This window comes from Syngnathus leptorhynchus, chromosome 20 (assembly GCF_054491065.1).
Source record: "Syngnathus leptorhynchus isolate UIUO chromosome 20, UIUO_Slep, whole genome shotgun sequence".
NCBI classification, from domain to species: Eukaryota; Metazoa; Chordata; class Actinopteri; order Syngnathiformes; family Syngnathidae; genus Syngnathus; species Syngnathus leptorhynchus.
Genome location: NC_141214.1, coordinates 2,339,097 through 3,356,306, shown reverse-complemented (window position 1 = coordinate 3,356,306; position 1,017,210 = coordinate 2,339,097). Strand labels below are relative to the sequence as shown.

The window sequence follows — 1,017,210 nt, the reverse complement described above, 5'->3', positions numbered from 1 at the left end:
CACAATCGAGTCGGACCTCTGATGTCTAAGCTCCGATGTCTTCTAAACCTGTTCCCTAACTTGTCACAGCGCTGAGGCAAAATCAATGAAATATTAGTTTGAGCTTCAACAGAGGAGAGCTGCTTGAGCATTTGGGATCCCGCAGGGATTCATGCCTGGCCCCTTGCAGTTGTTATGTCTTCAAAACACCCAAACAGATGATGCTTTGTTTTTCCTGACATGTCTGGACTGGCTTTCCACTTGCTGGTTCTTGTAGTCTTTCTACAGAGGTCTCATTGATTTCCAATGATTATTTTTTTTTTGGGCCCATCATTCTGAATATGATCATATTTCCTTTCGAGACCAGACTTGAAATGAATCTCTTAGCATACAGAGACACTTTCTCATTTAGAAAGCATTTGTTTTGTTTGTGGAATGTCTTGGGAATAAATTGTCACCATGAAATGGTTCTCTTCCCGTTTTTCATTTGCTTACTTTATATTCATGACCCAGAAGTGTTTTTCAATCAAATATTTTCTGTAATTTTGACTTTATAATTCCATTAGCTCACGTTAGTGATAAAAACAATGTTGTCTTCTGACTTGGTTACAAAAACAGGACGTTGTCTTAGAAACAAGACAAACCACTGTACTAGATGTGATTAATTGAGAATAATTAATGCCTATTTGGTTAGCCTTGGTCTTATTTGGCTGACAAAAAAAAAAAGAAAAGCAGATCAGAATGTAAAATCCTTGTCGGAAAGTCTGCTTCAGTAACCCAAAGCAAATGAGATTATTTCGAAGCTGCCGATCATTAGTGCTCAGCCATCCCGGCCATTGATGACTCATTTGGTCCCACATTAAGTCAATTACATCAATGCAGCAGATGGAAAATATGAATTCAAACTCCAACATAGTTTTTATTTTCAATATCGCAACATTTTGAACTTCCCATCAATTTTCAAGTGCTTATGAAAAATATTTACTGCATGTTTCTGGTCTCTTCTAACAGGATTACCAAATCCAAAATATTTCACGACGCAAAGCCAATAAAGTAGTATCCTGACATCCTCACAGGTAAGATGAACTTTCATCATCTTACCGTCTCTTCGGGGCGGATTGAAGAGTGCAAAGTGTTTAGTTTCCATGCATGACAGAATATACTCCAATGTGGTGTGGGAAAGCGAGGAACAAAATACAAGAACCTCACCCACAGTTGAATGTAACCTGAGAAGCATCCACTTAAAGCACAACAGGTATCAGGTATCAATTGTTTAAAAAAAGTCCTTAGGGACATGTAGACCACATGACTTGAGGAGCAACATGGCGTCTCCATCTTTAGTTGTGTGACTGCCATGTTTTGCTGCAGACATGACACATGTGCGCTTAATCACATGACAAATAGCGGCCAGAATTTCACAGATGATTTAATGTGCGTTCATTCATCAGGGTTGGCACACAACCGGGATGTGCTTGGAAGCAAGAGGAGGGTAAACAAGAAGAGCAAAAGTTTGATTTCTCAACTGTGCTTAATCTGCCATGAAATAACACTGCCTGTTGAGTCCTATCACCTTCAATGCTTTGGTGCGGATTAACTGGTAGAGCAGTTGGTGACCACCCACAGGGTTGTGTCATCACCATGCCATGAGAGGATCACCCCAACTCACACACACACACACTGAAAAAAGAAGACAAATAAACATGTTGATTTAACTTTAAATACTAATATTGGCGAATCATTAAAATCCTTCCTGTCATTTCATTTCCTTTTTAGAGATTGAGTTGCAGTGTGTGCTTTTCCAGAAGAAAAGTTCATTTCATTCTCAAATCAGTAAAATCAGCACATCTTTGGATTTTAATGACACTTCCAGCTTCTCCAACAACCTGTGGTGTGATAAGAAGTTACACGATCGGGTCTAATTTGGTTCAGATTACCAGATGTATAGCGATACATCTCATCATCTCCACCAGGACAGGAAACAGCGAGTCCAGGAGACCTAGCGTCTCCGTCTGACCTCAGCGACCGTCTGTAGCTCCACCTGAAAAAGCAAAAGCTGACCTGAAGTAATGTTGAGGAATTTTTCAATAATAATAATAATAATAATAATAATAACAATAATACATTCTTGCAGAGTTTTTTAGTGAGTTCTCCAAATGCATTTCGACTGACTTCTGCTCTGCCGTTTGAGAAAGTGTGTATACATATTTGTGTTTGTGCGTGCACTTAATTTTCAAGGCAATCTGTAGGACAACCTTCATCTCAAGCTCCGGTTTACTTTAACAAAGACTTGCTAACGATTTGAACTTTCCTCTAAGAGTAAACGCTACTGTCATTGCTCCCGGGAGAAGCTCAACACTCCAATTATTTTTTTTTGACATTTCCCCTTGCCGAATTGGATATTATTATTCTGCTTTCATTTTGCTGGTCACAGAGCAAATAATTCCATATTTGGTTTCACAGATGGCAGGATTATAACATGCAAATGAGCTCACTAGAGGAAGATATGAAGAAAAATATTGAGGGTCCTTTTTTTTTTTCCCCTCTCTCTCTCTGCTGGTAATTATTTTGGTGAGACAGATGGAACGAGCGGGGAATAGTTCCAAAGTAAACTAATGAATATTAATTACGATAAAAGAGGCGAGTTTAAACAGGATTCTTTGAGGTTTTAAAAAAAAAAAAATTCCACTACTAATCTTGTTAATGTTTGCTATTATACATCATGCATAAATGATGACATACAGTGAATATAAAAAGTCTACACACCCCTGTTTGTATATCCGATTTAACAGGGGTGTGTAGACTTTTAATACTTGTCCATATCATGTCCACTATTAAAATCATGGTGTATTTTTAATAATGAAATAAAAAAAAAGATTTTGTCGCCATTATCTCCAACTGGGCTGCCGTGGTGATTGAAACAGGAAGTGACACGCTAATGACTGCAAAATGCAATCTAGCCAGAGCTCGCCGCAGGATAGCGGAGTATGATGATGGACGTGCATGCGGCTGTCTTGGCGACGCCGCACGTCACCTGCTCATCGCACACGTAAATGGACGGACACTTAACGAGGCCTGTTTCCAATCAACCAGACGGATGGACGTGCCTCATCTGTCCTCCCTGCCAGCCCAGCAAGAATGCTACATGCCCCCGGAATCCAATTTCCCTTCACAGCCTGTAATACCTCGTTGGAGGTTTTACTGCATGTTTATCCGATGGATTTTCCTCCTGCCAGGACCACAAGGGACTGGAATGGTGTCCACTTGAATTTTTCCATGGTGGTGGAAGTGCTGCGGCTTGGGAAGTAGGAGTGTCATGGAGCTAATGTGCTGCCTGGCCGTTGAACCGTGAGGGTGGATCCTTGTGTGGATGGGTGGATGACATTTATGATGGGAAGCCTGTAATTATGTGGGCATCTGCCAGATAGCTACAGCACCGGTGTTATGTTCACCGTGAGGAACGTAATGCTCAGGTTTCATTTACGTCCGAGGTGTTTATTCATTAGTATCCACTTGGAGTATTTTTCCAGACTTCCTTTCAGACTCAAATTTTGTCTGACATGCTTGCAAAAAAACTGAAGGTATTTTTTTTTTTTTTTTTTTTTGCTTGTGTCTGGTAAAAGACATTTTTGGAGAGCAGCAGGTAATACAGCTGGGAGAGGCAACCAACCTTGGCAGGCCTCATTTGAAGCTCCACTGCTGAACTGTGACCTATCAAGTCGTTGGGCCTTGAACTAAAAAAAAAAAAGGGCAAAAAGAGCATCTGTTGTCCTTCTAAACGCTCATAAACTATTCAGACAGTATTTAGAAAGGAACTGATTGACAGGGAATGTGCAATTGGACATTTTTGGCCGTGTTGGGAAGCAGATTGCAAATGTTTGGTAAACATCGGGATTAAACGGGCTCATCTGATTCAAAGCAAACATACACACTGTAATCTTCTTATTCACCGAAACAAGGTTTGGAAACAACTTTTACTTGAAATCACGGTGACATTTAAATTCTAGTTAAATATTTAGTCTTCTGTTATACATTTACAAGAATGCAGAACAATTTCCTGGTGTCCCAAACACCTTTTAATAATTAATAGCAATTCCTGCTTCATCCTTGCTTGAGCAAGATTTCATCTCACCTGAAATGAAAGTGTGCACATTTTACTCAAACTCTCCAGGCGTGAAAGTGAAGCTGATCAAAGCTCTATAAAGGCTTTTGGCTCCTTTGCAGGAATATTTCACTGCTCAAAGTAAATCTCCACATTATGTTGAAAGGATGCCCATTTATATAGATTTTTCTTTTTTCTTTTTTTTTTTTAAAACAGATTCCTTTCACCACAAATCAAGATACATGTCAGTATACACTCATCAACCACATTATTATCCACCTTCTGATCTAATAATAAATAAATAAAAAACTCACACTCACTTTTGATTGACACTGAAAATTGAGGCAAATTATTTGGGCCACCTCCAGAATGACATCACTGCTCTTTATTAGTTTAGTCTTGACTGGCAATGTGATTATGAAAATGGCTTCAAACTTCCAGTTGCATGATAAATACAAATAATGACACATTTCTACACTCACCCACTGTAATGTGTCATTTAAACAAAAAAAACAGTTTCTAAGAAAGCCTCCCTCCTCAATGACGATTGCATCATGTCCGTGACTCCATCTGTCACAGCCTGATTTATTAGAACTATTCTCCAGTACATGGAAATCCCAGTTTTCAATGGAGCCATTGTGATAGGTGACTAACTTGCCAGTAACTAACACACCTGAAATGATCAATATCGAGCGTGCAAACAACAGCGATGAACCCGTGTGATAATTTCAGCTGATCCCAGACAACGATAAGCTTACCAGAATCCTTCGTTTATGCTTATGGAAAGTTTGCTTGTTGATTTTTAAGCTTTATCAGCATCACCCTCATACAGACGGAATCTGTTTCTTTCCTTTTCTGCTCCAGACAAGTTGGAGCGGATCTGGGAGGGATGTTGGCCTCAAGGGGAGGGTCAAGTTCTAATAATTGAAGTTTCAGATTGTTGGTCTGTTTTATGGCAAGAATTTAGTGGCTACATGCAGAATCCAACGGAACTTGTAGTATCGGTTTCCTTTTTTTCCCCCAATATTGTTGCTCTGCACAGTGAGATTTAAATTCATGTGAAGGTCAATCAAAAGTTAATGACAAAGTTTTTGCTGTGAACAAATCTTTGCCCCGAGGTGACGTTTTGCTTAATAAGAGGCCAATACGCCCACGAGGCAACGTCATGAAGCAACATGTCCTCTTTGTAGTGATTCACCACAAAATATTTCTAACCAGAAGTAAATAGGATTTGTCTTTCACTAGAATTACATTGCCTAAAGCAATATGGACCTCATTCTGGTTTTCCCACAGTTTAAAAACGACGTCAGTAATCAGTCAACATGATTCTTGATGTAACCCTTCAAAGAGACAAGACCCCTATAATCAGATAAAACCTCGGTCATTGACAACGCAGTACATTACGTCTTTTTATTTTATTTTATTTTTTTTCCCCAAAAGTCACGCAAGTGTCAAGTTAGGAGATCTTGCTTTCATTTGATTGTTAGCAACATTGTGGGGAAAAAAAAAATCTATGGAACTTCCCATGTATGTTACCAGAGAATAACGACTGTGGTTCAATTGATTGCCAAACCTGTGATGTGGATTTATTTTTCATGTGGTAGCAGTGAGAGATCAAGCTCTCTCTTGTTCTCCTGATGTTACGTGTTCCACTTCAAATGCATTTGTGGTTTACGATTGTGACCACCTGCACCCATCCAGTTGAGGCACAATAACACTCAAAGTTCCATGTTATCCTTGCATAGGGGATTCCCGGCCTAGCATTAATATTGCATTTATATTATACACATGTTTTTTTTATCATTGTTTGAAGGCTAGCAAGCTTCAGAATCTGTTGTACACTGTATTTCCTCTTTGTCTTCATCCGGCATGTTAGACCAAACATAGATAAAAAGACAAAAACAGAGGAGCCGCTGGTTTATGATTGCATGTCTCAGTCTGGGGGGTGAACTGCTTGCACCTTGAGTCACCACACAGCCGGTTGGCTCTGGTTAAAGTGCTCTTGACTGTGACAAGGATGTCAGCCAGATCAGGGGGCTTCATGACTGGTGACTCACCTTGGTCAAGGCCATCAACCCTAGGGGTGGTGGGGGCGACAAAAGAAAGACAAAACACATGCTGGGAGGCTGATTTGCAGAGAGGGGGGAAAAAAAACATGAGATGAATAGAGAAGCGTCTCACTTTACAAGTTCTCTGACATCAATGTAAAATCACAATAGGCTCAATATAAAAACCAGCGCGTGAAGAGTTCAAAAGGTGCATGTCAATGGAGTCCAGTATACAGTGATGTATCAGGTTGCCCCCAAAATCCCCATCTGAAGAAAAAAAAAAGTGCAATATCTCACCTTTCAAATGCAGACTGACAATAGACTGACCTCAAATGATAATAATATACAAAACTTGTAGGATATTGAAAATCCTTGCCTCCTTTTGTAAAGAAAGAAAATGGTGACAATGTGCAAACTGTTCTGATAGTTGCAGTAGTTAACCAGGCCGATTGCAACGTGGGGTGAGAACGTCACCTGCTGGCCAATGTTTTACTCACCTTACCTTATAAAAACTGGTTGAGTTTTGGCATATTGCTGATTGAATTTGCTTTAAAAAAGAAGGGGATATCTGACATCTATTCGACCACCATTACTGATTGGATGTCTGACCATTTTCTATTTTAACCTTTATTTTATCATTCCGCCAGCATGGTGTGTTTATATAAATGAAATATTTGCAATCTTCAAAGGAGAATGCATGCACACTAGTCTATAGCTATAAACAAGGCAAAACGTGTTGTAGGGTTTAATCCTATTAAGACAAGCTTTCCACTTCAGGACCATGGATAGCTCCCCATCGTAATTGACAACGCCCCGGAAGTAACCCGCTGCTCAGCAAGTGCCTTTTTGTTTTCTTTACCCCAGTCCTCATTCAAAACCCAAACTAAACTCTTGGAATCATTATTAATGATTAATATTATTTTTTAAAAGCAAAAAGAAATAGTCGAGGTGCCCGTTTCTGATTGGCTGATTTCTACATCAGGAGAGCTTGCGCCGGCCGTAGCACATTGTTTTGAAGAGAAGCACGCTCGAATAATAAAAAAAAAAAAAATTGATAGAATAACAGTGTAACTCGCGCTCGTTGGCCATCAACGTCATCGCCCTGTTTCCCATTCATAAAGCTACTTTAATACGAAATATGACAACGTAACATGCGTCTTTTCAAAAAAAAAAAAAAAAAGTGCGCCTGTCCCTTTAAGAGTTATGTAGCCGGGCTAGTCAATGTAGGACGAGCGACCGTGCGTGCGCGCTCCTGCCCGAGGTCCGGCTGCCGTCTTCATCATGGCCTCCACACCTCCGACTCCGCCGCAACAGAGGATGAAGCGATCAGCATACAACCCTTCCCTTCCCGACGCGGAGACGGACGCCAAGCCGAAACAGCGGCACCGGTAGAGGCGAGCCGCGCCGGGGAGAGCCGCGCCTCACAGCCAATGCCACCCCAGTCTCCCCCATGCCTTCGCTCAAAGCCAAGCACGGCTATTCAATAAAGGAGAGTGAGAACCCGGGCGGTGGCAGAAACATGTCAACAAACAGGGATTATTCCGTTAATCTATCGGTGCAGCAAGTGCTGAGTCTTTGGGTGCAAGGGACGACGTTGCAGCACTTTGCAGGTATGTATGCCAACCGACCGGACGAAAGGTGCCGTGCGTCCGCTATTCAGCACTGGACGCTCGAGTGTCATTCAAATTGGAATAAAGCGATGTAACGTGATATTTCACATGCTGAAAATGAATGACGGCTCTGGCAGACATGGCCAATTTTGTATTTTTATGACGTGGGTGCACCCTTATGATGTGTATCCCCCCCTCCCTTTGTCTAGCTTGCCATTAGCGAGGATTAAAAAAAAAATCGATATCTTTCATATTGTCATCTTCAAGGGTCTTTTATTGTGCTTGAATGCAAATGTTGTCAATGTTGTTTTATTTTCCCCGTACAAACCGGTTTCACCCAAATGAAACATTTATATTTTCATCTAACATCCATAAAAATATTTAAAACCAGACCCATCCATCCCAGCTGACTTTTTGGGTGCACCCCTTGAGTTGGGTCCACCTGCCAGTTTCATCCCACACCTTTTTTATTAGTGCTGGATTATAGTATGTATGCAGGGAATTATTATTATAATTTTTTTGTGTGTGAGCAGAAAATTCAAGGACAGTACATGTCATCATTTCCGATTGCCACCTTTTTTGAGTTGCTTGCTTTGCATCCTGTGTGTTGAGCAACGTGTCGAGCATGAGCGAAAAAAGAGGTAGTCGATGATGCTGAGTCAGCAGGAAGCCTTGAGCGCATGTAAAGCTGCGTGGAAAGCGCTGATGAGGAGGGTGTATATAGAATACTGCCCCCCCCCCCCCTCCCTCAAATCTGAATCCCCCTCATCCCCCAATACCAACCAGGTGATAAATGACCTACTGAGACATGAAATGGGGTCATGGTGAGAATGTATGTGTGGTAAACTGCACAATAGAAATAGACCTCACTAAGTTGCTAATATTTTGAAATGTAATTACTAATCCTCCCTGTGTTTTTTTTTGTGTGTGTACTTCCATGTCAGAAATGTGGTACTGGGTGTTCCTGTGGTGTCTTTTCTCCTCACTCTTCGTCCACGGGGTGATGGGGATGCTCATGTTCGTCATGCTGCAGCGCCACAAGCGGGGCCGTCTCATCGCCGTGGTGCTGGTCAGCGTGGGTTTCCTGGCCTCCCTTTCCGGAGGCGTCATCACCAGTAAGTTGTTGTTTCATGCATTATTTTTTTTTTTTTAAATGTGCTCAGCAGAATCCGTTCAGCCTGGGGATGACAGTTTGCTTACGTCAGCCACAGGTGGCGCTGACAAGGGCAAAGGCCTCATTAACCTTTTCGAGTGGGACCGCTAAAATGTTCACCCAATCGCTCTCTGTCACTGTTTCCAGCTCGGATCTTAAAATAGACAATATATTATTCATGGCAAGCAATAAAGAAGCGCTGACTGTCTGCACTGGATTTTTGTTGCCCCTCAGGCGCAGCGATAGCGGGCGTGTACCGCGTGGCAGGGAAGGACATGGCCCCGCTGGAGGCTTTGCTTCTAGGTGTGGGCCAAACCAGCCTCTCTGTCGTCATATCCTTCTCACGCATCCTGGCCACACTCTGAAATGAAGGTAATAAGTTGAAGGACACAGACTTAATGAATGGCAGCCAATCAGAGACTTGACCTCTTGACCTTTGGGGACTGGGTCCAAAAGTCTCAGTTGAGTTCCTGCCACATTTACAAGCGGGAACTCGGTTTCAGCACAAGCAGCGCCGGGCAGCGCTGCCATCCTCAGCTTCTGGACTGAAAGCCATGTTGGGGGGTAACTTTGTGCCGTCTGCTCTATATGAATGGGAATTTTTTTGAAAGCATCAAAATGGGTTCTTATTTCTAGAGTCCGCTTGAGAACAAAAGTCCAGCACTGACGACGCAACAAATGTTGAAAGCTATACAGTATTAATCGTCACTCGGAGATTCTCGTTATGATTCCTTTTCCGTACGCAACTTCAATGCTGCTTTATCCGTTTGCAGGAAAGAGAAGTGTGAGTTCAACAAATATGAAAACAAGTATCAGTGCCAAATATTGCTTGCGAGTGAATGTTTGGGAGCGTTGCTATTTGCTACACTTGTCTGCTCTCTATTATTATTATTATTATTTTTTTTTTTATACCCGTGTCCCTTAAGTTCTGAAGGTTTGATTTGACAAATCTGAACAAGCTAGCGCCGCACATTTGACTGTAGACCAGAAAGGGTCATTGTGATCTCACAACAAAGAAACATGAAAAAGAAAATCCCAAATTGAAGTTAGGCTGCTTCTTGAACACAAAAGTGGATTCAAGGTAAGATAAATGGACGCTAGCTTCTTCAAATGGACTCTTTAACTTTTGCATTTTGCACTGATTTTTACTCTTGCCTTGTTTTATGATGTAACTCTGGCGTGACACATTACACTGAAATGAGTGATAGCATTATTTTATTTTTATTATTTTGAAATGCTGTCAAGATGTGCTTGAATGATATTGTTTGTGGTCAAGTAGGCCATAAACAAGTTTGTGTCCCGGGATTAAAAAAAAGGCCCCAAATGTAAACAGCACATGACACCAAACCCCAAAATAGGAAGTAGAAGGGTATTTAACGCCAAAGTATTTATATGCTAGCTTTATTTCTTCCATCTCATTTTAGTGATGTAACTTTTTTTTATTTTATTGAATTGCTGCTTCAAGACTGGTCAGAAAATATCATGACTGCTTTGAGTCAGTTTTTTGTGTGCCTTTTTCAAGGTAAAATATCTATTCAGAGGGGTTATGTAACTGACACGCTCAACTACAGTACCATTTATGTCCACAAAAGGGCGTCATTGCACTGAATTAAAAACGCTGCAAATGACAATTTTCTTTGGAATAGTTTTTTGTTTGCTTGCCAACTATAAAACATTCGAAAGCCAACCCAAACTCTCAATTTAATATAACAATAGTTTTTTCAATACAAATTATTTCCCTCTTTTTGAGGGACCAATGCAAGTTTTTTTCCCACCATTTTTTATTTATTTGCAAATTTCCAGATTTTTAACGGTACTTTTGCAGCGTGTGTGATGGCTACCGACAATATTTAAGTGCTGTACTTTAATACAAAGAGGCTTTTAAATGGTCCCCTAAAGCAGTATTTTCCAGCCTTTGGAGCCAAGACAAATATTTGGCAGTAGATGAACATAGAAATATTATTTGCAGGAAAAACAAACAAATGAACAAAACGGCCCCTCACTCTTGTTACCCAGATGCCACATGACGTTTGGGATTGCTAACGTGTGAATGCACAATCTTAACAAGAGATAATGTTGTCAGAAAAACCACAGTGGCACTTGTTAATAATGTATCATATGTTAATTAATTCAAAAAAAAAAAGTTTTGTACCAGCCAAGCAGCTGATATTTATAACAATGGCTTATGTACAAATTGTTCCTTATAAATATCAGTTGAAATAAAAAAAAAATCTTTTGAGAATACAAAAGCATGTGGAATGGTGTTTTTTTTTTTTACACTTTTAATATGTGATTATTAGTACAGTGGTGCCCTCGAACCAGGCCTCGACCCCTTGGCACCCAATTTAGCTCTACGTGCCCACCCGCCACAAAGCAGGCCATTTTTAGACAAAACCAAATGTGCTTTGTCTTTGTCAGGCTAAAGGAAATTGGCTGTTTCTATTCAGTGGCATGAGTAAAAAAAAAATTAAAAAAAAGTACAATATGCGATCAACATTGTAATGACAGGCGGACGGGGCCACCCCATCCCCTCCCTAAACATTTTGATTACACCCCAGACTCCAAACACAATTCTCAAGCATGCACACAATTGTTTTGTAACTTTTGACATTTTGTTGCTATTCCAGCAGTGGGGTGAACTTTCTCAGACAGGATGTGATTTTTTTTGTGAAACTTTCCCAAGCAGGCATTTAGTTGCACCCAGACATGCCAAGCTTCCTCAAAGCGACGTGATGACTTTATAGCACGGCTGATGATTTGATAGAACAAAGGTCTCGAGTTTTTTTTTTTTTTTTCGTGTTATTTTACTCTTTAACCTGCCTTCCATTCAAACTAGTCTGGCGCTGATCTAATAATAAATGAGAAAAGTACATAAGTCATGAATAAGGATGCTCCTTTGCATATTCAAATTGAAAAGTAAAGAATCTAGACTTGATGCTGTCACCCTCGCCACTCGCTCCTATTGTCTTATTATTTCCGCCGCAGGAAATACTCAAGAGTTGAGCATGAGTGCAGACAAGGGGACTGCATGCCTGCTTTGTAAAAAAAAAACACCCCTTGGACAATGACTGGAAGCAAGCCAAGTCTTTTGAGCCAGCAGATCACTTTACATTATTGACCTTGCCTTTGTGTTTTGGACTTTGACTCAACATGTACAGTATATAAAGAGCAGACAACAGACAAACACTTCACCAGGCCCGGGCTCCATCGGAGACCCGGCCCGCTGTCAGATCAGCGCCGGCTGTCTGGGTCTGACTCTGATCTCTGTGTCTGAGTTTACTTTGGGAGAAAACCTCCATCCCGACCTCCCGGGCTGGAATGTCTTACACGTTTTCCCGCAGTGACAACAACACAATGAAATCTGAGTTAAGCCGGAGAGAGGCCATCAAATGAAGGCCAAACACAACTTCAATTGCTCCAAATTTAGATCAGACAATTTTAGGCTATTGAGATCTGATTGAGAGCTACAGCCGATATAAAAAGTCTACACCCCCCTAATTTAGATAAGTCAATTTTAGTCGATTGAGAATTTTCAATCGGATTGATAGCTACAGTGGATATAAAAAGTCTACACACCCTTAATCAAATGTCCTGGTGTATATCTGCTTATCAAAAATCTGGATCCTTCTTGAAAGTACAAGCTTTGTGCTGTCGTCCATTGTGTTACCTCAACACTCCCCGGCTTGTATAATTCTTTTGGTGTTCTCCACAAAGGCCACAAGAGAGCAGCATCTTCTCTCTTTGAATGAGGCTCCTGGTTGTCTACCTCAAGCGAGGAGCTCCACGGCAATTTAGCCTCCAGCAAGTATAGGATAGAAATACCATCACTCACTTTGACAGTCAATATCCACAGAAAGCAGGTGATGATCAATTCTAAATCGAGACATTAGTCACATATTCACCTGAGGTCCATAATCTGGAGATGGAAGTGGTAACTTGCTGATTTTCAAATCGATGTCAAGAGACACATTTGCATATTTCAAGCATTTATTTTCTGAGCTATTTTATTAGTTTTTTGACATTATTGTACAGTAGCGTATCGTGACAAACTAACAATGGCCTCTTTCCAGAAAAAGGAAAAAAGTGATACCTCTGGAATGTTAATGACAAATCCAAAATAAAAAAAAACACCCAGGCCTCCAGAAACCAGGAAACAAGGACCAGCTGATCCCTCTCCACAGAATGAGCTAGTTACTGGTGCCATGGGAAACTCAGCAATGACATTCATCTGTCTTTCACAGGTAATTATTTGTTCCTATTTGGACTTATTAATATTGATGACTCATGGATTTGTGCATTAAATGTTTATCTTTCTGATTGGCTTTTAGCTAGCAACAAAAAAAAAAAAAAAGCATTATCCAGGAAATGAAGCTCAGCTAAAACCTGCTTTTTTTTTTTTTTTGAGTCTCTAACTTTGATAAAAACGCTGGAGAAATCTTTGTTTCTGAAATGAATTGCTTTTTCCTTTGTTCCCCTCCCGGTGAAACGACACATCCATTTCCCTTTCAACAAATGAAAGTAGCACGATTCTGCGATAAGAATCATCGATCTTGGTCACAGAGGGTGGCGCAGACACATTTGAACATTGGAGTGATAAGAGCGGCCTCGTGTCAGAGCTCAGATAGCATCGTGTCGTATGCAGTGTGGATTGAGGACTACTTTTTTAAAAGTCACAGGTCCAAAGGATTTCCTCCTTTGTGCACTCTGCCGCACCCTTATGTAATATGTTTGTGTCAGTTGTAACTGTGAGGCGTCTGGGGCTTTCTTGATCCAGATGAGTTGTGATATATTTAAAAAAAAAAAAAAAAAAAAAAAAAGCTTCTCGTACATCAATAATAAATCCAGAGTGAACGCGTCAAAACCCGGCAGACTACACCGGAACAATTACATAATGCTTCGGCTAAATGCTACGGCCTTTTTTTAAAACGGCCGAGACAGTGACGGCTCTCCTGCAGAGCTGGCGCCCCCGATCTTGGCGTCCTTACCCTACCCGGGCCCTGACATTTTGATGGAGTGCACCGGGGTCTGTGGTGCTAACAAGCCACCGCTGAGACGTCGCCGCTCATTTGAGCACCGGCAGCCGTCCCGCGGCTTTCAGTGAACCGGGTGATGGATACGGGCACTTTCATCTCAGCCATTACTTTCAGCTTGCTGGCTGGTAATGGTGACCTTTCCCCAAATGTTGTCTAACACTTAGCTAAGTTGTAGCGAGTAAGAATGTGACAATGATGGCTGGCCGAGTCCACAGGTTGCTAAGAGCAAACAAGTGTAGTGTTATGTCATAAAAGTTCATACCGTTTTGGAAGTTTTTAAGATCACAGCACAAATTCAACTTTGCACACCAGGTGGAAAGTCGTGCTGCTTTTTTTTTTTCCCTTCCCATAGATATGATGTGTGTGGGTGGCAAGATAGTGGGGTAAAAATAAAGCGCAAACAGAATGAGTCACCCTTCCCTCAATCCCAGTCTGGTTATAAATAAATCCACGTCGAAACGCGCACATGCATACGCTTCCACACGCGTGGCTGACATTACATAAGCCTGCGTGGGAGGTGTGACGCCATGCATGTATAATTCATGGATGTGGGACTGAACTCAGGGGGGGAGGTCTTGTACCTCAGCGAGCCCCCAAACTCATCACGTATTGTTCTCGGTGGGATTTCCATCGCAATTTCGGAGAGTTCGTCTTGAGTGTTAAATCTGTTAGGTGGAGTGAGGTGACGGGTCGTTCAGAAATTACAAGATGGCAATTTTTTTTTTGGAGTGAAATTTCAATTGATTTCAAATTTGCATGAATGGATCCATGTAGGCGGTAGAGTGCTAAAAATCAGCTGAGATGTATTTTTGATGATCTACAATGTGTTCAAGAGAGTTGATATAGTAAATGACCCAATGTATTCAGAATCAATATTCAATCAAGAACTCTAAAATTCTAATCAGAACAATTCTATGGATTTTTTTGGGGGGAGCAGGTGCATTATTAGGTACAATATGTTTCCGTTTTGTCCACAAGGGGCGCTAAAGTATTTATAATTAATTCATTTGTTATTGATTTAAAGCAAAACAGCTCTATAGTGTCATAAAATCAAATGAAATAAAATGTTGCACAGCCCACTGAGACTATGCATCGGGTCCTGGAGACTTGCTTCTTCTGCAAGCTGGCCTCAGGTCTGTCTTGTCTCAGCCGCTGGCTGTGCACTGCCATGATATTCCCCAGAGCCTGAGCACACGGGGACAAGAGAATGTTATTAAGTGCTGCATGTAACTCATAAATCAGCTGATGGATGAAGCACCAGGGGAGCTGCTTCCGACTCCTCCTCTCCTCCCCGACTAATACGGTATTTTTCCAATAACCCCAGTGGTTTCTTTTTCTCTCTCTCTCTCTTTTCCCTCCTCCTTTTTTCTTTTTCCAGTTGAAGGTCTTAAAGTAGAAACAATGCAGCTGACGGGTTTTTTCCTTGTGTTCCCCCCCCCCTTCCCTGGAAATGTTTTCCAGGCATTTAAAGTATAAACAAGCAGAAAGACTTTTATGAAGACTTTACATTAAACGACTTAATGGTCTGTGGTTTAACTCAACGGACGCCTCATTAGGTACACCCCCACTCCAGAATATAACAGTAAGTGTGACTGGCTCTATATAATTATGCTATATTTGGAATCAGGCCTCTTCCTATTGATTGCAGCTAAAAATGCACATCGGATAATCGGATGAAACGTCAATGCAATCGATCACGATATATATAAAATCAATTTCCTTTTTGCGCCTTGCACTCATCTGAAAATGTCGTGCCAACAGGCTCTTGTCATATAAGCATTTTCCCTTATTAGCGAAACCAGGCCTTCCTAAGAGCAGGAATTTTCCTCCCTGTGGTCGCGTCACTGGAAATGTTGACACTAAGGCTGCTCCAAAAAAAAAAAAGACTCTTCTGCTTCAGGAGCCAGAATTCCAGTCTCCTCTTCCTCATCCTTCCTTCCCTCCTGTGATGACAATGATGATATATCATCAGTCATTCACCAAACGGCAAACATGTAAACTGTCGGCCATTTTTTTTATTTTTTAAATAGAATCATTTTTTTGTTTTGTTTTTGACCGTGACTCATCTGCCTCACAGTTCTCGGTTTGAAATTGTCTGGAGGTGTGAATCTGAGTGTGAATGGTTTGTTTAAAATTGCCCGGCTCCAGCTGGCCCGTGAACCTAATGAGGCCAAGCGCCATAGAAATGGAATGGGCTGATGTGGGTCAACTGGGGACATTCAAATAAAAGGACTACATTTTTTCCTAAAAGCAAAGTTTAAATGTCTGGAATCAAGCAATTGGGCTAAAACGGGATTACCTCAGCTCCAATTTTCCGAGTAATGCCGCATTTAAGGTTGGCATTGGAGGAAAAGTGATTTTCTTTGTGTTGGGCACTTGATTCTTCCATTTGGTGTAGTCAATAAACTTCTTCCATTTTTGCTCTACTTATTCAAGCGCCAATTGAGTTGCTTTTAAACCGGAGACTGTAATCTCATTTAAACCGACAAAAATGCATGAATTGGTAATAGCTTTTCTTTTAACTGCAATAATGGCAGCAATGTCATCACCCTTGACTTTTAAATCTTTTCCATCATTCTAGCATTTTTTTTATTCGATGTGAACACTTAGTAAGTTTTGACTTTCTTTTCTTTAAACCTCCCCAGTCATGTAATTGTGTGTGTTTGAGGGGGTCGACTTGGGGGGGAGGAGTCTCGAGTATTACCAAGGCAACAGTCTCAGTTATGTAACATCATATGATGTTGTGAAAACAAGGCATCATGCAACGTGTTCCCCACAGCATGGATGGAACAAAAAAAAAAAAAGGCTGTAATGCTTCATTGAGTTCAATTTGAATCTGCAATCAGTTTCAGTCTTGTCACAAATCCATAAGTGCCAAAGCCAGAAATATATATTTTAATCAACCCCCCCCCCCCACGCACATTATATATTGCACTCTTCTGTCCCCGTGCCGTGCTTTTTTTTTTTTTTTTCAGTACTGTAAATGATAAAACCATCTCCGCTATTGTGTGGGGGCGCGCAGATAGCATGAGGACGGGGAGGCAAAAACAAAACCCACATTTGTCCTCTGCGACAACTGCTGTCATTTTATTATCTTTGATTACATTTGAGGTCGACTCAAGTAGCGTCGTCATTGGCACGGCTCATTACAAAATCAGCATCCAGTACTTGTTCCAACACTTGCAAAATAAAAATAAAAAGTTTCTCCATTCAAATGAGCTATTTCAAGTCATGGTTGCTGAAGCAGGTGAGTCATAAAGTGCAAAGTGAGCCAAGAGTCCCACTCTGCAGTCTGCAGGAAGCCTGTAATGCGACAGTGGGTGGTTGTCACACAATCACTTATTAATGGTAATGCTTTACTGCGGTACTGTTGCGTTTGTATTTCTCACAATTTAAGACTACAAGAAATATCATGAAACAAAAAAAAAAATCAAATATCTGTTCCAATAAACAATAAATGATGAAGCTGAGGGACTAACGTGTAAAATCGATTTTTGATATTTACACCTATTTCGCAAGAGCCCATACTGTTGAGCAAAAAATAGTCTGACCTTTCGAGTTCTGTGATGAGCCAACTCGTGGTGGGGGGTATAAAGAAGGAGTATGGGCAGAGGATGAAAATAAAAACATTACGTCATGACGCCAAAAGGGGGGGGGGGGGGGGGAGGCACAGTGGTCCTGTGTTTGATCCTGGACTGGACTTTCTATTTGGGGATTTTGGGTGGATGAGGTAGACTTTCTTATTCCTGTCCTTGGTCTACTCCGTTAATTAGGAGTCTAAAATATCCATAGATGTTATTTATGTATCCTCGGACATGCAGTTCCCAAATCAGGAAAGGCTCCAGCTCACCCTTGACCCCAACAATATAGATAATAATGTTTATTAACAATTTGTGTCATATCTATCTTGTTTTATCTTATACAAATCCTCATGTTGACTTTAAAATGCAATCAATACCCAAATGTTGACTTGAAAATCCACATGAAAGGCCCAAGTTGGTTGTCATGCCTTTGCATATAGAAAGCAACAACTTGGACGGATTGCAGCTCATTTATTTTTGTTCCGTCAATAAAGCGCTATGACTGAACACTAGTGCTTGTTTGCAATCGACTGCATGCAATTTTCTCCAGGTAACGCTGACAAAAAGGCCCGCTGTTGTGTCCCTGCTGCGGGTTAGTGCATGGGAAAGCCCGGGCGGTGGTGGCGGAGGGGCACAACGTGACCTGACAACAAGGAACCTCCGGGAAAACCGTCAATCCTAAACTATGCACCGAGGAGAGAGAGGATGAGGCTCCGTCAAGGGGGTGTACGTATAACGACATGTCACTGTGGCTCCACGCGTGGACAATATACGCGTACTTTTATGGCTCATATATAACATTTATTCTGACTGTCTTGTACTTAAAACAGATAAGAACCATGAGCGAGTATTAGGTTCAGCGAGTGAGTTGAAGTCACGGGCGCTGCGGCCATCGCGAACCTCCCGCTGGCTGTGGAGGACACCCCGTGACTGGGAGGCGGAGAAGGGACCCCCGATGACGTCAGTGGGCCTGTCTGTTTCCTGCAATAGAAAGTGAGGGAGAAGGTGAAGGCAGAAATCCGGAGCTGAAGCACATTTTTCGTCGTTTTAAAGGTGCGTTACAATTGCCATTATTTTAACAACTCCCGTGAGTATCAATAAAGCAACTCGGATCGCGCTTGTTTATTTTCCCTGCGTGTGTCCCCCCCCCCCACCGCGAGAGACGCTGCACGGGTGGGTTTCTTACTCTCTCGTGTTACAGGTTGCTTTACTCTTTCAAAGCTGATTTCTATTGTGCTCTCGTCATGCGTGTGTCTGACATTAAAGTTCACTTGCAAGCTAAACTATTCATGATGTCCCGGACGGCACGACGAGTGCAATTGACTGGCGCGTGGTTGACCACGACAGTAACTTATTGTGCTTTATTTTTATTTATTTTTTTGCACTATGGTGTGAAAGATTTTTGTTATTTCCGCCCCTCAGTCGCTTGCTTGTGCAGGGTTGCCTATGCTGATATTGTGCATGCGTGTACGTGAGGTTTTGTTGTCTGAAGGGAAGTGTTCCATTTAGCTATTGCAGCGACAGCGAGGGGTTTTCCCTGGCTCCTCCTTCTCTTGCAGGGCGTTCACGTGTTGCAATGAAATGCGCGTTTTCCTCATGCATCGCGTTGGCTCGCCTCATCCCATTGCTGTATTTAGCAAAAAAAAAAAAAAAATCTCAAACAGTTTGACACAACTCCCCTCAAAACGTGCATCTCCAAATTGATACGCAACGCTCATTCATCGCAGTGCGCACAATTACACATGTCCTTATTTTACACAATGGCTCTGATGGATCCACGGGCGTGCGTGTTTAATTCCAGTCAGGTGCAAAAGCAGAAGCGTTCGGACATTTCAAACGTGATGGTGTTTTTCTCGGGTTAGCATCAGGGTGTTTCCTCAAACATCACGCACGCACGCACACGCACGAAGGGAGAGGGAGAAGGAGAGAGAAGAGGATAGTCTTGCAGATAGACAGGACATACTGACAGGCGTGCACGTCTCTCCCCGTCGTCGAACCTGCTGTGGAGAATTCCAAGTGTGCACCCAGGTGAGACGCTCGTCGTGTGGCAGGCAATGCATGGCGGTGGCACTTGGAAATAAACGTGGTTGTATGCGGGCAGATGATGCCAGCCAACAGTGCTGTTCTCGCTCATCCGATGATGTCATTGCTCTGGCGCCACATGTGTATGGAGAAAAAGCATCCACTTGTAGTAAGTGTTATGCAATAACGGCGCAGGGCAAACAAAGGATGGTTCTTAAAGCAATGATGCTCACTGCAACGTGCAAGGTGTTGATATGTCTCGCTTGGACTTGAGAAAGATGATGTAAGGGGAAAGAAAAGCAGCAATATGGCATTTATTGATCATATGTTACCTGCATTTTTAGCCTGGATTCATATTTTATTGCTATATACGGAACTTCCATCCCTAAATCTAAAGCTTACTATTATTATATAATATATTTCCCCAGTGGTTTTTAAGTTGCATGGCTTATCTATCCTATGAACTTAAAACATGGCCACACATGTGATGCTTGTCCTCCGAGTCACCCTGAGCATTCGTTGCAAGAGCACATAGAGCTTTTATTGTTTGCATCTTTCATCAGCGGAGGACAGCAACCCGCATGTCAATCAGGCTTTTTTTTTTTTTTTTTTTTTACTGAAAACTCCAAAGGGCAGGTTGCATCCGATGCAGATCCGAGGTGGTGTACTCACGCCTCCATGTGATCACAGAGGACCTCTGAGAAGCCAGGACACCTGTTTGAGGAAGAACCTCAATCAAGTGCTCTGTCCTAGACTAGCAAGTGACAGAATACAAGGCCAGCATAGTGCGGCTTTTTTGCTCAACTCATTTGAACCCGTGTGTGTGTTTTTTTGTTGCAGATGTATGCAGACGAGCACGCCGCATGTCGCAAGTCCTCCGACAGTAGCGCCAAGTTTTCCCAAGATGCATTTGTGAACTGAGGAGGAAAGATGCCGCGTACCAAGCAGAATAACCCCAAGAATCTAAAAGGTGGGAATGTCCCGAATGAGTCAGTTACTCTGTAAATTGTTCAAAAACAAATAGATGTAGATATTATTGTTCTCGAAGATGTATCAGATGATCAGACGAATCGGGTAATTCGGCGCTGGCCGATGGAGCATCTTGCCAGCCATTGGGTGAAAGAACTCGTGTGTTAGGTTGTGAACTGACAGATTCATGTGTCAACAGACGTTTGCCGTTCACAGATCTGGGAATTGGTAGCGTTGCATGCTGGGGTGTGAAAAAATGCCACGCTTGATCTGGACGGCAAATTTCCACGATGCCTCTGAGCACCTTTTGTTGATTTGAATCAGACACAATTATTTTTGCGGAGTGAAGCCGAGAAATTCTTTTTTTCCCCTCCTTCCCGCTGCTTTTTATTTAAAAAATCAGTCCATTAGAAGCCTTACCTTCATTCAGATGAAAACACAAATGGAAAGGCGTGCTGTCACATGCGTAAATGTGGAAAATGTCTTTTCTTGGAACCTCTCAGAACGCTTCTCACACTCCCCACCATCGCCATCACATGATTCTCGTCTCCAAGTTTGATGAACAAAGTGACCTTATTTTGACCAATACAACAACTGGCCTAAGAAGATCGCCATACAAAAAAGCACTCCTCTAAATGTTGTGAAATCACTTTTTTGAAGGAGGAGGCTAACTGGCGTAAAATAACAGTTTTTAAAAATTTATTATCATTAATATTTACAATTTTTATTATTATTTATTATTATTATTATCTATAATAGTTGATTTTTTTACATTTATTGATTGAATCTATTTTGTAATTATTTTTGCAAGGTAATGGCTAATTAGAACAATATTTTTTTTTGTCCCTGGTATTTATTGGTAAATCGTGGCCTCCCCGACTTTGAGCATACTGATGGTTGCATTACTACTGAGTGAGCACGCCAGTTCCTAGTTATAGGACAAGTCCTGCTGTGTCTGGCGGCTGGTAAGTGGTTTCAAAGACCACGGGGGACGCGATGGGCCAGACCACATAAATTTAAGTTGCACTTATATGAAACGTAATAGTCTTATGAAATCACTTTCCTATTGGAATCTATCTGCCGCAGGTCTGCATGACTGAGAAAGTTACGCAACAGTTGCTCTTTTCGTTTCCTTAGATAATAACCTTTGGCTGGTGTGTTTCAATTAATCAACAGGAAGTGAAATAATGACGCGATAGATGCGGCTGGGGAATTTCGGTGTCTGCCGTGGGAATGTTTGAATCGCTTTGCAGAATTTGGAAACCAGGATTGATTGGTAGAATTTGTGACCTGTGCACAATTGGCAGATTGGATGGAACGTTGTCAGTTGTTTTTTGATGAATCCTCTGGTTACTTTAGCTGAGCATTCTTGGCTCTATTTCGGACCGAATCATAATAAACGATCACATATTGTAAACACGGGCAAAGAGGGGGTGTCCGCTGAGTTTGACCGTGCATTCTTAGGTTCCTTTTTGTTTTCTTTCCTAAGGAAGGAAAATCCTAGTCACGGGCGACAAAGGAGTCTTTTACAATCAGTGGTGAGTTTAGCTGAACAATGCAAAGATGAACTGCAGGGAGTGATTCATATTTTTATTTGTTTGGATTTGTTTACATGGTAAACAATAGCAAGATTTTAGCGCTTCATGTGTTTTTTTTGTGTGGGTGCAATGAGTAATTTGAATGAAAACAAGCCAATACTATGAACTTTTTATACGATTTCCCACCAAATTTGCATTTGAGCATTTACAACAACTTTACAAGCCAAGAAGCAGATGTGGTAAAAACGTCCCTTTTTGCAGCAGCTCATTATTATTATCCGTGTATTTTTCCTTTATGACATACTTTGCGGGTAACAATGCAGAAATTTCGGAACTCCCGCACCCCCCCTCCCTCCCTTCTTGTGTTTACTTTTGTCAAACAGCTGGTCTCTAAGCAGCTCAAGCCAAACACCCAGTGGTTTCCCCCCCCCCCCCCCCCCCCCCGCCTTCAGACAGAATATCTTTCTTTCTTATTCTCTCTGTGGACATTAGCAGCAACACTTAGCTCATAGCTGGCAGGCAAACATTAAGTGGGTGAAATAAGTGTTTCCCAAAAATGAACACAACAAACACGCAAACCCTTTAACGAAATACCACTTAAAGTGACAAATTTGTACTGCTATTTTTTTTGTGTGTAATTTTCATGCAGATGGTGAAAACTCTGGAGAGTCACTTTTAGGGATGTGATTCTAAAAAAAAATAGCAGACACCTAGTTTGGTCACATTCTAACTTGAGCCTGTGACCCGAATGTGGTTCAGGTCAGCCTGGGTGGTCTGTCTTTTTCCAGACCTGCTGAAGTCTTGAATGCTTCTTTCATTCTGGAAAGTCAAAGTTAGAACATCTCTGTCATAAATGGTGGGCGAGGGAGGGGCAGGTGGATTTTGTTTATGATGGAGTAAGTTGACTTCAAATATCAGCTCTGTGGTGTTTGTCATACGCCTGTGCAATGTTTTTTTCTTTTTTTTTTTGCGTCCCTGAAAATCTACGCAGACTTTTTTTTGTTTTGTTTACGGAACGAACTGTGCATGCTCCGCTTTTTGTATGAAAAGTTTCTTCTGGTCTGGACTCAGCTTTAGCCTGCTGTGAAAGTGGAACGTGGAAATTATTCACCCCTGTAAAGCCCAAAGCAGACGCTGAGATTGCTTAAAAGTATACATGTCGATAAATAAATTGTGTTTTACTTCACTAATCTTATTCAAACCATAAATTCTTCGCAACAACAGTACAGGCCATAAGGTTCCGGCCGAGTAATTTTCCACAACTTTTGCTGTTAATGGTTAACTTTTTGCTGACCGTGGCGAAATAATCGGTTCAATCCACTCCAGTGGAAAGTCTGAGGTTGAACGCAACCCGTTTAAGGATTTCGAAATATTGTTATGATTGGAAATCATTACAAAATGTTTATCAAAGGGTGCAGGCAATTTTGAAAATGCCATTGTGAATTGTCATGCAAGTAAAAAAATAAGTCGATGACAAAAATGTTTTAATTTATATATTATACTCAACTATATTTATTTATTATTTGATTGTGTGTCAAAGGTCAACGGAAGAGAGACAAAGTCTGCGACAAATCAGGTCAATCAATGAAGTAAACAAACATTTGGCTTATGCAAACGCACTTAGCCAGGGAAGGGAAGGAGTTAACAGGCTGTCCTTGTTGAATGGATTTTTGACATGTTGTGTCATGCTCAGGCAGCCAAACCAGTGTTTCCGTACGGGCCCTTCAAATTACAGTGTGCGAATGCAGGACCATTCACACAAAGGGAAGTTCTCTCCCAGAGGCAGGAATAAACCTGAGTTTTGGCAACAGTAACTACAACAGACAGGCAGAAACTTGTTTGGGGAAGTCGGCTCCGAGCCGGACGTAGAAGCTCACAAAAGCTTTCACTTTGAGACGGGAGTTTCTGGAATTTACATGGCCAGATAGTACATGAAACTGAAAAAATGGAAGGCTGCTGCTCATATTGTGAAATGTGGCTTCATTTTTCCTCATTCTTATTCATGGAAGTGAACTCAATTATTATTTAACAGAACAGAAAACTTTCGCAAACACCTTTTTTTTTTCCAATCAATTGTGATTTTCAAATGGGAGTTGCCCGCTATTCACAATTAAGGTGACTGCGCCTCCCTAACCCAAGGCGAGATCCGGTTTTGAGGAAACTAATTCGTCACGTAACTACTTGGCACATATTTTGAACAGCTGAGCAAATTTTCATTCTTTTTAGTTTGAGTCACAATTTGTGATCAACAAGTTATACACAATTGAAACTATACTAACAAATATATGTACATTAAAAAATCATTCCTGATGTGTTCCCAGTGTGTGATAAATTGCGCCGCATTGCCAAGTGTGAAAACTGAATCTTTTTTTTTCAGCATTATTCAAGAAGAGCGAGTTTGTTCTCTCAGGCATGAATGCAGTGAGGTGACCTGTCAGGTCAGTGTGTGTGTTGTGTTTGTGTGTGTTGTGTGTGTCCTTGGCTTCCTCGCGAGTGAGTAACAAAGCATTGCGGCCCAGTCAGTCAAATTATTCGGCTTAAACTTTTCAAAGTGAAGCATTAGTGAAGGGCTCAAGGCGAGCCGAATCAAATTGGAGCTAACGAACGGTGACCTTCTCATTCTTATTAGTCCCGTATGCACACGCACGACCCTCCTCCCTCCCCAGGTGAGCTGCTCCCGCCCGGGGAGCCACTTCCTGGAAACTGGAGCCGCCGCATTGATGTTGGCAACTCGCAAAGGTGAGCGCCGGCGTAGGAGTTGGAAATGATGAGGGGAAAATGGAGTTGGGAGCCAAACAGGATTTGTCCGCGCTGACGTCAGCAAAGAGGCTGAGTGTAGCGGAAGAAAATCTCCCCGCGGTGCCTTGCCGGGACTGGATGTCACATTATTTGGAAACGTGTGCGTGACACATTTAAGGGGTCATACTTCAGAGAAATACCTACACAAAAACTTTCTCTGTTAGATTGATGCTGCTGAATCCAAGGTTGGAGAAAGGAGGGAGTAGGGGGGGGGGGATCTTTTTTTTCTGATTGAGGGGAAAAAGTGAGGTGAGCTGGCTAGAGGTAAACAAAAACAAAAAAAAAGTTTCCAAAATAAATAGAGCAGTAAAGCTAGCGCCGGAAACCCTTAAAAGGGTGATTGTGTGGGTGCTTGTGTGTGTGTGGGTGCTTGTGTGTGTGTGTGTGTGTGTGTGTGTGTGTGTGTGTGTCGAGCTGGCATTGCTTAATGGCTTGCACAAGCAAAGCCCAATGAAGGGGGTTGCTAGGGAAACAGAGCAGCATGAGTCTCGGGCTGCAGGTGCTGTTCCTTGTGTCCTACTGCTGGAACCTCCTACGAGTAGAAGAGGGGGGGGGGGGGCGGTTTAAAAGATGCGTTATGAGGAAAAGTGCAATGAGATGAAATGATTTCTCGGGACGTGTAGGAATTATGTGGCACAAATATGTGGTGAATATTTCAGCGCCATCGCACTGCCGGAAATTTCACACTGGCTCGGTCGGCGATGTGCTGCGGCAAGAGACCAAAGCCGACTCGCGCTGTCAGGCAATTTTCGGAGACAACAACAATACTGTCAATTGAAGACGCTGTGGCTGGCACAGAGTGGCACAATTGAGGTCTGGGCTGTTCTGTAACAATTGCTGGATGTTAGTTTAGATGAGACAGACCTTGAGTCAAAAGACATTGGTGTTGTGTTACTAAATGTTGGAGGGGGGGGGGGGGGTACAGTTGCCGAGTGATGCCTTTAAGGTCAGGTTGTAGGACTGGATTTATCAACACTGACACTTGCTTTGTCTTTGACGATGACGTCGTCTTTGCAAGCAGTAGCCAATCAAAGCCGCTTCAGAGTCAACTTTCAAGCCGTATTGTGTGAAGGCACTCGTTTGGAGACATTTAAAGAAGGTTAGGAGCACAACAAGTCATTTGAAATGATTACAGAAAATTGCAGCTGGGAAAGTGTGTTTGTTTTTGTTGACATGAAAAAAATGTTGGGATAATAGCTGTTTATGCTGCTACCACTAACATCTTGTTTGCTATTTACGACGGCTGCAATTATGTTATCGTAGAAATTTGCTTCCATGTGGAATAACTCCTCTACATTTTGATTGACTACTTTTTGCTCTTACATGTATCAGAAAGCTGCATCTTAAAAAAAAAAAAATGTTGAAGCCCCCGCATGTTCATTCACAAAATCTTTCCTGCGATCGTTTCCTCTCTCTTTGTGTAGGCTCGCTGCCATCAGAAGGAAATCTGTTGTTTTGTCTGTGCGATTGGCGTGTTATTGACTGAGCGAGGAGGCGGAGGTGTGGGATGTGCCGTCAAGGGTCACTCATAGAAAATGATTGGAGGGGTGCTCAGATCTAGTTGGACCACTGGAAGCCCCCCCCCCCTAGAACTCATAGCAAAGCGGGGTCAGTGAGGTTGGGTCAATATTTTAACGTAGGGTCAAGAGGTGCAGTCGTCACCTCTGCCATTCACGAGCGGCGACCAGTCAGGTGGGCCAACATCGTGAATTGTTTGATGAAGTCTTTACGATGGGAAACTTGCGCCCTTTGCGGGATCGCACCAAGTAATGGTAATCTTTCGCCATCACCAATTGAACTTATCTCAAGTCATATTTTCGGCACGTTGACGTGGCGGAGCTTCTGTGTCAAGAGAAATGCCTCCCACCGCTGTCAACAGCCAAGAAAAGCAACCAAAAAAAAAAAAAAAGCACATGCGAGGGAGAGAAAGGTGGGTGGGTGGATGGCAGGGATGCAACGTCAAAGGCGTAACGGAGTAGGCGAATGATGTCAGATGCAAAGACTGTTTTTAACTGGCAACTGATAACACCTATTATCTCGGAAAGCCGGACTTGGCATTACGTTTTTTGTTTTCCCAATTATTTTGTTCTAATCGTTTTGACAACGGTACACGAAACAGAAAAACGAGATGAATGTCAACAGGTTAAAATGAAAGAAGAAAGGGGGCAGGTGGGGGTGGGGGCTTGGGCGAAGGGGTTGCCCGCCTGCTGGCAAGGCTAAGTCCCATTGCATAACATTGGTCATCTCTTCCTTTAGCTGCTGTTTCCATGGAGAGAGAGAGATGGTACAAATGAGAGGAGAAAGCTCTTGGGGAATTAATCTCTTCTGACTCCTCGTTTTAGAAAAACCAAACAAAACAAAACACCCCTGCACACCTAAAAGTTGTTTGTAAATTATATGAAGAGCTGCTCCCATTGGCCATGTTATTGAACCAAAACAACTACTTGCACTTGATGAAGAGAACTTCCCAGACATACTGCAGCAATTAAACTTTTAATAAAGACACAAAATATGCCAGCTCAGATTTAGGTTGACAACTCTCAGTATGATCGCCATGACGGGATTCTTGGAAAACACATCAGTGCTTGTAAACAAACTAGTTATGTTGTAGATGACACTTGAAACCCGTCCCACAGTTTCATGTACAGTAGCTATAAAAAGTCTACACACCCATATTCACATGCCAAGTTTTGGTAATGTTGATGAGAAGAAAACTGGTTTGATGACAACATTGGAGGAGCTGCAGGAACTTCTAGCATGTAATGGAAATTTTTCACACGTGACAACAATCGGCTATCTTCCTCTCGTGTCTTGCATGAGGATTGTGAATCTGAAATTGTCGGAAAAGCTAAATTTATTTGTCAAGTTCTTTTTTTTATGCATTTGCACAGCAGTGTGCAGCCGTTTTATATCCACTGCATATTTAATGTTTCAAAACCTTCCCGTTATATAAATCACTGTCCTGTGTTGATGTGGAGGCGGTCCATTACACCCTCCCACTCTCTGTCTGACTCTTTGGATAATTTGTCTTTCAATTTCTTCCTCTAATTCTTTCTTGGATTAGTCCTAAATGTGCTCATTGCGGCGGACCCCCAACATTCGCTTGCCTGACACAAGAGGGATCAATGGATGGGTATTTATAGCTTTTGCCAGGGCATGGGAGGTTGTGGGCAACAAGTAGGTTAGTGGCTAATCTGATGTTGACAGTGGCTGAGAGCGACTTATTCATATAGAGAAATTGGATTTTATTTTTAGAGCCTCCGTAGTGCGAGGCAGCATCGCTTAGCTTGGGGAAGTCTGCATATAGGCAGGCAGGGCTTTCCCTCATTTTTGGGAAGTGATTTAAAAAAAAAAAAAAAAAAAGGAGGGGGGTGAGGAGGAACACAAAGGCGGACAAGCAGGCAGGCAGGGAGGAGAACCAAGTGTGGTTGCTATACTGACAGTCGGCAGAGGTGAGGAGTGCTCAGACACACACACAGCTGCGTATTTGTGTCTTTGCCTTTTGTGGCAGACGCCATCCAGACGCTCAGCTCTTGTGGCATTTTAGCTCCCGCTCTTCTCGAGTTTCTTTTTTTTTTCTTGTAATTTATCCATACCGGCTGGAAGACGGAGCGGGCCCGGTCGGGAATGTCAGAAATTATCGGTCCAGGAAGTTGTCAGGAATGTCAGGTGCTTGCCCGGTGAGCCCGTTTTAAGTCTGGGAAGGGAAGCCGGCCGGCTGGCAGTCGGTCGCGGTCGAAGAAAGGACGAGACTTCTTTGCTTCGCTTTACAGGTATGGTGGGGAACTTTTGCATGTGTCTTATCATCCTTTTTTTTTGTTGACCTTTTCTATCTGTGTGACCACAGTTTTTCAAACTTTATCTGCAGCATCACAGTTATTTAGTTGCTCGTCATTTTGCAGAAATGTTGTCATTGATGTCAATTGTTTTTTTTCTTGTTTTCTTTTGCAGTATGTTAGTGACTTTATTGTGCTAGTTGTAGTTGGTCTGTAGTTTTCTATTTTGTAATTGCTGTAATTCACTATAAATGAGCGTTGTTGGCATCACTTATTCATTTCACTTCATTTTGAATATTTTGAGTCAAAACAGGGAATATAAAAGTATACCCTAAAATGTCAAAGTTTTGGAAGCGTCTTCAAAATTACAACATAGGCCAGACAGGAAATGACCCCCCTCCTTGCTCGTCCTTCCTCTCGCCTCATCTCACCCCCTCGGTGCAGTCATAATGTCAGTGACGGACGGCTATGGCCGCTCGCTAACCCACTTCAGTCTCGACGGCGTGTTCCCCGTTCCAGGCCCGGCCCAGGCCCGGCCCGGCCGGCAGCTGCAGCTGATGCACGGCGTGAGCGTGAGGACGGGATAAGCCTGTGCGCTGCAGCGGCTGGACCTGAGCTGTCAGCGTTACGCAACAGCTCGGTCCAGAGATAGAGCAGATCTGAACTTATTAATATCAATGTATGATTTGATGGTTGACAGCATCCAATTGTATTTTGTTTGCATTTTTGAGACATTTATTGTTAATCAATATTGCAACTTGTATTAATTAGCGATTGATGCTGGTTGCTAAATTGCCATGTAAACAAAAGATGTTATTGGATTTCCCCAAATTGTGAACTAATTAGCCAAAGGTCAAAGATGCATATCAGAATATCTGATGTGAGGGAGCTCGAGGAGAAGAATGCAACAAGGTGGCAAATGAAGTTTTATGAACATGAGCGAAGGAGTGGGAGGGAAATGAAGACAGCGAGGGAACGCCGTGTGTCTCTCTCTCTGCGCCGTTATGTAACGTTACCTCGTGCCCACTGGCAATGGTTTGCTGCGGCGAGTGGCGCGGAGGTGGGCGCTAACTTTATCACTGAGGTACCCAAGATGGAGCATAGCAAAGGTCAAACTTGGCTTTTTTTTTTTTTTGACCTCGACTTGGGCCGGCCAATGTGAAATTTAGGTGAGATTTCAAACGCATGGATGAAATGAGCTAGCAAATTAGATGGTGCTTGTGTGATGGCGTCCCCCGGGACTTAAACCAGCGGGAGCCTTCGAGCGGCTCCAGAAAAACCTGGCGGGAGTCTGTTGAACCGCCTGCGGGTCTCTGCAGACAGGATGACAGCAACATTGTCATGACACATAGGATGGGGGTGAAGGCGAGCCCACTAACCATATATGGCAAAAAAAAAACAAAAAAAAAAACAACACCATCGGCTCCCCTCTTTAGTCTTTTGCAAAACTTCAAACGGACAATACCGTTTTGAAACGAAGATCTGTCGATCCATATGTTCCCGAAAATATTTTCTCTCTACTTGATTGTAACCGGGGTAAAAAAAATAGTGATGTAATCGTGATGTCATCGGAGTCGTTGAGCTATAATCGGTAACATTAACCTATGTTCTAAATCGAGGGAGTTAATGCATAACAGAAGGATGAAGTATGCCGTTCCGTGGAGGATTTTCCCTTTATGGCAGTTTTTGCTTCTCTCGTTGAAGCCATACGAATTAAGTCATACTAATTTAAATAATACACATCATGGTCGAATCTAACTCAAATGTTATTTCAGTGGAGTAAAGAAGGAAAAAAAAATGGCTTCAATTAAATCGTAGCATTCCAACATATTTCCTTGTGCCACACTCGTAGTCACGGTAACAACTTTGATTAACATCTTCGCTCTTTCCCCCCCCCCGAGGGCGGTTAGCAGGTGGCGGCTGATGGACCAAAGTTTGATGGTTGAGAGAGTCTCATTTTGTAATCTAAACATTGGAGAGGAGGAGGAGGAGGTGGTGAAGCCAAGATGCAGGAGATGAACCTGAGCAGGATCTGACGTCTGTGTTGTAACTTGATCAATGACCTCACAACATTTAGATCCTTATTTCCTGCGTAGCCTCATTACCTTGTCTTATTCTCACCGCCTCTGAGCCTCATAAGCCCCCGATCTAATTAAGAGTTCTCTCGGCATAGCTGAAATAGTCCCTTTCTTCCATTGCGAAGATGGCACCGCGATTAGATTTTGAGCTCAGAGTGTGTCTGTCAAAATTGTTTTGAGTCGAATCGTACGCCGTTACGTCAAGACCTCGGAATTGCACGTCTGTCAATGACAAATTACCGTCATCAACTGCTGGATTGGGGTTGCGCTTTGAGATTTCAGTTTGGAGGAAATTCAAACTCGGATCCAATTGATAAATGAGATCCATTAGTTGTTTTGTTTTTTTCTTTCAAAGTATGCAAAAAAAAATGTTCTTGTAGGATTGTTTTCTAGCTGTATGGCTTGACATGGACAGAATAATGCAGAAAATGTTTTTTATGCTAAGGTCTGAGTCACCGTTTGTTTGTACTTTCTATTTGCCAACAAAAACTTTTATGTTCTTGGCTTTGACCAACATAATTACAGAGCAAAATTTTGCTCCATACATTTTTTTTTCCCCCCTTAACATTGATTTCCTAGCAATGATGCAGCAAAAACACCCATGTTGTTTTGACGCTGGCCTGACAAAAGTTTTTGTGAACTTCTTCTACGGGCCCGCTTGTGAAAGCCGCACATTTCACATAATGACTAATCCGAAAATAAAGCGAAGGGTTCTTCCTCTTTTTTTAGAATTCGCTCAGCATAGTTGTGAGAGTTCAACCGGAGAGGTCAGTGACTGACTCGGCCTCAAACTAATGGCCCAACCAAGTGATCAGATCGGTGAATAGATCCAAATTTGTGGTTGTAGAAGGTCAATTTAAAGCATATACAATATGCCCCTCCCACATTTCAAATATCAACCTTATACTTTAAAGCTAACTGCAAGCCATCCAAAAGTGACCTAATGGGTTTTTTTTTTTTTTCCGTTGGTATTTTCAGTCATCCCTGAGTCAACTTTTTCCAACCCGATTTGCATTTCCATGACCAGTTTAAACAGGCAAAGCCGTGCCAAGTTGTTTTCAGGACAGGCTGTGTCTGAAGCCGGGCCAAAGCACACTCCAACAAGTTTGCGTGACGTCTCGCCTCCTTTTGGGCTGCCCTCTCTCCTTTTTCACGATATTTTGCAAGAGAGAATTTGTATTTTTTTCAAACTCTTGCACAGTACTTCTAACCCTGTAGTCAAACATCTGTATTTAAGAATAAAATATAATAATTCTAGGAATTTAAAATTGATTAAAAAAGTATGTAACTCTTAGAACTACCAAGTCATTACGAAAAGGGAAGAGGAAAAAAAAAAAAAAAAAGGCATCCTCGGGTAAACACGCCGGCCTCCTCTCTCACCCAGTGAGTAAGCTGTTGGGCAACTCGCTCTTGGCAGGGAACATTAAGCCCCGCCTACCCCCTTCAGGACAAACAAGACAGGAGGGGGAGACCAAGCGAAGGATCCCCTGGAGGGTGCCAAAGCCGGTTTAAGTGACGTCACCTGGCCTGCTATGTTCAGGCTGAGCCCGCCTCCCTCCCACACTCCCTAATTCCGATCCCTCCCTCCCTTTCACCTCACCTCTACGCTCCACCTCCTCTCTTCCTGGGCCTTACAGGAATTCCCCTCCTCGTCACATTATGATGAGGAAACCGCTGGCAACACCCCAAAACCACTGCAGAGCTCCAGCTGATTGGGCGGAAACATAGCAGTGAGTGTTTTGACAGAGAAGCATGCATGTACTGACTTTTTCTTGGTCAGGGACAAAAGGAGGCACTGATTGTTTATTTCCATGAAACTTGAGCCAAGCGGGCGGTAAGAAATGAACATTTTGTTCTATTTGTCAAGCACACACGCTTTTGTTTTTTAATATTTAGAACTTGTGTTGGGCGTGATGGGAATTTTTAGTTTGTACTATTGATTATAGACAGATTTAATGTTGTGTGCTTTAAACAACAGTAAGTGGCCCGGTTCATTTGTAAAGTGGAGTTTACCTCAAATACTTTGCTTTGACAAAAACAAATACAAAATTTAAAGTCACAGTGAGTTAAGGAAATGGCACTCACTATGCTTAGATCATTTTTTTCGAAGCTGTTGCAAAGGAGGAAGTGGATATATGCTCACATATATTTTTCTGTCTCTTACCTGAATTATCAGTATCGTCAAAAGGATGCAAAGAAATTATATTCCGCTGCGGTACTGCACCATTAAGTTCTACGCGCATCTATCTACCCACCCGGTCGTTTTCTCCTTCCATCAATTTTTCTCCAGGGCGCCCACGCAGACTCATTAATCAGTGGCCTCCAGTTTGATGCTCCTGCGACCTCTAGTATCCTGCGGGGGCAGCAGCACTGTACATACAATGGATATAAAAAGTCTACACACCCCTGTCCGAAAGCCTGAAAGAGACCAATATTATTTAAATTGAAACTCTGCAGTGAAGGAAAGCTCAAATTGAGGACTTTGCCATAATTATTTCCTGGTAAAATATTTTTTTTCTTACTCCTAAGAATTGAGATTTGAGTGGTTCTGTCAGAGGTCAGTACACAATTGTTGGAGACAGACACGCACAATCTTTCAGCCCTCCTTTTTTTTTTTGTCCAGTAGATTAGACAGAGTGAGTCATTCCAGCTTCTTACAAAAAATTCCAAGATACTCTGGCTGATGATGGATTTTAGCGTAATGGGACACTCCCGTCCTGGCGGGGATTTCTTTAGCACATTGTCTGACCACGGTCATGGTGTGTGAAGACGACTTCACTTTCAGATTGATTTATTACCCTTCCGAGCGTGGGGCGTCTCACTCTCTCTCTCTTTTTTTTTTTTTTTTCCCTTGTCTGCAAAGATAAAGAATTTGTCTGTAGCTGACGTAAAGTGTTATGGCCACTTATTGCATGGGTCAGCAGCTGAGAGCTGCAAAAACTTCTTCACAAGCTACAGGAAGAAAGCCCAGATACAATCTGCAGACTTCCTTTCAAGTTGGCAAAGAATTTTGCAGCGCTCACTTATCTGCTAGCTGGTGGAATTTGTATTGTCCGAAGATGTGAAGGATGTTCTTAGAATGAATACAATTAACTTTTATAACCTTTTACGAATGACAGATGACATTTTGCCAGTGTACCCAGGGGCGGTGCTATGGGGTGGCCAAGGGTTACCAGGCCAGAAAAATTTTTACAATTTTATGCTAAATTGCATCAGACTTATTGTGGAAATCTTGACAAAACTTTTTAAGAACCTAAAGCCAGTCTGAGGTGCATGTTGTCAAATGCCCTTGACTGTGTCCGTGCGAGTATCTGCAGCATGTGTGTGTATTTTGCACAAAGCCCGGGCGTGTACAGAATGCTAGTGAAGGTGCTCGAGTTACATAATCCTTCCGCGCTTTGACGAGGAAGAAGGGGGCAGCTGCCGGCTAGCATCTCGTCATCTTCTTCCCGCTTGTTTTCTCTTCCTCTCTATTGAATTTGGATGCCGCACTGTGTATCCTATCTCCAGATCTCCATCCGTCCTGATGTCCTCTAGGTTGCATCATATCTTGCACACACACATCAGTCCAAATGCTTTTCACCTTTGACTTGTCCTTTACTTTTTTTTTTTTTGGCGCATGGACCATCTGCTCCGACTCTCTGTTTTGAGTGTACAGGCTGGTGTGGTGTTGTGCATACTAATGATATCAGATGCTGTTATATCAAAACAACTACAGCGTGTATTTTTTTTTTGATGCTAGCAGGGAGTGCGGCAGCTCGGTGAAGAAAAGCCGGCAGAGCAGCCTGAAACGAGTAAACATTGTGCATATGGAGATTTCACGCCGCCGCTATGTAGCTGATGGCGGCCATCGGGGAGGCCTGTCGGATTGTTGGCGGAAAGAGACAGTTGTGCGGTGGACGTCTTGATTCTTCAGATTGACATCCCGTCCTGCTGTGCATGTAGCAGATCACACCAGGTGAACATTCGAATTCAAGCCTGCGTCTGTTTGAGGACCTCACTTTGGCCTTTGGGGTGCTACTAATCCCATTTCCCCCCCACATCATGTAAGGGGGGGGAGGGGGGCGCATGGGGGAATTCAAGATGTGCAGTTGTCATGACAGCAACCAAAAAGAAGCCAGACTCTCTCGCTCACAATCTTTTGCATCGGCCAGGCAACCACCCCAACTAAATCATTGGCGATTGTTGTCAAAACTCTGGATGCCTTCCACAACCTGTTCTGGTTTTCATCACAGGCGACCTGTTGATCTTCTCGACTTTTTCTTGTTTCTTGGCGGCTTTGCAGATGGCGAGACGAACGTCTCTAAGCCCCCTTTGGTGAAATATTTGACCATCATGAAGATCACTCCAGCAAACCCAAGCCCAGATAATGAGGGAAATTTGAACCGTATAATCATTCCCTGCTGTCTTAATAACTTGGCTTGCGTGGATGGAATATTTTGTCCTTATTAAGGGAGCGCAGCCTTGTCGCTTTCTACTCATTGTTTCCTCCGTTCTGACTTCACGGGTGTCATTCAGCGTGAGGGCTCTTGTTTGCGGTTCCTTATGTAAGGGGAGCAATTTGATTTCTACCCAAGTACTAATTCCGTGTATGTTGGGCAGTAATCACCTCTGCCACGGGTTGCCAGTGTGGTCTAACATAAGACCTCCAGTAATAAGGCAAGCTGTTCAAACAAGGAATCATCTCAAGGGGTGGAATCCCAGGGCCATCTCCAATGCCAGAAGAGCGAGAACCCCAAATATCTGCAGAACATACTCATGGCTTTGATAGACATTAACAAATGCGGTGGCCTCTGTTGCTGTGTTTCTGCTGGCAGGGCGTCTTTGTTTTGCTTCACAGCAGCTCTGGATGGGAACACATTATGTAATGTGTGGCGTGTGCCTGGGATAGAAAGAGAAGGGTGCGACTTGTAACACACATAATGACATAATCCACTGACCTCTTGCACCAGCCGCTCATGTCCTCCTCCTCTCCTCTCTGTGTATATTCCCGTCATGGAATTACACTCATTTTGGCAACGTCGGAAGAACATCCTTTTTTGCCCTCCAATAACGTGTGCGGTCAAAAACCAAATTGCTGCAATTGGTCCTCGAGGACTTGTCTCGAAGCGTGATGTCATATAAAGCCGAAAAGCCATGATGGATTTTGTTTTCCGTTCAGGAGAGGAAAGCTCGTATTCGTCCGTTGTTGTATGAATGAATAGCGTTGGTAAAATGGAGGATTGAAATTCAGATGGTGGGTGAATTGGAGCCAATCACAGGGCTCGGATGTTTGATGCAGAAGAATCATTGAATTATCGATAGATGTTTGATGATATTCCTTAAATTAAGCTTGTTTGATTACTTTTCAAAACGGGTGTGTGTTACGCAAGCGCGCTGCCTCGACGATGACAGTAGTTTCCATTATGGAACGGTGCGCTCGCTCGCTCGCTCGGCTATGGAAGAATATCTGTTTTTCATTTAACAGACATCAGCCTGCATCGGCCGTGTGGGAGGAATTCCGAGTAACATTACTTTGATTCTGCCATCCATTCACAGTTGCGTACAGTATGTGGGCACATGCATGCGGCCGCTCTCCTCATGCTGAAAATGTACCAATTCTTACATTTCAGATAAAATCCAAGAGGCCCAGAAAGAGCTGAAAGAACCCACAAGCTCAAGAAAAGGTAAGAGATAATTCCTTTCATATATATATTTTTTGCAGTGGTATATTTCCCCCCTCCAAATGTGCCTTTTGATATAAATGGAGGCGTTGACCTGAGCAACTACAGAGTCATGCTTCTAATGGAAAAAGAAAAACAACTCCAACTCACTAGCGGGTCATTAGAGCGTTGATTAAATTATCGTTTTTAATGAGATTGAGAACAGCTTGTGTGGAGGAGCCAAATGGACATGTCATCATATATTCTTGTCCCTATGTGCCCGCTAAATGATGACTACACTTTTTATTACATACACGTACGTTTTTATTTTTTTTAACTATTGACCACCTGATTGAAAACCTGATATAGCTTTCTCGATGCATCGTTAATTTTTGGCTCCGCATTTATTTTGGCTGAGTATTTTCAATAAAGCCATTTTTTTAATGCTTTCAATGCCTTTGTGTGGATAATGGATTAGCAGGAACAGGGCGTTCCTCAGTCTAATTATGCCAAATACCCTGGAGGAGCCGTGACCTTGGGAAATACCTTTGGCAGGCGGGAAACTGTGACATGTCACGGCTAGGTTTATATAACATATCATGAGCCACCTTTTCTAAGCCAACAAAAGATGATGCTGATGTGGAATTAATTGGGGTGTAACGCCTTCGGAACAGGAATGATGTTGACATAAGTGAAGGTTTCAAAGTTTTTTGGTTTTTTTTCCCCCCACAGGTTTAGCTGAAACCAGTGGACAAATTGAAGATAACATCAAAGGCTTGAAGAGAAAAAAGCTTGTTGCAGAGAACAAGCAAAAGAAAATCCCCAAGTCTCCCGTCAAGAAACCACTGCAGTTAAAAACTCCCCAAAGTGTGGAAGGAGAACCCCCTAAGGAAACGACACCTTGCTCCCCGGCTCCCGACAGTCCTTCTCATAATCCTCCAAAATCATTGAATAGGAAAAGGGAGTCACAGGATGCTCAGCCGAGCGAACCATCCCCTAATGAAGGGGAATCTGTCACTGACCATGAAAGGCTGAAGCAAGAGGACCCCAAGTCAACACCAACGTCACACAGCCCAACCCACGACGATGAAGAGGCTTCTCTAAAAGTGGCGCGACCCGAGGAGAGCAACTTTGAGAAAGATCCGTACCACACCAGCGCTCCGCTTGATGTGCTCCTGAAGGCGATGGAGCCTGACATGCTGACACTTGCAGAGAGGAAAGGGACCTTCCAAGTCACTGCAAAAGCAACTTCTACTCTTCAATCTCAAGCCTCGGCCGAATTATCAAACATGCCGGCTGTTAATATCGGTCTCCATCCGCAATCGTCTCCTATGCAGACATATTATATTGACAAACAGGGTAATTTTATTGGCATTGCAGCACCGGTACAGGAAAGCGTCCAGGCGACACAGGGTGACCCTTTGCAGCCGTTATCGTTTGCAAATCAACATTTTATTCCCGTCGTATCTAATCCAGAAAAGCCCAGGCTTCACATGAGTTTTAATACCGGATTGTCGACGATAACTCACGCGCCGGCTCCCTCGGGCTCAAACGCTTTGCCGAAAAGCCAACCCCCAATCGTGCATACCTGCCAGTCACTCTCCGCAAGTGTCCCCAGCACCATTCAGGTTCCGGTTACACCTGGAAACAACCACGTTCAGATTACAACTGTCATGAACTTTGGGTCCGAGCAGGTTTCCAAGGACCAAAAACCTAAGAAGCCGGGAAAATACGTTTGTGAATACTGCAACCGGGCGTGTGCAAAACCCAGCGTGCTGCTCAAACATATCAGGTCTCACACAGGAGAAAGACCATACCCCTGTGTCACTTGTGGCTTTTCCTTCAAAACCAAGAGCAACTTGTATAAGCACAAGAAATCGCATGCTCACGCCATAAAACTTGGTCTCATTGCACGCTCTGAATCTGGAGGTGCATTGCTATCGCAAGATTCTGACAAAGTCCTGGGAACACACTCGGAGGTGGAGGAGAGCGGGGACAGCGACGACGACGGAAGTACCGTCGATCTGGATCCGGACTCGTCGCAAAGCAGCGCGGCGGCCTTGTCGGAAAACAGCCTCCAGAGTTCTGGTGCAAACCACGGAGAAATGGACTCAACTGCCGACTCGGCCAAAACAGCTCAAAGAGGTTACGAACCCAAAGTGACAGCTGTGCTCCCAAAGGTTGTCGTGTACCCCGTAAACGTTTCGCCTCTGAGAGCAGATAGTCCACGAGTTACCGGCGCAGCACCCGAACAAGCGGCTTCGCAACGGCAACGGGACTTCTCGAACGTTAATCTGAGATCGAATATCACGGTCCTGTCATCTCTAAAAGAAGTCGTGAGTACGAGTCCCTCGCTGGACACTGTGAGCGAAGACGAAGACCAACGGTGCAAGTCTCCACTTTTGAGCGGACACGCTGAACTCCAAAGGCAACAAGCAACCGACTTTTCTCAACAGCAACAAGCCAAGTGTCTACTCAGCCCCCGTAGTTTGGGAAGTACCGATTCCGGCTACTTCTCTCGCTCGGAAAGCGCTGACCAGGCTATGAGTCCACCGAGTCCGTTTGTCAAGATCACGCCACCGAGCGAAATCGAGGTACTTAAAAAGGATAGTCCTCATGTCCCCCCGGTTGTTGCGACAGTTATGCAGGTAGCAGTGGAGCAGAAGTCACAAGCAAAAGAGGGACAGATGCGACCCCCGTTAGAAACCAAAACCCTTTCTCTTGAAGAAAGAATCTCAAAGCTGATATCTGATAATGAGGCAGTGGTAGACAACAAGCAACTGGACAGTGTTAAACCAAGGCGGACATCTCTGTCCAGGAGAGGTAGCATCGACTCTCCCAAATCCTACATCTTTAAAGATTCCTTTCAGTTTGACCTGAAACCAATTGGAAGAAGGTCAAGTTCCAGTTCAGACATCCCCAAGTCGCCGTTCACTCCCACCGACAAATCCAAGCCAGTTTTTCTTCTCTCCGTACCTTCTCAATACTCCCCAATGGATTGTTTGCCGATAACGAGGAGTAACTCGATGCCGACGACGCCGGGTCACTCCGCTCTACCGCTCAATATCGCCCACCTGCCCCACAATTTACGAATTTGTCATTCATTTGAGGAGAAAAGTTCAATTAATGACGATGTCTTTTCGTCCGCACCGTCAACTCCCAATCCGGCGATACATTCTCGGACTTTGGTCCGACAAGCTGCAGTGGAGGATTTTTCCACCAGCGACGGGCACAGACTTCCCAGCGTTCGCTCCATGGATGACGGATATCACGGTGGGAATAACAGCACGGAAATGATGCAAAGAAGTCGATCTTTTGAGCACAGTCAGGAAAGACAACGAAAACTTCAGCAAAATAAAGGCACCATGTACGAGTGTGAAACGTGTCGAAACCGTTACAGAAAGCTGGAGAATTTTGAAACGCACAAGAAATTTTACTGCTCCGAACTTCACGGGCCAAAAAACAAGCCTCCCGTTGTGAAAGAAACAGAACAAGATGTCTTTCATAGCAACATGCAAACAAATTTGGTTTCTAGGTCAACAATCGGCCCCGGATTAGTCGAACAACAGACGTCGTTCAGAAAACGAAGGAAAATGAAAAGTGTCGGAGATGAAGATGATCAGTCGCCAACCGACACAAATCCACCTTGCTCCGTTAGTTTCGATTCAGGTCGGTTACTGGCGACCTTTGGAAATCCCACATTCCCCCAGCACGCCGTCATGCTTGACATCCAACCCAAAAACAACCAACCGAAGCTATCTCAAATCCAACTCGTAGCACGGGGTACGGGTGCTTCCGATTCGAGACTCTCACCCATTCGAGAGACTCAGAGCAGCACCACGGCTAAAACAGAAATGCAGAGGCAAGGCAGCGGCACTTCAGTCATCAGGCACACCAACTCTCTGAGCAGACCGAGTTCATTTGAGACCGACTCTACAGATCGGAGTTCTCCGTTGGACAGTAGAGAAAAAGACGTTCTGAAATCCAAAGCAGATGTCACGGCAACTGACCTTGAAAAGTTACCGAGCAAAAGCATCGAAGCTGATTCGAGGAATCAAAGGACCGAGAGCACTGCGGCAGTACCGGGAGAAAACTCGACTCCAGCTCAACAGTGTCGTCTGGTACGTCAAAATAACATCCAGGTTCCGGAAATTTTGGTCACAGAAGAGCCCGATAGAGAACATGAAACGCAGCCTTCGGAGCAGACGGAAAAGCCGACGGATCAATTCAGCTGGCCGCAAAGAAGCGAGAGTTTGTCCAAGCTACCGGCGGAGAAACTTCCACCGAAAAAGAAAAGAATCCGTCTCGCTCAAATGGATCACTCGTCAGGCGAATCGAGTTTTGAGTCCAGCCTCTCGCGAAGCCTGAGCCGAGACAGTACTCTCTCGCACTGTTCCAGCATATCAACCTCTTTTGACAGAGAAGAACCGTCAAGATCAGAGAGTCCCTCGGGAGCCGAGTGCGTCGGCAGAAGCGCCGAACCGCAAGGTCAGCACAGAGTCTTCAGCACACTCGGTGTACCGGGAGTGATGCGGCGTGCGGCGTCCGAGCAGATCACTTGTACTCAACCCTCAGTGGAAATTTCATGTGACTACCGTAGCAAGTCCTTTGACTGTGGCAATTCCTCTCCCAGAAGAGGTCAGTCACCAGTCGGTCACCCCAAAAGTGGACCGATCAACCAAGGTGCCCAGGTCCCACTTATTGAAAGGAGGCGGGGGCCATTAGTTCGCCAAATGTCATTAAAGATCTGCCCGGATAATCAACAGTCTGTTCGGAAAGCTGTCATCAATCTTGACAAAGCTCCAATTGCAAATATCAACTCTGCAAACCAAAACAGATCCCAAATTCAACTTGCCAACCGATTTACTGCGGCCCAGCCTTTCGTCATCCATTCTGGAGAATTACCCCTGCAAGGAAATGAACAAATGGTCCAAAGTATACATCTGGGCTGCCCGACACAGCAGACCCAAGTCCATGGCCTTCCTCATCCTTGGCACCAAACATCCAGAGTTCAAGTATGCCAAAAGCTACAGCAACCCCTGAGCCAGATTTTAATCGGAAGTAAGAATGCCCTAAACAAGGAAGACAGTCAAAGCCTTGTGCCTAAATACCAAATGCAGTATCCCACTCAAAGGCCAAGTCAAACATTTTCCTTCTCCAACGCACAAGAATCTTTACCACTTTTAGCAATGCCTCTCCCCAATCCCATTTTAAGCGTTTCAAAATCTTCAGACGTCTATCCGAATCCGGGCGGTCTTTATTTGGACATTGAGAAAAAGTCTGTCAAACAGCAAAGAGATTCGAGCGCTCAAAGCCAAGCCGGCGCTATCCCGTTGCCGCAGATCCTGATAACCCACGAGCAGATGCACACCGCTCGCTCCGTCTCCAGCAAAAGCAACCTTCCGGTGGTAGATGCTGAAACTCACGCGTCACCCATGGTAAAGAAGGATCGCGCTCCGATTGGTAGTCTTCAAAGTAAAACGTTGGAAAGGCCGTCATCTCTGGGTTCTTTACATTGCACACAGAAACTGGCATCAGTGACTCTATGCCCGCAACAGGAGCCCATCGCTTCCAGTAAAAGAATGCTATCACCTGCTAACAGTTTGGATATCTACATGGAAAAACATCAAAAACGTGCCAAGGATGAAAACGGCGCCGTCTGCCTCACGGACGGCAGATCGGTCAATTATCTGAATTCCACTCTATCCGAAGTGAGCAGACAACGGAAACTGACCCTGGTCCGGCAGGTTTGTACAACCGAACCGGCGGATAGTCCCATCGAGACCGAGGCCCCTCCTTTGCCTCCCGTTAAAACCGACACAGAGAAGGACCTAGACGACGTGAAGCCGATGTCACCCGACAGTACCGGTCTGGAAAAAAACACGGTTATTCCCGAAGAGGCTCACCCTGTCCTGGTTCCCAGTCTGCCTGGTCGCCAGGTTGCCTCGATGCCAACCAGTCACTCTCAGAAGCCTCAAATAAAATTGGAAGAACTTCGGTGGAATCCCATCAAATCGCCCATAAGACCAGCGAGTTTCCACGGCGGCCAAGTGAAACTGGCCACATCTGTTTCCGTGGTTAACACCAAAGACAGCCACCGTTTGTCTTTCCCCAGTCTGAAGACAACCACCACTTTCACATGGTGCTTCTTGATGAAGAGGAAACAACTTCACACTTTACAGACCGACCTGAAAACTTCAGCATATGCCGCTTGGGCAGTCAATCCAAACAATCCCAACCCACTCAGGTTGCCCACCAAGGTGGTCATGTCACTCCTGGACTCCAAACAGAGCTCCAAGAAAATCCACTACACCTCGGCGATAAAAACATCTGGAAAATCTGATATCTTGTCTTACTCCGGCAAGCTGAAAGATGTCATGCCACGGGTAACAACATGTTTTTTTTTTTATTAGTTGGAATGCAATTATAAAAAGAAAAATCAAAACAACATTCCTTTACAGGTACCGGTGACTCAGAAGAGCAGATCAGTTGAAACCAGAAGTAAAACTGAAACGCATTCCAGCAACGAGTCAGACAAAGAACCGACATCAAAAACCGAACCGAGACGGATCAAAATCTTTGATGGCGGGTAGGAATTTTGTCGTACTTTTCCCTGCTTAATTGTTCCTTGGTACTTTGATCTCATCTCTGCCCTCGTCTTTGGCAAACCCCCCACAGATACAAATCCAACGAAGAGTACGTGTACGTCCGTGGGCGAGGGCGCGGGAAATACATCTGTGAGGAATGCGGCATCCGTTGTAAGAAGCCCAGCATGTTGCGCAAACACATCCGCACCCACTCTGATGTTCGGCCGTATCACTGCACCCACTGCAACTTCTCCTTCAAGACCAAAGGTGAGAACGTTCGGAGGCAACATCGAAACATTCCTCCGACACTAAAAACCAGGCTCAGCATCCCTTTAATGAAGATGGTGTGATTCACCCAGTCGTTATCAAACTCGCCTCCTTCCCACGCCGACGGTGTCGAACAGTACTTTTTTTTGTCAGAACAACCCACGTTCGTTTTAACTCAGCCTTGCCCATGCGGGAGACTCTTATCTCATCGCGTGTCTTATATAAGCGTGTCCTATGATATCACCTTTTTTTCTTCCTTTGCAGGAAATCTCACCAAGCATATGAAGTCCAAGGCGCATAGTAAGAAATGCATGGAGATGGGCGTGCCCGTCGGACTCAGTGAAGATCAAGATGCGGAGGATTCAGGTATAACCCGAATGAGCTGTGACCAAAAAAACAAAAAATCCATACTGGTGCTCTGGCTGTGGTCTAATAAAACATTCTAAAGGCAGCTTCATCCTCTGTTAACTCCAAGTGCATGTAGGCGGCAAGCACAACATTTACAAAGAGGAAATTGCTGCGTCTAATTTTAGACAAAAATAACAACAAGGAGACAAGCTGCCTGAAAGCATTCTATGGTCCCAGTCTCTAAGAGCATATTTGTTTTTCCACCTCTGCAAGTGCCGGAGGTGTTTGACGGTCTGAGTGGGGGGGGGGGGGGACTCCACTGACTTGCATTTTACCAAAATAAACTTACCATCTTCTAAACATACTTTTTGGATCCATCCGCAGGCGACCGCAGTCAAGTGAGCAGCGTCGACCGGCAAGATTCAGACGGCGACGACTCCGACGGCCCAGACGAGGAAGAGAATGAAGACGAAGAAGAGGAGGACAGCCAAGCCGAATCCGGCCTGTCTACCAACCCTTCCGTGTCCACCAGCCCGCAACATATCCCGTCCAAAGAGAGCGAAGTCCCTCCCAGTGCCCTCCTGGCTCAGATGTCAATCAGCTCCCTTGCTCCAGAATCCCTCACCTCGGATTCTGTCCTCATCATGAACCCTTTGCCGCTGAGTAAGCAGTACTCAATCTCGGGCTACTGCCCGAGCTCGACGCCGCTTTGTAGCTTTCTGCCGCCTGTCGTCACCAGCGCCGAGTCCAATTGCTCCGACACGGAGTCGGTGCATATGATGAGCCCGGTGTCACCGTGCAGGCAGATGTCCATCGACTACCCTGACGTTGATGTTCCCCTAACCCCCCCAGTGACAATGACGGGATTTAGACCATGCCAGGTAAGGCCAATTGTGGACCGTTGTATTATTAGTTGGCTCAAGTCCAAACACAAGTTTTTGTCAGTGTTTTCATTCCAGCCCACATTTGCTTTCAGCCACCCGGAAGTGGCACCAATTGTTTGCAAACATTATGAAAAGGTTTCTCTCCGTTTGCTTTGAATCCAATATACTGAAAAGCTCAATTCCACCGAGTAGTTCCATTTTTTTTTTTCCCATTATGTGGTTTGGAGTTGTTAACCCTAATCACACCAGTTTCTACCACAAGGTGCGTAGGCGGGATGCCAATAGATACCTCAGCTATGTAAACAGTGTGACACAAACCCAAACAGCTTTGAGTCATTTCTTTCCGTCATGGTCCCGCCATTTTCCACGCTACCATTTAACAAAACTTTTGTAAACACAATTTCCCAATAAAGAGGTCGAGTGTGCTTGCTTCAAGTTTGTCACTCCCAGTTGAAGTTTATTTCCCGTCGATTCATTTGATCTTTTTTTTTTCCCCCCGCCTTCAATAGGAACTGTCTTCTGCTACTCATCCTTTGGTAAAAACCGAGAGTGGCATGCCAGTGGACCGAAGCACGCAGACGTCAACTTCACAAAGTCCCACGCACGCTCCCCTACAAGCCCCCAGACTGGAGACGCCGACCCACCTATTCAGTCACCTGCCTCTGCATTCCCAGCAACCTTTTCGCTCCCCTTACAGTATGGTTCCAGTCGGAGGGATCCAACTGGTGCCTGCCGGACTGGCGGCTTATTCCGCCTTTGTGCCAATTCAGGCCGGTCCCGTTCAGCTCACCATCCCGGCCGTGAGCGTCATCCACAGAAACACCAGTCCTTCGACGGCCCCTAACTCTTCCCCCCGGCCGGACGGCTTGCAGCCCCAGCCGCTTGTGATCCAGGAACCGATGGGCAACATGGTACCCTGCTTCCCCATACGACAAGTGACTGACTTGCAGTGTCAGTCGGTTGGTTTGGAGACACTCAGCCTAATGGGCCTAACCAACACGGGGCTAGCGTCCAGCCAAATGCTTCCCCAGCAAGGGGTCGCCTTGCAGGTTTTGGCTGCAAGTCCCACCTCCCAAAGCAGCACCAGCACCCAGACGCACATACCGGGCCTCCAGATCGTTAACATCGCCCTGCCGGCCATCATTCCCACCCTAAGCCCGCTGCCATCCCGTAGTCCTCTACCTTGGTCGTCCGACAGGCAAGGGAGCCCCGACGTGCTCGGAACACAATCATCTCAAACGGGAAGCCCCTCCTCGGCTCCCCAACCGGGTTCTTTCTCAGTCCGCTCCTCTCCAGAACTGAATTCGGGCAACGCTGCAGAGCTCACGCAGACTTTAGAGAAGGTAGAAAGGGAGAAATCTTCACAGCAGCATGCAGCCCCGCAAAGTCCAGCGCACAGACTTGTGGGCGTGGCAACACCCAAGCACGGCGGCGATGATGATGATGTACCTAAGAAAGCGGCACCGGTGTCCAGCAGGCAGAAAATCATTGATGATGAGGTTTCCAGTGATGATGAAGACAGACTGGTTATCGCCACCTGAAAACCAGCCCAAGCTCACCTTTGTGGATTTTCTATGTAATTGTAGTCACTTTAAGACTGAAAAACACTTCTTCAGGGGTTTGTTTCTGTGCAAATCACCTTTCAAAGCACAGACGCTGACATTCACATTGTACGTGCAATCTTATGGCAATTCGAATGATGACCAATTTTTTTCATTTTGTCAGCTCCGGAAAAATGTCTTTGTACATGTTGTATAGACGATTGTGCCTTTTATGGAGTTTCTTGTTTAGGAACGTGTACATAATTCCATATAAATTCACTAGTTGCTTGTGTTTATGTAAATATATATACCAAGTTAGAAGTTGCATAACAATGGAGGATATCACTTTTTTTTTTTTTTTTAAAGATCATTTCGCATTCGTAAATTTATTGAATTATAATTGTCGTACTGGTATATGTACATTTCTATGGCTTACGGGGCAATGTTTATGTGTACAAATGTTGTGTTCAACTATTTATTCAAATTCATCTAGTGCCCATTCTGACTTTTTGGTCCATTGTGCATTATGGTTGCTTTACTTTGCTGTATTGATATTCTGAACTGTATAAGTAAAGATTTGTTTACAAACACTCAAACATATTATTTTATAATTTTTTATTATTGCACTCAATGACTTGAAACTGTAATATTCCATGTTTGCAGTATTACGTTGCAAGCCAGCAGCCACCATTTCAAGTACGTCCCCAGAAATATAAATATTGTTATTCCTATCCTGCAGAATAATCTAATATAGCCACGCGGATTTGTCCCTTGAGTCCAATTCTAACGAGCGACTGAAATGTTGGTTATTCTCTTGAGTGGGACGATTCTTCTTTTTGAAGAATGAGGCCATGGATAACCCACAATAATTGCAGGAATAAAATTATTCTACACAAATAACTTTACAAATACTGACAAGTAAAACACATTGTTATATTATTGCTGTTCATGCATTATTGCCTCATCCTCTCATGCCCATTAAAACACAATTTAGACTCTCTTATGTATTAATCCCATGAATGACACTTTGTCTACAGTGACTGGAGTCGTGCTTGAAGGCTCTTTGAGGACCTGCAGAAACCATGGCAATCTGGATTGAATGAGGAAAACCTCGTCCTTGCGTTAAGCATCTTTGCAGCCTATTCATTCACAAGGTGACTCATACATGGACTCTCACACAACAGCAGTGAAACAGGCGAACAGAGACATCTTGAGGTCAGTATATGGAAGTTTTCAAGCCTTTTATTACATGTTTGGCCCAGAAGCACTGACCTACATTTACAATTTTAAATCTCAAATTTCTTGCAAGTCATTAAAATAATTTATTCCACGCAGTCCTAGCACGACTGTGTTAGGTTTCATTAGATTGATCAAATTTGATCATCTATGAGTTTCACTGTTCCAATACTTTTCTATGACAGAGCAGCTTTTTGTACCAGTGCCATAAACTGTTCCACTACCCAGTGGAAACGAAATGCTGAAGTCTGATTAGGGGCCCCTCAAATCTTCACCCTGTCAAGATACTTGACAGAGAAGCACACAAGCAAGGTCAGTTTTCCACTCTACACTTAAGTATTTTCTCCATGTGTGGGTTGAGAAAATACATTACGCCTTCCTTCTATTTCTGTCTTTTTGTTTGCACAATTGCTGATGAGGTCATTTGTAAGATTTGCAGCCACTCTGATAAGTAAATAGCTCGTCATAGTTATTCCAAATCTATTTATACGTCTCACGCAGGACAGTCACAGCTTTGGAAAATTCACCGTGAGGGAAAAATACACACAAACAAGGATGTCATGTGTGTCAGCATTTTTGAAAAAAGAAACAGTAGTGACATTTAGAATGCACCATGTTGTGCCCATGAGAGTGTAAAATAATTGAGTATTTTTGTTCAACTTTGTTAAACTCCAAAGAATAATGGGAATAATAATTGTTTTATTTTTGTACTGTGTGTGTGTGCATTTTACAATAGCTATAACAAAGCCTTTTCACATATATAAACGTGTCTTCAAACAATATATATTTAAATAAAATATGTACATTATTTCATAGCCGTGAATCTAAATTATATTATTTGTCCAATTCCAAAACGCCAATGAAAATTCCTGTTAGGGGTAAAAATGACACTTTTCACACTTTTGTATTGCTTTGCTGCCATCTAGCGGATCAGCGTAAAAATCCCCTGAAGGTGTCTCGTAGGAATGTGAAGTCGCAGTCATTTCTCTCCCCGCCTTCTTTATCAGCTTGCTCACAGACAACATTTGTCTGGGTGGAAGCCAGAGGACACAACTGTATGCAGAAAGAAGAAGAAGGGGGGGGGGGGGGGGGGGGGGCAAATACTTGTATAAAGCTGAGAGTGAACATGTGGGGCCACATTCACGCGCAACTGCAGAAACTTCTGTGCTCACCTCACAGGACGCTTTTTGACACTTTGCTGCAAAGGACGGGCACTCGTTTGTATTTTTCTGCCTTTTTTTCTCCTGGATTATTTCGATTTTCTATCAACCGGAGTGATGGATATTTACATTTTATTTTCCGTCTTGTCTTTGATGCACTCCTGGATTTTAAGCATAGGTAAGGAAAACACTTTCGATCCATTTCTTTTCATTTTGCTCAATTTGTAATGCATTTATATTCATGAAAACACGTGTTTCATTGTATTGCTTTTTTTTTTTATTTCAGCAATCTGCGCGCCTGTTGAAACGTCAACCACCGTCTCACAAGTGCGCCATGTGCGCGAAAAGCGCTGCTCATGCGCGACTTTCTTGGACAAGGAATGCGTCTATTTCTGCCATTTGGACATCATATGGGTCAACACTCCTGAGTAAGTTGATTGCAAAATGTTTCATATTAACTAGAATTACTTGTATAGTCACAGTGCACAAATCTGGGGGAAAATCAGTGAATTTATAATATTTATTTGCACAAATTACAAAATGGTTAAGTCATCTTGAAACTGCTGCTTCAAAAATAACTCAATTTTGTAAAAAAAAAAAATAAAATGGACCAACCAATTCAACCTAACTTGTTTTATACAAACAACTCAATTATTTGTTGGGTTCACTTTTTGTTGACTTCTAAATTTAAAAGATGACATTTGAATTAGAAGTAAAATGTCTTCAACAAAGACTCCAATTACGTTGATTTAATCTACGGGTAGACTACACCAATAGCAAAATTCATTTTTTTTCCCCCTGATCTACATATAATAATATTCTATATAATGACACAATAAGCCCATCATTTTGAATTGAATTCATGACATTATCTTGGTCTAAAATCTCCATTGTCCTTTTCTAGGCGCATAGTTTCATATGGCTTGGGCAATGCCCCCAGGAAAAGGCGTTCGGTCCAGGTTGCCACGGCAACCGCGAGTGGTCACTCCCGCTGTCGGTGCCTGCATCAAGGAGACCTCACCTGCGCAGACTTCTGCCAAAGGTGGGTCATTTACATCCGACATCCATATACAGCATCATTAAACCCTGTGTCACATTATTGTAAACGGGCGGAAAAAAAAATCCCTTTTAAGCATGTACAGGCGTGTTTGAGTGAGTGTTCAAGTGAATGGTTGCTTAAATGCTCTTAAATAAGGGGGATATAATTGCAAGTCATCATGTTGTCTTTATGTTGCTTACAGGGAGGAGACATCAGTAAAGAATGAAATCCTCTCTGATGAGGGCCCCGAGCTGGAGGCTGACACAAGCAAGACTAAAAGGTGAGGATATATATTCAAAAATATATAATAAAAGCCAATAAGGCATAGATACATGAACAGTTGGTTATAATTGAATAATTTTCGGAAGAATTAAGCGGCACACCCACACATACACACGCAAAATTGTTATTTATGATTACGTGACAACATATAAGAAATGAGGACAATTATGTTTTTAAGTCTTGGGCAATTCCTGTCTCGTTTGCCCCATCTCGCTTCCAACTGTCTGCTCATAATTGGACAGTAATGATTCCTCTATTTATCAGTGCATTTTTTGGTGGCATTTTAGGCATTGCGTGACTAATAGATGACCCCGTTCCATTTCCGATAACTTGAAACATGACTGTCTATAATGCCTAATTGCTTTCCCCGTCTTTGTGTGCAGAATGAACAATCAAAAAAGGGCGACAGCGCCTGGGCTCAGCGCCGCCGTCGAAAGGCTTCTTAAAAAGTGGACGCAAAGCCGCAGGCTGAAGATGACCCGTTACCTTCAAGCCAGAAGTGGAAGGATTTCTTTACCTTCACTATAACTCAGGGACCTTCCTAAACCCAACGACCACCTCGGCGATGGCGACGTGAGCACCTCCATCTTGATTGCATCCCAAGCGGAGAGAAAACTGAGACAAGGAGCTGAGATTTCAAGAGATAAGCTGAAGACAAGATTTTTTTTTTTTCTCTACACTCACCTCTGTGCACTCCAAATAGAACTATAAGTAACATTTCAAGCCATTTTTTTTTTTTTTTTTACGTCAGACACCCACTGCCATCTGTGGATTATTTTAATTCTCAAAAAGTTGGATACCAACATGTAGTCAGGAATAAGCCATTCTGGTTGAACCTCTTCTTGTCTACATCAAGATCCTATGTAGCTCACTGAAATGCTAATTTAATCGTTGTCCTCCAAAAAAGTATTTCCTTCCTCAATAGGTCTTATATATTGTCATATTTATTCCTATATTTGTACGTGTTTGGTCAGCCATATTGGTTATGCACTATGTCATTTCTGTGAAATGTTTTGACGTCAAGATGCCAGATTGTGGCGAAAAATATTTTAATAAATGTCTACATGTTTATTTAAAATGGGAGTCAACTCTTGTTTGTTTTATCAACGCAAAAGAGTGCAATACATTGATTGTGATATCAAAATATATTCAAGAGAAATTCCAGCTCGTGTGCGATGATGGAAATTTTAGGTCTAAAGTTGTTGTTGACCATCAAAGCATTTTAAGATGTCATGTTGCCACTTGCCTTATTAAATTTGCTATAAATATCCATTGAACTGCCATTGAATCAAAACAAGACCTACCCAAACATGCTGCGACATGCAGGGGATGTTAATGAACTTCTGTCCCGGTCGAAAAATAATCGCCAACATGGGCGACATTTTTGATGTCCAATTTAACTTGGTTGTTCAGTGACGCCGTCTGTACGGCAGGGGCGGATCTATTTTTGTAGGATACAGGGCTGTGGACCCCCCCCCAAAAAAAAAAAAAAAATCCTAAAATTATATTAAACAGAAAACTATGTGAGGCAGTTTTTCAAAATGATAAATTTATTTATAATTGCCTTGTATATTGGTTACATTGAAGTTTTTTTTCTTGTATGCAGCCCTGAGAAGAAAAAGTTTGCACCCCCCCTTGTTGAACATCATCAGTGACTTAATCCTGCCTCGATGATCATCTTTCTCATCTTTCTTGCTTTTGCATCAACCACCTGCCATGAGTCAAACCATGAGTCACTCTTCAAGAATTCCTGTCTGGCTTTGAGAACTTTAAGGGTCCGGTGAGAACCTTCAGCCTTTGTGCTTTAATTGCTTTTTAAATAATCTTGCGTCTAATTTCCCGAAAATACATAACTCAACATATTAACACTGCCACTGGCAAAACCAAGAATAAGCGTCTTTGTTGAGTATGATGTGTTTTATTTGAAGATTTATATTCTTCTGACATGTTATTAGGTCATGATTGTCGAGATTTCTGAGTTGAATATTGAGTTGAACAATTCACAATGCCGTCGCTGCAAATCATTTTTTGTGCCGAGAGCAAACAATACTCTTTGATCGGGCCATGAATCGGGAATCAATGCCTTGGTTCAAGTTCCTCCATGTCGGGAATGACTGTCTTGTTTTTTTAAAAACTGTCATCATCTACAGTGGCTTAAAAAAACAACAACAACCTTTGACAATCAAAAAGTCAAAAGTTCAGTTATGTTTTTAAATGTAGACAACCCTTTTTTTTGCATTGGATGAAAAGGTGTATTCTGTACGTTAGCGTCTTTGCCGCATCGGTCCTCTCGATTGGCTCCGATTTACGTGCAGTGTGGTGAATGTCATACAAGTTGTTCTTGGGTTGGCTTCAAACGGCGGCGCAACTAAATTCCCTCCCATCACTCATCGCTAAATTGTTTGAACTGGCAGCAGGCGGCAACCCAGTGCAAATTGGTGGAAAACATTTAACTCTGCAGGCTGTGTGGCAGATGTATTCTAATTAGACTTACTGTGCCTGCGGCTGCTAGCAATAAATACCTGTTACTGTTTCTGCGCATCGATGCCAATAACAGAGCAAATGCCAAGGTTTCCAGATCAACCTGGTTCATGATTGCAAAACAGTTGAAGACATGCAGAGTCATCCAGGATGGAATGTTATATAAGAGAAAAAAAATAATATTTACCCAGTAAAGTACAATACAATTGATACAATATTTATTTTAAAGCTTAAAAACAAAGGCATAATGTGAAGATCAATCCATATGATGCAGGAGTTAAATAATAAAAGCTGCTTCTAGGTTATCAGATTGACATTCTCATCATTCTATTTAAAACCCAATGACATGACCTTTACTGCATGAATCAGCTTTGGCCTAATAAAGCTTTCAGTTCTGCTCCTTGCATAATCTACTTGCAGTCCAAAGAGGTGAACGTGCACGAGCCCAGCCTGGGCCGGCCTGGCGACACAACACAATGGCAGTCCGCGTCTGAACTATTCACTTCAATGCAAACAACTCCCTTGGGACGTTAGCTTTTGACACAAGTCATTAGTCTATTGAATAGCGTGCGAGCTAGCATAATAGTCCCATTACACTGCGAGGAATCTTCACCGCTCTACAGGAATTCTGCAGCTCGCCAGCCAACAATAGAAAGGGAACGTCGGGGCGGGACCGATGGGCCTCGACTTCTGACGAGCTCGGCCAGCGCTAACTCGACACACCTAATTTTCCGTTCTCAAGCACGCTCGCTAACAATATTGAGATTTGGGCTTAAATGGATGGGTGTTATCACGTGGCGTCTCTCATCACCCCGCCTGCCTGTAATCCAAGTGTCTCCCTACCTGTCAGGCATGACAGAAATATCCCCTTGCATATTTGAACTGAGACTATGCTGACAGACGTGAATTTGAGACGCTTGGCTTTATTTAAAGTGACTGAGAAAGGAGCGAAGAGGCGGCTCTCACCTGTTGCTCATATAAACGGCGGTGACGAGGGAATGTTGGGAATGTTTGGAATTGTACACTTCGTTTTATGAAAAGGGTCAGCGTTGCGATCTTTAATCCATATTTAGTCCAGAGATGCCAGAAATGATAAATAAACATTCTCCATAGAGCTTACATGTATACATGAGAAGTACATTACATAACGTGTTTATACATTTGGACAAGACTCGTTGACTCCAAAAAAAATTCTGCTTCTTGATGCAAACATTTGTGAGAGCCTTATGCCAGGAATGAGGGTGTGCACACTTATGCAACCTTTTTCTTTCCCACACTACAAGAAGATTTTTTTCAATTCATTTGAGTTGTGCATATGTAGGTCAGATGAGTGAAAGAAAATATAATGTCTATCTACTTTTTATATTGCTCAATCCCCAAAAATACGTTACAAAGCGTCTTGGTATTCCAACTATTACCTTTTGTCGTCGTTGTTACATTGTTTGGTATTATCTCATTACAAAATGGACACTCGGGCTTCAGCACCTAATAAATCCAACGTATTGTCATACTATCAGACTAAATATTAAGACAAGCGTCCACATTTTCTTTGTGTTACGCCTGGAAAACCTTTCCGATGTTTTTTTGCTCTACTTTCTTTTGTCCACTCTGTTTGTTTACATTGCCAGGCGGGCAACGATGAGATGCTCTTTTTGTTGTCATATACACGGCACCCAAATATTGAAAGCCGTGGAAAATTTGATTTCATCTGTGATTCATCCCAGCGTCGTGTCAGTTATTGTTTGAAGGGATCATCTTTGCGAAGCACCTGGGCAAGCGGCGTTCTTGCTGGTGAGCCACATCCTGTGTAAAAAACAATATCCAGATATCAATGATGTAAATACATAACATCTGGTGTCAACGCATCCTCGCATGTTTGTATGTGTGGTGTTGTTGTTTTGATAGGAAAGCTGCCAAATGATAAAGCTGTTTTGGACTCATTGTGTCAGAGCTTTTCATACGCAATCATGGTCGCCTGTGGCTGGGGCCCTCATTGTGTACGCAAACGCCACCACCATTGTTCACGTTGGGGCCTGGAACGTAACATTCTTTACTGTTGTCAACATAGGGGGGGTGGATAAAAAAAAAAAAAAAATCGAGTGTAATCATCCTTTAGTCATTTATAATGAGTCGCTGCTGCATCTGACCCAATTACATCACAACGGTGATATTTAGACTTGCACGATATCATTAAAACTGCAATCGTTATTTAAGCATAGACATCCACAGCTGTTTAAAAAAAAAAAAAAGGCTCAATACTAGAGAGCACCTCAGGTCCACTGGTTCGAGGGAACAAATAGTTAATCCAGGCGTTGACACCCTACACTACGCCACTGCATGCAGGGACAAGTTATGGTTCCTTTCCGAATCAAAGACTATAAACACAAAAGTCTTTTCTTACACTTATAATCATTACGAACATGAAACCATCCAACTTGATGAATGAAATCGTAAATGACACATCAAAACAGACGTAGTTGGACCACTTCCACTTGAATGGCTGATAAGACTACAAAAACAGTCATTGTCATTTGCTGTGCTGATGGAACATTATCTCTATTTTTTTTTTTTGAGGGGGGGGGTCGCTTTGCAACACATTCCAGGCATATTTCCATTCAGACCCATTTCCTATTGACGGCGTCTGTCGCCACAAAGCTGCCCCCCCCCCTCGCCCCACGCGATGCTGATTAGTGTGTGGAAAATGTGAACAATGACGACTGTAGTCTGTGATCCCGTCGCGTCATTCGAGATTCACCTTTATGTGTGGAGAGAAACTTCCAAATTCACCTTTCCCCTTTTTATTTTATCAGGTCTCACCGGGACGACGAGGCACTCTAAATTGGCCCCGCCTGCTTATTCCAACCCCCAAAAAAGTGTTTTTACCTCAATTGTTTACATGAGTGTCCTCAAGGGTGAAAGTTATCCTACTAGAAACCTTGCGGGGTGGCGTGTCACAACAAGCACATGAATGACGACCCGCACGCACACACCTCGACGCACACACATTATGTTATCGTCTCCGATTCCATCTTATCGGATCAGTCAGCTATTGTACTGTGCCGGAGACACGATGTGTGTTGCAGCTCTGCTACTCGGCTAATGTCGCTTCGCCCTCTCGCTCGCTACTGGGCCGTTATCTGTGGCAACACACGAGATTGGGAGCACCTGCAGCATACTTGGGGAGATTTTTTATTTTTTTTTCCCTAAACAAAAATCCAACTCTGTCAAAAGTTAGTGATTCATCTGACAGATTGTCACACACGTCTACCACAAACAAGGGTCACCTTCAATTTTTCCCGTAAGCGTTCAAAGGATTTCTTACGGTCGGTAGGTTATGTAACATTGGTTTCATGCAAATCATTTCGAGACGTCCTTTTTACGGCCTATACTGTTATTTTCTCTTTATTTATATTTGCTTTGCAATAACGGCATTTATTTGCCACTGTTTGTTTGTTTGTTTGTTTGTTTGTTTGTTTGTTTGTTTGTTTGTTTGTTTGTTTGTTTTTAATGATTATATGTGCTTGGACTGGGAGGAAAATATTTTACAAGTGCTTTTGACATATTTTTTGATACAACTATATACATTTATTTCTACGTGTAAATTTCTGTATATAACCCGCCATTTATTTTTTTATAGTACTTAAAAGACTGACTGATATGATTCAATGTAAATGTTAGAAAGTAGCTCGTGACGTTTGCAAACTGAGCTGTGATTGGCCATTAGGCCATTTTGCTTTTTTAAAATTCCTTGATAAATATATTCATTTCTGCTTTATTGTATGTCAATTTTAGACTAAACCTAACCTGAGAGTGAGAAAAAAAACAACAACGCCGGGATAATTCACATGAAGTCAGCAGATTCAAGATGGCAAGTGTCAGTTTTTTGTGGGGCCTTATCTTCCACATATGACGTACGCGTCAATCCTCTACGCACGCTGAGCTCACCATGTGACAGCTGCATCACGCAGAAGCTTCTACTGTACCACCTGCACAGCCGCAGATGTTACAGTAGCGCTTAACAGGTGTGACCCCCCCCCCCCTAACTCTGACACAAAGCTTCCTGCTGATATTGAAATTCATAGAAGCTATCATCATTATCGTATAATGTTGTCGTCTCAAAAGAAAAATAACATAAGCATCGCGCTTGTTTGGGTTGCAGTGGTTATATTAAATATTGAATGTGCACCGGCTGGTAGCAACATCATTTTCTTTGGCGGAGATATGAATTGAGACTGTTGTTACTTGTCAACTTATAAACACTAAGCAACATGTTCCATAATAGTAAAAATGTTTCCTTGCTTCTAGCATACACAAATTATTCACATAATCTGTGAGTTATCGTTTTCATAATAAATTATGGACTGTTGATAAATAGCGCTGTCTGAAAAGAGAATATTACAAAGAAGTTGAAGAGACCAACTGAGCCAACTTAGTGGTCAGCGGATTTCGTTTTTTCATTTCATTTTTTTGGTGTGAGCAGTTTATTGGGTTCCTTGTCGTTCATTGTTGAACCCGTCAGCTAAACGTACTCATCATAACTTTTACATTGAGCAAGAAAATGCATGTTATTGTTGTTGGTAACAAGTTACTTATGTTGTTTCCTGCAGAGTCGTGGCCATTATTGTATGCATTTAAAAAAAAAAAATGTTTTTGCCTCACCCAACATCCATAACCCATAATTTGCATAAATGGAAGCTAGCTTGTTTGACTACTCCGCCTACACTCACATCAGTCTCCAAGTTTATTTTTACATTCATTCAGCATGGAAAAAGGTGGCTAAAAAAATAGGGTTGGGGGTTAGGAGAGGGGAGAGGGGGGGGGGGGGGGGTGAGCAGAGGCCCGTGACCCATTTATCAAAGCATTGCTCAGTATTTACTTAGCCGAGTGCATCCTGCTCATCGCTCCTGATTGCTGGTGTTATGTCCTTACATTTTGCCGCGTAACCTTTTTTATCTGATTAGCAAAACAGCAACATCATTGCTGACATCCCAGCAAATCAATGTAAATATCCCCCCGTTGTGCTCATTTGCCACAAAGGCACAGATAGAAGATTGGCTACGTGTGTGTGTGTGTTAAAGGACACATGACTTTCCGCGCATTCCTAGTCTGGTTGACCCTTGGATCTTCCTGAGGAACTGCGCTGTAAGGACGACATCAACATGACTGAATGTCAGCCTTTATAAGCGGAGGGGATAAAAACACGGCGTGATTTATCTTGGCAGCTTGTTTGTTATTTCTAACAAGACATTAGGTGAAAATGTTCCTCTTTTGCGGAAATTGACTTCCAGAACTAAAGAGTTGCTGGAATGCAGTCGTCTTACCTAATGAGACTGAGGTGATGGAGAAAAAAAAAAAAAAAAACATGCAAGAAGAAGGAGGTTGCCTCATTTTAAGTTCCCTGCTCGCACGTGCTGGAAGACTCGAAATCCAAAATTTCCATCTGGACATTTGCTATCTTGAATTTTCTGCCATCCTTATCCGCATTCTTCATCTGAGCCTGATGTCTGTGCCAGCCGCCTGGTGTCTCCCATCTTTTTTTTTTTTTTTTATACACATGGCCCACATCTTCAAGTGTATGATATTTTTAAAGTCTATTGGTGTCACTTCCAGTTGGCAGAAAATGCATGACGCTCTTAATCCTTGACCCGTCCATCACGCATCCCCCGGGCCACGCGTTCCGAGATCAAAGTTGGACACAAAGGTCACAGGGTTCAACCCCCTGGTGGGTTGTTTAAATCCATCAAAGACGCTTCCGAAAGAACCCACAACTACTATGAAATACTTCCTCGTGTCACTTCGATTTTCTTGCGTGCAACGTGTCTCCTCGTGGACAATGAGATCATCCATTCGGGTCAAATATGAGGAAACGGCTCATTGTCACGCTAATCCCAAATCCGTGAGCCCGCACACATACGCACGTCTCAACTGCTCCATTAAGCGCCGTGCCTCAAGCGTCGACAGACAACTTCTTACTGGGGATAATCCTGAAGCTCAGTGGAGGTATTAGTATCAATTTGAAATCTGAAAATCCTCACCGAAACCTCAACACGTGAGCTAAAAAAAAATCCACATAAATAAAATTCATTTTGCTTTATTAAGGTCATGACAAATGCATTCGTCATCATGAATCTCAGCTCAAATATCAACACCAAACAACCAACAAGAGGCTCGAGAAAAATCATGTTGCAACAGGTGTCGTACACAGGCGAGATCCGTATCGCTTTTGAAAGTAGGCCAAAAGTCTACTTTGTGGAAGTCGCTATGAGGAAAACAAGAAGAGGAATGACAAATAATATCTTTTCCGTTACAAACGTGAGGACAGAAATGAAGGCGGAAACAGGATAGAACTGGACCCGTGCAGCTTGTGGGGTCTGTCCATTGCAGGAGGCACCTGGCATCATTCATTCAGCACCAAATTCTCCTCCTCATACTTCTCATAGACCTCCCAGAATTCCCAGACAAAGATGGCTGACTCATAATAAGAAAGAAAATGTGCGGCCATTTTTCTTGATAGTCCAGCTTCATCTCACAGGTGGCATGTTGACCGTGTGGTTCATCCGGATAAATTAATAAATTATCCTAACTGTGGTTTGATGTTTCACAGGCGAGCTGGGAGGGCTTCGGTGGAAACACAGAAGAAAAAAAAAAAGACATAACTTCGATTTGCGTGCTATAGTCTCCTTTGGGAAGATTACACGTGCGGTCATATGTGAAGAATTGTAAAACAGTAAATTCCTCTAATTCATCCTTGTGCTCAGAAGAAACTAAGTTCACACGCTAAGCACCTGACCAAATTAGGTGATTGCGAAACAGTTTCCGCTTCTCCAAATATGAAAGTATGTGTGTGAGGTCTCGATAAAAAAATTAATTAAAAAAAAGCGGATTAGAATAAACACTGTGTGGAGCTAATTTAAATAATAGCTTGCTTTTCTCCACCCATGACTTGGAGGCGAGGCAAAATTCCAGGTAACTTTTCAAAATCCGTGATTGTGTAGTCTTTAATGGTTTAAAAGGAAGTCACGTGAGGAGCAGGATGACTGAGCTGGCACGTTCAACGTGCTCGTGTGACATTTTTGAGTCACCAGATCATTGCTTGTTTAGGATCAGCACTCCCGTGTGTGTGTGTGTGTGTGTGTGTGTGTGTGTGTGTGTGTGTGTGTGTGTGTGTGTGTGTGTGTGTGTGTGTGTGTGTGTGTGTGTGTGTGTGTGTGTGTGTGTGTGTGTGTGTGTGTGTGTGTGTGTGTGTGTGTGTGTACGTCGCCGCTCGGTGTCAGGGCAAGACCAGAGAGACACCACCTGGAAGTACTTCTCCACAGGTTAAAGGTCAATGCCTTTGGACCTGACTGACAACGTCTGTAGGCCCAACAAAGTGTAATCAGAGAAAAGTTTGGGTTCAAAGGAACAAAAAGAAAACATAACAGCCATGTCTTTATTCAATTTATTTTTTTATTTACTATCTATTTATTTATTATACATATATATTTCTTTGTATTTTTTTAGAGTTTGGTTGTTTCTTGTCCTTATTCTCGATGTTTGGATTCAAATTTATTGTATTTTATTTAATTTAAATGTATTTATTAGATTTTTATTTTTTTTAAGAGTTTGGTTGTTTTTTGACTTCATGAATTCTATTGAAGAAAAAAAAAATCCCCTTTTTAACGAGACCTATTTCCAGGAATTCTTTCCAATTTCCCAAATCTGACTTGATTCCCAAAAACGCCTGATAAACTCACCAATGTCAATGCGTCAATTCTCGAAAGAGGTCACCGCGTTTTTTTTCAACCTTCTAAGCAAAATCAAGAAGACCCAAGGATCAACGTGTCTTTAAAAACGTAAGTCCAGATTGAAGCAAGGTCAGTCAAGCAGCATGGCATCTATTTAGTCTATTCATCCACGGCTCCTCATAACATCCAACGGGGGGCTCTCGGGCTTCACGTCTCCCTCCGCTTATCAAGGCATGCCAGACATTCTCTCCACGCGTGTTTGTGTGCGATTGAATTTGGCGCACGTTGCCGTGCGTGGAAATGTTTATGCGTGCGTGCTCGGACCTGAGCGCAGACGTGAGCGTAAACATGTGAATTCACCTCCTTAAAATTCCAAACACTTGTCGTGGCCACAAAAAGCAAAACAACGGGATGGTTTCCTGTTTTGTTCTCGGAGGGCTCTTTTGAAAGAGGAGACTGACTCCCCCCCCCCCCCCCCCCCCCTCTTTCCAGCATCCACCTCCTTCCTTCATTCTTCAGCTTACCAGGTAATCATTAAGTACTTTTCCATGTTAGATTTGAGCAGCTTTTTGGGTCTTATCTTGTTTTCAATGAGCAACTTTTGGCAACACGCTTCCTGTTGTTCACTTTCCAAAGGACAAGTGGTGCTGAAACGCCGATGGAAAAAAAAAAATGGATCAAAATTATTTTTAGGATGGAATCTTATTATTCACTCACGTGATTGTTTTTCTTCTAAGATGATAAAAACAACATTCTACTCAGTTTGTCGCGATTCCCAACCACTCCCATTGATACAAACGAAAACGTGACAGTGTTTGCTGTGTTCCGTGAAAACTTTTTTTTCTAGGAAGGTCCCCCAGTCAATAAACCAAGGAGACGGCATTATTGCAACAGCTGATTGTTCCCCCGAGTCAAAACAACACACGCTCACGCCGCTGTGGAATGGCACTGTAATAACAAACAATTCTTATTTTTTGCCACCACTGCTTAGACAATTGGAATTGCCAGGCAAAGGAGTGAGGCGGCAGTCGGCAAGCGAGGGACGGCAATAACAGGAACCGTACTGTGGCCCCTGCAGCACAGTAGATAAGAACATGTCTCAATGTGGAACCAAAAGTTGCCTCATAAAAGTACCGGTCATGAATAAACCTAATAATATCCGACTAATGTCAACTCATGGAGCCTCGAAGATCAACAGTCTGGTCCAGGATGTTCATATTTCATCTCTTTTTTTTTTTTTTTTAAGGTCAGGTCACATACCGCACATGCCAGAGTTGCGGAAGTGAGATTTCTAGAAATCATGATGAACAGCAAAATGAGTTTTGTCAGGTTGTTACGCTTCTTTTGTTCCACTCACGCACGTTATGACACTCATGGGATGGAGATAATTGACAGCCATTTTGTCCTTTTCAGTCTTCACACTGCTTTGATGTCATGGAAAATATATGACAACAACTTCTGGAATGCCGGCGCATGGTAAATCCTTTGCCGTGAACGCCCTCGCACGCACACATGAACGAAAAGGACATTCGAATGTAAAGGAAAATGTGCTGAAATTGTTTTGCAGACAATTATCGGCATGTTTGGTTGGTCCTTCTGCATGGAAAATATGAGTGACAAAAAAAAAGAAAATAATTATTGTTGTCAAACATCCATTGTAAAGAAGCAAATAGTGTGCAGGCATGGCGTGTGGTCGCAAAAGGCGAAATGATTTTTTCTCAAGTATCGCCTTGCACTCTTAATTGATTGAAATACTGATAACAGCTCTTGCGCAATAGGCCGAATACTGATTAAAGCGCTGAGAAAAACAAATAAAAACATATATATACAACAAGAGCCATCTTGCAAACGCTAAAAGCAGAATCCAGTTGTCAATCATCATTTTTCTGTGATTTATTTACTGCAATTTAAAAAAAAAAAAAAAAGTAGAGTTGTGTAACTAGATTACACTGTGTGTGGCCAGCTATGAAATCGAGTTTTCAATCCCTGCGACTGAATGTTACTTTAATCGTTTAAATTTATATTGCAATATACACGTGACAATGACAACCCCCCACGGCACAAACAGTTTTTTTTTGTTTTTTTAAATCCTTAAGACCCATAAAATCACTCTGCCGTGTCATTTGAGGGAATTCAATCTCTGTGAACTTTGATGCCCTGAGGACTTTGCTTTATGAGCCAAAGCAACATTCCCACCACACCTCAAGAAAAGTTCCCCAGAAATCACAACAACAAACCTGTTTCGTGGAACTGACTCCAACCAGTAGAATTGTGTCTGAAACGAAAAGAGATTATTACGATATTTGGTTGATGATTGTGATGATGTGCTCGGGCATTTGATGGGTTGCTATGGATCCGACCAAACATTGCAGTTTAGTCACCAAGAAAATAGGAGACATTGATTTCCTGTTCCTCTTGTTCTCACTTCCTCCAAATGCTTCCTTGGATTATGCAGATCGGATTGCTAAATGTGTTTTGGGTGAAAATAATTTCAAACTAAGGTAAGGGTTTCAAAGGAAGGTTTTATACTAGACTTAGGGTTTCAAAATAGGGTTTAAAACTAGGGTTAGGGTTTCAAAGTAGGGTTTCATACTCTGAGTTAGGGTTTCAAAGTAGGGTTTAAAGCTAGGGTTAGGGTTTCAAAGGAGGGTTTATATTGGAGTTAGGGTTTCAAAGTAGTGTTTAAAGCTAGGTTTAGGGTTTCAAAGGAGGGTTTATATTGGAGTTAGGGTTTCAAAGTAGGGTTTAAATCTAGGGTAAGGGTTCCAAAGTAGGGTTTCATACTGAAATTAGGGTTTCAAAATAGGGTTTAAAGCTAGGCTTAGGGTTCCAAAGTAGGGTTTATACTAGAATTAGGGTTTCAAAGTAGTGTTTAAAACTAGGGTTAGGGTTTCGAATGGGGGTTTTATACTAGATTTATGGTTTCAAAGTAGGGTTTAAAACTAGGGTTAGGGTTTCAAAGTAGGGTTTCAAACTAGGGTTAGGGTTTCAAACTAGGGTTTAAAGCTAGGGTTAGGGTTTCAAAGGAGGGTTTTATACTGGATTTAGGGTTTCAAAGTAGGGTTTAAAACTAGGGTTAGGGTATCAAAGGAGGGTTTTATACTAGAGTTAGGGTTTCAAACTAGGGTTTAAAGCTAGGCTTAAGGTTTCAAAGTAGGGTTTAAAACTAGGGTTAGGGTTACAAAGTAGGGTTTCAAACTAGAGTTAGGGTTAAAACTAGGCTTTAAAGCTAGGGTTAGGGTTTCAAAGGAAGGTTTCAAACTAGAGTTAGGGTTTCAAACTAGGGTTTAAAGCTAGGGTTAGGGTTTCAAGGTAGGGTTTCAAACTAGAGTTAGGGTTCCAAACTAGGGTTTAAAGCTAGGGTTAGGGTTTCAAAGGAGGGTTTTATACTAGACTTAGGGTTTCAAAGTAGGGTTTAAAGCTAGGCTTAGGGTTTCAAAGTAGGGTTTATACTAGATTTAGGGTTTCAAAGTAGGGTTTAAAACTAGGGTTAGGGTTTCAAAGTAGGGTTTCAAACTAGAGTTAGGGTTTCAAACTAGGGTTTAAAGCTAGGCTTAGGGTTCCAAAGTAGGGTTTATACTAGAATTAGGGTTTCAAAGTAGGGTTTAAAACTAGGGTTAGGGTTTCAAATGAGGGTTTTATACTAGACTTAGGGTTTCAAAGTAGGGTTTAAAGCTAGGCTTAGGGTTCCAAAGTAGGGTTTATACTAGAATTAGGGTTTCAAAGTAGTGTTTAAAACTAGGGTTAGGGTTTCAAAGGAGGGTTTTATACTAGACTTAGGGTTTCAAAGTAGGGTTTAAAGCTAGGCTTAGGGTTTCAAAGTAGGGTTTATACTAGAATTAGGGTTTCAAAGTAGTGTTTAAAACTAGGGTTAGGGTTTCAAAGGAGGGTTTTATACTAGATTTATGGTTTCAAAGTAGGGTTTAAAACTAGGGTTAGGGTTTCAAGGTAGGGTTTCAAACTAGAGTTAGGGTTTCAAACTAGGGTTTAAAGCTAGGGTTAGGGTTTCAAAGGAGGGTTTTATACTAGACTTAGGGTTTCAAAGTAGGGTTTAAAACTAGGGTTTATACTAGACTTAGGGTTTCAAAGTAGGGTTTAAAACTAGGGTTAGGTTTTCAAAGGACGGTTTTATACTAGAGTTAGGGTTTCAAACTAGGGTTTAAATTTAGGCTTAGGGTTTCAAAGTAGGGTTTATACTAGAATTGGGGTTTCAAAGTAGTGTTTAAAACTAGGTTTAGGGTTTCAAAGGAGGGTTTTATACTAGATTTAGGGTTTCAAAGTAGGGTTTAAAACTAGGGTTAGGGTTACAAAGTAGGGTTTCAAACTAGAGTTAGGGTTTCAAACTAGGGTTTAAAGCTAGGGTTAGGGTTTCAAAGGAGGGTTTCAAACTAGAGTTAGGGTTTCAAACTAGGGTTTAAAGCTAGGGTTAGGGTTTCAAAGTAGGGTTTCAAACTAGAGTTAGGGTTTCAAACTAGGGTTTAAAGCTAGGGTTAGGGTTTCAAAGTAGGGTTTATACTAGACTTAGGGTTTCAAAGTAGGGTTTAAAACTAGGGTTAGGTTTTCAAAGGAGGGTTTTATACTAGATTTAGGGTTTCAAAGTAGGGTTTAAAACTAGGGTTAGGGTTTCAAAGTAGGGTTTCAAACTAGAGTTAGGGTTTCAAACTAGGGTTTAAAGCTAGGCTTAGGGTTCCAAAGTAGGGTTTATACTAGAATTAGGGTTTCAAAGTAGGGTTTAAAACTAGGGTTAGGGTTTCAAATGAGGGTTTTATACTAGACTTAGGGTTTCAAAGTAGGGTTTAAAGCTAGGCTTAGGGTTCCAAAGTAGGGTTTATACTAGAATTAGGGTTTCAAAGTAGTGTTTAAAACTAGGGTTAGGGTTTCAAAGGAGGGTTTTATACTAGACTTAGGGTTTCAAAGTAGGGTTTAAAGCTAGGCTTAGGGTTTCAAAGTAGGGTTTATACTAGAATTAGGGTTTCAAAGTAGTGTTTAAAACTAGGGTTAGGGTTTCAAAGGAGGGTTTTATACTAGATTTATGGTTTCAAAGTAGGGTTTAAAACTAGGGTTAGGGTTTCAAAGTAGGGTTTCAAACTAGAGTTAGGGTTTCAAACTAGGGTTTAAAGCTAGGGTTAGGGTTTTAAAGGAGGGTTTTATACTGGAGTTAGGGTTTCAAAGTAGGGTTTAAAGCTATAGCTAGGGTTTTAAAGTAGGGTTTCATACTGGAGTTTGGGTTTCAAACTAGGGTTTAAAGCTAGGGTTGGGGTTTCAAAGTAGGGTTTCATACTAGAGTTAGTGTTTCAAAGTAGGGTTTAAAGTTAGAGTTAGGGTTTCAAAGTAGGGTTTAAAGCTAGAGTTAGGGTTTCAAAGTAGGGTTTAAAGCTAGGGTTGGGGTTTCAAAGTAGGGTTCATACTAGAGATAGGGTTTCAAAGTAGGGTTTAAAGCTACGGTTAGGGTTTCAAAGTAGGTTTCATACTACAGTTAGGGTTTCAAAGTAGGGTTTAAAGCTCTAGTTAGGGTTTCAAAGTCGGGTTCATACTAGATTTAGGGTTTCAAAGTAGGGTTTAAAACTAGGGTTAGGGTTTTAAAGTAGGGTTTCATACTAGAGTTAGTTAAAGTTAAAAGTCAAATCCCAAAGATTGTCACACACACAACTGGGTGTGGCAAAATTAGTCCTCTGCAATGGGCCTCATTTCCATAGTCTTTGGTATGACCCGGCCATGGTTTTGAACCCACAACCTTCCAGTCTCAGGACGGACACTCTACCACTAGGCCACTCAGCTAGGGTTTTCAGGTAGGGTTTGAAGCTAGGTTTAGCGTTTCAAAGTAGGGTTGATGTGATGTGGCGGGCCGTATCTGGCCCCCGGTCCTTGAGTTTCACACCTGAGCTTTAGAAGTATTCTAAAAGTAATCTGACAGTAGTTGAAGCTTTTTTAATGGGTGTGCATTAAACTTGCTAATAGCGTGCAAGTGTACTTGAATTGTTTGAGCTGACTTGACTTTTTCAAGTTGTTTTGTCAGTGTCAATCTGAAACTAATAGTGCTATTATGTGTTTTTGTCAACAAACCAGGCAACCAAGGCAACATGTGCAGGTGGTGACTTCCAGCTAGAACCAGTTCTAGCCACTCTTGACATTTTCCTCCTCTTTGTCGCCACACCAATGACGTTTGTCAAATTATATCTTTTGGATACATTTTTTTTTAAAAAGTCAATCGTTGGATGGACTGTTGTCATTTGTTTGGGGTTGGTCGCATGGGGGTTACTCGGATAATAATCAGCATCCGCTGTGCCATCTGATATACAAAGACTGTGAAATCCATCGGGAATGACCAAATAGGGGGGATTGGTCATATAGAAAGATAAATACCCTCATCTTCAGTGTATTTTTCCATTGAATAACTGATTGGGTGTGACTCACCTGCAAGGAATGCTTGTGTTCGGTCAAAGATGCAATGATGACTCAAGTGCAATGTTGGGTAAACTATTCATTCCCAAATAAGGATTTGAATGTACCTGCTAACCTAAAAGGAGCTAACCACAGCAGGGGGTGAGAGCAGTATCACCTTTCTCATGCATGATGTCTTCATTTTTTTTTTTTTTTGTCCATCTTGGTTGAAGAATTTCCTCTTCTACATCCTCCTGACGTTGGTTTGAGAGGCACAATGCTTTTTCCTTGATTGGCTTGTTAGTCAATCGTAGTTACAAGAAATGATGCAGATAGAAAACAGAACAGATCTGGTTTGCAACCATTAAAACTATAAAACTATTCTATGCTTTACCTTTTGACAGCTAAATTGCCAATAATCGTCTTGTTGCATGACGTTGCAGTTCCCACAACAACCACAAGACGGCGACATAACAACTACAATGCGTTCTTTAAGTCCATTTCTGCTTCTGTTCTGGAGCAAATATGGCTCTACTCTTGCCTTAATAACCCAGGTTAATTGTTCTGTGTGTGTTTTTAAGCTCAAAGTAACAGAGAAAGCATAGAAAGACACATTTAATAACAAATTCATTTATTTATATCTTTCAATGACACATTTATTGAATCATTTAATGCTGCGTTTATTTGATTTCTTTAAAAAAAAAACAATACAGCTGCTTCATGGACTATTGCTTCCAAGCTCTTTATCTGTCCTCATCTCTCCAGTCTTCACACTTTCCTGCAAACGCTTGATGCATCCGGTGGCCTGACATTCTTTACTCAGGCTGCCTTTTAATTGTCTGCTTGCATCCCCCCCTGCAGCCCCTGCCGGTGTCTTGGATGTTTGCTCTGTGACAGGCCTTCTCCCTGACGCGTGGATGGAGCTGGGGGTCAGGGAGCAGCGGGGTCAGGGGTTAACACCACCGGCGGCACTTTAACAACAAATAAATCGCTCAGGTCTCTCTTCGGCCCTATAAATCTCATCACACCCTGGAAACAACTAATGTGCTTTCTCACTTCATCCATTTATTTGAAGCTAAGGTTGTATATATGTCATCTTTAAGGGTATAAATCACATCTCCAAATTGCCGCCAGGGGCTCGGCGTCTATTCAGTGTGCAGACAGTAAAATGCAAGCAATCTGGTAAAACACATTGAGCTAATGGGGGTGAGGATCAGTCGGCTGATCCCCTTGCCGGATCAAATGTTTGCTATGTGTTAACAGCAATCTTCTGCCTGTGGGATCAGGATGTGTGTTTGTGTGACTAATGGTGTCGAGAACACCCCTGATGATATGTTCTTCAATGGAGGGGTTAACAGGTTTGACCCTGACCCCTAAAGTAAAAGACAGAAAGACAGGTCATTAGGTACACATAGACAATATAATGTGATTAAATAATTCTCTATGAAATTCTGCTTTTACGAGAAGAATGATAATATGGAACAGTCCATCAGTGTTTCTAATAATTTTCATCCTCCAGCTAGCAAAATACAACCACAACAATAAACATGCCTTAACTTTCATATCTATAAGTACTTTGGTTTAGGTCCAATGAAATAGTTGTTTTCAAGCATACATGTCAAAAATAAAAAAAATGTTTCTGATGCAAACAACGCATAAACGCTTGATTGCATGCAATGAGCGCCCTCTACTTGTAAGGACTGGAACTGGACCTCACAACTAGGCAATTATTTTATATTCCGCCAGGGGGCAGTATTGCTATAGGAACCAGACTGAGGAGAGTTTAGTTCATGTAAATGTGCAGTACATTATTTACATACATTATACAGTACATTATTTTGGCCTGGGTAGCTAGTTTAAAATTTGATTGGTAGTATTTTGCCAAGCACAGAAGGTTCTTCTATGTCCTTACTATTACATTACATTAATAAAAATCACCAATGTCTGCAGACTCAGGTTAATTAGTGGAGTCCAGCATTTGAAGCAAACATGGTGAAGCAGCTATCTTTCATTTCTATAGGCGTACTACATGTCACTTTGTGAACCTGTCTGACTTCCCCAACCTCAATTTATTCTCCTCACCTTTTTCCAACACCTCCTTCTTGCGAAGCCCCGAGGTCTCCATCCCATCTATTCGTTCTGATCTTCTGGCTTTGATACATCCTTGTGATGCTGAATCAATTTTGGGGTATCTTTTTTTTTTTTTTTGTGTGTGCTCTCTCTTTGTTCCAGGAAGCGAGGATGACATCATGTTCATGTTCTGACTCTGTAAATAAACCTAGCGGCCCCGACTGAAAAAAATGAGATGAAAGAAAATAAACAGAACATTTTGTTTGGGAACTGAAAGATTCATATTAAGAGGTCACTTAAGAGAAACACTTTCTGAGTCATCAAAATTGTGCAGAGGTAAATTGGTAGGTAGATAAGAGCAAAGAGAAATGGACGTCATGCTTGTCTGACACGATAACATACAAGACAACAAAACCACTAAAACTGATGTGACGCTGATGGATTCCACTCTCCGCATTAGCGTTTTAATGGTTGTAATGTAGGGCAAGGAAGTGGGTCAAACTCGGTCACATTAAAAAAAAAAAATGAAATGGAAAAAAAGCCAAATCAATCAAAAGAATCCCATTATATTAGTTTTCATTTTGCCATTGGATGAATGTTATCTGCATATTCATCTACTTTGGATTCCATCTGTAGTTCTCAAACGTGTCATTGGGAATTAGATGACAAACAGTATCACGAGACGACGCTGTTGGCTTGTGTGTATCCTTCATCAGTGGATAACAACACTTCTTTTCATGGCAGTCAGTGTATCCGGGTCAGCTGGGCAGGAGATGCAGAATCCTGCAGCTGTGTGTGTGTGTGTGTGTGTGTGTGTGTGTGTGTGTGTGTGTGTGTGTGTGTGTGTGTGTGTGTGTGTGTGTGTGTGTGTGTGTGTGTGTGTGTGTGTGTGTGTGTGTGTGTGTGTGTATGTGTGAACAGCTAGTCAAAATAGTACAAAGTATCTGCAGTGTGTTTTTTTTTTTTTTGTACCAAAGGCTTATTTACTGCTGTTGATTTGTTCTTTTTAACCACACTGGCTTAAAAGTGCATTGCAATTTATAAAGTACTTTTTTTTTTAACATCAATCATGTTTTTAGATGATTCAGTGATTCTGTTGTTTTGAATAATAAATGTTTGATTCATTTTTCTGTCTGTTTTCCAGCAGAGCTGTCATCTTAATACCCAAATGGTTGTCTGTAAAATGTGTTTGTTTGCCCACATATTCTTATCTCCACTGCTCCATCATGACTTGATTGCTGTGTTGTTGTTTTTTTTCCTTTCGACCAATTGTGCCCCTTTGGGAAAAACAAACCGCTTCCCATCTCATGCAGTTCTCATACAGCTCCGTTAAGGACAAGAGGATTGAACTAATTACTCAAATATTTGATCCTACCTTCACCATCTAATCTGTTTTAAAAAAAAAAATACCACAAGTTTGAAGACGAATATTTTGGATCGCAGAGACTAAAACTGTGAAAGTTAAAGCTGTTGTTTGTTTGTTGATACTTTTATTTTCCTCGTGAGGCATCTGATCCTCTTTCACCTGACAACCCATGATCAAGAGTACAATGCACATTTATCAGAAAATAGTTACATCATACAACCTGACCCACAAAAGGATTATGTCCCAAATATAGTGGAAGGTTAATGCATGTTTGTATATCTTAATTTTACACATTGCATCTGGACGGCAGCCATTGGGAAACACCGAGTTTATTGCACTGCAAGCTGACCTCAGTGCAACACAGTGCCGTCAGCATGAAGCAAAAGTCGGGGAGGGGGCGGGGCTACAAGTCCCTGCAAGAAGCGGACTGATATGCCCGAGAGCTCGCTCACAAGTGCGTCTGCTTGGAGCGGATCTGGAACCCGAATGAGCGCTCCATTTGGTAGACTCGGGGATGACGCCAATATTCTTCACTGAAAGCTGCAGACACTGTGGAGATCCGCATCTTCAAATATGGAGAAGATATTTGAGTGCAATGTTTATTCTAGAGTAGCGCGCATGAGGAGGATGACAACCGCATCTCGTCCGCATGGACAACCCGCTGTTGCATCTGTGAAGAGCGGCTCAAAGCTTCCACGAGAGTGACTTTCGTGTCTTCTGTGCGCTGGGAGGAGGAAAAAGAAGAAGAAGAAAAAAAAAACCACTCTTCATTGCCAGTTTGTGGACTGCGACACAACTGGCTTTAATATTCTGCTATATTCTCAGGTGAGCATTTTTGAGTGAATTGGAAATGTACATTTATTTTTATTTTTTTATTTGTGCCAAGTAAACTTCTCAAATCTATGTTTGATGGCGCTATAAAGCCATAAATGATGTCACATTGGCTTCTTCAGACAGCAAGCAGAGTAGTTGAGACTGAATCAACAACACAGTCCAATTCATTCTGGATGGTTTTAAACAACAAAATCCTTTTTTTTTCTTCTTTCTTCCAAATTCTTAACAAGTTGATAGTGCAACAATTGTTATGCCAGTTGTTAGTGATCAACACAATACAAAGCTGGAGATTTTTGTCCGTAGCTCTTTGAGTGCGGAAATCCATTGTTTTCAGTTTTCTACAAAATGACAACTTTGCTTTGAGTGCATCATGTCTGAAAAAGAATCAAAGCGTTTCTCTTTTCATCAGTTGCAGATCATTTCGTCATCATCATGGGCACCGTACTTTCTCTATCACCCGTCTCGCGCAAGTCAGGCTACTACGAAAACCGTCCCGGTTCCTTAAGCCACTACCCGAGCCTGAGCAGCCGATCTCTCAACAACCAGAAAGAGCGCGGCTTGAAGAGAGGCCAGTCCATCTTCCTCCCGGTGCTCACGTGGAAACGACTGGTGGCTTCCACCAAGAAGAAAGGGAATGCCAAAAAAGGCTCCAATGCGCCACTTGGCCCGGTTGACCCTCTGAACAACAACAACCTAAACATCTACCAAAAGGATCCCGTGCTTCACCTCAACTACGAGAATGTGAGGAAGTCTCTGTCGTGCGCTAACTTGAGCAGCTACGAGTTGCCGACGGGACTCGGGCTGGGTTACGGCCTGGGACTGGGCCACGGGTACGGCTGCATGAAACCGCAGCAGCTTTCTTCTGTGAAAAAAATCCCGCAGGGGACCTTGAGCACGTCCCCTAAACGCGTCATCGTCCAAGCGTCCACCAGCGAGCTGCTTCGCTGCTTAGGGGAGTTCCTGTGCTGTCGCTGCTACCGCCTCAAGCATCTGTTGCCGTCCGACCCTGTTCTGTGGCTGCGGGCCGTAGATCGCTCGCTTCTGCTCCAGGGCTGGCAGGACCAGGCCTTCGTCACACCGGCTAACGTGGTCTTCGTCTATATGCTGTGTCGAGACGTGGTGGACGGGGATTTGGTAGCGTCGGAGCACGAGCTGCAGGCCATCCTGCTCACCTGCCTCTACCTATCCTACTCCTACATGGGTAACGAAATATCCTACCCCCTCAAGCCCTTTCTGGTGGAAGCGGGTAAGGAAGCCTTCTGGGACCGATGCCTCGCTATCATCAACGCCACGAGCTCCAAGATGCTGCGAATTAACGCGGACCCTCATTTTTTTACCCAAGTGTTTGCCGAACTCAAAAGCGAAGGGGGGGGTGTTCCGCAAGATTACAGTCGGGTTCTGGATCGGTGAGAGGAGCGGCGGAAAATGCAGACAGATGCAAGCTTTTGACTCGTTCCGTTGCCATATGTATTTATTTGATGATCGGTTGCCAAATCTTGGATGGAAATTTGAGATTGAAATTGGCGCTGAACAATTACAAAAAAAAAAAAAAACTGAAATGTTGACAAGCATTTCAATTGAATTCTCTCTTGCCACGTCATCCTGCCCTTTTTTTTTTTTTTAATCAACAGCAACCATGAGAACTTCCAAAAAAATCGAAGCACCATTTGTGATGTTTCCCTCAAGAATCTGCTTGAGTTGACTTGAATTGCCGAGCCTTTTGCTCCACCTGTCCCAACAAAAGTCTTGCCTAGCATGTGCGAGGCCTCCAGTTGTCTCAGCTGCCTCTCGGGATCCTTCAGCGTCCTCACACCGGATAAATCAACATGCACGGCTCAGACCGGAGTACGCCGTTGTCGCCGAGCACCGTGGCGGATTTCCAGCGGTCGAACCTAAACATCCAAGCCGATTGGATTGACATTTTCATCAGAGACTGAATCATAAAACGGGGCACAGACAGTTTAATCTGACTAAATTGGATATTCCGAGACAATGCCGAGCCGAGTGAATGCACTCGGATGGATGGGAACAGCTGCACGTCGGTACCGCGCCAGTCCTGCTGTGTGCTTTTATGGGTCACCTGGCCTGAGGGGACAGTTGCCTATTTTTACTCAAATCAAATTTACCAGGGAGCTTTTCAGGCTTCTCAGAGTAGTAGTAGTAGTAGTAGTTTCATATCCCGCTTTAGCGCCGACGCATGTGAGCGGAAAGCGTGACCGACTTGTGCATCAGCTGTTTAGCCCGTCCTGCGTTCCCTTGCTTCTTGTTGACAGGCCGCCGCAGCCTGGCTGCTAATTAGATTAGCAGATTACGATTGCCCCCCCGTCTCTCAAGACCTCTGCCCCTTCTCGTCCACTCAATAACCCCCGCAGAGTCCGACTGCTAAATCCAGGCCGTGCATTTCAATTCCCAGTCATGTGCTCTTTATTCAGAATAAAAGCGTGACACACGTGCACTGGTCAGAGTTCAATCTGGCTCGGCGTCTAATGAGTGCGCCGCACATTCTCATCTGTCATGCACAGGCTTTTTAAAACAGAGAGTTCGTTAGTCTCAATGTGAGTTATGCACGACTTAGAGCATTTTTATCATTTTGATGCTTTTCAGTGTGATTTGTGCAACTCTACTTTGATCACAAAGATGTTCATTTATCAAATTAACATAACGCAATGCTCATATTTCCCCGAGAAGCATCTTCATTCAGATCCTCGGGAAGAAAAAACACAAAAAAAAATAGGCTAATTGCATCTTCTACTAAAATAAGTGCAGAGCGGTGACCCAGTATTTTTGCACAATACTAAAGTAGTACAGTATTCCAAAGTCATATAAAATTTGACCTTAACACATATAAACATCCCCTTAGTGGGTAATCCAACGTTAATCCTCCCGCCCAATCAGATGGAGAGGGAGCGAGGGATGACGAGATGGAGAGAGAGAGCGGGGGGGGGGGGGGGGTCGGAATGCACTGAGATTTTGATGTCACACTCGCCGTGCAGTTTTTGACCTCCCGGCTCAGCCTTCAAATCCTCCTTTAACAAAGTGAAGGCCACATAGGCCCAAAGCTGCCTATTCCCAGCCCCGTTTGAGTCAAACCCGCCCGAGGGGGAGCTCGCATGAGTCACACCAGTCAAGCAGATAAGAGTGACGGCGTGATTCATAACCAGAAAGAGAGGCGCCTTTTCTTGGCCTTCAAATGGCAGCCATTTTGGTCTTATTGTTACTTCTTGCACCCCCTCGCTCGCTTGCACAGCTTTGACAAGGACACTTGTGTCTCATCTGCCCCCCCCCCGCGCTCAGCTGTTCATTAGATTTGACACCCCGACCCCGCCAGCTATCGTCAGGACAAGGAAGGGCAGAATTGTTGTCATGAGGTCTGTCATATTTGTTTTTACTTCATGAGACTGTGGGATAAATTTAAAGGTTACATCCCCAATTTGAAATCAGAGCATCCAAATGAGCCACACGGCAACTGTCTCCTCTTTATCGTACCTCTGTTCAATCCGTACCCGAGCGAGATCCGGTAGCTGCTCCTCCGATCCTTCCAAGCCAATTAGCTGGAGTTGGAATTCACTTCATCCAATCAAAAGCCTCCTCAGAGATGGACTTGAAGGACAGCATGCACATCATGTTTGTGGTCTCTCTTTGGGCATCGCAAGGACTTGATGGTTGCTTGGACCTGAAATGTACATTTGTGGAGATGTGTGTGTTATTTATCCTAAAAACGCAAATTCAGAGATAAAAAAAAAATTGCCGCACACACAGTTCAACCCAAAGTAGGTCAGACTGTGGCCAAATGTAGTGTTCAAGTGGTTGTTTACATAATCTCAAGGCTGGCAATTACACTAGTTAGTGATATAAGACTGTAAATTGTGTTTGAGGTATTCATCAAGTATTTGCCTTTGTCATTGTTTTTTTTTTTTATCTTGAATAACTTTGGACTTGAATTTTTTTTTTGTGGGGCAGAAAATGAAATGTAATTCGAAAGTTCACCAAATAAAACAACTCAACTAGGGTATGAATAATAATGGTCACAAAAATGGTCCCAATTGGTTTTCTAAATGGGGAAATATTATTTAAAGTGTAGGAATCGTAACCATTTCCACTTTTAGCTGAACGTGATGAAAATGTCAAGTAGTGTTGAGTTCGCACAACTCTGTGAGTTGTGTTAAATTATTGGATTGCTGCTGCATGATCGCCTTAACACGGTGACTGGTGTAAATAAAACATTATGTAAAAAAAAATAAAAAAGAAAATAAAAATAATAGAATAAACTGATAGTGATGTTCTGTCGTAGAACGCATGCTGGCCGGTAGTTTAGAAATGTACTGTATGCTTTTTTTTTTTTTTACCTGTTCATGTTTTGCTTTTTATACATACTGAATTCTCATCGTAATATTTGTTGGCCATTTTAAAATCCTTTTTTTAACAAAGTACATGTCGTCAACATCCGTTATGACTACTCATGCTTAGAAACACTGGAAACAAAAATATTTCATAGGTTACAGCTATTAAAATAGAAACATTTGATTTCTTCAGGCACTTTTTTTTTTTTAATCAAATTGATCAAGTTAGCGACTATTAATGGCTTTTACCATCAATGCAGCAGATGGTGACACAAAGATGGTCATTGTACTTGTGGTGTTTGTCTCAGGCAGCTCCGGGGCAGCCTGCGTATACACAGATTGTTTCACACTTACAGCAACGTTGAGCAGATGTTAAAACTAAAACAAATATATAAATATAATATAACTGCTGAATTTCAATCTCCCCCTTCTCGCTTGGTCGCTCTGGGTTTCCATGGTTACCATCTCCGGTAACCTAAAACAAAGAAGCACATTAACTTGAATGAACTTTCATAAAAGTCACTAAAAGTGTGTGGCTAATAAAAAGAAAACTTGAAGACATTTTTTTTGTTCCATTTTTCATGATGACAATGTTTACGATGTGGATTATTTAATAAAGTCTGGAGCTGAAGTACAACTGCAGTGTCAATAATTTTTTTTTTGGTTTGTTTCAACACAAGTGAACTAAAACGGCCTCTGTCTACAATCAAGTTAATTTGTTTGCTAATGAATTCATACGAGACAAACCTCGGGCGCTTCTGTTCCGCGGTTGCTTCGGGGAGGCCTCGGTTGCTCTTCACTGACTTTTACGAGCCTGCTGGGATCACGCATTTTGCAAACACACTCTGTCAATGCTTCCTAGAAAAGGATTAGGGTTTGCAAGACCTGGTAGCCAGATGTACCGTTCAATGTCGTCCGTGCCTGTTTATGTCTCGCTGTTTGAATCCAACAACAGCCATCTTTTATGGCTCCCCGATCTAACGTAACAAACTTCCAATTGTTTTGTGTTGAAGGAACCAGTTGCATCAATTCAACTTCAAACAACTACTCATTGGTCACACATGACCAGCACAATTAATCCATCGTCGGCAGAATTAATTTGAGTTTGAGGAAGTGGTCATGAGAAAACTTAAGGTCAAAATAAAAAATAAAGAATAAATAATAGTAAATAAAAAATAATAAATAACAGATCAAAATAAATAAATGAAAAATTAAAACAGGACATTTTTAATACAATAGTTTTATATGTTTGGTTTTTAAATACCCGTTTTTATTTTTTTGATTAACAAAAAACATTTTCAATTTTACTTTTAGATATATCCCTATTTTTAATTTACTATAATAAACTTAAAGCGGAGCTTCTTAGGTGTTGCACCAGCTGGGTGTAAAAAACGCAGCTCCTAATTCCCTAAATGGGCATTTAAATATCCAAGTTAGAACTCTTTGTCAAATTTGTCCAGATTAGTAAGCATCCAGTCTGGTGGCATGTTGCTTTAGATGGAGCCAAGCGAATAGCAATCTGCTCCTCATGTTACTGTAATCTCCAACATGTGACCTCCCCTCCAGTCTGATAATGGAGAGCTGCATAAAAAAAAAAAACCCTGCTGGGCTCTCCAGAGCATTGCTGGGTCTGCCCTGAGAGGATTTAGGGGCAAAAACACAGCTCCGGGACACATATTATGCTAAATCCTCTCCAACTCATTACGAAATTCTAACTGCGCGGCTGGTAATCCCTAAAGAGAGGCAAAGCAGGTGCCAGCCTCTCCGTAATGGAATTGCATGGCGCTTAAAGTGATTGCATCAACAATCAGCCAGGCCTGATCAATTCGATTAGAGCTCGACGACTCGTATTTGTATAACGTGAGGAGATAAAGAAGCGTGCATTCATCATTTTCTATCCAACCTGTCGAAAAACAGAATGGACTCAAAAGTCCTGTTCCTCGCATACGAAAACAAGCTAAGAAGAAACGACAATTTAACTTCCCCTCGAGTCATTCGCACATTCGCGAAAGACATTGCGTCGACAGTCACACTGATGTGAGACCATCTCGCAAGGTGTGAATTGATGTTAGAGTGTCTGGGAAAGGATGTCAAGAGACTGATAAGTGAGTAAGAGTCCAATTAAACTCCTTTCAAGGTGTTGGACTGTCATTAAAGTCACAGAAAAAAAAAAAAGTAATGAATGTCAAATATGATCTGAGAGTGTGGCCTCCATTTGCAAAATAACAAATTTTACCTTTAGTCTTGCGTGATATGTTTTTTTTTACATCTTGAGCGTATTATCTCCAAATGATACCAACGTCTGCAATCATTCGGATCTAATCCTGAGGACACCAAAGGGACAAGACAGGAAATAACTCGTGCGTCATTTAGTCCATTTTTTTTTTTACAGTCGGTGAGCTCCATTGCATGTTTTCAACGGACGCTTTGGATTACAGATAAATCCGACTGTTTGTGCTCTCGTCTAAACATCGGGATATTGTATCTGAGTGGATTGCATACAGGAAACCCCAAAACATTACGTCAGTGTATTTTAGAAAACAGATTTATTTAAAAGTCATTTACAGAACACACCAGGGATTTTTGTTTTTATCACTGGGAATTCTTACACACGTAAACTATTTGAATAATTGATTCTGTTAACTTTACATTTATTTCTATGACCAAGAAAGCATTTTTTGAAATGCTCAAACCTATAAAACTTGTGTTGTCATTCCGATTGTCTGACAGGATGAAATAACTCTCTCACTTGACCGGAACCAGTAGAATAAAACCATCTTTGCTCTTCTTGAAATCAGCATGAGTTTGGCCCGCCTTGGTTTCCACGGTAACAGTCTTGGGTTTGCCTCGCATGTTTACCCGGATGCCGGACGGACACACCTTCACAGCTAACGGTGTTTTTCTTACACTGCAAGACAAAAAGATATCATGGCTGTCAATATTTTCCGTTACCTTCTCAAGTCAAGTCACTGGACTCATCTAAGGCTAATATTTGATATTCTACTTATCCTTGTTTGACAACAGCACTGTCAGCTAATGATGATCCAGGAAGTCGCTGCTTCCTGTTGGCCTTCAGGGACCCCCCCCCCCACCGTCCCCACCCACCCCTGTGGCAGACACAAGCTGGCACAACACAAAACTCAATAGCATCCCTATCCTAATGAATCCTCTACTGTATCCCTCGACATCCCAACGACGCTCTCCCTTTTCCATCAATGGTTGCATTTAATTCAAATTGCAAAAGTCACTGAAGCAGATGCCGACCAGCTATTATTTGAATTTGGTGACTGATAATAAGCCAGATTGGCAATGGAGTCAGTTTCTCCCGAGATAAGCTTAGACAGAAGCTTCACAAGGTGAATTATAATTAAAAATGAAATCATATGTAGCTTACATTTTGGCCATCACATTGACAGCAGGAGGAACATCACTATGTGCCCACACTGGACAGTTTATTAGGTACACCCCTCCACAATGAAATTCCAACAGTACAAACAAGATGCAGATTTTCTGATTCTCCAAAATGATTGCAGAGTGAACTAATTAGTGTAGATACCGCCTCCGCTATTAGATCCCACGTGTTTATAAATGAAAACCTCCTCCCCATCCTGGTGAGTGGTCATGTCATGCGTAATTGCTCCTTGGGAAGTGCGTCAACAACATGGACAAATTCAGGCAGTTGCTTTGTGTGAACGCCACAGTTGGTCGCTTTGACGTACACATTGACACATTTAACTGGAGGTGTTGGGAACGGTGTTGGAAATAAAAGACAAAACGAAGCGAATGTGATCAGCTCGCATGCAAAACACCCCAAATTGGCAGCTCATCAAATGGTATTCATTCATAAATAATGGGCCATAATATGACTGTTGTGTTTGACAGGAAGTGAATCAGAGTTAATGAGCATTCACCCAAACCTTTTTTGGAAAAATTCAAGTCGAAATTAAAATGAAGTCAAAATTAATATCAAAATAAATGCACAAATAAATATCAAAATAATAAATGAATAAAACTAGCTTAAAAAAAAACGCAGTGACTCAAACAATGAATCGCTTGTACTGGACTGAATCTTGAGTTGAGTCCACATCCAGACAACAGTTGAATAATTTATCACCTCCTAGACAGCGGCGGAGACAGATTTGGGGTGCAAAGACGGCACCTCAGACCTCCCGCTGCCACCAGCTCCACCTCTTCATCTTATCTTCCTCTCTCACCCTCTTGCAAGCCTGCCGGCCTCCATCTTTCTCTCCTGTCACTTCCTCTGAGAAGCCGAGTGCAGCTAATACCATGTGAATATGTGCCTCTGGTGCCTTCATGATGGAGGAATCACTGGCTGTTTTATTAGCGCCTGGCCCGCCAATGTGTGGCCAAGCGTAGCCAGCGAGCAGGTTGCCAAACTGTTATTCATGTCGTTTGTCCTTTTATGGACCAATCAGATCAACCCGGAGCTTTATGTAAAGTCGGGATAATGCGCCATTGCCGATAAAAACCAAAGTGATCCAAAAAAAAAAAAAAAAAAAAATCTTCATCTGCCCACACAAATTGTAAATTAGCTGTATTGTGTGGATTTTTTTTTTTTTGGTCAAGCGCTTTGTGTTATGACATTTACTCCCAATGAATGATGACATCACACAAACAGATCTAGACCATTTTGACAGAATGCTACAAACTGTAGGTCAGACACTCCATCAATCTTTTTTTTTTGTGCTTCAATGTTGCCCTCTTCCCTGTTTCCTCCCCAAACTTTATGTCTCAATTCAATGTCATCTTCTTCAGGTGTAATTGGGTCTCAGGAGGGAATCGACGCGTCACGAAACTGACAGCGCGAAACAAAATGTATGGCGGGTCAAGCCCTGAAGCGTCACAAGAAAACAAACTCAACAGAAAAAAAAAAAAAAAAAAAAAAACTCTTTTCTGCCTTTCTTTCATTGTCACTTTTTCCTCTGAGTAGTTAGAAAGCCACTCGGCAACAAAAGCCTCAAATCGTTAATATATCACTTTGCCCTCGAAACTATCACCGAGGCATTTACGTCAGAACGGATCACGTGGGCCGAGACCGTTTCCAGCTACCTGACAACCCCGCAGAGCAAGTATCGGCGTCATTCATCAATTCGAAGCAAGAAACAGTTTGCACCCCACCACTTGAATCTGCTCAGGGAGACATTCTGGGAAAAAAAATATGAGTCATACGTGGAGCAAACTGTGACCAATGCCATGTATTTGCATAGGCCCTGAATCATTAACAGTAGGCTAAGTATCATCCAGTGTGACGTGGTTGATCAATTCTGAAGACTAGAGATTAAATCGAAGACGACATCGGAGTCATCTTGAGAAAATTGAATAGGAGGCCGCATGATTGGGTCACGTGCTGTGGTTGATCTGTTGATTACAGATGATTCAAGATTTTCAATTTTTTCTCTGTGGGCTGAAATTTTAAGCAGATACGGATGACAGCACAAGGTTTCTCTTGATTCACTTTATGAGCTCATGTGCTCACTGTCCGAGTGGGAGCGGAGCCAGTTGGGTCTTCAGTCCGCACGTCATCGTTGTGCCAATTTGTTTGTCTGAGGTTGATTTAAAGTTTGTGCATGACTGCCGATCAAATGCACAAAGAGGTACTTTGAAAGGGAAATAGCTTCGAGGTCCGTAGCCAAGATGTTTTATTTCTGGGCGTCAGAGTAAGGAAATTTTATTCAATAAATGACTTGTGTGGTCTATTTAAACAATAATGTTCATAAAATTATATGATTTGCTTCACATGACCCACAAGTAAGAAATAGGTCAGCGTCTACTCACTATTTACTTCCACCTGAGTTAAAAGCTGTTGCCATGGTTACTCACCATATGATCAAAACCGCATTACTACTGATCCTAATCCATTCAATCAAAAGTTGGAACTAGCAGAAGTGGGATTTTTTTTTTTTGCGACAACCTCTCGAGGTGGGCCGGACAGACAAACACATTGAGGACAACCAACTGAGGGAGGAAAAAGCAGAGAGGGGAGGGGTGGAGCACAGAAACAGAGGTGGCTATTTCAAGACTAGGATAGCCTAAAAAGTTCATTTGAAATGAGCATCTTCGCCCACGTCCGCTTTAAGTGACTGCACATGAGCTGCCAAAGAGGTCAGACATCAACAAGTCTGTCGGTGACCAAGCGAGCAGCATGTGGGCAACCACATAACAAGATCGCTCGCTCACATATGCTCAGAGGTAGGATTAGGTTTCTCACAAAAGGGAGGGCTGACCCAGAAGATGGTAATGACTTAAAAGACATCATCCATATTCATAAATGACAATTTAGAACATGAGAGACGTAGCTCGGGGAGGAGGGGGGGGGGAGCTACGAGAGACTCGACTCCAGACGAGCTGCGAATGGGCATGCTGGAAAAGTTGATGGAATGAGCAAAATCCCCAAATCACCTTTTTAAAACAGCGAACCCGAGCTTGTCTGCTCGACTGGGACAGATCATAGTCTAAATCCTGCCCTGAGCCTTCTCATACTCTCCCAGCTGTCCCAGCAGATGGTCCACAAGTTCAAGCCACGACACTCCCCCAATACCACAATACACACACCACTTCTTTGCAAGTATACACACACACACACAAACGCACGTTATACATACCAGCACACGAGACGTCCATTAGTCATGCTCTCAAAGGGAAAAGGATATTTAGAGATCCAATTGGTAGTACCCTAATGGAGTTTTTTTTAAATATATTTAATTTATGTATATTATTATTACATTTTTATTTTCCACGGCGGTATTGCATTTATTTTTTATTTTTTTTTAACATGCTCTGCGTTAAAATTTTAGCAATTAATGTCACGATGCAGCATTTTGATTTGTAACTGTCACTTCCAATTCCCTCTGAGTGTCATCTTCCGAGAAAAAAAAATGCCGAGCCAGCACTTCGGGATAAATGATCGCGGAACTCGAATCCTACTTCCCACAAACGCTAGTGAATGATTTTTTTGAAGGTATCTCGTTCTTGGGGAATGCGATCACAATGCACTCGATGGTTAAATTTAGTATGGACTGTTCCTTGAGACAAGCGTGCTGCCATTCTGGGCCACGGTGATAAGAGAAACGAGGTGATAGGAAGAGAAAGCCAGAGACAGATAGACAGAGGTGATGGGATGCATACTGTGGGACACACGATGTGAGGAGAATTCGCAGAGGGAACACCACGTACTTCCGAGCCACGTTTGAAGCTTAACATGATGCCTTCAGTGACCCAATTTTATGCAACCCCGCATCTCAGCTGCCACATAAACATACATACATCTCCTCATATGAGACAAACATTATGGAATCTTCCTTTGTCCACCCCGGACTTTGTTTGCTAAGTTTTCTTTTGCCGAGCAGCCTGATCAAGGGTCACGACCTTCTTCATTCACCACAGATGGTGCCCACAAAGGCAAGTGAGGCAGAGGGGGGGGTGAAATTGACTCCCAGTTGCACGGCAAAGAGCAATGCAGCTGCCGCAATGATCCCAAGTGAACCGAAAAAAAAAATAGGATCATCTCAAACCGGGCCTCACAAATGCCCCCCAAGACATCAAAAGTCAAATAACCCGGTCACGAGGGAGTCAGCTCGTTTATGTAGCGATGATAACGACATGCGAGCGCCGGAGGCCAAGCAATGAAATGTACAACAATCTGCATGGTGGGGAAAAAAACAACAACAAATTGCATCTTCCAGATGAACGTGCTCGCCTTGTAATCTCATCTATAAACAACATTCACCTTTGGAGCGACGAATCCGATAAATGTCATTCCGCCGCAGTAATTCACAACAGGTGTGCACGCACGACAGTGATGAATACCAACAAGATGATTTGCATATTGGTTACGTGACATTAATTAAGGCCTTTGATTTGAACAGGAAACGAGGACAGAGTTGAATTTCAAAATAAAACTAACTGACCGTGTAAAGTGGTGCACCAAGGTTCCCACCAGTTCGCCGACCCGGTCCTGGTTGGGAGAGAGTTCCCCGGTTTGGAAACACAGGAGAACGTCATCCTGGGAAGATATGTGCAGCGCCACCATCTGGTCTACTCCACTTGTCACGCTCAATCCCTTTAGCTGTGAATATAAATTCCAGTGAAGGTTTCACCAAGCTATTTTTCCAATAATGGGGTCAACTGTGAAAAGATTGATGTTTCTGCCTCGTCAAACTTTTGAATAATTGATTTCTTTTTAACGACCCGGTACTGCTTTCTTGCAGCTTTTACCGGCATTTGAATTGCTCACAAGTAAGATTGTTGTGCATGGATTGAAATAGTGTCGATCTTTTTTAATATTATGCTATATGAGAAAACATTTCCTGCTCTGAAGGCAGTTTCAGTCTCCAGAAGTCTCTAAAAGTTACTAGGTTTGTTTTCATGGCTTAAAAAGAAAAAGGAAAAAAAAAATCATAATAATAGTTGCTAAGTATAGCAACAGTCGCCAAGTTTGGACCACTTCAGGGCCTAGCTCAACCCTGGTCGTCAAGGTAACAAAAACAGGACTCAACATTTGCATGAGACAGAACCGACTTCTTTATCACTCGTGTAAGAACATCAGAAGCATTTATTTATTATGAAGACAAGATATCTCAAGATGCCATTATCAACGATATGTATAAATCAAGGATTTTAATACTTACAGTATCCAAGGGAATTTTCTTTAGGACCTTGAATTGTTTTTTTGGCTCCAATTTATAAAAATACTTGTCCGTCACGAGTAAGCCGCGGTCGGTGCTTTTGTTGAACCTATTCACCTAAAAGGGCACAAGAAAAAAAAAAAAAAAAAAAAAAAAGGTCATAAGGTTTGCAAATGGGCTCCTTTGACAGAAATGCAAAAGCACAAAATGAATGGAATTTTAAAGCAGCATTTCGATGTATGTGTCCGCACTCTCCATTGTCCTTGATAAGGAAAAATGCAGCCTATCATCATCCATTGGGAGATGATAAAAGCAAATTCAGCAAAATAATAAGCAGGGCTTCAGCTGACTGAGGATTCTTCCTTCTACTTTTACTTTACTTTTTTGGAATGCACAATTTGCAAATCTGTTTGTTCAAGCAACCAAATGCGATTCATTCACCTTCCTACAGAAGCCCGAAAAGAGAACTTGACTGTACTCGTCTTTGTTCCTCAGCTCCCGGGAGAAGCGAGCGAAGGCGGAACTGGATTGAGGGCAGTCTCGCACCTGCAGGAATCAAAGACGGCTATTATTGTGAAAATGCATCTCATTAGCTATAAGAGGAGCAGTGTATATGACATGCAGTCCAAAAAAACAAAGTGCATTGTCTGACTGGCTTCCATAATAGCAAACATCAGCAGCTGCCCGTGATGATGCTTATGCGGCTGGGTTGGTAATTCTGGCGAGAGTCTTTAGACAGTAATGGGGGATTTTATTGCCTCTCTCACTGCAGCCAATTATATTATTTTTTTATTTATTTTTTTAGAGGAGACAATTGTCGTGCTTCCAGGGACACAAAATTACACAACGTACAACATACACAGTACAAACAATGACGATTCATATTCTATTAATGGTTTATTAATGATAAATCTAATAATAATTGTATGAATTATCAATTTGTATTTCAGTTGCAATCAGTTGCTTCTGACCCAGAACTTTTGCCCTACTTATTTAGCACTGCATTGATTGGTCTTTGTAGAATTAAGCCCAATCACGTGAAGTCGGCGCCCTGAACGAGACTTTGGAGTCACGAGCCATCTCAGACACATGGGAGGAGTGACTCAGGACTGTGCTGAAGTCATGCTCAGCCAGCAAACAAGCTCAGATTAGTTACTAAAAGAACAGAGAGTGGGATTCATTGGAGGGTGGTGGTGGGGGGGGGGGGGGGGGGGGCTCACAAGTGCCCCAGTCACATTGTTTACTTGCTAGAGTTGTCACGTGTAAATTCACAACAGATTATTGCTCAGTGTAAAAACACATTTCGATTCCATTGAGCAAGAAAAGCGCACGTGGAATAAGAAAATGTCATGAAATTGATTTTCATCCTCTTTCAAGTCACAAGGATGTAAACAGGATTCAGTAAAAGGCCATGGGGTTTCAAGAAAACTCATCGAAGAGCACTGATTGATAGGCCCCCTTTAGTGGCATGCCAAAGTTGTTTTTAATATGCAATACATTTTAAATAAATCATTTAAGTCTGTTTTTTTTTTATTATCCTATATCCACGCACAGTATTTATGTTCAAAATGTGCATAATATTACCATGGCTTTCAATAATATGAAAGGTTATACAATGTGTCATTTTTTTTATGAACACTCAGGCCTACTACGCTACTGTATTTCAATCCTGGTCATTACAGCGTTACATGTAGAGTTGAAATTTTGCTTACGGTTTTAATATTGCAATCATGAATTGTGTGCCACCACTGGTTATAGAACTCTGTCCATATTTTCCTTACATTGGCTAGGTAGTCTCCTTCCCAGGCTCTACTGCAGCCCCAGTCTTTTCTCTCCCCGCCCAGAGTAGTCAGAGCGGCGACTTTGGCTCGAATCTCAAGCATGTCTGACGGCGGGATTTTCTTCACCATCTGTCTCGCCCACCATCTAAAATCCAAATAGGTTTTGTTGATGATTGGCCAATTTTGTAAGTAAAGTAGAAAGACCTTTCCTGACCTGCGATGCAACATGACTGTGATGATGTGAAACTGTGTCAGAGCGGCAGGTGGAGTCGGCCACTCAATGCTTTTTCCATAGTCGGCCATGTTTCTGACATTGGCGAACCGCTGCTCGACTTCTCGGAAGTGGGCCTTGACCTTGTAGCGCTTAAAGCAACCCACGATGGCATAAATGGCCCTCATCCGCCGGCACCTCATACGAGCGAGAGCTCCCCGCCATACCTATGTGAATTTGAAAACGGAGAGAGACAGTTTGAGGCATGTGTGTTCCAATTCAGGAAAGCGACTTCTCTGTAGACTCATCCAACTAGGTCATCAGCAGAAGAAAGGAAATGGTAATTCTATCATAAGTAATTGACTTTTATGTAACGACATCTCATTAATTATCCACATGACTGCTATAGAGGAGGCAGATTCATCCAAAGTGTGAAGCATTCGGCCAGCAATGGCAACATGGCTGACCTTTTGTAAGAAAAGCACCAGGATGGGGATGAGGGCGGCTCGCTCCTGTTCCAAAGTGAAGAGAGATCGAGGCGTCCGTACAAAAAGTTTGGTGTGACCGTACGCCACGTCGTCCTGGAAACCGTGCTGCTTGACGATGGCCTCCACCGCATCCCGGTCGGAATCCATCAGGTGGTTAGGCCAAGTGTATTCGCATGTCATTTTATACCTTGGGTAAAATGGATTTTTTATTTTTTTTGCTCAGATTAGAGTTCATCATCCATTCAGAATGTTTCTTACCTCTGCAAGAAACGAGCGTAGGGCTGCCTGTAGGCGAAACCCGCCCTTCGCACCATGACGTTCTCCAGGAGACCCAGATAGGCCACCTGATGTTGGCAGCGAGCATCATCAAACAACAACGGGGACTTCAACTCGTTTGGTTTTATGCATCTCACGTAGTACGGCTCCTGCGTCAACACAAAGGTGGGTCAACTTTTTATTTTGGTGTCATTTGAAAGCCTGGCTAAGGAGGTGCAGAAAACCTCGAAGACATTTTTCCATACTCGCAGCGGGATATGATAAGGTCAAGCGATATGTTAGCCTTTAAACGCAGAAAAGGACAAAATTGACGTGGCTGTAATGTACGCCGTGCATGATGATGAGCAGCCGTCATACGTCAGCAGCCTCAGAATAGCTCAGTGACTCATTTCTAGGAGGTTGCATCAGGTGACAAGACACATTGACTCCAGCAAGAAAGACAATTTTGAGTCTTCAGTGAACCTGACATACTTTTTCATTGTGTTTAGAGAAGTGGGAAGAGGAAATCGTATTACCTTGCAGGCTAGTTTATCCACTAAAGCCACAATGGAATTTTTGAAGAGGGTAGCTGCCGTAAGAGGGCGCTTGGTGACCTCCGTAATGCCGAGTTGACCATCAGGCCACATCTCCTTCATCACCGGGTTGGAGCTTCAAAAGCAAGGGGAGCAAAATGTGTTACTAAATGAGCCAGATGGGTCAAAAGGAGACTTGGCGTGTTTGGCACCTGTGGTACATGAGGCGCTTGAAATCTTGGAAAAGTAGATCTCTGTTTTTTTCCAAAAAGCCCTCCACGGAATATCTGTAAAAGGAGGGAGAGTTATAAAAAAAAAAAAAAAAGAAATGTATGGGTAAAATTAATTCAGATGGATGAAGAGCACTTAGAAAAGAATCGAGATGATAAAATTAAAGGAAATGAGACACAACTTACACATCATTACCTAGTGAGTGATTTCACTACTTGGTTCCAGCAAACTCAAAGGATTAAAAGAAACGCTGCTTACAAAACAGGAACGCAACGCTCGGGGTGGCAAAAAAAAAAAAAAAAAGTGAACCGTCTACAATTTAATCCGTCTGCTCCTTGCAAAATGTTTGGGTGGCTTTCTGAGCATCAGAGGTCATGATGTCACTCCACAGCAGGAGTTACATAAGATGTTCATCAAGCCAGCTGGAGTGTATGCAGAATAAAAATATATATATTTATTACTCATTAACAACTCTGCAGTGAGAAAGAAAGCGCTGTAATGCAAATTTACTAGTTCTGTTTTTGTGCAAAATGGTAACAAAACATTCGATTGTGACGACACTCAAATGATCAAGTCACTTGTGTCGCATATTTGCCGATACAGCGCAAGCCTCAACTCCCCGAAAACTTTTCTTGCAGTAACTTTGGAAAGGTTAGTGGAGGTGGGAGCACACATTTCCGGTAGGAGAGAAGAAGAAGAAGAAGAAGCACATGAGAACAAGTCGAGGTAATTCACTTGAAAGGACAGGTAGATTGTAGAGGACATGCAGGGATAAGGTCAGATGCTCTCTGGAGATGAGATGACGGCTTAAACTAAGGAAAGTGAAGGTCGAGGTCAGCACAGAGGAAGGAGGAGCCCCAGCTGACATAAGTGTGAGATTTTAACTGCATGAGATTGGACAGATTGTATCTCAAATCATCTTTCCTCATTGAAATAAATGGGAAAGACATTAATGCGTTCCGGTCTTCCCAGCTTTTGTTATGGAATTTGTGCTGCTCCTTCTAGTGTTCCCGTCTTAGCCACCTGGGGGCAGTATAAGTCAGCCAGAAATATTCTCTCTGTTTGTTGAAGGAGCAAAGGATTCATCAGGTAAACATGAGGGGAAAAGAAAAAAAGGATGGGTGAAGTAGGTCAAAGCTTGCAGGAAGCTGGGGTGGATGGGTATTTTGTTCTCAAAGGGGTGGAAGGTATATTTAGACAAAGTAAAGCTTGACTCAGATGAGATGAGATGGAAAGTGGGCTGCACCAGCACTCACAAGTTGACATATCATGGGGAGTGACCTGGACATGGTCAAATCGTGGCCGACAGAGACGAAGATTCATCAAACGCACTCACGGTCCATATTTATGATCAAGTGTTTCAGTTCTTTGTACAATTTTTCATCTCAAGTCAAAGCATCTCCTTTGTGATGTGTTCACTCGCTATATTAATGTCCCTTCCCCTCTCAAGATTGAGGCCAGTACACGTCACCCGCTGTGATTCTTCTGAAACCAAATCCACAGTCGCACTGATGGCCAAAGGCCCCATCTGGCCTGGCTGACATTGACTGTACATCAGTGAACGCATTAAACAAGTGGAGCAGTTAAAGACATGCAGCCAGAGCTGTAGTAAAATGTAAAATAATCATAAAGAAGAATTTAGATCCTGCACCATATCAATGCTTCATTTAATATGTAGCTGGAACAAAGTCTGATCGAATTGAATGGATGCGACATCGGCGCTTTTAGTGTTCCATCTTTCATAAAACTACTGAAATGTTTCTGCTGCAAACGTCCTGGACTGACCTCTTAATAGGATCATGTGGATTATACTCCTGAACCCGGCCTCCATTTTCCAGCCCGGCCCAAAACACAAAGGTTAAATACTCCAAATGGGCAACTCACGTGACGTCTCCTGCATAGTGACGGATTCGAAAGTGCTTTTGGAAGTCCATGGTTTTGTCAGTAGGAGTGAGCTGCAAATGGAAAGGGGAAATATAATTTTTCCCACACATGTCAATGTCAATTTTTTATTATTTGATGGTTTTAGAGTAAAGAAACTCTGTCCTCTTGTGGCAGAAACTTAAAAGTGCATTAAAATTGAGTTGGTTTATAAATTTGAGTCATCTAAAACTGAATCTGAAACAAAGGTGTATAATTTTGAAGCTCACCTTTCGGGATGTGTAGTGGGGGTGTTGCGCTAGTTTGACGTCCATGCTGTCCAAGCAAACGGTGTCTGTGACTTTACCAACAGTGAGACAAGCTTCATCCAAAATAGAGATGATCCCTTTGTGCTGCTGCTCCACGAGATCGACAATGATCTGGTTGTTGAAGTAGTCAATCTGTGTATGAAAAAAAAAAAAAAATATCTCATGATTGTTTTATTATATATGTTGATTTTCTGTCCCTTACATGTTGCCATTGGATACCCTCTCGATTATATTCGGCTTGTTCCTGTTGGAGGATCAGCTCGATGAAAAGTTGCTGCAGCTTTTCGTTACAGTAGTTGATGCAAAACTGCTCAAAACTGGCCCAAAACAAAACAAAAAAAAAAAACACCCGAGCAACATTAACATCAATTCATCATCATCTTATATTGAAAGAGCGGAAATACTCCAACCTGTTGTTGTCAAATATCTCAAATCCGTAAATATCCAGCACACCAATGACGGTATTTTTCCCATGAAGCGCCGGGTTGTAATCTTTGACCTCGATGATGTCATTGATGCGTCCGACAATCCACCCAAAAAGTCTCTCATAGAGAGCCTATCATGAGAAAGCGGCAGGTTCATCGAACTGGATCGCAAATTAATCAATCAATCAATCAATCAATCAATCAATCAATCTAAGGTACCTTGCTAAAAGCATCCCGCCCAAAACAGGCCTCTTCTTCCGTGTGACCTTTCTCAATGACCTCGCCACCGCCGGTGGCAACGGTACGGAACAGCAAGCTCTTCACGACACTGTCGGCGTCTGTGCCCGTCAATTCTGCGATGTGGTTCACAGCTTCAAGGTCCAAAACTTCAACATTCTCACCATCACTCCCAAACTGGATATTACCCTAAAACAAGTTTAAAAAATATATATATATATATTCCACTAAATTCATATTAAGGGCAATATTGTTTTTGAAGAACTTACAAGATGGAGGATGGAAGCTAGAATTTGATAAATTGAATTGATTTCCTTTTTGGAAAAGCCAATCACTTCCAGGGCATGAACGACAGCTTTGTGGCTTGACTGATCGCTGTTCGACGTCTACGGAAAAAAGAAATAACAAATAACAACAGAGTTGACAGTTTGATTTCATTCATTCATTACGACGTTAAAACAAAAACAAAAATGAAGCATGAATGAAATCAACTCACAGGGGCCGCGGCTCCCTCCTTGGTGTACACATAAACACTCGGATCATTTTGCAGGTGAAACGAGGCGATGGTTTCATTCGATCCTCCTCGTAAAAACTGCGGCGGGGAGGGGAGGGGGGGTGATCAGATTTGCTTCTGCTTGTCAATTTAGCATGAATGGTTTGTACAGATGAAAATGTACCTGATAAAATGCATGGAAGTTCCTCTCCCCTTGTTGCTGGTGAACCACTCTGGACTTCAGGTCGTCCAAAATAAAGGGAAAAAAACCAAAATGAATTGAAGGAAAACATCATTAGCGAGCAGAACTAGCGGCCGCACTTACCTTCTCCAGTAAGTAGTTGTTGATGTGCCCCCCCATGGGGTCACCATTGAAATTAAAGTTGATGTCCATGTACTTGCCGAAACGGCTGGAGTTGTCGTTGCGATTGGTCTTGGCGTTCCCGAAAGCTTCCAGAACACAGTTGGACTTGAGTAGAACGCTCTTCACGCTTGATTGATGTGCATAAGAACAATTTAATTAGAATAAATATAACAAATCAATACTTTGAAACAATTTGATCCCTGCTTAACCTTTCAACTTCGGCTCTCTGACTTGGGTTTGAGATGGCCGCAATGTACTGCATGATGTATTTACTGGCTTCTGTTTTCCCGGCACCGCTTTCACCTAAAAGGAGCGCGAGCATTTCATAATCTTAAAATATTGTTGACAAAAAATAATCAGTTAAATGCTAACCTGATATGACAATGCAAGTGTCTTTGGCTCGTCTTTTCATGGCCTTATAGGCGGCATCGGACACCGCGTAGAGATGAGGCGGGTTCTCGTATAGCTCACGGCCACGGTATGCGGCGATTGCGTCTTTCCCGTAGATGTCCATCTCTTTGTATGGGTTCACGGAAACAACCACGTCACCGATGTAGGTGTAGATCCGACCCTTCTCGAACCTGTCCACATCAAACATGACATTCAAATTACATCCCATGTATATAAATAATTATAATAATAAAATATAAAAATAAATAAATGAATTAAAATAAAATAATAATGACAACAGAGCTGCACCTAGTTTCAGGTTCAGAGAAATTTGGCCTCACTTTTCAACCTATAGTGTCGTGCTGTGCTGCGAGGAAATGGCACAACAGTGAGTAGTCACTTAAAGCAGGAAATGAAACTTATGTCACATTGTTGAATCTACTGGCGGGTTAAGTTGAGTTGATAGTGGTGACAAAGTCTAAAATTGCTCAACTAAACTTCATGTTTTTACTCTTAATGTTCCACAGCCTTGTTAACACATTCACATTGAAGGATGTTGATGTTAGGATATGTCCTACTTGAGATGCAAAATTTACATTTAAAAAAGAAAAATGGTGCTAAATAAACATTAGAACCAAAAGTCATTTTGTGAGAGCTGCACTCGAGAAATGGTCACTAAACAAGTGACTAAATGTAAAGTGGTCCTTCAGCCATTAATGGCACAATGAAAGGTTTTACATCACTCGCTTCCTCTTCCTCAGTCTAACAGTACTCACCTCAATTTGAGATTGTCCATAAACTGGTCCATGGTCACCTCATCCAGAAGCACAAAGTCTGACTTGCCAAACTCGAGGCCTTCCATCTCTGCCATCCTTTTGCTTGGATTCAGCAAATAAGATCAGAACTCAAGACAGACGTATAGGGAACAGAAAGTGAAGGGGGGGGTGAAGAAAAAAGAGAAGTATGGCAGACTTCTGAGCACAGTGACAGAGGCGTGGTTGCGTTTTACTCATGTCGAGAAGTCTGCAAGCGGCAGCACGTCATCCTGTCAGTCAGCCTGAAGCCTCAAACGAAATGATAGTTGAAAACCAAAAACCCAGACCACTCGTGAATTTCAAAGAAACCTTTTTTTATTCAGCTTCACACAAATATACGCACTGTAAGTCCTATTAAAATGAAATATTTATAAATTGGCTAACATTTGAAGACAGGCAAATTAAATAACTTGCATCCAAGACAACTTGACTTCCAGGCTATGAAACATTTTGATGAGCTGAGTCTTTCAAAGCAGTCTCTGAAAAGGAAAGTGGGAGGGAAAAAAAACTGTGTGAATATAATTATATAGATTTTACAAATGTACAACATTTCAATTCTTGAAAACAAGATAGAATGGAATGCTGTTCTGCACTTGCCACTAGAGGGCACTACATCACATAAATCCTACTCATTGACATTAGTAATCACAGAAATAATCAAACAGTAGAAGGTTATAATTTATGGGGGGGGTCATAAATAATCTGTAGGAGGTTTACCTATAACCCTGCTATACATTTTCATAGCAGAGCCTCAAACAGCCTCCCATATTTTTCTAGCAGACTCTTGCACGAAGAACAGAACAAGTTGCATGCTCAGTCTGTATGGAAGGTCTGCAGCCATAAATGAAAAGAATCAAATTAAAAAAAAAAAAAAAAAATCTTACCATTCCATGTTCTGCTGGATATCTATAAGTGTCAAACAACACAATAATAATTAGAGAACTTAAAAAGTTGCAGCCATGTTTCGAGCCTACATGGTAGTAGTACACGCCAGTGCAAAAATAACGAAAACAAACCATACTCTGACAATAATACAACAACAACTTCCATGCCTTAACTTACTTCATACTTTTGAAAGCAGTAGAACTCGACAAATTGCATAACTTAAGAGCGATGACGACGGATTCGGACGATGCACGGTGAATAAACGTGCTGCAGGAAAAAAAAAAAAAAAAAAAGACGGAAGTGACGCGGATGTGTGCTCAATTTTACCAGCAGGGGGCAGTAAAAAAAACACGAGCAAAGTATGCTCACTGTTTTGCCAGCAGGGGGCAGTAGAACAACGTAAATTGCTTTTATATAGACTAAAAGCTATGGAAATATAATATAGTACATATTATAATATCATGCTAAGATGATTGATGTTTTAGTCTGCCGTGCCTGAGTGACAAAAGCTTGAAACATAAACAATTTTTCAAAAATCTAGATCATATTTTGGAGGCCAATTCTTATGTAGGAGGGCTTTCATAATGCAATGGCCAGCTGTTGCTGGTGGGAGTTGGCAACAGCGTATCATCCTCCTCACGATACTCGTGGTCCGTGACTCACATTGTATTGGTGCACCACAATAAAAGGCCATAGAGAAGCGGATCGCTTCGAGATCAATAACAGCGTTGTTTTCCGTCGGTGACCGCTTGTTCCGCTGACATTCTTTGTATTTAGAATACATCCGAGACTGACAACCCAGCACTGTTTGCACAAAAACAAATAACCAAACAACTATTTGACCTCGAGGTCATCTGTTTGCAATGAATTGTGTTGATACAACTTCCAGTCAACTGGGTAGAAACACAAGGCAGAAATGTTTTGTTTGATTTCTAACAGCATGTTATAAGTTAATGATGTAAATAAAATCAAATAAAATTAAAAAAAACAGCAGCACGTGTAGTCGCTGATACAGAGGGCACAGGGTGCATTCACTCTTTTAATCACCTGGATGAATCTTAATGCTAAGACGTTTTTCAGAACATAATCCCCCCCACCAAGTTTAATGAGTCATCGGCGGATGTTCTCGGCCCGATCATATCGTGCAGTCAAATCTCATCCTGACTTGCCCTTTACAAACCATATGGCACTATGCAAGGAATATTATTGCTATTTTCAAAACGTTATCCTCAATAAGTGTGTCAAGTGGCTGACTTCACATTTCCGGAATCATTATTCTGAAATAACCTTTATCTAAGGTCAAGGCATGGTCAGCAGCATGACTCGGCAGAATGTTCCGCTTTGACTTTCCCAATCTCGAGTTCTGGAATTTTTTTTCTTACCGGTAGTTTCTTTTTGGGTACAATTAGTTCAGGAAATGTTTTGTTCGAGTAAACAAAAATGCTGCTATAAAGCAATAAAAGTTCTTTTATGATGAGCTATCAGACTTGTATTGTGGCCTATTCAAACATCTTTGGGAAAAGTTCACCCCTTTGACCAAGAAGCTTTTATGGTCACGTTTTATGGCTTTTTCCACTTTGGCATTTAGAAGCGAAAAAAAAAAAAACCACAGAGAATCATTGTTGTGAAGGTTGTTTTTTTCCATCTTAGGTGAAAGCTAAATTGATTACAAAATGTGACTAAATTATTAAATCATCCCATATTGATAAATGAATCCGACATTTCCATTTTTTCTATATTTTAAATGTCCCTATAAAGACACTGAGTAACCTTTATAGTTTCATTGACTGTAACTGGATTAGATAGGCGGTAATTATGAAGTAGATATGAGGAGGCAGACAAAGGCAGAGATCCCAGCATGCACACTTTAACTGTTGATCACGTAACATGGAGGAAGTCAGAACATGCTGATCTGTAATGTCGGAACTTGGGTCACTGTCGAACCCACTCCATCTCCTGCTATGAACAAAGCTACTTATAGTAATAGATTCCAGATATGAACCGTTTCAAGTATTACGCAACATAATCTAAAATTGATGAATAAATTCGATTCAATACATTACAAGGGACGAATCTAAGCAGCTGGTCAGAAATTGTGACTGAGAGAGAAGGCCAAAGCTGTACTAAGATGCTTTTAAGTCTATTATCTGAAGCCTAAATCGAACGGAATTAGTTTCTAAGTCGAACTGAGCTGAATAGTCCTGACAATGCTTCCCAGTTTCATGTTTTTTTTTTTTTTTTTAAATACAATACGGTTCTGCAGTTGCTCCTTGTTTACGCCTGGAGGCTCAAAGCAAACATTGACTAAATTGTTTTCATACACTCATCTGGAAATTCAAGTTTGTTCAACTGCTTAAACCGTTTTAAATTGTGTCATATCCATCTGTCATTTTTCACGCCATTGCGATGTCCTACAATGCGTGAACTTTAAAACATATTATCTCACTTAATGGTTAAAAAAAAAAAAAAGAAAACATTGGCGTGGAAATTATCTTTTTCTTTATAATGCTTGACGTAAGAGGCCTTAGCACATTGGAACTATGGAATGCACATTATAAACAAGCACGTTCAGTTAAAAGGTTTCTCACCGCTAATTTTATTTAATTTTTTTCCCTGCTGCTCCATATTCATCATTTCCAAGTCTTTAATGACATTTAAGATGTGAAACCTTGGAAATTACTTTGAGCAGAATGTGGATGGAATAAAACAGGCATGACCTGACAATACATTTGTTTTCCTTCCATTCATCCTCTCCCTCATTCATTCATGACGTCGGATTAAGCGGCTCGTGTTAAATCCCTCCTGCGTTGGTATCGTCGCTCCCGTGCAAGACTTTATCGGCTTTTTAAACTCCACGGTGAAAGGGATTGATTTTTTTTTCCCCCCTAAATGAGGGTTTTGTTTGAAGAATCACTGCACTGACACTAAACTAATCCCTATTACTCACACAAAAAAATTCCTAATCCAGATTTTGAAAATTGATCTCGACATAATGGTTTTGGGACAAAAAGTCGGCCGTACTTTAATATTCCGTTCCTTGACACCAGAATGTCTCCAGTTTGAGTTATTATCCTTTGAGTTGTGTCTTTTTTTTTTTTTTTTTTAATTAAAGTTACCAAAGATGGAGAGACAAGAGGGTCAGGTCGGGCGGGGTCATCTCATTATATAACCGCAGGATGTTAACATAAGTCGTCTCATGTGGCCTCCTCGGGAATGCATGCGACTAAAGTCTTCCCATGAGTGCAAAATCCAAGCGTGCACATGGACATGGCGGACAAGTCATAAGAACGTGAGGTTCCACATCAGCGATCACTCGCTTGATCTCATGATTCGGCTCAAACCATCCAAATCAACCAACGTCATTATGCATACGTATATAAAAGCATCACATCAAAATGAGCTCCAACTGTAATTTTTTTATGAGAGCTAAATATATTAAGAAGTCAAAAAGAGCTGAATCGGGTCACGTGACCCGAGCAAACAGCATGCATAGGTAATTATTCTGCGGTCGGGAAAAAATAAATTAAAAAAATTGCCGCACGCACTGCAGTGACCCATTTCCACCTGTGTCTATGCAACAGAGAGAAGAAAAGGCGCTCTCCACGGGCAAGACACAGTGGAAAATTCCTGCTCGGCTGGCCAAACAAACAGCGTGGGGTGCTCACAAAACGCCTGGACAAACTTGTCATTGTTTAGAGTAAGAAGTGCCCTTATTCTCAGGAATTCCTGAGCTACAAGGAAGTTGAAGGTCTTGTAAAAACGCTCATCAATAGGCACAATAGTCATCAAAGCTGACATTTTTTTGGTCCTTTTTCTGACTTACTGAATAGACATTAGACCGAAACAGGACATTTTGTGACAATTAGAACTTCCGATTTGATTTTAGAGTTAACTTTGAAAAAAAATTAAAAAAGAGATTTACTTGACTGTAGATATTATCCATAGTGCTTTGACGCCCAGAAGCCGTCGTATTTTAAATAACCCTCTATTGAACTTGTGATGGAAACTCCATGACTTGCCAAATGTGATCCAGTCCTGGCATGAGAACATGCGTTTATTTGATTTTGATTTTTTTTATCAATAAATGACCTTGGGCAGTGAAACGGGGCACTTAGCTAAAACGTACTAATGGAAATCATGCCAGAGCACTTGACCTCTTATATCGCATACAAATCATTCAATTGACGTAAAAAGCGGTGACAGAGATCATTTTTCCTGAATTATTAACAAAATAAAATATTTTCATCTCAAAAGCAGATGAATTATATAGTGTATCTCATTATTTGTATGATATAAACCATTTACTCTGCTCATAAGTTCCTTATAAGGTAAAAGAACTTGCGCATTGTTGTAAACTGTTTATATTAAATTGAGCAAGTAACAATTGTAACTTATTAACACGGGGCACAATTTGATCTAACGCAATCTGACCTTTAAAAAAGGAAAGTGGTTTTAAAAAAGTCTACACGGCCTCTGTTGACTGTTCATGACCTCCAATAATAACCTGCACTTTCTACTTGGCTTTGTTTCCGACCCCATTTTCCTGCGGCGTACATGTTCAGAAAAGCATGATCTGAATGTGAGCCAAGAGTCTGGAACACAAAAGAAGATTCTCCCTTGTGGTGGTGAGGAGTGAGAATCCTTCACTGAGTGCAGCACCCTCAGGCAAGCTGACAACGTACGCAGCCATGCATCAACACAAGTCAAAGAAACTGGAGGCCGTTTGTTTCTCACAAGCTCTTAGGATTCTCCGGGGAGATGTTTTAGTTGATCTAAGAAATCAAGCGATCATATGACGTCGAAAAATGTACATTACAGTTATCTTTTGCAGTTTAAAAAAAAAAAAAGTCATTATTTAATTCATCGGTTGTGATCACTCCCACAACGGCGCACACCTCCACCAATTTCGGTATTTCGCAAACGCACGCAGGTAGAAAGTGGCGATTTTGTAACACAAGCGGACTTTTCTTCACGAAAATTATTTGCACAGTCATGCGGTTCAAAACAGGCCAAGCTCTTGCAGCGACTGCACCTGCAGCTTAGAGCCCGATCCCCCCCCCCCCCTTTACTTTCTCATTTCTGGCTATTACATAATCTTCTTCAAACCAGCAAAGCTGACAAAATTCATAAGCTTCAAAATGTCTCACTTCTAGAAAAAGCTTTGTGAATATACACAGTCTCATTTAAATGCTGTTGAAGAACATCCAAACTAGCATAGCATTGGCTAACCCCTCAGCTAATACTATAATCCAAAATTCTGTGAAAAGGTCTTTTGGGCGGATTTATTAGCCTTCTGTATGAGCTGTGTGTCGAGGATGCATGACTGCATTTGTTCCTAATTCCTACAGTGTACTCATGTGCACATTATTCCAAGAACTACACACACACGCAATTGCGTCCATGAGGTAAGATTAGTTGTGTAACTTTTCAGGCACTAACCCGCCCGATGACACACGCGGATGAGATATTTAAACTCACTCACACACAGAGGATGATCTTAAGTGTACATTTTGATCCCTTCGCCTTCTACAATAAGCTTTTATTAAGATTAAGCAGATGGCGATGTTATATATATATGAGGGGTGTTTCCACGTCAGACTAACGATTAACGACTTTTTGATCTGACGCAATGTGAGTCATTACCTTTTTTCTTAACAACACAAATAGGCCTGGGGAGGATTTCTGTGAATTACGTGGTGGCTATTTTAGTACAATACATTTCCCATCCTGCTCTGTCATCAACTTACAATAGTCCACTAGAATTGTGCGTACTCGTTACGGTCACAAAGGAAGTGACGACTGAGCTAAAATTTCGTTCGTTCGTCTCCTCCCTCACTATATTACCTCATCAGCTTCTGTGTGATTGGTCCAAGATAAACATCATGACATTAGTTTGTTTTTATGTCAAGGCTGTGACTCATTGACATCACCAGCATCCTGCTTTTTGGTCCTAGTCATTCAAAAAAAATGACTTTCTTGATCTAAAAGTCAGCTGTCAAAACGTCACGGTGACAAAAAATGTCTGACTTTGACGGAGGCCCACCTGACGGATCTAAATCCAGCATGAGCGGCGGCTAATCAGGTTAAAGATAGCTAACAGGCAAGCTGGGGATGTTCACTCGGTGACCTACTGTACAGACAGCGTGAACTCAATCCCTCATCTCCACTCACCTGCCAACAAAGACAAAGGCTTTGTCTTCCCTCAACATTCAGTGGCCTTGAGGAACACAAAAGGGGGCTAGACAGGAAACAGAGAGGAGACACGTGAATACATACAGTAGTTAACGTTGGAGCATTTTCACTGTGTATAATGTATTTTGTTTCAGGCCCAGGAAGAAAGGAAGGAAGTCATTCGGTTTTCATGATCTGATTAGCGTTGTTGACAGTTGAAAATATTTCATTTGTTGTGGTAGCGATGGAAAAATACAGTCCAAGGGTTCTTGTCTGTACATGCTGCCCACTATAAACCGGAAAGTCTCCTACCCAACAGGATAGAGATAAATAAGGATTAATGACTAAAACCAAAAATTAGAACAGAATTTTATATCCACATGCCGAGAAATGACTGATGTGGGTTTTTTTTTTATAGTTTGCTTGTTTGTCACACATAATTGGAGAAGAAGCACACTAATCGTGTCAACAACCGCTATTCCGACATGTCCTTACTTGCATCCTGCAGCAATCATCTTGTCACACTCGATCATTTGCTCTAAAGACACCTCGGAGGGATTGAAGATATTGGATGCTGATGAGCGGAGAGCATTAAAAGTGCAACTGTGGCCAATTAAAAAGCTCAAAGTCTATTCCCTGCTTTTTCTCATGTGGCTTTGACTTGTCATGGAGCCTAGTTAGTTTCCCTGCGGGACTCCCCCACACTCGTGGGAGCGGTAACCAGACACCTGCTTTTTTTTTGTTTTCTTCCAGGGTGGAGGATTTTGGTTGAGCAAGGTGCGTCACAGATCTTTGGTGTCAGTGACACGACTGTCTAAGGAAGGGTGAAGTTGTTTGCCTTTAAATGGACGACTTTCCAATCCACTGCGGCTATTGAAAGGAAGAGAGAGATACAGAAGGGAGGTGTACGTGGATGCGGGCTGCGGTCGCATATCTGGATCTGGATGCTGTGCTGCACACAAATTTTCCTGCTACTGATATTTTACTGGAAAAAAAGAGATGAAGACTGGCAAGAAATCCATCATAGGTAAGGCAGCACCTTTGATTTGCTGTCTGGGTAATTGGATTGGATGCTTCCATGCAACAAAGGCACGTGATCGTGCAGCTCGAGATGTGCGACTTGTTTATTTTTTATTTTTTGCCAAGTCACTGAGTCAGTCCTTGTCCAGTTTATTTTTGCCTCGTCATCTTATCTTACACGCAAGGACTTAAAAATGTGATATGGATGATGCTAGCACTATTTTAGTGATGATGTCATCATTTGTCAACAACCATTTATGCGATGGATGGGGGAGTTTGCCTCGCAACAAGTGGCCGCACAAACAAATGTGGTTGGAAGCCATTTTTGTTGTTTGCACACAGATTGCAGTGTTTACATCCAAAATGTTGTTGTATTGTTAATGAGAGGTCATTTATTTAGGTTTTTTTGGGAGGGGGGCCTGTGTTTTTTGTTGGTTTAGCCACATTTGCTATCAGACTTTGATGCCACTTACGTCTGATCGAATCAACTAAACAAGATAAAGCGTTTTCCACATTGTCTCCATGGAAATGGACACAGTATCTCCTGCTCTGGAATTCAAAAGGGGAAACAAACAAAGTGTGATTCCAGTCACGGCCCCAGGAGATAATTGTGACTGGACTGAGCTGGATTTCACTTGTGTTTCCCGAATATGCGAGACTAATAGAAAAGCAAACAGAAGCGAGCTGGTGCTGATAGTGGTGGGGAGATTTTAGCAGGCGAACATCGCTGTCGTGACTGCGTGGGCGTGAAACGAAGGCGCGTGATGGTTCCTGCACCGTGCAAACAGACCGCTTGGTATTAACTGACCAAGCGAGTCATTAGCCAAGCGTCCTTCTGCTCGAGTTTGCATGCGTGACTCATTCCTCTACCTTCTGCCGCCTCATAAACACAACACTGTGGGAATTAATACGCCAACACAAGCATTGGTAGTCTCATCGGGAAGTGATAGTGAAGCCTGAGCATCACGCTTCAGTCACAAGACGGAACAGGAAGAGTTTTGTGAAAGTGGCATGTGACTATTAACGACACGAGTACAGAGGAGACATAAAAAGATGCACGCTCCATTACAATGGAGAGATGGAAAACGTTATTTTGGCTGGAGACTAAAAACAGTGCCTTTCCAGATATAAATTTGAAAAAAAAAAAAGTTCAACCCCAAATATTTTTACTGTAAATTGGCTTCAATATATGTTTTTGTTGACCTAGTACAGAATGTTACTGTATTTGCAAACAGTCAAAACAAATAACAGCTAGCAAACAAGGCTTGGCTCAAACACCGAGTTGATTTGTTTGTTTGTTTGTTTTTCAGCTCTGTTGCCTAACACGAATTCATCCCACTTATTGTGGGAGAGAGAGTTCCCATTCCTTTTCTTTGTTCAATTTACTGGCAAGGTGTATTGTGTTGCAGCTGCCATGACGCTGCATTGGCACGGCTAACACTGGCTGACACCCTGCTGCCGACGTTACAAGTCAGTGAGCGGCAACCAATGGTTTTCTTTCATCATCTTCGTCATCAATGGATGACATTCCATGTAAATAATTAAAAGGAATGAGGCGAGAAAGCCTGGAAGAGAATCAATGTCACGATATCCCATCTGACGTAATTCTTTGTGTAAACAGAGCCGAGTGTTTGCGCTAGTAGATTGTCTTTCGGCACTGCTGCAGCTGTAAGTGTGTTTAGTTTTTTTTTTTGGTGTGTTTTTTTAAGGTCAGAAAGTGCACTTCACTTCCGCTTTCCATGACACAAGTAGTATTGGCCTCATGCCGTTTATGAATGCGTGGCTGTCACATGCAAAAGGGAAAAAAGAAAACCACAAGAGATTCTCCACTGGCAGAAGAATGCTCACACCTCAAAAAAAACAAAATGACTCACTGGCAAGTTTGTTAAGCAGATATGTCATATCCCTCCTCAAGCTCAGATGGCGATTTGCATAACGGCACACTTATGTAACTTACAAGGTTAGTGGACCACATCCACAACAGATGGACCCATCGTTGCCGGCCGGGGGGGCTTAGAAAAGCAATGGCGTCATGTCTCATTTCTCAGAATTTAAATCAATCTGCTTGCCTGGCAAAGTCACCTTGACCTCATGGTTAAGGAAAAAGGAGATGCATACAGCATCAATAAAAATATTAACCGCACGTTGCTTTGTTGCAATTTGGGTTGGACGCTGCAGTGTTTTAAGAATTTCTAGTGGAAAAGTCAGTGTACATATTCAGATTTTTATTTTTTTTTGCTGCTTTTTTTGGCAGTCTCCAATTGGGAGAAATGAGGAAGAAGAAATCCTCACACTCCCACATCTTCTTCCTCCTCTGCAGTGAGATCGTCATTAGCCATCATGTAAAGATGCAGTGGAATCCCGTGACGTCACGCCCCCACCGGTTGTCACGGCGACGGCCGTGACGTGAGTGGGCGTCACCAGCTGTACCACGTGTTTTATATAAATAGAGTGGCCGTCCCGAGTCGGCATTTGCCAAGTTAGAGTGAAGCGCGTTCGCTTTAGTTCTGCGTGTGTCATTGGAACAAAGCAAGTTGGGGCCATTTGATTTTGAGATTACCACAAAGGAAATATTGTTTTTGCTCTTTTTTTAACTGCGTCTCAATATGGCTGTGACTGAAGCGGGATGCGACCTCACGTACTGCAAAATGAGGGGGATTGTTGCTGTTCTCACCGGTGAGCGACCAAAATAGATATTTTTATTGAACCTATTTTTATTTAATTGTGAGTTTTCTTTCAGTTGCTTCAATACTTTGGCATAGTTCTCCTCTTACCTGGTTGGAGGATGACGTGTTCTTTATTGCGCTTTGGTATTTTAAGCGCAATTACGTGTCGCACCCATCAAACTTAATAGATTTGAAATACCGTACAATTTCAGTTTCTCGAGTGAATTAAGAGTTTTTGGGGATGGAAAATTCTTTGTTGGCTGCCACCGATGACTGAATGAGTGACCCAAGAGGTTGCGTAACGAATAAACCCGCAGCAGTATTAAGAGTTCCAATGGCGCAAATCTGTCCTATAAAGGGATTTTTGGAACTCGCACACAACGGATTATTGCACTTATTCCTTCTCCATTTTCACAGGAATAAAACCTCTTTTGTTCTTTACATTCTTAAGTATGTCCTTTGTCTATTGTCCACACGCTCACCTTGCCAGAGCATTGCAAAATTGAAGACTACCTTTACAAAGATGAATCATAATCACAATATTGGGAACATTTTCAAGACATCTTATGATGAGTTGAGTTGTTTTAACGTCATGCTTCCTTTGTTTCCACTTTCCAGCTTTCATTAAGGAGAGAAAAATGGGATTGAATGACTTCATCCAGAAGTTGGTGTCCACCCCTCATATCTGCCAACAGTGAGTAAACAAAATGATTTGCATACAAATGAAAATTAGGCCCAAGGAGCATTTTGTAGTTATTTCTTACCCCATTTAGATCACTGGCCAATTTAATCTGCCACCCTGAGCTGTGTAGAACATTCTGTGAAAGGCTTAATCTGGCTCCAAGAAGCCAGGGTAAGAATAGGCCTTTTATGGTGAGCCTGTCACAATCCGCCCCATTGCTTAATCACCTGTACACGGTGTCCACAAACCTATAATCAAATTAAATCATAATGTCATTTAAATTAGCGGGTCAGCCATTAGATTGGGGTCTGGTATTGTGTAAAATATCTAAAGCTCTGTATCTGTGTCATTTGAAATCTCTAAAAAGCGCTGCGTCCTTGTAGAGCTGCCTCGTCATGGGTCAGACGCTTTAAGCTTTTGCTCAGACGCTTTAACGCCGAGACACTTGACCCGTTTAACTGTTCATTCACACGACAGCAAGTGCACCTTAATGTCAAAATGGCTGTTGAAATGTTGAAAAGCAGAAGATAAAATGATCCCTCTTTTTTTTTTTTTTTGCCCCAGTGTTGAGGTCAACAATTTCCTGAAGATTGAGGAGAATCAGAATGAAGAGGTTGAACGTGAGCTTGCTGAAAGAAGGGTAAGCAGAAATACATACAAATCTCATACTTTTTTTTTTGTAAACACTATTAATGTATATTCATTCCTTTCTTTAAGGGGTTCCAGATTTCGCAAAGTTCACTCGCTGAGGACACTCAGTAAGTCTTGATTTTTACAATTAAGATTGCGAAATTAAAAATTCTCTGCAAAATCCTAATCGGGTGTTTGTAACTCGCTTCCACAGGATCAAACCCTGCGATTTCGACTACCTCAAGATTATCGGCAGAGGCAGCTTTGGAAAGGTCATTTTTATTTGTGATGTCTTTTTCTTGGATTATTTTCCCTTGATGCTAACATGTATTTATTCTGATCCAGGTTCTGCTAGCACGACACAAGGAGTCCACCAAATATTATGCTATCAAAGTGCTGCAGAAAAAAATTATTCTCAAGAAGAAAGAGGTACAGTTTTCTACATTTTCAAAGGTCTTGTGTATCGATATATATTTTGTTGTAGTAATGCATTTTTTATTTTTTTTTTACTGTTTCTAGCAAAAGCATATCATGGCTGAACGTAGCGTTCTCATGAAGAACATCAAGCATCCCTTCCTCGTGGGGCTGCATTACTCCTTCCAGACTACCGACAAGCTTTACTTTGTACTTGACTACGTTAATGGCGGAGAGGTACGCCTCACCTGATCTCAACATAAAGCACAGATGTTTTTTTTGTTTTTTTTTTAAGTTAACATTTTTTGTCCTTTCAGCTCTTCTACCATCTTCAGAGAGAAAGAGTCTTTTTGGAACCCCGCGCCAGATTTTACACTGCAGAAATTGCAAGTGCACTGGGCTACCTCCACTCACTGCATATTGTGTACAGGTAATGATTAAAAAACAGCCAACAGCGCTCTCTTGTGGACAACTGTAAGAAAGCATTTTTTTACTGAATATTTTTTTTCCCTCTTTCTCATTTTTTCCTCACAGGGACCTCAAGCCCGAGAACATCCTGATAGACTCCCAAGGCCACATTGTCCTAACGGACTTTGGTCTCTGCAAGGAAGGACTCGAACCCAACGGCACAACAACAACCTTCTGCGGGACGCCGGAGGTACAATCCAAGTCCATATATTATGCTCCATCAACCAATGTGACAAATGAAATAACTCTTGTATTTAATCTTCATAGTATTTGGCTCCGGAGGTTCTCCAGAAGCAGGCCTATGACCGCACAGTTGACTGGTGGTGTTTGGGATCTGTACTCTATGAAATGCTTTATGGACTTGTAAGTTGAAAGTGGGACATGATAGCTCCTTTCGCATGCATGTGTTGGATTAAACTAAACGTGTCGTTCTAACTTTTTTTTGCAGCCTCCCTTCTACAGCCGCAACACAGCTGAGATGTACAACAACATCTTGCACAAGGCTCCTATACTCAAACCCAATGTGTCCAACTCGGGAAGAGAGCTGCTCGAGGGGCTCCTGCAGAAGGATCGTACCAAGAGGCTGGGGGTTAAGGATGATTTTGTAAGTATGCAAAACTGGATTTATTACAATTGCTGTAAAGACACATGGAATAAAAATGTATATATATTTATTTCTCTCTAGCTTGAACTGAAGTACCATTCCTTCTTCTCACCTATCAACTGGGACGACCTGATGGCCAAGAAGATCACGCCGCCCTTTATTCCCTCTGTGGTAGGTTCAACTTAACATTGCAGTCGGAATCGATATAAATTATTGTTACGAATTCTGCTTATTATGATTCATATCACCTGGGGAAAAAAAAAAGGAGCATAGAGTGCAATATTGGAGCACAACCGCTAGAGGCGCTGTTTTTGTTTTGGTTAAAAACAACTTCTAAACATGACATTTCCTACTTGATTTTGCAGAGTGGCCCCACAGACCTGCGCCACTTTGACCCCGAGTTCACCCACCTACCCGTGTCCTCCTCCCTGTGCAATGACACCTTCAGCGTGACCGGCAGTATCAAAGAAGCAGCGGGGGCATTCCCGGGATTTTCCTACGGGCCTCCAGCAGACCATTCCTTTTTGTGAACGCCAGTATCGTTTTGAAACGACAAGCTCTGGATTGAGTTTTGTTTCTGACAGCGGGACCTTGCGTGTCTACAAGGGACGTACCAAGGGTCAAACTCGTTTCACATGACCCATGTACTGAGATGGACTTGTGTAACTTACATAATCACTGGCCCAACGCTTCTGCCTCTAGCATCGAAAGCAAACTAAGTGTGCCAAGTACTGTTCCGCTACAGGACCACACAGCTCCTGATGTGACGATGAGAAGTGCCTGATATTTAAAAAGCAATCGGGGGCGGCTCCTGCAAGAGTCAACGACTATTCCACTCGACTTTTGACAGGGGCACACCAGCCGTCCGAGGTGCTGCCTTCATTCCACGATTGCATAAACTTTATGTTGGAACTGAAATCATCAAAGTCCATTATGCAATTTGATTTCATGTTAATGCACATGTAGAAACATGGGTCAAGAAAAATATCATATCTTTGGACCAAATATAACAAGAATGAAATCTCCTATTCTATAGATGTACATTTTCAAATTCTATTTATATTTCCATAAACACACACACACTTTGTAAAATGTGTAAGTTAACATTTCCCAGTGTGTACTGTGTATCTAGATATTTATCCATAGATTCAATGAAAATGATATTGATTGAACGACAATATATACATATATATCTGTTATGCCATATATTATTTGATTGATTGATTTGGAATAAGGGATTCCACCAGCAATAACCGGTCTCAACAATAGATATATCAATCATCGATGGCATAAACGCTCCAAACTATATTAAAGATGTCTTTGTATATATACTGTGTGCATCATGTAGAGAGAAACTGTGAATGTTTCGTGCCTGTCCAAGGCGGCCTGACCCATGTATACTGTGTGTACAGAACATATCTCTTTTCCATTACCTGTTGTTCCCTGCAGTAGAGATCTTGATTTATTTAAGTGCTTCATTAACTTGACTAGGAACAATAGGATGGAGCAGACTTTGGCATTAGCCACAAGCCTTCTCCTTAATAGGGTTCTTAAAGTGCAATAAAGTCCCATTGGCTTTGATAGAGGATTTATCGACGGATTTTACAACAGAATGGGAATAGTGATGTATGAAGTTGGGTTATGTTGTTGAAAATGGATGATTTATTGCCCGTGCATATTAGATGCATGTAAGAGGTGTATTTGAAAGCCTGCTGAAAAAAATACTGCACAGTTCCACATCATTTCTTCCATATTTGGAAGATGTCATTTTGTATTTCAGTGTGTATTTATTTTTCCTGCTATTATTACCGTACGATGAAAGTCATTTACATGATCTACTTAAATGTTGAAATTTAATGTCAAATTCCAAATAAAATCTCTTACCTGAACACCAATGTTGTCATACTGGAATGGCGGCTGATACACTTTATCCATCAATTTTCTTTTGCCTACAAGCACAGACATAAACATACTTAGTGGTACCATTTTCCAAAGTTTTTTCTTTTTTATATAGAACAAATGCAATATTTATTTCATTGAACCTATTAATGACAACATAAATCGTCATTACATCCCAGTGAATGTAGTAATAAACAATCCAATGATCTGCAACTGGATTGCAATTAACCTGTGATCAAAACAAGAGTAAATGAAAAGAAAAGACGTTCAATATGTGCTTAGGTTTTATAAAGGTTGGGAAACAATGCAGGAGTGAGTAAACATTTCCTCACCTGTCGACAAGGCACCTGGGACGCAAACATGAATAGGACATTGTGCGCATGCGCAACTTGCGCAGCAACGCCAGCTTCCTGCAAAATAGTGCTCCGTTTCAAAGACAAAGCTTTACACTTTGGATTCAATTGGAGATTCATAAATGTTAGCGTTGTGACTTCTCACCTTAAATGGTAAGACTAGTTTACTGATTGCAGTGCCACTATAATGCGTTGTTTTATCCCCCAATCAGCTTGACGATTTTTGCTGCGGCAGCAGCACTGGGATGCTTTGCACGCTGCCATTTCGGTATCCGCTCCTATGGCGGCCGAACCCGACTAATGTCTGGAGCAAAAAACTTTTATGCCCGTGCAAAACTCATCATCTCATTGCCAGTCTGACGATCATATCGCTCATTAACTAATATGCGCAATTAATGTAAAATGTAAATAAGAATGCATTCGGTTTTGCTATTTGTTCAACTTTACTAAGCGCGTGAGTGAATCGCTAACATCGTACTTAGCGTAACGTGCTTTAAATATGAGCCATCCGAGCTGATCAGAACGTTCGATCATTGGTAAACAAACTGATCGTGGCCACATGTTGTTAATTACCTCCCCTTAAATCGACGCTAAAAGCGGTAGCGTTTCAGGAATTAGTCTGGTTCCGTTTCACCTTCAGAGACTTCTCTCATCTCGGCTGGGTTATTTGCTGGTTCCTGCTAATGATGATTAAATGCTCCTCGATTTGCAAAATGCAAAGCGATGATGGAGAAATGGCTGATGCAGATGTGGTCCGAATACAGCAACAGCGTAACTAAATTGGGTCATTACCCGATAAAAGCATTGTTTTTCCAGTATTGCTTATGCAGAGGTTCAAAAAACGTGTGGAATAACACTAACACGGCATAAATGTGTCATCAGATAATAAAACCTTTGTTGTTCTTGTTTTGTTTCATGATGACTAATGTATGTATACGGTGTTACATTCTTTTTAGCTGGCAACAACACTTCTTTATGTCATATCACATAAAAATCTTCCCCCATGACAAATTACTGCAAATATTTATCTAGAAAAATGCCTTTAATTATTGAATACATGATAAAAAAGAGAACTATCGAGCCTTTGTACCACGTGACAACGTATCACTGTTGCACAAACTCATTTATTGCGTGCATAAAGAGCATTTTCACATTAATTAGTAATTTACTGGAAATAAAGTTGTTCCTGTCATTTTTTTAACCCAATAATTAAGTGCAGGTCAGCATAAGATTCGTTTAGTGCGGCCAGAAAAGTCTACAGCCGTGGTCTTAGCATCTGCAGAGTGTGTCAATAAATTCGGTGGCCGCCTGTTCTTTTCCAGGTGTTATGAGTTCGCGTGTATAAATCTTGTATAAGCTGACAGATGCTTCCCATTGGACAGTGGCACACTTTTGATTTGCCTCACGCGTTGGTGTGGTGTTGAATTTGCCATCTGACCTATTTTCATCTTCTGTGTCCACATTATGTCAGATACATGTTCCACGGTTAAGCGAGCCGAGCCATGAAACAAGGTTAGATCTTATCCCCCGGGGGCATCATTTGCACCGGCAGCGTCCACCTGAGCGAGAATGTTTTGGTTTTACGCCAGTTAGTCACATGTAAGGCGGCACGCTTCCCTAATCCCACGCTAAGCACGAGCGTGGCGGACAGTCACACCTGCCTCACCTGTAGGTCCCGTGCAGGATAGGTGACCCAGACGCCCTACTTCCTGGGCTCCCCGTCGGGGGTGGTGGTGCATCCATGTGTGTTTACGTATCAAGGGGAGGGGAGAGTTTTGTATTGGGCAAAAACTACATAAGGCGTCACTTCAGTCCACATTTTCAATGGTCTCTTCGACCCTTTGTTGAAGCAGGGTCCGCACAGAACCCCCAAGTCCAGAGACTAGGCTGTGACGGCGCGCTGTCTTGTCGGGTCGCTCTGCCGCTAAAATGGATGACTCGCAAGAGCTGCCGGTAAGTGTGCCCGCATTAATGACTAATGATTTCAAATTGGGCCGTCCTGCACTGTCTGACTCTTTCCCATCATTTCGCCACAAACTGTTCTTTGGGATCCACGTTTGTTAGCTTCTTGTTGCTGAAAGCATCTTGTGAGCTTTTTCGTGCTAGAATGAGATATAATGCTTGCTTTTGGGCTACAGGCAAAGAAAGCCAAACTTGAAGTAGACAATGGATTGGAGAAAGAGCAAAGTAATAGTCATTTGGGAGAAGATGGAAGCCCTGGCGCTGTGCTAGCTCCGTCGGAGCAGGGAAGTTCTTACTCTGCCCTGTCCATCGCCCAACTCGGTACACGTAAGTAAAAAAAAAATAGAGAGAAAGATGTAAATGGCCAGAAGAATAACTGCCGAGTCAGGATTTCTATGTTTCTGATTGCAGGAGATCGGGCGACCGAAGGAGAGATCGGAGCGACACCCCAGTTGAACTCGTATGCACACTCTGGTATGAACGATATCTGATGGGAGTAGAATGCAAGTCAAACTGATGCTTGTGTTGCGTTTACAGCCACAGACGCAACAGCCGGGTCCGAATACACCCAGCAGGTCTACGAAGGAAGCAAGTGAGTACGCAGCATTAAACAAAAGAAAAGTTCTTGTCAGGTATTACAATGATTGGATTTTTGTTTTTTTTTAGCTCTGTGGTGACATCATACCCCACCCCGGTGGCCTTCCCTCCGCTGACTCAGTCTGCCGTGTATTCAGCTTTTCCGCAGACAGGCCAAACGTATGGCCTCCCGCCCTTCGGTTAGCCCATTTTGTCTTTCCTCTCTACCGGTCTGCTCACTAAAAACACGCCATCATCTCGCTTTAGTAGCCGCACTCTGCTTCTGCCCTGTGGAATCGATTTGCTTTTGGGTTTTTCCCCTCCCCGCCGCTCCAAAAAACACCAAAGCCACAGCTTGACGGGAGGAATTTTTTTTTTTGTCTTCTAAAAAACTCCTCGCCGTCTCCAATAACCCTCTTGCTGCTTCTTTCCTTCTTTGCTTTTCCTATCTGTTCGTCTTTAGGTGCTATGTGGCCAGGCATAAAAACAGAGACAGGTCTGCCAGAGGCGCCCTCTGGTGGCCAGCCTGGGTTTCTCAGCTTCAGCACCACATATACCTCAAGCCAGCCAAGCCAGCTGCACTACTCATACCCCAGCCAAGGCAAGCTGCAGCATCACTTGCTCAGGACAATGCTGTCACACTCTTGAGGAGAGCATTCTCCTGTGATCAGATGGCCATGTGACTTCCTCTTTCCCGTCGCCTCGATTTGACACACATGTACGTTCCTCTCAAGGCTCAAGTTTCACAACATCCAGTGTGTACTCCAACATCCCATCAGCTACAGCTGCAACCACAGCAGCCACCACGGTAGCTCTCCAAGTAGGTCATGGATTTTTTGGGGGATTTTTTTTTTTTTTTAATGTCAGCATTCTAGATCCATTTTTCTGTTGGGACTTCCTCAGGAATTTAGCGGTTACAACTCTCTGGGACAGAGCCAGTTTTCGCAGTATTACAGCCTGCCTTCCAGTTACGTGCCCGCGGGCCTGCCCAATAGTGACGACCACGGAGCCGCCGTGGGAGGGGCCGTGTACTCGGCCGTGAAGTCCAAAGAAGCAGCCTCGGCCGCATTACCTCCCAGAGGTAACTTTTGCTACCTCACCTCTCATCTCGACTTGGACTTTACACCAATGTCTTTCTGTAAGATGCGTCTCCGCCGGAGAATCTCCCAGCGGGGGCGGCCCTGCCCACCAGCGTGTCACATCCTGCTGGAGCCAGAGACCAAGATGAGGTTGGACGGAGGAACTCCATGGGAAAAGCTAAAGGGAAGGCCAAAAAGTGTGACAGCTCCCCACCTACAGAAAATGACCTGGAGGTAATCATGCTACTCAAATTTACTGTTTTAAGATGACAGCAATGTCAATAATTGCCTGTTGTTGTTTTTTTTTTAGCGTATCTTTCTGTGGGATTTGGATGAGACTATTATTATATTCCACTCACTGCTCACAGGTTCTTTTGCGCAAAAGTTTGGCAAGGTATGGCAATGTAAACAATTAATAAAAATAGCCAAGATGTCTTCTGTATTTTGAGGTTGTTTTTTTTCCCCCCCTACATTAGGACCCAGCGAGCATGCTGAATTTGGGCTTGCAGATGGAGGAGTTTATTTTTGAGTTGGCCGACAACCATCTGTTCTTCAACGACTTAGAGGTCAACGTCACAATTTCAAATAACCGAACTATGCAACTAACCCGATATGAATTTTAGAAGACAATTTATAACCATGAGGTCTACGTTCTGCTTTCAGGACTGTGACCAAGTCCATGTTGAGGATGTCGCCTCGGACGACAACGGGCAAGACTTAAGGTGCTTTTCGTCGAACCATGCCAAAATATGTTGGATTATTTGGACGGATTTTTGACTTGTCTCCTATTTCTTAGTAATTACAATTTCCTGGCGGACGGATTTAACGGTCCCAGCGGCGGAGGGGCGGGAGGAGCCGCTACAGGCGTCCAGGGAGGTGTGGAGTGGATGCGCAAACTGGCCTTTCGCTACCGCCGCCTAAAAGAGATTTACAACAGCTACAAGGGAAATGTAGGAGGTGAGCTGGCGCAAGATGCCTCCCCCCCCCCCCCTATTTACTCTGGAAATTCCAGTTTTAATTCCATACATCCTATTTTTTTTTAAAAAGCTTACATTTTATTGCAATTCTGTTGGTGGTCAGCAGAGGGCGCACAAGTCCGTATGTTTTTACTGTTGCAAATAACACGTCAAGTTAGACTTTGTACATCAAACATGTTTCAGTTCAGATCAACAGAAAGTGTTTGTTTTTCACTGTTTGCTTACGCCAAAACTTAGGTTTAGAAAACGACACAGAGAAGATGATTAAAACAAGAACATGACTTGAAATAATGCTGCTCTCCTGCAGGCCTGCTAAGTCCAGTGAAAAGAGAACTGCTTTTACGGCTTCAGTCTGATATTGAAAACGTGACCGATTCCTGGCTCAGCACAGCGCTCAAGTCTCTACTGCTCATTCAGGCCAGGTCTGCTTTAATTGATCTCCCTCCCAAAAAAAAAAAAATGTCATGTTAGTTGTAAATAATAGTTTGTTCCACCAACAGGGGAAAGTGTGTTAATGTCTTGGTCACCACAACTCAGCTGGTACCAGCGCTGGCTAAAGTGCTGCTCTACGGCCTGGGAGATGTTTTCCCAATTGAGAACATCTACAGTGCCACAAAAATAGGTACTGGAAAATACAGGTCCCCATTGTCAATGAGCGTAGTACTGTCGATCAGTTTTGACTTTTGCTTGCAGGTAAAGAAAGTTGCTTCGAGAGGATCGTCTCTCGCTTCGGGAAGAAAGTGACTTATGTTGTCATAGGCGACGGGCGCGATGAAGAGTTTGCAGCAAAACAGGTACATGCAATTTTTTTTTTCCAGTGATAAGTGGAAATCAGTAAAAGTCTTCATCTTTTTGTCGCCCTATATAGCACAACATGCCTTTTTGGCGGATCTCCGCTCACGGCGACCTGGTGTCCCTGCACCAAGCGCTGGAACTGGACTTCTTGTAAAACGGCGCCAGTTATTGTTTGTGGACGGACACAGATCAAGAATCCTCTGCGCCTCCCAACGCTGCGCATTTACAGACAGCTGTGGGCTCGCTGACAGATGGTCAATACGGACTGAGGTGGACTGTTAGGAACGGACTCGGCGTCCATTCGGCTGCTTTTAATGTCCTCGTGGCCAGCACTCCCTATTCTTTGGCAGCTAATCTCGCCACAGTTAAAAAAAAAATTGTATTCATTCGGACGTCTCCCTCCTTGATTTCAAATTACTAAATGGCCTTCGCTTCATGTGTGTTGTGTTTGCATTCAAAATGTTTCATCCAACATTTATTTCTGGGCTCATTTGCACTCGTTTTGTTTGCACTGGGTTTGACAACACACATCAAGTACGGTGAACCCCTGCTAGATAAAAAAATGGAATTACAAAATGGATTCCAATTGCTTTAAATTGCCACAAAAAGCACTATTTGCCTTATTGAAACTCCTCAACTCACTACACCTTAGTTACTTGACACAAAGATGGCGGAAAAGCACTATCTCTTTTTTTTTTTTTTAACCCCTAAAACTACTTTAACATAATCCGGGAATACCGAAGCGCGACTATAGAGGGGTTCACTGTTATTGATCATCTGTTTGCTTATTAGTTTTTGTCTCCTACTGCAACATTTGAAATGTAAGAAGGAAGCCTCACACAATTCTATACAATCAATTCAAGTTTCGAGCCTGTGGAAATGGTGCATCTTGGGTGTTCAGATGAGCTGAAATTTCATTTAATTTTTGAGAGGAGGAGAAAAAATCTATTTTCCCACATTAACAATATTGATAAAATATTCTGCACAGCACAAGCTCAAGTGTCCTTCAAGAGTGTTCACGTATTAAATTCAAGGATTGGTTGACATTTGTTGTTTAAATAAGTAGATAAGAATGTGACCCTTGTAAATAATTATCTAAGTCACATTTTGGGACTCCACTCGAATAATTACTGATTTGATCCCCCCCCCCCACACACACACACACACAATTATCGTCAGGAGTGCTTCATTCATGCAATTAAATGTCAAACCAAATATTTACCAAAAAATGAAAATATTAAAGCATCTTGAGAAATGTTGCTTTATGTTTGAAAATATGCTTTATATTGGAGAATACAATGCATCGTCATTCAATCGGTACAAAGCAGATCAAATGTGGATGTGCAATACATTTTTCCATTGCGCGTTAATTTGACATTAAAAGGGGGGGGGGGGGGGTCGACTTTGTGTCCGTACGATATGACTGAAGAATTCTGAGCCTGAAGGTTTCGTCTTTACTCACTCGCAGCTTTTGGATCGTTAAGAATGTGGATTTGTGTTCATTTTGAGTGTTTTCTTTATTTTGTTTTGCATATTTATATTGTGCCTTTAACCATCTGTATGCATAATCTCAAAGGGAATGTGTACGTTTTTGTTTAGTCCTCGTAACAATGTATTGTTATCCTAAATGTTAAGTTGCTCTTTTTTTTTTTTTTTTTGAACATTTTTGGAAAATATGTCCGTTTGTTTTAAATGTACCTGAGAGGAAAAAAAAATCTCGACTCCTGTGTGTGCTCTGTATTACTGTTAAATAGATTTATTTGCATATATTAGTTGTTGTGACATCATCTTGGCTTGGAGACAATCATAAAGTAATACATAGTATTACCGGCTCGAAATTGAACAAAGCATTTGTATTGTTTTTGTTCACTTTATGTACAATTGACAAAATGGCTCTACTATTTCTGATACATGAAACAATTCTGTAATACTTTTGCATGTCTGTTTTAAAGTAAACAATGTTGAAGGTTCAATGTTATTCAAAGCTTTTTTTTTTCTTTTTTTTTTATCATCTCATTCAAGGGGGTCTTTTAGACCACCGTAGCTATCCAGGACCTCAACAGATATCTGTAAAGATTTTCTGTTTATCTGATAAAGTCAATACCCCGACTATTGTCTTGGAATATTTTCACGGCTTGTATTCGGTCGCGATACAAAAAATAAATACATTTCAATTACATTAGTCATGCAACTAAATTAAATATATAAATATAGTCATTTTAATAAACTAGTGGATGTTTTAGGCAAGAATAAAATTAATATTGTTCATATGGCGACACAATTTGTGATTACGATTCTCATAACCAAGGTAGTGAAGTTCTGTAAACATTTGGTTCTCAAGTCAAGTCAAGTCTCTCGTGATTGTCTACAAACAGTTGAGTACAGGTCCTTCAAAAAACAAAAACAAAAGTGCTGACTATGCAGATCCTCCTAGTTGGAATTGGAGAACTAGTCTCTTGTGATGTTCATGCATATGTCAAGTGCCTGTGTCATGAGTAGAAATTCCCCGCCAGTTTCCTCATTCTTTTATTGAGGAGTCTGACATGGGCTCGTGACACGGCGCTGTCCACTTCATCTTCACCAATGTGAGGGAGCTCGCTTTCCGCCGCTTTGCTGGCTGAGAACATGATTGCCTTCTCCGGAGGGCTCGTGACATCTCCTTTCAGTGTCTTTTTTCGGAGGTTTGGATGAAAGCACCTGTAATAGAGTACTTTGAATATTAATCCAAAGATGTAAAGTGCGACCACACTGGTGGCAATGATGCAAGCATACAAGAGGGACATTTCAAAAGGGGGTTGTGTGTATATTCTCCAGCACCACAAGCCGCACATGAGGCAAATATCCAGCAGGATGAAGCTGTGATACAACGTCGTCTTGAATCTTGTCTTCTCGTCCACCACGTTGAACCAGTTGAAATACAAAATGAGGCCCACGGTGATCTGGTAGAGCCACTCCCCACATGGGCTGTCCATGAACTTTGGCTTGGAGCGCCACACGCAGAAGAGGAGGATCATCCAGGAGCATATGAAGTGGGTGAAGATGAAGCAGGGCAGGACGGACGCAAAGAAGGCAATAGCGGCCAGCCGGGAGAAGATGAGAAGTAGGTTCCAGATAAAGTAGATGAGAAACGAGGCAATGCGTTGCACTTCTTTTTCGGGCAGGAAGGAACGGAGGGCGCGGTGGTACATAGAGACGCTGCAGGCGATGGCTGAAGCCGAGGCCGAGGCCTTCAACACTGAGGACGACATTAGACGTGCTACAATTTGGCGGTTCGCAAGTCACGAGTTTGTCACAATATTCCAAAATCTAGACAGACAATATACGTAACAGTCCTCAAATGGGAATTATACTAAAGAAATGAACAATATACTGTCTTTTACTGCCCCTTAGTGGTCAAGATATTATTCACCCCATTCCTTTCTAATTCTATTTAATGCTTTTCTTGCTTCATTCAAATACAAATGACAAAAATGCCATGAAACAATTCAAACATTTCAAGAGAAACTTGAATTGTTTCATGCCATTTTCATTGATATTAATGGTTAAAGTGTATTTTTGTGCTCAGGACATTTGTGTCAAGAAACTATGCACGAGTGAGAAGAGGAGTTTCATTTGCTCACCTGTCAAAGGATCCACATGTCCCCGCCGCAGCATGATGGTAAGACTGAGGACCACTTGAGGTGCACTCTCTGAAAAAGCCTCAAAGAGTCGCAGCATGCTGAGGTCGTGAGTCAGGTACACCGCAGAGTCCGAGTCTTGGTTCTTTGTAATACACCTGCACGGTGTGAGCTTCATAAGGTCAGCATGTCTGGAAAAAATTTTTTGCAGTGTTACATAACTCCGAGATGCTGCAACACACCTTCCAGAAAATGTAGTGGCGGTAAACACAATCTCTGTAAATCTCACTTTGCACTTTCTTTCAAGTCGAACATAGATTGCAAATCAAGCGGCTCAAGTCACAAACAAATTCCGTCAAAATACAAACTTACGAACCTTAAGTAGACTCCAAACTGCAAAAAGTGCATGGCTTTCAATTGCCTCAGACTGAGACGCCTCTCAATCGTTGACATCCTCTCAAAGTCATCATAAGTATACCAAAGCCAGCTGTAAGCTTGGACAAGCACCGAGGAACCCAGAAGAACGAATATCAACACCCCGAGATAGACATATTCCTCTTCCTGGTACAGAAACACCACGGACAATATGTCCAGAACAATGTCCACCAAATGTAATGCCAGGCTCACGTAGTTGAGGACATAAAGAAACTTTGAGAACTTGAGGACACTCATGGTTCCACTTAGACTGCTACATGTCGACTCCTGATCCGAAGTCACGTCACTTAACAGAATAAGTCAGTTGGACACGCCCCCTAGATAAAAACCCCGCCCTCAAGGAGTATTAAAGGAATATGATAAGAAAAAAAGCTGTCATTCTTTAGCTTTCATTCATAAAATTCACTATAATGGTGCTAAAGTGTTAACTTATTGGTCCAGCTATTGTTTGCTAGTATTAATTGATTGATCAATGGCTTACCAAGAGCTCTTCCAGTAAACATGACTCAGAAGAAGCTTGACACGCAATCGTTGCAGACAGGAAAGAAAACGTGTAGCTGGAAAACACGGATATGAATACACGCAATGATACTCATTTTAAAAAAAAATAATCATCATTGACAGCTTGCAAGATGAATACTTTTTTTTTTTTTGCAAAATTCCTTGAAAATTTTAATCCACATCTTAACTCTCACTATTGTCTGAGTTATCTTATACTTACATGGTATAGCAATTCTCCTCCCTAGTGACAGTGTATTATCAGTCATGAACAAGTGGGGGGGAAAAAATCCATTAGAAAAATGATTTTATAAAATGTCCTTCCTGTAATTGACTTCAGTACATATATGACATGATACAGATGTTGTGACTGTAAACAGTTTGACTTCAAAGTATGTATGGGTTCTGTTAGGCCACAGGAATGAATTATTGATACAACTCTGCCATACTGCCAACTTCATATGGCTATAATAACAAAGATATGATTGGACATTTCATTACAACTGACACAACTGTGTCCAACTGTCTTCCACAAAAACAACAGTAATCACTTTTAATTGACACTGTATGAGAGGTATTCATGAAAAATATTTCATTTGCACTTTCCAGTCAGGTAAACAAGTCAATTCCTAATTATTATTTTTGATCTTCCAGGCTTTTTACTGACTGGAGTAAAAGAGCGCCGCATTGTGTGCCATTCTTTTGTTGAGCAGCTGGGAGGACTGTGCGCCCTCCTGGATGGGAAACTCTCTGAAGGACACTTGGGCATCAGTCAAGTCGTCGGGCAGTCCGGGTTCCCTAAGTGGGGGCCTCCACAATTTAGGGTGGAAGCAGCAGTAGTAGATGCATTTAAAAAGCAGTCCTAGCAGGTAGGTAAGAGGTAGAGTGATGAGAAGGGCCATCGCGTAGGACTGGGAGGTCACGGGGTCTCGATAGTACCACCAAGTGGTAAGCAGGATTCCGCCGTCGGTGGTGATGAAGGTATGGTAGATGATACTTCGGCTTTGAGTCCGACCCTCGGCTACGTTAAACCAGCTGAAGTACCAAATGAGCCCCACCGTGGCCCGGTAGAGCCATTCCCCACCGAGGCTGTCCATAAAGTCGGTCCTCTGTCGCCAAGCCCATATGACAAAGCTAGACCAAACGATGAGGAAGTGGGCGGTAATGTAGGCTGGCAGGACAGAAGCGAAGAGGGCGAGAGCAGCGACACGAGGGGAAATGAGCAGCAGGTTCCACAGGAAGTAGACCAAGGAGGAGCCCCAGCCCTGCTTGGCTTTGTCTGGCAGGAAGGAGCGCAGGCAGCGGTGGTAGTCCACCACCATCCAGGCTATGGACGTGGTTGACGCCACAATGCTGACGACTGCAAACACACCATCAGTCACAACACATTTGTGATGAAGGGGTAACATCAATTCTCCTGTGAAAGGGAAGAACTCACACTGGACGGTCCTGGCTTTGTTGGTGCGCAGCACCACATAGATCATGAGCGTGAGCTGCGGAGCGCTCTCGCAGAACGTCTCGATGAGCCGCAGCATGCTGAGGTCGTGGGTCAGGTAGACGGCGTACTCGGAGCCTTCCTCTTTACGCCACCATACCCGGAAGCCTTGCCTGATAGCCGAGATGTGCCTGACAAAATATTGGTTCATTCACGCACAATCAATTGCCCAGCAGATCGCAATTACCTCAGCAAAGTAAAATAGGTATGGAATGTGACAGGATGCCGCACAGACATATTATTTGGCGCCGCCACACCTGAACTTGACATTTATGGTCACGGCACTTGTCAAATGTAATCATATGCTTGCATGCTGTGACGCATAGCTAGACAGTTTTTTGTGTGGAGGTAAGAAAGCATCCAGAAATGTTGGAATCACAACAATGCAATGTTGCGTGCAACCTGTTGTAAACCAAATGCACGACTGCTTGAAATGAATGAGACCATGTTGAACTAAATGATCCGATTAAAACAATCGAGATTTTCTTTACCTGCATAGGAAACCCAACTGCAGCACATGCAACAGACAGGTGAGCTTGACTCTGTCCACAAACAGAACCGCTTCGGCTCCGATTTCACTTCGGAAGCCGGGCAGTTGGCGGTCATATTTCAACCAGAACCAGCTAAACATTTGGACCAAGGAGGACGACACGATCATCAGGGCGACCAGTGCCCCGAACCACAAAAAGTCACCATGGCAGTAAAACTCGATGGCCACCCACAAGTCGGAGCCCCAGTCCACCAAAAAGGTACACACGCCGATGACAGAAAAAACAAAATCAATCCAGGAATATTTTGAAAAAGTCCCGCGCTCCATAATAATTTAGTCCGAGTTAGTCCGGCTAGTTGCGCTGTTAGCTAACATTCGGCTGGCGACGCGTACCGTTATTTGTCTCCAAATGAGACCTCACTTTACTTTCAATGGACCACCACATTTCATCAAGTCTTACAAGTGGACATCAAACAGTTATCATTCCATCACCGTGTCAAACACAACATTATTATCACGCAAAAAGTTCTACAACTTCTACTCAAGAGATTATTTTGAAAAAAAATCCCCTCGGTGTTAAAGGTAGCCCCGCCCAAAGCGTTATGTTGGCTCGTGAGTGAACAGTTCGTTCAAAGAAACGACTCTTTACAGTGAACGAGAGTGATTTGTTCTTTGTTCAGTTCATATGACTTCAACCAGTAGATGTCAGTCATGCGCATTGAAGCTGGTGCCACCACGCCGTAAAACAAAGCGAAGAAGAAAGTTGTGCAACTTGCCAAAGAGGCGCTTTTGTAATAGTTTAACATGGACCCAAGTTTAAAAAAAATATATCCAAGTGTTCGAACAGTACTGCGCCTTCCCACAGGACGGCGATAGTACAACGCAGTATTTTTGACAACCACTGAAAAGCACCGAAGAAGAAAATAGACCACGCCTCGTCGTCGCGGCGCCATTGTGCAGAACTGCTGATAAATCTGCTTCACTCTTCCCGCATTCTTGTTTCCTTTCGGCTTTTCTCGTTCTAACTGTCGAATTGTGAGCTTCACAATTCGGCAGAATGTCAAGGGTGTATATCGGACGGCTGAGCTATCGGGCCAGGGAAAAGGACGTCGAGAGGTTCTTTAAGAGCTATGGGAAGATACTGGAAGTCGATTTGAAAAACGGGTAACGTTTCGGCCTTTTCCCTCGATGACTGTTGGAATGCTAATGTTGAGCTAACCTCGCGCTATGGGCCTGTGCAGGCCCTACTGATCGGATTGTCTTTGTTATACTTTATTCAAATAACCACCGCTTTGCATTTAATTATGCACCCTTTTTATTACACACTAGATTCCCTCTGCCAGTAGTTTAATCGTGGTTAGCGTGCTACGGCAGCAAGCTAATGCTAAACGTGGCAATGTCACAATGTGAGCGTGCACGTACGTGCATTTGTAACCGTGTCATACCTTTTTAGTCTGTTCTTTTGCACTCTTCTAGTCATCCAGGATGTATGTGATTGCATAATTTTGTGTCTCATGGTCGCCGATCGTTCTCTCCAGGTATGGATTCGTTGAATTTGATGACCCGCGCGACGCCGACGATGCAGTGTACGACCTGAACGGGAAGGAGCTGTGCGGGGAACGTGTGATTGTGGAGCACACCAAAGGACCTCGTCGTGATGGAGGCTACAGTGGTGGTGGAGGAGGAGGAGGAGGAGGAGGAGGAGGTGGGGGAGGAAGGAGTAAGTTCACCAACGAAACAATGTCTTTTCACAATTTCAATTTATGTATTTTTTTTTTTTCATTTACTCGTGATTTACTGCTAAACCGTTCCTCTTGGTGGCTTGTGTGCTTGGAAATGTTTGCAAATAATGGTTTGGATTGGGATGTAAACATTTTAAGTTTCAGCAGATACTGCAAACACACATCGTCCCCATCGTGCTCTGCTTTGTTTTCATGATTCTTACTTTGCAACGGCCCTCTTTGAATGAAATTGAAAGCCGTTTGGACATGAATTGCAGACTGTTTAATTTGAGTGCACGCAAGCCACCAATGAGTAGTCCAATGAATCAATTTACAAAACATATTTGCAAAAGGAAAAAGCTTCATTTCGATAATTTTGAATTCAATATGTTGTGAATGTTGTTTTATATAATTTTTTGAACATTCTATTAAAGTTGATTGTCAATTTTAAAGGTAAAGCTTTAACAAAGAACCTCAATGTTTCAATTGAAAGAGTCCTTTGCTGACTGCCCGCCCTATTGCTGGCCATGGTGTCCCCCCTTTCCAAGAGTGTGGTTTGACCATTCTGGGCCCCTGGGCAGACCAAAAAAGGGAGCCATTGTGAATGAAGACCGCTATTGCCATTAGGCCCAGCCCAGGCCGGGTGGTGAGGATGCCATGGGGGTTAGGAACAGATGTGGGTTCAGCCTAAAAAAAGAACATTTACTCTTAACACTCAGTTGTTTTTTAGGCTAGCTTAGAACCTTTTGTTTACCGGAACTGTCCTTTTTCAGTTCTTTTGTAATTTTAAATGATTTAGAATACATCCTATTCTGTAGCTTACATTTAATGACTTGCTTTCTTTTAAGTATAGACAGAATTAGCTAAACTTGACAATTGTTCTACATGTACATAGATTTTATTTCCTTTGATCTATTTTATGAACTTAAAATTTCCCAGTCTTTTTGATTTCTGTCAGAGTGGCTATAAGTATTTTGTAGAATAGTATGGAGTTCAAAATAATAAGCGCATCGCTATTGCTATGCGGTCCTCATTTTGTTGCTCTATCCTTGTTACCTTGCAAGGTGGTTACGGAGGACGTTGGGGGAGAGACCGCTATGGTCCACCTATTAGGACGGACTATCGACTCATTGTTGAGAATCTGTCCAGCCGATGCAGCTGGCAGGACTTAAAGGTACGTTTGATCATTTTAAAGTCGCGCTGTACACTTATATTGTCACCGCAATTAAAAATGTCCATTTTTTATTTATTTTTTTTATCCCGAAGGATTACATGAGGCAAGCAGGGGAGGTGACTTACGCCGATACGCACAAGGGTCGAAAGAATGAAGGGGTGATCGAGTTCAGGCTCTACGCTGACATGAAGCGGGCTCTGGAGAAGTTGGACGGCACCGAGGTCAACGGCAGAAAGATCCGTCTCATCGAAGACCGCCCCGGAGCTAAGCGCCGCCGTTCCTATTCACGCAGCAGAAGCCGTTCCAGGTACGAACCATTTGGTATTTTAGTGTTGGTTTCAAAAAAAATACAGTGACTTTCAGAAAATGAAATAGCAATTTGAATTCTTTCTCAAAACGATTCACTGTACTAACCTGTTGCTAATTCAGGTCCCGCTCCAGGAGCCGCAGGTCCCGCAAGAGTCGAAGCCGCAGTGAAAGCAGCAGCCGGAGCCGCTCCCGCTCCAGGTGAGACGTCAAACTTGTGCTTAAAGGAGGAATAAGATTTCAATGACTACAGACACACATTGTAGATTTCTTATTTAGTGTCTAATGACCTTTTTTTTTTTTTTCCCCCTGCAGGCCTGCTTCCCGCTCCCGCAGTCACTCCACCAGCAAGAAGACTAAAGGAAAGAGCAAGAAGGAAGACGAGCGCAGCAACGGGGACCGAAAGGACAAAGAGCAGAGTAGGAGCCGCAGCCCCAGAAGCAAGAAGGGCAAGAAAGAGGCAAAGAAGAGCAATGACGACGAGTCCAGATCCCGATCTAGGTCTCGCTCCCGTTCGGTCTCCAGGAAGTCCGCATCAAAGGGTCGTGACCCTCCCAAGAGCGAAGACGAGGCAGGGGAACAAGAGCGGCGTTCTCGCTCCTGCTCCCCCGCTGATTCGAAACCCAGAGCCAGGTCCAAATCCAAGTCTAAATCCAAGTCCCGCTCGCCCAGCCCCGTCAAAGAGCGCTCCCGCTCCGCTTCCCGTTCGGTCTCTCGTTCCAAATCCCGCTCCAAATCCCGTTCCCAGTCCCGCTCTCGTTCCCGCTCGTAGTGGGTTGTTTTTTTTTTTTGCACTGTCTGTCACCCCCTCCTCGCGTGTCCCCTCCCACTTTTGCATTGCGCTCAACATGGGTTCCTTCCCGTTTTTGATAGGTAGATACTTGCTCTTGATGTCTTCTGCACATCTCCCATTTTATTTGCGTTAACATTTTTCTCCTTTCCCGTAGACCCAAAAGTGGAGGCTTTTTAAATTCCAGTCTGTGAGACTAAATTTTTTTTTAAGTTAATTTGGTGGTATATGTTTTTGTCCTAAATGTCGATGCTCAATATGTACTGCTGTGTTTGATTGGAATACACATTTCACCTTTTGTGAAAGCTCTTCAACATTATTTCAAATAAAAAAAAAAGGCCTCTTGACTGTGTTTTCATTCATGATTTCTTTCTTTTACTGTTTGTACTAGAAAATGTTGTTTGGTACCTTTTTAAAAGTGAGCGCAAGCATGATGTCAACAAAACAGTCCATCAGTCGTCGTCCTCCTCAGAAGACGACCGCGTTGCTCCACTGCTATCGTCCCGATATTTTCGAGCCAATAAACGTAATTCCTCTAGTGCCTCGCTGTAGTCGGCCATTTCGAGACCCTGTGAAAGAAAGCTGGGGGCCACGCGGCGGATGTCGAAAGCGCTGATGCTGCGATGCAACTCCGAGAGCCACGGGTCCAGCGCGGGCCCCGACTGGAGGGATGTGATGACCGGTACAGAGGAGACTTGAGCTATAAAGAGCAGATCATTTAGCATGCTACATACATTTCGGAGCAGAGGATGATGAAACTTAAAAAACTCACAACTAGTTGGAAGCAGGTCCTGCTGTAGACCTTGTTCGGTCAGGGCCTGACTGAATATCTGAGGGAAAGGTGGGGTCAATTTGCTCGGCCCGGATACCAGCTGCAGAGCTCTGAAAGGAAGAATGTTTTTTTTTTTTCCATCAAATGTCAGCGTAAAGTTGATGTATGAATCGGTTGTGAGCCTTACAAAGGAGCTGTAGGATAGAAAGATGTGATGTAAGATGCTAGGACATCTTCCCCGCTGTGGAGGCTGTGAAGAGGAGATGGCGGTTTCATCCCTGGAGCTACAGAACTGATCCAAAAAGACCAAATAATATTACACAGATTGTTTCCACATTCATCTAAAGGCAACCAACTATACCTGGTGAGTCTTTGGCCTTCCAAGCCTTTGAGTGTCACCCACTGGCCATAGCATCGACCGTCGCCTGCTTCGGCGCACGTTGACAACGGTTTCCACGGCAACGATTCGCAAGCGCTCAGGGCATCGGGTAGAGAGCTGCCGTGCATTATTGGAAACGGGACGGCACCGTAAGCTGCCACCACCTACGATTAAAAATCATCATACAGTATGTAAAGTTGGAAGTCGTTAAAGCAAAGGCGACATTAATAATAATAAAATGACCTTTCTCCCCGACGTGGAGAGCGAGTCTGCCAGCTGCCACATGGGGATGGGGTTGCTCCTCAGTCTGTACGGCACAGTGAGCGCATCCAAAGCGAGAGAGAGGACAGAGCTGGAGTGGTACCAAAGTGACGGCTGAAACACAAACATTGCAAATATCACAACAACGTTACTCAGGAAATGTTGTTTTTTTTAACTTATGAATACATACATCATAGTTTAGGTAAGGGAAGCTTATAGGAGACGACGGGCGTAGACCCAGTCCTCCTCGCAAGGTCAGCGGACAGAAGAAGGAACTGTGACTGGCCATGTGGACCATCCCCAACGCACAGTTCAACAAATGGTAGAGATCCTTCATTGGAGTCTGCTTGAACACAAACAACCTGTCAGCATTGGCACTACTAAACACTTTAAACAACGTTGAGTTAAACTTACTGAATTTGGGTGACTGATGGGAGTTGTCCCAAAGGTTAGGATGCCTCGAGCACCGTACGCGTCCTGCAGCATTTCTGTGACCTTTGAGCCAAGACCTGCAAAACCATCCGTCATGTCACAGAGCACCTGGAAACCCTAAAGTGGAGATGTAGTCAGAGGAGTGACAAACAATACAGCGACTACTTGTGATGTGATGATGCTTACCTGGAAGTAGTCACACTCCTCAACAAAAAAATGCAATTTGTCATCCAGATCTTCCAGCACTGCTCCCTGCAGCAGTGCTTCCCCCTGGCCGAAAGCTTCCAGACGGTCAGCCTCTCTGACCATACAAAAAAAAAAAAAAAAGGGGAGGGGTGCATGTCTCTTTTAAAATGTAGCAAAACGTCCACATAGTTAGCAAAACACACACAAAATCTCTAACTCACCCATCATGGTTGTACTGATGGATAACAGAGATGGTCCGAGGGTGCAAGTGGATGCGTAGGAAGTCAGACCAGACCTTGACGCTACCCTCCAAGCTGTATTTCTTCTGGACTCGAGCAAGCTGACTATTGACAGTATCCACACTTAGAGAACCTGCTTGGCGAGTGAAAGGGATCAGGGAAAATGCACAATGGGTAAGCTTTGATTCGATTTGACTTACATGAAGATCGGGAGCCGGATGAAAAACCTGGAACTGTCAGTATGTCCCCACACTGAGTATGAAAGGGCATAGATTGGGATTATAACCTCAAGCAATGTTTAATTATCTAAAATGTATTTATTGCTTTCATTACAAATACTCACATCCAACTTGTCCAGGTCTTCAAGAAAAGTGTTTTTTGCAGGGGGGCTCTCTTTATGAACCATTAGACTTCCATCCCTATTATACAGATAATACTTGTGAAAAATAAGTCGGTGCATGAAAAAAACAAACCCGACCATACTGTAACTCTTTATTTACCAGGAAAGAGCAGACGTTTCTTTGCCAGTATCATACAGACTTCCCTCCTGCCGTAGAGTCTGTAGACTTCCTTGTGTGACAAATACATTCATTATTTGACCAATATGATTTCTTATAAATTCACAGCAAACGGTTTACCTTTGAGGTCCATGGAAATGAGGCGCGGAGTGTAGGTAATGCTGCCACCAAGGGTTTGGCCTTCACGAAACATGACATCACTCTGGAAGTCTCCAGGTGACATCTCTGGGTCATATGACAATGATGCATCCTACAAACACATCACCTATATTATTTTTATAATTCTAAGAACGCTAAGACAATCAAATACAGTCCAAAGCTTGGCAATGAACATAATTTCCTCTCCACAGTTTTGCTTTTTCTTAGAGAAATGTTTAATCAATAAAATTGCCTTCACTAACTTCAAGCTTTGTTTGGTAGCCTCTTGTCAACACATGCAAAGCTAACATTGGAGCTAGCTGAGTTAGCTGGTTCTGTTTCTTACCTGTAAATTCCACCAATGAGTCCCCACAAAGTTAGAATAATGTCCCAGCTGAAGCGTGATGACCTCCCTACATATGTTACTCATTGTTAAAGATTGTGACGACTACTTTATGAGAAAACGTTTCAGTTTATAAACGAGCAACATGGTTGGAAATGACAACATAAAAAGGCGACAACCTATTCAGCCCTAACGATTTCTGATTGGCTGAGCAAGAATTCAAAGCAATATCATTGGATACTGAAATAGGGTAGTTTGGTTTCGCGGTGCCGTAGGATCACATGTGGAGGTCCTTAATAATGATAATATATTTGCAATATTGAAAACACAACTTTCCCAACCAAATATTGTTCTCAGAACCAATAAGAAAGTAAAATAATTATTATTATTCGTAGAAATTAATTGTCACAGAATGACGATTTAATTACATTTTTTTTAAATATAACTTTATTACTAAGTAAACAATGTACAGTACTGTACAGTAAATGAATATTTCGGTTAATTGAGACGTGAAAGGGTAAATTGTGTAAAATTGCAGACCGAACATCAATTTAATATTTTCTTTTCAGGGATTATTGTTCTTCTGTTACTCTTACTATAAAAAAAAAGCTTTAATCCACCATATGGTATTGAATAAAATTAAAACTCTTTTTATTTCAGTGAGTTTCTTTATTTGTAAACCCCATAATCATCATTTTACATCTGCAGAGTGGTAGATGATTTTTAGATTATTGGTTTACATATATATTGTCATTGAACATGGAGACCAAAGGCTGGAACCAGCTCCTAAGCTCCTCCACCTTCTCCTGCATGGTGTTGTACAGGTCCTGCGAGGTCTTCTCATAGCGTTTCGTGATGTCTTCCGCCGTGGTCTGAATCGTGTCCTTCATGCTTTCCACCTGGGACCTCAGAAGGTCATTCACGTTGGTGATCTTCGCCTGGGTGCTGTCTCGCACTTGAGCAACATAAGGATCTATACGGCTCCTTAAGTCATCGATGTTGTCTGTGGTGCGTGCGTGGAGCTTCTCCAAATAGGTGTAAACCTGCCTGAGAGAAGAACAGCTTACTTTAGATACAGTTGGTTTACTTTTATGGTATCTTGGTCTCATTTTTTATATCAGAAAAAAATGACATTTGAACTGGGGTGTGTAGAATTTTTATATCTACTGTACATATCAAGACTGTGGTAGTACTATGATGCAAAAATAATATTGATGCTAACCTTTGGATCTCCACGGCATCCTTGTTGAGGCGCTTCTTCAATTTGCGAGTGTAAGTGGCGACCCTGACTCTGACCTCCTCGGAATTCTGCTCCACTATGCTCTGCAGTTCCTGCTGGTACTGTTCCACCTGCTCTCTGGCGTCGCTCACACGCACACGGAGAAGCTCGAGCAAGCCTTGCAGGTCGTTCCCCAGACGTTCAGCCGTTTCCCGAGTGTACGGAACCAGCTTGTCCTCCAGGTTGGTTCTATATGTGCCCAGCTCGGCCATGCTGTCTTGGATTAGGGTTCTGGAGGGAGTCATACATAGTTAGGGCTGAGCCATTTTGTAAAATGCATTAACAAACTCACTCCAGTTCTCTGCTGATCTGGGAGCTCCTGATGTCCTTCACTATCTCGTCAGCCTTTGTATTCAGCTCTGTGATATAGTTTTGAAAGAATTCCTCCCAGGTCATCGCCGAGTCATCCTGGAAGAGACTCTTCCCCTGGCAGCCTGGTCAAAACCCAATGAAAGGATTTAAGTCTGAATGTTCTTATGTTTAATTGAAGTGATATGACTTGACAGAAGAAACTCACCTGAGATGACTGCGAGGGTGGCAATTATCGCAAAGATCCTCATGTTGAGACTGGAGCAGACAGCTGAAATGAGATTGAATAATTTTCTTAAAATCAGATTTATAAATAAAATTATGATGTAGCAAGAAAAGCTTACCAAGCACTTGCAGGTGACCAACGAGGTGGAGTGAGCTCGCCGCTGTGTATTTATACAGATCGGCCTGCGGTGATGTGATCCAGTAAACGTCACATGGGCGTTCGAAGTTCCCATCGTGAAGTGCGTTGTCAACTTTTATTGCTGTGTGTGTTATTTTGGCGCCACGTTGCACTCTGACGTACACTTGGAGTCACGGGTCAAAATTGGAAAGATCTGATCTGAGATCTTTGTTGTCAGGATCCATACAATGAAAGTATGATGTAAATGACGTGGTAATGTTTATGCAAAATTATTTTGAAATGGAAGCCAATTTATGAGCTCACAATATATTATTAAAGTGCTCTTCTAAAAACAATAAAAACAAATAGTTAAATTAATAGCAGAATTATTGATAGCAGAATTATTAATAGCGCTCTAGATTTATATGAATTAATCATTTTCAACTTTTCTATTTATTTGATAGTGTGATTTTTATTTAACCAGATTTCCATTATTCCCAGGGTTGCTTTTTTGTTTTTGATCTAATGTGATTTGACAGCAATTTTTATTGCTTTATTATACCACTCACATTTTGTATTTTTAAGTCAGCCTACCTATCTAATTTCAAGATAAACTGCAGTCACAAATACAAACGTGAGTTGAGTGGGGGAAAAAAAATTACACCTAAATCCCACGTGTATATTTTACAATGGTATGATTTTTGGTAAAGCTTTAAAAATGTTTAAAAAATTTTTTATAGTTGCTACTTCTTGGTTTCATCCCAGTTTGATTCATATCTTATCTTTCATCAAACACAATAAGCACAACAGAAATACATCTCAATTTTTTTTTTATTGTTTCTTGCAGTGGGCAACTGTCAAATATGAACAGAAAACAGACTTGAAATCAAAATGAGGTAGAATATTGCAATGTTGAGTCCAGCTCTTGACAACTTTTTACTGTGTCATCTTGGTGAAGGACTCCCAGAGAGCAGCCAGCTGCTCCTTCAGGTTCTGGGTGTCAATGTCCAGCTTGGCCCTCAGCTGGTCCCCATAGGGAAGCAGCTTCTCTTGAATTTCCTTAGTCTTCTCTGTGAGCTGGCTGTGAAACCTCTGAGCCAGGGGCATGATGCTCTTCTGGAACTCCTCCAGGTTATTCTCCATCTTCTGCCTAAGTTCCTCAGTGTAAGGAACCATCTGGGTACGCAGCTTGTTGACGTTCCTATCCAAGTGGCTCTTCAGCTCCTGGCTTTTCTTCACCAGGACGGCCTTGAGAGATTCCGAATCCATGGTTTCAACGTAAGATGATACTTCTTTCTTCAGCTCCTCCACCTGCTCCTGGAGGTGCATCACCACCTCGTCGGCATATGGCTTGAGGTGGGCTCTCATGGACGACAGATCCTTTTCTAGGCGGATCTTCAGCTGCTCAGCCTGGTCGAAGAAGCGCGACGTGAAGTCCTGAGTTACGTGAGTGCGGAGAACATCTGTGAATCTGTCGATGGCGGCGGTGCTCCCAGAAATAAGATTGCTGCAGAGACAAGCATCACGTATCATATATCATCATGTTGAATTTCAGCTTTAGGTATTGTCATGAATAAAATAAAAGTATTATTTTAAAAATGATAGTTCAAGAGCAGACTGGGATTATTTTACATTCCGCAGAAGAAAAATTAAGGCCATTGCTCTTGAGCGCTCCTTAGTGGCCACGAGTTTAATTCACTTACGCTTTGAGCCGAACTATTTCGGCATTTCTTACTTGATTTCTTTTCCAAGATCTGACCGTCTGATCAGTGCCAGTGAGTCGTCAGCCGTGGATGTTGCCTTGGCAACATAGTCCCAAAAGGCATCTTTGATCATGTCCATCTGCGGCTTGGGCTGATTCTGCTGCATGACTTTAGCATCGCAACCTGGAGATAGAAAGGTTCATCGATTTTCTGCACCATTTATTTTGTTCAGGATTGCACAGTTCAGTTGTATTTCATTTTGAAATTCAAAATATTTGAATGAAATCATCTGAATTAATTTTTGGGTGGGATCGTGCCAAATTAGAACATCTTACCGGCAAAAACAGCCAAAAGGAAAACCAGGAGGAGCTTCATGATTGAAACTGCAAATGAGAAAACAGACAGATTTCAGATAGTTTCAAAAATGAAATAATCCAAAACATTTGAACTGGTGTTGGCTTTCTTACCTCTGTGGATGAGCTGCAGAGTTGGGAAAGCTGCTGAATACTACGAGTCCTGCTTGCAGCATGCATGAATGAGTTTATATGGAGGTAGCAGAGGAGTAAAGTCCAGCTGAGAATGCGAGGTTGTCACTTGCGTTGCACAATTCAAGAGCCTTGATACGATCACTCTGGTCTGAAGACCCTCTCGTGTTCAATCATTTATAAAATGATTGATGAATTTACAAAATTGTTTTGGTTTTTCCTGTATATCATAAATATAATGAATTGTTGCATTTGTCCTGGCTAAATTAAAAGCTAAAACATTCAAAGGATTTTTTTTTTTTTTAATGGAAAAAAACAATTGATTTGGTATGATTTATTTTAGCATGATAAAGGTCACTCCGTCACATGTCAATTGTGATGAGTTGTGACATCATTACCAACACATCAATGGATAAGATAGCAGGTCAGCTACTATTTCACTGTTGCTACAACTGGATTCATAAGTTCTGCATCAATGCTGCTATGAAATGGGTGATGTCACAGAGTATGGTGAAAATATAATTCATTGTTTAAGTAAACTATTTGTGCAGCTTTGCACAGTATGTCAAGGGATAAAAACATTTACATACCACAATGAAACTCTCTGGGAGGCTGTGGCTTTTTTGTCCAATAACTTCTCATGGCTAAGTAAAGAAAACAAGACAGACCATTATTTTTGCTTTGTTTTTGTTCATAAAATCTATTTGACCAGGTCTCGACAGGTATAATAGAGTTAACACACAGTGTATGCAACATAAAAAAAAGGCAAGCTAAGCGAGGAAGACAAAGTGACATCTGTCAAAAAAAAAAAAAGATTATCCTTCACTTTACAGTAAAAAAAAAAAAAAAAAAAAGCAACAGTTCATGTGTTTCAGATATGTAAAAATGTCCATCAAGTTGATATGAGCTTTAACAGGAACTAAATAACATGAAAACAACTGAAAGGTCTGTTATCAATATTTAAGTGCTAAATAGTTTTTCCTTTATGCGTACAAAAGTGAGCGAGTCCATCCAGCTAAGATCACTAAACGTGCAAGCGCTCATCTTAACCGATCGTGACACCGAAACCGCACTGGAACTTGTTCTTGTTATGGTTGAGGAAGGAGGAGATAACCAAGGAGAGAGGCAGGGGCAGTAACTTCTTTTCTAGAGTTGCACCAACCACCCAATTACTGTCTACTGAACCTGAGAGAAGGAAATCATATGGTCGTTTCATCATCTTCATTCTTTCCATATTTAATAGTGTGGGGCCAAGAAAAAATGTAGCGTACCTTTAAACTGTAAATTGGCTTTGGGCAAATCTAGCTGGTAGCCAAAGGACACGCTCGTATCTTGCATGCGAGTACTTGCGTCAAACTCCACACCCAACTGCAACTACGCAATATATGATGGTTAGTGCGCTGTGAAACAAAGAGCATGAACGGAACACAAAGAGAGGTGGACTAACCTGCTCATTAGCTCTGTGGTAGTAGGTGGCGTGAGCGCCCGCTGATCCCAGAGTCGCCGTGGCGATGTAGTTGTTGCCTGAGTTAAAAAGGTTCACCATTCACTTGAGTGAACAAAAACTTATTGGAGTGAGACATAACTTGAAGCAAGCACACTTGGCTTCTTTTTTTTTTTGATTTTCTGGACACTAAAAGTGCTTCACCTGTGTACCTGCCAACCAAAGCCATCACAGCACCCTCCTCTGATGGCCTTCGATGGTACACCAGCTCCCCTCCCAGAGCCAGCGCAGGCGTGAGGGCCTGAAGGTAGTGCGTTACGACGATACCTGACAGGTGGACCAATACATAAAATGAGTGAATGTGGAGGACACAAATGATAAAAGTAGGTGACCTTACCAGAGCCTTGAAGGACATCGGGATTTCCGAGTGTGATTGTTGCTGTAAAATCTTTCCCTCTGTACTCGGCATCGCTTTGCCAGTTGACAAATTTATGTTGCTGTGTCTAAAAAAAAAAATATTTAAAGATTTATTATATACATTTTCATGCCATTCATGGTTCTATATGAAATGTACCTGGAAGGCCATTTTGGATCGTACGCTGTTGCTGATCTGGTGGATGACTTGAGCATTAAGGCTGCCAAGGTTGTCCATGTCACCCACTATGACTGGAAAAGACTGAACACAGCAGTTTCTCAGTTTTGTTCAAAATGTCCAAATTTTAAAAATAAATCTATGCTTTTGCACATAACATAAAATTGCTATTTCATTTTAACTGTAACGCTTAACACAATTATCGTGGTATCCCTTGAAATGCTGTGTAACAATAAATACAAATAAATAATTCAAATATTACTGTGGCCATACCTCTGCTGGACCTGTTTGCTTTAGTCCAACATATGTGGCACCAAATCTGTAGCTGGAATCCCCCAAAGTGCTCAGCAACACAGTGTGGCTCACCTGAATTTATACATATATATATTCTATTAAATGTGATTCTGGTTCCTATTTAATTTGAAAACTGCCAGTCAAAGTGAATTACATATTCACTGTCGCATCAATTCAGTATATGGATGCAAGCATAAAAAGTAAGTCAACAAACCTGGAAGTGGTTACTAAGGCCCTTATTGACAACTAGTCTGATGCCTTCCATCTGCATCGGGAAAACATCTAAGGAGGGAGTGAACCGTGATATAGTAGGGGTTCACTGTATTCTATATTATTCGACGATCATCTCGTTTACCTTTGCATTTGCGATGACACTCATCAAATGTACCCGGATTAGGCAGAGGATTGGTCTCTTCCTGCGGCTGCGCTGAAGTCAGCCCGGTCATGGGTGGCACTGAAGTTACTGAAGGCATCCCAAAGCCGGGTGGCACTGTCAAGCCAGGACCAGCCACACCAGCTGGGGACGGTGGCGGTGGGTTAGGGGAGCCAGCGGCCAATACACTCCCCATTCTGCAAGGTCAGGAGGAGAAAGGTTAAGTGGCATGTCAGGTCATGTTGAAGTCATTTTGTGAAAAATGTTATTATCTTAGTTAATTGTACCTTAGGGTATCCTAATAGTTCTTCCTGTCACTATGATATATATTGATTGATGTTATTTGTAGTGTAATATTGATCGTTTTCGTTAATATGTCAGATTGTATGACAAGTTGTTTTGATGAAAGTTTTTTGCGTCAAACAACTGTCAATTCAACAATTCACAACTGTTCAACATTTGTCACAAACAGTTAGCCCTTATTAACATGTTCATTGAATGGGCAGCTAAGCTAGCTCAGTTACATCAACCCTCATGCACGCTATCAATGGTTTGCAATTCATTGGCAGTTTTGGAGGTTTAAGTAAAACTTTTAAAAGGTTTTTGGGGGCGGGTAACAACTGCTTTAAAACAGATAACGTTTGAAAAATTGGCAGAATGAATGAAGAAAAAGTACTCACGTTGTTGCGTCAGAGGACGGAGCATGCGGAAGTAGAACTCCAATTTGATTGGAGGATAAGTCAAGGTCCTCAAAAGGGATTGGTGGATATACGGACATTGTCGCAGATCTATGATGTCACTACGACTTCAAAACATCATTGGCTAGTCCAACAGGGGTATAATTTATTGACATTTTCCACACATTTATATTTTATATTCCCTCCACTCATCAGGAAATAAAAATTCAAAGTAAACAATGGACTGTAAATTTCAGTTTATTGAATTTCACACTTCCTGCAAATAGTTCCAAATTACAATAGTGGAGGACAGTGAGAAACACTATTTGCTGAATTACCCAGTGTTTCTCAATAGATTTGGTCATTTGAGCAAATAAAAAATAAAAAAAACAGGACAAAGCATTAGGATGCTGGGTGAACCTTAGAGAAATTACAATAGTAATGCAATCTCAAATACATTGATGACAAGAAAATTGAAAGAACAATGATGAGGAACATTTTTTTCAAAACACATTCAAATTGTTGTCTTTATAAAAAGAAAAAAAAGAGGGGGCAAACTAGTATTCTTTTTAAACTGTTCAACTCGAAGTTGTTGAGTATCAAGAAGTTTGTCTATGGTCCAAAAAAACAGAATAACCCTGAATTTAGCACTGACGACAACTAATGGGATTTTAGAAAATTTCATACAATCACTAGCATATTTTATCTGCAGGGAAATTCAGAATTATGTTACCACTCCTCCATATTGTGTTGTTCAAATCAAAGCCAATTATCCACTTTGTAGGAACTTCAGTAGTACTTCTAATTTTTTTACTGACTTTATCTGAAACTGCCTGAAGCTTTGGAAGGTTGTGTTAGTGCTTCAGTCAAGGAAGGTAAATGAGGAACTTTGTCTTTTCCCTCATGGAATTGAAGTTTTTTAATTTAGCAACATTTACCAATTGGAACATGAGGCAGTACTCCCAAATTGAATTTCAGTGCCTGTTTTGTTATTCTTCACTAAACAGGCTGTGAAGGTCTGCACACTGGACCCAAAGAGTCAAGTGTGCACACACACATACACACAAAAGAAGTCAGAAAGTATCAGACAACAAAATGAAATATAACAAGTCACCATTCATACTGGCATTCTATTTGATATCAATTGTGACCCAGCACAACCTGCATTTATGTCATTCGGCCTTTTTTTGATGAACAATTTTAAAGCGAATTTCAACCTCATTTAATTATGTTTCAAAAAAAACAATCAGCCAGCTTTGAGACAGAATGACTTGTGGAAAGAAAGCATTCAATGAATACATAAAGCAAAGCTGATTATTGGGTCACAATGGATATCATGGAATGAAAATGGCATAACAAATGACATTTGCCGTTAAGAGTTGGAAAGTCGGGGAGATCACACGCCTGGCAAATGTAAACAAACATTCTCGTTCAAATTTAAGACTATCACCAACAAAAAAATCTCCGCATATGGAAAAAGAAAACAAATGACATTTACATGCAGCATCAAACCTTCAACAAGACCCATTTAATTTCTTTTTAAGAGCCGAAGTTGTAACGAAGCAAGTGCTGATGCGATGTTTAGTCAAGTTGGGTTGAGGCTGCATGCAAATGATGCCATCCCACAGTAGATCACCCACTCACTCACTCACTCACTCACTCACTCACTCACTCACTCACTCACTCACTCACTCACTCACTCACTCACTCACTCACTCACTCACTCACTCACTCACTCACTCACTCACTCACTCACTCACTCACTCACTCACTCACTCGATCACTCACTCGATCACTCAAATTTTTTGGTTTTGCTTCAGTGTAAATCCTGAAAATCTGTTTTAACAAAAACTGAAGAAATTAAAAAAAAAAAAAAAAAAAAAAAAAAAATTGCCTTCCCATTAACCCAAGTACTGTGTTTTTTTAAATTTTTTTGTAAACAATTTATAATTTAGGGATGGAAGAAAAAAAATCTGTCAATCTTGGTTCGGGGAGGGCCAAATAAAGTCGCAGCTGCCTCTTTAAAGATGCTACAATTTTGCTTTCAAATCTAGAGCCCCGCCCACCCCACAATAAAGATAAATCTCTACTCCTTTCCATAACGGGATTTGCTGCAAAAAAATATAGAAATATTGCTGCTGCTGCATGAAGCAAAGTGGAAAAAAATGTAATTGATGGAGCAGGGGGGGGGGGGGAGAGAAGCAGCTTTAACTGCTACAGCAGCAACACAAAAAGGTATCCAATAATATGCTCACGCGTTTGGCGTTCATCCACTAGGCAGCAGAGTTTGCATATACATTCACCAATTTCAATTTGTCTTCGGATCGGCGGAAACACAAATAAACCGATTCCATCTTCGGTGTCCATATTGCAAACAAAAAGAAAATTTGAAGTCATGATTTACACCAATAGCCATAATTATCCTATGGATTGTAACTGCATCATTGATGAGCTTAATAACAATTTGAAAACATTCTGCTTTGAACCAGTCTCTTATGTTTTGTTATACATTTGAAGGAATTTCAAACATGGCGTTTTGTTTTGTTTTGTGACCGTGTAAGATTATCCAGACGACCGCAATGAGTACAAACTGACAGCATAAGGCCGCTATGAAAGTAAAACTGTTGCGGGCAGACATCCATGAATGGTTCCGCGTGTGTTATCGGTTGAAAAATGGGATAAACAGTCACGCAATTGTGAGGAAAGCTGCCGTTTTTATTGCAACGTTCACGTTCAACAAACAAAATAAAAAGGTTGCTATTAAGGGAATTTGGACGCACCTTGCATACAAGTACCGTTCTCTCTCTCTTTTTTTTTTTTTTTTTAGCTTGCGTTGTTGAAGTCGACGCGTTATCAATTCGCACGACAGGCTATGAAAGGAAACGTGCGTGTGGCAGGAAGTAAGGCACTTAAGTGGCAACAGTTGACGCAAAATGATGGCTGGTGTTTTTGATGCTAAAGAGACCGACCGTTCAGCTGTCAATTGCCAATGATGACGGGTTCAAAACAGAAGTGAGCCAATTTTCAATGACGATCGTTTTTAAGACCAAAAAAAAAAAAATGGAGTCATAAGCTCAAATGCAGAACACAAGGACCAGAATGGGGTTTGATGTAAATAAAGATATTTTCTGTAAAAAAACAAATGAGATGTTGAAGAGGTGCCCGGGCGTGTCCTGCATGGAAGACAAAACTTGATTCAACAAAAGATGCTTCAAAGTCAGCTACCTGTGTGTCCCACAAGTTCTCACCAGCTTTAGGTGCTGCCGTCCTGCTGAAGTCCTGATCTTTCTTGGACTTCCTCCACCTCACAGTCGTCGCTGGACGAGTGGAACTCCGCCACGTAGAGACTCTTATCGATGCTGCCGGGAATGGGTTTGATGTCGGTCACCAGTTGGTCTTCGATGGTCTTGAGGTTGAAGCGGTCTTCCGATGTGATCAAGTTGATGGCTAAACCGAAATGACCGAACCTCCCTGTGAACACACACGCGCGGCACGGTCAAGGCACAAACGTCCAAGGAGGGTTGAACTTCGCTGGGTAGCGATCACCATACCTGATCTTCCAATACGATGGAGGTACGTTTCCGCATTTCTCGGAAAGTCGAAGTTGATGACCACATTAACGGCCTGAATGTCGATACCCCGAGTGAAGAGATCTATTGGAGGGGCGGAAACGGATGTTCATTAGAAATTCACTGATTGGTACAGAAGAATTAAGGAAGGAACATTCAAACTTACCGGTGCAGACTAAGTTCCTGCATAGTCCATTTCTGAAGTCATGGAACACACGATTTCTGTATTCCTGACAACACAATAATAAACACCTAAATGAATATTTTTTTAAAAGTTCAAAAAGGATAAAAAAAACAACAACAACATTGTACCCACCTGCATCATCTTAGCGTGGATGTAGAAGCACGAGTAGCCCAGCTGCGTGATCTTCTTAGCTAAGAGCTCCACCCTTTGCGTGGAGTTGCAGAAGATGATCGACTGGTTGATCTGGAGCTGCGGGAGACACAATCCAAAGACTTTGTGAGGATACAGGCTACAAAAATAATTCTCCATACATTTGGACTGTTACTCACCCTTGAGAAGAGTGTGTTGAGGCAGTGCACCTTCTGTCTTTCTGTGACGTAGGCGTAATACTGAGTGATGCCCTTCAGAGTCAGCTCCTCCATCAGGTTGATCTCATAAGGTTTCTGCAGGTGCTTAGCCTATAGCAAGCATATGGAAAGGTTGGATTTACAACACTGATAGCAGCAGACTAAAAAATCCGAACTAATAAGCCTCTAAGTGAGCAACAAACAAGAGCGGGCACAAATAAATGAACAGCTTGGTTCGCGGCGCGAAACAATTAGTGCCAACTGGCGCCGAGCCATCAGGAAGGCCGGATGAAGACGACTCACCATGAATTTTTGCACACTGATGGGGAAGGTTGCAGAGTAGAGCAGGATCTGCCTGTTCTTGGCCAGGAAGCTAATGATATCCTCGATGATCACCACAAAATCCTGAGACAGCAGTTTGTCGGCCTGAGAAGAGGGAGGCGATGGATTTTGAATAGCGTACTGAAATTTGAAGGCAGCGAGAAGTAGATGACATTGTGTTCTTTAACAACGTGCACTTACCTCATCCATCACCATCATCTGGACTCGATCCACTTTGGCCACTCCTTTCTTGATCAAATCCAGAATCCGACCAGGTGTGGCAATGACCACATGCACTAATACGGAAAAAGGGAAAAGACATAGAGCATTCCAAACAGGCAAACGAGTCGGAGACAAGAAGAAGATTGCTCACCAGTCTCATCCAGACGCATGATATCATCTCGTAGGTTGGTTCCCCCGGTGGTGGCCATGACTTTGACTCCTCCCAAGTGTTTGCTGATCTGGATGCAAATCTGGCTCACCTGCAGGGCCAACTCTCGAGTTGGCACAACTACCATTGCTAGGTGGTGGAAAAAAAATAATAATGAAGTCAACGATTTTGCAAAACTAAACACAAGGTTGGGATTATTTTAATCTCACCTTGTATGTAGCTCTTTTTAAGATCTATCCTCTCCAGCAATGGGATGAGATAGGCTCCACTTTTTCCGGTTCCATTCTTGGCCCGAGCCAAAATATCTCTTCCAGACAGGGCAATGGGAATACTCTCCTCCTGCAAGAAATTGTTACGTCGCACCGATAATTCATCGTTTAGGAAGTACGATATAATTTAAGACGATTGCTTATTGAACCATACCTGCACAGGAGACGGCTTCTCCCAGCCCATCTCAAAAATGCCCATCAGAAGCTCTCTTTTGAGACAGTAATCCTCAAATTCATTCCCCTTCGTAGCTGTCACATCCTTGAGAAGGAAAACCAGAATGTTGGGGATAAGCCGTTTTAAATTTCAAAATGGAAGCTATTTCACTCACCGAGGTTTTGACCCTGTTGTCTTTAGGAGGAAGCTTGAGGCTCTTTTTCCAGTCGTCTCCGAATTTGATGCCCCCTCCTTCTTGGGAGGCAGCACCTGCTTTCTGTGAGCCACCCATCACTTTTCCTTGAGTTGACGATCCTGGCTGGACTGAATTGGGCTGTCCTCGGAGCTGCCCATTCTGCTTGTTCAGTCCCATGCCAAGTGGGCCAACATTTTCTGTTCTGGCTGTAGCCATGATCCTTTTTTTCTATTTTTCTTTGCTCTAGTTTTATTTCAGTCCTTCCTTCAAGGTTGTATTTATGCCTTGTAGGTTTTTCTTACTAAAATTAATCTTCAAAATGTAAAAAAGATTAATAAAGCATTAACAAACAATAGATTCTTTTAAATCCACAGCTTAATAAGCAATCAATCAATGATATTTACATATACACACACGTACGTGCAGTTTGGTCTCCTTGAACAAGAGTGACCAACGTACAGGAAAAAAACCAAAAACTTTTTTTTTTTATACACAAGAAACTCTTCAAAATGAAGAGATGTTTGCATGAATACACTTGCTCACAATATAGAAAAATTATATGCGAACAAGTATTAAATGTGGCTCAAGTCCTGAAATAGAACAACTAAGGCAATCTCTGTAATGGGGGGAATAATTTCGTCAATGTAATCTTTGTTCAGTATATTTGATTTTTACACTGAATAGTGCTTCCTGTCTTCAGTTCACCGAATGTACTTGGTGTCCCTTTTTAAGGGGGGCGGGGGGACGGATGTCCAACTCTGTACAAGTTTTTCCCCCCAAAATCATATATACTAAAATTATTTCCACCAGATAGGTATCACATGAACAAGGGGGAGATTTAGTCCAAAGCCAAAAAGCTTTCAACTCCTGGACACCACACGTCTGGAGGTCAAAGTGTCACCAGTGGGAGTGTGACCGTGTTCAAGGGGCTTTCCAATCAAAGCCAGCCAACAACTCAAATGCGTCACCTGAAAGATGTCGAAACAGAAGAATTTGGAATATGCAAAGCACACTAATTGTCACAGAAAAAAAGTTTCCAACTCAACTGAGGCAAAAAATAATTAAGTAGCGTTAAATTTATTTTTGTTTTAATTAAACAAATTGTCGTTGCATGCTCCGTCGACGCAAATAAACTAATCGCATGATGAGTTAACTCGGTTATCAAGCTAACCAGTGCCGATGTTAGCTTGAAACAAATTTGGGCTTTTGAAAGAAGACTTTATGGAATGCGGGTCGAATTATTTGTTACCATTTGTACGATGTCGTTTTGAAGTGGATGTTGCGTTGCTAACTGCTTCAGCAAAAGCAATCAAATGTCCCGCAAGTCATCTAAATTCGCACACAGTGCTAAAGTTAGCTCTGTGCTAAGCAGCTTGTAACAACTGCCGTTTTTTTTAAGAAAACGGCTCGCAAACAGTACAACACTCACCTCAGTTCGCTGTTATTTTAAAGCAAACACTGCATTTCCCGTTGCTCCCAAACATCTATTTGATCATCACTTTTGATCACTGAAATGTACTTCAAAAAAATCGCGTCTATTGTTTTTCCCTTTAAATCAACATGGTCGCCTTCTTCTTCGTCTTCTCTTCCTCGTCGTCTTGCTCCTGCTTCTATTTATCCTACGGGAAAGTGGGACGCTACTGACATCTACTGTCAAAGAAGGGTACTGCAACAAGGAAGCATATTAGGGGAAAACAACGGTACAAAACACAAAAATGAACGTTCAATGTGTAACACGATTGGCTTCCACTGTTCTGTCAGAATAGTTACAGAAACGTTTGGGGCAACAATTTAGCATTTTTTATTTAATAAGGCTTTAAATATTACACTGTAATAAATAAAGAAGAATTTACAGTACAGCAAGTATCTTCACTGCTGAGCAATACATTTTTCTTGCCACAATATTGTTCATATATTACATAATGAATCTGTAAACTCTTTCGTGTAGATAAACCATTAACCAAGCTAGTATCCTATTACAGTACTGTACATACACTACATAGGTTAAAAAGGCACTTCGTGTTATCCACAAATATCGGAGAAACACAACATGTCATTGTTGATCATAAAACCAACGAGGGAGAGGGGGGGGGGGGGGAAACCAGCGTTTAATAGAATTTAACAGTGACGGAGAATAAACCTTTGGGCATGAATTTAAATTTCACCGTCCCAAAGGATTGCAATTGATTCTTTTCATTTCTCTCTGATGGAAAGACTCCTACAAAAAGAATCCCATTGATTAATCAGAGTGTGATTAATCTCTTGTGGCTTCATCAGAACAGTCTTTTGTGTTTCCTTGCAGAAAAAGCTCCCTTATTTTCTCCAAACAGATTTCTGCGGCGGCTTCTGTCTCCTTGGAGAGTTGCGACAGGCTGAGGAAGCCGTGCGGAAGGTCCTCCACCACCGTCAAGCTAACAGGCTGGCCCATGTTCCGCAGCTTCTTGGCGAACATCACTGAGTCATCCAGTAAAGCATCCAGAGCGGCGGCCTGTGCGGAAACATGCACAGGAAACAAAATGAAGTCAACTTCCTCAGTTAAACAAGGGGAAACAAAAATAGTTGTGTCTCTCACCACTAAGTGAACAGGCGGCAGGCCTCGTAGAAGCCTGTCAGGCGCGAGCAGCGGTGACACAAACGGGTTTCTGATGATTGGGCAGGAGGTGGGCTGTACAAGTGCGAGGCTTTCGGAGCGCAGGGGCTCAAAGGCCTCTGGGTAATCCAGTTGACAGTGGGAGTTTGGAGTCGAGGTATGACTGTGTGTCGATTTTCCCTGTCCTGATTCTCTTGAGTGGGCTCCGCTTATGGGCCACACGGGCTGGAGGAAGGACTGGATCCAGCTGGAGGCTCCCTGTGTGAGATCACTGAGCAGTTCCGTGGTGTGCTTACCCAAGGCTCTCAGACTGTTGCATCCCACGACAGGCTGTGCAATCTGTGAGTCCACACCTAAGCCGTAGAGAAGAGAAATGATTAATTGTGAAGTAAAACTTGATCTCATGACCCTCATGCTACCACGGTACATTGAAGTTGTACAAGTAATGTTGTCCACATGTCGACATTTCCCAGTTTGCACACAAATACGTCGTCTATTTTGCGTTCAGGCATCATCATTAACTCCCCCTCGGGTTAAATGATGCGCGAACGTCCCAACGTTGAGGCAGATCTACCTGCATAGGCGTTGAGGCACTTTGTAAGCGCGCCGAAAGGTAACAGCGGGTCAATGAGCGTGAGTAAGCGGGAGGGCGAGGCGTCCGTGGTGAGCAAGGTGGCAGGGTAGGCCGCCATGATGCCGTCGGGGACCCGGATGCCGCAGGTCATGGCCTTCATGGACACGGTGATGCAGAGGTTGCCGCCAGCGCTGTCGCCCGCCAGACAGACGAGCTCCGCCGTGGAACCTGCGACACAAACGCGGGGAAGCTAAATCAAGCTACATTTATTCCATGATGTCCAACACTCACCGAGCAGACGGCAGTTTTTCAAGGCCCAGCAGTAAGCGTAGAAGCATTCCTCAAGAGCTCTAGGAAAGGGAGCTTCAGGTGACAGAGAGTAGTCAACAGAAAGAACAGGAACATTCAACTTCTTGGACCAGCTTCGCAGATAGTTCTGATACAAAAGAAAACATGTAGAGGTTTTGGAGGCGGTAACGCATTATAGCGTGGAAAAAAAAAAAAAAAAGTCATTGGACCTCGTGGGATTTGGATGTCTGGGCTACAAAGCCTCCTCCGTGGAAATGAATGAGCAACCACGGGGAAAGGGGCTGCTTCTGCACCCACGGGAGATTGGAAGCAGAGACAGAGGGCGGATCGCCGCGAGAAAAAGACAACAGCTCCTCACTGTCCTGCAAAATAATAATAATTAAAAAAAAAAAAAAAAACATTTATCGGAAAATATTACACAACGCTGATGGCGTTTTTCACCTGTCCTTGTCGAATCTCATGGGAGATCAGGCGCATGTGGACTGGGCCGGGACCCCAGTGGGCCAGTGGAGGCGACACAGTGGCAAACAGATTTGGGTCCGATGACAGGGGGAGGAGTAACGGGACGGGAGGTATCGTTAGCGTCAGGTTTAATTGGACCGGGTAGGAGGCGATTCGACACAAGCCCTGAGAAGAAAAGAAATACATTTAAACATTCATTTGGACTTCAGACGGGAAGAAGAACAATATTAGGAACGATTAAGGATTAAAACATTTGACCCTGCCTACTGTTAAAATCTCAGACTCTGTGATATTCCAGAAGGATTTCCAAAACTGCATGTCCAGGTTCTGAGTAATGCGTTCAAATTCTGCACCGCGTAATTCTGGATCGATGACGTACTTTCCCGATGTGAGGAGAGACAGCGCTGCTAAACCTGACGACAAAAAATTTCAATGAGCTAAAAAAACACAGCGGACGGAACCGTATCGTGAGACTCACCGAGCCCGGGCTGCTGTTTCCCATACGTCTCACCGTATGAGATCATGCTTATGACGATAGTCTGGAGGAACGGACGAAGACTCGGTGTGAACTGTCCAAAAAAAAAAAAAAAAAAATCTCTTAGTTTGAACATGTTCACAGAATCAATCCAGTTGTTGCAGACAGACCTGAAAGCCCAGACAGCGTCCATAAAAACAAGCTTTGTGCATGGAGCTGTATTCCTGCACATATCTGTGACTCAGGTCCAGGTCCTGAAGGGAGTAGAGCTGACCAAAATCGTTGTCGTTGATCAGCCGCTTAGCTAGGTAGAGCAGCGCTCGCAGCTGGCAGAGCGCGCTGCAGTAAGCCTCCATCTCCGAGGCGTTGTGTTCCGCTCGGAAGAAGGCGCTCGAGTGATTTGATGCGATGTAGCGAGCTTTGTGCAGGACGTGCATAAGACATGAACGAATCACCTGAAAGTCACGGATTAAAAAAAAATATATATTGGATATTCTTACAATAAAATATTCTGGCCACATATACAGAAAAAATGTCCATACCTTGATCAGGCTGCGGTATCCATTTCCAGGCGTTTGCGCGTCAAAGTCATAATGGTGATAGACGGCAGTGAAGCTGTCGACCAAAGGCTCAATAGCTCGAGTGTGTTCCTGAATCTTTTTCATGCACTTTACCAAGCGCTGAGTCACAGGGCCACAGGCAAGCTCAGCAGAAGGGTTCGAAAAAGCCGCAATATTTTCTTCACAGGCGACCTCCAAGGCTGAAAAGGCAACCTTGAAATCCATGTCGGAGGCTGGGGATCAAAGAGAAGCAAATAAAACTCTAACCTGGTTTAAATGCCTTTTTCTAGCTTGAAGTTACGTCATGTGATGGCTGTGTGTATCTTAAAAAAGAAGGACTGTTAACCTTTGGGTAAAAATACACAAGACTTTAACGATTTGTTTGACTGCAACAAGTCGCTTCTTGGCTTTGACGGACTTGTTATCTCGCCGAGCTGAAGGAAGGCACTTTGGAACCCGGCTGTGATTTGCTGACCCTGCGATCACACTTTGTTTTGGATCTGTGTCGTGAGTATTAGTCTGAAAAATAATGTGCAGATCCATTTTATTTTTTGAAAAAGTGACAACAATTTTTAATGAGAGATGCAACTTTTTACTTTACTTTTTTTTTGCCAACTGAATATTTAGTATAATATAAATTAAGGGTTAGTGTTATTACAGACGTTCAAGGACACCGAGCCATCTGTGATTAAAATTTGCTGTTAACAAGTGTATTTTTCTAGACTAATCAATTTATTGATTAATGGAAAGCAGAAACAAACAAAACATGATAACAAGTTTCCTGTGAACCTTGTGACTAAAATGCTCCAAACACAACTACTGTCACCCAATTTAAACGATTAGTTCTGTCAAAAGAGAATTTTTTTTATACCTGTCGGATCTTTGTAACAGAACGACCTTTGACCTCACTCATCCACACTGTCATAGATTAATATCGCTTTCTACTGTCACCTATTCACGTGTCAACCCCAACAAGCATTACAAGTAACATTTTTGTCGATGATTTTATCTCCAAACCATCAAAATTCAACCGACAACAATGTTTTCCCCAACTGATGCGCAACCATGTTGGATGTCGGAGCGAAAAACTTTGACGGCCCCCCCACGATCAACAAGTTGCAGCCGTGACTTTTTTTTTTTTCAAGAAAACCCCTCGATCGCGTCTGTCAAGATGTCGCATTTAAAAAAAAAAATCTACACGCAGAAAAATGATATAATGTTTAGTAAGACTTACCGACAGCGACAGGCATCCCTGCTTCTTCCTCAATGGGGCGTCGGTGAGCGACAGAGCGGGCGCCCAGGGAATGCTGGGTAACGTCATGTGAGCCGCCGCACAGCTCGCATAACAAACCGCAAAGCTCACAGTTGCCTAGCAATTACTTATTATTCGCCATCAAAATAATAAATAATAATAAAAAAAAAAGTTTGGCTGATGGATGATAGACAGCAACAATAATAATAAATCATAATAATAAAGGCCAGGCATTGAGGGGGGTGACGATATAGGTCAAAACTGGTATGCATTTCTATACCAGCTCACTCAAATGACATTTCATACAAAAGCAGCACTGTATACTGAATTCTGCCATTAAAAACATGATTATGCTCACTTTTAAAATACAACCGTATGAGAAGTTTTCATTTAACACTGTGCAAAACTACTATATCACACCACACAGAGGATGATTTATAAAATAAGTATTCAAAAGGGACATTTTTGAATTTCCGAACATTATATTTGATGGCGTGCATTTTAAAGGTCACCTTAGTGAGCTTATGTTGCTTCAACATGACAATTACTGAAAGTGTCAACTTATAAACACAAGCCTCCATTTCAACTGGGCTCCATGCAGGTAGCAGCCCGTCCGACAAATGCTATTCTAGAATTAGACACTGTGAACCAAATATGGTAGACCTTTCCTCATCCTTCCTTCCTGAGCCACAAAGGTGTGTCAGAAATTCCTTTTCATTTGTTCCATCAACTTACCCGCATATACTATCCCCTTGAACTCATCATGTTTAAAGATTAACAATAATTACCGTTGACTTGATTGGCCTTGATGGGACAAATGTTTGACGTAAATGTAATAATGGTACTGTCTTGTTGGAGCAGTAAATCAATTACAGATACAGGAAGTCATTCTTCAGGAAGTTGTGATATTCCAGCTATATTCAAGGCACAATATATCTGATAGAGGCTTCTGTTTTCTCAACCCTATGACTCAACTTTTTCCCTGTAAACTCGGACTCACGGTAGTCGTCATTTAGCACAATATATATCAATATATACAATATACGTCAATGAACTCCATTTTCTTACTTTTATGAACCCGAGTTGCTCTGTCCGACATTTTACTAACCTCCAAGGTTAAAACAACCCACCTGATGACCTCTGACCCCAGACAGACATTTTTCTTTTAAGTCAGGTTAACAACGGATGTGCTGAGTTTACTCATAAACTGTCAACAGAAGTGGCGTGCTAATAAGCTTCCCTTGAAGCCCTTGCCAGCTACTTTGATGAAAGAGTGTGTGAGTGTGTGTGTGCTGCTCTCTGCGTGGCTGGATGTTTTTGACGTCACTTTAATTCTAGCAAATCTGAATAGTCATCATAGGGCAAATCTTTGACCTATATGTTTTTGCATGAGGCAGTAAAAGCAGGAATGTGATGCTAAGTAAATAGCAGTAAAATTTATATGACAGTATTTCACCAATACTTATCACTTACCAAATTGTTGGACGTACACATCACAAGGAAACAAATTTGCCTTATTGACTTGAGGTTTTTTTATTTTTATTGAACATTGTGCAAGATTGGATTTCTGGAAAGACCTGTCTATTTCCTCAATGTTTTACTATAGGGAAGTTGTTAAACACTTCTCCATTCAAAATGGATAAAAAAAAATATTGCATATAAAATAAAATAAAAACAAATGAAAAAAGTTACATTTACATTTTTCTCACAAATTAGATTTTTTTTTCCAATGTTCGGAACGATCCTTTTTAATTTTTACAAATCAAGCTACAGTTGTGTTAAAAACAAAAGACAAATTTAATGTATTTAAACAAAGAAGGGGATTCGGACATTTATAGGCAACTTCAAAGTCCAGTTTAAAATAGCAAGGTGAAGTTATATAGTAACTTTACAACTATAACATAAAGGGAAAAAGGTATATATGGCACAAAAGGAGTGATGGGGGCACCCAATCTTCTATTGAATAAAGTGGTTGAACCCGCTGAGCCAGCAAGAAAGTGGGAGGAGACAGACAGGTATGAAGATGGGCTGAACCTTACCTGATGTAAAAAAAAAAAAGGTGTACTGACTGCTGAAGACAGTTACCTTCCTCAGATGATGACAGCAAAGCGAAAGACAGCTAGAAGAACAATAGAGAGAAAACTTTAAGGTCGAAATAAAACCAGCAATGGCAACTGTGCGACATGCAACACTTTTCCTTTGCATCTTATTGATGCTTTCCCACGGACTGAGCTTGCCCAGAGTGGCCCGCTCTGCACATAATGAGACAGAAAGAAGCAGTGATCAAGTAACAACCTTAAGATCAGAAACGGACCGTGAGACGGGGGATAGTCATGGCGAAGGCGACGATCATGGCGAGGACGGTGGTCATGGCGAAGGCGGCGGTGGTCCCATCACTACTCTGCCCATTGTGTCTTGGAAGTGGAGTCATGTCTCGGTCCCATATTTAGTGGCTCTGTGGATTCTGGTCTCTTGGATCTGCAAACTCAGTAAGTCCATTTCAATGTTGATTGCATGAAAAAAATAATGTGTGATGAACTGAAGATGCTTGTACTTTCCTCGTCTTATTTTGGCTCGTTATCGTCAACACTTATTTGATGAATCGACCTCTAATTGATTACCAAATGAACAGATTATTATATTTGATAATCGGTTAATCGTAACACATTTACCCATTTTCTGACACACCAAACCTACAACTGAATCGTAAATAATTTATTGTACCATTCTCTGCTCGGTCAATTTGTTTTTTAATCAAGTGATGCAAAAAAAAAAAAAAATAATCGATTTGACAAAACATGCAACCGATTCATCGAGTATTAAAATAATCATTACACTGCAGTCGAAATCTTGATTGATTAAAATTTCGGGGTCATATTAGGGAGAAAGAACACTTGATGGGATTAATGATAATAAATCTGGAGAGGCCTTGCTTGGAATGTTATGAGATGACTTGCATGTCATTATTTTTGCCTAAACACCAAAAACATGGCCAACCCTGTGGACACTGTAAATGATTGCAAGTATGCGTGTGTCCATGTTTGTGTACGCTTCATGATACATAAATAAGGGGGATGTGCACTTCCTTATTGAATATGATGAAGGATTTGTGCAGGTCATTGAAAGCAATGTGTATTTTGTGTATGGAAAAAGATCAATGTCACAAGTTGCAAATACGTTGTTGTGATGTTTTGAGAAGGAGCTACCTCTTGTCATTGGATTTAGAACAAGGTGCAACTAATGTACTGCAAATCCAAACACCAAAATATGCGCACACCCTCACTGTTGACTTTAACATGGGCTGAAATCCGGACAATGAAACCAATTTTCCCAGATTTTGTTTCCTGCTCAGGGAATCACAATGCTTTCTTTCTTTGGAATTATGTTTTGCTTTTTTTTGTGTTCTCCATGACTCAAACTGTCATATACGACAGCAATGACATATATGACCTACTTCTCGTGCTCGGTGTGTCATTAATGACAACTTTAAAGTTCAATTCCCAGCACAATTCACCTTTACTAACGGTAACACGGTAACCCGTACAAGTAGCTGTTATTACTCAGTCAAATCATCTTTATCAATGTGCATCCACGCTCCATTTATTACTCACTCGAGAGCTGAAGCCAATTTAAGCAAGTCAGCAGTTAAAAATCAATATGATGTCATAACCAGAGTTGCACACCTGTGTGAGAGCTCATGTGTCAAACTATCAAAACTTTTTCTAACAAGGCTTTTTGTGCCTTGTCCTGCTCAAACAGGACGGAACACTTCAAATAAAACCTCCAGTCATACTTGCTCGAATCAGCACTTTTCATAGCATATGTAAAAAAAAAACATTTTCAGAACTTTCCATCTTTCTTTAACTACCGATTGCGTAACAGTGTCAATTATTACTCAGCCTAAAGCTGCAAGATGAACCAGTTGAAATGTAGCCAAACACATCCAGAGCTTTACTTATCGCTTAATCCTCACAGGACACCTTTTCTGGACATCCGTTACCCGAAGTCAACGTTCAACCTTGGTCATGAAGGAGATACTGAATATATAAAAAGGCCGAGTTATGTTTTCTGCTCATTCCGTCGTTTGACCACCGGACAACTCATAGGCAAAGATAATTAATCAAGAGTAAGAAGGAAGAATTTGTTATTTTCTCGCCCAAATGGAACCACGTGGACACGCACACATTTGGCTTCTCGGGTTAGTACTGTTGATTTGTTTTATTCCCGGGGTCACGGTGGAGAACGGGGACCATCAACATTCCAAACCCGATGCAAGTGGTCATGAACACGCCTCCAACATCACCGGGATACCCATCGTGTCTTTTAAGTGGCATCATGTGGAGAGCCCTTATCTGATTGCGTTATGGATCATTGTTGCTTTTTTGTCAAAACTGGGTATGTAAAAATAATATTTGTTTATAGACATCCTCTCTACATGTGAGGCAACATATTTCATGTTATTTTAGTTCCTAGGGGTCTTAGCAATAACATATGGGAGTAATTCAAATCTCTAGTTAGCAGAGAGTTTGCTGTTCTTAAATGAAGTAATTTTTTAAAAATAAAAGTCATCTAATGAATGCAACCCACACAACATAAATCATCCGCACTGATATAAATCAACATTGTGAAATAAGTGGCTTTTTTTTTTTTTTACTGGTTCACTGAGCTTGATTATTAAGCCATAAAGTCAAGCAACCTTAACCAAATGTCTGTTTAGTTATGCAAAGTCATTTCCAGCCATTTATATTCACAACCATGGTTAATGATATGCCAAGGACAAAAAGTGCAAGAGTCGATCATTTGCAAATTTTGCAAGTTTAGGTTTTATGATTTAGTTGGAGCTAAATTGGAGCTAAAATCCCCCAAAATTGATTTGCAATGAGATTTTAAATAAACTCCCTTTGTATTCTCATTCATCACTTATATAAGCGAATGCTTTAAATTCCTTTCCTGAAGTTTATTTATTTATCTCACTGCCATCTAATTTCTGTGACATTTCTTCATATTTCAACAGTAATCGAGGCCAACCATCATGTGACAAACATAATCCCAGAGAGCGCCCTCCTCATTTGCTTCGGTTTTATCCTCGGCGGCATGATCTGGGGTGCGGATAAGGTCCAGACCTTCAAGTTGACCCCGACCGTTTTTTTCTTCTACCTCCTTCCCCAAATCATCCTGGATGCGGGCTACTTTATGCCAAACAAACTGTTCTTCACAAACTTGGGAACCATCCTGGTCTACGCTATTATTGGGACTTGTTGGAACGCTGCTAGTCTGGGCCTCTCGCTGTGGGGTTGTCACAAGGGAGGAGCTATGGGTAAGAATCATTGGCCAAGTATGTTTAAAAACACAACACATAGTTAGAAAGTTTCCAAATAATATATACAGTATTGCATACACATACATAATGTACATAATACTGTATACCCAGCTCAAAGTTCTAGCTTTAGTCTAATGAATAACTCAAAAGTGAGAGCACGCAATGATTAAAGTCCAACTGAAAAACATTGTGAAAAATATTGTTTTGTAACTGCAAAGTCTGTCTTCTGACCTTCTGCAGGTGATCTGGACATCGGCCTGCTGCAGTACCTTCTTTTTGGCAGTCTGATAGCCGCTGTGGACCCGGTAGCCGTCCTAGCTGTGTTTGAACAGGTCCATGTTAATGAGGTCCTCTTCATCCTGGTGTTCGGAGAGTCACTCCTCAACGATGGCGTGACAGTGGTTTGTAGACTCCATTCAAATATGACTGTTAGAAAATGAAACAATATGAGCGTGTAGCGCAAAATTACTCTTGGTGTGCCACAAGGCTCTATATTCAGACCCTTGTTCTTGCATGGTTAGATAATTAGCACTAAGTAACCACGCTATTTCCCCAACAAACCCAAAATACTAATTTCCTCTCTACTTTAGGTGCTCTTCAATGTATTTGATGCATTTGTCTCTCTGGGAGGATCCAAAATTAATGCTGTGGAGATAATTAAAGGAATAAGTAAGGAAGTCTTTAAACGTGACTTGTGTGAATCATATGAAATATTTCAAATGAATGTTCTCCTTTTGTCTCCAGTTTCCTTCTTTGTGGTGGCATTCGGCGGCTCCCTACTTGGTATGGTGTTTGGTTTGCTGCTCTCTCTTCTAACCAGATGCACTAAAAACATTCAGATCATTGAGGCAGGTTTCATTTTCGTGGTGGGGTACCTCTCCTACCTCACTGCTGAGATGCTTTCCCTTTCCGCCATCCTTTCGTAAGTGCTCTTGAGCTATCAAACATTTGTTTGCCCTCCCTGACTCCTTCTAGGTTTTAAATTTTTTTAATTATGCTTTCCCACTTTAGAATTGTCTTCTGTGGCGTCAGCTGCCAAAAGTATATCAACGCAAACATGGATGAGAGATCCGTCACTACAGTCAGATATGCCATGAAGGTGCTCGCCAATGGATCAGAAACCATCATTTTTGTTTTCCTGGGAATATCTGCCGTTGATAAGGAATTATGGGTGTGGAACACGGGCTTTGTCCTCCTCACGCTCCTCTTCATCTTTGTGTATCGTATCATTGGTAAGATTTGAGTTCTTTTATTGATGTGGAATTTCGAAATGTGATGGCTCAAAATTGCCCAACAGGTGTTTTTTTCCTAACCTGGATCATGAACAAATTCCGGCTGGTTCCATTGGAGTTCATTGATCAAATTATTATGAGCTACGGTGGCCTGCGAGGGGCAGTTGCTTATGGCCTGGCAGTGATGCTGGATGAAAACAAGATTAAGGAGAAAAATTTAATGGTCTCCACGACTTTGATTGTAGTTTACTTCACTGTCATCCTTCAGGTAATGATTTCACGTGTCCAAAAAGATTCTTGGAAAAGTTTTTGATTGCGGTCTTTTTTTTTCTTCTTTGGGTTATAGGGAGTAACTATGAAACCTCTCGTCACTTGGCTGAAAGTCAAGAGAGCTGCAGTGTGTGAGCTCACACTTATTGAAAAAGTGCAAGACAAGGTAAATTTGAGATCAGTTTTCAGCACCTCTGCCGAAATAAACCTCAAAGACTTAAACACTTTTTTTTTCCAGGTATTCGATCACATGCTGGTCGCCATCGAAGATATATCGGGACAAATTGGACACAACTACATGAGAGACAAGTATGTCAACATTTTGATTAGGATTGAAATTTTGAACTGAACATTTTTTTGCTTTCTGTGAAGGTGGAATCATTTTGAGGAGAAATATATGTCGAGAATTTTCATGAAGCCATCCGTGAGGAAGAATCGTGACCATGTCTTCAAAGTTTTCCATAAACTGAACCTTAAGGATGCTATGAGCTATGTGGATGAGGTGGGTGACCTAAACAGCTTCTATTTGTTGTTGTTGTCTATCCCCAACGTCAAAAATAAATATTCTGTCGGTTCAGGGTGAACGCAGGGGCTCTCTGGAGTTCATCCGAAACGAATCGGCATTCGTTGACTTCAAGAAAAAGTATGGTGACAAATTCTCAAAGATGATGCCAGACATCATGGCTGACATGGCAGATGATCGTGGTACAATGTCCCCCATGGGGTGAGCAGAACAAAAACACCAATTTCAGTTCTCCTACACTCGAATATAAAATAACTGCTCTGGTGTCACTTTCGTAGACAAGAACCCGTGCCATCAGTGAGTTTGGAAATGCACCAGCAGTCCATAAAAGGTGTGAGGGAAGCAGAAGACATTAACAGCCATCATTTGCTACAGCAACACTTGTACAAAGGCAGAAAACAGGTATCAAGTTCAAAACATCAAACTTTGATCATGAAGAATGAACGGACTAACTTCTATTCTCAACATGCTAGCACCGACACAGGTATAGCCGGAGTCATTTTGACGTCAACAAAGATGAAAACGAAGTGCAGGAGATCTTCCAGAGGACCATGAGAAGTCGTTTGGAGTCGTTCAAGTCAGCAAAGATGGGCGTTGCTCCGCCAAAGACCATAACCAAGCATCAAAAGAAAGACCAGCAACAAAAGGTCAAGCTGGGAGTGCAGCCCAGATCAATGCGTTGTGAAATTACTGTTTGTAAATAACTATTTTTCCTATACTGCAGATGTCATTCAGAAAAACAACAGATAAAAGTAAAAGCTATCATTCTGGTGATGAAGATTTTGAGTTCTCAGAAGGAGACAGTGCTTCAGGCTATGAAGCATCAGGAGACTCACTCCCCATGAGGGTCAACTACAGAGTGGGAGGTAAAACCAATCCATTAAATGAAGCACTTATTTATTCCAGATTTGTAATCTATTTATCATTCTTCAGCTGGAATTGAGAATCCAGCCTTTATGCCAGATCTGGACTCCATGGGGCCCATGCAGATTCCACCGTGGTTAGCGGAGACCGAGCTCCATAGCAGCATGGTGGCCCCCTCCCAAAGGGCCCAAGTGAGGCTGCCGTGGACACCCAGCAACCTCCGACGCCTCGCCCCGCTACGCATCAGTACTCGTTCCAGCGATTCCTTCATGCAAGCTGACGTACCTGTCACGCAAGAGAGGGACGAAGATGAGTTTCCGCCACCATTGACGCCACCACCTCCACCACCTTCTGACAGGCACGGGGGTCACATGTAGCGTCCCCCATCTTCATCTCCTTTAACTTGGCTGCCAAAGACACAGAACATTACCTCAGACTTTGCACTGTCTCCTCTCTAAATATTGTCAAGGGAATGTTTTTTTGTTTCTCTCTGAGACTGGTTAACTCCTTTAGAACCTTTGTACTGGTGACACTTTGACCCATGTAGATTCTTCATCACTATTTGCTTAACACGTGTGGGAGATGTATGTTAGCATCAGGTGCAAAATACATACAGGGCTTTTTTTTTTTTTTAAGGGGATGCAATATGTACAGCTTTTTATTTATTAATATAACCCATTCAATGAAGATGTGAAAGCTACAGAGTAGCATGAAAGATATTTTTATCTCAATAATCTTTTAACCCAAACAACCGTGTGTATTTTCTTTTTCATCCATACGCAAAATAATCTCAAATATTGGGATGATAGTCACCAGCTGTTATAGACTTTCTCTTAAGAATACTTTGACCAAGTAAAATATTAGACTGTTTCATGTAGATTTTTGAAATTAAAATGGAAAAAGAATGTGGAGTTTATTTATTTATCATTCTTCTGACACATATTCCTCCAGTCTTCTCGACACACTAACGAAGGTTAAGTTAAATTAAGTTATTATTATTCCTAATTTGTAAACACAGCAGTCAACAAGTTACACGTTTCCACCAGAGGGCACTCATTCATTACCAGTCAATTAAAATTAACAAATCCGACATAATTTAAAAAAAAAAAATTAAAAATCGAAAAATAACCCTGACTCTTGAATTTTTAATCCTGTTTACCTTATTTAATATCTAAATTTATGACAGACGTAAATTTCAATGAATCCGGACGGCTATCTGGACGTGACGTCACGCCGATTACGTCAGCACCCGCATATTAAAGTGCCTTTTGCGTCTAAAGGACAACGTGAATCTACTCTCCGACATTTACTGCATATCTTGACCACGGGAAACAATCACAATTAATGGAGTAAAGATGAAAATGAGAGGTGTAAGTTAAAGTAATAAGAGAGAAATTGGCAAAAGCCAAAGAAAGTTTGAACTTATTGACTTGTCTCTGGAGTTCAAGGCAAAAGGAGCTGCCTTTAACTTTTCTTGCCCTATTGAACGAATCAAATGCATCCATGTGGATTAGCATACATTTGGCTCCTCTGCTCAGTCTTGCTGATTTTGGTGGTCCTTGGTTCCCCGATCGCTGAGGATGAGACAGCAAAGCATCAAACAAGTGGAAATGGCACCAGAAGAGCCATTGTGTCCTTTAGGTGGGATCATGTGAAGGGTCCTTATATAGTTGCAGTAGGGGTACTGGTGGCCTTTTTGGCAAAATTAGGTAAGTAAAAATTCCAGAATATTGCCTTTTTTTTTCTTCTTTTTACTTTTGCTCTATAAGAAACACTATTATTAGTTTGTTCTATGATATTCTTTATTTCCCAACCAATCCTATTATCTTCAGTTTGTCTCAAATTCCATGTTTCTCCACAGTGATCGAGGCGAATCATCATGTGACCTATATAATCCCAGAGAGCGCTCTTCTCATTATCTTCGGTTTCATCCTGGGTTTCATCATCTGGTGGGCAGACATAGTGCACCTCTTCGAGCTGACCCCCAGCGTATTTTTCTTATACCTGCTTCCTCAAATCGTCCTGGATGCCGGCTATTTTTTGCCAAACAAGCTGTTCTTCCGAAATATTGGAACCATTCTGGTCTATGCCATTATTGGGACCTTGTGGAATACTGTCAGCTTGGGGTTGACCCTATGGGCCTGTCAGAAGAATGGAGCCATGGGTAAGAAGATGCGATAGGTCAAAGCCTCCGACTATTAAATGAACTCAAATAACAATATGATTTTTGTTTTCAAGGTAATTTGGACATGGCCTTGCTTCATTATCTTTTATTCAGCTCTGTAATTGCCGCTGTGGACCCAGTGGCTGTGTTATCTGTGTTTGAGGAGGTCCACGTCAATGAGGTCCTTTTCATTCTGGTGTTGGGCGAGTCACTCGTCAATGATGGTGTGACAGTGGTGAATATGCAGAGCCGTTTACTAACTCTTCATTGACAGTAAATAAGGAAATTGGCCGTTGTAATTATACCCATTGAATGAAGGTTGTATAAATTGCTGTGTTTTGTTTTTTTTAGATGCTCTTCAATATGATCGAGGCATATATTTCCCACAACAAGGCCGACATTGATGTTTGGGATATACTCAGCGGAATAGGTAAGGAGTGAGACTGTCTTAAGGAGCAAAACAATGTTTGAGATTTCACTTCCTGTTTTGTCCAGTGTCCTTTTTTTTAGTGGCAGTTGGCGGTTCCCTCCTCGGTGTAGTTTTTGGTTTGCTGCTCTCGCTTCTGACCAGATACACAAGAAGCATCCAGATCATTGAGCCGGGCTTTATCTTTGTGGTGGGGTACCTCTCCTACCTCACTGCTGAGATGTTGTCCCTTTCCGCCATCTTGTCGTGAGTCTTTAAATCTGATGACAGCGGAGGGTTTAATGTACTCGCCAAACGTTTTGAAATGTTCTTAGGGTTTTCAGCTGTGGCGTGGTCTGCAAAAAGTACATCAACGCAAATATGGATGAAAGGTCCGTCACTACGGTCAGATATGCCATGAAGGTGCTCGCCAATGGATCAGAAACCATCATTTTTGTTTTCCTGGGAATCATAGCCATTGATAAGGAATTATGGGTGTGGAACACGGGCTTTGTCCTCCTCACACTCTTCTTCATCTTTGCGAATCGCTTCATCGGTGAGATTTGATCAGGTTTTAGAGTTTAATGGATACCGTGTTTGACAAGTTTGTGTGCGACAGGTGTTTTTTTCCTAACCTGGATCATGAACAAATTCCGGCTGGTTCCTTTGGAGTTCATTGATCAGATTATTATGAGCTACGGTGGCCTGCGAGGGGCGGTCGCCTACGGCCTGGCAATGATGCTGGATAAAAACATGATTAAGGAGAAAGATTTATTGGTCTCCACGACTCTCATTGTGGTTTATATCACGGTTATCCTTCAGGTAGGTTTTTGTTTTTCTTAAGAGGGTTTTAGATTGGTTGATGTGGCTCAGTATTTAATTTGCAGGGATTGACGCTGAAACCACTTGTCGCTTGGCTGAAAGTAAAGAGGGCTTCGAATGCCGAGCACACGCTCATTGAAACGGTGCAGAATAAGGTGAGGGTTGAAATTTAAAAATTGCATTTACGCTATTAAAACACAATCCTGTTGTTCAATTAGGTCTTCGAACACATGCTTGTTGCAATTGAAGATATAGCCGGGCAATTTGGTCACAACTACATGATGGACAAGTATGTGATATCTTTTTTTTTTTTTTTTTAATTGGGGTTTTAATGTTGCTCTAAGTGTTATTTGCTGCGCAGGTGGAATCATTTTGAAAACAAGTGGGTGTCGCCCATTTTGATGAAGCCGTCGGCGAGGAAGAATCAAGATTACGTTTTCAAAGTTTATCATCGGCTCAATCTCAAGGATGCTATAAGTTATGTGGCCGAGGTTGGTAACGCGCACGGTAAAATATCTTCTTAAGCGTTCTATGAGTCTCTATTATCGGATGCAGGGGGAACGCAATGGTTCTTTGGGACTGATCCGGAATCAATCTGGAGTTATTGAACTCGAGAGAAGATTTGGGCAAAAATCCTCTCAAGTGATGGCTGACATCATGGCGGACAATCACGGCGCAGTGTCGTCTTTGGGGTAAGTCAAACATTTCGACGGGTCGAGATATTGAGTGGCCATTTTTGACCGTTTTACCCGAGTAGACGAGAGCCTTGGCCTTCGGTGAGCTTGGAAATGCACGATCAGTCTTTCAAGGGTGCGAAGCAAACGGAAGACATCAGTCACCACCTCCTGCAGCAACACTTGTACAAAGGCAGGAAACAGGTAGCGTAGTCCTAAAAGCAAAATAAAACACAATGTAATGATTTCATTTCTCCCAATTTTTTATGGGCATTCCAGCATCGGCATAGATATAGTAGAAGCTATATCGAGGTCAACAAAGACAAAAAAGAAGCGCAGGAGATCTTCCAGAGGACCATGAGAAATCGTTTGGAGTCTTTTAAGTCGACAAAGGCGGTGACCGTTCCAAAGACGGGAGCAAAGTACCCCAAAAAACTTCACGACCATAAGGTCAAGCTTTCATGATACGTTTGAAATCTTGCAATTCAGCTGGGTTTTTTAATTTTCTGAAATATTTCTGCACCTCTTCTTCTCGCAGATGTCATCTGGAAAACTTTACCGTTATGAAAACGAAGGTATGCAACGAATTGGATGTGAGCGTTTTATTTTGACATTCATAACATTTCTTTTCTAGAGCCTGATATAGTAGAGGAGGGCAGCACCTCCAGCTTTGAGGCATCAGAGGACTCACTCACCATGAAAGTCCTCCGTGAAGCAGAAGGTTAAAAATCCATCCATCGGCTTCTCCCAGAAGAATCCAAACACTGATTGAAAATTTGAGAAAATCATTTACTCCATTTTTTTTTGTTTTCTTTTGGCAGAAAATGAGAACCCAACCTTCCTGATGCAAATGGACCCGGCAGAATCAACACTGGCTCCGCCATGGTTGTCAGAGACGGAGGCTGACGGCAACGTAGCGGCCCCCTCGGAGAGGGCCCGGGAGAGATTGCCATGTACGCCCAGTAGTAGGCGAAGCCTGTCGCAATCCACGGACTCCATCATGCAGGCTGAGGCGGCAGCACGGGAAGACAGTAGCGACGAAGAGCTTCAGCCACCAGTAACTCCGCCGCCGCCGCCGCCACCAGCATCCTCACCACCTTCCAACTGAGAGTGATCAGCAGGGCTTGACATGAACTTCTACTCGCCAACGACTGTGGCTTTCACTTAGCATTTTTCGCTAACCGATATTTAGTTGTTGGGAGTTATGCGCAACTAAAAACAAAGCGCTTGAGTTTGAGGAGCGCAAAACGTAATCATTGGTTTTGAAACCACATTTCAGACTGGATCTGAATGTGTTGGCCGACACTACTTGAGAGGTTGACTCAGAGAAGAGATCACAATAAATGCACTTGGACCAAAATGCGTGGCTTTGCCTTTTTTTTTTACTCCATTTTTTCTCCTCTTCATTACAATTATATCTCCTTGAAAAATTATTTCAAGTGTTTTTCTTAGCAACATTTGGACAAATTATAATATGTATTCTATATACAGTAAATAAAGACATATTTCCTCACAAATAGTCCATTTCAGATGTTTCGAGATGTTTCGTAATATAGTCTAATATGATTTGTTCATTTCCAGGATCCTTAAGGTAGAAATGAGAGCCATCAAGCATCCTGACGAGGAAATCTCCTGTCGTGATGTCTTTCCATGCTGTTGACAGACGATGGAATTAGATGCATACAAAATTAGCTTTTTCGCGACTTCATGTATGTTATTGATTTTCAATACCCATGTGAGTTGTAATCACTGTTGTATTAATTCTGTATCAGAGCACTGACCTTGTAAATCGTGAGGAATATCATCTTTGCCGTCAAAACATGAGACTGGGCAGGAGAGGAATGGACTTAATGGCGTGTTACACCTGTAACAAATCGAGCAAAACTCTTATTATATGCAAATATAAATGTATTTTTCTTATTTGAATGAAACCAAGTTGTGAGCCCACTTGTAGTTTTCGACAACATGTAGGTCAGCTTTCAGCGCAGGAAGGAACAGTTGCAGGACTTCTGGGTTGGCCAGGAGCTCAGGTGGAGTTCCCCCGATCGAACCCAGCCACTTGAGAAAGTCCTTGTCTGACAAGTCACTTCTCTTTGTGGTTTGGCTCCGAGTCTCAGACTATGACAAGACCAAATGATCTGACATCAAGTTCTAAATATCAGACAGTCAAGAACAATACCACAAAATCATTGCAGAATTTCTTATGAATTATATGCAATCAGTAATTTGTTTATTTTACTCAATTTAATCCCGCAATCCGAAAATCAATTTAAATCCTGCTATTTCCAACAGTACAAACAATTAGCACGAGTAATTCAGAAAAATATGCTGTAAAACATAATGTGATCTTACATAAGGTGCGGGTGCACCGGAAAGGAAAATATGAACTGGCTCAATATTGTGCAGTTTCTTCAGAGCATCTGCAACAGCGTAGCTTGTATAAGCACCAAAACTAAGAAAAATCAGAAGGGTAAACAACATGGTATGAGTAGATTTCAAAATAGACAGCAGGAAAAAAACATGTCTGTTTTGTTTTCATACCTGTGGCCAAATAAAGCAAATGGCTTTTCTTTGAACATTGGCAATAACAAATGAAGAACCTCATCCACAATTTGCTGCATGTTCTCAAAGAAAGGCTCTTTGGCCCGACTTTCACGTCCTGGAAGTCTGACAGAAAGCACTGGAAGTAAAAGAATAACAAATATTCACATACACTGACCACCACAATTATTATAGGAAAGTGACAATGCTGATATTACTTTGTTTTACCTTCTATGGAGCAGTTAAGAACGTTCCCCCAGCGTGCATAATGTATGGAGCCTCCACCTGCCCAGGGGAAGCAGATCAACCTGGCAACCGCCTCTGGCCTTTTCTTGAAACAAGTGATCAACTTTTCCATCCTGAATTTGTAAAAGTATGCAGAGTTTAAAGTGACTCGTATCTGTGTTGCCTCAACATGCAGGAAAGACACAACCGACAATAAAACAATACAAAAGTAAAAGTAGAGGTTGTTGTCCTGCAAAGCTTCAGCTACTACATTTCCGGGATTGATTCTTCTACGATTGTGTTTTCAAACTGTCGGTTTTGACACGTAGCGACACCTATGGCGTGGAGTGAAACTGTCAATGCGGGATAGTCGTGCATTCGTCAAGTCACTTAAAAGCCAATACTACATGGATCAAAGTTCATCGATAGTGTGAAAAGGGGAGGCGATATTATTCTAAATTTGGAGAAAGAATAAAAAGTTAGGGGGAAGTGACGTTTTTTCCTACAGTTGGTATTTCCTGATGGGGTTCCCTAGGTGGAAGCGCAAGCCTGACTTTTAGGTCAAGTTAAGTCTATTCACTAGATAGAAACAACGGAAGCAGTATCTTCTTATTTGGTAATTTGGACTGAATATCCTTTAACTGCGACACTAATGTAAAATTATATCAAGAAAAAAAGATGAACACAAAGTTGATTCCTCCCCCTCTAAGCGTGTGATCCAGAAATGGAAAAAAAACTCTCAGTCTCAGGGTAAGTTTTATTATTTTGACAAGCTATTTCGGAAATGTAATTAGCTGCTACTTGCTAACTTGATGGCGAGGTTAACGAGGGCGCTGCATATACATTTCACACAGTGGGCTCACTGTCGCTGCTGTCAAGGCATATTTCGGGCAAGGGAAACCCTGATATAATTTAATATACATATTTAAAATTGCCCGTCGCGCAACGTAAAAGAAGAACGTGATCAAAAAATAGGTAAATATTTGTATGAGTCGCGTCTGTTGTGTTGTCACTCCGTCGTTAATGACGATGGCTAAAGCTAACTAATGTTATTACTGTAGTTTGGTGAGTGTTAGCGGCTAACACCAGATCCAGCTAACTCCGCTCGCAAACTTAAGAATATTGTCATTCTTTCCTTCCAGCTTGAGCTGGAAAAAAAAATCAAAAGAGATAATCGGGGAGATCTACACCAATCTTGAATTAATTTAGGAAAGGCAGTGGAGAGAACTACCAGCCAAGTGATTCTTCTCCTCAGCGGCCCGGTTCCACATCAGCTGGAGCAACCGGGAGGCAGCGTTTGGACCTTCCGTGGAAGACGTTCTGTGAGCAGGGAGGGTTGGATGGTATCTGGGTGCCGGGTCATCCGGGGAGAGAACTCATGAATGGAAAGCGGAACAACAGGTGGGTAGTCTTGTGTGACAGTTGGTCGTAGTTCTTGTCAAGTTTGACACATATGTCGAGTCGATTGCAGGTGCTTTCCTGCATGTCAAATATTTAGGCTTGCTACAGGCCAAGAAATGCACTTTGGTGTGTGTCATGACTAAAAATCCTTGGAACTGTGCAAACATGTGCTCCATAAATTGCTGGTTATTTTTGCCAAACATAAATAAGCAGTTCAAAAATGGATACATGGATCATTAAAGTCCTTGCATACTGTTCATATTGTTATGATGCCGTGTGGGGCTAAATAAAGTTTTCTGAATGTGTATCAGTTTAAGCAAGCAGTTGTGTGTTAAGTGATATATTACTCAAATAGCCATGCCAATAGTTGACTCAGCATTCACACAACAGTTGCCTACCGGCATTTATTTCATCAGTCCGTGAAAGAGCAAGCCTAAACCAGTTTTTCGACGCTGTCAAAGTCAGGTGTTGTCAACCCGTCAGGTGGGCCTGAGAGCTTAACTCACTTTGACAGCAGTGTTTGTGTTTATGTGTGAGTGTTTCTTTTCAGCTACTGCCATAGCAACCCAAACTATTGATTAATGGTCACTGTTTTGCTTCCTGCCTTAATTACACACCGACTGAGCATGTCAGGTCATTAGTCAACTTGTGTTGTTGTTGCCAAGGGGGACAATTTGTGAGTCCCAGCTTTGTTATTGATGTTGTTTGCAGTTCTGGACTGAAACTGACCTATTTTAGCTTTGCTTTGGTTTTCTATAGCATTTGGAGACAGAAAGTTATGCTAAATTAGCTAATGACTGACTCGAAAATAGTTTTGTAGTCGCATGGATGATGACATTGAAAATCCCAATTGTGTTGCAGGAGCCGCTAGCGCCCAAGCCCTTTTTTCATTGCCGCAGCGACCCGGCTATGGCACCATCGGGAAGCCCATCAAGCTTCTCGCAAACTGTTTCCAAGTTGATATCCCCAAGATCGATGTCTACCTCTATGAGGTCGACATCAAACCTGACAAATGTCCTCGCCGGGTCAACAGGTAACAAAAGAACCCTTATCTCGATGATGGAACAAATATCCATTCATCATTGTGGTTTCCACAGGGAGGTGGTGGACTCCATGGTTAAGCATTTCAAGGTGACCATCTTTGGTGACCATCTTCCAGTTTACGATGGGAAGAGAAGCCTTTACACCGCTAACCCACTTCCTGTTGCCACTGGTGGGGTAAGAGTAATCATTCATATTCATCTTGTGGTTTTGAGCAAAGGCGTTGTCCTTCGACTTACTATTTCCTCTTTGAAGGTTCTGCATTAATTGTTGAAACCATGACTCTATTTTGAACTGACCTCTCTCTCAGGTTGATTTGGACGTCACCCTCCCAGGCGAAGGTGGCAAGGACCGCCCGTTTAAGGTCACCGTCAAGTTCGTGTCATTGGTCAGCTGGCATCTGCTGCACGAGGTTCTCATGGGACGCGCCGTAGCTGAACCGCTGGACCTGGAGAAACCCGTCAGCACCAACCCGGTTCATGCCGTTGATGTCGTTCTTCGTCACCTGCCCTCCATGAAGTGAGATCTTGTCTGTAGTGATAGCAAAAATAGATTTTCAATTGATGCATCACAATTTTTTTTTTTTTTTTATGGCGATCAGGTACACTCCTGTCGGACGATCCTTCTTCTCCTCACCGGAGGGTTACGACCACCCGCTCGGTGGAGGAAGAGAGGTTTGGTTCGGCTTTCATCAGTCCGTACGGCCGGCCATGTGGAAGATGATGCTAAATATTGATGGTGAGAAAGCAGAACATGATGAGAACATTCAGCGTCTGGGCAACATTTCTTCAAATAAACGCTTCTATCTGGGTTCACAGTCCATTAAATCTAACGGCGTCCTTGTCCTTTATTTCAGTGTCAGCCACAGCTTTTTATAAAGCTCAGCCAGTCATCCCGTTCATGTGCGAGGTCCTGGACATTCACAACATTGATGAGCAGCCTCGCCCACTCACCGATTCCCACAGGGTCAAATTCACCAAAGAAATCAAAGGTGCTTAGTCTATTATTTTTTTTGTTTCTATTTTTATTTTTTTTGCTAACACAATTGTTTCACTTGTCTTTCCAGGTCTGAAAGTAGAAGTGACACATTGCGGAACAATGCGTCGAAAGTATCGAGTTTGCAATGTAACACGTCGTCCCGCGAGCCTCCAAACGTACGATCTGGATTTATAAACGTACTCCAAATTGTAGCAAAATCAAACCTGATAACAAATGTAACCTTTTGAAATCCACAGTTTTCCTTTGCAACTGGAGAACGGCCAAACAGTGGAACGCACAGTGGCACAATACTTCCGGGAGAAATACAATCTGCATCTCAAGTATCCCCACCTGCCTTGTCTGCAGGTGGGACAAGAACAGAAACACACCTACCTGCCCCTTGAGGTACGTCACACATTGCCTCAAACAATTCAAATGGCCACCAATGATTAAGAACTTTTTTTTTTCTTTCAGGTGTGCAATGTAGTTGCAGGTCAGCGCTGCATTAAAAAGCTGACAGATAACCAAACATCTACCATGATAAAAGCAACAGCCCGATCTGCCCCGGACAGACAAGAGGAGATTAGCCGACTGGTAACACGCCCCCCCCCCCCACACACAGTCAAATCCTATTTGTGTTATGTCGACTTCAACATCTTTTCTCTCCTCTTAGGTGCGCAGCGCGAATTACGACGCTGACCCATTTGTCCAAGAATTCCAATTCCACATCCGCGATGAGATGGCTCAAGTGACCGGCCGCGTCCTGCCGGCCCCCATGCTGCAATATGGCGGCAGGGTGAGCTCCGAACCCTATATGGTACTTACCACACATCATTTGCATGTTTTCTTTCAGTTCACTTTGTAAACTAACAATCAGGAACTACTCACCCCGAAAAAAAAAAAAAAAAAATCTTTTTGCGAATGCTATTTTTCCATCATTGAATTTTCCCCCCCGCTGCCATGTCTTCATCCCTTTTCTACCGGTGAGCTGCTTGCTGCCCGATTCTCGGTCTACCGGAAGCATCTGTGCGCTTACTCGCTCCAGCAGATCAACCCTACACTATTATTGCAGAACCGCACAGTGGCCACACCCAGCGGCGGGGTCTGGGACATGAGGGGGAAGCAGTTCCACACCGGAGTCGAGATCAAAATGTGGGCCATCGCTTGTTTCGCCACTCAGAGGCAATGTCGTGAGGAGGTTCTAAAGTAAGTTGGCTTGCATGCTCTTTGGCCGCTGACTTCATCTGTGTATAGTGACAATTTTTTTTTTTTTTTTTTTTGTCTTTAGGAGCTTTACTGATCAGCTGCGGAAAATCTCAAAAGATGCCGGCATGCCAATTCAGGGTCAGCCCTGTTTCTGTAAATATGCCCAAGGCGCTGACAGTGTGGAGCCCATGTTCAGACACTTGAAGAACACCTATCTGGGACTGCAGCTAATTATCGTAATCCTTCCTGGAAAAACACCCGTCTACGGTATAAAGATGATAAGCAGGAATGGAAATTAAAGACGAGTTATGGCTCAACATTTGATTTGTCATCCACAGCTGAGGTGAAGCGGGTTGGAGACACCCTCCTCGGCATGGCTACTCAGTGTGTCCAGGTGAAGAACGTGGTCAAGACATCACCCCAGACATTGTCCAACCTCTGCCTCAAGATCAACGTCAAACTCGGAGGCATCAACAACATCCTGGTTCCTCACCAACGGTAAAGTCGACATTCCGTTGTATTTCAAACCAGCGACTGACCAAATTGTTTCATCTCCTCCACCCACCCAGACCCTCCGTCTTCCAGCAACCAATCATATTCCTCGGAGCCGATGTCACTCATCCTCCTGCGGGAGATGGGAAGAAGCCATCAATCGCAGCGGTGTGTCAATAAGTTCGACAATTTTCACGCTCCATTTTCTGCATACAAACAAAGCACACGGAACCTTTTTTTTTTTCCTACGCAGGTTGTCGGCAGCATGGACGCTCACCCCAGTAGGTACTGCGCTACCGTGCGAGTCCAGAGACCCAGACAAGAAGTCATTCAAGACTTGGCCTCCATGGTGCGAGAGCTCCTGATCCAGTTCTACAAATCGACCCGCTACAAGCCGACAAGAATCATCTTTTACAGGGACGGCGTGTCCGAGGGCCAGTTCAGACAGGTAAACGACGACGACGACGTGCTGTATCAATTCGAAGTAACACATTCAAAGCACACATGACTTTTACGTAGGTGCTATATTATGAGCTGCTAGCGATCCGAGAGGCCTGCATCAGTCTGGAGAAGGAATACCAGCCAGGAATCACCTACATCGTCGTGCAAAAACGACATCACACACGCCTCTTCTGCGCCGACCGTAACGAGCGGGTGAGTTTCCTCTGGTAACGGTCGTTTAGAATTGGAAAAAGCGACGAGGTTGAAATTCGATGACCCGCCAGGTCGGAAGAAGCGGAAACATTCCCGCCGGCACGACAGTGGACACCGACATCACCCACCCTCACGAGTTTGACTTTTACCTCTGCAGTCACGCCGGAATCCAGGTAAGCTCAAAAAGTCAAAGCGGACCGAAGCAAAGTCGTGTTTCTTACCTTTTCCTACGTTACGGTCAGGGCACGAGCAGGCCGTCCCACTACCACGTCCTGTGGGACGACAACTGTTTCACCGCCGACGAGTTCCAGCTCCTCACCTACCAGCTGTGCCACACTTACGTCCGCTGCACGCGCTCCGTCTCCATCCCGGCTCCCGCCTACTACGCCCACCTGGTGGCCTTCCGCGCACGCTACCATCTGGTGGACAAAGAACACGACAGGTCAAAGATTTCTTTTCCCCCCCCAAGAAAGGTTAACTTCTGATCCAAATCATATATTGACTCCATTTTTTTTTGGGGAACTCCAGCGCGGAGGGCAGCCACATCTCAGGGCAAAGTAACGGCAGGGATCCTCTGGCGCTGGCCAAGGCCGTTCAGATCCACCACGACACGCTGAGGACCATGTACTTCGCCTGAAGAGGAGAGCAGCCTGAAAGTGAAAGCCAGCCGAGAGTTCGCGTGCCACCTCCGTCTCCTTCCTCCGCTGTGTTTCAGAGATGAGATTTTTTTATTTTTTTTAATGCTCAGATTTCACAGGAGCCCGGTATGCGTTTGTACGTCGAAGACGATCGAGAAACCCAAAGCGTCCGATGATGTTCATTTAAAAGCCCTTTTTTTTGGATGAGTTTGTCACGTTGACGCTTTTGACATGATATTTTTGGCGCGTTTTAAACGGCAAGCTGCCTTAATGTGGACACAGGTTAGCCAGTTAAGTTGATGACAGTTAGTGAAAGATGATTTACAGCCATCCCGCGATGCCTTACTGTGAAGTGCAGAAGCTTAGACTGTTGTTTATCTTGTAGGTCAGCTGGTGTGTGATGAAAAAGAAGTTTGAGGGGGATTTCAACGCGTAGCTGAATGGCCCTAATTTTTGGTTTTATTTTTTGTGAGCCGTGTGTTTTTTTTAAAGGAATGAAACAAATCCAGATTTACAGAATTAAGGCAAAGATGTCTGTCGGGCTTACCTCAGGGTGTCCTTCAGTGCAATAAGGTTCGGTGATAAAGCGATTTTTTTTTTTTTTTTTGTCTTCAGGAAGTTTGTTTGGGATCATGTAGCAGGATGCAAAAGATAATGGCGTGTGAAGGGATGCTACTGAAGTGCCTGATGGGATTGGAGAGTGCAATGTTTGCGTGGAAATAAGGTTTGTGAGAAGCATGTCGGTTTGCAATGTTCTTTTAACCTCACGGCAGAACCACCGCAGTCACCGAAACTCGACTTCAGCTGCTGCTAGTTAAAGAATAATGTCGTATTTTCTTGAAAGAAAGAAAAGAAAAAAAAAAAAGCATATTATAGACTATATATTAATACAGTGGGACTTGAAACTTCTATATTCACTGCACTTAAGGGTCATTTGCCTGCATTGGAATGCATCTTTAGTCATGTAAATATTCCCCATTACACATTTAATGCAGTGCCCTGATGAGAAGTGACCACTCGTTGAGTTTACTTGAAGAACAGTAAAAAAAAAAAAAAAGCCTTTAAATCAAAAGCTCGGGCTTAACTGGACATCTGCAGTTTTCCCTTCTCTCACGAGTCCAAAGATTGAGGCGTATTTATATTTTAAGGTATTTGCCTGATAAGTAATCATATTGGAGGGCAGGTATTATTTGTAATTCTTTTTGATAAGTGTCATCGGTCTCTAAATCGGTTCACGCAAAGCACCGAGACCCCCTCAAAGTGTGATCGCTAGTGAAACATATTCTAGTCGAAGGTTCGTCCTCTGTGCCTTTTATGTGATGGTGCTGAAGAGATAAAAAAAAAAAAAAAAAAATCAAAGAACTATTCTCTCCATTTAACAATAATACTGTAAGGTGATTTTGTACTTTGTGTGCCTCTGTCATATGCCAAGAACAAACAAACAAAAAAAATGATGCAGGATTGATCTGTTTTGGAGCTGACAGGACCAAATGATTGGGGGGGGGGGGGGGGGGAGTGTTGAGGAGATGGGCAATGTTAATCACAACCTTCATACATAGCTGCAGCCCTTGTGAGAAAAGTAGTTCAACACAAACCTCATTGTGTTTTTGTTCGACTTTATACTGTATTTCCCTCATCAGTTTACTGCCTGGTTGATGTGCACATTTGTGGGAAAGCAATAATAAAGCAGCCGTCAAGTATCTGTGAATCCACTTCATTTGCTTTTGATCCATTTTTAAAATATGATTTTGGAGATGTTTACAGTCACGAGTTTGTCTCCAAGCAAAAAATGAATACCATACCTGTCGTACCTGATTGATAATGTTCCCTTTTTTTTTTTTTGCTGAGCTTTACGCTAGTCGAGACTGTTTTGTCTTAACACTTGCCTGGTTCTAATTTAAGCCTTTTAGTTATTCTATTTAATTTTTGTAATAAATACCTTGTTAAAAACAAAAAATATGTATTGTTTTGGTGGTGATCATTTGCTGAATGCAATTAAAATGTGCTCTTACAAATGGCCGTGTCTTTGTTTTTCTTCAAACCTGATTATAAGAAGCCATTACTGCATTCTACTTGCATACTATTAATACAAGGACAGTCAATTATGTATATTACTATCACTACCATCTGGTGTGGTGCTAATAAAGGATGAAATATGAGATTATGTCATAGTCGATCGCATTCAATTCAAAGATATTTGGATGTACTGAAATTACTGGAATGGAATTTTACATAATTAAACATGCATATTATCAGACCTATATCTCTATAGTTAGGTCAATTTTAAAAGCCTGACAATACAAGATGTCTTTTAATATTTCAAAAGTCATTTTGACCAGTCGTGATGACTGCTTTGGCTTAAAACAAGAGACAATTTCCAGAATAAGCCTAAGCAGTCATCACAATGGGTCAGTTATATTTTAAAAATGTGTATTTTTTTTTAGTCTTACAACAAAAATAGACATAAATTCAAAAACAAAAAAACGGCTTGTCTATTTGGGATTCTCAGAAGTCATTTCACTACCTGACCAGAAGAGGGCGACAAATGTATTGCTTTCTATTGATAGTGAGGTTTTGAGACACTTCCATTTTTGGTCGTTTGAAATTGAAGCAACAATTTCAAGCAGTCATCACGCCGGGTCAATTAGATTTTAAATATATATTTCTTTTAAAACTACAATCAAATAAGCAAATCGTTTTTCTATTTTTAATCAGTTTCCAAACAAACCAAATATCCAATGACTGAACAGTAAACGTTGCAGTATTTGCACCTTGTTTCAAATCATATTTAATTGCATTTGTGCCTTACATAACCTGCATAAAGATGGCAAACACCAGATTTGTTGTTGGCTGTGCTCTTTTTTTTTTTTTTTTCCAAAGCAATAAAACTTAATATTGCACCACGGAGGAAATCCTATTGTAACAAAACTGCCCCATATGATATATGACTGAGCAAATTACATAATAAGCAAATCCCTCACTCACAAACACGAATGTAATTTCCTTTATAATTAGTTTTATAAAGATAACATGTAGCCATTGTCCTCTGAAGTGGGAGAAGGTGCTCACCCACACCTTAGAATGTGCAGCTTGGTTACGACATTCTTTAAGCAGTGTTTTAGCATGCTCCGAACGGCAGCCGACGAGAAGTAAAAGATAAACGGATCCAGGCATGCGTTGAGGGTGCTTGAGAGCAACGCTACGTTCCTCCATTCCTGGCTCTCTTGACGAGCATAGCCCACCACGTGGGAGACGTTATAAGGCCCAAAGCAAACGGCAAACACCACCAGAGTGCCGAGGGCAAGTCCGATGGCCCGCAACCTCCGCCGCCTGCTGATGTTAGGGAGACGCGACAGGATGAGGATGAAATTGACATAGCAGAAGCAGCAGATGAGAAAAGGGATGCAGAAGAGGACGAAGAAGAGCTCCAGACGGACCGGCAGCAGGATTTTCAGCTCGGATTCAGTGAATTCCATGTAGCAGGTGGACGGAGGCTTGGCAGTTGCGTTTCCCCACTGGGCGTAAGGCATAATGTAGACGATGCTGAGGTTCAAGGAGGTCACCACCCAGAAGAGCACACAGGCCACCACGGCGTTGCGGGGCCTGCGGCACAGGGCGTACCTGAGGGGGTAGGCCACGCCCAAATAGCGCTCCACACCCACGGCGGTGAGCAGCAAGGTGCTATTGTAGATGGTGCCGTAGAAGATGAAGCCGGTAAAAGGACAAAGCGGGAAGGGCAACATCCAAGCCATATTGTCCGAGGCCTCCTTCATTTTAAAAGGCAGGAAAGCCAAGAAAATGAGGTCGGAAATGGTCAGGTTGAGGAGGAGGACGTCGATGGGCGCCGCCCGGGTACGTACTTTGTGGCAGAAAGTGACAAACGCCAAGATGTTAGCCGGCACCCCCATGAGGAAGGTGAAGATGTAAACAGGGAGCAGAAGGTGGGACATGCCGCTCTCGGACACATACTAGAGAAAACCAACATTCATATATTAACAATAATCGAACGACCGCCAGGAAATCGAAAAATCAAACGATGCCTACCTGACCGCTGTCAGACATGATGCCTCAGTCTCTCCATCACTGTGCGACTTTTGTTCCTGTCAACCAGCTACTGTCCCGCTCTGACAAATCATAAAAAGTATATATCCCCTATCTCACCTCCACTGGCGGAAATTGAATAAGCTTTTGGACACAATATTTGTCGCTCAGACTGTCCAAACATCATCACCCCGCAACCGTTTGTGAGCTCACTGTTCTATGGAAATTTGCCGTCATCACTCCGGGTCAAAGGTCTGGGAAGAGTGATGTATCATTCAAATATGATGCTTTTATTTTGCCGCAATCAAGGGGCCTGACATGAGTCAATAAAGTGCTTGTACCTTGAAAATGTCAAATATATCTCAAGCCTTTCGGGTCTTCTAATGAGGAACTAGTTGCCATGGTAACCTCATTCCCGACCGGGTTTTGGCAGGTCCGCCCCGGCTCGGCTCCCCTCGGTAATCGTAGCCGGCGATCGAACGTTAGCCAGGGTGTTTGGAGAGGTGCAACGGTTTCGAAAGCCTTCGCTCCATCTGCTTTGTCCTCCGCAAATCCTTCCCACCATCCCCCTGGAGGCGGTCGACGACAACATCAGCATCACCACGGGCTCCAGGAAAACGTTACAAGAGCTGGTCAACATGGCGTACGTTCTCCACTTGACGTTTTCCCCCGTCGAGAAGCCCACCACGTGCGAGGCGTTGTAGGGAGCGTAGCACACTACGAAAACAGCCAACGTGGACAGCGCCACCGCCAGGACTCGCCTTTTCCCCACGGGTCTTAAATTGGAGCGCCACACCAGGGTGACGCAACGCAGCGTGCAGAAGGATGACACGGCTAAAGGCAGGAGGAACAGAACCACGGCCATCTCCAGACGAAGCGGCAGGAGCACGGCGAGCTGGGAGGCGTTGAAATGATCGTAGCAAGCCAAAGCGTCGTCCTTGACCGAGACGAAATTGGCGCCGCCTTCCGCTACCAGGCCGACGCCGAGGTGAAGCAGCACCAAAACCCACAGGGCCGCGCTGATGAAACACGAGAGACGTGCCCGGCGGTAGCGCTTGTAGACGAGAGGGAAGGCGATGCTGAGGTAGCGTCCCACGGTCACGGCCGTGATGAACAAACAGCTTCCGTAGAGCGACGCAAAAAGGAAGAAACTATAAACCGGGCACACGGGAGCCGGGAAACGCCAGTCCTGAAGCAAAGTTTCCAAAGCCTTGACGGGCAACCAGGCTACCAAAACCAGGTTGGCCAGGCAGAGGTTGAGGGCGTAGACCACGTTGGGCGTGGCGCCACGTTTGCGGGCTTTGCGGACGTACACGAAAAGAACCAGCAAGTTGGCGGGAAGGCCCAGGATAAACGTGAAGGAGTAGACAAAAAGGGCCACGCAATCCTTGACCGCCACGTGCATGGTGAAGATCCTGGAGGAGTGAGGTGTCCTCAACTGAGGTAGCGAGGCATGTTGTCCTACACTCCATCATGGGCGTGAGATACCAATCAGAAGATGCACGCACTCATGCAGAAGTATCAGACATTTAGCGGGTCATAATTGCCCTCTCACTGAAAGGGAAAAACAACCAGGCCTTTAAGTGAAATGATTCAGAATAATCCAGGGTCGCATACGGTTCTAAGGCCGAGGCGGCTTAAATGATCTGGAGGAGGGGCCGTAAAAAAGGAGCAGCGGCGGGGAAGTTTGGTCCACCGAGGTAGTGATGGCGAGGATGGGGCGGACTCGTTTGGAGCACGAGGGGGGATCGCCTCACGGTTTTATGGTCGAGCAAATGGTTCGTGGAAAGAGAAAGAAAAAAAAAAAGGAGTGATAGAGGCGTGGGTTGAAATAAATGGAGCAGAAATGAGTTGTTGTGGAAAGACACAAATTGAAAGCTGAAAAAGTTCAACCAAATCAGGAGGTCCATGCTTTTGTCATTTCTGCTTTTTAAAGACAAGAATACACAGAGTGGTCTTCATTGACAAGGTTTCTTTCTCTTCCTGCATATATAGTCACATCTTCATGCCGTAAACAGCGTCAGATGGTCAAACATTACGACTAAACCAAACAAAGCCATAAAAAGAAACCACCTTAACACAAACGTGAGCCTTGTATGCACAAGTCACCTCAAATAAATTGCTCCTATATGATATAAAAATGAAAGATTTAGTAGAATTCAAGCAAAAAAAATAAAATAAAATCAGGCTTCAAGATGCCTGTCGCTCCTCCCGCTGGAGCTAGTTAGTAAAAGTAGCGGTACCGGAGTGTCGTCGCCGTGTAATATCGGGATGAGGCGCTTTCGGATGTTGATGCAACGTTCCTCCAGACACAAAGAAGCACGTTTCCTGGCGTGATCTTGCATCATTTTGTTATGATGGAGCTTCATTCTCTGTAAGGAGTGTCTGAAAAGAGAAGAAAATGAGGTGATTCCAAAAAAAGCGTCAAGTGTGAAGAGATTTCAAACTTACTGAGCTTCAGCTAGCTTTTCCTTCAGAATAGCAATGGTAACTTGTAGCTTATTGACTTCATCAACAAGGCAACGTTGAGCCTGGAGATAGAAAGGAAAGGTCAGACAAGAATAGTACGTGGCTTGAGATGTTCTTCACGTCAACCTCGTCTCTGCAGAGGTCCATGCCGGGTCGGTAGGTTCGGTTCTCCAGTCTGGTGTGAGCCAGCTTCAGCGGGGCTATTTTGGCCTTCAGGTCGGCATCCAATTTGAAGATGACGCTCTCCATGTCGGCGATCTCGTTTTCAGTCTTCAAGAAGATAGCTTTTTAGAACTAGTTTCACCATGTTGCGCGTACGGTGTAAACGCACGTTTTTCAGTTGCCACTCAAGCTCGCGACAAGCTTGTTGCTCTTGATGGTTGCGTTTACGCAGCTCAAACTCCGTGGCTCTCTGCTGGAGCTTCAAGTCGTTTTGCAGCTAGAGGAATTGAAAATGTTAGAAGGTCAAACCCAAATGTTGTATTAGAGGAGAGTTTTGGTACTTTGACTCTGGTGAGACTCATGTTCTCCCTCAGCTGCTCGGACATCTCCATGGCTTCATGGGCTCGGGCCAAGTTCAAGCGGGTGAATTGAATCCACTCGTGTGGCGTGCACGAACTGCGATAAGGAATTAATTGATTTTTTTTTTACATGCATAAAAAAAAAAAAAGACAAGATTGATGTTTACCCGGCAGGTATTCGAGTTGGATCTGGCTTGAGGGAAATCTGGGATGAGGTGATTGTAAGTTCCAGACAGGTATTATCGATCTCCAGAGTTTCCACCTTGTTCTGGAGGTCACCAGTGAGCAGCTGTCGAATTTTCTGCAAAATACTACAAAATCACAATTAGTGGCGCCATAGTGATTGAAACTCCAAATCGATTGCTCTTTATCTTACCAGAGCTGTTCAAACGCTTGATCAATGAGCTGCTGTAGAGCTTGCTGCGCTTTTTCCACGACATGCACTTCTTTTTTTAACTCCTTTTCCACGGGGTCGTTGACCAACTCAAATCCTTCCCGTCCCTCCCTTAAAGTCAGGCTCTCCGTGCTGACCTCGAGGGGAACAGCCGTGGCGGCCAAAGTCTCCTCGGTGCGGGTTTTCGACTTCCGTGACATACATATAATCATCGTATATTCGAAAGAGTTCTATTTGTTCATTTTAGACGACATTACCAGTGTCAGTGCTTGAATCTCATCATCTACTTTCTTGGCGCAGATTATGAGCTGATCCTTGCACCTTGTAACCTCGCATACCCGGTCCCTCAACATGCGGGAGGTATCGCTTTCGTCCCAGTTTGTCTGTGGAGTAATAATCATTGGAAATAACAGCCCAAAATGTTTTTTAAGGTAATGAAAGGAGGGGCCCACCATGCAGGTAGTGACATTGCAGAGTGACTTGCTCTCTTGACGGATGACATTGGAAGCGTAACGCTCAATCTCTGCAGTGGCAGATAGTTGCTGGTTGTTGTTGGACCATTCTGGGACAACGTAGTGCACCATGGGCTTCTCGGGATGTTTGGTCTTTGGACTGAGATATTGATAACCAAAGAGTTAGTCAGCTGGGATGTGTCAGAGCCCCCCCCCCCTCCAAAAAAATAAAAAAAATAAACAATAATCATAATGTTGGTGACGCCAAATGTTTTTAAGATGGTAATTTGCTCTATCAATAGAATCTAAATTAAATATTCCCCACTGTCGTGTGAAACGAATCTGCGGATCTTGGTCGCAAGCTAGTATTACATTATTCAGTTTCATTATTCACGTTACAAGTTTCAAATCCACTTTAATACATGAGTTAAAAATATTTACCTGTGTGTATTTGAAATGTAAATTAAAGTAGAAATTTTTACTTTACAAAGCGACTCGATGTTCGATATTATTTGGACGAAAATGCGCGAATTTGATAACACAATAAATTGTTAAATTAATAAACGTAGTTCATCCGTAAAATGGAATTAAAACTGAATAACCCCTTTTGTAACACAAATTGCAATAAATCAGACTGCAAAGCTGTAGATTTTGTTGTCACATAGCATAACCCGAAACTTGCAATTTTTCAAAATATAATTTGTGCATTTCAGTTATATTTATCTCTAACGTCTTTGTCATTTCTAAACGTTTAAAAAAAAATTTTTTTTTTCTTAAAAAGACTCACATTCGCTCCATTATGTTCACCTCGTTGGCGCGTGCGGGTTGTTGCTGCAGGGTTTCCATAGCAACGGTCCCTTCGTCTCCAGGTGACGACACAAACTTGACTGAAAACGTCACGCACACTTCCTGCAAACAGCACCCAACTTAACTAAATTTAGATTTAATATAATGTCAAACACAATGTTAAAAAATGCAAAACATTGTCGAATAAAAATTCTATGCTGTTGAGACAAAATGTCCATGACAATCCCAAATACCATTTCATTCATGCTCATTGTTTATTGCCTTCAATTAGCCGCATAGGTCCCAAACATTTCTGCCTAATTGATTAGTGGGGGAGCAACACAAACAAAAATGCCCGAGGCCAAAAAGAGGCAGGTCTCTAGATGAGCCCTCACATTCATTAACCTTAGTGACACAAAGGAAACTAAACTAAACCTACCTTATGTGATGCACAATAAAATGGATCTGTTCATAGCACCCGGAAATAAAACAAAAAAAAAAAAGGATTCAAAAAATAAAATCTATCGGTAAAATCTGGAAACCAGATGCCAGTGCACTTACCCCAATTACCTGAGCTAGATGTCTTGTGCTAAAATAAAAAAACCAACACCATCAAAACTATTTTACTGATCAACTGCCTTAAAAGAATAATTAAGTTTGCTGTCTGTGGACAAAGTTTATAAATTAAAAGAACAAGTAAGTGGTACTTCCTATTCATTTGGTAGCTCAATAAACAAACAGATCATACACCAAAAAGGGGTGAGGAGTTAGGAGATGTGGCAGGATTATAAATTACAGTAAAATAAAGCTTTGTGCAAGTGTGGTGGAACGCCGAGGTCGTTCTCCTTGAAGCAGAGGTGGTGGGGTCACTGGGCTATTCAGCAAATGTCAGCCAATGGCCAGCAGCATATGGAGGGAGACATTGTCTATCAGTGGTCCTTCCACTGGCCCATTTTGTGTTCAATGGGATCGAGATAGAAGTAATCACCCACGGTTATTCCTTTCCTGTATAGTTCAGGTGAGTGGGGGGAAAAAAACGCATGTTTACGACTCGACGGGGGGTGTCCAGTTCGTTTATCACTGGGCTGTCGAGTCTCCGTTGAGTTCTACGCCGTGCTGCTGTAGCTGGGCTCGAAGCAGCGCGTTGTCGCTCTTGAGTTCCTCCAGCTAGAAAGTGACAAGGCAGAGAGGACCGTTCGGAATACGGAGCCGAGAGTAGATGCGATTTTTGGACGTTTTTCTGAACCTGTTGTCGAAGCAGTTCGTTGTCCAGCTCGATTCGCTCCACTTCTTTGCAGCTCTCCTGCAATCGTTGGTTATTCTGACGCAGCTCTCTGATGTAATCGCAAGCTTTGGACAAGATGCCTCCTTTACTCTTTGGGGATAATAAGGCAAAAATGAGTCAGATGGAAATGTTAATCATATGCAATAAGTTTTTGCATAAGACTTACAGCTCCAGTTCTATTGTCTATGTTACAGTCAGGGATGATTTTTGAAAGTGTGACGATCCAGTTGTTAATCTTGTCTCTTCTTCTTCTCTCCACTGAAAGAAGGGGAGGGAATTGTTCATGAAGTTATTACGATGTACGAAAAAAAATTATTTCCCTACCCTCATTGTGTTGCGCTCTTCTTCTTTCATCCCTTGGTGCTCGTGGGCCGTCCACCTTCCTGTAAGGACACACATTTTTCTTGTGGCTCCGGTTTTATCCCAAGCAAAATTAACTCCAGCTAATTCTAAAAGTACATTTATACCTAAGTTAATTTTAGGAGAGATTTTCTTCCCCCCCCCCATCAGTCAGGCAAAATGATTACATTCTGGTAGCCTTTGAGACCACCGGCCACACTTCTTTTCAAGACCAAACTTTTTTGTGTGGAAAATATATTATTTACATTCATGCCAAGAAAATAAAGGACCCGCAAAGCAGGAGTTGAAATCAAACTGCAGGGGTGAACCGAAAATGACGTTTACGCTAAGCACCTCATGGACAAACACATCACACCTCACAGTATTGTGTTGATTTGTAAACAACGGGGGGTGACACTGAGGGGGGGGGGGGGGGGGGGGTCGCAGCATTGCTTCGAATGTGAAAGTTCTCCTCACCAGTTTGTGCTGCCATGCTGCAACATCTCGCTTTCACCAACGTCTCTGGGGATGGCAGGTAAGTAGGACACAGTGTGGTTTTCAGATTTTTGATCATTTGGTAATCAATGCTATTGTTCCGCTGTTGCTGTTTTGTAAATTGATTTTTCACAAACCACTTTTGGATTTTATTTTTATTTTTTTGGAACAAAATAAAACTTTGTGGGGAGTTTGATTGAAATCATTTTGAAATGTAAGATTCAGAACGGCTTTGTGTAGAAGAGGGAGTTGGATTTTCTTTTTTTTTCATGTAAAGTGGCATCGTGTACTCACCCTGGGTAAGTGTGTGCGCGCGGTGCGATGGTCCGCTGAGTTGCCGACTGCAGCACATCAGGTGGGGTCATCATTACGTAGAACTGACCTGGACACAAACAATAAAAGGTTCATTTTATGATTATTATTACACTATATATTTGGGTCTGTTTGAAGACCATCGAATTGAAAGCATGTAAACAAACCTGCCCCCTGTGTAATTGTGGGTTCAGAGGTGGTTTGCACCGACACGGCTGTGGCTGTCCCGTCGCTGACAGCGGCGGCGGGAAAGTAGGCGAAACGTGTCTCTCCTCCCACCGTCTCCCCGACAGGACTGCCCCCGTTACTGAAAGGGTTCTGGATTACAGCCTGGATGGTAAACAATGAAGGAATGAATCCATCAAAAAAAATTCATTCAATCACTGAGCCCTGTTGAAATCACAACTGAGTGAACATCTTGTGTTTTTCTTTCTTCTTTAAATCAAATGAAAATGTTGCCGATGTAAATTCACAGTCATATTTCCTTTTACTGTTGTTCACGCACCTGAGGCGCTCCTGCAAAAGCTGCGGCGGAGACGACGCTAACAGCAGCAGTGGCGTCGGAGGACGTATCAATGTTGTCGTCTGTCACCTGGACAACACGATAGGTCACCTTGAGAGAGAGCAGAAACACACAAACAGCGTTGGAATCATACTAGAAAGAAAAACAACACCCAATTGAATCATATAGTCTTTACCTGCCCGCCACTATTGTCTGTGCGAAACTGGTACTGGACATTGTGGTCAGCGAACGCAGCCTGTTGGACAGCAGAAATGGTCCCAGCTGACTGATCCTCTACTTCACCTGTAAATAAAGCAAACCAAAATTGGGCACATATGAGTCACTTAAGTATTGCATGTCCATATATGTCACATCATAGAAAATATTAGAAATATAAATATTCTAGAAGCAGCTTGAAATAAATAGCATACCTTCCTGTAACTGCTCAATGTCGTCGGATTCCTGTTTGTCGTGACTGCAAAAAAAAAAGTGAAAGAGAAAAAGTTGTTTTCTCCAAAGAATAACGTAAAACTCGAAACTAGCTTCAATAGCTACAAATAAAAGTTGATCAAAGCTTGTTGCGGGTGAGCGGCGCCACCGTGTGGTCACATAAGCAAACTACATGTTAAGATAAAAAATAAAGTACAGCGCTGCACTGCACTATGGTGCAATAAAATTAAGTAAAATAAAACAAATGTAACTTAAAATATCAAACCTGAAGACATGATAAAGGCTAAATAAACCCAAACGTTGAGTTCACTGGCTGAAGTTCGAACTGGTACGTCTTCTTGAAATGACCTTAATACCTCCAAAACTATGCTAGTTCTGACCTATTTAAGTACTTATAATCTCCCAAAACGTGCACCCGGTAAAGTTAAACGCAGTGCTGGCAAGAAAGAAAAAAAAAACATAAAACCATGCTTAAGTTGTTGCCTCGTTTTGGCGTCTTGCAGTAGCCGCAATGTTGCTAAATTCAAAAATAGGACAAAAAAAATGAATTCACTGATCGCTTGGGTGTATAAATGAAACATCACCGAAGAATAAAATAGTCGTAAAACAACTCTGATACAAAACAAGTCAAAGTAAGAGTGTCAAACAGCTTAAAGATATCAAGAAAAGCCTTTGCAAAGAGTCTAAACTATGGCGGCCTTGCTCGGACGGAGCCTCGCGGGCCGAACCTTACCTCGCCGAGCTGTCCACACTCTGCTCCAGCATATCCATGAAGGCTCGGTCAGCGTGGGAACGAGCGATGGCAACAACACGGATCCGCCGAGATGGAGGTTTGTGATCACGGGGACAAACACACGGGTCATGTGAGGCAGACAGGCCAGGACACGTGAGGCGGCGAGCGGCCACGGGAGCTAAAATGGAGGCTTCCGCTTCGTCTCCACGGTTGCTTGTGTATGCGTGCGGCCAAAACCTCGCTTGTTATCGAGCCGACACGACACCGATACGCCTGATATTGGACGGGACCTTTATCACAACTTTTCGGCTGTTCAAGTTTTTTGAAAAGGCGTTGTTTGTGTAGGTTTTTTAATGCGATTCCTGTTTTTGCGACACTGAGCCGCCGCAAAGTAGCTTTATGTGCTTAATAAAACAAGGAGTGGACTTTTTGGGGGGGTAATATTTATCTTTAATATAATGTGTGTATGCCTACGAGATTATTACTTGTATTTTATTTTGTCCCCTGGGTAACACATGGGGATTAATTTTACCATCAAAATTGTCTAATACCTCTCTCTTTTGCCAAATATTTGACATTACTACAAGTGGAAGGCTGCGATCCACCACGGGTTTTCCCTCAGACCATACGTCATAAACCCAGATGACGTCACTGTTTCACTTGAAAGCATTTAAAAAATTCAAAGGCAAAGCAGAAAACAAAAGTCTTTTACTAAGGACAATAATTTGGCGCGGTAACAAACAAAATATTTAAAGGTATTTAAACCCTGCAGTTTCTTCTGTTTGCATAAATCTAACAATTCAGGAATTAGTAGACCAGTGAATAACTTGCAGTGATTGCCTCAAAAGGTCGTGCACAAACTAGGTGCATCCCTCATTGCAGCTCTGCTTAACTTCGAGAAAAATAGTGGTTAAATTGCCCACTCGGTGACAGTAAAAATGCTTTTTGAAAGATTGCTCTGAAATGATTGAACAAAACATGTAATTGATGTAATTGAATGTTTGAAAGGAACGTCTACTGATTTGTGCCTTAAACCCCAACTACCATTTTTGGGCCAGATGCAGAAATTGGATATTTAAAAAAAAAATCCTAAGGAACTCCAATCACAAGGAATAGCTTACAGAGGGTGACTCATTTGTTCAGACCGCAAACCAGAAAGAGATGGCGAGGAACAACCACCCCGAGAGACTGCCAAACCTTTTAGGCCAACCTCTTTCCTCTCCACCCCTCCCACCTCATTCTTTCCTATGGGCACTTGGATATATTCATTCAGTATACACATAGCAACAGACTGAACGGACCTGCATCCGTTGCAAAGTTTCACTTCTTTGAACTATTGCAAAAGGGTGAGTTTTTTTTTTTTTTTTATGTGTGTATTTACAAAGGAACCTTTGTTTGACTTTGAAGAAACCTCTATGAAGTTTCTTTGATAAGTGCATGTGGCATTTGGTGTAATGCATGTACACTTGGTCTTTACTGGATCAGCAGAAGCAAGCTCGAGAGATGGCGACCCCAAAAAACACTCCTCGAGGTGCAAACAACGCCCTCTCCCCCAACCGCATCACACGTCTCCAGGAGAAGAAAGATCTCAGCAACCTCAACGACCGTCTGGCCGTTTACATCGACAAGGTCCGTTCCCTGGAGGTGGAGAACGCCGGCTTGCGTTTGCGCATCACTGAGTCCGAAACGGAGGTGTCCCGGGAGTTGACGGGCCTGAAGGCGGCTTACGAGACGGAGCTGGCGGATGCCCGTAAGACTCTGGACTCGGTGGCCAAAGAGCGTGCACGTCTGCAGCTGGAGGTGGGCAAGCTGAGGGAGGAATTCAAGGAGCTGAAAGCAAGGTGAGGCCCGGCCATTATATCAAAAAATATGCCAATAACAAAATGGAAACTGGATATTATATACATTTTGCTGACATAATTGCTTAGCTGCTGGGGCCACACCCCAAGGAAAATCCTCCTCGTGACTAATTGCCGCTCAACATTGGACTTCCATCCCATAGTCGCACATCAATGGCCTGATGACTAAGTTCTTCCCCGTCCCCCCCCCCTTCCTCCTCCCCCTCCACATCCTTCAGAGTAATGACACACTCACGATACGTGGCAGCGGTTCTTGTCCTCTTCCATAAATATTGTCTTGATGGCTCCAGTGTGTTTGGCACAGACAGGCCGTTGCCACGGTAGCATCGCAACCAAACACCAAAAGCTGTGGTTTGTGGAGAAGACTGGAAACATTGTAGCTCCAAAGTCATGTGGAAACATAAAAGTAGATCCCCGTCCGCCCCCTCCGAGAAAATTCTTCCTTAAAATAGCACGTTTGACTGCGTCGAGGGTTTCCATGAGGTCTCGCCCCATTAATTGTCCATTCATTTTCCATATTCCCAGTTGATGTGGATATCTGTCATCTCAGGAACACGAAAAAAGAATCCGATCTGGCAGGAGCGCTGCAGAGGCTCAAAGACTTGGAGGCCTTGCTTAACTCCAAGGACGCGTCTTTGACTACGGCGTTAGGAGAAAAGCGAAGCCTCGAGGCAGAAAACCGAGATCTGAAGACGCAGGTTGCCAAGGTGAATCAAATCACATTTAAATGACTGCGTTGTGACGATCGTGTTGAAGTTGTTACCGTGTTGCGCCTTTAGCTCGACACCAGCTTGGGAGATGCCCGAAAGCAGCTGCAGGATGAGATGCTCAGGAGGGTGGATGGAGAGAATCGCATTCAAACCCTCAAAGAGGAGCTGGAGTTTCAAAAGAACCTGCATTCCGAGGTCAGACGCGGTTATATCATCACTATCGCTTGTTTCGTGAAAATAAAGCTGAGTCATTCTCAACGTCTCACGCAGGAGTTGCGCGAGGTCAAACGCCGGCACGAGTCTCGCATGGTGGAGTTGGACAACGGCCGCCAGGAAGATTTTGAAAGCAAACTGGCCGACGCCTTGGTGGAGATGCGAAGCCAGCATGAGCTTCAAATTAAACTCTACAAGGAGGAGATAGAGAAGACCTACAACTCCAAGGTAAACATTGCGATTGCTAGGAAATACTCTTCTTTACCTTCTACTATGCCTGTCGGGTTCAGCTGGAAGGCGCTCGCCAGTCAGCCGACCGAAGCAGCCATCTGGTGGGCGCGGCGCACGAGGAACTCCAGCAGACCCGGATCCGACTGGAGTCGGTTTCATCTCAATTAAGCCAGCTTCAAAAACAGGTAGCCATTTATCACTTGGACCTTAGAATCTGTCTCAGCTGCAAAAGGTTAAAAGAAACGTCTTTGTTGACACTAGCTCGCAGCCCGTGATGCAAAAGTGAAAGATCTGGAGGAGGCTCTGTCTAGAGAGAGGGACACCATGCGTCGCCTCCTCGGGGAGAAAGACCGAGAAATGGCCGACATCAGGCAACGGATGCAGCAGCAGCTGGATGAGTATCAGGAGCTAATGGATGTCAAGCTAGCGCTGGATATGGAGATAAGTGCCTACAGGAAGTTGCTTGAAGGCGAGGAGGAGAGGTTTGTGTGTGCAGCTTACAAACATGACGCAATTTTATGACTGTGATGGCAACCAATGTCTGTCTTCACGTTTGTCCGCAGACTGCGCCTTTCCCCGAGTCCACCGCCGACAAGGATGGCAGGAAGTCGCTCCTCGAACACGTCGGTTCATTCCCGATCTTTCAACTGCAGCGCTCACAACTCCAGCGGGAAGAGGAAGCGTCCCACCGACACGGACAGCGAAGCTTCGAGCTTCGCCGGAAGCGCTGTGGCTCGTACCCGTATCACCCAGCAGGCCTCTGCTAGCGGGCGGGTCACCGTGGATGAGGTGGACCAGGATGGCAAATATGTCCGACTCAGCAATAAAGCAGATGAGGTCAGTGATCTCACATCATCCTAAATTTGCACATTTTTCTAACCTGTTGTGATCAATTTCAGGATCAGAATTTAGGCAACTGGCAGGTGAAGCGCCAGGTTGGATCTTCTGCTCCCATCGCATTCAAGTTTCCCGCAAAGTTCATCTTGAAGGGCGGACAGAGGGTCACGGTAATCAATCTTATCTGGAAGATCTCAGATACGAGGTGGTCATTGTTTCAATGAGCTTTACATGCTGATCAGATCTGGGCGGCTGGCGCTGGGGGAAACCACAATCCTCCCTCTGATCTAGTCTGGAAGACACAGGCCAACTGGGGCACCGGAGACCAGTTCCAGACTACCTTGATCAACGCTAACGGAGAGGTGACACATCTTACAAACGACAAACAGCAATTTTTCTCTTTTGACCTCCCTTTTTCTTCCAGGAAATGGCGATGAGGAAAGTCAGTCGCACAAATTTGGAAGATGATGATGACGATATGGTAACATTCTAAAAATATTATATAACAATACAATGAAATGGGAATTTTTAAAACGCAATTATGACCATAGTTGCGTTTTTTTTTTTTTTTGTGTTGGTCAATAATTTGAAAAACGTCAGAGTTTGTTGTCTCCGTAGCAGGTAGCTCACAGCACCTGCGGGGACAGCGAGTACAATCTTCGTAGTCGTACAGTTATGTGCGGCTCCTGCGGCTTCTCCCCGGACAAGCCCAACAACTGCAGCTCCGTGTCTCCGGCTTCCCGCTCCTTCCGTACTGGTGGCATCTCAGAGGGTTTGCTGCCTCATTCCTATGTGTTCAGTAATAGCACACCTCGCAAGGTGAGACCACTAAAAAGGAAATAGACAAAAGTGATGCAAACATAATGTTCCTGTTTTTATTTTATTTTTTCAGAGTGGAATCCGAACTGAGACCTGTCCAATAATGTGAGGCCCTGGATCTTTTGGTCTTCATGATAATCAATTTATATATTTAGGATCTTTTATACATATATAATTTTTTACGACCTGCTTATGGTTAGCCACCAGGCAATAAAATATGAACTATAGTTTCATATTGAATTTGAATTTCAACAAATTACAATGATACACAGACTTTTTATATAAGGTAGTTTAGTGACTTTTCTCACAGCTTTTTTGAATAAAATCTGCTACAACCTGTTGTAAAATTTTTTTTGATTGAAATAAAGCTGTTCTTCTTGAAAGTGTATTGAATTCATCTTTCTTTTTGTGTTATACAAAAATTGCATTGATTTATATTGATTTCTCTCAGCTCTTAACAACGGGACTCTAGACTTTTATATTGAAATTTGAACCACTGTAACCTTTTACTTTTATTTTGAAACGTAAGTACTGTTTTTGTTCCGGGTCCCCATACCCGGAAGTAAGTCATATCCACGGAAGCCTGACAGATATTTGGGTGTTGTCTTTTTGTAAGTTGTGTTATTACATGGCATTTAACCAAAATCTTGCATTCTTAACGGAAATTTGGCGTGCATTTGGTGAGTGTTACTATTTTTTTTAAAATAACCTCTGGTTGTCGTCAAGGATTCAACACATGCTAACAAACAATTAGCCATAACTACAAATTGCATGAAGAAGCTGGATCACATTTGCTGTTTACCATTGCAGGACCATCTGAATGCTGAGTGTGCGGACTCTTTTTGGCATCGGCTTTCTGGTGACCTCACGGGCCGCAGCAGTTTTTGCTCAAACGGGAAAATGCCCACTTTCACCTTCAGCTAACAACCACCAGAACTGTTACAATAGCAGACAAGCTTCCATCATGGCCCAGAGCATTAAGTACCTTGGGTGTGTATTATCAATGAAATTGAAACTAACGTCCTCCAGTTTTGTTCTTACTTTTACTTTTTCTGCAGACAAGAGGAAGCCCAGCACATTGATGAGGAGCTCTTCAGTGAGTACGGCTTCAGTGTGGACCAGCTGATGGAGCTCGCAGGGCTCAGTTGTGCTACTGCCATCACAAGGGTGAACCACCATGTCCTTTTCCTTCCAGAATGCTCATAATGTGAATCTAACCATCTCACGATTTCCATCGAAGGCATATCCACTGAGTTCCTTGGTCAAGCCCAAACCCACAGTGCTGGTTATATGCGGACCCGGTAACAACGGAGGAGACGGCCTGGTCTGTGCCAGACATCTTAAACTATTTGTAAGTGTCGCCATGTTTGATTTTTGAAAAAGCCATCTTTACAACCAGTACAGAAGTTTCCTTCGTGACTTTTTCATCTTCTCTCAGGGTTACGAACCCTCCATCCTGTATCCAAAGAGGCCCAACAAACCACTGTTTCAGGGTCTGACCACCCAGTGCCAGAAAATGGAGATCCCATTTCTTACAGAGATGCCCGAGGTTTGTTGTAACAGTCGAACTTTACCGTGTTCAAATGTGAACTTTTTTAATTGTTTTGTTAGGCCCCTGTGATTGACGAGGCTTTCAACCTGGCGATCGATGCCATCTTCGGCTTCAGTTTTAAGGGGGCGGTGCGAGAGCCTTTCGGTTCCATCATCGATGTCCTGAAGAAGACCACTGTGCCAATTGCTAGCATCGACATCCCTTCAGGTTCCTTACGTAGCATTTTGCTCATCACTGCTTCCAAGTGTGTTTACGTAACTCTTGGATTGATTCTTTCCTTTCCAGGTTGGGATGTGGAGCAGGGGAGCGTCGACGGATTACAGCCCGACACGCTCATCTCACTGACCGCTCCTAAAAACTCTGCCACCCTTTTCAAGGGACGCCATCACTTCCTTGGAGGCCGCTTTGTGCCGCCAGCCTTGGAGAAGAAATACCAGCTCAACCTGCCCCGCTACCCCGAAACTGACTGTGTGTTAAAATTATAAGATTTACAAAGACATTTCTTTTGGTTCCTGAAATGGTTCATGTGATTCGAACATGCTTTAACCGTTTTAGAATGCAATAAAGAAAATACTTCATTCAAAGATTCAATATTCTAATTAGCCACAGAAAACGATTAAATCATGACTTGGCTCCACATTCTGTTTTTTTATAAATAACACACGTTAATTTTTTATTTTTATTTTATTTCAGTCATTAGGAGGAGGTGAATTAGTAAAAAGCTTTCTTCAACCTCAACAGTCTTACAGGCAGTGTTACGCATGTCATATAAATATACAGAATGTCAACATAATATTTTTACGGCGACTACAGCTTATGCTAATGAATGCATAATGAACTAGAGATGAGGATGCAGTCTGTTCCCCTACTCCAAGTTGGTTTCATGCAGTTAGCGGGGCGGCGTTCAGGAGCGATGACATCATCCAAAAAAGGCGAGCCTGGGGGTAAATATAGAATTGATTATTGGATTCCATGACCAAAAATATGACGGTGACTTGTAATAACTTTGAACCAACCTTTGCTATTCTCCAACCTGCACATCTGCGCAGTTATCTTTACTTTCCGAGGCTATCGCTAAATATTCAGCATTCCTGGAACAAAATAAGTTATTAAGATCACATTGCTAACAATTTAAAACAACCTGTTCATATGTTACGAAATATACATACGCGGCTTCTCTTAACGCTTCTTCCCCGGCCGCTGATATTTTCCTGTAGCAGTATATCATCTCGATGAGGAGCCACACTTGCAGGCCAATGATGGTCACGTACATCATGACTTCAGACACGATGGAAGCTGTACCTCTGGTGGCTGTGCACAAGAAAAGTGACATCACAAATGCCAAACTTGACAAAACTCTTTGGAAGCAAAAAAAAGTTGAATTGCATCTTACCTTTCGCCACCACATTAAGGTGGACCACTTTGCTGATAATGGTGGTGTTCTCATAGTTGTCGTAGGTGAGGATGCGATTGAAGAAGCAACGGTATGTCCCCGTGTCGTTGAAGGTGACGTTGAGAATATATATGGACGCGTCTTGGATGTCAGTGCTCTTCTTGCTTCCGTTCCAATCCAGACGGTCCATGAAGATTTCATTCTCGATCACGGGGCCCATCTCATTGTAGGTGTAGATCTAAGAACACAGATCATAAATCCACTTTAGGACAAGCTGTGTGTGTTTGATTGACCTAATTTTTTTTGCTGATTTTAAATATGATTGATCTCATCACCTGCATAAAGTCGACCTCTCCTCTGGGCTTGAAGTACCATTCAACAGTGGCGGTAGCTTTGACTTCACTCCTCATCTTACAGGAGATGCAGCCTAGCTTGAAGCCTTTGCCCGCCACCGCCTCTGTGTCCGAGTCTACCTCCGCACACGCCCCATCGCACTGGCGCACTGTTTGCAGCGCAACGATACACATCCATGACATAATTCTTTAAAGCCCCACAACAGAAAAAAAAAAGGGAAACTCACCAAGCAATGTGCAGGAGAGGAGAAGGAGCAGAATGTGATTTGCAGTCATGTCACTGGACTGGAGATTTGTTTTGCAATGAGGTGGCCCCAAAAGTTAGAAAAGTACTTTTTCACACTTAGTTTACTTTTGTTTTTCGTTTGGGAGTTTTTAATCAATAGCGATAATGCTTAGTCGTCGGAATGCTGCAGATTTTAAAATGTGTAGGTCAACAAAGCGCAGCCTAGGATCATAAATAAATCAAGAAGTAGCTACGGATGCTTTGTAATGTGCAAAACAAGACGCTAAAATGTGCTTCTAATACTCCAATAGAAATATATTTCTTCTTTGGCTCAAATCAACAATTTCTTGTGGATTATATTATTCATGACCAGAAATGATTGCTGCTGGCGGACGATTTTGACTGTGTTTTAATCCAAAAATTTCATTGATGGATTGCTTCTGTTTTTAAGAATAAAATAATTTAAAAGAAAAAACAAAGCAATTTATGTGAGCGCTCACAGAACGTGTTCCCTTTCGAATTCGATGATCTTTTCCCTGAGGTTTTTAAAATGGGATGCACAGAGAGATCGTTTCACCTGCTTGGGAATACATGCAATTATCTCCAATGGTTTCAAATAACACAAGTTATACATCAATCGGGTTTCGCAACGTGCGTAATATGAGTGAATCTACATTAAACGTACATACAAGCACGTATGATATTAATGTGCAAGCCAATTAATAACCACTTCACAAGAACCAGCGGTAAATGACCCCCCCCCCCCCCCCAAATAAGAATTTGCAAATATTTAATCTAAATTTGATCGCCTACTGTGGTCAATTTAGAGGCCTCCTTCGCTAGAAAATATGGTCCTCTCCCGCACAATGGCAGCAGCTCGTGGAAAACCAGGAATTTCAGCTAATCACTCCTTATGTATATAAAAAAAAAAAAAAAAATCTTTGGTCGCGCTCGCATCGCAGACCAACCTGCAAAGGCGCAACCAAATCCAGGAAAAATAATTAAGGATTGCTTCCTGTGCTCCGTGTAAGTGTGTTTTTGCTGCGCCACAGCAGCGCGTCTGCCTCTCAATTGACAGGATGCCACTGATGCAGTGCGGTAAAACGGCCTATGCACTTAAAAGATGTCGCAGTGTAATCCACCACTCCTTTATTTGCTTGAACAGCTTAAAAACGTGTTATTATTTGTTTATCTTTCGTGCAATTCAATCAGCACCGAAGAAATAAAGATAAATAATAGTCATAGATAAATAAAAAGAAAGATGTACTGTCTCTTTAAGAAATTTGCATTTGGGCGGGGTGGGCCAATGGCTGCCGTCTGTCAATCACGGTTACCCAAATAAAATAAAATAAAACAGAACGAAACGGCACTTTAATCAAATTAAAATAACAATTACTGGTGTTTTATAGCATTGTTGATACTGTTGTTGCAATTGTCTGCAGCCTCCATTTCCTAAAAATAAATAAACAAATGCATATCCAAATAAGACCAATTAGTTCCATTTTACAAAAACAAAAGATTTGAAGATGCTTATGTTTCAGTTGTTAGCATAGCTCACAGTTTCAGGGTTGTAACTTGGTCACATATTCCAAAAACATGCAATTTAGGTTCGTTATTTTTTTTTGGGGCATACATTTATGTAGTTTCTCCCAAAGTGTGTTCATGGCATTTAATTATTGCATGGAAAAGGGAAAACACTGCGTAATGTGAGTGTCACTAATCTTTATTAATCTCTGGTCTTTAAAGGTTTGATTCATGCTAACTGTTAGCAGTTTACATAAAGTGCACACCCTTCTAATAAGATAAAATTGGATCTGTTGAAACTTTGGTTCATCGTGTGATTATTCGCCGTAATAATTTGTTAAATAAGGAGTGGATGGAATTTTTCTGGACAGTGATTCACAAAATATGAAAAAAACCAAAAACCTCTGTGTAGGTTTCACAAAGAGCACTTGAAGTCACTTTCTCCAGTTTAAGACTGACTTGAATGAGTTTTGCAGACTGGAGGAGCACATCAAGAAGAAAGTATGAAGGGTGTAGCCTCTGGCATGGTTCCGCTGTCAAGGGTCCTTTTCATTGGAACCGAGATGATAGTGGTGTGAATGTTCCACAATGAAGGCGTGTCCACTGAGCTGCTTGGTGAAGGCCAAACCCACAGTGCTGGTGATATGTTCAACGGAGGTGACAATGGAGATGACCATCTGGTCTGTGCCAGGCATTTTAAACTATCGAAAGTGTCCTGTGCTTGCATTCTTTGTGGGAGCCATCTTTCCAACTCCAAAGGATGCATCCCCTAATAAAGTCTTTATGGTCCCTCAGAGTTAGTTACAAGCCCTCCATTTTGTACCCAAAGAGTTTTTTTGGGGTCTGACCACCCAGAGAATGGAGACCCCCTTTCCTACTGAGATGCCTGAGTTAGTCACAGCTTTATCTATTCAAGTCAAGATTTTGTTTTTGTTTTTTTTAAACCTCAGAGTGCCACAGGCTCCCGCAGTTTTGCAAATTAAATAATGGCTCGTTAATGCATAATAAGTATCTCGTACATGTGCAGTTTGTGTATGTTGCTAACTATTTTTACAGTGTTGGATTCTTAATCGAGGTCAATATCAAAGAAAGAAAAAAGGATCAAACAGAGGACTTAAGATGACGATAGTTTCTCCTCCGCAAGTTGTTATCATGCAGTTAATAGGATGTATAGGAGGGAAGTTTGTAGTCCAAAATGGAAGCCTGAAAATGGAAACAGAATAGAATCCATGACACAGTTTTGACTAAATCCAAATCGAATGGTACAATACAATGTATAAAGTATAAAACAAATGTGATACCTTGGCTATTCTCCAACTTGTGCCCCTGCACAGTTGTCTTTACTTTCCGAGGCTATCGCTAAATATTCAGCATTCCTGGAACAAAATAAGTTATTAAGATCACATTCCTAACAATTTAAAACAACCTGTTCATATGTGATGAAATATACATACGCGGCTTCTCTTAACGCTTCTTCCCCGGCCGCTGATATTTTCCTGTAGCAGTATATCATCTCGATGAGGAGCCACACTTGCAGGCCGATGATGGTCACGTACATCATGACTTCAGACACGATGGAGGCTGTACCTCTGGTGGCTGCGCACAAAAACGAAACATCAACATCATTTGTGAATATTTCTTTTCATCACGACTTGGATCCCAAATGCACATTTGAGTGCCATACCCTTTTCCACCACTGTGAGGTAAACCACTTTGCTGACCACGGTGGTGTACTCGTAGTTCTCGTAGTTGAGGATACGGTTGAAGAAGCAGCGGTATGTCCCCGTGTCATTGAGTGTGACATTGAGAATATATATGGACGCGTCTTGGATGTCATTGCTCCTCTTGCTCCCGTTCCAATCAAGACGATCCAGGAAGTGTTCGTTTTCAATCGTGGGGCCCATCTCAGTGTAGGTGTAGATCTGAGGATGCAATCTCCAGTGAGTGCCCAGTATTTTTCCAGCATGTTATCAAACAGCAAATAGAGGAAAGCACACAAGGTCAACCTTACTTGTGTGTCAAAGATATTGACATGGAACAAACACTGCAGCCCTCTCTAAATAAATACATCTCAACAATGGCAGGTGTTCCCTCACCTGCACAAAGTCCACCTCTCCTTTGGCCTTGAAGTACCATTCAACAGTGGCCGTGGCTTTCACTTCACTCCTCCTCTTGCACGAGAGGCAGCCCAGTTTGAAGCCTCGGCCCACCACTGCCTGTGTGTCCGACTCCGGCTCCGCACATGCCCCATCGCATCGGTACACTATTTACATAATATGACAATAGACTCCAATTATAACCACATTGAGGTTGTGTAAGGGTTTACGACAACAAAAATGAAGCCAGGGAGAAACTCACCATATGATGTGCAGGAGAGGAAAAGGAGAAGTATGTGAATAGAAGCCATGTTAGAGATTGTAGCTTTTTTATTGGAACAAAGGGTCCCAAAAGGTTTTTTTTAATCTATTTACGGATTGATGATTATCGATTTAATTTACGAATACTGCATATTTTAAAGAAAGGTAAGTCAATAAAGTGCATCCGAGCAACTCTACAGTACATGCATTGTAATGTGCAAAATGTTTTCCCCTACGCGCCTCTTTAAAAGAAGATACATGAAATATATATATTTTGGCTCAAGTCAACCGTTTCCTGCTGATTAAAGTGTTAAATGCGAAAAATTATTGCTGTAGACAATATTAGCTGTGCTTTTATTTACAATAAAAGTAGCACGTGTAACATTCTAATTCATGTGATGACTCACAGTGCCCTCCGGTATTTCACCTTGAGATTCTATAACCTTTTCCCTGAGGTTGTTAAAATACGATTTGACATCGTTACACCAGTTTGGAAATGAATGCGATTATCTCTGATTATCAAATAACAAGACATTAAAATATTTGTTTGAGTGACATGCCACCAACTGACAATACATTGCGTAGTCTACATCAATGTGAATTCTACGACTTTACAGATATATCATCTGGTTTGCACGAACCTCCATCATCTAAAAGATATTCATCTAAATCCGATCGCCTACTAATTTAAAAGTCTCCTCCGGAGAAAAATAGGACGTCCTCTCCCAATGATGCAAATGGTAGAATTTCAGCTATCTAATGTGCCCTTGCACCGAAGAAATAATTCCCGATCGCGCTGACATTGCAGATCAACTAAATCCATCATCCATTAGAGGAAAGAAAAAGCCCCAACAGATGTGTCCTTGTTGCAATCACAGTGCCTTATGCTGCGCCACAGTTGATGCTGCAGATGTACTGCGGTAAAACGACCGACGCACGTCAATGACAGCAGCTTTTTTTTTATTCCCCTCCCCATTCTTTTCATCAGCCTCGCTTCATTAAAAACACCTATCATCTCATTTTTTTGTGTGAGCATAATTAATTCCATAACATAAAAAAGAAATATAGCACTAGTAGTATAAAACATGCATATTAAAGTGTCCTGTCTCTTTAAATCCCTTCCGGCTGTATTCGGTGACCCGATAGCGCCATCTTGTGTCAGTCTTTAAATATCATATTATGTTGGTCTTCTATTATCGCTAAAACATTTGGGGTAAATATGTCATGGTGATTTTTAGGTTGGTTACCATGGAAGAAAAGGGACTAAAGAACTTTCCACGTTTCCGAATGACATTGGCGCGTTCAGACGGTTAGCTATAGCATCAGTGCTCCAGCGTCGGAAACAACAGAGGAGCTGCTGTTAACGCTTGCTTCTTTATATTATATTTTACGTGAACATTACACACACAAAAATACACTTTACACTGGATTCCCCTTATTGCTAAGTCTTTTAGACATGCCGGAAGACAATACGTATTCCAAATAAAAAGCACGGCGCAAAGATTGCGTACAGGTGAGTGAAATGCTAGCTAACTAGTTTGATAGCAACTCGCTGGGGTTTATGCTAATTAAGTAATTTTTTAAACTGAGTAACACGCCATGGCACAGACTGTTAGACAACTAATGTTTTGGTGCTTATAGAATAACGAACAGTGTCGACCGCAGTACAGTAGAGACAGTGCTTTTTATAAAACAGTTAGCTCAGCGTGCTTGTGGCAGTGCGCACACATTATTGTGGATGTTCATATAAACTGACCCAAAAAGATGTGTTACCATTATGCGTCTCACCTACATGTGATTTTTTTTTTCCACATCCGACTCTATTTCGAAGATTCGGGACGTAAAAGTGGCCCGTGTATAAGATTGTTAGGGAGTCCCCGTTTTACGACGGTACAGACATACGACGTTTTGAAGGTTACGCATTGAATGAATCGTATTGCGCAGAAGGATAACAATATGTATTATGTGGCACAGTAAGGGACAATGTTGGATTTAGGATCTCCTACATATATGTAAATGTAATGTGATTAGAAACATTGATTATCAGTGAGTATCTCGAATCTCATGAACATATCTGACTTTATGTTTTCATCAATAGTGTGGGACTATGGATCCGAGCTCCAGTGCTTCTACTGTTCCAGCAGCTTTGACTGTGCAAGTGTGTTTCCCTTCTGTCCGTGCTGCTGTTCTGGACAATCTGAATCACCAACGAGAAGAGGGCCGGCTGTGTGACCTCTCCATCCACGTGCAAGGCAAAGTGTTTAGGGCCCACCGCTGTGTGCTCGCTGCATCCTCACCTTACTTCCATGACCAGGTGATCCTGACTACATTTGTGTGTGATACAGTTTCCCTTTATTTCATTTTGTAATGCATTTTCTTTGTGTTTAGGTGTTACTGAAGAACGTGACAACAGTTTCCCTTCCGTCAGTCATGGACCCAGTAGCGTTTGAGAGCGTGCTAAGTTCAGCGTACACAGGCCAGCTGAGCATTGTTCAGGATGACATTGTCAACTACGTCACCGTAGCCAGCTTCCTCCAGATGTGGCACATCGTCGACAAATGCACCGAGATCCTAAAAAGACCTCGGCCGTCGGCAGAAATAACCGCAGCGGACGCGGTTCATACCGGCGGCGCATCGAGACAGCAGTCACCGAGCAGCACTGACTGTTTGTATCTCGAGAGAGAGGTGAGGAGGAAAGAGGCTAAACCTGACGCCTTGCCTCCTTTAGCTACTTGGAGACGCCCGCAGCAATTTTCAAGATGGGGGAGCTCACGGCCAGCGCAGCACTTGGCCGACTCCCAGCTGGATGCCTTCCCATACGCAGAGAACGTTTACATCTGCTGCGAAGAGACTTGCGATGGCAAAAGTGGCCATTTTGCCCACGGTAGTCCCAGTGCAGAAATACTGAAGCAGAAACTCCGGTGTCAGCCTCGAGGAGCTTTGCAGAGTGTTGACAGACAGAATGAAAAGAATACTAGCGGTGAGGACGGTGAAACACCGCAGAGGAAGAAGAATGAGAAACGTGAGCTTGAGGCTGATGAAGGAATTGGAGAAGAGGCAGTGGAGAAGAAGGAGGGATTTGCACAAATGGGTCAGTCCGATAAGACAAATAACACATTTTTCTTTTTTTTTGAAAACATTGGTGTTCAAAAAGCTAGCTAGCAAAGCTATAATGTATTAAAATCTATTAGTGTGATAGAAATTTGCATTTTCATTGAAAGACTTTCTAACATTCGTTCTTCACTTTTCCAGGAGACTTGCAGCCCACGTTAGTCGAGAATGACGAGTCAAGACGAGCCACGGTCAAGGTGAGTTTGGCGGGCGTGCGAGATAAAGCGCAGATGTTATCCAGTGTCCCGCCGTGCCCGAAAGCCGAAAGCCCTTTGGGAGAACCCTGCGCCGTTTTAGCCCGAGTACAGTGGCAAACGGGTCCCTGGTCTCATCAAGAGTCCAGACCACAGGAGGGGGAGATGGTCGGTAAAGCCGAGGAGGGTTTTCAATGTCAAACAGAGGGTAAATTTAACTCGGACACTTATGATGAAATCGAAGACGGGACGGGTCAGGTTTCCCAGAGGCCTCTGGTGCCTGCGTCGCCCGACTTCACCATGGCTGCCTCGGATGGAGGCTGGCCCCCCGCCGGCATCGCGCCGAGCGGTTCTTTGTTAACCCTCTCCTCCGGTCGTCATTTGCCCCCCATTTCCGCCAATCTGCCGCCACCCACGTCGCCCCCGACGCCGTCGTCGTCGTCATCCTCGGTAACCATGGCGAGCGCTCCCTACTCGGGTAAAGTCCACTTTTGCCACTGCGGCAAAGCTTTTACGCTGAAGAGCATGCGCGACCGTCACGTGAAAATGCAGCACCTCAACCTGCGTCCGTTCGGCTGCCCCGTCTGCAACAAGACCTTCAAGATGAAACATCATCTCACCAAGCACCTGAAGACCCACGGAGGACTGCGGCCGTACGAGTGCGGCGTGTGCGGGAAGAAGGTCATCTGGAGAGACAGCTTCCTGAGGCACCAGGCCAGATGCGAGAGGATCGCTTCGTCCGATAACAACGCGGGCTCGGCTCGGGCCGACATGGACAACGGCTACGGTTACGCATATGACGCCGGTGATGCTTTCCTGTCCATGGGAGGACAAGTGAAAGTGGAGGAGGCGGATTTCCACGGGGAAATGGAGGATGGGATGAGTGGGTTGCTGGGAAGCGTGTCCGGCATTGTGGACGAACTAAGAACTCAACATTTGGACACTAGTGGTCATGTTTACAAAGAGGAGGCGGGAGAGAGCTTTGGGGAAACAAAGTAGTTTTAAATTGGATCTACAATTAAAAACTTTGTTTCATACGATAATGTAAATGATCATTGCCAACCGTTATTTATGAAAACATTCTTTTACAGTGGCATAAAATGTTCACTCTCTGGGCACTTCGTTAGGTACACCTTCACAGTATAGTTCCAATACCGTGGTATGAAATACCAAGGTGAAAGAGCGCCTGGTCGTACTTTATTTAGCCAAAAGACAATCTTTTCATTTACCCTTTGTGTTTTTCTATGGGCTCTCATTATATTGTGCCTAATGTTGTGACCTGTTGAGTGTGTAAAAGATTGCTCATTACCTATTACAGTATCCTCTTTTTCTTAATTGTAGAATTACACTTTACCGTGCCTTTGCATTAGAACTATTTAGTGTCATGTTTTTGTGTGATATTCTGTAGACGGAGTCGTTCGGAGCTCCTAATTCTTTGCAGAGATTAAAAAAATTCCTCTGAGTGTTGTTATGTCCTCTATTGTTGCTCAATAATTGTGTTCAAATATGGATTGTTTGAAAGGTCACAACACCGCCACGCCTATGCTATTCGTTAGCCTGTCTATGGGGTTTTCTGTGATATGTTAGCATTAAGCTAGCAGACTTTAAGGCATCATTATGTGGTTTGGTTGTGAAGTGACTTCATTGCCGGCGTACAGTTTTCATATCCGATTTAAACAATGTATAAATGCAAGAGTGTCAAAACAACAGACAGTTGTAAGACTGAACAACATTTAATATAATGCAATTTAGTATATATGAGCAAAGGCAAAACTAAAGTTGTGTTTATATTTTAGTTTATAAATGAGTGTTAATTTCTAACCGTGACCCGTTAGCACATAGAACATCTCAAAATGATAATATTCACAAGAAAGACTAAACAAATGACTTTCTGATCACTAAACTCCGACGTGTTGTTTTCTTCCACCTAAAACCTTTGAGTCACTTGCAAAACGGACTATCGTATCGACAAACCTTTCTTTTTTGACGCAAACCACACAAACGTTACGTCCTCCAATGTAATAAATAGTATGCATACCACCAAATAATTTGGGATTAGTCAGTGCAATTTAAAAGGGCACGTTCACTCCATCAATTAATCTGTACACGATTAATCATTGAAGTGTAACAGTTACAATTCTAAAGGTTGAAAAATATTTTGTAGAAAGCTGTGAGGCACACAAAGCATCACTTGTAAAAAAAAAAAAAAGCCAGACAACACAAGACAGAAATAGAAAAACATTTACCAAAATTAGCACCATCGGACAGGGATATTTTTACAATGAGATACAAACTCAAAGCTTGAACGGACTTTTTAAACACTTGGCCAGCTAAATAAGGACTTGGATGAGACCATCTCCATCTGTGGAGAGTGGACACAGAAATCCAATGTTAGTGTGTTAATTTTTTTTGAGTTGTGAATCTGCCGCGTCTCCATGTGTTGATCCCCCATCATCCTGTCCCATCTGCTTAGACTTTTTGCTTTGGGCCTTAGGGGAGAGCTCAGAAGATGGTGCTCCAGCGTTTGGGGGGTGGACGGGACTTGGTTTCACCCTGGGGGACAAGAAGGTGTAAATCTTGACTTTGAATCACCAAATTATTGCTTGCGAAGAACATTTTTCATTTTAAAGACCCTGTAAAGTGAATTTAGAGATTTTCTGTGGTGTGTCAATTTCAGAAGACTTCTTTCCACTTTACAGGGGCTTTGAATTTACAGTCAAACATGCTATGAAATTTAGATGTCAAAATTGTTCACGTTTAGTAGGATTCATCCAAATAGAGCAAAAGAAGTGGGTGACGACGCATTAGATTGATGAATGTATTTAAAAAAAAATAATAATAATGAGGCAATTATGATGACATGACTCGCCAGCAAATCATATTTATCAATTTGCTACTCACTGATTTTGGATGAGAGCGTCACTGGTGTAAACACAGATTGAATGAATAGCTTTTATGAGGTTCTTCACTTTTCGGGATATTATTATTGAATGCAGAAGGGCTTTAAAAAGGCTATTGTCAGTGGGGTCGGGTTTTTCTCACCAGGTTGAAGAGTCGGGACAGTGTGCTTTGCTCCCTGCGTCGTCTGACGGGCGACTTTGTGCTCTCTGCACGTGGTGACGAAACCTAAAAAAACGTGTAAACTCAGCTCTCCTAATTCCTAACAAAAATTATTTTTTGGAACATCTATACCAAGTTTCTTCTTTTATTCTTTTGGTACATAGAGTTGGCCTTTCATTTGTGGGATGATGAAACTGAACTAAAGAGCATCAGCCTGATTAATCATAATAATAATAATAATAATAATAATAAAAAGAAGTAATTGACTGTTCCCATAAAGGTAATAACATGCTCACAGTGAGACAACAGCAACCTACAAGGAGAAAGAAAATGACCGAAGCCAAGGCAAGGGAGTCAGTCAGTGTCACATCACAAGTACAAGATGACATTTGACAAACAGGATGCAGATGGAGAGATGAGTCCTCTGAAGTGAAAGAGAGGTGTGAAATTATTTTGAACAAAAAAGAAGAAGAAGAAAAAACACAAGATGTAGGACAGCCCGACCCTAAAAAGAAAATGTTTACCGGTTGTGGTTCATAAAGAGCTGTGCTGTTTCAAATTCACCCACAAGTAGAGTGTCACTCTGGGTTGAAAGCAAACAAGGGGAAATTCAAATTGCAATTGGAGCATAATCATAAATAAGACAGAACTGTGTTAGTTTTAATGGCGAGTCGATACAATATACTGTGTTGGAAATTGCATCTCCACAGTTTATTTATTTAAAAAGAAAATCTGATTATGGGGTCAAAATCTTTCCTTAAAGTCTGCTAGCTTAATGCTAAGATTCAATGCAAAGCACTAAAGACGGTTGTGTTGCAGTATTGTATTTTTTTAAAAGCAATGGATATTTGAACACTATGTACAAAATTGTATTGTCATTTAGTTTTTTGTTTTTTTAATGACCTTGATTTATATTTTGTTGTTGTAATTCACAGTGTTTCATTATTAGTTTTAATTATTTTATAATATTGGACCCATTTGTCTGTATCACACTGCCCTCTAGTGGCAAAAGCTTAAACACAAGGAAAAGAAAAAAAAAGTCAAAAAATGTTTAATTTCTTTATATCCTATTCAATTAATTCGTTACATTAGATTACATTTTATAAAGCACAATTTTATAGTTTAATACTTTTAGACCAAGGCACTAAAAGTCTTTCTTATTTCTAAGAAGTGAAGCAAGTAAAAAAATAAATGCAGTTGTAGCGAGAAAAGGAGTTAAGTGACCAAAACTGTTTGGATGTTAGCAACATTGTGCAAACAAAGCATGCATGATAAAACAAAAACAAAAACCAACACTCACTCACAAGCATGCGTACATAAAGTAAAGTTAATTTCCAAAAATACTATGTTGACATACCAAGCCAAAGAATTCCCTCCACTGCAAAAAGAAAACATTATGAGGAGATGGCAATGTGTGACAATCCTTTCTCTGATGAGGCTCCCATTCACTAGGATTAGTTTCAAAACAAAAGCGTGAGTGATTTTCTTTTGCTGCCCGATCCTCTTTTTTTGGTTCTCTGAAAAGGCGAAGCGAACAAAAACACTAAAAATCCGATGATCAATCAAACACAACAAATATTACGCTTACCTTCGATTTAGGACGAGGTGAGGAAACCTGAGAAGAGACCAGAAAGTAAGTAAAAGACCAACGCTTCAAAAATAAAAATGAGGGGATTAAAGTAGGGATTTTACATTTGTTGTCCAACTCAGAATAGATTGGCATGATTATTTCATTTCTTAAATACATGGTGTTCCTCAGGGATGCCTTGTTTGCCCACTAGCATTATCATTTTGAATATTTCTATTATTTTAGCCCTTCAATAAGAAATAAACATACAATGCTGCGGAAGAACTGGACCACAGCATTTTCATTGGTCTTGCGGCGGGCAGAGGACTGCTGGGGTGATGCGGCCAGGTGACCCCGGAATGACCCCTAAGGGGGACAAGAATGGTTATGCATAAATAAAGAGCAAGAATCTTTATGCATTGCAAACATGACAATATCAGCAGACTATAAAATACATATTTGCTTAATTTATTGAGACGTCAAGCAAGAGCTGCTTAGATAATGTGGTCCCCTTTGACAAGCCCTTTAAATGCATTACTGCCCACCTTGCTTCTTTTCTTTTTGTCCCCTCCAAAGATCTTGCTCAAAGAATCCATGAGTCCCGGGTTCTTCTTCTTCCTGCCAAGCCCTGAGGTGCTCGCCGTAGCCATGAAAGTAGCGCTGAGCCCGGGTGGGATTCTTCTTCTTCAAAAGTCTCGATAGCCCTCGAAGGTCCAAAGACTATGGGCGTGCTGCTTGTTTGTTTGATGCTCTTGAAGGTGTTGCCCGAACGGTCCAATTGCACCATGGGACATTAGACATTGGGGTGGGTGAGGTCCATCCCTGGCATGCTTCCAAGCATTCTTTGGAGCAACAGTTGGCTGTGTCAGTCGCTGCCGCCCTCCGTATGGGTCGGGCCATTGTTCCTCCAGCATCTGCCTTAGGCCGTCTTCGGGGTCAACAAGGAACATCTAATCGGCCTCATTTGTCTTATTGGTGAAAAGGATTGGGTTTGCATGACGAGATCTTGCAACCCATTTATCCATTTTTTTTTTATAGTGCTAGTCCTCATTGGGGGTCACAGGTGAGCTGGGGCCTATCCCGGCTGAATTGGATAAAGTGGTGTACCCTGGACTGGCCGCCAGCCAATCACAGGAGATGTAAACAAATTAGTAGCCCACGGGCGTGTTGCATTTAAAACATCGGATGGAAATAATAGTATGATCATGAAAAACGTGCATTTTATTTTGTTTCTCGCGATGCTCTTGGCTAGCAAGTGTTCAGGCTGGCAGACAAAGCCATCGTTGTTGCCGGGGTCAGTCGACCCGGGGTTACACCCAAGCAACGTTGGAATATTAATATTTTTGAACAGATGGCTTTTTGTGTTTGTGAGGCCTCCTTTTTGCTATTTTGGAAAACAACTCTTTGAGTTAGGACACACAAATGTGGCGGCAGATAAATATTACAGTTGAGCAGGCTGTTATTTTACATCTAATTTTAGACATACAAAAGTTTGTGTTTGTTCAAAAATAATGGCATATTAAATGGTATTCATAATATTTTAGGAAATAAACATCAGATGCTCCCCCTCCCCTCTATAGAGACTCACTTCAAAAAGATTGCTGCTGAGTTTCTAGTGCAAACATTGCAAGTGGGGTTAGCCATGTTTGTTCACTCATGTCACACAGTACACAGTCCTCCTTGTTTGGGTCCCACTGACCTGATAGAGGCAGGGTGCAGGAATGCCCAGAGTGGGTTGTACCACATACTGCTCGTGTCCTCCAGCGCTCAACAGAGACTCGGATTTGTTCCCGGGACAGGAAGGTGGAGGAGGAGGAGGAGCGACGAGAGGGGGGGGACAATGGTGTCCATGCAAGACATCTGTGGGACATACTCACGGCAGATAGCTTTGAATCCCGGCAAGAATGTCAATCTCCACCGAGACACCCACCCAGGGCAGGGCAGCTGAATATCTGACGCTAGGGAGGGAGAAAAGAATTCCTTCTTGTTCCTACAGGATGCAAACACATGGGACATTCTGGCGTCTTTTAGAATTATTAGCGGAATCGTAACTTTATGCAGGTGTGGCGTTGTTAGTGCAGCAACACATGTAGACAGACAATAAAAACATTTGATCTTATTGCCACATTGCACTTGAGGCCTTTTGTCAGGCCTCTCTGCTGAACATCTAAGGGATCATTGACCTTTGGAGCAGCGATCCAATACATCGGTGGCAAAGTCTCCTAGCAGACTTTCATAAAGATGAAAAGAAAGTAGCCATTGTGATGCAAGAAGGCATTGTTTCATTCAAGGGAGGAAGCAGAGATGGTGACATCAGCTACGTGCTCTCATCTCAAGCTTCACAGGCTAGATGGCTTCTGAAGAGGTCATTCAGGGTGGTGACTGCAATGCAGAAAATCTTCAGCTTGACTGTCAAACAGGCCCATTCATCCATGGTGCAATTCTATATGATCATTTATTTCATTAAATATTAGAAGTGCAAATTTTCATACTTTGGAGTCAGCCCTAACCCTTTTAAGGATAACAACCTAATTGCTCATATTCTTATACTGTAGAAATATTTGATCAATCCCACACCACACAGTACAATAAACATTGCTTAATAAAATGTATTCAATTAATGAGAAATGAATGGGTGGTGTCAAAATGTATATGAAATGTACATAATGTAAGATATTTATGTTTTTAACCTTGCTTGTTGGTCCATTTTGGATGTTTGCAATTTGACAGCCACTTACCGCCATCTACTGACATCATAAGAAACTTGCATCACCGTCGATCCAATGTAAATTAATAAGGACAAATAGATCAAAATAATTGTCTAGTTTTAAAAGCCGAGACTCAGCATAAGTCATAACTGACTTAATCTAAGAATGGAAGACAGGTTGGAGACAAAATGAAATAAAATGACTTTATTGTTCAGCCATGTCACAACTTCGTCTCCAATAGAAACACAGCAGGAATCTCAACTGGTTTGTCAACCTGGCTAGCGTTTAGTAGCGCCAACTACTTTTCTCTCTCACACCCAATGATAGCATACAAAATAGTAACCTACCAGTGAATGCATATAAAACACTTTTCTCTAGATTTATCCCCCAACAAATCCCACAATTTGTGATCTCATTAGAACATGTGACACTGACAGTTTATGCTTAAAGAAGCACATATTAAGAATGTATCATCCTCCATTTTTGATTATAAAAAAAAAAAACTACACAATGTTACATTTTAATTCGAGTACAACTGATTATTAGTGTTCTAACACATTCGACCATAACCAAAGAAAAATTGTATAATATCACTATAACTTAACACTACATGTAATATACGTTTGTTAAAAAAAAAAAAGAAAAAATACAAATGATTAGCATTGAAGACAAAATTAAGATGGCTAGTGTGAAGGCAAGCTGGGTCAGTACCATGACAAAGAATGAGTAATACAAAAAAGAAAAAAATAGAATACAAAAAGTAGAACTGAAAAATGATAATACAGGCAAGGCTAAAACATGTGTTAGCAACTTTAAGATCCAACTCATGTGCATTCAACTAAACAGGTAACCTGCCTGAGACCACCTTATGATGTCACATCCCTTCTGGATAGAAGGCCCCCCCCCCCTTAATTTTTTTTTCTCAACTTGCTAAAACATTCCCATGGCATCCATCTTCTTTGTTTTCTGGTGTCAGGCACTTTCCACTAATCCTTGTTCCTTCCTCTACCTTCAAAACTTTACATAGCCAATCAAAACGCTGCTTTGAGACAATACAGGTTACAGGCCAATCACAATGCAGGCTCTATCAGAACACAACTGAAAAAGAGCACAGGACAACATTTCAACAGTGCTGCCATCGTTTAAGTTGTTTTCAAAGCTAGAATTGCCTAGAAAGGGGTTAGGGTTGCGGATTGGGGTGGAAGCGCTCGCTCTCACCAATCCTACAGGTCGGTGTCAAACCAGGCCAGCTGGTTGCTGTCCATCAGGTCCTGGCTGTGACCGAGGTCTGGGAGAGGATCGGTGTGGTGGCCCAGATCGGGCAGAGCGTCGGCGTGGTAGTCGGCCCCCTCCATCATGGGGTCCAACAGGGTGTCTTGGCCGTAGCCTGCAGGGTAGGCCCGATACGCTCCATCTGCGTTTGAAAGAAAAAAAAAAGGGGGGGGGGGGGTGATCAATGTTGTGGCCTTCAGTAATTCCTTGCCGGTTTATTTGCGTTGACCTCACAACAAAATACAAAAAGTATTGTGAAATAGCACTCACCATCTTGTCTGTAGGCCAGAGGGTCTCCCTGAGCCCCCATATCCAATCCAAGATCTCCAGTCTGTGAGATCATAAAAAAAATAATAATAATAATTAGACCAGCACACTTGAGTAGAAACTTCCTTCAACAAGTAATAACTGTTTATTAAAATAACATGCTGACAGATAATAAACCAGCTCATAAGCACCTCATTCCAGGCCAGGGGCTCCGTTCTGAACAAGGAGCTGGTCAGCTCCACTGAGAGACGTTTCTTGTAGTCTTGGGGCTTGTCTTCGGACATGCGGAACAGTACAGCTGCGGCGTAGGTAGCTACAGAGGAGGAACAATTATTTGACAGTCGCTAGAAAGTTGTTGGGACTCACGGGGAGCAAATCCACTTACCGACGCCCTCGTTGCGAGAGTGCAGCAGCTCGGTGAGCGGCGCGGTGGCTCCCTCGGCTTCGATGGCCTCTGCGGCCTCCTTGTCCTGAGCCAGCTCGCATAGCACGCCGGCGGCCACGCGCTGGATATTCTCCACTGGAGAATACAGCAACTGGACAGAAGCGCAACACGGTCAACTTAAGTCTGGCTTAACCTTTTCATTTTGATGTTGAATTCCAAACCTGGACAAAGAGTGGAATGGTGTTAAGTCCTCTGATGACAATTCTATTGTGGACGTCCCGTGCCAGGATGTGCAGGGCTCCTGTGCAGCCTTCCACTATTTCTTCCATACGCACACCTTCCTGTTGATTAAAAATCACATGGCGGGGAGAAAAAGCGTTGAAGACATTGAAGCAAATGAATCAATTTGCATATATAGTGGCAAAAAAACGTAGTATAGCTATGTGCTTGCTTTCCAAGCAACAAATATTTGACTGACTTCGCCTTGCCGCACCTGTGGGGACTCGACGCTGTCTTTTACTTTCTATACTTTAAGGTCCCATTGCCCAACACTGGTATGCGCTCCACAAAAAAAAAAAAAAAATGCTTTTAGCGGGCCTGGTTCCATACCACAAACTGCTGCTGGTTGCCTCCCATGCTGGTGCGCCTTTGGGTGTCCTGGTGAGCTCTGACAAGCAATTGGACCAGACGTGGAATGGCTCCCTGCTCGCGAAGAGCGCTGTGGTTGGCCGGGCAAAGGGCCAGGTTGCGGATCAGGCCGACTGTAGCCTGGGGTGGGGAAACAAACAAACGTTAGGATTGAAAGTGAAGGAGAACTTTAAAGATAGCTGTTTGCGAAAAAGGAAATGACCTTGATGAGCGGCCAGTGAGATGGTGGGTGCAGGAGTTTGACGACCACGGGAAGGCCGTAATGAAGGCGTACGGCGTTCTGGGCCATCTCTGCATCCTGGTGGCGGGAGGTGAGGTGGCGCAGGGCACAGACGGCTGGCTCTGTGATGTCCTCTCTGTCTCCCGCCCTGAGTACTGTCCTCACAAGGGCCTCAATACCTCCAACCTGAGACATGATGTCAAAATTTAGTAGCATAGGTCAGTGATTCCCAACCATATTTTTTTTTTTATTCTTGCATTAAATATGAGAATTAAGTCTTGTACCTGGCAGACCATAAGTTTGTTACTGTAATTGTTGCAGGTCAGGTTGGAAAGGATGCCAGCAGCACATGTCACCACGTTGATGTCATCACTTCCCAAAAGCTGGACCAAGGTTCCCAGGAGGCCCTCCATTCCCTCCTACGAAAGGTTGAGTCACATTTTTGTCATTCTCATTGCCTGTCATGGACGCATGAGAAAAAAAAATAGTCTTTAGGGAAGACCAAGTGTGGTATACCTGCTTTGTGGCGGCATCCGAAAGGTTCCTCAGAGTCCAGAGGCAGTTCTGGACCAAACGCTGGCTGGGGTCAGTCAGATGGAGTCCCAAGGCCTGCATACCTCCTGCACATAGTAAAGCAGAGTAATGTGTAGTAGCAAACCACAACTACAAAAAAAGCTACCTGATAAATTTGCATTTTTACACCTGGAAGATAAACTTACCAGCTTCAACTATGGCAGGTTTATTGCTGGAGCAAACAGAGAGAACCTTCAGCACTCTGCTTGTGGTCCAGAGCAGTTTCTCATAGGTGAAGGTCCTCATAATGTTCACCAGGGCTTGGGGACCACCACTGGCCAGAATAATCAACTACAACGAGGACACATTTACATGTAAGTAATCAGAAACCACTTTGTACATGCAGAGAGGAAAAATAAGTTAGATCTAAGACCTTGCTTTCCTGGTTGCCATAAGCAAGAATCTGCAGGCAGTCAGTTGTGATGGCCAGAAACTTGACGTTGGTGTTGGACAAGAGAGCCACCATCTTTTGCAATCCTCCGGCCAGGCGGACCGCCATCTTAGCTCCTTCCTGGTGCAGCAGGAGGTTGTGCAGTGTGGTGATGGCGTAGAACAACACACTGTCCACCGGCGACCTGAAAAGATGATTCAAACTATTAGATATCGATTCATTGAAGCCCTGTTTATCCGATGATCAGTTACTAACCCCAGCATTTTGACCAGGGCGGGGATCCCTCCGGACTTGAAGATGGCAAGGAGCCCCTCCCGGTGGTGGGAAAGGTTGTGCAAGGTTCCGGCAGAGCAGCGAGCAGTTTCCACATCGCCGGTGTTCTGCATGGCTCGAACAACCGCCGACACCATCTGCGGCGAACGCATCAGCGCGTGGCGAGATGCTTCCTTCTTGGACAACTGATGCACCATGACGGCTGCCTTGTTCACCACAACCTGGAAGGAAGGCAACGGTCAGTGAGATCGTCTTGTTTTTTTCTTCTTGTTGTTGTTGTTGCACAGCGAATGCGCTTCCACTTACCTGGTCTTCGTCGTTAAGCAGTTTGGTAAGCTCGGGGATGGCCCGAGTGGCCAGCTCGGCATCATCCTGGTAGTTGATGAGGTTGACCACGGCGTGCTTCAGCATCTGAGAAGGCTCGGCCAGGCGCTGCACGGCAGTGGGCTGAGCGGCATCCAGCTGTGTCGGCGGAATCTGGATGCCTTCCTCCAAGGTTTCGGGGAACATGGCCGCACGCACCCGCTGGGCACGGGTCATGGCGTAGCCTTCGATGTCTGCGGTAAGAAAACATCGTTACAACAAAGTCGTGGCTGCAAGCTAGCAAGATGGAAATTGGTGCTAAAGGTTGCGTACCTGTAGTCTCAGGGGTGAAGGGCGGGTTGAACTCCCAGTCGTACAAAGTGGGATCATCCTCCTCAACATCAGGATTTCCTTTGCCACTCAAAGACGGTGCTGTGGTGGTGACTCCGGACTGAATGCCTGAGTCCAGGTAAGACTGCTGCTGCCACTGGCTCACTGCAGCCTTACTGTCTCCCATCGCCATGTCCAACTCCATCAAATCAGCTAAAAAAAAAAAAAAAGTTGCTTTTCAGGTCTTTATGATCATTAACAGTAAACAAGTAGAAGAAAATGAGCATGTTACAAAACATTCAGACAAGCAATTTGTTTTGCATTTTAATTCCTGACTTCAAACCAAGGTAGATAGAGCACATACCAAACGATGACACCCTTAGCAATCGAACATTTTTGTGGTTTCATCAAGATCCCTTGAGGGGAACCATAACTACGACGCCGCACACGGTAAAAACAACCCTCGCTCGAAAGATAAGACAAAGGCTACAGTGTCGCGTTAGGATAACGTGTCACAAAGGAAAAAAAATTATAATCTACCTGCATACAAAGTGGTTTGTTGTTGAGAAAAAAAATATATACGTCATGTTGTAGGTTCAGAACTAGTTAGTTAGGGTTTAGGTGAAATGTGTTGGATGTTAAACTATCACTAACGACAAGTTGTTACTCCCAAAAGTCAGTCAAACGTGTCATGTTTAAGTGGTTGGTATCGGCAAGTAAAAAGCGTGGTATCGGTTCACCCCTAAAAAAAAAAAAGAGTCTTTTCTAAACTTACACTGGGTAGCCATTGTTCTCGACTGCCCTCGGCCTGCACAGCAGCTAGGTCTGCGAAGAAGAAGAAACAACAATCAAACAGAAGAAATGCAAAACAAAAAAGATTGCTTTAACACGGTTAAGTTACACCCGATTGCAGCGTTTCTGGATCGGAAAGCCACCGCATGCCCTTTGCACCGATTTACCTGCGTCAAGTCTCTTCCCCGACTTCAAACGCTTGTTTTGCTCGCTGTCGTAACTGAGAGTGGGGGGAAATGCAGAGTCTCCACCTCTAACCGAGAAAAGCAAAGCGGTGGGTATTTCCAGGCCCGAACTAGCACAATTCACTATTGAGCGGTAGAGCACTTCAAAAGCATTTTTTCTCCCCCTCCCCCGTACCACGGCCAAGTTCCGACCTAGCAGCCTGCCTAGGTTTCCGATGGGGAAACTACCCCCCCTCCGCCCCGCTTTTGCTTCCACGACTCCTCGTGACAACCACACACGCAATAGAGTACCTAAAACAAACACCGGCCATTTAAACGTGAGATCATTTTTTTTGATTGCGTTACGATGATCATCGTTAGCTCACCTCGACTGTGCTAACCGCTAGTAGGATTACTAGCAAAGGTAAACAAACACAATTGGAAGCTTCTGTGTCGAAGATGAGAAGCGATCTCTTGCAGTGAAACTACTAAGGGTTGTCACAATTGTAAATCAAGTCCACTCATGCGATCGTGATTTTTTTTTAACAGTTATTTTATCTTAGCAAGCCAGGACGTCTAAAAAGTAGATCCGGGCGCCACCATACTAAACCTGCCGTGCTGCCAGCCAAAAATCTGAATACCTCACCGGAGCCCCCCCACCACCCTCACTAGCCAAAGATGATTTTCTGCAAAAATCGCTCAAGTGACACGGTGTAAATACGGATCTACAAACGATACAAAGCAAGATATCTTTACCAGAATCCAGTGGCACCTCCGTCGTTCTTGTTCTGCGAAGAAAATCTCCCTTCGCTTGGGTGAAAAATTGAAGAGCTGCTAAGTGAATCAAGCGAGCAAGTCCGAACCACACCCGCTTCTTCCTCCGCCGAAGATATCGCTTCCGCTTGCACGATCGAGCAACAAGATGGCGAGAGGAAAATTCATGTACAGTACAGTATTCTGCCGCAATCGGAAAAATAGTGCGCTTTTAAAGTGGTCTGACAATTACGCAATTAGGTGATACTTATCGCTCTAAAAAAAAAAAAAACATTTCAAAGGCGTAGTCTGACAAAAGATGCGGTTGCTGGGGCTGTTGAAAAGGGCGGGGTATCCTCATTACTCAACAGTAAATAAATTTTTGACTTTAATGGTAGTGAAACTTTACCTTGGGTGTGGATTTGCACTGTACATTCGTTTTAAAAAAAAAAATCCACAAGGCCCAATTTTGTTAAAACTGGAATAGCACACACCTTTCCGACATCTTCACAGCATCAATACTCTTTGTATTGTTTAATTGCAGTATGTAATTGTTTTGAGAAAGAAAAATCAACATTAAAAGACATCCAATGAATGAGTCCGAATAAATACCTTTATTTGACTGCCTTACAGATCTGATTATACAAACGCAGATACAGAGCTTTGAAATAACAGGACCAATCAGCAAGACGATGGCTGTACATTCTTGATGTGACCCGACCACAGTTTTGACACCCTCTGGCCACACACCACCCTGACTACAAAGTCACCGGTACGTCATTCTGCCCAAGTAAAGCTCACCTGCCTTTTGTAATTCCTATCTAAGTGTCATGAAGGAAGTTTGGTCAAATGTCAAAAGTGTATGTCATTCTAGACTGAAGTCTAATATATATATATATTTTTTTAACTTTGTGGTGTAGTGTATTTCAGTGAGTGTTGAGCATAGTCATGTTTGTTCTTTTTTTTTTTTTGGTTTGCAAATAGAACTTCAACATACAAATAGGTTAAACTTATGTCCTTCATTTTCCATTTCACTCTCTCATATACATACACACATTCACACGCACACAGGTATGTTTATCCCTTCTTTAAAAAAAACAAATGCAAAAAAACAACAACCAAAAACTATAGCTTCAGGCAATATTTTTTTTTGATCTCACTCCCTTCCTTTGCCTAAGTCACTGGCCAAACAATCCTATTATCTAAGTGCAGTTTCTTCAAAAAGTCTTTCAGCAGTTTCTACCATTTAAAAAAAAAAAAAAAAAAAACACTAAGTGAACCATCACAATTAATGGATGGAATAACACCTTCACTATCAGTCTTGCAATGAATAATTTCAAATATCATTCCAGCCATCACCCCCATGTTGGTCCCCCTTACACATTCTTGCATTAACAGTGACCCCCCCCCACCCCACCCCTCCTCATTGTAACAGCCAGGTAGGATAAGAAGGGTGGGGGTAGGTTTTGGAATAAAGTACGGAGAAATGGGACAAGTCTTCATGTGAAGGGTGACAGATGATAGGTAGAAAAACTAGGTGTCCACCATTTTTTTTCCAGGTGTCAGAGCAGAGGGAAGGAGGGTGGTTGAGGTGGAGGAGAGAAGTAGAACAGGGTGGATTGAAGCGCCATGGTCTTCATGTGTCTTGGCCGTCGCTGGCGGCGGTCTCGTTGGCATTGGGCAAGTCCAAGTCCGTCTCTCGGTTGGATATGCGGTCTAGCTCCGCCTGTACATCGCTCAGGCCCAATTTTGAGCCTGCAGCGGTGAAAAACAAGTCATTAGATTTGCTATGGTGGGGGCGGGGGGGGGTCACGTCTTCATTCTTGGAGCATGCATCACTTTATCAGCCAGTGCAATAATTAATCAAACAATTCCAAGTCATTGCGCTGGAGGGATGCACATTTACACATGAAAATAAGAACATTGTGACCCTCGTTGAATTGGGCAGCAAATTATTACTCCAGGTAAATGTTTTTTTTTTTTTTTTTTTAAATCACCATTTGAACAAGGTATAATTAAAGATATTTTAATATTCGGGTATGCCAGCCATATTTGGAATCATCTGTAATGTGTGTGGCACAGGTAAATGCAAACAAATGCAAGGCAACATGCCTTAAAACAATAACATACTTTTTGGGTTTCTTTTTTTAATAAGTGCTTCGTTCTAGATTTATGCAAATACCGGATTCAAAATTGCTCGCAAAATGGGTGCAGCTGTGGTTGGTTCCTTCATGCTTGGATTGTGTTAAAAGGCTCAGCAAGGAGACGGAAAAATAAGAGCAATAATCGAGCAACGATAATCCAAGATTGTCTTGCTCACACACACCTTATCGGGGCCAACATCCTCTGACTGGGGCACACACACACACACGTGAGTGACGTTAAGAGTGAGATCGAAGAGGAAAAACGAGGAATGTGGTTAAAAAAATTTAAAAAAAAAACTTTTCACGATTTTACCGTGTGATCGATACAAGAACTGAAGTGTGATGTTAGGGATTGGAAGAGAGGAGTGAGAAATCAAGTCAAAAATAGGCAGGGATGAGTAATGACAGGATCGTGGGAAGACTGAATGCTCACATAAGCCAAAGGTCACAAAAAAAACCTTCTCACCTGATTTGCGTACTGTCCCTGGCGTGTTGTTGCCACCTCCTGCCGTTCCGGCTCCTCCTGTCCCTGCTTTCTTTGTCAGTAGACTGTTGAAGAAGTTAGCCAAGACACCCTCACTGGTTTGACCTGGAGGAAAAAAACAAAATGCATTAAAAAAAAAAAAAAGAATCATTTTAACTGCTTCATGATGGCAGATTTGTCTACCTGACTGTGGCATGGCGTTGGCGACATTGGCGGCTGCAGAACGGTTGCTTGTCCGCGGTGAACCGCTGGGTGCTCTGCTTGTGGTGTCCTTTGAATGGAATCAGGTTTTTTTTTGTGGGTCGGATCAAGTAAGGTGGAAAAAAATAAAAGTACTCTTACCACTGGTCGACCAACAGTAACAGCTGGCTGTTTGGCGAGCAGTGACTACAGAAAAAAAAAAAAAAAAGAGTACAAATAATCATCTTAATATTTGTGTGTTTACTTTCACAACATTTGGCACATTTGCTTACTTGCAATTTTACCAGAAACACTTGGTCATCTTCAGCCTGAATCTCCTTTTCATGGACAATCTGATGGGAGATAACCCCCCGCCCCAAAAAAAACACTTTACTACACAAACTTTTTTTCTGATTTGATATTACTTAGCTAATGCCGCTACCTTTCTGACTGGCGGTTTGACGATCACATCCTCGAAACCGTCATCTGTCTTTATTGTCTGGAAGTTCTCGTGAAGTATTGCAATCTTCTTTTCATTATCCCAACCTGAGGGACTGACGAAGGGTTAAAAGGGTTATTTCTTGACCGTTAAATTAAACCCATTGCACATAAATCGAGAGATGCAGCGTAACCTCAGGTACACGCGCACTTACATGAAGACCGCATCTCTTTCCACCACTTGCGCAGGGCAGTGGAATGGAAAGCCGTAAAGTCTATGGACCAGATATTTATATAGCACATCGAGGTTCTTCATCTCCTTCACTGATGTGTAAATAAGAGACGCTCCGTCTGTTACCTCGGTCAAGGTTGTTGTTGTTTGGCCAAACTAAATTACATTCAAATTGAAAACCAAGGATACACTGTAGACAGAACTGTCGGATGTGGGACTGGATAAAGTCCAGGTGTTCGTCTCTGTAGTCGTGCTCCTTCTCCAAAGTGCTGATGGCATCACACTACGAGGGACAGACAGATGTCAGATAGAGGGCAATGCGGAACGAATCGGCACCGATCCGACTATTCATTGCATGATCTCATTATTACATAACCAAACAGTTCACACCATGTCTAATTATTTGTAGACTTAGTGAGTAAACATACCTTCGTGCAAACCACCACCATTGGTATGCCCAGGTTGTGCGTGAGTGTGTTGTCTCCTAATGGCAGCAGCACACTTTCCTCATCTTCGGCTCTTCTCTGCGAGGTCCCGTCCTCCCCGCTACCCGGCTCTGTGTATTCCTGAAACTGTTTTACAACTACACACAGACGACGTATCGTTATCGTCAGCATTTCATTGCTTAAAGCGGCAATATTTCTCACGTCTGTGCTCGAGCTCCCGCAACGTTTCCGGAGGGATTCGTAGTTTGTCGACGTGTTCCCTCGCGACCGCCGCCCACTTCTGCAGGGAATCCAGCGCGTTCCACGGCCGCGACATGTCAACCGTTATGACCAGTAACGTGTTGCTGATGGCATCTACCGGTACGGCGACTCCCTGTAGACCTTTGTGGTACAAGTCTCCGTCTAACACCCATGCGTTACACCTCGTGTGGTCTAAACACAAAACATCAACGTTAGAAGGGAAAATTAACAACAAAACATTTTGAGATAAATGAAAGAAGAAGAAATCGTGTGAGATACCGTCAATGTCGTCATCATGGACATTGATGTAGAGATATTCTAGACCTCGACCTTTCATGTACTCTTCAACTCCTTGTAACTTGGCAACCAGGGTGGTTTTCCCCGAGCCAACTTCCCCTAAACACACAAGTTACATACTTACTGTTATATATTTTGTGTTTTCAAATCATACCTTTACAGGGTGAGTTTAAAAAAAAAAACAAAAAAAATTGTTCTTAGAATTTCTAGTATCACTGAAGTATTTTTTTAAACAGACACTATTGAGGATTTCTTATTGCTTTATCTGATGTTTTCAGATGGCCGGTCACTTGGTGGGTTATTGTTGCAGACGCCGCTGGTGCTTATGAAGCGAGAGAAAAGATTTACCTTCATTCCAGGTACTAAAGAAAATGCACCTAACCTATACATTTTTAAGAGCCAATTTTATCGCTGTTGTGCTGCGTCAACTGCACCGTGACCACTCATGCAGACAGAGGGACTCTATACAGCGCTGATGTTTTGATTGAGACTCAACTTGACCACCATGTCTGCCACATCACTAAACTCGCGCGCCATCCAAGGCAGCCGCTTAACCCTGCATGAGCGTATCGCATCAAAAGTAGGGCGTTTATGTTCATTTTTTCAGGTTGGCATCCTCTGCTCAGCATCACTACTCTTATAGCCACTAGCATGCTAACAATGACTTGCAGTGTATAGTCCACACTCAGGTAATGCACCTGTGTGCAAACGTATCGTCACCTCTGACACATCTGATATTTACTCTCAATTCATTTGTAAGCATTTGAGTTATTAGGTTGCACAAATACAGTACCCACCCATAACCAGGACATTTTTTCCGGATGGTAGCTTTGATCTTGAATGTGTTGACACTTCGCTCAAGATAGTCGACCTGCAGACATAAGACGACGATTATCCCACAACTATTCATGATTCATTGAATAACAGGTTGAGTAAGCTCGATCCACTGTCACCAGTCTGGTGCTGATGCTAGCCAGCCTAGTTAGCAGGCGGCTAGCTGTCAAACCAATCTCCTCGCCGGAAGAATTGAGCTTTAGCCTCTCGAGGCATCTCCGCCATCGATGAGTTGCATTTCAAAGAAATTGCACACGCACCATAAATTCTGCCCGTCATCCTCCTCCGGGTTCTCCAGCGTGGTCTTGGATCCAGTTAAGGTGGAGGATAATAATGCACTCCTCCCTGTAGTCGCCATCTTCGCAGGGGTTGTCAACGGAGCAGAGTGCCCGGATGTACCGTTAGCTTAGCTTTAGCCTGGTGCACTGACTGCGCGGTGGGGGCCGGGGCGTGGTCGTAGCGCACAAAGATAGGGTGCGCACTCGCTCCAAAATATGGGTTGACCTCACCATCAGCGTGACAAAATTGTCGTGCAAATGTTTGCTCGTGCTTTTTTGGTGATCTTTTATATTGGCTATTGTCCATGTGACCTCATGATAAAGCTTAAAACCCAAATGGTTTGATGCTGCAAATCATAAGCCGCTTGCTTTTATGTTCATCCCATTTGGCCAAACTTGCAATGCATGCATTAAAATTGATGGAGTGACCACAAAGTCTCATAGAAATACAGATCATTTCAAAGCACATGTTCACCAGATGTATTTTTCACTATCAGACGCACTGACCTACATTGGCTCCCTAAATTCCAACACGTGTTTCATTAAATTATAATACTTTAGTCACTATCCTCCGCTGACTCCATTTAGTAGCAATTTTTGGTAGTACTTCTGTCACCAGTGGTGTACTACTCTGCTCCATAAAACAAAATCTGTATTGTATTTGTAAAGGATGCTTATTTTTTGGAAAGTGTCTGATAGCAAATGCTGAAAATACAGGGGGGGGGGGGGGGATAGCTTATAAATATATAGCATACAATGGCCTACTTTATGATCAATCTAAATATCAGCCACATTTGAGAGTGCTATATTTGACCAGTTTTAATTCCTTCCCAGAAAACTCATCTTGCTACTGGAGGCTCCTTTTCTATGGACCACCAACCGGTCTCAGGTGCGCGGTCATTGCTTATTATAAAACCGCTGAAGCGCATCCAAGCCAATCAAATTGGAGAATCAGAGAAGTAACACTATCACCCATGTGGCCACTAGATGACGCTGATGCACCGCACTGCCAGTCGAGCGAGGTCCCTGGATGCTGCGCGCTCCCCGCGGCCCCCCGGTGGACTCAGCGGATTACAAACTCCGGTTAAGTGGCGCACCGCCCCCCTCCTTCTCCCATTTTTCATCCAGAGTGAACTCAGGGAAAGGAGCGCGCCCTGGCCGCGCTTGCCCGCTGGGAATTTGAATGCGGTTCTAATTCTTGGTTGTCAGCGGCATCCATCCTCAGCTCTGCAGGCTTGTGGGTGACTGAAATCCTGATAGACAAAAGCGTGTGAGAGGAGGAGGGAAATGGGTCCGGAGACGGCGAGGTAGGTGCCCCTGATTGTCACATCAGCAGCGTGGAAGTTCTTCGGCTTGCTCCGATCTTCTCTCCAAGTCTCAGTGGGGTGAGTTTTGTGCACGGAAGCTGCCTCTTCTGCATCGTGCATGAAAAGTGGGTTGCATGCTTTGCAAAAAAATTTTTTTGCAACGTATGTACATTTTAGCATCATGTGGTGGAGTTAGATTTAAAAAAAAATCTTCTATGCTTAGCGGGCCTTTGCTTATAAATATCAAAAGCCGCAAATTCAAATCTCACAACATAAAATTTAAAAAAAGCTGTTGCTTCAATTTGAAGAAAAGAAGAGAAGCTCTGTAATCTTTTTTCACACCACTGCTTGTTTCTTCTCTTTCTTTCATCCTCTGTCACCCCCTTGCCCTCCCCAATGTAATCCTCTCTCTTCCTCCCTCCCTCACTCCTCATCTCTAACTACTGTGTCCTGATACCCATCCTATAAATCAATTTTGGGTGTCTTGTCAGTCAGCTGAAGACAATTTTGTCTTCTCAGTCATGACTATGAACCCACCTCGAGTTGCGTGAAGCCCACGAAAAGGCAATAGCATTGCACCTCGTCTGGTAATCAATAAGAGAAATAGCAGTGGACTTGATGCTTCCTGTGACTGAATCATTTATGTCACATCTGTCAGAGCGGCACGTGCGTTGCCAAAGGTGAATGGTCGTACACAGGCAAGGTAGAGCACTCGATTGATTGGCAGAGTGCGGCGAGAATGAGCGTTGAAGAAACATCCATCCTGATTTTTGGTTGAAGTACAGAGATGAGTGTTAAGCCCCCCTAGTGCCACTGCCAACCTGCAATATCATTTTATGTGGCCAAATAAAGTAAGTCAGTTTTTTGTTTGTTGCTACATTGGTTTGTTTTTTGACAGAAAATCCGTCACCTACCGAAAATGAGATTTTTCTCTTCACTTGAACAGTTTTGTCATTGTGTTGTCATCTGTCTGACTCACAGTTTTGTTCTACGGTTATCATTACATCATTGCTTTTATTTTCCGTGGCATCAGTTGTCACACATCTGTCATATGCTTGCATCCATGTCCGCATGTCAGTGAGCCCATTCGGTTCCACTTTGCTAAAAATACTCAGCACCGACCAACACACACAAACCCAAGAAACATGAATTATTGAGGACGGGGGGGCGGAGTGAGATCCAGGTCAGAGTCAGACCCAGTTCCAGGAGCTTAAGTCCCTAAGGGTGATGTTACCAGACCACCACATTTATATTCACTTTCCACCATCTACATTAGCACATCGACTGACGTGTGGTGAGACAAACTGTCTGGAGGCCGCAAAATGGATCTGTGCACTTTTATCCATTTGTCTTCCGCAGCAATAAATTCAATATTGGCTTTAAACAGATGTCAAATTGATCTGTCTTGACAAATCTTAGTTAGCATATTAACATTTATTAGAGTAATTAAAAGACATTAATGGATGATACTCTAGGGTATTTTAAGACGGACTTTTTTGTTTTTTAAATATTGCCAAATTAACTGGAAAGATGGATTTGATTGAAATCTGTCCATCCATCCATCTAAAACTGCACAATTACATCTGTTATTCTCTCTTTCTCTCTCCTTTTAGCGCGTGTTTGTGCATTCACGATGAGTAATATCTACGAGTCTGCAGAGGCCACGCTGGGCTTCATCAGCTCTCCGTGCCTAACCAAAGTGGAGCTGAGAGTGGCCTGTCGGGGAATCTCAGACCGAGACGCCCTCTCCAAACCCGACCCTTGCGTGGTTCTGAAGATGCAGTCTCATGGCCAGTGGTTTGAGGTAAAGTACATGAAATGCACCCAAGATTGACCCAGATGTTTTTGACTTTGACTTCTAATATTAGGGTTGATGTAGCAAAAGAAAAAAGTAGGCTATCAGGGCAAAATGGATTCTCATCAACAACAACCCAAAAAAAATCATACTGCTCAGCACACTTCCTTCTTTTCAAATACAGTTTGCACGTCGTCCCTTTACATAATCTGGCGAGAACGAGACGCTACACACACTGAAGCACTACTTGCATGACCTTCACATTGTGCTAATGTGTGTGTGTGACAGTAAACATGCACACAAGTTAACAAAAGCCCAGTAGGCTGATTTATCCTTCTGTTCCTTTCTTCCTTGGGGAGAGAAGAACATTTGAACAATTATATTCTCCGTGTAGTCAAACAGCTAGTTGATAAGTCTGCACAATGTAGCGCTATCTAATTGTATTTGTAACGACCGCGGCGCTGAGGAGTCGGCTGATTTGCAATCAATGCGCACCGGCAGTGTGCTGGATATTTAATGACATCCTGTATTTTGTACAGTTCTGAGGAACCACAAAATAACACATTAAAAATCCACCACAATAAAAATGGAACACTTGCTATATGGGAATTGGATCTAATTGCACCTTTAAGGATAGAACGGCCGGTTGTGTACAGTCGAAGTCGATTTATTTGAGCTATGCGTTACAGTCGCGCGGACGTAAATAAAATTCCGATTGAACTAATCCTTGATTTGGGTCATTTTGTTTTGTATCTGCACTGCACCAAAAGGCTAAAGGAGACACTAAAGGAGAATGAATCCAGGCTTACTTAGCTTCATCAATTTTCAAAGCGACACAACACTTTGTCACGTCAATCAGCATTTATGAATGTCAATTTTCATCTTCCTCATAAAGACAAGCGCGATTTAGAAAATGGATGGATGGATATCATGAATAACTGCGAGATGAGAAAAATAACAAGAATCTGATTTGTACAAATGATTTTGTGTGTGTCGGAAAGGTGGACCGAACAGAGGTGATCCGCAGTAGTAGCAGCCCGGTCTTCTCCAAGATCTTTCTGGTGGATTACTACTTTGAGGAGGTCCAAAGGCTGCGTTTTGAACTTCACGACATCAGTTCGGGCAACAACGGCCTCCGTGATGCTGACTTTCTCGGGGCCATGGAGTGCACCTTGGGACAGGTCAAATGTCAAACCCGAGTGTCTATTCAATTTCAGCATAACAGATTTTCGAATCTGACTGCCGTAATTATATGAATATGAACAAAGGGATTTAAATCATGATCTAATACAATGCAGCAATGCACTAAAACAAGAGACTCAATTTGCAATTCGGTCCACCGAGCTTTTAATCGTGCATCGCACAATTGTGTCCTATTATTGCGGCAATAGGGAGGCAAAGAACCGCACCGCAGTGCATGGAATCCCAATGGGATGTTTTTTTGCCTGAAGTCAGCTACTGTCACTAACATTATGGGATAGATGTCCTTGAGCCCCAGCTTGCCGTAGCGGGCCGCTTAAAACCAATTTTGTTCAGGAATGTGCACAGAATTTGTTCATTTACATCCTATATCATAAAAGAAAAGGGGATTTCGTGCTTTGCTCAAGGACACATTAGTTGCCAAGTGAAGTGGAACCTCTCTAGTGACCATATCGGGTTTTTTTTCACACTATCAATTTATATGTGGTGGTTCCTTGTTAATAGCGGCGCAATCAATATTTAAATGTGTACTTTTATTACGGAGTTTCCCTCATTATACAAGGGCAATTAGAGGAGAAAATGGGCATCGCGCTCATTAAAAAAAAAAGACAGATGACCTAAACTAATCCTCAGGATATGCTAGCTAAGCATTTTAAATTCTGGTTTGCCACAAAGACGACAAAACTATAAAATGTGCTTTTTTGTAGAGAACAAAGCTGGGGGGATAAACAATAGTGAACTAGGATTACTAACATAAAAAAAAGAGGATTTTTCTTTTTCCAAGTGTTCGCCAGAGGTTTACTGAAATTGAATAACATAAAGCCAACAGCAGTTTCAATACAAGTCTTGTAAAGAGCTTTTTTTTTTTTTTTGCCATTGGAGTCACATACTGCTTGATGGTAGTGCAGCGTCAAAAACACCAGAGGCACAAATCCGCTTGGAAAAGCCACGGGAACATTGTGTCACAAGGTGGCTTACATTTATTTTGCACCGCTTTCAGATTAGTCATTGAAGCAACAACAATATGCTTTTAGTAATCTGTCAGCCGTTAGCAAAAAAAAAAAAAAAAAAAAAAGAAGCCTGCTTTTATTTCCTATAAATTTGAAAAAATAGCAAATTTCCTTCTAATATTTTCTCTATCGCTTTCAGATCGTCTCACAAAGGAAGCTCACCAAATCGCTCCTCAAACAAGGAAACACTGCCGGAAAATCTTCCATAATGGTATGACACACTTCCTCACATCCCATCAGAATAACAATTATTGTGATCACTTCCATCCCGATTTTCTCTCACTTTAACCCCAAAGGTGACGGCGGAGGAGCTGTCTGGTAACGACGACTACGTGGAACTCTCCTTCAGTGCTCGTAAACTCGACGATAAGGTTGGTACGACCTGGTGGGGAGTTCCTTGTTGGCATACAATACATGCAAATCCAACGTTGAATGTAAAAGAGGCCCGCTGAGATATTGGACACCTTGAGTAACCCCTACTATCTCAGGCGCGGAGATAACTATATTAATTTCCAAGCCTCTTGTGCATGCGCACAGGCACAGTCATGAATGACTAATCCAAACACTTTGTGCCTTCGGGGAACTGTAACCAAGGGAGAGATGGACAATTTAAAGTGAAACACTGAGCGAGAAATAATGATTGCTTTTTAGAGTATGAATGATGATTTATTTCCCACTTTGAAGGACTTCTTCAGCAAGTCAGATCCATTCCTGGAGATTTTTAGGATAAATGATGACGGGAGTGAGTCTCTTGTACACCGGACAGAGGTAATCCACATGCTCACAAAAAGAAAGGGTTAATGACCAAATCTCTGGGGAGTATTAAAAGTCTTGTTTGTGTGTGTGTGTGTTTTTCTTGTTGACTGATTTATTCAGACGGTCATGAACAACTTGAGCCCCGTTTGGAAATCCTTCAAAGTTTCCTTCAACACGCTCTGCAGCGGAGACCAGGAAAGAGAGTTAAAGGTGAGTCTGTGATTGTTATTATTTATAACCGGTCTTTAAAATGGTCAACTTTTTTTTTTTTTTTATTTATTCTGTTTTCATAATTTTTATTGGTAGGACCATTTCCTTCTAGGCACAGGATGCAAATGAGTCCCGACTGTGTATTCCTAACTTTTTAACACCATCCTTATAAAATCATAAAACAAAAAAAAACCTGCATTTTATATTTTATAACTTTAATTTTCTCTCATACCATTTGTTGTTGAGAAACTCTTATCTCAATCTCTTTTTAAAAAAATATCCGTCATTGTTTTTTTGGGGGGGGAAATTGCTTTACAGGAAGAAGTCACCAACCAAGCCAAAAGTTGACATCAGGTCATGTTCTCAATTTCATGTCTCTGTGTTATTTTAAGAACAAGAGCGGCGTGAAAAGAGCTCAAACTGCTAAACTTTCACCTTTTGCTTGCCAGAATAGATTTGTGTAAACGAGTGGACACATCGACTTCCAACGCAATCCTTGGCCCATGAATAAACATGAGCTTGCTCATTAAATATTCAGAGCGTCTTAACTCTGCATGGATCCTGACAGCGGGAAGAAAGGGCTAACGCACACACATCGACGCCATCGGCAATGGTTTCCCGGGCTACCTGTATGAAGTATTGGCTCTATAGTGAGAAATGGCAGGGCCCAGATTTCTATCTTGCCGCCATCGCCTTGGGTTCACCAATGCATAAATCTGTCGCTTTTATCTTTGAGCGTGTTTTTCTGCAGCTCTACTTACCTCCCATTGTTAAGCTCAGTGAATGAAATTATTTTTTTATTTTTTTTTTCCTCCTAACCTTGTGTCTGTCGCTGAAGTGGAAACGACACGTACACAAATTAGCGTCAAGGGGGCCGAGTCAAGAACGCAACCACCAAACATGACACTTTAGGTTCGGGCACTTAAATCGGGAAATAAGAGGATTACCAGCGGTTGATGTTTTCAATCAAGCTTAGTAATTAGTTGTGATTGCTAGTTGTTAGCGTAACCTCATCGTCAAAAGGTCACGGGCGCTCTTCAAAGCTATCTTTGTGTTTTTGCCTTTCGCTACATCCTATCGATTTTTACAACAAAACAAACGTTGCCTTGAGCCGCTTTAAAATTAAAGAATGGCGTGTTTTTTTTGGTGTGTGTGTTAAGCGCACCGTTGGCCTGCTGACTCTTGCTTTTTCTTACCGATTGCAGCCATTTATCTTGTTCACTGGTTCCTTTGGGAGCTCACACACAAACATACCACAACACACACACACCCACACACACAAAACCCGGTGTCTCTTAGGCCACATCCTTCTCAGCATCCTCAGATTAATATTTCACCGCTCCATCGCCCCCCCACCAACACCTCGTTATCAATCATTCAACATGGCATTTTCCCGCGCCCGTTCATGTGTGTGTGTGTTTACTCAGGTGATGCTGCTCTCTAACTGGGGGGCGCTCTGTCTGTTACAGTGCACCGTTTGGGACTGGGACTCGAATGGAAAGCATGATTTTATTGGGGAGTTCCAAACCACATTTAAGGAGATGAAGGCAGAGCAGGAGGGCAAGCAGGTGAGAAAAAAATGATGCTAGTTTTGACACACTGGTAAATATTTGGTTTGCTGTGAGAAGCAACTTTATGAAGAAAAAAAAAAAAAAAGATATCAACATCTAATATGCTGCTCCACTTCACTTTGCTTTGACAGCAATTTGTTCCCCTCACAGTGTGAAGGACACGCACACACAAAAAAATAATAATTTCAGATCAATTCAGGGACACACAAGATGTTCAAGGATTTTCATCTTTGAGTCTCATATTTAAAAATTGCACTTTGTTGATTTCGGAGTGACATTTTAGATATGAAATAAAAGATTGATATTCACGAACAAAAAAATCACTTTGGATACTGTTATGTCATTCCATTTTCTGAATGCCAGCCTTTTATGCTGAAAAGTTTTATAATCATCTCTATCATTCAGTGGGAATGCATCAATCCTAAATATCAGATGAAAAAGAAGAATTACAGAAACTCCGGAGTCATCTTTCTTAACCACTGTAAGGTAAACTGCCTTTTATTAACATCGTCTATCAATTGATTTACTCCATCGTTGCTCACTTTCGTCAGACGCGGTTATTTTATTTAACAACCTCAATAATAACCAAACAGCCGGACTATTTTTTTTTTTCACAGGTGTAAATTATAACTAGTCCAGCAAACGAATGACCATTGCTATGCTCGCTGACACCTTTCCTCCGAGTGCAACAACTTTCTCCAGTTGATTGCTCCTAAAACATATTTCCCTTGACAGATCATCAAAATGTATTCGTTCTTGGATTATATCATGGGAGGCTGTCAAATCCAGTTCACTGTGAGTTCCGTCAAATCGAATCTTCACCAAACGGGAAGCGCTCGTGCTGCCGCCGTGCTTTATGTACGCTCGTGCACGTGTGTGTGTGTGTGTGTCCCAGGTGGCGATAGACTTCACAGCATCCAATGGGGATCCACGAAACAGCTGCTCCCTCCATTACATCCACCCCTACCAACCCAATGAGTATCTCAAAGCTTTAGTGGCCGTGGGGGAGATCTGCCAAGACTATGACAGGTACAGCCAGCACTCCAACCATTCACCTCATTTGGAGACACACATGCCACAAAATTATGAATTCCAACTCCTTTCATCTTATTTTCTCTTTCTTGTCTCTTCAATGAATCATGGGGTCTCTCCAGCGATAAAATGTTCCCAGCTTTTGGTTTTGGAGCTTTAATACCGCCCGACTTCAAGGTAGGTGGCCTGCGTGTGTGTATTACAAGTTTTTCCCTCGCAAATGAAACGGTAACAGTAAGGCCCTGTTTTCTCTGCCCGCGTGAAGGTGTCACACGATTTCGCCGTGAACTTTGATGAAGACAATCCCGAATGTGCCGGTGAGATGTTCAGTCACAATACTTGGCTTTTCTAGCCACATTCACGGGATGGATATAGTTCTCCCGGTGTCACTTCCTCCAAAAAGTCGGGCCAATTTTTCTCCTCTTGTATCGCACATGCTCGCACGCACACGCATCCAACTGGGAGATTTGTCAGTATTTCAAGACACGGAGAAAAATAACACTCATCTGTATGTGTGAAGAAGTCTTCTGTGCTCTTCTCTGCACGTTGCTGCTTTCTCACTGTGAGCTTGGATGTGCTATCATTGCTTTGTGAGGATTATAACACCAAAAAAAAAAAATACTCCTGTCATCTTGCACACGAGAAGAACGTGAATGATTAGTAAATGAACAAGACAGCATAATTTTTATTTGTATGCGTGTCGCAGGGATTCAAGGTGTGGTTGAGGCCTACCAGAATTGTCTTCCCAAGATTCAGCTATACGGGCCCACCAATATCGCACCGATCATCCAGAAAGTAGCCTCGTCCGCCTCTGAGGAGATGCACACCAAAGAGGCCATGGTGAGAAAAAAAGAGAAAAAAAATAGGCTACTTTTTTTTTATATGCTCCATAGTCATTGTGTTTACCTGCATCTCTGCTTTGCTCCCTCCTTTTTGATCAAACATGCCTCTCCACATCCCTTCCCTTTCTCAAATGCCTCCCCTCCCGTATAGGAATATTTCATCCTCCTCATTCTGACAGACGGCGTCATCACCGACATGGCCGACACGCGGGAAGCCATCGTCCACGCTTCCCACCTCCCCATGTCGGTCATCATCGTCGGGGTGGGCAACGCCGACTTCACCGACATGCAGATTTTGGACGGCGACGACGGCATCCTGCGTTCTCCCAAGGGCGAGCCCGTCCTCCGAGACATCGTCCAGTTTGTCCCCTTCAAGGATTTCAAGCATGTGGGTGTCTCCCTTACTCTCCTCCGCAAGTATAGCACGATGATCAAATGTGGTGAGCGGGGCGTGATAATAAGCACATCAGTGATCCGTCTGTGTCTATTTGTGTACGCGTTGGCATTGATTTAGCCAAGCTTTGACAGGTCCTGTTTGACTAGATTTGTCACGCTAAGTTTACTCTGTGGCAGGTTGAGAAATCAACCAATTACGTTCAAAGCAAACAGTGGGGCGGACGGCGACTCAATAAACACGGAAAGTTGAACGTTATTGACAACGGGATGTGCGGGTGGTGGGAATAAACAGTCGGTGCGGAGGTGGAGGCATGGTCGGTTGGAGCGTGGGTGTTTTGGCAGAGGAGGAGAGGGTCAACAAGAGAGTGGAGCTAATGACAAAAGGGAGCAAGGGAGTGTGTGACAGAGGTGGAGAGGTGATTTTCTGCTCTGTCGTTTCTTTTCAGAGGAGATTAAGAGGAGCGAGCAAGTGTGTGACAGGCCGAGTTGGATGTATCAGGTAGCGAGGAGCGGAGGGATGGGGGGGGGGGAATTAGAGGGGGCGGACTTTGATGGTGCAGTGTCTCGGGGAATTATGTTGAGATAGAGAGAGCCAAGAAACTGGGATGCGTGTGGTGGATGTGCTGAAAACTTAAGCCTGCTGTAAATGTTTGGCTTTTGGCATTTACAGCCGTGTTTTGGGAGATACAAAACTTTCCCCGAGAGCGTTACATTAAATTTACATCGACTTCAAAATGGCAGCCAGCTTCAGCTCAAATCCAATCTTCGATCCAATCCGCTGGGTCAATATAATTAACCCATCCTTGGATAAAAGTAATCCTCAAGTCCACAACTATCCAGCAGTAGGGAAGGGAAAACAGCTCAGCATTTTGAAGTGTATGTCTTTATTATACTGCCCCCTGGTGGCTAAAGCTTGCACATCAGAAGGAGCAGCCCAATGTCCATCGAAATGAACAAAAGGTTCAAAAAGGTACCAAGCTCATTTAAGGAGTACAAAGTGTTCAAATGTAGGAGATGAAATTAAAAACAGATTTCCTAAAAATCTTAAATTCACTTTCCTTATTATAAAATAGGCTCTTTTCATATGTCAATAAAGCCCCTTAGGACCACGTGTTGAAGTTTCTGGGTTCCCCGAACAAGCTTGTCTGATCACGTCAGTCTCACTATGCTCGGCCTATGACAGCATCAGGCTCAACAGTGAATTCCAGCCTGCAAGAGTCACGCATGGCCAGTGATGCGAAAGTCTTCTTAACGTGTTCCGTTTCCTCCTCTCTCTCTCCCTCTCTCTCTCTATCTGTCTGGATTGGCAGGCGTCCCCAGCTGCCCTGGCGAAAAGTGTTCTGGCAGAAGTCCCGAACCAAGTGGTGGATTACTATAACGCTAAAGGCATCAAACCCAAATGTATGTCGGACTATGAGTCAACGAGGACCTTCAGTCCCTGACAATAAACTTGCTATATCATATGTTTACACAAAAAATGCAATTATGCATTCATGTAAATACATAGACATTTGTCTAGCTCAGAGAAATAGCTTGTTTGAACGCCATCAATGACTATTGCATGTTTGGCCATGATGGTATGAACTTGGGAATTAATACTAGCTTACAGTTCTTTATAGGAAACGAGTTTACTGAACCAGCATGCAGACCTCAGCCAACTTAAAGAAATGACACGATACCTTATTTGGATAACTAGCAAGTGTGATGAATGTATTCTGAAAACTAGCATTGCACTTTGTATTGACGATTCACATCCATATTAGTTTCCTTGTTTGTGTTTTGCATTAATGCATGATTAATTCTGCTCGCTAATCCTTCATAGAGGCTTGCTGGTTATGAAATAAAGTATTTCTGTCATTTCATGGGCTGTTTTTTTTTCTACATGATTCTTTTTGGGGCATAAATAATGAACTAATTGTAATAATTTCTTATTAACCTTCCTAAATTGTAAAGAGTTTTGCAGGGATAGCTAGATGTGTGTTGTAGACACTAATCTGTGAAGTGTTTTCCCTGTAAATTGCATGTTGATTATAATAAAGGCACTTTGCTTTTCTCATTTGCGGCAGTTTTCAGTGCGTGTGCATGAAAGTGTTTCGAGTGTCAAATCGATCCACTCGGAAAATGAACACACAAAGAGATGTCGCAGATGTCTCATAGTGGAGAATTTAATGAACTCAGCTGAGGAGAGTTTATCAATGCAATGGGAATTGCAAGTATTATTCTATATTTCATATCGTCTTATTAAACAACACAAACATTGAGGGGAGTGAAAAACAGGTTTTGCAATTTGTTTGGTTTAGATTGTTTCAGCCCCTTTGGCACCATGTCTCTGAACACTTTGAATACACTGAATGTAATGACTATTTGCGTAATATGCAAACCTCCTGTGAGCCATTGACGACAGAACTCATACCTCTTTGTCGGTCACAGGCGGCCCCAAATTGCCAGTGGCACATAGGTGCACAGACTTTGTTTGGATACACAAACAGCAACGGTCCATGGACATTTGGGCTTGTTGCAACTCTCTTTCTCTATCCCTCTCTCACTGAAAATGGATGGAATCACTGTCTTTATTCTTGGAAACAGAGCAGGAAAAGGGTCTCACCTGCAATTGGGTCAGTCAATACTCGCCGTAAACTCAACACGTTTTTCTTAAATGACAACCTCAAAACCCAAGACACCCAATACATGACCTTGAGACGTTATTGTACAAAGTCATAGGAGTTTTAAGATTGATACTTTATGTGGGTTAAGACAAGAATGACCCGTAATGTAAACAAGGTCACTTGACAGCTAAAGCTGTTTCACAAAACAACACGACTTCTATGTAGTAATAATAATAATAATAATAATAATAATAATAATAATAATAATAATCATAACCTGAGCAATGTAAGACACACTCAATATGAAATAAAATATATATAATAAAAGGCGAAAGAATGGTTTTATTAAATTTTATTTCATTTTTATAGCTATTTTTTTCGAGAGCGTAGTTTCCTTGGGTGGAACCTTTGTCAGGGAAGCGTTGCACAGGGGTATTTTGTACTCTAGTACCGGAAATAGACGGGGTGACATTTAGAACAAGACAACATTGGCGACATGTGAAAGCATGCTTATTGAACTAACTAGTTAAATTGTGAGCGTTTCTGTTTATATTTTTTATACATATTTATATTACAAGACGACATGGCGGTGTGGGGTGGCCGAATTCTTCAGCGGGGTACTCGTCTGATAGCTTTCCGAGCAGCAGCTGAAAGGTGGCTAAAGCTAACTGCTTTACTTTCTATTTATTGAGTGGTCATGTTTTGAAACATATGAAACTAACTATTTCTCCTGGTCCAGCTCCATTCAATCGGTAACTTGTGTCAGGACTTTGAGGTCGGCAACATGGTGTGACGAGCACCTCACAGAAGAGAACCAACAATACTTAAGGAGGGAAGCAGCCAAGGAATTCAGACAACAGACTGCAGACAAGCTCAACCCACTTAAAGATGAGCCTTGGCAGCGACATGAATGGACAGAAGGTGGGTGTCTTGACTTAAAAAAAAAAAACCCATCTAGTTTCCTTTTTTTGTATCTGGTTTTTTAGGGAGTCGAAGAGTTGGGCTGGTAGCTGTGAAATTGGGGATGGCTCCCCTGTGGACAAAAACTGGAGAAAGGCATGTCGTCACGATGCTGCAGGTATTTTGAGTTTGCTATTATTCAACAATTTTGCCACCAACATTTCTTGGCAACCTGTTGTGTTGTAAATTTCTTTTCCTTCTTCAGGTTCAGGATTGCCATGTGATACAGCACATACCTAAAGAAGAATATGACGGAAACACCGCTGCTCTGATTGTAGGAGGCAAAAATGTATCGCCATTCCAAGTAAGAAATTTGTGTTATACTAAAAATGCACGGGAATAGAACAAGATTTTTTTTTATGACACTGCCACTGCAGTCAGGGAATCACAGTCATCCCCTCAAAGTGCGTCTGGATGAAGATGTGTGTGTTTATTTGTTTGCGTGCGTGCCTTTCTACCCAGTGTGTCATCTCGACTGTCTAAAAGTAATTGAAGCGCAATAGATTTTACAGCTCCTTTGTCCCACCAACGTTGACAGCCGCCATTCATCTGGTTGCCGACTTTGACGATCCTAATAAACTTGAAGGTGACTCAGAGCCACTTATTAGAGCAACGGCAAGCAGTGACAGCAATTTATTGACCTCCCCCCCCCCCCCCCCCCCCCCCCCCCCGAGGAAACGTCATGGTGTTCATAGTCGCTTCTTCACGGATGCCTTGTTGTTTGACGTCTCGTCGTCGACTGGGTTTTGAATTCTTCTCGCACTGAAGTCGGAAGGCCGAGTTTGTCGGAGTGAAACGTAGTTGGCAGGCTGATTCTCAGGCAACAGAAGGGGGAGAGAGCGTTTCGGAGGGACGGGAGGGAGCTGAGGAGAACGTGAGCAAATGTCAGACACGTTGCCAAGTGTGTCCGCGTGTGTGTGTACGTGCGCGCAACTTGGCTCCCGCACGGTCCTAACAGGCCCGCTGTCAGATTTCAAATGCCAGCATCTGACTGCCGCTCACTGCTGGTTCTTCTTCATTGCTTTATTCCACCCACCTCTCTTTGGCTGTCTTAATATTCCCTTTTTTGTGCCCCTTTCTATCCACCTGACTGACAGAGATCTGAAAAGCGAGTGGAGATGTTCATGAATGCGGGAGTGCCTCCAAAGCAGAAAATCACCACCTTTAAAGTCTCAGACAACGCGATCATTAAACCTGGTATGCGCATCCAATTTCTTACTGCCGTTTTAATTGCACTACTTCTTTCCAGTAATGCCTCTGTGTGTGTGTGTATGTGTGGCCAGGCACTCCTCTGTACGCTGCACATTTCCGTCCAGGCCAATATGTAGACATCACAGCCAAATCGTAAGTTCTGAACTTTCCTCCTTGGCTTCTTCTTGCACCCCACGCATCTTATTCTGCATTCATGGCTGCTGGGAAGTCACACGTTTGTGTATCACACTTGGCTCACAAGTAGGGTTGAACGATTAATCCAATTCAAATCGACTTTGCAGTGTTGTAGAATACAAATTTCCCTTCTGAACTGTCAAATTAAACAAAACAAAAAGAACTACACTTTGTTTACAAGGTAAAACAATGGCATCGTTTGGCCGTTCAGTCCGCGAGGCTTCTCTGTTGCAGTGCTGTATCCATGGCAACACAAGTCAAAAGGAAATATAACAGTATTTGCACTCTTGTATTCTTTATCCTCTGCAAAGAACAACAATTCTCGGCCATGCTCATAAGAGTTTCAAAGAACAGTATATCGCGCTGTCTCGCTTATACTGCCCTCAGGTGGCCAAAGTAGGTACAGCAGGAAGATCAGCGCAATTGTTTTGTTTTATACAGTACAACATTATGGAGGCTACTTTTCCCTCAATAAAATGCGCATTACAACAATGTTTGTTTTTCTTGGTGTGACGGCTGGAATGGATTCACGGCATTTCCATTCATGAAACATTATTGAGAGGCACTCCAAAATATACATTTTTTTTTTTTTTTAAACGTCCGATTTCACGGTTGTATGTAATGCAGCAGTGTGTGTGTGTGTGTGTGTGTGTGTGTGTGTGTGTGTGTGTGTGTGTGTGTGTGTGTGTGTGTGTGTGTGTGTGTGTGTGTGTGTGTGTGTGTGTGTGTGTGTGTGTGTGTGTGTGTGTGTGTGTGTGTGTGTGTGTGTGTGTGCCTGTGTGTGCCTGTGTGTGTGCCTGTGTGTAGTATTGGTAAAGGCTTTCAGGGAGTGATGAAGCGTTGGGGATTCAAAGGTCAGCCAGCAAGCCACGGACAAACAAAAACACATCGCAGACCTGGAGCTTCCGGACCCGGAGGAGTAAGACACGCACACACACGCGACCACACACCTAAATACCACCCTTAAAATAAACAGTTGGGCTTTTATAATCCATTAATATGAGTGGCATGCTCTCAGGATCCAGCCAAAGTTTTTAAGGGGAAAAAGATGCCAGGAAAAATGGGCAACATTTACATCACAGCTTCTGGACTGAAGGTGAACACATACACACTGGCACGCACTAAATAAATAAAAATAAGGGCTGCTTCGACCTTGAGCGCCCGTGATAGCAATTTCAGTGCAATAATTTTCTCATTTGTCCGCCCCCCCCCCCCCCCCCCACCCCCCGTGACACCCCCTTCCAGATATGGAGAGTCAATACCAAGCACAATGTGCTGTATGTTAACGGCTCCGTCCCTGGCCACAGGAACTGCTTACTGAAGGTAAAAAAAATAATCACGTCTTTAAAGTGAACTTTGAAAACAGTGGTCGACCGCCGCATGGCTACCGCGGGGGGGGGGGGACAGAGATGGGTGACCTTGCACCTGTTAAAAGTGCATGTCACCTGTGAGGCACTGTGATGCATCCTCATTGACACTATGCTATATCAGCATTGTACGAGCGTGTGTGGGGGGGTGGCAGGGGGAGGTGGGGGGGGTGCGCACTTTAATGATCTTAGTGATATCCACACCATCCATCTCCATACTCGGCGGGCTGGGCTCATCACGCTTGTGCGTGCACAGCCTATTATTTGTTTTGCGGACAAGCAATAATGAATACAAATGCGCTTAGCTTTTCACCTCGCTCCGTCTTCTAAAGCGCGCGTACGCCCTCACCTCCACCTAGACACACTTCAGATTACATTATCCCATGTGAAGTTTAATAACATTTGATATTCCGTTGGGCACTCATGTCTCTGGTATGTTGTTTTAAAATTAGAATTGCATCCAAGGACATTTTTTCCTTGTGCTTTTCTATTTTTTTGAACTTACATTTATCACAGCAGGGATCAAATTTACACCCACTGGCAATTTGGGGAAAATCTGAGATAACACAAATGCATTTATAACTCAAACACACTTACAGGAAAGCATACTAAGTCTCGGAAGTGTCGCATTTCGAAAACGTAACATCCCTTCATTATTTTATGATTTTGATGATGATCACGATTCGGATGTTTTCGTTACGTTCCAGGTGAGGGATTCCAATCTGCCGACCAGGTTGTCCACTTTGCGCAGCCCTCCTTTCCCTACCTTCTTCATGGAGGAGGAAGGCGACCTTCCTGAAGACCTCTACGACGAGGACATGTTCATTCACACCGAGGAATCATTATCGCTCACCTGACTACACGCGCGCACCCCTTAATGAAATTGCGAGCTTCCAATAAAGTGTAACTCGGTTAAACTTAAACCTCTTGGAGTTTTCCTGTGAAACCATGGCAACTCGAAGTGATGTCACGAGAGGATCCCCTTCGCAGCGAGAGAGAAGAAAAGAAGAGAGGAGCTTAATAGCGGCAAAGGTGCAAGCATTGACAAATGGGGCCAGGGGATTATTTCCTCTCTTTTACAGAGAGCAGAGTGAAGCAAATGCAGACAGGAAGAAAACCATATGACTGCGTATAAGCCATGGAAGTCAGCACAAAAGAAGTTATAAACAGAAAGGCCAAAGGTGAGCCACGGGGAGGGGCGGAGGCTGACAAAGGTTTGACATTTGTGCTTAAGAGGATAAACGAGGACATTTATGTTGCAGCAGGAGGCGACCGGTGCTTAAGTGTGTTTGTGTTCAGTCGTATTAAAATGAGAAACCGTCCTGCTGTGACCCTGGTACTTCCTCCCTTGCGCTGTGGGGACCCATCAAATGAGAACCATGGCTTCTAAATTATGCTCAAACACTTGCACTCTATTCATGGCAATATTATTCATCACAAAAGTAATCCTCATAATTTGTTTGTGACTATAATTGTATCAAACGGTATGTAAAGAACAAAGTAGCTCCATTCTATTGGGCTTTATTCGAAAATAATTTAAAGAATGCAACAATTTTTGTCTATTTTCTTTTGCGTCAACATACTAAACATTGTAGAGACGGTTACTCACCAATGAGCCACACTTTTTACAGAGGATAAAGAATACATGACTGATTATCTGTCTAGATGAGTTGCTTCACTGGTCATATGCAAATATATGTTGCTCATAGGATTATGACTCCAATGCATTATTATTATTGTAGCATGTTGCTAATCATGCATTGTTTGTCTGCCTTGTCATTCAAGGCTGAAACTAATTTGTGCAATTCTTGTTTGATTTGTGTTTAGTTTGCGGTGAACTTCAACCCGAAGAGGGAGGAAACAGTTTGAAGCCAATCTTTAGTCTGTCATGGATCGCTTGTATTGTACAGGTACAGCATATAATCACGCTCCTGTTGGGAGGGGCGGGGGGGGGGGAGCACTGTCAGTGCTTGTTTTTGTCCGTTCATCCAGAACAACACTTGAGGCCAGGTGTCAGTGAGAGATAATCGAACTCATAGTTCATTCCGGAAATGTTTTGACAAGAGATGAGGTTGCAAGTTCTTTCACTCCAAGCTCATCGTTATTTCCGCGCCATGGAATCGAAAATGCACTCGTCCAAACCGAGCCAAAATTGTCGTGCGTAAATTCATCGGAAATGTCTGAAGATCCAGGGCGCAGTCTGAAGTCTGCCAATCCAAACTCATTGATTGTCATGAATTAAGATGCTCTTAGTTGTAGTGTGCACAAATTAAATTCTTGATTTATTTGGTTGTTTGTCCAACTGCGAAAAGAATAAAACGGCTGAAACCAAATCACACTTAAATAAAACTTTCCTATGGCTCGCCCTCCCAATCCATCCCTGTCCATCAATGTCTTGTAATTTACTAAGTACTTTTTCCTCCGAATGCAAACATTTCAGAGGCAAATGACTTGGACTTCAGACCGAGGGGCTTTTGACATGATGGATCTAGCCCCCGTCTTCCGCTGTCTCAACAAGCGAGCCCTTTGATTTCCATTAGTAATGAGATTCCACAAAGACAACACGGGCGCACGTTTAATGTCTAAGCAAGCAAAGATTGCTCGGCACCCACACGAGATTCAGTATGTGTGTGTGTAATATGAATTATTGAGTGTGTCATTTGAGGGACAGCTGCCTTCTCGAGCACATTTACTCTCTCAATCAGACGTGCGGTCGCGAAGGCGCTCGCGGTTGAGTAGCGGGAGAATATTCAAATGAAGGAATTGTTCATGCAATTTCACACTGACTCGTAAACAATCAGCTAGCACTTTGGCGGCTAGCTTACGCAACACAGGTTCTGATAATTTCAGAAACTGGCCCCCCGGGGCCTCGCGTGTGACACCTGTGTTGGAATATCACCGCATGCCTTTAAGCTTTACTCCCGGTGGTCTCGCTGTGCACGGCCCCTCCCGTGCGTGCACATCCGTGTCCCTCGGGTGTGTCGGCCCCCTCTCTGAGTGACGTTCCATCCCCTTCCGCCTTTGTAAATTTGGGCTCCTTCTCCCCCCCCTGCAGCACAGCTGGGTGAGACCCAGCGGGTGTTCCTACATCTCCACGTATGTGTGTGACCTTATGGAAAGCACCCACTTTCTGTCTTATCCCACTTGCTCTCCCTCACAATTAGAGGTAGGACTTATGAGTTATCTCCATGGCAACACAGCAAGAAGCTCTTACTTACTCCTCACTTCTTCACCTCATCTCCTTTTTTTTGCACTTTGAAGGCTAATTGAGGAGATTCTTCAAGCAAGGTCACGCATGCGTCCTTACTCACTTGACTTCCAGTAAAGGTGTCGCATTTCTCAGCTTTGGATGCGCCTCAGAGTTATCAGGGTCTCAAATAACATCCATTAAGCTAACTATATAACCTTTGGATAATTTGTAGGGGGGGAGGATGTTTAAATGAGCCGTGTTGTGATTAGAAGGGAAATGTCAGTGGTTTTTCAACCGGAAATCTTCACCGCAAGAATGTAACCGCGGGGTATTGAAGTCAATCAATACTGAAACCAAGCAAGAAGGCTGAAGGAGAGAGAGGAACAATGGAGACATCAGATGGAAAGGATGTTCTCTGGGTCACATTGTGTTTCCTCTGCGTGACCTTTGCCACTCAATGAAGCAGCTTCACTGGGACAAAAGAATTAGTATACGTCACTGTCAATTATTTCTTCACCTGTCCAAATACTTTTGCAGAGCAATTTCCATTTTGCGGTATTTTTTAAAATTGAAGCATTACAAAATAGGTTCTGAGTCACTATTGCATCAATAATACCTTAAGTGGATATCAAAAGTCTCCACACCGCTGTTCAATGCCAGCTTTTGACAAAAAAAAAAAATCTACCATTGATGTAATAAGGTCTTAATAATTGACTATTCGCTCAGACATTTAATGACCAAGTAATTTGGAGATAATTGTGCTCTGTGTTGCTGAAAACATCAATAATATTCAAACCCATCTCAAGAATAGAAAACCAAATTTTAGAGGGGCCGCAGTGATGAAATGTGACAGTCTGTCGATGGGTGGCCATTTGGGTGAAGTGACCCTTTAAGCTGGTGTGTCTGAACAACAGAACACACTTCCTTTTGTGCTCTCACACCATGACATTTCCCCAGCTCAATAGAAAGGCCACACAAAAGGAACATCACAAAGAATAGAAGAAATTGACTTTTTTTTTTTCTCCCCTCACGTGATATTTTATAATGTTACTGCGCTTGACGGAATAGGAAGAAAAATAAAGTATACAAGAAGATTATAGCTGTGTGTTGTTGCCTTGGGACAACAAAATTGGCATCTCAACGCCAGTCAAAGAATGAATTGAAATGCTGTCAAGACTTTTTCTAGGTCTCGCGGTGCAAGACTGCAACCTAGTGGTTCTTAACCATACACTGGTTTTCAGGCAAAGGGGGACCAGAGAGGTTGTCCAGGGTAACGTGTCAAAGGAGGCGATGGGAAAAAAAAAAACAATCCAGTGACTCGATTCTTCTAGTGGAGCGTAAGTACTTTTACTATCTGAGGGAAATCAATTGTGCATGTGGGAGAAACCATAAAATGATTATTTATAGAGTATAACAAGGGTTCATATTTTTGTGCCATGTAAGGCCCTTGAAGCGATACAGAGTCCACCAACCTATTTATAAAGACAAGAGATTGACAGGAAGGACAATATCACCTTCACCCGATCCATTTAGGAATGCAGGGTGCTCTTCTCCAACAAGTAAATCAAAGGAGAGAAGTGGGCCCAATGAGGCCTGCGGCTATGCCAAGATGGCCCAACTGGCAAATATGTCAGATGATTTATTCAAAGTGAACAAAGAAACTGACGTGTCTGTGACCGAAGATGGCGGATTCACGTCCTGAACACGAAAGAGGAATTAATCACAAGCCTGACATTATGAATAATTTATTAAATGCTGAGGAACAGCAAGGCTGTGTAGGATTTTGAGCAGTTCTGTTATGTCTTTGTATTGAACCTGATATTGTTTTATAACCTGGACGAAAAATGAACAAAAATGGAGAAATCAATTCTTTTAAACCCAAAATACTTGACCGTCCAAGTATCATCATAATAATGAACATTAAAATACTGGAGCAATGGTTGTATTCCTAAAATTGGAATGTCTCAACAAAAGGACGTCAGATTTTTCTTAAATCCATAATATTAAAAGAAAGAACTAATTATAAGACAAAATTGTCATGTATTTGGTATGGATAGCCTCTTTAATTCAATTTAATTGATTGTTTAAGCTCCTATCGTGTAGATATAATGTACCGTGAGTATGAATGCATTTATTTAGTTTAGACATGCAGATAAAATGAAAATATAAGAATGTGTCTGCTTTCGGAAAAAGAAGTCATTTTGTTGCAATACATAATGTATCCACAAGGTGGCAGCAGAGTCCGTTAAACTAGTGAGGAGTTGTCTTAAACGCAGTATTTGAAACAAACAAAAAATCACCTGTTTTTAATATTATCTATTTATTGGGAAATCAAAAACATGTCAAATGTACCAAAACGTGAAATACTACTAATAAAAAAAGATGTACTGATATAACTAAAACTACTTTCATAAAAATGTACTGACATTGGCACCAGATTAGGAAAACTTGTTCACACTTGACGGGTCATCTTGTGCTTATTTTGTTAAGTTTTGACCTGAGTTTTATCCAAGATGATGAAAATGACATGTACTGAATCCTTTTCAATTTAATCGTGAAGTTAAGGTGGATGGTGCATAGTTGACCCAGTTCCACTTATTTCTGTATTGTTATATTCTATGAACCTAATGAAGGTTAGAGTCCTAATGGATAATGACTGTTTACATTAGTCATGACACGTTTGAGCATTTATTCGATATCCTTAATATCCATCTTAAGTCGTCAATAGCAAATGGTGAACCTTGACAAATACCTCAGCAATATTTGGCATCTAGCCATCAATAGCAAGCTTGCAATATTTCCACGGAGTAAAAAAGAAAATCGAATAATACAAATTAAAAAATGACTGTGAATCAATTTTTCCTCAAACAGTCTTTAAGACATTTTTATCCCACTTTTTATGACGACTAAAGTTTTATTGATTCATTTGTCATTCGAGCTGGATCAAATAAATGCTCAAACGGATTTATATTTGTGCATTTGAGTGGATGAGTAAGAGATGTCATGAGAGTGGTGGTAAAGATCGAGTGCTGACCGGGCTGCACTTGGCCCTGGACGGCGAAGAGGATGGCTGAGTTAGATGAGGCGACGAAGGAGATGGACGAATGTGTCCATCCTCTCTTTCCACATCGGGGTAATAAGAACTGGAAGGCCGACTTCTGTGCGAGTGACGGGTAGATTGGTGGTGCGCGGAGGCCGAGTAGCCCCCTGACACCGAGTGACGACTGGGCGACCCGGGTGAGGGGTGCAGGAAGGGTGAGGAGTGACGCCCGGAGAGGGGCTCGCCGTGACTGTGACGATGATCCTCGGAGCGTTTGGGGGATTTGGATGCACTCTTTGGCGTTTTGGGGGATTTGTTTGCGTGATGGGAGGCGGAGCCATGAGAGTTGGTCGCCGTCGGGTCGCCGTTGTTTGCCATCTTGTAGAGGAAGACGTCGTACTGAAGGGGGGAGCTCTTCTCGGTGCGTAGCTTGGCATCTTTGGGGAGGAGCACCTCCAGACCAATAGTCACTCCATCCTGGTATAGAAATACGGCAAGTAGAGAAGGATGCAGGGAAATTCATTGGGAGGGATGCCAAGCAAGGCCAATCTTTATTACTTTATTTATACCCACTGGGTTTTAATCCAACAAGGGCTAAAAAGGACCCATACTGATGAATTATTTTTTATTCATAAGACCAAACTGATATTTAGACTGTTTTTTTTTTTAAATATGTTTAACTGCTTAGCATATGTTGAGCATTTTTATTTAGTTTTAGTGTGTTTCATAAATGCAAGCATTATGAATGCATTTTTTTTCTTTAGTGGAAAATGTCGGCACATCCAGATGCTATTAAACGTTTTTTGGGCCATCCTCTATTGTATTCAGTTTCTAAAGCAGATTCTACTTGTTCACCTTTTGTATTGGATCCCATTGGAATGTGCATGTGTCCCTAATGTATTGACCGGGTCTATCTTTCAAGGCCCCCTATAGGACCCAAATAAGCACGGCGCTGTCCACGGTGCTGAATAGGCACTTTGTATGTCTGGGTGCGTGTGTCAGCAGCCTCGAGTAGCACAAAAGCGGGGTCAGTGGAGCGTTCGGTTATTATTAGCAAGGGAGCAGCTGGGCGGCCGTTAGCTTTGTGAGCAGACATGCGGACAAAAAGAGAATCATTGCAAGGGAAAGTAGAGCAAAACACAGGGACAAGTTGGATAAAATGAAAAAAGATTTATTTCCCACAACTGTTAACTATAATCCTCCATATATAGCCAAAAAAGTACAAAAGAACTTCAAGTACATAAAAGTATTAGAAATCACATTGAAAACCAAGACACAGCGTGTTTAATATATATCGAGAGATTCCAATATCAAGCAAATACTTTGACGTCATGTAACCTAGACACTTATTAGCGATGTCGAACATGAAGAGTTGCAAGCACAGATCCACTTAATTTCCACATCTTTTTTTTTTTTCCGCAATTATTTTCAGACACTTCACTTTGATTAACACCGATGCATGCGAGCGAAGGGGATGGGGGGGGAGCACAGTTAGGCGAGGCGAGACGTAGGTGAGGAAGGACAGAATGGGAAACGATGGGCGAGTTCATTGGTCGAAGACCAAGGCAAGGGGCGTCAAAAGCGAGGAAAGGTCAGTCATTAGTTCAAAGTGGAAGAAATGAGACGGGCCACTATGTGATCAGCGTTGACATTGGAGCTTTGTAAACATGTATCCTTCAATATGTGCTTAGTTTGACATACGTAAGGGGGCGGGGCTTCATGAAACTGGAGAGGATACACCGTGTGCTCTTCGCAAGATGTAAACAACTCACTTCTGTATGTGCTCTTAGGTGCTCCGGATTGATACACCCCTTCCGATATTATTTTATAAGTTGTTGTGGAGCACGTTTACCTCGGTGTTGTCGTCGGTGTTGTCGGGGCTGCGGCCGTGGTCGTGGACCACCGAGTTTGGCCGGTTGTTCTCGTGTTTGGGGGAATGAGAGTTGAGGATGTTCATGGCGCCCTCTTCTTTAGCCGGAGGGGACTTGGTCGGGTCCTCCTGCTTCTGGGGGTCATCCTGTTGGGAAGTTCACTTAGTTTTTAGCACAAGTCGAAATGAAAAAGGGAAGTCGTCGGCCTTGTGCTGCATTTTGCTGTGTATAAAATATACAGTAGAGATAAAAAGTCTACACACCCCTGTGCAAATGTTACATTGATCAAATGTCAATAGGCTTCTTTTTATTTATTTTTTTTACATGGGTGTGTAGACTTTATAAATGAATATTTGTTTGTATTTGATGAATTTAAATGTTAATAATGCATGTAAATTAGGTACATCTGCACAAACTAATGAGATCCAGTCAAAGAAATCTGCCTTTAATTTATAGTGTAAATATACATTTGAATTTTCCGGCTTTATATTCCAGAGGGAAATTAAATATTTCTATTTATTTTGTTTGATTAAACTCCTTATTTCATTTGAATAAATTGACCATTATTATTATTTTTGTGACTTGTGTGATCAGCGCAATATTTTTGTGATGTTAAAAAAAAAAAAAAGACAGTTTCAAAAATGTTGTCTACTTAATCACATCGGAACATGAAAAGAATCAAATCTGACCTGTGGCATTTCAACTAGTGCAGTGCAGTCCAATTGCCTGCGGGGACTTTTTAGCCTCTCAACCTGACATTTCGAGCAACCGAGAACTTATCATTAACTGCTCTGAAATGTCAGCGAGGCACAATTTGTCCACATCAGTTAGCCCAAGCAATTACACGAAATATATTTAGAATTCACCATACATGCCTCAACGCTCTGATTCTTTTTTAAATGCAACCTACAAGGATATTTTCTAACTTGTGCTCTTTCGACGACAGCGAGTGGAAATTAGAGTGTGCGTGCATCTGGCCGTGTCAGCTCGTTCAGATCGTTCATTGATTGCCGTGTCACAGACAGCTGAAGGTCACAATCGCAGCGGGAACCAAGTGGGTCACCATCGATCGGTCGAGCGAGGCCACGGCCGTCCGAACGCTACTTTTTCTAAATATACTCTCCCGTCACGTGAAATGTTCAAATCCCACCTGAGTAAATTGGAATCATGGCTTTTAAGTTAATATATCATTTTATGACTTGATGGGATACATGCGGTGACCTATGTCCATATATTTCTACTTTCCAGGTGAGGAGAACATTCCAATGCAGAATGCAGCTTGGGAGGAGCGATACATGCACAAGCCATAGCGGGGAGTTTTCTTGAGCTTGGAACCTGCAAAGGTAAAGCGGGCGAGGGGACCTTGCAGTGTATTTGTGCTGAACAATTGATTGCAGAGAGACTAAGCAGCATGTGATTCATCATTCCACCAGTCAGGAGCATATTTAAGTAGCTAGTTCCTGCAGCGACAACAAGATCGATGCAAGATATTGTTGTGGGCTGGAAGGTTTGCACTGGGAGTCAAAATGTGGCATTTAAAAGCTGGATAGGTCAAAGCGAAGCTGGGTGGGGGTGGGGGACGGGGGAGCGAGAGGTTTCAACCAAGGCCGATATTCCGCTCTCCTTACCTGGTAGTGGTTATAAGAGTTTCTGGGTTTAAATTCCCAAGTAAAGCTGGTTGATGATGGCCTCTGAAGGAATCAGTCAGTGTAAAAAGCCATCAAGATACATCCAACCCAAATATATACATTTATACATACCTAACCGAGCCAGCAGGTAAACTAGGTCAATTACCTGCCGGTTAATTCAAAGCACCTATAGGATTGTTTCTACTTTCCGGACCTCTGACGAATCGGTATTTTGCTAGGCTTTGGTAAGGATATCAGCAAGCGTGCATAGACGTGAAAGGACGCACCAAGCAAGCACATAGGAGACGACAGAATGGCTTCATAGAGAGAGAGACAAGTAGAAGAGGAGAGTAAACACCAGGAAAGGTGGCGCATACCTGACAGATAATGTTGTCATAGTACGCCAGGTTGTGAGTGTGAGCTTGGGGCACGGGCGGAGGAGAGTCGCACAGTTTCCTTACGTTTGGCTGCGAGCCGTCGGCTGCCGTGGAAACCGAGATGCCGTCCGTCTGTGGTTCCGTGCTCTGTGGACGGTACTTACTGAAGGGGAAAAAAGAAATAAAAAAAATATATATATTCGTTTGTTTATGAGTGTCCACATGTAGCAAACGCACACCTGCGTTTGCGAAGCCGCCTGTTCTCGTTCTTGAGACGATGCAACCTCTTGGCGAAGAACACCACAATCATGAAGAGGAGGAGGAGAGCCACCGAGGCCACGCCCACCACCACGCTCATCACCTGGAACTCTGTGATGGCCCAGTCGCAACGTGCGCCTTTGTTCCAGATGTAGTCTTGCACGTTGCACCTGGATGCGCGGACAAAACCCCCAAAAATATTTTTAGCACCAGAGAGCCAGACGCTGTCCGCCAAAGCCACGGCCTAACCCTTAATGAGCTCAAAGGATCAGTCTATGTCAACAGATTCCTTGTGCAGTTGCAAACACGCTCCTCGGGACAATTTAAAAAAAAAAAAAAACACTCAAAATATTAACCACGACTCAAAATATACCAAATAAATATAACCCCGATGAGTGTGATTACTCAGCGAACACAAAATGAGTCATCGTCGGCATCCCGCAAGACAGCACAGATGGTTTTGTTCGCACCATATTGTCGCCTCGGCTGTGCCACCGTGTGCGAACATTCCGCCCGATAGTGAAGATGATGATGATGATGTTTTTTTACCTGCAGAAAGCTCCCACTCCAGCCACCACAGTGCACACGCCTTCATTGAAGCAGAAATTGGGTTCCACGTCGCACTGAGACAGGCACATGCCGGGTCCCGAACGTACGAAGCCCAGCCGGCAGCCGTCGTTCCCCATGGCGCCACCCAAGCTCAAGTCCTTGTTCTCGTCGAGATCCGCTTTGGGCTGGCCAGGTGAGTCGGGTTTCGCACCGACAGGGCGGACGTTAGCCAAGAGGGGGTTCTCATCCTCCACGTCGGCCGGGGGCGAAGGGGAAGCCTCGGGTTCTTGGGTGGGGGCCGACGCCGAGAGATCGTCATCGGGGGACAGGTAGTCGTAAAAGTCCGAGAGCGTCCAAGCCGTGGGGTTGCTTCCTTTTTGCTTTTGGGGTTTGGGTAGTTTGGCCCCGCGATGATCAATATCAAAGGGAATCATCTCCGGCGCCGGACTGTGGAACTCTACGGTGATGATGTCATCAGACAAGGGGTTCCCCGGCTGATCCGGTCCCGCTCCTCCAGCCGTGATCTCCTCCCCGACTGGATCGGGATCGAGACGGACGTGTTTATGGGAGCGGTGATGTTTGGAAAAAGCGGGGATCCCCGCTTCTATCAGGTGGTCTCTCTCCGCCGAATCGTCGCTTAGCACCATTCTGGTATTGGAGGCTTCGCGGTTGATGGCTGATTGGTTGCGGTGATGATGGCGCCGGGCCATCGCGTGCCTCCCTGTCGGTTACATGACACATTTTTCTCACATGGCTTGCAAAAGTGACAATTTGCCTCAAGGCTGCCCCAGGTAAAGTGTCTGTCGGGGAATCTGTACGCAAATTATTCAGTCTATTCGGAAATGAGGAAGCTGACCAAGGGCGAGTAATTCCGTGTCGTTTAAAGGTTCAGAGGTCAGACACGAGTTCAAGACTGCAGCGTAATCAAAGTGTGACGACGCAGGATTAGACAAACTGAATGAGTGACTAATATGCTCTGGTGACCAAGATTGGGTAAGGATTACGTAGATTAAGATTTAGAACTGAAGGTTGGAGGCAACACACGCACAAAGAACATCGGAAGCCAGCAAATAAACGGCCCAATTTAAAATATACATTGAGTGCTGAGAAATTTATTTGAAGGAAATATTCTGTGTTTTGTGGATTTATTCCATTTTTATTTTCTCATGTTTTTTTCTCATGTTTTTTTTCTATGTCTGTCTGTTCATGTGTGCAGGTGAATCATCAACCAATCACTTCACTCAGCCAGGTGACCTGCCCAGGTGACCTGCCCAGGTGGAGTCTGTTAGTTTGACAGGTGCTTGTATATAAGCATGCTGCTTTTGCTCTGTTCTTCTTATTTGACAATTTGTTTTTTTTGTTTTTTTAGTTTTGCGTTTTATCTTACTGTTCATTTGTAGCTTTGAGTGTTGCATTTGGATTTTAGTTTACTATTTGCCAGTGTCATTGGGTTTTTTGGTTTTTTTTGTGGTCACATTCCCAAATCATGGGGTGTTGAGTTTTATCCCAGCATTTGTTTGTAACTTTGAATTTTATTTTTGGACTTTGATTTTGTATTTATTTATTTTTTTAAATCCATGTACCTATTTAATGTTTTTTTTTTTTAAATAATTTTAAGATTAGTGTGCTGAGGATGTTGAGTTTTATCCCAGTATTTGTTTGTAACTTAGAATTTGACTTTTGGACTTTGATTTTGTATTTTTTTTTTTTAGTTTTTATTTTTATTTCAAGATTAAATTCCCATGTATCCTTTCCACCTGAGCTGTATCATATTGTATCAAATCCCACCAAGTGGACAATCCCAATTTAAAATGAACCATCACTGAACATTCCCACACCGTTGAACTATTCTCCTCCATTCCTGTTGACAGAAAATGCGTTGACGTTAAAACCTTCCGAACGTGCCCGAAGGCACGAAACCTTAGCGGTGGCCGAGGAAGCACGAGTGTGTGTCTCTCTCTCTCTCTCTCGCGCACGCGCACACACAGTGCAGTTGCCATGGTGAGATGCAAAAAGGAGGAGAGAAGCAAAGAGTGCAATAGAGGAAACAGAGAATCCTCTGTTTGCTCCTACTGCTGCTCTTGTTTTTTAATCAATTGGCCCGACTCAATCAAAGTGATGCCTGCCAACTTCAGCCCTGGAGGGAAAAAAAAAAAAAAGTATAATGAAAGTCTCGGAGAGACATGTTCCACCAGAATCGATTCCGATTGACTCCCAACTGTTTCTTTTGACGCTGGGATTTGCCAATCTGGTCTCGAACGTCGCCTCCCGTTAGCAGCTTGCAGTTTTAGCCATTTAGAAGAACTAAACGGTGCTTTTCTTTGAAACTGCCACTCTGTCTTCCACCTTCTATTGTCACCATGGTAACGGCTTTGACTAGCGGTACAGCACACCGGGTCAAGACATAATAAATCAAACAAACATGGTGCATCAGCAATTAGCTGTTATGCTGCATGCAAATGAAATATTGTTGTATTTTTCCTGACACTTCACATGCTTTGAGGCAGATGGACCTCACAGTACGACTTCACGCACACAAGATGCTAATGTGGATTGTTGCCACCATCAAAGATGACTTGCTTTTGCATGCCAGCATGATGCCGGCTATATTTTTTGCCACTTTTAAAATCACGAATCATGATCCTAATGTGACCTAAATGGAAATGCTTTCCTCTAGGTCTAAAATGAGTAACTCTAGTTACACTCACATTAAGATCATTTTCAAATTTTCCGCTGCCAGATTTCATTATTTTCTCAGTAGTATTAACATATGACACCACAGACATATGTGCTTTTTTTTTTTCTCCTCATAATGCTGCAGGGTTAACATTGACGGGGCGCAGTCAGAAAAAATGGGTGGGGGTAGGGATGCTACGGTGGGTGCTCGTGCTCGTGAACCCCTGCGACCCCGTATGTGCGCACGAGCCGCCTGTTGCTGGGCAGCGGCTGCAAGCTAATACACCCCACACACACACACACACACACACACACACACACACACACACACACCTCCTCCCCCCCCCCCCCCCCTTAACACCTTCATCCCCACTACTACAACCAAATGCATGGTTGGCTCGCATCCCCTCAAAGTCTCAAGAGATGCAAATGAGACTGGTCGCTTGCCTCCATGAAGACTTGCTGGAATGCAAATTGCACCAGTAATTGGCCTTGGCTGGTGCATGTGGATCTTTTGTCCGAGTCCCAACAATTCATATCCAGGTGGATGACATCATTTTCAAGATGAAGAGTCTGATCAGCTCACATCATATTGAATCAATTCATTGGACATCAAATTGCACGTACAGCCTAACAACTACTAAACACCTCACAATTGTCAATTGTCCAAAATGATTTTTTTTTTCCATCCATTGCGGCCATACTTGCCCTTTCAGCCCCCCCCCACCTATGCAAGCCACGCTGCAGGTGCATTGCAATTCACGCAAGAGTGCTTCCATGCCACCCAGACACAAAGTCCCTGGGTGTGACACGGTTTCATGCATGCATACGGTGGTCCTTACCGTGAGCGGACAGGGGGATTAGAACCATTGAGATGGTGAGAAGGACTTGCCAGGTCCACAAGCGGCTGTCACCATAATTGCACGCCATACCCGCCGCCGTAGACGACACGCTGGTTTCTTCCTTTTCACGTTCCGCCGCTTAACTCTACTCTGATCCTTGTCTTCGGATAGTGGACCGCAATACACTGTCGTCATTCAACAGCTTTGGTTCGGGTCCATTGCGTGCCAAGTGGCTGGTCCACTATTCCACTGACGCGTCAGCAACGCTCCTTTACTGGCTGTAGTAGTAAATGCGCGCCGCCGGTGGATAGATGGAGCCTCTGCAGAATCGGTGGGTCCAGAGACGAGAGCCGGCACGGCAGCCTTCCACCTCCGTGCGTGTCAAAGTGGCTGCGCGTGCACGACGAATTGCTCCGTCAGGCTCACTTAAGTCAACGCGGTCTGCAAGATGCACAAGGCTGCGCGTACGTGTTAATCCTCTTAGTGTTTTATTGTGCGAAAGCAGGCACCAGACAATAGCATCTGTTCTTCAATCATCGAAGTAAAGGACTCTGAATTTGGAGCCGGAAAAGGCACAGTTCAACTACTCCCAGTAGATGGTGCTGTAATTTTTAAAAATTATTTTCACACTGGTACCTTGAGAGGCGAATTTCTGTAAAAGGTCGATGCTCTTACTGTATTTTAAATCATCTTTCGCCACTAAAATAATTAGAAATGCCACTATTATAATTGCATTGTTGCAGTTGACAAAGTAAAGTCAGCTTAACGATTCACAATTTTAATATTACGGCACTTAAATAAATGATTAAACTTCTATAAACTGAACTTAAATAATGATTAAATATTTATGTATTGCAAATTAAAGTTAATAGAAATTAAATCGAGCCATAAACGAATGTTGAAAAACAAACCGTTCGAAATTATTGAAGTTAAAAAATGACTTTTTTCACCTCTACCGCTAGATGGCGCCCGCGTAATAGGAATGACGATTTTTGCTTTAAATCGAAGGTGTCAAAACCAAAACGAAGGGGTACCTATTCAAATGGGTTGCCTTAGTCTAGTAGGGCTGCTGTTAGAGTTGGTAACTTGCTTTGGGAGGGGGGAACATGTTCAAATTTGTTTCACTTAATAATAATAATAATAATAATAATAATAATAATAATAATAATAGAAGCAGGCTTCTCATGGAAGCTATGGATGTAAATCAAATGTTTCTCCTCTCTTCCAAATGAACAAATTGCAATCCATTTCCCTAATTGGGAGGCAATTGATTCCAATCCCTCAGAGTGGAGTGTCCCACTTTTCCCCATCCATTGTGATCAAACACACAAAGCAAAACTTCAAATGCTGACTCTCAACAATGGAGTGAGTGGGTAACTGCTCCATGATGAGAACCTGGCAAAAAAGGGAGAGATGACATGCAGATATGGGCAAGCAAAGCTGCAGAGTGAAAGAGAAAAAAAATACTCAGTGATGCTCTGCCAAACAGAGCAGAACGAAATTGCTTCTGCGACACACACATGCACACACAAGATTTGCACTCGAAAAAAAAAAAAAAAAAAGTGTGTTCATACACATAAATAAGCACATCTTATGTGATCTCTGCATTTTTCTATACATTAGACACAAAGACAAGATGATAACTTATAAAAACAACTTTAATGAGTCAAGATAAATCTGAAGATTCCTCAACTCACGGACACAAATATTTCACAGACTTTTTTAATGCTTTGAACTCGACTGAATGAGCCACTCGCCAAACACGCACACATGCATGCACACAGCATCCAGTCTACAAATGGAACTAGCGAGAAGGTTTTGATCATCAACATTGTTTTTTTTTTTTTTGTTTGTTTTTTAAATCAAGCGCACTTTATTTGTGTTGAGTTTGAAGCGCCGGTTCGTTCAGCTGTGACTCGACGCCGGAAGGCCGGGCTGAGCTGCGGTCATGCCATCGGTCTGCGAGGACGGATCTGTAACAACAACAACAACAAAATCGCTTAGAGCGTGGTGGAGGTGACGACGACCTTTTGAACCAGCGAGTAACGAATGCTCACACATGCCATTAGGTGCTCCGGGGTGTCGAGGGGTCATCGCCTGCATTTGTCCTCCACTGGGAGTGATCCGATTGGCCACGGGCTGACCTGAGGGAACCGAAATAGAGTCTGTGTTCGAAACGAACTAGACTGAAAAATCCCAAATCATTCAAACCGTGGCCTCCTGACCCGAATGCTGCAAAGTGAATCCCGACTGGCCCTGCTGCTCCCTCTGCTGGTGAAGCTTGATCTCCGCCTGTTTGAGCTGCTCGGTATGGAAGGTCTGCCTCTCTGTAAGAAGCTGTTGCCGCTGCTGCTCCAACTGCAAAACAAGGCAACAAACATCCGATGAGCACAAATCCCAAAATACATACGAGATGGAAAAATGTCTAAATTGGCTCACAGCCTCTTTCTCCCGGTCCATGATGGTCTCCAGTTCTTCAAAGTGCCTCAGTTTGATCTCCAGCTTCTTCATTTGGGTCTCCACCAACAAAGCCACCAGAGATTTGATCTTTCTCTCCTCGACCGCTGCCAAGTGCTGTCAAGTGCAAAATTGGACACAGTTTTGTCGACGCCAATGTTTACTTTGAAAAATCCGAGGGTGGGCCTTCTTCACCTTGGCCTTTGTGGCAGCGGAGGCCAAAGCGGCCGCTGCTGCCGTGGTAACAGTGCTCTCTACTAGATCCAGCTCCATCACTGCTCCCCCCTCATCCCCTTCTCCCTCCTGACGCTGCATGCCGTCATCTTCATTACCTGTAAAATCGTGACAATGACATATACGACGTATGTATCTTGTATGGAACCTGGTTAAATCCCAGCTATTATACCGATATGAATTCCATCGCTTTCCTCTGCATTCTCTCTTTTGACTCCTTCCATTTTGGGCACTACGGATTCCACCAGGAGCCCATCGGCATTGACAGCAACCTGTGATAGGACGAACCAACATCAGTCAACATCAGGAAGAAGAATTCCAAAAAAAAAAGGAAATCATTTGTGTGCTGGTCATCTACTTGATGGGAAACGGTGCTCAGCTGCACTTGTGAAGCATCCATTGAGTCTGCAAGGTGAAAAGAACAGTTGTAACGTAGACATCAATTGTTTCAACACACGTATGGGACTCGAGTCTCACCGGTTAATTTCATTCCATTCAAAGACTCTTCTTGGACTTGTGAGAATTCCTCTGTACACAAATGAAATTTTTAGTTTCTAGTTAAAACCACACAAATGAGGTTGGGCTCACGCCCTCACCCAGTGCAGCTTTAGCAGCGGCCGAGGCGACCCGCGGATCCACCACCGAGGCCAGGAAGGCCACGGTGCTCATCACGGGGTTCTCCGATTGGCTGAAGGGCACGGGCTGGTACGCCAGCGGTCCAAGGGAAGCGGACGAATCTTCCAGATACGGATCCTCGATGGGGAGACGGAGGAAGTGGAGGATGCAGTCGTCCTGCGTTCTGGAGCCCACGTGCTCCGATACTTTATTCCAGTCGTCCCGATAGACCTCCAAGGCCTGGCAAAGCCCGAACAAACAAATTCAACCACAATGATGAATCCTACAAATTGACTCGTCTTACCTCCAACAACAAAAGAGTCTCTTGCTCCGTCCATTCTCGTCCAGCACAAGCGCCTTTTGTCTAAGACAAATGCGGGAAAAAAAAAAGTCAGCTAGAGAAAAGACATCCTAATAAAATACAATGCAAAAACACAAAACAAAGGTTTATGATTGTTTTTCCGCTGAGACCTTTGGGTGCTTCTTGGTGTAAACGTCCATGCGTAATCCGAAATTCTGGCAATCGGAAGGCTTCTCTCTGCTCTTTTCCGGGAAGCACAACATGTGCTGCGATGCTGTCACCTGCAGTCATGAGTTTTGACAATTAATTCTGAGGAGGGTGATGTCCGCTCTGCTGTGAATTTTGCCTATACCTGCAGTGGTTTGTGTTGTAAGGGGGCCAGGCCGGTAGGTGTGTCTGCCAGTACGTTAAAATGAGGAGTGGGCGGGGGTCCCATGGGGAGAGGTCTACTCTCTGCATCCACCTGGTAGTTAATCAGACCCCATTGCTCGAGGAACGCGTGGAGCCTGAACACAACAATGGCCACGCAATGACTTTTGGAAGATGGCGCACGCATAACTGTACGCAAAGCGTTTACCTCAAGATAGAACAAACGTCGCCGGTGAGATTGCGCCGGCAGGACGTCGAGCTGAGGTATTCCTGGGGGTTGAGCCGGTACGTGTCGATCATGAAATTACGGTAAGCCAAGAAGCTGCAACGTATACAGATAACACTCTTAATATTTAAAAAAAAAAAAAAGAAATTTGACAGTTTGTTCGGGTTGCATCGTCACTCACACTTCGGGTGATTTTGACTTGTTCTTTCCGTTGAAGAATTCAGGCAGGGCGCGTTTCTCTATTGCGTGGATGCTGAGAAAAAAGCGATTCGGCGTCAAGTACAGTAAAATGGAAACGATGGAAGTGTGATTTGGCGCATTTGGTCACCTGTTGTTATTAAACCAAGACGTGTAACTTGGTATTATGATGTGATGGGTTTGTTCAGTGACGTTGTCTTCTCCCTCTAATAGGCGGGGAATTTCCACTCTTCCCTCCTCGTCGTCCTGGATTAGAATCCACATTTTGTTTGCGCTTACACAGAAAAACAATGTGTAGAATATGTATTTGAATCTACAATCATAATTACCCTTCCTGTAAAATCATCTTCCTGGTCATCTAAGAGAGGAAGAAAAAAAACAAAGGATGGTGCAAATGCAAAAATGTCATAAGAGTAAAACAATCACATCCGCCGTAAATATCAAAACAATTTCTTACCCAGGTCAGCCATGAGGCCTCCTTTGACAGGCGTGTTCTCACTGTCCTTTTTAAAGTTGACTGCAAAAGGACACAATAACGATATCATCGCATTGCATGCAAAATTGATGACTGCACACATCTTACGCAATGTATTTTACCAATTTTGGGTAAAACGATCTCCTCCATGTTTGGAACAAGAGTGGGGTCCTCCATATCTTTGGTCAAGTCCTCCTCTGGCTCTTCCTCCTGCTGTCCACGTCGCCTCCTTCATGTCAATAGTCGCAAGTTAATCATGGAACTGGAGCACAACAACACCATACATGATTAAATTCGAATTTTGGGAACGCACCCCTTCTTTCCTTTCTTCCTAGCGTCAGTGGAGAGCGGAGATGGAGAGCGTCTTCTCTTTTTGAAGGGAGTGGACTTCATGTCCTGCGGCTGAGAATTGAAAAGACACGTTTCGATATCGTCCGTCGAGTCGTTTTATTTCACGGGCGCGCGACCAAAAACATACCTGGTCTTCTCGAAGGCGTATACGCGGTCGGAGAACAAGAGGCATGTTCCTTTCGTTCACACAATAGTCTTCCTCGTTCATCCACTCGTTGAAAACATCAGTGTCCAGAACATAACCGGCGTGGACCTATTGGGCCGTTTTATAGAAGTGGAACGACATCATAACTGCACACACCCACTAATAAATTTAGGGGGGGAAAAAAAAAAAAAACGCTCACCCTCCACGGTTTCTCTGGATGAGGAGGCTCCTCAACATCTCCGATGACATCACTCGAGGGCAACCAGCTGTCATAACTAGAAAGATGAGGGGGGGGGGGGGGGGGGGGGATAACAATGAATGTTTTTGTTTGAGAATCGGACGCATGCTCTAATTAATACCTGTCGGGGTGCATGCCCCAATGCACCAGGATGTGGCTTTGTTTTCGCATGACAGGCCGCATCCACTCATCTGGAATGCAAATATTCCAATGAAATAAAATTCAATCTGGCATTTATTGAATACGTTTGACCCACCTTCCTCTGTGGCAGAGGGCAATGGATATATGTGGTGACTGGCCAGGTTTCTGTCTACACTAAGTGTGCCCTGCAAGGATAAAAAATCAAAACCAGCATAAATGAGATCATGACAGATGACAACCTTTTAGCGCCAAATCACTTTACCTGGTGCTTTGTAACAACACCACTAATTCTGCTAGCCAGCTCTTGATCCAGTGAAGGGTCCAAATAAACCACCGGATGTGACAAACAGTTCTGCTGTTGACACACACACACCCCAAAAAAATAAATAAATCACATTTGAGTTTTTTTAGGATATTATGCTTAAGTCTGTCATTACCTGAAATAATGTTCTTTCGATCATATCAAACATTTCAATATTTCTTTCATTCCTTGATGGATTCTGCAAGTCAAACCTTCGCCTGTGAAATAAGAGAATGAAGGTCTGTGAATTTATTTTCATATAAAAAAAGAAAGTTTGTGGGTATGATTGCGACCCACCAGCCTTGCTCGGATTTGAACTTGTAAGCGGAACCGAGGATGTGACAGAGTCCGCCTCCTGGCCGAAAGTCCATGAAACACTGTGTCTAGAAATACATTTAATGATCAGGTGGGTGTTTTGCATCAATGCAGCAAAGGAAAGTTTAGAGCCTTACGGGTAGTTTGTTGCGGGGCGGATTTGAAACTCGTCTGCCAAATGCATCCTCTTGAAACTGGAGGAGCTGCAACGTCACAGCAGCCAGTGCCTGACATGATGGAGCATCCACTAACAAAGACTACGCAAAACACATTTGATGAATTAGGGGAGGGCATACTGTTTGACAATCGCAGTGCTGCATTTTCTACAATATCCTTCACCCCAGCTATTAAAATCATTCCTTATTGGAGTGATGCGAAATTTGATTTCAGTGCAGATCTGCATGTTATTCAGATTACGAAATTGTCGATGCATACTTTAACCCCAGTGGGCTGTTTTGTTTACAATTAGCAGGAAGGAAGGCGGTGACTAGCCTGTTAGCTTCGAGCTAGCTACCTTTTTGTAGTACTTCCCGAGCCACTGGCGCACTAGCTCCAGCTGAGCCAAAGTGTCAGGACTCTCCCAGAACCAAGCTGACGGACTGCTGTCTTTTTTCCGATGTGCTGTGAATCCGGAGCTCGTCTGACTTGTTCCTGGAAATTCAATGTTTGTTGCACCGGACATTGCGAAAATAACCACTGATTAATATGAAACGACAGAACAAAACTGGCTAGCGAGCATGCTAACGTCAGAGGATCTCGCGTTGTTCCGCGAGATGATAGATCGAGACATTCTGCTGTTTGCCCGTTAGAGGGCGATAATGAACATCACCAATCAAAACATGGAAAAAGAAAATAGAAGAAAAGGGAGAGGCTTCAAAACAAACAAGGAAATACAACGCAGGGTGGAAAACAAATCAAGCTTTAAAGTCGACTAAATGAGCATCTCTGTAATTAACATTCTTTTCAAGGAAGACCTGAGTTTTGTGCAGATTCACCTCACGGAGGCAAAGGTATGGAATATTACTCGGGCGGAAAAAGGTTTTAAAAAATCTGCGTGTAGAGATACAAAGGAGAAAATTTGTAATTACTTTGCACAGTTGGAAATACAAGGCTTCTACAAAGTCTATTTGCAATTTAAATCGATTACTGTTGTGATGTGCTTTGTGCAAACGAATGCAAAAATGAGACCAAAATGTGCACACTTGATACTGTACTGATTAAAATAGACTTGTCCACAGCAAAATGACAGTCCATCAAAAGTTTTTATAAGGATTGTTTTGATGTGATCACCTCTAAAAATCTTATACTAATATAATACTTTCAATCCTTGTCTTTACAGAACCTGAGATCCCATGGGCGTTCATGGTCTTACTACCTTTGTGGAAGGAAACCGACATTTCCTTTTTGATGTGAAATTCAGGGGCAGCCGCCTGGTCATCGACGGCAGCAGTTTGTATTTCAATCTCTACTTGAAACACGGTTTGGACCGCCAGCATGGAGGAGATTATGATGCCTTTGCATCCTTAGTCCTTGAGTTCGTCTCTGCCCTGCGGGCCTGTAATATTGAGCCATATGTGGTTCTGGATGGAGGTAATTCAATTCTCTAAAATCAGACTATAATCTCTTTAACTATTCCTGTTATTATGTACTTACCGTTTCTTCCAACTCTTTTCAGGGATTGACCCCAGCAACAAGAAATATCACACTCTGCAGCAACGTCTGCTGTCCAAAATAAAAGAAGCGGAGAATCTCTCTTATGGCCGCAATGGCTCGGTCCTCCCGATCCTAACAAAGCAGGTCTTCGTTGAGGTCCTAAATCAGAATAAGGTCCCCTTGGTCCAAAGTCTTGCGGAGGCGGACTGGGACATTGCCTGTTTGGCTCACCAATGGAAGTGTCCAGTTCTGAGCAATGACAGTGATTTTTTTATTTTTGACCTGCCAGGTAAAAGAATTTTACCCAAACAGGTAGTAAAGAATTACAGAGGGTCAAATACGACTTCATTGCAGTGAATATATATATTCTGTGTATTTTTGTCTCATTATAGGTGGATACATGCCATGGCAGTTTTTCAACTGGACCAACCTTAATGGTAAAGCATCTCACCGCTACATCCCAGCTCGGTGCTATACCACCCAAGGTCTCTGCCGCTTTTATGGGGGAATGAATCCGGAGTTACTGCCTCTCTTTGCTGTCCTGGCTGGTAATGATTACGCCACTCCGAGAGAGGCCGAAAGACTCCTCGATTTGATAGATAGAACAGCTGGCAGCCGGCGGAACCAAAAATCCTCCTCTTCTCGTGTTGACGTTCTGCTTCGGTGGCTATCTTCTTTCCCAAGTCCGGCGCAGGCCTTGGCGGAAGTGAGGAGACTTATGGGGGCTAACAGCGGTGGTGAGCTCTGTACACAACTGAAGGCGCTTATGAAGGAGTACCATGTGACCCCTCAAAGCCCCTTTAATTGTTGGTTCACTGATTTCAAGGTTCCAGAAGGGCACAATCAAACATTACCCAAGGGCTTGTCAGCGGCTGCAACAGGAGCACTTTTGCCTGCCTTAGTGATCGATGCTTTGGTCATGCGCAGGGTGCTCCTCAACCCACAGGTGGAGAACAGCAGGCAACCCAGCAGCCACCGTTGCGCCACACCTATTCGCCAAGCTATTTATGGGATATTACTGCTGGAAGTCAAGCAAATGGAGCCTGTCAGCTTCCAGCAATTGAAAGTACAGGAGGACAGTTTTATCCAGAGAGGTGGCGTTGCAACCGCCCGGCAAGTCTCCGGCTCCCCTGTATGTGTGGAGGAGATTGATCGGCTTAACCTCAACCTGAAGAAAATCCAAGTGGAAGCACAGCGGCTTAAATCACATTTTCATGTCAATGCCATCTGTGAGGTAACTATGAAAGATTAATACTTGAATTGAGTAATCGGGCTGATGGCCTTTTTTTTTTTTCAGGTCTCTGGAAAGATGCGTCGTGATGCCATTTATGAAGTCTTGCGGGTGAATCCGTCTGCTTTGGCTCAGGTTCCCGCCTCCATGCATCTGCCCATTGCGGCCACAAGCTTCTGGCTGCAGGAGGCTGCACCAAAGCCTTCACAGCTTCACCTCCAGGCTTTGATTTTGGGGATGGTTTACGGAGAGCTGGTTTTGATGGAAAAGAATCCAATTTCAAACTATAAAATTCCCGGTTAGTTGTGACTAATATCATTTGACTTTTATGACTCAAAGCTCAAAGAAATAGCTCTGCCTGAATATCTGTTTTGTGGTCCACAATTGCAGTCCCAAAAGATAATTCGTCCGAGCGCCGCTTGATTCGTCAGCTGGATCAAATTCGTTCGTCTTCGAGACAAAGCATGGATATCGCGGCGGCTCACGTTTTCAGCCAATGGCAGGCCTGCCTCTGGAGTGCGCAGTGTCTAAATCAGCTATTGTTGCTACCATTCAATGAAGTCCACTTCTCACAGTAAGAGGAACTATGAGTCATACACAAAACATATCAAACTGTCAAGTTTTTTTTAAATTATTTATTACTCTGTGTTTCTTTAAGCTTATTCAGTGGTAGCCTGGTGCACAGTGTTCTCAACCTTCTAAAAAAGGGTCAAACAGTAGATCAGATGCTGCCCAAGTTTTCGTACGACGTTTACTCCATCCTGCTACACGCCGTGAAGAACTGCAGCTTTAAACTTCAGCTCGCTTCAGTGAGAGGTGGCAGGGGGCGAGGTGGCGACCGGGGAAGAAGAGGAAGAGGAGGAGTGGGAGAAAGGAGAGGAAGAGGACGAGGGAGGAGAGGGGTGGAGGGGATAAGCAACCGCTTTGCAGTTTTAGGAATGAATGAGTAAGACAATATTAGGAAATTAGATGTGACCAAATGAACGGCGACACATTCCATGGAATTTCAAAAATGCTAAGAAGCAATTTTATAATAATTGTGTATTCATTAGTCATCACCGTTATTTTCAGCTTGTGCCTTTTGATCGAAAAAAAAAATGCTATACTGTAATCACTTCAAACTGCAGTATTATTAAGATCTTAATATGATGTATGTTATATGAAATTGAGCATGTATTTTAATTCATATAGTCAATGCCTATGCATTTTTTTAAAGTTGTCATTTTAATTTGCAATGTGTACAAAAAGATGTGTTTTTTTTACAAATTTTTAAACAACAGACAAGCAATTAAAAGATTATTAAAACTAATAAAATGTCATTTTCTGTCAAGTCTGTTATCGTGAATTAGCAAAAAACAAAATAGTTATATAGTGATGTCAAAAACATACTTTTTGGCCAGTTTTACGCATTTCTACTTTAATCCAGGGTATGCTGGTATGTGTACACACCTGACTACACTAATAAAAAAAAAAGATAAGGAACATTTTGCAGGAGTCGTGTGACGCTGACGTCACGTGGAATGTGGACTCTATTGTCTGAAATCATTGACACGAAAACAAAACTTTGGGAGACACACGAATTACAGAAAATGCTCCGTTGCCTCTGCGCTTGCTGTTTCCCAAAAGAAAACTCCGACAACGAGGTATGTGATACAACTGCATATGAACTAACTGCTACAATGTATTATGTGCCAATTAGGCTTTCGGAAATTCAATGACAACTATGAAGTTACATGATTGCATTATCAGAGGCAGCCTCTTCTGCGGCCCTGTCCGACTGAATCAAACGGAGCTGAATCTGCTCGACTAACACGACCACTAAACGTGGGTATGTCATCCTTAACTCAGAATAGATGTTATGATGACCACATCCTGTGTGGTGAATGTGTGCTTTTGCGATTCTCTGCAAGATGCACAACACACAGGCAGACTGGTCATGAGACGGGTATGCGTGCCAGAACCGGATTTGAGGTTTTCCGATGTGGCCGAGACCTTCAATGAGCTGCAGGAACGTTATGAGTCCATGGTTCAACACATCAGAAACCTACAGAAGAATTGTGGCCGCACACACAATGACCATCTAACTATATCCGAATGCGTGGGCAAGATCAGAGAAGAAAACCGTGAGTAGCTTTAGGAGCGTTCAAATTATGGTTTCAATGAGGGCTTTTTTGTGGTTCAACTTCTTATTCTTGGTCTCCAAGGAGACAAATTCAAGGTCTCACTAAAGATGAAGGGCTATGACTTCTCTCTATCTGTGGATCCTGTGGATTCAGACAGAGCCTTGATTCCTCCCACTCTGCGATTAGCTCAAGAAGATCTGCAGTGTGCTTCTGAGAACAGCAAGGCTGCCATATCTAAAGGTCCCATCCTTCAAGAGCTGATTGGCTGGCTACTCCGGAGCAAGGATAAAATTGCTGAACAGGTGAAGAAGGTCGCAGAGACTTACCAGGAGCAAGGAAGACTTAATGAGAACCTGGAAAAGAACATGAAGGAGGTGAGTAGGGCAAAGGAGTTGTCATTGAAATACCAACAGCACGCTGAAGAGGTCCTTACCGAAGCAGCTCAGATAGCTGGTGCTCCTTTGTGAATGAGCAGCACAATGTGCATTGAAAAAAAAAAAGTATCTTTGTTTTGTGTTACCAGGGTGGTCAATAAACAAATTGTATGCAAGACTATTATTACACTTTGCACATGTTTTTGTACTTCCGCTTATGACCACCAGACGGCGGTAGATACCCGTTTTATACATATTTATTATGCAGAGACTACCGAGGTCAAGAGAAAATGTGTTATGGTTATTTTTAACATCCCCGTGGTTAAATATAATCAAGCTTTAACACCATCAGCCTGAAATGAAGGGAACATCACAGGATGTCGATCTCTTCTGAGCACAAAATCAAAAGATTACAATGTTTAATCTCCCATTACTGGGAAAGCATGCCCACAAATCACCGTTTTTTTTTTGTATTGTTCCTAAATTCATGATCAAATTACCATGCATCATTGAACAGCTTTAAGAGTAATCAAATAGATTGTTTCTCATCCTTGGAATGTCATTTGGTGTATGAAAATTGTAACATCAAACTTTACAAATTGAAGCAGAATACTTGTAATTAATTTGAAACACATATGACAGGTCACTCATGCGTCTGGAGAGGGATCGCGAATGACAGCTACAACCTACACTGATCGTGGAAATTACCAACACGAGAATTCGATTGGCTAAAAGAAATTTCGTAGGCGGGGCAATGTGCCTTCCTATTTGTCTCTCATTGGCCTGCTCGTTCTTTCACTTCTGTTGCGTCTGAGAGCTCCCACTTAAAGATGGTTTGACTGAGGAAAGTAACCACGATGAAGGAGCGGGTCTACTGCATGACGGAAGGAAATCAAGCAGTAGTGAAGTGATGCTTATTTGGTTTTGGGACGCAGCAGGACGACACTTGCACGATCTTCAACTGATAGCATGCCAGTAAGTGAGTAACAACCGGACCCGCTTGAGTTGTTGTTGCGCCTTAGCCGAGCTAGCAAACTAGCCAAACCTGTAGGGACGGACAATCGTCATGACAGTTCCAAGTCATTCAGCAAGATTAAGAGTATGTGGCGGGCTGAGATTAATCTTTGCTACCTGACTGGTGCACTTCAACGCCGAGCAAACCGATCCTTGCAGTCATCGGGAAACATTTGCATTTTTTTCAGGGGGGGGGGGTTAGTAGTCAGTTTGTGTGTCATCTGCAAGTTGGAGTAATACGAGATGCACATTTGCAATTACTGTACAGCGATGGTTCCACTATATCAGACTGGTGGTGTCATTTTCCACGGAGAAAGACTTTGCACCGGACTCTTGTTTTAGGCTGTCTGCGTGGGTGTGTTCTCTGGCAGCCTGGGTAAAGCCTTGTTAGATCTGTCCATGCATCATGTGAATCATGTGATGTAGCTTTTCAGATCTAATGTAAAAATGTCCCTATTTAATTTTTTTAAAATATGCATCTCTTCAAAACAAGCCTCTTGGCGTTTTTACACAAGTACTGAAATTGTCTAGACACTAAATCAATGAATACTACATTTATATGTGCATCATGAATCCAGCTGTCAAATTGCATGGCTCTACATTTCCAAGTCTGTCGAGATTTATTTCATGGGAGGTTGTTACCGGTGAGTCAAGGTGACTCGGGCAAAAATATTTGTGGTTTGGAGCTTTATACTTTGATTAAAATTTTTAGAGCATGTGTATAGTCACTGCTTTTGCAACACAGGCATCATGCTTTTAGCAATGTTGAGTTCCTTTTTTTTTTTTTTACTCGCACAAACAAATGCTTGAGGCGTCAGAAAACCATTTGGCAGCACTGCTTTTATAAACAGTTGTTAGTAAAATTGTTTTGAACTATTGACACTCTCCCAAAAAACAATTATTCAAAAAACATCCGAAGAAATCAAATCAAATTAATTGCTAAAAATCAACCCTACTCTCATTTGCATAACATAGTTTACAAAATACTCCACAAACCGAAGTATCAGTCAAAACTGATTCCTATGTCTTTGCACAAATGCATACAACTATAGGCAGCCTTATTATAAGCGCGGGCATTTATTTCTCACCAGTCACGACTGCTAATATTGTTTGACAGCCAGTTATGCAATATGCAGTGTTTGAAATCATTGTGGATGGTGCTCTTCATCTTCTAGAAAGGTGATGATAAAAAGCAAGATTCCGTCATTTCACGAGCTATTTTTGACCGGAGCAGACTATTGTCAAGCTAACCACGTACGCTTTGATTATTGAAGGAATAGTGAGTGGCTGGAAAAAAGAGAGCGAGAGGGATCGCGTTGGGTGATGATGCATCACAGGCCTAGAAGCGTAGGCTGCTACAAGAGGTTTCCTGTCTGTTAGCGCTCCTCATCCATCCATCCATCTCCCATAGCAGCAAAAAAAAACAAAAAACATACACACCAACTGTCTATTGGCGAGTGGGTGGATAGCTTGGTTGTGCGAGTGCTCCCACTCCTTACAAGCTACACCTAACCCGCTCAAAATCAACTCAGGGAAGAATAGTTCACTTAAGGCGAAAGTGGCATTAGTAAAGTCACATTGTTTTACTTCCTGTTTCTTGTAAGCGCAGCTGGTTAGGGGGAAAAAAATGACTCAATCCAATTTATTTTTTTTCTTTTTAGATTGTGAATGGACTTTCGACCGAAGTGATCTTGGTATATTCGCACTAATCATGTTCCATCTTGCAACTTGGCCTGTACTACAGGAAAAAGCAGCTGGGGCAGCTCTGCTACTCTCAATACCACCCACTTCATTGTTTCCCTTCTTTTTTTCTTAAGTTCCTCATTTCATGCTTTCTAGCACACTCTTGGTCACCATTTCAACATGCATAGGAAGTAAACAGAAGGTCAATCTCGGCTACTACCATCACACCCTTTTTGGTTCAATCGATGAGAAGTAGGGCTGACCAGATTTTGAAAAAGAATCCATCTGAGGAGCCAGTGGCCATATGTTCGTGTATTGTACGTGTGTGATGTTAAGGACAGAGGCGTGGGTTGCTTGTGAATTTGCTCACAGGAACAGGTTTGTTCAAACCAGACACTGAATAAACACACACACACACACACACACACACACACACACTCACACACTCACTGATTACTTGACACATTCTTCCTCACTTCCTGGCAAGCTGTTAACTTGAAGCATTCTTTAAAAAAAAAAAAAACAAATCCTTAATAATTCCTATTCAGTGTTCATATTCCTGTCTCATGCCTTTCCATGAGTCTTGTTGGAGATCCTAATGAAATTCTCTTATTGACCCATCTGTCTCACTTGAATTGCCTTATGGATCCCCTGGGCGTGCTCCAAATTCCTTTCATGCATCCTTTCGGCATACGTCCAATTATCTCCCACTCTTATTGCCATTGCGATTGATCTGCGCTCTTTCTCTCGCTCTCTATTCATTCCTTTCGGCAACACATTAAGATCCTCATCTAACTGTTCTCCGACTTGTTTAAGTGTTTTTTATTAGTGTGCTTCCTTCAATCGGTGTGCTCGTATTTGTGTCGTGATCCTTGTCTCTAAGCGCAAGTAAGCGAGAAGGTGACAGGAGGGACAAATATCTTGCCAATGACATAATTGCTCAGTGTTGTGTAATCTGTGGGCCGTTGAATGACTATTTCTTGCTGGGAGTTGTCAGTAGTACATCAACGGAACAAGCAATTTCCTTTCTCTGGAGTTGTTGGCTGGGTTTTGCGTCCTCAATCATTCACTGTCTTTTTGCTGTGCTTTACGAGCGCTGTATAATGACAACACGACGACTGACGCCGGCTAACAATTAGCATCTTAGCATCCAGATGAACACAAACGGTGCAGCAGAACATGTTGACAAAACTGTGTGTATATTGACAAGCCGCAAAGTTTCAGTTCTTCTCAGCACATCAAGTTTTAATTTTCTCAATCACCATTGTGGGTTTTTTTTTTTTTTTTTTAAATGGAAAAGTACCACTAAATTTCCCTGCACTTTCTTTCTCTCCATTAACTCAAAAGCTATACTTTGCACCAGAGTAATGGTTGGAAAATAAACTCTTCTCGGGAGGGAGTGTTTTGTTAAAAAGACTGAGTCACACTTTAATCACAGTCTTATTTTGTTTGCCTGCTATTAAAGCTGGTATTCCCAAGATATCCGCACTCTCATTACATGTGATAGAACACCCATTTCACTAAAGGCAGGCTGTTTTGTCTCATAATCCGGCTCCTTTCTCTGAGTCCCTGGCTCCCCCTCCCCGCAATTGTCATTCTCATCAGTGGCGCAGTCCAAAAATGGACACCCAGCGGCCTTTTAGGGGCCACGCACCGAAATAATACCAAATAAAGCTATTAGCGTTATGAAAGGAAAATACAGCGGGGTAGCTGGGGACAGAGGCGGCGCATGAGCCAAAAGCTACGTGTACTTTACAACAAGATATTTGTGATTGAAGCTGCTCCCCATTGGCTTGAAATGTTATTACATTTTCATATGTATATTTCACAAGGGAGGTGATAAGATTTTCTGGGCTAAATTCAAGTCTGCAATAATTGGATTTCTATTTATTCAGAGATGAGTGAGCGCAAATTGATGATTAAATTATGTTTGACTTTGTTTTTGTGTAGGTAGGGGTGACGCCTCGTCAGATGCAGGAACATGTTGGCTATGGATCAAGGAGTGGTGGAGGAATGGCTGTCAGAATATAAGGTATTAAAAAAAATCCTTTTGACCCTCCTACACATTTTAGTAGCATACTCACTAAAAGATACAAACATGCCGACACACTTGACTTTTTGTGTATTTCAGACCTTGCCTGACAGCGCCGTGTCAGCCTATGCTGCATCACTTAAAGACAAAGGTGCCCTTGTCCCGGCACTCTACAAAGTCATTCGGGAGAATTACAGTGAAGTATGGCCATAAGCTTTTCCAAATATATCTTCAAGACATCAATTCTCAGGGTTACATTGAAGTGTCGCTTTGATTTTGTGTCATCCTCAGCTGCTGGAGCCAGTGTGTCACCAGTTATTTGAGTTTTATCGGAGCGGCGAGCCGCAGCTGCAGCGTTTCACTCTTCAGTTCCTTCCAGAGCTCCTGTGGAGCCTTCTGTCCGTCAGCGCGGCCAGAGACCCGCACACCTCGGGCTGCATCGAGGCCCTGCTGCTGGGCATTTACAACTTGGTAGGGGGAAGACGATGTGTCAACGTTGCCTGTTAGTAGAATGGAAATATGAAATTGTAATGTTGCCTTTTCTAAGAAAGCAGTCTGGGCGGCTCTGATATTGCGTCGGCATCTCTTCCTGTCTGCATAACAGAATAGGTCATGTCACTCCGCACGGATTCCAACGCTCCTTTATAATTGAGCTGACATTAACAAGCACTCAGGGGGGGACGCCAACCCCGAGGTGTGCTGCTGTGGGTGCACAGATGGAAGAGAAACGCTGGCCACACATTAGGCAGTTGTTGGGGGTTTTTTTTTCAGTCCAAGCTCTTATCAGAATAATGCATACATAGACAACACTGCCTCTGCCTTTCCTAACCCACAGATGTTCATTGGCTTTTCTTCCCTCAGGAAATTGTAGATAAAGATGGGCAGAGTAAAGTATTATCATTCACTGTTCCTTCGCTCTCCAAACCCTCGGTGTATCACGAGGTAAGACACAAATATAAAAAAAAAAAGTGCTTTTGGAGAAACATTAAAAAGAAAAATGCCATATTGTTTTTTTTTTTGTTTTTTTTTCCCCAGCCATCCGCCATCGGCTCCATGGCGCTGACTGAAGGGGCACTCGCCAATCATGGCTTGAGCAGGGTGGTGTATAGTGGGCCGCTCCTCCAGAGAGAAAATTTTACTGCACAAAACAGGTGATGATACCTGCATTATTATGATGATTATGATTATTATTGATTGATTTTTGTTTTTGCAGATTTGAGGTGCTGACCTTCTTGTTGCTGTGCTACAACGCTGCTCTGAGCTACATGAGCTCCACTTCCCTCCAGTCCCTCTGTCAGATCAGCTCCAGGTCCAAACAGCATTTTTGAATATTTTCATCACTTACCGTGTTTTCCATTCCATTCAAATGTTCCATTTGATTCAACTTCTCCCATTTTGTTCGGGCCTATTCTCCAGAGTGTGTATATGCGGTTACCCGCGGCAACAGATACGGCGCTATAAAGGTATTAGCACACGGATGACGGTTACATCAGAGTTCTTGGTTCAGCTCCTCACAGGGATACACTACGCATTGTGAGTGGACACACAGATGATTTATTTTACGCTCTGTTTATGTTGCCGCACATTCCCTTGTCTGTTTAATATTTTTTTTTTTATTTACTCGGATGTGTCACCATATTGCCTTTACCTGTCACAAGTTGTGCGTGGAAATTTATTTCTTATACAAAAGTCAGATGATTCATATTCAATTGTGTTTAGGTGTAACGGAGAAGCGGAACTCGGATCCAAAGCTTTGGATGACGTCCTGTATCGGGCCCAGCTCGAGTTGTTCCCGGAAGCGCTCTTGGTGAGTCCGGCCATAAATCGTAATCGTTGTAGGCCGGGGTAAGCGAGCGCACGTGAAGCGGACGCACATGCTGGCCGGGATATTGGCATCATACGCGGCACACTGTGCTGTATTGTGTCGCTCCGCGTGTCAGACTGCAAACTGTGCGTAATCCCGCTAGATTATTTACATGCTTTGCACTCTGCTGTGTTTAGCTGTAATCCTCGTAGGAGGAAGCAGATTGAACATAAGCCTGCAGTATTACTACACCAGTCAAGGTGCATTCCTCCACAATTGTGAAAAGACATGAGTTATGGATTTGAGCTAAAAAAAAAAAAAAAAAAAAAAAAAAAAAGAGTTTTTAAATTGAATGACACCTAATGAAGTGGCCAGCAAGTGCACGTTTCCTTCCCTCCATTTGAACAAAAGACACATTGTCTCGGGATTGTGACCTGCTGCATGTTCCTTTTAAGGATTTCTACAGAATCTAAAGACGTGTAAATACTCTTAACGCGGTGGCCTCTAAGAATTTACACTTTCGCTTAGAAGAAATAGGATTAGGGTGTCGATTATTTGTATTAGAGTCACATGGTTGGCTTGTTGGGGGGTGGACTGATCAATGTTGTCTATAATGCTTTTGTGATGATTCTAAATGGCAAAGGGACTATTGTGCATATTCGGTCAGGTGGGCAACGCCATCAAGTCGACGCAGCAGGGCGCGGCTCTGAAAAGCAACGCCAAGGAGGGCGCACGTAGCATCCAGGTGGAGATCACACCCACCGCTTCTAGGATATCTCGGAATGCTGTCACGTCGCTCTCTATCAGGGGGCACCGCTGGAAACGACACGGTGAGATGTCAAATGAGTGTGGGCAACCAGGTTGAAACCTCTGGATGTGATATTCATACATCCAAATGTTCATGTCATATACTTTAATCATATGTTGTGTCCTATTTTTTTTTTCCATTTGGATCGTTCTGTTATTGTTTGAATTACTTTTTGTGTCACGGTCATGTGTGCCTTTTTCATGTGTGTGTGCATGACATGGATGCGTGTTGTTGTGCAAACCTTCCTGTGCCCGACCAACAGAGTCCCAGGAGGTGAGTGTAGACAGTGAGGCCACGCCGGGGGGCGTGGCCATCCCCGATATCAGTGTGACGGGCGTGAGCAGCGAGCGAATGCCCAACGGAGAATCCCTGCGAGCGCGCCCCGACGGCCGCACCTACCCGGACGGCGAAACTTTGGGAGGTGCCTCCGATGTCAGCCCGGAACCCCGAAGTCATGAGTCCAGCACGCGGGGGCAGGAGGTCAGGAGGCAGAAGTCTGTGAGGCGAATGCTGGAAAATGAGAGTTCTGGGTCGGCCTCCATAGGGAGGAGCCAGCACTAAGTTCTTCCTTCCCCTTGCCCCAATCCTGGGGTAACCTAGGTAACTGTCAGTGGGGGCGTCGTGCTCTGAAAAAAACCCTTGATGATTCTTCCCCGCTTTTTAACCAGCCCCTTTTTCACCTTTTTAACTCACTCTGTCCCCCGTGGCTCAGACTTCCTCACAATCCGCCGTTATTGTTCCTTCAACTCATGACAAAGCAAGCAAAGTCCTCCTCACAAGATTTATATTATTCACTATGACGTCAAATGGAAATTTTGTGCCTCCTCGACAGCACTCCTGGGTTGCACTCGGACACTTTATTTATTTATTTATTAGACAGAAGCTGGACAAAGATATGCAGGTGTTAATTTAACGCAAACCTTTTCATGACTAATGAATCTGAGCATTGGATAGAGTAACCTGCATTTCTGTTTCCCAGCTTTTCATTGTTGTTCTGTTCCACTGCAGATTATTATTAGTGTGTGAGGAGTGGCTTAGGATGCAGAAGGACTTGTGTGTTTTTTTTTTTGAGTGACTAATTGAATGTCTTGCCTTCTTCACTTTCCCTTTGTGATGTTTCCTAGGCTTACACCCTCAACACTGTCCTTACCTGCGCCTTTTGGGACTTAACATTTCACTCCCTCACCGTTAAACCACATTATTTGGCGAAGATAACATTTTTTTGGTGGTGGGAATCTCAAATAAATGTCTTGACAGCAGGTTGTGAGAAATCAATCATCTCTCAGGCTTTGGTGATAGCGCCACCTGCTGGAAGACAGTAATACGTTTGCCCTGCAGCCCAAGTTCAGTTTTAACCAAATCAGGCCAGTCAGTGTAATGAATGGCATATTAGTGTGGAAGATTTGAACTGAATGTAATGGGCTGAATGGCAAATGGCTTTTGCAGATTGACTTTTAACTCCACTCGTCTCCCTCTGTACGACTCCCACAGACGCAGTGGATCTGGGTTCCCCGGATGAGCTGATGGATATTTCGGAGGCGGACGAAGGTGGGATGGCGCCTGACGCAAACCCACCCACCATCATTATCAGCAACAGCGTGACCACCTTAAATCTGGGGGCAAAGGCCATCAAGAAGTACCGTCTGGGCGGGCGCAGCAGCAAGGACAAAGAACCCAGCCCGCTCCCAATCGGTCGAGCGGCTAGCGAGAGCGTGGAGACGTCCGTCAAACGTCTCACGCTCACTTCGAGCCAGTCTGTGCCCAAAGCAGGAGCTCTCACCAGCCTGACGCGCACGGCCAGCGCCGTGTTCTCCCGCTCTTTTGAGCAGGTAGCCGCCGGTACCGCCCCACCACCTGGCAACCACACTGCCCCAGAATCTGGCAATTATTCATGCAGCCTGCAGGAGGAAGGGACGGCCTATTTAAACCACACGCAGCGTTCGCCGAGTATCAGCGTGCACCTTGGCTCGGACCTTTGAAATGGTTTTATGATGAACCTTTGGATCTGATCCTGTGATTCTGCACCAGTAACCTGGAGCTGTAAGCCATGCCAACCACTAGGGACCACGAACATTTTTTTTTTCCTCCCATGCTCCACTGTGGTGTTGTTCTTTCTGTGCTGGGAAGGTGAAGTCACTTTGCAGATTTCTTTGACTCTTTCATTGTAAACCACTGCCATGTCAGGAACAAAATTACAATTTACATTTAAAGCTCATTACTAACCACTGTGTGTCAAAGTATTTGGAAATGGAGTGGCATGTGTTGCCTTTGCATGTCTTTTCCATACATTCACCTTTACCTTGACCCCCCCCCCCCCTTCCATGGAAGGAGATGTTGTGTGTGGGTGAGTGATTTTTCTTTTTTTTTTTGGTGTGTGTGCATAAAAGCTGTTGATTGAATGAAAGTGTAAATCTCCGGATTCAAAAAGAAAAAAAAATCTCTTGTTTTTTGTAAAGATTGATCCTTCCTCATAGCAATACAAACCATACCTTCAGTGTTTAGACGAATATATTTCAACCTAAACGTTGTGGTCTGTCTGACTTTGGTCCAGTAACAGATATTTTTTATGGAAAAACAAATCCGCATTCTTCCCTAACAAGTATGGAAACCGCAAGTGTTCCATTCTTAACATTTACAGTCAGTATTGTTCTGATGAGCAAAAACATCAACAAAATTAGTACAACTATGTTTTTGACTCTGGTGAGAGGGCTATGAAGTATCAGGTTTTGCACTTGAGAGGCTAATTATATATTTATAAAGGAGTAACTCTCACATGTACCAATCCCAAAAGAAGGCGTGTTAAATATGTCTAAAAAAACAAAACAAAACCCTGTGGATTATTTTAATACCTCATCTAGCCACCATGTCAGGTATTTGTTGTATTTCTGCAGTCTGTTTTCTTTTTTTTTTCCCCCCCAAGTCAACCCACCTGCATCACATCATCATGCTAACACTAAGGTCACCTCCATCCTCAGTGTAAACTGTCGTCTGTGTGCTATTAACGGTTTGGCGTACATCATTTGAATGGACAATCGATGTCTTTCAGTATGTCAGTTTACAAATTGTGACAGGTTCTGCTTTTGCTGTACATCATATTGTTGTTCTTAAGATGTTTTTACTGGCCTTTTTATATGTCCGAGGATGTGCAGCTCAATACTTCTGGAAATAAAGTGTTTCTTTTGACTCAAATTTCTCTTTGCTGACTGGAAACTACTATAACTATTAATGAGAAAGAAAGAAAAAGTAATGAACTCAACATGTAACGTCTTGATAGTTTATTTCTTTGTTTAGATACAATGGAAAATGGAAAATGTACTGTACAGTAAAAACGTCATAAACACGCAGTTACCTCTTCCATCCACAAGACGGCGACACAAAGCTAGACTTCCTGTTCATTTGTGTCATGGCTCATTTCCGCTTCCGTGTCCTTGGTTGCACTCCGTGGTCTTCACGCTGCAAAATCATCCAGCAAAAATGGCCAAATTAAGTAAAGAGACCAAACAGCGGCTGCAGCAATTGTTCCAGTGTGGACAGTTCGTCATCCGATGGGGGTTTATTCCTACAGTGCTGTATTTGGGTCAGTATAAAAGGCGTGAAATAAGTTAGTTGCTTTAAAACACGTTGGTTGCAGCCAGTTAGCATTAGCATGTTAACCCTTGACCTGATTTGGACTGTTGTGTTTTGTAGTCGATGTCAAACGTGTGTTTTGGTTTACTGACTGGGAAGTTGAAACGTTCTCGTTGTGACTTCTCTCATCCGGTCGAAAAGTTTCCAATTGTCACATCGGAAACCTATGTCATCACTTCGTTACTTCCAATTTCACTGAGCAATTCCCCTCATTTAGACAGTTTAGAAGTGTAATTGCTTGAAGGGTTGCACAATTGTGGTGTGTTCTCACTGCTAATAAATGAATCACTGAATGGGAGGGTGGGAAACAAATTTACTGCTCGAAACATTTCTTTATTTTAGAACCTGACTGATATTGTCACAAGGCCAAAATAAGAGTTTTTCAAATACCCACCGCCATGCTTATTTGTTCTAATAATTTGTTTTGTTTTTGTTGAACAGGCTTCAAACGAGGAGCAGATCCAGGAATGCCGGAGCCTTCAGTCTTGGGGTATGACTTGAAACACATTTAAAACATTTGCCCCCAAAAAGAACTCATCTCTTGCCAAATGAATATTTGATGACATGCATTATAGTTTGACAAAAACATGGTTGCCGCCATACCGCTGTTTTTTTCTGAGTGTGACAAGCGTTTACTGTTAAATTGGTATCAAAGGCCAAATGCCCGGTGTTGCAATGCGTGCGTGTGGAAATATACCACTGAATTGTTGGCATCATTCGAATGAACTGCTGACAAGTGGCAACACTGATTTGTGTCATCCACTGCTTTCTGTGTCAGCATCTTCTCTCATGTGTCTGTGTATTAAAACTGACGTTGCAATGTAAAAGGCTGCAATTTTCAAACCGCAAAGGCTGCAATTTAAAAAAAAAAAAAAAAAGCTCAATTTTGGTCAGGCGGTTGGCTTACTCTTCATACGTACATATGCTTGCTTATTTATTTATTGACAAGTGTTTCAGTCTTTATTGTAGCATAAGCATAATCTGTTTATGTATAAACCATTTATGTGTAATAAATTCGATATTGTTTCTTGTAATACAGTTAATGTATCACTTGTGTTTGGTAAATAATATGAACTAAGTCGAAAACAACAATGACATATGTATCATTGCCTGTTTTTGCTTCGTTTCAGTTTACTTTGGGGTTGAAGAACGATGATGTGCACCTCCATCAACAACCTCCACTTGAAGACCACGACGACCACCATGCATTGAACATTTAGTTGTCCACATTCTGCTCTGAAAGTCAATGTCAGTATATTAAGTGTCAATATGGTCTGAGATATTTATTTGTTATTGTTACGACATTGTCTTGAAGTCTGTTCCATGTTTTTGTCAATAAATGTCTGACAGTAGAGCCCATAAGTGTCCTTACTGTATTTCACTTTTGCAATCAGTAAAATTCTCAAAAGACTGTGTTATTATAAATCAAGCAGTTCAATTCATTGGTATGCAAATATATTTTATTCATGTTTTAAAAATACAGTCACTTTAAAATAAATAATAAATAATAAATATAATAACCATGCCTTCAAGTAGAAAAACAAACGTGTAATAAATATCCTCTTTAAATAATTTATAATACTGTTTACAATAAATAAGCTCTTAGACTCACAATGGCTTTTTTGAGTGAGCAATAAATATGTTCTCCACAAAAAAAAAAGAAACTTCTCAGCGCGTCATTGAAAAACATAAATACATCATCAATCCGTCAGTGGGTTACGACACGTCAGTGCAGATACAAGAACTTCCCTAATTCACTTCATGTTTTGCCCAACATTTCTAACAGGCTTCAGTGGCGGACGTGACTAGCGAAATAGATTATACATGGTGCCCTTGGCAAGTTTTTCCCTTCGCCGTTCTTTGCGGCTCAGCGCCCTCTTGCCGTCAACAATGAAGATGTAGAGTTTCCGCAGGATATTGTGCGCCGTCATCTTTCTGTGGAAAGCATCGGGGTGGTACAGTGACCTCAATAGGCTCTCTTCCTGATTGCTACTCAGGGCTGTGACCTCTTCTGGCTTTTTCATCTGCAGGACAAGAGAACCCAATGTCAAAATAGGTATTATAGTGACAGCAAAATACAATTCCCTAAATTGTCACTCTGACCAACCTTTTGTTTGATATTCCAGAGCACGAGTCCAGTGCAGCGTTCGGCCTCAGACAAAATTTTACTCCCGGGATATTCCTTCTCCACGTGCTTGAGAAGAATCATGTACGTGGACAGACCTTGGGCCAGCCTGTGCAGGCAAGCCTCCTGGAGACGAGACAAAATAGATATATTTAGGTCAGTTAAAAAACAAATATCGATTCAATCTATGCATAAAAGTCAAGCCGATGCGAGCAAACAATTATGGAAAGTGTCAGTGTCTGTATTTTTTCCCAGCTCTGGTGGTTTTCCGTTTCTGGTTCTTACCTTGCTGAAGTTGGAGCTGGGGCAGTTTGCTGGAAACTGAGGTGCTTTGTAGTGCTCCAGTAAATGAAACTTGACATTGTTTTGGAATTCATCATCAAACTGAAATTGAAATTCGGCACAAGTCAGATAAATTTCACAACCAGAAGAAGACAACGAAGGTGCTTTCTGAATTTCCACTTACAGCTTTCTGGTGTTCTTTAGCGGTACCCAGAACCAAGTCCCAAACATGAGCAGAGGTCAGCAGGTCAGAGGGCTCCGTTTCCTCCCCACTTGAGGTGTCGTTTGATGGCAGGACGGTGGTCGCTTCGGTCAACGGAGCTCCATTGGCTGGCAGTAGTAGAAAAGCCAGCAAGCCCACAGCGAGGATTTGCGTGTCTAATGTGGAAGCACAAGAAAATCATGAATGAATGGCAAAAGAGGAAGACATTTCAGGAAACATTCACCACTGACTTACACATGTTGGGCATGTTGCGTCGAGATTACTCTTGCCTTGACCGCCTGCTCTCGTGGAACATGTCTTGACGCAGGCATTATATACTCTAGTGACCGCAGGGATTTCCTAATACCTTCCGGTTTCAATTATGCACTGGTGTGACTGATATCACACGCTTTTGTTGTGGTCCCTCGCACTTTATTTCTCATTAGTTGTACATAACATCAACGAATCAGAGATTACATTTGAGTTCATACTTCTAAAAGTATTTTTTTTCAAGTACAGTTCTGTTGTATGTCATTTTTACATTTCATCTACTTTAAAAAAATATATTGAAATCAATTGTATTTACCTTCTAATGCAGTCAATGTTTATTTTTCATGACTAAATATTGAAATGAAAAAATATGAGACAGTTGCTTCAACAACCTTTATTGTAATAAGTTGCCGTGATGATGCAATCTTCCTTCCACTCAGTCACTCATTTAAGAAGAAGAATCGCCACATTTTCTCGACTGATGACTCACATTGGAAGCTACTGTACTTTAAGGACCAGACTAAGGACCAATATTTTTGGAGACTGATTAATGTGAAGGCTGACCAGTTTGATATGCACTTCTGAAGTGCAGTTATATACAAAGCAAAAGAATTACTGGATTATCATTCACTTCGTACACTTTACTGTTCTCTTGTCTTGCCCTATTTGCATTACTGTGTTGAGGTTTGGGGGAATACTTATAAAACTTCACTACAGCCACTTATCATTCTGCAGAAAAGAGCAATAAGGACTATTCATAAAGTCAACTACTTAGAACACACAAATCCACTTTTCATACAATCCAAACTATTAAAATTCACCGACATAGTATCTTATCAAACAGCAATCATTATGTATAGGGCGAAAGCAAAACAACTACCAGAAAATATCCAAAACTTATTTTGGAATCGGGACGGAGGCTATAAGTTAAGGGGGCATCACAATTTCAAAATCTTAAACATAAGAACAACCTTAAAACGTTTTTGTATCACTATAACCGGGGTCAAACTATGGAACAATCTAAGTGAGGAACTCAAGCAAAGTCCAAATATCCACCAGTTTAAAAGAATGTACAAAAATATGTTGTTTAGCGAGTACAAAGGCTAAAAGTGCCAAAGGGCTACATGCAAGTAAAAATGAAACAGAAAATAAGTGTGAAAGTGTGTCTACTTGCGTTCTGTGGTAGAATTACAGTATATGTTGAATCACTGGTTTAATGGATAAAGTGAAAAAGGGGTAGGAATCTAAAAAGCTATGCTTCCTCCTACTCCTTTTCGAGCATTCTTTATTGGTCTATTTATTTATGTATTATTATTATTATTTATTTTATTTAAAATAATTATTCTTTCTGTTTGTTGGTTTATTTTTTGTTTGTTGTATGGACTTATATATGGCACTTCAAGTGCTATCTGTTTTGCTTAATTTTCTTTTTGTTTTGGATGTTCGAAATAAAGATATGAATCAGAATCAGAATCAGAAGTACTTTTTGGGGGTGCTAAAATGTTTGAGAATGTTCACACATGAATATGTATGAAATATCACGTCATACTCATTTTGCTAACTTTGCTCATGCGTTATTTGTATCACTACATGTAGCCTCGCACATCAGGCCAGACTTCCCTTTCCTTGTCGTCATTACTTTCAGATTCCTCCCCTGCTTCCAGTGAAATCTAGTGTCACTGTCACATTATTGTTTCATCATGCTTTGCTGGGCTGATTTGACGAAATAGAATCTCAATCCGACTGTTCCTCATTCTCGCCTTTCATCATCAATGAAAAATACCCAAAGGGAAGTTTGGATAGTTTAGATTTACATAGAATCTTCTCATTGAGCTCATTGGAAACTTGTGTTATAGGTCAATCCTGTATATATATATATATATATGTGTCAGTCCTCATAGAGGATAAAGAATATTTGCCTAGGAGTATTGTTATCTATCTACATGTGTTTCTCCACCAATTTATTCTTTTGGAGCTGAAGTCCATCAAACGTGTCATTGAATGAAAGAATGAGCTGAGTTTCTCAGTAATTTTATTTCACCCTCATTGTAAATTCACTTCTATGATTTCTCTTATCACAAGCAAAAAAAAAACAACAATCTAAAATCTGTAGCAGATGATGGGCTTTATAATTATGCTCTTCAGTCCGAGATGGATGCTTTGTCATCCAACTGTTTGACGAGAACGCATTAAAAGACGTCGCCATGTGTTTATGTCGTCCTCTTGTGGCCGCCTGTCCACTCACCACAGCAGCAGCCTCCAACTTGACTGATAACGCTAGATGGCAGTGTTGGATCCTAATACTAAAGAGAGCAACCTTGTAAAACTCTACACTACTTTTCCTCATGAGTTAAGAGGGTCACAGGTCATCTACTTTGTATCTGAGTGTGCAAGAGGCACATCAGTCAGGTAGTTTGCAGCCTGTAGTGAGTCATCTTGGAAAATTTCATATAAGTATGGGGTTTGTGTTGATATATTTTTTGCCGGCCTGCTGATTTCAGCTCATTCTGTCCTTTTTCTCTTCTGTGGATGTTGATATCCATAAGAGGAATCTTATCTTGGCTCAGTTAAGCTCAGGCGGGCACTCTTCAATATTTAATCAACAGTGCATTTGTTCTCTGAGTCGTGTGTGTGTGATAAAGTAAGACGTCTGACCATGTGTGTGTGTGCAGATGCTGAGTTTGTATGCTGAACACAGGCTTGGAGGGGGGAGGAGAAAAAAAAAATAACGGGACTGCATACATACTGTATTGGTGTGTGCGTAGTGACGGTTTGGGGATGAAAGGCTTTAGCAACTCCTGGGGTAATTGCTTCACTCTCGCTCCCTGCTTGTCCCTCATGTTCCTTGTGTTCCCCATCCCCTTCCTTCCTCTTCCCGCGATAATCCATCCATCCATCCTCCCTTTTCCTCCTAGCAGGTATTATGCTAGGATCAGCTTTATTTGTTGTGTGTGCATCTGGTGCTCTGTATGCACAAGTACCGGTGGCGGGGTCTCAGAAGAATCCCACGGGCCCACCAAACAGCAGCAGTTTATTTCGTCACTCTCTGCAGTCCCGGGCTGGAGGGAGAGCGGGGCATGTTTTTCTTCTCGGCAATTTAGTAAAGACAACATAAGAAGCCCTGTGAAAATGTTTGCGTTTTGTTCAAAGAAATGAATGAGCCTTTGCTCTCGTATTATGTCGCATCTTTAGATCTCATCCTCATACATAATATATATAACTATGTATGTATTACAGTATATGTATATTTCCATGGTTAGATAAAGCCTTAAAAAGCTTTTTTGATATTGCAATACTGTACAGTGGATCTGTTGGCATCTCTGGTGTTGGCATCTGTCTCTCTGCAACGGGCTAATTATCCCAGATTAGAGAAACGTTGGGTTGACATCTGAGTTATACAAGTGCACCAGTGGTGAACTCTGCACAGCATGTCACGTCATCCGCATTTTCAAGTTCTCTTCCTTACCCTCTTCACTTGTACTTTTTTCACTTCAGTCTGTGGCGAAGGCCCAAAGCAAGAGTCAAATTCATTGAGAGAAAGTATGCCTATGTGTGTAAAGGGTCTGGCTAGCATGCTTCAATCTGTCCGTCTAACCAGTTCCGGCCCTGCAGCAGCTTGCAAATGCACTCTCTACTCCTTCAACAAAATGCCCAGGAAAGCAATTTTTCATTGTGAGAAAACAAAATGCACAATATGTCATCTTTTAAAAGACAGGAAGCCGCCGCCTATGAACTAGACCAAACAGTTGTCTCACGTTTCAGCTCACCTGCCGTCTGCTTCAGGTTAAACTGGAATGTATAGCAGCCCCCCCCCCCCCAACCATGCACGCACACACACACAGATAACACTACCTTTGTTTATATTTGGAAAGGGGGCTAAAGTACTCACACTTTACCTAAGTTGAAGCATTTTGTTAACATTTTATTATTTATCATCATAATAATGGACATATATTCTTTATCTTCAGTGAAGAATGACTGCCGTGTTGAAAGAGGAGCTGCTTGTCCTTTGCAGTACTATAATCCTAAACATAAAAGAGCACAGTAAACATGAATGTAAAACATAAAAGATCAAAGTGCAATTACAAACTGAAGAGTATTTTCCATAGACAAGCATCCACCAAGACTGGAAACTAACCAAAATATGCAGAATGCAATCCATGTGCAAAGCCTCCCACTAAAAAAAAAGAATATTATGAATGCAGAGGCAAAATTGCAATGACATCCAAATGAATAGTGACGCCCCCCCACCACCACCACCACCCCAAATCACAATCACGCGCACGCCTAGTCACGCTGCTCGCTAACCTGAGGTGCGCCGTGCTGCAGAACAAGTGAAGTGTCTCGTTAAACGTGCGCGCGACACTTCAACCGTTGCAGCTGCACGGCACGCCGCAGCTCGGCTTGAGGCAAAAGGTAGGAAGGAGAAGACCGGGAGGGGAGTCAAATGGCGAACTGGCACCGGCGACTGGGCGCCTGTTGAGGAGCTACACCAGGACACACACACACACACACACACACACGCTCGCTCGCGTCCGGGCGGCCGTCATGGACGACTCGGAGCCCGCAGAGGACGGCCTGCTCGCGGGTTTGCGGTGGAACCGGAGCGCGCGGGACCAAGCTCAGCTCAAGCACAAAATCCGGGACCTGCCGGGACTACTAAAACACGGGCTGCACCTGCGGAAGAAAAGCGTGAGTATCTCGGATCGTGGAGCTCCTTCCGCCTTTGATGCTTGCACGTTCCAACTCATATTATGGCAGGATGAGGCTGCTTTAGTAGCCACGTCACGACTTGTCCCAAGCGTGACCGTCGCAGGGGAAATGTGCATGTATGCGCTTTGGTCCATAATGAGTGGAATTGCTGTTAAGACACCCCACCGGCCATACCTTCGCACCCTGGTAGTCAAGGCAACCACCTTCAGGTTACGCGCTCGTACAAAATGATCATGTGTGTAGCACATATATGTAGATTCAATTAAACTGTCAATGAATTCATCTTCGAGCATGTGTGAAGAAAAACACCAAATCCATTCATCATTCGCTGCCCACGCATGACAGTTCAAATGACGTGATAAAATCATCACTGAGGCTCATAAATCTTGCTGCAGGCGCATCTTCAGTGGATTATTTTTTTTAATCGTGGTCGCTATGTTGACCTAAGGTGATGTACTGGATATAAACGTCCCCCCCCCCCTTTTTTTTTTTAATTTACATTTTTTCTTCCAGTTTTTCCTCACCCTTTTAAAGTCAAGCGATTAAAATCATTGATCATCTTTCAGCATCCCCTCAGGGAGAACTGTGATCTCCATCTTGACCTCTTCTAATGATCATTTATTGGACCCTTGTGGACTTAAGCTTCAGATAGAAAATAATGAAGGTAACACTTAACCTAGTTGCCGGCTAATCTGCCGTTATCGTGCTCTGACCAACTTGACTGATCAGCACACTTGATTTCCCAGGTCAAGTGTCACATTTCATTTCTCATCAAAGTCAGGCCAAACTGCACAACGACCCATTATTAATACATTAAATGTATGAAAAATATGTCGGCATGTGGATGCGAGCATACGATCCCTAAACCCAAAAGACAAGCGCCGGCTTGGTTAACGACATTTCTCCCTATTCATCATCACTTTGATGTCTCCATTTTGATTTTCGTACGTGTGATCGATCTGTCAAGGAGTCAACAGCAGTGTGAACGTCCGCGCGTGTGTGCGTCCTTTGTTTGCAATCTAATCTGAGAGCCATCCATTCCCTCGTAGATAATGACCTCACGCTCTGCTGCCGCGCTCTTTTCTTTGGCTGGCCCAGACACACTTTGAAGTCATCGCACAGATAAGCGTGTCAGCATGTGCTCGCACTTTATAGCCCTCATCTCTCTTCTCCGCCGACAACAAATGTGCGGCCCCCGTGATGGAGGCGTATGTTTTTTGGAGGGGGGGAAGAACGAATCAAGCGCCAACACATAGGCCTGAGTGTGTACTACCGTCAAAAAATGAGTCACCCATGTGAGAAGGGATGACTGAGGGGGAAAAAAAAGCAGACTTTGGGAATGCTTGGCGCTCACTAGTCATGAGACAAAGAGATGGAGGGATAAAATAGAGCGAGGAGGATATGAGAGTCTCTCAGTCTGCTCCCATCACTGCAGAAAATCAAATCGGCCCAACGATGGCTGTGATCGCCAAAGTGGATGTGAAGTCACCGCCGTGATGTTTTGACTTCCTCGTCTCTTCTCGTGTTAACGAGTACATCGGTCCCTCTTCTCTCTGTCTCCATCATGTTCTCTTTTTAATGAACACAATTAAAACCATCCCTCCTCAGCTCACTTCACTCCCTCTTTGTCTGTCACGCTCACATCCGTGTCATGTATATTCATTGACTTTTTTTTTTTTCTTTCTATTTTTCAGTTCTGTGTGATCAAATTTGATTTTTTTTTCCCCATTTATTGTCAGTTCTGCAGCCTTGATGCCATTGTATGACTTTTCAATCAGTTTTATGACCGGATTTTCATTTCAGTGTGTCAATAAACTCAGTTGCCATCATAATAATCCCTAAAGATTAAGATCCTATTTCCTGGTATCGTGGGTGTGCCTAGAGCTTTTCAACATGGTGTGATGGTGACACATATTAAGAATAGTGATCACAATGCCCTCCTTGTATTGGTCAGAGAGTAAAAGAGTGTCATATTTCCTTGATTTTAGGTCAGATAGTCATTTTACGCACACACACAAACAAAAAGGCGCCGTCTTGAGTTGTGAACCACAAAAGAGGCGGTTGTTGAGGTTATTTAATTGTAAGCACCATGACTAATGTCTTTGAGATTGAAAAACTGGTCTTTCTCAAATTGGAGTTGTGTTTATTCAGTTTGCACGTGCGTAACATCTCATAGCAACGTGTGTGTGTGTTTGTTTCGTTTTTGAACAGCAATCACCTGACACAATCCCCGGACCAAGTGCTGGGCCCACGGTAAATAAGGTGAGGGCTTGCACACACAGCGATGATGTCAGGAGACAACATTAGGTTTGTTTGGCCTCAATACAGATGAGCTCAGTGCTCATTTTCACCTTGGGCCTCATTCGAGGCCATTTTCACAAATTGCAGCAACACAATGACCTGTCCTTTCAAAGATTTATTGATTGAGCATTGCTAATCAATAAACAATGGTTTGTTTGGATAGCAATGGCAACACTGCAGCCGAGCGTCGTGTGACATCCGCCTGTTTGACTTTGACTCAATCCAGACATCACTTGGCTGCGTCAAGCAGTATCAGGGATTCTCTTTTTACAGTGACAAGAAAGCTTTTAAGCCCTGCTGCGCAAAGCTAAAATAAACATCCTGTTTTCTCTAAGGGTTCAATTTGAGCAGTAACAGATGAGATTTTTCACCAAATTTCAAATTGTTTGTTGTCCTGCTCTTTTGTTGTTGTCTGGCATTTACTGATGTTTTCTTCAAAACTCGTTAACCTTTTATTACATATGAAATCTTTTCGATTTTGTGTTTTTGCATGTGTCTCAGTCATGCTCCCAGAGTTTTCCCTGTGCTGGACGTGCTGTGAGAAATGGTTTCCTTTCCCATGGACCATATCCAGCAAAAGACAAGATACACTTGGCCAGAATCATACGGTACACTTTTCTTTTTTTTTTTTTTTAAGATGTTGCTTGAGGATATTGCCCCAAGCAGTCAAACTGTGTTTGCAGTAAGATAAAGCCAGTATGCAAAAAAATAATGTGAAGAATTTTTCAGCATGCACATATTTTCTTTTTTGTGTGTATGTGCACAAATTGAACGTTGGTGTATCTGACAGGCGCAGTTATGTGGGCGTGGAGCTGGTGCAGTGGCTGTGTGAGCAATGTGTGTACGTGCGTTGTCGGACCACCGCTGTGCGCGTCTGGCAGGTGCTGCTGGAGCTGGGCGTCCTCTTGTCCGGTAAACCCCAAATGATATCATCTTTACATAACAGGAATATTGTTTCAATCATCGAAATGACTCCGTGTCGTCTTGCCAGTGGACCAACGAGTCGTCTTCTCGGACTCCAACACTTACTACCAGTTCAGTTTTGAGGAGTGCGACTCGAGCTCCTGTGAGTTTCGTGCCAATGAAGGGGATTGGCCGGAGGCTGTTAGGCTCCTCCTACAACTTGCGCCCTACGTTCAGTTTCGCTCTGGAGACGGACCCAGCAGCCCGTAAGTCTTAACAAAAACCGTGTTACGTAAATGAAAGTTTTTCCCTGTGTAAAAAAAAAAAAAAAAGCGCAAGTTGGTGGATATCCCGCCCGACACACGGCAACATCCCTCACGCGCTCTCCAATATCTTTTTCTAATTCCAGCACGAATCCAAATCCCTTTTCAGAGTTGTAAATCCTCGGTGTGACACCCCTCCACATCTAGCGGGTGTCAGCTAAAGTTCTTTGCTTTGCCTTTCCGGTGTGTGGGATTCCTGCTGAGGCTGCCACTGAACTCAATCTGTCACGCCGATAAATGAGCAAATGTAGTGTGTGTGGCGTTTAAAAACACGACTCCACGTCAGCTTTTTTTTTTTTTCCATCTTCTGAGCGTGTACAGTTAAACTTGACTATTTGCTGCAAGTGGCAAAATCATTTCCGCTACTTATGATTAAGTGAAGCTCCTCAACTCACTTCAGTCATTCATTATTACCAAGTTGCCCAGCAGATGGCGCCAAAATCAGCCAATAGGATAATTCACAACTCTGTTTATGTTCTCTTTTCCTCTGGCCTTGTATGTTGCTTAAACAAAGAAACACATACTCCTTTTATCCTAACTATTGGCCCAAATAATGTGCGCAGATCCTCGGTACAGATGCGATTATGTACTGGACGTCCTCATTGGGTCTGGCGCTTTTGACTGCCGTTTCTCTTTGATTGCTGCATTTTTGCTCTGCTGGCATCTGCCGTCTCTCCACCCAGCTCACCCCCTACTGCTCCATGTCCTCCGTCTGTCTCTCTTAAAGTGGTTCAATGAAAATTTGCTACTGGATCTTCTTTTTTTTTTTTTTTTAAAGGAGACGTGCTGTTGTGACGGTGTTAATTATAACCCATTGGATTATTTACGGCAACACTCAGTAAAATAAATTATTTCTCAAAATATGTTTAATCTTGTTCCCGTTGCAGTCATCACGCATCCGATCACTGCGGATGAATTATACAAATACCCCGAGGCGGTGTTGTCCACACTTTTTCCTTCGAGGACTGCGTACGAGTAAATCTAATGATGCCACGGCGACTTTGGCCGTTCGTGGCTGAATACACCTTGCGGCATCTTTTATGACAAACATGGAGGCGTTACAAGAGGCAGTGAGTGATGATGCCCTTGAGAGCAAAACAAAAAAAAAAACAATTAAAACCCCAAAAGAGCTTTGCTGTGGTGAGTTATGAGCACATACGTGTGCTTTGATAGGAAAGCTTATCCAGCAATTTGCTTCCGTTCCGCACACACGCACAGCCTGATCCTTCTTCCTCCATAACAATTGCTCGTTCCACTGGGATCCGTTGATATCAAAATGATATGCAAATTTGTTCTGTGGGTGCGCTCACATCTGCGAGAGTATGTTCCGTTAGGAAGACTGTTGGAAATGTTGCTTTTCAAGATCATGTCTCAACACTTGAGTCTTCATTTCATAACACAGAACAACCCCCCCCCCCCCTCCCCTGCTTCTTTCATTTGTTTTACATAATTTGTAAAGATTGTAGTTCTTCACGATATGGATTTTTGGTGGTCAATATTTGGATCAGAATACTATACAGTTAAACAAGTGAAGCCATTTTTGTGTCTCTCCAAGGTCAGAGGAGGACTCTGAGGGAAACCGGGATGTCTGCAGTGAGATCCTCCAGATGAGAGCACTCGAAAGGCTCACTTCTACAGTAAGTCAATAAATGTGTGTGTGTGTGTGTGTATTGGTAAATGAGTCCAGTGCACTATTATACACTGCAATTTTCTCTCTCTCGCCATTTCCATTAGGTCCAAAACGAGTTGGCTGCTGCTCTTGCCCGAAAGACGCGTAAAGCTTGTGAGTAAATTCACTCCGACTGTATTTTCCTACAACATTGCATTGCATCAAAAAAAAAAATTACATGTTGTGTCCCGTATCTGATTGTTTGCAGTATCAGAGCAGGACTCTGACATGCCGGAGACGAGCCAGCAGGACGTCCACTCACCAAGCGCGGACTCCAGCCCGGTAAATCAGCCCATCTTATTTTCTAGCCGCTCTTCATTAGAGTCAATGCAAGAGTACAAAAGCGGATGCTTGTAACTTAATTCCCTTGTGGTATGTTTTCACAAATGCATCAACACATAAGGAGAAACAGTGTGACACCACAATGCAAACAAACACTGACTGGGCTTTGTGTGTGTGTGCGTGCGTGTGCACGCATGGGTGTGTTATCAGGCCTTCCTCCAGATGAACTGTGGTAGGGGGTGTTTTCCTAGTAAACAGAATGTGTGGGAGTGATGCCACCATGTTAAGCCTCCACTATAAGCACATGGGAAGCGGTTACTTAACTCTTAAGGAAATTAAATATCACATCCGCTCTTTCCCTAGAAAAATAAATACAGTATTATGTCTGATACTTGTAATGATAATACACACACACACATTTATAATCATTTATGGTTTAGTTTCCTCTGCATACTTTTTCCACCCAAAGTTCTTTTTAAAAAAAAAACAATTGATAATTGATCATTTTGCACTTTACTTTTAATTTAGTAAAGCTAGCACAGTTAAAATCACGATTAGACGAGAGAAGCCAACACACACTCTTCCTACACACACACACATGCACGCACACTCCCGCCCACTTAGTCTGATAATCACTCGCACTCACTCTCGCTGCGCCAGATCTGCTGACATGGAGACAAAAGGAGAAATGCAACAGATAGAGGGAATTACCCATGATAATGTAGAATGAACACCATTTGGAATAATGAGGCTTTAGAGACGTAGATAAAGAGTTCCTGGATTACTTTTTTTCATTTCCCCTTAAATGGGCTTAGTGAAAGTTATCGCATACTTCTGGATCAGACCCAACTTTGCAGTTTTGCACTGAACGTCCATTCCGCAAGCAAACTGTGACTTTTTCCATCATGTCTTGGGACTGTGGCTTGAGATACATGTTCATGCCTCCCGTATTGCAGCTGGGCGGCGTGTGTGCTCTGCGAGGTGGTGGTGGTGGCGGCGGCGGCAACGGCGGCAACGGCGGCTCCGTGTGCGGCCGTGAGGAGCTGACCAGCCGACTGGGCTTGGAGGCCGTTCAGCGTCTGGCCAAGGATGGCTGCCGGCTGCTGCAGAACCACAACTACCGGTTACCTGACAGGAACCAGGCGGTGAGTCCAATCACATCAATAGAGTACACAGATTCCTAACCAGCACTTGACCGGTTCACGTCAATGTTAGTGTGACTTAATGCAACAGTCCGTACAGTATTAGCTTACACGTGTCGTGTATATTTATGCACCACTGGTGTCGTGTTAGCTTCACTGTGCGCTCACATAACGAGGAAGGGGGGTTAATGAAGCCGTGCGCCGACTAATTCCGATTACCCGAGGGCAAGACGTGAAGCGAAAGGAAGTCTGCTCACACCCTGTATAAAGACGTGCGCTTCTGACATCTGCCACATGTCACATCAGCCGGGCCTCATGATTATATCATCTAAGTGCCATAAAATAGGAGCCTGTCGGAAAGGGTTTAGCAAATACTGGAGGTGTATGCCTGACCGGCTTTGGCACTCAGTGCTATTGTGCCCTTGAGCAAGGTGCTCTGGCAAGCTGCCTCCAGAATAGGACAAATGCAGAAGTTGTGCTGGAAGACTATATTTTGAAATATTCATGAAATAAGAGGGCTGAAAGAGAATCTCAGCAATGATGAGCGACTTGTGCAGCACTCAAAGCAACCTTGGCTGCTTTGCTTTCACCAGGTTGTCATGGTGACTGGATTTTACTTTCTTTTTCCATAACAGCCGAGCCCCGATGAACCAGTACGGTCTGTTGCCATAGTAATATGATTCACGTGTCTGTGTTGTGGATTGCGGCACATCACTGCCTTCTATTCGCCGAACATCAACTTAGTGCAGTCGAGTCCGACGGCGCCTCTCGTAACCGAGGCATGTGTGGGAACTGCCTACCCATACCCGTATTGGGTTTTCATTTTCCTATCCATCATTTCCAGGAATTTAGCCCCTGAGCTATCACAACACAGATATGACTCCGCACGCACACACATATTGGCATGACCACAACATGTTTCCTTTTGGACTTTCCACGAGGCCCGCCTTTCCTCTGCACAGTACGTCACATATATTGAGTGTGCGTGACCCCGTGCGCGACATAGCAGGTGCACGCCGTCTCGTCTCGCAAATTCAAATCTCTGGGGCGTTGCGGGGGACGGACCTGGATTGAACCCACTGAAGAGAGGAAAGAAAAAATGAGTTTTGGGCACTCATAAAAGGAGACAGTGAGGAAGGGTGGGGAGAGTAGAGTGAAGGACGTGCAGATGGGAGAATTGAAGGAAGGGATCGCGAGGAATGGAAGGAAAAGGCTGAGCGACACACCTGGTAGCCGAGAACAAATGACGGGCCAGCTTTCCTGTTACGAAAGAACAACCATTTTGAATTTCTACCAGATCATTAAAAGTGATGATGGCATGTTTGAGTATTCATGAAATATCCGATGATAATTTAAGTGCTCTTTTCTTCTCTACTGTTTTTTTTTTTGCTGCTTTCCATTCCCTTTCCTTTAATCCGTATTACATAACATGCCATAACCCCTCACACACAGCCTTTCAACTTCCTACCGTGTATTTTTTGTGTTTTTTTTTTTTACTTTCTCTGCCTTCCATGCACTCTTGGGCTAAATCTGTGTTCTTATCTGGCGCCCCTCTAATCATTTGGGTGTGTTTTCTTGTGATATTCATACACACAGCACAGCATGACCACTTTAAGCTCTGCTCACTTGCTTTTGATCTTGTGTTTTTGTGTGCATGTTCACTTCTCCATTCTTGGGATGGCGTCTGTTGTTCTTGGATGTCGAAACGTCTAATCGGCTATAGCAACAATTTGCTTGTTTATTTACAATGTAGCAGTGCATTCCCACCACTCTTGTTCATGTATTTATAATCATACCGCTTACATAATCCTACGGAATTTCTTTCCCCCCAGTGATTGTGATTGTAAAAAGCAACCAAAATCAAGAGCTCAACTTTTGTAAATGTAAGTAACTATGAAATTGGACACTTTGGAGCAGATTGGTTGTGATTGTCTGTCAGGTCCCTCGGGGCTGCTGATGTGCAGAGCAGCTGGAGAAGAGACAATGCTTCTTGATCTCTTCTTCTGCTCCTGACGTCTTTTGATCCGCTCGCTCCACCTGTTTGTTATGCCTCTTTTGTCCACATACTGTTGTACTGGCTTTTATCGTCGCTGAAGGTGTCATCTGGTGCCAGCCGCCTTGCGGTTTTATGTTTCAAACAAGTGTCATCCAACATTTGCCCTGAGGGAATCCAAAAGATAAATTGGAGAAGTAAAATCTGAGCAAGACTATACAAGCATTTTATGGTTGTTGGTTTTTTTGGGGGGGTGTTTTTAGGAGGTGGTCGGACGAGTTTGTCTGAAGGAGCGAGGACGGGACGTGTTGGTGCTGCAAAGGGTGACATCGTCACTGACGTCGCCATCGGAACGGCCCTCGCCCACGTCGTCGGGAGGCGGGTCCAGAGAAGACGACAAAAGGTGCGTCCCACCTACCACCTCCCTCCGACAAGCCAGGGAGTGTTGCCAACAGCTTAATAAGTGGGTGTGTGTGTTTAGCAACAGTTCCCACCCAATTGTCTAGTGTTGCTCTCAGAGGAACCCTTGTAGATGACAAAGGCACATGGCCAGCAGGAATTTCCCCCACCGCAGAGCTCCAAATTTAAATGCCCAGTCATGAGGATGACCTCCAATCAAGCAACTCTTGCCAAGGCAGAGGAAGACTTTGACAAAGAAGACAGCGACGACGACGAGGAAGCTACCAAAGATGACAACAACGTTCCCCGCGCATTCGATGTCCCCCATTTCCGTTATATTGATGAAGATGAGAATGACTTGAACAAGCGATGGAGCAACGGGAGCGGCTCGTGTTCCAGCGAGAAGGATTCTTATCGGTCTTCGTCTTACAGATATGTGGTGGTGTCCGGAACGCCGCTGAAAATCTTGGAGCATCTGCTAAGTGACCTGCGATTAGATGACCAAAGAGGGACCGAGAGCACCGAGAGCGGTGAGTTGGAAAATGCTTTCTACTTTCCAAACAAGTCTTTTTAAGAACAATAAATCGCAAGCTTTGCTCGCAATCTTGAATGACAAGCAACAAGTTGGAACAACCCAGCCACCCGCCCTGTGTGCATGTTTGTGTGCGGCTGTATTATTTAACACTCACACCACATTCTGGTGCTCATTCGCAGTCATTCAGCCATGTCAGCGCCTGTTGACAGAAATATTCAAGAGGTTCTAATGGCGATTGTGAAACGACTCCCTCGGGGGATTGCAGACATTGCCGCCGCAAAACAGTTTAAAAAAAAAAAAAAAAAAACAGGGCCCGATGAGGGACAAGCGTTCATCAAGCCAAACAAGTTAGTAAAAAAAAAAAAAAAAAAAAAAAAAAGATTGTAGACACAAGATAGTTTAGTAAGGCAGTTAGCAAATACAGCTGGGAAGAATAAACAAACATTATCAGATTATTGACTTGTGTGTCCGCTACCAATGCAGGCGCATTTCTTTATGCTATAATAAGCATAAAGATATGCTAACCCTAAAATAAAGATGCAAACTTAATCATTTAATACATCAAGTACATACTAGTGGCTCACGTTCAAGTCTCCTGTTAGGTCCATTTTGCTGGGTGACATTTCATCAGCTGTGGAGGCAGTGGGACTTATTTTTCAAGTTGCATCTTATGTTTTTGTTGAGGTAAAGCGGCTTCACGCCGCTTCCGCCACTGCCGTCGAACAAATATATTTGAATTTAACTACTGTACGTTATCCTCGGAAGCCACCTTCATCCCGGTTACAGATTCTTACTCCGACCGCCCTTTGGGAACGTTTTCTTGGTCATTTTTCTTTTCCAGTAAGTGTGGAGTAAGTCGAGTTGTATTTGTGCAATTTGTTTGGTTTCCAACTTTTCTCTGTGCGCCTCTCTTTGTTGGAACTGCCGAAAATCCGCAATATCATCTTGTATTTCTTTATATAATCTCTTTTTGGCCTCGGCCTTACTCTGCTCACACTCTGACAGCTCCTGCTCGTATAATTCTCCCAGGCACCTGATCATGTCTTGTTCTTCCTTCTTCAGACGATTGTCTTCATCTTTAAGCCTTTGCCTCTCTTTGATTTGTTCATCGAGGCCTTCTTTCATGCGCTTGTTGTTGAGCAATATTTGGCGAGCCTCTTCCGCTTCAGGATCCCACAGATCTTCCATCTTGGTCTTTGAGTCCGTTCCTTTGTTGACTTTGGCTGCAGCCGCCGCATCGTTCTGCTTAACTTTGGCCATCACTATTGTTGGGTCCATGTTGGTGGGTGTCTCTGGAAGGATGTACGTTTTCTTGAATGGGTTGACCTGGAACGTCGTATGCGGTTTGACCGCCTTCTCTGCTTTCAGGAACATCTCCGTAAGAAATTTGTCCCGATGGACAAAGTTCACGTTTTTCTTATCTTCTTTCGACATTTTGCGAAGCCGAATGTTTTACGTGTACTACCCGCGCCGGTTGTAAATGTGCTGTCGGTGTTTTCTTTTTCTGCACTCAGGTTGTCGGTCGGGGCCAGCGGTGCGGCGTGATGGTCGTTTTGATCTGTGATGCATTTTAGCAATGCAAGGCACTGTTACAAAGATTGCGGTGATGCCATCTTCAATGACATCATTGATCATCACCACCATCACTGAGAAGCGCATTGCAAATCTGTTGATTGCAACACCATTTAGAGTGTTATCATAAGCTAGAGGTGCAATGATACTAAGGTTGATCTTTCAGTGAGTATTATTCATTGTGATAATAGAAAAAGAAATCATAAAAAAAAATGGTGCAAGCCGAAAGTCACAACCATTCATTGTGATACCAGAGCAGATATCAAACTTTCGTTGTGTATGTTTCTGGTACACACTGCTCTATTGATAATCTTTTTCATATTTTTTCTGCATCATTTACTCGATTAGCTATTAGGTGTCTTGCCCAATGGCATCATGGCAGTAATTGGGGTTGTGGACTGGAGTTAGTCAGATTTCAATTTGCCCGCAGCGAGATTCGAACCGTGACCCTTCAATGATCGCATATGTCTGAGAAACATATTCTTTTTTTTTTTTTTTTTTGCAACTTCTGTTGCTTAGCAACAACCCTGCGCTGCTGTTGCAATGCTTTATGATATGCACAATACCGGGAATAACTGCTGGATTACAACATGGGCTCTTAAAGAAATGGAAGGTCACTGAAGACCTTTTGGAGGAATTCAGCGTCCCATTGTATGCAACCTCTGCAGTACAGTATTTTGAACAGGCTGGAACACGCTTTTACGGAGGGAGCAACCCATCCACATGTATGCGCATAATAGCACACGCTCAAACAACAAAGTACACTCTCGGATTAGTGTGATTAGTTCAGCACGCAGGCACTCTTTCCTCTGCCTCTCATGGGAAAATAAAGTCCCCCAAGGTCGGAGCTGGATGAATTATTCTTCTGCGTGCTGTTTGTGTGTGTGTGTGTGTTTGACTTTGTGTGCCAGCAGGGTATATGTTGGGGATGAAAATTGATATTTATCATCCCAGAGAGCGTACAAAGGGCAAACATAGCAAGAGAATAGTCACAACTGAGAGATCATTTTAGTTAGATAGCTACAGGGTGTTTTTTTCTTTCTTCTTTTTTAGCATGGAGGGACTAAGAGTCCAAGTCGGGGGAAATGGCTTACATTGGACATAAAGGCAGTATCATCCTTTTTTCCCCGACTTATGCAGAAAAGACCCAGAATAGAAATCCCAAATAATTGACATACAGTCCGATCCATAAATATTGAGAACTCGCTGGATGGCAGATAGACAACGAACATGAACGCACTTGGGACACGTTGTGAAAGCGGCATGGGAGTTTGAATATAAAGACATGACTTATTGATAGAAAGGCTTCTGCTCTGTCGTTTATAAATGATTTCTTCGCTCTGCCTGACAATATTTGGGTCGAACATTTTCCAAGGCGAATATTCTGACGCAAACAGTCTCCCCTAGCGCACCGCTGCCAGGAATGACTCACTCCATACTGTATTCGTTCTTAAGGGACCACAATTTGTCTCAGCCCCAATATATTGCAATTTAGTCATCTTTTACTCCTCCAGGTCCATATATGTGCTCTCAAAACCAAAGCTCCGAAACAGACCAGATAGCCAAAGTAATTAGCTCTTAAAATGTGATGAGCCGTGATAATCTCCTCGCTCTGACATATTTCCCTTGGCTGCGTGCTCTTAGAATTTGTTTGTACACGTTTGTGAATTGAATCGGAGTATGTACCTGTAACCATAAATTAGAAAAGCCTGTGTGGGACAAGTTCCTTTTGGGTGATTTGGTAGTGTAGAACAAATTGATCGACAGAAGGTGTCAATCAAAACTGAGGTTATTAATGTGATGCATTTCATGGTATTTTTCTGCCATTCAAAGAGCATTGTGACTAATGCGGTGTTTGTCCTGCTTCAGAAATGCTGTTGGATGACTTCCTGTTAACCTACCTGGTCTTCATGTCCACCTCTGACCTCTGTCAGGCTCTTCTGGGACAATATCCTTCACGGCAAATGCACAGAAAATGTGCCACATCCGGCCGGGCACAAAGTCTGGTCACACATTGGATGTTGTCACCTTGACTCTTGTGTTCACCTATAGCAGTGCACGCAGCAGGGGCCAGGAGGAGGGCAAGGATACCCTCTTCAGGAAGCGCAAGGTTCTGCAGTTGGTATCACACTGGAGCCGACTCTACAAGGACTTCCTCAAGGAGGAGGAGCACGTTCGGGGTTTCATGAAGGTACACACTGAATATTAGACAATCTGACAGACGCCATGACGCCATGAACACCATCGTCCCGTCTGTGAATTACGCCACCTTCATTTAGACTTGCCAAATAACACTATTTGTCCCCATGTAACCTGGCAGCTTCATCGCTGTGTTGCTATGGAAACCAAAGTGCGAGGGTTGGCATGGGTATAATCGCGTATAGTGTGCAACCAAGGCGATAGTTGCCTAGTAACAGAGAAATGAAACTCTAGGATGGGAGTCAATGACAGGCGGGGCTATTTTGTAACACCTTAAATTGGTTAATATTATTCATGAATACCAATTGAGCATATTTGGACATCCGAGCGACCATGTTATTTATGTTGTAACTCTTTATAAATCAGTCAGAATGAACACTCTTGCTCTGTTAGACTCTTTACAGGTGTGTCCTAGAAGATCTGTACGAATTCCCGACGCTTGAGAAAGACCTCAAAGAGTTCCAGAAACTTCTGCGTCGAAGACAGTAAGTGCAATTGCTTGTATTAGTTGTGTGATGCATCCCCTCCTCACTGCTTGCATATTTGATTCCAGCACAGTGGATGACTGTCCACCAAACCAAAAGGTAAGAGGAGTCAAAAAAAAAAATTCTCAGCCGTCACTACTTTGAGTCACAGAAGTTGACTTGTTGTTTTTGCTTTCAGACCAAACAAATGCACCAGCAGTTGAGTTTGAAGGAAAACTGTTTGCAACTTCGCAGTTCACAATGTGAGATAAGAGAAGGTAAAAGTCACTGGCTGCTGTGGACTGCTCTGCTTCTTCTTCTTTTTTTTGGGGGGGGGGGGGGACATTAATAATGTCTCTGACGTCTCTGTCGTGTTCTGTGCATCTTCCAGTCATTTGCTGCGTTTACGTAAGCACCGATTCCTACCTGAGCGTCCACACGCATCCCTCGCTGGAGGCCCACGAGCTGCTAAGAATCGTGAGACTGAAGATGGACAGGTCAGAAGAGGACATGGTGCTTGCTGTGGTCTCCCAAACTGGAGGTAAGTGCCGAAAATCTCTACACCACACATTTCTTCTCTCCTGCGTGCGATTTGTTGAAATTGTCTCTGATTGTGTTTGTAGAGCGCAGGATGTTACAGCCCAGCGACTGTGTGTATTCAGAGTCTCTGACCCCGCAGGGCAAGCTTGTTGTCTGTCGCAGAGATTTGGCTGAGATCTTGGTATGGCAAAAAAAATCCATCACGTTTTACTTTCATACAGATACACTCAACACAATTGTCCTCTCCTGTTTGCAGCCTTCTTTAACGGACAGCGCCGAGCTCAGTAGGAGGCCTGTACGCCTTTTGGGGATCAACACGTGGGACGTGGCCGCGGCTCTCACACACCTGGACTGGACCCTCTTCAAGTCCATCCACGAGGTATAAAACTGGTTTGTTGGACACCTTCTATCAACACCTGCAACAATTGACATTCACTCAAGTAACAGGCAGATATGTGAAAAATCGACTTCCCGCCTCGACGTTTTGCTGACTAAGCTGATGTCTGGTCACGCAGCAAGAGCTGGTCTACTACACCCTGAGGCGCGTTCCCGGCGGGAGCCACACCGCCGCGCTCTCCGTCTTGCTGCAGCGCTGCAACGAGGTCCAGCAGTGGGTCATGTCTGAAGTCCTCATGTGCACGTCGCTCAACAAGAGAGTGCAGCTGCTCAAAAAGTTCATTAAGATCGCAGCTCAGTAAGGACACACAATCTTCATAAGCCAGAATCGTTTTGGAACTGTGTTGAAATGTTTTGTGTGTTATGCTAGTTGCAAAGCGCAAAGGAATTTGAATTCCGCTTTTGCCATCATCATGGGCCTCAATACGGCGGCCGTGAGTCGACTCAACCAAACCTGGGAGGTGAGTGTGGATTTGCACTCTTGCTTTGTATTTTCAATCTCATTTGTTGTCGTTTTGGTTTTTGAAGAAATGTCCCGGGAAATTCAAGAAGCTTTTCGCAGAGTTGGAGCTGATCACAGTGAGGACAAAACGCTCTTGTTATTCAGTCTGGATCCGATTGTCATCTCACTTTTATTTGTGCTTCTCCTCTTCCAGGATCCATCTCTTAACCACAAAGCCTACAGAGAAGCTTTTAAGAGAATGAAACCTCCAAAGATCCCTTTTATGCCCCTCCTCTTGAAAGGTAATCTCTTGTTCATCACATTTATTAAATAATTGTAATAAATAACTCGTTTTTAATCCGCTCCTCTAGATATCACTTTTATCCACGAGGGCAATAAGACCTTCCATGACAACCTGGTGAACTTTGAGAAGTTGGTGAGCTGCGTCTGCATTTTGTATACACATGACTGCTGTAAATTGAAGTTTAAAAAGTTAGCTCATTTTTATGGTCGGCTTATAAAGCCATGGGGTGACACTGACGTCTTCCGACAGCATATGATTGCAGACACCGTTCGTATGATTCGACACTGCCAAAGCGACCAAACAGGTGAGGAGAAAATGTTTTGTTCATTAATCTGTTCCAGTCCTCCACTAAAGATAACATTTATGTTTTTGATAGTTTAAATTTTGTGGCAAAGCCCCTTTAATGGATGTGTTCATCTGTGTGGCAGGCAATGAGGTGATCGGCGTGGACAGCGCAGAGTTGAGGGCGAGCGTTCACTACCTGCACATCATTGACAATCAGCAAACGCTCTTTGAGCTGTCCCACAAACTAGAACCGCGGGCTTAGTGCGCACGTCCCCCTTCACGGCACTGTTGCGATAAGGCAAGCACTGATATGTGTGTGACGTTCAAGGACGCTGTACAGCAAATGTCACACACTCACACATGCACAGTAACAAACCACCAGTAGAGGTGCCAAGTTGACCCACAAGAGAAGGATGTAATTATGCTGTACAGTATCTATTGGACTAAATATGACCTTTATTTGTTTTGTTTTTTGTGATGAGCGTTTGGGTATTTATGAGCCTGTCAACCAGGTGGAATGTTCTTTTTGTTTGCGCTGTTGCATCAGTAGGTCAACGGTGACTCGATGGCCTCGTCATTTCAGTTACAAAAAAAAAAAAGCCTATTGAAGAGTTTCATGTGTTTGCAACCATAATTTGCTACAACATGTCACCTTCATATTTTAGGATATCTACAAGGTCACACGTTTGTTCAGGATCTTGTCACGGCTGCTAGGTGTTTTGCGCAGATGTTCATTTTTGTCGTTTCTCGTGCAAGAGACAAGTCAGTGTTGAAGCATTCATCAAACATACCTCCACATTTTGACCTTTGGCCACTGAAACGTGTTCAACTGTTAACGCAGGGAGTGCCACTTTAATAGTGTACAGGAAGACGTTTAAACGCACTGACTGATTTAAGCCACAAGTTCTCCTGAACGCGTGACAACTATTGTTTGTGCAATTACGGGCTTTACTTGTTTCCATGCATGTGTCATGCACTTTTCTCACCGAACTAGGTTCTATGTATGAATAGATAGACTTGACAAAATCATTACCTGCATTTCTACCACATATGGACCTATACATAATTTCTATAAAATGTCACGCGGAGTCCCCTGTGGCACAAAAACACTACAAAATCAATTTTTCCTCATAATTAGATCATTGTATTCCTTTTGAAGCAAGTATGACTCATCTCGCAATTCAAGGAGTTTGATTGAAAGGCCTCTCACCTCGCCTGATATTGCTATGGAAACAACCTTATCAAATAACTTTTCTTTGTTTTCGTCGAGGTGCAGATTGCTCCGTCAAATAGGTTTACTCGGTTCGGATTGACCCACATAGGATCACTTTTGACACTCTTGCAATTTCCAAGGGACCTGTTTTTGTTGTTGATCAGCGCAACATTTTAGAAAGTAGATGCCTGATAAGCAATACGTTCAATAATTGTATCAAACGTTTTACTGCCTCTGCTAATAATGCTTGCTCCAACTCCACTGTCAAACTGGTTTAAAAAGATGTTTATCGCACATCCAATGTGTTTTTCTTCTTGTGTTGCCAAACTAGGTTACCAAAATATTTAAAATTGGTGCATTTCTACAGCAATGCTTGAATAAATACTTTGACTGTTGATCAAAATTGAACAAATTAATCCTGATGGAGACTGAATTTCTGAAACTGCTATTACAGTTGGTATAAAGTCTACACACGCCTATTCAAATGTTAAGCGCTCTTTATTTTTGACAATTGAGATAATGCATTTGCGTAAGTGTGCACACCCTCTTATGGCCAGGGATATGGCTCACTTGAGTGAGTTTGAATGTGAAATTTTCGTTATGTTTTTAAATTATAAAACTGCATTTAAAGAGGGGTGTGTAGACTTTATATGTTGTGCATTGAACCTCACTAGATTGTATTAATGTACCTGAAATGTGTCTGATTGAAAACATAAAGCATGTATCATCACCAATATGTAAAGATAATGTTTTGTATGCGTTTTGGATATTTGTATTTTCATAGCAATTCAAATGGATGTCAAACCAATTTTAAAGCCAAAAACAATTAGAAGACACTTTCCAAAGTTGAAAAATAACCTGGATCAAGTTGTTAGATCTTCTCAAGGATACGCTCAAAGGACTATGTTGCAAATATTATTTCTGTTCACATTCAACTGTAGATAAAACCATCCAGCATTATTTGGGAAACATTGACTTGAGAAGATACCTTTAGAGTGTCAACTTTGCTGTTGTGTTTCGCTGACTGTAAACCTAGAAAGAGCTTGCGAAGGTAGTTGATGTAATTGTTTACAAATGCACACTCCACTTGATGTGTTGAAATGCAGTTACATTGTGATATTAGTTATTCCCTAATACCCTGTTTATTTATGGATTGCTAGTGTGGACAACTGTTATGCTCAAAAGTTCAATTCTGAAGTTCCATATTAGCCCTCCAATTTTGGCATACTAGTAGGAGATTACGAGTTAAAAAATATTGTGTAACAGTTGACAATTGCACACTAGAGTTGTCAAGTGTCCGTTCATTAGATTCTGTGAGTAATAGTCACCTAGTTTTGTCTCACTCGTAACACGTTCTACTTTTATGTCAAATTTGTTCGACTAGTGATCCCGATTACTATGGACCTAGCATTATTCTGAGAGGCGCTGAAACATTTTATTGTCGCCACCCGATGACGCCAGAGGAGCTACACTAGAGATGATGGTCCTCTCCTGGAGGCATTCAGTTCTGTGAAGGGAGAAGGAAGGTCTCCTCAGTGTGACAATTTGTTTCCCTTAAAGCACCATTGTTAGAAACCTGTTTGCATGATACAAAAGAATAAACACAATCCAAGGGAGGGCATGTTGAAGGCTTTGTATTTATGTAATATGTGTAAATTTATGCCTATGTACTTTTTATTTATTTGTTTCAAATGGTCAGGCAAAAAAGAAAAGTGAACCACAAAGCAATACATTCATGTACACCTGATGTTCTGAAGCCACATGTCTTTTCTATAGAGGTGTTTTACTATGTGGACATTTTAACTGAAATTAATAAATTATAGGTTTTATGTGAAATCAGGTCTCTTGTGAATCTTTGCAATTAAGTCAATAAAATACAATAGTACATGTGTAAAAGGGAGCCATAAATGTTAGGGGGTGGCTGAGGAGGTCTTTGACCAAGATGCCATTCAAGCAAGGACCGCCACTGACTGTGCTCATGACGTTAGTGAACAATATTTTGTGGCGTGGAATAAATACATGTTCCATTACAATACTATTTTAAAAAGAACTTCAGTAATGGAAAGCTAAAATAAATTGCAAAAAAATTTATAGCTCTAAATTTGTTGGGTTATAATAACTATAATCAACAAATCTACGAAACTCGACGCATCCGGTATAGGTCACGCCCATACAACTTTCGCGCGGTACATCAGACTGTACCATTCGATGGAAAAAGAGGGGTGTTACAAACCGACAACATCTTTTAATGCAGTAAATTGTTCCAACGAATTCAATTAATAGCTGCAATTAGAAACATAAAACTATAATTAATGATTGCAAGTGTATCGCTAAAGATATAGAATTATATATCCATAAAATGTAACGTTGCAACTCGCCAGAACGCACCTGGATTTACAGCTAACCCATTTATCCGTCTCCATGTTTAAATCCATTTCGACTCCCTGCTGTTGTAATTTCCTTAAGACAAAATTGTATTTTTAATTGATTTTTAACTTAAACAACGACAAAATGGCACTCGAGTCAAAGGTAATTGAAATTACTAATTTCTTTAAAACACGTTTGCTGGGGTTGCTCACTGTTTAACGTCAAAAACGAGTTGCTTTGTGAGTCGAATGAAGTGTAACTTTCCCATTCTTCGGTGAAACAAAATGGTGAGCTACAATTGTGTCTCTGTTGTTAATTGTTGAGCTGACTATAGTAAAGAACAGCGCTTTGAGGGCAGTAATATATATTTTTACATCGTTTCTTCACCTGACTAGTCCCCTCATGGTGCCTGTTGCTGACAGTAAAACCCAGTTCTGTTTACTGTGCTCAACCCAAATGAGTACTCTCTCAAAATTTGTGACAAAAACCTAAAAACCTAAAAAAAAAAAAAAAAAGTCATTTTCAGTGGTATTTGTGTGTTACTGTATTACTCCCACAAATTAGATTGGTCATTGTGAAAGAACAAGGCTCTGAATTTTAAAAAAAATATTCATGTTGTAAAACTTCACAGTACTCAAAAAATATTTTTTTTTAGCAAAGCTACCGTTGAATGTTAAGAGAAAAATTGCTGAGAATTGAGAAGCTTCCTTTGGTGTTCACTTTAATTTGTCGTTGTACATTTTATGTCTTTCACAAGGCGCTGCATTTCAAGTCCAAGTTTATTACCGCCGAGCTGGCTTGTCTCTTCAACCAGTCGGACAGCGAGGATGACTTTGAAGGCTTCAGTGAGGACGATGATGAAGTGGACAGGAGACGTTTTAATAGGCAATTCAAGACCAAGGTTTGACTCATAACATCCAAGACTTGATCTTAGTTCAGATATGGGGGGCGTCGCACAAAGCCGAAAAAACTGGAAAAATATAGTTAAGCATTGATGCTGGCTGAATTTAGTTTTGCTGAGGTTGGCAGAGATCATCAAAAATCATGTCATTTTGGAGACAGATTTCCAGATTTTCCTAATTTGTTTTGGTCAAATCTGAATTGTATAATGTCAGTAGTTTCCATTTTAACATTTGATTTCTTGGCAGATGGTGGAGGCAGAGGATGAAAGCGATCTGGACACAGGCTTCTATTCTGATGGGGAGGAGACACCAGCACCTAAGAGAAGTAGAAGTCTCCTAGTAGCACTCAGGTATACTGAATAGCAGTGTTGACCATGACATGCATTGAAAAGCTCAGTGTTAAATAACTGAAGACTTGTCTTGTAATTTATCAGCGAGCATGCACAAAACATTCACATTTATGTTGTATGTTCAGACTGTACTGTGGGACCTCTCAATTGCATATTATCAATGTTGTTTTCTCAGATTTCCAGTCAAACAGTCTCCCACCCCCAAAAAGGAGCCACAAGCAAAAAGTCTCAGAAAGCCGGTTAAAGAAACCGTGGCACAGAAGGTGCGGCAGAGGATGACGAAGCAGGAGGATAAACAAAGAGAAGTGAAGACAGAGAAGGCGAAGGGAGAAGATGAGGCTGTGTGCCAAAGCCTAAGCAAGCGGGACAAAAACATCCAGGAAAACAAAGCCATGGTGGGTAAACGGTTTCAATACAATGACAAACAGTATGGCGCTGTGATGTTCAGCATCATAATATAAATGTTGATAGACCTGCATTTTTCTTCTTGGCTCTTGTTTTGCAGCTGGCCAAGCTTTTTGCTGATCTCACCACTATGGCGGACCTGACTTTGCCTGACACCCCTCAAGTGAGCACTGCCTTTCAACTAAGCCCTCCAGTTCTTATTGTGATACTTAAACAAACCACACCTCTGCTTGTTTTTTTTTTTTTTACATCAATGCAGAAGAAGAAGTGTTCCCCGGTGAAAACAACGCCGCGCAAACGCAAAATAGAACAGAACACAGGGTCTGAAAGGAGAAACCCGTCTCGGAAAGCCCGCCCTCCTGAGAACTTTGCTGTGGACCAAGTGTGTGAGCCGTTGCCCCACAGCGGCCCCAAGGCTGTAGACATCAGGAGACTGATAGAGGTACAAATTGAAAGCACTACGTATAAACAGGCAATTAAACATTGCACGAAAATGTAAAGTCCCTCATTGTTTGACTTGGGCCCCTGACTGGCAGGTGGATGAGGAAAGTGCTGGTAACATGCCAAAGAAGAAGAGGAGGAGCCACCGACGCAGTCAGTTCGAGTTCAAATTGGTTGATGACATCTCCAAAGATGACTTGGACAACATAGCGTATCGCAGCAAAGATAAGATCTGGGACAAGGACAATGTGGGTCACCAGCACACTTTGATGGTTTTTGTGCAGGCGCTGCTCTTCAGGGATGTCTGCTCAACTAGTGTTCTTTTGTCATATGTGTGTTGTTCCCCTCAGGGAAGCTCGTGCCATCAGTGCAGACAGAAAACCCTCGACACAAAGACAGTGTGTCGCAGTGGGTTCTGTTCTGCAGGCAAAGGCCAGTTTTGTGGGCCATGTCTGAAGAACCGCTATGGTGAGGATGTGCGCACCGTATTGCTTGACCCGGTCAGTATGAACACACTATGTATTTCAAAAAGTATTTAGCTCAGTTAGAGTTGGGATTTAAAAAAAAAATGAAATAAAAAAATTGACAGTTTTTATCCATTTCAGGCATAGTAACAGAATAAAGGATACATTGCAACTTCCCATCATATTATCCAAGTGGACGCAGTAAATGAAGTCATAACAAAGAGGTTGTCTTTTCTGCAGAAATGGTCATGTCCCATATGCAGAGGAATGTGTAACTGCAGCCTGTGTCGAAAGAAAGAAGGGCGCTGTGCTACTGGCATTTTGGTCGGGCTGGCCCGCTACAACGGCCACGACAACGTCCACGAGTATCTGGAGAAGTACGTACACAGCATCATCTTGTAAATGAGATTTTGCAATTTGCAAGGAGCTTGCTGACAATTTTTGTTGTATTATATACCCAATATCAATCAATTTTTTGCCTTGTTTTGTCTCAATGGCAGAATTCAGAAGGAGCTACTGTAAAGTCCTTGAAGACTCTCCTCAAGCAGATGATACACTTCAAAGTACTGTAGAATTTAAATAAAGGTTTGTTCTTTTAGACAAATGCTATTAGCTAACGGGATTTAGGCTGTTGCCCTTGTAGAAAACAAACACTGCAACACTATTAGTAGTTTTTTGTGTGTGTAGCTTTTCAACTTTGCATTTTACATTTGTTTTCCTTTGGAGTGGGTTTTTTGTTCACCATAACAATCAAGAACTAGCAACAAAAAAAAAAAAATGCAATTGACTTTTTTACCATTATACAGTGGTGCCTCAATTTAGAAGTTTAATTCATTCCGTGACTGCTTGTAACTCAAAACACTCAAATCATCTTTTTCCACGAAACACCCACCAAAAAAAAAGAAAAAAAACTGCACTCTACAAAAACATAGAGTAAAAACAATCATTAGTGTAGTAAATTCAAGATAGTGTTCATCAAAATGGTTTAATTAATTGTGCGGGTCCTTCGATGTAGTGTGCGTGTTTTGTCCACCAATGGATAGAAGAATACAGTACTGACATGCAGTTGCACGATAAATAGCCTGTCAAGACAGCTCAATTAGCTCCTATTACTAGTTGATTTTCATAGCGGATGAGAAATATATGCTTGTACCACCAGTCAAAGATTAAAATCATCTGAGCTAAGACTTATATCTCAAAAAAATATTAAGTCAAGTCACTTGTATGTCAAGGTATCACTACAGCAGGTTTTTTTTGTCATTTCAATGTAAAATAGTTCTAATAAAGACAGACTTTGACTCTGGTATTTTTCTGTTTTATGTACTTGTGATGCAGTTTGCAGATTGAGTATGTTGGCAGTCAGAAAGGTAAGGCTGTTTAAAATCACTTTATTGTTACGTGTTATGCAAGCAATTAATATTTTCTATTTGACGTTAGGTCTTTTCCTCCTTCGTTTTACTGACATAACACATTTGTACAAACCAGTTTTAGAAATCTCCACAAACCGCAGCCTTTGAGGCAAACCTGGCAAAAAACGCAATATCAAATGTCATGGCGAAGAACACAGTTTAGAAAAAGATTTATAAATGAGATGTCGCTAGAAAATACGAAAGAAAAAAAATTGGTTGTCACACAAAATATTACCAAAAACATCTACATTTGTTTGGTATCAACTTTTTTTTGTTTAAAACACATTTTTTTGCTTTCTTTTTTCTCCCAAAAAGAAGAAAAACACAAGGCGCAAGGAGGAAGAACACAAGTCATACTACTACAGCAAAAAAAAAAAAAAAAAACTGAAACATGCTGTGGCGTACACAACTTTCAAATCAACACCCTGACACACAAATACAAGTCCAGCAAGAAGGCAAATATTAAAAATCAAGGATAATAAATTAGCTTTACACAGTGGGCTGCTGTGTGTTAACTGGGTGGGGCTGGCTTTCAAAGCAAATTCTATAAAATATTTTTTTAATTATTTTTCTTGTAAATAAGACTGTACGCACTGGACTAACACTGAGCAACACCACCAGAAACACCACATAAACAGCCTGAACAACCAACCCCCCCTGCCCCACTTAACTCACTGCACTTTGCACTCCATCTCACCGCCGCCCATCCACCAACCCACTTGGCATGCTCTGACCTTCCCTCATCTTGTGTTAAGGCAGCAGTAGGTCACAGAGCAGGGTGATGGTGGCAATCAGAAGAGCACAGAAACCCCAAAGTATCGTTGCTGTCTCTTTCAGCTGCTAGAAATCAAAACACAATATTGATGAAATGTCAGGAATTACCAAACTACTACTCGAATGTGTGTGTGTGTGTGTGCTCTCATTTGTTTCCACCAAACTCCTGACAATGTAAACATGTTCCACGAGATTGTCGTTAAAGTATTGCTTTCATCTCACATCGTTGTAGAAAGCTAGATTGTTTTCTTTTATAGAAACCTTTTCTAATGGCCATTGCCGCAATAGGAATGCATTATATATAAATCTTTTCATATGTGCTTTTTTTTTTTTTTTTTTTGTTCCTCGTTGAAGGAATTCTCCTTTTCTTTTGTAACAGTTCACAAAGGAAACCACCCCTGAATCAGATGGGAGGACAAAACTCAAATTAGGTAGATCCTCTTCATGACAAGCACACAAACTGATCATAGGGCAGAGGTTGACTTGCACACACACGCACACTTTCCCAAGACTGCCTCGGCTCTGCAACAGTCCTGTACCTTGATTGACCCTCAGCCCTGTCTGACAGGTAAGAAACGGGTACACAATTTTGTGCATAGAGAGATGTTAGCATGATTTAGAAAATTTTTTGACTGTATTTGAATGATGCTTTTTTTTTTTTTATCACGAAGCGTCTGTAAAAAGAAAACCAGCCGCGCCAACAGTCTCTGTGACAAACAACCTATTCAAACTCCTCCTCCTCCTCCTCCAGGTTATTGGAGGTGGTGGGCGTTTCGGGCTCGGAATCACGGGAGAGGGTAGCCACAGTGACGATTTGAGGGGAAGCCTGGAGGCCCTCGGGGGCGTCGTCCTCCATGCTGGCGGTGGTGATGATGGCCACGGCGGCTCCGCCCTTTTTATTCTGGTGAGTCTTGATGTGCTTTGAGAGGTGGTCACTGCGCATGAAGCGCTTGGAGCATTCGGGACACTCAAAGCGCTTCTCTCCTATTGCAGGACAAAAACAAAACTATCTAAGAAGTCATTTTTTGAAACGGTCAAATAACTTAAATGTGGCAGGCAGGACATTACACTCGCTCTAGTATCAAATGTATGTGTGCGCGTGTGGTGACCCAGGCACCTGTGTGCGTTCTCCGGTGTCTCTGCAGCTCGTCGCTCCTGGTAAACCGCTTGCCGCAGAAGATCCAGTTGCAGACAAACGGCCTCTCGCCCGTGTGCCAGCGCAGGTGGGCCCTCAGGTGAGAAGTCTTGCCGTACACTTTCCCGCAGCCTTCCATGTGGCAGATGTGCTGCTTTTTCTTTGTGGGGTCACCACTGTTTCTGCGCCAGAGGGCAGGAGTCTTTTACTGCAGCAATTTGAAGTTAAACTTGTATACTAGGTGAAGTTGTCATTTGTGATTCGGCTCTGCATCCTACTCCACCTTTCTAACATCCTTCCTACCTTGCCTCTCCATCTCTGCAGTTTGGGCAGGAGCAGGCAACTCGCCGGAGCCTCTTGCTGGGCGGTCCCTCCTGGTCTGAGGAGCTCTGCACCGATCCTAACTGATCCGGACTCATTGACGAACTGGATGCCACGTTCCCCACGGTGACCGTCACAGGGGACGACTGAACTTTGACACCATCTTGCGCTTGTGGTTGACCTTACGGTGAGAAATGACACACAAAAGCATTCAAAGGTTGCTAGTTTAGTTCTGCCTTGGGGTTAGAAAATCAGGTTCTAAACTGGCCTCCGATCCTGGATAAATTCTATCAGCGGTGCCTTACTTACCCTGTAGTCCGGTAATAGTGAGTGGCACGCCCTGCACCTGAACCCCGGTGCCCCCGATCCCAGCGATGCTGACCGTCTGTACCCCAGATCCCGGATTGATCTGAGCTGTACTTAGTGTGAGTGGAGTTCCGCCGAGGGAGACCAAGCCTCCGCTCCCCACTGTTGTTCCGCCAGCCATCGGGGCAAGCGTAAGCTGCTGTGGCATTGCCGCTCCCAGGCTTCCCTGGAGGGAGACACCCCCTGGGAGCTGGAGCGTCTGCCAGGCAATCTGCCCAGAAGGGGACAATGTCGGTGTGCGAATAAGGACCTGGGCTGGATTCTGGAAGGCCTGAATGGGTTGCAGTGTTTGACCAGGGGCTAGCTGGAGAGTCTGAATGTGCTGCTGCTGACCTTGGTTTTGACTTGCCTGGGGCTGCAGCTGAATCTGCTGCACTAACTGATGTCCTACTTGCCCCACGATCACCTGCTGAATGGTTCCCGGTGCGTCCGTCTGGCCTTGGATCCCATTGGCCTGATTCTGACTTTGAGAGTCTGCCTCGGTGCTTTGTGCTTGATTTTCCGTCGCTGCAGCTTCAATACCAGTAGAGACCAATTGCGGTCCTTCTGACATGCCGTCCCCTTCGGCAACTGGTGTCGGTGCTGCCCCAGAGACCGCTGCCGTTGTCATCAACTGGTTGCCACTGGCAACAGAAAAAGTGCCATCTGTTGATTGGATAAGCTGCACGGCCCCACCTCCTCCGATATTATTGATGACAGGCAAAGCCAAGGTCATGCCACCAAGGTTGATGGGTAACGTGGTCATGACAGGAGTCTGAGATCCCTGAAGGGTCTGCAACTGCAGGGGGAAAGACTGAGCTGGACGGATTTGCAGGGGGACCGTCTGATTGGCTGTACTTGACAGGATAGCCTGCTGGTTGGCTGTCTGAAGAATGGCCTGAGCCTGGCCTGGACTTGGACTCTGGATGAGCTGAAGCTGCTCGGGCAAAGCCCCGATGGAAGCCTGCTGAGCTGGGTTGATGTGGATCTGCTGTCCATCTGCAGTCTGCAGGTGAGGGATGACCTGGTACTGGACCCCACCTCCAGCATTGGGCAGATTCTGAACCTGGATTATCTGGAACTGCTGCTGCTGATTGGCAGCCACACTGTTGGTCCCAGCTACAGCTTTCACCTTCACAATGGCAAAGGATCAGTTAGGAGAAGAAAAATAACAACTGTGGCATCATCAATTCAGTGAACCCCCATCTATTCAGAATCAAGTCTTTGACAACCCCCTTGTTTTGCTAACGGAGAAGAGGTTCCAAATCGATGATTTAGGGCTATACAAATAAACTTGACTTGACTTGACTTGACTAATGGGTGAATTTGGGAATGCAAAATAGAGAACATACAGGTGTTTGCCGTAGTAACACAAACTCATCCCTGACCTTGCGTCCTGGTGAGCTGTCATTAGGAATGGTAGTGGCCACTGTTACAGCTACCGGCTGGTTGGTGTTCTCCTTGGCCATGGTAGCTGGTGCTGCAATGATCTGCCACCCGTTCCCTGTGAACTGAGCCGGGACCAGTTCCAGCTGCTGGGGAACCAGGGCCTGGCCCCCAGATGTGTCCACCACAATCTGACCCTGGAGCTGACCAGCTTGTAGTTGAATCTGACCAGCCTGGAGCTGGATCTGCTGGGGCCCCGTCTGGATCTGGGACCCCTCTGCTCCCCCCTGCCCTCCGATCTTACTGCAGGTGGCTGCCAGCAGAGCCAATGGAGAGGGCTGAGAGGAATCCTATGAACGACAAAGCGGGAATGTAAGAAGAAGGGACAACTCGGAACACTTGTGCATACGCAAACATGCACCAGCTCCAAGTCAAGGGAAGCCAACCGGGAGGGATGGGCCTGCATTCTGCATGCAAATGCACTGTGACACAACAAGAAGAGAGAAAAGGCGAGCTATGGGTGGGGAAAAGATGGTGATGAGGAGAGAAACATGAAGCTGACAGAAAGAGAGCTGTCTGTAGAAGTGGGCGGTATTACAGGAAGTGAGTGGGTGGGCGTGTGAGAACCACATTTTCTCCTTTTCTCAGAACTCTGCAACAAAATGACGCCTTCTCTCGCTGTCCTCACAGGAAGTAGGTCGCAGGCAGAACATAAGCAGGTTGGTTTTGCAATTATACAGTGACACTGCGGAAATGCAGCCGTGCATTTGAAAACGACTCCCAGAAAAATCATCTCCAAAATATGGACGGACCGAAAATAGAAGTCTCGCATCAAAGCCGCAAGAATACACAAGCAGAATTCAAGCATTTCTGGAGTTGATTCAAAGTGACACTTCCATAGTAGAATGGCTGAAGTGTGACAGGCGCGTAAAGCTCCTCATGAGGCTTTTTGGGGCTGGCTCTCAGCTGCGCTGCACACAGGCAGGAAGTGGGTTTCATGAGTGGAACGCCCCCAGAGGTGTCTGGCAAACTGGCGGGCTGGGAGCTTGAGAGCGAGTGCGTGCATTTTCATTGCCCGAGGGCAAAGCAAAAGTAGTCAAGTTCTGATTTTAAGTACCTGAGATCCAGAATTTTTCCCCTTTTTTGATGCTTTCCCTCCTTCAGTTCCCGCTGATTCCTTCTTGGAGTCTGGAGGGGAGACAATTCCAAAGTTAGAATGGCAATATCATCAGGTGTGCCTCTATAAATACATGTGCAGCAGCAGCAGCATATCGCCAATATAGCGCAACAACGGTGCTATTGATCATTCCCAGTAATCTCATGAGCAACATCACAGGCTTCCTATCTGTTAGACTCGGGAGGGAGAAACGGGGGAGGAGACGGGAAGAAGGAGGAGGATACCTACCACTCATAACGCATGAATATACCAAGAGGGAGAGGGTGTAGTTCACGGTAGAAGGCCGGCCGGCCCAAAACGGAGGCGGAGGACGGCCTATATCTTGGGCTCCGGGCCGTGGCGGATCTGCCCGTTTTTACGAAACCACCCACCGTCCAGGAAGGGCGGTGCCAAGCGGAGACACAGCAGGAACGGCCCCCACCCCTTCCCGGTGAACAGAAATAACGGAGAAAGCTCTGGCCGTCCCCTGCAAGGCAGCTGCACCCCTCACACACGTCGCACGTCCCTTGAGCCCGGATAGAGCGTCCGTCAACGCGCAATTTAGCGCTTGTCAGGAGAGTCTCCACAACGGCGTTTGCAGAGTGTCAGCGAAGAGGCCCACCCACTTCCATTTAAGCATCAGGACAACACCCCTGTTGTGCCGTGCCCGCTTGCTGCCGCTGCTCCCGGCGTGTCGTCGCCGTCTGCAAGCCCACCGAAATTGCAGCCACTCTTTGTATTTTCTCGTATTCCGCTTTTATTCGTTCACACTTTCATTTTTGGGGATATAAAGGGGGAGATACGCTCAGATAGCTGTGGCTTTTGTGGGCGGACGCGCTCCTCCCACTTATTCAGATTGGTCGACGGGGTTTGGCGTGCGAGGGTTCAGATGGGAGTTGTATTTTGCTCAAGCCTCACCTCCTCCAATGCCATTGGGCGGTCTGGACTACATTTCCCATGACTGCCCGGGGCCTCCTTCGCCTTGCTGGAGCGAGCAGTGCTAGTCATGGTGATGTGAGAGCGTAGAGGGCGGTGACTGTTATGTTAGTGGGTTTAAATGAGGAAGAGAGGCGTGTGTGAGGTTTAAAAATTAAAATGACTTCTATTCCAAATTTAACTGAAACTTTTTTGACTTCACAGAGAGGAGCAAGCCCTATCATGGTCCCTGAGCTCAAACACTGTGGATGTGTTTGCAGAATGCATCTCAACAATTGAGTTATTTCCACAGCATTGAAAGTCCTCATCGAATAAGGTTTTTATTTTTTACTGTCATACTATTGTGTACACATAACTGACTCCCACAAGCACACGCTTAATACATGCAGCGGAGCAGCCATCCAAATGCCCCCGCCCCCAGGCCACCTTGCAAGGCGTTGCTAAGCAACGAGGGTTGGCCTGGAAAAAAGGGGAGTCGCCTTTATGTAAAAATATTTGGTACTCTTTGTGCATTTCTAAGATAGTTTTTACTGTCTGTATTGACAAAAAAAATCGGTGTTCCATTCATAAAAAAACGTGAATTATAAATGTGTGGTTTTCTTTGGAAATTTAGTGAAAGCAGGCAGAGGTCGAATGTGCTGTTCACACTTTCGACCACTAGAGAGCGTCGTACACAAGCTACAGTCCAGCACGAGATCTGAAATTTTACTTTTTGATGTATTTGATCCTTGTTTTCATTAGAAATATTCTAAGTTTACTAAAATAGTTAGTTCCTTGAGCAGAATGACATAGTACACTTGATAAAGAGAGTAAATCTTATGTATTATCTATTTGATTAATTTCCCACATTTTATTTTTTTGCACCTCTGTCAATTCCACAACACCACCAACTATAAATGATATGATATAAGTGTGTGCGTGAGTTGTTGCATGTTTGCGTGCCATGTTGTCTTTTGTGCAATTATGTTCTCTTTTATGCAGAAGCGTGTGTGGGCGGCGTCCATTTGTCAATGGAAGCAGTGGCGTCAGGGTGTCTCCTCTTAAAGGTAATAAGACAAAGAGATTTATGAGTGACATGAGTTTTGGCAGGTGCCTCTTATGTTAGTGTGTGTGTGTGTGTGTGTGTGTGTGTGTGTGTGTGTGTGTGCATGCATGCGTATGTGCGTGTTACTCACCACTCACTGAATTGGACTTGCTTGTTTGAAAGTTGGGATGTAGAACAACAAAATATCAACACCAACATAACACGTGTTCACATGTAAGATTTAATTTAAGTCGAACTGAAAAGATTTTTACAGCAGATTTGTTGCTTTCGCCTCAATAGTGCTTCTTTCACATGCAGTATACTGCGTTGCTCACACACACTGAACTGATCTTTTTTGTTTCTGCGGAGCTCAACATGAATCATTTGCACTAGTGAAGCTTCGTGGGCTGAGAATTTGCAGAATGCGTCCACTGGCGTCCAAAGACGAATAAAGCTATTTACGATGTTCCTTCAGGTGACTTAAGCATACTCGCGTCAGCAGATAATGTACACCAAGTACACCTTAGCCAGTACTTCACATATTTGTGCAAACCCCACCAAATGATGGCACAATTCGTGCAGCAGTGATGCATGAGAGTACCTTGACTCCCCGAGGGGTAGATGAAGACAAGAAAGGAGATGCCTGCAGGTAGCATCCTTGAACTGAGATTGAACCAGTAGACATGCATTGATAAGTTGAGAGGTCAAACTAAGTTCACCTGTTGGGCATTTTTGCCTCCTAATTAGTCTGTGTTTTTGGGTGAGGATGAGAGGGTTTTTTTTGTGCAAGGTTTTTTTTTAAGATGGGAGGGGGAATCTTTGATGATGTAATCATCATCATTATTATTATTCTCAGGTATGTATTTGATTTTGTTCCATTTCTAGCCATCTGAATTGAAAAAACAAAGGACAATGGAGACTTTGCCCAAGAGTTGAGAAAGACCTTTCCAGTGGCGCTAAGTGGAGGTTGCAGCATGCCATAAAGTTCCAAGGGAAGTGTGTGAAATTGAGCATCAGTGCGCGTACTTGAGCGTAGGGCCTGACCCAACTTGCCGGCCTGATGGAGCTTGACGCCATCCCCTCGTTTGAGGGCCGTCTGTGTCTGTCCTGAATGAAGGCCCGGAGGCGCGAGTGGGCTTGAGGTGGCAAAAGAAACGTTTCATGTTTGACGGGAAGCAGCTATAAAACTGTGCTCGTGAAACTACCTGAAGCTGCGGTCCGAGTGTGTTTTTTGCTTTTAAATGTTCGAGGCTCGCCTCTTCCGGCCCTGATTGATGACCTCTATTTTAGATCCATGTGATCGTCACATGTGTATTGCTTTTTTTTTTAAATTCAGGAATAAATTAACAATTTGTTGCATAGCAATTTGCATGACAAAGCAAGTAGTTCATTTCTGGTCAGTTAACCGGAGCTCATCTGTAGCCCCCACAAACCCTCTGCTTCTTTAAACCTTAAATGTAATGGCAGGCATTGTGGCGAGGTGAAGCGCAATGTGTGGGTGGAGCAGTAGTTAACCAAGAATATGGGATGAATACTGTGGGTGTGTAAACGTGCAGGCTATTAATCTGCATTAACATTATGCTAAACTGGTTGTTTGATGGGATCTTTTTTTTTTTTAATGTAGTTATGCTGTAATTTAATCATTTTATTTATTTAACGGCTAGCTAGTGCACACTTGTACCCTTGCAAAAATAAATGCTGAGGTAGCAGTGATCAAATGCGTGAAATTCATCCATCAAGACAACAAGTGAGAAATGACGTCGGGAAGTATATGATTATGCTCCTGGGCCTGTATGCATCCATCACACAGACACACTTGACCACATGTTAACCTAGAGAGGACATTGACTCTGAAAAATGAAGAAGAACAAATTAATCTCATGGTGGCTGGCGACTGCAGTAGTGAGGGATGAAGAGCGTCATTGGTGAGGAGAACAGAGATCACGGTCAAAGCAGGATTTAATCAAGAAGGCAGAGTGAGATGGCAAGTTTGTGTGTATGAGCTTGAACGATTCTTCCCTCGTGCTTGAACATCGTCATCATCACTATCCTTCCAATGATTACCCCCCAAAAAAATGACCACAAAGGTCAACCTCCCCCTTCAATTATTTTGTCACTTTGAATCACGGCCTCCTAAAAAGGGCCACACACTTAACATTTTCTCAAGAGAAGTGTAGTCATTCATTACAGTCGCGATAAGAAAGGCGATAATGTTCTTTGTTCTCAAACTTATATGCCTTTGCCTTCGCCGATGCAGCTCGTCGCAACACGCATTCATAAATATTCCTGCTGTGTGTTTGGAACAAATGCATTAACTTGTTTCATTCCCATTCGACTTGCTCACAAATATATCCTTAATAACCCCCTTTTCATGCACGTGAGTTACGTACTGCGCTTAGTATGTAAATGCACTGTATACGTGAATGTTAAGCGGACGCTTGAACAGTGTAATTATGAAGCAGGAATCTCCTCATTGTGCTGCGTCGACAGATGAGATGACATTCCCCGACCCTTGCGCAAGTCTCTTAAAAATGCAATTCCTTTATAATAAAACTGTGTTCTCAGTTATGAGTGTGTTTTGGAAAACTCAGCCCAACCGGTTACAACTGTAAAATATGTCATTTGGATACCAAGATGACAGGAACATTCTTGAGACCAATTAACTAGGGGTTGACTAACTTATTAGTGTGAAGGCGAAGGCCTTCATTATTGTTGCTATGCTATTTGTTTGCCTAGCTTGTCAGATGGCTTCTGTTGTGTTAATGTTGAAGTTAATTGCAGATGCGTCAGAAAAGGAACTTTGCAAATGTTTTTATAGTGGGAAAAACTGAAACGATGTCCATCAGCTCAATGTTGACAGACATGTCCACGTTTTGATAACAAGACAAAGAGGAGCAGCTCAAGGCGCATCCATTAAAATACTTCATCCAACTCAATTTGTTTGGAAAGTATCTATTTTGATGGCCTGGGAAAACGAATTCAAATTAGTCAGAGGTTACCTTGTTTTGAGTAGAAGCGTGTTTGACATTGTCAGTGGTTTCAATAAACTTTCCTCCTCAGTGGGAAACACTTTGTAATGCTCAATAGCTGCATTTACAGGACTGAAGTTGAACAATAGGGTTTGGCATTAGCATCAAGCTATGATTTTATATACTTAACAGCATGTATGTACAAATAACTGGGTTGTCTTTCACTGGGTTGTTTTTCTGCTCTTTTTGTTTTATAGCAACACAAATGACGTAAAAGTGGACTATGAAATATAGTACAGGTATGTATTTACACTTGTTTTTTTTACCTTTGTTTGTTTTATAATGTGACATGATTTTAAGTAGTAGTCTGGGCAATGTTTAATGACCATTCACTTTAGGATTGAAATGATTTGCAAATGTTGACACCCAGCCTGAACATGCACCACAGGCTGCACCAACGGTGGAAGCGTTTTGCTTTGTATTGTGTTCTACTAATTGATTGCATAACCCCCCGGTTGTAGTGAAATATATATATATTTTTTTGTCGTGTTTAGTCGCTCGTCTTTTGACTAGGTCATTCTCCTCCTAATTGTCCCAGCAGGGGCAGCTGAGCAGAATGGCCCCCCTCCAATTGTAAGAGGATCCCTCCGACGGCAACAAAAGAGGAGGTAAGCAAAACTCCAAGGAGAAATAAAATACTCCACCCATCCATCTTCCGCCAAGATGTGCCAGATCTTTATGTCACTCTTTTCTTCTCCGCATTTTCTGTCTGAGTGGCCACAAAGTGCGCGGAGAGCACACGACAATCTTTTTTTGTTAACGCCTGATGGCGCGTGATAATATGGCCATTATCATGGCTAAAGGAACAGGTTGGGGCTCAGACAGGGTTTCATTAGGAGGCCTTTCATGCTGGCGCGCACACACACTTTCAGTGTGGGAAAAGAATGCGAGTAAAGGCAGGACAGCTGTTTGGGTGGCTCACGAGGATGAGGATCAGGTTCGAGTGAAGTTGGTCTACTGTAAAGTCCAGCTGTGAATTAAACAGTGCCCAAAGGGGCAATTGCAAGGGCCACTAATTTGGTCATGTCCTCTGGGAGTGAATAAATAAACCCATGAAGCACCAGCTACTATAATAGATAAAAATAATTTACTTTGTGGTTAAAAAAATAATTATATATATTTATACAATTTCATGCTTGCTGGCTGGCGTTAAAGTTATGACTGATAGATTCACATGATTGATCAGAAAAGGAAAAAGCACAGGAAGAGGTGTTTTGGGGGAGGAATCCCACATTTGTTATGTTGAATGACGTGAAATTGCAGAGGCAGTGCAGTTGGTGTCCTCCCATCCCCCCTGGGGTTGACTGATCGGCCTTGGGGACAGGATGGGATGGACCGGTCTGGCCTCTCCCTCTGCCAGCTCTTGACATTTTTACAAGCATTTGTCCTTAACTTGTCTGTTTGACACGTTAAGCCGGGCTGCTTAACATGTTTGGTAACTGCATGTGCATCGTTGATCTCGAGTGAACCGAAATTACCAATGAACACACAATAGTAAAGCAACAGTGCAACTTAAAAATGACTGGGGAGTCCATTTGTGTTCCTTATCATCCATACAGTGAACCTGTGTAACAACCATTTCTTTGGTTTTCAGTGCTTATTTAATAAAGAGCAGTGATTACATTAATTCATCACCTACGGACAATTTAGCGTCTTCAATCAAGGTGTGACTTGGTGTCACTTTTTTTCTTAAATTATCTTAATTACTTGTTGGTTCATTTAACCCAATTGCATTGAAAGACAAATTAAAGTTAAAAAAACAACAACACATTTTGGTATTTTGATTTAAAATATCTGTGTTTGAGTGTAGTAATAAAATACTCAGCCTAGTTTCACTAATCAATAGACTTATACTCTCAAATCGCTACCGAGGATTTGTCATCTTGGACAGAAGTCCCACTGCTTGCAGCGCACACTTTTTTTGCACGGAAATTTACGACGTCCCACAGAGGCTAAAAGCAAAAGACAACCTGCAATGGCCTCTGATTGGTCCACAGTCTTCCAAGACAAGAGTACAAAAGAGCAGACGAACACGCAGTGTGACACACACACAGACGTCAACATGACAGCTCAAACCATGGCTGCAACACTACTAGGGGTAAGTTAACATTTGGTTTTATAACATTAAAAGTGTTCAATACATTGATATTGTAAATGTAGATAAAGTATGTTTCCGCTAAAATTACATATGTATGTCTTGATTTATAGCAGACCTCTGTTATTATTTATTCATTTAAGATCTCTCCATTGTAGTAAATAGGGACGAAGAAACCATGGACTTTTTAATTCTTAGAAAGGTTTTCTGGGCATTATCTAGATTAATTAAAGTTGATTTGTTGTCATAACTGTTTCTGTATTATGTAGTTTATAGTTGAAAACAAGATATGCTTCACCATAAATACATACATTTCCACATGCAGTTGTAAAAAGTCTGTGTGTTTCCTCAGGAGGAACCCCGGCAGCGTAGCACCCCACTGGCCATGTTGGCGGCCACTTGTAGTAGAATTGGAGAGTCAAGTCCCTCCTGTACCTCCCATGACCTCTCCGACATGGCCATGGGATTCTCCAAGGGCTTCCACCCGTGGACAAGAAGCGTCCCGGCCACTTGTATCACTTCCAGGAGTAACGAAGGGGGGTTCCCCGAGACCTCGAGCGCATTCTCAGTCACCAACACCAATGAGTTTCCAGTCTACCAGAATCCAGGACAGTCCGACGCAAGTTTTCCTGAACAGCGGTCCATGTTTGTCACCAAGTTACCTGCGTCCGTGGAAGGCATTGCTGGGATATACCCGCGGCTCCACGCGCATCCATACGAGTCGTGGTTCAAGCCCGTGGCGGAGGTCGGGAGTGGGCCTTCCTCTTGGTGGGACGTCGGCACTTCATGGGTGGATACATCCAACTCAGCCGGGATGGCATCCTCCCTGGGCGACCATGGCTCCCCTGAGCACAACCCAAGCGCAATTCAGCAACTCATCCCCGGCACGCAGCACCTGTTCGACGGCTTCAGGCCACCCTACTCGGAGTCTGGCTCCTCCGTGCACCCTCTCCCGGCTAGTTCCCGCTCCTCCACGCGTCGTTACGCGGGCAGAGCTACCTGCGACTGCCCCAACTGCAGAGAGGCGGAGAGCCTAGGTCACGGCGCAGTGAGCCCGCGTCGCAGGGCTGCGCACAACTGCCACATCCCAGGATGCGGGAAAGTTTACGGCAAGACCTCCCATCTGAAAGCTCACCTCCGCTGGCACACCGGGGAAAGGCCCTTCGTGTGCAACTGGCTCTTCTGCGGGAAACGCTTCACTCGCTCTGACGAGCTCCAGAGGCACCTGCGCACACACACCGGAGAGAAACGCTTCGAGTGCGCCGTGTGCCACAAGAGGTTCATGCGTTCTGACCACCTGAGCAAACATGCCCGAACGCACGGCCCCGAGGGGTCAGAGAATGGAGAGGAGGAAGCCGGGCTTGGGAAAGGCAATAGTGATACGGACAACAGCGTCAGCCCGAGGCGGTCCCCGGAGATGCACGCGACTGGCCAAAGGAACAAGGTGAAATAAACAGCATTTTTTACAACAGAAAGGAAAAGGAAAAAAATTGAAATGGCACTTTATGATGAATGTCAGACTAAACACGTTTACCTCATGTTGTTTGTAACTTTCTTTAAAAAAAAAAAAAATAAACATCATCTTGTTTGTAGTCTGCTTCTGCTTCATTATTCATCTCATTTCCTCTTTAAAGTGCAAATTACCTTTGTATGTCTGGGGTTATTGTTCTCTTAGTAGTTTGTGAGCGTGTGGTTTAAAAAAGATACATGTATCAGTAATTGAACTAATGCCTCACTGGTGTCAGCAAAACAGGTCAAACGCACTTTACTCGTTAGGCAGCTCATTTGGAACAATTTACTGTTATGTATTTACTGCACGCCAACAATATCCTAAAGGTCAACTGAAATTCAATGAAACATCCTTTGTATACTTTCTTGAAAGAATGTCATTTTAACATGATTTTAGTTGATCTGATACTTTTGGAGTAAGTGTTTATATTTTCACTTAATTAGTCAAAATGCTTTTTGAATACAAATGATGTATATTTACCAATAGTATAGTACCAACGACATATGTACCTTCCTCCATTTATCTCCATTTCATTCTTGAGTTTTGTGTACATCGCCATCTTGTGTTCGGAACATCATTATGCATTTTTTGCCACAATTCTACACAAACTAAAATTTAAAAAATCTTGCACCCTTTTATTGTGATAGAAAGACATGCTAAACAAGTCACAGTGCACACCAAAACTACACAGAAGTGCTGCTGTTACATTGATGAGATGATTCACTTATTGCTGATTTTTTTTTTTGTACAGAAACCAACATTGCAACTCAAGTAGACTCATTGTAGAATAATACAATTTACATGTCAATTAATAAGAAAATACATTACAATAAATAGTAGTGTTCATCTCTTAGCTGAAAAAAAAAACAGATCAAGCAGCTATTGCTGTAAACATTATCACCTCAAATTAAAATCACAAAAGGTGAAAGGACTGGGAAGTCATCTAGTGCACGAGAACAGGAGTGGAAGAACACTCTTTCACTTTGGATCGCAGTACCTTTCGAGCTTATTCCTTTGTACCAAGGAATCAAGTCATCAGTCTAGTTCAATTGGTTGTGGCAGATGGCCAACTTACAGCAAGCACAGTTCTCATTTGAGGTCACATGTTCATGCTTATGATTATGTAGTTCCAGGTAAAATGTTAATGTTTGATTCTTATTCCAGTGGATTTGTTACCGAACCCTTAATGCTCATTTTAGCACAGAAATATTATTTCAAACCCACTGAAAAGCTCTCATGCCCTGTAATGAAAGGACACCTCAGTAGTATAATGCAAAACAAGTGCAAGTCAGATTGACAACTTAAAATCACATGAAACACCTTTGAAAAAAAAAATGCAATGTAGATAATCAGTTAAAACAAATGATGAAACCGCTAAAAATGCAATGTGAATCACTGGAGAACAAAATACTAATATTAAATAGAAAAAAAATGATAGTCACAAGTGCACGTCATAAATTAACCCCAAAGTCATATAAAGCACAAGGACTGTGTGAATAAAAAGTCGTACCCCAGGTTTGCCACAAGAGGGCAGTCTATGCCTGAGCCATAATATTTGAAGCGCAAAATTATGACTAGACTTTTAAGAACCTTTACACCACACTGGCCACACGCAAACACACATAAATTAGAGTGGTAATGACTGCATGATCACCTTTGTAGAGGACCCAGTGCTACTATACAGGCAGTTTCGAGGACTTGTGCTCTTTTCAGGCCCATAGCCACAATAGTCATGTCAGTCCCAAAGTCTTAAAGTAAAATAATAATTTAGTTGAGGCTTTCAATTGCTTACTAACATCAGAGTTGTAGCATTTGCAGCAGAAGTAGAACAGAGTCCAACTCTCCTCAATGCCCCCTCCTGTCACTGCCAGGGTTCCCCAAGGGGCATCTTGACGTGTACGGTCATCTCCACCGAATGGTCAGAAGGTCGGTCTCTTCTATAAGTTACCGTCTTCTCGTTGCTTGTTGGAATGTAGGATAGTTCCTGAAAGGTGATTGGGAATACACGCTTATGTACATGAACTTTTAGAACTTATCTTGGCAGTGGTGTCCACTGCTTATGGACCATGTCTTCCTTGATCGGTACACGTGTACTTCAATCAAAGCGTGTCCCGAGATGTAATTTATGAATCACGGTTGGTTCTATTGTGAACTGCTGTAACTCAAAGGAGTCCAAAACAGCTTTGACACCCTCCCCCCTGCATTTTCTCCGCCGTTCCGTAAATCACTCGAGATTGCAAATCCCAACACTATGTTTACTAAAGCTGGGAGACGAGCAGAAATGTAAAACACAGATGTAAGTCTGTTTCCTCGCTCAAACTTCTAGTTGTCGCAGACCAATTCTGACAGTAAAATGAAAGTCAGACAGAAAAAAAAAAAGTCAGGTTCTATTTGCTCACTGGTTAGCTTACCTTGCCAGTGCAGTTATATTCTCCATCCTTAGTGGCTTCCCCTGGGAACCAGCCTCTTTTTTGCAGAACCAGCCTGGACACTGCCACCACCACCAGCCCGCATAAAACTGTTAGCGCACACACACTTAGGAAGGTCCCAACCAGCCGGCCACTGCTGGCACACTCTGTGGACATGCACACACACAAGTGTCATGAATAGTTTGGCTTGCAACTTATTGCATGATATTGACGTTGTTTACTTTTGTCCCCAAAAAGTTTTCAACAACTCTCTGAATAGTCGGCCATTAGCTGTGTGTCTCTGCTGGGACCATGTGTGGATGACAGCCTCTGGCTCAAAACAAAGAGCCCAAAGACATTTAGTAACAGCGTTGCCATGGAGACCTGGCTCCCGCCACAGCCGGGAGGAGCAGGCGTCAGTGGCGTCCCGTCGGGTTGAGGGAATAAGGGGAGATGGAGGGAAAATGCACAATGAGTAGTTCTGTTCCAAAACTCCGGTGGGGATGAACTGTAACACTTGGAAGTGCAACGTGTGTGAAAGTGTAAACCTGAGCGTGCGTAGTTCTAATTGTGTATGCATCTGCAAATGTGTGCGTGGTTTTTTTTTTTTTTGTCAGGGAGAGCTGAGAAGCGAAGGGAAATGTCAAATACAGCTGCAAGACTGACAGCAGGCTTGCTGACTGAAATGCACCAGGGTGCAGTTGACCTGCAATCGTAGCAGCGCAGGAATGAAGTCAGCTGTTTGTGCCCGTTTACCTGCTCTTGTGCTAATGTGAAGCTGCTTCCGTCCAGACTCTGAGTTTGTTTCAAACCAATAGCGACAGTTGTCACTACTGATGTGCATACATCGAATCCACTTGCCCCCTGCTGGACAGAGAAATCACTTGCCGTGAAGACCAAAAACGTCAAATGGCTTGCCATAGCAACGCCAAAGATTCGAACACTACCTGACATCATATCACTGATGTAAACGACGTCTGAGTCGCACGTGCGGTTGCAGTGTCCCGCCTCGTTGTGTTTGAGGCCACGAGCTATGTGACAGTCCACACACTTCCTGAAAACAATATACCACATGTCAGCTCCACGAACATAGTTACCCATCATCCTTTGCAAACTAAAAGGAGTACCAGTGTGATTGGCAGGAGCTTTGACAAGCAGGGCATCTCTCGCAGAGGTCTCCGGTGTATTTGTGCTTGTCACACATACACTGGCCACACACACATGTGCCTCGCCCACTACACAATGAGCCATCAGGAGATTGGCAGCTTGCTGTAGAGACGGGACAACTGCAGCTATCACCTGTCCACTTATCGTCACACTCACATTCACCCAACACACATACACCCTGTCCTGACAGAAACAGAGAGAAAGAAGACCATTTTTACAACTCTTTTGTGTTGTTGTACAGTTCTATGTAAGTCTCACTATTTAATATTTCTAGAATCGATTAATCAAGTACACATTTAGGAGGTGTTGACAAATGTCTTGATTAAACATAATGATAAATAGTCTGTTTTTATAAATGACTTACTAGTTGTCGATTAATTTGATACTTACCCCCACACAGCAGTCCGTTTTTATAGGAACAGGAAAAGTCATCACTCTCGCAGTATTTCCCATAGATTGTGCCAAGTCTGCTGCGCTCACACACACACTTCCCACATTCACACACTCCACGACCGCTACAATCCACATTAGAGCCTTCCGCTCGGCAATTCCAGTTTGATTCATTGACAAGTGCCAGTTGCGGTCTCTGCTCTTGACCAGTGCCGTATGCACATGGCGAGTCGCCGCTCTCGTGGCAGCGTCCTTTTGACCCACACTTGCACTGACATTTTGAGTGGATCCTAACGGTAGTGGATTCATTGTAGCCCACGGGCCCAACTATCACTTCAATGTCTTCGTCTGCACCATGGTCAGGGCAAGAGTGCAGGCCAATAGTGATGTTGAAGTAGACCTAAAAAAAACAAAAACAAACACATGAGCAAGACTGTCATTTTTTATTCTTGGTGACCTGGATGAATTAAATTCACAATTGATTCAAATCAATTGAATCCCCCCCCCCCCCCCCCCCCCCCCCTTAGGAGGCTTATGGGGGGAAGGCGGTTGTGCCAAAAATAGCATCTTTGTTGCCCCTCTTGATAAGAACGTTTAGGAGCTGAAGGCTATTGAAGCGTCAGCTTCTTTTGAGGCTGTATGCGTGTGAGTTTAAAAGGTTTGAGTCTTGATAAAGCGCACATTCAGTTCCACTCAAAAACTTGCCAATGACGCACTTGCAAAGGAAACATTTTGTCTTTAAAAAGCGTACACCGTTATTAATTAGTATGGAAAGGAATGCACATATTTCTTTTTTTTTTATTTTTTTTTTTTTATTGCTATGCTGATAACGAGTGGGTACTTTCCATAATTCATTTTCTCCGTCCTCAGATTAAAGGACTTAACTACTGAGGCATGATTCAGAGGGAGGAAAGGAGACTCATGAGGAGATTAGGGAGTGAAAAGAAAACAAAAGGACAAAAGGTTGGTTTGCATAACTTAATGCCATGACATTTTCTCACTGGCCTGTGCAATAATGTATCACAATTCTGCAGTTTGTCAGATAAGTCATAGAATTGCTTTACCGTTTGATTAGGTTGCACCCCCAAGCAGCTCCGCTCTTTAGCAGTTGTCCCTTCAGGACAGATGGGGGACACGGAAGTCCAGTACCTGCTGAATGCCTTGTCATCCAATGACACTGACAACGTCACTTCTGTTAGCAAGCTCTATGGAGGAAAAAAAAAAAAAGAATTTGACAATTCTCTTGAATTTTTAAAACCTCGCATACTGCCATAGGAATGCAGTTGCGAGGGAGACGAAACGGTGATGATGGTCAATTTGAGACCAAGAACGATAATTGTGACCATTGAAATGTGAAACTTGTCCTCAAAATGCTCTCTTTTTTTTTTGGGTTTTGCAAGAGGTTTATGGGAAATAGTAGGTGGGGCCAAAAATAGAATCTTTTTTTTTTTTTTTTTATATGGTCGGGACACCTAGTTTTTGGGAAGCAATTGGGGGGGGCGGGCATTACAAAAGCAGCTTCTGTTCAAGTTCAGCTGCCTGTGTGTGTGCGCAAGTGTGCACTCAGATCTGTGGATTCAGACGATTCCTGAACCAAACAATGGAGTGCTGTGCTGGAAGCGAGCGAGATTATAGGCCAGACTGAAGCCAAATGACCAAACCACCAGTCACACACACACACTAGTCTGTTTAAATATTCACGTTGCTATAGTCTCGTTTGCAACCAGATCCCTGGTCCTTCTTTTATCATCCAATGTTTAAATGTAGAGAAGAGAGGTACCTTATATGAGTCCACTACTAGATCAATGAGGTTTGGGGACTGGAAGAAGCCAATCTTCCCCAGGTAGGAGCCAGGTAGCAAGCGCACTAACTCCTACAGGTAAAAAAAATGCATCAAATTATATCCAAGACAACATTTTCATTCATTTCAAAGTACAAGTCAACTCCATGAGTAAAAGAGTACAGACTGTTTTTAGTCGCAGCTTGAGACGTCTTATGCGAGTTGTTTTTATGATGCAAGGGGCACATGAACAGTCTTTACTGTTACCTTAATGACGGCACCTTATAGCCTTTCCCTCCCCGTTACTGCTAAGCAATTTGGACTCATTCACCCAGTGACTAATTATGAATCCGTCTAACATATAGGCTACAGTGTAGACCTAATAGTTAAGTATACTTGAATTTCATAGGGGCTCCAAGTTTTTTTTTTTTTTTTTAGTGTGTGGCCTGATTATTACCTCGTACCACTGGTACTGCTGTTTCTCCACAGCAAAGATGGAGTAAATGTGGTTTTCCAGTAGTTTGTCAGACAACTGGCCCAGACTTGGATGGTCCTTTGGTAGAATGTCAAGAGTACAATTCACTATGTTTTACGGTTAATTTTAATGTGCGTTTCCCCCATGTGGGCTTGTCCTCGTCCGCTCACCATGCTGGTGCTCTCAGTGTAAATGTTGTTTTCCAGGTGGCACAGCCCGTCGTGCGGAATGACAATTCCCGCCAGTCGGCTGTCCAGGGCGAGGTGAGAAGGCTGGTCAGTCATCAGGAGCAAGAGACGTTTGGCTTCTGGACGCCAACCCACAGCTCTCTGAAAAGGAGACACAGCTAAGTACGTGGAAATAACATCCGCATACTTTCCCTCCGGCAGAAAGGCCGTGTTTCTCATCGCTGTTATGTTATTTTTGTTTGCAGGATTACACTCAAACTACTTCAACAATTTCCGCATAACTTGCTGGAGTTGTCGGGAAAGAAAGAATTTGAAGCGGAGTCAGCCGAAGGTGAGGATTCAAGATTTATTTGTATTTATTTTTTATTGCCACTTATGTTAACATTGCATCCCCTTGGCTTGTTAAGAGCAGTCATTTTGACATTTGCTTAAATTTAAATAAGGCTTTAGACTCATGAGTGGAGAACCAGGTCCATTTAACATCATTTCAAATTCTGAGGTCAATTCCATGACATGTATATAATGTGGCACACTACAGTAAATGCTTTGAATGTTTCTGTTAATGTCTAATATTTCCAATTGTAGACAGTAAAAATATTTCCCACTTGTACAATATATTTTTAAGGAGGTGTATGTATATGCCCATTCATTTCTCTTGAGCTCACTTGTCAGCAACACTACATAAAGAGTGATGTGGAAAATGTAAGTACATAACATAACATAACACAACATAACATCATACATGTGTCACGATACTCTAATGTCAAACATCAGACTCTGAGCTCTTTTGGCTCTCAAGAAAGAAAAAAAAAATGCTCCCACTAGTCACAACCCCCCGTGTTTATGTCTGTGTCATAGACTGACTGTGGGAGAAAAGGGGGTCTGTGTGTGTATTTAAGGAAAGTCAGCGAGCTAATAAGATAGGCATGACATAATGGAGAGTCTATTTGTGGAGCCATGAGTGGCGTGGTGTTTCCCTGCAGTCTGGTTACTCAGCCCCCCCCTGCATGGCATGACTCAAAGCCCCCCTGCAGTCTTAGTATGAGCTACTGCCACTGCCAGAGTGTGAGTGTGTGTGTGTGTGTGTGTGTGTGTGTGTGTGTGTGTGTGTGTGTGTGTGTGTGTGTGTGTGTGTGTGCGTGTGCAAGTGTGTGGTGAGTTGTGTGTCAGTCATAGCCAACTCGGGGTATCATTACTTGGGATTCCAGTGACGCTAACCAACGCTGAGTCAGAATGCCACTATTCTACTGCAATAAAGGGCTCCCTTTCGCTTTTCAACTGACTGGCAAATTTGAGTCGTCCTCTATTTTTATGACTATTAAAAAATGTTAGGGACCGACATATGTAATTACTATAAGTAAACAAATATGACATAACTAATGAGGACTTGCGTACCTGACACACAGCAGCCTGCAGCATTGCGTCCAGGCCTCCCTCAGGTGTATCCATGTTACCTGAGATGCGTTGGCGTTTGATGATGCGCGTAAACTCGCTCATATTTCCAGTCATGCTTAAAACGTGGTGGAAGCCGTGGGCAGGACGGCAGCGGATCTCGTAGTCGCTGGTGGGAGAGCCCGAAACAGAAACAGTTATTGATTTGTTGCAGCCGCAGTCAAAAGCCTCTTGTTTCAGTCTCCCACTCAGAGCCGCTCAACATTGAAACAATAGTGCATCCAAAAAATGCAAAGTCACACTGAGTCATATGGCAAATTCGCAGACTTTATAGCTTGTTAGTTGTCCTCCTGCTTTGGACTAAAAATATATTTGCAATGAAGTTAGTGGATTGTGGCTGGAGGTTAGCAGGTCTGCCTCACAATTCGAAGGTTGCGGGTTTCAATCTCAAAGTCTCTAGATGTGCTCTGTGATTGGCAGGATAGGTGGATGGAAGGGCACAATCCTCAAACCTTTCTTCAGCATCTTATCTAAAGGAGCTCTTAGTGCCTTATCATGCCACTTGATCCTTCTGTTCTCAGATCTACTTGTGCTTCCCAGAATCTTCAAAAGGAAACTGATAGGCAGGCTTCAGCTATCAGGCTGCTCTCATCTATACATATTTATATCTATTTATACCTCATAGCAGACGTAGAAGCGTCTTTTTTGATAAAAGGGGAGGCTGGCTCTGCCTTGTGACCTGAATCATCTTTTAGTTATGCTGCCCTGCCATAGACCTCAACTGCTGGGGGACTTTCCCATTGACGTACTAATACCCTCCTCACCATCCCTAACATTAATTTCTCATGAACATAACTTATTTCTTTTGTCTTTTATTGATAGCTATATACAGGTAATAATGTTAATTGGAACATGAATAATGCTATATTAGTCTATTTATTTACCAGCAGACACTATATATTAGGTCTTGGTTCTGTTTCGAGTACCCTTCCGTTTTTGTACAAATGAGCACAGAACCAAAGCTAACCTTTTGGACTTTTTCCCCCCTTTCGTCCGTAAATTACTGCTATAAAAACAACATTTAACACGCTTTGCACACGCTCTGCCGTGAAATCCCAAACAGATAACTTCTGGACACCTGTTGGAATATTATTTTAATATGTTACTGCAATCAGTAAATGATTCTTCAAACCTGCAGGGGTTGTTGATCTTGGTAGGATGCACGTTAATGTAAGGCGACACCGGCTTGTCCACAAAGGAGCCGAAACCGAGCCAAAGGTCTGAGGAGTACTCCGTCATACGCAGAGAGAGAGCTACACCCACCGTCTTGAGCTGTGTAGTGGGGAGAGGAAAATGTGACGGCAGAATTACATACATGATGTGCGCAGAAAGTTTATTTACATCCTTACAAACTTGATTGTATGTTTACACTTTCTTCATGCGCCCGCCTTCCTGCTCTGTTTCTTTTGGCTCGTTAAAGATTTCTTTTAATCAATTCTCTCTTTACTTTAAGGCCCGTTTCAGTCAAAAGTTCAACATGAATGAAAAAGCCAATTAATTGATTGAATCAAGGCGATTCAAATATTCTTAATCCTGTCCCAATTAGAAGTGCTGTGTGGAGGCAAAAATTAATCTTTGCAGTCATCCCCCCTGAAGGTCTTTCTCAAGCATTTCTCATCCGTAAAGCCGCAGTTTGTCGAAACACTTACATGATCGAGATTTTCTTGCATGGATGCCGATACATCCACCAGGTAGTAAAGATCCACTGGATACCGCGGCAGCTGCTTGACGGCAACAACAAAGCTAGCCTCTGAACCTAGCGCACACGTTAAAACACGGGATTGGATTATTACAGTTAAAATTGACATGAGGTTGATCATGTTTAATCGTATTTCATTTCCTCGACTGCCTACCTGGTGTGAGTGTGAGGCTGATGTCTTGCGGGGACACTTGTGTGCCGCTGACGGTGGTGTTGACTTCCACTTTGACGTCTGATTTCTCTGTGAACTCGGGTCCGCAACCTTTTCTGAGCAGGTTCACCTGTAAATCGCAGCGTTGGCCAGAACCCGCCCCCTCCAGAAAATCCTAAAAGTAAAATAGTAATAGTGAAATACAATATCCAGAATGAGAATGAGGGGAACAGTTTGTTTGCTATCAGCTCTATGAAGAATGTCCATGTCCAAAATGATTCCCTTTGTATTTTCTATGTTTAAGGTTGTTTTGTTCTTTTATAGGAGTTGGCATGAAAAGATGTGCTCGGAATATAATTTGAGCACTATAACAGTCATCTGACCGAACAAAGCAGCAGTGTCATGCCTGGTGGCTTTGGAATGGATTAGTGGCCTTTGCTCTTGTGGTAAGTGAAGGACCCACACAAACATAGCCAAAGAAAAGCAGGAACGTGAGCATTTTGGACGATACAATCTGTGAGACATCTTTTTCCTTCTTTGTCACATTTTTAGAAAATTGTCAATGAAAAAAAGTTGTATCTGGCACTACAAAAATTGACTTGGTAACTACCTTAGCAGCGGATCTTAATGAACTGACTAATGAACTGATTGTAAATTCACCGACCAGCAGGACTTTGCATACATGAATAACAATAGCTCAGTTGAATGTTAAGCTGACATTGTAGACGCTAATTTATTTATTTATACGGGCTGAGTGAACTTTAGCACAATGTCAAGGTGACTTTCTGGAGTTATCTGTCCTTCCAATTACATTCACCTTCTGCACGTAAGAGTAAAAAAAGGATGGACTCCAAAATGTACTTTAGCACAAAGATAAAAAGTAAAATAAAAATGATATTTTATCGCACTCATTTGTTAAGTTACTTCCCACCACTGGTGAATAGTGTTTGAATGCTTTCACACCCCATTGAAAAGGTCAAGGTTCACCCAGAGGAAGCCACCTGAAGCTTGTAACACCCGTGTGGACTGTGTAGTCTAGCCAGCCGCCGTGTGCAAGTTGCTTGATATGTTAGTTCCCAAACAAGCTGCTGTGTTTGGATCTTTTTTTCACTTCCTCAAGGCTGCCCAGTAATCCTGGGTAGATGTTTTATGAGACAGAACTCCCAGGCAGAGAAGCACACGATTGCAGCGATGACTAGACTAAACATATGGGTCAAATGTGGCTTTGCCTCTGCTGCTGCTATGTGTGAAAGAATAGAAATGGAATGGAAACATTCACATCGCCACACGCACGAGGGTAGCTTTAAACATCATTCTCACATCTGCGGATGGTATTAAAAGCAAAACAAGTGCATCGTCGGAGGAATGCCAGAGACGCGCTTCGAGATACACATTCCATACCTCCTTGAAGCACCAAAAACACTGTGGTCCACGTTTGAGACACTCTTGGCAAGACGTAATGACGGCAGACGAACACACGTTGTCGCCTACAGAGGAGGATAGTGACAAAAAAAGAATTTGCATGTGAAATTGTTGAACGTGTCGACGCGTATCGCGGCAATGGAGCCTGGCTGGATAATTAGAGGTTTGATGATCGAAGCGCCACTTCGAGTATTATTTCACGAGCCACATCAGTACGCGTCTGGCTGTAGAAAAGAAGTTAAGTGTGGGAACGGGTGCTTGACCAATAGGAATTACGTGAGTCAATTAACTCACGTTTGGAAAGGAGCCAATGCTGAATCGAGCAAGCACTATTCATGCAGTTGTAATATTTCTCGGGTGACTAAAGGGGGCATTAGTGATTCATTGAGTTGATGGATCTGCTGAGATCACATTTTTAAAGTGGCTCTGAGTTCATGGAGGGAGATGTAGGCCAGAGAATAGCTGCAGGTTGTTCTGAACATTAAAATGGAATTATAACCCAATTAGCTCTACATTGAACTGGCAGCAGTAAAGGATTTTTTTTAACAAGCTTTTTACATGAAAATTAACATACATAGATGGATGATGTTATTTCTTTCCACGGGACAATCAAAATATGGCAAACATTTAATCATCCATTCATAATCTGAACTGCATTTAAAAAAAAAGTAAATTAGGAATTATTTTGTAAAAAATAATGTCATACAATATATGGCATAAAAAGAAAAGTTGCTTCCATGGGCTTTAAATTCAAAGACACCCCCAGCAGAAAGTGTGACTGTGGGTTGGAGTGATGCTGCGCAGGGACACCATGGAACAGAATGTAGGTTAATTGCAAAGATATGATTATCCTTGTACTCTAATGAGGCACCACTCACCCGGATGGGAGGTTCCAGCGCAGAGAGCCACTATGAGCAGGAGACACAGAGGGACGCTGCCATATATGAATGGCCAGGAAGTCATATTATCCACGCCGGGTGGGTGACCAGACCGAGCGGGGAGGCTAGGTGCACTCACTGGTGGGAGTCTGGAGACCGGGGACCGTGCGTCCGCCGCCTCGCCAACAAAAGCCGGGAATGGCGCACCGAGCCGCGGAGCATTGTTCCTCAGCCAAAAACCCTCTAATCCCGGGGAGGTATTCACATCCTCCGGTTCCAATCAGTTTAGAAACGCGCTCCGCTCCCCCGCGCACCACCGCCAGGAGGGCAGGTAGAGAAACGGCTTTTGTGCGGCAACGCAACGGTAACCCCCCGCGCCCACCCCCTCTCCATCCACGCACTCCGTCACGATCGAGCCGGGACCCAAAATTGGTGGCTGCCAACGTGCACCAGCATGCTGACTGAACATGCTGCACAGGGAGCGCGTTATAATCGCCGAACTGACTCAGGTGGGCGGTGCCATGGCAACCAGAGAGAGCGACGGAGCGAGAGAGAGTTGCAAATCAGCACCATGACGTCACGCGCACAATAACTTTGACTGCGCCACTAGTAAACACACACATTTGACCGAGGCAGAGCGATTGAGAAAACTGGCGAAATTGCTTGAATAAGGATTTTTAGCCTTCTTCTTTACCACGGTAGTTTGATTGTGTCAAAAAATGTTACATCATTAAAATTGCCTGGCTGTAATTTACACTGATGACTACATTGAAAGTGTTTAATTTTATATTCTCTATATTTTGTTTGTTGAGTCCTTCATCTTGACGTTAGCTACAACTACCCAGGTTGTTCCCCCTGAAGCCCAAACTTTAGTGACTGTTCTCACTTTCACTTGCACAGTCCTCCAAAAAAAAAAAAAGATCCACAGTGTGCTTGCTTCAAGCTGTTTGTCAATCCTAGTTATTTATTACTGTAAACATAACACACAAAACAAAAGAGAACTATTTATACATATGTATATTTAAACACCAAAACGTTCATGCAAACTGTCTAATTTCATCTGAAGAAATTCTACGAGCGAAATACTAACGTGTGTGAAATTCCGGAAGCAACTACTACTTAAACACAATGAGGAGAAAAACATAGTTTATAAAACACATGTTAGGTCAGAATATATTATAATGGATTGTCCATGTTTAACACAACAGAGACAGGAGACAGGAACAGTGTGGTGCACTCCAGTTGAACTATGGCCTCAAATTGAACACTTGTGTTTATATTGCTTCTTCTGGGAGCCATTTAACTGAAGCGAGGGCTCCTGTGTGTGTGGATGTTGGGGCTCCAGGACGGAATGGTGGGGGTCAATCAAAGCTGCGCTTGCGTGAAAGGATTGACACGCTGGTGCTAAAGTAGTAGAAAGAAAGCTTTTCTTGGGTCTATTGTGAGCGGATTCCAATGACATTCAGTAACCTTCACTCGTTGCTCTCCTGAACAGGAGCCAAAAAATGTCTTAAACAAGCAGGAGAACAGCAGCTGCGCGCCCCACAAAAGACACAATCCCGAGTCCGCCATCTTTGGTATGATCGGATGCGAGTCTTCAGTGAAACTTGCCAGTTAAAAGAGTCATGTTGTGATTGGCTTGCTGCCCAAACTATGCTTGAATGTGTGCCAACAGTCCCGATCAATACGCAGCAATATAGCACCAACACTCACGCAGGTTTCTTATCTGATCTGTTTGACCCAATCTATTGTTCACAAGCCTAGATATGGAGCCACTCTGTCCCCATTCCTTCATTAGCATAATTTGTCAAACAGGAATTTGAGGGTGGGAGCGGTGCCATTCTTGCGACCCTCGCAGTCACCCTCAATTATGGTAATGATGCAAACGCACACCGCGCTGCGTTTATTTGACGGCCGAGTGAAAGTGGGAATGTTTTAGTTTGAAAAAGCAGGTGATAATGCTGCAATGTGCATGACAGGTCAGTAGTTGGGGATGTCACTTTGGGAAGAAACCCGTGCATCTACTCTTTGGCCTTGTTTATATTCCAAACGTTTTTGGGGGGATTGCCTTTTGCTGGCGTATAATTTCATGTCTGTAAGTTGGACATAATGTGTTATGTAGGCTGAGTCCTTTTCAACAACTTCCACTTTGAGACCAGAGGTGGAAAATATACTTATGCTTCATACTTTCAGCACACTAAGTGTTGCTTCCCAGCTTTTAAAACGTCATTGTCATATAAATAACCGATTTCCGCTTCAAATGAACAATGTATAAACTTTCGCTAAAATCCAGATTCCTAGCCCCACTCATAAACGTCTTCTTTTTTTTTTTTTTTCTGTCTTCCAGGGCGAAGGTGGTCAAGATATGAATCTGTTCTTCGCACTGCAATCTTGATAATGGACTCTTGTGTAAACACACCCCTGGCCTTGTCAATACTGGTCAACGTCAGGATGCTGGAGGTAGATCCTTGTCATAATGATGACACTAAACAACTCTTCTCCCAATCATTCCTGCCTCCACCTTTCTTTCCCCTGTGGTCCTCTCCCCCCATTTGTTTGTGTTAGCAGTCGGCTAAGCTTTCCCTCACGCTGTTCTGGTCTCATCATTCTCCAGTCGCACACACTCACTATGCTCATCCACATTTGTAGCACCCCTCCCCTCGCTAGCACCTGCCCACCTTCTCTTTCCATCTCCCCCCCCCCCCCCTTCAAAGTTGACTCCCCTCACTGAGTTTCTCTCTGAATTATCTCCCACGCTCTTTTCAGCGGCGAACTAGATACGCCGATGGGAGGACAAAGTAGGGGTTAGAGGTTAGATGGGAGCAAAGCAGGGATTCCCATCCATGCATAAACCCACAGCAGCCAGCCTGAGGGAGCATGGAGAGAGAGTTTATCAAATACAAAGAGCTCATTTTTGTTAAATATTGATATACATTATATATTGGAAAATACATACACAGTGTCATTCTTTTGTTTTTCTCTGTTTTAGGGGAAAGCTTTCTTATGGCACTAAGTAACCACATTGAAGTGACTTGAGGAGCTTTGCTTAGACAAAGTTAGTGCTTTGGCATCATCCTACTGCCACATTGGTTGCCGATCATCAATACTAAAGTGAGATGAGAAGTTTTATGGAGTTAAATATAAGTCCATGCGTGCATTTAAATGTCTGCACGAGAGATTTTTTTTTAAGGTGACATTAGGAATTACGTTGCTGTGCATACAAAGGCACATTGTGTGAATAGCCTACAGCCACTTCACTATTTTGAATGTCACAGTGGGAACTTGAAAGTAAATGTCATGCTACCTATTTTTTTCGTGAAGTGCAGTGTATCATGATAGGATGAACTCTGGAAAGCTGTGTAGACAAAGGATTGTAAAAAATGTGTCAATGCACAATTGCAAGGAATTCCAGAAAGGAATTTAGTGATGCCCATGACCACTAATCTGGCAGCTCATAGCTCTGCATTCTAAACACAAATAAGTGCCTAAAGGCTTTGTTTCCACACTGACATCCTTTACTTGCCATTGGAATTTAGTCACCTCCAAAATTGGTGGAAGTGTGAAGCTGGTCTCTTTTGTTTTCTTTATGTCTACTGAAGTCAAGTCAAGTTTATTTGTATAGCCCTAAATCACAAGCAGTCTCAAAGGGCTTCACATAGACAATCAATTGACAATTATTCTCAAAGCTGAAAACATTTGTGTTTGCCATCAAAACTTGAACTTGCATGTTTTGGGTCACTTCTTCCTCCATACGTTAACCTTTCCATCATGATGGTTTTTGTCCAGAAACCTTATCCCATAGGTTTCTCCCTATAGTTTGGCATTTTCATTCTTGCAAATGAGTTCCTCTTCTGTGTTTCCGCTGATGTCACTAACAGGTGTTTTACGGTCTTTCTCTAAAGCTCTCAAAATGTTTCATTCGTCAACGGCGGTTCTTTTCCACGGTCGGCCCGTCTGTTACTTTTAACACCTGTGGTTTCTTTCTTTTTGATGACTTTCCAAACGGTTGTCCTGGTTATTGTCAATGTTCGTGCCATGACCGTATTAAATCGTAATATTAGGGGTAAAAAACAAAAAAACAAAAAAAATCTCCATTGGGTTACTTATCAAAATAGTTCAGCTTTAAATACTGCCGACAAAACACAACTGTCAGTCACATTCTTTTGACCACATGAAAAAGGTGCGAATCGAAAGTTATGAATCTGATCCAGATGCAAATTGAAAAGCTGAAAAAATATTGCTCTCTTGCTTCATTGACTCCCCGTGATGTCAAATCCAAACATTTGAAGCCTCCAGCAAAAATGAAGGCATTGGTCTCACCGTCCCAATACATTTGGAGAGAGCGATACCATTATGTCGAATGTATGCACAATAAATCCACAGCTGCTGGGTGAAAAGTGGAAAAAAAAAAAGCATTGACTTTATTGCTATTTCCTAACTGATAAAATATGCCATAAATACCTCAGGATGTTATTGCGCTTTGGTTCTGCATTAATAGCCATAAAATGTGTCCGCTTGTTCCTCTAAAATTTTGATTTGTCACACCCTTGTTCCTCTTTACCTACATTGAAACGCCAGTAAAATGAATACCGCATCCAATAGTTGCAAGGCCCGAGAGTTATTATCCACTTAAATACACCCCCCGCCTTAACACGAGTGCTGTTTGTACAAGTGCTTTTCCACATTAAAACCACACCACCCCAAACTTGCGGATGTCAAGTGTCAAGGTTAATACATGAATATAATGATTTCATTTGTTCATTCCGTGCTCGGCTGGAATGTCGATAAGGTGATGTGAAATGTACTTGACTGGACGAGGAAAGCATAATTGAATACTTTGTTTGCGGCTTAGTGGTTGAGAATGATCATTTAAGCGTCCAAAAACATCCGTCCTGTGTGCATAACCGAGGAAAAACCCCGTAATTGCTGTCATGTCACTGCTGACATTTTGTTTTCACCGTCTGTGGTGTTGTGGCCAAATGCAAAAACGTAGGAGGAATCTTCCACATGCAACCGCCGAGCATGACTTTCTTTCATCCCCTCCACTACCACAGTGACCAGTGGGTTTTTTTTTTGTTTTAACAAACTTTTACCCCTGAGGTTAATGTCAGAGAAAGAGAGACAAAAACTTTTTATTATTTTCAAACGAGTATAAAAATCCAGTATTAAGCTATGTGTCGGAATATTATGCTCAATAAAAAAAATACCTCACAATAAATACAATGCTAGCAAATTTGAGACTGTTCTGAACAAATTGAAAGGACACAATCCCTGAAGGCCTCTCTCGTTCAATGCCCTCCCTCTTCATGCCAACTTTCACCCACCAGGGAGTCTCGGAGAGTCCCTGAATTTCTCAGCCACATCCTGGGTGACAGCTGCTGTGAGGTGTAATTCTGTCAAGGTTAAACAGAGCTGTGCGGCTCCGTGCCAACCTCAATATGAGAAAAGAAAGGTCATCAGTTTGTGGTCCTGGGGCCCAAATGTCTGTAATCAGGGGGGGGAAATACATTTTGGACTACAGCACGGAGGAGTAACCATGCCATGGTTTGGTGGTTTGGATTTTTCTTGTGTACACGTACACACACACATAGTGTACACACTGTGATTTTGTGTGTGGGTGTGTGTGTGACATGACCTGGCAATTATGTTGCAATCTCCTCTGATTTCCAAGTCCTTTTATCCTGTAGAAAGTCTTCCTGATAACTGATGACTAATATGGGACCAATGTAGCCATTGTTTTCTTCTTCCAGTCCAGTATAACCTCTAGTATAAGTGGACCTGTACAAATATGAAGTGGAAAAGGAAAAAACAACCCCCCCCCCTCGCATGTGTTGTACTTCAAAGCAACATAACTAAATTGCACTTGTACATAAAAAGTGTAGCATTCTGCAAAGTTCAATCATTTAATTCAGTGAATCATTTGCATACCACTAGAGGGAGCCGACAAACTTCCTTAGGCTTATTTTTATGTTTAATTCGGCACAGTGGAATGTAATAGTGGTTTACAATAATATTAAACATACTTTTTAGGATTTTTATTTTGCTGGATGGAGAGCATTTTTTTTTAACTTGGTTTTAAAAGTTTGACAAATGTTAAATGGAAAACACAAAATAAACACATTCGGTCATCATTCATTTGGGAATGCTGTAAGTTTCTCTTTCGCCTTCCTGCTCATCTCCTCCTGATGAGTCAAAGAAATAATGCAAAAAAAAAACAACAAAAAAAACAACTCTTTGGTCAGGTTGCACAGAAGTCCCATAATAAGCTCATTACTTTTTTTAAAATCTGACGAGACTGGTGTGTAAAGGTTGTGGTGCACAATACCTGCTAGTAATTTAAGTGTTTTTGGCTTCACTGGATCCTCTGTATGTTTTACAGTAGACTGGAACCCAAATCAGTCACTTAAACTGCGGGGAACAAAGAAGGTAGTGAGCTATGACGTCACCTTTACGACTTTACATATGTGTATGTGCGTGTGAGCATTTATTTGTCCAAGTACGCTTGATGGTGTGTGGCTCTCCCACTCCCTGTGCGTCATTCAGCACTATGTCATCATTCTGCAAAAGTGCATCTCTGTAGTAGACTTGAAAAGATCCATGTGCTTCCCTTTTGTCCTTATAAACACACAAACACTCACACAGCTGCAAAAGTGGACTTTGGCCCGCTCTGTCGTTGTATGGGAAGTCCCGGGCGGTTTTCTTCCTAGTTATTCTGGTTAAGTGTGTCATTCTGTAAGCTTCTCGCGTGGAAAGGGCCAAGTCACATGAGAAAGAGAATGATAAGGTTCCAGTGAATGGTTCACACGTTGGAAACAAGCAAATCCTGTCAAGTGAGCAGTGAGTGTGTGGCTCCTATAACAAGGTTAAGATTGCAAGGAAAATGGGGAAGTTCTTCACATATTCTGGATATTCCTTCATCAAGAAAGATGTACTTTAATTGGAGTTCTGTCAACTGATCTCTCTATGCATACATTCCAGATTAAACTTCTTTCTTCCTTCTTTCATTCATTATACTTTTCACATCCTTACCTCATTTGCTGCCGTCAGTCTGCATGACTCACCTTGGGAGAGGGCGTCCTCTAGTGGTCATGTTTGTTAAGACGTATACCTAAAATTCTCGGTTATACCACAATGACATCATACTGACAGATGAATAAAAAAAAACGTATACATTTCCAGAAAAGATGGAAGGAGGCGATTTGTCATCCTTATGTTTTATCTGCATGGCGGCCTCCAATAGGGCTGAATCATGCTTACGTTGTTATTTCATCCTCAAGGGGAGGCCAAACAAGAGGAAGAAGGCCTGGTGGTTTAATGTTCGAGGTCTTCACACAGGATGGAGGCACAGGTCCAATTTCACTGAGATGAGAGGAAATTTAGAGGCCACTGACTCTGCACTGGGACTCTCCAACTGTATGTAAGTGTGTATGTGTGTGTGGGTGGGGTGGAGGGGTCATAGTGGTTCCTGCTGTGATGTGTTTAATACTTTATAAGAACTCTGTTTACTCTGCAGAGCAGCTAGCCAACACAGCAGATGTGACTCTAATACTGAGCGAAACAACTCGGGAAATACAGGAAATAGATTCCAAATATGTGGATATTGACCGTGACAAGCCAAAACATGGCAAACATATGAAGATTATACTTTTTTTAAATGCAATTCAGCTATTTGAGATTCAAGAAAATGCAACAAAATTCTCTTTTCATTTTAAATCTGTACTTTATATTTGTGGGTCACAAGGTCACCAAAACTGCTCTCTGTATATATATATTTTTTAAAAGCGTATATCACCTTTCATCATAGGATACAATCCATACTTTGCCTTTAATGACACTCCTATTATACTGTAGGCAGCATCTTCAACTTTTAACACATACAGCTAACAAGCACCTTTACTTTGACAAACGACCTCAGGATGGGTGTCCGTACGTTAATTTAAGGCATCACATTGATTTCTATTGTAATGAGCCCTCATCTATGTTCACTGCATTGTGTCTGTATGGTCAAACTGTAAGTGAGCATGTCCAATGAGAGGTCAAAATTAGCCCGCCCCCCCTGCACATGATGTCGAACAATATTCAAAATACATTTGTAAAGGTTGAAATTCAACTGTGGGCTTCATTACAGCGACACGACATTACCCGATTATCATGGGGCTTAATGGGGTTGTTTAGTAAACAGTCACTCAGCCGTCTGACTTGATAATGTCACACCTCTACGGATACAATGGCGACAAAGTCAATGTCTGAGTGGCCTGCGGCCTCTTTACGTCATTTGCCTCCTCTGCTCTTGTGGGAAGGATGACAGATTCTCGCTGTCCTCTTCCAGCTATTACAGACCAGTCTCCTAATGATTGTAAGCCCACACTGGCAGCAGATGGCAACTGGGATGCTTATAATGGGCCTCAGGGGATAATAGGGTCCCTGGCACCTCCTGCTAACTCCTCTCTTTATCCACTTAACTGGAAGGAACTCTATATATCTTCAATAGCGGCACTCGGTTACTTGCTGCCTTTGGCTTACCCGGTTCAGTCAGGAGCTTCTAAAGCCTTATGCACTTTATGAAACTTCTGACAAAGTACTCTTTATTCAAACAAAGCAACTGACTCAGTGACTGACTTCATTACCAAGAGTTTTTGAATGAGCCCCAGATGCACATTAATTAAAAGAAAAAGCACGAGTAGTTTTGTGGGTTCGAATTGAATTTGCAAACGGTTCCTTTCCTCACTGAATGCAAAAACACATGCCATGAGTCAGTATACAGTAAAACACGCCACTCCGTGTTTCTGTGCAAGCTGCTTTTACCCTCAAGCTAGTCAATATCGTTGTTGATTGATCAGTTAAAAAGCCAGTAGCGGCACGATAAAAAGATAGCGCAAACTCCAATGTCTCCATGCATCGATTGTACACGGAAGGAACGAAGCCGTGGCTAAGTGTGATTACTCGGGAAAGCCTGCAATCGTTGGGGGCTTTTCCCTTCAGCATCCATGATTGTCATTTTGTTACTCACAGTACTGTTTGGATTCTTGAAGAAGTGAATCTGTCAATCAGCTCGTATATGTTGATGTAGGGCTGTGCACACTTTTGTTGCCAGCTATGCAGATAATATTGGCTGTGAGTTGATGTCAGGTGAACACTGACAACTTTATATTGCAGTAACAACTGAAGAAATCTAAAAAAATATAACTCACATATGTTTTTTAAAGTATCAAAATGTGTTTACGTTTTGTTTTTTTCAATTACATTACTAAAAGAAATATACTTTTATTCATGAAAACGTATTGAGATGCACCTTTATGAACATAAATAATAATCATGGATTCATTCACGGGGTGCGCACTCGCGTGCACGCGCCCAATCGTAGTTGTGCGCGTGCCGCGGAGCTTGAAGTAACGTGGACGTCACATCGTTATCGTCACATCAGGCGTTGCTCAGCTTCATGCCTTTGCATCTTTCCCCCACACTTATTAGTTTTAAACAACTCGAACTAACTTATTTTCGACCCAGCCGACAATATACCGATGTCGAGCCGTACGCCGCGCTCCCGCCCGCGAGAACCGAGGAGCGGACTTCTTCTGTCGTAGGCGGAGAAATGCCCCGGGCGGGATGTGCTCCAGCCGCAAAATCCTGTGGAGCCTTCTCCTCCTGTCGGTAGTGGAGGTGGGCCTGGGCGTGGCGAGCATCGTGCTCGGAGCCGTGGGCATCAGCTGGGTTCGGGGGCAGCACAAGCCGCAGCAAGGCGACGCTTCCCCGGTGTGGAGCGGACTCTGTGTACGTGGCTTTCTTACTTTTAGGAAGTGGGAGGTGGAATCAAGGAGGGGAAAAGAAATCGGATTGTTTTCCAGTTAAGAATAAATACTATAGATAGTGGATTAATAGCAAACTGCTAAGAGTTGCATGTGTATTTTTGTTGCTGTTTTTGGCCGGTTTTGCTATTTTTTATTCATATATATCTGCATATAGTATGTAAAATAATAATGTGTATGGATCGTTAGTAAACATGCCTTAAACCTAAACTCAGGTGTCAAAAAAACATTCTTCGACCTTAGGTAGACTGTAAATTGATTCGAGCAGAAATTAGATCGACTTCTAGTCAGTGTGTGTTTGCATGGGGGAGTTAAAAGACATCAATTCCTCCAAATTGCTTGAGCTAATTGACTTTCTCACTATCTACTTTTTCACTACTAAGCATTGATTCTGGTGATCGGATCATCTCTGATAGGTTTTAGAAAATGAAAATCATTTAAGGCATTGCAATTAAATGCTAATGTATGCAAAAGGTGAATTTTTATTTTTACTTTTTTTTTTTTTAAATTCACGATTCAGCATTTTTCATGCTTGTCATCACCCTCACGATGTTATTTTGGCAAGGGTGTGCAGGAGGGAGAGTATCTGGCAGCTCATGCCAAGAAGCCCCCTGCTGTTAATTGTCTAATGTAAAAATGACTCAGCGCAGGTTACTTTGCTCGTAGTATCTGGTCTGATTTCTTACATCCCTCATGCCAAGTTGCATTCGTCAAAATAACTTTAAATGACAGGCCAAGACGAGAGAGGAACCTCAAAAGTCATTTTGTTTGGTGATGCTGGTTGACTGCAAGTTACCATTTTATTAAAAAAAAATCCCTGTTGGAAGAAATGTCATGAAAAGCCGACTAGAAAATCTGAAAATGAATTCGGGTTGATCAGAGGCACTTTAAACTTTGTCACGTGTGTGATGACTCCATCATGAAAACAAATGGTCAAGATGAGCACTTTTTATGAAGTCCCCACAGTGCCAAATCAGATTTAACACTTGTATGTTATTTCTCTTTTACAGTTTCTGCTCTGCGGGATGTGTGGTGTGTTGTGCGCTCGAAAGAGGACTGGCCTTATTGTAAGTACAGTAATCTTTGCATCATGTCTTATGCCTAATTTATGCCAATTTCTCTTTGGATGGAGTTTATTTTTGCTGCAACAAACAGGAAGAGGACTCCAGCAGTTTGACACATGGGGAGTCTTAATTATTATTTCATGCTTTTTAACCCATTTGTGGCTCTTCACTTACGACACCCTTCGACAAGGTTTTCATTGACAGAACTACTTTTAATATCAAGACACCTTCCTTTTTCAATTTGTTATTATATATTTGCGAGCGTAAATGTGATCTGTGTGTGTGTGTGTGTGTGTGTGTGTGTGTGTGCACTCTGAGAGACGTCTGAGGAAAGCAGAGGCGGCAAGCAGTCACCTCTCTTCTCTTTCAAGTCCTCGTCTTTCCTCGTCTTCCACTCTGGATGTCTGCTGGTGTGGCTAATGATGGATCAATGTCAGCGCTTTGGAAAAGAGACCTTTGCTTCACCCTGTACCCACCCACCTCCACTTATTGCCTCTTTCTCTATCTTTTCCTGCCACGCATTTCTTCATCTCTCCTCTTATTTTCAATAATCTGTCTCTCCACGACTCTTTTCCGTGCCCCTCCCTCCCTCGCTCCATCCATGCCTCCGGGCCAATGATTGCATTAGCTCGGTGTGGTTCAGGAGTCCCGTCAGCCGCCGCCTCGCACACCTCGGAGGGTAATGGCTGAAATTGGAGATGTCCTTTTCAATGTGGTTGAAGGCAGTGAAGGCACCTTGGCTCACTCCAAAGAGACAGAATGCAATACAGTCAACTTCACCTGATTATTTCACTTGCAGAATGAAGGACCTGCATTCATTTCATTCTGATGAATGGTTGAAAAAAACGATTGCCATCGTGGGATGCGTTGTTCTGATTCTATTCCTCATCTCTTCTGTCTTGCGTTCTCAGATGATTTTGTTCTCAGCGTGCTGCATCTGCGGTCTGATCGCCGGCATCCTCAACTTCCAGTTTGTCCGTGCGCTCAGTAAACGACCAGACTCCATGCAATCGATCCACCTTGCTGCCATGACTCTGGCCTGTCTGGGTAAACCGGACACACAACGTGACAACCAAGCACACGTGTGACGATACCTTACTTGTCCGTAGGGATCTCCTCCTGCACATTATCCACGTGGCTCACTTGTCGTCTGGCGAGCTCTGAGCAACAGAGGATGTTCTTAGAGAGGGAGCACTCCCTGCACCATTCACACGAGATGACAGAGAAGGTAAGCAAAAAAATGGCTTCTTGTTGGTTAGCTTGCCTGTTGAGAAACATGCGTGTTCAACAGGATGCCCTGGACAACTCCAGTAACGGTATCCCTCAGATCTCCTACAACGGACACTCTGGCGCATCACCATGACGACAAGTTGAATCACTTGCGGTCAACAGTTAAGAATGGCTGTACGGCAGACTGAAATGTTTAAACTTTTGGAATGCTGAAAGCAAATACAGTAAGGCACAATATATTGCTTGTACACTGACATAACATGAGGTTCATGAATTGAACAGTATAGTAAAACTACATTCTTCTATTTGGCCAATTCATCTCAATGAATCGGAATATTGTGGAAATCCTAATTTCAGAAAACCGATTCAAAAGGTAAAACTCATTAGAGCATTTGTATTCACTACACAGAGTGAAATGTTAAACTATTCAATTTTTTAATGAACATCACGTGTTTCATGATAAGCTAAATTTTTGATATACGTAAGTTGAAACTGGCCGTCTGAAAAGAAAAGAATCGATAATATAAGATTTCCAGCTTTTTAATTGAGATACTGTAACATATTAATGTTGTTTTAGATTGTTTTTTTATTACTGTATTCTAATTTATTCATGCACTGGTAACAGAAACACCTCACAATGACCTGCTGATTTTATTATGAAATGAATGCCTGTCTGGCAGCGTAAACACGGAAATATTATCCTAAATGCAAGATATTTATATCTATATTTGATAGCTACGGTATTGCATAAGCTAGTCCAGGTGTAACCAATGAAAACAGTATGTCAGGAATATAAACAATCGGTCAGACATATTTTTGTAAGTGCTTCTTACACTAATAAATAAAAGTCTTACGACAATGTTTGGAATGGAGAAAAATGCACTTGTGTTTGCGAAAGAGAGAGAGACCTCAGGTCACCTGAATGATCTTATTGTGGCAATGCAGGTGAGAAAAGGATACAGAATCAATGACCAGCTGATGATGAGGAGCCAGTCTGCGCTCCCCTTGAATCAACCTTATGTAACATTGGTGTACCTCTCACTGAACATCGAAGCTAATTAGCCCTTGCACAAGTAACTCATTATTTGTGGTTTAGACCTATAATAATGTGACAGAGTAGATCGCCACTATTTGTAGAAACCAACTGCATAAATTAACAGATACAGTACACTTTATTAAAACAATTTCTAGGATTCTAGGAATGAAATTCAGAAAAGCACTGAGAGTTTTTGTGTCCTCCTTTTCTTGTAGTGGTTTGGATTCCAGTTTTTCGTCCAGGCGCAGTGGGTTGAGGCTCCCACTATGGGAATTTTGTGGTTCCTCAATTGGAATTACTGGAAAGCAGCCTCATCACTTCCAGTGTACTGGTGAAGACACCCACCTTACTTCAAGTGACAACAGCCCTTAAAATTAAACAGGTTTTAATTCGATCGTATTGCTTTCAGATTAAAGAATAAATCATGCTCGTTTAGTGAATGTGTTGCACCATCAGAAAAGAAAACGTCCTTTTGTTACTTCTAGACTATACTGTAATTAATAAGTGACATAGCTAATGGATAATTAAATGGCTCTCTTTCACAGCGTTTCTGTTAACCTTTATTTCCTCACCAGCAGAGGGCAAACTACCCAGAAATTGAACCTTGCCGGAAGCTGAAGTTGGTCCTTGTTGACTTTCCGGTCTTCCCAAGCAACATGGCGAACTTGGACCATGTTGAACACGACGCTAAACACGTGAAAATGTCTGCCAAAGTTCCCGAGACTTGCGTTCAGGACCCGGCAGTTAAAGCTAATTTACCGGCGCGTGTAGATTTGGCCGATATTCCTTGCGCCATTCCGTCTTTTGCAGTCGCTTCTGAACTTGTATCGGCACCTTACTCGTGTCTGGTGATGAACACACACCGAAGACACGTCGTGCTTCCACCCGTGTACCTGAACAAGAAGAGGACCGCATTACGGGAGGAATTAAAGGCCGAGTTGCTCAAGTTCTCACCAAGGTGACATCTTAAACACTAATGTGTTGGTTAATTGTAATTGTTGACGTGGCGTGGGAAAAAAAAACGAATTTTATGAGCTGATTTTATTAGAAACATGTCCACATTGATTATAAATGTATGTTTTGACCATCTGGATTGTCATGTTCTCTCCTGCAGCCTTCAAGGTGTTCCTCTAGCTTTTGACAATATACAGATTATGCACCACCATGGAGACATTTATGATGACAGTGGCTACATCCACATGGACATACAAGCCAACTTTATTATATTTCAACCTCAAGCAGGGCAGCGATTGCTGGTTAGTATTGTATTACTGTCATACTCTGATTTATGACTTATGTTATGCTTGTTTGGTCGAATTTTATGAAGTTGTTTTTAGAGAAAGTTAGTTGACAACTGTGATATAATATCATAATATATCCATTTCTACCCCAAGGGCAAGGTGAATAAACTAGGTGTCAGCCATGTGGGCTGCCTGGTCCACGGCTGCTTTAATGCCAGCATTCCCAAGCCCAGCCTGGTTTCCGTGGATACCTGGAGGGACGCAGGGCCCAAAATTGGAGCAGAGCTGGAGTTTGGGGTGAATGCGCTTGATGCTGACACTGCCGGTGTGCTGCTTATAAGAGGAAGGCTGAACAGAACCAAGTATGTATACCAGAGTTGTCACCATCAAATCTTTTTAGAAACGATGATGCTATCGAGTAATTGGGTTTTTGGGGCAAACGTATCATTTTTGTGGACAATGTATTAGTGTCAACTTTTTTCCCCAGCACTAATGGTTGCACTTGATACTGTACTGTTTTTGTTGTTCTTGCTTGTTTGTTTGGGGATGTTCTAAATGAAAGGGGGATTAATTGTGGGAATACAACATATAGTTTTGATATAGAGACCACAAAAAAGAACATTTGAAAATAAGTTTACCCCTCCCTAAGTATGCCACAGCTGCTGAACTGGCAAAAGTGAAATAACCCCCAAAGTGTCCAACAAAACCATATCATTTCCACTATAATCAATCTGCTATCTTAATGATAAAGAAAATCCAGAATCTTGGTTTTTGTTTCAAACCGTACAAATATGTCTCGGGGAAATTAATGTCACGCCGTTTGTGTACATCAGGGTTCAGGAATTGTTGGCTATTGCCGAGAACTCCCATTTGGGTATCACCGTTGACCAGGAAGAGCTAGAAAGCACAGAACCAGCCACAGAACCAGCCACAGAACCCAGCGAGGAGACTATTGTCGAAGACTCCACCAAGAAAAAGAAGAAAAAGAAAAAAGATCAAATTGCAGAAGTGAAAGAAGGAGTGGCCTCGCCATCATGCCAAGACGATGTTAACGCTGAGCTCGATTTGAATGGAACAGAAATCGACGCAAGTGGGGAGAAAAGGAAGAAGAAGAAAAAGAAAAAAGATAAAATCAAAGAAGAAGAGAAAGAAGGCGAACTCATGTCGACATCCTGCCAAGGCGATGGTGACACTACTCTGGAGCTGAATGGAACAGAGAGCGACGCATATGGTGAGGAAAAGAAAAAGAAGAAAAAAGAGAAGAGGATAAAGGAAGAAGAGGAGCAGATGCAACTCTCTTCCACGGAGATCCATGCCAGCGACTCCAGTGGTTATCTCAGTGACAAGCCCAACAAGAAGAGAAAACATGAAAAGGAGAGCCAAGACGTAGCAAGTTTGAGCCAAGATGCTGAAGAGCCAAAGGTCAAGAAAAAGAAGAGGAAAAGTGAAGTCGCTTAAAGAAATAGATTTGATCTGATTAGAAAAGTTATCCTGCAATTCCAGAAAGGGTGAACAGTTTCCCCACATCTGCAGTTGCCATTCCTGGCCGAATGGGGGCGCAAAAATACTGCTTCACAAAAGCAGCAAAAGTGGACCTGACCAAGATAAGGATAGAATAGGTTTGAATCTCCTCTGTGCCTTGCAACTCTCCACAAACTGCAACCATGTGAAAATCTGATAACCGCTACAAGGAAATAACATTAAATATTCAGGACAACAACTGTGCAGTCAATCCTTCATCGTCATGTAGTTCTTTTGAAACCAAAGTAAACGCTGAATAAATCTATATTGTGAACTTTTTTTTTTTCTGATTGTGATAACTAACAGCATCAAATACTTTTGCAGTCACCGTTTATGCCGAGCGTCGAGTGTCAGGCGATGAAGCGTCGAGAGACAACTTAAAGGCCTGCGTGTGTTTTCTTTACCTCCCACCTCCTCACACACACGCACACAAATCCTGCCTTTCAACAGGGAATCTCAATTAGTGGTGAGGTGCAAAGACCCGCGGAGCTTATCGGGAGCCGACTAAAGAAGAGAGATAAGTGAATGCAATTAAATGGTCACGCCGTCATCCGTCCCTTCTGATCATCATGTCTGTATCAGTATTGTGATTTACACTCTGCTGCAATTTTTGACAAAAACAATACCTGCACCTCACATACGTATTTTGGTTGGTATTCTGCATAAAGATTTACGATATATAACAGAAAGACATATATGGTGACTATTTGCATATAATTTTGTCTAGCCCAGGTGTTTCTGCGATGACTGTAATCTAAATGATTTGTCCCTTGGTGACCCCGGCTCTGCGTTTTACCTGATCTCCACTCTGGCCCGTGTGCACCTGCACCTAAGCGCCCCTCCATCGCCTCCCATTCATCTTGTCATCCCCGCTATCTCACCCCAATGCAGTCTCCCTTTTTCCCTCCCCTTTGCTTCCCCCACCAAGCCTTCCCTCTCCTCCTACTTGTTCCCCAGATTTATTGGAGGCGGAGTGCAGTTCACACGCATTCCTCTCCAGACTCCCCTCCTGCCACTGGACCCTCATATCTAGGCATGCTCGTTTATCTTCATGATCCTCTGATGGCCAGAAGAAGATGAGGGAGGGAGGGAAGGAGGGAGGAGTGTTGTTTTTGTTCTTGAGCAGGCCAGACAATTTTTCCCCTCACACCTCTGTCTGTGTTTCATAGTGTGTGTGTCTAAATTGGCTGTGTCTCTCTCTCCTGGGTCAAAGTTTCCATGCCTGCTAGGCTCCTGCAGGAGAACATTCTCTGCTTGAGAACAGACTCGGGCGGAAACGAGTGCCACGCACTCGCTGGCTCACTCAGCCACGCATACGCACCTCATCCCCGACCCGCAATCTGCAAATCTCCATCCTTTGGCCCGGATAATTAGTTCTGCGGTCGGCCCCTCGCCTCGGTCCCACAGGCCCAAATGGCAGCAGGTCATAAAGCTTAAGTGTTCCACCAGTCAGAGCTGTGCAACTGCGGCCATTAATCGTACAACGCGACCCAGGCAAGGGGTTGAATTGTATCAAAGCGTCTCGTACTGACATCCATGAAATCCCTTTATGGGCATTTCAAAGGCAGAGCTGGGAAATTTTTGGCACCTCTGCTTTGCATCACTCTAATTTTAATGTTCAGCTCAGTCCCTCAGGTCGGCGAATATCCGTGCACACTCCGCTTCCACTTTTTCCCAAGGGTTCAATGTCCACGCACACACTATTAACCCCGAAAGTAAACGAGCAGGATTCCGATTGTTTGTTTGGTTCCTTGGCTCCCGCCAGACACCGATCTGCTCACAGTAACCACAGCGACCAGGATGTCTCTGAGATGCTGATGTGTGCATATCTCTACAAATGTCTTTCTAAATCAAACATATGTCAATGAACTACTGATTCCGAAGTCCCTGAGCAGATTAGATTGACATTGCAACACAAAGGCTGAAATGTGATTAGCCCCCCCAAAAAATCTAATACCCACATATGCTGGATACGGTCCAGACAAGAGACACTATGAAATGGAGAATCGCACAGCATCAACGTCAAGGGTGAGTACCTCTCTATTTTTATTTTTTATTTTTTTTTTTATTTTTTTATTATTATTTTTTTTTTGCAGGTCTTAATATGCAGTTTCTAACCTTTTGCACTTGTCTGACAGCAAAGAATGGTGTAATGGTGTCAACTACATCATCAAAGAGTGAGTAGTTAGATATTTTGCCTGCCCATACTGCGTACATCAAATGTACTTTTATTTGCACGTTCGGAATGTTAAAACGTTCCAAAAACAACGGCATGTACAGTCAGTAAACATATTTCACCTTGGGAACAGAAACGTCATTTCAATGACAAAATACGCCCTAGAGAAAAGTGCTAACGAATATCTCTGATATAAAAACTCTCCTCTTTGGGAGGAGCGTGTATGTGTGCATGTGCTGGTCACCCTTTGGAACTGGACCCGTTCTTAAGGAAACAAAAGTTTCATTTCACAAGACAAATAATACTCAAGACTGGAATCCCAAAAAGGCATTTGAATTGAGAAAATATAAAATAGAGCCGAGAAATGTCTGATAGAGTAGGCCAAATATAACAAGCGAGAAAAAAAAAATATCTGGCTCATCTTAATTCAACAAAACAAGGCGAAAAGCTGTTTACAACTTCATAATGACTTAGAAAATATTGCAAAGACACAAATATTGTTGTCATCCATAAATTCATTAAGTTGCCACGTGCTGTAGATTATGCAAGAAAAGTGAAATACTCCCTCATCCCCCAAGGGATTGCAGTGCACTCAACGGCATGGCTAAGAACTAATAAGCATCCGGACCGAGCAGCTACCCTGCTTAGAAATCATCTCACCACCAGTGGGCTTATTTCACTCAGACTGCTATGTAGTAGAATGAAATTAATAAAAGCTCGACATAATCGGGAGCTAATCGCTGTTGTCTAGACAGTTGTTTCTTGAACCAAACCGATTTCATATTTGCTGCAGAAGGCCAAAAGTAACTTGACTCATTTTTTTCTTCCCCAGATTTGTTGGTCACAGTAAGCCTAGTTTGACAAGGAAATGCATCGATAGTGATCCACAAACAATTACTAATCAGCATGTACCGTGAGTACTTTTTCTTTTTGATGGTTTTGTCATGTTGGCAGACACGTATCGATTTTAAACTAAAGTTTAGAAAAGTCAAACATGGCACTTTTTAGAAAGCTTGTCTCAGTAATGGCCAGGCCTCTATTGTGTAAATAAACAGTTGAGACAGCGGGGAAGGTGTTGACATGTTTTTGGATGGTGGGTGGGACAGCAAAGGGATTTTTTAAGTGTTTGGGTGGAGAGTTTAGGCATTGGATTAAGGCAGCGAGCGAAGAAGGGAAGGGAAGGAGGGGTCATTCGGAACGAAGGAGCTGCGGCTTGGCAATTGGGAGGCGTTGAAGGAAGTGAGATGGAAGGTTGCAGGGTGTTGTAGTGGAGATATATGGTAGACCCGCTGGCTTTCATCCAGCATGGTCCATGAACCACACACACTTGCATGAGCCCCACCTTTAACTGGCCACCCAGCTGTGTAAACATCCCCCGATAGGTGATTGGCTGACTGCTTGAGCCAGTCAGAAGCGAGGATGCTGTGAAAGGTGAGACAAGTCAACCAATGAGTCACTTTGTGGGTGCGGAGGCAGGCAAGAATGAAGAAGGGAAAGAAAGACTGATTGCGTTCATGATGACACACTAATAAAGCGCATCATTGGTCAAGAGTTAAACTCATTTCCATGACTCACTTCCTTGATTGTTTAGTCTCCTCCCTGTTTTCATGTCCTAATTAATTCTACAAGAATGGCCTTCATAAAGTTCACGGCATGATGACGCGCCATGCTTAGATGTTAGCCTCATCTCAAGGCTCAAAATGTTTTGTTGTCTTTTATATACAACAACACAATTTGCATCGATCCTCTGTAAAGTACAAGAATAGTACTGCGCCTTAAATGAGTGCAAGAAATATTGCAGTGGGTCATGTGACCTTTGTAATTCATAAAAATGTTGTACAACTTCTGGAGTGAAGTTTTACTTCCCAATACAGGCCTGTAATACTCTTCCTCCCAAATCTGTCACTCACATTTTACTGTGAGACATGATGTACAGTATGTGACTAACATCGAATATAAGAGGGATTTAGTGTGAAGTGCTCCCTTAGCTGCAACGAGGCATGTGCAGAATGTTGTATTTACGAGCAAAGGTAGGCTTCGAAATGTGTCGTTTTCCGCTTGCGCTCCAGATGTCATCGCAAGCTTTCAAGTCCCACTTGTTGTTTGGATGTGTCAGACAGATGTTTACTTCCACAAACATCCAGTCCCGCCAAAAAAGTCATCGTTAATTTCACACTGCGTAACCGATAATAACAGAGAGCGACTCATTACGAGTCCGCCTGTGTGAAGATTAGTCTAGTTTGTTTCCACTCAGACAAAACTGGGATGAACCCCTGTAGGTGTGTTTGCGTGCCTCTTTTGGGGGCTTTACTCCTTATTTAAGACCAATATTTACCCAGCAGCCCCAGGGTGAGATTACCTCATATTCTACCGCCCAGCTGCTCTTTCTCAGCGTTTCCACGACGACCGGCGGAATGTCCCATCATGTTTATCTGGCCGAGCGAAAAACAGCAAAGCGGTGGAGGGAGATGATGACAATTCAGTTGTGTGAGTGTGTACAAGATAAACACTCACATTAGTTCGTATAGTATCATCTTTGGACGGGTTCCTTTAACCTGCGCATTTATAACATGGATAAAATCTCCAAATAGCCGTTTAGTTTTGACAAGTTATAAATATATAATACAAATTAAACTAACTCTTATCTTAATAATTTATTATGTGTTCCTCGAGGGACGGGGGGGACTAAACAGTGCACAGTTTGTTGTATTCCAGTGTATTATACCAATTCTATTTTTCCCAAAATGATAACATCGCGAGCCTTAATCTAATTTGTTTTGGATTGGAATTTACGCTGTTTACTTTACGTGAATACAATCATCTCATGGAGCCTGATCATATCTGATTGTGTTTCAGTCAGAGCTCGATCGCATTGCGCTTTTCGTCTTTTTGCCTCATTTCGGCATCTGAAATATATTTAATAGCCTCCTCGTGCTTATGACCAAGCATTCTCTTGAGGGACTACAAATACGCATTGGAGGCCCTTTCAGCACCCCCTGCAATGTGGACACTCCTCTGCCATGGGAACTGACAGTTATTTGCTCTAATTTGCAACAGAAAGCTTTTTGCTGTGTGAGGACTTTTAGGGAATGTTCTATTTGGTCTTCTCCTGGGGCTCTTTAAGTGATAAAAAGTTTGGTTATTTAGCCAGCGAGGAAGAAGGGGAAGTGCAAATACGACTGCATGACCCTCTTGTCAAGAGGTTGCTATTCTCCAGAAGCTCATGAATGGCCTCCAGGATGACATCGCATCACTTGGAGAGCTTCTTCAAGCTGTTTGGGCATGGGCACGTTGGGTGCCGCATGCAGGCCACTTGTTGAAAGAGCAGGATAAGGCCTTTTGGACTCCAGCCAAATAGGATCTCACCCTGTCGTGCTCCATCCGGATTCAGACAAAAGCGGGCTTCACTCGTCAGAGATGCTCTCCACTTTGTGAGAACAGACCTATAAAAGGATTTTATTTGTGAAGCTTTTGGACTTGGAGATGGAGCTGCAGACTCGACTCCTGGACTCCACCTTGATCCACTTTGATGTCAACCTGATGGATTTTTCGCCCAAGCAGCAGGCGGATGACAGCCAATCCAGCGACATATCCTGGAGCCCAGAGCACACGGACGATCATCTGATGATCGGCCCGGTTGGCCGAGAAGGAGGAGCCGGGTCCGGCAGGTCCAAGCGGAGGAGGATCATTACGGTGGTCCAGCGCCAGGCGGCCAACGTGCGGGAGAGGAAGCGCATGTTTAGTCTGAACGAGGCATTCGATGCGCTCAGGAAGAAAGTTCCCACGTTTGCCTATGAGAAGAGACTCTCCCGCATCGAGACGCTGAGGCTAGCCATAGTCTACATCTCCTTCATGAAGGATCTTTTGGAGAACACTTGATGCCGACTTCAACTGGCAAATGATTGCGACATTTTAGAACATAGAAGTCAACAGCCTTGGATTGTTTGTAAAGTTCTTAGTCACAAGAATTGATCAGATAGACTGAATTATTCAAACATGTTTGCCTTTTTAGTTTTAATGGGTTTTTTGTTTCAAGTGCAGTTGAACTGGTCACGCTCCGGTCACAATATTAGGTACACCTGCATATTGATGCAATCGGAAAATAGAGATTATATCGCTAATTATATTGATAATTTTGATTGACACTCTATGCAACGATGTCTCATAGTGGATTTCTTAAATAGCAACTTCACAATTTAATGCACCTCAAGCTAATTTAGCAGTATCATTTTTGTTTCCTAAAACTAATAATAATTTAATGATGTGATTGTACTGAAAGGTCCCAGTCAGGTTAGCATAAGGTAAGCAAAAGCGATTTTATTCCGTAGCATTCAATTCTGCATGTGTACCTAATGAAGCGATGACATTTTGTATTATATTCGATTTTTTTAATGGCTACTAACAAGCACATCTACCTCGCACTTTAGAGCAGAGTTCACTTACGTAGTGTGTGCCGGCACCAGGTAGCCATGCAGAGCTGTTCTAAAAATAGTTCAGCAGTGAGAGGACATTGTGATTTTCTGGGATTGTTGTACAAGAACGTCAGGTTGGCAAGTCCGCAGGTGAGGTTGTTTTCAGCACCTTGGAGAGCGCTGGACGTTGCTTTCTCACCTGTGTGAGAAAAACAAGATTAGAAACTGAATCTTTCACTGACAGTATCTCTGAGCCTTCTTATCTGCTTCAAGTGCAAATTGGTATTTGCATCACAAATCGTGGTTGGATATTATCTTTGACGCTGAGGTGCAAATTGGCTGATGCAGAGCCCCCTGTGGGCGACCCACTCGGTGGATAAGGCCTCCGTATTATTTTGCATCAAAGTCCACCACTTCCAGACTTTTACAGCTCTTGTTTCTTTATTGGATTCTAGCCTTCCCCCCCCTAAAAAAAATTGTAAGCGAGTTTGGGCCTCTTCATCACCTCCGCTGTTTGCTTTACGCCGCAGTCGTACACCTCCTTAGCGACCCCGCTGCGAGCACGGATCCGCCCCGAGAGCTCCTCGGGATGGGGCGTCTTTTAAACCTGAGCCGCGGTGTCGACGTCCCCGCGGGGGTCAGACCCATTTAAGCGCATACCTCAACGCGGGGCCGCTGACGGGAAAATAAACACGTCGGTCTGGTTACGATCCAGCTAAGGCCCCCCGCCGTTTGCAACCTCCTGTGTTTCACTGGGTTTATTTTTTGCCATCACCACTGTTCACATCTAAGTGTCTAGACTGGCAGACTTGTTACTGTGTACAGATTTTGAAATGCACTTTTGTATAAAATAGCAAAATTGCTTTTACATGCAGTATTTACGTTCCATCCCTGTTTTTCTGGCCTAGTTAGAGTGCAGTCATAGGCATATGGAAGATGCATTGTGCTCTATTGGAGGATAGATTCATTGTTCTTTGAAGGACACCCCTCCCTACACTGCCCCCTTATTTCTGACAGTTCCAGTACACACTGCACCTTTAGGAGTTGGCTTGTACTCTTGACACTTGTGGGACTTGCATAGTTTGGCAGCATACTATAACCATGTCAAGGGAATCATCAGTTATAATGGAGTCATCAGACTGTTGTATATTTTTCCATAGATCTTCAGGGCCTGGAACCTGGAATAGAGTGTGTTGTGTTCTCACTGTAGGGTAATGGCAATAATACAATTGTTTGAGTGAATCTAAAAAAAACATGACTATGTTTTAAAAAAATAATATGATATTAATAAATGCGTGTCAACAACAAATGAACATTCTTCACATAAGTAGGTCAGGGTAGTGCTAAAATGAGCGTCACAATATTGCTATGCTGACATATTTAGTGCAGAGATGCCCAATATAAGAAAACGCCCACCAAAATATCTTGCGCACAGTTATAAAAACAATCCCAGCCCCTTTCCATTTTTTTTTCCTTTTTGCCTTCAAGGTCTTATAGTCTTCCTCTGATATTAACACAAGTTATTCCTGCAGTGGTATTATGTTACACCCCTTCCCACCCAATCACAGCGCTCCCCAAAATCCTCCATCTCGCTCCCCACTATAAAAAGTGGGAAACACCTCTCCCTCTTTGCGGTGCACCATATTTGCTTTATAATCAGCACGGGCCATCATTTTTGGGTCACATGAGGAGTTTGTGGACTGGACTCAAGCGGGACAACTGGTTGTAGGGGCATCTTGAAAGGTTTTGGACAATGCGAGAAGACAACTCCTCCCCGATGGACAGTGCAGGGAACAGTGAGGAGGAGACCGAGCGGCAGCTGCCGCGGAGGGGCGCCAGGAAGCGGCGGGCTGCGACGCGCAGGAGCGCAGACGAACTGGACGAAGGCTTGGACGTGGAGATTCCCAAGAAGAGACGTAGAAAGAGTTGTGACCGTGGAGGCGGTAGTAACGGAGGTGGCGGTGGCAGCGTGGCAAGCGAAAGCAGCGAGGCCAGCAGCAGTCCCGCTCGCTCCATCGACGACCTGCAGAACCAGCGCGTCATGGCCAACATCCGAGAGCGCCAACGCACGCAGTCTCTCAACGAGGCTTTCACGTCGCTCCGGAAAATCATCCCCACGCTCCCGTCGGACAAGCTTAGCAAAATACAGACGCTCAAACTGGCCGCGCGGTACATCGATTTCCTGTGTCAAGTTCTGCAAAGCGACGAGTTGGACGCGCGGGGATCCAGCTGCAGCTACGTGGCGCACGAACGTCTCAGCTATGCCTTCTCCGTGTGGAGAATGGGGGACGCCTGCTCCGTGTCGACCACAACCCACTAGCGGGGCTACACTGGAACAGCATGGTAAACTCCATTTACTTTTTACGCACTACCCGACCAAATGGAGACTGTGTTGGAAATATCATATTGTGCATTTGGGATTAGATCCCATTGGAGCTCACGAATGCTAAAACGAGGGTGGTAAAAGTAAGGCCAGGGGGCCACGTATGACCCGCCCTGCTCTTTAATATGGCCCAGCAAATATTTTAAGACTTGAGCTATTTCCTCCTACAGTCGTCATTGAAAATGTAATTTTCATTTTGATTTATTACAGTAATTATATTTCATTGAGAAAAAATATCTCATACTTCTGATGGTTGATGATGAATTTAATTTTAGCAACATGAGGTATAGTCATACGTTCCTTATTTTTAATTACACTTAAGCACTGTTTGATCAGTTGTACGATTAAAATGTGATAATTTTTTCCCATCGAAATGTCTTAGTTTAATGCTTTATCAGGTTCATCTGATGTACATGTTTGAATTAAGTAAATTCACATTCATGAAACTTTTGTCCAATTTGAGTTTTCTTCTTATTAATGACAGCAGTATTTCTTTGACAGATCACGTGGCTCAGTCCAACTCTCCTGAAGACGGAACCATGGAAAAGTGCAGCTGAGGCCCAGCTGTGAGCTTCATTCCTCCTCCGAGAGCGGGATGTGTGATATTTCCCGTTGCAGGGACTGTTATGTTTGCAAGGGAGCACTTATAGGACAAGACGGATATGAAGAGAGACCACTGCGACTATATGAATGTTGTAACAACAAAATCAACTGAGGAAATGTTTTGAAACTAGAGAGAAACAACACAATTCCTTATACATTCCTCGTGACAATGTTTCACAGCAAATGGAGTATTTATTTTTCTACTGGTGAGAAATCCGTTTGCCCCAATTAAATAAGAGTTATTTATTTTGGGGGTATCACAGAATGCTGTATGGATCTGTAGTCTGCACATTCTGAACGTTGTAAATATTTGCTAATAAACAAATGAAAGTAACATCCTGGCAAGTATTCATTCAGTTGTTCCCCAGCAATAATAAACTTTTGATGTACGAAATAATCAAGTGTGTTCAACACTCCCGAGACTTACCTGAAAGTATAGCAACAAAGTCATTTCCGTTGGCTTTAGCTTTTTCCAGTTAATCAAGAGAGTTTATTTACTTTTGTTGTAGCAGAATCCGCAGCTAACTAAGTCACGGTGGAGGGGGTGAAAGAAAACATCTCATACCTCTGGATTACTCTGCAGTTCTTTCTTGCACTCTGGGATTTGGGAACGCCGTAATTGGCTGGCGGGCTTTTTGAACAGAGCGATAGTGGTGCATTGGGAAGCGTGCATGATATTCCCAGATGTCCTTTGAGGCGCAGGTCAGCATGGGAGACTCCTGCAGGTGCTTTTGCAGTTAGCCTCAAGAGCTTTAAAGGGGCGGATATGGGTCAGGCTACAAAATGCGCTGCCATTACAATTCAAGAAGCTCACCAGCTATGCATGAGCCACAACAAACCTAGATTCCTCATGAAATCCTGAACTAATTGTTTCTATATTTTTTTCCTGAGTATGCTATTTTAGTCTTTTACACTACTGATTTCCTACTACACATCATACTAGCATGGGTCAGCAACATTTCCTCATTTATTCATGCAAAAGCCTATTTTGAAAAATAACCAAATGGACATTTACAAGGCAAATTTGAGGCACCTTCTGTGATTGGGTATTCAAATTTTGGGGTTTTAGGTGAAGTCATTCTGTATAGTCAAGGTACAAAAATGCTGACAGTGAGAATTACCAGACACATACAGTTCTGACTAAAGCAATGCAATCAATACACACAAAGTAAAAATGCAACTTTTCATAGAATACTTGAGGGATGTTAATGGGAGCAGTGGTGTGTTGTTGTTTTTTTTTCCTTCATTGTAGCTTGCGTGCAGAAGGTAAAGCCATCAGCGCTGACCTAAGGCCCTTTGCCAGCCTCTGGAGGGAATCAATTCCCACCCGTAGCTCACCGTGGCAGTGTTATCTTAAACTTGAGGCTGTTCCTCTGACATGCAGGAATGTCACCTCTGAGGCTTGCAAACGGGTCCAACTCCACACATATAGGTTAGCCACGCACACACGCACAAAGAAAGAACCAAGTTTTTTGCGCTGTAGCCCACTTTGACATCAGAAGGGAAAGGGATGACTGGTTGTTATCAGTGTGAAGACATCTGGGTATCTGGATTTAACAGTGCGCTGATTTACAGGCTCTTTGATGACTTGAAACACACACTGTCTCCCAACCAGCCATTAATCACCATTTCAATTGGCCTGCTTTGGATTTGCCGTCTTTAAACTGATGTGAAAGTCAAAGGTGCACTCGGCGTTTGTTTTGAACATGACAAGCTGTGAATCTTTGTAAAAATGAACTTCTTGCCAAGCTTTTTGTTGGCTAGGCTTGCCTGTCTTTACCTCCCATTAGCTTTACGTCTCCTGCGCTTCCACCGCTTCTTTTTAAGTTTTCCCTTAACCCAGTAACAAGCCCTGGTTTACATGAATGCTTAACACCACAAAAAGACAGCCGAGGGGGGGTAGGACTCATAAACACATGCATGCAGGACTGGACTCCATTAGAGCTAATTATCTGTTTCATCTCAGCTCCGAGCAGTGTGTGCCCACGTTTACCATCTCAAATCAGCACATTTACCTCGGGGCTCTGGGTTACCCTGTTTTGCTAATGTGGGGTTATGGCAATCATTTGTACAGGAAAGAAAGTTATTTTAAGACATGGTGGATTTGTTTCAAGGTAGAATTTGAATAACAGTTTCCTGGAAAAAATGCATAATGCAGCTGATGTTTAAGGGATAAGCACAGATGATTTGCATCAGGATGAATGTTGCTACTGAACTTGGTCGCAGATGGAACAAGACTTTGTTGAATTTAATTTTTACATATTTGCAAAATGGTTATATTTATAACCCCCCTGATGTTGTTGTATACACTTCCACTCCAGATATAATTTCAGATGTTGAACCACCGTCCTTCAGGCAACATCACAATTAAAGGTGAGTATAATTAATTGTCATGTTTTTAAGTTTTAGTTGATAAACTACCTTTCACACTTGACAGCTGACCTGTTTCATGCATGAAGCACCTCTACTTCACTTGATGCTACAATACCATCCAACCTGCAAAGAGCATAAAATTAAGACCAGTGGAAAAACAGCGACAATGTTCCAGAAAACAGAATCCACAAGGTAATGGGCCATTAGTCCTAATTAAAAGACAGGATTGCTTCAGGGGCTTTATAAAACAGACAGGGGGGGACAGGGGACGGCAGAAGTTAACGCACATTCCCAATTAGGCCACAACTCACACACACACACATTTCCTGAGGCCGGTGCCAACTGCACCCATCAATCCTGACCTACGGCCTTTTAACTAACCCCGTCGCCCACACCGACGGCCATCTACTTCCACAAAGTCTCTATTCAGTTTACTGGGCGGAGGTGACTGAAAATGTTCCCGATCAGGCGTAACAATGAGACAACAACCAAGTGAGAAAAAGAAGACGATAGGGAACGAACGGTACACGAAACCTCTGGGTTGCCCTCCTCGCGGCTGTTTATCTTGCAGATTGAGTTAAACACAAGCCTCTTCCAACTCTCTGCATACCAGACAATATCACAGTGGCTCAGCTTTAGGAATATAAACATACAAGCTCTATCAAAGACCTCTTTAAAACACATAGGCTCTTTCTCCTAACTTAATTTACTGCGCCTTACGCAACGCTCCTTTATTGGATTTAAGCTGTTTGAATGTCTTATTCTGCCTGAAAATGGGGGGCTTTAGGGGTCCTATTGATGTCTGGGTTAGGACTCTATTTCCATGTTTATCTTACACTCGAGGGCTCATTGAAATCTATCAGACGCTCTACACATTGATTTTTTGGAAGGGGACATAAAGAGAGCACTTTGTTTGCTTAGTCTCATCCATTGACTGATTTTTTTTTTTTCCCCTTGTGCTAATGTGAAAAAAAAATGTTGTTTCCACTGACTGTTTGCATCACCCGGTGTTATGTAAAATTTTGTGGCTTTTCTTCCTGTTGAATGCAATAACAGTTTATTGGCGTTGCGAGGGACACGTTGTGAGGGAGGGGGCGACTTGGCAGCTCGAGTAGCACAGTGTTGGTCCAAGGGGAGCTACAGTAAGCTAGGAGAGAACTGGAGCCTTCCCTCTGGTCTTCACTGTCGGGTGGTCTTACTCTTTCTTGAACCACCCTCTTCCTTAATCCTTTAATATGTTGCCATCTTTTCTGCCATTCTTTCTCCCGGCCTCAAATCCCCTCTTCGCCATCCTCCCTCCACCCTTTTTTTACCCTCCTAATATCTCCAATATCCCCCCCCCCCCCTAATTTCCTGTGTGCCTCGGTATTTACTTAAAAGTGTGGTGTTGCGGTGAGTGATTGGGCCTTGAAAAACAAAGAAAACCACAGCAGACAGTCATAGATGCCACAAGTCTAGAAAACAAAGTCTTGCTGATTCAGTGATTAACACCGGCCAACATTTTTGCCGAGTATATTTACTGATTAATAACCAATCATCCGCTTCGAGAGCTATTCTGTGACTTTTACAAGCCTAGCATGTGCCATTTACTGAGTCATTTTTCGATTTGATTTTCTTTTTTCTGGGGGATGTGACTTTCAAAGAGCAGTCTGGTAAGTTAGCGCCAAAGTCCACACACAAAGTGCAGACGTGGGACAGCAGGAAAAGTGTAAAGCAACACCACCTGAAAGAAGCAAAAGGTCCCCTGAGAGCAAAAGCTCATATAAATGCAAGGAGGGACACATAAACACTGAGATGGCGGCGATGGCGTGTGCGTGTCATACAGCTTTACGGTGAAGACTTTGTTTTCATAGCAATCTGCTTATCAATATGCAACACACCGTATATAAGAGCAGCACCTGCATCCAAATTGATCCCAATAGTGTCTGTATTGGTAGAAATGTCGATTTCATCTAGTGCTTTTACGCATCGGTTCTGCTTTACTTCATCTTCTTTACTACTTAGTAAAAAATCCGAGGGCCCCCTCGTCAGGAGTTGGCACAGGATGTGGACCCTCCCCCGAGCGCGCATTGGTACAATGAAACCTGAGCCCCAGGAAGTGGTCCTGCGCATCATCACGTCAAGGCAGACAAATAACTCAATGCTCTCTTTCTGCCTCTTTCCTTTATTTTCTCTTTCTTCCCCATCACTCAGCTCTTGTCATCTTCATCGTCTTTTATTGTTTTCCTTTCAGCTGTCACGAGGAGTCGCCGAACTGTAAGAAGAAGAAGAAAAAAAAAATCTACCTGTGTTATCTCAATACGAGCTAACATTTAAACTCAAAACGAGCTGTGGCTGGCTGGGGTTTAGTAGGCCCCCAAATTCCAGGAAATATTTTCTTGCGCCGTTCCCTGAAGATTTGTGGTAGTCCTGCCCACACTATCCCTATAATGTTTGAGGTGGAATTTCCAAAAAGCATAAAAAAACGGGTTTATTTGCACAGTTTGAAGAAGTGAAACATTGATCTTCCTTATCTCTGCATGGTTGTATTATTTTACCTTGCAAATGCAACTGTGAAAATGCTGAGGGAGCTAGCAAAATTGGGCTGCTTTTAAGGGAAGTAGAATGAACCAAAAACAAAACCACCTACTTAAGTTTTGGTTCTTCACAGGTATGAAGTTGGAATGTCAGCACAATGGCTTCCTGTGTGGTGTCTGCATATTCTTCTCATTCTCAAAAGCATTCACGGTAGGTTCATTGAAGACTCTAAGTTGTCCATAGGTTTGAATATGAATGATTATTTTTGTGTGTGTGATGCGCTAGGTGGCAAACGGTAGTGTTAAGCAGCATTTGGAAGAATAGCATTCACACACCCCTTGGCTAACTGCTGCTTGGGGCAATTGGGGGTGCACAAACACATATGCTGAAGTAAACATCTTGCTGCTAAAATACTAAAAGTGCCCTGGGGAAGTTGGCCCACTGGCCTACCAAAGTGACCCTTGTTACCACGGTGATTAGATATTGCTATGCCTCATCTGCAAACATTTAGGCAGTGTCACCCCTAATCTGCATTGTGGCACCCTGCCAGTGGGCAACACACATGCACAAACAAGGATGTGACTGATGACATTTTGACAAATGTTACACATTCAGGTTTCCAGTTTGGGAATAAAAACAATAACTTCATGATGATCCATAGGCCAAAGGTAACGCATAGTGTGCATGTATTTTCCTCCAAACTTTTAAGTGTATCTGCGTGACTTTAAATTATCATAGGTTGTCACATTCCACCTCCTCACCCCTTGACCTCTGACACACCGGCCTTCGTCCTTTAGGCCAAACCATCATGACCGCCACTCATTGCCTTACTGCAGTTTGGCTGTATGTTCACTCTGAAAGCGAGTCAATGACTCCTTAGAGGGACATTAATAATTTACTCCAGGCTCTGCGGCACATGGAACATGAATATGTTCTCATGTATATGTGCACATAGAACAACCCAGAAACGTCCAATTATATATCCCTGTAAAGTTACCTGATATACTGCTGGATCAAGAGACCTTCTGCTTCCTTGAAAACAGAGAAGCGGTAGCCATCGCTCACAGCAGTCCAAAAGGGACTGACTATTTATATGACACTTGTGTAAAAGGCAGTTTATAATATATGACAGTGTGTCAGGCAGTTGGGAAAGTCAAACCACCATGGCGCTTTGTCATCACTGTCAGCCAGAACACTCATGCTGTATACAGTCACACTTTTACCAGAATACAGAATGAGAAAAACCTGCCATGTGCATAAGTGTTGCATAATAACCCCTCCGGTAGGTTTTTAAAGATTGAAGACCTGTGTGTGACATCCACATAATTTGTGAGACATTCCAGTACTAGCGTCCTTTGTTTCCCTGACCGGTCAACCTCACCTTCTCGGGAGCCCCGAATGGATAAACAGCGCCTTCTATTGTTCAACTGCATGACACTTTTTGCATCTTCAGAGTACACCAAAGTATTCCTGAATTGTTTTATTCTATTTTACTTTACTAAATTACTAATATGGTATTATATCTTTAGACGAGGCCCATGTGGGAAGAGGTTGCTGACATCGCATTGTCTAAACCAAATGAATCATTTAGCGACCCGGATGCAAACAACTGGTAACTTATACGTGTTCAGCTGAAAGAGATGCGATGTCAGACACAGTTAGACAAATGAACATGAGAAGGCCAGGATAGATGTTCCACATTCTTTATTTAATGAAATGTTACTTTTATATACCCAATAGATGTTATTTGTTTATGCACTTGGTTGTTGTTACTGTTGCTTAGGCCTAGAACAGTGGTTATCAAACTTTTTACACCAAGTTCCAACAGGGAAAAAAAACTTAAAGAAATTAAAATACAGTAGCATAGTAGGGGATCAAAAAAGTGACAAAGGTTTAAAAAGAATATTTCATACTGTATGCCACAGTAATGTTAAGCTGTTTGAAGATTAACTTCACATGAAGTAAAATAATTTAAAAAAAACTTAAATCACTATACAATCAAAATGTATTGCAAATGAATGTTAAACCTTAAATGCTTAACATGTTTTAATAGAAGTAAACGTATTGAACTTAATGTGCAAGTGGTCAGAGATTTCATGGACCACTAGAGGGAGCCCTCATACTACTAGTGATACTCGTATCACTGATAATCATTGGCCTTGATGATTTTATTCAGTATCTTATGTAGTGCTTTATAAAATTGTGCAAGACAAAGCCAGTTTTATTTTGGAGTGTATTTTTTTTTGTACTGTAATGTTATGCATAGGTTCAATCGTGATTGTACGTTTGTCAGTCACGGGCGTCTGACCACGTCATCACGCTCCTACCAATCAGGTGGCGACGTCCGCAAACGGGGCACTCGAGACGTAAACCTCGCAAACATGGCGACGCTCGAAAGCGAATACGGAGATTGGAAATACGTTCGTTTTTAACCGTGAGGAAAACTGTCCCAGTCGCGTGTTACGACGTGGCGGGGTTTACCGGGGCCACCGGACGCCTTTTGAACAATGTTCACAGAGGTAAGTTACAGCTGACGTGCGTGTTACTCAGAGTTTAGTAGCTTCAGTCTATGCTTGTCAGGTTGTGGAAGCTAGGCGGCTAGGCGTTAGCGCAGCAGGTAAACAGACAGACACACACACGCACACGGATTGACATGGGAGAGGACGGACAGTCTCGGTGTTTCTACTAGGCTCGTCTGCTATAAGTAGCACTCGACCCGGGATTACAAAGATAACGCAACGCTAATGCCATGAACTTGGGATATTCGTACTGGCTGAAATTAGCTCGGCGTAATTATTGAAGATAGTGAGTGTTTGTATTATGATAAACGGCCACGAACGGGAAAATTCGACATCACACAGAACACAGGTGAGCTGGGTGTTGGCTTGTTTTTTGGCCAGGTGAGTTGTGTATCAACTCCTGTGAGCGACTGTTAAACCATTTGAAATGTTGTCGCTTCTTTTCTTTAACTTTTGCTTGGCCTCAAAGAACTCTTTGCCTGTTGCAATGTGGTCTTTAGAATCTCGACTTTCAAGTCACAAGTAGCAGCTTTTGAGTTGATGCTATGTGACGATTTTGGCCGTGTCTTTAATGTTTTAGTGTGTTACTGGATTTCATCATGAGTGTCCCGAACGCATGTGCATTCTCTGCCATTCGATACGAGCGCACTGATTCATTCCCACCCAGTGGGACCGGCTGTATGCATGCTTGTAAACACATTTCATATTGATTAGCTATCATCGCAACCCACAAGCGTGTCATCCGAGAGGTAGTTTAAGGTCCCGTTTCAAACATGCGATAAGATTTGGTCACATCAAATTTTTCTTGAACTTGCTCCTATTCATACAATTTCTAGACTAACAACTTATCCTTACTGAAGTTTTAACATCCAACTAGAAATGTGCGAGTTTTTATTCAATCTGAGACAAAAAGGTTTCGTTCACCACTCTGTAATAAAGCCTTCCTGAAATTGTCAAGCGCTCTGTGATATATGACACACACAAGGAATGAGACAATTGAAAATGGCAGCGTGCTCGCTCGTTTGTATCTCCATCCAGCTCAGGCCAAGAATGTGACCCAGACTACATTCAGATGTGGTCTTGAGTCATCATTCCTCAACACGGCTCAAGTCCACGTCCATCTCCTTGTAACTTAAGCTCTATGTTTGAATGTTATCATCAACCAATGTGTTTTGTTTCATATTTGCCTTGAAATGCTTTTCAAGCTCACGAGATTCTCCTCCTGGCCTACATGTCAAGTCTTTGCATAATGGATTTGTGGATGGATTAGGCATGATCAGTCGTCCCTGTGACTCTCTCCAGCATTAACTTGGGATCTCCCACCGGCCAGTTTTAATGGTGTAAGCTAACATGCTGCCTAATGATCACGCTGATCAGGGCTGCAGCCACCCATGAGAGTGTCTCAAGTGTGTCAGGAATGAACTGAGTAATGCTTTGCTTTGTGGCAGTGGACCATTAGCATTGAGATCACACGCACAGAAATGTTGTAGCGGCCGCCCCTCTGGCCTCTCGTATTCTTAGTGACTCATTTCTGTCTGGCAGAATCTATTATTCAAGTTATATTAAATGTAAAAACTCGCATGTCTCAATCTTGTTTGGTTAATCTTTTTGGTGAAATTAGATAAGATAATTTGAATTTCCTCGGCTGATTTTGCGTTATTTAAACTAAATGGGGTTGCGCTAATTTCCCTCTGAGCCCCGCATTTTCTACATCAGCTGGCTTGCGTTTGGTCGCGCTAGTGATGTGTTCTCGACCAGGCTTGGGTGTTAATCATTGGAGCAGATGGTTCATGTTTTAAACCCAGCATAAGCTGTCAAAACTCGCACTGCTGGTTATCATCTCGCCTCCGAGCAAGCCAAGCATCGGCGCCGTCATCGCATCACAGACAGCCTTGCTGATAAGACTCCACGCTGCTGACGTCAAGCGTGGTTCATGTTACACATCTCGAATAAGTCTTTTTCTTGCAATGATTGTGCTTTTTCCCCCCCTCGTGACAATTTCAAAAGCCACCCTCAAAAAACAGCAGGCCGAAGTTATTTGTACACGGCATATTTCCTCGTAATGGTTTATTGTGAGCCCAGAGCATTTGTGTACTATGAGTATCACGTTTCAGTCAAGTGGTACCGAACCACACAACATGCATAGTAAATGCTTTCGACACTCCAGCTTTCTGTTTACGTGATGTCACATGCTACATTGTAGTGGTTCTAAAATGGAGCTGTGACAGATTCTGTTGATGTTGAAAGCTTATGGTTGTTTGGAAAATGGAAACGGTCATGGAAATATCTCACTTTTTTGCTGTTTAATGTGTCATTTGCGGTTAACCAGATTGACCACAAATCTTTCTTTGTATTCTTCCCAGTTCCACATACCTTGACTTGTTAGGTGTGATTGAGGTCTTGTCGAGCCTGTTTGTGCACTCGCTGCACCCTGGACATTCAGAAAGACTCACTTTAAAAAGACTCACTGGGTGAAATTTGGGCAAGGCCATATGGCCTTAAATTCAAATCTCAATATTTGTGGGCTAGGCTAGCAGACTGGACTCGATGGGATGTGAGCGCTTTGTTTCCTGCACTGACAATAACAGGAACAATATAGGAAGTGGCTTATGACTATGCACAAATGCAAGTTCGTACGTCTTTGTCTAAAACCATTTTAACCTCATGTTTGGTCATGAGCTCCCAAAATGTTTGTTTCCTTATTAATGTGATGCACAATAGTCCCCCCCCCCCCCCCCATTATGCTAAATAATGCACTGTTTGTTATCATGTTGTCTAAAAATTAATCTATGCTAAATACTATCTGTTGTCATGTTGTCTAAAAACTCAAGTTAAAGTTTAGCTTATCAGTCATTGACATTGTTGATGATGACTCTTTTTGGTTCCTTTTTAGGCCAGTCTGTCCTTTTGGGGATGGGGGGGTCTCGGAGTCGTGCTGTTCCTCATCACCTTCGGACCCTTTGCCATATTCTACCTGGCCTTTTATATCCTCTGCTTCATTGGCGGGTGAGTAGACACGCATTCTTTCACGTGTACCGTATGTTCAATTTTAACTGGGCTTTTCTTTCCGCAGTGGCTTTGCGGTCACTCTGCTGTATGGGAAGATCAACTCCGAGAAATACTTGGAGAGGTGCGAGCACTCCTACCTGCCGCCCCCACCCATTGGTATTCCAAAGGTAAACGTTTTCCCTGTTAGTGTTGCATGTCTTCAAGTTTCTCCTCTCATGATTTTGTCTTTTTGGTTAGACGTTGGATGAGATGAAGCTGGAGATGAAGCCCATCAAGATCGACAGGCGACTGACTGGCTCGAGTTTCATAGATGAGCCTCTGCAACAGGTTTGTGACAATAAAGCGCAATAAAGTGGTCACAACTATGCGACGTGCTACTCGGTTTTGTTGAGCAGCAGTTTTATTTTTTGGGGGAGCACTTTGTGACAGGTCAGCTTGTCCGCGTCAGCAACTTTAAACTCCCACGTGAGCCATTCTAACCTCAGGATGGTTTGCTCATGTGGAGTCTATTGTGTTGTGTTCTTTTTTTTTTTTTTATCTCTATTGGCTGATGTAAGTCGCACTTTATATGCAAACATTTTGCAAGTCAAACGTGGGAAAAGCAATGGGAAAAGCATGTGGATGATGGAGGTTAGAAATCATGTAGGAGCGTTGTGCTCCTCAAGCAGCGTGGCCAGCAGCATTAAGTGGTGACACAGCACTGTGACGGTCAGATGACACTGACTGAGATGCTTCCTTACAATTCCTAGGAATTCCTTTAAGGATATTGAGTGAGGGGGTTTAAAAAAAGAGTGAGAGAGAAATAAATAAAGGAACAATTGTTATCTTGTGCTGGTTCACTTGGGCACACAAACAAGGTCAAGTTTGACATGTGCTCGATACTACCTTTTTCCAGAAATATTTTATTCAAGCATCAATTGCCCCCGCCCCTGCAGGTGATCCAGTTTGCTTTGAGAGATTATATCCAGTACTGGTACTACACTCTGAGTGAGGATGAGTCTTTCTTATTGGAGATCAGACAGACGCTGCAGAACGCCCTCGTCCAATTCTCCACACGGTACAACTCACACACTCAGCAGCCACTTCATTAGGGACACCTGCAAAACAGACACATTTGGGAATGTATCAATTTAACCCTTGTATTGGATCTCATTAGGTACTTGGCTATTGTTATGTTGTTGTTTTTTGTGTGTGTCTTACATCAAGGTCCAAAGAAGTGGACTGGCAGCCTTACTTCACCACTCGCCTGGTGGACGACTTTGCCACCCATTTGCGTGTCTTTCGTAAAGCTCAGGATCGCCTCCCGGACAGAGAGGATAAACTAAGTAAGCATGTAATTATTACACGTGACCGACTGGCAAATTAAAATTTGTTTGATAGTAGTTCATGACAAGGACAGAGTGCAATATGTTTGACTGAAGAGTGTTGTCTGGACAGGGGACATAACAGAGGAGCTGATAGACTCGTTTTTCGAGGCCGAAGTGGAGATGGAAAGGAAGATTTGTCGAGATGTGGTGTGCACTTCTCTTAAGGACGAAGAAGGTAAACAAACTCGCGTCTTGGTATTATCGATTTGTGAAATAACCTTTTTTTTTTTTCTCCCCGACGCCATTTATGACAGGATTCCTTCGAGATTTGTGCGAGTTGCTTCTGTATCTGTTACTACCTCCTGGAGACTTCCACAACAAGAACATGAGATATTTTCTAAGAGTGAGTGTGCATTAGAAGAAGCCAGGTCTCCAAAGCAACTGCACTGTTCTAAATTCACCCTGCTGCATACGCGTTTGTTTTAGGAGGTGTTGGCGCGTGGAGTCCTGCTTCCTCTCGTCAACCAGCTGAGTGACCCCGACTACATCAACCAGTTTGTCATCTGGATGGTACCAGTGTGACCTTTTTACGATGACTGCAGCGATTATATTTAATGAAATGCTGTGACACTGAATTTGTGTTCATGTGTGTGTGTTGAGATTCGAGACTCCAGCTGTAACTATGAAGCCTTCATGAACATCCTGAAACTGACAGATAAGCCTGCTGAGCTGGAGGCCGTAAAGGACAAGGTGATGGAGGAGCTGCAATACCTTCGCTCGTTGGACACAGCAGGAGATGGTGCGCCGTGTCATTCCTTGGCAGCTAATATAAGTCCAAAATAAATCCTGAAGTCATGTTGCGTGGTTCGTTTGTGCTTTTAGACATCAATGTGATCAAGAACCAAATCAACAGTCTTCTGTTTGTAAAGAAGGTGTGCGAGACCAGGATCCAGCGACTACAGTCTGGCAAGGTACGAATAAAGTCTTTGGTTTATTAACCCTGAATAGGTCCTTTCAAAAAAATCGTCCCTCACTTATTTACAAAAATCAATGTTAGTAATTTTTGCCCCTTCTTCCCACATGTAGGAGGTGGACGCTTTGAAGCTTGCGGCCAATTTCGGCAAGCTGTGCGTCATCCCACTGGATCACATCCTGGTCCACAACATAGCCCTGCAGTTCTTCATGGGTAAATGCAGCAATACTGTCCCGATTCTTCAACGTTTGTGCGCTAAGGACATTTTTATGGCAGATTTTATGCAGGCGGCCGGCGCCCAGGCCGAGCTCTTCTTCTGGCTCACCGTGGAAGGCTACAGGGTGACGGCGCAGCAGCAGCTGGAGGCCATGCAGCGCTGGCAGAAAGATGGCAAGAGGCAACCCAACACTACCAAGGGGCTCCTCAGGGCAGCTGCACTGGGAGTTTTTGAGCAGTACCTTTCTGACAAGGTCCAAAAATCCTCCGCCAAAAATAATAATGCCATAAACAAATTGACTTTACAAGCTTGCTGTTCTTATTCTCCCTGCAGGCATCTCCCAGGGTTCAAGTAGACGAGGACTCGATAACACGCCTGGGGGAAAAGCTACAGAAAGACGATCCCACGCCAGAAATATTTGATGATATCCAGCGAAAGGTATTAAATAGTTTCTTGTCTTGTGGTGACGCTAAAAACCCAAACCGATGGTGCTTTTCCTCAGGTGTATGACATGATGCTAAGGGATGAGCGCTACTACCCGTCCTTCAAGCAGAGCCCACTCTACGTTCGCATGCTGGCGGAACTGGACATGCTCAAAGAGCCCAGCTACCGCGGCTCCGATGACGGCGACGGGGAATCTTTCAATGGCTCCCCGACAGGAAGCATTAACCTGGTGAGGGAGTCCTCTCGAGCGTGATAGATGTCCACATACAGTTGTCAATGTAACGTTTTGTTGTCTTTACAGTCTTTAGATGACTTGACCAACTCCTGCCATGATGAATCTATGCAGCTCCATGCTTTCATCTCTGATACGGGTACACACAGACACACCAGATTCTGATCTTTAAGGCTGGCTTCACATCATCCCACCGTGGTTCCAGTGACACAATTTGGTTTTGGTGGTGTAAAAATGATTTGACCCGCAGTGTAAATTCAGCCTCATTTTTGTATTAATGTGCTGATAGCCCCTTTTTGTTTTATCACCCGTCTATTTTGCGCCAAGCTCCGTTTTTTTTTTCTTTGCTCCTCCCATCACTTTCATTGTTTTCTGTTCTTTCCTTTGCTGTATTCGTCCTGCCAATTTGTCCCCGTCATCTCCCTCCACGGCGCATGCATCGCACCCGCATGTTTTGTGTCCTTTACCCAACCACCCACCGCTGCTCCATTCCCTTTCCTTCTTGTGGGTGTATTGTCGGGTGGGGTAGCTGACGCTGGTATTCCCGGCTTTTGGGCTGCCGCAGGTGTGTGCAATGAGCATGGGAAGACGTACGCGCTTTACGCCATCACTGTATTCAGACGTAACCCGGACGGCAGCGAAGACTGCTGGAAGACGTACCGGCGGTACTCTGATTTTCACGACTTTCATATGAGGATCACTGAGCAGGTCTATTTTTTTTTGCTTGTCTTTTTATTTATTTTCTTGGCTCACATTTCTTCTGAGCTCATGTTGCGTTGTTGTACTTTTAGTTTGAGAACTTGACGTCTATCCTCAAGCTCCCAGGGAAGAAAACATTCAACAACATGGACAGAGACTTCCTGGAGAAACGGAAAAAAGACCTCAATGCTTACCTACAAGTATTATTAGTCTTGACATATTACTGTCATTAAGTTATGCCCATCATTAAAAAAAAAAAAAACATCCATTGTGTGATTTAGTTGCTGCTGAACCCTGAGATGGTGAAAGCGTGCCCAACTCTTCTCCCGTACGTCTACGACTTCCTAGAGAACAAAGCCTACAACAAAGGCAAAGGAGACTTTGCACGCAAGGTAACAAGCATCCATAGTCTTGTATCAAATACAATGCACACGGCAGACAACAACTCACAAATGATCCCCTGTCTGTCGTTTTCACACATCAGATAGACACGTTCGTCAACCCCCTGCGGAGCTCCATGAGGAACGTGTCCAACGCGGTCAAGTCCCTCCCGGACAGTCTGGCCGAGGGCATGAACAAAGTGTCAGACAACATGGGCCGCATGTCCGAAAGACTGGGCCAGGACATCAAGCAGTCCATATTCAAGGTGCTTCGCGTCACCACCGTACTTCTGCTCCTATCGAGACGATTGTGACAATTTTGTCCTCTTCCAGGTGCCTCCTCTTCTTCCCAAGTCAGACATTGACCCCGAACACTGTCGAGTCTCCGCACAACTGGACGACAATGCAAGTGACCCTGCTCAAGTTTTGGTTTTGGGGGCAAATCTTTCACGTCCTGTGTTTGCTCAAACAGGTGGACGACAACATCCCGCTGCGCGTCATGCTGCTGCTGATGGACGAGGTGTTCGACCTGAAGGAGAAGAACCAGTGGCTGCGAAGGAACATCAAGAACCTGCTGCAGCAGCTCATACGGGCTACTTATGGCGACACCATCAACAGGTCTGTCAATTCAATGTGACCATAGAAAAGTTACTGAAAGGTAATTTGACCTTTAAACTTTAATAAATCTTCCGAACTTTATTGTTGCTTTGCCTCTAGGAAAATTGTGGACCACGTGGACTACTTAACGTCTCCAGAGCAGGTGGCAGAATACGTCAAGAAGTTCAGGTAACATTTTTTAGACACACAAAGGCGCGTTTTTTTTTTTTTTTTTTTTTTACGTTCCAAAATACCAACCTCTTACAGAGACTCCTACTGGCCTAACGGTATTCTGGCCGAGACCCCGCCCCGTCGGGACAAGAGCATCCGGATGAGGACGCGTGTTGCTGCCAAGACTAGTCTGCTGGGCATCATGCCAGGTGATAACACACACACACAAAACACATGAAGCTGTTTATAAAATGATACCAGTTCAGGAACTGACAAAATGTGTAAAAGAAAATGGAGACACATCATTCTGTTGTAACTGCGCCCACATAGACGAGCTGAAGCACATCATTGGCGCGGAAACCACGCGCAAGGGCATCCTGCGCGTCTTCGACATGTTCCAGTACCAGCCCATGAACCGGCGGCTGGTCTATGTGTTCCTGGAGGGCTTCTTGGAAACCATGTTCCCTCAGTATAGGTTCCCCGAACTCTTCGTCAAGCTGCACTCCCGCTCGCCACGCATCCATCGATACGGCCACAAACTCAAAGGTTCTTCCCTCAAAAGGTGACACGAGTGGACCCAGCCAGATGGACACGGACAAAAGTAGACGCACACGCGCACACGGCACAGACTTAAGAGCTAAATATGACACTGGGGGTAGGGGCGCAATGTGTGAAGCCCTCATGTCTTTTCATTGAAAACACTCCAAGTAATAATAAGATGGATTTCATTACACATTCGCATCCCACCTGACAGCGTTCTAGTCCCCCTTCAATTTTGGATGTTTTTCATTGAGTTTTGCTGAACTGGGCCAGTCAGTGCTGTCCCCTGGTGGCCCGCCAGTACTGTACTGTTTTTTCAAGTGCAGGACGCTAGCATCAACCTTCACCTTTGCCTTACCTTCCTTTTCGCTTCGACTCCCCTCTAAATGCTGTAGGACATTTTTAACTGCAAAAACTGCACTCGTTTGTGTTCATAGCAACCAAATATGTCAATAGCACTGACTAACAACGCGCTGTTTTTTTTTTTTTAATGTGACTGAACAAAGATAGGGTGAATGGATTTATTTTTAAATTCTTATTTTCACCCCTCAAGCCCCCCCCCCCCCCTCATTGTCCATCCTGACCCCAGATGACCAAAGCTCGCGTCGTTGTGCTCTGTGAAGACATTCGAAGCGGAATGATGCAATGATGACCTCACGGTGTGTTTGTGTGTGCACGTTAAGGCTCAGCAGTCCATGCAATCAAGCACACTAAATACACGTTTGTGGAAAGCCGTTTATTGGACAGCATGGATATCCACCTTAAGGTATGTACATTCCTTTAAACGTGTATATGCATTCGATGGAGACATGCAGTTGTCACCTAGTGCTGTTTTTCCTCACTCGACTAGTGCAACTAAATCGTCCCTACTAAGCAAAATTAGTACTTCAACTCTAAGGTGAATATCAAGAATATTGAATGTCTTAGATGGCTTTCCATACACGTGGATGAATGTATTCTCCGTGCTAGTGTGTGTTTTGTGCAAATGTGTGCGTGCGGTCCAACTGTGGAAGTGAGTCGGCCTTAAGACAATGCATCCGCAGTTGAAACTGACAAGAAGCTCTTCCACGTGACTGAATCCTCCTCTCGATGTGGACAAATATCCCCAATCACTTTTTAGACGGCAGACAAGCAGGTCTTAAATTTTGTGCAATATTACTTTTCTTGGACGCATGTGCATTTTGAATTATTGTACATATAGTAAAACAGATTCATGTTCTTTAAAAAACAAAAAAAACATGAACTATTTCTCTCTTCTTCGCCCTACAACTTTAACATTCCATTGTATGTTTCTTTTACAGACTTGTTTTATAAGTCACTTTTTTTTTTTCTTTTTTTTTAACCAAAGGGTGTGGGCATGTTTTGCCCCTGAGGATTTACCTTTTATTAGCGAACAAGCTTGTTTTGCTAATTAGGATGGGACAGGCGCCAACCCCCTTCCCGTTTTCTTCCAATAGCCCAAGACAAGTGGAATTGCTGCTCATGAGCACTTAGAGTAGCAAGTGTGTGTGTGTCAAGGGTCTCCCATTGGCTTGAATTGTCAGGTGAGATGTCACCTGTACCATTGCACACCTCTCCTAGAAAGTTTATTTGGCTCAAATCCAGGATGCAGTTTGTCAATAGTGTGCCTAAATGTACTGTCAATTCTATTTTCATATTTTTTCTTTAATCTATAAAACAATCAGAATGTCATGACCACGTTAAGCGACTGAAAGACTTTTTTTTTTTGCATCACGTTTACCGACAAACCCTTGAGAGCAACTGCTCACATCAGTATAACACTAATAAAAGGTAACTCTGACTAACTGACAGCACTGCGTATGATGAATTTTATTAGTTCATGAAATGATCTGTCCTGTGACCGAAGAATCAGTAGCACAGGCCAATGTAGTGCAATGAGACCGTCCAAGCTTTCTCTCTTCTCACGTCTGCTTTTGGGCTTTTCCTACAGGGTCAACGATGGCAACCACTCCCCACGCGGCCAAACCTGGTCGTTATAAGAATAACTGTCACTTCAAAATCCTTTTTTTTACTGACATTTACATTGCTACTCACTTGCAGCGAAAGTAATCTGGGCGACCGTTCCCATAGAGGTCGGCCCGCCGAGGCGCATCACTTTGCGGGCGGCGTTAAAAACATAGGCCCCGGACAGGATGAGACCACTGCCGCAGATGAGTCGACAGCTCCAGCAGCTCTTGAAAGTCTGCATGGACTTAGACATTGGGGCATTTTCTCCTGGTAGCGCCTCGGGTGTCGTCATCTTTGCTGAGGTACGTATGCTAAAGCTAACGGCTAAGGTGATTGGGAACTTAGTACAATGCAAGTGTCGGCTTCTTAAAGGTTGCGGGGGACAAATGACATGCAGCGAGAATACGTACGGAGTTTATATCTATACTTATCACGTTTTCCCAGCTATACTAGTCTTACGTTTTCCCAACTATGCTCGCAATGTTTGTACCCGTGTCGAGTAACCCGGAAGTACTTTCCGAAGGCTCGGTTGTATTACGTCACGTTCTTTTTTTCCCCCCGCTTCATGTGCTCTGTGTTTTTGGACGATAGATTGATAAAATAATACAAATATATACATGAATATAGTCGATGTATTACCATGCTAGTCATGTTGCGGGGCAAAAATTACACTTACACGTAAATGCGACTGAATAGATGGTTGGCGGATGTTTCGAATTGCTCTGTCGCGCTCTGGTGGTGAAGGTCAGAAATACACGCGTGAACCATTATAACTAGAAGACTAGTATTGTGTAAATAGTGTATATTTATAGACTACACATTTTTATAAATGTGTATATTATGTGTATATATATATATATATATATATGTGTACATTTTAAATTTTATATGCCAAATACAACCCATCTATCCATCAATTCCTCCGCCATAATCCAATGTTTGTTCCTTAGGGTCACTTGTTCAAGATGACAAGGTTTGGTATCGACGTTGATGCTGATACAGTATTGATATGTTGTGATGTCGATTCCGTATCAATATTACTTGATACTGGCTATATCACCTTCAGACATTGGAATTCCTTATCAATTTTTATGTCGATACTAAAGATTACAGCCCGTTAGCGCTGGTATCGATCTACAAAATGATAGGGATTCGATATCACAGACGAACGATACCAGGCGATATCAATTTTGGGAATATCGAATGGTATTATTCAGCTGTGATATTGAACCTCTATCATTTTGTAGATCGATACCAGCGCTAACGGGCGTTTGATACGGATTCGATATCCGACGCCATATCGGTATTGTGTCGACCAGTATCGTTCGTCAGTAGTATCGAATCCCTATCATTTTGTAGATCGATACCAGCTCTAAACGGGCGTTTGATACGGATTCGATATCCAACGCCAAAATTGGTATTGTATTGACCAGTATTGTTCGTCAGTAATATTGAATCCCTATCATTTCGTAGATCGATACCAGCTCTAAACGGGGTTGTTGATAGACATAAAAATCGACACAGAATTTATAAAGTAATTTATTTGTAACAGTTCCATATGATTTAACACAAACATTAAATAAAGGCTGTCAATCTATCATTTGATATGGAATCAATCTCAATGTTTTGAAGTGATATCACTGTTGATACCAACGTTAAACTTGATATTGATGGTTGGTTATGTGTTGCAGGTTCCAAAGCCAGTCGGACAAACTATCAACCTTAAAGTGGAGTTCTCCTGGTCAACAAATCATCTAATAAAAAAAAAGAAATAATTGAATTAAACATTTTTCGTTGTGTCCATGGGTGTATTTGTTTTATCACAAATAAAGTCTACCGAAGTTGAAAAACTCTTCTTGTATTCCATGTGTAGATCGTGGTAGTCCATGCTCTTGGGTGATGAAGTTGGAGCATCAAGTTCTATGGTGATACGGAGATATGCTTGAAGTACACAATAAGATTTTGAGAATTTTGTGGCAGAATGGTCGAGTGGTAAAACACTTTGCCTGGTAGACGGGAGAGCAGGGTTCGACTCCCATTCTAGGCAACATTTAAACACTTTATGGCGTGAGAATCGAACTCGAGCTCCTGTACATCAGGCAAAAGTTTAAACCGTTCGACCACCTGTAACTTAACAATACTTGGGTTTCTTTATCTATAGGTTTGGCTTTGCGCCATTACTAACATACTAGTTAATAAATACAACAAACGAACACACACTATCATTCCAGATAACGGTCGAGTGGTTTACGCCACTTTTTTCTCCACTTAAACTTAGCCACTCACCTCTTATTTATGCATTTTTTTTCTCCAATGACGTCATCACCGGAACACTATAAAAGGCTGGCAAACGAAGCAGTCAGTTTTGCACGCCGCCTCTGACGGCAGTCGTCCTCCACCTGCAGCTCTGCACGCATTTCCACCAGCTCATCTAAAACTTGGATCGTGTGAGTATTGTCTTTCTTCGACACAAGGTAAGTCCAAATGACTCTTTCCTGCTTACTTTGAAGAACTGCTTTTGCTCACTTTTAACGTGGAGCTGCTCTCTTTGGCTTGCTTACAGCGTGCTAAGGTGCAAGCTAAAGTTTGCACGTGCGTTGGCAATGGACGCACCAAAAAGCATTGATTTGCCATCTGGACGCCGGCCGGCGCTCTTAGCTCAAGGTAAGTAGACAAAACAATTCACATTCAAACACAATGAAACAAATGCCTAATAATGCATATGCCTTTTAATTGTCTGCAGGTGAGAGTCTTCAAATTGAGCCTGTGCGTTTCAAAGTGGATAAAAGTTAATGCTTATCTCCTTTCTGTCCACACGCCTATATCTGCAACACGAGGACCAGATTAGTACAAAATGGCAAAATTTCTGTTTTCGATGAAATATATCTATTAAAGTTACTAAATCAAGTCATGTTCTTTTTCTTGGTCTGCAGGCTCCAAAATGGCTGACAAGATGTCATTAGCGTGGTCTCCTCTTACTCAACATGCCTACCAAATGTAGCATAGCAACGTCAAAAGTGGGCGTGGTTATGCAAATTAGGAGCTGCGCTGTGATTGGTCAGACTGCATTTATGCAGAGTTCAGAGGCGGGCAAAGTGGCACTTAGGTTTTCAAAGACAGTTTGAAGTCTTGAGGTGAGTTTTGCCCTTCAGTCACTGCCATGGACACCAGTCTTTGACTGTTCCACTCCATCTCACATGACTCAAAGTGACAGCAATGCAATTGCAGTCACTTTGAGTCATGTGGGATGGAGAGTAACAATCAAATACTTGTGTCCATGGAAGTGACTAAAGGCAACTCTCACCTCAAGACTTCAAACAGCTTTTGTAAACCTAAGTCCCACTGTTGTAACCACCAAGCATGAAAGACATCAAATAAGTGAAGCATATTTGCTCATAAAACACAAAGACGTGCATTCCAGTTTAACTATTTATTGGACAAAAATCCAATTTGAAAACATTTGAGCAGTCAATGTTTGCGTGGAACTAATTTAATTCCACACAAATATTGACGATAGGCTATGCAGCTCAAGTGCTTGACAAGGTCAGTTGTGATGTCACTTACTTCTAATGAGCTTCTCAAGCACAATACTGTGTTGCGTACTCACATCATGGGTCCAATTGCAGGCTGCTGTCCCTTGTGTATGTCAACCAAGGCTGCTAGTTGCACCTATGGGCCAGAAACCTCCCTGATCCTATAAAGCAAGCACAAAAATATTAAAATAAAACGAGTAACACACTTTTACACAAAAAGTTTGTTTTTGTATTTTTTTTTCAAGATTCAAGCTGTATTATGAGAATAAGGTGGCATCGTTTTTTAAGGTGTGCATTTCCAAATGTACCAACACAAAATGCATGCGCCTGGCTTTGCCTTCACAACTGACATGCAATGAGCAACTAAATAACAGCTCGGCTAAAAAAAACCTTCAAAGTCTTCAGACTGAAAAGAGTTGATGTGCCGAAATACTGAGCAGTTAAACTGGTCAAACTACTGCAACAGGCAACAAAGTGTATATCATTCCTTTACCTCCACTTGTGAAAATACCACTTCACTCTCATAACGTTACATTATTAATTTTCAACTATTTTCTTGACTGCTATAATAATGTGCCGTCTTATGACTACACTCTTACTTTTAACAGTTTAAAGTTGAAAATTACAAACTATCAACAGACCGAAATCCTAATACTGAGGTAAACTATAGAGACAAGAGTGCCCTTTGCTGGGGCCATCTTGTACTGCACCCATCCCAATTTCTATGCGGAGGACGTCTTTTAAGCACAACACTTCTGTCAAATAGTTCAGTTAGCTTCGTCCCGACTGACTGAGGGGGTCAACGTTTGAAATTTTTGTTGCTTTAAAGTGTTAAAGAATAACCCATGGCGTCATGAGACTGCGCATTATTATGACTGCCACTGAAATAGTTCAAGAATATAACAGTAAAAAAAAAGAAGGAAAAAAAGGCAACTACAATACCTGTGTGCAGTCAAACGTTAAGGTTAAACGTTCATTTTCTTGGCAAATGCTAGCCACCTTTGTTGATATTGTTTACGATAGCTCGCAAGCTTCCACTGACGTAACGAGTAACAACAAACAAAGTGAAGAAGCTCGTGTAGTAATTATGCTCCTAAATTGTGTACATACGTGCATTTACAGATAAACGGCAACTGGTATTACTTACTCAAAACATAGTTAGCAGTCACCCGAAGACCTCCTCAATGAAGCGGATGTGTACGGTACCCCAGAAAGCTCATTATTGAAACATTTGCCCAAACAGTTGTAAATACCACACAACACATATCACACTGGTGCAAGTATATAATCGTGCAAATTCATAACGAACAAACGAATGCCATGGAAAAATATATATATTTTAAAAAAGAACAATAACTACCGGGTAGTACATGCACAACTTCAAACATTAACCTTCAGTTTCCGTATGGACTTCTGGCCGCTCGGCTGCGCTATTGCCAGTGTGAAATACATTCGCAAAGAGTGAATATGTTTCTCGACGTGGCTCTTTTGGTTGCTTTGGCCTTCACGTGGGGCTTCAATCAAACCGAGGCTGTTACTTCGGGCTCTACATACGTCGCTGCTGTTTACGAACACCGCGTGATTTTCAACCCGGACCCCCATATCCCACTATCTCGGCTGGATGCCCTCCATCACATGCGCAAAAATTTAGCCGTATACGAGGAGCAAGCCGCTCTGGCTGCCCGGCAGGTACTGCATTTTATATTTGTGGAAGCCCCCTTTGAAACGTTAAGTAAATATAATTGAATATATGGATCAAATATATTTGACTTGACTTGAATATGAATCATGTTTTACAGTTGTACAGTGTGCATCAAAGTTCGTTAAAGGGCAATTCAAAATTAACTCTATGCATATTTTGTGAGACGGCAAAATTAATCACTGATATTTGTGTCAAAAACATTTTTAAAAACATGACACGTCTACACTGCTGATGGTCACTTTTTTCTGCTGATAGTTTAAAGTTAAATTTTAACCAAAATATCCTCTTTACCATCCATCATTTCATGTTAACTACTCCCTAGCCAGCAATAGTGTATTGTACAATATTCAACCTGGTGCATAATGTTCAATGTGCAGTAATGAGCTTATCCTCACCTTGTGTATCAGGGCGCCCAGATCATTGTCTTTCCAGAGGATGGTCTTCAAGGTTTCAACTTTAGTCGTTCATCAATTTCCGGCTACCTTGAGACCATTCCTGACCCCCAAGAGGAGACGTGGAACCCGTGCACGGAACCAGGAAGGTTTAATAATACAGAGGTGCACAAGGGTGTTATTTTTCATGCGATTAAACGTCTTAGTGGCATTTACTTGAACGTGTGTTTTGCACTTACCAGGTTCAGCAGCAGTTGAGCTGCATGGCTCGCCGCCACAACCTTTACGTGGTGGCCAACATGGCTGACTTGCAACCGTGCCCCCGCCAGACAGATCCTGCGTCTTCTTGTCCCACAAATGGACGCTGGCAATTCAACACCAATGTGGTTTTCAGGTGGAAAAACGTCAGCAATACTATCCACGGTGTAGAGACTCCAAAATGTTCTCACACAGGTCTGATGGACTGCTGGTGGCACGTTACCATAAGCAAAATCTTTATTTTGAGGAAGCTTTTGACACACCGCCACGGCCTGAGATCATCAGTTTTGAGACCCCCTTTGCTGGGAGGTTTGGCCTCATCACCTGCTTTGACATTCTCTTCTATGAGCCCAAAGTCCCCCTGCTGGAAAGGGTGAGATGACACTTATTAGTTTAAATGATTGGTTGAAGTCCCACACATGCTCTGCATGTCAAAATCAGGTGGCATAGACCAGAGGTTAAAAAAGAACCTACCTTTACAAAGATTAGATAGCATTGAACACCATTTGTTCATTTTAATCCTTCAATGTCATCTTCCAGGGTGTGCGTCAGCTGATCTTCCCCACAGCCTGGATGAACCAGCTGCCTCTCTTGGACACCATCCAGTTTCAGCAGGCTTTCAGCCTGGGTGCTCAGGTCACACTGCTCGCTGCCAACATTCGCAGTGACCGCCTCATCATGACAGGAAGTGGCATCTACACTCCTTTTGCAGCCACCTCTCACCACGCGCAGAGCGGAGACCCTGAGGAGGGCCGCCTGCTGGTGGCCAGAATCCCCGTATTGGGTGCCCACTCAGAATACGGCCAAGTCAAGGAGACAGCCGTAGATTCAGGCTACTGTCACCGTGACGACTGTCTCTCTATGCCGCATTCATCCACCTTCACCTCCACCATGATGCATGATCCATTTAAATTTGCCCTCCTTAACGGCACAAAAGGCAACTTGAAGGTGTGTGACGGAGCTTTTTGTTGCCGCCTGCAGTTCCAGCGTTCTCCACAAAGTGACAGTGATGAACTCTACGCACTAGGAGTTTTTGCTGGAACGCACACTGTCAACGGGCGTTATGCTGTACAGGTACATTGCAAAAACTGGGCTAACAAAAAAAAAAGAGAAATATATTGCTTGTTTACTCCAAGTGATCTGCCGATAGAACATAGCACAATACCAACTCGTGTATTTCTACTACCTACGTCACAAGACTTTTGAGTAAGAGAAAAAATTGAATCATACCACATACATGAACATGGCTGACACTTATTTTGACCCACCAAACTGTGTTTACAGGTGTGTGCGGTGGTCCGTTGTGCTGGGTCTGAAGCCAGCTCCTGCGGACAGGAAGTGGAAGAGGCGGAGACAAAATTAGACTTTGTTCTGGTGGGAGAATTTGGGACCAAATATGTGTACCCATCAGTGCTGGTGAGCCGTTACATCCTGGAGCAGCCAGAACGTGTCGAGAGAAGCACAGATGGAAAAGTGACCATGAAACATTTGAACACGGACGGAGGGCTGGTCACTGCGTGCTTGTACGGACGCGTCTATCAACTGGATAATAAATGACCCTCTGCCAGTCTGTCAGAAGGAGACAAAAAATTAACTGTGCAGTCTTCTGAGAAGTCAGATGAGAGTTCTTTGGAAAAAAATTATGAATAGTTAATAAAAACAAATATCTTTATTTTGACTTCTTCTTTACAAACATTGCACCAAATAGTTTTCATCCCCTTCAGGAAAGGTGCTTATTCCTGAAAAGCCGATATTTAATAATTACTCACTCATGCACATACTCACTCAAACATCAAGTTGTTGGGCTGCTGATTCCATAACAATCCTTCATAAAAACAAGTTGAATGCACTCCCTTTTCTAAGCATTCATTCTGGTTCCTCTCAATTCAAATTGATACAAGCTTCAATAGGAACCTCTCTAGTGGTTCGCTAAGATCTGTGTGTCAAGGTTGTCTGAAGATCTGAAAATATAACATGCCCAAAAGCAAGGCTTGTCATTCACTCACCTGGTCCCATTTAGAATATGCAAGTTTGTGTTCATTAGTCCTCTGATATTCTCTTCACTAAAACGTTTGGAAAGTATTGAAGGTTCCTATAATTGCGATCAGAGAGGCAATATTAATCATCAGGTAAATCCCTGGTGAAAGACCAGGTAGCAAATGCCTGCCACTGGTTTCTCAAAGAAATGTAGTGTACTGTTTCTGTGAGCGAATAAAGTAAGCATTGCATTATTTAAAGGTCTATCAAAAAGATGGTTTCATTTAATTTAGTTTCTATTTGCATTTACCCCCTTCTTTTGTGTTTTCTATGTGTCAGTGATCTGTTAAGGCTCCTGAGTGACACACTGGCCTTCAATGCTACGGGGAGTGGCCGCAGTCCTCAGTAGGTCTCTGAATCCGAGTCGTTCAGTTCTTCATCGGTCGTGACGCTGGAGAGGGGGCGCTCGGGTCTGCAGTATGTCGCGCGGTCTGGCCTCAGAGAAGGAAGGGTGTCAAAGGCCACGCCCTTCGCGACGTGATTGGACACGGGGTGATGGTTGATGACCGTGTGAGGGAGGGAAAACACGGGCAGAGTTGCTATGGTGACCATGGGCGAGGCGGGCATCATGGAGTTCAGGATGAGCGCCAGGCAGTCAGCCACGTCGCGGGTGGGGGCGCAGGCCAGAGCAGGTGTGTAACCTAAAGACGGGCGAGGGCGTGAACACGGAGGAACTGTTTGTTTCAAACGTGGATGCTCACCATTCTCATCCACAGCTTGCACACTTGCTCCTTTGCCCAGAAGTTCCTGGACAACAACCGTTAAACCATTTTTGGCTGCAACGTGAAGTGGCCTGCGAGGAAGGGTAAGAGAAGATAAAAAAAAAAAAAAAATTGTGGAAAGGTGAGAAAGAACGTCTGCTGTGAGTGAACACAGAGACATACGTGCGCAGGGAGGCGTTGGTGCAGTTAATGAGATTCTTATCTCTGATCCTCTCCAGGATCAGCAAGGCACACGTCTCATGACCCTGACAGAGACAAAATGGTGCACCGTTAGCAAAGTGCCACACTGGGTACTTAGGACATTTGATGTTTGATGGAATTTAGGACAAGCCGGTGGGCAGAGAAAAAAAATTTTTTCACTATGATTATTGTAGACTACTATAATGCGTTACCTTGCTACAAGCCAAGTGTAAGGCTGTGTTTCTGTCGATGTCCTGCAGAGAAAAGTCTGCCTTGCTGCTGCTCACCAACACCTCTGCAACGCAAGGTAGTAGGAAGAGTTACATTACGCACCTCGCAAAGTCAAAAAGGTGAACATCGTGCCTGTACTGACCAACGGCGTTGGTTTGCCCGTTGAGAGCTGCCATCATCAGCGGCGTCCTACGTGTGCGCGTGTCCGCAATGTTGGCCTGAGCTCGGTGACTGAGCAGCAGGGAAATGCATTCGACGCGATCTGCGAAAGCGGCGGCGTGAAGCGGGGACCTGAATCAGCGCAAACATGGTGAGTGGTGTCATAACCAGAATAGCAATTAAGTACATTTCATATGCTAAATTTGTCATCACTTTGTGCCTCTCACCTGCCCTTGGAGTCGGTGGAGTCGATGATGTTTGCCCCGAGGGAATCGATTAACATCTCAGCAACTCCTTCGTTGTCGTTCATACTGAAGCACACAACACCTACTGTCACTGGCGCCTGTGACTGCATCAGGCATTCGTGTACACAAATGGAACTATTTGCTTACACTGCGCAGTGCAACGGGCTGAACGTGTTGCCTTTTATCTTCCTGAAGGCTTCCTGCTCTAACAACAACTCTACACATGCATCACATCCTGAAGTGGTAAAAAAAAAAAAAAAACATGGTAAAACTTCAAATGTGATTTCTTTTAAGCTTTCAGCTTCTAGATGAGCTTAAGTACCGCTGTAGCAGGCCCAGTGTAGCGGTGTGTAGCCTTTGTTGTCAGCTTGCTGCAAGAGAGCATTGGCGGTGCCAGGCACCTGCAGCATAGCACCAAGGACGCCCACACGACCACAGGCGGACGCCAAGTGAAGAGGGGAGAGGCCGCGAATGTCCTTCACACATGCGCTGGCCCCTCGCTGGAGGAGAGCCTCCACACACTCCTCCTGGCCTGTCACCGCCTGTGTCGACGTTCAAATGTTAAACGAGCACTTTGGCGATACATCCTAATAGAATAGCGGCAGCAGCGCAATATGTTATAATGATTCCACACCAATTTACATGATTGATCTCACCCCTCGGTGGAGGGCCGTCCTGCCCCAGCAGTCTTGGACCTGGACATTGGCTCCTTGACTGAGCAGCGAATACACACACTCAGTGTGTCCATTCAGCACAGCCAACATCAGCGGGGTCCTTCATATTAACACACACAGATACATACAAAGCATGTCTATTGATTTGGACTCCAGTCAAAGTGTCGGCATTAATCTTTTTCAAAAGAAAGCCAGCATGACGAAATAATCTTTCCGTAACTCACTGCTTGTTGACATCTAGGGCGTCCAAATTGATGTGCTGGTCATTGTTGCTCATGAGGAGTCGCAGGCACCCCGAGTGGCCATTTGTAACTGTGACACGCAGAATAATGATTGGATCAAAATAGAACAAAATTGAATCAATGAATATAACCACACGGAAGAAACTATTAGCATTTATTTTTACCTGCCGCATGTAGAGCCGTCATTTTGTGGGCATAATCAAAGGCCATAGGTGAGGCGCCACGATGCAATAGCAGCGAGACACACTCCTGGTGGCCTCTGGAGCAGGCCAGGCTGAGAGGGGTGCGGCCTTGAGGGTTACGTACGTCCACATCTGGCATGGAGGACAAGAGGACTTCTAAGGCTCCGCAGTGTCCGTGATAAGCCTGGTTCAATAAAGAGAAAAATCATCTGATATTTTCTAGCATCAGCCAATTAATCTATAGAGCCGGAATCATGGATCACAAACGACAAAAAAAGAACTCCTTGCTCTCACCGCTAAATGGAGCGGACTGATTTGCCCGTGGCACTCAGAGTCACTTGGGAAGTCTGTTCCTGATGACTCCATTAGCTGAAAAAAAAAATGGTAGAATGGAATATAACTGAAGTCAGATCCAGGATTACATTCCAGATGTTATACCACGGGAGGAAGACTGATTAAATATACTTTTCCAGTCATTTAAAACCACAACTAAATAGCTAAATCTTTATTAGATTTTGTTCAACCGTACTTCCCTTTGTTGTGGCATCGATTTTTAGTTAACAAGTGGAGCAATTCCTCATCTGTCCAACAGAGGGTAATATTTCACAGAGGCCCATGCGCATGACCCTCAAGAACTTGATTAAGTATTCTTACCACGTCAAGAGGCGTTTCACTTGCCATCTAAAGAAAGCACACACAATCCCTCAGATTAACAAGGCAGTTCATATTCATTTCAATTAATAATTTGAAGTTTTGATGCTTCTTCGACACAATGACTGAGATACACACCAGCTCCAGTGAGAGTGTGCGGCCATAGGCTGATGCATAGTGGACAGCACTGTACCCCTGTTGGTCCCTTACACCTGGCTCAGCATTGTTCCTCAAGAGGTACTCCACACATCTATGACAATCCAAAACATAAGAATGTGTACTGAGCAGCAATGAAGACGTGTGAGGTTTTAATTCGATAGCGTACTTTGCATCAGTGTCGGCTGCAGCGGCGTAGTGCAGGGGGCCGCAGCCTCTCTGGTCAAGCTCGTTGACGCTTGCCCCGGAGCCCACCAGGGCAAACACACAGTGGTAATTACAGTTGGCTGATGCATAATGAAGTGGAGTCCTGTGATAGATAGTGAGGGGTTGGCGTCATTTATATCCTGAGCAAGTTAAGATTTTTTTTTCTGCCCTTTCTGCATTCATTTAGCTTTGGTTTTATTTCTACCACGGTCATGTCTAGGCAGGAATGCGGTTATTTGCTTACCGTCCATAGTTGTCTTTTTTGTTAAAGTCTGCTCCAACGTTTAGCAGCAGATTCAGGCACTCCAAGTTCCTGAACAGTCAAAAAAGATGCTTTCTGTGAAATTATTATTTGATTTGTTATCCTACGCACTGCAAAAAAGATGGATAATATAAGGACTTACCCTCCAGCTGCAGCAGCATGTAGACAGGTCCTTCCGTAATCATCGGGAGTGTCAATGTCAAATCCTGAGACAAATAAGCTGTCAACTACGGTGATGCCATGGTCCTAGAAAGGTGTCAACATGATTGTACCTGAGGACAGCAGCTTCCTGCAGCAATCGGGGAAGCCGGTGAGAGCTGCCAGGTGTAGCGGGAACATCCCGTGAATACCTCTCCTGGCAAAGACAAGATACGGATGGTAGACAGACAGACATGGTACCTTGGGTTTTAGGACATGTTCAAACGGTCTATCCTTGTTTGTATTTTGGTCACAGTAGCTCAACTGTAGTAAAATGACTGACTTGGCAAGGCAGGCTCTGTGCTTGACGAGCGCTGTGATGATGAGCTCGTGGCCATAGCGTGCGGCGATGTGAAGGGCGGTGTTTCTGTCCCTGTCCACGCAATCAATCTCGGCTCCTGCAAAAACATAACACATCAGACACACTGCTCCTGTTACAACAACCAACCAATCATTTGGCTTACCATTTTGTATGAGGGCCTGAGAGCAGGAGAACCTGCCATGGGTAGCTGCCATATGGAGGGGTGTCTTTCCATCCTTACTCTGCACGGATGGACAACAGCATTGTGGACATAAATATGAAAGCTCAGTACAGTATCAGCATTGCAGTACATTAGCTAAGTTGGCTCAGGTTAAGCTCCTGTAATGTGATGGCAAAACTGAGCTATCTGTGAATATATATGTCACGCCTGCAAGGAGCTCACCCGCATGTTGATGTGGGCCCCATGGGCCAACAGTAGCTCTTGGCACAGGGCCCCTTGGCGTGAGGAGGAGGCAAAATGGAGGGCAGAGAATCCCCTCTCATTGACCTAGAGCAAAGGAACAAATCCCCAAATTCAAAACACATACTTAGCAGGTTTAATTTTGAACACAAATGCCCGCACGCACACACAAACCTGGTTGACACCAGCCCCCGCCTTGATGAGCTCACTAACTACCACATCCTGGCCGTTATAACACGCCAGGTGGAGTGGAGTGTTGCCGTAGGCATTCACGACGTTCACCTAAGAAAAACACATTGTGCAGACTTTAATATCTTTTCGGCATCATTGCTTGGTGGGAACCACTGAAAGTGCTGACCTGGACCCCCAAGCCCAGCAGGTAGTGTACAGTACTACTCATCCCGCTGGAAGCAGCTGCATGCAGCGGGGTGTAGGCCTTCTTGTCCTTACAGTCCACCTCAGCTCCACTGCTCACCAGTAACTTGACAACCTCAAGGTGACCTGCAACACACCAAGAGATTATTGTTTTTGTTCAGACAAATATGTAGGGTTTAATTTAAAGCACTGCTGCGCTAGCATAGGTTAATGATAAACTAAACAGGATGTATTATGTTATCGCCAAGAGACCCTGGAGTCATCTTACCCATGTAGGCAGCCCAGTGAATGGCCCTCCTATCCTTCTTGTCGAATGCATTGATGTTAGCGCCTCGGGACAGCAGCAACTTCACCATCTGGAACCCAAAAGTAAACAAATAACCACTACTGCGTACATATGAAAGCCCTCCAGAGTGAAGGAGAAGCCAACCTCCATGTGTCCACTAAAGGCAGCGTGGTGCAGAGCAGTGCGTCCTGCCCGGTCCGACACGTTGACATTGCTCAGCAGCGGGACTAACGCTTCAGCGCAGCGCACGGCCTTGTTGCTCGCCGCTACGTGAAGCGGCGTCTGCCAGTTCTTGTCCCTGGCGTTGACATCGGCGCTGTGCTTCAGCAGCACGGCCACGGCATCCTGCACAGACAGTGATCACGAGGAACATTGAGAGGATGTTTTTTCAAACTCTGTCAAAGACAGAAATGCGGGGATGTTGATCAAGCAGAGAAAGAGGAGACGTGAGTGTGTTTAGAAAATGATTACCTCGCTGCATGAAGCCACCGCACGATGAAGTGGGGTCAACCATTTATTATCTTTGGCATTAACTCTGGCTCCTTGGAAGACAATAGCAGATGAAAGCACCTTCATTAAATCTGAATTATTTAAATGTTAAAAAAAACAGGGCAGAGGAGTGGGTGGGGTCTATTGAGCCAATGGTGTCCGGGGGATTTAAAACTCCCTTGATCCACGTTAACGTGGCCTTGGAGATTAAAATAGCCCTAAAAGTTACCGCACCTGTTACTTGCTCTGACCGATATTGAGGAACAGGGCAGCACACACGTAGGCACGAGTGTGCTCTCATGTTCCGCCAATGCTGACGCCACTTCCCCACGTGCGCAGCTGACTGACAGAAAGCCGAGAAGGTACAGACGGACCTTTCTCAGATGATTTCAAAATCACTAGTAGTGTCACCCGTTGCTGTGACACCATGTCACAAGGCAAATGAGTAGACAGCACTGGAGCATGTGATCATAAAAGATGAAAAACAGGACATTCCGCAGAATGATTTGCTAAATAGTCATTTGAGTGGCCTAATCGCATTTCATGGATCATCTCAGCGTTGCAGCTGAAGCTCAACATGTTTGAAGTTTTGCCTGAAGAACTTGCTGAGAAATACTTGCAATGAGGCATTTGCGGTGGTTTACCTGAGAGGATGAGCAGTTCAATGATCTCCGTGTCACCCAGGTAGGCTGCAGCATGTAGTGGTGTCCGCTTTTCAGTATCCTGTCACGCAATACACACACAGGTGCATTATGCACATTATATAGAGAAAATGATGACTATTTTTTTTGCTATTTTGGTCGTAGGAGAGCTAATATATGGTCCTCTATTAGATCGTGTTAGATTCTGTAGGTATGCCTAATGCTTCTCTGCCAGTATCTAAAATGAACTCCAGCTACACAAAAGGCACTGTCAACACTCAATTCACTTAGTCGTGGCTCCCCTCCATCAGTCCACCTCGCCGCAGCACCCCCCTCTCGAGCAGCAGAGGGCAATCATCAAAGTGGGTATATAAACAAGTGTCATGTGACGGCAATAGGTGTGTGTGGTGGTGGTGGTGGTGGTGGGGGTGGGCTTGCTGACTCCAGGAAGAGCCTTTGTGATGACCCAAGCAATATTGACCATCACAGAGAAAAGCAAGGTTAGAGCAGAATCAGGTGGATAATATATCCTTAAAGGCAGATCTCGGGGAAGAAATATGATATTTGTTCCCACCAAATAGATAGCGGAGAAAACGCAGTGCTTGACTTACCTGAATATTGACATCCTCTTTCTTGAATATGAGGGCTCGAACTTCCTCTGGATCTACATTGAAGATGGCTCTGAGCAAGGATGGCTACAACATGAACAACATACAGTAGTTATTTTCTGACTGTTATTACCGTCATTATTATTTTCAGTGAGCGTTATACAACAGCCATCTGTGTACGAATAGTACCACAAAAGAAATTCCAGGTGGGAGGTCACAAATGTTTACACATGCCAGATTTGTTTATGGCAAAGAAGCATCTGCTGGAGTGCTGTCGGAAGCACACCTCATGAAAACTTGACAACTTGTAAAATGTTCTCAAATGCTGAACACAAGCAATTATTTGTTGATTAAAAAGTACATACTACTTCAAAGTCCATTCTGGCTGCATAGCAATGTTTCAACACTGGGTTTAGGAACTACAATGGACGTGGCTTTAGTGATGATCTCTACAAACCAGCATTCATTATACTGCTGCTAAAATTAGCATGAGCGGAAGTGCACTATATTTTTATGCAATACAGTCAGTCAGTCTACTTACATAACTAATGTCACATTTCTACTCAGGTCTAACACACAAGTAGACTTGACATCTCAACGAACATTTCTATTCACAAATTGAGTCCGCAATAGAGCCACAAAGAAACAGTCATCTCACCTTGTCCTCCAGGGCATCAGCCCTTCTAGGGGCATGATGTGATTTGCGGTCTAGGGTCGATTTGGGCTGAGGAGGCGGGGGTGAAAACGAGGGCTCGTCCTCCTCCACCTCCTCCAGCACCACGATACAGACACGACTAGCCCGCTCCGACCGCATCGGGAAGCAGCCAACACAAATAAAGCAGTCCCCCTCTCACAAAAAACACACTGTTCCCGCTAACATATGTGCCCAGGGGTCACCAACAATTCCCAAAGACATTGCCTCTTCCTTAGAAACAACCAGTGCACATCTTGAGGTGAAATCCAAGCACTCCTAAAGCTCTGCAGCACGCCTCCTCTCCTCCTCGCTATCTGCCGCTGTAAACAGAAGCGATAGAGACAGCAGGGAATTCCTCTGCGTAATGGCAGCATGCGGCAGAATGACGGCGCTGCCTAGCGGCCGACACAAAGGTACTGGTCCTCGCGGGAACGCTCACAAAAGAGCGCCGGTCGGTGCATGCGTGGGGATGCAATGCGCTTTTCAGACAGACTGCTGAAGCCAGCTCTTTCCGGAGATGGGGCCAAGGGGGAGAGAGAGGCACTGAGCGGGGAATGGAGAGGGGGGGTCAGCTACCTAAAGCTCTCCTGAAGATGAATGGAGAAAAAGAGGCAGAGGGCAATTGCAAGGAAGCCAGCTGCCTTATTAGACAATGTAAACATAAGGAAAGATCCAAATTCATATTGGCAGATTTTACTGTCTACAAGTTCCAGGTACCACGTTTGAGTATTGCTAAGTAGCATAAATCAGCAAAACAGCGCTAATGAATCCCAGATCAACGCATCTGTGTGTCCTGGTATTCCCTTTGGGTGTATTATCAGTGGCATTGCTTCAAAAGTCTCCTCATTATGAAAGAGGAACAAGCAGGCTCTGTGAGAGACTGCGAGGGAAGCTAACAAGACCAGTCTGTGCGTGTTGTTGTCTGCGTGCGTCATTCTGCCTCATATTCAACACACATCCTGAAAGAAGCAAGCCTGCCAAACCGCACAAGCCCATTAAGCGAGGAGCGCAGATGAGACAAACAGAGTAGGCCCAAATTATGAGTGGGATGGAATCACCCTCTGGCACTAATACGTGAAGTAGCAAAACATAGAGAGCTGGTGTCAGTAACATGAGCCCAAAACGGGAGTTCTGTGAAAACGTGTGGCTAATAGTGTACAATGACCTCTGCTCTGACCCTGTGCCAACATGCACTGTGGGTAATGTAATCCTAGCTGGGACTCCGGCAAGTTGCGCAATGATGAAGGCACACCAGGTATGTGTTGGAATCAAATACTTTTAGAATCGATTCCTGTACTGAGTTATCGGATAAAATGTACTTATTGTTTATTAATCAATTACTTAAGTACTGGTGTCAACTTCAAACATTCCCAAACTTTGAACATTCTCTGTCTTTTGCATGTTCTCCTAAAATTTCAGAAACTCTGCTCCATCTCATGAGACTACACTCTCAAAAGGGACAAAAGTACATGTCGCCCTCTAGTGGACAAACATAAACCCGTCGTGACAGTGACATTCACCCCTGAGTCAGTTCCGGTTCTTCCAATGTCTATTTCCAGCTTTGTCCGGTTTTCTGTCAGTAAATACCACAGAGAACAATGCAGAATGAAGATGGGGAAATTAGTCATGCAATCTTCCGCCACTTTAATACATACCAGCTGTCTGGAGGAAGCATCTCACATGAACAAGTTTTTCATCTGATCTATGATGCTACTCGCAACTAAAGTGAAGTTGTGCTAAAATCTGTTACTAGGTATTAATAATCATTTCGCAAGTACAATATAAAGGTATACCTAAAACACCCACTCCTAGCTACCCCATCAAGACAGACACACAGCTGAAACCTCTTGTGGGGACAAAGATCAGATACATATTTATATAGGAACTATGTTTTTGCTTCTAGTTGTAAAACTGTAAAAACGGATGCCCCGGTGGTTTTCATTGACAAAGAAACCACCCATACAAAAGAAAAGATTCAGCATACTGAATAACTGTAGTGTTTTAAATAAATTTTAATTTTCACTAATTTTGAAGTGCCACAATCCAACAGTCAGCCTAGCGTAAAAATGTCCCTTTGTTAGTAAATATCAGTTCACTCATTTGTTTACCGTTAGCCGCTAGCTTTTCAAGCTAGCGCTCGTATACTGAACTGACGAACATCTATTTGTTTTTACGCCTACGTTTTTTATGTAATAAAACATGCATAAGCGAGCTGATTCGCGTGAATTATCGTATTATTCACAGCAGCAGGGAGCCTGTGCGAAGGCGTTCACTGCATAATAAAAACCAAGCTAGAAGGTCTGAACTTCGAAGAAAAGTACAACTAGACGTGTGGTTAATTTCAAAACAGTAATAACGTGACAGTACCTGATCTTGTATCTTCATCACAGCCATAACCCAAGTGTTATGGAAAAGGAATATTGTATATCGACCCGGTAATTGTTCGATACTAACCTAACCGGGGAAAACACTGAATGAATTCGGAGCCCCCCTACCCCACACAAACGCCCCCCAACTTCCTTCCGGCCACGGACTGACCACTACTCCACGGCATAGGACGAAAACTGTACTACATTTTCTGAGTTTGTAGTTGACTTTTTTATTATTATTATTATTGAATAAGCGGAACTAGTTACAGCCAACTTCGCCACCACTTTATGCTTGTTATTTTGAGCAAGTCAGGGCCAATTACCGAATCCACGACCAGCTGCTGTTAAACACTCATATTTCATATTTTTAATTAAATGCTTCATTAATGGTCTCTAAACAAAATTTTAAAAGTAAAATACAGTACTGTACGTTTATCATTTTCCAATTTGTTAAGTTCTACATACAATAAAACCAAATGTGAATAATAAAAGAATATTCTGACCTTTTTGAAGCTTTTTTTGCGACACCATTACGTTAATCTGAGATTTTCCGGAAGTGACGTAGCATTTCCGTTCATTCCTACAAAATAAAGGTGGGGTAGTTACCGGGTTTACGACCGGGGAAATATTGTATGGATACTACACAGAATTGTTGCATCGTGCTCCAAAAAAATATATGACAAACATTTTTAGATCAGTAAAAAATATATATGTATATCATACATGAGTATTGTCATAAACCGTGGGCTTTATTGTATCACAATTGATGTACAGTAGAGTGCAATGACCACACAATAAAATCTAAACAAGGTGTCAATGGCCATTTTCAGCATTTCCCTGGGTCCATGGACTCATGACGTTTCTTCTGCTACATGATAAGGGGTGGATGTTGCATGTGTATCCATATTCACAGCAGTGCTGACCATCTGCGCAACACTGGCCCTGAAAATCACCAATGACAGCAGGCTGTTAGAAGGTCTAACTGTTAGAATAAAATCATTCCAGGACCTATTTCCAACAGATACAATCATCATTAGGTTTATGAATTGTCTTTCAGCTACAGCTGGTTGCGATGTTTGCTGTGTCCACTAGTTGCTGCACTGGAGGGGAACTGGGAATCAGCGCTCAAGCAGTTATTCTTGACCAACACCAGATATTTATTTTCTGGCTATTTGTGAACAAAATGAAAGTTAACCAGATCCATACCAGTCGGTAGGGACAGCAATTCCAGGATTCTGCCGACAGTCCTTTGCAGCAAGATGTGCCTTGTGGGCAGAATAACTTTGAACTGCAGCGAATGGCTCCAAACTCACCCCTACCACTGGTATCCACTACAGCTGGTACACGTGTCTGCAATAAGATGGGGGGGGGGGGGGAGTACTTTTTCTTTCCACCAGTACCATTCACCCTTTAAGAACTTATCGATAGAGTATTGAGACCTCTAGTACCAATTTATGTAAAAAAAATTCACTTAACACAATGACAAAAAAATGTGAAACTTTTGCTGCAAGAGGACTTTTGCAATATTAGATGTTTATGCTTTAAGTATCAGTGGCTGGTATTGGCAGCCGATAACTTAGAATTCACCTTTTCATTGTGACTTGTGTACAACATAGGTTGAAGTGGAGTGACGGGAGGTTCCGCAGCAGCTTTTTTAAGCAGAAATGAAGAGTCCATCCACGACTCAGTGACTTTCTCACACTGCTGGAAGGCTAAGTCACAGCGAAATCCTCGAGGACAACAATGGGACATGTCTGGGCAGCACACAGCCTGGAGAATTCCAGGAAATACAGAATCAAAAAACGGTAGTACACTTCAAATTACTGTGTGAACTCACATTGGGGTATCCACAGCAGCTATACCCCTGCTCAGTCTGGCAGCAAGTAGTGTGATCGGAACAGACGGTTTTGTCAGGGCATGTGATGTTACAGGACACAAAGGACCCGAATGCCAGCCACACACTGAGCCTCAACATCTGGAGTAAACGACAACTACAAAAGGCAATCTAAAATCACTGCAAAGCCAATCGAAAGCTTTGGTCAACATTTCAGTGACAAACAGAAATGCGTCAACTTACTTACAAAGATTCCAGAGAACTTCCTGAATCAAAGTCAGCACTCTTCTCTTTGTCAAATTAAATTTCACTTCTCTTTCATTGCAAGTAGCTTTCACATTACACCCACCCACTACATCATGTGACTTAAGAGATTGCAGACTGCCTACTCCCACAAATGCAGTTCACAACTCTTCAAATGGACTTTGGCTTTGAGGCTTTACCATACCTAGGTTGTCTGTTTAGCAGTTTATTAATAATGGAAATAAAACATGCAGTGGAACAGTAAAGCAAAAGATGGATGGAGGTAGTTGCACTACGAAAGACAAAGCTTCAAAATGTCATCCGCAAGTAACTGCAATGACTTTATTCATGGAATCCCGGTTCATACATGTGCACCGTTGTGCAGCACTGAACGGAGACGCGTTTTATCATACATGTCCAACTTCAATATGAGGCTGGGGTGACATCAAGCGTTCAGCTCGACATGCAAAGGGGGCAGATAAGTCCTAAATAGTTCAGTCACACCGAAAACCTGGGCGGTGGCAACTCCGCGAGCACCCCCAAAATGAAGACGCACCAGATTCTACAAGGCTTCGCAAGCTCAGCACAGCACTGCAATTGTCCAAATCTGAGCTGGATGAATCTGGTGGCCCGGGGGGGGAAAAAAAGTAACAATACCAGGTGTAGTGAACAGCTAGTCCAGCTCGGAGTCTGACTGAGATGCCGCCTTCCTTTTCTTTTTCCTGTTGTGCTTCTTGTGCTTCTTTTTCCGCTTTTTCTTTGATTTGTCCTGTGTCAAAAAGACATATCTTTTTTGTTTTCTGACAACTAAAACAGACCAACCGATTTTTGATAACTTTTGATAATATATTCTTACGGTGATTTTCTCTTTTTCTTCACTGCTTCTCTTTTTCTTCTTGGTGTCAGCCTGAGAGGAAGAGGAAAGAAAATAGAATGAAAACCATGGAAACAAAGGAAGTCTTGCAATATACCCGCTGAAAATAAAAACCTATGTTTCTCAAGAATGGACTTTCTGACTGCAATTGAATGGCTCGACTAACAGCCTACAAATGTAATGCGTGTTCCACTATTACGACTATACCTGGAATTATGAATTTTTTTTTATATAAAGCGTATTATACATGGTGTATTTAACAATAATCATAGGCATATATTATATATATCCCCTAAAAAAAAAATTCCATTGAAGCTCATTGTAATGGTCTTGAGTTTCATCACAGCTCGTGTCCTAAGTATGCATGAAAGTTATTCTACTGCCCCCTAGTGGCCAAGGCGCAACATTGAATTACCACAAATGACCAGATGTACAAACATTTCCACTTTTAGTGCTTACCATTTCATCTCCATCTGACTCAGCGGATGACTTTGGCTCACTTTTAATTTTCCTTCGACGGCTTTTGTCATCCTAGACGACAACATTTAGCACATTCATATTATTGATGAATGTGGGGGAAAAAAGCACTTAACATTAGAACAAGCTCTCAATCACCTTATTGTTATCACCTTCTTCCTTGATTCTTTTCTTTTTCTTCTTGGGACAAAAAGAGCATTCAGGGTGAATGTTACAGTCGCTCATTCTCATATAAGCAAGGCATAGTTGTGTTATTGGAAGGAAGAAAGAAAAACCTTTCTTTCAGCATCCGAGTCTGCATCTGAGTCGTCCGATGCTCTCCTGGCAGACGACTTCTTTCTTTTCCGCTTTTTCTTCACAATCTTCTTATCAAGCTGTAAACGATCACATACGGAGAAGTTCAGATGAGGTCAAGAGTCACAGTGCACTTCTGATATGTGATCATTCTTTTTGAGGCATCGGTCTGATGTGTATGATATTTCCTACTGGAACCGTTCAGCAGTTTCAAAGCCTATGGTTGTTGTGCCTTACCTCATCTTCTGATTCTGAGGAGGAGCTGCTGGAGGAATCAGAACTCGATGAGGAGGAAGAAGAAGATGAAGAATGCTTGAGCAGAACACAATAAAAGCAGGGTTCGTTAGATTTGAGGGAACTTGACTTATACGTGACTAAATATCACAAGAAGAGTAGTGAAAACTAGAGGTCTCCCCTCACCCTACTGGATTTCTTCTTCTCCCTTTTCTGGACACAAATTAGAAGACAAACATGAGCGATCAAGGATTCTAAGTGAGGTCTTATTTATTATGGCATCTATAGTGCACCTCCTTCTTATCTTTCTTCTCCTCCTTTTCTCGCTCGCCAGCCTTTTTGTCTTTGTCCTTCTCGCTTGCACCTAACAGCTTTTCTCGGTTCTTTGCCAGCTCTTTCTTCCATCTCTGTAACCAAGAAAGAATTTTCGTGAGACTGATACCGTACATCTAAAATTCAAGATGCTGAATTTCACCATTTCTTGCTTTAAATATTTTTTGTTTGTTTTCACACCTCGTTCATTTTGTCCTCAAAGTCAGCCAAGGCTCGGGAACCTTTCTTCTTCTTCTCCAGCTGCTCCTTTATCTCTTCCCTGATGAAGACAGCAAATGATTCAATTAAGTATCAATTATACCATACCATCATTGAGTAGCTAACTTTTCTGTCCTATACTGGAGGTTCCCCATGTGGAACAACTAAGGAATATTTTCTTTGACCCACCATGTCGGTCGAGGTCTGCCTAAATAATCCTGTATGGTCGGTCCCGAGTTTTGCACCGGCCCCCTGGATCGAGCAGCAGCGATTGGATTTACGTAGGCCTGGAATGTCAAACACACCCACCACACATTGAACAAATCTCGTGGCTGTAAAAAGAACCAATGCTCAAAGATAAAATTGTAGTCATATTAAAGTAGTAATGTGGTAAATTACTGTAAACATTTGGATGAAAAACTCATCTTGCCCATAAATAGAAAACCAAATAAAAAACGTTCGTAACCTCAAACCACGTAAATCGAAGACCCCCTTCATGCTTCATGACAGGCGCATTGTTAAAAACAAAATATCAACAAAAAGTACAACAACAAAAATCAACATTCCCAAGCCTTATGATTGTTTTAAGAGCCACACCTAATCAGTATCGACATTGGTGGTATCGGCTGTATGATGATATGGAACATTTAAATTGTGCTAGCTTTAAGGGCTCATCAGCGCAACATACGATACAAAATGGTGAGCAAATTTCAAATCTTATGCAGCTCGATCAAGCACATGAAACGTACATATTTGTCATTCTTGGCGTGGAATTAATACCACCTTAAAAAAAAAAAAGAGTCTCGCTCAAATGGGATGCCGTTTAATTGATCATAGTCAAGGCCTATTAGCAAGCCTTGGTATGGGCTCTGTTGTCCCGTGCTGGGCTGAATTGGTCGCAAGCAAATTGGTCTGACTGCCACGAAAACAAAACAGAATAACTCACCACTCGATTGTCTCTCTTGCCCATTTTGGCTTAGTTATAAATGAGAAATATTAAAAATAGCACAGACGTTTGTTTTCTTCTTGATATGTGGCAGGCAGCCACCTTAAACGTCTTTTCTTCCTCGGCGCTTCATTTCCTTCTCCAGTTACAAATAAGTCGATACAAGTTCCTCCTTGAGGCGTTGCTGCCACCATTCGGTCATTTTTAGAATGCATGTAGATAGATTAACTTGGTTAGGAAAGTTTGCTTGTGTTGTTCGTTTTAACCTTATTTTGGGATCTGCTCTCTTGTAGAGGTGGCAAAAACACTCACGTTGAGTACGGACACTGTATGTATTAAATACATGCATTAGCCAACTACTGAATTGGGGAATATCATGCTTTTCTAATCTGTTGCAGTTGTCATGAGTGCTCACCTTCCTCCAAACAACTCATAGTAGTCTTGCACACATTCCGTGTTGAGCAAGAACCAAATGCAACCAACCCCCTTCTTTGAAGGTGTCAAACATTTGCCTGTAGCTTTTCACAGCTTTTGCTTCCTTCAACGCTGCTTTGTCATCTTCTGACATTGTTTTTGTAAAAAAAAAAAAAAAAAAAAAAAAAAAAACTATAAACAAATGGACACCCAGACCTCATTCATCATACCCCATTTATTTGCAGGGTTACATGAAAATGTGACATGTATACTTACAATCAACACAATTTTCATCAAAAGCGTTCTTTTAATTCAGCTGGTGTAAACAATAATAAGACACCAATTCTTGAATTCATTCAACAACATCATGGTCGATCCCAATGTGACGCAGGAACGTGTTATTTGAGTAACAAGACGGATGAAGCTTTTTGTTTTAAAACAGCAAAACCACTAAAAGCATAAAAGCGGAATTCAGTTTTACTCATGTTTGAAATGTGACGTTACTGGCTAAGAAAATAAAACACACACACACAGTGATTGTATCAAGTTTAAAAGACTAAAGCAGTCATTACCAAAACTTCTATAAATCTAAAATATTTTGAACTTTCATTGCATTGCATGTCACAACATCAGATACGAGTCATTTCCCAACAGAATGTTTGCACACTGCTTCGTCAAGATGACAATGCTTTGTGGATTATGTTCACCAATTGGCAATAAGAAGTTGTTTTTGTGTCAAAACAATCCTTATACAGGCAGTTATATTCATACAGTCATGACTACAGTAACATAACATGATAAATAGGACTGACAGTAGAATATGATCAATGGCATGATCATTAGAGAGCTTGAAGAGAACCTGAAAGAGTTGTAATGTGGTCAGTTAGTCGCCGGAGGATGTGCAAACTGTGCGAAAGGTTTGGACACCCATACCAAAAACCTGAGAAAGAATGAGTGTTTGCGTCTGTGTCAAAGTGTGTGTATGTGTGTGTGTACGTGTGTCTGTGTGTGCTAGCAGCACGACCAGTTCAGAGAAGGTACACCAGTGTTAAAGTATGTTACTGTTCTGTGAGAACAACTTGCTTTTTTCCTTGCTGGCAAAAAGTAAAAAATAGAACATCGTGGTACATACATATAAAAAAAAAACGGGAAGGAGTCGGGGTTAAGATATTTGTGCATTATTAAAAAAAAAAAAAAATCACGCACACACATTTGCAGCCACTTTCAAGCTGAAAGAAATTCAACAAGCACCCACAGAACCCGCCAACCGACAAAATACTCTTGCCATTCAACATTCCACTGACCCTCACTTTGTTTCCTGATCCGCTTTTGTGACATTTCTATGGGCTGACAATGCAAATATCAAACATTTTCTAGAATTACCGCCGCACTATAAACAGTACATCGTAGTCATCTAGCCATCTATACATTCCTTACATCGTCAATTTATCCTCACACAGGTTCAGTAATCCTCTATAGAGTGGGTGTAAGAATACTTTATGCCCTGGCATCTTAAAACTCAAGTATGCAACTTGATAAAACATGCATATAAGACTTAGCAATAAAATTACAATTAAATACAGAATATTGGTAGCGTAATTCTATGCCAAATGAACTGATGAATCGTGCTGGTGGGACTAAAGCCACCTATTGCAAGCGTGTACGATTACTGTCACTTTGATATTCGAAAAAAAAAAAAAAAGGTACGAGACCTTGACGACTAACAACCACCATGTCAGAAACATCAAGGGAGTGGCAAAAACTTTTCATTTTCATCATTGCCGCAGCACCGGTATCAGCCCATGATGGTGATGAATGCCTTTAAGTGTGCTTGACCCAAAAAGTTGCAAAGACCATTAGAATCCTGCTACTGGTCTGCAGTTGCTCGGGGCATCCGTTGGATGGCAGTATAACGTTTGGAAAGCCTGCAACCATGGCGGCACTAAGTGGCAGTTAGTCATGACTCATTTGTTTGGTGTCTGCAAGAGCATCAGTGCACACTCGACGTGTTCGTGAATGCGGCCCCGCTTGTGCTTCACAAGTCCATAAAGTGGAATAAAAATCCATTTTAGGCATCGAGACGACTCTTAAAAGGAAGGGGGCCTCAACTCTGGTCACACAGTGGCCGCTGCATGGAATCTGCAGTCCGTTCACTGATCAGTCCCAGTCATAGATCAACATTTTAGAACCTAAAAGCAGCAATTTCAATCCATCAGTTCACAGAAGGAGGATAGCTTTTGTGCATATCCAGGGCGGGGTGTCCTCATTCCTAGCATTGCCTCCTTCTGAGTACTTAGTTGAAGTATACTGTACCCACCACATGATCGTTCATGCTTTGTTCTGATATGCCAAAATCGATCGCAATGTTTTATCGGCGAACAGCAGCTATAACAGACCAAATTTTGAGTCATGGAAGTGTTGTTCAGTTAGATATTCCAAAAGACACTATGGCCTTCTCATATTGTCAGTGAATATATTGTCATTCAAGCAGAATGCAGGCCATTTGTGAAAGAGATGAATATTTGTCTTGCATCATTTTGTGTTTTATACTTCAATTGACAGCTCATGTCACGGTAGTTTAAAGCAGTTGGATTGAACAATCAAGCAGATGGGTGAATACTTCTTACGGACACGGCGAGGGACAACGAGGACTCTCAGGCAGTCCTCTCTTCAATAGTGGGCTTGTTGCTGGGGAGAGGCTGTGCCGCATACACACTTCTACTGAGGCTGTCCACACTTTGGAAATAAGGGTGGCTAAGTGCAGCAAATGCAGAGATCCTCCTGGAGGGATTGAAGGCGAGGAATTGCTAGACAGATGGGAAGAAAAAAAAAAAGGATGACAAAATGAACACTAAGCATCGTGGACCATAAAAAATGAATTGAATTTAGGTCAAAGTTAAACGTTGATTTCATATCCGAGTCAAGGTACCATTGCACAATACTACTTTGTGCATACCAATAAGAGGGCCCGCCCTTGCTCGTCTATGTCAGGAACTAAGTCTTCTATTGGCTTAGCAGGCTGTGGGATGAAGGCACTCTGTGGTAGGGCCACTTCTTGGGGCCAGTCCTCTGCTGAAGGTACCCCGACAACACTGTGGGGAGGACAGCAAGTGTTCTCTTCATTCACTCTAAATGATGAGAGTTGTCAAAGAGCCATCCTGACATGCAAATACTCACTCAAAAATCTTTCCCAGCTGATCAACATCTGAGTTACCGAGAAATAGAGGTCTGCAAAAGAAAAGAAAAACATTTGAGTGTCAATCACTCCTGCTCAGGGGAGGAGCAAGACCTGATATAATTATCTGGCCGGGCACCTGGTCCAAGCATATTTCACTAGCTCCGACAGTGATCTGCACGGGATTTTCACAATCAATAGTGCAACTGTTTTTCTGACCTATTCTTGACCTAGTTTTCATGGTAAATATACACTATATTACGTATATACATATATATGTATATATAAACTGAACATTTTATTTTCCCTGAGGCAAAATGGAAAGGGGGACTTCTTAAGGGAAGAAGTCTCACACTCGCATCTCCATCTTGTGCATTCAGCACTGTGAAGTTGTATTGGTAAGTGAAAAAGGGAGGAGAGCGGCAGTAAGACTGCTGGTGGTTACTGTGGCTTTGGCGCGTCTTTGAAGGCCCGTGGGCGTCCATGCCTGCTTTGGCACACACATAAATTCCAGTAGTCAGCATCAGGCCAACTTTGCCGTCAGTAACGCCGGACGGAAAAAGCCGAAGAATCCTGTGTGCGCATTCACTCGCTCTCGCTTTCTTGGTGAACGCGAGTCATAAAATAGGAGGGAGCGGCGTGTGAAAGAAACGTGTGATTATCCGAACAGAGAAAGAAGCATGGGAACCAGACCTTCCTGCTGGAGGAAAGAAGGAGGTGTTGATGTCAAAGGCTTAATTTGAACAATACCCTTTGTGCCCAACAAATGTGGTACTTGTGAAAATATGTAAGCAGGTTCTATTTTTAGTATGGAACACAAGATAGAATGCACATCTTAACTGTTTTCTTTTATCTGAGCCTCAAAACTGTTGGAAAGTGAAGCTGTTCCATGACATATCTTGTCCCGTTCCTGTTCAGCTTTTGCAAAAGGGAGAAACAATGCTTCGAGAAAGGTAAGCCGTTAGACAGTGTAGACTGCGGCTTGGCACCCGCGACAGTCATCATAATCAAAGCGTTAATTAAATCAATACAGAATTTATTACAGCTATTCAAATTGAATTAATGAGACTTTGTATGGCTTCTTTAAACACCTTTGGGGAATACAAAAGAAAAAAGCCTTCTCGCGGGCCTCTGAACTGTTCTTAATCCATTTAAGATCCAGTTTTTGAAGATTCACCTACAGCAAAGCCATCATGCCGAAACAAGTCAGACTGATAATTCAGCGAGTCCATTTTTAAACCTGCTGTGGTTTGCTGGTTTGTTCGTGAGGGCCACAGGTATGCACACACACACACACACACACACACACACACACACACACACACACACACACACACACACACACACACACACACACACACACACACACACACACACACACACACACACACACACACACACACACACACACACACACACACACACACACACACACACACACACACACACACACACACACACACACACACACACACACACACACACACACACACACACACACACACACACAGGCAAGTGGTCTGTATTTGCGAACGTCGTACTGCCATTCCCATTGGGATTGTTTCCTTTTGCAAGATTTGCATGAGCGTATACCGTACAGTATTTCTGGCCCCCCCACCCATTATACACACACACACACACACACACACACACACACACACACACACACACACACACACACACACACACACACACACACACACCGAGTGATATGCTGGGTTGGGAGAGTCAGCTGAGTCATACTTCCTTCGGTGCCAATAGTTCTCTGTCCCACATTCCACTGCAGCAACCTCTGGAATGCTTGTGTGTGTGTGTGTGTGTGTGTGTGTGTGTGTGTGTGTGTGTGTGTGTGTGTGTGTGTGTGTGTGCATGTGTGTGTGTGTGCGGTTGCACGTGAGTGTCAAGTTAAGTGGGAAATAGCGAGAAAAAGAACATTTGTCTGATGTGGTGATGCATTTTTTTGTCAATTTAAAAATAGTAAAACAAACACGTGCGCAAGAGGTGTTGGTGGAGATTTATCAATCGAAAAGCCTCCGGCGTGACAGACTGTGAGAAAGTCAACATGGATGTGAGGCTTCTGCCGGACCATTAACACAACACGGTCGACCTTTTAAGATTAGAGGAATGTCAACACGCAGGCGCCTTTCTTTTTCTCGTTCACTTCCATCCATGACTCACCCCTGACGCTATCCGAGCCATGCAAATGTAGACTTGTATGATATTTGCTCAAATTCCTTTCACAACAATGTAGGCATTAAACATCGGTATGTTTGACGATGAAAGGGAAACTTTTGCCCAAGGGTGATGGCTGTATTCTGGCTCTTCAAAGTTAGATTTGCATTCAAGACACTGAGCATGTGTTTCAGGCTCAGTGTGTTCAAAAGACAATAAAAAAATAAAAAAAACTAGATTTTGAAATTTAGGATCTGATTACGACAAACCGATCATCTAACACCAATTCTGAAATAATCAGTGGGGCTCTTTCTTCGTTCTATCTGGATTTTTACTCGCTCAAATCTTTGATTTGGGGCGGGAAGATTGCAAACAATAGATTTCTCTTCCATTGTTGTGCGCCACTCTTACAGCGTCTCCCAGGTGCCCTTTAATCTCCAACAGGTGGCCTTTTAAAAAGCCATTCATCATCTTGCGTGTCCATTACGGTGTTCTCTGCCTAGCGCTTAGTCCTCAGGCGCAGTTGGACAGTCGAGAGCGCTATAAAAAGTGACATGTTCTAACTGTGTTTGATTCTGACTTCAGATGGAAGACAAAAAAGACAAAGAGGAGCGACTCGGCGTCTTCCTTCCCATGCTGACGGAACAGCACTGCTTGGTGACTTCAATGCTGCTTCATTCAGATTTCTTTTTCCTATGCATACTTGTTCACGGTCCTTTCCACCGCATCTTATGCACACATTGCGGCTCAGTGCGTGTGTGGCGGCTGTTTGAGGGCGGTTGGGGAAGGAAGTACGAATTGCCAGCAAGACGACTTCTTTTGGGCACACTACTTCTCTTATCTAAACTAAAGCAGACTGCTACAGTTAGCAAACATTTTATCATCCTTTACATTTAAAACAGTGATAAAATGAATGTGGGGATCCTGACTGGGAAGAAGAAGGAAAACCTTTGAATATGTTTTAGGGAAAATGAAGTTATTAGCTTGGGGTGGCTTTAGCTGCAAAGTCAGTTAGACCGCAAACCGTCAAGCACCTACTGTATATCACCGAGCAGCGTCTTGACACGTGTGCTGCAACCACAGCGAGTTGCCAGTCATTCCTGGAATAGTTTGATAAGCCAACTGTAATGACACTACTCTCACGGCGCACAAAATGCGTCAGAAAAATGTCATTTGCAACGATATTGGCCTATAAAACCATTTAGAACTTCACTATTCAACATGACTACACCGAGGAGGGTGACGGTGCAGAGTGAACTTCTAGCCCACATCCAAGTGTTAACATATTGAGGCTCACCTTCTTCTGAACATCTCAGCAAAGATGCAACCCACGCTCCACAGGTCCACTGGGGTAGCGTAGCTCGACTGCAGCAGGACCTCTGGGGCTCGGTACCACAGTGTCACCACCTACGTCATTCAGAGTGAACACTTGTCAGAATAAAATAGGCGGACTTTTTTTTAAATTTATTGTCACATATACATTAGGCATTCTGCATTGCATTCAAAAGACAATATTCCACAACAGCCACTTCAAACATGATTTTCAGGTTCCTTTGTGCTCCTCTAATGGAAGTGATGAGCGCGTACAAACGTAGCATGCCACAAAAGCAGCGACACAAGGGGAAGCCCTCCGGCAACAACTCAGTGACCCCTTGTTTTAACGGAATGATTCCAGGTGCTTTATCATCAACCTGTTGCTCTTGTTCCACCTCCCCAGGCACCACAGCACACTGATCAAACTCAAAATGAGAGTAGCGGTGAGCAAAGTGAGTCACCCACATGTATAATGCTTGTATTCAGCTTGAGCGAGTACAAGGTTACAAGACCGTGAGGTCTTATGTTTTACTTGTATGATCATTCATTAAGTTATCTAATACTGAGCTTTAAAAACGTGTTAAATATTGGATGAGGTTTTTCAACTCCGCTGGTGAGCTTTCAATTTGATCAATCTCATGGATCCTTCTGATTAGGCCAATCACACATATCAGTCACATTTCTACTTTTAAACTCGGACTATTATTAGAGTCAAGGATTGCATTTTGTAGATGTGAGATACTCTCATCTCCTGTTTCCTGCTTAAGTGGAAATGAGGGCGGAAGCTGGGCAAGTAACCTCTGAAAGCCTGACTTTGGGAAGTTTTTTTTCACATTTTTATATGATACAGGCTAACTGCTTCCTTAAAAAAAAAATACATACGACAACATTATTAACTAGGCTGTTGTCCAAATAGTCCACTTAGTCTTATTATCGTTGCCACTCGCAGGGCTAAAATGTTTGACGGCAGTCGCTGTATTGAGTATGCAGCCCTGCAGACTTAAAAGTAGTGAGCACATGCGTGCACGTCCGCACGCGGAGCCTTCTAAGAAGAACCACAGACCTGAAGCTTGCAGTATATCCGCTGCAGTGCAATTCAGTCATTCGAAAACCTAAAATCCTAGCCGCAAGCGCAGATAGCGCCGACATTTATAATCACTCGTGGCCGTGTGCACATGTACAAAAACACACCGGAAAAAAGATGGGGTGATTGAAGTTTCTGGACGCTATTTTTGAAGTAGTCAACCTATAGCCGGGTGGTCACTCATTTAGCTTCCGAGCTGCACGATGAACACAATCTCATAACATCATTCTTCAATAATGAGTCCTTTTCCTACGACATTTCTGGGCTTTTCTCTCTCTATTTATTGTCCGAGTCACTTTGTAATTTGCTCTTCTGCTTCGTGTGGTTCATCAGTGACTGTGAATAAATATACAGGTAGTGAGTCAATGAGAAGACAGGAAAAAGGAAGTTAGTTTTGTTTCTATGCTCTGCTCTTTTATGTCGTGAGCATTTACCCTTCTCCCACACGGTAACACAAACACCAGAGGGGGGTCAGACCAAGCCGAGGGAGAAAAACCTAAAGAGTTAGTCAGTATGTGTGTGGTGTATGAGGCTGACTCCAGATTAAAGGACAACATTCTGAGAATTCCTTTCGGCTGAGAGCATCCTCCCCCTCACCGCGGCTAACGCTGTCCTCCACTCTCACTGCTGAGCTCTCTGCCCCGGAGGACCTCGAGACCTCCCGGGTCAGACCTCCGTGCGACTCGCGGAGCCTGGACCTGCGCCACCAGCGTTCAGAAGACAATAGCGTGCGTGCATGCCAGTACGTGGGTGTTTGTTAGTGGATTGCATGTGACTGGCCGAGTACCTGCCTTTGCCTGGATGAAAACGTTTCGGTGCCAAAAGTGTTTGTGTGTGGCTCCCAATGAATGCTAGTTATCTCAAACATGTGTCTGATGTTTTAAAGGCTAATTGCAGTTTATTATCAGTCATCCCTGAGGGTAGTTTAACATTAAACATACTCAAGATAGTTGATAGCAAAGATCAGTTGAGCGTGTGTGGCACTGACACGGCCATTGATTTATGGATCTAACGCCTTGAAAATAGAGCGAGCAGGTGGTTAAAAGCTTGACAATATTCAGTCATTTAGTGCAGAAAAAGTGCAGCCAATGTTTGCCGTTCAGACGTTTCTCAGCTTGTACACATTATCAGTCTTAGGTCAGAATGTGATTACATTCCAGAGAGCAATTCAGCACAAATTAAAGTCTCCCAAAGTGAATCTCAGAGGAAAGGGGATAAAAGGTTCAGGGTGTGTAGGCACACCACATATGGGAAGAGCAGAGGATATAGAAAATAATTACGAGGAAAAACGGCCCGAGAGTCCCGTTCGGCCTGTTCTGTCGCGACAACATTTTACGACAGGCTCACTACTTTCCCGCTGCAATTTATAGTCACAACAATGGCACCGCACCTGGCATGACAATATTTTAAGACTCGCTCACTACTTTCCTTCTGAAATTTATAGTCACAACAATGGCACCGCACCTGGCCAAGAAAGGACATAAAAGGGAGATTAAAGGAGATATTGATATATGGCTGCAGGGAAAAGTGCAAGAGCAGCAGACAAACTGTATACAGTAAAAGTGAGTGTTGCCAAAGTATGCACAGCATACAGGAATGCTGCATGAGGCCCTCAGCAAGTGAAACAAAGACAGCACAGTCAGTGGCTCTCTCTCCCCTGTGCTACCACATCCGCACATCATTAGCTGGAAAATTCCACATATATGCCGTCATTTTTTCTCCCCCCCCCCCCTTCTTCCTGCTACGGACACAGCTTCCATATCCCGTTGCACTTTTGTGTGTGCACATGCACGACTCCCGCTGTTTAGAATCCCCACCACCTGGAGCGACGCCAAAGACTGGTGACAATTAATACAGTTTGGCTCGGGATAGAGCCGCCATGCTAGTGAGATGTTGTATTCGAAGAACCACAGGGCACAGAAGGGCGAATATAAATACTAACACTGGAAGCAAAGCCATTGCCCGCATTTGAACACATCTGTCTGTGAAAATAGCGAACTAAATGTGCAAGCTCAAGTTGTGGGACAGCTCCTTCGCTCTTGGCCGCAGTCAAACCATACAGGCTTTTCCTTTTTTTTCCCATGTGGAGCTGTTTGAGGAACTATCTAAACAGTCCCAGAGTGTGCTACACGTGCTCTCCTGCGTTGAACCCCCCCCCCCCCTCCTCCCACCGCCTTCCTGGTCTCCATTGTTTCCGTTTACAAATAGCAGAAATGCATTTGAACTAAACCGATCGATCCGTAAAAGAAATTCAATGTCTGTATTTTTGTAATTGCAGAGGGATGCCTTAATTCAGAAAATACCTTCAATGAGGGAATAAAATGAGTCTGCTTTCACAAGGACCTACAGAGGTGTCTGCAGTCTATCCTCAGGGATACTAAAAGAACTTTGATATTCTGTTCATACGCTACAAAGAAAAACAAACAATAGCATGTGGTTAAATTCTGTTGTTAGATTTAAGCTCATTTTCGTCAATCAAGGAAAAGCTACATTGTGATGGAGATGAAACAAATCTCAACGGGACATGTTGGATTTAAAAACAAAGGCCCACCTCTTTCCTCTGAGGCATGTCAGATTAACCCATCAGATTTGCCCATCTGCCTGTCACTCATGGCGGGTCAATGAAGCCGTAGCCAGACCGGGTCATTAAAATGCCATTAACAAAGCAACTGCCCCCCAGGGACTACCAGAGGAGGCCTAATGGAGGCCTCTGTACCACCCTGTTGGGTGGTCTCCCTTGCTCTCTCTCTGAGGGAGGGCCAAAATATTCAAAACTTGGTGATGTCAGTCACATGCAACCGTGCAGGTCGACTTTCAGGTCAACATTTTTGTTACGAGCGGAGCAGAGCGGCACCGATGACCCCCCTCGGAGGTCTTAGCATAGCTTTTCTGTTTTAGTATAGATTTACAACTACCGCTCGCAGATCACGAGAATCCAGACTGAGAAGCCATCTTTGTCAAATCCCTTCAGTGCCTCGCCGATTCAACCAATATTTGAACACGTTTGAAAAAGTTTGATGAGCGTCTTATCACTTTTCTCGTGATAAAGAGCACAGAGTAAGTATCAGTTGGTAAGACTGAGACTAGAAGAGGAGCTGGGGGGGGGGGACCTCTGAACAGCTTTATGCAAATGATCACAATGTCATTTTAAAAGTGCAAAATGAATCACTGAGAGAGAAGTGCTTTGTTTCCTTGAGCAACAGCAGTTCTCTACAGCCCCTCTGTCTGCCAATAACGGTGCCATTCGGTGACTAAATAACTAACTGCTGCTCTGTGTTGGGCAAGGGGGAAGGAAGATCCTCTTAACTGCTGCGGCACTTTGTGGACATGCAATGCACTCGTCTTTTAACCAAAAGAAGCTCACGGTGGCTAAATGTATATTCAAGGAACGAAATGAGTGTGTGCGTGGGTGTGCAAAGTAGTTCAAAACTGAAATGCCTTTGTGCGTGCAAATGACTCACAGGTCGCAATATGTGTCACAGATACCTCAAGGTGAATTTCCTTATTAGAATGCAACCTCATAAATCATCCCCTTGCCAGTCATACGAGTGTTTCGGCAGAACAAAACACCCAGTGTACAGAACATTGTGGAAACCATTATGTAAATTTGAAAGTCATTTCTGATTCTGACATTTCAGATGCTGTATGTTGCGGTACGCACCAAAGGTTGCTTAAAAAATGACGCACAAAAAAATGACTGAGCAACATTTGCTGCCTGTGCAAATCTTTAACGTCTCATCTCTCCCTAATTCAATGATTTCCAAAGAGTCCTTCAGTCTCCATTTTATCTGGTCATCAGAGCCCACAAGCTCAGCAGTGGCACATCAAAGTGCCGACAGCGGGAAAGGGAGGGGCGCCTGTGTCTCCTCATCTGTTCCATCCCTGTCCACTATTGCCACTGTGGAATTCCCGAGAAGGGCCACAGGGGCCCTCGGCTCTCACTTTACACTGAGAAACTCGATCATGTGACCCGTTGCAGCCGAACTGCTCGCTCATTTTCTATGTTGTATTGCTCAATTAAAAAAAAAAAAAAAAAGGGGGGAGAAGACAAGCAAAGATTTGTTTGACTAGGAAGGCCAAATAGTTTCATCCGGTGCTATCTCGCAAGGTGAGTAACTGGAAGGTGGGACTTTATTAGTCATGACTCACCACAGAAGTGAGCGCCATCTGGAAGCTGTAGATGCGGGCGAGACCAAAGTCGGCTAGTTTAATCTGTCCTCCGCTGGTGACCAGGATATTCTGCGGTTTTAGGTCACGGTGAACCACGCGGTGCGAATGCAGGAAATCCAGCCCCTGGAGGAGCTGATACATCATATCCTGGAAGAAAACAAGAAGTCAATAAATATTAGATAGGATCAAAAAGTGACCACGCAGCAACAATAGCTGCAGCATCACATTGGATCAAACTGTCATGAGCATCCCTGACATAGGCAGACACAGTTTTGGTCGTAGAAGAGTTAACGGAGGAGGCCTGCGTCTTTTCTTGTCGACTGTGGCAGATGTTTGATAACTGACACACACACAAATGATAGAGGGAGGCCCCGCTCTATACAAGCACGGAGGGAGCTCTGTTTCATAGCAGCTGCTCGGCCGGAGTTAATTGGCGTTCCCTCTCATTTTATGACCACAGGCTGACCTCAGAAATGGCCATAGGCGCTGCATCAATAACGCTTGAGCTAAAGTAAACTAGCGCGGGGAGAACGCAACTATGTCGAACCAGCTTGGACTTGTTCCGTTTGCTCCCAAAACAGGTCTTGCACCTGTAAACGAGTAACGAACGACTGATAAAGAAAGGGCTGGTTTTGGCTCTCCAATAAAGCTCATAGCGAAAGGGGCAGAGCTTGGCTTTTGGGCCGATTATGGTATTCCAATAAAAGACCAGCTGACATATCCAAATTCAGAAGCGGAAGGGCTGGATGTATACTGTGTGCGTATGAAAGCCACAAAAGAAAAACACTTTTCGGGGGGAGCTTGGTGTGCCTTATCCCAGCCTTGACATACATATGCACCCCCTCTCTCCTGTAAATACCCACCAGCCTCCCACCCTCCCCGAAAAGTCCCCAGCCAAGACCTCACAAGTGACATGGAGCTGAGCCCACAGCTCTATTCACTAGCTGACCAGCTGGTGAGTGAGTCAAAGAGGCCTGCACACTCAAGCAGAAAACATTAGCAAGCGGCGCGGGGCTGGCTGCTGCGCGGCGCAGGGGATGAGACACCCCACCGCGTACTGTGGGCACGAGGAGCCGGGAGCGTGCGTGTTTGTGTACTCGCAAACGTCGCGTCCCTTGGCCCCCGTGCTCGCGTAAACACAGTACACGACATTCTAATTTGTGTGCACCGCAGCTTGTCGGGGGTCGAAGTTTGTGCGTGTATGTGAAAATGTTAAGTGTGTGTGTGTGTGTGTGTGTGTGTGTGTGTGTGTGTGTGTGTGTGTGTGTGTGTGTGTGTGTGTGTGTGTGTGTGTGTGTGGCAGGGGGGTGTTGGAGGGGGGTCCTGACCAAGGGCAGGCAGGATGCATAAACAGACCTTCCTTTCTACATCTCCATCCAGCCATGACCTAGTGAGGAGGGCAGCAGACAGACAGGGTCATAGAACAGAGGGAGGCAGTTGGTTATTTTATGTGTGTATGTGTGTGTGTGTGTGTGTGTGTGTGTGTGTGTGTGTGTGTGTATGTGTGAGTGCTGACACAATAGCAGCCCCCCAGTCAGTTCCTCTCTGCTTTAAATAACCATTTTGCCGTACTTCCTTTCAGCAGGATTTGCTAGTAAACACTAATTACCTCAGAAGTGTGACTCTTGGACAAACACAAACAATGATGGCCTCCCTGGCCTCAGCACCTTCCTCTCTGATGTATCAATTTCCACTACAACTGAGTCATGTCAAACAATACAGCGATCGTGGTTGACAGCCAGGCCAGTAAAAATATACTCCGTTGCAAAATGAAATTTAAACTTTTACATAGTTGAACCTTAAACTTAAATCAGTGGGCACCAGAAAAGTCCTCAGGTCAACTTGGCTTGGAAGAGACACAAAAAGGCAACAGGTTTGACCCCTTTGCCCCTCCTCCCAAAAGCAGGAGTACCAGGAAAAAAAAGTGGTAAGCCCTCTGCAAGATGCAGCCACAACATGGCTTTCTGGGTATGCTTCCTTTTCTAATGCAAATGCACCAAAGGCAGCCATATTGTTTATTGTAGCGAGGCACAATATGGGACATCTGCCGGTTAGCGTTAGTGTAATTCCCTCCCCATGCTTCATTAACCTCCCCCTTTATAGGCTCAGAGAATAGAGCTGTGGTAGCCTGGATGACGGCAGCCGAGAAGGGCGGGTGACACCCAAGCGCTGGCCCGGCCGAGGCGCACCGAGCCTGGGCTAGCTCGGCCGCTTGATGTCCTTCCAGCTCATTTAATTCCTGGAGGAGGGCCTCTTTCATCAATGAGCATGTGGTGGGTCTTGAGGCCGAGTGGGTGGGGCGGGGGCAGAGGTGGACAGGCTGGCAAGGAGTGGGGTAACTGGTTTCATGCTGGTGTAGGCTCCACTATATCTGAGATTTGCTCATATCCAGGAGATTACCATCAATGTAAAATGACAAAAGTGGACCAAATGTAACTCAGAGCTCATTCTGGGGCAATTTGGGGGACAAGGAACTGTCCAGTGTCCTAGAAATAACAAGGGATGGAGCCAGTGTCATATTGTCAATGCATCATTGTCCTTTTGTCTTCCAATGGCTCCAGCTGCATGGATGTTAAGAGAAAGCAAAGCGGGGGTGAAGACGAGCCCCGAAGCAACTCAACCTCCATGGATCTGATGATGGAATGAACAGCATAGCTGTACAATTTGCTCTATGAAAATTGATTTCAGAAAAATATTCTATTTAAAAAATGCCAATGGAGAAACCAATGAAAAAAACTGAAACACACTATGCACTGTGTGATAGAATAATCCAAGCAAGAAATTGCAGGGTTCGACACTGTCGTTTGCTAAACCCCCAATAAAGGCCTGAGGTTAGATCCACCTATTTCGTCTATGCTTACAAAGTTTATCACCAATATTGCAGCTCGAAAGAACATTCGCACGTAAACTTTGCCCCGGGGTGGAAAAAAAACTACAGATACTCTCGCTTCCACAAGGTCTCCATTTCAAAACTGACACTTAAACTCAGAGGCCTAAAAATTGAGCAATAACTCCCCGGTATTGTGTATGTTAAATCACGGGACCTAGGGGTGAAATACGATTAAGAGTTCTAAAAAAAAAAAAGAGGTTTGAGGGAAAGATTAAAATAAAAAGAGCCAGTCACAGAGGAAGGGTTAATGGCGCGTCCAGTTCCGACCTTTGGGCAAATTGTAAGTGAACACTCAGAGGATTTTATCGAGCGCGCTAGAGTAACCAATGAAGGGACTTCCTTGGGCTCATAATGGCCACACACAATTTAACAGTTACATAAATGTAAAACGTTTGATCAAAAACACCCAGTCAGTATCTTCTCATAAATTAGTAGTCGCAAGTCATTACCTTGATAGTTTCTGGCGGCACGCCGGGGTCAGGGGCTTTCTCTAAGTAGGTAGTCAGGTCTTGATCCACATGCTCAAAGACCAGGGTGAGTTTGGTTTCGCGGTTCGTCCGAGACACTGTACACACATCAAAAAGCCTGGAAGAGGAGGAAAAGGAGAGATCAATACAACTGATAGCGCGCAGCAAACAAAAAGGACTTAGAGCTAGCAAAGTTCAATCCATTACATTTGACATCACATGACGTCAACAGATCTTGTGAGACAACGCCACAAATGGGTTTGGCTGTTTTCCTTTTGTTGTTGTTGTTGTTTTCGGGAGGTCGCCACAATGATGGCGATGACAAAAAGTGGGAACCAGAAGTGGAACTTACTGCAACATAGGAAAGAGCCTGACAGCTCAAAACACCACAGAATTGCTTTGCTAACGCCTTCCTGTTCCGTCGCCAACTATGTGCCTGTTGGGCATAGTGTGGTAACAATACTTCATTTCAGTGTCACGTTAAAATATTTGAGGGAGAACGCTTTTAAACATTATAGGCTACCAAATCCGAAACATCAGTATTTATGGTTGTGCCAGACTTGGTGAAAAGCTGAAGCCAAGAATCCAGATTATGTCAGCAACCTGCCAGAGCAGGCTTTGGTGAAAAGCTAAAACAAAAACTATGCAGTGTGTCCTCATCAAAGAGCTGGGGAACACAAGCAGCATTCCTCGGCCAGTGCTATGACAACTCCTGATGCTGTTTGGCATGTTAAAGGGATCTGCCGCAAGGGCTTCCTTCATCTTCTGTGGCCGTAGCGCTGGAGGCAAAGCCGACCGTAATGGAAACCTAGCGGCCATGAACTGTGTTGACACTCATTGGTTATTGCCAAGGCATGACCTCATAAAGCATCTCCGGTATCGTCTTTTGAAATCAATGTCAAATATTAGCTCAGCTCAAGTGAATGATTAAATATTACTTTGCAGACATGACAATCGGTCTTTATCCATTTATGTAAAAACTACAACTTGAAATCCCTTCATGTCAAATGGAGTTAAGGAAAATGTAAGTATGAGGGCTTTATTGTCATATTTAATCAATTACACTAATCTTTATAGGTTATTTAAATGACTTGCATGTGAAAGAAGACGACATTTCTTTTTTTTCTCCCGCATGTCCACGTTGACGCTCTTGCAAGAGCAGGATTGGAAACGTGCTGTGAATGAGAGATGCTTCGTTCAAGCTATTTGTCCTGTGTGATGTCAAAGAATAAATGATGCCCTCCTCTCGAAGCGTTGAGGTTAAATGCCCCTCACAGCTCGATTGGCGGCCTACAATGGGGGCTCTCAGCAGACACTGAACATATGGAATGAATAATGGAGCTCATTACCAACATCCAGGGGTTGCCGGGAGTCTCACAAGAGGTCCACAATGCACCCTTCCTGCTTTGAGCTGCCTGCTTGTATCGTTTGGCTCAACCGGTGGATCCGTGCACCGATTCAAAAACCTTTCAACGATTGCAGAAGAGAATCTAACGTGTCGCTTCCCCACTGGCAGATTTAGCCACTAAACTGAAATGACCCGGGTTTTAAAATTAGCCATGTTTATGGTCAGGTTAAAAATAATCCCTATCTTGATTGTGTTAGGACAGAGTCATCATTTCTCATTATTCATTATTGTTAGAAGCAAGACTGTGAAAGGCATGGTTCTGTCACGTCCGTTGAGGAATTCCCCGACTCGTAATACTGGCATGTATAACCCACTGGTTATTGTTTGAAACAAATGTGAAACAAAATGGAGTAAGTACAGAGTTGACAATGGAATTCATCAAAACCTACCAGAGGCGAGGCATGGGTCAAATATAAATGGAAATTTGAAACACATAGTGAAACCAAAAGAAATTCATATCCTGGTCAACTTTGAGTTAGCGTTTTGCTTTGTTTCTATATGCTACTTTAGAGTTTGCGTTCCAGTCCCAGCTGCTTAAAAATATGTTGAGGGAATCACAACACAAATGTCATTGAGCATTGTTTGTATTTGCATTGTTAGTATGAGCTGAGCGATAAATTGGAAATATGCAACAATTATGTTTGTCAGTTAACGGTTGACTATGTGCCAAACTGCTGCTTGCTATGAAGTGACGTGACTTCACGGCCCCATGAATTGCTTGCATCTCATATTTTGCTGTATCGTGATGAGGGAGTTGAGAATGACTGAATGATTCTGAACACAGGCATGGAGAGCTGCACATATTAGAACAGATTATTTCTTAACGTGAGTGGTTAGACCATGCACACCTTTTCTCTCAGCCACACTTACCTGACAACATTTGGATGATCAAAAGCTTCAAGCTGCCTCAGTACCGCCACCTCCCGGATGGCCGAGAGAGGCATCCCCTCTTCCTCCGTCTGGACACGAACTCGTTTTAGGGCAACAAATCGTCCCCCGTTCTTCAGATCTCTGGCTTTGTATACTTTTCCATAGGCGCCTTCTCCGATCTCGGCCACGGGCTCATACTGCGTACCAATCGTTTCTTTGTCCATTTTTGCTTATTTTTCCCCCCTCCTCGTCTCTTGTTGAAAATCGTGCGGGGATTCCCAGCGAGGCTGACGAGCCAAAGTTTCTCACCAAGACATATTCACAGGAAATCTTTTGCACGTGCAATGCCTAGATGACAGAGAGACACGGATGGAGGTAGACCCCATCTTTGTCAAAAGTGGTCAAAATGTGCCCCAGGTAGCAATTACAGAACTGTCATCACGTTTTATTCCGACAATCGCTAAAGCAGCCTCGTTGCCTCCCAACTTGCACTCCTCCTCCTCCTCCTGTTACGCTTAACATGTCCTCCTCCTCTTAAAACAAAGTTAAAACACAAGAAAAAACATTACTTAACCCGTCAGCGTTTTTATGCTCGCTCTATGATAAACACAACTTCTGGTGCGTTCAAAGACTCGCCGCAAATGCAAATGTTGCAAGATATGGACTGTCTTGGATTGAAGGAAATTGAAAATAATTGATCAAAAACGAGCGAAAATAAAGTTCAGTCCTTACACGCTAAGTGGTTCCGAGTTCGGTATTTAGCTGCTTCTCATATGTCCATTTTTAGCTAACTTTATGATGAGCTGAGACTTTGTCACCGAGGTCACGCAAACGTTGCGAGCACGTGGCTGTCTCCTGGCTGCATTGTCTAAACTTCAATTGCTTCTAGTCCCTTTAAAACACTACAAAACTCTCATTTAACACATACATCTTCGCGTCATTACCTCAAGAATAGCATTTGCGACGTTTTAATAACATTTTCTTTCTCGATAACTGCAACGGCTATTTTTAACACATTTTAATAGATTAAAATTCAAATAAATTCAATCGTGTGTTTAGAATGCAGATTTTTGCTTGCTAAATATAGCTAAACACCAGTGCAACATCTACACACACTTTTGGTATCACATGCAACACAACTTTTAGTGTTTACCTCGTGTTATGTTGTCAACAGTATGTCGCAACGTTGGCATGTCCGATAAAGTGAGGAGGCACCCGGGTCTCCGATCCAAAAAAAAAAAAAAGGGGTGCTCAAACGCATCCTTGTCCACTGTCCTCCATGCGGGGGGCCACACAGGTAGTTGTTGGACGGTGCATGCTCTAACCCCCCATCCCTCAAACTGCACCAGCCCAGGCAGGGACACTCGAACGGGGGAGGAGGAGGAGGGTGCAGGGGGTGGAGGCGGAGGTTGTTCGAAAGCTATACACAGACACACGTACACACACTGCTCGCAACTGAGTGTGTGTGTGTGTGTGTGTGTGTGTGTGTGTGTGTGTGTGTGTGTGTGTGTGTGTGTGTGTGTGTGTGTGTGTGTGTGTGTGTGTGTGTGTGTGTGTGTGTGTGTGTGTGTGTGTGTGTGGGGTGGGGGGGTGCGCAGGACAAAGGCAAACGCGTGATACAAGCCCTGCAAAGCCACGCTCCTCTTTAGATTTCTCCCTTTCTCTCCCTCTCTCGCCCCCTTTTTTTTTTTTTTTTTTTTTTTTACCCCTTGCATATATCCCCCAAACAAGCCCATGCACCAGCAGCCCCGCTCGGCCGTGTGAGCTCCGTCTCCGCCTGGCTTTCCCACGCCGGCTGAATGTGGCCTGACCCCCTTCAGAGAGGTTTGACACGGAGCGGGGACATTTCCGCATTCCTCCCCGACTACAAAGGCACACCACCTCCTCTTTGCTCTCCCCTCGGCCTCCTCAGTGCTTTACCATTCATAGTACTCCACGCCGGCGGGTTTTGTCTCCCGTGTCAAACTCGGGAGCGCCGCAGGGGTCGGGGAGGGGCGAGTGGAGGTTTATTGGATGGACGGCCACACTATCTATCTCCCCTTGCAGCCATTGAGGAGCTCCCGCTGCTACAATGCTTCAGCCAGGGTGCAATGTGCCGTGCTCAACCTGCATGGTCCCAAAAGGGTCAGGTTCAAGGCCCGGGGGCTTGAGCTCTGACAGGGGGACTCCTCTGCTCCGGTGGTCATTTGGACTAGTATACAGTACGTTATGCAACAGTAGAAAAGTCGTGTCAAAACACACACACACTCTGGTCCAAGCAGAAGTAGAGCGTACGCAAAAGTGAAAAAAACTCTGCAAACATTTTTTTAAAACCAAGGGCGAGCCAGTGTAAACTCAGACTTTTATGTCTGTGTTTCTCAAACTTTGTACACCAAGTACCACCTTAAAAAATATTATCTATACAACTCTATAATGACCAACATCATAATAAAGCAATGTCGTGGGCCTAAGTGTTCATCAAGATTCAGGCAAGTTGCTTGATTGATTTCTTATGAGGAGTTATTATTGGAAAAGACAGAAGCAAGCAATATGGCAATTACTGTATATGTGGAAATTTACTGTTTTTGTCACCATTGTTTGTGTGAAATCCTTTTTGAGAGGCATCCCCCGGCTTGAATATATTAGCATGATCGCCTCTTTTCTTGGGCTGCAAAACAAACCAATTATATTCGCTGTGTGTGGCAAAGAGACCTTAAAACATTTATGCAAACACATTCTAAAAATGAGTGTTGGATATCATTTCCCACATCATCTACGATGTCAGTGTTTGACAAAGTAATTTATTTCGTATCAACTTTCCACAGTCTGTGTTTATCTAGTGAAAAGGAATCACTTTTTGGAGAAGAGGGAGGGACAAGACAGTCATTTGGGAGCACACTCTCTGTTTTATCTTCATCCTTCATTTTTGAACATGTCAAACCTTTGGAATTGGCCAATATATTGTGGATGGTGTGTCTGTCTTGTTTTTAGTGGACAGAACAAACCAAACCACAAACTCAATGCTACTCCAAAATGTGCTCCAAGTGTACATAAATCCACATAACAAGACTTGACAGAGGTTGCAATCTGAAAGAAGGGAAAAGTCATTCTAGTGAAGGCGAAAGTGTGTCTGGTCAGTTAGAATCTGTCAAAAATTGAAAACGCTCCCATGAACACTTATGAATCACGATGCAAGTTGCTGCAAGGCCTCGTCTGGCAAATAAGCTCCGTGCTGTGAGAATCTGCCACTGGCGTCCCTCGCGTAGAGGAATGCTGCTTGACAGAGCCACGCCTTTAGATTTGATATAAATTGTAATTTGAAAAATGTGCTGCGTGCACATTTTCACAGTCAGCATCGTATTAGGTATCATTTGATGCATGCTCCATTGCCATGATGTCCAAAAAAAACAATTATTTATAGATCTAAAAACATTCCGATAAAAATATCCCCTACTTCATCATCCTAAAGGAGACGCATTTACGATAAGTCAAGTTTGTTGATACAAATAAGATGGAGGGGGCGGCCATTTTGCCTTGTTCCACTCGCTGTCAGCTGAAAATGACATCACAGTGCCTCATGGCTAAGCTTTTGCAAACAACGCATGAACCAAGCAAAAGCAGTCCCTCTCACTTTTGCACTTAGCAAAGGTCATAAAAAGTCATCGTACTTGCATTAAAATGTGCCACAGCTGTCACTTGAACGAATTTCCTAGAGCAAGTGGAGCAAGCCAGCTAAATCACTGCGCAAACACGCTATATTTGCGTCTCTATGTGTTTGATTGTATCCCTGCATGTTTTTTTTTTTGGGAGTGCGCGTGTGGCAGCTGCTCATCAGCTCAGCCAAGAGAGAATTACAAGCCTCCCATGGGGGACCAGTGAAGCCAACAAGGGGCAGGTGACTCGCAGTCGCTCCCAGATCTCCTTACACACACGGGCACACGCATACGCACGCGCGCACATGCATATAGACAACAGATGAGCTCGATTGTGGGCCCGTCTACCGCGCGATCGGGGAGCGGGGGTGTCGCTGCCACAGGTAGAGCGAAAAGCCTCGAGGCCTCCAAGCACACAGAGGTCACGTCTGAAGGTCGTGTGATATTTGATTCCAACAATTGTTCCAACAATCAATACAAGTCACTCAGTAAAGCATTTGAGGCCTTCAGTCGGCTGGTTTTATTCCGACAGGACAAGATGCCAGCCGAGCATCCTGGCTTTTTATGTCCCTCTCACTTGATTCCCCCTCTTCTGCTTTCTTGTCAAGCCAGGCTCTTGTCCCGAGTGTGTGGCGCGCCGCGCACGTAAAGCCCCGTCTCTCTTCTTCCCTTGTCCTTGTCCCCGACACAGGCCCCCAGACACAAGCCTCTTTCTGTTGGGCCATCGCTATGACAACCAAGCCACTAGCTTGAGGAGGCGACATAAAAACCTGCTCTTTTGCGAGGGACACAGGAACACCTGCCGCCTCCAGAGATGGGGAGGGCCAAAGCTGGACACACAAGTGCATGTAGACACAAATCCATGTGGTCACTAAGGCCACACACATATAAAGAACTGTACATGGCCACAAAGTTCGACACGGAAGAATTAAACAAGACAGGCGATGTACCGCAAGACTGCTTCCTTCTACTAAACCGGCTGCCCTCTTTGAATGAGATAATCAAAGGGCGTGGAATATGTCATTATCCAATATTGTTCTGGTTGGTCAGGTTTCAAGTTCAATCTTAAATCATTGTGGCGAAGTAGTTGAAAGAAATCTCAAATTTACTCTCGTCCGTAACTGAATGAGTACAAATTATTTGGAGCGTTTGAGGGGGGGGGGGGGCAGTGTTTTACTTTTTAGCAGGCTGCATTACCATGGTAACCCATGTCGCAACCCCAAATCCTTCAAGTCTAACCACTTGGTAACCGTGTTAGAAATGTCTCGCAACACTCACTGGCCACTCATTGTTGTCATAACAAAAATATACAAACTCAGTTTGGTCTTACTTGCTTATTGATGGCTTATTTTTAAATGTGATTTTCCCATTTAGAGCAAAGCCACTATAATTACGCTTCGGTCTGAATGTATATTGGAATTGCGGAGAAAGTCCAGATGTCCACTGAAGTACTGTGTGGCCATACGTATGCATGTGTGCCTCAAGTTGCGGTCTTTAATTATTTAAACAAAACCAGGGTCCTGTCTAAGTCAACAATGTGAACTGTTTGACCCCAGGAATAAATGATAATTACATCCTCTCCAGTGGAACACAAAGACCAGATGTTAAATGTGCGTTTGGGCTACTGTTAAGCGTGAAAAAAAGAATTAATTGCGCGGCGCTCGTGTCATCCGGAGTCGAAATCCCCATGAACTTAATCAACAAGTGTCAGTTTAATAAGCTGAGGCTGATGGCTGGCGCCCTCCTGTTCCAGGCGGAATATTCTGGAGGGACTGGCAAAAGAACCTTCAGGGCTTCGCTGCTGTTCATTAAGAGTATTAATGATTAACTGAGAGTGCTATTGTCCCCCCGGGTCCAGCTGTCCTTCCTCTGCCTGATCCACTTGGATGCCTCTGGGCCACTGAACTCTATTCATGTGTTTAAGTGACAGCTGCTCCTTCCTCACTGTGTGCTTGTTCAGTCACCTGCAGATGCTGGTAAACAATGAAGCAACGAGTAGATGATAGAAAAGATTGCTAGTTTAGTAGGTGATGAACGTGATTATGTTAAGAAAAAAAAAAAGACGTGTGCAGGTGCTGAATGATGGAAACAAACTGGACCAAATATTTGAATGAGGATTTGAGTTCTCTGAGCAACGGGTCAACATTGTTTGTTTTCTATATTTCACACCTCTCGTCTGTGCATTCAAAACAAGGAATGCCTCTGTCTTTTATTGCAGTCAGATATGCTTATCCGCTCATCTCCTCTTTTCTTACGGGAACTATGATATCTCTTATCTGAACAATGTGCTGGTGGGAACCACTGAGATCCATGTGGGCAGACCTCCAGATGTGATGTCAGGCTTTGGAAGAACACTGGACATGTTGCACGCTTTTCCTCCACGAGCCCCCAAAGTCGAGTGACGAGAACCTTTGCAGTTCTCCACGAGTGGAAAAATGGCCGATGCGATTCCCGGATGCGTGTTTTTGGTGCGTGTCTAGCATTTAGGTTGCTTTACTCGAAGGTGGTCACGTGAGATTAGGGCCCCCTTTTACAAACTCTTACTGGTGGCAAGTACAGCGTTGTTTTCCCTTATCCCGTGTTTTACGATAGTGTGAAGCATAAAGGACAAGCACAGACCTGAGCCAAGGGAGTAGTGATTTTCACCCTCTGATGGCAGGCAGTGTGTCTTAGCAGCCAGTTTATTGCAGGGGCCGAACATAGAGGTGGCTGTGTCCATTCAACTCTTTATGCATGCACGTGCAAGCAGCCACACAAACACATGCCCTCAGACACCAGTGGAGTTTGTGGCATTTGCACCGAGGTAAACATTTTTCGGAGATGTGTGTGTTGGATGAAAGGCATTTTGCCTTTCTCACTCCGCGGGGGAAATTAAAGAGTCCACGCTGCGAGGGAATAAATGTTCACTTTCATTTCGATGCCCGCGGTGAATGTTAACGAAGACATTGGACACCCTTCGTGTCTGGAGTTGACAAATTTCATAGTTAAAGGCTTTGCTGTTTCCTCATTTGCTCCACATTTCGCAAAGATTGAGTATTACACCTGCTGTAAGTGAGCGCATTTGTTTTTGCTCTTTCTTCACAGAACCTCACGGCCAAAGCGAGTGAACGTCAACAACACTCATGCGTTTGATCGGTGCCAACCGCCGTTACGACTCACGTGTGACTTTGAATGAATACACAGTCATTCATATGATTTAAGCATAGCCTTAGCTTTGCATTGACAAGAAGAGGATCTGGCTTACAGGCAGCAGGAATTGACATTGGCTCGCTTCCTGTCATTGACTGCGGGTCACATGGTGAGTGCGTGGGCGCTTGATAATGGAATGCGTTAAAAGGGTTAGGCTCTTTCCACCAGACGCGGTGTCACATGCACACAAACACACTACAGCTGTGTGTGTGTGTGTGTGTGTGTGTGTGTGTTATATTCTCCAAAGAAGTGAAACTCAGTCACGTCTGCTTTTGTTTCCCATTCACGTCATATTGACATACGTATGTACTTCTAAAATTTGAGATGATTATGAATGAAGTTCTCTTCCTGTTTCGGTTCATGAAAACAAAGGAGCCGCTTCGTCTGAGAGAGATACAAAGGTTCAACGGTGCGGCGGTCAACAAAGAGTCATTCCGGTGCAAACTCGAGTGCAGAGCATGTATGTGCACACACCCACGCAGTGCACAACATGTGCATCCAGCGTTCCCAGTTTCCTTCTGTTCGAAATCTTAGCGTGTGAATGGAACTTTGCCATCCAATCAAATCACTCACATACCATGCAAACATCTCCACCCCTTCTCTTTGCGGCCTCGCTACTTCTGTTCAATCTCTCCCTCCATTTTAAGTAACATTTGGGAATGCAAAGCCAAAAAGCTTGTCATCAGAAATGTGACGTCCTCAAAGGTCCGCTTTGGCTTTTCACTGAAGACTTTCTGATAACGTGCATGCGGAGGTGTTTGCAAATGTGCTCGGTAGAATCAAAGTCCATTTGTTAAAACGACCCAGCGACTTTTATCTTCCATATACCACCCAGAGACAAAAATAATGTGAGCCTGTATCGCAGTGGGCCAATGACACCCCGTGCGGCCCCACTGTAATGACTGCACCACACATGCACACACACATACACACACAGACACACACACGTGCCAATGGTGTGGCCTTGATGTGGGCTGCTGTGCTGTGTCTGCTTTGAGTGTCTGCAGATGGAGGCCAAGGCTTCCAGTGAGCAGGAACGATGGCGATGGAGAAAAAGGATCCACAAAAAGTTTTTAGCTCCTAGGGACTGAACCACTAAAGATTTCTATAGTGATGAAAATCAATTCATTGATGATGTGACGAATGGAAAAAGGGACATTTTTAAGATGGCCCCCATTCGAGGCGTTGTCGCGTGTGCGTGACTCAGCTTTGGCGCCCCGGTTCTTGGAGAGTCGTCACGCCGGGTCACATTGTGTTACATCTGATAAACAATTGTGTGGTTGTTTCACTCAGGCTTAATTAGGACAATCCAGAGTTTCACGTGAATTTAGGATTTCTTCCAATGCGTCTATGGTGACCATACACTCAGATTAATGTGCTTTTTGGGTTGTTACTCTCTCTAAGTCAAAAGGTCACAGCCATATGTTCCATTTGTGTTCCTCAATATCCTTCCTTCTTGTTGAATGACACGATATCGCATTGTCTGTACTTCTTGAATTTGGCTGACGCCAATAACAAATAACCTCAAACTAGTGCAAATATTTTTTTACAACCACATGATGCACCCTAAAAAGCAATTAGGAAATATGCCTTTTGGCAGTTATATGTAGTCTCAAGGCATCACAAGATCAGGAATGAATGAGATGATAACTGATATTTATCTTCCAAGCTATTATTGTATTAAAACTGGATGTTGAAACGATTCAGAATCGAAAACACTGAAGCTACACGTTGGAAGTCCCTGAAAACATGACTTCCGTTTGTAGCAGGTAGGTTGGGAAGTGTCGCCGTACAAGAATACAATACAGTGTAAATGATAAACAAATAAGCTTAGTTGACAAAATGTTGCATTAACTAACACTGAAATACTGCCATGATGACTTGGTGGCTGATTTGGTTCGATCGGGATGATGCAAGGACTCCATCTATTGGTTAAGTTGCAACTCGCATTAAAAAAAAAAGCCAAACAATTAAGCCCATAATAACTACAGTATGAACAGTTTGGGTTTCTGCTTGAACTTTTTTACACTAATAACATGAGATGTTTATGATGGCCTGGAAACCTGGAACCGTTCTTTCAAATACTAAACCCCCTAAAATTACGCAGTACTCTAAATACACTGCTCAAGTGTGTGAGTGTTTGTGTGAGTGCATTATATAAACCTCCACTCCCGATTGTTCATTTTCTCTCCACGGTGCCATCGCCAAATGCGGCGTTCATTTGCACTGCCAACAATGGCTTCGTTCTTGAGATAAGTGCCAAGTTTCAGCACATATTCAATGACAGTGCTGCCCATCACAATTTAGCGTGTAGCCCTGTGCCTTCCTGTCTTTTGATATTTTTCACCCCCTGGGGGGTTGAAAACTATCTCAAAATATTTTCAAGCCACATATCTCTTTCAGCTTGACGACTTAACTTAAAGATCAGTTAGAGATCAGCAGTATCATTTTTGCCATTTACAAATTGATCTTACAGCACGAGCGAAACCAAATTGCTGTCTAACTGCTTTTTTTGCCCCCCCCCCTCCTCAAACCTTCAAGATTCTACTTCCATCCTGATGACGAAACTATTCATTTAGACATTGACGTCTCAGTTTCTCAGATGAAATGAAACCCTCGGCCTCGAGGCAAGTGTGTGTATGCAGCCCATTCTGTCCCGTCAACTTCTTCTTCCCCTACCTGATGTCACGTGGGAGGGGCCTTGCCACCGAAGCTAGCTCCTCTCATTTCCCTGGCAAATGTAGTCACCACAACCAGTCACACTTCTCTCCTCCCTGCTCTACCACCACTCTACCGCCTCCTTCCTTCATCCCTCATTCCTCACAAGTCCCAAGAGGATAAGATGCCATGGAGGCCACGGGGGGTACGGTCCTTTGTGTCTGCTCGCTGCTGGTCCTCCTAACAGGTGAGCGCTGTTGTTGGGATGATGTGATTGATGTAGAATGTGGACAGGTAGAAAGTTTTGTTGATTTTTTGGGGGAGAAAATGCTAAGTGCGCCATTTGTTTTCAACAATTTCACACATCCGAAATGCAGTCTCGGTACCCAGCATCCTTCTCATTTATTATTATGACCACAAAAATTCATCTTTATGAACTAAGTGGTATGATCTTCTACTCTGATGCGTAAACAACACTGTTTGAAGTAACTTGTTTGAAGAGAATGTTGTGTGGCCTGTATCTAGTGTATTTACACACGCTTTCCATAATCCACTTCACCTTTTAAATGCCGCCAGCTCTAAAATGATAACAAAACAAGTCAGTGGAAAGAAGAAGTGAGCAACACCACTCTTCTGTGACTCATTTTAAACCCAACACATCAAAAATATTAACTGTCCCCAAAGTTGGGGAAAACAATCCTTAAGTGTCTTATCTCTGAGCAAGATGGTACACTTGCATTTCGACACGCACCGGCTGACTTTATTTAGTGTGCAAACAACTTACATGGTTGCAAAGGTGATAAGAGGCAGGTGTGTGTATGTATGGGCCTTCACTTACAATTGTTTGAAAGTGCACGTTTGCCCCTCATTACCTTGAAAATGTGTGTCCATGTGTGTGTGTGGTATTATATCCACCATCACCACATCAGCTTATGACCACAACAATGACCACTTTGTTTGGGGACAACAGCTAAGCAGCGGGCTCGGCACACTTGTCCTCATTTTGTCTTTTCAGTGTATCCCAGCTGGTGTAAACGGAGGCACACGCCTGCTTGTGACAACGCACGCGCACGCAACACACAGAAACTCGCCTGCAGGCCTGCTTGAGAGAGTTGACATGTTGCGAGGGTGTCGGTGGGTGGGTGCTGCAACTATTATGTCCAACGTAACGGCCAGTAGAGTAGTTAAGCCGTTGTGATAAGCAGTATAGAAACGGGGAGTAAATTAGGAGGAAGTAGCATTTTGTCAGTGCGTGTGTGCACGTGTGAGTGAAACTTGTTACTTTTGACACCATATTTGTTTTATGAGTATGTGGGGCTGGTAAACATATTTATTGAGTTTACTTTTGAGTGAAATAAGAAATGGGGAAAAAAAAGACAGTTTGAAAATCCCAAATGAGCAAAGTATGAACTTCTCTTTGCAAGTTAGTGCCTCACACTACCACCACCCCCTCACATGCTGTTTGCACTCAGTCTGGCATCCAAACAGAAACGAAAAAAATGGAAAGACTTCGTTCCACTTTTGCAACTTACAAGACGAAAACTGTGCCGAGAAACAATCAGTAGTTGTGAAGAGTCTCCTGCCAGCTCAGATGAAATATTAACGGTGTTTATGTAACACAATCAAGGAGAGAAAAAAACTGAAGCCCCAGTATGAACTCTAAAAATGCACGGTTAGAAGCATCAGTTGTTGACGTGGTAAGTTGTTAAGCACCTGCAGACAAGCTTCCCTGGCAACTACTCTCGACAGCAGACAGTGAGGTGCTTCGGATTAACAGTTATTCAGTGACTTTAGACAGCCGCTGTGTTTGTTTTGTGTGACGTTAGCTTGAAAGACAGGTCCTGTCCTCGTCAAACAACAATGGCAGCATTGAGCTGTGTCAATATTAACTCATTACAGTTTGAGGATCTGGACAACTTGGAGAAAAGGATGCAGATAGGCCCCATTAATGCTTCAACATGAGTAATTGACACTCAAAGTTGTTTTGATGAAGCCTGTTGGAGCAAAATAAAGACATCGCAAGATGAACCTTGATAAATTAATTGTGTCCTCTTTTTCCACTTCACCGTTCACAGACGTCAGCGCAAAGTTCATCCATATCCCTTCATCAACCCGTCACGGCATCGAAGGGAAGTCCTTATGCCTGCCCGTTGAGGTGAACTTCCAATTGAACGAGGTGGATATCCAGGGAACGTGGTCCCACACCTCGACGAGCGGCACCGGGACCATTGTGGTGGCATTTACCAAAGTCTCCAACATCCTCAATATGATTTACCACAACCACATCTCGTTCAAAGAGCCCAATATGACTTTGCTGATACGGAAATTAAACCAGCGTGATGAGGGAATTTATCACCTCAACCTCAACATCGTATTTCTTAACAAGTCGGGGCAGATTTTCAAAGAGGAGAGGACAGTGCATGTCACCGTAGATGGTGAGTGGAGCGACACATCATTTCATGTCACATTGTTTGGTAGCAATCTCGAAAGGTAGACTTTTCTATTTGCTTTTTCTTAGTTCCTGTATCCACTCCGATCATTGAGAAGAGCCCATCTTATGCGCTGGTTGAGGACAAGGCCAACGTGACGTGGACGTGTTCGGTGGAGAGAGGAACAAGGGTTGTGTTTCAGTGGTACAGAGACAATCAGCTCCTGGGTGTCAGTGACAGATATCACTTTTCCAAAGACAAATCCACACTGCTCATCAGTCCCATTAAAAAAGAGGACAAGGGAAGTTACCGATGTGTGGCGAGCAACCCCGTCAGCCAGGAGGGATGCGAAAAGGCCGTGGAGCTCACCGTTTACTGTGAGTGGACGTTTGCCTTCATCGTCAAGCTCCTAAAAAGAAATACATTTTGTGCAATGATTTGGTAGTTTGTGTCAGAATCTATCTAGTCATGTTTTGGTTTGCCCTGAACAATTTCTGTCCTCTGCAGATGGCCCGTACAACTTAGAGGTGAACTCCGAGCAAGGCCTCCGCACCGGGGGGGTGTTCACCATCAACCCTGGAGAACTGGTCTTCTTTGATTGCCAGGCTGATTCCAACCCCCCCAACAGTTACGTGTGGATCTCCAAGGGGCCCAACACGACCATGCAGGTCATCACCGAGGGCCCGCGATTGGAGGTTCTCTCCAACAGACTGGCCCAGGCTGAAGAGTACCTATGCCGCGCCTTCAACAATGTGACGCAAAAGCAAGACGAGACCCAGTTTACCTTGGTGGTCGCCAGCCTGGGAACAGGTGGGTGGAAAATGGCAGGAAGGAAAAATGTTTCGGGAAATTCGCATTAGATAAACATACGCACAATAGATTAAGTGTAGTACTACCGATTCTGTGCTCAGCAGGGAAGTGGAAACCTGATTATGACTACCATGAAACATGAACAGAGCATTTTTATCTCTGTTGCTAGGTTTCACTGCCTGTAGTCTGTATTAAAGTTCCCGTGTGTGGGAAAGTCAACACAACATAACAGCTGTTGTATTTGTTGACAAGGTTTTATAGCATGGCGGGATTCTGTGTGCCGAATGCGGAACGTTGATATGTTGTCACGGTGATGTAGAGAAAAGGCGAGGCGATGGCTCCCGCTGATTACCGGGTTAGGGTTTAACTCGTCGACTCAAGCTGCTGTGTCTTGATTTTCTTTTGTTTTTCATCATCAAATCAAAATGGCTGACCATATAAAACCCTTACAGATTGAAGCCCACATGCATGATGAACGTTACTACAATGATTGTGTTTGCTTGTTTGTTTGTTTATAGGAAATGATAAACACACCCAGGATCACAATGCCATATCCCCGCTGGCTGTTATTACTGTGTGTTCTTTGTTCATCATCGGCGGCATGCTGCTCGTCTTTTTTAAGAAAGCTTGTCACCCAAAGACAGGTTAGTTGGCAATTTCTGGTAACTGTTGCATTAGTATTTCTACATTTCTTATGCATTTGTTTTCCCTTTTTCTCTCTCCATCTTATCTGTAGTGCTCATGAGAATTTATAACAGGTAAGAACAAAATCGAACTATTATATTGAATATTACAGCTAAAAGTGAAAATACTTTAATTACAATAACTGTTATAGCAGACTCATCTCTGATCAGGAACGACCACATCGATCAGGTAACAAAACTCTTTTGGAGATGTGTATTAGTCTTTTCTGTTGATCACTCATCACATACTTTCATATGTAGACAAAGACAATACTTCTTAATTTTCACTCACTCATAACTTGAGCTCATTCCTATAATTCAGTTCTTATTTCAATAATATAGATTGTACAGTACATTATGAGTATCATCAAAGAACAATAATAATGAAATACTATGTTTATTAACAGGCCATGAGGATGCAACTGAAGACTTTGGTATCTATGAATTTGTCTCCATACATGGGACGATAGAATCTGCTAGGGTATGTTTTTGTCTTGTTTACGCACACACACACACAAAAGCTGTTAAATTGATGTATTTCTCCAAACTGTCCTGCAGGTATCATGCAGATCCCTGGCTCGCCTGGAGTCAGTCCAGGATATGCACACCACAATCTATGATGTGATCAGGCATGTTCCCGAAACCCCTGGCCAGAGTTTGCTCGAGTGACTTTTAAGTCATCAACTTAAAACATTCGATTTGTGTTTCTTTTGAGGCTCTTGTCAAAGCCCAAGGCACTGCTGACTCATTGTTTGCACTCGAGCTGATAGAGACCTGTGCCAGCACTCAATCATATATTGTGCACTTTTGTGGTCCAGATGCTAAGGCAGATAATTTATTTGATTAATTTGACTGTATTTACTCAATTTGAAATGAACATACACAGGGTGATATGAACGTATGCATACTTAGAAAGTTCAAATTTATTCACCAAAAAATGTTCATTTCATGTTGTTCCTGAAGGACAGTGAATTTTGAGACCGGTATTTTTTGTAACATGTTGAAAGAGTGAGATAAAAAACTGTAAATACTGTACATAGATTATACTGAGATTCTTTTAAAACACCTGTATGATTCTATGTTTTCTTCAGATCTATTTATTCCCATTTGAAACCCTTCAGCTTGGTTCTATAAATGTAGCATTTGTTTGCATGGATAAATATGAATGCTGAATGATTGTGTATTTTTTTTTTAATTGATGTAAAGTTTGCAATTACATCTTTGTTTTTATATTTGCATAAATATGTCTGTATGACTTTTTTCTCCTAACATGATGGATGCCAAGAGTTTGTTGTGTCACTTGTGAAAGATTTGAAATCCCTGCAGACTACTCTGCTTGGTTATAGACATGATGAATTGGTATGCAGTGTATCTGCTTTGATGGTGAGACACAGGCGGGAGCAGACAGTTGCTTCAGCATGCTGAGCGGCACTCCACCTGCCTCTGTTGGCACATTGTCATGAGAAGATGAAAAATAAAGTGCCTGTTGTTGGTGTATACAGTATATGAGACAACCAGACAAAAATACACTGAGGTCAGAGGTGCACATTGGCTTCACCACATTTGGTGGACAAGCCCACAGCGGACATACTTAAAATCTGGCGGCGTTATTATCAACTCGTTTCATTGTGGTCTGTCATGTTTGGAAGACATTTAGTTCTGTAGAGGTGCCTCTCCATATTTGGGGCGATGAGTATTCTACCTGTCATGAAATCTTAACATTAATGAGAATTTATGAATAACAATGAACACTTAATTAAATCAAGCTCTAATTAGCTTGTGACCTTGTGCATGAGCTCTTCAGTAGTGTCCCTGGGTTGGGTCATACCATCTGTTCCATAACAGAGTATGCTTGAAGAGAGGCTCTTCAGTTTGGCTGAATGCCTAACACCTAAGGAGAGCTTGCTCACCTTCATTTGACAGGGAAATAGCCTGGGGCTACATTAACCCGAAACTGTAGCTCATTGTCCCTGCTGCTTTTAACCAATATAATGCCCTAGGGCAATGTTGGTAATTGGTACAGTTATGCTATTGTAGTTCAATGGTAGTTGCTATTCAATCAAAATAGTTGACATTATTCACTGCATTACTAGTAACCTTTCACACCCATGAAGAAATAGGTTTTTCCGACATGCATTTTGGAAAGCCAGCGCTTATTTTTTCCCCAGCAGAGGTCAGTAGAGTCCTTTGCATGATTTGTTTGGCACTAACAGAAACTTATGTGATCAATTTTGTAGAGTAATAATTTGTTTACTAATGACTAAACAAAAAAGGGTGTTGTGAAGGCAGCAGAAGCTTTTGCTCCACGCAGACTGGTATTTTTTGTAACATAGAAGTCATAGAGCTTTTCTAGTAAAAGAAAACCCAACAACAACAACAAAGACTACATAATGTAATTAGTTTGAATTTCCTTTGCGGTACCAATCAGTTAAATTATTTTTTTAAATATATTGTGGTTGCCAAAATTGTAAAAAGGACTATAATACCGGAAAACAGGTAAGATGTTAAGCAAAACATGAAAAACTACGTTTCCCATGATACATTGGCTGTGTCAGGCAAACGGCGCGCATGTTCGCAGGTCACGTGACTGCCGAACATGGCTCTCGCCGTATTGATGTAGGCGTATCGCTGAAATGACAACATAGCTGGAACAATAAATACCCATTTATATTATCATTGGCCACATTTCAGCGCTACAATGCAAAAGATAAAGTCTCTCATGGCCCGGCAGGTATGTGAAGTAACTCTCCGTAAAATGAGCTGGGGGGCGTTTATCGCAGACATAGCTTGAGAACTTGCTAGCACAACGGCTAAGGTGCTAATTTGACAGGTGTCAATATAGTTACTAATTAAAGTGGATAGCCCGGTGTATACTCTTGAATTGTCTTGACATTAAAACTTACCTGTTATATGTGGGGAAAGCTCACCATATGAAAGGTACTGTACGTTTGTATATATCGGACATAACAATGCAATAATATCTTGTGAATTACTATTATGAATGTTGGTTTGAAGCAAAGACATTTAAAATAAAAAAAAAAAGGCCGTTGTCGTGGTTCACAATCTTTTCATCTCGGACAAGTTGAAGTGGCCCTAATATTTGGACAAAATTCACATTTTAGCTTCCTTATCTATGAATACATGACAGTGGAAAAAACAAGTTTTGGTATTCCCACCTCTTGTATTATTATTACTTGTATTATTGTTGTTATTATTATGATTTTTATTACTATGGTTATTATTATTATGTCAGCCTGGAATTTCTTTGATGTACAGTACGGAGCTGATAAATAAGATTGCCTTAAACTATTATCTCAAATCAATTCCTAAAATGAAAGTGAATTGCCCAACTGTATTTTAATTTAATATTGTTTATTTCTGACAGGGTCTAAAAAGCCCTCCGGACAGCTTGGCAGACCTCAGTCCTGTGGAGAACTTTAGGATACCAAGCAAGGTATATATACCCAGTCTTCTTGAGATCCATACTATGGTTGTCATACAGTGGGAGCTTATTTTTCTCATTTTACTTGAAAGAGTTTTAAGGCAACATCTAGCTCGCTGATGGTTGATTCATCACCCTCATCAAATATGACTAACAAGTTGAAGATGGTAATGACAGGGTTGTAGTCCAGGTCGGAAAAAGTTTGGGAAGAGCTTAAACTCAGGCCAAACTCAATTATGGGAATGGTTATGGATATAAATAGTCTACGCATCCCGGTTTGAATTCTAGATTTTTCTATAGAAAACAATAGACCAAGATAAATAATTGACAAACTTTTTTTCATACTTAATCTGACCTATAACCAAATTTAGCAATCTCATTTGCTATTACTTGATTGTAATTTTCTTGCATCTGGAAATGGTTGCTTGAGTTGACACTACAAGCTACATTTACCCTTTTCCATCAGTAGGGGCCCTCCTTGCTTTATTAAAGCAGGGCAGGTCTGTTTAGGTGCCACATGCGCAGTCATAAATTAAATGTGAGGATATACTATAATGATGGTTTTCACTTCATATCATTCGGAAAAGACACGAGCCTTTTTAATAATGGGTTGTGTTAAATAACATTGTGGTAAAAGTTGGCTTTTGTAAATAATCTGCATTTATGTCTCTACAGACGCTCCCATCTTGGAAATAATAAGGTCCCTCAGCTTCCTAACTTAACCTTCATCTCTGTCTCACGGGAGTTTTCATGAAGCTCCCATTGTTCCGGAACTCTTTTATTTTCACAATCCTCCCGGTTGTCAAGGTCCTTATCCTGATTGTCAACGTTCAGAGAGCACTCGAAGCTTTGATATTCCCTTTGATTCTATGAAAGCAACTGTTCAGTGTCCTGCAATTTGAATGAAAATAGATTTGTAATTTCCGCCCCCAAAAAAGGAAGACAATTCCTTGTATATTATTGGATTTGCATGGAGGTTGAAGCTTTTACGTTCAAAGTGGAATTTGATCAAAGCTTGGTCGCACGTGTGGCCTCAAAATAGCCTTTTACTGAGTCATTCAGGTTGAGATGGCTGGAAGTTTTGCGCATTACGGCAAGTCCAAGGGTGGCGGACGACCATGGAGGGAGGGGGCAGAAGACACATCCTTTTTGTTTTGTTCATTCGTCTGTCTTCTCCTGCCGCTACAACTTCCAGCAGCAATGAGTCATCCAACTCCCACAGCCTCTCACTTTCTCTCTCTTTTGAGTTGATTTCCCACCCACCTTTCTTGGGGCGGACCGTGATGTCCTGTGCCTTCACCCCTCGTTTCCAATCTCAACGCACTAGCCCACACATTTCCCTTGGGGCTCCTGCGCTCTTTTTCACCTGAGTCCAATTGCACGCAAGAGCTTCATTCAAACAATTCTCATCATGTGGCAAGGTTCTCTTGATCAGTATCATCTTAGGAGGTCTACATCACATGAGATAGGGCTGAACGATTAATCGAATTTGAATCATCATTACAAAAAAGGAATTTGGAAAAAATAGAAAATGCATTCATTGTAACAGCCTTTGGATCAGATTTATCCTTTAGTTCCACATCCAACTTTGTCAAATCTTTTTTTAGTTGTAAATAATTTAAATGCGCTGATGCCTCAATGTATTGATTCTACACATAAAAGAAGTCCGAGTCAGCGTTACCTTTGGCGACGTGACATGTTTTATTTATGTGCGCACTCAAATACAGTACGTATGTATGTTCTGTATGTAAAGCTTCAAGAATTCCGAGGTGGCTGTTTTTGTTTGTGCTTCACTACTTTATTCATCTCATCAGCTTCACCTTTAGCTAGCTGACATTTTTTGCCTTTTAGTGACAGTTTTATGATAGATTGCCATGGGCACAGATATCCAGAGGCTTTCGTGGATGAATCCAAATTATTTGGAAAATAACTTGACCTCTTCTTCAGTGCCAAATCACATTTTGTGCCTGTTTTTGTATGGAGTGCTTTCCAGCCTCACTCACCATTTTAAAAAGTTTTTGTGGTCATTTACAAATACGTGAAAAATTGGAAGGCAGGTATCTGCCAAGGCTGATTCATTTGAAACATAATTTAAACAATTATGATGTTCCCGGTGATACGATTCTCCTTCAGTCCTGTAGGTAGCATCAATCTCTTTTTTTGAATCGCCACATATCACAACCTTCAAAGATCCCAAAAGTGCATATGAAGTGATTTCAGACTTTACGGTGAGCAATAATTAATCAACCTTTCCTTGTTTCAAAATGAAAACTCCAACATTTCATCACACTTTGTTATTGACCTGCTGCAATATAGCAGCTAATTAACGTTGTCAGTGGACAGGGGTTGAAATCTGAAAGATTTTGCTGCAATAAGCCTTGGCAGATGCACAGCATGTTAATCAATAAGGTTCTCACAGCTCTGAAGGGAGGGAATCTCCTTTGGTATTTTTTTTTCCCCAGTCATTCATTTCCTCCTTTTGTTCCTCCTATGCCCTACCGATATCCCCCAAGCGATGAGTCCAATGAAATAACATGTAATCTTCTCGCAAACCGCATTCCTGTTCCCTCTCCTTTTCTTCTCCTCTCTACTCCATCTAATTTTCATTCAACTCCTTTCTTGTGTTGTCCTCAAGCCCCGCCTGCGTGTTGAAACTCCTCTGGTTCTCTTGTTCCTATAATGCTATTTAAACCGCTTTATTTTTGAAGTTTTGTTCAATTTTTTTTTTCCTGAATGACAATCGTAAACTAGTGCTGGAACTTTTAAAAACAACAATTTAATGTCTCCGATGTGTTTCAGGAAGAGTTGCGGGAGCTCAGGGAGCAACCCATCGACCCTCAGGCCGAGCAAGAGATCATCGACAGTATCGAGGAGATCTACTTCTCTAACGACTCTTTTGACATGGTGCACCATGAACTGGAGGTTTGTGTATAAAAAAAAGTCTCAGTTTTGAAGCGCTTCACTAACTGAATGAATGACAACTCACTCCCCTGTAAAATTGATGCCTGACTCACAGTTTCCACTTCCCCTCGATAGGACTGTAATTTCATCAGGGCCTGCGATAGCAATAGAGTATTTGCGATGCTTCTGAAAGTGTGACGGTTTCCCGCGCTTCCTGGTTTCTCATCTGAGCCGCTGCCACTTACTCTTCTCATTCCATTGACAACCAGACTGATGGATTATATCCAGTGAACATAAGGAGGGTGTGAAATCTCATTAGATTTATCTTGGTCTCACCACACCACCTGAAATGAGACTCTCAATCAAGGGGAAAGTAATTACCTATCATCCCTTGGGGCATGGAATTGTAATATCTTCTTTACCCAGCTGAGTTTGTTTGTTGTTTACTAAAGACTGCCTTCTTGTCCCATCCTGCATTTGATCTTAAAATGTCTATGGATTGAGGTAATTATTTACGTTTCACCGACTCCAAGATCAGTGAGACAATCTTGAACTCTGAATGCTTCGTGGGCAATATTTTAAATGATGATACTTAGCTGGAATATTTCCTCTGCTCCTGAGTGCCGCAACGTCTTGTTCCCCCCCCCCAGCTAGAAAATGTTCTAATGAGGTTCTGTTTTGAAGCAGCAGGATACATAACTCTGCAATACGTCAGTCACTGGCTGCATTACAAATCAACTTTGCTGTTGTTGTTGTCTACCTGTGTTTGTTCAGAAACTCCCGACCGAGTTAAACCTGCTGGAGTTGGAAGAGTACCGAGACAGACTGAAGAGACAACAGGCAGCTGTAAGTCAGACACGCACGCTGTACTGAAATTCTTCCTTTGTTACCGAGCATCTCTTTCCAACAGAGCTACTCTTCTCTCGTGGGGATGACACGTTAGTCGCCGAGCTGCCGATAAGCGGTGTGTTTTAGATCCTGTAGCTTTCCCCTAATGTGTCACCAGGCACCTCGGGGGAATAGCCATGGCAACTGTTCCAGTGACCAGTCGTGCCAAAACACTGCAGCCGTGTTGTTCAGGAGCACCTTCAACAGTTTGCCAGTTCAATGTCTTGGGGCATTTGCAAAAAAAAAATAAATATATATATATCAGGGCCACAAAGCGTTAAAAAATGGATTGATGGAGAAAAAAAAGCAGTTGCCTATTTCAGTCTGCGGGGCTCAGGAGTTTCGTAAACAATAGCATGGCTGCGCCTCATGTCCAAAAATATTTTGCCTTTATTCATGTAACAGAGCATCGAGAAGAAAATAAGAAAATTGCTCATGGGATTCACCCACCCCCCTAATAAAAAAAGCAAGCCTCTTCTTGGACGCTTGAGTATTGTAATGAATTGCTGAAATTGGATGCTCTTGTCAGGTGACATGCAGTGAGCTTCTGGAAACACCTCAATAAACAGATTGAAAGTAAACGTGCAGGTCGTGTGCAAACCTAAAGTGAAAGAAATCCCTTGTGAGAAATCTTTTCTTTTGTTTTCATCCGACCATGAACATATGGCCTTCGACTGCATCGAGTTTTTTTTTCACCAGGATTTTATTAGCGAGCGAGAAAAATCATTGAATGATTACTTCAGAGCAGCCAGATAAGGAATAGAGTTATTGTGCGGTGACGTCATAACGCTTCATCTCATCACTTCTGATATCCTTCTGCCAAGAATGAAAAGACCATCTTTGTGTGTGTGTACGTGTACATTTACAATGTACGCAACCCGCCTCAGTGGTGGCGCACACATTACTTCCGAGACGTGTAGTCACGTGTGAAATGAAGCTTAACCCTATGCAGAAGCAATGGCGGTGCTTCCATGCGCTGGGTCTCCTGTGACTGGCTTCTCTTTTGTCACAACTGAGATGCTATTATTTCAGGTTCATAATGAGATGACAGACAGATGTGTAACCCGTACGTATTACCTGAATCCTCTGCTTTGGTCAAATAGGCATTTTGTGTCATTTGGGGAGAGCACATCTGCCTTGTCTGTCTGCCACCGCGTCTGAGCTTAATTGGCATCTCTGACTCACTCTCGGCAGAGGTTCATCTCCTAGCTAATTGCCTTTGCGCACTGCACTGTGAGACCTCAGACGCTGTGGAAACTGGCGTAATCCAAAGATGCACTTTGACTTTGACTCCACAGAAGCTAAGACCAGAGGAGAGCCCGTGTTAATAACAAGGTGGAAAAACCGATGTTGTTCTCATGTCGCTGGAAACCTTGCGAGGCTCTGCTTTAACCCCATCTGGTTGACGAAACTGTCCTTGGGAAAGGTCTTTGGATTTAGTGTTTGCGCGCGCATACGTATGTGCGTGTGGTGCTGTGAGGGGCAGTGAAGTGTCTTAACACCCAATGTACAATTTAGGGGAGCATATAACTCATTATGTGAAACTACTGTGAGCCACTGAGTCAGTAAATTACACCACTGGTCCAAAATGGACGGATACAGCTTATGCACTCGCTGACCACAATTGGGCTTCACTTTCATCAAGAAATGAGACACAATATAGAAGCTGTACACTCATAGTTCACTCTGTATTTTATATGTATATTAGAATTTAAGTAAGTACTCTAACTTGGTATAACATATCATGGTTTAATGATTTGGAAATATGGCTGAGGGGGAGATGTCCCTTCGATACTCTCTGCATAGTGTTTATTTTTTTTTAGTTTTGCGGCACTTCTTTATTTTTGAGATGATACTGTGACACCTGGCAAAAGTTTCTGTTTTAACACAGCGGTTCTCATCTCTGCTCTCTCTCTGCTCTCTCTCTGCTCTCTCTCTCTCTCTCTCTCTCTCTCTCTCTCTCTCTCTCTCTCTCTCTCTCTCTCTCTCTCTCTCTCTCTCTCTCTCTCTCTCTCTCTCTCTCTCTCTCTCTCTCTCTCTCTCTCTCTCTCTCTCTCTCTCTCTCTCTCTCTCTCTCTCTCTCTCTCTCTCTCTCTCTCTCTCTCTCTCTCTCTCTCTCTCTCTCTCTCTCTCTCTCTCTCTCTCTCTCTCTCTCTCTCTCTCTCTCTCTCTCTCTCTCTCTCTCTCTCTCTCTCTCTCTCTCTCTCTCTCTCTCTCTCTCTCTCTCTCTCTCTCTCTCTCTCTCTCACTCTGCAGGTTTCGAAAAAGGTTGCTGATCTCATTCTAGAGAAACAGCCATCTTATGTCAAGGTAAAAAGAAATCTTACGTTGAACAGCTGCTTTTTATTCTTACTCAGTAAACTTAAAGTCAGCAAAAATGATTCTTTATCAATCTGAATAGTAGGTGTTATTAACTTATGAATTGGCTATTAAAATCGTCACCGTTATTTCGTCTTAGGGTCCCAGTTAATGTCCTCTTGGTTGACCTTGTGAATGAAGAGGCGTTCGGATCTTGATTTTATGCAAATTATCATCCTGAATTCAATTAAAACTTAATCCCAGGAAATCCCTTCTTTGCTCCTTTCGATGATGTTGCAATGACCTGAAATGCGTATAAGAGATTTCACGTTAGTGTGAGCGGTAGGTAGATAGATGTAGTAAAATAAGTCTTTTGCTCTTATCATCTGCTCCCGTCTTGTAATATTCTTGTAATATATCTTGTAATATAAAATGTCTTATGATATTTTTTCTGTATCGACCTGGGAGTAATTATGGAACCCAGCACTCACATTCAAAATGAGATTATTCAATTTAATATGATTGACCAGTTTTAGTGTGTTTCAATAGGCTCCATTTATGGTGCTCTCAAAGTATATTGGTAGTTTTGTCTTCTATTTTCCTTTAAATAGATCCAATTAATTGGTTTCGTCATTAATCTCTGATGTTTTCGGTCCTGAAAAAGTGTAGCAGAATGCGTCAATGCAATCCGATGACTGCTGTTGTTAAGCCATCTGAAGGTCAGTCTGTGAATAGTAAACTGGTCATTATTTCTGTGACCCTCCGGGTGACTCTGCCGCGTCCAAATGACAGCGGAACTTATTAGCCGGGGCATTCGCCTCCACCCATCTCAGCTCACGTATAAAAGTTGGTTTGCAAAATGCCCTCTGGAGTTCAGAGGGCACATTCCACATCGCCTGCATTCATGTCATAATGAGTCAGAAGAGAGATTTCATTTTGTATTATTTAGGATGATGATGAGTTCCCTGCATCTGGGGCAAAAAGGCAGTTCCCAGCTCCATTTGATCTTTGCTTGTATGGTAATATTTCTGCCTCCACCAGTTTGATTCTACTTATCTTCTCAACATGATCATTTCCACGATGTAAACAGAAATGTAAATTGCTGAGAAACAGGCAACACCCCCCCGTGGCCACAATGCTTCCTCTCGCCAGTGCTTGCGTGCCGTGTATCGCCCTTCAGTGGGAACATAATTTGTCCAGACGTATCAACCCCTGGCTCGGAGCTTAAAATGATGCTCTGCTAAGCATCTAATGTGATTCATAGCAAAGGATGGAGTAGCCTTCTGCTGGAGCTTGCGTCTGATCACTGTTGACACCCGCTAGCTACACGTGGCCTCCTCTTGCACTCTGAAAGGATGGAAGGTTACATGAAGGCCAGAGCAATTGCCATTGATCTGCTTCCAGTTTCTCGATCATCAAATGAATCCGCCAATCAAAATGAGACATTGGCAAACAGCTGATATCGATTGATATTGCTTGACTGTCGTTTAGTTGTTTTTTTTAATCACTTAATACTGTCAACAAAAAAATTGGGAATAAATAGTAATTGGGGCATAAATGTTTAATACTTTAATGCAAATACAAATTGACACAGTGATTTGATTGAATCATTGGTTTTCAGTTAGCATGTAGAATAGGAAGAGTGTTTTGGAATTTGTGTCAGAATTTCTGGATACCATCTTACCCTTGGTCAAATTCAGAGTCATTGGACGAGCTCTTTTGGTGCACTGTAACTGCTTCCTCCAAGTGGGATTGGAATTGGCTTCCCATATGTAATGAATTTCCATGGAGGAACCTTAACCAGGTCACTAAACACAATCAAAAACCAATGGACTCAGGCAGAGACTCAATTATTTTTACACTGGAAACACATTCATTAGACTTAGCCGCGCGTCTTTCATTGCACCTCTCTAGTTGAGGCGAAAAAGGTTTATTCAACCTTGATGGTCAGACCTGCCAATTACAATTGAGGTCTCAAGGCTGTCTCACTGCAGAGATTATAAACCGACAGCAAATAGATCTGTCATGAAATAGATGCCTAATGTCGGCTAACCGTGTTTACTTGCGGATTCCTACGAAATGCCAACTCCAGGGACCAATTCCATGTCATTCATCGGCGGTTCATTGCATATCCTTGACAATGAAGCAGACTTTAGGTTTGACCCAAACAGCAGCATCATTAGAATGTATAGGCATACTCAGAGCCTTGCATAGTCAATGTATTGGAGGGTCAGAATGAAGACCTCTAATGAATATATAAATAACAAGGCAGAGAGAGGTGAAAAATCTCGTGAGACTAAACATATTTTTTTTTGCTTGACCTTAACTTGCCATTTCTGCTTGTTTGTTGACATTGCAGGAGCTGACCGGCTCACCTTTCCTCAGTTTACGTTTTGAGGATGTACGTTATGCAGTTTATGTTTGCTGGTACAGAGCTAGCCTTTAACTTGGCAATTATTTCTTTAACTTTTCCACAAAACCAAATAGAGGAGGCTTTTAAACTATGATTTACCCTTGGCAGCTGTACACTGTAAGCTTAAAAATAAAGTGCTCATTGGGCCTTGCTGTAATGTATGCATTCTCTGAGGAAAATGCTTCTTTATTTCTGTGTTTTTGCGCTCCTGAGCTACGGTTTACTTATTCTGACGGCGTCAAATCTCTAATTTCATCACACACTCGCAGCAGGAGCCATCAAACGCTAATGTGTGCTTACATTGCAGTTGATGTGCATGCGGTTCAGAGTTGAAGCAGCGATTTGTTTGATAAATGGCTGCATCGGAGAAATCAATCTTTGCCTCAGGCTCCTCTTTAACACTTAAGAGAAATTTAACTGTGAAGTGCTTCGCTTTATGTTCTCAGGAGCTGGAGAGAGTGACGGCGTTGCAGACCAACCTGCAGCTGGCTGCTGTCATTTGTACAAATGCAAGAAGGTAATGATGGGCTTTATATGCTTGGCAGCATTCCATCTATATACTCTTAAATGCATCTCATAAACTCCTGCTTGCTTCTTTATCATTTCCAATAGATTCATGAAGCTTAAGATAAAATAAAAGAATTATTTATTGACCCCATGTGTCAAAGCAGCACATTGTTAAATAAATGAATAGGAAGTAAAAAACAGTTATAAGCAATTCCTGTTTTGCTCCAGGAAGGAATGAAGAACAGCCCTTTGAGACAGATAATATCGTCTTGTAAGGCAAAAAAGAAAATCACGCTAATTACACAGTATGTTGAGTGCAAAAGAAAATGGTTCCCATTTTTTTTTAATCACACAATCAGCCTTGCAATCAAGAGATCTTTATCGTTGAGATGTGATGTTGTTCAGGTCCAAAATTCTGTCTGATATGCAGACCTAGCCAACCTATTTGTCATTTTTGCTCCCATTAGGCAACTGAGTGTGTCAAAGGAGGGATTCACAGAAGCGAGCTTGGGCTTATTAGCTAATCAGAGAAGGCGGCAGCTCCTAACAGGCCTGCTGAAGTCTCTTCGGACCATCAAGACACTGGTAAAGTACATTCATGACTATAATAATGCCCTTAACCTCATCAAAATCTTGTGAATCTGCCCTAAAACTGGAGCATCCTTTTAGTACTCTCTTTAGTCTTTCCAATCTGCAATAGCTTTTTTTAGGGTAGAAAAAAATATATAATAATTTTGCTCTCTGAACATGCATGCCTTGAAATTTTTGGTCAAATTGAAATAAATCAGTTATACCGCACCGTGGGAGTGTTAAAACGAATTTATCATTCATGAAACCCATATTGTTTATAGCTGGGTATGTTATGGACTTGTTGCTTTGTTTAAAAAAAAAAAACAACACTGTCATAACACTATCAAACAGTATATAATTATTACAGTGCTCAAGTGTTGTTCTTGCCTTCACAGCAAAGAACGGACGTACGACTCAGCGAAATGCTCGAGGTATCGTAAAGCCTCCTGCGCACATTGACACACACGCTGACGGCTGACTTGAAAGGTCAAATATCATTATAGATTCTGCATCCAAAGCTGAACTCATACAAGTGCTTGACGCGCCTTACAAATGCTTGTCTTTTATGAATATCCGCCAGAGCAAACAAAATCAATATGACTGACACTGAATTTAATGCCCTTTTATTGATAGTAGCTACCAAGCATTTGACTGAGCATAGTTTATGAGTGTCATAATAAACATTGTCACGTCATCGTGATGAAATAAAATATGTACTTAACCACAGTTATCAGCTTAATTTGAAGAGTTTTCAAAGTCTGTTTGTAATGATTGAATTTGCCTTATTCCTCCAGGAGGAAGACTATCCTGGTGCTATCCAGCTCTGTCTGGAATGTCAGAAGGCTGCCAGCACATTCAAACACTATAGCTGCATCAGGTATGTTTAAAAAAAAAAAAAGAAAAAAAAAAGTCCAGTTTCTGCCTTAGAATTCAACGCACTAATTGCAAATACGACACAAGAAGCATTTGACTCTCACTAACAACAATCAGCACTTAAGCAAAGTAGCTCAGAAAACACTTTGCGGCTCAACACTCCGGCGGTAACAATTGGGCTTAAGTGACAGGATGACTGATGATCAGTAAGCCCACATTATACACTGGAAATTGCAATGCTGAACACTCCTTCTTACTCCTCCCCCCTGCATCTGCTCTTAATTTGCTTGGATATCACTTCCGTCTTCACCGTGACATTAATTTGTCATTATTGGAATTGAATGCATGTAGGGAAGCTTGTTGATGTATGACAAAAAGGTGGCTGCATACAAAACAGTCCTGTACATTATTGGCCAACAATTCTTCCTCCGAGTGTTTACTCGACTTTAAATTTTGCTACAGTAATAGTACTCTGGTCGCTTTCAACACGAGTACATTGCAAGTGCAGGTTTTATGCAGGTTTTACTCAAGCTCTTCGGCCCTGATCGGATCGCCCACTCTCAGCGGCTTGTTGCCGACCGAATGCACTTTGATTTAACCTTGTAGCGACAGTTTTCCATGCGCCACCGAATGCCCTATTCAGAAGGTTTGTTTCACGGCCGCCACTCCTCGTTCTTGTCCCTTTCTTTTTAAAAGTCAATATTGTGATTTGACGAAGACTGTTCCACGGCCCCCTGGTCTGTCTCGATGCATTTTCATCAAATGGCTCACATCAGTGGCTATAGGGCAGGCAGCCTGAGAGCTCCCTGAAGTCAACAGAGTACAGACGAGGCGATAGCAAAAGTTTAGCTTCCTGCCTTAATGCAGGTTTGGGAGCTTGCAAAAATGGAAGTGCACCCCCAAAAGAATAGTCTGTTTATCCAGTCAGCAGTCTACTGTGGAGGGACTTTCCCCAAGGCCCAGTGGGCACCTATCGTCACTTCTAATTGAAAAACACTCTCAGATTCCCTGCTAACTACATTTCAATCCTCGAGTTTCCCACAGGGAACAGGTTGTTAATTAGTTTTGGTCCTCATTTGTTATTTATGTATTCTGTCTGATCATGGAAGGCTGCCTGTGTGCAAGTAAGCATCTGATTCCACACTCCAATGGACAAATATAGCACAAATACTGGTCAACACGTTTTGCCGTATGTGGATTTTTTAAGCGGAAAAAGGTATGAGCAAATTGAATTTTAAGTTCTGCTGAAGATGGTTTCAGACATCTGCAGAAAAAAACTGGAAAGACAAGCAGCCAATGCAATGAGCTAAATGAAACTCTACTGGACCTAATATGGATCTCTGAGGAACACCTTTGGATAAGGAAAGGGAAGAGAAGACCTTCAACCCTCGCTGACTGCAAGCGACTAATGCAATAACTTACGTCTTTGACCTTACTCACGCTAGCCCATGCCAGTGTGGCGGTATATTAAAATGATGTAAAGACAAGCAGGGTATGTATCCAGTTGGCGTCTGCTCCACTTTCAGTTGGACCGCCTGAACGAAAAGCTGTTAAGCATTCTCCCGGGTGTTGAGCACCAACACTCGGATGTACTTCTTCAATAGTCACAGGGCGGCTGTATAGATCAGCACGGCTGTCTGTACTTGAGCCAAACTTTCTGCATTGTTGTGTGTTGTGTAACAAGTCGTTAACCTTGACCGCAGTGTCTGGATTTTGGCAGCATAGCCAATGTCGCATTGGTGTTGGACTGACTGCTGATTATTTGAGGTTCATGACCGTCCTTGTCGTGTCAACAGTCTTCTGCAATAATAGCTGACAACTCTCACCAAGTTTGCAACCATCAAACTATTTTTGCCCTGTCAAGGTTAGTTATGAACCAAGTTTTGTGTCATTCATGGATTTGATGAACTACCGACATGTGGGGACTTTCAGATTCTTGACTCTCTTCTCCCCTATTCTCCTGCACCAAGCAAGGAGGCTTAATTAGCAATTTTATTAAGGACACTCTCTTCCTTTGGGCAAATTGCTGTCTCATAAGACCCAGCACAAGAACGAGCTGACCTGAAAAAGACCCCAAACAAAGCAGGGACAGAAGCAGGGAGACGACGGAACAAAGGATGACTACGAACGGCTGCTGAGCAGGGGTAGCCCAGGGGAATTGCACGGGTGTCCTGGGATGGGCAAAATAAGATGTGAATTCTGTTGTTGCTTCTTTGCATTCCAGTTTGAAGAATTTTCTTGGCATGAGATAACATCTGAGGATGCTTCAAGGTTGTGTGGGCGTCTAATGTTTGTCATAAGCAAGCATTATGAGTGCTATTGATTCTTGAAGTTGGACCTGCAGCATAACTTTGCCCTGTTTTACCATACTTGATGAGATCACTGAAGTTATTTGTTTCAGCTATTTGTTTCCCTATTCAATGTTCACTTATGATATTGAATGTTTGTTGTTGTTGTTGTTGTTGTGGTACCAGTTCCATAACTTGGGGAATACTTTCTAGCCTACTGAAAATATAAATATATTAAGTAATGGCTGAAAAGTGATTGTTTTTTATTTTGTTTCTTGCAAAGGAACTTAAACACAATATTCAACTTTTTCTCTCCACAGTGAATTGAATTCTAAACTGCAAGACACTCTGGAGCAAATAGAGGTACTCTCTCTCTTTTTCCTATGCACTCTGACTCTCTGCCTTATCTGTAATTGAGTTATTGAGAAGTACCATATGTGAAAATGCATTTAACGTCATATAGTATTTGGCTCTATGCTTTAATTTGAAACACATTTTCACATACACATTTGACTGTTTAATTCTGCCTAAGTCCAAATATTGACAGGACGAAAAGTCATTATTATAACAGAGAAAGGACGTAAATCATATCAGTTTCATCTAGCGCTTGCTTGCGATATTATGACCTGATAAAAGGTATGCAAAGCAATTTTCTCTTGCACCGGCGCCTCTGCGCTTGAATAGATTAATTACTTTGGTTTGTCCGTACACAAAAAAAACGGCATGCACGCGTGCACACAAATATTGAAAAGCCATTGGTGGAAGTGCTCGCTTGTTTACCTGTCAGCTTTGCTGATAAAAGAAAATCCTCTAAAGAAAATCCTTTTATTAATCACTTTGTACAAAGAGCAATCCCCCACGTCAAGTCAGTGACGGTTCTGCTTACCATGTTTGCAACACGCATGCTGACGGGGAATCTGTGTATTGTATACATATGTACACACGTGGATTAAAGATGTCGTTTGGTGTTTATAGTCTTACATTGAACGAAAACAGTTACATCAATTTACATCTGTCAGCACCCTGTTTTTAAAGGTTAATTGACTATGGCAAGGTCGTAATACATCCTACTTCCTACCTCCTTGTCAAAATATTCACTTTCACTTTATCCTCTGCCTTGCGTATGAGCCATGCATCTGCACATCTATATCTAAATCCCACATCTTAATGTTGATAATCCCTCCCCCCATCTCTTTCCCTACCTTTTGTCATCCATCTGTTTCTGCCTCCAGGAGCAGCTTGACGTTGCCCTGTCAAAGACTTGCAAACACTTTGATGTTGCACACTATACCAAGGTCCAGCTGGCCTACACACTGCTGGGGAAGACACAGGTGAGTTATTGGGCCCCTCTTCAAGGTTATGGGAACGGTCTAACGCCAAGAAATGGCTGTTCCATCTCGCCTTAAGCATTGTTTTTTACTTCATCATTTGAATGAGGGTGAAAGACATGCGTGTAATTTCGGTGCTAAATGACCATCGCAAGGTTGTGCTAATTCATCCTACAGGTAGAGATTATAATTTGACAGTATATCTTTGCCAATGTTCCCATCTTCCAAATAAATATTAGCTCGCATGTACAATTTAATTCTCGCGGCTTCCGCAGGTCTCGATTGAGTGGGTTCAATTAATTGTATCAATATTTGATGATATCACTGTTGAAAATCTGATTGCCTGTCTGCCAAAATCAAATATAGAACATTTAGACAGGTTTCATTGGTGAGACATATTTTTGGTGGAGTTTCTGCAAATATATTGAGAAAGGAAACAAAATCAAACCGTCAATTGCTAATTTTAGAGGATTCATCTTATAATGCAGCCAGTAACAAACCGAAGCAAGCTGGTTCAATTGAACCGCTGTAGCTGTTTGCTCAGCACGCAGCAGCACGTGGGTGGGAAACAGCCTCAAGCCTACTCCAGTGTAATGAAAAACATGAATGTTTCAAAATGGGTAATGAAGCTGAAATTCCACACCAAAAATAGCAACCTAACCTTTTTTAGGGGATCTAAATGTGCAAGTGGAGGACTATTTTCATATGTGTTCTGTTGGAGGCTTATTAAGTATTTACAACGGCGAGGAGAGAAACTGCGGAGCCCATGTTCATCTCAATGAAGAAACATAGAGCAACAGTGTAGCTTACTGATGACTGTTGAATAGATCTTGGACAACGATGCGTCACTCTGTCATTGAGAAAAAGTTTTTAGGCGTCGATTGAAATGCCAACGCTTGCTAAATGAGTAGTCACCACCGAGCTGCAAAACATTTCTGACTTTAACCAACGACATTTTCACCTTGTTATTCATCTCCAAGGAGACCACATGTTATATGTGGCCACTTTCTCGAAATTAGTTGATCATTTAATTATTTATGACCTAGCAATTATAAAGACGGGCAGATGAAAAGGACATCTTGCTATAATCCTTCTCATAACTGTGCATTTGGCTTTCTCCAGACTGCTATGGACCAGCTCCACATGCACTTCACCCAAGCCATCCACAATACTGTGTTTCAAGTGGTGCTGGGATACGTCGAGCTCTGTGCTGGCAATGCTGATACCAAGTTCCAGAAAATGCAGTATAAGGATCTGTGTACGGTAAGTGACTGATTCCACAAGCACTTTGTGTGTGTGCACAGAAAATGATAATGATAACCATAATAATAATTCTTCATAATAATAATAACGCTCATTATTTTCCCATCATGATTTTATATCCGAATTATAATAGTATACTCTGTCCTTTTGAACTAAGCTCCACTTTGACTTTCACTTTCAAACTGTAGCTTGGTCAATTTATCATGAACCCACAAGGGCAAATTGCTGAGTGTCCCCCAGAGATTATGTTGTAAAAGGTTATTGGGAAAGGTTCCCTTTGCCTGTTTGGAGTGGACAATTTGTTTTGGCCCCATTTTGCGCCGTATTCAAGTTTTGATAGTTTTCTTCTTAACACTCTTACTTGTTTGTTGAATTCTTGTTTGTTCGGATTGAGCAGCTGTCATGCGTCAGAGTTCTACAGGCAGGATTTTTAGTTCAGGATTTTTGAAGATTTCACCTTTTGCTCACTTGTTTTAGCACCTCTCAAATCAAAGTGGGCAGTTTTAGACGTGTCTCCAAAATGGAAACTTTCATCTCTTTTGCTCGGATCGAGAACTAATTGTGGAGGAGCAAAGGCATTGCTTCTCTGTTCCCATGATAAGCAAAGGTTGACGGATGTGAAAGCTCACATTAGACCCTCTAAACTCACTTTTTAAATTGTGTGACTTAAAATTCAAGAGCGACGAGAACTCTCTGAGAGGTCAGTTAGGATTTCGGTAAGGCCATATTAATTTTACATCAGCAACTCATCATTATTGGCCAGACTTGGTATCAATCCCCTCTTCTGTTGGACCTCTCTCGATGGAATTCCAGTCATCGAAGGTGAAGTCGCTGGAAATTTTGGACTTCTTACTCTTCAGTGTCTTACCTCAAGTCATTTATTTATATTTATTTAGGGTTGTATTTGAATAATTTTTTCACCCTTTTTTTATCCTTGAAGTGACGCCAAGGCTTCTGCGTTTATGCAGGCTGAGTTGCTTGTTCATATAATACTGAGCTGCTACGTCAGCATTTCTTTTTATTAACTTGATGTCTTTGTTTTGAGGGCTCTCACAATGATGAACCTTCTATTAACATGGTCAGTACATGGAGAGTTTTAGATGCACGTTAAGACTGATCCAGATTGAAACATGGAATTCAAATAGGCGTTCCCATGGGAAATCCCTGTCTCCTTGGCAATTCTCTAATCTGCTTTAGGCTTCATCAAAGCACTTTGAAGATGAATTGAAGCTTCATCTTATTAAATAATACTAAGAGGTGACTCCAGTCAGACTGGTTCATTTGCTTTAACATAAACACAGCAGGACTCTGTAATGATTCAGCAATGCACTATATCTTGTTAAAAGTTGAGTTGAGCTTGAAATCGTTTAGAAGATAGTGGAGCCAAATGTTCTGCTTCTCTCTGAATGAATCGTGTGTTGTGAGCTGGCAATGGTAGTTGTGTCAACTAGAAGGATAAATTGAAGGCCACCCACTCTGAGGTTGATATTTCTAAATCTGCAATAGCACAGTGTTGCTAGATATGATGTGTGTCATCAACGCTTTCTGAAAATGAAACTGTAGAATTATTGTGGCAGTTCTGCCGAGAAACGATGATTCTAGGGACAGTTTTTTTTAAAAATAGCAGCATTGTTGTTCCACCCACCCGCTGACTGACATTATACAAAGCGGTGATTGGGAATAAATGTAATAAATAAATAAGAAACGAGAGGTTGTATTCCTCATCAAATCCACAGCTCCACTTAGACTCTCACCTTTTCCTGTGTTGCTTGGCAACATGCCGCTGACATGCTTGAATTGTGGAAAATATGAAGCGTCAAATGTATGGCACACCCGCTTCTCTAATCAGCCTCCCACATTACGTACGGAATGTTCCAATTTTCTGTCGATCAAGGTTGTAGTCTGTCCCAGCTCTTATTGAAAGATTCCATCATGTTCCAGCACAAAAAATAGAGATAAATCAAAGGAAGATTTTTTTTACATCAGTCCATTGTTGTATGAACCTGCAATCCTCACATTCTTTCCATGCTGAACTAATTACTGCTTTTATCTTGATTGACACTCAAATTAGCATTGATGCCTAATTGTGAGTTCTGAAAATGTTGGTCTTAAGATGACAACAGGAGTGAGAGTTTTCCTCATTCCGTTTGCATTCATTTATTTCTAATTAAAATGCAACTCTTGATTTTGTGTCCCCCCAAATGGAATTAATGGATCTAAGTTCATTTGCCTCTAATTACACAATTTTTCTAACGGGTTCATGCATGAATTTGCTCTCTCATCAGTACGTTTCAGAAATGAGGTGTTTCTTGACAGTTTGTCTGAATAATGAACATAAGCATTAATTGCATATTATTTGAAACACAGCAGCTTATGTTGGATTTTTTGGGGGAGGGGGTCCTCATTACCTGTGTGTTTGCAGCATATCACCCCTGACAGCTACATTCCGTGTCTGACGGATCTGTGCAAGGCGTTGTGGGAGGTGATGTTGAGTTACCACCGCACGATGCAGTGGCACGAGGAGCATGACAAGCAAGTGACCACACCTACTCCAGGTACTGCACTATGTTCTACATTTGAAACCCACGCGTCCCCTTGACTCTGATTCAGTTGTAAAAGCGGATATCTGCTCGCAGTAGCCTGAGATGAATAAGTAAGTCACAGAATCAGTTTGAATTAAAAGGCTTGGTGAAAATGGGGTCAGGTTTCCACACGCGCCGAAGCACTAATCTTTTCTGGCTGTTTGATATCAGCATAATGCACAGCTTGGTCAGGTCTACGACTTGACTCGGAGAATCCCCGAGCCTCGGTCCATTTCAAGCGTATTTCTCGTTTGTGTGCTTTTACATTGCGATGCAGCTGCGGTCGTTTCTACGTTCCCCCTTTGCTTTGGAGGTCATTGAACAATGAAAGCCTTCTAAAGTTCTACTCTTACATAAAATTACTCAAATAATTATTCAAACAAATAAGATGCCCCATTTCATCTCAACATAATGCGTCAAATTAACTAGTTCTTTTTTTGTTTGTTTGTTTGTTAAATCAGATGTCTTCATTCCATTGCCCACATGCCATGAGACGAATGGGGCTATCTTGTATTTCGGTGTGATTGGAAACATACTAAGTCCTTTGGATATTTTAATAAATGGCATCTTCCCCTTTGAAGGAAAGGACATGCCCCCCGTTTCCCGCCAAGAGTGCCATCAATCATTTTAATAGTTGATTGGCTTTCACCTCTGTGTAAAGGTGTCCCTGGCCATAGCGTAGGCTTGCTTTACACTCTCTCCTAATATGTGCGCGGTCTCTCGCTGTAATGATTTACTGTGCATGTGCCGTCTCCTTTGTTTGACAGTATTTTGAGGTGACTTTGACCTCCAGCTCACACTAGAGGCCGCGCCTGTGTCATAACAGTCAAGCCTACTATAGATCTCGTCTCCTCTCGTGTCCATCCTCTTTAGTCTATCTCTGCCACTTAATATATTGAGTTGTTCACTGTAACATTTCCCTAATTAATCTTGTACCTCGATTAAAGGAGAGACGCCGGCTGGGGTCATTTTTCTACCTGACAAGATTCATGTCTTGTAGTATCTCATACCTGGACATATTTCATTCACACTAAAGGCCATCAGGCACCAGAGGTCAAGGGTGTGTTATATGACATAAAAATGGCCAGTTTGCTTTGATTGGTTTTGAAGCCTGTGACGGAATGACAGCTTGTGTTGAGCAGCTCTCAATTAAACTTTAAATTGCCCTTGAGAAAAATCGAAACGACTCTCAGTTGGCTACATCTGGTCACATGGATTTTTACATCTTCAACCAATTGGTTCATGCAGTTGCCATCTACATAGTAGGGGTTCGACTGCATGTTGCGTACCGTGTTGCGTATGAATCATCTTTTTTAAATAGTGATTGACTTTCTTTCACATTTACATACACACTGCGCCGCCGCCATTACTACTGATAAATGACCGTGCAGATAACATGACGAGATGGCGACGTCTGTAATTTGCAATTTATCCATGCACATATTGAGTGACGGCCAATCTAAAACTCTACAAAAACACATCACTCCTTGTCTCATTTGTTTCTATAATGATCGCAATCATGGGTCAAGAAAAAGAGTAGGGGAAATCGATGTTCATGTTTTGTTTTTTTTACTTGTGTTATATGCATACAATGGAAGGAAAATAACGATCGCTAGCGATAAGTTATTATCATTAGCTCAGTGGTGTTAAACTCAATTCCAGAACCAAATCTCTAGGTCACACAAGACAAACATTGTTAAACATAAATGTGAATTGTGCCTTTTGTAGCCGATTGTTGGATGATGCATCAATTACACATGCGAAATCAAAAAATAGCTAAAACAGCTTATTGGGATAAATTCCTGTAAATAACTAAGGCCAAGAACAATGTGGTGCAAATGATCATTTATGTCAGGAAGTCATTCCAACAGACTTGATTCCTCTTGAGATTACCTACCTCCCTTTACTTAACTTGGTGTGGTAATTTGGTTGGAAATCGATAGTAAGGCGGAGCATAGCTTTCCTTTTGTTAATCGTATTCCTTAAAGAGATTAACTCTGGTCCGGTGGGGATCAAACTGCAAGATGTGTTCACACCATATATATATATATATATATATATATATATATATATATATATATATATATATATATATATATATATGTGGGATATATAATATATATATAATGTGGGATATATATATATATATATATATATATATATATATATATATATATATATATATATATATATATGACTTTATATATATATATATATATATATATGACTTTATATATATATATATATATATATATATAGAGAGACTAGAAAATGCTACTTGTTATTGGTCAGGGAAGCTTTTTGATTCTTCTCCATATCCTTGATGTACCTATGGAGCATTTCCAATAAAAAATATTGAATTCTTTTGCACCATATGACAACAAGGATTTTTTTTAATTTTTTTTTTTATTATTACACACTGTCTATCAACACATTTCACAATGACCTGCTTTCTCGCGACACAATTTATATATTTTGGGGGGTATTGATGTGAAAAGAACAACCTCAAAGGCTCTGTTGGTTTCCTGTGGGCTTTGAAAAATCCATACTCACTGATCCCTTACTCAAGCCAAGGTTTCAGTGTAGTTCTTTTGTCTGCAAGTTTCTTTGCTTGTTGAAAATGACCTTGACAGATCCTCTCATCAATCACTCTTGCTTCTTGCTCTCTTCATTGTGAGTGTACTCAGCCAACATGAGGTGGTGGGCTTTCCTAAGAAGTTGCATTGCGCCACCTGACAACAAACAAGGCAGACATCTTAGGTGACTAATATCGCGTGTTGAACACTCAAGAAGGACCCGCCCCATGCTCCCCTTCATTGCTGATTGATGGCTAGTGATAGCGCAACTTTAAATTTGGAATGCTTCGGAGTGCTTCTGACTTCATACTTGAATGAACAAGAGGAAATTGTAAAAAAATCAAATCAAAGATTTTGTATCTTTTAACTTTGATAAAGATGCTCTTTAGGTTCTATTATTCTATTTTTTAAATGCACAGACGATGCAGTGGCAACACAATCTGATGAGTTGGGGATAGACCGCAGCTATGTGAAAAAGAAGCTGGAGCACGGACTGACACGGATCTGGCAGGTTGGCTGCCTGTTCTCTTTAGAAATTTTATTTCTCTTCCTACAAATAACCCATTTTCTCTTTTCTTCAGGATGTCCAGTTAAAGGTGAAGGCCTATATCCTGGGGACTGACATGTCTCATTTCAAATATGATGACTTCATCGTGGTTTTGGATGTCATCAGCAGGTATTGTTTATTGCCAGTACAGGGAGCTCTGGCTTCCTAAGGCCTTGTGTTTCATCATTACTGGATCCCACCAAAGGAATCTGGCACACTTTGGATTCATTCATATTCTGACGACGACACCCACCACATCACTTAAATACACATAATCAAAAACAGAATCATTCCAGCCGGGATATTTCTAGATTATAATTCTGCCCTCAAATGTTTTTTCATAATGTCAGAAAAACTGAAACTTTACACACCTTGGCGATGCCCAAATTCAAGCAGCAATCCAACCATACAATCCTTGTAATTATTTGTTACTTATCCTTAATTAGCTTTAACTGTTACAAAAAAAAAGGAACATCTGCTCAGTGTTTCAGAAATCGGTCTAGCGCGTTATGAGATAAATGTGCATGGAAGGAATCAGCATACTTGGGAATACACTTTGTACTAAATGCAGCTTTGTTTGATTCCTATCATTTGTCTGCTGTATGACATTGAATGTGTAATGCGTGGCACTCTGTACAGGACAAGAATAATCTGGCTAGCAATGTCTCCCCCGAAAAGTAACTTTAGATATGTTAGTGTATTTACAGTTTCCTCAGTCTTATGAGTGACAGTTTGCGAATACCACACATATCAGCTGACAAGCTCAGTTGTCAATCAGCACACAATTGCACACAATGCTGCGGTGCACTTGCTCCCTCCGCGATCGCACTTCATCAAACATTTGTTGTTTTACACTGAGCGTGGCAGAGATAACACCACAATCTGGTTCAAGATGGAATGGCTTGATGGAAGCCCATGAGAAAAACTGTCAGGGAAAGCATTCAAACCAAAACAAAGCCTAAATTGGACCTGCTGCAAATTGGACTCTTGATGTTAGCTCAATCAAATGACTGACCATGAAATCCAGTTCAAAGTTAATTTTCCTCCCCTCCCATCTCCCATGTGATTAGCCCGAATTTCATTATTGTCTCCTAGGCTGATGCAGGTGGGGGAGGAGTTCTGTAGCAGTAAGTCGGAGGTCTTGCAAGAGTCCATTAAACGCCAGAGCGTCAACTACTTCAGAAACTATCACAGGTGAGGCAATTGTCGGGGTTTGCCAATATTTAACTGTTGGCTGTGACATGATTTCACAAACAGCGATTCGGGTGATCCCCATGATGCTTTTTGCCGTCGTTAACAATTGATATTTGCATGAACCCGACTCTCGGGGAACATAAGTTTGACGTTTTCAGCTTTTGACACCCTTTTCACTTCTTCAAAGCACACTGTAAATTGTCTCTGAGGAACAATTAATTCAATAACTTTTGAAATTCATGGCCCAGTCAGGGTCATCTATTTTGACTGTGAAAGTTATTAAAACTTTTTGAAAAGCTGTGACTCATTCCCATTTTTCGACTTTCTTTTACAATTTCTTAGGGCACGGCTGGAGGAGCTGCGTATGTTTCTTGAGAATGAAACATGGGAACTTTGCCCTGTCAAGTCAAACTTCAATATCTCACAGCTCCATGTGAGTTTAACTCTTGTCGTACATTTACATTTCAGATGCCAAATTCTGTTAGCTTTATGTAAGGAGATGAAATTGGTTTCCCAGTTAATACTGCTGCCTGGTTCTTTTTATAAAATACTTCTCAGTTTGGATTTTTCACACTGCTTCAATACTTTCTTTTCTGTATCACATCTTTCACAACCCAGGAGTTTAAGTTTATGGACCAGTGTCGCTCCCCTCCACTTTCCCCGAGCAGGCAGGGTGCATCCTCTGCCTTCCAAATCCAAGAGGAACTGTCTCTGTTCCAAAAATACCTGCAAGATGGGAACCCCTTTGAGATGCATATTGAGCAGAAGGAGGAAGAGACGGAGGATGTTCTGGCATCTAATGGGGTGAGTTCCAAACGACCTCATATTATGGTTGAGGGACACAATATCAGCTCAGATCATTTTAATCCCTCAGTGGTCACGAAAATAACAATATGATAGAATAATTAGGTCAAATGATATTCATTATTTACATACGTTCATCATCAATTATGTACAGTATATACAGTACTGACATTTGTCTTATGTTGACAATCGACAGCGTCTAGCCTCTGATTGAGTCAGGTCAACATCAACATCATTGAGATGAATATGACTAATTAATGAGGCTACCTGTTGAGATACACCACTGTGTTCATACAGAAGCAAGATGATTAATTGGCACACAATCAATTTCGCAGCCGCAAATCTGCCGATTGAAAGTTCTAATGACATGCATCTTTTAGGCATTTTTTATTCAGTGTAAACAAAAAGCGCTGTCTATGCTTTGGTGGCCGAGAATCTCTGCGAAAGACAAAATTGTGGTCACAATCAGGACTGAGTGATGGCGACCAGGACACTTTATTGTGATATTGACCCATACGTGATGGAGGGACAGAGAATTTGTCCTTCGGAGTACAACACATTCAAAGTGACAGCTACCCTAAAGAGCCAGGCAGCCACACAGGCGGAATGATTGGTTCCTTGTACACTCTGTCAGCCGGAGAAGAGTCGGCCTCCCGTGTTTGCAGCCATATATCACGCTAATAGAGGCACACAGGTCCAGTGTGCGTAATTTTCTACCGTCTCCTTAAAACAAAAAAGCATTCAGTTGTTCTGTCGAAATCTATTTGTGAAAGATACTCCATTTCTCTTTGGATTACATTGGTTATTTTTATAGGGCTCCCTTTTAAAACCATATTGCTTTTTCTAATGTGTCAGGCATTCAAAGCTTAAGTGAGTAAGTCAAAGGGTCATGGAAGCTCATTTTGATTCTACTTTGATCTATTTCACAGCCGTGAAAAAAAAAAACCGGAAGATTTTCTTTGAGTTACAATCCGGTTATTTACATCAGTTATTCCATCAGAGGTCCTTCTCTACAATTGGTTCTCCTTGTGTATTTTTCATTTTGGCCTCGCTCTCTCATTTTCTCAAGCACTGATCTTTTTTTGGTCTCACATTCTTTTTTGCATTTCTAAAGTACGAGTCTGACGAGCTTGAGAAGAGCGCTTATCAGGATTACGACAGCGACAGTGATGTCCCTGAGGAGCTGAAGCAGGACTACGTTGACGAGCAGACAGGAGACGTTCCTCTCAAGAGGTCAGTCACACTAGTTCATGCTGGGTACCGACACAAAGAGCACCCAGCGGAGCACGAGCGGACTTTCAGAATAAGTCCGTGTGTCGATCATTTCTACTGCCAGGTATCTGACATTTACTGACAAAATGATCAAGCTTACCTGAATCCATACAGAGTTTAAACGGTATAAAAATGAATAGATTTTAAACCATGATTTTAAACATGGTTTATGCATAATTTTAACTCACCTCCTTTTCACCCTGCTCTGTAGGCAAAAATCAAGTCATGAAAATTTCTCTTTCTTCCCACATAATGATTACGGACCAATTAGTTGCTAATACAGCTGGCAAGATTAATTGACTAGTTTTAACGATAATCAAATTTTAAGGCAGACAGTATCATAGGAAGAAACTGAAAGATTTCTTCTGCAGTATTATCAATCTAAGCAAGTAACAATGTATGTATATACTTTTTAGCTTTGATGGCATACTTGAAAAATGAGGTCTCGTATTGGACCTCTTAATAAATATATATCATGTTAGGGTCAGTGAGTTGAGATACATTTATGCAGCGAACAAAACGTACAACACTATTACTTATTCAGAAGCTTGTCAGTTCAGAAGCATTGTTATGGTACGTTCCATTGAAAATGTCCTGTCATGAAATGCAAACGCTCATATTAATTGCACCATTATGTATGCGCCCAGAGTTGAATATCATATTTTTCGAGGTCCGACACACTGGCTGTTTTACCCAAGCGCTCGTTATCATTTAACCCCACGCAATGGGAATTGTGAGTATTGGCCTAAAGGCACCAAACTGCTAATATCTCATTATTTTAAGCAGGAATAGCCAGCGGCTCATTACGAACTGAGTCTTGTGGTCACGTCCAGTAATTAAATCTCGCATGTAATGATTGCTGGGTAATGTAGCTCAATGATGGGTGTCAGGGGTCTCGTTCCTCATGCTCACCAGTTCAGAGACCTCGCTCTTAGTTGCCTCTGTGCCTCCAGCATTGTGTCATGGGTTCTGATGGATCAATTAGAACCATTCGTACCACCCACTGAGACTGTTGTCCTACTCTTTTGCAAAGGAACATAAATGTTTTCATCACGTCACGTCTCCTTTGTGTAACAGTGTGTCTCGCGAGACTATACGAAGCAAGAAGAGGTCCGATTACAACCTGAATAAGACCAATGCCCCAATTCTTACCAACACAACTCTCAATGTTATCCGGCTTGTCGGTGAGTACCTTTTCTACACGCTATGCTCGGATAGACCTCGTTTGAGCTTCTCTGGCCCCCAATATTCTCACTAATTAAGTCTTTTGCACATCGGCACGGTTGGCTCTCTGCTGCTGCTTGTGTGACTGAGAAGCGGCAGTAATGGTTAGCCTTGGCCCCGAACTTTGACCTTGCACTTCTAAAGATGTACTTAGATGTCATTGTGACATTACTAAGTACAATATGCAAATGTAATGTGACCCTCATGGTTCAACCGGGGTATAATTTATTGTAATTTCACACTTGTAATCTTTTTTAATTTTTAAAAAAAAATTACTTATTCATTTATGAGAAACTGACTTGCCCGGAAAATGTCCAATGTTTGATACTTGGATGCAATATTTGGACAAAAGCATTGGGACACTCTAGGAACTGGGATCCAGCAATAATGTCCTCATTTTCATTTTCTGACTTTTGACAGTATTTTAAAATATGTGGTGGTAGGATACTGTATTTTTTCCACCATGGGGATATTTCTTTGTTTCCTAATGCTTTTGTGTCTTGTCTTGTCAGGGAAATACATGCAGATGATGAGTATTCTGAAGCCAATTGCCTTTGATGTCATCCACTGTGTGTCGCAGCTCTTTGACTACTACCTCTATGCTGTTTACACCTTCTTTGGAAGAAATGACATGGTAGGGTAATTTTAGCGACTTCTTTTTCTTTCTTTTTTTTTTTTCTCCACCCACAACTCAGCGGTATGCCATGCGCACAGTGAGAGAGGTTGCATGAACTGAAAATTCTGTACCAGTGACGGAGATTTGGACAGAGTAACCTGAAAGCTCTCCCTCATTTTGACAGATTAGTTTGCCATAACACTATCAGTAATTCCGCCGGGAGCCAAATGCTTGCAGAAGAGCGAGAATTCCCCGGTCATTCTTGTAGATTTATGATCTCACGGGTGAAGCATTCCCTTGCTCCAAAACTCTCACATCCTCTTAAATGGAGCTAGTGACTCCAGTTTGCATTTTGTCTCAAAGCACAGGTTCTGACTTGAACGCATTTACTCGAGTTTAATTATACCTTGGGACAGAATAATTAGTGCCTTATATTATCTGTGGTCTTTATACTATTCAGCTGCTTCGGTAATTTGTACAGTGACATTTCTACTGCAAATTATCCACCACATTTCATCAAAGAAACTTGAGAGCAACTAATATGCAGTTTGTATGAAATGAGAAATGAGTCTCATGTACATGTACAATATGTTGTTGTTTTTCTACACAAATGTCTCTTTAGTATATGTGCTCCATTACTGACAGTTGATGAGTTGGGAGTCCAATGTGTAGTCCTTCACCCAAAGTCACGAGGGGGTAGGCTCCAGCTGCCTGTGACCCTAAAAAGAATAATGGATGGGTGTAGGTTCTATTTTCATCGGATTATCTCTTTGTCGATTCCATCTTGAATGATAGGTTGCAGCGCCCCCCCCCCCCCCCCCCCCCCCTCCTCCTCAACTCAGCCCGGCCATGTCTTCTAATAGCGTGCTTCACAATGAAACAAAACACTTTTGTGTGCCATCACCCTTGAGGGAAAATGTAATGGAAGGAAGAGAAAAATGACTTGTGTCCTGTTGAGTTGAAAGAGATAAAAGAGGATAATGCTCCACAGGGGCTGCTCTAATACACATTTTTAACGCTTGTGTGCGTGTCTTGTGGACGTATAAGAAGCTAACATCTTCAGAATTCTACGTCCATTTCCACCACATTGCTCCTGTCCTTTTTTGTCATTTCATTAATGGTCACACTTGGAGAAGCACCTACAGTAAAATGCTAATCACGCCATGAATCTTTAAAATCCCTTATGCTGCGCACATATGCCACTGTTTTGACCCAGGATTGACTCTTTTTGCTCTGCCATAACCAAGATGGATCTGTTTGACTTCTCCGGTTGAAGAGTCACGGCAGACATTAATATTCAGAAGAGTAAATACCCCATTATGTGTTTATAGTGGCTCGGTGAAACTGCTGAACTAAGTCTGTCACACATATGCTAAAGATGCATCATTTTTCCAGAGCAGACTTCATAAATAATCCGGCGTTCATCTCTTTGGATTTTATGGAAAGACAGTTTTGGACTCCATATTTCAGACTTGGATGCGTCAGTAAAGCATCTCCTTTGGAGAGAGATAAATTGGAGACGAAAAAGAGGAGATGAATGTGCATGGTTATATACTGCGTAAATACAAAATGACGATTATTAAGCGAATACGAAGACGTTGCTGTCATGGTAAAGATAAATAAACAAGCACAAGACATGGTAAATGAGCTCATAAAAATGGGAGACATTTTTATGGTGATTTGCCTTAAGTGAGACAAACACTCAAACGTTTTTACAGAATATTTTCAGACGAAACGGGGCCGACAAAGTATGACGGACTTCAAAAGCTTTTTGAAACGATCCAAACTAAACTTGACAAGTGCCAAAATGCCTTGTTATTTTCTCTGTCAAGCGTTTCACATTTTGTACCCATTATGTAACTTCACTTAGTCCGCTAACTGTCTTTGTTTTTTTCTGTAATTGTCATTTTGAAGGCGCATAGAAATTCAAATTCCTTCATTCACTTATTCAGCTCTGACTTCACCCTCAATGTTTTAATTTTACTCTTGTCTCCCCCCCCCCCCCCCCCCTCCCGTTTCTGTGGTCCATATGTCATCTATAGCCTGTCCCAAGCCCATCTTTGCCAACACACGGTGGCAGAGAGTCGGGTACGGCCCGAATGGTGGGCCCTGCTTGTTTGGTAAGAGTAGAATGAGGCCCGCCTTGCGAATCCACACCCTCGTCAGTCCTTGTGTGGTAATTTGAAGGTGTGCGTGATCTGCTTCCTCAAGTGCATCTGAAAGTAACTCTGGAGGCTTTTTTATTTGGTCGTGCTCCCAGCCTCTCCACCCACTTCTTTTTACCTCTGCAGTAGGTTGTGCGAACGTTTTACTTTGATGTGTGCTCCTTCTAGTTCCCCTTCTCCCTGTTGAACTAAAGTCAGCTTGGAACCCAAAGTAAAGATCCTCTTGTTTTAGACGAGTTGAAATGAGCGCGGATGCGTATGCGTGTGGCATGCCTTCACACTTTCCTGAAGTGTGTGCTCGCATAGAGTTAGGTGTTGCTGACGCTAACGCTGCACGATTGTGTGCGTGTGTATTTCTCAGTATGAATCATCGGGTCTGGGCCTGATCAGCAGCAGACTGCGAACCACGCTGAACCGGATCCAGGAGAGCCTCATTGACATGGTAGGACTGCAGCGCCGCGTCTCCTGGCTCTCATGCTTCCTCTGTTTCTTTTACAATTGCTCATTACCTCATTTTCTGACACAAACATGCTCTCTCCTCTACGGCCTCTCCATTTCTCTCCTTTTAATGCCTTTTTTCCTCTATTCTCTCGCACCATCCTGGCCGTATGCGTGGCCTTATTGGCGAGAGAGCCCGCAGCCTATGTTGCCACCAAATACATTACGGGTCGTCATTATGTGGCCAATGGTCAGTCACACACGCATACTTCCCTTTCTCTAAGTGGCCAGAGCTGGCCAAATTCATACGTGTTGTTCCATTAGGGCCTTCGATGATGACAATTAGTCTGATGCTGTCCATGCTCTCATGATACCGGAGCCTTTTTCCCCCTGCAGCCTGGCTAATCTGATACATGATGACCCCGATGCCATCTTTTTTCACTTTTCAGTTGTCTCCATAGTGCAGGTTTTAATCTGGGCAGCATCACAAAAGTTTTGTACCCCCCCCCACACACACACAGAAAAATAGCAACTTTGGATGACATTTATTGTTCTCAAGATCTTTGAAAATATTCATCACTGGAGTCATTTCTTTTTTGTAATTCATAAAAAATAAATTATTATCATTATTATTACGTTTAAACAAATTTTCACTATCAACTGAATTGTAGAATCTGGAGTATCCTTCAGATGCAAGAACCCTAAAAAAAACAACACATTTGACAGTGTGGCATTATGGCATTTTGCTGTGATAGCAATGTTGGCTTCTTCGCTGAAGCGTTCACAGCTCCAGGGATGCCCCGAGGAGGGGGCTGTAAAAAAAAAAAAAAGAACTTAAAATGGCTGAATAAATAAAATGGAGCAAAAACCACTGAAAGTGAAAAGTATGTGTTTGCGGTTGAATACTTTCTTTTCTCATGAGACATTTGTATTGTTTATATTAAGACTATATTCACAACATTGAAAGAAACGGTAAATAAGCCAGGTCAACATAATAAAATTACAATTTACATTATTGAAAGATTTTTGCATCGTCTTTTGAATAAAGTTGGTGAAGAATTGGACATTTAAAGACGTGCTCCAAGCCAGTAAAACTGTGGTTGAGGTGTGCAGTCTTGCACTTGCATGCAAATGCACACACCATGTACTCCAGAGACCGGACAGGTTGGACCTCATTTGTAAACAGATTATAAAGTTAATTATACACCGTATTTCATTCGAGCCGTCAAATCCTTGCGGTTGTGCTCCCCCGATTTGACGTCGCAGTCTCGTGATTCTAAAGCGTTGTGCTGGTAATGACTCTGAGTCCCACATGAGCTGTGGCGAGGTACCATCTCATTTTGTTTCAGGTATGGAGAGGCCTTATTTTAAATTGGACGATCTGCAGGGAAAAAAAAAAGTAAAAACAGTTCTCTTAAGTTTGTGCTATACACCTGATAGCTTCTAGATTTGAAGGGATAGTAAAAAAAATGTAGATTTAAATTGTTTAAAAATGTTCCTCGGTAGAAGTCGCCCTCTTTGGATTTTTCACTTGCTATTTGGAAGGGATCAGCTGCACGGTGTAAACTGATGGCGGCATAATAATGTTTCTGAGGGAAGATTTGATGACACGGCCATATCTAGTTCACGACCGATGCCCATCTGTGTCCACACTGTCGCCGTTTGAAAGTTCAGCCGTGACAGCTGTTGAGAGCCCCTCGCTGTAGGCAACATTTAGAGAAGCCACACACTTAGATTTTCAATGAACAACAGCGCTAATACCCTCTTCTTTTTTTCCTTCATTCAATCAGTGTGACCATTGTTCTTGCTCATATTTCTTATTGTCACGTCTTCCCTTTTCTTGCCTTTATTTCCATCCCTTTGTTATGTGATACTAACAGGCTTTTACAACTCCATTCCCAGGTAATATTGCGTTATTCTGTGGGATTCAATTCATTTCACGGAAGAAGTAAACAAAACAAACTTAGAGGCGACTGAAATGCAAATCATTGTAAAAGCATCTCCGCAAGGTGAGCCATTTGGCTTATCTGAATTTGGGGAGAGGCATTTATTTGGCTTGGCAATTCATTGAGTCGCACACCCAAATGCAACCAAGTTGTGACAATATTTATTGACAAACTGCTCTTAAATCTAGTAAGTTTGTAGTCCTGTGGACTTTTACTTTTGTAAATAAGGTTTGGTACAGTTGACATAGTGGCGAGTAGCTTCTCATATAAGGCAATGCCTGCTTGTCACATACAGTAGATATACACTCACACACACACACACACACACACGGATGTATTGTCACACGTCCTCTGCACCCAGTAATTGGATGGTCGCCTTTCAGAGTGCATCATCCTCGAGATCAGTGTCGCTTCTAGTAAATGGCCCAACAAGCCAGAAGGGGCTGTTTTTTGACAGCGGTTATGGATCATAATTAAGCTCTACGGTACAACTGCATTTGTCAAAATATCCAAGTATTGACATTTTTAAAGCGTTTTGAGTGGAGTCCGCAAAGCGTCCTCAGTGAAAGGTTCAATTGCAGGTCGTGTTACTTGCCTGTGATAAGGAGATGGTTTATTCCTTGGAGCCACTTCAAAGTTCCCTGAATTTACGCTGGTGACTCATGACGACGGCTCCTGCGAGAACAACACATTGTCATGCATAAATGCACACTGTCCTTTCAAAAATGTTCGACTCTCACTCCCTACACCTGTTTTATTCACCCGGGACTACTGAGAGGATCAATGTCAGGGTTAGCCATCCATATGTTTTTTACAGTATTGGCTTCGAAGCCATGATTGGATTTCGTTAATATTTATCGGGATTATTCCTATGCAATTTGCATCATATCTCACGTCACAGCTGTGTGAATTTGTGAGTGCGCGCAGACATTCAAGGTTATTATCTTTATCGTGATCGCTTTATTTGAATGATTAGGGGTCTTTTCTTTTAGCGTTAGAATAAGAGAAGACTTCGATTTAAGAATGAGACAGTTCTAAATTAATTGTTATGCTTATCAGTCATGATCTCCCGCTACCTCTTGTCCTGATTAGATAATAACAATAATTGCATGGATGTCTTTGACACTGAATACTCAATTCATTTCTGAACAGTTGTATTTCTTATTTTTAGACAGAGATTTGTTTGTTTTCGACATATTGTGCTTAACATAAATCAGCACAATATTTTCTGTGGTGTATTATAGTATTATACCGACTGTACAAATTCATTTTTGCAATGCCGCAATAATGAGTAAACACCAATTAACATTTAGTAAAACTAAGTTTGTGTTTAAATTCACTAAGGTTCACCCACAGGTGATTCTAAGCCTCATCAAAATTCAGGATTATTTGTTATTTGTTTGTTTGAGAAATGACTAAAACACTTACTTTTCAGAGGGGGTGTATTTATTTATGTTGAGTCACACAAAGTAAGTGGGATAGATCTGGATAAATTGGGAATATTCATGTTTTAGGAAAAAAACGTAACAGAAAGCAGAGAAATGAAGTACGGCAATTTTGGCAGCTGTTTCGTATAAATCAAGTCGAGTTTGGCTTCTTCTCTTTAAGTTATACTCCATAAAATACCTTCACTTCAATCTGTGTTTCGGAATGACTGAATCATGTACTTTAGCATTTTTTTAGGTAATATATATGCTGCAACTGAGGAAAAAAACATTTACATTTGCCAACAACCACCAAGACTGTTCTTGAATCATAAATTACACAGGATTACGTGAAAAAAAAATGTATCATGAATCTTTCAGTTATGGGAACATTTTATTGAACGTAAGATTTTATGTGCAGACGTAAAGTGCAACACATGATTTGCATTTGTCTATAAAATTGTTTAACCCTTGAAAAGGGCGCACATTAAAATTCATAATTTCAACCTGAGACCATGTATTAATTCATTCTACCATTGTGGTCATCCAAAGCATTAGAGCAACAAGGCCCTAGAGTGTGCTTTGTGAGACCACGATATGGAACACAACTGATAGCGGCATCGCTCAAAGTCTTTTTTTATTAGTTGCGTGATTGCCATCGATTTGCCGGAGGCTCTGTCAGAGAAGCAACGTGGAAAGGTTCTCCAACGGCCGTAATGTTTCACGTAGATGTGCTACATTGAGACAAAAAAAAAAATCCTCGGCCTTAATAAGGCTGACATCCTCCATCCCTCTTCTGCCATTGTTTTCTGTGTGGTCTTCCTCCCCTGTGAGTTTTCTGTCTTCCCTCTTTCGCTTCTGGCCTTTTTTCCCCCCCAATGATCAAAAATCTCTCATTCACTCTCGTAGATGTTCATAATTGGAAAACAGATGTTTTTTGCCACTGACAAAATGTTCATTCGGGTTTTAGGAATGAATAGATCCCTGTAGTTGGCGGCGCGGTATCCCGAGTTTGGATTTGAGATCAGTAATTTCAACGGTTTACGGTTCTGTAAAGACATCGGGGTCAGACTATCACCCCACTGAGTTCACAGCCAGTCTGGGTAATTTCAATGCATGTCATTAGGAAGCAATTGGGTTTCCGGTGAAATATTTCCCTTTTTCTATCCATACACTGTAATGCTATTCATGACTTTTTTGCAGAATGTATCCAAAGCGAGATTCTGTTTGGTCAGCTTTTCTTTTTTTTAATGCTTTGACTTCATGTTTGCTCGTGAGTGTATGTCTTCGGTTTGCAAAGTTAACATTGTTATCACGAGTCAAGTAAAAGGATAATGTTTCACAGCGCAGGTTTGCTGAATAACTCAAAGATAAAGCATACAAAGCCCAGTGAATGTTTGCTTTTGGCAGCATGCCGATTCCTGCATCTATCCCTGTTTCTTGCAGGAGGCAGGCGGTGAAAATACCGCTCTGCACGCTTCCACAGAGGACAAGAAGGAGAAGGTACCGAGCCCCCACCTTAGCCAAATGGTGGTCCTCACCAACAGCGGCACGCTTTACGGACTGGCACAGAGAGTGGTCGCCACAGAGTCCCTGTAAGTATCCTCTGGAAATATTCAAGCAATATTATTGATTGATTGATTGATTGATTGATTGATTTGAGAAATCATCTGTTGGTAGTGGCGACAGCCTATTATCCTAAAAGCTGACTATTTCTTGTCTTTTTTTTCTCAGTGTGTTTTTGGCTGAGCAGTTTGAGTCGCTTCAATCCCATTTGGACACGATGATGCCCGCTGCCAAGAAGCCTTTTTTGCAGCAGTTCTATTCCCAGGTAGAACACACAAACACCTGCACATTTTTGTCTAATTACTAGAAATGTTATTTGTCACTGTCAGCAATAGATGAGGTGATCCAAATCTCTCATGCAACAACAGTGGGACCTACCAAACCTTCAGTCGTGATCAAATGTGACATATTTGAGATTTAAATGTCTAAGCAGCTTATTGTTACATGAGGTGATATTTTTTCCAATGTCTTTTGCTCTTTAGAGTTTACCTTTTTGTAATCTTGCGCATCTTGAAAATTATTGGTCCATTTTCACATACCTTAATCACTAGGTAGATGGAAGATGTTCTTTGTGCAACATTCTTAAGCGACTCACTTCTTTTTCAACCTTTTACTTCACAAGAAAGCAATTTGAGCAACAGCAAAGTCACTAGTCATTTAGTGCCATTCTCTCTGCATTCTGCAAAAGAAATCATCTTTCACTCAAAAATCAGCTTGCTGCTCTTTTCCTGGCACTTCCTTTTGCAGGACCTTGACATTTGATATGTTTAAATTTTGATCGAATACCATCGTATGGCAATATTGTTGCGTGCATGCAGATCATTTGCATGCATGAAGAAATGGCTTCATATTGTTCGTGTTTCCTGTTTTATTTGGCAGCTCAGTGCCATCAGACATGTTCAATCATCAAATAGCATCTAGAGGACTAGCATTCGCCGTGTAGTAATTTCAATGCTGCTAAAAGTGAGGTTGTGTTTGACAATTTTGTGTTCCTTCTTTCAGACCGTGTCTACTGCCAGTGAACTGCGAAAGCCCATTTACTGGATCGTGGCAGCCAAAGCCATTGACTACGAACAAATGTTGCTCCTGATGTCTGGCGTTAAATGGGACATTAAAGAGATCATGTCTCAGCATAACATATACGTGGATGTGCTCTTAAAGGTAATGTGAAACTTGCATGTGGTGTTGTGATTGTTGTTTTGACTAACATTTTTTTAATCCAATTTACCAGTTTTCCTGGTTTACCAACAAATCTTCCAATTTTGCTGTGAACCATTTGGAAGATGTGCAACATCTCAAGTTTGAGATATTTTTGCTGCCTGACACGAAGCGAAAGTAACCCACTAAATATGCTCTTCTGTACTAGCCCATCATGCATTTTGCATTGAAAGCGGTTGGGGGAGTTAAACTGAGAGTTCAGAAAAGGTTAGCGACGTGAACAGCACCCACATCCCTGTGGTAAATCACACCTCCACCTAAACGTCCACAGATTATGTATTTATGAATGGAGTCATACATAATAAAACATTCTACTTCGAGGGGAAACTATTTTTGCAGTAAAAGAACTTCAACTCACCTCTTGAATTCCTGCATGCCTCACAGATCTCAACGCTAACTCGTTTAGTTCACGAACTAAATTGCAATCCCCCGAGTCACTGGCCGGGATTAAATCCTTACGGTGTCGAAATGGTCCACTTGATATTACAACTAGCATGTACTTGGTAGCTCTCCCCATCGGGTTCTAATAAGCCCCTCGAACAACTTGTCAGATACACATAATGCATGCATTGTGCCGTATGCATTGATTGAAACGCGCGTGCCACCACTTTTTTTTGGGTTACACTGCACACAGAGAGATATTTTATTCATGAATTCAGGTTTATCACCAGCATTCAACAATGACATTGATTTGCATATAAAGTGGCATGGAGATGCTGTCGCCTCCAAATGACTTCATTGACAAAATGCTGAAATAAGAACCTATGGTGAGGCTATTTAAGAGTGGATAACAGCTCATTCTAAGACCCCAAGTTAAATACAGTTGTGCGTGCCAGCTATCAAGTTCCCGATTTTCTATTGTTTGTGTTTTGCTGTAGTGATCAGTCTTGGGTTCGAGCCCAGCTCTCGCCCTTCTTTGTAGACTTGGCTTGTGTGGGGACTTTAAAAAAAAATGAATACACTGTAAGTGTAAATGGGAACCTAATTGTCATCACTGTGATTGACTTGTGACCAGTAATTTGAATTCAAGAGTCCAGCTACACCCATTCAACTTTGGTGGATTGACCCGAATGACCGTGAATCTGAATAGACATTCTTTCATCTTGTATTATATGGTCTTCAAAAGAAGAAAATTGTGCCTGCCAGATATATGTATGAATACGGTATACATAAATGGATGAGGGCGTGCACATGATGAACGCACAGCAGGGCTGCTTTCACGCAAGTGTAAAAGCCACCATCCATACCGCGTACTGCACACCCCGGTGTGCACCCAACTACTTTTCCATGAAGCTGGTTTCCTTGGTAAAGTAAGGTTGAAGGGTACATTTTCCAGCTGCATTACATGATTATTTATATGTGTGTAAAATAATACCAATATGTTGCGAGACGATTGCGGCAAAGCGCTGCATTTGACAAAACAAAACTCCTCAACTCACTCCAACTCCAACAAGAAGACATAAGCACTATGTTTGTCTGTTCCAGTATGACAAAAAGGCAATTGACACTATTTTTTTTCTCTTCTTTTTCTTATACAAAAGGAGTTTGAGATGTTCAACATGCGGCTGGACGACGTTTCCAAGCACGTGCGCATACCACTTCCTGTTTCCAATGTCTTGTGGGAGCACTGCATCCGCTTGGCCAACAGGACTCTGGTAGAGGGGTAAGATAATTTGGACCCATGTGTAGCAGACCTTTTCGATCTTCCAAAACATCTCTTTTTTGATTCAATTTTCTTCACATCTATGACCTTGCATTTGCTCTTTCACCATTTGTTGGATTGGGTATGCGTAATGAAGTGTCCAGTGAGTGTTCCACATATATGAAAAGACAGCATTTACATATTTTGACGTCCACATAACATCAATCTAAGTATCTTCTGCGCGCATACAATCTACGTCCAGCCCGCACACGAGAATCACTTTGCAAGGTTTCTTTGGGATTGCCCTTTCACAAAACAATTCTACATTCATCCCGTCTGCCTCGCTTTGCTCTGCTGCCGTCTCCTCCAGACTCATTCGGGAATTGCATGACAGCGGCCACTTGCGCTAACTGTAAAATGCTCTTGACACATCCCTTTGCAGTGCATTTCATCACTTTTTTTTCGCTTGTAAGCACCAGATATGGCTTTTGATAGGTGACAGGAAGGGTATGAGTGTGTGTGGTTTCTTTTTTTTTTTAACACTAGCTGCGTCCTTGTATTTGAGTGGACGTGTGGAGTGGTTTGTTATATCTGAGGTGTGATCGCGCTCATGGTTTCTGAGTCTAAACCAGATACGAGGCTGCAGTCAACCTGATTTTGAACGCCTTCTATTGTATGGTGTCAGGTGCTTTCAAAAGCTAAGGTAAAAATAAAATAAAATCAGCATTATAGGATACACACAAGGAAAGGGGAACTTTATGCACTTTTCCTCACATTGTGTAAATGAAATTTAAATTTCAATGTCTTTGCCTGCAACTCCCGTTTTTCTCCGACGCTCACGTTTGTGGCTCCCTAAGATCCTCACAATGAAAAAAGCTGCAATTTTTTTCCCCTGTAACTGTTTCAAACAGGTAAGCAACCATTTTGCTCAATTTCCCCTGCAGCTGATCAAAGCTTTTTCTTGAGAGGCATTAAAGGGCATATGCTGATCAAAGATAACGCTCCGTGAGACTTGCGGCAAGTCATCCTGAGGTCTCTTTTTTTTTTTTTTACTTGAGAAGATAAGGTAAGATGCCAGGCCATGGTTCATCATGAAATCATAACAACCTCATCCAATCACTTCCTGACAGCAAATTGTTTATCTAAACAGCAAAAGGTTAAACTTAACCACATACAAACTACTTCTAATAAAAGATCGTTTCATGATAACATGTAATTTAATGTAAACATTAATAGCTCGGTTAGGCTGTCAAATTAGGATGTGCTAGATAAAATAAGAAGAGGCGGACACTTCATGTTAAATTTAAATTTACATTTACATTAAAAGAACCAAGTGGAACTGTTCTGCAGTCAGGCACAGCCAGTCCAAATTGGGCTAATGTCAGTTTTCTGATGAGATTCAGCAGCGAGTTCCGAGCACCATTTGGCTCGTGGCGACTCCGTGGCACAAGGGGGTCTGTGATTTGCCGCTTGAAAATGAAAGCCGCGCCGTGCCATCTGGCAAGGGCAGCGCCGCGAAATGCGGCTGGCAACTCGGAGCGGGGCCTTCCCACGTTTAGTGGGGCACGAGTCAAATAATGAGACCACCAGACACAACAACATGTGAATTTCCTATTTCTTGCCCCTTTTGTAGTTATGCTAATGTGAAGAAATGCAGCAACGAGGGTCGAGCCCTGATGCAGCTGGACTTCCAACAGTTCTTGATGAAGTTGGAGAAACTGACAGACCTCAGGCCCATTCCTGATAAGGAGTTTGTCGAGACCTACATCAAGGCGTACTACCTGACGGAAAATGATATGGAGCAGTTTATCAAGAACCACAGGGTAAGGGCAACTCTAGTCATGCTTGTATGCCAACAACTGTGTCCCACTTTCTTCATGATACCCTGAGGGCAACCACCATTGCTCTAATAAAATGGAATCAGAAATATATTTTCATTTTTTATTTATTAGTTTGTTTTTTTTGGCTTGGTTGTCAAACTCAATCTTTTGCCTAAAAATGCATGCTTTTTGTTTTTCTTTTCTCTTTTTTTTTTTTCAGGAGTACTCCATGAAGCAGCTAGCAAACCTGGTGAATGTTTGTCTGGGCTCCCACATAAACAAGAAAGCCCGCCAGAAACTTCTGGCTGCCATTGATGACATTGACAGACCCAAGAGATAGATTGCATCCAAATGTACCAGGCAGCGTGATGAGATGTAAAAAAACATTTTAACATGTGAATCCTCTGACATTAACCAAGTGCTTTGTATGATGGATGTAGTAAAAGTTGCTGTATATTTCATGTCTGTACCGCAACGCTCCTTAACCTCATTGTTTTGTTTTAGTCAGAACTTCCCTGCAGTTTTTGTCTTTTTTCCAGTTAACCATAAGGAAAGCTGGAATTCATCGTGTAATAAATTAGGTGAGAACTGTGTATCCATTCCAAAATCACATGCTGGTTCACATTTATTTTTTTTAGATGATGATTTATTTGTTGTTCAAGCACTCCAGTGAATGATAACTAGAAATTTGCACTTGAATGACTCCTGCTTGCCTTCTTGTTTGTTTTGTTCAAGAGTCTTTAATATAATTATGATTAACAGTGAGATTATATATATATATATACACACACCTAAAATTGACTGCATTCCTTATGTGGAAATGATGTAATTTTACCTTCCAGGCACCATGTTAGGAATTTGCAAAGGAATACTGCAAATGGAAGAAAAAAGAGTCAATGTATGTATGTATTCCTAATCGTGCATCATCTTCAGAGTAGAAAAGTGCAAAATGTATGTTTTCATCAAAGTCTGTATTCATTTCCAGCTCTTTGTCTTCTTTTGGTGTTTTATCTAACAAGCAGGTTTACCATCATGGTGTAATTCCTCAATTAAAACAAATGCAAATAGTACTTAACAATAACCAGTTTGTCAGAGCCGGAACTATGGTTGAACCAGAATAATTCTACCTTAATAAACAGATTAGTAATACACACATGCTGCGCTGAATTGTTTGCTTATATTTGTTGAATAATGAGAGTTCATGAATGGTTAACCTTTGGTGTGTATGGCAGCAATACAGTGTATACCTTTTTGTAATGCCGTGCTCCATTCTAATCATGCGCCTCCTCAAACAGGAGCTGGATGCTGTCAGCCAAATTAATGGAGCTTCCTGTGTGGTTACCGCCCCTCAGGCTTGCTGTTTGTTTGTCGCCTGCTGCTCACGTTCAAGTCAAAAATACACAGTGAGAGAGATGTGTTTTTCTTCTGGAATTAAGTCATTAGCAAACTTTGAGGCACTACTTGAGCGGCGGCTTCGTTTTGAACACGTGCATCACACGAGTAACTTCACTTTCTTTCTTCCACTAGTTGCTCTCCTCCCACACTATTTTCCAGTTGTTTGCACTGTCAAAGCTCTTATCAGGCTGAAAATGGGAAGAGGCACGCAGAGAATTTGCACAGGTCATCACATCCATTATGACGAAGAAGGCCATGCATGATTCATGGTGCGTATCTCGAGAGGTGCGGCGAGTTGTCGCCTGTGACCCTCATACTTTCAATCGATACTCAAGTAAATATATATATATCGCGCTACTTGCTGCACTTCACCCATTCTCTGTCTCAGCTCGGAGTTCAGGACAGGAGAATAGAAAGGGTGACTTTTGTAGCGTCTTCGCTACAATAACTGGAAATAATGCATGAAGCCCACTATATGACTTTTTATCTGGGAGTTGATTTATTTACACAGCTCTGGTTAATTAAATAAACACTGTGATTTAGCTGTTAATAAATAAGTTAATGCCAGTAATTTGCTATCTTGTTGAGTGACATTAGAGATGAAGACGCCTAATTGGATGTGCTGCTTCAACTGTGAAAACAACGCCGTGAGATCGTTGTTCCAGCGAGCAGCCGCCGCTAATTTGCTGCCTGACTAGCTGAGCTCGGGCGGAACAAACGTTGCGTGCGCTCGATGACATGAGCAGAGCGGCGAAAACGCTTGAACGCAAGCGGCGCACTCGACGCTGACAACACGGGTAAACGCTTGAGGTTCCACTGGATAAAAATTCTCCGTTTGAACTCGAGGCAGGGAAGAGAAACCTCAGAGTGACCGAGAAGTTGTTTGCATTGTGAGCGGATGGCGATGTAATGAAAACAATACATCATCATCTACACAACACTAAGGTCATGTACCAAATCTCATCATGTGTTGAAAATGTGCTTCACAGGCAGCATTACCATATAGAGCAATATTTCATGCTCCAATTTGTGCAGAGCTCTCTCATGTTGCTCTTATTGTGCGCATGTTTTACGCGCCATGATGACAAAGGCCGGGCAGCTCGATGCGTCATTACCAATAAAAGCGAAAGTTGTGGCCCGCTGAAAGAATCCTGAAAGTAGGTGTCAGCATCAATTGAAGGTTTAACACAACCTGAGCGCACTTGGCGCCATGACAACTTGTCTTTAATTGACAATTACCATCAGAATCTTGGCTTCTCTCCATTAGAGACCAAAGAAGTGTGGGCATATGGCCATTACAAATGCATTTTATCTGTGAAGGAGAAACAACACTGAGCGTCCTACCAAGCAAGCAACAGAATCATTCTCTAAATTGAAAAGACAGAAAGTAAAGATGGTTTTACACGCCTAAGGTTTTAATGAGATATTGTAAAAGAGTCAAATGTATTTGATTTCTTTCAAATAGCACCATAAAATATTGGGCCCATATACCTTTTTGTACTGATTTTGCAACTCCTACCTAAGTTTTCCCAATTTATGAAATGTTTTTATTCTTGGCTGGTGACAGCCTTTGGTACAGCTCAATGGAAAAGTTCAACTAGAAACAACAGCTCACTGGTAAAAACAACAACTGCTCCAGGCTTATTAGTTTTGCTCTGCTTCCTTATTTGACAGTATGCACACTGTAGAAATTCAGCTTAAATAATGAGAATTTCATGGAAAAAAACCCATCTGACTATGACAAAGCTGTGCTGTTATAGCATTAAGGAGTAATAAAAAAAAATTCCATTCACAATTTCATCTCAAATACACTTTTTGGCCCAATGTGGCTCGTTTCCATACTCAATCAAACTTTTTATAGCATGTTCATTCTTTTTTTTTTTTAAACTGGTCTCAATCATGTATAGTTGCGTATTTTTCTTGTTATTCATAGGCCTGCCTCTCCTCAGTCTCGACTTGTTCTGCGCTTGGCACGATGAGGGCTTTCCACCCGTTAAGTTTACAAACAGCACAAAAGAAGGTAAGTAAGTAAGTAAGCATTATTCATCATATTTCATGTACATTAAAAAAAACAACACACCCATGGTTTTGTATTTTTTAATTGGAGTTGTGAGTTAAAGGGCAATCAAAGCGCAAACAGTAGTTGCTACACGGAAAAACTCCACCAACAAGCAAATGCTCCGGGGCTCAGATAATTAGCATTTTGCATTACAAATCTCATTAGCATGTGACAAGGGAACACAAGCTGAAAGAAAAATGTGATTGAGAAGGTTATCTCCTTGATGAAGTACAAATGAAGCCTCGACAGGAGAATGTAAGAATCATTACATTAATGGTTTTTTTTTTTTTCTGTTTTGTGGATTTTCCTTTTTTATATATATCTCTAGAATTTACTTTCATTAGTTCCAATTATTTGTTCTGCCACAGTGCTCCCTCCTCTTTAGACAGTTGGAAAAATGTCCTTTATAACAGAAGCCCCTTTTTCTTCATTTCTGTCACATCCACTTTGGGACTATAAGAATGCCCCGGGTGTGTCATTCCTATGCTTCATTGCGGAGTAAGATGAATATGGCAGATCCACAATCAGCTTCGGGCCGTCATAATCTCCATAATATCAAGCTTGAGATAATGATCATACAGAGCGAATTGTCTCCCAATAATACATCCAAGGGGCTTGAACACACAATGCTCATTTATTATGGTTATTTATGAGCATTGCCATACAATCCTGAAGGAGGAGTTATTTCATAAAGCAATCTCTGCCCCGATCTGCAAACTTGTGAGATCAAATTCAAACAAAAGCTCCAATGAAAATATCAATTGTGTGCTTTGTGGATTTGGGTTCTTGACAATAAGGAACGAATTCAGGTAGCATTCACGAGCGAACTGATGATTCATCCATGGAAACAGTGAGTGCACTTGTTTGAGACCAACACAGTACACTATTTGAATGCACTCAGGCACTATTGTTAAGTTCACACTCAGTCAGCCTATCGCTTGTGACCAGATGGCTGCTTTGCTGCAGATTAAACTGTGGAAAGATTTTGATGGTTTGATTTTTTTTTTTTCCTCTCCTCTTTCTTTCTTTGAAGCCCAGCAGGGAGCCCATCTCGCACATTATTGCAAGCTGTCCTAGGTTTTTGCATAATTACACCACAATCAAATTGTTTTGTTAAAAAAATAACAAAAAAAACCTTTTGTTATGTAAGGTATCTTATTTGGGTCTTTTATGTATTATAATGTCCTTAAACTTGGTTATGAAGCTAGCTATTATGTATCTATTTGAAACCCATTAAACTCTCTTCCCTCATTTCAATTCTTGGCCATCCACTGTCTAATTAGAGCTGCGGTATATTGGAAAAGGTCATTTAGCTTGTTGGAGCAAATTATGTACACAGAAGCTGATTTTTCTTTGCAAATATGAACTTGCTTCTTTTCCTTTTGCTGTGATGCCAGTTTATTAGAGCTTTCTCATACTGTGTCGACTCCAACCAATTCCTCCAAATATTTCCATTTATCAGACACAATGGATGAGGCAAACATACTGTTCACCTGCTTGATATTTTTTCCTTTCGTTTTTGTCGTTCTTGTTTTACCCACTCAAGCTGACTTTTATTGCCTATTTTCTGCCAGTTGCTGCCACACAGAAGCCATCAGGAGACTCCATCAAATGCCAGGCAAAGCCCAGCGCTGACATTTCACAAGTCCACCTTGCAACGTTGTTATTCCAAGCTGGGACTTTCTGCAGAATGTGATTTCACACTCATCCATCTTGAGCAGAAAAACATAATGACGGGGTATGTGCAATTATGGAAATTTACTCTGTGTTGTGTTCTCGTTGTAGAAGAAGTCCCCCATCTACTAAGCCCTCATAAGCAAAACACTTAGCATACAATTCAACTTGAGTACTATTATATAATGTAAGATTCATTCCGGGATTCATTTTGTTACGGTGTGAGTTAAAAGAGAGTATTTTATCCGTGGAATGAAAATGTAGCTCCACAGGCAACAAACTTTCATTATCATCCTCATCATCATCCTCATCATCACCTCATCAAGCTCATAGGACCAGTGAATGAATTGAAAGGAGGACAGTTTGTCTTCTTCTTTTGGCGGCGTCATTAGGATGCAGCAGAGCCTGAAATTGCATATTTTACACTGGCGTCTCTAGCAAGGCAGAAATTATTGCCGTAAAAGGAGTGAATGTGGCGCCCTCGGTATGACGATAACAACTATGATTTGAGGTGTCAGTCAATTCTAACCTACTTTCAGCTATCAGTTGCACGTGTGTTAATATAAAAGAAGCCTTTAGAATAAAAAAGATTGGATAAATATGAGTTCCGAAGTACAGTGGTGCCTTGACCCGAGTGATCCGATTTGAGGTTGGTTTTTTTTTTCTTTACGCAAGGACAACTTCTGTTGAAAGGCCATTGTCAAATTACATAGAACACACAAAAAATATGTATCAACACAACCTAGTCTTAAGGTCTGCTAGCTTAATGCTAACTCATGTTGGGAAATGCCATTGATGGGTTAGTAGTAGCAGCATCTATATGGCAGTAACAGATGGATTTTGAAACATAAACGGCGCGGCAACACTTGTTGACAGATGATGTCATGAGAATATATTTATCCTCTGTAAAAAAAAGTACTAATCGTAATACGGCTCACTGACTCAAAGTAGTTATGAGACTCTTCTCAAACTGCCTGCATGACTGCATTATACTGCCCCCCGGTGCCCCAGTCACATCAGAAAAAGCCACAATTTATGATGCAAATTTCCCTCGTTACATTCTATATAAATATGATGATATATTTATAGATTACAATTTATCGTGTCATTGTACTTCGTAAAAAGCATATACAATTTTGTCTTTTTTTGGAGGAGGCGGGAATGCGTAAATGGTATTTACATTTGTTTCATTTTGGGAAAATATGATTTGCGATACAAGTATGTAATAAACTCCTATCTAAAGGCACCACTGTACTACAATGTAAAATAGCCCTTCTAATGTCATTTACACTCACTACAAATACGAAGTCTCTCATCTTTCCTGTCGTTCTATGAGACTGAAAGCCAGCATGTAAAAAAATATCATATATCGTTCTTGTGCCAAATATCCCTATAATGGGGTGGGAAAACATCACACAGTCAAGCGTTTAAAAAATACATTATTCTTTACCATCACATTTGCAACAATGTCAGTCAAAGCCGAGAGAGACAAGGAGACAAAACAAACCACAGGAATTCACCAAACTGGTGTCACAGTGCAGAAATCATAAAATGTATGCATTTTGGCCTCACGAAAAAACGTGGCAACTTCCACATATGCAGATAATGTACAGAGAAGCTCTCGCCACGGACGGACCCTTATTTTGAAAAGGAGTGAAATATTTACTCAAATAAATACTTGTTAATAAAATAAATACTCATCACAAGATGGTCATTTGCTAAGATTGATTGTCACTATCTTTTTTCTAACCTGCAACAAAAGACATTAGAATGACTTTTGTAAATACAGCAAATGTGGTTTATGATAAAGCTTTTGAATCATTTTTTTCTACTTCTGGTTAAAAAAAACAAGAGCTACCTCTCCTTAATTCCTAAAGGAAGTTGGCCACCTCTTGTAGACTAGAATCATTTGGGTTTGATGTTAAAGGATGAGTATGAGGCAAACAAGTTCATAAAATGTTGGCCCACAATTTCTGGAGCTCATCTGTGTACTTTTTGGCAAATCCCAGCCTGGCCTTCCGATGAAGCTTTGTGTCAGAACCAGATTTAAATACCTGGAAATAAAAGCTGAACTCTTGAACTCTTGCCTCATATTTATCTTTTGAAGTCAAAATCAAACCTGCTCAGTGTTCTCCAAAAATAAAGAAATTGGCCTCACTGTCCCACTTCCTTTGGGGTAGAGTATATTTCTATAAATATTTTTTGTATGCTTTTGCACATTTCAACTTCCGCTTACTTCTCAGGCCTATGATGTTAAGCATCAGCAAAAATGGCAAAGTAGTTTTTGTGTGTGGCATCACAAAACAACCAAGGAGTGCTAAACTCAGGAATGAGAAATAATAAAATCGGAATAGAAAACAAAATATTCATTTTAAAAAATCATGTATCTATTTACACAATTCCAGAGCTTGATGATAACTGGTAACATTTCGTGGCATGTGACCAGACTGGTGATGCTGGTGTATTGTTACTGTTTGTGTTGTGTGCGCATTGGATGTAAAATCTACACATCCCTGTTCAAATCTCAAGATAAATAAACTGTTTTCACTTTTTCTTCTGTCAAAATCAATCGTTTTGTTTTGAATCTTTTAGAAAGAGGAGATTAAAATAGACAACTGAGATGTTTGCATAAGTATGCTCACCCTCCTCTAACTGGGGACGTGGCTGTGTTGCACTCGTGTTAAATGGATGCCACCATTTCAAGTGATTCTGATTCATCACAAAAAATTATTCAGATGTTCCACTAGGCCTTCCCTGACATTTTCTCCTTCTTTCTAGGTGATTCCTAACAGTTGTGTACTAACACTAATTCCTATTTGGAACTGCTCAAAATTCCCTCCACCTTGACTAAGTCCTCAATTCTAGATGAAGAACAGCCGCCACCAGCTTGCTTCACTGAAGGTATGTTGTCCATTTGGTGATGAAAAGCGCTGTGAAGTTTTGAATAGATTTATCATGGTCTTATTTTCTGAGCTCACAAAAATCTGGCATTTCAACAAGGGTCTTTAGTACCCCTTTTGTCTTTGACCAGCATCCCGTACCCTTTGGTGTCGTAGGGAAAAATCAAACGGATTTTGTTGCATCACGTCTTCTCGAACAGATTACATTGTCATCACAGTTATTTCCGTCTCCTCGCCACCAGTGTGACTCGTCATAAGTCTCACAAGCATCGGCATTGTCACAAAGCAGCTGCGATAAAGTGATAGAAGTGACTCCTTCCCAGTCGCCCTTTGAACCCCTCATCCACATTTTGGCCCGAGGGCTAAACAAACTCGCCTCCGAGATTCAGTCGCAACCATGTGGCACTTGTTGCCGTGCTGTTTGCTGTACTCAGGGAATTTCGCCCACTTTCAGCGCCACCAGTTCAGAGTCGTCCGTGTGGCGCCCGTTCAAGTGTTCGCTGTTGCCGTCTTGATGGTACATAAAGGGAGGAACCTCTGTAATGGAGGTTGCCGTGTAGGACGTGGAGCGCATGGAACAGTGGTCCTTTCGTCTTTGACCCCATTCGGTCTTGTACTGCATCCACTGTCTCTTCAGAGCGGCCTGCACCTGCACACAAGCACACATTGGATTTTGAACAAGACAAAACATAACTGTGAAGTTTATGAAATAATTGATTAAAATAATCATTGGTGAGAAATCACCCATCCCCCAATTAGCGAAAGCGTTCATTATCTTGTACTGCATATAAGACCCGACTAATGCTGTCATTTCTGACACACTCATGCAAAAATGGTTTCATTATAAAAATGCCAAAACTAATTGTCATCATGAGCCAAGAGAGCAACGAGGACGTCCACGTCCATGCGCTTGGCATCACAAAGACAGTGTGAACGCTGTTTGTTTCAATGACCTCGCATTACAAAGGCGCCATTGTGGACGTAATGCTGGTTGTGCAGTTTGGCCTTGAAATAAAATAACTAAATGAGAAGGCCGAATGGAACACGGCCCCCGTCAATCCTGATTAAGGGATCACAATTAGTCAGTTAAAAGAAACAAACAATTTTGATTCTCTGGCGACAGTGTAAGATGAACCCTCCCTTAGGGTCGCCCTTCTAGACACATCTCTCAAACATTGTTCGTGTGAATTGATTGGAGCTTTTGACAACATGTTTTGTAATGAGCATGGATGAGAACCTGACCTCATTTTAAACAAGAGCACAACCACTCTGTGTTTAATTGCACAAGCTGAGTGCTCAAATCTCTTCCCCGCAACGTTCTCTACATGGAACATATACTACCTTGTGTTTTTTTTTCCCCCTTACAACTTGTCCATTTCACTTTCAAACACTATATTGTGAGGCTTAGCACATTTAGTTTTCACACTGAAACCTTGGTCTTGACATCAGCGATTGCATAAGACCATAAAGGTCTGAACTAAAGCTAAGTTTAACAATTTATGAACAAAATAACAGCTTGGCTACTGAAATTCACCTGGCAAATAAAAAAATATGCGTATCCCTCATTTGTCAACAACTTTGCAAAACATTGTTTCTTGTCGTTATTTTTTTTATCATCGCTTGAGAAACACTTGTTTATATCTGAGCTCCATTTAATAAATAATTACCAGCGTTGCACATTGAGGCGAATATCTAAAAAGATCTCAACTTTCTAAATGTGTCAAGCAAGTAACCACAAACATCCTGACTGAAAGTTATCACCTCTATAAACTAGTTTATAAGCCCATTTGTGGTTAGAACCGATGTTTTTAAGATTACTGGAATTCCCCCGCATTTATACCGACGTGGTGGAGCTGAAAAAAAGAGGCAGTTCATTTGTCCTGTTGCTTAATTTGCTCATTACAAAATTGAATACTGGTCTATTTATCGTCTCCCTCCACGAGATTATCGAGAAAAGAATTCTAAAAAAAACAGACATTACTAATATAATATTTTGTTGCACAATAGTGGTACTAATAGAGGTCTCGCTTTACGATATGAATATAAATGAATGTCACTTACTTCTCCATTAAAGAAGCAGAATATGATTGCCACCAGTAAACCCTGCAAAACAATTACAATTGTGACATTATTTACATCACAACTCACAAAAATATGCAGGTGCTTTTTAATTCAATTCACATCTTGACATTTTCAAAGTCAGTTTTTGCCACCACCACCTCAACTGTGCTTCATTAACAGGAATACCCCAAAGCAATTTTATTTACTGCGCTTCCCATAAAAGGTCTCATGCGATACAAATATAGTTCACTTTTGTAATAGTAAAGATTTTTTATCATGGGAAAGCGCTTTCCAAATATCTATAAACCGTAAATACATTCACACTCAATTTTCAGACACCCCAAAAGTACATTATCAGCAAGATCAAAATTTGAACACGCTCGGTCGTGAGGAAAATCCATATCCCGTTGAAGTAAATGTAAAGCGCGTGACGAGTTAATTGACTCCCTCGCTTTTTGTTCCACGACATTGAGTCCAAAACTGCTTCTTTCGAGATTAATTCACACAACCGCTTAGCGATTGCTCTGCTAATTAATCCTCATTTAGAGGCAGGAACTTTATGACTGTCTACATACCTGATAGTGCATGAGTATGTGCATGATGTACTCAAAGACCTCCCCCGCCAGCCTGTTCTCCGGCCTCCAGGGAACGATGACAAATTGTATTCCCAGAAGGGGCACTAGGATCAGCGTGGCTCTCACAGCCTTCATGTACATATTGGACTCGGCTCGGTGTGTGTCTCTCAGCTTGGTGACCAGCACTCTGATGATATTGAGCAAGAAGAAGAGATTCACCTGCAGAAGAAGGGAACACCCGCAAAGGATTTATGGAGACTCACAAAATGCAAATGAATCGTCTCATCATAAGCCAGCGTGAATTTGTTTGACAGTGTACTGTGACACTGGGCTATAAATAGAACAGAGTAGACTTACAAGAAGAGCTGCCACTATAGGACCATGCACTGCATAAAGCAGATGAGTTTCCACACTCATCCAACAGCTACAAAAAAAAAACCACATTAGTCAAGTGTGGTCTGATGTGCAAAGCAAAAAAATGCTCACTCACAAATGAGCTTTTGTCTGTATGTTGACAGGTTTGGCGGCATACTCACTTGTCATCAAAAAATGTCGTCCTTGCTACAGCATGGATGGAGGCAGGCACGAGAGGAAAACCTTGGAGATGGAAAAGAAAATGGCAACCACTTGAGGGCTCAAGGAAAATGCTTCCAGTTGTCATCAAGGCTACAGTGAGCGAGCGGTATGTACTTAGCATGCGTCAACTCTATATGGGGTCGAGGAATTTGGTTAGGCATTTTATAGAAATAATGAAGCAACCCTGCCCAGCACACACTTCAGGTCGAGAACAGGCCCATTGTTTAGATAAGCAGCATTTTAAAATCAAAATAAGAAGTCGCAGACTCACCCCAGCCGAGGAGGTAGTACCAATGCAAATGCTGCTCCTCTGCAAACACAGCCACCACGATGAGTGTGTGCAGGTAGATTCCTTCACACAGCATCCAGAAATAGTTGCATCCCAGCATGTACATGTGGAAGAAGTGCAACACCTTGCAGCCTACCTGCAAAGATGGCCCACACGTATCATGCATTTTGCTCAATCGCAATGATCTCGCGTTCCTACAGGGGTGTGTAGACTTTTCCTATCTATACTCTTTTTCAAGTGAAAGACAATTAGACACCCAGCTTCAACCTTTGACACAATTGTCCTCCATTTCTGTAGACTCCAAAGAGAATACAGATATTCCTTGCCGAACCTTTTTTGAATTGCAGATGAGCACGATTTGTCTGCCGCCACACACAAAGTTCTGCTTTGCAAATCAAGCTGCCGCGGATCATGTCGTTCTATTCTCCTCGTGTCCTGACCGCTTGAAAATTGTGAAGAATCCCTCGCAGCCAAATGTGTGCTGCTACAAATCACTAGATCAAAGTCACGAGCCAAGAAAACAGGCGTAACTAATTGCAATTTTTCTTTTGCAAATGCAAATAGGCTTGTTTTTGAGATTGAGATTGAGCAAAATGACTTTGTGAGCTGACTCACATCTTTTACTCGTTCCAAATAGGATCAGTTCCTAAAAGGTTTATTTATGTCCTGTCCTGGTAGCGAGGCATTCCTACAAGACAGATTTATTTTCAAGTACTGAGGCCACTTTGGAGATTTGAATAACTCATAAAGTATCCACGGATTTTCCGAACAACAACAATCGTAGTCCAATGACAGATAAACTGTCCCATTTTGCAGGCGAGAAATAATTGCCCCAAATTCCAAATATAGACTACTAATAATTTACAGAGGATGTAAAAGGTCTACACACAAAATGGATGGATGGTTTTATAGCTTCATTTTTTTTTAAGCATGAATAATGAATACGTTACACCTAATTTCCCACGGTGGAACTAATCTTCCTTATCGACGGTGGCATTTGTTTATTGAACAGTACTGTGGAATTGTGCCAGCTCAAACATTTCAGCATGACTAGATTTAATATACGGGGAAACTTACAGGGTTTCTGGCCACAACTTGAGGATTGTTGACCACAGCCACCAAGTAGATGATGGTCAGAGCAGAGTTCAGCACATAGGAGCAGAAAAGGTTCTTGTGCAACGTGATCCTTTGGCAGCTCAGACTCCTGCGCGATGATATGATTAGGATTAATATGTCAGCGTGGTGATATCGAAAGACTGCATGATGCAGTTGCAGCAAATATTTACACTGATAGAATCTTATCTGAACCTAGAGGAGTGTGTCAACAGTGAGCGATGTCATTTTAGCTAAACTGTCAAAGAAAATGCTCTCTGCGGACTTACATTTGAGGGATCTTTATTAGGAGTATAATCATTTCTATCCAAAAATATTAAAATTAATTAACTTGAGCCTACGTAGTGTATTCCGCGTCTCTTACAAGCCTCAATGTATTTTGTTTGTGTTGAAGTAGCTACTGCATATACCTTATATATATATATATATTTTTTTTTTAGAAGACTTTTGGAAACATGTGAAGAAAAGGCTAGGTCTAATATCTATGTAAGAAACCCGAGCTTAATGATCAGCATGTTATTTAGTGAACGGAATGCAGCGTCAACATTCCCACGTAAGCCTCACATCTGGATCCTCTAACATAACATCAAGCCTCCCAATACTTAAAAGGATTCCGCTCTAAAGAAAGCTGAAGTTAGAAGAAAGCAGAAACAAGCCTAAATCCAACTTGTCAGGTTGATTCATTCTCCCTGAGCAGGTCTGATGATTAGTGATCCTGCATCTGCTAAAATATGAATGATAGTCTTGAACGTTTTGCAGTACCCTGAGCGTGTCGCGCACAATCCAGATACTCCGTAAGTGCTGCTGTTAAAATGACAACAAATGCCATTGATAAGTTCAATAATAGCAAAGCCGATGGAGAGCCATTTCAATGAAATAGTCAACAACAAAAAGAACTCCAGGTGCCATTCAATTAAGTAGCGAAATAAAATAAAGCCCAGCCAGCATGGCGACATGTGATTTGGGTCAGTTAAGTTAACAATCCCTAAACCTTGTAATCCCCTGAAAAACATCAACATAATGTGCTTGAATACAAAAGACCCTGGCCATTAAAACAAGTCAAATCCTTGCGAGGAAAATGACAAGCGAGCATTTGAGGTCAACGCTCCCGTTAGCATCTCAGCATTAGGACAAACTGTGTCAAGAATGTCACAGTACCTGAAATAGAAGAAGATGGCCAAAGAGATGAGCAGGGAGGCTATAGACAAGGCATGACCGACAATAGCCATGTAAAACAGGATGTACGCCGACTAGAAACAAACACACAAATATCATTTAATGTGACAGTACGGAAAGAGATTAATGTTCCCAAACCCGCAAAACACTCTATTTTTACTCGTCATTTTCAAACAAGTCAATTGTGTAAATGAAAAGGAAGGCCACAAAATAAAATGACATGGTCCCTTTTTATTTTGCTGCCAAACACGTCATGTGACATTAAAATTATTGTAAAAGTACAAGTACTAATTGAAGTTACTCAAATATCATTCTAAAACAATTAGCCTTGCTAATTGTTCACAAAATGAGCGTTACCTGCAACTTTGCTTTTGTGTTTTCATTGCAGAGTGTGTAGTTTGACCAAGTTCTGTTGGTGGCAGGGTGGCGAAACCATTGCCCATCCTCCTCACAGTACTTGGTGGCCTTTTCTGTACATATATCAATAAATAGAGATTTTTTTTTTTGCCCATACAAAATGACCATTACAATTAATGATACTGGCTAACTGCTTACCAGTAGGGTCAAAGTCCACAAAATAATTGGGGCAGTTTTGAGAGGCGTAGGTTCCTGCTGGCGTGTCCCCCCAACACAACCAGCCATCCCAGTTGCGACTGCAGTAGACTTCTGACGCGCCGAAGTAATGGGGAAAAAAAATCAACAAAAACAAACCAAAACTTCATAGGCTACCGATGTGAAGAGCAGAGAGGTCATTACTTGATTTGTTATAAGGAGGATCACTCTTCATTTTCTCAAAGCATTTGTATTGGCTGTCGAGGATTTTAGTTCTCCCATGGTCCTGCTCCTCTGTGTCCACCGCTGTGACCTTGTTGGCAAAGTCTTGCTCCGTGTCCCCTGAGAGCTGTGCGCTTGCCCCCTGCATGGTCGGTCGGGATTGGAGAGTAGGAATAGCTTTGGTTATGCTTGTTAGCGCATTCTTCATTTTCAGGGCGTTCAGTCAATCGTAACTGGACTGCTCTATTTCTCCTGAGACAAAGAACACCCCTTACCCAGAAAAATGGAATGCCTGAGAAACTCAAAACAAATAAGCCAATACCTCCAGCCTTTCCTGAATGTCGACGGCACAGAGTGTGAAATTGGTCCATGTGATCTTGGTGTCCGGGTGGCGATACCATTGCCCGTCCTCTCCACAGTACTTGGTCGCCTTTTCTAAAAGGAGCACAGTAATGCATTAAACATGCAACACTGCGTGCTGAAACCCGAAATGAAGAATTGCCCTCAGTTCTGATCATTCAAAATTCAACCAACACCAACTGCACGCCTCTAAAGTTGTCACAGGCTTATGTTTCAGCATCGGCAAATCTTACAAAATCTCAGTTTAGACCATCAAAGGATTAACACTGTGTGTTTTACTTCTCCTCCTTCTACCAATATGGACACAAGCTCAACTCTGAACACTTTCAAACTGTCAAAGTTTGGTCTCTGTAACCTTGTCTCTAAGATTTCTAACTTGTAATGAGTTCATATCTTATCTTGTCCTCCCTGGTCAGTTCTAAAGTGAACTTCAACACCTTCATATCCGCCACCTGCAGCTCTGCCTGCCATCTCTTTACCGCTACCCTTCCCTTCATCCTAGCAGGGAATCACCTATCTCACACGTGTCAAACTCAAGGCCCGGGGGCCCAGACACGGCCCGCCACATCATTTTATGTGGCCCGCGAAGACAAATTCTGCATCAAATTCATGTGTCATTACTAGAATTGCAAATTGTCTTCACTTTTTGAAAATGAGTTATTTGTCAGTTTGTTTTGTAGCTTTTACTCTAGATAATATGAGGTGCTCAGACATTTATTTGGGTTGACAGTCATAATGGCCCTCCGAAAGAACCAATGACTACAATGCGGCCCACGAAAAAAAAGAGTTTGACACCCCTGACCTAGTATCTGCTCATTCTAACCTGCTTGGATTTGTTTCTTCAGGGACCTCAAAAACCTGCCTGGTTTTTAAAGACACATTTTAAAGACTAGATATTGGATAATACGTTTTTTTTTTTTCTTGTTGCTGACCTGTGGGTTCTGCATACGACAAGTAATCTGGACAATTTTGGGCGGCGTAGGTTCCTGCAGCAGTATCGTCCCAGCACAACCAACCATCCCAGTTCCGACTGCAGTAAAGTCCTGGAGCACAAAAAACCCCCCACCACAAAACCGTGCACTTTGTGTTACATACATTATAATGGACAACACATTCAATCTTGGCCTTTCAATAGTCTGTTACCTGATTCATTAAAGGCGGGGTCTTGGCTCATTTTCAAGAGACATTTGTATTCACTCTCAAGCAGTTTCTGCTTCTGTTGGATTAAAAAAAGATGTAGCCTTTTTAAAAAAATATGATTGATTGCTCTGGAGCTCTTTTTGTTCGTTTCCAAAGCTTGGATAATCAATACTTCCCGAGGAAAGTGCAGATAAAAGCAAGTGCACTTAGACTTAACATTGTAGTCTCTGACAGGAAACATGACGTCAAAGTCAAGCAATGGACAAAAAAAAAAAAAGCAATACCAAAAATACATTTCCTCTTATAACTTTAGTGGCTGGAGGCAATATATTTTCTCAAACCCGTCTTTGATTGTTTGAATGAAGGTACAGTAGCAAATGAGCAAGACATCACCCTTGTCGTCTTTTCAAATTTGCTGTTGCAGAGGGTGTAGTTGGTCCAGAATGTGTCGCTCTCAGGATGGCGCAACCACTCTCCATCCTCTCCACAGTATTTACTTGCTTTTCCTTAACAGGAAAAATGTTCCTAACTTTAAGTACAAGGTATTTCACATGTGCATAACATAGAGGTATAATCAATCACCTGAGGGTTCAAAGTTGAGGAAATAATCAGGACAGTTCTGCGTGGCGTAGGTTTGCACCGGGGTGTCATCCCAACAAAGCCAACCATCCCAAATGTGACGGCAGAACAACCCTGTAACGTTAGAAGACTGAAGTCAGAACTCCACGATAGCGTTTGCGTCGTTGTTTGACAAACGCTACCAATACACAACCTGTTTTATTATGAGGTGAATCTTGTTTCATATTCTTGAGGCATTTCTCTTTGTTCTCACGTATTTTCTTCTCTATAGTCCTGCTATGTACTATCGTCGGTTCATCATTGACGTCCTTGACTCTATTGTAAAGGTCCTACAGGGACAAAAAAAATAAGTCTTAGCAAAGAAAATATTTTCACAGCTGACAGCGGCTGCTTCTTTAAGTGCTTTGAACCATAACTCGTGTGGAAACACCTCTGTTGTGTCCTTGGAGGCTTCTGGGCAGGTAGAACCTTTTTGGACCCATTTACCCCATTGGTCACAATATTTAGTCACGTTTGCTGAAAATTGATCCAGACCAAAATGGGTGGTTAATGAGGTCATCAAGGATTTTGGAACAAAAAAGTTCACTCGAGCCAGAAATCTTACCGGCAGGAGTGTGATTGGGACATCTCTGTGTTATCCATGTACCTGCTGGTGTCTCTTCCCAGCACAAAAAGTCATCCCACACTTTTTCACAGAAGTGCCTCTCACCGCTTGTGTTTTGCAGACTGTCTTTGTTGGACGTATTGAGACATCTGTATTGACTTTGTCTCGTCTCTTTCCATCTGTCTTTGCTCATTCTCGTCTTGAGTGATGATTCTGAAAAGGACTCAGTGCCAGTTGACACCACGCACTGAAGGGACCATACGAAGGTGTTAGTGCAAGCAGAGCGCAAACATGTCCTTGTCCTCATATCGCTATGTAAATGAGAGCAGTGATGATGTCATCCAAATGTGTCCGTTTCACCCCTCTGTCGGTTCTTGTGTCATCTAGAAATTCTAATGTGTTGTTTCAAAGCTGAATGAAAGATTTTGCCCCGCTTTGAAACTTTCATCATTCACCATTTATGATATTCATCCAAATACGATTGCCAAAGAAACCACTTTCCATCAAAGGGTTCTTATCTTGGCCTGTATTGTTTGCATTTGGAGGTAGCAATAGATGAAAAAGCCTGTAGGGTGAAATATAGATTTTGATAATGGCGCTCACTGAAGGAAAAAAGCTATTTTATGACGTATCTTACAAAGTTCTATATGGGGGGGGGAAAAAGCTTCTTAAAGAACTAATCTCAAACTCTTCTTTTCTCTCACATCATTCTGAAACTTTCAAACTTTGCTAGTCAGTCTCCACATCCCTTATGACAATTGGAGCGTACAGCTACAATTCATTAGAAGACCGCACGTGGCGCTCGATTCTCGCAAGCGTTGATCAGTTGTGACTGTGCGCCGACGTCCCATGTAGCAGTTTAGCAGCCGTACATATGATGTCACTCCAATCATTGAAGTAAATGACGTCATACATACGACCACCAGGCCACCACCAAAATCAGCTGAGAGGCAAAAGCACCAATAAAATAAAAACAATCATACTTAAAATATCATATTAAGTTCATTAACAAATATCATGAATTGTCTCTTATATATTAACCAGCAACTCCTTCCGCTGTCATTTATTCCTATCTTGCACTCCAAATATTTTATCCATTTTTAATAAGAAATAAATTCAGAAGCATGCCCATCTTAAAACATGATTGCTGCAAACTTTAAAGACTGCAAAAGCTAGAACCGTTTCGGAAGGCTGCCCTTTACTTAAACCTTGCTATTTTAGAAGCAACCTCTTTCAAGTGTGAATTAAATTTTTCTTCTCCTCCGGGGAAGGGGGGGCATGTTACATAATCCCACTACCTCCTTTTGTTCAAATATTTTCATGTAACGCTTTAAGATTGGCTGCAGGCTTTAAAAAAAAAAAAGTACTTCAGTCAGACGGCAATACAAGTAGTCATTTCATTGAGATATATATATATATATATATAATGATTTTTCAATTTATAATTCCATTTTTAATTTAGAATTTATAATGTGTTTCATCTACTGTATAATTCTAACATATTAGGTTTGAGTGAATATCAATTGAGGAAAGTCACTAGACCACAACGGATTACATCTAATAAATATTAAATTTGACGCTAAGACATTGTCTGCATGTCAGATTCACTTACCACTAAGACGCAGCAAAGGATCCAAGGGCAGCTAACAGCTAATTTCATATCTTCGCCTCCGATGTCTGTAACAGAACAAGAAGGACAATAGCAGTGTTCATCAACCTGCTTCTGAACCGTGAAAGTGACCCAGTGAGCAAACATAATATTGTTTCACATCAGGATTACGGCCTCTCGGGAGAATAGTGGGGAATCATTAATCTGAAATGCAAAGCAGCGGAGTCAGAGGGCTCCAGTGTGCGCCAGACGGAGACAAAGCGTAGCTATCATTAGGAGGGAGAAACAAAGACATCGTTAAATGGAGAGTAAAAGTAGGTAGCGCTAACAGAGACTGACAAGTTGTTAGCGGGTAGTTATAAATGATCTGATGCTTGGCTTCAGCAGGTCACGCTGTTGGAATTCACATTCTGGGAGTTATTTTCTCCGTGTCGCAAAGGTCCACCTTAGGAAAGCCATCAGTCGACAGTTAAGGCGATCCGGGAGGTTATCAAGACCTGGACAGTTCTTGTAAGTCAGCGTGAAAAGGCCACGGCTGAGGATATCGGATTCTCTCGCAGAAGAGCACTTGGGAAAAAGACTTCCACTAAGGTCCATGCCCAAACGAGATTCTTAAACATATTGTCAGAGAAGCCGCTCATCAGATGTATTTTGTATGGGATGACATGACAATGATTAAGAGTTGGATGTGAATAGAAAGACGAATCACAAGGCATATTGAAAATAAAACTCGAGATTGAGGCCAGGGAGTGCTTTGATGTAATCAGACATGAGGTGGAAGAAGGTTGTGGCGCCTGCTTGCCGCCCGTCATTGGTTACTCCATGAGGGTTGTATTAGAATTTCCGGTAAAATAGCAGATTCGGGTCGTTTGATAGCATTGATCTTTTTTAGGATTAGCACTTAGGATTTAAGAATGCGGGAACATTTCAGCAATGACTCATTCTGGGTCCATTCATAATTGATTAGCCTACTACAGTTTAACCAAGATGGTCCTCGGCGATGGACTGTCTCACCACATTACTCTTCGCGATTTTGACCCCAGACCACCTCAAGGTTACTTTAGTTAAGCAAAACACATCATTCGCAAATTAAAATAAAATTGAAAATGTTTCTCAAAGCAATTTTGTGTTTATAAAACTACCTATGAGTAGCTACAATTACAGTGAAAATGTCCCTGAATGCATTCAATTTAAATGTTGTTTTTTTTTCTGCAAAGCTGCATCAATACATGTTGATATCTTTTTCCATTCCGTCGCTTTCCATTTTGCTGACCAAAGCAGATAGAGTCACTCGTGCGTTTCATTTCTTTATTTCCCTGACACACACGGTGACGTCGATGGGGGAGCATTGCTCGTCCGCGGCTTTGCTATGTCACAATCACTGTTCATTTTCTCCGGATAAAGTCACGTGACATCGCTTTTCCAGGCTATGATGAAGGAATGCTATTGAAGGGGCTTAGATTAGTTTGATGAGTAAATGAATGTTGACAAGATGGTGGATGTCATGTTGTATGACAAGCTCTATTGACCGAAGAGCGCCTCGGGATGACAAGATCAATTTGTAAATGTTGTATTCGACTCAATTGCTTTTTGTTTACATATGTATGTATTTGCAGACATAAGCTCAGTTGACGTTTTTTTTTTTTTCAACAGACATTTATTACGCTCTCTTGTCAATTTGAGATCAAGTCGTTCCGATTTGCTATTTTAACCAGAAGCAATGTTAGGTGGACATACTCCCTTTGGTCTTTCTTGCCTTTGAACGTGGCGTACTACAAAATTGGGCAGCGTGCATCTTGGAGCCTTTTTGAGCCATGCCTAGCCAGAAGTGGTCTGACGAACGCACAAAGTGACCTTTTTGCCAGTTTATGTTGCTATGCCTACGAGATGGCAAAAGCTAAAAATAGATCAATAAATTACATGTATTTTTATATCTTATCTAAACATTCCATTTCTTCCCTCAGTTTGTCTCGCAAACTTGCCTACCGTTAGGTCATTGTTTATCGGGATCTGTGTTTGTAGACTTTTTTGCATTGTTTTGAGTGTTTGGGTTTGTTTCCGTATGTCTCTTGCTCTGTCGACTTCTTTGGCATTCAGACTTTTTCTTGTTTAGTATCCATCCTGCTTCTCACAAATTCTTTTTAGCAAGCTTGTCAAGGTTGACCAGTGAAGCATCATCACCATGCAGGGAGGACAACTCATTAATGAATAAACTCTCCCATTTTCTTTATGTACCTGGACAAGTCATCAGGAGCCAGAAATGTTGTTTTTCTTGTTTCCCAGGAGATCACTTGCTCCCATGCCAATTTAAATGAAAAAGCTTCTGCTCTTGCTTTAGTTGTTATCTTGCTTTAGGGCACTCAAAAGGAAAACATTTACTTCCAGCATTTGAGCATCCTCAAAGCCTGTCGTTTATTCTCTGGTGAGCATGGAAAAAGGTTGGAAGCGATGAAGCGGAAAAGTATTGTACGCTTTTGTGTTCCAGATGCTCAAAATAAAGCTCCTGTGGTAAAAGGATTCACTTTGGTGACTAAGTAAATACTTGATTCATATTTCTGATGAGAAAACAAAAAAAGAGAAGGGCAGACTGAACTGCTGGGCTTTTTAAAAGGGATTAAAGGCATAGACAACATTCTTGTGCTTATCAACTGGGACCTCATTCAGATCCATTAGCAAAATGTCCAGGCTGCTGTTGTGCCTTTTTCTGAATTCATTTGTCAGTCTGGCTGTCATCAAGCGCTTTCAGATCATATCAAGCATGCAGTGCATCAAACGGGTGCCGTCCTCTCCACATTTTAAGTACATCCCAAGCCACACTCCTAGTACAGCAGATAAATAAGATGAACAACTTTAGGTGTGCTCATTAATCATGAGTGAAACATGCCAAAGTCAACATGCTTTTTTCCATTTGTGTAACAACCTGAAATTGCGAGCGACGTGTCTTGCGCACAGCGCTATGTGTGGTTTATTATATAACAACTAAAAGCTTGGCTCATGCCGCTGCTTCTCAGACAGCACAAATCGATCACATTGTGAACCTTTCAGTGTCACGTTTAAGAGTGATGATGTGAGTCTCGCACGGCAAGGAAAGAAGCGGTTAGGGGGAGATCACTCTTTTTTTGCTACAAAGCATTGACTACAGTGTCACGGAGCAGTCTGCCGAGAGATATTGTAAATAATCATCTGTCAAAGCTTCATGAGAAATTTATTGGCCAGGTGGAAGTTTGAAATGGAGTGTGACTGAGTGCTTTGGCTGAGTCACAATAACAAGAAAAGAGGGTACTGTACCACACTCAAACCGCCAAAAGTAAGTCCGTCTTATGCTGGTTTCGTCATTTATTGTCAGTCCTTGCATATACTTCCGTTTTGCAAATCACATTTGGACACATTTCACGCGACATGGTTCATAAGCTTTATTCACCCTTGATTGAACCAGCAGGTTAGCTTCAGGACAAGCCGCTGCCACTCATCTGTTTTGTTCGCCAATCTCTGTCATTATAATCCTTTCAGTGCTATTTCCTCACCGTGATACCAGTAAACAAAGATAGAATGCAGCAGCCTCAAATCTAAGCCACGCTATGTACTCCCTTCATGTACCACAGGGAGACTAAAAAACATGTGTGGAGTATTTGATGTGGCAAAATCCAATTTCCCTCCATTTTTAGGACGTGTAGACTTAAAAAAACATATCCCCCACTCTGGGGATTTAAGAAAAAAAAAATACAAAAATGCATTCCCTGTCCATAAGCTCTCGTCCAAGCATCAGGTAGCATCATATCCGCTTGGCCATGTTAGCCACTCAGAAGTCGGAAGAAAGTTATTCCTGGAAAAGCCACAATACTAAAATGAAATAGACTCATGAAAATGATTATATTATTATGAGTCATTCCAGCTTGAAAATAATAAAGGCAATAAAAAAATATGAAATCCCAATAACTTACAACTACTATATTGAAGAGACGGGTTCCGCAGGTGTAACATGGCACAAGACTGAGATAAAAGCAAACCCCTTCTGGCGCAAGGAAGACATTCAGACACAAAATGAATCCCGCAGAGGGAGATCAGAGACCCTAAAAGCAGACATCCAGCCAAATCCTTCCACTCAATCTTCATCTTAAACAAGGCAATTGAAAACCAGCGGTGAGAAGAAGGCTTATCCGCATGAAGCATGATTGGCGCTGAGCCTAAAACCAATAGTTCCGTCGCTGCACACTGGAATGAAGCAATATATAAAGCAAGGTGTGAGGCTATAGTAGCTCAGTCTCAAAGATTTTACAATAAGCTTGCTGTGTGTCTAACACCCCCCCACCATGGTAACGCCTTCCCCTATCTCCCGAGCTTCTCCAAGGTGTTCCACACTCGAGACATTGCTGTAGTGTCTGATAAGACCAGTTGCACGCTTACATCCATAATTACACACAGAAACAGTTGTGTATTTAGAAAGACAACTCCTTACTGTCACTACCTAAAACACTTCTGCTAACTATAGAAAATACTCCTTTTAAATCGTATACAGTATACAACAGGAATGGCTTGTATTTGCCAAGCTCAAAAAGTCACGGTTGTGTTTTGTACACCTTGATTGTCGAACCCCATGTTTGAGTTGATTTCCATACAAATTGTTGTTGTGACATTCATTCTTTTAACATGTCAGTAGGAAAATGACAGCAAAGAACTGCAAAATCGAAACGGTTGTCAAAGAGTTTGAGGCGGGAGTGATCTTGGCAAGGCAATTTTGCACAACCGGTTACAACATAATTAATTTTTAACTATTTGCGTAGGATTACTAGTGAATTTCAATTTGCTACATTTGAGTACTTTCCAAGGTAGTCTAATTGTGCGAGGTAATTTTGTCATATTTAGTATTAGCTTACATACTGATTAGTTGGGACACATCTTGTAATTGTACTTTCTGGTTTTCAAACAATTCTCCTTTATGCATTGACACGGATTTCATTCATCCTCGGCATATCAATTTATCTGCTGCTTCGGCTTGCAGCTCAAAATCTTTGTGTCTATATGATGTATACGTGCAGTGCACAATTCCAGTGCTCTTTTCTATAAATACTGACTCATTGTTGCCATGTGATTACATGCAATGGAAATTTAAATCTGCCCTGGTTCTGTTTATTTATATTAAACACAAAAAAACAGACTATGTGGGGGCGTATGCTGTGTATTTTCCTCCTGTATTTCCTCGGTTGCATGATTTTGGCAAGCGAAAAAATCAAAACACATTTCCCGAGTTGCCAGTATTCATATCCTCTCTATAATCATATTTCACTGATTTCATGTATTTTTTAAACCTATTACAGATGTGGTTCAAGAAGGGCATGAATAATGAGCCGACGGATTTAGCCGGCGCTGCAGTCATTTCCAAAGTGTAAGGTTGAAATTTTTATAATCTCTATTTCCTAATATCAGCATATTGATAAAAACATTTTCTCCGTATTAGTGGTGGAAACAGAGGAATCAGTCTCTTGGACTTTCCCTTGTCCTGCATTTACAATAAAAAGCACAATATGTTGTCTTTAGCAAAGCATTGATAAACGATTTGAGTTCCGAGCAGTGACTATGACAAATGTACCCTTTGCGAGTCCTTAGATTTCCACCGTACCCTTTCCAGATTACGTTCACAAACTGACGGCTCCACAAATGTTGCCGAGACATCTTTTATCAAAGTAAGGGTTTAACATTTGAGGACACACGATGATTAACTTTTAGTATAGACTCACTGGAAATACAAAGCATGATACATTTTTTCATTTCCGTCCAGTAAGTATGGTCCGTACCTAAATGTGGACTGCTAACCTTTGCAGACTGGCGCCAGGGAGGAAATAGCGTGTCACGTGATCTCAACTTGTCATGCCCCACAATTGGTCAAGTGGTTGACAAGAACTGATTTCAAGTCAGTGTTTCATTTCTTTTGTGACGAATGAAGTCGTGCAAGGGGAATTCAACACTTAACAGATCTGGCTCTGTGCGCCTTTCCCTTTATTATCGTGATGACACTATTGGATTAATCGAATCATTTCAACCTCTTGATGAGTTCCGTCTGCTTATCATCAGCCGCCATGCACGCCACGTGCACTTTAATTGACACACGCAGCCCCGGCTTTTCCCCTTTGCTTCGTATCCGACAGCTTTACCATTGAATGTGTCGTGTCCATGACAACCACTTAGAATTCAGGAGAAGTTAAGACAGCAGAATATGCTGAAAATGATCCCATTATTGACTAATAAGTGAGAAGATGTGCTCGGGCACATAAGTAATGTTCTGTACTGCTCCTATCACAGTTTTGTATTAGCACCATTGAAATGAGGTGAAAGACAGACTCATTCGCAACCTACTGCTTCGTGACTATATTCATTCATTTTAAAAGTGTCTTTGTTACACTGGGTGGTCGAAACGCCATTACTGCACTGTGAGGGAATTTGGCTCTTTCCTTCCTTAAATCCAAAGATGGGCATTATACATTTCAATCAACAGATTTGAACTGCTCATTTCATTATTTATTTTTTCAGTCATTAGCATCATTAGTACAGAAATAAAATAATCCACAAGAGTACACTACATTTTGTGATTTGGTAATTAGGAACTAATTGTGAAGGGACTCTGGAGATTATCACTAATAAAATTCAATATTCATTTTTAATATTATAGTCAATTGCCTTTCCCTTGAAATTCTGGTACAGAAACAGTTTTAATTGCCTCGCTTCGTAATCAAGCGCATTTTTGTGTTCAATGACTTGGTTTTCAACAGTTTTCTTAATTGAACTATCTGAGGATGCATAGCAGATGTAGAAATAACAACTTATTTTCCTTATTGCGTCAACAGTTTCATGTTTACAGATCTGGAAAGCCCTCATCAAAGGCTTTGCATTTCAGCTCCCATTTGGACGCGCACATCGTTTGGCCCCGATTGCATTGATAGGCAGTTGGAACGGAGACACAGCAGCGCTATGGGAAGGCTGCGAACAAAGTATTTTCTTGCTGGACTTCAGCCGAAAGTCATTAACTGCACTTCCCCTCAGACCACAGTGTACACTCTACCGGGTCTTCGGAAGGGCGGGATGTCTTTTGGGTCTGACGGTTACAAGCTGCAAACAAAAGCAGGGTGATGGGCGTCCTGATCAAAAGAATTGCCTGTAACCAAGATCCCATCATTGTCACAAAAATGAAACAAGCCAAATTATTTCCACATGGACTAATATAGTTGAAAGTGACAGAGAGAGCGAAAACCCTAACAACCACAATCGTATTTCAATTAGCATTGAAGAGATAAGGGACAAATAGAAAAGCACATCCATGGGGATAAACATGAACAAAAGATAAGGCTGAGTGATTGAGAGAAGCTTTGCAGTGAACATTGCAGAAGCGCTACAGACTCATCTCTTGGCACAGAAAACCTCTCAAGTATCTTTTGGAGTTCCTTGAGTCAGTCATGAAGACTAAACATCTTCCACTGCTGCAGTTTTAAGACCATGAGTCACAGACAGCACACGTTCAACATGGAAATAACCCAAAAACGACCAGTGATAAAGAGAAGGGTTAGTTTCGACAAGGTTGTAGCTCTTGGATTTTTTTAAGGCTCAAACTATCCCCAATTGTGCCTCTAAAGTTCCAGAAAAAAATGCCAACCGCAGAAGCAGCATCCAAGAAAGTGACTTCTCCGAAAGGCAGCACAGCACTTTCCTCTGATACAAGCAATCAGTCCTACAATGCTTAATTGACGCTACATTACTGTTGACGCTACTAGTAATAGCCAGTAGGCAAGAACGAGCTTAAACGATGGAAAAGAGAAGGATGAAAAGGAGCAAAGAAAATCAATAAGCGGTGTGGCTGTGTAACCACATCAAAATGATCAATGTGTCCTAACGCCCTCACAGTGTTGGCCTTGGGCGAGGAAAGTGAGCAACATTCATTGGTTCCTTCCATTCAAGCCAACGGGCATCTGGAGTTTAGATGAGCCCAAAATGTCACATAGGCGCTTTCTGCAGTATTTCTTTGAGTCACAAGATCATATCTGTTTGTCCTCCAAATGTAGTGGTTTAAAGAAAACATTTGGCAGAGTTGTTAACTTTCCCAGCAAAAGTCATGTTTACAGAGCCGCGACGCTCCAATCAATTTTCGCATTTTCCTGTTGACGCCGGAAAATCACCGGTACCGACTGTTAAACCGTTTGTCATGTGACCTTTCGTGTTTTCATCCACATGAGACAAACCGTTGCGTACTACAAGATGACACTTTTTGAAATAGTGACATTTGGGGGAGATGAATATAGACAGATGCAACGCTGGTGTGTCTGACATATGCACTTTATCAATTGAAATGTCAATGCTGATTCGAGCAATTATAAACTGGAGGCATAGACTGAGAAATTATCCTTCAATGGGGGGCTGCATATTTGAACATGACATTCACAAGAAGTGGGTCGTTGAGTTTTGAGTGAAGTTTCATGGCAAACTTTTAGGGCAAAATTGACATCATTGCCTCTTTTTTTTTTCTCCACCCATGTCAGTCCATTTATATGCCTTTCTGTAATTCTTCCAGTTTCTCCGGACTACTTCTGATGACACCCCTTCTGAAAACATCCTGGCTGGTGTCTCTATGACAAGGTACTGTTGATTAACTAAGACATGAACAGCATTTCTGGATTGTTCACACGATGTTGAGAAGACACGTTCATTCCACAAATGTAATATAAATCCAAGTAGTGGGGAGTATTGAACATATAAATGCCAAGACAAAGTTCTACTTGCCTTCCATTTGGGGGTGCTTGGTACAGTGTTCCCGAGATAGACTAACAAGAAATGTATTTCTAAGAAGAGAAGGCAGGGTTTGTAGCTTCCAGGTGGTTCCCTCAGATTTGTGACGAGATAGGTGAAAAAGAGATTTCAAAAGACTCGCAGAGAATGCTGAGCTACATAAAAGCAGCTGCAAAAGAAAATTGGCTGTCTCTGCAGCTATGTTTTGAAATAATTTCACTGCATCAATAAGAAAGAAAAAAAACACACACACGCATTGTCAGCTCTGCTCTAGCACCACCTATTGATAATGCGGTAACAGTTCACTGCACAAACGTGAGGTTGTGGTTTAGGGGTACGAGGGCGGGATCCATAAGTTGTAGTTCACTGGTAGAGCCCATAGTTGAGTAACACAGCAGGTCTGCAAATGTACTTACCCCTTCTATGCATTACTGGGTCAACTTGTGCATCAGCAAATAAACAAAGAGCGCCAATTAGTGGCTTTCATTAAGACACACAATCTAGCATGCAGCTTCATGTTATATTATAGAACAACACAGCGTTAAACAATCAGTGAATTGTTTACTGCGCTGCTGCTCATGTCATCAGAATAGCTGATTAGCACGGGGAGGGGGCAGGGGGAGGTCAAAGGTGAGGGCTTTTCTGCTGCGACACCTTTGGACACGCTGGATTCTTGATGAGCTCTGATTTGTAACACGTCGTAGCCACAAAGTCACTTAAGCCGTGCGTCAATCGAGCCAATTAAGATGCCAGTTAAGAGTGACGTTCAGCGGCCTCCATGAATAAAACATGCAATATTAGCGTGATGACTGGGTGAAATAAGAACAGGTAGCAGCTAGTCTGGGGTCTCTTTTTCTGACCTCTTCAAGAACAGACAGATGAATGACAAAGTGATCCGCGAGGCACTAAAAACGGCCAGACGTAGGTCTGCGGGGTGTTGCGCATATCTCAGTCTGGCTGTCACCGCAGATCCCCTCATTGATGCCTCTCTCCATCTGAGCTATTACTCGCATCCCCCTCCGTCATCTTCCTCCGACAGCCTGCCTCACTTCTATCGTTTTCCCTATCACACAGCGGTGTTGAGAATGTGCCTCAAAGCTGCTCTTCACTCTTGTATGTTAAGACAGCAGCTAGTTAACACAGTTGAGTCACCTCGCCTCACGGGAGGCCCGTATTTAATGATGTTTATGGGGACAGACGCATCTGCGACTGAATGCCTTTGCCTTCTCTATTTGTAAATATGTCCTTAGTCCAAAAGTAAATACGTGCAAGCTGTTTGATTTGGCACAAGACTGATCTTTTAGTGCATTCATCATTCATTTTATAGCTCAAGCGACTAATTATTTTGAGTTCATTTCCAGCCTTCTTTGAAAGCACGATGCACAAAATGTATGATCTTATTTGCATATTGCAAACCACCTCTGAAAATAGCTCCTTATGTTGACGAGAAACAAATGGACACAAGTCGGATTTCCTTGATTGTAATAATGATTCCTGCAGGACTCCCTGTATGACTTTTACTCCTCCGCCCTTATGAATAAAGATGATCAGTCACATACTCTCTATTTTTACTTTGCCAGAGAATCAAACAAAAAGAAAAAAAGTATCCTTCTATGTCACAACAAAATCAAAATAAGCAAGCGGGGGACGTTATTGCGCACAAAATGCGCCTTCAAATGGTGGAACATTTTATTTCAGCCATGTAAATAAGGACTTACCTTACTCCAGTAGATATAAATAGCAACCTCAAGAATGCTTCAATAGGGTGTAAAAAACGTCTCCTCGCTGTAAATTGCAAAATCAATCAAAACTTTTTCCTCCAGCATGGAAAAAAAAAAAGCCCCAATAAGAAAGCAAGCGTGCAGTTGTTTTGCAGGTGTCTGGCTCTCTTTCAATGGGCAGGTCTGCACGCACGGAGCAGGGCGCCAATGTGTGGCCGCGAGGAACTCTGACAGCCTGCCGACTGGCTGCTCGCTTCTCGTACGCCGACGATCAGCAGCCTGCGCTCTGAACGGGAGCTCCTCCTAGTCTCAGCTCCCAGTGCGCGCAGATGAGTGTCTGGGTGTATGCGCGTCGTGGACACCCCCCCTAGCGTTTAGTTGAAATAAACCTGCGGGGAGAGAGGGGTGATGACTTTTGCGCATCGCCGCTGGCAGAGCTGGGGGGGGGCTGAAACCCCTTTGTAATGTGCTTGGATCCAGATGCCAGGCCAGATAATTGACATTTGGGTATTAGCTGATTTTGATTTAAGGTTCCTATGGTTGTTGGTATGTAGGTTAGTTGTATCGTCATACATGATTGTCCTACTGGGTCTCCATCTGGAACCTTGTAATAAGAAGTCAACAAAAGCAATGAGTGAATATTTGAAATCTTTGTCATTTTGTTCACCAACTTTCCACTTCATTACTTTACAAGCAGGTGTTTGTCCGTCATCACAAATGTAACTTTAATCTGTCTTTCTCGCACGCACGCACGCGCATACACAAAGGCATGCACTCGTGAACATGTGGCCAGGCTGATGAGATGAGAAAATGTTGGTCATCTTGTCATCTTACTAGTTAAACTTGTCTGTGCGCTACTGAGTATGACTTTTGTTTTGTTTTTTTCTGCTTCTGAAACAAAACGTGCAATGAAGCCATTCTCATCTCACAGCGCCATTATCTCATTAGCTACGCCTGCTGGCATGCCCCCACTTAGATTAGTCACACTTGCTGCCAATAGCAGTCCAAACCCCCTCATTACTGCTCATTGTTGGATTGATGGCCGGTGGATCAATGCGGAGAACTGCGCTGTTTTGTTACACACACAGTCTTTGATTTTGGAGAATAATGATGCACACAAAAGGGATGAGTGAGGAGCAGCTCTGTTAGTTTCACTCTCTGGCTTTTTTGTCCTGGAGAGACTGCAATCCAACAAGTGCAATAAATGTCTGCCAAGTGCTCGATATGATGCTAGATCTTAAAAATGACTCTTCAAAATGAACATTGAAATTGACATGCGTTGTAATAGTCTCTTTAACTTTCCCAGCCTGTGTTCCGCTTGCCTTGGTAATAATGTCAAACTTTAAGGCATATTTTCAGTTTGCGATATGTGCGTGTTCCAGCTCAATCATGTCGTTGCTCTCGTATTCTTTGAGAATCTGTCACAGTAACAATCACATTATATTTTTTTTTGCAGGATTTTGCGGACTTTCTCTAAGCTGTTTACCAAAAGGAAATCCTGTCTGGGCTTGGAGACACAGGATGGGAGATCCATACAGAAAAGGTACTGATTTGGTCAGTCACGCTGGCGCTTTTGGGCTTGTACACACAAGACATTGACATTACAACGGGACTTGAATGAAATGTTGACAATCATTTGGGTGTGTGACAAAGTTATAGAAACGTTGCACTCGATTGAATGGTACTCTTGGCACCACAGCACAACATTTGTCCAGGCCACCGATATCATAAAGCATGTATTTTTATCCACATTTTTTAAAAACGCAACCGTTGTCCTTTGCACCAGTGAGTCTTGTCGATCTGACGTGAAGAGTTGCAGGCATCCGCCATTGTTGATTTTCATAGCAGTCCGCAATATAGAATACTGACACTTGAGTGAAAGCAATGGATTTGTTTACAACCTTGCGTTGTCTGCTATAGTCTCGCAAGTAAACACCAGAAGGATCTTTGCAGTCAAGTCCACAGAATGGAAGGAATCAAATAGAATGCAAGAGTTGAACCTTGCTCTTGCAATCCTAAAGGCAAAGCAGGGTGTAATCAGTTTAGAGTTTAAGGGGTAGCTTGCGCCCAATGGCAAGTTCCATAAAGGTTGCATAAAGGGGCTCGTGCATTAACAAATTAAATTGGAAGCACAGCCAAAGCTCTTATTAATCATTTTATTTAAATGTGTCTGTAAATTGAATGAGGACAACAATATTTTGGCAGCAGATCAGCAGTGAAAAGAACTCCACAAATATTGTGGTTTTATAAGCCGGTGTATCAATCATTATGCTGTGATAGGGTGTTTACCCAGACGATGATGATGGATGCTAAGAAAATGTTGATGCTAAGTTTATAATCATGGCTGCTTGGGGGCAAAATGATGTTTACAAAAAAAATCCACCAAATGCTGTCAGCAATTTATTTTATATAAAATAGCAACAAAAAAAAGCCCTGCTAAAAAAAACATGTGAAAAAAAAAAAGATTTACTTACATTCCTCGTAAATACATTCATGTGCATTGTAATTCTAATGAACGTAATTATTCATGGAAATCCTGTTGCAGTACTGTATTGTAAATGTCATTTAATTAATTTAATGTGTTACAAGTGCCACCAGGGGTCAGCAAGGACTCTCTGTACCTTTTAAGTACACAATATGCTGAAGTGACCATATAACCTCATAAAATCGCATTCCGAGTCGTTGTCAACATGATGCATATAGTAAGTATTCTCGGTTTAAAGAAGAAAAATGCTCCGCGCTGCAAGTGACTATTAATTACCTCTTAACAAGGGCAAGACTGTGCTTAAGTGGGACCAATTCATCACTACACCCTGAATGCACACTGGCTCTTATGTGATGAAAGACAGATAGACCGGTGCTTTGCATTTGTTATCATTAAAATATACCAAAATGATATTGCAACCTTATAAGAAAAGGCTGCATCTTAACAGATAACATGAATGCACAGTTATTGTAATATTTATTGTCAGGGACAGAAAGGAAATGTTTGCCTCACGTGGGAGGTGCCAAGCGAGCGTGATGGGGTCCTCCCTGACTCATGATTTAATAGCGTAGCAAGTTAGCATTGTTTTTTTGATGTCACTGATCAGTTATGATCAGATGTTACTATTTATAATCTGTAGAATAAGGGAGGAAAGTTTCCTTTCCTAGCTTCAGATATTATGATGGATGAATCTGAGCTCCGGGGAATAGCCCTCTTCTATTAATATGAGATCTCTCATGCGACACATCAGAGAAAGATTAGCCGTCAAATGCGTTACACTCTTATAGAAATCAACCATGAATGACGTGAACTAACATTTCATCTTTGCCAGATGCTTCACAGTGTGTCCTATTTATGTTATCTATCACTACATTATCAGACCTTGTGGTGTCTATTTATTGGGCCTGCAGCTGCTTTCCCTCCAGATATGCGGCAAGGTTTTAATGAAGCTGCCAGTAGTCATGATTTCTTCCTTCCTCATTATACTGGGATGACTAAGTTCCTTACAAAGTGCGAGCGGGAAGTAGTGAAAGTCACCAGAAAGCCTTTCTCTCGAACAATCTTAGTGGTTGACTTAAGGCGAAAATTGTACATTTTTTCAGGGTTAAATTGTTGCATCACATGTTTTGTTGAATGCTTATTAGTATGTCATCTGTGTTGGTAAAAAAACAAAAATAAAACCAAGCCACAATACAAACAAATACAAAAAAATACTTTATAAAATATAGATATTTATACAAAATTGTACTTCAAATAGTTACAGTTATATCAAACATACATTACATTATGAATCTTACAGTCTTACAAATACAACAGAACATGTTGCAGTCAAAATCAAAATACAGAAATACTTATTGAGACGTGTGATTGGCTACGTCTATGCTTGCAAAATAGTGATGCGATTTCGTCTCAGGCGTCGCATTTTTCCTTTGCTTCTCTTTTTCCCTCCTGAAACAAAGTTTATTCAAACATTAGTATTATACCGATGAGGCGGATTTCCTCCTATGAGCCAGGAATTCACAGTAACTGAGCAACAGTAATTGGATTTTGCTGGGAAATTTCTACCAAATCCTGCTCACACCTTTAACACACACGTCCATGCAGCTTTGCCTGGAGACGAAATTGTTGCTGCTCCCGCCGCAGCCTGAGTACATGAACTCCTCACACATCTTGGTGGCCTTGTTGTAGTAGTAGCGCGGTATGGAGGCGGAACATTTGCCTTTGTCAAGGGGATCCAGACACAGCACAGGGACCGCTGCAAAACAATAATTCACAATTATTGAGGGGGGAAGGGGGGGGATCTCAATTTTCTCACTGGAGGCCTTCGAAATCACTGACTTTTTCGTGGGCTGCAGTACTCGTTGCAGGAGATCAAATCCGGGAAGCGGTTGTCATTGCCCTGGCAGCCGCCGTAGTAAAAAAGCTCGCACTGCATGCTGGTCATGTTAAAAAAATAGTTGGTGAAAAGGGCTCGGCAGGGCCCCTCCTCCATTGGAAACCTGCAAATCTGAGGGATCTCTGGTGGGAAGAGAAATAGCAACAGGTTGGATCAATCTTAAAATTGTTGTCCCTCATTAGAAACATCTGCACGGTTGCACACTAGAGACCAAAAAAAAAGCTTTTAACTTAACTTTCACTTCAAGCAACTTGATAATGTAAACAAATGATCATAACATGTTCAAAATATTCGAATTTTTTTTGACTGTATTTAATTCATGCATTTCCTAAAGGGAAATCAAATCTGTGCAAGTGTCCCTAATCAAGTGGCTGCTGAGTGTGAAATCAAACAGCAAGGGTGAGTTTGCAGAACATATTTGAACTTACTTGGTATTCTGAAGCACGTTTTGTGACACTCGTGATAAGTTTTGAAGTTGTTGGCATTGCCTTGGCACCCTCCATAGTAGAAAAGCTCGCACTTTTGAGTGATGGTGTTGTAGTAATAACGTCCCATTTCGGCTCTGCAGGGACCCTCATCAACTTGGAGGAGGCACACACCTGAAACAAACACACACGCTCACTCCAGTTAAAATATTCACACTTACGGAAAGTGCACAAAATTGCACGTTCGTATCCTACCTCGCGGACTCAACGCCAACACTTTGTAAAAAGAGGACAAAAAAGCAAATAAGGCCAGTAAGCAAAAGTCCATTGTGCTGAGAGTGTGCTTCGCTGCTGTGAGTCTCCAAGCCAACGCCTGTTTTATAGTGTTGTGTTTCCCACAAGGGGGGTTTGCGGAGCAGGGGGGGAAGTGCTCATGGGCGGAGATGCAGTGACTCAGGGTGATCGCACGAGTCGCTGGTTTCGTGCCAGGAGAAATTCATAGATGACATCACGTGAGTTTTGCAATCATTACGAAGAGGGACTAATTGCATGTTCAAGCGATTCAGCATGAAAGAAATTGAGAGAAAGTTGATTTCTGCTCAAGGCAGGGGATTCCCTACCATGAATAACATAAAATTATAATATAATAATAATAATAATCATGGAAAAGCTACACATAACTTGTATACGGTAAATAAAAAAGAAAACCAGAATTTTCAGAGTGATAAAAAAATTAATGAATTGGAAAGCATAAATCATGTCATGTTTATTGTCTAGTCTGCTGTTTAATGCTAACGATCAACACTATTCTGATGCTTAGTGGTCATCAGGACAAACTGACTTCTCGATTTTGCCCTCAGGCACCATGTTGGAGACCCTTTCGCGACCCTGTCAGTGACCTTACGTCTTCCATTTCAATGTTGTAGTTTTCCTTTTCTTATCTGAAATGATAAATATGCCAGTTATTCCTCTTCATTCATTTGCTGTTGGAAAACTAGCATGCAGCTTTGCCGCAGACAAGAATGCACCTTGAGGAGAGAAGGTTAAATACTGATAAACCCTTTTATCAAAGTGACCTGATCGAAGGACACACCCATGACTCATTTTCGAGCAGTCCAAAAATAACGTTACGGTTCCCAAGAATGGAAAAAGAGTTTGTAACCTTTACATACCATTAAAAAGAGTTTCAAAATAAACCGGAATGAAGAAATGAACCCTCCTGTGAAAAACATCCTTAAAATCCAGGCATGTTCCCACAGAGGTCTTGTTTCAATCAGATTAGGAGATTAGGATCATTTATGCAGATTACTTTATAAACCAGATTTAGCAGAGGAGAAGGATTCTTCGGCAGGACCGTCGCGGGGAACGACTGCTGCCTGCAAGCAAACGTGAGTAATATTTTTCTAAGATTATTCCTGGATGCTTTATCTTGTCACGTAGAAACCTTTCCATATGTTTTTTCCTTATAGACAATGCCGGTCATAAATGTAGATGACCTGACAGACAAGGACAAGGCTCTCATGGAAGTTAACCAACTTAAAATTGAAGTGAAACTGCAGAGGTGGTTGGTATGTTTTTTTTCTTCAACTTTTTATTGTATTAAATGAATAATTCTTGCTCGGTGCAATGTGCCCAGTCTTTTAGTATTCAAGGCCAAAACAGCAATTGAAAGCGACTGATAGGATGAGCGATTCTAGTAGAATGATTTGCTGGCTCATATGAAATGATATGTGCTACGTTACGTGTTCCCCTTTAGACATCGAAATGCTGCGAGGAGATCAAGGACTACATTCAGGCCGGAGTGGATGAGGACACTCTAGTCAAAGGCATTTCAGAGGAGAAGAACCCATTTAAGGAGAAAGGTGGCTGTGTCCTTTGTTAGACTGAACATGAAGTGTTCTTCATATCTCCGATTAGCAGCCAAGGACATTTTTCTTGCCCTTCCAAAACGGATCTGCAGACTGAGAAGACTAGAAGGGCATAACGAACACCAGAATTGACTTCTTTCTAAATCACATTCCCCAGCTTCTAGCCAGACTATCTTTTCAATTTCACAAAAATTCATTAGTTTCTGCAAAGGTTGTATTTCATGCTTCACTCTCATATGTAAACTGAATCAATGTGATCCCCACAAACACTGACCTCAATAAATGTGCTTGTTTATAACTCAACCTGTTTCCACCAATCATTTCTGAATGTTAAAGCTTAGCAGTACCTGGGCTAAAAAAAAAATCAAATATTTATAACGATATTTAGTAGTAGTAGTACGAGTAGTAGCTACTCCTACTACTCCTGCTACTAGTACTACTACTACTACTAATTATTATTATTATTATTATTATTGTTGTTGTTGTTTTTGTTGTTGTTGTTCATCAACAATCTTATTTTTCATTTGACAGTTTAGGTTCCGATGTACTGCTTCTGCGCGTGCGCAACTTAATGAAAAACAACAATGGCGCTGTGCTGTGGCTCCGTGCTTTTAAACGAGCTCGTTCGCATCCGTCCTTTCTACAAATGTGCTTCGTTTGGCGTCCGCTCGTTTGCTGACCATGTTTCGTCCCAAAAGGTTGCAAGCAGCACCCCGGAGACCTCGTTCGACCATCTACTCTACACACCCGAGCACATAGCGTTAAAAGAATCCCTCAGAAAGGTACGACTGGAGACTCATGATATGAAGCAAATTTTGAGAGTTATGAAAACAAAAGTTTATATTTTATTTAATACCTCCGTGTCACAGGATGTAATGTCCAACGTTGCTGCAAACAAGCTCGAGCGCATTAAAAGTGGGTAAGAGGTCAATGTGAAGTCACTTTATGAAATACCGTACAGACCTCAATTGGTACACCTGTACACAGCAAACATTCTTCAAATTTAACATTCAGCTGTAGCAAAATTGTTGAATATATGCTATATATAATATATATATTATGTAATATATAATAATGTACTGTAGCGCGTTTGTTGAACACAATTAGTTTATGCTGTGGCCAGTCAGTGTATGAACAGTAGAACTGGAAATCAACTCTGGCCTTTTTTTTTTTAAACAGTCACCAACCGACTGGTTGCAGCAACGCTAAATATTACATAACTTTGCTTAACAGGCATCAGTTCATGTGTCTTCCATCACGTAGCGTCTGGTTTAAAGAAATATGACTGCATCCAAATACATGTTTTTTTTTCTTCCAAAGGTCTCTCGTGGCTTCAGATCCACTAGGAAACGAAATCATTACTCTTTGCCTGTTTGCCCGTTGTTTTGATTTTATACTTGATAGTAGTTATAAATTTAGCAGTCAGGTTATGTGCTTCGTTGCCCTCTGCTTTCCAATGTCGGTTTATAGTCTCAGTCCCCAGACGCTAAGCTAAATCAATGCAGTCTACAGTACATCATCTTAAATGTGCAGTGAGGCAACACTCTGTTTTTTGCTTGTGTTTTTTTTCTCAAATAGACTGTTATGTTTTGATTTGTGAAGCTGCCCATCAGATATCGTAGCTAGATACGCACATTTCACAACTTTTTGGTTTTGTAAGATTGGGAACGTGTGGAAAGTAACGGTGCAAGTCTGCTATAAGACGTCATATTACGTGCATGAGGGCTCCGGTTTGTTTTGTTAGTTCACACATCCCCCCCCCCCCCCCCCCCCCCATTACTGCCATTCATACAATTAGTCATTTGGGGCTATGATACAGCAAAGAGTCAAAGTCACAAGGATATAATCATTAGGGTAACAAAGAAGTTGGAATATTTAGATGAAATACTGATTTCTTAAAACCTATTGTTTACCTTGACATGATTCTGACCAGTCATCATGCTTATTCTGTTTTTATGCTCATAATAATAATTATGGGACACCTTTTGGCATGTATGTTTTGTTTTCTACAATGTTATTCAGTTCTGTTCCGGTTACATATTTTATAAATTGAAAAAAAAAAAAAAACCCCAGTGCCTCAGTATTTAGTCGTCGATTTTTAAAAGCAGACAGACGTGTAGATAAGAAAGGTAAAAATAACAACAGCAGCCAAATTTAGGGCAGACAGCGGAGACGTTGCGGTAAACGGAGGGAAGCGTACTGTGTGACTAAACCTTCAAAGGATGCCGGGAGGTTGAAAATAAACTAGCACAGGCAATATGGGAAGGATGAAAATGTGAAAGGGAAATACAGGACAATATGTTGTTAGGGCGGGAAAAGGAACTACAGGCCGTGTGGTTTATTAAAAGAATCCTCTGTAGCATCATGTAAAAGATGGCATTGTATATAAATTGAGTCATAGGAAATCCCTCGGTGAGAATTCAAGGTCGGACTTGCACCGTGCCAACGTTTCCCCCGCTTGTACTGTTGGCACTTGGGTGTTTACAGAATGAGCAACAAAAACAAACCATCAATGTAAAACGGGAAATCCTCCTTTTGAGTGTGTGAATGTCTGCTTCAATAAAGACAGAGCTTTTCAATGATGAAGATTTAGCCAAAGCTATGTGCATGGCCCTGCAGAATTGTTTGGCCATGTTTTTCTCGGTTTGTGCTTCTTACTTTTGCTGTAATGTTGTTATGATACATTAGCTTCTTATCCTGGTTAGCCAATGTAGTCAGACTTTGAATTTAATGCTTCATTTTATTATTTTGATGAATAATATAGCCACAATTGGAACCATTTTAGAATGGCCTCGTTTTGTATTGGCTGAATTTGTTAAGTTATCATAACAAAGGTCACTGCTGTGTTTTATGTCTGGCTTGCTGCAGGACCTGATAATGTAATGTTCTTGACCCTGGCTTAGCACACCAGTCTGCTGATGTGAAAGCGTCGTGGTATGTAACACAATTAGTCCACAATAACCTTTGTGAAACCATGCAGCATCCCTCGCCAATGTGCCGCCTGTTTCCCGTTCCAGAGCACGGTCGTCCCTCCCTTTCCCTCCTCAGGATTTGAACTTTGAACACGGATGGTTTGACCTTGGAATAATGGCAACTACCGCTTGTGTTTTTTGGGTTTGTTCTCACGAGTGCTAAAGCAGGTTTGCCGAGGCCCGGGCTTTTCAAGGTTATGCTTTCACTTGCTAGTGCAGACTTGTCTGAATGGCTTAATGAAAGGGCAATAAAAGAGGAGGGAGTAGAGTCCATAATCCTTCATAATGCGGACGCCTCATTTAGCTCGTCTTATTGGTTGAGGCTTACTTAATGATTCCCATCATCACTAAATATCGATTCTATGTAAGTAGGGAGCGTAATTTCTTTTGAAAGGCACAAAAAAGTGAGGCTGCCGAGTCATTTTTCAAATATGATAAAGACTGCCTATACTTTGGGTTACGAGTAGTCACAGAAATAGTGCTGTTGAAACGTCACAATAGGTTGCTCATTCCCAAGCACTTCTCCAGCTGCGAACCACTTCCCGATTCCTCAAATGAATCACGTTGCCAAAGTCTAGCCACTCGAACTTTAATTTTACAAACCAATTGTCGACCTGCTCTTCACTCTTTTCGCATTTTGGTTCATGACTCACCCAATCCGCCGCTCTGATAAAGACGAGATGAATCACGACTGCGCTTGCGGCTGAAGAGCGATTGCTCTCCAGGTTGAAGAATATAATGCAAAATTCAGTAGAACAATTACTCAAGTCCATTGTTTCCTCCTCTGCGAGTCAATTGTTTGACACAATTGTTATACAAGCGAACATGATGCTGTTAGAGTTGACCTTTTGCATGTTGACCTGTGGATGAGAAAATGCACTACGTCCACCCAACTCCGAAAATATGCTGTCCTGCTTTGTTTCAGCACTTTGTTCAAACATTTTGGGGCCGCCCATATCTATTCCGTCAAAGATATTCATTTATATTTATTTAATATCTGTCTGAATGCCTTGCCATCATCATCTCTCCGGTTCTTTTTTCAGCACGTATTTTACTCTTCAACGCTCCGGATTGGGATTTGAGCCAAATAGCACATCTGCTTTTGCTATATTGTATGTCAGCAACATCTACCCAATGTGTGTGTGCCATGTATTCTGTCACTGTATTCACCGTGTAATGCATTTTTGCAGGCTGCTCTCTATTCATTGATATGAAACGCATTTTGTGGCTGTCTGCTCGGAATAGATTACATGGACTTTAGGTGGTATACCAATGCGTGATATGATACTTGTGATGCCGTACATTTAATTTTTCCTCTTGGAATGGAGATTCTTTCGGGTTGGACGAAAGATAGCACACGCGCTTGAATATTCACGCAGGTCCACCTTTTCCCCACAGATCATCGACCAGGAGATCAACCCTTATGTGGATCAGTGGGAAGCGGAGGGAAAGTTCCCAGCCCATAAAATCTTCAAGATTTTAGGAAACGCTGGCTTCCTTGGAGTCAACAAGCCAGTTGGTGAGATGTGCATTTGTTTGAGCTCGAGAGCTCCGCCCTTGTCTCAGTGACACGTTGTTACCTTGTTTAGACACGCTCATCAGCAAAATAGCAGTCAAACTACTTTTCAAATGCAACCCGGAGCATGTGTTTTGTTTGGTCGGGATAGAATGTGTCAATCGCAAGCGCGTGTCTCTGCAGTAGCGCTGAGACATTTTCTGACACAGTTGAAATGATTCAAAGCATGTAGTAATTAATGAGAGTGATTACTCATTGGGGCTGCAATCCCAGTGACGTGCGTTTTCTGGATCACTTCTCATTTTCATGATTAATGTGCACCGTATTGAAGAATTGAAAAGAGGCAAGAGTGAATAACACATCAAAACATATGTTGAAAAATGGTGACGCAACTCGCTGTAGTAGAGCAGCGCACTGGTCCTCGTATTTGAATTGTTTCATTTCGTCTCTCTGTGACGATCAAGCATTCTGATGAGCGTGGCTTTGAAGCGTCGTACCGACTTCCTGCAGCAGCTGTCGGTTAAAATGGAAACCAGATGGGCACCCAGATGTGTCACTGATGGAGTCTGGAGTTGCGAACGACTTTTCTTTTTCCAAATGCAGAGAGTCAGGCTTCCACGCAACGGTTGTTCTGCAACAAAAATGTGGGTTCATTTCTCAACTTTTTTCACTCAGCCAACAATGGAAACCAGTGGCCCGTTATTTTGTGCCAATTCTGTTGTGAAAATGTAAAAGTCTACCAACGTCTACGTGAAGCGGGTATAAGGGCTTTGCTATCTTATTAAAAATCGGATTTATGGGTTTTTTCCCTTTTGCCTTTAAGCTCAACAGCAGTTTTTTGCATCGCTTCTACGGCGAATTTCAATGTTTTCTTTAATCCCATAAATGAGTTGCTTTCCTTCATAGCATAAACAGGAAACAATCTACACACTTTAAGTCTTTAGGTTTCATCAGTTGTGCCCAGCTCAGCTCAGGGAAGAGAGCTCAGCTCGCCAGGGAATTAAAATGTGCTGAGTGCACACACCTCGAGCATTAGTTGAGAGGATTACAGAACGATGACCTGAGGGACGACTGTGCAACGACTCCATTCAATTATCAGGTAGTAGTAAAGAATCCTTGCGGTGATGCGCTCGCCACACAATAAAAACATGGAGATATTTGAAGCATTTGCCATGGAAGCACGGGTAGACACGAATTAAATTAATCTACCTCTTTGGGTGTCTTAGAAAATGACATCTAAAGTCAATGCAATTTGTGGAAGCCTAACTGTCACTTTAACAAACAACCACTGACGTGTTGACATGACCTACATTTCACATGGTCCAATTTAAACTACATAGAAAAGTCGGGCTTGAGCAGACATGCCCCGTTGCTTCCCCAAAAAGGCGACGTCTTAGTTTGGCATTGACAAATCTGAGATTGCCCTGTTTGCACTCAGTTTTACATAACAGTTTTTAGTCTCTTAGGGCCTCGAGGATTCCAAATTAGGAACGAAATGGATTAAATACAGTCAAGCTCTAAACTATGCTTGTCAGAATCTCCTTCGCTTTGGCCGTCTAAAAGAGGCCCGTGTACCTTTTTTTTTTTTTTGCAGCCATGGTTTGCGTGTGCACGGAAAGTCCGCGTTACCTGTCAAAACACGGGAACAGGAAGTTTTCCTTAGACAGCCGCGCCGGGGGAAAGGACAGTGATGACCCTTGGCACCCTGCCTGGCTTCCTCTGCCCTGACAGGGAAGAACCCGTCTTTCACACCATGGCAACGCCGAGCTGCTTGACAGATAGGAACTGGCAGCCCAAATTCTTTCCCATCCGTTTTGCCCGTATGATCCCTGCTTTAGTAATACTCTGACGAATTCATGTCATCGTTTGGTTTTCCCCACTCACATTACTAACGCATGATGTCGTCACATATAGTACGGGATCTGATTGCGATAGTGACGCATGCGATCGATCGGTATTATCTATCACCGCCGAAGAACAGCCGATGAGGGTCAACGCCGAAGAACATCCGCCGCCCGCCAGAGAGAAGCATCGAGGCTATAGGATGGACAATTGAGATTTGAAGCATACTTGTTTGTTTTTCTTTTGCTTGTGTATTTTTCTCGACGGCCCGCTGTTCAGTTTTAAGCGGGATAAACTTCAGCGCTTCCTTCTGTCCACATGATCCACCGCAGGGTTTCCAGCTGCACCTGTTTCCTCTTAGTTTTGGCTACCCCCACACTTTGAGTTTGCTCGGCCTACTCTCGCTCACTTGTACGCATGTCCCCAATTTCCCGATTGTCCTACTAAGGCGCGTCTATCGCTGACAGTGCTGTTCATTATTCCATAACTAGTCAGGCGGGTGGCACAGATGCAAGGGTTGCACAATGCGGTGGTAAAATTGCCCCTAATTGCTCATTGTCGGGCAGTGCTAATAATCGCCATGCACTGGACATCTCAACTTGGAGTAGTTTATTGCCAGCTTGTATTTACCAGGCCAACATTAAATGATGATGAGCAATTAATCGACCAACCAATTTAATTGGCTGACATGAGCACTTTTAAACTCAGCAAAATGTCTCTCGCTTCTTTAAACAACATTCGACACATTTGTGTCAATACAGGTTGTTAGTTTTGTAAGGAAACAAGCTCTCGAAAACAATGATGAAAGGAGCGGATGTAACAAAGTGGTGTTTTATTTCACACTCTTCAAGTCCATTATATACTGACGGTTTTTGAGTAACAAATAGACATTTGTTTTCATTTCATCTCACGTTGACGACTATAATCTGTTAGTCTTGTGCATCCACCTGACCGTGATTTTTTTTTATCTAGGTCATAAGTTGCAACTCTAAAGGAATGCAAGAAAGCTAATCTTAAGAAGTGTTGTTGTTTTTTTCTCAGAGTATGGAGGCTTAGGACTGGACTACAGCTACAGCGTAGCGGTGTCCGAGGAGCTGGGTCACATCCGTTGCGGAGGCATCCCCATGGCCATCGGCGTTCAGACAGACATGACTACGCCTGCGCTGGCCAGGTAATAACCCTGAAAACCTGCACGACTTAAATCCTGTGTTCTCACCGTCCGCCTACTTTTGCGTCATATCTGTGTGGAGATGCAGATTTAGCCTTGGTGCTAATCTGCCTCCAACGCTGGTTGGTCTCTTTTACTGCGAGGGAAAAAAATATTCAGTATGTGATCCAGTTATGAATCACACAAGAATCTTTCTTAGTGACATTTTTCCCCTCATGTTGCCTTTTGCTGTTATTTTCTTGTGATAAAGTGACTTCATCTGACAGGCGACAAATTCTCATGAGTTTAATTAGGGGAACAATTCTTGCCCCAAACGAGGATAAAATAACAAGACAGTATTGAAGAAAAAATTGCCTCAAGCCTGACAGACAGGATATGTCTATTTTTTTTTCCAAAAAGTCAATTTTGTTTCCTTCATAAACCAAACTAGTAACTTGTCAATTGTGTGCTTGTGCAGGTTTGGCTCAGCTGAGCTGAAGAAAGAGTTTCTGCTTCCCAGCATTCTGGGGGATAAAGTTGCCTGCCTCGGCGTTAGCGAAGTCGGGGCAGGTTCTGATGTGTCGAGTAAGTTCCTGTCTTTGCATCTTGGATTGGCAGAGAAAATGTTCATCACCTCCCGACGTCTTGTGTTTTTATCACATTCCACCTGCCGTTGATGCAGACATTAAGACGAAGGCGGTGAGAAAGGGGGACGAATACGTGATCAACGGCGGCAAGATGTGGACCACCACTGGCACCCAGGCGGACTGGATGTGTCTCCTCGCCAACACCAGTGACGGCCCCCCACACAGGAACAAATCCCTCATTTGCTTGCCCATGAATCTGCCCGGTAGGATCAGCGTATAACGCCGCCGCTATCAAAACAAGTTGTCGGAGGGGGCCGGTTATCATCTTTGCTCGCCTTTTCCCCCTTTTAGGAGTGCAAATCGCCCGCAAGATTGACAAGCTGGGCATGTGGTCGTCGGACACAGCCCAAGTGTTTTTCGAAGATGTCCGAGTTCCCTGCAAGAACGTCATTGGCCAGGAAGGCATGGGCTTCACCTATCAGATGCTCCAATTCCAAGAAGAAAGGCTCTGGGCTGTGGCCAATAGTGAGAGAACTTTCCTTCTCATTTCATGGCATCCATTTCCCACGAATGTTACGATCAGCGCTATGTTTTATGACGATTTCCTTTGTACTGCCAAGCAAATCAACAAGGAGGTTGAGTTCACGTAAGGTTAATCCATCAATCTCGGTTAAGGAGGTTTGTTTGTGTTTAATTTTGACAAGCGACCGATAATGTTTTCTGAAGAACTTGGCAAAAAAGTGAACCGCTCCGAGATGGAATTTTTTAATTTAGCTGTGTTTAGTGGAGTGTGGCCCAGGGAGTGGTTTGGAACTGCGCTGTGTCATACTGTGAGGTGTTGGTGACATTTTGAGTTGCTGCAACTGAGCATCTTTCTCTTTTGTGAATGCAGAATTTGGGAACGTTGTGCATTTTTAATCATAAAAGGAAACCAGTCCAAAGCGGTCATGCTCACAGTAAATGTTCTCATTTTCCCCTACCTCTAGTCCTGACGGCGATGGACGTCGTCATCCAGGAGACCATTCATTACACTCGACAGAGGACCATCTTCAATCAGCCGGTCCTCCACCATCAGGCGGTCCATTTCAAGCTGGCCGAGCTGCAGACGGAGGTGGAGCTGCTGCGTGCCCTCCTTTACCAGGCCACAGGTAAGCTCCAATTATCTTCCAGTTCTCAAATAATGAAGACCATGCCTGAATATCTCACTTGGTGTTGCGTTCAGCATTGTATATCAAAGGCAATGACGTCACCAAGATGGCATCCATGGCTAAATTAAAAGGAGGGCGCCTGGCCAGGGAAGTGGGTGACAGCTGTCTCCAGTACTGGGGAGGAATGGGCTACACCGCTAATGTGCTGGTTAGCAGATTTTACAGGTATGTATCTTTGAGAGCAAATGTCTATGTTGTATGTGATCCTCAAATTGTGTTATGAGGACCGCAGACTTAAATACAAATAGAATACATTCAACAGATTAAGTATCATTAAACAGAATGAAGCTTCTAGCTGTGCGTGTAGCCTGTTTAAACTTGTTTCCAGTCATTTGCAGCACAGTGTGTACTAACCACGCTGGCCATTGTTTTCAGCCAAGTTTATACTTGTTATCTCAAAAAAAGTTATCTAAAAAAAAAACCAGCCACTAAATCATGTTGCTGGGCAACTGTTATTATAACTGGCTACTAAGAGATATGTCTTGAGGCCGCTTGTGTTAAGTAAAAAAAAAAAAACCTGAAGTGGTCCTTACATGAAATTGTACTGACATCTAGTGACATCTGGTTGTAGTTTGCAAAGACAAACAAGTCCTTGCTAACTCCATTTTGTCAACAGAGATTGCAGGTTAATGTCCATTGGTGCAGGGGCTGATGAGGTCATGCTCGGAATCATCTGCAAATACATGGACATTCTACCCAGGATGTGATGACAGAGGACGCTCTTCAATGATTTTCTCCATCAATTTCCTTGATAATGGGAACTTCTAAAACTAATTTTGACGTGAAAAAAAGTTAATCACCGAAGTGCTGTTTAGCCGACTCTAAAGAGTATGTTCATTTTGACTGCTTGAGGTAAGGCATATGTTCAATTAGCATTTTGTAACTATTGATTCACCTCTACACAATGTTTTTTTGCACACGTGACAATGCCAGCTTTAATTGAAGGAAACGCCTGATAAATGTTGAATGGTTAAAAAGATCATAAGAATAATTATTTACATTGAGATCACATTTCATATTTTTGCTGCTTTTCCCCCACAAATGTAGTCTGTAATATAGCCATTCATTTCTGTGTAACACATACCGCAGTTGCTCTCAGTGTTATGCATAATGAACAAATGATAAGAACATACACGGATCCATTCCTCATTTCTGAACTATGGCACCGATTACTCAACTCGTAATCAAGTTATCGTCTATATTTTGAGAGGTGTGTTCAAAGTCCAACAGGTTCCAGCTGTCACCTCAACTTGATGAACCAGTAGAGTACAAAGAAGACAAAAAAGCAGAAGAGCAGCATGTAGCACAGCAGTTTGGTCTGACTGCCTCTGGACAGCTGTTTGACTCGGCCGATGGTGGCGCCGAGCAGGCCGCCTGTGGAGTCAAAGTCTGTATCCTAATTGGGGAAATGGGGACAAATGGAATTCTTCATTGAAACAATTCACTCAGCTTGGTTGTTTCATTGTTTAAACACGTACTAACATTTTGTCTCCTTTGGGTGCTGACTGTGAAGAATTATTTACGTACATATTTTTCCCATTAAGCATGCAGACTTCAACGCGTTTCATGTCAGCAGTGCTGAACCATGACTGTAAACTCACCATCTCATCCAGCATTTTATTCTGATACTTCACTTCCGTTCCGATATCGATTGACAGCTGAAAACAAACGTGCAGTCAATTAGCATCATATCCTATTTGTTGGTGAGTTTGCAGTCAATTAGCATCATGTCCTATTTGTTGGTGAGTTTGAACTTTCTTACACTTTTCAAAGCGCTGACTTTAGCTCTCAGTCCCTCCTGTAAGTGTTCATTTTCCTCTTCGTACACGCTGTATCCACTTGCGACATAGTTTCCAGAAGGTCCATCACCTAGAGCAAATCGAACCACGAGTGCGTCTTTATTCAGTTGCCATTCACTGGCAAATACATTTGGAAACCGACTAAATGTGATTAATGTGGGCCACTAGAAAGCTATTTTCACCTGCTAACTCGTCGATACAAAAAAAAATCAGCATGCAAACTTCATTTTCTTACCCAAGCCGCCGCGCCTCATTGCGAAACAATGGTTAACAGTGTCTAGGAGTCTTTGAGTGAGTGATGTGTATACAAAGAGTGATGAAAACCACAACACACATGTACTTTGTAGCGTGTTGTAAATCTATCTGTACACGTATTTTCTAGAGTGTTGTCAGTCGATCAGTCGCTTCCTTCGCTCGTCACCAGAGGCCACGTCATCGTCATCGAACAGAGCACGACGAGGACCAAAAAGAGCGAACGCTACATTGCATTGCAGGTGGGTGATAACCGCGAGTATTCTGTCGTAGAGGATATATCATGTGATTTCCTCCACAATCAATGTGCAGACAGGAATGTAAAAGCACCAAAACTAGAATACTGCATCATCATTCGCCTCAGGTGTCGCCATTTTTGCAGAGGTACGAATGCTAAAGCTAACGGCAAAGGTGATTGGGAACTTAATACAATGCAAGTGTCGGCTTCTTAAAGGTTGCGGGGGACAAATGACATGCAACTGAATAGGTAGTCAGTGGATGTTTCGAATTGCTCTGTCGCTCTCTAGTGGTGAATTCAGAAATACACGCGTGAATCATTATAACTAGAAAACTAGTTTTGTATTGTGTAAATTGTCTATATTTAAAGACTACATATATAAAAAATGTATATTTATAGATTTACATGTGTACATTTTATATGCCAAATACAACCCATCTATCTGTCTATCCATCAATCGTTCCTCCATAATCCAATGTTGTTTGTCCCTTAGGGTCACTTGTTCAAGATGACAAGGTTTGGTATCGACATTGATGCTGACACAGTAATGATATGTTGTGATGTCAATTCTGTATCAATATTACTTGATACTGGCTATATATGTTGGTATTGACACCAAATTGGTGGATGTTTCTAATTGCTCTGTCGCCCTCTAGTGGTGAAATTCAGAATACATGCGTAAACCATTATAACTAGAAAACTAGTTTTGTATTGTGTAAATTATGTGTTTATTTATGGACTACATAAATAAAAAATGTGTGTATTATTTACATGTGTATATTTTACATTGTATATGCCAAATACAACTCATCAATCCTTCCTCCATAATCCAATGTTTGTTCTTTAGGGTCACTTGTTCAAGATGACAAGGTTTGGTATCCACATTGATGCTGATACAGTATTGATATGTTGTGATGTCGATTCCGTGTCAATATTACTTGATACTGGCTATATCACTTTGAGACATTGAAATTCCTTATCAATTTTGATGTCAGTACTAAAGATTACAGCCCTTTTTATGTTGGTATAGACACCAAATTGATACGGAATCGACACTGACAATTTTCTAGGTTCTGTATCAGTTTGGATGTTGATAGCAAAATGATAATTTCATATCAACATGGCGTTTTAAGATGGTATTGTTAACTAAAGTGATACGGATCGATATTATTTTGACAACGATACAATCTGTTTTATGTTGGCTTTGTATATCGAATCCGTATCAAACGCCCGTTTAGAGCTGGTATCGATCTACAAAACGATAGAGATTCGATATTACTGACTAACGATACTGGTCGATACAATACCGATTTTGGCTTTGGATGTCGAATCCGTATCAAACGCCCGTTTAGAGCTGGTATCGATCTACAAAATGATAGAGATTCGATATTACTGACGAACAATAACAGGCGACATCAATTTAGGAAATATCGAATGGTATCGTTCATTTGTGGTATCGAATCTCTATCGTTTTGTAGATCGATACCAGCTCTAAACGGGCGTTTGATACGGATTCGATATCCAAAGCCAAAATCGGTATTGTATCGACCAGTATCGTTAGTCAGTAATATCGAATCTCTATCGTTTTGTAGATCGATACCAGCTCTAAACGGGCGTTTGATACGGATTCGATATACAAAGCCAAAATCGGTATTGTATCGACCAGTATCGTTTGTCAGTGATATCGAATCTGTATCATTTTGTAGATCAATACCAGCTCTAAGCGGGGTTGTTGATAGACAAAAATTGACACAGAATTTATAAAGTAATTTATTCGTAACAGTTCCATATGATTTAACACAAACATTAATAAGGGCTGTCAATCTATCATTTGATATGGAATCAATCTCAATGTTTTGAAGTAATATCACTGTTGATACCAACATTAAACTTGCTATTGATGGTTGGTTATGTGTTGCAGGTTCCAAAGCCAGTCGGACAAACTATCAGCCTTCAAGTGGAGTTCTCCTGGTCAACAAATCATCTAATAAAAAAAGAAATAATTGAATTAAACATTTTTGGTTGTGTCCATGGGTGTATTTGTTTTATCACAAATAAAGTCTACAGAAGTTGAAAAACTCTCCTTGTATTCCATGTGTAGATCGTGGTAGTCCATGCTCTTGGGGGGTGGTGAAGTTGGAGCATCAAGTTCTATGGTGATACGGAGATATGCTTGAAGTACACAATAAAATTTTGAAAATTTCGTGGCAGAATGGTCGAGTGGTGAAACACTTTGCCTGGTAGACGGGAGACCAGGGCTAAGTGTTTCTAAGTGTAGCCAAGTCAAACCAGCTCACTAAAGTTTCAAAGTCGAATACTTACTTTTTGACCGTGTCTTTCAGGCCAGCAAGCTGTGGGTGGTTGGAGAAAAGTCCAGCGCTGTCATCACTGGTGAAACACGCGCACATTCATCCATGCACAAATGTTTGACAAGTTTATTCCAGCAGGTGAAACAATCACGGTCCGAGTGGCAACAGGCGCGCTCAAGTCATTTAGCATGTGCTTCCTGCTTTTGTCCACCAGGTGATGCCAAAGGACCTGCAGCAGGGAGTTTCCCCGGTGAAGATAAAGCTTAGCTCCAAGGTTTGAACTTACTGCAAATACAAATTGGATGAATCCAAGTACCTAACAGTTTGTTGTCCTAGGTGCAGGCCATCAGATGGAGTTGTGATCAACTTCCTGACTAAAATGCAGCCAGGTTTTGCATGCTACCAAAACCTGCTGCATGTTTTATTAAAAAAGGGCTCTCCCCCCCCCCCCTGATGCAGGTCTGTTCCAGTAAGAATCCTGTCTGGGACTTGATCACCATGACCCTCCACCTGCTGGGCAAAGAGACATTCTCCAAAAAGGTCCTCCAAGCTGCCGCTATTTTCAGTATAGAGACATGAAAATACTTAGAAAATTGACGCTTGATTGTTCCCCTCAATTGTGTGCAGGTGTCCGTCTTGTTGAGTCTCTGGCCTGCTGTTGGTCGTCTGAGGTTCGCATACTAACTGCTTCAGCGCAACTCTACAGTTAAAAATGGAGTTCCTTTTCATTTCAGAGTGCAGGTCCAAAGATGGAAGACTGCCACAGTTTGACTTTAGCCACGAGTGCTTCTACTCCATTGGCAGGTAAACTAGCTCCCGAAAGCATTTTCTCAACTGATTGCAGTCACTTTGAGTCATGTGAGATGGAGAGTAACAATCAAATACTTGTGTCCATGGAAGTGACTAAAGGCAACTCTCACCTCAAGACTTCAAACAGCTTTTGTAAACCTAAGTCCCACTGTTGTAACCACCAAGCATGAAAGACATCAAATAAGTGAAGCATATTTGCTCATAAAACACAAAGACTTGCATTCCACTTGAACAATTTATTGGACAGAAATCCAATTTGAAAACATTTGAGCAGTCAATGTTTGCGTGGAACTAATTTAGTTGCACACAAATATTAACGATAGGCTGTGCAGCTAAAGTCCTTGACAAGCTCAGTTGTGATGTCACTTGTAATGACAAAATTGCCACCAGGGAAAGGTGAGCACATGCAAACAGCTGAATTCTCTGACTGGGACAAAAACTAAGTGCCAGGTATTGCACATCATCATCATCACACTTCTGGACATGGTTTTCAATGACAGTGAGGCAAACCAAGTTACGTAAATATTATTAAAATGTATATTCATGACTAACTTGGTTTGCATCAGTGTCATTGAAAACACTTCCAGAAGTGTGTGATTATGACGTTGTGCAGTACCTGGCATTTAGTTTTTGTCCCAGTGAGACATATCAGCTGGTTGGATGTGCTCACCTTCCCCCTGGTGGCACTTGTGTGCCATTAGAAGTGACAGGAGAGGTGGGTGAACTCACGGCCACCTTGTGCTGCAATGAGACATGGTACATCAGCTCCTCAAACGGAACACTGCATACTCACATCACATGTCCAATAGCAGGTCCCACGAAGCGGTTGGCTGGCTGCACCGTTGGGCCCCAAACCTCTCCTATGCTGTCAAGCAGGAAAAAAAAAAAAAGTCAGTGTGCCCTCTATTGGGCACAGGTTGTACTGCACCCATTGCAGTAAGCGCCTCTGTGGCTCTAAAACCGTTTACCCAGAAAAGACGTCAAAATCAACCACCTCTGTCAAACAGTTCAGTTAGCTCCGCCTCGACTAACTGAAGGGTGAAAGTTTGTAATCTCGATGTTTTCGAGTGTTAAAAAAGCTTGACTCATGGTCAAATGACAAAAAATAAACTTGATATTATATTACATTTTTATTATAATTTATCTTTCACAACCATTTAGCACCGATTAAAACTACATTTAGAATATTTAGTCTCCTTCGACCATGCTGGTTGGTGGTCCTAATATTTTGACCCTCCCTCGTCACCAGGAGCGGTAATGCTACATAGAAGGGAAAAAGAAGGCCTACATAGAGAGCAAGTAGTACCTTTGGAGAACATTTGACGGTAACACGTCCAGGTAGACGACCACGTTAGCTTTTGCGTGGAAAACATACAAAACAACGTTGAAGTCAAAGGTTTTCGTTGATTCACAAATGATTGACAGCTGAGTGCCACCTGTGGGCGCGCTGGTTAACAACAAGCCACCTTTGTTATTGTTTTAGAATAGCTAGCGAGCTTCAAGTGACGTAACGACTAATAACAAAATCGAAAAGCTCGTAATTATGCCCCTAAATTGTGTACATACACGTATTGACAGATAAACGGTAACTAGAAAGCTTGAAAATGTTTACATTACCTGCTCAGGTCACCCAAAGACCTGGCTCAGTGAACCGGAAGTAGTACGGTACCCGAGAAAGCTCATTTCAAATGGACGCGTTTGACACCACCGTCGTGTATGTAAGAGTCGGGAAAATACGTCCAGCGCATTTGTTCAACATTTCAACCAGAAGAGGATGCTGCTGTCTCACTCATGAAGCAAAAGGGACAACGGCGGACGGGCCAATGCTTTGTCTGAACACAAAAACCAAGAGAAGAACAAAAAAAAGCAAGAGTTGATTTGTTAGCTTTACACAAACAAAACCCTAAAGAAAGGTTTCTTGAGCAAATAACCAATAGTTAGGGTACCATAAATTGGGAATTGATTTTTGATACTCTTTAATGCTGCATCCACGTTGATATTTACATTTTGGTTTTAACAGTTTACATAGAGAGCCCCCCCATTTTCTCTTTCTTCTGCAGATGAGGATGTCCCTCAAAAGTATTTATGAGAGCCTTTCTAGAACTTGACTGCAGTTTGAAATATTTTTGTTCCATTTCAATAAGAGTGGCCAAGAAAGGGACTTCTTGAACCTTGTTTCCGTCATGCCAGCACAGTTGGGGTGTCATGTAAACTGGTCATTTCGTAAGACAAAAAACAAATTCAACCAAATAAAGCGTTGACTCCTGATGTTAATGTCCACTTAACATGCAAAAGTTTGCTTAAGAGACAATCCTGCAATTTGTGTGTGTGTGTGCATCCGAAATGTCTGTATAAATGAGTGCGTCAGCCAAAGGTAATATAAAGACAGTTGCGAGGCATAAAGAGAAGGCCAAAGAAACTAGTGAAAAAAGCAGAGCGAGGGAATGAGGACGAGTCCAGAAGGAGCGAAAGAGAGAGAGAGCAAGACAACGTGGCAACAACTTGTGCCTCATAGGAGAGAAGAGGACTGTGGGTTCACATGAGCATGAGTGCCCTGTGTCTAAAATATTATGAAATGCTCTTCCATACTGTTTGGACTCAAGCATCAGATGTACTGTAATCATCAGCATCAAGCAAGATTAGTATCAATGTCGAATATCGGACAAAGTTGTTCTCCAGACTATTGGCAAAAATCATCAGTTTAATGAGAGCAAACATGCACAAGCCTCTAACAGACTTTATCAGAAAAATCACATTGTCCCATTTAGATGGAACTTCCTGTTTAGTTAAAAATAAAAATGAGATCTGCAGTGGTCTGGTGACCGGGCCAGGGCGTACACCGCCTCTCACCTTATGTCAACTGGCATGGACTCCAGCTCAAAGATAACACGTTGCAGAAAATGGATGTTGAACGTGCAGCTGATTTCCAATATTGCCTGTAGGGATAAAACACCCAATTAAATTTGGACAAAATGGGAAAAAGGAAATTCTTTGCAAATGGCTATTTTATGAACGAGCATATACAAAATAAATGTGGTTCCATCATTCAAAGCTTTGCTGTCTTCTTGCGTGCATGTCCATTTTTTAGTAGTCGTAAAATGGGGCGAATTTGTGACGACTGGATGTTACAATGGCCTCCCTCGTCTCCTTGGTGTCATGTCTGAAAGAACTTTCGAAAGAAACATCGGCTTGCTGCAGAGCAGATGGCAGGTAATTGAGGGCTTCACCTCTCTTTGGCAATTGCAGACTTTATTGCAGCCGAAATGGGGGGAATTCGCTCAACGGGCAATCGCAGGACACGTGCCTGTAAAGACAAGCTAGTTGGAGAGCCACTGTCGGAAATTACAGGTGTCAAGATGATGACTTTCACCCTTGTACACTGTGCACCTGCATGCTTGTATTTGTTTGGGATTTGAAAATGAGTCTATGCCAACTGTAAGATGCTAATTGCATCCAGCCAATCAGGAAATTAGCAAGGGGGGATTTGACCAAAGTGAAGGAAGGGTGGGAACACAGTGATGTAGACAAATAGAGCAGGAGGAGTTTAAAAGGGCCATTTTTTCCCTTTCTCCTTTTCTCTTAGCAGTGAAAGTTAGGGGGGGAGATGACCCCACCTCCTTTACTCTTCACCTTCAGGGCGTTACCTCAACACACCCAGGATGGCACGGAGCTCATCTCTCTCCCCCTTCCGACCACCAGGGGTGCAGGACCTCGACTCAAAACAAGCCTTTGGCTACGGAGATTCCACATGAGCTTCATTCCTTTCCTCATTTGAGTCTTCCCTCTGTTGGCGACAAGTTTCAGCGGCTTGGGGGGGAGGGGAGACTTTAAGATGTCTGTGGTGAATGAATCATGGAGGCCTGCACAGGGGGGAGATCCTAAAAAAAAAATCACATCTGGCGAAAGAGGGGGAGAAGATAGGTAAGGGTGCAGCAAAGCAATGATATTGTCACCTTATCAGAGACCTCGATTCGAAATAAATCATTTCATGAAGCTGATGCAAAAAAGCAAAGGGGAGAACATTTCAGAGCCTTGCAGGGTGCAGCTAAGCAATGATATTGTCACCTTATCAAAGACCTCGATTCGAAATAAATCATTTCATGAAGCTGATGCAAAAAAGCAAAGGGGAGAACATTTCAGAGCCTTGCAGAAGCAAATGGAGAAGGCAGTAAATTAAGCAGAAGATGCCCCTCCCTAAACAATGTTGGAGCTTCACATAGTAGGCGGGCAGAAGCGAATAAACGCCAGCGCTACACTCGCTTTGGCTGCTGTCGGCCTTGCGTTGAAGTTTTTCTCCTTGCTTTTCGAAAGCGGTTCGAGCCACTAGAAAAGAAGGACCCAGCCACGTCATCTGCTGCTCTTTGAGGAGCAAAATGGTCCATATTCTAGCATAGCTTTATCTGACTCGGCCTTAGATCTAATCAAAAAAGGAAAAAGAATGTGGACCTTATTGTCGGAGCATCATCATCAGGTCATCAGAAATGAGTTCAAAGGGAAGGTGTTAGGAAAACCGGTTGCACATTTTGGACTGTGCTAAGTTATATATTTTGGTCTCTTGCATAACAGTATTCTTAAAGCACAAATATCTGCTGATACTATTCCTTCAAACATATCTGACATGAAGCAAAAAATATGTAAAAATTGAAATGATTTGGTGACATTGCATGACATCACTTGACAGCACGAGTTAGCATCTGTGGCAGAGGAACTAGGTTGAGGACTTTCATTTCAACAAAAGTAGTGCTTGGTCACCATTTGTGGCAGCTTTGCTGCCCGTGAATGATGCAGAACTGAATGGAGGAGTTTGGAAAGACAAAACTCTATGTACGTGTATACGTTTGAAGTAAAAAGCCTCGACCGATTGTGCACAGTGTGACACGGGTTACAAAAATATGGCAACATGGTGTCGTTCCACACAGACACACGCTCACCTGAGGGTGCGAGGGTGCATCCACCAAGGTGTGAAACATTCTGCCAAGGTGAGGCATTCTGCCAAGGTGAGGCATCAATGCTTGATGCTGAGGGCCAAAAAGTAACATTTAGAGAGAGCATTTTCACATTTTCACTTCCAAGTTGGCAAATCACAGTTTGTCAAAGAGGGTTGCGCAACCTTTATGGGCCGAGGCTCATTTGAACTTCTGGAAAATCTCAAGGCACCCCATAATACAGATTAATAAGAGGTTCAGGGAAAGCAGACATGTTCTCCTCGGTCCCCTCCTCCACATCCAAAGCTCACGGTGGACACGTGGAAGAATTTTCTGGTCATCATGAAGTTCAGCTTGGAAAAAAGAAAGGGAGAGCAAGGAAGAGAAGAGAAGAGGTGGGAAAGAACTGAAAATGCCATTGCTAAGACTCCTCCCCTGCATCATGAGTGGCTGCTGGAGATCATCTGGTCAACAAAGCAAAGGAGGTGGGAAAAGTGGAGACTGTAAAAAAATGGAGATGTGGCAGGATATAATAATAGCATCTAGGAAATAAAAAGAGAAAGGAAGGGAAGAATTCAAGTGAGACTTCAATGAAAGGCTTCTAAATGATCACTGCTTTGAAGAAGTTCAACCGTATTAGCACGAGGGCTCATCTCGGAGACTGCGACATGTCCATACCTGCTCCACTGTTTAAAAAAGGAATGACTAAAAGTCAATGAGTAAGACCCCCAATGCCTTTTACACGCCTCCATTCAACTTACAATCAAAGCAGAACTTCTTCATTCTTTACTTTGCACAATACGCACTGACAAACTAAAAAAAAAAAATGGCATCGTGAGACTTCATTATTTTAAAATCCTAATAAATAAGAAACTGAATGGATGGACCCTTGCAGAAAACAAAATGGCTGCCTCGCTCCTCTACCAGCAGCAGTGGCCTCCACTACTTTTTTTTTTTTTTTTTTCCATCTCCATCAATGAATTTGACAAGGAGGGAGAACTGCAAGGAGACTCAGAGCACGCTAGCGGCGATGACATCGAAAGGGGCATCTTGGAAAAATCGAGAAGCAAGATAGGCCTCGAATGCAAGAAGAAGTAGAAGAAGGAGGACGGCAGAGAGCAGATTCTAACCAGATGCAAAACGTTCACAGTGGATGTCAGCCAACAGGCATGTGCTCATGCTTTAACTATGTAATGGGCCGCCTGCTCTACCCTTAAAGCGCCCTCCTCCTCCATGAACTCCCCCCTCCCCTCTATTTACTTAAACCAGCTTCTCTGTATATCTCGTCTACAGGTTTTGTTTTCTTACACTTCCTCAAATTGTGCTTATCCCATCTCCATCTTTCGGACCTCATCATCGCCTTCCACTTTGCTCACGCTCCAAAATCACCCGCAGACGTTCGCCAAACTAGATAGCTTATGATGAGCGTCTGGTGTATCTTTTCACTCTATTCTTGTTGATACATTTGAATATGCCAGTCAGCAGCCCATAGGCTGCCTTTGAGGAGATGACTTGCAATGATGGTGATTTTCCATCGAGCGCTCGTCAAGCGCAAGCTAGACAGGGAGAGAAAATCCAAAAGAGAAGGAGGAGCTATCCTGAAGAGAAAGAAGGGGGGAGAAAAAAAAACATCTGCAATTCTCAAATGGAATTTCTTCCATCATTGTCCAACTCTCTGCAATGTGTGCTAGGGGCCTCGACGACGCAGGGAAAAAAAACACAAAAAAAAGCTTTTGAATGAGGATACTTGACCCTAAATTGAAACATTTCAAAAGGCATGGGCATTGTTAAAATGCGGGCACACTTAGGTTGAGATCATTCAAATCTTGTTTGGGCCTTCCGATATAGTCCCGGTTGCTCGCAAGACACCCAAAAGCCAGGAAGTGTAAAGTATTTCCAGCTGAGATGCAAGTTCCCATGGTGGAGTGAGTTAGTTATTTAATGGCACCCACCCACACTAATTTACACTAGATCCTTTTTTTATGGCATCCCTGCGGTCTTTGGAAATTAATTAGCAAACAGCGTCTATTGGAAGCATAGTAGGGCATTTTTAACTCGGGCCTCGTAAGCTCTCCCACGTCATTCTCAGCACAAAATCAAGTTTGATATTTATGAATATAGCCCAGATTAGTGTTTGTAGTCTTATAAGGAGGAGCCACCAAGTAGCAATTATCCTAACAACTGCTTATCGGTGAAACACTTCCTTCTCAGCCCCACACACACACTACCAACTCGGAGGGTTCGCCCTGGATAGCAGTTGTACTGAGTTCTAAAAGCAAGGATCCAGACAGGCCGGGGAGAAAAGAACATCCATGAATAGCATATATTAGTTCATCATTCTTAATGTGTGTATCTAGAAGCCAAATTGAATTGAATGAGATTTAGGTCGCTATTCTTTTTTTTTTTTAATTAGATGCTGAGTTGGCAAAACTGTAAGCGAAGCAGTTTGAGTCGTGACATTTGAACAGAAAGGGACAATTGGACTTAAACTAAGCCAGTTAGCAATGGTGCCATCTATCAATTATAAATGACACCTTTCTGATGAGGCGACAGGCCGGGAGCCAAAAGATGAATGAAATAAACCGTTTGCTTTTTCCATCTCCAACAGGAGACGTCTACCTTCCATTGCTCTTCCTTCCACAGTACAAATGAAAGTCTCCTCCCACGGGCTAAGCGGGTGGAAAAAATGACACAGCGGCAGACTCAAATACTTGAGTAAAAGTGCTCACAGACACTCCGATCCAATGAAGGGGGGGGGGGGGAAATACTTTCAGTTGAATTTTCAGGTCGATGAGGAAGACAACGTAAAGACGTAATCTGGAGTTCAAAGTGGAAGTTGTTTGGTTCCAAACAACATGTGGAGATGTTCATTATATCATGAGTTAGCTTCATTTAATCTGATTAGGTAATATTAAAACTCTTTGAGAACTTTAGACGGTAAAACGAAATGAAATATGATTTCTTGGATGCATGAAAAAAAGTCTCAGTTTGGCCTACCAGAGTCCACCTTTTTTTTTTTCTTCTCTCCATCTGCAAAATCATTCAAGTGGTGAGGAGCTCTGGAGGAGTCGTTTGACTTCCTTGTTGTCACGCTCACTGTTGCCGCTCGCTCAAAATGGAGTCTCCCCTGGCAAAGAGAAATTATCAGGATTCAATTCTTAGTTTATTATAGTAAAATAGTACAATGGTTTTCTTTTCTTTCTTTTTTGGGAGGATAGGTGCATTTTTGGCCATAGTTGAACTCGCAACACGTCACAATATTTATTCCTCAGATGAATGGGGGGGGGGGGGGGTGTTCAAAGTACACGTTTGGTATGTGAAACTGAAGAGAAGGTGAAGAGTTTCCATCTTGGGCAAAGGCAAGCAAAGACTTTCCTCCCTTGTGAAAGCTGAGCTGGTCCACATTGATCACAGCAAATTCAAAGAGGTGGGGCTAACTGAGGGCTGGGAGGGGCCAGCTAATGTAATGCCTCTCATTTCTGTTTATGTTCATCTTTCAAGCTTTTCCCTTCCTGAACTTCAGGTCTAATTTCATTGGTGCTTCTGATATATCTGCTCCCTAAACCTTATTTTCACATTCTACAAATGAGCATAGATGGAGCACAATTCTTTTATCATCCGGGTCTCACAGTGCATTTTCCCCAGATGTGAAATGATATATGGCCATGTTCAACTTCTCCACCTCGAAGCAGCAAGAGAGAGGGAGAGAGAGAGAGAAAGCAAGAAACTCCAGACAGCTGAACTCACTTAGATGTGTTCCTCATGTGCGCGGGCAGTAATATGCGGAAAAGATTTCATCGCTCCCCTAACTTAGTTTAACCCTTCAGAAGCCCACGCCCTCGAATATATATGTATATATGAGAGAATCACTGATTGAATTCATGAGTTTGTAAGCATTTCCTCTTTGTGGCCACCAGTGAACTCTGAAAAGCAAGACGAAATGCCTTAACAGAAATTCTCTGGCTCTTTTTTTTTTTTTTTTCCCCTGCTGTCAAGACCACAGCGCAGCACTATCTAGCAATTACTTTGCCTGCCTTGGACTCCAGCAACATTGTATGGGGATATTTCTGTCGCGCTTATTATGCCTTTGCTGACCAGACTGTGAGTCATGTGGACACACAGGCAAGTCTAACCATGGGTTACTTCCAGCCAAGGGAGGTTCCTGCTTTCAATTCAAGATCCTGCCTTTGACTCTTCACTTTATTTCACATCATCTTCATGATACATTAAAAAAAAAAAAAAAGATAAATTGATTGACAGAGGTTTCACAAAATTAAAAAAATATCTTTATAAAAAGAAGAAGTCTGTAAACAAGGGCACAACTTTCGTATTGTTACTCTAAAATCGCTCTGCCAACATACATTGGAACTATACATTCACTCTCGCACCCTCGACAAAAATGACCCAGCAACACTTTAGTAATACCTCCTTCCCTTCATCCAACCATCCCTCCCTCTAGCCTGTAGATGTGGTGGTGACCCAATGCAGACGTAGAGGAAGAGAGAGAGGGGGAGAGAGAGAGAGAAAAAAAAAAAAGCAACGGTACTGTGCAAGGACAATCGGAAAGGGGAGAGGAACTGCATCAAAAAATGCATTTTGGTTCGCGCCACACAAATGTTGACTGGAGTGTTGGCGTCAAAGCACATAAATGAAAGGACAGGTCCCTTTTTACGAAAAAAAAACTTTTAGGACTGCTTGCACTAATTCCTAGCTGGGTCCGTCTGTACTATGAGACCTTTTTTTTTTTAATCAATAAAGATTGACAACAAACTAGCAAAAAAAAACAAAAACAAAAAAACATTTTTTGGTCCATCACAGGCCCTAATTCTCTTCCATATTTTAGTCACGTATGAAATGCATCCCCTACACAGTAGAAGTGAATCGCGCAGTTTCACTGCAGAGAGAGGGAGAGGGAAGAAAAATCGACCGAGAATACAAGACTGTAATTTGAAAACCTCACTTGAATGTCTGCTGCGCATGTGTGTGTGTCCGTGCGTGCGTGTCTGTGCGTGTGTGCGTGCGTGCAGCACCCTCTTTAATTAGCGCCTCCCGAGTCAGAGAGGGCAGTGTCTGAGACTTTATTCTGCACCCCTCGCTCGCCATTTTGCATCTCTCCTCTGTACTCCCCCCCTCCTCTCTGTGAGTCAATTCAGGACATTATACTATCCATTCACCAATACAGATAGTAGGGAGAAGTCATTTTTGGCGAAATATTTTAGAATGTACCTTAGCGAAAAGATACTGATGGTGTCTGCTTGACAGTTTGCAAACTCGGGTTCACTTGTGTGTGTGTGTGTGTGTGTGTGTGTGTGTGTGTGTGTGTGTGTGTGTGTGTGTGTGTGTGTGTGTGTGTGGATGTGACAATTAAATGAATCTTAATATGAAACAGAGACTTACATGCATGACACCCAAGGGTTCTTCTGCAACGATGGACTTTAAGCAAACAAGCTTTTTCACTCGGTGTTGTCTAGAAAATAGAATTTAAATTAAAAAAAGCATCCAGATGTTAATTAGAGGCAACAATTATGGAAGCCATTTTGTCACACAATTCTGCAACACTTCTCAAACATAAGTTAGGGCAGTGTGTTTGTTTTCAACCTATTCGGCCCTTTCGATTGGATAAAATTGTACAGGAAATTACAAACTTAGTGGAGATGGTCATTAGGATTAGTTTGTGGAAAAATGAAAATAATTGAAACATAATTGAACATAGAAGGCTTCTGCCGGACAGGGACAATATGTTTGACTTGTGCATGAGAGCATTTCATGAGTGTAGATGTGAGAGGGCATCCACAATCCTAGCATTGGTGTGAGCGTGAGGAGTTCTAGTCTGATGATGTGGAGCTTCGCTGACATCTTTTCTCTCCAGCGTCTGGTTCAGTTTTTTTTTTTTTTTCTTCCTCTTTTTTTCTTTCCCCTTCCCGAGCTGCTTCAAGCAAACATGAGAATGTAACTCGGCACTGAGTGGGAGCTTGGCCATCTTTAAAACACATTTCATCTCGCTCGCCCCTCCTCCTGCATCTGACTGAGGGAAGTGAATTTTGAGGTGAATTTGGGAGTGTTCACTGGTTGGATGTGGGGTGGGGGGCACTTTTGACTCATGATACAATTTATTGATCAGAATCAAGTAGTTATCAATGTATTTACTCATTTGGTGCTTTCTGTCCGCATGTATAGAACCTGTTCTGCATATGATGACAGACAGTATGGCTGTTCTGAGTGGATGACATGTCTGGTCATGCTGGAGAGAGAGAGAGAGAGAGAGAGAGAGAGAGAGAGAGAGAGAGAGAGACTATAATGCTTTTATTTGACGTGCATTCCACCAAACTAATGGGCTTTTGCTTGTGCATAAAACACATGCGCCACATATGCGGAAAGGAAGACCAAAAGAATCCAAATCAACTTGACAAGTTAGTGTCCGATTCAAGAGCGTTTAGTCCTTCCTGAAATAGGGCTTCGCTTTCTCGATCCAAACGCCATCGCACAGTTTACGCAGAAACGCAAAACGTGCGCAAAGTCGACCGTGCGCTCTGGCCGCGCAAAGGAGAGGGAGAAACGTGAGCCTCCCTCCGCCTTTTAAACCTCCACGCTGTCCACGTCCTCAAAAAGAATGGATCTAATTAAATCGATGCACTCGTCATCACGGGCTGGACTTTTTTTTCTTTCTTTTTTTTTTTTTTTCGCTAAACGGGCTCTGGTGGCGGTGGAGAGGAGGCTGGGAGATGCAGGACCACATGACTAGGCAAGGGAGAGAGGGATGGGAGTCAGATTGGGTTTCTCGTCTCTCATTGGCCGGTGGGCTGACTTTTGACACGCAGACCCGGGACCCTCCTGCCGTATAAATAGGCCTGATAGGACTTTATTATTCTAGCATCACGGCTGCAGGCTTCTGCTCAGTTTGGAGTTACTCGCGTCACCTCAATTGTATGCCTGCTTGAAGGTGGTTTAAAAAAGAGGGGCACAGCAGCACAAGGAGTCTGCATGTCTGTTTAGACATGCTCAGCTTTGTGGATACCCGGATTCTGTTGCTGCTTGCAGTAACTTCATACCTAGCAACATGTCAATGTAAGTTTTACCATATCTGCTCTTTTCTCTCCTGGATATTTCCACCCTACGCTGCTTGAGGATCTTTTGGGGCTTTGGGTTTGGACCTTACGTCAACGTCAAGACAGACAGCTCAGATCGCTGCTGCTTTTAAAAACTCAACGGAATGAGTTCAAACAGAGGAATCTTTGGGGCACGTTTTTTTTTTCTTTTTCCAAGGATTCAATAATTATCATAGGAGTAGTTTCACTCCTGAGAAAAGTCTTTTGAACGAGACGTCGAAAGTAGTCGTATAAGATTTTCGTTCGATTAGATCTATTTCATGTTCTTTTTCTAAAGTTGAGGGGGAGAAAAGATTTGGGGCGTTGTACTTAAGTGTTCCATGCAGGCACCCAGGGATGAAGCTTAATTGTAGGAAAAATGCAAGGGCGCCTCCCGGTGGCTAGTATGGTGAACTACACATTGATCCCAATTTGGTGAAGACTAACTTGAGAGCAGTTAATGAAACGTAGGAATTCCACTGAGCAGTATCACATCATACATATTTTTTTAGAATTAATTTATCACGTCATATCTTTATCCTACATTTGCCTAGTTAAAACTACAAAGTTTCAATCTCAATGTATTTTCTGAACAATGTGCATGATTTGTGCTTTGTAAATTTTCAACATTTCAATACCTGAAAAGGTTGAGATGAACTTTTGTCTTATCACTCGGTGTGAGCGTCTGCGTCACCTTGTGGCCAAGTTTGGACACGCCACTCTGGAGTTCACGGGGAGTTCTAGCTGGTCCTCGTTCGCAGATGCTTCTGTTGTCCCTTTTTGTGCCAATGCGCAATGTAGCACTGTGAGATGACAAAAGTAGTCATTCGATAAGCAAAGCGAACATTTAGACCACTTTGAAAAGTCAATTCAGCCTGGCTGAGCTACACATTTGATGAACAAACCAAAGAAAAAAAAAAAAAAAGCATATCATGCGACAATCAATTGAAGTTACAACCGCTGTCGTTTTTAACTCGAAACTCGTCCCAAAGGCATATCGGTCCGGGCCTGTTTGCCATTACTGACTTGATCCCACCCAGCCTGGAATGCTTTGATTGACATTGTTGTTGAAAAGACATTTCAAGCGAGCCGTGACCCATGTCCGCTTCAACGACAAGCGACAACACGTAGCATACAAAGCGACATTGTCATGGGATATGATGCGATGACGGTTTTCTTTTGCAGGTGTTTTATTTTTTTGCTTCTATTCTAACGGTGTATTCTCTTTTCTCTCCCAACCCTCCTCCTCTCCCTCTGCCTCCGCTTGATCTGTCATCTGTCCAACCCAGCAGTCTTGGTTAGTACACGCATGCATGCAAACACGTACACGACATGATGTTAGCATAGTGTTACCTTGTCTTTTGCGGGCCTTCCAAAAAACACACGCACGACGTAAAGGTCCTGTGCAATTTGAGCAATCTCGGATTTTTTTTCAATCGTGCCCCACTGACGAAGCCAATCGCCCGGCCCGTCCTCGGGTCGGCGAGGGTCCGAATGTCTGAAGACGGTGTGGAGGAAAGCTTAAAGCGGCAGGCACCCTCAGGGGTCTGCGTGGCACAAAGGGTCCTTTCTTTCTAAGGGGCTGAAGCGAGGGGCCTTCCTCTGCCTCCTCATCACTACTTTGGCCATTGTACGGATCACGTCTGATCTGAGACTGACATGACAGCTCTGTCACAACAATGAGCATTTTCCATTCCAATCGACAGATTTCTTCATTTCGATTTGGCCGTCTCAAAGCACTTTTATACGGACAACGTGATCTCAGTGCTGAGTTTGCTCAGTCCGCTGTTGCTCAGTTGCACTGGTGCTTTACCCAAATGAGACTTGGAGGCCTCGGCCTCAACCTCACGCTTTTGCAAGCAAGCAAAGCAGAGAGGATGAGGCTTTCTAAATTGTCATCAACTTAGTGAAAGATGAAACTTACATGTATGTTTCTTCTTTTCCATCTAGGGTGTGAAGGTGAGCACATGATGTTTGTCTTTTGTGTGCTTTAACAGCTCACAGCATGGCAAATCAGAGCATTAGTTTCAGCATAGCGCTACGCAAAGGGCAACCTTAGTCATGTCCCGTCACTGAGAATGTGTCCTAATGTGCTTGTCCTGCGTCTGTGAGGTCAAGTTTGTTTACATTTGCTCTGCTTCAAGTGCTTTATTCAGAGAAGAAAAAGTTGGCCGCTTAGAAGCAGTTCACTCACCAGACATCTGGTCTGTGTTTTACGCTGACGAGCTTTTTTTTCCTGCTGCAGGGCCCCCGAGGAGACAAAGGACCTCGAGGTGACAGGGTAAGCTGAAACGGAAAATGGATTGTTTTTTAAACATTGTTTCATGGAAACTTGTTGTGGCTTTATTTGGGTTGATGGGTTTTTTTTTTTGTTTAATGAGGAACATAGACATTTGTTGACATGGTTTGACCTCTTAACCTTGTTAGGCCACATCCCATTTTGCATGACCTCATGTCAACATAGTCGATATTTTACTGTTTTGTAACAATTTACTTAGTTCAGCAAAGAACCATGGAATTTTGAGCAGTATTTTAGAAGATTTTTTTTTTCATGTAGCTTTAATGGAAAGAGTAAGAATAAGACCACAAGAAAGCTTGACATCTCATTCCAAGGCCGCACGTGTGTTTTGTAGGGTCCCCAGGGACCTGATGGAAAAGATGGACTCCCCGGACTCCCTGGCCCCATTGGCCCCGCTGGCCCTCCTGGACTTGGTGGAGTAAGTTCCTTTGAACTATTTGTAATAAGTCAAACAACCCACAAAGCCTTCAGTGACACTGTATTGATGTACTTTGGCCTGCACCTAAATAGTGTATTGATGTGACCCATTAGTGAATCTGATGACATCACTTACTCTTAAATTAGCATGAATTTGGTTTGCAAGCGACTGGATATCCATTTTTCTCAAGCAGTTCTCCAAATCATTCTTGTGCATTATTTGTGGGTGACTCTGTTTTTTGTCTTTTGCAGAACTTTGCTGCTCAGTATTCTAAGCCTCCCGATCCAGTCTCACCCCCGGTGAGAGCCCGTGCCACTTTTCAGCAACACGCCATTGGGCAAAACCTGCATGAATTTTGTTGAAGTACCAATACATGACATCATTTCTCCCCCCTTTTAGGGCCCACCAGGCAACAGAGGCCCTCCCGGACTCCCTGGAGCCTCTGTACGTTTAAATTTGGACTCAAATCATAATTTGGTGTCCCTCCCACTGGCCTGATTCTAACTGATGGCCGCACTTCTTATGTGTCTTAACAGGGACCTCAGGGAAACACCGGACACCAAGGCGAGCCCGGCGAGCCCGGACAGACTGTAAGTTCATCCCTCTCTCAAAATTTGAGGACTGCTCTTATCATGAACACTCTCATTTTATGTCTCAGGGTGCCGTTGGTCCCCGTGGCCCCACCGGACCTCCTGGCAAAGCTGGAGAAGACGTAAGTAAACAATGGTCTCAACACGATGGGAAGTTCTTTTTTTTTTCTGCTGTTCTCTCGGGATTTCAATTGAGCCACTTTTCCAATTGCAGGGTAACAATGGCAGATCTGGCAAGCCCGGAGACAGAGGTCTCCCCGGCCCTCAGGTAAGCAACTACCTGCCCTGACTACAATAGTTGCAACACCAATTGCTTTCTCCATAACATTGTGTTTGTTTTGAACTAAAGGGTGCTCGTGGATTCCCCGGAACCTCTGGACTTCCCGGAATGAAGGGACACAGAGTAAGTATCAGCTGAAGAAGTCAATTGGATTTTAAAGAGTTGTTCTTTTAGGTGGAAAAAAAAGATTTTCTAAAGGAACAATATTTGCTCTATGTCTGAACCTACATGATAATTCTCTCTCTATTTTTTTTTTTAAACCATCAATAAATTCTGACTTCACAAACCTCAACATTTGAAATGACCATCGACCTGAGGACATTTAACACAACGCCATTCAATAGACTCACCTCTTTCGATTGCGGCTTATCTTCGTGGCACCGGTTTATTCGACATACACATTTTCCTTTCTTTGCTTCAGGGTTTCAATGGCTTGGATGGACGCAAGGGAGAGCCTGGTGCCGCTGGAGTCAAGGTAAGAAAGTGGTCAACGCTCATTGATGAGTATGAAAGTAGTGATCATGAAATACCTTGCTCACATTCATCCGTCTTCTCCTGTTCAACGTAGGGTGAGGCTGGCGCACACGGAGCTGCTGGCAGACCCGGACTTGTTGTAAGTGTTGCTTGCTAAAACCGGATCCTGACGTGACCTTTTGAATACTTCTACTCAATTAGCGGGTCAGTATTCTGTGAATGAACACACATCTGCGCTTTCCTCCATCCAGGGACCCCGCGGTCTGGCTGGTGAGAGGGGTCGTGCCGGCCCTGCTGGACCCGTTGGTGCTCGTGGTGCTGATGGCAACACTGGACCCGCTGGTGCCGCTGTAAGTCGCGTCTCGGGCTACACCTGTGCAAATAGGTGAACATATTTCGGGCGACTTATTCTGACTGTGCCTACTGCCGCTCTCCACAGGGACCAGTTGGTGCTACTGGCGCCCCAGGTTTCCCTGGTGGCTCTGGACCCAAGGTGAGCCTCATGTCACTTTTTTTTTTTCTCCTTCTTGGAATCTATTTGATCGGCACAATCACCTCATTGCCGACTTGAAGCCGTTCCAAAGCACAGATAGGTTGGGCCAAGTGCATTGATTGGATGTTTTTGGCCATTTACAGGGAGAGGTAGGACCTGTTGGTGCTACTGGTCCCTCTGGACCTCAGGGAGCTAGAGGAGAGCCTGGTCCCAATGGTGCTGTTGGCCCCGTTGGTCCCGTCGTAAGTACACTGCGAATACTTTGCGATTAGCGTATGATTGAAATCTTCACTTGTGTTGCGATTGAGTGTGTTTGGTTATTTCTGTTCTTTCTTAGGGTAACCCTGGTGTTAATGGCCTGAACGGAGCCAAGGGCGCCACTGTAAGTCTTAAAATCATCTTCAATATTTTTATCATACATTTATTTACACATGGCATAATCGCCCAAAAAGATGCACTGAGGTACTCACATGTCACTAATGGCTGTTACTTATAGGGTGCCGCTGGTGCTGCTGGAGCTCCTGGATTCCCCGGAGCCAGAGGAGGACCGGGACCTCAGGGACCCCAGGGTGCTAGTGGTCCCAGAGGCCTGGCTGTAAGTTAACATTCACACAAAAACATGACCTCCCTCATCTGCAAACGCCGCACAGGTTCATGCGTAGGAATGATGTTTGACGTCTGGTTCACCTGTTTTAGGGAGATCCTGGTGTCCAGGGTGTGAAGGGAGATGTTGGTGCCAAGGGTGAGCCTGTAAGTTTGAAAGGCATCTGACGCTTTCTTTTTCTCAAATGTTGATGTCTGGCTCATTGTGTTGTTCTCCACATTTGCTGCCTTCTGCAGGGTAGCGCTGGACCTCAGGGAGCTCCCGGAACTCAGGGTGAGGAGGGCAAACGTGGAGCTGCTGGTGAGGTCGGTGCCACCGGCCCCGCTGGTAGCCGTGGATCCAGAGTGAGTGCATTGTGGCCATCGAATCGTCATATCGGAGAGCCATCTTGTTTTGAAGATCACCTGACAGTCCTTGTGTGTGTGTCTCCTTTAGGGCTCTCCCGGAGGCCGTGGACTGGCCGGTGCTGATGGAAGACCTGGCCCAGTTGTAAGTAAAAGCCTGACGTGTGGATTTCAGACGGCTCTTTTTTTTCCCCCTCATTTTTCACCTCGTCTTCTATGTCACGTAGGGTATGCCTGGTCTTCGCGGAGCCAGTGGCATTGCTGGAGCTCGTGGACCCGCTGGAGATGCTGGCCGTGTTGGTGAGCCTGGTGCTGCTGGTCTCAGGGTGCGTATTGTTGATCTCATTCCTCCATCAGCACCATGAAGACCTAGCAACATTGTCACTAGTATTATGTCAGGAACTAAACTCGCTTGTAAAATACATTGAACCAGAACAATACATTTTCAACAGGGTCTCCCCGGAAGCCCCGGAAGCTCTGGACCCCCAGGAAAGGAGGGACCTTCCGTAAGTAATCGTCCCGAAAAATATAGAAGGTGCAGGAAAAACAAAAGTATGGGTTATGCAAATCGTTACGGTTACCTCCTATAGGGTCCTGCTGGACAAGATGGACGCAGCGGTCCTCCCGGCCCAACTGGACCTAGAGGCCAGCCTGGAAACATTGGCTTTCCTGGACCCAAGGGACCCACTGTAAGTACAAACAAGATGATCAACAATAGGACTAATAGGATGGGATAAACACATCCATATACCTACATCTTAAATGTGCAAGATTCTCTTAACGTGTTGAATTGAATGTCTTCTAGGGTGAGGCTGGCAAACACGGAGAGAAGGGAAATTCGGGCGCCACTGGACTGAGAGTAAGTCACGTGACTTAAAACAATTGAAATGATGCTAAAATGAACGACTGCGCACATATTTAGTATTCTGCTCTTTGTGTAGGGTCCTCCTGGCCCTGATGGTAACAATGGCGCCACTGGCCCCCTGGGAGTTTCTGTAAGTGTCTGCGAGACATTGAACAATCTAAAGCCACGATTTATTTCTTTTGATTTTGGTTACAGTAACTTTGCTTTTCTCTTTTCCTGCTATAGGGCGGTTCTGGTGAGAGGGGAGAGCCTGGACCTGCTGGAGCTTCTGGTTTCCAGGTTTGAGTCCATTTATTTGCGACCAATCATTTAGGATTGTGATTCCCAACCTTTATTGAGCGCATATTTTGACAATACGTTCACTTGGAAATGGGATCCGAGGTTCATTTCAGCATTTTTAGTCACGCTCAATTGATTGGCCTGTCAGTGCGTGTGACTGGCATGGAAAGAGGAAGATAGGTACCTTCATTTTAGTGACTCGTTTTCAAATCTAACAAGCGAAACCCGGTTGGGACTCATGAGTTAGCGATATCTTATGTCCTGCTCTGGATGCAACGTAAGGTGCCGTGCAGTTTGACGAGTTGATAAATGCTGCAGTCAGATGGTTATGAATCATTCCGTCCGTCTACATGCAGTGTATTGTCATACTTACTGGTTTGGATACTTTCTCAGGGTCTGCCTGGACCCGCTGGTGCTGCTGGAGAGGCTGGCAAGCCCGGAGATAGAGTAAGTACAACATACCTGTCAGAAACACACATTGACTATCATGCATACGAAGCTTATCAAACACGCGTGTGCCTAACAGGGTATCCCAGGAGACCAGGGAGCCGCTGGAGCCGCTGGTGCCAAGGTTTGAGCTTACCTTTCCAGATTACACTCGGCTGATCATAACCATTGTCGGAAGCCTCATTACGAGCGGACTTTGAATCGACGGCCTCTGTGTACGACGACAGGGCGAGCGTGGTAACCCCGGTGCTGCTGGAGCTACTGGAGCTCAGGGACCTATGGGACCCCGTGGATCTTCTGGAGCTGCTGGTGCTGATGGTGCCAAGGTAAGATGTGGATTAGTGCTTACGGCAAGGATGGAAGCGACCCTCGTTGAGTGCTCCAAAAAGACGTAACCCGAAAATACAAGGCAAGATCCGTGTCACGAACCGTCGCTTTTCCGATCCACTTACAGGGAGAGCCTGGCGCGGTTGGAATTGTTGGTGCTCCTGGCCACCAGGGAAATAACGGCATGGTCGGAGAACGTGGACCTTCTGGTCCCGCTGGAGTCAAGGGAGAGAAGGTCAGCACCACAAGTTATTCATAGGATTTGCAGGAGTGAGTCTGACCTTTTTCTGGCACAGGGAGAGGCTGGACACAAAGGACCCGATGGCAATTCCGGAAGAGATGGCGCTCGTGTAAGTACAGCTCGGATCCTCCATGCCTTCACGCTCAAGTGGTAGACTTTGCTCTTGACTTTGCTTCTTTTGTTGACGTCTAGGGTATGCCTGGAGCTGCTGGACCCCCTGGACCCACAGGAGCTAATGGTGACAAGGCAAGTATAAGACAAAGGTGGCTGGAGACTAAATGAGATATCAATTTACATTCCTGTCATCGCAAGAGACCAAAACAACATCCTTATTTCTATGTTACGACTTGCTCTTCATAATAACATATCAGCTGTCTTTTATAGGGCGAGTCTGGATCTTTCGGACCCGCTGGACCTCCCGGAGTCCGTGGTGCCTCTGTAAGTTTTGATCGATCCCCATCCCAAATGTAGAAAATAAGTTGGATGAAATATGCATGATCTTGCTGAGCCCCGGCTGTGTTTCTATTCAACACAGGGTGAGCGCGGAGAGGTTGGACCCGCTGGAGCCCCTGGATTCACTGGAGCCCCTGTAAGCTAACATCCTCGCACGCCTAGAATGTTACTCCAGAACGAAATGCTTGGGCCGTGCAGTACGTATTTAGACGCAATAGTCAAGTCCTGTTACTGCTGCACCCTAACAGGGCGCTAGTGGACAGGCCGGAGTAAGAGGAGAGCGTGGACCTGCTGGAGGAAAGGGAGATAGTGGCCTCGCTGGCGCCGCTGGCCCTGCTGGACTATCTGGACCTGCTGTGAGTAGACTATTTCTTCTGGACCGACGCACGTACGTGGTGGCTACAGCACACACAAAATGGACTCGTTTGTTCGACCTTCACATGCCGGCGCATTCAAAACGACTGCTATGATTCGTAATCGTACCGTGAAATTCATTCTGGACATTGACCTGTCTTTCAGGGTCCTTCTGGCCCTGCTGGACCTACTGGTGCTCGTGGAGACAATGGAGCTCAGGTGAGTATTAGGGAGTAAAAAGAAAACAAACAAACCCCCCCAAAAATGATTCCTCAGCACACTCACAAATATGTAAGTAGATATGACTCACATAGCATTTGGACTCACAAAGTGTGTCACATAATGATTGAATTGACAACATAATACAAAGTTCAAACATGTTGCTGTTCATACACAAAGAAAAGTAAACGTCGTTTTAGTCCCACTGGAAAAAGCCTGCCTAAACAACTGCTGCTTTTTAAAAATGCCCACTGAAGAGGCAGCTGACCTTTATTGAACCAGGGTAGGTAGCAATTTTACATTATTTAAAAAATAAATAAATAAATAAACCACACGGCACAGACAAAAACCTCCCAAAAGTAGAATTATTGGATTCATGGTTATCTGGTCTCAGTTTACTTACAATCTCAGTCAGTTTAACTGGAGCCCAAAAAATCGAAAGCGAAAACCATAGCAATTTCTGTCTTTGAAAGCCAATCAATATGGCTTAGTAATTGTTGTTTCTTTTGTCCTTTAGTGGAAGGACGTTACATTTTGCTTTTCACTACGCAGTGTTGCAAATTGCTTGCATGAATTGATCAACAAAACTCTATTGGTTATGAATAACTTACGTGAAATTGGATATTTCCTTCCCACAGACTTCTCATGACCTCTCACTGCACCTGAGTTGAGAAAAAAAACAATCATATATTTGTGGATTTGTCCACAGTGTTAAACCATGACAATGTTATTTTTAATTTCATTTTACAGCCACTAAAACTCCAGTTGCAAATATTTCATCTCGAATGAGTCAGTGCAGTGAAATTTGCCATTTTATTGGATTTTTGGTTCTGTGTCAGTCTGATTGACCTACTTTTGCATGATAGGGTCTGACTGGTTTCCCTGGAGCTTCTGGCAGAATTGGCCCCGGTGGTCCTGCTGTAAGTACATGTTATGTTCGTTGAGTTGTTCGAGAGCCTCAAAATATACACACACACACACATTTCATTGACCGTATGCTCTTCCTCTCAGGGTATTGTCGGACCCCCTGGTGCCGCTGGTCCCGCTGGTAAAGATGGTCCCCGTGGTCTGCGTGGAGATGTTGGTCCCGTCGGTCCCGCTGGACAGCAGGGATTAGCTGGACCTCCGGGCCCCGCTGGACACAAGGGACCCAGTGGAGACTCTGGACCTGTTGTAAGTCCAAGTGGTGTAGCCATATGCACATTTCACAGATTGCGAATCATCATTCATTCATTCATTCATTCATTCATTCATTCATTCATTTTGTGATGCTGTACTTGGGCTTAGGGTGCTCCTGGAGCTGCTGGAGTCTCTGGACCTCTTGGTGTTCGAGGATTGACTGGTATTCCTGGCGCTAGAGGCCTTGTGGGTGTTCCTGGTCCTCTAGGTCTTGCTGTGAGTATTGACGTTTTCTGATGATCTATCTTTCTTTGGAGTGACACACTGAACATCAGCAGCAACACATGACTCATTTCATTTGACACATTTCTCCATTATTAATCACTGATGATGTTGTCACCTCCAAGGGAGAGCCTGGTAGAACTGGACCTGCTGGTCCCGCTGGTGCCCGTGGCATCCCTGGCAACATCGGTATGCCTGGTATGACCGGACCTCAGGGAGAAGCTGGACGTGAGGTACTATGATCCAGTATCATCATCATCATTGTATGCTGAAATGATAAAAACAGACACTAGTCATGAAGTGATGAGAAAGCACAAGGTCTTGGGTTTGAAACTTTACCTTGCGTTACAGGGTAATACCGGTAACGATGGTCCTCCTGGCCGTCCTGGTGCTCCTGGAAACAAGGTACTACAAGGACAATGTACAGTCATAAAAAAAAAAAAGATTCCTACTTGGTATTCTGATCCTCACCTACCTGCTCCTACTCCTGCCGTGCTTAGGGAGACCGTGGTGACCCTGGTCCCGCTGGTGTTTTGGGACTTGCTGGTACTCCCGGACCCGCTGGCCCCAGCGGATCTGTTGGAAGACCTGGAAACCGTGGAGACTCTGTATGTTTCTACAGATAGGCTCGCATATTACAAACAGCACCTACCTCTTTTTGTGCCAGCCATTTATTCACTCGATGTCAATACTACAGGGTTTCACTGGACCTTCTGGACCTGCCGGACTCGCTGGAGCCAGAGGTGCCGCTGTAAGTAGAGCTACCGTCAAGACGTAACACTACCATGAGGATTCTTAAACTGAAAACGAAATAGCTGTCATGATCATACGGTAATCATGTCTAACGCCATGTATTCTAGGGACCCGCTGGACCCCGTGGTGAGAAGGGAGTTGGTGGAGACAAAGGAGACCTTGGAATGAAGGGTCTTCGTGGACATCCTGGTCTCCAGGGACCATCAGGACCTTCAGTAAGTGAAACGTGCCGCCAGCCACCATCGTCCTGATAGAAAAATGATGATTTATGAGAGCACAAATACATTTGCATTTATTGAAGGACAATGTCATTTAAATGCATTTCCCTTCAGGGTACCCCTGGTGACAACGGACCTGCTGGAGCTAATGGACCCGCTGGACCTAGAGTGAGTGAAATGTTCATCCTTGCCTCTCACATTTATAACTACTGATTTAGAGGTCACGTAGGACGTTGTCCATCTGTGATCTCATCAACACGTTCCCTCCCTCTTCAGGGTCCCGCCGGACCCCACGGACCTCCCGGTAAGGATGGTAGAGCTGGTGCCCACGGTACTATTGGTGATTGCGGTGCCCGCGGAGCCCCCGGACACATTGGCCCTGTCGTGAGTGCTCTTCAGAGTGAACTTTTTGAAAACACACGTGAGCTCTGTTACATATTAAAGCTCTCTCTTATCTCTACTAGGGTCCCCCCGGACCACCCGGTTTGCCCGGACCTGCCGGTGCCTCCGGTGGTAGCTATGATGTGTCTGGATACGATGAGTACAGAGCTGACCAGCCCGCCATGAGAGCTAAGGATTACGAGGTTGACGCCACCGTCAAGTCCCTCAACACTCAGATCGAGAACCTGCTCACCCCTGAGGGATCCAGGAAGAACCCTGCCCGCACATGCCGTGACATCAAGCTCGGCCACCCCGAATGGACCAGCGGTAAGTGGGGTGGGAATCATCGCCGAACTGAAATCACGCAGCAGAGCCAATGGAGAACGCTTCTCCCTGTAGGATTCTACTGGATCGACCCCAACCAGGGTTGCATCAATGACGCCATCAGGGTCTTCTGCGACTTCGCCACCCGCGAGACTTGCATCCATGCCCACCCCGAGAGCATTGCCAAGAAGAACTGGTTCAGAAGCACAGAGAACAAGAAGCACGTCTGGTTCGGAGAGACCATCAACGGCGGAACTGAGGTGAGCGGTTCGGAAGGGACGAAGCGCAAGGTGACGAACGCCAGACCTTTGGCGAACTTGTGAACAAACGCCCTGTGCGTCTTTTTGCAGTTCACCTACAACGACGAGACCATCAGCTCCCAGAGCATGGCCACCCAGCTGGCCTTCATGCGCCTGCTGTCCAACCAGGCTAGCCAGAACGTCACCTACCACTGCAAGAACAGCGTTGCCTACATGGATGCTGAGAGCGGCAGCCTGAGTAAGGCTGTGGTGCTCGGCGGCTCCAACGATGTGGAGCTGAGGGCTGAGGGCAACAGCCGTTTCACCTTCTCTGTGGTGGAGGACGGTTGCACTGTGAGTAGCTCTTTCCTTTCCGACGCATTCCCTTAGCGAGACTACGCTGACCTTGTCCGAGCCGTGCGTGCGTGCGTGCGTCTCGGTTAGCCCCGTTCTGACATTGCTTCTCTTTCCTCCGTCTCCCCTCCGCAGAGACACACTGGTGAGTGGAGCAAGACAGTGATTGAGTACAGAACAAATAAACCATCTCGCCTGCCCATCCTCGACATTGCACCTATGGACATTGGTGGAGCCGATCAGGAGTTTGGTTTGGACATTGGCCCAGTCTGTTTCAAATAAATAGACTCATGATAAATTAACACCCCCAAAAGAGAGAAAGAACGAAAAAAACAAACAAAATCTCTGCCCTTCTTTCTGTGTTGTTTTTTTTTTTTTTTTTTAAATGCTGATTTCTCACTGCGCAACCACTTGCTTAAGATGGGCAACTATCGGAAAGGACTGAACGGACTGAACGGAGCGATTGTGCAATGCAAATTAATACAGCAACCCTAAAGGAACGCGGGAAAACACCTTGTTGTGGGACATCATGTCATCCTTTTGTAAAAAATAAAAGAAGTGTAATAAAAACGCTGAAAGTAAGCATCACTTTGTGGTCTTTGTATATCTTCCAAAGAGGAGGTTTAAAACCACAATTTCCATGAAAATAAGGTTTAAACTACCTCATGCGTGTACTTCAAATCGGCAAAATGGCGAGTCCACAACAGAGATGTTTGGGCTTCTAATGCTTCAAGCGTAGTCTCGTGTCAGAAGGTGCTCGATCAATGGTGCTAATATGCAGCTGTGGACAATGCAGCCACTTTTTTTTTTTCTGTATTCTTTTGTATTGAGTCTTGCATTTGTCCTCTGATACGCTCCCACTTTAAGCAGGTGGAATAGCCCTAAACCTGATGTCTAGTATTTGTTTCATGTTTTTTTGTTTGTCTTGAAATTTTTAGTTTGTTTTGGGGTTTTGTTCAAGCTTTCTACCTTTCAAATCACACATCCAGAGTTCATACTGACATGCCATTCTCACCCAATTCTGAATGGAATTTAGGCGGCCATCGCAAAGTCTATTGTACCTATTTTGTATATGTGAGATGTTTAAATAAATTGTGAAAAGTTCTGAAATAAAGCATGTCCAATGTTCCAAAACACACTACTCATTGACTTAAGTGCTTTCCTGTTGACGCAAACATTCCGTGTCACTTACCACCTTTTGGTCAGTTGTTTGTCTGATGACTTCAACGTCTTTCTATGATGGAGGTGCAGTCGTAGTGGGCGCGCGTAGTTGGTTCTCATCACCGCCTCCTCAACAACACAAAATGTACAGTCAAAACATGTTCACCCTGTTCGTGCCAATGTGTGATTACTAACATGTTTGTTCTTGTACATATGCAATGAGAAAGCAGCATGGGAAGGGAGCGAGCATATTACAGCCTTGGCTTCCAAAGAAATGACTATGATTTGAAGAACTGTATGATTGCAGAGATATGTGAATGTGATTAACTTGGATGACATCTACCGTGTCATAAATAACGAGTGCGCTTCAAACCTTTGGAAACGAGCAGAGATAAAAATGAACCAAGACACACCCACCCACCTACCTACCCACCTACCTACCCACCTACCTACCTACCTACCTACCTACCTACCTACCTACCTACCTACCTACCTACCTACCTACCTACCTACCTACCTACCTACCTACCTACCTACCTACCTACCTACCTACCTACCTACCTACCTACCTACCTACCTACCTACCTACCTACCATGCATAGTACAAGTACAGTCTTTGTCAGCTGTAATACTTCTTTGACCACCAGAGGGCAGTGCGTACCTTCTTTGGGTTGGCTTCCATAAGGCTCAGCAACAATTCAATGCACGGGACTTTTGGTTTGAAGCCAGCCATCCACTAATCAAGTGAGCAAAAGGATTGCAATGATTTGATTCACCTGAAATGAATAACATTTCATATTTGGTGGTATCAAGCTTACTTGCAGTAACTCCATCAAACCAGCAATCCAAGACAGCAGCAGCCTCTTTTGTTTCTGGGTGCTTCAGTCTCCTGTTCAGGAAGAGAAAAGAATGCAATATTTGATGAAAGTCCAGTGATTGCCAGTTTAAAAATCTTCCGCTTTTGCACTAATTGAATTCCTTTGTCATACAACTAAAGTGTTTTGGGTCGATGTCTTGTTGCACGATTAAGCTTCTCCCAAGTAGTATGGATGGATTTTTCACTGTAAATTGCCAAACAAAATGATTTGGTAGACTTCAGAATTGATTCTGCAGCTCCATCGTGAGTTGCATCATTTAAGACGAGTGAGTCTATTACAAAAGCAGCAAACACACTGTTTACTGTATAGTATAGGAGTGAGAAAATGTGATTCCTATTGGGAGATAAGATGACAGTCCGTAAAGGAAGAACGTCACGTGTAAAAAAAAAAAAAAAAAAAAAAACACACACCACAAACTCAAATCAAGCCATACCGGTTAATCAGCCACACGAGTTGTGTATCTGCAACTCGCACTTTAGTATTGCTTTAGTTCGGGTGACACAAAAGCAAACATTATTGACTATTCTGCTTGACATGTTTCAAGCAAATGGTAAGGATTGCGAGTCTTGGATTTAGCAAACAGTAGCAAAGTATGGAAGTGGGAGGAGATGAGAAGGAGGAGGTTAGGAGAGGCTCCTGTGGAGAGTTCACATCTGCTTGTTGTCATGGAGGAGCGAAGATGGCGGTCCTGGGCCTGGGCAAGCGTGAAATAAACCATCATTTCACCATTAGGAACGCCAAGTTAATATCGCTCGCGCTCGTTGTTGTACTCGTCATATTCCACACGGCTTTGCGCTATTTGGGAGGTAAGTAGCCCACCCGTCGCTGCGGAATGGCAACACTTGACACACGCTAATGCTAACGTTCTCTGGCTTTTCTTTGCGTCTTTCATCTCGTTCTTACTCTGCTTGCAAGTTTTGTCTACAAAACCCGAAGATGCTGTGCAGTTTTGCAGCACAAGCCTAACGCTAGCAGCTGATTTAGGATCGGCTAAGTCTGGTTAGCCGACGCCGCGTTCGAGCGGTGTTGTTTACATGCTCTTTGCAGCATGCTTGACTGAAAACGGCTTCAGATGGAAAGACATTCTTTTGTGCAGGATTGCCACATTTTAAGATCCGTTTTCTTCGGCACTCGGTCCTCCTTAGTCGAAGCAGTTTGTCATAGTAGGAACGCTTTTCTCCGCTGCTCGGTTACGAGTACGCGGTCAAAACAAACCGCCAAACTGTGCACGATTTGACATTTGTGCACCACTTACCAAATACTTGGGATCTTACTCGAGGTTATTGATACATTGTAGATGGTGGCACGTAATGACACACTAGTAACAAAGTAGTCCGCCTATGTACTGTAGACTGTGTCCAAAAATGTCATTTCATACTTTGATCTGTTTCAAATGAGACACAATACTGAAGCCTGTCTATGTAGCCAACATGGGGTCACTTCAATTGACAAAAACAACAAGCAAGGAAAATAGAAACGCCCCATTTTCAGTGTGTTTTGATCAGATCCTGTTTTGAAAGTCATTTTGTTGATAGGCTTTGCGTGCCTCCACTAACTACTACTTTCCAGTGAATCCCCAAGGCGTGTGCAATATGACTCTCGATTGTATCTTGCACAAAGGGGAAAGGCCCCTTCTGACAATGCCTCAAAGTAAAGTGACGAGCGAGGTATGTTCAAAAGTAGATTAACCGGTCTGCCGAAAAAAAAGAAAGAGCTTGGCGACTTATCCAGCAATGCATGGGACTATTGTTTACACAGAGGCATTTGACAAAAGAGCGACATATCTTTCAATGGGCGTAAAGAGCGGAGCTTTTAGTCGGTGTCATTTTGGGCTTGATATTTCTTTACCAGTAGCGTCTCTGTTCTTTGCCCCCCCCCAGGCGGAGATTCATGCGAATGGCTGCTGTCCAGCGGACGTTATTTGGGGGAGAATGTTTGGCAGCCTTATGGCTGCATGATGCACAAATACAAACGCTTGTGAGTCACACAGATGCGCTCTGTTAATCTGTGCACGCAAAACAAATCATCAAGAGAATAGCTGCATGTTACGTATTGTTTTCTTTGTTTTCACAGTGAAGCCAAATCCTGCCTTTCAAAAAAGCGAGTGGCCTTTGTCGGAGATTCCCGAATCCGCCAGCTGTTTTATTCCTTCGTCAAAATTATCGAGCCTGGCCGGAGAGAAGATGGCAAGAGGGTATGCTTGGACGAAATGCTCAATTTATTTTACGTTCTAAGTTAGGGAGAGCGGGGATAATTGGAAGTAGAACAAGTCGGAAGTCAGCTGACGTCCCGGAATGTCTCACAGATTGTACAGTTCAAGTCAAAGTGCAGCTGGATAGTCACATGGTGAAACAAGAATATCTTTTGTGTTTCATGTCTCATGGAAGCATGCGGACATTGCCTTTCAAGAAAAGAGCTCCTCTCTTTATGTGGTGAGCTATTTTTTTTTTTTTTTTGCACATTCTATTTATTGTAGATTAGCTGTGCCGACATGTGACGGGAAGTGATAAACATCCGCCTCTCTTTGTGTGTGTGAAGGACTTCCTGTGGTATCCAGAGGCAAATAACTCCATGAAGGAGCGTTTGATATCATGGACACGTGTAAGTGAGGGATGTTCTCTCTCACCTTGTGGAGTCAGCCACAGCATCTTGTAACGCTTGCAACGTGTCTTGCAGGAAGGCTCGGCAACGCCTGATGTTGTCATCCTCGGTGCTGCAACGGTATGTTCCTGAAAACAAAACGGCGGCGTGAGACTTGCTCTTCATTCTTTCTGTGTCTCCGTTCACATGCGACAGTGGTCCATTAAGCTGCACGGTGGCAGCAGTGAGACTTTAAAGCAGTACAAAGTCAACGTGACCGCCATGGCCGCTTACTTGGAGAGGCTGGCCCAGCGTGGAGAGGTCTACTGGGTCCTACAAGGTCAGCTTCCAAGCCTCGAGATATGGCCGTTGGATTGCGGCTTCACTACAGTGATGAATTGAGTTGCAACAATGGGTTGGCATATATATACGCAACGCTATGGTGTCATTTTCCTCCAGAACCGGTTCATGAGGAGGTCCTAAGGAAGGACCGGAAGGTGATCACCAATCAACAGCTGGAACTCTATAACAAAGCGGCAGTGGACGCACTTGAGACCGCAAAGCGTAACAACAAGTCGCTGGTCAAGCTGCTGGCCGCCTCGCGCGAGGCGGCGCTCGGGACCATTGAGCAGTCAGACGATGGATTGCACATACCCGAAGGCGCCAGGGATATTGTAAGTGTTAAATACGATAAAGCATCGCAACTCACTGGATATACTGCTCCACGTGCGGCCAAAAGTCATCTGAAGTTCTTTTAGGGGGCCATGGTGCTGATGAACGCCGTGTGCAACAAGCTCCAGAGACCCATCGACGGCTCCTGCTGCCAGACGGTGGCGTCGCTCAACCTCCTTCAGAAACTGGCTGCGTGCTTTTTCGTGGCCTCCGCCCTCATCCTCGTGGGCTTTTGCGTCCTCGGGAACAAACGCCACCACCGCCCCGTGCCGCCCGACGTGGAGAGCCTGGATGAGAAGAAGCCGGCGAGCGCCGTGGCCCCGCCGGGTGTCAAGGCGCCGTTCCAGGCCGTGTGCAGGATGGGCGTCATTATGACCTACTTTTACCTCTGCGATCGGGCCGACTTTTTCATGAAGGAGCAGAAGTTCTACACACACTTGACGTTCTTCATCCCGCTCATCTACATCTTTGTCCTGGGGGTGTTCTACAGTGACAACAGCAAAGAGGTAAGATCTCTGTCCCTGCTAATAGCTCTTGAGATGTGCCACCTTGGTTTTTTGACTTCCCATGAAAGAACTTGCTGATTATTTTGAAGTGAAGTTCAAGTTTTGCCCACACAGACTCGGTTGCTTAACCGAGAGCAAACGGACGAGTGGAAGGGCTGGATGCAGCTGGTCATCCTCATCTATCACATATCTGGAGCCAGCGCTGTGAGTTCCCAACACGTCTTTTGCGGCACATCTCATCTCGCAACGGCACTAAATGGGTCCCGTACCTTTCAGTTCATTCCTGTGTACATGCACGTACGGGTGCTGGTGGCTGCTTACCTTTTCCAGACAGGCTATGGCCACTTCACCTTTTTTTGGCTCAAAGGAGACTTTGGACTGTATCGGGTGTGCCAGGTGAGACGACGCGGAGCGGAAGTGCTGTAGTCAGAAGAAGAAACAGAAGACAAATTTGAATGTGCAACATGATCGAATGAATCCTTTCTCGTCCCGCAGGTGCTTTTTCGTCTGAACTTCCTCGTCTTGGTGTTGTGTGTGGTGATGGACAGGCCCTACCAGTTCTATTACTTTGTCCCACTGGTCAGCTTTTGGTTCGTCGTCATCTATGGCATGATGGCCATGTGGCCTCAAATCCTGCAGAAGAGGGCCAGCGGTAATTTGATTTGAAAAACTGTGATTTGTAAATTGCGTTGTACTACATTGAGACGTCTATTTGAATTTGATGAATTGCTCAGCTCTCTTGCATTTTAAACTTACGGCTGGCTCTCTTGAATCGCGCAGCCAACAACATGTGGCATCTCGGTCTCATCGCCAAGTTTCTGTTCCTTCTGTCGTTCATCTGCGTCATGGCGTACTCACAGGTGAGCCACATCCATTTGAAACCTTCCAAAAGATCATCTTACCTTTCCACCGCTTTTCTCATGAACTAGACATTTGTTCTTTCTTGATGTGCATAGGAGTTCTTCAACGGCATCTTCTCATGTTGGCCCTTTTCCAAGCTCTTTGAAGTCAACGGAAGCGTCTACGAGTGGGGCTTCAGATGGAGGCTGGACAGATTTGTATGTTTTTAACACTCGCGAGCCTAATGTCGTTCCTTTTCCAGCCCGCCGGGTCAAACTTGTTGTCACGTGGCAGGCGGTGATCTACGGCATGCTGTTCGCCTTTGTCTACCTGGTGCTGCAGAAGCGCCAGGTGCTGTCCGAAGGCAAAGGGGAAGCTCTGTTCTCTGCCTGGATTGCCAACCCGCTCTTCTTCCTCTCCATCATCACCTTTGTCGTAAGAGCGTTTTGTAGATGCACCTGCATATCAAATTTTGGATTGTGATGGCCCGAATGCCGACTCTGCATATTTCATGGTGAATGCGTTGCCTTAAAACAGATCACAAGGGCCTTAAAAGTTCTTCCAATTGGCCTCCTTCAATCTGCAAACAGTCTTTGTCTAAACAGAAACGATCCCCAGTAAATGGTTTCACCAACGTCAACACTTGTCTCCTCCCATCATTCCAGACATATTCCGTGTGGGCCAGCGGGTGTAAGAACAAATCCGAGTGTAACGAAATGCATCCGTACATTTCCGTACTGCAGGTATATTCGTTTAGCCTCTTTTGTTATTGTCATGTCATTTGAACTTGAATGGAAGACAAAAATAATGTGCTCTCACCCACACACAGATCTTGGCTTTCGTTCTAATCCGGAACATTCCCGGCTACGCCCGCTCCATCTATAGCTCCTTCTTTGCCTGGTTTGGAAAAATCTCCTTGGAGGTGAGACGCCCTTGAAATGCTTCATTAGAGACATATTTTTTGGGTATGACGCCATATATCCAAAGTGAGAATTAAAAAGAAAAATGGTAGTCTTAAAAATAGCATACAATTGTTGTAGATATAAAAAGTGTACACACCCTTTGCTATTTGATCAATCAAAACATTTTCCAGTATTACCTGCATCCTGTCCCAACGAAATAATATTGTGGTTGCACTAGTGTGCACACCCTCTAATAACCGGGACAATTCAATTCCTCCCACCAAGTGTTTTGTCTCCCCCAGCTGTTTATTTGCCAGTACCACATCTGGCTGGCTGCGGACACCAAGGGCATCTTGATCCTGATTCCGGGCAGCCCGTCGCTCAACATCCTGGTGAGCACCTTTATCTTTGTGTGCGTGGCCCACGAGATCTCGCTCATCACCAACGACCTGGCCCAGGTGGTCATACCTAAGGACACGACGGCACTCCTCAAGAGGTTGGGCTGTGTGCTGGTTCTGGCTATGCTCAGCCTTTTCATTGCTAGGGCGCGACAAGGCACCTGAGTCGCCGCGCCCAAGACTGCCGACCTTTTGACTGCTGAAATAGTCGAACACTGAAGAACAATGGTCCTTTCACACAGCAAAAAAAATCAATTGCTGTTCACCAATGTGAAGACATTGCAAAGAAGCAGGGAGGTACAAAATCAAACTATCAATGGAAAAAAAAAAAAAAAAAAGGACGTGTTGTTTCAGAACTTCTCGTTCAGCACTGGAGCGGTCGGTCTCTCAACTCTCCGTCCATCGACCGAGCTAAAAACAAAAGGCAATCTGCTTTCTATTTTCACAATTGTGTTGTACAGTATTTGAATTGAAATACTTAAGGACCAACAATTAGCTCTTCTGATCAAAATACAGACTTCCCCTTTTTTTTTTTTTTTCGTGAGTAATCCTGTGCTAAAAGGTACTGTACTGTGGTCACCTGCTGTAGCTCTGAAATTTTACGTGATATGTACAGTATTTAATTATTTAAAATTAAGCGTATATTTTATACTCTTATTTTGTACTTTTCGCACGCTCGCCAAGTGAAGAAAGTAGTTGCTTTGATTGATGACACAATGTTGTTTTTAACCTTTTTTTTTTTTTTTTTTTTTAAATCTGCCTCTGAGCTGTTGTAGAACATGCACTGGTTGGCCAGCACAACTAACATCCCGACTCACTTTCAACATGCAACGTTCCTCTACTGACTCATACATACATGTATGTAGTCCCCAACATGCACTGACTGGGCTAATTGTTAATATTTTATATTTGCTTGTTTTTTTGTTTTTTTTTTGTCACCTGCCCTCTCCTATGCAGGATTTAGCACTTTTATTTAATGACACTCATTGCTGACTGAGTCCACGTGCAGCTAATTCTCTGCACCCAAGCAGATGTCTATTAAGAAAATCAAGATATTTTTGTCACCATATGAACCTGTGATGTACGAGCTTTACCGCAAATGATTTTGAAGGTTGCGTTTTGTATTTGTAATGACATAACATCAGTCACCACGTTCACCTCTCATTATTGTTGACCTCTGTGTCATTGCGGAGTCCTCGATTAAGATTTGAACGCCATGTTTTCTTTACTCTTCAACAGCGGTACTTTGGCTCTCTGGCCTTAATTGTTCCATTTGGGTAGTGTAAAAGCAACAACTATTTATACTCTATGAAATTTGTTACGCATAATTTTTGTGATGTCTTAAAATGTGAAATGTATCCATATTTATAAATGCCTTTATTCTGCTGTACATGAAACTTCATGAAATGCACAGTTTTGGCTTTAGTTATCTCAAATGATGTGTTTTTGATTTTCTACTGGGCCGCAAAGAAGAAAAGCATTTCTTGGAATGAATTTATTGACGTGACACCTTACATTTAATGTATAACGCACAATTCTTTCAAGAGGGCCCGGCCCGTGTGTGCGCGTGTGCAAAGGAAGTAAAAACACTTTTTGGCACATATTCTCAATCAGTAAAAAGTGACAGTTGCAGAACTCTGTTGTGGTAATAAAAAGTACATTGATGCTAAGTTTCCTTTATGAGACGTGCAGATCGGCACAAATTTTAAGAGGGTGAGGTGGGGGTGGGGACTAGCTACCTCAAGTCAGATCACAAATTCAGTGCTTCAGCCACCTTCCTCTCCTCAGGAATACCATTTACCTACAAAGAATTCGAGAAAAGATGGTCAGTTGCAATTTTTTTCTTTTCTATTCGCTCACAGTTACAAAAGTGTTTGTGCATGATTAATCATTTGGCCTGAGAGTCCACCTAAGTCCATAACATTGCCTACCTCCAACCTTCGAAATGTAGACATGACATAACTATCTCCTTTGTTAGCAGTGGAAAAAGAAAAGGGGATTAGTGTTCCACACACACTCAGCAAGGGGGCGCTCTTGACTGAATTTATGTCTGGTACTAGCAGAAGAAAACTTAAGAGCTAAGGATAACTTTCTTTCAAGACACAATAGAGGCAGACGCCACACTGAGTATCATTGGCATGCAACAGAATATGGAAGGTATGATTTTATTTTAAAGAAGCTAATTGGAGTTTTAGTCATGTGACACTGATGTCAATGCAAGCACATGATTGACAAATCAAACAAACCTGATGGCTGTTGTTGCGGTATGGTAATCTGGTTTTGCAGGTTTCTGAAGTTAAAGACATTTAGGGAGTGTGAAATTCACACGCAAGAGCCTTAAATGGCATGCAAAAAGCATATCACATTGTTCGTTGCTCCAAGCCCATGATGGGCAAATCACGGGGCAGTTCCGAGCTCTTAAAAACAGACAGAAAAGAATACAAACAAGATGAAGGTTTCCTGTACTCACGTCTGCGTCCGCATGAGGGGCATGCTGGTAGTCTCGTAGTTGTCCGGGTGGATGGGCGGAACCACCTCGCCGCTGACCGGGTTGAAGACGGGCAGCGTGGAGAGCGGCCAGGAGATTTCCCGGTTCTTAGACATGATGCGCATCTCCTTGGTGGACTTCTGAATGGAGCTGTGGTGGACCAGCTGGATGCTGTTGGTGTATATTTTTGGTATAGATCATTTTTCATAAAAGGTGTTTTTTAGTCAGATATGCACTCTGCCTCTTTGCATGCACTGGGGAAAAATATCTATTATACACCTTTATTTCAAAATAGAGTAGTTTATAAAAAAGTTAAATTCATAATAAACTAATAACCCCTATATTGAAATCATTTTGATACATACATAAGCGCCTTTACACGTTGAAATCATTTCATATACTGCTTTCTACATTTTGGAGCAGTTCTTGAGGATGACACTGCCGACGCCGATGTGTATATGAATGATAATGGGGAAAAAAAATCATGGAAGACAGAAAAACGAAGGGGGCATAAAAAAAAACTGTTGAGGTAAAACACTTACGCTGATGTTTGCATGTTTCTTTTTTTCCTAGAAACAAAACAAAGATGGGATGAATGAAATATACCAACAGCAGTCATAACAGACTCAAATGGACACATTGATGGCAATGGGGTGGAGCCTCTCAAAAGGTGACATAGCGACAGCGAACGAGTGAGTGGTCATAGCCGTGGCAACAGATGGACAGATGATGAAAAACTGCCATTTCGATCCAGATTAGGGCTAGATTGCGGCTAACGCCGCTACCGTCGACATCATTCAGTAAGTCTGCAACTTCAGTCATCCCAAAAAATTATTCAGTTTACATTTTGCGAATGAGAGAAAACCCCTAGGTTGTTCTTGAGCTCAGGCCAGATCGTTTAAGGTATGACTTTGGCGCTATCTAGGCAGTCAAATATAATCCAGATCGTGATATCGAGGATTAATGCTGAAGGACACTTTCATTTAGACAAAAATATTACTATGCCGCCATTGAGTGGCATTCATAGGCAATTACAGACTTTTTTTAGGGACCAGTTGCTCAGATATTTTGCCTATTTGCAGCAGAACTTGTTTGTTCACAGAGACCAAGCACACTTACACCCCTTCCCTTCGGCAGCACATGGTGTAGCCCAGCATCAAGAGGAGCACGAGCGCCACCGCCGAAGGAACAGCCAGCGTCACGATGAAGTCCGTGAAGTAGTCCCGGCTCTTCAGAGACTCGGATGGGGGGTTGTACTCCCCAAATTCAGGCAGCACCCCTGCACCCGGCTCAGGGCGCGTGACGTAAACTGGGACTACTTTGTTGACGTCAACCTGTATTATGATACAGAGTGTCAAAATAAAAGCAAAGACTTTGAGAACCAGAATGTCTCACCGCACCAGAGAGAGTTTACACCAGTCGATATGAAACTGCGCTCGGAACTTTTTGTCGCAGCTGATGACCGGCTCCATCTCCTGACTGCAGCGCAGTTGGTTGTGGGGGTTCTCCACCTCACGTAGGCACGATGAGAAGGGAACATCGGCGCCCACCATCACGTACACCCTACAGACAGCAGCAAGAAGGAGGGATAAAAAATAAAAAAAATAACCTTCAATGTTCAAGCATTGTAGCAATAAATCTTTGATATGAAGCTCGCGAGCAGCAATGAAAGGGTCTTTGAACCCTTCTTCGAAATGCTCTTCATGCTTCGGCTGCTGTGTCCATGCTTCTCTTCCTACATCCTCACCCTTCCTTCAAGTTATTAATAGGCAGTGGCACACGTCCTCCGCGGTCTAACGCCGAGGTGATGTTGATGGCGTTGAGCCGCTCGGGTTGCCACACGTTCTTCACAGCTCCCAGAAAATCTCCCAGCACCTCGCTGGCCAGCATCTCCTCGACGTTCATGTTTTTGATGTAAAACTCGGCCTGGTAGGGGAGCGGGAACTCTATGGCGGGATGAAGGGAGCAGTGAAGAGAACGAGGGCACATTTTAATCCGAAAAGCCGCGCTGGCTCGGCTATCATGATTCGCTACGCTGCCGTCTGATTCCCTTCGCTCCAGATGGATGACGACATCATCGTATAGGAGTGATGATCATTCATGTACGTGTAAACTGTGAGTGGTCAATGACGCAAGATGTGAATGTGTACATTTGTGAGGTGTTGGTTGAGGCGTGACTGTGCAGGATTATGTACAATATGACCGACCCGTGGCATTCTGAGCAACATGTGTTAGCTAATTGTATATCATGGAAATGTCATGTTGATGTACTGCCTATTTTGAAAGAAACGTGTTTGGTAACTGAAATACTTTCAAACACATTATAAACGATTTGCAATACAAAAAAGATATGTTGAAGTATTTCAAACCTTCTCATGTTTAAATAAGCAATAAATTGACCCGAAGATCTCTACTGCTGTTTTTACCTCATGAATTATTTATTATGACATAAGTATTTAATGCTTCTTTTTTTTTAGAGGGGCCCATTACACCATTCCAGAAGCGATTTAGCCATCAGAATTTAATCGGGGATCTGTGTGTGTGTGTGTATATGCTAAGATCTCACACTAGCGCTTACCCTCGGTGGCCATGATGTTTATGACCAAGTTGTTCCGTGCTGTCTCGAAAGTGCGTCGGTTATAGGCGGTAATCTGCAACACACAGGGGTGAGGCTTTTAAGCTCAGATCAGATCAGTGCAGCTTATACGGCAACTCTGGCGCGGGCTCCGCTCCGGAGGCCGGCATAGCGAGCCGGAACGCTGCGCGGAGGCACATGCTGGGACCGCTAAGCCTTTCGGGAAAAGAATTTCTACAGTAGCTTACAAATAAAGCATAAATGGCATAATGGAATTAAGCCTGGCGACTAAAACCATAACATTGCACCATGCTGCTAATTGAAGAAAAGCAGCCGAGTTCTGCAAAACGAGGTTTTACGGTGGTCAGGAGGGTTTATTTACGCAACTGAGTCGAAGAAAAATTGTATAAAAACATGATATTTCTTCTTCCTCTCACATTGATAACACACCTCTATGACGGTAGCCTTGCCCACATGCTCGGCGGTGGGGGATCCGTAGAGCACTCCGTCACTATTGGGAGTCCTCTGGATGTAGCGCAGCCAGCCGGGTCGGTCTGGGTAACCCAGGAGGTTGGTGTTGAAAGTGATGGGGTCGTTGGCGCTATCGTCTACGGAGTAGCAGAGTAGCTTTCAATAGATGCGCTCCGACGTTCTGACGGCACCTCGATGAAGCTCAAATGGCTGAAACACTGCGGTGCCGCTTTTGCATTCATACAGCGCGATTTCTGACAATTTGCCCAAGCGGCACAATATTCCAAGTCACTCTACCTGATTTTGGGTAATGAGGAAACTCCCCTTTGAAGTACTCTCGTTCCAGGACGTGGACAAAGAGCACGCCGGCAGAAGGGTAGACGTTACGCTCGGCGTGCGACCTCGACAGGATGGTGATCACTGAAACAGAGTTTATGTGTGTTACAATCGTAACTACGACAGAATGTTGCTGACATGTTGTAAGGACGCCGACGCTACAATTACAGTGCTTAAAGATGAAGCGTTTACCGTTTAAACAGTCAATATTATTGTGTTTTTTAAACTTGCAGGAATGATAAAACTATACTTCATAGATTGCATGATAGTTCTGTTTGAGCACGAGTTGTTTTCAAGCTGGTGTTTTTCCTTTTTGCCCTCTCAAAGCCTATTCCCCTTCCCCCTATTCAGTCCACTTATCTTCCTTCCTACATGATGATTTGCCTCGCTTTTTGCCCTTTTCTCTCGTCCACAGTGGGTGGGCACCCTTTCTTTGATCGCCATGGGAGATTGAGTGCACAAGGAAGGAAGAAGTGAAAAAAAAACAGGAGTGGGACGAGAAAACGTTTGTGTGTCTGCTTTGCCACTCGATTCAAATATATTTGTATCCACACCCCATCGGTGTCCGACACAAGTGCCACTGTCGCACATGAATGGGAATGTTAAGCCCTTTCTCCTTATGCAGACTGAATGAAGCGCCCGATGAGATTCGAATGAAAAAACTAATCGCGGGTTTAGCTTTTCATCCACGTTCGTGAAAGAGGATATCTCGATTGTTGAGAGGTTGAAAAAAAATATAAAGATCAGGGCTCACTGTTAAAATGTGGATTATTGAAGGGGGACGCATTGAAACGTGGCTGACGTACTTGGCGGTATTAAAAGAGCACTGAGGAGCTGTTGAGGTCCACATGTGAAATGGGGCGACATCTGACACAGACGTTGTTGACCTGGCCATATGTCTGAAGTCCCCGAGGGCTCAGTCACAGCTGGCTACGATCAATGGCCTTTTGCTTGACACTTGACCTGGCGTTTCTTAGAAAAACGATCCCAGCTTTATTCATAATAATAATAAAGGTATTTGTTAATAACAAGATATCGTTTCTAGTATACAGGTGTAGCGAATGTCACAGCTGGCGATTGTATCTTTCCAAAGACGGCTAGAGCGAACTAAGCGAGACAAATCCTCTTAGGACAGACAGCAACAGAGGGGCCCCCCTGACATTATCGAGAGCAAGAATTAAAAACTCGCACAGTGGTTGGTGCCCTTGACAAAGCGCACACATTCTGTTCTATTCTTCTCCCTTTTGCGCCCCAGCACTTCTTTACCACACAAAAGGACGACGGGCCTCCAGTTTGCACTCGTGGTCAAGTGGTGGTGGCTAGTCCACTGGCAGCCTAAATTCAGTGTGGTCAAGATGAGCACAAATGGTAGACCTGCAGCTCCTCCTGTAGCTACGTAATACATCACCCATTCCAGGTTAATAAATAACACTTTGAGACAAACGGAGCAGTCTGCTTCGAAATTAGAATGAGCAGAAAATGTCTGTTCCGTTGCCAATTGATCTAATGAAATGTTATCGAATAACACAATGATCCTGCACAAGCTCGAGTCTCAGGTGGAGACGGGCCTCTAGCTAGCTGATGTGCAGACCAGAAAGGGATCACCTTCAGCTTCACTCCAGTCAGGAGGAATGCATGTGCTTCTTTGGTGTTCAGCTGGGGAGCGTAGGAAAACAAAGATGGCCACTGTTCAGAAAAAATCTTTGTCACTGCGCCTGTGCCGATTACTCGCGTACACAACCTGGAAGTGAAAGTCGCCGGCGTCTCCGCAAGCAGACAACCATGACAGAAGACAAGAGTGGACAAGAGTTTCATCTTTGAGAGATTTGACGTTCCTTGGAAAAGGTAAGTTGAAACAATGTCGTGAATACTCCACGACATTGTGGAGCGGGAATAGTAGACATGGTTTTCTCTGGGTGACTTTCTGCAAGGGCAAGTGGAACTGAGTGAAGCACTGTTAGAGCAAGAACACCAACGCATTGGGATGGCAAACAAGTGACAACATTCATGCTAGTATTAATGGGGGGGGAGGACTAGTTGAGCATGGCACTGTGTTATGACAGCAAGAAAGGGGAAGGGGGGGGACAGCGGGTCAACACATGAAGTGTACCACTGCACACACCCACTCACCATTGCTGTACAAGGCTGTTCTCTGCTTCCAGCCCATGGTTCTCTCCTTTTGGACATTTCCCTCACGTAAAGTCATTTGTCTGGCGTTGCTGCCATACACAATGTCAACTAGAGGATCCGTTAGAAGAAAAAAAAAAGCAGTGCTTTGTTGCGATCTTGTCTCATGTTTAGGGAATTAGAATTGGAGCCTTTATGCAGAAGGACTCGGTCCCTATCCTGCAAATAGCAGTGACTCACTGTCTGTTGTGACATTTTTGTTTTGAAGTGTGTCAAGATGGAGGGGGTCAAATTTGCCTGCTCTAGCTGGGTAACATTGGGTTCTACAAATAGTCTATTTGGCTCTTTATGCATAGCAAGATTCCATAATTAGGTGCAAAAAAAAAAAAGCCAATGTATTCGTCAAAAAAACTATGGCGAAAAAAAAATGAACTGCATTAATTAGCGTGACAATGATGAACTTCAATCAAAACACACGTCATTACACAGGCATGGTTATCCAAACGATGCATAACGTGACGCAAGCAAACACATCAACGCTTAATACTCCTCGAAGAAGCCGCACGTTCAAAACGCTTTTGAAGGTGCTCCACCCAAAAACGCGCTATTTTAAAGAGCATTTTTTTCCATGACTCCTTCACTGTGGCTACACGTAAAGCTAACTAAGCAGCTAGCTCGCTAGCTAACTGTCATGGAGACGCATCAAACGTTAAGATTTTGACCGCTTCATCGTTACATACCCGTGGCGAGGCACACCGCGACGACCGCGGTGGACATGGTGCGTGTCGTCCTTCTTGTAAGTCTCACATGAAGTTAGATGTTTGTGTCTGAGTAGCCAGTGGGTATGACAGCCATGATTCTACAAAGCATCCTGCAGCATTCCTTCCTCCTCCGCCTCCGTGTTTAGCTGGAGCACGCAGCGGAGCTTCTCACTGGCTCCACATCTGCATGGAAAAAGATGGTTGACTCCAAAAAAGGAAAATGAAATTCTATACGGCACTCCTTCAACAAATGCAGGGAGAGACTCTTAACCGTATTTTACGAAATCGTAGCCGTGTGGTTCATAGGTATGTAATTGATGCCACTCAATTAACCCAAGACAGAGGCAAATAATGTTATGCACACCTAATAGGCTTATTTATTTTTATTTCCACGCTCCAAACAGAGAATAAGTTCTGGAATTTTTGGGGTTCATTCTGCAAGATGAAAACATCAAATGAATGATTATGATGTCATGGAACATCATAAAGTAGCGTCTAGTTTGCTCTGCTTTCTGCTATGTAGTACAATGCTCAAAACTAGTCCGAAAATGATAACAACTGATTGCACAAGGGTGGGGTCCCCTATAAATTTGCATATTGTTGAGTGGTTAGACTCCTTAACTGCAGCTGTATGAGACCCGGTCAAGCACAATCTGTTCAGACCCCCTGCAGAGAATGACCCAGCAGACAGATGGCCGTGCTTTGGCCCCGTGGATCCCCGCCGAAGCTGCGGGGGCCCTCCATTCAGCCCAAATAGTCCCGAGTAGTTAATAACCACAACGTGAACAATTTGATCCAGCTAACATATGCATATGGCACACATTTGGTGTTTCCTCACCAGGCTGATTCACATGCATTGGCAGTGTATTGATGCTCTGTTCTCTCACCCTCAGGATTTTTTTTTTAAAGTTGCTAAGCAACATCTCACACCACCAAGCAGCATTGAGGCTGTACTGTATTTGAATGCGCCATAACAATTATTATGAAGGGAATTGATTTGGAACATTCTTGATGATGTTCCCCAAAAGGGCAGCATAGTCTTTGGCTTCACAAGTGAGAGGTCCTGGGTTGGAATCTCAGCTTGGGCCCGTATGGATAATAAAGTGCAATTTGACTGATCTTCACCTTTAATTTGCATAGGCATCCTGCTAAAATCACTGAGAGAACTTTGGGAAAGCTTTAAATTTCCCACTTAGCCCTGTGGTGGTCCTTGACCGTGTTTACCCCACCCACTCATGATGTGCAGCAGGCAGCGTGTGAAGTTGCAGAAGCTGCGTGCTGCTATTTGTGCCAGACTGCAGCCCACCACCGCTACCACGCAGCAGCTTAACGGAGCAAACCATTGCAGCGCTTCAGATTCTAACACCTGCCTTACCGCCCCTTGCGTTGTAAGATAGGTGCGCTTACTTTGCTATACTACCGAAGGATTTAGGACGCTGCCGCCCTGTGGACGCTGCAGTCGGAGAAGCTCCGGCGAGATGCGCGTCCTACTGCGCGGGTACCCCCATCGCGAAGGCGGCAGCATCACTCGCCGCCTGCAATGGCGCTATAGCCGCTCCAGTCAGTAGCGTGCATCCTCACCTACGGCTCCGCGGAGGCCATTCCGTCCGGGACGCTCCGAACAAGCGTGGGATCGAAATGCACCTTTCGAAAGGTTCTGCAGCGAGAGCGTCAGCGTTTGTGCTTTAGCTTCCACTGAGTGTTGGTTTCACTACTTGTGCATGACGCGTCAAACGGAGCCGAAGCCGCGAATGTAAGTGGGAATCTTTTGTTTTGGTTGCTCCGAGGCGTTGTTGACGCGTTCAACTTATTTATTTTTTTAGGTGTTCCGTGTTGTGCGAATTTCACATAAAGGGAACCCGAGCTGTCTGTTACTGTTGCTCTGCGGTGTGGCTGATGTGCATCGCAGCGCCCATTTGTCTCATCTGAAATGATGATCAAATGTAGGCAACTTCACTTTCTAGCCTGCAATGCACTCTGCGCCCGAGCGGACCAGGAGTGTTATTTGTATTTAAATAAACAAACATCCACTTTTGCACAACAACAGCAGCTAGCAGCATGGTAAACAATGAATATTATATCAGCACATGTCCATTTCTGACCACGCAGCATGCTGCATGCCTTAGCCCAGTCTATGCATTTGTAGGCTATGTATTGTGTGTCCCCCACACGCGGAATGCAATGCAAAGCAGGATTAAACATTAATGGGTGGTGATGTGGAATATTTAACTGCAGTTGCACTCCATTCCTGTTGCACACAAAAGATGCTGTTGCATTTGGAGTGCTCGCTATTATTATACAGGATTATGAATTGTGCGTGAATATTTACCACAGTGGAAAATATAATGAGATAAGTAATTGAGATCAATAATAGTAAACACAACCATATTCAAATGGTTTAGCATTCAAATAGATGTTCTATCTACTTCAAATCCAGTAACGTTTTCAAAAGGTTACCAACAGTTGACACAGTATGGGCCATTTTCAGTTTTTTAACATCCTCTAGGGACGATACTAAATCTCCGAAGAGGATGATCTAATAATCGAACAACTATAAGTTGTTATTCTGTGCATTATGACAATTTATGGGTTAAAGCTTTGGTGGGTTTGAATAACAGTTCTGCTGGGATTTGATCTGTTTTTACAATTGCAAGGTAGACTAGATCAATGGTCCAGTCAAGCCCCCTGCGTAGAGAAGAAAAACAGTCATCATACGAGCTTCAACTCAGCAAGGCCACGTGATTCTTTGTTGTTTACATTTTTGCATTTTTGATGCAGCCTCATAGAATTTCTCTGTTTCTGCAGGTATGAAGAGGCCTGAGAGGATTCTAAAACGGGATCGATTGGACCAGATTTGACACGCTGCAGTAGGTCAACCCGAACGCTCAGTCCTGAGTTCTAATGAGGCCACGGCGATGCTGACACCCCCGCTGAATCCAAAGACATCATAATGCTGAAGACGGAGGCCACGGGGGAGAGGACCAGCCTCCGGAGTGCCTCGCCGCACCGCAATGCCTACCGGGCCGAGTTTCAGGCCCTCAAGAAGGCCTTCGACAAGCCTCAAACAGATGGAAATGCCAAGCCCAAGGACCTCGAACGGGCCAAGCAACCAAGAGGCCGCCAGTACGGCACACACGTCAGCCGCATTAAGGACATGTTTATGCAGATGGGCTCAGAAGGTTTGGCTGTCAAATCAAGGGGTCAAGATGATACCTCACCCCAAAAGCTGGTCAAGCCAACCAACTTCATTAACAAGGCGGACGGATCGGTGATAAAACTCCAGCATTCCTCATCGGCTGAAAGGGTAGGCGGTGCGGGAGCAAAGTTCTCAGAAACCAGGAAGTTGTTTGAACAGCATTCACGTGACCAGTCCCAATCACCAGTCTACTCTTACGGACGCGAGAAAAGGGGTTCCCACGAGCACCTCGACGACTGTCGAGGCGCCAGGTCCAACAGAGGCAGTACGGACTCTCTGGACTCGCTGTGCTCCAGAACAGAGGCGTCGTCGCCAACTGTTAGCCAACTGAGTGCTGTTTTTGAAAATGCCGACCAACACAACCAGGGTATGCCCTTCAGGGGAGTCAGCAGACGGGCCTTGTACTCACCGGACGGATTCCATCGACAAGGCGGGGATATCAGTGAGGACGATGCGCGACAATCTCCAAATCGTGGAACTTATCGCAGCAGGAAAGTGGGGAAGTTCCCGTCATCTGTGTCCGCCGATGATCTTCTGAGTTCCGAGACGGTGGAGCAGCTAATCTTACGAGAAAAGGAAGCCCAGGATAAAGCTGACAAGAGACAACTATCTAATGCCACTACGAATGGAAGTCAGGTCAATGGCTCCTGCGATGAAGATGACAAACACTCAGAAACACCACAATATATTGAGGAAGCTAATGACGGGTCAACAAGTACAAATGATGTGATGACCAACAAAACGTTTGACGATGAAACTCCTGATCCACCAATCACAAAAACCGCTCTAGCCGGAGAAGGCCAAGAAGATCCTACTAGAGAAGACACATCTCCGGACTCTTCCAAAGACCAGGCGGATGAACCCGAAGAGGAATACACCGGAAACGAGCGGGTGATTTTTAACGCGGATGGAGATGCGTGCTACCAGGGTTGGGGGGAGAGTTGCACCGATCCCGAGGATGAGCTCTATGGAGACGACGAGGATTTCGTCTACGACCCTGGCTCCGATGTAACCGAGATTCCCGGTTTGCCAGAAGAAAACAAAGACGACGTCCCTCCAAAGCGGAAGATTCGCTTCAGCACTGCTCCCATTTCGGTAAGTCTGGCACGAATCAAAAGCCTTTTAGGTCATTGCAAAAGCAGATTAGAAACCAAATATTGGAGTCAAAGCTACCTGATTATGAGCTCACGTTTGGCTAGTTCACTCAGCGATTTTTATGAACCTTGTCCTTGTTAGACCTCCATACGCCGAGCCATCCATTTTGATACTCGATAAAGCAGCAAGCAATCATGTATCTACATTCAATCTGTTGCTCTTGGTCGGTGAGGGGCTGTAGCTATTTTATGAAGCAAAGCTTGAGGGTGAAAGCATCTGCGCCCCCCCGGCAAATTGTGCTCACAAGCAGAGCATATGTGTTGTTACTATGCACCTTCACGCTTTTCACACAGGCTAGTGTGTGTATTCGCAAAGCACTTTTGTCACCACTTCAAATCACATCTGGTTCTAATCAAGGTTTAACCATGCGCATCCAGGAATCATTTCATTTTCACTCACGTTGCATCATCTGACTTGAGTTGGACTGGTGCGTATGTTGAACACAATGAAGCGAGTGTCGTTTGCGGATTGCGAAAATGGATTTCCAAGATTACGGGAAATATTTTCCGCTCGTAATCCTCCAGCTTTTAGAATCAATAAGCTTAGCGTTTTTGGTAGTAAACATATTTTAGGAAGTCCTCTGGACTGGATTGATGTTTTGACTGTGGAATTGTGTTTTCAGTCATTTGGTCAGATGGGTGCGGTGACTGGGGGATAGAAATTGATTGTATTGATACGGCCGTCCATATTTTGCTTCCTGTATCGATTGTCTGTATGGAAAAAGTAGGCCTGCACAGATTTCCAATTATACTAGTCAAAGCATGTGGTGCATATAGCCGACATCGAACACATCGCAAAAAATCGTGTCGCTAACACTAACATGTGCGGCTAGCAAAAGTCAAAGCAGCTCTGCTTACCTTTTTGCTTCCATGTAGTGTTTGAGACAGGGTAGCTTGGCCCTGGCTTGAAAGTTCAGCTGACAATTGTGTTGCCATGATTTGGCAGCTTGAAAAAAAAAGATATTAAAGTCAATTTTCCATAACGTCTGAAACAATAGCACTTAGCTTTTTTTTTTCTTTTTACAACCCTGGGCATATTGATGTCATTCATTAGGCCTACAAGCAAACACTAAACGATGTCAGTCATGGTATCGGGGAGGTATCACAAACCTGTCACAGGTCGAGCGAGGATCATTCTGATTAACATGCAGTAATGAAGCAGGACAATTAAGCCTGCTCTTTTTACACACAAAAAAGGTTGTTTCACTAATTACCCTGTACTATCTCTTCCAATGGTGTGGCATTTGGCTCCTCCCCCCCAAGACCACGCACAGTGCAATATAGTCGTTCCCAAAATGGCTTATGTGTTGTGTAAAGGCACTGACGCTCATTCATCATATGGTATATTTCAGACAAGCACAGCCTCACAATCATCCCCATTATGCAGCCCCCTCCCCTCTGCACGCAAACACGGCCGTGTCTTTTGTTCGTCCATATAGCGAGGGAGACAAAGACGTGTTTTCTCAAGCCCTGCGCGAGTCCGGCGTGACCCCAGATGGGAGCAGACCGTAGAGCCCGTCTTGGCACAGGGAAGCGAAAAACCCTAGCATCTTTTAATCTTAACAGTTCTTGTAATATTTCTTAGTCCCAGCTCCCTAAAGCGGATAAATCATTTTAACATCCGAGCTTTGCCGCCTTAATTGATTTAGAAATCAGGCAGCCAGCTGCTCAGAGGAGAGAGTGCACAAGCAGCGTTTTGGCAATAGTTTGTGGAACACGCTCATTTCTGATTGGCAGAAAATGTTGTGACTGCATCTGCCACGTACGTTCATTCCGACAATGTTCCTTTCCACGAGTCTGACCCAGTGAGGAAGTGACTTTAGTCTCTGCGCCTTCCCGACGGCACTGACCTACAGAGAAGCATCCCATCACGTGCTCATTGGAGCAACTGGTTGAGTGTCTCCGGGTCGCCTGTTCACTTCTCTTCAGATTGATGGGGCGCTGGCCGAGTCACGCTTTTTGATGCCCTATTTCCACACCGCAATGCTTTCACAGCCATTAAGAAGCGGCGAGAATAGAGCGTCTCACCGGGCGGGGCGTATCGCCTCTCATCTCCTTTGACTTTCTCCACTGAATGTGCTTGTCGGGGTGTTAAACATGTCTGCCCTGATCAAACATCCATCGCGCATTGAGGCGGTGCTTCTTTTTTTTCTCATTGTGTTGACTTCCTCTCTTGGATGGGATCACGCCACAGGAGTTTGACAGGGGAGGGCCTCTGCATGCAGTGTCTGGCCCGCTACTCTATTTGAACTCCATTCGTCTCTTGTGATATTTGGAGACTTATAAAAAAATAAATAAAAAGCTTCAGTTAAATGGGAGCATTAGGGGCTCTTCTCCTTTGTGTGCTGTCTATCACTGCAGCATTTGTGTATTAGATTGGGCTGCTGCTCCATTTGGGGACTGCTGAGTAGCCTCATCAATTTGATAGATATGTGTCAGCCTTCTTCCCCGTGGCAATGCGTCTGGCAACACGAGGTTGAGCTACATTATTTATGAACTGGTCTGGTTCGTCATAAAGCCACACCAGGCCATTCATCTTCTGAATAAATATGCCATTTGTTGATGAATGTTTTACATTCGGCTATTGAACTGGGGGAGTTTGAGCTCATCTTCCTCGAGTTAATACTCTTTTACACTGCACAGGCTCCTAAACCGTTGCAAAAAAAAAAAAATCAACCTTCTGAATCTCTGCAGTGCACCGTTTGACATCATGTACTTTAGTGGAGCATGAAAGGATACATAGAGTTTCTCGCCTCTTGTTGCTGATGCTTAGAAACGGACAAAATGGAGACTAACAACCTGCCTGTGCCATTTTCCGCTTGCTTTGGATTTAGTAAGTTCTGCCTGGCCTCTTCATCCTCAACACGGCATTTAAGAGATGTTAAGCGCGCATCACATTCTTTTTGCCTGATGCTTACTTTTCGATACATTGCTGTTTTATCTTTATCTCTGCTCTGCACCGTCTCCTAATGCGGGTTTGTAATGAGCTAGGCTAGCAGCCAAGAACTTTGCTTTCAGACGACCGTGCTCTGATTGAGAGGATTACTCTACTTTCGTGGCCTCCCTCTTTTGGCTACATTAACCACTCTATGATAAAAAAAAAAAGAAATATTGATATAGCAGAACTCAAATAAAGCACCCTTTGATGAAATATGATGGAGGGAGGCTTGTTGAATGTGGTAATGCTCATACAAGTTAAATCATAAACAATAATTGCGTACTCACCAGTATAGCGCCAAAACGTTCTGGTCTCCATTCATTCTTATTTTACTTTTGACATCTTATCCATCGATTCATCCATTTTTTTGGCGTGCTCATCAAATTCAGGAGCAATGTGAGCTGGGGAAAAGGCATATATAAGACCACATCATTTAAGGCAGTTGGTATTAAACTATTTTGGCAAAGCTTCTTTTTAAGGCAACCAAATCAAAGTATCTCACTAACTCCTTCAAAAGGATCAAGCGGTGTGCAACTTTCTGCGTCTTTATACATGAGCTGGGCCGACTTTCCATCATCATTATCCTTGGCAGGTCAAAGAAGCTCCAAGCCCAGGTTGGAAATGTGTGTGTGTGTGTGTGTGTGCGTGCGTGCGTGCGTGTGTGTGTACAGCGACTGCATTATTCATGCCAGAATGTTTTTGTTTGTTTGTTTCTGTGCCACCTGATGATCCCGGAGCGATGCAATTTTAATGATCAAGAGAAAGGCGAGACTTTTTATTTTTTACTCCTGGTCAGTTTCCACCTACTTTGTCATGGGCCTCACATTTATGACTATACTTTTATTCCTGCCTGTAGTCTGGTCCCCTCTGCATGAGCTCATCAGTATTGCCAATGTTTTATATCTATTTTTCCCTTTAGAAGTAATGTCCAAGTCACAGTTCAGAAGAAACATTTATCAAACGGGATAAAAAAAAAAACCCCATCATATTCACCACAGAGAGGTGGAAAATGTATTTACTAACTGTGGTGACCTCAAATACATTAGAATACATCACCCAGACAGGACATAGCAAGGGCATTGTCTGTGCTCATTGAGTTGCACTTGTTTACTATTCTCCAGATCGTTTTAGCCCCCCCCCCCCCCCCCCCCCCGTCATGTCCTTTGTCTACTCGCTGACCTAGTGCTAGTGGTTGGGTATCTATGTGCTTTTAAAATGGCAGCCATATCTTGTCAAACAAATGTTGACTTCCCTTTGTATGCACAGTCTACACGTGGGCTAAAAACAGACGATGCTGACTAAGCCGTTGGCGTTCCCCGATATGTCAGATGTCAGTGTGTCGCTTCCCCTCACCAGGATGATGCATGGTGAGAGATGACAGGAAGTTTGGACCGTTCCTCCCTCCTCACCCTACCCTTATCTTTTACAGAAGAAACACTGAGTGTATCTCCTGGCTGCCTTCTTTTTTTTTTTTTACACCTCCTTTTATGCCTGTCAAGGTCACTCGCAATTCCCATGAGACACATTCCTTTCCCTCATTGTCCCTCCGCTGGCTGAGGCTAAGTGGCGTCTCTATGCAAGGGGTGGGTGGTCACAGGTACGACTAATGGAATGCAAATGTGCTGAGAATAGGGGAAACATGCTAATGAGAGTCAATAAAAGAGTCAAACTGCCTTTGCGACAACGACAAAGCTCCGTTTTGAATGGCGCTCTTACGAGTAAATGATAGAACTCCATCCGTGATGGCACAAGGCTTATAACCAGCTTCCCTCAACTTTTTCTCTCAGCTCATGAATCATCTGAATCACTCTGTTTCTTTCTCTCGCTGGATATTACCTCCTCTGGACTCTTTGTTTACCAGCGCCATCCCTTCACTTTCTCATCATCCTTTTATACGCTGACACTTGGCTTTATTTGCACTTCAACCTCTTCCACATGCCCCCCCTCTTTTTTTCTCTCTCTCTTTCCTCACATTGGGAATGTGACTGACATTTTCATTTTCATGCTAAGATGAGCACTCGGCACAAGTTGCATAGCACCCAGGCGTGCATAGACACGCACCTGCAAGGCAAGGCAACCAGCTGCATACCCGCATGCATACTTTCTTTCCCTCCTCATTGTTGCCAGCAGAATGCCTGACATGCATTCTCTGGACACACAATCTCAAATGGCCATACGCAAACACAGAGGAGCACAAATATGTCTCTGTCTGGCTTTCGGGCCTCTGCAAAGTCAATGCAGCTGCAGACTCTGTTTTGACTAACAAACTAGAATACTCTATGATGTAATTTTGTCTGAAAAATAATCCAGTATAATTAGTTGAGATGGCTTATGTTGATCTCAAAGAGCCTGTAAAGGAACAGGCTCAGCATTCAAATTTGGATCATAGCAATTTTTTTGTAGCTTGATCAACAATGATATTTTAATGGACAGGCTTAAAGCGCTTTTTGTTACACTGCATTCACATTTTTATTGTTGTTGCTGTTAGCTGGTCATAAAATATGAACAAATAAATTAGTATGTGGTTGTACTGTCTCTCTTAATAAAGCATGTGTTACTTCTTTAAAATATATATTCATAATTTTGGTTTCCCTAAAATGTCTTATTTTCATATTACCGCTTGTGTCCAATGAATGATTGTGCATTGATTTCATCGTTTACCATAAAATCAATGCTGCGCTTTTGCATAGCTGTGCAAAAACAAATACAGCTATACTGTCTGTGTGTGTGCGTTACAGCATAAATAATGCAGCGTTGCTGATCACATTAAATGATTGATGAGACAAAGGTCACCCAGAAAAAAAGAATAGGAAAAAAACAGCATGCCAACTGTAAAGTGCGTGCATCGTGTCACGCATCCATTCCTGCTCTGCATCGTCTACTTTCGAACAATAGGCGTAAAAGTCAGAACAAAAATGCATTGACTGACATGCCCATTCATTTTTTATGTGCTGACCTTGTGTGAACTTGCATTGCGTTTTGTCACGGTTAAAATATTGACGAAGAGGCATTGTATTGCGTTTGGCCTATAGCACAACCTCACGTAGCTGCAAAATTGATTGGAGTTCATATTTTGAGTTCATGCTTGGACTTAGGCATCTATGTGTAGGCCTCCCATCCATATTTTTTAAACAGTCTTAAAAAAAAATGATATACTAGACAATTGTATCCGGGCCAAATGCTCGCATCCTAGCAGGCCGTTTTACTCGGCACCTGCAACTGGCCTTTAAGCACCATGCATGTGACAAGAGAGCGACAGCTTGTGCGGCGCTGTCAGCTCGCTCCCTTCTCTCCACTGCATGCACGGAGCCGTGAGGGCGTCCTGCTGCCTGGGATGAGATGAGAAGTGACAGCTGACTATTGCAGAGGAGGAAAGAGACCTCCCGTGTGCTTCAGAGGAAAACATCTTTGAATGTTTTGCCAGTAAAGATTTGTGTTTTTGATGGGGATTTATTTTTGGGTAGTCAGTCCTGTGTCTCAATTTATCCGCTTAGACGATCAAATAAAAAATGATTTAAGTGTACTACACGTATACACTGATAGCATGTATGGTACCTCTCCAGGTATTCAACACCTTCTCCAACGAGGACTACGACCGCCGTAACGAAGAAGTGGATCCCGTGGCCTCGTCGGCAGAGTACGAGTTGGAGAAGCGCGTGGAGAAGCTCGAGCTTTTCCCTGTGGAGTTGGAGAAAGGTGGGAGGAGGGAAAAACTCATGACAAATTTGGCAGGCTCGCCTACCCACTTGCGAGGTGTTAAATTTCCCAAGCGTATGCAAACAGTGTTTTCCTAAGGATTTGTCTTCAGACACAGTAACTATTTTAAACGTCAACGTGGTGTGACAATCTCTGCCACGAGTACAAATGTTCTCACAATTTGTTCCGTTTCCTACCGTTGCCTCTAATCTAAAAGAGAGCACTTTGTGTTGTGGGTTATCACCTTCCAGTCACTGTTACGTAACCCTAAGCTCTTGTGAATAATGAATGGAGGATGGAAAAGCGAGGAATAGGGCACTGGAAAGCAACTTCCTATCCAGAACAATGTTGCCGTATGAGTGAAGGTCAGCGTGCGCTTGGGGGATGCCTCTTCTCCTTTTTTCAATCATAAAGCACTATTTTTAAACACATTTACACTGCTTTCCCTTCTTATCCTCACTCCATCCGCTTTTTTATCTCTGAGGCATTTTAGGATTGTTGTTGACTCGTAGCACAAAAGTTAGACACGCCCAATTCAATCCATTGGAGTTATTTTGTTCGTTTTTGTGAACTATAACCTGGGCAGACATTTAACTGTGTTCTACCTGCGTTCAGATGAGGACGGCTTGGGGATCAGCATCATCGGGATGGGTGTCGGTGCTGATGCGGGCCTGGAGAAACTGGGCATCTTCGTCAAGACCGTCATTGAAGGCGGAGCGGCCGAAAGAGATAGCAGGTGAGGTTTATTCGACTCCACTCTGTAATCAATAATGTGTAAAAAGTTGATATTGTCGGATATCTGCACCACACACAGTTTGTGTCAGATTTACCAGGAGGGGTTGAGATTAGATCTACAGAGAGAGGCACACGCTGCTCCGTCTCACGCGGAGCCGCGCACGTGATGGAATACGCCGCATGATGTCTCTTCACGTTTTCAGCCTATCCTAGCCACCATGCCATCCTGTTAGAAAGTGTGAACAGTGCACAAGTCAGCTGGGACAGACGATAAGTGGTATGGAAAATGGTTGCAAATGTGCAGAGTAAGGTTTCAGCTGAGGGTGGAGTGGAATTTCTTTTTTTAGCAGTAGCTTTCTGAATATGAAAGGCACGTTTACACCAAATGACGAGAGCATGTTGAAATAACTAAAAGGGATGACGCCATATTTGCTTCTTTAGTCACCGCCTGAAGATGCCGACCCGGTACCTTAAGTTTGTGAGGAAAGGTAAAGCAAAAGTCAGACCTCTCTGTTTTCCTGAGCGCACCTTGATAATAAACAAATCATCGTAACTATTCTTTAATGCACTCATCCAATTTGAGTCAGTATGACCTTTGATTTCACTCGCTAGTGCCCTTCAACCAGAGCAGAGCGGGATATGCCAAAGTGCTGCAAAAGCTTTTTTGCTGCTGCAATTTTGTTATTCCACACACACGCACGCACGCACACTCACACATCATATCGGCGGGTTATTACCGCTCCATCAACTCGGTTCCGTGCGTGTGTGTCGGCCTTTTGCCGAGTCAGGTTTAATGGTCTGAGGCACACAATGGCAGGCAGACAGATCGATGTACTCGGTTGATGCTCACCCGTTATGTGCGGTTCTGATGAGCCGCGGAGATGTGTCGCGTTCCCGCGTCGCCACTTTTATCTTTTCCTAATTCCCTCTCGGCTCGGGAATGTTCTTGTCGGGCCGAGCTGGAGGCACGAAGCCGGATTAAGATGCCGAGATGTTGTGGGTCGCATAGAAGCTGAAGTCTGGTGACGGACACACAAGATTTTGTACACGAGTATGATGGCTTTGCTTCGTGTCTCAAGTGAGTGTCGTAATTATCAATTAAAAAGGATTTCACTCACAATATTATTGGCTCATCAGTGGGTGGGCAAAAGAAGTTTACAGCTCATCCGTGCTGTGTTTTGTGGCTCAGAGCAAAAAGGCAAGCTGGCCCCCGTGTCCTTATTAGACCTCCACGCTTTATTTTTTTTGACGCCTCATTCTGTCTCAGTCTGCAGCCATCGGAGGAAAACGTTTGCCTCAGTGGAGTCTTCCAATCTGCAAAAATAATGTGCGTGATTGGACAAGCTGATGTCTCTTCCACTCCTCATGCATTAGCATCGTTGTGTAGTTTGGACATTTATTTTCCGCGGGGGTCATTTTCAAGAGGGACGTGGCGAGTCACGAGCCGCTTCAATTAACGTTAAGACACGACATCCATTCGCTGACCCTCGAGTGTTTAAATGATGTCCTAAATTTTGTGGGGACGTGTCTGTGTGCGTTAGGATCAAAGTGAACGACCAGATAGTGGAGGTGGACGGGACCAGCCTGGTGGGCGTCACACAGAGTTTTGCAGCCTCTGTCCTCAGGAACACATCAGGAGTTGTACGGTAAGGCTATAGACACCCTTCCAAAATATAAGATTACATCAGCAGGAAGTGTCACACAGTGACAAACCTTAAGTCTTTAGATCTCATCTCTAACTTGGATGGTTTTGAAATTCGAGGTTCATTTTCTACATGGCCTATTAGGTTCATGCAAAGAAAACAATTCATAGATTGTATTGCATTGAGCAATATAATATTTAGTTGGCTCCACTACTTGGTGCGTTTCTTTTTCTATCGCTAGACCTCTTTTCACTCTCAGCACACTCTCGCTTTTTCCATCCTCCTCCATCATGTCACCACCCACTTACTGCACCTCCTCCTCCTCCTCCTCGGTATATCCTTCCCCCTCTGAGGTTTTATGGCCAGCTGTCCTACATTACATGGTTTATCTATATTTAACCTCATGTAGGTTTTAAACTGAAGTCAGGTCCACACACTCGCTGTAAAGGAGTATGCATACCTGAAACTACAGGAGGGGACGCCCCATGAATGAGGAGTCAAGGCTACTTTCCAGGTCAACTATTTGTCAGACCTCCATCCTGTCCGAACTTAGTCATGACCCTTTCTTTTATAAATATATATATTTTTTTTCCCCCCATTTCTTTTTGTTCCCCCTGGTTGTTCCTTCACATGTAGATCAAATGATAAAAGGCGCCTATCTGCTGGAGCGTGAGGGTCTGCCCGCATTGCATTCATACTGGAAAGCTCTCCAGCTAAGTTTAACATAGATAACTGGTCAACTTAAATACGCATCTGCATTTGTGCAATTAAAATATAGAATAAGAGCTGAGTGAAGAAAACACTAACCTTTCTTTAACTGGATTTCAAATGGTTGTCTTCACACTGTGAAAGCCGGCTATTGAAATCTACACACGCAAAGCACAAAAATAAAAACAAGTTATCGCAATCATTTCTCTATTTGATGAAGTGTAGTCATAGTCTAGTTGTTCATTATGGCTGACCGTCTCTATGTGCAGCTTTGTTATTGGCCGAGAGCTACCGGGCCAGCAGAGTGAGGTGGCCACGCTCATCCAGCAGACCCTGGAGCAGGAGAAGAGACAGCGAGAGCTCCTGGAGCAGCAGTACGCTCAGTATGACGCCGATGATGATGAGGTAATGACCATCACCGGGAAGACTCGGGCGCCACCTGTAAGAGGAGGAGGCTGTGGTTGTAAATATCAGCCCACTTCATTAAAATTCCACAATCATATTAAAAAGGTGCAGGATGTATTACTCATCTGCAACCCCGGTTTGCGTGTGATGAAAATGCGGATCTACTTTTAGATGTGATCTACATAAATCAATACATTGCGGTTGAGCGCTAACAACACTGGGCGGGCTCGCGCTCCACACGCATCCCCCCCGTCCGTCTTCATCATTTCTCACACGGGATGGCGGACAGTGCCGTGGGACTTGTCATGCAGAACTGTTCTGAGGCGTATTCCAAGTGCTGTCATAATCCCGAGCGCACGTAGACACGCATGAAACACTGCCTGTTCTAATTAAGGTCCTGTAGAGAATTGGCACGGCAAGAGTGGGACGCCATCTACAGAAGTGTCACTTAGACATCCGAGGAACCTGGCTGGCGTCTTTTATCCACCCACTAACGCCACCATCAGGATAGCGGCGCAACGAGACAATACCATTTTTATGACACCGAGGGGGTTGCAATCAAAACAATACCAACTGCCTCTTCCACGGAACAATTGTCCATATAAAGATTGCAAACGGCTTCCAAAAACAGTTTCCGTTATTTCATGGCTTTGGAGGATGAACCGTAACGAAACCATTATCCAGATCTAAGGGGCAATAAGTAGAAGTCATCAATATTAATATGGCTATAAATGTTTTTCCCCTGGGTGGGCGCAGTTTCCTGATGTGACTGATGGCTCTATATTGGCGTCTGATCCCAAGAGACACAGATAGTCCTTCAGTGAGCAATAAATGACACGCGTGGAATTATTTGGAATCAAACACTCCAGCTTGGCCATCTGTCAGTTAAATAGGAACACTCAAGTCAAAACAATGCCAAGCATCGACTCTAAGATTGTACCCATTAGAACTACTTGAGGCGCCTGCTATTCAAACTATTTCTACCCACAATACATTTATTCATCTCATTTAAGCACTCTTAAGGAAATCCCACTTGTGATAAGTACTGCCCCTCACTGTGACGCTTTCAAAATCAGGCTGTAACGTTGAACGGCCTTACTATGCATTGTGTTGCCCCCCCTCCACTGAATGGGACCTTAATATAGGATGCTGCAACCATGGCAACAGACGGGGGCCTATTATAGAAAAGGAGATTCAAGCCTGTTATCTGAGTGGAGAGCTACACCTGCACATCATAGTGGGGTCAAAATAAATAAATAGAAAGCTTCATCTTGCAAATGTCGTCAATACATTGTTACAGTGTTAGGATGGAGGCAATGATCTCATTTGGAGAGGTAAAAATGCTTGGATCGTAGGAGTTATAATACACGTGTGGGTGCGAGGTAGAAACTGGTTCTTACATGGGTAATCGACTCTCAGCGGACACTTCCTAAGTTACACATGCGCAAGCTTATATAAGCTTTTGGGAAAATGATGCCATGAGAACGATAATAATGCCTAATATCGCCCCCTCAATAAAGCAACCGCAATACGATTGTCATTCCTTGTACAAATGACATTTACAGCTCACCAAGCTGTCAGAGTAATTCATATCTGACAAAGTTTGTGGAACTTTTAAATGGGTTATCCCGATTTTACATGGTGATGGCTTTTTAAGTCGCATTACTTATGCAGAGTCGCAAATGAAAGGATGTCGGCGTGAGATGAAAAGCAAATGTTCGGGAGAGCTTTGACACGAGGCTCTGACTTGACATCATTTTTTTAAAATATTGAAATATTTCACGTGTTTAAGCCTAAGAGTAACTTGGAATTAATTTTTTTTTTTATAGAATATTAAAATTTATGTGGTCGCCATTTTATGGAAGGTCCATTACCGACATTGCACCGTCTGTTCTTTCAGCAGACGGGTGAGTACGCCACAGATGACGAGGAGGCGACGCCCGGCACGGCGAGCGAGGGGAAGAACATCGAAGTGTTCGACCTGCCGGAGAATGAGGACGTTTTGTCGCCCTCGGATTTAGATGCCACCAAATTGTACCAGAAATTCAGAGAGGTAATAAAACACAGCGGACGATTTTAGTTGAATACATATTTGAGCGTGAAGTATTTTCCTACTGTCTTCACATTTGTCAGTTTCATATTTTCACTGACCCAGAAAGTTGGCAACTGTTCCAACTCTGCTGCTGAGTTTTACATTTTAATCAGGGCAAATATATCCTACAGAGCTTTGAGAAGATGTTTATGGAATAATCCAATTTTATGTTGTGTTTGCTTTGGATTACTTGGGTGAATTTTCAGAAACTTTAATTAAGCAATATATTATAAATCAACTACAATGCAAAGATGAAAATGCTTTTTTTTTTTTTTTTTAACTATTGTTAAACATTTTTCAACTATCGCTATGAGTTTTTTTTTTTTTTTTTGCCTCTGTGCGAGCACGTCATCACTGGTGCTTCAAACCGACCGGGTCGTTCGCCTCGGTCCGTCACACTGTATTGAGCCTGCGCAGCCACGCGTTTGATTATCTGACCGTCCTCTCCCTCACTCTCTTCTCTTCCCCTATTTTCCATCCTCTATTTCTTTGCCAACAGCTTCAGATCAAACACACAGTGACTGAGGCCGAGATCCAGAAGCTTAGAAACAAGGTAAGTCAACGGTGCTGTCAGTGGGACTTAATGTTGGAGGCAATGACGCACGTTTTTAAATGCATGCTAGTTTCGATGCGAGTTAGAGCAACGGTAGGTGCAGGGAATCAGAGTTTCCATTTTGTTGGTGAGCTTAAATGTACATAATGAGACATCTCGGCAGATAGTCAAAATATGTTTCAAGTCTGAAAAATGTGTCTGCTCTTTACAAAGTTTTCTGTCACGGCCAGAGATGAAGTAATTACGTACCGTGTCTACTTTTCTTGTGTATGCGCGCTGGTACAAACACTTTGGCTCCCATTTTTGAAGGTTGCATCTGTTAAAAAAAGGTATCCACTTAGCCACATCATTCGCTAACATAATAACATCCAAAAGAAAATGATGAGAAAAATAATGCCTTTATCAAGATCATAATAGTCACATTGTAAAAAAATAAAAACCCCACCTAGGAATTTTAGGCTAAAACCGTTGAGGTTGTAAGTATGATGCAGACAAAAAAAAATGCTACATGAATTTTTGATAGAGCTATTATGTATGCGATAGCTCTCCCGCAGTGTTAATCAACTGAGGATGTTAATGTTTTATTGACTGCTCTAATCCATGTTGTGAGTCAAGAGGGATTTCTTGAATGGTCATTTCAGTTGACCTCTGTGGAGAGGGAGAAGCAGCGCTGGGAGAAGGAAAAGTGCCAGTTGAAGGCCAGCATCGAGGAGAACAAGGAAAGGATGCTGAAGCTGGAGAGCTACTGGATCGAGGCGCAGACCCTGTGCCACACGGTCAACGAACACCTGAAGGAGGCCCAGGCGCAGTACCAGACTTTGGAGAAGAAGTACAACAAAGCCAAGAAACTCATCAAAGATTTCCAGCAAAAGTGAGTGGTAATGGCTCACAAATGAATTCGACTGCAATTTTGGCTTGCATCATCGAGCAGAGAATGTGGATATCTTCTACACTCCCATCTGTCGGGCAGTTTCTTTTTTTTTTTATCCGCAAGATCTAATCCCATTTCAGCACCACGAGCAAGCTTTCCACTCCCCTACGGCACAATTTGTCTTTCTCTGCGCGAGGCCCGTCGCAACGTCGACTGCTGGGCTTCAGTCCGACTGCCTCTAATTGGCTCTGACCCTGCGGGCTAAAGTGAAGTTGACGTTAGAAATAAGCAGCTCTGTAGCAAAGATGTCTGCTCAGGAGACGTGTGCATTGTAGCCTTGGTAGTTTTGTCCAATTGGCTCCCTCCCGCTCAACACTTTTCAATCTCCTCCTCCAGGGAGGTGGAGTTCATCCAGAAGGAGGATGCTGAAAGGAGACGACTGGAGGAGGCTGAGAAAGCTCACCTGGCTGAGATCCAGGCACTGCAAGTCAGGGTAAAGACCGGACTCTTCATGCACTTGTTTGAAATATGCCTGCCAAATTCGTTTAAGTGTGCACTAAAATCTCACAAGATGAAAACTCTGGCGCTCAATCTTTCCGCAGCATTTCAATTCAACAATCCTTGCTAGAGAGCATTTTTGCCTTTGGGTGCTTTCTTTTTTGCAAGTCCGTCTGTCACTGACAGCAGATGGCTCGGGTGTCCCCGTGGTCAGCGCTGTGGTCAAACGTCAAGTTGATTTGTTTTCTTTTCTTTTTGCCCGCAATCTAACTTGACATGTCTGCTCAACTGAATCGCTGGAGCCGAATGTGCGCTACGGTTATCTTCCCAAAAGTTGGAAGCTTTTATAACTGCAGAGAGAATCGGGGTTATTATTTCGTTTCCCCAGGCGCCCGTCATCCCCCCCTTTTTTTTTTTTTTTCTGACGCCGGCGTACTTACAGCTGATTAACAGTGATCCCTCCCCCTCTCAACAGATTGCAACACTGGAGTCGGAGCTGATGCAGTTGATGAAGCAGAACAACATTCAGGTCAACAACAACAACAGCAACGGTGCCGAGAGGCCGCGTGCTCTGCGGAACAGCCCCGACAGAGCTGCGGCACTAGATAGAGGTCAGTAAGCACACTGGCGCCGACGGGCTAACGGCGAGACTTGAGCTGAATGACGCAGCCCATTACGCAACATTAAAACCGAGGCGGCAAAGGAGACAGCTGGGACGTGAGAGAAATAGGAGCGTGTGGGAGGACAAGAGAGAGATCTGCAGAAAGGATCGCTTACAAATATGAATAGTTGAGTGTAAAGTGCCAGCTAGTCCTTGTCATCTCATCAAATGATGATTGCCTAATTAACAGGCAGAGGAAAAAAAGAGAAAATGCCTGCGTTCAAAGCAATAGAATAGAGAATTCCGTGCACTAAAAAGCATTCTGCCTTTTTTGGTGTCATTTCCCTATAAACAACATCTACGCACCATCCACCTGAGGCTGCTTTTTTTTTTTATGTGTGTGTGCAGACCTGAGGAAGGGTTCACCCAGCAGAGCGAAAGGCTCCAGAGCAAACAGCGTCAGCTCCACAGAGGGAGAGGTTTGTAACTTAACACACACGACAGTTTCTCCATCATACAACAATGTCTGGAAACATGTCATTTGTCACGGAACCCACTAAGCATTATCCCCATGTCAGTAATTGTGTTTAATTACCGAGCGTATGAGTGCCTGAGCTCGATCCATTCCGTGAAGTTAATGACTGCATGTTGCTCGGCTACACTAATTGAGTGAGTGTATGGCACTGTCACAACTTGTTCTCTCTCTGAATGTAATAAGTGTTTGTGGATGGATGGCTCTTGTTTGGATAATGGTGTCATTTGAAATTCTGTCTCTCACCTCTTGTTGTCCATCACCAGGTGTCAGAGGGGCGCCGCAGTCCAGGCCATAGTCGCTCTGGCTCCATCCGTAGCGTGGGTTCTTATGATGCGGTCCCCGGGGGTTTAGCCAGTGCAGAAGGATCCCCCAGACGAAAAAGAGAAGGTTCGAACGCCTAGGACAGATGACATCCCATAGATTAGATCATAGTAAATGTAACCTTAGCACTGCATAGCAGTGGTGGGCAGTGCATCTTCCATCACTTGACAAAATCAACCCAAAAAATGACGTTTTATATATTTTCTTCTCCTTTGTTAATATATTTGGCCAGCACAACTAATTCTGAAAACCCTGGTCAGATTAGGTTGACATCGAATCTTGTTATAAATGTCAAGTGTTTCTCACAGGTTCTCTTGCAACATCAAGCCCCTCTCGTCGAGTGGACGAGTCTGGGTAAGATATGACTTTGACGGTATTGAACAAGGGCCAAATAGGGTGTAATGTCCTGAGTGAAATCCCTGTCCGCTCTCTTTCAGTTGCACAATGCCGCTGGCAGAGGACAGCCCTCGAAAAGTCAAGGCAAAATTTCAAGAGGTTTGCAGACACGGGACAAATGAAGACAGATTGTAGTCGTCGGTGATATATGCGGCATTGTATTTCTCAAGACAAGTCATGTTATTTTTTTTTTTGTGTGTGTTGTTAAACAGCCTCGTATTACATTACCACACTTCTTCTCCTATTCATATTACCTGGTACTGTATCAGTGTAGTTATTTGTCATATTTCAATAGATGTTCAGTCTAAAAATGAAACAAATGAAAATGAAATCCCAGTTTAAAATATATTGACACACTTCTGTTTCCTTGTCGCCCAACAATCACCTACTTTATCTATCTTCGATTTACTTTTTATTAACCGGCCAATCAACGAGGGCTATAATTAGCGGATCCGGCCTCCCTGTGTTTCAAACATGCAATGACTAGCCTTGATTACATTTGCAAGCTTAACGCACTAATCAATAACATTCCAAGAAAAGGCCAATAAAATGGCAACCCATCGGTCCAATTAAGCGCATTCAGCCTCCCTCCCGCTGCTCACAGATGGATCCTAGTGTGACTCGATGATTGTGTTTTCTGGTTTGTCAGGGACCCACTTTGAGCGAGGACCTGAGTGCCAGCAGCGGCAGCTCCGTGGAGATCAGCGGGTTGGCCGGCGAAGCTAAAACGTCGGGACGTGATGATAATTTAGCGCTTTCGTCTGATGAGGTACATTTGGAATTGAGCCTTGTTTCAATGACTTCGCTGAACTCTCACGGAAAAGATTAAACCGGAACCGAATTTAAAGTTCTGCCATTTTTTTTTGTGCTGCCACATGCAGAGTCTGGATATGGTAGATGATGAGGTGAGACTGCCAATTGTAACGGTTTATTGCGTGATCAAATGCCTGCCGAGAGGGAGACCTAAAAAAAAAATAAAAAATAAATCTTTGTAATCACACTTTTTACACTCTGGGACTTTTGGTCACCAGATCCTAGAAGACGAGTGGATTATAAAGCAGCATCGGTGGCAGAACCACAACGTATCGGAGTGGACCTCTCAGCAAGTGGCTGACTGGCTTATGGGCCTCAGTTTCGAACAATATATTCCAGAATTTACTGCCCAAAACATAAATGGAGAAAAATTGCTACAACTGGATAGTGTCGAGCTCAAGGTAAAATGTCCACATTTACAGGTGGTTGAATATATGTTATACTCTCATTGCTATTTTCCTTATTTTAGTCCCTTGGGGTAACTTCTTCCCAAGACCGATCCTTGATCAAGAAAAAGATGAAAGGCCTCCAAGTTCTGATGGAAAAGGCCAAGAGGAACCATGACAAAGTGGAGAAACAACGCGAGAAGCTCAAAAAGAAAATGGTGGAGCAACAGCAGCACGAGTGATCCCATCCTATATGACTCTTTATGACTCTTGCAAAGACAAATTTCAAAGGCTCTAAGATTGAACCTGGCTCCAAGCCTTAGCTGTCTTTCCACCAAGCAAGTTAAACCAAAACAGTCGGTTACAGGATTCTGCCCTTCCATTTTGCATCATTATACACCAATCCTGTGTTTTTAGGCAATTCTATTTATTCCAGTGTTTGTTACTGTAAATTGGATTTATTTATTCATCTCCAGAGTAAATATGTGACAATTTATCCAACACCCACTCCGGCACTAACCGTACTATATTTTTCCAGTATGGAAACATGTTTTCAGTTCTTCAAATGTTATCCAGCCTATAAAGTGTGTACTAGTCCACTCTTTATCCTCACAAATAGAAAGGTCTAGGGTGCTCCAGTACAGGGACGGTACGGTGTCTTACCTTTTTTCCAGTACTAGTGTCGCACACTTACTCGTCTCCGAATTAACCAGACTAGCTACACCAGTGACTACTAGTAGGCTAGTAAAACTACAAGTAGGTATGTGGCATGCACGGGTAGCCTCCTTATTAAGAATATCAAATAAATGCTTACTTATTTGATGTCCTTGATAGTCATGGTCAGTACACTAGGACAATGACTCAAATATATAAACTCAAACAAACAGCTTTCTATATTTCAGAAACTTTTGATATACAGTATCAAGCCGTACAGTAATTATTGATACAAATGTGTCTAATGTGCCATTTTAATAGACTTCATCTTTATGCTACTCTCATTGGTTGGTCACTGGAAGCTAATAATCTGGTGGAACCTTGACATACTGCATGAGAGGCAGTACTCATAGTGACCACTGGGTGTCATCAACATACTGCATAAGAGGCAGTACTCAATAGAGATCTCCACCAGGTGTCATCATGCTGCTGTTAAAGGAAAACACTGGAACTTTGACTCAACTTGCCAGAAAACTGGAAGTGTATAAACACTGTAAAGTTTTTGCACTGGCATGTGCAATGTTGCCTGCAGTGTAAATAGTACCAATACTACAAAGCAGCTCTCAAAAGTGGATGTACTTTGTGACTGCTTTTAAAGGAGACTACCGGGGAAATGTAAATGACCAAACCTCTTCCATAAAAAATATATATAAAAAAAAAATATATATATATATCAACCGATAATTCCTGCTGATAACTGTTGCTTGTTAACCCGCTTTGACCTCTTTTTGTATTCCTTTTCAATAACTAATAATACCCAACTGCTGCCTTTAGAAATTTTAGAGATTTTTCCTGAAATAACTCGCGACACACGTAACGTTTTTTCCTGCCAGAAAACAAAACAAGATAATAAATAATAGGAAGGCAGCCATATGATATAAATGGTTCTTGTCTGTGCTCAGACGTGGTACAAATACACAATTTATATTTTAATGTTACACTGGAAAGGACATGCAATTTATTTGAAATATACTTATTACTGTGAACGGTTCTATATTTTTACAAAATATAGACCGTTGCCAGTCACCGTGCTGTTTGTTTATTTTAAACAGGGGCAATGCCTGAATACAAAACTTTGATTTGATGCTTCCATCCAACTGCAGTACAGGTAGTTACCACTTTCTTGTTTATTTCTGTATATAAGAAGTCAATTGATCAATTACAATGAACCGAGAATGATTTATCCAGAATTGTAAGTTTAGTCCTTTCCAGATATATTATTTGATTTATTGATTCAAACGAAAGTGCAATGCCCGAGATGGCGAGGGCTTTAAGAACAAAAATGTCCTGATGTACTTGTCTGTTTATTTTACTCATCCATCCATATGCTGCCACAATAAACTACTCAAGATGCATTATTTTATTATTTGTATCGTAATTAATTTCCCATGTTACTGTGAGAAACTTCTCTTACCTGGTGCGCTGAAAGCAATGTATAGATGAGATGCTGGTGCTCCCGTCAGGCCAAAACATGTCCACAAGGGCTCATTTCACATTTGTCTATCAGATCACAGCCACGATGTGCTTTCGTTCCTCCTCTCAGCCTTCCATCCTTGGTTTTGGTCTACTTTTTGCATCAGGAAAAGTTCAAAGGGGGCAGCTATAATCCCTGTCACACTGAATAAAATGTGCTGTCACTGAAGTGTCTTTGCTTGAATTCTGCTCAATGCACATACATATCAAATCATCATATGTCATTCATCTGGTCCAGACTGTCATGGAATAATGTACTACATAAAAAGTTATAATTATGACAGTATTATAAAATCAATTATGAAAGTAGTTCATACCACATTTTGGCTTCAATTTAATTGACATTCTGCTGCCTCTGGGTGTCATGGCCACAAGGGGGCAGTACAAGACAGACATACACCAATCGTCTGCGTCGAGGCTGTCACAGATTTTAGGAAGCTGCCTTCATTTTAGTCGTTCTTCAAAGAGGATAGAGAATATATGCTTGTGAGTATTGTTATCTGTATAAATGTGCCGCTGTGCCATTTTCAATGAAATCTCAATTGCTTAAGAAGTATAACTACCTAAAAAACAATGCTATTTATTTCATAAGTTCGTCAAAATAAGGAGTTATTGGATCTTGTTTTGAAAAAAATGTTTTTGACTATTTGACAGCACACTCACTTGCCTGAATTTGGTTTTGCAGTACCACCCACTACCCTTCCCCTCCCCCCAAGAAAGTGCAGCACAATATCAAACTGGTCTATTTATAATTCTCTACTGACATTTTCCTCCAGTCACTAGTTGCTCTCGATCTTTTTTGTTATTTCGTCATGCGGCCCCAAATCAAGACTTTGAAGGCCTTTCAATGTGGGTATGCATAAATCTTTCATGATCATTTACGTTTTCTTTTACAATCTACTCGACGCTGTGTGGAGAGCATTTCTGCCAGCTGGTGTTCCCAATGTAGGGCAAGGGCCCTCTTGTCAAGAGGTCTTCATGGAAAACTTAAGCCCGACACAACTAGCTGTCAAGCAGCTGAAGCAACGGTACCTGGAGGCCTTGCAGACTAACAATGCCGAGGAGGTCCTTTCGATCCTGCGCGTTAAGAAACTCGACATTGACACTGTTTTGGAGGTGGACGACCCCAGCATGGTCCTAGCCTCATACAAACAAGGTAAGAGAAAACACAAAAATGCAACCTAGGCAAAGAATATGAAGCATAGTGTGGAAACTGGGTTGAACACAAAAACGCTTGGTAGCTTATTTCCTAGATGGTGATAAGGCTCCAAGAATCAAGACTAGCAGAAACATGAGATAACAGCACATGCTTTTCTCACATTGGTAGCTTTTTTTGATGTCTGATTTGTGACAGGGTATTGGCTGCCAGGCTACAAACTGGAGATGTCCTGGGCAATGGGTCTTCATGTGTGCGTGATGTACAACGCGATCGAAACCGCACTGGTGCTCCTTCAGGAAGGTGCGGCCGTCAACCACATGCCCAACGGGAAGACGCCGTTGCACGTGGCCTGCGAGCTGTCCAATGCCGATTGCGTGGGTCTGCTTTTAGCCCACGGCGCAAAGGTCAACAGCGTATCCCTAAGCGGACACGCGGCGCTGCACTACTGTATCACCAAAGAGTCGGTGGACTGCGCCAAGTTGCTCATCCTCAAAGGTAAGCAACATTTTCAAGCTCTGTCGGGAGGAGCAAAAACATCTTATTTTTCTCCCGGAGGTGCGAAGGTGAGCCTAGCCAGTCACAACAATGAGGAGGACACACCATTACACACTGCAGCCAGATTTGGGGTTCCAGAACTGATTGCACTCTATTTGTCCCATGGAACCCCTGTGGACTTAGTCAACTCTTTCCAAGAGACCGCCCTGATGACTGCCGCATTTTGGGCTTTTGACACGAAAGAGCAAACCTACAGCCAAGAACACCATCTCGTCTGTAGGATGCTGTTGGACCACAAAGCAGGTTAGGCTGGAGTGTCCTTCTACGTGGATTTGTCTCACGACTACTTTCGCAGATGTCAATCTTCAAGAGGCGGACAAAAAAACAGCTCTTCACAAGGCTGCCTGGAACTGCGATCACATCCTGATGCAGATGTTGCTGGAAGCCGGAGCGGATACACGAGCCATGGACATCAACGGCTGTTCTCCTATTCAGTATCTTCTGAAAGTTACTGATGTAAGACACACGGCCTTGCATGAAGACTGTTATCAGCTGCTGCTGAACCACAATGCGGCCAGGATCTACCCACCCCAGTTTCACAAGGTATGGAGACACAGAGAAGTGAAGGTGGAGCACAAAACCAAGAAGAGACATTGGAAGAGACATTTTTGGCTGTCCTGTCCTGTGCAGGTGTTGCAGTCCTGCCATGACTACCCTAAAGTTGTAGAGATCATGGTCAACTCATATGAACGCTTGAAGCCCACAACAAAGTGGAGAAGAGCCATTCCGGATGACTGCTACAAGGTAAAACTCTCAAATGAAAGTTTTTAACCCCTCGTGGCTTTTAAGTTTCTGTCCGTCTATCACAGCGACACGAAGAGTTCTACGACTCCTTGTTTGTCGTTTGCACTAACAGCCCTCGCAGCTTGCTGCACTTGACCAGATGTGCCATCAGAGGCAGTATGGAAAAATCCTGCCAAAGAGGAGTAACCCAGCTCCCTTTACCATCAAGCATTAAGAACTATTTATTGCTGACACCACAGGGGATACTATATTGATCTGTGAGCATAAACAGATGACAAAGAATCACGCTTTGAACAAGTATGACATTTTTGTATTATCCTTTTCTTCCCTTCATTTTTTTTTTGGGTGGTTAATGGTGAACTACAACTTTTAAAATGCAAACATATACGAAATGTCCGACAACCGAAGAGTTATTTTACAGTACACACACACTTTATAGTCACTTGGTTTTGCTTAAAAATATATGAAGAGTATGTTGCTCAGACTGCTGAGACTGGAATAAAGTGTTGTTGCATGGCAGACTTGTGCCAAAATCCTGGCCTGTTGGTTATAAAGATACGTTGAAAATTGACGACAAAAATGAACTACAGTACCATCACACGGCGAGAACAAGACAAGTTTCCTACAAATGACACATTTTGTTTGAAATCCTACCAAATCCTTGTGAAAAGACTCATTGGTACATCTGATAGGATGTTTTAGAGCTATTAAAGCAAAATCTAAGATCACTGCATCCTGCATAACATTTCACAAGATACATTCATCAGCATGTTTGCCATTAGTTAGTATAAAGGCCATTTGTCGTTGAAAAGCACGTGTAGCTACAGTGGGAAAGTGCGCATGCAAAAACAATACAATCCTTCTCTTTCAGCTGCAACTGTTCTAACAAGTCACTTCATGTATATTAGAGTAGTAATTTCAAAAGAGCGCGTCTCGGGCTTCTGTATGGAAATGACTAATAACAGTGTATTCAAGCTTAATGCTTTTTCTATTCAGTGGTAAAAACATTTTTACGTGTCGGGATACCTTTACCTAAAATGACATTACACTACTCAAATATGGCACAAGTTTACAGTACATTCAAAGATGTTTGAAATGTCATTTCAGTAGTATTATGTAATATACTGTGGGTAGGGGTTGAGTCGATTCAGAGCATTATTTTTTTTTTTTTTGCTGTTCATATTCAGATAACCTCTTCTAAAGGTCATTGTAAAAAAGTTGGAAGATCAGGTGACATGAAGCATAGCGTATAAGCTATATTGAGATATAGATTTTTTTTTTTAAAGTGTTAAAGGTTTTGTAATTAAAAAATGTTAGCTTTTCTGCTTTTGTATAAAAGCAACAATTTCAACTTACATACAATACTGTATATTGAAGATGCTAAATGTAAAAAGCAAGGTTGTTGGTCCCTGTATGCATTAGCACAGGTTTTGGTTTGGTGCCGCTGAAACTGTCACGATATATACTGTCACTATAAAACGTGTACGATATATAAATAATTATGATGTGGTCAACTAAAATAGTTACTAAGCTAGAGAAAAGTTACTGGCTTTTACAAATATCCCCTTTGACACATTAGTATTGCTGGTAAAAAATCCACAGACTCAAAATTGCAACAAAGTCACCTGATGCAAGTTTCAAATTTAAACACGAATCTAATTAAGACCTAAGATCATACAAAGTTCGCAAATATTGTAGATTTTCGTGCGAAATGTCTTTTTTTTTCAATAAAAAAAAAAAAAAATTGGAAAATCTAACAGCATATTTATGGGCTAATTGTGTTATTTCTAGATAAAATTAAAAGTAGCAAATGTAAGCTGGAACTAAAACGAGTTTGCAACGTCATAGTCTCATGATAAATAATAAAATTCATTCATAATTTGATCGGAACTGGCCAAATTGTTCTCTCCTATTCCTGCTTTTCTATTATTGTCTCCACTACCTCCTTGTTTCCGTCATGAATGAGTCCTCTCGTGTCCTGCCCAGTTTCTTTGGCTCCCTGCTGGGCATGCACCAGTCGTCGGCCTCCGTGCTGGTCTGGTAGTGGCGCAGGGCTGACTTGTTGAACACGGGGAGCCTCTCCACCGACTCTGAGGAAAGGGCCTGAGAAACGGTGCCAACACAGCAAGTTGGGTATTATTGTCTGAAGATGACTGATAAAAATGTGTTTTACACGACAGTGACTCAAGCTGCTGTGTCATGAACGTAATATAATGCCTCACCTTTGACACAATTTCCTACTGCCATCTTATGAGAGCACTTAGTGTCGCTTACAAAAGGGCACATCTGTTATCAGCTGTGAAGGGTCTCGTGTTACATCATTTTGATATCAGTCAAGGCTGTGTACGTGATCAAGCGATGGCTATTTTAGATAGATGATCGCTTGAGCTCTTGTCACCTTTAAGTAGATGACAGCTGCTGTTCCGTAGCCCTCCATAGAATAGAGCTGCAGGTCTCCTTGGAAATACTTGGCGTAGAGACGAGAGATGGGGAGGCCGTAGCCAAAACCTGCCTTTGGGTTGAGAGTAGCAATGTCGGCATTAGACTAGCTCACCGGTTCAAACTTTTAAACACTAAAGTTGTCACATCTCACCGAGTGCACTTTGTTAAGCTAATTCACAAGCAGTGTGCACTTAAGTCTCACCAGGGGGGCGTTACGGGAATTGTCGACATGTACAGGGCTGGGAGCTGTGGAGTACATATAGCTGAAGAGTCGCTCGATCTTCCTCAGTGGGACTCCGCCTCCTCTGTCGGACATCTAAAAATAAAGTAAAGGGATGAAGATGGTCCGTCAGGAAAGTAAACTGCCGCATGAGCTCACTTACCTTGATAGTCAGGTCTTCGGTGCCCAGAGAGACACGCACTTTGATGGCCGGTAACGATGGGCTCGTCTCGTGGGTTTCAACTGTTGCTCGCATTGCGTTCTGAAAAAGAGAGAAATGATAAAGAGGTAGTTTAATAGATGCGGGGTGAAAAACATGCAGAGTTTTGCCTTTGTTTGGTTGCTTACTATACCTTGAAAAGCTCAAATAGCATATGGTAAAGATGCGATGGCACATAAACAATGTGGAGGGGCTGGTCTGGGCTTTTGGCTGCGCAACGGTCATGATTTGAGAAAATAAAGAAAGGAAATGAAATGCGGCCAAAAGAGTGTACGTGCAATCATGTACTTTAAGACTTACAGTTCACTTGGGTGACTTCCATATCTGGTGAGGTCAGGTAATACTGCTCACACAGCATCTTTGATGTTTCGTAGGCATCTTAATTGGTCAAGTGATACAAACAAAGATTAGAACAGGACAACGTATGGACAATGATATTTACAGTATATGATGTTCTTAACGAACCGGTTAACCCAACACACATGCCCAATAAATTCCAGCCATAAATCTAATGATAACGCGTTTCGACACTCCACCCTTTACACTGACTATAAAAAAAATAAATACAGTCAATAATCTGTCCAGAGAATAGATGGCACATTCAGTGTGTGTATGTTGTTTGTGAAACAGAAGTGAGCACCATCATTCATTACCTTTTACAACCTCCACAACGTCACAGGTGGGATCAATGCTGCCGATATGCTTGGGGTGAGCCGGGTTCACGCTGCCGTCGAAGATCAATGCTACAAAACACAGCGCAGAAACGTGTGAAATTCTTGACCTCATGTCTCGAATCATACAGTGCTGAGCTTTAATGCTATGAAACAAACAAAAACCACTTGAACCTGACTGAATATAACATACATTAAGTGTGAGGATGAACTCACTGATAAGTGCTATACTGACTGTGCTGGTTCATGAGCATGCGTGTGGAGATGCGGCTCATGTAGAAGCGGTCCAGAAAGTACTGCACGTTCTGGTTGGTTACGGGGTCCACGCCGAAGGCCTCCTTGAACTCCACCACACCCTGAGCCATTGTGGGCACCACGTTGTTGTGCCGATTCCGGATTTTAATCAGATTTTGAGTGAAGCTGAGGAAGAAAAAAAACATGACCAATGGGCAGTGCAGGATGAATATGAGAGCTACACTGTGAAAAAAAAAAACATCTTAAATAAATATTTTGTGTAAATACTGAACTGTAGATCTATGCAGATTGTATTTATCAAAGTACTCATTCAGTCAATAGTCATAAGTCAATAGTGATTTGGAAGTCAATGAAGATGCAAAATTTGATTTCCAGCCACAATTTTACAGCGTAATGTACAAATAATTACTATACTTGTAGCATGAGTTCAATAGAAACAAATTTGACTATGTCCGCAAGCATGTGTGTGTTTCGTAAATCAATCTCTTACTCTGTTAGGATGTTCTTATCATCTGGATCTTTCTCTAAAAACTCGACGAGCTCCAACAAACTCTGTGAATACCTATGGGAAGCAAAAATAAACAACACTTAAGACGGATTCAGATTGTTGAGGGGTTTAAATATGTCAAAATAAAGAAAACACCGTTTTATAGGCTAAGCACTTGATCCATAAAGTTGTGCATGCAGGCCAGTGAATGAAGAAGCCCGCATATAATGCAGCTTACAGTCACACACTCGAGCGAGCGCTTAGAAGGTAGGTGAAAGGTGAACAATGCAATAATGTTTCTCTCAGGCTGAGCATCAAATGACCCCACTTTATTTCCTGTCATGGAAACATCTGGTGACTTGAAAGAACATTCTCATACAATGAATAAAAAAACTGGTTGCGCGGCTCATCGACACCGACACGTGACTGGGCAAGTGTGCTGCACAAAGTGAAAGCCATCGCGCAAGCAGGCGCGTGGGCCAAATACACAAACATGCCAGGAAGCCACAAGGGGAAGGGTACCGACTGAACTTTTGACGTTGAAATTACATCACGTGACACATAACAGTCGTGCCAAAATAACTGTCAGACGAGAGCAAAGTCTGACGTGGAGGAGGATTGCTCTCAAATGTGTTATTGTTACTCCTGGCAATTTGTTAGAATACCAGACACAAAGCACAGAACTTTATTATGCTCAACTAAGTTGTTGTTATGAAATAATGCAATTCATGGGACCTGTGATTTGACTGAACATTGGCATGTATGTAAAAATGACATCACTAATAAAATTCACACTTTTATCACTAGATTCGACTATATTCATTCTTAATGACACGTAAGCCTGAATATGTCACTGAAAGAAGGAGGCAAGAATTGGCTTGCTTTGTCACGCTCTGTTTTCACTTGGTGTCAGTAAACAATCGTAAACAAAACATCTGAACATAGACAATCACCTGTTGGTTTCAGGAAAATTAATTCTGAGTCACAAGCTAAAATAAGAAAATGGAATCATGAGGCTGGCTGAATATCATTTTTGTGTGCTCCCTCAATGGCTGTTATCTAAGCCATATGCTACAATGCACCTTGATACAGGCGTAACTTAAATAAACGTGTAGAAAGGTTATGGTCATTGTCAACAAAACACGTTTGTGATGGAAATAAATATGAGATGACAATGCCGTCTCGTTTCACATGAAGTGGTGAACGGATATGGGAAACGTACAGCGTGTCAACATTATCTAATTGGACACACATCACGAGACCTGCATCACAACTGGAGTGTAATGGCAATTGGATTAGGTAGGACTGTTTCAAAATGCTTTAAGTGGTCATATGAATACATTACAATCTTGAGCACTGAAATTAAAGTGTAGGAATAAAATAAAGCATTGACCGGCTTGGACTTCTTCCAGTTTACTTTGCGACATATACTGTACTGTATCACAACCATTTTGAATAGTGCTTTTGACCTTTGAATTTGGGACTTCTGAGATTTTGGTTGGATTAAAAAGAGACATTATGTAGTGTATCGTACCAACTGGTGAGGAGCTTTAGGGAAGGAGTGCCGAGGAGCTTGTCCGGGAGGAAATCAATTTCTTTCATGATGTTGGCCAGCCTAACAGGGAGCTCCTGCCTCAGAAATACAAAGGAGGTCTTCTCGCACGCGTCAGCAGAGCCTGAAGTCACAAGGGTGACACAACACAATTTAGCAAACAAACTTTAACCCAGTTCTGTCAAATCATGATGAAGCTGCTTTCCCAAAGAAAAATATATGGAAGAATGTTGCAACTTCTATTGTTTATCATGCAACAAGATGGGCTAAGTTTGTTCAAGAGCTAATTATTTCTTTCATAGATTGTAGTCACAATTTTCATGTTGAATACTCTGAATTACCATGGAAATTTACATAATATCCATTTCATTGCCATTTGTCATTTTGACTTTAGAACAGCTGCCCTTGAGATGTCGCAAGACTTTCTGAAACATAAACGAATGTCTTACTTACCGAAGTCAATGAATTGCTTCATCGACAAAGGCGACGGTGAGAACTTGGAAAACCTCTCCACTTGCTTCGGTATTCCAGCCGCTGAGCTGTTTTTCAACAAAAACTGAGCCAACTTCATTGTTGCTGTCCTTGCACTTTAAAGAGCCCGGTTGTCATGAACTCTCCTTCCCTTCAACACACTCCAGTTTTCTGCTTTCCCCCCTAGCAAACACACATAACAAAACGGCGCTTGATTAACATTCCATATCAAGTGGTTAAGTCAGAACCGTTATGAGAGTATATTATCCGTTTCTCTCCCGCGGGGTGTCCGCCTCGCATGTTTTGACCCTCCCAAAATGATGTGTCCCGAGTCCTGACATTGTTATTGGGCGGAGACGACGACGAAATTGACATTAAACCGCACCAATGGCCGCCATGTTAGCCGGGAAAGGGCGGGGCGGAAGGTTGTTGAGAGGGAAACTAGAGCGCAGAGCAAACCAATACAGCCCACAGCTTCCCCCCCACTGGTGGACTGTATCTAGTGCATACATACACGAGTTATATATATTTTAAAATATAAACCATTAGATTATAATCCAGTGTGCAATATGTCCTATTTGTGACCGAATTCTAGCTAACGTTAGTGTACATCTCGCAGAGGCCGAATTACTTGCAGTCAGTTCAACAAATCAATGCGCGCCTCTACATTATTCCCGTGTTGTACTCTGCATATTGAAACCTAAACAGATGCTCTGTGAAACGTGATACGTAAAATGACCAATACTGGCACGGCCGGAGAGTAGAAGCACAAGTCAAGGCGCAGTCAGAATCCACATATTTAAAATCCCAAGAGAAAATACGTCTTGGAAAAAGTAGCACTTGAAGCTCACATTGCATTCTTCAACTGTCCAGAAGATGGCGGTGTAGCAAACACCAATATTTATAATAATAATAAAACAGTTCTCCAAACATCCAGAAGATGGCAGTGTAGCAAAAGCTAAGACAATAGGTCAGTTCCTCTCTGTGGAGGTGGGCTTTCCTCATCCTCTTTCTCAGCATCATCCTTTTCCTCCGCTTCTGGACCTGCACCTGCCTCATGTCATCTCCCTGTGTCAGCCGCTGCAATCTGTAAGCCTCGCCAAACGGTTTTGCAAGACCTGCTTGGTGGCTTTTTAAACGCCCTTTGCTTTTAATATCATTTAGATAAAGGATGTGTTGAACCCTCCCGGCATTGCAGTGAGACAGCATCTTTTCCCGTGACACATCACTATCAACACGAGCGGACAAGGTATTTTGAATCTCTAAATAGAGATTGAAGTGACATCAACATCTGTCTTTTGCTGGCATTGCGTGGTAAATTGCTATACAAATTATTTTATTCTGGGTAGCATTTGAATGCATGATCACTTGTTTTTAACTGCCGAGTGAAATTGTAAGCAGGTTCTTTATGACAAATGTAATCCAACACGCTAATGATGCTTGTTTGCCAATCTATTTATCTGGATTATCCACATGATGATCATGATGTCATGTCTCCAAAAGCCCAAGCAGAAGACCATGTCAGACAAAAGTGACCTAAAAGCGGAGCTGGAGCGCAAGAAGCAGCGCCTCGCCCAGATCAGGGAGGAGAAAAAGAGAAAAGAAGAGGAGAGGAAGAAGAAAGAGGCAACCCAAAAAGTAAGTAGACCGCACACACGCACGGCATTGAAGTCAACACACCTGCAAGTCTGAATCTATTTTGGGGATTCTTGTGAGCAGGCAGAGATCCAACAGAAGACGGAGGCGACCTCAGAGGACTCAGACTTGGAGCGCAAGCGCCGGGAGACCGAGGCCCTGCTGCAGAGTATCGGCATTTCACCCGAGCCTCCTTTAGGTCAGTACACCTCCTGGATAGACAGTATTTTGTGTGTTTGAACTAATATTACGTGTGACTCATAAGGCTATACTTAGAAGTGTATCATCTTCCTGTGCTCATTTCAAATTGATTAGTTGGACTCCCAAGGGTGTCTTTCACTTCCAGTCAGCTTTCAGAAATGTTCTTCGCTTGTGGTTTAATTGTGTAACAGCTCCTCATTATTGGGAAACCATTTTAGGAGCTGAGCTGCACTTATTCTAACATCACTTTTAAAATGAGCCAATGCATGCCCGCCCGATTGTTTTGCATTGTTATACTTGATATGTATCTTGACATGCTTGTTTTTTTTTTTTTAGTGCCAAATACTTTATCCCCATCCAAATCAATGGGCACGCCCAGTGAAACCGAGAGCCAGGATTCAGCTGATAGCGGAGCAGCAGGCAGGTATGACTGGCACAATTTATAAAACAGGATGCCACAATGTCATTTCTTCATTTCATTATTTGTTTTATTTCCATTGAAAAGCATCGACAGTGAGCCATCAAAGTTTTGGGGACTCATGAATCATTCTGCTCATTCTATTTTATTTTGACACCAATTCTCTGTGTGTTGTTTTGTTAATTGCAACACAGATTTAGGTAAGAATGAGTGTATGTGTGGTGAGCTTGTGGTGTTTTGCATGTGACATACGTCATTGTGTCCGTAAATCGATGACCACTAAACACATGCCTCAACAGCAGCATTGCAGTTTTATTGTCACAGTGTCGCCAACTCCAGCCAAAAGAAACATATTTTTGCATTGGATGTGCAGGTGTCCCCAATAAATTGTCCTGCAGCACATAACTGTTGAGGTCAATATGTGAGTGACACCTCGAGTCGTCAAAACTATTAAGTGTCACACCGGGGTGGAATTGGGGTCAAATGTCAGGAAGATTCCAGCAGTGACAAATTGCTCGGCTTTTCATACGTTACTGTACCTTACCTTCAGTGGCCCGTATGAAAGACGCGTCCCACAAGTCCACCCTGGACAAAAGTGTGTCATTTTTGAGCATTTCCATTTGTGGCTGTGTGTGTGTGTGTGTGTTTGTGTGCGTTTCACTTTATAGGTCAGGTTTCTCAAAAAGCAAGTCGGAGGTACAAAGCTTAAGGTAAGCAAATCTCCTGACGAGCATAGGAAGCCTGAGAGGCACCTATTGTATTGCCTTTGTGATTTATTGGATCAAAACCCAGCGCTGACGGTTCCCCTTTCATTCCTTTGCACCTTGCTGGTGATTTTTTATTTTATTTTCTCAACTCAAGACTGGCTGTCTCCCTCAATTTGTAAAGATCAACATGGTTTGAGCTTTATCACAAATTGACAATGGGTGTCTTTGGGGTTAGTGTAAAAAAACATTGTCATCATTGTGGCAGGTTAATGAAACGGCAGCAGCTGAAGGTCTGATGGGTGCACTCAGTGGCCCTGAAAGGTATCATCAAAAAACGGCCAAGTCTGATTGGAAGTGTTGCCTTTTTTCAAATTGTAGATTTCAGCGCCAGCTTGCCACCACACACTTCACTTTTTATTTGCCCTCTGTATGAAAGATAATCTGCAGCTATTACACATGATCGACATACATGGCAGGTGCATTTGCATGTATGTCAAACGTGCTCATTGGAAATGTCCATTTTGACATTTATGTGCTGGATGTCATGATGAATGTTAACACATGTATGATGCAGTGGGTATATATAAAATAAAAAAAGGCTTCACACTTCTGTTCAATTGCCAGGTTTTTGTGATCTAAAAAGATGATCGCAAGAAGTCGCAGGTTATTCTTTTAGGGATTTTTTTTTTCTCACTGGCTTTATTTATATATCACAAAAATCTGACATTTGGACACTGAGGTGTAGGCATTTTGTCTATGATGACATGTATGCTCTTTTACCCCCTCTATTGGTGATGTCAGGACCCTGCAGTGGGACACAGACCCCTCTGTGCTGCAGCTGCAAGCAGATTCTGAGCTCGGGTATGTCATCTGAAAGCAACAACGAAAAATATGACACTAGAGAAAAGCACATTTACATTTTTTTCAGGAGGAAAACAAAGTTGTTTTGAGGTTGTTGTTTTTTTCTTCATTTTAAAACAAATGCCTATTTTTGTGAACTAGGCGGAGGATGCAGAAGCTGGGCGCCTCGAAGATCACGCAAGTTGATTTCCAGCCCAAAGAGTTGGTCTTGTACAGCAAGGAGACGCAAACGCCGCACACTGCCCATGTATCCGAAGGTGAAACAATTTTCCTGACACACTCCCGCAAGTCTTACGTTCGCACACATTTTTTGGGGGGGGAGGAGCAATTTAGATATTGACAGGGTTTAGCGGGGGCACCAAAAGTTTCATGTTGCGCTAAACTGTCAACTTTGGGTGGTTGAATTTGATCCTGCTTTGGTTAGCCAAGTTCACAGCCTGCAAAAGCTGGAGTGACTTAAAGATCTCAGAAAAACAGAAAGGAGGGCAGCAAGACCATGTCTGCCTGTCAATTGTTGTGTCTTCAAACATAGCACATAATACTTCTGACTCCTGGTCATAAGTAGAACCAGAATGATGGATGGAAAACGGAGCCAAAAATGATTCCGGGTGGATTTTGGCACTCTTGGGTGTGTTGCAGGCAAACTAAGAGCTACATTTCTCTCACTGTGTTTACATTTCCATTGAGGCATGAGACGTTTTGTTTTGCACTGGCCAGTCTAAACAACCTCCATATGGTCAACACAACAAGGTTTGATGTCGCACAAACATCTGAAATTCTACACAATATATCGTAGGCTTCTGCGCGCATTCTTTTCACATGTTATTGAGTGCCGCCGCCGCCGCCGCTGCATGTGATCTATTCCTAGATCTGTCAAGGAAATAGGAGGGCCAAAGGCGGGGATGCTGATGAGGACGGACGTGCGTGTGCACGTGTGTGTGTGTGTGTGTGTGTGTGTGTGTGTGTGTGTGTGTGTGTGTGTGTGTGTGTGTGTGTGTGTGTGTGTGTGTGTGTGTGTGTGTGTGTGTGTGTGCGTGCGTGCTCGGCGGTTGCTGGTAGAAGGGGGCACTGGAATCCACCACCAGAACCATCTATTATAATGACAGGAAGCAGGAAGTACAACCCCTACAGTCACATGGCTGCCAGCTGTCTTAGCAACTCCAGGGAGGAAGATAGAGATGATATGGAGTATGTGTGTGTGCGCACGTGTGGATTGAAGAGAACATCTGGGAGCCAGAACTGGAGCGTATAGGTCTACAGGGTTCTGACCCTGGACTTAGGAGACCTTTCTTTGCAGAGGACTACAAAGCAAGTGCGTGTGTGGGGGAGGAAAAAGACCAGAAAATAAAACGGATGTTGCCACCTGTGTGTGTTTCTGGCTGGCTGGTTCTGTTTGTTTACTCGGGATTTTGTTGATTGCAATGCCGACTTGTAACGTTTAGCTCGACGTTGCCTCGGTTGCTATAGCGTCCCGATCGCGATGACTGCTGTCAACTTCTGACCTCTGTCTGAGTGTGATCCCGATGAAATGTTATTAGGGCCAAAATTCCCCCTGATCTTAATGATATTAAAGAAAGACTTCAAAATCGACATTGTGTATCTTAATCACTTTAGGTCGTGATTCTCATGGCTTCGTCCCCTCGTGAACTTTTGACCTCTTGTACTACTTGTCTGTGTGGCGCAAGTTTGTGTTTGGGCCTCCTTTTTCCCTATAGTTGATCCCGAGTGTCCATTGTGTCGGTCAATAGGATTAGTCCCAGTCACGGTTAGCTGCACTTATTTACTGTTTTCTTAATGCATTTGAATGGGCACGCTTGTCGTACGGGACGGCCGCTCGCCTTGGGACATAAGGGAAAAATGAAGCGGCGTGTGATAGTAACTTAATATAGCGAGGTCAAACAAAGTGTGAGTGAATGGCGGTCTGTCCGTATGCCGGAAGTGTTTTTTGAAATTCATCATAAGCGCAAATTGTATTTGTCGCTGCTAGCAAATTTTGGGATTCATCTAATTTTGGATTTTAATAGAAATATAGCTTTGCATAAGTGTGGCAGGGTGGGTCATACCTTTCTCTTCATCCTCAAGCTGGAATGGCAAAATTGTGTTCAGACTGCTTCCAAAATGGAAATAAACAGAATCTGGATACCTGGAAAGAGAAAAAATTGGAGAAAGTCGTTTTACTCACAGTGTTACATGAATATAGATATTTGTGCAAGTATTTTTTTTTTTTTAATATAAGCGCTTATCTGCTTTACAGATTCCCGGAATAAAATGGCACTATTGTTACAGCAGGTAGTTGGCACTTTCTCAATCTCCCGCCTCAAGTGCATAAAATAAAGAACACCTCCTTCAAAATTGCCATTCCTGTGTGCACCTGCCACATTTCGAGCAATGCTTCCAGTCTGGATACTATTAAATGACTATTAGTTTGGGAATGAAGCATTGTTGTACTTCAGTAGCATATCTGTCATTTCAACCAAACATCTGGAACGACAAATGCATTTTGACACATGCGTGGAAATCCAAAGTTAATGAAAGCACAATGCGGCCAACTTTTCAATATAACAAAGACTCGTTTCTCCCCTCAAAACCTTTTGGGAGCAGCCGGGCCCCACTGGGCCGTGACGGCAGTTAATGCCACGACTTCAAATCAAGCGATCCCAGTCTGCAGATAACTATCTTCTATTTTGGATGTTGGCAGTAGATGGAAAGGTCAAGGAAATTGAAAGCAGTATGAGCGTGGCCCTCCCTGGTAAATGGGTTCTGCTCAGTGGTGCCTTAAAAGACCTGTAATGGGCTACAATGGTGGCCCTGAAAATAAGAAGAAAAGTGAGAGCGGGAGAAAAAGAAAACAACATTGGCCAGCGTGGAAAATGACAATAGTCTCGCTTCTATGTATATAGAATCAAACTTTCTGAAAAGCTGACTCAAAGTAACTGAGGACCACCGGACACTGGCGGAAATCCCGAGTTATGATTCCATCGCTAATTGTTTGCAGTGAACCGCATACAGCAAAAAAAGCTCTCTGTGTGTTCTAATGTGATATTGTAAGTTTGGAAAAACCCTCTTTGGGTTAAAAGTTCACAGGGTCTGCAGACTTGATCTGTCTTATCGTGTTTTCTGGACCATTACTTTTCACGGTCTGTACAACTGCAGTGTATCAGTAATTCACTCCTTAAGCTAACTAACCAGTAAGGCCACTGTCACGTTGAACACGACGACTATTACAAAATAGAATTTCATCAATCAAAAGTCAAATGCAAGAGTAAATACAGCAACGGCCACCCACGTGGTCACCAACTCGACTGTCCAACAATCTAAATGGCAAACGTACAAAGTGATCCTAAACACTGGCAGGACATTAAGCACTCTTTTGCTTTCTTGTTATTACCTGGCAAACTTGACTAGATGTCAAACATGGTTGGTTCAAAGCAATTTACAGTCAACCCACTACAATTGGGAGACTTGTTATTTTAGGTGGTGAGAGTGCAAAAAAGTTTAAGATCCGCTACATATACTGTTATGATGTAGAACAAAACACCGAGGTAGTCGAGCGTCGGATTATTTTTGAGTGCACGTTTCTTATCCATCACAATCATTTTAACAAGTTGAGATTTTGAGGGATTACTGTTGTCAAAGCAATATAAATAAGCCAGTGTGTTGGAGGAACCCGGGGGTCATGGGTCGCTACGTGTTCTCTGTCAGCACCTCGCATTTTCATTCATTCTTCTTTCCAATCCAAACTATTGTTGTGATTTTCAATGCAAAAGTTGCGCCGCCGCCGGCTTACAAATAAACACATCCCCTCGGAGGGACTACACACAATTGACAACGTTCCATGACTGTTGTTGCCAAAGTCGTCGTTCACATGAAAAAAAAAAAAAAAAAAAAAATGGATTTCATCTTGATGCTTTTTGTCCAAAACATGATCAGTAGGGCGGGTTTAACTCGTGCCAATGACTCCCAAGGTTGCCGCGTTGGAATCAAAGTGAATGCAACGCACGGCCGGCCCGGCCCCATCAATATAAAACAGACATGTGGGCTTTGTGGCCACTTTTCAAGGTTCTGCAAAGAGGAGTGCGGTTTCATGACTTTTGTATGCTTAGGTAGTTACTGTATATGTTTCAGTATCTGGGTGTATGCGGCCCACATATGGAAGTAGTTCTCTCAAACATTGTTGTTGTTCCAGCCAGGCGGCTACAACAGGCCGCATGCATGTATGTGCGTGTGTGTACTTGTGTTTTCTGAAGGCAAAATTCACATGGAGGGGAACCACAGTGAGGAAGCCGAACAAAATGTACTCTGACTACAAATTCACTGTACTGAAAGCAGATGTCACTTTAGGTTTAAGGATTGTCTGTGTCTTGCTCGAGAACTGAGCAGAGTTCCGAATGGTCAAAACAAGAATCCGTTGAGTGGAGTTGGACCTTTCCACGTGCCTATGTGTGTGTAAAACAATAGTGGGCCTAGAAAGTGTGCCTGGGTGGTCCCACTTGTACTACAAGTGCACGTCAACGCCCGAGAGGCTTTCTCATTTGGGAGGGTTGGAAGTTCACTGCCACGGCCGGTCTGCTGCCTACGGCCAGTTTCGTGTTTACAAAACCTTTGTTTGACCGGTTCGTGGCTTTATTTTTACGCTTTACACTTAGGAAATGATGCTTAAGTCAGTGAATTAATGACCAAAAAAAAAAAAATACTAACAGCTTAACTGCCAACATTGGCACTAAGACAATCTGTCTGTGGTTCCTCGGGAAAAACATTAGAAATTTAATACGCGCTGAAATGAACTGTTCTAGTTGCACTGGATCCAGGACTTAATTTCCAAATCATCATCATGGTTTATGGCCTGCGACTTGAGCGCAAAGAAATGTGATGACTGTGCGGCTTCACTGTGTGGATTGACTTTAACGTGACATCCCAAAACTCTCCAGTAGGAGGCACTCTTGGCATATAAAGCATGCTCAAATGTGCTCTTAGTTGCAAACTCAAGTGGCAAGTTTTTTTTTTTTTTACCAATATGATGAAGTTGAACTATTTATTTAGCATTTATAAGATAGTTTTAGTCTCAATTGTATTGATACAGAATGTGATGAACATTCTACACGGACTGGACAAGTCTCAAGCTTGCAAATTTGTCACTCGGCCTTTTTTAGCGGCCACACACTTATCATTGGAAACGATATGAAATACTACCGACATGCAAGTGCACATGGCCAATCACTTTCAAGACACGCTAAGATGCAAGTAGCTATATTTCTCAGCGACGCCCGCCTTGGCATTGAGTCGATGCCACGGCTGTGATTTTTTTTTTTTTACGTAAGGCATTTTCTGTCGCTCCCTCCCTCTCTTCTGGTTCTCTCGCGATTTGACAGTTTGGAAAGTTTGAAGTCATGGGTTTTAATCAGGGCCTTGCGGCTGGGCTCAGAGCACGCCGTGGTGTGGTATGATGGCTCAGTTTAAAGATGTGGGTCTGGGCCCACGCCAAGGCTGGGTGCCACCGCTTTGGAGAGAGAGAGAGAGAGCATGGTGAGACACAGTGAGGCAGAGAGAGAAAGAGGAAAAAGATAGGAGAGGGGAATCAGGGATGCAGCGTCATCCGCAGACCACCAAAGGGCTGAATCGACTGCTTTAATGGAATCCGGTTATGTGCGGGCATGCAGCGAGCGGAGAGACGCGCAAACTCGCACACTGTACACACACGCTCGCCATTGTTCTGATCAGTGTGAAGAAATGCGGTGGCGAGATGGATGAACTAAATCATCGTGCGGCTTTTGGCCTCGGCAGATTCGCATCAGGCCCCGGCCGGCTGCCGGTGTGTGTGTATCTGGGGACAAATTTGGATGCGATTCTGGCAAGACTGACTTGCTGTACCGCGCTAAGCTAATGCGGGTCTCTATTAAACATATGGAAGTCATTGAGAACGAATTTGGGTGATGAAGTGATTTGCAAAATAGTCAATATTTAATATATTTTTGGAGCGAGCCTTTCAATACAGACGTGCGTTTTCCTACATTCATTCGATCCGTGTGACATTTGTAGAGTCGGTACTTGCAGTACAAGGATTCAATTGGGTTAGACTGATCGAATAAAAAGAAGACGATCGTCCGATTGCATTGGGGTTACGAGGAACATATGCTTCGAGGATGGCGTGCATATGTGTGTGTCTCTTCAACAATAAGACTTGTTCTCAATGACGTGACTGTGCGTGCGTGTGTGGTGCCACGGCCACATTAGAGAAGCCTTTCAAGTCGCCGTGGCTGCCTCCTACTCCTCGGCGTAGTGCTTGTGTTGTGGTCTGTTGAGCGGCCAACCTCGCGGGACCCCTGCGAACTGTTTATGATCTTCTCTCCCCAAAATTCATCCGTCCTATTTGCGCCACCTTTCACTATCTTTGATGAGAGTAAAGAGAGAGCAGCCTTTTTGAAGGTGAGCTATATCGTGAGTCTCCCGGAATGTATAAATGCGGTTCCCTCGACTTCAGAAACCTACAGAACCTATTTCTCAACGTCACCGCTCCCACATCAAGTACACATGAGTGTCTGTTTCCATCCAAAAGAAACAGCGCTGATATTTTTGGTGCAGGCTTGTGACAGAGGGACTTGATGTATGGCAAATGGCAACAGCATCAACAATCCCTTCATGGGAGAACCGGACTGTCAAGCCGTTAGTGAGCTAAGCCGTCAGCCATGAATCACGCCGCCTTGCACCAGAGGCCCGTGGGTCCTGAGCTCTGACAGTTTGATCGCCCTTCAATGTGGTGGCTCTCTCGTTCTCCTCTCGCTCCTCCCATCTTCCTTACCACACATTCCAAACCACTGGTCTGGACATGACAGGATCAAGAAAATAGGACAGACATAAGAGGAGAAGAAGAAGAAGGAAAGGATACCGCCAAAAAGACTTTGCTTACATTATTTTCCACATTTGGCGATCCGTTTCCCTGAACTTGTGAAGTTTGCAGATTAGTCACTGACCAATGCAAACTAGGACACTGGCACTGGACACCACATTTATACAATATTAGTCATCCACTGAGCGCGCACAGAGTGGAAATGATACGTCTCTTTTCACGAAAAATTTGCAAAACAAATTCCCAAATAAAAAATCATCTCTATTTACAAAAGGCTTTGTTAGCTTTATTAGTCCTCCCATGTTATTGAAGAGTTTTTCTTTGTCATCGTTATGGTGTGTTTTCACTTATTGATAGATTGCATGACATTTATTTTTTCTAAACGCACACTTGTTGAAAAACAAAAAAAAAAGGAGTTAAGTGTTAGGGTCTGGAACAGATGAATCCCATTGCATTTACATTCATTTGAATGGGAAACATGATTCTGGATTTATGAACGTGTCACATTACAAACAGGCTCACGGAACCAATTAAGTCGGTAACTTCAGGTTCCACTGTAAATCAAAGCATGTGTTCTGCGGTGGATTTCGACACCAAAATGTGCCATGATTCACTTATTCGTGCACGACAACAATGAAGAATGAGATTTGTTGCCTGGAGGAGCAGTGCCACAGAGGTCATTATCAGCTTAGGCATGTCCAAGTGCTAAACGCAATGGTTCGTTCATCTGCAGCAGGAGCGAGTGGTTAACATTGCCCCGGGCCGCACTCCAGCTGAGTAAAACACACCCTGACATTGTGTGTGTGTGTGTGTGTGTGTGTGTGTGTGTGTGTGTGTGCGTACATGGAAGGAGCCAGCATCTCACATCTGAGAGTGTGATGTAGTCACTTCCTTCCACTGGACTAAGCGCCTGTTGTCAGTTTGACCCGGCGCCAGTTAACCCCGCACCACCCCTGGCACTGTGGGCAAAGGGTGTGTGTGTGCGTGCGTGCGTGTTGGCAGACCGCAGGTGTCTGGCCGCAGTGTCAGAGCGATCTTTGGACCCGACTCTCAGCATCTGTTTCAGAAGGAGGCCGCAAGAGAAAAAAAGAGGAGGGGAAGTTGGCAAGGGTTACCAATACACAGCCTGGAGGGGGGGGGGGGGGGGGTTCGGGGGGGTCAGTAGCTGACAAGCAGGTGTCTGTGTTGACAGTAACCTTTCACGCTTGAACTCCCACCTCCTCCCAAACACACACTGAACGAATAGTCAAGTGTAATTGCTGAGCCTGATTGGGGGGGAATGTAAAGGGAATCCCCGCTTACACATACATACCATTGCTAGGGGTCAAAGGTGACAGGAAGACGGGAAGAGGGACTCCACACACAACTCTTTCTATTTCCTGCCGTGTGTAAAACGTGAATGTGCTCATATGAACACTTTGGAAACAAACACAGTTTTGTTTGATGCATAAAGATAACTAGATATGCGAAAATAAAAAAATAAAAAAACGAAAGAACAAAAACAGACTCATACACATCTGCATGATCGCAAATGACCCGTTTGGACTTCATTTTTCCCAAAGTCAGGTGTACTTGTACGTGTCTGGCAATGATTATTTCGCTAAGAAGGGGTTGACAAGGAGGTGCGCAGTGGGAGGTCAGAGAAAATTGGAACAGCTGTTGATTAACACAAGTGCTCTCTCTTTCTTTCTCTCGCTTTTGTTTTGCTTTTCCTTTTTTTTTTTTTTTTTTTTTAGAAGAGGAAGAGGAGGATGAAGAGCTGATGGAAACGAAACCAGGCCCCGGGTCGGAGCCGCGGGATGAAGACGACAAGGAAAATAAAGAAGGTACCCCCCCAAAAAAAATGGCCGTGTTGACACAAGCCTTAACGTTTCCACGCAAAGCCATTTATCATTTCTTTTCCCGATACAATTCGATCGGATATTTCAAAATGATACTTTGGCTTGACCGTCGGCCTCTCCTATGACAAGCTGGAGTTATGCACCCTCCGTCACCAAACACGGTCTCCTTGTGCGCCGCTATCAGCGGGTGTCATCAGCGTGCGACTGCCGACGAGGTTACGCACGGGGGTTAAGACTTGTCCGACATATCGGCTCTGCGGCATGTGGAGGTCAGCCGTGATTAAAAAGCTTCCACGTGACCCTTGGACCGTACTTCAAAGCATAGAACAACAGAGCGTGCCCGTGTTACCAGAAGGCAGACGGGGGGGAAAGGAAGCGCAAACACAACGCATCAAGGCCAGTGATGAGCGATGCCCGTTTTCAAGCGCACACGTGGCATCGTGATCGGCGTGCCGCGTGTGACTCAAGCGAACACGTGCGGCCATAAACGCACAATCATCCATCTCGTCTCCATCGCGGCCTGTTAGAAGGTCCGCTCTTTGATGGTCGTGATGGAGGGGGGATCAAAGTCAAGAGGCAGGCTAAAGGTCCGCATTGGTGCGTCTACGCACGCCAGGCCGCAAAATGGCATGTGGGCGCTGGGGGACAGTGACTTCAATAAGCGGACCCCATGCTGCGGAAGCATTTTGTTCAAAGGCAGGCTGTATTGTTTGTGTCTTGTTTTTGAAATTCTTCACTGTAGAAGTTTATGAAACATTCATTAGGACCTGTTTGTCATTTATTAGGTCCTGCATGTTGCTCTGGTTCGGATAGAGACTGGGTTAACTTAATTTGTTAGGAGAACACAATGTCGTTGATGTCGACAGTGCCCGCATATTGTGTTCTTCGCTCGTCATATTGTCCTGACTTTAATCGAGCCAAGGCACATATTTTACACACACACACACACACCCAAAAAAAAAAAAAAAAAAAAAGTGGATTGGTACACCACCAAACAAAAATATGGTGAGTTCTGCTGCAATTCATTTATTCTGCCGGTCATGATAAATCGCACGCAATTAACTAAATAATTCTGGTGTCGCACATTACGGTTGTTGAGGGACCATCAATCTGATCTTTATACTGCTAAAAATAATGAAAGTGAAATTGTTCCTACCGGCAGGCTCATTCCCTGTGCTGCGGGAGCTGACGGAGGAGGAGAGGCAACAAATAATGCACTCGTCCGACTTCCAGAACTTTTTCGACTGCAGCATCCGGGTGATGGAGAGAGCTCTGGCGGAAAGCGGCGACATCTTTTTTGACTACGGTGGTCGCGCCCTAGAAGACAAGGAAGGGTGACTTCAATTTATGCCCATGCATGTTGATTTTGTTGTCCAAAAGCAATTTTTGTCTCATCGAATCTCATGTCGGATGCTTCTAGAGATCAGGCCGGAGGCTCCAGTTTGTGCTTCACGAGACTTTTCTACGATGACCATTGGTCCAAACATCGCGTTGTCACCTGTCTTGACTGGTCCCCTCAGGTGAGCCCCTCAGCCTAGTTGAAAGTAAAACACGGGTATTCATCTCTGCGTCCATCTTAGTATCCCGAGTTGCTTGTTGCCTCCTACAACAACAACGAAGACGCCCCCCACGACCCGGACGGTGTTGCCCTGGTATGGAACATCAAATTCAAAAAAGCCACGCCAGAGTACATCTTCCACTGTCAGGTAACTGTCAAGTTTGTTGTAGCCCATAATAGAGCTTGAACCAGAAGCTATGAATACATACAGAGAAACTCCTGTGGAGGAAACTTTTCTTCTGCTGGGAAAGAAAATCATTGACAGGTATGATGCTAATAGCGGGTGACACTTGAGAAAACGGGAGACGCTATAGGTTGATGAGTGTGTGTGTGTTGGGGGGTGGTTGGTGGGGGTCTTCACATCTCCCAGGAGACAGACGAAAGCTACCAGAAATTTCTCGGTAGTAAAATGATGTGGCCTACCACTTCCTAATCCGACGCCACCGCATATGTGTGAGTGTTGGCCCACCCACACTGCTCCTCTGTTTCCCAATTACGACGCTTGCCGCGTCAATATGGAAATCATCTGCCAAAGCGTCAGTGTCGCAGGCGTTGATCTCATTGCTTGAAAAATGTTGCAAAATGCATGCACGTATTCACTTTTTTTTTTTCCTATCTCCCCCCCCGCGGACTGCTCGCTGCGTGCAAGTGTTTCACAATGAAGTTACCCAGTCGACTCCCACCCGTCATTAAGCATTTAATTGTTTCACTGCCCTGTAATTTATATCGCTGTGTGGTTTTATGGATGGACTGCAGGCCTGCGTTTTGTTACATTTGGGATTTATATACAAATATGTTTTGGATTTCCGAAGGCATCGACGGCATACTTTGCGAGTCCGTTTAGTTTTGACGGACGTTTTGCGCCCGAGCGACTGATCCGTGCGTGAAATATGATGTACCGATACATAAAAGAAAGGTTGAGCTGCATGATAATGGTGCTTCAAAGCCTCCCTTTTCTCTTTCTATGTTCTCGCCTGCATCTATTTGCACTCCGCATGGCCTCTGTAACTAAAAGGAAGCATCTCTCCAATGCATCCCCCCAATCAAGCAAACCTAATGTTTACTGTATGCACTCGCTGGCGTACGCACGCCTTCGTCTGGCAGTCCCTCTCTGTTGCTCTTGGCAAGCCCAGAGAGAAGCTTTAGTAGCATTGCAGCCATTTTTTGTTTACCCAGCCTTGCCCACAAAAGGATTTCTCATCTGGTGCACGGATAGGTAGATGCTTGGACTCTATAAATGGCTTGATACAAAAGAAAGACAAGAGCTGAGTCGTTGGGGTTTGTGGTTGAGGTCTGGTGCAGTAGGGGGGGCTTTTATTGTTTTAGGATTACAGATGGTTTATCGTTTCAAATGAGGTTTTGGTGAGGCCGGTCTTCTACATTTCCTGCGCAGGCAGTGAATGGGCAGAGAAATCCCAAAAGAGTTCCAGACTGATTCGCTTTGTGCTAAAATTATTGCTTGGTTTTGGCGAAATTTAGTACACAATCTTAATGGTCCTAAAGTCCTGATCTTATTTAGTGCTGTATTTTAGCGGACGCTATTTTAGATGGATTTTTTTTTTTTTTTTTAGATTTCTCATTGTTGAGGCTGCCACTTGCTGAGTGTTGAATCCATCCCAGTTCGGGCCAATTTGAACACTACTCAATCTTCAGCAACTTGACACCAGAATGTAAAGTGAGCAACGTCACTCCACATTAAAGGGTCCGTTTGACGCAAAAGCAGTGGTGAACCTACACCCCGAAACCACATTGCTCCCTTTTACAACCCCCACTGCTACCGTCCATCGAACTCTGACATTTTTTGATTTTATTTTTTTAAAATGCTATTGTGACTCACACCTCCGTCCATAACATTTAAATATTCTTAAAGCATTCAATTAAATTCAACTGTGGAATCAATTTTAATTTCTCTTGCCCTTTTTTGGACAATGGGGCAGTTGTGTTTGAGTCCTACGAATTCTGCCCTGACTATAAAAATGACACTGACATTATATACGATAAATAAAAAAAAAGATGTGAAATCGAGGCCTTTTTCAGTTTGTATTCTCCGCCTGGTGAAATGGAGACTGTGGTTGCTATTTTCTTTTTCCTTGGCAAAAACCGCAGAGTGACAAAATCTGTGGGGTGTCATAAACTAGCAAAGTCAGGGGAGGTGGTGGGATTCAGAAGACGTATCCATCTGGTCCCGATAAGGCCGAGTGGAAACCAGATGAGTGTGGTAAGAAGGGAGGTGTGGATCTATCTACTGTCTGCACCCCACCCTGAGGATAGGAGGCAACAAAGGAGGGAGCAGCTTCTTTTTCTTTTTCTATTATACTTTTGCTAGGTGCCATCTTTGATCATAGTCTGCCATCCTTAATATAAGACTACCCATTTCTATAATAAGAGCTGCCAGAAGCACAGGGAGCCGGTACTATGTCGGGCGTGAGATTTTGTTTCCTTACAATTCCCGCATTTCCTACGATTTAATACACGTGGGCATGACTTTTGCTGCTATCCTGCAACCTGTCACCATCTCTTCACCCTTCACATCTGGTCTGTCAAATGTTGATGGTTAAGGGGGTGGGGGGGGCTGCATGCGAGATGAGAATCACCACATGGCATTTAAAAAAAAAACCAATAATGTCAGGCCTGATTTGGCTATGTAATCACACGTGAGAGCTGTTAAGGTGTTATTTAGACAGATGTGTTGCTGAAGCGTCCAGATGTATGAACACAAATGTACGGAGGAGTTGAAGGTGAACCATTTGCTTATTTGAAAACAACACACGGTCAAATACGAAGGGATCCCAATCCATGCAAGTATTCAAACAAAGAGCTAACCTTAAGTCATTCATCATTTCTTGCTATGACAATTGTGGGATTCTAAATCCACTCCAAAGTTTCATCCGACATTAAAATCCAAAACGGCTATTTATGTGGGACCAGAGGATTTATTCCACCTGCCATAAATGATGATTATTATTATCTGTCAATAGCTCTTTCATGACTCTTCAGATAAAAATGATAACTGATATATTAGTTAGTGGGCTACTGATGCATGAGATGAATCAGTGGTCCCTTTTAGCCTTTGAAAGGGGTCACGGTGCTTAAACAAAGACAATGATTGTTGCGGCCGGCGGTGGGTGAGTTTGTCTCAATGGGGAAGTCTCGATTTTATGGTGGAGTCACGGCAGACATCAAACAACAACCGCAGCTTATCACAGATTGGGGAAATGTAAACAGTATCGAAGCAATTCTTGGATGGGGCTTGTATCGTGCATCCGTGGGATTACGCCACAGTAGCCGTAACATTTCTATTTCAATAATAGATTGCGACTGGTTACAGTCCGCTTGAGCCATCAATACAGCCGTATCCCTCTTTATTGAACTGTATAAATAAACCTTTGGGAGAGGGCCTCCTCGCCGGCTTAGAAGCAACTTTATTTTCACCGCAGAAGTTGAGTTTATTTTGAGTCTTGACATCTGAAGCGACTCCCGCGCCATTCCTCTGGAAGCCAGGACGCTTCAGAAGAAACCATAAAAAGAGAGAAAGAGTGTTTGCTTTCCTTCTGGTGTCTTTTCCAGTCCCCTTGACAAAATGAACTCGGGGTTTGGAGTGGGCTGGTTTGCACATGGCTCAGTGGTCGGGATGGAGAGAGGGACAGTGGGGAAGGCGGGATGGATGGGGTTAACTCTTTTTATGGTTTGAAAATAGGAAATGGGATCGACACAATGCTAATAGATTCATCTTTTTCCGATTGACGGGAAGCGAAATGATTTTCTGCAATGTTTTCTTCCTACCAAGTCCTAAGAATAGATACTACAGTGGCTAGGGGTCAGGGAGTGCTGAAGGGGAAAAGCAGTGAAGAGGAACCCAAAGGCAATACACACAGCATCGGGAGGAGTGTGTGTGTGTGTGTGTTTGGAGTGGGGGTTAAAGGGTGCGCTTGTCATGATGGAGGCTACAGTGAGCGCTCCACTGGCTGCTGGCGTTTTGATGCTGTAATGTGAAACGGCTGAGGGGGAAAGAGGACTACAATTCCCCCCTTTGTCCGTTCTGCGCCCCAGCGTCACCCCTTCTCTCCTCGCCGTAGCCCTGGCCACGGCCAAACTCATCATCTCCCTCGCCGTCTTGTCTGCGCCACCCAGCGCGAAGACAATATTAGAACGAAGCAAAATTGCATTTTGAAAATAAGAGATCTTCAGGGGAAAAAAAAACATCCTCACACCACTGTTATCTAATTCTCACACTGCACTCCGCCTATCTATTTACAGTCTCCGGTGGTGTCGGTAGGTTTCGCCAGGTTTCATCCCAACCTGGTGGTGGGTGGCACCTACTCGGGTCAGATCGTCCTGTGGGACAACCGCAGTCACAAACGGACACCGGTCCAGAGGACTCCCCTGTCGGCTGCTGCGCACACCGTGAGACTTGATGATTATTTTTTTTGCTTCCTTCAATTTCACGACAGTTCAGACACGCCGCACCGCACACTGGCTACACGGCAACGACAGACGTCATATATAGCCACGGCTACAAGGACGCTCGTTGGCTTAAAGTGGCTAGCTACGGAATAATGAGGCCTTCGCTCATGTCCTCTACACTTAGTGAGAGCGGGCAGCTTAGCATGGTGCTGATTGCTGAAAGGATTCTTTGTGTGGCCCAGGACACAAATCAATTACTAACCAGTAATGACATTATGGTTTCACACACTCCTGTGGATTTGCACAGCAGTACATGTAACCAGATGTAGAGTCCATTTAAAGAAAACTCTGCAGCAAACAAGTAAGCCTTCGACACTTAGCGACAACTGAATGACATCATGACTATAAGAGTAGACATTTAAGGTACATAATGGCGATTTATAAAAAAAAAAAAAATCCTCGAGCCCCAACGTAAAGTACACCACGTGAATTGAAGTCACTCTCTTGTTTGTAGCACCCGGTGTACTGCGTCAACGTGGTTGGCACCCAGAATGCCAACAACCTGATCACCGTGTCTACAGACGGAAGGATGTGCTCCTGGAGTCTGGACATGCTGTCTCAGCCTCAGGTTCCCATCATATCAATCACTGGACAAGCCGCATACATGCAGGATAATACTCTATGTATGCTTGTAGGAAAGCATGGAACTGGTGTATAATAAATCCAAAGCGGTGGCAGTAACCAGCATGGCCTTCCCGACGGGAGACGTCAACAACTACGTGGTGGGGAGCGAGGAGGGCACTGTGTACACTGCGTCCAGACACGGCAGGTTAGTGCGCACACCGTAATTAGCCATAATATATATGGATATTATTTTAAATCACAAGAGCGTGTTTTTTTTTTTTCCTTTCTTTTAGCAAGGCGGGGATCTGTGAGATATTCGAGGGCCACCAGGGGCCCGTGACAGGGATCAGTTGCCACAACGCCGTGGGCACTGTGGACTTTTCCCATCTTTTCATCACGTCCTCCTTTGACTGGACGGTCAAACTTTGGAGCACTAAGGTGAGCGTTCTGTCCGTTGGCGCTTCTCAATTGCTGCCGCACTGACTGGTCTGGCTAAGAATTTTCAGTCGTGCAAATCAATAACTATCAATGACGCTAGACAAAGAGGAGCGCACAAAGTGGACTGGGTTTCAGCTTTGGGGGAATTCCCTTCCCTTTAAGGGGAACCGCAGGAACCCAATGAACCACACCAGCACAGGTGACAGAAGACATGTATCCACTATTTTTGCAAGCTCAGCTGAGATGGGATTTATGGAATGTGCAAAGCTGTTCATATTTTCAGAAAATGATGGATGCAATCTTTGGGGCCGGAGAGAAAAAGTTGGGAGGGATGTTCGTTGAGCGTGGCTCATACTAGTTCAGAAGTTTGCTGTTAGCATACATTCAAAACTACTGCAATTTGTAATATTTAGCTTTCATTTGCAAGCGTTTGGGTCTGTTCCATTTGTGCTGCAGACAGCTGTTGTGCTGAGGTTCCAGTACACCTTGTGGAGGGGCCCACCCTTTCATCTCTCCCAGCGGTTTTATGGTGCTGTGTGAATGTGCGAGGCTTTTTAATTAGGCTGCGCACCCAGACAGGCCCCAAGGCTGAGGCAGCGCCACTCTGTCTGAAGCTCGCTCACTCCCTCTCTCTCGTTTTTTTTTTTTGTCTCTCTCCGGCTAGTCAACGCTCTAACCCTGAACGCTCACTTTTTTTTTTTTTCTCTACAGCTGTTTGGCACCATCGTAAACATCGTCTGATCTCTTTCAGCAAAACAAGCCTCTGTACTCTTTTGAGGACAATGCCGACTACGTCTATGATGTCACGTGGTCGCCCGCGCACCCGGCGATCTTCGCCTCCGTGGACGGCATGGGCCGCCTCGACCTATGGAACCTCAACAACGACACGGAGGTGTGTCTTTGCCGTGATGGATGACTGAGTGAAGGTCGTCGCGGGTGTGTTTTCGCCCTGTTGACGTGTGTCCCGGGGGCCCGTTGCTACGCCTCGACCTGAACCGCACAACCAAACACCCTCGTGGCCCCGTGGGCGTTTCCCACAGCTCTTGCTTTAAATCACGCCGGGTGACATCCACTCGTCCCGGCTCCCTCCCAACATTCCTACGAACCTCTGCGCAATACGCATGCGACTTCAGCACCCCCGCCGCCCTCTTCCATCAATCTTCCATCCTCAAACTATCAAAGTACAACAACAGTTCAGACAGGTGATGTGTCACCAATGTGTATGATTTAGGATTAATTAGCAAAAAAGAGAATAGCTCCAACTGGCACGGAAATGATTCCATGTTCTCTAGTCCAGACATGATGCAAGCACCTCGAGGGAATCATTTCTCGAAATGTATTCACGAATAACACCAAAAAGACAGAAACCACAGATTTCTAATGGCGCGGCGATAGCGTTATTTGAGCCGTGGTTAGAGCTTCCGTTATGCTAATACTTCATCTAGAAAGCAGAGATGAAGATGTGCTTCAGCTCTTTGGTGAATAATCCAATAGAAACAAAATTGCACCCATTTCAACTTCTAAAGGAAAAACATCCTTTGTCATAGCAGTGTGGATTACTCCGCTAGAAGCACAGATAAAAGAGTCTTCCTGTCTCTTGGTTACCATAGAAACAATAGCCACAGTATCCTCAACAACTTTCTTTCTTGGGAAAGATGACAAATAGGCCCCTACATTTACTCGCGAGTCCCGTCCCTTATCGATTTTAACTGGGCACGGGCGATGATGTCATCACAATCGCCGGGTTTTCGTCCGCAGAAGGCGGACGGACGACGGCGTTCCCATGGTTCCCTCAACAGGGGCCTTTCTTCGACAAAGGAAGAGTTCATTATCGACGGCCTAACTGGCCTAACAATGTGCTTTATGAGAAACATTTGCTCACACACACACACAAACGGATGTACAGAAGTCACACACACACACACAGCGTCTAATAGCAACAGACTCCCATTGTTAGCATCATATTAAAAACACACAGTCATAACAACATTAACAGAGAAGTGCGGAGCGCCTGGTTCTCATTTCCAGCAGATATTCACGCACTCTCTCACGCACATGTATATACAGTCAATGGAGAGCGCTCTGTTCCGATCCGCTTGGGCGGAGCCGTGGACTCCAGCGGGCTAATGGCAGCCAGTCTGCGGTTAGCGCCGCGTTGAAATACTCGCCAGCAGAAGCAGCAGCGGCATCTTTGTGTGTGAAGAGACACGGTGCCAAGGCCTCTGTCGCCACTGGTGACAAGTGTCAGACTTGCCTGCCGCATGTCAGGAACACTTCATGTGAAAAAGCCTTCTGATGTATTCTTGGCATTTTATAGAGGCTCTTTCCAAAAGGAAGGCACGAACGTAATTAGCAACGACATTACATGCGACCTAATATCATTTGCTGTCATCTTGCGTCAAGTTGACGGACGCAAAACGTTTGTTTGCTAGGTACCGACGGCCAGTGTGACAATCGAAGGTGCGTCGGCCCTCAACAGAGTGCGATGGTCATCTGGAGGGAAGGAAGTGGCCGTGGGCGACTCGGAGGGACGAGTTTGGGTCTACGATACTGGAGAGGTAGACAGAACACACCCTCTCGTGAAACTTTTTTGTTCCTGAGTTCAGAGGGGACGATGTTCTCTGGGCAGATGAGACGTCCCAATACTTTTGTCTCCATACGTTTAGCGGTGAAATGCAAGTTGCGCTATATGAAATGACATATTAGGATGCCAACATATGGTGAGAGACAAAGTGGTAAATTGCATATAAGTGGCTTCATGAAGCCTTTCCTGTCCACACTGGACTTTTGTGATGTTTCATGGATGGTGACAGACAAGCACAATGAACTAAAAATATCAAGTACTTTATGTTACAGTAAAAACCTCCGCAAACACCGCAACGGATCATTTTCAGTCTGGTAGCCCTGCGCGTTTACCCAAATGTCAGAACTGTTATGAACGTGTGTGTTTGATCCCCCTTCGCTTTCCTTTTCTTCACGTCTTTGTAAAAAAAAAAAAAAAACCTCCGCATGACTTGGCCATCACCACAAAGCAGGCAAGCACCCCGCCTGTTTTCAACTCAGGGCAGTGCTAGCAGGTTAGCTCGACTCATTTTACCACGGCTAACTTTAGCGTGCATTTGAAATAAATATTGGCGAGCCTGATTATGACTGTGTCTAATTCGACAATGGTGAATTGTGACTTAGCTGGAGATTTGATCGTACGGTACGTCATTAATTCCATATTACATTTCCCCGCAGCTGTCAGTAGCCCACAGTGACGACTGGACGCGCTTTGCACGTACGCTGATGGAGATCCGTGCTAACCGTGCGGACGGCGAAGACGAGGGGCCTATGGAGCTGGCTTCATAGAGCGAGCACGACAACAAACCAAAGTGGAGCCTCGGTGTGCTTGGCTGCAGCATGTGCTTCTTACTCATGTTTGTGTTGGTTCCCGGCCTTCGTGTACATTAGCTTGTGCTAGTCTTGTATGTTCTGATTGTGCTCCCCCCCGTACATTCAGGTGGAACATCAGGTTAGGTTATGTGTGCTGACCAATTTCTGAAAGTGGCTCTCCTCTAAGCCTTATAAAGTGTGTTCTCAAAACGCTTTGCACTAGTGTAAAAAAAAAAAAAAGAAATCTCGAGCAGTCTTTCGACTCGTTTACTGTTTACAAATGTCATGTTCACTTAACATTGCACTTCTTGCATGCGGCATTTCATGCGTGTTCCGGAAATTACATTGTGTGGGTGTCACATATGAATATTCTATCTTTTGGGTTTTGATTTCCTCATCAGAAATATTTGTACACTGAAAACTACTGGAATAAACGCACAGTTTGACATTCACAGGGGAAATACACGTGTGCACTTTTTTGGATGGGGGGGGGGGGTTGTACTACTTACATTTAAATATGGTCCAGTCACTGCTCCTCAAAATAGATCCAAGCATTTTTCACCACAGCACAATCAAATGTTTTTTTTATTGGTCACTTCCCAGATGAAAGCGGTTGCTCTGTATCAGTAAAGAATCCAGTTCACTGGCATGTAGGATTTAAAGAGGCACAATATAGAATGTACCTTTGCTTTTCCCATGCAGAAGCGTTCTGGCCCCCGGCCCGAGGGCTGGACCGCAGCAGCCAGGGTCAGCGCTGCGCCTGCTGGCATCCCTGTGGAGACGCAATCAAGAGTGTACTCAATACACTCAGCCATGTTTCTAAAAGGATCACTTATTTCAACTCAGACTTGGCATCAGCGAGCAAAATGAAATCTCAAATGTAATCGTAAGCGCATCGAGTTAAGAGCCGAAGGATTCTTTCCCCCCCCCCCCCCCCTTTTAAGAAACACGTGGTCAAGGTGGTTAAGCGTGAAGCGGGATGTCCGCCCGCCGCACGAGCGCGTCGCCGCAGCATTACCCAAAAAGCGAGGTCGTTATTTCATCATTGGTCTTTTGTCCTCCTCCTCCTCAGACAATGGAAGGTAATGAGAGCCATGCACACTGTCAAAGTGACTGGTGGACTGAGGGCAGTGCACGACCACCCCCATCCACTTGTGCATGAATGGCCTCAATCATCCGCCGCGCCGTCATTACCATCAACGGCATGGCACCTTTGGACGCTTTACTCCTTGGGACCTTTGGGGTTTTGTGCCAAGCAAATGAGCTATTCAGGAGGTCAGCGGAGGCCACCGTGGGGAACCTGACCACCTGCACCAAGGCTCAAAGGGGTGGCCTTCACGTAATACACTTACATGGATGCTTAATTGTTGAACTTTGGTTTTCTGTACTCTGGCTATTCTGTTCCTGGGTGTGAAAATATAGGACTCGCCAAAAGTTGGGCATATTTGGCATCTCTTCTACTTTGACTGCACAACCCATGGACCTAAAGGTGGCCCACATTTAATGCAACACCAAAGCTGTATTCAATTCAGTTTCGCGACTGTAATGCCTGACTAAATAATGCTCGACAAACCGAGCAAGTAATTCAATTTCCTGCGCTGACCGTGAAACACTAATCGCCAGAATGCCGAAACCGCTGATAAATAAATGTGAAAAACAGGGAGGATAAAAGTGTGGCAGCGACGACAAGCAGACAGAAATCATGGCTCTCCTTTCAGCCCCGGAGTCTGTGGCTTCCAGTCTTGTGGTGGAAAAATTACGATTGTGAATTATGATTTTTTTCCAAATAATGCTGCGCCTCGACACTGAAGAGAGTGCTGCTGACATTGAGTTTAAAACAAATATTATGTCTGTGCGTGCAATTGTTAGCTCCAAGAAGCCTTTGATCATGTGACTTTGCTGAGATGTAATTCATTTTCAGGCAATGACGTGCGGCGTAAAACATACGAGAGCTCAGATTGACAATGAAATAAGAGCATTTGGAATACTGGTGCATGATTGATACTTACAGCGTACATATGATTTTTCTTGCTAAGGAATTGAAACGCATTTCAGAGTGTGTACTTTTTTTTTTCCACTTGGGTAAAAGCGTTGAATCACTACTTGTGCATTTACCAACAAGTAACAGAGTACTTTTGCCACCTCTGCTTACTTACACATGCGGACAGGGTTGGCCACGTGTGTGTATGTGTGTTCCCGACCAACACGTTAGGGTTGGAAAAGCCACCCCGCCCGCCTGCCCGCCCGCCGGCCGGCACGGTTGGCAGCCATGTGAGTCGCTTCCCTGCCGCACGGCTCCATAAGCCAGTCCCCAATCAGCCAGCAGCGCTCTAATTAGCAGCGACCGCCTTGGAGCCTGCGGTCAGAGGCCGCCTGGCTCAAACATGGAACTCTCAAATAGTCGCTACGCCATGTGGAGGTCTGAGGGGGAGCGCGGCATGACTCACATGTCCTACTTTTTGGTTGGCTCCTAAAACATGGGAGATTTGACTACTGTACAGGGGAGGCACCGTATGACTGTATCATGATAATAAATGGAAAACTGTTCTATTGTTATTATCTGGACGTTCTATTGTTATTGTATTTATTCAATATCTCTTTTATATGATCATGTTCAACCAATAAATAGAAAGTGTTCAAACCACACATTACAAACCCTCGTTATTTTTGCTGATCGTTAGCCTGATCGAAAATCGCATATTCATTATAATTCTGTTTTTAAATTAGCAAAATGTAGTTCACCTGTTCGAGCCCTGGCCGTCAGCATGTGTGATCAAATCCTCCTCAGGAAAGGAGAAAGCAGACCTGGAAGACACAAAAAAAGGGGGGAAAAAAAGGTTTCCATTGCTGTATTTGATTCAGATTTGATTTCAAAGTTGGCTTTCCATAGAGAACAAGACATTGTAAATACATTTGTAAACACTCATATTGCACAACATGGCTGATTCTAAAGGCCCTGGGCAGATTTGATTGACATGGCGACACAGACACTGAAATCTGATTGGACAAAAAGAAACTTAACATCGACGTCCACGTGTTGGAAGAAGTGTAGTCAAGAGAAACGATGCAGAGAGAAGAGTAAATAGGCCCTTGGGAGTAAATTAATCCAATGTTATTCAAGAAATATTAGTATTGACATTGTGTAACTCGACTACACGGACACACACTTGCTTTATCTTGCTCTACATACAAGGTTCCCTGAGTGGCGATTGGTGGCGCTAGAGCGTCAGCCAACACGGACGGACGGACGCTCCAGTCGAGAGGAGGCTGAGCGTCAGGATAATTATCCTGACAAAGGCCGCTCTGTCCCTGGGTGCAGCCCCAGCGGAGCCAGGCCGTCTGGGGCTTGCAGGCTGGAGCTCGTCTTGTCCCCACCTCCCCGCACTGCTTTCTCAATACACTTTGTCTCCCGATGTGCAAACATGTAAATACACACAGAGACTCGCGCAGGTAACGCTAGGATGATGTTAAAAGTAAGACAACGGTTGTTTAGACACACATGCCGCCATTGTCGTAAATTACAGGCAGGTCGGGTGGACACAAGAGGAGGCTCCACGTACTTTTACGGCCTTGTTAAAAGAGACAAAAGATTTACTGAAACGCACACAACTATTAGGTCAAGTCCTCTTTCGGAGGGTTTGAAGTCACATCCCTTGTATGTATTATGATTTTGCACCACAACAAACTATGCTTGTTTGGTTTTGATGGCCTAATGTTGCATGTTATCTTACTGAAGTCAGCCAGAGCGTATTTGTGTCCCCGCCCTCCGCCCCCTAGGTGAACGAGGTCATAATATTTAGATGAATGTGATCATAGAACTATACAGTACATTTAAGTATTTCATATTATAAGCATTCATGCTATGATGGAGTTCAGTCAGTACACTGTAATTCCTGAGCTGTTGAAAAATACTAATTATCTCAATTAGGCTTAAAGATAGCTTTTAGTGTAAATTGTGTGTTGCATGGTTCTTGACTAGATGACCATGTGGAAATATTGCTACAAGTGACAGCTATATTCTGCACGGTGATACGTATGATTTATTTAGTTTTGAACAAATGTTACATAATCTCAAGGAATTTGGGGAAAGAAGTGACTGATGGCTAAAAGGAGAATATATATATATATATATATATATATAGTTTTTTTTGAGGGCTTGGGAGTCCAACTTCGGCAGATTTCCATCCTTTGATTTTCTAGAGCACTAAAGTTCTTTTCTCTCACAAAAGAGTATACAATGATGCATTTGAACAAAAGTGCCGCGTCAGCAGCTGATGGAACATGTCAGCTGTTTGTTCCCCCCCCTTCCACGGGGAGCAGGACCTGGCTTCATAATTTCTCTGGTTTCCCAAAAGCTGTATTTTACAAGGGAGGGCAACGGCGTGTTGAGACTGGCTACACTTTAAGTGAAAAGTGGTAGCTGCTGTTGTGATGAGACAATAATGTTTAACTTGTCGGGAATCTTGACAGCACTATTTGCGATGCTTAGAGCATTTTTCAGACCGCCCACCTCCGACGACTTTACGTGTTTGTTTCTTCTCCTCCCTTGCTGTCTCTTCTCATCTTATTTTGTCTATTCCCTCCTAGTTGCTAATGGTTACTGTAGCCCTGAGCAAAAAGGGACAGGACACCAGACTGTAAACCTCGCCTCGGTTGTCTTGGCACCATTTCGTTGTCATTTTGTTATTCGTCTTCTTTCCGTGCTACCTTCGTTTGATTTTTTTTGTACATGCTTGTTTTGTTAAGGCTTAAAGCCACAATTAGCAGTCATAAAATGAGCCTGGATTGTATTATTATAATACGATTACTGCTGTGTGAAAAGTTAGGAGCAAAGTTAAAATTTTCCAAAGCTCAATTTTTGTGTATGGATATTTTCTACTACTTTAAACACAACATTGTCAACTCCAATGTCTTAATAAATCCTAAATTGACTCCATTTGTCTATTTATTTACTAGCAACCGGTCCTTCTCGTCGAAAGTCAATATTATTGTTCGTGAATGCTATTCGGGAATTAACTGTATTTTATCATACAAAACATGGCTTGGCTCGCAAGTCAGGAACTGGCGGCGAGCCCTCGCTGCAACGCTGCTACTTTCACGGCTAACTCTTTATGACTTGTTTTATGGAAATAAGCTGGCTGATTACATGCTGGCTAATAGCACGAGCATTAAGAGGCGATTGCCGTTGGTCTCCAGCAGCGTTGGCCACTTGCACGGGATACTAAATTGACTAGAGACATTGTTGGGAATAAACAACAACATTGTTTTGGGAGATGAGCCGGCAATTAGAGACAACAAAGGACGTAACGGTGGGAAAATGAATACGAGATCCTAGAAAGGGAGCCATGAGATCTGGAAAGTGAGACCAAAACAGACCAAGGAGAGCGACGAGGGAAGGTCGAGTCGGACGGAGATGATTATGGAGCCACGGTGCTGGCTGATGATTCCCAGGTAATTACAAGGCATGGTGCTCCGTGGAGACCCTGGATGTTGGCACCTAATGCACCCAAGACACTTAATCTCAGATGTTCATGTCTTTTGTATGAATTCACAGTTCATTTGCTTTTATTTGAACATAAGGCTGACCTACGAGACCAAAACACTGATGTCAAATAATTGCATCTTAAATGGCATTCTCGGTGAGGTCTGCCACTGTGGTCCAATCCTTTCCGAGCTACCGACGGACACAAACGGATTTCATGTCTAGTGGCTTTGCACTTGCGTATGTGTGTGTCAGGTAAAGTGGCAGGCAGAAAGCAGTGCCAGCACTAACACGGGGGCCTCAGCCAGGATGAAAGGAGCTGTCATGACATCTCGTGGAGGTGGAAAAGAGGAAAAATCCATCTATCGACACTCCTCTCTCCTCCTCTCTATTTCCACTCTCCCTCTGCTACTGTTCTGGTTCTGATCCAAGACGGGATGTCTCGTAATGACATCTTTGTACACGGCGTAAAGTGCGGTGCATGTGGCTCTAATCTCTTCACACAAAACAAATTGACAACAATCGTGTGTGCTGTGCAAAAATGTCATTAATAAGGGCCGTCGAATGAAGACAAAGAAGTAATGCCATTGAAAAAAAAATGTTTGCTTTAGTGCTCGACATCAAAAGAGACTCGTCTCAAAGAGCTTCTTTCATTTGCTTTGGCTGAAGCAACTAGCTTTGGCTCACGCATAGCATGCATGTTTTTGCGTGTGTGCGCCTGTGCATGTGTGTGTATTGCTCTCATTTTCGAAGCGAATAAATCTGAGATTTGCTTATAGGCAGAAAGTGTGTGTCTATAACATAAAATAAGCTGCTTTAAATGTTGAAGGTTACCATAGGGAAATATTAAGTGTGCAAGTCGGTGCGTGTATTTGTGTTGGGGGAGACTTTGACAGGTCCGTGATCAAAACCTATGATGGAAGGGAGTGCAGAGAGCAAGACGGGGGTGAGGGGGCGGGAGTCTCAGGTAGCAGGCGCTGTCAATCAGTGTGTGTGTGTGTGTGTGTGTGTGTGTGTGTGTGTGTGTGTGTGTCTATATGGCCCTCTGCATTTCACACATGAGCATCATCATGAAAACATGCACAGTTTGCAGGTCATCGGCTCTTTTTATCTGCAATCGCTACATTCCGTCAATAAACGTGTGTGCGAGAGTGTCAGGGAGGCGTCGCTTCGAAAACAGGGAGCATACACACTGTCTGTGTACTTTAGCCTACAGCATCATATGTCATCCCTGTGAACTTTTGAAGGGCCGACATCATGAAGACAGAAGGCGTAAGTGACTAAAATGAATCATGTGAACCTACACTCCTGCAAACAAATTCAGTAACATGGATGCACAGAAGTGTTAAATGAAGTCCAAATGTTTTGCCAAAACTATCAGACTCACGTTGCCAGAGGTGAATCAAGCTGATTGAAGGGGAAATCAAGTCAAAAATGTTCTTTGGAATAATATGTTCTATGGAGCCTCACTCGTCTAAACACTGCATTGAGATGAATAAAATGTTTGAGGGATATGAATTAAGCAGCAAAATCTACTTGTTTCTACCCATCTCTGAGGGCGGCCATTTTGCCACTTGCTGAAAACGACATCACAGTTGCTCAGGTGACAATTACAGTTTACCTGTTTTTACAAATGTGGTCGTGTGACATTTTCCGAGCTGAGGCGTGATCGGTCCCGAACGGAAGACGTGAGCGGATGTGTGTCTACATAAAATGATGTCTTTGCATAGACATGGTGCCTCGGTGCCAGCTTTATGACTTGCTCGGGTGTCACACCCAGTAGCTGTGGCACCAGCCCTGTCATTACGAAATTGGCGACGAGGTGATTAGAATCGAAAGAAAGAAAGAAAAATAACACTGTGGTCCCCCCACTCAAAAGTCGGAGACACGCGCACATACACATCCGACTTCTACAGACTCCACATGAAACTGCGTGCGTGCCACTTGGCAAGGCGCTGATGAAGGCGACTGATGTGGAGCGAGGCGACATCAGAACGGAGACGAAAGGTGTAAGGAAAGAGAGAGGAAGGGGGGCGGGGGGGCTGATTCCCAGAATAGGAACAGAAAAGAAAAAAAAGTTGAGTAACCAAAGTTTATGCAGACCTTAATTACAAGCAAGCCAAAGCCGGATACAAATAAACAAAATAATTACAAGAGAACACAATGAATCTTGCACCCCCCCCCCCCCCCCACCTAGCCTGGAGGACAGCAACAGTAACACAAGAAACAAACACAGATGGAAGTCTTATCTTTTCAAAACTTGACTGAAAGGTGGATGTGCACCAAAGTCACTTCAGTGTTTGATAGTATAGGCTCTGAGCCCTTTGCCACCCACCCCTGATAATTGCTTGTTTAGACAACAGTTTTGACAGGATGCAGAGAAAACATCAAATTAGTATTTTCTTAATCAGGCTGGATTAACCCAAGCTCTTGAAAAGTGCCTGTGTCTCTTTAGTGACGGCACATCCACATTCTTTCCTCTTTCTGACAGCGAAGGCGTTCCGACTTATGTTACATAACTGAAGTTTGGCACTCGGGGGACCAGTACGGCCATCTCTGTGGAGCCAGACTTTCTCCTCCTCCGTGCCACTGTGGCCTTTCTATTCTGCGTGCCCTTTGTGTTTCCGACAGAAACTCAAGCATTCAACCTTCCTCCCGGGAGCACGGCGCTGTCAATCAAAACCCTGAGATTTTTCTTTTTTTTCCAAAGAGGCTCTCCATCGATTCAGGAGGGCTATTCTTTCAGTTCTTCGGAACAATCAAGACACACACACCAGCCCCTCTTCTGGAATACCAGGCAGGTAGTCATTAGGGATTTTGTGGTATGTGACTACCTGCAAGCCCAAGTAGCTGCCTGCGTATTTGCTCGGAGTCGGTACATGCGTGGTGACACAGGCCGAAAAGCATTCAGCGTTTCATGTGATCTTTATTGTCCTGCGCTGAAAGTCTCCAAGCTTCAAAAAGGAAGCAGGTCAGCACAAAGGTGAAGTCACCCCTCCTGCCCACTTGACACTTTGCTTCCCCTCCTTCTCTTTTGTTGTGAGCACATTCTTTCTAAAGGACCTGGTTGCGCTTTGACGTCTGTGTTTTGGCCAGTCTGTTTGAATTTTGCCGTCCTATCTGTTCTGGTCTATCTCGTCAACGTGGAAACATTGATGTGGCAAATAGCATCTCTATCTAGGACCTCAATCCAAAAACTGTCTTCAACTGTGGTCTTCAGAGTTTATTTTCCGAGTAAATTGACCTTTTCAATTGATGTAGGATTATGTTAAGAAAGACGTCAACGAGTTTTTAACTGCGTGTCAAACGGACACAAACATGAAGTGACTCAAGGCGACAGACTTAATTAGAGAGAGAAGAAGGGATGGCAAAATCATACCTCCTTATTAGACTGTCTCCATTGAGAGGGAAGAATGAGGACAAGGGGGGGTGAAGGAAGGGATGAAGAGGAGGAGAAAAATAGCGGGGAGTCTGGTGTCCAACAAAAGCTAGGGGGAACCCCCCTTTGCTCCCTCAGCTCGTTCTCCCTCTTCCGATCACTCGCACAGTTGTAGACAACAGTTTTCACGTGGCACCCACTAGAGGAGAGAAAGATAGCGGGAACAAGAAAGAAATTGAGAGACTCTCTTGAAGCTCCAGACTGAGAAGAGGGCAATAGAGGGACCATTGTCTTCCGTCTGCCAACCTTTTCTCGTGACAGGTAGGTAGGCTACAGGGATGAAAGTATGCAGCCAACCAATGGGCCGTGACCTTTACCTCCTTTTATGGGGACAATACCGATTGACCGTTATGAATCGCAGCCCAACTGATGCTCGAGAGTCAACAGAGCTGGTCACCAAGAGGGATCAGATTGTAATTTAACTTGTATGCTGAAAAGTTGCAGGAATCAAACACTTGCCTTCACTCCAACCCCTCCACCTGCGGTACCTGCCCGGTCCCTCTTGCCCTGACCTTTTCACTCTGGGGGAGCAAAGGGGAGGGTTTCTATGTGTGTGTGTAAGGGGGCGGCAGTCCAGAACAGGTCCATCTGTCAGGATTAACTCTGAGGTTTCTTCCCCCCTCCCACACTTCCCTCTGTGAAATCACTCCCACTTCTACCATCCAAGTCCTCAATGACAGACGATTCGAGTATTAAGGGAGAAAAAAAAAATACAAAGTCCAAATGTTTTCAAAAAAACTGAATGTAGGAGAAATAGGAGAGGGGAGTAAAGGGAACAGTGAGAAGATGGAAGGAGCTGCAGCTAGCTGGCGGCCAGCCTCTGAGGCCTAACCACAAGGGCCTAAAGTGGCTCATTGTGGTGGGACTGGCGTCTGTGTAGACTTGGGTCCCTTTACTTTCTCCCCTTTGGACCAAGACTGATTCAATACGTCCAGGCCGGGCCCTCGCTGTTCCGTATTGATTTGTGCAAGGAAACATGTGAACAGGAAGAATTTTAGTTATGAATGTTGCACTTGGCAAGAAACAAGGAATTAAATGAAGGGGAATTGGGTTTTAAGGCTGGAAGAGCAAGTCCAAAAAAGTGTCCGTCAAGAATGGATTTTTCCCAAAAATATCAACTAAATCAGAGAAAGTCAAAGAAGCGTTGACCCTCTATAACATCTCTGTGTAACCTTTCCAGGGATAGCTTGTCATTCTGAGGTTTCTTCATGATTAAAGACATTTTGCCAGTATGAAACTACTTGTACTTATGACTCAGAGTGCCAACTGATCTAAAGGAGCCCTTCGTTTATACTCTTCTCCAAGAAAAACATAGATATCCAATACGGGAACTGTATAGTGTTTCTGAATCTTTTCATCGTTTCAGTGACGGTCCTTGACTTCCCAAACTGAGTGAACGGGGAACACTAACCCCTTCCCATTTTTCCTCGGCTGAATATTGGGGCTATTATCTCTCACATCGTCAATCGAGGGCGGCCGAGACGGCTATTAAAGTATCCCCTTGCCCAGGAATAACAATCTCAGGACGGGGCTAGAAAGTTTGGAGCGCACTCGTCGAAAGTCGTGAGGGATCGTGAGACAGCTTGAGTTCTATTTTAATAATCAATGCACCATGACCTGGCAAGGGAAACTCAGATTGATTCACTACATTGACAAGATTTATGTGGAAAAGCACATAGGACTGAGCATTGATATGAAGGTCCTTTCAACCTTAGTTTACATGATGAAGCCTGAAGCGACAAAGATGACAAGTCACTTTGTTTGGGTGCAGGCAGACACTTGTGTCATCAAACTGCTTCTCGCGGACAAACAACAAGGACCAGAAAGAGAGAAAGTCCACTGATGCGCTTCCTTGAGGTGACTTTTGTGTACAGGCTGTAACCTAAGCACCAAGCTATTGTTGGAAGCAATAATGAACAGGTTGACTTCCAGTGGAAGAATCAGGGCTGTTTGACCTGCCCTATTCTAAAAGACTGAGTGTCACTTGTGCCTACATACTTGACATACTCCCGTTCGGATGGATGTGGAGTAGGTTGATCTAAAACAGGGGTGTCCAAATGTAGTCCTGGAGGGCCACTATCCTGCATGTTATACACCTGACAGCGTATAAATGGATGCAGAAACACAGAAAGTTGTGTTCCACGTGCCAGTGGGTCAAGGCATTCTCAGCCCACTGAACTAATGACTGGCAATCCACAAGGGCCTCCGTGTACTCCAGTGGGACCGCTCTGGGGAGTGTCGGGGCCCTCGGTCTGGGTACTTTCCACACCCTCGATAAGGCCTCAGATAGCATCAGGAGGCCATACTTGTCGCCCAGGCCCATGAGAAGAGAGGTCCAATTGGTTTTTGAAAGAAATGTTTCTTTCTGGGGTTTTTTCAGGCATACCTCGCCATCTCTTTATCGAGCAAAAGCATCAGTATGGATAAAATGGGCTAATCAGATCAGTGCCAGGATGTTCCCGTCGGAGACCGGGGATGGAATACGTGAGCTGGGTCAGGTCCAGCACGGCCATTTAAATGCCCCACAGAAACCAAAGAAAAACATGTTACCGCCCTCTCAAAAATAACGGAAAGAAACAGCAGACCGAGGAGTGCCGTTTTGTGCATTAGAGCGCCGTATTGATTTGGAAGCTTTTTTGTGACGATTTAAGATGGGCGGTTGGTTACACAACACGCTTGCATGCGTAACATGCGAAAACAAGACACACAGTAACATACTTCTAAAGGAGAACCAAATTGTTTTTTCCACCAACACAAAATAACCCCGTACACAAAGTTAAATGTCTTTATGGGGTGCAGGAAGCTGTAAACACATTTTAAAAAATATAGAGAGGAAAAAGGGAGAAAATTCAAAATAGATTGTGAAGAGCATTCCAGACTTACCATAAATTACTGTGCGTGAGAGTTACACGTCACATCCTATCAAATCATCTTCGCAATTGTCTTACACTAACATCCTTGACCTCTATTTTGGATATATTTGAAAACTCATGGAGGGTTTTGCATCTCTCCACTGCTGCGTTTGACGTGTGTGGATAGAGCAGCAAGAGGAGCCCTTTCACTAGATGGCACTGTTTGCTTTACAGAGGAAGGGCTGCTCGCAGTTTGATTTCAAAGGAAATGGGAGAAGAAATGCTTCAAACCTGCTCCAAACAAGACAACCACTATTTGTTTATGCCTTGTCTCCAAATGGAATGAGCTCCCGATACAATAAAATGCTGAGCCTGTCACAGCGGGGGGAATCAAATATTTTCCTGTGATGCTTGTCAATTATCATGTTTGCTGAAGGTATTAAAGGGCTGGTGTTCCACAGTTATGACCTTCTCTCACACTACTTTCATGCACATTCTGTGTTGGTTTTTTTGTTTTGTTTTAAATTGTTAGCACGTGTGCATACGTGCAAGGAGTTTATACGCACCGAGATGACTTGCCGGTGAGGTAAACGCGGCGGAGAAAATGACAGAGTCAACAAGGTGTTTATGAAATGGGAAGACACCGACACGGGCACGAGGCAACACACGCGCGGCGACAATGCGACCGCACAAAACACACACCAAAAAAAAAATACTAAGAGGATGGACTGCAAAGCGCCGGCCCCCCTCCCACCATCTATCTATCTCCGTCTCTTCGGGCCCATTTAGCTGGTCTGCTTGGCTTTGACGCTGCCACAGAGGTTAGACTTAATGACACGTTGGGAAAGAGACGGGGACGTGAGGGGAGGGAGCGACGGAGCGAGCCAGCGCAAGAGGGGCAGCTGAAAGGAAAGAGAGAAAAGAGACAGAGGGAAGGGAAAGAAAAGAGGATGGACATGAAAGGAAGGACGGAGGAGAAAAAGGGGAACACAGAACGCCTTAGCTGACATTCAATTGACGCAACTGAAAGTAAACGACTTTTTCACATTTGGATGAGAAACTAATTGAAAGTAGAGAAGAATAAAAACTCACCAAAGTGAAGATATCTGATGAGTTTGCTTTATTGGATACAAATTGGCTGCAGCTTCCTGTAGAACCAAACGGCACAATTTTTATTTTGTCACGCCATGTTGATGTTTCTGGTGAGCATGCATTTGGTTTTCGCCTGCACAAACATACTCATATGTCATATTCCAATAAAGTGATCAGGTGCACAGGCATAATTCCTCTTAATCCAACTCTTTGAGATGGATCTCATTAGATTGTGCAGGTGTACCTAATCACGTATACCCAGGGAGTGTCATACAATTAAATGCACATTATTCCACTCTCATATGCAACTTTAGGTCCCGGAGCCGCCGTTTTTGAACAGATGTCAAAGTGCCGTCGCGTCCCCGGGCGACACTCTGCCTTTGAGGGATGGCAATTTCACACCCTCCTGAATTAAAGTCACTTGAGGAGCAACAATATGCACACACACACACACACACACACACACACACACACACACACATACGGACAGAAAGACGGACATGCACATACAGGCAAAATGGCAAATCACCTAACTGCTCACTTTGTCATTGGCGCACTCAAACAAACAAACAAACAAACAAACGTCAACAGGGGCACTTCTCATCAGGCCGTTGAAATTAGCAGCCATTATCACTACCTGCAAGTCTGCAAAGAGACGCACGCTGTCAACAAACCAATGCCAACGTTGTTGATATGTATGGCGGAAATTGGAAACTAGCACAAGAAAAAGAATGTTTTTGTGTCGGTAATAATCAAAATAGTATCTTTAATTCATCCCTGATTTTACTGAATTATACACACACAGCAGTTCATTAAGAGCCTTTTTTTCCCCCTCAGTAATAATTTCATGATAACAATGAACGCAAACCCGTCACTCATTTCAATTAGCCAACTAACAGCAAACTAATGAGGAAAATTTTAAAGAGTTAAACAACAACCCTACTTTGAAAAGTCGCAGTTAGCTGATTGTTGGTCATCAGTGGCGGCTGGCATTCATGTCTATTTTATATAATGAAATACTTAATCAAGGGAATAATCAGATACAAGAGGCTTTAAAATGTGTACCAATTTAAATATCAATGTATGTTGAGGAATTTTTTTGTTTTTACTTTTTTTAAGCTAATCAAGTGAGTAATGAAGTTCCATAAAGAAATTATTCTTCACTCATCAAAGTACACTTTGGACCAAACGTCGACTGATGCTATTGTTTGAAGTAAAACTCATTATAAGTCTTATAATTAAGCAAATTGTCTGGGGCGACGAGATTTCCAGCCGAAGCATCTCATAAAAAGTGATTAATAAGTTTTATTGTGTTGGTGTTCGGGATGCTTCGTTAGTTATTGCCCACCGTCCTTTAGTGCTAATGATGATGTGATGAACAGCACAAAGTTGAATCATTTTAGGGGCATTGTTTTGCAGTTGGGATCAATTTCAACCAAGTTGGGCACGCTATTTGTAAATAAAGGCAAAATGCAGGAGTTTGGGGTTAAACACAGTCAAACTGTGGTGCAGAGAAATTTGCATTCCTGGCGACAGATTTAACTTGGTGCAACTGTGTCAGTCTTTCATTGGTTTTATTTGGGAAGGGGAGGGAGCAAAACGGAAGGCTGCAGATTTGAAACTGGCAACCAATGACTTACCACAGACATACAGAATTTGCTGTTGCTCTCCATGAAGAAGAAGAAGAAGAATTGAAACAAAACTTGCCTTGCCTTATTTGCTCTGAATTCAAAAAAGCGCAAGATTTTCCTTTGGTTTTTCGGTCCCTCATCAATACACGACCGTTGGGAATAAGAGACGCAAAAAAACGAGTCGATTCCCAAACAAGCTACCTACTTGTGTGCTGTCCCTGCCGTGTAACACAAGGCCAACGTGCCCAATGTGAGTTATGGCCCAACACGCAGCGTGCGAGCTGAGCTGAGCTTTGGCCAGCGTCCACATGCGCAACTGGAAAAATGCATGTAATTGGTGAGATTCTCTGGCTTCCATCAGGACAGTAATTGGCCAGAGAGAGCTCTTGTGAGAACTATGCGGCGGGCGCAAACGTTTTCCCCGATAATCCCATTTTGTGAGCGTCTGGCGGTAAGAGTGCCTCCAAAACTAAAGAGGCATCTGATCCGAATAGCGGTGAAGGAAGGGGATCAACTCACCTCTGCTCAGTTGTCTTTTGTTGTTAGCTTTTTTTTTTCATGCTGGAAGATGTTGGTCTATCTCAGGACATGCTTCGTATCCTCTGTGGAGGAAACAAGGAGAGGCGACATATTACAAAAAGATGGCATTTTTGCATAACGTTACACATTCATGGCCAATAACAAGGCACTCTAAATGGGCCGCTAGTCATGGAATAACCAGGGAGCCAAAAAAAAAACAGTTGAAAGGCTTTTCTATCATTACATAAGCTGGATTCTGCTTTGGATTTACGTTGCGCCACGGTCGCCTTTTGAAAACAATTATCAAATATGTCTTTCTGCTCACTCTAATTAACACCTCAAACTTGCTGGCCGCAAGCCCTGTCAGTGGAGCTGTAACAAATAGCATGTGTGTTCCATTTTGTGGTTAGCATTTCTTTTCGGGGGGGGGGGGGGGGGGGGGGGGCACTTTTTTGATTGATTCCGACAAAATGTCAATCTCCAGAGAACAATCAAACGACCAAGTGAGACTCAAGTTGAGTTGAATGACACATGGCAGAAGTTTTTCCCAAAAACTGCGTTGGCGTCTCTTCTCGCCTAAGTCCCACAGGCCGGAGCCTCTAAGCCAGCACGACCAGTGGAGAGCAGAGACACTGAACATGAGTCCTAAATTACAGCCTTACTAAAGTAACAAAAACAAACCGATAGAGCAACCTGTTTCTTATTACCAAACAAGCCAAGCTGAACGAGCGGAGGAAATCAATGTTGTTGTTTTTGAAGCAAAATGACAATATTTACCTCAGCTATACCTTCAGGAGGAGACAGCTTAGGCATTGCTGTTTTTTTTTTCTTACACTTTAATGAGGCAATAAATATACAGCTTTTAACTCTTTAAAGGAGAGGCTGCTCTCGAACCTGTCGTTTATATGATTGCCTTTTATAGACCTGTCACCACTCTGGATTGTTTTTGCTTCCTGGCTCGGGCTCAACTACATTTCATCCACTGCGTTATGTTGCAAATTTTATGAACGTAACATGAAGAAGCAAAAAAAAAAAAAAAACCGCTTGACATAAATGAGTGGTCATTATCAAATAAAATCGTTTTACAGCAAAGTAAAAGAAAGGCAATCATAAGTACAGACATTTACGGCGTAAGAAAACAAACGGGGCTTTTAATGCAACATAAGTTGCGGTCATTAATGCTTTTTAATAGGTAATAAAAGCTTTATATTGCCTGGGTGACTCTAATCGAATGAATGGCGAAAAAGGGGGAGTGAGTCTGTAATATGTCTGAATAAAGCAACTTTGACAAGTTTGTAATCTCAGTCAGAGGTTATTTACTTTTGGAAAAATGGCCGTCCGCTAAGTGGCACACACACTACATTCAGTGTTTGTGGGATGCACTTTTTTTTTTTTTTTTTTTCTCCCCTCAATATATGTTTTTCATGCAATTTACCACTTGCGTGCAAGCCGCATAGCTCACAGGCATCAGGGTGTTCATTAACCTTTAAAACAGCAGAGCTTTTAATTTGCCGCTAAGACAACGCCACTCTAATTGATCCTTTTAAATATGAAAATTTACATATGTGCATAAATAATGGCCCGCAATGAACTCACACGGCAACAATTACAGCGACATTCACTTTACTCGTCCCTGTTACGTGAGCAGGACGTGCGCCCTCGCATTTCAAAATCACACATGCTGGCTGCCGTTCGATTAGTTTAAATCAATTAGCTAAATATCAAATTGAGGCAAATGCAAATGTCTTTACTTTTCTTTGGCAGGCTTCTTGGCATTAGGGTAACGGTGCCAATCATGAACATAAGTGCATACACTAATTGTGAGTCTCCCAACCAGAAAAATGCTCAAATTTCACCAAAGCCTTCGAGATTTAAAAATGACACTTTATGACAAAGGAGACCCAAAAACATAATCTTGATTCATGGACATCTTTGATGACCATTAAGACTTGACCGAAATTCCATCATTAAAAAGCTCAGCTAATAAATTATTTCAACATTGTATGGAATTCCTGCAGGTGTCTGGCAAACCAGAACACTTAGACAAGCTATCAATCAAATGTCAAATTACGTTTTGCCGCTCTGAGTCGAGACCTGGCATGCGCAGTAATTGGTCGAATTTACACCTGCGGAAAAGGTATTATATTTTAGTGAGACAGTTGATGTCAGAAGTCACATTGGTAGCACATTGAGGCAATTGGACTGAGTTCGGCCTTAATACAGTTTGAGTTTTACTGTGAAAGAAAGGGAAAATTGGCCATTTAAAACTCAGCTGAGCTCATAGTCTCTCCTCAAGTTTGTCGGTGTTGTAATGCAATCCACTTCATCTCCTGCCTCTCCATGGAAACGCAAATGCCCACATAGCACCATCAAAGAGACATCCCAAAAAATAAATAAACATCAACATCTCTGTTGAGTGAATCCAATGAGGGCCCCCTTGGGAGAGACCGGGACCACGCAGTCCAGCCCTTCACGGTTGCATAATGAATATCACAAATGGATCTTATAATTACCAAAGGGGTCGGTGCTAATAAGTGGGCCCCGAACATCCATCTATCAAATCTATTTCAATTTCCAGGGGAGTAGGTTTGAAATGATTGTGTTTTTCTGTGCTGGTAATTAACTGCCTTGTTGATTAAGTTGGCACAAAAATCAATTCAAAGAATTAAAACATGAGCTGTGAGGCAAAAGAGTGGTTAAAAAAATTCTTGAAGAATATTTTACCTCGCGTGATTTCAATTCTGCACTTGGCCCGACAACGATTACATTTAATTGCTTTTTAATTGTGCTCTAGCCAAGTCAAGAACAATTGTTATTAACCAAGCAGGTAATTCTTTAAAAGCCGAGCTGGCCTGATGGCAAGTAGGTGGAAGGGGGGGGGAGGGGGACAAAAGCGCACCGCTGCGATTGTGGGATCGCTATTAAAAAACAAAGCCAATACTTTGGCGTGTAACGCCGCTGGAATACCATCAAACTCGTAATGATCATTTCTCGGTTGGAACATGTAAAGTACGTTCTTAATTTATACTTTAGAGATGTTAACAAAGGCGCACACTGCATTTAGACTGATTTTTATTTTTTTTTTCCTCTCTCCACTGGCATCAATTTACATGTGCTCTGTCTGTGTTTTGCCAGACGAACATAATCAGCATATTAGTGTAAGTGAGCAGGCTGCTGATCACGCTGGGATTGGACCAAAGTTTACAACGTAGAGCCCGGACAAGATCCAGGGGGCATCGCTCTGACAGGGCCGCTGCTAAGCTTTTCTACACACGGTATTGCAACCGGGGAGGAAGATTATGATGGTTGATTAGCAGCGCCATGTCGGCGGCAAAATGATTACTTCGGGAGGGGGTGGGGCGAGAGGACTTACTTGTGTCTATGGAGAGCAGACCCAAATCAAGCCGCAGCCTCTCCCAACCATCAACTGCCATGGCAAGAGTCCAGCTCCTCCTGCAAAGCCCGAGATGAACTTGCCGATGTAATACTAGATTCACGGCATCTCCTGCGGGTTTGTGCCAGGAAGCTCTCCTCGCCGGCTGCACAAATGAAGAAAAAAAAAAAAAAAACTCGCAAGTGAAAAAAAACTCTTCACAAAAATGAAACTCATTTCAGAATGAACTATTTTGTCTTACTTTTTGCTCCACCTCTATGGGCATAGTGCCGCTCCTCCCGATGTTCCTTGGCTACCTGGAGGCAGTATAATAATATTACAGATTTTTTTTGCAAATGGTAAACAATATCTGCTCGTCAATATGCTTACATTGTCTATCGTCATGTGTTGGACCACCGCTTGTGTTTAAACACCCATTGCTTTAATGTGTTAAATAAAACACCTCCTATTTTAATCAGGCAATAAACTTAAGCTTCCAATCTTCACAATGACAGCCAATAACATTTTGGCCAGTCAGTGACGGGTCGGGTCCTCCCTTGTAGTATATTCCCGAGTTGTTGTTTTTTTTTTTTTTCTTTTAAACCGTATTCTGATCTTCGCCACCTAGCTGTTTTCCCTTCTCAGCGGGCATATAACTACACTCCTCGGAACCCAAATTCGAGTTGGGAACGTTGTTGACAAGTAACATAAATGCATGGTGTTGGATAGGCCCGGCTTGATAGAAAGACAGCTCTCCTCGGCTGATAGTAGTGGCAAAGAGGAGCAATAATCCCCTGGACCAGGCATCTTGATATTATTACTGACAGTCTTCCACCCACCTAGAGTGCACTTGCACACAGACACACCCCTAAAGTATCACACACTCACACACACACACTTACAGGTGAGCGCTGGCGGTGGGTATCTGTTTGGAGAGGACACCCGCCGGTCTGACTTCAAAATGCCCACAGCAGCTGGCAGAATGCTATTTTCCCAGCAGGCTCTTTTAACAAAGTTTTTTTTTAAGCCTACGGGAAAGAGAAAAAGCCGAAAGTTGAGGAAGCACAAAGGAATTAAAGGCAATGAGGAGGAGGAATATGTCAGAGCTTCTTGTAAAAGAGAAAGCCACGTCTTCATCGAAAATGTCTCACTGGGAGCACACGGAGGATGAAAAGTCATTTGCACATAATAGATTGCTTCGACTGTCACCGCATCCCTAAATTTACACCACCATCGAGTTTTGTCTCTGTTGCACTTGCTAGCTAGATTCGTCTGACAGAACGGAAAGCGTGCAAACAGCTTTTCATACGACCCCCCGCCAAATCCATCACCCCTGACTCATTTGCCTGAAATCGTTCCACCTGGAAAAACAGCAGCAGGCACGCTAGCAAGCGACTACTCGCCACTCATATAGCAACCTCAAGTTGCATTGCAACCAGATTGTGGAAAGCTTAAAATGCAGAAAAATAAGTGGCTTACTATTTGCCCGAGATGCCCGTGGACTCCAGTTGGATTTTCTGTCCGTTGAATCCAGGCTCCATTGGTTCTGGGTCTGTTAAATCAAGATGACACTGTGCATTATTAGGGAAATTCAATTGTTATAGTCTATTTCCTGCATGTGCGACCTGTTTCAAATATGGTGGATTATAACAAATATCTACAACTTTATTCTTCCCATATATGTGAAACATTTCCTTCCATCTTTTGAATGCAAATTATTTTCCTGTACAAAAAAAAAAAAAAATTAAATGAGATTTTGTCGCAGAACGTGGGCTGTAGGGTCTTAATAGATTTAGCCTGATGCTAAGACCGCCATTTATCCTGTTCCAAAGGCACACAATGCAGCGGAGTGCTTCTGAATAGCACGGCCAATTACAGTGCGTGTGTGTGCGTGTGTGTGTGTGTGTGTGTGTGTGTGTGTGTGTGTGTGTGTGTGTGTGTGTGTGTGTGTGTGTGTGTGTGTGTGCGCGCGCCTTGCTCTCGCTCCTTTTTCCCAATTCCAACCCCCCACTACTCCATCTCTCTCGCACACACATACACACACACCTTAAAGCAGATGTAATAGCGAGGAGCGACACAGCCACGTGCACTTTGCTCTTTGTAGAAGCCCAGGTGGTTACCATGGTGATTTTTTTTGGACTTACCCTAACATTTTATTACCCATCATTATGTGTCATTAAATACATACATATTAATGCAAAAAAACAGTGGCATGTGTGTGAGGAGGGGGGGGGGGGGGTGCATCTACAAAGATGGAAACACCTGAAAGCGGCTTTTGGGTGGTTTGATGTCTCCTCGCTATATGATTAAAGTATGATCGACATTATGTGCACAGCCAGCCAGTCACAGGTCACTTTATAACAAGTGCAAACAAAGGGATACATTACAAGTCGATTACACGTGTGTAGCAAAGTGGTGAGATTTGGAGTTTAACGTGTGATATTCACATTTGGAAGGTTTATAATTACCATGACGCTAAATTACCATCGTCTGGATATGGTGTTTCCCATCAGATTAGCATTATATTACATATATTAGAATTAACATAGCGGATTTAAATTAGGCAGTTTTTGCTTTTTTTTGTATTTGTTTGTGTAATATGTGCAAGTTTTTTTCTTTTATTCAGTGCAGCTAGTACGAAATGGACTGAATTATGCAGTACTTTAATGAATATAAATTGGGTGGCATTGGTCATGGGGGAATCTAATCCCAAGCGTTGTAGGGCAAGGGAATCGCTTAAATCATCATCTGTCTTCAGTGTGTGTGTGAATGCCTTTAATCAGCTCTCGTGCCATCATGGTGAGTAAGATCATCAGCGCCGCATTAGATGATTAGCTGATCAACTTAAAGCTAAACTGCTGCGATTTTGCTAATCAATTAGCCTTATTATTATTAGGCTACATTATCGCTAAAGCTGTTCAAGCACGCTTGACAGTAAAACAAGACCGCTTGACAAAAACTGAAGTGCGGGTCATTTTTTTTATGATGGCGCGTGCGGTTTAGTACTTTGAATGGCTCCTCTGACATGCTCGTGGGGCTTTTGGCGCTTGGAAATCATTTGTTTCGCGTTATGTGTTCATTTCGATGGATTGAGTTCATTTATTCCGCAAATGATCAATATTTCTGGGTAGTCCACAGAGACCATGAAACTTTGTGAATGAACAATAAAATGAACTCTGCGTACTGAACGCTCGGCCTGTTTTGTGCATGTTTATTCTTGGGTTCTTGGCTTCTATAGTTCCTTCCTCATGATTGGAGTAAATGGTTCCTGTGCTTAGCGCATTGCCAGTCCATCTGTGCTTTTTGCTGGGAGGAGGAAAAAGTGCAAAGAAAATGTGATGACTACAAAAGCAAAGGTTAACATTACTCACAGCATAAAAACAATTTAAAAGGGAGCAAAGGGGCTCTAATGGCCCGACGGTCTTCAAAGAAAATGTATTTTGTGCTCAAAATAATTCATAGCTTTTTGCCGCAGTGGCTTTTCAGCTTCCCTGAGGCACAGCATGAGACGCTGTATTTTTCCCAGCAGGCCCTCTACTCCTCTCAAAATGGCCCCAGCCAGGGTATAGCTCATATCTCCTTCCAAATATTGACAGCGGCGAGTCCACGGCTTATTGGAAAAATGGCCGTAAGTAATGTTTTATCAGTTGATGCAATCTTCGCACGTCTATTTTCTCCTGTCGCATGACAATATCGTACGCGATTAATATTTGCTCCTCTGACATTTCATTTCCCATCACTGTCAATCTGCGGCAAGTAACTCAGTTACTTGTGGCATTTAAGGTCTCCTCGTGTTTTATTCCTGAAATGTAAAAAGTACCGGAGCATCGTCAAATCTCCTGGCATTAAATTAAAACGGCCTTCGGATTGGTCGCGCTCGTGTATTCCGACTCCACACTTAGCAATCAAACGTGCGCCTTTCTGCCATCGACTAAGTGGCTAATAGTGATAAACCGCGCGACCTTTGAACTTCCACGGCTGGAGGGGTCTCCTTGCCCGCGTCCCAAAGGGCCCACGCGTCGTGACAGTTTGAGCGATGACTGTCTCGCTCGTCTATTTTTAACCCCGCGCTAAACGCGGAGTCTCCAAAATAGAGCCCGAGTCCTAAACAAATGATTACGAGGCCACTTAAGGTCTGCCCGATGACCACCGCGTCCCTATTAACAGCCAGTAAAGGAAGCCCTCCGGGGTCGAAAGGTTTAAAGACCTTTTATTAAAAGTAGGGCTGGACACGCTGGCGAGTTGTGTCTTACTTTGAAATCGCTGACAAGTTAATAAGCCCCCTCAGCAAAGGCCCCACCGCAGCAGAAATGGCCAGTGTGTCCTTACTTTTATTGCTATCATCTGTCACTCACTCACTCACTCACTCACTCACATCTTTCCGATCTGAACTAAAACAGCTGTCGTCATTTTTATTTGAATTGGCTTAATGTGAATTTTTATTGGAGTGCCGAATGGAGGTTGAAAAAAAAAAAAAAAAAAAAAGATGTATTTACGACATTCAAATGTATAAGACATTTTTGGTCTGCAAAAACCATAAAGAGTCTGCTTGTGGTTCTGACTTTGTTCTTGAGTACCACAACGACATAATAGTGGTTCCCACTCACTTGCTACTGTGGTGTCAGATGGGAAATTGAGACGTGCTTAAAGTAGTAATCTGTCACCTGACATCAAAATAAGGATTTCCAAACTACGACAAAGTGACTCACTTATTTAAAAGAGTGTCTGGCAAGTACAGGGATATTTCAGCAATTCAATAATGGTATTTATTTATTTATTGTCAAATTAATCATATTTGAGACTCAATTAATCTTTTGGATTTCTATCTTTTTTTCTTCTTCTTTTTTTCACACGTTACGGATGTTGCCGGGTTTTTTTAAGATAACATTTGCATGAGAAATGAATGACAAACTTTGTGCTCATTAGCTAAATACTGCAATGTGAGCTTGTTGTCCTTTCAGACATCCTCCTTTCTCTTCATACAGCCAAGTGGCTTCTTTTTCTAATGGAGAGTGACAGGCCGCCTTTGTTTAGGCCACAATAACACAGCGTTTGAATAACTTCTCAATGACTTTAAGTAAGCCGTCCGACTCGCTCTGCTTCCATTCAGCGGCACGGCGCGATAACCCGGATTGACGTCTAGCTTGGATTGGATTGTGGATTACTCCAAACATTGGGTCGAGCGAACTTCTGAGTGGTTTCACCTTCCTGCGCGCACGCGTCACCGACGCAGAGCACATCCGCTTATGCAAATTGGAACACGTGCATTCCAAAACACGGCACATGTGCTAGACGTACGCATTTAATTCACAGTGCCAGTTTTGCTTCACTTCGGAAAACGAAACCTCGAGGACGACGGAGCTTCTGGGTGAATCTGTTTAGTATCTTTCAGTTGCGATGAGACAAACACTAAGCATGCCTTCGGGGGGGCGTCTGGTCCGGCCGCGAGGCCTGGCCGGGGTGGTCGGGCGGGTGATGCTCTGAGATGGTCCAGACAGGCATCGGGGGCCGGCTCAAGCGCTTCCCTTTCACAAAAAAACAAGGACCCACAATGAAGCACGCTCAGACCCTGCAACCCGAGAGGGCACAGGGGTCCTCCGCCTGGCCCGGGCTGGGATAAGTGAACCCAGATGGGAGCGGGATGAGGGAATGAGCAAGTGGGGTGGGGGGGGGGGTTGCCACCCTCGCCCCTCCCTCGCCTGGTGGCCTGTCAGATTCCTGTGCATTCTCAATGAGAGATGCATTGTGGGAAATGATCACAGGGGCGTTTGCCTTTGAAGGCGAACTAATGCAGCAGCAGCAGCAAATCTCAAAGTATTTTCCTGTTCCTCTTCCTGCCAAGCTGCACCTGGGCTCAAAGAGGGAGCGGGAGTACGATTGAGAGAGAGCATGCTCGCATTTGTTTTAATTGCTTAATTGATCATCCCGGTGATGCAGGGAGTTTTACACTGTAACATGAATGCTGTGACAAATTTTTATTTTATTTTTTTACGGATGTGGGATAGCTATTCATCTTAACAGTAGCAGTCACTGCACAAACGCTTTAAAATCCGTACCTGTTTCCTTGGAAAAGACTTCATTAAAAGAGTATTCAAAGTTCATTCACTCTTGAAAAAGAGTGAAATGACATTTTTGCGAAATCTCATTCTGTTCTTTTTATTGTCTTGAGAGTGGAATCAAATCATCGCATGCTGCACCTGTCCAAATCTCACATTGAGTTTTTTTATTTTTTTAGTCTCGCCACATTTATGATGGAAAATTGAGGAAATCATGAAAAGTAGCAATAATTGGAACATGATGAATTCTGATTCAGTAGCACTTGAAAGCCCCCCACTACGCACTGCAGCAATACGTTTGTCACCAGGGAACTCGGCAATAACGTGTTTGTCACCTCCAATCTACCGTTGTCCTCTGATGCCATGCAGAGGCCACCCAACTGAAACACACACCGGCCCTGTTTGTCCGCCTAAGGTTTCGAAGACCACTAGTTCAAAAGCAACAGGTATGCTCTTTCCAAAAAATATATATACACGCACGCCCACACGTTCACAAAGCTAGAATAAATGATGCATTTCCTCTTTGGCTTCATGATTGCAGTCTGCTTATGCTCACCTGTAAGCTACTTTGCCATTCCGGGGACAACAAGGGTTAAGTTAAATGAGGCAACACTTCCTGAGAAGAAATAACTGTCACATCTTCAAAGCAATTTGCCTCCATTTTCAACGTGTGTCCCAATACTTTTGTCTCCATATTGTTAAGACTTGGGTAAAACAACGGAGGACACGCGATGTGCCTCCTTGCTTGTTTTATGTGCTTCTTCAACTAATCGTATGCAAAAGCCTTCTCCGTCCTTGCACGCGTGAAGATGAGAGCATGCATGCCTGCGTTGGCCGCTTGTCTTGCCCCGAGGGGAGATAAATAGCTGAGTGTTGTTGTCCAGAGAGCAGACACTCAGACACTCCGCGCTCACAGATGATTAATTGTTTCCTCGTTGAGACTGGGACCAGTTGGACTGCGACTGGGCCAAGGCCTCCCACCCTCGCTTTCAAGGCGTGCGTGCGTGTGTGTAAGTGAGAAAGTGATGAAAAACAGAGAAGAAGAATGCAACGTCTGTCACCAGTTCCGAAGGCGGACGCACGCTAAAGCGGTGACGTCTCGATTGGAAGCGACGAAACGAATCGATTGGATCAATTTCCCCGTGCAAATGTTTTATGTTAACTTGACAAAAGAAATGATGCAATGTTTGCGTTTGACATCTCGCTCCGCTCATGTGGTGACGATGCGACTACTGCGACATGCAATTAATCATGCGCTAATGACTCACTCCGACAACTCGAAGGAATTGTTGAATGGTGGCTGCACACTGATTCTTTCGGTCAACACGGCCCAAGCAGATTTGCAGTGATTTTCATGGGAGTGGGAAAGTGACTGCTGATTGATTAATTACAACTATCAGAGGTCCGATAATTCCCCAGTGGGGTTGTTAACATTGAGTCTGCTTTATTACTTTGGGGGGGGGGAATTAGCTTCTGTGTTGACTAAATTATTTAGCCTGCGTCGGTGACTTGTTGCATATGTGCTAGGACAAGGTCATTTAATTCTACCTATTTTATGCTTTCCTATAGAACTTGGCAGATTTTTTTAGGCCGACGAATCAAACATATTTTGGTTCTGTTGTGGTTAAAGCACGGCCTTCTTAATGCGTCTTCAAGTCATGTCTCAAGCACCAGGAGAGTGTTAAAAGTGAAACATACCCGTCTGTGTGCCAACATGTCGGATGGGGTAAAAGTCTGGACCGGCGTAAGTGACGGTGAGCCCATGGCGCCGACGTACACCTCCCGGATGATCTGGTGTCGTGTTCACGTGGAAGGACTCTGTGGCTGAGGTGTGACGGCTCTGAGGGGGGAAAATAATCAGAGGAAAGTGTGAAATACTAGCCGGGTTTTTAGGTGGGGTGTTTCCATCATATGTAGGGTCGAGGTAAAATACTTGACGCTCACTCAAGGGTCATACTGAAGTCTTACGTTTCCAAAAATCTAAGTAATGATGCTGTCATGTGATATTTGGGGGAATCATTTATGCTTGGGGTACTTTTATGGCAAAGTACATTTGGACAAAATGTAACAAATGTATTAAAAAAGCAGATGAGTATAGGAAAAATGTGACAAAATGAAGAGCACGTATTTAGGTTCAGTTTGTTTACCTCATTTCAAAACATTCAATGGAATACAAATCACAAATCCTGACAAGGTGCATGAGAAAACGGCAACCCTGAACAAACCGCGTTGACATAGCGACTAAAGCATAGAAACGTAATTAACTAACATTTAAACTAGCTGATTTTCTTTTTTTTGCTGCTCTTTTATGAGTGTAATTATGAATATTGTTGTAACAATTTCCCTTGTGGAATGAAAAAAAAAACTGTATCCAGCTGACTTCTGATATCACATTAAGTTCAATGTTTTACTGTGATTTTAATGCCATAGAAGTCTTCCCTTTTGACTTTACTTTGTGCCGGACACTGGATGGACACTCTGGTGATGAAGCAAGTCTCCCGTGGTCAGTTCAGACTGCTTAATTGAGGCAGTTAAGGCTCAAAGAGACTTAAAAGCGCCGGCCCCCGTCGACACTGATGACCGTCTTATAAGGGACATTCGGTCGGACCCTCTGGTCTTTTTGATAGGACGCTGGCCAGCATCCTTCGGGTGAGTTGCACCCCCCACAATAAACAGGCAGGCCTTTGTCACCAGGAGTAGGTGGGGTCTCAAGGCTTGCTCCTCATTATTATTTTCTAAAGTAATTATACCTTATTATCTGTGTTTATTTTAGCGGGGGTGCGAGTGTGCAGGTGTGGGCCATTCTGAAGTCGATTGGCAGACTCACTAGTGCATGTACCCCTGAGAGTCTTTTTTTTTTTTTATTATTAACTCTCTCTTCCTTCATCTTTACTTTAAGGGGGTGTTCGTCATAGCATTGTAGCCCCGTTGCTAATTTCAGCCCAACAAAAGAAACGTGCAATTAGGGCCATTATAGCAGCAGCTGTGTGCTTCCGAGCCACGCAAAGACAGCGCCGTTTTCTCGCCGGCTCTGGGATTTTTATAAAAGCAAAGCCATCATGGCGTGCGGCAAGCGCGGAGCGGTCAAAGTGGCCTATAGAGTGTGCAGGAAAGACAAGAAAAATAAAGCTTTTGATACTGCCGTGTTTCTCCAGTGAAAGCAGCAGGGAGTCTCGCCCACAGACTTGCAGGCCTGGAGAACAATGGATCTGCCATCTCCCAACGTGAAGTGTTATGAAAAAGTGCTCGCTGCCGCCGCAGCAGCTTGGATGCTCGCTCGCATGCGGTTTGCCGCCGCGTGGGCGCAAGGACATTTGCAAGTAGGGAAATGCTCTTTTGAACTGCTGCACAAAGGCGTTCAGAGGAGCAAAGACCCCCGCTGAGGATGAAGAACCTTCATTTAGTGCACCTTTGTAGATATCGACATGCATGAATTGTCATTAAGATTTATGCACTATTTGGTCAGATGTAGGTCAAACTGGCCCTGAGAGTTAATCATGAGGTGAAGACAGTCTTTACCTATATTGTGTTTGTTGCTTTCCGATACTTTCATCATGAGTAAACATATGCCCCGTGGTCAATGTGCTGCTGATCCTGAAAACAAACATAAACAGGGTTACTATGTGACAGAAATATTATCATTTATTCAGTTATGTTTCCGGGTCAAACTGACCCAGGCACATTATTGCTGTACCTAAGAAACACAGCAGTCAAAAAACAGACCTCAAACACTAACGCACTATCTGTCCATTTATCAGAATCCTTACTTTCTGGCACTATTAAATAAGCAGAGAAATGGTTGCCATATTTGAAATTATGCTCCCCGTGACATCCACGTGTTCAACCCGCCAAATGATCATCCTTTCATCAGTCAACATCAGCCTTCACTTTCATGTTGAATCGCAAGGGTCACAAAGAAACAACAAAATGCCGGCGAGGAATTAAAGAGCTGATTACGTCGGATCAAAGACAAAGCTGCTCGGGGGAGTGTCGAGCGCCCGCGGATCGGTGCGGGATCGAAAACCGACGTGGGCCCGCGGAGGCCCTGGTGGCGGCAGACACAAGGGAATAATCTTACGCTCTCAGCACAAACAAAATGGCCAAGGGTTCCTCCTCTGTTGCTCACACTTATCGATTCTCTTGCTTGACTGACTTTGCAAGCAAAGTGTGGCTGACACACACGGCCATTGCTGTTAATTGATCAACATATGTGATCGCAGCATCACTGTAGAGATCTGCTGTACACACTTGCATGTTATGTCATTGCGTGTTTTTTTTTTTTTTTTAAATTAAAACTCAAATTAAATACTGAATTGTATTCTAAAGGAGGGGAAACATTCTTGTGTTTTCTTAAACGCAACCAGAGATTTTTTTTACTCGTTTATGGATGCAATACCTCTAAACATAACAATAGACAACAAAAAGTGAATAGTGTTATACCTTATTAATTCGGGTTAGGGTTAATACATTGCATTATTAAAGGTATACTGTATAAATGATATATATATATATATATATATTATATATATATATATCATATATATATATCATATATATATATATATCATATATATATCATATATATATATATCATATATATATATATATATATGATATATATATATATATGATATAAATGATATATAGATATAGATATATATATATATATACACACACACACACACACACACACATTTATTTATCAATTGCTGTGAATTCACACTCATTAAGGCTTTCAAGTAAACAAAACAGGTTGTGCAATTAATGAAACCTAGACACGAGTTCTCATTGGTTAGTCATATTCACCTCAGTCGAAGCTTGCTGTGTAGGGGTAGGAAAAAAAAATAAAAATTAAAAAAAAGAGAGCGAGAGAGATAGGCCACAGCATTTAAAGGCGCAGCATACAAACCTTTCTGAGTCATTACCTAGGATTATATTTCAGTCTTTTTAGCATAAGACAAATGTGAAGATTTCCTGAACTGTGTAAACAAACGAGGATAATGCATTGTACAAATAGCAAAGACTCCGTGCTATTTCCCATTTATGGAAGATGCATCGATGTCATTTGAAGTGGAGAAAAAGTCTTGGTCATAGTGACACCCATTTTACCTCATTGAGTTCCCAGAGAGGGGACGGGCCAGTGCTCGAAAGCTTTTTGCAGAAGGAAGGAGAGTGCTGAGGCTAAATTGGCCACTGGTTCAGTACAAGACTCCCTGCAGAGCAGAGCGGAAGAGCAGGGCCAGGCTGGCAGCGGAGGCAGGCCCAGGCAAGGCGGGCTCAGGGCCCCATGCTGAGACCCCCTCCCTACCTCTGACAAACACGCCAGTGGATAATCTCTTCTTCGGGGTCTCGGCCCGGCACTGCGGGCCTGAAAAAGGGAGGGGGCTGTTATACAGAACAAGTTGGAGTGTGTGCGCCTCCTTTGACACCTTCAACACTCACAAAACACCAGTCAGACAATATTTTTGCGGCTACACATACAAATTCAAGTTAGACGCCACGGCAACACACCATAATTGATGAAATTCACACAAAAATGATCATGATTAAGATCAAGTTGTTTCATCCAAGCATTTTATTTCTTTCAAAAATTCTTACAAAATGAAACAAACATAAGCTCTCCTTCCCTCTTACAATATTCACAGAAAAATGTCCATCTTGACCACATGGATCTTGTCAGCCACTACGACGTCTCCATCTTGTAGCCATGCTTTTCCAGCTCCGCTCTACCAGGAGAAAAAAAAGGAATAATGAATTTCAATAGAAAAACACAAAGAATTCTTATGATTGTCAATGTCACTCAAGTAATAAAACAGTCATGTCGCATAACAGGTATGTCAATGGAATTCAAGTACTGAAAGGACAAGTCAGTGGCTAATTCATTTGGTACATTAGGCACAATCAAATTAGATCCAATACAAAAGTTGCATAAAAATAACTCCTAAGACAATAAACAGACTTAATCACATTATTTAATATGTTCAGCTGTACAAATATACATTTTGATCGGCTATTATTTAAAAACTTGGAATTGTTTTGTTTGAATGAGTTTCAATTGATTATTTAAATAAGATGTTAATTTGAAGTTTTCAATTTACCATCACAGTCAGAACTTTAAAGGGGATACATTTTGAGGATTTTTTTTTAATTAAATTTGTTTAAATCTTTAATTATCTGTCTTTATCAAATTATAAATGAGCTGTTCTTCACTTAGAATACCTTAACTGGTTGGAGAAATCATCCTCGACGTTATCGTCGTCCCAGTTGTCTTCCCAAACGTGAGCATCTTCATCCTCGTCCAATCCCGTCCAGTCTGAATATTTCCGCAATGGACCGAAATAATACGTGGAAAAAGAACCAGATGGATACGTTTTGACTGAAACAAATGTTTTCTCGGGGTGGAGGAAGACGTCATAAAACTCACGAATTGTCCTTTTCAACAAACCTGGATTTCAGCGAGTGTCCATATCACCTCACAACCCGCTAATACCTTTAGCCATATGCGAACCAACCATAAAATGTATTTTCAGATAAATAATAAAGAATAATTCAAATATGACGAGGACAAATCACTTACAGGGGAGGTTATTTAACTATTTACCTAAATATTTGTAAATTATGTCGTTGTTTTGGCTAATGACGCGATCAGCTGCGCTACAGCTAATTGCCGCCAAGTTAGCCTAGCCTGCTGCGTCATCGCTAGCCGGTCGAGCTCATGTGAACTGTTGACAATTAGTCAAATAACAACAGTCGGAACCTGAAATCAAATAATTTGCCAACCTTCGGCTGGGAATTCTTCAAACTCATCGTCTTCCTCAAGTAACCCGAGGTCAACTGGTTGCTTTTTGTCGGTCATGGTAACCGATGGGATGCGGTGATGCTGCCTTGATGTGAACGGGTGCCGGCGCGCAATGGATTGTGGGAAAGCGAACATCTTTCAGGCGGGTTGTGGCTGCGCTGAATGCGCAAAAGAGCGCAGCACGGAGCTTTATGCGCTCAGCCTCAAATTTACGATTATTTAGGGTTACAAAAAAACGATTACAACATAATATAATATGATATATATATAATAATATATACTATGATTTATAGTTTACAAAATGTGTATTTTTTATTATTAAATATTTTTGGTCCAAAAGGTAAAACAATGCTTTATTACTGTAATAATTGATAGAACAAACAATTGATCAAAGCATAATGTCTTAATGTGAATCTTTTCATTTCAATTTAAAGTGCAGCTACTTACAAAAGGTTTATGTGAGAAAGACAATGAAATGTTTCAACTCTTGCATAAAGGCAAAAGGCGCCCAAGTCTGTAATAAAGTCATGCATAATATTCCTAGGTGTTAAATACATCCGTCTCAAAGTTCTTAGGTTTCGAGTTTGAACCTCGGCTCCGTAAATAGAAAATACAATCTGTCTGTTTGTCTCCTCTCCAAATGAATACTCTCCCACAGTGTACCCACATAGTGCCTCCATTCGGCACCACCATAAAAGGCTCCTTCCCTGAAAACATATGCACACGATTCAGCAGTCACATCTTAGCAACCGTTTTTCATTTAGGAACAAACGTATTTTGTATCCCATAGGCCTGCTCCAATAATAAAGCGGCAGCCACAGCTTACATGTATTTTAGATGAATGAGACAGCTAATTTAACTACAAAACCACTTGCACCACAATGAAAACGACTCTGACTACTACTGTCATCTGTTGACAGATGGAGCTGAGGTTTCAGCTTAAGACTACTTACTCTATTTTATTTTGTAATTATCTTAAGCCCGTACGCAAGACAATGACGCAACATTAGGAGGCGAAGCAAACGATCCGTAAAGTGTGGGAAGGAAGTATAAATAGATTTGTTTGTAGGAAAAGCCTCAAACCAGTTGCAGAAATGCTTCCATAAGGCATTATGGCCCTTGAATGAATGTATTTACTTGATTTGCTAAATGGGGGGAAAAAAAAAATCATTGAAATGAAAACACTGGACACAGAATGGATTGTGTTGCACTCAATAGCCAAGCTTTTAGTCCCATCTAGATCTCAACTGGCAGCATTCTCTAAAGCGGAGCTGACTGTGGTGCCAGTGTCACTCAGTCTTTACAGGTGAAGCCCTGGGAAATGGCCTCCACGTCCGCCCAGCATACCTGAGACTGCAGTTACATTGCGGCTGGCGCCTGTAGTCTCTCATCTGCAAAAAGAAAGGAGGTGCGGTGGGGAGGGTCACAAAAGGGAGACACAAGGTGCCCGTGGTTGCGCAGACAGACTCCAGCCACCACGGCTTGTGTCTGAGTCATAGCATCACATTTCTGTCCTGAGACAAAGCCCCCTGGGGAAGGAAAGATCGGCAGCGGTTACAAGTACACTCCAAAGACAGTCAGCCTCAGATAAAGATTCCGCCATAAGACCACCGGGCCCCTCCCCAGACGCGACTCTACTATGTGTCTCTTTATATCACCGGCTGGGCTCGTGGCCTTGAGGCAGTGCGCGCTGAGAGGAGAAGTTTGAGAGCGGTAGCGCATCCAGAGATTATCTTGCAAAGATAAAGCCCTCTTCTCCAACATGTCGGAGAAAGTGACACAGGAGGACAGCCGGCCGTCTGCGAGTGGTGTCTGTGTCACCTGAGGACGCTGTCTGGACCTCTTTCAATTATTGCGCAATCTCAAATGATCTGAAATGTCAGCTATGATTAAATTAGATTAGCCAATCCTGGTTGTGAAGAGGAGAAAGTAAGGAGATCAATTATCTTGAAAGACAATGCACTTTTAATGATGCATTCAAAGTGAGTCAACCAGCTTATCGTTAAGGCAAATCCACAAGAAATATGCTCAGAGGAAGTTCGCGGGGATCAAACTATGCTTCCAGGATATGTCTGTCAAGATCCAGTATTAAATTTAATCCTAGCCAGTCAGTAAGTCTGCTCTATTGTCTGTTGTGTGCATGGACACCAAGAGTAGAGGATGTCAATGGGGCATGTATTCCTAAAATGCCATCAAATGGACTCCAAAAATAAAAGTGTCTGTTTTATCTCATGTTTGCCGCGCACAAGTCTCCATTCATCAAGATGTCTGTCACGAAGAATTGAACTTTCATATTTTGTCCCCAAGTCCATCTGTCATTCCGAGCTGGAGGTACAGTTTGCCAACAGGCTAATGGTTCTTTAGGACAGCACAATCTGATGCCTGTCCTGTCTGGCCTCCAGGTAATCCTGTCCAAATCGGCGGCTTAGGCCTGCTCGGGCTTAAGTTGCATATTTTGTTTTTATCTGGACACTGCTGAATAATGCTATCAGCAGGGGAGAAATGAAATATGGGGGGTCCAACTGGCAGAGAGAGTTTGGGAACAATGATGCCTCTATATATACAGGTTATCTAAAAATGTACCATGGAAAGGGATTTTTAAAAGTCAATATAAATATGAAATGCTCACCACTCATTCATATTGGCATATGTTTGTTTTAGCTTTCATCATATTTTTAATGCTTAATTAATTGTATTATTTTTTGAATCTACATTTATTTTTTAAACTATTATTATTATTATTGCATAGGAAGATCTCATTTGTTTACATTGTTGTTGGCTAAGCCATTCATGCTGGGGAAAAAAAACGGTCAAAGCTCTCATGCATCGCGACCCCCAAAACATATTTTAATAAAATCTATTTTCAGCGATGTGTGCTAACAGTTTAATAATAGCGACGTGTCCGTGTTGCCGTGCCACGCTCCGTTCCCGTATGTGAAAGCACTCACACGCTCTCACCATAGGTGGTTACCCTCTCTGACAAAAGCACTCTAATTGGAAGTACCCATTATCTGCAAAGTCTATCCTCATGCCTGCATCATTAGCTTAACTTGTCCTTTGTGTAAAAAATCAGTTAATTCCAAAAAAAAATGTAGTCACGGTTCATGATGAATGCAAATAATTTTTTATTGACTCCTAACGGATTAGAGGTGAATTCAACAACTAAATTTGTTGCAGCACTGTAGTTTAGTTCCCATTTTTTAATAAATGATGATGTCAAGTGCGGGTAGGGTCAAAAGCATGCGGTGATTCATGCTCACCTTTCTTTTTTTAATCTTTTTTTTTGCCTTAACAGCTTGAAGTGCATCTTTTGTACTGTGACGTGTCCACGGATCATCCCCACAAAGAGGCCTTTGTGGACAAACACCTGAATTTGAACACTTTGGGGTCAAGTTCGCGTAGTCCCGAACAGCTATATCTCCTCCCTTCTTTATCTTGGTTGTCGGCGTCCTATTTTAAGAAGCTAATTACAGATTGTTGCTGCCTACATATCTATCATCGCTCTCCTTTGTCTCACTTGGAGACACTCCTACCTCGCTCCCTTGTTATGTGCATGTTCCTCCTACAGTAGATGAATGACAAGACCTGCTCTGCTCTTCTTGGACGACCGTCACACCCTCTCATCTGTCATCTCAGTGCAGCCGGCAGAGATGCAAATGAGAAGATGCCAGAGGTGCCTCTGACAGCTCACCTCTCTCTGGCTCGGTTCAGCCGGGTAACGCTAATTATGTGCTTTGAGTTTTGCGGGCGAACAAATGTTGGAGCGTGAGCTTTCGGAACGGACCGAATAAGTGTGAGACTAAAGCTGAATAAGAAAGAGCGTATTGATGTAGCCCCCGAATGTCAAGCAATCTTCTCCTCATTGTTGATTTTTGACTCTGACTGACTCTATGTGCACAAATTGCTGGTATGGAATCCCACGCGTCTAATCCCCCGCATGTGGCCATCCCAAAGCCCGGAAAAGTCTGTGATTGGTCTGATTGATAAATGAAGCCCTCCGTATGGTTTTGGGGAAGGGGGCCTCAGCGGGGTCTGGACAATGTACAGGAAACCTGGGACAGCTACTTATTAAGTAGTTAGGGCTTCAAGACATGGCTGCAGACAGCCAATGCTGGTGGTCACCTGGCCCGCTTTCTTTTTTTTGGCATCCTTCAGCCATCCGTCAGGTCTTGGGACACGGTCCACTCTGTTGCTCTGAGGTCAACAGTTGTGTGTTTGCTCAGCCTGGTCATTATTGGACTTTTATCAACACCATTGATATAAAATGTGAGTTGAAATGCAGTTTTTAGAAACAATTCAAAATGTCATTGATGCATGTGCAAACTTAATGACAAAACAGCAAGGGAGGAATAATCATTTCTTTCTCTTGATTGCTTCTTCTCCATTGAATTCAAAAACCAATGTGCAATTTCTATTTATTTATACATTTCAGGGGGGGTTGAATGATGTAACCAAATGAGTTCTGAATAATTCTTGATTTTTGAATTTGGTGGCGAGATTTTGAACCCACGAAAGTTGCGTGCGACCGTTTTTAAAAAATGAATTTAGCAAGTCTTGTGAGCGGCGGGAAATAGATGACTGTTTTATTTTAAGAAGTCACTACCTTCCCGCCATATGTGCATCATCACGGCTTGATTGTCGCTGACCTCGGCTGATTAAACTGGTAAAAAGGGCAGCCGCTGGTGCAGCTGGCCGTCTGGCTGTCCGGGGCCTCGGTGCAACGGGGAGGAGAAAGCCTAGCGTGACCAGAGCGGCCACATCGTGACCCCCCGCCCGACACGCTCCCGGTCTGAGCACTGTGCTGCACTTGTTCCCCCCCGATGGAAACAAAAGAGTGAGGAACTTCCCCAGACCTTCATTTGGGGATGTTTGGACAAATCGGAGCCCACTTTGGCCCGCAATGAAGCGTGCCATCACGGTGGTGGGAATTTATCTCCAAAATGTGCCTTTTTGTGAGAAAATCTCTTGGACTAGCTGGTAAAGCTCACTCGTAAGATTTTTACTGGTACTCGGAAGCCTTCCGTACACAAATGTTTTATAGAAGAGATGACTCATAGTTTCGCATTAGCGCGCGTTTGTTTGTTGTTATTTTGGTGGCCAGCAAGTCAAATAAAACAAAGGGGAACCATTAGTGAAGCTTACGAGCATTTTAGTCGAAGAAACATCTGAAAGTGAACAAAACAAGCCAGTCCTCCGCTCTCATCGTTGCGGTTGTGTGCAATTACTGTGAAATGCGATGGCCGGCTTTCAAGGAAAGTTAAAAAAAAGTCAGCAAAATAGGTTTTTTAACAGGAGCGGCATTGGGCGTAGTTACATCAAGCCAACTTGTCCGATGACAAATTGTCCCGCGGCGGGACAGGATGCTTCAGCCAGCTGGTTGGCCCCCATCGCCGGCTTGATTGATGGTGTTGATGTTCTAAATCGGCCGCCAAACGTACAGCATTTGTAATAGCGTGGCTGCAGATTGGCCCTGAAGATAGTAGGAAGAGGGGGAAACTAGCAGGGGAAGCGAGGAGGGGAAAAGGACACGTTCCCATGCATGGGAGCAAAAAGCACATGGACACAGTGATGCCTTCACTGACACACATTGTACGTTTACATCAGCGTCTATCTGGTCATCACGGGGGTCATTGCTCGATCACGGAACATATCGGGGGGCTTACGGTAATTACGGCGGGAGCTCCTTTATCATACTTTGAGCTCTTTTGGCTTTGATCAAGCGCAACTCTTGTGGACGTGCTTCTCCACGCACGCAAAAGGGGAAAAGCGGGGCATTGCACGTTTGTATTGGATTCTTTCCATCTCAGCTTTTCTAAGACTTCTTTTGTCTCGCTGTTGCCACATTACAAAATTGCATAGAAAATAAGCAGCCGACTTCATGAGCATTTGATCATTTGAGCTGAGAATGCCATGTGTGTGCAAGATTGCCCCAAAAAGCTATTCCATTGTTTATTCTATCAAATTAGAAAATCAGTTCATGAAAACACAGTCATCAATGCGCACAATGTTCATAATAATGTTGTGAAAGTCTTTGCTTCTCTTGCTGATAGATTCGTCTTCTTAATAAGGTCTATCAAGGGAGCATAATGGCTTCTTCTTTTTTTTTTTTAAAGTCAGACACATGTTGGCCCAATGTCTATCTAGCCCAGGGGCGTCTGCGCTGACATCATGAATTAGTCGCATTGTCTCCCATGTGACATAAATCCTTCCGATGTGTTGGGCAACCTCTGATTGGTTCATCATTCCCAACTATTTCACACATATCATCCACTTTGTCGACTTTTTACCCTTGGCAGGCAAAGGCACAAATGACAGAGGCAGAGCAACTATGTTGTTCACCTCCCTTGTCTGCACACACACACAGAACATAATAGTGAGGTAACCACAGGCTTTTTCTCGACTGCGTGCGTGTGAATCTCCTTCTTATCTCTCGCTGCCTCTCCTCCTCTCAGATCTTTCAATCCCACCATGATTTCCCAGCCCTCCACTTACTTCATTGTGCTGAGAAACACAAAAATAAAAGACACACAACTCGCCTTGTCGTCTTTCTCATCCTAATAAGCATCTCCGCCTTTGATAATTACACGTTGGGCCCCGCCGCATGAGTCGCTCGGCGGCGAGGACGCCATCGACTCTGCCGTCGAGGTGAGCAAAATGCACCGGGGGACTGACAATGTTCTTTCTCGTTGGGGGGGGAGCACCTCCATCGTGCTTGGAAATGTTGTATTTCATTGAACGGACTGAAATGCAACTCCCATTTGTGTGGCCGGCTATCCTAATCTCGAGAGTGACAATCGGTGGCTTTGAGCAATATAGAAAAGCTCAGTGTGCGGGAACATCTGTTTTTGATTCTTCTCATTAAAAATAAAACGAACATTTACACCTATTTGCTCTCCAATGTTCGGCCGGCTCCGAGCGCCACAACATAAAGCCGCTTCTTTGGGAGCCAACTTCTAATTGATATTTTTTCCACAAACATCATCCAGTTTTGCAAGGGCCTTAAATCTTAATCATTGCCGTTGCTCTCGACTAGACATGACATCATGCGTGGCAACAGGTAGCCCGGTTTGTTCCACGGCTATTTAATCACGGAGATTGCCATCAGAATGGCTGCTGAGCTGCCACTCCTCCAATGAAAGATGGGATGCAACGGACTTGGAATAACATCAACAGGGATCACCGAGAAGCAAAAACAGGGACAACGTATACGCGTCGCCCCCCCCCCGACTTGGATGTCGTGGTGTCAGCCAGTTATTCGGCTAATCCTAAACAGATTGGCCGCAGAAGAAAAGCCTCAGCCGGGCCGGCTCCTTGCAGAACGCCCATTAATCGACAGCACATGGCGATAAGTTATGGAAGGCATTACGGGCCTTGCGGTGCATGTGGTCCGTGAGTTTGTGCAATGACGATGTCGCGGCGTGACGTGCTACAACACTGGCCCAAATTCCAAATTGGGACATGTTTGAATATTGCCAAAACTGTACGCTGCAATATTATGAGGGCAAGGCAATTTGCTCAATCTCTGTGTCTGTTTGGATCGTGGCATGGCCCGAGGCTCCGACCTCTGAAGCCCGACTCTCTTTCATGCAAATGTGCATGAATTGAACATCCTTTCCGAGGGGAACACACACACACACACATATATGTGCAACAAAGCACTCACCTGCTCCTTCAGTACGTGCCTCAGAGTTATTACCGGACATATGTCATCGAGCCAGCCGTGTTAATTGAGGTTACCTTAAAAATGACGGTGATATTTATCAGGCAACAATTTTTCCGCGCAATGTCATGTCAGCGCATTAGCATGTAAAATAGTTTGGAGTCGGGGAAATGGTAGCACGCCGCTCTTGGAGATAATTTCAGTGCCACCTACATTCTCAGAGATGAATCTTATTTGTTGGAAGTGATGAGCGTGACCCATCTGGATAAAAGTAGAACACTTGATCATTTCAGTGAGGCTGAATATCGCATGTATAGAAAATGCATAAATGCGATCGAGCTCCGATTCGTGACAGGATAAATCCAATGCAAATCCACTAAACGTACTCCAAATAAACAGCAACAGGGTGGTCATTCTTTTTTTTTTTTTCTCCAAAAAGGCATCTCCTCAACACTGCGACGTATTCACCAGCGCCGCTTTGCACACATCTTTTAACGTCAGCATCCTGACAAGTGTGTTGACCTTGGATTATCGGGATGTTTGGGATTCACCAACCAAACCCGCAATCTGAGTGAGTGACGCTTTTGCAAAAGCTGCTTTCAGCTTCGGACCAACGTGGCTATTCTCACTAAATAAGACCGGAAAAGAAAATACAGTGAAGTAATTGGTGAGTGGAGTAAAAAAAAAAAAACTTTAAAAAAATCTACCAGACAGCTTTGAAATCGATTTTTGTCCGTGCATTGTATTTTCCTTCCACATGTTTTTTCTTGCGTATGTATAAAATGTTCCTGCTTGCAGTCAATTCACAGTAGTTGGCCCGGAGGAAAAGACGTTGTGGTTGGAGCGGCGGTGCCAACACCTCCTAGCATGGGTCCATGGAGATTACATTTTAAGAGCTTTTTAATGCTCATTAATACTTCTGGCTCCTCTGGGTTGGAGTTCTGTCTACTTCTCTGTGCGACTGGGCCAACAATACGAGAGACTACAAGACACAGTTTTTTGTTTTATTACCCTTTTTAATACAAGTGTAACAAATGAAGATGTGAATGCAAACCAATCATTGTGAATAGAAAAATGGATTTTTAATAGACATAGTACAAATTGGTCATATTACCTTCTGTTTTGTTGACATGTGGCAATTGTACACATAGAATATCTGCTGAAGTACTCAAAAGCGACATTGCATCTTTTTGGGCAAAGTGCTATGTGGAAGTTTTATGGACCATTTGTGAACGCGGGATTTGGTTTTAAATTCCAGCTGGTGCGTTTCTGCAAAACCACAAACAAAATGTTGTTTTTTTTCGATACTTGTGTTTACGTATGACCTAAATGGACAAGTATGCAGTGAACACTTTTTTGGCAAGCGGTTTCTGCTCTTCTGGGAAGACGTTCTTCGGCGAGACGATTGCGTTCGGAAAGCTGGCTCGCAACCTCAATTCACCAAACTGTGAGATAATTGAAAGCTAATTCAAGTTATTCTAAAAAGTCTCATTTGTAGCACTTTATGCAGACTCAATCACTTGCGGTAACTTTTCAAAAACCGGCACGTTCCTCTGAGTGGAGCTGAGGAAGACATTTAAAGGCCCGAGTTGTGACACATAAGTGAAAGGCTGAGAAACGGCAAAAGGAAACGCTGATTTGTTTTGGCTGTGGAACACTGCGCCATACTGTGTAACAGCCTTGCAGACTTTGATGATGTACTGCGCCCGCCGTGAGAAAGGCAAAAAATGGTTTTGTGTGATCCTCAACCAGACATGCCCCCCCCACCCCTCCTTAAATAAAATGTTGGCAAATGTTATGAAGGGAGGGGAGGGCGACATTTCTGACTGCGACTCATAAAGCATTTTTTTTTTATTTAAATTGGCGTGCTCCCATTATTTGTTCACGGGGGCTTTGAGTCAGTCAAGGCAAATGTGTTCCAGTGTGAGGGGAGTCAGACAGAGAGTGATGGGGAAGGAAGGGGGATGAACTGTTGCCAGGTGTCAGCCGTTGCCATGGCATTCCATCGGGCGACTCCGTTGCGACTCATCAGTGCTGCCGGCGGCGGCGACGGAGGAACCCAAAGTGCCTCTACAGCACTGAGCTCCCATCCAGGAGCATACACAAGAGTATATCAGATCATCTGATTGGGTGGTGCACGAACGACAGGAGGGCCGTTAAGAGTAATGTACTTGTAAAATCAATTTCATGTATATAGATGGCTGTGAATGCAAATGCTTGTGATGGTATCAAGACAAAAAAAAAAAAAAGGACAGAAGAGAACAAAATGGAAATCCTTCTTTTTAACCAGCTCAAAGTTTGTTTTGGCCTCCTCTGGGATCATCAACTTTTTTTGCTTGGAATTCCAAATGTCAATGACATTCTGTTCACGCTGCTCCGGCGTGATTACGCTCGCCACTGCCCATGGTTTTCATGAATATCACCTGAGATTGCGACAAAAGCAGCACGGCGGATACACAAAGCATCCTCGTCTTTATTCGCTCGCCTCGGGCGTGGAGCGGCTCAACAGCCCCTCGCCGGACGCAATTCTTAGCAACTGTTGCTACGTGTAACATCATTGAACTGCGCCTCTCGCTTGCTCTTCAAACACAAATGACTAATCCACGGCTGAGCACCCTGGAAGCTCTCGGCGCGGCCTCCGGAGCCGTTCCGCGGCCCCCGTGACCCTCTCCTGGATGTCTCCTCATTACTTGATAATGTATTCACGCTTACGCCCGGTAATGGGAGGAAGCGGCGAGCCGGGCCCAATTTGCTCTTCATTCTATTAACAAAACAGGCTCGGCTCGGGTGGGCTCGGCGGCGGAGCTTCGCCAACAAACCCGCCGGGCCGGGCCGGGCCGGGCCGCCGACACGTTTCCTGCAAAAGTGACGACAGGATAGAGACTCTCGGAGGCAGGCATCAGTGGGGTACCTCCGCCGGCCCCCAGGGGATGCTGTCATTATGCATGTTTGCAATCATGGGAGCTGAATACCCTGGCTGGAAGTGAGGAAGAGGAGCGGAGAATGAATGTTTCTGCTCCTCAGCTTTTCTGAAATGCATGCGCTATCATGGCAATGTTGTGTTTACCGCAGCGGGAGGCAAACACAGAGTCAGAGAGGAGAGGCGCGGAAACGCCGCCGCACACAGTAAAATGAGCAAAATACATATATTAGGTCTCTCTGTATTCAGCACACACAAGCTACGCAGAAAAAGGGAAACTCATTTGAATATAAATGGAAGACAGGCAGGGAGTGTGTGTCTTTATATCAGCGCTCATCCCTCTCTTTTTTTTTTCTTACCACCGCATGCATGAAAATATCCAACCCGAGGCCCGAGACGAGTTTAGCCGGGAAGTCAGGATGTCAGTGTTAATTTTCTTCCTGTTGCTAAGGAGACTCTCTCTCTCTCTCTCTCTCACACAGAGGCCTTGATTCCCTCCCCCATGGTCACTGCACTTTCAGTCAAAGAGGCTTTTCTCTTTCCCGAGTCTTCGCCGTGGTGCAATCAGACATTGAGGAGCATCTCGGCTGCTGCGTGGGCCCGGAGACCCCAACATCTGTGTTGTGTTGATTTCCATCGGGAGGGAGGGAGGATGGGATGTCTCCCCAGTGAGCGATTCAAAACAGCTACTTTAACACACAGCCAATCTTCTGCTGTCATTATCACGCTTGTGTTTTGCAGGGTGGATTATACGGGAGGAACACGCCCACGCCCAAAGCCTTTGGCACATTTTGCCGCATGGAAGCCACATGAGGGCCGGGACGTATTTAAATATTGCTTGACTTTTTGTGCAACTATGGTCACACTTTGCTCACTTTTGACTTTGCGGCAGTTGATTTGAAAGAACAAAAATCAAAGGCCTTGATGTTTGCGACGTTTTATTTTCTCTTGTGCATGAATGAATTTCCATTAGCTGTTTACATTCAAATGACACAAAGCAGATTTGAATATTCCTGACAGTTTTTCATCTGGATGCTCCACGCCTCATACAAAATGTCATCTCCACATTTACACAATCATGCACTCGGCCATCACGTGAAAACTGTTCGCTCGGAGACAAGGAACTAATGTCTTTTAAGTGAATACGTGTACCTGGAGGGCCCGGCACAAAATGACAGGGATTTCATTGCTGAATCCTTTTAGCAGGACATTGACACATGAACCAGGGCTAAAAAAAAAAAAAAAAAAAAAAATAGAGAGAGTGAGAAAAAACAAGAGCAGGAATGAAGCAGTGAAGGGTGGGAGGGAAAAAAAAAAGAGTAGACAACCAATTTGAGAGTAATGCAACTAAAAACTGACAAGTGTAATTTCATCCATCTGGGCCGATGTGTAAAAAGCGCTGGCCTGAACATTCCCCATTCCCCTCTGATTGATCTTCCCCGAGTCTGAAACACCTATTATTAGCCACCAGTCTAATAGCACCAGGATGGCTCGGCGCTCTCCCAGGGGCCAAATCTCCGGTCATCTGCCCCCTCACTCACCACAGCTGTGGAAGCCAAGGGGGAGGCAGAGGGGGGGAGGCTTGGAGCTGCCAAAGGGGGGGGGGGTGGAGGCGTACCTGTTGGGGGGGGGGAGAGAAAGTGGTTGAGCATTGGAAATGCACTTGGGCGGTAAAACAAATACAATGGAAGTCATACTTTTAGCACAGTTCAAATATGTCCATTTCTATTATTTATTTGTAAATATACAGTATATTTCATCTGGATGTTAATTCAGGGTCTCGCAAACACAATTTATAAGATTAACACCTTTTAGAATAATCAAAAATTCACTTAAATGACTCCATGCTTGAAAATACTATTAGAACACACACACACACAAAATGAATGATAAAAGGCAAAGTCCCAATACTCAATGAGAGCAACATTAAGCAAAAAACAAAAAAAAGCTAATCGCCCGCCTTGCCCTTTTTGGGGTGATTTTTTTTGGGCTGCATAAAAGGTCGGAGTCGGCTCTTCACTCACACTGATTGATTGGGCCCTCGGGTGAGGCCTAATGCATTTTCAAGGGCAATGATGACAATAATTGGCTACCTTCACTTCACCAAAATGGACAAAGTCCTAAAAATCCAACCACTCAACACTGACAGATCAGAAGTAACAAAAAAAAAAAAAGCTTCTATCCGCGCTTTACGGGGCACGGAATCATAATTATGATATTATGAGGCTACAGCTGATGGAAATGTTTCCACGGCTCGCATGTACATGAAATAATAAACACATTCTCTTAATGATTCACTTCCTAATGTTGATGAAATTTAATAAGTGGCAAATTAAATGGAATAACTTGGGAGCAAATATTTGAAAGCTGATACAAGTGTAGTTTCACGAAGGAGGAGATTGTTGGCCTTTAAACAAAGGTGAAGCTATCGCCTGACAAAGTTGGAGCATGAGAAACAGAGCAGTGCCTTTCAGCAGGTGTGACGTCCTTTCTCTTTGCTTCTTTTCCACTTCACTTCACATTCTTTAGCGCCTCTATACTTTGCAGTGCTGTGCTGAACATTGCACTTCCTTCTGCAGGGCCACTTATTCCAAGTCGACAACTGTTTTTCCTTTTTTTAATATTTCAGAAAGGAGTAGTAAGCTCCTGAGGCTTCCTGATTTTCAAATTGCATTGTATGAAATGCTATCACAACATAGGTGTCATTAAATGAAGTAGTTCTAATATAAACAAAAGAGACTATTTTAATCTTAGTGGGGTTATCTGGTAACAATCAAATTAAATAAATACTTTGGGTGTTTTTTCCTCATGATTCCAGTTTCTTGTATAAAATCGCCATTGATGCATGCCAGCTAATAATTTCTAGTTGTCAGATCTTCTTCATCGTTCCACCGCACCACTACCTCCTCCACTGTCTGCACGTTGAAAAAGGTCCTCCAATTATTCAAGCTGGCTAATGAGTGCATGTGAAGGAGGCCTGGGCCTTGGCAACATTAGAGGCCAAGCATGTCATTTGCAACATCTGGTGTCATAAAAAAAAGTGAAGGGGTAGGGAAAAAGAAAAAGGTATCTTTGTTTGCTCCTCTTTGTTTACAATGGGATTCTTTTTTTTTTTTTTTTTAATTTCACACAAATTCATCGCAACGGCTTTCAAACAGGAAAATGGAAATGTTGCTTCTGCCCTCTATTTCAGCGTCCTGGCAACAGAGCAATTTTCTATCATCAGGGATAAACGGCTTCGAACAGTACATTCTGGGAAAAAAAAGAAAGAAAATAAAAAAAGAAGTCCGTGATTGCTGCCCTTCCTGTCTGTTATCTAGCGACCAAATTCTCTCCTTCATAGCGACCACTGTGCTGCTGCACATAATAACGTCGTGGATTACATCGAAAGTGGGAAAGGGGTCCCATACCGTGCAGCGCGCATTTTCTAAGAACATATTCCATTACTGACCCATATTTCAAGATATATTTCTTCCTCTTTTTTTTTTTTTTTTGCACTCTGTGGCTTAAGCAAAATTGAAATGAAATCCACGCGCGCACGCTTTTGTTTGTTGTGGTCATCACGTGAACGCGCACACCTGCACCACGGACATGATATGGCAATAATACATAATGCATATAATTTTCCACACACAATTTATCTTCGTGTTTCATTCAGTCAACAACACATCAAACGTTTGCATCAGTGCGTAATTTCTGTGCGTAAAAGCGGTGCGCCACCGTTTGGCGTGAAACGGCCGCCGCGCTTTTGCGACTGAAGCAGAAGGCGTGTGGCGTGCGGCCGGCGTGTGTGTCTTCGACGCCTTCCTGGCTGTCTATGACACACTAGTGGGGGACATCAAGTCTCATAAATGCCTCCCGGTCTCTCGGGCCGGTCCCCTTTCCACCCGGAGCCAGTCAAAGCCACAGTCACACTATTCTCGTGGAGCCGCAGCTCCCAGTTAACGCACACATATGATTTACACGTGGGGAAGAAAAGACGCGCCGTGTCAAACAGCAAAGTAGGAAAAATATTTGACTTTAAAACACCGACACTGTAGCGATGTTTTAATTTTTTTTCCACCCCAAAGCAGGTGGGGTATGGGGGGGTGGGAGCTTGATAAGTGATTTTAAAAGAGTCATTCATCAGTGTTCATAAGACAGACCACTTATGTTAAACAACCATTGATTGAGCTGTGGGTCAATCATCTACTTTCGGGAACTAAGTGATTTTTTTTAAAAAAAATTTTACATGTGAAGTTGATCATTTTGGTCGTTTTGGTGAGCTGAAAATTGAGAATATAATTAACACGTGAACTCATTTGATAATAATAAACGTGTCTAATGTTCTGAAGTAATATTTGTAAAATATTCCGCACTCTCTCGCCTAATGCGATAGGCGGTCTCTTAATGAGCCCTGGTAGGGTTCTAAATTTCTAAAACAACAAGGTGCACCCGTTCAATATTTATACTCATATCTAAAATATACTTGGCTATTTAAAAAAGAATATGTTGAAAAGACAAGAACTACATGAGCAATAAAATGAGCAACATCACAAAACGAACTTACCTTTACCCCTCCTCCCATATTCTTCGATTTAATTCCAATGAATAAAATAAAAATAGGTTTAAAAATAAAGCAATCCACGTTCTTGCAGCATTCCCCGCTTCATGTATGCTCCTCTCCTGCTCTGCAGCTGCTGTAAAAATGATTATGCGGCAGCCGGCTTGTTGCACTTTTAAATCGCACAAAAGTAAATAACAACCGTAGTTGACGATAATAGCAAGGTAGCAAGTTCTTGTTAGACGGAAAACTAAACGCCGCGTTGAGACGAGCGTTCTTGATAAGAGGATAATTGAGGCGACACTGGCGTGTAATTAGGGTATAATTTATACTATATCCACTTTTATTCCAGCCTCCCAAAATACAGCCAGTTCACCATCATTACGGGGAATTGTTCTAAATTTTATGGCTGCAATTTGAGTAAAGTGTGCTCGCTAATCAAATAGGTCTTCGCACTACCTTGACTGAACGTAATTACAGTATTTTCGTGGACTTTTTTTTTTTTTATGATGCTTTAATGCTATTCACTCTGCAGGGGGGGGTGTAGAAAATTGTGTGTTTTTTGTAATGATGCAAAATGAAATATGATTTTGCAGAGGTGATTTTAAGCCTCATCTCAGGGTGGGAAAAAACACTGGCACATTATTTTGGAATGACGAGTTGCATATGGGGATGTTATTATTCTTAATATAATTATTAGTTGTGCAATGTGCCTGTTTTGTTTCAATAGTCAGAGCAAACTGATGGGATCAATTGTTATAGTAAACAGAGGAGGGCTGCAAAAAAAAAAAAAAAAAAAAGGGGGGAGGGAGAATCTATTTCATGATAATTGTTAGGGGCAGTCCAAACACGCAGTAGAAATAAAATGTCTAAAAATCGAAATCGCTTGGCTGGAATAGAGGCCCTTATTCTATATAATATCCGGATATGACACATATTTTTCCACATAACCTATATGCATGTCCTAATTGGTTTAAAAGGAGTCAAGCAAGAGTGTGATGTGATGGGGAGGGAGAAAAAAAAAAGCAAATATGTGTTGCTCGTGCACAATAATGCGCCTCCTCGTGCGTAATTTGGGTGTTTGGGTTGGGCAGAAAAAGAAAGTGAAAAGCGATAGGGCTCATCTTGTCTGTGGGAATTAGGCGTCGTTCCCATCCCGTATTATTCCCCCCCTCGTAGTTGTAGTCGGAGCTGGTTAGATGGGTTAACTCCAACTCAAGTCTCCGTCAAGCGCACAGCCCTGCATGATGACGTCGCCCCCGGATGACCAATAGGAAGGCGCTGCCCTTTGGAGACAAACCATTTTACTTGTAGTGTCTGCACCAAGTCTGCAAGCAAGGGCGTAATTTTAACAGTAAAAATCTTCCACCTCTTCTCGCCTACTTTGACTGAGAATGATCACGGGACGTGGAGATTAAAGTCGCTGGTGGCGGGCAAAGCGGGACCTTCTCGGGGAAAAGAGCAGCGCGCATGCAGTAAAGAGAGAGAGAGAGAGGACGCCGATTCGGTCTTGAGAGAAAGGGGGGGTGAGTGCTCTCAAGGCAGAAAAATTCGATGATGACCATGACTACCATGGCTGACGGTCTGGAGGCGCAGGACTCGTCCAAGTCTGCTTTCATGGAGTTTGGCCAGCAGTCCCACTCGCAGCAGAGCTCGCCGTCCATGGCTGGCTCCCACTACCCGCTCCACTGTCTCCACTCGGGAACGCACCACCACCAGCACGACAACACCGCCGCCTACCCGGCCGGGAACACCTACAACAGGTCCCTAGCGTACCCTTACGTGAGCCATCCGCACCACAGCCCCTATTTGTCCACCTACCACAACAACACGGGGGGACAGACGCGATTAGACGGCGCAGGTAAGACCAAAACCGCCTCTGTAATTTTTTTGGGGGTTCCTCCTAGCTCCACGCGTGCGTAAAAGCAGCCAAATAATTCGATTATGTTCTCAAGCCATCCTTTTATGTCGGACGTTTATGTCCTCCTCACCCCCCCCCCCCCCCCCCTTCCAAAATGAAACAACAACAGGGTGTGATCATCCGCACCGTGCAATCCCCACAACCACGCGAATAGAAATCAAGCAGCCTTGAATGTTGTAATTAGCATTTAATTGACACGTCATTACAGGCGATATCTGAAAAATGACAGCTTCCCGAAAAAAAAGCAGGGAGGGGGTAGGGGGGCCTCACTGTCACATGATATCGCCGATTTGGACGTGATTTTGAATGATAATTGCTTCTTTTTTTGTTGCAGAGCAGCAGAAAACGACAGTGATTGAAAACGGGGAGATTCGTTTTAACGGCAAAGGCAAGAAGATCCGCAAGCCCAGGACCATTTATTCCAGTTTGCAGCTGCAAGCGCTCAATCACCGTTTCCAGCAAACCCAGTACCTCGCCTTACCTGAGCGGGCCGAGCTGGCCGCCTCTTTAGGATTGACACAAACGCAGGTAGGACGAACGAGGTAGACAAATTCTGCATCATTATGATTTTATTTCTAATTGCACTGCAATCCCCTTTTTTTGGTTTGCAGGTGAAGATCTGGTTCCAGAACAAGAGGTCCAAATTCAAGAAGCTGCTCAAGCAAGGCGGCAACCCGCACGAAAGTGACCCCATGCCGGGTTCCATGACCCTCTCGCCGCGCTCCCCGTCCATCCCGCCCATATGGGACGTCTCGGCTTCATCCAAAGGAGTAAACATGGCAGCCAACAGCTACATGCCGGGCTACTCTCACTGGTATTCATCGCCGCACCAGGACTCCATGCAGAGATAGACTACGGGGAGGCCTCCGGATGCGGCCTGGAATTTAGGACCGAGGATATGGAGGGACTGGCATTTTTAAGAAACAAAAAAAAAAAAGAAACAAAAAAACATATATGACTGTACTGCTGTCGCCCGTCACCAAATATTGTCAGTGACATTTGAGCCAATTTGGGAAAAGACTGACTTGGCCCCCATGTGGACTTGTGCACTGCAATTTTTTTTTTTGTTGATTTGTTTGTTGTTGCAATGGTGTGTCTGTAAATAGAATCAACCACTTCACTTGTACATAGACTTTTTATGTCCTGTCAGATTGAGTAAACGGTGACTCAAAACATGCTCTGTGTGCTTTAAAAAAAAAAAAAATTGCAAACAATTCTCACTCATATTGGGCCAACACTGCATGCAAGAATCGCGACATGTTGATCTAAAGCATGAATGCACGAGCGAGGAAATGAACTTACCCTGCACCGCCGCTGCCTACATTCACCTCCAAAGACTCTCGCTGCATGCAGGTCATTCCACCCTCAATTATTGGAAGTATTGACAAAATGTTTTCTGCCGTTTCTCCGTCCTAATGCAGGCCGTTAAAAGCCAAGCTCTGTGGGATCGATGCCGAACAAAGCAGCCAGCTGCAGCGGCGTTCAATATGAAGGAGATATTTGGGACAATTTGCTGGCTTTTTATCCAAGTGAGCCTTTTTCCCCCTCTTTCTCATAAATGCAGGCATAATTAGGGTAATTTTTGATGTAGCCCGCTGATTACAGCGTTTTTACCGTCAAAGATAATTACCTGTAATTTTCTACCACTTTAATACTAAAAGGCATCTTTATTTTGGTTTGGAGGTAGCGCGGATGGAACAAAGGGGGCAAATTATTCCGTTATTCATATACAAATTGCCGAGAAGAGAGAGCGTCTGGGATATTATCTGAAATGACGACTGCATGGTGAAAAGGCTCCAGGCAGCTGTCAAAGTCGCGGATGCCCCACTGGCGCGCATTCAGGCTACCTGGGGGCAGCCCCCCCCCACCACCACCACCAAACACACACACACACACACACACACACACACACACACACAACAAGCCCTATACACCATATGACTTGCACACATGACAGACATCAACAAATTCCACAAAAATGATAAATAATATGCCACCCATTTATGATAGATAGATAGATAGATAGATAGATAGATAGATAGATAGATAGAGAGAGAGAGAGAGAGAGAGAGAGAGAGAGAGAGAATATTTTTTGCAAAATTTACAATTTATAGCTGTATATTTATGAATAAAATTGATATCATAATAGATCCATTTTTTTTCTTTTCCTTTTCCCCATTCCCAGCAGCTCAACATTGAAGGGCCTTAGCACTGATTGTTAGCATATAAATTGACGTATGCTACCGATGCGCCTGACTACATACATACATCGCCATAATACCTGTCAATCACTCATTCCGATTCAAGGAGAATCCGTGCAGAAACGTCTTACCTTCCTGGTGCTTTCTCAATATGACGCCACCCAAAAAAGGCGACGGCCGGTGAACACAGTCGGTAGCTCCGTACGCAAATCCAGGTGGGGAAAGTGTTTGCACACCGTGGTAAACTCTTATATATTGCCTGCAAAATTAGCTGTTATTACTGTCACTGTTTAGTGATGGCGAGCTGGGGAGAGAGGAAAGGAGGGGAAAAAAGGGCCCTCTGCAATCAGGAACCCTGCGCATCTTTGCAAATTATAGGTAATTGTCAATGTCCAGATTATGATAATAGGACCCTAATCCTGCATGGAGAATAATTATTGTGAAGTGTTACAGTTGGAGCTGTCCAGTAAAACTAACTGTCATTATTATTATTTTTTTTTAACTCATTTATGAAGTAAAAAAAAAATTGTGGGGTGTGGTATAGCTGAGTGGAAAATATTCGGTTGGGAATAAACGTACAGCTCTCCATTACTCGAGTGTGTTGCGTGTGCTGTGGAAATATGGTGGTGAGATTTATGATTTATAGGACGACCAACTCTATACCCGTCCATCAGATGTGCCGTGGGGAAATAGCCAATTTTATTGAATTTGTCCGAAAATTATTTGCTCGACAAAAAAAAAGAGTAAACGGCAGAACAATTATATTCCACTATATGGCAGAACGGTGAGCGTTTGCATTTTCTGAATATTAAATGTAAAATAAAAATATACATATACATTTAAAAAGAAGGAAAAAAAAGCCCGGAAGTGTTTTCATGGTCGATTTCAAAACATATTATCCACTATTATTATGGCTTGCCGTAGAAAACCTATATGGTTCAACACGAAGGTGGACCTTGCGTGGGTCAGTGAGTGGGTCAAATGCAACAGCGTGGGGTATTTTAATAAATGGGACTGAGGAAAAAAAAGAGAAGGGTGCATTGTATTTAAAAAAAACGCATAAACGAGCTTTGTGCGCATGCGCGTGGGAATTCAATTAGCTCCATTTCAAATGCTTAAATATGTCTTGTAAGCGGCAAGGTTTGTTTAGTGGTTTCACGGTGGCTCTGGCTGCTAATGACATGGTGACGCTGCGGAGGATTTCGCCTTCTTTTTTATTTTACCCGGAAGGTGGGCTGCGGCCGGGAGCGGCAGAGCTCTGGAGCCGGCCTACCCCCACAGGAATGCGGATTGTCTCAGATCTCCGTGCCGGTTTCCCCCACCACGACCCACCACCTCCCTCCGCGTCGCCCCCTCGCTGCCATTCAAAGCGTCTAATTGTAGGGGACACAAAGCGAGGGAGACTGCAGACTGTCTGTAAGCACGCACACGCAAAGAAAATACACATGCACACGCACACAATCTTTCTTGCTGTCGTGTGGAAAGCAACAGAATCAATAATAATGACAAATGTCCTGAGGAGAAATGTTCTAAAAATGTAGAGATATTAAAAAAAAAAATCTGCAATTCAAGCCTCGCTCTCCTTTGAAATTGCAATTTTAGTGTCAGATGTATGTTAACTTCATTTTTAAACCGTTGCAAATCCATAAAAATGGAAATATAGGACAAGGGCGTGCCAAGTGAAACATAATCTGAATAATTCATCTCGACACTGCTGTGATTTACAAGCATGTGATTTCAAAACGTCACCCGAGGCTTACAATTTGATGTTTGGGATATTATGCCGAATTTGACAGTGTAAATTGACAAGACGGAAAAATAAAATTGGACCTTGCAGAGTTCCATTGTCCATTTAAACGTTTAATAGTCTTCAAAAAATGCAATAAATTACATGCACACATTTACACATTTTACACCTTTCTTCTATGACTGTCAAATACATTGCATATTCCCCTGAAATGTCAACACGAGTCCCATAGAAGTTGTTGTTGTTTTTTTTAGAAAAAAAATAAATGAACAACTGTTTTTTTTTTTTTTTTTTTTGTGACTTTTTTTTTTTTTTTTTTAATATAACGTCCCCGCTCCGAGAGCCAACGAATGCTGTATCGAGTTGGGGGTCTGCAGGTGAGCGGCCACGGAGCTTCCGACCGAGGAGGGATACCACGACCCCGAGCTTTCCAAAAAGTTAGAGGCCGACGTGTTGAGGCTTTGTGGCTGCAGGCTGTGCGGCCTGGAGGGCCCATGTGTGTCCCACACGGCGGGGGACTGTGGTGAGTTGCACGCCATGGGGTCGCTGGAACTGGGGCTGTGTTCCGGGGGGAGCTCGCCGTTTTTCATGATCTTCTTCATTTTGGATCTCCTGTTCTGAAACCAGATTTTCACCTGGGGCATAGCAAAAAAAAAAAAAATCTACATTTGAAAATATTCACAGCGAAAATGATAATACAGATGTATCATGCAGAGGCGCAATGCAAAAGCGCGCGTATATTGCGCACGCAATTACATACTACATTTGTTTTTTCATCCAAATAAATCATAAAATAAAAATCCGCAAAATGACAGAAAATGATATGTGATTTAATCTCACCTGTGTTTGTGTGAGACCCAGCGAAGCAGCCAGTTCGGCTCTTTCGGGCAAGGCGAGGTACTGCGTGTTCTGGAAGCGCCTCTGCAGGGCAGCTAGCTGGAAACTGGAGTAGATAGTCCGAGGTTTCCGCACTTTCTTCGGCTTGCCGTTCACCATCCTCACCTCAGGCTCAGCAATCTCCTTTTCTGTATCAAATAAATAGCTTCATTTCATTCCTTATTTTCTCCATCAACGACTAATTCAATTCAACCCAAAATGATTTTGACTGCAAAAATAACCCAGCTCATGAAAAATAATTCTTACCTTGTGGACTCGGCTGAGCTCTGCTATAAGCACCAGCATACTGGTGGTAAACTGGAGTCGTGTAGGAGCTGTAGTCTGAGTAAGATTTGGTCGGAAAATTCCCAGCAGATGTGTTCACGCCCGGGTACTGGTACTGGTAGGCGTTGAGCGGCTTTCCGTACGAGGCTGAAGTGGGCGAGCAGTAACCGTGAGAGACTCCAGCGGCCGGACTGTAGTAGCCAGAATCCGTGGCGGTGGACTCAGGTAAAGTAGGAGATTCCTGGGAGGGATGATGCATGGTGGCGAGCTGGAAAGAAGTCTGGAAATTTGCTGCTTTGACACTCGGGATTCTCCGGTCAAATACTCCGCTCATACTTCGGAAGGGACGCTTGGAATTGTTCAATGTGTACAACAAAAAGAAAAAAATACAAAAGAGGCGTAGAGGCTCCAAAGTGGCATGGAAAACTACACTGACATTGTGGGAATAGTCTCGGGTCGTCGGGCTCTGTTGAAGACTGCAGCCAGGCGCGCAGCAAAGACTTGGTTAAATCCTAGACGCGCTCTTACGCACTGCAGGGAGGATCTGGTTCCATTGGCCAGGACACACACACACACACATGCACACAGACGCATACACGCTCACACAACTACACTCAATTCACAATGGTAGCTTCCTTATTGGAGGGGAACCACCCGGCCGTGTGGAAGCAATTCAACTGTTGGACATGTTGATTATTTGTACATATACAAACAGTATATATAGTATATAGAAAATTATAAAACCTATTCAACGGGTGTAAATATAATATTGCTACAAGGAAAAAATAATGGAACAAAAAAAATGCATCAGGTCCACATTACATTTTGTTTATTGATTTTTTTTCCCAGGATCAGTTTGTGCAGTTTCTCATAAAATAAAACTCCCACGCAAGCATGATAAGCAACCACATCATATTAACGCAGCCTTACCCATAATATTAAAATTGTAAACGGCTAAAATCACTGCCCAAATATGTTTAAATCCCAACAAAAGGTACTACTCGGAAAATAAGGATGACATGCGGTGGTAAACAGCGGCGACTAGTGTGCAACTTGTGTTACTGCCTATGGCCTCACAGACCCGGATGTCACATATATTTAAACGATAGATGTAGAAGCACGGCTAAAATTGAAATTTTATTGTGTGGATCACACTTTTGCTCACATTGTTAGTAGGAGTCGTTATTTTGTCGCAAATACAATCGGTACATGTTTCAAATACTGTATACGGTACTACATCCGTACTGATCGCCAGGACCCGGAAATACTTTTCGGTGAAAGCGCGCCATTCTCGCTCCCCGGAATCATATGCAGCACAGTGAGTTTATTATACTGTATACGTCTTAATAAATTGATGATATTAACTTGGTGGTTGTAAAACTATTACATAAGACGTTAAATGATGTTAGAAAAATCACAAAATTTGCTTTTGTCGCTTCATCTATGACAAGTGCGTCGGGCGTCATCAGATGAATCATCAAGATAGTTCCCCTCCCTCTCCTGCGAACACAAACGTAAACGCTCCTCTTACAAATGTAAATATCCATCTATCCATTTTTAACACTACTTATCCTGTTCAGGGTCGTATAACAATAAATTGATGTATATATAGCACAATAAGAAACTGAAAAAAATGTGTAGTGATGGAAGACAAAACAGATCCGCATGCGAAAAACGCAACAGGTCGCGCCAAAGAGGGCGTAACCGAAGCCGGAAGTAAGCACAAGTGTATGCTCTACTCACCGAGCTCTTTACCATGCTAGCTTCGCAATCAGCTACGGTTTTGTGAGTTGGGGGGATGGGGCCGTGCCGAGGATGATCGACTTTGAATATTTAGCAAATATAACAATTTCCCAACTTATATTCCCTTATTTTGTACCGAACTACTTTTCCGTCACGCATGACTTTCGGTTGGAAGTCACCAACTTGAAGTGGAGTATTTTTACGCCCACGACAGTGGTTTAAAAGTCGACAAAATGTATCCCACTGCTGGAGGTAAGTGGGACGAGCTAACACGAGCGTCAGCTAAGTCACAGCTACCAAAAAATGAACACAACCGTCAAGATTTTCGGCTTCTACTCAACAACGAGTGAAATTATTAGCTTTTTGTAAGGAAATAGTTCATACAAAATGTTGAATCTCGGCTCAGTATTACGTGCAACAGTAATTGAAGAGCAAGCTTAGCGTGCAACAACAAGCTGCTGTTAGCCAAGTTAGCTTCGAGCCTCGTTCGTTCTCCCAAACTTAAAGTCTTTCAAATCTAGTTTGAGACTGGATGTTTAAAAAAGTATTGTAATTATTCGTACGTGTAACATTAGTTAGTGTTTACCAGATCGTTTATGATGTTTGTGTATCGCCGATAAACTTGGTTTGGGGGAATATTTAGCGCCTGATCGTGCCATCTAATCTCATCACCAATTTTAGCTGAGGCAAAGATGTAAATACGCTTGTGCTCTATACACTTTCGTTAACCCATCTGTCGAAGCAGTGCGTGCATTTTCTTTTTCTAAATAAACGTTTGCTGTAATAGGCTACATTGAAGTTAAGTTGACCTAATTAGTTTAGACCGGTTCTGCTTCATGCGATCCATTCACACCTTCATTGTTATCACGACTTGCAAGTGTTTTTTTAGTTGTTTGACAATGTTTGTAAATGCATAATTTGTTGGGCATTACTTTGACATCTTGACTTCGCTATTATCTGGAGGGGAATGGGTGGCTCCCTCTTCTTCAGATTAACAGCTTGCTTTAGTCCTTCTGGCTCCGTATTGATAAGCTATCATTTGAAGAGGACAATTTTAAATATGGGACATATGCTACTCCAAACAACCAAACAAAACTCTTGTTTTTTGGGTGTAACATTGTTTTTCCCCTCTTGTTTAGCTACAGAGATGTTTGAGGGGCCTCGTTCCTCTGGGTCAGCCAGCTCTGGTAAGTTCCTTTCAGTGCAAGTTGTAATATTTTATGAACTGTCATTCTAACTGTTGCTTTCTGTTGTAGATCCACCGTCATCCCCAGTGCCAGAATATGTGTTCAAGCCACCCTCAAGGCCCGACTTTGGCACCATGGGCAGGACAATCAAGCTTCAGGCCAATTTCTTTGAGATGGAAATCCCCAAACTGGAAGTGTACCATTATGACATTGACATCAAGCCAGAGAAATGTCCCCGGAGGGTCAACCGGTACGTGCGAGTTTGTGCTGGCTTGCTTTCAATAATATTGTCAAAAAATAATTTGTTTATCCCCCATCCTCAGTGAAATTGTGGAGCACATGGTCCAGCACTTTAAAACTCAGATCTTTGGGGATCGAAAGCCGGTGTATGATGGCAGGAAGAACTTGTACACTGCCATGCCCTTGCCCATCGGCAGAGACAAGGTACGTCAGTTTGTCACAATGGTGTGACTTGCAAGAATTTATTCCTTCATATCCTCCGCAGGTGGAACTCGAGGTGACCATTCCAGGGGAGGGCAAGGACCGCAGCTTCAAAGTATCCATCAAGTGGGTGTCGTGCGTTAGCCTGCAAGCCCTGCACGAGGCGCTGTCAGGGCGGCTACCCAGCGTCCCCTTTGAGACCATCCAAGCTCTGGATGTCGTCATGAGACATTTGCCCTCTATGAGGTATTTCCCAAAATGTGATTTCCATGCTCAGAACCTCGATCGTGGTGGAATTTCTTTAATTTGTGATCAGTGTGGGCAAAATGCTGTACAGTATCCCTTGATTTTATTTTTCTTTGTCTTCCTAGGTATACTCCAGTGGGTCGTTCTTTCTTCACTCCCTCAGAAGGCTGTTCAAACCCGCTGGGTGGTGGCAGAGAAGTGTGGTTTGGCTTCCACCAATCTGTCAGACCTTCGCTTTGGAAAATGATGCTCAATATTGATGGTAGATTTCTGTCATTGACCCAGTCATTTTTCTGTATGTAACTTCTGAATGAATTCCCTTTCATTTTTTTTTGCCATGCAGTTTCAGCCACGGCGTTCTATAAAGCTCAGCCTGTAATTGAATTCATGTGCGAGGTCTTGGATTTCAAAAGCATTGAAGAACAACAGAAGCCATTAACAGACTCTCAAAGAGTTAAATTTACCAAAGAAATTAAAGGTAGTGTGCCCGTTTTGTTTGCATATTTTTCCCGTGTCTGTCTGACTTTGACTGACAAAATATGATATGTGACTCCTTGCAGGCCTGAAAGTGGAGATCACACACTGTGGACAGATGAAGAGGAAATACAGAGTGTGCAATGTGACCAGAAGACCTGCCAGCCATCAAACGTAAAAATAATCTGTTTTTTTATTTTTATATCCCTTTCTGCTTGTGTGTATGCTTTCTTAAGTATTTAAACAAGCATAATCCTTTCCATAGCAACAGAAAACAAGTTCATGAATGTAGGGGTGGGTGCAACTTTCCCATTTTGAAGTCATGCAAGTCATGCTGTTCCACAGGTTCCCCCTGCAACAGGAAAACGGCCAAACTATTGAATGCACCGTGGCGCAGTACTTCAAAGATAAGTACAAACTCATCCTGCGATACCCCCACCTGCCATGTCTACAAGTTGGGCAGGAGCAAAAGCACACCTACTTGCCTCTAGAAGTAAGCAACCGCCAACCCAGCCCAGTAAGAAGTTCCTCCACCTGCTATTTTTCTCAAGCCTGTCGTTGCTCTTCCAGGTGTGCAACATCGTTGCGGGACAGCGCTGCATCAAGAAACTGACAGACAATCAGACCTCCACGATGATCCGTGCCACTGCTCGATCAGCGCCTGACCGTCAGGATGAAATTAGTAAACTGGTGAGTGTGAAAAAGTTCTGCGGGAACGTCTAACCCCGGTCCTCGGCATTGTGAACTCCCATCGTCAACCGATCGAAAATGCTCGTGTCCAGATGCGAAGCGCCAATTTCAACACTGACCCGTACGTCCGCGAATTTGGCGTGATGGTGAGGGACGAGATGACGGAAGTGAACGGCCGAGTCCTCCAAGCACCCTCCATTCTATATGGAGGCAGGGTATGTCCATCAGCAGTTGTAAGTACAGTGATGGCTAAAGATGGCTTCCTGGGAATATTGCGACATAGTCGCTTTCATTGTCCTTTCCAGAACAAGGCGATCGCCACGCCAATCCAAGGCGTGTGGGACATGAGGAACAAGCAATTCCACACGGGCATCGAAATCAAAGTATGGGCCATTGCGTGCTTCGCGCCACAGAGACAGTGCACTGAACTCTTACTCAAGTAAGACATTCACGGAGGATTTGTGTTACTATATGTGCACGTGTCGAATTCTGAACCGGGGGTGAAAAAAAAAATCTCTGTTTCAGAGCATTCACAGATCAGCTCAGGAAGATCTCCCGCGATGCAGGCATGCCCATTCAGGGTCAGCCGTGCTTCTGTAAATACGCGCAGGGCGCCGACAGCGTGGAGCCCATGTTCAGACATCTCAAGTATACGTACCAGGGCCTCCAGCTGGTTGTAGTCATCCTACCAGGGAAGACGCCCGTCTACGGTGAGGGATCCCAAAGCGTGTTTGTCCTCCTTGTTTCTTTCCCGCAGCGCTGTGTGATCACATTCAATGCAATGCTATTGCAGCTGAAGTGAAACGTGTAGGAGACACAGTCCTCGGTATGGCCACGCAGTGCGTGCAGGTGAAGAACGTCCAGAAGACGACACCGCAGACGCTCTCCAACCTCTGCCTGAAGATCAATGTCAAGCTTGGCGGCGTCAACAACATCCTGCTTCCTCAGGGACGGTCAGTGGAGATGCATCTTACGACACTGCTACCTCGACATGCAAGATTTTTACGTTTCAATGTTGTTGGGGTTTTTTTTTTGTTTTCCCCTAGGCCCTTGGTGTTTCAGCAGCCTGTCATCTTTCTTGGCGCTGATGTCACTCATCCTCCTGCAGGAGATGGAAAGAAGCCCTCTATTGCAGCTGTAAGAAACGTCTCATAGTTGGCACCGTTTTCATAACCGCATTGCTCAACGGACGACCAAATTGTTGTCCACAGGTTGTAGGCAGCATGGACGCTCATCCCAGTCGATACTGCGCCACTGTTCGCGTACAGCAGCACCGACAGGACATCATCCAAGACCTGGCCACCATGGTCAGAGAGCTGCTTATCCAGTTCTACAAGTCCACCCGCTTCAAGCCCACCAGAATCATCTATTACCGTGATGGCATCTCTGAGGGCCAGTTCAACCAGGTGATGTCACGATACCCAATACGAGTCATCAAAAAAACGCTACAATTTTTGATCTCTTGTCTAACTTTGTCCGCCCGCCCACAGGTTCTTCAGCACGAACTGCTCGCAATCCGAGAAGCTTGCATCAAGCTGGAGAAGGACTACCAGCCCGGTATCACCTTTGTAGTAGTCCAGAAAAGACACCATACCAGGCTCTTCTGTACAGACAGAAACGAAAGGGTCAGTATTGTGTCTTTTGACATGTCCTTGTATCTTTTAGCAGACACACTGAATCATTTTGTTGTCGGTGCTTTTGTGCAGGTTGGAAAGAGTGGCAACATTCCCGCGGGCACAACAGTAGACACCAAAATCACTCACCCATCCGAATTTGACTTCTATCTTTGCAGTCATGCTGGCATACAGGTAAGAAGCACCGATTCTATTTTGCCTACTATTGATTTGCTCTTATAAGACGCACAAACACAAATGTGTCCCGACCGCAGGGTACCAGCAGGCCATCTCACTACCACGTGCTCTGGGACGACAATCACTTCTCTTCTGACGAGCTGCAAGTGCTCACGTACCAGCTGTGCCACACATACGTGCGCTGCACCCGTTCCGTTTCCATCCCGGCGCCCGCCTATTACGCCCACCTGGTGGCTTTTCGCGCCCGCTATCACTTGGTGGACAAAGAGCACGACAGGTGAGGATGACAACGGCCGGCGCGTCCGCCGATGACCGCAGCGCGATATTCACTCCTGGATTTCTCACTTCAGCGCCGAGGGTAGTCACACATCAGGTCAGAGCAACGGGCGTGACCAACAGGCCTTGGCTAAAGCTGTTCAGATCCACCAGGACACCCTGCGCACAATGTACTTCGCCTGAGAGTTCAGGTCGGCGTGGGTGCGAGACCCCTGCCCTCCCACTGAGGCAACACACTACCTTGCTGTCGGCTGTGTGCTTTTACTGTGTGATGTCCCTTTCTAAAACACCTGGCAGGTACCCGAGCCTAACCCCCCACTGTCTGTAAGTTGCAAAACAAGTCCTCTCTATGGTGAGCTATATATATATATATATATTTGTATATGTTGTGAGAAAATATGTCGCAAAGTATGAAAGGAATATTATTCCAAATGGTGCTTTATGGATTAGGACAAGCACCTCAACTCCCTCTGTTTTTTTTTGTTGTAGTTTTGTTTTTTAAATCCTATTTGAGGGGGCATTTTCATTTGCTCCTCAGATACATATTATTCAACAGCCAATCGAAGTGCACTCTCAAGAAAGGGTACTTAAATCAAAATGCAAGTGCTTAAGACTTTCACATCAGGCACTATAAGAAAGATGGAAGTGCCATTACGAGACCACCTTCGATCATGTTTGTTTTTACTATTTGATCCACGGCTTTTTTTCTAGTATTTGTCCCCGATGATCATGCTATGCCAAATCTGGGACAATTAACCATTTTAGGACTTGATATCAACTCTTGAACCGACACTTAAAATATTCCAGGGCTCTTAAGATTTTCGTAGGTACAACATAGCGATCTGTTTTCTCTCGCAACCCAACGCCGTGCCGAAATCATGGATTGGGACCGGTTCCCAGAAAACGTACCCTTTTTTTAAATGTACTCTGAGCCGTGTTTATAAGACGCACGATGTACAAATCAATGCAGGGAGCAGAAACAATATTTTTTTTGCTCCCTTGTTGTTTTTATAGAATGTTTTTAATTTCAGTTAAACTTTCTAACAAATATGCATGTTTTAGAAACGTAGATTTTTTTTTTTTTTTCCCCTCCCATGTTGGTGCGGCGTTTTCACAGCGATGCATTTGGTAGAGTAGCCTCAAAGTTTCAACATTTCCGAGATCAAATTCTTTCAAAAACAACCGAAAGCATTTTTCGTCGCACAACCGGCATTGTTTGATGCAAACGACTTTTCTCTCGAGTCTTTTTATGATGAAGAAACTCGGCTATATTTTGAATAAATCTTCAGTGGAGACTGCCGATATAGGGAAAAAAAAGAATTCAACTGGCCCAAAAGATAATTTTAAGTAACACTATTTGTGTATAGAGTCCAATGAAAATATTCTCTTGCCTTTCAAGACTGTTTACGGTCATTCTATAGACATTTTCTATTGTCCACTTTTATCAAGTTTAAGCTAGCGAATGTTCATTGTCTCGAATGGGGTGGATGTCGTCTCAACTTCGAACTATGCATTGTTTTTAACCACGAGATTTAGCGGAGGGGACATCTCACCTCAATCTGGAGTTTTTTATCGATGTAGATAGCGCATTTAGTAGTTTGGAATCATGTGGCTTTTAGTCGTGTCGCTTTTTTTTTTGCGCGGTCCTTTGTAAGGATTTTTTTAATAGCTTGACAATTGGGCCTGCTCTCAGCCAAATAAGATTACAAAAACCTCTCACGATAATGACTCAAAAGCACAAAAAGAACCCTATGCGAGATGTTTTCACTGTAAACCACCATCACTGGACCGGCCCACGCGTTAATTTTATTTTTTTTTTACCCCCAGACGTGTGTTTTGGAAGGAAAACAATTGAGACTTATTCTTCCCATCTTACTAGCAGAAATCCGACTGACTGTGTTTGCGGGGCATTCCGAACACCACGTACTTGATATTTCCTGTTGATGTCAATCTTGTACTTATTGGTGCTCGTCTCAAAGCATGTACATGTGGATGCACTTTTGATAGCATAGCATTGGTATGTGCTCCAGTGGATGTGTGTGAGTGTATCTGTTTGAGAGAAACGGGAGTCTTGGCCATATTGTGACACTGGTGTAATTGTATGGAAATGGCCTCGTGTTCTACCTCTTGTTACCTGTTCAAGTGTTATGGTAACATCACACTGCCGGCCATTTCTGCATAATTGCCCCTGCTATCAATGGAAATGGCATTGATTTTTATTTGAGGTGCGTCCTGTTTTTTTTTTTTTTTTGTATGCGTTTGTATTGTCATAGTTCAACTCATCATGCGGAGCGGGGTTGTTTTTATTTCTTGAAGGGGCTTTAGCATCGAGCTACACAACCAAATTCTTGAACTGCGTCGCTACTCGCTCACAGCTTTTCCTTTAATCGATTTTTCTCTATGCACAGTGACGCAGAAGTTTTTTTTGTTTTGCCACCCTGATCCATTTCGACACAGGACAATTCAATCATGGCTTGTGAGTCATTTTGAAATGAAGTATGCCGCAACAGAGGAAAATAGAACTGGAAATGATCTTGCTGTAGCTTTCAGACACAACTCACGACACTCTGTGTCCATTTACTGTCAGTTATTTGCCATCTAGCCGTTGGTTGTTCCGCCCCTTGTATACCTCGAATACTAGTTTGGAAATTGACTTCAAGCCCCTCTCCCATCATTCCATCTCTCTTTATCTCTTAACGCAGAGCCATGGCCAGGAAGAGTTTTGATGGGCAGTGTGAAAATGTCTCTTTTCCCAAAAGGGTTTGTACTTTGTTTGTCTCGTCTTGGTGTTTGACTTGACCTACTACTATACCAGCACCTTAGAATGCCAGAACGTAATCGCGTTTCCTTTAAATATATCAAGTCCAACCTTTTTGATGATATTTGTTTTGCACTAAAACAAGAATGGATTTTGTAGCTTCTTGCAGCATTTAGCCTCTTTGTATTCAGAAAGAAAGCAGTCACTTGGCTTCCTTCACTGAGCAGGCCCAAGCCAAAAAAAAAAAATAGCCTTAGCCCCGACAGCAACACGCGCAGCCAGCATTTTTCACAAATATCCCGATGCTTTTTAAAATGTTTACCGCGTGTGGCGCCTTGCCATTATGACAGCAGAGAAGGAGAAGTTAAATTGGCATTCAAATTTGATATGCATTTGATCCAAACCACATCAACACCAGAAGACATAGCCAACTTCCCATTTTTCGTGCAACAATAATAAACGTGTGATTCAAAGAAAATGGCAGTCACCTGGTTAAATGTGGCACAGCTTTGTAAGTCAACAGCCACCAGGGCTGCAAAGATCTTTTTTTTTTTTTTTTTTTTTTTTTAGTCATTATTTACATTTTGCATAATTTTAATTTAAATGCACATATTCACCTTAGTTGGACTGCTTTAACTCGGACAGACAGACCAACCCGCTAAACATAAGCTAACCGAAATGTCATTTCCCGAAAGCAGCTCCTAGAAATGAGTTTGTGTGGACAAGAACATTTTTTGTTTAGCAGACTAGCAGGCAGGTTTTGAGCGAATATATATCAATTAGGTGCCCGCGTCATTACCGTTGGGTAGTCATTTATCTCTTCTCTGTGCTAGCGCTCCAACGCTACGACCCATTTTCCTTGCTTCAGGTAACAATGAATGTATTTATAGCTCCTGTGTGGTTTGTAATATGTCGTTTAGCCACCTTTTTACCTTTCTAATTAGATTCTCGTGTATGGCCTATTTTTGTATTCCTCTGGGGATTGTTCTCTTATTTATAGGTGATCTTGGTTCTTAAGTCAGATTTATTGTTGACTAGGTGTGCCCCCCCCCCCTTTTTTTTTTTTTTTTTGCAGAACTATACATTACACGTTTTCGTGTTAGTGGACTCCCACAAGTCCAAAATGGATTTTTGTTTTGCATAAGCAGTTTGTGTATGTATGATGGTTGTTTTGGTGGGATGCTCATGAGCTATTTTTTTTTTTTTTTTTTTAGACGTATAGCTTTGTGAAACTTCGCCCGCAGTCTCGATACTGCTGCCCTCTTTAAAAGCTTTGCCCGACTTCTACTCACTTTTATTGTTTTTGTTCACGATTCACTCTCATTTTTTATATATATATATATATATATATATATATATATATATATATATATATATATATATATATATATTTTATTATTTGGTGATTGTATAACGCCACAGCTTTATTTCCTGTCTGATTGAAACAGCACAACTTGTCGGAAAGTGTCATTTTAGTCGACCCAATTCTCCAAAGCCACATGGTCCTGTTTTGTTCCACGTCTGGTTGTGTTAATGATTGACTTGAATGTTCAAAGCAGTCAGCACAAATTATAAAAAGACTTCCTTTTTTTTCCCCCCTTCTTGTATTTGAAAAGCATTTTAAGAACCGTGTGGCTTCTTTTTACCAGCGTGGGGGGAAAAAATAATAACCTACCTCAGAGCATAGTGCGGTGCTAGCTAACATATTAACCCTGAGTTATAATAACGGAAAGAAAATCCCAAATTGTAGTGAGTAAGTGTACAAGTTTATATCACGTGCGAGAATTATTCGATTGAGAAACAAAGCATTGAATATGCTAAGGGACCAAATTTAAGGGATGGTGTTTCATACAAGAATGGATTTACACTGTAGGTGCAAGTGCCCATTTTTTCAAGCCCCACTAGATAAGCGAACAATAATAAACATTATTTTGACCAGATTTACATCATATGTTCAGAATTTGATATGTATCAAAATACTAATCATTTTAATCTCTATTCAAGTCCATTAAACCCCCCCCCCCCCAAGTTATTTATTGTCCAATTTGAAAATAAAATATCAAAATTCTCACTTGAACCACAGTGTAAATCCAACCGGTGACGTGGACAGCCGGAGTAATAGTGTCACTTTCACCATAACCAATATTCTATTACTGGCCAATCAGCATAAAGTGTTGAAACGCTACTACTAACTGACCTTTTAAAATGGAAATCAAACCATACCAAGCTGAAGTGACTGCTTAGTCGAAACAAGCTGAAGTTTGATTGCGTGTTGTCAATACCAGTCAGTGTTGGTGACCACCATGTTACAATGTAAAAACTTTCCTGCCGCCACTGTCCAGCCAGTACCGCAATAAAAACCATTTCCGTTTGTTACTCACTACCATGTTCCACAGCCAAGCAATCCATCGTAAACTAACCGCTCAATTCTCCGAGTCCCGCTGCCGTTTTTGTTTGTTTTTTCTTTCCTAGAGGCGGCAATTCTGGCCCATAAATGCTGCATATAGAACGATCAGTATTTGTGTTTTGCACTTTCCAAGCAGTCTCCAACACGGCCCGCTTGAAGTCGGCCTCAACGTAACGAAAGAACTGACGAGGTATTTGATGCTCTCGGTAGGAATATGAATTTTCATCAAATAAAATAAAAAAAAAGGTCGTAATATGATGATAGATAACAGTATATATAAATCTATACATCCATTCATGAAGTACCTCATAAGCCTGATATATGCTGCATTGACTTATTTCTTTAGTGTACTTCATTATGTCCAATAAAATTCCGAATTCTCCCGTGGGGAGGTTTAAATTCAACAGGTTGTGGCGCATCACTTTCGACGGTAATCTTCTCGACCCATTGAGAAACAAGGGTAGCCAAACTCCATTTTGTGAGAAAGATTTCATGGCTGCTTCCTAATCGTTGCCATAAAGTACCATTGAAAATTGGGTGAAATTGTCTCATTGATTAATATTTCCTTGCAGATATTACATTGGCCATAACAAAAACAAATTCAGCCCTCGCAGCCATTTCAATTTAAACCTCCCTCCATTTGTGTGTTCTATTGTATTATCTTCTCCCTTCTTTCAACCATGACATGCCAAAAGTGAATTTGCAGTCATTCCTATTCTGAGATAGGGAGGGAGTGGGTGGGGTCTTTATATATTGCTCATTTTCAATTCCTTCATCCAGCTCCTTTTTTGGGGTGTTGTAAAGTTTGTAAAGCTTTTGATTTCTGTCTTATGTATTCTGTTTTTGTTTTTTTTTGGTCAATGCTTACAAAACACAAGACATGCTGTAAAACCCTGTTAGGACACAATGTGAATACGCATCACTTCATGTAGTTCTCTTTTTGGCTTAACTGTAAGTTACATTAATAAAGACAAAAAAACAATGCGAAAAAATTAGAACGTTGGAAATTTTTCTTTTCTACCATCAGTTTGGTGCTTTGATTTTTAGTCAGTAATTTCTTCCCCCTCTTCGAGTGTTGCACTAATATTAATAGTTGTTGTATTCTTTCAGCCAAACCCCCCCAAAATGCTTAGTTGATTTATTGTACACAATAAAATCACGATGAAATGCGATCACCTTTATTCATCTTAAATTTGAAGATAAAAATGTAGAAACAAATCATTTGACATGGGATGATGTATGAAAACAGGTTCAGCAGGCAGCAGGTTTTCTACATTGTGGCACCGGGATCGAAAAAAATGCAACTAGTTACAATAAATAGACGTACACGTAACTGAAGTGATTTTCTGCGGTCTAAAAGAGCTTTGCCCTTAAGGTTGTAGTGTCCAACTTAGAACACGTTGGCTTGAAGTTGAGGACAGTGTGAAGGTCATGTGCTTCAGGCAGAATGGTTGGTGACAACAAAAGAAGACTTCAAAACTACAATCACATTGAACTACAAAAAATTCGAACAGTGTTTGATCATGAACAATTACGAATTACACACCGCCAGTGATTTGAAATATGCTAATGTTAACACACAGGTTGATGAGACATGGACTGCTAGCTGAAACAAAGGAAGGAAAAAAACGATGATAAATGAATGCGCCTTATTCTTTTTCACCTCACATTATAAAGATCTTTCATAAAAAGTTACAAAATAAATAAGCATTCTTTCCCTTTGAGTCAAAGTAGAAAAAAAAGTCACGTGCCCCAGAAGACGGAGAGTGTTCAAATTTAGCAGGAGTATTTGTAGCTCTGGGTTCCGCTCGTCTTCTTCTGCCTCCTTTTCGGCCCGGTTACGCCTTTGGGGGTCTTCAGTATACCCAGTTCACGGGGACCCATTGAGATTCAGTGCGTAGTTTGTCTACGGCGGTCTGTAACGTGTCGAAAGCTTTGTCCAGGTTGTCGTTGGTGATGGTTAGGTCAAAGTAGTGGCCGTAAGCCCTCTGAATGCGCGCGCTCTCGTCCACCGTCTTCTTTAGGTCCACATCCTGCCCGCGGAAATAAAGATTAGCTTTTACGAGGTCAAAGGTTGCTAGCTCCTTCAATGCGTACCGTGAGCTGTTTGGTGGTGAGGCCCGCGTCCACGACGGCTTTGTGCATGCCCTTGAGGGTGTCGAAATCTGGCGCGGCGATGAACACCACGTAAGGCATGAACTCTGCAGTTTTCAGGACCTTCAGAGCCTGAAACAGGAAGTGACATCACAGTGAAACATTTTCAAACAATGTCAGGGTAGGAACGGCTACATTCATGGTATGATGGCAACATTGTGATTTCCCAAGAAGTTCCTCTAGTTATAATTTCAAACTGTCCAACCTGCGGGTTGACGTCGAGGATGCACGTTCGGCCGGCGTCCACCACTTCGTGGATGGACTCGATCTTGGTGCCGTACAGGTTGCCGTCGTACTCGCCGTGCTCCAGGAAGCGGCCGGCCTTCACGTCCACCTCCATCTCCGTTCTGGAGGTGAAGTGGTACGAGTTGCCGTCCAGTTCCTCGTCGCGGGGACGCCGGGACGTGTCTTAACGAGAATTAGAAAGATTATGTCGAGGTGCTCAACTACAGATGCCGAGTGTCGATGACGTACATGGTATGGTAGTTCCGAAGCGACTGGGCTGAAAGACCATCAGCCGGTTCTTGAGGCTCCGTCGGCCCACGCCTTGAGCACCAATCAGAACTAGCGTCTTTCTCTGGAATGGAGGAACCTTGGCCACTTCTTCGTAGATCTGCAGCTCGTGTCTGTCAAACTCTATTTCACCGCATTCGTATTAGGGTCGAGATCATAATCAATCAAAGATGCGACAAGCCTGACCTGCATTCTTGGCGGTCAGATACATCATCTTTTTCTTCTTCTTCCCAGCAATGGTGCCACAAAGGATGCCTGGAAAAGCACAGATGACTTTTAAACCTCTTGCATGGTCTTGGCAACATTTGACCACTAGGAGGCAGGCTGGACCATTTTCAAACATTAAGTACCTCAGCAGGGCCAACCTGACTCACCAGATGGCCTGCTTCGCTAATCCAACAGTTTTTTGTTTTTTTTTATGAAACGTGCCTCTGTCAAATGATTGTGATGTCACTTGAACTTCTAACCTGATCCATCAAAGTCCCGAGGGACGAAAGCTTTCCTCTTCTCTTCCAAGAACTGACTGGGTATCAGCCCTGTTGCCCCGCCCACCACATGACAAGCCTACGAGACATCACCGAACAGCGATCACCTTCTAAGACTTTGTCTTGAAAATGGAAATGGATGGAAGCCTCACCTGCCACCAGTTGGGATCTTCTCTATTGACAATCTGAAGAATGTCACCTCTTTGGAAGGCCATGCCGGCCTCTCGGCAAGGGATCAGGTTGTCGTTGGCCGGGTCGTAATCAAAGTAGGGCCGCACGTAGACCTGTTGGAAGTGATTACAGAGATGTTCACGCTGCGTTAAGAGTGGAGGCTTTGCCAGGAAGTGTAAGCCCTCTGTGTGATTTAATTAGACGAGTGGCAAGAGGAAGCAGTAAAAAGCATTCAGTGGAAAAAAAAAAATAGAATATCGCCCTAAGCCAGATAACATTATCGGGTTTTTTTTGTTTTGTTTTTTTGCGTCGTAGCCTACTCGGAAGGGAAACCCGAGGCCTCCGAAAATAGACAGTTAAGGCTTAAATTTGTTCTTTTGACGATGTAATTGATCGCACGCCCCTCAGATAAGTTGTCACGCCAACTCAACTTGAACCGTCAGCTGTTTTGCTTTGCCTATTTCTTAGATTGATATTTGATAAGTAACCTCTGCCATTTTTATTTTCCCTCTTCTTCTTGCCAGTATATCTGATGGCAAGTATAGCGGCACCTGCTATTTACAGTCCAAACATTTGCAAACAGCGGTGTTTACACCTCCCACGAGTTTCTTTAAGAATTGCTGAGCATCAATAAAAAGAACACAGCAGAATATGGGCGAGTGGAAAATGTTCCCAGATGTGAGATCATGTGACCTAGATAGGAAGTGGAATGTTATTTATAGACTTATAGACTGATGATGGGATTGTGGCGATGCTTGTAGGTATCACTGATATCAGTTACGATATCAGCCGACGTGTACCTGAGGGGGCGCGGGGGCGTCGCGGTAGCTGGGCAGTATTTTCAGGGTGATCCCGCCGCTGCAGTCTTTGAGCATTTCCTGTAGCTCGGTGGGATTGTTTCCCACGTCCTTGCCGTTCACTTCCTTGATGATGTCTCCTACGTGGAGTAGTCCTTGCCTGTCAATCATGCCGCCGTGGAGGATCCTGGCAATCACCAGGTCGTCTTTCTCCACGCGAAAGGTGACGCCCTGAAAGCCAGACCAAGTTTCGACTTGGGTGCTTTGACGTCTCGAGAATTTTGCTCACCAGGGGCTCGCCGGCTTTCTTCCGGATGCCGATCATGCGCACGGCGTCTGCCTGCATCAGAGCGCTGTTTACCGCCGCGTCGTTTGGCGTCTCGGCGGGGGGCGGGACTTCGTAGCATTTGGAGGCCACCATGTCGTGTGCCTCCAGAAGGGACTGAGGATAAAACGGAAAGTACTCGAAGGGAGATGATGTAACATGCAACCTATCAACACACTTTGGGCTTTTGCTCACCTTAAAGTGCGGCTCCTGCAAGATCCTCGACAGCTCGGCCGCGCTGTCGTCTCTGACTTTGAGGCCGCTGATGTCGCTGATGATCTCCGTCACCAGCTCCATATTGTTGTCCTGCACCGCCTCCAGCTTTACCTCTTCCAGCTGTTCGTGAGCCTGGGAGAGATACACACGTCTCTTGACTTTGGTGTTCCTCTTGGAATGTTTCCTTGAAAGACTAAGTCTCCAATCCCGGGGCATTCACTTGATTAAGCCTTACACACCTTCAAGCGCGTCTGCAACCGGAAGCAGGCGCTTCTCATCTTCTACATCTGTGTGTGTGTGCGTGTGTGTGTGTGTGTGTGTGTGTGTGTGTGTGTGTGTGTGTGTGTCTGCGTGCTACCTTAACCAGGGATCTTACAATAGGGCTTTCCATGATACCGCGTAGGAAGAGAAGGTCGATGTCCTTGGCGCCCCCGGTGGCGGGAAGCTCACCTAGATTATCCAAAACTTCCTGCACGGCTGCTGTGACAGAGAATTTGGAGTTAGCCAAGTTTGAAAAGCAAACAGTACATATCGTTCGTCCACTTAAGACACACTGTACAAACTTGTGTTTTCAGAACTAGACCAGGCATGAAACAGGAGGGGGTGTCCGTCATGAATCATCTCAGTCAGTCACTAAACCGGTTAGTAATGGTGGAGGTGGTGACAAACAATTTCCTATGTGATGCATTCAGAATAGACGGAAGTGTAATATCCTATTCGGATATACCTGTCAAAGAGGTATTTATTTACATTCTTCTTTCAACACGGCGCCAACACTAGAGTAAGCACATAAAGAAATTCACGTACAATTACCGAGATTAGAACCCCTAATTTACTCGGCCATCCCGCAAATGTTGATTTATCAATAAAGTTGTTGATTTTTAAAATGACAGATGAAGTTTGAAACTAACGCACATTGAGAATTTGAGTATTTGTGTAATCTCTCATGACCTTTACCCACTCGGTCAGCGTCAGTGTGTCCTTGACCACAGGAATGTTTGCGAGTCTCATCCTGTCGTCTGCCACGTGGACTCTAAACTACACTTTTCATTCAAACAAAGAGCCACTTGGGTGTTCCCTCTCCAAAATGTGCCTCTCTACAGGCATTTCTGTCATTATCTTGAATGAAAATAAAACATTCAAATAAGTGTAGGAAGGTTTTCTAGATGATTGGCTACGTCCCTCCAAGTTGCTCACCTCCGGATGCAACCGCTTCCTGGTTGGTTACGTCGGGCACGCCCACTCCGAGCGGCGGCGTCACCTCTTGCGCCTCCTCTTCCTCTTCCGTCCGCGCCACATTGGTATCCTCCATGGCCGTGACCATCTCCGATCCCTCCTTCCTTCTTCCTCCTCCCCGATGCCACAAGTATGCAAACCGCTAGTCGTTGTGCAACTCCTTTCCGTCCGACTGCTCAGCCTTGTATGAGGAGCAGAAAGAGTTTTGGGGTGACCCTAAATGATGAGCGACATCGAAACTGGATGGTCCACACAGATGTGCTCGACGCTTGTCATTCTCCACCTCTTTTAATACCCTGCCTTCCCAAACGGCCCCCCCTCCCACCACTCATGCGCCTTTCTAATCCCACAATCCTCTCCTGTGCTTGCTTGAGTACCCCCCCCCTGTCGTTTGCCCTTTTGACCCCCAAAGGTTCAGGTGCTGTGCCTACTTGTCTAGACATAGTGACCCACCACCACACACACACATTGGATATGCTGTTATGTAAGTAATCTTACATAAGTGTTGGGGGTGGGGGGGGGGGTCGACCCTACATTCCTAGTCTCCTTCACTTTAGCCATGCTGCGTTGGGACCCCCGTGAAGTTTCTGCTGATAGGATAATGAGGAACACACTCGAAGGCGTCCAAATCAGTTGATCTTTTTAACAATATCATTTTTCGAGACAATATGATGTCGATTGCTTGAACTCAGGTTGCTGATGTGCATGTAGCGGGGAAAGGGCCCATCGGGTAACGTCAATAAATGACATCCCAAATTCCATTTGCACTTATATCAGTGAAATGTCATCCAACCAGTTTGCAATCGCTTTTGTTTATTGAAGCCTTTTTTTTTTTTGTGTCATGCCTTGCCGCTCTTGTTGTTTGCTTCTTATTCCAACCATGTTGTCTAGCTAGTTTCGAGATCTAAGGTGGTGTCCTACTGAGATCGGATCATTCTCACAAAAGGGCCAGAAAAATGTGATTCTACTAATTGGATAACATGAATGACCATTCATTGTTAGGTCCAACTTTATATTTCCAAGCAACTCAATTCAACCCAGCACGCTTTTAGAGCCCCTCCCGTGCTGACACAGCTGTGTACCGAGCAGGGCCGCAGGATTTAATCCAGCCTCAATTTGACCAGCCCCTTCCCCCATCCTGGGATTTTAATCCGTCCACAAAAGCACAGGATTACAAATCTCTGTTTGCCACGCTCGCTGGCTGGCTGGAGCCGATGCGAGCTAGCGCTAGCGGTGTTTACTTAGCCTACTTGTGTCGACTGGCTTCTCACAAGTCGCCACTTGCACAGACAGATAGGTTGTTCAGTGGGCCCATCCAAACAGAATCCATAAAACCTAATGGATCCACTTGGCTCTTTTGTCTTATAGACGAACGACTCTTTCTGGGACATTCAGAGCGATTGAGTGGTCGCGCCTTGTCGACGATCCCGTAAGCCACTCACACAAGACGTATGCGATCCCATTCTTGGAATGTCAAATAAACAGCAGAATGTATCATTCTAGCTGCTTCCTAGTACAAGTTAACGTCAAGTCTTGTGATGACTTCACTCCTCGACTCGGAGGTAATTAAGCCTTCATCGAGGGAGCGAGAGGTCGATTCATTACGCAACGAGCAGGCTCGCCGCACTTGCTGGAAGTGAACACTAGCCCTTGGAAGAATGTTAATGGAGGGAAAAGCCACCGGGGGTTAAGTCTTTTACCAAGTCATCCGTACCAAAAACGCAGCAGTGGGGTAGGGGGGCAAGCACAAGGCCAGACAATAAGCAGACAAAAGAGGTGAAGGTTAGGGAGGGAGGCTTTGCAAACCTGATGTCAAAGGAATGGATGAAAATGGATACATCTAGATCATTTCATTCATTGCCCCCACTTCAATTCAACACACTCCTTCCTTCTGTTTTACCTCACAATACCTCCTAAAAAATGAGACGTGGGGTCAAAACACATTCACGGGACTTCTCTTTTGTCCTGTCACAACCTGGCCTCATTCCCCGCCCCCTTTGACAGGAAGCGATCACTCAAAGGCTATCTACGATTGGCCAGAATAAAAGCACTCAAGCAGTCAGCCCGTGTATGAGGGATTAGAGGGGATGAAAATATATTTTTATACTTATGCCCCACACATGTCAAATTCAAAACCAACATCATTTCAAATCCCCCTTGTAGAAAACCCGACTCAACCTTTCCTTCTTTTTTTTTTTATTCCTAGCCTGACATCCTCTTCTCCTCCCCTTTTACATATCGTATAGGGCCGGCCGGGGGGCACCATGCTCTCAAAGCAGCTGCCACTCCCGCTTCCTCGCAATGAAGTGACAATCACAAAGCAGGTCAGGGAGCTCTCCGCCGCCCGGGAGTCCAGATGTCGCTCCAGGGGGTTCGGTCCAGGAAGAGCAATTAGAAACTTGCCTACAGAGAAATAAATGGGCCTCAAACTCAGTCGAGCCATTATCATCATAACGGCAGAAACGTTTCCATCTTGTCCAGCATCTCATCAGAAGACTCAGATGTAGCTCTGACTTTTGACACTGACTCCTCCCACCTGACCGCCCTTTGCCGCCTCCACACCAAACCTATGTAGGTCACTGTACGGGTTAACGCGGCCGCGCAGTAAGAGGATTACGCCGTCGCCCCCAAGATGGCCGCCGTTGCAAAAGACAATAATCATAAGTACTACACGTTAACCGGTTATCTCTAGTGCATGGGTGAGAATGGAATTATGTGAAGCGAAACGGCGTCTGGTTTTATTCAAACAAGTTAGAAAACGATGTTGAAAACGGAATAGGAAAAAGCTCAGGCCGTGGAACTGATTTTGAATTCATGTTTTCTCCTTTGAGAGACACATTGATCAAAACGTTAGCCATCGCTTCTGACATAACTAAAAATGACCTCATTCTCCTTGGTCTCATTGTTGCTGATGGAGAGCGTGGTGCTGTTGTGCAGCTCGTGAGGATCTAATCATGCTCCACTTTTGCTTTGCCACAAAAGCCACCCCTTGAGTCTCTTGTCCGCTCGTATGAAATAAAATCAGAATGAACCTGAGATCAATTGCCACATGTTTGCGTTGTATTTATTTGCAGTGGCCCTTTAAGATCACGACCATCGATGAAAACTGATGAATCGGCACAATAACATGCCGCAGTTACTCTGGTTTTCACTTAGCGCTCCGTCATTGACAAATTCACTTTGAGGCCGGCTTCACTTGTGTTTTTCACTGATGTGTTAACAGGATGGGGAGGAGCAGGGCAGGGAACACAGATGATACATGTTCATCACTCCTGTTATGCCTTTTGTGTTTTGGGCCTTTGGTGTCATTCAAATGTAGCAGAATAATGGTCTTTGACCTTCACCAAAATTTGAACCCAAGTGCATGTGGGTTGAGAAGTCCGGTCTCATTCCACCCCTGCAGAACAATAAAGGTCAAGCTGAAATCCTGGCACAGGTCATTATTGTCTTCCCTGAGACTCGTATACCCTAATGCACTGTCTGCACTCCTTCCTCCACTCGATTAGATTCGGCTCATCTGATTTGACTATTGTAAGATCGAAGGGAAGACGAGAAGCCTCGTGTATTTCAGAGTACAAGCGGCCGGCCCCTCCTTCCTTTAATGTGGTTCCGAAAGGATCCCCCGAGGATGCTGCCTATTTAAACGGGCTTCCCTCGTCACGTGAGGCCGGGCTAAACGGCTTATAAAAAGGTTGTCAAATGCTCCATTGCTGCCCACAGCCCACAACGGAGCCTTTCCTGGATGCTGATATGAATTAGACCTGACATCTTGTTAGCCAAATTACCCTTTCAGGGGAGAGTGAAACAAAGAAAAACGACTTTTTTGGGCTTTGTATTACGAGTCTGAGACAAGGGGGAAAAAAAACTGAAAAAAAAGTTGCAGACGGAACGTTTACGATACAATCCAAATGAACAAAAAGAGAACACAGACACAGTTGGTCAAAACTCACATCAATAGCTCACAGAGACAAAACTGCCATGTCACTGATGTTACTCCCTAGGCCACGCCCCCTTTAAGGCACACAGGTCAAGCACACAGTTATTGTGACCTCCAGCTTGTCCCAATGTACAGTAAAAGCCTTTTCACGCTGCACTTAGCACCCCCACCCCCCTTCACTCACCCCAGGGTGCTTTTTGGGGGCTGGAATAGATCAATGGAATTTCATGATACACAAGTAGTCCAAGTTTGGTTCCAGAACAAATTACATTACTCGTAAATCAAGATATTAATGCAGGCAAATCAAAGTTAGTTGGAAACTTCCAAAATGCGAAAGTCATATTTATATATTAGTTGTCTCACGTGTGTGCAACCAGAAGATATTTCTTGTCCATTTATTGTCATAACGCTGCTGCCTTTTTATGTATTGCATGCATCTCGCCACACGTACGGCCATTTTTTTTCAAACTTATTCATCGCACGGAGAAATCTAAGGGTCACATCCATCCGTGTCCCACAATAGGAGCCCGCGTGCCGCATACTGACAGCTGCTCACGCGACCTACCAAGCCACCCCTAAAACTCTTCACGCACGATCGTCTTAATCTTATTCCAATTCAAAGGGAGGAATGCACCAAAATGAAAGTGTGCAAAAGCAATTTCTTACCTTTAACGGGCGTGTGAATTCGCAGATGCTCGCCAAAATGTCCCGGGTGGACACTGAAGACCCCCCCTGAGCTGTCTCCGTCCTGGTCCCGCAACAGACTGGCAAGAGAACACGGTGCCAATCACGCATATAGGCCCCGCCTCTCAAGTGACGTTACAAAACACGGACCAATAGCAGCTGAAGTTCAACCCTCATTCAATAAGTACAATTTTTTTGTTTTTAATCACGCTTTCGTTCATTCAATTGTGTTTGCATTAAAAAAAAAAAACATCTTAGGAACGAGTATGCATTTGCATACACATACACTGCTAATGTAATAAAAGGCTTTAAAGCTCAAAATTTTTTACAAGTAAATTCCATAACTCGTTGCGCCTCGTTAACTTGTCTATAAAAGAACATCATTAATTCTTTGTATACAGCCTGATTATATTTAGCATGTATTTGTCTTTATATTCTCGATAGACGTCGTCTATCGATCTGTCTGGCTGTTTATCTTTTGTCCACAAGAGGGAGCCATACACTCGATTATCGTCTAGCAAAACAAAGAGAAGCGTAACAAAATGACGAGTCTTGGACAAAATGCTGATTGTTTTGAAACGTGTTATTGTAACTTCTTGAGTGTGAGACAAACAGACAGAACACCACTTTTTTTTTTTTTCAAATAATGACTCTTTAATTGCACAAATATACAATGCAGTTCACATACCCTGTCCCCCAGTTTACTTAAGACATTCACAAATGATGACTCTGGGTCAAATATTTACAATTTCATGGTGTGGAGCAGCAGAACAGTAGCAGTTGGGCAAGGAGAAGGAATGCGGCAGAGACAGAGTGGTCCTTTTGGGGGGCATGTGCAATGACATGATGTTTAGACGTCGGACCGACGGATGACCTCCTCACCACAATGACGGGTCGTATCTGGTAAGAAACACACAAGTCAGCTTTCTGTGAGAATGAAATATTACCTGCACAAAATCTTTTGAGATCAAATTTATATTTTGTATTGGATTTGAATAGATTGTGCAGGTCATTTTCCCATCGTGGATGTATTTATTTTACTGTACGACACAGACCTGGACTGTGGAAGTGTGTCTGCGCTTTCCTTCAATAACAGCTCAGAGATCAGCGTGTCCAATATCTCAGGATTGGACCTCTTGCCATACCTTGGTACACAAAGACACCAGAACGAGATGGAATTAAGGAAGGATTAAGCGAGGATTATTCAGGTGATTTAATTTTGCTTCACTGTGCCTCTTCAAAATATACTTTCAAAGAAACATCTCAATTCTATGGATTCATATCTTGTGTTCATGCAGGTAGCCGCTTTAGTAAAACAAACAAACCCAGCATGCGCGCATTATTGCATCCCTGGAGGAAATCATGATTCCTTCTCTGCTCCTCAAATGATAAAATGTGGTGGTGAACTTAACCCTTACCAACACATCCACAAAGGTAATCATGCACGCATACACAATTGAGTTACAAGACTTTTTCAAATGAGTAAGAAGCTTTGCAGTTTGTAAAATGGCAAATTTTAGACGACAATATTTTAGAGTGGGACGACATATTACCAAAAAACCTCTGTGTGTTGTCACTGCACATTTTCCAACCTCTATTTACCCATAAAGTACAAAATAAACTCTGGGCATGATGCAGTCCAGTCCCACACGTGACTCCGCCTTACCTCTGTCTTGTGATGAGGTTGATGTAGTGTCTCAGGGCTGAGTAGTACTTGGCCAGGTCCTCGGCCGGGGCGTCTTCGCCGGGATTCTCGGGTTTCACCGGGTAGCCATTTGTCAGGGTGCCCAGGCACAGCAGTGCCCACAGCAGGAACGCCAGGGTCCCCACCCAACTCACAAAGTTAGAGTGCATCTAAAAGGAAGCGGCAATGATGGTAAAACAGAAGGGGAAAAGTCTTATCTGAAGGAATATCAGCCTACTTACATTTTCCGAGATGTTGTCGAGATGTCTGTGTGCAATGCTCTTGCGTCTCCTCAGATGTGAAGCGCGTCTGGTGCGCGCCAGGCTTTATATGCGCGCGCTGGCGAGCGTCAGAGCTGCGCCCCGTGCCGCTTCGCCTCACGCGAGCGTCACCGCCGTCGCTGTCATTGCTCGTGTGTTTTCTTTTCCAGCTGTCTCAAGTCATTAAAACAACCCCAAATAGTCAATAGTCTGTTTCCAGTATCCAGTGTGATGTTTTTTCGCCTTGGATCCAGCGTGACGTATTAAATGAGTGACGCATGGATCCGGTTACAAACAATACTGCTAGTCTACTCCATTTTGTGGCCTGGGAGTGTAAAAGTCTTGCAAATTGGAGATACTGTGTTACTGTGGTTACATCATTATTTGGGCCCAAGCAGCAGGTGGTTGAAAACCTTTCTTGGAATTGCTTATTATTTTCCACGCACCAATTTTTGCATATACACCTATCCTAATTTTTATGCCTGATTTAATTTGACATTAGGATATAATATACTGCATGCACACCTTTTAACCCGTGCGAAGACGCTCTCGCCAATAACGGATTGAACAATCATGCACGTATTGCTTCTGATTCAGTACAAGATGAGAATTTTATGGAGTCATAAAAGTAACATTAATACACACTTCACTTTCCCCAAAACTCCCGATGGCGTCTGAATAATAAGAACGTTTGAAACAGCCTCACATTTGCGCAAATGTTCTTTTTTTGAATGACTTTTCAATGTCATTTTCTTCCGTAGCTCCTCCCATCAGATGGAAGCAGCAACAGGCACAAAGGGCCCGCAGACGCGTCAAAGAAGAGCCGCTCTGGAGGTAGCGCCCTTAATACACCCGCACACCCAAATAGGGCTTAAATGACTGTGTGCTTCATTTACCTCCCATTCATCATCCTTTTGTATGTCAGCTCCCAGCCATATAATCAGGCAGCGAGGCTGCTCCTGCTCCCGAAGGATGCTGTGAGGGTCTTTTGTGTCATACAGGATGCGCTGAGAGATGAGGAATGAGACACAAGTGAGAGAACATGTCTCACAAAAGTCACAACCCCAATCATGACGATTACCGGCAGGAATTAGACTTTGCGGTCCTCTTCAGGAGATAGTCACATTCAGGAAATCACGTCAATGGGCTTGACACCTTTTTTTTTTTATTGCCTTCTTTCTAGGACAACAGCTTGGATCTGACGTCGTGTCGAAATGTGTTAAAAAAAGCAGCGGGCTGTATAGTTTATGCATGATGTCGGGGTAAGTTGATAGGTCAACTCATGTTTGCCGAAGTGATGCCAGAGACGGACGGCTTTCACTTTGAGCCGTTAGCTTAATGCTAACTTCATAGGAAACGTCAAATATAAGTTATTGTAACATTTCTAAGAATTTAAATTTAAAGAACACAAACAGTGAAGCAACACATATAGACAGATCATATCAATTTAAAAAAATCACACGCATATATTCTTTATCCTCTGAAAAAAATGACTCATCTTACTGCTTCGAATATATTCTTATATTCGCACTTATCCTTACTGCCGCTTTGAAATAGCTCAAAGTTCTCCTTTGTGCCGAGTGGAGGAGCTTATCAAGTATCGCATTACTTTCCGTCGTCCACTGATTGATAACCCGCGAGGGAGTTACAGCATATTGCATTAGTCGACCGCATCTAATTTGAGCATCATTAAAGTGATTGTGACCGCACAAGCAAACATTTTCCACTCATCTTCTGCCAACAACCAAGAGCAAGCCTACCAAAGAAAAGACATCGTGCTTTCCTCTTGGTGAATAAATATTTGCTTAAAAACTGGACACATTTATGTATTAAGTCTCCGGTTAGAAGATATAATTATGTCCCCGCAAGTGGTGAATGATAGACAAATAAGCATCTCATTGGAATTTTAATTCACCAGTTGTTACTCGCTTTACTCTAATAAGTTTTTTTGGACGGACAGCTAAGCAGAAGGCCACGTTTGTTCGGCTCAGGTGTGACGTGCCGACGTCCTCATCGGAGGACGCCTGATGGATGACAAGCGAGTGTAAACATCTCGGGGTCCGTGTGAGACAGCTGTAGACAAGATAGGAAAAGGTCGTGAGTGTAAGAATAATGTCAGCTTAACTGACAAGAGACCAAAGATACAAATGTTTTTAATTCACTGTGCAAATGAAGGAGTATCTTCCTTTGTTGTCATTTCTCGGAACGCTCTTTATCACTTTTTAAATGTCAACCTATCAAAAATGGTCTGTTGGCCAAAATGTGCATGGCCAATTGAGCAAAACTGACCATAAAAGAATGAAATTTTTAAAAAAATGATTTTTTTTTTTTAGATATAATTAAATAACCGAATTGAATAATTATGTTCAATTTTGATTTGACAGTTATGACTTCCCAGCTTTTTGCTTGGTCACCCCTTCTTCACCCACCGTGGTTTTTTTTTAACAAAGCCATTTCTCACGAGTTATTTGAGTTCCTCCTGGTGTCAAACGACACGGGTAGGGGATCCAATCTCAGCCTCCGTGAAATCATGCGCTGTCAATTCCCTACAGCTCTCACCACAAAAGAGATGTTCACACATCCAATGTGTCATGTGATTTGTTCTTTCACAGAGACAATTCATGTTTGAAAATATATTTGATAGATGTTTTATTTTGGACTGCTATCTGGGTCAGTACGATAAGTGCTTGTTAACCAGCAAGTGTCCGTCTTTCCCCTTCTCCAATCGCATCCGTTTGCACATCCCGTAACTGTCACGAGGGTAATTAAGTATTTCTTTGCGCGGTAATTGCCAATTTAATCTTCTGTTCTGCGTCTCCTGATTTTTTTGATGCTTGGTCTGTCAGTCAAGCTAGGTGTGGTTTCCATGGGGATCTGAGAGGGCCTGGTAGTTATGTTCTTCGGCCAAAAGTAAAACATCGCCTCCGCCTCCTAAATGGGGTTGCTACGCAGAGGTAATGACTTTGAATAATATTCGTGCCACGCTCATTATTTTGGGCTTCCGACCGCTTCTCGCGTGACACCTCAACCCTTCGCTGACGCTCATTCTCGATACACACCGGTTGTGTCAGCTTTCACTTGGGATCCCTTCCACTCTCTTCCCCCCCCGAGCGCCGGTCTGCAGAGACCCAGGTGCACCCGTGACGTCGTCCACGCGCAACCTGAATTCTTTCCCCTCGACGCCACCTGTTCACCAACATCACGACACAGGTGACTCGAAATGCACCGGCCCGACGTCGAGGCGGATGCTGATCGAGTCTGACTGCGAGATGATCGCAGCGGGAACACTCGAGGGGGAGAGGAACCTCGTTTAGAGCCTATTGATTTTATTTTGGTGTGGAAGTGGGCCAGCAATTGAACGAGCAAACTCGCCTCACTCGCCATTCGCAGTGCGGATTAAATCAGCAGTCATCGTTTCTGATCTTCCGTGAGGAATAGGATTAATCAATAGCGGGAATTAAAGACTGTTATTTTTGATGACATGTTGAGTGGGCGGCTTTCTCCGCGCTAGAGAATTCATCAATACATACCATTTAGCCATTTAAACTAACCATAGGATAAGACCTACATTTGGAGCTCTGCTAGTAGATAAGAAAAATTAAAAAATAATAAATACAAATAGGGTGGGATGAAGTTAATCTTATGGCTGTTATTTGTATTTTGCAGCCGTGGATGTTCATTTGCACAGCAATTTTTGCATCCCACATAACTGCCACAAACCGATGTGTCGCTGATAATGAATGTCTTGAACTTCAAAAAAATCTCTATTCTTTCATCCCAAAGAGCATTTCGATGAATTCAATCGCTGTCAACGTGTGATTTGTTCAGGCGTCGCCCATGTGTCATTGCATCACATGGACTGATAACAAGAAATGTTGATTGGATGTGGCATATAATCATTCTGATTGCCTGTCACAAGCTTCATTTTTAAGATAAGCAATGGCAACTGAACGTTTTTTTTCATCCAGATTTAATGGACAGGTAATGATGGATAAACTTTCCCCTTTTATTTCCTCCTTTGTTTAGAAGTTGAAGTGGTAGCTTCGGGAGATTTTTTTTTCATCCCTGATGCCGAACATCTTTGCTGGTGGTCATCCTCTGCCTCGTCACCTGAAAAATACAACATCCAAAACTCATAAAGCTTAAATGCACTTTTGTTTTACAGGTTGTCATTTCAATTTCAATTGAACATGAAAGTTTTAATTTACTGTACAATACTTTTTTGTCAGCAGGGTAAGTCTGACTTTTCCCCTTTCTGGTCAATCCAATAGATTCTACTCACCCAACACATTGGCCTCCAATGCAGTGTAACTATCCAGCATGGAGCAGAACCCGGTCAGACTGCCCATGGCAGCATAAGGCACATCTTCTCCCACCGGACGACCCCGTGCCTCCCTCTCGGACTTTGTCTCAACCTGACAGGTAAAAGTGATTTTATTGATGATCAAAGTACTGGAAAATCAGTAAACCAAATCATGACCTGACCAGCGTCTGATGATTGTATGCGGGCTGGCCACATCCACATGTGTACGGACTCTTGAACCCAGAACAGTCACCTGAAACGGGTTTGAAATATATTTTCTGTCGTCGAGTTAACCCACTAGTGTTGCTCATTAAGACTTTCGACTCACACTTTTTGCACAAATGTCCGCCCACTTCGGTGTGATCTTGAGGCAAATGTTTACACCGGCAGCGGGCGGGTACTGCCCCGATGTGGGGAAGATATTCATAGGCGCAACAACGACATTTCCTCTCCCGGCACGGTAGGCGTAAAGGTCGCTCGGAAGGAATGACCTCAAAGTCCGTCTTATGTTGCTTGTATCTGGAAGAGATCAACAACAGCAACTGATGGCACAGTGAGAGTCAGCGATAGAAGATGAGAGCGTCCAGTTGGTTGGCTATTACAGCGGGACGCCATGACAAAACAAGATGAAACTAATGAGATCAGCACACGGAGTCCACAGATATACGCTTCAGCTCAAATCATTCTGCGTGATCACAAAAATGACACTGCATGACTCTAATAAAATAAAGGAAATCTTTGTTTGAACCTGATCAGTAGTACAAAGGAACTTTATAGCACCTATGCGCACAGAAGCACGGTGTCTCCGGACCGACGTGTTTGCAGTCGATGCCTCCTGGTACACCAAAACTCACATAGAGTCTGTTTTTCAATCGTTGTGGGATCATTTTCCTCTTGTACTCCTCATATTGGTCAGGAGTAAACGTTTTGCCTCTGTCGTCATCACCGACAAGCCTAAAAGAGACCCCCCCCCCCCACACACACACACACACACACAAAAATAGCTTTTTTTATTTGATAAAAAAAAATCATGATTTGAGTAATAACAGGATTAGGCTGTCGAAGGTTTAAAAATACATTTCTATCCTTGTTTAATTCTGCCCCTATGATGTCATTGTAGTGACGTACAGTGCTAATTTTTCTGTGACGATAACACAATCAAACACAATTAAACCGCAGCGACGGAATTATTTCATCACCACATTCAGATCTGGATTTAATCACGGTTGTTTACGTTAATGTCCATGCTTGTGGTGAAATGAGTTGCTTGAAAAAAAAGCACAATTTGCCATTTTAATGCTGAAGTGCATTGATTAAACATCATCAAGGCCATTCTTGAGGCTCTATTACTTTCAAGCATATTTTAGAGCAGATGTAAAGCATACCAGCTTAATTGATCATTGTATTCAAAATACCTGAAGATTGTTCCATTTGATTATCAAGTTTAGCAACAAATGTGCAGTCTTTAGTCCAATGCTAATACAGATTTTTAAAAAATCTGCTATATTAAAAAAATAAATGAAACAAACCTTTTGTACTCGCAATAATCATCCACCGCTTTTAAGGCTGAACTGTCCAAGAATACAGATTCCATTCTAAAAGAGGAGGCAATCTAGTCTTGCAGGCTGTCTATGTGATAGACCACAACTTTTAGAAAAGAACAAAATGCAACATTTTTACATCAAAACTGTCCCATCATTGTTTTACTGTTATGTTGCTATGGAAATGACCCAGGGTCCATCTAACGGCCGGAAAATGTACTGCAAGTGTTTCACAAATAACCGAATGAACTAAGCCCACTCGAGCAAATCTTACTTATAAAGTTCAGATAAAAGTATTATAATATTAAATTATTTTAAACTTGCAACTAAGACTTAAATAAATGATTTGTTTGTATTTTTCCTTTTATGTCAGCCGTGGGGCGAGAGAAAGGCGGTCCGACTACAAGTCCCATGATGCCTTGCGGTGACGCACAGCGAACCTTCAAGGGAACCATGACGGTCAGCCCAGTTGCATGCATAAGATTTCTAGCTGTGCGCTTTAGCATACTGAGCCGCAGAACGTTTATCGGAGCGCAGCAGGAGAAGCAAATGACCATCGGGCAATCTTGACCGGCTAACTTACCCCTGAGAGAGGGTGGAGACATCTTTGTTTTTGTTTTGGTCTACCCGGCGACCGCAACACTCATCTTTGACACTCAGTATTTTTAAGACCAGTCCTTTTGGGACCGGAGCTCTCATACGTGGTTTGGCTGCAGCATGGCAGTGTCTCCAACTTCAAGATAACCTCAGATGCAGGAACACTGAGGTGAATCAGTATATCTTACCGATTCGTCTGTTTATTTCTGCAGCGTTGTTCGCGAGCTAACAGAACGCTAACGCGGAGTTGCAAAGTAGCTTCATGTCAACTTCCCCTTTTGCAACTATCATCATAATATGCGTTAATATACGTAAAGTAACACAAAGACCCTCCGATGTGTTTTCCCCGTCTTGTGCAAACCTTGGCATTGACAATGGATGGTACTGGTTGGGAATTAAGTCAACCATTAGGTTTGCCTAGGTGCCTGCCTGTTGTTTTGTTTTGCTGTCAGACTTGGAATAGTCAAGCCATACACACTCAAGGTCATAGATTATCCTTAAACTATTCAGTAGCCATCTGCAGGCTTAATCCAATGGCTTTGTTATATCTGTAGACTTGACTAATGGGTGTAACACTATCTAGAGATTGGCATGTGTGGGGCTTGCCAAAGTGGGGGTCATGTGACAAAGCATTGTTGTTTGGTTTGAGGAACGTGTTTTTTTGTTGTTTTTTTTCCTCATCTGAGAGACAAAAGTTTGGATTGCTCAAGATGTGTGGTAATGTGTCAACTGCTGTGCGTGTCTTAAATCTCCACGATGATATTTGTGATTCTTAAATGGTTCATTCGAAACGTTTGTTGACTATTCTTGCTGAGATGTTTCTGCCTCGTCAAATACAGATCCCCTTATCACCGTGACTCAGGCCTCTGTAAAACATCCGCACTTTATCGGCTTGTGTTGCTAATAGCGTAGCTGTGGCGGGTTCAGTCGTGCAGGTGTTTTTGTTTCACGGGCACCTTGCGCTCGTGAGTTATTTTAACTGTATGCCTGCCATGAGTTTGTGATGTTGTGCAAGTCTCCGGTGAATATATGTTATTGAAAGATGCTTAGCCTCAGCAAAATGGATTCTGTTACCTCTGTTTTCATAATTTATTTCCCCCTCCTGTCACAGCTCAATAGTGGCACAGAATGTGGAGAATGGACCCGTTGACAAAGATGTAACAAGCGGAAAATGATCGCCTGATTTTCCCCAGGGAGTTTGCGCCTATGAGCTTTTTTTTTTGCCCATTCACTGAATATAATGAAAGTTTTTTTGTTTTGTTTTTTTCGTCTCATGTTCATTCCCCCCCCCCCCCCCTATCTTTTATTTGCTAGGTTTTCTGCTATGGTGGCCCACCAACAACCAGAGTTTGAGGATCTCCTCTGTTAGAGGAATTTGAGCAGAGCATCCTTCTCCTCCACTGTGAACGTCTCGCTTGGATATGAACAACAGATATACCCTGGAAATGTATCAACCATCAGACTGAATAGACAAATATCGAGGCTATTTACATCACCAGTGCTTTCCGGTTTCCTGCTCTTCCTCCATTCCCAGTATCATGCTTGGGACTCTCCTGAGACGCAACATGTCCCAGAAGCTAAGTGTGTTGCTTTTAGTCTTTGCTCTGGTGTGGGGACTCATGTTGCTGCGCTATACTGTGCAGCAACCTCGCCACCAGAGCAGCGCCGAGCTACGCGAGCAGATCCTGGAGCTCAGTCGACGATATGTCAAGGTCCTGACAGAGGAGAGCCGGAATGCACCCGGTGGGCCGCAGGGGACCACCATGGCGGGTTACGGTAATCATCTCACAAGAATACACCAAACTTTGCCCACTTGTAGTGACTTAATGATGTATTCCCTATGCACGCAGCGGATCTGAAAAGGACCATAGCGGTGCTTCTGGATGATATCCTGGAGCGACTAGTCAAACTAGAGGGGAAAATAGAGTTGGCCGTCAATGCGTCCCTGACTAACACCTCCCACGGGAGCGTCCTCGCTTCCACTCCAACAGCGTTGCAAAGAGCCTCCAAGCAGGAGAGGGCTAGCAGTCATCATGGGACGTTGCGCTTGAAGCCAAGGACCCCCAACAGGTCTCAGCAACATCTATGAGCTTTGGTTTGGTAACTTTATTGACTGATTGATCTCTTAGCACATCCCACTTTTCTTGACTTTATTCCTGGACCTCCAGGTTTTGAAGGGACTGATGCTTCTTAGAAGGCCAGCTCAAAAGGAAGGGAGACCTTTTTGCCTTTCCACTTTTCTTTGCCATTATATTTATTTCATTTGATCAAGATTGCAGAGTGCATTTTTATATTTCAATTTTGCATTTTTATATAATGGCATATTTGAATCATATTACTATTACTGGCTATAAATTACGGATCAACTCCCATACAACTGAACAATATGACGTCAACCTGCTGAACGAAACAGAATACTCACGATACGAATTGCCGAATGGTCGTAGTATGAACTATCGCTAGATGCGATATTATATGAAGACTCGTCTCTCAGCTAACATTTTAGTCATGTATAGAGAATCCAAAGAATGTTCAGCCTCATTTATGAGGCGACACAACAGATGAATCTCATTTATCACTAAACTTGCGTTTGCATTGTATCATGGTATCGGCTGAAAAACAATGCCCCCCCCCCTCCTCCTCAATTTCTTTTACTTGCCTTGGGTGTTATTTCACTCTCAATGAATGGAATGAATGTACTGCAAGGTCAGTGTCTTTGGTGCTGTGAAGATGACTGACATCTGCGAATACACGTTCAGGGTTCATGTTGCACTGTGACTGTAGACATTTTCCAAAAATAATGGGCTAATCCACTTTTGCTAGTGCTGGTATATTGTATGTGGGAGGTGATTGTTTCATGCTGGAATAGTTTTTCATGCAGAATAGAATCCTATCAAATGCTCATTATAATGATACCAGATTTAAAGCAACAAATATGAACAATAGCTGTGATATCTGCTGAATTGTTACCGTTTAAGCTGTAATTTAAGTCCACTAGACTCAATAAACTGGTTCAAATACGACTTGTGCAACAACAACAAAAAGTGTATATAAGATTTAGTGCACAAGCACACTTGTTTGATTTTATTGTGATATTTTCCGACGTCATGTTACACACGACATAATGCACGAGAAAAGAAAAAAAACGGCAGCTTTTATATGCAGGGGGCGTCGTAACGGAAATGACGTATGCTTGTAGTTTACCTGATCGCTCCGCCCTGGCGCGCCATTTTCTCATCGGAGACATATCAATCGAGAAGATTGGCCATTTAAACGTTTAACTTGCTTTTTTTTTTTTTTTTTTTATTCCATAAACTTATTAAGTAGGTAGATGACCTGAAAATGAGTGACGTCGACGAGGGAGATAACGAAAGACGGGTAAGGAGGGACATTTAATTGTACCTTACTCATTTGAAGACCACAACAAACATGTACGTACATTCAATCTCAATGAATGAAGTTGTATGTTGTTGACATTTTGTAGGTTTGGACCTAATTATAGTGCGCCTAAAAGCTAGTTCCGAAGTTGCCTCTCGTTAAACGTACGACATGTATATATTTTTTTCTAGACCTTTAACAGCAGCTAGTAAACTTGAGTAACTTAACGTTAGCTTGAACCTCCACCTCGGTGTTATCTCAAACGGCGTCTTATCTTTTATTTCCAGCAGTAATTTTGGGGAGGGCTGATGGAGCCAGTAAGCGTTTTATGAAAAGTCAAGTGCAGATGTTGTAAAGTTTTCTTTCATAACTCTTAACTTGATCTCGAAATGTTCTCATTTGAAATTCGTTGTTGCACGTTCTGATTCTTAATGTAACTGCAATGGATTCCATGTTTCTTTTTTTTTTTTTTTTTTACATATTTGTATTTGACCAAACACTTGACATCTTTTTCATACATCTAATATTTTTGGATGTTCTTTTTTTGATGAAGGCACATTGGCCGTGAAGGATTTGAAGATTTTTATCCAATGATGGAAGAAAGAACAAAATTCCAAGCTAAAAGAAGGCTAATGAGAACATGAACAGAGCAAGGGAGAAAAATGTGTCGAAGATTAGAACGCTAAGTTTGGGTGAAGAAAAACACGAACAAACCAAAAAAAAAAAAAAGAAGAATAAAGAGTAGAAATGAAAACTTGAATGAATGAAAAGAAACTGGAAGAAAGAATATGACCCTAGGTTAAGTAAATATTGCTTCTTCCATTGTTCTTTCTTTTTAATCTAGTCATTAAACTGCATGCATGATCTTTTTAATTAAATTCAGTCTTGCTTACTATTATTCTTTGAACTAAAGATGTACTTAAATGATAGTTATCATTTTCTCCACAGTATACACAAGCTCACGCGACATAAAAAGAGGTACTCCGGCACTACGGATATAGTCATTTAGTTATTAGATTATAAGTACCCAGTAAAGTGTTTGGTGAGTGTTTGTTGTACTGTGTTTTATGTGTTAAACCTTTTTTTATAAATCTTAAGTAGCCTAAGTCATAAATACTCGTGTGTGTGTGTATATATAAATGATATTGTTTTACTACTGTTGCTGCAGGGTTCTCAAGCCTCATCTAAATCGGAACATGGAAGTTCAACTCAGGCCGAGTCAGGGAGCAGGTCAGGCTCCTCGAGTCCATCCCGAGAATCTAAGCATTCTGAATCCAGATTGTGCTCTCCATCAAAATCGGGGTCTGTCGTCATTCATGTTCATTGGCGGCTGTAATTGAATTTCTTTGGTCCTCTGTCGATTACACGAGTATCTCCTTCTGGGCTTCCAGTTCTCGTTCTAGGCACGTTTCTGTTCGACTTGCCGGTCGCTCACGATCTCCGTCTCATCCCTGCCGACGGAGGTCTCGTTCTCATTCCGACAGCCCCGACTTCCGCCGCAGGAAGAACCGTAGCACTTCCCCGATGTCAAACCGCAGCCCTCAGACTGGGCTCAGGGTGAGTGCAAATTGACCTGGATGTTGCTTTAAAAAAATAAATAAATAAATGTAATATACCGTATTCATTCATTCGTCAGTAATCAACCTTAATACGAGCCATACTGCTCCCTAGAGGAAAACAAATAATTTTCACTGAAAAGTCGAGTCTCATTAGACTGCCATAGTGCCTGAAACCTTTTTGAAGTTTTCTTGTGATGATTCATGAAACTGACATACTTTCGTAGTCAAGCGCACTATAATGTGTATCAGGCGTACTGAATTATTTTTATTCTTTTTAAATGTGGTTAATGCTGTGGTAAACCATTTTGGCATGACCTTCCTAACCCTTTCTCTCATCTCATTGTATCAACAGAGCCATGAAACAAAAGAAGAAAACAGTCACGGCAGTATTGCTGATAGGGTATGTGGACCTTGGGGCATATTTTGGGCTAGCTTTATGGAGAAATGGTGTCGGGATAAACATGATTTGAAAATGAAATCAATATAGGTGTTGTTTGTTTGAATTCAGTGGATCACAAAGACTTTAATTGTGAACCCTTCTAGGCCAACCCTGATCCAAGCAAATGTTTGGGGATATTTGGCCTCAGCTTGGAAACCAGAGCGCGGGACCTGAGGGAAGTGTTTTCACAATACGGGCCTCTTGCCGGGGTCAAGGTGGTGTTTCACCATCGCTCGGGTCGCTCGCGTGGCTACGCCTTCGTTTATTTTGAGAGACTTGAAGATTCAAAGGAGGTATGATCTTTTATTCAATTGTGATGACGTGCATCTCATGAGACGGTTTGTGGCAAGAATTACTGTGCAGAAGTATAGACTCTGAGCTGCCAGGCTTACTTTGCTGTGATTACTCGAGTTCACCACTAGATGTCAGTCTTATTTCAGGCAACATCACCCGCACGCCATTCATCAGCACCATTGCATGAGTGAGGTGATGCTGATCATGGACTCATGTCTTTTTTTCATTTTTTTCTCAGGCAATGGAAAAAGCCAATGGTATGGAGATAAACGGGAAGGTAATTAGAGTGGATTACTCCATTACCAAGCGTGCCCACTCCCCTACACCTGGAATCTACATGGGTAAACCAACGATGTAAGAGCCAATGTTTATGTTGGATCCTCCTCTCATTAAGAAAGGAGTCAGTCTCACCGCCACCTTGTTTTTGTTTGTTTTTTAACAGAGATGATGATGATGACGATGGCGGCGGAGGCGGCCAAAGGGGAAGAGGCTCATATTGTGACCGTGGCTATGACCGAGGCTATGAGCGAAGCTACGACAAAGGCTATGAGCGAAGCTACGACAAAGGCTATGACCGTTCTCATGACAGAGGCTATGAAAGAGGCTATGATAGAAACTATGAGAGAAACTATGATAGGAACTGTGACAAAAACTATTACCGAAGCTACGACCGAGGCTACGACCGAGGCTACGACCGAAGCTACGACCGGAGCTACGACCGGAGCTACGACCGGAGCTACGACCGGAGCTACGACCGGAGCTACGACCGAAGCTACGACCGAAGCTACGACCGAAGCTACGACCGAGGCTACGACCGGAGCTACGATCGATGTGACAGCTACGATGAGTACGACTACAGGTTTAGGTTAGTCATCATTCATAAAGTCAAAATGTGACTCCACTCCATTCATTTCAACACTTCATGTTGTGGTTCAGTCGCAGGCGCTCCCCATCACCCGACTACATTAGATACAGAAATTCCTCTTGGTCTCGCTCCTACAGCCAAAGTAAGTATGGACCAGCCAAATGAATGTTCACAAAATGTTGATATACTTTCTGACATTTGAACCAGGCATGCGCCTTTGTCGCTGTCAAAAGCACATTTGTTCTGTAATGCCGTTGACTGGGCGTTTTGTTTTTGCAGGGCGCTACTGAAATGCTCCAGCCGATTTCAACTAGCTTGTCTAAATTGACATCCTGCGTTGAGTTAAAATCAGGTGTGTTTACATGCAGGGGTGATGTTTCTATTTGTCAACGCTGCACACTCGGATGAACTTTTCAATAGTTGCCATCCATATTGTGTTATTGCTATTCTGACCTCAAATCTTCAGTGTTACTCAATGATGATCGAGGCTTCTGGTAAGTACGACGTAAAGCTCTGTGTGACGTGTGAAGCTCTCCTTCCACGATTGTGAAAAAGTCAACAAGGTCATCAATTGAGTTGAATGATCACATGTTCTATTTTTTTTGTGTAAATGGAAATACATACATGTAACTCTGCAAAGATTCTCCTTCTTCTGGCATTAGAATTGAAGTTGGGCTTCACTTCTAAGATGTGTGGGTGAGGTGGGAAAAAAAAAGCAAGGAGAGTTTCGCACAACAAGACAGACGCCGGGATGTTGTTCCATGTTCACACACATTTAGGTTAATGTTGAGGTCACGCTTGAAGTATACAATCATTCGTCTAAAAGTTTTGCACCGTTTCAAGTTACACCAATAAAACAAAGTGGGGGGGGGGGGGGGGAAACCTTAATACCTTATTGGTTACATCTCTTTTCATAAAGTCAAATACCAGAAGAGATGAATGAATGTTGCAAATACTTATACACACACAGAGGTGATGATACGTCAGGCATCTTCTGACTGTGCGCAATCTTCAAAAGTCTGGTGACAAACACTTAACTGTAAGTCACCACGAGCTAACGGGCCGCTTTCAACCCACAAATGCGAACTCAAATAAAGGAGCGGCTTATTCAAATGGGCTTGTAATAACTGCTGACATGTCACGGGGTCCCCCTCGCAGCTAAGCATCGGTTCACTTTGATAGCGTGAAAAGTTCCAAAGCTCAAAGGGTCAAAGTCAGACGTCTCGCTACAGAGACGCAAATGTCAATGTCACGTTTATGCTCCTGTTCTCACTTGTACTTAAACGATTACCTTTTGAGTGACATGAGCAGGAATTCCTTGACGTGTGGCCATATCTGACCCGCCCGGTATATTTCACGCACACGGACGACGGAAAAGAATGCCGAGAATTAGCAGGATTTTATGGATTGCAGTTGTGACACAGGTTCCTTCTCTGGGGTCATCGGGTTACATGTTTAAGAAGTGCACTTTAGAGCCATTTACTGAACATAAATGACAATGGGCCCAATGGTCACCGGCCATGATGTAACCCAGATACATCGGACAAATAACCCATAGGTGTGAATTGGTATCGCCCGGGAACTAGTCTTTCCTCTATTTTACGTGAAGTTTTGCGATACTTTGGTTTATTCAAACACAAAGCGTGTAAAATGCTGACCCGGTGTAAGCTGTGGTGCAATTTGAAAGAAGAGTTTCAAATGGTTCTTGCTCTTGGCCTTTTGGATACAATTTGACTGCACTGTTTTTGTGCCCTTGTGTTGACTGTGAATGAGTTATTCAGTCAATTGGTTGCATCTGCCATTATGTTCAGGTACAAATCCATTTTTATGACCTTCACCGTTTCCAAATGTTTTTTTTTCTTTTCTGAGAATCATGTACAGAGAGTGAGTGTTTTTGTACTAATTAATTTAGAACTTTTGAATAAAAAAACAGTTAAGAATACAGGTGGGCTTTCAAAATCATCTTTATGAAACTTTGCAGTTGTATGACATTGCAAATATTGCTACATTAAACAACCAGTTTCAATATACAATGAATCAATGCATGTGATCATTTCAATTATAGATAACAAACATTATTTAGCCTAAACAAGCTGCCTGATCATATAAATTAGCATGAAGAAAAGAACTTCAAAAATTGACAGTTCAACTGAGTACACACATTAATAGATTTCTCCCGTCCACACAATGTTCTGTCTACATTCAATAAATCATGCATATTTTATTGCAGTACTATAAACAAAACTACAAGTGTGAAAACTTGAGGTGCAACAACCCACGTTTCTGTTTTTGCTGGGTTAAATGAGATCATGAACAAAGTGGTTACTTTAAGTTTTTTTTTTCTTCATTCTTTTTGCAAACAGATTACAGTGTAATAATTAAAAATATATATTCTTGACAACTAAACAGAAAGAGAAAGGACAGTCAAGTTAGGTCCAAATGTCAAGTTAAATACAAAATGTAACACATTTCTGCAAATATTCAAGTAAATGTGTGAAAATACTCACTTTTAACCAAATCAATGAACTTAAGGGTGTGGAGTTTGATTATGAACTTAAGGCTGTGGAGTTTGATTACTTTTGTATTCAACAATTAGCTCATTCAAAATAACCACATAGTGCAATCAACAGATGTTTATTAAAACCCCATATTTGGGGGAATGATTAAAAGTAATTCCAAAAAATACTGCAAGTCATCTCATACCAGCTCTCTAAATTAAACGCAGAGCAACAAGCAACTTCATAAACCATACAAAGCATACAACCCTCTATTAACATGCTAGATAACAGAATAAAAACAGCAACATTTCTATGTTTAAATTTCTATTTTATTCTTGCCTAACCAGACAGAATACATGTGTCTTTGTATAAGTTTGGAAAAAAATATCAGGTTTGACACCAAAACAATGCGAGAGAGCACAATTGGACACTTCTCTTTTGACGTACGAGATGTAAAACCCTTTTATTTGTTATCAAATTTATTATTCAATCCCATCTTTTAAAAAAAAATCAAACTGGATTGCTGGTACTGCACACAAACGCGCACATACGCGCGCGCGCACCGCCATTTTACTACTGACATGAGGGTTGTCAGCTCGTTTAGGAGGAGCAAAAATGGTGGGGAGGAAAAGAAAAAAAAAAGAAAGCATCCCGTTAGTTTGTTGTTTTGTGGATCCACTTGAGTTGCATTGATGCATGTGTTTCAAGCAAATAGACTTAATGCATTAGCGTGGATCAAGAAGCATCAGTCAATGTAACAGTCAGGGCTCAACATGGCGTTCGAAACAGTCCATTTTCACGAGATGCTCTGCTTTATACGTTGAAACAATCAATCAAAAAGACCCGATAAGAGTCATGATTAGATCATAGAATATAAAAGAGGTAAAGAATTCTCACCGGATGACAGAATCCATAGATTGTATCGCATAAGTGGCTTTGTGAGAACCTAGGCGATGACTTTACATGAGGGAAGCCAACAACAATTTACAAGCCAAAATTTAGCAATAACTGCGATTTGCTGCAACGAGATTTTCCAATCAACCAGAAATATCCCCAAAAGATACGATTTTTACGCTTCAAATCTGAAGCCCGTCCTCCAACATAGTAAGTCATGGACTCTCCAACTTTATGTTACTTCGCCCCCCCCCCCTATGGAAGGAGTCCATAGAAGGTGGGTGGGGGGCTCTGGAAGTGTGGGGGAGGCGTTCTGTACATTCCTCAGCGATACATTCACCCGTCGCGCACATGGCCGCGCGCAGCCTCGCACACAACAAGACTGCAACCATGCATGAGCTCATCCAAGTCGACGTGCGCGGCCCAGAAGAGCTCACTACAGCATGGCTGCAGTTGCCCAGAAAAAAAATCTATATGCAGCGCTCACATCACTCATCTTTCCCCGTTTTTTTTTTTTCCTTCACTTTGCGCCTGATTTATTGTCACAATTTTTACAAACATAACCGCATCAATTGAAAGTGACAAATAACACGGTTATTTATAGTAAATGTATTACTTCAATCATTGAGCAAAAAGTGTTTGAAAAAAACTTTTCGAGATGTCACCAATGTCTCGCATATCAACAGATTAAATGTATGAACGTCTAAAAAGAAGGCGCATTCGTTTTTAAGCAACCTATAGTTCCATACTGTTTGAGCAAGTAAACCAATTCAAAGCAAAAGCTCAAGTTGAGCAAAAGCTGGATAAAAGAGCTGAGGGGGGGGGAATGCCTCATGTTGGCTTTCTGGCTCATATTTCGTTACATCCCTGTCGTGTGAGCCAAAGTCCAACAGTCTCGACGTGGACGTAAACGCATCGTTGGCGGGCTGGTTCATATAGAATAGTCGCTCTTTGTCAGCCAATCAAATGAGCGCGCCGGCGGCAGTAGTAGGAGCGGCCGTGCTGCCCTCCGATTGGTCAGCCCTCCCGGCCAATCAGACTGCAGCATGTGATGTACGAGAGGAAACCCTCTGAGGCAGACATGGCCCCGCACTGATAGTCACTCATTCAAAGGCCCAAAAACTCTTCCAAAAATCCACTTTAAAAGCAACTGAACCAAAAAAAACAAAAAAAAACCATCTACTTTCACCTCTTTTTCCATGTTGCTGCTGTTGGAAAAGATTTCCCATCTCTCAAATAACACAGTATTTGATAACTCAGATTTATTACTTATACTTGTTTAAAATGCATTGCTATGGATAAAGAAAACATCCTGTAACACATTATAAGGCAGTAAACAAAACCACATTGATCACAAATAGAACTCTGGGAAAGGTTTTTATGTGCAAAATTCTTTGCTAAAATAATTTCAGTTGAGAGAATGGCAATACAGTACTTGGCCATTACGTTTTGGAGTTTTGTGCCGTCAAACATACAGACTACTACTATACGCAATAGTGAAAATTTTCATTTTGGTGAACTACATTAGCATTTTTATTTTCCTCCAAATACTCTATCTCTGTCCATCTAGCTTTGCAAGCTATGTATAGTAACAGGCATAACAATTAGATGGCCATCCACTTCCACCACTCATCGTGATGATTATTTCAATATTTTTGTGTTATTTTTGCTTGATGATTGTGCTAGGAGATTTCCCTCATGAAAAACATGAGTCGTGGCTCAATCCGAAACACTGCATTCAATTATCCAGGTGTACCTAATAATGTGGGCTGTCTCTCATGACCTTTGACTATACGTAACAGATGTGTACATTTTCAAAATGCACTCCCTTGTGTTTCAATTGGACCATACGTTAGGACGCCATGTTTGAAAGCTCCTCCTCCTTGCAGGCAACATGGCAGCCAAGGCTTGAACCACATGGCCGGCCGGCTCCAACGAGTAGTAAAATAGAACCGTGGAAGCATTGAAAGCGAATGAATACAGCAACTAAATATAGCCACGGGGTGGTTATGGTCCACTCGGCGAGTTGTTTGACTTTGCTTGAGTATTGAGGGAGGGGAGGCGGATGAGGGAAGATGGACGCCCCTCATTTGAATAGGAATACGTGTCATTCCCACGTTGCGCTAGGGCCCAGCTGAGGAGCACGGGTCACGCTATTTTCCTTTTTCCCCCATCCCATGTCACGTATTTGTCTTCTTTTAGCCATATAGTAATGCAACATCATTTATGAATGGCCCCACCCCCCTTTCGTCCTAGTGCGCGATCACTCTACTTAAGCTGCGTCTCCGTGCGCGTGCGCGCGCGCGTTTTACTATAGCTCCGACGACCAATGAAAACGAAGTTTCCTTTTTTTTTTTTTTAATGCAGAGAAAGGCACACGGATGTGATTCTAGTAAAGACACAGCAGCCTCTAACGGAACCTCCTTTTTTTTCTAACGCTGCTCAGGTTCTTTTCCTTTTTGCACCAATCCTTTCTTCTTCCCCTCCTTAAAAAAAAAACAAAAAAACATCCACTCCCCCTCAGCTGTCCCCACCCCAGATTCCCGAGCAATTTTCCCCAATCCCAAACACTTAATTGAGCAATTGGGTTTCCTCACGTGTCGGCTGATTTGTAGTTTGAACACGTGGCTCATTCAAAAAAAAAAAAAAACGAATAGAAGCGGATTTTTTTCCTCCCCTTCTTCTTCTTCGTCGCTTCTTCTTCTTAGTGTAGTCGACCCAGAGGCGGGTGCCTGCCTTTGCGCGTGTGTGTGTGACATTGTCCGTCTCTTCGGAGGAAGACACAAAGTAGTTTCTCCTCCTTTTTCCCTTCCCTACCCGGCTCATCGTCGTTTGGAAGAGCGTGCAAGATTAATAATTAAGCGTTTATTTATTGCGCGCTGAAAGAGGCAGAGAGAGGGGCGAGGGAGCGCGAAGCCACAACGAGGCTGCCAGTTTAAATCTATCTGTCCACTCCGTAGTGCACGAGAGGGTATTTCTTTTTCCTTTTTTTTTTGTCTTCTTTTGTTTTGGGGCTTCTCCAAACGCCACACATCCGCCGTCGGAGCTGTTTGGTGCTTCTTTTTTTTTGTTTGTTTTTGTTGTTGATTTTGAACATGAATAAGCTATATATTGGCAACGTGAGCGCCGAGGCCAGCGAGGAGGACTTCGAAACTATCTTTGAGACGTGGAACATTCCCCACAGTGGTCCCTTTCTGGTCAAAAGCGGCTATGCCTTCGTGGACTGCCCCGATGAGAAGACTGCAATGAAGGCAATCGATGTTCTTTCAGGTGAGACGTTTGCAACTGCTTGAAAGTAGGTTTTGTGTGTGTGTGTGTGTGCGCGCACGCGTCTGTGTGTGTGTGTGAGAAATGCATGTGATCATTGTATGAGATTGGAATGTATTATTCTAGTCATACATGCATTTGATAGTGTTTTCCCCTAAAAAGAAAACTATTATTGATTCATTGAAAATAATTTCGACTGGGTTCTGCTGGGGAGTCGAACCTTGCAGCGGGCCTTTTGCTCGGGTTCGGGTTAGAGGTCGTCGTCGTGTGCGCGTGTGTGTTGCAGCTTTTCGAACGATCTGAAATAGTAGTAAAAGCCAGCGTCTTCTCAAAAAGTCCCATAAGCCTACTCCTGTGGCCCACAAGTCTCTCGTTGTGTTGTGGAGCCATTTTGCTCATGCTGACACACCAGGTGGTTTAATTGTCTTGCTCAAATGTAGGCCAACTATGAGGCTTGCTTTTTTTTTTTTTTGCTTTTGGATGCACTCGTTTTTAAATATTAAATCTTGTAGTTGCTCCTAGGCACAAAGAAGGTATTTTCCCCAATTGAATGAAACGCTTTTGTCGTTGCAACTCGTCTTTGCAAAGCCATTTGTGTCTGTTTGCTAATATACGTCCAATGCACGTCTGTGGATTTATTTGGATTGAATTAAATAACGAATCAAGAAATGTCTCACACTACACAAGCAACGATCAATGCATGATTGTTTTTACATGTTTTGTTTTTTTTTTTTTGGTAGGTAAAGTTGAACTCCATGGGAAACTTCTCGATGTGGAACACTCTGTGCCAAAACGTCAAAGGTACGTTACAACCTATAACGTGGTTCTCTTGCTGAAAGCTTGTGCTTATTATTTTTTACGTATGTTTAAAGTCGCCCCCTCCCCCTAAATGTTGCGGGGGTCAATGAAAAGGGGCGTATGGTTTGTTGTAGCTACTCCCCCCCCTCCCTGTTGTGACTGTGGGGTGCTTGCCTTTTAGGCTCAACCGTCACATTTTTTGTTGTTTTGAAAATATAACCTGTGCATACACGAGCTGGGTATACAAAAAGCTTCCCTCAATTGTGAAGGCTGCACGAGAAAATGCTGTTCAGGGAGACAGCAGCAGCAGACGTTCGTATGTCCAGGCCTCATGGAGTCGTCCATTTGAAGGATCTGCTCTGTCACTGCATGCTGGCTTCCGCCCCTCTTTTTTTTTTTTTTTTTTTTCGTCTTGCATGAGACGTACGCTAAAAGCAGAATGAGAAGCCTTGGGGGCCCCCTAAAGTCACGCAAAACCTCGTTGCACAACTGCAGCAGACTCGTCGCCACCTCTGCCATTGTATTGGCAATTTCACGACGTTTAGGCTATTTGCTTTCAAATGTCAGTTGGCTCCTTGTGTGCATATTTTGGGAAGATGGCACACCCACAGCCTTGACAATTTAAAAAAAAAATAATAATTCTATTTTGTAAATTGATTGTCTGGGCTAACATGTGAATTGATTTATCGTCATGGCTACTCGTATTGTATACAATGTGTCTGTTTGAATTGGCTGCCAAGGATTAAAAGAGTCTGAAATGATATCTTTTGAGACATGTCAATTACCCAAGACTAATAGTCATTTTCCAATGAGTAGATTTTATACCAGAATGTCCTAAGGATTTTTTTTTAATGTTAGGCTGAAATTTGTTTTGAACTATTTAGATAGGTGTATTTAATTCATAAGTTTTTCACACGAACCTGTGTGTGTGTGTGCTTGCTTATTTAGCTGTTTAGTTTCAGCCCACACTGCAAAAAAAAAATGTCACAATGTTTCATTAAACTAGTTTTCATAAACACAAATGGATAGTAAAGGCAACATGGGCTACACTCGAACGCATGCGCGCGCGCGCACACGCGCACACACACACACACACACACACACACACACACACACACACACACACACACACACACACACACACACACACACACACACACACACACACACACACATGCTGGGCCATTCTTTGCATTCTGCAAATATCAGCTGGGGGAGGGATGGGAGGAGGGGGCTTGGCCAATCACCACGTCTTTAACCTTTGGACTCCTCAGGAAAAAGGGAAGTGCTATAAACAGTCAAGAAAGATGCATGTACAGTGTGTCCATTTTGGGCTTAACGTAGAACATGGGCTGGGATTCTATTCATACTTTTGAAAAATAATCCAAAAAGAATGCAGAGCTCATGAAACCAATTAGAACTAATAGTTATTATAATAAATATGAGAAATTAGGTCTTCAGCTAAACCAAACTTCAGTTAGGGGGGGGGGAATACACAACTTGTTTTATTGAGAGTAAATGTAGCAGAGTTGAACCTTTAAGTCTTGTGTGTTAAATTGAAAATAATTTAGTAAAAAACATGAATAAATAAAAAAAATACTGAGATATTTTTACTCTGTTACATGCATGTAAATTGTGGGAAAACAGTTTGGCTAAAAAGGAAAAAAAAACATTTCAAAGAAAATAAGCTGATCAATCAAAAGTATTTTTTTGTATTAAAAAAAAGATGTATACGTTTTTACAAACAGGAAATTTAACTGTAGCCTTTCACTCTTAATTGTTAATTTTAACATAAAAAAAATATAGATATATTTCTTCCGCAACTGTGAGTCATTTGCGGTTCTTTTGTGATTATTGTATACGGTATGAGTTAACTCCCAGGGTCACGTTTGTGTCTTGTGGAGAAGGGGGGGGGAAATGAAGCAGGCACAACCAAAAATCCCCGCTGAGTCACATGTACAGAAGAGAAAAAAAAAATGGCGTGGCTATACGAAGCAAGCGTGTGTATGTGTGCGCACGTGTGTGCGATACTGCTGTTAAACTCGCTCAAAGCAAATACGCTTGGCTTTACTTGAGCACTCATCACAATTGAGTCCTTGTGCATGAGCATTTCCAAAAGAAAATAGAACATGCTAAAAGATGCTCCTTTGTTTGGGTCACAAGGTCATCATGGGGCCCCACCTGCAAAACAAAAAAAGAAGGCTGAATTATGAATGTGGCCCCTTGTGTCACAACTCCTACACGCTACCCATAGACTCGCGTCAACATAGCCTTTGTATTTGACTTTCGCCGTATTTTGTCAATGAGGTTTGGGGGCGGTGGCCGCAAAGCCCCAAATGTGCAACAGTCCTTTCAGTTGAGTCACCTTGTAGTGTCTGGATGAAAATATTCAACTCTTTGGAATGTTCTGAGGGAGCTTGCAGAGCAAGTCATCCCAAAACTCAAGCTCTTGAATGTGTCTTTTTTTTTTTTTTTTTTTCCTCTCGAGGCGTTGTCACGGCCAGTAAGGTAAGAGGGCCAGCAGAACCTGACCAATGTGAAACTCACTCGGTCAGAACCAGTGCATACCTGAATCGACCTCCAGATTGTTGAATAGGAGACCAATTGAGGTGGATATTTTTTTTTTATCAAATGTTTGGACCACATCCCCTTTTTCCATCCTTTGAAGCATTCGGGCCCATAGGTTAACAAAGCTGGTTTATTGGAAAAGTAGATAAGTAGGCCCGGCCCGGCCCGGTCCGGCCCGGCCCAGCTTGGTCTCGGCCATCACATGACAAACCAGCCCCAGTCGCTACTCAACCCCCCAGCACCTCCTCCTCCTCCCACTTTTAGCCCAGCTCTACATGTTCCTGTCAGTGGACTTGTCCGTGTCCATGGTAACGGGGCCCCACCCCCACCGAGTAGAGTGGGCCCTTGTTACCCTTGCCTGAAACAGGACTAGTCCACCCTCCACCACACCCCAATCACCCATCCCCAAATCAAAGGCTGCATGGGGACCGGGGAATGTATAGCGGACCCAACCCCCACTCCGTCCGGTGCACTCCTCTTCACTCTACTCTACTCCACCCCAGCCCGGCCCACCCTCCTAACCCTGGCTGACTTCTTGTGTCTGTGGAGCTATAGGTGGGTCGGCCCTGGTGCATTTGCACATTTCACATGGCGTTCCCACCGCAATGCAGAGCATACAGAATGTGTGGGTTGGAGGCGGAGGTGGGGTGGGAGAGAAGGGGGGGGGGGGCGCTGGTGGTGGGACGGATCAGCCAGGAATGGCACACAGTTGGCCGGAAAGGGCTGGAATTCCTCTTGTAGGTTATCTGAATTTTCTTTGCTATTTAAGCATTTTCGATTCAAGTGTGAAGATGAGTAATATACACTGCTCGGATCGTTACGGTACATTTAGTTTGGGTTTTAGAAGTGCACAAGCAACTTCAGATGTCCTTTTAACATCTCGTAGATGTTTGTGATGTAGGATTTGTGATTTAAAATGTGCTGCTGCTTTTTATTTTTTTGGTGCTCAAGCTGGTTTCTGATGTGCCACATTGTTATGAGAGCACGAGTCGACCTCATGTACATTACGGCCCTTCGGGTTTGTCAACAGGAGGCGGACTTTGGAGTGGCCTCCCATTTCTATAAAGCGTCCTCTTGCAGGCAAACACTCCAAAGCCTCAAACATCTCGTCGCTAGAGTCTTAATTGGGCCGCCGAATGCTTCTAATGACTAACGTGACTTTCGAACTAGTCAGCAATGTTAGTTCCGCTCATCTACAAGTGGACGAATTTCATTCTTCCCCATTCGAGTTGCCCACCCCCCTTCTTTTTTTTTTTTTTTTTTTTCCCCTCTGACACAACAGTTGGGTGAAAAAGTGAGTCATTCTATATGATGCCACTTCTGATTCACAATGTATTTTTTTTAAGTCCCTTATATCCACTTCCTTTGCTCCTCGCCTGTGGTTGTGACCCAAAAAGGTCCCTCCTGTTCAATTAAAATCATCCAATTGAATTCAATCTTTCCATCCTTAGTAGGAGGCTCTCTGCACCTGCTGATGTCATATTGGAAATAATTGGCCATCATAGCCCCAGTTTCTGCAGCAGAAACTTCTCAATGGATCAAGCTTGAGATTTTTTTCACCTTGAAAACATCACATAAGCCGATGCTCACGAGGCTAGAATAAATGCTGACCTTTTTTTTAAAAAAAAATTTTTTTTTATTGAATTTAAAAAAAAAAAAAACCTCTGAGAACTTGTGTCAAGTTGTATCACCGTTTCGTGATCCTTCAACATGATCATCTTCCCTTCTTCTCTCCTCAGGAGCTGTAAGCTGCAGATCAGGAACATCCCGCCTGACATGCGGTGGGAGGTGAGTGCTAACAGTTGTTTGTTTCCAGGGTTGGCTACAACACGGGCCTCTTTCTCTTCTCGATGCCTTTTGGAGTCATCTGCCCTCCATTTGGGGTGGGGTGGGGGGGTCGACGTAGCACATGCTTCATTGCTTTGCACATGGCTGCACCTCAGCTCAGGCCAAGCGAGCTCACCGTGTCATGGGCCAAGTGTGGTCGGAACAAATGATTTGACATTGTTACGCTCAAATTTAGAGCCACAGATTTTTTATTTATTTATTTATTTATTTTTTAAATGCACAACAAATTTGGAGGGGCAACATGTTGGTTGGATTTGAGAAGAAATGTGCAGGAATGCATCTTGTCATTTGCTTCTCCAAATGAATTGGCTGACATTTTTTTGACGCTGTATTAAATGTGTGTGTGTCTGCATCTTTAACTAATCCTTGGTGTCTTTCAGCACAAATGATTATGCTAGTGACCAAGCTAAAGGTGTGTGTGTGTGTGTGTGTGTGTGTGTGTGTGTGTGTGTGTGTTTGTGTGTCTGAGTGGGAGAGAAAGGCACACACAAAAATAAAAATAATTATAATCGAGGAAAAAAGAAAAATAAGTTGTCTAGATACCACAGAGCCGTATAGAAAATACTTAAATCCTTTCATGGTTACTGGCATGCAAAATGAAAGAGTCCAAATGTTTTGGCACGTTGTGTCCTTTAGCCACTACAAGAGGATTTGAAAGTTTCACAGTTAGAATCTAAACATTAAATGTCCTCTAGGAAGGCCTTTTTAAAATGTGCAATCTTAGCAGATAGGGGTGCTGCTGTTGCACTTTTTTTTTTTTTTTTTTTTAAAGTGGTAAATAGTTGAGCAACTTGTGCGCAAGCGGAGCCACATATTTAAATTCCACTATCTTCCATGCTGGCTTCGCTTTGAAGTCCACATCAATATAGTTGCCTTGTTTTAATTTTTTTCCTCAACTCGTGGATATGGCTCACTATCTGTCGTCTTACTCCCATTTTTTTTCCTTTACATATGGAGCTTCGGTTGTGCCAGTGTGTGCTTGTCGTATTCTTCCATTTGGGAAAGAATCATTCCGAATTTCCTCAATGACACGCTTGTTCTTATGGTAACCATGATGTGATAATTTTTCACTTTCAGCTTGCCATCAAATAGCCATTGATTGATTTTTTTGGGGGGAAAGCATGAGCTGGTTTCGTCTCCTCGCATGTCCCTGAAACTAGCTCCACACGTGTTACTAGCATGTAGCCCAGGGAGCTGGTTGCCTTCTCCAAAGGTGACGAAGAGGTCTCCCTCTCCCTTGGGAGGGGGGGAGGGTATTGGAAAAAAAAATATAGGCTAATCTGGGATCTTTTGATGCCAAGGCCCTGTATGTATCTTATAAGGTAGATGGTGGCGGCGCGTACAGCACCTCGACGTGAGCACGCCGGTGCGAATAGTGGCGTGTTCACAAGCCGTAGGTGTACGGGTGGGTGGCCCTGGACCATTTCCTTCCCGTCCATGTGCTCTGATTCACAGAATGTGTAGCATGGGCCCGCACCCCTCCCCCAGCCCCTTCTTCCTGCTGGAATGCACCCCACCCTTTTCCTGAATGGCCTGGATTCTCATTGGCCGGCCCCCGCGGAAGGACAGGCCTCCCAGCCAGCCAGCAGCCGGCATCAGACGCCGCATTTTGTTGGAGGTGCAGCCAATGACTTGGAGTTGACATAGCGGAGAGGCGGGAGGCTTCTTGGTTGGTGGGTTGCCTCAGGGTTGTGTGTGTGTGTGTGTGCGTGCGTGGAATTGCGTGGGGGGCCAAGTCTTGTTGGCTAGAAAGTAGGGTTGAGCTCTTTGGGGGGTGTGGCCTGACGTTCAACGGAGCATGGTCAAAGGTCTCGGCGCCGCTTAGATCCTTCGCTCCCCCTTTCGACCGCAGTTGACCAAATCGATGAATTCCAATCCTGTGGTCTCCAGGTGGCCAACTTGATGCATCGTATCCATATTGGAGATTTTCAAAGAAGCCCCTCTTCCAGTTGCTATACAATGCGTATGATTCAAGCGTCTTAATTTAGCTTGTTTTTTCAATTCAACCAAAGCAGCCCATTCATCATTCACCCCCGGCCGTAAAATTACACAATCTAATGAAATAAATGAAAAGCATTGTCCAAAATGTCTGCCTTTTTTTTTAATTTTTTGTCCCTCCCCCAATGATGCCGCCCAAGAGGTACTACGTAGCTCTAATTGTAGATTACGAGACCAGTTCCAGTCATGTCGTGAAGATGCATTGGAGAATTGTTCCCATGGATAGACAAGAAAAAGTCCCAGTCCAAGCCAAGAGTCGTAATTCTGGTTTTTCTTTCCCCAGGTCTTGGATGGGGTGCTGGCCCAGTATGGTGCTGTAGAATGCTGTGAACAAGGTGAGCGCTGGGACGCACGCACGCACGCTTTTGATGCTTAGGGAAAAAGGAATAGAAATTGACTTTCATGCCAGGGTACTAAATGGTCAATAATGTCTCCGCTGTCTGCTCCTTCACAGTCAACACTGACACCGAGACTGCAGTTGTCAATGTTCGATACGCAGCCAAGGACCAGGCCAGGCAGTGAGTACACACACACACACACACACACACACACACACACACACACACACACGGTCCTCTTCTCACTCCTCTTCATTCTCAACTAGAAATAATGATCATTATTTTTGCAGTACACTTAATCAAGTCAACCTGACATAGCTTGCAATGGCAAGAAGGCCAATGTCCGTGATTGAAGCAAAATGGGGTTAAATTTGCCATTTAGTGCCCCCTAGTGTACATAAATCACACTTGCTCGGAGACGAGTTCACGGTAACGTTATTTGTAATTGTTCATGTGAATTCATTCCGTTTTGTATGAGCATCCGAGCAAGCTTTGTATGAATCAAGGTTGGCAAAACAAATGGCCTCCGTTTGAATGTGGTCGGAGCTTAGCCTTTCGCATCTATTGGAGAGAAAAACGAAACTAAACACTGGATTCGACTTTCCACATAAGGTCGCTACACAAAATGGTTCTGCCTTCCACCCAAAAAAAATTTTCAAACTTTTCTTCACGTCACAACATATTACCACAAAGACATTTGTCTTAATTTGACTTTCCAAAGCATTATCCATTCATTCGTTATCGCTGTTTATTTTGTACATAATTTATCGGCACGTGTGCGATTTCTCCCCACTCCAACATGTGGTTCGTTCAGGTCGGAGTGTGTGTGATAAAACACGCTTATCTTCAAAGACCGACTACCAAATTGCGTTGGTGTATCGTAAACAAAGCACGTGCTCCGGCTGGACGTTCCTGCTTGCGTTCTCTCTCTCTCTCCCGTGTTAAAAGGGGATCCAATCCAAGCGGCGTCCTACTGTTTAATCTCATTGAGTTTGCTCTGGACTCCCTCCGCTCTTAATTCTTCACCCCATCTCTGTCCCCCCCAGGGCCATTGAGAAGCTCAACGGCTCCATGATGGAGAACTGCGCTTTGAAGGTGTCTTACATCCCAGACGAGACGGCCGCACCGGAGGGTCCTCCCACGGGAGGTCGGAGAGGCTTCAACGCTCGCGGGCCGCCGCGGTCGGGCTCGCCGAGTCTCGGCGCCCGGCCCAAAGTGCAGTCGGACATCCCGCTGCGCATGCTGGTCCCCACGCAGTTCGTCGGGGCCATCATCGGCAAGGAAGGCGCCACCATCCGGAACGTCACCAAACAGACGCACTCAAAGTGAGTGGCGGGAAGGGAGAAATGAGGCCGCTACCAACTCGACGCCGCTAACTGGTGTCGCTTTTGCTTCCAGGATCGACATTCACAGGAAAGAAAACGCGGGGGCGGCAGAGAAGCCCATCACCATTCACTCCACAGCTGAAGGTTGCTCCAACGCCTGCAGAACCCTGATGGAGATCATGCAGAAGGAAGCACTCGACACAAAGTTGTGAGTTTGCACTTTGTCCGTCGGAGTGGGCTCACCTTTCACGTGCCGGTGATTTGATGGTGTTTGTCTTGCAGTACTGAGGAGATCCCACTGAAGGTTCTAGTGCACAACACTTTTGTGGGAAGATTAATCGGGAAGGAGGGACGAAACCTGAAGAAAATCGAGCAGGATACGGGGACCAAAATCACAATCTCGCCGTAAGCCCTTTGGAATTGTCAAATGCTCTCGAGGTCGATACGAGATCTCACCTCGCCGGATCTGCGCAGTCTGCAGGACCTGACCCTGTACAACCCGGAGCGGACCATCACCGTGAAGGGCACCATCGAGGCGTGCGCCAGAGCAGAGGAGGAAGTGATGAAGAAGATCAGAGAGTCGTACGAGAGCGACATGGCCGCCATGAACGTGAGCTCATATTTGAGTTGGGAGGAGAGGGAAGAAGGAAAAAAAAAAAAGAGTTCAATTGCAGCAAAGTGGTTTTGTGGTTAAGACTCTTTCGATAGTGTCAACTGAAAGTGTGGTTTCTCCGCAGCTCCAGTCCAACCTGATTCCGGGCTTAAACTTGAACGCTCTGGGATTGTTCCCCAGCGGCACCCCTGGCATGGGTCCATCCATGTCCCACGTCCCTCCTCCCGGAGCCGGCGGCTCGGCGTTTGGAGTAAGTGACGGAGCTAGCAAATGCTATACGTTAGCCCGCGCTGAAGCGGGACTCGTTCTGGCGCGTTTGGGCCCTCCGCGGAGATGTTCATTTGTTAGTCCGGAGCAAGCCCGTTTGATGTTTCTCTCTTCCTGTAGTGGAGTCCTTATGGGGGCGAGGGTCCGTTTTGGGCTCCTATGATGTCGGCGAGCAGCCAGCCCCTCGCCGTAAGTCACCTGTCCCAAAGAGCTTTGCACGGCTTGTGGCTGCTCGTTTGCGAGGTGACTCGACAAGGGTGGTTTGCATCTAACAAGTCAGCCGCTAGCCGCCGCGTCACGTTTCCGAGATAAGGACACCGAGGCAGTCCCCCGAGCTGACATATTGATTGGCGTATTGGTCTGGATCCAAAATCAATCATGTTTGAGTGTGATTGACTTGAGCACTTTGAGCGGGAGCAGGTGACGTGCCGCCACGCCACTTTGCATGACGGCGTCCGCTAGCGTGTGCAAAAGTGCCTCTGTGAGCTTTTTCACTGTTTTCTACAATTCAAATGAAGCCCTAAAAACCAACAACAACAACGTAATCTTATTACGTTATTTTGCAGGCTTTATTCTTCTGTGACTTTGTGTAAGTTTTCTCATGACGGCTTTGAGATATGAAATATTTCTGCTGGAAATATTGAGTCCAATTAGGAGCTAACTTGACTACTTATCTTGTGCTTTCCTTAAGGCTGAGCTGGCTTTAAAGTTGAATTAAGTGCCTAGAGCACACTGGACTATGTTGGTCTGTACTAAGAGTAACACCAGATGAGCTTGAGTGGCGCTTTGCGCATCCGAGCTCAATTAACAACAATATGTTCCCCCCTTCACCAGGGACACCCAGAATCTGAAACGGTCCACCTGTTCATCCCCGCGCTTGCCGTGGGAGCCATCATTGGAAAACAGGGTCAACACATCAAGCAGCTGTCGCATTTTGCCGGAGCCTCCATCAAAGTGAGGAATCCCGGCTTTTCCTTCCAAAACGCGCGGTCGCACCGCCGATCGCTGAATCTCTGCTGGCTTTCAGATCGCCCCCGCCGAAGGCATGGATCCCAAACAGAGGATGGTCATTATCGTGGGACCGCCGGAGGCTCAGTTTAAGGTGTCGTACGGCCGCCCGCCCACACGGTCGCATCAGCGGAGGTCTCTTTAAAACTTATTGCCTGGCTCGATTGCCGTGTTGCAGGCTCAGTGTCGCATCTTTGGCAAGCTGAAGGAGGAGAATTTCTTTGGACCGAAGGAAGAGGTGAAGCTGGAGGCCCACATCAAGGTCCCTTCCTTCGCCGCCGGACGAGTCATCGGAAAAGGCGGAAAAACGGTAAAGAGCCGCCGCCGTCCGTCATTTTGCCCCTGCCCTTGAAGTGAAACGCTCGTTCCCGTGCTCGCAGGTAAACGAGTTACAGAACCTGACTTGCGCCGAGGTGGTGGTCCCCCGGGACCAGACTCCCGACGAGAACGACCAGGTCATCGTCAAAATCAGCGGACACTTCTTTGCGTGTCAGGTAAGTTGGATTTAATAAAAGGCCGTTCGCGTCAACAAATGCTTTTTCATTTGCCTGGATGTACGCCGGCTCCTTCACATTGTGATGTTGTGTGTGATCAAAACTGGCTGAGGGTCACTCTCATTCCTGCACCTTCTCCTATGTTGCCGTGGCCCCAAAATGTCACCGATTATAGCGTCAAGTCTCGGCAGGAAATTGACAGGGAGGGCCGGTTTCTCATCTTTGCACCAAACCTGGGCGAGGAATTATTTTGCCCTTATGTGGCTCCATTTTTTTTTTCCCCCCTCCCCTCCACCACAATGGCCACAAGAAATCCAAATCTCAGAATAGCACCTTCTGACCGAACCAATTCGCTAAATGTGGACTTTTTGTCCTCCAGCTGGCCCAAAGGAAGATTCAGGAGATCTTGGCTCAGGTGAGAAGACAGCAGCAGCCCAAGCCGGCGCCCGGCGCTCAGCCGCCGCTGCCCCGCAGGAAATAAGGTGCCGGCGTGCCCCGGAGGGAAACGGTGACTGAAGCTGCCAGAGTTGGCTGGACAGGTGCGACGGAGTCCAGGGGTTGGACGACGAGGTGTTACTACCAACGCTCATCTCAGGGGTCAAAGGTTATTTTCGAAGCCTACCAAAACATCCAGCCCCTCCACGCCTCACTTGAACGTTCAAGTGTGGCTTAGAGACACCCCCCTCACACACACACTTCTTCCTCCTCCTACTCGTCTTCGCTAAACCTCCACCAACCTCACCTCTCTGCATCACTGTAGGAATGTATCGGAGGGCTCCCATCGACGTCACCTTGCCCTCGCGTGTACGCACCCCTCGACCGCTCTTCTCCCTCAAGGGTGTGTCTATCTTTGTTTTTTGTTTTTTCCTCCCCCCCTCCTCCCCCATTTATTTTTTTATTTTTTGCAACACGAAGAAACGAGGATCCCCCTCCTATCACCTCTTCGGTGTGGTACCTCAAACCCGACAAAGATGTTTTGGTTGACTTCAGATTTGGTTGATACTTTTCAGTGTTTAATTGGTTAATGAAGCTTTCTCATGAGTTGAAAGGAAGACAAAAAAAAAAAAGGCATTGCTCTCACGGTCCTAGTGGGACCGCCAGAGGTTTATTTTGGGGGGAGAGTTGGCTCAAATTGGTAGGGCCGCGTTTAAGGGAAAGATTGTTTGAGGCCAGGACCCCTGAAGGGGTGGATTATAAACTGGGTGTCCTGCCCGGCGAATAAAAGTGGCATTTTATAAATTCGGATGCATTTTATAGATAGTGCTAAATAAATAGATGAATATATATAAATATATACATCCAATATATCTATATATATCTATATATATATTTAGAGGTGTGGGCAGCGCCGTGACTGACACTTTGGGGAATGGTGCTGAAATGCTGCTGCCCAGTTAAACCAATTTAATATGCATTTTACTTAACTACCTCAGGATCTAGTACCTCAGAAGAGAAAAAAAAGAAAACAAATGATTATATATAACTATATAAGAAAAAAAAATGTTCCTTTCTTTTTTTTTTTTTTTTTATTTTGCTTTTGTGGTATTTTGTATACTTTATAAAGCTGATAGTCTTTGAACATTTTTATTTTTTTAAGAAAAAAAAAATTAAAATTTTGGTCGGCTGCCAACTGACCCTTGCCTTTAACTCTAGTGCTTTATGGTGGCATTGTACATGTGTGTGAGTGACTAAAGATGACCCTGTACATAACGTCTATTTGTACATAGCAGCCCCAGAGCCGGAGTTGGCACGCCTCAGCTGGCGGCTGACACCAACCAGTATCCAGAGAGAATGGCCTCAGTTTTTTCCCCCCTGAGGGTCCAACCATCTTTTTTTTTTTTTTGAAGAACATTACAAAAACACCATGCCAATCAATGCCAACCGTACAGTACACCATTACAGCAATGCCGTTTAGTTTTGCCATTGATTGACTTTATCGGGAATGGTACTTTTAATTTGTCCGTGAATTCCGTTCCGTGGTCCCTGGGCGGGCGGGGGTTTAGATAGACCAGGGTGGACTCCAAACGCACCCCAACCCGACCAGCTTAGCAAATCAAGCCTATGTTAACGTCGATCACTGCATGGTGAGGGTAGGGGGAGTCGCACTGATGGATGCGTTGTTTTTTTTTGTTTTTTTGGGAGTTGCTAAAACATGATTTGAACGTTGTGTGACCCGCAAGTGTTTTTTTTGTTTTCCGTGACACAGACTGACTTTTGGAGGGATAACTAAGTACAAAAACCCGACTCGGTTAAAAGGAAGAAGAAAAAAAAATCGATTTTCTTTTGTGTCTTCATGCCGAATGTAAATAATGTTGATTGTGGTAGAAGTTGAGTGTATCCATGCTTCCACAGTAGAACGCCGTCTACCTCAGCTAAAGGGGGCGGGGTGGGGGCGGCTGTTGTGCCATTTAAGCGCGCTCCCCGCCCCTCCCTGCCCCCCACTGAGCGCCAGCGCGCACGTATACCTCAGCCCACCCAACCCCCTCCCCTCCTCTTCCACAAGACTTTTTTTGTTTCCACACGGGCGCGCCATACCTAACATCTCGCTTAACTGAGTGGCACAAGTGATACTTAAAAAGACCCCCAAAACCTCCACACCCCCTTTTTTCTCTCCGCAGTTTGTTTTGATCTACCTCTTTAGACAAGTATTTGAAGTAGAGGCATTCTATTTGTTAGAATTTAATCCCTCTCCCTCCCTCACATATGAATGAAAACAAACTAAAAAAAAAATCATGTACTCTTTAGAATTGAGAAAATTTATCGAAAGTGATCAAAAAAAAATATTTTCAGTATTTATATGTACTCTTTTTTTTTTTTTTTTTTTTTTTTTTTTTGGCTTAATTGAACTCCTCCGACCATCACCATGTCTTTCTGCTTTCTCTTTTTGGTGGTGTGGCTTCCTTGTATTTGAACTTTTTGCTTGGGTTTTTTTTTTTTCTTTTGTGAAAAAAGGAAAGGTCAAATCACCTGTTTTGATTGAGCTTTCAATAGTTGATGAGGAAATGCAGTTTTGCTTTTTAAAGGGCCTGCCTTTGTTTTCTTAAATTGTAAGTCTACAAAATAGATACAAGTGCTGTCTTGTTTCCTTTGTCTTTCACAAATGCTACTCAATTGCTGATTTTTTTATTTTATTTTTTTTTCTTGGTAGCCATTTTCTTCTGTTAGCATTTCTTGGCTGTGTAACATTCTCTTATGGGACTGATTTCAGGGATCGGGGCCCCCCCCCTCCCTCTTTTTATTTGGGAAAGAGCTCTAACTACAGCATGAAAATCCCTTTTCCCACCTCCCCCCATCTGCAAACATGCTTGTGCCCCATCACCTCCCCCTCACACAGTTCCACTTGTCAAATGCCTCTGAATAAAGGACAAAAAAAATCATCATTTTGGTTGCCTAACGTCTTTTCTATTGGCTAGATGTCTTCTTTGTATTGGAGATCATCTTAAAATCAAATGATCCCTTTGCATATCGAATGCCCCAATTGCAAGAATAAGTGGCTTCCGCAGGATGGATGGGATGGATGCATGTGTTTGAATGATCCTGGATTTAGAAGGGTAATTAAATGCAAGCACATTTCTCTGGAGATTTGTTAGTTGGCAGCTTTTATTAGTCATCACATTCTTGTTAATGTCGAATTATTAGTTCAAACTTGACTGCTTTACACTTAATGTCAGAATCTCTTGAAACACCATATTGCATAATGATGACGTACAGTAATGTCCTCTCTGACATTAGCCAAAAGCTTTATGATTGTTAATGTCATCTTTAACGTTTAATGGCGTCTTTGATATGCAATGGATTTACCATGAACTGCTATGACAGAAGGCCACCTAGAGGGGATGTCTCTCGGTCAGCAGGTGATGGCGCTCCTCGTTTGAGGGAAACAGCGTGGCCTTCAAGTGCATCACGCGTCCTGCAACCCCAGCGCGTCTGTCGCCATCCTCCAACACTGACCTACGGATGGGTCGGTACACCTTGTAGCGTCTGGAAAGAGAAGCCGAATGCGTTCCACGTCATCACAGGTCGGCTACTCAAGCATTTTTTTGTCCTTTTGAAATTGATTTTAAATTTATATATATTTCTATTTCACTTACCTGTAAACTACACATGCAATCAATGCAAAGAAGGCGACCAATACAGCACTTGTAGTGAGGACCACCTCCGTAGTATGAGGGTTCTTGGAATCTACGGAAGGGGAAATTAACCTTTTGCATATCTCTAACACTTTATCACTCACCAGGAGTCCCTTGCAACTTGTTGATGGTGACGGTGGTGCTGGTCAAGGTCAAGCTACGAGAGTCCTCCAGCGTAATGTTGACGCAGTAGGTCCCCGGCTGCGGAAATGTTCTCTGAAGGTTCACCTCACACTTTGCGGAAGGAGGAACGTCATTGCACACGATGCTGTCCACCCAAGTGCACGTAGGGTCCGAAACGATGGTGCAGGCTGAAGTGGGGACGCTGAAGATGAGGTAAGACTTGAATTCTACTTGGGTAGTGATTCTTTTACCGCTAGAGAGAGATAAGGTAACATACATACCTGCCGAGGCATTTTACCAGGAAACTGATGTCAGTCTTGGTGACTCTGGCTGCCAACACGTCAACAATGCGACTGTCGGCCTTGCTCTCGAGTGGACGCTTGGGCTCTGTGGAAGAAAAAAAATGCCAATTGCGATGTCAGAGATTCTCTAGGTTCGGAATCAGTGTCGGGGGGAGGGGTCCTTTGCAAACTCCTGGCCCCTATATATAGGTTAATTTGAGCGTTTTTGTGTATTTTATGTTTATTTGCATATTTATCTTCATTCATATTTATATTTATAATAATATTCATATCTATGTGTATCTTTTTTTTAACATAAATATTTGTAAATATATTCATTATATTTATAGGCAGAGCAATTCAAAACATCTATTGACCATCACTCCACATGGTTATGTACAAATTGATGATAAATGGATGTTTTGAATTGCTCTGTCGCCCTCTTGTGGTAAAGGTCTGGAGCACATGCTAAAACCATTAGAAATAAATACAAATAAATCAGAAAAGAATAGGTAAAAATGCAGACTTATGAATATATTTATAAATATTTTATATTGATAGTTGTATATTTCAATATTTATACTTATAGTTTGTATTTGACCTTATTCTTTTTTTATTTCTCAATTATTTGTATTTATTTTTAATGGTTAAGCATGTACTTCAGACCGTTACCACAAGAGGGCGACAGAGCAATTCAAAACATCCATTTATCATCAATTTGTACATAACCATGTAGTGATGGTCAATAGATGTTTTGAATTGCTCTGTCTATAAATATAATATTATAATCATGATTATGAATATCTTTATGAATATTTTATATTGTATGTATTCTAGTATATTGTAATGATATTATTTATAAACCGATAAAACTGCAAACTCCTGGCCCAGACCCCCTATCATCCGAGCAGTCTGACACTTACCGATGATACTGATGTTACCCACAAAGATTCCGTGCACATAGCGGAAACACTCCTTGTCCTCGAGCACACGTTTGGCGCGAAGCGAAGCAAAGGGGGTCGACTCTGGGGTCACGCTGGAACCGATGAACGGGAGGGTTTCTGTGGTGGGTAAGCCCGTTGTCATGGTGACAGGAGATGAGCTGGGTATCGCTGAGATGGTTGAAAGAAGTGAGATGTTTACATGAAGTTGCGGGACTTGCAGGCATGCAAATTAGCTTTTCAATGCTCACCTTGGGGGGTCGTCATTATGGGTGCTGGAGACGTGGGGTGCTCTAAAAGTGGAACAAAAACATGACCACCAAGCACAATCATTAGCAACAATTTTTTATTATTCTAAAGACAAAAAAAAAAAAATCGACTTTATAGCATTGTTACCAGTTGGGGGTGGTGTGGATGTTGTCGGCGTGGACGTGGCGGGAGCAGGCGGACACTCTGTCGGAAACGCCGCCTCCACCACCAACTTGACGCTCATGTTGCCTACCGTGCTGTAGGCGTGCGTGGTCACGTCGCGATGGGTCACCACCTGGTTGCCGTCCCTAAAGTCCCACATATAGTCGACGGCCGCCGCCGTCTTTAAGTAACCGCTGGGGTCGTGGAGATGCACTCGGAAGACTACATCCTCCCCTCGGAAGAACACGTTATCGGATGACTGGTTGACAGCAGACTTCTGGGAGATGTCCACTGCCACTGGAATCAAATCTTCACACAGACGAGCACAGAGAGCATTCTTGATTAGAAAGTTTCTCGTTCTCTTTAAAATCTCATCTAAATGAAAAAATGTATTCTACCTGTGACATAGAAAACAATGTTGTCACTACTCAAGGGACTGTACTTCCTGCGCTCGCGTTTACGATACACCATGACCTCCATGACCTCTGCTCCGAAAGGGATGCTGGAGGTGTTGAGGGACAGACTGGAAGAGTGGCCGTCACATGACTCAAAATATTGCCCTGAATCAAGAAAAAAAAAAAAAATTAATCAAGGGTGTGAAGACTTTTTATACCCACTATGATTAAGAAAGGAATACGATGACTTATGTGGAGGCGTCTCACCCATGGCGTGCCAGACGTAAACGTAGTTTTTGCGCCTCCAGTCGTTACTCTGAGGGAAGGGCTTCCCGTCAGGGAACACGTTGCATTTGCTCGCGTCCGGGCATTTGCCAAAGCCGTAATCGTCAAGCCAGGACGTCCAGTTGAAGACGTAGCCCGAGCGTACTTGTCCATTGGCTGCAATAAAGCAAAGTGTTGTGAAGCCATCTTCTGAAAGTGTGTTACGAAGGTGCCTTTTGAGCAGCACCTGAGGCCTCCAGCTCCGTACCGTCGTCGCAGTGCTCGTCCCACACCAGCTCCCCGTTGTCGTCCTCCTTCTGGCACGGGGGATACTCCAACTTAGCCGTGAATGTGATGACGGAACCGTTGAGCGCGGGGCTGTCGCTGGTGAGACGCACTGTGGGTTTACCTCCTGTGACGTCAGTTCAACACTTGATCAGAATCAATCTACTCGAACATGCCAGCAGAACAATAACATGCTCATCCACAAGAGGGCGCAAAACAAAATGAACTCACCTCGTCTTCTCATGAGCTCTTTGGGTTTGGGTTTCACGGGCGGGTAGAGGTAGTCGTCCCACGGGGCGCTGTCGGGATTCCAGCCGGGGATGCTTGGAATGGGAAAAGGAGACTTCCCTGGGGGGATGTGCTTGTGGGGGAACACGTCAGCATATGCTGGAAAAAGAAACCGTTCATACTTGTTCAGACAAAAAAATAACTTCAGCGGAATCTCAGCTAATGAAACTCATGAGACTCTGGAATAGTCTCAAGGAAAAGATGGAGAACATCATCACTGTCAAATTGCAAATATTTCAAGTGTTATTTTCCGTACATATCATAATGAGTATTAAATACGCAAATTTAAACACAATAACCACTAAAAAAATATCTTACTTTTGCGTCCATCCGCTTGAGAGACAAAATAGATGCATGCCAGCAATAAAATATATGTCAAGACTCCCATCTCCCAAAAAAGAAAAAAGTAAAGTAGTCCTTCTGCTTGATTTCAGACGTGATGTTGTCCCTCTCTCCTGCTCGTCCTGTTGCGATTTGGGCTGTTTGTTTGCTTGTGGGCAAGAATTAAATCTGGTGCTGGTGAGCACATTGACATGTGACGCTACTTAACGAGACGCATCTCATCCCTCATTAGAGTGCGTGAGGCAAGCAAGTCATGAGGAGTGGGGGAGCATCCTCTTCCTCTTTTCTTCTGTCCACTTTTGAAGAAGAATGCATGGTTGGACTGCAACCCTTTGTGACACCGTCCACGGGATTGTGACTTTACTGACCCAACGTTGGCCCAGAGATTGTTGCACCACAGAAGCTCAAAAGCAGAAGGAAAGCGTACAAACTGCATGTCATCCAACGTGATTGTCATCCAACGTGATTGTCATCATTGTTTCAGCGTTGCTACCACTCACAAGGTCTTTTTTTTTTTTCCTTTTCATGACCAGACGTCCTTTAGGTACTATACACTACCTAATAAAAAAGCCGAATTTTCCCGGCAAAATGGTTTATAACTTTCCCCGGTGATCGGGAGAGCATGGTTCGAGCCCTACACGAAGCAGACTTTGAGCTAAAGTTTGCATAGTGTAAGACTGCGGTTCATGCTTTATGAAGCGGTTCATGTAATGACGCCAAGATACCGCGAGATGGCAGTGCCCCCATTCACTCCTATGTAACCCAATGTAAAATGAACATGTCCATTTTTCCTTTTCACCAGACGTCCTCTATGTACAATACACTACCTAATAAATAAGCCAAATTTTCCTGGCAAAATGGCAGAATGGTTTATAACTTTACCCGATGTTCGAGCCCTACATGAAGCAGACTTTTAGCTTAAGTTTGAATAGTGTGAGACTCGAGTTCTCCCGCGCATAAGGTAAAACCTTTGAGCACTACACCATTGAATGTTCTGACAAGATTTGGTAATTTAGCACGAGCAAGTTTACATTTTAAAGTACACTACCTAAAAAAAAATGCCGAGATTCGCTGGTAAAATGGCAGAGTGGTTTTTAACTTTACCCGGTGTTCGGGAGACCATAGTTCGAGCCCCACACAAAGCAGACTTTGAGCTAAAGGTTGAATAGTCTGAGACTCGAACTCATTATCCACTTCACCATTGAGTGTTCAAGAATGTAGTCGTGATTTAGTCAATTTCTAATATTTGAAACATATAATATGAATACATGACAGAACTCCAAGACTCTGCCGCCAGAATGGCACAATGGTTAAACACTTGGGTTGGTGTCCAGCAGACTCGGGTTCGAGACTCGTCTTTGCAGCTTTTGCAAATGAAATAGAGCGATACATAAGATTCGAACTCGCCTCTCCCAAACTCAAGGCAGAAGCTTAAACCATTCGGCCATTCGAGAACTTGCAAATCATTGTCAAATGTTTGCAATTGAAGATTATTCTGAACTTTTCCTGAAGATAGCTCCATAATGTTGGATAATACAAGCGCCACGCTGGTCTGATCCACCTGCTGCGCCGGCTGCACAACAGCGTTTAAAGGTGACAAGGTGGGTGTTAAATATTTGTTAATCTTTTAAAACTTACTGCTTTTGCTTTCTTTCAGCGTCAACTTGCACTTTGGGCGAGCGTGCTTCCATCTTGCAAGCATGCGAGCTAAAAAGTTAGCAGTTAACTTCAACGAGCACCTAAACGCAATTATTTGGCGTGCAACTAAACAATTGAAGCATTTAATGGTGGGTAAGTACATCTACATTTTGAATACGCAAGCACGCACCATGTGGAAAGAGCACTAACACCATTTTTTTTTTTTTTGCACAAACATTTAGCAACGTCTGGACGACAGCGCCGTTTGACCGAAGGTAAGTAAACAAAGCAGCGTTTGCGTAAAGCCACCACAATGCATTCGTGTTAATTTTCTGCTTTCTGTCTGCAGGTGCCAATCTACAAAACGACCCCGTCATTTCTGTGAGTTTTAAAGTCAATCGACTGCTTCTAATTGCCTTCTCATTTCTGTCCACAGGCCTGCATCGGGAACAGAGGGAGCAGATTGACTGCAAAATGGCAAAAAGATTTTTATTAGCAAGGCTTCTTATCAAATTGACTAAAGCAAACATTTGTTCTTTTTGTCTGCAGGGTCCAAGATGGCCGCCTTGTAGTCCTCGCATGGCTTCATGAGACACTTGCAGGTAGGTCTACTTTTGCTCAACACGTTGCCAAGTCCAATCAATTTGTTATGTAAAAGCAGAATGGTTGTAACGTTACCGTGTCTTTCAGACCAGCAAGCTTTGGTTGGAGAGACGTCCGACCGGCGCTGCACTCAATTCCTCACTGGTGAAACGCGCACGCGTCCAAACGTTTGACACGTGTCAAACATTTCAGCTTGTCCTTCCTCCTTTTGTCCACCAGGTGGTGCCAAAAGGACCTAGTTTCTGCCGCACGGATCTACAAGGTTTTAAACCTATGGCATTATCAACTTGTCCGACGTGCTGACAGGTGACAACTTACTACAAACTTGGCATTGTTTAAAAGCACTTACCTGCTTTTTTTTATGCCTCCCTCTTCCTGCAGATCACTTTCCAGTAAGGATGCAGTTGGAAAATCTGCCACCTGCTGGCCAAAGGAAAAAGCCTTACTAAACCATGCCGAGGAAGGTTCCTCAAGGCTGCCTCCATTTGAGTTGACGCTCATATGTACTAAATGGCAGCTTGATGGCTCCCTTCCTCGTTTATGTTGTGTGCAGGTGTCTACCCTGGAGAAGCTTGACAACATTTCAGGAACTCTGCCTGTGCACCAGCGACCGGCTGCTTCCAGTCTACAGTTAAAAATAAAAGCAGTCAACTGAAATAGAGTTGTTGTGTCAATGTTCCTTTTTCTTTCCAGGCAGAGGTGGCAAATCCTGGTCCAGAAAGTGAAAAGCCTGCCACAGTTTGTCTTCAGCCTCAGAGTTTGTTCACCTGGATCGCTGCTGGTAAGAGAAGCAACATAATGACATTTTAGCAAACATGTTTCAATTTGAAACCTTTTTTTTTCTGTCCAGTGTGGAGCACAATCTAGTACCTGCTCGCAGAGGACCAGCAGCACTTCAGTTTCCTTGTTACTAAAGCAACCTGAGAAGTGAGGCACTTAAATAGTCATTGCACAATCTTTATTCCAATAATGTTTTCCCCTATTTTCTGACTGGCGGCAAGGAAGAAAATCAACTTCCTGGGTCATGCACCAAGGAACAAAATCAGCTTCCTGGTCATGCAGCTTGCAATACTCAACTTGCGCACTGGTATGTTTCATGCCAAAACATTTTCTGCACAAGATGTTGACTTAGCTTTTTACTTGCCAATCTTTTGGTCTCAGGTCCAAGCATGGAGTAACACTCGTCCCACTGGCAGACGCTTCACCATTCGTCCCTCTGGCCCGACCACTTCACCACTCGGCAACTAGCAGACTGCCATCCAACTTGTTACTTTGTTGTGATTGTTAACTCTGCAAAAGAAATAAAGCTTTATTACAAATAACACAAACTTTCAACTCTTCATTTTCTAACATCACAATTTAAACTTTAAATCGAAATGAAAAATAATTCTTCCCAACTAGATTTTATTTGAAAAAAATTTTCCCTACCTAAAAAATTTCTGGAATTTTTTTTTTTTCTTTTTTCGGTTTTTTTTCTGGTGAAGATTTTGAGAAAAGGGGTGGGCCTATGACTGGAATACTGCTTCATGATTGGCTGAGAGCTCTAATGGGTGGAGCAATGAGAATGCAAGGCTGTGGTTGGTCAAAATGTGGGCGTGAATATGCAAATTAGGTGCTTTGCGATTGGCTAGATCATGAGTGGCTTATTAAAATTGAGCAATCTGATTGGTCAGATGTGCAAATGCTGCATTCTGATTGGCTGTCAGAAAGTGGGCGTGGTTATGCAAATCTTGTGACGAGACGTGATTGGCCAGGCTGAATTTGGGAAGAGGAAGGAGGCGGGCAAAGTGGCACTTAGGTTTTGGAAGGTTTTTTTCAGCTTTGAGTTGAGTGTTTGCCTTCAGAAACTGAACAGAGCCAAGTGTCTGACTGCTTCTCTCTGTCTCCTCATGACTCAAAGTGACTTCAATTGTACAATTGCATCACTTTGACTCATGTGGAGACAGAGAGAAGCAGTCAAACACTTGGATCTGTTGCAGTGACACTCACCTCAAGGCTGACAACTTGTGTCCATAGTAGTGGACACTTAGGTTTTGGAAGTAGCCAACTCAAGAATTTCAAACAGTACTTTGCCAATGCAGTGACCAGCAAGCATGAAAGACTTCACATGAGCAAATTTGCTCATAAATCACAAAGACTCACATTCCACTTGAACAATTTATTGAATAGAAAAGCAGTTTGAAAAGGCACTGCCTGCATGGAAGCAGATGAAGTGCTTGATGAGCTCACTTACTTCTCATGGCAGGCACTAGGAGGAAGGTGAGCACATGCAAACTGCAAACATTTCTTATTGGGACAAAACCTAAGTGCCAGCCAGGTACTGCACAGTACCACCACCACCACCACTCACTTTTGGACAAGTTTTTCCATGACACTGACGCAAAGCAAGTGAGTTAAATATATGTTTCTGACTAACTTGGTTTGCATCAATGTCATGGAAAAAAACACATCCAGACGAGTGTGATGATGATATTGTGCAGTACGTGGCACTTGGGTTTTGTGAGAGATGTCAACTGCTTGCATGTGCTCACCTTCTCCCTGGTGTGCCATGACAAGATGACATGTGCAACTCAAGCAAATAACACTACCAACTAACGAACACAATTTTTTTTTTTAGATTGATATATTTTTTTAGACTCAAGTCATAATTTTTGAAGAACAAAGTGGTACACTTTCACTTTTCACTATGATCAAAAATATACTTTTTAAGTTCAAATGCATTTTTCAAAACTATACTTCTTACATTGACATGTAACTTTAATCATTGTCGAGCAATCATTTTGTTTCTTTTCACTGTGGCCCATATAATCATCAGGACATTATTCATTTGGGAAATGACCAATTCAAATGTCCTTTGATAACATTTTGGAATATTTGAAGTCATATACGACACGACCTTCTACATTTAAGATTAGGAGGCAAACAAAATGGGGAGGTACCTACCTTTCGAGATATGCAGATAGACGACCAGCAGCCGACGTGGAGCCTCCAGTCTTCAAGTTTGGACATGGAAAAACAACGTCCAAGTCAAACGCTGATTGATTGACAGCCGAGTGAGTGCTACTTGTGGGTGTGCTAGCTAACGCTCCATCTCTTGTTTCACGAGAGCTAGCGAGTTTCCACTCACCTAACGACTAACAAATACTTTCCTTTTATGTCATTGTTTACATGTACGCATTTACATACATACAGCAAATCGAGAGCTTGGAAAAAGTTGACATTACTCACTCGAAAGCGCAAATGGTAACAACCTGAAGAGCTAGCTGCACGCTGATGCAGAAGTGTACGGTAGCCGAGAAAGCTCAATTCAAGTCACAAAAAAGCGCCTCTTTGGCAATTTGCACAAGACACTCCCACATCATGCATTTCTAATTTAGTCTGATTTCTTGGCAGAGCTTTGAGCTTGTCCAGGGTGACGGATTTGTGTCTTTCAAAAATCCAATCGACACGGTTAGTGTGTAATCGAAGTTTGTTGTTTCTTTAAACAAGCTCCTTCCTCCAATAGTACCTGGGTTTTAAGTGCAGTTAATGTGCTCCTGCGTCCTCTAGTGGTCACACTGTCTAACAACGGTGGTCTCATGTGGACTCTTTTCGGGGGAAATGAGCAACCGTGGAGCCCTGGGAGAAAAACAGAACATGACATACATACAAGCAATAATCAAATAATTTTATTCAGCAGATAAAACAGCCCAAATTCAAATCTTATATTCATGTCCCCCCCCTTTGATTATTTTATGACACAATGCATCATTTCATTATTCTGTTGAAATCATATGTACAATTTTAGAGTCTTTGTGTAAGGTTCACAAATAAAAAAATGTCTCACTGAGCACATGCAGTAATTTTTAATGGGGAAGTGGAATGCAGATACATTCCTCCCGTGTGTGTGTGTCTCTGTGGTGGGAGGAAGCCTTCTCCTCAAGTGTATCTTGGCTTACAAGACGACATATGGAAGTGTTTGCTTCTGGAAACGCATGATCTTATTTTATCCCCATTTGCCCTATGACTGAACATGTTCCCACCAGAACACAAGCAACTGACCTGGGCTGACCCCCTTCCTTCTCTTTTCCTCCACGTAGGCCTCTCATTTGGGTCCGCCTTGTCTTTCTTCTCCACCTAGCTCATTTGCTCCTTCTCTGAGAAAAGCTCTTGCAAAGAACAATAACCCTGACGTGCTACATTAGCGCAGATTGCTGGTTAACACACACAAATGAACTCCTATTTGACCCGGTTCGTGTTTCTCAGATGTCCTCATCTCACTGCTGTAATCACAAACATGACTGCCCTGTCATCTCGAGTAGAGGAGGGGCAATAAATATACTGTGTTTGCAGATGTGTACTTAAAAAAAAACACCATTTAATTCAATGTGTGTGCAGTAAGTGGTTAAAAATGCTTTAACAAAAATCTCATAAAAATATTTTTACTGCAGTGCTGTAACTCTAAAGCAACCTGCTGGGAAAACTTGATTTTCCATCGTCTTATCCTTCATCCAGATGAACTCTCAAACTGCCAAGACGGACCCATGAGATCCAAACTGGACCCGACCGCTGCTGTTTTCCGACTTTGACAGATGGCCTGCAGCCTGCGAACAGCACCAACGCAAGAGTGTCAAACAGACAACTGGGTGGCTTGATTTTGTCATTGTTCAGTTATGTCGACTATTTTCAAGACAGGCTCGTAAAAATTCTGCTCTCAAAAATGATTCACAGTCTTGAGTCTTCTGCCAAGGATCATGGATGAATTTGAGCTTACCCATTTGAGTGAGGGGTGTGAGTGCAACCTTATCTGATCGCACAAATAAATATAAAAATGTACATTTTTGGACAATTCTATGCAATTGACTTTTTTTTTTGACGGCTTGGGTAATTGGAGGAGCCAAACGCGTGGAACGGCTTGGGTAATTGGAGGAGCCAATCGAGGGCGGTGCAGGCTTTAGGACCGCGGGGTGTGCACGATGACAGGCGATCCATCCACTCCACAGTAATGGGAGTTGTTGGTGCTCCGGGCAACCTGCTCGTCCAGTCTAATGGATTCAAATGTGGTCGGTGGGCTCATGGTGCAGTGGATGACTTTTTTGGATAGATTAAACGCAAGCATGGAAGTGAGACTTGAACTGGGCTAAGTTTTTGGGAGCCTCTCTGCAACATGGGGCTGTGGGGCAGACACCGGAGGATGCTGTGTTTCTGGTTCTTGCTTCTTGGAGTCACTTTGCTTCTGTTGATAGTTTCTGACCTTTTCCACGAAGAAGAACACCGACGCTCCCACCAGACACTTTCTGGCGCCCCACGCCACCCCTTCCAGCGGCCCCCGGATCCACCGGACGATTTGGAGCTGATCGGAGACGCAGAATTGGAGCTGGTACCCGAGTTCGTCCCCATCAACTCGCTTAAGGAGGACCAACTTTTGTTTGTGGCGTCCACGCAGAACGCAAAAGACCTGCGGCATAAGAATGGGAATTACAAGATGCTCTTGCCCGCGTCGAGGAAAGAATTTCTGTCCGGTCGCGTGGAAGAAGCAGAGCAGGATGAAGAAGACGACCAGATCTCAGCGTATCGCTCACTGCCTGAGGCGCGACATCCTAAGTGAGTCGGGCACATAAACAAAATCACTTTTACGCATGGACTACTTCGGTGTGGATACGTTATTAAGTGTGAGATGGATTGTTTTTGTGATAGGTGCTTTGGCGAACAGTACAGTGAATCATTGCCTTCTGCCAGCGTGGTCATCTGCTTTCACGATGAGGCTTGGTCCACACTTTTACGCACATTGCACAGCGTCATCAACACGGCGCCCAGTGCCTTCCTGATGGAGCTCCTCCTAGTGGACGACCTCAGTACACATGGTAAGAGTGCCTATAGGATGACATCGGGAACAGAAATCATAGTATGGCGGCAGTCCATATATTCTTATGCATTCTCTATCATGTATTCATTTATCCATCATAACATATCTTTCTTTTTCTGCAGATAACTTGAAGACTCAGCTCAGTGAATATGTGTCCCACCTGGATGGGGTACGTTTGATTCGCAGCACAAAGCGCCTCGGGGTCGGAGGGTGCCGTAACCTGGGTGCATCCATAGCTTCGGGGGAGGTTCTGGTGTTCATGGACTCACACGTTGAATGCCACAACGGCTGGCTGGAACCACTCCTGGAGAGGGTGGCCCAGGACAGGTAAGAGCCCACCTAATAATAAAAAGAAGAAAAAAATACCCCCCCTCCCACCACCAGTAGACAAAGAGCACAGTAGTACATGCTAGTAGGATGTAATTCCGTAGCAGGGGGTGCAGCTCTCGTGGTGTGGCTCCAATTAGGCCTCCAATTAGGCAGCTCTCTTTGGTCGGGAAATGGATAGTCTGAATTTTTGTTTTGCTCCACATCTTTTGTCGCTATCATTCTACCACATGAAAGAAATATTTCAAGCATATGTAAACCAGAGACAGGACTAATAAAAGACAGAGTGTTATTCGACCCAGACACGCACGTCATGGATGTGATGTTTTTTTTTGCAGGACCAGAATCGTTTCCCCCATCATGGATGTGATCCACTGGGAGACTTTCAAGTACAACGCCACCCGGTGGCCAGTGTGGGGGATTTTCGACTGGAATCTGGACTTTTCCTGGGAATCCAAACCGCAACTGGTGGACGGGGACTCGGACTTGGCGATTGAACCTGTACTGTGAGTTTACAGCCTGTTATGGCCTTTCTGTGTCATGACTACAGCCCAAAGTTGAAATTCCGTTGTTCCGACGTTTTAACACAACAGAGGAATGTTTTTCTCAATCCTCTGTGCTGTGATTACTTCAACCTGTTGTGATTCTGACTGCAATAGGAGTCCAGCATTAGGAGGTGGAGTTCTGGCCGTGGACAGACATTTCTTCCAGAAAGTGGGAGCCTTTGATCCTGGGATTCTACTGTGGGGAGGGGAACAGATTGAGCTGTCAATCAGGGTTCGTTTTTATTTGAAATCCAGCGCAAAGAAATATGAATCATGTGCAAATGGTTTTTCACTGCGCTTGGGTGATCCACTTGCCTTTAGCCAAGTTGTTGAGAATGTTGTGTTCAAGTAATGATCTTGGAATGTTTTGCTTTCCACCAGAGATCAAAATAACAAGAGAATATGACTTGACCATTTGACCCCATTTTAGGGAAATGTGGCTTGTGAAGCAAAAGATTGTTATTCACATTCTTTCAAATGAGAATCCAACAGGAAAAGGAAACCTAATCCTGCTGTTATTGCTAATGCTATCCAAGGTGTGGTCGTGCGGTGGCTCAATGGAGGTGGTTCCTTGCTCCCGAGTGGCCCACCTAGACCACCGCCTCCCCCGCCCCACTTCCCGTTTCCAAGACCAGGAGCAGCTTGAGAGGAACAAGATCCGCATAGCTGACACGTGGATGGACGCATACCGCAATATTTTCTACAGGCGGGACACGCTGGCTCATTTTATTAGGCAGGTGTGTGTGTGTCGAGTTATATCGGAGTACGCCCGTACAAAATGTACAAAAATGTGCTTTATTACGTGAAGTCTGAGAGGCCGAATATTACCGAGCGCCAGCAGTTGAAGATGACTTTGGGATGTAGGGACTTCCACTGGTACCTGACGACGATCCATCCCCAACTTTACATTCCGCAGGATAGATCAGGATTCTCGGGCGAGGTAATATGGCAACACACAGTTTAGTTCGATGGCAGAAAATATTTCGAAAAATACTTACTTAGTCAAATACTGGATTTGAGTCGCTGTCTTTTCAAAGCTGTACAACGTCGCAGTCGGTGGCTGCATCGACCACCATCCGGGTCAAGGGGCCATGATCCTAGCGCCGTGCAGTGGCACAGGCAGGCAGGTAACCATGGCAACAGTCTCCCTCACACACTGCAAGAAAGACACAGGCCACAAAGATAACCTGCAGGTTATTGCAGCATTGTGACCTCAACTCCGACGGGGAAGTGCGATGGGGTCCCGCGGGGGCTTGGTGTATGGACGCCGTCGGAGACCAGGTGGTCCTCTCTCAGTGTTGGCGGCCAATCAGCGAAAGGCTCCAGTGGACGTTCATAAAGGTGAAGCAGGAGCCAAGATTTTTATAACCTCTTGAGATGACTTTCAGGTCTGCAAGGTTTTGTTTCTTTCCAGCTGAGTGGCCAGTTGCTACATCGGCAGTCTCAATTGTGTGTGGAGGCTGTGAAGGATGGACGTGGCACACCATCGGATCAAGTCGGCGCCCAGACGGGTGCGGGAGACCTCGTCTTGCGACCCTGCACGCGGCATCCCACGCAGCAGTGGCATTTTGAGCAGCTCGTGTCGCCCTAATTAGCCTGATAAATGGTGATAATGGATTTAGCAGGTGTTTGCTTAGTGTGTAGAATCTAAGCAGAGTGGGGACAAAAGTGCTAAGACACGTTTCTTGTATTACTTCTGCACTTTGGATGTTGTAGCTGCATAATGCATATTTGTCCATAAAATGTATATAATACTAATCTATCATTATCTACATTTTGGTAAAACGTTTACAATATTTGCTCCTGTTTTAAGGATTTTAGATGGAACTCCTAATTTTAATAAAAGACTATCAGCTCTCACCCAAAGATGAAATTGTTAATACATTTAGGCAGTAAAAAGTATATATTTGTTCAATTTTCCTTCCATAAACAGATGTGAACAGCAGAGGGCGTAGTTTATAAACCTTAAAATGGACATCAAGGTATGCCAATATCTGCCCAATGGGCTTGCTACAGCACTCCAGCAGAAACACAATGAAGGATCAATTAATTGCAATCCTGCAAACTAGTGGTAAAAAAAACAACAACATGGCACTTCCCTTTCAAGGAGAAGGAGACGCCGCCAGAAGCTTCACTTGATGGAACACAGAAAGGAAGCCACCATTCATCTCCGGCTTGTGACGTACCTATCGTTCTGCCACCTTTTGCGGCGGTAGCGTTTGTACCATAGCCCACATGGGAGCAGCTCAGAGTCATTTATCAAACACACAAGTGTCGTGTGAGCTCCATTCACGTCCTTTCCTTTGTCTGGAATGCAAACACAGCAGACGGCATCTCGCACACAAACGGTAAAACATTCAAGTAATCAGTGTGGGTGTACACACAACCACAAGATTAGCGTGGATGAGGGCCACAAATAATATTTTTCACATCCGCACCACAGCTGGTACATTTCAACATTGTGAAAAGAAATGAACAGTAAGAAATTCTCACCACTGAAGAGGCTCTTTTATTTTGAATTAAAATGCCTTGTCGGAATCGAAAAAGTGAAATAGATTCAAGTTGATTGTACTTACATCATTCTGCATTCGTGTTAGCCAAATCTAACTGACCTTTTCAGTTGAATGGGGAAAAAAAAAGCAGGTTGAGTACAAAGCAGGACTGAGTGATATCATGAGAAATGGTGAATAAAAGAGAAGTTCACTGTAGGGAGGGAAAATGATACCATGTTACTATGGAAATAGTTGATAGAAACTCCTAGGAAAGAAGAAGAGCAACTTTGGATGAAAACTTAAAAAGAATGACCCTGACCTAACAGTCATGTTAGTCATTTATTAGCATAACAATTCTCGGATCTAATATCAAAATCTGAAGGGAGGATAAAATGATTTATTCCAGTACATTCCATGTGCAAGGGATCTCAATACAACATGAACGCGAATCAACAGAAACCAGTCAGGAACTTTTTCCGATTTGTGATCCCCGCCTGTGCCGCCCGACAAAACTGGCACTACCTCGTATCCTAATAACATCTTGCATTCTTTAAGATATAAAAATACATTTTGTTTTGATACATTCATATAAATATAAAAGTCTTCAATATTGTGCATTTCTGTGGGAATATTGCCTTCGTTCTTCACAAATGTCAGAGCCAAAAAGCCTTGATGAGCATCAGGGAAACAGCCTAACCAATTTGTTATCGGTCTACCCGTGACCCGCCCCGCCCCATCCCCCCACAACAGGTATGCATCTGATGCCTTTAGGCTTTAAATTACCTGGCTGTTTCAAAAAATGAACCCACATCAATAAATATGCATCAGTAAATGTCAAGTTTGGTTATTAAAACAGTGTTTTCATTTAAATAGAAGGATAAATGGCGAGCTGGGACATGCGGCATGTTAATGTGCGTCTACAGCAACTACTTAAAAAAGTGCTCGGACTAGCATGCACAGAGAGACCACGGAAGGGGGACCGAGAACCGGTGATGGGGAAATATTGGAAAAGAGCCCGAGAGGGAGAAGCGGAGCCTACTTAGTGTGACAGACGACAGCAGCCCCAGAGTTGCTCCGAGCCAAGCGTAGCCAGCACCCCCCAACCCGACCCCCCTCGCTCCCCGAGGACCAGTCGGAAAGAGCGCAATATGTCTAACCTTTTGTTCCTCATCCCACCGACGTGTTGGATAACCGGGAGCAATCAGGGCTGGTCCTTGGGAAAGAGCAGTGAGAGGTAGGTAGGAGGCTTCAGCAAACAGTTAAGTGGGGATGACCAACCTCCACGAAAGACTTCTCATCGTGAATGGCTCCTCAGAGGAATTTTTTTTTTCTAGCCTTAACGTTTTCATACCTGCATCTTTTTGGCCCTGAAAAAGGTATCAAACCTCGGAGTCCGATAATAAATTGCATGGGTAGAAAGACTCCTACTGTGTGTCTATTGCTTTCAAATTGCTTTCAAATGGGAAGGTGCCTCAGGGGGTAGTCGGGTGGCAGAAGGAAAGGAAAAGAAAGGAAAGGAAGGAGTGAGGGAAGGAGGTAGGGAGGGGATTGGTTATTTGCCTTTAACCTTTAATCCCTGTCCTAATAAACAGCAAAATGCAAAAAAGCTAACGCTAACACAACCAATTTGTTTTCATGCGTGTTTTCATTGTGTCTCTAAAGCAAGAGTGACCTTGCATCCCTGCAAAAACCATGTGATCATTCCCAGTCATGTCTACGGAAAGAAAGGCCAGCGGTTGCCAGATGCGGGCCTGCTACAAACTCTTACTTTGGTTCTGGTAGAGCTCCACGAGTCCACAGGGAGGGGAGCGCCCGTAGCTCCGATGAGGGCTGGCGTCACTCCCGTCCTGCGGAGGTGGACCGTGTACCCTTGACCTGATAGAGGTAGAAAGCCCGTCTTTGCATCGGTGAGTCTCCGGTGAGCCGAAGGGCGAGGAAGTCAGGTGTGCCTCTGCGATGATGGAGGAGGATTGCCTTTGAAAGGGACCGGGGGCGTACCCCAGTTGGAGGTCCCGGGGTCTGTGCCACGAGGGCGCCGGGAGCCGAGAGGGGGGCGTGTCCGTCCAGATGGAGGGAGTCTGAGACGAGGGCGGGGAAGGGTAGCACGGAGGAGTGCAAGTGTGGGCCGGGTGAATGCGCTGGCCCGGGGAGCATTGTGTGGGGCACGCCACTGTTGCTTGGGGCCCGGATGACATCAGGGTCTCCATGAGCTGGGCCATTCGCTTCATCACCTGGCCAAGGTCTGCTACTTCCCTGCCTAGGTTTAGCACCTTCCAATAAACAAAGCAAAATAAACAACACGTGCTATCACTCAATCCATCAATGCATTGTCTGTCAATTCATCCATCCATCCATCCATGCGTGGGGGGTGGGCATGTGGACAGAGGGCCATGAAAGCATGCCGACGTGCCATCTGCCAGTGCCGGTTGGCGCACTCGTTGCCATTCATCAGGTCAATCATGCATACCAGCAACCGGCGAGAGAACACCAGCCCTCCCAGCAGCATTGCCGCTACGGCAGGTGGGAGACGACAAACCGCTCACTGGCCACAGCATTAGGTACACCCGCATAGGCTGCATGTTTAGACTGAGCGACTGAAGAACACGTTTAAATGCTAGCACACTCTGCTGCACCGATAGTAGCGGGCTAGTCCAAACTCGGGCTTGGATAAAAATAGAAATGGTGAGAGCGACAGGCCAATTTGACACGCCGTCAATACGGTGGCAGTTCTGCTTTACCACCTCACAGAAGAATTGTGGGAGGTGGTCGGCCGTGCGGCGGCAAGCAAAAACACTATCAAGATGTCAGTACATTCTGCTGCCGTATAAGTGATGTGAGTCCTCGGCAAAATGTTTGACCTCGGGTCATTGAATGCTTTGCAAGCTCCTTCTCGTCATTATTGTGCAATTATTCAAGCTGCTATTGACCCGGGCTTCTCTGAGGACTCGCGCATCGTGTTTTCTATTATGCAGAACACAGGGGATCATGTTAGGCCATGCATTGTCATCACAGTTATAACCCCAAAGAATTAACCTTCGGGGAGATGTATGCAAGTGCCGTGCTAAAAGGCAAAGGTTGAAGGTTTATCGACATGCTTACACATTTTGGAAATGATTCAAATGGCATCATCGCAAGCGTCGGCTGTTAGCACTCACTGGAGATCTCAGCGTCCCCTTTATGTCTGGAACTTTTTTCACGCTTGTGTAACACACACTCGCTCGCGCACACACTCGCCTGTTGGTTGAGATGTCGGAGTTGTCCTCTGGTCTCCTCGGCTTTTGCAGCTAATTTCGCCGTGCTGATGTGTGGCGTTTCTGTGACATAAAATGGAGCGGTTCAACTCAGTCCAGCATCTGGCAGCCAGAAATGTTGCAAAGTCACATTAATCATAGCTAAACAAGCCAAGGCAAGTAAGCATTTTCACTTGACTGTGAACGAGAATGAGATGTGTTGCTAGCACCTGTGGTGGATGCTGAGGCACTGGTGGGATCGTTGTCATGGCAACCACGCTTGGAAGAGAAACCTGGGAAGGGCAGCAGACTTTCTGTCCCTTCGTTGTCCTCTGTTCCATCCACTACCCTGTACAGAGATGTAATAATGTAATGTGGGAGCGTCCTACTCAGTGTAAAACTATCCAACTCACCTGGGGCTCAAGTCGGAAGGATCCAAAGTAACCAGTGTAATATCCTGGCTCCGAGACTTTTCTGAGTTGCGTCCTGCGCTTCCGTGATTGGGTCGGTCCTCTGGAGATGACCCAGCGGCGGCCCTGAGGGTCACTGCCCTGTTGTGCTCCGATGACAGACAATCATCATCTTGCCTCGCGTCCTTGTCATGTCCCCGCTGGGTCTCGGCGAGAGGCGCGCAACCCTGAACGAGTCGCCCATTCCTTTTCACACCTGACTGGGAGCGGAGGGAAACAAGAATGGATTGTTTACAGTACTTTCAAAGATGTGTACATATCAAAATAAATGTTGATATTTTGAGCAAGGCGAAAGTATTGTACAACATTGCGATGAAGCCTGATAGGGGTTAGGGTAAAGGCGCCAATATCGATCGACCCAACTCTCGGAGAAAAAAAAAAAAATACAAACAGTACAAAGTTCAAGAATGCTGGATTGATTTTGTTGGTGTGTATAAATAAATAAATAATCTGACGGTTATATCAAGTGAAGGTGCAGCCTAATTGACCCTCCATCACATTTCCCATCATCAGCAATTGGTCAAGAATGAAACGTTTCATATCCTGTATGAAAGCATTCCAGGCTGCATACGCTGAGAATAATCTTTTGAATCATGGCCCTCAATCAACATCTGGATGTAAAAGATTGATTGTCATGAAGGTACCTGAGAGTCAAGAGCTGCAGTGGACAGTTTGGCCTTCACCTGGAAGACAGCCAGAGAGGGGAAAAGTGCCTTAAAAGGAGCAATCAACCCTCATCGATAAACAAGCAACACAATCTGGGCTAAAATCCTGGCACACACACACACACACACACACACACACACACACACACACACACACACACACACACACACACACACACACACACACACCTCTTATTGGTTAATCAATCCACTCCAAAAGACTCAATTCAATCTTGTGCTATCAACATTGCGATTCAACGTTTCACTCAAACTCCATGTATGACTCACGTGTGTTTCTTGTCCCTCCCTCAGGTTGTAAGTGAGATCCTGCTGAATGTCCTGCACAAAGTGATGCGAGTACTCCGGGTAGAGGTCCAGCACCTCATAGAGACCCTTTAAATTAATACACTGCAGGTCGCAGTAGGTCAGCGCTTTCACGTCCGCGTTGGTTTTGATGACTCGGTCGTCTAAGGACAGGTTGGCTCCAATCAGGTCGCCTTTACCTGCTCACACATCAGAATTGGGGACATTGTGTGAGGTTCCGTTCCAAAATCAAATCCAATGCATTGCTGTTTCATTGTGCTGAAACCTCTTTCTCCACTTTTTACTCTCTTGAGGCTTTCTAAGTTGTGTCCTTAATTGACTTTGCTCCGCCACAATTAACTTGCAGGGAATAAACGCACACGTCACGCATAATAAACAATATCATTATCGATTCAAGGCGAGATGTCGTTTCAAGCAGATGTTTGTGGATGGAAAATCTCCTCCTGGGAATCAGGTTGGTTTGGATTATGATTCAGATTGGTTCTGTGACTTGAGACATTTTGTAAAATTACACCACTTTACCCTGGGAAAAAAAAGCATCTTACATGAATGTTATTGGTAATGAATCATGGTTGAAAAAAACCAAACAAAAAAGCAGATTATAAACTATAGCCAAGTGAGTAAAGTAATAATAATAAAAAAAAATCATGATGAATTGGAACAGTTCATTTTGTGTCTTTGAAGGTGCCACATTACTCTTTTTAATGCATCTTACAGTTTGTTTTCCTCTCATTAAAACCTCTAAAAATGCTTTTGATAAAAACACACCATTATAATAATTACTTTGCTGTATAAATACACTTTTGCAGAATTGCATTTTTGCCCAAAGTTTTCAGCTCATTAAGAAGTTGCCATTCTATTGCTAACTCCTTTCTGCAAAGAGTTATGTAAAGCTAACCAGACTGTTGTCAATGTAAGTTGTTTTAACGTCGCTATCTTGGTTCTCTCTGTTTTGCTTTTGAATGTCTTTCGGTGTTTGTTTGTAAATGCTTTTAGGTGTTTCGGTGTTAAATCTTACTCAATGCGATTTTGTGGCGGCCTTTTCTAAACAATGGGCTCATTTGCAAGGAACCAACAGTGAAGCTCTCTCATTGTCAAGGCTGCTGATGCTGCACTTTCCCTTTCTAAGTCCTAATAAAGGCACGGAAGGACTCATAGGTTATATACGGTAAATCTCACCAAGAATTGCCAACACCATGCCGTCCTTCAAGACCTCCATGCTGCCGGAGCACACAAAGAAGATGGCCTGCAGGGCATCGCCCTCTCGGAGGAGGTACTCTCCAGGAGCGCAGAAGGTGGTCTTGATGTGGAGCGACAGAGAGCGCAGGCAGCCCCTGCTGGCCGAGGCGAAGAGGGACAGCTCCAGGATCTCCTTGTTGAGGTGCATGGTGATGTCGGAGCGGAGCTCATCCGGGAAGTCCTTCAGCAGCTGGGAAGACCACGAGACATAAAAGTTGGAGTGCATTTTTCAATTCATTTTTCATTTATTATTATTATTATTATTATTAATGCCACAATTCTTATTTTGTTGATTTATATTACAGTGTGCTTAATTACGTGAAATAAATCACTGGATTTACGAGGAGTAATAATAGCTTCGATCTATAGCGCCTTTCATAGGACCCAAGGAGAATTTTAATATTCTCTCTACATCATTATCATGATGATTAAGAAGCAGTAGATGTAGTAGTAAGAGCGTTCGTCCACGCGGTTCATGAATGAATCACAACTACACACAGAAAAGCGATCAAATTGAATTCAAAACAATGCCGTCTGATATATCTTAAAAAAAAAAGCTAAACGTATTTGCCGCCTGTCTCCTCCCTTGTCAGGACTAAAATCTGGAGCTCGGCAACACATAAGACTGATCAATGAGCCATCAGGGCCTAGCCGACTGTAATCAAGACGCTCATCTTTAATTCATCTGTCTGAGATTCATCAGCATCGCTCCATCTCGGCGTCGCTGCGCGATGGTGACAGCTGTCTCACACAGCCATTTGCAGCCTGGAGGCAAGAGCCGCTATTACGCTGCCTCCCTCACTCTTTGCTCAAGGTTGGAATGAGACATTGTGTCTCACCATTCATTTTGCCCCATAAAATGTCCTACAATAACCTCTGGAAGGACACTCAGGCTTGAAGATAACAATTTTTGAAGATCTAGAGAGGGGACCTCGTTTGTACCTCATTACAGTCGATGCCGTTGTTGACTGACCAGGTTGTCTGAAAATACTCCAGCATTCGCTGCTTCAGGCTGTGCGGCAGATGATGCACTCGTATAAAGTCCTTGAGGTCTTTGGTCCTGGTGTGATACTGGGACCAGCGGGAGTACATCCTCTGGATTATGGCTGTCACATTGCCAAAGACCAATGCGTGCATTAACGCTGGAAGAAGAAAACACATTTTCTGTTGCATTTTTTTTTTTCGGAACAGCAAAGAGTTGGTTTACATTTGCATCTATTTTTTTTTTTGCATATCACCTCCGGATCCTCAAGAACATTTGTCCCAAATTGCTACGATTGACACAGCGCCGCCCCGAGTGCTGCAGCGCGCGTATGTAAAAGTGAGCGTGGAAGCCTCCGGGTGTTCAAGAACATTTAACATTTTTGCAGGCGTGAGGTTGGAATGACCACGGGGGAAAACCCCGCCACGGTTACCTTTCTTTGCCCCCCCCAAATGCAAACGCTGGTTCGACGAGCAGAAAGTGGATCAGACTGACCCAATTAAATCGAGTTGATTAATGAGCCTGCAAAATTGTGTGGAATTATTTCCGCATACCTCCTATAAGCATGACGCAAATGGAAAAGATCTTCTCGATGTCAGTGTTGGCCGACACGTTTCCGAAGCCCACGCTGGTGAGGCTGCTGAGGGTGAAGTAGAGCGAGGCCACGTAGACGCTGCGGATGGCCGGCCCGCTGCCGGTGTTGTTCACGCTTCCCACGGGGTAATACGGCGACTCCAGACGCTTCGCCAGCTCGTGAAGCCAACCTGGTTATATTACGTACATATTGATATCAATATTCAGTTGTTATGGAGGAGGACATGGCGGTGAGCTCCTTGGCCAAATCTAGAACAATGGATTCAACAGAAGCATATCAGATGCTTTGGAAGCAGAACTAATCCCTGGTCAAGCCAGAGTGGAGACATGCAGCTGATCCCTGGAGAGTCTAGCGCAGACACTGATGAATGGTAATTGGATAGAAGCCCCTCACAGCTGCCCGACTTCAACGCACGCACGGCATCAAAAATACATAATTAGGATACAACGCATTAATCCTGCCTCCTTGTATTTTATGACACTGAGACGCAGTAATTGGTCAAGAGGAATCGGCGTCATTCTCATGGCCCGGTCAATGCTGACCCGGAACGGCTTGTGAGGACAACAGCGAGAGGTAATTGCGAGCGGCGCACTTCATCGATACTGACCGGAGATCAGCCCAGGGGGTCTCATTATATGAGGGACCCGCGTACTGAGGGGAAAGCCTCGGCTTGACTCATTAATTATCAGCCGAATCACACCGCTCTCTCACAATCACCTGTCTGCACAAACGCCCGAATCGATAAAAACGATGATTCATCATCATCTAAATGTAGATGCTTCTCTTGCACATATTTATAGGTAGCCTACTTTACAGTATTTTAAATGCAAACCTGACAGGAAAAACATACATGCTGTTCAATTTCTCTATTATATTTATGAATTTAATATTGCTCACCAATATCCCAGTTGTAGGCGTTGGCCTCCATTTCCATTTTACCGATGATGTACCAGATGCAGGCCATCCAATGAGCCAACAAGGCGAACATGGACATAAGCAGGGTCAGGACCACGGTGCTGTGATGGGAGTAGCGGTCCATTTTTTGGAGGAGGCGAAGCAAACGCAGCAGGCGCACCGTTTTCAACAAGTGCACCACGGACACCTGGCGAAAAAGACAAAACCACGTGAGATGGAGTCGGACCTCCCGTTTAGAAGTCGTCGACGATCATGTGAGGCAGCTAGCTATTATTTAGCAGGGATGTAGGACAAGGATGATAGGTTAGCATCCACTGAGGACGTAGCGTATGTTCCAACTATATTTGCGCATATGGGAGCCCAACTAGGGAGTATGAAAAACTGGGACATAAATGCTATGGAAGTACTGTGTATACTCGTGTAATGTTGCAACTAGGGACAGTGAGGAAGGACACATGGAAGAGAAATCCATGCTGATGGCATGTGAACAATATTAAGAAGAAAAATGTGTGGTCACTTCTTATCCGAGCTGCTTTGTTTCAACACACACACACACACACACACACACACACACACACACACACACACACACACACACACACATACACTCTTTCTGTGAGAAATAGAGGAGAGCTGCAGGATGGAGGGGTAATGAAGCCTCCTTCCAGGCCTTAGGGAGCAGCTTCATCTTCTCGCCGCCATCTATCATCACCCTGCATCCCACCTATGGTGAGAGGACGGAGGATCTCTCTCCTTGCGCCAGTAAGGTGCATCCATACATTGTGCATTTCTCCATCAGCTATTCCTGCCTTCATCTCAATTTCACTCTCGCTCGTCATTCCTCTGTGTTCTGTGCGCAGGGGTGTCATCTTGACAACAACGCTTATTTATTTTCTTCCTGCCAGCAGCAATGTGTTTTTGTTCCCCCCCCCCCCCCCCCGATGAGCTGTAACATGAGCAGTCTTGTTTGTTTTCAATTATTTTACATACGCAGCACAATATGCAGGTACGCTCTTAATTGAACAGGTTGAATCAGCAATTGCTGATGGATTGTGTATACGAAATCAACAACTTTTTTGAGGACATTTCAGCAATTACAGGCCATTTCTTGCCCTCCCCTGCAGCACTGGGCCTCAGGGCCGAGGGGGCTTGAACCTAATTGCGATCTACTGGGACTGTGTGGTATTTCCATTAATAGAATCTGGAACCAAACAGAGGACCTTTGCCTTGGGGCAGCGTGTCAGTGTGCACACTCTTTTCCTCCATTGTTAGACATGTCAAAAAAATGTTTTTGGTTGAATAATATACACTAAAAGAGATGTGTACTGTATATACACTGTACTATACTGCCCCCTTGTGGCCAATGTATACATACCAGGAGCAACACAATGTGTTGGATTGAAACAGAAAAATGTTTCATTTTTTTCAACTCTATTTAATAATGTCATTACTGTGTGTTTTAATGAAGTGTAAATTTAGAAAATACATTTCTAGTTTTTTTGGGGGGGTACTGGAACAGATGAGTCGCATCTCGTTGTACTTTGTCTTGTAGACTTGTATCTAATAAAGCGTGAGCCGATTTTACATCTCCGTGTTAATGAGGCGACGTTATGGTGGACCTTACGACACAGAGGATCCTGTTAGTGAAAGTAAACAGCATCGTAAAGCAAAGCATCAGTCGGCGAGGGTCAAGTTGTGCAGCTCCACCTAATTGCTCCACCGCTGCGCTTCCCCTCGCACCGTAGTCTCCTTAAGGGTGTCTTGCGTTCGAGTCAAGTCGTGCAGAAAAAGTTTTAATGATGCAATAAAATACAATTGAAAGGCTCGATATGCGCAATCAATAGATAGAATCAAAGAGGCAGCCGAGCAGCAATGGGAACGATCTATGCGAAGCTGCTGTGGAGGAATGTCAGCTGTGCTTTCCGATTCACAAGATATCATCCATCATCAGGTTTGGATAAAATCTATTGTCGCTTAATTTTAGAAACCACGGAACTATATTGATTTTGTTCTGTTATTGTCAGCAATAGGGGTTGAGCAAAAAAAAAAAAACACTCACCACACTGACTTTGAAGGCATAGAGCAGGTCAAAGGGCAAGGCGGCCACCAGGTCGATGATGAACCAGGTGGTCAGGTAATGAAAGCAAATCTGCCGAGCGTCAAAGATCACTTGGCCTGACTTGCTGACGTAGGTGGTGCGGAAATTGAAAACGATATCTGGGCAAAAATATTGACGTCAAAAGAGCAGGCTATTAAAAACACCGGCCGAAAGCAACCCACCCAGGATAAAGAGAATCTCCACGGCGATGTCGCTGACGGTCGTGCTGCGGGTGAGGTCGTCGTCGTCGCCGATGAAACACACGTTGTACGGCACGGTCACGGCCACGTAGAAAGTGGCGAGCAGGATCAGCCAGTCCCAGCCGGCCTTGCAGGTGCTGTAATGCAGCAGGATGAATTTGGACTTTTTGGCGTCTGCTACCTTGTACTCTGGCAGGGCGGGAGGGTCGCCAAACACATTCTGCATAGAACCCATGCAGAAATAAAATCAATTTTATGATACCACCACATGGTCTGTGTGATGATATACCTTGTTGAGCTTAATTTTGCTCTTCTTCCTACTGTGGAGGTGCCCGGAGACGTGGTAGAGCACCGTGCTGCTCCGCATCCGAGCAGAGCCGAACGGAGAGCTTGTTCTGATTCTGCCTCGCCGTCGCTCTGCAAACACAGATTGAAGTGTCAAAAAAATCACGCAATTCATTGGATTCATGAAAATGAGTGCTAACTCAACTCAGTGTGAATGATGTTAGGACAAAAATTGCATCCTTGTGACAGACACTGAAATAGATGAAAGTGGGAGACATTATCAGAACAAAAAAAATAAATAAATCCTGGATTGTTTTGGCGACTGAAGCGCTTTGGTGTGATAGATTGTACTGGAGAGATGTGTTGAGAGTGGAACTTGGATAATGGAGCCAGCGTTATTGCCGGCCGGCGTGCTCTCAACCTACTGCAAAAGGACTAAGTCCAGATTGGCTGGAGGGCAGATGAAGGCAATAACAAAGCCCGAGTGAAGAACCGAAGCGCTAACCGATTTTGAGTGTCCTTTGGAAAAGCGCCTGCCGTGGTTCCAGTGAGTGCCGGCAGACCCCCAGATGAGGGGAACAGACAGGGGCCCATCCATAAAGCGGCATCGCCTTGGGGGACGGGACACGGCAGGAGCGCGGAGACGGAGAAATGCTTTATTTTTAGACCTAATGAATCTCCCTTTGCTGGTAGAACCATTCATGTAAGGGGGGAAGGGAGATCCGTAGGTGTTGTAGGAACACATAAAAGCTGGAAGCATATGGATATGTGATCGAGGCGAGTGTGGATTAACGATGGAGGGAAAGTCCAAATGAAGGAAGTTCAAGTTTGTGTCTTCTAACCCGTAGGAATTACAATGTGGGCCTGTTTGTAGCGGCATGCTATAGAAGCCACTTTCATTTTAAGTTGAAAAGCTTTTTATTATGTAAGCAAAAAAAGAAATTTGCTTTGGGTTGATGCTTCCCGCTCTTCCTTATTTACAGTAATGAGTTATGCAGGCGAGGAACAAACACACACGTAAACACACACTTGATGACCGACTCCGACTAAGTTCAGCTCAATGTCATTCGTGTCATCCTTTTGAGGTGAAAGATAACTTTGGCCAAAAATGTATTTCCTTCTAAATGGATCAAGGTCAATAGAGGGAAAGGCAAAAATTATTATATTACAGTTTTTCTTCTCCCCCACAAAAATGCACTTCCTGGGTAGGTTAGGGAGTTATTACCTCCTCTGGTGTCTGCACCTCTTGGATGATAAAAAAAAAATAAACACCTCCGTGCATTCACTGACCTTCTTTCTTGTCTTCTTGAATGCTTTTGGCTTTAATATCAGTGATGTCCTTGAACGAGGCCAGAAAGAGCACCACGTCCCCCTTTTCGTTCTTAATCGGTACAATGTCCAACAGGCACCAGAAGAGCACCGCTGTAAAACAAAAAGAAAAGGTCTTATTAACATGCTCCCATGAGAGAAGCGCGTCTCTTGCTAAATAGATTGCTTTTAGAGGAAAGCCAGGTCAGCATCTGTAGCTTTGTGAAATCTGTGCTCAATGTTAAATCATCACAGAAAAGATCATTTACAGGACTTTGAAACTTCTTGTGCTAGTTCTATGTGATCCACACAAGGCACCAAACTTTTTTTTTTTTTTTTGTCTTCTCAAGGCATAGGAATGAAATGCAAATGAAGAGAATCTCCCATGGAGTTTCCTCCCATCACGCCTGCTCACACTCACACTTGCTCGCCTGCTGATAACTCAGCCAGTGCGCGTGAGTCTGAATGCAATTGTGCACTTAGGGAAACATTTTACACAACGTTTTTTTGCGGACAGTTGGCTCAGGAGTCAAACCGGTGTCACACCTTTTCGTCAGATATTTTGGGGATAGCCGAAGACAACAATCTTGGAATCCTCGGGTAGGCGAGTTGTAGCGGTGTGAACAGCGGGGTGTCGTCTGCATAACAATTAGCTGATGTTTTGTTTTCAAGCTGAGACGACAAAAGCAGTATAAAAAAAAAAAGAGGAACCGTGTCGTAAAGTGACAAATTAAACAACGAATGCTCAATTTGGAATGACATTTTTTTTTTAAACATGACAAAGTTGGATATAAAAAATAGTTCATATTTTAGAATGTGACTGTAAAAGCAAAACAAAGCAGGACTTAGCAGAAGCACATCTGTGACGGCATTAGTAGAACTGTGACTGCACATAATTTGCAACACCATCTGCTAAATGTGCCTTTTAAGGTCATGTGACACCGTGACGGATTGTTGATTCAATTGCCGACTACATTTTTTTTTATTAGACCCAGTGAGGGGCACAACCACGTGACAAGTAGATACGAACTCCAAAGTCAGTTGCATTAGCTCATTTTCTTTAGCCATAATTAGCCAAGTTCGCATTTACGGTTTTAGTGCGAGCTAAAAACAAAACTGGACAAGAAATGTTCTCCCAAAATGAAACCTCACATCTTACCTGTCTTACTATAAAACATGATCTCATCCTTAAACTCCTTGCGACCCTCCAGAGCATCGTCGATACTGTTGATGATACTTTCGCTGGTCTCTGGGCCGTAGAGGAATTTACAGGCGCAACTCTTTTGCATGACCTCGGCCCTGGAGAAGCCTGTGAGCTCACAGAAGCCATCCGAGCAGTAGACGATGGGGAAGCCTTTGGACACTTGAGCGTTGGCCAGAATGAAATTACTGTCTGGGGAGGGAAAGACAGAGTGTGTTAAATATTCTCATATTCTCCAGTCAACAATTCAATGCTATGAAACAAGACAAGTGTTCACACCGGCTGATAATATTCATGGCACGAGTCATCCTGCAAAATGACTTGTTCTCATAATTTCATTACAAAACTCTATTTTCTGCATGAGTAATTTCATTTTTCTGCCCCCCCCCCCCTCCTTCCCCACAACAGCACTGCTATTTAATCGTTTTATGTTGCACGTCAGGCTTTGTTGAAGGAAAGCACTTCCACTCAGATTAGGTGAGGGTATATTGCAAGTGGAGAACAAAAAGCCTGGGATACGGCGGCGTCCCTCATGAGGTTATTTTCCATCAAATACTCGACACGCTTGTGGGAACTCTATCAAAACATGAATTGATGTCACGATTAGGCGAGCGGGCCTTTCATATGTTGCAATAAAGGTTAAGATGGCGGCCTTGTTTACAAATGAGAAATATTGCTAAGGCCTGCTTTAATAAACTCACCGGTCACACAATTAGGTACACCTGCACCGCCTCATGGCGAATACAAAAAAAAATAGATTCTTTCTAAATGAATGAAATCCAGAGAAGGGGATGCCCACAGCGCCAATGTGTTGTCAGCAACAATACGCGGGCAGGCCAGACAGATGGTCAAAGGCGCCCGCTGCATTGGGAGCAGCTGTCAGTCGTGAGGCCCCTCAGGCCCGTCCGTCAGTGGTAAGCAAAGTCCAAAAGGACCGCCGGACTCGAAAGGCCCCGATGTAACTCCTCCTTCCTAGAGTTTTGTATCTCTCCGCCTAATTACTCTTCATTTTCTCTCTAGCGTTGGAGCGTTGCCACCTTCTCATTTATTTCCTTCCTTCCTTCCACCTGAGATCATTTGCTTTGACCACTTCCTCTCACTTAGAAAAGACCTGAATCATCTCTTTACCAGACTTTGTTTTGACTCCCCTCCCCTTTTCCAGCCTCTTCATCATCTCCAATTTCCCTCCCTCCCTCCCTCTCTGCCCCTTCACTCTGAATTTCTTTAACCTAATTGTTCCTATGTGGAAGCCCATATATCATTTCCTATCAGGCTCACAATAGTGCCTGACAGCTGTTGAGGGGAGCCCCACAGGACAGGCAAAGAAAGTCAAGATGGAAGCAGAAATGAGAAAGGAAGGAGGAAAGAACAAGGGAGGCTTTTTTGAGCGATACTTTCAATTATCAGCTCAAATGATGCAATATATAAATAAAGTGAAACAGCCCAAAAGGATCCACCATTATATTTACGAGTTGTTGGCCGGGGAAACTTCTCCAAACTAATGGCGGTGTCGCTACAGGAAGGTTCCACATTTATCTTGTCTTGGCTATTATGGACATTAGGCCACTCCTACTTCAGCATATAAAGTAACTCCATCTATTTAAAGCACAAGAATGGTTAGAAAGAAGAAGTCATACGTGAGCAAAAGATGGACGATGAGGACGAGGAGAGCACTCAAGGCCGGAGGAGTAAAGGAGGGACAGACGGATGAGGGCGAGGGGAGCTTTGACGTGAAGGGGGAGCAAAGGTTGAGAGAGATGAAGCTTTGAGAGGAGCAATAATGAAAGACCAGGATGCAGCGTGGAGGCTTTGGGAACAGCCGAGTGACGGATGAGAACTTCTTCTCGCTCTTCTGCGAGAATTCATGACGGCCGCTCAGAAAGTAATACATATTGTAGCCAGGAAAAAAAAAAAAAAAATGTCATCCTCGAGCTGCCAAAAGTTACCGGCGAGGAATAACTTGACAAGCGAGGTTGACGCTAGACGGCTTTAGTGGTCGCTACCCTATTCATTATTAAACCTACAGGAGCACATGGCGTCAAAGCACTACTTAAAGCTCCTCAACTCATTTCAACACAATCGAATGAAATGATTACAAAAAAAATAAGGCAGCCGAAAATCATTGGCAGAATTTCTGAGGCCGCTCAAGTCGTTTTCTGTCAGCAATTAATTGAGGCTAAAAATGTGCCAGTCGCCCCAGAATTCCGCCGGTGATACCCGCGTTTGCCGATGGTTACGGACAGATCATTAGACATGGTGATTCAGGGTGGAATCTTGCTAATTAGGCACTTTAACAAGACCACCGTGCCCGCAGCGACTCTCATTCCGAAGTTTGTCTATCTTAAATGGACACTAATAATTGCTGACCTTACAGTGAGGACACTACGATAGTTTGGTATATCATTAGCGATTATATTATTATTGGAAATCCACCTGACCGTATGGCAATGTGGCAATCCCAGAAAAAGAAATTTATAATTATACCTCTTCCACCCATAAATATTTAAATATAGACGATGCTTAATAATGAATTTCAATCTCCCAATCTCCAATATCACTTTACCACTTGATAAGATAAATGTTTGATGACGGTAACAAATTCAAGAATGAGGTCAGGATAGCCTTACATAGTGCTCTGCGGTAATGAGTCTGAAGCTCAAACGGACCTCCATTCCATCCGCCATTCCAGGCTCAGTGTTATGTGGGATTGGGAGAAAATGGGAACGGCCGGCTCAATTGCAGCACTACAGTCGACGATGATTGATTACGCCCTCGCTGGCTCATAACTACACTCATTACTTCCGACTTTGGATCTACCTTCCTACAATTTGGCTTCATCCAATTGTAGCACAAACAAAAAAAAAAAGGGAGGGGGGGGGGGTACACCACAGTGACATCACAGACCATGGACAACCTTGTGAAAATACTGATAAGGTCCACTAGTTCATTAAAAAAAAAAAACGGATTAAATTTCACACTGAGTAATGAGCTCACACTTTTTTTTTTGGAGTGCAGGTCATAAGGTCGGGACAGCAACACCTCAATCTCAGACAAAAGGATCTGAGGGAGATAATTTCCTTTATTGTCCGAAATACCCTGATGAGTTTTTCTGCGTTGATCTGAGGGATGGAAGGAGTGGTCATTAGAAAATGAGATGGAATCCTCGCAGAATCTTATTAACAACTTCATTAGAGTTGCCGCATTGAAGAAAAGTTCATCATGGGAGAGTTCAACTTGTTCTTCTGTGGCCTTCTGTTCAAAGACAGAGACAAATGAGCTTTCCAGTTCGTTCACAGCCACTTCCTATGACGCACGAAAGCAAAGTGCTGATCTCGCTTTCTTATTCGGTCCTCGGCGACTTCATCTCTCTGTTGTTGGCGCATAAACGCAGCAGCCTTCAGTGTAAACGTGCAACACGCTGCTCTCTGAAGCCTTTTTTTTGCTCGTAATTATCAAGGAAAGAGGGAGCGGGACTCCGAGTGATCAAATAAAGATCTCAACAAGCGGTCCGGTGTGGCGCACGCACACGCCAGGCACACTCCAGGAGACTTTATTCAAGCCTCGATTACAACAAAGTGTCAGCTGGATTTGGCCGGAGGGGGGTCTAATATGGACTCCGTCTCCCCACTGAATGACATTATTGCTTCGCAGCAGGTCGTCTCCGCTGATGCCATTGCCGACGCTGACACGTGGAGAAGCAATTGGGTTTTGCGGAAAAGCAATAATTCCTACGGCCTGACATTTACTTACATTTGCATCCTAACGGCTTCCGTTTAGGATTATTTCACACCGGCAATGTGCATTTTAGCGCTATCTCCGATAATTAGTGGCGTTTAATGGTATATGGATTTGTGACAGCCGTGGCGTGCCATAAGGTTATTAGCAGTAAAAGGTTTGCTTCTCACCGTCTTTCATCGAGAGGATTTTTAGGGGCAAGAGGACGAGTCCAATCATTACGCTATCAGAAATAATGCTACGCCTGGAGTTGATTTCTGTCCCCTCAGGTACCCAAGAGCAGTACATACAGCTAATTAATGGACTCAAAGGTAACGTTTGCCAGGACAATGTAGTGTCAAAGGTGGAAAAGCAATTTCTTTGAGGGAAAAGCATATTTGATCAAATATTATTAATGAGTATGAAAATAAAAAAGTATACTTGATACTGTATCCAGTGGCGGAGCTAAAGGGGAGGCTGCGGGGGGCATTGGCCTCCCCTTGAAATATCCTTGCACCACCAGTTTTGGATATTTTCCTGGCATTTTGTTTGTAGAATTTGGGGAGGTTAAAAAAAAAATCCTAGCTCTGCCAGTGACTATATTTCTTGATGATGATGAATGCATGAAGTGGTGGACTAATGTTCTTTTGATTTGTGATCAACTCAGCTGTGATCCTCTTCACAAAAGCATCCCGCAAGGAATCGAAAATAGTGGTAATTAAAGTGTCTCGCCCATTCACACAGTTTCTAAATTTCAGCATCAGCCTTCATCAGCGTTATTTCACTGAGCGATCAGTGTCGCTTCACAGCTCTCAATATAATTGTAATGACAGTTTGTGGTAAAAATATTGTCTCCACCGGTTCCATTACACCAAACACATTTTATATGCAAGCCACTAAATTTCAGAAACTATCCATTAGTATGACATACATATAACAATTAAAGACTAGCATCCATGTATCATGTTGGTTTGGGCCTGATTGGGCTTCCGGTAAAGTCAGCTTGCCCAATGTTATTTTCCTTCCTTCCCGTTCAAGGACAAAACTTGACAGACTAATGTGCTCTAGGTACCAAGAACAATTCCCCAGTGTAAGAAAAGTAATGGCGCTACATGTACAGTATAGCCATTGCAGAGTGTGGGAGGGAGAAATCATGGTGAGAATACATAGAGGTATAGGTGGGGTCAAGTGGGGCAACTTGGAATTTGCTGTGACATGTTTTTATTTCATATAACTGCATTTAGGATATTTCTGAATATTTGTTATATCATGTTTAGCAACTGTCATCTTATATAAAGAATACCAGGAGTCGCATTCATTTGTTGGGTGCTTTGTGTTGCTGTCCGCGGTGCTGATCTCAAACAATGTTTATGTCCACCATCAAGCTTTCTGAATCTAATATTTCACTTTTCAGTGCCATCATGTTTTCTCATTGTACCCTGAATAGATTCACGACACTCAATGCTGGATGTAGCAAAATACTTTTGGAGGGTCAAACTGCAGTCCTGTCGAGTATGAAGTTATTCAGGGACCGTCCATCCATCCATCGTTTGTTTATTCAAGCTGGACGGAGATGAAAGACAGACTGGTTGCCAGTCAATCGCATGAGCCGGGGCACTCATAGTGACAGACAACCATTCACACTCACATTCACACCATCATCGAGTGGGAAGTGCACCTAAGTGGACTGCACTAGAGTCAGGTAAATAAATGACTTGCATTACTAAAAACCTTTCATATTATTGTTTAAAAAGTAATACTTAAATATAGGCTCCTGTATTTTTGGATGAAATATTTGCGTCAACTCTTGTAAAAATTGACAAATATTAAAGAGAAAAAAGATTTTTTTTTTAAACAAATATCATTTGAGGATATATATGGCGACAACACTAAAACGCTGGCAAACCCCCACAATAAGTCACCACTCAAGTCCTAACCACGTTAACATAGTAGTCCCAGCCAGTATGTTATTATATTACCCCAGCCAGGATAATCGAATAACATTCCAAAAGTCACAAGATATCATCTTGAACATGCTGAAACACGTTTAAATGCAATTAAAAGGGGGAACTTACGAGTGCCATCAAAGCGCGTCGCTATAGTGTCCAAAAAGGTGTTCTGCGGCGCTAGTAATCCCTTCATCACAGGCATTTTCCCTGCTTAATGTCGAAGTCCCCATCAAAGTGAGTGAAGAGAAGTCGTTCTAACGTGTGAAGTGCACCCTTGAAAGGTTTTGGAGTTGAATGCACAACACGCTTTTCCGCTCCACTCAGCACATATGCGACGTTTGCATGGCCGGGGAGCTGCGCGTACAAGGCGCGCACCAATGTGACTGGAGTGGAGTCACAGTTGCGTGCGTAAAGGAACAGCAGGAAGGTGAGGCTGGCTCACAGGTGCGTAATAGCCGGGCGGGGACGACCGTGACAGGGCGAGGCTGCCTGTCAGCGCGGTGGCATTATTGTCACTAGCTTCAATGATCGTCTGTCGCCAGCGTGCAATGGTGGGGAGACGTGCATCACTCTCACTTTTTTTCAGCGTGCGCACACATCCCAAGTTGCGAGCAAAAAACGCGTCTATAAAATTGCTTAAAATAGAGGAATTCAATTAAGATAGCCATCACTTTGGTCTCAATATAAAGGCTGAGTCGGTAACTGTAAAATACGGCTGAGTTTGAATTAATCTGTTAGGGGTACCTAATAAAGTGTCCAATCTTAGGACAGAAGTAAGGTCAAGCAGCTGTCAGTCAATATATTGTATTTTACAACTCATTCGCAAAAAACAACAACTCATTATTATTAAGCAATATTCTATATACAAAGAAATTCATGAACGGAGTTGACCCCGTTGAAGCACTTCCTTTAGAGACAGATGGATGGCTTGTGAATATATTTGTGTTGATTGTGTGACTGTCAACATCACTCTCTTTTCAAGCAAACACACCAAAGCGAGTTTTGTGCGCCACTTGGTGGTTATAATAAACGCTCAAACGTTGGTGGCTATAATAAAAGCGCAAACGTGATCACAAGAGAAACAACACCGCCCTCTTGCGGACATAAACGAGAGGCGTCTTAAGGATATAATACATGGAGAAGTATTCTGCGGAGGGGGGCCCCACACTCTAGTTACTGTTATAAATAAATAAAACATTTTGAATAAATAAATAATAAATAAATAGCTAGATAAATGAATACATGAATAAATGTATAAATGAATAAGTTCATGAATACATGAATAAATAAATACATGAATACATAAATGAATATATGAATAAATACATAAATAAATATATACATACATATAAGTGAAAAGTTTACTTGGAGCCGCAACGTATTTGTGCTTTGTTACGTTCCACCACTGTTATCAAATCATTTCTTACGGCTGAGTCACTGTGCACTTCAAGGCTGTGATTCATCAATCACCTTAAATAAGTCCAAGCAGACTTCAGGCTCAAAATTGCACAAACACTTGCAGTACAAGATCCATGTAAAGTGGTATGAGTCAAGCGCCGGCCGGGGGGTGAGGTTGTGTAAGGCCAACCAAGCACAAAGAGAAAATCCAAAAGGTGTCATTGAATGCAATTAAAACAGACAGCAATGATGCTTCACCTGAGCTATAAACCACTGAGTTTGTCATTTGAGGACCGCTATATGAAATGCCTTTGATGGATGCGTTTGCGGCCATACAAAACGAATGTCTCTTGGAGAAATTGTCTTACTTGTGACGTATACGCAGAAGCTGACTGGATCGCAGAAACTGTCAGAGAAGATAAAAACTGGACCGTAAAGTTGATGTGGTTTGACGAGACCAGATTGACACGATTCTATCACTGATTTTCATTAAATCACCTCACTGGGCACACCGTGTATATCGTGACTACATCGGCGCATCGCATTATTAGCCAATGCAATGAAACTCTAACCTAATTTAGAGCGATACACGACTGTGTGAATAGTTCGGTGTCTCCCGGGATGAGGTGTTCTGCGTTCGGTGCCATGCGCTGGTAACAGGCTCAGTGAGCGTGTAATGGCCTTAATTATCATTTAGTGTGCCAGCCTCATTGACAACATATCAAGACGGTAATAAAATGGCAAGACGATGGAGGGAAGAAGGGCTACATATAAACAGGGATATTTTGTCAACCATGACATTTATTTATTTTTTTTACTAAGAATATAGTACTATAGTGAAATACAACTAAGTACACCATCAATACTGCCAATAATAAACTGTCTCGACGGGTGCCGTGGTGGAGAGAGTGAGCAGCACCAGATTCCTGGGGGTGCACATCAGTGAGGATCTCTCTTGGACCACCAACGCTGCCTGTACTTTCTGCAGAAACTCAGGCGAGCAAGTGCTCCTCCTGCCATCTTGACCACATTCTACCGTGGCACCATTGAGGCACCTCACTGGGCACCTCTCCAATTGTATCGCTGTGTGGGGTGGTGGCTGCACTGAATACAACATGAAGGCCCTGCAGCGCATAGTGAACACTGCTAGTAAGATCATCGGGGCTTCACTCCCCTCCCTGAGGGACATTTACTCCTCCCGTTTCACCCGCAAGGCGACCGCGATTGTGTGATGCGAGTCACCCCGATCACTCTTCGTTTGATCTTCTGCCCTCTGCAGGTACAGATGCCTGCGCTCCCGCACCACCAGACTCGCCAACAGCTTCATACTTCAAGTTGTCAGGATCCTGAATTCTCTCCCCCCTCGGCTGCATAACGTCCTGTTCTTTTGCGCTATATTCTGGCTGTCTGCTGTATGCACGCTTGCTCCATTTTCCTCCTCGTATTTATTTATTTATTGCTTATATATTTGGGTTATTTGCTTATTACTTATTCATCGCTCCTGTCTATTCGTTTTTACTCTTTGTGCTATTTGCTTGTATGTGTTGTGTACTGTGTCTAGTCACCGTGGGATGGTGGGAAACGTAATTTCGATCTCTTTGTGTGTCTTGACAATAAAGCAGACTTTGACTTTCATAATGTAATCAATGACTGCTACTGCTGGTAACATGAAGCAATAAATAAATTTAAAAAAGTCTGCTTTATCAACAACATGACCATGTCAGCAAGTTAATGACAGTCAACCTTTGTTTCTCATCCACTTTGTTACCATGGAGAGCTCCAATACCCTAAAGCCAATAATATGGACGAGCGTGCACAGCATGCTGTAGGATTTAATAAATAGATTTATGCGCAATTGTCACATTTAATACATTTATGGGGCGCGCTAGTGAATTCATTATTACACCATATGTTAATGCAGCTGGTGTGTGCGTCTCTCCCTCTCCCTCTCTCTCTCTTTCTCCCCCTCCCCCTTTTCCTCTCTCTCTCCCTCCCTCCCGGCGAGCATGCACTGTGGTCTTTGGAGGAGAAACCAGCAAAACAACTGGCCGTGTGCGCACGCCTATAAATAAGATAAGAGACTGCAGCCTGAGCGTCTATCGCGTATTGTTCTCGGCACGGAAGCTGATTCTCATCGCCTGCAGATTCTCATCGCGCCACGGCGAGGAGCCGAGTGGATGAACGGAGCAATGAGGAGGGTGTTTGGAGGTACGCTAAAACTACTTGGACGCTCGCTCAGTGCCTCGACGTTTAAGAAACGCGATTCTCCTAATATTGGGGGGTTCTTTTCTTGCCAGTGTCGCGATTTTAACTGGTCGGTTCCGACTAAACTTTGAAGAATAACATATGGAACGTGGGGCGAAGAGCGCATTCATTTTGAGCGTGCTGTAGAATTGCCGTGGCTTGTGCGAAAGCTGGTTTGTTGTGGAAAATTGCATTATTAATGGATATGAACCGAAGCGATGCATTTTAATGCCTAATGGAATGCATCCATAGGGACCATCAATACAATGCAGCTCAGGCTCAATCAAAAGTCTTGGTCTACTCACTCCAAACGACTTTGTCTATGAAGCGTGACTCCACAGATGGACCCGCTGTGTCATGGAGCCAAGAAACCAGAGGGCGCCGATCTCAATGCAGACCCAAGGCCCCCTCCTGCCAAGATGGCCCGTCTGGAGCAACATGGAGTTGGATCCACAGTGCAAGAGAGGAGCAGGCAAGCCAGTCCTGGGACTACAAATCCTTATCTGGTCCAGAAAACTACAGCGGGGAAGCATCAGCACAAGAACTCTCATCAACCAAGAGGTAAAATTGCCAAGAGGAGTGGTTGGAATGATATTTTTGAACCATAATCAGTTTTTTACTATTCAGCATTTTCTCAAATAAAGGATGACTTGAATTCCAATTGCATTCTATTCTCTCCTGCCATGTCAGGAAGCTTGCTGCCCGTCTTCTGTGTGGTGGAGCACATGGAAAGTCCAGCGGAGGGCGAGAGGAAAGAAGACCATGCCGAATTTGTTCTGATCAAGAGAGACCTGCTTTTCAACCAGCTCATTGAAATGGCCCTGCTCACATTGGGCTATTCACACAGCTCTGCTGCTCAGGCCAAAGGTACAAATTTGGATCTTAGATCTTACATGAATTTCAAATCTGTATCCCAAGATAGCGTCCTTATTTAAACATTAGAAATTAGACTGAGGGGGGCGACCATTTGCTTAAAGTGAAGAAAAAAAAAACAAGGGGGATTATACTGGTAATACTAATTATGATTGCAATAAAAAAATATTTTTTGCAGTGGGGACTGTTGGTGACTTGCAAGCAAAAAGTAAGAAGCAGAAAGTAGGAGCAATCTTCAAGTATTTTCTAAATATATTATAAATGTGGCCATTAAATAATTAAATAGATGTGTTATTAATTAAATGTTTAATTTATTTCAAAAAATAAATAATTGACATATTTCATAGCACATTAATTTATTTAATCCCATTATTAATAAATGCAACATTTAATTATTTAATTACATTTTTAATTAAACATGTCAGTGGATTTATTTATTTATTTAATTCTTGGCACTTTTGGCCCTCCGTACATCAGACTCGAGATCAAGATGTAGACAAATAAGATACAAGAAGGTACAAATGTACACCCACACACGTCCACTATTACATAGTCGGCCATGTTTGTGTGTCAGGTTTGATCCAAGTGGGCAGGTGGAACCCGCTGCCTCTTTCGAGTGTGACAGATGCTCCAGATGCCACAGTGGCTGAGATGCTCCAAGATGTCCACCATGTTATCACCCTTAAAATACAACTGCAATGGTATGTCAAACTCCGGGTCCAGCTTTTACTATTTGCTTATATCAACACACATAAATGATGTTCCTTGTCTAGCTGGCCCAGACTGGAAGACCTGCCAGCAGAGCAGTGGACGCACTCTACAGTTCGGAACTCATTGAAGGAACTTCTCAAGGACATGAATCAGAGTTCATTGGCCAAGGAGTGTCCTCTGTCTCAGGTCGGACACACACACACATACACAAACAGAGTGTGTGGGCCAATAGTTAGACAGGAAGTCCAGATGTGAAGCCAGATAACGTACGAGGGAGTGAGATGACTATCTCTGACTGAGCCCAACCATCCCCGTTTTTTTTTTTTTTTTTTACCATAACATTGCCCGACTGCAAACACAACGACGGATAGCCGTCATTATCAACTTAATCGTTTATTTCCTTTAGGGTTAGGACAAGTGAGATAAGAAAATTTGCTCACTATCTCCGATCTTCCTTATATTCTTTCCATCTCAGCTGATAAGATCTAAAATGAGCGAAGTCCTCCCTCCCTCTCGCTCTCTTCAACTCCCCCCACCCTGCCTGATTGCAAGACACAGATTAAAATAAATATGAGAAGATGAAAGGTGTAATCAGATGTAAAGATTGCGCAGGATGCTCTTGTGGGAAAACGTGGTGTGAGATAGAGCGAGAGAAAAAACCGAGAGACTGAAAGAAAGAGAGATGTCTCACATGACCTCTGATTCCATGCTGGAATGCAAAATACTCTTTTTTTCTTCTTCAATATAACAGATATCAGTTCATTAATATTCAATATGTCTATTGCCCTTTGACCCTTTCAGAGTATGATCTCGTCGATAGTCAATTGCACCTACTACGCCAACGTCTCGACGGCTAAATGTCAGGAGTTTGGACGATGGTATAAACACTTCAAGACGACCAAATGCAACAGTAAGTCACTCTGCACTAGTCGTGTACAACGTGGACGCCATTTTGAAAGCAACGGAAAACTCAATGAACGGGTCATGAGGGAATCGATTCATAGTATCTATCCTTTCTTCACCAGAGATGGACAGTTTGCCAGACAAGTCGTCCCATATTCCTAGCACTCAGCAGCCCATCAACGGCAGCGCGTCCGATCAGAGCTCCAGCCTTCTTTACCTCCATGGCGGAGTGGCCAACATGGTGGCTGGGGCGGCCCCTCACACCATTTGCAACTCCGGCTTGCTAAACCAGACTCTCAGCAGACCCCAGCAGCAAGTCATGACTCAACTTCTCAACCAGCAATACGCCGTACGCCTCATGCTAGCAGGACAGGGCCTCTCGCCGGCCTCACAACAGTATCTCAACCACACGTCTGCAGGGAGGGCTCCTGCCAAGGTCTTCCCCAAGGCGCCCGATCCCCTAGGCCCGCAGCAGCCCCAGTGCGGCCCGGACGGATCTCCTCCAGCCGGGCCGCCTCAGCAGCAGACGTCGGTGGACGTGCCCAATGACATCTACCACAACGTCCGGGAGGAAATGAAAAGAGCGGCAATTTCTCAAGCCGTCTTTGCTCGAGTGGCTTTCAACAGGACCCAGGTATGTGACTTTGGATGATGTCATTGTCTCACAACAACAACAACAACAACTAAAGTTTGCTAATAATAAACAATGGTACTTTTTTAAAGCTACCTTGTCATTTTCACTGTCCTGTCCTGTCAGAGTTGAACTGTAGCACTTGGCTAGCATTTTGGCGTGGCCTTTGCCGCAATGCCCCCCCTCTCCTCTATTTGCATATGTGAGCATGGTTGTGCCAGCTCTCTGCAGCAAAAATCTGGTGCCAACACTGAAGCAGCTGCTGGCTACCTAATCACAAGCCCTTGGAGAAATCCTTTCTCCTTCTCCACCTCTTCTTCTTTTTCACTCGCCAAAGTGTTTCTATTCATTTGACCTTTTAATTGTCAATCAGTCTTTTTTTTTTTTTTTTTTTAATCTTTTTTTCCTCTACCCCTCTTCATTGCCAAATCTCACATCGCCTCTAATATTAAAATGCCACATTAGCTGAGGCCACTTTACATTCAGCGGCACTCGCAGAGAAATGGGGCTCAAAGGAGGCTCGTTAATATTATTATCATCATTATCATTTTCATCACAATAAGCAGAGCAAGCTATTATCCGTGCCCGTATTTCCCGAATGCCAGCTCCAGGGCTCCCAAGTGTCGTCCGTACAAGTTGGCATTATTCCAAGATGCCACGGAGAAGCGGAGGGATCGTTTGTCATCTTTAGGCTCCACTCTGTTAGCGAGGGAGAGGTTGAAGGCTCAATCAGAGGATGATACGACTTGGAAGTCGGTTTCCTCCCAACTTATTTTTCAGGAACCAAATCCCTCGAATGTGCGCATGGGGTTTGACGGCTTACGCATATAGAATAATGCGGGCATGCAGCTGGCTCACAACCACGCGCGGCTTTGAAATACTAAGGCCGAGATGAAAATGGAGAGCTTTTCTCTTCACGCCAATGCAAAACTTGAAATGTGGCATTTTTACACAAATGAACAAAACCTGATTTATTATTGACCAGGGCCTACTCTCAGAGATTCTACGAAAGGAGGAGGACCCGAAAACTGCCTCGCAATCCCTCCTGGTCAACCTTCGGGCCATGCACGGCTTCCTGCAGCTGCCCGAGGTAGAACGAGATCGCTTCTACCAGGAGGAGAGAGAGCGAATCCTGACTGGATTCACACCCGGCTGCAACAACACCCCCCCGAGATGCACTCAGGTCTCACAATTGAAAGAACTCAGAAATAGATGCACAGTAATTATGCCAATGCTTTGCACAAAAATTGCTCTACTCTGGGCTTATTATTTTTATTTATGTGTGCCACTGCAATGCGCATACATTACTATTCTGATTCTTGCCTGCACCAAATCTCACCATGAATAGAATCAAATGACAAAAAAAATAAATAAATAAATCTAACTTACAGTCTGCTAACATCCACTCAAGACAAGACCTTGATCCAGATGATCATCGCTTTCTAATGCTCACTTAGCCTGATTCGGTTGAGGCTGCCCACTCCCCGGCTCTCTCGCCATGGCAACCGCCAATTATACTTCGAACAAGTGCTTTTTCAAATCAGTGAACAGCGCACATACAAATTGGCCTTGAATCAAACTTACTCAAGCTATTTTCTGTGACCAAAAATGAAGTCGAAGAAGGCGCACACAATTTCCAAATGCATCAAAATGGGCAATTAGAGAAGAGTTGCGCAACCTTTTTTTGTTTCTCCCTGCAGGCCAGACTGTCCCCGGTCACAACAGACCGTTGCGTTCTCAACGTCAGCTCCTCCATCTATGAAGAGATTCAGCACGAAATGAGACGAGCTAAGGTGTCTCAGGCTTTGTTCGCCAAGGTGGCCGCATCCAAGAGTCAGGTATGAATATTATTTGAAAGACCACGATGACACCAAGGCGGCCTCAGTACTGTATAGAAAACTATCATTAGCGCGTCTGATTGCTATTGTATTGAAAATAATCACTTTAATAGTCGCACATTCTGCTTATTTACGTTCATATATGCGCTCTACTGAAACACACACACACACAAGCATGAATGTTTATTGTTCTCCTATTTTATGGCAGCCCCATAAGCTTGTTATTGCTTTTGTTTAGAGGATAATTTCGCGCCGCGGAATGAAAGGAATATTCTCTCCTTCCTTTTTCCTCTCTCCTCCAGCGTTATTGTCCTCTGTCATCAAGATGCATAGAGGTCATTCAGCAGGCATGGTGGCAAAAGCGGGGGGTCCGACACCCCTTAGGTTCTTTTTCTCTTCTCTTTTATGCTATTAATACTTCTATTGACCTCACCCTTTCTCTCTTTCTCTCCGTGTATTAACCGGCTATTTGGCAGGCGGATCTTTTCTGTCATATCTTCCTCTGTGCATCTGGATAGCATTGTATGCTGGTGTTGGGCAGCAGCCATGTTTTTTGTGTGTCACAACTGCGCTATAGAATTTGTGAATTTCTTTCAGCCTGCGCGTGCTTCGGAAAGTCATTTTATGGAGCTGATTCACTGGAAACGGTATATGTTGGGTCTGTTCCACAGGGCTGGCTGTGCGAGCTACTTCGTTGGAAGGAAGATCCCAGTCCGGAGAACCGAACCCTGTGGGATAACTTGAGCACCATTCGTCGTTTCTTGAGCCTGCCCCAGACGGAAAGAGATGCAATATACGAACAGGAAAGCCTAAACGCCCCTGCGCAGAATTGCACCGAGAGACGAGCTCTACTCGGCAATGAAAATGTAATGGTAAGGTGGCAAAAACACGTAGGCGCTGTTTTATAATTAGATGTAATCACAGCGTGGACTTCAAGCAAGGTTAAACCTAAAAACAATCCTGATCCTTTCTTCCTCTCCTAGTATCAACGCAACCCTCTCCTGTCTCAGCAACACCATCTGCAACCTCACCAACCCTTGCATCCACAAGCAGGACCTCATTTGTCTCCACGGCAACCGCGCACCGCATCACCCGCTGAGATGGAGACCGGGGGCAACTGGGGACTTTTGAGAGTCGGTATGCAAGGCCACAGTCATAGCAATGACGAGGACTTTGTTGAGGGAGGAGGAGGAGGAGGAGACAGTTTTGGTATGGACTGGAACTATCCAATGAAAGTGGATCATGCCGAAAGTCCATTAAGTGAAGGAGATGAAGGTGGAGAAAGCATAAAGGAAGCGACGATCAAGGAAAAGCTTCAAGTTGCGTTCCCCAATTTGAAGGATGAAGATGGTGACGGGTTCGGGAGTTGTGCCGAAGCTGATCCTAGAGGTGAGGTCCAACATGTCCCCCGTGAAGCCTTGGGGATTTTGCAGAGCTTCATCCAAGATGTGGGCCTTAACCCAGACGAGGAGGCGGTCCACACCTTGTCAGCTCAACTGGACCTGCCCAAACACATGATCCGTGGCTTCTTCAACAGCCATGACCTCATATCGGGTCAACAGCGGGAACAGCATCAATGCTGCAGTCAGATCCTCAAATACAAACAAGAGAGCCAGCAGGGCTGGACGGACAGAACCACCACACTCAAAAGAACTGAGCAGGAACAGGAAGTCAAGGCTGAAACTGAAGAAATGAACGAGCAGAACAGACTAAATGACACCGTGAACATGATTTCTTTGAACGGGTTGGATATTAGCACACAAACCATTCCCAAAATGAAAGAAGAAGATGAGACTTGCATTGAACTCAAACATATTTAAGCCATAAGAAGCTTTGGAGTCTATATGAGATCCAATTCAGTTGTTTACAACACGAGCTGTTTTCCTCTTGTGACGTAAGACATCCATGAAACTGTTTGTCATTTCATTCACATTTTGGATATCAAAAGAAAAAAAAAAACATTGACTGGGGACTCGGATACAAACTACTGTAGCTGTCATGTAGCGTTTTAAAAATATTCTGACCAGAATTGTGTGTCCGTCTGCTATCATGTAATGCGTATTTCTACAACATTTGTTAAAACCATGCGTAAAATGTCACTCCATTTTTTTTTGTAGGTTTTTCCCTGTTACAAATGAAAGTTTATATCTTCTGTAAAACATTTAGTAATATCATACTTTAGCAATGCCGATAGACGCATCAGTGAGGTTTTTGCATTTGGAGCTGATCGTTACTGATGGACTCAATAAATAAACAGTTTGAATAAATCAATAATAATACACTGAACTCATCCCAGCAACAATTATCTATATGATCTATCTGTGTCTCATTCTGTCTTGAAATATATTCCTCGGATTTTGTGCAATACTGTCTCCTCCTGAAAGTCATGTTATTGCTGGCATATGGCATTGAAAGGGTTAAGTTTCAATATTGAAGCTTCATTTGATTAGGGTAGAATTAAAGCGTAGACGTTTCCATGGTGATACTGTCATCGGGGCCGGCGAGGTGTCACCGTCAATAATATCAGCAATAATAACAATAATGGCACTTGTGAAATGCAGCGTCGGTAAAGGTGATGATGGCATTCATTCATCCACACACAAATGTGTTTCTTTTCATAACCTTCCCCTTCCCCAGCATTAGATTTATGGAGTGTTTGCTTAAAGCCTCGTGAAGAAAGTATTTGTCATAACTCATTATGCCTCACTGCATAAATCAAAACTTCATAATATTGTTGAGTAGTTAAGTACATGACTTAATCATTTGTATCTCTGGTCAGTATGATGTATTTTAGTCTTTATGTTCATTTCGATATTTTAGTCCCATCGGGATGATGTTGGCTGTGTCTATTTTCTAAATGATACAAAAAGAAATCATAAAAAATGACTTGAAAGTGTTTTTTCCTTACCTGCAGCCGCCAGTGTCAGCAACCTGGCCACGTGACTAGTCAGCTGGTCTCCTGCACATCCTGACTTCCTCGCGACTGTTTACAAGGCTTCATCTCTTCCAAACAGCCCAAATCTGGCTCCTCTGTGAACAGATCACAGTCAGGGACATGGTCGTGTACGGGCGAGCATTCGCCTTTTAATACTTGAGTGAGTATTTTGATGCGATTGGAAAATATTTTGTCGCAACTTGACGGTGGTGAGTTAGCTAGCCGTGTGTGGCGGAAGTAACTACGGGCCGTGCTAATAGCTGAGCTAACATCACATAGCGTACTATGTAGTTGCTTTTATGCTTCATCTCATTTCGTGACATATATTGAGTACATTTCTTATCATGTCCAAGTAAGATGCGCATATTAATTTTGCAGCGTAAATTGATGCATACTGGTTGTGGTTCGGCGTTTGATTCTGCCTTCATGTTTGTCTGAATGTGCCATCAATGTTGACATCATCTATGTTAAACATTTCATTCATAATAACCATGTATGATGATGTTTTGTCTTGGCCTCAAATGTGTCCATGCATATTTTTGATCGGCCTACCTTCGGATTCGTGTCGAGCCATAGAAAGTGATTCATCCATATGCATTGCAGACATTTATGCAATTCGCAGTTGCGAATTTGTTAGTTACTGCTGCAACACAATAATCGGGATCAGTAGCTAGCTCTGTAGAAACTTGAAAAAATATTGATCATTTAAATCAGGTGTGTTGCAGCAGGCCTAGAATTCGTGCAAGTGCTATCACTGCAGGCCAGCAAACTAAACAGAAAAAGTCACATAAATGGAATACAAATTCAATGCAATATATTGAATACAGATGGATTGCCTGTAGCATTGAATTATTCTGCCTGTCACTGAACAAAGAGCCATTATTTGTTGTATTTAACTAATCTTTGGAGCAATTATATAACATCAGATCATTTCCAATGGGTCGACTGATGTGAAAAATACAATTTCAGTGTGTTTAACACCGGTGGTTTAGTCTGGCCTACTTTGGTCATTGCTGTAGGTGACTAATGACAGAATGTCTGATTCCTGAGCAGCTAAAAAGGTCAAATTTGATGCTAAATGAGTGATGCATGTGTTCCTGCTTCTTCAGTCACATATTTTGTAATTGAATCCGTATGGATTGGGCAAGTTTGTGATACTTACCAGGCTTAAGGCCAGGCACTTGTTCCTGGTTGCTTTTGGAGCACGTGACCGGCCGAGAGCTCCTGCATGCACGGGCTCTAAGCTACGTATTGAAGGAAAGAGAGGCATGTGAGTTTGTTTAGCTGGGCTGCCTGCCATGCTTTTTTTTTGCTCTTTGCTAATATTCACATTGAGGGAGGAGAAAAAAAATCATCAGTTTATTTTCAAATGTTCAGCATCAGTTGAGTTTGTTTGATGGTGATTTTTCTGAAACTAGGCCTAAAAGATTTTTGTCTGCAGAAATTCTGCTCTCCCTTCAGCGAAACATTCAATAGTGTTGATTAATATGGCACCTTTGAGGTCCGAGGAGCTCAGAGCAAACTTTTCAGAACAAGCGTTCCCTTGTGCTTTATCATGTAATCGAAACTGAACACTGTGTCTGTTTTGTGGGCTGCCTACTTGTAAAAAAAAAAACAACAACACCCCACTTGGAAGAAGGAGTGCTTTTGAATTTGCAATGTACTGAAGTGAAACCCCTGAACCATCAGCTGATTGCCTGTTCTCAAACATTCTCATGACGCTAAAGATTGTGATGCCGCGGCTGTAATCAAGCGGAAACACAAGCTTAGTGTTGCTCTCAAGTCGAGAGGGATTTATAGCAACCATCAAAGTTGGTCGAGGGTTGCAAATGTTCATCTCGATGTGATTCTGCGATTTCAATTTCGAAATGTCTAGCTGCGGCAGCCGCAGGTATAAAAGCACGTTAATCAATGCCTTCAGGAAAATAACAGAAGATGATTTCTTAGAATCATTTTTGTCTTACTCAGGCTGCCAAGAAGCGAGTTCTATCAAGTCATTTCCTCAGAACACAAGTTCAAAAATGATTCTTATTTTTGGAAGGATGGGACAACGCTTTGGGTGTGTGAGGCCTGTAGGGACGCATGGCGTGTCAGAATAACTTTTTGAGATTTTATTTTTGGCACGAGTGCTGGATTTCTGTAAAGGGCAGAATATAAGTTTGCAATGCAACTGATTCCCAGCGTTTGAAGATGTTTCCAAAGAAAGCACATACATTATGCATACGATGATTTCTATTTGGATGACGCGTGGAGCTGATTTATGTCGCGGCGCTCCCATTCACATGGTTAATAGGTTTAACAGATTCCTTTGTCGTCTTATTTCCACAATTAATAAATGGAAAGAGGAGGCCCGCTATTCTGTCGGCCGCTGTATTAAGATTTCGTTTTCATAAATGCGCAATAATCCCAAACCGGATAAAGACTGGAGGCAGAATTGGTTAACCTAGATTGCCTTTGTTTTCTGAGAAAGTTCTCTGAGCTACTAAGACGAGAGTTGCTCGAGAGTTGGGTTTTTTTTCTCTCCCCGCTTTCGGGATTAGAATTAATTGCGTTGCGATTTCTGTATCATTGTGTGATATCATTGTCGAAAACAAATATGATTGTTTTGCTGATATTTTGAACTCACCTTTTAGGATCATAACAGAATCGCCAAACTATACGTGGGCCATGTTGATAAAACTGTAGTGGTGCAAAAAACATCCCTTATCGTTGTGTCATCTTCCAATGAAGCTCTGCAAGATATTAGCACATAACAAACCGTAAAATAAGAGACCCGACAGTTTGCGGCAGTAATTAAAATGTATTCGCTTCTGGGCTCGCCTTACAGTTAAAATTCTAATTAAAGTCTCCGTGGTTAAAGAAAAAAACTAAATTGAGAGTGTAATTGTTTGTTTTCTTTCGTCATAACCTAAGGAATGACAAAAATGAATCTTTGTTATAATCCTTTGGAGTGTAATAGTTGGGCTATTATTTTCAAACTGGTGTTTTTAAGATGTCATTGTTGTCAATTGTTCTCTTTCATTTTCTCAAATTAAACTACGTTTGCTGCATTTATTTTGTTACCTTGCACTGATAGCGTGATTGTTTTTCCCTCTGCAGACACGTCCTCTTCTTCTGAGTCTTGGCTGAGGGGACTTCTGAAACTGTGATTGTAAGTAGAGCAAATTTGAACATTCACAGATTATCCAGTGAATAGAAATGAATTCGAATTTCATACTTGGAATAGATTTGCTTGGTCTACTGTGATTTTGGGCGTGTTTTGTCACAGATTGGGCCATGCAGCACCCCAACTTCGAGACCTGCCACCCGCTCCAGGCAGACGAGCTGCAGGAGACGGGTTTCGACCCGCTCAACAATATCAACAAGAACCGCAGCAGTAGGTCATCTCTTAGTTTGATTCAGGAAAGAGATCACAATAAAACTTTTTTTTACACGTGCCCTTGTTCTCCTAGTATTTTAAACGACGCTTACCACTGTTCTTCTTAAAGTTGAATATTTTTGCTGACTGTTTTGAATGAGTCACATAAGTGACTTGTGCCATCCAGGGGCTGTTTTGTGTATGTGGGGGTGTGACACTAAATTGTAGGGGCTGGCATGTTGCGGCACTGATGAATATTCATACGGAGTGTCCCCGTGGAATGATCCACTCTTGTAATTAATGTTGATAGACAGCTTCCAGACTTGAGTGCGTATTCACCTGCAGGCCAAATTAGACATATTACCGTCATTAAAGACAAATAAGAATACAGCTCTGAATCATCACGTTGCCTCAAGTGTAATTTAAGTTACAGTATGTAGAAAATTCAAGTTTGCGTTTATGGAAGTTTTATGCTGTTATCGCTATAAAAACATGATGGATCTTTATTTTTACTACCTTTACCTACCCTCTTGTGGGTGTGTTTGTCTCAACAGGAGGCTCTCTTGACAGCGCCACTCCGTCACAGTCAACCTTCCCCTCGTACAGGTGAGCATTTGCACTGTTTACTTGTGTGGGCGCACCATAAACTCCGGGCCCGGCCTCTTGGTTTTTACTGCCGTTTGCCACTTTAGATGAATAATAGGTGGAGATCTTCATAAATATCCCGCCCCGCCTTCCCTGTGCAGGAAAGAATGGGACGACTTGTTCCTCAACAGTAATTACCTGGCCAGGATCCGGCAGGCAGGCATCAGCGGTAGACTGAGGAGCAGCCGTTTTCGAAGCGTATGCTGGAAGGTGACTGCCAAATGGATCGAGCAACACTGCCCACACTTGTCCCTGTTTTATTAGAGCTATAAAAGTGCAAAATTACTGTATGCATTTGCTGCATTCTGTACATATGTACTGGTTCTCTACAGCTGTATCTGGAGGCTCTTCCAGAAGATAAGAGTCAGTGGATCAACAAGACCAAGGAGCTTCGGGGCCAGTATGAGAAGATTAAAGAAACAGTGAGAGCTTTGTTGACAATTTATATTTAAAAAAAAAAACAAAAAAAAACATGGGCTATTCTGAACCAGAATGACGTATGTAAACGTCAAACGTTTTATGATTTCATTAATTAGAGAAAGTTGTTAAAATGTAATAGTCTAGGTAGATGGTTGCTTAAACAAACTTGGGATAAAACGAAAAACGGCTAACAAGTAGACAATTTATGCTAGCTATTCATGGCTTTAGCTAGCTAGCAAAAGCTATTACGTTTGGACCTGTAACCTATAAGCTTTTAATTCAAAACGGTACAAACATAGAAAATAAAACATAAGACCCATAAAACATAATATCTCCTCACCTCGATGTTTTATCTTTTGTCCACAAAATGAAAAATAAGCAGGATGTCAGGAAACTGTTTGCTGTCAACGGCACGTAACAGCGCCCTCTAGCGTGTCTGTATAAGTAATGTGACAACCAACCCGGGCTATAACTAGTCTTGGTCTAGTAATTATTATGCCATGTAATCATTCAAATATTATACAAATTTGAAACTAAAAGTAGTTTATGCTGTGTTAGTTCCTTTTATAACACAGACATTCATTTCCCAACATCACATAAATAATAAAAAAATATTATTTATTTGTGTATTTTTATTTTTTTTGCATACAGCACATCACCAACCCTCGCAAGGCTGCCGGCCAACAGGATTTAGTGGTCAATAACCCGTTGTCTCAAGATGAGGGGGTGAGTAAAACACATCTCTGGTTCATCAATATGAATTTTATTGTGTGTATGTGACTCCATGCCATTTGTCTTGTGCTTCTTAAAACTCCATCACCATTTTCCCTGAATTCTGAGTCCTATTTGTTTGTTTTTCTTGCCCAGAGCCCGTGGAACAAGTTTTTCCAGGATAAAGAACTGAAGGGGATGATAAAACAAGACGTATTGCGAACGTATGTAACATTCCAATTCCAGTTGACTTGACTGCTGTTCCAATCTCATTCACTTTTTTTTTTTTTTATTCTCAAGGTTTCCCGAGATACGATACTTCCAAGATGAAGATGTGCGGACCAAGCTGACTGACATTCTCTTTTGCTATGCCAGAGAAAATGAACAATTACTTTATAAGCAGGTATGGGCTTTTGTAACACTTCCTCCCCGCTGACACGACGGCGTCCTGGCTTCCTAGGCTTTTGAAAAAAAAAAAAAGTGAATTGGATTCCTGAAAACTTTCCACGTGTGTCCGGACAAAAGTAACCAAGTGGCTTTGTGATGGAGTCATTAACATTGTCTGCAACAAGCGCCAGGAACTGGCATCTTATTTGCAAAATGGAAGTGACACATGGCCAGGCAGCCGCTAACAATATCTAAATTAAACCTGTCGTTATGGATTACAAAGCTCGTGCCTCACTATTAAAAGAAGACTGAACACAAATGAAGCCTATTTTCTCTCCCGCCTGGCTCCTTAAACACCTCCATACTATCCCGTCCGCAGGGGATGCATGAACTGCTGGCTCCCATCGTGTTCGTGCTTCACTGCGACCATCAAGCCTTCCAACACGCCAGTGAGACAGCAAGCGCCAGGTTCTCTCGACCTTTGACCTGTTGAGGATTTCATTGACATTCTTGTTACATGTGGAGACTGCATTGTCGATATTTGGTTACATCAATGTCTCTTGTCTTTGCAGTGAGGAGATGAAATGCTTGTTGGATCCATTGTACCTTGAGCATGATGCCTAGTGAGTATGAATAAAGGCGTGGACATTTTTATTATTTTCAAAATTATTAACCAATTTGAGCCTTTGTCTCATACACTCTCCCCCCACTACAGTGCACTTTTCTCTCTACTGATGGAAACGGCCGAGCCGTGGTTCTCCTGCTATGAGAGAGAAGTGAGGCGGGTGAGTTTCATATTCACAATGATATAATCTGTCTCATTCTATACTAATCTGACTTTATACCTCCAGGGTAAAGAAGAAATGCTTACCAGCATCCCTTTTGCCCGGCCCCAGGACTCTGGGCCATCTGTTGCCATAGTTACCAAAGTCAACCGCATCCAGGATCAACTGGTGAAGAAGCACGACGTGGAGCTGCACATGCATCTCAACCGGCTGGAAATTGCCCCACAAATTTACGGAATGTCAGTTCTTTCATTTAGATCTTCTCTTTTTTTTGTACACAAACACAAATTGTGCCTTTTTTTTTTTTTTGTGCACTTCAGCCGCTGGGTGCGTTTGCTGTTCGGTCGTGAATTTCCACTTCAGGACCTCCTGGTGGTTTGGGACGCTCTGTTTGCCGACAGCATCACCCTGGACCTCGTCGATTACGTTTTTGTTGCCATGCTGCTCTACATCCGAGATGCTAGTAAGCTCCACTGAAACCTCAAAGCTAGCTTGTATAGTGAAATCATTTTTATTATTGTTGTTTTATTTTTATATGCTTTTTTTTTTGGAGCTTAGCTATTTTGTCATGTGCGTTTCAGTGATTGCGAGCAACTTCCAGACTTGCCTCGGCCTCCTCATGCATTACCCTCCAATCGGAGACATCAATTCCCTTCTACAGAAAGCTCTCTTCCTCCGAGATCCCAGAGTAAGTCATGCTCAAGCGTGTGTGATGATTCAAAGCTTGATTTCACATTTCTCGGCGAGGTTGTCATTCATGCACATTGACCACTTTCACACAAATTCCCGGCAAGATTTGGATTAAGCGCTTTCACTCCACTAAATGTTTCTCTCTCTCTCTCTCTCACTGCTTGTTGAAGAACCATCCTCGACCTGTCAACTACCAGTTCCAGCAGAACCTGGATTACTACAAAACGAGGGGCGCCGACCTGATGAATAAGACACGGTAAATCGAAACTCATTAGCTAGCAGAATAAATATTACAGACACCAAGACAAACAAAAACACATTTGCTCTTCTCACATGCTTTGACCAGTGAGTATATAAAACAGAAATGTTTACTTGCTGTATTCACTAAGTATCTGGATACAGAACAAAATGACCTTTTAAAAATGATTATGAAAACATTGGAATCAGTTTAATAGTTGGAGGCCAATCGATTGTCTTTGGCGAGCACACGGAAGGTTGACCTTTACACCTGAATAAACACACAAAACAAGCTTAATAAAGCAACACGCTTTCTTTTATTTAAGCTCCGCTCTTGCTTTATTATTATTATTTTTTTAAGATTGAAGGTCCTAGCTAATCTGATTGTTTTGATGTTTTCACTCACAATCGCTAAGTCTCCCAAGAAAAGAAAAATACTTATTGACTTTGCAGAATTCGTTTTAACAGTAAAGCGTTTGTTCTTGCCACTTGGTGTAAATCAGTATTTTCTAAAAATAGGGCATTATTTATTGCAACTCATTCACGTAAACAATGGCGGGATGGATGTTGTATCTAATCATTTGTGTTATCTTAAAGTCTTTCATATGACTTGCTCTGATGCTCACATGGACATCATGCTTTGATGTGATGATAATTGCTCCATATTTGATCTTAACTTGACCTTCTTCTCAAGTTCCAGCACCAAAGCAGCCCCCCTGAACATCAACAAAGTGTCCAGCAGTCTACTCAACTTTGGCAGGAAGCTCATCGCGCCGGCCATCTCGACAGGCACCGGCACCGCGTCACCCATCAACAGCGACGTGCGTCCCACCTCCCCCACCTCGACCTCGGCACCCGCTTTGCCGCACCCTCTCGCCGAGCCTCCGCCGACCCACGCCACGCCTCAGACCCAAAGCCACGGCCACTCGCAGCACTACCGCCTGTTGAAGTCCGAGAGCATGCCCGTCTATCTCGGTAAAGGTACGCAACAGAAGCTAATTAGCTTGCGCACACTAGCTTGACTATCGTATGTTAGATGCGGTTTCAGGTGGAGCTTCTCAGGTCCCAACTCAGGCCGACACCCAAGGTAAAAGCATGACCACTTGTGTGTTTGCATGCGAAAACATTTGTGTCTCATGCTTGTTTATGACCAGCAGAGGGAGATGACAGACAACTTCAGTAGGTGGGCTTGTTGTTTCTTCTCCACTCATGACTCTTCATCTTTCCTCTCAGGCCAAGGCTCCTCTCCCAGCATTGAAAACCTCGCCGCAAGGCCGCGTCAGTCGTCATCCTCGCCGCCCCTGCCGCTCTCCAGAGGCGGAAGCGACTTGAGCGCCTCATCGCCGCCCCTCTTGGCCGCCAAGAAAGAGTCGTTTTTCCACATCACTCGCTCGCGTTCCCACAGCAAGACCATGTCCAGGAAGGAGACGGTGAGACGCTCTCAAGGTCTGCTGTTTATCTTTTCATATTTTATTTATTGGTTTTATGGGTGGCAGGAAGAGGACTTGGATGCCCAGGTTTCGTTCTTGCAGGGACAGATAAACGACTTGGAGGCCATGAGCAAATATTGTGCTAAGATGATGAACAGCCACATCTGTAAGTTCCAAGAATCCACGGCAACTGTTTGCTTCAGAAAAATAAATGAATATTCTTTTTGGCATTTCTCCTCAGGTAATATTCAGGAAGTGATTTTGCAAGAACATTTGCAAAAAGAAGACGAGGTTCTTGTTTCACTGGCGGGGCTCAAACAGGTGAGATGATAAAGTTTGTGCGACACACCCCAAGCGACCGCATTCTTTAAGATCTTCTTACCTCACTTCCTGGCAGATCAAAGACATCCTCAAAGGGGCGCTGCGCTTCAACCAGAGCCAGCTAGAAGCCGGGGAGAATGAGGAGATCAGTATTGCCGACAACCACTACACCTCAGCAGGGGAAACCGTTTTCGGAGATCTCGGCGCGCACCGTGGAAATCGGCAACTGCAATTTGGCGGCCCGAGGCGAGGCCCCAACGGAGACGGCGGGAGCAAGATGGCGGACGACGAGGACCAGGAGGAGGAGGAGCAAACGATGACTCCTCACGAGGTTCATTGGCGATGACACTACAGAATGAATGATGTGCATTGGTATTAAATTCACATTGGAATAATTCAGATTTGTCTCACTGTTTGACATCGTGTCATTGTCCTCAACTTCTAATATCTCAAAAAGTCGCTTCAATTGAGGAATTCAATTTCCAACTAAACACAAAAAGTTCATATTTGGCTTTCGAAAGAACACCTGTTGTAAATTTTGCCATTCAGTTCCTTGTTGAAAACAAATTGTCCAAAAAATGTGCATAGTTGTGAATAGTGACGATATGTAGATAATTGATGCCCCCCCCCCCCCCCCAAGAGGATTTGTAATATCCTGTATATGTCACAAGATGGAGGCAAAGGACTCCCAGTCAAAATTAAACCTTGTGCAATGTCACTTTTTTTTTCATTCACCCCAAGCCTGACATTTTCAGTTTTTTTTTCTAAATTTCCATTTCAGCTGAGTTCACTAAAATAAAAATTGCAGACCGTCCTCTCCTGTACAGGTGCAGTCTTCCGTGGGCTCGGAAGCTAAGAACTGGGAAGACTACATCCTCATCTCCCAGGAAGGCGAGGGCGCCGACGGAGGCAGGGCCGCATCGGACCTCACCCCTCCCATCAGGCGAGGCCGCGGCTTGGTGCGCATGGAGCCCGAAGGAGCCGCCGGGAATTTTAACGACCCCCTGACGGGAGTCGGCGCCTCAGGCTTCTCCAGCCCGGACGAAGGCTCCACCACCAGCAAGGACTCGGACTTCACCATCGTCAACCCAAGTGATTTTTGAACAAGTAAACCACTCCCGCCTCTACTTCCTCTTTTACTTTGTGAGGTTGCCATAATGGACTTTGAGAGAGGGAGGGGGCTTTTTCAAGTTGCACTTGTAGACTGCGACATGGAGCGGCAGCCTTTGCCCATATTATCTCTTCAGTACTGCCATGTGGAATACAGTGGTACCTTGACTAACTTTGGAGTAATTTTTTTTTTAATAAGAAAAAATTGCCATGTGCACTATTGAATAAAAACAATTTTATAACACAATAGATTCCAAAGAAATTCTGTATTCCCTAAATTTCACAATTTTTTCACTTTCATTGAGTAAGAATTCCTTCACTTTTTTTAACTTTCCTCACCTTCAGCTTCTTTTTTTAGCACGTTATAGCATTTCTTGACTCATCACTTGTGTTTTTGGGACCCATAGTTAGAAAAAAGTCTATTTTACTTGCACAAACACAGCACTGTAGGCTGCTACTAGCTTTTTTGACTTTATTTTTTAATAAACACTAATACATTACAACTCAAAAGCAACTTGTAAATTGTGCATCTTTGAAGTCAAGGTACCACCGTAGTCTCCCGCCTGTCCATGCCACTCGTGTTTTGCTGTAGCCAAATAATGACTGTCTGTAGTTAAGCTGCAATTTATCTCACAGAGGACTCCGCCTGTCCGTCCTCTTGAGTGATGAGCCTGATTTGTAACGTCTTCTGTTCGTTACCATCAACCCACGTTATGTCTGTGTCCCTTCAGAGGACATTTACGCCTCTGTTAAGAATGAGGGATGATGGCCTCCTTGTCAAGGACATTGTTCGCCCCCCCCCCCCCCCCAAAAAAAAAAACAACAGTGCCTATTAACAAAACAAAATCCCACTGTGATTTAAATATTTTTTTTTTGAATGCTTAAAAACCTTCATCGGTTTCTACTGATTTATTGAAATGATAGGATGTCGTATTGATTTTAATGTGAAGCTTTTAGCGATGCGGTGAACTATTTGTGGAAACCAAAGCCGTTCACACAACCACCTCCCTCCTTTCTTCCTCCCCCAACTGCCCACTCAGCATTACTCACTACAAATAAAAAGTCCTTCTTCTTCTTGACTGGCATTTCCAATTGTCATCTTCAAAATAGTCTAACTGCGTACGTAATATATTTGACAAACAACGTGCATGAGTATGTCTCTTTTTAAAACTAATTTATTTACATCTCCATTTGTGAGGAAGGTTCTCGTGGACTGGAGGTGCACAATGACTGCACAGATGGACCTGGAATGTTTACACTTATGTAAAATACTCTTTGACAGCAGAAGGAAAGAAAAACATCATATTAAAATACTGTACACTATTTTGCAGGCAAAGGCAACAGTAGACGTTTTCACTGATGGGTTCAGGTTGTACATTTTAGATGATAAAAGAAAAAAAAAAAATCCATCCATTTTCCAAACCGCTTATCTTCACTATATTTGTGCAAATTTGTTCATTAAAATTTTTGTCAATAGTTTTTAATAATTTCATTCTTCCCAGTTTAAGCTAACAACCTAAACATAAAGAGAATGAACACATTCTATATTTAAGCAAACCACATAACATTACATGGAGTTAAAAAAAAAAACTTACATTCTATTTAAGTCACTAAGTAAGGACTATAAGGTGCTAGTTTCCCGATTTTTTATTTTTACAAAGATTTGGGTATTTTTGCAAAGCTGGAACAGATTAATGACATTTGCATTCATTTCAATGGGGAAAGATGATTTAAGTTCCCTGAAAAATTAATTTTTATTTTCCTTAACAAATTTAAAGGAACAAATGGCTTAGTCAACTATTGATAATATCGCTTGGGTGTATTTTGGTGTGCTTTACTTCTCACCTTAAAAAACATATTGCACAACAGAAAAGTTCTAAAATGGTGTTTTTACAACCAAGATGGACAGACCTCACAATACCAAACATTAAATGGAATATTCCTTGGCAGCGAGCGGCAAGTGTAGTGTAGTTGACGGACGACCCATGACCCTAACCCGCCCGTCACTAACTAACTCAAGGTGGGGCTGTCGTGCTGGCTTTTCCGTGATTGCGAGCGCACTCTGGTAACTCCTTGACCCTCCCGGGCGAGGTTCCCCGTCAGGGCTGCGTCGTGCACCTGCTTCATGTTCTCCTGAACTTCAGCCTTGGCGTGCGTGAGAAGATCAGCTTGACCCTACGTCGGCCAGATGAATCAAATGTGAGCAAACCGACCCAAAGACTCAAATGCGAATTGTTTTATATTTGCGTTTCTGACCTTAAGGATGGTGATGTTCCAGGTGAAGCTCTCCACAGCTCGACCCACCTTGCGCCCTTTCAAGCCCTCCTTTGCCGCTAGGCTCTGTAGATGCTCGTGGAACGTCATGGCTACGAAAAGCCAATTGAAAGGTTAGTACTTTGGTAAAATCATCCCGAATTACAACCCCATTCAAGTGATGTACAGGGAGCAGCGTTTCCCAACCTTTATTGAACCAAGTGGCATTTTTATCTACGATACAACCATGTGTAATACAAAAGTATTGCTTTGGCGCAGATCTTGTATGTCACAGGGCGAACCTAATAAAAATGAATCGAAACTGGTGACCGCTGTCTTGTACGTGTGCTCCGAATTGTTCTGTGCATCTGGTTTCCTCTGGCCGCCCCGGGCCACCGTCCCACAGTTGCCATGGAAACAGAGAAGTGGGTTAACGTGGGGCGCACATTAAACCGTGAACCGTCAACAGAAGTCCAAATGTTACACGTGTGTGTCCGCCCCCCCCCCCACACACACACACACGTGCACAAAGTGAGGAGTATAATTTAGCCATTCTGCATACACACTGCTCCACATACTCCAAAAGTTGCCTGAAACTTAATGTCAGCGTTGCTAGGCAACACAAAGCCATGTAATGTATACACGTGAGCACCATAGCAACTGTTTATATCATTGAACTAATCAACTGTTTATTTCTCAAATACAGTATCTGATCTTCTGGTTGGACTCCCCCTGTCTTGCTTTCTTCTCTTGCAGCTCCCAGACATCCCGTGGCTCCCTCCCAGTGACCGTCGCCATGGGATTCCCTGATTGGCATCTTTACTGCATGTACTTTGTGAACTCAAGCTCTGCAGATTCTCAGGCAAGCTAGCATGTTGAAGTGCTGCCGATTGGTCGAAAATGTACATATGCTATAGTGGTGACAGGTCAAATAAATGCCTGTACCGAAGGAGAGGTGGGGAAATATTTACAAGCTCTACCTTCATCTCTGTCAAAGCATTCTTTATTCAAACCGGCGTGCATGTGAATCCCACTGGCCCATTTTTTTTTTTTTTTTTTTTTTTTTTTTTAACTCTTAAACTCATGATATGCTGTTTAATGGCCCTAGGCTGACAAGTGTGGAGTCAAAATGCTGAAGTCAACAAAAAATGTGATGGGAAGAAAATACGATACAGTAAAAAAAAAAAGTATCGGGGATGCACTGTAGAGTGACGACAAAGATTTGTTTCCAAATACATTAGCCAGGTAGGGGGATCGGGATTATTATTTATTTTCACTCACCAGTCTTCTTTATATTCAGAATCCTTTCATGGATTCCATCAGCGAGCTCAAACACAGCTTTGCTGGCCTGGACCATCTACATGGACAAACACGAGCACAAATCAAACACTAAGAACAAATTAATGCACATTTCCAATGCAGTCGTAAAGCTTTTGCGAGTGTCTGTGGTAATTAAAATAATGAACATGCCAGATTAGAGTCATGCTTCTACATTGTGGAGGAATCCTAGGAGACCAATAGAAGCACTCACTTAGAGTAATGACCACAGTGCACAGTAATAACATTACTTGCCTCTGGCTGATTAATGCTTGGCTTCGGTTTGCAAAGACTGAAGGGATGTGACCCCGCTGTTTAACAAACTAATGATCAACATTCACACACACACACACACACACACATATAAATGCTCCATACCGCTTAAGACGGAGCTGCAAAAATCGATTTAGTCAAACGTATGCAAATGAAATTCAGCGCCGCCGTAATTTTTTTCAACTGATGAAAATGAAAAGTGGCTTCAAATTTGACTCGCTTATAGGAACGCAAACAAGTGGAATTAAATTAGGGCTACGCACCAAAGCCTTCATTACAACTTGATAAGATAATATCAATTTTTCTTCCTCGTGCGGCTGTGAATCGCTCTAATATTTAGCAAAATGGCGGCGTCTAAGTGCACATCTGCGTCGGGTCGGCTTTATGTGGGTCAGCCACAGTTGAAACAAGCCCGCAGGGGAAAAGGAGGAAAAGGCCAGTGACTGTGAACAAGTGGAAGAATTAAAAAGCAAAATGAGGATCCATTCATGTAGCGTCCGTCATCTTTAGGTTACAGGTGAGGCGGAGCTTATCCTAAATAACAAGCCGGGCCGGTTGACTGTAAGATCTTGACAACTCGTTTGTTTTCGGAGCAAAATATGTGCTCAAAAGGAAGCTCAGTCGACACATTGTTGTGTGAAGCAGACAGGAAGATGGGCGGTGGCGCTTTTGGTGATCTTTTGCAGCTTTTGTTTAGCGTTTCCTTCCTTTCCATGTACTTCAGAGATCTGTTGTGTATCTGAGGGAGGGAACAATACGCATATTTACTGTCAGCTCTTTTCCTTCCTCACCATGTCGTATGTGGAGACAACACGACGAAGGACATCAGGCAGGGGTCCCTGAGGTTCCAGGGTGGGGTAGTGCTTCTGAAGGTCAAAGAGTAATAAAGGCGATCCATCGGGTCCTCTCACTCCGGAGCCCAGAGCGAGTATGCACTGCATGAGGTTGGACACGGCCGGCACCCCGCACAGCTCCCTGAACATAGCCACAGAATTCTGTTTGGAAATAGAAATGCCAAATTTGTATGAGAAGCCAATGGAAAGGGAAAAATACGTTGTTAAGACTCACTTGCATGTTTTCCCTCAAGTCCGTGGCCTCTCTCAACAGAGGGGCAGCCATTTTGAAGACATCGTCAACAGAGCGGATTTCTAAGTCCCTTAGAGCCGTGTAGTCGCGTCTCCTGCGGGCTTTCCGCACGGACAGGCCCCTTTTGTGAGGCTTGCCTCCTCCTCTACGATTGGTGAGGGCCACGTGGACAAAGAGCTTGGAGTGAGGAAGATCTTCCCCGGTCAAAGACTGAAGCGGCACGTGACGGTATCCCGGTTGGAGACAATCCAGCGGGATGGTGTACTGACCTGCGGAAGAGGATTGGGGTGGGTCCATCGGAAACAACTCTGTCTTAGTTAACCGACCTATGAACTCATCCCCGATGAAGTCGTCATCCAGCACCACGAAGCGAACCATGGCGAGCTCCGGTAGATTGATCTGGAACTCGAAGCTTTCGTCGAAAACCGGGTTATCGCAGTCCTGGGTGATGGTCCTGGTGCGGTGCTCCGCGCAGTCGGCCGGGATGCCGTGGATCTCCACGACGACGTAAGGGTCCACCACGTCCCCTTTGGCCACAGAACCCTTCGGCTTGGGAAGGTTCTGTCCGCTGATGACCTGGGAAGGGTCAGCACATGGGCTGTTTTCAGAACATAATCATGAGTATTGGATAAGCTAATAAGAATTCTGTGGTGAGCTTGTGGTCTTCCCTCACACCTTGACATGGAGAAGCTGAGGCAACACCCCGGGCACCGTGTCTCTGGTATCTGCGGAGAAATAAGATACCTCCTGCCGCATGATGGCAGGCCGCAGAACGTAACCGCAATTTCCATTCTGCCGGAACCAGGCTGCGTTCAGGTCCATCATCAGTCCAGCTGTTTGGAAATTCATGGAAACAATCTGACAACCGCATTTCCACATGTCCTGAGGGTTCATGTTGCTGGAATCAATGCGAACCGGACTTGGGTAAACCCGGGAGAGGAAGCGTTTGTTATGGTTGACAAAGTCACCGGGGCTCTCGCCGGCGAGACGACTGGCCTGGATCTCGTTAAAGGAGCACAATTGCCAAGGTTTCTGGCTTTGGGTCGATGTCGGGAAGTCGACAAAGTGGACCGACTCGCAAAGAGTGACCAAGTCTGAAAGCTCTTTCAGCAGGAGGACTTTTTTGTGAGGAACATGAGGAGGGTTACAGCGGTTGGTCGCTGTTGGAGGGATACTTCTTTTTTCTTTTGGACTATCTTCGATTGCTGCCCCGCCGTTGATCATGACCCTCATATTTGGACACATTTCAGCTCCTTCATCCTCTTCACTGACTTCACCATCCTCCGCTTCCCAACCGGGCTTCAGCCTCTTCCCTTTCAAGAGGATCCGATGCCTTAAGGCTCGCGGCGAGGGAAGGTATGGCCCGCTCACTTCTGGGCAATGTGTCAAGAGCTGATCCCCGAGTATTTCCACCAATTGCTGCGTCATCACTTTCTGCTGTCCGATCGAGCAGTGGTTCTCCAGACACACGATTAAGGGATACTCGGATGTAACAAAAGCAAAACGTCCGATCGCTTCCAACACGCTGCGCAGAGCCAGAGGACGGGAAAGGGTATGTCCGGTACACACCACCGGTTCTTCATCGGGACCGTCCCACACGTCCACCTCCACGCACCGGCAGCCCATCTTGAGGGCCCGGATGTAGCCGGAAACATCTGATGGTCCTTTATATTGGTCTTCGATGAGGTAGGTATTGTGAGAGGAGTTGATGAAATAGTGCGACAAAGGCTGGGACATGTCCTGACACACGTTGTCATGCTCCCTATCAAAGAGATGGCACTCAGGTGACATCAGGTAGTTGTTGAAGCCATCCATGGACAGATAGCCTTCCTGCCGGCCTTCGTCTGAAGGCTCGTGGGACCGGATGAGACTCAAGCTGTCTTCTTCTGACACCTGAGTGAGGGCAGACACAAAGAGTTAAAGACGGGATTGTGCTCCAGTGTGTGGGTTCATTTACCGACCTGGGCGACGCCTTGCTCGGCCTCGAGGAACCTGGTTAAGTCTTTGGTGTCCAGGAATTCTTTGTTGCTGGAGAACTGTACCAAGAGAAAATAAATCTCTGGACGTGTGCAAAAGTCATGAAAGACCTCAATGAACTCCTGCTGCGTGACCCTGGCCTCGGGACTGTGGTCTTTAGCTTCCGAGCCATTATTAAGAGAAAGACGCTCAGTCCGACGCCTTTGAAGCTCTTTAAACCTGTGCTCCACTTTTCCATTGCTCAGCCCCGGATTGAGCATCTGTATCAATTTGATGGCGGACTGCAAGCAAATACTTTGCTCAATGTCCCTCTGACTATCCAAATCGGCAGAAGAGGAGAAAAGCTGCTCCAACCAGCCAAGACGAAGGCTGTGCTGTCTGCTGGCAAGCATGTCCAAGGCATTTTTCCCGTACTGTATCAGATACCTGGAGGGTCGCACAAAATGAATTGAAAAATGTAAAAATAAATTGAAAAATAATCAAATCATATAAAATAATTCAAAAGCTCAACTCAATTCAACAGATTAGTCTCTTTTACCTTAGGCCTGTCACCCAAATATTAGCCACTTCTGTTGAGTTGGCCACAAGGTCCAGGCTCTCATAGAGCTCTCCAAAAATGATGGAGAAGGCGCAGTCCTCCGAAATCTGCTCATAAGCGCCACTGGTGCGGAATATTTCCGTGTTACGACCTGTCCGCACCTAAAATAGGAGATACGCCCACGTCCCGGTGAAAACAAAGCCATCCGTTTTGGTTGGGTGCTTGTAAACATTTATGAAGTCATTTTGACTGGACGCTGACCTCTCGGATGGAAGCCAGAGCGATCCTAGCTTTGTCCGAATCCTTCTTGGAGGGCTCCCAGCACAGAGCCTGCAGGCCCGCGTCGAGCAGATAGTAACGTTGATACACGCGAGAGTTGGGCCGCACCTTTTTCAAATCGCTCCCCTCCACCTGAACGCAAAACTCAACATATCATGACATGTCCACTTACGCAAGAGGTCACGGCCGCTAACCCACCATTGAGTGGATACAGTCGGACACGCTCCTGATCTTCTTCTCTGATAGGCTGCTGCTAAAGGACACGGTCTTCTTTCTCTCTCGACCCGCCCGCGAGCCATCCTGATGACCAAGGAAATGCGCCGAATGAGAGCTTGATAGCAGAAGAGTAACCACGAAAAATAGATTGAAGCGAATTGACATTAACGCAATGATCCCTCTGAGTGTATTCTTTGTATCAGCGTGACAAAAACACTTTTCCGGGAGATGTCGGAGGATTAAAATAATCTTATATAATGGTACATAAAGACAGATTATTTAGCCTACACACTCGTCCGTGCCAATCTGTTGTTTTCATATCATGCTTAAAAGCCCTTGCTCTTCAACATGACACCATTAATCATACCCGACTAAACCAAAGCAAGCGGGCCGCGGCATTCTGACGCCGTTGTTATATCCCAGCTCAGTTCATCCGTGTGAGACGCTGAACACACCCCAGGGAAGTGCGTCCAATAAAAAACTGCATATAGGTGGATGACTCTATTCAATCGAATCAAATATTTTTGATTGGAGCTCAACTATGGAAGGATACAAAATGTAATGCAATTGTTGTTAATTCAATCAAAGGTAAATTGAGTCAAGATGCAAACACCCACATTGTGTATGTACGCTCACTGATGGATGCTAACTTGTCCGCGATAGCGACCTTATTCACCTCTGGTGGACGAACCATCTCAGCTATTTTTGTGTCATAGAAGAAGAGAACTCATTCATGTGCAGTGTGTGAAAAAAGGGGAACATAATTCACAGAAAATGAAAGATTTTCCTCGGGAGCCTGCCGTCTAAGCGTCACAAATCCTCCAGGAATCGCCTCATTAAGGACACAAGAGTGCTCTGAATGCTGATAGCTTTTTTCCCCCCCTCTTATAGCTATTTTGTGATGACACAGGGAGGCGGCCATCTAAAAATACGCGCCATGCCTTTGGGGCTGCGATACTTGCACCGAGAGAGGAAAAAAAAGTTCTCGTTTTATTTGAGGAACATATTAACCCAGCTTAACCAATGGCTTGGCCTTGCTGTTACAAACTTTCACGAGCTATGGCATCAATAAGTGTATTTTTTCGAGTATGCCTGCCATATCGGGGCTGATCCCCAAAAAAAAAAAAACACATAAAAACACTTCTCATTCACTCCCATTGAGACCACAAAAGGTCCGGTGTAGACTTTTTTTTCTTCCCTTTCATCAACACAGATCCAATTATCGGACACGTCTTCCATGACCCACAATTAATTATGCTCCAAAAGTAAATGAACCAACTCGTCGCTACAGACTGAAATGCAAATCCACTCTTTCAACATATAAGAACAAAAGAAAGATTTTTGAATGGATCAGAGGAGCAAGGTACAAGGCTGATCCTCTTTTGATTATGTTCGGCGGCTGATTCATGGGACAAAGGTCTCGGCGGTCCGATTCTCACAAAAGGCCCGTGTTGCAGCTTGTGATGGGCGCATTAATGAGAAGCTGTGAGTGATGTGACCGTACAGAAATAAAAAAAGTCAGATGCACCCTTCTATAAGAATTGTAATATAAAAGTAAATCAATCATGAATACTTCGAGATGGCTACTTTCATTTCCTTGAGATGTACCACAAATTGCTACTAATACCGTCGGCCGATTGTCATTGTAATGAGATTACTTCTCATCCCAGAATGGTTCGGTGTGGACGGAGCGAGCGGCACATTGTTAGTGTGAGGATGGAGTTGAATGACTGAACGGATTACGTCCAGTGATCAGTCATACCAGACAACGGAAGAAAAACACAGTGATTACATGGCGGAGGAAGGAATAGAAAACTATTTTTTTGTGTGTGTGTCGGGGGGGAGACGATAATGTAGACGATGACACTTGTAATTGCTTATTGTCTGTAAGCCCCCGCGTGACCTCGAGTGCTCATTAGTCGGTTGACAGGCATTACTGGATGACACATTGCACATCATTAGTCTGGAGGCTTACACTGACGCAGCATATTAATAATTTCACAAGCAAATATTACTTGGAATTAATCGTCCATCACGACTCCAAACTAAGCTGCAAACTAAAAAAAAAAGACACTTTCTTGAATTAAATGAAGCAATCACGATCATAATAATTTATATTTATATACCATAATTAAACAAAGTAATGTTAGTATTAATGTTTTTGCTTCAATTCAATGGACATTATGCTGCTCCTTCTGTTGTGCCTAGCTTAGCCACCAGAGGGCAGTATAAAACAAACGTAGATAGCACCATCTCAAAATTCAAGCTACCTTCAAGTTAACCTCTCCTTTCTTGCCCTACTCATTTGTCAAACGACATAAAAATACAAATCTCACGTGAACGTTCCGTGTTTGACCCTGAGATTACGTGGGGCTTTACAGCACTCATGAAATTGAACGGTCAATCAGTTGATTGGAAAATAAGCAGTGGTCGAAGCGCTTTCTGGTGAAGTGTCACGACTCGGCAGGGTCTGGTAAGAAAGTACTTGTGGTCATTCTGGGTGTGCGGTTAGCGTTCTCACAGTAACTGAGCAGCGACTGTGGTACCGTTGAGAAACTTTTTCACACACTATGATTGAAGTCTGTTTCGCCAAAAGTCAAAACCACAGAAGCCGAGTAAAGGAGAAATGACATTACTTACAAGAAGCCATCAAGGTGTAAAGTCAAAATAACTTCTTCATGTGAGGAGTATGCACCATTTGAAGTATAAGAGATCAAAAGTTGAGTTAATTGATTTGACTCAGCAAAATTGTCAGAGAAGATGTTTGATTGCATATGCTTTGAGCAAGCCCTGTGCTGTGCAGGCTCATGCTTATGCATGCTAACACGGTTTAAAGCACGCTAAGGATGCTGATCCAAACTGCTCCACATCTCAATGTGCATACTGATGAAGGCCACTCACACAAATGACATATTTGCACACACGCTGAAACGAAGATTGATAACATTTTGAAAAAAATATTCTTTTGTTGCAAAGATAGAAGATCAATAGCGCTCTATAAACATCTGTTGAATATTAATATTTAGCCAGGAGGTGGTGAGATGACTTTTTTTTTTATGGGATCAATCATCCTTTCAACTATGTGCTTATTTATCTTGTGTGGATTTGACTGACTCCCAGTTGCAGATTGTGGATTTGGCACCTGGGCCTTCACTGGGGACTTACCCTACTTAAAAGTGGAAGTCAAATCTTTCCAATATGTTCTAGGCGCCACCACTCATCTAAACCCGCTATTTTGATTCAAAGCAGCAAAATCTGGTTTTATTCAATTCAGGGGGCGGCCATTTTGCTATTTAAAATCACAGTTCCATTTTAGAATCCCCATGGGAGGGGCCCCAGATCCTTTTTTTTTTCTTCAGTGACAGTTAAGTGTCATCACTGAACAGCAACGTTGCATCATGAACTAAGTGAGAAAATTGGCCAACTGTCCAGTTTGCACTCACAAACCAAAAGTGCAGAACTGTATTTGATGAGAAAGTCAAACTACCCCGACATGTTATTACAAATACAGCGACTTGCGGGTAAATTGATTTACATCACAAGCTACAACAATAACATGAGCCACAATAGTTCAACCGACACAATCAGCTGGATTCCGCGGCAGGTTGCCATGGCGATGCTGGCCGCTAAATTACTTCTGGTTGAAATGAGAATTATGTTGTTTGAAATTCGCCAAGCCCCCTCAAGGAACGCAAGTTCAATCACATCCGTTTTATTATGGATGATTTGCAGTTAGAGCCTAATAAACCAAATCGTTTTTTTTTATGTCTGATGCCTAAAAATACAAAAGTAGAATACTTTTTTTTAGTGTTTCAAATCCTAGTACAGTAAAAAACAAAATAATTATTTGGGGAAATTTTCCAAAATATTAAAACATCGACTGAAACAAGCATTTGAAAGATCTCGTTTTTATGACAAGTGGCCTAATGACTCATTTCCTTCCCAATCAAACATGTCACACCGCTGAAAATAAACATAATCGTTGGAGAAGTCAATAGCCATGTCTTAGAAGGCGGTCGCTTCGGAGACCAACAGCGAGTCAAAATCAATACGAAACCAAAAGTAGGTGAGGACAACGTCAGGGGAGAAGCCTTATCGATTAGGTGTGCTATAACCAGCAGCGGAATTAAAATGTTGTTGGCTCCAAACCAAGCACGGCTCCTTAAAGGACATTTGGACATCAACGGTCAGAATGGGAGACAAACAGAACATGGGAGTCGGCGTGACGACTTCACACTGCAGCAGGTGGTTCAGTTCCTTCACCTCCTCTTTAGTCAGTGGAGTGCTGAGTGACGTCGCCTGGTGTTATCTTGTGACCGGAACACAACATGCCATCTCAAAAGGCCAATAGAACACGTTGTGCTACTTAATGCACACCGTGTACACAATATAAATTACGTATGACATCATCGGCAACTTCCTCTGCAGCTGGCGTGGTTAAATACCGTGAGGAGGAGGAAGAAGAAAACAGAAGCTGTTGCTCAACAGTTAGGTACGTGACCTCAAGAGAGTTCTATCGTGACAATCCTTTGCTTTGCCATTGTTACATAAATTGGTTTTGGTTCATGAGCATTAGTAGGCCCAACCTGTAGAACTGTAATTTACTCATATCGCGTTTGTGACCTCATAAGGGTCAAAGGTGAGCATCTTTCACGATTAGGATTTTGGAGCTGCGAGTTCAAATAATAATAAACATAAGCGAACACTCTCAAGTGGCTATTTGCGTGCCATGAGTCTTAATCCAATTTTTAATCCCATATTCATATCTTTTCTTTCCATTTCCAATTTGTTGTACCAACCTCAAAAGCTTCACTTGCATTTGGGAGAAACTGGCCTGCCTACCTTAATGAGACTGCTGCGTCGCGGTATGGAATTGGTGGCCGAGTCCAAGCCCTCCCACGTCGAGGAGTCACAGCTGGACCCCCTGTGGAGCGTCCTCGCCGGGTCTGTGGGGTTGCAACTGCCGTTAGATACCGGCTCTGCTCCTCGGTGCGTCTCAGGGCTCCCTGCGGCTGCAGCATCAGCAGGAACAGCAGCGGCAGAAGCGCAAGCAGCAACCGGTGCACCGACGGGCTTGCTTTGCCCGAATTCAGCCATGGCGACAGGTATGTTGGCTTCACAGGTCCCTCTGCGAGGAGACATGCACACAGGCTGCACATGCATGGGAACGTGTCATAGTGGAAGGAAGGCAGTCGGCTATTGCAAGCGCAGGAAACTTCTCTCTCTCTCTCTCTCTCTCTCTCTCTCTCTCTCTCTCTCTCTCTCTCTCTCTCTCTCTCTCTCTCTCTCTCTCTCTCTCTCCCCCCTAGCTGCCCGTCTTAACGCCTCCCCCCTTCAAGGACGCAGAGTGGGCATGGCACAACCTTAAAAAAAAAAAGGAGATAATTGGATGACAGCAGGAATAGACACACCTCGCAGACATGCAATGCCAATTCTCGTCACAATAAATTTGACCTGCAATTGTCTTCCAAATCAGCTGTCACACGAGGATATAAATATCACGAAGTACATCAAAAGTAATAAATCCATCATTTGGAAATGTCCGCTCCTCTGAAGTTTTAAGTTGCCACTTGTTTATTGAAAAGAAGCTTCAGGCAATTGTTTTCACGCTGTTAAAACAGCACTTGAATATTTAAAAGGCATTTTTGAAATGCATGAGATCAACAAAAAGTCTTCATATCGAGCAAATGCAAAATCTCATTGCGATGTTCTTGGGTTTATCACGGCTGCAGCTTTTACTGGAACATTCTGGGGAAATTATTATGATGCATTGCTTGTGGATGGATGCCAAGGCAGCCCCCTCAAGGGTGAACACCAGACAAAATAAAATGAAAGTTTCCTTTTTTTTTTTACTTCCTGACTGAAACTTTGTACACACCACACGCCTCTACCTTGACAACAAAAACTGCTCATATTTTGATCCTCATTGTCTAACAACAATGTGCTGCATTTCATCATCACTCATCTTGTGTTCACTTCACACAAACGACAGGGCATTTATGAGAACCCCCCAATAAAAGTCATCACCGGCAAAAAATGAATGTTACCATTGTCTTTTGTCTTTGTTTACAATACTTTTATAGTCTATAATGTGAGGAGGAAGCTGATGCAATTGCTTTACTGAGAAGGGAAAACACATGTTTCTGCACCACAAAGGATCACTACTCAATAACAGCGCCATAGGAGCACCACCAACTCCTTAACATGATGTTTCAAACGTCCTTTTCAAGAATTTGCTGAGTCTGTTCTAAAAGCATTAAAAGCACCTATGCAAAAGACGCAGCAACCGCACTGTTAAAGCTTTGTATAGGTTTTCATTATAAACTCGATCTTGCTGCCATCTAGCGTTTAAAATTGCAAAGCAAGAATATTCAATTTTCGAATTATATCCTCAAATAATCAATAACGCACTCTTGAGTTTTAAGTCGTACAAAAAATCAAAACTTTATTTTGAGATAGTGTCGTGGGCATTTGAGAATAAATCTGTTTTCTGATTGGTTGTTAGTTTCGTCACGTGAGGTCAAGAGGGCGTGTCCGTAAGTGAAACTAGTTGGGCTGTAAAAAAAAACGCATTTCTTGCATTTCACGAACAGGCCTTGCGGGTTTTTAATCGTTTTAAATATGGTAAGTTTTTAAGCAATATTTTCTACGCGATTGTACGTATGTAATTAGAACAATGTAAGTGCGAAATCACTTGAACTTGTCCCGGCGAGTGCCTTGCTAATTGGCATCAATTTACATTACTTAAGCGGCCATGCTAACTTGGTAAAAAAAAAAAAAAAGCGTCATTATTAAATTATTTCTCAATGTGCCTGTAACATTTTAGAAATTGTGCAGGTATCAGCACGTGTTTCGATGTTTTTATTCTTTGCACGCGTTTCGACGTTTTCTTCTTTGTATTTTGAAGGTTTTTCGGCGCACTTCTATTTTCCACGTTGCTTCGCCGCCATGTTCCTATTGTTATTTTAGGGGTCAAGTAAAAGTCGTGTCGTAGTTTGCACGGTGCAATCTATTCTTACTTTAAATAGAACCGGAGTACCCCCGTACTTGCTTACGTCTGCGTATGTGACAACTTTGCGAACAATTTCATGGAACCCGTGTATAGATCTTAGCACAAACAAGTCTTTATCATCATATTCATCATGATCAAAAGTCAAAGAGCAAGCATCACTATCAGAGGATATCTATTTCAACAACTAAGGCTTACATTATTCATCCATTTGTTTTGAGCCTAGCAATTTGATTTAACTGTGCTTTATGCCTTTTGTTTAATGGCCACAGAGCCATGTCATGATGTAGAAAGATGCACAACAGTATCGTTTTGAAAAGGAAAACACATCTTTGACTCATGAGCCAGTTGGGCGTAACTTTTTGAACCTATTTTATTCATATCGTTTTATTCTTAACTACGTTTTATTTGTAGGCTACCCAGATTCCAAGAAGCAGCAACTATTCTTCCCTTTTATCCCAGCTGTCCAACGGCTTCCTTCTGCCTGAGGGTCGGGTGACTCCCAACGCCATCTTTGTCGGCGGCATCGATCCGAGGGTTAGGATACGTGAGCTTGACTACAAATAGCATAAGCCATTGAATGCAAATGTTAAGTTGTGGTTAATAAAGATTTTTGCCACTTGGAATTCCCTCCCAATCTTTAGGTCAACATAGATGAAATGAGGGACTTCTTTGCTACTTTTGGTACAGTGAAGGATGTGAAAATCATCACATACCGTGGAGGGATCAGCAAAGGGTACATTCTGTTATATTTAAGTATACACACTCCATGCATGGCACCACACTGCCTTCTAGAGGCCACAGCAGGAACTGATATGATCCCCATTAATAGAACGTTATTATCGTGCTTTAAATATTGTACGTTAGTCTTTAATTTGTTTGCTTTCCTTCTTCCAGCTATGGGTTTGTATACTTTCATGAGGATGTCGACATCAAGGCAATTATCGACGTAAGTACACAAGATGTATTCAAAACAAAGTGTTGTTGCAAACAACGTATTTTGTTTGTTTCTATAGCAACGTATCATTTGGAAGGGGAAGTCACTCAAGCTGGGACCCGCAATCGTCAAGCAGAGGACTTCTCGTACGTATTCTGAGTCTTCACGCACTTATCGACGTCTCCTCCTTACTTTGACCTCCTGTGACTCCCAGAGACAAGACCGGCGTGGATGCGTACTCTGGACCCGTGGGTGGGACCTACCCAATATGTCCACTGCTCTTGTTGCCCACCAAATGGAGTGTGCGTGTCCCACCCTCCACATTTTGATGACGGTCGTTACTATCAGGCAAGTTAAAGCACACAATGTTGTCAAGTATCAGCTGGCGTTAAGAGCTATTTTTGAAGACCCACTCTTATGTTTGCAGACATACACCTACCCCCAATTTGGAAACTATGCCGTCCCACAGTTGCCAATGAATGCTCAGAGTCCGTACATCTACCAGGTACAATTGATTAGTTTGGTCTGCGGGCTGTCTGTTTGGCCTTAACGGTTAGTTTTCTAATTTTTTTTATTTTTTATTACACAGTACATTCCACCTTATTGGACAGCTGACCAGCGAGCACAGCACAGCGATCACGTGAGTCCATGAGAATGATAAATAGGAAGTAGAAATGTAACAATCAATTATCTTGTAAAATCGCTGCCTGCGAGTCTTTTAAGCTCATGATAACTTCCATCAGGGATAAAAGTTAATTGCACAAATATTTTGTTTCTCCCAATAAAATTCAAGCAATATGTTTTTGTGCCACTAGAGGGCAGTCAATTGCTGCTTTTTTGTTGTTGTTAATACCCTCCAGACTTGAATGTGACACCTATTAAATTGTGTTCTGTTCTTTTAGGCTGTGCTGTAGTTCTCACAGCTTCTGACCACACACCAGGTAACACCTCGCTTCAGATTTCCACATGCTAATCGATTGCCTGTGAAGACAATAAGCCACCCAATTCTCTTCAAAGGCTACATGACTTCTGGAAACAAAGAAAATGACACTTGGAAATCACCCGACTGCCACAGCGCCCTTTAGCATTTTCTTTCTGCCGTTTGCTTGGCTGAGGCCAATTTTAATTTATTTTCTAGTCCCATCACAGTCACTTTGACCCACAACTTGTCGAGACCACCAACCTCAAAACGCTTTTAACGTGTAACAATCATTCAGAAAAGGTTCACGAGGAAGAGCGGAGCACTCTCACCGTACCAGTTTGTAAAGTGATTACCCAACCCAAAAAAGACAACACTTTTAAGCTCAAATTTTCTACCTTTTTATATATTTTATGTTGTATTGTTTGTTTTATTTTGTCAATTTTTGTTGGGGTGGTTTTTTTGGCAGTGGCACTCTGTGCAAAAAAAGAAAATGATGTGGTAAGAATAGCTTGATAGCAGACATACCAAAAAAAAGATTCATTTAATTTTCACACCCACATCGACTTCAATTTCATTTAAAAACACAATGTCAACTCGTCCAGATTCTTAAGGAATTCTATCACATGCAAGTCATTTCATTTATTTTTTGTTTTACACTTGGTAAGGTTCAAAACCAGCATCGCCTCATTTGTATTGCACATTAGGTGGATTTTTTTTTTATTATTATTGCATTTGTCTGGATTGTTCTGTCATGGTGCCGGTTGTAAAACTGTTTTTAAGACCATTCAGGTCTTGTGCATTGTCTCAAATGCATTGTTGGTGTTTTTGGTGTTCTATGTATTTGGCTAAATAAAATAAAGAAACATTCACGTTCAATTGGAGTGTCTAAGGAGTTTGTGGCTTGTTTTCCACTTTCCACTCTGGCTTTTCTTCCCTAGCAACAGCTTCCATCATCTTTCTTTTAGTGGGTTGTTGTCGCTGTCTACTGGTGTGACTGGGGCTCCCCTGGGTGCTGCGACCACCCTTTGGCCGCCACCCACCTGCCTCCAGTCAGACACATTTAAATTATGAATAACTCTGGATTGCTGCTTATGAAATATGAATTGATCTTTTTTTTTTAAAAGGTTTTTTTTGGCGGGGGGGGGGGTACCTGGAGCATTGCGGGGTTAATGGCATTAAAACATGGGAATGGTGCAGTATAAATGCTACCTGATGGGGGCGTGGTCGTCTAGAAAACACGGGGAGTTCTCGTTGGAAAAAGTCTTGCAAGTGAGTGAGTGAGCAGGGAGCAGAACGCCCAAGAGCTCCACGCCACACCAAGGAAGCTTTCGAGTGCACCGGATCCACGCGCGCCTGCTTCTTCTCATCTCATCCCCCTTGCAACCGTGCAGATCGAGGCTGCTTCCACATTGTGCTCCCCACTGACGAGCACCAAGCTCGGTGAGTCTTTTTTGCACGATGCCACTTTAAACCAAGCGAGTGATGATTGCGTGACATTTCACGAGAAGTTTCGCATAGCTGTCAGAAAGTGGTTCGGAGTCTATATGAACGTGTCAATGACGTCACGAAGGTGCCAGGTGTGCGACAAAATGGTGTTATCTCATTATTGCCATCATTATTTTGCTGCTTTATATATTGGAAGCCTGCAAACCGAGCTGGAATCTTGTTTCATTTAAAACTTTGGTCCATATTTTTTTTTTTAATCAAACAGAAATCCATTGCGTGGTGTCTTTTCTAGCTCTGGAGAAAATAAGTGACCAATATGAGAGTGAACAAAAAGAAAAGCCAATGCTGCTTGCTGTGACACACATATTTATATTTAAAATGTCTCCAGATGCTGTATGTTGACAGAAATGTAGAAGGTGTGTCAGAAGTGATGTCTCCAAAAACATATTTTAAATCCAAAGCGCAAGCTTCCCCCTTGGAAATAATCCCCCTGGGGTCTCACACACTTTCACAACATTTTCCACCGCACCTTCATTCATCTCGATACGGCCCGATTCTTCAAAACGGGAACCTTTGAAGACACCTTTGAGCTTAGGGAAGAGAAAGAATAAAAGGTTGTTCTTCTCGGCTAGGAACTGTCAGATGCTCAGGGCATTGTGAGCAGGTGTGTTCTTCTTACACACTGAACAAAATGATTCAGAAAGCTCCTAGTTTGGCTTTGGAATGTTTTTGGATATGCCTCATATGTTGCCAGGTCATCGTTATAAACAAAACATCTTGATTCTTAATCTGGTCCAATTAAATGTGAAAAAAAAAAAAAAAAGCCAGAAGCTTTTCTGTCAAGCTTGCAAGCTTTTGCATTTGACAAGACAGACTTTTATGTCTGTCATTTGTTTTTCCAGTCTCATAAAAACACTTAAATATTGCTGGAGGGGCAATTTGGCATGCCGCCTGCCTGTCTTTTTACCTTTTATTCACTATTTCTCCCTCTAATGGATACTGTGAGTCAGCAGGGCCCTCATTTGATGATACTCGCTAAATGATATAAAAAAAAAAAAAAAAAGGAGAGAGCACTAAGTGCAGAAACAGCCACCTAATGTCCACACAGCAAAACCAAAGCAAATTCACATTATGATTCATGCCCCCCCCCCCCCCCATTGATAAAGAGAAAAGGCTAATTTTCAGCTCAAAAGCTGTCCAAGTCTAAGAAAATCTGCAAATAGCCATCCCCTAACTGCAAAATAATGATGTCGCCATAGTTGGCTGCTCGGCAATTGAAAAAAAAGTCCAGGAATGAGCTTTTGAAGGTGAGCGATCAGGTTGACTGGATGACTCGAGCTGTTTACTGTGAATGTTCTTCAAGCTCGGTCAGACTCTCACTCCCTGGTGGACGTCTGTTGCGCCACTCCAAACATGACCCCCCCCCCCCCCCCCCTTCCCTTCCTCGAGTGTTTGTGTGTGTCTTCAAGAGGTATAGCAGAGCAGACGGATTACGCTCTCACGCAAATCCTCTGTCATTTCCAAGACTCTGTTACATGAGATTCTCAAATGAGAAGCCCTTTGCTGTACTCCCGTCTGCCTTCCTCCTATTTTGCCTTCTCCCCTTTCGCTTGGCTTTTTATCTGCTTCCCGTCGCTTTATGTTTAATAACTGTGCTTTTATTTATTTATTTTTTTGCTGTCAAGGCTTTTTTTTGCTGCTTGTGTAAAAGTGGTAAGATTCTGTTTGAAGTCAATGTGGAGAAAGAAAAAGTGTTTGTGGGAGGAAAAGAATTCTTGGTGTTCAGCCTTCTTCGTTCGCCGTTGAGTCCTTCAACCATGAGCTTGACCCCACTCCATGCTCAGGCTTGGAACAAAATATGTTTGGCAACATTCTAAACGAGTCATAACTCAGGCATCACGGCGGCTGGCTGGAAACATTCTTGTAGATCACGCTTCTAAATGGGCTCAGCGGGAGATCACGTCTGCAGCGGGAACTCTTATGAGCCACCGGACAGATGGACTCGGTGGACAGAAGGGTGGATGGATGAGCAAAGTGTTTCGATTCTGTAGAAGGTGATACATTTTTTTTTTGTGGTTCCCAGCAAGCAGCATAACATGCAATGGATTGCAACGGCAACAAATTACCATTCACGCTTATCAGTGTGGACAGTCAATTAAATTTGAAATGTGTGAGGTAGCTGCAGAAAAGCCATACAAGCAGACAAGCAATCAATTATTTTGCTCCACCATCGATTATGTGCATTTGAGCAAATTGCACCGATCAATTATGGCAAAAAAAATTAACAATCCATTAGTTGATTAATTGCTTTTTGTTTCAATTGGATGGAAAAGGCTCTCTATTCAATTTGTGACAATCAATCAATCAAAGACACTAATGTACCAGTAGGGATGAAAAACAAAATTGCTATCCTATGAGGTCAAATTAGAAATGCGTCGCTAATAAAATTTGAGTTTACGACTGATCCCGAAGATTAGATTGACATGGCAACAAGAAAATGCACAGCAAAATAGACACGCGCAGCCAAGAGAAATTCAAACAAAGACTTGTTTGGAACAAATTGGAGCAACACATATTAGCTTGTTTGTTGCAAATGTAGGTCAGTGCTTCTGATAGTCTTTAGGTCACCAAAAAAAAAACTCTTTCTGTCCCTTAGGCCTAAACAGTTGATATTAAAAGTCTACAAGTGCCAAGTTTGTATCAATAATAAAGTTAGATCAATGTAATTATGGAACATTTCCTCTATCAAACCAAATTGAAATGTGGTTCCATCACATTTAAAGTTATGTAAAAAAAACAAATCCAATGAGAAATCTGAAAATAGGGGGACTGTGCCCCCTCAGCCCCCCCCCCCCCGTAGCTCCGCCAGTGTTAAAGTGTAGCAGATGTGTGCTGACTGTAAAGATTATGTTGGTCTCATTTTTAATAGCATAAAAAAAACCTGGCCTTCATAGGGTGTGTAGACTTTTTATATCCATTGAGTATACCTTTTTTTTTTTTTATACGAGCATGCTTTAATGAGTGGAATAATGTCTTGTCCAAATAGCTGCAATGCATTATTATTTTTTTTCACCAAGCTTTATGTCATGGGTTCGGATTGTTACCCAAGTTAACGTTGCCTTTCTCCTTGAGATGCGGGTCGGCCTGTAAAGCGTGGCGGGTGGCATATTAAATTTAATCGGAGCCTGTCACATCTGATCTGCTTGACGATTTTTGTCAGATATATCTATTTGGCCTTCCATCCATCCATCCAATGTTATTTGTCTCTAAAAATCCCTTTTCGATACTATATATTGCTTGTTGTGAAGCGTCAAAAGGGGAAGAGGGAATTTTGGAGCGCTATAAATTGTCATTTTAATTGCCTGTTGGGCCGGCCGGCGCGCTCTTGAGAAAATCTCTTTGTGATGGAATGCTGACCTTGTGGATCAACATATAAATCGAGCGGCGCTACAACCGCGCTCGCCATCTTAGCTCTCCTGGATCCTTCTCTTCTCTGTCTGGTGCCGCCGCGGCGCTTGACAGGGCAGGAAATCACTCTCATTTCTGCTTTAATTCCTTCTGATCAAACATGTCGCTCCCAATCAGCGACGTTTGATTAGGAGACGGCCGTATCGCAGTCTGGCAAGCAGGTAATGGCTGACAGTTTCATATTTCACTATTATTGCATTACACTGTGTAGGAAGGGGGGGAGAAAGAAACACGTTATTTCCCACAGCAGGAGCTTAAAATGTAGACGGAAGTGTGAATGCGTTTTTATATTTAGAAACTCTATCAATACTGTTTTGGGGATGTTCTCATCATGTCTTCTCTCCGCAGAGATATGGGGTGTAGGCTCCCTAAATTGCGTAAAGCCGAAGAGACTCAAAGCCCCGGCAACATCTACTCCACGCTAAGAAGGCCTCAGGTGGAGACCAAAGTGGGCGTGGCCTATACGTACCACTTCCTGGATTTTCTTTTGGGGAAAGAAGGTAAATAAATGCTTGGAGTTCCTCAGTTTAGGATTAGGACATAAAAATGGCTTTGTGACAACATTGATGAAATGTCACAACTGGATGAAGTATTCGTATTTGTCACAGTTCCGCTTCATCTGCGGGGGAAACCTATTCCTTGTAATTGCCATTTGGTCCTCAGCCAAAGCCTTTTTTTTTTTTTTCTTCCCCCAAATACGCCCCCGCCATAAAAGAACTCCAAAGTTAGCTGTTTTTCCGCCATTGTGATTTGGAACAACTTCCAAAGTTGCTTTTCTATCTTTCACCAGAGAAATGAAATGTTTAGGTCAGCAAGTCTGTGGAATGATTGTTTTCATACTGTAAAAGTCCTGAAGGCAAAAAAAAAGTGGATGCAAGAGTGTGTATGTGTGTATGTGTGTGTGAGACGTGGCCTCTTCCTCGCAACAACGATGCCGATCAGTCGACGAATATTAGTCCGCGCGTGTGGGCGTGCGCTCGCAGCATCTTGACAAAACTTTTGACGGCAATCCTCCAGAGGCAGACGCTTTCTAAATATACAAATGATCTCGACTGTTGACGCAAAACAAAACAGCAAGCGTTAAAATCCAGATTGTAGAAAAAAAAAAAACGGCTGCTATGGCCTCACGGCTTCCTACAAGCGAGCGCCATGTACAATATGAAGCGACAAGCCCCAACAGGTGCAAGAAGCTCACGGAAATCCTTTCCGCGCCCGACTCGCCGATGCGACGCTGGAACAGACGTCAGCGGCCAATTTAGCTTTTGCAACAACAAACATCTTTGATACAATCCAACAAGACTTCAAAAATCAATTTGATCTACTAACTTGCCAAAAAAAAAAAGGAAAAAACATACAATGATCATGGAGATGAGTCAAAAGATTCGACCCCCTCGGACAAAAATTCCACGGGTGAAAACATTCTTGTACCGACGCACATGAAACATTTTTTTTTTTAAAGAACAGAGCTACTGTTATCTTCAAGCAGACAGGTAGGTCATTTATATGGTAAACTCAGTGATGCCATCTTAAGATGGCTCTACTCACATAGCTATTGTGAAATGAGCGTCTGCTTCCACTCTCTCTCTCCATTTGCGAGAGCAAGAGGAGTGAAGGATTCCTGCAGGATTATTTGATTGTTTGTGGAGATTGAGAGACCCCATTCCCAGGAAAGGGATTTATTTGTATTTGTGTGTGAGGGGTCGATATAGGCATCCTCATGTCCGTCTATGACATTGTGTGGGGGGAGGGGGGGGGTCCACACTCTAATTCAATTGAGTTGCCATTAATAATAACATTTGCCTGCCAGCGTGACTTAATGACTCCTTGGCAGTAATGAAAAACAAATATCACAGCCGCTTCCCTCCTCGGAGTGTTTATGAAACCAAAGTGGAGAAGTATTTTCCGCTCAGTCTTTGGATCAGAGAGCTGTCTGCTTAAGTTAGAAAGGAAAGGATGCAAAATTGACCAAAATAGGAGGAGAAGTTCAAATATTTCCATATTTTGCTTGAGGCTATTTGGTTCACACATTGATGCTTTTTGGGGAGGCCCCGCCCATCAGAGAGAGCTGGCTGCAGATTTACCAGAAGCCAATTCGAGTTTACTGTCACTCTTAAAATATTGCTAATAAAATCCCAAAAGGTTAAATATAATATGAAGCTAACATTGTAGTCCAGGATTATTTTCTCACTTTGTGACCTTTTAAAAATGAAGAAAACATTTGGTGACCACAGCAGTTTACTTACTTAATGGAATTCTTCTCTTTTCTGTCTTCTTTGAATGACCTGGCACTCCTTATGGAACCCCAAAAAAAAACATTTGAGGTGTTGCACGATGTCACGCCAAACTTGGGTCCATCTTTTGGATTCAGTGAGAAAAAGCACCAAGACATATTTTGTGGCCCCGCCCCTTCCTTGAAAATAGAGGTCACAATCTAATTTGTATACCCTGAGGGCTATCCGAATTTTGTTCACCGTGACTAGGTCACGCTTGACTGAATGTGGTCACTCGCCCGGCCGCCCGGCCGGCATATTTGCCCTCGGATCAGACGTGTTGCCATAAAGCGCAAATCAAATGCCTTATTCCGCTTTTATCATCCAACAGCTGCACCCTATGACATCATCTCGCCTTGAAATGTCATCTTGACTGTATGAAGGTCTCGAGTACAGACAGTGACTGCGTGGTGAAGCAGCGGGCAAGGAACACAATGCAGTCAGGAGAGACCAAGGAGCCCTTTCATGGAGAAGAGACAAAGTGTTAGTTGGTCAAGATGAAAAAAAACAAAATCTATTTAAGAGGTGTTAGAGTGGAGGATGTGCGAGGGACTCGGTATGGTGCCGTGCGGCGGGACTGAAGCTGCTGATGACTTGACGCTGCCCTCTGCTCATTAAAACTACAACGTGGATAATTTGCAGCTAAATCTGTGTGTGTGACGGTTTTAAATATTTGTATTTATATTTTTTTTACTACACATCTATGCGCACTATGATAATGAATTGGAATCTGGAGCAAAACAATACAAATTGATTTAATTACATTTAAAAATGTCTAGTGAGTCGTATTCTTCCAAAAATACTCATGAAAATTCATTAGATGGGGACGGATGAAAGTATGAAGAAAAAAAAACAGGGGAGGATAGTGCCCTCGCATCCCTCCCCCCCCCCCCCCTCTAGCTCCGCCCCTGGTTATATCTCCAAGGTCTCTGCTGCTTACCGGTGATTCAAATGTTCAAATCTCCAGCAAAATCGAGTGAATGCCAATGAAAATTCAAAACCAACACACGCTTGGTCCACGACGGCTTTAAGCTCCAAGCTATTTTTTTTTTTTTTTCCCTCCCCTCCTCCCCTTTACATTCCCTCTTAAGTGGATCCCTCTCCACAGATGCTGACCAACAACCTTTGTAGCCCCTGCGGCTGCATTCCCAGAGCTGTAGGGAGCTCCTGGCTGCAGGAAGTTGATTGTTTTATAGCCACCGTTTTGGCGCAGATCCCCGCCTGAAACCTCTGCAAGTCATTAGAGGGTAATCTGAATAAAAAGTCAACCTCCAGCAAGGAAAGGATAAGCCTTGAGGGCGCCTGTGAGCCCTAATCCTCATTCGTCACCTGGCAGGCTTTAATGCTTCCTCTCTCTGGCTGCTATACGTACTTTATAGTCATGAACAATATTTATTCATATCGGATTTTTAGCGCCGCATGACCCTTCGAATATAGGTCACATCGTATATTGAAAGTGGTCAAAATATTAGGTACACATTCCTGTGCAAACACATTTGTACTCTCTGACATCACATGACCTCAAAATGGTTGTTTTGAAGAGTTCCCTTTTTTTTTTTTCCCCTCAGCGGCAGATGGCGGCATGAATGGCGAGTGTTAATGGCTGCACCCGGATAACTTTGGTGTGCCCCATTGAGAAGTTTCATCCTGAGGGCGGGTGAGCCTTGGTGGAGCTAATGGCGACTAATGACATGGAGCTTTGTTACCACCAGCGCCAACCAACATGCTCTCCAGCTGCTAATATAATCATTACCATGCTGTTCTGGAGACAGCCATTTATGTGTTTGGTGGATGAAAGCCTTTTCCCGCTTCCAAATATTTCTGCCAAGATGGGCTTTTTGTTTTTTTCCCTCTTCCTGTTGGTGGAGCAATTTGTGTGTTCTTGTCTTTTTATGTCGACGTGACGTAACCCTTGACGCCCTACCTTTTTGTTGTGTGTGGCGAGTTCACCAAAAAAAAAACAAATGCAAGGATGTGTGTGTCCGTTCTCATACGCGTGCATGCTTGTGTGCATCTGGCTACGTGTGAGCACACCAGATGATGGAGAACAAATTGAAAATGAGATGGCTCACATTTTTTTTCTCCCCCCCCTTCTGTGCGTGTCTTTTAATTTATTCCGGTTATTTTCTCTTCTCCACACCAATGCAAATGAGACTGAATCCATTTCCGTTTGTCCTCCAGAGGTGCCCGTGTCGTCGGTGCTCTGCCTGTCTTCGGTCCGAGAACTTCCTGTCCAGGTCCGAGAGCTTTACGCGCAAGGTTTTGTCCTGGTTTCCGTCCACCCGTTCGTGCACCCTTGCGGGCCGCATCACGCCCGTATCCAGCGGCAGCTCCACCGGGCCGTGCTGGTGCGAGAAACCCCAAGGTATCACTAAATTGTCCTTCCCTAATAAATTGAACCTTTTTTTTTAAGGCAATTCATTCAAGAGGTGGGCGTTTTTTGTTTTTTAAAAAATGCACATCTAATTCTACAGAAATAGGCAAACAGGTGTCGGGCGTGTGCCGCACCTCCCCCACCGGTGTGGTTAGTGGCCGGCACCCGTCTCTGTGGAGACGGCTGATTGCATCATCAGCCTTCACCAAAGAGCCACTGAAAGCATGAAACCATCTCTTCACTCTTTGATGAACACCCCCTTGCTTTATCTTTTGTCCCCCTTCCATCCATTTCTCCCCCCCTCTACATCACCGCTGGCCCCTTTCATTAAAAAAAAAAAAAAAAGGACTGTGAGTGAGAAAAAAGCGACAGATCAACTGTTTCAAATCTAGCCGGGAGCACATAATATTACGGCGTCCTTCTCTCTGACCTCATTCCAAATATGAAGAGGCATATTTCAATCCTCCTTTTTTATTATGATATTTGACTTCTTCTTTTTTTCGTTTTTTTTATGATCCCATCTTGCAGCGGTGCAATCTTTTTTTCCCCCCCCCTTTCTTTCGTCGAATAAATCTATTGTGAGAGTGATGGGAAGGAAAAAAAAAAAAAAAAAAGAAATCAACCACTTCCTCCCAAAACAGAACATGATGGTTTTTGGCTGTGATCATTCCAGTTGAGTGAGCTCCCACCAACACGAACAAAATGTCTACCACAGCCTCTAAAGCGTTCAAAGTGTAATGGAAGTGGGTAATGACGCCGGCCGGGTGATAATGAAAAGCAAAGCATCCCGAGAGGAGGCCGGTCGGCCGGCTAATGTTAAAACAGCATGACGGCATTTTCTGCTTGAATATCTCAATTTGCAGTTGCCACGAGAAAAGATGGTGGAAGCATCGTCTGGAGACGGACGTGTGCGCGGCCGGTCATCAGGCGGCTGACCCGGAGGTGATCCAGAACTACGTCAAGAGAGTGAGTTCAATATTTTCCCAAGAAATATTTTTCGGGGAGAATAATATTCCTCTTTGTGGGGTTGAATCAAAGACATCAGTGTTGTCCAATCTTTCTACCACGGGCAACTTTGGCTGTCGCATTGGCAGTTTTTATGGAGCAATACATTTTGATTTTGATTATGAGGACATGTGATGGAGGCCACGAAATATTTATTAAATATGGTTGTTGCCATTTTTAGTTGAAAACAAGTCAACATTCTCACTTGTTGCATCTGTGTGTGACATTTAACCTTTTTGGACCATCCTCCCCCTGCTTCTAAATTCAACCTCCTCCCCAAAACCCAACAATGAGAAATGAAAATGTGCTCTTATTGAATAGATTTGCATCTGAACGGCCAAAGAGCGCACACAAAAGGAAACGTGATTGGATGGAAAACGAGTATGACAGAGTCGAATGTGATCGGCTCCAGCGCCGTGATATGAATAGCCAATCGGATGAGAGGAGCCTGATAAGCAATCCACGCTGATTGTGTGCGGCTTGAATTTTGCCATCGTTCCTTTTTCTCTGCCATCGTTCTTCGCCAGCCCTCCCACTCTCAATCTGGTTTGGCTCGGAGTTAGCCACTTTTAAATGTACGTAACACGCGTGTCTCATTATTAGTCGGCTGGGGGTTTGCCGTCTGATTTGGCTCCTGTCAAGCCTGTCAGCCCAAATATCAACTGACATATTCACACGTGGATGAGCGAGCCCAGATGAGGTCCTTTTGTCATTTGAATATTTGATCTTTGCACATGATTAGCATGGTTCTAATTCAGATGAATAGCATCTCTCGCCTTTGTGCGTGTGTAAATGAGGCTCGCCTAAATAGAACGTAGCGGTTGCACGGTGAGCCGAATTATTTCCTATCTTGATGTCTTCTTTATGTTTTGAATAAGGTGATAGAAATGAAATTTTGATTGGAAAATAGATTTGATGGTCCTACTGGAGGTTTTCTTTCTTTTTTTTTTTTTTTTTTAAACACACGTGTCCTATTAACACCTTCACTGCCATTGACGAGAATAGACGTCAAACCTCACTTTGTAACTGAGCTGAGTTGGTATGGTACTTTTAAACGAGAATCTCTAGTGGCCTTCACGTCAAGTATTCTGTGACGGGCAATGACACAGCTCGCCGAAGGGGAAAGATATTGGCTGCTTCTTCCAAGGCGAGACAACCTTGGATTATGAACGCAATGGTTTGATTGACAAGACGCCAATGTGTGTTGGGCGGCTAAATTATTGATGAAATGATATTTATCTTCCAGATCCAGGATGTAGCAGAGCAAGGCGTGATGTTTGTGGGCTTTCTCCAGCAGCCAGGAGGGGCGCCTTGCTTCACCGCAAACTGGGACCCCGATGAGTTATCCTCCTTACACTCCAGTCCGTCCCCCATCCACCGACACCCCCTGAGCTCTAAATCCAGCCCGACAGATCCTTCGGAACCGAGCGGTAATGATTCCGAGCCGGGCGGCGTCCCCTTTGATTGTCCAGAGCTAAATCATGAAAGTGGAGAACACGCTCGACGGGATCACAAGGCTTCACTGAGCTCAGAGGCAGACTTACCCGCTCCACCTTCAGAAGTCGACCCAAAGGGATCCGATGAAGCAATTGAAGCGGCGAACCCATCTTTACATCACAGAGACCAAGTTTGCGAAAGTCAGAACCCAAATGGACAAGAGGAACTCGGACTATCCTCCGAGAGACATTTGAAAGGTCCAAGTCGGCCAGACCAAAAAGAATCAGACCTGACTTGGAATAACAACCACATTTGCGTGAAAAACTCCCAGACCGGGAAGGAGGACCTCTCCGCGCAGGCTCGTGAGTAAATCCCGTGACATCACTTCCTGTTTCATCACATGATAGTTATTTTTTTATTTTGTGTGTAGGACTGCAACTGTTTGCCTTATACAACTCTACTGGAGAACTCAACACATCTTTGAGGTTCTACTCGCTTAGGGTGCCCTTACGTGTTCAAAAAGAGGCGGGGCTCGTCACCGACGTCGACGGTGATTGGCTCGACCACATGACTCAGCACTTTACCAACGGCGCGCAACTCATCGATGGCTTCTTTCACCTCAGAGACGACCACGGTAAATTTCCGTCGGGCTGGTTTTTGAGATCTAGATCCTCCACCCATCTCAATTTGATTCTTCTCTCCAGATAACGAGGTTTCATCTGTAGACAGCGTGTTCATCTTCCATAACTCGACAGAGGAGACCACCAGCGCCTCCTACGACGCCATCGTGGTCGAGCAGTGGACGGTCATCAATGTGAGTTTCCTTCACTGACGCTTGTGTACCTTGAATTGTTTTTTGGAATGTCTTTAGATAAATACGTGGCAGAGTTGTTGTTTTTTTTTTGCTGACTTCAGGGTGTGGTGGTGAAGGCCGACTACGTCCCGCTGTTGCAATCTCTGGCTCCTTATGGATGGAGGCTCATGTGTGTGTTACCCACACCCATCGTCAAGACCAACAGGTACACAAATAAAACACCACACCTGATATATTTTTTCTGACTTTCCTAATGAGGACGACGGATGTTTCATTGTGCCTCCATCTTAAGGATTAAGGCTGACAGAGGTAGCTAACGGGCACAATACGATTGCGGCGAGATCCAACGAATCCAACTGGCGCGCTGAACGTCTTAACATGAAACCACTTTTTCAATCTGTCAGCCAAAAGCGCACCGGCTTGATCTCTTCGCCTTGTTACCTGTCGTGTTTTAAAAGGCACGGAAACAAAAGGAATCATTTTGAATGCATCGTCACATTCCAGCTCCAGGAAATAAAATATATATTTTTTCTCTCTCTCTCTCTCTCTCTCTCTCAGTGATGGGAGTTTGTCGACTAAGCAAATCCTCTTCCTTCAGAGGCCTGTTTTGCAGCGCAAGAGAAAAGACTTTAAGGTTGGTGGCGGGCTCCATCATTAGCACCAATCTAAGCGTGTCACATCTTTATCAAGTCATGTTACTAAATACGGAATATACAATTAAAGGGTGTCTAATAATAGGTGAATTTTTCCACAGCGTGCAGAAAGAATCATCAGCGAGAAGCTTTGTTGCTTTTTGTCAGGTGTCTACAGGGAAAGGCAGAAGAAAAAAAAAAAGATGAAATCTGTCAAACGCCTCCGTTTCATTTCAGATGCTGAACCTCCGAGGTCGCCACAAGACAAAAAAACACTCATGCGGAGAAATGCTGGAGGAGGGCGAGGACAGGTCCCTCGTCTCGGAGACGGAGATGGGCAGGTTAAGACACATCAAGGAGGACCACATCGAGGGGAGGAAGATCTGGGCCGGAGGAAGGACCACGGAAGGATGGCGGGAGGAAGCCGAAGAAGAAAAGGACCTCTCCTTCCTCTCGGGCAGCTTGGCGTCCGTCGAAGAGGAGGAGACGGATATTGACGGCGTTTTGACGTCCAAGCGGGAAAAGTCGGTGAGATGGACAGAGGTGTGCCAGCAAGGAGGCAAACAGGAGGTAAAGCCAGACGAACGCATTAAACATCAACTCTTTTCCGGTGTCTGCTGAAAAAAACGGATTTTAATTGACAAAACCCAAAATAGGTATTGACGAAACGGATTGAATAGGAATTCGTGTTGTGCACTTGGCTGCTTCTTTTTTTTTTGGCTCACTGTCGCTAATTGATGTGCTTTGAAAATAGGAGATAACCGTTTTTGTCTAAGTTTGCTACTATTGAAGAACACGCCACCGCTAGGAATGTCGTATGTAAATTAGTCTACTTTGTATACTAGAACACGTTATGGTCATGTGAGCCAAAGTAAAAAAAAAAAAAAAAAAAAGACTTTATATGACTTGTTTTGACTCAACTGGCATCCATCCTGATGTTTTAAAAAAGTTGGCGAAAGATTTCGGTACCATGTTGTGCAAGTGGAGCTGTGTATTTGGGTAAAGTGAGTCTGTAAAATAGAAATTGTGTATAGTGCTATTTATTTCTTCTTTTGTGCTGTGTGGAAGATGTATTTACATAAAAGGAAATGAAGCATTTCACGCAGCTTCCTTCCCCGTCGTTTATTTCATTCAATCATCACATTACAGCGTACAACATTTCCCTGGTGGAACAACTCAAATGATTCGACAATGGCGGTCCCGCTGAGGCGCTGGAGTCGGTCTCCGCGGGGGGGGGGGTTAGGGATGTGGACCAATCGGAGGCCACCTGGAAGGCTCCATTATAGTTACGCTGTGGGTTTCTCACTGAGCCATGTAATACTGCTTGCTTGTGTGGAAAAATCCGAAGACAGCTCGGCCAAAATGGTGTAAAATGAGCACTCAAGCACACAATATGGAAATAAATAAAAGCATTTACATGTAAAGTGTCATTCAAACATAGGAAATTGCTTTGAGTCAATAAATATTTGGACCCGCGGCGCGACTTAAAAACATCTTCACATAAATTGAAATCAACGTGCAGGTTCCGACGGATGGCCGAGAACTTCCACTTCGCCTGATTCGTTTTGTTGCCTTTTAATTCCCACCATACAAATGCATCAAAAAAGAAAAAAAGGTGGGGGCGGATTGGGAGCAGCTACCACCACTTCTCAAAGAGAATTCTGTCTTGTGGCAGGCCAAGGTTCACAAGCGTTTGGGAAATGGTCTCGATCATAGGCGGAGGTCCGCATAGGTAACACAAAGTCCTCTGGGGGTCTACGTGTATCCTCAACTCTTCTTCTGTGATTCTCTGACCTAGGAAGATGATTGAAGAAGGACACGCTGGTTTGATCATAATTCACTGTGTAATTCTGATGTCACAAGGACATTTGATGTGGCTGTAGTTACATCAAAATAAAGAACATTGTGTTTTTGCATGAAGGTGGCAATTTTCTAGTACACTGTCTTCCAGCTACACCACTTTAAGGATAAGAACGGATTAGTCAATTCATGGATTGTGAATTTTGGAGAATTGCGTCATGAGGCAAAATGGAGTTGGGCACGCAACAGAGGAGCTGCTGACTGCTGAGTTGAACTAGTTTGCGGTCAAATGGAGTCATCGCAAATGTTATTTGAATGAAAATGTCGCAATGACTTACTGTTGACAAAAGGTTGAAGATGTGGCTCGATATCTGCGTTCTGCTGGGTGACGTGGAATTGGCACGTTAGCTTGTCGGGAAACTCCCTGCAGGCCCGCAGGATCGGATTCTTGGGAAGCAGAAGGTAAGATGGAAAAAACAAAATGTTAGTATGCATGCATTGGATGTGTCATGTCAACAAAAATCCTCTTATGAGCCTCCAGGATGGAAGGGGACACACCTTGAAGAGTAGCTCATCGGTGGTCTTGGCGCTGTAGCAGAGGTGGACTGAGCCGATGTTGCAGCCCCGCCCGCCGGAGGCCCGGCTGAGCTGCAGCAAATCGGCCGAGTGCGACAAAATGGAGTACAGCGGGTTGATGCCCACGCCGCCGGCGACCAGCAGCAGATCAACGGCGGGATCCGATGGTGAGGGGTCAAAGTAGAAGTCGCCGCCCACGCGCATTGCCACCTGAGAGCCCAGAGTGCACTGTGGGGGGGTTGAGAATTCGGTTTTGGATAAGCGACAAACTTATTAGCCCACTCACCGCTGTGTGAACCCAGTGCGCTGGCGGGTGATTGGCAAATTTGACGGCCAGCTCCACAACGCCCTCCCTCTGCAGCAGACCCGGGCTGGAGCACATAGAGAAACCTCCCACCTTCTCCACTCCGGGGATGAAGAAGTCCACCCTGCAAACAAAGCCGGATTCTCACTTTGCAGCTTGATAAGCTTTTCCCCGCTCGCGGCCCACAATAGGAGAACAAGAGAACACCTGACTGTTCAACTGGCTACACAATTGCTCAACTGGAAGGTAGAAACATGCTGAGCTGAAGGTCAAAGTGGGATTGTGTGGAGAGATTGCAACCTTTGACCCTCAGCAAGGACGACGGTTCCAGAAAGGAGCGACGGCCAAACAAAACCAGTTAAATGCAGCCGGCCGGTCTTAAAACAGTGGCGTCCTTCGACAGAGAAGAAGACAATGATGCCAAGCGAACAATGGCCGTCTGTTTAAGCTCGACCTCCAGCGTCATGAATAGAACACATATGTTCCACCCACCACCTCATCCTGCTCTTCTTCTAACACCCGGAGACGAACAACTTAACAGCCCCCTTTTTTTCTTGCAAACTCGAGGCTTTCCATGTATTTACATTCATTATCAAGCGCCGCAGGAGAACTTGCTGCTGGGTTCTCGTAGCTCGTCGCCACCGCCCACCTACAGTATGCGCTCTGTGCGCGATCTGCTCATTAACATTGGCAGAGCTGACTGACAGACGCGCACCCCCGTGAAGCTAGAACTTGTTTATTCAGGAATTGTTAATTTGCTATTATTCTTGTAAGAGCCACGTGAAGGCATCTGACAATACAGCTGCAGCACTGAATAATACAATATATATATCACTCATATATGATCAAATAATTTCCAGTCATGATTGAAATTAAATATTGAATATAAACGGATTCTACAGTATCTTTTTAAACGTATAGATTATTATTGCTGACATTGGTTCACCTTTTCCAAAAAAAACAAGCCATTGCGAGTGAAACACTGCTCTCCTGTGGTGAATAAAAATACTGCAGCCCTTGTGAAAAACACGCTCAATAGGTAACCATAGTTACTCCAGACCTCCAAGGTAATTTGTTATTTGAGCAACAGTGAAAAGAAATCCAAACATGTGCAATATTGATTTTTTTTTTTTTTTTTTCCCATGAGGGCATCTACTCACCATTGTCCCGCCTTGAAATTAAAGTCCGGATGGGCAGTTAACCTGAGACGTTTGACTGCCTCCGACTCATTTGTGATGCCGCATACTTGAGCAGGATGCACCGTCTGTGTGGAGGTTCAGAGATTCAACATTTGATCTGCATTTTATTATGGATAAAAATGTAACATCTTACATTTTGTCTTTGGTTGTTTGCTGTCCTCTCTAGGTGGTCCATTTGTTGTTTGGAGGACATATTTCCTCTGATATACAAAAAAAAAAAAAAAAAAAAGGATTTGCTTATTTGCAACTAAACAGGCCCAGATTTCACACTAAATTTGAGAGAGCAAATTGAGACAACAATTCAGTATATATATATACTTGTGCTGTTTGTTTTTTCCAATTAAAATGTGTGTCTTTGCTCAATATAGGATGGGAAACATTGGACCAGTTCCGGATGAGCAATTTGGAAAGTAGATCCGACGTTAATAGTAAGGTATTAACTTTTTGTCATTACCTTTAGAAGTTGGAAAGTGCACATTAGGGGAAAATAACACTAAAACACAGAATTAAAATTGTCAAGTGCACTCACCGTGTGATGGAGCAGGGAGCAGGTCGGAGACGGCAGAGTAAGCCAGTGGTGGAACACAATCGAGAGAAGCTCCGGCCAGCGGACGTCACAACGCAGTGGACGCTCATCTCTACCTGAGAAGATATCAATGCGCAGTCAAAACAAAATCTCGCGTGAGTTGTCATACACCGACGTAACAGAGGTGTTGTATTTAAACATCCTAACCATGTAAATGAAACAATATTGCTTTACTTAATAGTCATATTCCTGCATAATTGATAACCTAGGTTATTAGCGTTGACTTAATCGGAATGAAGTAATGATCACAAGTTGCATAACATTATTACCGGTTTGCACATTTAGCAGCGATCCTAACAAAAGCATCACGGTTTGTATGAACGACGATAAAAAAGAGTCAGAAAAGTTCTTCTTACCAAAAGGATAGAGCTGTTTTTCTCACAAAATGACCATGTCTGGCACTTATATGTTATCAACCTTGGTCATGTTAGCATTGCATGACAGTTGAAAATTCTTCTTTGTGCTTATTGTTTTTACTTCATTGCGTCACTGTGACGTTTATCGCCCCCTGCTGTACGTTTATGAACTTGGAGCACTATCACCACTTTCATCTATACGAGTTGAATACTGAGGTCACCTCACAAAGTGCTGGTTAAAATACAAAATCTAAAGGTAAAGTTAATACGGAGGTAATAAAAGTAATACAATTTGACCGAAAGGACTCATTCAATGAGGGGGGTAACAATAATTCAAGTCCAGCGTGCAATCAATGTGTTAAAACGACAATGGCAATTGATTGCTACTTTATCTATTAGGTTTGGGAAAATGACTGTGCTAAAAGAAAGAAAGAAAAAAAAAAGGAGCAGCTTTTGTATATAAAACTTAATATCATGCCCACATCATGTAGGGCGTGGACACTTGCTAAATGACTTATCGTCTGTCACACTCAAACCTGATGATTCAAATTTAAGCACCGTGAAAGTGTACCTGGGTGTGGATATTATTTTTCTGAACAAGATGTACCTGACTTATGTTGTGGTTAATGGCAAAATGACATTTTGAAATAAAACTAGATTACAAACAAACAAAAAAATCTCAGCTATTTAAAGACATCTCAAACCTGCACAATGAAAAGTGTCCAAATAAACAAAAGCACACAATTTAATAGTCTACTCCACCCAAATATACAGAGACTTTTTTTATTTTTACTATTATGTAACGCCCTGATCTACAATAGCTGCTCCTGAATGGGAAAATCTGGCTTTCATAAGCCTACATTGTGTTAGCTAGAAAAGCATGACTACTTGGAAATCACAACAGTAGGTAACCACAGTAAATGCTCACCTCCTTTGAGGTGTTTAGCAAGCTGACCCTACCAGTCCAACTGGCTGCCTTCCGCTCTCGTTCCCATGGCTCGCACACCTCAGCTCAACCTGTTGTTCGCTTCTGCCATCATGGCAGAAAGACATTTGCACGTGGATGGTTTGGACTGTAACAAACGAGCACTATGATTAAGATTTATTTGTATATTCAGTGACAAGAAGCCCAGATAGATACGCTATTCATTGAGGTAAACATTCATTGGAGTATTTATGACAGAAAATGTCTTATGATAAACTAATTCAAGTTTATTTATAAGGCCCTTAATCACAAAAGAGACACAAAGTAGTATGGAAGATGAAAGAGAAGCGAAAATTCAGATGTTGAACCATAAGAATAATTCATAATAATTTATGATAATTGATCATACATAAAAAAAAAAAAACATGCCAGTCCCGTGTGCCCCACCTCATGCCCAAAGTCACTATAGAAAATGGAAGAATGGATTTGTGGGACTTTTGTTTTGTTCCAGCAACACTCGTCACAGTGAGTCACTGGCATTATCTGTTTGCAGTAGACCTTAAGAAGTCTGAATTAAAAAAATAAAATACAGATTCTTCCCAACGCCTATGTAAATTGTGCGCGGTCAGCCATGTTGACACCACCCATCACGCACCAACCCGTGCAGACACACATTGACTCATGGATACTCGAGAACAGACACACACACCCACAAATTAGAAGCCAGTTCTTGGACATGTTGCTATTCTTAGAACATGAAGAGCCCCCCCCCCTCCCCCAACTTCCCTCCTATTTTGTATCAACATATAACTTTACTTAAAAAATGCATCTTTTTATTTGCAGTGCAGCATATTTAGTGCTGCATTATCCATCAGTCCATTTCAAAACATGCATTCTCCAAGGTTGAAAATATTCATTGACGATATGATAAAAATAATAAGAATCAATTGGATATAGTAGATGATTTTGACGACAGGAACTTTGCTTTCTGCTTTCAGTCTTGCAAATCCTGTGTAGCTTGTTAAAAAAAAAAACTGACACTTGTGCACATTTTACTTCAGACTTTAACAAATGTACTTTATTTTTTTTATGCGCCACCTCAGCCCTTAATAGCCTAGTGAAATTAAACGTCACCTTGACATTTAATTGTGTGAAACCACATCGTGGGTTTAAAAAAAAAAAAATGAGTCAAAATAAAAAATGAATAAATAAAAAAGAAACGCCCTTCAAAATGCCAGGTTGGATCACACTAGGACAAAGGATTCCTTTTTTTTTTTTTTTTATCCGTCACTGATATAGACGTACTGTGTTTCCCAGCAATGACAAACCCCGCCCACACGACACAGCAGTTTAACCTGTGTTGTGCTCACGTGACCACTTTGGTGTTGTCAGCCAATCAGGAGTGACTACAGGTGGAAACAACGACGTGAGAGTTTCGGACGGAAACCTGCTGGTTCAGTCGGCAGAAAGAGACACCTCATATGTGTTGTTTCATATGAACATTTTGGAGCAATTATCAAGGAAGGGTCCAGACCTTTGACTGGAATAACCCAGGTGGGGCACGACATTTTTGCTTGCCGGCCAGGTAAGAGAGGAGGCACGGCGGCAGCCGACCTGAGCGTGACACCGCTCAAGTTTCAATTGGAGAATTCCTGTCACAGTTGTTTGAAGGCCGTGGCTTTAAAATAGATCACAATCAAGAGTTTCATTGTGATTTGGATCATCACAAGCTCATCCGGCTCTTGCTTTTCCTCAGGTGAGTTTATTTTGCATTGAGTCCACACGTGAATCACGGTTTGTTCTTTACTCGTAACTCATGAAACCAGTTTTACAGAGAAGGCTTTACAAGATTCGGAGGTGGGAAATCCAGAAATTGTGACCTAACTAGTCAGTGGAATTGTGGTTTTGTTATTTACAAGTAAAATCCAGACAGATTTCGAGATTTTAAACTGAAATGCAAATGTCAAAATCAACTGTATTTGTCAAAATTGAGATTGTAAATAGAAAAATACATCATCAAGGAATTGTTAGGAAATAATTGTTGTCTGACTAAAGAAAGTCTCCTCTGTTAGGTTCCCTTGCACAGACCAAGATGTCAGACAAGGCAAAATGGTGGAGGGCCTTCCTGCCAAAGAAGAAGCAAGGTGGCAAGGAGGCAGGTTCCCCCAACTCGTACGGACCGGACTTTGACCCTTTTGCACAAGAGAAGTCCAAGAGCACTTCTGAGCAGTCTCCGTCCCAACAAGAGTGCACCAACGGCTCCTGCATCTTCAGCGAAGAGACCTACGACGACTCCCACATGGAGTCCCTGTTCAACGAGCAGACTTGTCGCAGAAATATGAACGTGTCCCGCTCGGGACGCTTTAAGGTGAAGAGGAGGGCGCGCATAGGCCTTCCCGAGACAGATAAAGACATGGGGAACGTGGCGCCGACCAAAGACGACATATGTGATCGATAGCGGAGAAGAAGGAGATATAAAAGTGACTTCACAAAGATGAGAAGGAAAAGGCTTCCTTCCCTTGAGGTGTACACAAGCTTCTGTAGGTTGGTTGCGATGGTGACGAGGAAGGTGACAAAAAAGCGAGAGAGGTCCGAAAGGTCACGGGAAAAAAAAAAAAAAAAAAAGGGTTTGTTTTGATAGCCAGCCCATCAAGTGAGATTGTGTGGTGTCCTCTTTATGTAACATTTTAACATGACATTTAATATATGCAAATGAAGGATGTGCCTTCTATGAAAACAATTGGAAGGTTTGTGAAACTGTAAATGATTCATAAGGAGAGTAACTAAATTGAATTTAGGATTTATGTTTGTTTTTTGAAATGAAGGATCAGTCCAGGAAGTTTTAAGATTTTTGAGCAGAGCTGTGGCTAGATGTTTGACGTTTGTCTTTTATGGTACGCTGTGTTTAGATCACCTGTGAATATTAAAATGAAAACAACTTATGAGCAATAAATCAAAGCGTTGCTGACATTAAGCGCGTCATGTCCATTCATTTTGATGTTACTGCTCATCCTGTTGAGAGTTGCAGGAACCTGGAGCCAGCAGGAATTGGGATGACGACACGCTGACGATGGAGGTCAGGTGAGTAAACCGCAACATTGTCAGTGACAACAATTCTATATGTCAATGTAAATCAATTACCGTCAAATGATTCCGCAACGTCTGCCAAAGTGAAGTTTTAAGTGTGACTGTTTCCCTGTTCAAGGGAGGAGCGCGCTTGTGTCACTGCATTCTTGTGTCACGTCACCATTTTACCGACAGGGGGTGCTGCTGCACGCAAACTTCAGTTGCTTGACTTGCCAAGTCAATCAAATGGCACTGAGCCAAAATAAACGCAGATGGATCATTTTGCAAAATTATATCTCACGGTAATTAACTGCTCGGTAATTTCTAAGTGCCAGGAATGAATCATGCTAAAAATAAATACCGTTTTGTAAAACTCCTTGTCAAGTGTTGCATAGTAAAGTGACAACAGTGGAATATAAACACGGTTAAAGTTTCCCTTAAAATGAAGCCAACTCAAAAAAAAAGTCCAACTATTGTTTTACATAATGCAATTTGGACAATATCTTTTTTTTGATACATAACGAGTCCCTGATTATTTTTTTCCGTATCATTTAATAGCCAATCACAATAGATCATCAGGTGTTCATTTTTTGCGATATTAAATCCAGTTGCGACTGGTAATATATCCCCTCCCAGTGTTTCTTCCCAGTTATGTCGCGTCCTGCCCCTTTCTGCAATGTGTGATATTGCACCGCTAGACTTCTGCACACATTGTGGAAGAACTACGGCTGCAATCAATAGTCCACTGTTCAAGTGCACAGAGCTGCATCGTGAACATTAGGGGAAAGGAGAAAAAAAAGAAACTCAACCTGTTTCGTTTGAAAGTTTTTGCACGCCGTTTTAGTGAGAGACAAACAACCCAGCAGTTGGGTTAAAAATAAAACCATGAGGTCAGTTTGCTGCGCGCCTTCACGCTGAGGACTTTCTCAACGCTAGCAGGTTCACTTCTGACTCTTAAGGTAGGACCAAGTTGATTTTTCTTCGAACATGCCTCTTTATGCTCATCAAAAGTATTGAAAGTAAAAAGTGTCATTTGAAACACAACTTTAATATGCACTGGCAAGTTGCACAATAAGTTGTATCATGTATATTATTGTTGTATTATTTTTGTACAAATATATTTAATTCTATAAATATTGAGGTGTCTACCACTTGTTTGACAGCCAGCAGTGTGAAAAGTTCTCAGTGGCAATGTTATGTGAGATAGCTGACACACTTATGACGATAGAAATAGTAACGGAGAAACAGCCTGCCAGTTGCATGGTGGACAGAAGTTGTTGTTTATTCAATTACCAGAGATGTTCAAATTCCTTATTGATAAGTCAGGGCAGTCATTGTTAGCCAATCAGGGAATTAAAAAAAAAAAAGTTTGGGGTCTATTATCTCTCACACAACACACGCCATTGTTCCTCTCCTGACCGCCGCCATGGGGCATTGTGGGTGAAAAGTGGTAGGTGGGTTGGGGGGGGGGGGATTGTTTTGAATTTCTTCTCCAGAGAGGATGGAGCGCTTTCTGTTTCCTGTTTTGCGCTGCTGAAAGAGCTTCCTGTTCAAAGAATCGGGCGAGAGGTCAACTCAAGTGTTTTGGCGTGCACAGTAGCAGCTTCTGGTGTTTTTTTTTTTTTTTACAGCCGTCTCTTCTACAGGTGAAGCCTCTGTCATGCCGGTACCCCCGCCTCCTCCTTTGGCGCCACCTCCTCCGCCACCCCCACTGGTAAGAAAATATCTCTTTTGGATTTTTTCTGTTTGTCCTATTGTTTTCATTCGACACCTAGAGGTTGTTTACATTATTAATGGAGGCCCAGTGTTACGTTTCAACAGGTGGACAGCGACCGTATGATAACTGAGTCATCGCTAATGTAATGTAGGGTGAGGAACTTTAGCTTAAAGGGGAAGTCAATACAAAAATACTCACTTTCCTGGGGATTTCTTCAAATATTTGTCTGTGTCACAGTTTCCATTAGAGGCTCCTAAAGTCCAGTCTAGTGGAGGAGATGGCAGGAGCGCCCTGTTAGCCGACATCCAGAAGGGAGCCAGACTGAAGAAAGTTACGCACGTCAATGACCGCAGTGCCCCTGTTGTGGACAGTAAGAGACACAACGTCATGCTTTTTATTAGCTTCTTTAAATATGTATTGCATGCATGTTGCCGCTCCCAGAGCCAAAGGCTTCAGGTGGAGATGTGTTCAGCAATGTTGGTGCTGCTCAAGGTCCATGTGGAGGTGCGGCAATCGTAGGGCCGCCATCCTTAGGTGGGCTGTTTGCAGCGGGGTTCCCCACCCTAAGGCCGGTTGGGCAACGAGAGTCGGCAGGCAAGACCCCAGGTTGGTTGTTTTTATGTATTTTATTTTTATTTTGAACGTATCCGTTGAAAAGATTTTTTTTGTGTGTGTTTAAGTGTCCCGCTCGAGCTCGTCGGCCTCCCTCAAGCCGCTGTGGAACACGCCCACTTTGGCGGACTTGATCGGCCCCCGTCCGCTCGCCTCTTCCTCTGCCCCGCCCTCGCCAACTCATGCCAGCAAGCATCTCGCTCCTCTCCCCGTGGTTGCTCCTGCACCGCCGACACTCCCTGCCCCGCCCTCCGCTCCTCTTCCTCCTCCACCCCCGCCTCCGATCTTCCAGGACCGCCCTGCCAACAAGCCTCCACCTCTTCCCTCCTGTCCACCCCCTCCACCCCCATTCCAGGTCACAAAGCCCACCTGGCTTCCCATCCAGCTCTACCAACACACCCCCAGCGCCAAACCTTTGACTCCTCCCCCTCCAACCTACAACCCTCCTTCTCTCCCCGGGGACCGCTCCTCTTGGTCCTTCTTCCCTCCACCGCCTCCTGTCGTCCACTCGGAACCTGCAAGGTTTCCCATCCTGCGTGACCCCAGCCCTCTGGGACCGCCACCCCCACCGCCCCCTCTTCCAAGTTCTTACACCCCAAGCTTCCCATCCACTCTTCCGCCGCCCCCGCCGAGAATTCCAGCGGTGCCCTCGCCGGCGTTACGATTTCTACCTCCGTCCTATCCCTGCAACGCTCCGACCAGACGACCTCCCGCTGTGCCGAGAAGTGCAGGTTGGTCCATATCTGAAGAACCGTAATGGAACAGGAGCTAGCAACATCGTATCCAATTGAAATGCATTTTTCATGTTAAAGATCACGTTACTCCTCCTTGTGAGCAGGTGTCAGTCGTCTGGCTCCTCCCCCAGCTCCTCCGGCACGTTCTCCCGCCACTGAGCTGTCCAGCCGCATTCCTCCCCCTCCGCCGCCACCTCCCCCGCCACCCTCCAGTGTCAGGAATGGACACCTGCACAGTCTGGGTGAGTGAACGACAAGCAACGAGAGGGCCTCCTGTAAATCACAATGGCCTTAGAATCTTATGTGCCGTTCATTCATTTCAACAGGGGTGTGTAGACTTTTTAGATGCATTTTATGTACAGCTCCATTTCTTCTCTTCATCCAGACGACTTTGAATCCAAATTCCAGTTCCACCCAATGGAAGATTTCCCTCCTCCAGATGAATTCAAGCCTTTCCCTCGAATCTACCCGAGCAAAGAAAACAGAGGTAAAGTAGCACAGAAAAGTCCCCAGTGCTGTTATTATTTTCCCATTTCCAGTATGTGATGTTTCCTTTTGCACTCTCCATCCTTTCTTAACAGTAAACTCCGCCCCCCATGGGATCAGGTCACACCTCAGATGAGCTTCATCCCACACAATTCCTGGATACAAAGAGCCAGAGACTTTTTGCATCGTGATTGTGAGTTAGCTGCGCCTCGGACTACAGTATGTGACCTCTGACCTTTTCTGGAGTGGAATGTTTTGAATGCGAGTGAGAGGAGTGCTCTCCTTACTCGTCTTCAGTCTCAAGTGAATTTCTTCCGAGGCCTATTTTGGATGTGGTTTGTTTGAAACGGTTGAAGCATTTCATTATGTGTACAGAAAATAAATCATTTCCATTACAATTTGATGTCCACATATCCATAGTTTAGCCGTATTTTTTATTAGAAAGTATTACTTGACTTCTATTGTGATGTTGGACAACAGTGCTACCTGCTGGCCATTTCTGGGAAACGCGATGAAATAACTTTTAAAGTCACTTTTATTGATCACATTGATTCCAAGAGACAAAATACAAGTGCAACATCTTATTTGCTCGATAGAAAAATAAAAACACATGCAACATATGTTACTTTTTTTTTTTTGCTCGATGAAATGTAGAATGAAGCAGGTGAACTTAAAGAACTCCAAGCCATGCTGCATGTATTTTTAAACTATTTGTATATTTATAATAACAAGAATACAAAATCCCTGCAGCAAAACCACATTTTGTGGTTCATGTGGGCCAATCAGAGCAAAGTGACATGTCAATGTCCTTAAACCTGAGACACTTTAAAGTTCATCATGTTTATACTTGTAAGTAAACTCCTTGGCGGATATGAAGCCATCTTTATTTTCATCTTCTTTGGCAAAAATGTCTTCCATCATATTCTCATGTAAGGTGTCGTTAGGAGGGTAGCCATTACGCTCAAACTCCTTCTTGAAGTATTGCTTTACCTGCCAAAACAAAACCAGGGCATACAATAGTGGCCTTCCTTGTATTGATGAGTGTGCAGATGTTTTGAAGGTTTGAATATCTTCACCTCTGCCTTGGAAAGCCTCCAGTCATCATTGATGTCCATCTCCTGGAAGGACTCATGCGACCTTGGGCCGTTTCGGATCTCAAGCAATTCGATGATGAAGGTTAAGGTGCTGCCGGGGGGGATTTTACCTAAGCGTGGACAAAGTCAAAAAGAATGACATCTAATCAGCAAGCTTGACATCGCTTCAGGATAGTTGGTGACAGTACCTTTCCCTTCTTTCCCAAAGGCCAAAGCTGGAGGGATGATCAATTTTCTTTTCTCCCCTGCACACATGTTCTGCAGGCCTTGATCCCAGCCCTTGATCGCTTCCCTGATGCCTAATATAAACCACATTGCGTCTTTGTCACCCTGAGTAGGATCCCCCCGACTATAGACACACACACAAAAACTTAGGTCACTCATTTCCTGCAACAATCCAGTAGATGTCAATACTTGCATTGCTACTACTAACCTGTCATGAAATATGGTACCATTCTCGAAGAAGCCTTTTTGGTGCACCAATAACATGTCTCCATACTTGGTTTTGCGATGACAGAGGAAAGGTTTGTGCAGGATTTCGATCGTGACCTCAGCCTCCGGCAGAGCTCCGCCGCAGACGGCGCTCAGCATGGAGGTGCAGAACCAACTCAACACCGGCAGCAGCATGGCCGGTGTGGAAATACGCCAAATTGAAGGTTCGGAACAAGGAGAAGAGAGAATCCGATACTTCTACGTGGCAGTGATGTTCCGTGGTAAGCGCTGTTGCAGAAAGTGCGCGTCTGATTGGCTGCTTTCTCCACCTCTAGCCCCGCCCACATCTTACGTCATCAACCCTTACTATGCAATTTCCAGTACCGCTGAAACATTGATTAGGGATTAATCATCCATTTATTAATGTTAGACAGGCTATTAATTGTGGAACATTTTAAAAAGATATAATGTTTGCATTTTGATTGAAAATTGACCTGGTTAATATGTCAAATGAACAGGATAGTTAATATGTATGTGTCATGCTACTGTATTGCTTTTTTGACGTTCTCATATATTAAGATATTTCTTTTAGAATGTAAACACTTTGCTACAGTATTTAAAGTACAGCTCTGGTTAAACACATTTGCATGCAATAACACAGCATGTCATCGTATATAAATATATGATTTCTAAGATATTGCACATGTTTAAAGCATTCTGTGGTAGCAATACTATAGAGCTTTTCAAAAGGTGTTATAAAAGATGCACCGCTTAGGTCCCTGAGGCCGAGAAAATAATCGACAGCCCATCCGAAAGCTGGCATCCATCTGTTCTTCATCTCATGGCACAGAGCAGAGTGGAGTCCTCTTGGTGCTCTCTCGGTCCATCAAGTAATATCCAGGGGTCATGACTTCAAATGAAGTGGAATCCCCCTTGAATTAGGAGTTGCAAAGTTAGCACCTCGTGTTTCTGTTCAGGTAAAATACTTGCAGACGGTGGAGTCAATGACGCAGGATTCGGTGCATCGGAGCTGTCCGAAGGATCTGTGAAAGAGGATACAATAAGAATGCGATGCTAATTTGCTATTCTGCGTTCCCATCAACGATCTTACCCAGGAAGATAGGATTTGCACGTCTGATAGCCAAAGTCTTTTCCATCACACTCCTCCATGGCTTCATGTCGATAACCATCCCCACAATAGGCCCATTTGCAGTCTGGAGTCAGAACAGAAGACGGCAAAAAGGGGCAGAAGAAAAAGAACATTATGTTTTGGGTTTTTTTTTTTTGGTACTGGAAAGCAACTGTACATATATGTTGACTCACTCAGACAAGAATCAGTGACAATTTGGTTCCCATCATCACATTCCTCTCCATCCTGGGGTTGCACCTTCCCGTCCCCGCACACACCAACTCGATCTGGCACCTTCTCAGTGGACTGGAATTGCTGGAAGGGCTGGAAAAGAAACATAATCGTGATTATTTAGCGTAGATTCAGATTGCAAATATGACTCACCTGTATGGGTTTCCATCCATCTTTATCTCGAAAGTAGAGAGCCTTCTGATCCTTCCGGAATGCTATGGCCTGATCTAAATGTAAACGACCCAGTTCCTCTTCGTTACTCACCACAAATATCTAAACACATTTCAAAAAATAAAATGAACAAGGATTGATAGGTTACAATCAAGCCGTTTTTTTTTTTTTTTGCTAATGTGGTTTTACGGCAGGGACTTGATTGGGGGTCTCCTCGGGTTTGTAGCTTCCAGAAGGAGCGTTGTTGGCGACAAGAAAGGTGTCACACTCACAGCGACCAGGTGGACCTGGAAGACCCTTCTCACCTTTTTCCCCTGCTAGATAAAGACCTGCAAGATGCACAGTTGTGGATTAGCACAAACGTTAGTGTCGCTACCTGTTGCGTGACAGCTACCAGGGGCTGGTGGACCAGGTGGACCAGGGGGGCCATTTGGACCAGGGGGTCCAGGTTTACCCATAGGTCCCGACGTTCCTGTTTGTCCATTTTCTCCCTAAAGAAAGCAAATGTTGGAGAAAATACGTGTGCAAATAATCAAATCATACAAGTTGCTAACTTCACCTGTTTGCCTCTCTTCCCAGGTCGCCCAGTGGGTCCTCTTTTGCCTGGGACGCCTGGCTCTCCCTTTGGTCCTTGTTCACCCTGTGACAAGAGCAAGGTACAGGTGAATATTGAATTGAGTCAGCTACTTTGTTTGTTTTTATTTCTTACCTTCTGACCTAGCATCCCTGGCAAACCAGTCGTGCCCTAAACAATGTGTGACATAAATCATTTTCTCATCAATTGATAAATCGTCTATGCAAAGAATTTTTTAAAAATCTTTTTTTACCTTATCGCCTTTTGATCCCGGTATTCCTGGGCTTCCAATTTCCCCCTTTTCGCAACATTAAAAATGAATCAAGTTTCAAATATGACCCAAAAAAATATATAGAATAAAAATAGTTTTCAATGAAAAATGTCTACCTTCTCTCCCCTATAACCTGGCATTCCCTAGAAGAGAAATGTAACAATAAAAAAATGAAGTCCAAAAAGACCACCATGGTGCTCACCTTCATTCCTGGGGGTCCCCTCAATCCTGGTAGTCCCATGAGGCCTGGGTCTCCCTTCTCACCCTGAAAACAAACCAACAAGCTTTATTTGACACAAGCTGTTCTTTTTCAACATGATAAATTACAGTTAACACGTACCACGGCTCCCTGCGGACCAGGCCATCCTGGAAGTCCTTGTTTCCCTGGAAGACCTGGCGCTCCAGTACGGCCCTTTAAAAAAAAAAAAAAGGCATATTGTGTTCATAAATACCTGCAAATAACAGTTTGACCTTCTTAATCAGATACACCAGCTGACTGTGCAGGCTCTAAGGGCACCCCTGAGGTTTGTGCTGGACGCTTCCATGTGATGCCCGCTTTGGGGGGTCCCAAGGCTGCCGCCATGCCACGCGAGGTGCGCTCATTTGGATGCTTGTCATTAAATGAAACAGCAGCCTGTTGGGACACAGCGAACCTGCTGCTCCTGCTCCTGCTTCTGCTGCCGTGTGAGGTGATTTATCATTGGCTGAGAGTAAAAAGCACTTAGGGAGATTAAGGAGTGGAAGTGGATTGCTCAGCAGGACTGGAGTCCAGTACCGAGACTGTTGGATAATAAACAGGAAAGCATGGAAAAAGGTTGAAAGAAAAATTTATAGTTCAGGAGGGTGAGCGAATGAGAATGAGGACAACCAAACCCAAGGATCATGAAAAGATGAACTGATGACATGAGTAGTGGCTCACCTTTGACCCTGGACGTCCAATTTCTCCCTGACAAGGACAAATGAGGAAAGAGATTTTTTTTTAATTATTATATTTTTTATATATGCATGAGGAAAGCTGAAAATGCACCTTTTCCCCTTTTGGTCCTCTTATGCCAGGTAGTCCACTGTCCCCCTAAAAGATGACATGGCATTTATGTGCCGAGATTGACATCTGTCCACTTAATTCTGCTTTCCCACCTCTGGGCCACGAGGTCCCGCTGGGCCCGGAGGCCCAGCTGGGCAACCCGGATGTTCATTTTCCTGCTCCTCTCCTCGAAACACTGCCGGCGCCGACGTGCTCCCGTCGTCCTTCAAACGACATGAAATAATTCCGTGCAAACGTGTCGGTGTGTGACACTTACAAGTTTGCCGTGCTTCCAGAGCTGAGGCGGCGGTGGCGGGAAGAGCGGAGGAGGAGGCGGTGACGTAAGGCAGCAGGGCTCAAACTTCATCGGCTTAGCCGGCAACCTCACCACTTGGAGGAAATATCAAAGTAATGTCACACACACTCCAATTTATGTCATCGACACACACACACACACACACACACACACACACACACACACACACACACACACACACACACACACACACACACACACGTTAGAACGTTTTACCTGAGTGGGATGTCAAAAATCTATCCATGAAGGAGTGATGGGACATAGCCCACGTAGGACTCACGAGAATGTGGAAAGACACAGCAAATGTTACCAAGTCCATTCTTAGAGTGGATTTTATCCTAAAATATAAATGACACATTTAGAAGTGATGATAACATCCTTTGGATTAAATTGCTATAAATGTCAATCATTTATATTTTAAAGTTGGGTAAAAAAAATAAACATACTATGTGCATTAGGAAAAACAAACTATTTATTTATGGTTGCCTAATTTGTTTATGTAGATACGTAATTTCTCATAGCTTCATTTAAAAATGCCAAAGCATCTTCTGAGAATTCTCAAACTATTGTGCGTGAGACTACACGTGTAACGAGACATGTGACATAAGCGTCAACGTGTTGCAGCTCTGCAGCAGATGCAAGCATGCAACCTGCACCAGAAATAAATTTGGATTCATTCACTAATCGCTATCAATGCAGATTCACATTTAGAATGGTGCAAAATGACAATGCTGTCCCAAGTTGAGGGATAAAGATGCTGCTCACTGGTGTGCTATCTTTCATTTCTAATCTTAAACAATCGCAATGTCATCATCTTGCTTACCGTCCACTGCAAACGGGAGACGCACCGCTTGCAGTTCCACCGAATAGATTGAGACTGCCAAATCGAATCATCTTGATATAAGCTTCTTGCTTGCCGTCGTTGCAAAAAAGACAATTATTTCCAATAGAGGTCACTGCTGAGTGAAGCTTGGCAGAACGCAATCCTCGTGGCTCTGCAAACCTGACCGAAGTGCTTGCCACATTAGGGATGCGACTGTCAGTGATGTCAATTTGCTATGCGGCTGGTGGCTTAAACTGGGAAGTGGCACCATCTAGTGAAATGTTTAGGTAGTGCAAGCCATAGCAATGAAACGACTGCACAGTATAATTCAAAGATTTTAATAGATATCATAATGTAGGTGCATCTCAATAAATTAAAATATGGTAGAAAAAATCAATTTAGGTATTTAGAGTCATGGAGTGAATTCCTTTAGAGATAATAAAATACATACATGAACATATGCATAACACACAATAAGATGCAATTTAATAATATAATGAGAAATTCTTGTGTGTCTATTTCGGTGAGGTGGCTTCCTTTAAATAGGCAATAATATCCTGCCTTTCCTTTTTCTTTCTGAGACCACTGAAGATCATCTTGGTACCGGGAATGTATTTTTTGGGGTTTTCAAGGTAGATCATCAGAGTCTCTTCACTCCATATGATACCTAGAACAACAAACACAAGCATTAGTTGACTTGTATGCATTTTCTTTGCAAAGGCAGACGCTTTGCCTGTTCAGACCTGCAGATAGTCACACTTGGGGAACTTGCAGAACTGGGGGAAAAACAAAACCAAAACAAAACCAAAAGAAACAAATGACTGCTCCCTTTACACATTAGCTATGAAAACAAAAACTGTATATCTTCAAATAACAACAACAAGAACAACAACATAATAATAATAGAATCAATTCAGCGTCAAATACCTTTGTCAACATTTGCTCGTGTATAAGAAAAGCCAGGCGCCTGTCCCGTCTTCCTGCCAATCAAACCCCACAGGTTTGGCCCCACTTTGTGTTTTCCACCTTCCTCCACAGTGTGACACTGGGAACATTTCAATGCAAACACCTTCTTCCCTTTCTCCACGTCTCCCATGGCCACACTAGGATGAGAGGGAATTAAATCAAGAACCTTTTTTTTGTTGTTGATTGTACACAAGATAGCAAACAACTGGGTTACAATTACAGTTTAGGAAAGAAAACTTTAATAATTACCATAAAAATAGGAACCAATATATATATATACTGTTTGTGTAAGAGCCAGACAAAAGTTAAATCGAGAAAAATGTTTGATCCTTACCTTTCTGTTTGTCAAGGTGTGTAGTCTCAAATTCTTCAAGTTCTTGACAGACGAGCCAAGGCACCACCCTTCTCAAGTGACAAGTTTTTTTCCCCTTTGGGCTGATCTTATCCAACCCCCAAAAAGCATAATCTCATATTTCAGGAAGGTGTGTCTGTCAAGTGTTTACTTTAAATTATTAATTAAAAAAAATAATATTAATCATAATAAATATCAATACTAATAATCATAAGCATTACAATTTTACCACTTTACTATTTATTTACCTGGTTGAGGAAAATGCGGCATTTCCGCATATTTGTGACGTCATGATTGGTAGCGTCAGCCATCGTTAGCATACAGTGTTTTTATATTTTTTTTATTTTAAGTAAACTTTCCGTAAAATTTCCGTGATTTTTTTTTTAAAAATGAAAGCAAACTACATAACTTGCCCAAGTGTTGATCGTCCATGAAGTTGGCTTTCAAACGATGTGACGTCAAAAGTAGGTGATATTTACAAACGCAGTCATCCACAAATTTACTGAGCAAATGTAGTTTATTGCAAATAATAGCATACTATTTTCTGACAAAGGTAACAACATGTTAACTATACTACAGCGTCTGCGTGTGTCGCTTATACTGTAATATATATAATAGAATACTATTGTATTACAGTACAGTATTACACAGCGGCATTATATTTATTGACCAGCAGAGGGCAGTAAACGCTATTGAATAATTAAAAAATGTCTTAAACGGGCAAATCCCAAACAAGACATACTTGAGAAATTTATTAAAATTCTGCATAGATTCACATGACGTCTTGAAGTCTCTTTATTTCCTTCTCCATTTCTTCCAAGCTGAATTTAAACTCCTCAAACCTTTAGGGGGAAAAGTAATTTGTTAGTATTTATCTAGAGGTTCCTATAGCAACATGTTCAAACATACATTTCAAAAATATAATAATGATATTGCGGTGTTTTGTTTGATTATTGTGCCATTTTAGATTCCTTGTAGTTTAATTTGAATGTCTGATTCCATGTTTACTTTCAAGATTTTGTAAATGTAATACAAAAAAATATTTAGCCAAAAGATTAACCATCATTGTTGCCTACCAGTGCAAGCCTGTATCCCACAAATTGGCTCTGGCTAATGTTCGAAGAAGCCTCCAGCACAGAAGGTTTCTTTGCTTTTGCCTGGCTTCTGGGTTCCGACTCTCTCCGACACACTCAGCACAAGTCGGCATTGCCTCCCAGGACCTTCCAAACCTCTGCGGCTTGTTGAGAGTTGACTTTGTCTCACCCTCAACAATATTTCGACCAAAGCGCTGGGGCATGTTTTTGAGCAGGTGGGTATTTTTTGTATCTGGCAGGTGGAGCTTAACAGCAGTGGGGAGGCTCATTTTACTTGTAGTTGGGGCCACATCTATTTGGAAGTTCTTCAAGTCAAAACTTCTCCGTCGTTCACCTTTTGTCTGTGGACAGTAAAAAAAAAAAAATCTGGCATTCAGACAGGGGTGTGTAGACTTTTTATATATCCACTGTACATACACAAATAAACATAAAAGTAAGAAAGCGCATGCTAAAATGTTTTTTCCCATATGAGCATAATTTGGCATGACAAAATAAAAAATAAAAGGGATGACTGATTCTTACCTGATGTTGTATCTGAATCTTTACAGCATGCCATCCTTGATCGCAGTTCTGCAAGTTTTTCCCACACTGGACGGATTTGCCGCTGACCTTTGCGTTGGACACGGTCGCGGCGTTAAGACTTCCCAGCATCAAAAGAACAGACAGTAAGATTTTTCTCACCATGTTCATGCACTTGGAGACATCAATGCAATCTCACTGACCGCACTGACCTCTATTAATAAAGACCTGAGATGACACACGTCATGCGACAAACACCCACTCCAATCGATACACCTCATTCTTGAATAACTACTCACGGTATTTGAATGTCCTAATTGGGCTGATGAATGAATGAATTCAGTCGCCTTTGTTAATGTAGGAGATCATACCTGAGAAACCTGCTAAACTTATAAAGCGGAGTTGGAAAAAAATAAACGCAATCATTTTATGGAAAATAATTTCTTGCTATTTTTTGAGTCTATTTGCATGAATATAAACATCTAACAAAACACATGTGGCGATGACATCACTGGGCATTCCTGCTCGCATTTTTGAATGCACGCAGCGGTGATGTATTCATAGAAAGAATGTGAGGAGCGCCTGACGCAGGTTGATTAGAAATTTTTAATTTGGTTGTTTTGGTCCGCTGTGTTACCATGGCAAGCTTCAATTTAGCTTCTCACAGTCACATCCTGCACGGTACATCCAGCTCCCCCTTTGTTCTCCCTCGGAGCTCTCATAGCACTCCCCCCACAGACCTTCTGCACAGCCATTGTTATCCCCCCCCCCCTCATAATGTTTTTAATGTACACGCCTGGCCATCCTCCCAAGTGGCCTTTTCATCTTGCCATTTCCTCACGCTCTCCCCCCCCCTCCCCTCACCACTCCCACCTGTCTGTTTGCTAGAAATCACCCTAGATTAAAGTCCACTCTTTAATTCTTTCTCCTGCAGCATTGTAAATATTTTTGTGTACAGTAATCAATGAAGACAGCATTGACCAGAAAATGGAGGTCAACAAATGGCGTCAACCTCAATGTTGCCTTTGGTCACCCTCATTTATTAAGTTGTCGGAGATTTGGAAGGGTTCCCAGAATTCTTTTCCAGAAGAGGGACACCCTTTCGGTTTTGTCGGGTGATTTGTGGGAATGTGCGGTTATCTCCCCTTTTGTGATGATTTGTGTCAGGGTTTATACTCCCCTTCACTTTCGACATCAGTCGGGTCATCGCCAAAGCACTTTACATGGCCGCACATCCAGCTCGGAGGTGCATTCAATCACATCCTTTTGGCAGCTTATAGTTTTATCAATGATGGCATCCATTTCTGCAGGAGCCTCGCAAGGTGATGTATGGCAAGATGCCCCCATGCTGTCAAAGTCTCGGCGGATTTGTCACGGCCGTGTTGTGATGAGGTTAATGGATGGAGCCTCGCTCTTGAATATTAAACCTTTTAAAATCATCCAAATCACAACAAATAAATAGTCCCTTTAGGTAAACCTGCCACCAGCTGTAGTCCATCTCGCTATTTCCCCCCCCCCCCCTTCTAATTCAATACGGCCATTACGTTACACGTGCCTTTTAATCCATTAATAAATCTATCAAAAGATTGATAAATATCTTGGATTTCGACGTGCTTCATCTTGCCGACCGAGACATTATGGACGATTTACTTGTGCCCTTGTGCACACAACAAGCTCCATAATGAGAAGAATCAGAATCATTTGCATAGACAACAAACGATTTGGTTTCATCTGTCACAATGAAAACTAAAATGACTTCAAATAACTTTTTGCAGATAATTCCAAACCTGCCCTGAATGAATGAATGTCTGGACGTTGCTCTTGAGGACCTCATCATTGACTGTAAGTCTTATTTCAATTTTATTATTTGATAGCTTGCAATGCAAAACCTGACAGCAGATGACGCTCTCTTGCTGTGTAACTAAATGGAGGACCACCTTAAATGGGGCGGAGCGTAAAACTGAGACCGCCCTCAAGGAGGGCTCGGCCTAAAAAAAAGGAGGAGGTCTTTAGGTGACTGCTTAAAGGGAGGTGCTAAAATTCTAAGCCAATCAGCACGTAGCAAAGAATTAACCAATCAGGTTGCACAATTCCAGATGAAGCAGGCAGGAAACTGAGCAAATGGACCTTGATTAGAGGGAGGAGGATGGGATGAATGATTGAGGGGAGAAAAAGGGGCCCTAGTGTGTGTATATACGTGTGTGTGTGTGAGCTAGAACGAGAGCGAAAAAAAAAAAAACTAGCCATGCTCTGTATTTTGACGTACTGTATTAAATAATCAACGGCGGGCAACCAAATCGAGAAGTCACACAATACAACACGTAGCAGCTCCATTTGAATTGTATTCCCTGATTCAGTTTAGTAGACCACAAAAGATATTAAGACGTGTTTGTGTTTTGTGGGGAAAACATAAAAATGCTTATATTCAGATGGTAATCTGTTGTAGGACTCTCATGCTCTTTGGGTCCTGGAAACCTTTCAGAGCGACGCTTGGTATATATTCCGAAGACGTCGGTGTCAATTAGAATTTAAGCGTCTTTTTATTCCGTTTTAGTGCCATAAGAGTTATGTGTGAAGGGACAATGATGGGAGGGTGGATTTAGAAGAAAAAACACGGAAGGAGAAAAGAAGCTCAAATTGGCACCGGGAGTTGCTGAGAAGGTTGAGAAAATGCTCTTTCCCTCAGTGTTCTCTGACCTTTGGGCCCTCTCTTGGGCTGCTGTTCAGTGGGTTTCAGGGGGTCAAAGGCCGCCTCAACACCCACACAGAGTGCCACGCTGTGACCTCTGACCCCTCCCCGCCATGCAGCTGAACTGTGCACAGCGCCTAAAGCAAAGCAGCCAGAGAGGAAACACATGGAGAAGAAAACATTTCTTTTGCTGTTAGTTTCCTTTTGGAAAAAAAAAAAACAAAGGCAAAACTTTATCCCTAATAACATTCCCAATTGTGAAACATATGGTTTCTGAATTGAGTTATTAACCATGTCAAATTATTACTTATATTAAATTAAAAAAAAAAAAATAATAATAATAAAGAATTAAAATTGCACCGATACCACGTACCGATACTGTTTTAAAAGTGTAACATCCAGTTGGATAGTAAATACTTATAAGGGTCAAGGTTAGGAAAAACCTCTAATGATTAACCAGCTGATAATGTCATCTGCCTTTTGTCAGGCTATAATAAAGTATTGATAGGCCCATTGTCCCAAAAAAAAAAAAAAGAACGGCTTCACAAAGCAAGTTTCAAGAAGGAAGTTGTAATTACCGCATTTGATAAACGAAACGAGATTTTCGATCAGTCCTTATATCAGCGTGGACAATTATTACCAAGGTGACGACCAATTACTGCCAGCATGGTTGTGCTCAATAAAAAAATGAATAGAGAGATCATTTGAATCTTGTATATCGCTTCATAAAAAGATACGAGCATCCGAGATTGAAACTGTTCAATTAAAGATACATAAAAGTCAGTCAGGTGGTCCTCATCGGTATTTAGAGCATTAGATCCACATGAGTGATTTTGGAATATCTACCTTGGGTATTAAGCGCTGGCTGTATTAATTGCGGGCCCTAATTACATTTTCACTTTTAACCCTCAAGAATGAAGCTTAGCATGTCAAACCGGAGTGATTTTTATAGAACGGAGGTTTTGTTTTTCGTATTCTCACTTTTTTGGACAGTTTCTGGATGGTGTGTGTCATAAAGCCCGACTGTAAACCCCACCCTCTTCGTTTTCCCACTCCGCATGCCGTTCCCGGCAGCTCACTTTGGCATGCGTACGCTTGTTTGTACCTCATAGGAGGCAACTTGATCTGGATCAGAGCTTTCAGCGCGGCCTGTCGGATCCCTGGAGTTTTGAGGGGAAAGTCCAATTTGACCTCAGGAGCACCATTTGCACTCATAGAAATGCACACCGTGGGGTAGAGACAGCTGTGGGATAGTGACTTCATCTTGAGCTGAGCTGAGGCTCAAACACCAGATTGCACTCTGGACTCACAGAAAATCTGTGTGTGTGTGTGTGTTGTGTCCTTGGGAAGCACACCTATACTAGGTATGTGTGAAGGTTTACAGACAGTCATAAAAGCAGGACAACAGTGAACCATAACAGCCTCTCCCCTACCCACGCGTCCGCCCGCTGATTGATGCCTTGTATATATCCCACGCGGTAATCGGATCCCTCTCTTCCAGAGGTTGTTGTAAATATGTGCTGTTGAAGTACCAGTCTGCCAGCCAGCCAGACAGGCTGACTGTCTCTGGTGGGGATTTAGCCACGCTCTGATGTCCCCCAAAACACCACCACCCCGCCTCCCTCGAGGGCATCGAGAAAAACACGATCCCACCCCCGCGCCGCCTAGCATGACGAGATCAAGTGATGATAACATTCCGGTGTGTATGGTGATATTTGCAAAGGGAGGTCATCCAAGGTCTGTGTTAGCATGCGAGTGGCGATTCATTAGACATCTGACTTGATTTGCCGGGGTAAATTAGCTGTTAGCGACGCCCGCCGTGACTTTTTGGAGTTAGTTGAAGATGACAACACAAAGAGGGAGATCCGTATTGAGGCTAACCGGAGCATCTCAGCGCACACCTCGGACTAATCGTTAATCAATTGCATCAATTTACAGACTCGATTAACGAGTGATGTGATACTAGGTATCGGGCCTAGGTATCGGAGTACTCGCAATGTCAAAGTATTTGTAGCCACGCCCCCGATACCGCCGTCACGTACGCTGATAAGTTCCAAAATATCGACGACCGCTTTTACGACGTTTTGCAGCGCTGCATGCGCTGCACATTGCTCCAACATATGCTGATAAGTTTGAAATATTGGCTACCGCTTTTACGACATGTTTTTCGTCGCTCAAAGATTAAAGCACTAGTCTCAATTTAGCCGGTCACAAATCACATATTCCTTTGCTGTTATGACAAAAAAACGTTGACGTTAATAAAATCTGCACCGTAAGTGACACAAAATGTCCGAAAGAGAGACTAATGAGAGTAACGACCACCTTCTACAGCAGACAGGCAGCAGCCAGCGTGCAGAAAGTCAGCAGCAACAAAAGGTACAAAAGCCATCTGGGCTAAGCGGCTCCGCTACATCCGCAGACAATAGCATCTCATTCATGCTGCCCAGCCCGGCCGGGGCCATCTGCTCTTGCTGAAAATGAGTGGGAGATGGGACCTCCTTACCTCCAGGAGCCCCAGAGGTCCCAAAACGAAACCCAAATCATGCTTGTTTGACATTAGCATAGTAAAGAATTAGCATAGTGGTAGCATAGATATGACTAATTAGGTCTGTGAAAGATGATTATTAACAAAGCCAAGATGGGGAATCTCATGTGAACTTTCACTCTGAAAACATATGTGATCTTTTTTTTCCCCACTGTTGTCTTTTATTCATTTGAACGAGAAAGGAGAACACAAAGGGAACTAGCAGTCTTCCCACAATTCTGTCTTAAATCAGCGCCGTCTCCGTCGATTTAATCCAAATGATATTTGATAGTTGATTTAATTCCAATACTGTATTGACTCCAAGTGTGTCTTCATCTCAATTATTCCGAGGAAACGTTTATCTTGGAACAAAGATTATTGGCTCGTATGCTCCAGAAACTGAATGCTAAACAAAATCGATTGCAACTTTTAAGCCTGGCTTTAATTTAGCGCCTACGCTGTCAACATGACTGGCGACGAAAGCTCCGGTCACAAAATTCATGTCCGCTAATGATGACTTTTGCTCGGTCAGCCACTGACACGAGCTTGTCAGAGACTTGACATTAATGAGAAAGTCTCCAGCTTGTACACACTCCCAAAGACACAACACACCCCGGGGAGCGAATGGCCTTAAAACGGCCAATGCACGTTTAACATTCTTTAAGCTGTCTCGTAAAACATGCTTTACAGTCCGTCTTAACTGACGCCCCGAGAGCCAAAATATTAGGGACAAGACTCGACTCAAAATGATGCGCTGTACCGTGCATGTTGAATATTTCTCGTGTCAGAGGTCACTGATGTGTATGATACAATTCTGGCAAAACCCCAATGGATTATTTCATCGATTATCAATAATGCCCAGGTGTATCTGTGGGAACGCACGCGAGCTGAGCTATTTTCCTCTCGGGATCTGTCGTCAAGAGTCTTGGGCGAGACGTTGAGATGGCGGAGACAGCCGCAACAACATCCGTCTGGCGCACAAAAGCAGCATAGACAGATGAATGGGACGCAGTGAAAAGCATACGAAAGATGGATGATCTAATGGACGGATGATTTATGTGACAAGACCAATGACAGATGCCGCTAGATTAAACAGGTGATTTGACAGATAGACGCTAGGCTAGATTAATAGAGATGTGGCAAAAAAATTGAAGCGAGTGGAAATATATATATTTTTTTCTCCCTTCGTAAGACTTGCTGAGAGTGGCTCGACCTGAAAGCTGAGGTGTTGACAGTCTCGGGTAGGTGATGAGAAAAAACATCTAAACTGGTCTCTCCATCAGCTTGGGGGACTTCCGATTTTCTCCGCTCGACTGCACTGGCAGAAAAGAGCGACGGGGCTCAAAAACTCCCCCCCCACGCTCTCTCAATAGAGCCGTCGGACGGTGAAAAGAGTAGATTCCCTCTCTCCTCGCCTCACCCCCGTCACATCTATCAATGGCGCGGGTAAAAAGCCTGACGACAGAGGACTACTCTCACGCAGACACAAGGGAGGCGCTGACTAATACATTTGTACTTCATAATTGCGTGGCACGGCTTGGGCCCTCATAAGGCTTTTGTCTGGGTCTGGCTGTGAGTGTTGACACGTCGCTATTTACGTCCCCGCTGTTGCCCATTTGTTTTTTTTTGCCGCCGTCCTAATTCACCGTCTTTTGTCAGCCCGGGCAAACTGTCTTGTAAATTATTACAACAATTACTTGCGGGGGGATATTTTCAGCTTTGGGCTCAACAATCGAAGCAAGACCCTTGTGACCCTCCAAATTATCAAGGCACAGCCTTCTCTGTCCAAGGAAATTCATCTTCCAAGCCAATAAAGAATCATAGTCTTGCCGTTATCGGGCCAGACGATGATGGTTGAAAGTTTTGAATACATTTTCAGTTCTTTGTGTCAAAAAAATACTTTTACTTCCCCTTTCAAAGACCGCAGAGAAGTAGAAATACATCAGATACCACAAAAGTAAACTTGAGCCATTTAAAATATTGACTAGCCTCGAGGAGGAGGAGAACTTTGAGCTTAAATCAAAACATGCTCGTACTGATTTATGAGGTGCGGCTCCGGTGGTATAACGGGTCCAAGTGACCCCCCCACCCACCTCTTCTTCCCAAGCTCTACAAATTACTCGTGATGATCAGCCTTTTCCACAGTCGATTGCTGCTTTCTATGAATGCATAAATAAGACCCCCAATTATAAATCTCACTGGCCGCACCAAATTGTTTCTTATTAATAGCCAAAACATTTGGAACTTTGATCAGTAGAACCCATCTGGAACAATTTGACTTAATCCACCCTGAAGTATATCCAATAAAAAAAAAAATCAACATGATAATAGTCAACAAGGGAGAATTTATTGCACCGCTGGTTTATCACACTGCTTTGTTGTGGCAAATAAGTGTGAAAATGAGTGCGTATTATTACCATATAAAAAGCACAATATATTTTACGAGTTGTTTGAGACGTAAAAACTGTCAAATGAACATTTGACAGTCCATCAAAGTGCTCCAACGTGGTTGTATGGAAGAAAAATGACAAAAGTCTCACGTTAATGTAGCAGAGGTGAGTCAAAAAGACACTAAAGGAGACGTCAACCGGTCGTCAATCAAATCTCAAACAACAATAACAAACGTTTTTACGCGCTTAAGTGACATATAGCGTTTTCCCGTGAGCTCTTACGCTGCTTCTGCTTTTTTTTAGGGCGAGATAAAGTTTTACAACTGCAGAAACCGTTAGCTTAGCATTCTTTACCCTCGCACTCAGTAAGGTGGTGCGCTGGTGCGCTAACAGTGTAGCTTTGTGATTTTCTCCGATGTCACTCATCATCTCACAGCTGCGGGAGCGATGAAAACCTCAAAAGCCACAGTAGATAATCTTGAAACAACAGCCACGGTACACATAAGCTTATGTTTGTCCATTCTTTGACACACCCGTCTGCTGACCCTTCCGTCAGGCGCACACACGCAACAGTCTCTCGTTCATTAATCTTCATTTCAACACAGCGTCGGGCGCACATGCTCCCGACAATCACTCGCCACCGCACACTTACGGACGCACACTAGCTCTCGGAGGGGGAGATTTGATTGCTGACACTGATATCGGGTCCCCCCCCTCCTGCTGGTTGGCCGTCCATCTGGCTGCCTGATCAGAAGACAGAGTGAGGTCTTCCCAGCGGGTCGCCCTGTCGTTGTACATTTTGTAAAGGTCCAGGGCAGATCCAAAGTGACGCGGAGGATAATATTAATCCGTCGGCATGGTTGATTATTGGGATTTGACACGAGAGGTGGTCGTCTTTAACCGGCTAATCTGTTGTCATTTAAAATCTCGTGTAATGTTCAGGGAGCTAATCAGCGGGTGAGCTTTTTGCCAATTAATTTCACTCAAGCAAAGTCTATTTATTCTTTTATGGCTCAGTGGTCTCATCTGTGCGGGGTTTCAAGAAAAAAAAGAAAAAGAAAAACCAAGCCGCTCTCATTTGAGTGTTTACAGCTTCCAAAAGACAAGTTAGGAGTCGTTGATGCTAGTCTGCTAATTTCGCCTCTGATTCGCCGCAACAGAGACAAATAAACTCCAAGCCTGTGTTTGGCCAAGCAAATCAGCACCGTTGAACGATTCCATCTCATCGTTTATTGTGGTTCTTCCCTTCACGCATTCCAGATGAAGGCCCGAACACGAACAGGCACGTCGGGAGAAGAAAAAAAAAACACCCACTTCTCCTGTGTGTATTTGTTTCTCTCCCTTTGTGTCTGCTGCCATGTCAATAAAGCTAAGTTGAACTTCAAGTCAACTTCTCCAAGTCTAAAATTTTAACTCCTCATTGAACAGAGAACTCTGTGTGAGCTGCCCAAGACCCCAGCTGTGACTTGGCTGTCAGTGAAACATTTGTACTGCCGTCTGAAAAGAGGTGGGGGGGTGGGAGGGTTCGACAGGAAGGTTTAGGTGTTGTAATCAAACTCCCTCCCGTCGGCCCCCCCACAGGCTCGTTACAGCACTCAAATTCGCCACTAATTGGCTTGACACATGGCAGCCAGGGACCCCGTCTGCCCGCTAACCCTAGAAGAGGCTTGACGGCGAGATTCTTTTACTATTTAATTTGTACTAATATAACTCTAAACGTTGAATTTTTTTTGGGGGGGGGGGTGCTTTTATTCATAATATCTGCTCATCATGTGAATGAAAAAGCTACGACAGAAACTTTCCGTTCCAGATGTGATTCCAATAGATATATTTTTTTCTTTATGTCCGCTACGAAAGAAAAAGTCATAAACCTTGATGTGATGCAATCATGTTTTTCTATAATTGGACCTGTAGGGTGAATAGTCCTTTTTTTTTTTATCTCCTCTTCCATCTCCGCAAGAACCTTCCGGCTCCCCCTCGCTCTCATTCAGTCTCGCTTGTTTCTGGATGAAGTTTATGGCTTGCAGTCCCTTTGACTGCTGAACCGTTAACCCCCCCCCCCCCCCCCCCCCCCCTTCTCCTAAGAGCAACAAACACGTTATAAGCTGTCATCCCAAGAGCACGCTCCTCTGCCGACAGGTGAGGAATGTTTCCATTCGGCTCTCCGTCTCTCTGCGGGTGTCTCCACACACACATCCAAAGTGGAAAAGATGAAAGGCACGTGACAGCAGAAGACAGAGGATGAGAGGAGCAAAGAGAGCAGGAAACACCATCAGTCATGACTTGAGAGTTTCTTTTCACCTCCTGCGCCGCTCAAGCTGTCCTCCGATTGGAAGCGTGTGACGCTTAAACGGGAGCTAATTACATTTTCAGCTGTAATTTTTTATTTTTTTGCTAGCCTGACAAATAGCCAAGATACGTTGATCCATATTCATTTTGGGATTAGTTTAGGATTCTGGCCCACCCTACAGGCACGGCGGGTCGCGGCGAACGGAAGTTCGGCGACGGTGGGAAAACACGGCGGCCCCGCGGGGGGTCAACGTGTCACCATCACTCAGTGTCTTCTGCTCACGCGTACAAACACAGATGAAAACGTCCCGGCCATCAGCTTGCGGGATTGTGACAAAAAACAAGGAGCGTGTGTTTGTGTGTAGCCGCAACGACACACCATCCAGCGCTCACTTTTCCCCGCTTATGTGAAAACAACTTTCATGGCCCCTCAGCATCGGGATGCCAAATGAACTTCTTGCCAGTGAGGGAATACGTGCCTGCTTCTACTAGCGGGAATGAAAAGTGGCGCTAGCACAAAAGGAATCAATCACACTTGTTGCTGATTGAGGCTCAACTCCACCACCACCACCTCCACCACCACCATCTTCCTGCTCCCCCTCATCTGGGAGTGATTAAGCTGAGCTGAGGGGGTGGGAGTGGGTTTTAGCGGAGGGGACAGGGCACTCACTCACGGACTGAGTAATGGCTTCCAGAGACACCCCGCTCCGTGGTTCTGTGCAGCACGAGGGCTAATCAGGAGTGACGGCTCGCCCCGTTTGGACAGTGTAAAGGCAGGACCGCTCCTGTCAGGCAAAGACGCGGACAGCCCGAGCCCCCCCCTTCCCCTCCCCTCGCCACAGGAACCCCACCAACAGGCCACCGCTCAGCCATCTGACATAGATATGTGAGGTAAAAAAAAAAAAGAGGAGGGAATAATTCACACAGATTTGAAAGAGAGGCCGTGTCCATATGGAACACACTATCATTTTATCTGCTTTATTTTTTTTTCTCAGATCTTTAAGTACTTTTACTGGCTAGCACGGAAACTGGAATATACTTTTTAGCCGCGTCACTTTGGATTCCAATAATAAACCCAATGGGATTGATCGCTGTCAAGTATTTTAGAATGTTTGGGAGTTGCGCCATTTTTTATTTTTTTTTTTCTCGACGCCTTTATTGTTATTGCGCCTTTTCCAATAATGACTTTCTCAGGCTTCCAATTGGCTCAAACGGCCTCACAATTAGGGACAGTCGGCATGTGTGTGTCAGCCGCAAAATGTGATTTGAAATGGAAAATCGCCATTGGTGTGGACTGAAAAAAAAAATTGCTTTAAAAAAAAAAAGTCTTAGACTGACTGTGTTGCTAATGCAAGCTCAGTGCAGCCAGGCAAAGCTATCATGTTCATTTTACGCTACACATCTCAAGCCGTGTCGCCCAAGTGGAGGTGTAGCATGAATACTGTATGTTTGTGGCGCTGGCATTGCAGTTTGCTGATTCGTGCGGTTTCCACGGTGATTGGTTTCCATCACCGGTCCGAAGGCTGAGCCATCCACGGCGCTCCCTCCTTCCCCACTTTTCATTTTTCAATTTCACTTTCATCAACCGCTGCAGCCTGTTTTTTTTTTTTCTCTCCTATTTTTGTGTTTCCAGACGGAAAGCGTGTGAAGTGTGAAATTAGAACGAGCGTGTGTGTGTGTGTGTGTGTGTAAATGATGGGCTTTAACACACACACACATCCACAAGTGAACACACAACATACACTCTTGCGTAAGCCATCAGACAAAACTCATTACCTTCAAAGTGAGCACTTGAAAAGAAAGCATTGCCGTGACTGCAAATGACATAATTAAAATCGGAATATTAGCCGGGGAAACGATTCATTCATTTTATTTGATTTCCGCGCAAAAGTACTCACCATTATATATTGTGCAAAATAATAAAAAGACATGATTCGAGTTCTTCCGACTTTTATCCTCCAAGACGTGCCTGTTCTATGTCACCCTGTGGCACATAAAAAAAAAAAACACATATTGTTCCCCCACCTGGCTTTTACTGACAGAGTGAGATGTTGGCACAGTGGAAGCCTGGAGAAGGAGGTCAGGGGCGCAAGGGCAGTCAGGTCCCTTAGACGTCCATCAAAATGACAGGTACCCCGGCCTTAAAACTCCCAGGCCCACCCCAAACCCGTTTTTTTTTTTTTGACAAACACACACACGCATTGAGGGCTGAAAAGTAGCCCCGCAGCGTAGGAGAACAGCTCTCTGCAATTAGAACATTCTGCGGCCATGAAATCACTCCGAAAATTAGCTCCAGGAAGGAGAAGGAGGGAGGCCGCCTCACAAAGAAAGGAGGGGGGTGAGAATGAAAGAAATGTTGAATTTTTCGGGAGGAAAAAAAGGGTTCTGGATCTCCTCAGCGGTCAAAACCAGCGGCCGCATGTGCCAGCGAGACGAGAGGGGAAAGAATTCAGTAACGGTCCCGCGTAATGACGGCTGTTAAGATTAACAATTAATCCTCTGGCCTCGTGACATGTTAGATTTGGATCTTTTGGGAGGGAAATGAGACTAAGAGGTGTGAAACGCCTCCAACAAGGACTCAGTTAGCTGAAATAAATTGCCGCTTGTGTGTGTGTGTGTGTGTAGCTCGTTTGGCTGATGGCGTCCAGGCCCTCGGTTCAGACAAGAGAAGGAACCAGGGTTAGTTTCTCAGCTCACGACCAAAGAGTCCTGCTCTATGTTCTCTTTTGAGATGGCTGCTGTATTTTTTTTTTTTTTGTCTACTCCGCTGTGAACTTCAAAAATATTTTCAAGTGATCAGATGCTGGAATATTTTATTTTATTTTATTAAGGCCATGCTTATTCCAAAGCTTGCCACTTTTGAATGACTTCTGGCATTTCCTACTTCGATATTTTAACGTGTGTATGAACACACATGTAGCTTGTTACTAGTAAGGGAAGGTACGCCAGATGTTTGGCAGGAAGGAGCCGTTCAAAACGAGAAGAGGTGAATTAAAGAAGTCTCCACATTTGGGAAAATGTGAAGAACCTAAATGGAATTTTGGAACGAGCATGTTCATCTTCATCAGAGACATAAAAAGTCCCAGCTTCAGAAGATAAACACATGGTTGCTAGGTAACCAGTGCAAAACAATTAAAAATTTCAGGCTGCGCTAGTTCACATCAAATAACAAGAAAGAATCTTCAAGCGCAGTCCTGAGACTTTCCCATGTTGTGTTCTTCCAACATTGTCTTCATTTGTTATTTCAACAACATGTGTTTTAAATTCAACCTTGACAGCGTAGCAAGCAAACAAAAGCGCCGTGAGACGAGCTGCCGACATGTACGAGCTTGATTGTGCGTGTTGTTTGTGCACGTCCACCATCCCTCTCGTCTTCTCTTTAATCAGAGCCGAGGCCCCCGACGGGGCGGAAGGAAACTTCTTTCCGAGGAAGTGCTTGTCGTCCAATGGCTAATCTATTCATCTAAGGGAAAAGGAAAAGTAGCATTGCCATTCTTGCTTCTTCTCAAATGCAGAATCCTGTCTTGAATGGGACGTGTGGACTCGGGTGTGTTTTTGTTGATTGACACCTCGCTGAGGGACGTGACATAAATATACCGTCGGTGAAGCAACACAAGAAAACAAACGATTTGAAGTGCACCTTGAGTTTTCACACATCTGCCGGGTGGTGATGTTCAGCTTGAGAATATAAAAGGATGGAAACAAGGCGGACATTTTGGGTGTTTGTTGCAAAATGACCGGAAAAACATACCCAGGAGAGAAAACAGATCAGGCTGGGGAGGAACATCTGCTAAGGTCTAAGAAACACCCATGAGGATTTTTTGGGTCAAACAAATGTTGTTTATAAAATTCCCAAGATTCAGTAGCAAGATGTTTTTCAACTCTAACTGGGCGTTTGCTAGTGATGTTCATAAGTACACTTTGATTTGATTTGGAAAAAAAGGCCGACCTACTGCTATTTTCTAATAAGTTCAAAGTGGACATCAAATCAATGAATGAAAATAAGTAAACTTGTATGCACGAGTGTATCTAATAAAATTCCACCAAATTCTCCTGAGGACAAGCTGGAAAAAACTAGTGTTGGCCAAAAATGCCTTGAAGGAGAAATTTGTCCCTTCCTGGACAATTAATGTCTCTTCTGCTCACTGACAGCTAGCATTTGGTGCCATTTTTGAACATGGCTGCAGGGAATAGCTTTAAATACTCCTGCATGCTTGAATATCACATCATATTTACCAGCGGAATTCAAGCATATTTTAGCAGCTTGAGATGGCTTTTTTTTTTTTCCTGGTGTTCTCAATGTTTACCTTGCTGCTGACAAAACAAAACAAAAATAAATAAATAGATAAATAAATACAAATATGGCAACTCATCTGTGGATTGTGTATATTAAATTAATCCCCAAACTAAATTCCGTTATCTTTGTTAAATCTAACAATTGAAACTCTTCCAAACCTTCATATGTTCCTCATTTGCCAATTCCGTCTGTGCATTTCATTTATTCTTAAAAGGGGAGTGGGCGAGGAGAGGGGGGGGGGTCGGTGCCATTATACAGCTGGCTCCATCAGGCATGTGTTCCATGTGCACCCCCCCCCCCATGCCACACATTGCATTCAAAGGCAGAAAAGATGCTGATGTGGGCAGAAAGCATCCCCGTATCCTCAACAGTCTTATTATACTGCTGCTAGGGTGCAGGGTGAGAGGTTAGAGAGCGGGGGGGGGCGGAGCTTCGGCCTCTGGCTGACGTCTCTTTTTCTTCATCCGCAAAGCAGCTGCCTCTGACCGACACATGAGACTCTTCACTGTTTAATAACATCATTATTCTTCCGACTTTCTCCAGTTATTAATAATTGGTGGTTCCTGTGCCTGCCGGTGCGATGTAGCCCTCAAGGTGATGGAAATGAGCACAGGCGCTGATCCGTAGGCCTGACGGACACGTGTGCTGGCCCGTGAGCCCAGAACAGATCTGGCCTTCTCTTCCTCCTCCTCCTCCTCCTCCTCCTCCTCTGTCATCCCGCCGTCTACTCCCATGGTTTCCTCCCCATGGTTTATTATTGCGCTATAATCGCTTCCATCTGCCTCTCCGGCGACCCGGTAGACTGAAATCAAGAAACAAAAGTCGAGCGAAACCGAAAAAAAAAAAAAAAAACGCAGGGAGAGAAGTTTTTCGCCAATACAAATAATTCTCTTCCTTCTCTTCAAGTCTCTCGTCAGAGCGAATGAAAATGCCAGCGGAGTCACTTTTCCCTTTTCTGTCAAGCCATGTTATAATTTAGCATGACTCGGGCGCAGCTTCATGCACAATTAGGAATTGAGAAGAAAACGCCATTCATGTTGGATTACATTACTGCCGACTTGCCATCACTCTTCGGGACATCCTGTGCGCTCCAATGTGTGTTTTGGGAAAGTAACTTCATTTTACCAGAGTTTTATTCTTTTTTTTTTTTTTTTATAGATCCATCACGTGGCAATCACGTTTGATGTGTTCATCTCGGGAGTGGGAGGGGCCTAACTCATTTTGAAACCACACAGGACTCTTGCTCCTCTGATCTTGAATCAGATTAGTCCACCGCCCCAATTATAGCCAATCAGAGGCAATTAAATCCAATTTGGAGCAATTAGGGGTAATTAGGATGCCTTAGAGATCGATAGCTGCTAGGGAAGATGGCGCAAAGCGACATGTCACATGTTGATGAAAACATGACAATTGGTCGGTAAATCTCTGTCTGTCCGAGGCGTCACGTTTTGAGGCAAGCTAAAAATAAACATACGCTAACTTTCAATTTGAGGGGGGTGAGCTAGTGGAAAACTGCTGCAACTTTTCTGGTTGTTTTTCCTCGGACATGTTTGACTGCTATGATTGTCAGCCGTTTACTATCAATCAATCAGATTTTTGTTTTTTTTTAGTTGTTGACAGGAGCGTATGCGGTCATGTTGTTTTCCCCATCGGAGGCCTGAATTGAAACAGTAATGTAAAACGCTGAACTCACGTTGATTCTGTTTTATTTTGTCCTGATTGTTTTTGCAATCGTTGAGCGGCTCTCGCTGGGCGCTATGGAATGTCTCTGGCTTGTGTTATTGTATGGCTTTGAGTTTCTGACTGCCAGCGACTTGATGTTTGACTTGGGTTGATGCGAGGAATTCGCATATGAATTTCCGTCTTTTCTGACATTGCACAGACTCGGAGAAATGTGGAAAACCAAAAAGCCGGGTTTCAGTTTCAATTCAAGCCGACATTGTCGAGCTCCGTCCCGTTCGCCCGTCAAATGGTGGCGTTTCTGTCAGTCAAAAGGTCAACCCCCCCCTGACCGCACCAAGCTCCGCCCCTAAAATTCTGTTTTCCATTGATCTTATCATTGTGATTAAAATCCTAGCTCCGATTTTTGGCCGTAACGGCTGACAGAGAATGATTAGGTCTGTTTTGTGTTCGAGGGGGGAAAATATAAAGTGCGGAGAGCAAAGTCGGCTGAGAAGATTGAAGTCATTACTTGAAAATGTTGGAATAAAAGCTTCCTTCTGCTCCAGCGAGTCGCCAAGCAAAGTTAAACTGTAAACGTCGTATGTATCTGCGGGTGGGAGGGTTCAAAGGAAACACGGAAGATAAATAAATAGTCCCGCAGAATTGTAGACGGCCTGATTGCCCGACTAAGATTGACTCAACTCGGGTTTATTTGTCCTTGTCACCGAGATAAACATCTCGGTGAGCCTTCGAGAAGAAAAATGAACGCTATACACATGTGAGCGGGGGAAAAAAAAACACTTGTGTGTACGGTTGGATAAACATTTTCCCCACTGAATATTTGAAAGGAGATTTTCACCCGAGTAATGAAATCCAATTTAAGACATTTCACTTTATTTCGATTCAAAATATTTGGGGATGTTACATAAGGCAACACAAATATTATTGACAATTATGTGATCAACCTTTCTCACAATTTGTGATTAATCCTACTCGATTGGTAAATATCCGACACACACACACACACACACATTCCTTCATGCCTTCCCTGGCCCCGGCAATGAAGAGAGCCCTTTAAGAGCTGTCAATCAAAAAGGGTCACCATGGTAGAGACTGGAGCTCCCAACAAAAGCCCCTTAAGAGTTTCTCACAAGGCAAAAAAACAAAAGCAAAGCAACAAAGAAAAGAGACAGACAACAGACAGCCAGAGAGACTCGGACGTCAGCATTAGACGAGATTGACTGACTGAGCGAGTGTGACGCCACTTAGATGAAGAAAGATTGAAAGGACGTGATGGACAAATGAGACAGAAACATAGTGAGACAAAAAGGGAGCGTCGGATCAAGGGATTTTTTGCATCACTTGAGAAAATCATTTTTAAAAAAGGCTGTGGAGGGGGATCGTGGGACAGTGGGCAAAGAGGTTAGGGGGGGGTCAGACTTGTGGGGGTCACATGACTGCGTGGGCCTCGGGCAGTGTGCCAGGCTGAAAGGCGCTTGGGTGGGCCGTGTGTGCCCCGTCCAACTGTCCCGATTTCTCTGTCAGCATCCCATTCCCCTTCACAAGTTGTCTGAAACAATTAGTTCTTGTCATCAAGATGAAAAATCTAGCATCCATGTTGGAAAATGGAAGAACTCGAGAAGACAAACAAGAGCCAGAAGTAGAAAGAAAGGGGGTGACGGGAAGAAAAACGCTGAGAGGAAAAGTTAAAAGCGATTACTTTTGGGTTCAGGGACGCCATTCCTGGCTGCTTACTGGCTGTCACTCAGTGAGGCGGAGGGACGGCTGGCTCTCATTGGTGTCATTCAGCCGTCAGTCGTTTTGACAGGCGGACCATAGGGCCCCATGTTGTGGTGCGGAAACTGTCCGTCAGCCAGGCAGCAGCTGCCGATGACATCATCCCGGCCCGGATCAGCTTTGCAAAGATAAACCGTACGTGTGACAAAGAACACACGCGTGCTTTTGGGTTCATTTTGGATGTCGGAAAGGACACCTTTGGCTACCAAACACACATTCTGTCATAGTTGACTCGGTGGCTTTGCCAAACTGTCCTCCCCTTCACTTTGCTCTCCAAAAAGGACAAACGCGCACCTGACAAGGAAAAAGACGAGAAACAGACTCTGGCTTGGGAATTAATTAAACACACAAATCTTGACGGGCTTCCATACATGCAAATTGTTCTCACGGACTGATTGGCAAGGAGACAGCGAGCCTTCTGTTCCCAACTAATTTAACATGGCCGCTAAGACAGCGGCGACAAAGGAACGTTGAGAAAGTGACTGGGAGATTTTCGGTGTACACTTCACTCGTCTGTCAAATGCTGCAATTTGATTGGCTGACCTGACGGATGTTGCGTAACGTCTTTATCTTGGCTTGAACTATTAAGAGCCTCTTCTTCATTATTGATACGAGTGCCAAGGATTTTATTTTTTGTGTCTGAAGAAAAGAAGAAAAAAAAAAAAAAGAATCTCTTTCAGGTTATATTGTTTGGAACGCTCTCCACTAAATTCAGCAGTTTTGATTCCACTGATGCAGTCTGGCCAACATCATGTTCAATTTGTCCTTCACCATCTGCGGAATATCCAATCCAAGGAGGCCGGGCCTTGGCCTGACAAAAATCAAATCAAGAAATTTCACTTCAACTTTTTTACTGTCAGAAAATCAACTTCCCCTCAACTTCTTAAATTTTACCTCTTTGTTGACGTTGTCCTGGAACAGCCTCGAGCTCTCGTCTCGGGCCGACGACACGAGCGTGTCGTCGATCAACTTAATAGCTCGGCACCGCTCTTGAAAATATTCCAAAATGAATCAAACAACATGCTCGGGGGGCTTTTTGTAGTATCGTTGCGACCAAATATTGGAACGTGATGGTCAGAACGAATTGTGAGTTTTCAGTCTGTTTGTGTATTTGTGTGTGCGCTCGTGTGTGTGTGTGTGTGCAGTCAGCGAGTGGACCAAGCAGATGGGAAATGGGAACCCTTGAACCGTATCACGGAGACAGCTATTATGACAGATGACTGCATCGTCTCAGAGAGGAAATCTCTTTTCCGCTTGTGTCTTCTAAGCTCTGATGACTCTCCGTGTCTGACTCTTTGGGGGGTCAAAAGGTCACATCAGAAGTCACAAGGAAGAAAATTAAACAATTGAGTGTGCAGGGGGAACCCGTTTGAAGCGAGAATGTTCGGATCAGCCAGAAAATGTCATCCAGATTGAAACATTTATTGAAACAACACAGCTTGTCCGCTTTTTTGTTGATACAGGTGACGTTAGGAAGAAAAAATGTTTATTGTCCCCGGGTAGCTCCGCCGAGCACACAAATCAAACTCAGGCATGCAGATATTCTTTGTAGAGAACACACAGCTTTGCTAAATATCCACATTTGTGTGATATGTTGCCCGCTGACATTTTTTGTCCCGTTTCCACAATCCTCGGATTCTTTAAATGACTCGCTCGGATGCTCCGAAGATTCCGCACGGTTGCTCAGAGACCCCCGAGACCACATGAGTTGATAAGATTGATTGATATTATTTCCTTAACGCCTGATTTATTAGCCAAATTAGCTTAAGGCTCGTTTGCCGTTGATTGTGTTCATAAACATGATCTAGTGCGTGCGAGAAATGTGAAATATCACACCTGACACATGCGGGGATTCTTTTTTTTTCTCCCCCCCCCCATAAGACCAACAGACAGCAACAATACCTTATTGAAAATATGCAAAGACAAACCAAGATGTTCTCAGAGGCAGACTGTCCTCCTGGCTTAGGTCTTAAATCTGCCTCTGGTGAGCCCTGAAAGTTGGAGCATGCCCCCGAGGCGTGGCACCCAAACAGCAAAGCTGTCATGCCGTGAGCCAAGGCACTAAAACACCAGCGCGTCCCAACTGTTGGCTTTTATAGCCTTACAAGTCACAAGCCCCTCTAATGCCCCATTTAACAAGCTGAAAATCCTCCATTTATTCGCCCTCCATCTCCCTTTAGGAGTTCCTCGATTACCATTTACAAGGCAAGAAATACACTCATGATAAGCGTTGAATGTTGTTAATGCATTCAGGCGCTGGATAGATTCATGGGGCTTTATACGCGCATGTTTTTATAAGAGTTTTATTCCGCACGATCATCTTGCACGATTGACGCTGAGCCTTTTTACGGTCACAACATTAGGTACACAAGTGTTTTGTTTTGTGGAAATTGACAAAGAGGAAGTGAGCTAGGAAAAGAGATACAGCTGTTAGGTGGAGAAGGGTCAATGGGACCATCGCGAGCACGGCCGAACGGGATGAAGTCTTCATCGGCGTTACGCTCCAGCAGTCACAGTTTCGAGAAAGCGGCACCACGTTACCCGGCGTCACTGCGTGTTAGCTACGGAGGATCAGTCGCTTTCAATCACGCAGGATGAGTATCATGTACCAGATGGATGATGCTTTCTTATTTATTTCACATATTTCAACGGTGGTGTTAAAGTTACGAATTTGATTTTACAACAGCCAGGTCCGGTTTAAGCGTCCCCTGGAGTCAAAGCATAAAACGCATTTGAATGAAGCAGAGACAAGTCGCTCGAATTTCCAAACAGGTTTTGTTTGCTTGCTTGATTGTGTTGGAATGTTTCCCACCTTGGGACATTTGGACTGAGAACATAAGCGTCTCAGTCGTCCAGCAAAGCAACTGTCTCTGAGCTAGCCAAACTGCCCCCCCCCCCCCCCCCCCATAACACCATCTGCTTTCTCCTATAGTCGAGCATGGCAAATCAGAGGTCATCGCCATTAATACGCGCTTGCTAAATCCCGTTAATGTAAAACTCGCCGCTCCTATCGTGACCTCAATCTATCAAGACTTTAAAAATGTTTCCTCTCCACAACTTAACTCCTCGCCACTATAATAGGAACAGGCTAAACAAAGACAATTCATAGTCACGGGCTTAGCAACCTGTCAAATGTATTCCTCCAGGACCATAGTGGCAAATTCAAACATTTGTAATTCTCTAGAATAACTGTGCTCCATGTTGCGGGTAACTTGAGAGCACGGTGGGCCTCTGGAATCCCGCTGCTGTGAAAGCCATGCAGTCAGCCCACACAAAGGTACTTGAGTGGCAATCAATGCCAATGGTGAGAGCGACCCCAAAGCCATCTGGGTAGGTTAGGGGGCCAAGCAGTCTGTGCCTGTTACATGGCGACAGAGTGGACTGAGATGTGACCGAGTCTGTTGGCAGCGCACAAAAAAAAAAAAAACTCCTTCTGGTGGCAGAATGCCTCTGTAAACATCTGTCAGCCATTGCTTCCCCTACTCCCCCAGACCTCAGCAATTCAGCATGCCCTTTGACTTCCAGCTGAAAGAGCAACTGTGAATTTGGACTCAAAACTAGCAAAGATCATTCCGGTGACAACTGCAGCTTTATGGATCACGCTTGAGACAACCGCACTATTTAGTAACAAAGTCAAATGGATTTATACAGCACTTCTCACTGGAAAGGACTTTTTATTCATTATTGTCATTTTTATTGTGTTATTATAAATCGTGCAAAAAATCACTCGGTAATAATATTTCTGAAATTAATTTATAGTTTGGTTTTATGCAGACCAAGCGCTGCTCTCCAATCATTGGAGGACATAGAGCAGAGATCCTCATCAGGCACTCCCACTCCGGCCCCCTTCGGAGCCTCGGGTCCTCCCCCCCCACGCCTCCCCCGCACCCAGCAAGCCTCCGCAGGCCTCTCTCCCTACATCAATTACACAGCCTATCCCCCGTCGTGCTCGCCCCTCCCTTACTGACTGACCCCGGGGGTGAGAGAGTCAGTAAGGTTAGAGGTTGTTCTCCCCGCAGCTCGCCCAGGCATCTCTCAGAAGTCGGCGGCCCCGGCAACGCCACGCGAGGCGGCGTGGAGCACGCTAGCAAAGCTCCTCATAAAGGACACATTGACTCATTTGCATACGTCTTGGTTATTTCCACCAAGCTTTGCCAGCCAAGAAAGTAAATTACCAGCCGGCATGGTCCACCGTGGTGTGATGATTCACGAGGCGCTATCAAACGCAACAAGCCAAGTAAAGCACAAGTAACTCAAATTCACGACTTCAGTAAGTTTACACCTTCCATCAACGCCGTATTATTAGGGAATGTAAATCTTCACATCAGTTTATCTTTGCCAGGAATCCCCTAAAGCATCTTGTATTTCGCAGCTCTACAACAGCCAATAACTCTCCATTACAACTTCACAAGGTGTCAAAACGTTTTGGATGGTTTTGTTTCTGCTGTATTTACACGATTTAGTCAGTCAGCCATTTTTTTTTGGGGGGGGGGGGGAATTTACACCACGCGGAAAGCAACTTGGCTTGCTATCATATCTACAAAATCATGTCATAATTTAACCGGTGCAGGTGGCAATTTCTCCACTAGGTGGTGTCGTTTCTCACGCCACATTTTGTAATTAATACAGAGCAGTGATTCAAATGGGCAAGGATTCCACAACGAGATTTTGTTATTGTTTTTTTTGTTTTGTTTTTTAAATGACGTGGCACTTGACCTCAAAGGGCTCCACTGTATTTCTGTCATGGTCCCTAGACCTTGCTGTGTCAATAGTAGACACATTATCTCTAATGGCACGAGGAGACAGTGTAGGCGAACGCTATCTCTATCGATTAACTGAAAAGGACCACTCCACCCGCTCATGTCCAGACATCCAGGGTAATAAGGACCACCCTTCTTCACTAGCTTCTCATCTTCTCCCCTCACCCTAGGTAGAAAGCCTTTTAATCAGCTCCCAGGAGGATGCATGAATATGATATGGGTGAATAAGAAGGGACAGGGCGAGGAGTCCATTAGTAGCAGACACAATAGCTACAGCTTGGGCAGAAAAAAAAGCTCTCCTCAAAAAAAAAACAATGACTTGTCTCTGTCTGATTCATACATAAAAATGGCCACATGCAACTTATTGTATTTGAAGCACAGTTTTCAAAGAAACCTTCTTGTATTTATGTGCGTCTTCAGTTATAATGTTCTAAATGATCAACAACATTCGTGCATGGCTGTTTTTCTTCACTAACGGCTATTTTCTTCTGTTTACGTAGGGCCTTTCTGTTTTCTTTTCCACGAAGGGATGGCTGCCGTTCTCGGCAAGCCAAACCGACTTTATCAAGGCGGCCATCTCAGACTCTGACATCAAATCCAGGACTGCCTCAAAGAGGGGGGGAAAAAAAAGAAAGAAAGGATGTTGTCAGCGGCTCGTCTCACTGTTGGACCCTCAATGGCCTCTTGAGTCTTCTGAGGTGGGTGGAGGATACATGCGGTGATACAAAAACTGTATACGTGTTAAAAATATAAAATTTTATAGTGGCCAGTATTTCTTGGAGAAATTAAACAGCACAAAGCATTCAAGAGCATCAATAAAAAATCCACATCCAAGTCAAATAAATGACCTGCTGCTGCAGGACTTGGTGATAGCACCATAATCTAAACATTAGTGACACCTAGTGGTTAGGTCGTAAACCACAGCGATGATAAATGTATTGCTAAACGGTGGATAAATTACGAGAGCTTTTCGTGACTAAGTCGAGAAATATTCTGCTGAGTATTATGCTTATTAAAACAAAGGATATATTGAAAGAGAGATTAAATCAAGAAATTAAAATCCCCAGATAGCAGACGACAAGGCAAGTGGCCAACTACCTATATCCACTACGGGGCGCCAGAGAGTCAACCCAAAGTGGGAGGGCTATCACGTCCTTTGTGATTGCCTGGTGCAATGTGGGAGTTAACGTGATAAACCAATAGAGAGGACGGATGTTGAATCCCGCGTGTGAGTGGCTAAAGCTACCTGTCAATCAAGCTGCAACAAGGTCTGGAGTGAGAGAGGCAACCAGTGTGATGTTTTGCTCTCTGGAGGACAGAGCTCCTCTCTGTGATACACACACACACACACGCACACACACACTCATCACTAAAGTAGAGTTTAAAATAATAATAATTAACAATAACAATAATCACATTTATTTCTATATTTAACTTTTTTTTTTTTTATTTTCTTCAATTTGTTCTCAGATAGTGTATTCACAAAATAATGGAAATGCTTATTTGGCTGTTATTTGTTGTAACTTTACTTTTAACGGTTTTGAAAATATATGTGATCAAATTGAATGGCCCTAAAATGTCTTTCTTTATTTCACACGTTTTTAAATTTTCCTCAATTTGTTCTCAGATAGTGTATTCACAAAATAATGGAAATGCTCTTTTGACTGTTATTTGTTATAACTTTTATTTTAACAGTTTTAAAATAAACATTTGCGATCAAATTGAATGGCCCTAATATTTTTATTAACTTCATTTGTTTTGTTGCAAAATGTGAGAAAGTGTCAACTACTTTTGAAATATTCTAAATAAATAAAAAACATAATCATTGGAAGATACCCACATCAAACAAGACAATGTGTTTTCTTAATGATATCATTATATAAGCGATGAGTTATAATTGTTTCAAAAATGGCTAAACGTTTGCATAAATATATACCTGACTTGCAAATTCACACGTTATGAAACATCTAGAAGAGTGAAGTAATCGTTTAATCTCATTTAAGCAGACTCCAATCAATGCCACTAGTGCCTGCTCAGACGTCGAGTGTGACTATTAAATCAAGCCGGCTCGCAATCAATAGCGTCGTCGTCAAATTGAATAGTTTTCATGCACTGTCTACAAAGCGTGAAAAACTGACTCATTGCAAAGCTTGATAAATATGGATGCAATTTAAAAAGTTCAAGTACACACTTAAAACATATCACTAGCGCGGTGAAGGATGGCTTGAATTGCAATGGAACTTTTAATGTGCAAAAATATATATTTTTAAATTATACCGAAATAATTAGTTCTATATTCAAGGTTTGGGGAATAGTGCACATGAAACTCCGCTGGTCTGTTTTCCGGAGCGCTTGCACTATAACGCGCAGGCGTGCAAATCCACTGACGTCACATAAGATTCCACCAATCATCTTGGAGTTTAGAGCAGCGTGTGGGCATGATTTAAGAGCCGCCTTGTCTTCCAATAAATCTGTCAGAACTTCACAAAGATGATTTAACTGTATTTCACATCGTTATGAAAATACTTGTGGATTAATCAGGTGACTGTTAAAATGCTGTCTGATAAACTGGAATGGATTATTGTCCACATGTTTTCCCCACCCCAACCTTTTCTTTCTGTTTTGATTGGTTATTTGGAGGATTTCTGGACATGAATTTGTGGGGCGCTGTATTCAACGATTATTTTTGGTGTATTGGAATATGTATATGTTTTGGGGCTATTACTATACGGTCAGATCTACAAATGTATTGTCAATCTAATAATACCGCTTTTGAACAGCAGGTGTCGCAAGTGGGCCAGTTAGGCAATATTACAGTATTTGCTCAAGAACTCTTGGACCTGATGGCCAGGCTCGAGGATTGAACACACCACCTTTTTTGGAAGGCTGAGGTGTTGGTTCGATATGGGGTCAGATGATTGATACGCTTTTATTTAGTTTCAAGGACAATACAGTTTATATGATGCTTTTAATGTCTTTGCAGTTGTGCACTTTTGTCTTTATTTTAAAGTGAAGCAGTAATTATTTGTGCTCAGGTCTTTGAAATTAAATCATGGTTGTCCTTAATGTTGGACTTGATAGACACATAGTATAACGAGTCATTTTTACAGTGTATTTACTGTATATGGTTACCCAAGTATTATCTAAGAAATTCAGAGTAGAAAAAGGTCAACAAAGATGAACTTTGAACTCTAGTTGGGTAATCAGTGTGAGCAAAACAGATTAAAATGGTCAGTTATGGTGCTTGGGTTAATGGGACAAATGCTTGTCAACATGAGCCCTACGCTTAACTGGCGACCAGTCCCGGGTGTACTCTGCCATTCACTCAAACACAGTTGGGATTGGCTCCAGCACACCCGCATAGCATTTAAATGAGGGTAGAAAATATGGATGCATTTGAAAGGGGGGAAAAAACTGTTATATAAGTTGTTTTGATTGAGCCTGAAAACAAGTTTACCAAGTTGATACTGTAATTCAAACTTTTACCAATAGGCTAAACATAGAACAAAAGGAGGTCAGTAGTACGAACTGTCCCACCAGCCGTAAACACATGATTGCAGCAAGTGAAACCAGACTATACTGTTGACAAATCTGTGAGAGAAATCAAACTAGCTCGAGTGAGGGTAGAAATAAATCCCTAATTAAATGAATATTAGTCGTGATGATCAATCTTAGAATTGTCCGGAAGCAGTATAATATATATTTTTTAATGTAAATATTTGTAGCTCTGTATTGCGAAACAGGAAGTCGTTTTCAATGAAGAGGAAATATCATTGGGTGAAAGTATGACAGCCAGCTAGATTGTCCAATCAGCGCTTGCTTTAGTCTACGCTATTACCCAATCTATGTCAGTAATGCAAATTTTGTCGAAGTTCTTTCTGTGGAGCACTCTTTGGTTATCCGCATTGAGCTTCACCGACATCGCACTTGACGTAACATTTGTGACGTCCGTAAGCTTTGACCATTAAAACGACAAACGGTCTACAACAAGGGATCGGAAGGTAGCGTATTTCGCTATGTTTATTTCAAGAGGTTTACGGTAATTGGTCATAAAGCTGGTAGCTTAGCACCTAGCATAGCGTTTGCTAACTGACGAGTTCGCCGGTACAGGCGGTCCTCTTTGTCTGACAGGGGAAGGCGTGCTCTTTGTTAAGGCTTTTTCCTTTGTCCACCCGGAGAAAAAAAGAGGAACTGTTAGGCCAGCATTACATATTTATCCGCAGTGCTATCGTATTTGGAAAATGCAAGTCGCGAAAAAATACTTCACAGAAGGCCTGATTCAGTTGACTATCTTGCTCAGTTTGATCGGAGTTCGCGTGGACATCGACAGCTACTTAAGTGGCTACTACTCGCCTCTGATTGAGATTAATTTAGGTCCTAGCTCTGCCTACACGCAGACGCCCTTCCACAATTTAAGAGACACCCTCGGGGGATACACCGTGCACCCCAAATGCCCCGAGTTGGACAGTTTCTTTGCAAGTCGCCGGCTTCTTGAGGAGGTTCGGAATCTGGGCTCTCCGCGGTTCCCCACGCAGCTCAACGCATGGCTGGTGCACCAAGTGTCGCCTATTGACAAGTCTGATGGTGGAGAGCCTTCAACCAGCAGCAGCAGCACAGACACCGAGCCGGACTCAGAAAGCTACCAAGCCAGCGATGACAGGAACCAAGAGCTTCAGCGAACATCTCCATCCGGGCCTTGTGTCAGCAGGGGTGTAACACAGGCAAGTATGTTTTGCGACGTTGCAGAAAGCTCCATAAATTAACTAAGTGGGTAAGTAGTAGTAAAGCAGAAATACAGATACTTGTGCGTCAAAGCAGAATAGCTCGTTCGACTCCATCAAAAACTCCATGAAAGTGGTGATCATTGTCATTCAATAAACCAAGGCGTGCTATTATTAGCTTGTGAAGTTAGCAGTCTGTTGAATAAAAACCTCCCTCCCTCAAGCCACTGAAGTGTTTTCAAACAGAACAAGAACAATACAGATGACTGTTCTAACTTTGATGAACCGATAGCACCTAACTGGTCTAGCTAGCTAGCTGGCAATCCATTAAATCAGCAAGCTCTTGCCATTCTTTCCACCATAACATAAATGAAATAAACCTAATGACCTCCAATAAACCCAATGACAAATGGCATCACACGGCGCTATTTCCAATCATATCCTGTGATGCAAATGACCAAGACTTCGATACAAATCGAATCGTGAGGGCAGTTGATGCCCCCCCCCGTCAATTGGGTAACGGTATCTCCTTTCTCCAGACTAAACCGCCAGCTGTAGGCCTTGAGCGAGGTGGAGAAGTAGGGCTTAAACCTCCACGTTTTTTGCTGATACAAAAGCGACAGTTCTTACAAGAATAAGTATATGGTCGTGGTACGCTTTGCTGACTTTGATTATTTTTGTTGTGAAATGTGTTTTTGAAACTGCTGCGCAGTTACGCTGAAACTTTTAATCATCACTTTCACGCCCCAAAAACACTTGCTTACAGAATTCCAATTCGTCCCACAGGGCCCATCTGCAGTCACTTTATCCCTAAAAGTAAAGTTAGCGTTCACTTCCATCTGGTGTTCACAACAGCTGCCCGTGAAAACAAACACCCCAGTGTCATCATTCTATTTATTTGCAAGAATTAAAAAATATTTATACACAGACAGAACTCATTTGGCAAACAAATGCAGCCTTTGGCTGACTCTCGCAGTGCTTATATTTTGAATCCATTTAATCTCTCCTTATCCGAATGTGCATTCCTAACCTTCTGTCTCTCGTGCATCCCGCCAGGAGGAGGATGTCGTTGTCAAAGAGGAGGAGGAATCTGATCCAGTCACTCAGCTGGCTCTCAGCTCCACATTGGAACAAGAGGTATGAACCTCGTGGCTGATTTATATACGTGAGCTAATATTATCACGAAATATGCAACAGTTTATCGTTTAGTTGAATTGCAACTGCCTGTTGGAATGTAAATACATGTTTAACCTTGATTTGTAATCTTCCTGTAGAGTGCGCTCGATGGCATCACTGGGCTGTCGGAGTCACCACATCACCCGCCGCCCGCGACCGACTTCGACGAGCACTGGAGCCGCTTCCTCTCAATGCCAGTCGCTAACCTTGATGTAAATTTTCATCTTGTGTGATTTTTTTTTTTTTTTTGGGGACTTTTGAGGCATTTAGCAAGTGAAAATGTGCTTCTTTTTATAGGACCTGGACTCTCTTGTCACTGAGCGCATGTCAGACCTGGACATAGACGGCGGCGGGGGTGGCATCAACCTGGATGCCACTTTGCTGGATGCCATGGTAACCAGCGGCGGAGCGTTTGATGCCACTCAGCAGAGGCCGTTATTCCGACAGGAGTCCACCGGCTCCACCCGCTCGGGCGCTTCACCGGAGATGGCCCTGGGCCTGGCTGCGCTGCCTTTTGCCTCGGTGTGCAACTTAAGCGGCGGCACGTCGTTGCAAGGCGCGCTGGGTGACTGCCTGGATGAGGCTGTTTTTGACCAGATCAATCAGCTGGGTTTGGAGGGCTTGGAAAGTATCGACTCGCAGCTGATGGACTCTTTAGGAAGCATCAACCCAGACATCCTTGAGGATTTGGACTCTGATTCTGGTCTCTCTCTGGAGAGCAGCTCTGGAGGTCCAGTCTCCCCAGGTGGGTTGTTCTTCCATAGCTGATCCATGTGTTCTTCAGCCACGTTTTCACCAAGCGGTACCTTTGCTTGTTCAGGATCGTCAGAGATGTCATCGTCCTCCAGTTCGTGCGAAGATGAATGCGGCGCGACGGGTTACAGCAGCGAGGTGGATTCCCTCCCCTGTAAAGGCGTTTTGGACCGCGCCACCCTGTGGCCACACGTGGATCTCAGCGAGCACGTGTGGCACGACCACAGCTACTCATCTCCCGCTGTCTTCAATCCGCCACCCGTCACTCTGCCCCACAAAGGCATCAAGGAGGAGCCACTGAGCGATGACGAAGAGCCCTATCTCGATCAGCCGGAGCTGAGCCGGGACGAGATGCGCGCCCGCGCCATGTGCATCCCCTTCTCCGTGCTGCAGATCGTCAACATGCCCGTGGAGGAGTTCCTGGACATCGTCGACGGCCACGGCTTCTCCCCCGAACAGGTGACGCTCCTCAGGGACATCCGGCGGCGGGGCAAGAACAAGTTGGCGGCGCAGAACTGCCGCAAGCGCAAACTGGACGCCATCACGGGGCTCCAGGAGGAGGTGGACCGGCTCCACGCCCACAGAGACAGGTTGCTGAGGGAGAAACAGATCACGGCCAAGACCATGGGCGCCGTTGGGCAGCAGATAAGGCAGCTCACCAGAGACGTCCTGGCTCGCCTGAGAGATGATTCAGGACAGCCCCTGAACCCGGACCGATTCACCCTGCAGTGCGGGGCCAACGGCAGGGTGGTGGTTCAGCCTGTGAGGAGGCCCGCCGTCTCCACATCCAGCAGCAATAAAACAGACAAGAGGAAGAAAGGGAAGAAGCAGTGATGCAGTATTTCTTGCGCCAAACTAAAGCTGAACTCTCTTGCCTTTCGACGGCTGCGGGATCGCCTTACCAAGGTGTGCGTGAGTGCGTGCGTGCGTGCGTGTCGAAACCACTGCTGTTGGGAGTCTGAAACAGCTAAAGCTGCCAAAAATGGAGAAACTCACAAAGAGTTATTAAAAGAAAGACTTGTGAAAGGGGGGGGTGGAAATGTAGCTTACACACTGGACATCCGAAGCTTCTTTGAAAATGGACTCCAAGGGCGTTGAAAGGAAAGTTTGTATGGAACTGTATGTGATGCAACCACTCGCTTTCTGTGCCGGCAAACATCAAGATGACTATTGCGGCTGAGCCAAATGTGTAAAAGATCAGGCATGTTTAGACGTCAGCATGGCCAGCTAGCAAAGAAGACGGCCAAGTCTCCTTTGTTTTGATATATCTTCTCAAGCGGGTGATTAACGGCTGTATTTATTCAAGCATTTTGAAGTTTACGAAAGCTCGTACGCATCAAAGGCCGCCAATGGCCGTGCGTTTTTATTTCTATCATAACAAGTGTATTGAAAAGTGGTCAGAGAAATGGGAAATTACATCACAGTAATGTTTACAGATTGATTTCAGATTTTTGGAAGCGTGTGCTGTATTGAAATTGAAATTAGGATGAGAGAGAGATCGGTCTCGACGACATTATACAGTGTACCAATGATTGAACTGACAAGGCCTTAAGTTGCATAGGATGGTTTGTAATGTACATGAGCCACAATTCAAAGTCATCGTTAACTGGTTTAAAGCACAATTCATACCAATTAATTTATTGTAAAGATTCGGCCAGGTTATTTGCTACCTCTCACTTGACTTCATTTTAAAACTTTGGAAAAATATTTTAAGTGCACTATATCACTCCATTATTGGTCAAATGTCCCTGTATGGACCCGAACCATCCCATTAAAGATTTAATACAATCATTTTATGTTTGGGACTGTTTGAAAAGTATTTAGTTGGGTTTGCTGTGTTTTTTTTTTCTGAGGCATTTACAAAGACTTTTGAAATGAAGTTGCGCAATAGACATGCACGAATTAGTTCCTGATCTTTTTCTTTACCATGTTCTCATGTTTTCATTTTTTTATTTGTCTGGTATGACTGTTTACTTCTTGGTATAAATGTTCTCCCCCTCTTCTCTCCATCGTTGAGCAAATGTTTTTGATTGCATGGTATTATTGAATGTGTTTTCTGCTTGAGGGGGGGGACTTCAAGAGGCTTTGACATGATTCTGATTAAAAATGGAAGCGATGCATGTCTCGTTTTTGCATTTAATATTTTCATTTCTAAGTTTTTAATCTCAGCCCATTAAACCATGTGAGCAACTTCGGCTACTTTAGGAATTAGAGACAGTGTGTCGCATATTACAGCTCTTGCATGCTTTTTTAGAAAAAACAACTATACTGGCCTAATATAGCTTTTGGTTATAGGTTAAGTAATTATTGATATGAGACAGACTATTAAAAGATCGAAATCGGTCTCCGGAACCATTTTGCGGACACGAGTTCTTTCCCGGAAGTGGAAAAGAAAGCGACGCATTATTTCCGTCCAGGCTTCCGTAGAAGGCCAGAAGCTAGCTTTTGGCGCCTATGCTAGTTGGGATAAAGAAGCTGACCGCGTGTTCATCGTCCACCGTCCAAGCTGTGCCGTGTTGTTTTTAGTTTAGTCTGTAAGGTACGTATTTGGAGATTAAACAAATGCACCGTAAATTGTTTGAATTTAAAAAGCTTCCTTTGAGCTAATCGTGTGTACCCAAACCACCCGAGTTAGCGCTGCATGTACGATTGTCGTCTTTTCTTAACGGAACTCGAGGATTGTTTCAGCCTTTAAAAAATAAAAATAAAAGTCTAATTGTAGGTCGGTGGAGCCTTTTAAACATTTGCACTTGTTACCGGCTTTATTTCGCGCGCAATTGTAGGTCGAGTGCAACACCGTAGTGCTGCAGTTACTCACAACGATAAACCTCAATCTCAAGAAACTTTGGGTCGTCGTGCATCGTGGTGCAACAGTTACTTTTAGAACACCGTCTTTTGTAAGAAGTTGATTTATTTATTTTTTCTCGTGCAAAACCAACCTGTTGTCCCGTAGTTCGTTTTTTTTGGTGTGATGCAGGCTTTCCATTATCTTAGGGTTCTGTAGAATAAGCTGGTCTAGACTGACAAATTGTTTTTGGTTATTCAGTGTAAAAGCATCAACAATTGAAGTCTTACTGTTTATTTCTTTTTAATAGAGCACAGCATGGGCAAGAAGCAGAATACCAAGAGTAGGAAGGATTCTCAGGGGGGGCAGGGTGTACAAGAAGAACCTGAGGAATTTGTGGTGGAAAAAGTGCTGGACCAGCGTATTGTGAATGGGAAGGTGGAGTTCTTCCTCAAGTGGAAAGGATTTACAGAGTGAGTCGCCTAAGAACAGCCCCCCCCCCCCATTCCCCACCCCCCTGCTGTGGTCAAAGGGCTTCCCTGTTATGGGGTCTGCCTATTTACATCTGTAGTTGCATGTGGAACTTGCACATTTGCATTCACTTCGGTGCCAAGTCGTCTTTGCAAATGTATATCAGGCTACTTGCCTGACCTTGTTGTTTTTTTTGTTTGTTTTTTTTCTTCCCCCCCACCATTTCATTCAACCTTCACTTTTCCTCACCCAGATCTGACAACACTTGGGAGCCAGAGGAGAACCTGGATTGTCCTGAGCTTATCAACGCTTTTCTCGAAGCCCAGAAGAACATTAAAGAGAAACCGGCTTCTCTGAAAAGAAAGGCGCCTGCGGACGATTCTGAAATGGATGCAAAGAAAAAAGACGCCGTGAGTCATTTAAAAACTACTGCCTAGCGCTAATTATTCCGATTAATAAGGTGTGGTACGTCATAGCTTAGCAACCGTGCAAAACAAATTCACAAATGTTTAAAGCATGCAATATACTTGACTTGAATATATTATTCCTCTCCACATTTGCAGCCAGAGAAACCCAGAGGCTTTGCGAGGAAACTTGATCCCGAAAGAATCATCGGCGCAACAGACAGCAGCGGCGAGTTGATGTTCTTGATGAAATGGTAAGACATATTTGATTATTAAGTCAGTCATCAGTAGTGATTTGTTGACAAAAATATTCCTCCATTTGTTCCTCCACACCGCAGGAAAGATTCGGATGAAGCCGACCTGGTCCCAGCCCGCGAGGCTAACACCAAGTGCCCTCAAGTGGTCATTGCCTTCTACGAGGAGAGACTAACATGGCACTCGTGTCCAGAAGATGAAACACAGTAGCTAGCTGTCTCCAGGCCTTGCACCTCCACCAATTAACCCCGCCCCCTTTTTTCCTCAGGACTGACCTTCCTTCGTTGGCCTGGCCTTTTTTTTTTTCTTTTTTTTTTTTTAGCTGTTGTATTTTTTGTTTTGTTTCTGTGTGCTATCTTCAAAATGTACCCCATGGCTGCTGCAGGGGAGATCTGAATTGTTCCATGCGATATGTTCTCAAAAAAAGTTGTTGCTCACCTGACTGATGGTTCTGGTTTCATGTGTTTTACGGTGTCAGCCAGCATTGCTTTCATCAGAGGTGTTGTTTAGTCGGCATAGGTGTTTTATTGTTCTCTTTTGTAAATATTACTTTGATTCAAATAAACGTTTTTTTGAACAAACGTACAGTTTCTTAAATATGGTGGAAATGGCAACACGACAAACCACAACAGCAGTGAAAAGTTAAACCACCAACTGGAGAACTCATGACTCCACCCACCCTACTGTATGCTAATTTCCAGAGTTGGTGTTGGTAAACTACTTAGTTGACTACTGTTGAGCTGGTTGCACATTCATTTGAATAGCTTGACCACTGCTGGTAAGTGCTTTTTATTTTAATTTAATGCTGTGTTTAACAATAAGTGTGCTATAACCATGGATTATTTAACAATCTGCAAGGAGTTTAAAAAGCAGTGAAGTGATTGATGGTGCAACATTAAATTGATAAATAACCAAATATTTAATGCAACTTATTACTGATTTAAAATTCATCACTATCTAGAAGGGATGCATTTCCCCCCCCCCCCCTTTTTTTTTTTTTTTTCCCAGGAGAGGGATATCACAAAACAAATGAGTGTCCCATGGGGCTTCTGTCAACATCACATGAAGTTTGTTGACATAGTTCTTTGTTGATTTGTTTCAAATCAAAGTATCAGGTTATTTATCTAGGAATTGATGTCACAAGTTTTGGATCAAACTGCTTTCTGTGTCCTGTGAAGCCTTTTTCAGGTCAACGTTGGCCTCAATTATTTAACATATAGATTGATGTATAGATTATGCAGCAATTAGGAATTAGTCCCCGCCCCCTGGGCTGGCCAGGTGAAATCATCTGACAAACTAACAGGTGTGCAAACACTTCCAGAGTTTTTGCAACACAAACATTGTAGCAGCGATTCCAACGTTTTTTAAATTCCACCCTGCGTTGTTTATATTTTTTATTTTATTGGTTTTTTTTTATTACCGCGTGCGTGGGAGAAGGCGTGAGCAAGAAAGTGGACCAGGTTGCAATGAGCGTTTGATTCAGTAGACAAGAGATTGAAAAAAAAAAACACGCAGACTGGAGCTGGGATTAAAAAAAAGGCAACGAGAGAAAGGTAGGCAGGCACAGCATGGAAATACTTGACAAATTTCATGAAATCACATTTCAACCTTGCAACACATAGAAAGTGCGAGTCCACTGTTTAGTGTCAAACTAAACACATGGGGCCATTTTGTGCTATTGATTGTGTGAAGTTGTAAACATTCTGCTATTTCGATCACTGAATGATCAGGACTCATTATCTGCTTGTGCTCATTCGTGGAAAAAAATAAAAAAAAAGTCACATGGAATTGTCTTGCTAAAAAAAAAAAGTCAATCTATTCGTGCAGTTTTTGTTTCTTTCAGGGAATTAATTATCCCCTTGAAGTGTTTGACTATAATAGATGCATTTATGCTTCTAGCATTAGTGCTGATTGTGTGCAAAAGAGGCTTTATTGTTTCTAATCCTGTTTTGGTGTTGTGTGGCCTTTTTATTCTGCTATTTATGCTTATATCAGCAAGAAAGTGCTGACTTCCTGAGTCTTCATTTGTGTTTATCATGGCTGTTCATTTCGTACCTGGGTGGGCCTTCAGTGGCGTAATGCACCAAATTAAATTGCTGTGCTAGGACAAGATATTTTTCAAAGTATTAAGCTTGGAAGAATCTAACGGCCTCTCCCAGCCTTCTCTGCCACACGTTTAGGCAATTCCAGGAGTCTTCAGGGATTCTTTCATAGTCACGGACGGCCATCTTGATGGTTGTTCACTTCTTCAAAAGTTTTTGAGTGAAGAAAAAACTAGTAAGTCTGACTCCTTCCACAACTGTCACCTCTTCTCAAATGCCAGCACTTTGGCAACCTTGTATTGGACAAAATTGAGCTTGTAAATATGTCAGTGCTTTTGATAGTTTTTAGACTTGTAGAACAGGCCTTGCTTCTCCTACTGGCGTTCACTGGTCATGACATGTAATCTTGCAGGTTTCCACCATGGACAGTGTGTTTGACAACCTTGCAAAAACTGTAAGTTTCCATATCTTGCTAATATTCCAGCCTCATCATATTGCATTAAAGTATTTATTTTTTTCCATTTTTTTTATTTTCAAGGAGTTTATTAGTGTCTTTGTTGGAAATCCAAAGCTCCAAAAACATGACTACTGGCACACGCATATCGATTATGAAATCAGTCTTCACGTGAGTAAGCATCACATCCCAAGTCAGGCCGCTGTTGGTTTTGAAATGTTCTCTAATGTTCTCCCGTAGACAAATAGCATGTGTTTTCGCAAGAAGGCTTCCACAGTGAGGAGACGTTACAGGGAATTCGTTTGGCTGCGACGGTGTCTTCAGCAAAACGCTCTCATCATGTATGTTTGTTCTTATAAGATTTTACTGGCAGCTGTCTGTAGGAATAAGTAGATATGTTCTCACGTTCCTTCAGAGAAATCCCCAAATTGCCCTCATGGAATCCTTTCTTCAGCATAAGGAACGTAGAGCAGATCAGACAAAGGATGAAAGGCCTGCAGGAGTTTTTAGAGAAGTGAGTTCCTCCCGAGCTAAATGAAGTTTGTCGCCTCGTGGCCGGTGTGTTAAATTACGCCTAATTTCCTTTCTAGTGTTCTTCACACGCCGTTGTTTCTGTCAGACAGTCGAGTCCATCTGTTCCTCCAGTCCGGGCTCAGCATCAAAAAGATGCAGAGATGCGCTTTCGGCAAAACCCGATACACGGTGGCTGAGGCCATCCAGCGCTTTGACGGTGGTTGCATGGCTACGTTAGATGAAGAGAAGGGGTCATGTGACTCTGATTGCGAGAGGTAAGTTCTTTTTTTTTTTGAAGTACTTCCTAAAAACAAGCCACTTTGCATCATGCCAACTCATCTGTCTCCCAACAGCACCTTTTCGTCAGGCTTGGGTTTAAGTGTGGACAGCACCATTCACGGAAGCTCCATCCTCTCCTTTGAGTCGTCCGACAAAGATGGAGAATTGTGCACTTGTGATTTAATTGCCTGCAAAATAATTCTTTGAACATCCAGGAATGAGATAGTGACGTTTTCCATGTCTAAAAACCAGATCCTTTTGTCCTTTTTTTTTTTTCTTCCTTTTTTAATATTTTTTTTTGTTAAAGTAATGCCAATTATTTCAATTTGTGTACGAAAATAATTTTTCATGTTTTAAAAAAAAAAAATGTATAGTAAATCTACATTTCTAAATTCTTAATCGAAAATCCCATGTTGATATTTTTAGCTCCGAAGCCGAGGTTAGTCGTGTGTGTTTTGGAATTATTTTAGAGAAAATGATCTGATGATACTTTTCTGATCTGTTTAAAGGATGAATAAACTGAATTTTTTTTTTTTGAAGAATTTCTCTTCCAGTACTGTGCTGATTGTTTCGCAAAGTCCACTGACATGAGCTGTGCGCAGTGCGGCCCAGTAGAGGGAGTTGAGACATCACAAGAACCTTCGGGGAGGGAAGCACCGCCACCATCACTACTGTAAGCTGATATCAATTAAACACCATCAAAATCTTTGGCCTAATTTCTAATGTGATCTTTATTTATTGTTTACAGTGCTAATATTTCTACGCTGCCACCAAAAAAAAAACAACAAATCTTCACTTGTCTGGCTCCAGGGTGGTGACGGAAAGAAGCCGGCGTCCTCCGTTTGACAGCTTTCCAGGTGGGCCGAGACAGCAAATTAATGACTCTAACACACAATCGTGGGGAAATCATCTGCGAGAAACACGACAGGCCCATAGTGTGTGCGTAAACGAGAGGGGCCAGAGGTAGCGGACAGCTCTGCCAATTGAAAGCTGATGACATAAGCCAAGGCTCATTAAAGGAGACAGCAGTCGTCCCCTTGTCCCACCTCAGCCCTCCCATCAACAGCTGGACTGACGCGGGCCAGCCCCGATAGTAAACCCGGCCTGTTCCGCATCTCTCCCCCGATGAAGCTGTCAGTGACTTCACACACAAACGCCACTGGCGCCTCGCCCCAAAACATATTTGCCAAAATATTTTCCTCTCTCCGTGTTGATATGTTGCTTTTATAGTCACCGGCGTCATCTGACTTTAAGTTTAACCTTATCAACACGTCCTATGAAAAAAAAAAAACATGGCCGCCGCCCTCTTTGTCGAGACGCCGCGTATTTGCATGGATAGACGGCGAGGAGGATCTAACATTTAGATATTGAGCATCCGGCGTCCATATCTATTTCGGCGTGGTAATTTATAACTCAATTTCCAGCGCGCAGTGAAGCGCATCATACCTCCAAAACAGCCAACAAAGAAAGACCCAGCCCAAATTGTATTTCAAAGCAATTAGGGTGTCCACTGAGTTGTGAAAGCACCGCCATGCTCTGGGCCCGTGCGATATTTTTAATTGTTCATTTTCTGTCACATTAGTCAGCGCCCGGAGACAGGTGATGGAAAATGAAAGTGAAAGTTACACATAACTAATATTTCTATAAAGCTCTAAGCGTATACATTTCCGAGGAAATCACCATGTCCCATCTGTTGAACTATTTCACAACAGACCTGGAAGCAATTCATTGTGCACTTTTATTACAGTTAAGAATATTAAAATATTTGCCTACTAAAGCAGCTTGACCCCCCCCCAGCAAATAATTCACTCCTTTTCATTATTTCCTATCGGAGAATTGATTCTAAATCCCAACGAATCAAAAAGTGATTAGTGGCCCGGAACAGATTGCGTCCAAGCTCAACATTGTATAATCGGTATTAGTTATGAGTCTTAGTTATTAGCTCTTTCAAAACCTGACGTCACTATTGGGAATGACTTCACCTCGGTGACCCTTTCAAAAGTCAACAATGGCAAAATCCATACGAGCAATTAGCCGCCACAACTTGCACTCAAGTCCTGCGTCGCTCTCTCCATCACTCTCATCGCGTCGTCTTTTTTTAATTTCCTTCAACTTGCGCCTCCCATCCAGTCTCATTGTGGTTCTGGCCGTCGAGGAGTCTCTTAGCTCTCCTCTCTCCCTTTTCACCAGGGGTCAAAGGTGAGCCCACGCATTGTATTTGGGATTATGACTTCCAAAGTGCTATTGCATGGCGTATCATTAAAAGTCAATGCGTCTCGCTCCCGCCCTCTCTCACCCTGCCGTCGCACTCCTTAAACACACATAGTCATTTTGCACGCACCCTGCACATGGCCAGCCATTTAACTACTAAAATACGACCCGTGTGCAGATAAATGTCACCGGGCCATCTATCTGTGAGTGTTAAAACTCGCCTAATGGAGATGACATATTACCGGCCTAAATGACTGCAATAAAAATTGCCGCCGTACCTCGCAGCGCCAGCCGCGCCAGCAGCGCCAGCCGCGTCGCTTTCCCTTGGACGAGAAGGCGGAACAATACGTGTGAGGTCATATCGGAGCCCGAGTCTCTTTAATTGAATGAAATCAAAGTAACAAGGAGATATTTCAAAAGACACTCGAGGTGACACGTGACCTTTGACCTCTCATAGGAAAAAAAAAAAAAGAAGCCGGACATAAGTTATGAGCCGGGTCGATTCGGGTGCGTGTCGATACAGCGGGGCTGCCGGCGCGATCGATAAGCGCCGCTTCAATTTCTCCGGAGGAGCCTGTGCGGACCCCCCCCCCCCCTCTCCATCCTCCTCCTCCATTCCGTCCATCTCCTTATTAATTACCCTCCTCTAGCCATGCGTGTCTTTCTCTCTGAGTGAACGGAGTCGTTGTAATTGCTTCTCTCCGGAGCAGTTACGAGCGTCACAACGAAAGCGCATTTGCATTCAGGATGAAAAGCCAGAACGGGAGCTGCCCTCCTGCCCCATACTGAGCAGCTTCACTTACTCTTTTTCTATCCCTCCCTCCCTCCTCCGCTAATATGTTAAGCCCCCCTTTCCTTCATGCCTCCCTACTTCTTCACAGCATGGCTCCCTTTGCATTGTCTTTCCAAGGTCGACGGGAGCTTGCTCATCAGAGCAAGGTTTATTGCGCTTAATGCAGGTATGGATGAGCCAATTGGTGTGTGTGTGTGTGTGTTTGTGTGCAAGCATATCCAGAGGCCTGCTAATGTGAACATAAATACTCACCCACTTACACACATACCCAAGGGTGTTTGGTGCATAGTGGGGGTGTGGGGGCTACTTCTATTTTCCAGCCTTTTCTCTTTTGCGTGGCTGATCAATACAGTTGAAACAGCAAATCACGGCAAAGCACGGCCACCGTGGGTTGACACGCTTCCCCCGAGGGAGGCGCTCATCTTTATCAGCATTACTCGCAATGAGCGCCTGATCGAATAGGAATGACAAAGTGCACATTGGAGCTGGAAGCTGTAGCTTACTTTCCGCGAGTGATGGACTCTTCACGTTCACTTTTCTGAATTCCCTATTCCCATCGCCATTTAGCTTAACATGGCGTCTGCCAACAGAGAGGGATCTCAATACGTTACGGCCCAGTCTTTCAAAACAATGCATGAAAACGACAAAGTCACCTTTAATTGGATTATTTGTCGATTATGTCGCAGTTTAAAATCACTGGCTAAGTGGAACATGATATGTAAGATGTGGAAAAAAGAGCCAGATTAGTTGGTCGAAGAGTACGGAGGCATATGTTGTGCACGTGTTATGCATCACACAAGCAAACCCCCCCCCCCCCTTTCTTCGTGTGTGTGCGCGAGGATTTAGACCTATCATAAAGGAATTCTCCTCCCCCCCCAGCCAGTAGCTCATCCTGACACTTTTATACCTTTTTATTTTCAGGCCCATTGCAGCCAAGCCTAGAGATGTGATTTATACTGCCTGGCAGCATGGGCACTGCAGCAAGCAAGACAGATGGAAAGAGAGAAGGGAGGGAAGGAGGGAGGGAGGGAAGGAGGGCTAGAAGATGGTGTAGAGTATGTGTGGTAATAAAATAGGAGATATGAAGAGGAGAGGGTCAGAAGAAAGAGACTAGACAGAACGAGTAAGAGGTGGGGGAAGACTGGGGGGTGGGGGGGCTGTAGAAGAGGAAAAAGTCTTTTTGGTCCTCTCTGTCACATCTTCCCCTCGACATCTCCCCCCCCCCCCCCCCCCCCACCTTCTAATGACTTATTGTCCATGTCTGACTCAGGAAGACGAGCTCCCATCTCTCCAGTATACAGCCCCCCCCCCCCCTTGCAGGGCGACGGGACACGCCCCCTCCCCGTAAATATTCATGCCGCCGCCATTGATTGGAAATGGGTGGTATTATGATGCAGGGGGGGGCTGACAGGATCAGGTCTGGGGGCTGTGGGGAAGACAAGGAGACAGCTCACTTTCAGGGAGGGGGGGGGGAGTGCAGACAGGTAGACAGAGGTGAGGCTAAAAGGATAGAAAGGTGGGGAGGAAAAGAGAGAAAGATACCTTTCTGCCAGGTTTGCGCTTGTGCTGTCTGGCCGCCGTAACATCTCACTTTGTCACCCTGTCGTCGAGGAAAAGATGAGCTGCCGTGCCCGCTGTCATTCAGCCATCACACACAGATAGTTAGTTACGATGATTGCAATCCGTGATGATTTCACCGCACGTTTGATTGACTGAGATCAGTGGGTCATTTAATGCGGGCGAGGGTCACCTGTAACAACAGCCAGGGTTAATTGTAACAATCATAAAAAGCGCCCATTCGCTAATTATAACCTAATTTCTTTCCTCGTTAATGTAATGGGCTCGTTTATAATGTTTCCACGCAATCTTTATGGCGGCGTCATTTTGCAAAAAAAAAAAGTGAAGATGAGAAAAACATGAGGTGAAGTAAGGTCATGCAGAGCCAATGCAAAAGTTGTTTGAATGCTTGGTATTGATCGGCCGTCTCATTGAAAGGCGTTACGATCTGTTCCTATTATTATGATTCCTTCTCTTTTATTGCTTCTGCAATCTGCGCTTGTCCCAAAATTCTCATCTTGCAAGCGGGTCACATTCAAGTCTGTCCAATCGTCCCAATACACACGCCTCCCTCTAAATTTGTCATCCAAAACGTAGAACCCATTTGATTGATGTCCCAGGGTCCAACTGAAGAGCTCAAACGGTGATTTTTATGTCTCGGACATGACTGACAGTTTATATGGTGGGGCCCGTAACCATTTTGATGACCTTAGCTGTATCAAGTGGAAGACCCATCGTCATAAAAATCCATTTTTGGAAGGTTGTGTTGGCTGCTACTCAAAAGGAGATGCTACGTGTTTTGCTCTATGCTATGCTAATCATTGATCACAATGGTTCTCATCATCCGAAAGATGCGTGTTAATTTGATTTTCTCCAACTTTCTTTTCACATGGAGCACCAGGTGAATAATTAGCTCGGCATGAAAGAGAATCATCTAAACTGAAGCGTCCATCTTCATTATAAGATGTAAAGAACGTGTCACCCCGGTGCTACCGTGTGCCTCATTAAAGGCTGTGTAATTGTTTCTGGATGACATTGGGGCTGCTTGGCACCCAGGTCCAATGTTGTTTTTTTTTGTCTGCCGCTTAACTGATCATTATTTGCCGAGATCTGTTTCGAACAAAAAATGGATGCATGTAAACAAAAGTCTGGTCTCCTTCCTCAAGGCGCGAATCGCGTGCCTGGCGACTTGGTCTCGTGCGCGAATGGCCTCAGCGGCGTGATGAATTTGATAAATCCCCCTTATCGCCCTGGGAGACAATTAAAACGCATGTGACAGGGGTCCCTATCTCCGCTCTCCTCCTGTAGCGCTTCATTTAGAAGCCATTTGTCTCCGCTATGGATTTCCTATTTTTAATGGCGCGCGTACGCTTAGATCGAGCCGTGCTGAATAATAGATGCCTTTTTTTTTTTTTTCTTTTTTTCGCTCCCTCTCTTCCTTTTCATTCCCGGTCTTGCTCATTTCCTCACTGTCAGGCCCCTTGGGGAGGTGTCGGCGTCACTCTGGAAAAGCAAGGTGCGCCTCGTTCTCCACTTTGTGGCAGGAGGCTATTTCATCTGTAAAAGCGAGCATCGCTGAGAGCCCGTGGCAGACGCTGAGCTGATATCAATGGCGAAGCCCCCCTCGGCCTTTAAAGGACGTTTATCACAGCCGTGCAAGGCCGGGCCGCCGCACGCTGATGTGATGTATCGCCCCGGCTGAGCGCGAATGAATAGACTAGTAATTATCCCGTTAAAAGGGGAGCCTGACAAAGAGGGAGCCTCGCTATAATTTAAATTGTTTTGTTTCCCCCCCCACCCCCGGCGGTCCGAGCCCGGAACACTGACTGACACCACGCCATGGGGAAAAGTGAAACTATTTATAGCCTGAGACGTTCGGCTAATTGTAGAATTTAATAAGGTTTCTGGAAGAGTGGATTCTATATAAGCCAGAGACGTGCACGATATCTTTCTTCAGCCCTTTAGATGCTTGACTTCCTCCCATCTTTCCTCCTTTCACATAAAATCTACCTGGGACTAATACTGCTCTCACTTTGCTTACGTGACCTCCGATTGTGTGATTCTCCGCATGTCACAGCACGTGTGTGTGCGTGATTACCAAAAAAGGATGCGTCCAAGTGTGTGCGCCTGCAGTCTCGTCTGGTGCGAGACAGGGGTAATTGAGCTCAGAGGGTTTTCTGTCTTTGGTGGCAGAGGGGAAATTGGAATCTTCAGAATCCATTAGAGAGGCCCTTCGACGCCCGCCGCTGTGTGTGCGTGCGCTCATTTGTTTAGTGACACAGACACAAGAGTGTGAGGCAAAGCAAAAAAAAAAAAAAAAAAGGCGTCAAATCACAAATCAACTGAAACTTTCTTGCTTGCTTTGCAGCCGAGGCGCCGAGAGGGGTCCCCTGGGCGTCTCGCCCGGATCTCCGCATAAACCCAACTGAGCTGCAGGGGAGGAGGTCGAGCGGTTGAGGAAGACGAGGAAGGTGAGCGAAGAGCAAACAGCAGGTAATGAACGGCAGATGGCTGCACGCACACGTCCTCCCCGCAGAGCTATCATTCACCTTCTCGGTCTCCACCTCACAACTTCCTCGTGTCGTCGTTTGCACTCCAGTACGGCCCCGTTACTAATATAGTTGCACCGTTGAAATCTGATTGGATGAAAAGAATTAGAGGAATTTTGCCAGAAATTATGGTGGAATTTATTGATTTATTTTTGATCATTTGATTGCGCAATAGCAAAACAGTTTTGCACATGAATGGTGACTTTTGTCTGTCATCATCTTATCCCATGGCCATAAAATATGACTCTGACATTCACGATTCCCCACAAAATTTTGCAAGCCAGACTTTTCCCCTCTCACTCTTTTTTCTTTTTTTGGTGTGGTTTCTTTGTTGATGTCTCAGTAACTCTGATAGATGGCCATATAGCATTTGACAAACACATTTATATCCCACTCACAAGTCAAAACGCTTTCACACAACACTTTCATCTGCAGCCAAAAGTCACACTTGAACAATTTTCTTGTGCATTATTTTCCATTGCATTTTCGAGAAGTCACTATAGAACAACGAACAAAAATAAGCTGATTTTAATTCCATAAATAATTCTGATTTCAGCCCAACGTATGTGTTGGCGAGGCAAAATCAATAGCCCCACCGTTCACAACTTCTTTAGCGGTGTGTGTATAAAATAACGGTGCAATGTATGTGTACATAAATATAGATGTACTTTCAGGGTGTGTATTTCAGTGTGTGTGTGTGTGTAATGATTAGCCTTCTCTTAATGGGAAAATAACGTCAGAGCCACTCGGACGTTTAATCCATCTGAGCTGAATCTGTTTCCATCACAGCTATTGATCAACTCCAGTGACAAATCAACAAGAGTTGGGTTTCGCCTCGCAATATGTGTGTAAGTCGAGCAGCCTTGTGGCAAAAGAGCGCAACAGTAGATTCCAATAAGCTACTCGCCGTTGATTTTCTCCGGCCATCCTTCCTACATTTGTTTCCCGTCTTTATCTCTTGTTGTTTTCCATCTCCCGCTTATCTTCCCTCTCATCGCTCCAGCGGCTTTTCTCCTCCTCCTCCCTATCTCCATTGCTTAAGTGGTATTGGCTTTAAAGGGGCAGCAAATCAGTAGCTGATTAATACGGAATTTTGGGGGCCATTTGTCTGCACTGTTGGCCCTGTCTAGGACTCTCCAGCCCCCCCCCCCCCCCCTCTCTCCTTTCCTCCTTCCCTCAGCAGTGATGAATGAGGGGCCCATTGTCGAGGGATTAGAGTCGTCACGGTTACCTGTGCTTTGACAAAGTGCTCGTGATTGGTGACATAGGTGACGCTTGAAATGGGGTGGGGGGGTCCCCACATCTCCAAATGGACTAGCCTGCAAGCGGGGTCAGTTGAAGTTGTGCAAACTGTATCAGCGTTGTTCATCTGGATTGGGCTCTGTTGGTGGTGTTAGAATGAAAGCAGATTGACCCCCCCCACCCCCCCCCCCTCCCGGGACGCTTATTCCACCTGACAAAGATTGGCGAGGTCCCGGCAGCGATGTGACCGCGCTGACACCCGAGAAGGCCGTCAACGGCCGGCGGTGGACACTGATGAATCGGCGCCGGGAGGGATCGAACGCTGGCCTAATCAGCGCATGGATCCCCCCCTGCAGCAACATTTTTCAGTTTTGTCCTACCTTATCAGTCGGGGCCCCATCAGCGATGTCACAACCCGCCGGGACCACCCTTTGTCACTCACGCACACCCATTTGGCGATTATCAAAGAGGTTGTCTTGTCCTGTCCTCGTACTTTGCGGCCGACTGTGAATGCAAGATAAGATGGCGAGACAGATTTTACAGTATTTGTTTTTTTTTTTTTTTTTAGGTTTGACAATCTGACATTTTGTTGGACCGTATACGCCGAACGGAGCACGTGTTGCTCTCTTCTTGGCAATAAAACCGACTTTAAATTGAACGCTTGACATCATACGGATGTTTCTCACAGTACGCGTTTGTCAGATCCCTTTGTCTGCTCGGGTTTTTCCGAGAAGAGGGAGATCCTCGGAGAAGAAGATCCCTCCTGTCCCTCCAGGCCACAACTAGATGAAGTATGGTCAAAGAGATGTGCTTTGGTTTCAGAAGATTATGTCTGGGCGCTAGGAAGAGCCTTGACTAATGATAGTCATTTATTACAGACACAATTAAAAGCGGGCTAATTTAGCGCAGCCGCACCAGCTGATTTATACCGCCGCTCAATGACACCCGGAGGACACCCGTGAAAAGAAGAGCTACATTTCTTCTGCTGACTATCATAAAATGTTCCATGCATTGACATGATCAGATCCGTTCGGATCACTACAGGTGATTGTTTACGATAAGAATAGCAGTCAAGATTTTTGGATGAGTTGTAGAAATTGGAGCTCATGTTAAACACACTCCTGCCGGACAAAGCATAACTGCGCTTGTGTGTGTGTGTGTGCATGCCAAAGGGTGAGTCAAAAGAGAGAGAGAGAGAGAGAGAGAGAGAGAGGGGAAACTAAGGCAGACCTTTATGTCAGCAATTTCCCGGACCCACCAATAGCTCCTCAGCAAGGCATTAGGTTTCTACGGCAACGAGTTCACGCCCCCCCTGCCAGGATAGGTCATGCATGTATGCGCTGGCTCCTCCCTTTAATCCATCAGTCCTGCTCACTTGTCACAAGCTCCACCTACCTGGTGGAGTCTACCAATCCAAATCTCTCTCTTTCTCTCTCTCGCTCTCGCTCTCTCTCTCTCTCTCCCCCCCCCCTCCTTTTTGCTCGCCCACAGGTGATGCAGCACTTTAAGGGTTAAGTCGGCTGCATGCTGGATCTCTGCAGAGGTGACAGATGCTTCCTATCCCACCCAGCACCACAGGGGAACTGGATACACTCAGCATACCAATGAGCCCCCCCCCCTTCAGGTCTGACACACACAAATGCATAAATATGCATATGCGACCACACGCACATCTCCATATGTATCCAAACAGACGCTTTAATGCATACGCCATGTACCTTAGCGGGCAACATAAAACCAATTCGCCATATTTACGATAAGGGTGTTTATGCACACCCATTTGAACGCTTTCCCGTTTTCTACACCAAACAGATGTGCACGCTTTCCCTTCCAGCCAGAGTCGGGCAGATGTGAGTCTTTTGTCTGCACACATGACCCTGCAGAAGAAGGCCATTGCACATGTACTGGCACACACACACACACACACACACACACACACACACACACACACACACACACGTGTGCACGCCAGGCGACAGCCGTTGGAAAAGTGACAGCTGTCGCTATGATGGAGCACAGGGAGAAGGGGAAGTGAAGGCTAAGCCATGGCGCAACATGGTGTCGAGGAGACCTGCTATTCATTTTCAGCTTAATATGTTCCAGCCCATTGGAAAAACATTGCAGCATATAATGTAAGCAATTTCATATGCAGCCTTCACACTCTTGGGGGAAAAAATGAAGAGACCAGATTTACACAATGCTTGAGCGACTTCAAAAATAACACGCGGGCCAGTGCACGGATACATAGCTTGTGGAAATGCGTGCGTGTTAATTATTTAGTTCCATCTGTGTTTCCGTTCCGCCTCTCTGCGCATTTAATCTCCATCATCGTATCACTGCGCCGCCGAGATGATGGCACTCTGATGCCATGTCGTCAACGCATATGCAAATATACGTTTGAGACAAACATACACATTTAAGCTAATGGCTTTACAGCCGGTATCATTTGCAATATGGATGCGCTTGCGATGTTGAAATGCTTTCTCTGATATTTCAATGTCTTCTCCAGGAAAAAGAGGAAGTATGGCCGTTCTTGGCAGAGGATACAAAATGTGAGTCCCCGCACTTTAAGTGACATTCAAGACTACATGTGTTGCGCCACCATTTGTGCATTTACTCCATTTATTTCGACCAAAAAATGAAATCCGCCATCTAAACTCCCACACGTGGTGGACCCCAGCCGCTTCCCTGGTATCTTCATATGGATAAATAAATGGCGTGCTTGGCAGTGGGTAAATGAATGTGCTTTCCGCCTGCGGGCCCAGATGGCAGCTCAGTCGTTTGCTTTACCTTGTTTTGTTTAATTACTACAATCAACTCTCTATTTCTTCAATTAATCACCACCAACCTGTTCCATTAGTCCCCCCCCCCCCCACCCTCTAGTGTGCCGAGCCTATCTATCTAAACCTACACAATTATTTACATATTGATGCACCGTTTAAAGGATGCCCCCCATTGTCAAGCCATTAGCATTTTGAACAATTCAACTTTCTATGAACCTTATGATGGGGAAAAAAAAAAAAAAAAAAGTCAGAGAGTGATGATGACGTGACGCAGAGGCCCATCAAGGCTGCACGGAGGTGGCGGACTGAGAATAAACAGGGCGGAAAGCACTTCATTACGTGCTTTTATTCTGTTATAATCACGCGCGACTATCACTCCTCCACGACACCGGGGCCCGGCCGTTGACATCGGGATTGATATACCGGAAGCAGCGGGCCCCTGGAACACAATAAACAACACCATTAGCCAACGTGGCCCCGACAACGCGGTAAACTCTTATTAATTATAGTTGGCCCCGAGCAGCCTACACGTTGCATTTAATTCCCTGTAATACTACGACAGCCGAGATGAATAGCGGGGATCATTTTTATGTCCAGATGATGCAGATGGAGTTTGGATTGGAATCCATTTGTAGAGCAAAAGAGACGCACGTGTTGATTCTAATGTGGTTGTCTTGCAAATTAGATACAAGGAAGCAATGAATACTTTTGATTGTATCCTCTTTGCTTTTAGTGAGTCCAACCAGCGTTCATCTCGTCGGCCTCACCAATCGTGCCAAAACAGACAAAAGGTCACAAAATGCAGTGCATCAGTCAACTCTTAGGGCTTTACTGCCACTTAGCGGTCAAAGTGAAGTACCACAGCTACTAAATGAAAGCGTTGAAGACTTTGTTTTTTTTTCCTCATTTTAATACGTCAATGTGGACTCCCTAATAGGCAAAGCTTGCATTTCGAGTTGGAATAATTTGAAATATTATAAAATATTACAATTCAAACCAATGCTCTGCTTGTTGGGGGGGGGGGGCTTTTGCATGTAGCGCCACCTAGTGACCTGTCATATCGTCATAACTGCTTTCATCATATAATCACAATCATAATCGCATGCCTTTAATAACGACTATCTGACTGTCATTGCAAAACACTACATCGTCTTCAGGTGCTACTTTGTCGCCATCTCCCGGTCAGTATGAGAATTGCTGCTGGTTCTTAAATCCGCTTTCCACCAAGTGCAGGCGGCCATGCACATGGAAACGTCGTTGCGTTTTCCCCCCTGTAGATGGCACACTTGAATGACTAATTCTTCCAGGAAAGGATGCTCGCGCCAGTAGCATTCGGGAGCGCGCCCGTCTCAGTTTGCAGCACTAGCCAGCCTCCTCGCCCGGGTTAGAGTTCACGGCACGGCCGCGTCGGCGGATGATGTGGGGCCCATGTCAGAGTCTAATCTCATTTTGCGGCCACTTTTTTGTACGAGTGGGCGCATGGAGAGGGCCGAGGGACGTCAGCCAATAAACAAACAGGACGGGGTAGCCAGCCACTCATTTATAACTATTAGGAACACTTAACTTTATGGCCAGGTTAAAGCCAGTAGCCATTTGCTACTGTGTTTTATTGGGAGATCTAGATACTGAATCACCCATATTAAATTTTGTGAATAACTGCTTTTATTAGTCATATTTGCATACTTTACTGTCCCTTGCGTCTTCTGATGAAGTGGACACCAACATAAGTCAGTGGTCAAATAAAATATGCTCATATTGATTTCAATGGTAGTCAAACAAAATCCAATTCAGGTGCATTCATATTCACCAAGTCCAATGATATTTTGTATATCGAGGTCAAAATAATCTTTTAGTTTTAAAAGCACAATACAAATGACATATTCATTTCCTGGAGAGTTACTGGAGTCTACTAAAATCCATTTAGTTTGACCTTAAACTACATTCTGTTGTCACACTTAAACCTACACACATGTGCACACATACACACGCGTTTCTATCCAAGGCTCCGCTTTGTCCTTGCAGTGCAAAGATTGCGCTTGAATGATAATGGCCGACAAGCAGCACTCTCTATAATTATTATGACCTATTTGGAATGACTTATTTCAGGGTTTGGCCATATGAATCAGGCGTCTACATCATTTCCATATATTTTGGATAATAAAATCGACTTTTTTGAATATTCTGCTGAGATGTTTTGGGGGCACACAGTTGGTTCAGTATAGAGACAAACTGGCCTGATGTTTCAGACAAATATCAGTAGAGCTGTGGTTACAAATAATACGTATATTCTAAAAGTCGAAGCTTTAGGTGAAGTCATGTTGTACCAACATTTCTCCAGTAGTTGGCAGCAGAGGACTGAAGCTGTGCATGGAAGGCTTCAGCATAGCAGCTCTTGTGTTGTCATGGTGACGTACTACTCCCCCCTCCTTGAATGAGCATGCTAAAATTATATACAATAATAATAATAATAATAATAACAACACAGACAAAGAGCACAAGGCACAAAAGACTGTACTCGTGTCATCAGTCCACAAGCCAGACTGCACTTCCTGCTCTCCAGACACACACACACACATTTGCACATACACACCATGGCTGACACCAGATGGAGGTGCTGACATAGCCGGTGCTGATAACTGACCCCCCTCATCATTCCTCCACACACACACAGTGAAGATGGGCCGAACGTGCACATACACTCACGTGTGTAGTCACACATTCACACACCCACACCTCATGTTATCAGCGGTCATCGGTCCCAGCTCGTGTCACATTCCTGTCCCCTTATCTGCACCTCCTTGCCCTGAGCTGTAATGCTCCTCCTCCTCCTGAGAGAAACACACAGAGTCTGCAAGAGTTTGTGTGAGGCGGGGGTGAGTGGAGATGGTTGCCTAGCGAGGGATTGTGGGTTGGAGTGGAATGTGTTGGAAAGATGCTGTGGGTGCAGAGGGCAGCAGACAGGCAGCCAGCATGGCGAGGGTGACGATGGGATGGACTCGAGGAGGATGTGTGGCCTGACAACTGGGATGAAAGTGTCTGCCAGAAGTTAGCTTGATGCTAACATATTTGTCTTGCATTCCCCCAGCCAGCTGCTCTCACTCATCTGGCTCTCTGCCCTCTTCCATGTTTTTGGAAGTGTCTCTGAACAGGGCTTTCTCTTCTTTTTGTTTTTTTTATTCCAGAATAAGTCGTCCGTGCTGTCCCGCAATTGGCCGGCGACTCGTCCGAGGTTTAATGTGCCTCTCCACAAGTCAGCTGGGCTCCAGCTCACCCGTGACCCTAATGAGGACAATGGATGGATGCATGGATGGAAATTGTCCATGCATAGAACCGCCTGAACCCAAATCAAAGTATGTTTTCAAAGTTGGCTTGGTTTTTCATAGATTAGTTTATAAAAAAAAAAAAAAAAAAAGGGTCAGAATTTATAGCATAGTGACTAACCAGACATTTCAACATTGACAACTACAGTTCAATTTTTTGGGGGGAGGAGTAAAAATAATATACTTGATGCAGCGGCCCACATTTGTATGAGCATTTAACTTCAATAAGTGTTCCCCTCACACTTAATAAAATTTCCCCATCTCCGCCAGAATTTCTGCGATTAATCTTACTGTCCTCCACGCTACCTCTTAATAACTCCCCTTTCCCTGTGAAAAGAAGAAAGCCCGCTCCTTCGGCCCGTCTCGCTGTCTAATCCCCTCGCCGCCTTCAACGCCGCATGATTGCGTGTAATCATATGCACAGGAGAGGCGGAGGAGGTTCTCGGACAACATTTGCCTAAGGCTTTGCGGCTCCGATCGATACGTGGTCTTAAGTTTATCTGATTTTTATCAGCGGGGCCGACAGGGGGGCAGGTCGATGTGCCGCGCCCGCGTCAAGTTGACCTTTTCAGGGACGGCGGCGAGGGAGCTCCCCCCCCCCCCCCCCGGGGCCCCCGCGCTCCCCTGTCACTCGGTGACTGGCACAAGTCTGTTGCGCTCAACGACAAAGTCTGCAGAGACGTCTATATCAGCGGCCGGCCCGGCTGACAGGGCCCGGCTGTTGTATTTAGAAACTGTCCTTTGGCCGTGACACTTTGCCGATGATCGCGCTCTAATTTATGCAGGCAAATCTCCTCGGTGCAAAAATGAAAGCTAATAGAGTCATTAGCTGCTAATTCAAGCTGGGATACCTTGTATAAATTGGCTTACTTTCTAAAGCCGTCCCCAGATGACACACACACACACACACACACGCACACATTGCACATTCATGCTCAAAAGTGTGTTTCTGTTTAATTGTGTGAGACAAACTAATGTGTGTGTTCTCTGCCCTTCATCCATCGCCATGTTGCTCAAACACATCCAAATGTCCTACCGAGGACTGGCGTGTCTGCGTGCGTCTCCATCCGAGCCCGAGAAAGGTGTTAGCGGCGTGTTATTGTGCCACTTGATGGCTTATTATGACATGAAATGTTTATAAGCATTGATCAGCGACCTGAAAGTGAGAGCCATTTCATATCCTCGCTGGCCTCTGCTTAACGGCATGCTGATGGATGCGCAATGATCTCCGATACTACGCAACCGAGACCTGCACAGGCAAGCATATCAAAGACGTGCTCGCGCAAGCACAAATTTCAGCGGACACACACACACACACACACACACACACACACACACACACACACACACACACACACATACACACACACACACACACACACACACACACACACACACACACAGCCTAATTTAAATGATTCTGAGACTATAGCACCAAAAAAAAGAATTTATTTTTTCACAGCAGTCATTTTGATACCATACCAGATTGATATAAACCAGAAGCCATTTTATTAGCCCATTTCTAAACGTGAAATTCTCCATGTGTTTCAGATTGTCAAGCCTAAGTTGGACTGGCAGTTCTGACAAATCCTGCCCGTGCCAGCGCGTGAGGGTGAAGATTCGAAAGTGCTGCTTGTTTTCCCTGGAAAGGCTCAAGGTGCTGACAGCGCGTCCAGGAAAAGGTTCCACGCAACAGATGGAAAAGGCAAAAATCCATTTTCTCACCCTCCGTGCAAGTCATGTATGGGAAGAGGATCATAGACTTACTGTAAGTCCCCATGACGATTGTAAATCTTTTCGATTATTAACGACGTGTGTGAGACAAGTTGGAAAACAACAAGAGACTACTTTGTGGTTTTATATTCTCCGAGTTACTCAGACACACCTCGGCGCAACCTTTAATTTGAAGACGCCAGAAATTTCATCTGCGTCCATTCGTCTTGCCGCTTCATTACCAATCAATGAGTAGCTCGTCTCGCTGTCGTCGTCGAAAATGTTACCTGCGTGTCCGATTGGCTGCTAATAGCTAATTCTGCGTCCAAGCTAACAGCTAAAAGAACTTTGAAAGTTTGAAAGGTACAATGAGGTTTTTTTCCCTCCGCAAGAAATGATTCAAAGCAGATATCTGGAACTCATTCGAAGCTGTCTGCCAAGCAAGGCGTCCATACGTGATGTCACAGAGTGCAGACAAACACTCGGGACAGCAGACGAGTGGAATCCACACCCCTGCGCGGTCCCCCGTTTATTTGTTTGATTAATTTGCGCCACGTCGTGCCGTAACCTGGTTCTGTCGCGCTCCTCCTTCACCGGTTTATTTTAGCAGGGTGGTAAATGGCCCCATAATGTCACTGTAATACTGGGTCAGGCTTTTTCCAAATGCAACGATGAGAAAAGCGGCCCGGGAGGAAGGATGAGCGTGAGCGGGATGGGACGAAAACGTCCCTCGTTCATCTTCGGGGAAGTGGTGAGGGATAAGACGCCGATGCTGGGGAGAAAAAAAAAAAAAAAAACGTGCTTACAGTTGTGACTTTGCAAGCTATTTTCGGTTTGATTTGAAATTCCGAGACGGACCGAGCTCAATTTGGGCCAAAAACAGTCGTCGAAACGTTTTGCTGGCAATGATGACAAAGCGTTGTCAGATGACAAGCGTTTAATTTCGGCTCGTGTCACGTCTCAGCTGTCACAATCCTTCTGAGGTCGAGGATGCAAAATGGAGACTTTCGCAGTCCTTCTATAATCGGACGTGTGTAGACCGGAGGAAAAGACGCGCTGAATATTCAACGCTCTGTCGCTCGGCTGTCAAACGGCGAGGAGAAAAGGGGAACTAGTCAAATTACCGCGCGTGCTCGATTCTGTCGTCTACGCTGACGCATCTGTCAAAGATGGGAACAGTCAGTGCGAGATAGCATTTAATCACTCCCTCCTCTTCCTCTCATCTTGAAGGCATCTAGCCACGCATCACACGTGGAGACAAAGATGCACATCTTGTTCCTCACTCCATCACATTATTTCATGATGGATGAGAAGATCTTATTTAGTGGGCAAAGCCATGTGGGAAAGAGATTGGCTTGGAGGTGATATGAGCAAAAACAGTTGTAACTCTGATGATTAATGCTTGAGGAAATGAGAGGAACGCTAACTTCCCGTGTTCCGCTGAGGCTAGAATGCTTCGGTGCCCAACGTGGAGCCTTTAGCTAATTGGCCAAAGCATCTCACTGGGGTTTAATTAGAAGCAACTCACAGACACACCCGAATCTTTTTTTTTTTTTTTTTTTTTAATTACCCCCGATTTTGTTAGGAGAAAGGCTCGCTCGGAGCGCTAATTAACAAAGTGGCTGTGATGCACAAATGTATGCGTGTGCTTTTGACACCCATACAAAGACATGAATGTGCAGCCGCAGGGGAGATCCCCGCGTGAAAGTGCTGAGACACGTTAACTAGAAAGTAGAAATAGAAAGGGCAAGCGAGAAAACTAAGTGACACACTGAAGTGTGTGAGAGGGACTGAGAAAGATGGAAGGGTGATGAGAAACACATTTAAGCGTGGAGCTGAGGAAATACCACGCGGTTGGTCGCCATCTTGCCAAACTCACCTGATTTCTATTCACCTACAGGTTTGACGTCTACCAATCCAAACTTCTTCTAACCTGGCTTTCAGAACGAGACATCATCTTCAAGCTCCCCCTACTGGTCAGTATCAGATATGCTGCCCCGCCCTCACATTTTTAAAGTAGTCAGAGACTCAAATGTACTCAAAGAAAATTTGTATTAAAAGTAATCATTTTTATTTTCAAACACTCTTCCTCTATTCAGGTTGCCAAAGTAGCAAACTGTGAACAAACTGTAGCAGATTATCCCTTGACCTCCTACTAGTATAATAGAATTATATGATTACAAACATAAGGGTGAACAGTCATTTTGTCCTTAATGCAATCAGAATAATTCCATTTCTACATACATTGCAGCAAACTGACAGTCGTCCCTCTCCTGGCTGACAGCAGTGTGCGCACCTTCAGCCATTCATCAGTGTCACCCCGTCGCCGCCGGGTACGGCCCGGAGCCCATCGCGTCTTCATTACAGTCCAAATAAATCTGAGGTGAAAAAAAAAAAAAGTCCTCAGATGATTTATTAGCTTCCGATGGCGTCATGCTGGTTAGCATGGTCCGTCGCCACTCAAGCCCGAAGAGCCGCTTGTCAAACGTGAGCGGCGGAAATGTGAGGTGACAGAGAAATCTTGGTGAGATGATACCAGTAAGATCCCAGTAAGTGCTTGGGACCAATTTGTGGAGGATAGGTTTGGTACGGCCAGATGAATGCAGCTCTTGTATTGGAAACCAAACAACGTGCTTTCATTGACAGACTTTTCTCTTTTCCACTTTAACGGCCGAGACACCAGGACAGACTTGACGTGCATAAGTAAGATAAGCAGACTTACTGCGGTGTGATAAAGACACGTGGGGGATGAGAGTCAGTCAGAAACGGAGAGGTTGGATGCTCCCCTGGCTCTCAGCTCCATGTGGTATCAGGATGAGGGATTGCCTGCCAGCACTCAGCCCAAGCCTCTACTCAGACTGCACACAAGGATTCCCTACAGAAACCATTAGTCTGCGCATTAAACGCTATTAGAGCACACGCACACACTTGGAGAAGAAAAAGAGGACTGGCTGTGAGAAGCTATCATCTCTGTGTTTGTGTATTTTTCTTTTGCTGCCCCTTAATGCTCTTTCACTCATATCGTGTGTGTGTGTGTGTGTTTGTGTGTGTTTGTGTGTGTGTGTGTGTTTGTGTGTGTTTGTGTGTGTTTGTGTGTGTGTGACAACCCTGACAATGTGACACCTGCACTTCTCCGCTTGCTTCACCGCGCTGGCCTGGAATCAGCTGGAGCTTCTTCAATATCTGGAGCGACCAATCGGAGGTTCTCTCAGGATGGAGAACGCCTCGAGGTACACCTGCATGAAAATATGTTCTGCAATTTTTTTTTTTTTACTATAACATGTATGCTCATTTTATTTCAGCATTGAGCTTTGATTGCCTCGAGCACATCCTAAGGAGTCCAACTTCATTTCCTACTGTGAGTCTCAAGTGAGCGCTGCAGAAAATGGATGGACGGGTTGGACAATTAGGCGGTGAGTTCTACAACAATTGCACTTGTTTTTACCTTGCTGGGAAGTAAAGGTGAGAAGGTCAAAACTGGGAGAATAGATTTAATAAGAAGCCGTGTGGCTTGCCCTGACGGCTTGAAAAGGAAAGGTTAGGAGAGGATGAGGGATGGGGGCTGCAAAGGTGAAGGTAACTTTTTTTTGGTGGAGGGGGTAAGGTAAGGAAAGGAAACAAAGGGAAAGGCAGAGTGAGGAAAGAAGGTGTTGAGGTGGATTTGGTGGGGGAGGGGCATGGTGAGGTTGTGCCGGGGGTGTCAGTACAGATGCTCTGTGACCGAGTGTCACAACTCGGGCGAGGAAGCTGAATCCAACAATTAATCACCGGGCCCCTGTGCTTGTAATCAAACTGGCTCTAGCCATGATGTATGAGGCATGTCACAATTACCCAATCACACACACACACACACAGGAGCTCTCAGAGTTGATCATGTGCACGCATGCATACACATAAAGTATGAGGATGAATAGACACACGCTTAGCCTCTGGGAGATCACTCTGGCTGTCTTCCAAGGCCTCGCAGCCGCAAACAAATATCGCACAAAGACGACGGGTTACAATCTTAGTCAGCAGCACCATGGTGGGTTTCCGTGATTAGACGAGTCTAGATCGAGAGGAAGAATTAAAAAGTGAATCTGCGGGAGTCAAAGTCTAATGAGGAAGACACGCGAGCGGAAGACAGATGAAAAGACGGGACGGGTCCGGGGGACACGCGAGGGGTGAGGTCGCAAATTAGCCAATCACGGTGGCGATAACGAGGGAGAGATAGCAGGAAGTGATGGCTGAGGAGGAGGAAGGATGAAGGGGGGGTGGAGTCCGTGGGGATGGCTGGGCTGGTGAGGATGAAGCTCTTGGTCAGCGCTTTCCAGGGAAGATGGCGGGCAGGCCAGCTGACAGGATGAATAATTTAGGACGAGGTGTGGACATTGATCCCACCATGCACTTGTGCCTGACCGCAATGTGCCAAACACATTTCCTCACATGGGCAATCATGTCCTTTAGACTGCCATCAGGCTTTCACTGCACATATTTGTGCCTTTTAATCAATGTATTCTATTTTTATGTATCGTGTCCAATTAATGGCAATAATGCGATTGTCCTCACATTGTCAACGTTTGAATCCCCGCTGTGAATGTCGCCGCCTCTCAGTAGCCTGCTCCTTCCTGTTTGGTCCGCTCACTTCCTGTCGACCCAGCCTGATACTTCCTGGTTGACTCACATGTCTTTGACCCCTGCTAGTTTTGTCCGCCAAGCTAAACACAACTGCTTCCACTCCACTTCTGTAAGCAAAGAAATACATTTTTAGATCTCTGATAACCCAAAAAAAACAGTCATAACAACCACAACTCATTTGAATATCTTTTTTGTTTTGAAACCTTTGCTAGTCTCGACGTTGACTTCCCTCAGGCCGTGGCACAACGTAAGATCATTTTTTAACGGCGAGGAACAATGTTTCTCCCAAATCTCTGCGGCTTTTCAGACACCTCTCCTCTTCATTCATCACACAGCCTGAACAAGTGACCGAAGAATGACCTCGCTCGCTCGCGCGCATGCACGTACACACACCCGGCAAATGCACAAACACGGCACCAACTCGCACAAAAGCACGATTAATTCATCACAAACGACGGATACCTTGGAACACATGCTCAAACACGCATGTGGGGGTACACACACACACACACACACACACACACACACACAAACACACACATATTCCCATCACATCCGTTACAGATGGCTTCGCCTCCTCCTCCATCCTAAATGAATATAAATATGTCTGCTCGACATCATTCATCTGCCAGGGAGAATTATGCACTTCCTCTTTCTGCCAGCAGAGGCAGCATTGTCCCTCCTGTGTCAGAAAAGAATCACAACAGTTTGATCCAAAAGATCAAAGATAAAGTGAAGCCCCTTTTCCTGCCATCCTCATCAAATTATGGACAGAATTTCCTCTTCTTCTGACTACGTTTTATTCGCTAACCATCTCTCTGATGCTATCTCCCACTTTTGACAGGAAGTGTTCACAATAAAGTATGAGAAAGCCCATTAGTGGCACTTTCCAGCGCCGCGGAGCCAGCGGCAACCCGATATCATCGGCGAATCCCGATGAAAATGATGGCCAGATGACAACTGAGTGAAGGAGGTGAGAAAGGGAACAGATAGCGCTGATGGGAACAAAATGAATCCAAAGGGAGAGTGAGAGATACTTAAGTCGATTTTTTTTTTTAAGAGGTTTTAGAAAAAGGCGGCACAGGCTCCAAATATTAATTATAGGAGCAGTTTTTGGACTTGCACCTGTTTAGAGTCTACTATGACACCCACAATGACGAGGAGTTCATGTGTAGTGCTTGCTAAGTCCTTTGGGAGGCAACAGCGGTTTCACGTTGAAATAGCTGCTGGCAATGTGCACTCCATATGTCATTAAAGGCCATTAGGGAAACACTAGATAAACATTACGGCTGGAGTGGCGTCTTTTGAAAGTTTTGACACTATCTTTGATATTCAGATTGAGATCCAGGGTGCACAATTTTCATGCTCATACAGGTCAGCATACCTGTCTGCACAAACCACCGCTAGGGGCAGTAGAGGGACATAATAGATGTCCATCTATTGGAGCCGCTCTCTTGTGTCTGTATGTTTTGTGACAAAAACATTGTTGGCGTCCATTACGGCTTGTCCACATCAAATCAAAATCTAATAGCTGGGAAGGGAATTTTTCAACTCAGGTAGCCATGCAGCCTCCAGTAAAGCAGAAAGCAATATGTCTGTATAGAGGTCAGATGGAGGTCAGTGTGGAGTGTCTGTCCTCCTCTCATTCCTGTGACAAAAGAGAGCCAGTTTGGTTGCCAGGGAAACAGGCTTCTTCCATAGCGATGTAGGAACACGTGGGGACGGGCAGGGCGGCTTTGTTTCGCCCGTGATGAAACGACCGCCGTGTGCATTTTTAATCGGATGACTCGTGGTCTCCGTTCCGAGGGCTCATCTAGTAAAGGCTGATTATGTCGGGTGACACTGATGGTTTGGCTTGTTTTATCATGGCGCCCAGCGCCTCATTGTTACCTTTCCTGACGTACGCGAGCAGCTGAGAGCACAGATAGTCACCGCAAACAGCTCGGGCGACTCGTAAAGCAGATGCACCTGGCCAAATAAACACTTTCTATTAGGCCAGAGCACACAATTGGGTTTTGTCCTTTGTCGTATCTGAGCGAACACTACTTGTTTGGCTTTGCACGACGGGGGGGGAAATGGCCGATCACTATGGCAACGCTGTGTGCTGTTCTGCTACAGCTGTGATGTATATGGTGACACTTTTGACCCTACGGTGAACTCTATAACGCAAGCTAACGCAGCTCGAGCGTGGCTGCTGCTAACTTACAATGCATTGTGTTAACATAACTGTGTGGATATGATAAATATATATCGATTATTTCCACAGCAATTTTGACCTTGGTTCACCTGGGTTTATTTAGCCCTCATTTTGTTTCTCGGGCTATTGTCACACAACACTTCCTCAAAGTGGCACGCCATTTTCACTGGCATTTAAAGTCATGCATGTTGTCTGACATATAGGGAAGGGTCAAATCCAAAACACATGTCAACACAATGCAAGAGGTCCTTCCCTCCAGTGACGTTCTTCTGCACGTGACAAAGGACGTGGAAAGGTCACCTAAGTTTCCGGGCCCTCCCTCCCTCACGCAAAAAACGCTTACGTCACGGGCCACACAAAGCAACGCAAAGCAAAGAAACACTTGCATGAGCTCCTTCAATCAGCACTTGTCTCCTCATGTCTGGTTTATTTTTGCAGACGTGGAGGGTGTCTTCTGCATATCTACCACTAGGAGTGCTGCAGCTTAGCAGTTGGAGAGCACTGAATGTTCCACAGCTGCTGTCGTTGCTTCACTCTGATCATCCGCGGAGGAGCTGACACTCTATAAATGCGCACGTTCTTAATCATCCACATTGTTGTTTTTGATTGGGGAACAATTGATTCCACATGGTGCATCCATTTATTATATGGGACACGACAATAGCTACGCTAACCCGGAATATGTTCACTAATTCTGAGTCGATCAAATCATCAGCAGCAAATATGTCAATAAAAAAATGTCAATTAAAAAAAAAAAAAATACACTGACTGACCTTTAATCATTTACATTGCAGCTCATCTGCCCTGTTTGTCACTTCACAGCTCAAGAGGGTCACGACCTTCCAAAATAAACTCAGACCTGCATGCTGTAAAAGTGCAAGCCTAGTGAGAGGAAAGTTGTGTCACTGTGACAACCCAAGGTTAAGATGACATTCCAAAAAAACATTAAAAGCCACACCTTAAGGATTAAGTGTCTTTTGGCTGCTGTCGCTGTGATTGACTGGCAAAAAATCTGATGGCTTTGGCTCCAACTCAACCCTCATGAAGCTAGCAAATGGACGTCTTGCTACCTTCACAACACATTAAAACACAGCAGATATCACTACACACTCCGAAAGAAGCTCTGACTACAATGCGGCCCGTGATAAAAATAAATTCGACACCCCTGATCTAAAATAACATCAGATTGGACATAGTTGTATATTTCCTCTTTGTGTCAATGGCAGTCAAAAACACAACAGTGGTTACACACAAACACACACACACACACACACACTGATCCACAGCCCCTCCCTCCCTCCCCTGTCACTGCCACTGGTCCTGCCACCAATGTTGAGCAGGTGACCTTTTCTTTCGGCTAATCCACACCAAAAAGCCCTAATTACTGCTGCCGCTCCACCAACCTCTGCTGTCCCAATAATCAATACAGCCGATTGACCGGCAGATCACCCCGTCAACACGCCGGCGCCATACATGTGGGTTAACGTGTGCACATGATTCCATTTGCAAAGAAGACAAAGTTTCCTCATCTGTATTGGTGTTGTTGTTGACAAACGGGCCGTGAAATGCTTATAGACACTACAGGAGCATCAACGACAACACACACACACACACAAAAAAATGAAACAATGTTATCAGGCAGGAGAAGGAAGTTCCATTTTTGATTGTAGCTACAACAACACAGCCATATCAGTGAGAACTCCATTTCCTCCCATGTTCTTTCACTCCTTGTCACTCTCGCTGACAGACTTTGATTGCACGAGACAAGTTAATGAAAAGCTACAGCGGAGGAAGAAGGCTGCACCTGCCAGTGAGCCAGTCGGCGTGCATACCTGCAGGCGCGTTTGCGAGCTTGTCTTCAGGTCCTCGGGTGGTATCGCAGCCATGACGAGGGACTTGCAGAGTGATGAGAAGTCCGGGATACGCTTGCTTAATGAGGCAAAGAAAGAAAATGACACAAACGTGAGAACATGATGGCAAGTTATTTGGAACGTATGGTCATATAAAATTGTGTTTGTCTGTCATGGTAGTCTGCAAAGTTTCAATCAAGCCAATTTGGCTCTTCTTGTGCTTTTTCCTGCTTTTTAAAAATACAAAAAAAAAAAAAAAAATTAGGTCAAGACACTGTAAACTACACTTACAGCTTCGTTTGTGAGTATTTATATTATTTTTATTTTTTAACATTTATTTATTTTTAGTATTTTTTATTAATGATTTGATTTATTTACTATTGAATATGAATCAAATCATCATCCCACTGTCCTGCACTACTCTGCGTCGTCGCCACGGTAACAAATAAAAGCAGCATTTCGTTCCCATCGTACTGACCCCGCAATCAGCTGTGGTTAATCTACGAGCGTTCGGGCTGGGTCAAAAGGAGTCAATAACTCGCATGCTGTCATTGTTATGACGCAAGGATCATAACCTTAGAGGGCTCACTTATTTTAATTCTCGGCTTGGCTAATTAGAAAACAGTCGCGAATGATAAAGTGGGCAGCTGCCTTCCCTCAAGTAGCAATACGTTAGGCTATAACGCTATCCGACGACATCAATAGCAACATCACCTTGATATACTGGCTGCACTGGTGGATTCCAAAGTGTCCTATCGGCGTTAAAGCTGCAATAAATAAAGCGTGCGGTGTCTTGGATAGAGCAAAATGGCCGTAATATATCTGCGGATGTTAACAGATTCACTAACAGTGACTTGACGATTGTCCTCTAGTCAGTAACAATCAATGTACGTTGTTGATCCATAGGTGCTTATGGCTTTCAATAAAAATGTTTGGCTTTTTTTTTTCTTTTTTCTAAATCATGGCTGTAAATTGAGCTATTTGGATGCAATAAAATATTTTTGCAAATGCGTGCGTGTGCTAAAGACATGCAACCCCGCAGAGAGCTGCCCCAGTCAGGCCGACCCGCTGAGTGAAAGCCTGTGCTAATGTTTAGTTACGGGGTGAAGAAGAAGGTGAGGAGGGGGGTGGAGAAGGAAGGAGGAAAGGATGAGCGGATGACAAGGTTGAAGTTGGCCGCTTCGACCGAGAGTAAAGAGAAGTCTGAAGGGAGGGCGGGACGGGTCAGAGAGGGAGGGAGGGAAGGAAGGATGAAAGGTCCAAGCGGGACGGCGTTTTCGGGGAGAGGTCCCACTCGGTCTCGTCAGTCAGCCGTCGCCGGCTGACACCTGAACCTCCGCTGACCCGGTCGTGACTGCCCCTGCGGTACAGGAGATATCATGAGGGAGGCTCACCTTTGCCCTTTCAATCGCCACCGCAGCTTGCTCCAAAGAGTCCTTCTTCACACCTTCATTCCTTTGCACCTCAGACCTGAATCAGTCCATTATAAAAAAAATATATTGTTCATTACCGTCAATGTGGCCTTTCTGTTAAATTGCTTATATTTTCTTTGTGTTGAAATAATGGGACCTCAAAAGCAGACTAATGACCGCAACACACACGTACTTGCATCCCAGGAGAGCGAGGCCTAATCCCGGGTTTACATTGTTAGGATAACAGGGATAATCCTGCTAACAGGGCGTTTATCTAGAAAGCACAACCAGTGAATCCTTAACACACGCAGTATCGACCAAAATCAGAAAGCCTGCAAAAAGAGAACTGCAAAAAAGACAATGAAGAGAGACAAACAGAAGTGGGAATTCATGCAAAGTGACAGAGAGAACCAAGATGATCAAGGAAGGGAGATGGTGTGCGGATGAAAGAAGGTCTGAGCTGTCAAGCGTGGCATGCAGATGAGAACGTGATGGCATCAATGCAGGACAGGACACGGGGCGGCGGCGGCGGCGTTCCCTACGGACCACGCACAACACATACGCCAAAGAGCATTTAAGCCTTCATTAGCCATCAAAAACACGGAGCAGTCAAGAATGCTAATATGATAATACTCCAAGCCATGCTGGGACTTGAGAGTCACATTAGGAGGAATTTGCTCTCAGGATTCAATCGGTGCAAAGTGGTCATCATCGTGTGGCATTCAAATTAAAATCCACTCAAATATTTGCTAGCAGAATTAAGAGTTGTGTCTCATCATTAGCCTCCACACAGAGGTCAGTTGTGAACTTCAGTAGCTAGCTGCCGCTTTTGTATCTAACGCAGCATGTCACAATAATGCCGCGTCTGGCGTTAACTTCCTCGCTGCTGAGCCAAGAGAAGGGGGGGGGGGGGTGATATCGGCAGAAAGGCTCCAAGTTTAGCATGCATGTCAGAGCCTGGGGACGCTCCCTGAGCCAAATGCCAGTCTATAGATCGCAGAGGGGACTAAAGATCACATCATCGTCCACCCGGACATTGGTGACACCGGACGGCGGACGTGGCTGGAGCGAATGATCCCTGCCAGGACGAGCTGTTATAGACAGCTGCTGTCATTACAGGGCAAACGTGCACAATACCCCCACCGCCACATCTCCACACACACACGTGGCCACGTTATAGACAAGTGCTGTCATTAGAAGAGTCTCTATGGAGCTGAAACGATAACGACCACTCGGGACGAGGGGGGAGGCAGGTGAGCAGGGAAGATGTCGGCATCCAGTTTACAAACAAAAGTAGTCCGATAGAGATTTGATAAAAATCAGCTCAAATGTTACCTTCTTGCTCATCTGCTGCGTTCACACCCACAACGGCGCCAATGCTCCTTTTTTTGGGTTAAACTCCATACTAAATTTCCAATCATCTAAGTTGTTGAAAGTAATTATATTTTGTCTTCAATTCCATCTCTTCTATTCAAATCCAAGCCCTAAAAAACAAACCAGTGTCGTGTTATACTATACAACAGTTGCTAGGCAACCATCAGAAAACAGCCACGGTGCTCAACTAAGCCAACAAAGCTTATTTGGCTTGTAATCTTTTATGTCAACCACAGCGATAACAAGAGTTGTATCAATCTTTGTTCTTTATCAGAAAGCAAGCATAGATAATTCTCAATGAGTTGAACAATATTGAAAGAAAAAAAGTGTAGTCAGCATCTCTCAATGTGTAAATAAAGGAGATTGGCTAACTTGCAAAATAAGGAAGTGATGGTTGACACAGACGAAGCGTTTGAAAGGCTCCACTTCACATCAATTTGTCTGGATTTACGCCCATCGCTCGTGTGAGATGCAAATCTCGACCGGTCCTTTGCCTAAAGGGGACAGGGCCAGTCAGTCTATCAGCGCATAGTTTCAAGACGCTTCCCACAGCGCGATGCGCTTCGGGGCGTTTACCGACAGGCTTAGAATTACACCGTTGACACTTCTCACCTGTCACTAAAACATCTCTTTCAATCTCAACACAATCTGCTTTAGAATACACACCGACTTTCTGATTGGCAACTGAGTCCAAATATTAGAAACAGCTCTGATTACGCCAAAGATAATCAACAATGGAAAATTAATTCTCACTGTCAGTGTCAATCAAATCGTTTGACACCTCTTAAATAATGATCATCATGCTGGTGAGCGCACAAATTGCTGCCTTTATCTCATCCCGGGTTGTGTTTCCAGCTAGCACGTGAGCGCCATTATTCTTTCTGTGCGTGGAGCAGACAGGTGGCTCAGGTAAGCTAAAACATCACGCCATGATCCAAACACTGTCTAACATGAAGATATTTTATCTTTTCGGCCTTGGGCCTTGTCTGTGGAGAAAGTCACTGTAGCAGTTTTTTTCCGTGATATGTTAACAATTACGACCTAGAGGCGATGTGGCAACACGCGCTACTTCAGCCGTCAGAAGAACAAAGCCTCAGGTCCTCCATATCAAAGTCTTGGCTCAGACTGCAGAGTGTTATTGACAAGAGTGCTGCTGGCGCTGCAGTTTAGACTTAGAGGCCACGGTTCAGCTGTGTGTGTTTAACAGCTTTGCAAAATAACCACAAGCAAAACCAACCAACCGGACAAAGATTTCACCATATTTGATCACGCGTTATGATAAATCATCAATGCGTGAAAGCACGACCTATTTCTGATCAATTGTTTTTTAAAAATTATAATTACTAGTTCTACTTTGCTTTCCATGCAAGGAGAGATGTCAAAGTCTTGCTCAAGGGCACATCAACAGCAGATCAACAACTTGAGCCTTCAAATCCTTTTACAATCTCGCGCTAACAAAATGGAAACTTTGATGCGAGGTTGTTTGGGAGGTTGTCATAGCAACAACAATCCCACCCGTTTGTTTGCATTGGTTAAACTCCGAGGCCCCGCTTGAATGACACAAGAGCTGCCAAGGAGGTGATGGGTGTGTCCAAAACATTGGAAGTGACTCATTTATTTAGTAGGTGAAATGTTAAAAGTGTATAGTAAAAGAAATGCTGAGTAAGCAGATCCACCAAGGATGGAGATGAGGCTATTCTCCTGAAATTATGTGGGGGGCAGTGACGTGCAATGAGGAAATGACTGGGGAAGCGCTGACGTTTGACCATGATTTTTCCCTAATAAAGTGGCCTGTGTTTAGGTACTCCTGAAAATGCGAGTTCAGGTGTGACGTCATTAGGACACTCTATTAGGTACACCGCCATTTTCAGGTGTACCTAATCACAGGCCACTTTATTAGGGAAAAGTGGTCAAATCATGGTCAAAACTTAACTGAACGTGAAAAGTGCCACACCCGCCCTCACCCCCACTTACTGATTGGCTGGTTGATCTGTGACGTCACATGGACACAGGTGTACCTAATCGCTTCATTAGGGAAAAAATTTAAGTGAAAGTGAAAAGTGCCACACCCGCCCTCACCCCCACTTTCTGATTGGCTGTTTGATCTGTGACGTCATTAGGACACTCTATTAGGTACACCGCCAATTTCAGGTGTACCTAATCACAGGCCACTTTATTAGAGAAAAATCATGGTCAAAACTTAACTGAACGTGAAAAGTGCCACACCCGCCCTCACCCCCACTTTCTGATTGGCTGTTTGATCTGTGACGTCACTCGGACACTCCATTAGGTACATCGCCATTTTCAGGTGTACCTAATCACAGGCCACTTTATTAGGGAAAAATCATGGTCAAAACTTAAGTGAAAGTGAAAAGTGCCACACCCGCCCTCACCCCCACTTTCTGATTGGCTGGTTGATCTGTGACGTCACATGGACACAGGTGTACTTAATCACTTCATTAGGGAAAAAGTTTAAGTGAAAGTGAAAAGTGCCACACCCGCCCTCACCCCCACTTTCTGATTGGCTGTTTCATCTGTGACGTCACTTGGACACTCCATTAGGTACACCGCCATTTTCAGGTGTACCTAATCACAGGCCACTTTATTAGGGAAAAATCATGGTCAAAACTTAACTGAACGTGAAAAGTGCCACACCCGCCCTCACCCCCACTTTCTGATTGGCTGGTTGATCTGTGACGTCATTCAGACACTCTATTAGGTACACCGGCATTTTAAGGTGTACCTAATCACAGGCCAATTTATTAGGGAAAAATCTTGGTGAAAGTTTAAAGGAAAGTGAAAAGTGCCACACCCGCCCTCACCCCCACTTTCTGATTGGCTGTTTAATCTGTGACGTCACTCAGACATTCCATTAGGTACACCGCCATTTTCAGGTGTACCTAATCACAGGTCACTTTATTAGGGAAAAATCATGGTCAAAACTTAACTGAACGTGAAAAGTGCCACACCCGCCCTCACCCCCACTTTCTGATTGGCTGGTTGATGTGTGACGTCACATGGACACAGGTGTACCTAATCACTTCATTAGGGAAAACGTTTAAGTGAAAGTGAAAAGTGCCACACCCGCCCTCACCCCCACTTTCTGATTGGCTGTTTCATCTGTGACGTCACTCGGACACTCCATTAGGTACACCACCATTTTCAGGTGTACCTAATCACAGGCCACTTTATTAGGGAAAAATCATGGTCAAAACCTAACTGAACGTGAAAAGTGCCACACCGGCCCTCACCCCCACTTTCTGATTGGCTGTTTCATCTGTGACGTCACTCGGACAGTCTATCAGGTACACCGCCATTTTGTATTTGTTGGATTGTAATTGATGGTGTTATTATAACGAATGTGTTTGTGTTTGAATAAAAGGTCGGAAAAAAATCATTTATGCCGACATTTGTCATTTGGGGGGGGACACCAATTCCTATAACTACGTGAAACACATATTGTCATATAAAACAGTTAACCAAATGTCAAATTTTTGTTTTAATTGGCGAATATAAAAACAAGGAATAAAACACCAGACAAGTTTTAACAAATGTTTATTAAAAATAATAATATTAAAAGTACATTTCAAACCAGCAATCTAATGTGAAATTGCAGTAGATATATTGGATACATACACGTTATTTATAAACTACTATAAGTGTTATAAAATCAAGATTACCCAAAGAGAAGCATAATCTCCCCGTTGTTGCATAACGGTCCATCCCTTCATGCAATCAAGTTAGCCATTAGCTTGGAGAAAAGGTGCATAAAAGAAGTGGTGTTTCAGTGAATGGTTCTTTCTTTCCTTGGCAAATCATATATCTACATTCTGGCTTACATAGTTCACGCCAGGAGATGCAACATGTTCACTGACTGATCCGTTGATGCGCGGGAAGGCAGTTGACCCATTAACTCGTTTGTGAACGGCAAACTATTGAAATTAAAAGGAAAATGACTTCACAATAAAAACAATTGAATTTGTTTTTCACCTTTTCATACACCTCCCCTGCCTCCTCTGACCGCACGTCCCTGGTTTGTGTGTGTGGGGGGGTCTTTTTGTATCTGTTAAAGTGGCCCCTAGTGGCCCTTAGAAAGCATGTGCTTCATTTCTCAGCATTATGTTCTCTGTCCAAGTCTACTTTTTTTGCTTGAATGGGCTCTCCTTCTCGTTGGCGAAATGACACGTCGTCTCCTCACAATAGGAATCTATGGAGATAGATGGAGGACCTTGCTACTGTTTTCTATTGTGAGTGACAAAGAGAGGGGGGCACGAGCCTGAGAGAGGAGACAGGATGAACAGCCTGTTTGTCAGGTGTTGTTACTCACATTAGTCACGTAAAAAAACAAAGGAACGAAAGAGCGTCGGCCGACAAAGAGCATGCCGCCTCCGCTCGGTGTCACCCGATCCCTTCGATGTCAATGCGCGGCTAGATAAGTGTGTGCGAGTGTTTGGAAGGGGAAAGAAGGCGCCTCATTGGCTGCCACGCTTGGGTCAAGCCAAGGTCAGGACGTGTGTGATGGATGGAGCTGGAGGCCACAGCCCTTCTCGCCATCCTCTCGCCTCTCTGGGCCTCAAACCTGATAATGAAGCCCCCTCTCTCTTCACATGTCTTTGTGTGGTCGCGTCGGGCCGAGCAGGACCGCTCGGTGGAGAAGATTCCAACTCGGCCAGAAGCGCGGGATGATCTACAAGGTGAGTTGTGGACCGGCCAGTCATCCTTTAACACCTAACCTCTGCTAGTTTCCATCTCTCATGCTTTGCCGCTGTTGCTTAAGAATCTAAAAAAAAAACAAAAAAAACCATACACATTAGATAGCAGAGGTGTACCTAATGAGGTGTCCAGCAGGGGCAAGCAAGCAAGCCAGTGGTCACATGATGTCATCTTCGTCATCACCTTCTCCCCGTCTCTCCCTCCATCATACTGTCAATGGCTCTATAGGCTGGCCGCCTTTATCGGCATACTGAGACGCACGTCTGTCGATGGAGGAATTCATTTTGGCTGCCAATCACAACAGGGGAGTGGTCAATGAGCGCACATGTGCCAATACCTCGACAACCCTGATGACTGACTTCTGTCTGGTCTTTTTTTATTTTTTCTGTCTGCTACTGCTACCTGACTAACTTTCTGTTGCGTGTTAAGAATTGCTAGCGTGAGCAAAAGTAATTTAGGTGACCACAGATGGACGATGACTTGGTCGCCATGAGAGAAAATGATTTGGGTTGTTTCTGAATATAAATTGTTGATGAATGGAAATCATCATGTCCTTGTTAAATAATACATGGGCACTCACAATTTGGCAAGTTCAAGCCACAGCTGGACACATTATAGTCTTCATGATGCAATTTTGAGAATACCAAATATATATCTATAATTATATACATCTTTATATCTATCTGTTTAATAATGGGCAATTATTATTTGTATAGCATAAGTCTAATGACACTTGCCTTAATTCAAATTTAGCAAATTACCATGACCCAGATGACTAAGAAAACAAACAGTGTGTGCTTTATTATTTATTCTGAGCTGCTGGTGCGTTGAGTCAATTGCCCTTGATACTGAAAATGAACAAAAATATTTTAGATTCGCTCTATAGATAACTCATGATTTCATATTGTGACTATATGGGGCGCACAATATCACTATGATATCAATATATTGTCAGAATGTGATATCAATGATATCAATGTATTGTCAGAATTTGAGATCAATGATATCAATATATTGTCAGAATTTCTATTTACAATATATCATGACAAATGTGACAGAAAAAGAAAAACAAATACCCATCAAAAGGGAAACGTCTAAATATGTATTTACTGAACGCCAAAACTTGCAGAAGAAAAAAACCAAACATGCATCCGTCTACTTTAAATCCATTTGTGCATTTAGCGCCCCCACAAACAGAACGGGAGAAATTAAGTACTGCCCATTGCTTTAGCGTGTTTTAAAATATTGATATTTGCCATCAGTGTATCGATTATTTATTCCAACTGAGGGTGCAGTAATATATTGTAATATATAATATTACTAATATCACTTTTTAAGCCCGTCTAATGGGATGGACAATGTCAGCGAGATAATAATTTAATAAAGTTTGCATTTTTGTCTTCAATGCTCTGACTGGCCTTTATTTCTGTAAAAGGCTTTTTCGGGCAAGTGTACCTAATTAAATGACCAGTGAAAACGTGAAATCAATATACCGTTTTCAAAGAATGCTACTATCTCTGTAAAACGTATAAATAATTATATAACAAACTATAATTTTATTTTTAATTTGAGTCAAATGAACAATTCAACATTTTAAAATTTGGGGTGCATTTAATATTCAAAAATAAATCTTAATCTCCACCACGCTGAAATCTAATTAAAAAAAAATATTTCCTGCTTTGATGGCTATATCACCAAATATGGAGTTTAAACCACATCATTGCCGACATTTCCATCAAAAACAGGACAAGTCAATCTCTAATCAGTCCTCCACCAAGGCTTTAATGGTTCATCTGTCATCATGTACGTGTTTATTGGTGGAGCCTAATGGGAACCATCGGCGGCATCACTCATTTTGTGGAAGTGCACGTAAAAAAAAATTTCTGTTGGACAGCTCGTATCAAGTCTGCTGTGGTGTTTTGGTCAAACAGGTCCTCGGAGGTGGACTGTGACTTGTTATTCAGGTGCTTGTTTGACCAGTGTGGTCTGTTGTTTGGGCCTGAGTGTGTGTGTGTGTGTGTGTGTGTGTGTGTGTGTGTTGTGCGTGCGCGGGCTGTGACAACAAACTCAGAGTGTGACCGTGGGATGACCCGAGGCTTTCTTTTGGGGGGTCAGCTGCTATTCCAATTCCCTCACTTGTCTCCACGGGCCCCGGAGAGAACTCAGCCAGGCCTAAACTTAAAAGTAGTTTCTGATGACAAAGTTATTATTTGAACTTTTTTTCAACACGGGTGCAATGCTATTTTAATTACCGCATGTATGTATTTGTAAAACAAAAATATAGATACTGTACATTAGTTAGATTTTTTTTTAAATAATGCTAAAATCAGAACAATTTAATTGCCAAGTTTCAACGAACCAAATGCGGAATGTTTGCAAAGAGAGAACTAATATGTACAAAATAAACAATGCTGCGAGCTAAATATAGTCAATTTGAGTTACTATATAATGATAAAACAATCTTAATAATGACAATAATATGTTGAATAAATAAATACATATTTCCAAATGCATTTTGATTTAAAAAGTGAAGAAAACGAGGTAAAATACTATATTAGTCCTAACACGTGGAAGCGTGCTTTAAAATGATAGAAAATAAAATATCACATGACCAAATTCATTCTTAAAAAAATATTTTTATACGAATACGAATCGTAAATATGAAACAAACACACGTAATATTATCATATTCGAAATCGCGTACACGGCAGTCTTACCGTTCTAAAAAAAACCTTATTTAATGTCAATTATTTATGAAAAATTCGTCCAGACCGTCATTCGAATTAAATAAGATCATAAAAAAAAATCCACGCACAAACAATAATATGCACGTGAAAACAATTAGCACACAAATAATTTCCAGCAAGCGGAGGTCACCGCGTTCAATATATCGGGAAAATGTTTCGTATAAAACAACAAAAGGCAGCAGAACTTACAATGTTGCGTGTTTTTGCTGCGTCCCGTCCCCAGCAGGTCTCCACAGCTCCAAGAGAGCCAATCCTGCAGGTGGATCCAGGTTCAGGTGAACTACGCTCATTTATCATGCTTCTTTGGGCGTTTTTTTGCCCTTTTATGGGAGGATGGACTCGCATGCTGCACGCCAGGAATTAAAACAATTAGGAAAAAAAAAAAAGCGTGAGAGGGGGGGGCAGAGAAAAGACGCAGGGTCTAAAAACAAGAAAGACAGCAGTATTAGAGGAAATCTGACTTTTCGCACATAAAATTTGTTTTAAATAAGATGACATAAGCACCTCTGCAACTTTTCACCGTCCCACTTGTCCCTCTTGGCGTGGATGATGACACTGCCACGCAAGTTTGGACGCTGAGGCGCAAACGCTGACAGGGCCAGTGGGGCTGCATCCTTGTCGATATCCTAACCTCCATGTTTGGATCAATACTCTTTTTTTTTTTCTTTTTTTTTTGTCAGCCCTCCCTCTACCCTTGCTTCAATAAGGTTGTCATTGCAAATGACAGCAAAATAATATCACGGGAGCGCGCACGGCTGCATGCATTCAAGTGCGTACTTCCTGGTTTAAATGACAATTATGACGTCATCGTGCAAGGGAAAAAATTAACACCACGTGAAACTTTTAAGAGGTATAACCTCACTTTAATAATCCCATGTTTGACCCGTAAACGTTTGTGCTTGGTTAAATATACAAACAAATAGAAGCCCGCAACGCGTGCCTTAGTAAACTGATAAAACTCAGCATCCCGATAACCCATGAACGCAACATGCAACTCTCACACAAGACTTTCAAACAATGTGCGTAATGATGTGGATTATGATGATTGTTGTGACTTTGGCACATTTGAGGTACACTCCAAAGAAGTTAATTCTGCACATTTTCAGATTTACAATACACAATAGAAAAGACAATTAGAGCCCGTCCATTTTTGCCTACATGTCCAAAAAGTGCACGAGTTCCTCCAAAATGAACTTTTGGTAATGCAGGAGTTTGGCTATTAGCTTTGGGGATGAGGCAAGTGGCTTTTAATTGGAACAGTAAGGGTCTGCCCCAGTGGAGGACACCGTGGAGGAAGGAGGGGAAGGGGTCGAAGGGGCCGAAACCGACTTTTCCGACACGGCGTCGTCCAGTTTCTCCTGGAGGCGCTCGCCGGGGTCAGAGGTCACGGCCTTGACCGGGAGCAGCCCTTCTTTCTCTCGTTTCTTCTGCTTCATCCTGCGGTTCTGGAACCAGATTTTTACTTGAGTCTCATTCAGCTGCAGCGTAGCGGCGATCTCCACGCGCCGCGCTCGGGTCAGATACTTGTTAAAGTGGAATTCCTTCTCCAACTCGGTCAGCTGTTTGGTGGTGAAGTTGGTCCGCACCGTGTTGGGCTGACTACCGTAGCCGTACTCACCTGACCTCCCTAAAGGTGGAAAAAAGTGGGAATTTTTGAGGGAAGACATTGAACAGAACATTATAACATGACTTGTTATTTATGTTTTCTATCTTACTCTACGGCACCTACAATAAGAATTTCACCCTTCATAGGATGACTAAACGGTTTGATTTTAATAATCACATGACATTGCACTGAGTCTCAAGCATGCCGCACAGGACCTAACACTTGCACAATGACATGAAACTGCAAAAAAACCCCCAAAAAAAACACAGCAGATATCTATAAACCACGTTTAGTGCATACATTTAATCATGTTTGTACTTGTGTGTCATTCTACACACTATAAAAATAATGTTCCCTGCAAATGCGGTATATCTGACGTGCATATATTTATGTTTGTTCAATAAGTAAACCTACGAGCAGCATAATAATGCTTGGTGAGATAAGAGACCCACCTGTTTTAGGAGGATTCCTCTTGACTTTCATCCAATCGAAGGTCTGTGCATTGGAGGCTCCCTCCGACAGAGGTGAGCAGCATCCCTCCAGGTGAGCCGCATGCAGAGGCGACAGAGGGTTCGAGCACCCGGGAAAGGGGGTGGCTTGCTCGTGCCCGGCTCCGTAGGCCGGGTGGGCATACTGCAGTTGACCCATAGGGGCTGCACTGTAATTCTGGCGATGCTGCGCCACCACTGAGGTGGAAAGGTTACCCGAGTACACGAGCGGGCCGCACTGTGGGAACCCCGCGGTGGAGTCTACTTCCTGGCTGAGCGCGTAATGGTTGTAGGACGCGCAGAAACTTTGCGCGCCGTAGCCCGGGCTGCAGGTCGGGTGCGCGCCGTAAGCGAGCCCCAGATTCCCCGCGGGGGACTGGTAGGAGCCCGGCTGCTGGTGCTGCTGGTGCTGCTGGTGGTGAGGGGTGTCGTCCGGGGAAGCCCTGCTCGCCATGAAGCGCTCATCCGCGCCGCAGTTGTTCACCGTCACGGCGCACGACTGGAAAGTTGTAATCCCGTGATCCGGGTGGAAAGCTCGCACGGAACACGACCCACCCTCACTGCTCATGACCGAATAATCTAAGAAAGTGCTCATTGTAGCATGTTTGAGCTACGGAGCCCCTGGAGCACCTCTGATCTCTTCTCTCTTACCCCGAGTGACCGTGCCAACATTTACCTATACGCTGATATCAAGAGGAGGGCGGGGAGGGGGTTAAACGGGGTGGGGGGGGGGGGGGGGCACTGACCGACATCAATGAACGGGTGTGGTCACATGGGTCCGGGTCAGCCAGTGAGACACTTGAGCTTATCCTCTCAGCCGCTGACAGATTGCTGTTTGAGTGGCTATTTAAATTCCAGCCGCTCGTCGATCAAGGTGACGCGTCATGCACTCACGCATTGGCCGAGCAAACAATGAAGCTGGGTGGCAGACGGTGGCGGACGACGGACGGGGTTGCATGCACGGGACGCTCGGAGATGCTCCAAAGGTGTGAACTCTGACCCCAGGTAGGCTACAAGCCATTTTTTTTTTTTTTTAGGGGAGGCAATCGTGCGTGATGTCATTAAATCGTGTCATTCTAAGGGAGGAACTATTTTTTTCTGGATGGATGAATGTGTCAATGTGTGTCACTGCCAGAGGCTATCAGTGGCCCATTCTGATGCCAAATGTTTCACGCTTTAACACTGCGAGGGATTTACTCAGCAAATATTGTCACAGCGGGGCAGAGAGGGCAAATGTTTCACTCCATTGACACCCAAAAGAAGCCAGCGGAGGATAATGGCGTTGCTCTCATGACTTTGTTTTCTCATTAGGGTCACATTTATCTGCATCTCAGACTTGCTGGAAGGTTGAGATTCACTAATAGAATGTGCTATTAATTCAGTTTCCTCTCAGGGTCAACTCTGACTTAACTTACACGGTGTATGTATTCATTATGCCGTGATGAAAGAGTGATAATGCGTGGCCAGCGGTGGTGTTCGCGCATAGCCTGTGGCTTGATTACCCTGTTCAAAAGTTCATCAAATGAAGCTGCTGGGGATATAAATTAATGCTTGTGAAGATTGTGTGCTGGGAAGAGAGCGTGGGAGTGAGTGGGAGTGGGAGCAGACCGGAGGGCAACCGCTTGACTGAGAGGAAAAAAAAGGGAGGGGAGGGGGGGAGGCGTGAATGAGGGGGATCCATTGGGATGAATGAGCGCCTTCAGTGGTCAAATGTAGCATTACACCTAAAATGAAAACAAGATTTCAGTGAAGATTGCAACATCCAACAACAAAAAAACTAACATATAAAGCCATGCATATCACAATTGTGTAACAATTTGATGCAGCTACACAAACTAGCACGTCTATAGTAACATTATAGCACAATGGAGTAAGATGCAATATTTATGCTTCTACGCACATATATGTTGATCCATTTTCCTAAATGCATGACGTAAACTTGTAAGCAAAGCTAGCAGTCAATAGCCTACTCTAATTCCCTTCCCCCTCCCACCTCGCCTCTGACATCCCATCTGCAGCAAAGAGCATGCGTGGGCGCGGAGAATGGTGCATGTCAGAGGAGCCAGCCACCAGCAGGCCACGCAGCTCTCTGTGCTCTTTGTGTGAGCACATGTGTGCACAGAAAAGACGCGTTGTCTCGGAATGATTTGGTTATGGACACCAATACTGCAGGGCTGGCTCGCCCACCACTCTGTTTTTTTCCCCCGAGTCTACATCTGTTTTGAACACACAAAAGAGAGCATATATACTGTGTTGATTTTTTTTTTTTTTTGCCACAGATGAGCTGCGTGTTATAAAATCGATCGATGCAACTGGTGGTTGTTGATTTCACGCACAAAGTTGCATCCCGATATTGAACCAAAGTGGGCTATTAAACGATTCCCATAAGTCAACGTAAGTGCAAAGCAATAGAGCAAAGCTATTCATAATCATCATATCGAATCCCAATATTTCACTTGACGGCTTAAGAAAATAATTCTGGAAAATAATGATACTAAAATCATGAAAATGATACATATACGCTGGAAGGGCACATCTAATAAATTATCCTAGCGGTCTGGTTTGAATTTGATCCCCACACGGGAAGTGAGCAGCTTGCACAGACATGCAACTCCAGCGAGCCGCTGCAGGAGAGCCAGCCTGTTTAAACAGGCCATCAAAATGAATCATTGCCCAACGCGTGGATAGACTCAGCCCCCTTTAAGCTAAGATATCAGGGAAACCCGCACGAAAATGTAAGTGGGCTTGTATTTGTGAACATTAAGTCACAATTGGGCTCCTTAATGTTCGTCCCATTCATGCCACCGCGGTGATTTATTAGGTCCTGGAGGCAAACATGGCTCGGCTGTTTGCTTGCAGCATGCACCGTGTCAAGAGCTTGGCCATGCAAAATCCAAATGTTTTTCAATGTGAAAAATATTTTGTATTTCATGTATATTATATATATATATATATATATATATATATATATATATATATATATATATATATATATATATATATATATATATATATATATATATATATATATATATATATATATATATATATATATATATATATATACACACACACACACACACACACACTTCAGCACCAGTTCGACTATTTATATTCATTACCAACCTGTTGTTCAATTTGCATAATCTCCACTATTGTATTATAGTGCGCATTTTCTACAATAATTAATTAATTAATTGATAAAGCGACATTAATAAGACTCAAAACACGAAACAAAAGATTGTAGCAAGTTAATTGTATTCTAACAAAAATAGTCAAGACATTGGAAGCTATACAAAAATAAAAATGACCAGTTTCCATATAGGCCGGATATTGTTGAATTTTCACACACACTCCCATAACAGTTTTCACCCTCCGTCCGAAAAAAAAAAAAAAGATCAATTTGTTGTGGTCGTTACAGTCCTCATCCGTGATTTACGTTCATCCTTACCGTCCCATAAAATGTGCGCCGAATATACAAAGACGTGAGTTAAGCCCGAAAAGAAAAACTAGTCGTGATTGATTGGTGTTAATAATTGAGATTTTGCAGGTCGATTGTTGTTAGAGATTCCGAGAAAAAATAGAAAGTATCTGCAGCAATGTCCACGGGACTGTCCAGCGATTCAGACAAGCTCGGCGAGGCAGCGTCGGAGAGTTGCAAGCAGGAATCCGACGAGAAAGCTTGGAAGTCGTGTATAGAAACATCCAAAGCTGGGGGACTGTCGCCATTGTCCGGCACGGATGCCGAGCCTGGGCCCATTGTTGACACGCAGCCCGGAACAGTGGGTGACGGGTTGGGAAAATGTTTCAGATTTTTCTCATTGCTGTTCAGCGGTGCAGCAGCAAAGCTCGCCGAGCTGCTATTGTGAACCTGCTGCGTGGATTCCAGATTGTTGTTGTGAAAGGAGAAAGTGTCTCTCTCCAGCAGGGCCCCGCTTTGCTCATACGGGGGGCCCTCGTCATCATCGTCGCTGTGCATTCCGTCCTCCCCGCCGCCGGCTCCCTTGCCCGCGTCCCCGTTGTGGTTCTCCTTGCTTTGCGTCTGCCGCTTGTGTTTCATACGCCGGTTCTGGAACCACACTTTGACTTGCCGCTCGGTCAGATCGAGCAGGGCCGCGATCTCCACCCTCCTGGGTCGGCACAAATACTTGTTGAAGTGGAATTCCTTCTCCAGCTCCAGCAGCTGCGTGTTAGTGTAGGCCGTCCTCAGCCGGCGGGAGCCGCCGCTTATCCCTCCGCTTTCTGCGACCTCAGGCGAGCCTGCAGAACCGGGAAGGAACCGTTACACAAGGGGCCATAATATATGCGATAAGAGTGGCTGGAGAAAAACAAAATCCACGCTAAGATATTGGCTAAAAAAAAATCTATAATGTCTCGCCTGTTTTTATCTAGCATGAGCGTGGACGTAAACACTTAAAAAATATATATATAAAAAGAAGCTCCACGCAGGGAGTGGGACACTAATGAATGCTGCAAGTGCCCTCCACGGCAACGGAACTCCATCACTCTTCATTACTGTCACACATCAAAAGTGTGACCGGGGGAATAAATCAGAGCAAACTTTAAGCAAACTTTTTCTGCAAGCTTCCCCACGACCCACTAAAATACTAGCATCGCATTTAAACAATCATATAAATGTCTCCCTCCTAAAAAAAAAAAAAAAAAAAAAGCAAATAATAACATAACCCACCTTTTGGGGAGAAGCAAACGGGCCCATTAGTAGATAAAGTGGTTGCGGTGGACGTGGGCAGGTGGTTCCGCTTGGAGGCTTTCTTCTCCCGCATCCACGGGTACTCCGGAGGCAATGAGGCGGTGGGCAGCGGGCTGCATCCGTCGGGGCTGTGTCTCGGGCGGCCGTGGCGCGGATGGCTGCCCGGGTTGAGGCTGGGGATGGTCTGCTCGAAGGGAGGAGGAATCAGTGTCGAGCTCTTGATTGATGAACTTTGAAATGAATCAGCGACAGGGGGGAAAGATGTCAGGCACTCAGCAAGCGACGGCTGACTATTGATAAATCCGCTCTCTCGCTCGAATTCGTAATTCATCTCCTCTCCCTGCGAGCCCAGGAAAGTTTGCACGCGTTATTGTCGACGAACTCAATGGCCAAGCGAAGACGAAAATCATTCAAAAATCTCCTGTGATGGCTTCCTCTTCCTATTTCTCTGATTACGGCCGTGTGGAGACCGAGCTACTATGAAACTATTGAATTCATGGAGACAAGGTTGAAATTGGACCGAGTTGCCTGTCACATGATTACCTCTGCCCAATGACAATTTGGGCTTTAATCAAAAGAAGCCACTGACTGCCTGATTGATCCAAAAAGTCTGCTGCTGCTGCTGCTGCCTCACTCAGCCGTGCCACTTTTATTTACATCTTTATCCTCCCGACCGCGCGCCACTCTGAGAAGAGACCCCCACCCGAAAAAAAGTGTGTTTTTAAGAATGGATGACTCTCACTATTACAAGGAAGGACCCCAAAGCTTAGGGCGCGCGGATTCGTGCGCTCCTCTTTCTCGTATTGTTTGAGGATGTCAGGCGAGAACGCCCCCAACACCCGCGCGCACACGCACACGCACACGCTCACACATTCAACATACCCCAAAACTGCTATTAAGACTTCTTCAGTGAATCCTGTACGTCTGACGTCTATGGAGAAATACATGAAGACGAGCGGCAAAAAAAAAAAAAAAAAAAAATGTAGGCCAGTACGCACCATAACAACATCTCAACCATTTTTTTTAAAATATGCACACTCACATTTTGACACAAAATCACATTTTGACCTTTGTGCAAACACGATGTTAAACAGATGTGCGATAGCTCCTTTTGCAGCCAACCTCATTTTTGTTTGTACTATTAGCGCTTTTTAAATGCCTTTAAATGCAATAAAGGCGTCCACAGTGTACTTTCAAGCTGTAAAAGTAATGGCCAAAATGGTCATTAAAAACGAATAATTTGCTCCGTTATTACTGAACGTCTCTCCCCTGCTGCGACTTTGCTTTATTGTCCTTCCAAAGTCATCTGTGAAAGCCACATTTTTTTGGAATGCTTCCATCCCCTTTAAACACACCGTGCTATATTTCCATCGAAAGAAAAATATGACTTGGTGAGTATACGAGAGAGGAAGAAGTGGTGTAGGTCTCTCTCAGTTTGTTGCTTATATACCAAACAAAGAGTGCTGGAAGCCTGCGCGCGATCAATCTTACTCGCCAAAAGGTCTGACAGCTCGGTGCCCTCACAACACATTTAAGGCTTCTAACTCTCCCCCGGATCAAATGCAGCCAGGAAGCGGCGAGAAACACTGGTCGCTCAGATTAGAACCATTTTCTGCTCCTTCTAGCCCGAGCTGTCGCTGGAGGGATGTTTTCAAAGATAAATAAGAATCGGTCGGACAAGGCGAGTGCGTATTTCCTTGCGGGGGGAAGGCAAGTGAACACACCACGGGTGAGTATCGACAATGTATTCACCTGGATTTGATCGGTCTGATCTCTACGTGATTTAGAAACTTACATGGAGATATTTTTCGAAGCACTTTACTGTGGGGAAGGTTGCCATAGGGAAGTTTGGAATTACGCACAGGCTTTGTGTAACCAAAGGAGTGGGTGGAGGCTTTTTTTTCTTCTTCTGGTGAGCCTACACGTATTTCAACAAGAGCGATTTGATAATTTATCACACGGATGTGAATATATTGCAAAAAAGGGTTTATACTTTTGATTTAAATGGAGCCAAGGTGGCACATATGGGTCAAATCAGTGCCTTGTGCGAATGCATGTGGATGCACAAGACCAGCTTTGACACACCATGGTTCAATTGTTCCAGGTTTCCCTGCTCACCATATGTCATGGCTGCTAATGCCCTGTTATATCAATCATATTCAGATTGAATATGATTTTTTTTAGTGGGGGTGACATGGTCGAGGATTTAAAAAATATATTTGCACAATAAAAAAATGTTTTGGGGAAGCACTATGTGAGAATGCAATTCTTTTTTTTAAGAGCAAAAAAATGGGCTTACATTCTCTATTTGGAAGCAACATTTTTTTAAAAAAAGTAATACTCGTTGATTTGACCCCAAATCTTTTTCATTTGAAACGGTTAAAACAAATTCTAACTGTAATTTAATTCCCTTTAGCCATCATCCTAACGATGCATTTGGAGTTTTTGCTACGAATTCACACGGTGCTCGTATCCTCTCTGACCACATTTGACCGACTCGAAACATATTCAGGGACATTAGTTTTCCAACGATTTCTCATTTATATTGTTGTCTACTTGCAGGGCCTTGCTGAAGGGTCCAGCGCCTGACATTTTTATTATTATGGATGTGCCCACGCGGATGAGATGAGAGGAGGGAAGAAGGCCACCCGAGAGTTTTCTTCACGTCTCATCGGGAAGAGAGGGAAATAAATTATGCAGCTTTTTTTCTGTTTTGCATGTAACCGCCAGTCCCTGTTATTTTTCGGAACGATATTTATGCAAAATTTTTGTACACGAAGATAATTTGCTGCGCATTTAATTACGAGTGGATTTTTTTACGGACTACTTTGCTTGGCGAATGTGTAACAATTCATATTCCGTTTTTTTTTTCAATAAAAAATAAATATGCATTCTGATGTGAATTAATTTGTATGAATTAAAACAAATATGCTTTGATTGTATTTCTATTGTTTTATTTACTTCTTCGAACTGGAGCAGCATGGAATGTATGAAAGGGGTTTGTCGTGTTTTATCTGTTCAATAACGAAACGACTAAAGTGTATCCTTCCTTCCACCCTTATTGCGTCGACTGATTGATTTTACATTCTGTACGAAAATTAATAAACACAAAATATTTAATCGAAGAAGAAGGGTGGAAGTGGAGATAAGTTGAAAATGGGAGTTGGGGGGGGGGGGGGTGAACCCAGTGAGCTTATCGCTAGGGTGTCAAATAATACCAGAATACTTTTAACACTAAACAAAAATAAATAACATCAGAATGTCCAAATAGAACAAATCAAGCAAAAAGGGATGTATCCTAACCTTGTATACCCTTATTTCTGACAAATGCATTTCTTTCACGTATGCCATATGGATCCTTTCACAAGTGCAACAAAATGCATTTAAAAAAAAAAACTTCAAATGCAGATAAATAAGCTCACATTTAAAAACAAAAAAAACAAAACGAATAACATGTTTCATAATACCCTGTTTGAATTTGAAAAAACATTTAAAAATAGATTAAATAGGCATTGGCTCTCGACGTTCTCCTCGAGCCCTCCGAAATGTCTTTTTAAGAAAAAAAAAAAAAAGATTATTTATTCTATACGCTACTTCACACATCAAACTAAAAGAAACCTAGAGGGGAAAAAAAGAGAGCGCGAGTTTGAAATGGTAGACGCAGTGTGCACGCATACAAAGAAAAGACGGTGATGCGGTCCGGAGGTGGCTTCTAGACAATGAGCGGAGTGATACTGGCCGCGCACCGCTACAGATGAGTCAGTTTGGGCGCCTCCTGGATTCTTCCCTGAGAGTATTGCGGTGTAAGGTCTGTGTACGTGGGCGTGGGATCGCACACTCCGTGGTGCTGCTGACTGTTGCCCATCGTGATTGCTCCATTGTAGTCCATGTTGGAGGACGGCGGGTGCGGGGGGTGCGGGAGGTGCGTGAGCCCAAAAACGGAAGCCCCGGAGTTGGCCATGGGTTCCACGTAACCTCCATAAACGGGGCTGCCTTGCATGTGCGTGCCGTAGTTGCCCCCCTGCAGGGGGTGCGCGTCATACTCGGGCGTGGCCGAGTCGGGATACCTCTTGTGGGAGTTGTTCAGACCGGAGGGGGGGTATGACGTGGCCATGCCGTACGCGTTTTGATGATTCTTATTGTACGACGTCGGCGACTGGGACTCATAAGGAACACTGTTTACGAGCGAATGCATAGAGCTGAGGTATCCTCCACCCGAAGGGGGGCCCACTGGACTGCGAGGGGACTGCCCCCCGGGGGAAGGCATCATCCCCACACCCTTCTGATCCTTCTTGTATTTCATCCTGCGGTTCTGGAACCAGATTTTGATCTGTCTTTCTGTCAGGTTGAGCAGGTTGGCCATCTCCACCCTCCGAGGTCTGCAAAGGTAGCGGTTAAAGTGGAACTCCTTCTCCAGCTCCACGAGCTGGGCGCTGGTGTAAGCCGTCCTGGCCCTCTTGGAGGCGGCCGACCCAGGAGGACTCTTGTCTCCCGGGCAACTCTCCACTGTGAGGGGATGGAGGAGGAGGAGGAGGAGGAGGAGGGTGTCAATCAGTAATCCATTACAGGCAGGATAGTGAGAGTGAAAGCAGAACACAGCTGATAACAAAACTACAGGAGTGTGTGTTTGCTAGCTGGATAAATACACTCACGGGCCACAACATTAGGTCAACATGGACATCACAACACTCTTAAAACTGCTCAGTCAGAAATAAATCAATTTGGGTGGAAATGAATGGAGCATGACTGTATAAATACAAAACATTCCATATATCAAAGCCATATAGTGGGCCACATGGTTTCTTTTTAACATTTCCCCCCCCGGGCCGCGTATAAGGATTTGGCGGGCCGGATCTAACCCCCGTGCCTCAGGTTTGATACCTATGATTTGCAGCATAAGCATTATAGGAATACGCCTCAATGCAGTTTGACATGTTAACCACAAAAAATGAGCACCTGCCTGTCAGTGTCAACTCGAAGGGCGTAATTACAGTTGGTGTAACTTCAATTCATGTCCGCACATGTGATGAAAACAACTTTTTGACTTCTGACTTGAAAAAAAAAAAAAAAAAACGTCTCTGCAAATACAACTCAAGAATAGTAGGCCAGTGTCTCTTTCAGGGTGTCCCTCGCTCCCTCCTCAGTCACACAGTAGCACACGCCTCAGGCACATTTCTCATTGTGTGCACAACTTCACAGATAAGCCTGCCTGCCCCTTCTTGCAGTGTGACTTCAGCAAAGCAAGGCATACTTGGAGTTTAATGGCAGGCGGCCAACAGCACATAGTAAATTTTACTACCTGTCGAGTCAAACATGCAGCAGAGGGTCGGTGGGATGACATAACCTCCGCGAGGAGCTCGTAAATTTATCGGCAGACGGAGACGTACATGAAAACCAAATTATGATGATGTGCTGCTCCGGTTAAGAACATGGGCATCGCATGGTTTGCTGCTTGGACAACTGGCTCATGTTAGTGTGTTTGTTGACACGTTGGGGACGCTATGTGATCAGTGCATGTGTATTGTTTACAGTAGGCAAAGGTCATTTGCAGGTTAAGGGGGCAGCAAGCAAATGGTGGGATGGAGTCCCAAAGCATGGCCTTATTTAGTCTGCGCTAAGGGGGTGGGGTGGGGTCTTTCAAATCCCCTATTTGTCCTATCCATACGGAATTTGGACGCCGTTAACAGAACTACTCAGAGGTGTTGATTATTCCCCTCCGTGCTTCCTCGAGTCGCATGTAAAATTTCCCTCTATGTGACATTGAAGGCACGGGGAAGAAGTGGGAACATTCCCTCCGCTTGCTGTGGCCTTCACAGTGGGAGTATTATATGATGTGTGTTTTGACACCCCCCCCCCCCCGGCCACCCCTCCTCTTCCCTCCCTAACGTCAATTTCATAGTGCAGGGTTGCGTGTGTTGTACCTGAAGTGGCGCTATTTGCGGGTTTCTGCTTGGTGTTCTGGCGGGACTCCTTCATCCAGGGGAAGATCTGCTTGCCGCGGGCGCCCGACGACGGCGAGCCGCTCTTGGCGCTGGGCTGCGCACTGCCGTTGTTCTGGCCGGTATCGGAGGGGGAGCGCGAGGGTGGAGGGCTGCCCTCGGGATGACGCGCCTTGGACGGCGCGGCGGTGGCGCCGTCGCAGTTCTCCGCCTGCATCTCCAGCGGCTTGTGCAGAGGAGCCACCGAGCCGTCAGGAGACTGCAGGGAGCAGGCGGGTCGATGGTAGTCACTTTCCACATGAGAGGCGCGGGGATATTGGACCTGATTGGCATCATAACTGAAGCCATTTGCGCTTTGATACGGGTAGCCACTGTAAATTGCCGAGCTGTCGTAGTAGGTTGCCTTTTGCATCTCGCCGTTTCCCAATATTTATTTCACAAAGTGACAGGGTCTTGACACCCTTGTAGAAGAACATTGGCACCCCGTGGTCACGTGACGCCTCTCCGCCAATGGCCTCCTCGGGTGAACCTGGGGTTACAACAAGCACTGTGAGGAGACGAAATGGTGGCGATCCATCTTACTTTTCAATGCGGGCCTGACACTGCGCACTATAGGCGAGATACGGCCTGCCGCTTGTGCGCGCTATTACCGTTTACCTTCTGGCTTGCACCGGCCAACCTTCTATTACCATCTGTGCTAAGCAACATGCGCTCAAAAAGACTTCACATTGCCAAATCAATTGGGGGACTTAACAAGAAAGAGAATGTCATTTTAAGACACCGCTCTTATTAGAAACGCTCCAAATTCACTTTTAAAATTTCATTCCAAGGGTGTAATAGATTTACGTGTTGAGTTAGATCAATTTTTCTTGTCTGCGACGTTTCTCAGCCATGCGTTAAAAAAAAAAAAGCACATTCCCTTCCGTCTTGAAATAAAACCTGAAAAACCGGGTGGACATTCGTGCATCTTCAGGACCAGAATGTGAACTTTTGCTGTCCTGACCCATAATAATGGCAGCTGATGGTGTTGACGAGGCGGCTGACCATCCTGTTGGCACGCCAGTGTCACTGGACCGAGCTCGGAACAACCGGCCACAATCGCTATTAAGCACCTACACCGCAAAATAAATTGGGGCCTACAACTAACGTGAAACGCCATTAAGGTGAAACAAAAATTCTATTAGGAATACTAAACAATACGAACTGATGTATGATAATAAACAAATCAAAACATTACAAAAGAAAAATCGTACAAATGAACTACCGTGATTTTTTAAATTGTTTTCTCAGTTGAAACGCCAAACATAAAGTGGGCCGTACTAAAAAAAATATATATATTAGCTAAAAACAATATTAATAATAACAATAAACGAATCCTTTGTTTTTATGCTAATTTATGAGTCATTATCTAAATGCAACCTTACATTTTATTCCTTTTGTACGAGTCAAGTAATCACGAAGCCACATTAATTACAACAGATTTTGTTTTAAAACAAAATGAAACTACTAAAAAGTTTCTGAGCAGAAAAAAATACAATAAAAATACATTGGCGCAACCGTTGCGTGGCAAGCCAGTAAATCTGCTCAAAATGGGCTCCACTGAGCGAATAATTAAAGCAAAAGTAATCTCGACTGCATCTGCAAGCCCGAGAAGACTTGGCCGATTTCTCCTCAAAACAAATCGCGTGGCCAAACTGTGCATTAATCCCAAAAGAGCGACTGCACGGAGTCAGGCTTGGTCTTGCGCGCTGCCGTGTGCTCCTTCCACGTAAAGAGAAATCTGCGAGTGTGTGAACTCTTCCTGAACCGAGATCTAAGTCATACGGTGATAAATCACCACTCGCGACACACAAACTCGGCCATTTAGAACCGAGGCAGCCTATTCCTGGCCTGCTTACCTTAACCTCTGACGACCAATGCAGAGCACCGAGCAATATTTTCTCATTCAGCGACGAAATCGATCAAAGTAGTAATCCAGAGGAAAGTTGAGGAGGCAGGGGCAGGGGGCTGCAGCAGCAAGCAGCAAGCGCCATGCGTGCAGGCGGCAACCACAACAAGAAGACTCGAGGAAGAGAGAGAGAGAGAGAGAGAAGCTCTCTGCTTTTTTTTCCTCTCCTCTTCCCTTTCTTCCACCCTTCTCGTGTCTTCCCCACTCGACGTGGATGTGTACATGGAGATTACGAAAGCAGGCGGGTCAGCTAGATAACTCTTATCTGGCTTCAAGGGCTGAATTTATCTTCATGCCATTGGGAAGCAATGCTTCTCCATAGTAATAATAAAAGCACGCATGCACGCAGCCTGTGCGCGGGGCTGCGAAGCTGGACCGGACTTCTTGCGTGATCGTGCGGACACCAGTGAACTGGCCCGAACCGCAGCGTCACACCATAGACAAGAAAAATTATGCAAATGAAGTAGCGCCTTGGAAAGGCAGTTCAAATCAAGTGGCTGCCTCTCCTCCTCCTCCTCCCCCAACCAAATGAGGGAGAGAGAGAGAGAAAGAGAGCGAGAGAAGAGGCAGAGAAAAGGAACACAATCACAAACAGGATGCGAGAAGATCCTTATTCATTTTTTTTTATTTACTGCCTCTCGGTATCATTTTGGAGGAAAATTAGCGAAATGAATCTGAAATATTTTGAGATCGTGTTTGAAATCACACTTGGATGTACTAGCAAGTGAGGCCACTCAGCGTGGAGCAGAAGAGGGGAAGGAAGAGAGCGCGTGCAGGGGGAATCCCTCTGCGTGGTAATGTTGTCTTTTTTTTCTTTAAGAGAAAGAAAACTGTCTTGTCAGCTTTACTCCCCCCCCCCAAAAAAAAGTCGAAAATACGCGTGGGATGGTGAGTGGGCCAAAAAATTCACGCGTGAGGATTTTTTTTTTTTTAGCCACCTCGGCTTAATTATTGACCTCTTTGTGCTGTGTTCAAACTGCTGATTCTCTTATTTTTAATGCCAGTATAAAGGAGGTTAAATGTCATCGAGGTGGGGGGAAAAACACTAGCCGAAGGAAAAAGGCCGCTAAACAGATGTAGAAAATATATAAATATGTAACACACGTGCACATGGCTGGAGTCGAAATGGCTTTTTGAAAGGAGCGAGGCAGCGCTCCAAGAGCCTTCCTCGTCACGTTTATAGTGACAAATTACACCTCGCAGACAAGTGGAAGAGAAGGAATTATTGCTCCCGGCCTGCTGGTGTTGCACATCCAAAGAAAAGTCACACACTGCTTCTGTCAGGCCTTTGGTGGGCGTGCTACTTATTATTTCAAAAAAATATGGAATAAGCAGCCATCACAAGATAAATCAATAAAGACGAATATAGACTTACCGGAGTAGTTGTGCGAGTGAGGTGGCTCTATGGGCCCGGATTTCTGCAACAGAGAAGGGGAATTATGATAAGCATTTATTTTCTGCAATATTTTTATTCTTTTATTATTATTGTTATTGGACAAATAGTCATATTTTGGGAAAGACGGAATAGCAAGACAATTTTGTAATAAATCATTCCATTTATTTTTTCAAAATATATTCATTTAAAAAAATATTAGTTACAAATGCAGCTTTAATAAAATAGCCCTTTTGGGTTAAAAAAAATGAAACTAATATCTACAAACCTGAATGAAATCTCGTCGTCTCTCTGTTTAGTAATCCAAGCAAGAAGATGAAAATAGCTTATGCAAATATGCTGTTTGTTGTTTCCCTCTCGGCCGGTAAGCATTTTCCCCCACAAACGGATCGAATAGTCATTAGCTGCGGAGCACCATCTTCCCCAAGTCCCCGCGCCCATAAATCACGCCGGAGCGCCGTGACCTCAGCGCGGCCGAGCCGTCCTGCGTGGCACTCCGTCTTCCATTATAGCCTCGTTCCCCCCCCTGTGGAACGACACAACCCCACAGCGTTCACCTACTTTTTGAATGCGGGATTTGATTCCTTACGGAAATCACCTTGATGGAGCGTTTAGGCGCAAATATTCTTTGGGTTTCCACTGCAGTATTGTAATAAAATATTGTGTTGGTGCAAATTATCCACTAATTTGCCAAGCTATTTTTTTTTCAAAACAGAAAAATAAATTTAAATTCCAAATGATTGGACAAATGTATTGAATTTAAAGTGACAACCATTCAAGACAATGTTTCACACGTGACCTACATTTGCAAATAAGGCTAAATCAGATCTTATAAATATATATAATTGGCCTAAAAATCTCCCTTTATACTGACCTGTGCCTCACGCTGCAATAATTCACCACAGAAAGGAACAATTGGCGGAAATGCCTCAAAATAAAATCCATCCTCCCAAAGCTCAGGCTCTCTACGCGTGGAAAAACATATCCGTCCGTGACAGCCGTGTACACACACACACACACGACAAAAAACGGGAGCGTTTCTCCTATTTGATTGCGCCTCTTTTCCTTTTTTTTTTTTTTTTTTGCTTCTCCTCTCCACGCAATAAACGCGAGCTACCCAGCCAGGTCTCCCTTCGTGGAAAGTGAGGTTGTAATGAGCATCATATGGCCGCATCGTTGCTCCGGTTTGCTCGCCTCAACCATAACATGGAGCAGTGTCACGTGACTCAAATGCCTTTTATTTAAGTCAGTGAATCATTAACGGACACACTGAGATGCGATACAAAGCAGGATTCTGTCACACGCGTTTGGGATTTCCACGCGCACTGGGCCACTGTTGAAGAAGTGCTGCTCTTGAATTACTTTCCTTTTTGTGTGTCATACTAAAAGTAGTCTGATCCTTCACGCCGGATTTGAAGAACATGTTCGCATGGATCATTCATGACTCTCAAGTGTGGATTTAGGAAACTCAGTGTCGCCCCCTTCCACTGTGGCGGCTGTTCAATTTGGATGCAGCTCATAATACTAATCACTTCGGAGGCAAACACTACATATTGGGTGGAAAAAAGAAAATCATTTGGTTGGCTGCCAGCATCGACGGAGTGCGCCACTCGCGCGCCATGGGAACTATCTGGCGCCCGGAATGCCCAAAACGTTGCCAACATGGCCGGAAGAGCCTCTCTCTCTCTCTCTCGCTCGCTACCTCGTTCTCTCTCTCTTTGCTCGGCACCGTTTGGCGCTTGTTTTCAGTCAACACCGAGAAGCGGGCGTGGAAAAATGCCACCACAACAATTAATCACTCGTGGACAACATCCCCTGCACACTCCCTCCCCACCCCGGAGCCCAACCTTTTGTGTTCCCAAACTTGAGCGGTAAACTTTTAAAAGGCTAGAACGGGGGCGTAAAAGTTACTCTTACGAGCGGGAGAGTTGACTTTTACGCACGGCAGAAATGTAACTTTTACGCACGGAAAAGCTGTTAACCGGTATGTGTCTTTTAATATTTTTTTTCTTTTTACAGATGGATTTTTTTCACAAGGATTAACTTGGCGTGGACGGGCTGAGATTTTTGTCTCACCTTTCGTCACTCTACGTGAACTTTCCCGTGACCCGGGCTGAAGAGATTCAAGTGCGGACTGGGACGAAAAGCAAACTCCGTCTCCTATACAGCATTTTTGTCCCATTTTAGCAGCTAGCTTCTTACTGTATATCTTATTGGGGAGGTGTTTTTGAGTTAAGCAAAGGTTCTTATCATGTCAGCAAGGGTGGGTTCAAAGATCCCTTGGACGATGGCCAGAAGAACAAGAAGCATATCTTTTCGCAATGTTGACATGCGGCTCTTAACAGGCAGCTAAAGCGAAGATAGTCCACTCTGCAAGCACTCCGGGTCAACATCAAGAATAATTGAATTTCTGGTTTCTTTTTGTTTTTTGCATAATAAAATTGATTTGTAGCGTTGGATCCAGTCTCTTTTTTATTTTGAACCATCAACAGTTTTCAGAGATATTGAAATTTAAAAGGGGAGCAAAATAACTCTGCAGAAATAGCGGCGAACTAGCTAAGTTAAGCCTCGAGTGCACTCTGTTAACGATTAACAAGGCAATGCGGTCCATTGTTTTCTTTTTGAATGGACCTTTCATTTGAAGTTGTCCTGACAGCTTTCAAATGCATTGCATGCAGTTGCTTTTATACTGCTGCTAAATCAAATACACGGGGAAATTTCACGTGTGCTTTTAAATGTTGATTGCCTTGTATAAATATTGGATCAAGTCAACGTACATTATTATTATTCACTGTAGTTCAAATCGTGATTCAATATCAGGTCACTCAAAGTTATCAAATGTTATAAGGATCTTTGATTCGAGCCAAATTTACAGTTCCATTCTACTTTTATTAAAATAGGTTTTAAATTTCAAATCTAAAAAAAAAAAAGGCTTCAAACTACTCACAAGCCATGACGGTCAGTGTGGAGCAGAGGAGATGTGACGCACGCCCTGAAGAGATCACATGAAATGAAAATAAGGCACATTTTCACATCTATTTCTAACCCCGGCCCATTCATTATTCAACGAGCCATGCGAATGGGCAAATTAAAATTTCAGCACTTTGGAAGTGACCTCTATTGGCAAATGACTTGAAGATTGTAATTGGACTTCTTCGTGGTCTGCGCAAAATCGGTGTCACTCACGCTCACCGCCATTTTTTTTTTTTGCAGTCTTCATGCATGTATGTGCTGCTGGCGGAGCAGTTTTTAGGACAACTGCAGTGAAGATAAATCATAAAAACACACCATCAGGCATGACGCAAAATATTTCAGGGATTCAAAAAAAAAAAAAAAAAAAGTAATTCGTGCCCACTAATCACTAGAAAAACATCGGTTGTCTCGTACAAAAGCAACACCTTTCTCCCCCTTTGTCCCAAACTGACTGGGGTGTCTCTTTGGATGAATTCATGGCCGAGGTTCACACCTTCAAAAGTGACTTCTTTTTTTTTTTTTTTTGTCCACAGTGCGGTCTCGGGGTCAATCTAAAACGCAAAGAAAAGACTCTCGGGGGTCTCAGCGCTGATGTATGGTCTGAACATTGTATGTGTCGAGAGGTCAGGGGTCACAAGAAGGGCTGTGGACCGGCGATTGGTCAGAATCGGCCGTGTCCCTTAGTTGAACCCGTCATTGTTTGGATGTAGCAGGTAGTGACCAACACTCACACTCGGGTGCACTGAGGCTGGCTGAGGTCGCCTTGTAATGGCGAGGGAAAACAATCTGATGCAGTTGACAATTTCGGTCTGCGTCTAAGGTGTCAAAAGTCAAGCTTGTGACAAGCCTTTGGGAAAGCACTTTGTGAGTGCTGAGGTTTTAAATTACAGCCGAGCACGTTTAGTAAAAGGAAGAAAAAAAAAACACAGGAGGAGGCGTCTCAAAATTAAATCTGACTTTGAACATAGCAATAAACGCTACTGGGTTGTTCTTTTCTTTGTATTATAAAATTAAAAAAACGACACACTGTAATCGCAATTTGTCAAAATCATCTCAAATTATTTTTAACATAATACCTAAAAATATATGTTTTTTTGTACAAATAACACCATATTAATATAAAAACAGACTCGGAAGGAAAAAAAACATCGCCTTTTACGCACGGCTTTTGTGGCTACGTGTTGCGCGCTAATCCGCCATTTCGAATAACAATCAAAAGTCATCCCCAGCATTACAAGTGAACATTTATTTCACAAGGACATATTCAGTCTACACTACAGCACAGGGGTCACTAGTGAGACGGCACAACCACGAATGTATATTCACAGTTTAGAACAACACGTGAGACGCACGAGCACGAAGCAAATATTGAAGAGCGCACGAACTAACAACCAAAAAGTCTCTACCTGTAGAAATGCAATCCTCGTTGTGCCTTCAATCATGATTTGTCGATATATTTACATTACAATATGGGTAGGTCACCTGGACTATACATTCAGCACTCGAACACACACACCGTGACTACAATGAAACTCCTAAAGAAATGCTTTTTAATTCATAACCTTCAAGTATATTAAAATTTCTTCGTGGAAATTGAAAAAAATACAAATAATACAAATAAACCATCCAAAAGGAAAGGATTCAAGCCTCACCCATTCGGCCATTTCTAACTGAAATGCAAGATGTTTTTTTGTTTTTTTTGATCCATGTGACTGTGCGTTATCCTTCATTCGTAAAAAAATAAAAATACCAAAAAAAAAGAAGCAATTATATGAACCCTTCAGTCGCCGTTGTGGGATTAAAAAAAATAATTCAAGCTTATGTGAAGAAGCGAAAGACGACCGCAGAGTGGAAGGGGACGAAGGGCAAAATACACCAAAATATTCACTGGGTCCTTTCCTTCTATTTCCACTTGTGTTCTTTGCCATCTCAGTCTTGTTTGGGGTTTTATTTAACACGGGGTGGGCTGTGCACTATAAACCAACTGTGCACGGTGTGGGCACGAGCTGCTGGCCTGTTTTCATCTGCTGTTGTTGGGCCCCAGAAGAAGACGACGACGTGGAGGAGGACGAGGAGGCCGAATTGGAGCGGATCTTAGTATTGGGAAGCTTGTGCTCCTTCTTCCACTTCATGCGGCGGTTCTGAAACCAGATCTTCACCTGGCGCTCGGACAAGCACATTGTGTGCGCTATCTCCACCCGCCTGCGCCGCGTCAGGTAGCGGTTGAAATGGAATTCCTTTTCCAGCTCCAGAGCCTGCTGGCGGGTGTAGGCAGTGCGGGACCTCTTGGGCACTCCTCCGGCGTAACTGGCATTGACTGAGGTAGAGGTTGAAGGGAGGAGGAAGAAGAGGGGGGGGTCGCACACATGCAGGCAAACAGGCAGGTGTTAACACATAATTCCGAGATTCTCTCCAGAAAGCAATAAAGCACCCTCCAGTTGCGTGGACCGTACTTGCTTGCATGTTTTACGCATGCACGCCCGCACGCACGGACGCACAAGCATCCGGGGACAGCTGACGCTTAAGAAAGATTAACTAAACTGCGGGAATCGGATATTACACTTTGGCTTCATTCCAGTGGAGGAGGTAGTTTGGGTTTAAAAAGCAACAAAGGCGCATGAGCCCCGACAGACGAACACAGGCAATAAAATTTACGAGGGTCCTTAATTACCGACCCCGCTGCTCCATAGTCGTAAATTGCAGCTGCAAAGTGGCTGCCTGCAACCAGCGCTGGCTCCTCCACGCGTGCGTGCGTACGTACGTACGCGTGAACCGCGATGACAACTCACCGGTGCTAACGTGGACCTTTTTCATCCAGGGATACACCACCGGCTCTTTGCCCTTCACCGCGCCGGGGTAGACCTCCCCGGCGAGGCTGCAGTCCTTAATGGCCCCCGCTCCGCCATCCGGGGCCGACGCGAGGCGCGGTCCGTGATTTTGAGCGAGCGTTTGCGGCTGCGCCGTGGAGTGGTGGCCGTCGTTGAAATCCTCCAGTCCAGCGGTGGGGACGTTGGTGTAATCGTAGCCCGGTTCCGTGTAGTTGGACCTGGGGTAGGATGGCTCTTCATGCTGGGGGAAGCCCGTGTCTTTTGGCCGCTCGTAGTAGTCCCCCGGGTTGGGGATGTATCCGCCCTGCTGGTATTCGTCGCATGGAGGAAAGGACGGCTCGATATAGTTGGAGTTTATCAAGTAGGAACTCATGGTCATTAATTTGTGAAGTGCAACAATACTAATTTTTATCGCGCTGTCGTTTTTCTGATCTCCACAAAACCCTCCTACTCGCTGTCAAATGTACAAAGTTGTGTGGTCACGTGAGCGCGGCCACCAATCAGCGCGCCTCCTGCGGGCATCATGTAAACAGGAACCAATGGAAAGCATGGCACTGGCACCAGCAGAACCTCTCCGGACTGGCTTACGTAGCTCTTTTCCTTGTGAAATCTCATTATAGAAAAGCAAAACCAATCAAGATTCTTGTTGACTGCACGGCGTCAAACTTATGGGGGCGAGGCTTCGCGTGGAAAAGAGAGAAAAAAAGTCCAAAGTACAAGAATCGATTCAGAAATATACTTTCATTTGAACACAGATTTGTGATTATGAATATGCATGCTGGCTGTGTGCAGGTTTGCAAAATGCTGCTGAACTTACAAGCACGAGTGTTGAATCAACATTTATACTCTACCATCACCAAAACCTTCACGGACAATGACTTGCACAGACCAGCCTGCATTGAACCGCACCAGCGGTTATAAAAATACACAAAACACCTCGCACGATTGCACGTACGCAAAAAAAAAAATACCTTTCATTTTGCCTCTGTCCAAGCTGCAACAACGAGGCAACCCACGCCGATACGAATCAGATGATTCTGATGTCCTTGCATATCTCTCAACTCATCAATAAACACTATTTGAAGCATGGAAGACAATTGTCTTCAAAGAAATATTGTCACACTGATTGGACAAATGTATTCTGAAAGGCTCCCCAAGAAACAATTGCAAACATGCAGCATCTATGTGGCAACACAATCGGCTGCAAAACAAAGCGCTGGGGATGTTTTGCTCTCTGACAAAGACGAAGGACAGCACTGGGAAACGCACAAAACACACTAAGGAGACAAAATGGGCGAAAAATAAATGCATTGTGTCTTTGGTCTGCCAGTGGCTTTCCCTTTGCCATATGTAATAACATAAGCCAAATGTAAATTATATATATTTATATATTCATATATATCTAGCCCACATTTACAATATTCAATAAGAGGTAAAAAAATACGTTGTGCAAACACTTCAAGGTTCCGATTGAAAATAGGACATGTGCCCAAACAGCAGTAATAATAATAATAATAATAATAATAATAATAATAATAATAATAATAATAATACAGATTTAAAGTAGCTTGTGCTAAAGGTTTTTGCCTGACTACAAGGTAAAATAATAATGATTTTCCTTAATTTATGCTGCTATTTTTATTTGGGGGGGGGATTTTTCCCCAGTCGTGTTAAAAAAAACAATTCCCACGTATTGTAAAAATATACAGCAATGAGCCCAAAATGTCTTCTTTTGTATAGATCAAAGTTTCTGACCTTGTTGCTGGCCATCAGGCATCACGTGCAGTCCGCCCTGCTGCCTGTCCATCGTGGAGGTGAATCAATTTCCTTCAACAATTTCCTCCAAGATGCTCCAAATCTTCACCGAGACACCCTGTCGGCATCAACAAGGCCTCTGCATGCACAAACAAGAAGCCCAAACTTGAGAAATATCCCAACGCGTTTCCTTACTCCCCATCGTCCCTTTTTTCTCCCTCCCGAGTGCCCCCTTTTCTGTCTTCACTCCCCCCCAAACAGAGATAACTTGTGCCTGACCCCAAACTGACACAGTTTCCATTTTGTTTCTGATTAATCTTACCCATTGACAGTCTTTGTTAAACAACAAGGCGTGCCCCCTTCTTCCAAAGGGGCGACATTTTCATATCAGTTAGACGCGCTGACCCGCTCTTCACCCCGGACTTGGACTTCTGGCCAACTGTGGACCGCTTTTTAAAAATCTTAACCAACAAACACAAGTTTGATTTTGGATGCAAGGGATTGAAAACTCTGACTGAGCTTGCAAGCGGAATATTGCACATGAACGTGTCAACATCATTGCAGAGGAGGAATTTACAATCTAATGCCATTGATTTTACCGAGCTTCTGTTTAAATATGGGCCGGGGGCAGCTGCGCTATTAGCCCCTTACTGTAAGTTATCCTTGAGTGAAATAATGCTTACATGCTTGGACGCTCTGTTGCACTTGTTGCTTTTCGCTATCACGTTCATAAAAATGTAACCGGTCGAATTTATATTGAAGGCCTTGCAAAGTGAACCTGAATTAATCACTGAAAAGTGCATTTAAAAAAAAATCTGCATCCTGAGTGGAAATTAAATACAGCAAAATAATTATTTTTGTGCAGTATGGCGTTTAAACCAAAGCAGTTTACAAGCTTGTGGGGTGTGTGGAAACGAGCTGGACGACCGTGCTGTCTCAACTCAGCAAACATAAACCGCCAAGTGAAGGTCTGCTGAGCTAAGATACATCACGATGACACTTTACTGTAAATTTAGATTATGAGTGAAGTGCTGTGGCGGTCGTGACAAATTGCAGGTGGCTCACACAAGGTCTCTTGTCTATATATAATCATAATAAATGCACTTCTGTATCCAGTATGGATTATTCTGGAGGGGGGGCATCATAAAAAAAATAAAAAATAATGTGGTCAGAAATGCATGATGCCGTTGGTGAGGATTGCTAAAAGATGGACAACGCAAATATGCTTTTTCAAAAATGAAGTGGTGTTTAAAGTGTGCAAAAAAATATTGTTTTTATTAATATTCTGACGTGCAAAATTTGATTTGTGACTAACTTGAAAATTGTAACTGTCAATAAACGTATTTTTAAAATCAATTGTGTTCAATAAATACGATCAAATTGTTTATATTGTTGTTTGCTGTGACGATTTTTTTAAAGTCTCCATCTCTTTTACCTACCAGTCTTGTGGTATTGCGGCTTTGAACGTCTTAAATAAGTTTTATTTTACCTTTTCACAACTCATTCATATACTTTTTAAATTCACAGAATTTTCGTTCCGCCAATATTTTGCAATATTTTCATTTCCCCGCACTCTACCTAAAAGCAAAACCGCACAATTATGGAATCAAATTCTGTTTTTTAACCGCGTCTTTGTTAGCGCAAAAAAAAAAAACATCTGTTCCATTTCTGCTCCCCTAAAAGCGTTCTATTCAACACGATCAGGATGCGAGAGGCTAAATGATTTTTAAGGGGACCGGGGGCTCAGTTTTGGGGGGTGGGGTGGGGGGGGGCAGGGCCTTCCCATTACGCGGTGACCGGGTCGAGTGTATCAATCCTGAAAATGCAAATGGCGCACCCCCGTCTCCAAACATATCAAATGCAATTTATTCAAAGGAAATTCACCAATCAAGCGCGATAATAAAACGCCAGCCACTCAATCTTGTTGCAGGGGACGGCTAAGGGAGGGGGGGGTGGGAGGTCCCCCCTCCCCATCTCCCGAACGCGGGGTCACCGTGCATACAGGGTTCACCTGGAGTGCACCCCGCAACATATGTAATTCAAAGCTATTCTGCCTTTTGTGTGGACGAGTCAAGATCGCTATTATGAGGCTGCAGGCATCAAGCTGATGACGGAGACTCGCTGCAGCTCAACTTTTGACCCCAATTTTTCCTCTTCTCTCTCCTGCTATCTCGCTCTCGTCAGAGGTGGCCCATTGAGGCATCCCCCCAACCACCCCCCTCCCCGCACCCCAAAAAAAAAAAATTGGACAATCTCAACGTGAAGCCTAGCATCATTTCCATCAAATTAATGGAGAGGAAAAACCTGCACCAGTTGCGTGATGCTTCCAAGATGATTTTTTTTAAAGGCAAAGGCGGCAAAATATGCAAATAAAGTAGCACATTTGGGGCTATAGGAGCCAGACTGTTGTCTTTCAACAGCATCCTGTGTGTTTATTTACGCGCATCACTCTTATCAGGACAAGGCCAAGGAAGCGTGCTATTAAGTTTCCTGCATGTGCTCTGCACACATTTGCAGGCTGACAGTGAACTTGGCCTAAAGCGAGCTCTGCTGGTGGCTCGGAGAGGATGCAGATTTATCTTGGAGCTGGGAGACTGACCTGCGCGTGAACCCTCTCAGGCTGGCAGCGTGCCGCGCAATCATTTGACGTATTGGCTCGGATTTTCATTTCTAAAAAAGCCCAACTCGCTTTGAGAGTGCATGTGCGCTGTTTTATTGTCATTGTGGTAGCAGCACAAAAGCGGCATAACCTCACACTGCATGGTGACTTCGCCCAATGAGAAATGGATGTATGACTTGATTGAATTGTTTTGGGAAAAGAGAGGAAAAATATCCGTCTGATGTCTTGAAAGGTCATTAAAATGAGGAAGTGACGTCAAAGAATGTAACAATGCATGGAGCCCTTTGAACACAAGGGTGCAGAAAATATTATTTTAGATACGTTTCGAGAGCCCCAATTTAAAATATGAAGTTACTGGGGAAGAAAATTACTGCAAGAGAAAAGTCAGTTCAATTCAGCCTTTTTCATTCCTTTTTAAAAAATATATTTTTAAGTCAAGTCAAATTCATTTAGCACTCAAAGGGCTTCACGCACATTTTAATAACTTAAGGTCCACTTGGCTTTAATTTGACTGTTCTACATGTCTTATAGTAAATACATACAGGAAAAAATATATTGTGTCGTGCTAAGTGCGGGGATCCTTTTGAAAAAAAAATATTTCAACATTTGATTTAAATCAAAGAGCCCAGTTGGATCAATTCAACCTTTTTTTTTATCAACTGAGATTCAACACATAAAAAACACACATTTTGTTTTAGCAAGCACACTGTCATTTTTAAATGATATTGTGACCCTAAGTTACAAATGACTAAACAGGCAATTATCCTAACGACACAGCAAGCAAGAACAAACTGGTGTGTGCATATTCTTTCATTGTTTGTCCTAAAAATCAAACTACAATGGCGTCTACGTTCCCCTGTCACCACAAAGCGAGAGTGACTTTTCCAAAAGGGGGCTGAGGGGGGTGTCATTTGAACTTTTCAACCCGAACCCAAAATGACGTGGCTGACACAAAACGGAATTCCTTTTCAAACTTGTGTTTACTTGACACTGTTTACAGCCGAGCCCAAATACGCATGTGCGTAAAATGCGCCAAACTTCCCATAAAAGTCATCACACAAACAATTCTGGCTCTGCATTGCGCACAAAGAACTTGCTGCGGTGTCCTGTGAATTGTCCAATGTGATCAAATTGAGAGGCAGGGGAGAGAATGAAAAAACGTACATCCTCTAAGACGAGAAGTTAGTGGGTGGAAATGGACCCAAAGATAATTATCCAACATGCAAAAATGGATTATGAGTCGCACCCCAGATGGAGGGAAACAAGTTACACGGGGAAGGAAGCAATTAAATGACCATGAGCCGGACCCAACCCTGCCTGCTCGCAACATCTGCCCAGACCAGAATTCAGCCCAGCATTGCTGACAAATTAACGTAATGGACTAATTTGGAAAGATCGAGGCAGAGCGCACAATAATAAGGCTATTTAACACAGGCTCTCGCTTGTTCTCCGGCTACCGTTCAATGTGCACAAACTCACCCGGAGAGGAGGTCCTCATCCCGGCCATGCTTTCATGCACAGCAGGTCCGATCAGGTCCGGTCGGCTCGCGTCCGGTCCACTGAGCTCAAGTGGGCGCAGTGTTCTGGTCAAGACACTCCTCAAAGGGCTGCAAAAGGCAGAGTCAGACCAAGCCTCGTCGTCAGTGCGATTATATGTTATGTGCAATATACTGTCAACTCCCCAAAACCATAAAACTTACTTTAATGGCCACCACGTGACCGTTTATGGCCAGTGAGCCTATCTGGACGCGCTCCGGATGATTTTTACGATCTAATTCATAGACAAAACCCCCCATTCATTTAGCACCCAAATGTCGAAGAGCCTGAAAGGGGCCTAATAAAGTTTACAGCTTGAAAACATCGAGCTTATGCTACAGGAGGTGGAAAAAGACACTTTGGTGTGTTTGCTGTGTGCGCCCGATGAGGAACCCAAACGGCAGCAAGGTGAGTTCAAAATAAAATAAAAGGAATTAACATTCGTTTCAAACCTGTTGATTTTTCCTTCAAACGTGAGGGATTGAAATAAATATTTCATTTATAAAATATAAAAAAAGAGCGCACCCCCTGGAGCAGCGCGCAAATTAATGCAGTTCCAGTAAAAAGTTTATTATAATTGTCATGATGAACAGCAACAATGTCTTTACAGTACATTCTTGACTTCCAGTCTTTTAAAAAACATTTACAAAAAAAAAAGTTGGACACCACGGAGTTATATACGCGCGGATTTTAAACGAATGACAAAAAGAAAAAAAGAAAATATTGGTGGAAAGCAATTCCAATTACAATGCGCAGCTATATGTACGCACAAGTACAAACACTTTGCAGACTTTTGGCGGCTTTTATCGCAATATACACCACACAAATAAATACAATACACATAATATACTGTAGGTACACAGAAAATGAAGCGAAACAAGTAAGCTGAGTGTACATTGAGTGCATTCGCTGGTTAATAGGTAGCATTTTCTCCCTTCTTTTTTTTCTGAACAAGAAATAATTTAAACCAACATTTATTTCACCGTTTTCTCTAAATCTAAGCAGAACTGTACATTTAAAATGACCACTTGAAATGGAAATGTTGGCTAGCCATGTCTCTGCACTTCCAAGAGTTATGACATAACTTTTATTTTTGTCTCACTCCTTATCAGGGGTGATGATGAGAGGGGTAGGTGGATTGGGATAGTGGGGGGGCTCGGTGTGTGTGTGTGTGGGGGGGTGATAATCAAGGCCTGTAGCCCCCCGCGCCTGCAGCCATACTCATGCTCTTCAGCTTGTTGTCCTTCTTCCACTTCATCCTGCGGTTCTGGAACCAGATTTTGATTTGTCTCTCCGAGAGGCACAGGGCGTGCGCGATCTCGATCCTCCGCCTGCGGGTCAGGTAGCGGTTGAAGTGGAACTCCTTTTCCAGTTCCAGGGTCTGGTAGCGGGTATAGGCGGTCCGGGCACGCTTGCCCTCTGGACCGGACATGTCTTGGAAATGCAAAAAAAAAAGGAAAGGGTGTGTGTTAAATCACGTGTAACGCAATTCAAAGTGGGAAGGAGACTTTCTGCTAATAACATTTTTATTTATTTAATTAAAACCAATTACAGATTATAGTCTTAAAAATTAGCATATAAGTATGCATGCACTTGAAATTGGCGCACATTTGCTTGCGTATTTTTGCAAGAAAGGCTCTTCTGTGAACATAAAAAATACACTATAGTGCCCATCAAAATCAACATGTTTGACTTTTTAAGTGTTACTTGAATGTATTTTCTCCAAGAGAAAATTCTGCACGTTTTGAGGAAGTCCAGAACAAAAGTATGACTTTTACGCAATCCATTCTTTTTCCATATTGGTCACACACAAAAATAACATGCATGCCCCATGCATGGGAAAAGTCTGCCCTTTTCTTCCCCCTGGCTACATGAAGAGAAAATAAAGTTTTACCATGACTTATGTGCAGTTTCCTCATCCACGGATATATCTGAGGCTGAGTCGGGTCGCTGGCATTCTGTGGCGTGCCGGGCGCGCTTCCCGTGGGCTTGTCTTCGTCCAAGGGGGACCCTTTGGGCGCACAGTCCGGACCGTGCAGCAGATTGCCCCCGCCGGAGCCGGAGCACGGGCCCGGGCTCGGAAGTGAGTTTTTCACGGCTCGGTGCTGGGTACGAGACTCGCTGACCTGCGTGGAGCCGGCCACCGAGGACGAGCACGGGATCGGGTCAGGCGCGGGGGACAGAGCCGAGTTGGCGGAGCTGCTGGCGACGGGCTGCGTGTACCTGACCGGCTCCGCCGAGGGGGTGACGGCCGTCGAGTGGCTCGGGGAGAAGGCGGCCGTGCGTTCGTTGGCCACAAAGTGTCCGGTGGCGGGCCGGCCGACGCTCAAGTCCATTCCGTTATAGCCATAACCGTACCTGCCGGAGTGCATGGCGGTGGAGTCCCTGTATTGCTCGTCTGCCGAACTATGCTCTCCATAATTATGTAACTGGAAGTCCGCGCCATTGGAATAGCGACCGCAGAATGAGTTCACAAAATAGGAGCTCATTTGTTGACAATTCCTCCACTCGCTGTGTATCGCTGCTGTTTTACGCGTATTATTGTTATTATTGCAAGAGGAGAAAAGCATCAAGCAAGCGTGCTTGATTTGTGGCTCTTATGCTTTAGCGCGTCCTATAGCAGCCTTGCACAATTTATGATGAATTATGGAAATGAGTGGGCCATGGACTTGATTCTCTCTTACGTAGGCACCCAAATATGGGGTACGGCAGAGTATCACGTGCTTTTGTTGACCAGTCGTAAATCCTGCTTGGTGACCTCCGGAGGTAAACTCACGCGGGGTGGGGATGAGGAGGACTCGCTAGCTCAGGGCGAACTTTGCGTTGTCGTGGTGCGCCATCCTCTGGCGCAACTGTTGCATTGAATCTGCGAGCGGGGTCATTGGGAGGTTAACGAGCATTGCGGCAAAAAAAAAAAAAAAACCGCGGAGCGGACGCACTGCTTGGAAACAATACAAGCCGAGCAGGCGTGCTGGGAATGCAATATCTGCACCCCAAGGCTTGCCTTCACCCATCACAAACCTGGGGCGCGTGTTAGCAAGGCGAGGAGTGCCAATTGACCATTTAATAGAATAAAAGCCATTCTATGGATATTTGGCACCCATCAACATGATCGTAACATTTGCGCGAGACGTCTATGAGACACTAAGAAAAGAAAAAAAGAGCATAACTCAAACATACCAACAATATGCAATTTGGGAGTTGCATCACACACATTCATTTAATTGGATATACGCACTTTCGTAAAACCAATAAAAAATAAATGACAAACACATATATGTGATTGTTATTTATTATGAAAACCTGTTTGGGTTCCAATTTGATTATAATTAGTCATTTAGAGCCTTTGCCCAAAAATACAGATCTTTTGGACAAGTAAAATTGGTTTATGCATTGTCACAAATCTGCGATCCAAATGATGATATTACAAGAGTAAATAAATATGCAGTGCAAATAGATAGGTTATATAATTATGCAGATACACTCATCATATTTGTATTAGTACACACAGTTTTTCCTCGTGTAAACAAAGGAAAGAAAAATACGATGGCACTTATTGGTAAATATTAAATATGAAGAAACAAAACGAAATTAAAAGGCAATTTTGAGTATATACCTTCTTGTCTACTATTCGGTTCAGTTCAATGTATACATTGCAGTCACAGTATTTAACAGTTTTTTGCTTTACAGCAAATGCACTAATACCGTAAATGGAAATACCACTGTAAAATGTTTTTACAGTACTTGACTGGTTAATTGCTGCCAGTTAATTACTGTAAATCTTACGGTAATTTTTTTACAGTGTATCTTTCCAAAGGAGGAGTTCGTCTTGCAGGCAATATAAAAGACAGTTAGGACGCTTTAGAAACAGTGAATACGATTTAAAACTGCACCGTGGAGACACACGACAGACAAAAATAAACAGCTACACTTTTTGCAATACTTCATGCGCACTTACTACTATCGATCAGTCAATGGCACCGTTTGTCTTATGTAAAAAAAACTATTTATATTTATTATCGTATTTTTAAATGAGCACGAGCATATTACTGAATAACATCTGCCAATCTAACGGCGTTTGAATTGCGTAGGCTACAACAGAGCACACAAAAAGCCTCCAAGCAGGAAACGAAATAAAAACTACGGCAGCAACCCCGTTTGGTCACATGCAGACTTGTGGAATTTTTATGGCACCCCTTGCCTCTTTGTGAGCTTGTGAAGTGGCTTTTGGGTTCATGCTTCCTAACCCCTAAACACCTTTGCCCTGCTTGTGCACAGGTCCAAGAATATAGATTTAAAAACAGAAAAAAGGGAAATATTCATAGAAACGCTGCTGGTCTTAGATACTGCACGGTAGCTCCTAAAACCTTCGCCAATGCGTGGACAGTGAAGTGTGTGCGCGTTTCCTACAACAGCTGATTTATGACAGGCCAATGGCAGCTAAGTTCCCACGAAACCATTTCCCCCAAGTCGAGACAAGGACACACCCAGGAGCTAAAAAGAGGCCATGGAGAGGGGGGAAACACGAGTGGTGGTCGTGAAGGGGTGAAGCAATAATAGGGCGGCAGTGCACTCTGCAGGCTCCTCATACATGTACACGCGTTGCAAAATTATAAATAAGGGTATAGAAATAATTGATTGACGGAATTTGACATTCTACAAATGCTCAAAATTACAAAACATGCACAAATTCTATGGGGATATTTCTAAAAACATTATGAGTTTGATCCTCTGTAATCTGATTTAACATAATGTTGAAACTATATTTAATTTGTCACATAATTGTATTGCAACCATATTTGTTTTTCATTCTAATATTGCAAATTAAATACGTCGAATAGTGACAGAATAAGAAAATCTAACTTTCATTATTGCAGTCGTCTCTGTTTGTCAATCTGCGTTAATTGTACAATTACATGTATTCTATATTACGCCCTTTAATAACTTCTGTGTACTGTATGTCAATATATACTTTGTTATAGTGTATTTTTGCAACGAGTAACTACAACTGATAGAGAAATTCAAATTTAACAGTGATTGTGATATGAGTCAACAGTCAGGCATGCGAGTTTCGACACCATCTGTTCTGTATGCAGTAAAAAAAAAAAAGATTTTATGATCCGCTGCGAATGCACAGGCGCACTCCCGCAGAGCCCCAAACTTCAAACAATTTTTTTTCCCCCTTGCAATAGAGGTCAATTTGCTAATCTTTCCTCGTCAGACATTTTGAGACAAGCGTTTCCACCACGTGTCCACAAGAGGGCCACAAAACACCCTCGTTTCCATAGCAGATCATCCACAACTGCGGCTCAAGCCCATCCCAGTTTAAAGTCAACGACATATAAACACGCGCAAAGCGATGCAAAGGACAAACCAACAGAACAAATCATATTGCGAGAAAATAATTTTGAATCATCAAGCTGCATCAATTACAATAAGCAAGCAGTAACAAATGAAGCGTGAATAGTAACAATATGACTATTGACAGGATTACAGGCGAGCTCACAGAGTAAATATTTGCGCTCTTACCTATTGTGTTGGGTCCCATGACACAAGACTTGAGAGGGGATCCCGCGAGGAGGGGGCAGTGACACACCGGGACTCTTTGCACACATCTTGCCAAAAGCATCCAGTCACGTCTGTGGCATCAAATCCTCCAAAGTGGAAAAAATAAAAGAACACATGTTGAGGTTGCTGAGAGTCACCGCGATGAAAACATCCTCAGGAGCGGGAGCCGCTTTAATGAAAGGCTGCTCTATTCCTCGATTGGAAATTATATATAAAAAGTTCATGTTCACTGCGCCTGACCACGTGACGAGATGCAGCCAATCGGAGCCCGAGGTGGCTCGTAAAGCCGGATTGCCATGTTGTAAATTTTCATAAACAACAACGGATTTATGACCCAGTGCTGGAGGAAGAAGGGAGGGAGGGAGGGAGAGAAAGAGAGAGAGACGGAGGTGGAGGGAGTACAAAGGAGGAGGTCAACAGCAGGCGCCATCTTAGTGAGGGAAGAGGGAACGCAGAGTTCAACAGTAAATTCTCATTCTCCCTCAGCTTGCCTCGTCTTGCATCTTCATAGTTTGCATTCCCACAAGTGAAATGTTCCTCATACCCCGAGCTAGATTTTTTTTTTTTGCAGCGTGCAAGTCGTTTTGTACACACAGCTGTACACAAAAGACTGAAGTAATTATTCCTCACCACAAATGTCACCACATTTCCCTCTATGTTGTGAAAATAAAAACAAATAAAAACAAATTACCACACTGTGGGTGTTATTGTATGATTCCAGTAAATAAAGTAAAACCATTTTGGGTGGGTTACACTATAATTTAACCTCACGAACAAATCATCGATGATTAGTAGTCTAATGACTATAATTAAATGTTTGAATTGTGTGTAATCATATTTAGTGTAAAAATATTTTCCTAGTTTTGCACAAAAACAAGGAACATTTACAAAGGAATTTGCGCGCGCCTGTGTGTGTGAGTGTGTGTGTGTGTGTGTGTGTGTGTGTGTGTGTGTGTGTGTGTGTGTGTGTGTGTGTGTGTGTGTGTGTGTGTGTGTGTGTGTGCTTTGTGTTAGCAGGATATCGATTGCAGAGTCTAATCAGTATTTTATGTAGGTGCATGTTTAGTGAGTTTCTAAATGGGCGTATATTGATATATTGAATTTGGATACGTGTAACGGGCGTTTTGCTGAAAACAAGCTGATTATTTGCAGCCACATAATTTGCATTTTAGACTAAAGAAAAAATACTTCTGGACACTCAAAAAGATTCACAGAATTCCGTTTGAAATATTAATACGTTTGCGTATGTCGGTATAGGCGTGGCACGTTGCAGATAACTAATGCTTTACAGCTAGGGTCCATTATATGAAGTGGCAAAATATCTTCATCCTGCTTCTCTGTTTCATGTAACCGAAGAACTTCTTTCCCGATTTCCCTGAAGTGGGTCGCATGTTTATACAGAGCCATCACTCTTTTGGATTTGTTAAAGACAACGCAGGAGTTGATTTAAAAAAAAAAAAAGAATAAACCATGCAAATAAAATGAATTTATAATGAATTTTGTGACTTTGATCCTTTCTATTTTTGTTTCACTTGTTGGCTCCAAATGACGTTCAATCCATCTCAAAATCAAATCAAATCAAATCATCAGTGTGATGTAAATCCACCTGACCGATATGCAACTGTCAATGGTGCTTATTGATTCGACATCGAAAGCAACGCGCTGGAAAAAATCCCAGCACTTTTTCTCCGCTGACTGCAGCCAGGCCCAATTAGAAAGTAAAGCTTCAGAGTGCAGGGGAGCGACGTACACAAAAGGTCAGTTTTTTTTTTTTTTACAACCACAAAGGGGATAAGAGGCTATGAGAGTAATAGGAGTCCACAGAAAACCCCCCAACGGCAAGGTCTATTGGTGCTGAACACAGAGGCGCTGACCAAATGAATTTATGGCTGCAAAACTCATTAGTTGCGCAATAAAACTTTTACGATTCCTCCCTTGCAACACCAGTGGCTTCACGAAATTAATTGAATCACCAATGGTTAGGCTAAGTATCCTTGTGTAGAAAAAAAAAGAAGGAAGGAAGAGAAGAAAAAAAAAAGTCACACTTGTAGTTAGTCGCACATACCTGCTGTTTGCATCATCCAGGCTTGCATCCGGTGTTTATACGGGCGGCTGGTGCAGGCTGCCGCAGAGCCGGATGGGAGCAGCTGTCGGGGAGCACCGGACAAACGGGCTGGCCGCGGGTCCCGCCTCCGGCCGAGGCTGGGCTGGACCTCCAGACGGGCTCGGTCAAACGCAACAACTCTCGCAGAGATCCTTCCACCGATCTGGATGCTGCAAATTCCTCAGCTGTGTTTGAAAGCAGACAACCTATACACCGCCGTATATTTACCAAGAAGAGCAAGCACATAATAAGAAATCATATTTTCTCCCTGTCTGATTTGTTGGTCCAAAATCCTCAGTGTCGTTTTTACGAGGTTGTGTGATATATGACAGCAATATGGCCTAGATTTACACCAAACACCATTTTGACCGTGCACCAAGGAACGCACTCACGTGACTTCGGCCTGCCTGGAGTCTCCAATCGGGATGCAGATATGAAATTCATCATGGCGCAGGATGCAGAGTGGGATTCACACAAGCACTACACTATTTTGAAACATTCATTCACAATTTATCGCCAAAGAAATATTACATCCAAAATATGTTGGTTTTTTTCCGTCTTGTCCTACATTAGTCAATTTCTTCAGATGTGTATGTAACACATTATTACAAAAATAAATCCACCCTAATTTATAAATACACATATATCTTAATAGAAACAGCCACCTTAAAAATCTAACAAAACATGGTGATTAAATGTCAGCATTTAAATAGACTGATAACATGGGGGCGTAATTATGTGTCACTTTAGATTATTATTCATATTGATATATAAATTAAACAAAATAATCAACGTCGGGATGTTAAATAAATATTATATAAATTAAACAAAAAAAGAAAAATAAACGTCAAAATGTTAAACCTAGAAACGCATGAACCTGTGCCCATGAGTTTAAGCAGCCCGACCCTTCGCGTGCGGATTCTTTCTAACTGCAGTCAAGTGTTTGACTCGTGCACGTGCAGAGACTGTTAAAAAGGTGTGAAATTGTTTGGCTGGACTCTTAAAAATGTTACTAGAGTATTTCGCCCACGGCCGCCACCACAGAGCAGATTCATTAATGCAGACGCCTTACAAAAGGTTGTTGTGGATCAGTGTCGCCACCTACTGGACAAAAAGGAGAAAGATGCATAATGCACAATGTCGTCGTTGTTGTGTTTTTTTTTTTGCAGCAATACTACATACATTAGCTTATCGTCGTGCTGAATCACATAGCTGCGGGTTTTCTGAGAGAGAATCTAATTTTAAATCCTGCACAACTCTAGTTGAAGTATTTTAACACCCCACGCAAGTTATTATACCCCGAAAGAATTCGTATAGGGCAAAAACGGGCGAACAGACAATACGCAGTTACATTAGTTTTAATAGCTACAACCGTCAAAATATAGCAATAAAAAAAACATTGATGATTCCCGTTCAGTCATATATTCTAAAAATAAATGCCAATATGTCACAATTTCTACCACGGTATGTAAACTTATGAGCACAATAGTATACAACTCAGGGGGGGAAAATAAGTGTACAATTAATTCATGCCAACAACTGAGATTTAAAAATAAAACATTTTTTTTTAGTAGCATTTACTCTAAAGCCCATCCTTGATTTTGAAGCAATATTTTCCTTGTCATGTTTAACAAAATTAGAGAGGGGGGGGGGGGGGGAATCTCATATGAAGTGGAAATTGCTATTTGATGTTTTCAAAATTGTTCAGGTATGTCAATCCATCTTTCCATCCATCTTCTCCCCAGAGCTGTGAATTTGATCTGCTTCTGTGCGTCTTTATGGCCGTCTCGACGCTGCATGTGCGACGGACGGGGAGCAGAGGGCGGAAGGTTCCCAGGTAGAAACAAAGGCAGCGTTCAAATGACCGTGAGTCGTGCATGCGCGTCCCCGTTGGGAAGAGTCCAATAAACCTGATCATTTCCGCTCGGCCTTTTGTCCAGAACCAAAGAGAAGAAAAAACAAATGGGTGCCATTCTGGAAACAGCCTAATTGTGTCTGGACGGCCATAAAGCCATTAAAAGTGGAATGCCAGACAGTATAGGAGACCAGGCGGTTTATTGCGCTGTCTCTTGGCGAGTCTTTGAAGTTTGGGTCCATCTGTGTGTCGCCCCCCAAGCGCGTCACAACACAAGTCTCCAAGCTTCAAATTCGCCTCGGAATAATCCAACATGCTGATTTTCAAGCCGTGATGAGCAAGCGTGAGAGTTGCCGTCACCGATTATGCATGATGCATGTTCTATCCACCCTCCAGCAAAATGAAGAAAAAAAAAATCTACACACTTGAACCATGCCTTGGAGGAGAGGAGGTCGTGTTTTTTTGAAAGGATTCTCACTGATGAAGAATCAAAATGTTTATATTCCTGGACGAGTGACGTCCTGATTTAGTCCAGTAAATCCGTTGTCATTTTTCATAACGCCTAAAATAGAAAGGCTATCTTCATCTGCCCAAGCCCTGCACGTCTTTTTCTTGTTTTGTGTCCGCTTGCCTCGCAGCGCTTTGCACCTCATAAAATGTTATAGCGGTAATTGTCTTTTACGGCTCTATAGAGCTATCACCATCCTCAGCCATCACGCCATGTACTGTATAGTCCACGATATGCTCATATTAAGAATAAATCTCAATTTTCCGATTTTTTTTTAAACATTTCAACCCAGTGTCAATTTGTGCAGATAATTTGTTTTATTTTAATAAATAAAGTACAAATTACATTTGAGAACCAAAATTCAGACGGTCGGCTGACCGAGAGGTAATCAATTTTAACCTACAGTGTGTTATTTGATTTCTCACTAAACAATGCTTTACCCGAAACAAAACAAAAAAAAAACTTAAATTCGGGCTTGTCTAACCAATCAATAAATTCTACAATAATTTGCCACGAGAGGAAAAAATATGCTATTGTAGGTAGTTGATAAACACATATAGGTAGTCAGTCATGTAACATAGAGCTTCTGTGTTATTCTAATACTTTAGGAGGTTTCTGAGATGTAGCACCTACATTTTTTTTCTCTACTGTAACCTTCAGACTAAACTCAGTCATAATTCTAACAATAAGAGAAAAACAATTAACAACAAAATCCAACACATTTTACAAACTAGCTCAGGTGACTGTGAAATAGACAACAGAGAACACTGCTGGAAACATCCAAACAAGCACAAGCCAATTAATTCACTTTAACGAGGTACTAATAATAATAAAAAAATAAAACAACGATACACCATATGAAAAGGACAACTAACAAAAAGGGGGGCACTGTTAAAATTGTGCAATATAAAAAAAGGTAGTTGCTTCAAACGAGAGCCTAACATGCTTTTTTTTTTTTTGTACAAGACGATTAAGCCCAATAGGTTCTGATATATGGAACACTAAAACGAGTTTTTCCAGAAGCTCCAGTAGAGCAGCATGGAGAAAAAAAAAAAAAAAAACCTCGCCATTGGCCTCAATGTGATTCTCCTTGACTCATCAGTCACTCATCTTTAGATGCGCCATCTTTGTTAAACTTCTTCATCTTCATCCGGCGGTTTTGGAACCAGATTTTAACCTGTCTCTCCGTGAGGTTCAGCAGCCTCGCCACCTCGTACCTACGGTCCCTGGTCAGGTAGGTATTAAAGAGGAATTCTTTCTCCAGCTCCAGGATTTGATGCTTTGTGTACGGACAGCGCTTTTTTCTCGTGGCACTCGCGTGGAGCCAGTTGGACACGGGGTTATCTGAAAAAGGTGGGGAGGGAGGGGGTGAGGAGTCTTTTTTTTTTTCTTTTTTTTTTAAAGGGACGAGCGGCTAAATGCACCAAAATTTATACACCAGGATCATAAAGGGTGTGGAGAATAAATGGCCACTTTGCAAGGGGGTGCCAATTAATAGGGCTGGGCGTACATGAGGGCGCTTAAGGAAATGGCATGTTAAGAATGGCATGTGATGTGACGCGCACCCCTCCGCGCAGCCTGACGTGACATGTAATAACGGAAAGAAAAAGAAAAAAAAAAAAAAGACGCGCGCCTGACTTACTGGGATCCAGGATGGGCTTCTCTTCAACCTCCCCGGTCACGTCGACTCCCCGGCCGGCGAGCGCCTCTTTCTCCGCGACTGACGGCACCGAGCCGTTGCTGTAGTCAGAGAGCAGCAGCGCCGTGTGCGAACCGGCAGCTTCGGGTTTGATTCCATAATGGTGCGACGCCTGTAATCCGCTCATGGGCAGGGACCCGGACATGGGTTCCAGGAGCCACGACTGGTAGCGGGCGTCTGATTCAGCCCCGACCGGGCCTTGTGGGTGCCCATAAGGGTGGTGGTGGTGGTGGTACACAGAGGAGACGCTGCCCGGGAACTGAGCCGGGACGTGGCTCCAAGACGGGCTGAACACGGCGGGCTTGGACGTGAAGGTGCAAGGTCCGAGCTCGCCGTGCTCACTGATGGACGGGGGGTGCTGTCTGCCGTGCTGGTACCCGGGCCCGGAGGGGTATCTCGGCATGGAGAGCTCCTCGCTCTCGGGGAGAATGAGAGAATCGACGTAGTAACTAGTCACCGCTCCGGATGTCGACATGGCGGCAAACTACACGTTCACACGCACGCAGTTAGCCAGCCCAGCAGAGCCATACAGCAACAACAACAGAAAAAGCACGCACACACACATACACAGGCAGTAAAGACAGACTCACAAAATAACAATGTGGAGAAATCAAGTAGCAACTTGGCCCCTCACAGAACTACAGTGGGTTGTAATGTGGGAGCCACGCCGCAAGGCGATTGGACGCTGGGTGCACGTGATCATACAGCCCGAACAATAAAGCATAAATCAATCCCTTCTGCTCATTAAATACGCACACAGTCCCCCCAATAACAAGCATAGTTGAGAAAATACTCATAAATGGATACAATCTGATAGATGCGAGAAAAATATGAATGAAAACACTAGGACGGATCAAGTCCGTTAGTTGCGGCTGCCGCCGCCGCTGCTACATATTAAAGGCTCGCTGCAAACGACACGGTATTTTCTGAGCTCATTTTATGAGCTATTTTATAGGCCACGTAAGCACCCTGCTAACCAAAACACAATGTTTAAAACAGTTCAAAGCATGCAGCACTTTTGCTTCAAAACACACACACATCATAAAAATCTGCATGAGATGGGCGACTTTCAATTATTCACGTCTAGAAATTCTAATATCATTCTTCAAAATTCTGGTTTAATGAGATTAAACATTGAAAATCTATTTCTTGGATTTCAGGGCTAAAATTAAGTGGCTACTTCCACCCTACAATTATGGATAATGTCCGTGTACGCGTGTTGTGGCATGAAAATAAAACATGCTCATTAACTTTAGGGTTGCTTTTGACAACATTTTCACAATTTACATTTCAGACACGAGCTGCACGTGAGGCAAAAATACACAGCGTCGTCCGTGTGCGAGCGCCACAATTTGTTTTGCTAAGTGCGCTTTAACGGCCAAACAACTAATTCACATCTAAACATCGTACAGTTGGACACAAACACATTACGGAACACATTTTGTTCTATTTATATTATTAATTGTAATGAATCGTATTTTGTTTGTTTTGACTTTGTCCGCTGCATTGTATTGTTTACTCAAATAAAATAACAAGGTATTAAATATACATAATTAAAACGAGGCCTCAAGTAATGTGTTTCAAATCAAATAAAAGCGCAAATAGAATGTGTCACTTGTAAGTGAGTAAACACGAATTCATTATTTTGCACACAACCAGAATGGCGGATTGTATGTGTTTAACCTGCCTTCGACTTGTTTATTATTTGCAACGCTGTTATCGCGTGTGCACATATTTCACCATTAACGAATAGTGCTAATGCCTCGTTGTGTAACCTTAGACTCAAATATGCAAATGGTAGCTGCGGGTTTTCTCCTTTTAGAATTAAATGACGCTAGAAGTCAAAGGAGGGCACAGTAAATATTTTAAGCATGCAAGCTATGATTTGAAAACAACATGCAGATTGCATTTCACGTTGCATTTTCTGTGCGCAGTTGGGGGCGATCAGATAAATGCAAAGTTAATTGTCTAATATGTGTCACACATACGTGTGTGTGTACTTTTGCATTTACTCGCGAGGCCACAAGCATTTCCACAAAAAAAAGCTGCATTGTTATGAAAGAAACGGAAATGGACATAGTGTACATTAAGGGAAAAACTATTGTTAGTTACACACAAAGACAAACTGAATCTCGGTAACCTATTTGTAGACAGTCACCTTATAGGTAGGTGCACATTGTTTGGCAAACAGACATCAAACAAGAAAGGGTGGGGGGACAGGAAGGGGTGTGCAGAAAAGACCATCAACAAACGCCTCGGATGAGGAAAACACGCCACTATTGCGATTACTCTCAGGCTGTAAAGCTAAATCAGGGTGTTTTTTCCACCAACTTTACCACGGGGGCTATTGAGCTCGTTTGCTTCGGTAGATAACAGCCTGTCTGGCGGATCTAAACCTCGCCATAAAGCCCCTTCCCCTCCTTTTGTCTGAGCCACTATTGCGCAGCGGAAGCATCCGGTCTCATTGCCCACGGAGGTCGCTGTTGGCCCATTCACCTTCCCCTTCCCCTCCACTGCAGTGGTCGTAACCGAGGCCTTGTGTCTGGCGCGTCTACGTCAAGCCTCTTGTGGATAAAAAAAATGTTATTTTCAAGCGACATATGTGTGGAAGTACGTTGTTGTGGATCGTATTACAAAAAAATGTGTCCAACATAAAAACGAGACGTTTGCAGCTCAGCAGCATGCCGAACCTTTCTTCAATCTTTAGCCTCGGCAGGAGGTTCCGATCACGTTGCCGACATTTCTATCTGTTATTTATTTATTAATTTATTTTTAATCCCTCTGCATTTTTGTCCCCCTCTCTCTCTCCATTTGTCGTCGTTGTCCATAACTGGGGCAATTAAGACAGTTTCATGTTGCAGAGTTAGAAATGCACCCCAACAACATGAAACTACCTAAACCACTCGACAGTCCATCCGGGGCCCCCAAGTCACCAAACAAGCCACCAAATCACAACAAACCAACTGGAACCGATAAAAGACTGTCAGGGCGCACTGCGCGCGCGCGCACACACGCACAGACAGACGATACAATTAAACGCACTTACCCATACGTCATCCTTGTGCCAAATCCCGATAATCCCAAATTAAAAAGAGCAATATTGCATCCAGGGTGTAAGAATAAGAAACATGCAGCGAGCCGGGCCACCAGTCCGTTTGAAAGCCTCTCCCATGCACGACTGAAGCAGCTCTTAGAGGAGAGGGAGAAACCTCATATAGCAGCCAGTCATAAAACTCCACAATAGCCTCCTGCATGCAGCTAAAACGCCTTAGAGCCTCATTCCTTAATTATTTCCGATGGTAATTGCCTAGCGCAATTGCCTCTCGTCTTCAAACTAAATACAATTCAAATGAAAGATTTTCGGAGTTGGGGGGGTCGCACAAAGATAGAAAACACACGTATACACACACAGGGAGCAAAAATACAAGCAAATTACTATAATGCGCCAGAGCCATAATTTATTCAGCATGACACAAAACACAACGTCGGTATGTACACCAAAAAAATATACAAGTCAAAAACATGGGCGCGCGCGTGCCTCGTTATATATATTTTTTTTTCTCGTGGAAACGCCACTAAAGATTGTTGCTCGATTTACACATTTAGCTCATACACACAAGAGTGCCGGACTAGACATCAAACTTGGTCACAGGTGGATTATTATTTGTAATATTTACGTGGTGATTCCAAAATGATTCCATGCAAATCAAGGTCGAATATTTTCGTAGAAGTTGGACTAAAATATAGTTAATGAATATTTTTCTAATGGATTACTTGGACTCCGCTGACTAATCAAAAATACGACAAAAGAGACGTAAACAACATTGGAAAACATTCCACGTTTGAGTCACATCAAGGGTGTGTGGAAATCAAGCTTCTACGGCCCACATATGAAATGGGTGGGGCGTGGTGGTCGTGGTGGCAATGGAAAGTGGGGGGGCGGAGGGTGGTGCGTGGTTGACTGAGGGGGGGGCAGTCATTTCAGACTAATCTTTCCTTTTCAATGCATTTTGTTTTTGTTTTTCACCTCGTTCATCATGAAAATCCGTAGTTGGAGGTGAGCTCCCGGATCCTGTTTTCTCGTGTCATTTTCTTCAATTTCATCCTGCGGTTCTGGAACCAAATTTTGACCTGTCTGTCAGTCAGGTGCACGCTTTTACTGATCTCCAGGCGGCGCTCTCGAGTCAGGTACATGTTGAACAGGAACTCTTTTTCCAACTCCAGAGTTTGGTGCTTGGTGTACGGACAACGTTTCTTCCGTCCGCTCTTTGCCGTCAGCCAGTTGGCTGCGTTGTCACTTTTGCTGTCGCCTGAAAGGGGACGACGGACACATGCACACAAACAAGCGCGCACACACACGCACACACACGTTTGGTTTTAACATACACTGAAGTATTTTTGGGACAGAGTGTGCAATTGAATTTTTGCATATTTTTTGTTCCCGTGTACGAATGCGTGTTTGCTTTTTTTGTAACGTGTTAGATTTTTTGTGTGTAGTGTGTGCGTGTGTGTGTGTGTGTGTGTGTGTGTGTGTGTGTGTGTGTGTGTGTGTGTGTGTGTGTGTGTGTGCGTGTGCGTGTAAGTGTAAGTGTAAGCGTGTGTGTGTGTGTGTGTGTATGTGTGTGTGTGTGTGTGTGTGTGTGTGGTATTTGTTTAAAAGGATGTGTATATGTTTTTTATCTATGTGCCCGTGCGTGTGTGCAATTTGGTTTTGCTTCAGCGCGTGTATTAGTATAGATATTAACATCTTGAGTGTATGTGTGTGTGACTGTTTTGATATGTTTTTCCCATGCAAGCGTGTGTATAGACGTGTTTAGTGTGTGTACAATGTAGTATTTTTTGTGCGTATTTCAAATTTGTGTATTCGCCTAAATGTTTTTGTATTTTTGCCATTGTTTTTGTCTTCTTAATTGTGTATTTTGTGAGTGTGTGTGCAATGTGTGATATTTAAGTGTACTATTAGCACCATGTGTCTCTATGATAGTCGGTGTGTGTGTATTTGTATTTGCTTATTTACGACAAGTGTGGATTGTGGAGCAGCCTATATTTTGTTTATGATAGTGTGTGCATCTATGTGTGTGTATTTATATCATATCCATGTTTTTGTGTTGATGTGTGTGTGTGCTTGTGTCTATATATTGGTGCTAATTGCAGTTCGTTGTGTGCGTGCGCAGAGGGGTGTCGTGGGCGCGTGCGTGATGACGCGTGCGTGTAGGTGTGCGCGTTCGCGTCCAGAACTATACTATAACCTTATAAACACAAATGAAACATGAGTTAGGAAAGCATTAAAAGAATACAGAAAAATAGGACTTAAATACACAGTATTCGTAGAGCTATAAGATAGATGCATTTCAAATAGTCGATTGTTTTTTAAATAACATTAGCAACGTTATTCTTAACTATCTGTTGACATTTCTACACAATGACGGGTTACTTCTAAGTGCATGAATACTCCAGACACTGATCATTTATGCAAATAAAAAGATTCCAAAAACGTGTCAGGTGCTGCATACAAGCAGTATAGTGCAAGAAAACACCCGCAATGAACGTCGACTGTACCTTTGCTGCCCTTCTCCGGCCTTTCCTTGTCCTGCTCGTCGGTCTCCTCAGCAGAGGAGTCTTCCGCATCCGTGGAATCGCGCGGATCTTCACTCCCGACTGCAGCGTGGGGCTGCCGGTCAGAGTTCCCCGCAGAGACGGGCTCCTCTTTGTCCCCGCTTCCTTCGTGCGTGGCGCTCGGAGGTTGCGTCGAGGTCGGTGGAGAATGGAAGCGGGCAGGGGCGCCAGAGTGTGGGCCCAAATGAGGGTAGGGAGAGTGCGCAGGGCCGTCGGCGTTGTAAAGTTTATGAGGTTGCGCGTGGTTCTGAGACAAGCGGAAATAGCACGGCATGGGAACTGTGCCTCCTCCGGCGGCGGCGGCGGCGGCAGCAGCAGCAGCAGCAGCAGCGACAACACCGCCGCCATCGTTCACCGAGCCGGCTTGGGCTAACCGTGAATACGTCAGGTCTTCGGCACCAGAACCTTTAGGGCACTTTGACTGCTCATAGAGACAGTAGGTGCTCTCTTCCTTAATGTTCTGCGGGAAGGAACAGGGCGTGACCTGAGGACCCTGCACCGAGCGCTCTTGCTCCACGCGACATGACCTTTGCGCGTCCATCCACATCTCCATGCCGGACAGGTAGGCGCTCGGAGCGCTGACCACATTTTGGGGTCCCACGTCAGCCCGTTTGGGTATACCTGTGAAGTATCCGTAGCTGTGTAGTCCGTAAGGCACTTCGGCGGCTGCGCTATGAGGCACGCACACGGCAGCGCTTCCCGTGTAATGACCTCCGCAGTTCTCAGCCCTGCCGCTGATCAGAGAATCCACTAGGAAGGCATTTCCTGATGGACTGTCCGAACATGACATTATTGTCGAGTATTTTGGCGAAGGGAGAAGGTAGCCCCCTCGGTCTGACATTTCTTGTGCAAAACATGCTGGATATGATTAGGAGCACCCCTCATTCTAGCGTATGCGCCGGGCGACCAATGGGAAGCTCGTAAAGGGCCAAAGTCCCGCCCACTCGGAGCCTACGTACACATCTATCAAGCATCTGAGGACGAAGAGAGCGCAGCCATCACTGTACGCCTTCTTTTTGCCTTAATGCACCATTAGGGCTTGAGATGGATCCACCTTCACCGTGACACATCGTGTAAGTTGTAGGAAACACTAAAATAGCAATGTATGAAGCGTCACAAATCTGCGATTAAGTCGTAATTTTAAGCATCAAAACAAATTCGAATGTGTCACGTCCAAATCAAGTCCAAACCTGCACGGCTGCAGAAAAAAACAAAAAACCACGAGTTGTAAAAAAAAAGAAAGAAAAAAAAACCACACAAAGCCACGGGACTTGGAAGGTAATAAAATGTTTGAAATTTGCCGATGGCAGCTAGCAGGAGCGGAAGACCGCATGCACACAGAAAAAAAAAAAAACAAATTCGTTTGCACTAATATGGCCTGAGGAGAACTGGAGCGACATCTAACAAAACGAGTATCTTTGTGTGCGTCTATTGAGAGATTGTCATTTGAGGGCATGACTTTAAACTACCCCCTGTTTCTTTCTTATGCTCAATTTGATTTGAAATGGCGTAAAAAATGAAAATAAAAAAACTAAAGCCAAATAGGTAAAAGCTATATAAAGCAGCTAACAATGCCACAATAAAATAGTTATTGGGAAATATTTAAACAGGTGAGAAACAGCGTTTATATGATTTGACTGTTCCAACATGATGAATATAAGCTTCATTCGTTGTTGTTTTTTGTAGGCCAACATTCCTCAGTTGTTAACTGTGAGCATTAAAACTAAAATTCTTTTTATTATTATTATTTTGAGACAATAAAGGGTTTAATTTTTTCCAACTGGGTTTATCACAATTGTTTTAACGATGATATTTGGGGGGCGGCAGGCCAGCTTACTCGTCATTTATTGCAGTAAAACAACCTAATAAATCGGTGTTAATACCTCCATGCAAAAAGCGAGGCTGCACAGCCTTGAAAATTGTGGATCAAAGTGTGTGTCCGCGCCACACATCGTGGTGTTTGCACGTACACTTCATCTTGTTGCGCCAACTCAGGGCCATGAGGGCCACAATAAAACTTTGCTTCCAACCTCCAGAGTCCTTGACTATGCATGTGTACTCATATTACTCAGGTCAGTCTCGGCTAGCTTCGGCCCAGGTGGGCTGCAAGCATGAGACGGGCAAAAAAAAAAAGGAAAAAAAAAAAAAAAGAAAACAGAGGCGCATCTAAATGTAACGAGGGCAGGTGCTATTTTACACTGGGTGCATCCTATACAACATATGTATTCTTATAAATATACATTAGGCCATGCACGATATTGAAAACACAAGTGAGTCTTGAATATGGCGATATTATAGCGACATGTACCAACAACAACAAAAATAATAATCTCGTGAAATACTTTTTTATGCTGCAAGGGAGGCTAAATGTATTTTTAGCTTACATTTGAATTACTTACTATCAATACCCCTACTGTTCACATATTAGACAGCAATACCATGTATATATTTTTTGTATATTGTGCGGCCTTAATATACATATTTGTATCTATTAGAAAATTACATTTGTACGCATGCATGCATATAATATATACAAAAGCGCTTGTGTATGTGTATTTTCATAAATATGTATACACAACAATATACACACAACACACTATAGACCACACAAATAAATAAAATACATTTGCTGTAGTATTAAATTACTCATGCATCTTGTTTTAGAAACTAAAGTCTTTTCAAAGGCGCTATATATTTTCAAAACGTAGAGTATGGAAAATAATTCCCAGGGAAGACGCTATAATTTCAAAAGCACATTTTTTCTCCGGTGTCCTGCCAGCGTCTTGGACATATGAGCCGATGGGGGAACTAAATACATCAATTAATTACGTGCGTCCAGCATTTTACAATTTCGGGCTGTTGTGGAGCAGGATATGGGGGGCTATCGATATCTTTCCGCCGCAGTTATTAATTGTAGCTATTAAATCTTCATTTTCACAGCTGCCCAGCCATTTTAGCCTCTCAACAATTTACTCTGACCACTGGCTTTGATCACACCCATATAATGGTGGCCGAAGAGGCACTCAGGGTCGGATCATGTTCGTCCAGAGAGGAGCGATGAACAATAATGCGGCGTTTTATTACATCCAGCGGAAGTATTTATTTTTCACCAGAGAGCAAAAAAAAAAAAAAAGGGGGGAAGGAGAGCGGGTCCACACGCCCTGCCGTCCACAGACACCGAAGAGCCTCAAGGGCAAGATGTTGGGCACGACGAGCGGAAGGAAAAGGAGACGCAATCAGCGTCTATATCGCAAGCAACAATCGACTTTGACTAATAAGACTTTTGATACACTTGGCACGTTCGCTAAGTGTTTTGGAAGGACGTCAAGCGCGGCTGTCTCTCAAGAGGAAACGAGGAAGATAAATGCGCTGCTGTGATTTAAGAAGGTGACTGTTTGAATGCGTGTTTTGGGCTCAGCCACCAACACAACATGAACTAAACCAGAGGAGCTTTTACTTTGCATGCTTGTTGTGACTTCGACCTTTGGAAAAGCTCCAGCTCAGCGAAAGCGAAATGAACAGCACATGCATGCAGCAATGGCGCACATATGTTGCCTTTTAAGTCCCCCCCCCCCTGTGGTAAGCCGCTTCCGCGCGGCGCTGTGAGCTCCAGAAACGCACCAACCTATTTTTTTCCCTAAATATTATTTTTGTTATCCCCCATAGGAGAGGCACCGATGGGCAGATATTCACAAAGCAAAAAAAATAATTAAAAAAGCTGTGATTTTTACCTTCCTGCGTTAGAGGTGAACCCTCCACGGCCGTGACATTGGTTCCAATAGCGCCGCCCGGTGGTAAAGTAGAGTCCAGTCCAAGCTGATTGAGGTGGACGACTCACGCGAGGGAACCCAGTCCAAAAATGAAGTCAAGGCAGGGAACAAGAAGTACTTTTCCCCCCTATCTTTCCTCTTCCTGTCGTGGCTCTCGCCTCCTTGGTAACACAGTTAATAACCTTGGGTCTCAGACGGTTTATTGCAGTGCACTCCAATTGTACAAATGCTCCAGACCCTCAGACAGCTTTTACGACTGCGTTGCCTCGGCAACGGGGAGGATGTCCCGTAATTAGGGACAGAATTCCAGCGCGCAGTAAGGGATGCGCGCAAGGCAAGGCCGGACTACAGCAGAGAGGGACAACCATAAACTTCAGGCTCGCTCTCACCGGCGTTTATGACCCTTTTGACTGTCATATATGAACGCCAATGCGCTCCGGCTAGCTGCCATAAACACAGAGATAACAACAGCAAATATGGCGACCCTGCCCAAAGCTAAGAGCTGTTGGAACAAGGCTTTCCAAAGCCAATATGTGGCGTGACAGCTTGACGGGAGAAGACATAGAAACTTTGGAGAAAAGCACGAAATAAAACTGAGCACAGAATAATAGTGCATGTTTTGTCAACGTAAAATGTTATGGTGACTATTAACGACAGAGATAAAAGCATTCTTCGAATAAATTGATCATAAAATGGGAATATTTGACTTTGTTTCAATGATTTAGATCATAGAGCTGTGTAGAAAAAGATCAAACATGAAAAAAAAAATCAAAGAAATAAAAATGTTGTTTAGGACTACAAATCAGTGCGATGCAAAGAAATTGAACTGCTAATATTTTTCTTTTTTTTTCTAAAAGTTTGATTGTGACAATCATACTTGATTGTGAATATTTAGTTAACATAGCACTTTTTTTAATGTGAACCATTCTTTAAAGAAAATCATGACTGAAGAGAATTCTTTTATTTATAAGTAAGGCATTCGAGAAGAGCACAAACATGGGGAAAAAACTCGCGATCCCTCCCAAAATAATGCCTTTGTATGTATAAATTTAAACACAAGTGTACCAAGTAAATGCATGGAAAACGTTATAAAAGCACCACATTACAATTGCGTAAAATGCGCCATGTGTATAATTACGCATACCGCTTTACCAAAATACGCATATACAAAACACTCCATCCAATAACATTTTCAATCGTTTTTATTTGGAAATATAGTATAATACACAATCGTGTTCTGGGGACAAGCAGGAGATTCCTGACCAGCTTTTTGCCCTAACAAACCGCTTACATGAAATTAAATTTTTTATTTTGATTACGCGTCAGACCGCAAGAACCAACTGTTTCTGAGTCACGAAAGTAAACGGAAGAAATTGAGTTAAGTCAAATTAGAGAACGCAGGAGACCTGCTACATGTTTCTACCTGTGTTTTTGGGCGTGTACCTCAGTGCGACTTCCGTGGATCCCGCGAGCTTATGTCTCTGGTGGTTAGGCCTGCAGTATTTGACTAAAAAGTCAGATTAAAAAAAAATAAAAATCAACTATGGCATTGCGGAGTTATCTTGTATTAAAAAGAGGAGTAAATATAAATACATTTAACCCGCTATAATAAACTTTGACTTGGATAGCCGTGACATTAAAAGATAGTAAACGAGTGGCTACAAAATAAATACACACACAAAGGAAAGAAAAATTACATTCTTATTCGTTGGACGCTATTTGGTCACACCAATGTTGTATTGATTCACTGAATTAAACAAGACTTCCATTTTGCGATTGCATATTTAAAAAAAATCTAATTACATTTTGATAACAAAATACACTTGTTCAGTCAGAGTAAAAACTGAAAATCAAAAAATGAAAGAGGACGCGTGAATCACACTATTGCGTGAGGCGGGCGTTCATTGCGCGCAATTAGAGTCACAAATCCAAAATAAGAGCTCGTTATATAGCACAATAAACGTCCATGAGGCCAAACGTCTTCCTTCAAGCTCGCTTTTTTTTTTTTTTTTTTTTTTTTTTTGTCCGGCCATTCGGGTGCTTGTCCGCGAACTTGAAATGCACCACTGTTGTTTTGGCGGCCATTGTGGCGTTGCACGACAACAACCGCAGCCTGAGAGAATCATGGCGTTGGGTGGCGGGCAGGCGGGTCGCCCGCACTAGGGTCCAAATAAGTCGCTCGCTTACTAGAGCAGAGGGTTGGATGTATAATATTGCAATCTGTCTCTGTTCAACTTCTTCTCCTTCATGCGCCGGTTCTGAAACCAGATCTTGACTTGGCGGTCGGTGAGGTTGAGCATCCGAGACAACTGCAGCCGCTTCTCCTTGTTAATGTACACACTGAAAAAGAATTCTCGCTCAAGTTCTCTGATCTGATATTTGGAATAAGGGCATCTCTTCTTGCGAGTTCTCTGTCCATCTAGGGAGGCGGACAACAAAAAAAACAGAGAGAGACAGGCTTGGTTATAATACCACACACCAAAACCAGTAAAGTTAATGTTATATTATGATGATTCCACCCCCACACCTCCAGTTCGCTCGTTACATGGAAAGCAGACAATAATTGCGTCAAGACATTAAAATCAACAGTGAAGATATTCCCTCGCATATGTCACCAATAACATTCCCCCAGTTGAGTCAAAACAGTCGGTGCAGGTTGGCTTTGACCTTTTCCAGCAGGGGAGGCAGCGGGCTAAATTTACTCCACTAGCGACTATGGAGAGTGCATGGGTGCAGCCTTTTTTTAAAAAGACGATTCACCAACTATCCCGGGGTAAGATGAGGTGACATGCTAAAGTAAAAACTCGTAGGACTTGACAGTCAGACTAAGGCACCGCCCTCACAAAACAAATTCAAAGCTGTCTAGGTTATTGTTTTGCAAGCATGTTTCACTATTCGACTCATGCAGGCTTAATTTGTGGTAATTAAAAAAAAGAAAATCCTCCTCATGGTCATTTTCAATAGCAAGAACGTCAAGGCGCAGTTTTGACCAAAGTTTTGTTGCTGGAAGAGAAGGGGAGGGGGGGTCCACGCGGGCTCTCTATAAACATTATATGCTTATAAAACAGCATATAAAAATTTTAACAGCGGCGCGCAAAGTTTCTGTCATAAGCAAGGAGGCGACTTGAAAAGATGCAATACTTACTGCTGCTGCCACTGCTGCTGGATTTCTCCTCATTGTTGCCGGAAGACAGCTCCGGGCTGCTTGTGTCTTCCCGGGGCTCCTTGGCTTCGGCGTCCCGGCAGCCAGAGGAGCCCGAACCCGAGTCGTCCGGGGCAGAGGCGGCTTGCTTGCTGTGCGTTTTATCCGCGGAGTAGCCATTGGCGGAGGGGCTCTCCGACGCCGTGCCGTACGCCGTCTCGTAAAACTGATCGAAAGCTTGCGGGAGGACGCCGTTTCTGCCCACATTGCCATAGAAATTGGAGGAGCCGGCGGCTCCGTGATGGTGGTGGTGATGGTGGTAGGCGGCGGCAGCGGCGGCTGCAGCCGCGGGGCTGCTTTTGCCGAAAAGCTCCGTCTGCGCCGACAGACAGTCCCGGTGCACCATGTCTTCGGTGCCCGGGTAGCACTGCGTCAAATTGCCCCGGTGCGGCCATTTACTTGACGCGTCGATGGCGGCGTACTCCCTAAATGTCACCTCCCTGACAGGCTGGACCTGCGGGAGGTTTGAGGAGTACGAATAGGTCATGGGCCGGGTGGAAGGACTCTGGGATAAAAAGGAGGGCAGCGCGGAGAATTCGGTTCCCGCTGACACGTAGTAGGTGCAGCTGGGTAAATACATGTTGGAGCCGACAGGGACCCGCTCGTCAAAATCCATCATGGTATCGTCGGAACCCGGGTTCTACGCCTCGACGCTGGCCTTGGATTCCTCGACACCCGCCTTGAGCATGGTTCTGAAGTCCCTTGCTTTCTCGCCTCTTTCAAGCAGGTCCGCGAGACAGAAATTTGGAGACGTAAAGCTGACGTGGAGAGCCATCGCCATCCACTCCACGGAGGCGGGAGTCACGTGACCACGCGGCAAGAAATTGACAGATTTTCAGTGTGTGCGTGCGCGCACGCCGCGGGGCGTGCGCACGCCGCGTGTGTGTGTGTTAAGCTTGACATTGATAGTTTATCGCCATGTTGGACTGGGAATGAATTCTTTGAAATTGCAACAAATCAGAGCAAGCAAAAAAAAACCACCATCATTCCTTCACGACTTTGTTTGCGATTGCATCTATTTCTGCTCAATAATTTGTAATAACGTCAGAAAATATCACAACATAAGGTGGTTCGCCTCCACCAAATATACGCAATTGCTTTTTATATCGCCTTAAAATTGCTGGGTTAAAAATAACCCAATTTGGGTTAAAAATTGAACCGACGCAGGAAAACAAAAAAATGGCGCACAAACGTTTGGGTTAAATGGAGCCAACTTCCCGGGTCGGTCCAATTTTTAACCCAGCAGTTTTAAGAGTGTATATTCGACTTTCCGTACACATGCATGATTCAAATGACGCAAAAGAAAGGGAAAAAAAAGCACGATTGTGCGCAAGTCGGCGTGAATTGGAGGAAGGAGACGGTCAAGCTTATCTCCCAAGTCTGCGTTTGGAATTGTCTTAGTCATCAGCATTTGGTGCTTTTACAACAGCAAGCATTTGGCTAAGTGCGCATTTGGTTATCAGGGTCATGTTCAAAGTAGCGGCTAATGTTTCAACTGTCTACGGCAAGGTGAAAATAAACAAGGGAGGCAATATTATTTAACGGATCAAATTGAATCTTTAAGACTGGGCCTAACATTTCAAATATATTTGAGTGGCGGGTGTAATCATTTGCCCACATACCAACTTTTCTTGACACCAACTTTTCTTTCAAATGGTACGTGACTTACAAGTGTATTTTACTTCACTCCAACACGGAGGAATAAACCGCTCCATTTCTCGCAGCACGCTGTTCCACTCCACTTTTACGCGCGGCCATTTCTTCATGTTTTTCTGGACATATTTATTAAAACGTGCCTCTTCCAGCAAGAAAACATCTTCCAGATGTTTTTATCTACAATCATATTTTAGCCGCGTCTCCTCCCAGGTTCGTGATAGGGAAAAAAAATGCTTGCTGCTTTACTTTAAAAGGTAAACGTGTGTGCGCGCCGTTGACTTATGCGTAATAATTTGAGAATATTGAAAGTAGTTGACTGCACCTTTGTTATCCAACTTTTTATTTGGCGGGGCTGTCACGGAGCAAATTCGGCTGCTCTGAGGCCACCGTGGAGCTCGTTTTGGAGCTTGTGCAACCTGACTCTAATATGGTCTGAATGAGAGATTTGAGCTTGGATTAAGACCGCCGTGGCTGGCCGGGGCCCCCCAGCCATGCCAACATCTGAGCCCCTGATAGCACATGTGAAACACAAGCTGAAAATATCACATGCTAATTCGCTTTCTTGCGTGGGTTCGACCATCAGGCAGCAACATGTCGTGTGGCCCTGCAGCTTTTATTTTATTTGGATAAATTGCATGGGAGGGGGGGGGGGGGGGGACACAAACAAAACAAATCTTTTGCAACTTTTAAGACTAACACGCTCCGCCTCTAAACCAGTCCCAGACTAATTCTACGAGGTGTGCAGAGGCTTTTAAGCTCTAATTGAGCACAGGATGCACAGGAAAAGCAAAGACTAGCTCTGCACAGACCTGCGTTTTTATAGCTGCTATACTATTCTGCTGAGCTTTTTTTTTCTTTTTTTCCCCCCCCTACAGCCAGGCAGACACCACAAAAGCGGCCAAGCGTGACAGCAAGTCGCCACCTATCACGGATCCCAAGTCAGCAGCTCGAGGGACACAACAACACAAACAGCGGTAAGATGCGCTTGCAACAAATCGCCCCAAACGCGGACTGATTGGCGTTTAGGAAAAGCCGCCCCCAAAAAAAAAAAAAAAAAAAAAAATAGGCAAATGAACGTAGTTAAGTGGCTTTAACCTTGAATGAAAGTCTGCCCGAGCATCATTCTTGTGTGATTTTTGGCAAGCAAAGCGCAGTCTGGCACTGGAAGAGCTCTCAAAGCCAAAGCTTTGTCTGAACGGTCGACTTCAAGTTCGGGGGAGGGAAAAGAGGCACAAAGAGCAAAAGGACCTACTGTGCCCTAGATGAAGTTCCTTTAATTGCTTTTGCATTTACGCATGCTTTGGGTCACAAGATTGTGCTTTAATGTCAGCCAGTGACTTCAGGCTCAGGGCAACGCTCATTTATTTTGGGCAACTGCATGTGTCATCTTAAGATCGAGCGTGATGTCATTTGTTATTTGGAATACTGGAAAACAAATACGATTTTGAGGTCAAAGAAACTTTCCTACTCTCGTCCAATATAGTTTGTGGAAAAAATAGGAAGTAAACCAATGTAAGCAACATGTCTCACATTAAATAAAATGTATTATTTGCCATTTTAAATACGTTTAAAACTTTAAGGTCATACGTTCTTAGAACGTATGTTAATATTTGAAAGAATTAAGTTAAAGAATGTTAAACCACAAAACCTATTCACACAATGAAATTTTCTCTTTTTTTGCTGAATTTACTCAATTTTATTTGCCCTTGTGGTTGCACAAAATAAAATCACTTGGCTCCAGATACATTTTTAAAATGGACTAAACTAAAATTAACTATATTGTGATGATTATAGACTATGTCTATTCTAAAAAAAAAAGTACCAAGATCCAGATTATATTTTGTGTAACCACATTACGAAATACAATTAAATAAATTCAACACCATTTTTTCCCCAGTGTATCAATTTCAATGACAAAAAATAAATCATTAAATCATTTTAAGGAGACTTATGCAGTATTTACTTTCTAATCTTGTTTTTTGTGAAGGAAATAAGTGCAATCATTTTCTAGGTATAATGTCACATCTCACAATTACACACTTTGCGATTTGGAAACAGAGTTAAGATTTGAAGATCAAACAAAGCCAGACTCAACCTTATTCACTATTTACTTTGCTGTCACCCAATTTGCCTCAAGGGAAGAAAAAAAACCTTGACACGCATCCACACACGTTGAACCAGTTGTTTAACAAGTACTATTTCAACATCCTTCCATTCAAACAAATTGCATTTTTTTTTTCTAATTCCTCCCTAGCCATACAAGTGTACATCTAAATAGACCAAACTCGGCCGTGTGCCATAAAGCCTCGTTAGAGCGACCGCGAGTCAACAATTCATTGTGAAGCGGATCTGAGGGTACAGTTTAACGCCACATCAGGTAGGGCTGCCTGCGGGCTGTAAAGCAGCCTCAATTGGCGCATTCAGACCTCGCAGAAAGAAGCCTCCTGTAGTTCGAGTCCTGCAGTGGAATAAAAAAGGCACACAGCTTTACTGCTGCCTGGTTTTGTTTTCATTTTATGGCAGACAAAAATAAAAGCTATCACACCTGCAAGTCAAAAGGGAAATACACTTAGAAAAGTGCAACGGGATCCGACTGCGTGTTATGATACACATTTGGAAAGAAAGTGGAAGGAATAAAAAGGTGTCAAAGTATATCCAACGTAGCAGTTTGGCCGTGCGTAAACCAACGAGGACGCACGCATTCAAAATCCATTTCAATGCTTCTGATTTCCCTAAATACTTCATATGCACACATTTCAATTGGAAACATTTGTGATGGCGTTTTTTTGTACACCAAAATCTTGTTTTTGAACTTGAATGATACACGCTTGCAGTCTGAGCTGACACCAGACTGCAGTTGCACGGGGAGTGTAAAACCATTTGGGTGTAACAGGGTCAAAAACATTTACAGCTTAGAATTTAGGAGCGGAAAAGACGACGAGGACATAAAGATGAGATGGGAAGGAGGGAAAGAGAGAGGAAAAAAAAACCTGATTTCAGGCGCATCTGATGACTTCTTTCTTTCCATCCAGGTGACAGCAAAGTACCGGGACCACACAAGAGCCTCGCTGGGAAAGTGAGCAACTCCACGGTCAACGAGAGCACCTCTGGCTGGACACGCCAGCAGCTCCTCAATGGCGGCTATGCCTGTGGATCGCATTTCGGGGGACAATGGACCTAGACAGAAGGGAAGAAAGCGGATTTTAGTGCCACAATAAATGAAGAGCGGGGCATGTGGAAACTGAATTTATTCACACACTGCTTTACATGTGTGCAGTAAAACGCATTTCAACACAGAATGCACTCAGGTCATTTTCACATTTAGGGAAAACGCCGACATAGCACAATTGATGGATGCGAAATAAAAGTAGAAATGCGTTCGTTTGGTTTGAAAATTGTTTTTTGTTGTTGTGATCCGAAAAGTGGACGTAGGCTACGTCACATTCTGAAACTAGTTCATGTAAAAAATAAGATGCGCATTTGATGCTACTCGAAACATTTTTGATTTTCGTTTAGTGCTAAATTTAAGTCGCTCGTATTTGTATCCATTTAAAAATCCGAATACAGAATCTGGTGTTTAATTTCCTGCGTAACTGAAATTAAAATAAAGTTTGGATGTTTCCCTCCCCGATGTAGGCGACATTCACTTGCAAATACTTTGACGGAATTTTGCTGTTTATTTTTAAGACACTAAATGCACAAAATGGCTCATTTAAAAGTAACTGCTTTGCACTACAGACTCACCCAAAAAAAAAAAAAAAAGAGATTCAAACGTGCATGCAATGATAATGGAATAGAACCCCTATTAACATTTGCAGCTGCGTAAAATCCCCAATTGATTATTATGCAATGCATTGTGACATTTCATTGGAAACACCCAACGAGTTTAGCTTCGGGGGATTTTCGAGCTGTTGCAATCCAAGGCGCCGATTTTGGACATGGGGGATTTGGCGTGATGTCGGTCACGCGTTGTATTTGTGACCTGTCACGGTCTTGGACTGAATTTTGTAGGGGGCGGTTGTGAGATTATAGTCCAACCTTGAGTTGCCGGGCTGGGCCACATATTGGTGACTGGGCTTGTCTGTGCGTGCGTGCGTGCGTGCGTGCGTGTGTGCGCGCGGGCGGGTGCGCGCCTGGGCCTTGCTTCCATTACTTGCAGACAGCGAAGGTCAATGTAAAGAGCACAATGCGTGCTGCTGTTGGCCTCGTCTGGCTCCAACCACGTCTGAGAGGCAGCTGACTCATTCTCAGGTCTGCTATGAGGTCACTTTGCTTATGAAGCATTTCAACTCATTTAAAACGACTAAAGTAGATTAAAATTAAGCACATAGCAAAAGGGTATTAAATCAAGTGAACAAATCAAGACCGAGGCGACGCTTTGAAACGTGCTCATATTCCTTCACCACAAACACTACAAATTAGCTAAGCAATTTGAAATAAATCTGGAAAGTTAAAAGGACGCATGGAAGCTAAAATGCAAGGTCAAGCCAAGCTCTGCAACTCCACGTTTGGTCTGTAGATGGCAGCAGAAGCCAATGTTTTGCACGCTACTGCTTAAACGTTGATGGGCGTTCCATTCATAAAAGTTACACGTGACCATGGGGGAGGGATGCTCCCAGAGCTCAAGTTACATCTCAGCAAAGAAGGGCGGATTCGGATGCCTCTCGCGACCAATCAGCGTCACTTTGCCAGCTTCCGCAGTGGCAACGGACTGCGCATGTCCAGGTGTGCGGCGTCTCGCGTGGACGCAAGGAATAGTGATGTCACCACGCGAGAGCTGCGGCCACGCGGATGCAACGTCAAGTGACAAGCACGAGAGGACACGATACACAAGTGGTTATTTTGCTGCGGTGTTTTGATTTCAACTTCAAGAGTTACTATTTCAAAGCACTATATTTGCATGAACACAATATTTTGTTCATATGAATGGATATTTGTGAGCATGTAGAATATTGTATGCTATGCACAATTGTATTTATCTACATTGTTTCAGCAGGTTGCTTTTTTGTTTTGTTTTAAAAGATCCATGAATAAAGTTGAGTAACATGGCTCCCAGAGTAAACAAACATCAATGTTTTCAATTGAACAAATGACGTCATATGCAAAGAAACATGCTCAGACGCAAGTTGAAGTACATGTTTGTGCTGGACTGCACTTAAAAATCGTGTTGAATTTTTTTTTCCCCCAATTGATTCCAAAACAACGAATCATGTGGCGCTACATGTGTTTTAAATTAGACTATACAGCTACTTAAAACCGTTATCTAAATCCAGATAATTCTATTTTCAATGCAACCTCTTGACCAAGTAAAATTAATTCCATATTTATTCCTGTGTACTGCAATAGTCAATAGTTTTCTCACCATACAACCATTTGGATAAAAGACGCAAAGGGAGAAATAAGTTGGTGTTGACAAACAAATGCGCCATGACCATCCCAAATTTGTATGATGCTTTTTTTTTATTATTATGAAATGAATAACCATTTTCTACTACAGATTTGTTTGTGGTCTATCCAACTATTTGCGTGGACCTCGATTGTGACAACAAACAAACCTGACTGATTATATATTGGAACATGCGCTCAAAAGCAAATAAAAATACAATACTAGTTACATCTTAATTTCTTGTCGCCAAATACCAGACATTTATAAAAATTCAAAAGTCATCAGCAATCTGTAAATTGACAAGTTACATTGCATGATAATCGCAAGTACTTTTTAATTGTTGGGGAGAGGCTCTGAAATAGACGACAAATGAGCTCGGCTTGCATCACATACGTGAGTGAGCCTGTCAGGGGAGTCACGCTGTCATTTGACTGCCAGTCACACTGACTCACGGATGATTGCTGCCAAAGCAAACGTGCGTGCAAAAGATAGCAGTTTATGCTGCTTGTTCACTTGCAACTGTACTTAGTCACCCACCAAAGAATTGAGAAACGCATTCAGACGATATAATGCTCGAAAAGTGCAGTTACTTTTTTTTTCCTCGTGAATATTCCGAATTTAATAGAGCAACACACAGATCAATTTTAAAAGTCCACGATCGTTTTGACATGCAACGTATATTTTACTTATTGAACACATCACACAATGTCTGGAGAAGGACCGTGAATTATATAAATTATTTCTTAGACGTATTTGAGAACGAGTGGATACAATTGTACAATGGAAATTAAGTATAGGTAAAAAAAAAAAGCAGGATAAAAGAAATGTCAGTGTGTTTTAAATTACGAAAAAAATTATTAACATTTTTAAACACCAAAAGCACTATCCAAATCATTCCCTGAAAACATCCAGAAATTTAAAATGCTTCCGTGCGCTGAATATTGCTGAAAATTACACAAACGTATCTAATAGCAACTCTCGTGACAATGAATACATTTGACTTAAATTGAACACAATAACGAGAGAAATAAAAACCCTGGACTTCCAATGCATTGGTATTTGTTTTAACCGTAAATAATCAGGTAAAGCATGCGGGTTGGATTATTCCCATTAATCCAAAATTTTACTATACATTCCTACATCCTCACCACATTTGCATATTATAATTGATAATGCATCAAATAGTGCATTTTGATAGGCAACATAAAATGAGATATTAGACGCACGTAATGTCATGTTATGGCCGTCGGCGATGATTTCAATCATGGTGTTGGTCACAAAATGGTGATTTCAATCATGGCGTTAGTCACAAAATGGTCGCTAGATGGCAGTGTTTATCTACATTTGCACACAAATCCGCTGTTTACTTACTAAGCTTTCTTGGTAATCGATGTTTACTTCACACATTTCCAACACATTTAAATTATTTATATTTGTCCATATAAGCATTTCATTACGATTGCAAGCAATTCCAAAGTATTAAAGTCAAGACACGGTCACGTTCAAGGTGAAGTTGCAAGGACATTGTTGACCAGGAGATAAAAAAATAATGCAGGAATATTCCAATGGAGGGGAAAAAAAACATTCGTGTGAAAAATCTCATCAGAATCGACTATTTATTTCTAGACATAAAAGACTCTGATTTCAACAATATTGGAGGCATATCCCAAATACATACTTTATTGGCACGGACACACACATACGCTTGACATCATGCTAGAATTTCCTTTATATACACAACCACATAAAAAGTCACACATTATGAAAAGCTATATGCACGATATCAACACGCACACACAAATCCCGCAAGATTATCTGAGCATTCGAGAAGTGCACCATGAAGATGAACAAGAACGATGACGCGCGTTCCAACAAGCACTACAAGCTAAACATGTGAGTAAGATCAAAAAAGAAGAAAAAGCCATGAAGATTAATATTTAACATTCCCAAGGTCCAAATCCGAAATAGCGTCGTTTCACGTGGATATTCGGATTTATCACTCTCGTTAAAAGTTGCAGATAAAAAGGTGAAAGCTCGTTGTGCACCAATCTGCGAGAGAGTGAGCAAAATGTCACAAAAATGGCAGTTCCACGTTTGATTTTTCTCCTCCTTGGACAACAACGTGGCAGGTATTATTATTCATATTTTTTTTGTTCCAAAAAGCTCCAGGAAGTCATCAGCCAACAAATGATTGCTGTTCCAATCCAGTCCAGTGTGTGTGTGTTATCGTTGTGTGAATATGTCGAGAAAGGGTAGTGGGACTAGCTGAGAGGTTTTAATTTGTTGACAACCTTCTTCTCCTTAACGCGTCTGTTCTGAAACCAAATCGTAACCTGCCGTTCGGACAGATTGGTCTGGGCAGATATCCTCCTCCGTTTGTCCTTGGTGATAAATTTATTGGCAGCGTATTCCCGCTCCAGTTCCTTCAGTTGCACCTTTGTGTACGGGACGCGCTTCTTCCTCCCACGCCTGTACGAGCTGGGGTCGCCGCCTGCGTGGGACACCGCGTCTGTGTGGACGGACGGAGCGTCAACAAGTGGAACGTGCACAGCAAAACACCATTTGTGCATGGAGAATTGAATTGAGAATAAATGTGGAATTAAAAGCAATTATACACAAATGTAACACTAAAGCCATTCGAAATTAAATCATTTCAATTGACTAAATTGCCAACGTTTTCTCTGCAAAAATCAACATTTGACATCAAAACCCTCAGATAGAAAAGTCAAATGATAATCAGCTTGCCGGTACAGGGAAAAGAAAAGAAAAGAAAAAGGCTGATGCAAGGTTGCTTACCTGAAAGAGGCGACTTCCACATGTGGCCCGACTGAGGCTGCTCTTTGCCGCAGTAAACTTGACTGTTCCAGCCGTTGGCGGCCAAGCTCCACGGCTGGTAGCTCTCCACCGGCAGTAATGGCTCATGTCTGCCCTCCGAAGGCGCACCGATGGTGGGCACCACGGGCACGTCGAGATAACTGGCCACAGGTTGGTAGGGACCTGACGGATAGGTGGGGTAGAAGGCGAATTCCTTGGCCCGGGAAGTGAAGTCGTCCCCGGAGACCGACGTGTCCATGTATTTCTCTCCATACGCGGAGGGGGGCTGCGCACCGCAGGACTTGATTCCGCCGTGGTGCGACATTCTGCACGGGTAGTAGCCGCTGCCGAAGTAGCCGTAAGGCAGGGAGGCGCTGGAGGAATTCTGGGAGGCCGAGCAGGGGCTGCACTGCTTCCCCTGCTCGCCCACGCCGGTGGCGGGCAGCTCGCCGGACGGGTACCCCGTGCTGGGTGCCAGCGAGGCCGGGTGTGCCATCAGATTCCTGCACTGGTTCGCTGCGAAGTTACCGCCCGCGAAGCCCTCCATGTTCTTGCTCACTTCATCAGAACCGCCGCCGTTGTCGTAGAGGAACATCACCGACGGGTCGAGCCAGTAGCGAGGAGGACGGAGCAACAGTGACGTTGTCATAGCACGGCGTCCAACATTGAAGCTTCTGGCTCTTTTCGAAAAAGCCCACGAAGTGAAAAAAGATCCATCCTGGTTCCCAGAGCGTAAAGCGGTGACGCGCACCGGAGCGCCGACGTCGCGCTATCATTGGTTGACACCGCCACACGTGACCCACGGTGCAAAGGGAGGGATGGTAAACATCTCCACTTGAGATAATTAAATGGAGGAATATGCGGAGACGCAACTTGACCGTAGCCGTCCGGACATTGAGCTAGTCCTTTTGCGCTTAATCTTGTTGCTGCGCAATATCTGAAATAACACAAAAGCTAAGCCTTTACCACTCCTAATCAAATTTTTTTTTAATACATGTGTTTGAATTGTGCAAAAAGTACATTCAAAAGGAGATATTGAGCTCGTTTACGCACATTTACGTGCATGCGCATATGCCACGTATTTTCCCCATGAGCATAGACCAATGTGAATAAACAAAACCTAAAATCTAAATGCACCATTCTTAAGCAGAGATGTGCTACTGTTGTATATTCACATATACCACTACACGAAAAGAGCATTTCCTTGATTCGTGGAGTAACTATCAAGTAAATTCAAGGCGCATGCTCCATTACGCACACATTTACACATCCATGCACACTTGGCATGCATTGTTTTTTTCCAACGCATGACCAACCGGAATAAGTGCATGGTTCAAAAGCGTTAATTAATTGTTGCTGTGTTACGAAACAGAATCTTGAATGATATATTTTTTTAAAAAGTATATTCAAACCGCACATCCACACACACGAATACCTTGCGTTTTTTCCCATATGGACCACACGTATTGTATAATAATACTTTGATATTTATAGTTACACACTTTGCCATCTATAGACAGTAAAGTGTGTGTTACTATAAACGTTTTTTTTTTTTTAAAGCGGGGTTACATTGCTCGTTTTTACGCACGCATCAGTGCGTATTTTTCCTTAACATGGCCGCCCTTGAAATAGATGGAAAAATCCGTTTTCAGACGCCAACAACATGTAAATAGCAGACTATTATGATCCTAGGGGGGCTATTGTGACTCGGGCTAATTAAGGGGAGGGGGGTGGACACCGCTGGAGGCCAAGGTCAAGTTGAAAGTTGCTGTCTCGCCGTCGGGCTGAGGGCCATTGAGGCTTTGAAGGGAGTGTCTGAGCTGCTTGAAAAGAACGGAAGAAGGGTGAGAATCCCTGTGCCAATGAAAGCTATTGGAGGACATTAACTTTTACTATCATTTTGTTTTTTTGCACCAGCTCGCGCTCGTTCTCAACTACTCGTCCAATCTCTCAGCGCGGCGTTTGAGCCAAGTGCACTTTTCTATACGCTGTGGTAGGATTCGAAGAATTTTGTGTTGATTATTTAGAGATGTTTTAGGGGTGTTTTTTGGCAAATACGTGTGACAATGGTGGGAACTCTGCAAAGAAGGGAAGGGGTAAACGCGTCGTTTCAATGTGTGTCTGGTCTCTTTACGACCGATGGCTCTTCGTCTGTTGGTTCTGACGCTTTTACTCATCCCAGATTTTTTTTATTTTTTTTTTTAGTCCAACCTAAGATTTTTGTACCTTTTTTGGACAAAGCTGTTCATGTAAAAGATTGTAGTCAGTGACTAGCAAGTACGCGAACAATCACGTATGTTTTCTACGTGTTTACAAAATTTCTATGATGAAAAATATTTTCTCATTCTAAACCGGATCATAAAACCAGTGCTCAAATAATCACAATTAATGATATTTAAGTCTTCCGTACTCTGAATAGATGATGCAATCTCCTTAAAAAGCTACTCAGTGGATTTGTTTATATTTTAAAGTTATAATAGAATCTCTCGTGCTTTTCCCCCCTTTGAAAAGCTATAACTGCACTTATTAGGAAGATCTTGTTTACATTAGAGTGACTAAAATGGGTCAAGTTGTGTCGGAAAAAGCTCGATTGTATTTTTGCTCAAAGGCGCACATATCATAGTCTGAAAATTGACTTCATAAAGCACAAAATCTCATTTTTAATGTTGAAATTCTACACGTGATTTAGATCATTTGCACACGCCAAATAAACAAATCATGTACTGTGTATGAAATTGGTTTGGTGCCATATTTAATCCCAAACGCGGAATTTGACGTCATTCATTACAGTGCGCTTGCAAGATAACCTGATATAAACGCTTCGACGTGTCTTAACGTTAAGAAAACAATATTGATTGAGGGACAGTAGAAACCGTATCTAATCATTCCAACTTGTTGCACATTGCTAAGATTTGGCAATTTCATGACTGCTAGTAATTGAATGCAATGCTTTTCAAATGCAGTTCACAACAATGCGTCCACGGCAAGTGGACGCATGCACGTGGCTCGTCCAGACCCAAGACCCCCTCACAATGCGCACACGCGTTTACAGCAGGGGTGCACGTATACAAAAACACACCGCGGGACCCGCCAAATACAAGCACGCAAGTTCATCTCAGACTTCCACTATTCCAACTAATAATACAGAATTGATATATTAAGCCTATAGCTTCAACAAAAGGCCTTTTTTAGTCGCTATGATACTTGCAGCTGATATTGGCCACCATGCGTAAAACAAGAGGCTGCACATTCATTAGATTAAATTACGTGCAAAACAAAAAATAGAAAGTCATCTTTCTCATGGAAAATGGGTGAAGATGTCGACAATTGCATAACCCTAGAATTGGAAGATGGTGCAGAAAATGTTTGTGACGTCTGCTGCGTCGACAGAAAATGTTGAAATAATAAAAAGTGTTGGGTTTTTTGTGTGGTCAAAGTAACAAACCACATGTGAATATTTGAGGATTACCTCCTCGGGCAGTATTTCCACGCCTGTCCAAACAGTCACATTAGCGTTCATTACGTGCTTCGAAAATGGAATGTCAATTTTAAATCTCTTTGGCGCTACATCAACACCGACAAAAAATATGTACAGTGTAACTCCAGATCCATGCAGCTATAATCATCAATATAGTCTCTGGTTTGGGGGAAAAGTGGGTGCTTTTAAAATATCGCAAACTCAAAACTGGAACGCCCTGCAAGTGGAATAAAACTTATGACAAATCTCTTAAATTTGATGAAAAGTGCAGCAGTCCCACAAAATATGAATAAGACAAATCAGAGAGGCAAAATTCTGGCCTTGCATACATCCGAATGACTTCTGTTGAATTTCGAGGACCTTAAATAAACATTTTGCTCCCTCTATTTGTGAAATTTGCCATTTCTGATCTTTCAACAGATTGATGGTGCCGTTTTGCTTTTTCATTAGCGTAGAACATTTTTAATTTCCAAAAGGCGTTGCTATCATTCAAGTCGCATGTTTGCCGTCGTGACGTCATTACCTTTACATACATAGCGGCCCCTTGTTTTTTTTTTTTTTTTTTTAATGGAACATGGAGTTTTGTTATATTATTTTTTATAATAACACTGCCTGTATGTTTTAGCAAACATTCAGTAGACCTAAGATGGAGAGTAGTAATGGCGAGGCTCTAAAATGAGAAACACGTTTGCAAGCAGAGAGACTTGTAAATATCAGCTTTCTCTAAAGATGCCAGTCTAAAGAAGCTGGACTCTTGTGAAACGTTAAAGCTTTGCACCTGGCATGTTACCCAGCTACTGATCTTGGCCCATTTTATTCCACGACCCCAATTTCCAATTCCAAACTGGCTTAAAAGCACGCACAACAACGTTGGAGCAGGTCGTCGGTGCAGGGATGAGACAATCGCTTTCCAGCACCGGGACGAGTTTGGCTCCAAGGTCAACGAGTTAAATCTGCATGCGTCATCCCGTTTCAAGGCCAAACTGAAGCGAGGGAGAGCAAGAGCGAAACGGGAGGGGCAAACAATCGTTTTATTTGCAGCCAGGTTCAGAAGCTCGTCTGCTATAGCAATGCATCAAAACATGTGCGCAATTGAAAAATCTGGAAGATCCGCGCGTTTGGATTCCACGCGTACTGCGCAGACTCCATGGTCAAGTTCAAGTTGGGCTGCCTGCATGCTGCCTCATAAAAGTGAGGGGTGCATTAGCAACCCCCCTCCCTTAAGCCCCCCCAGCAAAGAAGTCAGAATAGTATTCTGCTCCACGTCACAAAGTTGGGCCCACTCGAGAAGGCAAAAGTACAAATATGGATATTTTAGGGGAAAAAAAGACTGATAGGATCACAGATATAACTTATTCAAGTAAATCATGTGAAATGTACTCAAATATTTGTTGCCTATTTCAATTTCGATGTAGCACTCGTGCCGAAAGCAAATTGCATTGCAGCTACTGCCTTGGCTCGACTTTTACGCTATCAAAACTATTTGCATTCTAAAGTTATGTACTGACTAAAATAAATGTACATACAAATAAATTATCTCACGATACGTTGAAAAATACACTTTATTCTATGTGTTGATTTTTTTTTTAAGATTTAACATTTTGAATGTCAGAACTTTAGGTTTACTCGCGGCAACGCAGTTACCATTAATATTGTACCCCAAAAAATTTTTACGTGGTGCGGTCATCTTTAATGTTCCCTCCTTAAATCACATTCCATCATATTACCACTGCTCCTATTTCTTTTTCTTTTATAAGATCCAAAATATAATTCCATCAAAACTCAGCCATTAATTAGGCCTTTTTTATGACATGGAGTCTTCATCCGTGCACTCTAAAAATGTCAACAAGCCTATTTTAACAAACTAAGGCAAAGTACAGTCATTAATTTTTCAAGTGGGAATACAAGTAACAAAACAAATACTCAGCACTAGAACATAAACTACAGTAACGAAGTATTTATAACTCTGTATTTCTTTATTTTTTTGCATGCGTTCTGCGTGTGTATGTTTTCATCCTTTCCGCCAGCAAAGCGTCCGAACCCTTTTCCGCTGTCCTCCTATTATCTTAAGCACACACAATATAAGTGACACTACTGTAAAGCACGCAAGGTCATGACGGTTGCACAAAAGGCTCTCGAGCGAGCGTTATCTCTGAAGGATCACAAGATCTCATCTACCCTGGCCAAGACATTGCATAACGTCAAGTAGCACAAAAACAACCTTTGCAATAGATCATTCAAAGAACGCAAAACGGCAGCATCTTTTAAAGCGCTCACTCCAATGACATAATGAACAAATATATTAAAAAAAAAAAAAAAACGTATGCATAATGCAAATCGTGCTGGAGACGTGAGCCAATCTGAGAGCTGGATTTGAAAATTGCTGTATTTACATTGATGAAGAAAGCTATGACTTAACCTAGCTATGTATTTTGGAATTTCTAGTTGAAAACACAGAGCTGTTTCTGATATTTTGGTTATTGGGCCAGACGAGAGCAACGATTTAAACACATTACTAAACTCAAACTAGATGACATCAATGACATTTCCGATATTGTCATTAAAAAAACGAGCATTGTCTATTTAAAAAAAGAATACACTTCTCTATTGAGTTTGACTGTGCGTAATACACATCACTACAGTGGCTTTAACCCCCCAAAATAATAATAAAAAAACAGTAAGTGCTGATCAGTGCTTTTCAAACTTAAAAAAATAATAATATTCATTCAATCAATCAATATTTAGTATCGCTATTTGTCCTATATTTAATGTCAATGTTAAAATCTTCAAATTACATTAATTTGAAAAATACAGTTCAGTTGCATTTACATTAAAGTAAAATATATCTGTATTTATTCTTTTAGATGTATTTTTCCCATCTAATTACAATTTGTGCAATTTATTTTCATTGAATTACTATTTGAGTGCAGCTTTTTTTTTTGTCCCTGACAATGCTGACGTTCATAATGTGCCTCATTCTTCACATATTACTGCTCAAATATGACAGCAAGAGAGGAGAACGAGAAAAGCGAGATGTTCTGTCTCTCTTCATCCGGGCCGGATGAAAGAGTTGGGGGGAAAGAAAAACCAAAGGAATTTCCCCTCAGTTCTCAGCAAGCAGAAAAGCAGGCAGGCAAGGGGGAAGGGAGGGTACCCACTCGCGTCATTCCCACAATCAGCCAGTTGAGGGCGCACAAGGACAGCAGAGCCTGCTGCAGTTTGAAGTTTCCCTCCCCAAGTCCTTGGCGACACGACCCCGCCCCATGCACGACCAACATCAGCGCCACGCAAATCCCACCATGCCTTGCAGCTGTCCAAGCAAATCGACTCGAGTCGGAAGCGGCGTTGAGAGCATTGGACCTGCTCTCAAAGGGAAATTCTTTGGAATGTGCATGTATTTTGAATTTGACTCCAAAATGCATACAACATGCCTGATGGACTTTTATTTCAATCATAGACACACAATGATTATAATTATTGTTTTGAAGTGTTTTAGGAATACCACAATAGCATCAAACAGAAAAAAAACATGCCTTGTCTTTATAATTGACTATACTGTCAAAGTAACAACATGAGCTTTCAAACTGAAAGCAGCAGGATATTTTTCTACCGTTATGTTTCCTGACTTGGCTCTTAGCGTTTAAAGACTTCAATGTCAAAGGCTCTCTTATCTAAACTGACCCCAAGACTTGACCTTTAAGGACTTTACTTGACTCCACTTAAGGTAATGGGGGGGGGGGGGGGGGGGGGCTGCAGACGACATGAGAGGGATGTGCTTGGTGTGATTGCAGTTGGGGGGGTTATAAAATGACGAGAGACTTATGATTTATAAATAATAAAAAAAACACTGTTGACCTAATTTTTGTGATGTCTCTCAAAAGCAACTTCTTCAACCTATTTAATTCAAATATAGGAGCAAAAATGATATCCATTTTCAAATGAGGGTGCAAAAGTAATACTTCTTCAGAAAACATTCAAGTACTGCAGACACTAAGAAAACTTCGTTACGATGCACCCGCACCATTGCGCCTTCCGTTCAAATGTACAATCAATCCGTGACGTCACGGGGTATCCTACAGACTGAGAGCTAAGGAGGGGGCGAGGTAATTGTGATCCCTCCCAGAGCTCCTGCTCCACACTCTTCTCTCAGGGTCAGAGCGGATTGCATCCCCACTTTGACCAAGAGCCTCTTCTCCTCCTCCTCCTCCTCTTCCAGACTCAGCCCACAAAACGCCACCACATCGGCCATCCCACACTCGCCCCACACACCTAACAAACGTTACATCTTTGCTGGATCTGGGGCGTGCACGCGGGATGGAGAGCCGAGAGGAGATGCTGGCCCAGGAGGCTCAGACGCGCAAGAGCACCCCGGCTTTGGCGGCCGGAAGCCCCGGCAAGCCGGACCGCAGAGGCTGCTTGACGGAAGCGGTGATGGAGGAGATCGCGCGCAGGAATTTGTGCGCGGACATGGGGGACAGGCATCGGGGCGATGGGGCCCACAAAGACGGCAGCAGCTCGGACACAGAGTCGGACTTCTACGAGGAAATCGACGTGAGCTGCACGCCTGAAAGTATGGACTATAAAGGTAGGGATGCGCTGCAAATTTTGGTTGAGCTGGTAAAGATGTCAAAATCGATCCAGATCATCGAGACAATTTCAAAATACTTTAGTTAAAAATGTTCTATACTGCTCGGATGCAGAAAAAATACCAATGTCATTTGTTATTCGAATATAATTTGCGTTCTGGTGAAAGTTTTAAAAAAAAAAATATATTATTCTAAGCAACAACTACTAAGATTCAGATAATATTCTATGCAAATCAAAAGATTGCATAATCGAAAATGAGTGTGTTGATGCCAATATTACATTTTGCTCACAAAATTGTGATAAATGACGTTTCACGTAAAAAAAAAAAATCTACAATCATTTATAGGAGAAGTAAATAACTTGCTTTTTTTCCCGCAACATGATGTCACAATCTACAATTATCGTCACACTATAGGTCGAAATGGAGATTCGCCTGGTCTGCCAAGTGATTCTGGTTCTGACCCGGGTAAGACCGTCCAAGGTCAGAATTCTCTGTCCTTTTCGGCGGATCAGATTCGCCGGTACCGCACAGCCTTCACCCGGGAGCAGATCGCGCGGCTGGAGAAGGAATTTTACCGAGAGAACTATGTGTCCAGGCCGAGGAGATGCGAGCTGGCCGCTGCGTTGAATCTACCAGAAACTACTATTAAGGTATGACGAGGAGAAGTCCTCCAAAAAAGGTAGACCGGACTTCAGAAAAATAAAATCAGCTCTTTTTACATGAGGAAAAGAAATGAATTACACGTAGTGCTATGTATATGCCTTCTTAAAACATGCAGTTGGGTAAAAACAAAAAACAAAAATTATGGGCCGAAAGGGATCATTTTTTCCACATTTTTTTTTTTTTTCAAAATAATCCCAAATATTTTGGGAGGGAGCGGTCAAATTGACCCAAGCAGAAAATGATGTCTTTTTAGCCATTTGGGTTCTTTTGACCTACCTGTATCCCGACAGCTCAACAAAAAAAAAAGAAAGAAAGACAAATAGGCTACAAAGCCAGTTAAAGTGGGTTATTATGGTCTGTAATAAGTTTGTGGTTAATATTTGACCTGGCGTGTCTCCTGCCCCATGCAGGTGTGGTTCCAAAACCGCAGGATGAAGGACAAGCGTCAACGTCTGGCTATGACGTGGCCTCACCCTGCGGACCCAGCCTTCTACACATACATGATGAGCCACGCAGCGGCCACGGGGAACCTGCCTTACCCCTTCCCATCCCACCTGCCGCTGCCCTACTACTCGCACCTGGGGATGGGAGCCGGCTCCACTCCGACCGCCGCCACTCCTTTCCCGAACCCCCTGCGCCCCCTGGACAGTTTCCGCATGCTGTCCCACCCCTACCAGAGGCCGGAACTCTTGTGCGCCTTCAGGCACCCGTCCCTGTACCAGAGTCCGGCGGCTCACGGGCTCGGTCCCGGGGGAAGCCCGTGCGCTTGCCTGGCCTGTCACTCCGCCCCATCCGGCGGCCTGTCATCCAGGGCCCCGTCCTCGGACTTCACCTGCTCCCCAACGAGCAGGACTGATGCTTTTGTCACTTTTACACCTTCCGTGTTGAGCAAAGGTTCATCCGTGACAGTGGACCAGCGAGAGGAGGTTCCCCTCAACAGATAAAACGCAAAGTCTCCTATAGCATGGAGCCTTTAACTCTTATTTAATAGTTGGACCAGAGCACAAGAAATGATTGCGTCACCAATTATCATATTTGAAATAAATTAGGACACATGCATCGACTGAAACATTTCAATCCTTAATGTTTTTTTAGGTTTTGCGTCTTTCCACGTCCATATAGAGAATGATGCTTCCATGCAGAGTCTATTTCTAACAAGGGGGATTTGTTAAAGGAGCCCGAGCCGTCTCATTAGAGGCAGATCTCAGCCATGTGCACATGAAATTACAGCGTGATGTATATGTAGGAGCCGAGCCGGTGAATTTTGAGTGCGGAATTAATGATTAGACAGACCAGCAAGGCGATGCTTGCTGCATGCCGAAAGGTAACAAGGCGCCAGGGGAGCGAGCGGATTACAAAGGAGGACGACGACGCAAGATGGAGAGTGGACAATCAAAAATCTAAAACAAAAAAAAATTGTCGAACCGGCACATCAATTATCTTTTGATTATAATTGCTGCACTCGTTTATATTTATGTATTTTTCTTTGAAGTGAAATTCTGTTTGAAGGATCTTAACGTCTAATTTGTAATAAACTGGCATCTAAATGAAGCAGACGAGTTTGCTTTTCGTCATTTTCCGTTTTTTTTTTAAGGGGAGGGGGCTCGATATTGTTGTTCCCCTCTCCCAATAATAATTTTCTTCTGAAATGGTCGATGTCAAGAGCAGAATGCGGCCTCATATCACGTGATGGGTCGACTAGATTGACCATGACACTTAAGTGGTCCCAGGGCTCCTTCATATTTTCCTTTTGCAGCCACTTAACTGGAGGTGCAAAGAGATCGATGGCGCACCAATCAAATAGGGCTTATTTGCGCAAATTAATATGAAGTGATTGCATAAAAAATTATTCCGGAATTTATATTTGAAGCCGAAAGACACTTGGACACTATTTTACTTTTTTTCCCCTTTATTAGAACAGAGGCTAATATTTTTATTCGTTATTCAGCTCCACAAGAGGGGCTCATGAAAGCACCTTTAGTGCTTTTTAGATTGACTATCGTATTTCAAAATTTAGCATCCCTTCACAAAATACACCCAACGCACAAAAAGGTATACGCGAATATTTAAAATATGTGATACAGACCCTGCAAAAATCATGACATATGGGATTTTCTTTCCTTTACAACTGCATTTTTTCCCCAAGTTGTGGTCAGTCAGCATATATAAAATAAAACCACTATTCACTGATACGTCTTCATTCATCCTCGATACACACAAATTACAAAACGTCCTCGGATCGTCGTCCTCCTGCATGGTGCCTCCTAATCAGACAGTTGCGCATCCATGCGTGGTGTAAGCACCCCCCCCCCCCCCCCCCCTACCTCCTACCTCCATCTTGATTGATGGTCTTATTAACTACAGTTCTTGTAAGTGTGACCGCGCTGATTAAAATGCATATGTTTGGAATAATACACCGTTTAAGCCTAGCGGGTCACATAGACAGATTTATGTAAACTATCAAGGCTGTTTTCTTGGGAAGCGACGCGGGTCATTTAAAACGAATACATAATCATTAAATACAAAGACAACACACTGAGCATTCAGGTGCGCCACAAAAGTCTTTGACGCAGAACAAATAAATGTGCTGGCAAATTACAAGACAATTAAACACGCGTGCATGAGGCCTACTACAACAATCTCATATTCTATTTCAGCACAGACGCAAAATGCGCAATTCAACATACGATCACATCATCCTTAGAATTGGCGCAGGGCTCCACTGCTTCCACGATATGGCACAAAGCATTTGAATGAGGGCGGTGCAGTGCAGCTGTCCCAAACTAAAGCGCACGCAAACACACAAATGGATGCGCTGCTGCTGCCGCTGCTGCTGGTTTAAATTGGCTTACATCCTAATTTACAGGCCCTTGTCGTAGAACGCAAAGGGCTGGCGGAGGCGTGCGCGACCCAATCACAGCATAATGATGATGAATGGGAGATTAATGCGCATACAAGCAAGACAATTTAGACCTTCATCTGTTTAAATAGGCTTCCAATATAGTTTGGAAGCGAGGGGGTCACGTTAAATCAATCGAAGGGGGGGTTGCCGGGGGACGGGTGAAAGTCATTCTAACCCGCGTCTTTATCAAGATTATTTATGGCGCATGCGCATGGCTGCAGCCATGGATCGCCTGCTTATGTGACCAAATAAGGACAAACAAAACCAGGATATTTTGTAAATGCGTCAACATGAGAAAATATAATCATTAGTTCAAGGCAAACGATGAAGCAAAACAAATGAAGCAAAAATTCCGCCCCAAAAAAGACACAAGCAACAGTTTGAAAAGAAGCCACACCATATGTAATTCATTTTCAATCCAACGCTGCACAAACATTTCCTCAAGGTTCCAAAACAGCTCTTACCTTTAGTCGACGTCCACGGGCTGCTATCCAACAGAAAAAAAATAAGAAAATATATTCCCCAGTAGGCATGAAAATTATGGTGTGCATTTTAGCCGCAAAAAATAAATAAATAAACTGCATCGTGTAGCACATATTGTCTCAAAACGGGCCAACACCCAGGAGCACTAAGAACCACCAAACTTACCTGGGTTTTACCACTCAAGTATGGGAGTTCATCCATTATCATCCATTATCAGGTGTACAGTTATTGCGCTTTAACATGATAATTTTCATAAACATCAACTTCTAGTAGTCAACAACACATACTAACTCCATTCAAGATGAAAGGACATGAAAGAACTGGTGCATTAATTTTAGAAGGAAACTTGTCCCCTGCTCGTTAACATTGGTCTCTTCCTGAAGCTTATAAACAGCGTACCTTGCTACAGGTAAGCATGCTGAATTTCCTCTGAGTGAAAGCAAGTTACAACAGTTTTATTTTTCCTGTGTAAATTTGGGTGAATAAAAATTGAGCAAAAACCAAGTGCCCCCTCCTGATACCTTTATTTAAGTGCAGTTGCTGCAATTATTAAATCCTATGTGACTGATCCAATGCATTAATTTTATTTTGATTGCCCATCAAATTGTTTTTGTTTCGCGGGATGGCTTGCAACAAGCAATATTGTTTAAAAATGATTTAATAAGCACTTTTTTTTTACGACGCCGTGTTATGATTTTACAACCCACTCGGCAGCCAATGGCTCTACGGCTGTGCCCAATTCGCTGCGCACTTCATTTTATTTTACAGCAGGCTGGCTGCGTTTACTGCTCGGCTACCATGGCGGCCGAAGGCCACAGCAAAGTTGTTCCAGTTTTTTTTTCCCGCCCTCCATGAGTCCAAAAAGGAGCCGGTTCCCACAGTTTGACTGGACATGCTATAGTGTAGGTGTTAATAGCAGGAAGGGGCTAGCTTTTGTTTCTTGAACATTGGATTTGAATGGCTTGGAGAGCTGAGGTGGGGTGGTCTGGCTGGTTTTGTACAAAACAACCCCAAAAATTGGCAAAATAAAAAAAACAACTCAAAGTCCCGAGTTGTCCGTGCGTATTGGAGTGAAGCAAATTAGGGAGGCAAGGTTACACCATGGGAAAGAGAGCAGGGGGAGATAGTGGTACCAGATAGCGAGGGCATCACAAGACGGACTAAGAGTCTGTGCTTAGTGGCCTAATGGATGATTTGAAAGCACACTCACACTCTTTGGCTAGGAGCAGACCTCCCTAAAACCATAAAAAGGAGGTGATTGACAAGGTAGAGGTAGGGTCAAGTGTGTGTGTGTGTGTGTGTGTGTGTCCTACGATGTCCGGACATGATTCTGTTTACGTAGTCACGCTGCGGAGACTTGCCTTTCATTTCGGGGACAAACAATGTTGAAATTAGTCCAGCCTTTTGCAAACATCAGCAAAATTTAGTGCTATGATTTTACTTTTTGATCTCATGTAAAACAAGTGAGCGGTTGCGAGCGGATTGCGAGTTTAACAAGACAGACAAACTGACGCTGACGTATTCCGACCTGTGGCGTCTTCAGGTTGTGACTCACGGGACAGGAAGGCAGATTCCAAACTGGTGGTGGTGAGGTCCTGTTTAGGTCATCTGAGGAATCTTGTTAAAACTCTCAAGGGGAGACGACTGCATACCAATCATCAACGTGTCAATACGTAGCGAATTGATGGAAATTGTGTCGGGAGGAAAATGATGGAAAACAAGCCGATCCAGAGATGAAGAGGAAAGGAAGGCGGATCCAGTTTATGGTGATGCTTTGTTTGTGACGGCTGTCTGCTGGATGAAAACAGGGCCTCTTTAACTTCTCCTGGGTTAATGGAACTTTTATGAGTTTGTCCTGCAATCATGTAACCCCTGGCGTCTCCGTGCCTCTCTGCTCCCATGTCTCCTTCTCTTTCTCTTCTCCTTCTATCAGAAGGCGGATCAGAGGTGAGCCGCTGCAGCCCATCTGTAAACACCGCCGCCTTTATGAGGACGGGATTCCACATCTAAGATGGCGGCTGAGTCACACACCCGGATGAATTTACATTGGGTAAAGACTTGTTTAGGCAGCGGTTAGTAGAGTCGGGTGGAGGAGCACGCACGAGCAGAAATACTTCTCAAGAAAGTTCTCCTGCCAAGAGGTCATCATTGCTTTCACTGGCTACGTCGTGCCAATGGGTGCTTAGCTCAAATGAAAGAATGGGCTCATTTCTTTTATGAACCGCGCACACCCAGAAGTCATCGCATTGCTTTCCCGAAAGCCCGCTACTTCGAATGTCAGCCGCCAGCATAAAAAGGTACGCGAGCAAAAGCGGGGATTGATGGAGGAAGGGCCTGTCCACGTCCCGTCATAAAGCACGGCTGAGTAAAAAGAACGTCTGAGTGTCAGATTCCACTTTTAATGCGTGGCCATGACTCACAAGCGGGCTTGTCACCAGGAGTTTTATTCACTTCCATCATCGGAGTGTCGATTGCAATCATGGAGCTATCTGAGAGACGTGATTGACGGGGTGGAGTCACAGGCCTTGTGGTGGCAACTGGAATCAGCTGCCATCCAATAATATGCCATAATGTCTTCCATGACTAATATTAGTGCTGTACTGATGAGTTGAGATCTTCCTCTTCAATAAATGTACCTGCATTTGTGTGCATGTGTGTGACAGCCATGACCGAGGAATCCCATAATTCCGTCTCCAGCGAGGGTTTTATTTAGCCGCCGGTGGGACGTGGAACCGGTTAGAGCCCGACAGGTGGTCTCACCGCCTGTGATGGATGTAGCGCTACGGGACAGGTAACACGCAAAATATCACGGCTGTCGCAGCATGCCGGCGAGACATATGGTTACGATTGCTGTCGTTTGATTTCCCCCAAACTAAAATTTGGCGTCCGTGATATCTTATTTTTCTTTTATAACCGTCCAAGCGTCTTCGTTGTTTATGCACTGCTCATATGCAGACCCGACCACGCCGCCCGGCCCCAAAAGTCCCCGAGTCGCGTCGTCTTTTATTAGAACGGCATAATAACGTTCCATCACTGGAGGCAGCCAGCCGGATCTGGCTCTCCCCGTGCCGTGCCCACGGCCACTTGGCTGCAACGGATTCAAGAGCTAATTTGTCACAGTCAGCGGTGTCCCTCCCATTTTCTCGTTCAAGTCTCCCAGGATGGTTTTAGCATTCCGCCTTAGCACGGCATCGAGATATAGACGACACGTATCCACCCACACTTGCCGCTCCGCAAGTCATTGGCTTTAATGAGCATTTCATTTTGCCCCCCCCCCCGTCTTATATTCCTCACATGCATGCAACACGCGTGTGTGTTTGTGAGTGCCACACTGCTCTAAACGAACCAATTATAGGTGTTTATGTAGCTTTAATGCTTGTAAGCGTCAGGAGAGAAACATTGCACCGCTCACCACCTAATCAATGAGGCCTTGAATGTTACACCCCCCCGCCCACCTCCCTCGTCATTCCTCTCCCCCTCTCTTTTGCTCTCCCTTGTTCCATCTCTGTTCAATTAGTGCGAGACAAGCATAGCGTATCAGGCCAATTGGCCATGAAGAGAACTTTAAACGCAGCGTGATGAGGCCATTGCAGACAAGCTCCGTTCTGGACAATAAAAGCGATAAATCCTCACGCCGGGTGCAACGATGTCGAGTCGAGAGAATGGATTTAGGTGGGCTGACGAGCCCGTCGCGATTTACGGTGTACTCAATTGACACGTGTAATGTTCCATTCTTCTCCCAAACTTTTACAATAACAGATTGGCAAACTGTAGCATTTGCATGCACCACCCGGAGGCAGACAGAGATGAATGTGCTTTACTGGGATGCCGAAAACACCCACTGGGTATTTAGGGCCCACCTCGGTGGGTTAGGTGAGATCTGTGGTGCCCGGTCCCTGTTAGGTAACAGCGTGATTACTCACCTAGGATACCGGGGCGCCGGTAGTCTGACGGCGAAGATGATCACTCTTCCAATGAGAGTAATTAATAGAATGAAGAGCTACTGAGCACGTGCACCGGCGTGTGATGAATGGAGTGCATGCGGTGTCGTTACTCACAGGTGACACCGTGTAGGCGCTAATGTTGCAAGTGCTAATGTTGCAAGTGTAACAACTTTAGCATACGGCGCAATGTTGGAATTATTGTGATTGCATCATTATTGATACACCGGGATGTACAAAGTGAGCTTGAAGCAAGGCGGACATCTTGATGTGTATTCATATCGTTGAACCTTTTGTCCGTGTAGTGTGCCAACTAGCGCGCAAATGTATTCTAATACAGACGTGATGCTATAATTAGCTGTCATTGTGACATGTTAGGCACTGGGCTGGCCTTCTGCCTGCCTGCAGTGAAATTATCTTCACTAATGAACCTAAGCGGAGTCAATGACTCAGGGAGGTGGGCTTGTTGTCGACCAAACAAGACTTGTTTGGGCGCTGATGTGTAGATGCTGCCGCCACGGCCCCCGGGCTAGCTAAATTATTATTGGCGCTGGTGTGGCAAAGATATCAAGTCCACAATACTTTACAGTGAGGGGGCTTGTTATGCGCTGCTGGGCAAGCTATTATAGCTGCGAGTTTCCAGCAGCTAATTTAGCTACTTGTCACTTTGGGTGCTTTTGGCATGAATCACTCGGATGCTATAAGGAGCTAACAACCCCCTCCCCACCCCCACCCTCGGCCATGCAGCATGATCCCCCGCTGCTCTGATTGCTTCTAAAGAACAAGACGTTAAGCAGCAAAGAGGATCCAACAACAGTAATCATGGGAAAATAATGAAGAAAGTCACTTTGGGTATTTATCATGGCAGCGGGCTTTTAAAGCTGAGGCAGCAATTAGGGGAGGGGGCCGCTGACCAAGTAGACAATTAAATTCAGGGATAAAAAGAGTGAACAAAGCTGATGATTCACTAAAGTGTCAAACAGCCACATTACAGCACCAGCTACTGTCCAGGAGGACTTACGATGTCATACATATATATTTTTTTGCACCAAGTATCGGCGGCTGATATCAACTGACTCGACGAGTACTCGATACCTTACAATAAGACGCGTCAGACTGGATTTTTGCCCAATTGCCGACACAATACAGTGCGGTGCGCCTGTCTCTGCGGGTGAGGTCTTGCGGCTCGGGTCTCGGTCGCGTCCCCTTCCGACGTCAGCGCTGGAGTTAGTCTCGCCGCGACGCCTTTACGGCCTGCTTTCATCTGCCCTTTAATGAGCAAACCGCCGGCTATAAAACAGGCAAATTTAAGCAGGCCCAATATGAATCAGCTGCCTAATTCAGCAGGCCAGACAAGAGGCGAATGAATCTCTAGACTCAAAGCTATTGTCTTATTTGTAGAGCAGACTATTTCAAGCATTAATGAAGTCCAATTTGAGAATTCTAAGTGAAGGGGATTTTCACCAGTCAGCCATTATTGGGAACAGCCATGCAATGAGTCAATGACGCAACCGTCGACTATAGCCGCAGTCTACTTTGGAGAGTCGCAACAAAGCAAAAACAAAAGTTCAGTCAAACAAAACCACATTTTTCCTCCTCCCTCATTCCATTGTAATAATAGAGAGACAGACAGGTGAGAAAACACCAATTTAGAATAGGAGTTCCTTGTAAACATACCGAAGGGCAAGAAATATTACACCACCAAAAGAAAGTACACAGATGACATTTTAATGAACCTTTTAGGTCCACAGAGCAAAGACAAACTGTAGACAATTTTTCAGACAAAAAGTCTTCAACGGTTTTCTAAATGCCACAACAAAACAAAATATACACTATGTACATTTGCTGAAAGCAGCCATGAACTAACCTTTTCTTGATCATGCCTTAAATTCAAAATTCAAAACGGACCACGGGAAACGCTATTTTCGGTGCACAACTGAAACGGTGGAAAAAATACTTCAGTGGCATAAATTCAAGTAGTTTGCGTAATATTAAACAGCTGAGCATTGTGCCCAAAGTGCAAAAGGTAACAGCTAAAGATTTCACAAGGATCAGCTCCATTCGCTGAATGAAGCCTAGTTTGAAGTCACAACCTAAACCAACAATTGTTATGATCATCCTGAGGAAAATTATGCTAACTGCATTTGTTGGTAACTTTGGTATCCAAAAAAACCCCACAACATTTGAGGACAATGAGGGTAAATGTTGTGTACTAACTGGACTGTAACCATGTCGACTATCCTGAGGATTGTTGGGGGTTGAGTGTGAGGTTGTGTGTGCGCTCACTGTTCTTCCTCCTCCCGCAGGAACTGGAAGACGGATGAGAAGTCCTTGTTGGCGTAGCCGCGGGATGCCATAACTCTGTAGATCTGGTGAGCGAGTGAACCGAGAGGAATGGACGTCTTGGTGTTGGTGGCTGTGTTTTGGGCCAAGCCCAGATCCTGGATAGCGTTTCAACAGAAGAATAAGCTTTTCCTGCATTGAATGCTACATCTTATGGATATGGCAGCTCGACAACTGGACCACAAAAGCGAGGAGCATACGGACCATCAAACGGACCAAGCGAGCAGACGTGTTAAAGCGCTAAATGTGTCAGCTGGTGACTGTGATTGAGGTAGCGGAGCTCATACGTGTGGACTCACCATAGCGGTGTACCCGGGCTATATAGCCAGAGCTTCGCCAATGAGCTGAGTAGTAAAACCAAGTAAAATGGCAGTAAAATGAAATGTAACACAATAAATCGCACACGAGGCAGAACGCTACCCCTGCCGCACACCTTAAACACGTTTAAAGGGACAGTGTGGAGAAGATCTGCTCATTTTAATAGGTATATTTTGAAGCTAGCGCTGTTTACCTTGGCCATGAGTGTGGTTCCAAAGCCTCCCTGATAGTTGTTGGCAGAAGGGACTCCCTCCATGACACCGGGGACGGGATTATATGTGTCACTGGCCCAGCAGCGACCCGAGGACATGTTGAGGATCTTGGCCAGAAGTTTGGGGTCCAAACCCAGCCTAAAAGGGACGAGACGGAGTGGATATATATTTCCAAAGAAGAGATTGTGGTATACATAAAATCGATGGAGCGGGGTGCAAGTAAAACATGGAGACAAATGGGTGCGGGGCAGCAGATGACCCCCATTGAACCTTGCGGCCGGCTGCCGCCATTCCTCAGCGTTAATGGCTGAAGGCTTTGTAATGCCGCCTAATGCACTATTGATGTTTAGCGCCACGTCCATCCTTTATCAATCCTCTTTCATGAAGCAAAAAGTGGAAGAGGAGGAGGTGAAGTGGTTTAAGTCGCACTGGGGAGCTATAAAGCTCACTGTCACTCTTCTTACCTCCCACCCTCCCTCCCTCCCACGAGCAGCAGCATTATGCATGCGAGTTGGCGCCGAGCGTGACGCCGTGCCGAGCGTGACGGCGGAGAGGGTGTAACCGCAGCGTCTGTCGCTCGTGTAACCGGCCACGTCGAGCTGGCCGTCGTAAGTGGGCTCTGCTCTCAACGTGACCGTTAAAGCCTCGTCGCTTCTTACAGCCCAGCCACGGCTAGCTTTTTACTAGCCGTCTACTAAGTAATTAAGGACGGCTCGCATTGACACGCTCTCCACGTCTCGGCCTCCTCGCCTCGCTTTTGGAAATGCCGCATCAGCCGAGCTCTGATGGCTTTTCCAGCCACGCTCCTCCTCATCTTCCTGCGCTGACGCGTCCCGTCTGAGGACTCGAGAGGGACATATGTTTGACATCACCCCCCCCCCCCCCCCCTTCCCCTCCCCCAAATACATGGCGGCCCCTCCTTGTGTTCTGGGTCAGCAGCTGAAAAGGTTACGGGACGGGAGCACAATAAAGCGCGTCCGAGCGTACGGATCATTTGTCCCGACGAGCGGGTCGCTGACGGCGAGCTGTTGTCCTCTGTTAACGATAAATCAATGAATCTCCCGCTCCCGTGGCACCGTTACCGCTCAAACGGTTGTTAGCCGGCGCTACGGAAGTGTCGGGTCTCCCTGCGGTAATTTGCGTGGCCGAAGCGACATGTCACGCTTTAACAAGATTGTCACAAACGTGTTGCTACCGCCGATGAAAAATACGTGACGACGGAGATGCCAACGTGTTTAAGCGCTAGCGGGTGCAGTTGATTTGCAGCACTGCAATTAGCTCCTCATCCTCGTGCCACGCCACAACAGAGCCCGACTCCTGTTTGTTATTACACTAAAGAGGTAATGAGCGCAAACGCGAGCTTTAACGGTTTCATTTATAGAGGCAACAAGCACGTTTATAAGCGCTAATCAATTCACTCGGGCGGCAATGAGAGGAAGATTTAATTCCTCTTTGCTAAAAATGGCAGTCTGCTGTCGACCTTTTCAAATCACCTGCATGAGTCCAAGTGTGTACGCAAGCTATAAATCCTCTGCTTTCATGTTTCATAATTGGGGAAAAAAAAAAATCACAGTTGGGCCACTTTTGCTATTCTTTCTGTGCAGTCTGAACCAACCCCCCACTTGCCCCCCCCCCCCCTTCACTGACTGCTTGACTGCATGCAGAAATTACAGCAGGCACAAATGAGGCAAAGGAGAGTAGAAGGGATTAAAAGGACAGAATAAAATAAGGAGCCAACACAAATAGGGACGAGGAAGGAAAAAGACATGCGTGTGTGTGTGTGTGTGTGCTGCGTTTCCTTGCACTCCGAGAACGTCACGCTCGGGTGGAGACGGGCCGAGCCTCCATCTGAGATCAACAAATTAGCTTCATGAAAAGAAGTGTGTATGTGTTCGAGAAAATAAATTGTGTGCTCGTCCCCATATGGACAGGTAAGACGACATACTTGTTTTTAGAAAGGCCGGCTTTATTAGCCAAGTCTTGCGCGATAACATTTTGGAATGTCACAGTACGTGTGTGTGTGTGTGTGTGTATTAACTTGGGTCCAACGTTAAAAAAAATAGACTTTTTGGACATTGTCATAATCTGCATAGTCATTTGGTAAAAGTCACAGGCTTGAGCGTGTCGGCATATAATGCGGCAAGGTGTGTTTGTGCAATGCTGCCATGTGTAAATCCATGTTGCTCTTTTAATGCCGTCCATATTTCAGTGGGCGAGCGAGGGGGGATTTATGCGCGAGGCCTCATGCCAATTTTCCTCTTCTGTCTCAGCCATGATAAATCAGTCACAAACGGCACAGCTGCACTCGGCCCGTGCGCACGCTCATTGCGTCCAAACTAGGTTCACGGTGGCATTTAAGTCGTCAAAAGTCATCAAAAAAAAAGAATATTAACACTTTGAGCTGAGGAAGTAGCCTTATATTATAATATCATCTGATTTAAGTGGTGTCCACCGACAGGATCTTGGTGAGAGCTCAATCAGCAGATATAAATCAGAGGCGGGGACTCCACCTCCTTCATCCCTCCATCCATCTCTTTAACAGATCCTTGAGGGCCACGCTGACCTCTTTTGCACTCAACGTTTCAAAATCCGGAGAGAAGCAGTAAATACTAGCACGGGTATACTGTCGACTCAGAAGGTTTGGAATGAGCATACCTGATGCCGAGGTTCATGGTCTCGGCCGTTCCGATCATGCCGATGGCTAGCAGCATGTTGTTGCAGATCTTTGCCGCCTTTCGGAGGATTAGGAAATGTTAATTGACAAAAAAATAGATCACAGTGGCGCCTTGGCTGAACGACTTGCAAACAGAAACTTGTTGATACTTAAGTGGACGCCTGGGGTGGCCATGCCCCTGGGGTGGCCATGCCCCTTGGCCAGCCGTGCCCCTTGGCCACCCCTTTTGCACGCCACTGGCAGTGTTTTTATTTTTACCTGTCCGGTGCCAACTTGTCCGCAGTAGATAACATTGGCTCCCATGCAGGTGAGCAGTTCCTGCGCGGCGTTGTACTCCTCCTTCGCGCCACCCACCATGAAGGTCAGCTTAGCCAGGCTGGCAGCCCCGACACCTGAACACATCATACGAGAGTTAACCGAGATGATCAACTTATCATGTGCCAAACATATGCTTACTACATCGGCCACTTGACTGTTTTCTCAAAAGGTCGGCGTTGCACTTTGCGCTCGTGTTCCAGCCACGGCGGGACCGGCGTGTTAAGTAGCCGCAGCACCAGAGGGACAGACGCATCTTTAAAAGCCGATTGTTGCAATCATCCACTGCACAACCCTCGTGGGATTTCTTGCCTTTTGTCCTGCCGCCCTTTCTCTTACGCATACAAGACAGCAGCTGTGCCTGAGGCTGCCCCGCCTCTTGGGGCTATCAGTGACATGCGTGAGGGGTAATTAACTTTACACTTTATCATGTTCAATTAGGCATCCCTCCCCATGCCTGATGGCTTAAGGAGCGTGCCATGTTGTGGGAGGCAAAAACAGCCCCCACCCCGACGTCCCCTCCCGCCTCTGCAGAGTCCTTAATGGGGAAAAATAACTTCTTTTCAGAGCAGGCTAGCGTCACCTCTTAAATGCTTCTATAAACACACAACAGATTACTGGTAAAAAAAAAAAAAAAGGAGCTAGCTGAATCATGCACGTTTGCACTATTAGCTTTCCAAAAGGGAAGTAGACAGAAATCTCTTCGGGGGGTCGTGAAACTGGAATGAAAGGTCTTTTAATACTGAACACCTAATAATGGCAGTGTTAATAATTAAATAGGGATTGGCAAAACTAAACTAAAGGATAAGTCACATAATATGAAAATGAGGTCAAGAGAGAAAAAAAAAATCACATGGTATCAGGGAGAGGATGAGAACAAGCCTTGAAGTCGATTTGTTTCCAGCAGCAGAGTAAGCGCGTACACTTGGAAAGGGCAGTGCGACAACTGCTGCTTAATTAGCAAAGATCACGCTTTGTGGACAACTAAAGAGGCAATTATTGATAACACACTTGATGTGCTGATCAATACGACTCACCAAAGGGAAAGCAAGAGAGAGAAGAGGAGACACCAGTGGAGAATAACGATCTTCCTCCTCTTACCTCCCAACATTCCTTCCCTCAAATTAACTAATCACCCTAATAAGCTCTTATGATGTGTAGAGGATTTCTATAAGCAGTGGTCATGCCGGAATGATGGAAGATCCCCACCACAGGGAAAAAAAAATAATCATTATCGTAACGCGCATGCATGTGTGTGTGTGTGTCGGAGTATCGGTGACTCAGTCCAACGTGCATACACTAAAGTTCATCCGTGTGTGTGTGCGTGCGTGATGTCATTGTCTTTACACGACGTCCATGCGGGACGATACACTCTCACGGCGTAGATTATGCACATATGCATCGGTCGGCGTGTGCAGAGGGACGTCCCGTTCTCGAGCCAGTTCTGTCAGAGACGGATTCAAGAGGAATCCTAATGAGGCTTCTTGAGCGCTGGGTGCACCGGCTCATCCATCCCAGCGGGAGTGACAGTCGTGGATCGTTAGCAGTGCACAACTACACAACGCCCCCTAGGGGGAGACAAGATGTGCACGCCTGTGTGTGTGTGTGTGGGGGGGGGGGATCTACTGTAATGCCACTCACTCATTCATTCATTTTGCTCCACTTATTCTATTCAGGGGATCTGAAATACTTTTGTGTCCTTTCTCGCGATATCATCTGACCATGTCCATCATAAGTTGATGCTATCTATCCAATATTAGCTCTGCTCGCCTGGAATCCAAAGTGGCAGCAATTTTTTTTTTTTTTGCACACAGAAGAATCACGGCGAGTGGAAAAGGTGCATATATCTTGAGAGTTTAATGGAAATTGGCTGTGTGGTGCTGCTGTATGACAGATGGGCAGGCGCTGCGACGTGCTCACATGCGGCCCGCGCCACATACGCACGAGTCTCGCCTTCATCCGAGCCGCTCCCGCAGCAAAAGTTAACAAGCAGTCCATCAAACATTATTAGGGCAGATGCTTCGCAGCACGTCATTAAACATTAACGTCAGAGGGCTGAAACGTCGCGGAGGTAAAGCGACATCAGAGAAGCAACGTTGGTTAAGTCGGTTTGTAAGGAAGCGCTATTTTCATGACACCAAACAAAACAAACAACCAATGCAATCCACATGTCCTTATTAACATTTTACACTAAAAGTTCCTTTTTGAAGCGGCGATGTTCTTACATTGAAAAGATCCAACGTCTACGCTAGCCCGGTTAAGGTGTTTTCCATTGTGTGTTAGCATTAAGCTAATGAACGGACTTCCATTGGACAGAAACGTTTGCTCACAACTCAAAACAAAAACAATGAATCATCTCACAGACAGCTTGCAACTTTCACAGCACCACATTTCACGCCACAACTTAATTTTTCCTTGCTGGAAACAAATGCAACCTTATTTGCAACCAAGTTTTCCCAGCTAAGTTTGGAGTCTATCAATGGGAGTCGACTGCCTGCAGTTGAAGCCAGCGGGGGTTAGAATGTTTCGAGGCCAACAACATGTGGTCGGCCATTATAATTACACCCACGGGAAGATTTCTTTCTCAAACAAATTAAAAACCCGACGAGGCGCCATTAAAACCATAACGGATAGAGTAAATTCAGTGAAACCGTACTGGCCCAAATCACGCAGACGCATAAAAAAAAGTTGCTCTTTATCTGCCAACTTCATTCGTGTTCACAAGAAACTCTTTATCAGCTCCACTTCATTCCTGCAAAACCATGAGAACCGAATCATACACGAGCAGAGGCTATTTTAGAGATCTTATAGCTTGAAGGGGCTAAGTTTGCAAAGCCCTATTGACCACCACTTTAATAATCATCGACATCATTACCATCATCACCATCAGTAAGCGTTCAATTCCGCGAGGGAGAAGCTGGTCAATGGTAGGTGACAAGACAACGGAGTGCGAAGGAGAAATCCACAATCAATCCTTTCTCTGGCCCGATGAGGCTCATTTAGGGGGAAAAAAAGTGCCAGCTAATAATGGCGCGCAATTAGGCTGCAGGCACCCGATACACAAACGTTTTCATGACGGTGATCGCAACTGTCCTTCAAATGACACCATGCTAATTCCGTGAGTGACACCGGAGTTACGTTTGACGGACAGAGTTGCTTAATATGACTCGTTCACCAGCTGACTCTTTGTCCGGGTGCACGCAAACACACATGGGCACGCACAAACGTACACAACAGATGACATCGGGGCAGTGAGAGCCAGTCCACAGCTGCTGGGTCTACCTCCATCTGGAGCACGAACTCCAGTGACGCCTTCCCATCAGCAACCCCCCTTGCGTCGATGCTACCCCCGAGTGTGTCACTACAACCCGTCAATGGGAGGCTTGTTATGCTAATCTAGTCTTTGGGCCGCTGTCTCGCTAGTACTGGTTAGCCATCAAAATGACAGACTGCGACGCCGCCCCCTTCCCGCTAACCGGCCTTCGGGCTCCGGGACTCATCGTCTCATTAATCCCGTTCTCAAACTGGATTAACCTGGCCTGAGTGATGATCTCCTGGTACTTTTATGATCACTGAGCAGCTCATTTTTCAAATGCAATGAGAAATAGCATTTCCCATTCTATAAAATTATATATACAAAAATCAATCAATCAAATGTTCAGTTTATTTGACTGGCGATAGTTTGATACCGTTCGTTTGTGTCTCTGGAGAACAAATTCTGCCGTTTCTAAATGTACCCAAAAATTTTGACACAACCGGTGCCAGCCTCGGTTTGAAAAATGTGCTGTTAGTCGAAGACTTTAAGACCTCACAAATGAGCGGCATCAGCCCCACTTTCATTTGCAGCCTTCTTTCCCACTGCTGGGGAAAAAAAACACAATGAAAGTTTTTTGGGGTCCTTTTTAAAGGCGTCATGCGTTAGCAATGTGGCACACCACCACCACGGGCAAATATGTAGACACCAAGCAACGCAAGGCAGGCATTCTGGGTCATTACTGCTAACAACCCTGCCACTCGTCTATTTTTGCATGTTGTGTGCCAACACCCTACTTTTGTGACATCAGACTTTGTTTTGTTGTGGACCTGCTCTGCATTTTACTAACAGGCAGCTGTGTGAGGGAGGGCACACCAAACTTCAGCGTCACATTCGTGAATTTTTGCTGGATCACAAAGTACTGTCCAAAGTCTCTTTATGATTTTGACCACAGTTCCACCTCTCCTTTGATTAGCTGCCCTAATGTCGAAGATTAGACAAGAATCACAAGCGTGTCACTCACAGCAGTGCTGTGCTTGTTGTGAAACGTTTCAACCTGAGAAGAAGGCCAATTTGACACAGAGCCCAGTTTTTATTGCTATTTGGGTAGGGTGCCATCTCCTGGTAGGAGCAGAGCATATTCATTCATTATCCTTTACATTGATAATTTCCCATTTGAGAAACAAACGTGAATCATCTTATTTCGGCTGCGCATGAACACAATCACCACACGGGCCACTGATTTTTTTTTTTCCCCCCGTGAATGTGATACCGGATTCCTTTGCTAATTGCTAAATAGTATGCTAACAAGAAGAAGATGTTTGGCATAGCGAGTCATAGTCGAGGGTCAATCATTGGTCATCTCAAGCTAGTAAAATAGGCTTTTTTGGGAGACAGGAGGAGAAGCACAACCTTCACGGAGTACACACACACACACACACACACACACACACACACACACACACACACACACACACACACACACACACACACACACACACACACACACACACACACACACACACACACACACACACACACACACACACACACACACACACACACACACACACACACACACACACACACACACACACACACACACACACACACACACACACACACACACACACACACACACACACACACACACACACACACACACACACACACACACACACACACACACACACACACACACACACACACACACACACACACACACACACACACACACACACACACACACACACACACACACACACACACACACACACACACACACACACACACACACACACACACACACACACACTGTAAACAGCGAGTGTGTTAAGGGAGAGTATCTGGCTTAAAGCTCTGATCTCCACTCGCTCGCTGCAGACGCCAGCTGGTAAACATGCCATGGGCCCAGTCTCTGTTTGTAAGGGCAGCAGAGTGTGTGGTGATTAATTTGCCGTTGCGCAATCGAAAGTCAGCTACCGGTCCCGAATGGCAGACTGGTGCGTCAGAATCCAAATTTGCCCGCGAGTCCAAACCAGCCCCGACGTGACGGACAGTTTTACTCCTTCTCGTCTTATCTCCTCTTCTACTCCATGTGAGGGAAGCTTTTCCCCTCTTTATGACTCTTTATCTGACTTGAAAGGCACTAACAGGGGATACCCGCCATTACTGCTCCATCAACATGAAAAAAAGCTCTGACGCGGGACTTCTCCAGCAAGGCTGGGCCCATTAAGAGCGACTGGGGATCCTGTGCTCTGTCAAGAAGCCATCACGAGCAGACAGCAGCGACATAATGAGGACTTAAAAGTTCAATCTTGCCTCCAAAACCTCTTGGTCAAATGCAGCAGTAAAAGCTTGAGATGGCTGCCACCTGACTGGCTCAGTAATTACAACCCATGTTGTGGTATTAACCCAAAAGGTCCCAAGGTTTAAATTGACAAAGAACGGGTCAGGAACTTGGCAATGGGGTCACAGGATTATCACTGCGTTTGCTGCAATTGGATTCTTCTTTACTTTTATTCATTTATGTTTAACAGTAGAGCAGCTTGTTAAGCGAGAAATAAAGCCGGGCTCTTTAATATCCAAAGTTCAACTGGGAATGAGCCAAAGTGGCAATGACTTGAAAATTGATGACATTTTCTATCCTGTTTGATGCTCTAAAAAGAAAGGGTAACTACAAACAAACTTATATTTTACCTCCCGACACGGGTGCATCCATGAACACGGCGCCCATCTTCTCGGCGGCTAACGCCATCTCTTTCGAGACGGCTGGGTCGATGGTGGAAGAGTCAATCAAAAGTGTTCCCTTCTTTACCTTCCTAATGAGAAACCACACAGATTTTTCCTAGTGTTACCGAACACTTCAAAGGTTATTTATCCTCGCACTCAAATCAAGGCCGCAAACGTACTTAAGAATGCCATTGGGGCCCGTGTAAACTTCGATGACATTTGGACTGGATGGGAGCATGGTGAAAATGCGATCTGCTTTCTCAGCAACTTCTGCAGGGGAGTCCACAACCTATTAAAAAAAAATAAACATTGATGAATAAAGTTGATTTAGAACAGCTTTTAGTGAATTGCAGCATTTCATCACAGAGCCACCAAATTATGACCTTAACAAATCATGAAGTTGAAGATCCATTTAGAGGTTGTGTGTTACCTGGGCACCCAGATCCCGCAGTTCCTTGCAGGACTCGGGAAAGACATCAGTAGCAATAATGGGGTAGCCATTTTTCAGCAGGTTCTTGGCCATGGGACTCCCCATGTTTCCCAAACCAATAAACCCAATGGGTGTTTTTGAGGCCATAGACCGCATTGATGCTGAATTGAGAGGGAACAAATGGAGAAAGATCTGATTTTGTTGAGTCCAGGGAGGAGTACAGTAGCAGGCGGTAATAAAGTTGTGACAAGCTTAGTGATAAAACGCTAAGTGTGATTCAGCCTGTTGCAAAACTGGTGATAAATAAAACACAGCATGTGGAATGAGAATCAGATGAAAATTCATCATAAAAATATTTCAATGGAAATATTGTGCAGAATGTGTCACGTCATCACTCTGCAGGTGACTTGCAGACAGCTTTTGGGAATTGTGGCCAGGCTGTTAAACAGTTCAGGCTCAGCCAAAGTCCTGGCAGGTTAACAATACTAAACACTGGCAGTGCACCAACTAGACAACAATAAGGTTTTACGATTAAGTGCAAATGTTAAGACTCCCTTAAATCTGCCAAACCATGGTAAAGAATCTTTATCACATTGGCATTAATTAGGCAGCAAGGGTTACAAATGATACAGTTCTGATAGAAAAAACAAAACAAAAAACAGTGATTGCTGCAAATAAAAAATTGTGCCAAGTATTGGTTCATTTTGTTGTCTTATATAGGCTTGATTAGAAAATGAACCGTGCATTTTAGGGAAGTACTATTCAAATATCATTTTTGGTTTTGCAAGAATGGAAAAATCCAGCTGTTGATGAAAAGATGCTATTATAAGACCTTGCATATTATTACTAGCTACTAGCATTAACAATTGAAATCGCATGTAGATGATATCATTTAATGTTACATTTATTGCATGTCGGATGCACAGAGCAGGTGATCAACTTCAACCTGCTAACACAGCTAGCATTGGCTAACATACTGCAGAAGTCAGGTGAGTGAGCATTCTCTTTGAGCGAACACACGGAAATATTGAGACGGGGGGGGAAAAAAATATGGGCTGATACGTTACCAAAGGTTGGGCTGACATTCCGTTTTTGCAAAATAATTCGACAACCTCTCAACAAAGCTGCCATGCTTTTCTCCTCTTGACCTCAACAGTCTGCATACAGTGACAGCTGACACACCGGTGTTCAGGCTTCTCAAATGATTGACAGCTAAATCAACCAATTATAGTTAGAGGATTGTCACGTTAGCCAATAGAAATGAGCCAAGGCGGGATATCCTTTGTTTTTACGGATATATATACCCTTCTAACGTGCGTAATCCTCAACTTTATGAATCTGTTTTAGGGTGGATCAAAATGAAGAATGAGAACAGAAAATGCCTTTCGATTGATGCTTTTGTCCGTTTTATCAATCTTTTTTTCAGGCTCAGCATCCGTAGTCGCCTCCTCATCCCCGGAAGTTGTCAGTGGTTTGCTTTCAGGAAGCGGCGCATCATCATCATCATCGTCTGCGCTTTCACAACATCGCAGACAGGACAGGGGCCAAAACAACGATCTACGTGCAAATTAATCCCTCTTTTCACACTCGGAGTTCTTTAAAATGGGTACCGTTTAATTTTGCAGCCGTTTTGGCACCCGTGATGTTGTCGGTTGAGCTATTCCCTGTGTGTGCATGCTTCGTCACGAGTGCAATGTTTTGCAAGATAATGACTTGACACGACATGGCCTGTTCCAAGGCTAACGTTAGCTGCTTAGCAACGATGAGACGCTTGCGTACTTTGTCAAGATCGGATGATCCTCAAAGGTTGAGGACACGTATTGCAGTGTGCACAGCCACAATAACAAGGTTTCTGGGTTGGGTATTAGGTCTTGCAGCAAATGATGATTGTAACTTCGCATTTGTTTACCTCAGCTTTTTGTTTTTACCTGTACTTCTTGCCTTCTAATCATTCTGAAGATGACAGGAGCAAATATTAACTCGTCAATACTGCATGTAATTTCTAGATTTGTCATGAATCATGCATTGGAAAAACACTCAGTTAATCGGTGCAACCATCTTGAGTGTACAATAAAGCAAATGTCCTTTTATCTTGTGCATGACATCGTGTACCTTTGTATATGATGTGCAGAGCCTTCTCCAACTTTCTTTCATTTTGGGTCATATCACAGTTTTGGTGGTCTTCAGGAGGGCTGCTTATGAAGGCGAAAGCCACAGTTGATATTCACCCTGGTCTTTTGCTTTGTTTCCTTCACAGACAAATGAAGTGAGCAGCAGATACAATGTCCTCGTTCCAGGTGGTGGATTCCTCACCTGGCAGCAGCGTCAGTATCATGGAGACGTCCAACTTTGCCCACGTCATCTTCCAGAATGTTGGCAAAAGTTTCCTCCCTCAGGCACCTCTAGAGTGTCGCTACACTCTCACCCCTTACATCACACCTCACCCTAAAGACTGGGTTGGCATCTTTAAGGTAAAATCCTATGCTGAGTCAGACCCACAACATCTTTATCCATTTGTGTTTTTCAAAAGTGTCCTCCTCGCCACCCTCCCTCCCGTTTACTCTTGTATCGTGCCTATACAATCTTAGCCCCAATTAACAGGAAATGCAAAGTAAGAAATGAAACGTCCCCGTAAAGTCAAAAGCCAAACATTTTATTGTTGTTTTAAGACGTCGACTTCAAATCAACCGGCACAATTAAAACAGCATAAAGTTTATTTGGAAAAAGTCGATTGGAAAATGGCTTGTCGTAATCCCTGCTAATTAAACGCGTTTGATGGTTAGGTCCTCATGTTGGAGAATACGTCTGATGTCTGTTTCGCCATGTCCAAAGTCCGGCCCGCGGGCCAATTGCGGCCCGTGGTCAAATTTCATCAGGCCCGCAGCCTCTGTGATAAAATCTTTAGTATGTGGCCCGCCGCCATTGTTGACCAGCGCTTTAATACACACGTACAAAAGCTATTTTATATTTATGCCGCAGAAATGTAATCTCGCGCGACCCAGCGTGATTTCACAGCGAGAACATGACTCCAGCTGTCCTGCTATGCGGAGCATGCGCAAGTCAAATGCGGAAATAAACCCGTTGTAAAAAGGGTACGCGCGAACCGACTGCGTGAACCCTGTGGGAAATGTTCATGAGGCGAAAATAATTTTAAACTCATGTAAATTTAAGGTATTTCATACAGTTTGTTCAATGTTATCGTATTTTATGTATTACTTATAACTCCTGTTTAAAATGTTCATGAGGCGAAAATAATTTTAAACTCAAGTAAATTTAAGGTATTTCATACAGTTTGTTCAATGTTATCGGACTCTTCAGATATGAATGAAAGGCAGAATTTGTGTTTTTAGAGTTGTTCACGTCTGCCTGAGTGGCTTATATTTGGTTATTTTGTCATTTAAAAAATAAAGACAATTGGGAGAATGAAATTTGTTTTATAACAGTGTTTATTTGGATGAAATTGTAGTTGTGTCCGAAAAAACTACTGGCCCCCGGGCCCCTTCACTTTATCAAATCTGGCCCTTCTTGCAAAAAGTTTGGACACCCCTGTCTTACACTATTCTATTCGATCAGCGTTATACAATTCACGTCAGTTTCAGTGAGAAAGAGAGAGAGTGGAAGCTGCCAGGATACAGGGGATGGATGACTCACTGCACAAACTCACTTGCTTTCATTCACTTGTGCACCGATGCCTCCTAGTGGCGGAAAGTGGTCATAACCTCCCTACGTGTGTATATTGACAGTAAACACCAGCAGCATTTGTACACATTTGTCAACTTTTGTCTTCAAGTCATTTTCCCCCATAAACCCTTTAAATATATTTGTCTGTTCAAATGTTGATTTAGTTGAAATGTGCCAAAGCCAACAGCTGTCTAAAAAGCCCCGTGGAGGATTTTGGGTCGTGGCATGTTTGTTGGGTGAGCAGGGAGAAACCCGCCACGCTAGAGTATAATTTAGGTGTCATCGCGCTGTTCGCTCACACCTTGCCTGAATGATTGATAGTCACCGTGCCTGTGATTATTTTATAACATCACTGCTGTGCTCGGAATGCCGCACCATACCAAAGCCAACGTCAGTCACCTTCACTCTGCAATTAGCAAAATTATTTATGTCTCTTTGCCGTTCCGCAAACACGCGTGAGCGGGCAAGCCGAGCTGGCGGGAGGCCACGGTGGGCCGAGATAGAAAAGGACACAGCCTCGTGTTCTGCTTAAGAAACATACCGGCCGTGTTAAGTCCATTTCGAGTTTCCGAGCGACGTGTGAAGCTCCGACGCTGCCATCACACACGTTTCGTGACATGTTCCACTTGCGTAGCCACTAACTGCCATCCAAGTGCCAAACTCTTGTGTTGCTACATTTTTTCTTCACATGTAACAAAGTGGTTATCAGCCGTGCCACAATTACGGCACGTGTCTTTTGGGAGCAACGGGTTTATGACAAAGGAGGAAGTTGAGCTTTATCATCTGCTCACGGAAAAAAAAATTTGACATTCACCCTGAGCAATGCTGACTCACCTCACGACCCACGCCTCCATGCATGCTTTTGTACGTGTCCTCAGGTTGGCTGGAGCACAGCTCGGGATTACTACACCTTCCTGTGGTCCCCCATGCCTGAAAAATATGAACCAGGAAGTACAGTGCACAGGACTGTGGTGTTTCAAGGTACAATTTAAGCCAGTGTGCCGACTTGGGGCTTCTCTGAAGGAACTTCACAAATTTATGACGCGTATAAAAAGCAGCACTTTTATTTAATAAGGAAACATAACCGCAAATGGCGGCCTGGGACCTAAGCGCCTCTGAAACCACACACACGGGAAGGGCCTGCAAACTGGTTTTACTGTCCCTGGAACGGTCCAATATTACACAATGAAAATATGAGCGCATGCTGCGGTGTGTCACTAGTCAGTTCAAAGTCGTTTGCAGACGGATTTCCTGCACTTAACATCTCTACCATTCAAAGTGTGGGAGGCCCGAAATGAGCATTTTCTTTTGACTTCTTCTGTCTGCGACGTCCATTGTTCTATCTTCCAGGTTATTACGTTCCCAAGTCTGATGGGGAATTTTACCAGTTCTGTTACGTGACACATGGCGGTGACATAAGAGGGGCCAGCACACCATTCCAGTTCAGGTCAGCCACACCCAATGAGGAACTGCTGACTGTCAGTGAAGATGACAGCAATTCTGACATACTGGTGGTCACCACCAAGACTGGCCTGCTGGAGGTGGGGATTTTTAGATTTGAGCCATGCTTGAGCACACACACCACAAAGTGGCATACAATAAAACGATATTTCATCCCTCAACATGATTTATTTGGCAGCGGGTGGAGGAGGCGCAGCAGGAGCGCAGGGAGCTCCTACAAGCCATGCGGCTCCTCCAGGAGGAAAAGCAGCAGCTCCAGGAGGAGCAGAAACGACTGTCCCGGGAGCGGGAGCAGGAGAGGGAGACGTGTTGCCTGCTGCGCACGCACAACCAGGTCAGATGTTTCAACTGATCTAGCTTAATCTTTTTATTTTTTAACTAAAACACAGAGAGGAAGGAAAGTCATAATCTTTTTGCACAACTGCTGTAAATATCTCGCAAACAAGAAGGCCTATGCAGGAATGAAGGTGACAAAGTGGAATACTTTTTTTAGCCGTGCATGTGTACACACACACACACACACACACACACACACACACACACACACACACACACACACACACACACACACACACACACACACACACACACACACATTATATTGCCCGAGCTGGTTTCTCACCAGTGATCACAGGTCTGAACTCTTCAAAGGCAGCAGATTTCAGAATAATCCGAATCCAAGCTCAAGAGACACACAATTAGCTACAGCATGTGTGCGTCTGTTTAACCGTGTGTGTGTGTGTGTGTGTGTGTGTGTGTGTGTGTGTGTGTGTGTGTGTGTGTGTGTTAGTGTGCGCGGCAGTCTTTGTCTGCGGCTTTAACGACCCGGCTCACTGGGCTGGAACGAAATGGCGACTCCGATTTCCCGGGCATCTGGCGTCAGGGACGATGCCATCGCAACCACAGAGTTAACAAACATGACGTCAAACGTGCACATCTAGGTCCAATGGGCTACCCAACGCGTGCACACACACACACACACACACACACACACACACACACACACACACACACACACACCTACGCAAACGCTCATTATGCTCGCAAAGCCTTTTCGGCCATGTGTGGAATGAGAGGAGGGTAGTCCGCAAAACCGCTAGGCCCAAGCTGAGGGACAAACACCCCTTAGTCACGCGATGGCTCTCTCGGTGTTTGTTGCCGCCTGTCTGTGTTTCACTTTCATTTCAAATGGTAAATTGAAATTCATATTGACTCAATTGACTGTACAAACACCATTCATGTATGCAGAAAAAATATTTAAAAATATATCCTGTCAAACTCATAAACGGTTCCGTGATTACTATTAGTATGAATGGCAAATTTGACAAAGTGGTTTTTGCTGGAAGATGTGATAGTAATTTTTATTATCGTCTTGGAGTCTTGTGTGCTAACGCCCTCTAGCGGCGATATCTGGTGCAGGTCCAAAGTGAGAAAGCTGCTTTGAGTTAGATTTTTGTCGTAGCGTTTTTTATGAAGGGCAAACTAAATTATGGGGTAATACACACACACACACACACATTTATTTTACAGTAGGCATCCCTGATGAAAATATCCTTTTGAGTTTTACATGAGATCCTAAGTACATTTTTTCGGCTGCTAATTTTATGACTACACTTTTTATAAGGTCTTTATGAACTGCTAAAGTGCTTCCCAAACAGCAGCCATAAAAAAAAAAAAAAAAAATCATACAATGATTTTCAGAGCCAAGCCCGTAAGAGTCATGGCCTCTGGGCTTGAAGTGTGTGCATGTCCACTTTAGATGTTACAGTCCTTTCTTTTGTCCCTCACTAGCACAATTTTGTGTGTGCATGCCTGCGGTGTCAATAAATTACAATTGAGGATGTGGAAGCGCTCTCATTTGGTGACATCTGATTTCAGTTTCTCTTGATTTACTGCTCTTTGCTACTGATTGGTGCACACGTTCAAACACGTCCCGAGGAGATGCACCACGTGAAGAAAAGTGACATTCTGTCATTTACCACGCAACATAGCGCTAACCATCTGTCATTCAGTCATTGGCATTTTGTGAGATTTACCTTCGGCCTGCCGAAGGATGCCGCCGATTCTGATGTCATCGTATCCTGTCAACGTCTCTGTTCCTCAGGAGCTCCTGCGCTCGTCCCAGTGTATGTCAGAGGAGCGCGAGGAGGTGAGGAGGAGGCTGACGGAGGCGACGGATCGAGTGCGCCAGCTTGAGGAGGACCTGCTGGGAGTCACTCAGAGAGCCCTGCAGAAAGAGACGGAGATGGACTGGTGAGTGACGGGACGTGCGTAAGTGTCCATCAATCATCATTCCTTTCTAAGGGGGTGTTGAATGAAGATGTTGAAGCTTTCGTCACTGCCTTTTAATCAAATGAAACACACGTGAGAAGTAGGCTTGTCATTGAAGGCCATATTTTCAAGGGAGGGAGTGCGCTCTGTGCCAGATGGTTTGCAAGGTCCCATCTTCACTTTGGCCCTCGACTCTAATTACCTCTTTAGCCTGCGTGACCGTCAGAAGAAGCTGACAGCGGAACGGGACAACCTGGACAGCCAGCTAAAGAACGAGAAAGACGAGAGGGAGCGCTACAAGGTGAGAAGAAGAAGAAAAAAAAAAAGAGTTGTCCTTCTGAGCTTTTGATAAACGAGCACTCGCGCAGGCCTATCTGCGCAGCACTGAGCTGGAGAACACCAAGCTAAGCGCCGAGCTGCAGATGCTGAAGGCCGTGGAGCTCAACCGGGAGGTGACCATCGCTCAGTTCCAGGAGGAGCTGGAGAGGCTGAGGAGCTGTGTGGCCCAGCGGGACACTTTGGAGAAAGAATTGCTCACACTCAAAATGGACAAGGTCATATGAGAGATGATGACAGACATTAAAAAAAAAAAAAAAACACCTTACTTTTATGACCTTGCTTCTCTCTGCAGGCCGAGCTGGCACGTCTACGCGAACAACTCCGTCAGGCCGAGGAGCAGCTGGCCGCGTCCCGCCAGCAAGCGGCCTTGCTGGCCTCGGAGCTCCGTGATTCAGCCAGCGCCCGGGATCACTCCATGAGCGAACTTTATCGCGCCCGCCTGGAGGCCGACAAGCTCCGCGCCAGTCTGGCCGAAGCGCAAGCCGAGTGCCAGCGTATGGAAAGCCAACTGGACCGTATGAAGAGCTCTGCGCACAGGGACGTGGTCTGTAAATCACAATTGGTATCGTTGGTTGTATTCAGTCTACATTCCCTTTTTAAATATTTAACATTTCAGAGCGTCGGGACCAACGGAGAGCTGGCACCCAGCGTATTGATCGTCTCCGAGGTGGAAGCCGAGCTGCAGAGGGAGGTGGAGGAACTGAAGCTGCGCCTCCACATGGCCGCCGAGCACTATAAGGAAAAATACCGCGAGTGCCAGCGGCTCCGCAGGCAGGTGGCCAAACTGAACACGAGCGAGTCGCACGCGGTGAGTGATGGCGCGGCGAAACCAGAAAGACTCGGCAAACATTACTCAGCCGCATATTTGCATACGCACAGGAGCACAAGAGAAACGCATCGACCGAGACGGTCTCGGAGCCTCTGACCCCAAGCCCTGATTCACCCACTGCAGGTACCAGTTGACATAAACGCATACAAACAATCCTTAATGCATTCACAATTGAAATGTTCAACAATATCACGTCCTATAATCTTCTCGTAGGTCAAGTCAGGCAACCTCGGAAATATGTAACCGACTTGAAAGCGCATTCCTTGTGTCAAAAGCTTCCAACGTGCCGATAAATTACAACTTGTGTCTGACACGCTCGATGACAGCCTTCCAGCTGGCTCTTTTGTTTTTAGCCTACGCCAAACAATGTGAAAATAGTTAGGCTGTTGTGTGTTGGTTAAGAGGAATTCAAGTTGGAAGTTGTTTTTGTAATATGTTTATAAACTGCAAGGCTAAAAAAAAAAGAAAATCATGACAAATAAATTACTATTAATACATTGGATTGACACGTCACCTAAATTTTTTTTTTTTTTTTTTTTGCAGGAAGTATTGCCGGAGGAGCCCTCCAAGAGGCCTCTACCTTGACAATCAGCTCTGAGCTGGAAAACCTGGAATGTACACACAGCAGCACAGAGACTGAGGAGAAGCAGACCGCAAAGTCAACGGGGAGCGCTGAGGCGGACCTGGAAGAGGAGAGGAGGGAGGACAGCCTGCGGCTGACGAGCTGGGTAGAGGTCCAGACAATGTGGGCGGGTGGCGAGGGGAACGCCGAGGCCCAGCAGACTCCGGAGGAGGAGGAGGAGGAGGAGGAGGTGGAGGGGGAGAGGAGAAGAGGGGAAGAAGAAACGGCCCAGGGGGAACACAGCAACTCCGTGGAGGAGGAGCTTGCGTTGATGGAGGAGAAGTGGAAGGAGCAGTGCGCCATCAATGAGACTCTCAAACAACGTCTGGCCAATGAGGAGGAGCGATTTAGAGTGAGCACCACTGCCAATTGTAACCACAGAATGAAACACAAAAGCCATGTTGACGTTGTCAATCAAAACGGAGCATTTTGCTCTGTCAGATCTCGTGAAGGTACACAAATGGCTTTGTCAATCGTTAAAAGCCTCCATTTCAGGTTTGACGTCTCAAAGGTTCAAATGAGCCTGTTTTTCAGTACCTGAACACCTTGCACCTTAACGGCCCGACTTAATGTGACTATAACGACTTAAGAGCGGGCCTGTTTATCGGCGCTCTAAGCAAAAGCCCCCACCCCAACCCGGCCGTCTTTGATCGGACCTCCTGTCTGAGTTGAGGGCCTAGTGTGTCCTGTGCGTCTCTTAATGGCCAACTGGGGGGGGGGGGGGGGTGCCCGCCGACCGCCATGTTTTACGACTGTTTACATCAGGCACAGAGGGGATGAAGCCAGAGAGACAGACAGACAGTCGGTACTGCTGACTCCCCACCTGAACTTCACCCTCTAATGCTGCACCATAAATCCCTCAGAGCGCAGAGAGGAGGTGGGGCGGGGGTGCACCAAAGGAGATGAAAGAGAATTGGGGCAGGGGGGGAGCGGAAAAAGCAAACACAAGTCAAGAGTTAGGAAAGTGGGCCGGCCGGACAGACAGACATGAAGCAGAGAGAGAAGCCGAGGGGATTTGGAATCTTAGTAATGGGATGAAATGAGAGACGATGGGACTATCCCACAGTGTCTCCCAGATTTACTACCGTCCTGTTTCTCGGCGGCCCGAGATCAATAGCAGATCAACAATGAAACTCCTGTTATCAGGGATTGTTTGCTTTCGGGTTCCCCGCAGGCGCGTTAGATGAACTAAAATGCACTTTTGCTAGTTATTCACTTCCTCTTCTGTGTGTGTTTGTGTTAAGGTGCAGATGGCAGAGCGGATCAGCGAGGTGATGGAGTCGACGGAAATGAAAGTTTTGACCGCTTGATGTTCTTTGGTGAAATGAATTTTCCCTCTTGGCAGGAATTGCATCTCCTCCTGAGTCGGCAAAGGGGGCAAGACGCCCGCGATGAAGGGGCTGAGGTTTGGCGGCAGATGGCACAGCGGATCAGCGAGGAGATGGAGTTGAAACGTGAGGAGCGACTCGATGAGGTAGGCCCGTGCAAGAAATGAACTTTCTTGACTCATTGTTTTTTTGTTTGAAGTATGTCCCCAAGCATGTGCTCTTTAGTCACATCGTCCTCTCCCCTGTCCTTCCCCACCAATTAATCTCTCTCGACTTGCTTACTTTCCCGGTGGCATTCTTTCATGCAAATGCCAGGCGGTGTGTCTGTTTCACCTTCCCAACCCTGGTTTAAATGTTAAACCTGCTAACAGAGCACTAATGAAGTCATCCAGCGAGGTCGGTGAAGGGAGGGGAGCCCAAGTGTGACACCCATTACAGTAATGAGTAGGCTACTAATGCTAGCGCGTCACATATTATCACAAAGGGCAGCAACGGTGTCGAAGGAAATAAAAGTTGGGGCCGCTTGACGTTCTTTGGCTAAGTCGGTTTCTCCCTTGGAAGGAATTGCATCTCCTCCTGAGTCGGCAAAGGGAGCAGGACGCCCACGATGAAGGGGCTGAGGTTAGGCGGCCCATGATGCTACGGTACCCGCTGCCTTACCCCCAGGACCCTTCGCCGCCCCCATTGGTACCACAGAGGCCCGCGGAGCTGCAGTTTGGCAACCCGTACGCCACTGACCCCACGCAAGGTGTGGTATCATGCTAGCACTGCGGTTCACTACGCCAGGCTAGATCATCATTCATTTATTTGTTTACATTTATTTCTAGATCAGGAAGGAGACGTCTCGCTAACTCCGGAGCAACTGAGCCGCCCTCCACCCGAGGCCCCACCTTGCGCCACTCCCTGCGCCCCTCCGATCTCCCCCACAAATCCGAACCCCGGCCCGGCGGCGCCAGGTTGGGACAGAGAGGTGGTCTGCATCCAGCCTTCACGCAGCACCAGCCCCCCGGAGAACGCGGAGAACCCACCCGAGGAACCTCAGAACGTAAGAACATTCATTTGAAGTATGGAGTTGATGGCTTTGTGGTAACTGTTTAAGTGCTTTAGCGCCATCCCGTGGCATTTCTACGCAATTATAAACTCCTTTTGGCATTTCAATGTTATATTAGGTTGTACGGGAGAAATGTTTGCTCTACCTGTTTTAGTCATGGAGTCTTCCATGGTTGGTCTCGCTGTGTGTGTTGTAGGCGGGCGACGGGGCGCAGCCATCTTGTGACCATCAGTCCGGCCGACCTGGTGAAACAAGAAGAGGCTTCTGCTTCGACTCCAGGTAGTTGACACATTTGTATGACCGGGCCCACCTGTCCACATTGAAACTCAATTCCCCTTGGCGTTGTAACAGCGGCGACAGCCACAAGCGCTGCCCGTTGTGCGAGGTGATCTTCCCGCCGCACTTTGAGCAGAGCAGCTTCGAGCAGCACGTGGAGAGCCACTGGAAGGTGTGCCCCGTGTGCTCCGAGCAGTTCCCCCTCGACTGCCAGCAGCAACTCTTCGAGAGGCACGTCCTCACACACTTTGACGGCCACGTGCTCAACTTTGATCAGATTGAGTGATGCCCTTCCTCCGATCCCATCCCGACGCCCGTCAGAGGTTCGGCTGTGTCGTTAAGTGTACAATCATCGGCACTATTTGCAGGTTACAGGTTATGTCGAAGCTATTTGAGCTCTTATTCCATATCCTCGACATCCACGTGGCACTAGTATGCTCTTTTTCATCACTAGTACGCATTTTACACTTAATGGCAGTTAAGTAGTTAAATTCTGAGCTAGCCTACCAGACCCAACTAGTGTTTTGCACTAGTAGCCTATTTATCAAGGATACACAATAAATTCTCAAACAGCTTCCCATACTCCAAGACACAATAAGCTTTGCTTCCACTTTATCCTTTTATGTTATAAAGCTCATCTTTGTTTCTCTGAAGCACCTTTGGTTGTGCATGTGGATATTACTGGTATGTGTTAATAACTGTTTCAATAATTGTAAAAACTATTGGCTGTAAAAAAAAAAAAAAAATTAAAACATATTTCAAGTGAGGTGATGACAGACTTGATCGCTTCCAAACCAGAACGCTGCTTTTCTTCAGGAAAGGGGGGGGGAAATGAATCAAAGGTTAAAAAAATCTAAATCAAAGTATCTGCCATATAAAATGATTATTCTGAATGTAATGTACATATAGAAATATGTGTGTGATGTGTACTGTAACCGCCCTCGGTTTGGTCATATGGATGACTGCCATGCACTTTTCTGCTTTATGTTCAGGTGGTAGGAAGCTGAAAAAGACACTTAATGGGAGAACATTGGAGCTTTTATTCTACATTGTTGATATCCAGTTTAAGCCTAAAGTGATCACCTAGACATAATTGTCGTAGTAGTACATGGACCTTAATCTGGATATCAAAGACGTTGAATGGTTGCTTCATATCGTTGCTGGCATTACCTGACGCTGTTGTTTATTCAGGCTTTAAAAATTGCACACCAATCACCAGGCCAGTGTGTGTGTATGTATCTGTGTGAATGACAAAAAAACTTAATGAATAAATGAACTTATCCAGGCGCACGTGATTTCATTTTTTTTTTTTTTTTCTTTCAAGAAAACACAACTTGACTGTCAGGTCAGGCTTTACTTTTGCATTTTTTTCCAGGCAAGTACCTGTTTACATCGAAGCAGCTTCTCGTTTATAGAAAGACAGTAGATCCCTCCCCGAATACAAAACACTTATGTCCACGTTACATACGAAAATATAATTTAAAAGCACTTAACAAACGGACATGTTGTGATACATTCACTGTACATTGTAAATATGGGACTCCTCCATGTGTGGATTGCACCCACCGACCTTACTCGACGTGTCTAATACTGTCCCGCTCGCTTTAATGGTCCTTGTTTGGAGTTGTTACCATGACAACCGTAATGACAGAGCTGCTCTGGTTCACGGAGAGGAATTTTCTTAATGCACAAAAGAAGAGTGGCGAATGAGCGCAAATGTCACTTGACCCACCACAAACACAATGGTCTTATTGATCAAGTGGTTTATGTCGCCCCACCCCGACAGGCAATGCGAAACAAAATCGGGGGGGGGGGGAGGCAACACCACCACTTTTCCTGCTCCCCAGGAGTGACCTGGCACAGATAAATGATACATCCACACACTAAACGGCACAATAACACTCTAGGCTGATGTCTTGAAATGCAAAAAAAAAAAAACACTCGCGACACACACATCTGGAATGCTGTCATCTACAACACACAGAACAGGCTGTAGTTGCTAATCTCGTCTTTTTTTTTTGTTGTTTTTGTTTTTTAAAGTACAAATCACCTTTCAGAGTGCATGCATTAGAACAGGGGTCGGGAACCTTTTTGGCAGACAGAGCCATAAATGCCCATTTTTTAAAAAGAATTTCTCAAGAGAGCCATACCGTTTAAAAAAAAAAAAAAAAAGGTTAAATACAATTAAATGCATGTATTTTAATTAAGACCAACGATTTTTTTCTTTTTAATAACGTTTTTAACGTCGCCAAAAGAGCCATATCTGGTTCCCGACTCCTGCATTAGAACATTCAATGTACACCCACTTGTTTTTTTGTTTTTTTTCTAAGGTTGGCGACACAAATATAGGCCGCCCTGTCGTTGCCTCATCCCCTCCCCTTCCCTTCCCTTCCCTCCCCTCCCCTCCCCTCCCACCCCAATCAGGCACACGGTATGATGGATGTTTGGCAGTGGAGAGCTGTTGGCAACCGTCATAGAAAGAACAAAACAACTATGTTGGCAACTGGAATGACATGTCAGAGAAATGGAGCTCATTATGAGAAGAGAAAAATCCAATGTTTACAGAGCCCCAGACAAAAATTCAATTGGAATTTAAATTTTGGACACAACAAAATTATTCTTTGGTGGCCAAACCTGGGGGGGGGCAAAAAAAAAACAAATTTGACCAGCATCTCCATCCAATAGTTGAAAACTATCTGTGGTAATTAAAATTGATTAGCAAGAACTGAGCATGACAAATAGTTTTCCCAGTCTTGTGCAGCCCTAGTTCCTTGGCACTCAGATGGCGTAAAAGCACTACTTGTGCTTGAATGAAGCTCCTCAATTCACTCCAACTTGCTAAACTCTTTGCATAATTGCATATTGTGGCCACAATTTAAAAACGTGTCATGTCTGGGGCTCCATAATAAGCCATAAAAAACTTTTTGTGAAACATAAACTGGAGTATTACAAAAATATATGCAATGAAACTTTTAAGTCAAAATACTGACAATAAAATACACAAAATAAAGCTTGCAAATAAAATGTAACTATCTGTGTATATGCTTGTGAATAAGCGTATAGTTTTTATATATACAACTACATCTGCATCTACTGTTTATATAGCATATATCTATTTCAAATATAACTTGGGCAGAACCCCAGAAGTTCCCCTGAGGCTGCCGATCCAAAGTCAGCAAACAGAGTAAAAGAAGCACACTCACTTCCTGGTTTGGATCGGAGACCGGAGGGTAACTTTGCCGTCGTGTGGGGGTGGCGAAGCTTGGTTGCGCTTCCTGTCTCTTCACTTCCTGTCAACTTCTTTTAGCACCTTATGCAAGTCAAACCGAAATAGAAATCAAATGATAGCATATGCCAAATGTGCAAATGTACAATAAAAATAACACAAAGATATACTTTTGAAATACGAGTGATATAAGATGGAAAGAAAAGGCAAATAATAATAATAATAATCATGTGGAAAGAACTTAAAGCATGCACTTTAGTGAGGAACTTTGAAGGGTAGCATTTTGGGATAGCAGCCCTTGCAGGTAGGTCTAGCCTTGAATCTTGCGCAGAATCTCGGTGGAGACGGGCGGGTGGAAGTTGATGGTGTGGTGCCTCAGGCCCTGCGACGTCTTGTAGCTCTTGCCGCAGCGGCACTTGAACGGCTTCCTCACGCGGATCTGCGCGCGGTGTCCATTCTTGGCGTGGTACTTGATGCCGTTCACATTCTGAGAGCAGAGAAGATGACGCGTGCTCACTTTCACGTGGAAGGCTGCACCAGAACCTGTTTTTTTGGTGTGTGTGTTTTTTTTTTATCAGCATAAATCTGAAAGAGCGGGCATGAAGCAATCGGGAAGACGTCCATAAAAACGTCGACAACTCATAAAGAGCTCTGTCATGTTCTCGTGTCAATGTGACATTGAAATGACTTTAATGCCGCAGTAAAAACGTCACTATTCTTAGCTAGTGAAATCAGGCCTCGTCAAGGGTGACTAATCTCCTCAGTAACATTTTGCTAACTTTTTAGATTGCGATGGGACCTCTACTTATGAATAATTTGTTTTTTTTGGGGGGGCAACTTGACATTTCCTTACGGGATCAGCTCCCTCACCTTATATCTCTTCTTGCAGCCCGGCACAGGACAAGCAAAGGGCTTCTCCTCGCCGCCGTTCATGCACATGGAACTGAGGATGGACTCGGAGCTGATGGCGCTTTCAGTGGTCCACGACTCATCACTGTCCGAGTCCTCGTAGTCCACCTCTTCTTCGTCGTACTCGCTACCTGTAATCATTCGTGACTATAGTGAGATTGCGAAAACAAAAATGGAGTTAGGCCATATGCTAGTTTGTGTTGGTGGACCACATACTCTCACACACACGGGGAAGAAAAAAAAAAAAAAAAAAAGACTCCTTGTCCACGTCTGAAAGCTCCTGCGACTGTGAGTCAAAGTGCAGGGATTGGCACTTGGAAGGCGATCATTAAGTGGGAGTGATCCTCATTGCTCAGGCTGGAAAAGTACTCTGGAGAATAGTTTCCACTCACATGCATGCACACACCAACAGACACATGCCCCCACTGGCCCCCCCACTATCACACAGGAAATGCTGCACCTCAGCATGAGGAAATGGATGGTACCCTGGCACATGTGTGTGTAAAAAATGCAGACCTAACACTACGTTTAGGGAACCATTTGGGCTGCTTCTGAGCTGTGCACATTCATACACACACACACACGAGGCTCCATGTGAACACGCAGTGTGACAGCTGCTGTGTAATTAGAAGAGTGTTGACTGGTCTGCTCGCTGCAGGAGCCTCTATATTTAACACGCACACACATGCTGTCTAATCGGGGAAAATGGAGCTCATCCTAGTACTGTGTTGACCAGCTAAAGTTTCCACACAATACTAGATGCTCAAACGGCCCAAAAGAATGTGAAACACTTTGTGCATCATGATGCCCATTAGTGTGGGCATCTTGGCCACTAGGGGGCAATATAATGGACAGCCGATGAAGATTTGCAGGCTATTGAGCAAACGGTCAAACACAGCGCGCACACCTGTCGTACCTGTCGGCGTGCTGCTGCGGAAGGAAGAGGAAGGAGTGATGGGGGGCGTGACCGGCGGCGTCAAGTTGCCGCTGGTGTGGCGAGGGGGCGTGGCCGTGCTGTTCCTCGACACGGCGCCCGTGATGGACAGCGACAATTTGGGGGTGACCTTCTTCTTCATGGTCTCCTGCTCCCGCCGCGCGGCGTCCGTCATGAACCTGACAACGAATGCGACGGCGGTTATTGACAAAATCTCGTCCGATTGGTTGGACACGGAAGATGACATCACGACTGCTGCGCTACTAGTTAGCGTTCACTAACAGCCGCTGATTTTGACGAGATCTCATTAAGCTCGACAAACTGCCCGTGAAAATACATCCCACCATCAAGACTGCAGATGACATTTACAAGCTCACAACTTGAACAATTATCCTCCCACCACCTACAAAGAACTCTCTCTTTCACTTCTGGACATATTTCTCCACGTTGCGGCTCGGAATGATTTAAGAGGGCGGTTTGCCACACTTATGAACAAACAAAAACACACACACACACACACACACACACACACACACACACACACACACACAGAGCCACATGAGCTGTCGTCCTGAGTCAGGCGTCTCATGTCTTCTGTGGTTTTCTCTGCCGCTCTGGAATGAGTCATGGCATTGTCGACGGGGAGGCATCCGTCATTTAGACGGCCCCCGGCTAAACAAACGCACGCAAAGGCAAGATTCACACCGGTGGCGTAACGCTAGCGCCTAAAGACGGTACCTGTTGATGTAGCTGAGGGCCAAGTAGGTGGGCTGCTGTTGTTCCTGCTTCTCCAGGACCCGAGGATCCGTGTCTGAAACAGAAGTTCCGTGTTAATCAAACTGACATATCGGTTCTTCCGGCCTGAGAAATGATTGGAGGCGTCATGGCGGTGCCGAACCGACAACACGTCGCACACGGTCATGAGTGTCCTTGATGGCTTCTGTGAACGTGTCATGAGGGCCTTCCCAGACTTTGTGTCTTGAGAGTCGCAAAAAAAAGAATTTCGCACGGGAGTATTGGAGACACCGAGGCGCTGAGATGAATGTATACAGTGTATTGCTAAAACACAGCCAGACGCTCGCTCTTCGGGGCGACTTCCACTGCCTGAGGGGAGCACCATTAAGTCTGCCGACCAATCTCCCAGGGAAACGAGTGGAGGAGGGGGACTTGCGATAGGGGGCTACTGTGAAGTGCCAGCGCCACCAAGCGTTCAGCATGGAAACACTCAAAGGAATCCAAAGAACCAGCAGCGGCCCATAGCGTGCTAGTCAATGTCGTGTAATGGCTATCAGATGGATTGGATGAAGGAGTTGGATCATATCAGTGCAACTGTGAACAAAAACACACCCCAAACACTTTAGCAGCTTTTCCCCAAATATGCGTGTGTGTGTGTGTGCGTGTGTTTGTGCGTGCTGGCCATTTTTGGTTTTCAGGCTTTCACACCTCGTAATCTGAAACGAAAGCAGACGTCCGACAGGGATGGACAACACCGAGGAGAAACAAGAAAACAAGACCCGGAAAAAAGAAACGCACAACCATAATCTGCTACTGTACTAATAGTTGTTTTTTTTCTTCTTCTAGATTTTCACCCATTGTGAGAGTGTATGTTAACCAGCGACATGGTTTGACGCGGAGACGCCGCCGTCTGTGAGGTGAGCCAGGTGCGCAGACGTCGCCATGTTAAATGTGCGCCGCATTTACGACGTCCGCTCGCCTCCCAGGCAGCACAGGAAGCTGACGGGCAGGAGGGGAGCTGCGTCTGTGTGCGCTGTTCCTAATATGTTTGACTCGTTCCAGTGATTAATGGAGCTAAGTACAGTTGTGGACAGAACATTGCTGCAAATCAATGTACAACTACAAGAGTGTCTTCATTTTTCTGTAGCGCTTGTCCTCATTGGGGTCACAGGTCACCCGGAGATCCCCGTTGACTGAATGCGTGTGAGGACAGTTCTGAAACATCTCAGATCCTCAAGGCCACTACTGTCTTAGCAGCGGCACACTACTGCCCCCTGCTGACTCGTGACACCGTGCGAGTGCGTGTGTGTGTCGATACACGTTTTTTGGAAGCGGGTCAAGAATGCACATCTTGTTTTGCAGGCTGCTAATTAAGCCACACACCGCATTTTAACATGTTTCTCAAGCAGCAGGCAACCGGATGGAGGCCAAGAAGTTGGGAATGTGGGAGGGGTTAAAGCAAAAAAAAAAAAGAAAAAACGAAAAAGAGCGAGAGGTAAACGTCCCTGTAATTACACGCCGCCGTGCACGGCGTGGCACTCGGGGGCCCGGCGACTTCCGCCATGCGATGATGTGTGAGCTCGCGTGCGTGGCGTGAAAAGAGAGCTTCCACAGTTCCGCTTTGGAGATGCCAGTGCACTAATTGCTCCACTACACCCTCACAGGTCATTCAGGAAGTATAGTGTGGCACATGGACGTAGAAACACATACTCACGTATACAGCCTTTTTTTTTTCTCCATGTCACACCTCCCTAAAGAGGATGCAAAAGTTGAGCTTTTAGGGCAAACAAAGTAAAAGGCCTTTTAAAATTTACTGTACAGTACTGTCTTTGTTTTGTTTTTTAAAGGAGAGTAACAACTTGTTGCTGGCCATCTCTGCTAAATTCAACTACACGCTTAGTGAAACATATCTTCTACCTCTAAAATGTTTTTCTTTTTTATAAATATAATAATGATTTGGTTGTGATTGCTGTGAGGTTATTTTGGGAGTGTGACCTCACATAATATGTAACTATTGCAAAGCCTCAGTAACTGCTGATGCAGGGCAGATAATGGGCACAAAAGCAAGTACTGGCAATATTTGACGTCATGTTCATCAAGTTGCACAGTGGATTCATTGAGAAGAAAGAAGTTTGGGATTTCCCTACTTTGGCCCCGGGTGTTTTCTCCTTGTTTCAATCTCACCCGCACTCGGCTTCTTTGTGCTGCTGTACTTGTTGAGGTTGCTGGGCAGGTTGCTGCGTGTGTAGGTGACATACAAAAGTGCGCACGGGCAGATCGGCCTGACATCATCACATTCCTCAGACCTGACTTATTGGGACAACAAATTAACGCAGTCCTCTGAAAACAACTTCCTATGGCTATGTCATTGCTGAGATGTTATCTATCTTTTTTTTTTTTGTAGGATGAGGTAGTCGACGCATATTAAGAGATTTTCCCACGGAAACGTTCAATTGGTGTTTACTCACACGGAAGCAGCAGGATTAGTGTTTGAATGAATGCAGGGGGTGGGACAAATGTTGCACATGCCACCCGAGGCCACAAGAGGTCAGTGTTGTCAAAGAAAATGTGAGGTAACGGCCAGGCATCAACCTCTAAGCGTCGATATTAATTTTAATACGCTGACTTTACGCCACTACAACATTCTAACTTTTATTATGTTGTGACTTTCTCTCTCGTAATATTTAGACTACCCTGAAAAGAATGTTGTTGTTTTTTATTCAAAGGTTTTAGTGTCCCTGACTCCTTATGATATGAAATGCTCTCTCACAATGAGGCTTTATTCTCAAAAAGTTAATATCGGAAAATATTGTAAACCTGTACCTGTGGAGGACACCGATGACCAGATGCATTAAAAGTGAGGAGCGGCTGGTCATTTTAAAAATAAAAACGACCGAAGAGAGCATTTCCAACCGTCTTTATTAACGTTGTTGTTTTTTTTAATTTAATGTCGACTTATGTGTTCTATAGAAATGGCCACAGCTAGTCTGTGATTCTTTTAACAGGGGATGGATGGATGAATGAGTGGCACACAACACGTGCGGCCAACCCCCCTCCCCACTCCTTCCCGGCCCATAAACACGTCCTCTGTTCTGACCCCAAAGTGGTGTGACATCACATCGGGTGTCCTCGCCCCTACCGACGGCCAGGCCGTGCTCTTTGTAGACGAGACAGCAGGTTGGCCGAGTTGACGCCGAGGCACACTGCCTCCCTGACCCCTTTTAGAGGCTGCCAGTTGCCATGGCGACTGGCTCCTAGAGCTCTCCGGTCTACGCCCACTGTCATCCATCGCTTCCTTCAGACACACCATGAATAGTGATTAGCACTAATCATCTTTGTTGTGCGTGATTGTGTACGGTGGTGCCAAAATGGATTTAAGGATGATCCCAAAAATATTTGCTTCACCTCACACTGACCTAGCCCTGCCGAAAATAGCAGAAGTCCGAGTGTAAATGGCCTAAAAAGGTCCATTCTGTACTGTACTAGCTTATGAATGCTACAAGGTGGTGGAAAATCACTGCTTTTGTCTAAAACGAAGATCTCAACTCATTTCAAATGTATCTACCTGCCATCCAGTGATAGAGCATACGCTATATACTGCAGGCATAGATAATTGAAGATATCTGAAACCCCTGCAAAATGACAGTTCAGTATTTGTCACTTTGCCACGCCCATCCCCAAATTCAGATGGGATAGGCCCCAGTTCCCCCCCCAACCCAACCCAACAGAGGACAATCGTATAGAAAATGGATGACTGGGATGAAATTGAAAGCCTGAACACAAACGTCACTTGCAGGCTGCAGGCAAACTTCAAATGAAGAGTGCAACAAGTTGCGACGTGTGTAAGGGGGGGGGGGGGGGGGGGGGGGGAGAACCAAAATATGAGTAATGCGCTGAAGTCACTTTAAAGTGACACCAAGCTCACGTCAAAGCACTTGAAAGCTGTGATTTATTCATGCGCTCCGACACCTGAAGCAGACGCGTTCAATACACAAGCCAAGTCGCATCAGGCCCGCTGTGGTAAACATTGAAATGTTAGCTGGTGAACCGCTGTCCGCTAAGGATGCCAATTACACTCATATGCCCCCCGAGTGAAAATAGAAAATACAGCCCACGAAGCAATGCTTAGTTCCTTTTCGAACGGAATACGAGTGGAAGCAAAAACATCCCAGAGGGAGGCTGCACTCAACGCAGCGGCGTCTGCAGGCTTGCAGCTTTAGCGCGCTAGGCTAGCGGCGGCTAGCGAATTAGCACCCTGCGGCCCCCCCCCCCAACCTCCCCACCCACGGAGGCCGACTCACCGATGTGATTGTCCTCGATGTGGACGATGAGCTCGGCGAGAGACTCGAACTGCAGCCCGCAGCCTCCGAACCTGCAGGAATTGGAGAAGAAGGAAGCGGCGGCGATGCCCGTCATGTTGTTTTCACCGGTGGTGGTGGGGGGCGCGCTGCTTCGTTCACCGGACGGGGGTGGGTGGGCAAGGATGGGGTTCTTGCGGGAGACGGGGCGTTGGAAGCAAGGGAGGCAGGCTGGTAGGGAGGGCTTCGGGTTCGGGGAGGGAACGGGGAAGAGTGAGGAGCAGACACCGGGGCGGCCAGACGGGACGGCAGCGGACGCAGCTGGGAGGCAAGCTCGGCGGTGGGTGGGGGTGGGTTGGGGCTGCATGCATGCATGCATGCCTGCCTGCCTTGTCTCAGCTACGTCATGACCTGCTTACCTGTTTGCAAGTGTGAAATCGGGAAAACAAACCGCATTCATTATCACATGATCGTCACAATGCATGCATTTCACCCCCAAATTGCATCAAGAAATAATGCAGCAAGTCTGGCGTGTGCACCTTTTTCTTTTTTCAAAACCTTGCCTCTTGGCCAATAAAGATGATTCCGATTTGGATTTCTGTTGGCGTGATTGATTTCAATATAAAAATGGCAGTTTGCATCAGTCACTGTTAACAACCACAGGTCTATCTCCAAAGCTTACTGATTAATGTGACCCTATAATTGTTCAGTTCAGAGCACTTTGGATGTGTTTATGGTTTTGTGTGTGTGTGTGGCTCCCAGAGAGAGGAGAATGTTCTTAAATCACCAAGGTTGGCTGATCAGGGCCGACCGGGCTCTGTTGGGCCTGTTAATTGACCATTATAACAGCCTGCCATAAAGCACTGGCCACTGACCTGACTTCAGCAAACTCACTCGTGACATGCTGGGAGCACACTCTTGCTCT

The 1,017,210-nt window shown here is 43.4% G+C and overlaps 113 protein-coding genes and 9 long non-coding RNA genes across 238 annotated transcripts; 60 read left to right on the top strand and 62 right to left on the bottom strand.

The window, feature by feature from the left end:
* The first annotated feature begins 7,332 nt into the window (after positions 1–7,332).
* Positions 7,333–11,123, top strand: tmem170b (transmembrane protein 170B). The gene is made up of 3 exons (XM_085900524.1): positions 7,333–7,736; positions 8,681–8,851; positions 9,124–11,123. The coding sequence occupies exons 1-3, from the start codon at positions 7,577–7,579 to the stop codon at positions 9,252–9,254; spliced, it is 462 nt and encodes a 153-aa protein (XP_085756650.1). The 5' UTR covers positions 7,333–7,576; the 3' UTR covers positions 9,255–11,123.
* Positions 11,124–12,621: 1,498 nt separating this feature from the next.
* hivep1 (HIVEP zinc finger 1) lies at positions 12,622–46,537 on the top strand. Of its 2 annotated transcripts, XM_085900522.1 has the most exons (12): positions 12,622–12,749; positions 12,960–13,130; positions 18,054–18,229; positions 18,334–18,556; positions 20,366–20,495; positions 36,298–36,351; positions 37,060–42,713; positions 42,789–42,916; positions 43,006–43,181; positions 43,446–43,547; positions 43,914–44,410; positions 44,923–46,537. In XM_085900522.1, exons 5-12 carry the CDS (start codon positions 20,456–20,458, stop codon positions 45,952–45,954), a joined length of 7,683 nt encoding a protein of 2,560 aa, XP_085756648.1. In that variant the 5' UTR covers positions 12,622–12,749; positions 12,960–13,130; positions 18,054–18,229; positions 18,334–18,556; positions 20,366–20,455; the 3' UTR covers positions 45,955–46,537. The 2 variants fall into 2 exon arrangements, with proteins under 2 accessions (XP_085756648.1, XP_085756649.1); XM_085900523.1 differs by lacking the exons at positions 12,622–12,749; positions 12,960–13,130; positions 18,054–18,229; positions 18,334–18,556 and adding an exon at positions 19,120–19,531.
* Positions 46,538–48,349: 1,812 nt separating this feature from the next.
* edn1 (endothelin 1) lies at positions 48,350–50,821 on the top strand. Its single transcript, XM_085900983.1, has 5 exons — positions 48,350–48,528; positions 48,637–48,778; positions 49,255–49,392; positions 49,592–49,669; positions 50,055–50,821. Exons 1-5 carry the CDS (start codon positions 48,468–48,470, stop codon positions 50,197–50,199), a joined length of 564 nt encoding a protein of 187 aa, XP_085757109.1. The 5' UTR covers positions 48,350–48,467; the 3' UTR covers positions 50,200–50,821.
* Positions 50,822–70,217: 19,396 nt separating this feature from the next.
* LOC147040908 (cyclin-dependent kinase 5 activator 1) lies at positions 70,218–75,504 on the top strand. Its single transcript, XM_085900845.1, has 2 exons — positions 70,218–70,518; positions 70,937–75,504. The coding sequence occupies exon 2, from the start codon at positions 70,960–70,962 to the stop codon at positions 71,935–71,937; it is 978 nt and encodes a 325-aa protein (XP_085756971.1). The 5' UTR covers positions 70,218–70,518; positions 70,937–70,959; the 3' UTR covers positions 71,938–75,504.
* Positions 75,505–77,449: 1,945 nt separating this feature from the next.
* Positions 77,450–92,007, bottom strand: myo1g (myosin IG). Of its 2 annotated transcripts, XM_085900537.1 has the most exons (22): positions 91,886–92,007; positions 91,092–91,300; positions 90,929–91,022; positions 90,681–90,846; positions 90,540–90,593; positions 90,359–90,454; positions 90,132–90,248; positions 89,845–90,051; positions 89,611–89,756; positions 89,403–89,517; positions 89,162–89,332; positions 88,896–88,966; positions 86,993–87,067; positions 86,784–86,916; positions 86,251–86,417; positions 85,972–86,179; positions 85,508–85,731; positions 85,294–85,438; positions 83,954–84,058; positions 83,516–83,629; positions 82,796–82,953; positions 77,450–77,775 (listed from the first exon to the last, which is right to left on the bottom strand). In XM_085900537.1, exons 1-22 carry the CDS (start codon positions 91,978–91,980, stop codon positions 77,613–77,615), a joined length of 3,033 nt encoding a protein of 1,010 aa, XP_085756663.1. In that variant the 5' UTR covers positions 91,981–92,007; the 3' UTR covers positions 77,450–77,612. The 2 variants fall into 2 exon arrangements, with proteins under 2 accessions (XP_085756663.1, XP_085756664.1); XM_085900538.1 differs by lacking the exon at positions 83,954–84,058.
* Positions 92,008–99,233: 7,226 nt separating this feature from the next.
* On the top strand, positions 99,234–107,348 carry LOC147040906 (serine/threonine-protein kinase Sgk1). Of its 2 annotated transcripts, none has more exons than XM_085901467.1 (13): positions 99,234–100,007; positions 103,285–103,360; positions 103,913–103,988; positions 104,066–104,106; positions 104,193–104,250; positions 104,324–104,407; positions 104,498–104,629; positions 104,710–104,822; positions 104,927–105,050; positions 105,128–105,223; positions 105,309–105,464; positions 105,546–105,635; positions 105,830–107,348. In XM_085901467.1, the coding sequence occupies exons 1-13, from the start codon at positions 99,980–99,982 to the stop codon at positions 105,992–105,994; spliced, it is 1,239 nt and encodes a 412-aa protein (XP_085757593.1). In that variant the 5' UTR covers positions 99,234–99,979; the 3' UTR covers positions 105,995–107,348. The 2 variants fall into 2 exon arrangements, with proteins under 2 accessions (XP_085757593.1, XP_085757592.1); XM_085901466.1 differs by lacking the exon at positions 99,234–100,007 and adding an exon at positions 102,281–102,676.
* A 362-nt stretch (positions 107,349–107,710) lies between these two features.
* On the top strand, positions 107,711–115,227 carry eya3 (EYA transcriptional coactivator and phosphatase 3). Of its 4 annotated transcripts, none has more exons than XM_085901456.1 (18): positions 107,711–107,869; positions 109,570–109,669; positions 109,855–110,005; positions 110,090–110,152; positions 110,216–110,270; positions 110,345–110,454; positions 110,718–110,855; positions 110,989–111,074; positions 111,158–111,335; positions 111,398–111,567; positions 111,644–111,727; positions 111,810–111,899; positions 111,997–112,055; positions 112,130–112,290; positions 112,618–112,732; positions 112,811–112,932; positions 113,004–113,104; positions 113,179–115,227. In XM_085901456.1, the coding sequence occupies exons 2-18, from the start codon at positions 109,646–109,648 to the stop codon at positions 113,257–113,259; spliced, it is 1,788 nt and encodes a 595-aa protein (XP_085757582.1). In that variant the 5' UTR covers positions 107,711–107,869; positions 109,570–109,645; the 3' UTR covers positions 113,260–115,227. The 4 variants fall into 4 exon arrangements, with proteins under 4 accessions (XP_085757582.1, XP_085757585.1, XP_085757583.1 ...); XM_085901457.1 differs by having other exon boundaries at positions 107,728–107,869; positions 109,567–109,669; XM_085901458.1 differs by lacking the exon at positions 107,711–107,869 and adding an exon at positions 109,205–109,228.
* Positions 114,489–117,461, bottom strand: LOC147040904 (XK-related protein 8-like). The gene is made up of 3 exons (XM_085901468.1): positions 117,099–117,461; positions 116,726–116,913; positions 114,489–116,340 (listed from the first exon to the last, which is right to left on the bottom strand). The coding sequence occupies exons 1-3, from the start codon at positions 117,392–117,394 to the stop codon at positions 115,595–115,597; spliced, it is 1,230 nt and encodes a 409-aa protein (XP_085757594.1). The 5' UTR covers positions 117,395–117,461; the 3' UTR covers positions 114,489–115,594.
* srsf4 (serine and arginine rich splicing factor 4) lies at positions 116,671–123,978 on the top strand. The gene is made up of 7 exons (XM_085901470.1): positions 116,671–116,763; positions 118,310–120,804; positions 121,179–121,360; positions 122,426–122,535; positions 122,628–122,842; positions 122,965–123,042; positions 123,157–123,978. The coding sequence occupies exons 2-7, from the start codon at positions 120,698–120,700 to the stop codon at positions 123,611–123,613; spliced, it is 1,149 nt and encodes a 382-aa protein (XP_085757596.1). The 5' UTR covers positions 116,671–116,763; positions 118,310–120,697; the 3' UTR covers positions 123,614–123,978.
* xkr8.3 (XK related 8, tandem duplicate 3) lies at positions 117,772–121,308 on the bottom strand. Of its 3 annotated transcripts, XM_085901464.1 has the most exons (3): positions 119,642–120,476; positions 119,094–119,281; positions 117,778–119,015 (listed from the first exon to the last, which is right to left on the bottom strand). In XM_085901464.1, the coding sequence occupies exons 1-3, from the start codon at positions 119,965–119,967 to the stop codon at positions 118,315–118,317; spliced, it is 1,215 nt and encodes a 404-aa protein (XP_085757590.1). In that variant the 5' UTR covers positions 119,968–120,476; the 3' UTR covers positions 117,778–118,314. The 3 variants fall into 3 exon arrangements, with proteins under 3 accessions (XP_085757591.1, XP_085757590.1, XP_085757589.1); XM_085901465.1 differs by lacking the exon at positions 119,642–120,476 and adding an exon at positions 121,086–121,308 and having other exon boundaries at positions 117,772–119,281; XM_085901463.1 differs by having other exon boundaries at positions 117,778–119,281.
* msto1 (misato mitochondrial distribution and morphology regulator 1) lies at positions 121,331–127,095 on the bottom strand. Of its 3 annotated transcripts, none has more exons than XR_015063008.1 (15): positions 126,903–127,095; positions 126,539–126,668; positions 126,401–126,470; positions 126,244–126,319; positions 126,101–126,152; positions 125,883–126,033; positions 125,662–125,776; positions 125,458–125,592; positions 125,234–125,389; positions 125,026–125,157; positions 124,765–124,946; positions 124,591–124,695; positions 124,404–124,513; positions 123,132–124,331; positions 121,331–123,061 (listed from the first exon to the last, which is right to left on the bottom strand). XR_015063008.1 is itself a non-coding variant. In XM_085901461.1 (15 exons), exons 1-14 carry the CDS (start codon positions 126,984–126,986, stop codon positions 124,084–124,086), a joined length of 1,746 nt encoding a protein of 581 aa, XP_085757587.1. In that variant the 5' UTR covers positions 126,987–127,095; the 3' UTR covers positions 121,333–123,061; positions 124,040–124,083. The 3 variants fall into 3 exon arrangements, 2 of the variants coding, with proteins under 2 accessions (XP_085757587.1, XP_085757588.1); XM_085901461.1 differs by having other exon boundaries at positions 121,333–123,061; positions 124,040–124,331; XM_085901462.1 differs by lacking the exon at positions 121,331–123,061 and having other exon boundaries at positions 125,234–125,386.
* Positions 127,096–127,572: 477 nt separating this feature from the next.
* On the bottom strand, positions 127,573–128,769 carry apoea (apolipoprotein Ea). The gene is made up of 4 exons (XM_085901178.1): positions 128,696–128,769; positions 128,471–128,612; positions 128,122–128,409; positions 127,573–127,946 (listed from the first exon to the last, which is right to left on the bottom strand). The coding sequence occupies exons 1-4, from the start codon at positions 128,736–128,738 to the stop codon at positions 127,628–127,630; spliced, it is 792 nt and encodes a 263-aa protein (XP_085757304.1). The 5' UTR covers positions 128,739–128,769; the 3' UTR covers positions 127,573–127,627.
* Positions 128,770–129,676: 907 nt separating this feature from the next.
* Positions 129,677–131,160, bottom strand: apoa4a (apolipoprotein A-IV a). Its single transcript, XM_085901179.1, has 4 exons — positions 131,001–131,160; positions 130,869–130,916; positions 130,566–130,716; positions 129,677–130,337 (listed from the first exon to the last, which is right to left on the bottom strand). Exons 2-4 carry the CDS (start codon positions 130,906–130,908, stop codon positions 129,767–129,769), a joined length of 762 nt encoding a protein of 253 aa, XP_085757305.1. The 5' UTR covers positions 130,909–130,916; positions 131,001–131,160; the 3' UTR covers positions 129,677–129,766.
* Positions 131,161–131,344: 184 nt separating this feature from the next.
* Positions 131,345–134,499, bottom strand: tomm40l (translocase of outer mitochondrial membrane 40 homolog, like). The gene is made up of 10 exons (XM_085901177.1): positions 134,402–134,499; positions 133,704–133,918; positions 133,563–133,630; positions 133,328–133,420; positions 133,037–133,138; positions 132,860–132,965; positions 132,667–132,789; positions 132,466–132,542; positions 132,290–132,392; positions 131,345–132,203 (listed from the first exon to the last, which is right to left on the bottom strand). Exons 1-10 carry the CDS (start codon positions 134,497–134,499, stop codon positions 132,064–132,066), a joined length of 1,125 nt encoding a protein of 374 aa, XP_085757303.1. The 3' UTR covers positions 131,345–132,063.
* A 2,432-nt stretch (positions 134,500–136,931) lies between these two features.
* LOC147040897 (putative ATP-dependent RNA helicase ddx6) lies at positions 136,932–141,433 on the bottom strand. The gene is made up of 13 exons (XM_085900458.1): positions 141,259–141,433; positions 139,809–140,797; positions 139,634–139,738; positions 139,420–139,549; positions 139,193–139,339; positions 139,021–139,115; positions 138,802–138,924; positions 138,481–138,609; positions 138,284–138,400; positions 138,134–138,197; positions 137,950–138,051; positions 137,647–137,869; positions 136,932–137,571 (listed from the first exon to the last, which is right to left on the bottom strand). Exons 2-12 carry the CDS (start codon positions 140,043–140,045, stop codon positions 137,652–137,654), a joined length of 1,467 nt encoding a protein of 488 aa, XP_085756584.1. The 5' UTR covers positions 140,046–140,797; positions 141,259–141,433; the 3' UTR covers positions 136,932–137,571; positions 137,647–137,651.
* A 157-nt stretch (positions 141,434–141,590) lies between these two features.
* On the bottom strand, positions 141,591–146,118 carry lipea (lipase, hormone-sensitive a). Of its 2 annotated transcripts, XM_085900457.1 has the most exons (12): positions 146,034–146,118; positions 145,146–145,318; positions 144,782–145,032; positions 144,410–144,694; positions 144,243–144,333; positions 144,032–144,177; positions 143,744–143,929; positions 143,512–143,664; positions 143,285–143,429; positions 142,994–143,221; positions 142,402–142,772; positions 141,591–142,317 (listed from the first exon to the last, which is right to left on the bottom strand). In XM_085900457.1, exons 3-12 carry the CDS (start codon positions 145,022–145,024, stop codon positions 142,084–142,086), a joined length of 2,082 nt encoding a protein of 693 aa, XP_085756583.1. In that variant the 5' UTR covers positions 145,025–145,032; positions 145,146–145,318; positions 146,034–146,118; the 3' UTR covers positions 141,591–142,083. The 2 variants fall into 2 exon arrangements, with proteins under 2 accessions (XP_085756583.1, XP_085756582.1); XM_085900456.1 differs by lacking the exon at positions 145,146–145,318 and having other exon boundaries at positions 146,034–146,073.
* A 1,451-nt stretch (positions 146,119–147,569) lies between these two features.
* On the bottom strand, positions 147,570–161,637 carry olah (oleoyl-ACP hydrolase). 2 transcript variants are annotated; one of them, XR_015063006.1, is made up of 9 exons: positions 161,096–161,637; positions 160,868–161,006; positions 160,679–160,778; positions 160,275–160,444; positions 160,108–160,190; positions 159,022–159,979; positions 158,402–158,541; positions 154,546–154,667; positions 147,570–151,797 (listed from the first exon to the last, which is right to left on the bottom strand). XR_015063006.1 is itself a non-coding variant. In XM_085901428.1 (6 exons), the coding sequence occupies exons 1-6, from the start codon at positions 161,223–161,225 to the stop codon at positions 159,837–159,839; spliced, it is 765 nt and encodes a 254-aa protein (XP_085757554.1). In that variant the 5' UTR covers positions 161,226–161,637; the 3' UTR covers positions 158,799–159,836. The 2 variants fall into 2 exon arrangements, 1 of the variants encoding a protein (XP_085757554.1); XM_085901428.1 differs by lacking the exons at positions 147,570–151,797; positions 154,546–154,667; positions 158,402–158,541 and having other exon boundaries at positions 158,799–159,979.
* Positions 148,121–155,165, top strand: LOC147040895 (sodium/hydrogen exchanger 3-like). Of its 6 annotated transcripts, none has more exons than XM_085901421.1 (15): positions 148,121–148,540; positions 151,066–151,368; positions 151,612–151,772; positions 151,962–152,040; positions 152,116–152,293; positions 152,383–152,603; positions 152,669–152,871; positions 152,950–153,039; positions 153,112–153,182; positions 153,246–153,375; positions 153,452–153,597; positions 153,675–153,798; positions 153,870–154,043; positions 154,121–154,262; positions 154,330–155,165. In XM_085901421.1, exons 1-15 carry the CDS (start codon positions 148,219–148,221, stop codon positions 154,635–154,637), a joined length of 2,652 nt encoding a protein of 883 aa, XP_085757547.1. In that variant the 5' UTR covers positions 148,121–148,218; the 3' UTR covers positions 154,638–155,165. The 6 variants fall into 6 exon arrangements, with proteins under 6 accessions (XP_085757547.1, XP_085757545.1, XP_085757544.1 ...); XM_085901422.1 differs by lacking the exon at positions 148,121–148,540 and adding an exon at positions 149,841–150,446; XM_085901419.1 differs by having other exon boundaries at positions 152,950–153,182.
* LOC147040894 (sodium/hydrogen exchanger 3-like) lies at positions 155,520–159,701 on the top strand. Of its 2 annotated transcripts, none has more exons than XM_085901426.1 (16): positions 155,520–155,969; positions 156,122–156,424; positions 156,499–156,659; positions 156,776–156,854; positions 156,920–157,097; positions 157,175–157,386; positions 157,450–157,652; positions 157,718–157,807; positions 157,871–157,941; positions 158,014–158,143; positions 158,208–158,344; positions 158,410–158,530; positions 158,606–158,776; positions 158,865–158,901; positions 158,961–159,047; positions 159,148–159,701. In XM_085901426.1, exons 1-16 carry the CDS (start codon positions 155,756–155,758, stop codon positions 159,432–159,434), a joined length of 2,481 nt encoding a protein of 826 aa, XP_085757552.1. In that variant the 5' UTR covers positions 155,520–155,755; the 3' UTR covers positions 159,435–159,701. The 2 variants fall into 2 exon arrangements, with proteins under 2 accessions (XP_085757552.1, XP_085757551.1); XM_085901425.1 differs by having other exon boundaries at positions 155,521–155,969; positions 157,166–157,386.
* A 280-nt stretch (positions 161,638–161,917) lies between the features above and the next one.
* On the top strand, positions 161,918–169,008 carry ago3b (argonaute RISC catalytic component 3b). Of its 2 annotated transcripts, none has more exons than XM_085901424.1 (20): positions 161,918–162,067; positions 162,235–162,493; positions 163,355–163,526; positions 163,591–163,711; positions 163,845–164,053; positions 164,136–164,272; positions 164,391–164,525; positions 164,601–164,688; positions 164,770–164,917; positions 164,987–165,106; positions 165,186–165,308; positions 165,585–165,718; positions 165,801–165,985; positions 166,057–166,216; positions 166,288–166,378; positions 166,464–166,658; positions 166,730–166,864; positions 166,936–167,037; positions 167,107–167,306; positions 167,393–169,008. In XM_085901424.1, the coding sequence occupies exons 2-20, from the start codon at positions 162,475–162,477 to the stop codon at positions 167,499–167,501; spliced, it is 2,583 nt and encodes an 860-aa protein (XP_085757550.1). In that variant the 5' UTR covers positions 161,918–162,067; positions 162,235–162,474; the 3' UTR covers positions 167,502–169,008. The 2 variants fall into 2 exon arrangements, with proteins under 2 accessions (XP_085757550.1, XP_085757549.1); XM_085901423.1 differs by having other exon boundaries at positions 165,186–165,329.
* Positions 169,009–170,310: 1,302 nt separating this feature from the next.
* LOC147040891 (free fatty acid receptor 3-like) lies at positions 170,311–171,564 on the bottom strand. Its single transcript, XM_085900919.1, has 2 exons — positions 171,547–171,564; positions 170,311–171,470 (listed from the first exon to the last, which is right to left on the bottom strand). The coding sequence occupies exons 1-2, from the start codon at positions 171,562–171,564 to the stop codon at positions 170,568–170,570; spliced, it is 921 nt and encodes a 306-aa protein (XP_085757045.1). The 3' UTR covers positions 170,311–170,567.
* Positions 171,459–172,948, bottom strand: LOC147040890 (free fatty acid receptor 3). Its single transcript, XM_085900918.1, has one exon. The coding sequence runs from the start codon at positions 172,946–172,948 to the stop codon at positions 171,953–171,955; it is 996 nt and encodes a 331-aa protein (XP_085757044.1). The 3' UTR covers positions 171,459–171,952.
* Positions 172,949–173,257: 309 nt separating this feature from the next.
* Positions 173,258–176,288, bottom strand: tekt2 (tektin 2). Its single transcript, XM_085900815.1, has 10 exons — positions 176,167–176,288; positions 175,380–175,539; positions 175,185–175,310; positions 174,910–175,115; positions 174,701–174,844; positions 174,516–174,630; positions 174,344–174,451; positions 174,139–174,282; positions 173,995–174,074; positions 173,258–173,928 (listed from the first exon to the last, which is right to left on the bottom strand). The coding sequence occupies exons 1-10, from the start codon at positions 176,223–176,225 to the stop codon at positions 173,727–173,729; spliced, it is 1,344 nt and encodes a 447-aa protein (XP_085756941.1). The 5' UTR covers positions 176,226–176,288; the 3' UTR covers positions 173,258–173,726.
* Positions 176,289–176,421: 133 nt separating this feature from the next.
* usf2 (upstream transcription factor 2, c-fos interacting) lies at positions 176,422–180,334 on the bottom strand. The gene is made up of 11 exons (XM_085900816.1): positions 180,282–180,334; positions 179,530–179,573; positions 179,295–179,401; positions 179,102–179,209; positions 178,764–178,926; positions 178,579–178,666; positions 178,267–178,311; positions 177,775–177,833; positions 177,617–177,708; positions 177,412–177,540; positions 176,422–177,332 (listed from the first exon to the last, which is right to left on the bottom strand). The coding sequence occupies exons 1-11, from the start codon at positions 180,317–180,319 to the stop codon at positions 177,243–177,245; spliced, it is 963 nt and encodes a 320-aa protein (XP_085756942.1). The 5' UTR covers positions 180,320–180,334; the 3' UTR covers positions 176,422–177,242.
* Positions 180,180–185,336, top strand: LOC147040887 (lamin-A-like). Of its 2 annotated transcripts, none has more exons than XM_085900814.1 (13): positions 180,180–181,627; positions 181,767–182,122; positions 182,691–182,847; positions 182,920–183,045; positions 183,121–183,291; positions 183,354–183,479; positions 183,556–183,776; positions 183,858–184,131; positions 184,194–184,301; positions 184,374–184,493; positions 184,556–184,612; positions 184,753–184,950; positions 185,024–185,336. In XM_085900814.1, exons 2-13 carry the CDS (start codon positions 181,785–181,787, stop codon positions 185,057–185,059), a joined length of 1,932 nt encoding a protein of 643 aa, XP_085756940.1. In that variant the 5' UTR covers positions 180,180–181,627; positions 181,767–181,784; the 3' UTR covers positions 185,060–185,336. The 2 variants fall into 2 exon arrangements, with proteins under 2 accessions (XP_085756940.1, XP_085756939.1); XM_085900813.1 differs by having other exon boundaries at positions 180,181–181,627; positions 184,750–184,950.
* Positions 185,337–185,481: 145 nt separating this feature from the next.
* On the top strand, positions 185,482–187,130 carry naxe (NAD(P)HX epimerase). Of its 2 annotated transcripts, none has more exons than XM_085900888.1 (7): positions 185,482–185,630; positions 185,761–185,940; positions 186,009–186,117; positions 186,191–186,301; positions 186,389–186,499; positions 186,562–186,709; positions 186,788–187,130. In XM_085900888.1, exons 2-7 carry the CDS (start codon positions 185,771–185,773, stop codon positions 186,985–186,987), a joined length of 849 nt encoding a protein of 282 aa, XP_085757014.1. In that variant the 5' UTR covers positions 185,482–185,630; positions 185,761–185,770; the 3' UTR covers positions 186,988–187,130. The 2 variants fall into 2 exon arrangements, with proteins under 2 accessions (XP_085757014.1, XP_085757015.1); XM_085900889.1 differs by having other exon boundaries at positions 185,489–185,561.
* A 69-nt stretch (positions 187,131–187,199) lies between these two features.
* Positions 187,200–189,224, bottom strand: LOC147040885 (sodium channel regulatory subunit beta-1-like). Its single transcript, XM_085900905.1, has 6 exons — positions 188,476–189,224; positions 188,231–188,397; positions 187,896–188,133; positions 187,672–187,813; positions 187,519–187,593; positions 187,200–187,440 (listed from the first exon to the last, which is right to left on the bottom strand). Exons 1-5 carry the CDS (start codon positions 188,522–188,524, stop codon positions 187,524–187,526), a joined length of 666 nt encoding a protein of 221 aa, XP_085757031.1. The 5' UTR covers positions 188,525–189,224; the 3' UTR covers positions 187,200–187,440; positions 187,519–187,523.
* A 620-nt stretch (positions 189,225–189,844) lies between these two features.
* On the bottom strand, positions 189,845–193,223 carry LOC147040884 (sodium channel regulatory subunit beta-1-like). The gene is made up of 6 exons (XM_085901134.1): positions 192,357–193,223; positions 192,095–192,261; positions 191,683–191,920; positions 191,453–191,594; positions 191,300–191,374; positions 189,845–191,201 (listed from the first exon to the last, which is right to left on the bottom strand). The coding sequence occupies exons 1-5, from the start codon at positions 192,403–192,405 to the stop codon at positions 191,305–191,307; spliced, it is 666 nt and encodes a 221-aa protein (XP_085757260.1). The 5' UTR covers positions 192,406–193,223; the 3' UTR covers positions 189,845–191,201; positions 191,300–191,304.
* Positions 193,224–193,484: 261 nt separating this feature from the next.
* Positions 193,485–197,122, top strand: zbtb22a (zinc finger and BTB domain containing 22a). Of its 3 annotated transcripts, XM_085901123.1 has the most exons (5): positions 193,885–194,245; positions 194,454–194,669; positions 194,744–195,020; positions 195,084–195,446; positions 195,608–197,122. In XM_085901123.1, the coding sequence occupies exons 1-5, from the start codon at positions 194,120–194,122 to the stop codon at positions 196,657–196,659; spliced, it is 2,034 nt and encodes a 677-aa protein (XP_085757249.1). In that variant the 5' UTR covers positions 193,885–194,119; the 3' UTR covers positions 196,660–197,122. The 3 variants fall into 3 exon arrangements, with proteins under 3 accessions (XP_085757250.1, XP_085757249.1, XP_085757251.1); XM_085901124.1 differs by lacking the exon at positions 193,885–194,245 and adding an exon at positions 193,485–193,868 and having other exon boundaries at positions 194,744–195,446; XM_085901125.1 differs by lacking the exon at positions 193,885–194,245 and adding an exon at positions 194,267–194,373 and having other exon boundaries at positions 194,744–195,446.
* Positions 197,123–197,386: 264 nt separating this feature from the next.
* Positions 197,387–202,179, bottom strand: LOC147040882 (myelin basic protein-like). 3 transcript variants are annotated; one of them, XM_085901136.1, is made up of 6 exons: positions 200,833–201,102; positions 200,558–200,653; positions 200,309–200,335; positions 200,078–200,098; positions 198,703–198,786; positions 197,387–198,213 (listed from the first exon to the last, which is right to left on the bottom strand). In XM_085901136.1, the coding sequence occupies exons 1-6, from the start codon at positions 200,935–200,937 to the stop codon at positions 198,163–198,165; spliced, it is 384 nt and encodes a 127-aa protein (XP_085757262.1). In that variant the 5' UTR covers positions 200,938–201,102; the 3' UTR covers positions 197,387–198,162. The 3 variants fall into 3 exon arrangements, with proteins under 3 accessions (XP_085757262.1, XP_085757261.1, XP_085757263.1); XM_085901135.1 differs by lacking the exons at positions 200,078–200,098; positions 200,833–201,102 and adding an exon at positions 201,987–202,179; XM_085901137.1 differs by lacking the exon at positions 200,078–200,098.
* Positions 202,180–203,184: 1,005 nt separating this feature from the next.
* On the bottom strand, positions 203,185–209,578 carry LOC147040881 (catenin beta-1-like). Of its 4 annotated transcripts, XM_085901120.1 has the most exons (17): positions 209,370–209,578; positions 208,433–208,482; positions 207,661–207,870; positions 207,331–207,581; positions 207,007–207,245; positions 206,734–206,935; positions 206,507–206,651; positions 206,304–206,407; positions 206,072–206,206; positions 205,770–205,973; positions 205,529–205,687; positions 205,141–205,260; positions 204,920–205,070; positions 204,726–204,847; positions 204,538–204,598; positions 204,214–204,409; positions 203,185–204,093 (listed from the first exon to the last, which is right to left on the bottom strand). In XM_085901120.1, the coding sequence occupies exons 2-16, from the start codon at positions 208,443–208,445 to the stop codon at positions 204,219–204,221; spliced, it is 2,307 nt and encodes a 768-aa protein (XP_085757246.1). In that variant the 5' UTR covers positions 208,446–208,482; positions 209,370–209,578; the 3' UTR covers positions 203,185–204,093; positions 204,214–204,218. The 4 variants fall into 4 exon arrangements, with proteins under 4 accessions (XP_085757246.1, XP_085757244.1, XP_085757248.1 ...); XM_085901118.1 differs by having other exon boundaries at positions 203,185–204,409; XM_085901122.1 differs by lacking the exon at positions 209,370–209,578 and adding an exon at positions 209,000–209,251 and having other exon boundaries at positions 203,185–204,409.
* On the top strand, positions 207,345–227,092 carry cpne4b (copine IVb). 5 transcript variants are annotated; one of them, XM_085901127.1, is made up of 22 exons: positions 207,345–207,796; positions 210,000–210,138; positions 214,106–214,186; positions 215,774–215,828; positions 215,927–216,022; positions 216,149–216,324; positions 217,860–218,050; positions 219,043–219,222; positions 220,391–220,462; positions 220,548–220,622; positions 220,936–221,019; positions 221,128–221,217; positions 222,687–222,785; positions 223,194–223,274; positions 223,524–223,583; positions 223,684–223,817; positions 223,943–223,997; positions 224,086–224,137; positions 224,527–224,660; positions 224,814–225,050; positions 225,505–225,557; positions 226,369–227,092. In XM_085901127.1, the coding sequence occupies exons 7-22, from the start codon at positions 217,880–217,882 to the stop codon at positions 226,610–226,612; spliced, it is 1,821 nt and encodes a 606-aa protein (XP_085757253.1). In that variant the 5' UTR covers positions 207,345–207,796; positions 210,000–210,138; positions 214,106–214,186; positions 215,774–215,828; positions 215,927–216,022; positions 216,149–216,324; positions 217,860–217,879; the 3' UTR covers positions 226,613–227,092. The 5 variants fall into 5 exon arrangements, with proteins under 5 accessions (XP_085757253.1, XP_085757252.1, XP_085757257.1 ...); XM_085901126.1 differs by having other exon boundaries at positions 215,927–216,324; XM_085901130.1 differs by lacking the exon at positions 207,345–207,796 and adding an exon at positions 208,320–209,037 and having other exon boundaries at positions 215,927–216,324.
* Positions 210,309–215,215, bottom strand: dync1li1 (dynein, cytoplasmic 1, light intermediate chain 1). Of its 2 annotated transcripts, XM_085901133.1 has the most exons (13): positions 214,922–215,211; positions 214,625–214,698; positions 213,810–213,926; positions 213,492–213,722; positions 213,273–213,427; positions 213,034–213,127; positions 212,828–212,963; positions 212,617–212,728; positions 212,468–212,527; positions 212,337–212,381; positions 212,178–212,265; positions 211,977–212,099; positions 210,309–211,121 (listed from the first exon to the last, which is right to left on the bottom strand). In XM_085901133.1, exons 1-13 carry the CDS (start codon positions 215,017–215,019, stop codon positions 211,003–211,005), a joined length of 1,452 nt encoding a protein of 483 aa, XP_085757259.1. In that variant the 5' UTR covers positions 215,020–215,211; the 3' UTR covers positions 210,309–211,002. The 2 variants fall into 2 exon arrangements, with proteins under 2 accessions (XP_085757259.1, XP_085757258.1); XM_085901132.1 differs by having other exon boundaries at positions 211,977–212,265; positions 214,922–215,215.
* A 983-nt stretch (positions 227,093–228,075) lies between the features above and the next one.
* mrpl3 (mitochondrial ribosomal protein L3) lies at positions 228,076–232,300 on the top strand. Its single transcript, XM_085901541.1, has 10 exons — positions 228,076–228,318; positions 228,404–228,585; positions 228,651–228,742; positions 228,830–228,928; positions 229,722–229,821; positions 229,908–229,968; positions 230,818–230,929; positions 231,029–231,106; positions 231,256–231,333; positions 232,085–232,300. The coding sequence occupies exons 1-10, from the start codon at positions 228,248–228,250 to the stop codon at positions 232,232–232,234; spliced, it is 1,023 nt and encodes a 340-aa protein (XP_085757667.1). The 5' UTR covers positions 228,076–228,247; the 3' UTR covers positions 232,235–232,300.
* Positions 232,301–237,568: 5,268 nt separating this feature from the next.
* LOC147040876 (chondroitin sulfate proteoglycan 5-like) lies at positions 237,569–246,191 on the bottom strand. Of its 2 annotated transcripts, XM_085900943.1 has the most exons (7): positions 245,809–246,191; positions 242,291–243,011; positions 241,723–241,911; positions 241,484–241,646; positions 241,107–241,169; positions 239,460–239,624; positions 237,569–238,084 (listed from the first exon to the last, which is right to left on the bottom strand). In XM_085900943.1, the coding sequence occupies exons 1-7, from the start codon at positions 245,894–245,896 to the stop codon at positions 237,569–237,571; spliced, it is 1,905 nt and encodes a 634-aa protein (XP_085757069.1). In that variant the 5' UTR covers positions 245,897–246,191. The 2 variants fall into 2 exon arrangements, with proteins under 2 accessions (XP_085757069.1, XP_085757070.1); XM_085900944.1 differs by lacking the exon at positions 241,107–241,169.
* On the top strand, positions 240,651–244,234 carry LOC147040877 (uncharacterized). Its single transcript, XR_015062942.1, has 3 exons — positions 240,651–240,821; positions 242,297–242,483; positions 243,507–244,234. It is a non-coding gene; the product is annotated as an uncharacterized LOC147040877 (long non-coding RNA).
* Positions 246,192–247,661: 1,470 nt separating the features above from the next.
* smarcc1b (SWI/SNF related BAF chromatin remodeling complex subunit C1b) lies at positions 247,662–252,982 on the bottom strand. Its single transcript, XM_085900969.1, has 28 exons — positions 252,689–252,982; positions 252,312–252,431; positions 252,157–252,242; positions 251,996–252,077; positions 251,821–251,913; positions 251,674–251,743; positions 251,539–251,608; positions 251,379–251,454; positions 251,162–251,287; positions 250,997–251,085; positions 250,806–250,912; positions 250,666–250,725; positions 250,538–250,566; positions 250,339–250,454; positions 250,192–250,263; positions 249,993–250,106; positions 249,768–249,921; positions 249,586–249,696; positions 249,419–249,478; positions 249,096–249,354; positions 248,977–249,027; positions 248,858–248,904; positions 248,672–248,771; positions 248,461–248,597; positions 248,248–248,382; positions 248,034–248,166; positions 247,866–247,952; positions 247,662–247,781 (listed from the first exon to the last, which is right to left on the bottom strand). The coding sequence occupies exons 1-28, from the start codon at positions 252,854–252,856 to the stop codon at positions 247,714–247,716; spliced, it is 2,820 nt and encodes a 939-aa protein (XP_085757095.1). The 5' UTR covers positions 252,857–252,982; the 3' UTR covers positions 247,662–247,713.
* Positions 252,682–256,333, top strand: aste1b (asteroid structure-specific endonuclease 1b). The gene is made up of 7 exons (XM_085900970.1): positions 252,682–253,184; positions 253,514–253,764; positions 253,850–254,116; positions 254,220–255,061; positions 255,125–255,356; positions 255,449–255,632; positions 255,717–256,333. The coding sequence occupies exons 2-7, from the start codon at positions 253,527–253,529 to the stop codon at positions 256,006–256,008; spliced, it is 2,055 nt and encodes a 684-aa protein (XP_085757096.1). The 5' UTR covers positions 252,682–253,184; positions 253,514–253,526; the 3' UTR covers positions 256,009–256,333.
* A 159-nt stretch (positions 256,334–256,492) lies between these two features.
* Positions 256,493–257,702, top strand: LOC147040873 (uncharacterized). 2 transcript variants are annotated; one of them, XM_085900972.1, is made up of 4 exons: positions 256,493–256,701; positions 256,808–256,886; positions 256,969–257,181; positions 257,368–257,702. In XM_085900972.1, the coding sequence occupies exons 1-4, from the start codon at positions 256,579–256,581 to the stop codon at positions 257,646–257,648; spliced, it is 696 nt and encodes a 231-aa protein (XP_085757098.1). In that variant the 5' UTR covers positions 256,493–256,578; the 3' UTR covers positions 257,649–257,702. The 2 variants fall into 2 exon arrangements, with proteins under 2 accessions (XP_085757098.1, XP_085757097.1); XM_085900971.1 differs by having other exon boundaries at positions 257,263–257,702.
* Positions 257,703–258,364: 662 nt separating this feature from the next.
* hycc1 (hyccin PI4KA lipid kinase complex subunit 1) lies at positions 258,365–268,079 on the top strand. The gene is made up of 13 exons (XM_085901152.1): positions 258,365–258,530; positions 262,203–262,284; positions 262,384–262,485; positions 262,576–262,755; positions 263,146–263,226; positions 263,320–263,435; positions 263,498–263,593; positions 263,701–263,817; positions 264,004–264,091; positions 264,756–264,918; positions 265,159–265,426; positions 265,459–265,496; positions 266,388–268,079. The coding sequence occupies exons 2-13, from the start codon at positions 262,234–262,236 to the stop codon at positions 266,873–266,875; spliced, it is 1,788 nt and encodes a 595-aa protein (XP_085757278.1). The 5' UTR covers positions 258,365–258,530; positions 262,203–262,233; the 3' UTR covers positions 266,876–268,079.
* A 218-nt stretch (positions 268,080–268,297) lies between these two features.
* Positions 268,298–269,875, top strand: tomm7 (translocase of outer mitochondrial membrane 7 homolog (yeast)). The gene is made up of 3 exons (XM_085900985.1): positions 268,298–268,473; positions 268,965–269,013; positions 269,654–269,875. Exons 1-3 carry the CDS (start codon positions 268,371–268,373, stop codon positions 269,667–269,669), a joined length of 168 nt encoding a protein of 55 aa, XP_085757111.1. The 5' UTR covers positions 268,298–268,370; the 3' UTR covers positions 269,670–269,875.
* Positions 269,876–270,328: 453 nt separating this feature from the next.
* il6 (interleukin 6 (interferon, beta 2)) lies at positions 270,329–271,400 on the bottom strand. The gene is made up of 5 exons (XM_085901009.1): positions 271,388–271,400; positions 271,115–271,308; positions 270,934–271,032; positions 270,631–270,774; positions 270,329–270,547 (listed from the first exon to the last, which is right to left on the bottom strand). The coding sequence occupies exons 1-5, from the start codon at positions 271,398–271,400 to the stop codon at positions 270,329–270,331; spliced, it is 669 nt and encodes a 222-aa protein (XP_085757135.1).
* A 3,917-nt stretch (positions 271,401–275,317) lies between these two features.
* On the bottom strand, positions 275,318–276,283 carry LOC147040869 (uncharacterized). The gene is made up of 3 exons (XR_015062947.1): positions 275,711–276,283; positions 275,541–275,579; positions 275,318–275,427 (listed from the first exon to the last, which is right to left on the bottom strand). It is a non-coding gene; the product is annotated as an uncharacterized LOC147040869 (long non-coding RNA).
* Positions 275,697–294,913, top strand: rapgef5a (Rap guanine nucleotide exchange factor (GEF) 5a). 2 transcript variants are annotated; one of them, XM_085900977.1, is made up of 26 exons: positions 275,697–276,094; positions 278,327–278,377; positions 278,918–279,024; positions 279,207–279,328; positions 279,408–279,585; positions 281,198–281,279; positions 281,377–281,425; positions 281,520–281,593; positions 282,550–282,738; positions 284,995–285,131; positions 285,560–285,657; positions 289,104–289,182; positions 289,281–289,425; positions 289,827–289,918; positions 289,987–290,017; positions 290,097–290,175; positions 290,289–290,438; positions 290,521–290,618; positions 290,694–290,816; positions 290,953–291,131; positions 291,204–291,294; positions 291,362–291,412; positions 291,490–291,577; positions 291,647–291,711; positions 291,829–291,883; positions 292,008–294,913. In XM_085900977.1, the coding sequence occupies exons 1-26, from the start codon at positions 275,951–275,953 to the stop codon at positions 292,124–292,126; spliced, it is 2,676 nt and encodes an 891-aa protein (XP_085757103.1). In that variant the 5' UTR covers positions 275,697–275,950; the 3' UTR covers positions 292,127–294,913. The 2 variants fall into 2 exon arrangements, with proteins under 2 accessions (XP_085757103.1, XP_085757102.1); XM_085900976.1 differs by having other exon boundaries at positions 284,992–285,131.
* A 377-nt stretch (positions 294,914–295,290) lies between these two features.
* Positions 295,291–332,553, top strand: cdca7l (cell division cycle associated 7 like). Of its 3 annotated transcripts, none has more exons than XR_015062875.1 (25): positions 295,291–295,606; positions 296,202–296,345; positions 296,593–296,696; positions 296,872–297,091; positions 297,202–297,264; positions 297,361–297,543; positions 297,638–297,790; positions 297,893–298,042; positions 298,247–298,383; positions 298,507–298,591; positions 299,342–299,373; positions 300,569–300,757; positions 300,941–301,093; positions 301,335–301,424; positions 301,649–301,832; positions 305,673–305,784; positions 306,450–306,514; positions 309,719–309,760; positions 310,060–310,129; positions 317,962–318,054; positions 319,553–319,696; positions 319,780–319,865; positions 323,161–323,282; positions 327,484–327,596; positions 332,414–332,553. XR_015062875.1 is itself a non-coding variant. In XM_085900391.1 (10 exons), the coding sequence occupies exons 1-10, from the start codon at positions 295,589–295,591 to the stop codon at positions 298,526–298,528; spliced, it is 1,194 nt and encodes a 397-aa protein (XP_085756517.1). In that variant the 5' UTR covers positions 295,291–295,588; the 3' UTR covers positions 298,529–299,310. The 3 variants fall into 3 exon arrangements, 1 of the variants encoding a protein (XP_085756517.1); XR_015062876.1 differs by having other exon boundaries at positions 295,586–295,731; XM_085900391.1 differs by lacking the exons at positions 299,342–299,373; positions 300,569–300,757; positions 300,941–301,093; ... (10 more) ...; positions 327,484–327,596; positions 332,414–332,553 and having other exon boundaries at positions 298,507–299,310.
* sp4 (sp4 transcription factor) lies at positions 300,553–305,373 on the bottom strand. 2 transcript variants are annotated; one of them, XM_085900384.1, is made up of 7 exons: positions 304,782–305,373; positions 304,494–304,564; positions 303,379–303,726; positions 301,955–303,122; positions 301,628–301,826; positions 301,307–301,506; positions 300,553–301,173 (listed from the first exon to the last, which is right to left on the bottom strand). In XM_085900384.1, the coding sequence occupies exons 1-7, from the start codon at positions 304,786–304,788 to the stop codon at positions 300,911–300,913; spliced, it is 2,256 nt and encodes a 751-aa protein (XP_085756510.1). In that variant the 5' UTR covers positions 304,789–305,373; the 3' UTR covers positions 300,553–300,910. The 2 variants fall into 2 exon arrangements, with proteins under 2 accessions (XP_085756510.1, XP_085756511.1); XM_085900385.1 differs by having other exon boundaries at positions 301,307–301,500.
* Positions 311,306–313,243, top strand: sp8a (sp8 transcription factor a). The gene is made up of 2 exons (XM_085900958.1): positions 311,306–311,619; positions 311,969–313,243. The coding sequence occupies exons 1-2, from the start codon at positions 311,497–311,499 to the stop codon at positions 313,067–313,069; spliced, it is 1,224 nt and encodes a 407-aa protein (XP_085757084.1). The 5' UTR covers positions 311,306–311,496; the 3' UTR covers positions 313,070–313,243.
* On the bottom strand, positions 313,748–325,567 carry itgb8 (integrin, beta 8). 2 transcript variants are annotated; one of them, XM_085900382.1, is made up of 16 exons: positions 325,137–325,567; positions 324,238–324,323; positions 322,840–323,011; positions 322,636–322,742; positions 322,119–322,258; positions 320,930–321,095; positions 319,517–319,675; positions 319,329–319,424; positions 318,872–318,964; positions 318,156–318,296; positions 317,092–317,491; positions 316,662–316,884; positions 316,482–316,588; positions 316,291–316,401; positions 315,538–315,701; positions 313,748–315,110 (listed from the first exon to the last, which is right to left on the bottom strand). In XM_085900382.1, exons 1-16 carry the CDS (start codon positions 325,219–325,221, stop codon positions 314,988–314,990), a joined length of 2,373 nt encoding a protein of 790 aa, XP_085756508.1. In that variant the 5' UTR covers positions 325,222–325,567; the 3' UTR covers positions 313,748–314,987. The 2 variants fall into 2 exon arrangements, with proteins under 2 accessions (XP_085756508.1, XP_085756509.1); XM_085900383.1 differs by having other exon boundaries at positions 316,291–316,398.
* A 2,100-nt stretch (positions 332,554–334,653) lies between the features above and the next one.
* tmem196 (transmembrane protein 196) lies at positions 334,654–338,442 on the top strand. Of its 2 annotated transcripts, XM_085900395.1 has the most exons (5): positions 334,654–334,907; positions 335,953–336,009; positions 336,918–337,053; positions 337,116–337,234; positions 337,298–337,427. In XM_085900395.1, exons 1-5 carry the CDS (start codon positions 334,743–334,745, stop codon positions 337,367–337,369), a joined length of 549 nt encoding a protein of 182 aa, XP_085756521.1. In that variant the 5' UTR covers positions 334,654–334,742; the 3' UTR covers positions 337,370–337,427. The 2 variants fall into 2 exon arrangements, with proteins under 2 accessions (XP_085756521.1, XP_085756520.1); XM_085900394.1 differs by having other exon boundaries at positions 337,116–338,442.
* A 65-nt stretch (positions 338,443–338,507) lies between these two features.
* polr1f (RNA polymerase I subunit F) lies at positions 338,508–341,312 on the top strand. 2 transcript variants are annotated; one of them, XM_085900388.1, is made up of 5 exons: positions 338,508–338,654; positions 338,848–339,230; positions 339,387–339,528; positions 339,667–339,875; positions 340,347–341,312. In XM_085900388.1, the coding sequence occupies exons 2-5, from the start codon at positions 338,929–338,931 to the stop codon at positions 340,969–340,971; spliced, it is 1,278 nt and encodes a 425-aa protein (XP_085756514.1). In that variant the 5' UTR covers positions 338,508–338,654; positions 338,848–338,928; the 3' UTR covers positions 340,972–341,312. The 2 variants fall into 2 exon arrangements, with proteins under 2 accessions (XP_085756514.1, XP_085756515.1); XM_085900389.1 differs by lacking the exon at positions 338,508–338,654 and having other exon boundaries at positions 338,814–339,230.
* A 1,859-nt stretch (positions 341,313–343,171) lies between these two features.
* snx13 (sorting nexin 13) lies at positions 343,172–370,411 on the top strand. Of its 4 annotated transcripts, XR_015062874.1 has the most exons (32): positions 343,172–343,211; positions 344,043–344,123; positions 352,930–352,981; positions 353,046–353,173; positions 355,632–355,708; positions 360,911–361,023; positions 361,091–361,193; positions 361,264–361,353; positions 361,962–362,083; positions 362,233–362,351; positions 362,464–362,568; positions 362,648–362,736; positions 362,820–362,903; positions 362,994–363,132; positions 363,216–363,304; positions 363,420–363,519; positions 363,583–363,776; positions 363,857–363,961; positions 364,026–364,196; positions 364,269–364,338; positions 364,765–364,907; positions 364,991–365,098; positions 365,180–365,290; positions 365,383–365,544; positions 365,612–365,683; positions 365,751–365,896; positions 365,996–366,064; positions 366,143–366,255; positions 366,377–366,608; positions 367,270–367,352; positions 368,648–368,856; positions 370,246–370,411. XR_015062874.1 is itself a non-coding variant. In XM_085900378.1 (30 exons), exons 5-30 carry the CDS (start codon positions 355,634–355,636, stop codon positions 367,298–367,300), a joined length of 2,955 nt encoding a protein of 984 aa, XP_085756504.1. In that variant the 5' UTR covers positions 343,172–343,211; positions 344,043–344,123; positions 352,930–352,981; positions 353,046–353,173; positions 355,632–355,633; the 3' UTR covers positions 367,301–368,395. The 4 variants fall into 4 exon arrangements, 3 of the variants coding, with proteins under 3 accessions (XP_085756504.1, XP_085756505.1, XP_085756506.1); XM_085900378.1 differs by lacking the exons at positions 368,648–368,856; positions 370,246–370,411 and having other exon boundaries at positions 367,270–368,395; XM_085900379.1 differs by lacking the exons at positions 368,648–368,856; positions 370,246–370,411 and having other exon boundaries at positions 366,377–368,395.
* twist1a (twist family bHLH transcription factor 1a) lies at positions 344,053–351,168 on the top strand. The gene is made up of 3 exons (XM_085900399.1): positions 344,053–344,123; positions 349,352–349,965; positions 350,507–351,168. The coding sequence occupies exon 2, from the start codon at positions 349,376–349,378 to the stop codon at positions 349,940–349,942; it is 567 nt and encodes a 188-aa protein (XP_085756525.1). The 5' UTR covers positions 344,053–344,123; positions 349,352–349,375; the 3' UTR covers positions 349,943–349,965; positions 350,507–351,168.
* LOC147040861 (fer3-like protein) lies at positions 346,694–347,163 on the top strand. 2 transcript variants are annotated; one of them, XM_085901449.1, is made up of 2 exons: positions 346,694–346,793; positions 346,857–347,163. In XM_085901449.1, the coding sequence occupies exons 1-2, from the start codon at positions 346,694–346,696 to the stop codon at positions 347,087–347,089; spliced, it is 333 nt and encodes a 110-aa protein (XP_085757575.1). In that variant the 3' UTR covers positions 347,090–347,163. The 2 variants fall into 2 exon arrangements, with proteins under 2 accessions (XP_085757575.1, XP_085757574.1); XM_085901448.1 differs by having other exon boundaries at positions 346,694–347,163.
* LOC147040859 (distal membrane-arm assembly complex protein 1-like) lies at positions 368,169–369,091 on the bottom strand. Its single transcript, XM_085900400.1, has 2 exons — positions 368,642–369,091; positions 368,169–368,573 (listed from the first exon to the last, which is right to left on the bottom strand). Exons 1-2 carry the CDS (start codon positions 368,844–368,846, stop codon positions 368,509–368,511), a joined length of 270 nt encoding a protein of 89 aa, XP_085756526.1. The 5' UTR covers positions 368,847–369,091; the 3' UTR covers positions 368,169–368,508.
* Positions 370,412–370,517: 106 nt separating the features above from the next.
* On the top strand, positions 370,518–371,457 carry LOC147040857 (uncharacterized). Its single transcript, XR_015062877.1, has 3 exons — positions 370,518–371,028; positions 371,118–371,218; positions 371,298–371,457. It is a non-coding gene; the product is annotated as an uncharacterized LOC147040857 (long non-coding RNA).
* On the bottom strand, positions 370,918–386,903 carry ankrd28a (ankyrin repeat domain 28a). 2 transcript variants are annotated; one of them, XM_085900376.1, is made up of 34 exons: positions 386,768–386,903; positions 383,710–383,793; positions 383,102–383,180; positions 382,440–382,510; positions 382,113–382,313; positions 381,951–382,038; positions 381,666–381,808; positions 381,482–381,589; positions 381,290–381,394; positions 381,050–381,128; positions 380,869–380,983; positions 380,660–380,742; positions 380,530–380,593; positions 380,370–380,438; positions 380,088–380,228; positions 379,901–380,012; positions 379,766–379,792; positions 379,406–379,480; positions 379,094–379,295; positions 378,912–378,999; positions 378,670–378,787; positions 378,336–378,555; positions 378,161–378,248; positions 377,996–378,079; positions 377,752–377,900; positions 377,591–377,673; positions 377,361–377,443; positions 377,178–377,269; positions 375,844–377,117; positions 374,914–375,764; positions 374,421–374,803; positions 374,185–374,284; positions 372,162–372,248; positions 370,918–370,961 (listed from the first exon to the last, which is right to left on the bottom strand). In XM_085900376.1, the coding sequence occupies exons 1-29, from the start codon at positions 386,792–386,794 to the stop codon at positions 376,819–376,821; spliced, it is 3,177 nt and encodes a 1,058-aa protein (XP_085756502.1). In that variant the 5' UTR covers positions 386,795–386,903; the 3' UTR covers positions 370,918–370,961; positions 372,162–372,248; positions 374,185–374,284; positions 374,421–374,803; positions 374,914–375,764; positions 375,844–376,818. The 2 variants fall into 2 exon arrangements, with proteins under 2 accessions (XP_085756502.1, XP_085756503.1); XM_085900377.1 differs by lacking the exon at positions 386,768–386,903 and adding an exon at positions 384,365–384,520.
* btd (biotinidase) lies at positions 372,877–376,094 on the top strand. Of its 2 annotated transcripts, none has more exons than XM_085900387.1 (6): positions 372,877–373,289; positions 374,197–374,346; positions 374,424–374,575; positions 374,635–374,812; positions 374,980–375,513; positions 375,724–376,094. In XM_085900387.1, the coding sequence occupies exons 1-6, from the start codon at positions 373,272–373,274 to the stop codon at positions 375,994–375,996; spliced, it is 1,305 nt and encodes a 434-aa protein (XP_085756513.1). In that variant the 5' UTR covers positions 372,877–373,271; the 3' UTR covers positions 375,997–376,094. The 2 variants fall into 2 exon arrangements, with proteins under 2 accessions (XP_085756513.1, XP_085756512.1); XM_085900386.1 differs by lacking the exon at positions 372,877–373,289 and adding an exon at positions 373,311–373,776.
* Positions 386,904–387,293: 390 nt separating the features above from the next.
* On the bottom strand, positions 387,294–388,985 carry LOC147040854 (progranulin-like). 2 transcript variants are annotated; one of them, XM_085900396.1, is made up of 5 exons: positions 388,847–388,985; positions 388,607–388,760; positions 388,357–388,539; positions 387,976–388,119; positions 387,294–387,711 (listed from the first exon to the last, which is right to left on the bottom strand). In XM_085900396.1, exons 2-5 carry the CDS (start codon positions 388,742–388,744, stop codon positions 387,583–387,585), a joined length of 594 nt encoding a protein of 197 aa, XP_085756522.1. In that variant the 5' UTR covers positions 388,745–388,760; positions 388,847–388,985; the 3' UTR covers positions 387,294–387,582. The 2 variants fall into 2 exon arrangements, with proteins under 2 accessions (XP_085756522.1, XP_085756523.1); XM_085900397.1 differs by having other exon boundaries at positions 388,851–388,985.
* A 181-nt stretch (positions 388,986–389,166) lies between these two features.
* On the bottom strand, positions 389,167–392,359 carry fam133b (family with sequence similarity 133 member B). 2 transcript variants are annotated; one of them, XM_085900392.1, is made up of 11 exons: positions 392,203–392,359; positions 391,446–391,543; positions 391,239–391,317; positions 391,019–391,132; positions 390,912–390,938; positions 390,729–390,803; positions 390,473–390,571; positions 390,336–390,377; positions 390,180–390,251; positions 389,703–389,753; positions 389,167–389,615 (listed from the first exon to the last, which is right to left on the bottom strand). In XM_085900392.1, the coding sequence occupies exons 1-11, from the start codon at positions 392,224–392,226 to the stop codon at positions 389,520–389,522; spliced, it is 777 nt and encodes a 258-aa protein (XP_085756518.1). In that variant the 5' UTR covers positions 392,227–392,359; the 3' UTR covers positions 389,167–389,519. The 2 variants fall into 2 exon arrangements, with proteins under 2 accessions (XP_085756518.1, XP_085756519.1); XM_085900393.1 differs by having other exon boundaries at positions 389,179–389,615; positions 390,336–390,374.
* A 477-nt stretch (positions 392,360–392,836) lies between these two features.
* Positions 392,837–411,743, bottom strand: cdk6 (cyclin dependent kinase 6). Of its 4 annotated transcripts, none has more exons than XM_085900841.1 (9): positions 411,320–411,743; positions 410,609–410,699; positions 410,167–410,514; positions 407,871–408,006; positions 404,511–404,678; positions 399,261–399,370; positions 395,794–395,844; positions 395,573–395,708; positions 392,837–395,423 (listed from the first exon to the last, which is right to left on the bottom strand). In XM_085900841.1, the coding sequence occupies exons 3-9, from the start codon at positions 410,388–410,390 to the stop codon at positions 395,271–395,273; spliced, it is 978 nt and encodes a 325-aa protein (XP_085756967.1). In that variant the 5' UTR covers positions 410,391–410,514; positions 410,609–410,699; positions 411,320–411,743; the 3' UTR covers positions 392,837–395,270. The 4 variants fall into 4 exon arrangements, with proteins under 4 accessions (XP_085756967.1, XP_085756968.1, XP_085756966.1 ...); XM_085900842.1 differs by lacking the exon at positions 411,320–411,743 and adding an exon at positions 410,899–411,300 and having other exon boundaries at positions 410,609–410,697; XM_085900840.1 differs by lacking the exon at positions 410,609–410,699.
* A 5,615-nt stretch (positions 411,744–417,358) lies between these two features.
* On the top strand, positions 417,359–425,148 carry hepacam2 (HEPACAM family member 2). The gene is made up of 10 exons (XM_085900917.1): positions 417,359–417,447; positions 419,529–419,892; positions 421,721–422,080; positions 422,164–422,451; positions 422,582–422,884; positions 423,403–423,528; positions 423,621–423,642; positions 423,720–423,757; positions 423,975–424,048; positions 424,126–425,148. Exons 2-10 carry the CDS (start codon positions 419,835–419,837, stop codon positions 424,234–424,236), a joined length of 1,380 nt encoding a protein of 459 aa, XP_085757043.1. The 5' UTR covers positions 417,359–417,447; positions 419,529–419,834; the 3' UTR covers positions 424,237–425,148.
* Positions 425,149–426,123: 975 nt separating this feature from the next.
* vps50 (VPS50 EARP/GARPII complex subunit) lies at positions 426,124–466,633 on the top strand. Of its 6 annotated transcripts, XR_015062996.1 has the most exons (31): positions 426,124–426,298; positions 426,953–427,021; positions 429,809–429,931; positions 430,685–430,756; positions 433,055–433,108; positions 435,956–436,026; positions 436,484–436,601; positions 436,982–437,017; positions 437,381–437,463; positions 440,068–440,110; positions 440,980–441,078; positions 442,198–442,338; positions 444,761–444,893; positions 447,916–448,007; positions 448,078–448,172; positions 449,139–449,237; positions 449,580–449,670; positions 449,856–450,041; positions 451,156–451,274; positions 452,391–452,497; positions 453,050–453,171; positions 455,196–455,273; positions 455,680–455,760; positions 460,573–460,721; positions 460,861–460,957; positions 461,695–461,853; positions 463,452–463,573; positions 465,186–465,375; positions 465,593–465,747; positions 465,877–465,953; positions 466,215–466,263. XR_015062996.1 is itself a non-coding variant. In XM_085901313.1 (30 exons), exons 1-29 carry the CDS (start codon positions 426,266–426,268, stop codon positions 465,710–465,712), a joined length of 2,982 nt encoding a protein of 993 aa, XP_085757439.1. In that variant the 5' UTR covers positions 426,124–426,265; the 3' UTR covers positions 465,713–465,747; positions 465,877–466,633. The 6 variants fall into 6 exon arrangements, 4 of the variants coding, with proteins under 4 accessions (XP_085757439.1, XP_085757438.1, XP_085757441.1 ...); XR_015062995.1 differs by having other exon boundaries at positions 465,593–465,953; positions 466,215–466,633; XM_085901313.1 differs by having other exon boundaries at positions 465,877–466,633.
* Positions 466,634–471,955: 5,322 nt separating this feature from the next.
* Positions 471,956–484,307, bottom strand: calcr (calcitonin receptor). Its single transcript, XM_085901319.1, has 20 exons — positions 484,260–484,307; positions 482,648–482,894; positions 482,474–482,559; positions 482,237–482,372; positions 482,047–482,157; positions 481,858–481,970; positions 481,468–481,540; positions 481,257–481,367; positions 480,287–480,399; positions 479,947–480,106; positions 479,746–479,856; positions 479,548–479,660; positions 479,173–479,264; positions 477,979–478,105; positions 476,884–477,037; positions 476,573–476,633; positions 476,394–476,460; positions 476,037–476,255; positions 475,462–475,503; positions 471,956–474,049 (listed from the first exon to the last, which is right to left on the bottom strand). Exons 1-20 carry the CDS (start codon positions 484,305–484,307, stop codon positions 473,831–473,833), a joined length of 2,403 nt encoding a protein of 800 aa, XP_085757445.1. The 3' UTR covers positions 471,956–473,830.
* gngt1 (guanine nucleotide binding protein (G protein), gamma transducing activity polypeptide 1) lies at positions 476,634–501,714 on the top strand. Of its 4 annotated transcripts, XM_085901329.1 has the most exons (6): positions 476,634–476,718; positions 492,811–492,875; positions 496,203–496,289; positions 500,875–500,941; positions 501,023–501,121; positions 501,310–501,714. In XM_085901329.1, the coding sequence occupies exons 2-6, from the start codon at positions 492,868–492,870 to the stop codon at positions 501,433–501,435; spliced, it is 387 nt and encodes a 128-aa protein (XP_085757455.1). In that variant the 5' UTR covers positions 476,634–476,718; positions 492,811–492,867; the 3' UTR covers positions 501,436–501,714. The 4 variants fall into 4 exon arrangements, with proteins under 4 accessions (XP_085757455.1, XP_085757458.1, XP_085757456.1 ...); XM_085901332.1 differs by lacking the exons at positions 476,634–476,718; positions 492,811–492,875; positions 496,203–496,289 and adding exons at positions 499,076–499,275; positions 499,463–499,527; XM_085901330.1 differs by lacking the exons at positions 476,634–476,718; positions 492,811–492,875; positions 496,203–496,289 and adding an exon at positions 499,076–499,527.
* tfpi2 (tissue factor pathway inhibitor 2) lies at positions 498,434–499,913 on the bottom strand. Its single transcript, XM_085901327.1, has 5 exons — positions 499,809–499,913; positions 499,557–499,727; positions 499,071–499,250; positions 498,814–498,987; positions 498,434–498,680 (listed from the first exon to the last, which is right to left on the bottom strand). The coding sequence occupies exons 1-5, from the start codon at positions 499,879–499,881 to the stop codon at positions 498,610–498,612; spliced, it is 669 nt and encodes a 222-aa protein (XP_085757453.1). The 5' UTR covers positions 499,882–499,913; the 3' UTR covers positions 498,434–498,609.
* A 279-nt stretch (positions 501,715–501,993) lies between the features above and the next one.
* On the top strand, positions 501,994–517,409 carry LOC147040845 (putative acyl-CoA dehydrogenase 6). Its single transcript, XM_085901321.1, has 15 exons — positions 501,994–502,203; positions 505,792–505,912; positions 508,793–508,922; positions 509,377–509,483; positions 509,581–509,748; positions 509,837–510,010; positions 510,472–510,633; positions 510,708–510,858; positions 511,310–512,084; positions 512,245–512,396; positions 512,875–512,986; positions 515,751–515,831; positions 515,919–515,962; positions 516,026–516,095; positions 517,351–517,409. The coding sequence occupies exons 1-9, from the start codon at positions 502,006–502,008 to the stop codon at positions 511,398–511,400; spliced, it is 1,302 nt and encodes a 433-aa protein (XP_085757447.1). The 5' UTR covers positions 501,994–502,005; the 3' UTR covers positions 511,401–512,084; positions 512,245–512,396; positions 512,875–512,986; positions 515,751–515,831; positions 515,919–515,962; positions 516,026–516,095; positions 517,351–517,409.
* bet1 (Bet1 golgi vesicular membrane trafficking protein) lies at positions 511,601–512,995 on the bottom strand. 2 transcript variants are annotated; one of them, XM_085901334.1, is made up of 4 exons: positions 512,728–512,995; positions 512,456–512,562; positions 512,295–512,351; positions 511,601–512,089 (listed from the first exon to the last, which is right to left on the bottom strand). In XM_085901334.1, the coding sequence occupies exons 1-4, from the start codon at positions 512,744–512,746 to the stop codon at positions 511,934–511,936; spliced, it is 339 nt and encodes a 112-aa protein (XP_085757460.1). In that variant the 5' UTR covers positions 512,747–512,995; the 3' UTR covers positions 511,601–511,933. The 2 variants fall into 2 exon arrangements, with proteins under 2 accessions (XP_085757460.1, XP_085757459.1); XM_085901333.1 differs by having other exon boundaries at positions 512,675–512,764.
* LOC147040844 (uncharacterized) lies at positions 514,751–532,114 on the bottom strand. The gene is made up of 13 exons (XM_085901328.1): positions 532,049–532,114; positions 530,306–530,397; positions 528,750–528,914; positions 526,424–526,493; positions 524,024–524,153; positions 521,033–521,119; positions 519,756–519,997; positions 519,329–519,405; positions 518,952–519,037; positions 517,719–517,933; positions 516,895–516,966; positions 515,305–515,370; positions 514,751–515,133 (listed from the first exon to the last, which is right to left on the bottom strand). Exons 4-9 carry the CDS (start codon positions 526,427–526,429, stop codon positions 518,953–518,955), a joined length of 627 nt encoding a protein of 208 aa, XP_085757454.1. The 5' UTR covers positions 526,430–526,493; positions 528,750–528,914; positions 530,306–530,397; positions 532,049–532,114; the 3' UTR covers positions 514,751–515,133; positions 515,305–515,370; positions 516,895–516,966; positions 517,719–517,933; position 518,952.
* On the top strand, positions 527,892–541,050 carry col1a2 (collagen, type I, alpha 2). The gene is made up of 50 exons (XM_085901336.1): positions 527,892–528,091; positions 530,131–530,135; positions 530,357–530,392; positions 530,745–530,828; positions 531,080–531,127; positions 531,228–531,272; positions 531,365–531,418; positions 531,487–531,540; positions 531,633–531,686; positions 531,768–531,821; positions 532,120–532,173; positions 532,267–532,311; positions 532,424–532,522; positions 532,612–532,665; positions 532,809–532,907; positions 533,003–533,047; positions 533,162–533,260; positions 533,362–533,415; positions 533,506–533,613; positions 533,705–533,758; positions 533,841–533,939; positions 534,066–534,119; positions 534,204–534,302; positions 534,419–534,472; positions 534,555–534,608; positions 534,704–534,757; positions 535,151–535,204; positions 535,284–535,328; positions 535,432–535,530; positions 535,659–535,766; positions 535,828–535,881; positions 535,965–536,018; positions 536,157–536,210; positions 536,308–536,361; positions 536,474–536,581; positions 536,745–536,798; positions 537,665–537,718; positions 537,810–537,971; positions 538,086–538,193; positions 538,325–538,432; positions 538,551–538,604; positions 538,700–538,807; positions 538,897–538,950; positions 539,060–539,167; positions 539,285–539,338; positions 539,447–539,554; positions 539,635–539,878; positions 539,951–540,135; positions 540,226–540,468; positions 540,604–541,050. The coding sequence occupies exons 1-50, from the start codon at positions 528,022–528,024 to the stop codon at positions 540,748–540,750; spliced, it is 4,050 nt and encodes a 1,349-aa protein (XP_085757462.1). The 5' UTR covers positions 527,892–528,021; the 3' UTR covers positions 540,751–541,050.
* sgce (sarcoglycan, epsilon) lies at positions 540,831–557,544 on the bottom strand. Of its 6 annotated transcripts, none has more exons than XR_015062999.1 (22): positions 556,406–556,825; positions 554,237–554,359; positions 553,919–554,076; positions 553,472–553,544; positions 552,641–552,839; positions 552,294–552,456; positions 552,013–552,227; positions 551,436–551,462; positions 550,876–551,064; positions 550,652–550,695; positions 547,925–550,206; positions 547,436–547,563; positions 547,022–547,311; positions 546,821–546,898; positions 546,587–546,685; positions 546,146–546,517; positions 545,797–546,046; positions 545,382–545,566; positions 545,134–545,236; positions 542,448–542,518; positions 542,291–542,365; positions 540,831–541,758 (listed from the first exon to the last, which is right to left on the bottom strand). XR_015062999.1 is itself a non-coding variant. In XM_085901323.1 (11 exons), exons 1-11 carry the CDS (start codon positions 557,177–557,179, stop codon positions 550,190–550,192), a joined length of 1,245 nt encoding a protein of 414 aa, XP_085757449.1. In that variant the 5' UTR covers positions 557,180–557,544; the 3' UTR covers positions 549,886–550,189. The 6 variants fall into 6 exon arrangements, 3 of the variants coding, with proteins under 3 accessions (XP_085757449.1, XP_085757448.1, XP_085757450.1); XR_015062997.1 differs by having other exon boundaries at positions 540,831–541,755; XR_015062998.1 differs by having other exon boundaries at positions 542,291–542,518.
* casd1 (CAS1 domain sialic acid O acetyltransferase 1) lies at positions 542,885–550,070 on the top strand. Of its 2 annotated transcripts, none has more exons than XM_085901317.1 (18): positions 542,885–543,313; positions 544,388–544,484; positions 544,581–544,701; positions 544,895–544,939; positions 545,046–545,108; positions 545,184–545,228; positions 545,304–545,427; positions 545,547–545,761; positions 545,846–546,265; positions 546,380–546,469; positions 546,542–546,661; positions 546,761–546,917; positions 547,046–547,125; positions 547,222–547,323; positions 547,400–547,540; positions 547,771–547,848; positions 547,935–548,027; positions 548,310–550,070. In XM_085901317.1, exons 1-18 carry the CDS (start codon positions 543,100–543,102, stop codon positions 548,568–548,570), a joined length of 2,466 nt encoding a protein of 821 aa, XP_085757443.1. In that variant the 5' UTR covers positions 542,885–543,099; the 3' UTR covers positions 548,571–550,070. The 2 variants fall into 2 exon arrangements, with proteins under 2 accessions (XP_085757443.1, XP_085757444.1); XM_085901318.1 differs by lacking the exon at positions 542,885–543,313 and adding an exon at positions 543,400–544,174.
* ppp1r9a (protein phosphatase 1, regulatory subunit 9A) lies at positions 556,024–580,781 on the top strand. 6 transcript variants are annotated; one of them, XM_085901309.1, is made up of 19 exons: positions 556,024–556,120; positions 559,969–561,454; positions 568,015–568,147; positions 568,763–568,883; positions 570,424–570,528; positions 571,503–571,638; positions 573,539–573,691; positions 574,230–574,283; positions 574,925–575,154; positions 575,551–575,647; positions 576,128–576,263; positions 576,662–576,732; positions 577,052–577,175; positions 577,418–577,463; positions 577,547–577,604; positions 578,155–578,274; positions 578,387–578,410; positions 578,537–578,719; positions 578,788–580,781. In XM_085901309.1, the coding sequence occupies exons 2-19, from the start codon at positions 560,114–560,116 to the stop codon at positions 578,944–578,946; spliced, it is 3,291 nt and encodes a 1,096-aa protein (XP_085757435.1). In that variant the 5' UTR covers positions 556,024–556,120; positions 559,969–560,113; the 3' UTR covers positions 578,947–580,781. The 6 variants fall into 6 exon arrangements, with proteins under 6 accessions (XP_085757435.1, XP_085757434.1, XP_085757432.1 ...); XM_085901308.1 differs by lacking the exon at positions 556,024–556,120 and adding an exon at positions 556,945–557,180; XM_085901306.1 differs by lacking the exon at positions 556,024–556,120 and adding an exon at positions 556,945–557,198.
* A 639-nt stretch (positions 580,782–581,420) lies between these two features.
* asb4 (ankyrin repeat and SOCS box containing 4) lies at positions 581,421–584,536 on the top strand. The gene is made up of 6 exons (XM_085901320.1): positions 581,421–582,047; positions 582,246–582,545; positions 582,606–582,848; positions 582,901–583,148; positions 583,236–583,349; positions 583,415–584,536. Exons 1-6 carry the CDS (start codon positions 581,747–581,749, stop codon positions 583,601–583,603), a joined length of 1,395 nt encoding a protein of 464 aa, XP_085757446.1. The 5' UTR covers positions 581,421–581,746; the 3' UTR covers positions 583,604–584,536.
* pdk4 (pyruvate dehydrogenase kinase, isozyme 4) lies at positions 583,644–640,613 on the bottom strand. The gene is given in 27 exon segments (XM_085901326.1): positions 583,644–585,322; positions 585,324–585,452; positions 585,748–585,861; positions 585,994–586,107; positions 586,175–586,273; positions 586,365–586,441; positions 586,532–586,609; positions 586,885–586,974; positions 587,138–587,322; positions 587,648–587,719; positions 589,179–589,320; positions 589,650–589,850; positions 591,348–591,514; positions 593,409–593,498; positions 595,553–595,632; positions 603,331–603,491; positions 613,083–613,191; positions 613,257–613,345; positions 615,316–615,378; positions 625,439–625,494; positions 627,589–627,671; positions 630,962–631,127; positions 631,224–631,278; positions 631,864–631,989; positions 632,441–632,513; positions 638,716–638,857; positions 640,537–640,613. Coding segments are annotated over 12 exon segments (1,236 nt in total). The 5' UTR covers positions 589,768–589,850; positions 591,348–591,514; positions 593,409–593,498; positions 595,553–595,632; positions 603,331–603,491; positions 613,083–613,191; positions 613,257–613,345; positions 615,316–615,378; positions 625,439–625,494; positions 627,589–627,671; positions 630,962–631,127; positions 631,224–631,278; positions 631,864–631,989; positions 632,441–632,513; positions 638,716–638,857; positions 640,537–640,613; the 3' UTR covers positions 583,644–585,304.
* On the top strand, positions 590,429–612,931 carry dync1i1a (dynein cytoplasmic 1 intermediate chain 1a). Its single transcript, XM_085901338.1, has 20 exons — positions 590,429–590,756; positions 590,832–590,916; positions 591,171–591,305; positions 591,387–591,501; positions 591,840–591,927; positions 592,590–592,631; positions 593,430–593,489; positions 593,631–593,746; positions 602,070–602,159; positions 602,359–602,361; positions 603,337–603,508; positions 603,595–603,694; positions 603,755–603,880; positions 607,990–608,136; positions 608,651–608,764; positions 608,832–608,965; positions 609,054–609,198; positions 609,950–610,090; positions 611,631–611,756; positions 612,439–612,931. The coding sequence occupies exons 3-20, from the start codon at positions 591,186–591,188 to the stop codon at positions 612,547–612,549; spliced, it is 1,950 nt and encodes a 649-aa protein (XP_085757464.1). The 5' UTR covers positions 590,429–590,756; positions 590,832–590,916; positions 591,171–591,185; the 3' UTR covers positions 612,550–612,931.
* A 1,950-nt stretch (positions 640,614–642,563) lies between the features above and the next one.
* sem1 (SEM1 26S proteasome subunit) lies at positions 642,564–643,963 on the bottom strand. The gene is made up of 3 exons (XM_085901335.1): positions 643,798–643,963; positions 643,237–643,330; positions 642,564–642,743 (listed from the first exon to the last, which is right to left on the bottom strand). Exons 1-3 carry the CDS (start codon positions 643,949–643,951, stop codon positions 642,701–642,703), a joined length of 291 nt encoding a protein of 96 aa, XP_085757461.1. The 5' UTR covers positions 643,952–643,963; the 3' UTR covers positions 642,564–642,700.
* A 16,318-nt stretch (positions 643,964–660,281) lies between these two features.
* Positions 660,282–662,086, top strand: dlx6a (distal-less homeobox 6a). Its single transcript, XM_085900897.1, has 3 exons — positions 660,282–660,800; positions 661,195–661,388; positions 661,472–662,086. The coding sequence occupies exons 1-3, from the start codon at positions 660,494–660,496 to the stop codon at positions 661,709–661,711; spliced, it is 741 nt and encodes a 246-aa protein (XP_085757023.1). The 5' UTR covers positions 660,282–660,493; the 3' UTR covers positions 661,712–662,086.
* Positions 662,087–664,912: 2,826 nt separating this feature from the next.
* Positions 664,913–666,425, bottom strand: dlx5a (distal-less homeobox 5a). The gene is made up of 3 exons (XM_085900887.1): positions 665,952–666,425; positions 665,649–665,833; positions 664,913–665,443 (listed from the first exon to the last, which is right to left on the bottom strand). The coding sequence occupies exons 1-3, from the start codon at positions 666,301–666,303 to the stop codon at positions 665,126–665,128; spliced, it is 855 nt and encodes a 284-aa protein (XP_085757013.1). The 5' UTR covers positions 666,304–666,425; the 3' UTR covers positions 664,913–665,125.
* Positions 666,426–667,743: 1,318 nt separating this feature from the next.
* ago2 (argonaute RISC catalytic component 2) lies at positions 667,744–694,868 on the top strand. Its single transcript, XM_085901391.1, has 26 exons — positions 667,744–667,964; positions 668,852–668,899; positions 668,969–669,149; positions 669,223–669,343; positions 669,405–669,586; positions 669,712–669,848; positions 669,930–670,064; positions 670,147–670,234; positions 670,406–670,553; positions 670,631–670,750; positions 670,843–670,965; positions 671,056–671,189; positions 671,276–671,460; positions 671,544–671,703; positions 671,797–671,887; positions 671,962–672,156; positions 672,241–672,375; positions 672,457–672,558; positions 672,639–672,838; positions 672,912–673,189; positions 688,528–688,704; positions 689,287–689,423; positions 689,574–689,728; positions 689,819–689,954; positions 691,226–691,298; positions 694,736–694,868. The coding sequence occupies exons 1-20, from the start codon at positions 667,946–667,948 to the stop codon at positions 673,018–673,020; spliced, it is 2,613 nt and encodes an 870-aa protein (XP_085757517.1). The 5' UTR covers positions 667,744–667,945; the 3' UTR covers positions 673,021–673,189; positions 688,528–688,704; positions 689,287–689,423; positions 689,574–689,728; positions 689,819–689,954; positions 691,226–691,298; positions 694,736–694,868.
* pals2b (protein associated with LIN7 2, MAGUK p55 family member b) lies at positions 679,171–688,640 on the bottom strand. Of its 6 annotated transcripts, none has more exons than XM_085901392.1 (13): positions 688,503–688,640; positions 683,861–684,080; positions 683,040–683,143; positions 682,643–682,795; positions 682,412–682,564; positions 682,126–682,353; positions 681,307–681,438; positions 681,137–681,233; positions 680,856–680,924; positions 680,631–680,792; positions 680,362–680,564; positions 680,100–680,228; positions 679,171–680,035 (listed from the first exon to the last, which is right to left on the bottom strand). In XM_085901392.1, the coding sequence occupies exons 2-13, from the start codon at positions 683,985–683,987 to the stop codon at positions 679,859–679,861; spliced, it is 1,734 nt and encodes a 577-aa protein (XP_085757518.1). In that variant the 5' UTR covers positions 683,988–684,080; positions 688,503–688,640; the 3' UTR covers positions 679,171–679,858. The 6 variants fall into 6 exon arrangements, with proteins under 6 accessions (XP_085757518.1, XP_085757519.1, XP_085757522.1 ...); XM_085901393.1 differs by having other exon boundaries at positions 683,040–683,140; XM_085901396.1 differs by lacking the exons at positions 683,861–684,080; positions 688,503–688,640 and adding an exon at positions 683,615–683,853 and having other exon boundaries at positions 683,040–683,140.
* Positions 689,187–690,374, bottom strand: npy (neuropeptide Y). The gene is made up of 3 exons (XM_085901402.1): positions 690,187–690,374; positions 689,576–689,665; positions 689,187–689,420 (listed from the first exon to the last, which is right to left on the bottom strand). The coding sequence occupies exons 1-3, from the start codon at positions 690,372–690,374 to the stop codon at positions 689,399–689,401; spliced, it is 300 nt and encodes a 99-aa protein (XP_085757528.1). The 3' UTR covers positions 689,187–689,398.
* fam221a (family with sequence similarity 221 member A) lies at positions 694,409–696,499 on the bottom strand. The gene is made up of 6 exons (XM_085901399.1): positions 696,297–696,499; positions 695,548–695,721; positions 695,096–695,286; positions 694,950–695,020; positions 694,747–694,879; positions 694,409–694,574 (listed from the first exon to the last, which is right to left on the bottom strand). Exons 1-6 carry the CDS (start codon positions 696,359–696,361, stop codon positions 694,471–694,473), a joined length of 738 nt encoding a protein of 245 aa, XP_085757525.1. The 5' UTR covers positions 696,362–696,499; the 3' UTR covers positions 694,409–694,470.
* Positions 696,500–696,688: 189 nt separating this feature from the next.
* ccdc126 (coiled-coil domain containing 126) lies at positions 696,689–699,928 on the top strand. Of its 2 annotated transcripts, none has more exons than XM_085901401.1 (3): positions 696,689–696,767; positions 698,220–698,681; positions 698,756–699,928. In XM_085901401.1, exons 2-3 carry the CDS (start codon positions 698,444–698,446, stop codon positions 698,992–698,994), a joined length of 477 nt encoding a protein of 158 aa, XP_085757527.1. In that variant the 5' UTR covers positions 696,689–696,767; positions 698,220–698,443; the 3' UTR covers positions 698,995–699,928. The 2 variants fall into 2 exon arrangements, with proteins under 2 accessions (XP_085757527.1, XP_085757526.1); XM_085901400.1 differs by having other exon boundaries at positions 696,726–697,074.
* Positions 699,929–700,089: 161 nt separating this feature from the next.
* On the top strand, positions 700,090–705,734 carry tra2a (transformer 2 alpha homolog). Of its 8 annotated transcripts, none has more exons than XM_085901377.1 (11): positions 700,101–700,283; positions 700,837–701,081; positions 701,232–701,325; positions 701,452–701,585; positions 701,675–701,840; positions 702,195–702,242; positions 702,386–702,574; positions 702,814–702,929; positions 703,018–703,440; positions 703,512–703,582; positions 703,720–705,734. In XM_085901377.1, exons 5-11 carry the CDS (start codon positions 701,808–701,810, stop codon positions 703,728–703,730), a joined length of 891 nt encoding a protein of 296 aa, XP_085757503.1. In that variant the 5' UTR covers positions 700,101–700,283; positions 700,837–701,081; positions 701,232–701,325; positions 701,452–701,585; positions 701,675–701,807; the 3' UTR covers positions 703,731–705,734. The 8 variants fall into 8 exon arrangements, with proteins under 8 accessions (XP_085757501.1, XP_085757500.1, XP_085757503.1 ...); XM_085901378.1 differs by having other exon boundaries at positions 700,101–700,336; positions 701,232–701,261; XM_085901376.1 differs by having other exon boundaries at positions 700,101–700,336.
* A 3,490-nt stretch (positions 705,735–709,224) lies between these two features.
* igf2bp3 (insulin-like growth factor 2 mRNA binding protein 3) lies at positions 709,225–724,716 on the top strand. Its single transcript, XM_085901139.1, has 15 exons — positions 709,225–710,102; positions 710,840–710,900; positions 715,205–715,253; positions 717,595–717,646; positions 717,766–717,829; positions 718,696–718,974; positions 719,048–719,182; positions 719,257–719,379; positions 719,449–719,584; positions 719,712–719,837; positions 720,689–720,808; positions 720,882–720,956; positions 721,041–721,172; positions 721,243–721,356; positions 721,736–724,716. The coding sequence occupies exons 1-15, from the start codon at positions 709,928–709,930 to the stop codon at positions 721,835–721,837; spliced, it is 1,743 nt and encodes a 580-aa protein (XP_085757265.1). The 5' UTR covers positions 709,225–709,927; the 3' UTR covers positions 721,838–724,716.
* A 298-nt stretch (positions 724,717–725,014) lies between these two features.
* On the bottom strand, positions 725,015–728,953 carry gpnmb (glycoprotein (transmembrane) nmb). The gene is made up of 12 exons (XM_085901042.1): positions 728,793–728,953; positions 728,418–728,573; positions 728,170–728,313; positions 727,905–728,078; positions 727,641–727,802; positions 727,228–727,551; positions 727,083–727,124; positions 726,814–727,002; positions 725,891–725,996; positions 725,591–725,811; positions 725,448–725,538; positions 725,015–725,337 (listed from the first exon to the last, which is right to left on the bottom strand). The coding sequence occupies exons 1-12, from the start codon at positions 728,860–728,862 to the stop codon at positions 725,184–725,186; spliced, it is 1,833 nt and encodes a 610-aa protein (XP_085757168.1). The 5' UTR covers positions 728,863–728,953; the 3' UTR covers positions 725,015–725,183.
* LOC147040825 (uncharacterized) lies at positions 725,187–729,185 on the top strand. The gene is made up of 3 exons (XR_015062961.1): positions 725,187–725,375; positions 725,594–725,822; positions 729,049–729,185. It is a non-coding gene; the product is annotated as an uncharacterized LOC147040825 (long non-coding RNA).
* Positions 729,186–730,929: 1,744 nt separating this feature from the next.
* LOC147040823 (uncharacterized) lies at positions 730,930–734,392 on the bottom strand. 3 transcript variants are annotated; one of them, XR_015062953.1, is made up of 5 exons: positions 734,286–734,392; positions 734,001–734,050; positions 731,928–732,347; positions 731,407–731,835; positions 730,930–731,312 (listed from the first exon to the last, which is right to left on the bottom strand). It is a non-coding gene; the product is annotated as an uncharacterized LOC147040823 (long non-coding RNA). The 3 variants fall into 3 exon arrangements; XR_015062952.1 differs by lacking the exon at positions 734,286–734,392 and having other exon boundaries at positions 734,001–734,279; XR_015062954.1 differs by lacking the exon at positions 734,286–734,392 and having other exon boundaries at positions 731,407–731,832; positions 734,001–734,279.
* LOC147040824 (uncharacterized) lies at positions 731,003–732,363 on the top strand. Its single transcript, XR_015062955.1, has 6 exons — positions 731,003–731,056; positions 731,145–731,201; positions 731,277–731,363; positions 731,439–731,838; positions 731,908–732,144; positions 732,219–732,363. It is a non-coding gene; the product is annotated as an uncharacterized LOC147040824 (long non-coding RNA).
* A 1,656-nt stretch (positions 734,393–736,048) lies between the features above and the next one.
* Positions 736,049–739,629, top strand: LOC147040822 (polypeptide N-acetylgalactosaminyltransferase 15-like). 2 transcript variants are annotated; one of them, XM_085900491.1, is made up of 10 exons: positions 736,049–736,640; positions 736,734–736,900; positions 737,025–737,229; positions 737,568–737,735; positions 737,889–738,006; positions 738,311–738,511; positions 738,583–738,714; positions 738,812–738,901; positions 738,978–739,115; positions 739,189–739,629. In XM_085900491.1, the coding sequence occupies exons 1-10, from the start codon at positions 736,204–736,206 to the stop codon at positions 739,363–739,365; spliced, it is 1,833 nt and encodes a 610-aa protein (XP_085756617.1). In that variant the 5' UTR covers positions 736,049–736,203; the 3' UTR covers positions 739,366–739,629. The 2 variants fall into 2 exon arrangements, with proteins under 2 accessions (XP_085756617.1, XP_085756618.1); XM_085900492.1 differs by lacking the exon at positions 739,189–739,629 and having other exon boundaries at positions 738,795–738,901; positions 738,978–739,105.
* Positions 739,630–740,988: 1,359 nt separating this feature from the next.
* Positions 740,989–775,823, bottom strand: kcnh8 (potassium voltage-gated channel, subfamily H (eag-related), member 8). Its single transcript, XM_085900481.1, has 22 exons — positions 775,738–775,823; positions 774,859–775,243; positions 774,038–774,671; positions 773,601–773,706; positions 772,137–772,218; positions 771,527–771,617; positions 770,948–771,069; positions 753,737–753,970; positions 752,560–752,691; positions 751,274–751,401; positions 750,967–751,204; positions 750,746–750,903; positions 748,669–748,873; positions 747,731–747,940; positions 747,137–747,336; positions 746,135–746,384; positions 744,920–745,134; positions 744,611–744,649; positions 743,910–744,166; positions 743,727–743,845; positions 743,501–743,580; positions 740,989–742,536 (listed from the first exon to the last, which is right to left on the bottom strand). Exons 8-22 carry the CDS (start codon positions 753,864–753,866, stop codon positions 742,021–742,023), a joined length of 2,877 nt encoding a protein of 958 aa, XP_085756607.1. The 5' UTR covers positions 753,867–753,970; positions 770,948–771,069; positions 771,527–771,617; positions 772,137–772,218; positions 773,601–773,706; positions 774,038–774,671; positions 774,859–775,243; positions 775,738–775,823; the 3' UTR covers positions 740,989–742,020.
* Positions 763,008–770,267, top strand: satb1a (SATB homeobox 1a). Its single transcript, XM_085900497.1, has 12 exons — positions 763,008–763,047; positions 763,412–763,644; positions 763,774–763,950; positions 764,135–764,164; positions 764,531–764,657; positions 764,730–764,853; positions 765,469–765,577; positions 765,693–766,204; positions 767,187–767,384; positions 767,902–768,039; positions 768,711–768,911; positions 769,023–770,267. The coding sequence occupies exons 2-12, from the start codon at positions 763,425–763,427 to the stop codon at positions 769,857–769,859; spliced, it is 2,673 nt and encodes an 890-aa protein (XP_085756623.1). The 5' UTR covers positions 763,008–763,047; positions 763,412–763,424; the 3' UTR covers positions 769,860–770,267.
* Positions 770,966–782,628, top strand: tbc1d5 (TBC1 domain family, member 5). Of its 7 annotated transcripts, none has more exons than XM_085900486.1 (23): positions 770,966–771,134; positions 774,074–774,125; positions 774,243–774,350; positions 774,887–774,938; positions 775,079–775,187; positions 775,310–775,399; positions 776,049–776,123; positions 776,265–776,332; positions 776,409–776,511; positions 776,875–776,963; positions 777,068–777,118; positions 777,211–777,280; positions 777,347–777,519; positions 777,601–777,743; positions 777,862–777,968; positions 778,141–778,226; positions 778,902–779,182; positions 779,256–779,294; positions 779,441–779,637; positions 779,704–779,803; positions 779,879–779,958; positions 780,035–780,289; positions 780,786–782,628. In XM_085900486.1, exons 3-23 carry the CDS (start codon positions 774,251–774,253, stop codon positions 781,059–781,061), a joined length of 2,544 nt encoding a protein of 847 aa, XP_085756612.1. In that variant the 5' UTR covers positions 770,966–771,134; positions 774,074–774,125; positions 774,243–774,250; the 3' UTR covers positions 781,062–782,628. The 7 variants fall into 7 exon arrangements, with proteins under 7 accessions (XP_085756612.1, XP_085756611.1, XP_085756609.1 ...); XM_085900485.1 differs by having other exon boundaries at positions 779,244–779,294; XM_085900483.1 differs by having other exon boundaries at positions 778,902–779,188; positions 779,244–779,294.
* Positions 782,222–805,333, bottom strand: LOC147040816 (inactive phospholipase C-like protein 2). Of its 5 annotated transcripts, none has more exons than XM_085900478.1 (12): positions 805,033–805,333; positions 793,850–794,158; positions 788,990–789,091; positions 788,774–788,923; positions 788,513–788,673; positions 787,959–788,400; positions 786,673–787,890; positions 785,980–786,573; positions 785,703–785,906; positions 784,603–784,678; positions 783,325–783,434; positions 782,222–783,243 (listed from the first exon to the last, which is right to left on the bottom strand). In XM_085900478.1, the coding sequence occupies exons 2-12, from the start codon at positions 794,147–794,149 to the stop codon at positions 783,079–783,081; spliced, it is 3,522 nt and encodes a 1,173-aa protein (XP_085756604.1). In that variant the 5' UTR covers positions 794,150–794,158; positions 805,033–805,333; the 3' UTR covers positions 782,222–783,078. The 5 variants fall into 5 exon arrangements, 4 of the variants coding, with proteins under 4 accessions (XP_085756604.1, XP_085756606.1, XP_085756605.1 ...); XM_085900480.1 differs by having other exon boundaries at positions 793,850–793,953; XM_085900479.1 differs by lacking the exon at positions 805,033–805,333 and having other exon boundaries at positions 785,980–786,266; positions 786,324–786,573; positions 793,850–794,272.
* LOC147040818 (uncharacterized) lies at positions 793,463–795,039 on the top strand. Its single transcript, XR_015062879.1, has 3 exons — positions 793,463–793,499; positions 793,815–794,112; positions 794,317–795,039. It is a non-coding gene; the product is annotated as an uncharacterized LOC147040818 (long non-coding RNA).
* dazl (deleted in azoospermia-like) lies at positions 795,821–798,751 on the top strand. The gene is made up of 10 exons (XM_085900496.1): positions 795,821–795,844; positions 796,431–796,553; positions 796,661–796,752; positions 796,914–796,965; positions 797,033–797,099; positions 797,168–797,301; positions 797,381–797,458; positions 797,543–797,593; positions 797,856–797,894; positions 797,971–798,751. Exons 3-9 carry the CDS (start codon positions 796,676–796,678, stop codon positions 797,865–797,867), a joined length of 471 nt encoding a protein of 156 aa, XP_085756622.1. The 5' UTR covers positions 795,821–795,844; positions 796,431–796,553; positions 796,661–796,675; the 3' UTR covers positions 797,868–797,894; positions 797,971–798,751.
* On the top strand, positions 799,123–812,441 carry rftn1a (raftlin, lipid raft linker 1a). The gene is made up of 10 exons (XM_085900490.1): positions 799,123–799,315; positions 803,138–803,289; positions 807,241–807,424; positions 808,297–808,399; positions 809,685–810,237; positions 810,306–810,509; positions 810,580–810,689; positions 810,791–810,894; positions 811,248–811,323; positions 811,559–812,441. The coding sequence occupies exons 2-10, from the start codon at positions 803,142–803,144 to the stop codon at positions 811,940–811,942; spliced, it is 1,866 nt and encodes a 621-aa protein (XP_085756616.1). The 5' UTR covers positions 799,123–799,315; positions 803,138–803,141; the 3' UTR covers positions 811,943–812,441.
* Position 812,442: 1 nt separating this feature from the next.
* On the bottom strand, positions 812,443–816,286 carry oxnad1 (oxidoreductase NAD-binding domain containing 1). Its single transcript, XM_085900495.1, has 8 exons — positions 816,143–816,286; positions 815,730–815,842; positions 815,334–815,400; positions 815,162–815,265; positions 813,984–814,125; positions 813,680–813,925; positions 813,460–813,568; positions 812,443–813,115 (listed from the first exon to the last, which is right to left on the bottom strand). The coding sequence occupies exons 2-8, from the start codon at positions 815,834–815,836 to the stop codon at positions 812,958–812,960; spliced, it is 933 nt and encodes a 310-aa protein (XP_085756621.1). The 5' UTR covers positions 815,837–815,842; positions 816,143–816,286; the 3' UTR covers positions 812,443–812,957.
* Positions 816,287–818,468: 2,182 nt separating this feature from the next.
* LOC147040813 (uncharacterized) lies at positions 818,469–820,037 on the top strand. Of its 2 annotated transcripts, none has more exons than XM_085900973.1 (2): positions 818,469–818,823; positions 819,140–820,037. In XM_085900973.1, the coding sequence occupies exon 2, from the start codon at positions 819,160–819,162 to the stop codon at positions 819,523–819,525; it is 366 nt and encodes a 121-aa protein (XP_085757099.1). In that variant the 5' UTR covers positions 818,469–818,823; positions 819,140–819,159; the 3' UTR covers positions 819,526–820,037. The 2 variants fall into 2 exon arrangements, with proteins under 2 accessions (XP_085757099.1, XP_085757101.1); XM_085900975.1 differs by lacking the exon at positions 818,469–818,823 and adding an exon at positions 818,841–818,924.
* A 782-nt stretch (positions 820,038–820,819) lies between these two features.
* On the top strand, positions 820,820–824,080 carry wipf3 (WAS/WASL interacting protein family member 3). Of its 3 annotated transcripts, none has more exons than XM_085901537.1 (8): positions 820,820–821,092; positions 821,780–821,847; positions 822,088–822,220; positions 822,292–822,456; positions 822,531–823,193; positions 823,301–823,438; positions 823,582–823,683; positions 823,778–824,080. In XM_085901537.1, the coding sequence occupies exons 2-8, from the start codon at positions 821,794–821,796 to the stop codon at positions 823,816–823,818; spliced, it is 1,296 nt and encodes a 431-aa protein (XP_085757663.1). In that variant the 5' UTR covers positions 820,820–821,092; positions 821,780–821,793; the 3' UTR covers positions 823,819–824,080. The 3 variants fall into 3 exon arrangements, with proteins under 3 accessions (XP_085757663.1, XP_085757662.1, XP_085757664.1); XM_085901536.1 differs by having other exon boundaries at positions 821,765–821,847; XM_085901538.1 differs by having other exon boundaries at positions 821,955–822,456.
* Positions 824,080–825,483, bottom strand: LOC147040811 (peptidyl-prolyl cis-trans isomerase FKBP14-like). The gene is made up of 4 exons (XM_085901540.1): positions 825,210–825,483; positions 824,965–825,125; positions 824,759–824,886; positions 824,080–824,672 (listed from the first exon to the last, which is right to left on the bottom strand). The coding sequence occupies exons 1-4, from the start codon at positions 825,401–825,403 to the stop codon at positions 824,508–824,510; spliced, it is 648 nt and encodes a 215-aa protein (XP_085757666.1). The 5' UTR covers positions 825,404–825,483; the 3' UTR covers positions 824,080–824,507.
* A 180-nt stretch (positions 825,484–825,663) lies between these two features.
* On the bottom strand, positions 825,664–829,873 carry LOC147040810 (uncharacterized). Its single transcript, XM_085900827.1, has 18 exons — positions 829,748–829,873; positions 829,141–829,262; positions 828,886–828,998; positions 828,722–828,832; positions 828,612–828,656; positions 828,504–828,530; positions 827,925–827,996; positions 827,787–827,849; positions 827,701–827,727; positions 827,567–827,611; positions 827,449–827,484; positions 827,299–827,379; positions 827,134–827,230; positions 826,929–827,068; positions 826,722–826,841; positions 826,532–826,661; positions 826,320–826,422; positions 825,664–826,251 (listed from the first exon to the last, which is right to left on the bottom strand). The coding sequence occupies exons 1-18, from the start codon at positions 829,816–829,818 to the stop codon at positions 826,182–826,184; spliced, it is 1,473 nt and encodes a 490-aa protein (XP_085756953.1). The 5' UTR covers positions 829,819–829,873; the 3' UTR covers positions 825,664–826,181.
* Positions 829,874–830,095: 222 nt separating this feature from the next.
* LOC147040809 (cytochrome c iso-1/iso-2-like) lies at positions 830,096–831,191 on the bottom strand. The gene is made up of 3 exons (XM_085901195.1): positions 831,048–831,191; positions 830,675–830,850; positions 830,096–830,414 (listed from the first exon to the last, which is right to left on the bottom strand). Exons 2-3 carry the CDS (start codon positions 830,841–830,843, stop codon positions 830,263–830,265), a joined length of 321 nt encoding a protein of 106 aa, XP_085757321.1. The 5' UTR covers positions 830,844–830,850; positions 831,048–831,191; the 3' UTR covers positions 830,096–830,262.
* Positions 831,192–831,375: 184 nt separating this feature from the next.
* On the top strand, positions 831,376–856,757 carry LOC147040807 (uncharacterized). The gene is made up of 5 exons (XR_015062974.1): positions 831,376–831,529; positions 832,145–832,374; positions 832,708–832,824; positions 834,454–834,520; positions 855,587–856,757. It is a non-coding gene; the product is annotated as an uncharacterized LOC147040807 (long non-coding RNA).
* On the bottom strand, positions 831,745–832,849 carry npvf (neuropeptide VF precursor). The gene is made up of 3 exons (XM_085901194.1): positions 832,682–832,849; positions 832,142–832,500; positions 831,745–831,907 (listed from the first exon to the last, which is right to left on the bottom strand). Exons 1-3 carry the CDS (start codon positions 832,847–832,849, stop codon positions 831,838–831,840), a joined length of 597 nt encoding a protein of 198 aa, XP_085757320.1. The 3' UTR covers positions 831,745–831,837.
* Positions 856,758–858,854: 2,097 nt separating the features above from the next.
* nfe2l3 (nfe2 like bZIP transcription factor 3) lies at positions 858,855–863,853 on the top strand. The gene is made up of 5 exons (XM_085900849.1): positions 858,855–859,807; positions 860,864–860,944; positions 861,082–861,195; positions 861,281–861,728; positions 861,804–863,853. The coding sequence occupies exons 1-5, from the start codon at positions 859,328–859,330 to the stop codon at positions 862,568–862,570; spliced, it is 1,890 nt and encodes a 629-aa protein (XP_085756975.1). The 5' UTR covers positions 858,855–859,327; the 3' UTR covers positions 862,571–863,853.
* Positions 863,854–864,105: 252 nt separating this feature from the next.
* On the top strand, positions 864,106–866,232 carry cbx3a (chromobox homolog 3a (HP1 gamma homolog, Drosophila)). The gene is made up of 5 exons (XM_085901415.1): positions 864,106–864,275; positions 864,832–864,994; positions 865,246–865,402; positions 865,556–865,650; positions 865,735–866,232. Exons 2-5 carry the CDS (start codon positions 864,840–864,842, stop codon positions 865,859–865,861), a joined length of 534 nt encoding a protein of 177 aa, XP_085757541.1. The 5' UTR covers positions 864,106–864,275; positions 864,832–864,839; the 3' UTR covers positions 865,862–866,232.
* A 681-nt stretch (positions 866,233–866,913) lies between these two features.
* snx10a (sorting nexin 10a) lies at positions 866,914–892,681 on the top strand. Of its 8 annotated transcripts, XM_085900854.1 has the most exons (22): positions 866,915–867,204; positions 867,757–867,928; positions 868,106–868,147; positions 868,232–868,318; positions 868,388–868,488; positions 868,563–868,661; positions 868,738–868,935; positions 869,014–869,612; positions 869,688–869,796; positions 875,869–875,993; positions 876,839–876,897; positions 878,783–878,915; positions 879,104–879,192; positions 879,801–879,843; positions 883,257–883,424; positions 884,946–885,162; positions 887,008–887,083; positions 887,359–887,490; positions 888,273–888,337; positions 888,410–888,520; positions 890,569–890,697; positions 892,360–892,681. In XM_085900854.1, exons 3-8 carry the CDS (start codon positions 868,115–868,117, stop codon positions 869,144–869,146), a joined length of 651 nt encoding a protein of 216 aa, XP_085756980.1. In that variant the 5' UTR covers positions 866,915–867,204; positions 867,757–867,928; positions 868,106–868,114; the 3' UTR covers positions 869,147–869,612; positions 869,688–869,796; positions 875,869–875,993; positions 876,839–876,897; positions 878,783–878,915; positions 879,104–879,192; positions 879,801–879,843; positions 883,257–883,424; positions 884,946–885,162; positions 887,008–887,083; positions 887,359–887,490; positions 888,273–888,337; positions 888,410–888,520; positions 890,569–890,697; positions 892,360–892,681. The 8 variants fall into 8 exon arrangements, with proteins under 8 accessions (XP_085756984.1, XP_085756980.1, XP_085756983.1 ...); XM_085900857.1 differs by lacking the exon at positions 876,839–876,897 and having other exon boundaries at positions 867,832–867,928; XM_085900855.1 differs by lacking the exon at positions 876,839–876,897 and having other exon boundaries at positions 867,811–867,928.
* A 7,414-nt stretch (positions 892,682–900,095) lies between these two features.
* On the bottom strand, positions 900,096–904,747 carry LOC147040803 (uncharacterized). The gene is made up of 4 exons (XR_015062963.1): positions 904,522–904,747; positions 904,207–904,438; positions 901,454–901,558; positions 900,096–901,337 (listed from the first exon to the last, which is right to left on the bottom strand). It is a non-coding gene; the product is annotated as an uncharacterized LOC147040803 (long non-coding RNA).
* A 382-nt stretch (positions 904,748–905,129) lies between these two features.
* hoxa1a (homeobox A1a) lies at positions 905,130–906,706 on the bottom strand. Its single transcript, XM_085900408.1, has 2 exons — positions 906,076–906,706; positions 905,130–905,644 (listed from the first exon to the last, which is right to left on the bottom strand). Exons 1-2 carry the CDS (start codon positions 906,704–906,706, stop codon positions 905,265–905,267), a joined length of 1,011 nt encoding a protein of 336 aa, XP_085756534.1. The 3' UTR covers positions 905,130–905,264.
* Positions 906,707–909,356: 2,650 nt separating this feature from the next.
* Positions 909,357–911,534, bottom strand: LOC147040801 (homeobox protein Hox-A2a-like). The gene is made up of 2 exons (XM_085900578.1): positions 910,802–911,534; positions 909,357–910,371 (listed from the first exon to the last, which is right to left on the bottom strand). Exons 1-2 carry the CDS (start codon positions 911,151–911,153, stop codon positions 909,641–909,643), a joined length of 1,083 nt encoding a protein of 360 aa, XP_085756704.1. The 5' UTR covers positions 911,154–911,534; the 3' UTR covers positions 909,357–909,640.
* A 1,664-nt stretch (positions 911,535–913,198) lies between these two features.
* On the bottom strand, positions 913,199–927,783 carry hoxa3a (homeobox A3a). Of its 5 annotated transcripts, XM_085900404.1 has the most exons (5): positions 927,659–927,783; positions 923,050–923,094; positions 920,085–920,127; positions 916,744–917,290; positions 913,199–915,328 (listed from the first exon to the last, which is right to left on the bottom strand). In XM_085900404.1, the coding sequence occupies exons 4-5, from the start codon at positions 917,171–917,173 to the stop codon at positions 914,571–914,573; spliced, it is 1,188 nt and encodes a 395-aa protein (XP_085756530.1). In that variant the 5' UTR covers positions 917,174–917,290; positions 920,085–920,127; positions 923,050–923,094; positions 927,659–927,783; the 3' UTR covers positions 913,199–914,570. The 5 variants fall into 5 exon arrangements, with proteins under 5 accessions (XP_085756530.1, XP_085756531.1, XP_085756527.1 ...); XM_085900405.1 differs by lacking the exons at positions 923,050–923,094; positions 927,659–927,783 and adding an exon at positions 920,371–921,957; XM_085900401.1 differs by lacking the exons at positions 920,085–920,127; positions 923,050–923,094; positions 927,659–927,783 and adding an exon at positions 918,660–918,927.
* Positions 924,325–926,368, bottom strand: hoxa4a (homeobox A4a). Its single transcript, XM_085900409.1, has 2 exons — positions 925,865–926,368; positions 924,325–925,392 (listed from the first exon to the last, which is right to left on the bottom strand). Exons 1-2 carry the CDS (start codon positions 926,280–926,282, stop codon positions 925,049–925,051), a joined length of 762 nt encoding a protein of 253 aa, XP_085756535.1. The 5' UTR covers positions 926,283–926,368; the 3' UTR covers positions 924,325–925,048.
* Positions 927,784–933,000: 5,217 nt separating the features above from the next.
* Positions 933,001–934,384, bottom strand: hoxa5a (homeobox A5a). Its single transcript, XM_085900825.1, has 2 exons — positions 933,709–934,384; positions 933,001–933,248 (listed from the first exon to the last, which is right to left on the bottom strand). Exons 1-2 carry the CDS (start codon positions 934,382–934,384, stop codon positions 933,001–933,003), a joined length of 924 nt encoding a protein of 307 aa, XP_085756951.1.
* A 7,782-nt stretch (positions 934,385–942,166) lies between these two features.
* Positions 942,167–944,657, bottom strand: hoxa9a (homeobox A9a). The gene is made up of 2 exons (XM_085900819.1): positions 943,492–944,657; positions 942,167–943,193 (listed from the first exon to the last, which is right to left on the bottom strand). Exons 1-2 carry the CDS (start codon positions 944,021–944,023, stop codon positions 942,952–942,954), a joined length of 774 nt encoding a protein of 257 aa, XP_085756945.1. The 5' UTR covers positions 944,024–944,657; the 3' UTR covers positions 942,167–942,951.
* A 2,381-nt stretch (positions 944,658–947,038) lies between these two features.
* On the bottom strand, positions 947,039–949,969 carry LOC147040796 (homeobox protein Hox-A10-like). 2 transcript variants are annotated; one of them, XM_085900939.1, is made up of 3 exons: positions 949,504–949,969; positions 949,108–949,452; positions 947,039–947,858 (listed from the first exon to the last, which is right to left on the bottom strand). In XM_085900939.1, exons 1-3 carry the CDS (start codon positions 949,952–949,954, stop codon positions 947,584–947,586), a joined length of 1,071 nt encoding a protein of 356 aa, XP_085757065.1. In that variant the 5' UTR covers positions 949,955–949,969; the 3' UTR covers positions 947,039–947,583. The 2 variants fall into 2 exon arrangements, with proteins under 2 accessions (XP_085757065.1, XP_085757064.1); XM_085900938.1 differs by having other exon boundaries at positions 949,108–949,969.
* Positions 949,970–954,965: 4,996 nt separating this feature from the next.
* hoxa11a (homeobox A11a) lies at positions 954,966–978,404 on the bottom strand. 3 transcript variants are annotated; one of them, XM_085901183.1, is made up of 4 exons: positions 978,272–978,404; positions 960,783–960,969; positions 956,080–956,852; positions 954,966–955,353 (listed from the first exon to the last, which is right to left on the bottom strand). In XM_085901183.1, exons 3-4 carry the CDS (start codon positions 956,753–956,755, stop codon positions 955,121–955,123), a joined length of 909 nt encoding a protein of 302 aa, XP_085757309.1. In that variant the 5' UTR covers positions 956,756–956,852; positions 960,783–960,969; positions 978,272–978,404; the 3' UTR covers positions 954,966–955,120. The 3 variants fall into 3 exon arrangements, 2 of the variants coding, with proteins under 2 accessions (XP_085757309.1, XP_085757308.1); XM_085901182.1 differs by lacking the exon at positions 978,272–978,404 and adding an exon at positions 978,088–978,219; XR_015062970.1 differs by lacking the exons at positions 954,966–955,353; positions 956,080–956,852; positions 978,272–978,404 and adding exons at positions 959,008–960,250; positions 978,088–978,219.
* hoxa13a (homeobox A13a) lies at positions 964,782–966,704 on the bottom strand. Its single transcript, XM_085901181.1, has 2 exons — positions 965,975–966,704; positions 964,782–965,687 (listed from the first exon to the last, which is right to left on the bottom strand). Exons 1-2 carry the CDS (start codon positions 966,639–966,641, stop codon positions 965,440–965,442), a joined length of 915 nt encoding a protein of 304 aa, XP_085757307.1. The 5' UTR covers positions 966,642–966,704; the 3' UTR covers positions 964,782–965,439.
* On the top strand, positions 973,707–975,665 carry LOC147040794 (homeobox protein XHOX-3-like). The gene is made up of 3 exons (XM_085901153.1): positions 973,707–974,055; positions 974,473–974,708; positions 975,132–975,665. The coding sequence occupies exons 1-3, from the start codon at positions 973,785–973,787 to the stop codon at positions 975,663–975,665; spliced, it is 1,041 nt and encodes a 346-aa protein (XP_085757279.1). The 5' UTR covers positions 973,707–973,784.
* A 5,350-nt stretch (positions 978,405–983,754) lies between the features above and the next one.
* Positions 983,755–995,561, bottom strand: hibadha (3-hydroxyisobutyrate dehydrogenase a). The gene is made up of 8 exons (XM_085900174.1): positions 995,393–995,561; positions 994,326–994,486; positions 994,075–994,184; positions 993,863–993,984; positions 987,853–987,986; positions 987,576–987,652; positions 984,902–985,058; positions 983,755–984,488 (listed from the first exon to the last, which is right to left on the bottom strand). Exons 1-8 carry the CDS (start codon positions 995,454–995,456, stop codon positions 984,330–984,332), a joined length of 984 nt encoding a protein of 327 aa, XP_085756300.1. The 5' UTR covers positions 995,457–995,561; the 3' UTR covers positions 983,755–984,329.
* Positions 995,562–995,765: 204 nt separating this feature from the next.
* tax1bp1a (Tax1 (human T-cell leukemia virus type I) binding protein 1a) lies at positions 995,766–1,007,469 on the top strand. The gene is made up of 18 exons (XM_085900164.1): positions 995,766–995,931; positions 996,583–996,796; positions 998,885–998,987; positions 999,357–999,547; positions 999,646–999,801; positions 1,001,572–1,001,720; positions 1,001,949–1,002,039; positions 1,002,107–1,002,292; positions 1,002,370–1,002,621; positions 1,002,694–1,002,885; positions 1,002,957–1,003,029; positions 1,003,450–1,003,880; positions 1,004,773–1,004,799; positions 1,004,874–1,005,002; positions 1,005,418–1,005,604; positions 1,005,684–1,005,901; positions 1,006,104–1,006,186; positions 1,006,259–1,007,469. Exons 2-18 carry the CDS (start codon positions 996,608–996,610, stop codon positions 1,006,467–1,006,469), a joined length of 2,868 nt encoding a protein of 955 aa, XP_085756290.1. The 5' UTR covers positions 995,766–995,931; positions 996,583–996,607; the 3' UTR covers positions 1,006,470–1,007,469.
* Positions 1,006,860–1,016,664, bottom strand: LOC147040790 (juxtaposed with another zinc finger protein 1). The gene is made up of 5 exons (XM_085900173.1): positions 1,016,289–1,016,664; positions 1,011,991–1,012,063; positions 1,011,235–1,011,431; positions 1,010,280–1,010,449; positions 1,006,860–1,009,896 (listed from the first exon to the last, which is right to left on the bottom strand). Exons 1-5 carry the CDS (start codon positions 1,016,662–1,016,664, stop codon positions 1,009,720–1,009,722), a joined length of 993 nt encoding a protein of 330 aa, XP_085756299.1. The 3' UTR covers positions 1,006,860–1,009,719.
* Between the last annotated feature and the right edge of the window lie 546 nt (positions 1,016,665–1,017,210).

Bases quoted from the DNA above. Each gene is read 5' to 3' on its own strand.
- tmem170b (XM_085900524.1), top strand. From the start codon at position 7,577: ATGCCTTCGCTCAAAGCCAAGCACGGCTATTCAATAAAGGAGAGTGAG. The intron at 7,737-8,680 runs GTATGTATGCCA...CTTCCATGTCAG, and splicing joins GACGTTGCAGCACTTTGCAG to AAATGTGGTACTGGGTGTTC. The intron at 8,852-9,123 runs GTAAGTTGTTGT...GTTGCCCCTCAG, and splicing joins TTCCGGAGGCGTCATCACCA to GCGCAGCGATAGCGGGCGTG.
- hivep1 (XM_085900522.1), top strand. From the start codon at position 20,456: ATGCCGCGTACCAAGCAGAATAACCCCAAGAATCTAAAAG. The intron at 36,352-37,059 runs GTAAGAGATAAT...TTCCCCCCACAG, and splicing joins ACCCACAAGCTCAAGAAAAG to GTTTAGCTGAAACCAGTGGA. The intron at 43,182-43,445 runs GTGAGAACGTTC...CTTCCTTTGCAG, and splicing joins CTTCTCCTTCAAGACCAAAG to GAAATCTCACCAAGCATATG.
- edn1 (XM_085900983.1), top strand. From the start codon at position 48,468: ATGGATATTTACATTTTATTTTCCGTCTTGTCTTTGATGCACTCCTGG. The intron at 48,529-48,636 runs GTAAGGAAAACA...TTTTTATTTCAG, and splicing joins CTCCTGGATTTTAAGCATAG to CAATCTGCGCGCCTGTTGAA. The intron at 48,779-49,254 runs GTAAGTTGATTG...GTCCTTTTCTAG, and splicing joins ATATGGGTCAACACTCCTGA to GCGCATAGTTTCATATGGCT.
- LOC147040908 (XM_085900845.1), top strand. From the start codon at position 70,960: ATGGGCACCGTACTTTCTCTATCACCCGTCTCGCGCAAGTCAGGCTAC.
- myo1g (XM_085900537.1), bottom strand. From the start codon at position 91,980: ATGGCAGAGATGGAAGGCCTCGAGTTTGGCAAGTCAGACTTTGTGCTT. The intron at 90,847-90,928 runs GTTAAGCAGGGA...ACATCAATCAAG, and splicing joins CAGAGAGCCGAAGTTGAAAG to CGTGAAGAGCGTTCTACTCA. The intron at 87,068-88,895 runs GTGAGTTGCCCA...CTCCTTTTACAG, and splicing joins CACTATGCAGGAGACGTCAC to ATATTCCGTGGAGGGCTTTT.
- LOC147040906 (XM_085901466.1), top strand. From the start codon at position 102,607: ATGGCTGTGACTGAAGCGGGATGCGACCTCACGTACTGCAAAATGAGG. The intron at 104,823-104,926 runs GTAATGATTAAA...TTTTCCTCACAG, and splicing joins TCACTGCATATTGTGTACAG to GGACCTCAAGCCCGAGAACA. The intron at 105,051-105,127 runs GTACAATCCAAG...TAATCTTCATAG, and splicing joins CCTTCTGCGGGACGCCGGAG to TATTTGGCTCCGGAGGTTCT.
- eya3 (XM_085901456.1), top strand. From the start codon at position 109,646: ATGGATGACTCGCAAGAGCTGCCG. The intron at 111,336-111,397 runs GTAACTTTTGCT...TCTTTCTGTAAG, and splicing joins GGCCGCATTACCTCCCAGAG to ATGCGTCTCCGCCGGAGAAT. The intron at 112,056-112,129 runs GTGCTTTTCGTC...CCTATTTCTTAG, and splicing joins GACAACGGGCAAGACTTAAG to TAATTACAATTTCCTGGCGG.
- LOC147040904 (XM_085901468.1), bottom strand. From the start codon at position 117,394: ATGAGTGTCCTCAAGTTCTCAAAGTTTCTTTATGTCCTCAACTACGTG. The intron at 116,914-117,098 runs GTTCGTAAGTTT...AATTTTTTCCAG, and splicing joins CAGTTTGGAGTCTACTTAAG to ACATGCTGACCTTATGAAGC. The intron at 116,341-116,725 runs GTGAGCAAATGA...TGTCGTCCTCAG, and splicing joins ACATGTGGATCCTTTGACAG to TGTTGAAGGCCTCGGCCTCG.
- xkr8.3 (XM_085901463.1), bottom strand. From the start codon at position 119,967: ATGGAGCGCGGGACTTTTTCAAAATATTCCTGGATTGATTTTGTTTTT. The intron at 119,282-119,641 runs GTAAAGAAAATC...ATATTTTGTCAG, and splicing joins CAGTTGGGTTTCCTATGCAG to GCACATCTCGGCTATCAGGC.
- srsf4 (XM_085901470.1), top strand. From the start codon at position 120,698: ATGTCAAGGGTGTATATCGGACGGCTGAGCTATCGGGCCAGGGAAAAG. The intron at 122,843-122,964 runs GTACGAACCATT...TTGCTAATTCAG, and splicing joins CGCAGCAGAAGCCGTTCCAG to GTCCCGCTCCAGGAGCCGCA. The intron at 123,043-123,156 runs GTGAGACGTCAA...TTCCCCCTGCAG, and splicing joins CGGAGCCGCTCCCGCTCCAG to GCCTGCTTCCCGCTCCCGCA.
- msto1 (XM_085901461.1), bottom strand. From the start codon at position 126,986: ATGAGTAACATATGTAGGGAGGTCATCACGCTTCAGCTGGGACATTAT. The intron at 126,320-126,400 runs GTAAATAAAGAG...TCTGTATAATAG, and splicing joins GAAACGTCTGCTCTTTCCTG to GGATGGAAGTCTAATGGTTC. The intron at 124,696-124,764 runs GTATAGTTGGTT...TTTTTGGATCAG, and splicing joins GAAGGCCAAAGACTCACCAG to TTCTGTAGCTCCAGGGATGA.
- apoea (XM_085901178.1), bottom strand. From the start codon at position 128,738: ATGAGGATCTTTGCGATAATTGCCACCCTCGCAGTCATCTCAG. The intron at 128,410-128,470 runs GTGAGTTTGTTA...GACTCCCTCCAG, and splicing joins CAGATCAGCAGAGAACTGGA to AACCCTAATCCAAGACAGCA. The intron at 127,947-128,121 runs GTTAGCATCAAT...TTCTTCTCTCAG, and splicing joins GATGCCGTGGAGATCCAAAG to GCAGGTTTACACCTATTTGG.
- apoa4a (XM_085901179.1), bottom strand. From the start codon at position 130,908: ATGAAGCTCCTCCTGGTTTTCCTTTTGGCTGTTTTTGCCG. The intron at 130,717-130,868 runs GTAAGATGTTCT...TTCTATCTCCAG, and splicing joins CCTTTTGGCTGTTTTTGCCG to GTTGCGATGCTAAAGTCATG. The intron at 130,338-130,565 runs GTAAGAAATGCC...TTGTCTCTGCAG, and splicing joins GATCTTGGAAAAGAAATCAA to CAATCTTATTTCTGGGAGCA.
- tomm40l (XM_085901177.1), bottom strand. From the start codon at position 134,499: ATGTCCGTATATCCACCAATCCCTTTTGAGGACCTTGACTTATCCTCC. The intron at 133,919-134,401 runs GTGAGTACTTTT...CTGACCTTGCAG, and splicing joins CCGTCCTCTGACGCAACAAC to AATGGGGAGTGTATTGGCCG. The intron at 133,421-133,562 runs GTTTGTTGACTT...GTATAAATTCAG, and splicing joins GCCTTAGTAACCACTTCCAG to GTGAGCCACACTGTGTTGCT.
- LOC147040897 (XM_085900458.1), bottom strand. From the start codon at position 140,045: ATGGCTACAGCCAGAACAGAAAATGTTGGCCCACTTGGCATGGGACTG. The intron at 139,340-139,419 runs GTGAGATTAAAA...TCCACCACCTAG, and splicing joins TAAAAAGAGCTACATACAAG to CAATGGTAGTTGTGCCAACT. The intron at 138,610-138,801 runs GTGAGTCGTCTT...TGCTTGCTATAG, and splicing joins TCAGTGTGCAAAAATTCATG to GCTAAGCACCTGCAGAAACC.
- lipea (XM_085900456.1), bottom strand. The intron at 144,695-144,781 runs GTATGGACATTT...CGTGACTTTCAG, and splicing joins GATACCGCAGCCTGATCAAG to GTGATTCGTTCATGTCTTAT. The intron at 143,430-143,511 runs GTCCAATGACTT...CTTTTGTATCAG, and splicing joins AGACATCCAAATCCCACGAG to AACTATCTGCGAAGCTGGTC.
- LOC147040895 (XM_085901416.1), top strand. From the start codon at position 148,219: ATGGCAACTGTGCGACATGCAACACTTTTCCTTTGCATCTTATTGATG. The intron at 152,294-152,382 runs GTAAGTGCTCTT...TTCCCACTTTAG, and splicing joins TCCCTTTCCGCCATCCTTTC to AATTGTCTTCTGTGGCGTCA. The intron at 153,183-153,245 runs GTATGTCAACAT...CTTTCTGTGAAG, and splicing joins CACAACTACATGAGAGACAA to GTGGAATCATTTTGAGGAGA.
- LOC147040894 (XM_085901425.1), top strand. From the start codon at position 155,756: ATGCATCCATGTGGATTAGCATACATTTGGCTCCTCTGCTCAGTCTTG. The intron at 156,425-156,498 runs GTAAGAAGATGC...TTTGTTTTCAAG, and splicing joins TCAGAAGAATGGAGCCATGG to GTAATTTGGACATGGCCTTG. The intron at 157,653-157,717 runs GTAGGTTTTTGT...TTTAATTTGCAG, and splicing joins ATATCACGGTTATCCTTCAG to GGATTGACGCTGAAACCACT.
- olah (XM_085901428.1), bottom strand. From the start codon at position 161,225: ATGGAAAAGTTGATCACTTGTTTCAAGAAAAGGCCAGAGGCGGTTGCC. The intron at 161,007-161,095 runs GTAAAACAAAGT...TTTTACTTCCAG, and splicing joins TCTTAACTGCTCCATAGAAG to TGCTTTCTGTCAGACTTCCA. The intron at 159,980-160,107 runs GTCAGTGCTCTG...GTCTGTCAACAG, and splicing joins TATTCCTCACGATTTACAAG to CATGGAAAGACATCACGACA.
- ago3b (XM_085901423.1), top strand. The intron at 164,918-164,986 runs GTACGTCACACA...TTTTTCTTTCAG, and splicing joins ACACCTACCTGCCCCTTGAG to GTGTGCAATGTAGTTGCAGG. The intron at 165,986-166,056 runs GTATAAAGATGA...TGTCATCCACAG, and splicing joins TGGAAAAACACCCGTCTACG to CTGAGGTGAAGCGGGTTGGA.
- LOC147040890 (XM_085900918.1), bottom strand. From the start codon at position 172,948: ATGCACGTGGCGGTCAAGGATTGCGTGGCCCTTTTTGTCTACTCCTTC.
- tekt2 (XM_085900815.1), bottom strand. From the start codon at position 176,225: ATGGAAACCCTGCAGCAACAACCCGCACGCGCCAACGAGGTGAACATA. The intron at 175,540-176,166 runs GTGAGTCTTTTT...TCAATATCTCAG, and splicing joins GTGAACATAATGGAGCGAAT to TCCAAAGACCAAACATCCCG. The intron at 175,311-175,379 runs GTGGGCCCCTCC...ATTACTCCACAG, and splicing joins GCAATGTCACTACCTGCATG to ACAAACTGGGACGAAAGCGA.
- usf2 (XM_085900816.1), bottom strand. From the start codon at position 180,319: ATGGATATGCTGGAGCAGAGTGTGGACAGCTCGGCGAG. The intron at 179,210-179,294 runs GTAAAGACTATA...CTCTCTCTCAAG, and splicing joins CAGACAATAGTGGCGGGCAG to GTGACCTATCGTGTTGTCCA. The intron at 178,312-178,578 runs GTGAGTACACGA...TGCCATCCCCAG, and splicing joins CGCGCACACACTTACCCAGG to AGACGTTGGTGAAAGCGAGA.
- LOC147040887 (XM_085900813.1), top strand. From the start codon at position 181,785: ATGGCGACCCCAAAAAACACTCCTCGAGGTGCAAACAACGCCCTCTCC. The intron at 183,777-183,857 runs GTTTGTGTGTGC...GTTTGTCCGCAG, and splicing joins CTTGAAGGCGAGGAGGAGAG to ACTGCGCCTTTCCCCGAGTC. The intron at 184,613-184,749 runs GTAACATTCTAA...TTGTCTCCGTAG, and splicing joins AAGATGATGATGACGATATG to CAGGTAGCTCACAGCACCTG.
- naxe (XM_085900888.1), top strand. From the start codon at position 185,771: ATGCTGAGTGTGCGGACTCTTTTTGGCATCGGCTTTCTGGTGACCTCA. The intron at 186,500-186,561 runs GTTTGTTGTAAC...TTGTTTTGTTAG, and splicing joins TTCTTACAGAGATGCCCGAG to GCCCCTGTGATTGACGAGGC. The intron at 186,710-186,787 runs GTTCCTTACGTA...TTTCCTTTCCAG, and splicing joins TAGCATCGACATCCCTTCAG to GTTGGGATGTGGAGCAGGGG.
- LOC147040885 (XM_085900905.1), bottom strand. From the start codon at position 188,524: ATGACTGCAAATCACATTCTGCTCCTTCTCCTCTCCTGCACATTGCTT. The intron at 188,398-188,475 runs GTGAGTTTCCCT...CGCTGCAAACAG, and splicing joins CCTCTCCTGCACATTGCTTG to TGCGCCAGTGCGATGGGGCG. The intron at 187,814-187,895 runs GTAAGATGCAAT...TCTTGTGCACAG, and splicing joins CCTTAATGTGGTGGCGAAAG to CCACCAGAGGTACAGCTTCC.
- LOC147040884 (XM_085901134.1), bottom strand. From the start codon at position 192,405: ATGGCTTCTATTCACATACTTCTCCTTTTCCTCTCCTGCACATCATAT. The intron at 192,262-192,356 runs GTGAGTTTCTCC...TTATGTAAATAG, and splicing joins CCTCTCCTGCACATCATATG to TGTACCGATGCGATGGGGCA. The intron at 191,595-191,682 runs GTATGGCACTCA...TTTTGTGCGCAG, and splicing joins CCTCACAGTGGTGGAAAAGG to CCACCAGAGGTACAGCCTCC.
- zbtb22a (XM_085901123.1), top strand. From the start codon at position 194,120: ATGTGTTACCATTATGCGTCTCACCTACATGTGATTTTTTTTTTCCAC. The intron at 194,246-194,453 runs GTACAGACATAC...TTTCATCAATAG, and splicing joins GGAGTCCCCGTTTTACGACG to TGTGGGACTATGGATCCGAG. The intron at 195,021-195,083 runs GTTTGTATCTCG...TGCCTCCTTTAG, and splicing joins GTCACCGAGCAGCACTGACT to CTACTTGGAGACGCCCGCAG.
- LOC147040882 (XM_085901135.1), bottom strand. From the start codon at position 202,033: ATGTGGTACAACCCACTCTGGGCATTCCTGCACCCTGCCTCTATCAG. The intron at 200,336-200,557 runs GTATGTTTATTT...GTCTCTTCTCAG, and splicing joins TCCAGTTCTTCCGCAGCATT to GTTTCCTCACCTCGTCCTAA. The intron at 198,214-198,702 runs GTGAGAAAAACC...CTTGTCCCCCAG, and splicing joins TGTCCCGACTCTTCAACCTG to GGTGAAACCAAGTCCCGTCC.
- LOC147040881 (XM_085901118.1), bottom strand. The intron at 206,936-207,006 runs GTTAGTAACTGA...TCATCTTTTCAG, and splicing joins GCCCTGGTCAAAATGCTGGG to GTCGCCGGTGGACAGTGTGT. The intron at 206,408-206,506 runs GTAAGTTTATCT...TACTATGTGCAG, and splicing joins ACCTGCCATAGTTGAAGCTG to GAGGTATGCAGGCCTTGGGA.
- dync1li1 (XM_085901132.1), bottom strand. From the start codon at position 215,019: ATGGCGACTACAGGGAGGAGTGCATTATTATCCTCCACCTTAACTGGA. The intron at 214,699-214,921 runs GTGCGTGTGCAA...TTATGTCTGCAG, and splicing joins GATGACGGGCAGAATTTATG to GTCGACTATCTTGAGCGAAG. The intron at 212,382-212,467 runs GTAAGCAAATGT...TTTTTTCTGTAG, and splicing joins TGTTTCTGGTAAAATTGCAA to TCACTGCTCGCCAAACAGCC.
- cpne4b (XM_085901127.1), top strand. From the start codon at position 217,880: ATGAGTAATATCTACGAGTCTGCAGAGGCCACGCTGGGCTTCATCAGC. The intron at 223,275-223,523 runs GTAAACTGCCTT...TTCCCTTGACAG, and splicing joins TCTTTCTTAACCACTGTAAG to ATCATCAAAATGTATTCGTT. The intron at 224,138-224,526 runs GTGAGATGTTCA...TGCGTGTCGCAG, and splicing joins AGACAATCCCGAATGTGCCG to GGATTCAAGGTGTGGTTGAG.
- mrpl3 (XM_085901541.1), top strand. From the start codon at position 228,248: ATGGCGGTGTGGGGTGGCCGAATTCTTCAGCGGGGTACTCGTCTGATA. The intron at 228,586-228,650 runs GTGGGTGTCTTG...CTGGTTTTTTAG, and splicing joins GCGACATGAATGGACAGAAG to GGAGTCGAAGAGTTGGGCTG. The intron at 228,929-229,721 runs GTAAGAAATTTG...CCTGACTGACAG, and splicing joins AAAATGTATCGCCATTCCAA to AGATCTGAAAAGCGAGTGGA.
- LOC147040876 (XM_085900943.1), bottom strand. From the start codon at position 245,896: ATGGCGTGCAATTATGGTGACAGCCGCTTGTGGACCTGGCAAGTCCTT. The intron at 243,012-245,808 runs GTAAGGACCACC...TGTAACCGACAG, and splicing joins AATCCCCCTGTCCGCTCACG to GGAGGCACGCGATGGCCCGG. The intron at 238,085-239,459 runs GTAAACGTGCTC...TTTCTATACCAG, and splicing joins ACACCGACGACAACACCGAG to GATGGAGTGACTATTGGTCT.
- smarcc1b (XM_085900969.1), bottom strand. From the start codon at position 252,856: ATGTCCGGTGCAACAAACATTGAATTTCCAGGAACAAGTCAGACGAGC. The intron at 250,455-250,537 runs GTAATTATGATT...ATTCTAATCCAG, and splicing joins AAGATGATTTTACAGGAAGG to GACGACGAGGAGGGAAGAGT. The intron at 249,028-249,095 runs GTGAGGGCGTGA...ATTTGTGTACAG, and splicing joins CGCTGCTAAAGCTGCACTGG to AGGAATTCTCACAAGTCCAA.
- aste1b (XM_085900970.1), top strand. From the start codon at position 253,527: ATGGGCGTTCATGGTCTTACTACCTTTGTGGAAGGAAACCGACATTTC. The intron at 255,062-255,124 runs GTAACTATGAAA...TTTTTTTTTCAG, and splicing joins ATGTCAATGCCATCTGTGAG to GTCTCTGGAAAGATGCGTCG. The intron at 255,633-255,716 runs GTAAGAGGAACT...TGTTTCTTTAAG, and splicing joins AATGAAGTCCACTTCTCACA to CTTATTCAGTGGTAGCCTGG.
- LOC147040873 (XM_085900971.1), top strand. From the start codon at position 256,579: ATGTGGACTCTATTGTCTGAAATCATTGACACGAAAACAAAACTTTGG. The intron at 256,702-256,807 runs GTATGTGATACA...TTGCATTATCAG, and splicing joins AAGAAAACTCCGACAACGAG to AGGCAGCCTCTTCTGCGGCC. The intron at 256,887-256,968 runs GTATGTCATCCT...ATTCTCTGCAAG, and splicing joins AACACGACCACTAAACGTGG to ATGCACAACACACAGGCAGA.
- hycc1 (XM_085901152.1), top strand. From the start codon at position 262,234: ATGTTGGCTATGGATCAAGGAGTGGTGGAGGAATGGCTGTCAGAATAT. The intron at 262,486-262,575 runs GTATGGCCATAA...TGTCATCCTCAG, and splicing joins TTCGGGAGAATTACAGTGAA to CTGCTGGAGCCAGTGTGTCA. The intron at 265,427-265,458 runs GTCGGCCTCCAT...GCCAGCACTAAG, and splicing joins CTGGAAAATGAGAGTTCTGG to TTCTTCCTTCCCCTTGCCCC.
- tomm7 (XM_085900985.1), top strand. From the start codon at position 268,371: ATGGCCAAATTAAGTAAAGAGACCAAACAGCGGCTGCAGCAATTGTTC. The intron at 268,474-268,964 runs GTCAGTATAAAA...TTTGTTGAACAG, and splicing joins TCCTACAGTGCTGTATTTGG to GCTTCAAACGAGGAGCAGAT.
- il6 (XM_085901009.1), bottom strand. The intron at 270,775-270,933 runs GTAAGAACCAGA...TCTCGTCTCCAG, and splicing joins CCAGCTCCAACTTCAGCAAG to GAGGCTTGCCTGCACAGGCT. The intron at 270,548-270,630 runs GTTGGTCAGAGT...CTTGTCCTGCAG, and splicing joins TCTGGAATATCAAACAAAAG to ATGAAAAAGCCAGAAGAGGT.
- rapgef5a (XM_085900976.1), top strand. From the start codon at position 275,951: ATGGACGACTCGGAGCCCGCAGAGGACGGCCTGCTCGCGGGTTTGCGG. The intron at 281,426-281,519 runs GTGAGTAAATTC...GATTGTTTGCAG, and splicing joins CCGAAAGACGCGTAAAGCTT to TATCAGAGCAGGACTCTGAC. The intron at 291,884-292,007 runs GTGAGGAGAAAA...TCTGTGTGGCAG, and splicing joins CTGCCAAAGCGACCAAACAG to GCAATGAGGTGATCGGCGTG.
- cdca7l (XM_085900391.1), top strand. The intron at 296,697-296,871 runs GTATACTGAATA...TTGTTTTCTCAG, and splicing joins AGTCTCCTAGTAGCACTCAG to ATTTCCAGTCAAACAGTCTC. The intron at 297,092-297,201 runs GTGGGTAAACGG...CTTGTTTTGCAG, and splicing joins TCCAGGAAAACAAAGCCATG to CTGGCCAAGCTTTTTGCTGA.
- sp4 (XM_085900384.1), bottom strand. The intron at 303,123-303,378 runs GTCAGGGATGAG...GCCATTGTGAAG, and splicing joins ACAGCTCACCAGGACGCAAG to GTGAAAGCTGTAGCTGGGAC. The intron at 301,174-301,306 runs GTGCCTGGGTCA...GTCCTGCAATAG, and splicing joins ACACCGGAGAACGCACACAG to GAGAGAAGCGCTTTGAGTGT.
- sp8a (XM_085900958.1), top strand. From the start codon at position 311,497: ATGGCCTCTGATTGGTCCACAGTCTTCCAAGACAAGAGTACAAAAGAG. The intron at 311,620-311,968 runs GTAAGTTAACAT...GTGTTTCCTCAG, and splicing joins TGGCTGCAACACTACTAGGG to GAGGAACCCCGGCAGCGTAG.
- itgb8 (XM_085900382.1), bottom strand. From the start codon at position 325,221: ATGACTTCCTGGCCATTCATATATGGCAGCGTCCCTCTGTGTCTCCTG. The intron at 318,965-319,328 runs GTAATAATCAGG...TTTTACCTGTAG, and splicing joins AGCAGTACCAGTGGTACGAG to GAGTTAGTGCGCTTGCTACC. The intron at 315,702-316,290 runs GTAAACGGGCAC...GCATGTCCACAG, and splicing joins TCACATTAGCACAAGAGCAG to AGTGTGCCAGCAGTGGCCGG.
- tmem196 (XM_085900394.1), top strand. From the start codon at position 334,743: ATGTGCTCCAGCCGCAAAATCCTGTGGAGCCTTCTCCTCCTGTCGGTA. The intron at 336,010-336,917 runs GTAAGTACAGTA...TTGCGTTCTCAG, and splicing joins GAAAGAGGACTGGCCTTATT to ATGATTTTGTTCTCAGCGTG. The intron at 337,054-337,115 runs GTAAACCGGACA...ACTTGTCCGTAG, and splicing joins CATGACTCTGGCCTGTCTGG to GGATCTCCTCCTGCACATTA.
- polr1f (XM_085900388.1), top strand. From the start codon at position 338,929: ATGGCGAACTTGGACCATGTTGAACACGACGCTAAACACGTGAAAATG. The intron at 339,529-339,666 runs GTTAGTATTGTA...TTCTACCCCAAG, and splicing joins AAGCAGGGCAGCGATTGCTG to GGCAAGGTGAATAAACTAGG. The intron at 339,876-340,346 runs GTATGTATACCA...TGTGTACATCAG, and splicing joins GGAAGGCTGAACAGAACCAA to GGTTCAGGAATTGTTGGCTA.
- LOC147040861 (XM_085901448.1), top strand. From the start codon at position 346,694: ATGGAGCTGCAGACTCGACTCCTGGACTCCACCTTGATCCACTTTGAT.
- twist1a (XM_085900399.1), top strand. From the start codon at position 349,376: ATGCGAGAAGACAACTCCTCCCCGATGGACAGTGCAGGGAACAGTGAG.
- snx13 (XM_085900378.1), top strand. From the start codon at position 355,634: ATGAAGTTGGAATGTCAGCACAATGGCTTCCTGTGTGGTGTCTGCATA. The intron at 355,709-360,910 runs GTAGGTTCATTG...GTTCCTTTTTAG, and splicing joins CATTCTCAAAAGCATTCACG to GCCAGTCTGTCCTTTTGGGG. The intron at 363,777-363,856 runs GTCCAAAAATCC...TTCTCCCTGCAG, and splicing joins AGCAGTACCTTTCTGACAAG to GCATCTCCCAGGGTTCAAGT.
- LOC147040859 (XM_085900400.1), bottom strand. From the start codon at position 368,846: ATGACGACACCCGAGGCGCTACCAGGAGAAAATGCCCCAATGTCTAAG. The intron at 368,574-368,641 runs GTGAGTAGCAAT...TATAACGACCAG, and splicing joins CCAGATTACTTTCGCTGCAA to GTTTGGCCGCGTGGGGAGTG.
- btd (XM_085900386.1), top strand. From the start codon at position 373,555: ATGTTTCTCGACGTGGCTCTTTTGGTTGCTTTGGCCTTCACGTGGGGC. The intron at 373,777-374,196 runs GTACTGCATTTT...CTTGTGTATCAG, and splicing joins CCGCTCTGGCTGCCCGGCAG to GGCGCCCAGATCATTGTCTT. The intron at 375,514-375,723 runs GTACATTGCAAA...CTGTGTTTACAG, and splicing joins ACGGGCGTTATGCTGTACAG to GTGTGTGCGGTGGTCCGTTG.
- ankrd28a (XM_085900377.1), bottom strand. From the start codon at position 384,520: ATGCGGTCGGAGCGGGCTAGTCGTGTCTGTATCGTGGTGCTGGAGGAG. The intron at 378,556-378,669 runs GTGAGATCAATC...ACGTCGACACAG, and splicing joins GGACGGCCCTCCACCGAGGG to GCGGTGACAGGCCAGGAGGA. The intron at 377,118-377,177 runs GTGAGCATCCAC...GCCCGTCTTTAG, and splicing joins GCAAGCTGTGGATGAGAATG to GTTACACACCTGCTCTGGCC.
- LOC147040854 (XM_085900396.1), bottom strand. From the start codon at position 388,744: ATGTTGAGGCTCAGTGTGTGGCTGGCATTCGGGTCCTTTGTGTCCTGT. The intron at 388,540-388,606 runs GTGAGTTCACAC...GGAATTCTCCAG, and splicing joins GCTGCTGTGGATACCCCAAT to GCTGTGTGCTGCCCAGACAT. The intron at 387,712-387,975 runs GTATGGATCTGG...GGTGATTTTCAG, and splicing joins ATTGCTGTCCCTACCGACTG to GGCCAGTGTTGCGCAGATGG.
- fam133b (XM_085900392.1), bottom strand. From the start codon at position 392,226: ATGGGCAAGAGAGACAATCGAGTG. The intron at 391,544-392,202 runs GTGAGTTATTCT...TTGACATTCCAG, and splicing joins GCAAGAGAGACAATCGAGTG to GCCTACGTAAATCCAATCGC. The intron at 390,804-390,911 runs GTGAGGGGAGAC...GTTCTGCTCAAG, and splicing joins AGAAGAAGAAATCCAGTAGG to CATTCTTCATCTTCTTCTTC.
- cdk6 (XM_085900841.1), bottom strand. From the start codon at position 410,390: ATGGACAAAGAAACGATTGGTACGCAGTATGAGCCCGTGGCCGAGATC. The intron at 399,371-404,510 runs GTGAGTCATGAC...TGAATGACGTAG, and splicing joins AGATGGCGCTCACTTCTGTG to GTGGTGACACTGTGGTACCG. The intron at 395,709-395,793 runs GTGAGTATTTGC...TCCTCCCCACAG, and splicing joins CAGCTGGGAAAGATTTTTGA to TGTTGTCGGGGTACCTTCAG.
- hepacam2 (XM_085900917.1), top strand. From the start codon at position 419,835: ATGGAGGCCACGGGGGGTACGGTCCTTTGTGTCTGCTCGCTGCTGGTC. The intron at 419,893-421,720 runs GTGAGCGCTGTT...CACCGTTCACAG, and splicing joins GCTGCTGGTCCTCCTAACAG to ACGTCAGCGCAAAGTTCATC. The intron at 422,452-422,581 runs GTGAGTGGACGT...TGTCCTCTGCAG, and splicing joins CGTGGAGCTCACCGTTTACT to ATGGCCCGTACAACTTAGAG.
- vps50 (XM_085901313.1), top strand. From the start codon at position 426,266: ATGCAAAAGATAAAGTCTCTCATGGCCCGGCAG. The intron at 441,079-442,197 runs GTGAGTTATTGG...GGCTTTCTCCAG, and splicing joins CACTGCTGGGGAAGACACAG to ACTGCTATGGACCAGCTCCA. The intron at 452,498-453,049 runs GTGAGTACCTTT...TTGTCTTGTCAG, and splicing joins CAATGTTATCCGGCTTGTCG to GGAAATACATGCAGATGATG.
- calcr (XM_085901319.1), bottom strand. From the start codon at position 484,307: ATGAAATTAGCTGTTAGCTGCCCTTGGATCCTTTGCTGCGTCTTAGTG. The intron at 478,106-479,172 runs GTACTGTGACAT...ATCATCGCGCAG, and splicing joins GCCATCTTCTTCTATTTCAG to GAGTCTGAGCTGCCAAAGGA. The intron at 475,504-476,036 runs GTATGTAGACAG...ATTGTTTTGCAG, and splicing joins ACATACTCATGCACTATCAG to GGTTTACTGGTGGCAATCAT.
- gngt1 (XM_085901329.1), top strand. The intron at 500,942-501,022 runs GTGAGTAATATT...TTTTCCTTATAG, and splicing joins ACTGCTGCCTGCAAGCAAAC to ACAATGCCGGTCATAAATGT. The intron at 501,122-501,309 runs GTATGTTTTTTT...GTTCCCCTTTAG, and splicing joins TGAAACTGCAGAGGTGGTTG to ACATCGAAATGCTGCGAGGA.
- tfpi2 (XM_085901327.1), bottom strand. From the start codon at position 499,881: ATGGACTTTTGCTTACTGGCCTTATTTGCTTTTTTGTCCTCTTTTTAC. The intron at 499,251-499,556 runs GTAAGTTCAAAT...TCTTCCCACCAG, and splicing joins AACGTGCTTCAGAATACCAA to AGATCCCTCAGATTTGCAGG. The intron at 498,681-498,813 runs GTGTGAGCAGGA...ACTTTGTTTCAG, and splicing joins CATGGACGTGTGTGTTAAAG to GAGGGAAAAAGAGAAGCAAA.
- LOC147040845 (XM_085901321.1), top strand. From the start codon at position 502,006: ATGGCGCTGTGCTGTGGCTCCGTGCTTTTAAACGAGCTCGTTCGCATC. The intron at 509,749-509,836 runs GTAGGATCAGCG...TCCCCCTTTTAG, and splicing joins CTTGCCCATGAATCTGCCCG to GAGTGCAAATCGCCCGCAAG. The intron at 510,011-510,471 runs GTGAGAGAACTT...CCCTACCTCTAG, and splicing joins GCTCTGGGCTGTGGCCAATA to TCCTGACGGCGATGGACGTC.
- bet1 (XM_085901333.1), bottom strand. From the start codon at position 512,708: ATGCTGATTTTTTTTTGTATCGACGAGTTAGCAG. The intron at 512,563-512,674 runs GTGAAAATAGCT...GATTTGCTCTAG, and splicing joins TTGTATCGACGAGTTAGCAG to GTGATGGACCTTCTGGAAAC. The intron at 512,090-512,294 runs GTGAGTTTACAG...TTCCCCAATTAG, and splicing joins ATAAAATGCTGGATGAGATG to GATACAGACTTTGACTCCAC.
- LOC147040844 (XM_085901328.1), bottom strand. The intron at 521,120-524,023 runs GTAGGCCAAACT...TTTGGCCCTCAG, and splicing joins AAAAAAAAAGGTGGACTCTG to CATCAAGCATTGATGCCTCA. The intron at 519,998-521,032 runs GTGAGCGTGTGT...CTCTTTCGCCAG, and splicing joins ATGCACCCTCGCACCCTCAG to ATGTGATTTTTTTTTTAGGA.
- col1a2 (XM_085901336.1), top strand. From the start codon at position 528,022: ATGCTCAGCTTTGTGGATACCCGGATTCTGTTGCTGCTTGCAGTAACT. The intron at 530,393-530,744 runs GTAAGCTGAAAC...TGTGTTTTGTAG, and splicing joins AAGGACCTCGAGGTGACAGG to GGTCCCCAGGGACCTGATGG. The intron at 535,882-535,964 runs GTAAGTACAGCT...GTTGACGTCTAG, and splicing joins CCGGAAGAGATGGCGCTCGT to GGTATGCCTGGAGCTGCTGG.
- casd1 (XM_085901317.1), top strand. From the start codon at position 543,100: ATGGAAGTGGGAGGAGATGAGAAGGAGGAGGTTAGGAGAGGCTCCTGT. The intron at 543,314-544,387 runs GTAAGTAGCCCA...GCCCCCCCCCAG, and splicing joins GGCTTTGCGCTATTTGGGAG to GCGGAGATTCATGCGAATGG. The intron at 546,266-546,379 runs GTAAGATCTCTG...TTGCCCACACAG, and splicing joins ACAGTGACAACAGCAAAGAG to ACTCGGTTGCTTAACCGAGA.
- sgce (XM_085901322.1), bottom strand. From the start codon at position 556,481: ATGACTTTACGTGAGGGAAATGTCCAAAAGGAGAGAACCATGGGCTGG. The intron at 554,360-556,405 runs GTGAGTGGGTGT...ACTCTGTTTCAG, and splicing joins AACAGCCTTGTACAGCAATG to TGATCACCATCCTGTCGAGG. The intron at 551,065-552,012 runs GTAAGTGTGCTT...ATACACCAACAG, and splicing joins TGCTGCCGAAGGGAAGGGGT to CATCCAGCTGGTCCACCACA.
- ppp1r9a (XM_085901309.1), top strand. From the start codon at position 560,114: ATGCTGAAGACGGAGGCCACGGGGGAGAGGACCAGCCTCCGGAGTGCC. The intron at 561,455-568,014 runs GTAAGTCTGGCA...GTACCTCTCCAG, and splicing joins TCAGCACTGCTCCCATTTCG to GTATTCAACACCTTCTCCAA. The intron at 568,884-570,423 runs GTGAGGTTTATT...TGTGTGCGTTAG, and splicing joins GCGGCCGAAAGAGATAGCAG to GATCAAAGTGAACGACCAGA.
- asb4 (XM_085901320.1), top strand. From the start codon at position 581,747: ATGCATAAATCTTTCATGATCATTTACGTTTTCTTTTACAATCTACTC. The intron at 582,849-582,900 runs GTTAGGCTGGAG...CTACTTTCGCAG, and splicing joins GCTGTTGGACCACAAAGCAG to ATGTCAATCTTCAAGAGGCG. The intron at 583,350-583,414 runs GTAAAACTCTCA...CGTCTATCACAG, and splicing joins TTCCGGATGACTGCTACAAG to CGACACGAAGAGTTCTACGA.
- dync1i1a (XM_085901338.1), top strand. From the start codon at position 591,186: ATGTCAGACAAAAGTGACCTAAAAGCGGAGCTGGAGCGCAAGAAGCAG. The intron at 603,695-603,754 runs GTGAGCCCCTCA...CGTCCATCTTAG, and splicing joins GTCTTGACTGGTCCCCTCAG to TATCCCGAGTTGCTTGTTGC. The intron at 608,765-608,831 runs GTTCCCATCATA...GTATGCTTGTAG, and splicing joins ACATGCTGTCTCAGCCTCAG to GAAAGCATGGAACTGGTGTA.
- sem1 (XM_085901335.1), bottom strand. From the start codon at position 643,951: ATGTTCGCTTTCCCACAATCCATTGCGCGCCGGCACCCGTTCACATCA. The intron at 643,331-643,797 runs GTTGGCAAATTA...GGAAATATTCAG, and splicing joins TGAAGAATTCCCAGCCGAAG to ACTGGACGGGATTGGACGAG. The intron at 642,744-643,236 runs GTATTCTAAGTG...TTCTCCTGGTAG, and splicing joins GATTTCTCCAACCAGTTAAG to AGCGGAGCTGGAAAAGCATG.
- dlx6a (XM_085900897.1), top strand. From the start codon at position 660,494: ATGATGACCATGACTACCATGGCTGACGGTCTGGAGGCGCAGGACTCG. The intron at 660,801-661,194 runs GTAAGACCAAAA...TTTTTGTTGCAG, and splicing joins GACGCGATTAGACGGCGCAG to AGCAGCAGAAAACGACAGTG. The intron at 661,389-661,471 runs GTAGGACGAACG...TTTGGTTTGCAG, and splicing joins TAGGATTGACACAAACGCAG to GTGAAGATCTGGTTCCAGAA.
- dlx5a (XM_085900887.1), bottom strand. From the start codon at position 666,303: ATGAGCGGAGTATTTGACCGGAGAATCCCGAGTGTCAAAGCAGCAAAT. The intron at 665,834-665,951 runs GTAAGAATTATT...TATTTGATACAG, and splicing joins AGCTCAGCCGAGTCCACAAG to AAAAGGAGATTGCTGAGCCT. The intron at 665,444-665,648 runs GTGAGATTAAAT...GCTATGCCCCAG, and splicing joins TGGGTCTCACACAAACACAG to GTGAAAATCTGGTTTCAGAA.
- ago2 (XM_085901391.1), top strand. The intron at 669,150-669,222 runs GTACGTGCGAGT...CCCCATCCTCAG, and splicing joins TGTCCCCGGAGGGTCAACCG to TGAAATTGTGGAGCACATGG. The intron at 671,461-671,543 runs GTGAGGGATCCC...ATGCTATTGCAG, and splicing joins AGGGAAGACGCCCGTCTACG to CTGAAGTGAAACGTGTAGGA.
- pals2b (XM_085901392.1), bottom strand. From the start codon at position 683,987: ATGGTCACGGCCATGGAGGATACCAATGTGGCGCGGACGGAAGAGGAA. The intron at 682,354-682,411 runs GTGAGCAAAATT...TCTGGCTTTCAG, and splicing joins AGAAAGCCGGCGAGCCCCTG to GGCGTCACCTTTCGCGTGGA. The intron at 680,925-681,136 runs GTTAGAAGTTCA...GTGCTTTTCCAG, and splicing joins TCGGGACTTTGATGGATCAG to GCATCCTTTGTGGCACCATT.
- npy (XM_085901402.1), bottom strand. From the start codon at position 690,374: ATGCACTCTAACTTTGTGAGTTGGGTGGGGACCCTGGCGTTCCTGCTG. The intron at 689,666-690,186 runs GTAAGGCGGAGT...TTGTGTACCAAG, and splicing joins AACCTCATCACAAGACAGAG to GTATGGCAAGAGGTCCAATC. The intron at 689,421-689,575 runs GTCTGTGTCGTA...GTTTCTTACCAG, and splicing joins GACACACTTCCACAGTCCAG to ATACGACCCGTCATTGTGGT.
- fam221a (XM_085901399.1), bottom strand. From the start codon at position 696,361: ATGGAATCTGTATTCTTGGACAGTTCAGCCTTAAAAGCGGTGGATGAT. The intron at 695,287-695,547 runs GTGCTATAAAGT...GATCTCTTCCAG, and splicing joins CCGTGCTTCTGTGCGCATAG to ATACAAGCAACATAAGACGG. The intron at 695,021-695,095 runs GTGAGTCGAAAG...AACCCGTTTCAG, and splicing joins CGGACATTTGTGCAAAAAGT to GTGACTGTTCTGGGTTCAAG.
- ccdc126 (XM_085901401.1), top strand. From the start codon at position 698,444: ATGCTTGGGACTCTCCTGAGACGCAACATGTCCCAGAAGCTAAGTGTG. The intron at 698,682-698,755 runs GTAATCATCTCA...CTATGCACGCAG, and splicing joins GACCACCATGGCGGGTTACG to CGGATCTGAAAAGGACCATA.
- tra2a (XM_085901374.1), top strand. From the start codon at position 700,248: ATGAGTGACGTCGACGAGGGAGATAACGAAAGACGG. The intron at 700,284-701,451 runs GTAAGGAGGGAC...CTGTTGCTGCAG, and splicing joins AGGGAGATAACGAAAGACGG to GGTTCTCAAGCCTCATCTAA. The intron at 701,586-701,674 runs GTCTGTCGTCAT...CTGGGCTTCCAG, and splicing joins TGCTCTCCATCAAAATCGGG to TTCTCGTTCTAGGCACGTTT.
- igf2bp3 (XM_085901139.1), top strand. From the start codon at position 709,928: ATGAATAAGCTATATATTGGCAACGTGAGCGCCGAGGCCAGCGAGGAG. The intron at 710,901-715,204 runs GTACGTTACAAC...TTCTCTCCTCAG, and splicing joins TCTGTGCCAAAACGTCAAAG to GAGCTGTAAGCTGCAGATCA. The intron at 720,957-721,040 runs GTGTCGTACGGC...GCCGTGTTGCAG, and splicing joins CGCCGGAGGCTCAGTTTAAG to GCTCAGTGTCGCATCTTTGG.
- gpnmb (XM_085901042.1), bottom strand. From the start codon at position 728,862: ATGGGAGTCTTGACATATATTTTATTGCTGGCATGCATCTATTTTGTC. The intron at 727,552-727,640 runs GTAGAATACATT...GTCTGTGTGAAG, and splicing joins CATTGTTTTCTATGTCACAG to ATTTGATTCCAGTGGCAGTG. The intron at 725,812-725,890 runs GTATGTATGTTA...CCTCATCTTCAG, and splicing joins CTGGTAAAATGCCTCGGCAG to CGTCCCCACTTCAGCCTGCA.
- LOC147040822 (XM_085900491.1), top strand. From the start codon at position 736,204: ATGGGGCTGTGGGGCAGACACCGGAGGATGCTGTGTTTCTGGTTCTTG. The intron at 736,641-736,733 runs GTGAGTCGGGCA...TTTTTGTGATAG, and splicing joins CCTGAGGCGCGACATCCTAA to GTGCTTTGGCGAACAGTACA. The intron at 737,230-737,567 runs GTAAGAGCCCAC...TTTTTTTTGCAG, and splicing joins GAGAGGGTGGCCCAGGACAG to GACCAGAATCGTTTCCCCCA.
- kcnh8 (XM_085900481.1), bottom strand. From the start codon at position 753,866: ATGCAAAAGAGTTGCGCCTGTAAATTCCTCTACGGCCCAGAGACCAGC. The intron at 751,402-752,559 runs GTCAGTGAATGC...CTGTGTTTGCAG, and splicing joins TCAAGAAGACAAGAAAGAAG to AGCGACGGCGAGGCAGAATC. The intron at 743,846-743,909 runs GTGAGTTGGATA...ATCTCTGTACAG, and splicing joins CCTTCCGACTTGAGCCCCAG to GGTAGTGGATGGAACAGAGG.
- satb1a (XM_085900497.1), top strand. From the start codon at position 763,425: ATGGACCCGCTGTGTCATGGAGCCAAGAAACCAGAGGGCGCCGATCTC. The intron at 764,658-764,729 runs GTATGTCAAACT...TTCCTTGTCTAG, and splicing joins CTTAAAATACAACTGCAATG to CTGGCCCAGACTGGAAGACC. The intron at 768,040-768,710 runs GTATGAATATTA...TCTGTTCCACAG, and splicing joins TGGCCGCATCCAAGAGTCAG to GGCTGGCTGTGCGAGCTACT.
- tbc1d5 (XM_085900482.1), top strand. From the start codon at position 774,251: ATGCAGCACCCCAACTTCGAGACCTGCCACCCGCTCCAGGCAGACGAG. The intron at 776,124-776,264 runs GTGAGTAAAACA...TTTCTTGCCCAG, and splicing joins CGTTGTCTCAAGATGAGGGG to AGCCCGTGGAACAAGTTTTT. The intron at 779,189-779,243 runs GTACGCAACAGA...ATCGTATGTTAG, and splicing joins GCCCGTCTATCTCGGTAAAG to ATGCGGTTTCAGGTGGAGCT.
- LOC147040816 (XM_085900477.1), bottom strand. From the start codon at position 794,170: ATGCATGTGCAGCCTGTGTGCATGTCTCCTCGCAGAGGGACCTGTGAA. The intron at 785,907-785,979 runs GTGAGTCTTAAC...ATTTCCAAACAG, and splicing joins ACTTGAGGGAAAACATGCAA to AATTCTGTGGCTATGTTCAG. The intron at 783,435-784,602 runs GTGAGTGAAAAT...GGCTTTTCGTAG, and splicing joins TCTGAATATAAAGAAGACTG to CCATGACGTTCCACGAGCAT.
- dazl (XM_085900496.1), top strand. From the start codon at position 796,676: ATGAGGGACTTCTTTGCTACTTTTGGTACAGTGAAGGATGTGAAAATC. The intron at 796,966-797,032 runs GTAAGTACACAA...TTGTTTCTATAG, and splicing joins ACATCAAGGCAATTATCGAC to CAACGTATCATTTGGAAGGG. The intron at 797,459-797,542 runs GTACAATTGATT...TTTATTACACAG, and splicing joins AGAGTCCGTACATCTACCAG to TACATTCCACCTTATTGGAC.
- rftn1a (XM_085900490.1), top strand. From the start codon at position 803,142: ATGGGGTGTAGGCTCCCTAAATTGCGTAAAGCCGAAGAGACTCAAAGC. The intron at 808,400-809,684 runs GTGAGTTCAATA...TTTATCTTCCAG, and splicing joins TCCAGAACTACGTCAAGAGA to ATCCAGGATGTAGCAGAGCA. The intron at 810,510-810,579 runs GTAAATTTCCGT...TCTTCTCTCCAG, and splicing joins TCACCTCAGAGACGACCACG to ATAACGAGGTTTCATCTGTA.
- oxnad1 (XM_085900495.1), bottom strand. From the start codon at position 815,836: ATGAGCGTCCACTGCGTTGTGACGTCCGCTGGCCGGAGCTTCTCTCGA. The intron at 815,401-815,729 runs GTGAGTGCACTT...TTTGTATATCAG, and splicing joins GCTCCCTGCTCCATCACACG to AGGAAATATGTCCTCCAAAC. The intron at 813,116-813,459 runs GTAAGTCATTGC...TCATCTTCCTAG, and splicing joins TCTTCAACCTTTTGTCAACA to GTCAGAGAATCACAGAAGAA.
- LOC147040813 (XM_085900973.1), top strand. From the start codon at position 819,160: ATGTCAGACAAGGCAAAATGGTGGAGGGCCTTCCTGCCAAAGAAGAAG.
- wipf3 (XM_085901537.1), top strand. From the start codon at position 821,794: ATGCCGGTACCCCCGCCTCCTCCTTTGGCGCCACCTCCTCCGCCACCC. The intron at 821,848-822,087 runs GTAAGAAAATAT...TCTGTGTCACAG, and splicing joins CTCCTCCGCCACCCCCACTG to TTTCCATTAGAGGCTCCTAA. The intron at 823,194-823,300 runs GTTGGTCCATAT...CCTTGTGAGCAG, and splicing joins CGCTGTGCCGAGAAGTGCAG to GTGTCAGTCGTCTGGCTCCT.
- LOC147040811 (XM_085901540.1), bottom strand. From the start codon at position 825,403: ATGCTGCTGCCGGTGTTGAGTTGGTTCTGCACCTCCATGCTGAGCGCC. The intron at 825,126-825,209 runs GTTAGTAGTAGC...GTGTGTCTATAG, and splicing joins GGTACCATATTTCATGACAG to TCGGGGGGATCCTACTCAGG. The intron at 824,887-824,964 runs GTACTGTCACCA...GTCCACGCTTAG, and splicing joins CTTTGGGAAAGAAGGGAAAG to GTAAAATCCCCCCCGGCAGC.
- LOC147040810 (XM_085900827.1), bottom strand. From the start codon at position 829,818: ATGATTCGATTTGGCAGTCTCAATCTATTCGGTGGAACTGCAAGCGGT. The intron at 828,999-829,140 runs GTAAAACGTTCT...ATTTCCTCCAAG, and splicing joins ATTTTTGACATCCCACTCAG to TGGTGAGGTTGCCGGCTAAG. The intron at 827,612-827,700 runs GTAGACATTTTT...TGTTGCGAAAAG, and splicing joins CAGGTTATAGGGGAGAGAAG to GGGGAAATTGGAAGCCCAGG.
- LOC147040809 (XM_085901195.1), bottom strand. From the start codon at position 830,843: ATGGGAGACGTGGAGAAAGGGAAGAAGGTGTTTGCATTGAAATGTTCC. The intron at 830,415-830,674 runs GTATTTGACGCT...TTGTTGTTCTAG, and splicing joins ACGAGCAAATGTTGACAAAG to GTATCATATGGAGTGAAGAG.
- npvf (XM_085901194.1), bottom strand. From the start codon at position 832,849: ATGAACATGGTGAGAAAAATCTTACTGTCTGTTCTTTTGATGCTGGGA. The intron at 832,501-832,681 runs GTAAGAATCAGT...TACTGTCCACAG, and splicing joins AGATTCAGATACAACATCAG to ACAAAAGGTGAACGACGGAG. The intron at 831,908-832,141 runs GTAGGCAACAAT...TTCCCCCTAAAG, and splicing joins TGGGATACAGGCTTGCACTG to GTTTGAGGAGTTTAAATTCA.
- nfe2l3 (XM_085900849.1), top strand. From the start codon at position 859,328: ATGCAAGTCGCGAAAAAATACTTCACAGAAGGCCTGATTCAGTTGACT. The intron at 859,808-860,863 runs GCAAGTATGTTT...GCATCCCGCCAG, and splicing joins TCAGCAGGGGTGTAACACAG to GAGGAGGATGTCGTTGTCAA. The intron at 861,729-861,803 runs GTGGGTTGTTCT...TTGCTTGTTCAG, and splicing joins TGGAGGTCCAGTCTCCCCAG to GATCGTCAGAGATGTCATCG.
- cbx3a (XM_085901415.1), top strand. From the start codon at position 864,840: ATGGGCAAGAAGCAGAATACCAAGAGTAGGAAGGATTCTCAGGGGGGG. The intron at 864,995-865,245 runs GTGAGTCGCCTA...TTCCTCACCCAG, and splicing joins AAGTGGAAAGGATTTACAGA to ATCTGACAACACTTGGGAGC. The intron at 865,403-865,555 runs GTGAGTCATTTA...CCACATTTGCAG, and splicing joins ATGCAAAGAAAAAAGACGCC to CCAGAGAAACCCAGAGGCTT.
- snx10a (XM_085900858.1), top strand. From the start codon at position 868,115: ATGGACAGTGTGTTTGACAACCTTGCAAAAACT. The intron at 868,319-868,387 runs GTGAGTAAGCAT...GTTCTCCCGTAG, and splicing joins ATTATGAAATCAGTCTTCAC to ACAAATAGCATGTGTTTTCG. The intron at 868,489-868,562 runs GTATGTTTGTTC...ACGTTCCTTCAG, and splicing joins CAGCAAAACGCTCTCATCAT to AGAAATCCCCAAATTGCCCT.
- hoxa1a (XM_085900408.1), bottom strand. From the start codon at position 906,706: ATGAGCACTTTCTTAGATTATTCGGTCATGAGCAGTGAGGGTGGGTCG. The intron at 905,645-906,075 runs GTGGGTCTCTTA...TTCCACCTTTAG, and splicing joins GAGGAATCCTCCTAAAACAG to GGAGGTCAGGTGAGTACGGC.
- LOC147040801 (XM_085900578.1), bottom strand. From the start codon at position 911,153: ATGAATTACGAATTCGAGCGAGAGAGCGGATTTATCAATAGTCAGCCG. The intron at 910,372-910,801 runs GTGGGTTATGTT...CCGGTTCTGCAG, and splicing joins CGTTTGCTTCTCCCCAAAAG to GCTCGCCTGAGGTCGCAGAA.
- hoxa3a (XM_085900404.1), bottom strand. From the start codon at position 917,173: ATGCAAAAGGCAACCTACTACGACAGCTCGGCAATTTACAGTGGCTAC. The intron at 915,329-916,743 runs GTACAACACACG...ATCCCCTCACAG, and splicing joins CGCAAATAGCGCCACTTCAG to TGGAGAGTTGCCCGGGAGAC.
- hoxa4a (XM_085900409.1), bottom strand. From the start codon at position 926,282: ATGACCATGAGTTCCTACTTGATAAACTCCAACTATATCGAGCCGTCC. The intron at 925,393-925,864 runs GTGAGTTGTCAT...CCTCTACCTCAG, and splicing joins AAAGGTCCACGTTAGCACCG to TCAATGCCAGTTACGCCGGA.
- hoxa5a (XM_085900825.1), bottom strand. From the start codon at position 934,384: ATGCTTTTCTCCTCTTGCAATAATAACAATAATACGCGTAAAACAGCA. The intron at 933,249-933,708 runs GTAAAACTTTAT...TGCATTTCCAAG, and splicing joins GAAACTGCACATAAGTCATG to ACATGTCCGGTCCAGAGGGC.
- hoxa9a (XM_085900819.1), bottom strand. From the start codon at position 944,023: ATGTCGACATCCGGAGCGGTGACTAGTTACTACGTCGATTCTCTCATT. The intron at 943,194-943,491 runs GTAAGTCAGGCG...CACCTTTTTCAG, and splicing joins GAAGCCCATCCTGGATCCCA to ATAACCCCGTGTCCAACTGG.
- LOC147040796 (XM_085900938.1), bottom strand. From the start codon at position 949,954: ATGTCATGTTCGGACAGTCCATCAGGAAATGCCTTCCTAGTGGATTCT. The intron at 947,859-949,107 runs GTACAGTCGACG...GTCCCCTTTCAG, and splicing joins GCCGGAGAAGGGCAGCAAAG to GCGACAGCAAAAGTGACAAC.
- hoxa11a (XM_085901183.1), bottom strand. From the start codon at position 956,755: ATGATGGATTTTGACGAGCGGGTCCCTGTCGGCTCCAACATGTATTTA. The intron at 955,354-956,079 runs GTAAGTATTGCA...CCGCCTCCCTAG, and splicing joins CAGCAGCAGTGGCAGCAGCA to ATGGACAGAGAACTCGCAAG.
- hoxa13a (XM_085901181.1), bottom strand. From the start codon at position 966,641: ATGACAACGTCACTGTTGCTCCGTCCTCCTCGCTACTGGCTCGACCCG. The intron at 965,688-965,974 runs GTAAGCAACCTT...CCGTCCACACAG, and splicing joins GTGGAAGTCGCCTCTTTCAG to ACGCGGTGTCCCACGCAGGC.
- LOC147040794 (XM_085901153.1), top strand. From the start codon at position 973,785: ATGGAGAGCCGAGAGGAGATGCTGGCCCAGGAGGCTCAGACGCGCAAG. The intron at 974,056-974,472 runs GTAGGGATGCGC...GTCACACTATAG, and splicing joins TGAAAGTATGGACTATAAAG to GTCGAAATGGAGATTCGCCT. The intron at 974,709-975,131 runs GTATGACGAGGA...TGCCCCATGCAG, and splicing joins TACCAGAAACTACTATTAAG to GTGTGGTTCCAAAACCGCAG.
- hibadha (XM_085900174.1), bottom strand. From the start codon at position 995,456: ATGGCAGCTTTGTTGAGAGGTTGTCGAATTATTTTGCAAAAACGGAAT. The intron at 993,985-994,074 runs GTACGTTTGCGG...GTTTCTCATTAG, and splicing joins GGCCCCAATGGCATTCTTAA to GAAGGTAAAGAAGGGAACAC. The intron at 984,489-984,901 runs GTAAACAGCGCT...AACGCTATCCAG, and splicing joins GAACCACACTCATGGCCAAG to GATCTGGGCTTGGCCCAAAA.
- tax1bp1a (XM_085900164.1), top strand. From the start codon at position 996,608: ATGTCCTCGTTCCAGGTGGTGGATTCCTCACCTGGCAGCAGCGTCAGT. The intron at 1,002,040-1,002,106 runs GTGAGAAGAAGA...GCACTCGCGCAG, and splicing joins ACGAGAGGGAGCGCTACAAG to GCCTATCTGCGCAGCACTGA. The intron at 1,002,293-1,002,369 runs GTCATATGAGAG...TTCTCTCTGCAG, and splicing joins TCACACTCAAAATGGACAAG to GCCGAGCTGGCACGTCTACG.
- LOC147040790 (XM_085900173.1), bottom strand. From the start codon at position 1,016,664: ATGCATGCATGCATGCAGCCCCAACCCACCCCCACCCACCGCCGAGCT. The intron at 1,012,064-1,016,288 runs GTGAGTCGGCCT...CTTCTGTTTCAG, and splicing joins CATCGAGGACAATCACATCG to ACACGGATCCTCGGGTCCTG. The intron at 1,009,897-1,010,279 runs GTGAGGGAGCTG...CTCTGCTCTCAG, and splicing joins GCTGCAAGAAGAGATATAAG to AATGTGAACGGCATCAAGTA.